At 44.2% G+C, this 1,106,886-nt stretch overlaps 17 protein-coding genes and 1 long non-coding RNA gene across 31 annotated transcripts; 10 read left to right on the top strand and 8 right to left on the bottom strand.

Annotated features, from left to right (window-relative positions):
- Positions 1–31,604: 31,604 nt before the first annotated feature.
- Positions 31,605–108,458, top strand: MUC2 (mucin 2, oligomeric mucus/gel-forming). Its single transcript, XM_032187963.1, has 70 exons — positions 31,605–31,674; positions 33,285–33,549; positions 35,579–35,693; positions 36,119–36,209; positions 36,604–36,713; positions 36,942–37,158; positions 37,615–37,740; positions 38,280–38,397; positions 38,714–38,852; positions 39,414–39,524; positions 39,847–39,916; positions 41,747–41,884; positions 42,742–42,906; positions 43,476–43,570; positions 44,342–44,468; positions 45,136–45,391; positions 46,283–46,335; positions 46,635–46,744; positions 47,170–47,321; positions 47,775–47,913; positions 48,504–48,614; positions 48,959–49,138; positions 50,216–50,455; positions 51,113–51,269; positions 52,421–52,549; positions 54,855–54,999; positions 55,921–55,964; positions 56,544–56,777; positions 57,154–57,174; positions 57,585–58,058; positions 59,003–59,209; positions 60,248–60,838; positions 61,347–61,418; positions 62,375–62,545; positions 63,614–64,246; positions 65,542–65,781; positions 67,077–67,316; positions 68,612–68,851; positions 70,147–70,386; positions 71,682–71,921; positions 72,990–73,622; positions 77,919–78,192; positions 79,389–79,693; positions 80,917–81,228; positions 82,452–82,763; positions 83,987–84,298; positions 85,522–85,833; positions 87,057–87,368; positions 88,592–88,903; positions 90,127–90,438; positions 91,662–91,973; positions 93,197–93,508; positions 94,593–95,032; positions 96,131–96,305; positions 96,952–97,199; positions 98,568–98,751; positions 98,883–99,087; positions 99,741–99,919; positions 100,627–100,696; positions 101,007–101,107; positions 101,272–101,303; positions 101,458–101,635; positions 102,302–102,406; positions 103,013–103,053; positions 103,701–103,823; positions 104,285–104,383; positions 105,564–105,692; positions 106,342–106,381; positions 106,662–106,791; positions 108,203–108,458. Exons 1-70 carry the CDS (start codon positions 31,605–31,607, stop codon positions 108,456–108,458), a joined length of 14,031 nt encoding a protein of 4,676 aa, XP_032043854.1.
- A 9,042-nt stretch (positions 108,459–117,500) lies between these two features.
- LOC116490286 (mucin-5B) lies at positions 117,501–160,449 on the top strand. The gene is made up of 47 exons (XM_032189332.1): positions 117,501–117,582; positions 119,255–119,510; positions 120,952–121,066; positions 122,411–122,498; positions 124,021–124,154; positions 124,551–124,776; positions 125,408–125,533; positions 126,399–126,516; positions 127,763–127,901; positions 128,482–128,583; positions 129,664–129,733; positions 129,989–130,126; positions 130,776–130,940; positions 131,747–131,841; positions 133,386–133,512; positions 136,240–136,492; positions 137,503–137,555; positions 137,952–138,052; positions 138,329–138,480; positions 139,767–139,905; positions 140,633–140,743; positions 141,502–141,681; positions 142,078–142,314; positions 143,217–143,373; positions 143,560–143,688; positions 144,122–144,206; positions 144,419–144,456; positions 144,933–145,088; positions 146,295–146,387; positions 146,888–147,129; positions 147,645–147,822; positions 148,110–148,360; positions 148,779–148,962; positions 149,520–149,712; positions 150,436–150,614; positions 151,156–151,225; positions 151,372–151,493; positions 151,848–151,879; positions 152,286–152,463; positions 153,451–153,555; positions 154,175–154,215; positions 154,799–154,921; positions 155,843–155,938; positions 157,874–158,002; positions 158,872–158,911; positions 159,639–159,762; positions 160,275–160,449. The coding sequence occupies exons 1-47, from the start codon at positions 117,501–117,503 to the stop codon at positions 160,447–160,449; spliced, it is 6,327 nt and encodes a 2,108-aa protein (XP_032045223.1).
- A 76,865-nt stretch (positions 160,450–237,314) lies between these two features.
- On the top strand, positions 237,315–308,850 carry LOC116489535 (mucin-5AC-like). The gene is made up of 46 exons (XM_032187962.1): positions 237,315–237,333; positions 238,565–238,636; positions 239,023–239,284; positions 240,321–240,435; positions 240,919–241,009; positions 241,405–241,517; positions 241,851–242,067; positions 242,395–242,520; positions 243,607–243,724; positions 244,583–244,721; positions 246,238–246,348; positions 246,874–246,943; positions 247,790–247,927; positions 248,020–248,184; positions 248,897–248,991; positions 250,905–251,031; positions 251,622–251,877; positions 252,465–252,514; positions 253,135–253,235; positions 253,360–253,511; positions 254,079–254,217; positions 254,317–254,430; positions 254,767–254,946; positions 255,456–255,695; positions 256,285–256,441; positions 257,048–257,176; positions 257,543–257,684; positions 258,234–258,277; positions 258,378–258,575; positions 259,110–259,550; positions 259,581–271,955; positions 272,534–272,736; positions 273,635–273,809; positions 273,991–274,241; positions 275,676–275,859; positions 276,246–276,444; positions 277,356–277,534; positions 277,803–277,872; positions 279,433–279,610; positions 280,977–281,099; positions 281,210–281,308; positions 282,083–282,211; positions 282,970–283,018; positions 283,642–283,756; positions 308,064–308,126; positions 308,802–308,850. Exons 1-46 carry the CDS (start codon positions 237,315–237,317, stop codon positions 308,848–308,850), a joined length of 18,762 nt encoding a protein of 6,253 aa, XP_032043853.1.
- An 852-nt stretch (positions 308,851–309,702) lies between these two features.
- LOC116489534 (mucin-2-like) lies at positions 309,703–351,912 on the top strand. The gene is given in 46 exon segments (XM_032187961.1): positions 309,703–309,775; positions 314,545–314,610; positions 315,029–315,290; positions 315,699–315,813; positions 316,410–316,500; positions 317,487–317,525; positions 317,528–317,597; positions 317,844–317,968; positions 317,971–318,048; positions 318,935–319,060; positions 319,525–319,642; positions 320,422–320,560; positions 321,586–321,696; positions 322,255–322,324; positions 323,259–323,396; positions 323,494–323,658; positions 324,156–324,250; positions 325,048–325,174; positions 325,927–326,182; positions 326,678–326,730; positions 327,241–327,341; positions 328,211–328,362; positions 328,793–328,931; positions 329,019–329,132; positions 329,670–329,849; positions 331,170–331,409; positions 332,880–333,036; positions 333,318–333,446; positions 333,812–333,938; positions 334,261–334,304; positions 335,880–337,318; positions 337,320–339,710; positions 339,712–341,563; positions 341,632–343,199; positions 343,275–344,095; positions 344,179–345,269; positions 346,415–346,579; positions 346,802–347,052; positions 347,508–347,682; positions 348,768–348,811; positions 349,664–349,786; positions 349,931–350,029; positions 350,391–350,513; positions 350,850–350,895; positions 351,305–351,416; positions 351,699–351,912. Coding segments are annotated over 46 exon segments (14,214 nt in total).
- Positions 351,913–364,129: 12,217 nt separating this feature from the next.
- TOLLIP (toll interacting protein) lies at positions 364,130–388,088 on the bottom strand. 2 transcript variants are annotated; one of them, XM_032187625.1, is made up of 7 exons: positions 387,960–388,088; positions 379,208–379,357; positions 376,629–376,811; positions 375,177–375,329; positions 373,871–373,961; positions 370,010–370,030; positions 364,130–365,284 (listed from the first exon to the last, which is right to left on the bottom strand). In XM_032187625.1, exons 1-7 carry the CDS (start codon positions 387,990–387,992, stop codon positions 365,070–365,072), a joined length of 846 nt encoding a protein of 281 aa, XP_032043516.1. In that variant the 5' UTR covers positions 387,993–388,088; the 3' UTR covers positions 364,130–365,069. The 2 variants fall into 2 exon arrangements, with proteins under 2 accessions (XP_032043516.1, XP_032043517.1); XM_032187626.1 differs by lacking the exon at positions 370,010–370,030.
- Positions 388,089–392,454: 4,366 nt separating this feature from the next.
- Positions 392,455–398,301, bottom strand: LOC116489958. Its single transcript, XR_004253322.1, has 4 exons — positions 398,025–398,301; positions 396,628–396,771; positions 395,006–395,128; positions 392,455–392,595 (listed from the first exon to the last, which is right to left on the bottom strand). It is a non-coding gene; the product is annotated as an uncharacterized LOC116489958 (long non-coding RNA).
- A 29,972-nt stretch (positions 398,302–428,273) lies between these two features.
- On the top strand, positions 428,274–727,839 carry BRSK2 (BR serine/threonine kinase 2). 8 transcript variants are annotated; one of them, XM_032189195.1, is made up of 22 exons: positions 428,274–428,709; positions 573,730–573,824; positions 619,342–619,427; positions 634,594–634,734; positions 644,695–644,811; positions 653,823–653,856; positions 654,932–655,000; positions 657,744–657,890; positions 665,938–665,969; positions 670,705–670,869; positions 671,577–671,674; positions 676,687–676,837; positions 680,770–680,835; positions 684,831–684,854; positions 690,643–690,703; positions 694,973–695,180; positions 696,434–696,482; positions 702,794–702,917; positions 704,907–705,087; positions 705,753–705,842; positions 714,235–714,282; positions 727,034–727,482. In XM_032189195.1, the coding sequence occupies exons 1-22, from the start codon at positions 428,616–428,618 to the stop codon at positions 727,255–727,257; spliced, it is 2,304 nt and encodes a 767-aa protein (XP_032045086.1). In that variant the 5' UTR covers positions 428,274–428,615; the 3' UTR covers positions 727,258–727,482. The 8 variants fall into 8 exon arrangements, with proteins under 8 accessions (XP_032045086.1, XP_032045088.1, XP_032045093.1 ...); XM_032189202.1 differs by lacking the exon at positions 727,034–727,482 and adding an exon at positions 727,758–727,839 and having other exon boundaries at positions 428,275–428,709; XM_032189196.1 differs by having other exon boundaries at positions 428,275–428,709; positions 727,082–727,482.
- A 14,837-nt stretch (positions 727,840–742,676) lies between these two features.
- On the bottom strand, positions 742,677–856,534 carry MOB2 (MOB kinase activator 2). Of its 3 annotated transcripts, none has more exons than XM_032188287.1 (5): positions 856,340–856,534; positions 753,393–753,553; positions 752,058–752,151; positions 745,657–745,781; positions 742,677–743,983 (listed from the first exon to the last, which is right to left on the bottom strand). In XM_032188287.1, exons 1-5 carry the CDS (start codon positions 856,354–856,356, stop codon positions 743,673–743,675), a joined length of 708 nt encoding a protein of 235 aa, XP_032044178.1. In that variant the 5' UTR covers positions 856,357–856,534; the 3' UTR covers positions 742,677–743,672. The 3 variants fall into 3 exon arrangements, with proteins under 3 accessions (XP_032044178.1, XP_032044177.1, XP_032044176.1); XM_032188286.1 differs by lacking the exon at positions 856,340–856,534 and adding an exon at positions 797,037–797,130; XM_032188285.1 differs by lacking the exon at positions 856,340–856,534 and adding an exon at positions 771,882–772,021.
- Positions 856,535–871,325: 14,791 nt separating this feature from the next.
- On the bottom strand, positions 871,326–910,245 carry DUSP8 (dual specificity phosphatase 8). Of its 4 annotated transcripts, none has more exons than XM_032188253.1 (8): positions 910,155–910,245; positions 909,502–909,573; positions 898,184–898,586; positions 892,465–892,603; positions 878,907–879,073; positions 876,903–877,062; positions 876,580–876,703; positions 871,326–876,174 (listed from the first exon to the last, which is right to left on the bottom strand). In XM_032188253.1, the coding sequence occupies exons 3-8, from the start codon at positions 898,412–898,414 to the stop codon at positions 875,079–875,081; spliced, it is 1,917 nt and encodes a 638-aa protein (XP_032044144.1). In that variant the 5' UTR covers positions 898,415–898,586; positions 909,502–909,573; positions 910,155–910,245; the 3' UTR covers positions 871,326–875,078. The 4 variants fall into 4 exon arrangements, with proteins under 4 accessions (XP_032044144.1, XP_032044145.1, XP_032044143.1 ...); XM_032188254.1 differs by lacking the exon at positions 910,155–910,245 and adding an exon at positions 909,690–909,857; XM_032188252.1 differs by lacking the exon at positions 909,502–909,573.
- A 5,372-nt stretch (positions 910,246–915,617) lies between these two features.
- Positions 915,618–922,172, bottom strand: IFITM10 (interferon induced transmembrane protein 10). Its single transcript, XM_032188573.1, has 3 exons — positions 922,115–922,172; positions 920,829–921,246; positions 915,618–916,508 (listed from the first exon to the last, which is right to left on the bottom strand). Exons 1-3 carry the CDS (start codon positions 922,138–922,140, stop codon positions 916,359–916,361), a joined length of 594 nt encoding a protein of 197 aa, XP_032044464.1. The 5' UTR covers positions 922,141–922,172; the 3' UTR covers positions 915,618–916,358.
- A 5,645-nt stretch (positions 922,173–927,817) lies between these two features.
- Positions 927,818–940,032, bottom strand: CTSD (cathepsin D). Its single transcript, XM_032189013.1, has 9 exons — positions 939,925–940,032; positions 939,444–939,600; positions 937,410–937,533; positions 935,868–935,986; positions 931,936–932,135; positions 930,942–931,064; positions 929,906–930,050; positions 929,089–929,187; positions 927,818–928,545 (listed from the first exon to the last, which is right to left on the bottom strand). The coding sequence occupies exons 1-9, from the start codon at positions 939,987–939,989 to the stop codon at positions 928,384–928,386; spliced, it is 1,194 nt and encodes a 397-aa protein (XP_032044904.1). The 5' UTR covers positions 939,990–940,032; the 3' UTR covers positions 927,818–928,383.
- A 4,957-nt stretch (positions 940,033–944,989) lies between these two features.
- On the bottom strand, positions 944,990–951,682 carry LOC116489910 (cytosolic 5'-nucleotidase 1A-like). Its single transcript, XM_032188655.1, has 7 exons — positions 951,603–951,682; positions 949,871–949,915; positions 949,122–949,289; positions 948,639–948,768; positions 948,325–948,447; positions 947,076–947,254; positions 944,990–946,547 (listed from the first exon to the last, which is right to left on the bottom strand). The coding sequence occupies exons 2-7, from the start codon at positions 949,913–949,915 to the stop codon at positions 946,245–946,247; spliced, it is 948 nt and encodes a 315-aa protein (XP_032044546.1). The 5' UTR covers positions 951,603–951,682; the 3' UTR covers positions 944,990–946,244.
- A 2,833-nt stretch (positions 951,683–954,515) lies between these two features.
- On the top strand, positions 954,516–957,049 carry SYT8 (synaptotagmin 8). Its single transcript, XM_032189074.1, has 8 exons — positions 954,516–954,627; positions 954,992–955,149; positions 955,472–955,567; positions 955,760–955,927; positions 956,060–956,227; positions 956,367–956,484; positions 956,597–956,730; positions 956,816–957,049. The coding sequence occupies exons 1-8, from the start codon at positions 954,516–954,518 to the stop codon at positions 957,047–957,049; spliced, it is 1,188 nt and encodes a 395-aa protein (XP_032044965.1).
- A 10,539-nt stretch (positions 957,050–967,588) lies between these two features.
- Positions 967,589–970,574, top strand: TNNI2 (troponin I2, fast skeletal type). The gene is made up of 7 exons (XM_032189080.1): positions 967,589–967,618; positions 967,792–967,798; positions 968,977–969,018; positions 969,331–969,459; positions 969,669–969,758; positions 969,893–970,069; positions 970,397–970,574. Exons 1-7 carry the CDS (start codon positions 967,611–967,613, stop codon positions 970,493–970,495), a joined length of 552 nt encoding a protein of 183 aa, XP_032044971.1. The 5' UTR covers positions 967,589–967,610; the 3' UTR covers positions 970,496–970,574.
- A 1,124-nt stretch (positions 970,575–971,698) lies between these two features.
- LSP1 (lymphocyte specific protein 1) lies at positions 971,699–1,011,758 on the top strand. Its single transcript, XM_032189032.1, has 11 exons — positions 971,699–971,842; positions 990,789–990,941; positions 993,192–993,281; positions 995,524–995,719; positions 996,343–996,465; positions 999,409–999,452; positions 999,599–999,680; positions 1,000,046–1,000,186; positions 1,000,842–1,000,922; positions 1,001,644–1,001,758; positions 1,010,429–1,011,758. The coding sequence occupies exons 1-10, from the start codon at positions 971,763–971,765 to the stop codon at positions 1,001,731–1,001,733; spliced, it is 1,080 nt and encodes a 359-aa protein (XP_032044923.1). The 5' UTR covers positions 971,699–971,762; the 3' UTR covers positions 1,001,734–1,001,758; positions 1,010,429–1,011,758.
- Positions 1,005,761–1,006,834, bottom strand: LOC116489533 (proline-rich protein 33-like). The gene has a single exon (XM_032187960.1). It carries the CDS (start codon positions 1,006,832–1,006,834, stop codon positions 1,005,761–1,005,763), a length of 1,074 nt encoding a protein of 357 aa, XP_032043851.1.
- A 30,145-nt stretch (positions 1,011,759–1,041,903) lies between the features above and the next one.
- TNNT3 (troponin T3, fast skeletal type) lies at positions 1,041,904–1,051,042 on the top strand. Its single transcript, XM_032187959.1, has 9 exons — positions 1,041,904–1,041,938; positions 1,042,701–1,042,746; positions 1,043,578–1,043,694; positions 1,044,027–1,044,104; positions 1,044,336–1,044,449; positions 1,044,654–1,044,763; positions 1,045,623–1,045,713; positions 1,048,701–1,048,741; positions 1,050,863–1,051,042. The coding sequence occupies exons 1-9, from the start codon at positions 1,041,904–1,041,906 to the stop codon at positions 1,050,909–1,050,911; spliced, it is 681 nt and encodes a 226-aa protein (XP_032043850.1). The 3' UTR covers positions 1,050,912–1,051,042.
- A 1,329-nt stretch (positions 1,051,043–1,052,371) lies between these two features.
- Positions 1,052,372–1,063,393, top strand: MRPL23 (mitochondrial ribosomal protein L23). Its single transcript, XM_032189183.1, has 5 exons — positions 1,052,372–1,052,415; positions 1,052,509–1,052,631; positions 1,053,329–1,053,411; positions 1,055,232–1,055,305; positions 1,063,007–1,063,393. Exons 1-5 carry the CDS (start codon positions 1,052,390–1,052,392, stop codon positions 1,063,169–1,063,171), a joined length of 471 nt encoding a protein of 156 aa, XP_032045074.1. The 5' UTR covers positions 1,052,372–1,052,389; the 3' UTR covers positions 1,063,172–1,063,393.
- The last annotated feature ends 43,493 nt before the right edge of the window (positions 1,063,394–1,106,886 follow it).

The following is a 1,106,886-nucleotide window of genomic DNA, read 5'->3' as shown; positions in this document are numbered from 1 at the left end:
GTCATGTCATCAAAATTTTCCACCAAATTAGTTCAGGTTTAGAAACATAAAAAGCACAGGAATTAGAGAAGACATATTTCTAATTCTCTTAATAACAGTAAAACAACAAAACTCTCCAACAAACTGCTGTATCCTCAGGACACCACGATCAGTGAAGTGCTCATGATTCCAGCTCCTACAAAAAAAACCCTTTGTGAATGCAGGGCTAGAATCTGTGCCTTTAACAATATATATATATATATATATATATATGCATGTATGTATGTATGTATGTATATTTTGCTTTGATTCTTCTTTTGCTGTAACAACAAGGATTGGGTATTGCGTGTCACTCACAAATCCAGCTCTGATGATGATAATGTGAGTGCCTACCTGGACATCTGAGGGAAGATCTGAATATGCAGACCTGCACCTGTTTCTGCAGCTGCTGAATAACAGACGTGTTGGGTCTTTGACAGCTTTAATATTGGTGGCAATGATGAAAAATTTTTCTTTTTTGAATTTAGTTCAAAATTGAATTGGGGTCTTAGGGGCTGGGACTACAGTGTTCTGATCCAGTTTGTGTTTACAGATTTGTTAGTCCAGATCTGTCTCCTGACCTACGTTGCTCAAGGATAATATTTGTACTGGCACTGGTGTATTACTGAAACTTTTTAAGTAGCCTTTATTAACTTCATGGCTAAACTTCTGAGATTCACGTTTGGCAAAAAGATAATGCCCACCATTTTCTTTGTGGAGAAAAATACAGAATTGGAGAATACAGTATGGGAGATAGGAGTTTAAGAACGGGTTATCTTCTCCCATCCCCTGTCAACATTAGTAACTATAGCATGCCAGGAGAGACAAGGTCATAGCTTGTAACTCTTAGGATGACTTGGCAGACCTCTGAAAAAGTGTCAATGATTTGGTTAAAAAAAAAAAAAAAAAAAAAAAAAGAGCACTTTCATGTGATCATGTTTCAGTGAACTAAATCATGACTTTAGATCCACAGATATTTTATGTATCACGTCAATCATATGAAGGAATACTTGTTCTGCGTTACAGCAGTTGGTCTAATTTCACATCATCTGTAGTTCTGTGCATAACCATTTACCACTTACAATGAATGCATTAATTGTTTCATGTTAGAGTTCTAGCTTAGGACCACATCATTAATTTTCCTGTGTTCCTGTGATGACACTGGATAAAAAATGACTTTTTTTTTTTTTTTAATTAAACCACTGGTCATTTTAAAGAGCCACAACTGTAGCAGTCCTAACCACTTCATCTTGTATCCTAGTACAAAGTTTGGAGTTGAGTCCAAGAAAATTATCAGTCTTACTGAGAATTAAACTGTCTTAAGGGTCAAATTCTTTTGGGCCTTAGGTATTCAGTAGGAAGCAATCACTTTCTGAATGGAATGAATTAAGCATGAATGAATTAAATCTTTTATTTCAGTTGGACATTCAGATCCTCTTGCTGCTGATATTTGCCGAGAAATTACTTCATCTGAGGGACCTGAGGTTTTGTGACCAGAGTCCAAGTCCCACTCTGTTCCATACTATTGATTAAAAGCCTTTCTAAAAAGAACTTGTATGCAAATTTAGCATCAAAACATTTAAATACTAAAATATTACTTTTGATTGCTGTAGGCCTACTACTATATAATGGATTAATGCACTCCTGGTGTCAGAAAATATATTTGAATGAGAGGAGCTACTTCTCCCCAGAAGTATCTCTCAGCAAATTTTTAGGAAAGTGTGGTTTCTATCCTGTGAACTTTCAGGCTAAAACTTCAAAAACAGATACTAGTTTCTTCTAGATCAGGACGAGGGAAAGAGTTGTTTGGAATTATTGAATACATATGATGAATTGTAGCATTTCAGGGCTAAACAGGAAATAAGTGGGGAAGAGCTGTCTAATTGAGGTTTAAGCATAATTCTACTATTGCAAAAATGTAGTCTGAGAAAGCAGGCTGAAATATCCCAGGAGTTCTGCCCTGAGAACCTGCAGGGGAACGCATGCAACTAGACTATCTGTGTGAACTTGTGAGTACTTGTATCAGTTTATTCAAATGTTTTCCAAGCCCATTATGACTACATATCACCACTTAAAGTAGCTCAGGATGTAATATAGAACAGTGTCTGGATGGCAGCTAGTGATAGGCAAATGATCTGGTTGGTTCAGTGTCACGTTGAAAGGACAGATGTCCTAGCAGCTGATTTGCCTTCCAGTGCAGTCATAAAAGCTGCTGCTGGGGACACCTTCTCTTTTTGTCCTGTTCGCAGAACAGATGTAGCAGCAGTGTGAAGCTGTAAGGTAAATAGGCAGACTTAAAATTAAATCATGGTCTTCAGAACTGAAGTATCCTTTAATTTCAAGCAAAGGATTTGTGTAAGTTATGCATGGACTTCAGCTGGACTGATCAACAGACACTGCACCCTGAAATTTACAATGGGTGTCATTGATTTGTTCACGACTGCTGGATGATTTTGAGTAAACTTTGTTTGCACTGCGTAGTTGTTTTAGTGCTTCAATTTGCCTGCTTGGACAGATTGCTAAAGAGCACTCAAGCTAAGATTAAGTCTGTATGTACAACAAACTGTGTTTTCTTTAGGATAACGTCAGAGTACAAAATGTCCCAAAAATGAACTCGTGCCATTATCATCATGATCTAAAGAGGAAAGGTGAAATAATTGAAAAATTTCTTCTCTTTCAATTATGGGTTTGACTTTTTGGTAATAAAGTTTGATCACTCTGGTTTGCAAAGAGTGCAAGCACTTCCCTAAAAGTTCTGATTCTTCTCAAAGCTGGTCGTGCTGGGCTGATGTCAATCACACAAACGTTTCTCCATTGCCTGCAGGGTAGATCCCTTTACTAGAGAGAACTCCGGTGCTGCCCTTCATCAGAGCCTGTGGAGCATGTTGTAGTACTTTATGAGTGTGGTCAGTCAGACTTCACAAAAGTTGTGTGTATCTTGTTTGCTTCAAGCATTATCAGAAGCAGATCTTTTCTGATGTCAGTCATTTTGTTGGGGTATGTGTTGAGTCACTCCAAATGAGTAGCTGTGCTTATAATTGTACTACAAGTGATATCCATTAATGTCAGGAAATGAAAACAGAAGGCAGGCATGTTCCCAATAATTAATAACACACAAGAGTGCCTGGCATGGAGCCCTGAATGTTTGCTGCTACAGTGCTGAGGGACATTTTATAAACTTCAATGTTTGGACTGAGCCTTAGACAAGCCACAGTCAAAGATGACAGTCGTTTACAGATCACATATTCAGTTGTTTCCATTATCAATTATGAGTGCATTATAAATGTTGAGTGCAGTCCTCACCAGAAGTTTGACTTCTCTGTAAAAGGCTCAGGGAAGGCTGTGTCCTAAATGCTGAAAGTGCCTGCTGGTTCTGTTACTCTTCCATTATGCATTGCAATGCTTTCTGTTCATCATTAAATGTAAAGAGCCCTTTCTTCATTTATTAGGAGTTTAGCTAAACAGCTCAAGGTATTTGTCAAATGTTAAAAAGAAATAGTCATATACATAGGTGTTTTCAGTTCTGTCATGTCTGCTAGCTCTCCCTCCGGAGAACAATTTACAAAAGTTTTTTTTATGTAAAGGAGATCTTTACTACGTTTATTTTGCAGTTGGCCAACTATGCTGTGGGTCTCTTCACATAAAATCATATCCCCTGGGCAAGGGGTGGTTGGGAGTGGGGGAAAGGAGAAATTGATTTTAAATGAGCCTACTGATAGGAATGATGGAAACCAGTCTGATACAAGCAGCTTCTGCATTCCACAGCAAAATCCCTGGTGTGCCTCATGCTGACCATGCTCTCAGCTGCCCGAGGCAGCAAGTCACCCTACCTCGGCTGTTCCCACAACAATCCACAGTCCTCACTGCAGCCCACCTCAGGAGTTAGGGGCTTGGTTCTCTCCAGAATCCTGGTGGCTAAAAGACCACAATCCCCATTCCTAAATGGGACGTTTTATATTCACGAAATGCATGCAGAGAACATGCCTTGAAGGAGTTATCAGAGGAGAAAAGCGACATTGACAGCTACAGTAAGTGACAACCCAATTCACCAGCGTTCATGTCTTTGAAAAGCGAGTACTCCCACTGATGCCCATTTCTCTAAGAAAAGAGTAATACTGCTCTTGTGACAGCATTCCCTGGGTAACTCCATTTGACAAAGGGAGTGATGTTCCAGTTTGGATTGTACAGAGATGCTGCAGCGTGTAAATAAGTATGGAAGTGTTTTAGTTGCAACTACAGCTGCAATAGTTGTAAATGGAATTAATCAGCCTAAAGAGATAAAAACAAAAGCTGTTGAAAACAGGAGGACTGCTTTGCTGTTGGATGTGAAATTTGGAGGGCATCATAAAGAAAAACTCTAATCCAGACTGCTTTCATACTTATCTAATTGTATTGTAATTGCTGCTATTGTAAATGTACATGAATATACAAAGACTACGAAGAATTTTTATGATAAACCCACACAATCTTTTTTATATTTATATTAAAATGTGTATTCTACAAAAAGCCAATAATTACAGCTTTATATGTGTATCATTTTATAGAATTTGTTACTACAAAGGACAACCAAACCCAATACTTATGTGCCTTGTGTGTTTTAAACAGCTCAAACATTAACTGGGGAAAGAAGTAAAGCCTTAAATTACAAATGTCCCTAGAATCATAGGTTTATTGTACTCCACTGGTTCTAACACAGCATCTTGTTACTGCTAGGGTTCTCCTCAGTTAAAATACGTACAGCCTCAAGTGGATGTGAAAGCTGACAACTTTTGATTTTTTTTGAGCGTATTTATCTTAAGTTTGTAATATTTTGGAATTTGTCTGAAATGCATTATTTCAAGTGGACTTTTATATATTCATATCTGTTTCAACAACAATCTCGACACCTGTTAAATGCATAACATTAAAAAGAAACACCAACAAGTGATACTTATGTATTTGGGGATTAAATTGACGTTATTTTCAGATTGTCACTGCAGTGTTGTTCATTAAAGCCATTTATTGTGTTACAGAAAGTCTTTACCAACTGTTCTTCCACATATGGCCTTCCAGCATACAAATGAACCTAGTGGTAAAGTCTTAAGAAAAACTTCTTTTGAGGCTTTCCTCATTTAAGACAATTACACATAAACAATTTTCCAGTCATGAAACTGCCATGTTTCTTTATGTTAACAAAACTGAAGTCTTGTTAAAATTAACTGATATTTTGTATAAATATATGTAAGGATAACAGATTCTGCATTTGTATTATAGATTTTGTGGATTTTGTTTTATAATAAATACTTTTAAAAAATTCAATTAGCAGCCCTTTTTATGAACAATGATGTTTCATCATCTGCAGTAGAGATAACTAACCAGTGTCACAATTGTTTTAGATACTGTTTGGTAAGGATAGCGTTGCTCTCTGCTTGTTTTTATTTTAAAATATACGGAGAAAGGAGGTGAAGAGGCTGATTGGAAAATTGATTGTCTTCAAGATTACAATTGTTACTACACTATAGAGTCCACCACAACATTGTCAGCATCTGTAAAAAAAAGTCGGACTTCATAGCGTTAACCTCTGTGGTTTTGCTAGACTGGATGAGATCTGTATTTTTTTTCTTTTTTTAATGTATTTTTGTCAGGCAGGTGAAGTTAAAATGACAGCCAAACTGAACAGAAGCCCACTTCTCCTTGATAATACACGTAGAGGATCAAACCTAGAGACTCGGGATTTGGTGTTGGGTTGAAAAGATTAAGTAATATGTGCTCTTGGGAGCCCACTGTCGTGACATGGGCATTGTGAGAAACAGTGTTCACTGGAAATGCTTAGAATCGCTCAGACATCTGCAGTCAAACCCCAGAATTGCTTTTCAGAGCTCAAGCGCTGTCAAATGACCAACAGGTGTAGGGACAAAAGTTCCACGGTCTTAAAACAGAGAGGATTGGATTTCCTTGCTGCAACCTCAGTAAGACATGACTGCAGCTAAGGTTGGGGAAGGAAACTTGAAGAGGCATAGGCTGACTTTCCACCTTGTTCATAAAACTATGGAGAGGGCTTTTGACAAAGAGACAGCATCTTCTCTTCCAATTTTGCTAAAGGGTTACCTCTGGTTGAAGAAGGTAAGTGGTGGTCATTTTAAAAAGAATTCTCACTTCTTTTCTATTTTCTGCGTCATTTAAAGTAGTTTCAAATGCTTTGAATTACTTCTTTTGAAAGTGGATTAGTGATTTGTTTGGTTGGTTTTTGATTGGAGTAGCATGTTCTCACTCACATTATAGCAACTGTTTTTTGTTTTTGGGAATCTGTCAGATTATATTTCATAATATTTAAAACTAGACAGGATTATTACGTGGTATTTCCTCTGCATGGAAGGGTACTCTGTAGCATGCAATGTAAGAGATCAGACAATTCATAAGTCTCTCCTACATGAATGAACAGAAACCCAGAAATGCTTTATACTTGTACTATCTTCCAAAACTCAGGAACTCAGGTGTCTAGAAAGACTGAAATCCTCAGCATTACCAGCATTTTCTCTCTTTTAAGTGGGACCCATTTAAGTCACTATCAACTTAAATTCTATATAATATTTGACCTAAGGCCTTATACATGTAGATCCTTTTCCTGTCTATAAAACAAGTTTCTATCTGTGTTGTTTACATAAACGTAAGTGAAACTCAGTGTGCCTGCTAAGCTTTGACAACATAAAGCTGTTATCGGCCTTAAGTGTTTGTTTTTCCACAGGTCTCAGTGTATCTGTGATTTCACAGAAAATAGATTGAGGATTAATAAGAAAAAGCAGTTCTGTTAGTTTGTAACTGTGGAGTGAGAGAGAATTGACTGTGAAACAAAAACTAGGTAGAAGACATAAATCAAAAAGGATAAGGAAAGACTCCAGGTATCCTTGAGGACAGGTTCCTCAAAGACATGTCAGGTACGTCAACAGGCTAGAGAGAGCAGTCAATGCCCCCAAATATGTGAGGAACATCCATTGGAGATCAAAGCCTGCAGTTATGGCAGAATTGTTCTGCTAACACAGACATAACTTACCCCATTTCACAGACGTGTCCTATCACAAGGTAATAGTTCTAACAACAAATTATGTATTTATAAAGCTGGATGTATCTGCGTGTCAGCAATACTTGGAGCTGCAGAGAAATTTAAAATGAGAATCTGTATTTGGATTTCAAAAATCTCTAGCATTGCAGTGTCTGAAGCCCATGCTTGGAGACAGAAAAGCTTGTTTGTTTGTTTGTTTTTAAGTAACTTAAGGCTGGGGAGGAGATAAAGCATGAGTAAGAAAGAACAGTGATATGTATATATTAACAAAACCATGTTACAAGGGTCTAAAGTGCAAAGCCAGTCTAGGACAAAAACCCATAACCAACCACACATGGACCAAATGTGATAGCTCAGCAGGTATGCCATGTACAGGCACACAAAGGCTCAATGTTTTGCTTAAGATGGGGTAAAAGGAAGATCCAGGAACAGAATACAATTTTCAGGGTCCTGATTCAGAACCCAGATTATTTCCCCTTTTGCTTTAAGGCTGCATTGGCCTTGTTAAAAGGACCATTGGGCATACAGGCAGATTAATATGGGAAGGTAGCTTTACAGCTGTTGTTCCTACCACAGCTGACTCTTGAATCCTACAATGAGCCTCCATTGCAGTAATACTACCTATATGTGTATATACTTTTTTTTTTTTTTTTTTTTTTTTTTTTTTTTTTTGTATGTGTGTGCAGTGAAGAAAACAGCATCTCTGCTAAGCAACTTTGTGTAGCTATAGCAGCAATTTATTTGGTGCCTGATCCAGTAACTATGAGGTGGAATCTCATCCAACATGATGGGGAATAGGAGAGGTTGACAACTTCCCCAACTATAGCTCATCAGTGGGTGAGATTAATCATTAAAGGAGCCAGCTCTTGTCAGTTTGACATGCTTTTCTCCCTGCTGTATTATGCTTTGGTATGCTTATGCTTATTTATTTATTTATTTGCATTTAATTGAGTACACTCATGTTTGGATTGTTTGCATGTTGTTTAGGATGCTTATGCTTAAATCATTTACATTTTGCTTAGATATAGCTGTTTGTGTAGTTAAGGCTCACTGCTACAATAAACTCGCTGCTACTTGGCACTCAGTTGATTGCCCCTTTGTTGTCTAGTATCCAAAGAACCCTGTTGTGCTGTGACATTTTTGGCATAGTGGGAAGGATACCAGGCACAAAATGACTAACGATAAATGGAATGTTTTGGAGGAGATGTCTAAAGGGATGTTGGAAGGGACTGTCCTGTAGTCAGGACTGGACCTGATCAAATTGCTCTGACCTTGCTAATGTTTGGGAACAATCTGTGGGCTGACATTAATGCCAGAAAAATAAATTAGGCAAAGAAAAAGGAAGGTCTGATCGAACTCCTGTGTTGCTGTTGGAGGGTGTCTGAGAATGATAAAGATGATTTATAAAGAAAAATTGAACAATTAGAATCTGATTTCCAGGTTTAATGAAACAATATCAGAGGAGGAAAATGGTTGTGAAAAATCTCATGACAATTTGGGGGAGATCAGATTGAAAATCATATAATTGAAAAATCCTCATAAGAAGGATGAACAACCCCAATCCTCCATTTTAGTGGCAGTTTATGCTGATCTGGAAGGTGGGGATGGGAATATTTGGTCATCCAGTGACAATGAGAGGGGTTCTACTGGCAAGTAGATAGTCTGGTATCCAAAGAACCCTGTTCTCCTGTGACCCTTCTGTTTCACTATCGTGAGACCGGTTTGGCTTTTTAGAACTAAGTTAATCGCTCATAAATTTTCTTCTTTGGAGGTAAACACAGAAGGTTTGCAAATCCAGAGATGAGAATCGGGAAAATGCAAATGCCCAGGAGGATCAAAGGATCATATATAAAAACAAACAAGCAAATGTTATCCTTATATCCCTTATTTGCAGACATCTGCATGGTGCCAGGGCAAGGGCATGGGGATGATTTAGCATTTCAGGGAGAAGAGACACAGTAAAGTGAATCCTCAACACGTCTTTCCTTCTATCCTTGTCATCAACCACAGCATAAGTGCAGGCACTTTGGGCTGTTTTTGTTTACAGATTGTGATGTTTGACAGCAGCTGGGAATAATTTCTCCCACATAGACTGTTTTGCTTGTCTCTAACAGGAAGTATGCAAGCACCTGACCTGCCTGCAGATAGCATGGTCCTTTGGCCTGGAGCAGCCTGAGTTTGGCTCTTCATTTCTAACAGAAAGGCATTAGTTTACCCAATGATGTGACTCCTGCCTACTGCTTGGTGTTTAAACAGTTCTGACAAATGATTCTTTGGTGTTGCTGAAAATTGTGTCTATATTTATCTATGCTTATATATACACATGGATTTCCCTGTCCCTCACTTCTGTACAGTCCTTTTTTTGAGAACGCATATAGAGAATCATAGAATGGTTTGGGTTGGATGGGACCGTAAAGATCGTCTAATTCCAACCCCCTGCCATGGGCAGGAACATGTCTCACCATCCCAGTTTGCACTAAGCCCTATCTAGCCTGGTCTTGGGCATTTTCAGGCATGGGGCCTCCACAGCCTCTGTGGGCAGCCTGGGCCAGGGCCTTTACCCTCTGAGTGAAGACTTTCATCCTAATGTCTAGCCTAAATTTACCTACCTTTTAGTTTAAAAGTACTACTGCTTGTCCTATCACTACACCCCCTGACAAAGAGTCCCTCCCCAGCTTTCCTGCAGCCCCCTTTAGGTACTGGCAGGCTGCTGTAAGGTCTCCCCAGGACCTTCTCTTCTCCAGGCTGAACAACCCCAGATCCCACAGCCTGTCTTCATTGGAGAGGTGCTCCAGCCCTTTGATCATCTTCACAGCCCTCCTCTGGACTTGTTCTAATATGTCCGTGTCTCTACATGTATTTTCTTTCTCTTTATTTATAACTGCTACATGTGTTTAGATGTGAATGCTTGATTATCTAAGAATTAACTCTCCTTGACCCTGCCCCACTGAAATCAACTCCCACGCATACAACCAAGCCAAGCCAGATTCCCAGAAAGAAAATATACATTTGCTACCCTGTTGTTCAGTTCTGTACTGTCCCTTTTTTGAGCTCTGTTCCTTGCCACAGGCTTAAATGGCTGTGATGAGCCGTGTGTCCTTTGTGAAGGCTTCAGACATGAGACAGATTAGGCTTAAGCTACACTGGTATGATGCTGTGGGGAGCAAAGGCTGCTGCAGGACCTAGAATACCTGGAAAAAGCCAGACTCCTGGCTGGGAGCTTGCAAATAGCCTGTTCAGGTAAGGCCTGCTCTAAACTGTGCTGTTCATCATGAGGTTGCATAAACCCAGAGTGTATTTCAATAAGAATGAGATGAATTTTCTGGAGATGCTTTTGCCTCTCCTGTCCGGGAGGATGGCCTTTGTTCCTCTCATTTATGAAATAATTTGGGTCCGCTTCTGGTATAGAAAATCAGAAGCATTAAATGTCTGTCATCTCAGACCCTACATATGAGTGATGTGAGAAAGCAGGGTCTAACTCATTACTCAAATGAGAACACATAAGTAATTACAGCCCAGTGTTCACTCCTAGCTCCTCTTGTTATTTCTTTCTGTACATTGTGTGGGCTCTCACCATCACACCTCAACAAAGGTCTAGAAAACATCAGCTGTGGCAACCCCCCGTTGCAAAATAGATATATTCTCACTCCATCCCATGGGCAGGTGCTGAGGTATCTGAGCATCTTTACCAGGCTGCTGTAAGGGAAAATGTTACCCTTCCCCTCCAGATGGACCAGCATTAATGAGACATAGAAGAGCTGCCCGTCTAGAATTTAACTTTTTAGTGGCAGATTGAGTTTATGATGGAAAATTAGTGAGAGAGCATCTTAATGCATTATTTCTTTCCCATTCCCTGTGCTCCTTCCCCTGTCCCCACCCCTCCTCCACCACTGAGGCAGAGCACTTACATTTCTTATCCAAACATGCCACCTACTGTTGGCATGGAAAGTATGGTATAGTCAGTAAAGGCAGTGCATACATTAACCAAACTAGATGCAATGCTTATTTGCATTGCAAAACCAAGCAAAGGACCTGGGTATCAGAGGTTAATCTGCCCACTGCCATCGTGGAAGAGTCATACCATGCAAATGTCATAGAGTAGCAAGGCCCAAACCTCGACAAACTTACAGCCTACCATGATGTTATTCAGAGCTGAAGCACTTGACAGACACTGCCTGAACAATCCCTTTTCAGCCCCCTGCTGAGTTTCTAACACAGCAGGGGTGGAGTCAGTGGAGGTAGGAAAAAAATGGTGTTCAAACGGTACTGGAAGTGCAAAGCAACACTCAATGGCTGCTTCCTAGGAGTAGTGATAGCAAAGAAGGACTAGAGGAAATGGTTTCTTTTCATAAGAAGGAAATAATCATCTTTAACTTTTTTTTAGTGAACAGAATAGCATTTAGATGAGTCTATACTGGAGAAAAAGTGTTAAACCTCCTAGAGAAGAAAAGACATGATTAGAAGCAATGCAGAAAGTAATCCTTCCTGCACACCCCACTCCCCCATGTGGCTGAAAATGAATCAGACTTCCCTTTACTTTTCCCTCCTCTCGGTTTCCTAATAGCAGGATGACAAAAGGGAAGAGGGGACCCCCCAGAGGTAGTTGACGGAGAAAGCTGTCTGCCATCATTGGAAATCCAGGCCCAGGAGGAAGGTGGATGGTCCTTGAGGTTGGAGGAGGATAGCAGGAGCATCAGAGTTTAAGCAGGAAGTTAAAGCATGTAAGGTTAATTTGGGGGGAATTAATAAGTGGGGTGAGGTGAACAAAAAAAGAACGAGTTAGAGTTTGTGTGATGGGAGGGAGAGACTAATGATCTTGATGATCTGTCCTAGGCAGACTTTTCTGTCTCTTTCTGTAACATAATTTTACATTAAGGCCTCTTTTATTTAAGTCCAAGTCATCTTTTTTTCTCCATATTTTGGAGAGTCGATTGTTCTGCAGCCATGTTAAGTCTGAGTACTGGGGACTTGGGGAAAATAAAGGCAGACAAAAACAGTGATTAAAAACCCTTTCTATGATCTTTCTGTAGTTTGGTTCAATGTGTTTTCCGTATGTTACACTGACAATACAATTACGATACAGTTACTGTAATTGAAAACCTTGCATAGCCAGTACTCTTATTTTCTTGTGGTTACTTTAAGGTTACTCTTATTTTCTATTTTCTCACCTTCTCAGTTGGGGCACAGCTGTTTTGTATTGGTGCTTTTCACTCATATTTGTTCAGTGTGTTTTCCCATTCATGCAAATTTAAGCTTATTGACACTTACTATGAGTTTACTGAAAGATGTCTGACCTTAATGTGAAGTCTAATAGAGATTAGTTTTTGTGTGTGCGTGTAGATAGGATCCTTCCAGCTTTAAGCTGTGGCAATACCTATTAGACTAGCAATAACGTCAGTGAGGTTTAAGAACTACAAGCTCATTGTGCAAATTCCCCATATTAATTTTTTGAAGACAGACTCTTGTGGGAAGCACCCAAAAATGTCTTAATATAAATGAATGACAGATAAATCTTATTCCATATCTTCCTGTATTTTGTTTTGTTTCGAGGTAGGTTATAATGCCTAAGCTTTTGGCTGCGTTTTTTTTTTTTTTTTTTTTTTTTTTTTTTTTTTCTGTTTTGTCCTTGAAAGGCATACCTCTTGGATCATGCTATCTATTTTGCTTATGTATTTTAAACAAGTCTGTTGTGAGTTAGCCAGTCTGCCTTAGCTAGAACTTGAGTACTATTCCTTGTGTCTTTTAGAAGTGAGTCCATAACTGATAGCAGCAGAACATATATATGTGTGGACTCATTGCATAAGTTTAGAAGACACTACTCCAGTTATGGCATCCTTATTATCATGTACTCTGCTAAAACAGTGTGGGGACTTGTTATCACTTCAGTGCAATGTTCTTCTTGGCAGACCAGCAAATAAACTTATTCTCTTCGTTGGAAATGCTGCAGTTGTTGGAATATTGTACCTAGGGAGCTTATATGGTGAACTGCAGCCCAGTGATACCTCTGCTGAGGTTTGTTGTGATGTTATAAAATGACATTAGAAGGTTGAGGATGAACTCTAAAATAGCACACAGGCCACTAAAATATTTCAGTCTGACGAGTCCTGCCTAAAATGCTGTGTTGTGCCTGAGATATCCAGCGGAACTGACCCCATACTTAACGATGTGTTAACGTACATGCTTCATTATCAGTGACTTTAAGCTGTCCCATCTCCTGCCTCTGTACTATAAATCCAGGAACTAAGTGATCTTGCATTTAAACTCCCAGACAAGACTGGTATGTTTGGCATGCTCTGAACACACCTAATTCCTCCTGCCTGTGCAGTCGGACTCAGGCCAACACTGAGTCTGAAAACGTTGGGCTGATGTTGTAGGTCTGCTGCAGTCCAAGAAGACTTAAAAATAAGTGTTGAGAGAGTGCATTTGTGACCAGAGTTGTGGGAATGTGTGTGGGGTGTGTATGTGCACATATCTTTGCATGTGGGGGGAGTGTGTGTGTGTATGTAAATATATACGTACAGAAATAAAAATTTACTAGCTGACTTCCTTACAGCTATTTAGCCTCAGCAGAAACTAAATGCTGTGCACAAATACCTGTATTTATTTATTGTCTCTTGCATTATAAATACTCGTGTATAACATTTTATTCCTGCTGAAGCTAAGATTTACTTAGCTCCCCCCACCCCCCTATTTTTTTTTATATTTTTATTTTTTGGAGAGGTGGTGGTGTTAATTACACTGCATATGAACACTCAGGACTTTAATTCTCTGCTATGCTATCTGAAGCCAAATTCTATAAAAGAGTGTTTTGAAGTTGGCAATCACAGCTTTTTTTAAAAAGTGGTGAAATGTGTATGGCTTGTCAAGAGAACCTTTTTGATGACAAAAATTGATCCTTCTCCAAATGACAGATGCTTACTCTTTTTCATAAAAGCTATGAGGAGTTCCAAAATATTCCATGTGTTTGTTAGGGATATTTCTACCACAGCTCCTTACATGGCCTTACATTTCCAATATTCTTCTCTTGCTATATTCATCTGGAATCTTTTATGAAGTTTCAGCTGTCAGCCATGGCCACAGCAGCTAAAATACCTTAGGTACATCCACATAAAATGCAGTACACAGTCAAACTTAAGCAAAATAGTTTCTTCTACAATTTTTTTTTTTTTTTTTCCAGAATACTCGGAATATACCAAAACTCATTTTTATTCACTGGTATCAGTTGCTCTAGAATTCATGAATTCATACTTAGAATGGGAAAGGTACCACTGTATGAATGCTCTTAATGTCAACATTGAACTCAAAGATTTAAAGTACTTTTAAAGTTTTGGTCTAAGTCTTTCCCCAACAGATGTAGTAACAAAGTGTTCATTAAAAAATAATGGCAAACCTCCCGTAAATTTAGGAATGAGTTTAACAGCAATAGGGCACATAGATTAAAAGGTTAGAAAATAAGTGTTAGAAAATAAAATATACTTAAGCGCTTAAATATACTGAATAAGATCTTTAAGTGGACCCTATATTGTATAATACAGCCTAAGTTTAGGCTGTATTATAGACTAAATAATACTGTTTTGTTTTTTTGTTTTTTTTTTTTTTTTCCACATTTTCAAGTTCTTAGTCTTGCTTTCAATCTTCATTTTAGCAATGACCTCACTCAGCTAACAAGATACTCAGTGCAACTGACTGTGGCATTTTAACCTGGAGTCTTGTTCAAAACGCATTGACATGCTCTGTTACATGGAAAGATGGCATAGATACACTATGTTATTGTGTGTGACAACTGTCTAATTCATGGTACAGCAAAAGCTGATTTTTTTTTTTTTTTTTAGGAAATGGTAAGTAGAGTGCTGTATTCATATAGTTATGAGAAGGGCATTGTTTACAAAACCGGAACTCCTGTCCCTTGCACCAGGAACTTGCCATAAATCTTGTCACAAACATGGAGATGGGTGCAAACTCCATTGTAGGCAGTGCCACAGTCATTATGTTTTTATCATCTGTGGCAAACAGCTGTTGGTAGTTCTTCAGAACACTTGGAAGATTTATTGCTTGCTCCCTTAAGAAACTGGTCAGAGATTAAATAATGTCTTTCTTTACTAGCTGTTAATCTTGGGCCAGGCAGCTACTTCAGTGTGAATGTTGTTTTCACCCCATGGCAACAAGAGTTTTCGTTTTCATTATCTCAGTAGTGCTGCAGTGTTCTGAGAACTGAAACCTGCTTCTTGAAAACTGTCAGTTTCTTTTCGGTGTTCTTCCCCAGATCTGGAGTTTTTTCTGCACCAAATGATACAATTTCAGAGATGCTTCTCTCCACAAAGAGTTTGATGACTGTTAATGGCCTTATCTTTTGATTGAGAATCAAAACAATGAAAAATAGGTGTTTTGTCCAATAGATTGAAAGTGTGTACATGTGTTATGGTGAATGAAATATCATTCACCTGTTGAGCTGTATGCTAGTGCAGCTTATTGAAGTCCAATTCTGGAAGGCAGAAATACTTTGCAAAGGACAGAGTTGTGGTGCTTGATTTTGTAACTGTACAAGCAGCAAGCTGTACTTGTGGAACTGGAAGAACATGCTCTGTGCACAGTTAGTAATAATTTTCTAATTTTTATTTTTTTTTTTAAATTAACGCATGCAAATGTGTGAATCATAGAACTATTAAGATTGGAAAAGACCTCCAAGATCATCTGGTCCAACAGTCCCCTAAGCACCAATATTATTAAGGAATAGACTAAATTGCTGTATCTAGGTGCTTAAATAATTTAATATAACCACCGAGTTATATTAAGACATGTTCTATTATTACCCCTCAGCCCTAATTCCATCTCAGTTGTTGCTTTAAAAAACAGAAATCAGTATAATCTGATAGGAGATTTGTGGTGCTAATGGTTCCAAATTTGAAGCGACTATACTATATATGCATATAAATGCATATATAATTATTACAAGTTTTTTTTTTTTTCCCCAAATAATTGCCATTCTGTTGTAATTCAGTCATCAACATCATATATTCTTCTCTTTTTGCTGAAGAATATTAGATTGTTCTTAACAATCTGTTGTAATACTGTTATCAACAATATATGTTACTACTGTTACTGTCAAAATTTGTATGCTTATTACATCCTACAGCAGGCCATATATCTAGAAAGGACATAATGACTGAATGTACCGGGATGATTAAGGAAACATTGCAACTGTAGATTTGTAAGGGGAATTTAACACTTGCTCACACTTGCTGAAAGTCTAAAGGTGCCAAGAAGTGGAATGTAAATTATTTCTGGAATTCAGAAATAAGGAAACCATAAGGAAGCTCCTGGAAATGTCAACACTTGAGTCATTTGCAGCTAGAATTAAGGAAATAAAAAGTATATTTCAGAAAGCAAGCATGTTTGCATAAAAAAAACAGAGGCAATAAAAAGAAGTGTGTGTGTCTGCATTCCAATTAATTGGCCAATATCTTTCAATCAATGTCAGTATGCCTGATATGAAAAAAAACAATATGTATATGACCAATTAAGTACAGTTTTATATTGACTTTTGTTTAATGTGACATTTATTTGTGTTTTTTTTTTTTCAATAGTTTGAATTAACTTCTATGACGTAAGAAGGAACTAGCACTAGTGTCTATAAAACTGTTGTGTACATAAGTAGCTTAGTTTGTAAAAAGGGTACATTTACTAAGTAGGTAAGTAGAGGTGAAGTGGCAAGTCTTGTCTAAGAAATGAAACTTGTAAAAGAAGGCTACCAAGGTACATGTTAATTACTGCAAAAGAAGAGACACGAATAAGCTGTCAAGCACTCAGACTGAGAGGACTGCTTGGTGGCCTCAAGCACATGTATTTATTATGGGGCAAATAGGGGCTTTTATTTCATAAGTCCAGTCTTGCCAGAAAGTGCTAAATATTGCTGCATCTTTTTCTTCCTACATAATGCATTTTTTTTCTGATAATCACAAAGAGGAGTTCAGCACTTTTTCTCCAAAGAGTGAAATCTAGAAATGAGCAGAAATCATGGTACTAACATCAGGCACAGAATCAGATCCTACTTTATGTAAGATGCTGGTTACATGTTAAGACTATGTTCATGTGCTTTTGATTATACATACAGCATAGGAAAAGGCAGAAATGGAGGAAGGAATCAGAAGCGAGAAAGTGGATATGACAGAGAGTACATGTTTGCTTAGTAGTATATGTGCACAGCAGTTACGTGTTCAAAAGAACTGGCACTGCTTCTTCTCATGAGTTTTTTTGTTTTGTTTTGTTTTGTTTTGTTTTGTTTTGTTTTTTCTTCCCAAAGATGGGGAAATGAACTCTTGGTAACATACACCTGCAACATCCTCCCACAGCACCCTCCCCCCCCAAAAAAAACAAACCAAAACAAAACAAAACAAAAGGCCCACAACCTTTTCAATGATTTTGGAAAATTAATTACTAAATAAACATACTTTCTGTAGACTGTTCATCTTACTCTGTGACTTCTCAAGCCAGCCCTTTTCTACTCGTGATCAACTATTTCCTACTTTTTTGAGCATAGAAAGGAAAGGTTAATTACTACTTGCATAGTCTTCTTTCATCCTGCACGTGACTTCTGAATGTCTCTCCTGCATAAACAATACTTTATGGCAGTGTTGTGTGTGTGTGTTGTTTTTTCTTTTTCTTTTTGTTTTGTTTTTGTTTTGTTTTGTTTTGTTTTAAATCAGAAAATCCAGTCAGACTGCGTGCCTATGCTGCAGACATTACAATGCTGTATGCTGCCTTGATGAAGAGAAGTCTTGATGAAAAGAATACCTATCAAAAATCATCTGTGAAATGAGATAAGACTGTCCTAATTATTATATTACCTTGTTAGGGTGTTTGTATACCTCACTGCATTCATAGAAAGACTGTGGGAATTGCATAAATTGAAATGGCTGAGACAGGGTGTTTAAAGAGTGTTGGATTGCCGGGATTCTTGCAGTTTGTGGTTCTTCATGTGCAAATGACAGTGTGTCACTGTCAAACCTTCAGAAAGAGGACTGTCTAGAGACTAGTCACACGTTCTTAAAGCCTTTGAGTGCAACGTGGTGTGGAATTGTGTAGGACCAGTGAACTTTACCGTTCTACTCCAGTTGAGATTTCAGTCCCACACCTCCATCAGTGAGGAGCTTGTGTTTGATTCCTGCAGTACAGAAACTTGCAGAACACATTTGCCTTGGCGGGATTTTCTTTTCAGCACCATGGGCAGGGCCCAAAGCCAGGAATTCGGAACAAAACCAACCAGAATATTCAAACCATTAGGAATAAAAGAAAAAAAAAAATTATAATGCCATTGGTATGGTTCTGGCTGTACTTCCCATGGATGATCAGTACTGTATGGTCAGATAGATTTGCCAGGCACAAATCTGCTTGATTTTTGCTCCCTCCTCTTGATAGTCAACAGTACGTCTCTCCTGTAAATCAGAGCTGCCAGCAAGTAAGGTGAATTGCAGCAGCATTCATGACCTCTTTATCTGAAGGGAAAGATGGTATTGATTTTTCAGGACTATAAATAGGCCCAAAGGGAACTACGCTAGCGGTCTCTTCACTGGTGTTTTGTTTAGTTTCTTCCTTAGCACCACAAATCAGGAGTTCAAATGTTTATCCTAGGAAATCTGTTCCAAGTTTGAGAACACAGTGAGCATAAGAAACTCAAAGCTGAATCTGAAGGTGTAGTTCAGCTTCAGGAAGTGAATAAAGAATATGAAGCATGTGCATGCCAGTGTTTTTTTTTCTACTTCAGAGTTGCAACTGTAATAATGGTCTTCTTAACTCAGCTTGCTCCACAAATTGGTTTTTAATCACTCTGCAGGAAATTTTATACGATAAAATGTAGTATCTTATGGAAAAGACAGGCTGTACTTATTTAAAAAAAATCTTTAAATGAGTTTATTTTATCCTCTTACATTCATATTCTTCTGAGTTTCACTCATTTCATCTCACACACCTACATAGGTGCAAGCATTAAGCTTGGGAAACTAAGTGTGGTCAGGTTGGACCAGGTGTGCAAAGTAGACAAGAGACACTACTGTCCAATCCCTGTTGCATTTCTGGATTTCTTCTTGATTGGTGATGACAAACTGCTTTGGACAGATCTGTATATCCTTTTGGAATCATTGGCAGTTGTGATCCTTTCCATAGAATATGTCTGCTCTCAACTTTCCTGAATCTTACATCTGATTAATGTTCATTGTCTTTTTTTCTTCATTTGGATTATGTCTTTAGCCATTTTTTTTTTGGTAAACTAGCAGGAAAATTAGTGGTCTATGTAACATGTTGCTGCTTCATTGTCAGCCTCCTGAGAGCAGGATGCGGCATCTTTGCTGGTAACCTCTACTGTGGTCTTAGCAGAGTGCAGGCCTTTTTTCTTGAAGTAAACAATGCTCTTCTGCTTTATGCTTGGCAGCAGCATCTTGGGAACAATGTTCTTCATTATCATTGTTTTACTGCTTTTTCCACTGCTTATACATGTATACATCTCCATTCGTGTTTCATTCATGTTCAAATCACTCTTAATTTTTCTTTTACATGTCCTTACAGTTCTCCCCCAAATCGTGTCACGAATTCGAAAATTTTGTTTAAAGGCTGCCACGGGCCATTGCATTTATCTGTCATGTTGGTCATTTTTTTTTTTTTTTGCAGTCATAACTAGCATTGATTGAATGGACATTTCTGTTTTGGCTGCAGAATTCATCTGCAATTCATACATTGTTGTTAATGTTGGCTGTCTGTGGCCAGCAGAGGAAAAAAGCTATGTGAATAAATGCGGTGTCACAAATGCAAGAGCAAGCCTGAGGAATTTGCTATGCTTTTATGATACCTTTCAGGATATAGCCATCATTTAAGCATCTCAGGAGTATTCAACAGGAGATACTGTTGTTCATGGTGAGCAAGTCAGGCACATAATAAGATTTTTCTAAAGCTCAGTGCTTTTCTCTTGCCCATTTTAAATACATTGTTTAGTGCATTTCTTGTCCTGGTGCTGTTACACGGTGAATTAGTATTTCTGTGTCAAATGCATGACAAGGGATAAAATACAGTTCTCTGTACTAGCCTGCTGTGTGCTACACTGAGCTGAATTTATTCTGTCTAAAATTTTTTTAAGGAAACAATCTTTAAAGACAAATACTGTGCTTTTAGAATTGACTATCAGAACATCAGTGGATCTCACCATTATCTAGCTCATAGCCTTTTAATGGTGTAACCCATACTCACTGGCACTTAATAATATATAACATATACACTTAGCAAGGGAAAAAATGGTGTAGAAGACAAGCAGCTACAGCTATTTGGTCCTTTCAGCGTTCTTACAAGCAGTTCACATATCATAGCTGGAATGTTACAGGGCAACTTTTCTGACACTTTTGGGAATGTATCCCATCCTGACTCTTGTTTTCCTTCTCTACTTTTACTAGTTCTAAGATAGGCTTTTTGGGATGGACTGATTAAAATGATCATTATATTAACATTTTGACTGTCATCGGTCACTTAGATGATATTTTCCTGATATTTGTCATGTTGGTTTTCTGACCTTTTTCCTGAGAGGTGATAACTAATATTGTGCCTGCATGTGTACGGGCATCCATGCACACACAGAAGATAGGAAGACAGTATGGGTGAACTGGAATTCTTCTGTTGCATTCATTGCTTTACACAAGTAGTCACTGATTTTTATCTGTCATTTTTTCCTTCTCAGTGTTGCAGGATAATTCTTCAATTCTCTTTCAGTTTATTTTTGTCTATCCTGGATAATCTGGGATTTTAACAAACTGTGTAACTTCACAGTTCTCTCTTAAACCTTGATGAAACCCATCGGTTATTGCTGTCCATTGTGAAATTTCCTACGGTTTGTATAAATCTCATAAGAAGGTTGCTAATCCAGGAGACAACAGGCTCTTCTATGTGAGCTTGAGCTTGTCCATGTAAGAGCTTTTATTGAATTTCAGCAGTTTTATACTTGAGCTTCTTTAGAACATTTAAGGAATGCCATCTAGCCTTGGCAGTTTGTTACATTTGGTATTAATGGCTCTACTAATCCTATAGGTGTTGAATTATTTACATTAATGCGTTATTACAGCATCTCGTATCTCCATTCCTACCTACAGTGGACAAGTCCCCATATAGAGCTCATTGGCATTACAAAAAGAGCTCTATATTTGGTAATCAGATTCCCAATACTGCAGCTCTGCCAGCCTCTGCCTTATTGAAAATATTGTTCCTAGCTGATGATCATGTAAAAAAAAAAAAAAAAAAAAAAATAATAATAAAAAAAAATCAAACCAAGCCACCCCACTTCCTGAAATCTAGAGAAAAAATAAATTAATAGCATTGAAAATGTGCTACATATTAGAATTTTTTAATCTACCCAGACCAAAAGTTGTCTGTGAAAAGACATGTTGCTGATATAGATAAAAATAATTCTGCCTCAAAACTATTTCTGTTTTAGTAGCTGAAAAATTGACATCCCATGAGGATGAGACATAAACCTGAAATAGAAAGAGGATACTTTGTCAACTTCCTGAAGCAGGTATATAGCATATACATAGAGGTATAGGCTCCTAGGTGTTATAGATCTATCATCTGCCTTTTCTTATACTTCATGACTTATATTATAAAAAAACATATGCAAACTAAATAGTGGTATATCTGGGCAGGTACAGAAAGATCAGGCTGTCTCTCCAGAAACATGTCTGCAACTAGCAATGCTCAGGATCGTTTGAATGTCTTCACTAGGTTTTGCCTGGAATCAAGAGAAAAGTTCCCGGGAAATGCAATTTCAATGCTGTGTGCTTCATGGTATTATATAGTGCTGACCAGGCTTTTTTTTTTTTTTTTTTTTTTTTTTTTTCTTTCCTCACGCTCTCACTTTTTTGTTGTTTTGTTTAATTTTTGTTATTGCTCTTTTGCAATTTTTGGCTCATATTTTTAGTGGTGTTTGTATTTCAGGTAGGTCCAGACATGAGTTATCTGTGAGATTTTGTGAGAAGATGAATGGTAGCAAAGACAATTTTGTAGGAGCTAAAATCCAGCGCATTTTCCTGTCCAATGGCAATACTTAGACAATCATTATTCTGACATATCTGTCTTGTTCTTTGATTTGTATTAAATACAAATACATGTTTACAGATTGTATAGGAAGTTAGAAACTTAAATCTTTTTGTTCATTTTCACTTTGTATCGTGACCTCTCTTTTGTCGTCTTCTCTTCCAGCTAATCAAATAAGAAAGCTTCTTCCTAAGACTCATGTAGACAGTGCATACCTAACTTGCATACACTCAGTGACTCAGTAATACACACTAATCTTCTATTCACATCAGTCAACTTTTATAGTTTTTAATTTCACTTTGTAAAATGGGAGTTACCAGGTTGTATGGTAGTTTCTCAGGATTCACACAAAGAGGATACACCTTCTTAGTCAATTAAAAAGCTTACAATAAAGGTAAATGCCATAAGTTAAGCACCAATTACTTCCATGTTCACTTTGTTTACCAGCTTGTTATAGCCTGATTTATATAGCAGGATTCAAGATAATATAGAGGATTATACAAATATTGTTTAACTTTGGAAAACCAAATTCCCTTAGTTCAAAATTACTGTCTGCACTATTCATGCAGATCTTGTTTATGCATCCCATCTTGGGATGAAATGAACCACTCTTTCCAAATTCATTGAATTCCCCTGTAATGATGATGAAAGTGAAGAGTTTAGGAGAATAAAGAATTGAGAACAGGGTTTTTCTTTGACATATCTAGATTCCCACAAATTTCTTGGAGAAAAAAGAAGGGGAACAGTTTACCTCAAAATACATATGACATTACCAGATATTTTTTTCATATGACAGAAGTATGATATATACATGTTGTTTTATTAAAATAGTCTTCAAGAGCTCATGTTCATGTGTCTTAGTTTTTCTGTTTCCATGGCATCCAAAGTTAACTTGAACACTTTGTTCAAGGTAACTGTTAAATCTGCCTTAAGGTCTGAATGTTTTTTATCATTTTTCTTGTTTTAAACAACTTCTGAATGATGGATAAGTACAGAAGAATGTTCTGCTGTTGTCAGACAATGCTAGCACTCGGATTCAATACCTGAAGAGTAAAAGTCTAATTGCATTCTTAGTTTGTGGACAATTATGTTCAGTCTGGTGTAAGATTCTAGAAAAAAAAATCCTTTTTGGAACCCGTGGCTTTCTGAATTGGTAAAGAGATGGTTATATAGCAAGGTTTTTGTAGTGGAGACAACTACCCACAATAGACCCACCACAAGCTGCAGCTGAGCCTGTCAGTGAATTTGGTCGTACCTGTGTGAAAATATATTTCAGAAAGAGAAAATGTATGAGAAACAATACTGCAGACCCCAAGACCAGAGAAGACAGAAAGGGAGGAGGTACTCCAGGTGCTGAGCAGATACTCCTCTGCAGCTCGTGGAGCAACCGGTGGAGAAGACCACCTCAGAGCAGATATCCACACTGCAGCAGCCCATGGAGAACCCCATACCTGAGCAAGTGGCTATGTTCTGAAGGAAACCGCAGCCCATGGGAAGTAACCATGCTGGAGCAGGCTCTTGACAAGAACTGTGACCTGTGGAGAGGAGGTGACGCTTGAGCAGGTTTTGCTTGAGCCCATGGAAGTTCCACACTGTAACAGGTTGCAAAGGAATGCTGCTTGTGGGAAGGACCCATACTGAAGCAGGGGAAAACTGTGAGGAGGAAGGACTGTCAGAAAGGAGCTGACCACCACTCCTCGTTCTCCAACCCACCTATGCCAGTAAGGGTAGGGAGGAGGTAGAAAAGTCAGGAATGAAAGAAGGAAATTGAGCCTGGAAAGAAGGTGGGTGGTGTGGGAAGTTGGTTTTAGTTTCTTTGTTTCTCAGCATCCTACTCTTACTTTTTAATTCACAATAAATGTATATATATTTGTCAAGTCCATTTTGTCCATGACAGTAATTCGTAAGTGTCTTTATTACCCTGTCTTTCTTTTAAACCCACAAGCTTTTTCATCCTATTTCCTCCCCCTGCCCCTCTAAAGAGGGGGAGTGAGAAAGCTGCTGGGTGGGTGTCTGGTAGCCAGCCAAGATTATCCCACCACATTCAGAAAAATGAAGAAAATTTTTTATCTAATTGTAGGTTTGCTTGACTACAGCAAAGCTTAAAGTGAAATTGATGAGGTACTATTCTGAACTTTGCTCTGTCTTGGAAAAGTACAGAGAAGATATTATCATCTATCTCCTGGACCTGCTTTTGATTTAGCATTTTTATTAAGCTGTTTGCTTACAGCAAACATCTCTTACTGAGTAGTTATGAAATACTTTTCGCTGTAATGCTTCTAACATACGGAAGCATTGCCAAAAATAACTGTTCTACAAACTGGTCAGAGGAAGCTGATTTTGATTTATTTACATTCAGTTTGTTACTTGCACATTCTCTTACACATATCACAGTGCATCAACAACAGTCTGCTGTGGTGTATTCGAATAAGTCTTACTGTTTAGGTCAAGATACAAATTTAAGTATTTTTGTTTAATCTTTCTCTTTGCATAAACTCAGAAACATCTTTGTAAATGATCTTAAAGAATCTGATCCATACCAAGGTTGCTATTCCCGGGACATGACCAGTATTTTATAACAAACGTTTGGATTAACCGAGGCCAAAACCCTCCCTCTACTCATGGGCAAGTCTCTCTAATTTCTGCCTTGTAGTTATCCTCACTTCTGCTTTCCTGGTGTTCAGAACAATTAAACCCTTACATATTCTGTGCAAAGCTGAACAGTTTCAAAATTAGGAGGGAGCCTTAGAGCCCAGGGATATAGATATTCTCACAGGAGATGTGAGTAGGTGTCCCCAGTACAGATTTAGATACGTCATTCTTTTCTGAATGAGTACTCAGTTGATGTGTAGGATGAAAGAAGGGTTCTCCTCTGGCATTGCTTTGAAGAAATGGCTCTGTTCCTTGAAACTCATGAAGCAGCTGTCACAAAACCACGGGATGGATGAGGTGGGATGGGAGCTCTGGGTCCATCTGGTCCCACCCCTACTTCAACAGGGCCATCCAGAGCAAGGTGCCCAGGAGCACATCCAGGTGGCTTTTGGAGATCTCCAAGGATGAGTCCCCACAACCTCCGGGCAGCCTGTACCAGGGCTCCATCACCCACTCAGTAAAGAAATGTTGTGTTTATGAAGAAGCTTATGTCTGTGAAGCTATTAGCCATGGTTGACAGGAAAAAGCTAGAATTTAGATTTTATTTTATTTTTTTTTGGCAGGGGGTAGGGGAGATTTGCCAGGCAACAACTTGTTCAGGATGCTGGCTATGTAAATCTGATTTTGAGTCCATCCTGTAGATTGCCTAAGTACTTCTGTTGCTCCGTATCGCTGGCTGTGTGTTTAATTCTGCAGCTGTAAATATTGGGACAGGAGTTTCATGGAGACCTGTACTGTGATCCAATTTAAATTCTGCAAATGCACACAAAATAAATACAAACAGGGCAAAATATTGTGGATGTCTGTGAAGGAAAATGTTAGGTTGCCTAACATTTCCTTCATTTGCTGTGAGGAAGGCAGCAACTTGCAGTGTTCTTCAATGTATACCTGTATATTCACCATGTTTCCATGATACTGCACTCTGTTATTCACAGTATTGTCTTTCTGGTGATTCAAAAGTTAATTATAAAGTAACGTTATTAAAAAATGTCCATGGCAGCTGGAAGACTTGGATATGAATCAGATATATTCTTCCATTTGACGTAGTTTTTCCCCCGACAAGCAATAGAAGGTGCTATAAATTATGTAACTGCTTGCTTATATAACAGGTGAAGTTAAAGTTTACTATAGCTATGGCATCTGTAGTATATTGTACCAGCTGGATTGTAATATGTGGTAGTGGGAGGAGGAAGACTACAAAGTTTTAGCTGAAATGCAAGTTTCATGCAGGTGAACTCAAGTTTCCATAGCTTCCCGTGAAACTATCACCACAGTCATACCATGGCTTGTATATTTTTGTATAGCTCAGGTATTTGATATTAAATCTTATCTGCTCACTTTGTTTCATGTTCAAACTCCTAACATCTCCTTGATGCAAGTTGCAGACTCCATTCAGAGGACAAAAGTTTAGGTGCACATGCTTTGCATAGAACATTTCCCAGCTTCTTAGCAACCTGCATTTTCAGGGGGGGAAAAAGCACTTCTTAAGAGGGTGGAAGGAAAAAAAATGCATTTTGCCATCACTTTTCTTTCCAGTGTTTCCTAGAGAGAGTATAAAAGGTTTAGAAAATACCACTCCACTGAGACAAAATTTGCCAGGGTGAAGGGAATGATGAGTGTGATTTGCTTTATGCCCTTTCTAAGTCACCCCTTCTTGGCACTGTGTCCAGTTCCCTGTAGTAAATCCCACTCATGCTCAAGCAAAGGAGAACCATTCTAACATTTTTTGAATGCTTAGTTATTTTTTCATGTGTATTGCTATAGAAGCTATCATGCTGAGACTTCTCCCAGACATACATTTTTCTAGAAAGGACGTGTTAGCAGGAAAATTTACTAGTTGAAATTATTACTTACTACTTCCACTCCTAGTCCCCAGTAATTGTGTCACACATTTATCCTAATTGGTACCCAACTAGAAGAGAATGAAAAGTTTTGCAACCTCTGTCTCAAATAGACTATGGGCTACTGACTAGAAGAAGGAAGTATTATGAGTGAAAAGTAGATGCTAATCTTAAAATTTCTGTGCAAAACCATTTAAGGTATGTAAAAATAGTATATTCCAGCTAGCATCAGTAGATACCTTGCACCATTATATTTGTTTGAATAAAAGGATGCCAAGAACCAAAGACTTGCTCAAGGTCGCAGTGAGTAAATTAGTAGTAGTGCAGCAATTAGTCCAACCAGACATTAAATAGCCTAGGATAAAATTAAAATAATTAATTACATGATATGAGATCATAGACTGATGCTAACATCAGTCAAAGGTATGTGTTTTTTTGTAACATCTCCTTTGCTCTTTTAACATAGAAGTCTGACTTCTATGAAGAAGTTGAGTATGTTTAAGTAGGCGTTTTGTGCTTTAAAGTGGTTTGTAAAAATAGTAACTAGTGATTTCCCCATTAGAACGTCTGAGAGGTTGGAAAGTCGATTACAGGCACGTTTTTGCCATTTATTTTTAATTATTTAATAACATGTGAAACATAAATCTACAGTGAGTTTATAACAGTTATGCCTCCATATAAAGACAGGCCATTTCATGTTCATAATTCTAGGTTAATCTGTTGACTACATATATATAAAAATGAAATGCATCCTTATTACTTCTGCTTCATCACTTTAACTCTCTTTTTCACCCACTATTCAGCATTCTGCTGCTTTTCTGTTTTCCTTTTGTCAAGGTGCACAATAGAGTACTTGCTGGTGCCTCGGTGAAGGAAGCACTGTGATTGCTTGTCAGGCATCTCTTAATTCATACTCTGCCTGTATTTTGCTGTTTCAGGATGGCTGACAGGGAACCCATCTCTGTGATTGAGACAAATGGAGTGCAGTGTATGTCGTGCAGGCAGATGGGCATGTGGAAGTCTTTGTGTGCTCTGGTAAATGCTGATAGATGGGAGAGTGGCAGAATGAATTCCCATGACTGCTCCTGCAGGGTAACCTCACTGATGGGATGATGCTCGACAGCCTGCGATGGGCAGCAAGTCAGAAACGCAAAACCAAACACGGAACAAATTTCAGTGACCAGATATAGTTGTAATGAACATAAGCACGAGCCAGCAGTGAGTCCTTGCCTCTAAGAGGGCTAACAGTATTCTTGGCTGTCTGAGACAGAGTATTGTCAGCAGGATAAAGGACATGATCCTTGCCCTTTGCTTCAGCACTGGAGTTTTTTTTTTTTTTTTTTTTTTTTTTTTTTTAACTTTGACTTTAATTGTTGCCTGTTGCTATTGTTGCTGTTGGGGCACTGGTGTTGGGGCTCCTAGTTCAGGCATATTGGGGAAGATCGTGGAAACATATGTTTCTATTCAAGGACTTGAGGAACTTTTAAGAAACTATTTGTGTTAAGGCTCAGGAGTGGGACCTAAATATGAAAAGCTCGTAACTTGTTCTGGTGATACCACTTGCATTGGTAGCTTTTATCCAGTTAGGATTACTGTATGTTCTCAATTGTTGTGTCCCTAATGGGAGAGAACTGGAGTGCAATGTTGAATTCTAAGAAATATCATTGGCATTAAAGGCAAATGAACAGCTGGTACTGGAAAGAGGAAAGATGACTTCTGATTAAGATGACCAGAAACAAGTAACAGCACAAAATTTTGCAGACAGATCAACTCAGCTATGAGGCAATAAAATGTGGGTTAGCAGTAGAGAACCCAGATAAGCTTTAAGCAAAGATGCTACTGGTAGAGCAGAGTTATCTCCGTTCTAAAATGGTTTGATTACTTTTGATTCTCAAACAATTTATAGTAAACTATGGATGCACTTCATCTGCGCATTACCACTAAGATTCATCTGGATTAAAATGCGTAAAGCAAGTTAGTTGATCATGACATAAAGCAAGCTATGATTGTGTATCTCAAATATTGTTATTTCTGAGAGGCATATAAAGCAGCTGGTAGACAGGAGCATTACCTTTCTGACAATAAGGAAACAGAGATGGTATAGTTTAGCTCACTTCCCAATGCTAGCAAAAGTATGGATGCTTATGAATTATGAAGATAAGGAGCTATGCTCAATTCTCAGGTTGTCATAGCTATGCTGGTCTAAGTACAAATTCTGTAAGAGTGGTCTCCGTTCAAAAAGCATTCCTTTGTTCCCAAGGTTGGGATGTCACAGTGAACCACTGCTTCCTATGTGTCAAAAGGACAGGCAGTGAGAAGTTGTTGTTCATGCTGAGAAGAAAAGATGGGAGAAGGGAAGTAGTGTTATTTTATCTGTATAGCCCAAAATGGGATCATGCCTCCTGTACAGACAGGTGAGAGCTCGAGCAGAGAAAATCAGTTGCTACAATCCAGTAGTGCTTGGCTCAGAGCAGCTCTTCAGGGAGTTAGACCTACCCTTACAACCCAAAGAAAAGTGCATCTGTCACCATGCATAGGAGGAAAAAACCACCAGCATATTGAATTGAGTCATGCTACATTTTGTGAAAGATGATTACCTTTCACAGTCATAGCAAATAAATGAGGCAGATTCTACATCAGGAACTTTTGTGGCAAAGAAACTTGAAAATATGCAAGTTTGCAGTTTATAGACCCAATTTAATGTGAAAAAGGTGAAGTCTGTTTTGTATGTGGACTTTCTGCTAAAGTTGCCAGACTGTATATGAATTTAGTCATTGAGACCTATTTTTTTTTTTTCTGGGACAACAGCAATACCAGACAGGAGTTTATCTGGAAAAGAAAAGCTGAGAATAAAGTACTTCAGGAATATCCTAAGTACTTTTAGAAAACATTTCTGAACTGAGAACTTTGGTGGCATAAAAGAAAGAAAATTCTAAGACAGAGGATGCCTCTGAGGTGACATAGGAAGTTAGACCGGCTACAATAACCAGCAAGGAGAAATCTCTATAGGGTTACTTCTTTTTTCTTTGAATGTTTTACCCTAACTGGATATTGCTGAATTTATTATTATTATTATTATTATTATTATTATTATTATTATTATTATTATTATTATTATTATTATTATTATTATTATTATATTTTATTAATTAATTAATTAATATTAATAAATAAATAAATTAATATTATTAATAATATTAATTAATAAAATATAATAATAATAATAATAATAATAATAATAATAATAATAATAATAATAATAATAATAATAATAATAATAATAATAATAATAATAATATTTTCCATGAGGGAAAATCAGTTCTATGTCCTTCTAGAGATAGACTCCCACAGGAGAGAAGGGTAGCTACTAAAATTCAGTTAGGCCTGTTAAGTGAATGATACCCTGTATATGGGTAAGAGAAGTGCAAATCTGCATCCTCAAATAGGAAAAACAGAATGCCTAAGATCTTTTGAGGGAAAACAGTAAGATGTTAGGCGTGAGTCTAGGCCATCTGTGTGTCAAAAATTGTAAATAAAAGGAAACAACAGCTAAAAACCATGCTTCCATGACAAAGGGGTGTTTCTACTTGACTTGAGAAGCCAAAAGGGCTAAGTGAAGAGTTTTACAAAATACAGAAGTTCTACTTAGTTGTAATTTGAGCAATGAAAGTAAGGAACACTCTGAACAACTAAGAGGATTAGAGATTTCATGACACTGCAATGAGAAACTTATGACAAGAAAATTGAGCCTGGCCTGGGAGCTGGAAGAAGTAAACTTTTAGTGCTCTGAAGCAAGTATGTTTAAAGGTCTGATTAAATAAATATATTGTACTTCAAGGAACCTGTGTTATATCTTCTGAAGAGAGTTGCAGAAATGTCTCCCCGGAGGAATTTTTCGGAGCAAAGTGCAGTGCATGTGAAAACTTTTATTTCTGAAGCAGCATTCTGCACTGGTTCCTGCGTCCATCTTCTGCTTTTTTCTTCTCCCAAGGATCCTCTACATCTTTCTCTGCACAAAGCAAAGCTGAACCTATAGCTTTTTGTAGGATCTGGCATGGGACAGTACACTGGATATTTATTGTTCGTGTAGAAGGTAAGCAAGAATGAACTGTTCAGGGGGATTCTGCCTGAAAACAAGCATGCAATTTTATTCAGTATAGACAATAATGTTTTCCCATTTTTCCTTTTTTTTTTTTTTTTTTTTTTTTTAACTAAAGCTTAGTGTTTTGTGAGATACTTTACCAATTTTTGATGGACTTACTGTTGCATCACAGCAATGCTCAGTAGAGCATCTCTTGTACTGTGAATTTCTTTAACTTTTCTTGATACCCATTTTAAATTATGTTTGGGGCACAATATGATGACATATGGACTGTATATTGTTTTAAATGCATCCCAAAGCTCTAAAATTCCAACAAAAGTCCAACAATTGTCTGCAAAATAATTTTACCATGCATAGTGTGTCATAATTTTTATTTATAAGGGTTACAGTTGTCTAATAGGAGCTTCACAAGACATATTTCATATTTAGGGAAATCATCCTATGTGATGGTGAAAAATGAAAGTCCTTTGGCTTTGAAGCTGTTGTTTAAGGGTATCTCACTTTAAAATTCATTCAAGGGATTTCCTTTCTCAACCACTCCAAAATTCACTGTTTGTTTTAGGAGTTACTGAAGGTTAAACTTGGCGTGAGCATTAGAAGGATTTAAAAGCATAGCATCCTGTAGGAGAAAGAAATAGAGCAATAAAAAACTTAATGATTAATGAATCAATATTATGCCATTTCCTGTATACTAAATTCTTTCATTTACAGTGAAAAATACCTGCCTGTTTACTTCTTATCTTCTGTAAATATCACACCTATTTTTGTTACCCCTCCTCTTTCCCCCTCCCTTTGCATCTCCTCCCCTATGATAGAATCAGTTGCATCAGTGGATATTATATAAAGAAAAGTTTTCAGTGGAGTTCACAGTTCACCCACCTTAGCCGCCATGGGGCTAAGAATTGCCAGCCTCTTTATGCTCTGGCTGGCTCTTGCCAACACAAATGAAATAAGAAAAGGTAAGCTCTGGAAATGATATGGTGGTAGATCACTTCCTGAAAAAGAGAGAGGAGAGAATTTAAATATTACAGCAAAGGTAGAAGGAGGCAGTGTATTTAAATATCACAATGGAGTTCTATGGTGTCTTGAATTTCTTTAACTTTCAAATGCTGAGGCTGCATGGCTCAGCCAAACATAGGCAGATACTGTTCTCTTCCTTTGGAGAGGTTGGTGCCTATATCTACAGCATTAATCCCTCGTATGAAGTGCTTGGAAAATATTTTAGTATTACTTTTCTTTCCATGTGTTGAGAGTTTCTTTGGCATTAAAACTACTTGACAGAAAGAAATTACAGAATTTTGTTAGGTTCATTGTTACACAATGAAGAGAACATATGATTGTGCATTACTTGGTTACTTTGGAGCAACATAAATGCTTTCTTCAGAAGTGAGCATACTGACATTGGACAAAGCTTATTTTGTCATTCAGGACATGAATAATCCTTCTCTACAAACTCCAGTTTACTCTATATGTTATCACTTTGAAGTGTTGAAATTGAATGTTTGTACTGATAATTATTTTAGAGAAATAGGTGATGAATTTTGTGCAGTGTTAGAGTTTGGGATACTGATCTTGGTTTGCTGTGTCTTGAGTTTAGTACTAGGAGGAAAGCATTATCTTGCATTTTGGATCCTAGTTGTGAGCTGTGGGCAAATCTCTGTGTAGCCTTCATTTTGGGGAGAGAAGCATACCAGCTTGGTTAGTACCATCATGGCTGGATGCATCTGATATGATCAATACCATCAAAGTACAGTAACTTTGAGGTCCCGATGGTAGTTCTGTTTTCTCAGATTAAACACTGCACGAAAACCCTGTGGTCTTGGCAAACTGCCCAAGTATGCTCAGCTTCTATGCTCACCTCTAATCTGCAGCATCTTGAGATTTACTATGGCTGGAAAGGGAATACATTTCAGAGCATCACCTTTATCTGTTTTTTCTTTTACTTTTTTTTTTTTTTTTTTTTTTTTTTTTTTGGCTGCTACTACCACAGTTATTCTCTACCCTATCTTCTGCAGAGCTATCTGTGGTAACAGAAATCACTATTTCAGTTAGGAAAATGAAGAATTCTTTAAAAACTCCTGCTATGCACAGATTTTACCTATTTGTCCTCCAGAGTAGTAGTGGCACTTGCTTGACTTCTTAACTGTTTCTTTTCTAGTGCTTGTGGCACCAGGGAAGGAAATAACTCTTAGAAATACTAAATACTGCTAATATATCACTGTGATTCAGAATAAATTCATATATTTGGCAAAGCAACCTCTATTGTACTTATGCGCCAGCTTGTTAGTGGTCAGAGGGTTAAGTTTCCCCACCTCACAGATTCCTTCACCTCAGTGAGGATTGCAAGATATACACAGGTCCCAGCAATATTTGTTAATGTCTTGTTTTTAATCAGATATTCACATCTCTTCTGCTTAATAGGCAGATATTTGATTAGGCTAGAGATATGGAGTCACCAAGCATTTAATTGCAAATGGCTTCTACTGTATACTGCAGCACTTGCTTTCTCTTGACTCTAGTTTATTCATTTCACTTTTTTCCTGAGTACTTCTTTTTAATAACTTAACAGGAAGGGCAAGAAATCATGGAAACTATGTCTGCAGCACGTGGGGGAACAACCACTTCAAAACATTTGATGGAGACATCTATCAATTTCCTGGCATTTGCGAGTATAATTTTGTTTCTGACTGCCAAGAGACTTACAAGGAGTTCTCTGTCCACATTCAGCGTGGTCTGAACAGCAATAACCACCCTGAGATCCAGTATATTCTATTAACAACCCAGGATTTCACAGTGTACCTCCAGCCAAAACTGACTGTGGTGGATGGGCAGATGTAAGTACCTTTAGTGTAATACTGCTGGGAAGCTAAAAGCAAGAGTGATTCTTTACACATCTGTCTGTATACCTCTTAAGTTAATAGCTAAAACCATTTCTACAAGCCAAAAAACATTGAAAATCCAGCATAAAAGTTGCTTTGGGGAGGGGCTTTACTGTGATAAAAATCTGTTCAAAGACAGAAAATAGCATTCTGTTCTCCAGAAATCATACCAGAATGCATAACAAAATAACATGAAGTTACACAGAATGCATTCTTGCCCCAAACTGAAAAAGCCCCTCACCATGTACTCAGGTCCTAAAAAGAACTCCATGAAAAACATGTTTAGAAATCCTTTAAAAATTGTTTTTCTTGAACCAGGCCTCTTTTTATCTCAAGTATTGTTCATAAAACAATAGATTCTTTATAAACAGAGGCTTGTAGAACAGGTTTTTGCTGCATGCAGGATTTAGTTTTTGTAGAACTTAATTTCCCATATTGCTCTTTAAATGGGTATGATCCATTTCCATATACAATACCATTTCACACCACTGAAGTGAAACCTGCGAAGCAGATAAATCTATGAATTTGCCTTTTGGTGCCTGATCCACTGCTTAATTGAATGTTGTAGTATTAGAAGAAATAGGAATATTCCATGCTGTGATATCTAAGAGGTGAAAAGCTGCCCAATGTTTTATAATCCTCTCTAAAAACATGATCAAGTAAGGCTTCATTGTGAAGGACAAACAATGCAGCCAGAAGTAGAAATAATGGCCTCTGAGTTCTTGCCTCGTATTTAGATACCTGTGTCATGTGGCCATATTAAAAATACCTGAGGTAAACAGTGGGAAAGATCCCAGTGACAGGAGATGAGGAGATAAAATTCTCCCTGGCAGGACACTAGTTAAGTAGAGACATTCATAGACATATAAATCCTAATAGATAACAATTACCACTGGCAAATCTGTAGAAAATGTACGGGTTATTTTGACTGGACTCCAGCGTACACTACTTTTGTTTGAACAGACTCAGCCTTTTCAGTTTTATAGGATGAGGCTGCTTGACACAATCCCTTTATTGCTGAATGAATTTCAGCGGTGTGACTTGTTCTATAGTGTGCCATAAGACAGATATACACAAATAGGAAAGATGTCCCATGAACTGATTCCTTATCAGACAAAAACCATCCAAACTCAGCCTTGTGCAAAATATCCTCTGTCACGTTAACATACATTACTGTCACCATTAATAAGCTTGGTCCTGCCAACTGAAAACTACTGGACTAACTACTGAAACAAACTACTGAATTTCTCTTAACATGCTCCCTTCTCTACACATTTTTCTAACAATTTTGTTGTCAGTCCCCATACCTGCCTGTGTTTTTTGAATTCTCTCTTGAAGAGGAAAATCCATTCAAAAGAACATTAATTTCTTTCTGGAATGGTTGCCTTTTTTTTTTTTTTTTTTTTTTTTTTTTTTTTTTTTTTTTTAAACAAAGAAGCTTCTATTTATGATCTTATTTCTTTGGTAAAAGTAAATGATTACTGAGCAGTTGAATATCCTCTATTAATACCACAGTGATAATGATGTTGAAGAAATCTGGCTTTTTTTTTTTTTTTTTTCTCTTTAAATTAAAGAACCTGTGCTCTCAAGGAGCCTTTTGCCTCTCAAGTTGCTTTACAACTTAAGGGCAATGAGTTTTCTTGTCAAGTGTCAGAGAAGGAGTTTTTTATACCTCATTAAATCCTGTGCAGCTAGGATCAGATAGATAGAAATATTGAATATAAAATAGAATAAAATAGAATAGTACAGTTGGAAGGGACCTTCAGAGGTCATCAAGTCCAACAGCTTGATCACTTCAGGGCTAACCAAAAATTAAAGCATATCATTAAGGCAGTATCCAAATGCCACTTGAACACTGACAGGCCTGAGGCCTTGTTTTCTCTAGAGGCTGGTTTCTCCATTCATTAGGGTATTTGGCTTATCACAGATATTCACACCACCCTTTATGTTTCTGTACTAATTCAAAATTTATTTTTTTTCCTAGAGCCAAAACACCTTACTACAGCTCTGGTTTGCTTATTGAGAGCAGTGACATTTACACCAAGGTTTATGCCAAGTTAGGCCTAATTCTGATATGGAATCAGGAAGATGCACTGCTGGTATGTATAATCCATTTCTTTTTATCTAGCATTTCCTGAGTTTAACAGACTACTATAGGCTGAACAGAAGTAGAATTTGGTGGATTGAACAGAGCTACAGTGTTAGGCTGACTCATCCAGCTGACTCTTAGTGTACCTTATTTTAAAAAGGTAAAGTTACTTTCTCTGCAATGTGACAGAGGTAGTAGTATGGCATGCAGATGATCTTACTAGTCAAAAGAAAGGGAACGGGAGCTTCCTGAGAAATAGCTAAAGTTTTTGCTGTAACACTCCACAATCTGATCTGCATTTTCCTTTATTTGCCTTTTAAAGGACCGCTATCATCAATTTACTGAATTTCCAGCAAGACTTAAATCTTATGTATGTAGGGAAAAAAAAAAAAAAGTAATTCTTTTCTGTTTTCCCCTTTTATTTCCATTACCTAGGTGGAGCTGGACAGCAAGTTTAGCAACCAGACCTGTGGTCTTTGTGGGGATTACAATGGAATTCCAATCTACAATGAGTTTATCAGTGGAGGTGAGTCATCATACCACACTGACAGTTATCCCAAAAGATGGGATCATAAGCATTGTGTATAGGAGCATCACAAGAGAACATATTTTACCTCTGATATCTCTGTGTTTGTCCCAGAGTAAGCATTATATTACAGTCCTGCATTCCTGGTCTAAGCCTGCTTTATTCCAGGTTCATCATCTTTTTCTCTTCTCTGCCGGCCTTCTTTTCTTGTTACCTGTTTAAATTTTTAACTACAAGTCAAATAGAGATAATTCAGAACAGAGATCTGCATTTGACAGACCTAGTTTGTATTATAGTAACTGTTTTTCTTAATCAGTAGAGTCACAGGAATCAGATGTTCCTTGTTGTCAATTTTTTGGTCTTAGCAAAGCCTCTTGTTAATTTTTTCTCCCAGTTGCAAGCTACAATGCAATTACATACGGGAATTTACAGAAGATCAGCAAACCCAATGACGAATGTGAAGACCCCGATGAAACTCTGGCTCTTCCAAGCTGTAATGAGCATGTGAGTAATCCTACTTGTGACCTTCACTTTCATGGGCACATGGAGATATCCTGGCACTATGGAGAGTTTGTGTGCAAGGAGATGGGAAGGCTTAAACCATTCTAGGGTTCTTCCCTGTTTGAGTAATTGTTGCTGTTCAGGAGAATACAGTTTTTATGACCAGAAAAGAAGTGTCTAGGAGGTCAGGTGCTTACAAATCTCTTAAATAATTTTGCTCTTCCTTCTTAGCGTGATGAGTGTGAGAGGCTGCTGACCTCCTCTGCATTTGATGACTGTCAGTCACGCCTTAATTTGGAAATGTACATCCAAGCCTGCATGCAGGACAAGTGTGCATGTAATGGAAACGAGGACAACTTCTGCCTCTGCAGCACCATCTCAGAGTATTCTCGTCAGTGTTCACATGCAGGTGGCCGGCCGGGTGAATGGAGGACAGAGTCCTTTTGCCGTAAGCAGCTATATCAATTTTACAAAATCAAATATCTCATGAATCAGCACTGTGAAACATTTAAATTAATTTCTCCTTTACAAAGTTATAGCCACATACAATGAATTGCATACCAGTAGGGCAATAAACTAAACACTATGGATTTGCTGTTTTCTTCTTCTATTACCTTTATCATAAAGAAGTCATTTTCAGCAGGTAGAAATTCTGTTCCCATTAAAAAACTCATGTTCTGATATTGTAGGTAAGTGAGATAACTTGATTTATTCAAGACTGAAAGGAGAAAATGTAAAAAGTAGGGAAAGTAACTCAGAAACAAACCTTAAACATGCTTTGCAAAATGGAGTCTGCCTTGGGACACCACCAACTTGAGGGGAGTGGGTCATATGATCTGTATTTTTTTGAGGAATAATGGACTTCTCACTCAAATAACTCTTGCTGTCTTTCTCATTTTTTCAGCCAAGACCTGTCCTGGCAACATGATCTATAGGGAAAGTGGCTCACCCTGCATGGATACTTGCTCACACTTGGAGATCAGCAGCCTTTGTGAGGAGCACTACATGGATGGTTGTTTCTGCCCTGAAGGCAAGTGTATTTCTAGTTCCTGTATGTGCATGCATCTGTATTATTTTTACTTATTTTGCATTAGAAAGCAAAACAAGAACAAATCTAGGAGCTCTAGCAAAGAAGGTGTAATTAAAATATTAAATGTCATCAAATTGTACCTTAAAATTATTATTGCAATTCATTATTTTGAGTTAAATTCTAGGACTTATTGTCAAATTTAGAAAAAAAGATTACTATGACAGTGTAAGTTGTATGCCAGAAGGTCTGAAAAGTTGAAGAGGTAAAATTTTGAGATTGTTATTTTATATTTTTATTAATCTTTTCATTTGTGTATAGTTGTGCAAATGGCTAGGCTTAGATTCTCAAAGCTGGATGAAAGTGTTTTCCATAGGTCTTAGATTACAAAAAATTAGAAACACTTTTCTTCAGTTTTGCTAACCTCAGCCTCTGTTTTCTGTGCCAAGTTGAGAATGTCCCTACTCTCAGATTTTCTTCTTTGTGGAAACTGATCATTTCAGAAGGAGCTGTAATGGTTTGTTTATTGTTGTGCTTTACAGGAACTGTGTATGATGATATTACTCAAAAAGGCTGCATACCTGTTAGCCAGTGCCACTGCAGACTCCATGGAAATGGGTATTCTCCTGGAGAAAGCATTACCAATGAATGTGAAGAATGGTAAGGATCGTAGTTATACACCTTTTTTTGAATGATTGTATATGGGTCCGTCCTTTTCAATATTCCACTTAGTTGTAAAATTCCTGAAAACATTCTAAACTTATGTGTATGTTGACTGTCTATACAGCCAGTTTTCTGAAAAGTTGTCTTGTATCTATAGCTTATGAGAGGGAGAAATCTTAAGGAAATGGTCAAATAAACAGTTTTAAACACCTGGGGATGTGTTGCTGTTTGCTAGTTATACGGATGCTTTCAGTGCTCTCAGTTGCTATAATACCAACATGCATTTCTGGATTATTTATTTCTCTGTTTATAGCACCTGTGATTCAGGCAGATGGACATGCAAAGATTTACCCTGTGCAGGCATGTGTTCAGTGGAAGGAGGTTCCCATATTACTACCTTTGATGGGAAGAAATACACCTTCCATGGAGACTGTTACTATGTGTTGGCCAAGGTACTGTGTACTGTAAGGCTTTACTCTTATAAAGGCAAGTAAGTGTCTGTGCACTCATGTAACAGCTGTAAATTGTTCTTTTATTCCACTTCTATGGGATGAGGGAAGAAGAAATGTTAAAAGACTCAGTGAAGATTTCAGGATTGGCTATAAGAGCCCCATGGGAGGACTCGGGCCCTTGCTGCAATGGGTGGCTTACTTAGCAGACTACATATGCTGTCATTACCCAGTGGAGTCCTTCATGTATAAGAAAAAAGCAAAGCAGCGTGCTGGCTACCTGGATAGGTATACTGCAAAAATTTGGCAGTTGTCAGGATAAAAATGTCTCAGCCAGATCTTTATAACTGTTTCTGTGTTTGAGTGTCAAAACCAGCTAGAGAAAAGAGCTTGGCAGCTATTTCATTCGTCTCTAAAATACCTAGTGCCTGGTTTTCCAGAGAATGACAAAGATCTTGTTGTTCTACAGTAATTTTTATTGTGACTGATGAGTTTAGTCATTGTTTTGGAAATCATCTTGTATGTGAGATGTTTGATTGGACATTTATTTCCTTGTCATTGTAGGGTACTGTAAATGATACTCATGCCCTCCTGGCAGAGCTGGCTCCCTGTGGCTCCACAGATGGGCAGACCTGTTTGAAGACTGTTGTGCTGTTAGTAGATGCCAAAAAAAATGTAAGTGTTGCATGGGTTCTCCTGAATATTTTGAAAATTAGCATATTTCCTATACTGTAGAGCAATAACCAACTCTTTTTGTTACTGCCATGAATTGTTGTAGGCAAGTGAATAGCAAGACCAAACTTTGCTCATGTTATACAGGCCTGCTTCCACTTTAATTTTAAGACAGATTCTTCCTGTCCTAGATTTTAAGTTCTAGCCACAGTCTAAAAGTGCAAGATGTTGGCTTTTTTCTCCCCCCTCATATAAAATTATTTGTTATCAATTTATGTTCCTCTTAGTACCTGGAAGCTCATTGATCCTATTTGCTTTTGTACAGGTGGTAGTTTTCAAATCAGATGGCAGTGTGTTACTGAATGAGATGACAGTGAATGTACCTCATGTATCAGGTAAGGGATGCAGCCTTAAGTGTTGTCACACAGCTGACTTCTCATGTATTTTTTCAGAGACAAAAGTTGGAGAGGGGCATGTGAAATATGTTCAAATGTTGAAAAAAGAACTGAATGTGTTCTGAATGATTTTGAGGTGAATTTGATTTGATAGTTGTCACTGAAAATTTCATGGATAGATTCAATATGTATGCAGAGAATGACTAAAAAAAATGTCCCTTAACTTTCCTCATACAGCTTGAATATATTTTGGCGTGTGACTTAGGAAGAAGAATTGTCATGGCTTAAACTTAAAGTAGATGATTAATTTACTTATAAAGAGCAGCGTTTAGCACTTTCAAAGTCTGGGTATGCGATGTTGGAATGTCCTAGCTCTCAGTCATCGTAAGGCTCAGGCATGTGGACCCCACCCTACCACTTCCCCATGCCCTTTTGTCTGTGGAAAGAAAGCCTAGCACAAGATAACTGCCATATTTTATGGTCAACCAAGGCAGGAAAGAGAGATGTGCTATGTAGCGCCCTTTTATCTTCCTAGCTCGCTTGAGACACCAACATATTTTTATATAATCAGTGGACATAGACACTTCCAGAGACTGACTCAGATGAAGGACCCTAACTTCTGTTGGGATGTAATTATCAAACAGCAGCTGTGAGGTCCCGGAGTAACTTCTGAAAGCAATGTAGAACTTCTCTTTATCACACCTTTTTAAATATGCTCAGGCAGCACACTGACACAGTATGTGTTGCTTCTTATTTACCAGCCTATCTGCAGATGATAAAATACTCACAAGGAAGTAATTTTTTATCTGAAAGGACAAGCATTCATGGGAGGAGACGGTTGTGAATATTTATTTTAAAACAATTGCAGTGTCTAGCTGAACATTTAGAGAAATTAAACTGTTCTAGGCAATAAAGTAGACCATCTAATAAATGGATTAAATAGATAAATAGGGCATATAATAAATGATTTGCTATAAGAAATTATTTATCAGGAATTAGGGAGCCCAGTTCTTCTACTATGCTGATTTTATACATAATTCTTCTGGGTTTTCTATAATGGCTTGATTATTGTCTGTGTAAAATGTAAGAAAATCCAGAGCCTTTTTTTTTTCCAAATACCTTACAACTAAAACAACATTTAGAATTAAGTGGTTTTATTTATTTAATATTATTGTGTGTGCAGTTTTTAAAATAGGGCAAAGCAGTCTTATCCCACTGGATTAGGGCATAAGTTGATTGCTAGCTAAAAAATGACATTCTCTTGGATAGTACTGCATGTTGCAGGGTCTTATTATATATTGCATGTTATAGGGTTTATAATTTTGCATATTATGCAGCTTTAATTTCCTTTCCAGAAGTATGCAGCAACAGCTTATGAGAGAATTTGACTGGAAGGACCACTGGTCTATATCTTTCCCATATTTTGCTCAGGAAAGAGAATCTAAGATTTTATTAGAAGCAGTATATAGCTGTGTATCTCTTGTAGAGACACATCCATTACTCTGTGCATACAGCAGTGCTGGGATAATACTATCTCAAAAAATCTCTTCCTTTTCAGATTGCACATCATAAATGAGTTTGTACTGAATCTGCCTTGCAGAAAACCTCAGTTTGGTTCTGATCTTAGGGCTGAGTCATTTTAGGTAATTAACTTGTTAAGTTAGTAAGTCTATTGTGTCTAGCTGGCCAATGATTTTTAGAGAAAAAAAAAAATTCTGATCCTGTTCTCTGGAGTTTTTATGATAAACAATATCTCAGAAGCTAATAAAAAATGTTTCTTTCAGCAACCTATGTGTGTATTTACTACACAGTTCATTTTTTGTTTTTCAGCGAGCTTCTCAGTTTTCAAGCCATCTTCCTACTACCTCATTGTACAAACTTCTTTTGGGCTTCAGCTGCAGATCCAGTTGTTTCCAATCATGCAGCTGTTTGTGACTGTTGATCAATCAGTTCAGGGAAATCTTCAAGGTGAGTGTCCACTCAAATGGGAAGCAAAGCCATGCTGTTTCACAGCTGAAGAGTCATATATTCTTTACATGGGTGGTAAATCATAGAATTGTAGAATGGTTTGGATTGAAAGGGGCCTTAAAAATCATTTTGTTGCAACCCCCCTGCCATGGGCAGGGACACCTCCCAATAGATCAGCTTGCCCACAGCTCCATCCAGCCTGTCCTTAAACACCTTCAGGGATGGGGCATCCACAGCTTCTCTGTGCACCCTCTTCCAGTGCCTCACCACCCTAATAATGAATAATTTCTTCCTAATATCCAATCTGAATCTACTCTCTTTCAGTTTAAAACCTTTTTTTTCAGTTTAAAACTGCTATCCCTTGTCCTGTCATACTATTTATTGAATTCAGAAGAGTAAAGACAGAAACCAGAATACTAGAAAAGAGCTGACTCAAGCAAACTAGAAATATGTTATTGTTTCATATTGAATTTCATTTATCATTCCTGTGCCAGTGAATTAAAGTTTCTTAGAACATCTTTATTTCTTTATTCAGTTTAATTTCAAACTATCCACCCAAAGAGGCTCTTAGTAGACTTTATGGTTTTAATTTCACCAAAAAGAATTAAAAAAATACAGATTTTGGGGGTGATCTCCTGAGTCAGAGGTATGTTTAAGAAGATTATTCTTCTTAGAGATTTAACATTTAAAACAGGGCTTCTAAATTTTGAGTACTTACAGTATGCATTAATGCTGAGGTAGAAGAATCAGCTATATGAGCTTCTGTCTCCAGTGTTTGAGATTGGTTGTCCCTTTATCTTTGACCTTTCAGAATGAGAATGAGTAATAATTAGGAAAAATGTTTCCTTTTTCAATAGGTCTTTGTGGAAATTTTAATGGAATGGAAGGTGATGACTTTAAAACAACCAGTGGGTTGGTAGAAGCTACAGGAACTGCCTTTGCTAACACATGGAAAGCTCAGTCTATCTGTGCAGACCAGGCAGAAAGGCTGGAAGATCCCTGCAGTCTCAGCATTGAAAGTGGTAAGCACACTAATAAGTCGGATGGTTGGCTCCTGCCAGGAAGAGCAGTCTTTGCAGTATATTACTGCAACAGGCATGTAGGAGTTACACTGTGGCGTTGATGTGTTTTGGAGGACTGTTAAATTAATAATTAATTTCTGCAAGTATGTATACATAACAGCACTGATTTCACAACAAATTGGAACGAAAGTTTAAGGAGAGTTGGACAGGAATCCTGAGTTGGAAGACAGGGAACCAATCACATTAATTTATATTACCTGCAAAGGCATCACGTAATTCCTAGTATTATTTCTTATTATGTTCAACTTAGCTTTATGGTCCCCAAATGGAAAGGGCTGTCATGATTCTATGTAGACAACTCGCAGCAGTAAGATTTTTGATTTTATGATTGTGTGTCTACTGCTAGATAACTGAATCATAGAACAGAAATACATCTGCAGTGACTGCATGTAGTTTCTCCACTCCCCAGAGTGTATTGTTGCATTGCATTTATTGATGTGACAGCATAAGGAAGATAAGTGAATGTAATGAATATGATTATGTAATGTCATTTTCCTCCTTTTTTGCAGCAAATTATGCTGAGCATTGGTGTTCTTTGCTGAAAAACTCAGAGGGCCCTTTTGCAAGATGTCACTCAGTCATTGATCCTTCAGAATACTATAAGGTATTGCAATCTTGCACTCTTTTTAGTAGTGCTTTATTTCAGGTGGATGATACAGATTACATCATTGCTCAAATGTTTTAGACATTACTGAGTGGCTTGGCTGTAAGAGCTGGTGAAGTTTTTGCAGTGATTAACCGAGGAAGTATAGTGTGTATTCAAGTATTTTCTATAACAAGATTTTCATGGTGTGCTCTTTTAGAAAAAGGTAACTTTATTCTTCTGTCTTATTTATGATTTGTATTTAATGTACATTTTAGTGGATTGGATTTCTGAACTGGAAAGAAAATTCAACAGATGCAGGTATATACAGAAGTGTAAGTGAAGGTTACCTGAGCAAAAAAGAAGAAATTCCTAAGTCTTCACATATACTTGAAACTCAATCTGAGCTCAAATTTTGTGAAGATCTTCATTAATCTGGTTAATAGTTTGCCATTATGATTTTTGTAGTTGTGGATCTCTGGCTTTCTAAGTGGTAACCAAGAAAGAGTGGTATCAAAATCGTTTATGGAAGGTGTTGTTAGGGAGCTGGCTGCTTTTTAAAGATTCAAGAGGCTTTGCTTAGGTTAGGATAAGCATACAAACATTTTTATTCTGGATGAAATGAAGCAGCGCGTTCAGTCTCTGAGCTTTGTCCATTCCTTCTATTGTTTGTTGATCATGGGAATTAATAAAAATGACATGAGAGAAAGGTGCAGGATATTTCATAGCGACTGAGTTGGAATAGCTAATTGTTACCCTACGGGCTTATTGACCCCTTCATTCCTTCTTCAGAGATGTAAATATGACACCTGCCTCTGCAAGGACAATGAAGAATGCTTGTGTGCTGCCCTGTCCTCTTACTCAAGAGCCTGTGCTTTCAAAGGGATCATACTGGGAGGCTGGCGACAAAGCATCTGCAGTAAGTAGTGGAACTGTATTCCCCATGAAATTAATTAGCCATCAGAAACGAGTAGGTTTTCTCTGAGTTTGGTTGTCAATGATCTTAATGTTAAGAGATGTGGGGTATTTTAGGAATGACTAATGGAATTAAAATAGACAATGCTTATAGTGTTAACTAATTTATGCTATGTTCTTTAGATCTCATTTTTTTTTATGACACACATTTCAAACTCAGAAAGCAGTATTTTTCACTTTTACCTTCTTTCCCCACTTTAAATAACGCTATTTCCATCTTTGACTGAGGGAGTCCCAGCCATTGTTGCTTTTACGTTGTCTTTGCCTATCAGTGTATTTATTTATCATTGTCTTTCCTTTTAATCAGCAGTGCAGTATTGTTGAGAATAGGAGTTTATTATAACATGTTCTCTCTCTGGTTATCTGTATGTGAAACATATGGGTATTATGTAGCAGTTAAACTATTAGTACCAGTTAAAATGAAATCTTCAACTGATAAACAAAGTTAGGCTTGCACTCCTTATGAGTTATGATATTTTTCACTTTAGTAAAATCTAACGGAGTATTTTTACCATTACTTGCTGCACAGCCAAAGAAACCAAAATAGAAACATGAAGATTAAATTGTCTATCCTGCATTTCTAGTATATCAGTTTGCTATTTTCCTTCCAGCTGGTGAACTATCTGCCTGCTCAGGAAACCAAATCTTCCTTTACAATCTTACAATGTGTGAGCAAACATGTCGTTCCATTGCTGATGGTGAAAAGCACTGCTTGCAAGACTTTGCTCCCGTGGATGGCTGTGGCTGCCCAGATAATACATACTTGGATAACCAGGATACATGTGTGCCCATCTCCAAATGCCCGTGTTATTACAAGGGGTCATACCTGGAACCAGGGGAATATGTCATAAAAGATGGAGAGCGTTGGTATGTTTTATTGTGGCTTCTCATTCATAGGGTTAAAAGCCCTTTTTAAATTTACTTATTAAGTGTAAGTAATTAGGCTACTAGTGGTATTTTAATGAACATTTGTAATGTTTCACACTATCTTTATGCTGAGCAAAATATCATCCTGTTGCAATGTAATTCTCTAATAAGTGAGAGGTACAGCTTTGTTTGGAGTTGCGACTACCAGCCTTCACAAATATATGCCCCTTAAGCTGCACTGTCATTAGGATTTTGTTAAACAAAGGGAAAAAATGAGGTAATAAGAGGCCAGCTACTATGTTTTGTTGTTTTCTTTTCTGTCAGAAACTGAATGCTCATGTTTTCCACTGGAGGAAGGTCCCCTTGATAGGTATTTGCTATACCATAGGCTTTTGAAAGCAGTTTTCATGGGTCTAGTATTTTTTATCATGAACACTCTGACAACTGTTTGCTGCAAACATAAGTGAAAACTTTGAAATACTTCCTTCTCTCCCAAGGAGGACTGAAATGAGAGAAGAAGTGTACAGGCCAACAGATTTACAGCATATGACATGAATGGGCATACAAATTCATTGTGCATGCTTTGATTTAAATGTTCATTACTATCTCTTTACTGAGTTATTATGAAGCATTGTATTAAGGATTAATAGAGTAACATTCATTCCTTAAAACATAATATTTCTGTGCATTATGACTAAAATCTTCCCACACCTTTTCACCAAGTGAATATTCATAAGTGCACCTCAATAGAGTTTACCTTGAAATATCAGTAGAAATTATTCAGGATGTCTGTGATACATACTTTCTTTTTTATTTTAAAATCCTTAAATTTAAATTAAAGATACAGAGATTACATTTTTCTGAAATTGTCTTATTTCACTTCTTTCCTAGTGTTTGCCGAAATGCAAAGGTCCAGTGTACTTCAATGTACATGAGAATGAAAAGTAAGTGGCATTATATAAAGTAAAAACAAACAAACAAACAACAACAACAACAAAAAAAACAACCCAAGCCTCCTAGCCCCACAGTGTACTTTCAACTTGAATTCTCCATTTATTTTGCTTGGTGTTTTTTTCTCTTTCTGGAAAAGGGTTACACATTTTTGCTTTATTCTGTCTTTACTGAGTCTTTTGTTTCATAAGGATAGACATTCCTTGGGGTTTCCGTCTCAGTGACTGCCACTCTTCACAGACATTTGTTTTTCCTTTTCTCAGTTAACCTAAACCAAAAATGTACCTTTCAGGTATAACAGAATGCCCTTCTAACAAAACCTACTTTGACTGCAACACCTCCCCGAACTGGTCTTCACAAACGCCTATACAACTTCGCTGTGGTACTCCTCAAACCGATCATGTATGTGCTTTATTTTTCTCCATGTCTTCTTTATTCTCTATTTTATAAATAACACAATGCAACACTGTATTTCAGAGAAAGTAATTGTAACTAAAAATTTTTGTTTCCCTTTCTTATTTATCTTCCTTTATTTTTCCCCAATAATTTTAATCTGTTGCCAAAGTAATGGTGATTCTACTCTTGTTTAGCCTCTCGTTTTTGTTTTCACTAAGTGTTCTGTAGAGATGTACCTCCCAAGCAAATACAATTCAGGTTCTCAGACAATCAAAAAAGAGAATGAAAAATGTTAGGAACCTACAAAGAAAAACCTTAAAAAACAAATAAATGTGAGGCTTGTTTGTGCCAGAGTGAAGTGAAGAAAAAAAAAGTGGAAGAAAAATTGAATACTTTTAAATAAGGTAGAAATTTCTCCTTCTATTCCTTAGTACCAAGCAGAGTGTGTCTCAGGCTGTGTGTGTCCTGAAGGTTTGTTTGATGATGGCAGAGGGGGCTGTGTTAAAGAAGAAGACTGCCCATGTTTTCATAACAATGAGTGGTATAATCATGGACGGAGCATAGCAGTGGACTGCAACACCTGGTAAGTTATTATTTTGTGTTCTCTTCTAGAATATATTCCAGGTGTTAAATTAAAAGCCATACCTAGACTTAAGTACTATAGTAGCTATGATAGCTGCAAGTATGTAGTCTTTATTTTCTGGCATACTTTTTGCTGCCTGAGGAAATAGAGATTGTATTGAAAATATTGGGGTAACTAGCTACTTCTGTTTTCAGTAAGCATCTCTTATAGGATAAGTGCACTCATTTTTTAGGCATAATTACTAACCAATCTAAAAATGGTAGCTAGTCAGAGCTAAAAATTGTTGTAAACTTAAAAACAGGCTAAACTATTGAAGCTGAGACTTAAGACACTCAGTAAAACCAAAGTGGGTATTGTGAAATTGTATAAGGTAGCTGCTTGGTTTGTTCTGCAGTTTTCCAAGAGTACACTGTTGGTGAGATCTGAAAAGTCAACTTTTCTGCTCTCTTCTAGTACCTGTCAGAAAGGAGTCTGGAGCTGCACTGAAACAGCATGCTATGGGACTTGTATGATCTATGGCAGTGGCCACTATATCACATTTGATGGAAAATTCTATGACTTTGATGGGAGTTGTGAATATGTGGCTACTCAGGTAATGCTCATCTGCACTGAACTGGCATCTTGCAGTGCCTTCCAATTGCCTTGAAGATATAATTTCCTTTCTGGTTTTGCCATTTCTTATTGGCTGTCATCACTGTTCTTGAGCTGTTTGCAGATTATGCCAAGATAAATTCTGTATTTTTAGCACAGCTTTGTGAATGTTTTCTTTTGATACAGTGTATATAAATTGTATGCAAAAGGACTAGCTCAGAGTGAGCGCTAACAGCTCATAATCATAATCTGAAATAAGTGAAAATCCTGAGTTTACAAAACAAAAACATTTTTTATTTAAAGACAATTGCTTATTTTGTTTCATTGCACTACTTGTTTCCCAGGTTCTGTCAAACATGAGACTCTGCATACTATATGTATGCCCAAACATATATACATACATTTCTGTATACATAAAATATATTTGTTAGTGCATCTGTAAAAATATAGGTATGTAGGATCTTATATATGAAGCAGTAGGAACTATTTATACATTGTGGACATTTAAGTGTTTGCAATTATTATTAGATTGAAATAAAAATGAAATATCCTACTCAATTTTCATATGCTCATTTATTTGTTTTCCCATAGGATTATTGTGGTGACAAAAATTCTGTTGGCTCATTCAGTATCATCACAGAGAACGTCCCTTGTGGAACTACAGGTGTCACCTGCTCAAAGGCTATTAAAATGTTTCTGGGGGTGAGTAGTGATATTCATGAGTGTATATCAATATTCAAGTATTTCAAAAAAAGTAATGCTCCGAATTTATACAGATACAAAGCCATATCTAGCCAGCCATTAAAGTCAGCTATAATAAGTAAAGGTTAGAGACCCTATCAAATGATTTAAGGTATAGATTTTTAGGTACTGAAATCTGTTCTAGTTATCTCAAGGAAATGTGCTACACCACTTTCTGTCATCCTGGAAAGTCATCCAACAGACTTTGAGTTCTTAGTTTCAGGCTAAGCTGTACTGTCACAAATGTCTAATATTTCATCTCATCAGTAAAGTTTTATAATATTTCTCATCTTTTTAACTTTCAGAATATTGAACTGAAGTTGGAGAACAAAGATTATAAAGAAATTCCGCGAGATATTGGTGGTGATGTGTATTACTGGAACAAGACAGTAGGCCTCTACCTCGTTATTGAGGCTAGCAATGGTGTGATGCTTATCTGGGATAAGAAGACCACAGTTTTCATCAAGCTGACCCCTGATTACAAAGTTAGGATCTCTCTGTCTTTTTTTGAAATAGTAGTATGAATAGACAAATGAGATAAGAAAACATGGATAATCTTTTATTCTGACTCTGAATTTAATCCTGTATCTTCTCCACATGAATGATTAGCTTATGTTATTACTATCACAGCTTGCAGGGGTGCAAGGTTTCTTATAGTCCATTAATGTGCATCACAGAGGATGCATAGCATACGATTGCAATAAAGCTATGTGTCTAAGACATTCAGAGTTTGCAAATGTTAAGAGCCAGTCATCCAGAGTATTTTAGGGGATGTTAATCAATTTTATAAGAACTTGGAAACCTGCATAGAATCTCAGCACCAAGTCAAAACCACACTCCCTGTGCAATGTCAGGAGATGGCTCAGATTTCTGAAAATCAGGGCACTGAATTATAGAGTACTAACTTCACTGGGCTGAATGAGGATGTGCAGGGTTAAGTAACAGGATCATAATTCTTCATGGGTCTGATATACCTTAGTATATGTATATCACTACCAAAATTTCACTACTGTGTGTAGGTTGCTATTTTTTTTTTTTTCTTTCAAGAAAAATGAGTGCCTGGCTTTTTTGTTTCATGGATAAAGAAATGATGTTAAATACATCAGATGCTTTTAATGAAAAAAATGATTTTGAGCTGAATTCAATTCTCTCAGGTTTACATTAATAATGTTCATTCAACTGAGTTACAATAAATTGAGAAGAATGGAAAATAAATTCATTCTTCTCAGCTGAAAGAAGCTTAGCCACTCTTCAGTGTTATAAGTGGGATGAAGGGACACAGGCATGGAGATATGGTGGATATAATTGGTTTCAAAGAGGGAAGACATGGCAGCTGTAGTTTGCTGAGTACACAGACAAATTAAAGTTTAATTTGAGTACACAGACAAATGAAAGTTTAATTTCTGTATGAATGAGTTGGAAGTAAAGGTGAAAATACATCATTTACAGGGAGAATCAATTGTCCTTTTTAATGTCAATGTTTTGTTCTTACTCTATGTGAGTCTGCTTCTCACTTGCATGATATAGTTAAAAGCTGTGGATATGTTCATTTCCTTTTCCAGGGCAAAGTGTGTGGCCTGTGTGGCAACTTTGATGACAAGTCTAACAATGATTTTACAACCAGGAGTGGGCTGCAGGAGACTAGTGCTCTGACATTTGGGAATTCCTGGAAACAGTCTTCTATGTGTCCAGATGTCACAGAAGAGGTTAAGCCCTGTGATTTGAAACCACATCGCAAGTCCTGGGCAGAGAAAGAATGCAGCCTCATCCTGGGTGATGTCTTCAAAATTTGTCACTCAAAGGTTTGTAGAGAGCAGTAAGTGATGGGATTGCACAGTGCATCTCTGTTGCTGTAGGAACAGTGAGATATCAGAAATGAATGAAGAGAATTAAGTAGACTGATGTTCAGCTAAGTCTTCAGTTCAGCTAGAGGTGTTAGGACAGTTCAGCTAGCCTTAGCTTCTATATTGATTCCTTCAGGAGCTAAAATCCAATCCAAGTTTCTCCTCTTCTAGTCTCAAACAAAAACATTGAAATGTGTGATGAGATAAACTCCAAAAACTGGCAAACACAAAATTCTTTCCTTTGTATTTCCTGTTGAGTGCAGCCTTTTTGAGATTGGTAACAACTTGGCTGGCAAAGCTTGCTGAAAAACAAAACAAAACAAAACAACAATTTCACTGGCATTAATCCAACTCATTATTGAGGGCAATAGAATGGAACTCAGAAGATGTGAACACTGCAAAAGACTTTTATTTTTAATCCTAACAATTTATAAAGGTGCTATATTACTTTAAGTCCATTTCTATACAAAATACATTAAGCAGTTTCTAGCCTATAATGTTTGGTAATTCGTAGAAACAGCCTCATTCCTGCCCAGCTCAGTTCCCAGATCTCAAGAGGTATCTCAAGCTTATTAGTTTGGATATGAACTGGGGCATCATTCCTTTCTCCAACAGGTAAACCCAACTCCTTTCTATGATGCTTGTGTTCATGATGCCTGCTCTTGTGACAGTGGTGGAGACTGCGATTGCTTCTGTTCTGCAGTTGCTGCATATGCTCAAGAATGTACCAAGGCTGAGGCCTGTGTTTTCTGGAGAACTCCTGATATATGTCGTGAGTAACAGTTAAACACAACTGTATCTTTCTGTCTGCTGTCAGAAAGCCTATTAAATAAACTATGAATACTGTAATACTGTCCTCTGCAGGGTTGTGCTAGCTGTGCAGCATGATTTATTTTCACAGCACATAAGGGAACAAATAGAACTACTAATTTATGTATATCAATTATCTTTTATCTAGCCTAGGTTTTTTTGTTTGTTTGTTTGTGGTGGGTGGGGATGGGAAGGAGGTGGGGTTGTTTTAAGGCTAGGTGTTAAGTGAACCTTCCATTTTGCTTGGTAATTGGTGAATTGTAAGTCCTGTTTCCTTTCTTCTTGTTCCTTTTTGCAAATTATTCAGAATTTGGTTTTAACAAAAGTACATAGAAGTACTCCTGTGTACATTAACTTAATCAGTATTGACTGTATTAAGCAGCATCCACTAGTGGTGCTAATGCTCGTACCATTATGTGTAAAATAACATTTAAATTCATATTTCCCTCTCAAAAAAGTGCCAGAAATGTTAAATTTTTGAATTGTAAAAATTCATTCTGATTCAGAATTAAGACTAGTTTAGGTTTCCAAGTGTAAGAAGTTGTAAATTTCAGTTAGCTCTTATTTCTAGGTTTATGAAAGCTCCTACCTCTGTCCATAGTCAACTAAGTTGAATTCCATTTAAGTTGTATTCATAATGTCTCATATGCTTGTTCATGGTCTGCTGGAGGTGACTGTCTATGTGATATACCAAGTAGAACTGTTTTGAATACATACTGCAAGAGATTTTTGAAGCTTGCTAGTAGCTTTTTAGTAGCAAGCTGCTTTTAGAAAAAAAAAAAAAATCAGAATGTCACCCTTCATTTTAAATTTAAATAAATACAAATTCTTACTTTTGTGTGTGTGTGTGTGTGTGTGTGTAGTTTGAATCAAACATTTTTCCCCTCAGCTTAAGTGTTCAATATCAAAATCTTAGGCCTGAGTTTTGACCCCAAATTTTGAGTGTATCCTGTGTTTGTGTGTAGTAGAAGAAAATCTAGGTCCCATACCTTAAGAGAAATTTTGCCAGCTTAACTTGCAGATTCATTTAGCTTTTACCTTTAAACATCTGGGCTGAGCTGCATTCTGGCAACTGTATTTTTAATCAACTTTCTTTTTTTTTTTTCTCATCAGCAATATTTTGTGACTACTATAACCCTCCTGATGTGTGTGAGTGGCACTATGAGCCTTGTGGCAGTGATGTCATGACCTGCAGGATGATTAATAATGTCAGCACCAATTTTTCAATACCATACCTGGAAGGTAATAAATTCCTTGCAATTTTGGTCTTCTATTTCATAAAACTTCATCCAAGTATGTTTAACAACTATGGATAAGTCACTCATCTTGACAAGATATTCCTAAATATGTTATGTTGAATTTGTGTCTCCAGTCACATGTAAACTTTTCTTGTAACCTAATTTATTATTTATTAACACCAGTGGATGTTAGATACAAAACTAAGTCTCTGCTTGGATAATATCCTGAAACATGTAAAATTATTACACCATTATTATTTTTAACAACATTCTAAGAACATTTCAAGAAATGGAAAGTCTTTTACATGATAAAGAAGCAAGTTACTGATAGTTGTTTCTTTTTATTTTTTTTTTTAATCTGATCATTGCTTGATAATTACGATACAACTTGATAACTGTCAAGTTATATGCTCGATAACTGAAAAGGATTTCATGTTATGGAAACTGCAATGATCCAAAAATGTCAATGAGGTTACAAGTATTTTCAGTTTTACTGGGTCATAAAGGAGAAGAAAACAGGCTTTTTTTAATTTTTTAATTTTTTTTATTTATTTTTTGTCCACACAGTCTTTATGGTCTGAACTTATCTCCAGTTTAGGTGTTGCAAAGAAATGCCCAGAGTTTGACTTCATTATTTTACTCCTTGAACTGATGGTACAAAATTGAAAAGAACAAAATCAAAAATAAAATATAAAAAGAAAATTGACCCTATAGTTTGGAATGGATTGTCTTAGATTATTAAAACATAGGACAGACTTATTTCTGGCAGAACACTTTTAGTACAGACTTACAGTGTGAAGTTACAGTGTAAGGGGGTCTTTGTGTAACCATGACTTAAATTTTACGAGAGTTTATTTGGAAGCAGAACATAATTCTAAAGTGTATTTACATGAGAAATACAATGGGGATTGATGGATAATTACTCCTTGCAGGTGGGGTTTGTGTCACTGACTGAGAATACAAAAAAAAAATGCAGATAAATAATCTGCTTGGGGTGGAAATGCCTGGTTTATTAAGGGCAAATAAATAAGACCTAGTATTCCGATAAATGTAGTAAAAACTTGTTCATTATTGAATCCACTTCCATATTCTTCCCCAAAGTATTATTTGAGATAGTGATGACATTTTAATATCTGTAGGAAAATCGGTATGTTTCTCTGTCTTAAAATTACTACCTACCCATAGGACATAAGGGTTTCTCTGATATTTTGAACTAGGAAAAAATACACTTCTCTGGTTTTCATAAGTAGACTCTTCTTTAGTTCTCCTCACCTTAGTATGAAAAATGAAAATTGATCAAATTTTAAGTCTTTTGGAGAGGCTAATTGTCCAAGGATTCATTTGAATTGGGAATTTTCGATTTCATAGAATCATAGAATATCCCGAGTTGGAAGGGACCCACAAAGATCATCGAGTCCAACTCCTGGCACCACACAGGTCTACCCAAAAATTCAGACCATGTGACTAAGTGCACAGTCCAAACACTTAAACTCTGACAGGGTTGGTGCAGTGACTACTTCCCTGGGGAGCCTGTTCCAGTGTGTGATAACCCTCTCAGTGAAGAACCTCTTCCTGATATCCAGCCTGAACCTTCCCTGTTGCAGCTTGACATCATTCCCGCAGGTCCTATCACAGGTCACTAAAGAGAATAGGTCGGTGCCTGCCCTTCCACTCCCCGTCATGAGGAAGCTGTAGACCATGATGAGGTCTCCCCTCAGCCTCCTTTTTTCCAGGCTGAACAGGCCAAGTGACCTCAGCCTCTCCTCATACGTCTTCCCCTCTAGGCCCTTCACCATCTTCATAGCCCTCCTCTGTACACTTGCTAATAGTTTCACGTCCTTTTTGTACTGTGGTGCCCAGAACTGCACACAGTGCTTGAGGTGAGGCTGCACCAGTGCAGAGTAGAGTGGGACAATTGCTTCCCTTGACCAACTAGTGATGCTGTGCTTGATGCACCTGAGGATATGGTTGGCACTCCCGGCTGCCAGGGCACACAGCTGGCTCATCACCTTGCTATCAACCAAAACCCCCAGATCCCTCTCTGCAGGGCTGCACTCCAGCGTCTCATCACTGAGTCTGTACGTATAGCCAGGGTTGTCCCATCCCAGGTGCAGGACCCAGCATTTGCTCTTGTTAAACTTCATGAGGTTGGTGATCGCCCAGCTCTCTAATCAGTCCAGATCTCTCTGCAAGGCCTTTCACTATGCCTGACTCATCAAGAATCATTTACTTTCAGAAGATGTCCTGTTACAGAATTAACTTTTTATACTTTTCTTCACTCTGTTTTCTATGCTACTTGTCATCAACAGGTTGCTATCCCAGATGCCCTGAGAAGACACCCATTTATAATGAAGAGACAAAGGAATGTGTGACTTCAGATAAATGTTGGTGTTATGTCAATGGTAGTCCTGTTCGCCCTGGTGAAGAAATACCTACAGAAAACTGTACAAAGTGGTGTGTAAATATGCAAAAATATTTGCAACAATTCAGGAAATAATTTATGTATGCTGAGCACCTCATTTACTTTACTGTGCCTTAAGCATGTATTTTAATAAGCAGAGATACAACTTCAACTGAAGAACTGATATATTCTAACATTTATTAATACAAGTCAGAGTAACAATGCCATTTATTCTAGATGAGACATAAACTTAAGAAATGCTGCACTTCCAATACATACAGATTCAAAATTTTTCATCCATAATTTTACAGACCCATAATAATACAGATTTCAAGTTGATAGTGTCTTTCCAATAGGTCTATTAGTAAAACAAACAAACAAACAACCTTTAAATATACTCTTAGAAGTGTCATAAGTGATACAGTGACATGAAGCCTGGCTGTGTCTCTAGAACAACCTTTTGATTTTCATGACTCTTTGGGAAGAGAGGGGCTAGTTTGCCTTGCATTCTCATTTAAGACTAGGATTTCAAAGTTACTGTAATCTGAAATGATCTGTACTAGCCCTGCAGGAGGTAGCTGAGTCTTAACTGCTCATTCCTAGAACCTTATTAATGGTAGAATTGCCATCTGTGACTCTACATGATGACCAGAGACAAAAAGACAAAAACAAAAAAAACACTGATCTAGCTGAACATTTACCACTCAGACAAATGTCTTTTATTACTGCCATGTTGCAACTTGCAACATAAAGCAGTTTATGATAGCTTAAGATGCTGCACTTAAAGAATGCAAGTAATAACTTAGTTTGAATGAAATCGTGATAGGCAATATTGGGAAATGTTATACAGAAAAGTATCCAGTAGTATGAATGAAGACTAAGCAACAAATTTGTACACTTCTGTATTCTTGGTCTGCTAGCAGGGAGACATAAAACATCTGTAACATTTTAATTTTTGAAATTTTTGCTTTTAGTGTCTGTGGCCCCTCAGGATCCATTGATTGTGTACCACTCCCAGGTAAATAATGTCTGTTTGTTTTTAGAAAAACAGGTAGAAATAAATGCATAGAACTGCTATGTCTGTTTCTACAAAGGCTTTGTACTGATTTGGAATAATTCTTTCCAGTGCAAGTGAAAGTTGTGGCCAAAGAAATCTGGGCAACACTTTTGCTGAACCTAGCTGTTAGTACTTGTTCAATCTTTTTCTCATGTCCCTGTATTCTTTCCTCCCATGTCCCATATCCAAACTAATGGATTTCACTACAAGAGTTTGCACTTTCAGACCACGTAGTATTATTAAAAAGTGTCAGATACAAACCTAAGTTGCAGTTTCTCTCAATGTCTTTTTAAGCCTGGTTTGTAAGTCTGTTCTTCCAAGTCACTTTATATAGGGCTTTGTTAGATATGTTTTAACATTCCTCTAAACGTAAAGATAAATCAGTGCATTAGATCTAACCTTCAGGTATAACTATGAGATGGGCATGCATGACACAGCATTTAAATGCTTATTTGTATCCTTGGCAGGTCCATAAGTATTTTGCCTTTGTCTTCTGATAGCATTAGTAGACAAATTGCATATAAAAGCTCTTTCTTGCAGCATGTCCTTGTGTCATCAATGGAACGAGATACGAAGTGGAAGAAACTGTGGCAGTAGTACAGGATGGCGACATGTGCACAATATATATTTGTGCAGCAAATGGAACTATAGTTCCTGGAAAGATTGTTCCTTGTCCATCAACTACTTCACCTTTGACACCGACATCACCTTCAACACATTCTCCAACTTCAACCATTATAACCAGCAGTGGTACAACTACAATTACAACCATAGGTAAATATTCAACAGAGATCCACATCTATAAATTACTTTCTTTAAGGAAAATATTTTAAAGATAGAATGTGCAAGTATCATACTTATCATAGTTGCTTACCATAATTGACACAGCTAGAGCAATACTTACGGATAGTTTTATCACACTGCACTAAGAAAGATTTTTAATACTTTGAATTGATTTACATTTTGTGGAAGAAATTGTAACTATAAATGTACAGGATTCCCTCCTTTTAGCATCCTGCTGATAATAGAAATTGTCTTAGTAGTCACAGCAAAAAAAATCGTAATTAGAATATTTAAAACTAGTATTATATGGTTTTCTAAAAGTTGCAGAGTATGAAGGGGTTTTTTTGTTTGTTTGTTTGTTTTTCAGTTACAACTCCAGGAACTACAAGTAAGTTTTAAATAATAATGAAAATAAATTAAAAAAAAAGTTCCTATAAAATGTCAAAAGAACTTCTAAAGGATTAGTAAGTTGAAGATGACTACTACAGAAATACATTTTTAAAATGTTTGGTTTTAAAACCAAAAAATATCTGTTTTTAAAGACCTGAAATTGTAAAAATGTGACAAGTATACTGAGAAGAAAGACCTTTAAAGCCTCCAGGTTGGTGATTTTATTTTTATGTAAAGCTTCCTGTTGAAGAAACTGGTAACATTGAACCAGTTTTAGAATTCTTTTGTCTTGCAAAAATGACAAATTGCAATGCATCACTTTAATCATTAATGGAGTACAATACAAAATGAACCTACTCAGAATTTCCTCTGTGAGCTCAGATGCTGAACCTCTGTCTTTTCTTGCAGCTCCATGCCTTGAATTAATCTGTGATTGGTCTCAGTGGTTTGATGTTAGTAAACCTGAAGAAGGTGGTGGTGACTATGAAACCTATGATGAAATAAATAAACATGGACATGAAATATGTGGTCATCCTGAAAACATTGAATGCAGGGCTAAAGATAAGCCTGATTTAAGCTTAGAGCAACTTGGCCAGAAAGTGGAGTGTAATGTTACATATGGACTCATCTGTAAAAATGAGGAGCAAGCAACAAGTATCTGGCGTCTTTGCTATAATTATGAAATCAGAGTAAGCTGTTGTGAGTGGAAGGAAATTCCTTGTAGGACTCCAGCCACAAGCCCAGTCACCATCAGAACAACAATACCCACAACTACTGCAACCCTGCCAACAAAATCAACTACCAGCCCACCAATAACCACTCCAGCCACCATAAGCCAGACCACGCCATCTGTTACCAGCCCAGTAACTTCAGCCTCCACAGGTATTTAGCAGACCAATACTCTCTTTTCTTGCCTTGCCATAGGATAAATAGCACGTTGTCAGCTACTTAAGGCATGCCATCTCTGTGACAGATACTGAGCTGGTGCGAAATCTTACTTTGCTGGTTTTGAGCTGTATCCTTCCACTGAAGAGAACATTCTCAGAAGGACCCGTTGTGCGAGATTAGAATAGACCTTGATTTGGAGTACTATCATTTTAAGCATCATCTGTGCAGGGTTGTGCAGAATTTCTTCCCCTTATCCTGCTTTCCTTCTGTCAATACTGATACTTGACTGTGGTTGTAGGTCTAGGGAGGAAGAATTGCCTTGGTAGCCTTCACGGAACTATATAACCCTGCCAGTTGTCACTTGCCATGAGCTGTGGCCTTTGGCTATTGAGACTCACTAGTACTTCTTTGAATCTCTTACTCAGACTGCCATTGCACCACAGGGAGGTGTCATGAAGTTCAGACAGGAACATATCCCTGTGTGTACTTCCTTCCCTGACTACACCTTCCCCTCTTAGCTCTCACTGAGATATCTCTGAGATAGTGAGGTGTTCAGAATGATAAGGCAAAGGTGGGAAGAACCACAGGGCCTTTCTCCTCCTCATGTCTTACCCACTGTGGGGTACATTTCATCTAGTGAGAAGCTGACCAGAGCAACATCCCAACTGTCTTCACTAGTTAAGGGGTGTCTCAACCATGTCTGTATACTGAATTGGCTGATTTTCCTAGTCTGCATTCTGGAGTCAGAAAAGAAGGACTAGTGATATAGACCTATAGACCTTTGTTGCAGCAAGATTGGGCTGACCACTGTAGGTTTGTGGCACAGTCCTACCTTCTGTTCAGTAAATCTTCTGTCCTACTCATGCATCTGCTTCCACCTTTACCTGTTGTCTCTGTCCCTCCTGTTCATAATTGTTCCTCTTGTTGATGTCTCCCAGTACCAACCACTACTCCCACACCAACTTCATCGGAGTCTTCCAGCAGCACAACCACCAGCACGCCACCCTTGAGCACCTTAAGCACCAGCAGCACCCTGGGGACAACAACAACAGTTCCTGGCACATCAGTACCCACTCCAACTATTACAAGCACGGTCCCATTAACAATAAGAACTCAAACCCAGCCGCCTCCAACTGAACTACCAAGTAATTCTCTGCTCTGTGTTGTCATGTGTTGCCTTAGTATGGGGGAAAAGATCTATTGGCTCCTTAACAGTCTTCACTGTGGTGCTTTGCAGAAAGCTGTTGATGTAGATTTAAAAAAAAAAAAAAAAAAAGAAAGAAAAAGGCTCCTGAGCTCTAGGGTACTAAGCTCTCTATTTAGGAGTGAGAGTGCACAACATATTTCTGTGTCTCAGTTCCAATTCTTTGATTATCTTAAGCATGAGGATATTATTTTCATGGTGCTTCTGCCCATCTTAGGCAGCTGTGCTGATGAAATGTCTGGCTTTCACTGATATTTGGCTTCATCCATCAGCTGGAGAGGACATGCACAGCAGGATGTGTGGTGTGCAATGGCAGTGGGGTTGTTTTTTGTGGCACTGTCATTTCAGACACAGTTGGGGCATGGCTTTTCAGACTTTATTCCCTTAATTCTTCTGCATTGACTCTGTGGTTGTTCCTGCCACTCACCTGCAGTTCTAGCTCTAGGAAGGCAGGTTTTAAGTGGTAGGTTTGAGGAAAGGCTTTAGACCATAGCTAGACCCTTGCTACAGACCAAGACTCTGGGAAGACAGATTCTGTCAGAGTTCCTATGACCATTCTTCACACTGCTAGAAAGCAGCCTGACATTTTGGCAGCAGTGTGTGTCCTGTGCCTTCCTTCTCACTTTGTGGTCATGATCCTCTCCCGTGTTTTGCCCTGAGATAGAACAGGTGTTGTGATTGGGAAGAGAAGGTGCAAGAGTTTTGGCAGTGTCTTTTTGGTCGTGTTCCACTTAATGTTTTTCACTTACACCAGTTTCTTGCCACAACAAGCCCCAAACAGCACATCGCCCTTATCATGAGAGGGAATCACATGTGGGTTGACAATGCCAGTGTTCTGAATCAGGGAGGGGGAGGATGTAGGTGAGTGGCAATGCCCAAGGTGCACCCTTGTGTGCGGTGGAGGACAATTGCACCACTCATGAGTATGCTGTTTCTGTCCCTGCTGTTCCTAATTGTTCTTCTTTCTGATGTCGCACAGTAACAAGTTGTGACTGCATATGGACACCATGGATTGATGTGAGTAAGCCAAACATTTCTGATGTAAACAGTGGTGACTACGAAACCTTTGAAAATATCAAGAACCACAACAGCACCTGGGAATGCATAAAAGCTGAGAATATATCATGCAGAGCAACAAACCATACGAACACTTCCCTTGAAGATTTAGGGCAGAACGTGGAATGTAATGTTAACACAGGGCTCATCTGCAATAATAAAGATCAGGTAAACAGCAATAATAAATACTGCCATAATTACGAGATCCGTATTTGCTGCATCCAAAACGAGACTTGCATTACAAGTACAGAATACAGCACCAGTAGGCCCACAACACTCTCCACAACAACAAGAACTGCTTCGACTATAACTCTGTGGACAACAACTCACCCACCAGTCTCAACGACAGGTCCCAGCAGTACCACCAGTGGCACAATGCCCTCCAGCAGCAGCACCCCAGGGACAACGCCTGTTACTCCTCCACCAACCACGTCCCTGATTACCCTGACTACTACCAGCGCATCCCCGCCGACGCCGACACACACCACCTCCCTGTCACCACCGTCCTCGACAAGCAAAGGTAATTGTCTGGCCATGGGGACACGGGTTTCCTTGTAGGGAGAGAAATGAAGGTCTGTGAGCACCTCGACTTGTGTGCACTTTCTGTGTGGCATGAGGGCTGGGAGGAGTTGTTGAGCCTTCCCGAAAAGCGCTGGTGCACAGTGCTTGACCTGGGGCTGGCTGTGTGGAGGTGAGGAGGGTGCAGGGGTCCTGGGCAGAAGCTGTGGTGTTGCCTGACGCCGCAGGGCTCTGTGGACGCCGTTCCAGCCTGGGGCCTCTGGGTAGCTGAGTCAGATCGGGATGGGAGTGGAAGTCATCTGAGTGCCATGCAAGCCGTAGGAGATTTTGTCTGTGATCCCCACGTTCTTCTGCAAGAAACACGCAGAGAACTGGTTCTGCTTTATTCCTGTCGGCATTTCCTCTGCTCAGGTTGATGGCATTTCCTGAGGTTGCTGGAAAGCCACGGAGGTTAATACCAAACGCCGTTTGCCGGTTTGCAATAAAGCACTGTGTTTTCTCAGGAACCAGTTCCCCCGGCTCCACAACCGTTGAAACTGTGTCCACCACCACTCTCCCGCCAACACCGACGACAGGTCCCACTCCCCCCGGTACCACAACTGTGCCTCTGTCAACTACCACTCTGGGTCCCAGCAGTACCACCAGTGGCACGACGTCCTCCATCACCACCTCCTCCACGACAAATGGTATCAATGGTACACAAATATCCACCCTGGTTTGATGCCTGGTTTTCCAATGAAGTGGGTCTTTTTTTCTTTTCCGCCTCTCATTTTTGGTGGTGTTGCCGTGCAAGTTTTCTACTTCCTTCCCTTTCCTCTCTTGTATTTCCTCTGTGGCCGTTACTGCCATTGAAGTGTAGGTGTGGCTCTGGGAAGGTAGATATTCCCTGTCAGAATTCTGCAGAAGGTTTCAGATGGCAGCCCACCTTTTGCTAGGGTTCGGACTCTAGGGCAGCCCTTATGTCTAATATATGCTGCTATGGCTGACCATTAGATCTGTCTAAACCTGTCTGAAGTGATTCCTTCCTTCCGCTTTCTAACTGTTTGCTTTTGTTTTTGTTCCCCATTAGAACCGTGCACAGTACCACCAGGGGGCTGCACCTGGACTGACTGGATCGATGAGAGTTACCCAGAATATGGCTCAAACGGTGGTGATGATGAGACCTTTGAGAGCATTCAGATAAATAGGCCTCCATGGAACTGTGCGAAGGTTGAGAATATTTCATGCAGAGCAGAGAAATATCCTGACAAACCCATTTCCGATTTAGGGCAAAAAGTGGAATGTAACGTTAACACGGGGCTCCTCTGTAAAAATGAGGATCAGAAGCCAGGAGGCATAATTCCCATGCCAGTCTGCATCAATTACCAGATCAAAGTCTGCTGTGTGCCTGAACTACCACCGTGGTGTACTACATCTACTACAACGACAACCAAACATTCCATATCCACAGAATTAACCATTACAACGACAACGAGCACTCCTTCCACTACAACAACAACAAAATCCACTCTCCCGCCAACATCGACGCCAGGTCCCAGCAGTACCACCAGTGGCACGACGTCCTCCAGCAGCAGCACCCCGGGGACAACGCCTGTTACTCCTCCACCGACCACGTCCCCGACTACCCTGACTACTACCAGCACATCCCCACCCACGCCGACACACACCACCTCCCTGACACCACCGTCCTCGACAAGCAAAGGTAATTGTCAGGCCATGGGGACACGGGTTTCCTTGTAGGGGGAGAAATGAAGGTCTGTGAGCACCTCGACTTGTGTGCACTTTCTGTGTGGCATGAGGGCTGGGAGGAGTTGTTGAGCCTTCCCGAAAAGCGCTGGTGCCCAGTGCTTGACCTGGGGCTGGCTGTGTGGAGGTGAGGAGGGTGCAGGGGTCCTGGGCAGAAGCTGTGGTGTTGCCTGACGCCGCAGGGCTCTGTGGACGCCGTTCCAGCCTGGGGCCTCTGGGTAGCTGAGTCAGATCGGGATGGGAGTGGAAGTCATCTGAGTGCCATGCAAGCCGTAGGAGATTTTGTCTGTGATCCCCACGTTCTTCTGCAAGAAACACGCAGAGAACTGGTTCTGCTTTATTCCTGTCGGCATTTCCTCTGCTCAGGTTGATGGCATTTCCTGAGGTTGCTGGAAAGCCACGGAGGTTAATACCAAACGCCGTTTGCCGGTTTGCAATAAAGCACTGTGTTTTCTCAGGAACCAGTTCCCCCGGCTCCACAACCGTTGAAACTGTGTCCACCACCACTCTCCCGCCAACACCGACGACAGGTCCCACTCCCCCCGGTACCACAACTGTGCCTCTGTCAACTACCACTCTGGGTCCCAGCAGTACCACCAGTGGCACGACGTCCTCCATCACCACCTCCTCCACGACAAATGGTATCAATGGTACACAAATATCCACCCTGGTTTGATGCCTGGTTTTCCAATGAAGTGGGTCTTTTTTTCTTTTCCGCCTCTCATTTTTGGTGGTGTTGCCGTGCAAGTTTTCTACTTCCTTCCCTTTCCTCTCTTGTATTTCCTCTGTGGCCGTTACTGCCATTGAAGTGTAGGTGTGGCTCTGGGAAGGTAGATATTCCCTGTCAGAATTCTGCAGAAGGTTTCAGATGGCAGCCCACCTTTTGCTAGGGTTCGGACTCTAGGGCAGCCCTTATGTCTAATATATGCTGCTATGGCTGACCATTAGATCTGTCTAAACCTGTCTGAAGTGATTCCTTCCTTCCGCTTTCTAACTGTTTGCTTTTGTTTTTGTTCCCCATTAGAACCGTGCACAGTACCACCAGGGGGCTGCACCTGGACTGACTGGATCGATGAGAGTTACCCAGAATATGGCTCAAACGGTGGTGATGATGAGACCTTTGAGAGCATTCAGATAAATAGGCCTCCATGGAACTGTGCGAAGGTTGAGAATATTTCATGCAGAGCAGAGAAATATCCTGACAAACCCATTTCCGATTTAGGGCAAAAAGTGGAATGTAACGTTAACACGGGGCTCCTCTGTAAAAATGAGGATCAGAAGCCAGGAGGCATAATTCCCATGCCAGTCTGCATCAATTACCAGATCAAAGTCTGCTGTGTGCCTGAACTACCACCGTGGTGTACTACATCTACTACAACGACAACCAAACATTCCATATCCACAGAATTAACCATTACAACGACAACGAGCACTCCTTCCACTACAACAACAACAAAATCCACTCTCCCGCCAACATCGACGCCAGGTCCCAGCAGTACCACCAGTGGCACGACGTCCTCCAGCAGCAGCACCCCGGGGACAACGCCTGTTACTCCTCCACCGACCACGTCCCCGACTACCCTGACTACTACCAGCACATCCCCACCCACGCCGACACACACCACCTCCCTGACACCACCGTCCTCGACAAGCAAAGGTAATTGTCAGGCCATGGGGACACGGGTTTCCTTGTAGGGGGAGAAATGAAGGTCTGTGAGCACCTCGACTTGTGTGCACTTTCTGTGTGGCATGAGGGCTGGGAGGAGTTGTTGAGCCTTCCCGAAAAGCGCTGGTGCCCAGTGCTTGACCTGGGGCTGGCTGTGTGGAGGTGAGGAGGGTGCAGGGGTCCTGGGCAGAAGCTGTGGTGTTGCCTGACGCCGCAGGGCTCTGTGGATGCCGTTCCAGCCTGGGGCCTCTGGGCGGCTGAGTCAGATAGGGATGGGAGTGGAAGTCTTGCGTTTGCTGCTGCGGGGCTTCGTCCTTCAGCTGGAGAGAACGTCCTGAGCGGGAGGCGGTGTGTGCGAGGCCAGGGGGGCTTGTCTTTTGCGTCCATGTGGTTCCAGGCGCTGTTGGGACGCTGCATTTGCTGACGTTCTTCCCTTTCTTGTGCTGCATTAGCCCTGTGCTCTTCTGGTGTATGCAGTGCTCCTGCATCTCCTACGCATATCTTCACGGCTCGCTGTACTAGCACAAAGGTAGCCGGTTCTGAGGCAGGCCTCTGTGTGTCCTCAACAGTTTCTAACAGTGGTAACGGAAAGCAATTGTGGCATTCAGGCCCAGAGCGAGAGCTTGCGTGCTCACAAGAGAAGGATGAAGCAGCACAGTGAGCCCGACTTTCCTAGCCCAGCCTGGGAATATGTGGGGGAGCGGTTTCCAAGGGGCTGGCTGAGGTCTAGCGCAGATACTGCTGCAGCAGCTGCTTAGCCTCAGAGGAGCCAAGGCCCACAGAGAGGAAGGGCTTCTGGAGTGAACACGCCCCCTGATTTCACGCACATGGAGCGGGGATCTGTCCATGGCGTATAGGGTGAGAGCAATAGGGAAGGAAGCAAAGAGCTGGCTGACGAACTCGGTGAATTCGTCTGGATTTGGGAGTGCTGAGCTCTTCTGTGCAGTGTAGAGTTTTCAGGCTCCAGAGGGCTGTTGCATGCAGCGTTGTTCCCTGCAGAAGTGTTGGCATCTGAGTGCCGTGCAAGCCGTGGGAGATTCGGTCTGTGATCCCCACGTTCTTCTGCAAGAGCCACGCGGAGAACTGGTGCTGCTTTATTCCTGTCGGCACTTCCTCTGCTCAGGTTGATGGCGTTTCCTGAGGTTGCTGGAAAGCCACGGAGGTTAATACCAAACGCCGTTGCCGGTTTGCAATAAAGCACTGTGTTTTCTCAGGAACCAGTCCCCCCGGCTCCACAACCGTTGAAACTGTGTCGACCACCACTCTCCCGCCAACATCGACGACAGGCACCACTCCCCCCGGTACCACAACTGCGCCTGTGTCGACCACCACTCTCCCGCCAACATCGACGCCAGGTCCCAGCAGTACCACCAGTGGCACGACGTCCTCCAGCAGCAGCACCCCGGGGACAACGCCTGTTACTCCTCCACCGACCACGTCCCCGACTACCCTGACTACTACCAGCACATCCCCACCCACGCCGACACACACCACCTCCCTGACACCACCGTCCTCGACAAGCAAAGGTAATTGTCAGGCCATGGGGACACGGGTTTCCTTGTAGGGGGAGAAATGAAGGTCTGTGAGCACCTCGACTTGTGTGCACTTTCTGTGTGGCATGAGGGCTGGGAGGAGTTGTTGAGCCTTCCCGAAAAGCGCTGGTGCCCAGTGCTTGACCTGGGGCTGGCTGTGTGGAGGTGAGGAGGGTGCAGGGGTCCTGGGCAGAAGCTGTGGTGTTGCCTGACGCCGCAGGGCTCTGTGGATGCCGTTCCAGCCTGGGGCCTCTGGGCGGCTGAGTCAGATAGGGATGGGAGTGGAAGTCTTGCGTTTGCTGCTGCGGGGCTTCGTCCTTCAGCTGGAGAGAACGTCCTGAGCGGGAGGCGGTGTGTGCGAGGCCAGGGGGGCTTGTCTTTTGCGTCCATGTGGTTCCAGGCGCTGTTGGGACGCTGCATTTGCTGACGTTCTTCCCTTTCTTGTGCTGCATTAGCCCTGTGCTCTTCTGGTGTATGCAGTGCTCCTGCATCTCCTACGCATATCTTCACGGCTCGCTGTACTAGCACAAAGGTAGCCGGTTCTGAGGCAGGCCTCTGTGTGTCCTCAACAGTTTCTAACAGTGGTAACGGAAAGCAATTGTGGCATTCAGGCCCAGAGCGAGAGCTTGCGTGCTCACAAGAGAAGGATGAAGCAGCACAGTGAGCCCGACTTTCCTAGCCCAGCCTGGGAATATGTGGGGGAGCGGTTTCCAAGGGGCTGGCTGAGGTCTAGCGCAGATACTGCTGCAGCAGCTGCTTAGCCTCAGAGGAGCCAAGGCCCACAGAGAGGAAGGGCTTCTGGAGTGAACACGCCCCCTGATTTCACGCACATGGAGCGGGGATCTGTCCATGGCGTATAGGGTGAGAGCAATAGGGAAGGAAGCAAAGAGCTGGCTGACGAACTCGGTGAATTCGTCTGGATTTGGGAGTGCTGAGCTCTTCTGTGCAGTGTAGAGTTTTCAGGCTCCAGAGGGCTGTTGCATGCAGCGTTGTTCCCTGCAGAAGTGTTGGCATCTGAGTGCCGTGCAAGCCGTGGGAGATTCGGTCTGTGATCCCCACGTTCTTCTGCAAGAGCCACGCGGAGAACTGGTGCTGCTTTATTCCTGTCGGCATTTCCTCTGCTCAGGTTGATGGCGTTTCCTGAGGTTGCTGGAAAGCCACGGAGGTTAATACCAAACGCCGTTGCCGGTTTGCAATAAAGCACTGTGTTTTCTCAGGAACCAGTCCCCCCGGCTCCACAACCGTTGAAACTGTGTCGACCACCACTCTCCCGCCAACATCGACGACAGGCACCACTCCCCCCGGTACCACAACTGCGCCTGTGTCGACCACCACTCTCCCGCCAACATCGACGCCAGGTCCCAGCAGTACCACCAGTGGCACGACGTCCTCCAGCAGCAGCACCCCGGGGACAACGCCTGTTACTCCTCCACCGACCACGTCCCCGACTACCCTGACTACTACCAGCACATCCCCACCCACGCCGACACACACCACCTCCCTGACACCACCGTCCTCGACAAGCAAAGGTAATTGTCAGGCCATGGGGACACGGGTTTCCTTGTAGGGGGAGAAATGAAGGTCTGTGAGCACCTCGACTTGTGTGCACTTTCTGTGTGGCATGAGGGCTGGGAGGAGTTGTTGAGCCTTCCCGAAAAGCGCTGGTGCCCAGTGCTTGACCTGGGGCTGGCTGTGTGGAGGTGAGGAGGGTGCAGGGGTCCTGGGCAGAAGCTGTGGTGTTGCCCGACGCCGCAGGGCTCTGTGGATGCCGTTCCAGCCTGGGGCCTCTGGGCGGCTGAGTCAGATAGGGATGGGAGTGGAAGTCTTGCGTTTGCTGCTGCGGGGCTTCGTCCTTCAGCTGGAGAGAACGTCCTGAGCGGGAGGCGGTGTGTGTGAGGCCAGGGGGGCTTGTCTTTTGCGTCCATGTGGTTCCAGGCGCTGTTGGGACGCTGCATTTGCTGACGTTCTTCCCTTTCTTGTGCTGCATTAGCCCTGTGCTCTTCTGGTGTATGCAGTGCTCCTGCATCTCCTACGCATATCTTCACGGCTCGCTGTACTAGCACAAAGGTAGCCGGTTCTGAGGCAGGCCTCTGTGTGTCCTCAACAGTTTCTAACAGTGGTAACGGAAAGCAATTGTGGCATTCAGGCCCAGAGCGAGAGCTTGCGTGCTCACAAGAGAAGGATGAAGCAGCACAGTGAGCCCGACTTTCCTAGCCCAGCCTGGGAATATGTGGGGGAGCGGTTTCCAAGGGGCTGGCTGAGGTCTAGCGCAGATACTGCTGCAGCAGCTGCTTAGCCTCAGAGGAGCCAAGGCCCACAGAGAGGAAGGGCTTCTGGAGTGAACACGCCCCCTGATTTCACGCACATGGAGCGGGGATCTGTCCATGGCGTATAGGGTGAGAGCAATAGGGAAGGAAGCAAAGAGCTGGCTGACGAACTCGGTGAATTCGTCTGGATTTGGGAGTGCTGAGCTCTTCTGTGCAGTGTAGAGTTTTCAGGCTCCAGAGGGCTGTTGCATGCAGCGTTGTTCCCTGCAGAAGTGTTGGCATCTGAGTGCCGTGCAAGCCGTGGGAGATTCGGTCTGTGATCCCCACGTTCTTCTGCAAGAGCCACGCGGAGAACTGGTGCTGCTTTATTCCTGTCGGCATTTCCTCTGCTCAGGTTGATGGCGTTTCCTGAGGTTGCTGGAAAGCCACGGAGGTTAATACCAAACGCCGTTGCCGGTTTGCAATAAAGCACTGTGTTTTCTCAGGAACCAGTCCCCCCGGCTCCACAACCGTTGAAACTGTGTCGACCACCACTCTCCCGCCAACATCGACGACAGGCACCACTCCCCCCGGTACCACAACTGCGCCTGTGTCGACCACCACTCTCCCGCCAACATCGACGCCAGGTCCCAGCAGTACCACCAGTGGCACGACGTCCTCCAGCAGCAGCACCCCGGGGACAACGCCTGTTACTCCTCCACCGACCACGTCCCCGACTACCCTGACTACTACCAGCACATCCCCACCCACGCCGACACACACCACCTCCCTGACACCACCGTCCTCGACAAGCAAAGGTAATTGTCAGGCCATGGGGACACGGGTTTCCTTGTAGGGGGAGAAATGAAGGTCTGTGAGCACCTCGACTTGTGTGCACTTTCTGTGTGGCATGAGGGCTGGGAGGAGTTGTTGAGCCTTCCCAAAAAGCGCTGGTGCCCAGTGCTTGACCTGGGGCTGGCTGTGTGGAGGTGAGGAGGGTGCAGGTGTCCTGGGCAGAAGCTGTGGTGTTGCCTGACGCTGCAGGGCTCTGTGGATGCCGTTCCAGCCTGGGGCCTCTGGGCGGCTGAGTCAGATAGGGATGGGAGTGGAAGTCTTGCGTTTGCTGCTGCGGGGCTTCGTCCTTCAGCTGGAGAGAACGTCCTGAGCGGGAGGCGGTGTGTGCGAGGCCAGGGGGGCTTGTCTTTTGCGTCCATGTGGTTCCAGGCGCTGTTGGGACGCTGCATTTGCTGACGTTCTTCCCTTTCTTGTGCTGCATTAGCCCTGTGCTCTTCTGGTGTATGCAGTGCTCCTGCATCTCCTACGCATATCTTCACGGCTCGCTGTACTAGCACAAAGGTAGCCGGTTCTGAGGCAGGCCTCTGTGTGTCCTCAACAGTTTCTAACAGTGGTAACGGAAAGCAATTGTGGCATTCAGGCCCAGAGCGAGAGCTTGCGTGCTCACAAGAGAAGGATGAAGCAGCACAGTGAGCCCGACTTTCCTAGCCCAGCCTGGGAATATGTGGGGGAGCGGTTTCCAAGGGGCTGGCTGAGGTCTAGCGCAGATACTGCTGCAGCAGCTGCTTAGCCTCAGAGGAGCCAAGGCCCACAGAGAGGAAGGGCTTCTGGAGTGAACACGCCCCCTGATTTCACGCACATGGAGCGGGGATCTGTCCATGGCGTATAGGGTGAGAGCAATAGGGAAGGAAGCAAAGAGCTGGCTGACGAACTCGGTGAATTCGTCTGGATTTGGGAGTGCTGAGCTCTTCTGTGCAGTGTAGAGTTTTCAGGCTCCAGAGGGCTGTTGCATGCAGCGTTGTTCCCTGCAGAAGTGTTGGCATCTGAGTGCCGTGCAAGCCGTGGGAGATTCGGTCTGTGATCCCCACGTTCTTCTGCAAGAGCCACGCGGAGAACTGGTGCTGCTTTATTCCTGTCGGCATTTCCTCTGCTCAGGTTGATGGCGTTTCCTGAGGTTGCTGGAAAGCCACGGAGGTTAATACCAAACGCCGTTGCCGGTTTGCAATAAAGCACTGTGTTTTCTCAGGAACCAGTCCCCCCGGCTCCACAACCGTTGAAACTGTGTCGACCACCACTCTCCCGCCAACATCGACGACAGGCACCACTCCCCCCGGTACCACAACTGCGCCTGTGTCGACCACCACTCTCCCGCCAACATCGACGCCAGGTCCCAGCAGTACCACCAGTGGCACGACGTCCTCCAGCAGCAGCACCCCGGGGACAACGCCTGTTACTCCTCCACCGACTACGTCCCCGACTACCCTAACTACTACCAGCAAATCCCCACCCACGCCGACACACACCACCTCCCTGACACCACCGTCCTCGACAAGCAAAGGTAATTGTCAGGCCATGGGGACACGGGTTTCCTTGTAGGGGGAGAAATGAAGGTCTGTGAGCACCTCGACTTGTGTGCACTTTCTGTGTGGCATGAGGGCTGGGAGGAGTTGTTGAGCCTTCCCGAAAAGCGCTGGTGCCCAGTGCTTGACCTGGGGCTGGCTGTGTGGAGGTGAGGAGGGTGCAGGGGTCCTGGGCAGAAGCTGTGGTGTTGCCTGACGCCGCAGGGCTCTGTGGATGCCGTTCCAGCCTGGGGCCTCTGGGCGGCTGAGTCAGATAGGGATGGGAGTGGAAGTCTTGCGTTTGCTGCTGCGGGGCTTCGTCCTTCAGCTGGAGAGAACGTCCTGAGCGGGAGGCGGTGTGTGAGAGGCCAGGGGGGCTTGTCTTTTGCGCCCATGTGGTTCCAGGCGCTGTTGGGACGCTGCATTTGCTGACGTTCTTCCCTTTCTTGTGCTGCATTAGCCCTGTGCTCTTCTGGTGTATGCAGTGCTCCTGCATCTCCTACGCATATCTTCACGGCTCGCTGTACTAGCACAGAGGTAGCCGGTTCTGAGGCAGGCCTCTGTGTGTCCTCAACAGTTTCTAACAGTGGTAACGGAAAGCAATTGTGGCATTCAGGCCCAGAGCGAGAGCTTGCGTGCTCACAAGAGAAGGATGAAGCAGCACAGTGAGCCCGACTTTCCTAGCCCAGCCTGGGAATATGTGGGGGAGCGGTTTCCAAGGGGCTGGCTGAGGTCTAGCGCAGATACTGCTGCAGCAGCTGCTTAGCCTCAGAGGAGCCAAGGCCCACAGGGAGGAAGGGCTTCTGGAGTGAACATGCCCCCTGATTTTACGCACATGGAGCGGGGATCTGTCCATGGCGTATAGGGTGAGAGCAATAGGGAAGGAAGCAAAGAGCTGGCTGACGAACTCGGTGAATTCGTCTGGATTTGGGAGTGCTGAGCTCTTCTGTGCAGTGTAGAGTTTTCAGGCTCCAGAGGGCTGTTGCATGCAGCGTTGTTCCCTGCAGAAGTGTTGGCATCTGAGTGCCGTGCAAGCCGTGGGAGATTCGGTCTGTGATCCCCACGTTCTTCTGCAAGAGCCACGCGGAGAACTGGTGCTGCTTTATTCCTGTCGGCATTTCCTCTGCTCAGGTTGATGGCGTTTCCTGAGGTTGCTGGAAAGCCACGGAGGTTAATACCAAACGCCGTTGCCGGTTTGCAATAAAGCACTGTGTTTTCTCAGGAACCAGTCCCCCCGGCTCCACAACCGTTGAAACTGTGTCGACCACCACTCTCCCGCCAACATCGACGACAGGCACCACTCCCCCCGGTACCACAACTGCGCCTGTGTCGACCACCACTCTCCCGCCAACATCGACGCCAGGTCCCAGCAGTACCACCAGTGGCACGACGTCCTCCAGCAGCAGCACCCCGGGGACAACGCCTGTTACTCCTCCACCGACCACGTCCCCGACTACCCTGACTACTACCAGCACATCCCCACCCACGCCGACACACACCACCTCCCTGACACCACCGTCCTCGACAAGCAAAGGTAATTGTCAGGCCATGGGGACACGGGTTTCCTTGTAGGGGGAGAAATGAAGGTCTGTGAGCACCTCGACTTGTGTGCACTTTCTGTGTGGCATGAGGGCTGGGAGGAGTTGTTGAGCCTTCCCGAAAAGCGCTGGTGCACAGTGCTTGACCTGGGGCTGGCTGTGTGGAGGTGAGGAGGGTGCAGGGGTCCTGGGCAGAAGCTGTGGTGTTGCCTGACGCCGCAGGGCTCTGTGGATGCCGTTCCAGCCTGGGGCCTCTGGGTAGCTGAGTCAGATCGGGATGGGGGTGGAAGTCATCTGAGTGCCATGCAAGCCGTAGGAGATTTTGTCTGTGATCCCCACGTTCTTCTGCAAGAAACACGCAGAGAACTGGTTCTGCTTTATTCCTGTCGGCATTTCCTCTGCTCAGGTTGATGGCATTTCCTGAGGTTGCTGGAAAGCCACGGAGGTTAATACCAAACGCCGTTTGCCGGTTTGCAATAAAGCACTGTGTTTTCTCAGGAACCAGTTCCCCCGGCTCCACAACCGTTGAAACTGTGTCCACCACCACTCTCCCGCCAACACCGACGACAGGTCCCACTCCCCCCGGTACCACAACTGTGCCTCTGTCAACTACCACTCTGGGTCCCAGCAGTACCACCAGTGGCACGACGTCCTCCATCACCACCTCCTCCACGACAAATGGTATCAATGGTACACAAATATCCACCCTGGTTTGATGCCTGGTTTTCCAATGAAGTGGGTCTTTTTTTCTTTTCCGCCTCTCATTTTTGGTGGTGTTGCCGTGCAAGTTTTCTACTTCCTTCCCTTTCCTCTCTTGTATTTCCTCTGTGGCCGTTACTGCCATTGAAGTGTAGGTGTGGCTCTGGGAAGGTAGATATTCCCTGTCAGAATTCTGCAGAAGGTTTCAGATGGCAGCCCACCTTTTGCTAGGGTTCGGACTCTAGGGCAGCCCTTATGTCTAATATATGCTGCTATGGCTGACCATTAGATCTGTCTAAACCTGTCTGAAGTGATTCCTTCCTTCCGCTTTCTAACTGTTTGCTTTTGTTTTTGTTCCCCATTAGAACCGTGCACAGTACCACCAGGGGGCTGCACCTGGACTGACTGGATCGATGAGAGTTACCCAGAATATGGCTCAAACGGTGGTGATGATGAGACCTTTGAGAGCATTCAGATAAATAGGCCTCCATGGAACTGTGCGAAGGTTGAGAATATTTCATGCAGAGCAGAGAAATATCCTGACAAACCCATTTCCGATTTAGGGCAAAAAGTGGAATGTAACGTTAACACGGGGCTCCTCTGTAAAAATGAGGATCAGAAGCCAGGAGGCATAATTCCCATGCCAGTCTGCATCAATTACCAGATCAAAGTCTGCTGTGTGCCTGAACTACCACCGTGGTGTACTACATCTACTACAACGACAACCAAACATTCCATATCCACAGAATTAACCATTACAACGACAACGAGCACTCCTTCCACTACAACAACAACAAAATCCACTCTCCCGCCAACATCGACGCCAGGTCCCAGCAGTACCACCAGTGGCACGACGTCCTCCAGCAGCAGCACCCCGGGGACAACGCCTGTTACTCCTCCACCGACCACGTCCCCGACTACCCTGACTACTACCAGCACATCCCCACCCACGCCGACACACACCACCTCCCTGACACCACCGTCCTCGACAAGCAAAGGTAATTGTCAGGCCATGGGGACACGGGTTTCCTTGTAGGGGGAGAAATGAAGGTCTGTGAGCACCTCGACTTGTGTGCACTTTCTGTGTGGCATGAGGGCTGGGAGGAGTTGTTGAGCCTTCCCGAAAAGCGCTGGTGCCCAGTGCTTGACCTGGGGCTGGCTGTGTGGAGGTGAGGAGGGTGCAGGGGTCCTGGGCAGAAGCTGTGGTGTTGCCCGACGCCGCAGGGCTCTGTGGATGCCGTTCCAGCCTGGGGCCTCTGGGCGGCTGAGTCAGATAGGGATGGGAGTGGAAGTCTTGCGTTTGCTGCTGCGGGGCTTCGTCCTTCAGCTGGAGAGAACGTCCTGAGCGGGAGGCGGTGTGTGCGAGGCCAGGGGGGCTTGTCTTTTGCGTCCATGTGGTTCCAGGCGCTGTTGGGACGCTGCATTTGCTGACGTTCTTCCCTTTCTTGTGCTGCATTAGCCCTGTGCTCTTCTGGTGTATGCAGTGCTCCTGCATCTCCTACGCATATCTTCACGGCTCGCTGTACTAGCACAAAGGTAGCCGGTTCTGAGGCAGGCCTCTGTGTGTCCTCAACAGTTTCTAACAGTGGTAACAGAAAGCAATTGTGGCATTCAGGCCCAGAGCGAGAGCTTGCGTGCTCACAAGAGAAGGATGAAGCAGCACAGTGAGCCCGACTTTCCTAGCCCAGCCTGGGAATATGTGGGGGAGCGGTTTCCAAGGGGCTGGCTGAGGTCTAGCGCAGATACTGCTGCAGCAGCTGCTTAGCCTCAGAGGAGCCAAGGCCCACAGAGAGGAAGGGCTTCTGGAGTGAACACGCCCCCTGATTTCACGCACATGGAGCGGGGATCTGTCCATGGCGTATAGGGTGAGAGCAATAGGGAAGGAAGCAAAGAGCTGGCTGACGAACTCGGTGAATTCGTCTGGATTTGGGAGTGCTGAGCTCTTCTGTGCAGTGTAGAGTTTTCAGGCTCCAGAGGGCTGTTGCATGCAGCGTTGTTCCCTGCAGAAGTGTTGGCATCTGAGTGCCGTGCAAGCCGTGGGAGATTCGGTCTGTGATCCCCACGTTCTTCTGCAAGAGCCACGCGGAGAACTGGTGCTGCTTTATTCCTGTCGGCATTTCCTCTGCTCAGGTTGATGGCGTTTCCTGAGGTTGCTGGAAAGCCACGGAGGTTAATACCAAACGCCGTTGCCGGTTTGCAATAAAGCACTGTGTTTTCTCAGGAACCAGTCCCCCCGGCTCCACAACCGTTGAAACTGTGTCGACCACCACTCTCCCGCCAACATCGACGCCAGGTCCCAGCAGTACCACCAGTGGCACGACGTCCTCCAGCAGCAGCACCCCGGGGACAACGCCTGTTACTCCTCCACCGACCACGTCCCCGATTACCCTGACTACTACCAGCACATCCCCACCCACGCCGACACACACCACCTCCCTGACACCACCGTCCTCGACAAGCAAAGGTAATTGTCAGGCCATGGGGACACGGGTTTCCTTGTAGGGGGAGAAATGAAGGTCTGTGAGCACCTCGACTTGTGTGCACTTTCTGTGTGGCATGAGGGCTGGGAGGAGTTGTTGAGCCTTCCCGAAAAGCGCTGGTGCCCAGTGCTTGACCTGGGGCTGGCTGTGTGGAGGTGAGGAGGGTGCAGGGGTCCTGGGCAGAAGCTGTGGTGTTGCCTGACGCCGCAGGGCTCTGTGGATGCCGTTCCAGCCTGGGGCCTCTGGGCGGCTGAGTCAGATAGGGATGGGAGTGGAAGTCTTGCGTTTGCTGCTGCGGGGCTTCGTCCTTCAGCTGGAGAGAACGTCCTGAGCGGGAGGCGGTGTGTGCGAGGCCAGGGGGGCTTGTCTTTTGCGTCCATGTGGTTCCAGGCGCTGTTGGGACGCTGCATTTGCTGACGTTCTTCCCTTTCTTGTGCTGCATTAGCCCTGTGCTCTTCTGGTGTATGCAGTGCTCCTGCATCTCCTACGCATATCTTCACGGCTCGCTGTACTAGCACAAAGGTAGCCGGTTCTGAGGCAGGCCTCTGTGTGTCCTCAACAGTTTCTAACAGTGGTAACGGAAAGCAATTGTGGCATTCAGGCCCAGAGCGAGAGCTTGCGTGCTCACAAGAGAAGGATGAAGCAGCACAGTGAGCCCGACTTTCCTAGCCCAGCCTGGGAATATGTGGGGGAGCGGTTTCCAAGGGGCTGGCTGAGGTCTAGCGCAGATACTGCTGCAGCAGCTGCTTAGCCTCAGAGGAGCCAAGGCCCACAGAGAGGAAGGGCTTCTGGAGTGAACACGCCCCCTGATTTCACGCACATGGAGCGGGGATCTGTCCATGGCGTATAGGGTGAGAGCAATAGGGAAGGAAGCAAAGAGCTGGCTGACGAACTCGGTGAATTCGTCTGGATTTGGGAGTGCTGAGCTCTTCTGTGCAGTGTAGAGTTTTCAGGCTCCAGAGGGCTGTTGCATGCAGCGTTGTTCCCTGCAGAAGTGTTGGCATCTGAGTGCCGTGCAAGCCGTGGGAGATTCGGTCTGTGATCCCCACGTTCTTCTGCAAGAGCCACGCGGAGAACTGGTGCTGCTTTATTCCTGTCGGCATTTCCTCTGCTCAGGTTGATGGCGTTTCCTGAGGTTGCTGGAAAGCCACGGAGGTTAATACCAAACGCCGTTGCCGGTTTGCAATAAAGCACTGTGTTTTCTCAGGAACCAGTCCCCCCGGCTCCACAACCGTTGAAACTGTGTCGACCACCACTCTCCCGCCAACATCGACGACAGGCACCACTCCCCCCGGTACCACAACTGCGCCTGTGTCGACCACCACTCTCCCGCCAACATCGACGCCAGGTCCCAGCAGTACCACCAGTGGCACGACGTCCTCCAGCAGCAGCACCCCGGGGACAACGCCTGTTACTCCTCCACCGACCACGTCCCCGACTACCCTGACTACTACCAGCACATCCCCACCCACGCCGACACACACCACCTCCCTGACACCACCGTCCTCGACAAGCAAAGGTAATTGTCAGGCCATGAGGACACGGGTTTCCTTGTAGGGGGAGAAATGAAGGTCTGTGAGCACCTCGACTTGTGTGCACTTTCTGTGTGGCATGAGGGCTGGGAGGAGTTGTTGAGCCTTCCCAAAAAGCGCTGGTGCCCAGTGCTTGACCTGGGGCTGGCTGTGTGGAGGTGAGGAGGGTGCAGGTGTCCTGGGCAGAAGCTGTGGTGTTGCCTGACGCCGCAGGGCTCTGTGGATGCCGTTCCAGCCTGGGGCCTCTGGGCGGCTGAGTCAGATAGGGATGGGAGTGGAAGTCTTGCGTTTGCTGCTGCGGGGCTTCGTCCTTCAGCTGGAGAGAACGTCCTGAGCGGGAGGCGGTGTGTGCGAGGCCAGGGGGGCTTGTCTTTTGCGTCCATGTGGTTCCAGGCGCTGTTGGGACGCTGCATTTGCTGACGTTCTTCCCTTTCTTGTGCTGCATTAGCCCTGTGCTCTTCTGGTGTATGCAGTGCTCCTGCATCTCCTACGCATATCTTCACGGCTCGCTGTACTAGCACAAAGGTAGCCGGTTCTGAGGCAGGCCTCTGTGTGTCCTCAACAGTTTCTAACAGTGGTAACGGAAAGCAATTGTGGCATTCAGGCCCAGAGCGAGAGCTTGCGTGCTCACAAGAGAAGGATGAAGCAGCACAGTGAGCCCGACTTTCCTAGCCCAGCCTGGGAATATGTGGGGGAGCGGTTTCCAAGGGGCTGGCTGAGGTCTAGCGCAGATACTGCTGCAGCAGCTGCTTAGCCTCAGAGGAGCCAAGGCCCACAGAGAGGAAGGGCTTCTGGAGTGAACACGCCCCCTGATTTCACGCACATGGAGCGGGGATCTGTCCATGGCGTATAGGGTGAGAGCAATAGGGAAGGAAGCAAAGAGCTGGCTGACGAACTCGGTGAATTCGTCTGGATTTGGGAGTGCTGAGCTCTTCTGTGCAGTGTAGAGTTTTCAGGCTCCAGAGGGCTGTTGCATGCAGCGTTGTTCCCTGCAGAAGTGTTGGCATCTGAGTGCCGTGCAAGCCGTGGGAGATTCGGTCTGTGATCCCCACGTTCTTCTGCAAGAGCCACGCGGAGAACTGGTGCTGCTTTATTCCTGTCGGCATTTCCTCTGCTCAGGTTGATGGCGTTTCCTGAGGTTGCTGGAAAGCCACGGAGGTTAATACCAAACGCCGTTGCCGGTTTGCAATAAAGCACTGTGTTTTCTCAGGAACCAGTCCCCCCGGCTCCACAACCGTTGAAACTGTGTCGACCACCACTCTCCCGCCAACATCGACGACAGGCACCACTCCCCCCGGTACCACAACTGCGCCTGTGTCGACCACCACTCTCCCGCCAACATCGACGCCAGGTCCCAGCAGTACCACCAGTGGCACGACGTCCTCCAGCAGCAGCACCCCGGGGACAACGCCTGTTACTCCTCCACCGACCACGTCCCCGACTACCCTGACTACTACCAGCACATCCCCACCCACGCCGACACACACCACCTCCCTGACACCACCGCCCTCGACAAGCAAAGGTAATTGTCAGGCCATGGGGACACGGGTTTCCTTGTAGGGGGAGAAATGAAGGTCTGTGAGCACCTCGACTTGTGTGCACTTTCTGTGTGGCATGAGGGCTGGGAGGAGTTGTTGAGCCTTCCCGAAAAGCGCTGGTGCCCAGTGCTTGACCTGGGGCTGGCTGTGTGGAGGTGAGGAGGGTGCAGGTGTCCTGGGCAGAAGCTGTGGTGTTCCCCGACGCCGCAGGGCTCTGTGGATGCCGTTCCAGCCTGGGGCCTCTGGGCGGCTGAGTCAGATAGGGATGGGAGTGGAAGTCTTGCGTTTGCTGCTGCGGGGTTTCGTCCTTCAGCTGGAGAGAACGTCCTGAGCGGGAGGCGGTGTGTGCGAGGCCAGGGGGGCTTGTCTTTTGCGTCCATGTGGTTCCAGGCGCTGTTGGGACGCTGCATTTGCTGACGTTCTTCCCTTTCTTGTGCTGCATTAGCCCTGTGCTCTTCTGGTGTATGCAGTGCTCCTGCATCTCCTACGCATATCTTCACGGCTCGCTGTACTAGCACAAAGGTAGCCGGTTCTGAGGCAGGCCTCTGTGTGTCCTCAACAGTTTCTAACAGTGGTAACGGAAAGCAATTGTGGCATTCAGGCCCAGAGCGAGAGCTTGCGTGCTCACAAGAGAAGGATGAAGCAGCACAGTGAGCCCGACTTTCCTAGCCCAGCCTGGGAATATGTGGGGGAGCGGTTTCCAAGGGGCTGGCTGAGGTCTAGCGCAGATACTGCTGCAGCAGCTGCTTAGCCTCAGAGGAGCCAAGGCCCACAGAGAGGAAGGGCTTCTGGAGTGAACACGCCCCCTGATTTCACGCACATGGAGCGGGGATCTGTCCATGGCGTATAGGGTGAGAGCAATAGGGAAGGAAGCAAAGAGCTGGCTGACGAACTCGGTGAATTCGTCTGGATTTGGGAGTGCTGAGCTCTTCTGTGCAGTGTAGAGTTTTCAGGCTCCAGAGGGCTGTTGCATGCAGCGTTGTTCCCTGCAGAAGTGTTGGCATCTGAGTGCCGTGCAAGCCGTGGGAGATTCGGTCTGTGATCCCCACGTTCTTCTGCAAGAGCCACGCGGAGAACTGGTGCTGCTTTATTCCTGTCGGCATTTCCTCTGCTCAGGTTGATGGCATTTCCTGAGGTTGCTGGAAAGCCACGGAGGTTAATACCAAACGCCGTTGCCGGTTTGCAATAAAGCACTGTGTTTTCTCAGGAACCAGTCCCCCCAGCTCCACAACCGTTGAAACTGTGTCGACCACCACTCTCCCGCCAACATCGACGACAGGCACCACTCCCCCCGGTACCACAACTGCGCCTGTGTCGACCACCACTCTCCCGCCAACATCGACGCCAGGTCCCAGCAGTACCACCAGTGGCACGACGTCCTCCAGCAGCAGCACCCCGGGGACAACGCCTGTTACTCCTCCACCGACCACGTCCCCGACTACCCTGACTACTACCAGCACATCCCCACCCACGCCGACACACACCACCTCCCTGACACCACCGTCCTCGACAAGCAAAGGTAATTGTCAGGCCATGGGGACACGGGTTTCCTTGTAGGGGGAGAAATGAAGGTCTGTGAGCACCTCGACTTGTGTGCACTTTCTGTGTGGCATGAGGGCTGGGAGGAGTTGTTGAGCCTTCCCGAAAAGCGCTGGTGCCCAGTGCTTGACCTGGGGCTGGCTGTGTGGAGGTGAGGAGGGTGCAGGTGTCCTGGGCAGAAGCTGTGGTGTTGCCCGACGCCGCAGGGCTCTGTGGATGCCGTTCCAGCCTGGGGCCTCTGGGCGGCTGAGTCAGATAGGGATGGGAGTGGAAGTCTTGCGTTTGCTGCTGCGGGGCTTCGTCCTTCAGCTGGAGAGAACGTCCTGAGCGGGAGGCGGTGTGTGCGAGGCCAGGGGGGCTTGTCTTTTGCGTCCATGTGGTTCCAGGCGCTGTTGGGACGCTGCATTTGCTGACGTTCTTCCCTTTCTTGTGCTGCATTAGCCCTGTGCTCTTCTGGTGTATGCAGTGCTCCTGCATCTCCTACGCATATCTTCACGGCTCGCTGTACTAGCACAAAGGTAGCCGGTTCTGAGGCAGGCCTCTGTGTGTCCTCAACAGTTTCTAACAGTGGTAACGGAAAGCAATTGTGGCATTCAGGCCCAGAGCGAGAGCTTGCGTGCTCACAAGAGAAGGATGAAGCAGCACAGTGAGCCCGACTTTCCTAGCCCAGCCTGGGAATATGTGGGGGAGCGGTTTCCAAGGGGCTGGCTGAGGTCTAGCGCAGATACTGCTGCAGCAGCTGCTTAGCCTCAGAGGAGCCAAGGCCCACAGAGAGGAAGGGCTTCTGGAGTGAACACGCCCCCTGATTTCACGCACATGGAGCGGGGATCTGTCCATGGCGTATAGGGTGAGAGCAATAGGGAAGGAAGCAAAGAGCTGGCTGACGAACTCGGTGAATTCGTCTGGATTTGGGAGTGCTGAGCTCTTCTGTGCAGTGTAGAGTTTTCAGGCTCCAGAGGGCTGTTGCATGCAGCGTTGTTCCCTGCAGAAGTGTTGGCATCTGAGTGCCGTGCAAGCCGTGGGAGATTCGGTCTGTGATCCCCACGTTCTTCTGCAAGAGCCACACGGAGAACTGGTGCTGCTTTATTCCTGTCGGCATTTCCTCTGCTCAGGTTGATGGCGTTTCCTGAGGTTGCTGGAAAGCCACGGAGGTTAATACCAAACGCCGTTGCCGGTTTGCAATAAAGCACTGTGTTTTCTCAGGAACCAGTCCCCCCGGCTCCACAACCGTTGAAACTGTGTCGACCACCACTCTCCCGCCAACATCGACGACAGGCACCACTCCCCCCGGTACCACAACTGCGCCTGTGTCGACCACCACTCTCCCGCCAACATCGACGCCAGGTCCCAGCAGTACCACCAGTGGCACGACGTCCTCCAGCAGCAGCACCCCGGGGACAACGCCTGTTACTCCTCCACCGACCACGTCCCCGACTACCCTGACTACTACCAGCACATCCCCACCCACGCCGACACACACCACCTCCCTGACACCACCGTCCTCGACAAGCAAAGGTAATTGTCAGGCCATGGGGACACGGGTTTCCTTGTAGGGGGAGAAATGAAGGTCTGTGAGCACCTCGACTTGTGTGCACTTTCTGTGTGGCATGAGGGCTGGGAGGAGTTGTTGAGCCTTCCCGAAAAGCGCTGGTGCCCAGTGCTTGACCTGGGGCTGGCTGTGTGGAGGTGAGGAGGGTGCAGGTGTCCTGGGCAGAAGCTGTGGTGTTCCCCGACGCCGCAGGGCTCTGTGGATGCCGTTCCAGCCTGGGGCCTCTGGGCGGCTGAGTCAGATAGGGATGGGAGTGGAAGTCTTGCGTTTGCTGCTGCGGGGTTTCGTCCTTCAGCTGGAGAGAACGTCCTGAGCGGGAGGCGGTGTGTGCGAGGCCAGGGGGGCTTGTCTTTTGCGTCCATGTGGTTCCAGGCGCTGTTGGGACGCTGCATTTGCTGACGTTCTTCCCTTTCTTGTGCTGCATTAGCCCTGTGCTCTTCTGGTGTATGCAGTGCTCCTGCATCTCCTACGCATATCTTCACGGCTCGCTGTACTAGCACAAAGGTAGCCGGTTCTGAGGCAGGCCTCTGTGTGTCCTCAACAGTTTCTAACAGTGGTAACGGAAAGCAATTGTGGCATTCAGGCCCAGAGCGAGAGCTTGCGTGCTCACAAGAGAAGGATGAAGCAGCACAGTGAGCCCGACTTTCCTAGCCCAGCCTGGGAATATGTGGGGGAGCGGTTTCCAAGGGGCTGGCTGAGGTCTAGCGCAGATACTGCTGCAGCAGCTGCTTAGCCTCAGAGGAGCCAAGGCCCACAGAGAGGAAGGGCTTCTGGAGTGAACACGCCCCCTGATTTCACGCACATGGAGCGGGGATCTGTCCATGGCGTATAGGGTGAGAGCAATAGGGAAGGAAGCAAAGAGCTGGCTGACGAACTCGGTGAATTCGTCTGGATTTGGGAGTGCTGAGCTCTTCTGTGCAGTGTAGAGTTTTCAGGCTCCAGAGGGCTGTTGCATGCAGCGTTGTTCCCTGCAGAAGTGTTGGCATCTGAGTGCCGTGCAAGCCGTGGGAGATTCGGTCTGTGATCCCCACGTTCTTCTGCAAGAGCCACGCGGAGAACTGGTGCTGCTTTATTCCTGTCGGCATTTCCTCTGCTCAGGTTGATGGCATTTCCTGAGGTTGCTGGAAAGCCACGGAGGTTAATACCAAACGCCGTTGCCGGTTTGCAATAAAGCACTGTGTTTTCTCAGGAACCAGTCCCCCCAGCTCCACAACCGTTGAAACTGTGTCGACCACCACTCTCCCGCCAACATCGACGACAGGCACCACTCCCCCCGGTACCACAACTGCGCCTGTGTCGACCACCACTCTCCCGCCAACATCGACGCCAGGTCCCAGCAGTACCACCAGTGGCACGACGTCCTCCAGCAGCAGCACCCCGGGGACAACGCCTGTTACTCCTCCACCGACCACGTCCCCGACTACCCTGACTACTACCAGCACATCCCCACCCACGCCGACACACACCACCTCCCTGACACCACCGTCCTCGACAAGCAAAGGTAATTGTCAGGCCATGGGGACACGGGTTTCCTTGTAGGGGGAGAAATGAAGGTCTGTGAGCACCTCGACTTGTGTGCACTTTCTGTGTGGCATGAGGGCTGGGAGGAGTTGTTGAGCCTTCCCGAAAAGCGCTGGTGCCCAGTGCTTGACCTGGGGCTGGCTGTGTGGAGGTGAGGAGGGTGCAGGGGTCCTGGGCAGAAGCTGTGGTGTTGCCCGACGCCGCAGGGCTCTGTGGATGCCGTTCCAGCCTGGGGCCTCTGGGCGGCTGAGTCAGATAGGGATGGGAGTGGAAGTCTTGCGTTTGCTGCTGCGGGGCTTCGTCCTTCAGCTGGAGAGAACGTCCTGAGCGGGAGGCGGTGTGTGCGAGGCCAGGGGGGCTTGTCTTTTGCGTCCATGTGGTTCCAGGCGCTGTTGGGACGCTGCATTTGCTGACGTTCTTCCCTTTCTTGTGCTGCATTAGCCCTGTGCTCTTCTGGTGTATGCAGTGCTCCTGCATCTCCTACGCATATCTTCACGGCTCGCTGTACTAGCACAAAGGTAGCCGGTTCTGAGGCAGGCCTCTGTGTGTCCTCAACAGTTTCTAACAGTGGTAACGGAAAGCAATTGTGGCATTCAGGCCCAGAGCGAGAGCTTGCGTGCTCACAAGAGAAGGATGAAGCAGCACAGTGAGCCCGACTTTCCTAGCCCAGCCTGGGAATATGTGGGGGAGCGGTTTCCAAGGGGCTGGCTGAGGTCTAGCGCAGATACTGCTGCAGCAGCTGCTTAGCCTCAGAGGAGCCAAGGCCCACAGAGAGGAAGGGCTTCTGGAGTGAACACGCCCCCTGATTTCACGCACATGGAGCGGGGATCTGTCCATGGCGTATAGGGTGAGAGCAATAGGGAAGGAAGCAAAGAGCTGGCTGACGAACTCGGTGAATTCGTCTGGATTTGGGAGTGCTGAGCTCTTCTGTGCAGTGTAGAGTTTTCAGGCTCCAGAGGGCTGTTGCATGCAGCGTTGTTCCCTGCAGAAGTGTTGGCATCTGAGTGCCGTGCAAGCCGTGGGAGATTCGGTCTGTGATCCCCACGTTCTTCTGCAAGAGCCACGCGGAGAACTGGTGCTGCTTTATTCCTGTCGGCATTTCCTCTGCTCAGGTTGATGGCGTTTCCTGAGGTTGCTGGAAAGCCACGGAGGTTAATACCAAACGCCATTGCCGGTTTGCAATAAAGCACTGTGTTTTCTCAGGAACCAGTCCCCCCGGCTCCACAACCGTTGAAACTGTGTCGACCACCACTCTCCCGCCAACATCGACGACAGGCACCACTCCCCCCGGTACCACAACTGCGCCTGTGTCGACCACCACTCTCCCGCCAACATCGACGCCAGGTCCCAGCAGTACCACCAGTGGCACGACGTCCTCCAGCAGCAGCACCCCGGGGACAACGCCTGTTACTCCTCCACCGACCACGTCCCCGACTACCCTGACTACTACCAGCACATCACCGCCTACGCCGACACACACCACCTCCCTGACACCACCGTCCTCGACAAGCAAAGGTAATTGTCAGGCCATGGGGACACGGGTTTCCTTGTAGGGGGAGAAATGAAGGTCTGTGAGCACCTCGACTTGTGTGCACTTTCTGTGTGGCATGAGGGCTGGGAGGAGTTGTTGAGCCTTCCCGAAAAGCGCTGGTGCCCAGTGCTTGACCTGGGGCTGGCTGTGTGGAGGTGAGGAGGGTGCAGGTGTCCTGGGCAGAAGCTGTGGTGTTGCCTGACGCCGCAGGGCTCTGTGGATGCCGTTCCAGCCTGGGGCCTCTGGGCGGCTGAGTCAGATAGGGATGGGAGTGGAAGTCTTGCGTTTGCTGCTGCGGGGCTTCGTCCTTCAGCTGGAGAGAACGTCCTGAGCGGGAGGCGGTGTGTGCGAGGCCAGGGGGGCTTGTCTTTTGCGTCCATGTGGTTCCAGGCGCTGTTGGGACGCTGCATTTGCTGACGTTCTTCCCTTTCTTGTGCTGCATTAGCCCTGTGCTCTTCTGGTGTATGCAGTGCTCCTGCATCTCCTACGCATATCTTCACGGCTCGCTGTACTAGCACAAAGGTAGCCGGTTCTGAGGCAGGCCTCTGTGTGTCCTCAACAGTTTCTAACAGTGGTAACGGAAAGCAATTGTGGCATTCAGGCCCAGAGCGAGAGCTTGCGTGCTCACAAGAGAAGGATGAAGCAGCACAGTGAGCCCGACTTTCCTAGCCCAGCCTGGGAATATGTGGGGGAGCGGTTTCCAAGGGGCTGGCTGAGGTCTAGCGCAGATACTGCTGCAGCAGCTGCTTAGCCTCAGAGGAGCCAAGGCCCACAGAGAGGAAGGGCTTCTGGAGTGAACACGCCCCCTGATTTCACGCACATGGAGCGGGGATCTGTCCATGGCGTATAGGGTGAGAGCAATAGGGAAGGAAGCAAAGAGCTGGCTGACGAACTCGGTGAATTCGTCTGGATTTGGGAGTGCTGAGCTCTTCTGTGCAGTGTAGAGTTTTCAGGCTCCAGAGGGCTGTTGCATGCAGCGTTGTTCCCTGCAGAAGTGTTGGCATCTGAGTGCCGTGCAAGCCGTGGGAGATTCGGTCTGTGATCCCCACGTTCTTCTGCAAGAGCCACGCGGAGAACTGGTGCTGCTTTATTCCTGTCGGCATTTCCTCTGCTCAGGTTGATGGCATTTCCTGAGGTTGCTGGAAAGCCACGGAGGTTAATACCAAACGCCGTTGCCGGTTTGCAATAAAGCACTGTGTTTTCTCAGGAACCAGTCCCCCCAGCTCCACAACCGTTGAAACTGTGTCGACCACCACTCTCCCGCCAACATCGACGACAGGCACCACTCCCCCCGGTACCACAACTGCGCCTGTGTCGACCACCACTCTCCCGCCAACATCGACGCCAGGTCCCAGCAGTACCACCAGTGGCACGACGTCCTCCAGCAGCAGCACCCCGGGGACAACGCCTGTTACTCCTCCACCGACCACGTCCCCGACTACCCTGACTACTACCAGCACATCCCCACCCACGCCGACACACACCACCTCCCTGACACCACCGTCCTCGACAAGCAAAGGTAATTGTCAGGCCATGGGGACACGGGTTTCCTTGTAGGGGGAGAAATGAAGGTCTGTGAGCACCTCGACTTGTGTGCACTTTCTGTGTGGCATGAGGGCTGGGAGGAGTTGTTGAGCCTTCCCGAAAAGCGCTGGTGCCCAGTGCTTGACCTGGGGCTGGCTGTGTGGAGGTGAGGAGGGTGCAGGGGTCCTGGGCAGAAGCTGTGGTGTTGCCCGACGCCGCAGGGCTCTGTGGATGCCGTTCCAGCCTGGGGCCTCTGGGCGGCTGAGTCAGATAGGGATGGGAGTGGAAGTCTTGCGTTTGCTGCTGCGGGGCTTCGTCCTTCAGCTGGAGAGAACGTCCTGAGCGGGAGGCGGTGTGTGCGAGGCCAGGGGGGCTTGTCTTTTGCGTCCATGTGGTTCCAGGCGCTGTTGGGACGCTGCATTTGCTGACGTTCTTCCCTTTCTTGTGCTGCATTAGCCCTGTGCTCTTCTGGTGTATGCAGTGCTCCTGCATCTCCTACGCATATCTTCACGGCTCGCTGTACTAGCACAAAGGTAGCCGGTTCTGAGGCAGGCCTCTGTGTGTCCTCAACAGTTTCTAACAGTGGTAACGGAAAGCAATTGTGGCATTCAGGCCCAGAGCGAGAGCTTGCGTGCTCACAAGAGAAGGATGAAGCAGCACAGTGAGCCCGACTTTCCTAGCCCAGCCTGGGAATATGTGGGGGAGCGGTTTCCAAGGGGCTGGCTGAGGTCTAGCGCAGATACTGCTGCAGCAGCTGCTTAGCCTCAGAGGAGCCAAGGCCCACAGAGAGGAAGGGCTTCTGGAGTGAACACGCCCCCTGATTTCACGCACATGGAGCGGGGATCTGTCCATGGCGTATAGGGTGAGAGCAATAGGGAAGGAAGCAAAGAGCTGGCTGACGAACTCGGTGAATTCGTCTGGATTTGGGAGTGCTGAGCTCTTCTGTGCAGTGTAGAGTTTTCAGGCTCCAGAGGGCTGTTGCATGCAGCGTTGTTCCCTGCAGAAGTGTTGGCATCTGAGTGCCGTGCAAGCCGTGGGAGATTCGGTCTGTGATCCCCACGTTCTTCTGCAAGAGCCACGCGGAGAACTGGTGCTGCTTTATTCCTGTCGGCATTTCCTCTGCTCAGGTTGATGGCGTTTCCTGAGGTTGCTGGAAAGCCACGGAGGTTAATACCAAACGCCATTGCCGGTTTGCAATAAAGCACTGTGTTTTCTCAGGAACCAGTCCCCCCGGCTCCACAACCGTTGAAACTGTGTCGACCACCACTCTCCCGCCAACATCGACGACAGGCACCACTCCCCCCGGTACCACAACTGCGCCTGTGTCGACCACCACTCTCCCGCCAACATCGACGCCAGGTCCCAGCAGTACCACCAGTGGCACGACGTCCTCCAGCAGCAGCACCCCGGGGACAACGCCTGTTACTCCTCCACCGACCACGTCCCCGACTACCCTGACTACTACCAGCACATCACCGCCTACGCCGACACACACCACCTCCCTGACACCACCGTCCTCGACAAGCAAAGGTAATTGTCAGGCCATGGGGACACGGGTTTCCTTGTAGGGGGAGAAATGAAGGTCTGTGAGCACCTCGACTTGTGTGCACTTTCTGTGTGGCATGAGGGCTGGGAGGAGTTGTTGAGCCTTCCCGAAAAGCGCTGGTGCCCAGTGCTTGACCTGGGGCTGGCTGTGTGGAGGTGAGGAGGGTGCAGGTGTCCTGGGCAGAAGCTGTGGTGTTGCCTGACGCCGCAGGGCTCTGTGGATGCCGTTCCAGCCTGGGGCCTCTGGGCGGCTGAGTCAGATAGGGATGGGAGTGGAAGTCTTGCGTTTGCTGCTGCGGGGCTTCGTCCTTCAGCTGGAGAGAACGTCCTGAGCGGGAGGCGGTGTGTGCGAGGCAAGGGGGGCTTGTCTTTTGCGTCCATGTGGTTCCAGGCGCTGTTGGGACGCTGCATTTGCTGACGTTCTTCCCTTTCTTGTGCTGCATTAGCCCTGTGCTCTTCTGGTGTATGCAGTGCTCCTGCATCTCCTATGCATATCTTCACGGCTCGCTGTACTAGCACAAAGGTAGCCGGTTCTGAGGCAGGCCTCTGTGTGTCCTCAACAGTTTCTAACAGTGGTAACGGAAAGCAATTGTGGCATTCAGGCCCAGAGCGAGAGCTTGCGTGCTCACAAGAGAAGGATGAAGCAGCACAGTGAGCCCGACTTTCCTAGCCCAGCCTGGGAATATGTGGGGGAGCGGTTTCCAAGGGGCTGGCTGAGGTCTAGCGCAGATACTGCTGCAGCAGCTGCTTAGCCTCAGAGGAGCCAAGGCCCACAGAGAGGAAGGGCTTCTGGAGTGAACACGCCCCCTGATTTCACGCACATGGAGCGGGGATCTGTCCATGGCGTATAGGGTGAGAGCAATAGGGAAGGAAGCAAAGAGCTGGCTGACGAACTCGGTGAATTCGTCTGGATTTGGGAGTGCTGAGCTCTTCTGTGCAGTGTAGAGTTTTCAGGCTCCAGAGGGCTGTTGCATGCAGCGTTGTTCCCTGCAGAAGTGTTGGCATCTGAGTGCCGTGCAAGCCGTGGGAGATTCGGTCTGTGATCCCCACGTTCTTCTGCAAGAGCCACGCGGAGAACTGGTGCTGCTTTATTCCTGTCGGCATTTCCTCTGCTCAGGTTGATGGCGTTTCCTGAGGTTGCTGGAAAGCCACGGAGGTTAATACCAAACGCCGTTGCCGGTTTGCAATAAAGCACTGTGTTTTCTCAGGAACCAGTCCCCCCGGCTCCACAACCGTTGAAACTGTGTCGACCACCACTCTCCCGCCAACATCGACGACAGGCACCACTCCCCCCGGTACCACAACTGCGCCTGTGTCGACCACCACTCTCCCGCCAACATCGACGCCAGGTCCCAGCAGTACCACCAGTGGCACGACGTCCTCCAGCAGCAGCACCCCGGGGACAACGCCTGTTACTCCTCCACCGACCACGTCCCCGACTACCCTGACTACTACCAGCACATCCCCACCCACGCCGACACACACCACCTCCCTGACACCACCGTCCTCGACAAGCAAAGGTAATTGTCAGGCCATGGGGACACGGGTTTCCTTGTAGGGGGAGAAATGAAGGTCTGTGAGCACCTCGACTTGTGTGCACTTTCTGTGTGGCATGAGGGCTGGGAGGAGTTGTTGAGCCTTCCCGAAAAGCGCTGGTGCCCAGTGCTTGACCTGGGGCTGGCTGTGTGGAGGTGAGGAGGGTGCAGGTGTCCTGGGCAGAAGCTGTGGTGTTGCCTGACGCCGCAGGGCTCTGTGGATGCCGTTCCAGCCTGGGGCCTCTGGGCGGCTGAGTCAGATAGGGATGGGAGTGGAAGTCTTGCGTTTGCTGCTGCGGGGCTTCGTCCTTCAGCTGGAGAGAACGTCCTGAGCGGGAGGCGGTGTGTGCGAGGCCAGGGGGGCTTGTCTTTTGCGTCCATGTGGTTCCAGGCGCTGTTGGGACGCTGCATTTGCTGACGTTCTTCCCTTTCTTGTGCTGCATTAGCCCTGTGCTCTTCTGGTGTATGCAGTGCTCCTGCATCTCCTACGCATATCTTCACGGCTCGCTGTACTAGCACAAAGGTAGCCGGTTCTGAGGCAGGCCTCTGTGTGTCCTCAACAGTTTCTAACAGTGGTAACGGAAAGCAATTGTGGCATTCAGGCCCAGAGCGAGAGCTTGCGTGCTCACAAGAGAAGGATGAAGCAGCACAGTGAGCCCGACTTTCCTAGCCCAGCCTGGGAATATGTGGGGGAGCGGTTTCCAAGGGGCTGGCTGAGGTCTAGCGCAGATACTGCTGCAGCAGCTGCTTAGCCTCAGAGGAGCCAAGGCCCACAGAGAGGAAGGGCTTCTGGAGTGAACACGCCCCCTGATTTCACGCACATGGAGCGGGGATCTGTCCATGGCGTATAGGGTGAGAGCAATAGGGAAGGAAGCAAAGAGCTGGCTGACGAACTCGGTGAATTCGTCTGGATTTGGGAGTGCTGAGCTCTTCTGTGCAGTGTAGAGTTTTCAGGCTCCAGAGGGCTGTTGCATGCAGCGTTGTTCCCTGCAGAAGTGTTGGCATCTGAGTGCCGTGCAAGCCGTGGGAGATTCGGTCTGTGATCCCCACGTTCTTCTGCAAGAGCCACGCGGAGAACTGGTGCTGCTTTATTCCTGTCGGCATTTCCTCTGCTCAGGTTGATGGCGTTTCCTGAGGTTGCTGGAAAGCCACGGAGGTTAATACCAAACGCCGTTGCCGGTTTGCAATAAAGCACTGTGTTTTCTCAGGAACCAGTCCCCCCGGCTCCACAACCGTTGAAACTGTGTCGACCACCACTCTCCCGCCAACATCGACGACAGGCACCACTCCCCCCGGTACCACAACTGCGCCTGTGTCGACCACCACTCTCCCGCCAACATCGACGCCAGGTCCCAGCAGTACCACCAGTGGCACGACGTCCTCCAGCAGCAGCACCCCGGGGACAACGCCTGTTACTCCTCCACCGACCACGTCCCCGACTACCCTGACTACTACCAGCACATCCCCACCCACGCCGACACACACCACCTCCCTGACACCACCGTCCTCGACAAGCAAAGGTAATTGTCAGGCCATGGGGACACGGGTTTCCTTGTAGGGGGAGAAATGAAGGTCTGTGAGCACCTCGACTTGTGTGCACTTTCTGTGTGGCATGAGGGCTGGGAGGAGTTGTTGAGCCTTCCCGAAAAGCGCTGGTGCCCAGTGCTTGACCTGGGGCTGGCTGTGTGGAGGTGAGGAGGGTGCAGGGGTCCTGGGCAGAAGCTGTGGTGTTGCCCGACGCCGCAGGGCTCTGTGGATGCCGTTCCAGCCTGGGGCCTCTGGGCGGCTGAGTCAGATAGGGATGGGAGTGGAAGTCTTGCGTTTGCTGCTGCGGGGCTTCGTCCTTCAGCTGGAGAGAACGTCCTGAGCGGGAGGCGGTGTGTGCGAGGCCAGGGGGGCTTGTCTTTTGCGTCCATGTGGTTCCAGGCGCTGTTGGGACGCTGCATTTGCTGACGTTCTTCCCTTTCTTGTGCTGCATTAGCCCTGTGCTCTTCTGGTGTATGCAGTGCTCCTGCATCTCCTACGCATATCTTCACGGCTCGCTGTACTAGCACAGAGGTAGCCGGTTCTGAGGCAGGCCTCTGTGTGTCCTCAACAGTTTCTAACAGTGGTAACGGAAAGCAATTGTGGCATTCAGGCCCAGAGCGAGAGCTTGCGTGCTCACAAGAGAAGGATGAAGCAGCACAGTGAGCCCGACTTTCCTAGCCCAGCCTGGGAATATGTGGGGGAGCGGTTTCCAAGGGGCTGGCTGAGGTCTAGCGCAGATACTGCTGCAGCAGCTGCTTAGCCTCAGAGGAGCCAAGGCCCACAGAGAGGAAGGGCTTCTGGAGTGAACACGCCCCCTGATTTCACGCACATGGAGCGGGGATCTGTCCATGGCGTATAGGGTGAGAGCAATAGGGAAGGAAGCAAAGAGCTGGCTGACGAACTCGGTGAATTCGTCTGGATTTGGGAGTGCTGAGCTCTTCTGTGCAGTGTAGAGTTTTCAGGCTCCAGAGGGCTGTTGCATGCAGCGTTGTTCCCTGCAGAAGTGTTGGCATCTGAGTGCCGTGCAAGCCGTGGGAGATTCGGTCTGTGATCCCCACGTTCTTCTGCAAGAGCCACGCGGAGAACTGGTGCTGCTTTATTCCTGTCGGCATTTCCTCTGCTCAGGTTGATGGCGTTTCCTGAGGTTGCTGGAAAGCCACGGAGGTTAATACCAAACGCCGTTGCCGGTTTGCAATAAAGCACTGTGTTTTCTCAGGAACCAGTCCCCCCGGCTCCACAACCGTTGAAACTGTGTCGACCACCACTCTCCCGCCAACATCGACGACAGGCACCACTCCCCCCGGTACCACAACTGCGCCTGTGTCGACCACCACTCTCCCGCCAACATCGACGCCAGGTCCCAGCAGTACCACCAGTGGCACGACGTCCTCCAGCAGCAGCACCCCGGGGACAACGCCTGTTACTCCTCCACCGACCACGTCCCCGACTACCCTGACTACTACCAGCACATCCCCACCCACGCCGACACACACCACCTCCCTGACACCACCGTCCTCGACAAGCAAAGGTAATTGTCAGGCCATGGGGACACGGGTTTCCTTGTAGGGGGAGAAATGAAGGTCTGTGAGCACCTCGACTTGTGTGCACTTTCTGTGTGGCATGAGGGCTGGGAGGAGTTGTTGAGCCTTCCCGAAAAGCGCTGGTGCCCAGTGCTTGACCTGGGGCTGGCTGTGTGGAGGTGAGGAGGGTGCAGGGGTCCTGGGCAGAAGCTGTGGTGTTGCCTGACGCCGCAGGGCTCTGTGGATGCCGTTCCAGCCTGGGGCCTCTGGGCGGCTGAGTCAGATAGGGATGGGAGTGGAAGTCTTGCGTTTGCTGCTGCGGGGCTTCGTCCTTCAGCTGGAGAGAACGTCCTGAGCGGGAGGCGGTGTGTGCGAGGCCAGGGGGGCTTGTCTTTTGCGTCCATGTGGTTCCAGGCGCTGTTGGGACGCTGCATTTGCTGACGTTCTTCCCTTTCTTGTGCTGCATTAGCCCTGTGCTCTTCTGGTGTATGCAGTGCTCCTGCATCTCCTACGCATATCTTCACGGCTCGCTGTACTAGCACAAAGGTAGCCGGTTCTGAGGCAGGCCTCTGTGTGTCCTCAACAGTTTCTAACAGTGGTAACGGAAAGCAATTGTGGCATTCAGGCCCAGAGCGAGAGCTTGCGTGCTCACAAGAGAAGGATGAAGCAGCACAGTGAGCCCGACTTTCCTAGCCCAGCCTGGGAATATGTGGGGGAGCGGTTTCCAAGGGGCTGGCTGAGGTCTAGCGCAGATACTGCTGCAGCAGCTGCTTAGCCTCAGAGGAGCCAAGGCCCACAGAGAGGAAGGGCTTCTGGAGTGAACACGCCCCCTGATTTCACGCACATGGAGCGGGGATCTGTCCATGGCGTATAGGGTGAGAGCAATAGGGAAGGAAGCAAAGAGCTGGCTGACGAACTCGGTGAATTCGTCTGGATTTGGGAGTGCTGAGCTCTTCTGTGCAGTGTAGAGTTTTCAGGCTCCAGAGGGCTGTTGCATGCAGCGTTGTTCCCTGCAGAAGTGTTGGCATCTGAGTGCCGTGCAAGCCGTGGGAGATTCGGTCTGTGATCCCCACGTTCTTCTGCAAGAGCCACGCGGAGAACTGGTGCTGCTTTATTCCTGTCGGCATTTCCTCTGCTCAGGTTGATGGCGTTTCCTGAGGTTGCTGGAAAGCCACGGAGGTTAATACCAAACGCCGTTGCCGGTTTGCAATAAAGCACTGTGTTTTCTCAGGAACCAGTCCCCCCGGCTCCACAACCGTTGAAACTGTGTCGACCACCACTCTCCCGCCAACATCGACGACAGGCACCACTCCCCCCGGTACCACAACTGCGCCTGTGTCGACCACCACTCTCCCGCCAACATCGACGCCAGGTCCCAGCAGTACCACCAGTGGCACGACGTCCTCCAGCAGCAGCACCCCGGGGACAACGCCTGTTACTCCTCCACCGACCACGTCCCCGACTACCCTGACTACTACCAGCACATCCCCACCCACGCCGACACACACCACCTCCCTGACACCACCGTCCTCGACAAGCAAAGGTAATTGTCAGGCCATGGGGACACGGGTTTCCTTGTAGGGGGAGAAATGAAGGTCTGTGAGCACCTCGACTTGTGTGCACTTTCTGTGTGGCATGAGGGCTGGGAGGAGTTGTTGAGCCTTCCCGAAAAGCGCTGGTGCCCAGTGCTTGACCTGGGGCTGGCTGTGTGGAGGTGAGGAGGGTGCAGGGGTCCTGGGCAGAAGCTGTGGTGTTGCCTGACGCCGCAGGGCTCTGTGGATGCCGTTCCAGCCTGGGGCCTCTGGGCGGCTGAGTCAGATAGGGATGGGAGTGGAAGTCTTGCGTTTGCTGCTGCGGGGCTTCGTCCTTCAGCTGGAGAGAACGTCCTGAGCGGGAGGCGGTGTGTGCGAGGCCAGGGGGGCTTGTCTTTTGCGTCCATGTGGTTCCAGGCGCTGTTGGGACGCTGCATTTGCTGACGTTCTTCCCTTTCTTGTGCTGCATTAGCCCTGTGCTCTTCTGGTGTATGCAGTGCTCCTGCATCTCCTACGCATATCTTCACGGCTCGCTGTACTAGCACAAAGGTAGCCGGTTCTGAGGCAGGCCTCTGTGTGTCCTCAACAGTTTCTAACAGTGGTAACGGAAAGCAATTGTGGCATTCAGGCCCAGAGCGAGAGCTTGCGTGCTCACAAGAGAAGGATGAAGCAGCACAGTGAGCCCGACTTTCCTAGCCCAGCCTGGGAATATGTGGGGGAGCGGTTTCCAAGGGGCTGGCTGAGGTCTAGCGCAGATATTGCTGCAGCAGCGCTAAGCCTCAGTGGAGCCACGTCCTTCATGACATCCCGCGCTTTGGTTTCTGTTTTTCCAGGGCTTTCTCCATGGAGTTTAGGAGGATGTATATTTTCTGGGCCTAAAGTGTTGTGTTCCGTATTTCCTCAGATGCTGTGGAGATTCTTCCAGACTGGATGTTTGAAATTGTTTTTTCTTCTTTTTCGTATCTAAATTTCCTTTTCTTTCTTTTTTTTTTTTTTTTTTTTTGTTTTGTTCTATTTTTACACTCTTTAGAATGCCGATGTTTTAATACCAAACGTTAGGTTCCCATCTTTCTGTAAACCACTGTGTCTTTTCAGTAACTAGTTCTCATTTCGTCACTACTTTAACAGGATCAAGTAGCACTGGGACTGGTTTTTCTTCGACTTCATCACCTACCATCACTTTTAGCACGCCAACCTTGGGATCGTCTTCCCCATTGTCAACTCCATATACAAGTACCTCACCTTCTTCTGTATCAACAACCCTATCAGAAGTCACTACTTCAGGAACAACTCCCACCAAATCTTTCACCACTACTTCAGGAACAACCTCTATTCCTTTTACCAATGTCACTTCAACCACCATTACCACATCTGCAATTGTTCCTCCTGGTTCAACTAGTACTTCTGGCACTACTCCAACATCAAGTGCAGTCACTGTTCCTGGAAGTTCCACAGTTACTACACTCAGTACTTCAAGTTCAACTCCCAGTTCTGGCTCAAATAATTGTACCATTTCACCTAATGAAACATATGCGGTTAGTAGATTTTATTTTTTGATTTATATCATTGTTATTTCAAAGGTGTCTAGGTACATAATTACAGTGTTATTATCATAGAGTGTAAACATTTATCTGGATATAAAATGAGGTATCTGTTCATTCTGTTGTGTTTTTTTTTTTTTTTTTTGGAGGGGTATCAACGTGACTTCCAATGAATTTTGTGGTGTTTTTTTTTTTTTTTTTTTTTTTTTTTTTATCAAGTATACTGGTATTAGCTCTTCAACAATAGCTTTTAAAAGGCATTCTCCATTCAAGGAGGTAGAGTACAGATAAATCTTTCTCTTTATTGTAGAAAAGCTTTTCTGAGGAGTTAACTAAGGACTAAGTCTTTCTTTTCTTATTTCTGGTTTTGAATATGTCCACGCGGTTTGTTGTAATTACAGTGCAAATGCCCAACAAGAAAACATTGGATTGAACTGGTCGGTGTTTGGAATTATTCTGCAGTTATATTTGGTCATAGTCTGATTTCAAGAGCTAACTGTGAAACAGATCACCACTTTCAAATGCTTATGAATTTTCACTCCAATTCTAAGTTTTTTGAAACCACCTAGTTTTGCTGGTATACAAATAATTAGCGGCTGTAAGATGGTCCAAGTTAGAAAAAATACATACACTCACAATGCATGCTTATAATTGCCTTAGACATTACTCCCCAAATTGCTGGTGTTCATTGTAGCTTCAGCTGTTAATCTGTTCTAAACATCCATGGAAGGTGATTGAGCATACTTGTCTTTCACTGTTGGAGGGAAGCCTGGGTAATGAAATTAGATAAGAGATCTTACTTTTATACAACTGAAACTGCTAGAGGCAATTTTGCTTTTTGGTTACTGGCATGATTCATAATTAATGCCTTTCACTTAGCAGCTTTCACTAAAGCTAGATTATCTCGAAGACCTTGATGGTGCTGAATGCTGCTCTTCCTTCCCAATTTCAGACTTCTGCTGGAAAAAAATATTGTCAATAAATATAAGGTGTTTTAAAACTCTGCAAAAGGTATTCAAGTTACCCATCTGACTCACTCTGACTGCTCAATAAGGCTTCTCTCTCTCTTGTTCTCTCTTTTTCCAAATACAGCCAGGTCAGTCATGGTGGCCGTGTAACTGCACTATGGCAGTATGTGTAGAAAACAATACAGTCCAGCTGTTTCCAGTCATCTGTGAGCCACCTCCTAAACCCACATGCGCCAATGGTCTTGCTCCTGTGCAAGTCCTTGATGATGATCAATGCTGTTGGCATTGGGAGTGTGATTGTAAGTATGTATTTTAAGAAATATTTTTTTCCTGTGTGAACAATACTAGTGTAAAGAACAGCGCTGTTTATCAAGGACTAAGTGTTGTGCAAGATGTGGCCCTCAGACTGCCAGCATTGGTCTCTTTTAGAGTCCTATATTGATCCTTTTTACTTAGCAAAGTAAAACTTAATTTGGTTGTCATTATTTCAACATCACTGTTCTGTTAGTAGAACAAATTGGTCTCCTATGGTAGAATTTAAATGTCCAGATGCTGACATCTATAGGCTAGAGGTCTGCATATAAGTTACTTGTTGAGGTGATCTGTAAAGGTTCTTCTAGGGCATGATTAATCCTATTCTCAGTTGTTTTTCAGAAATGTCAGATATACTGTGCCCTGAAAGTCTGTTGGGTTTTTTTGTTTGTTTGTTTGGTTTTTTGGTGTGTGTGTGTTTTGTTTGTTTGTTTGCTTTGTTTTTTGGTAGTTGTTTTGTTTTTCTATTATTGATGAGTTTTAGAAATGAGCTTATGCATTGGCAGATACACTTTAAATATTTAAATGCTTAAAGTAAGATGAGGTGAATCCCACACCTACGGATTTTTTTTGTAGTTTGATCAGATTTTGTATGTTACCATAAGAAGCTAACCTAGCTTTATGTTTTTACAGGCTACTGCACTGGCTGGGGAGACCCACACTACATGACTTTTGATGGATTGTACTACAGCTATCAAGGGAATTGCACATATGTTCTTGTGGAAGAGATTAATAAAACAGTCGACAACTTTGGTGTCTACATTGATAACTACCATTGTGATGCACGGGATGTAGTCTCATGTCCACGAACGCTCATTGTGAGACATGAGACTCAGGAAGTGCGCATAGCAACAGTAGAACTAAATACCCTACGAGTAGAGGTATTGGAGAATATTACCTTTGATTTCCTGACTGAACTATTTATAAAGTATGAATCTGGTAATTATACATTATTAGGAAAAAAATAAAAATAGAGTCAGTGGATTATAAATTAGGACTGCAGGGAAGAAAGGACTTCTTTTCTGAATCTGAATACTGGAAAAATATTCTACAAATTGTTTTTTATCCCTTTTTTATAATAAATATTTTCAGTGCCTTATCTCTTCTAAATACATAAACATGGATGAATAGCTAAGAGTTAAGGGTATAAAATAAATTAATTTACAGTTGACATTGATGTAAGAAAGAAAAAGAATGAATGTTGAATGGGAGGATACAACATAAACTAGACATAGCAATTAAAGTACTAGCTTAAGCTTTTAAGAAATGATCCTTACTATCTTAGATTGGTGTCACCTTTTTCATTTTTCAGAGGGGCTCCTGTGTGTTTATCTAATTGGTAAATATCATGTCCTAACTTTGGGAATTCAAAATTGGGTAACAAGTTTTTTTAGTTTTTTGTGGGGTTGATGTGTTTGTGTGTTTGTTTTGAATGTTACTGTGTGGGAATATTACAAATTAGGTTGCAGCAAATGTGCTCTTGCCACTAAAAAGGTTAATGGTATCATGGACCGCATTAGGCAAAGCTCTCTATTTGGAGCTATACAAAAGCTGCTTGGACATGATTCTGGAAAAGCAGGTGGCCCTGGTTGAGCTGGAGAGTTGGACCAGATGACTCCAGAGGTCTCTTTCAACATCAGCTATTCTGTGATTCTTGAAATGATTGAAAAAATCTGTGAAATTATTGAAAATTTCCAACATATAGACTTCTTTTTTTCTCTAAAGCAATTAAGTCAGTTATGCTGAATAAAACTATCAGTGTTAATTTCATATGTATATCAAGGCAAAGTCTTTAAATAAATAATACAGATTTTGTCTTAGTGCTTTCCTGCAGTTTCCTTATAATTATTTCCTTTAAAAAATGCTGCAAACATATTCCTTTTATTTTGGTGATTTGGGTGGTTCCAAGAAGGATAAAACTCTGTGCACTCAGAATTTAGGATAATTTTATATTGTACTTGTACAAGGTGTCCTCAATGCCATAGTCATTCTAACAAATCTATGGAGTGTTTGCTGGTCTAAACTCCAAACTGTAGTCTAGTTTATTAGTGGATGATAGGCCTTTTCTTTGGCTTCAAGAAAGCAAGTTTGACTTTTCAGTAATGTAAAAGGAAACACAGGGACAATTGTTATAAACTAAATGCACATTATTTGCCTTTACATTTGCATCTCCAATGCTAAGTAATGAACAGTTGATTGTTTTCTGAAATCAAATGAAATATATGTCTCTTTTCTATTTTATTTATCAGGTGACTGTAAACAAACAGACAGTGGCTTTGCCTTATAAAAAATTTGGAGTGAGCATCTATGAGTCAGGCATAAATCATGTAGTGGAAATTCCTGAGCTTAAAATGAATGTGTCCTACAATGGCTTGTCCTTTTCTATCAGAATGCCCTACAGCCTGTTTGGCAACAACACTCAAGGACAGTGTGGTAAGTCTTACCGTTATGTTTTTTATACTCTCAGAAAACCACAAACAAGTAAATGACAACAATGCCAGAGAGATGAGTGGCATTTGATAACAAATCTGTGAGTGAATTCTTTCTTCCCCTACCCATTTTAGGTACTTGCAATAACAACACAGCAGATGACTGCAGGTTACCAAATGGAAACATCGCAGAAAACTGTGAAACCATGGCAGATCATTGGCAAATTGTTGATCCCTCCAAACCGCAATGCTCCCCAGGCCTAATTCCTACAAAATCACCTGGCACAACCACAGGACAGCCTTGCAAAGAATCTTCCATCTGCAAGCTTATTTTGGGAAGGTAGTCCTCTGGTGCTTATAAGAATTTGATTTTTAAGTTAAGTGGCAATTCTGGGGTTCATTTCTTAATACAAAATGTTCTAACTATTCTTCCATCTATTCTTCCATTTAGTGGCTACTTCCATCTAGTAGCTCTGTAGGTTTCTTCCATTTCTTTTGCTGTTTCTAGATGTCATTCTTTGCTGATACAGCTTACTCCCAACCATTTGACTGCTACTTTAGCCTTTCCTGATGTTCTCACTTTCTTCTGTGCTTTCTGCTCTCACTGTCCTATGCTCTGGCCTTTTCCTATCCTTACTTAGCAGCAGAGACCAACTGAAGAAAGAGATCTTCATTTTAGGAACTTGGCCAGAATTAAAAATAGTTTGAATAAAATCTAGTTTGAAAAGTAGTCCCTCTTTACACTTGATAATAATCATGTAGCTCCTGGACAGAAAATAGCGGTGCCTGGTTGTTTTGTAGATGAGGGGAGAATTCTTTAAAATATGTTGATAGGTTACAATCTAATCAAGTGCTCTTAGTAGAAATCTCTCAGTAATAGTCCTTGTTCACATCTCTTTAAGTGTCACTGTTGCCACATTATAATATGCTAAGCACACTGGAGAATTCATGGTTTATTCTGTAACTAATAATGACATATGTTTCTATTTCTAGTGTGTTCGAGAAGTGCCATGCTGTTGTTAACCCTGATAGGTTCTATGCAGCCTGTGTTTTTGATAGTTGTGCACTTCCCAGCTTAGACCTGGAATGCTCAAGTCTGCAGATCTATGCTACCATCTGTGCTGATCAAAATGTCTGCATCGACTGGAGAAGTCATACCAATGGTGTTTGCTGTAAGTATTTAGCTGTTTTATCATGAACTGTTAGGGAAGCTTGTACTGAACTATTTCAGCTATTTCAGTTTGAACCGTGGGAAAAGCCTATGCTAGGGAGCATGGTAGGGAGCTGGACTACACGGTCTTCAGGGATCCCTCCAACCCAAACCATTCTGTGATTCTATGATAATGTCCTAATGATGCCATATTGCTTTATGACATATTGCAGGTAACATTTTTATAAATGGAAATGATAAATGAGCCTGCAATATGCATCCGTTTACCATATCAGAAACATTTGTATTAATAGATACTTTTTTTTTTTTTTTTTTTTTTTTTTTTAGCAGAATCAACTGTATATTTTACAGGCATTGGCAGATCATTCATGTATTTAGTGTAATCAGAAGAGGATGGGAGGGTAGGAATACGCTCCTCTTTGAGAACTTACACAAAAGAGACCAGAATTATGAAAAAGTTGTATTCAGGACATAGACTCCTGGCTTTATCTCCTTAAATTTAAAGTATCGTGCTATACCTCTGGCTAAATTGTGTAAAGTAATCCCACTCAGAGACGTGAGTCTGGTAACTATTTAATCTCTATGCTTTTCAAGATTGTCAAAGATACATAGGAAAATGAATAGTGTTTAATTTCTTGTCATAAGGTCATGGGATTTTTCTACGTTATTTTCCCTGAGCTGTTCCTCTTTTTTATTTTCCTATTCCAGCTTATGAATGTCCCAAACATAAAGAATATAGAGCATGTGGTCCTAGTAAAGAGATAACCTGCAAATCAAGGTAAAGAGTTCCTTCACTGTTAGATCTCATATATTTGTTCAGTCATACCTAAAGGATAAGTGGATGAGAGAAGTCAAACAGCCTCCTGTCCTGTCTTTAGCTGACTATCCTATTTGTTACCACTGTTCTCTTGATCCTAAATCTGGGTGCCTGTACTTTTTATTTGGCTAAATCAAACATGAAAAAGCCCTGAATCGCAAGTCTGCAGGTTAATTGCTCTGTTATTTTCAATTAATGGTTATCCAGCTTAACCTTCCTCTGCATGCCTGTGACAGTGATGGTGCTCCTCTGAACATTTTGTCTCATACAGTCAACAGAATGAAACTGCAGTTAAACAAGTGGAAGGCTGTTTCTGTCCTAATGGTACAATGCTGTATGACTCTGGTGTGGATGTCTGTGTAAACACCTGCGGTGAGTTTAACCACTTCAATTGGATGCATGTTTGTTTCCTTTTTGTTATTTCCTTCTGATGCATACAACATAGATCTGACTGTATGCAGTATTCATGCAACATATAGTGGAGATATCTACTGTTATATAAGTGGTAATGGAAATGTATTTTGATATTTTCACAGGCTGTGTTGGATTGGATATGATACCAAGAGAGGTACGTTTGCTTTTGTATTTCAAGAAGAGGTTTGGGATGAGGAGAAAAAAATATTCTCTGTTTTGTCATTTCCCAGCGTTTCATTCCTGCTTTTATTTCTGTTCTTTTTAATTGGTAACTATGCAATCACTCACGTTATTTTCTTTAATGACAGTTTGGGGAAAGGTTTACAGCAGACTGTCAGGACTGTATTTGCCTAGAAGGTGGAAATGGCATTGTATGTGAGCCTCACAAATGTCCCAGTCAAAATAAGCAGAGTTGTAATGGAAACGGCTTCTATGAGGTCAATGAAGTCAATCCTGAAGATTCCTGCTGCCCCATTGTCACCTGCAGTGAGTTTTTACTTTTGTTTCTAGCCTTTCTCTAACCTTTATGAACTGAAAAGAGAACCTGAACTAGTTTAGCACCAGAGACCTGCAATAGGGAGTCACAAAATAATATCATGCTTTTTAAAATCAGTTTGTCCAGTGTTATGGAAAATTCATTTTAATATTTTAATATTTTAATATTGAAGTGACTCAGCATAACAAGATTTACAATTCTGGGTTTCAACATAACTGAATCTGAACTGAATGAGTTCTTGAGTTTAGAATCCCATTTTGTTAAAGTAAAATGCAGATCATAGAATTCTGTGTGGCTGTAAGGTTTTCATTTAGCAGCAGTTGCCTACAATCTTGGACAGAGTACTATAACAATTGTTCACTGTTACTCTGCAAAAAATTGTGATACTTTTCTTATACTTGATAATTACATACTAGAAGTTTCATAAACGAGTGTAGGCCCCCCATCCAGTGCCTTGATTCACTAGGAAAAATGTGTCCTTTTTCTGATTTTTTTTTTTTTCTTTGAGGAGAATCTGGAATATTCCCTAGCAGCGAAAAGTCTATCTTAAGTTATCAGGTGGGAGTTTGAGAGATGCCTCTTTCTAGCCGTGATTTAATATACTTTCTGTGTTTCTCTCTTTTTTTTTTCTTTTTCTTTTTTTTTTTTTTTTCCAGAATGCAATACAAGCTTGTGCACAACTGAATCCCCCAAGTGTACACTGGGATTTGAAGTTTATTCTTATATTCCCAGTGATCAGTGCTGTCCTGTGTACGAGTGTGGTAAGTACTGTGGAAATATATTACAATGACTAGCATTATATAATTTAGTATCAGGCTTAATGAGACTGTATGTAATACTGAAAGAGCTAATAAACCCAGTTGGATTGCATGAATTGGTTACTATTAACATTGGTTATTACTGCCATGGTTATGACACACAGCTGCAAAATCATATAGAGCTCTGGTAGTTCAAGTGCAGCTTTCCTGGTTGTAAGTACCTGTGAGAAAAGCTACAGAATTAACTGAGATTGTGGTCTCAGTTTAACCTAGCAAAATGTCCCTGTTAGTGTGCCCAAGAGAAGATAGCAGTACAAAGTCCGTTTTATTCTTAGTAATTGAAACAGGTAACTTCTTGTAACTGTCAGGTGAACATTCTTGGCTATGAACCGGACTACGTATATTGGGCCAAATCTTCCTCCCTTTTTGCATGTGAAGTATTTGTTATTTTACTTTATATAAGCCTTATATGCTACTAGAAATGGAAAACAACCCATGTATTTGAACATAAGCATTGTGATTCATTGTGGAAGAAATGAGTGTAACTAGAGTCGGGTAAAGATTCTTTTTTCCCCTGATGTAACTGCCTAACTCCTTCCTTGTTAACAGTTCCCAAGAGGGTTTGTGTACATCAGAATGCTGAGTTCTTGGTAAGTTCCCGTTTCAAAAGTATTCTGAAAATGCTTGAAAGACCAATTAGCATACTTTAGCTGAGGTGCTATGAGGAGGTTTATCCAGTAGAAAGAATATTTTAGAAAATTTCAGATTCCTGTCAGGGATTTATCAGCTCAGCATAGTTTAAAATTTTTCTGAAAATGTTGCCATGTGTGAGAGACTGAAGAATTGTTTCTAAATGTCAGTACCAGAGAGGGATATGGTTTTAGAGTAAAGTGTGTATGCATTTTTAAATTTAGTCCACACTTTTGGTCAGTACTTTATTTCAGTTTTAAGACTCTGCTTTCTGAAATGAAAAGATTTTTAAAGAAGGGTTATTCTGAATGGACTTAGATTCCCAGTTAAGTTCTTTTGAGTCTAGTAATTGATTTATTGTATATGTTGACTTCTCTGCTTTTAATATCTGAGTTCATCATTGCTGTGTAGGACTTCAATGAAGACATACTAAATTAAGTTCAATATTGATGATGATGTCATAAACAGCTAGCTAAATAGCTATCCAGTAGTGTTTATGATGGATTCCTATTCCATTGCTTGGTCAAAAGGCTTCTGGGAATTAAGTAACGTCTGTCACACATAATATCTCATTAATACATGAACCTTTGTTTCTTTAAATTTATAGCCTAATTCCTCAGTCTTTGTTGATAAGTGTCAGAATTGCTTCTGCACTAACGAAGTTAATGTCAGCACTCAACTGAATGTCATCTCCTGTGAACACGTTCCATGTGACACATATTGTGAACCTGTAAGTGACAAACTTAAACAAATAAACAAAACTAAAATACACATGTACATGAAAAATACTGTGATCAATTTGTTGCATAACTGGAGGATAGGGAGCAGAAATCCAGAATCCAACTCTGGCTTGGAAACTGACTGTCCTTGAGCAATTTGTTTTATGTAGCTTGGCAATGTAGTCAACAGTATTCAGTTCATGTTGGTAGGATTAGCTAACAAATTTCTGTAGAGCACTTAGTGGAATGATATTTAGTTATTAGGTATATTTATTACAGTGCTTTAATTGATTCTATCTATAGCCTAAGTTTATTACTTGCATTCTGTGGAGTCAGTGATATTCAGGCACAGAAAAGCAAAATTGCAGAGTACACTTCTAAGCATAATCAATTCACAGGTTAGTATGTTTTCACTTATTTCTCCTCAATGCATCTATCAGAGCTCTCATTTTTATTTCATTTTAATATCTAGGGATATGAACGGCAATCAGTGGAAGGTGAATGTTGTGGAAAATGTGTGCAGACTAAGTGTATTATACATACATCACAGAGTTCCAACCTCATATTGAGTGTAAGTATGTTCTACATCTTACATCTCTACCAAATCTGTAAACTTCCCCATTTCAGAGTGAACATCCCTTTGGCAGAGATAAGGCTTAGTGTAACTTTGTGAGCTTTTCTATATTATTTACATGTAATTTCTGTGTACTGAAGAATGCTAGAAAAGCCTGCATATGAAACAACTTTATTGCCCCTATTTAGCTTTCCCTAGGTAAAATCCATTGGTATGAATGACTGTTAATATAGCTAATGTGCTCTAAATGCTTTAGAGGGTTTCTCTTCCAAGGGAAATCTCATGGACAACTGAAGATTCTCTCCACTTGTGGCATACTGCAATACACACAAAAATCAGTATTGAAAATGGCTGCTAACTGTGGTGGTTTTACTCAGGTGGGCAGCCGAGCTCCACCACAACCGTTCTCTCACTCCCCCTCTCCTCAAAGAGGAAGGGGGAGAAAATACAACACAGAGAACTCGAGGTTTGAGATGAGAAAGGTTTAATTAAAGGGAAAGGGAATGGGGAGAAAAAACAGAAAAAAAAGAAACAATCAGTCCGCGCGGAAGCACAGAGAGAGAAAAAATTATTCTCTACTTTGAATCAGTGAGCGCTGTTCGGCCACGTCCTGGGAAGCAAGGCCTCAAACGCGTAGTGGTTGTTCAGGAGGAACAGCTTTCCTCCTGAGGAAAGCTCACAAGCTTTCCTAGGTCTTGTGGGATTTTGGAGAATGCATGTGCCAGGCTATAGTCAGCTTGTGAGTTCTCTATATCGAGTGACTTGAAAGAGGAACTCTTTCGAGTGGGCCCCGAGCAACAACAGGCCTTTGAACAACTCAAACAAGAAATAGCTCATGCAGTAGCCCTTGGGCCTGTCCGTACTGGACCAGCTGTGCAAAACATACTGTACACTGCAGCTGGGGAGCATGGGCTCACCTGGAGCCTCTGGCAGAAGACCCCAGGAGAAACTCGAGGCCGACCTTTGGGGTTCTGGAGCCGGGGCTATCAAGGATCAGAAGCCAATTACACCCCAACTGAAAAGGAAGTATTAACAGCATATGAGGGGATTCGAGCCGCTTCACTAACCTAAAAATAATTGAGTGGGAAACAATACGAAAGTCGTCGTCAGAAGACAGGAAAATTTCTGCCTGAGCTCCCTTCAGCTTTTCTTATTACATTTTGTATTTCACTTGCAGCCTGGAGAGTTTGTAAAAGATCCTTATGACAACTGCACCATTTATAGTTGTACAAGTCTCCAAAACCAGCTTATCTCTTCCACATCTGAGATTACCTGTCCAGCGTTCAATGCAGAGAGCTGTAAATCTGTAAGTGGAAAACTCACCCTCTACTTAATGTATAAATTAGTTCAGTCTAGTGCAGCCACCTAACTAGCAACAAAAGTCACATTAAACTTTGATGATTGTTCTCCAAATTTTCTCTGTCCCAAGGGCACAGGTTTTCACTGCATCCATGTACAAACCTACACAGTGTATAAAACAAGATACCTGGCTTACAGTTTGAAACCTATTGCTGGCATCTCTCAGTAGCCAAAAAAAAAATGGTCAGCATTGAAATAAAAGTCCTTGCTGATTGCTTTGTGTGGGGTCCTGTCTGAAAAAGAGCCATGTTTTCTTGAATATCACAGCTGTTCAGACAGTAGGCTGCCAATAACACTATGCACCATTCAAATATAGAAGTCTCTGATAAAATGTTTTTCTGGGACTGTTTTTGAGTTAGAAATGCATGATGATAACTGTAGATTTCCTTTAAATCATAATCTGTTTCCATGGTTGTCTGTAAATTGATAGATTTCAAGTCTGGTATAGACAATTATGTCTGTTTATTCAGATGCTAGAATTTTAGCTACTAATTTCCAGCCAATAAGGAATTTATCTCCTCAGTTATTTGCCTAAAAGCCTCTTTAATACAGGGAATGAAAATAATACTATTGTCCTGTCTTTTTTGTTCTTTTAGGGAACTATTACATTCTTACCTAACGGTTGTTGCAAAACTTGTAAGTATGTCAGCATACCTGAACCAAGAAAACAGAATTAATTTTCTTCTTATATTAGCCCATATAATGGAGGCTGATATGTTACTATTTGAATAGATACTCTTGTCTTTATGTTTATTATTCCAAGTATTCAGTGCCCAATCTCTCTGGGAAAGTTTAAACTGAAGCTGAAATACCACTTAAGACAATTTTTCAGCACACTAGCTAAGCCAAATGTGCTGAACTGCAGGGAACTTATGGAGCTATTTCACTGAATGTATGCTCTGATCTTTCCCCTTAGGTGTACCTCTGGATAGTCCCACACTGTGCTCTGTCCGCGAAAGAGAAGACTTTATTGTCTATAAGAACTGCCGTTCTGTGGAGAGAGTTGTCATGACTGAATGTGAAGGAACATGTGGAACTTTCTCACTGTAAGTAAACTGATTGGGCAATGAGATTTGAATTCTGTCACTGACATTATTTGTATAAAAGGAACAATACATAGGCAGATTAGAGAATGTTAGACCTGAAACTATCAGCTCTCAAACTCATGGGCACAAAATCATGGACAACTGAAGAGCTGATTAATTTTAATGCAAAGCAGAAAAGGGTATTGGATTGCATTGAGATTTAGCCAGCTATGATAAGGTTTGTTCATTTATTAAGAGATGGCTTGTCCGTCATTTTTGTCAGACCATCTTGGACAGAAGTCATCACAAGAGAACATGGATTATTTCTTGTAATGTGAATGAGCCCAGAGAGCAGCCAAACCTGATGTTCATAAGTCGAAAAGTGGTTCTCAAGAATTAACATATAAAATTAAATACACGTCTGTCTTTTAAAGGAAGTTTCAAACATGAATGACTGTTATACAGTAATGAAGTGAGAAAACAAGTGTCTTATGGGTGGTGTTACTAGCTATAAGAAAGTGGCTGGTGTGACACCTGGTACTAAACTATTAAAACACATTAAAAATATATAATTCTAACTTCCCAAAGTAAATGTTATTTGCTGCCTATCACTGATTATACCACAGGGCACCTTACATGGGATTAACCTAATCTTTAGTTTAAGATTAAACCCCAGTTAGTCAGAGGGATTATTAGTATTTTGAAATATCTCATAGTCTTACTGTCCTGCTGTGGTTGCCTCTGTACACAAACATAAGAAAAAGATGGCTCTTGACACAATTTATAGGCTGATACTGACAGGTTCTGCAGGTTAGGAATGGTATTTGGAAACCTGATGAACACAAGGTTGCAGAAAAACTGCTTTATTGTGAGATAGCAACAGAAGGAGCTGCTGGTTCATCTTCCTGTTAACTTGGGTTTGGAATACACACTGTGATTTATTTGATACAAGTGTAGCTCTTGTAGCCTGTTGATTGATGTGATGCCATCGTAGATGGCATTGTAGCCACTTATCTATGTAGTTTTCTTACTCAGCTCAGAGCTGCATCTGCATTTAATTGTTTGGTCTGGGGTATTTATCATTCATCATTCTTTGATCTGGTGTATTTAACATCCACCAGTGCTGGGATGATGAGAGGAATACAAGGATGCCGAGCTCCTAGAACTTAATGTGTTTTTTTTTTAGTAGGATCTCGATTCTTTTTATTTTATTTTTCTTAACCAGAAAATCTCAGCTAAATGGAATGAATTTTAAAAGCATATTGTTAAAACAACTGCTCTGTCTGATGAACTCAGCACTATTCATTAGCTTTAATATGGCTTTTTTAGATATTATACCAAACTCCTCACAGAGTTCTATACTTAACTTCACTCTTTCCTATGTACACTGGCTTCTAGCACAAAGTAATGTTGCCTTTCTCCACCTTAACAGATATTCTGTTGAGGCCAATTCTTTGGAGCACAGCTGTTCCTGCTGCAGGGAAGCAAAAACTAGCACGAGGAAAGTGGAACTGAAATGCCCATCTGGGCACTCAATTCAACATAAGTATGTATATGTGGAAAGCTGCAGCTGCCAGGACACTCATTGCAACATCCCACAATCCAGTGAGCCTCTGAGCCTAGAAGAAAATAACGAGAGCACTAGCACTCCGACCGCATCAGAAGCCATCAGTTTAACAACAAAATGAAGGCGAAGAAACCTAACTGCATTTAAAGGGACTATGCACTGCTCTCATCTTCCTTGACTACTTTTAAACTTTGCTTTTCCCAGTTAATATATTCTATGTGTTCTCTGACTATTTTTAACAGTGTTCTATTTATTTGTGTACAAAAGTACAGTGAACTTTCTCCTAAGTGCATAGCCCTCTAGATTGTTTAATAATCAGCTTATTTTCTCTGAATGATTAAAAGTGCATTTCAAACAACATGGGGTTTGTGTTTATTCACATGCTATCTAGATGAGCCTGAATTTTAAAAGAGAAGGATTTTTTTTTTCAAGTTATAGGAAGTGAGTTGATATATTTCCCAAATATTTGGGGTATTTCTTTATAGCTCCCAAAAAAATGAAATATTAGAAGGTTCTGTCTGGAGGAGCCAACATGTAAGGTGGGGCAAAAATTTATTCTGCCTTCCAGAGCAAAGCTGAAGGTGAATAATGCATTATAAAATGATTCAGATAACTCTGAGAAACTTTCACTCTAGTTCAGCACCAGGTCTCATTTTAGTAGGGCTGCGTGTGAGTTAGAACAGTCTCAGTTCATCACTGTTATGTCTTTTCACTAAGTAGTCCATCAGCTGTGAGGATATGAAGCTAATTCACATTGTTTGAACTCTGAGGGATGTATAGCTAGTGTATATTTCCCTCAGATGTATGCTAGATGTATAGCATATACAACTCATATACATGTATGCTAGATTTATAGCTATAGTAGGAGGTCTTCAAATTTCAAGCTTCACAAAAAAGATGTCCATATCTAAGCTAGTAGTCCTAGTTTTTTTCTACAGGAAATTGAGTGCGATAGCCATGTTCAACATTCATTCAACTCATGCCAAAGGAGATTAGCTGAATTGTATTCCAAAGTGCCTGTTTATCTGATGTCGCTGCAAAGGTAGTTGAAGATTAGCTGAGAGATGGACAGCTCTCTTGAAGATACCTGAAGTACAATTAGAGTAACACACGCCTGCTGCTGTGTGCAGAAATTGTATTTGGCATTATTTTTGCTTCTGTTAATGAACAGTAATTGTCTTACCCTTCTGAGGGTAAGAATGTGTTGCAGCTTAAAAGGCAGAGACTAGTAGGGATGTACAGAATATGAAACATCAGAAATTTGGCATCTTCAAAATACTACCTTTAGAGAGCTAATTTCTGTGGTGGGGGAAAGACAGCTGATCTATGAAGAAAATTTTAGTCACTTTATGTAGCAAGTTCCAGAGCAATGGACGCCTGGTTTCTACTTCAATATGTGGTTCTAAGGATTTCTCTAGGTACAATGTGCGATGTGAATGAGACTTTTCTCCTGGAGCATTTACCAGGTCAGTCTCTCTGGTGGTTTCGTTGTTATATAAGAACCTCTGCGCTGACAACCATACTTTTCCTTGAGTTGTTTTTAAAGACCACTTGTTTTAAAATCTGTTGGTCATTAGCTGTCTTTAAGGTTTTCATTTTTGTGGTTAAATTTGGCTGGAATCACTTCTGGAGACAAGCAGATACATGGTGTGATCAATTTTGCCTTGTTTCCTATGAAAAGGATAAAAAAAACCATCATTAGTGGCTTTTTGATACACACTATATTTACACTAAAGACTAAAATGTCCCTGACTTCATTTTTTTCATTTTTGTTTTGTAGTCTGCATGGGCTCTTTCTGTCCCTCCTAGTGACATGCAAACTACTTGAAAATACAGAAGTTAAAAGATCCTGTGTAGTTAGTAACACTGCAAATTTTGGTTTTGCCACTACAGGGCAGTCTAAGGCTAAGAATGTAAAATTACTTCGGAGACCAAAAAAAAAAAAAAAAAAAAGCCACCTGAAAAGCCATCTGCCTACAAAAGAGAATTTATACTTTGCCAGGTACAGTTTTACCTCTGAGAACAGTGAATGTTGCTATTTCCTCAGACACTTGCATGCTTTCAGTAAGAATTTAAGAATTAAAAGAAGTTCTTCTGATGGGAGTCGACACGCATGCAAAGAATGGTGTTCCTTACAATGCTCTGGATTATAGCAGCCCCTTCAGTTTTTCTGCTGGGTCAGTGCTGTCAGTGCTGCCTATAAGCAGGCTGGTTCCCAAGCAGGCATTTCCAGAGAATTCTTACTTACAAATGTTTGGCAGTTCCAGGTCAAACTGTACGTGTCAAACCTCCACCCTTTTCTGCACATTTAGTCACCTCAGAACTTTACATACCTGTGTTTCCATTGGAGTGGGTAACAAAATTGAATTTTGAACAGTCTGAACTTTTTCTAGCAGATAAATCCTCAAATAGCCTCTCATTTAAAAAATAAAAAATAAAAAAAAAAAAAAAAGAGAAAAAAAAAAAAAAAGCTTTACTTCTGTATCCTTTCAAAGAGAGCCGTAGTGGCAATGAGCAGCACTTTTGCTCTTTCCCACAACATTCTTGAAAGCAAATGGAGACCTGTCCTGTCTGAGCCCATGGAGCATTTGGTTTCTTACTCAAGAACTGTTGTGTCTGCAGGTCACGAGCGCAGTCTTATTTGGAAAACCCAGGAGAGTAACTGAGAAATCTCTCACAAGGCTCTGTAAGCCATTTTGGGGCTGCAGAAAAGATGGTGGAATCTTCTGATCCCACTGCTTCCCAGCCAAGACCTAAAGAAGTGTTGACAATTTCACAAAAAGTATTGGTGCTGTAGGAGAATGGGTAGTCCTCCAGGAATTTCACAGTCCCCTAGGGCCCAACAAGGAAACAGTAGCAAGAGCTCCAGCAGAGTTCAGCTGGGCGGCAGGTTGGCTGGAACTTTCTCACGTCTCCATACCTGAGTCCTGTGTTCTCTTCCTAGACTTTCTGACTGTATCCCAAGTACAGGTTGGAGCTACAATTTACCTGTAGCATTGCCTTGGTTGCTGGAGGCTGGGATTTTGCGTTCCTTCCTCAGATGGAGGCTCCTCCAAGGTAATCAGAAGCTTGAAAAAATCCTTTCCAGGCAGCTGTTGTCTTAAAGCGTGCTCCTCACAGCATAGACCCAGTGTAGGAGACCACCACTGAACGCTGGAGAAAACCTGAGTGGGTTGCGTACAGCTCAGATAGGGTGCCATTGCCACACTAGTAAAGAGAACTGAGGACCTACAGCTCCTAAAAGAAAAGCTCATTGCCCATTTGCTTTGTAGACTGTTTGGGGCTGGGGCAGGGGGTTTACACAGAAGTATTCCCTGAAATGCACCCTGAGTCTTCCTTACAGTAAGTTACATGCTACCCTAGAAGCATGGTGATTGCAGTGTGCACCTTGTTTGTGGAAATGCATGGGTTTTGTTACTAGTTGTAGTCTTCCCTGAGGTATCTTGAATACCAGACAGTTTCTTCCTAACTATTTGGAGAGGTACTGGAAACTTGGTGCTGTTCACATGGCTCTACAGTAATATAGTAAGAACTTTCATCTGGAGTTAAAAATGAGTTCTCAGAAGATTTCCAGATAAAGTGAACACAGTTGCTTTATGAACCATTTTACTGGACGACTGTTTCTGGAACACCACGGGCAAAAAGGCATATGCTTGTTAGCAATATGGAAAAAGTCACTGCTGATAATCTGAGGTGAGGTGGATGGGATTCAGAATGAGGGGGAAAAGCTCCATGCACACCAAGAACAACCTTCCACAAAAGAATACAAGATAGGGATTTCTGATCCGGTAGGTATCTTGTTTGATGCTGTAATTCATTATTACGACATTATCATTTTTTGCTGTAGGAGAGGAAGGGAAAGATAGAATTTTCCTTATGTTTACCGTTGGACTGTACTCTGCTAAACCACGCTTCACTGAACTAAGCACATGCAACTCTGCACATAAGTCCCAATCAAAGGATTTCAGCAAAGGCAAAGCCCTAAGTAAATAATCATGTAGTTATAATGTTTGTTGTACACTGTTTGAACTTGTGTAACAGAGCAAACCCAGATACTGTGAAAAGAGAGGAAGCAGAAATAGACTGAAAAACTCAAAAATCACAGGAAGAGAAACTATTGTGAACTTTATGTCTGACAAAAGCTGAAATTTATTTAAATAACTGTAGCTTTGATATACAATTTCTTGTATTTCATCTCCCAGCAGCAGCTTTGGGTGGTGGAGATATTTTAATGGAGAACAAGTTCTTCTAGTTAAGCAGCCCTCTTCTTAAGCCAAATTTACTAAATTAACTCAATCTTTTCAGGCTACTGTAAGCCTCTGTGCTTTTAAGTGTCAGCCTCACAGATTAACTTCTCATTGGGCTATATAAGCCATATTCCCATCCCTAATGTAGAAAGTCATAATACATTTTTTTTTTTTTAATGTTTGTTTGTTTGGTTTGGTTTGTTGTTTTTGTTTTCATTACCCTTATAAAACCTTGTGTGTTTAAATTGGACTTTTTTAATGGTTCAGTTTTTCAGCATTCATATGTAAATATGCTTGAATTCCTTTCACAAACTTGTCTCTAGAATGATGAAAAACATCACATGTATTTTTTTTCCTTATTCCAAGACTTTGAGAAAACTCAGAAAACATAGTAGAACTCTATGTATTTTTGATATTGCTTCAGTGCAACAACTTCCATTTCGGAATGCACTTCTGTTGCAGCCTGATTTAAAGACAGAAAATACTGTGTGTCTCTTTTGCTATGCTTTTGGCTAGCCTCCTCTCCACCTTTGACAAAGAACTGGGTTCTCCCAACTGCTACCAAGCTTCCTTAGTTCCAGGAAATCACAGATCTTCCAATGCTAAGCAATTCCCCTTCAACACAAATGATTTCTGTAGGTTTCAGTTTAAGCTAAAGAAGGGTCTATAGCCTTTAAAATGTTCTGTAAATTCTTTATATATTTCATGTATGCACATTTATATAAAACACTAGTAGACAAAGGGTAGCTTTTAAGAATCATCCTGGAAATTTATTCCTGGTTATATCATATGATATGTTTGGCAGATAAAACCTCCTCATTTGCTTTGAAGGATGAGAAGAAGGATGCAGATGCTAATCTTCACTTGGAGAAGCAGCAATACAGCCAAACCATACCAAAGCAGTTAATCTCTTCCTTTCTTCTGGTTTGTAGTAACTTTCAGTCATTGTGGAAGTGGTTACTGCATGTATAACTTCATGTAATTTCAGGGTTATACAGACATCAGTTCATATTTTTCCCCAAATGGGCCTGGAGCTCTCTTTGTTCTGCTACACCATGTTTTCCATCAGGAAGGCTGTTTAAAAAATATATATATATATAAGGTAGAGAAAGCCCAAGGGCCCAGCCCCCTGGTGAGATGGCGTTCTGTGCAGGGAGTCTTTCTGAAGTGAGGAAGTGCCAATGGGTCAATGAGACCTGTGTGCACAAACACCAATCAGCCGTGTCATTACTCCTTGTATGTGGATTTCAAAAGATCTACATCTTCTTGAAAACACACACACAAAAAAAAGAACAAGTGAACTGATTCCTTGCAAATGGGAGTAACTGATGCCTTTAATTAGTTCAGGAAAGGTCAAGGAACCCTATGGCAAGATGAGATGTTAAGGAGCTTTATGTTTGTTCTAAGGCAAAAATGTAAGAAAACACCCAACCATCTCCTATCAAAATTAAAATATCAAAGGCATTCTTCATGTATTTTAATAGGCAATTAATGACAGAGACCCAGTCCCCGTTCTTCTTCTGCCTGCTACAGATCACCTTATGCTGCCAGTCATTTCAAACTGTGTGGTGGATGCAAACCTGATGGATCAAACAAATCTTTGAAATAAATTTCCTAAATTCAACGGGATTATACCAATAAAAACATAATCCATGTTGAATTCTGGCAATTAAGTGTGTAATACAGTGTTGTAACTGTCAGTTAGGTAAAATATTTTGCCAAATTAATTTCAGATGTTATCACGTGGAATATCAGTGCAAAAGGGCTTTATATCAATTCCTAAGTAATGGTTTTCCAGCTAACTTCACCTTCTTAATGAAGTAAACAGCATTTCTGTAGTTATTATCTAGGCAGTGCTGGTAAAACACAATTTCATTGTGGCTACACATTGTAAGATATAGTAGTGTTACTTTTGCCTGAAAGGAAGGGGAATATTAGAGGATTTCCAGGCAGAACCCTACTGGTTCAGTACCAGTGAACCTTGGATTCAGTACAGTAATTGGGTGTGAAATGGTATTAATCCCCAAGATGCCCACAGTTTGAATGCCTCTTTACCAAGTTTGTATCAAAAAATATGGGTTGTGAGTCACTGGTGTATTACGTTACTTTCATGACGGTTTATCTCCAGTTAGTCAGTGGCGATAAAGAAGTTGAGTTAATATTTACCAATTGTATTTACTAAAATCACATACCCTTTAATGGCAAATGATCCATGAAATGGGCTGTAAAGGGGCCAAGAGGAATTGTTCTTTTTGATAGTACAGCTGCAGCAGAGTGAAGGCCTCTTGAGCTAGAGGGCCCAATAAAGGGAAGAGTTATTAATCCTGGTGTGTCACTCTAGGGGGATTAATTATACCTTGCATACCTGTCATAGCAGTAATTCAGTAGTAATGGATCAATGTATTCACAAAGCACCTGTTGGACTGAATTTCCTTAAAAAAAAAAAAAAAAATTTTTTTTTTTTAAAAAAGCTGCCATATATTCCTTCTGAAACCCTCAGTGTTGCCACACTTGACTATAAAGACTTAATTTGAATGCAAATATCCTCCACATGTCAGTAGCCCTGAAATCATTGCAAGGGAGTAGGGTATCCAATGCTTTCCAACGAGTGTAGCCCACATTCTCAGCAGAGAAGCCAGAAGCAGTAGCCCTGGTTAGTCACTAGCAGGATCTCTACTCCTGGAGAAATGGGAAAGCAGCAGCAAAGGTGACGGAGCAGACAAGCAGAGGTAAGAAAATGGTGCAGAGCAGGAGGACTAGGTCTGCTGTGTCTCTCAGCAGTGAGAAAAGGGCTCATGTCCTCTCAGCAGACGATTCCAGATGGCTGACGTTACTTTCTGTGCTGAATGGAGCAGAAATGAACAGCAATGCAATGAGTTATATTGTTTTATTCTGTCTGTCCCTTGGACACAATTCTAATGTGTGCTGTTAATGTTCCTCCCAGGACCATATGTGCTGACTGAAGCTTGCAGGGGGAAATCGTGCTTTAGCTCATCCTGCACACTCTGGCATGCCCCCGAACCCCGTGTAGGAGATAAGGGCTTAGAGTTGTGGTGGTAAGTCTCGCCGTGTCCTTGTCATACAAGGACTACTCCAATCTGAAGGCTATCATTGGTGAGTATTTCATATGTTGTTCCTATCCCTTTCTTGCTACCCATGGGGGACAAAGCAATTTTGTTCTAGGGTCAGGAATTAGATCACTGGGTTCTTGTTCTTCTTTCTGCTCTCAGATCACTGTGAATGAACTGTACGCCTTGATTGTCTGAGTCGGAATTGGAAAGGAAGAGGACAGCAATTATAAAAATAAAAAGGACTGTATCTCAACAGAGTTCTGCCCTTGGATTTTGAAACTAGCCTTGATTTGAGAAAACTAATAGGTTTCAGCTTTCCACCATTAGCCTTAACAACTCTCTCCTTTATTTCAGTGGCTGTGGGCTACTACCCTATGTGCTTTTCCTCCTTGGTTTCAAAACCCTTTGCCACACCTGCAATTATCAGTGTTCTGTAGTCTGAATGAGGAGGCTCCATCAATCAGAAGTTCAACGTGAAAGTTACTATGAGAGTCTGCTGACTTTGAGGGTTACTACTGCACTGTGTAGGATTTCAGGTCATCCTGGTATCTACAAGGTCCTATTGTCACTGTTTGTGTTATCTACTAGGTATTCTGCAGTCTTATGTTGTAACTGTTTGGGTGGAGAAGAGTGGGGAAATATGCATTGTGATTAAAAGGAAAGAAGCAGGTATCTATTGCTTTCTGCACCAGTGCCATACAGCCTGTCAGTTTGTCCCCCAGCCAAAATGGCAGGGCTTCAAGAACAGACTTTACCTTCCAATAGTGCCCTGCTTCAAGTGTGACTGACAATGGAATTAATGGGGCACAGGCAGTGGGAAAGGGGTAACGTGAACTCATGTTTCATGTGCTGCACAATGCTCTTGCCTGCTGGTGCAGGGCTTTCTTAAGAGCAGTGGCAGCCACAAATCACCTGGCAGATGTTTGCACCTACACCTTTGTAAGCCACTTAGAAAGTGGCTCAGAAACATCTAAGAAGAACAGCTGAAACAATCAGGGGGCCAGCTTTAGGATACTTAACTCTGTATATGCCAGGAAGCTTGGTAAAGCAGTGAGCAAGATGTAGTCCTCAAGGCTGGCTCATTGTCTGCCAACTGGATAAAAGGGCACCAGTCTTCCCCAGCAAGTCTGTGGACTACCTTGGCCTGAGGACTTGCATTTAGTTATTTCCCCACAGCATGGACAAGTTGAAGGTCAGCTTGTGCCAACACAGCAGGTAAATCTCTAAAGAAGACCCTGAAATCACCAACATCAAACACCTGTGATGGCATATCTAAGAACTGTCCTTCAGTAGGACATAGGGCATGACTGAGCCCCCTGGATTTTTGATGTTTATGACTCTTTATAAGCATATGTTATATTTGACCTTATGATATTTTTTGCTTGACCATTCAGAAAAAAACATCAAGCCAGCAGAGGCAATGAACATTTCTCCTTGAGCTGGGGGACTGTGCTGATGTGCAAACCAGAGAAAAACTGTAAAAAGAGGGCAACAATTGGTTGTTACTAATCAGATGCTATGAAAATGAAAAGTGATTTTCGCTAAAGAAAAGGCAACAGTGTAGGGAGGGAAATACATATTTTAAAGAAAAGGGGCTAAGAAAATGACAGCTCTCCATCCCCACATAAAGGAGAGAAGTAGATAATTGTCTTTTCCGAAAGACAGAACGTTGTTGGGTGCTAAACATGAACAACTGAAAGAAAAATGAATGAAGCTCCACCTTTCAGGGACCCTGCCATCAATGTTTTGTTCTCACGCCAAATTCCTGGACTATAAAAATCTGCCTATAAGCCAAGAAAAACACACTTCCCTGGAAGGATTTTCAAGTTACCGCTCCATGGCAAGATGGAAATAAAAAAAGGGAGGTCATTTTGGATCTTCTGCCTAATTTGGAGTTGTTGCAAGGGCAAAGAACCAGTTCAGATAGGTAAGAAAAAAAATCTAAGATTATTTGCTTGCATATTGATCTCCATAAGTGACAACTAGAGTTATCAAATGAAAACATGTAACATATTCACAAGAGCTGTGGATGTGCCAGAAACTAACATTTTGCTTTTTCATCTTTTATTTAAGCCATGTAAGTTTTACTGGTGTTCTGTTGGTTTTTTTTTGTTTTTGTTTTTTCCCACCACTGTGTAGTTTATCAATTGCTTTATGTCTTAAGCAACTCATGTTAGAAAGCAGACTCTTTGCATGCAGTTTGCATCAAAAAAAAAAAAAGTGTCACCCTTTTTTACACATTATGCTGACACGCTTGTTCTATGAAAAATGTATGCAAAATGTCTGCTAAGCTTGATTGACCAGTATGAAATACTGCATTAGGAGTAACCACACTTCTGTGGTCTCTTGCACCGTTACCTCCTGGTCTGGTTCTGAATGTCTTATGCTTTTCCTAATCACGTAATATACAAACAATTGATGTGACTGTTATTGCTGCACTAGTAATTCTAGAAATCAACTCCCAAGAAGAAACTAAACTTTCTAATTTTCCTTCATTGTGTAAAACTGTGCTAAATTACCCCATTCCACTTTCCTATTCCACTCACAGTGCTGCAAACACCTATGTAAATTACAATCCCTTTAAACAACTGTTTTTGTGAGAACACTTTGGCACTTGAGTTTCTGTTACTTGAGTTTTCTTGTTTTTAACAAGATTAGATTTCTTTTCTGTGCTCCCCTGCTGTTTCTTAGGTATGAATATCTCATAACATTTTAGAGTTCACTGAGTATACTAATAACTGATTTTGATCTATGAAGGAAGTTGCCATGTTGTAATTCCTAAATGTGATGCATTAATAGTGCAAACAAATTTGCTCATTTTTGCTTACCATTCTTTCATATGGCCCAGAAGAGATGACAAAATCACAATGTAACAAGCATGTCTTATTTAATTCAAGGTGTAGCTTTCTTTGATTCATGTTGGCTTTATGCATCTCAGTGGTGTGAAAACTACTTTCTAAAGTGATGTCTTTAATGCACTTAAAGTATCTAGCAACACTATTGACAGAAGTACAACTCAGCTCCAAGACACAAGTTTGAGATGAAAAGTAAGTAATTCTGAGCTGACTGCTGAAGTTGGTGGCAGCCTCAGCTGTGGCTACCATTTTGCTGAAAAGCCTGGTGGCCTCTGGAAAGATCTCCAGGACAAAACTCTTGTTTGTGTTAAGGGGTAGGAGTTCCAAGGCAGAAATAACATTTAGGCAGCCAGGATGGGATTGCCCTCACTCCACTTTAGATATCTAGAATGTAGATTTATGTCTCTATCTAAGGAGGCACCTCTCAGCAACCTTTGTAGACAACAGAAAGAAACAGGCAGCCTTGAAGCAGGTTTCATCTCCCTCCTAGCTAGATATCTAAGATAGGGAAGCTAAGTCTCTTCTGCTTCATTCTGTTAACTTCAAAGGAGCCTGGGTTTGTCTGATCACATTGGAGGTTTCTCTGAAATGGATTTCTAAAGAAATTGCGATGAATCTCATTCCTAACAAGCTGGTATCTTCCAGGGGGGTTACATTTTTGCATTCAAAAAATCTCTAATATTTTTCAACAAAAACCTCATGCAAGGTGACTCATTAACCTCCCTCCTCTGAATCTTTCTTTAGTCCATGTCTCTACTGTTGGAAGGAGTGAATGTGCCACCTGGGGCAATTTCCACTTTCATACATTTGACCATGTTAAGTTCACTTTTCCTGGAACCTGCACGTACGTCTTTGCTTCTCACTGCAATGATAGCTACCAGGACTTTAACATTCAAATCAGGCGCAATGGCAAAAATAGTCACCTTATCTACTTCACGGTCACCATTGATGGGGTGATCCTGGAGGTGAAGGAGACTGGCATCACAGTGAATGGAAACCAGTAAGTAATGACTGTACGGCTGTTTTCTTGTGTTGTCATTTTATTGCTAGGTGTTAGCAATCAGTGGTCTGTCTAGAAAGGAGTCCCACCATGTGGAGGTGCAAACAGCTGCATACGATCTGTTCATAGCACGTTGAAGAGGGTATTGTGAAGAGTCCATCTTGTAGTGGTGGAGATGGCAAGAAGCATGTAAACTACACTTCCCAGAGTTCAACAGCAGTGCAGTAAGAGAAGGCAACGTGTATGTAACAAAACATAAGGTGTAGGTTTCCTTAATGTTGCTTGCATTTGGTGGGATTGAGGATGAAATCAACCCTTTATTGAACTGATTTTGTAGTAACTCAGTTTTTTTTTTCTCAAAACGTTATTTCTGTGACACTAACCTTAGTGTTGTTGCTATTCAGAAACAGTTCATCCTTTTAGAAAAAGTTTGCTGTTTCCAGATAGATTAGTCTAGAAATGGCACTCCTTTGCAGATCACAGCTTGCATTGGGGTCTTCTATGCAAAGCCCAGAATTTTCAAAGGCATAATCCATGCCTTTAATTCCAGTGTGAAATAAACCTGAAAGCAAACTGCAAGCAGAAGGTTAAAAATACTCCATGAATAAACACTCATGTGCAATAGTAATGAAAGCTGTGTGTATTTATAAGGGCAAACTTCATGAGAAGTGCAGTGTCCTGCTCCCAGCATATAGGTATGAAGGGCTGAGGCAGGTTTTGTCTCTGAGAAAAAAACTCACAATCTTGTTGGAGAGAAAAATCACAAACATTATGGGCTGTCTTCTATTGATAGCCATCCATAAACAGCCAAATACACAATAACATAACCCAGATGTATCTCCTAAATCAAAGGGCAAGAAATCTTCCATCTTGAAACCATTTTCTGATTTATATATTTTGTTTGTTTGTTTGTTTGTTGGGGGGAGGGGGGAAGTTAGGAAAGTGAATAATAATAGCCTTAGTTAAATCAAAAATTAACATGTCTCTGAGTCACATCAATACATTGGAAGCAGAACAGACCAAAATGCATTTGTGACTTGAAAATACCAAAATCCTGGAGAGATTATGATAACCTGTGGTATCCTCAAATGGGGAGCAATATCCCAGTATTGTGATCTTGCTCCTTATAATGCTTTGAATTAGGACCTCAGTTCATGTAGACGAGCAGTGCTGCATTGGTATAGGTAGAGTGGTGAACTTGCTATTGACATGCTCATAACCAAAATACATTGTGTTGTGGATTAAGATTATTAGAATGTCACAGTGGACAAGGTGATAGACCTAAATTAATGCATTAATGAGGATGAAGGCTGACCTTGAAAAGAATATCTCCATGGCTTATATGCCTCCTTTTGACTCTAGATCTTCTCTTCTATATTTCTGAGAGGGTTTTATTTATTTATTTTCCAATGCTATCTGTTTTGTTCCCTCTAATTTCCAGGATACCCATGCCCTTCAGCTTGAAGAGCATCCTGATTGAGGACACCTGTGCTTACTTCCAAGTCACTTCCAAGCTGGGTCTAACACTCAAGTGGAACTGGGCTGACACTCTCCTAGTATGAACAGCCAGTTAGTTGTTTTTCTCTTGGTGAACCTCATCAATGATGAAAAGCAGAGCTGGATGCAGGCACCGTGTTGAATACTGAGGGGGGGCAGAGGGGGAAGGTATCACTGTGTCCATAAACTGGTGGGGACATACCACACTAGTTAATTGTTTCATGGGGCAGGGCAGTAGAGTTGCAACACCCAGGCCTCCCTAAGCAATTTTAACTGACAAAAGCTGCCACTGTTAACCCTGGAGATAGCATCTCTATAGTTATCTGCTTCCTGCATGGGGCGCTGGCAGATGCACAGCTAGTGCCCCCAGCTCTGACTTGCTAGTTACCATCTTTCTCAATTCACATCATGTGTGGGAAACTAATCGGTGTGGTCAGTGTAGACCTTGGCCTCTCTCATTCCAGGGCATTGCTATGGGGGAGTTTCCCTCTATACATTCACCCCAAAATACCTTCTGCTGTGGTAGTGTATTTACGCTTTTGGGTGTGAGCATTTATCCTCCATAATCAGGACTGAGATTAAATAAATAGAAGTTGTATGTCATGTTTAGTAGGCCAAAGAGACAGAAAGAGGGTAGAAGGTGAACACAGAGGGGAAAAAAGATAAGGAAGCAATCAAGTTGTAATTTAAATACTGATTTAATGAAGTATTTGCTTCCCCCTCCCTCTGTACTAGTCAATACCTGAAGTATTACAGGCATCACCTGTGCAGCAGACACAGTTTTAGGGTGACATGCCTGTAGAAAAGTACTGCCTTTTGTAAGTGGACCTGAGTCATGCCACTGCTACCCTCCAAGCAAGTAGGAATGATTAAGTGCAAAAGTTCTATCTAGCAAGGCTGTAATGTGTTAACCTGGCTCTCTATTGCCTCTGTGTATGGGCAGAACAAGTTATGCTGGGCAGACCCACCCATAGCAATGTTATGAAGTTTTCCATTTAGCCTACGAACTAGAGGAAAAAAAAAAAAAAAAAAAAAAAAAAAGATACTGCTAAAAGCTGCCCGGAAGCTGATTTTTCACATCTTCCAGCATCAGGGCACAGTTAGCTGCCCGGTACTCTCTACTGGGAGACCCTGGTCCAAGGATTAGTCCAGTATTCAGAACACTGCAGTTAGCTGTTTAATAGGTAGGAATGTCAATTGTTGGAAAATCATCATCTCATCTGAATTCAGCCTGTCTGCCAGTAGGTTTTATGGCGGGTTTGTAACTGAAAAGGGGACTTCTGAAAACAGATAATAAGCATTTCTGCCAGTGTGCTTTTTTATAGTGAACCATCTGGTAATATGCTGCTGTTGGGAGAAAAAGCCTTTAAACTCTGTGTTTCCTCTCTGCTTTTGTTTCTTAGCTGGACCTGGAAGAAACATATAAAGAGAAAATATGTGGTCTCTGTGGGAACTATGATGGCAATAAGAAGAATGATCTGATTTTGGATGGTAGGCCATAAATGCAGTGTGTTCCACAGAGAACAGGAGTGTGTTAATATATGGCATGAAACTTGAATTTTGTTTCATCTAAGTGGGGTTACAGTTTTCCTGACAGACGCCCTGAAATACCCCAACGTTTCTATAGATGGGAGGTGCAACTTAAGAAGTTGTGGGATGATTTGGGATCCTCTGCTGCTTGGAAACTTGCAAATCTCTCAAACCTCATCAACGCAGTTTAATTGCCCAGTTGTCGTGTAGCAACATTGCCAGGTTTCCAACTGATAGTACCAAACTTTAAGGAACTTGTAGTCTCAAATGAGCCATGACTGCATTTTCTGTCCTTCCATTTTCATCATTTTACAGTTGGGTATCAAGTGTGATTAGTTTTGGCTCTGAATGAAATTAAAGTGCCATGGCTGACCCAGACAGGTTTCACTGAGCATCTTTACAGAAACCGTGGTGCCATCCACTGACACCTTCAAATATTGCACTGGGCTGGAAAGGCCAGCACAGCAAACAGATGAGGCCACCATCCTGCAGCATGGTGTGTGAGTGGAAAGAAAGCTGCATCCCAGGGTACTAAATGCAGGACTAAAGCCAAAATTGTAATACCATCCCTTCGTGTAATACCTAGACTTTTTAGGTCACCAGAAAAATACTGTCATCTACCTCACCCCTTCAAAAAGAACTGTGAGATTTGATTAAATATACCAGTCGTAGTGGTAGATCTGGAGCTCATTGTCGTACTTGATATTAAGCTTTTTGGGCACACCTTAGTCATGTTTCATCCCTTTACTTCACAGCTGCAATCTGTAAAACCTAGAGCCAGTTCAAAATTTTCTGAGGTAACTGTTTTCTGTTGCGAAGCGTTGCTCTAAGAAAAGCAAGGCTCTTCCTTTATGCTTCTGGTTCCACTGGAACCAATATCCACTGGAATACAGTATTTCTGGTTGAAATATTTATATTTCAAACTTCTGTTTGTCAGAAAAGTTTCACAGATCTAGGATCTATCTGGTAATGCCTTGGTCAAGTGTACCCCTATAACTAGTGTAATACATATATTGTGTGCCTGTCTTCCAATCTTGTCTATCCTTTGAAAAGTAGTAAGTTCACAGATGATTATGAGCATATGCACCTAAGCCTGCACTTTCGGATGTGATTGTAGAATGAAAACTAAACTGTATGGCAATTACACATGCAAATACAGAATTCTGTAAGTCCAAATGCACGCATAAAAACTGAACTCTGAAAGTTATGACATGCAAGACAAAGGTCAATAATCTCATGTGATTATTACTGCCCAGACTGCCAGCAGTTCTTGATACAAGCATGCCAAATTCCTGATTCTAGCCCAGCAGATATTATGCCAGGCTGTTATTTTTTATATTATGATTGCTGTGGTTAAGCTGAGGCATTCAGGAAAGACCATACTTTGGGCCTTACAGCCCAAAAATGAAGTGCATATTTATAGCAAAATGGCTGATCTAAATGATTGCAGGCAGTCACTCAGATGCACCTGGGGATTTTGCAGGATATCAAATGCACCCAAGGCAGTTTGGGAACTTTCACAAAGTTGAGGATCCATCTGAAAAGTGCACTGATGTGAGTCCAGATGACCACACTGGAAGGCATCCTAGGAGGGAAGACGATAGATGCAGTAAATATGTAAGTATGTGTGGCTAAGGAGTATAAACCCTCCTGAACTGCAGTCCTGGAGTGACTGTATGAAACAAGGGCTATTTACAGAGCATGCAGTGAACTGATTTTGTCAGGAGTCTGCCATGAATCTTGGCAAAATGTTATTGTATAGTTGAAGGAATATCCTATTTGTAATGTTAATGAAAGAGATCGTGGGAAAATACACAATTTTATGATAGCTTCCAGTCCAAGAAAAAGACATAACAGAAGATCAGACCTGTGTGGCCTCTGGAGTTCCATGAACTTGTGTCATTAGGATGCACATCCAAAAACCTGAAAGTTGGTAAAATGTCAATTATTTCTTTTCTTTTCTTTTCTTCTTCCTCTTTTTTTTTTTTTTTTTTTTTTTTTTTTCCCCCTCAGAAAAAAATGTGCAAGAAACTTCTCTCCCATTTTGGAAACTGCCCCAAAGTGGTTGCTTTTGATGATTATGTAGCTACCTGCACTGAGGATATGTGCAGCTGCATGGTTAATTCTTCTCACACTGATTTGGTTTCCAGCTGCATATGCAGCACTTTAAACCAATACTCTCGGGACTGTGTCCTCAGCAAGGGAGACCCAGGGAAATGGAGAACTAAGGAACTTTGCTGTAAGTAACTACTCCTCTGGAGATCTCTTTCAGGTTAGACATATATGTACAAACCCTGATCCCAGCAGAGCAAAGATAGGAACTCTGTTAACTACGGTGAATTAATCTGTAGAAGTACTTTTGACAGAAACATTGTTAATGGAAAAGCTAGAAATTTAACTTGATTTTACTTCTTAATTAGAACTTATATTAGGATATCTTCCCCCTCCTTATGGCTTTTTTTTTTTTTTCAGTTATTGTTTGAATTTTACCATGCACAGTTAATTTATAATTAACCTTGTTTTAAATTTTGATGTCTAGTCCAAAGAAGTCACTGAGAAGTTTAACACGTTTGTTCTTAAATGGTCCTCTGCTTAAATGGTCCTCAACTCAGTAGCTGCAGGTACTGGCCAGGAAATCACCATAAATTTAGGGGGAAGGCTACTGGTAGTTCTTCCAAACAGCTGTTGTGAATCAGGATAGAAGACTAATGCCAGAATGACTGATGTTTGAGGCAAAAATAAGTTATTACAATATGATAGAGAATTCCCCAACCAAGATATGGGGGAAAGAAGGAAGGAGTTGGGCAGTAATGCAAATATTTTAGAGCACTTATAACAGTAACATACCATGTTTTCATTTGGTCTTGCAGATCAGGAATGCCCAAACAACATGGAATACATGGAATGTGGAAATTCCTGTGCAGATACTTGTGCTGACCCAGAAAGAAGCAAGATTTGCAAAACCCCATGTACAGATGGCTGTTTCTGTCCTCCTGGTAAATCATCTGCTTCTTCCAATTGGTCACACACATCAAGGGACAAAGAGGGATATTGTTCCTTTTCAGTTAGTGGCAATTTTTTTTCTTTATGATTTTACACTAAAAGCAGTGAACAAACTGTTTCTTCTAGCATAATTAAGCAACTTCCATCTTGGAAGAGTCAGATCTCTAAAGATCCAAGATCATAACACTGAAGAAGGGGAGAGAAATAATGTTTTCCTAAAGACTAGGCAGAAAAGAAAAACAAAAGTACAGATGTAGAAAAGGGAAAGAGGTTCTCTAGACAGTAGAAATGCAGCTGAGGATGTCTGGTGAGATACCTCCCAATTACAATGTAGGTGTATATCTAGCCTATGGGATGATAGCTATGACTGTAGGTTAAGTCACATGTAAAATAAATGCGTAGGCAGGTACATGCTTGAGCAATTTTGCACATGCAGAATTTGAGTTCTGATTTGCTAGATGCACTATTAGAAATGGATGAAAACTAGCTCATATGCTTACAGTCTGGCATTTGACAATCCTGCTCAAGGTGTAGGATTATGGTAACATGCAGAGATACTCTTGTTTTTGTATTGCTGTGTTGCTTTTATTTGAGGTCTAGTAAAAAATGCTTCTCATCAATTAACACCTGAGAGAGCCTGGTGTGTTGTTTTCATTAAAATATACCCCAATCGTTCACAGAAATGCTGAATCCTCCAGAGTTTTTTTTTTTTTTTTTTTTTTTTTGGTTGTTTTTTTTTGTTTGTTTGTTTGTTTGTTTTTGTTTTTGTTTTTTTTTTTTTTTGCTTATTCTGATCTTCCTTCATGGTGTTTCCCAGACTCACCTGAGGAATATTAACTAGCCAATATGTCTGAACAGGAACCATCCTTGATGACCTTGGTGGCAAAAAATGTGTCCCCAGAAACAGCTGCCCCTGTATGTTTCAAGGCAAAGTCTACCCATCTGGAGGGACTTACTCTACTCCTTGCCAAAACTGGTACTGTTATGAACTTGATTGCAGTAACAAGGAAGAGGCAATTATTGCAAAGCATTGATGACTTTCATTCTGTTCCTTTCTCCTTTTTGCTGTTCCTAATGTCTTAAGGAATTATGACACCAATACAAAAACTGAGGTCTGAATTGCAACAGCCTTCAGAAAAACTTTGAGACAGCCCTCAACCTCACATAGCTATCACCTTACCTTAGAATTGCCAGCAAGTATTGAGCCTAAGTTACTATAATGCAGAAAAATTAGATGCTTTGCTGGTTAGTTTAAAAGCATTGGCCACTGAAGTGGAGCAGAGGGTCGTACCATGTTAATGAGTAATTTTCAAGCTATCTCTAGATCTATAAAGGGTTGTTCCAAGGCTTGGATCTCAAAACTCATGATCCTTGAGAATTATTTGGTTTTGAGCAAAACTTGTACCTTGAACCCATTTCTACTCTGCAATAGTGAAATGTGATAAGACCTTGGGTATGTTCTTTCCAGAAGAGATATTTCTTACTCTGATATCTATCCAGTAAATGAACAATTCTATGTATTTTTGTGTTTCTGAAATACAGTACATTTTCTTAACCTTAGGAATAACCTTTTCTGTAGGGAGAGTGGATTACACTGTGGTGCATGGTTGGGTAGAGCAGATATTCTGCAAACCCCTTTGGATCAAGTATTCGTTGTCCTCAAATACAGGAAATACTCTTCAAAACCTGCAGTTTTGAGGAAATGACCTTGATGGGCTTTGGGTGATTCCCATATAGCAACATCCTTGTTTACTCTTCAGAAAGCCCAAGCTGACGTGGCCTGGCTGTTCTCCCCTTGTGTTCACAACTCTAAGAACTGACAAAGCTCATTAACTCAGGTCCTCCACAGTAAGCTGCTGAGAAGTCACATCAGCAACTCGCTGAATGGTTGCATCAATAACATAAAATGTTGCAAGATCCTGCTCAAAGAGATTCTTCATTTTAAAACGTTAAGTAACTAATTCAGGACCTGGAATATTTCTTGACCAACTCAGTGTCTCTGAGGGATTTAGTTTAAAGCTGAGTGCAGCTAACTCCAATCAATAGGCATTTAACTTTTATACTCTAAGGGCATAGTACAGAATCTTCCTCCTGCTTGGATTTAATAAGCAGATGAATAGCAAACAGCTAATAAGACAGAGGGTCCGATCAGATACAGATCTCAGTCTTTGCTCCTTTAAAGTATATTTATTCTAATTACTCCTTTTTTGGATTTTGTATAGTACTTGCAAAGGAGGCCACTGGAGCTGCGTCTCTCTGCCATGTTCTGGAAGTTGCAATATAGATGGAGGATTCCATATAACTACGTTTGATAATAAGAGGTTCAATTTTCATGGTAACTGCCATTATGTCTTAGCTAAGGTACGAACAATCTCCCATTTCACTCCTGAATCTCTAGACAAGCATGAAGCATTAAGCTGTGCTGGAGCTTGATATAGCTTCATTTGATTAAATGACCTCAATCCAACAAAGCACTTCAACACATGCTTAATCTTAAATCACGTAAATTTTTCCATTTGCAATGGACTGCAAGTCAACTGTGATGTTAAGCATCAAGCTTTTGCAACTTCAACACAGTTTTACATCTTATTTTTTTAGTGAATTCATTTTCTTGTTCGATTTATTAGTGTAGATTAAAGCATTCTTCTGAAGCTTTCTTCATGTGACTGTCAAATGTAAGTGGATGAGACGATTACTTCACAAAGATTGACTGCCATGTGACTGCAAATACATGATCTGCACAGGTTGATTGCAAAAAAAATGAGGGGAAAGGCAGTGATCATTCTTGGTTTTGGCAATGAAATAAAACTGCAGTTAGAGATTATATGCACCACTTCTTTCATTATTACATTTTAGCCTTTCAGAGACACGTTTTTTCCCTTCTAGCTCCCTTCCTATAGCATGCTAACAGTATCTGCACATTCCTTTCACTTCTTTTCAGAACACTGATGACACATTTGTGGTGATTGGAGAGATCGTTCAGTGTGGGACATCAAAGACAATGACTTGCTTAAAGAATGTAATAGTCACACTAGGAAGAACTGTAAGTAACTTACCTTAGCTAATGACACACAATCTGTCACTTTTATTTAGGTTCAAACATGGGGTTTCTCTAATACTGTGGACTCACTTGGATCAGTTGCAGTCCTGACACTGCAGGATTAATATCAGCAGATGATATCGTGCATGTATTTATTAGTTTTGTTCTACAAGAGTTATTTACTTTCCACTCCTTTTGGATTCTGTTCTCTTCATTTTATTTAGAAGCAGATGGTTCAAAATTATCTTTGTTGGCTTCCTGTCTTTTCTGTGACTTTAAAGTTTTTAATTTCTTTATTTTTGATAGATGTACATGTATGTTTCTGTAAGACTCTTGTATTTTTATAGCAGCTTTGAGTCCTGAGGTTTTCCCTGATGCAATGAGTGAAGTAGTAGAATTTTCCAAATGAAGGCCTGAGATTTCTCCTACTGAATATTATGCCATGATTCAAACTGAATTCAATGGAAACAGACTTAGAATAAACCTGTGTATATTTAGGAGTCCAAAAATAGTATCCCTAAGGCCTGGATTTATTATGTCTAAATGATATTTAATTAGTGTAGTCCTAGCCGAGTTAAGAGACTCAGCATCTTAACCTCCTTCTGTAGTCAGCAAAGGAAGATAGGGATCTTCAAAGGACAAGTCAGTCCACCTAATACATGAGGCGGCTTCTGGAGGTGTCTCTGCCCGTGGGAGGAGTCGTGTGTATGTCTATGAGCGATAGAGCCATGTCTCTATGAGGGAGTTTGAGTCAGGTAGTTCTCATTTTGGGTATGTTACATTTTCAGTGAGATGGATCTGAACCTACATGAAACATCTTGAGTGTAGTTCTCCAAAAGATAACTAACCTCTTAAGTAAGCAAGAGGACTTAGTCAAGGTTGTTGTCTATGGAGATGTTTTTTTGGTTTGTTACGGAGTACAGATTTGTTCTGTGGCACTGTATGGTATCCAGACACTGAGTTATATTGAACTCATGTTCTGAAGACATAACTTGTTAATGTTTATGGAAATTTGTGAGGTTGTGTTGTCTGTCTTGTGCCATATGCATTCATTACTATGGGCTTTTTGCTTTTTCCCTGCAGACAATAAAAATATGTTCCTGTGGAAATATCTACATGAACAATTTCATTGTGAAGCTGCCAGTAAGCAAAGGTAAATGTCTTCTTCACATCGTTCTCAGACTAGCCTGCATCTATTTAAAGACAGATTCCTGCTCCTTTCTCTGAAGAGCCAGACCCTGTCCCTTGTCAGATCCCTTTGACCTAGGTGGATACAAGGTCTGGGAGTCTCTGGGGATTCCAGTGTGCACACAATGCAGTGGTAAAAGGGAATTCCTGTTTACTGAGCTTTATAAAGATTTGCAGGTACATACATACATTTTCATTTCTCTTTTTTTTTCCTTTTTAGATGGCATCGCCATCTTCAGACCTTCTACATTTTTTATCAAAATCTTGAGCTCAGTTGGAGTACAGATTCGAGTGCAAATGAAACCTGTGATGCAGCTCTCCATAATGGTTGATCATTCTTATCAGAATCGCACATCTGGTAGGACATATCACATTCTTTCAGTTTGCTCTTAGACAAGCAGCTACAACTTGATTTATCAGTTTAAGTGAATAAATTATTTCATTTTATATTGGCTTTGGTGTGTTAGAACCTTTGATTAAATCTATAGCCTTCCTGGAACAAAGGATTGGCCAAAGCCTTCAATTTGCTGCAGAAAGTAAGATAAGCTATGTGATATTCAGTGTGTGCAGATCTTTTAGACTCTATCTGTAAAAGCAGACCATCATCAGAGACTTATGAGATACAAGTTATGATCTTGGTTTTGTGCTACTGTTTCCTATCTACGTATTGGGATAATATCCCATCTCTCCAATTCATTTTGTTTTGCTTTTGTCATTACCTCTGATTATAAATTTTGGGGAAAGGAACTCTCGTTCTGATGGTGTTTAATGAAGCACATTTAAGCAGCCTCCAATCTCTGTGCTATCACTAAGTACTACTGAAAGGCAGAAAATAATAATTATGGACTAAAGACAGTAAGTATACTGTCTGATTTGTGGGAACTTCAGAAAAATGAGCTACTTTCAGGCAAGTACCTTTATAGAGCTAAGGGTATTTATCTTGGAGTCATTCCTTTTTGCACTCATGTGATTTTTTTTTTTTTTTTCTTCCCTGCCACCCACTCAAGGTCTTTGTGGCAATTTCAATAACATCCAGACTGATGATTTCAGAACAGCCACTGGAGCTGTGGAAGATTCAGCTTCTGCTTTTGGTAACTCTTGGAAAACTAGAGCCAGCTGTTTTGATGTTGAGGACAGCTTTGAAGATCCTTGTTCAAACAGTGTGGATAAAGGTAGCAGGCTTTTCATTCATGGATTATCAGTGCTAAACAATTTTCCCATGATAAATAACTGAAAAAGCTTTAGAAAGCTCGTAGACATCAAACAATACTGCCTTTGAGATTATTATGAGAGTGAACACATTGTTTTTTTGCAAGTCGCTAAGGTGGCAGCTTTGCTCTTTTTTTAAAAAAGACACACTTCTGCAGAGAGAGCCAACACCTTATTTGATGGCTTGAAAAGCACACATGACATCAATGAGAACGATTTAGGTTTAAGGCAGAGCATAATTGGTTGTCAGTATCTGGGCCAGATCTTCATCCCATCTAGGTTGTTACAGCTGTGCTGAAGTCAATAGGAATAAGTTGTCAAAACTACTGACTTCAGTAGGCACTTCTGTACTAGGTGCCCTGTCCAGCTTCTCATTTTGACTGGGTTTGACTATATAGAAGATTTAGAGGGTAGTCTCCTAGGTATTACCATAATAAACCATAATAAAAGCCCACTAAATATTATATGCTTTGTGTTATTGCTTGACTATATTTCATAATGAACTATGAAAATGGAGATTTTTTTCTGATGTTCTGCAAATCCAGTCAGAGTAACAGTGTTACTACTTGGAAGGAGGAAACTTTTCTTTCAGGAAGATGACAGTTTACCCATCCAATTATGCTTATCACCATGTTTTTGCCCACTATTTCCTTCCATCATCATTTGAACACTTCCGGATATTCTAGGTCTGTGTGATACCTGATAAGAATATTAATTCACATAGTGGTGTGATTTAAGTGACTGTGGGCACTATTTTTTTTCCATTCAGAAAAATTTGCCCAACACTGGTGTGCTCTTCTGTCTAATACCAGCAGTGTGTTTGCTGCCTGCCATTCTGTTGTAGACCCTGCTGCGTACATCAAGGTAAGGCACTGGTCTAAATCAGGGGCTTATTCTTGTCCAGAGGTTGATCCTGCCACGAAGGAGGTCTGGTCTTCAGGAGTGAAATAGGTTTTAGTAATGCCAGTTTGGAAATAGATTCAGTGATGCTGATGAGAAAAATAACAAAACGAGAGTTTATGCAAGATATGGTGGGACTTTTTGCTTGCTATTTGCTTGCTTGAAATATTAGGTGACTTGTTTTCCATGAGCATCCCTGCTGTCACTGACAGTTCCATTGCATGATCCAGAAGCAAAATGGGCAAAATAGGGTTCGCTGTTTTTGAAAACTGTTCAGTCTTTAAAAAGCTAAATCAGTGTTTCTGTTGGGAGTCAAACTGAGAGGTTTCATACTTCATGGATTCCGTCTGATTTACTTTTAAAGTCACATCTAGTGGGAGAACATACATTGTTTATAACCCATTTATTACTAAGGAGACATTTTGCTCTTTGTATTTAGAATGCATGAAGCCGCCCACAAGTACTCTTGGCGTTCAGCTGTATAATGTTGTTGATGAAGTTGACTGAGCAAGCAAGTTACTGCATTTCTGTGAATAGTAAAGTAGGTTCTGCAAAAACTGCAGAAAGTTCAAGTAGGGTCTGTATGAGATACAACTTACTGAGAAAATATTTGACCCTGAAATTTTGCATGAAATTTAATGTGTTTCAGGTACATTTAAAATTGTGGCTTATCTTTTGTGCCACCCAAGTTTTCCTTTAAAAATGTCTGCTTTAAAATTCATGTTAACTACATGTAAAATAGGAATTTAATTCACAACTGAAGAAAAGTAATAACCTTTTTTTATTATTATTTAATTTTCTATGGATATATTTGTTACTCCTGCTGATCTTATAGGGCTTTAAACCATGATTAGTGGAAGTACTTTCCACAACACCAGTGATGGCAGGACAAAGTGCCATCTATGCAGTATGACCATATTGCTGTTGAGTGGCTGGCTGTATCTGGGTGCTGCCCAGACACCCAATTAAAAGAACTTGAGCTTTACATGCCCTTTATCCCTATTAGTACTATTTCTTTAGACATCAATACATATGATTCACTGCTAAATCATCTTCTCTTATGTACCTGTCATTTAGTAGGCTGCATCTTACCTGAACACTAGACAGGGACACAAATACCAGTCATCGCTGTGTAGTACTTTCAGTTCTGTATATTTTCAGATACTGTTTTTTGACATGTCCTAAAGTGTGCATCATCATGGGAGTCTGGTATATACATTTGTTAGTGCATTAATGAGCTATAGGTGCCATCATCACTCTTATTATTCATCTTTTATGAGTGCCAGACATACCATCATTGAAGTTACATAGCTGTAATGTATTTCCTGTTTCTCCAATTTGCATAGCATTTCATTACTATACATTTTATTGTAGAGATGTTTCAAATTAAACTTCATTGGTAGTAATACTTTTCAGAAAGTATTAGTTGAATACTTTTTGAATTGCTGAATGTTTCCTTGTTTTGTGAGACAGGCATTATTGCACCCGTGCCTTTTTCTGTCCCCTAGAAATGCATGTATGACACCTGTAATGCTGAGAAGAGTGAAGTTGCACTGTGTAGTGTGCTCTCTACCTACTCCAGAGATTGTGCTGTGGCTGGCATGTCCCTGAAGGGCTGGAGACAGGGTATCTGTGGTAAGCATCCTATAGCATCTTGGGTAGGGATCCGGGGAGTAGCTTCAGGGGACTGCACTCTGTGTCAGCCCAAGGCTTTTGAGCTCAGTCAAGGCTGTAGATCTTTGAAAAATAGAAAAAGCATATGCTCTATAAAAAAAACCTCTGCCTGCTAAAATCAGCTGGTGTCCACTTCATGAAAAGGCTCTTAGGAAACATGCTCCTTGTGTGAATTCAGAGCACAAAGAAAAGGAGTGTAAGGTGTATTAATCAAATCACAACACCTAGTTGCAGTTATGTTAATTTTGAAATTTTGGGCCTCCGTATGTATGTAAATTCTGAAAGATTCTCAACAGTTCTGCTCAGCCCATTGGCCATACACTGGGCATTATTCTAATTAATTGCATTTTTCCATGTTATAATAAAACAGAAATGACTTTTAATAAATATATGTCACTGGTTTCTGAGAATGTTGAAGTGTTTAAAGGTATTTTCAGCTCAGGACCATTTAACAAATAAATAAGTTTCTTGGAACATAAGTTTATATTTGGGTATATACATTGCCAGTAAATCCTGGATTAGGAGTCCATAAAAATGTGTATTTTTTGGCACTGCCAGAACTTATTATGAGATACTATCAGAGCTGAGAATAAATCTCCCGAATCCCAGATTCTGAATTTTACTTTGAAGTTTTCCATTTTTTCCATTAAAGATCAGATAGTTCACATGAGTTTTGCCTATTTCAGCATGAAATAAATGTATGGGTTTTCTGCCTAATAATATATCCGAACATAAAACATAACAAGAATGATTTTTATGCGACTTTGATACAGCTATGATCTATTCAATTACCTGACTTAGAGGCTAGCTGGAATTTTTAATAGAGACAACACCAGTCATACAGTGCTTTGTAGAAGGCATTTAAGGTTATAGTAAGAACAATTTAACAAACCTGTGCTGAAATAATTATAAGGGAACACAGTGTAGTCTACAGCATATTATCCTTGAGTCACGCAGGTTTATGCACTGGAAAGTCTCTGTCTATTGAATGCTTTGCTGTCAGTATAGAATTACTGACATATTTCATGCCAAATCAAGACTGGTTTGCAGCATGGTTTAGTCTGAAATCTGTGGACTTATGACACAATATTGACTCAAACAGTGCAGTAACCTTGGGAAAAATGCTAATGGCTTAATCAGCACGATCATTTTAGGCCATATGTAAAAAGAAATAATCTTTTGGGAACATGCCTGTGATAAGACTGAGGGTTGTGCTATTCATGAGTGAAAGAGTAAACGGGCCAGAACAGTCACTCGCGTTGTCTGTCCCCTTGCGGTAGTTTTAAAGGCTCTTTCAGCTCCTGCAGCTCTGTCCAGCTGTGCCAGGCTGCAGGCAGCCTCTGAGGAAGGTTATATTGTAAAGGGGTGCATACAGTACAGACAATTCAGTGTAAGAAAAAGGAAATCCTGCTAGCTAACTGATGGCAGTCTGCATATACAATGATCTTTAGTGGAATCACAAACCTTTAGTTGAATTACTAGTTAGGGGGGTCAGTAGCCTCTTCAAAGTCATGGCACTGTTTTCCTGGTTCTCCGTGTGTGAGCTAGCTTTAAGCTATTTTTGGTATGCTCATGGGCTCTGCACTTATGCCTCCAGTTGTGATGTATATATAATCTAAGATTACTGATCTGTGACCATGGGTACTATAATGAAATAACCTTTTTCTTACCAGACCTCACCTTATCAAAACTGATCTTTTCCCTCTGTGAATAAAGAGAGAAAGTAAACACATTATTATTTTAAAAAATAACTAACAATTGAAGCACCCATTCAGGTAAATCTTCTGTTATGTCAGGTAGACTGTGATATAAATTTGTATTTAAAATCTTTATTATTATCTTCCTTATTTGGCCTATTGTGATTTAAAAATACCATTTTCTACATCCTCATCGCATTTCTATGAAGTAGGAAAATATGGCCTGCAGACCCTATTTTGCACATGGGATATCGTGTCTGCCCCAGCTGAGACCAGGAAACCAACTGTTTTTTGTTGGTGGAGGTGGTGGTGGTTTTTAATGTGTACAAACCTAGCATGCTAACTAATCTAAGAAAGTGTACAACGGTCATGGACTGGAAAACCATACAGAGCTTTGTTTAAGCATGGTGCCTATTGCTGATATGGTGATAGCATTGCTGCAAAGATGATTAATGCAGTTCCCCGTAAGCAACCCCCCCCTTCAGATGGTAACATGAGTTTTCCTCAAGACATCTGTGAGAATTCAAAAATGTTTTCTTTGGTAACATCAAATAATTAGCAGAGTTCCTTAGCCCTGCCCACTTATTGTCAAAAATTAACCCTATAAAATGTTCTTCTTAAATGCATTTCTTAAATTATTCCCATCCAAAGAAACCATTAGTAAAGAAGAGAAGATCCATTTTTAACTATGTGGGTAAGTGAGAATTTACAGGTTTTATTTCATGATATAAATAGTATTGTAAATTTTAAAAATGACAAAATTATACCTGTTCCCTTATTCAGTCAAGGTACACCCTGTTGCGTATTTCAGTGTCAAATCTCACCTAGTTCAGGTTTATGTGATCAGACTTCCCCCAGACCACTGGGAGTCAAAGTCTGCTAGTTAGGAAAAAGTAAATTTACAGCTACCAACTTTCAGAAAACTGCATTAACAGTACAAATGATGACTGCATAGAGAAGGTCATACATCCATTTTATTTCTCTTGCAAAGATCCCTCTGAGGAGTGTCCTGAGACTATGGTTTATAACTATAGCGTGAAGTACTGTAACCAGTCTTGCCGCTCGCTGGATGAACCCGATCCACTGTGTAAAGTTCATATCGCTCCTATGGAGGGCTGTGGTTGCCCTGAAGGGACCTACCTCAATGACGAGGAGGAATGTGTCACTCCAGATGACTGTCCCTGCTACTACAAAGGCAAGATTGTTCAGCCTGGCAACTCCTTCCAAGAAGACAAACTGCTGTGGTAAGCTGCTCTGATGATGCAAAGCCCAAATATCTGGGGAATGTCAGGGCTCACCAGGGAAGTCCCTGCTCTAATCCGTGAATGGGGTCGTTTTACCGTAATAATGACAAATTTCCGCTTGATCATACCAAAGCACATGTTCCTGTGTCAGGTAGTGCAGCCACAGTGAAATTTAAGACCTTATGTTCCTCCTAGCAAACAGGAAGCTGAAAACATGTAAATTAAAGTCATGTTTGTGATTTACCTGAATGCAAAGTTCATTGTAGTGTAAAAAAAAAAACAACAAACATATACAATGGGAGCAAGATAGGGGATTTGAGATTGGAGTTTCTGGCTTTGAGACACACACAAAAAAAAAGAGTCAAAACCACTCCCCAGCACATCCTGCAGACTAAAAAAAATGAAAATGGCCAAGGGGAAAGAAATCAAAATCTTAGTTTGTAAACATGAAGGAGAGAGAATTTGGGGGGAAAATAACAAAAATAATATAATTATCTTATATCTCCAGTGCAAAACATTTTTTTCTCATTTTCAGCCAGCTGAGGATAGCAATGCAAACAAATACCAGTGGCAGGCTGAATTTTGCCATGTATTTTTATATTTAGATGTCTATGTATTCACTCTCTTCCAACTCTCAGATTTTCCTCTGAGGATTCTAGACTGCTTTGTAAACACAGATTCATCTAGTAATTTAAGAGGTCTCTTGTTTGAGAAAGTATTAGTTTCATCACAGAGATAATAAGAATACAATAAATGCTTAGGGAAGACTTGATTTAGGGAAAACATGCAATAAAACAGTGGCAGATGAAGAAAGAGGATTTAATCGTTAGGTCTTAATCTTCCTTCTGGGGATGGCAGTTCATGTCTGAGAGCCTGATAGCTTTACCAAATATTCATTTTGATGGGAATTTGTTATTTGTGTGACTAGCAGAGCTTTGCAGAGGCTTTCTCTCTAGTGAGAGAGAAAAGTGCCAAGAGCTGATGTCTTTCATTTTATGGAATCTCTTTAGCAAATGCATTCAAGGAAGATTAGACTGCATTGGAGAAACTGTCCTGGTAAAAGGTGAGATTTCATTAAATAATGGCTTTATGGTGTCAGCTAGTAAATATAATGTTTTTCTGTGTATCTCTTGCTTTCTATAATATTTTGGTATTCTGTACATTTTTTGGCTTCTCTCAGTAATGTGCCGGTTATTGATAACAGTTGACTTTGTAAAAATGTCACCAGTGTGTGACACTTTTCAAAAGACGAAGATATTTCCCAGAGCTTAGAGGTTATCTTCCTCTTTCTCCCATCCTGCTGCTGGACAGAAGTAAAAGCTAATGGAAACTGTAAATGAGAGACACATGCCGCAATGTGTCTGAGCTCTGAAATGCTCTGCTCTGTTGCACAGTGGCTGATGGTGTCCTTATCGCTTTCACTAAATGACCTGTCTAAAATGGTTTCTTCCCCCTATAGATTGCCCAGCTCCTATGTACTACTTCAACTGCAGCTCCGCGGGTCCTGGTGCAATTGGATCAGAGTGTCAGAAAAGTTGTAAGACGCAGGATATGCACTGTGTAAGGACTTCACCTCCTAGCAGGAGCGTGGGACGACATGATTGTGCATGTGTGATTGTCCTTAACAAATGCTGACGCTATTCACAGACCAACCAGTTTACTGACAACGCAGCAGCTGTAGCTACCCACCTAGCTGTGACGCTTGCAACTTGATTGTTACTAATTTACAGCTGTAGGGTTTAAAAAAATCTAAAAGTTTGGCATCCAGCCTTTGTAGGCTCCCTGTATGTTCTGTGCATTACCACATTGCCTTGTGTCGTATCTTTATACACACAGTATGTCACAGAATGTGTCTCTGGCTGCATGTGTCCTGATGGGCTGGTACTGGATGGCAGTGGAGGATGTATTCCCAAAGACCAGTGCCCATGTGTCCATGGAGGACACTTTTATAAACCCGGGGAAACAATCCAAGTTGACTGCAACACATGGTATGTTATACCAGGGAGTTTTGTTTTATAACAAAGGGTGTTAAAAATAGTCAATGTATCTCATGGGGCAGAGTGTGTTCTGAAGCCCTTCACTTCATCACTAGAGCCATCAGGCATCTAGTAAAAATAAAAAGGGAAACTTTTCCTCTCTGCATCACACTGCAGGAGCCTGTATTCAGGGAGAATAGGTACCAAATGTCAAAGAATTCCCATGGTCTTCCACAAACTGCTTCCACACCAGCTTCATAATTCCCAGCCTCATCCAGGCTGGTTTGGGGCTGGTTATTGTGCAAGGAAGAATTGAGTCTATGTCTGTAGGACTACTCAGCTCAACCCCAGAAAAAGTATGAATTTAGGAGAGGGAGGAACTGCAGTGATATTCCAGCAACTTGAAGCTTCAGTTGCTGCAATTGCCAGTGTAATGGTGCTCTAGTCTTCACAGGTACTGCTGATCATGGTGGGTAAGATTCCTTGGATCCTTACCCATTATTTAGCAAGGATGAGGTTGTGTAGTCCTGCCAGGTGGAGGCACAGAAAATAACAGCCGGAAACGCTGGTCTGATCACTGCTGGTACAAGCAATCAAATTTAGCATGTGAGGCCAAACCCTGATAAGCAGTTGTTGATATCACAGAGGCCATTACGAGGTTTTACTGAAATGAGGTCTTTGTTTTCTTAGGAGAACAGAATGCATACAGAGGAAGAAAAATCGTAGAGTATCTGTGCCAAGGGAATAACTAGAATTTTCTGTCTAATGGTATCCCTGAGCTGCAGTTTGCCAGGGTAGGATGGAGGATAATGCTGGTACATAACACCATAGTCAGGAGCAGAACTGGCCATGTGGTACCTGGAGTATAGAGCAATTTTCTTCTGCTCTGTTTTGTTAAATAGAGGAAATTTCTAAACATTATTGCAAAACTCCCGGCTCTTGGCAATCGCTCTCTGTGTAATGCAGAGCTGGTGCTCAGCCAAACCTCATGGATTAATATTCAGATATCTTTGAAATATCTAGTTGTTCTTCTTGAGCTTAGGTCCTTAATTCCCATTGTCTGATACCAGGCCTTAATGATTTAAATGATATTTGAAGGGGAAAAAATAGAATCAAAATACAGAAAGTTCAAGCATGTCTTGGTAGAAAACACAAATTTTGTAATTAGCAATCCATTATATGGCATGGCCTCGGAGCACTGCAAAAGATTAACCTTTCCATTATTCTGCCCATGTTTGGGGTTAAGGAAAAAAAAATGCTTCATACAGATTGTGAACCTTATCTTATTCACCTCCCAGCACGTGTAACAAAAGGCAGTGGAACTGCACGGACAATCCCTGCAAGGGAACCTGTACTGTGTACGGCAATGGGCACTACATGACCTTTGACGGAGAGAAGTTTGATTTCCTGGGAGACTGTGACTATATTCTAGCTCAGGTATCACATTTTTAATTTTGCTACCCACAGCTTACCCTGTAGGGCTCAGTGCGAGTAATTAAAAGGCTACTCCATGCAAAATAGTCAATGCTGATGATCTGAGTTTCACCCCTCTCTTCTACCTACACCAGACACAGGGAGAGTTTCCATACAAAAGCAAAGCAATTAACCCTCAGAAATGACACAAGAGGGCACTGTGTGATCCTAAATGATTAACTCCCCGGCTGGACTGGTGTAATTCCAGCGTCTGCAAAGGAAGGGATTAGTATGGTGCTGAAAAGTTTCTCTTGGTCATTCAAGAGTGACAGTTGCTTTTTGTGTCTTAAGCATGTAAATGATAATGTGTAGGCCTCAACTCAAGTGTAATTATTGTGTGTAATGAGACAGTACTGAACGAGACACTTGAGACATTTCATCTCCAAATTACAATTGGTTTTGCTAATACATTAAAAAAAAAAAAAAAAAAAAAAAGCTTTTTGGCTGTGCATGACTGGTGCTATGACAAGCTCGTTTTTTACTTGAGCTTTTCTCTTTGAAATTTCTTGTCAAGTATGAGCAGTTCAGTCACCACCACATTCTTCTAAAATGCCCAGAGTTTTGGTGAATGAACATGTGACAAAATAGCAGAAATCAGGCTGACAGAGTATTCATTTAGAGCTCCTGAAAATGTTTAAGATGGGACTAGTTACATAAAAGGCTCTAATAAAATGTTATCTATTTTTCAAAGGACTTCTGCCCCAATAACATGGATGCTGGTACCTTCCGAATTGTAATTCAGAACAATGCCTGTGGGAAGTCACTCTCCATCTGCTCTCTAAAGATCACACTGATTTTTGAGGTTTGTCTGGATTCAGTCACAGCTGCGGAGATGCAGTCTTGATTTTGCAGCAGTTGGTGTAATTTGTCCTTATAGTCCAACTTAGCTGTTGCTAGAGGGTACCCATGGTAGTCAAACAGCCAGAAAGCAGAGATAGGCCAGGAAAGGTGCAGATAATTGGCATTGGACACTTCTGCAGACAAGGGGGCTGATATAGGGAGTCAACAGCACTCTGTATGTATGCGTGTGTGTGTGCACCTGTGGTTCTGTGACCTTAGTGGTGGGAAATAATTTTTTTAGAGGAGGCTGTTGCATATTTCTGTGCCATGGTTTATGCACAGGGCAGGTGTTAACTACAGAGAGAAGAGTTTTTTTTCCTTCCAGATCAGGTTTAGCAGTTCCCCGAAGCAGACACAAAAGAGCAAAGAGGTTTCTCCTGGACTGGGGGGTGAGGGTAGGGTGAAACAAAGTGGCATGACACGGGGCATTCTAGCATGCCCAATTGCCCATGCACTCAGGAGCTTCTGTGCCAGCAAACAGATTTCATCTAGAATAAGGACAATTTATGTGGCCATGAAGTAAGACTTGTCATGCATGGACAGACGTTTCCCATTGAACTCACTGGGTCTTGTCCATGGCTCACGTGCCTTGGAGTAGGCCAAGACATAGTGCAAGGACTACAGAAAAAATGAGATGAAGGACAAGAGACAGAATACTAGTGCCATTACACTAAGTTTTCTACTTGGTTTCCTTCCGTGTGATGTATTTGTTCCTTGTAGAGCAGTGAAATCAGGCTCTTGGAAGGAAGAATTCAGGAGATAGCCACTGATCCGGGAGATGAGAAGAATTATAAGGTGGATCTCAGAGGAGGCTATATTGTTATTGAAACGACTCAAGGGATGAACTTCATGTGGGACCAGAAGACTACAGTTGTTGTTCATGTGGCACCATCTTTCCAGGTATGTGCCTCACAGACTGAGAGTTATGATTTCCAACTCAAACTCCTGCATCCAGAACTGAAGCCCCAGTTTGAAAAGTAGGGCTTGGAAAAGTGTTCAGTCCAGTGGAGCAGAAGCAGCAAGTGGGCCATGCTTTGTTTTATTTCACCATTCAGTTGGTATGGACTTCTCCAAAATACTTGGCACTAGAAATAAAGCCAGACTCTTTGCAGTATTGGAGGGTCTAAAACAGCGATCTTGTCACTTGAAATCCAGCTTCTTCTAAGACATATTTGGATGGCTGTTTAGAAATTTGCAGCTATTTTTTCTTGGCTTGGTCTGTAGTTTATTTCTGTCAGCCAGTGGGCTGCACTTGAAATAACGAAACCACTTACTGTGCCTACGCAAATTACTCAGGGAAAAGTCTGTGGCCTTTGTGGGGACTTTGATGGCCGGTCAAGGAACGACTTCACAACCAGAGGGCAGTCTGTGGAGATGAGCATCCAGGAGTTTGGAAACAGCTGGAAAATAACAAGCACCTGCTCAAATGTAAACATGACAGACCTGTGTGCTGATCAGCCTTTCAAGTCTGTCCTGGGGCAGAAGCACTGCAGCATCATTAAGAGTAATGTCTTTGAAGCCTGCCACAGTAAGGTAATCCTGATCTCTCATCCTTATTGGTTTCACACTTGGCATTTGTTGCTATTATGCAGCACGTTTGTGCACAGACTGTTATTATTAAAGGCTGTTACATGGCATTCTTGGGTACAAGGCCTACTTCTCTTTAAACACCTCTTTTTACTGCTCTGCCAGTTAAATCCTGTTCCACAGTACTGAGGAAACAGCAGTGCCTGTTTTGAGTAACCAAAGACAAAGGGGATAATAATTGGCCACCAGAAATAAAAAGCTAGATATCTGTTTGTAAAATCTAGAGATAACTTAGTACAGGGCTGTTTGTATGGGGATCCTTGGGAAAGTTTATTCAAATTAGCTAAAGAAATGAATTATTTACTTTATTTTAGACACATTGAATTAATCTAAACAGGAAAAGGGCTACTAATTCTTAATGAGAATGTCTATGCAAAGCCTTGGTGCATTTTAATAAGCCATTTAAAGAGCAAATTTGGCTTAATTTTCTTGGTTAGCTCATGCTGACACAGGTTAAAGCACAAGAGATGTGAAATTCAGTGGAAACAGGATTTCGTGTTATAATCAGTCACTATCTGTCAATTAGAAAATGTACACACTATATAGATGTGCTAACCCAAATCAAGGTAGTTTAGTCCTGCGTAAATTACACTGGAAAGACACTTGAGTGTAAATGTCAGCACACAAATAAGAGTGAGAAGATTTAAGGTCCAAGTCTACCAGATAGGTGAACATACAAAAACAACTCTTGCAAAATGTCCTAGCTCCTTCATGACAATCCCAGACTGTCACAAACAGTTCTGCCAAATAAACTGCCAGTGGATGGCAGAAATTCAAAGCCCTTTCTCTCATTAAAACATGGTGCAGGAGGTACATCTGTGATAACAGATCTGTTGGTATTTTGATAGGTGAATCCAATACCGTATTATGAATCTTGTATTTCTGACTTCTGTGGCTGTGACAGTGTGGGAGATTGTGAGTGCTTTTGCACCTCGGTGGCTGCTTATTCAAGAAGCTGTAGCAGAGCTGGTGTCTGTATCGACTGGAGAACACCTGCCATTTGCCGTAAGTATTGCATTGAAAATGCATGCAGAAAAATGTTGTTCTATGTGTTCAGGTGCACAGGAAATGAAGAAGAGCAGAATTCTGATACCTCTGCATGTCTGTGACTTAATGAGCTCTTGTTTGTGAGAATTAGAAAATGAACCCTTCCCAGTGTCTGAGACTTGGATGTTTTCTCTTCTGTTCCAGCTGTGTTCTGTGATTATTACAATCCACCTGACAAACACGAGTGGTTCTATAAACCCTGTGGAGCACCTTGTCTAAAGACCTGCAGGAACCCACAAGGAAAATGTGGGAACTTGCTGTATAGTTTAGAAGGTAATTCTTGCTTGACTTTGATACAGTTGATATGAGTTGAAGATATAGTATGATTTTAAATGCCTTAAGCATCAAGGTTGCTGTCTGACCTTCAACGACTGTCTCTTTTGCCCTAAAAACTCATTGACCATGCCTCTTCTGGGGCTAATTTCCCATGTAATAATACCATTCATAGCAGAATATGCCTGTTGCCTTTAAACTGGGCAGAGATACAAGGTCATTCAGTTTAAATTTGCAAAGAATAATTATCTGTTGACAAACAGAGTTAACTGCAACTTCCAGATGAAAGGGAAAAAGAGGACATAGAAAAATAATTGGCAAAACCGAGAATTTTCATACAGGATCATATTAATTTTGGGATCAAATCTGCATGTGATTGCCTCAGATTCAAGTAAAGCAGAACAAAGTTGATTCATTTACTTTAACTTTCCAGGCTGCTATCCAGAGTGTAGTCCTGACAAGCCATATTTTGATGAGGAAAGCAGGGAGTGCGTCTCCCTCCCCAACTGCACTTCATGGTAGGTCAGTCGATGGTAAGAGAGGTAATAATAGGATTAGAGAGGGCAAGGTAGGCAATGTGTGGTTTATGTTCGTAAGAAATCATGGCAATGACAATAATGGTTAAAACCTCAAGGAGCAGGCTTCTTTGTAAAAGTAAATACCATCTGCTGACAGATACTATTCTACATATACAAGACAATAAAACAACTCCTCTCCTCTTTATCTTCAGCAATCCTGAAGAGAAACTGTGTACCGAAGACTCTGAAGGTAACATTTGAATACCTTTCATTGAGTGATGATAACACTGAAACGACCAGACATCACATGTTGCTGCAGGCATGTTGCTAGCTAGTTCAATAGGTGGTGTCAGAGCAGTACAAACATGTCAGTGTCTTATCACTCATCAAGGCAGTAATCCCAGCCATATTCCCTGCCAAGAAGGAATGCTCCCATTCTCTAGGTTGGGTGAGGACAGTGCCAGTTCTGATGCTTTCAGCAGCCAGTAATTCCTCTATGCAAGCTGACTCCAAGAAGCACCATCAACAAGAAAAATCCAACTTTAAATAAATGAGGTAGACCCTCAATGCAACTTCTCAAGTAGAAACTGAGAATATTTTCCAGTCAGATCATTCACTTTTACTTATATGAACTACAGAACGGTAAATACAGAGTTTGTTTTTCTTTTCATTTATAATGAGAGAGTGTCCCCTGGTTTGATCGCATTTGCTCTTTTGTTGCCTCAGATTGCCTCTGTTGCTACAATGGGAAGACTTATGCCTTAAATGACACTATATATGGCCAAACAGATGAGGTTGGGTGTGGTAATGCTGTCTGTGGTCCTAATGGAGAGATCATCAAAACATTCATCCCTTGCAACACACCATCTGCACCAGCACAAGGTACTATTTATACAAGGTTTGGCGGTGATTTTATCAAGTCTGTAATGGTAACAAGATTCCTCTGTCTCTGAAAAAGACTACTCTTACCTCCATGTCCATGCCAAGCACAGATTTAAGGCAGTTCATGTTTCAGGAAGGAGGAGCCAGAGCTTGTGGGTTTCATAGTGGGCATTAAAAGTGTAATTTCATAGCTGCTTACTGTCAGTGGGGTAAGGATGGAATAGAGGGTTTCATCCATTTTTCAGCAGAGCTTATACAATATCTTTAGGCCTTCCACAATTAGTCTGCTGTTGTTAGTCTCAAAATTTCATAGTTCATAAACCTTGTTTTTCTCCTTCTCATATTGTTCTTACTGCACTGGTTTCTACATTGGAGAAGCCAGTCTCAAAGGGATCACTGGAACAAGAAAATGAAACTAGCTGGTGATTTATTCTCCTCACAAAAGAGAAGTTGCAGTTTGAAGGGGACATGTATAAACAGAAAATAGGAAGTAAAAAGATGAAAAGATAAAGTTGTGCCATGATTGTAGCAATACAATAATAATAATTGGCTGAAAAAAAAATAAAAAAGTGTATTATCCTGCAGTAACAAATTATACAAAGTGAGGCAAGCAGAACTAAAAGTTATCTTCTCTACTCAAGTGAGTGGAAGAATTAAAGACCTGATGGTGAGCCTGTGTGTTTCCTGTGTTTACATGTTTCATTCCAGGTGTTATGTGGTAATAGCTAGGAAAGAAAGGATTATTCAAAACAGCTTATAGACTGGCTTCATTAAATGACTAAATGATCTGTCTGTATTTAAACCAACAGATGCTTCACAACTAGACATTAAAAGACAAAACGGTGTGCCACTGGAAGTCACTTCTCCAAAGTCAGGTGAAGTCATACAGGATTAGGAAGTTCAATAAGACCTTAATTTGGAATCATATTAAGAGATAGTGGAAGGGGGTTTTATTTTATTCTATATAAAAATACCTGATACACACACTTGGAAGAGTGTGTGTACTATTCTAGTAGCATATAGTGTGTGCGTATGGGGGTTATAAGTACATAGAGAGGGTGTTTTTAGTGTGTACCAGTACAGAATGTGATGAAGGTGTAAAATATTTTTGTTCTTCTTGTAAACATAGAGAATGTAATAGACATCGTAGGGCTTGAATGTTGAGTTGCAAAGGATCTGGTCATTAATAGATTTCCTTTCCTGCAGAACCACATATGCAATCTGTAACATCTGCACCACCATCGTCAATGCTAACCACTCCCTGCTTCTGCACTGACAATGGACGATTGCTACAAATGGGTGAGAAACCAAGCAATTTTTTTTTTTTTTTTTTTTTTTTTTTTTTTTGTCTGCACTGTTGATTTGAGAAGATGTAATGTTAGTTAAACGTGCTCCAGCAAACGCTGGTTCTGTCTACTGCAATTACACATGGAGTTGTTATGTCTTTAAAGTGTAACTAACACCTTCCAAATTACAGTTCTCATGTACCCTGTGACATTGTCCTGGTTTGGATATCCCTGGTGTAAAGAAGTTTAGAGCAGATGCTAACTTAATTGTACTCCAGCACAAACCCTGACTCACAAATCCCAAACATAGGTTTGTAATCCACATTCATATTCCAAAGATAGAGGAGTGAAGGCTCCTTTTCATCTTAGTAGCCATCAGGTGCAGTCAGGCCCAGTTAAATGCAGGGCTGAGTATGTGATTGATCTGTAATGCATAGCCTTTAAGAGTTCACAGCAAATATTTACCACTTTCATAGGCAATTCAGTGCTGATTGTTGGGTTTTGGCCCTGCAGGAGAAAATGTTTCTCTGCCAATGAATATATCGGGTCATTGTGCTTACTCCATTTGCAACGCTTCATGTCAGATTGAATTAATCTGGGCAGAGTGTAAAGTCGGTCAAACTGAGGCACTCAACATCTGTGATCCAGACTCTGAAGACTGTCCACAAACAGCTGCTTCCAGTGCAACAAGCCTAGTTCCTGCTGCGACGGTGGCTCCTGTGAGCGATTGTCTTGGGCTCATTCCTCCTAGAAAGGTGAGAGACTGGAAAGAAGAAGGTGTGGTTCTTTACAGTGTTTCCTCCAGCCAAGATTTGGCATTCTCCACACGTAGATTCCTCTGATGCTGGTCAGCACTGCTGTAGCTAGTCTGTAGTTGTGGCTGAACTAGGTGATTGATAAATATAGCAGAAGCCCTCAAATGTTTTAGGGAATAAATTGAAGATTATGCTGTTAAGTGAAAAATCTAACAGGCTGTAGGCAGGCAGAGCCACATGAGCTGAAGAAAGGCTAGGAAACCCCACCTATCTGTGTCCCACCATCACAAGTGGTCAGGACATTAATGCTGAGATCTGCAACAAAATGTTGCAGAACAGAACAAAATGTCAAAGATCCGTTGATTGCAATACTTTTCATATTATCTGACAGAGAAAGAGTAGATAGCAACGCCATACCAAACAGGAACATGAATGGAGGGTGGTAGGTGTGTGTGGTTTTAAAATTTTTTATTACTTTGCTGTGTTCCTCTACTGCTCTTTCAATCTGTCAATAGTTTAACGAATCATGGAATTTTGGAAACTGCCAGATTGCCACTTGCCTGGGAGAAGGAAATAATATTAAACTGTCCAGTGTGACTTGCCCTCCTCAGCAACTAAAACTCTGTGTGAATGGTTTCCCATTCATGAAACACTATGATGAAACTGGCTGCTGTGAAGTCTTTGAGTGTCAGTGTAAGTAGCAGGTGAATTCCTGAAATTTATGTTATTCTCAGCCCATCTTCAAACAAGATAAATCTGTGTGATCAGCATCTTTATTATCTTTGTATTGATTCAGTAGGTTGTAATAGAGCAGAATTCCCACCTAAAACATTGGCTATTAAGAGCAGATAAGAGTCCTTGCTAAGCTATCTTTTCTTCATCAAACTGGTCATTTCAGCTCACAATGAAAGAGATTATAAAAGTTAAGATCAGCTTGAAGCTGAGAAGTCAAACTCAAAGTGTGCTACTCTGTCTTCCAGGTATTTGCAGCGGATGGGGAAATGAGCATTATGTGACTTTTGATGGAACATATTATCATTTTAAAGAAAACTGCACATATGTCCTTGTGCAGCTAATTCATCACAACTTTCACAACTTCTGGATTCACATAGACAACTACTACTGTGGTGCCACTAATGGAGCAATTTGTTCAATGTCCCTTCTCATTTTTTATTCCAATTCTGTTGTTATTTTGACACAAGCAATGGAACATGGAAAAGAAACAAACTTGGTAAAGTATTTTGTTAAAATGAATCCTCAGAATTATTTTGCTGTATCTGTATTACTCTACTGCCAAATGCTCTGCCATGACAAAGGACAAAGCTCATCACAAATGGCATGGGTAGGAAATGCATTTACATCCCTCACTCTTTTTTGTTAGTGTCAGGAAAAAAAAAAAAGTATATTCTAAAAACTTGGAAAATTGTCACATAACTGAAAGCTGTGTTTTTCTTCCTGATGGAAGTAATCAAATATAAATTAGAGCATATTAAAAAGGAAGCACTGGGAACTGCCTAAATGATTGCCTTTGTCAGACTTCATTCGGTGCATCTGAGAGCTGAATCTGTGCTCTACTTGCCAGACACAAACTATGTATCTTACTCAACAGAAGAATGTTCATAGAGACCTTTTGCTTCTCTTCTTTTTAGATTTTATTTAATGATAAGAAAGTTGTTCCGGATGTTTCCACGAATGGTATCAGGATAACCAGTTCTGGCCTTTACGTCATAGTTGAAATACTGGAATTAGAAGTTTATGTCTCCTACAGTCGACTTGCGTTTTACATAAAACTCCCTTTTGGAAAGTTTTATAACAATACCATGGGACTGTGTGGTGAGTGTGCTCATCAGCTGACAGTAAAGAATGCAATAAATTTTCCTCCTCCTTTCTTTTGTCCACTTGTAAACAACTCTAAACTTTTGCGACTCCAGTGATTTTTAAGTTTGACAAATTTTAACAAAATTGTCTCTAATTGGTGAAAAGGTACTGTCAGAAGATACAGTTTTGAGTCACTTCCTTTCATTCTGTCCACATTTGCTGGTGGATGGAGACAAGCTTTCTCTAAGTCTCCATCTTGATCATATGATTATACTTACTCACTATGGGAATATACAGAATCTGGAGAGTCCTGTGTTGTGAGAGAACCATCTCATTTTCTTTAGCCATCATGAGGATTGCATTAGCCAAGACCTCAGTTCTGGTTTTCATGAGTAACTGGCAAACTATTTCTTCTAGCCTTCTCCTACAAAGTTCTTGTGAACTCATCCAGGACTATGTGTGTTACTTTCTCACAAGAAGAACTGCCTTCCAGGTATTGCTGTTTTGCGTAAAAGCAGTTTTATCAGCATTAACTGTCCTTGAACTGTCACTTGCTTTTATATTGCTACCAGGTACGTGCACCAACCAAAAGGCTGATGATGCTATGAGAAGGAATGGTGAGGTCACTGAGTCCTTCAAAGAGATGGCATTAGATTGGAAAGTCCCAGATCCTACTAACAGATACTGTAATTCAGGTGTCTCAGAACTGGCTGTGATTGAAAATCATCAGCATTGTGAGCCTTCTGACCTGTGTAAAATCATCTGGTAAGACAGCTCCCAAAAGAGACAAATTTTTGTGCTTAACCACAGGGCTTGGGTGAACTGCTTATGGGACACAATGAAAATATGAATTCTAGCGTACTTTGAAAAAGTGAGCATTGAATTGATGTATGAATTTTCCTGAGTTTTGCAGATCAAAATCTGTCCTCCCTTAATAGTGTCTGCTACTTGGCACTGGCTTTGCTTGTTGTTTCTGGAGAAGTTAAGTGGGAACTAGCTATAATTCAATATCTGAATGCTTTGGGGATGAATAGGAGCCACAGTCAGAATATAGCCAGCATGTGTGTGTGTTTGTTTTTAAAATAATTTTGTGGTTTAAAATAGGATTGTCAACAATGTTGACATTAAAATGTCAGTATATAGAAATATAGCTGTGAGCCGTGCAGGAGATTCTCCTTTGCAGGTCTCAGTCCAATGTAAAATTGCTTTGTTTCAAGGCGTTGTAAAGAATGGGAGGTAAAGCTTTCTTAATTAAGCTGTGTGGGTGTATTGTCTATTGGAGCAACTTGTAGTTGTATCTTTACCTTGAGGCCCTCTCTGGGTGGGGATTGTTTTGGCTACACATGTGGGCGTATTGCTTATTGGAGCAATTTGTAGTTGTATCTTTACCTTGAGGCTTTCTTTGGGTGAGGATTGGCTGATTTTAATTGTTCTTTGGAAGTAGCCCAAGGGAGCAAAATGCCATATCTGTTTCCTTGCTTTGAGAAGGAACCTGACCGAGTGCCACAGTGTGGTTCCCCCGCAGCCCTACTACGAGGCCTGCGTGGCCAGCGGTTGCTCGGACCAGCACCCCAGCACCGAGTGCCAGAGTATGCAGACATATGCGGCCTTGTGTGGGCTCCACGGGGTCTGTGTGGACTGGAGGAGGCAGGCGAATGGGCAGTGTGGTAAGCCTGGGAAAGAGAAACACCTGGTGGTGAAGTGTCTTTGGTCTGTTCTTTCCTCACCCACGCACCCATTTCTGTCCATTCACATCATCAGGCTTCAATCTTTCCTAAGCTGCTCTGGGTCTGAGAAATACAGGAGCTAATCAAAAGAGTTGCAGTTCAAAAATGGTACAAAACAAGTGGGAAACAGGCCAGTGGTCTTTCCTGCACCTCTCAGCAGAGGAATGGGTTGGGACGTTTAGCCACTTTTCTCCCCTTTGTGTCAGATACAGCTTCGTCACTAGATGGCAATGCACAGCTTCTCTCTGCCTGCTTTACCCTGCTCAGTGGACCTGGGTAAACACCAATGGTACTGGTGCAAGTACCTTGACGAATCCATTGAACCCCTCTTGCTGAAGATGTGGGGACCTCTTGTTGGGCTGGAGCCTGGGCTGTGCTGCCCATAGGGCAGCCTGAACTGGTGCATGCTGTGTGTCTGTCGTGTGACGGAGGGTACAAATAGGCCCAGGCTTTCTAACCCATGTGCTGTAATGCTCCACAGAGGCCAGCTGTGCTCGGGATCAGGTCTACAAGCCATGTGGAGAAGCAAAAAGAAACACTTGCTTCAGCAGGTGGGTCGTGTCCTAAGGCAAAGGTCCATCATTTGAAAAGTGCCAAGGAAGGCTGGAAGTTGGCATTTCTTTGGGTATTAGGTGTCTGTTTGCCCCAGGCAAATTTCTGCCTCTCATACATTTCTGTTTATTTTCTAATTGTGCAGAGAAGTCATTAAGGACATCGCCCCCTCCCAAAATAACACACATGTGTTTGTTGAGGGATGCTACTGCCCTGATGGAAAAACTCTGCTGAATGATCACGATGGCATTTGTGTTTCTGTCTGCGGTAAGAAATGTAAAAAGTGGGATGGGGAAGGGTCATAAGACTATAAGCTCACATAAGTGGAATGTTCTGGATACAGGGGACATAGGGGAAACCTTCATACTGAATGTTTCTAGCTAGGCTAGAAATGTTTCTGATTGACCGTTTCCCCCTACTTTTACACAGAAAGTGGAACTTTTGAAATAACAAAGGATATTTAGGCAGAGGATATTGAAATATTTTGGATACACAACTTGTGACTTTGCACTCTGGATCTTTCTGTGTCCATTCCTCAGATTCCTTTTATACCTGTACTCTTGCTTCTGTTGTTTTCCCCAGTTCAGTTATCACTAAAGGAATCTGTAATTTTTTTTATAGGTTGCACTGCACAAGATGGATCAGTGAAACAGGTAGGAAAAAGGAAAATGCTAACTTTATACTATAGCTGAGTGCTGTGACCTACGGTAAAAATGATTGCATGAGTTTCTTTTAATTCTAAGCTTAAATACTAGTCAACGGTGTTGACAGTGGGGAAGAAAAGAGCAGATTTTAGTAACTCCAGGACTTCATTAATAGAGATACAGAAATAAAATTAGCAGTTTGTAGGAATCATTTTTCTAGAGAAGTAACAAATTTCCCTTTCTACAAAGGAAGGTGGCAGGATTTTTTCTTCTCTGCCCTCTGGGATTTGAACTCTGATTTTTCCAACATAATGAAATAGGGCAATCTGGCCCTGTGCTGCTTTGTGGTAGTCATTAATTAATCTAATGCTTCTATATTTTGCTCTCTGAACAACTATCTCTTTTGTTTTCACAGCCTAGAGAAGCTTGGGAGCATGACTGTCAATACTGTGCTTGTGATGAAGTGACCTTGAATATCTCTTGCTTCCCCCGGCCTTGTGCTAAATCTCCACCTATCAACTGCACTAAAGAGGGCTTTGTACACAAAATAAAACCACGTCTGGATGATCCATGCTGCACAGAAACAGTGTGTGGTATGTAGACGATTCATGTGGCATCATTTGCCTCATGATGATCCTCAAGTGAAATTAAAAGAAAAAAAAAAAAGCACAACAGGTACTAGATTCAAATAAACACACTAGATTAATCATTTATTCTTGCTGTCACAAGAGACCTCCTCTGGTTCAGCTTCTATTCTAAATTAGATCTATGTCCCACTTGATATTTAAGTTGGAAAATGCCACATGGATCATTGGGGACCACTAGGTAGTTCATAGGATCCTTTGGCTCTTGTCCCTTCTGAGATGCTGGGGTGATCCTTGCACATAGGTCCATCCAATATGGAAGGATGGACTTTCCTGTCTCTCACATGTAGCTTCTTTTTATGTTTGCCCTCACCATTCAATGTGCATCCTTCCAGTCCCAAATGCCCGCAACAGCACAGGACCTCCTCATTAGTCTGCTCAGGCCCTGGCCATTCCTACCACCCATAGGAGGATGCAGGGCAGGATCCTGGCAGTAGTGGGATGTTTTTCTCTTCCTCATCTTTTTGTGCTCCTGTACATTGGGCTCCTTTGGATTCTGTGAGGGAGTAGTGGGCACTGGCAGGGTGCTGTAGCTTGCACCTTCCTACCTTTATGTCTCTGGCCCTCATCCACTGCTTCTTCCATTTTTTTGTTTGTTTGTTTTGTTTTCATTCTCATTTGCTTTTACCCTAATTATTTTTTTCTATCACTTCCTTTTTTCTCTGAGGTGAACGTGTTTGTGTTTAGTTTGTTAGCAATGACATCTAGTGGGGGAAGAGAAAGAGGAACAAGGGCCAGAACTGTATGCCCAGGGAAGACCTTTACAATAAGGCAAACTTTGAAAAAGTTTATTTGTACATGTCCCAACTTCCAGACTGTTTGGTTCAAGAATCATTTATGTCTTCCCTATTTCTTGGATGTTCAAACTTTTTGGTCTGCAAGAAAAACTGCTGGACAGGATGATTTGGCTTACTTTATCTCCATTGTCTATTGCAGAATGTGATATAAAAACCTGTGTTATCAACAAAACAGCATGTGACTTAGGTTTCCAACCTGTGGTAGCTATATCTGAGGATGGTTGTTGTCCTATCTTCTCCTGTAGTAAGTACCATGTTTCCTTAAGAAATTTTATTTATTCCTTCAACTATTTCAGTTTTTCTGAATGAGTCAATATCACAAGAAGTAGCCTCTCCCTTTCCTTTCCAGCCTTTAAAATTTTATGGTGGTGGAATAAGTGATGTAAGTTCTCTGTAGCTAATATTCAATGAGATCTTGGGATGTAAGTTATTGAACAAGTACTGCATTTCTATTATATTGAAGCTATACAGTTCTGCTGTCAAACTGTATTTCTGGAATTGCACACCTGACCCAACTTCCCATTTTCTCAGTGACCAGTAAGGTGGTTAACAATAAAGAAAAGCTCAGCTAATTTCAAGCATGGGTAACTACATGAAGTACATTTTTGTTTTTGCCATATGGAAGATACCAGGATATAGAATTACCCCAAACTTCACGCATAACATCTGAGCAGATGTTAAATGTGGGCTTCAGAATAACAATTTAACAGCATGTTTTTCCCTCTGTTGTGCAGGCTATGAAGGCTAGCAAATAGACTCAGTTCTACTCTTTGTCTTCTCTAAATCAGTGAGAATTTAGAGATGAGTTCAATAACTGGCTACATCATTCCTAGTACATTGTTTTCATTTTATTTTTCTTACAGTACCAAAAGGTGTATGTGTTTCTGAAGGAGTTGAATTTAAGGTAGGTCTTCTTCCATACATTTTTTTTCCACAGGTTGATGCAGCCTGAATCAGAATTTTCTGAACTTATTATTGTCAACACTTAATAATGTACACTTCAATCCTGCCTTTTTTTTTTTTTTTTTAAATCCCTGCCAGCAGTCTAATGTGTTACTGAAGATATTAATGAATAGGTAATGCTAGAGACCAGTAGCTTGCTTACTAAATGAGATCTTACCTGTGTTTTAGAGTCTAGAAGTCAGAATTGTGATTGAATACAAATTTTAAAACTCATTGGATGTTGTAAGATTAATTACTAGGTCAAACTGAGGAAAAATTGAAGTTTGGATTTTATAAGATAACATAACTCATGTAATGTCATCAGTGCACTTGAGTATGTCAGCCTCACGTTCATTTTGTGATACTAAGAAGTGTCAGGTTTGAAGTCAGAGATCTGAAGATATTCATTTCAGGAGGTTCTACCAAAAATAATTCCTGAGCATAATCATTCATGTTTGATAGTCCAGGGGACATATGTTTATTCTACAACCCACCAATTTCTTGCTGTTGCCTGTTTTCCTCTCTGCTTTTCTTTATCTTTTCAGCCTGGGGCAGTGGTGCCTAAGAGCTCCTGTGAGGATTGTGTGTGCACAGATGAGCAGGACGCTGTGACGCAAACCAACCGCATCCAGTGTGTTCCAGTGAAATGCCAAACCACCTGCCAACAGGTTAGTACCACGCACTCAGCCTCCCTGACCACAAACAATGGCTGCTAGGGGATGCGTGGTAGAACCGTGGCAGTAAAACTGCTGCCTCGGTAAAAGATAGCAGGATATAATTTTCTATTAGGTCCTCTTTAGGATGCTGGCCATTTTTGCTCTACCAATTTAAGAGGTCACCCTTTGAGAGATTCCCTGAAGGAAAGTGATTGCAAACCTGTTAGAGAGACATCTGACTGCTGAAAGATGAAGTTTATGTTGTTCTGTTGGTGGTGTTTTCAGCTCCAAAATTAAGATTATAAGGAAACTGCATGGTTGTTTAAGGAGTTTCCAGACACTGCTTGGTACTTGTGAGCTAAGAGTCTGTGCACAAACTGCTCAGTCTATTACTGAATGCAAGAAAGAATGGTTTCTGTTCCATTCTCACCCAGATAAGGCTAGATCCACTGCCAATCCTAAAAATGGATAAAACCATTAACCTTTATCTTGAAGCAGGATAGACCCATGAAAAGACTGCTGGATATCTAAAACACAGGGAAGGAAATAACCGATGCACTATCTTCACATGTCTGACAGTGACAGTTCTAGTGAATAATCATATCAGACCAAGTGCTGGTAGTAGATTTTTCAAGTAATCACCTGATGAATTAATTTATTTGTTCTAACTTGTGTGTTAGCACAAAGAAGAGCAGCCAATGGCAGGGTGTATATGGTAACTGAAGTGACCCAGAGGTAACTTCAGTATGGGAAAGAAATTATCAGTTTTAATTGTCAGGCTTAAAGTGATTCCAACAGGTTTCTAACAGCAACAGAAATGAAACCAGAAAGTTGACTCATTTCCACTGCCATCTCCAGTGTGGCTGTGATCCGACAGTGTTTCATGAACAGGACTGCAGGTAACATGGCTAAATGGTGACCTTATTTCCACAGGGCTTCCGCTACGTAGAACAGGAGGGTCAGTGCTGCAGCCAGTGCCAGCAAGTGGCTTGTGTGGCAAATTTTCCATTTGGCAATGTCACCATCGAGGTGAGTGCTCCTTTGTTCTGCATGGAAAGCTGAATTATCCAAAAAGACCTCAACATTTTTTGAAATCAGTGTCATATATTTTGAAGCTGGGAAGACCTTTACAAGATTTTAAAATGTCTCTATTTCCAAAGTAAGTGTTAAGTTTTATATGGCTGCTCCTTGCTGTGTGCATCTTGAAGACACTGCTGTGTTTAAAATTATGCATCTCTGGCAGGAATGGAAATCATGTCACCCTCTCTTCGTGACATGCAGCACGGGGAAAGAATTTGTAGGGGATGGTGACATTGCAAAACACTGCTCTTGCAGAGATATGTGAGCTGGCTTCACATGACACTGCTCTGATACTGGAAGACATGTCATTTATCTTGCCCTAGAAATACAAAGCTAAATAGTTTGAGCAAGCTGATATAACTGTACTAACATTGGTTCTGAATTTGTTGGGGCAAAAATCGAAAATGTCATAGCTGCTGCAGTGTAGTTTACCTTGGTAACACCCAGGTAATACACCACGTCTCTTCAGCATAGTGTTGTGAGACGTGAACTGAACCTCAGGCTAGCTGTTTGCTTTTATTACAGCCTGCTATTGCTGTGAACAGTTAATGCTGCCATCTAACCCAGTGGTTATTTTCTTATGTGCTATTTCTTCTCTGGTAGCTCTTGAGCTCTGCATCTTTTCTATTTCATCCTTTTGTTCCTTGCTAAATCTTGCAAGCTAGCTTCTACTGTGCCAATATATAATTTTTATGCTTTTTATGCTTAAAGGTGGTTACCACAAAGAAATTTTGCATTTATCCATTAACCTCTGTTAGGAAGAGTATTTTCCTTTCATAGTTTTTACTTTTCTTCCATCTATTAAAAAACTTCAAAACCTGTAGAATACTTTTTTTCTGTATATAAGCAGTGCTATAGGCTGGGAGATGAGTGGTTAGAAAGCTGCCTGGCAGAGAAGGACCTGGGAGTATTGGTTGATAGTCGGCTGAATATGAGCCAGCAGTGTGCTCAGGTGGCCAAGGCCAACAGTATCCTGGCTTGTGTAAGAAACAGCGTGACCAGCAGGGCTAGGGAAGTGATTGTCCTTCTGTACTCTGCTCTGGTGAGGCCGCACCTCAAGTACTTTGTTCAGTTTTGGGCCCCTTGCTAAAGAAGGACATCGAGGTGCTTGAGTGAGTCCAGAGAAGGGTGATGAAGCTGGTGAGGGGTCTGGAGAACAAGTCTTATGAGGAGTGGCTGAGGGAGCTGGACTTGTTCAGCCTGGAGAAGAGGAGGCTCAGGGGCGACTGTATTGCTCTCTATAGGTACCTTAAATAGGAGACTGTAGCGAGATGAGGGTTGGTCTATTCTCCCACGTGGCTGGTGACAGGATGAGGGGGAATGGGCTGAAGTTGCACCAGGGAGGTTTAGGTTGGATATTAGGAAATACTTCTTTACTGAAAGGGTTGTTAAGGCATTGGAATGGGCTGCCCAGGGAAGTGGTTGAGTCACCATCCCTGGAAGTCTTTAAAAGATGTTTAGATGTAGAGCTTAGTGCTATGGTTTAGTGGGAGACTTGTTAGTGTTAGAGCACAGGTTGGACTAGGTGATCTTGGAGGTCTCTTCCAATCTGTGAGATTCTGTGAGATTCTATCCCACCTCTATTAACAGACCCATCTTCTGTACTTCATAGTGTCTCTTAGCATTTCTGCTCCTACCTCTATGCTATGCTCATTCTGCCACCAGAATGTGGGTGAGCTCAGTAGATGTGAATTCCAGATATCTCAGTACTGTGAGGATAATATGAACATCCCAGCCCCTCTGCCAGTTCATTGACTGTATTACTATTGCATTGTTCTATTTATACTTATTGTATAAATAAGTAAATATCTATCTGTCTATATAATATCTATATATTGTTCTATTGTTATATTATATTGATTATTTTTTTTCTGTTGTTTTTAGGTTGGAAAAAGTTATAAAGCACCGTATGATAACTGTACTCAGTACATGTGCACTGAATCAGGGGGGCTGTTTTCCTTGACTAGTACAGTAAAGGTCTGCTTACCATTTGAGGAATCAAACTGTGTCCCAGTAAGTATTTAAGTACCAGAAAAAAAAAAAAAAAAAAAAAAAAAAAAAAAAAAAAAACACACACTGTCTGAAATGAGCCCTGCCAGTGCTATGGTATGGGAGGCTTCTATACAGTTTTGAATGAGTCACATCAGTGTTTCTTGACCTTTCTGAGTTGATCATCTTTGTTTGAAAGAAATGTGCTTTTTCAGCCCCAAATGGAATGTCCTATGGAAGTATAACAAAAGCTATACTTTCTAAGAAATCCACATATTTTACTTGTTGTGAAGTAAGACACTGGAATTTGAAATAGGGGAGTGCTGGGGCAATGGCACGGTGGGACTTTTCATTACTTAAGGAACACCAGTGTTACAAAATGCAATTGAAGAAATGATGACTTAAGATGGACCTGTCAGGGAACCAATGAACATAGTCTCTTCTGCTATAGGGAGCATTGCTAAGCAAGTAAGTGGTAGATGAATGAGCAACAGGGAGCATTAGTGACAGGCTTTTTAGTGACCAGTGGTTTCCAGTAACTTCCAGAAAGGGCTTTGCAGGCTGTTCAATTCCAGGAGCAGGTGTCATTGTCTGGTTTTGGAGTTGGCTTTTGTGCTGGCTTCAGCAGGATCTGCATAACATCAGGCATATGTTACAGAACATTCCACCTGGCTTATGAGTGGATATAGTTGTAAGAATATTCAGTCCCTGCAGGATATTTTTAAAGTGTGTTTTGTACACAACTGGTACACAAACAGGTCTGAAGAGGAATTAATGTGTTGGTTAGAGATGAGGGTATGTATCTGAACCCTCTGTTGCTACTAGCTGCTTAGCAATATACGTACACTAGACTAGAGTATCCAAACTATTCTGGTTCTTTGTTTTCTATACAGGGGACAGTTGACATGACTTCAGATGGCTGTTGTAAGACATGTGAGTGTGTTAAATCATCGATTCCCTACTAAAATACTGCTAGGTTCTCTTCTGCTTGTAGCCCTTCTTCTGCATGCACCAAGAAGTTCAACAGACTAGAAGGCTTTGTTCATGTATCAGAAGAGCAGTTTTGTACCTTACAGCTAAGGCTCAAAAATTGCTTTGTTCTTCCAATGGGGACACTAAAAAATTTATCTCCTTTCTGCGTTTTTAAAAGACTGAAATATTGTTAGTTTGAACTATACTTCCAATGAGAGAATTTGTAGGAATTATGTTCTGTATTTTTCCATTTGAAAGTTACATGGGGAAAAAAAATTGGATTTTTTTCTTCTACATCATCCACCCAGAAAAATATAGGTTGTTACAGTCACAAATGTTAACAAATACAATTCATAGCACTTAACAACAAAAACACCTTAATATCTCCTTTTGGTCTTAGTTCAGCAGTACCCTTACATGAACTTATACATGTCTTCATTTGAGCCAGTCCCTGAACAGAAAAGTATCTAGAAAAGTGGGGAGTTGTTTTTGCTGAATTAGTGCCTATTTGCACTCTCCTTATTTATTTATTATTTGTGTTTGGTGTGTGTGTATTTGTTTTGTTATGCATTTAAACTACAAGAGGTTTCATTAAGATGATCTGCCCATGGCTTCCCAGAAGGTGTCTTTCAAAATTTCTTTTGCTTCCCAGTCTGAAGAAGTGTAACAGAAATATTCTCCCACACAGGTGTTGACCTGCCACATAAATGCAAACGCAATGTGAAAGAGCAGTATATTGTTCACAACAACTGTAAGTCTGCTGTTCCAGTCCCAATGCCCTTCTGCGAAGGGACATGCAGTACCTATTCTGTGTAAGTAGGAAACCTTTCTCTGTCTTCACCTGTGTCTGGTCTTCCTGGGTTCTTGTTTAAAAGGACCTGACTGGGAAATTGGATGTGAGAACAGCAGCAGTCATCAATGTGATGAAATGCCTTTAGTGTGATGGGAATGCCTTACCTTAGGATAATAGGTCCCTCTGCAAAGAGACCTTCCTGTCCTTATGTGTATTTATGAACAGCTCTGGGGGTTGATGGAGTTTCTTCCTGCTCTTTGGTCTCTGCATGAATTGTTCATTTCTGTGTTGCCAGAATGTCCCTAATCCAAAACCCACCAAATTTAATGGGATTTTCCTCACTGATCTCAGAGGATCTAGCCCTGCATAGCTAGTAGCATCCTGAGGAAAGGCCATTATGAATAAGCAGAAATACAGATAAGAAATCTTGTTTCTTTCTTCATTAGTTGTACCCCTATTTGGAGGAATGAATACAGATCACATAGGGAAGAAAACAGGTGGTGTACTCATGTGCAAATCTCATTTCTGTAGGTATTCCTTTGAGACCAATGAAATGGAACACAAATGCATTTGCTGCCATGAAAAAAGGAGTCACACAGTGAAGGTGGATCTGGTTTGCTCTGAGCATAAGACAGTCGAATTCACATATGTGCATGTAGATGAATGTGGATGTATGGAAACCAAATGCCCAAAGAGGAGAACGTGAGACAAAGGAGACATTTCAGCTCCCATTTAATGCTTCCCTAGCAAGTGAGTAGTTTAGAAAGCAGCTGTGACTAACCTTGAAGTGACCATACTTCTCTCCTGTGCTTTTTTCCTTCTGGTATTATATGCAGTTATGGAAATTAGCTGAGGATTTTGCTCTAAATGTTTGTAGAATAAACTGCATTTCAAAGAGGACTTGTTCTCTTGTTTCAGTGATGCTGCTAAAGGGGCAAGGAGGTTAATTTCTTTAATCCCATATTGGTGTATAAACCAAGGTTATTACAAGGCACTCCAGAGACAGACGATGCCTTTCAAAAGTCCTTCCTGATGAAAGTGTGCATTATAAAACTATAACTACGTGCTTCAACTCATTTCCCTCAGAAGGGAAACAGCAATCGCTTCCACAGGTGTGATTCAGTCAGAGAGGCAGGACTCAGCTCAGAGGCACCTTGTTCTCCCCAGTGGTTCTACACCTACTTCGGCTGACAGTCTGGGTCACTGGAGCAAAGCAAGGTGCTTTTCTCCTTCTGTGCTGTAAGCACTACAGCAGGAGTGTAAAAATGTGCCTTAAATGCATGCTAGAAAATGAACATATTCACACCCAGTCTTTATCACTGGTGGGTTTTGTAATTTGCCAACATCAAACTTCAAACTTGGAGCTGCGTGTCTCGTGAGAGACTGATGTTCAGATCCACATCTTGCTATGTGATCATGATTTATGTCACAAACAATTGACTCCCAGTTAGCATCTTCAATGGGACGTAGTGTTTGTGACAGTGTCTTACGTGGACAGGGGTTAAAAAAGCTCAGCAATACCTTCAGATTATGCAGGGAAGGAAGATGTTTTTACTGCTTGAACAACTTGGTCTTTCTGTGACCTGAACGAGAACTAAGGGCTGTAAACGCAGCGTCCTACAACCTGCCAAGTAGAGACTTTGGGGAAATGTTTTGGAGGGAATACTTGTGAACTGACAGAGTAGCTATTAAGTGTGCTAACCTCTAGCTTTCCATTTTAAAATGCTGCAGCTATTGAGTTCCAAGTAGTCTCTCATTTAATTATTTTTCATAATAAATCATTGTAGTTGATGTCAGGTTACTTACACACGTACTGCTTCATTATGGTATTACTGATCTTAAAATTGCAGGAATACTTGACTTTGAACAGGCATAGGAGTTGAAAGACATACGTATTTCTTTGCTCTTATCTGATAGGCCCATGTTTATTGGGTAATCACTGTGATGCATTAGCACAGCCCCTATTGGGCTTCTGTGGAACTCAGCTCGTTTTAACATAACAGTTCTCCAGCCCCTTTCTGGAAGGGTTTGTCTCAGCCTAGACTGGTTTGAAGGAGCCCTTGTGAAGGTATCAGTTTCTCAGCACTGGGTATTTTGAGATCCAGGGTAGCCAGCTTAGACAGCTGAAGACAGAGAAGGTGAATATCATCCTTTGTTTTTATTTTATTTATTTAAAAGGAGTAAAAGGGAGACTGAGTGTTCGTAACAATTACAGTGTTCCCGTTGCAACTTCTTACTCTCAGTGAAGTGCAGAAATCTTTGGGAAACATGGGCAATAACATTCAACAAGATGTTTGTGCTGCTGCTGAATTGCAACTAACTCTCCCATTCCCAGCCTCTGCCCTGGTCACTGGACCAGTTTGCTTGATTATAAATGATAAGAATCCCCAAATAATTCAGACAACTGTCAGTGTAATGCGATTCCCGTGGAAGGCATGTGTTGCAATTGCTTGACATTGAGGCTCACATATAAACTTCACATTAGCCCAGAAAATATTCTTACTGATACAAATCAAGTGTATGCCTGATTTTGCAATGCAAAGTGCAGCAGCAAGAAAGAAGGACATTCGTTCCTTTCCTCCTTGCCTTTCCCTGAGGGGGAAGAAATCATTCTTGAGTGCTTTCGTCATCAGAAGAGTAAACAGGCTCTTAAGTAGTCAGATATAAATTCCTGTAAACCCTGCAAATGAATCATTCTCAATAGGATGGCTTAGCTAGAATACTAGTGGAAATCTTTTCCATATCTGCTTTGTCTTCAGGTGGGAGAAGGGCAATAAAACGTGATCTAATCTTATGAGGTACATGTAAAAGTCCACTCTCCTGTATGATTTTACTGGTGATGAGACTTGATGCAGAATTTGAGAATGGAATTGATTTGAAGGTATACTTTTCTATTCATTTTTTCCATGCATTTTGCTTTGCAGGCAAGTGAAATTGTTTTAGCTTAGAGCTGGAACCAACAGCTTATTCCCATCTGCAGATGGCTATTGAACAGAGGATCATATGAAACCCCATGTTCCCCTTCTCCACTCCTGATTATGCCTGATTCTTCATTTACTCAGTGTGGTATCTAACTACCCTGTGCTGTACTATTTCCAGCTCCAGTGGCCAGGTGTTGAACTGAATGTGTTCATCCTCTGTTCATAGATGCAGAGTCCTAGTTAGATGAGATGCAGCCAGCAAGACCAAGTTACTTCAATGCAAACTTTCAGCTTCCTCAGCTCACAGACAGTCAATGGGTAAATACAATCAGTGGGTTAAATGTTGTTTTATCCCTGTGAGCACTCAACCTGGACGTGATCCTGCTGGAGCAGCTGTGTGGTTGTTTCTCACGTGTGCATGCTCTAACACTCATCTGTAGCCCCAGGGCATCTCTTCCAGCTAGTGACCAGTCTGAACGTCAAACACTTTCCTGGCATAACTCCAGAAAAATCACTGGCATTGCTCTAAGTACTGTTTCTTCCCTTCTGCATGAATTCTTTGCACCAGCATCCACTTTACTAGGGTAGCCCCAGAAGAACCAGCCTTCAGATGAGCCAGTCAGGCCGGGGCTCAACTGGTTTCAGCTTGTAGCCATTCTGTTCTTATCAGGAGATGATGGTACTCCATATGCTGAGCAGTTCTGAGAAAGCACACCAGGAAGAACTGCCCCATATTACTAAAATAAATATATGCCAGAGATACTGCACTGTGTCAGGTAAACAAGTCTGAAGACACATTATCATGTCACTGGTGTTAACTGAGATGGGTTGCTATTACATGAGCTCTGACTTACTTGCCTATCAGTTTATGGCTTGAAAAGCTCAATTCCCAATACTACCTTAATGTAGTTTGGCTAAATTTTTGTTGGGCTTTTGTTAACGATTATTGTTGTTTGCAAAGAGGAGAACATTAGAAGTCTGCTCTGAATTTTTATTTGGGGAGAGACACTGTCCTTTTCCACAGTTTTTCTTAGAGTGGATCCCCTGGCTGTGGAATCAGACCTCTAGCTTTATCTGCAGTGTGCTGTACTGATATCAATCTATTCTAGTATCTACAATCTTGAGCTGAAAACAAAGTCTGTGAACTGTACATGCCCTCTAATACAGAAGGGATTGTTTAAAAGAATGCAGCAACTATTTTGTTTGTGTGCTAGCTTAACAATTAGAATGAGAAAGTTGCAATGTGAAGGTGGAAAAATTTGTCTAAGTATCACTTGGGAAAGTTATGTGATTAGTAATGAGCCAGAAAATAAAATAATGTGACAAATAAGAGATTATCTTGCAGGTAAGGGGAAGACCGAGCATTGGGTGGTCTGAGAGCTGTGTCTGACTCTTCCACAGGTTTGTGTGCTCACATACACGTTCCCGTCCTTGTTTATATTTCCTTTCTGATCCCAGATAAGGATAAGGGTAGGGCCCTGTTTCCTTTATGCAATTGTAACATTTCAGTTCATAAAAATTTTTGCACAAGTATATAACACGTCATTTGCAAACCTGAAGGGGTACACTTGCTTCTGTCAGGCATCCCAAAAATCTTTTACAAGAAAAAGTGTGACAATATGCCAAAGACACCAAGACAAAGGTATCAGTTGTGAAAATCTTTCTGGTTTTTACACTTCAAAGGATCTGATTATTCAATATCTTTAGGGCAACAATGGGTTTTAAGTCTCAGTTTACCTTGTAGAAGGCCATTCTCACATCCATTTAATTCTTTGACAACACCAATTCCTATCTTAGGAAAGTAACACACAGAGGGTATGCTCAGGCAACTGGATTTGTGTCAAAAGTAGGCCAAGGTTTGATCATGAAACTACAAGGTTGTAATTTTTTACACACTTTATTTTTTTCTAGGTGTGAAGACCCACTTTTCATCAGTAGCCTCTAGGACAGTTTAATGATTTTTTTCATTCAAAGGGAATCTGGTAGCTTCCTGTACATTTAGGTTTAGCTCTCTGTTTATGGATTATATTATTTCACTCAGCTTGCTTTCTGTGAAGGTGTATTTTAAAAATATACTCCTTGTAGAAAAGGACATTATTTAATTACTGATCCTTCTGACAATGAAATCCAGCGAAGTCTCCCATTGATAAGACTGGGTAGAAGAAAGATGGGGTAGCTAGACTTTAGTTCATCCCATCTACCTTCTGCCAAAATAAATATGAATCAAAACTGGGACTTGAAGCACTGTGAACTTTCAGTGTAGTTACTGAAAATTGATATGCGCTTCACTTAAGAGCTCAACTGTCTTCTGGAAATGCTCCCACCTAACCTTCTTGACTTCATAGGCAGACTAAGGTGAGTACAGACCTACCTTGTCCAAATTCTCTAAAGCAATGTGAGAAGTTGATCCCCAGTGCCAGTTTTATATATTCCTAATGAGAAGTGCCAGAAATTTACCTCAAATTCTGCAAACCCTATGCCCTGCCTTAAACAGCTCAACCGTCTTCAGGACTTTTAGTGAAAGATTCTTTCACCCTGATGTTTAACAAGAATAATGCTGAGAACAGCTTCATTATTTTCAGTATGTTCTTTGGGGTGGGCACCATCTCACTTACCTTTAACATTTGTAGTGCTTGCTTTAAAAAAAAAAAAAAAAAAAAAAAAAAAAAGTGGCCCATTATCTAACCTCATTCTCAGCCTTGTCACAGAGTGCTTGATGTTTTGAACTACTACCCCAGTGTCTCTTAGCATTACTCCCGCAAATCAAAAAGAGCTTAAAACTGGGCTAACTTGACAGACAGGGAGTTTGCTTCCACTCCTGTGTTTTATGTGTCAGTTAGATCCAGCTTAAATTTCTGAAGTTAGTGAAGAAGTCCATCAACCCTCTTGTGTTCCAGCTCTGAAGCATTTTTTTCCAAGTCTCTACCTTTCCCTACACTGCTGTTCTAAGTAAGACAGTTACAAGTCCTTTGCCACACCTTTACAGCTTCTTGTCTTCACTCCTCTGTGTATCCAGATGTTTTTCTGTATTAACCTATTGATTTCCTGTAATATCCTATAAACCTGGCTAAAAACCAGTGTTTAATCTGACCCTCAGTGAGCATTGTTCTGCAAACAAAAGGTTAGCCTAGTGCCATGTAGCTATGCCAGCAAATCATTGCTAACACTGCTGCTCTATGGTCTGGAATTATCTTTTCCCCCAGATCAGTTTCTCTCAAGGGCTGCAGCAGATACCTTTTCTTCCCCAAGTACTCCAACTTACTTCTAGCTCTCCCAAGTTCCACCTTCTGTTTGCTTTTGATGATGTTCTCCAGCTTTTTCAGATTTTCAGATGCAGTCATTTCAGGCTAAGGCACAAAATATTTTTCTGGGTGTGTGGTATGTCCTATAAATCCATTTTTCTTTAGTATTACCCCAGAACTGCTACATTCATCACACCCTTCCTCAATAAGTAGACTTAGCAATCCTTCAGAGAATTTCTGTAGTCTGCAACACTTGCTCTGTATGGTAAAGTGCCCATCTAAAGACCACTTACCAAGAACCAGATCAGCCCTGTGGCATTACTGTGGGTGTGTTCTTCTCCATTGCCAAATGAATTGGATTGGACATCTTCCTGAAGACATCTGTGCATTTCCAGTAACAAGTTGTTCATTGTGCAACACTTGTGCAGCCTGTGTTGTGCTGCTTAGACTAGCTTATAATAATACCCCTTTAAGCCTTCCTAAACTGAAAAAGCAGTTTCAGGCACATTCTCACCCTTCATCTACACTTTTGTAATTGGATAATTAGGTATTCAATTACTGGTCATACAAAGATTTCTGGCAGAAACAGGAGCTATGCCTATTAATTCACCTTTCCCTCCCTCAAACTCAATGAGTGGAAAAACAGCTGAAGAAAAAAAAAAAAAAAAAAAAAGTAAAAAGTGAAGTTTTTCCCACAGGTCTCATATTTTGCTTTCAGAGCTCAAGAGAAGAGTGCTCAATTTGTCTGATGTGTTTTTATTAATAACTAATGCATTAAGTAGCTTGCAGTTGATGGCGATTTTTCACTTCAGAGTAACACTCAGTGCAAGTAGTTTCTTTGTATCATGGACATGAGTATCGTTGAATCACAGAATCTGAGAGCATTGGCCAAACACTTCTTGAACTCTGGCAGGCTCAGTGCCATGACCACTGCCCTGAGGAGCCTGTTCCAGTCCCTAACCACACTCTCATTGAAGAATCTTTTTCTGATATCCAGCCTGAACCTCACCTGTTGCAGCTTTGTGCCATTCCCTTAGGTCCTATCACTGGTTACCAGAGAGATCAGTGGTATTACCACTGTCTTAGATCAACCTAGCTGATATTTATCCTGGGATACCATGACACTTATGACAACAAAGTAGTCTGTTCTCCTAATCCTAAAAATCCTAATGAAATAAATCATTATTTTATCTGATGAACAGTCCCACATTACTCTGTAAGGTCCTTCTTGCTGCTAGATACTGGGAGGTTCCCAAATAGAGTTATCTTTCCCTTTGAATTCTCCAGTTTCTAACATCTCTGAGCCTGATTCTCTTCCTAGCTTCTAGCATGTATGTATGGGGTAATTCAGGAACATTTATCTGTATGTATAAAGCAGCATTTTTTAGAGGATTAAAAACAAACTACATTCTTAGTTTTTACTTCCCTCATGAGATGTTCTACCTTACACAAGAAAGATTCTCTTAACAAAACAATAACAAAGTTTTTCATTTCCACTAGAAAAGATGAATACTTTGTACATGGAACGCTTTAAAAACTGCAAGCTCCAACTATTTGAACAAAATAGTCTGTCAATAATGCATGCAAAGAATTATTAGTAATTAAGAACTGTTTCTCCTTGTTCCTGCAGTCAAAACAACGGAGTGAACATTGAAATATGTAATCTTTGTTGCTAATGGATCCTGACTGGACTAGCAGGTCCTGCTTCATCTGCACAGCTTGCTTTGAAGGAAATACAAATTCATTATGTGTTCAGTCCACACTATAACTGGAAATGGCTCAGTACCATCTTTTAGAGGGAAATGTAAACCTGTACCAGCAAAATCTCAGAATGAGGAAAGTCCTTTTTCTCTCTGAGCCTGTCATTTGGTACAAGCTGACATGGAAAGCAGTGTTATGATGTGACAGAAACATGGTGTGACAAGATCCCCAGCCAGTTCACTGAAGCTGAATGTTTTTAAAGCAAAAAGGGCTCTCCCATGCCAAAAAAATACCAGATACTTCCAGTCTAGACCCACTAGAATATGAAATAATAATTTGCAAGAGGGTGGCTCTCAGAAGAGGAACTGCAGAGCCATTAGGCCATGCTGATTTTCAAAGGTTGGATTAAATAGGTCCCCTTACAGCTGTGTTGGTGAAGAGTGGATCATTTCCCCCAGACCCCTTCTGTGGTTGCCAGGTCTCCTCAGGGTCCCTGGGAAGCTGTCTTCTCACCTTTCACCTCTGAAGTCTGGCTTTGGGTCAGCTCCTGGCTCCAGAAGGCCCCTGCTCCTCCTCTCCCCACCTGCACTCCCATTTCAGGCTCATCCCACATCTCTCACACCCACTCTAGTTCCGTTTACCCTCCCAAATCTCCCAGCTAAGCCTGTGCCATTACTATCAGGGAAGGAATCATCTCCCCATCCTGGAGAGGATCCACTCCAGCCTGTCACAAGCATCCTTCACTACAGAGACACACTTTAGCAGAGTGTGCAACAGAACCTACATGTATTTTCACCAAACCAAAAATTAGTAATGGTTACTTTGGAGGCTTTTATTTTGAATCAACACAAAGACCGGTGCTTGGCCTGGCAGTACTCTGCATCCCTGTTAGGCAGAGGAAGCCATTTCAGTGCCTCTCACCATCCCCAAACCTCCCTTCTTGCTTTCTCTCCACACCAGGGCATGCCATTGTTTTCAGCTGCTTAGCTTGTAGCTGGTGTCAGTCTTTTTGCAGAGTCACACCTCAGTCTTTTGTCCCACAAAACGTTAGTAACTATGAGTTGTATTCATTTCTAGTATTAAAATTTTTAATGCATAATTGCATCACAGAAACAGAGCCCCCTTGGCAATCTGTCTTTCTCCTTCAATGGCATTGTTATTCCTGAGCTCACCACTAGTCCTCAGCAAGGCATATTGTTCAGTTGATTTTACACAAGTACTGGCACTGTGTCAGAAAACAACCTTGATTTGAACCATTTGCAGTATTTTTAAATGTGACAAACCGCCAAGGTGAAAAAAAATCCTGAAGTGATTTTTTAAAAACCTGTTTGACTTAGATTAGATTATTATGTTGCTATATTCATAATATTATTTGTACTCTGGCTTTTAAATTGTACCAGGAGGATTGTTGGCATTCCAGAAATGAAACTTTATAAATTGCCAGTTCATTCATTCTGGCATTCTCTCCTCTACAAAATCAAGAGGCCACAACTATAAGAACGCAATTAACAGAGCAAATTAAAAGCCACAAGTTTTTATTACACTTAAAAGTACCAAGATGCATTGTCATGTTTTCATAGAGGAACAGATAGAACTGCATCCATGGAAGTGAAATTTTAAGAAAAGAAGATATAATCTCACCATGTGTCAGTCCCAAGTAAACATTTTTGTGATTTACTGGAAATTTGTTTTGGATTTAAGGGAAACATGGAGGAAAAAAATCTTTTTAAATCAGTCCTGAATATAAAGCACTTGAAGACCTTCCATTTCATTTAATATCATAATGTTTAGAGTGATGGGAATTTTATTTACAATCATTATAGATACACGAAAATATTCTTAAATACTTTTTCATTCTTTTAGATATAATTTCTGATTTCCTACTAGATTTTTTTTTCTTTCCTTCTGCTTGCACCAGGGTCTAATGAAGTCACATTACTAATGGCATTCTCTCAATATATTTATATAATTAGTTATGGAACATCTTATTGTGGATTACTTTGCAGACGTTTAGATGTAGAGCTTAGGGATATGGTTTAGTGGAGGGCTGTTAGCGTTAGGTTGGAGGTTGGACTCGATGACCTTGAGGTCTCTTCCAACCTAGGAAATTCTGTGATTCTGTGATTCTGTGAATTTTAGCATAGCAAATTCATGCGGGGAGAAAATACTAAATACTGCTGATTGATTTTCCCTTAAGGTCCACTTGAAATGATGTTATATTCTTATTGCAGATGTTACTGGTCACACTTGTGTTTTTATTCAGGCTAAGCCAGGACAAAATTAATTCAAGTCAATAGAGCTTTAGTGAGGCCAAAAAACAAAACAAAACAAAACAAAACAAAACAAAACAAAAAAACAACTGTGTGGAGAGACATTTAGTCTTTTGCTTACAGTAAAGCATTAGATTCATTAGTAATACATCCACGTGACTGCATACCAATCCTCTTATTTTATGCATCCTATTTTTCTAGTTCTTGTAATTCCCACATACAACCATAATCCTTATGACTGTAAATACAAATGTTTCTTGAGAACCAAAAACATCTGGTGCTGACAGAGATTTTTTTTAGGTAAAGGACATAAAGCCAATTTGCATATTTTGGTGCACACACCATCTACACCCAGAAAGTCAACATGAGGAGGGTGGAATAATCAACAGCTTTTGCAAAGGCGTTTGCTTTTCTTTTTCCTTTTTCTTAATCTGAAAATCAGATACAGTTTGTAAGCCATCACAAGTTAAAGGCTCAGAAACAATTTTTCTTAGGGAATGGCAAAGGCAAGAAAACTATAGGGTGTAAGGTAGAGATCAACACATCTTTGAGAGATTACCTACCATGATTCCTCCTGGATGCCGGAAGAGGATCTGATGACCTGAGAGTTTGCTTCCATTTCAAGATTCTTAACAAAATTCACTTGTAGACAAGAGTTTTAGTGGCCCAAGTCAAGAGAGCTATGATGATGCTTTTAGTACACGTTAAAGTCTATCTTGCTTGTTTGAACAAGATGTTCCTGACTGTTCTATACAGACAGCCAAGTTAAACTTCATCCTCATGCCATCAGTATATGATTTGACATAAATCATGGCAGCAACGGCATGTCCAGGACCTTTGCCAAACTGAACATTTAACACAGCTTACGTCCTGAGTTAGCATTCCTTACCCAGCTCCTATTTTTATTTTTTTTTAGTACTAGCTTTACATTTTCTATTCTAAATGAAGCAACGTCACTGAATGTCACCTTATCTTATCTATGACCTGTTCTTCACCAATAACCTGCAGATCTCAAGGCCTGAAGTTAAATCAAGTGACCAGGCCTTTTTTGCTGGGCCTGACAAGAAGATGTGGAACCATTTCATGGTTCATGTGTTGTTAGAAATTCACTGTCATGAAATCAGAGGCTCTCTTGGATGCTCGTATTGGGAAAAAAAAAAAAAAAAAAAAAAAAAAAAAAAGGGTAACTGTATCTCCTTCATCCTAGCTTGGCCTTGTTAATATTAGTATTATTATTTTCAAGATAGTATAGCCTGTGTGCCCAAGTGTTACTCCAGTTGTATTCTAATATGCTTTGGGAATTCCTAAAGGAGAACACTATTGAAGCAAACTGCTATGTGCCACTGATGGTGTTTTGCACCAGACAACATTTGCTTTTCAAAACCTGCATTCAGTAGATTAAATAAATCATTAAATTACTTTTCACATGTCTGCTGCGGCATAGCTAACCTCCTGCTTAACTAGTCAGGCAGATTTCAGCAAACACTGTACATGGGAGAGCTGAAAAGGGGCCCAAACATAATGGTAGGAGTGAATTTATTTCTGTGTTGGCAAAAACATCTATTTCTTCCTAAATCAAATAAACCAGCACAATGGAATCACCCCCAAAATACAGTGTATTGTGTTGTTCTTAGGTTTTAACATGGGAGGCTGTGCCCTCATTGTTCTTTCCACTATGCCAGTAAGCAGTAGTGTTTACTGTACAATTTCCATGGGTTTGGCTTTTGTGCTCAGTTAATTATAAGGAAGCAGCTACAATTTAAGTCATTGCATTTCTGAAAGCAGGACAAAGTGCTACCAGACAAAACATTTATGTTCTCTAACTGAGCAAGTGCATTTGAATGCCTTAAAAAGCACTAGAGACTTATTTTTTCCTATCCATGTTCAGTCCTGAGTCTTCTTCACCATGTGCAAGTGAGCTCTAAGTCAAAGGTGAACAAATTAGGAGTTTAATATATTTGCAATGTCAGTGTATGTAACAGAAGCTATCTTGAGAGCATCAGATGATCTTCATGGGATTGAAGAAGTCCTGTTGCCTGCCACTCAAAACACATCCAGTGAAAGATGACAAGGGTAATGCTGCACAAAGGTATTGATGCAAGAGAATTTTCACGTGTTTATCGGGATTGTCAATAAAGCAGTAATGAGACAAACCCAGGTTTGATAGATGTGGACAGCTCTTTTCCTGTGAGAATGACTCAGACCTAAGGAGGCAACTTCATTGCACAGACAGTGAGACTATGTCCTCTCTTTTGAGCTGTACCTCAGTTTCACAATCTGGAAAAGTTCATGTACAACAAAATTCCTACATGATGGGCTAAAACTAGCTGCCTCCATGTTTTCTCACGGTCATCTTACCTCTAGAATAATTCAGTTTATTTTGACGGCCTACCACAGGTGGGTCTCTGCAGAGCCAAATGTTAGGATAGCTGCAGAAGAGTTTGCCTCTAAGGTTGTCAGCTGTATTACATATCAACCAATATCCTGAATGTTTTGGCTATACAATAAAGTACCAATGTCTTTGGAAAAGCTGCTGCCTAGAGAGGTTCCTCTGTTTTTTTCTTTCATTTGTATTCAGCTTGTCTCTATCAATGGTTGCTTATAATTTTGAGAGCAGTTTATGTGTTGGGTCTCAGTGTTTTGCTTTTTTTTTTTCCCTGACTATGTTTAGCAGCAAATGAGCAAATGCTGTCTTGTCAAAAGATACATGTTTCTGATGGAAACCAGTATGGGAGTACTTCACTTATTTTACCTTTGTCTTAAATTAAAATGTAAGTCCTGGAAAATAAACTGAGTAGTGAAACTGCACCTCCTGTTCTGCTTTCTAAACTTATACTCGTTGATTAGTGAACTTACTGAAAGCTTATCTTCTCACGGAAATGAATTTGGATTAAGGGTGTGTGCAAGAATTCAAACTGTGTTGCTTGTCAGTGATTGGCTTCCTGGGTGATTGCTCTTATCTGCAAATAAAGAGTGGTCTATGGACAAAGCTAATTCGGAATAAGACACTCTTTCCAGCTCCAGAAAACATTTTTCTGAATTACCTTAATCTACAAATCTATGCCTACTCTGTGCAAACAGGGTCACAAAAGGAATAAATGCAAGTTCTAGCATGAGTTGCTCAAAAGAGGCAGGAAAGGATGGAGGACAAAGGCTATGCTATTGGCCCTATAAAGCATAAAAAATGAACCCAACTTTTCTATAAAGAGCTCCCACAAGAGTTGATAACAGTTGAAACAAAAGACACATATCTGCTGCTAAGTCTCTGTATTCCTTCTGTGAATAATATGGCATCTCTGACAGCAGTAACAATTCTTCCTTACTTGTTGGACATTACAGTATTTATGGCATTTTTTGTTAATAACCTGGATTCCTGGATATATTCCAGAATTTATGATTCCATTTTGTTTACCCATGTTAGCCCTGTAGATTCAATTTCTGTAACCAAAGCATTTGCTTCTTGTTGTTCTAAATGGCAAATAGCTGTATTGTCAGTCTGTGGATTCACAGGCAGGGTATTCCTATGCTTTGTACTGTTAGTACACCTAGCTGGTAAAAAAAGCTCATTATATCAACCTTGCACAAAATGATTTGGCCAACACTACCTTTCCCTCATTCTTTTAACTATTCAATATTTACCTAAGAAGGTGCCACAGATTCTGTATACACATATCTATACCACTCAGAGATATTTCAGCAGCAATGGCAATGATGGGTCAGTCTCAATTTACAATAGCTAAGAAATGTCATACCTGGTGGAAAGGATTTCACTGTCCAGTTTCTAACTCCTCCAAAGCATACTTGTTTAAAAACTTGAGCAGCAAGAGGAAGAGGAACCATTCATATTAATTTTTTTTGCAGAAATGTTTTGCATCTGAATTTAAAGAAAAACACAGCTTTCCATATATTTTGGGTTCTGGTGTGACTGTCCCTGTGGACCTAAACATAACTAAGAGTTTTGCAAGCCTGTCCAAGTTTATTGAATCAAGAAAGCCAAAGATTATTTGCAAATTAATGAATGAGTTACTTAGCCCACAACTGTGGGCTTAGAGCCCCCTGAATTAGATTTAAAACTTTTTCTTTCATCTACATACAGATGTAGAGATTGGTTTTTTATTTATTTTTTTTTTCCAATTGAGATGCCTAGTCTAAATCACCAAGACCTATAGTCTAATGGCATTAAGCAGCATGAGCTACTTAGGTTCTTTTTCCCAGGAATAGCTTTCTTGGGCAAAAAAAGCATACACCATCCCATTTCATTCAAGACTGGGCAATGAAGTCTTACCTCATGTTTTCTGCACACCCAAAGTGTCAACAGTTATGGCTGAATGGAAGCATTGAAATAATATTGTTCAACAAACAGTCTTTTTTGCACCACTGAGTTTTGTCTTGTTTTTATGAAAATCAAATAAAAACAAACTTATGAGAAATGGCTGCAGCACTGAAAATAAATGCAGCCTTCCTTTGGGAAGACTGCCTAGAGCTACAGATTTCCTGCAGCTTTATTTTTGTGGAAAACATAAGCTTTATAGAGGAATGAGCAGAGGCAGGTTTAACAAAAAAAAAAAAAAAAAAAAAAAAAAAAAAAAGTATTGAAAATGCAATGATTTGGTAAGAAAGTTAACCTTCTTTAGTTTTAAAGAATGGTTTACAGGAAGAGCTGTGATGTTGGATATGTTTTCAGTTAAGATAGCATATGTACAATACAATCAGTTTATTTCACATGAGCGTTAGGATTCTTGGTGAAGAAAGGCTCTATTATAAATGCAGCACAGGATTATCATTATTAATATGTTAACAATAGTAAGAATTACTGCAAAGGAAGTGAGCTATTTGTTCAAACAATTCACTTTATCATCAATTCCTATCTATGTACAATTTGAATGTGATTAAATCCAGTCCTCAATAATGGCAAAGTCCAACTGAATTTCATTTACAGTGCATTAAGCAGGAAAGGAAGATAATTTGGGAAGTGTGGGATGTTTGGATTTTGCTTACTTTGGCTAGAACCATTCCTGTATAATACATTCCTGGCTCTCCCACTTTTTGCCGTTAACTTTTTTTTTTTTTTTTTTTTTCATTGCTAGAAGATTGTTGTGAAAAATAGGGTTGCATTCTGCTCCTGGTATATGTGAGCCAAGGGGAAAACCCTTTCTGTTCCATGTCCTATGATTTTTTAAAGGCAGTGATAACATTTTTCACTCCACTACTCATGACAAATATTTTTAATTTACTGCAGGAAAAAAAATTAGTAGACCAATGTTTTGCTTGTGTGTATTTGTCACAGAAGGGGACAGTCCCTGGCCTGATGCATTTGGGCCCTACATTGAGCCCATTTGGCTCTAACCTTCCCCAGGTAGATGGGGATTTTACAGCTAGCTTTTCCCTTTGTCCCTCAATTACATGTCCTTGGCATGGCTGCACTCTCAGAAGAAGTGAAATAGTCACAGTGCTGCTTTTTCATCACCACCCCCTGTGTCACCATCTGCTCTGCAGGATCTCCAGCCCAATGGGTGCTCTGAATTTATGGCAATCTGAGTCAGATGTTGCTAAGACTTGTCAACACATTTCCTCTTTAAACAGCAGAAAAAAAAAATGCTACATGGTGAGGGGGCGGAGGGAGCTTTGGTAGTGATATTTTGGAAGTCTGCATGCATTACCCATTCTCCTTTTCCTCACCAGCTGGGAGCACCCTCTGAGAGCAATTTCTGCATCCCAGCTGCTTCATGGGCAAATCATGGGAGTGTCCAGGGTGGGTGGAAGGGAAACAGCAGTTCCAAGATGATCCCTATTATCCAAGAGCCTCCTTCCAAGCCATGGATTAATTGCTGATAGCCCCAGCTGTAAGCAATACAAGCCACTGCCTAGACTCCTGACCTTTGTCTAGTCCTGTGGGTCATTTCTACCCTTCACCAAAGTACATTAGGCCACCAACTTCACAGCATGCACCTACATTGAGTCTTGATCACACACCTCCCCACCCCATCACTCCACCCCCTGCATTTTTGGTACTTTGTAGGTCCCCTAGCTAAGGGGCCTGCAGATAAGAAATTGTTGTGAAACAGCTAAAGTCTTTCAGCTTTTCAGAAAGTCAGACTCTCTCTCCTCCAAATAAATTTTATTTGACCTTGCCTGTGTTTGTAGTCAGAAACGGGCTTCTGGACAACAATAATTTATTCCTTGCCTTTCTCTGTACCCTCTGGCACTCAATATTGTCTAAGACCGCTACCACCCATCTGAAAATTTTAGTTCTGCTTTAGGAAAATTCCACTGCTCCAAACTCTAGCCATTTTTAGGAAAGTAAGTGTAAACTGGCTGCCATTACCTTTCAGTCATCATGCAGTCTTGTTTTGGACCAGTCACTAACTGATAGTTCTCTATGCCTGGTCTCTTTCAAATCCAGAGTCCAGGAGCTGCCATTCCTTTGTTAATTAGTGCAAGAAGCAGGAGTTAGTAGGAGGAGGTAAAGACAGGTCTAAGACAAAAATAAAACCAGTCCTGTTACATTTACAGAGAAATTTCTCATTTTTTGAAAGGGTCACGACATGCAGTCCTGTTACCTCAAAATACAGTATCAGGAATTTGCTCTCCTTTTTTGCTGATACTGTATCAGAAGTATCAAGTGTTTGATGGACAAAGCCTGACCTAATAATGAAAAATCCTTAGTTTGTCAACCTATTGCCTTTACAGAGCATAAAGCTTTCTATATTTCAGAAGAAAAGAAAAACAACAACTAAACATTTTTCCCTTAAAAAGACATATTACTGTGCTTCTACCCCATACCACAGATTGTGGTATGTTTGAGTCATGGAGGGCTGGCCATAAGCAAATACCCTAGTGGATTTATTACGTCAAAGTCATGTTCTCTCCATTGTGTCTAATGCTAAAGGTATTGAGGAAATTCCATTGGTAAAATCATTTTCCAGTCTCCCTGAATTCATTGCCAAGAACACCAGCAGCTTATAACCAGAGTTACTATTGGCCTGTAGCACTTTTTTGTTTTTCTTTCTTTTTTCCCCAAAGAAAAGCAAGGGCAAAAAGAACAGAGTTGCTGAAATATAAAAGAGAAAAAAACCTGAAAACAACACTTTCTGGTCCTCAGTTGAAAAAGACTTCGTGTGAAACCAGTGGAATACAGGCCTAAAGTGAAACAGATACAAAAATATACTCCTTGAATAAAGATCATGCTCTAGCTGGGACCTGTCTATCTTTGGTGTAAACAGGCCAGTTCAAAGATATTCAAAACTATGCTGCAGGTAAAAGGCTCCTCAGGGTGCAGTGCCCTTCCCAACTCATTTCATGTATGTATGTATATTTCATTTCACTTATATGATATGAGATCCTCCCAAATTACCAGTCTCCAGTGGCCATTCCAGTGGTTGTTTGGGTCACATTTATCTTTGCAGTAGAATAAGGAGTCTGGAGTGAGCTAAATAATCTTCCTATGCAACAGTTGGGATTTCTTTCTAGGAAAATGAAGGAGAACATTTACAACTCATAAAGCTGTGAGAGTAATTAAGATTGTGTTTACAACTCGCTATCTTCAGTTACTAAATAAGCAGAGGCCTTATGCGTGTACATGCAGTTCCTTATGCCTAAGGACAGAACCTGTTCTCTCAAAACAAACTAGGTCTTCAGGTATTTTTCAAACCAGATCCTCAATCCAAAAGCAAACTTTGAAGATGTTCAAATTCTGCTCTGTGATTTTACATATACAGGACCCTTCCCTATTTCACAGCTGCTCTTAAAGAGAAAATAGAAGGACTGCATTCTTCTACACATTGCAGGCCTTAAAGCTACTTTTGAATTACCTCTCCCACCATTTATCTTCATTCCTCTACTCATTCTTTCCCATACCATGTGCTTGTGATGCAAATGCAGGAACAGCACGTGGTCTCACAGCCCATGCTCACAGCAGAGATGTTGTAGCTCCAAGATTACTGCGTTTATAGAGCTGGAAGAGTTAATGAAGAATAAATGGCAACAGGCAACTTGAGAAGAGGGTGAGATGTTAAGAACTGAGGCATTGTGTTCTGAATTAATGGTTTGTACACAGAAAGGAAATTAAAAGCTTTTCCTGTTATAGGCAGTTGGGATTGGTACAGGGTCTCACACTTTTAGAAAAAAAAAAAAATAAATCTTTAATTCACTCCAAACAACTTCAGGTAAGCTGAAACTTACCAAATTGTTCATTCTTTCTCCCAATATACCATATGTTTTAACACTTGTGATAAGAGCTGTGGTGTTTAACATCCGTGAACAGAGTTGCAGGGCTATGAAGGGTGATGGAAATATGCTGGATGGATATATGTAAGCCTTGTCTTCTTGCTCTACTAACAATGGAGAAGGACAGTAGGAGATGAAAGGGAAAAGTGTTTAGAAGTGTAACCAAAGAATCTTGTGTTACAGATTAAAAAATAAATAAATCTTAACAGTGAATCACTAAAAATATCTATCCATTGTATTAACATTGTGTTAAATTCCTCTTCTAAGAAAGATGTTATCAGGTTTGTCAAGACAGCATCATCTGTTATGAATAACTATTTTCAAAAATAAATTTATCTCTAGAGAAGAAAATTAGCGCAGCTGGAAGAAATTCCTCCGGTAACAGTGATACACAGACTCGCCAGTACCAAACAATACATGACAGTCTGTTTACCTACTTTTTGACCAGTAGATCTCATTTTTTTTTTTTTTTTTTTTTCCTCTTCCACATCATGCCTTGTCTTTTCTCAGATGATTGTTTCTTCCTAAGGTCACTAAGATGATTTTTAAGTACTTATATTCCTCACTCAGCAGTTTGGTTCCATGGGAACAGTGGTATAAACACATTTAATGAGAAAATACAACCTGCTGCTTGACCTACCCTGCATAATTGTAAGCTGGCATAAGACCAACTTCGGTCACAAATTTTGTGGAGCCTGATGTAGAATACCACATAGATCCTTGCTCCATCTGCTCCTAGGTTTATCTGAGCCAGGTGCCTAAGAAGAAGAGCAGGAGCACAAGTTTGCTTGATGGAGATTAGGAAGGAACCATCCAAAAAAATGCATGCTTGATCACAGCCATGTAAAACAGAAGAAAACACCTATTGTAAATAACTTTATAATGTTTAAGCTTGAAAGAAACTTGTAGCTTTCAAGTTTTAGGCAGTAGTTCACAGCTGCAAACCTCAAGGATTCTTCTCTAGTTCAATGTGACTTTACATGAATACAAGTTTTCTGAGTGTCAGGGACACTTTGGGACCTACATGGAAGAATCCCATGGGTTAGAGCCCTAGACGGACGGGGGATCCATCCTAAAACAAATTATAAAGAATATTTATTTTTGCAGTGTCAGGGCTCTCCACCTTTATTAGCATCAGTTCATCCAGCTTCGTTTTTTTCCATGAAGAAGTTTGCACTGTGATTTTCTCTCTCAGCTCTCTCCCTTAATCCCATCTATCACAGCAAGCTTGCACTTCCTGGAATCCTTTGTCAGTGTTATCAGGACACTGGGGATCTTCATACAGTATTTCATGCTGCTTTATAAAGATGAAGTGTCACTTAATGAAGGCTAACCCTTTTTAAGGTACTATTCCAGCTACTGAGTTACTGGAATTTTGGGCCTGTTTTTGACCTCTACCTGTCTACCAACCTTCAGCAAAATTTATGAGTGACTTAGCAGGACCCAGGAAAATGAAACCATTCTTTATGGATTAGGTTTTCCAGTGAATTCTGGGATATAATTATATAGGGTATGATTACTGTTAGGCTCAGAGGACAATACTATTAACCCATGATATTTAAATGTTAGGATTTTGTTGTTTCTTCAGACAATTTCAGAACACTTCTTTCTTCAGTTTTGTTTGTTTCTTAGATTAAAAACACCCTGATTAAGTACAGCTTAAGCAAACATTCCTATATTTTTATATGATCATTATTTGTTATGCAAAACTAAATGTGCATTTATGAATGTTAATCACTTCCCTTTGGGGGTAGGGGAGGAGATGAAGTCATAGGTTAATAAAAGGGAATAGGTAGATAAAATTTCCACAGTAATGAATACAAGGTGTTTTATATTTGCATATCTGTACTCAGACCAGGAGATTTCCCCTTTTTTTGCACACTGTTACCCATTTAAACATAAACTTGTTCAAGTCTATGCTAAAAAGTCTGCTTTGGCTGGCTAAATGAACCATAGCTGGGGTAACCCCAAGGGGCTGATTTAGACTGCTCAATTTAGACCTAATCAGATGTTTGAACCAGCCAGGGACATGGAGGTTTAGTATGGTCAGCAGTACTACCTCTGGTCCCTTTGTTATACTCTATATTTCCCTGATTCCTCATGAAGATTGACCCCTCCCATCCCCCATCCTAGTTTTGCATAGGGATTGGAGAGGAACAAGGGAGAAATTACTGAACTGTAAGGACGAGGTTTCTCTTAGTGGTGAACGTCCCTATATAGAATTATTTTCCTATGAGTTATTTCCTTAATTTTTAAGATCACCAATGTTCTGCCAATGGGGAGTACGTCAATGTTCATCAGATGGACATTTAAAGCCAGGACTCTGTTTTGCAGCAGCAGATCAATGTTGGAAATCCTACTGATACAAGCTTGAAGAGTCTAGGGGCATGAAGAGGAATATGGAGTTCACCATGGAATACTTCTTCCAGTAAGAAATCCTTGCCTATTCCTGCAGGAATTACTTCAGAGTTACTACAGGGCTGGAGATGAATAAAAGTAGGGAGAATGAGCAGCTGTAATACCAAAATCAATCAGGCACATGCCCTAGGAAAGGGGAAGTGAAGGAAAAGTGATCAATTGTAGGTTAGTGAGGTTGCTTCACCCCCAGGGAAACCTGCCCAGCAGCCTGAGTAGTTAAAACGTACAACATATTGTTTGCTTCATTGTAGCTACTTACGTGACAGCTCTCAGGGTAAAGGTACCATAAATCATACATTTTTTTGGTCAGGATACTTAAAAGTCTGATATAAACAGGCTCCTGACAAAAATGTTACACCACTGGAATGGCCAGGAGTCATTTATTTTATATGTTTACAGCTTCTCTTCCCCATATTCAAAACAATCTGGTTTACAGCTAAATGTGAGTTGTCAGGGGACTTTGAAAGCCAGTAATATCAATGGCTTAACAGTGACAGATTAGCCTACCTATGGAGAACTGAGGTGCTTGTTTCTCAGGAAAACATTATGCATTTCATTCCAAATGTTTTTCAAAATACTTATATGAAACCATTAACCTAAGTTGCCCCTTACCCCAAACCAATCTCAGTTTGTCTTGGAGCTCTCAAAGCACCACTACAGAGCGGGACTAGCAAGTTCACAAAGTGTGCTGCAATGAGATGGGGAGGATAGAACAGCAAAACCCTGATAACAGAGTGGAAATAAATGAATAAATAAATTACTCAAAGGATCTCTCCTTTTTGTTATCTAAAAGGCAGGATCTTATTTTATTTTAAATTAAAGAGGACATATCACTCTAAAAGTTAAAGCACTACAAAATCTGCTGGAGCAGTGCTACCCTAAGGCAGTGTGAAATGGATGGGTTAATTCTACATGTGAAATTCTTAATCCTGCAGATGCTAAAGAGTGCTGAATTTAACAAAATCTTAAAAGGTTAAATTTCAGTGTGACCGGAGGTAGTCTGCAGATTTCATTCAGATATAGGAAAGTGGTGTTGATTTGGCTGAACTTGTGGTAGCTTACCTGATAATCAAACAATAAATAAAGATGACCTTAATTATGTCAGAAAAATACCACATTTGGAAAACTGCTACATGTCTGGGTATTCCCACGGGGTTTTTGGACACCTGACAACCAAGAAGTTCCTATATTTCTAACAGGAATACATAGATTGTTATGTTAGAGCAAACAGAAAAGTCATGTAGAATGAATAAATAAGTTTCAGAGTCTATCTGATCGTAGCATAAGAAGATTACAAGTGGAAAAAAAAAAAAAAAAAAAAAAAAAAAAAAAAAGATAAAGCATTTATAACAAGTTACATGCCTCAATAGTTCCTTATCAGGTTATGTGAATAGCAAAGATTAGACAAGTGCCATTTAAGAGTATAACAAAGTGTATACAATAGAAGGATTTAGCAGTGTTGACACTTTCAGGAAACCAGAAGGTAGGCTTTCCTATGTATCTTATTAAATCCCTTTTTTTAAAGCACTGTTTGCTTGTCATAAAAACAAACAAACAAACAAAAACAACAACAACAACAACAAAAAAACAGTAACAAAGCTGTCTGTGCAGAAAACTATCCACACAGTCTTGGATAAAGAGGGGTTATATCTTAATCTGTCAGTGTTCCTTGACAAATGGACAGAACTCCTCTTCAACAATTTGTCATTTGTCAACTAGTCCTGAGCCACAGAAGTTTATAAGTGACATAGCTGGTTATAGTTAGTTCAATGATTGGACTTCAATGGAAAAAAAAAAAAAACCAACAAGGACTATCCCAGATTGATTTAAAATGAGGCTTTCAGCACAGTAAAAGGGAAAGAAGTTTTTTTCCCTCAGTTTTCAGTTTACTTGTTGTAGTATTGCAGTTTACGTTTATTTAAATGCCCTATATATAAACATACAACCATAAATGTGTTTTTTCTTAATTTTAAATATAATCCACATATTGTTTATACTTATATAATTTATTATTACAATATATTTTATGTCCCAAAACATAAAATGCAAGCAAAATTAATGTAAGTTAAAGCCACTAAAAGTTGTATTTTTACCTTGCTGAAACATTTTTTCCCGATTAAAAGCATCATTTCCTTTGGCATAGTCTTTCGAAATATTTCCTTTTTTTTTTTTTTTTCTTTCTAAGGGAAAAATCCTTCAATGACATTTTAATTTATATTTTACAGATTAACTCCAGTTCACAAGCTTTAAGATATTTTGCCTTTATTATTCTGTATTTTCACAGTGGTTTGGGATGAAATGATAACATACTACTACTATGTGCAACATTTGCTCTAAACTCATACTAGATTTTCTGAAATGGTAACTGCTTAAATCCAGAAATGGATTATGATTTCTAATGGAAAAATAGTACTTTTTGCCTTAAAAATGCATTCATTTAACTTGACATGATACCTTTATCATTTATCCAACATTATTTGTAATTATGACTTATCTGATAGTCCTCCACAATGTTCTGATGTGTCTGGACTTAGTGAAGGGTCCATCAGAGAGAGCAGTAATGCTTAAAGCTATTCTGTAGCTATTCCTTGGTTAGGAGGAACCTAGTATGTGTGCGTCATCTCTAAACATGTTTTCCAGCAAGTACAAATCTTTAAAGCTAGTATTTGTATTGCATATTGACTTGTTAAAATCCCTCTAATATGCATATAACTGCATAGAAACAATTTAGTTCAGGTTTATCCTACACACAATGAAGAGAATTTTGTGATTTGTGTAGATCACTATAATCACTGAACAATTACTATAGAAATTAATATAGATTACCATGGAAAAAGTACCAACCAGAGAACAAGTCAAGGATCTATGCCAAGCCCTGCGCATGTCCACTGCACTGAATGGAAAGCCAAGATCTCAACATCAGCCATATTTGCTTTACGACAGGCACCAGAGGACTTTGAGGCTTGTGAAATAGCAAGTGATGCCAAGCCTAGCTTTAAGCATATATTCTCCTCCACTTGAAAAAATTTCATGCACCTATGACCTCTTCCATCTTTTCCTGACAGACTGTTGGTAGGTTTTCTCTGTGCCCTGAATGATTTCTCTTTTCCCATGTATAACAGCATTACTTGTGGCAAACTGATGACTACTATCTACAAATCATTTGCTACATGTTCCTACAAAAATATCAGATCCAGAAAGGAGTTTAATTAACCTCTGTGGTCAATCTGATAAGGCACAAACTTATTTGCAACAGTAACACTGGCTAAATACAGATGGTTAAGCTTGATGAGGACATGAGCAGTTAATATGTCCTTTAAGCTTTTACTTTCCTCTACATACCATTTTGGCATTTGCATTTTATGATATCTCCCCTGCTATGAAATTTTAGATAGATGCAAACTCCTGGGAGGCCTGTGGCATGCAGTTTAAATCTATGCATATTTCTATCCAAGGAATGAGAAATTATCTGATGCATTTCTCTGGCTTCATTTTGCTGTTTGTATGATGATGCTTTCTTGCATGCATGTAATACTGGTGAATCACTTCAGGGATCCTTTTTGATGAAAGGAATCCCAGGTCCAGAGGCTAGGCAGGAAGACGTCTCTTTGGTGGAAAAGAATCAGGTCAGGGAACACTTGAGCAGACTGGACATTCACAGGAACATGGGCCCTGATAGGATGTACCCACAAGTGCTGAGGGAACTGGCAGAGGTGATTGCAAGGCCACTCCCTATACTCTTTTCTTGATCATGGCAACTGGAAGAACTTCCCAAAGACTGGAGGAAAGCAAATACCACTCCTATATTCAAAAAGGGCAAGAAGGAGAGCCTAGGGAACTACAGACCAGTCAGCCTCACCTCTGTTCCTGGGAAGGTGATGGGACAGCTAATCCTGGAAACCATTCCCAGGCACATGAAGAAGCAAATCATAAGGAGTAGTCAGCATGGCTTGACCACGGGGATGTCATGCCTGACCAACCTGATAAGTATTGCCAGCAGAATAAGAGAGGTGATCCTTCCCCTCTGCTCAGCACTGGTGAGGCTGTACTTGGAGTGCTATGTTAAGTTCTGGGGCCCTCAGTACAAGACAAGCTTAGACATACTGGGAAGAGTCCAGTAGAGGACCACAAGATGATGAAGGGCTTGGAGCACCTCTCCTGTGAGGAGAGGCTGGAGAGCTGGGCTTGGTCAGCCTGTAGAAGAGGCGGCTCAGGAGGATCTTATCAATGTCTATAAGAACCTGAAGGGAGGACGTAAAAAAGAGCCAGCCTTTTGTCAGTGGCGCCCAGTGCCAGGACCAGAGGCAATGGGCACTAACTGTAACACAAGGGTTTTCATCTGAACATAGGAAGCTCTTTTGTACTATGCAGGTGCACAAGCATGTGCACAGGTTGTCCAGAGAGTTTGCAGCGTCTCCCTCCTTGGAGATCTTCAAAAGCCACCTGGACATGATCCTGGCCAACCAGCTCTGGGTGGCCCTGATGGAGCAGAGGTTGGACCAGATCGATACAGAGGTACCTTCTTGCCTCAGCCATTCTGTGATTCTGTGAGAGGTACTATCTAAATGTATTTTTTTTTATTTTTAGCAATACTATTTTTAACTTTGTGTCAGCAATTATATGAACAGACATTTGAAAACCCTGACTAATTCCCTTTGAAAATCAAGACATAAGCCAGAACTGTCACATGCATAGTTTGAGCCTAGAATAAGAGGAATTCAGGGAGTACAAGAGTTAAAAGCAAGAAATGCTGGAAAAGATTGGCAAAGTCTAGAAGATTTCCCCACTTTATATCTTCCCTTTTTGAGAGAGAGAAGAGAGAGAAGAGAGAACAGAAAAGAAACTGGTTGTTGTCTTCATTCAAAGCCTATCATATTCAAAAGGGGTCTTGTCACTACCATCATCAGCTTTGACTACAGCTTTCTTTGTAACATAGCTTCCAGCAGTCCCTGTCCCTGTCAGACCTGGGAACATCTGCTGGTCAAATTCACTCATTTTGTGCCACTGAGAACAATATGATGCTGCATCTGCAACCTATTTGAAAAGATCTGTCTAACTTGCTCACAAGGAGTTCGGTCACTCTTGCTGTGTGCTTTAAAGGATGCATACAGTAATTTATATACACAGGACTAGAAGTGTTCTGTGTGCCAGAACTATTCAGTCTTATTTTGGAATTAGATTGGAACCTGGCTTCAATGCACATGCTTTCCACAATTGCCAAATAATGAAGATCACTTAGAAGGTATCTATCTGTGCTAATATTGTACTGATAAGAGTTGGTTTGTTTTGCCTTCCACCAGTAACCTTCCTCCATTTACATGAGGTCCTGTATCCTGCACTGAACCGGTGCACACCATGTGCCTTTCTCGAGTCAGCACCAAGATTCCTGCCAAAGGTCGTACGATGCCAAAGGGGCATCCTCTTGCCATGTGATCTCCTTCACTGCGAGGAATGTCTCTGCAGGAACTTGATTTTCCTCCGTGCATCTCTCTACTTCACGCAGAATAAGAGAGATGGTATGCTGACAGGTCAGAAGCCAGGAACAAGGAATTATGCAATTCCTGTCCATCAGCTTTCTGCGTTAAGATCTGCACGTGGGTGAACTCCCAACACTCTGCAGAGAGGGGCTGGCTGGCAAGTCAGTATCAGGGTCAGCCTGCTACGTGGAGGTGAACAGACCTCACTTCATGGTCAGGCTGTTAGGGGTCAAGTAAAATAGCTTCAGCTTGAGATGCAAGGCAGATATGGGCCCAAGGCCAGCATTAAGGACAATGTAACTTCTACTGTACTTTTAGTGACATAGCAGAATTATGCAAAACTAGGTAAGAACAGATGAGGACAGGTTCTTCACTGAATATATTCTTTCACCCCACTGTCTGCAGTAGTTAAGCTTTAGGGAAAGCAGAAAGTTATTGTCTTCCTCCAGAAAACCTTTTCCAAGTGATAATTTCTACAGAAAAAAAAAAAAAAAAAAAAAAAAGTACCAGAAACGGAATGAAAGCTACTGGAATAAGTGTTTCTACTATCCAACCTGCAGCATTTTCTACACTCAAACTACATACACATGTCCAGTAATGATACTATCTCACCTTAATTCAGGGCCTTTCATCCTTTAATGCTTGGCTTCACAAGGTTTTTTTAAGAATATTGTGTGGATTGGTGATTTCTATTTGTAGAAATGCAGAGCACAGAGGAAAAAACTACAGAGTAGAAGATAATAATAGCACTATGTTTACTTGAAAATAGTTGGCAAGTTTCACAGACAAAACAAATACTCCAAATTGGAATCAGACCTCCATGAAACAAGTAACTTCTCCTTCACTGAATTTATGTGTAATCTTAAATTTTGATCTGTAAAGTTGTTCTTTATGCAAAACGTCATCTTCTAGTGATAAGCATGATAGATGGGAACAATGTCGAATGCTGGGTAAAAGCTGAATGAGTCACTGAATCATTTATGTCACCTATTAAGGGTCTCTAAAAGGTGCTATTCAAATGAGCCAAGGGCCACTTCTATGTTGTATGCCCAGTATTTTGTTGTTGTTGTTGAAAAGTCAAGATTCATGGTATTTTTAGCTTTACTGGAAAATCAACAATAACAAAAATAGCAAAGCAATTCTATGTGGCAAATTACTCTAGTTTGGAGTACTGCTCTGAATTTTTGAAGTATTACTGGTACAGTATATTTAGGAATGTAGAGATCATCTTGAAAATATCAAGCTTTACCCTACTATCTTCAGTGGTTAAACTTCAGAGAGACAAAAAGAGAAAAAAGCAACATGCCCAATACTTCTGTCTGAAGACCTTTCCCTAAACTCTGCTACTGGCATTTACTTTGACCAATACACACTGTCATTTAATTTATATGGATATTTACTTATACCTTGCTGTTGGTTCTCTGTTTTTACCTGGACAGCAAAGTTCATGGAATCATTCATGTACCATAATCTAATCACAGATGAGATACTGTAAATGAGAGTTGCGTGACTGTACTAAAGTGGCTCAACAGGTTTTGGTTCATGTCTGGTACAGTTCTGAGTGTTTTTGATTTACAGTGACATCCCATCAGATTTCCATCCAGAAGGACAATTTAATATTAATTTGGAAATTTCTTACAGCAACCAGTTCCTGGTTTGCTGCAGCAAATTCCTCCTATAATTGCCTTATTTATTTGTTAGTCACACACAGTAAGTAATGTTTTGAACAATTTGGAAAAGCCTTTATATTTTTTCTCTCACATCAAAGTAATGTGCCAGTGAACTAACTGGATGTGACCTTCTTTGCAGTTGTGTTGACCTGTTTTCACAACAAACTTTCAGTTGCCTACCTGTTGCTGGCCCAAGCGTGAGAGACTGAACTTTACTTCCTCAGGTGGGACATGCTCCAAAAGCCAGTGACATTACTGTGCATATTTCCATTGACTTCCGTGAACTTACTGTACGTTGCTCATTCCTTGGCCATGCAACTATTTATTGATCAATGCTTTTAGCATATAACCAAACCAAAATGAGTTAGCAGGCAGTCTGTCTACATCTACGCGCATATAATCTGCTAGCCATGCATCAGGAAGATGAAACATTTTTCCTGAAGTTCATGAATACTGCAGTATTATCTATATTAGAGGAAGTTCTCTTTGGTGTCAATTTCAATTAACGCTTCTCAACATCTAACTGAAATCCAGCAGGCTGAAACAAGTCCAAGAAAGGCTGGTGCTGTTGAGAAAACACTGACATTTGTGTGAGAAAATGGAAATTTGAGCACCTTTGAAAATAATCTTAGAAATGTGATAAAGACTGTGGAACTAAACTTATGAAACTAATATTTTTTTTTACTGCAGACTATTAATCATAAGAAAGAGAAATAAATCATCATCAGAATAAACTATATAATTGCATATAAATGTTCTCACTCTGTTTCTTTAACTGCATTTTCAGGTAATTCAATTTTCTCAAAGTATATGGGAAATAGTCAAAAGTGTAGTGAGATGGTACAATAATTTGAGAAGGGCTAGCTGCACTACATTCCTTTACACAACCTCTTGTCCACGAGTCCTGAGCCCGCAAGTTTTATGATACAGTTCATCTGACCTCCTTTCAATACTCTGTTATTAATTATATTACTTGAATAGTACTATAAAAGATCCTGTTTCTGTCCAGTCACTACAAAGAGAAACAAAGACATCCTGTGCAACCATTGTAGACATCCAACAGGGGGCAGGACAAAGTCCACCTTTTCTTTTTTTTTTTTTTTTTTTTTTTTCTTTTTCTCTTGTCTAATCAATCAAATTCTAGAAATAGCAGCCATATGTGTAAAATGTTATCCTTGTTGGAGATCTACTGGGAGGTGCTCCAGTACGTAGTCCCCTTTCATTCATTTTTGTTAACGTAAAAATATACAATACAATGTAGTGAGGTTTGTTGTGGTTACAAAAGATAAGGATCTACACATCTACCCCCTACCTTTTTTGAGGCAACTTTTGCCTCATGGTTTTGTTCCTTCATGCATAAGTACAGTATCTCCTGGTACCATTGAGTCAATGGGGTAAATACTTTGTCAAAAGGAGAATGATCATTGTATGTGACTTTGAGTGGCATGCACAGTCAGGGGAGAAAAAGAGGAACAATATCTCTCATCTGCACACTTAGCTTAATGGATCACCAGGTCTGAATCTGACCGATATGGTTTGAAATAACACAGAGCTATTTTTAAATGCCCTGTAATAAATAACTCCACTAGTAAATTTTTTTAGGAATAGCTGAAAGTCTGTAATGCACATCATACATGCACACATAGGACCACATGATGGTGTAGTGCAGAACAGATTTTTAAGAAAGATCAATCTTGGTTTATGTGAAACGTTCCCCCAGTAAGAAATAAACATTATAAATACAACAAAAATCAAACTAGTGCCCATCTCATGTGTTGAAAGGTGAGGGGAAAATACGTGCCAGATAGGTGATAACCCATGTGAAATTAGCTGCAACCTCTCAATAAGTGAAAATCCATTATTTGTAAGTATGTAAAATCATTTGCCTTTTTAATAGTACATTGGTTCATTTTACTTGTGGGCAAGTTAGTGTGGAGAAATATTTATCATTTCAACTAGGAAAAACAATTAGCCACTTTCTCAAGAGGCATGATTTGTTACTCCTGCACCAGCACAGCCCGTAGTGTGACCATGACTATAGCAGTATAGAGGTATTACACTCTATTGCAAGTGGTTCCCCATAGTGTAGAAATAAACTCTAGATATCACTCAAATTACATCCATGTTAGATAGATATTTTATTTTGGTAAAAGCATATGACTTCTATGTGCAGACAAAGCAAGTTTGAAGAAAAACAAACAACCAAAATACATTGTCCACTTGGAGGGATACATCTACAATTTAGTAAAGACTATGAGGAGAAAAACGTGTCCACTGAGCTGTTTTTATTTTTACCAGGTCAGGTTTCATGCAGATCTGCATGACTAGTGATTAGTTTGTGGCTTCTCTGATGGGTAATGAGGGTTGAGCTCACACAATAAGGCAAGAAGAAAAGAGAAAGGTTTTATTCAATAGCCAGATGGAAGCAGCAGGTCTTTATACTCACTTAAATGTACATTTGTCCGATAATCTGCTTTTCTGTTCCTCCTTCTCTTCCCAAGTTCCATACATCTGAGAAATGGAGCACTGTAACCTGGGGTAGAAAAAGACCTCAAGGGTAGAGATGCAAAACTGCGCTTAGCACAGCTGAATCTCCAGAAAGGCCCTGTGGTACTTGACAGTCCATGTTCTCTGACAGACCCCACAGCAGAGTCAAGAACGAGTGATCTATACCGAGCAGTGACCTGTGGTGCTGATGCACAGTTTTCTCAGCAGTCCTGCAGCCATCACATAGAACAGCAGAAGAGAGAAGATTACGGTGTCTGAGGAGCAATGAGGCAAGATAGCAATGAAAGGTTTGTTGCTTTACTTGGGCAAGGAGGGAGCCCAAGGTTTCCTCCCACACTGACTCTTTATACACTCCTGGGCAATGAACTTCATGCACCTATACAAAGAGTCCCTTCACTTAGAAGATCGCAGTCACTCAGCAAGATTCCCCCTCCCCCCCAGGATCAGTTGCCTTGCTGCACCAGGGAATGGTGCAAAAAGCTGGAGAGGGAAGGAAACCTTCAATTGAGAGACTCCCCAGCAAAAGATGACAGCACAGCTAGGTCACATACTTTGCAGCACCTACCAGGCAGGTGCATCTGTTCCAAACAGTCCTTGTACGCTGACTCTGTGTTGGAGCAAAACAAATCTCTCTAACATTTCTCTCCTAGCATCCCCTTTAGTCCTGTGTAACACAGAAGAAAAACAGGCCCAACTACAACGATCAAAGACTGCAGTCCTTTCAGCCCATCCTCAGCTGCCTTCAGTCCCTTACTTATTTCTAAGACATAAAAGGGTCCATGGGGAATTGCAAGATGATACCACATTGTTTTCTGCCACCTGAGACTGTTCAAGTAGCAAGGGAATTAGACATATTTGGGTTGTTTAAAAAAAAAAAAAAAAAAGTTACAATTTTAACTTGCCAATGCTTCCTAGCTCTTTAGCATACAGAAAGAGTGATTAACCCTATGCATTCCATGACAGTTTTAGAGTAAAACCTTGCAACAATTTTTTGATGTTTTAAGAAGGGACACAGATGAAGAGCTCCTGGAGTTGATCTTGCTGAACAATCCCTTTCAAATGCATAGTGGATATAAATCTGCAAAATCTTGACTGGGTCTTGTGGTCTTGGAATGCATTTTCCAGGAGCAATTGTCTTGGTATCTTACAACTTTCTGGGGAATGAGCTGCAATTGCTCTGATCTGATTTGCAGACTTTCAATGATCAGCTTTAGGAGAGAGGAGAAGGGGGGATCAGGAAAATGGTTTAAAAAGTCTATTATCCTTATCTTGATTTGTGACTTTGAAGAATTTTAGCAAGACTCAAGGATGAAGCTACACAGAGGCACTGACCACATTGACTAAAGATACGTTTGCTGCTGGGGTGTTAGAGTACATTTAATACAAAAGAAGGGATAGGCTTTTCTCATCAATGCATAACAACCTTTCTTCTAAGACATAAACAAATCCTTGTGCAATTGCTAAGTGACTTTTTTTTTTTTTTTTACATCCATGAAAGCATTTTGAACATTATAAGTGGCCACTTTTCTGGCATTAAGAGTGCATCTCACCAAAAGTTGGTGGTCTGGTGGTCACTGCTGAAACAACAATCAAAGTTTTTCTTGGACTCCCATACGGCAATAAGTAAACAGAGGAAATGAGCACATGGACAGCATGGCTGTATTTCTTGAATGATCCGAGTCTAAAAATAACACCAAAAAGGAGGACTGCAGAGAAAGGGTCAGAATACAGACATTGAATGTGACCATACGAGGTCTATATTTTCTTCCAAGTATAGGTACTCTATACAATAACCTACATTAAAACTGTTCTCGTCTTTACTACTTTGCTGTTTTTACTTTTCAGCAAATATAACTAAGCTATGAATATTTGTCTTCAGCTATCACCAAACACAAATATATTAAATTAGTATCTACTATATATCTAGTTACAGATATATACAGATATTTATACATCTAAGCTCTGCAAAAAAATAATTCAGCATCAGTCCAGTGATCTAGTGTGACCGTTAGTGCTGATAAAGAAGAAAGAAGGAGTTTTAGACCAAACTGGATCAAAAGGGAAAAAAAGAAAAAGAAAAAGAAAAAGAAAAAGAAAAAGAAAAAGAAAAAGAAAAAGAAAAAGAAAAAGAAAAAGAAAAAGAAAAAGAAAAAGAAAAAGAAAAAGAAAAGGAAAAAGAAAAAGAAAAGGAAAAAGAAAAAGAAAAAGAAAAAGAAAAAGAAAAAGAAAAAGAAAAAGAAAAAGAAAAAGAAAAAGAAAAAAGAAAAAGAAAAAGAAAAAAAAGAAAAAGAAAAAGAAAAAAGAAAAAGAAAAAAGAAAAAGAAAAAGAAAAAGAAAAAGAAAAAGAAAAAGAAAAAGAAAAAGAAAAAGAAAAAGAAAAAGAAAAAGAAAAAGAAAACTTTAATTCATGAGATAGCTTATAGTGTTTTCAAAATACTAGTATATTCCCAGGATGCCACAGTTGCTCAGTTAAAATGATACTCAGGAGAGCTATTTTCACTTAGCAAATTTGGGTTCTTCAGCATGAGGCTTTGTTAAAAGTGAGGCTCCCCCAGCCAGTTCTCTGGCACAGATGGATCTTTACAAAGGGTTTCAGGTTTACATGAAAACAATACACTATACTATTTGCTTTGAAAGGGAGCAGAGTTTGTTTATGTATTGGATTTCTTGATCATGAGCCTGTCAAAACACAGACTTAAGAGGTACTTGTTAAACATTTCAAGTTATGCATTTTAACTGCATACACATGAAGACAGTAGTCATGAAAACCCACAAAAACATATGTTAAAGTGCGAATTGAAAGCCAGAGTGTCAAGACGTATTGGACACTAGGAATATCAGGAATACTCAACTTTAACAAAAATCAAAGATTTCTAACATGGAAAATGTGGAGTAAAATTTACAGAAGTAAATAGGTCTCTAAAACTATTCAAACTATTTAAATGCAAAGATACAGAAATACATGCATAGAATATTCAGTAATGACAGGTTAGTTAAAAAGCTATTTAAAAAAAAAAAAAGTATCATTTTCAGTATTTATTACAGTACATTAGGAACTATTTTAAACAATTCTAATAGTCTAGGAGCTTTTAGTAATAATATCATATCACAACAGTTTTTCTTCTCATACTCACAAAGTTTTTTTCTTATGTGAAGCAAGAAGAGCAGATGTTGGAAAGAAGAGTTATTTGATTATTTAAAAAAAAAAAAATCTAATATGTTTTAAAGTACTTGCATTGGTTCTGTATTTTATACCCCTTATTTTATTGGTTGACGTTATAATTACATCACTTTTATATTATCAGTATCACTAGAAACTTTATGTCAAATACTAACTGTGTAAATGTTTTGAAAAATACTGCTAGACTTAAAAGGATATTTGATGCTAAATACCTTTACTGCATAATTTATAAAGATTTCAGTCTTACCACGTGAATGTACTACAAGATTAATTGCTCATATTTTTTTCCTTTAAAGGCAGCCATGTGACTGTCCTTATATTAAGGTAAACCATAATATACTTATTTTAGTCTCATGTTCAGTGTTCATACCCTCTTGTCTGTTCGAGCAATTATGCAGCCTTTAGCAAAACCACTCAAACACTAATTGGTTTCTATTTGCACAGTTCTATGGCCATTAGAGTTAAAAGCTTTAATATAGTGAATAAATACCTCTATATGACCAGCTGACTGCCATCTACCTTCACACACTGATGTACTGAAAAGCCTGATACAGGCTGCTAATTTCAGCACTCATTATATATGTTCCATGGCACATCAGACGATGTCCACAACAGTGACTTTGTTCTTTGTTGAATTGTATTAGGACCTTCACTGGGGACACAGACCCCAGTGAATAAATAGACAATACATAACGAAAATCATAATGGCTTAGGTAGTTTCTGATATTCTCTGATCGCTCATTAAAAAAAGTACCTGGTTTATGTGCAACAAGAGTATTTTCTTTAGTAAGGTGTACATGTTTATAACTTCATATTTATGACAAGCATAATAGATAATTTAAAAGATAATTTATATCTTGCAAGTACTTAGTATTCACTTCTTAATTTTTGAGTATTTACAAAATGGGCATGGATACATGGTGCACTTCTGTTCCAATTTGAATTCTGACTCACTAAGTTGTATAGGAAAGACTCTTTATTAATGAATATCCCCTGTAGTGATCAGAAATTAATTCCTGCATTTTATCAGGACTGCTGGCATTCTTCCCGTGAATCTAATGTTTGTAGACATTATACCCATCCTTGAAATGCAGGACAGAAAGTGGTAGTACAGAGATAAGGTGATAACTCTGAAGAAGAGATCTTTCCATGTGAGCAAGAGGGCTACATAAGAGGAATAGGAAAGTGAGAGAAATTTATCATGCTGTGATGGAGTACAGAAGGTATGCAGGTATTGTTCAGCTGCCAGACTTTCTACGTAGAGGCACCTGCCCACATGATGAGGGACTGCAGCACAATTTCAATTGCTGCTGGCCCTTCAGCTCCAGAAAGAAGGAACAATTCACATTTCTGCCCTGAAAACTTCCTAAAAAATGCCAATCTGAAAGAAATAACAGTTAAAAAGACAACACAAAACCTTGAAGGCATTGTTTCTCTTTCTTGAGTACTATGTAGCGAGAATTAGAAACCATCCCTGTTTATCTGGTGTTTATCTCAAATCTGTATGAACTGCCAAACATAAAAAGAAGCTGTTTGTAAAGAACAAATATGTTTCCTTATCTACTTTTTCTTCAGGCCACTGATTCTTAAATGGCAAACAAAAATGGTTTTGTGGCTTTGAGACTTATCACTCTACATCAGAAATGTTTATTTACAGCTACAAGCAGTTTCTCGAAGTTGAGTGTATCATATGGTAAATTCAGCCTTGTAAGTTAAGAGTCAGCACTTAGCAAACTGATAAAACACCACTTACGTGAACAGTAGCACATTTATGCTTTTGACCCAACATGTTTACTTACAGAAGGAGTATTTCTCTCAATCTAGAGGTTTCATTACATTACAGTAGTATAATTATTTCTGAGATCAACAAAGCTAGCTCAGTCTAGCCCTAGGTAAAATATCAAGGATCCCCTTAGTTTATCAGAGGTACTCACCTGTTATGGTTTGAATCATTTTAGTGTTTTCACTGCCCAACCTCCTATGTCTGGAGTACAAAAGGATATGAGCAACTTTGTCTTCAGAGGAAAATAAGGGTCAGAAGACATGCAAGGATCAGGTTATCATTTTGAAAAAGGTTTTAACAAAGGCTTTAATGCAAAACAGTCACAATTGTACACAGCCTGCCCTGTCTTCATACTTCCTCACTCATCACCATGAATTCCACCAGAAATACCAATCCCTGCCTCAAGTTTGCCACTCTCCATGCCTCTACTGCTCCTTTGGATAGTATTTTCCTCGATTTGGAGTATCAGCAAAGCTCCTTTACATAGCTCAGCTATGTCACAGCTACATCAACATCAGTGAAGAGTCATCAGGAAACATCACATAGCAGTAAACAAAGGTCCCCAGCCCCCAGCCCCACACACCATGGCTATCAGATCCCTCTGGCCAGCAGACAGCTACTGAAGATGGTGTAACACAAACCTTCCGGCTTCATTGCTTGAGGAGGGATAGGAATACATTCCTCTTACTGGTGAGCTGTTGCTTCACTGTCTGTTGTCAGGTCTCTTGCACTTTCATTGGAAAGCACTACTTAGCCAGCCATTGCCAAATGCAACTTACGGGATTTGCAGGTTTGGCTGCCAGAGTTAGTCTGACACATTCCCTTGCAAATGTGTCCCTGGTGTTTTCCTACAGTAAATGCATGGCAGCAATTCCAAGAAACCACAGAAGGTCTTCTTGGATTGCCAACAGCTGAGAAGATTGTACTTGGGAGTTTGATATAGCCCCTTCCTCATACTCTAAGGGGAAATGCTATTTTATAGCCCTGAGAGATTAAATGTGCAGAGAAGGAAGAAGGTCCTTGTAGGCCAGAGTGTGGGTAGGAGATAAGAGCAGCAGAAGGCTGTATCCCTGTGAAGGAGGACATCTCCTGAGGATGACTTCAGGTTTAGATTTTTGGGTTTCTTGTTCCTTAAGACACTAGTGGTTTTCTTAACTCTCAACAATGTCTAATTTAGAAACCTAAATGAGTAGAAGTATTCCCTTTTCCTAATCCATTCCCTAATCCATTCCCTTAAAACATACAAATCAAAGGCATACAAACTGAAAATAAGATAGTATGCAAATAGAAGCTTTACCTCTGCATGTAGCTTATACACAGGTCCAAATCTATCCAGACTGAGAGAAAAAAAAAAAAAAAAATCAGGAGAAAGGAAAACTCTTAGCAGAAAAGCCTGCTTCTTTATATTTTCATGTTTTTGGATGTTCTGTAGAAAACCTTGCTCAGATTTTTCCTTTTCTCCTATACATACCTAAAAACCCAGGTCCCAACTTATCTTCCAGGATGTGCTAATATTCCCAAACACAAATAGTTGGTCTTTTTCCACATATCTGTAATTCAGTAATATTTTAACGTACTTTTCTGTATGTCAGCACTGCTTTGTGAGCACATTTGACTGGAGAGATAGATGGCAGAGTTGCTCCCCTGCTTGTTTCAGCGTCACATACTTTCTCTTTAGTCAGTTTGTGCAATTGCTAAGATGCATATAAAGATTCTGTATCTTTATCTCATGTTTTTGATTGGAATTTACCTAAACAGTCTCACAAATACAAAACTAGAACCAGGAAAAGGAAAGAAATTGTACTTTCCTGTTATACATTTACTCCATCAGCAGCAAATCCTTACGAAAACTCTCAGTGGGGAGTTAAACTTTGACATGGAGCGTATCTTAATGAAATGTTTTAATGGACTGGATCCTCCACTAGCCAAAACTCAAGGTAACTCTAGTGAAACTGAAAGAGCAAGGGTTGCTGACAACAATTGCAGATATGGCCTCTTATCCATAGTTCAGATTCCTGCTTCAAGGCATGCCTATTTGTTCTTGCCTTTTTGACAGAAAATGAGGTAGAGAAGTCAGATAAGCAAGTGAGGATCTCCAAAATTCCCATGTACCAAATAATTTTATTTCACTGTAGCAGAAAAGAAGAAAACAAACAAACAAACAAACAAACAAAAAAACACAAAAACACTATTTCACTGTAGCAGAAAAGGGCAAACTGGATAAGAGTTATAGAGTTGCGTCTGTCTAGGCAGGTTGGAGATCAAAAACCATTTTATATATATGTTTCATATATATATGTTTCTTGCGTTAACTTCTCTCATGTAGTTTTTGCAATCTTCATCTGTTGAACATGTTTTCTGTTTGGTAACTTGTATGAAATGTTGCCTCCTTAGCTAAATATATAGATAAAACAGAAGATTGAGAGAAATGATATAAATAAGGTTATTATTTAATAAGTGAGTCACAGTTATATGAAATACAGAGGAATGGAGGCATCAGCTATGTAAAAGTCAGTAAGATAAATACAGTCATGGGCTTCAATATGCTAAGAACAAAAAACGTATTAGTCACCTTCCTACTACCAGCAAAAGAAAGATGTTAGTTGATATCGCATTGAAACTCACTTCACTATTAATTTTCCTATTTTATGATAACCAGAAGGTCCTTTTTCAGAAAGCTGGGTTTCTAACTTACCTTTCTCAATCCATTTTTCAGAAAAATCTTCCACACAAAGACCATAGCCTAGAAAAAATCAGAAATAGGTAAAATGGATGCAAACATTCACATGTATTCTAAATTTTTAGATTTATTCTAAGTCCATCTCTTTTTGCCAAAGCTATGGTCCCTTTTTTTAAACATCTTACTATTTTCTCCAAGAGACACAAGTGAAATGAGCAGATGGACCTGTGCCTCGCCCTATGAAACTACAAACCCTTCAGAATTTTGAAGCTGCTCTGGGAAATTGAAGCACATGAATCATTTGCTTCTAGTTCTGCTCTCTTCAGTTCAGACCAGTTTTGAAACAGCTTCCTTATTTTTTTTTAATCTGCCTCTGAATTTGTCCCACTTGTTCTCAGTTACTTGGTCCCTGACACTCTTTTCTTCTTCCCTGTGTTCTCAGAAAGCAGAAGGAACAACAACCCTTGTTCATTCCTCATTTGCCCCTTCCCCACTGCTAATGCCACAGGCTGTTGATCTTTCATACCATGTGCTCCACTACTGCACTAAAGTCAAGGGAGTTTTCATCATTATTCACCTCACTGAACCAGCAAACCTTTTTGTTGTGACTGACAGTCAGCTAGAGACATTTCCTTCTCAACTGCTGAAGGACTCACTGTGGTGGCATTTACAAACGCGTAACTTCACAGAACCAGGAAGAGAATCTGAATCCCCATGCCACACACGGTCTGCAGTAAAATTTACACAGCTGGTAACACAAACAGCTCCCCCTCCACCCATTCCTTCCCCCCTGGTTCATTCCCTAGGACATAGGCCATTAAGTCAAGTGCTGAAATATGGTATGTCACATTTCTTGACGACTCCACCAGAAGGACTGACCCTCACATAGCACTTGGAGAAATCATTCATGAACAAATTTTCTTTCACCTTTGCTTGTGGATCAAGGAGAGGGGAGAAAAGGGGAAAATGTGGTTGTCACACCAGGAACAACACAAGCCAAAACACAAAGAACAAAAATTACTCAGCCTGCTTCCCAGGTTCTCCACGGTCTGTGAGAGGCACATTTCTTTGCCACCTTTTCCACTTGATTCTCCAACAGAAACACCAGAATCCTTCCCATCCCTTATCCAGCATTCGACTAAAACAGTAGCACCTGTCCACTTACACAAATTCTAACCCAACCTTCCAACACTCTGTAAAGTCATTCTTGTGCGCTATGAGAGTGACAGAGCAGTCCCTGCATCCTGAAAGCTGTGATCAGTATGACTAACTCTCAGGTGGTTACACATGAAAGAGATCTATTTCTTGTACAATGCTGAAGATTGGCAGGAAGTCACCTTTGAGACTGGGCTTTGATCATGCAATAAATCCAAAATAGTGTCCAGAAGATGGCTATGGGTAATTTCAGCAAGGTAGTAAGACCCCTGCTCGCAGGGAGACAAAATGCAAAGCTTTTGTGTACAGCACTATGTTGGGCAGGTTTTTCATAGAATCATAGAACCTTTAAGGTTGGAAAAGACCTTCAAGATCATCTGGTCTAAGCATCACCCTACTACCAATGTCACCCACTAAACCATGTCCCTAAGCACTACGTCCAACCTTTCCTTGAACACCCCCAGAGCCAATGATTATTGTCACTTCCCTGGGCAACACAGTCTGTTTTGTTTGAGTAAATGCCATGGTAAATATATCCGTGGACTCACCTGGAAAAAGCTTCCTGGGATATGATACCAGTAGAGGCAGCAGAACCTCAAGTTGGTGTCCGTCAAGTCTCATCTCTCTCACAGTAACCTCCTACATACATTGCAACCTAAAGAGAAAGCTACAGAAGAACTAACTGAATACTGAGGAAACAAATTTGAAATTAAGAGTTAAGAATTTATATTTATGCTAAACAAAAGAAAAATTCAAATTTCAGACTGAATTTATAAAGTAGAAATAGTGGTTTGATATAAATACCAAAAAGAAAGACCTAAAAGTAGGAAGGTGAGTGAAGGTCAAAGTCACAAACAAGCAAGACCATTATCCTGGTGTATACAGATGGCATATCAGAGCACAAGAGCTAGGTAAGACAAACAGGACAATCTTAGGAAGGATGGGGAAGAAGGGACAGGGGAGCTGAAGTGCCTTCATGACTTAGCTGCTGAAAATAAGTGTTTATATAAGAAAGTACAGCTTTCAAACAAGGGCTAAAAGACTAAAGGGCTTATTCAATGCTTTCAGAATTGTATTGAATAATTAAGTGATGAATCCATAGGGGATTCATTCCATTCCAGTGGGAAAAAAAAAAAAAAAAGAGTCCAAAAAGTAGTTACACAGGCATCAGACTTAATAGGGTCTGGTTTCCTAAGGTTTTCTGTCTTCTTGGTCCCCTGAAACTTTAAGTGAGTTACATTAAATTGAATTTTAATTGAATCACACTTAGATCATTCATCCAAGTTGTTATGGATGCACCAACTTACAGTCAGTGTATACATCTTCCTAACCACCACAAAATGCACCCTTTAGGTTTTCAGGTGTGAGGAAATTAAATTGATTTCCAGCAGATAAACATTTTGATGTTAAACGCTTGTGTTGATTCTGCATGCAATAAGGGATAACTTCACATTGAAGTTTCTCCTACAGTGGAATGTGTTTAACAGAGGTTTCCTAATGAAGTTACTTTCTTTTATTTGGCTGACTACTTTCTCTAGCCCTTACAGAAATGTACTGTCTTTGAGACACTAGCCATCTGCCAGGTTTTACTGAAATCAGTCAAAGTTCCAGAAAATGTTCTGAGGGACAGACAAATATTCACACCAAGAAGCATATTATTACTGTATAAAACACTTTCCATAATGAAGAGGTCATTACTTAAAAAGGGAATCTCTTCTACCTCCTGATGATAAAGTTTGGAGTGATTTGACTGACCGGGAATGTTTCTTTTCTCTGACAATGCTTTGGCAATTGCCCTTAGTAAAGCAGAGCACATGCCTTGGCATACTCAGTAATGCTTCTGGAAGACAATGTTTCTGCATGCATCAGCTGGCTAGTGTTCAGTAAAGTAAGAAAATGAAGTCATTTTTTGAATGTTCACAGAGTTTAACATTTCCATATCTGTCAAATAAATCCATGGGAAAAAAATAAATAAAATAAAAGCACTTGTAGGAGAAACCAAACTGCAGGACAGGAATGGTGTGTGCATAATTTATAAAGAACTCAAAAACTATTGGGCTTCCATCCTTTAGTTTTGAATAAGCATTTTCCTTACTGCTTAATTCCAGAACCAACAAACATGGCCTCAGTTCTCTATTTGGAACATAAATGTACACTGCCCTCACCAGTTTGATAACAAGGTTTTGGCCTGACTCTTCTCTGGTGCTTACTTCTTGCAAAATAGGAACTATTTATGTCCTGGGTGACCAGGTCTCTTGTTTCCTTCTGGAGAGAGCCCACAATTTCCCTAGCATTCCTTTGAGCACTAACATACCTATAAAGGCCTTTTTTGTTGCACTTGATGTCCACGGCTAAATTTAATTCTAACGGGGCTTTAGCTTTCCTAACCTCATCCCTGTCTGCTCAGACAATGTCTCTGTATGTCTCCCAAGCTATCTGTCCTTGCTTTCACTCTCTGTAGGCCTCCCTTTTCTGCTTGAGTTTGGCCAGGAGCTCCTTGTTCATCAATGCAGGTCTCCTGGTGTTTTTGCCCGACTTCCTCCTTGTTGGGACACATTGCTCCTGAGCTTGGAGGAGGTAATCCCTGAATACTAAGCGGCTTTCTAGGGCCCCTCTTCCCTCGAGGGCTTTGTCCCATTGTAATCTACTTAGCAGATCCCACAATCTGCTCTCCCAAAGTCCAGAGTAGTAAGCTTCCTGTTCTGCCTCCTTGCTATCCTCAGGATGCTAAATTGCACCATTTCATGGCCACTGCAGCCAAGGCCACCCTTAAGATTCACATTCCTAACCAGTCCCTCCTTGCTGGTGAGAAGGAGGTCTAGCATACGTCTAGCACAAGGTGAGAATGAGGTCTAGCATTCTCATTGGCTCCTCTATCACATGGAGAAGGAAGTTGTCATCAATGTATTCCAGGAGACTCCTGGATTGCCTATGCCCTGATGTGCTGTCCCTCCAACACATCTTTTGTGCTGCTCTTCAGGTGTTCTCCTGCTGACTCTTGACTCAGAATCTCCATATCTAGATGTGATATAATATAATCATGTAATTAATATAATCTCGAAGATGTCCGGTCATAACTTCATCGGACTGTCTCCCTGCCATATGTCCTTGCATCCTGGTACAAATCTGGGTGAGGTCCGTCATTACAGTACTTGTGCCTTAGATCTTATGTTGAGACCATGAGTTTGATTCCAGTTTCTGTTGTGTTTCTGCTCAGTGTTGGGTGGGACTCCCATCCACCAGGGGTAATAAACCCCTTGTGAGCTATCTCATTAGCTTTTGATTACTGATCTGCATTTGCCCACTGTCTCAGAACATTTTAATTGTACATCGCCCCACCTATCCACATGCTGCCAGCACAATTTCTGGTTTATCAGCCCCCTGGGTTGCATTAGGAGGAGTGTTGCCAGCAGGGTATGGGAGATGATCCCTTCCCTCTACACAGCACTGGTGAAGTGCATCCAGAGTGCTGTGTCCAGCCCTGAGCTCCCCCCATGAGATGTGTCCAGAGCCATTGGAGCAAGCCCAGAAAAAGGCCACAGAGGGTGAGGCCACACAGTTGATTAAGGGACTGGAGTATCTCTCATATGAGAAGAGGCTGGGACTTCTCAGCTTCGGAAGAGAAGGCTCAGGGGTTGTCTTATCCATGTGTATAAATATCTGAGGGTTTGTTTTGTTGCTGCTTTTTATGTCCCAGAAGTTTCTAAACTGTTTATTGTTGGTCATGACTGAGATATCCCAGGGGAATAATATGCCCTGTGCTTACAATATTCTCTTATAATCTGCTATTCACACTGTTATTCACACCTTGGTCTTCACTTCTTCCAGGAATGACAAGTGGGTTTTTTGTATGTTTGTTTGTTTGTTTTTTTCATCCTATCCCTGCACAATGCAGCTGTCCTTGTTTTTTTTTTTTTTTTTTTTTTGCTCATTTTGTTTTTTTGTTTTGTTTTGTTTTGCAGGCTATGGTAAATTTTCTTGTAAACCTGAACCCCATCCCTCCAGCAATCTTTTCCTCTAGTTGGGAATCTTCAGCATCTCCAGAGTTGTGCTTGCCATGCCGTGCTTAACTGTCGTGTAAAACTTACTGCTTTTCCTGCTTTCTGTCTGCATGTAATAAAATAGCATCTTGCTACAGGCTTGTTGTATTTGGAATTGCAGTACCCAGAACCTCAGTGACTCCATTACTGCAGGCATGCTCATCTCTTTCTTCATCAAACTCACTTTTCTTCTGTTTTGGAGAAGATAATAGCAATTTTCATTTGGTCTCCATTGCTACCCAACAGCACAAAGACCTATGGGTTCTTTATACATTATCACCTTGGAGAAAGGCAGTTCATTCTTTAGAACATTTTATACATATTTTACTGATGAAAATGTTCTTAAGCTAAAACATTACCTATATCACTGTACTGGGGGACATGTTCTTTCAATTTTTGCAAAGTTAGACAAACAGCATACATAAGTCACTGATGAAGCAAGGATTTCTAAGATAGGTCTGGGAGCCCATCTTGTCCTTCTCTAACACTGATCTACTTATACTGTAGTTTTCACCTGGCTTCATGCTGTCCAGAACCTGCAAAAACTCTTTTGGCACACTCTTCCTTTGAGGCCTGTTAGCAGTATCTGATTTTCCACTTTCAGGCTTTCATATAAATTATTCTGAAGACAGCATAAACTTTAAAATTATGAACTGTTCAAACATTTACTCAGATGTGATTGATGTATGAACACAGAATATTTAAAGATTTTTGTATCATAGTTATAACTGTTACATGTCTGTAAACAACTGCTTTTCTGCTCAGGTGAGTCAGCTAAGGCAGATTTTGTGCAAGAAGCTATACTAGTGTTGGATGTCTGCAGGTATCTTCCACCTAAACATTGATTCTTGGAACCACATCTGTGGTTCAGAAAATATGAAAATAGGAAAAGGACCAGAGAGAAAAAAGAAGGCTCTGACTTGAACACAGGACATGACCTGATCCACATTTTCTCTAAGAAGGGACGCAGGGACATGGATTGAAATGGGGAGGTCCTGGGAGGGGCTCAGCTGAACAAAATCTTTGACTAAGAGGGGGAATATTGTCTATTTGCTTATAAAATAGTTGAACAAGGTCACTATCAGAGGAAAAACTCTCTAAACTGCATCTCAGCTGACCAAATAAAACTGCAGCCACCCTAAGAGCAAAAGCAAGCTCAGAAAAAGACTTGAAACAGATGGGTTTGAACCTTAAAACAAACAAACAAAAAAAAGTAGCATGGTGCTTTCTGTTTTGCCCACGTGTTTTCAGACAGGGTGGAGACTGGCTTATCCTGAGTCCCAGTGCTCCACCAATGGCTTCCAGAGCTGCCTGGAGGTCCTGCTGCCATTACAAAACACTGCAGGTTACCAAGGAGCAAAACCTTACTGCTATCTACTCTAGTGCTATCAGACCTTTTTCTTGTTTAAACTGAAACAGAAAAAAAGGGACACATCTCTTTCCTACACAGGTGCTTTGTTAAGGATCATGTCAGCAGAAGTTCAACACAGATCCAAAGATTAGACATCTGAAGGGGAGCAACAAAAGAAGGAAAACCAAATGATGAAGTAGACTACATGGCATTTTCTCCATAGATGTTTCCACCCTTGGAAAAGGGAACATAAACCTTAATAGCATATCTCACGATATGTATCAAATTTTCCATTACTTTCTGATAATGGGGTATGACGAGTTTCACAGAGGGAGGGGTTTGGCCTTATTGTGAGAATAACCAATGGATTTTACAATCTACAGTTACCGAATCACATAAACAATGAAAACCTTACTTCCACTTCTGGATTTTTTTTTTTCCTTGTATTTTGTTCAAATTACTGACATTTCTGGTCAGAAAATATACAAACATGAATCTGTGTTCTTAAAACTCAGTTTTCTGTGCTAGGTTTTTTTCTCCTTTTTTTGACTTCTAAAAATAGAAAAGCTCTAAGTGTACTCAAGTAGAAAAAGAACTTCAAATGGAGAAAGAACCTTCCAATACCCAGTCTTTAGAAAACTGATCCCTATAAGCAGATGGGCCCCACCTTGCAGGAAAGTGAACAAATAAAGAATAAATTATCTTTGGGTGCAATAAGCATCTTTCATACGCAAGTTTGCCAAAGGTTGGATAATTCCACAAAGCTGCTCAGCAAGAAGCCAGATGTGATTAGAAATGAAAGGTCCCACAACACCACCCTGAGTACTCAGCTCTTAATCAGGTTATCAGACAGCAGAGCTTTTCTTAATTGATGTAGCCTTTTATCAAATGAAGGTGTTATCTCCTTGGTGAGGTCATAAAATATGAGTCACACAGAGTCAATAGGATATCTAGCACAAAGGCGATGCTATGCATTATAGACTCTAAAGGTATTGTAGGCGCAGTTTACTTAAAGGTAACTGGTGAATGCTGTGGCCCTCTTCGACCTTCATAAAAAGGTGTTTTAACCCCATTTTAAACTATGGCTACTGTTCAGAGTAATTCTGCTAATCACAATTTGATATTGCTTCCTTGGCAAGGCAGTGTGACATTTTGAGACCATGGTCTAATTTCTCATAAGCAACTCTAGTTCTACTGATTTTCAATTGGTGCATAGCCTCAGCTGAGATTTTGATTTAGCTATGCTGAATTTGTTCTCTGAACACTGAGCTTTGCGTGGTTAAGCTAGCAACAAACTCACCCAGTTTAGGTGAAGAGAAAACGAATACTGTGAACAAAGTATATCACATTTTAACTGAAATTATATCTCCAGAATTGCTACTGGTCAGCACTGGACTTATATTAGAGATCTGACTGAGATAACATCGGCTTTTATACCTGAATTCTTGCAGATCTTCTGGCAAGTCTTTTGCTCTGATTTACTATAGTTCTTTGGTGTCTAAGACTTTGGTGTTTTACTAGTGGGATTTTGTTTGCTTGTTTGTTTGTTTTTATCTATTAATTAAAATGGAAGTTCACTGTTTTTCCTCATGAAGACACTGGGAAACTGAGTCCATTAACAAAACCAAGGCATTCAGCCAATAGTTACCAGGATCCTAGTAAAATTCACTCAAAAATATAAATAAACCACCTTGCATACTAGTGCTGTCATCTAGCTACTAATGCTTTAAGTCAGAGAAAACAATGCACCTCTGAGCCTTAGTTCCACTGACCATGTTAGTTCCATTTACTTAGTTCCATTTACCAACTTCTGACTGCTGCTTGGTACAGTGAAAACTGCTGTAGTCCATTGGCTTCCTATTAGGGCAACTGCCTTTAACCTACAGCATTGCCAACAGCCTCACAGAAAGGTAACTCTTTATATGGTCATGTGCAATGACCTAATTTCCACATTTCCAAGGTGGTGAATGGAACTTTGATTTGTAGGTACATTACAAGAGCCAGATACCAGATGCAAATTGAGAGCCAATCACAACATGAAAATAATTTTATTTCTGAAACTATTTTTTAAACAAAAACCAAAATCCTTCAGTTGGTTAAAACATCCTGTGTGTATATTAGAAATTTCTTGTTTCACTTGTAAGCCCTTTAAAATGCTTTTTAACATAAAGTTATGCAAATATAATAGTAAAAAAAAAAAAAAAAAAAAAAAGAGAGAGAGAGAGGGTATTTGACATCTCCATTGTCCTTATAATGTCACTTAAGGAAGGTTGCAAATCAATTTCCTGTTTCATGATGTATGCATATGGAAAGGAGTTCATTGTATCACCAGTTAAGTGCATCATACTAACGGCCAGTGCAGTAGTAAATTTAAAAGGTTAGTTCACCTCGTTGGTGTAATTGAGATATAAACCAATGGTATATTTTCCAGATAATTATTGGATAATCTCCCATTACGCAGGTTTATCCTGCATAAAGAACTAATACTGAAATGCAAAGTCTTATTTTCCTTAGGCAACTCTGAGCCTTAATTCTGTCATCTACCATCTCCTGACTACTACACGGTACAGTGCAACCTATGCCATAGTCCAATAGCTTCCTATTAGGGCAAATGTCGTCTTTCCACTACTTTGCCAGAAGCTGCACAGAAAGGCAACTCTATATGGTCATATACAGTAACCTAATTTCCAGGTTTCCAAGGCCACTCCCTTGGAGTTCACATTTTTAATGATGTTCCACCAACTGTATACAGAAGATTACACTGCTAATCTTAAGAACCTGAAAGAGGTACTCAATCAGCAGATTACTATGATAGCATATTTATGCCAGCAGGGAAGCAATGTTAGCATAAAGATGACAGGCAAGAAAGTTATCTATTTTTAGAGAGTTTCAGGCAGATTTTGAGCTCATTGCTTGACTGGAAGTCATGCAGCCTGGCTTAATAACCCTTGCAGTGGTAAATTAATACAGGTGATACTAAAATAAGACAAAAGCAAACAACCCATTCAATCCCTCTTTCACCTCCTCATTCCAGACGTTTGAATTCTTCTTCCACTGTCAATGGGACAGAGGGACAAAGTGAGTCAAAGTGATCTAAGGCAATGCTGTGGTTGGCTTGGTTTCACAGCAGTAGCCATCAGGAAGTTCTAAGTTTGTTGTCTTCTCTCAAGTGGTCAGCTCCACAGCAACAGTGAATAGTCACAAAATTTGTCTCCGGAGCTGCAACTCAGCCACCTGAGTTGGAAGAACAGGTGCTCTCTAAGGCCAATGGAGGAAAGCAAGCTCCTCCAGGGTAACATTTACAATACCAAACTCAGACTCCTGCTATTCTCCCCTAGCAGCAGCAGGAGTGGGATACAACTACATGAACACAAACACCCAGTGCCCTCTGCAAGGATGTCCTATTGCCTGTGGCTACTGCTGTACAAGGGTACACGTTCCTTGTTCATGCCTCCCAGCCATCTTAGACTATTTGAAGGGTCACAAGGCCGTATTCAGTGGCACTGCATTCAGGCAACTGAATCCTACTTCCAGGGTCTCAGGAAGGACGTTTAATATCAGGCTGTGTTTGGGAGTCTCCAGTGCTCCCACATATAAAAAAATAATGAAGTGCCAAGGGAGAAAGCATTTGGTCTCAATTTCAAGTAACAACTCCCTGCTAATAAGCCAATTAATTTTCCAGAGTAATAACAGGTTGCATTTTCAGCCATATTTGGAAAAGACAACACAAGAACATACAAAAGCACAAAGGAAAAATGTAACGCAATGCATCATTTATAACCATAAAATGGTGTGTCATCCATACATATCCAGTATATTCTGACTCAGCATTGACAAAGCCTATGGAAAATTAGTGCTCCTGTTTTCAAGAGGTGTAGACAAAGGCAACCTATACTCTTATTCTATTCTGAGCCCAAGGTATTGTTAGTTTGGCTCACAAGTATAAAGTAGTTAAATAGATATCTCAGGAGGTATTTTTATTTAATTTATTTGCCAACGATTATAAAGGAACATTCTTGAAGAATGAAAAAGGCAATACCTTTTTTTTCAGAATAGTAACATTTGATGACCTCCCAACATATTGCTAAGATCCATAATAAATATAAATTGTTGCTGCTTAATATTTATACACTTATGGCACCTAGAGGGTGCAGCAAGAGGAAGACTCCTGCCTTCTAACTTCTGTACAAGCTCCTAATACCTTCCAGTGAGTTTCCATGGGCTCTGAAATCCACTTTGACTTGGCCATTTATATCAGGGAAAAATGACTTGGTGCTGACAATCTGCTGAGTTTGGATTCTCATGGCAAGTACAAGTCCACTCTCTTTACACTCTAGGAAACCTCTTCTGTAATCCCTGACAGAACTTAAAGAGTATCCATAGTCTATTGTAATTATCACATGAAAACATAAATAATTTAAATCTAAATCAATAAAATTCAAAAAATAATATTACGATTGTTTATCGAAAGCAAGTTGACAAGTAATAGCTTTCCCTTCTCTTACACCAATAATATTCATTCTTTAAGCCTGATGTTTCCATGTTCATATTACAGGGGAATAAAAAGAATTTGGAGTATCTTTTTCCATTGTTTGGTGTAAATGTGAACCTAAAGTATTAGGTTCATAGGAGATGTTATAGTAGTCTAACAAATTCAACATCCGGGTGCAAAATAACCCAAATCAGGCAAGTAAAAGATAGTTCAACCACAGTGTTTCTACTAAATTCTAAATAATTTTATAAAATTCTAAAATAATTTTCTCCCTACAATGCTTATTTTTAACTTGCAGGTAAATTAAAGAAGAGAACTCAAGCTAAGAAACAAAAGAAGAAAGCTAATGTCTCAGTAGAGGAGAAGCTGTGAGTGACAACCTGGTATTTTGAAAACTGCTGCATTACTGAGTTGGCATGTTCTACCATATCTACAGCTACTAGAAAAATCTACTGGTACATGAGCTGTAAAGCAAATTGAATCTCACAAAACCAATCTCATATGCTATGTTGTGTCTCATGCATTTAATGAAAACTACCCAATCTTTTACAAGTAAGGAAGCATATGTTTCATTACTAATGAATGCTGTTTTTGCTCAGAGCAACAAGTTGCCGTAAAAAATCTGTAGGATTTCATTTCCTTGTTGCTTCAAATATTTGCTCGTACTTTGACCAAAAAGAAATGGGGATTTCCAGGTAGAGAGATACTTGCTATTTTAAAGAAGACTGCTTTTAATGGCTCAGTGTATTTGTTACCTGGACGAAAGCCCACCCTTGGCTTTGAAAAGTCCTTAACTGCAGTAGCCCCAAGACTAATAGGGCTCTTCAGGCCAACAAAAATTGGCCTGTAGGCAGTTTACCAGAGAAGTCAGTGCAGAAACAAAGGAACAAAGTTAACACTGAAAAATTATTTTAAGTCTAATTTGTCCAAATCCCTGGTGCTGTGAATATGAGAAGTTAGATGTTAGTTAGGTCTTAATTTACAAGAAACCTAATTGAGTTTCTACACCCCTATATTCACTCCTGAGACATGGTTTTGATCACTTGCTTACACTGAATGTATGCCAGTTTACTCCCAGTCTCTTTCAGAAACTAACTCCACCCAGGGTGAAACTTGGATTAGAGGGATACTTCCCTTTGGGATTTTCCCTCACAAGGCGGAATGGAGGTGCCCATGTTAAGACCAGCTCTCCATGCTCCACATGGTTCTTTAGCATTATCTAACTAGGACCTGAATCGTCAGATCTTCTAGTGCCACACCCAAGATTCACAGTTCAGCTGTTTGGCTCTCCTCTCATTGATTTGTGCATTTTAGACTGTGAAAGGCCCAAACCAAACAGAGAATTAATAGGTCTTAGGGCCACAGAAACCTCACAAGGGGCCCAGAGGAAATCCAGGTCAAGAGCTTCTCGATATGAATATGGCCAGTCTGCTCCAGAGGAAACTAGCCTTGGCCCCAGAGATTGTTTGGATGATGCCTTCAACTGTGAAGGCACAGCATGGTGTGTATGTCCACAGACTAATTTCACTCTCCTTTGTAATTATCACACAGCTAAAACCTAGCATTTCACACATTGGATAAAGTATTTTCTAAAGGCAAATACTTTACTTTTTATATAGTCATCCCTACAGTTCAATACATACGTAAACAGATGCACAGACATAGACATTTGAAATTGTTTTATACTGAAGTCCAACATCCTTTAATTCCTTTAAGCATGCTCAGAAAATATTCTTTTGAATATTTCAGATGATCAGATTTTTATTTCCTCCTTTGACTTCTTTTCTTTCTTTTCCCTGTCTCCAAACCCTTCTTTCCCTCTTTATGACAATTATAAGATGAAAGACGTTGTTTTACTTACATTTCTTCTCCTATAATTTTGGGTTTATATTCCATTACTTTCTTGTTCTGTGTTCAAATAATGATGTGGCACAAAAGGATTTTCATTTCCCTTTTTGAAAGTTCTGATAAATTGTAGTGGTAAATGAAAGAACAGATAAAGGAACAACCTCACATACAGCTCATTTTAGAATAATCTGTGGAAAGGGGATTAAAAGCTTTTTATAATGGAATTAAAGGTTAAAACTTTTCAGCAAGTGATTTTTTTTTTTGCTATTTTGGTAGAAAACTGTAACTAATTCTGAAAAATAAACCTCTCGAAGTTTCCATGCAAGAAAAGCAGCCCCTTTTTTACTTGCTTTGTGGGGCTGCTGCCCAAGAGATGGACATGTCAAGTTGCCATTCACAGACCTCTGCAATACTGGCAGCAGTGGAGGCTAGATCTCAGCTATGGGATGTCTCCAGACTGCCCATAAGTTGTGGCAGCCCTCATTTGGCGTCATGTGGCCATGCACATGAGTTGGAATTGATTCCAACTGTATGCCTTTACCCAAGCTGTGCAGCTCACCATTTGTTTGTGCAGGAGGAAGCACTAGGTGGTGTGGGCATTGCTTATTTCCTGCACAGCTGCTTCTCGTCTGTCCAAGGGAAAGGAGCCAAATTGAAACAGCCCTGATTGTGGACCGTGCCAACAGGATGCAAATGTCCCACCTCCGGGGTCACATATATTTTTTTTCTGCAGGGAATTGATGTACAGTCAGCTTTACCAGGAAGCAATATGGCTTGCCAATGGCCATGAGCACAGACACACTGACCAACTGACCCCAGGGGCTCTGAGTGCTGCCAACAGCCATGTGGAATAGAGCCCTGTGGTCTCCCAGAAGATTTCCACCTCCCTGTTAGCCCTGAGTGTTTGGAGCTGTCTGCTGATGGGGATCCCCAGGGACATCAAAATAAAAATTCTTACTGACTGCTTGGATAGAGTCCCTACAGGCTTCACCTTACCACTTCAGAGTAAATAAGAATAAGTAAGATTCCTATAATTGATTTACTCAAGGCCTCTCTCTCTTGAACAAGTCTAAAAACAATGCTCTAATGAGATGATTTTATTTAAGTGGTTAAAAAAGAAAAAAGAAAAAACAAAACAAAAAAAAAAAAAAAAAAAAAAAAAACACAAACGGGTGAAGTACCTGTCAAAGCTTTATCTTCTTTTTGTAACCACAAGCATGTATTTTCTGTAATATTGTGTGTTGTCAGGAATATAGACTTTTAAAAACTGAACTGGACACTTGATTTGGGGCACAAATTAAACATCTGGAAAATGTTGACTATTCTGTCCAAGGTGTGTCCTTATCAACACATAGCTCTAACTATAACCATTTGGTCCTTTGAAGGGTACAGTTTAGATTCTCCCCTCTCAACACAGTTTTGCCTAACAGGTACTTTCTCTGATGCATCTGACTGAAGACTATTACTGATGGTACTTTTGCCTTGCTACCCAGAAAAGGCTGAATAGGCTGTGATATTCTTCTCTTTTACCATATCACTTGCTCAGTCAGACCATTCTGCAAGAGACCCACTATATGGGTAATAAAACTGCTTGAGTAGCAATGGGAAGTAAAGGGATGAGGAATTGGAGGGGAGAAAATGTGGTTTTTGTTTGTTTGTTTGTTTGTTTGTTTAATCCATTCATCTAGCCATCGTGGCATGAAGTAAATATAATAATTTCCACAGAGTTTGGACGTCACCTGGACTTTGGCATCAGACTAGGAAGAAGCCATATTTTCTTAACTTTGCATGGGTTGTTATTTGGTTATTAACTACTAAATCAGTAAACTGTTATCATATCTGGGTCTGAATGCAGCAAGCTTGACTTGCTCATCCAGTTACCGATGTTGTGCATGCTTTGACATCAACTTCAGCAAGGAAGAGGATCTGAACCAGGAACTCCTATAAACAATTTTACTTTGAAATCAGATTAGCAAGTCTGAAATGCCAAGTGATAAGAGAAGACTTTCCTTCACAGACTTCCTTTAGCAGTCCTCAGCCAAGGGTATCAGGAGGACACAAGCCTTTGGGTGCAAACAGGTAGAAATGCTGGTCCACCTTCCTCACAAAATGTACAGTTACAGCTTCTCCTTGGCAAGTTGTTGAACATAATTAGAGATAGATTAAACCCGGATTTACCTTTCCAATTAAAAAAAAAGAAAAAATGTAAAAGGTGCTTGGAGAAAATGTTCACCCCATATCTGTATGAGAAAAAGTTTGTGGGTGGAGGGTGGGTGGGTGGTGCAGGGGCTGAGGAAATCAATCTGTAATGTATTTGTTTGCTAGTGCTGATGTTGAAGCTTTCCCTCTGTTGAATTTCCATGGTACATCTCAGACTCAATATTCTTTTTTTCTGATTGGACCTCCAGGTTAAAGAATCAGAGTGGAAGCAGAAAGTTATTATATGCAAATTAGGAAGCTGCAGGTATCCAATCTTCTCCCAGCTAAAGAAAGAATTATCCAGCTTAAGAATTTTCATCCTTCCTTTAAGAATTTTCCATCTTTCCCTACAAACTTTGCCCTACATGTGTCTTTAGATCATTGTGATTATAAAAAGACTACTCTCTATATAGAAAAAAACGATGTGATGATAGTCATTCCAAAATGTAGGATGTTTTTGTTATAGATATCACATCAAAAACTCTAACAGCTATATAACTGGATCGATGATTTTCCAAAAAGTACTTTACAGAAGGAATTTCACATGCATTCTGGTTTACATTGATCTAAAAATACTTCTCACACCTAACTTCATTCTACCCAAAATGGAATCAGATATCACATGCAGGATGTGAAAAACCTGGAGATCTAAACACACTTAACTACCTCCTAAATACAGCAACTGGATTTAACCAGCTTCTTGGTCCTGCTATATTAAGAATGGAGAGAGAACCCCCAGGAGGATATTTGGGCCACCTAAAATCTGACTGGAACGTGCAGTACACGTTCAGGAGACATGAAATTACCATTTCTGTAGTAAACATCATTGCAAGAGCATTCAGAAGTAACTTCTGATGTTTGATTCAGGCAGCTCAGTGATGTTCCTTTGACTTAATCAATTTTAATGTAAGAGGAAAAAAACTCATTACACTGCTGGAAATATGGAGCTAAGCCTTGTACGTTCACACAGAAGCTCTAGTTAGGACACTGGTCTGTCATCAGTGTAGTGGGGCATTACCCACAAGTAGGTGTTTCTTCTGTCAATATTTGTTCTAGTCTAGAAATAAATAAATTACCTGCATGAATATGTCTCTGCAAAGGTTTGCATGTTAAATTTGCTGTTATCAGATCACAGAGGCTGTAAGATAAATTTGACTACATTCACTTGAAAGATCTAATGATCCTTTCTCACTCTGGTGATTTACCACAGACATATTGTAGGAACATCATCACAGGGACATGGTCAAAAGACAAAAAAATAGATTACAGCAGGAAAAAAAAATACTTCTTTTACTTTTCTAGATATAGTACATAAAATGATAGTAAAAGGATATCCCATTTAATTCAATTTAAAGTAAAAAATGGTTTTCTTTGAGTAAATGATAATTCACTTAAAAAAAAAAAAAAGAAAAAAAGGAAATTACTACAATGGATGTGAAAAGAGGAGAAAAAAAAATGACTTTTTTATCCCATTTTCATAAAGATCTGAAAAGAGTTGAAGACACATGCACTGAAGTTGTTTATTTGACACCCCTTACATGTCTTTTTTACATATCCAGTGGACAGGTGATTTTACATCACATTTTCTACTTGCTGTACAAATTTTCTTACAACAGTGGTTCCTACCTTAAAATGAACAGAGTTTTAAGGGAAAAGTATCGCAGAGGTGAACAGAGGATAACAAATTTTTCTTTCCTCTGTCCATATTTTTTCTTTAAAAATGTATGAATTTCTGTTTTCTAATATATTTTAAGCCAGGCAACTTGCTGCTTGATATTTTCTCAACTAATGACAATTGTTTTATTTCCCTTTTTTTTTGTAAGTCCTGTCTTTCTTGTGTTCTTTTTAAAGGAAAGTACTACTTTCTTTAAGTTTCCATATACTGCTGACATTTGTATTGGCAAGATAGAGAACATGAGCTCTACCTCCTAAGGCATTAGTGTATAGAAAGGAAGAGTAAATGAATTTGCTTTTGTTTTATTAGCTATTAAAAATGGTCTATCTGTTTTCTAAAGAACAGGTATTAGTAAAAGATATTAGGCCTCTGTATGCTAACAAACATAACCTACTTTGGCATCTTTATTCTACATGTCGGGAGCATATACCACATCCTACAATTATCTATGAAGTGTCCATACTGCCGTGGCTTAATAATTCTTCTAGTTTTGGCTGCTATTCTGATATGCAAATGAGCAAATAATCAGCTTATTCCCTCATATCAGGTGCAATAACCATAGCTGGTAGGCAGCATCTTTTCAGAGTTCCAGCAAATCACACTAGCTGTGCCCAAATCCTCTGGCCATATTTTAGTAAAGCACCAAAAACAACTGCTCAGTGGAGGGCCTGCATGCTTCAAGATTTTTTCTGCTTTTTCCTTTCCTGCTGCTGGTGATGCTGATATCTCTTCTTCCTGGCTATACACATGAAATCCAAATAGCAGGCAAAGACAAGGAGCTGCTATGGGTGAGTTCCACAACCAGCAGGAATCCATCACTAGATACTGTTCCAGGCAACAGGCTTAAGTGTTGCCTATCTTCCTCTGCAAGGTGAGTACAGAAATACAGCACAACCTGGCATCCTTGAAAAGGTAAAACTGTGTTATCCAGTAGCTTTGGGCTTTGAATCTGAATTTTAGGGGAACTGCTAGCTGGAAGACACAGGGACTTCAGACATAGTTAAACTGGAGCACGTTACATCTGTTAAGTTTTATGCATCTTTTCGTTCTATGGAGCATCAAGGAGGTGTAAATTTCCAATGATATGAAATATTTGGAGATGCTCTGCTTCCTTCCAGATCTGCATATGATCCACCACCCATCCATACATGCACAGAACTAATAGGAGGACAAAGACCTTGGGCTGACATGGAGCAGGGACTGTTCTTTAAACCTACAATTGGTGTAACTTTATTTCCAGAAGCCACTGAGACAAACAAGGATCCCAGATGGTTAATTGGCAACCTCTGACTATATCTCTCTATAAAGGTGGATGTAAATTATTTCTTTATAAGCTGTTCTCATAAATAGTCTTTACTGTCAAATGGTATTATGACAGCTGACTGGTTACTGGTAAACAACGTCATTGCGCCTGACAGAGCTGAATGCAGGATTCAAACTAAAGTTAGCTGTGCTAAGACTCTGTCAAGAGTTACTGCCACAAAAATTCCAGACTAGGAGGGGGAATGAAAAGTGTTACCTGAAGATATTATGATGTGATCTGGGGGCCAGGAATGAAAACAGGGGAAGAGGGGTAGAAAGTAGATAAGCTTAGATACATGACAATTCTTGACTGATACATTTGTAATGTACATTATATACTAAGAACTCTAAACATTGCCCTGTGAACTTTATTGTGAAATATCTTTTTTATTTTCTTTCTAATGAGAAATATGCTTTCAGAGTGGACTCCACAAAAGAACACACAAATGTAATATGCAATGTGTATGCCTAGTTTCAAGGAGGCAACTAGCTGAATACTAACCTCAGGTAGGTAAGAAATGTAGCCGATTGCTAGCAAAAGATCTGTAATTTTACAGAATATGAAGATGTATACTTGTGAAGGGCAAACAAAATCATTTGGAGTTATAGCACCCTGCTAATGCATTAATAATTCACTGAGCTTTATAAATGAATCATAAAATCCTCCCTAACACCAGAACTTTTGGTTCTTAGAGGTAAATGCTCAGCGGGGGCAGACGTTTTTCCTGCCAGGTATTCTCATTTTGCACGCAGTTTCATGAGTTTCTCCTTTTATGAGTGTCTTATGCAATGCTGTGAGCCTGGCGGAACAGGCTGAGGCAGGGTGTTTCAGCATTTCAGTCCCGCACTTGCTCTTTCCAGAGAACAGTATAGTGGCTGAGCAGATCAGCTGATTTCACACACATGTCCATTTTCATTGCCCTGGATAAACACCTGTGGTAATTCTTTGCTAATATTTACTCAAAGAATTCTCTGTGTATATTCCAGGGAACAGCTGCACTATACCCTACTTCAATGCATTCTGGCATTTGCACTTAGTTTCCAAGACCGCTATCTGGTTTCCCATATGCCATTACTTATGTGCCACCCACAGCCTATTTTGCTGTCTGTTGTTTTGCTCTTTGGTTGTGAGACTTTTGTGGCAGAGAGGAATCTATTGCCTAATAATTACACGTCTAGCAGAGCAGACTTTTGTATTGAAATAGATAGATAGATAGATAGATAGATAGATAGATAGATAGATAAGACAGCAGTTCAGCTGCTTTCTATCTGTTCATCTCTTCGTACCTCCTTCCACAGCAATGTACTCCAAGACTGGCTGTAGTGTACTTGGCTCCCTCCCCATCTGTATTTCTCAATTCATTGTTCCTGTAGTGTGCCACCTTTCCTGAATTCCCAACACTTTACTTTTTCTAGACACATAATCTGAGCTATGTATTTTAAAGCAACAGACTGCCTGACATAAAATTGGAGCAAGCAAAGCCCACCCCGTGGTAAGAGAAAAGAGTAGGATCCAGATCCAAACTTGCTCAGGCTTTGAGAAGATGTAAATCATTATTTCGATGTTAATGTTCCAGGGCACATTCGATGTAATGTCCTGGGGGCAATTCAAACTAATTGTCACAATGTAGGGCAGAGAACCCTACTTTAGCATCTCTTCTGAAAGCTAGCTGTAGGGGTTGTGTGCACCTCTGTTACAGTACTGCATGGACTAGACTCATAATTTAATTAAATCAGTAGAGCTAGATTTAAGTAGGGCTGGTTTACAATACTCAAGAATTTGTCTCCATAAATGGTAGCAGTTTTTCGTAACAGCATGGAAATTTTCTAGGCAAGTGCTTCCAGACAGTGGCTTCCTATGATATTTGATGTAAATATTTATTTAGAAACTATTTATGTCAAATTTCAGGGGTTTAGGGACAATTTATATCAGAACAGTATTACCAGATCGCAGGACTGTAACAGGTTTAGAGATATTCTCATTGGCTTAAATTTACTTTTCATGGATGGACAGCAAGAAATGCTCTGCCAGAATCCTGGTTTACCTTAAATATTTCAAAGGCCTAAGTATGAGACCAAAATGTAGAACAACCTTTGTTCTTGCTTAGGTGTCCAATGTGATCCCTAGTTTAGGGAGATCATATAAGAAATGCATTTTTTTTTTATAGGCAGGTGTCGCCTTCACTGAATTTGGGTTAAAGGAAATATTATAATTCTTTGAATAGCTTAACAATTGTCAGGATGCTGATATAATAATCATTCCCTGTTACAGAGTAGGCTAAATGTAAACCTAGTTCTATGTGCTTGTAAAACAAAGTCAACGGATTTATGCCCATTCATAACAAAACTGAGCTGGCTAACAGTTACTTGGCCAGGTCTAACATGCAAGTTAAGCTGAACTGTACTTCAAGTCCTAGTTTGAGCTGCTTTAGTTTTTTTATATATATATACATATATATATATTTCCTTTGAAGGAGGCTTTTTCAATCTTTCCAAAGGACTTATCTAAGTTATAAATACCTTTATCTTATTTTTAAAGGCTATATGCTTACACAGTTATAAACCAAATTAAACATTGTCAGTGGGAGTTCCTCAAAGTCACTCTCTATAAAAATTCAATGGTTCCAGAGACCCAAGCTTTTCAAAGGTTTCTATCTCAAGCAGCCTCTTGTCTTGCTATCTGCAGAGTGGTCAGATACCTCTGGAAGGCTGGTTACCAGGATATTAAATGATATTACCAAATATCACAGGAAAAATTTTTGCAAAGGATCCAGAGGGCCTAAGGTGGCAGAAAAATCCAGTGTTGGCTAGTCCATGGCACTGCCTTCCTTGATTCAGCTAGCTAAGAGTCAAACAGCAGATGAAAACGGGAACTAAGAGCCCTGCAGAAAAACAACTTCCATCCCTCGCATTCATATGAAAAATAAGATGTGATACCTTCCTTTTCCCTAAAGTTTTGTGTTTTCCCTCCATCTTGTTTGAGACAAAGGTGATTTTCTCCTCCTCCAGCAAGAGATCTGCATGACTGATATGCCTCCTGGCAGCCCTTCTTATTTGCTTCAGTCTCTGGGATACCAGAACTCTCCTTCCAACCTTTTGCACTGCTGGTTGCTACGTGCTGCAAGAGACTGAGGTGCCTCACTGTGAGCACTAACTACTCATCATCTCTATCCTTTAGTGTAGTGATGCAGCACTTTCAGGCAATACACCTTTTGCCTTGGAAATCTCCCCTGGGCTCCTCTATTTGCTTCAAGTTGGATTTTAATTGAGTCCTGTTTCCCTCTCAAAACAGGAATAAACATGACTCTTTTATACAATCCCTAGAAGACATTATAGTGTAGAAAGGAAAGCACCACTTTTCCCTGTTTTCCCAGTAATTAGTAATGCAAACGAGAATTTTTCCATGGTTAGGTAGGCATTATTTTCTGTACAAAGGGAAAGCCATTTCCAAGCTGGGACCTTGAACAAATAGAGAGACTTAAACAAACACAGAATCACAGAATCATCTAGGTTAGAAGAGTCCTCCAAGATCACCTAGTCCAACCTTTAACAAGTCCTCCACTAAACCATTTCACTAAGCTCTAAATCTAAATATCTTTTAAAGACCACCAGGGATGGTGACTCAACCACTTCCCTGGGCAGCCTATTCCAACACCTAACAACCCTTTCAGTAAAGAAGTTCTTCCTGATATCCAACCTAAACCTCCCCTGGCGCAACTTTTGCCCATTCCCCCTCATCCTGTCACCAGGCATGTGGGACACAAGTAGACAAATACTCTATAATTCCTAAAGATGTTAGATAGAAATAGGCAACCTGGCAGCTGTACATTGAAACAAACAATTGTTGGAATAAGCACATCTAGCCATGACTATCAATCATTAAGTTTATGAGAATGCAGAATTCCCTTCATAAATGGTATTTGAAAATGAAATGCATTATGGTGAGAAGTGTCAAAACCCTCCTCCCTCATTTTCCAAGCCTACTAATGAGAAAAAATGCCCTTTTTTTTTTTGCTTTTGTGCCACAGAAAGAGCATGTTCATCCAAACCACCCAGTTGCAAATCCCTCCTCATCACTCTATTCACACAAGCTTCATTGCTTGAATCCCTACTTCACTCACTGCCAGTACAGAAAAGCAGTTAAAGAGAGGCTCTGACTTTCCTCAGTTGTAAAGAGTCTTGATATCTCCATGTGTCCCTGCTAGAAGACACACTCCACACTCATCAGTCAAACAGGTGGAAAATGGGTCTATTAACAAGGCTTGATTTGCACTGAATTTCACTGGGACAGCACAAAAGTATTTTCTTAATTTAAAGGATTACTTTCCCATGTAATGTAAATGCATAATATTGTCAGCAGGAACATGCACACTCCAGGTAGTCATGATTTGAAACAGCCCAGCTTCAATCAGAAGTCTTAGGATACTTACACAGATGTCTGATATAATTAACTACAGGACCAATATATTCTATTGTTTCAACAGTAGATTTTACTGAAAACATAGACAGAATAACCACATAAACTGATCGTCTTCTGATGAGGACATATCTTCCTTGGTCCTGCTCTTCCCCCTGGTTTCTAGGACTTAGGATTCCCGAGGACTAGTCTTCCTAGTAAAGATGGAGGAAAAGAAAGAATTCGGTACCTCCACATTTTCCATGTCCTGTGTAATCAGGTCATTCAGCAATAGGCCCACATTTTCCCTAGTCTTCCTTTTGTCACCAATATCTTAGAGAAGCCCTTCTGGTTGTCTTCTGCATGCCTGGCCAGATTCAATTCCATTTGGACTTTTCTTTCCTAACTTCATCCCTGGATGCTTGAACAATGTCTCAATACCAGGTTTTACCCTGACTACTGTATTTTGATTCAAAATAGACTTAAATTTCCTGAGTGAAAGGTGTTGATCTGTAAGTGAATGTAATTACAAAGAGAACATGGGGCACATGCAGTGGCAAGACAGATTTTCATGGGCTCCATTTATTTCCTTACTGGTGCTGCACCACTTCTTAGCTATCAACCAGAACATCTTTCAGGTGTGTTGCTCCCCGTTTAGTCAGTCACGAAAGAAGTTCATAGTGATGATCAAGATTTTTTCCAAGTATCTGTGACAGAGACAATATAATTTGTCTTCCATATCACATAAAAGAAGCCAAATGTAAGCTGGCAAGCTCTGTGTATACACTGGCTGACTCTTATATTCAGCTCAGTATATTTAACCTCCAGGAATAAATGATTCTTCTATTTGCATTAGATTTACTAGGAAATTTCTTCAAGTAAAACTTTTATTTTATTTTATTTTATTTTATTTTATTTTATTTTATTTTATTTTATTTTATTTTATTTTATTTTATTTTATTTTGGCAATAATAGCAGAAACAAATGCATTTGACATTGTAGTACTTCGCACCAGTGAAATTTTAGCTGAAGAATTTCAGATTTGGAACCTGTATGGTTATGGCTATATGGTTACTATCAAGAGGAGGTGTGGTATTTCTTTGGGGTAAAATGAAGTGGGCATTCTGTACTTTTTTTCTTCCAGAAAATTAGAAATTTCCTTTCAGCTTTTTGTCTACACAGCACAGCTTAGAATAAAACATACATGTACACTGCTGGATGGAAAACAACCAACAAATGGTATTCTTTGCTATTGTTACTGTTCTTCTAGATAATGGTTTGAATAGATGGGTCTTTGTTTTCACAGATGCTTGGCTCAAAGTTGTTTTTTAGAGTTTTGGCACCAGAGAGAACAACTTTTTGGCAGTACTGTGCATTCTCTATATCTGTTTACTTTTTCTTTGACAATATTGTCATGATAAGAATCTCCTCTTCACTCCAATGGAAAATACTGATGTAGTCAAACAGCAGATTTTCCACTAATAACAGAATGGGAAATTGCTAAGACCGGAACTCTGTAAATTCATTATTTATTAAAATAATATTGAAAATTTATGAGTTACTAAGAATATATTAGTAATAAGGTATTACTAATAACACAACTATTAAATGTATCTGCAAATTTACATTTATATGTAAAGCCAGAATGCTTATCTTAGAAGTATAGAGCTAATATTCATTTTTGATATCAAATCATTATAGCTCTTTGTACAAACTTATAAATTGGTATCTGTTCTGGACATAGTTCCATTCAGTATTTTCTTCATGATTTGGATAACGGTATTTCTTGATGATACCAACCTTGGATAGTAAACAGGTACACTGGGGAAAAAAAAAAAAAAAAGAAAGAATGAAAAAAAAAAAAAAGAATTGGCATCAAAATTATCCAGATAAGCTGAAAAATATCTAAAATTAAGACCAGATCACAAAAAGTATTTGAACTGTTGACTTGTGGTTGGTGGAAGGAATGTAGGAAATTAGGTCCCAAAAACCAGCCAGGAAAGTGGCATACAGTTTGCTATAATTTCCAGTTAGCATGTTAGTAAAACAGCATCATGTAAGTTCCATTCAGTTATTCCTTGTTTACCACTGAATAAATTTCAGACTCTTATGCTTTCAAAGCACTACCACACAATCTAATGGATGTAAACTACCAGGAATTTATACTACAGCTTCATCCTTGCTAGAAAAACTACCAAATTAGACTTCAACCTGTAATTACCAGTGGTTCTTACTATGATTACATTTCCTGCTGACAACAGTAGAGTGTCCAAAATCACCATCAGACTTAAGGTTATCCTCAAATAAAGCAGTCAGTGATATATTAATGAGACCCAAAGTGCTGGGGACATGAGGAACAATTGCCAGTAGGCTGCATAACTGCATATATACATTATTAATTACAACTTGCAGGTTATAGTAGAGACACATGAACAAACAGGCCTGTTCATAACACTTTCAGATCAGTTTGGCCCTCTCAATTGCATTTCCAGAAGGTGGTCTTTTATCTCATCTTAACCAGTGCTGTGGTACCCTCAAGAAACAGTATGCCATACACAAATCTCTTTTGTGATCACGGCCAGAGCTTAAGATGCAACGTTGCCATTCTACAGGATACTTCCTTCCATTTTTCTTCACTTCTCTCCCAAAATTCCCATGAGGGGGACACCAGAAAATTCCCAGAATGCCTGCCAGGGCATATTCTGAGGCAGCACTTCCATCAAGTGTAGTTTTATCCTTTGTGTTTTCAGGGACAAAGAGAAAAAGCAATGCAGAGGAGATCTTTATCTGGAGCTGTTTCTCCAAAACAGACTATCACACCATTTATTCCCTGGTTTAAATGAGCATGTGTCAAGAAGGCTGCCAATAAAAGCATTGTTTCAGACTTCCAGCATTTCAACAAACACAGCTTTCACACTACAAAATGTGGCTTTGAGATCTAATTGCCTTGTTTTTAGGTATGTCAAATTGAAGAGAGATTGAACTTGTGCACCCAGAGTGTGGGCACTTAAAATATTTATCAGTGCCATAAGCTCTAGCCTCCACCCTCTCTTAGCATTTAATATGCCATCCTGGGTTATTAAATACTGAGCTTTGTTATGCATTGCCCTAGACAGTGGCTCAGGCTTGTTGTGTATTTAAGATTTTAATGGGATTTTTCCTGGCTAATCTTATATGTTGGAACTGTAAAGTGTAAAACAGTCATTGCTCGTTACATAAGGGAAGTGTCCATAGACCAATATATTTACCTATTCATTTACAATTCTGGCTCTTACCAGGTTTCTCAGGTGTCTCTACCCTAACCCTTTATTTTCCAGGGTGTGAACCAGCACAAATATCTTTTCAATGCCTCTAATTTTTAAACTTCTGAGCAAGAAGCCAACTCTGTAAATCTGTTTTTATTTAATATGCAAGCACCCCACACACACTAAAAAAAAAAAAAAAAAAAAAATAAACAAAAAAAAAAACAACACCCAAAAAAAAAAAATAAACCACCAAAAAAAAACCTGTTATAGTTAAGAAGTTAAAAAGACTCGTTACAAGCCCATGGAATTTTTCCCTTGGCTCTCTCATAGAAAAGTAGACTGTCAAAGCAGATTGATATTATCAAGATGGATCATCTCCCAGGACCACTAGGTTTAATGGGTTGCACAACAAAGACATAATCATTACTTCCATTACTTCCAGTAGACTTTAGGGCAAGCTGAGCTGTTTTACTTTTTGCTTTGAGAACAACGTGGGAAGTTTTGTGAATATCTGCAAAGGAATCATTCAGCAGATAAAGTTTAATTGAGTAGCAGATTTTATAGGTCAGACACACTGAAATCTGTTTCTACTACCTGACAGTCTAGGGTATTATAATGTTGTTGTTCCAGAAACGTACAGAATTTGCATTATGAACTCCTGTTAATATTTGTAAGTTCAGCTTGGAACTACTAGATAATTAATTATCTGTGGTAGTGATCAAAGAAAGAAAACACCTTGAATAATCAGTGTATAACCAGTGCAAATGGAATGAATTTATGTGAGCCATGACAAGCTGCTTCAAATCAGGATTCTAGCTAGATGGATGTACATAAATAGCATAGCCATTATCTATTGGATTAAGTGTTTTACAAATTGTAAAATTGTAAGAGATAAAGCAGGATAAAATTGGACTGGGGTCCTGGGAGCTGAAAAGCTCTGTGAAAAACAAGGCTGTCAAGCCTATTTTAGCCAAATTTTGAGAACAGTCTTTGTCAAACTGCCTACGTAGCACTCAGCTGGGCAACACTTCATTTACTGATGTGTATATGCTTCCTCCCCTCAACTCTTCCCTTATTAAAACAAGACTGTTTTGGAGACAATTCTCTGTCATTGGGAATCTCTGAGTCAAGAGGGGACATTGGTCTAAATGATTTGCCTTAAATCAAATGTAAATTGGTAATTTACATGAAAAAAATACAGGATAAAAAGTGCATGAGAGTGTAGTCTGATTAAAGACATCATCTGCTTCAACAAAAATGATCACAATGATCTCTGATTGCTTTAAATCTTTGAGTCTTGAAATGTATTAGGAGTAGCTTTGAATATCATTGAAAGAACATGCAACTCACATGCTTCAGGTTTCCTTCTGCGCAGTTCCACTGAGCTATGCTGAGCTACTTTGAAAGTACACCAGCATGGGAGACTTGAGTTTCCTGGAGTCTTGAATTCAATCCAAAAACTGTAAGAAAAGAAAGTGCTCCCCACCTGTTTGCATGAATGATTCAGAGTGAACAAATGAGCATACAAAGGAGTTCCAAAACTGCAGGATCCACACCATAAAAGCAAACTTACTCTTCCTGTTTCTCTTCGTGTTGGACAGAAAAAAGAATATGAAGATGGATAGCTTTCTGGATTGTGATTGTTTCAGAAGGCTTAAGAGCTCATTGTCTACTATGAAACATACAGCAATATTTTCTTATTTTATTTTTTTTCCTGGGGGTTGTAGGAGACTAACTTATTTTTTCTCACTCATAGAGACAGAAAAAATGACTCCTCATTTTCTCTATCAAAAATGTTATTGCATTGATAAAGCTAATAATGGAAGACAACCCTTTGTGTCAATATTAATCTGAGATAAAATTTATAAAAGAATCTAATTCACTTTCAATTTCAAAAAAAAAGTCAGCCTCTTACTGAAGTCATTTCCATGAATTCCTAATAAATTCCACTGTAGACAAGCTTTCTTCAGAACTCTTTGACACACACTGCATAAAAACCATAAGGTTGTCAGTTGTCATATTGTCAGTTAAGATCTGTATTTGATTCATTATTACATGTCTTATTCGCTCTAATACAGCATTTTAAATTTGCAGTATCCAGAAAGATTTCCAGAAGCATAATAGTAACATTACTATTTTATTAAGATGGGAAAGGATAATAGCATTGAGCTTAGTTTGAGTCAACAATCAAAAAATTGCTTCCACATAATTACTTTAAATTAGTCAGCAACAGAGCTCGGTGTTTTCACCATTAAGCAGCATCTACTATTATTTCAGTCATAAAATTGAAACATATATAAATACTATATTGCAGTGAAGTTAAATATATTCTAACACAAATTACAGTTGTTCTATCGCATACCATATTGTAAGAAGAAGGAAAAAAAATACTGAGGGCACACGAACAACTGATAGAGGGATGTTTCCCTAAAGCTAGCTATGGGGTAATATAAACAAGAGATAAATGTGCTTTGTTGTATCATACAAAAAGAATCATAGCTCCTCTGTTCTGTACCTGTATAATGGCTCCACTCCACAAGCATGTATCAGAACGAACTACACACAGTCTTAAGATAACAATATAGGACAAAAGTATCAGGAAGATAAAATAGACCAAAAAAAAAATTCCACGTATTTCACTGTACCACAATGGCTACTGTATCAACAGATAGATGAGATATGGAAGAAAATCAAGTGTTTGAGAACCTGGAGTATAAAATGAAAAGACTAATCTATCCTCTAGAAATTTTTCCATGAAATTTGCCTTATGAAAACTAGGTGAATTTGGCACTGTCCAGGGAATCTAGAAATACTGTTATTTTGATTTCTAGGATGACTATAAATAATTTGTAATTCACTCTTAATTTCCTAATCAGCAGCTCACCAAGCTCTTCAGCTCTGAAGTCTATGTGGGTTTTCTCAGTTCACTTTATTACCAATAATACAGACTCTGTCTTCATTCAGTCAGAAATACTTTTAGCATCCAAAGGAGCTGCAGAGTTTGAAGATATACTCCATCAAAACTAGACAATAGTTATAGTAATTACAACCAGCTTACACCATCATACTCCTGTGAAGACTGCTTGACGGTTGAGCTGCCATTAAGTTTGCCTGATTATGAGAATAGAAAAGAGCATAATCATCTACTCATCCACAATTTTGGCAGGCATTTCAGGTCACGGGAAGCAATTTCATTTGGTGCTGGTCTGTTTTGCAAAAGATTAGTATGGAGCACTACTTTCAGTCACCTGCAGCGACCAATCAAAACAGATAAGTATTTTCATAGTTTTCTGAACAATAAAACCAAAAAAATGACTATAAAAAAGGTCAGAGGACAATTCATCCACTGATGTATTTAATGTTCAATGCTGTACAAGTCTAGCTGCTCAAGTTTGACAGCATTTTTGTTTTATATCATACTTTGACATTCCAAAACGATAAGCATGCTGACAGCTTGCCTTAGCAAAACATGCACACCAATTAGTCACCTCCGTGATGCGTATTTTGCGAATGTATCAAAAAACCACAGTCTGTGATAAGTTACAACACAGAGCCCAGAGACATAAGGATTTCTCATGAGAAGTTTTCCTTAATTTACTCAGACTTACTGAGAAAGTATTGCCTACATGAATAATGGCTGCAGGCTATCTGAAGCCATACTGTGCCATCTTTGTGTGTACGTGGTATTATACAACCTCCAATTACATGATCAGATCCCGCTGTTCTCTGCAGGGTTTCTATTTCACTTGATGCACAGCATGCACCTGGTGCAGGGAGCGTGAACCCGGATTCAAGGATGGATGAGAGCATGTTGTGAGCGTGACTGTTGTCTACAGACCGGTCTCTCATTGCCTGGAAATGTTGAGGAATAAACGTGGCATACAGATGTCGCCACATAGATTGACTCACTTTCTAGTATACTGCAAAGATGGCATAGGGCAAGACACTCAGATATTTCTCACACCCGCAAGAAAAAAATTAAAGTGAAGCCAACAAAATAAGCCAAACAAGCCTACAAATACACTGCTAGCTCAATATTGTTGCTGATGATCCAGTGACAAATAGTGACAAATTCAGTCTCACTTTCTGAGACTTTGCTAACATTCTGCTGCTAAAATAACCTACTAGGGAGTAAAAGAAAGGAGGAATTGTTGTGAGTGCAGGAGAGTAAGCATCTCACAGAACATATGAAATCTGAACACTTCAAAGGAAGTAGGAAACCTTAGTATTTGGGGAAGCAGTTGTATAATTCTATGTATCCACATGGATTGTGCATATGTAGGTATATAGAGTGGTAATGACATATATATCTATATATCCACTTCCTACATAGTCTTTTCTTTCTAGCATTAGAAATATATCTGAGTGTCATTAAGCAGAATGATGTCCACCAAAGCATTCCACTGTGTAGACTTTTTTGAGGTTGTGTATCACTATTGTCCCCTTGTGGGTATAGTGCTACTCAGTTCAGTACGCCATTTCACCAACTTACTTTTGTACTCGTTATTCCATTTATTTCTCTTGAAATAGTCATGCTATTTATTTCTCTATTTCTATTGAGTGTGCATTAACAGTTGCTTCTAAAGATTGATTTTTGACTTTTTGGACACAACATTGCTTCATAACAGAGTTCAGCTTTCAGCAGGCTTTTGGCAGTTCTGCTACAAGCATTATCACCCTGCTTAGATGTATCAGCTCAGATCCCAAGCATGATGCTGCAGTATCAGTGTCTCAGAGAAAGGCAAATTCTTTTAGCCACAACTTCATATCACTATTTTGTATTATAAATTTATCTTGGCTCGTGTTAGCAGAAGGATGTCTGCAACATGCACCACTGCACAATGTAAATATGTCCTCAAATATGTGTGTGTACATGCATATTTTACTTTATCAATAGCAAACATCACTATGCACAGTTGTAGTGTCTGTGTTTACAAGCTATAAAGAGGATTAAGTGTTTATCCTCTTTATACACAGAGATATCCTGGATACATTCAGGTGACATGGCAACCTTACTCTGGCACCTGTGTTCATACTCCCCATGGTGCAGGATGCATGTTATTTTATTTTTTTTTTCTATAGAATTTTCTCTTATTCAGTGCATTGCAGGATTTTTCTGGTAAAGAAGTAAGCTTAAGTACATAAGGAAAATATTGCCTGTAAGATTTCCTGCTTTGTTTCTTTGTTGCAGAACTTGAAGTAATGCTGAAAAGAGAAAGGACAACATCATCAAGCTGTTTGAATACATGAACTTAATTTGTGACACTGGCTAAAAGATTTGTATCAAATTATAATCACAATTTTTAACTGTGCATTCTTCGTTTTCTGGATTATCAACTGAATGAGCTGACTGATCAGGATGAAATGCTGAATGTGTAGAAGTACTGAGCACTCACTTCAACTGTGCACCCAAACTTAGTAGTACAGTCAGCCAGAATTTAGATGCATTTCTTAATTTGCTGTAATTTTGGTAATAATTTGCAAAGCTATCAGTTGCTACAGTGATAGCACTACAGAATCCTATTTGAGGAAACAAGTTATTCTGTTAGCAGAGAAGGGTGTGATCAGAAACCAGTAAACAAGATTTGGTCCTGTACTGCATAAGTATAAACAAAGTACAGCATTGCTGATCATTAACCAGGAAGTGACAACTACAGAGATTCAACTGTGTGAGGGTCTTCTGGAAAAGTCATTTGCCATTACATAATGCACATTTTATCATGAAAATTAAGATTGGATCACAATTCACTTGCCCATCAGGGAACTGTACAAGCAATCTAAATTATGGCATTTTCTGATTTTGAACAAGTGATTTTGCAATCTCAGACCATGGCTACACAAGCCTCGAAGAACAATCTAAAGAGTGTCTTGGATCCTCTACCTTCCATGCTGTTGGACAGCTGGTAGGCAACACAAAAAATGCCCGCAAACAACCTACAAATAGATTTCCTGAGAGATTTCCTGAGGTATCCAAATGGCTAGATACCATAATAACAAGTGCCAAATAACAGGCCTAACAGAATTCCTCAAGAATTTCCACAACTATTGTAAAAGACAATTGTTAAACTGCATTCTTGGCATCTTCATGAAAAACCTGCCATAAAAGACTGAACATGAACTCTCAACAGCATTGTGGATTCAAGCAACAAGCCAGGCCAATAAATGCAGCTTGGTTTTAAAATAGGAGCCCACAAAAGGAACTAAGTGCTTTGTCTCTGCAGAAAAGAAATAACATATTTTTTTGGTCTTCGCCTATTTTAAAAAAGCATTTCTGCATTTCATCACAACTATACTGAAAGCAAGAAACACAAGTGCTAAGCTGTTTGCTGTGGAGGAGAATAGAATGGAATGGGGATCAATAGGTCCAAAAGCCTGACCACTTCAGGGCTAACCAAAAGTTAAAGCATCTCATTGAAGATGTTGTCCAAATGCTTCTTGAACATCGACAAGCATGGGGCATCAATAATCTCGCTAGGAAGCCTGTTCCAGTGTTTAGCCACCCTCTCAGTAAATAAATTTTACCTAATATCCAGTCTGAAGGTCCCAAGCTCCTGAAAGACATCTCTTTACCTCTTTTCTCCACTGTGGGAGAGGAAGGAGGGCAAGGCAAATTTAGTGAAAGCGAAAACTAGAAGGAGCGTGTATGTCAAGAAAAGGAAGATAAAAGATACTGGAAGAAGAAGAAAAGAGGAAGGGAAGAAAGCAAAGCAGCATCAACTGCAGGTAGAGCTGATGTGAAGAGACAGTTGCCAGAAGCAGCCAGTCACTAGAAGGGTTATTCTATATTCAAAAATCCTGGGACAACCTGAAATTTGGCACTGGACTTACAGAGAAGGTGTAAAGGAAGGCTGGGGCTAAAACAATACTGTTCAACCTCTGAATGTTTTATTGCAGGAAAAACACCTCTACCAGTTACCAACAAGGTTACTCTGTGAACTTGTGGTAATGTCACATTACTGTGCTAATACTAACACTATTGTCCACTTGACAGTCACATCAGTCATGGCATTTCAGATCTTTCACAAGAAAAGTTTTGTTACAATAAGAGCATGGGTATATTTGAAATACGATACTTAAAAATGCTGTCTTTTTACCAGCCTTGAATAGGAGGAATTTCCTAATATAGAACTGTAAGATTTTCTGTGGCTGAGTTTCTTCCCAAAGGAAATCTGGTAAATAAAGTGAGAGATACTCACTGTGTTTTACTTTCTTGTTATGATGGTGTAAACTAGGGTCTTAAGTTGTAGCTAGACAGCTGTCAATTCCTGATTTCACTTGTTCCACTTTGCTTGGGTTCTTCTAATTGACACTGCAACCTTTGAAATGGACAGATAATAGAAATAGAAACAAAAATAGAAACTATTCATATTATGCATTATCTATTTTACAATAAAGCACAGAGGCTGCAGTGAATATCAGAGCATTATCACAGAATCACAGAATCACAGAATTTTCTAGGTTGGAAGAGACCTCAAGGTCATCAAGTCCAACCTCCAACCTAACGCTAACAGCCCTCCACTAAACCATATCCCTAAGCTCTACATCTAAGCGTCTTTTGAAGACTTCCAGGGATGGTGACTCCACCACTTCCCTGGGCAGCCTGTTCCAATGCCTCACAACCCTTTCAGTGAAGAAGTTCTTCCTAACATCTAACCTAAAACCTAAACCTAATTATGTGCTTGGTCCTTTAGAAAGTACACACCCAAAGACAGCAACAGTTCTGAAAAGTTTGCAATGTTATATAGGAGAACTACTCATGTTAATGAAATGGGGTTTCAAATTTCAGTTATTAACATCCAATTTTCAACCCAATGAGTTTTATCTAAGCATTTGGAAGCAAATGAATGGATCAGTGACACCATGTTTTACTAAGATCTAGCAAAGGACACAAAAGAATTTTATCCCTATTGTAGTCTTTAACTATAGCTTTACTTTAGATAGACCATATCATATCGTACTATAAAATATCTACTGCAACTGTTCAAAATGCAGTTCATCATCATATAATTAAGAGAATAAGACCTGAAAAGTTAATGTACAACTTTTGAGTAGAAACTGATCAGTGGCCTTACATTCCCTTGGATATTTTCTGATTAAAGCTTGTGTTTGAATCTGAGCAGATTAAAAAATCAGGGACAGTTGGAATCCTTCTTCAGCTGAATGCAAAGCCTCATGTCCCAGCACTGATTCTGGAGCAAGAACTCAACCTCAGTGCTGGGCTAATGGCCAGACAGAAAAGAGTCCAGCAGACAGACCATTGTTGATGATCTCTTGCATTTTAGAGCTAGCAGAGAGGAAGTACCACAATTTCTATCAATCACAAATGATTTCGTCCTACTCTCTAAAATGAAGTTATTCCAACTTTAGGTATTTCAGCCTTCATATGTGTTATCAAAAGCAAAGAAATTAAGTAAATAAAAGCTCTTCTTCCAGTCTGACCCTGTATTTATAGAAAATTGCTGTCTCCTTTTCTTCAACTCATTGGACTAAGGCTCCTGTAGTTCCCTCAAACTGATGAGATTTGAACTGGATAAGTGGACAAAAAGGTTCATGGAAATGTGGCTCAACAGCCAGGCTCAAAGTGTTGTGATCAGTGGCATAAAATCTACCAGATGACACGGCATTCTAGTTTTATAATAAAAGAGCATAGATTTAGATTAGATATTAGCAAGAAATCCCTTACAATTCTGCATCTAACTATGAGTCAATCATTCCATCTGTTAGAATAAAAATGAAGACACTAATTTAAATTATTAGTGCACCCCAAAGCTAGACAAATTTGCTAGGAAATTTTATTTGCATTCAATAGAGAGCATGTATGAAAATAAGATATGATGGTCTCATTTTTTCTTTCAAAGAATCAGATTCAGAAATCTTAAGTAAGATGCATGAGGAACATCATTACTGTGGAATGTTTGATCATAAAGGATTAAAAAGGATGCATCTGAAAGTGCAAGCAACTCTTCTACTGAAATGTTCTTGTTCAACTGAATACTGCAGATGTAGAGTAGGGATATGATCCTGTGAAAAAGAAAGAGAAGATGTCGTTATCCGAATATTGCATCTTTTCTGATAAAAAACAATAACATGCATCAATAAATTATCCTTAGCTATTAACACTTCTGCTTATGCAGTTCACTGTACACAGATTTGATCATAAACAAGTATACAAATCTGGACATGTTACCCCAAACCAATTAAAAAAAATATCTTCCATGTTGCCTGTGTAGGTCTCTTGAGTGAATGGAGATGAAATAAAACTTAAAAAGGAAGAATTTCTATCAATAAATTGTAATACTACAATATTAAATTATCATAAATATTTGGAAATTATTTTCACAAGATTCATATATTTTGATATATTTCATGGTCATTTCTGAAAAGACCCAATATAAGGTAATGAATTAACTTGGCAAAAGGATTAATCAGTGAAGTAACCATTTAGGAGCGTAAGAATAATATGATCCATGACATATATTTGAGACTTTCAACAAAAAAATGCAGACATATGGAACCACTTTTGATGGTGCCTTAAAGGTCAAAGGAGTAAAATTTAAGCGTAAACTTGTTTCAGCCTTATTTATGATGGCCATACAAACGGAATCATCAGCAGTGAGCAACCTGGGACCTTTGAGAGGTCATGGTACTTCCCTGACCGTGCAGGAAATGTTAACTTGTGTATTTGAAACCACAGCATAGCAACTGTTGATATGAATTGATTTTTCAGTGGTAAGCAATGTAATGATTCATAAATCATATTTTCCTCTCACCAGCATGCATTACTTCATCAGAATCACTTAATAAACTTACGTGTTACCCAGCTGAGTTTACCTTACCTCTTTCATCATGACTTTACCTGAGCACCAGTTACCTCTGTTAACATTTTTCATTTTCAGCTCTTCATCTTGGTACCTTGATACTAAATAAAATGGTAACATTTACCTTAATTTTGCACTGCATATATTTCTTTACATATAACTATCCTGTAGTCACCTTCTTTTCCTCATTCAGATAATACTAAGGTTAATTCTACATTGATTTATATGTCAGTAAAGTTGTCAGAGGTATGCACAACTGAAAGCGGACAATTTTTTTCCTCAATGTTTCCAATTTTATTTAGTTATTTTCAGAAAAATCATAGAAAATCGAGTTCAAAGGACTCTAAAATGGCCATTTAGTCCATTCCCCTGCCTCAGGGCACTATCAGCTACACTTACACCATCCTCAGGCAGGTGTCTGTCTAACCTGTTCTTGAAAACCACCAGTGATGGAAATTCAACAGTGTTCTCAGGCAACCTATATAAGTACTTCACCATACCCGTAAAAAGATTTTTTTTGTCCTCATTGTCTAACCTAAAAGATTTTACTGGTTTTACATCTAATTACATCTTGTCCTGTTCTCAGTGAATATGGAAATTATCTTAGTACTTACTGCTTTGCAGGAACTTTCAATTCATCCTTCTTCTGAAAGACTGTTTCTATACAGCCCAGGGTAATACACTTTAAATGTTTAATTCATTATAGCAATATATATTCAAATTAATGTTTCAATACGTTCAAAAAACATCATTCACTCTCATTGCTCAAGATAATGAACATTCCAAAGGACATTCCTGTAAATTAAATGTATATACATATATATATATATATATATATATATATATATATAAATTGTAGATAGAATCAATTTTAGTCGAAGCCATGTTTACTCAGAAGGGAAACTGCCGATCTAGCACTAAAATTGCACATATGAAAAGAAAGGAACCTTCAAGGAAGGGTCCATATTACCTTAGACGGCCTTTGATCTTTTCCATTTTCACAGGCAAAGTAGTTTCATACACAGATGCAAACTCATTAAAAATCTATGTCAGATGGAGCTTCCTTGTTTTTTTGTGTGTTTGGTGTTGTTGTTTTTTGTTTCTTTGTGTTTTTCTTTTTCTGTTTTGTTGTTGTTGTTTGTTTTGTTTTGTTTTTTGTTTTTGAGAAGTTGCTACCTTTAACTATAAGGAGGAAACTAAAAACATGTGAAGCCATTCATTCCAAGGTCCCACTCACAAGTTACTCAAAAGTCCCTTAAATTATATTTATCACATAATATTAACAATTTTGGAGGACTAATTCTGAGCAAAAATTCTTCCTGCTCACCTCTTGACATTTCATCTTAAGGACTTGTAGAAAGAAGACTCCTCCTAGAGTGCAAATACCTTAGGAAAGTCAGAGCATCCTCTATTTACCTGTACACCTGCAAAGGAAAAGTAAAACATCTGAAGCCCCACCTTTTAAGAACCTTGTGAAACAATCTGGGAACTGAGCCAAAACTTGCTCTCTCGCTATATAAAACTCAGGAGCAGACAGGTATTTTCTCAGAGGCAGGTTGTTCGGTAGTTTCTACCGGACTTCCAGAAGATGGGCACAGGTAGTGGGACGCGAATACCACTATGGATATCAATAACAGCACTTGCCTTCATACAGATCAAAGGTAGGAGGATTTATTTGCTTGGCATTTTTACAGTTTCAAAGAATTTATTGCCTGCGTCAGAGTTTGAAACCTTTTTTCTTGGCTTTGTGGAGCTACTGAACCTTTTACCTTTATGCAAGATTTTATTTTCTGTTACAAATACTTTCTTTCCTAAGAAGAGGAAAATAATTATCTTCAAACTTCATAACCTACTTGGTGTTCTTAATGTATTTTCTCCATTTGAAATCAGGAATAATTCTTATTTCTACCACTGTGCCTCAAGATTGGCATTTAGTTTTTGATGTCCACATTTGAAAGTACAGCATGTGTAAAAGCACAAGCCAAAAGGGGCAAAAATACATTTAAGAATGAACAAACCAGTGGAGCCAGCATTATTAAAGATTTTTTTTGTTTAGTTTTATCAGCTCATGATACACTAAGTATTTTGCCTGACAAACGTTGGACATCAGATTTTAAAAGTTAATTTGTCCTCGCACGTGAGATTCTACAAAAGATTAGAGCACAGGCATGTTTATTGAGGGAGTGAAAATAAATGGATCTGCTTTAAGCATTATAAAAGGACACTTAATTCTCACAGATGGGTAGAAAGTTTTTTTTACTCATATTCCTCCTGTTAATTTCCCTTAAGGTTTAAGGTGACAAAAACATTAGTTTTTAGTGTGCTTTAGTGTTTGTTTTGTTGTTGTTGTTGTTGTTGTTGTTTGTTTGGTTTTTTTTTAGTGTGTTTTGATCTCAGATGCGGATCCAATTGAGTTATTTTTTACTACTTCCAGCTAATTCTACACTAACTTATGGTCAAACCTAGTGCTAAGAGCAGTTAGCACTGCTCTTAGTGCTAACTGTATCAGAAGGCTAGCTGTAGCATTATCATACCATGCAATGAAATGGTAATGGAATGGTAATCTGGGATGAATGTGGCACCAGGCATAGTGTTGAAGCCATACCATGCATGAAAAAAGAAGCAAAAAACTCTCTGAGAATAGATAGAAGAGGAGGGGAACTCAGAATGGTTCACATCTCCAGAAGGGGCACAATGCGTCCTTCCAACGCCAGCTGCAGATGTCCAGCTGGTGCAAGAAGAAAGGGATTTATGGAGCTCCCTGCAGCTCTAATTTCAGCACTAGCTCCTCTAGCGGTGCTACCCATGGACTGCCCTGTTGTGGGGTGCAGCAGACAGTCAGCCTGCCATCTGGGTTTTCTCCAGCTGGCATGGCCTCCCCTGCAACCTGCCCTGTATCTGATAAACTCTCAACAAGCCGTGCATTAAAAGTCCTCCTTGGCCCTGCAGATTTTGTGTGTATTCCTATTATGAAGCTGAAGTGGAACGGAAAAAAATGATTTCACCACTGGAAACACAAGTTCTGCTTTGGGGCAAAATCAGGAGTGTATCTATTGGAAAGGCCTATTTCTTTCTGTGTGACTTTTGGGTTTATTTTTCTTCTGCTGTTTATTATAAATAGTGCATGAAACCATAAAATATAGACTAACTTTGGCTTTGCATAAGAGACGACAAAGATCACTCTTATAATTAAAAAAAGGGGTTCTTCTGTCTGAAAAGTATATAAGAGCATCCAGGGGCTATTATGACAAAAACAGAATAAGGATCTGCTGAAATTCTCACTGACACACTTTTAATGGCTTCCTTTCAATAATTTATTAGCCTACTGAAAAAACAAATAGCTCAAGGAATGGTATGTGGCCATCATGGTTGCATGTAGTACAAGTTCTGATGTAAGTCTGACCTTCATGAACATAGCTTTGCCAATTTTTGATATACTGACTTTGCAAGTTTAAACAAATATAATGGAAAAAATGATGAAGGAACTCATACAAATTAAACATTTACATTTTACTCTTCTACTTCCCTTTATACAGTTCAAGTCCAGGGCGAAGAACAGCAATCACAATCAAACTATGATTCTCTATCCTTCCTGCAGAGAAAAAACAGTAAGTAATTTTATTCTGAGATATTTCTAATATTTTGCCCTAAATTAAACTGATAAAGAATATTCCTAGAACATCCATTCCTTTTACAAATATATATTTTTATACATATATATATAGAGAGAGACAGAGAGAGAGAGAGAGAAAACCTGTGTACGATACATCCAAGTCCCAGTCAGAAATTCCTCTGAGATCTGTCCCAGTAGATCTGGTCTACTGATGTGATACAGTTATCTAATCTTTAACTTTATGAAAGGTACATACCATCTATCTAAAAGTGTATTTTCAGAAGGGCGTGTGTATACATACATATCATCAAGATACCTTATAGTAGGTAATAAAAAATACATTTTTTATTCTTTGTAAATATGACCACGTCACTCACAAGTGAGAATAACAGAACTGTAACTACCTTAAACATTAGAATGATTAAGCACTAAATAATCATGTATAAAAAACAGTTTTATGACACATACTGTAACACACTAACAGTACACAGCAAAATAAGGGTGGAAGGATAAAACGCCTACTGGCATATTACTGATGAAAGGCTGAAATAATTAATCATTTAGCCTGCAATGCAAACTGCAATTTGTGAAGTCACTAGCTGGCAATTAAAACAGTGGTACACCCAAACTGGAAGTATACCTCTAATTATTTAATAAGTGTGCATTTAATTATTGGAATAGATTGTAAAGTAAGGTAGTATGTATGTTTACAATTCAAATTCTTACATCAAGACTTAACCAAATTGTCTTCCTAAAACACGTATTTGTCTTAGTGATATGTTTTGATCTAAATGGAGAAGTCAATGGTTAATAATCCACAGTCTACAGTTTGGAAGTTATTGAATGATATTTTGATACTTTCAATTTTGATTCTTTCAAAGGAGAAAACTGTAGCAAGTCCTCAAACTCTCATGTAAAGAAAATGCATAACAGGTTTTCTAAGTATTCTCTCTGCTTCATAGCTGGATCTCAAGAGAAAACATTGGATTTGGACATAGAAAATGTAGGGCTGTAACCTACAAATAGAAGTCTTTCCATGAAGAGTACATGACTAAAGTTTTGCAAACTTTAAATGGCATTTTCTAAAAAAAATCTGCTTGCAGTTGGTTGTGCAAAGTTGCATGACTCAGCACAGAGAAAGATACAAGCTTCAGGGAAAAAAAAAATAAAAAAGGAAAAAAAAAAAAAAAAAAGCTGTGGTTTCTTATCCTCTAAGATTCTTCTGTAACTTTCTAAGTGTACTGAGAGGCAGAGGTTCAGACAAAGACATTAGCATTTTCCCCACTTCTATTACAACACAGCAGTCAAAGGATTAGATTGCTGCTCTTGAGTTCAGATCAGCAGGGCCTGCATCAGGTGGGAGTCTTGAACAAATAATGGAAAAAAGAACTACAGCCAAAGAGGTCTTTGGGATTTGGCTCTTAGTGGAAAGACACATGGAAAGACAGAACACAAAGTGCTGTTTAAAATACATCTATAAATCCTTGTGGAAATTCTCCCTAGGGAGTAACTAGTACTAGGAAATATTAATCACTAAAGAAACTAAGCAACCTCTAGCCATATTTTAGGACTTCTTATGAGATTAAACTTGATCATTTTTCTCCTCATAGGTCTTTCACTGGGTACTAAATCCCATGGATTGACAATCATTCCACCTCTTCAAAACACACTGAAAGTAAAGGGTAAGTTCAACAAATGTCATGCCTCAGATACTTATTTGTTGATCAAACAGGCAGAAAGAATATGGAATGAACTGAACAGATTGGTAAATTGTGTAAGATCCTTTAGCCTCATAGAATAAAAAATAAACAAGAAAAGTAGTCAGTTCATCAAATAATGATAATCTATATGTGGCTTGATGCTCAGCTTGTGTATTGTTAATATGATGAGGCTGAAAAAAAAAAGCACATATGTAATACTTGGATAAATCATGCACACTATTTCCAGTAAAGAAAGGGAAATGATAATGTGCTCAAAATATTGGTGAGATACCTTATCTAGGCAACCTAAGAGGAGGGTATCCATGGCAAATTGTAGAAAATTCTTATGGCTCATTTTGAATCCACAGCTGGCAACCCCTCTCACAATGGCCGTGTGTGCAGCACATGGGGTAACTTCCACTTCAAGAACTTTGACGGGGACATCTTTTATTTCCCTGGGGTCTGCAATTACATCTTTGCATCCAACTGCAAATCTTCCTATGAGGATTTCAACATCCAGATTAGGCGTACAATGGTGGAAAATGCTACCATGATCACCCACGTCATCATGAAGCTGGAAGGAGCAGTGGTTGAACTGACCCGCACATCCGTCCTGGTCAATGGCCAACAGTATGTTCATATCTTCTGCTATGAACTGAAATTGCCATGACTGCCCTTGCTCTCAGAAGGCTCTTTGAGCAAGCATCCCTTTCTTTCATCTCATCTCATATTGCTCCCACGCAGCTGTAGGACTCATGTCCTTCCTGAGGCACCAGCAAAAATAAGAGGGTCTGACAGTGAGCTGTCATTTCTACAGATTATTCTTGTGTTCATTTTATTCAGATGATCTGTAACCCAGATGCTGTCCCCCTCTATTATAAATATATATATATAAATATATATACAATCAAATGTATAAGTTGGATTTAGTCAAAGTGTTAGGCTTTTACACCCTTTAAGTTTCTACTTTCCATTAACTTTACCAGAACAGGAGCCCTGTGATGAATTTCTGACTGTTCTTGTCCTTGCTCTGAAGACTGTGCAGTTAAGCACACTGCAACTGCAGCTTGCACCTGGGCTCATTTTAAACAAGCTAGTCTGGGAACTTCCTATCTATGTAGTAATGATAGCATTGATTTTGGCAAAGGGTGTGAAACTTGTCCAAAAGTTTGGGTAAATATTTGGACAGCTATGCCACAATGATATATGTATTACAGCAGCTATATATGGCAAGCTAGTAGAAAGACTATCTGGAGTACATCTTTGTGAATGGCACTCATGCCACAGAAAGCACAAAGAGTATCTCTTTATTATCAAGAGCTTTAAGGAATAAATAGTAATATCATGAAGCATAATGCCTGCAAAACAGAACTTCCCAAAACGTTTTTGAACAATATAACTGAAGACATGCCAACATTTCACCTACAAAAACACAACTAACAGAAATAGCCAAAAGGAACAACAGGGAAAGCAAGGCTGATCCATTTGTACACAAAGAAGCAATCAAAAAGCTAAAATGTTATAAATGTGCATTGTTTGCATTTAGTTATTGCACTGACTAATTTTGTCATCTTTGCATGTTGAAGCTTCTCAAAGAGAGCAAGAATGGGTATCAATGTGGATATTCTGTCCCTACCCCCACTGAATTATAGTGATCTTTCCCCAGGGTTCAGATGCCCTACAACCATATGGGAGTCTTGGTAGAGAGAAGCAACAGCTATCTGAAAGTTTCTGCCAAGTTAGGACTGACCTTCCTTTGGAATGAAGAGGATGCCCTCCTGGTAAGAAAACATCCAAACCATGGCAGTTAGGTAGTATTTTGAAAGTAGTCCATTGACATCTTTGTAATCTTAATCAGTCAGGCAGACATTAGTTACTTAGGCTTCTGTACTAATTTTTAGTGTACTGGGCTATATTCCAGTCTTCTCCTAGTTTTCCTTTATTATTTTTTTCCCAATGAGTTCTGTTCAGAGTCAATATACCCCCATATTATAATGTCCCCACATCACAATGGACTAATCCCAGATTCCAGACCTGGCAATGCTCACAATGCTCACAAATGTTCACAGTCCCAGTGCTAGACTAAGACTAAGCTTTTCTTGGTGGTTGTTGACCTTCCCAATGATGCCTACCACATCTCACAGCCTGCACAGCACACATATGTCAAATTTTGTGTACATAAGGAATATTGGTGTAGGCTGTGTTTCTAACCAGCAGGGTTGATGTTGCTGTGAACCTAAACTTGCTTTCCTCATTTCTTTTAGGTGGAACTAGATAAGAAATATGCCAATCAAACTTGTGGACTGTGTGGGGACTTCAATGGAATTCCAACCAATAATGAGTTTATTTCACAGAGTAAGTAATAAAAAGCATTATTAAGTATTGGCACTTTGTTTTTCTTTGTTTTAGCCTTATACAGTCACAGAGGTTGTGGGTTGTATTAACTGCAAAACCAGGGATACTTTTTTCAGTATATATTTTTATGATGTCAGTTGTAATACTTAAGTAACAGAGTCAGGGCTTTCCGTTGCATTAGGCTGTTTCCATCACTGTTACATCTTTTAAAACCTGCCACATGTTAACTTTCTTCTTTTTTCAATAGTTAGTCTCCTGTCCTTGATATACCTGTTTCATCTCCTTTTGCCTTTGCGTATCTGCTTTTAATGGGTAGTGTCACAAAAGAAAATACCTCCATGTAGAAGCCAGTAAATCAGTAAATATTATTCTAATACTTTAACATTTTTGTACAGATACAAAACTGACTGCCGTTCAGTTTGGGAACAGGCAGAAGATAGATGGACCCACAGAGCAGTGCGATGACCCTATTCCTCCTGCTGTTCTGAAGAACTGCTCAAGTGAATTTGTAAGAATCTCTCTTTCAGAATTCATTTTTCCAATTCAGCATATATTATCCCTTTCTCTCTTCGGAGAATATCTGCCAGGATAGGAAAAACTACAGCATGAATATAACCCAGCCATGGGTCTGGAAGGAAAATGTTTCCAAAATGGGTTTTTCAATTCTTTGCTAAAGTGAAGGCTAAAAAATTATATGAGTTCACATCTGATTATGGTTACTACTGGACAGGTTTTTGGACCAGAAGGACCTTTGGCTTGTTTTGTTACATGCCTTAAATGAAATAATCATTTTCACATTTTCTTAACACAGTTGCTTTATTTTCACTGTTTTCCCTTCCAGGCTTCTATCTGTGAGACAGTATTAACTAGTAAAGCATTCACAAGCTGTAATGTACTCGTGGATGTTCAGGACTACATTGAAACTTGCATACAAGACTTATGCCACTGTGATACCTCTATGGCTGACTTCTGCATGTGCAACACCTTTGCTGAATACTCACGGCAGTGTGCTCATGCTGGTGGACAGCCTCTGAACTGGAGAACCTCAGAATTGTGCCGTAAGTATCTCTGGAAGAGACTTTCAGTTATGTTCCCTATTTATATCTAGTAAACTTCAAATATGTGATTTTTTTTTTTTCCTGAAGAAGACAGCCATTTAAAAGTGGATGTAATTTTCATGAAATCAGCTTTATTCTGAGCATATTCAAGAATGTTGGGATATTGCATTACTGAAGGTTTTCAGTATATTTCAGAAGATCTAAAATCTTGCACCTTCCACTTGGTTGCTCTCCATTGTATCTTGATGGAAAACATCCTAGATAGTAAATACTGTTTTATCAACATTTCAAAGGAAAAGCCAGCATTATAACTCTTTCTACTTTCAGCCAAATCATGTCCCTTCAACATGCAACATCAGGAATGTGGCTCCCCCTGCTCTGATACCTGCAGCAACCCTGAAAGATCTGCACTTTGCGAAGATCATTGTACAGATGGTTGCGTCTGTCCTCCAGGTAAGTTACTTTATACTCTTTTCTCATAGTCGCAACCATCGAAACTTTCCTACTCTATCATTCTTGCCATATCTTGTTATTATCATAGCATCATAGTAATAACTATGCTTCTTCCTTGACACACATGCACTATTTATATCCAGGTTAATAAAAACACCCTTTTGAACATGTGCCTGACACATGTATGTAATGACTGAACTGGGTATAAGATCATAGAATCATAGAATCATAGAATCATAGAATATCCTGAGTTGGAAGGGACCCTTAAGGATCATCAAGTCCAACTCTTGACACCGCACAGGTTTATTGATAACATGAAGATTCCTGTTCTCAGCATCCATACTCAGTTAATAGAAAGTGTGTAACATTTAATTGCATTCTGCCCTGGGGTTAGCAAAGCTGTGTCTGGTTCCCCACATTACCACACCCTTCCATGTCCAGTGCTGTGTATCTAAACAACAAGGAGCGGAGAGATGACCAGGCAGTTTATAAAATCTGGTGTTTCACAGACTTACATCTGAGAACTGAGTATCAGTACAAGATGAATGATACAAATACGTTTTCTTTGTGCACACTTATTTCTGTGGCTGAGAATTGTTGCTGTTGTGACAGTAAGGTATGATCTTACCGCATTGCAAATCTTCTGCCCATCTTCCATGTTGTCTCACAGAATTCACCATCACTTGTTTATATAACATCATTGACTCCTCTTAGATAATCCTCTGCCTTGGGCATATATACATGTACTATGAAAATATGTCCCCAGGCAGTCTTACAAAAAGTTCATCTATTCCACTTTGCTATCTAGTATTTTTAATCCTAATTGCAATCTAATGAAGCTCATAACAAAAAGGTATTTCCCTAGAAGTCCCTTATGATCACCCGAAGATTTTAGATAGGCTTTAATGGACTATAGTTCCTTCAATCCCTACATAGCTGGCATCCTTCCTTAAAATAAGGAAGTGGCTTTCAATTTTCCGTGTAACACAGGAGAAATGAAAAATGCTTTAAAGCATCTGACAGATATGTGTACAAAAGTAGGTTCTGCAGCGCACAGAATGAGTAACAGACAATTTCTTTCCCTAGGAATGGTATTTGATGACATTAATGGTGCTGGCTGTATTCCCCGTAAGGAATGTCACTGCACCTATGAAGGTGAAACTTATGCTCCTGGTACCTCCTTCTCATCTAAATGCAGATCATGGTAAAATATTCCTTTTCTTCTATTTCTTTTTTAGGTGCATTACCTGGACATTTTGGAGACAGGGAAAAATGATTAATTGCTGCTTAAAAATATACAAAGAAGTACTTATGAACTGAACTTCTTTGATTATATTTTTTGGAAGATTTTTATATCCATGTTTTCTCCTCACAAATAGAAACAAAAATTTAAGTTTAGATATAAGTGTTCCAGTTTCAGGAAGAATGACCTAAAGAAGACAATCAAATTCACATATTGGAGACTGAAAAGCCATACAGAAATGTGAATTACTGTGTTACATCCTTTGCTGCCCTACAGTGTAACACTGGGGCACTTGTGTAAATACTGGAGTCAAGGGCTATGATATTCAGGAACATGCTGCATCGTGCATACTAGGAGATCATGTTTGAGAGGCATGTTTGGCAGATATTATGTGTATTTTTTCAATTTCATTATTATTACTGAAGTCTTATTACATATGTATATGCAAATGCACCTATCTATATGTCGATGAATGCAAAAACCACAAACGTATTACTTTTCAAGAAATACATTACACATTTGAAGGTAAAATCATTCTCATGGAGATGAGGGGCAATCTTTCATATGCATCAGAATGGATGCCAGATTCAAAAGGACTGAATTTTGGCCAGAGACTGGAAATCAAAAGCATTATATAAAAAATATCATCAATATAAATGTGCCTTTTTGATACTTTTTCTGAGATTTCAAAGAAATGTGGCTTCTTTGTAAGCACTCTTTTCCTTCAAGGGGAAAATTAAGGCATCAGCTCCCCTTATTGTCACTTATTTCATTTATACTTGCACTATCCAAGGTTACAGAATGCCTTCTTAATTTCAGTACCTGTGCTGAAGGTGAATGGGCTTGCGTTACCCAGTCATGTCCTGGAACTTGCAGTATTGAAGGAGGTTCCCACATCTCAACATTTGATGAAAAATATTATTCCTTCTTTGGAGACTGTAGCTATGTCCTAACCAAGGTAAAAAATCAGTCACATTCTTTGCTAAAGCAATATGCTAAAGGAAAATGCTTTTATTAAATATGCTTGATTTAAACTACTAGTAATCATGTCAATTTCCTGAAATTTAAAGGAACAACATGGAGCCTTAAATAGATTCCAGTAGGCTTTCTGTTAGTTTTATATTAAATAAATATATTATAGTATACTCGTGTACTTTGATCAATGCTTAAGAATTGCACTGAGTTCCATGTTCAGGTTCCATGAAACAATGCTTCCCATTAATTCTTAAATGTAATATTCCCTGTCTGGTGCTCTGTAACTATTTCCTTCTGAAAAATGCTCAGGAGATATTTCATTAAGATGATCAACCTTCCAAACAGTCTTTCCCAGTAAAAATATAAGACTTTTGAATTTAAAAGCAAAAGTTAAGAAATCGTACATGTATCCTAAAGCATCAAAAACTGATTAAAATAAATAAATAAATTTACTGGACTTCTAAGATTAGTAGGGACTGAATTCTAAGTAGGTATGTCTAAAGTATATTTTCTGTTGATTTGTATTGGGTGAGCAATGTTAAAAAAAATATCTCATAAAGGCTTCATATTAAATAAAACCTGTTCTCAAAGAGTTCAGGCTAAATGTTACTAGGAAAGAGAATCATAAAAACTCAGAAATGAACTAGAATAAGGTAATTTAGATATAAACTAGATTAAATGTATGATGATTTTCAATGAGAATCACAAGCTGGATCAGGAATGGTTGCATACCTTTGGAGGTACAGAAAAACCTTAAACCTGGACTGAAAAGGTTTAAAAGCCCACAATTTTAACATTAAATTTCTACACAGCTGTAATTCTGCATTTCTGCTGTCCTCAATTTAGTCTTGTTAATGTCAAGAAAATGATAAGACAAATTCAGATCCATAGCCTTCTTTCTGTTTCCCTGTAATGTTTTGTTCATTAGGCACACTTTGAATATAGCTCACAGAAAAAAATCAGAACCAAGAGAAATCAGTCTGTAAAAAATCAGAACCAAGAGAAGAAATGCAGTTTGCCTTTATTTGGTAGCTCAATGAATGGTGATCTTGGCTCAATTTTCTCCTGTGAGAGGATATTTAAATGCATGTTTCCTACTTGTTAAAAGAATGTCCAAATGGCCAGCCTTTTTGATAATCTATTCAGTGCAGAAAAGATCAGAAGCAATTTTTTTCCTTTCCCAGGTAAACACCATAACCAATGAGGACGAAAGGCATACTTGCTTCTTCTCTAGCAGATTAAACTAGTACTACCTAAACATTCTGAAGTTTTAATGTTCAGTTTAACATGTCTAACTTGCCACTGAATGTCAGCAGTAATTGATAGCTTACATTGTGTGACATACAAGAACATCAGATTACTTTGCTGACTACATATGGATATGCAAGAAATGAGAAGAAAAGGAATAATCAACATTTTAAAAGACTCACTTTAATAAGAACGCCATTTGAGTGTGATCCTTTCTAGTACAGTAGACTTATTTTGTTTTCTTCTTCTAGCTCTGTGACAGCAATGATTTCACTGTCCTGGGAGACATCCACAAATGTGGCCTGACTGACACTGAGACATGCCTCAAGGGTGTAGCCATCAGCCTAAGTGGAGGACAAACTGTAAGTAGCAAATGCAAATACCTAGCATTCTGGAGGGATGTTTACAAAACTTAATAGGCAAGTAGTATGCAAATGACACATAACAGCACAGACAGGAAATCTACACTGTTTTTTGTTTTATCTCATTTGAACATTAATCAAAGAAAAAAAAAATAATAAAGTATGTATATCGGAAGTCAAGATCCTGATAGTTTTCTGTCATTTAGTTGTCTTTGGGGTTTTGTTTGGTTCTTATTTGTTATTTGTTCTTGTTATTACTTGTTTCTTTCTTTCTTTTTCTTCTTCTTTTTTTTTCTTTTTTTTTTTTTTTTGGAGGGGGGGTGGTGGGGAAGGCAGTTAATGGACCTCTATAATAAAGATCAATGAAATAGTAAGGGAATCAGAAAATCAACAGACCCTGAGTCTTTCTACCACACACACCATTTTCCTTCCTCTATCTTTAATGATACTAGATATACGATATTTGGAACGTGTTTTTACCTTTCCTAAGCATGCTTGATAATCATTCCCTCTTTTTGTGGACAGAACATTGTGATCCAACCTTCCGGCAGCGTATTTGTGAATATGATCTACACACAGCTGCCCTTCTCTGCAGGTAAGTGCCTTTGGAAGACTCCTCTGATGTTTGTCTTTGAATTTAAAATATTTTATTTCTTCATCTGCTACCAAATTCTGCCTTTGGTTATACTACAGCAAACCCAAGGTACTCAGAGTATAGCCTCTTATTTTTAAATAAAAAGAGTTTGCCTAATCAACTCTGCTCTAATTTTAGCAAACTTATGGTCTGATTTTAGTAAGATCTGATCAAATGGAGATGCAGTTCAGACAAATAGTTTCATTGGACACTTCCAGATCCAAATATTGCCATAAGAGAGGAAATAAAAATTCTGATTTACAACAGGAATTCAATTTCCCAAGTTGTTTAGTTCTCCTGTGTCCCTTGTGTCTCTTTGTATGATGTACATTAATCACTGGAGATTTTCTCTGCCACTAATCCTCAAATAACTGCTGCACCTAAACAGAAAGCATAAATGACAGAATAGTTTGAGGTTAGAGGCTACCACTAAATCATCCTAAACAATTTTCATTAAGCAAAGGTGGCCTTTTAAATAGTCACAGAAGTGTACGTTTTTCCCCTTATTTCAAAACAGTTGATGGAAGGTGGAGTTTTTTACAATTTTTTTTGAAGGTAAAGACAGCCCACTTCAGTGCTGCATTTGAAATCTTAATTGATACATACATACATATATAATATATAATATATATAATATATTATCTGTAATTATATATATATATCTAATATATCTAATATTATATATTATATATATTGTTCTTCAACAACTAGGATCACACACAGCTGTACAATCCTCCTATATAATGAACAGTAGTTTCAACTGTTCATCTTAGATAAAATTGTAACTCTTATGTCCATTGTCCCCAGCAAATGTCACCATCTTCAGACCATCATCGTTCTTCATTATTTTACAAACAACTTTTGGTCTTCAGCTACAGATCCAGCTTACGCCTATCATGCAACTTTTTATAAACTTAGACCCATCACATAAAGGGCAGACCTGTGGTAAGTGATTTTATCCTAACAACTGCCTTCATCTGTACACTTGATTCTGTAGGTTCAATCTGCTTCCATCTGACCCACCTGTTTCCTTCTAGGTCTCTGTGGAAATTTCAACGACGTCCAGACTGATGACTTCAAAACCACCAGTGGTGTAATAGAGGGTACTTCAGCTGCCTTTGGCAATACTTGGAAAACTCGGGCTGATTGTCCTGATGCCAAAATCACATTTGAGAACCCCTGTACCCTCAGCATAGAAAATGGTAAGCTCAGCATATAGCAAACTCTTCCGTTCTCTTTTAAGATAAGAAGAAGAAATAAGCTAATCAACCACAAAACATTTAGCCAAAATAACAGCAGACTCTTTGCAAATGCACACTATTTTCCTCAACAGACATAAGAAATCTTCAATTAATAAATAATAACTAATAAAATATTTTGGATCTTCAAAAATATTCCTTCGGCTAAAGAAAGCAAATGTTTTTGCAAGTTTGCTTAAGGGGAACCAGAACCATTTAGCATATAAGGAATACACTCCTTGAAAGCTCTGATTGTCACATAGGAAAAAAGCTGAGTTTAGCCCCACTGAAGGCTGGATGACTTCAATGTGGTCCTTCCACTGTCAAAATATGAACCAGTCTTACAGTTCATAACTTCATAGCTGTCAGGCTGTCAAGAATTTCAAGCAATGAAATACTCAAGATTTGAGCATCCACAATGCATCTAAGGATGTATTAGTTTATTCCATGACAACTACCATGAATTGAGAGCATTCAGTTTATGAAGAATTCTTATTTCTGTGTAGACGACGTGAAATGTTGTTCAATTTCCAGGAGAAAAAAAAAAAAAAAAAAAAAAAAAGCTGAATTCTATTAAGTTAAGCCTCTGCGATTTCCCCGCAAGAAGTATTGTTACACAAAAACAGGAATTTAGACAATGAAGTGCAATACAAATTTGTATATTTTAAATTCACAGACAAGTACGCTCAGCACTGGTGTGGACTGCTCTCTGATACCACGGGACCTTTTGCTGAATGTCACTCAACAGTGAATCCAGAAGTTTACCAGAAGGTACTTGGTTTTAACTTTTTCGTGTTTGAAAGAATAAGACTTGGACTTCTGATTCTAACACCTGAAAGAACAACTTGCCAATCAGGTGGAGATGCATTCATTACAATTCTTTTGAAGCCCGAAGCCCATTACACATCATAACACTCCTTTTTTAAAGGTATCTTTCTTTCCATTCAAAGGAGGATAAACTTACAGGCATTTTCCTGATGCTAAATGCCTAATCTAGGAGCTTGGACTGTCTGGATTCCTTATGATATCAAAGGACAGAAGCCTCCTTTCCTGAGATATAAGGAAAGCTTTAGTCAGGAGCTTAACTAGTACTTTGCATAGTTGCTCTCAGGAGGCATCTACGTTTGCATATATCCAAGGGCAAAGTAATAAATGCATGCACAAAGCAGCAAAGAGATTGTGGGGAAAAATACGTTCCAGGAATTCAAGATGATGAAGCTCTGGAACTTCTTGGGCAGCTTGAATATCTGTAAGAGTATGTTTAACAAATCCTTTGGAATGGCCACTTTATACTGGCCTTACTTGGCACAGTAACAGATTAAGTGACTTCTTGTTTTCTTTGTTCCTCGGATGCAAAGAGCCCAAGCTTCAAATAAAAGTACTAAAAGTCAGGTGCAAATAACCTCTACTTGTCCCACTAAGTAACCATGGCACTGTGGCTAGAAACTGGAAGTAGCTGGGAAAGCTACCACCACTTGCAAAAGTAAAGAACAACCGAAAGGAAAAATAAGTTTAAACTCTGGTCCTCTGATTACTATCTCTCCTTGAAAAGACTATTTTCTGAAAGGACTCAAGGAAATCTTCAAATGAAAAATGAGCATATGCTTACTTACATATATGGGGCCGGTCCTCTTTAATATCTTCATCGATGATCTGGACGAGGGCATCGAGTGCACCCTCAGTAAGTTCGCAGATGACACCAAGTTAGGTGCGTGTGTCGATCTGCTTGAGGGTAGGAAAGCTCTGCAGGAGGATCTGGATAGGCTGCACCGATGGGCTGAGGTCAACTGCATGAAGTTCAACAAGGCCAAGTGCCGGGTCCTGCACCTGGGGCGCAATAACCCCAAGCAGAGCTACAGGCTGGGAGACGAGTGGTTGGAGAGCTGCCTGGCAGAGAAGGACCTGGGAGTGATGGTGGATAGTCAGCTGAATATGAGCCAGCAGTGTGCTCAGGTGGCCAAGAAGGCCAACAGCATCCTGGCTTGTATCAGAAACAGTGTGGCCAGCAGGGCTAGGGAGGTGATTGTCCCCCTGTACTCAACTCTAGTGAGGCCGCACCTCGAGTACTGTGTTCAGTTTTGGGCCCCTCGCTACAAGAAGGACATCGAGGTGCTTGAGCGGGTGCAGAGAAGGGCGACGAAGCTGGTGAGGGGCCTGGAGAACAAGTCCTACGAGGAGCAGCTGAGGGAGCTGGGCTTGTTCAGCCTGGAGAAGAGGAGGCTCAGGGGTGACCTTATCGCTCTCTACAGGTACCTTAAAGGAGGCTGTAGAGAGGTGGGGGTTGGCCTGTTCTCCCACGTGCCTGGTGACAGGATGAGGGGGAATGGGCTTAAGTTGAGCCAGGGGAGTTTTAGGTTAGATGTTAGGAAGAACTTCTTTACTGAAAGGGTTGTTAGGCATTGGAACAGGCTGCCCAGGGAAGTGGTGGAGTCACCATCCCTGGAAGTCTTCAAAAGACTTTTGAAGTTTGGATGTGGAGCTTAGGGATATGGTTTAGTGGGGACTGTTAGCGTTAGGTCAGAGGTTGGACTCGATGATCTTGAGGTCTCTTCCAACCTAGAAATTCTGTGATTCTGTGATCTTCACTTGCTTTCAGCTCTAATGAACATGACACTCTAAAATATATAAAGAGCCATGGCTCCGAAATGACAATCTGATGATCATATGTCATCCTCTGTCCCTAGAACTGCATGTTTGACACATGTAACTGTGAGAACACTGAGGACTGCATGTGTGCTGCCCTCTCCAGCTATGTTAGAGCCTGTGCTGTGAAAGGAGTTCTCCTCGATGGATGGAGGAACAAAGTCTGCAGTAAGTTTTACATCCCCTTGCCTCTTGAAAATGATCATCCAGAAGGCTTCACAAATGAGCTTTCAGGATATATGGAATTCCCAGAGTAAATTGTGTTAAACTGTTTTTTAAGTATAGCATTCACTTTCAAGAATTTGGGGAGGAGAGGAATGCCATAAAAGCGAAGCAGTAAGCAGGGTGAAATATAAAAAATAGGCTTTGTTATATTACTTGCTCAGAATCAGAAGAAGCAACATGGAATTCAATACTCTTGTAATAGCAATAAAATAACTAGAGTGTTTCTCAATTTACATTGACATAAAATATAAAAATAGCAATGAAGAAGAAACACACGATGCATTAATATAACTGAGCTTTTTTCCTTTTTACACCTGGACAAAATATTTGTATTTTTGATACATTCATAGACGATACATTTATATATTTTGCTTTAACAGTTAAAAATAATTGCAGTATTCACATATCAGAAAAGTATGTCTATATACAGTGCCACTTTTATCATATGTACTTTACCTCAAATACTGCATTTATGCCTACATTGATCCTTAAATTAACTACAAACATAACTCACCTTATTTTACTCTCTCAAGCGAAATACACCAACACATGTCCGAAATCCTTGAAGTACACTTACAATGTTGATTCCTGTCAACACACTTGTCGCTCTCTGAGTGAGCCTGATGTCACATGCAACATCAAGTTTGTCCCAGTTGATGGCTGCACCTGCATAAATGGAACCTACATGGATGAAAGTGGCAAATGTGTGCCTGCTTCTAGCTGTCCTTGTTACTACAAAGGAATGCCTCTGTCTCCTGGGGAAGTCATTCATGACAATGGCGTTGTCTGGTAAGTTTTGTGAACAAAAGAATGAGACCGGATATGGGCAATCATGAAACCATATTTAGTTCATGCAATCAATTCAAACCAAATGCATTTCTCTGCCCAATAAATTCAACACATAAAACTAGAAATTCTTAAAAATTGTAAGGGCTATATATGTTTGGAAATTTGTACTTAGAAAGCAGTCGAACAAACCATATACTGTGGTAAGTTAGCCTTGGCTAACAGCCAAACTCTCACCCAGATACTCACTCTATGCCAAACAATTTCTCATCCATGACCATAAAGGACTTGTTTCACAGTGAAAGATGCTACAAACTTGATAATCCTATTAGGATTAACATTATGAATCTGGAATATTCTGAAGGACAACTTTTAATCAAGCAAGTGCACAGAGCAGACCTGTCCTTATATAGAACATAATCGTATCTTGGTCTGCTTTAATATAAAATAATTTTAATAGTACAAACTATTCTGACGAAGAGTATGTCTTCTCTATTTTATCAGAGTTTTTTTCATTATTTCAAATTCATTAGGAAACAAGTTGAACCTTAACAAGAGAAGCAAACATAACTCCATTCTCTCTTTTATAGCACTTGCACCTATGGAAAGCTGAGCTGCATTGGAGAAAAACCACAAACAGGTAACATACCACTTAAGATTTTATTTAATTCTCCTTTTCCACCTTCACCCTTTCCAGTTATCTCTTTTTGTCATAATGATGCAAATTTTACAAGTCTGAAATCAAACAGGAAAATGAACAGATGATTTCTGTAATGACATTCCCTAACTGTAAAGAAGCACTTTTCATTTTCAAATGGCAGAAAGAAGTTATAATCTCCTGAATTACCAAGGGGAAAAGAACATTTGGTCACCTCACTGAACGCGAGGAGAAAAACAACCATATTTTATATTTTTTACATAAAATAAAAGGACTAAAAGCCAGTCACCTCAAACATGTAGAATAAAACAGTATCTTTGTTCTCTTGTGTGGCTTTCTTTTTTGGGGAGGGGTTGTTTTTTGTTGAAAGAAGTGTTTCATAAAGCTAACAGGAGTTTCTATGAGCAGTCCAAGCAAAAGCTTAAAAAAAAAAAAAAAAAAAAAAAAGATGAGAAGATGAGTGTGACTTCAAAACAAAATTTTTCTTGTCAAATGCATTCTATTAAGGTTCATATATTTCACAAAGGACTTTTTTTTCAGTTTTTAAAGAAAGACAAAGATATGGTTCATCTCACATTTCTCATGGCTTTTTTGTCTTCCAGTCTGTGCATCTCCCATGGTCTATGTTGACTGTGGCAATGCCACTGCAGGTGTGGCAGGAGCAGAGTGCCAGAAGAGCTGTCAGACTCTAGACATGGAGTGTGTAAGTACAGACTCTTTACAGTTGAAAGCATATTTATCTAGGTCACTTTTACACTTACCAGCCGTAGATGAACTCTTCCATAAGGGCAATGTTTCAATTCTTGTTTTCTATGTGGTCCTTACAGTACAAAACCCACTGTGTCTCTGGCTGCATATGTCCTCATAATTACGTATTAGATGGTAAAGGTGGTTGTATAGCTCCTGAAGAGTGTCCATGTGTTCACAACGGGGATTCCTACAGTCCAGGAGAATCAATCAGAGTTGGCTGTAACAACTGGTAAGAATTACAACTGGTAAATAATATTGAAACATGATTTTCAAGCACCTGGAAGGGGATAGTTTAACTCTAGGTGAATTATAGCTTATTACTCTAGCAGTATCAAGATTTATAGGAAAGAATCCTATCTACTTAGTACCTAAAAAGCAAGTTCCATCTGTTTTTGCAGTGGCACACAGCGAAGAAATTGCATGTGGTCAGAAGAGCAATGTGGTTTTAGATGCTGTCATATTCATTAGAGTCAATAAAGCTTTTTATCCTCTCAGGCCATCCCTATATTTCAATATATCCAACAAGATTTAGAAATGCGGAACATTCAAAGGTTTTTCTAACCCAAACTATTCATGGCATCAAGAAGTAACAGTCTTTGGATAAATCCTAAAGACAAATCCTAAAGACTCTATCTAAGTCTATGCCATATTTCTGGGAATAAATAAACCTTATTTTTTCACTATGGGCTTAACACAGAAATTAAAAACATGAATGTGCATTCAGAAATACATGTATAGGTATGTTATGTGCATGTCTATTTTTTTTTACATTTAAAGTCCTTTTCATCTTATACAGCACATGTAGAAACAGAAAGTGGCACTGCTCTGAGGAACCTTGCCTGGAAACCTGTTCAGTTTACGGAGATGGACATTACACCACCTTTGATGGCAAACGCTTTGATTTTGAAGGAGACTGTGAATATGTTCTGATCCAGGTAACAGAGTCCTTCCCAGATTTTTGCACTGCCAAAGTACCTTGCATTTTACATATGAGCACAGAGCTTCATTAACACTGAGTATCATTCCTGTTTCAGAACTACTGTGGCAAAAAAGGTTTGGATCAGGGAACCTTCAGAGTCATCACTGAGAACATTCCATGTGGCACTACAGGAACCACCTGCTCTAAGTCTATTAAAGTTTTCCTTGGGGTAAGTGTGCTCTTCAGTAAGTTGTGATCCAAGCCTAATGTGCTGGAAGGATGAAACAGGTTGTCCCAGATAGACTGCATCGTAAAAGTGTCCTGCAGGACTGTAAAAATGTTACTACACTTTCTCGGTTACAGCCAAACAATTCTGCTCTCTGCTAGGGAAAGCAAAGGAGGGAATTCTAAAGAGAAAAAGATTAACATGAGTTTTTTGACTAGAGCCATTTTGATGATAATAGATTTATTATTTCAATAATAGTTACTGGTAATATATAAAAAAATGGAAACCAAAAGGTGACTTTTTAAAATTGGTCTCTAACTTTTTGTTTTCCTGTCCCAGAACTATGAATTGGTACTCAGCGATGGACGTTCTGATGTCATCCAGAGAACACCTGGAGGAGAAATGCCATTCCAAATCCGTTCCATGGGCATCTACCTGGTTGTTGACACTACTGTTGGCTTGATACTCATGTGGGACAAGAAAACCAGCATATTCATCAAACTTAGCCCCAGCTTTCAGGTACATTTTAAAATCCAAAACCTGAAGCCAACAATTTCTGATCCATATTTATGCTATCTCTCACAGGAAAAAAAAGGAAATTTAGGCTGCAACTGGAACACTGAAAGAGCAGTGATTGCATACTATTATCCTTGTAGTATTGACTTAGATCCTGTATACACATTTTCCATAAATTATGTTATTCAACAATAGCATAACAGCAGCTATATCAATATTTCCTTCATGAAAAATCCTCACTGAAAAGGTACATTGAGGATTAGATAAAACTAGCTCAATACTAAGCTACGATATTAAGAACAAAACCCACAGCTCTACTTTGCTTCTTTCCCTATCCTTCCTAACAAGTTAGGGGTACCTCTCTTCATAAAAGATGTTTTATGAGAATGTCCAAGACTGTTGCTGAAGAGGCCCACACCATCTTAAATAAAATTCATTCTGAGGCGTGTTAGTCATAGATACCAAGAAACTGTACCCTACTGATCATTGATATTTTGTTTATCCCCATGCAGGGACATGTCTGTGGCCTTTGTGGAAACTATGATGGCAATGGAAACAATGACTTCACTACCCGCAGCCAGTCTGTGGTAGGAAATGTGCTGGAGTTTGCTAATAGCTGGAAAGTATCTTCTACTTGCCCAAATGCCAATCAAACCAAGGATCCATGTACTGCAAACCCATACAGGAAATCCTGGGCACAGAAACAATGCAGCATCATTACCAGTGAAGTATTTGCAAAGTGTCACTCCCAGGTATGGTACAGCTTCAGTCTGAAATTCTCAAGATAGAGATTACATAATTTTTTTATGCGGGGCAGCTGAAAATGCACTAGGATTCGGACTATGTCACACCTGATAAAGTGAAGTGAGACCAAGTTCCAGGGAGACTGCATAGAAAGGATTTTCACTTCAGTTTCCTCAGCTTTTGCTGTAACCAGTGCAGTACAGAAATTCATAGGGTTTGTTTGTTTGTGCTGTAGAAGAGACAATCACAGATAAATCTCAAGATATGTTTATTTTTTAATGGCATCATTTATATCTATTAATATCAGTATCAGCTACCTAATATCTATGATTGTGTGCTACTGTGTAGTAATGTAACAATACTCTTCTAATGTCTTTAACATCAAGTAGTTCTTACAGTTATGATTTACTTCTAATAGCTGTATTCTACATATTTCTCTTGATTTTTCAAAATATTCTCACAATTTCTTCATTTCTTATGATTATCACACATATAGAGTTGCCAGTTTCAGGTATTTCCTCAGCATATTTAAGACAGGAAATGCCTTTTCAAAGTGGGCAAGTGCAAGAAATCCAATTCAAAGGTTTTCTCCAACAGGTTGAACCAAATGAATATTATCAAGCATGTGTGGATGATGCATGTGCTTGCGACACTGGAGGAGACTGTGAATGTTTCTGTACAGCAGTAGCTGCCTATGCTCAAGCATGCAATGAGCTGGACATCTGCATTTCATGGAGAACCCCATCCATTTGTCGTAAGTCTCACTCCATGACTTTTTGAAGGGGTCTAGAGGGAAAGAAAATAGAGAAGGAAAAAAAAAAAAAAGAGAGAAAAACAAGGAGGGAGAAGAAAGAAAGGAGGATTAAATTGTATTTATAAGAGGCACTGCTTGAGTAAATCATTGGAAAATAATCATTATTTAAAAAGAAATCATGTGCTAGTAACTTTACTGGTGGTGTTATTAGTGTCTTATTTAATTGTCAGTCATGACAGACAAGTGGCAAACTAAAGTATCATATTATACTCCTAGCTGTCTACATCACATACACTGTAAATAAATACTAGTTCATTTCAGCTAAAATTTGTGATTTAATTGATTTTTCATGCTTAATGTCTAACTGTTTGATGCTTTATAACAGTATTGGTATCAAAATGTGGTAGTATAACAATAGCATTAAATAGTATTAAAAATAGTGTTAAAAATAGTATTTAAAATAGTATTAAATGAGACAACATACTGTTCACCACTTACATGTTTATGTTGATGACGTGGGATTTTTACCCAGGAAAATTATAGCAATGAAAGACCTCGGAGCAATAAAAATTAAAGATCTTTTTCTGTCATTTCTCCTTCTTCTAGCTCTGTTCTGTGATTACTATAATCCACAAGGGGAATGTGAGTGGCACTACAAGCCATGTGGAGCCCCTTGTATGAAGACATGCAATAATCCAAGTGGGAAGTGCCTTCATGAGTTGAGAGGCTTGGAAGGTAAACATAATTATGCATATCTCATTCTATTTATAAAAAGATAAAATGGACTATGATGAACAAAATTTATATTACTCATTGTATCAATGTTTATATTAGAAATTATAAGAGGAGATTTTCTAATTAATGTCTAACTCCCTAATTAATCATGCACTTCTTTGAAGTGAAGATGAAGAAAAAATGCTTCAAAGCTTAATGTGTAATCAATGCAATAGCAGTAATGGGAGTATGAAAATCCACTTTCTGTATTACTGGAATATATACTATATTACTGGAATAATTTCAAGAGATCAGATATTGACAGAGTGTAGAGTTACTTCTGTCTGGGAAAGCCTAGTGTCAACATAACTCTAATTTTTATTGCAGGCTGTTATCCACACTGTCCAAAGAATAAGCCCTATTTTGATGAAGAAACCATGACTTGTGTTTCTAATTGTGGTTGCTATGAAAATGGAAAACATTACAAACCAGGAACACAGATGCCTTCAAAGCAGAATTGTCAATCATGGTAGGATTAGTAAAGATTTTTAAATGTTGAGTTGAAATTTGCAGAACTTAATTCTTCGTGCACTCAGTCATTTGTTTGCTAACAGGAACTAGGCCAGTCATAGGCTGCTGAGTAGTGTTTAATTTTCTTCTGTTCCCAGAAACATAAAAGATGACATGATGAAACATTTTATTTTAGAGAGGTTAATTTACTACTTATTCTGAATTCTTACTGATGTCTTTGTAAATTATTATCATCATTATTAAGTAAAAAAAAATTAAAATAATAATAGTTACAACAATAATCTGAGCACTTATATTAAAATATGCCTAAATAAATATTTAGAAGTTAGTAGACAACTAGTCTTCATTATTTTGAGCTTGTTTCTGTTATTCCAGTGGCACTTGCATATTTCCAAAAGTCAGCAAGTATTCCTATAAATTCTGTAAGAACTGCTGAATATAGCCATACAGGTTGGGAAAGTCCTGCTAAGCCTTCTATCAAGGAGAAAACAGTGCTATTTTTAACCAATATATTCACATTCATCATATCCTTTTTCCTCTTTTCCAGTGAATGCACAAACCATGGCAAAAAATGCAAATATGATGAACATGGTATGTTGACAAAGTTGTTTTCATCTCAGTAGGATACACTGAAAGCACTCTACTCTGTGTTTTCAGATACCAAGTAATAACATCTTCTTTTGATTTACAGAATGTGTCTGCACTTATGAAGGACAGACATATAACTATAACGACGTGATCTACAATACTACAGATGGCATAGGAGGGTGTATTGTTGCAATCTGTGGTCCCAATGGAACACTGCAAAGGGTTGTGTATGACTGTCCAGTCTCAGCATCACCCACACCATTTCAGTTCAGCACTACGCCACCTGCCACTACTTCCACAGGTACATATTTTATAGCCACTGAGAGGTTATTCTATTCATTGGTGAGTAAAATATAGCTACAAGATAACCACTAAGTCTCATTTTTCATTGGCATTTGTTTTCAGTCAATATTTGGCAATCAAATTAATACAAACAAATAAACACAGAAAATGAAATAACTTCCCAAACAACAAAATGGAAACCACTGCATACTGCTTTGATACTATTATTTTATTTGTTTTCATGGCAAACAATAACGAAACAGTATGAGATTTATTATCTCTAATTGTAACTATTCCTATACCTGGAATAATCTTTACTGAATGAATAGATGACTCATTATGTTTCCTATTAAATTACCAAATGATTACTTTGTCTAGAATTCCTGGTAGGGTACATGATATGTGTACATATGTGTACATACGTGTACATATCATGTACCCTACATACATGACATGTATGATACTACAGTACTAAGTGGACTACTCAGATAGTGGCATTGAGATACTGAAATTTTCATTCAAAGTTTCATGGTATTTTCTTTTACTCTTTCAGTTACATCATCACCAACAACATCAGTATGCGTTCATGAAGTCTGTCAGTGGTCAGAATGGTATGATGGAAGTCTACTCATACCTGGATTTGATGGTGGAGATTTTGAAACGTTTGATGATTTGAGAGCTAAAGGTTATGAAGTCTGTAGAGCTCCAAAGGCTGTTCAGTGCAGAGCAGAGAAATTTCCTAACATACCACTGAAAGACCTTGGCCAAACAGTAGAATGCAGTACAACGTCTGGACTTATATGTTACAACAAAGATCAAATTTCAACAATGTGCTACAATTACGAAATCAGAATCTTATGTTGTGTTTTTGTACCATGCTCTTCCACACCTTTCATCACAACACCTTATGAGACTTCAACACCGATCACACATATCCCAGTTCCAGAAATGACAACCACAACAGCAAGTACCAGTGCCACAACTTCAGCTACAAGTCCAATTATCGAAACAAGTACTCCTTCAGAAACACCTCTGGAAACAAGTACTTCCACTGAGCCTATAACCAGTACAATGCCTTGCCAACCAAAGTGCAAATGGTCCCAATGGTATGATGTCCATTTCCCAACTTTGCAGAACAAAGGAGATTATGAAACTTACCATGACATTAGATCGGCTGGAAAAGCGATCTGCAGACATCCTGAAAAAATACAGTGCAGAGCAGAAAAATACCCACATAAATCCATTGAAGAAATTGGTCAGGTTGTTCACTGCAATGTATCATTTGGACTTATCTGCAGGAATGAGGATCAGAAAGGAGAACTGCATATATGTCTTAATTATCAGATAAAAGTACTCTGTTGTGATGACTACAGCCACTGCTTAACACCTACTGTACCAAGGGAAACGTCTGCCAGTACACCAACAGTTCCTACAACTTCTGAAACGTCAACATTCACACCTTCAGTTACTAAAGAAATAACAACAACCACAACCAAAACGATGACACCAGTCACAACAACTCCTTCAACCACTCCTGGTTGCATAAAAGAGGAATGTGACTGGTCAATATGGTATGACGTTAGTTATCCAGAATCTGGATATAATGATGGAGATTTTGATACAATTGAGAACATAATAAAACATGGATATAAAGTCTGTGCTAACAGAAAGGCTGTAGAATGCAGAGCAGTAAGGTTCCCTGACACACCATATCAACTTCTGGAGCAACACATTACATGCAATGCTGAAGAAGGATTAACATGCTACAATAAAGACCAGCTACCACCAATTTGCTATAACTACGAAGTAAGATTTAAATGCTGTAGAAACATAACAGTACCATGCAAAACAACTCAAACGACCACACAAGAGACAACAATGACATACTCAACAACTCAAAGTACACAATACACAAAAATATCAACAACAGAACAAACACCAGAATTTCACACCAAACATAAAACTACAACTGCATCAACAATACCACCAGAAACAGAACATATTCATAGTGAAATTACATCGACACCAACGACACAAACACAAACAAAAACAAAGACCACGTATACTACATTAACAATACCAGTCACAACCTCCACCTCGACAGTGCCCATATCCTCAGAGTCAACACCACTAAGCTCCACCAGCACCAGCACCTTCACGACGACCCCTACTGTCATCCCCTCAACCAGCACGACTTACAGCACTAAAGCCACTACCATCTGTCAACCTGAATTCTGCTCCTGGTCAGAATGGTTCGATGTTGACTTCCCTGCCTCGGGACCTAACCAGGGAGACTTCGAAACCTACCAGCACATCCGGGCCGCTGGGAAGGAAGTCTGTCAACAGCCCAAACAAATCCAGTGCCAGGCGGAGGACTACCCCGAGATTTCCATCGAAAACGTCGGGCAGGTTGTACAGTGCGACGTCCACTTTGGACTGGTGTGCAAGAACGAAGACCAGCCCGGCAGATTCAAGATGTGCCTCAACTACAAGATCCGCGTCCTCTGCTGCACCCCGAACTACAACTGCCCAGGCACCACCACACCTACCACCAGCCCCACCAGCACCATCATCCCAAGCACCTTCACATCACCCACCACGGTCACCACCTCCACCTCTACTAGCTACTCCTCCACCACAGCGCCAACCTCATCACAGTCAACACCACTAAGCTCCACCAGCACCAGCACCTTCACGACGACCCCTACTGTCATCCCCTCAACCAGCACGACTTACAGCACTAAAGCCACTACCATCTGTCAACCTGAATTCTGCTCCTGGTCAGAATGGTTCGATGTTGACTTCCCTGCCTCGGGACCTAACCAGGGAGACTTCGAAACCTACCAGCACATCCGGGCCGCTGGGAAGGAAGTCTGTCAAAAGCCCAAACAAATCCAGTGCCAGGCGGAGGACTACCCCGAGATTTCCATCGAAAACGTCGGGCAGGTTGTACAGTGCGACGTCCACTTTGGACTGGTGTGCAAGAACGAAGACCAGTCCGGCAGATTCAAGATGTGCCTCAACTACAAGATCCGCGTCCTCTGCTGCACCCCGAACTACAACTGCCCAGGCACCACCACACCTACCACCAGCCCCACCAGCACCATCATCCCAAGCACCTTCACATCACACACCACGGTCACCACCTCCACCTCTACTAGCTACTCCTCCACCACAGCGCCAACCTCATCACAGTCAACACCACTAAGCTCCACCAGCACCAGCACCTTCACGACGACCCCTACTGTCATCCCCTCAACCAGCACGACTTACAGCACTAAAGCCACTACCATCTGTCAACCTGAATTCTGCTCCTGGTCAGAATGGTTCGATGTTGACTTCCCTGCCTCGGGACCTAACCAGGGAGACTTCGAAACCTACCAGCACATCCGGGCCGCTGGGAAGGAAGTCTGTCAACAGCCCAAACAAATCCAGTGCCAGGCGGAGGACTACCCCGAGATTTCCATCGAAAACGTCGGGCAGGTTGTACAGTGCGACGTCCACTTTGGACTGGTGTGCAAGAACGAAGACCAGCCCGGCAGATTCAAGATGTGCCTCAACTACAAGATCCGCGTCCTCTGCTGCACCCCGAACTACAACTGCCCAGGCACCACCACACCTACCACCAGCCCCACCAGCACCATCATCCCAAGCACCGTCACATCACCCACCACGGTCACCACCTCCACCTCTACTAGCTACTCCTCCACCACAGCGCCAACCTCATCACAGTCAACACCACTAAGCTCCACCAGCACCAGCACCTTCACGACGACCCCTACTGTCATCCCCTCAACCAGCACGACTTACAGCACTAAAGCCACTACCATCTGTCAACCTGAATTCTGCTCCTGGTCAGAATGGTTCGATGTTGACTTCCCTGCCTCGGGACCTAACCAGGGAGACTTCGAAACCTACCAGCACATCCGGGCCGCTGGGAAGGAAGTCTGTCAACAGCCCAAACAAATCCAGTGCCAGGCGGAGGACTACCCCGAGATTTCCATCGAAAACGTCGGGCAGGTTGTACAGTGCGACGTCCACTTTGGACTGGTGTGCAAGAACGAAGACCAGCCCGGCAGATTCAAGATGTGCCTCAACTACAAGATCCGCGTCCTCTGCTGCACCCCGAACTACAACTGCCCAGGCACCACCACACCTACCACCAGCCCCACCAGCACCATCATCCCAAGCACCGTCACATCACCCACCACGGTCACCACCTCCACCTCTACTAGCTACTCCTCCACCACAGCGCCAACCTCATCACAGTCAACACCACTAAGCTCCACCAGCACCAGCACCTTCACGACGACCCCTACTGTCATCCCCTCAACCAGCACGACTTACAGCACTAAAGCCACTACCATCTGTCAACCTGAATTCTGCTCCTGGTCAGAATGGTTCGATGTTGACTTCCCTGCCTCGGGACCTAACCAGGGAGACTTCGAAACCTACCAGCACATCCGGGCCGCTGGGAAGGAAGTCTGTCAAAAGCCCAAACAAATCCAGTGCCAGGCGGAGGACTACCCCGAGATTTCCATCGAAAACGTCGGGCAGGTTGTACAGTGCGACGTCCACTTTGGACTGGTGTGCAAGAACGAAGACCAGTCCGGCAGATTCAAGATGTGCCTCAACTACAAGATCCGCGTCCTCTGCTGCACCCCGAACTACAACTGCCCAGGCACCACCACACCTACCACCAGCCCCACCAGCACCATCATCCCAAGCACCTTCACATCACCCACCACGGTCACCACCTCCACCTCTACTAGCTACTCCTCCACCACAGCGCCAACCTCATCACAGTCAACACCACTAAGCTCCACCAGCACCAGCACCTTCACGACGACCCCTACTGTCATCCCCTCAACCAGCACGACTTACAGCACTAAAGCCACTACCATCTGTCAACCTGAATTCTGCTCCTGGTCAGAATGGTTCGATGTTGACTTCCCTGCCTCGGGACCTAACCAGGGAGACTTTGAAACCTACCAGCACATCCGGGCCGCTGGGAAGGAAGTCTGTCAACAGCCCAAACAAATCCAGTGCCAGGCGGAGGACTACCCCGAGATTTCCATCGAAAACGTCGGGCAGGTTGTACAGTGCGACGTCCACTTTGGACTGGTGTGCAAGAACGAAGACCAGCCCGGCAGATTCAAGATGTGCCTCAACTACAAGATCCGCGTCCTCTGCTGCACCCCGAACTACAACTGCCCAGGCACCACCACACCTACCACCAGCCCCACCAGCACCATCATCCCAAGCACCGTCACATCACCCACCACGGTCACCACCTCCACCTCTACTAGCTACTCCTCCACCACAGCGCCAACCTCATCACAGTCAACACCACTAAGCTCCACCAGCACCAGCACCTTCACGACGACCCCTACTGTCATCCCCTCAACCAGCACGACTTACAGCACTAAAGCCACTACCATCTGTCAACCTGAATTCTGCTCCTGGTCAGAATGGTTCGATGTTGACTTCCCTGCCTCGGGACCTAACCAGGGAGACTTCGAAACCTACCAGCACATCCGGGCCGCTGGGAAGGAAGTCTGTCAAAAGCCCAAACAAATCCAGTGCCAGGCGGAGGACTACCCCGAGATTTCCATCGAAAACGTCGGGCAGGTTGTACAGTGCGACGTCCACTTTGGACTGGTGTGCAAGAACGAAGACCAGTCCGGCAGATTCAAGATGTGCCTCAACTACAAGATCCGCGTCCTCTGCTGCACCCCGAACTACAACTGCCCAGGCACCACCACACCTACCACCAGCCCCACCAGCACCATCATCCCAAGCACCTTCACATCACCCACCACGGTCACCACCTCCACCTCTACTAGCTACTCCTCCACCACAGCGCCAACCTCATCACAGTCAACACCACTAAGCTCCACCAGCACCAGCACCTTCACGACGACCCCTACTGTCATCCCCTCAACCAGCACGACTTACAGCACTAAAGCCACTACCATCTGTCAACCTGAATTCTGCTCCTGGTCAGAATGGTTCGATGTTGACTTCCCTGCCTCGGGACCTAACCAGGGAGACTTTGAAACCTACCAGCACATCCGGGCCGCTGGGAAGGAAGTCTGTCAACAGCCCAAACAAATCCAGTGCCAGGCGGAGGACTACCCCGAGATTTCCATCGAAAACGTCGGGCAGGTTGTACAGTGCGACGTCCACTTTGGACTGGTGTGCAAGAACGAAGACCAGCCCGGCAGATTCAAGATGTGCCTCAACTACAAGATCCGCGTCCTCTGCTGCACCCCGAACTACAACTGCCCAGGCACCACCACACCTACCACCAGCCCCACCAGCACCATCATCCCAAGCACCGTCACATCACCCACCACGGTCACCACCTCCACCTCTACTAGCTACTCCTCCACCACAGCGCCAACCTCATCACAGTCAACACCACTAAGCTCCACCAGCACCAGCACCTTCACGACGACCCCTACTGTCATCCCCTCAACCAGCACGACTTACAGCACTAAAGCCACTACCATCTGTCAACCTGAATTCTGCTCCTGGTCAGAATGGTTCGATGTTGACTTCCCTGCCTCGGGACCTAACCAGGGAGACTTCGAAACCTACCAGCACATCCGGGCCGCTGGGAAGGAAGTCTGTCAACAGCCCAAACAAATCCAGTGCCAGGCGGAGGACTACCCCGAGATTTCCATCGAAAACGTCGGGCAGGTTGTACAGTGCGACGTCCACTTTGGACTGGTGTGCAAGAACGAAGACCAGCCCGGCAGATTCAAGATGTGCCTCAACTACAAGATCCGCGTCCTCTGCTGCACCCCGAACTACAACTGCCCAGGCACCACCACACCTACCACCAGCCCCACCAGCACCATCATCCCAAGCACCGTCACATCACCCACCACGGTCACCACCTCCACCTCTACTAGCTACTCCTCCACCACAGCGCCAACCTCATCACAGTCAACACCACTAAGCTCCACCAGCACCAGCACCTTCACGACGACCCCTACTGTCATCCCCTCAACCAGCACGACTTACAGCACTAAAGCCACTACCATCTGTCAACCTGAATTCTGCTCCTGGTCAGAATGGTTCGATGTTGACTTCCCTGCCTCGGGACCTAACCAGGGAGACTTCGAAACCTACCAGCACATCCGGGCCGCTGGGAAGGAAGTCTGTCAACAGCCCAAACAAATCCAGTGCCAGGCGGAGGACTACCCCGAGATTTCCATCGAAAACGTCGGGCAGGTTGTACAGTGCGACGTCCACTTTGGACTGGTGTGCAAGAACGAAGACCAGCCCGGCAGATTCAAGATGTGCCTCAACTACAAGATCCGCGTCCTCTGCTGCACCCCGAACTACAACTGCCCAGGCACCACCACACCTACCACCAGCCCCACCAGCACCATCATCCCAAGCACCTTCACATCACCCACCACGGTCACCACCTCCACCTCTACTAGCTACTCCTCCACCACAGCGCCAACCTCATCACAGTCAACACCACTAAGCTCCACCAGCACCAGCACCTTCACGACGACCCCTACTGTCATTCCCTCAACCAGCACGACTTACAGCACTAAAGCCACTACCATCTGTCAACCTGAATTCTGCTCCTGGTCAGAATGGTTCGATGTTGACTTCCCTGCCTCGGGACCTAACCAGGGAGACTTTGAAACCTACCAGCACATCCGGGCCGCTGGGAAGGAAGTCTGTCAAAAGCCCAAACAAATCCAGTGCCAGGCGGAGGACTACCCCGAGATTTCCATCGAAAACGTCGGGCAGGTTGTACAGTGCGACGTCCACTTTGGACTGGTGTGCAAGAACGAAGACCAGCCCGGCAGATTCAAGATGTGCCTCAACTACAAGATCCGCGTCCTCTGCTGCACCCCGAACTACAACTGCCCAGGCACCACCACACCTACCACCAGCCCCACCAGCACCATCATCCCAAGCACCTTCACATCACCCACCACGGTCACCACCTCCACCTCTACTAGCTACTCCTCCACCACAGCGCCAACCTCATCACAGTCAACACCACTAAGCTCCACCAGCACCAGCACCTTCACGACGACCCCTACTGTCATCCCCTCAACCAGCACGACTTACAGCACTAAAGCCACTACCATCTGTCAACCTGAATTCTGCTCCTGGTCAGAATGGTTCGATGTTGACTTCCCTGCCTCGGGACCTAACCAGGGAGACTTTGAAACCTACCAGCACATCCGGGCCGCTGGGAAGGAAGTCTGTCAACAGCCCAAACAAATCCAGTGCCAGGCGGAGGACTACCCTGAGATTTCCATTGAAAACGTCGGGCAGGTTGTACAGTGCGACGTCCACTTTGGACTGGTGTGCAAGAACGAAGACCAGCCCGGCAGATTCAAGATGTGCCTCAACTACAAGATCCGCGTCCTCTGCTGCACCCCGAACTACAACTGCCCAGGCACCACCACACCTACCACCAGCCCCACCAGCACCATCATCCCAAGCACCTTCACATCACCCACCACGGTCACCACCTCCACCTCTACTAGCTACTCCTCCACCACAGCGCCAACCTCATCACAGTCAACACCACTAAGCTCCACCAGCACCAGCACCTTCACGACGACCCCTACTGTCATCCCCTCAACCAGCACGACTTACAGCACTAAAGCCACTACCATCTGTCAACCTGAATTCTGCTCCTGGTCAGAATGGTTCGATGTTGACTTCCCTGCCTCGGGACCTAACCAGGGAGACTTCGAAACCTACCAGCACATCCGGGCCGCTGGGAAGGAAGTCTGTCAACAGCCCAAACAAATCCAGTGCCAGGCGGAGGACTACCCCGAGATTTCCATCGAAAACGTCGGGCAGGTTGTACAGTGTGACGTCCACTTTGGACTGGTGTGCAAGAACGAAGACCAGCCTGGTAAGTTTAAGATGTGCCTCAACTACAAGATCCGCGTCCTCTGCTGCACCCCGAACTACAACTGCCCAGGCACCACCACACCTACCACCAGCCCCACCAGCACCATTATCCCAAGCACCGTCACATCACCCACCACGGTCACCACCTCCACCTCTACTAGCTACTCCTCCACCACAGCGCCAACCTCATCACAGTCAACACCACTAAGCTCCACCAGCACCAGCACCTTCACGACGACCCCTACTGTCATCCCCTCAACCAGCACGACTTACAGCACTAAAGCCACTACCATCTGTCAACCTGAATTCTGCTCCTGGTCAGAATGGTTCGATGTTGACTTCCCTGCCTCGGGACCTAACCAGGGAGACTTCGAAACCTACCAGCACATCCGGGCCGCTGGGAAGGAAGTCTGTCAACAGCCCAAACAAATCCAGTGCCAGGCGGAGGACTACCCCGAGATTTCCATCGAAAACGTCGGGCAGGTTGTACAGTGTGACGTCCACTTTGGACTGGTGTGCAAGAACGAAGACCAGCCTGGTAAGTTTAAGATGTGCTTCAACTACAAGATCCGCGTCCTCTGCTGCACCCCGAACTACAACTGCCCAGGCACCACCACACCTACCACCAGCCCCACCAGCACCATCATCCCAAGCACCTTCACATCACCCACCACGGTCACCACCTCCACCTCTACTAGCTACTCCTCCACCACAGCGCCAACCTCATCACAGTCAACACCACTAAGCTCCACCAGCACCAGCACCTTCACGACGACCCCTACTGTCATCCCCTCAACCAGCACGACTTACAGCACTAAAGCCACTACCATCTGTCAACCTGAATTCTGCTCCTGGTCAGAATGGTTCGATGTTGACTTCCCTGCCTCGGGACCTAACCAGGGAGACTTTGAAACCTACCAGCACATCCGGGCCGCTGGGAAGGAAGTCTGTCAACAGCCCAAACAAATCCAGTGCCAGGCGGAGGACTACCCTGAGATTTCCATTGAAAACGTCGGGCAGGTTGTACAGTGTGACGTCCACTTTGGACTGGTGTGCAAGAACGAAGACCAGCCTGGTAAGTTTAAGATGTGCTTCAACTACAAGATCCGCGTCCTCTGCTGCACCCCGAACTACAACTGCCCAGGCACCACCACACCTACCACCAGCCCCACCAGCACCATCATCCCAAGCACCGTCACATCACCCACCACGGTCACCACCTCCACCTCTACTAGCTACTCCTCCACCACAGCGCCAACCTCATCACAGTCAACACCACTAAGCTCCACCAGCACCAGCACCTTCACGACGACCCCTACTGTCATCCCCTCAACCAGCACGACTTACAGCACTAAAGCCACTACCATCTGTCAACCTGAATTCTGCTCCTGGTCAGAATGGTTCGATGTTGACTTCCCTGCCTCGGGACCTAACCAGGGAGACTTCGAAACCTACCAGCACATCCGGGCCGCTGGGAAGGAAGTCTGTCAAAAGCCCAAACAAATCCAGTGCCAGGCGGAGGACTACCCCGAGATTTCCATCGAAAACGTCGGGCAGGTTGTACAGTGTGACGTCCACTTTGGACTGGTGTGCAAGAACGAAGACCAGCCTGGTAAGTTTAAGATGTGCTTCAACTACAAGATCCGCGTCCTCTGCTGCACCCCGAACTACAACTGCCCAGGCACCACCACACCTACCACCAGCCCCACCAGCACCATCATCCCAAGCACCTTCACATCACCCACCACGGTCACCACCTCCACCTCTACTAGCTACTCCTCCACCACAGCGCCAACCTCATCACAGTCAACACCACTAAGCTCCACCAGCACCAGCACCTTCACGACGACCCCTACTGTCATCCCCTCAACCAGCACGACTTACAGCACTAAAGCCACTACCATCTGTCAACCTGAATTCTGCTCCTGGTCAGAATGGTTCGATGTTGACTTCCCTGCCTCGGGACCTAACCAGGGAGACTTTGAAACCTACCAGCACATCCGGGCCGCTGGGAAGGAAGTCTGTCAACAGCCCAAACAAATCCAGTGCCAGGCGGAGGACTACCCTGAGATTTCCATTGAAAACGTCGGGCAGGTTGTACAGTGTGACGTCCACTTTGGACTGGTGTGCAAGAACGAAGACCAGCCTGGTAAGTTTAAGATGTGCTTCAACTACAAGATCCGCGTCCTCTGCTGCACCCCGAACTACAACTGCCCAGGCACCACCACACCTACCACCAGCCCCACCAGCACCATCATCCCAAGCACCGTCACATCACCCACCACGGTCACCACCTCCACCTCTACTAGCTACTCCTCCACCACAGCGCCAACCTCATCACAGTCAACACCACTAAGCTCCACCAGCACCAGCACCTTCACGACGACCCCTACTGTCATCCCCTCAACCAGCACGACTTACAGCACTAAAGCCACTACCATCTGTCAACCTGAATTCTGCTCCTGGTCAGAATGGTTCGATGTTGACTTCCCTGCCTCGGGACCTAACCAGGGAGACTTCGAAACCTACCAGCACATCCGGGCCGCTGGGAAGGAAGTCTGTCAAAAGCCCAAACAAATCCAGTGCCAGGCGGAGGACTACCCCGAGATTTCCATCGAAAACGTCGGGCAGGTTGTACAGTGTGACGTCCACTTTGGACTGGTGTGCAAGAACGAAGACCAGCCTGGTAAGTTTAAGATGTGCTTCAACTACAAGATCCGCGTCCTCTGCTGCACCCCGAACTACAACTGCCCAGGCACCACCACACCTACCACCAGCCCCACCAGCACCATCATCCCAAGCACCGTCACATCACCCACCACGGTCACCACCTCCACCTCTACTAGCTACTCCTCCACCACAGCGCCAACCTCATCACAGTCAACACCACTAAGCTCCACCAGCACCAGCACCTTCACGACGACCCCTACTGTCATCCCCTCAACCAGCACGATTTACAGCACTAAAGCCACTACCATCTGTCAACCTGAATTCTGCTCCTGGTCAGAATGGTTCGATGTTGACTTCCCTGCCTCGGGACCTAACCAGGGAGACTTCGAAACCTACCAGCACATCCGGGCCGCTGGGAAGGAAGTCTGTCAAAAGCCCAAACAAATCCAGTGCCAGGCGGAGGACTACCCCGAGATTTCCATCGAAAACGTCGGGCAGGTTGTACAGTGTGACGTCCACTTTGGACTGGTGTGCAAGAACGAAGACCAGCCTGGTAAGTTTAAGATGTGCTTCAACTACAAGATCCGCGTCCTCTGCTGCACCCCGAACTACAACTGCCCAGGCACCACCACACCTACCACCAGCCCCACCAGCACCATCATCCCAAGCACCTTCACATCACCCACCACGGTCACCACCTCCACCTCTACTAGCTACTCCTCCACCACAGCGCCAACCTCATCACAGTCAACACCACTAAGCTCCACCAGCACCAGCACCTTCACGACGACCCCTACTGTCATCCCCTCAACCAGCACGACTTACAGCACTAAAGCCACTACCATCTGTCAACCTGAATTCTGCTCCTGGTCAGAATGGTTCGATGTTGACTTCCCTGCCTCGGGACCTAACCAGGGAGACTTTGAAACCTACCAGCACATCCGGGCCGCTGGGAAGGAAGTCTGTCAACAGCCCAAACAAATCCAGTGCCAGGCGGAGGACTACCCTGAGATTTCCATTGAAAACGTCGGGCAGGTTGTACAGTGTGACGTCCACTTTGGACTGGTGTGCAAGAACGAAGACCAGCCTGGTAAGTTTAAGATGTGCTTCAACTACAAGATCCGCGTCCTCTGCTGCACCCCGAACTACAACTGCCCAGGCACCACCACACCTACCACCAGCCCCACCAGCACCATCATCCCAAGCACCGTCACATCACCCACCACGGTCACCACCTCCACCTCTACTAGCTACTCCTCCACCACAGCGCCAACCTCATCACAGTCAACACCACTAAGCTCCACCAGCACCAGCACCTTCACGACGACCCCTACTGTCATCCCCTCAACCAGCACGACTTACAGCACTAAAGCCACTACCATCTGTCAACCTGAATTCTGCTCCTGGTCAGAATGGTTCGATGTTGACTTCCCTGCCTCGGGACCTAACCAGGGAGACTTCGAAACCTACCAGCACATCCGGGCCGCTGGGAAGGAAGTCTGTCAAAAGCCCAAACAAATCCAGTGCCAGGCGGAGGACTACCCCGAGATTTCCATCGAAAACGTCGGGCAGGTTGTACAGTGTGACGTCCACTTTGGACTGGTGTGCAAGAACGAAGACCAGCCTGGTAAGTTTAAGATGTGCTTCAACTACAAGATCCGCGTCCTCTGCTGCACCCCGAACTTCAACTGCCTACAGTCCACTACGTCATCCCCCACCGCTTCAACCATCCGTACAACATCAGAGACCACAAGTTACACTACTTCTTTTCCTACGTCTACACCATGTTTCTGCAAAATTGGAGATGACATTTATTCACCTGGTAAATTTTCTGTCTTTTTTTTTTTTTTTACTTATTTTCCTTTTATGTATTTCCTTCATTTATTACTATATTTTTTATTACTTCTCATTTTACATTTCTTCATATTCATATGCCTTTATGAAAGGAAAACAAGAAAAAACATAATCATGAGGGAAAGATTAAACAGAAAAACACTTGCACAGTTGAACTGCTCGGCACTATTAGCACAATTCTCCTCCCATTCCCCATCAATATACACCCCCTGTCCTACTCTTCCCGTTTCATTGTACACCATGATGCCATGTGGTGTTCCCTCTCATCTTCTTTTGCACTCCTAGCGTCTTCGTTGGCAGGGCAGCCTGAGAAGCTGCAAAGTCCTATAGTTGGTGTCAGCACTGCTCAGCCACAACTAAAACATCAGTGTTTTATCACCATTATTTTCATCCTAAATACAAAATACTGCACCATACCTGCTGCTATGAAAAATATTAACTCTGTCCCAGATGAAAACAGGACGCCTGGATATCTAATGTCTGGTTACATTTTTATTTTTTATTATTTTCTGTCTCTTTCTGACTGCATTTTCTTTCTTTCTTCAGGTGATGTGATTTACAACAGAATGGACAGTGATGGATGTAGGTTTTATGCCATTTGCAGTCAAGTGTGTTCAGTTGAACGATACACTGGACCTTGTAATGTTACTACTCCTGTAACCACTACTTCCCCTCAGACACCTACTGTAACAACATCAGCTCCACCTCCTCCTTCAGGTTGTGTTTCTAGTACTTACCCTCCACTACAGGTATGTAGTTCCTGTTTTATTATGATGGCTGAAATAACATTGGTGGTAGTTTGATACCAGAAAAGAACTGTCAGCAGTCTTTAAAATTTACACATCCAGATTGTCAGAATAAACGTTGCTAGTGATGGACAATGTACAACATAAAATTTTTATGTGCCTACTTTTTATATATATTTATATATAAAATATATATATATATTTTGCAAACTAAGAAAAATGCACTTTTTTTCTTACAATTTCAGGGATAGCAAAATGTGCTTTTTGATTCACTACATTGCATAAGTAACAAACCTTCTTAGTGAAATAAAAGAGCAAATTTTCTTATGTATTTTCCCTCTTGATTAAATGGAAAAATCTAAGCTACCATGGAAATTTGTAACTGTTTCTGTTCTCCTATCCTCTTCCCAGTACTTTTTTTTTTTTTTTTAATGGTGATTGTGCTGATAGTGAAGTACAGTATGCATATACATGTATACTTATCCAGTACAAAGGATAACAGTTCCCTTAACTCAAAACCCATCTCACAAACTCTCAGAAGAGCTCCTAATGTAGAATGAATAGATGGAATTAAGGCTTTACGTCCTTCTAGTATAAAAAAATTGAATTGCGTAGAACGCTGTGAACCTTCTGCTGCCAGCGAAGATTTTCATTTTAGTTCTTGTTCCAGATTTGGAAAGCAAAACAATTTCCAATTCTCCATACCATGGTCAGAAGAGTGAATACCTCTGGTCAACATCTTAAATCATTAGTACCACAAATTCAAACGAAGGAACTTATATATTCATTTGCTTTCCAACAATACTGTCACTTGAAACATTACACAATTGAACTAAAAATATGAGTAAAATTCATACCTGTTTGCAAATTCCTGTGATAGCAATTCTTGTTTATTTTGCAGCCTGGTCAGAGACACAAATTATCCAACTGTACAGAAATCATCTGTGAGGGAGACAACAAAATAAAAGTATTTCAACAAACCTGCCCACCAGTAAAGGAAATTACCTGTGCAAACAAATATCCACCAATACTGGTACCTGATGAAAATTACTGCTGTTACCACTATGAGTGTCAGTGTAAGTACCAGTAGATTAAGGAATTGCATTTTTGGAAATAAGCAAAACTTTGCACAGAATATATAGGGAGTTTGTTTTCCTAAGTTTGCTCTTGAAATTGTAGTATATTCACTTCATTCCCTAAATTCTTTCTTCTACATTAACTTTCATGTTAATCCTCTAAATATTTTCTCCCTACCAGGTGTGTGCAGTGGATGGGGTGATCCTCATTACATTACTTTTGATGGAACCTATTATACTTTCCTTGAAAACTGCACTTATGTCCTGGTGAAACAGATTGTACCTAAATACGACAACTTCCGTGTTTACATTGACAATTATTACTGCGATTCAAAAGATGGACTTTCCTGTCCTAAATCAATTATTATTTTCTACAAATCTGCAGAAGTGGTGCTGACCCGTGAACTCATGAATGGTGTGATGACGAATGTGGTATATATTTTTCTTAATTATTACTATATTTTTGAAAAAAGAGAAATAAGGTCCATAGGCCTTACTGATTTTCATTTGAAATATAGCCTGTTAAGAGTATCAAATCACAGAGGTGACAAGGGCAGAGGAAATCATTAGTTAAAAAAATGATTATAGTAATTTCTTCAAACTTAGTGTCACAAGCAGCTTAGCACTACGCAGGTATGAATACATTATATGCGTATTTGCATGTATATAAATGACACTAGGAAACAGATTAATACAGCTGAAGACAAAAAGAATGCTTACACTGCTACTTGATCCATGTTTCATAAAAACTAATGCACTGTGCCATTCACTTCTGTAAGCAAACACATTATGAAGAAACACAAATGCAAATTGAAAGCATCATTTTTCTCTCATGGTCAGACTGGTGTGTATCCCATAGTGGCTGGCTGACTAGGAATTGCTTCCTTTGCATGGAGAACTTCAGGCACTAAACAAAGCTATAACATGAATCCTTCTCTGATCCCTTGCTGGGAAGAGTGGTATAGCTGAAGAAGAGGGGTGACCAGGGGTGTCATTTCATTTTAGGATCCTAACTCAGTGTTGGCAGCCAATGAAAAACAGAAGTCAGTCCCAGTGTTACACTGGGACTTTATTAGGTGGTTAGAGAACAGAAAGAGGTGAGATGATTAGTTTGTCTTAATATGCACTCTCCATCTTCTGAGCCAGGCAAACCTCTCCTTACTTACAACCAGAAAGTCATGCTGAAATAATTGGTCCAGTGGTTCCCTGTGAAAGAGAACAGTAACTGACTGTTCTAACCCTGACTTTATTTCAATTCAATTATAAAAAAAGTTGCAGAATAACTCCTGACAAAAAGTTATTAAATGAGTATGTCCACCTCTTATAAAATACAGACTACAAATGCTTAGATTAAAGAATAAACATGATCACTAAGTAAAATTGGCAATGGGGACATTTGACTTCATTTTGAGTTCATACAACTCTTCTAACGTCACACAACATGTAGTTTAAGGATGGTGTGATTTTGCAGCAAAGTTATTACACAATAATGGCAGGAATATTTCTGTAGCTAAAGAAAACTACCATTTTTTAAATGAAGAATATTTACATTAAACAAAATTGTGAGGGATACAAACAAAATACTTGAGTTTAGAATGCTGTACATTAGCACACAACCTGCACTAACACAGTACTTAGAAGCCACTTAGGTTATTTTGTCACACTATAGCAACATAGCAATAGAAGCTGAGAAATTAATGCATTATATGTTGTTACTGAAATGCAACAGGTTGGATATGGTGCGCAACAATACTGAGTTAAGCATGATTATGAAGATTATAAAATGTGTTATTGAAAACAGACAGAAGCAGTGCTTATTCTGAAGCTGTGTTTGTTTGTTTGTTTGTTTTTTAACTCTGCATTCAGATGTATTTCAACAAAAAGATTGTCCAACCAGGCTTTAAAAAGGATGGCATTTATTTCTCCACACTTGGCATCAATATGATTGTTGAAATACCAGAAATTGGTGCAACCATCACCTTTAGTGGTCTGATTTTCTCCGTGAAACTTCCATACAGTAAATTTGGCAACAATACTGAAGGACAATGTGGTAAGATAGATGTATTAACAGTATTTTCCCCGCCCTCTCATAGTTAATCTCACCCACTCTGGCTATGAAGGATCATGACAGACAGAAACATTTTGAACAGTAGTAAAATAGAATCAAGAACAGTTCTGGTCTTCATCTTTTGTACGACCAAAAGTTTATTATTTCAGCAACCTGTTTTTTTGATTTGGGGTTTGTTAACTAAATTGAAATTCATATCACTATAAAGAAAGCAGTCCTTGTGAAGGAGGACACCTTACACATTTCATGAGCACATCACACCTAAACTTGACATCAGCACAATAATGTGTGGTGATGTAGATCATCATCACCACATATTGCAGATGTGGAGAATGAGGCTTATATAGCTTGTCTCTGATATCTTCCAGGAACATGTACAAATAACAAAGCAGATGAATGCCGCTTGCCAAGTGGTAAGATCATTTCTTCCTGTCCCCAAATGGCTCATCACTGGCTTGTTGGTAACAACACATCGTGCACTGGAGTACCACCACCACCACTCGTAACCACACCTCCACCAAGGCCTCAGTGTAAAGTTCCTGAACTCTGCAAGATTATCCTGAGCAAGTAAGAAAAAATAAATAAATAAATAATAAAAAAAAAAAGAATGAATTTGCTCTTTCCAGACAGAAATGTCTCAGTATCCTATGAAATGAGTAAGAAATGTAACCCTACCATGTAATCATAGCTGAAAACCTCAGCCTAATGTCAGGAAATATATAGTAAAGGGCCTCTGAAAAAAAAACTCCTCTCCTTTAAGGACATGCACCCAAAGATAGCTGAGTAAGGCAAGGTAAAATCAGAAAATGAGGGAGACAGCCAGCACTGAAGTTCTTAATTCCTGGGTTGCTATCATAAACATTTCTCCCTCTGCTTTCCAGAGTATGTTTACTCACTCTTAGTCTCACTATTAAATTAAGCACTGAACTTTAAAATTGAAGTGAGCCATTAGTCCAAAAGGTAAAGAACTTGGTTACCAACAAGGGTAACAAAGCAGATAGAAACATAGCCAAAGTGTCTTTCATTCTTTGTATATGCTAGGTGCAATATAGAGGTCCAACACCAACAAAGGTCTGTTTCCTGCAGTATTTCCTATGCTTCTGTGAGCTCTGGCAAAAGTTTTTTTTCAACTGTGTCATTTGTAAAGGCCACGTCTGCACACTCACTGTAGTGTCTAATAAGTTATAAGCTATTCTATGTGCAATTTTTCTATCTCTTGGATACTTTTAGCATCCTTTTATCACCTATCTGATGCATTTGCCTTCTTCATGAAATTTCTGATGTCAGGCTGATGAAGTTATGTACACTTACATACACACAATAACTATTAGCCTCTTTAGAAAAAAGTAGAGATTCCAGCTTCCTAGACTTTCCCTTCCTGAGTCTATCTCCCACATTAGTGGCCATTTTTACATTTAACTGTTTGTATATAATGACTTGTTAGCATTAAAAGCTTTTGCTGTCTTTTCTCTCTGCAGAGTTTTTGCAGAATGCCATGATGTGATACCCCCAGAACCATTTTTCAAAGGATGCGTTTTTGATGGATGTCGCATAACTGAAGAATCCATGCAGTGTTCCAGTCTGGAGATATATGCTACAGAGTGTGCTTCTAGAGGTGTCTGCATTGACTGGAGAGGAAAGACAAACAACACCTGCCGTAAGTATTGAAGAACTCAAAAATCTGTCTGTAAACCAGTAATATGTGGTTACTGTGGCTTACTGAATAAAAAGTGTTTTATTCAGTAAGCACATCGTGCATCTTACAATTGACTATCATATTTTCCCTACAAAAATTCATAATTGACAAAAGGCAGCAATGCCAGAGTCCCTTTGGCTGCAAGATGATCTACTATCAATTTTTTACCTACTATCTACCATTAGATCCCCTTTCAATTTTTAATCTTTTGTCCTTTTTTCCCATATAGCATACAATTGTCCAGCAAACATGGAATACAAGCCATGTGGGTCCATTAATCCTGCTACCTGTGAGCAAAGGTATGGAAATATCAAAAAAAACAACTGCTTCTCTTTGTCTTTTTTCTATTGTTACCTACCTATTTCCCTTACTAAGTTGAACTATTTCATAATTAAACATCTCATGAATTTGCATACTTCATTCGAGATTTATATGTATCAGTCAGCTCTATGAAAATGCACTTGCTGTTGCACTTTTGAAAACATAAATCCTTTTGTCTCCTTTTTATCTGGCATGGCAACCTTCTGTACATGCCTCTTTCTCTCTCCAGCTTTAGTGAAAAAAAAACATGGTATTCAAATATACACATTCCTCCCACCCTAGCTCTGTGGACCATCCTGGCTATGGAGTAACTGAAGGATGTTTCTGTCCTGAAGGAACAACACTCCTGAGTGAAGACAGCAGCATCTGTGTTTCTGAATGTTGTAAGTACTCTGTAACTAGTTTGGGGAATAAATAGAGGTCTGGATTAGTGGTTATGAGGCCTGAGTTCTACTGCCATCTTTTACATGGTCAGTCCATGGGCAATTCCATTTATTTAAGCTCTTCTAAACTCCCATCTAAAAACAGAATAATAAACAATACCCCCTTTTCTCCATCTTCTTTACTTACATAAGACTTGGCAAGACGGAAGAATTCTGTCATTTATATCTCATAAGAACTAGTCTGCATATTCATTTTCTTGTTTTATTTATCTTCATAATGGTTCTATTTGGAACTGCATAAACTTATTCATTTTGTCAGTTTTCAGTAGTATAAATCTCCATTCCTATTTTTTTTTCCAGCTTGTAGGGAACCAAATGGAGTATACAGAGAGGTGAGTATCACAATCAACTTGATTTATAAAGTACAGAGAGGTGAAGCAAGAGGATTTTTCAGGTTTCACAGGAACAAAGTTATGCTTAAGTTTGGAGAGACTTTCATTTTTTTTTCAAACATTTGTTCCCCTTCAATCTTAAAAAAAATAACTCTGAGTGTGAAAGCAGAAACCACATTACTTCCTAAGAAATTAAACAGCAAATAATGGGATAGTCTTTCAATAACCATCATCTCACAAAAAAAGGGAAAACAGATGGCGTTAGTGGAACTTTCGCCATCTGCTTCTTTTATTTCCTCAAATTTGGTCTATTAAAGTAACTAGAGACAAAGTTGCAGATGGGTAACAAACTTTACCTGTTGCTGATAATGCTGACAGTCTGCATTCTTAGCTCCTCAACTGCATACAAATTACAGAAATTTATCTCTGTAATCTAATGTGTAAATGAGTATCTCATATGATAGTTTCTTATTCAAAAACGCATGCAGAGTTCAATTCCTTCTAGTTTAGATCCCTGTATCCCTCGGACTAACACTACTAGTAAATAGAAATTGTAAGCTGTGTGAATGTGAGAACATGCTGAGAACCCTAGTGGCCTCCAGAATCTTCTCTTAATTAGATTCAGTTTGAGGGTTTCTTATCAAAATACTAGAACCATGAAAAAGATTATGTTATTAGGTATCATTATATCCATGACTAAGACAACTAGAAACAAATAAGTTGATTTTGTTTTGAACTTACATATGTGTTTTTTTTCATACAGCCAGGAGAAAAATGGACAACAAATTGCCAGGAATGTGTCTGTGACAGACACACTCTCAGAGTGCAGTGTACAAAACATGTATGCTCTATGCCTCAGCAAAAAGCTTGTTATGAACCAGGTTACATTCCTGTTCAGATACAGATACCAGAAGATCCATGCTGTACCAGGACTGAGTGCTGTAAGTACTGTTTCAGTTCTTTATAATGGGAAATATACTATATTCATTTCAGGGAACTACAGCAGTAATTTTTCTTTTTTTTAAACTTTGCATTAATCTCATTATGCTTTCTTAAGGTTTTCTTGCAACATATTTACTAGAAACTGGAAGAGAACAAAAATAAAGATGAATAGATTTTACCTAGACAGACACAGGAAAGTAACTGTAAATCTGCAATTTGACTTTTGGAAGGAAAAAAGAAAACCTTTAACACTTCTACCACCTGAAGCTATTCAAAACCTCTTCTTTTTTCAAAGACCAGCATAAACTGTTTATCTTACCTTAAAAGATCTCTTGAATTTTTAAAAATTGTTCAAGAGCCTCTGGAGAGCCATCAGATTTTCCAGTCAGTACAGATTTCTCTTTAGAAATGCCTTTCCAGCAATCACCACTCTATTCTCCTCAGTGAATGCTTTGTTTTGCAAAGGTTATAGAAAAGCCTGTTCACTTTAAAAATAGCTGGGCGAATATACTGAAATAGGCATTAAACTAGTTTGTGTATTTTTTTTTTATCTACAACATTGTATCTGCCTCATTGAAAAACTTCAGAAGTTCATAAAAAAACAAACTTGCTAAACTTGCTTTTGTATGAAAATTGTGAGTTCACTACTTTATATCTTTTTTACATTATACAGACTGTAATACCAGCCTCTGCCCTGAGGCCACACACCAGTGCTTAGAGGGACAGGAAATAATCACAGTAACACAGCCTGGAAAATGCTGTCCTACCTTTGAATGCAGTAAGTACCATGCACTTTTTTCAATGTGTTACTCAGAGCTATGAATACAAAAAACTTAAAAGAGAAAGATGCGAGTTATCAGTGTTATTATATTGGGCCAACAAAGCAGCAGTTTCTTCATATACTTCTGCTTCTTAAATTTTGTACCTCTATGACACTCTTTCTTCCTTCTTTCCAGGACATGGCTGTGTAGTCAATGAAACCTACTATGCAGTAAGTACAAAGAGTAACTCAATAAAATACAACTTTACATTGATTCACAATGCAACATTTCTGAGATCACTATCACAGACCACATTTGGCAGAAAGGCCTGAGATAAAACATTATTAATTGAGGCCAGCATATCAACACCCTTCCTACAAGCAAGAACATTTTCTGCTCTACTTTATATATTAGTAGAATTTACTTTGAAAATGAGAAGCATGGATATTACAACAGAAACTCTGCTTAAATTAAACAAACAAAACTGTAAATTAAATATATTTAAGGATAGTTTAGCCCATATGCACAGATCAGCTTTGGTCTGTGATGTACATACAGCAACTTTCTTTCATTAATAACGATTTCTCTTCTGACTTTTCCCCAGCCTGGAGCTGTGATACCATCAGGCCCCTGTGAAACCTGCACCTGCTCTGAATCCTCTTACTCAAGCCTTCAGCAGGTTGCTGTCAAGTGCCAGCCTGTTATCTGTGACACCTACTGCCCAATGGTGAGTACTATTTTGCAGTCAGTAATTCCTACCCCCCTCAGTTCAAGTAGCTGCAAACACGGTCAGTGTCCTGGCTCAATGGCATTTCCTCTCTCTTTCTTTTAAACCAGGGATATAAGTATACAGTGGAACCTGGAAAGTGCTGTGGCACATGCAAGGCAGAGGCCTGTATAGTGATCACGGAAGACAACACTACACACGTGCTTAAGGTAACTAACCCTGTTTCAGTTCACTTTTGGTGAACTGTTAGCCTTTTCATTCTTGTCTCTATTACATTCACTTCCCATGTCTTTTCTCATGTTAGACTAATGCTTATTCAAATGGGATGAACTGTCTCACGTGGCTTGAACAGCGTCTTGAGCCATGAGGCTGAGGCTTCTGGAAGCAACCGTGACACTGAACACCAGCTCTCAGAACTCAAAATCAAAAAAATATATTACATATATATATGTGAAAGCAATGGGTTACCTTATTTGCCTTCAGCTCTGAAAAGGCAACACAGATTTTGCTCAAAGCATAATTTTGTTTTTCTGTCTGTGGAGGAAGTTTCTGCTCCAAACAGTGAGTCTCGAGGTAGCTGAGAGCTTTGGGACACAGTAAGTCAATGAAAACAGCAGAAATTCTGCCATGTATCTGCATGTCATGCCATAAATTCTCACAATACAAATTTATGTCATGCCATAAATTCTCACAATACAAATTAGTCTTTCCAGATGAGTCCACATACTTTTCCCATGTATACAAAAAAAAACATTACCATATCCAGATAAAAATATGGATTTTTTACTTGGTTAATGAAAAAGACTTACGGCAGTATGATAACATAACAAGTAACCACCAGCTGCAATTCAAGGACATTATTCAGAATAATCACATTGCAATACACTGCAATGACAGAACACTGGTTGTTTGGGAGGGGCGGGTCGTTTCATTTTTATGCAAGAAGAGTTTTATTCACCTATATCTAATTTAATTACTTTCAGATTGGAGAATACTGGCATCAGCCTGGCAATAACTGTACAGCCTACACATGTGAAAAACACAACGGACAGTTCATTACAGTCATCGTAAAGAAAACCTGTCCCTACTTTAACCCTGATGACTGTGAGCCAGTAAGTACTCTTCTACCTATTCTCATGTTTGTTTGAAAAGATTGCAGTGGTTAACACCAGTGATAGCAGGATCATGATGTCCAATGAAAATACCTAGAAGAAGCATCACAATTTTATCCTCCGTGAATCTTATCCCCATCAAATTTCACTTCCAAAAAGCAAATTGATATTCAAAAGGTCCATATATCCTCACTGAAGCAAAAGGATCACAGTGTAATGCTTTGGATTCCTAAAAGTGCCAGGTGACTAGAAGCAAGAATCTTAACAGAAAATAATGGGATTTTTTTCCTAAATTTTTTTTAATTCAACCATTGATAGCAAAGGCAAAGGAAAACAAGCTATTTCAGTTCACATTAGTCAATTTAATACAGGTCAGGGTAGATCAGAACCAACCCCAGACATCTGGGGATTCAGTATTTCATTAACTGTGTTACTCTGTCTGACATAATCCTTCATTTGCACAGACCTCGGTCCCTCAAAATATCCTACATGTGCTACAAGCTTTATTTTGAAATTTTACTACTGAATTCAGGTGATAGCAAAGTAATTACAGTCTCCCCAATGCCTGCTTACAAACAACTCAATATTCAGTTGTAGTAGTAGTTATGTGCCTTTAATATTTAGCCCTGCTTGAAATTAGATTCCATGTCAATACAAAGAACTTTCTGGCACTAGAGAAACCTAAGAAGCAGGGAAAATATCCGCATTAGTATGCAGATATGAAATGTAAGTTACCTTTTTCTGTTTTCTCACTCAAGAATACCATCAAGCTATCGGATGATGGATGCTGTAGAGAGTGCTCAACAGGTAAGTAATGATAATTTTGAATAAAAGCATCATATGTGCCTTATTAGGTGTATTAGTCCGACTTACACAGTATATACAAAGACAGAAGAGGTGAACAGATCAGGTGTGGGACAACTGTCTTGCACTGGGGTGAGAAAGATAGTAAGGGACAGAATGTTTCCAGCACACACTTTAGGGCATTTGAAAACATGGATATGGAGAACTTTCCCATCCCTTACTGTTAAATATGAGCCTCCTAATGAGATGGCGAGGACTCTGTTTATTATCCAATTTTCACAGATATATTCTCTTTAAGGAAGAAAGTGAAGATGGTCGCAGGAGGTGGGTGTGCATTGAGCAGTTGCCACGGCACTGTTCTTGATTTCTACATTCTGTACCAATGCTGCATAAGGGAAAAGTAGTTTTCTATTTGTTCCTAAAACAAGGAAGGAAAAAAAAAAAAAAAAAGCCAAAAAAAAAAAAAAGCCAACATTTAGATATAAGCAATTAAAAGAGAAATGCATTGTGACCTAATTTTCTATTTCATCTCCATCCATCTCAGTTTTGTACTAAGAATTGCCTATCATATACAGATATCTATCTACATGGACATATATTTTAAAATATTTTCTCTTGGTTTGTAGCAAAAACAGGTTGTAAGAAGCACAACACCACTACTGTCATCAAGCACCGTGGATGTGTATCTCCTGCACCTGTTGAGATGACATACTGTGAAGGCAGCTGTGATGCTTACTCAAGGTAAGTGGTGTAACAGACAATTGTGGTCTCCTGTCTTCTATTTGTTACAATAGTGACATAAATCAAATTTCTAGTTATTTTCTAGTATGTCCAAAACCCACCCAGCTATCCCATTGTGCTAACTAGCATTTTTAACAGACACGATGCTATATTAGCTTTATTACCTCAAGACTCACCAGGTCTTAACAGTCTGTTCAATGTGATAGTGAACAGACCTGGATTTTGATCTTGCCCATGTAAAAGTAAGGTTATTTGTTTCGTACTAGTCTGTCATTTTGGACTGGCTTGATATATGATCTGGATTATTTCATTCACTTTTTCTGTCTTAAGGAATCATAGAATCATAGAACTGTTTGGGTTGGAAGGGACATTTAAAGATCATCTAGTTCCAACCCTCTGACACACTTTCCATTAGATTAGGATAAAGAGCTAGATTCAGCCATTTTTACAATGAGAAACAACTTCTATGTCACCAAAATCCTCTAAGAATAGTAATATCAAGCCATATCCTCACATGCAAACACACAACAATTGGTTATACTTAGTAATGGATGAGAGGGGCATTGATATGTCTCACATAATTTCTGAATCTTTCTCTTCTGTTGGTTTTCCAATCAGATATTCTCAAGAGGCAAACATGATGGAACATAAATGCTCATGTTGTCAGGAAGTCCAGACTAGCATAAGAAAGGTGACTCTGACATGCAGTGATGGAACCCATCTTGATCACTCATACACCTACGTGGACCAATGCAGCTGTGTGGGTGCTGAGTGCATTCCCCAAGACACTGTCAACCAACAACAGCAAACAGGCAATATATGAGGCAAAGACCTCACAAGAAAAAGGGAATGTCTAAAATTAGAACTAAAGAGAAGCCAAACAAGAGTTGAACATAGACTAAAACAAACCTTTGGGAAAAGAAAAAAAAAAAAAGTAACAAAAGCAGCTAAAATTTTGGACAAACAGGTAATATTTTCTGCATAAAAGCTCAATATATCTGTCTAAATTATTTCAGTTTTCATCACTATTTTATCTCATACTGGTTTTCATTTCTTTTCTTTTACATCTTGAGAGGTACAGTATAAGATCATTTTGACATTTGTTGCTAATTTGTATGTCTTCTGGAAAGCACTACACTATAAGACTGAGAGCTTACATTTACACAAAGTCAACATTCTCTTCTGGCTTGACGCTTTCCTATGGTGACATAATTAACATAAACTTCATAGGCATAAAATAAACTTTACTGCATAGGAAAAAAGTTTTGCTGGTCATTGCATTCTGCAACCGCTTGACAATATCTAAGATTTCCATTGATGTAGACTGACTTATTTTGTAATATCTTCATTCCAGTTTACTGAGACAGATTAAAAAAAAAAAAAAAAAAAAAAAAGGAAGAAAACTGTACCTCTCTTTTTCTTTTTCTTTTTTTGCATTACAGAAAATTTAGTTTGCAAAAAGCCATACCTTCTCAAAACTGTAAAATTCAATATTATAAACAACTTATAGGGCATTTTCCCTATCTATGTTTGTGAGAAAGAAAGAAAGACAGACAGAAAGAAAGGAAGAAAGACTGAAAGATAGAAAGGCTGTCATGAGAAGCTGCTGCATTCTACTCTTTGTTTACATAACACCATCAGCATATTAACTTTATGAAAATTTGGAATTTTTTTTTTGTTTGTGGTTAACTGTTTACAGAAGAAGTATATATATATATATATATATATTGCCAACAGGGGCATATGAAGGATTTTTGTAAACAATAATAATAATAATAATAATATATGTAAATTCTTTCCTAGGAAGCTTTTAAAAAGTTGTACCATTGCTATTTATTTTGTTTTTGGAAAATTGATTTATTGGGCCATTTATTTCAGAATTAATGTTACCCCATTTCTTAGTATTAGTCATGTTATCTGGGTGTGGTGTATTTTCTTCTTCCATTTTGTTTTGGAATATTGTTTTATTTTTGTTCTTCATGAAAAAAGGAATGATGATTAATAAATTTTAAGCATTTTAAAGCATGTGTTCTCTGTCTTTTCTCTGAATCACTGACATGAGTGTTGCTGGCCCTAAAAGATATTTGCTTCCCACCCTACTACATCCATACTTCAATAGGTCCACAGAATCACAGAATAGTTGAGGTAGGAAGGGACCTCTGGAGGTCATCTGGTCCAACCTCCCTACTCTAGTAGGAACACCTAGAGAACACCATGGTCATGGCCCATGACCATGTCCAAGCAGCTTAAGACCTACAACCTCTCTGGGCAACCTTTAGCAGTGCTCAGGCACCAGCAGAGCACAGAAGTGCTTCCTATGCTCAGATGAAAACCCTTGTGTTCCAGTTTTTGCCTATTGCCTCTGCTCCCAGCATTGGGCACCACTGACAGGAGCCTGGCTCAGTTCCCTCAGGTACTGATAGACAACGATGAGATCCCCCTGAGCCACCTCTTCCCCAGGCTGAGCAGTCCCGGCTCTCTCAGCCTCTCCTCACGGGAGAGGAGTTCCAGGCCCTTGGCCATCTTGGTGGCCTTGTACTGGATTCTTTTCAGTATGTTGATGTCTGTGTTGTACTGAGGGACCCAGAACTGGACTCAGTATTCCAGGTGTAGCCTCACCAGTGCTAGGCAGAGGGGAAGGATCACCTCCCTCAACCTGCTAGTTATATTCTTCCTAACCCAGCCAAGAATACCATCAGCCTTCTTAGCGGCAAGGACATACCGCTGGCTCATGTTCAACTTGGTGTCTACCAGGACACTCAGGTCCTTTTTGGCTGAGCTGCTTTCCAGCTGGGTGGCCCCCAGCATGTGCTGGTGCCTGGAGTTGTTCCTCCCCATGTACAGGACCATACAACTCTTCTGGCTGAACTTGAACTATTGAGCTTTCAGTAAGCAACCATGTTTTGGGTCTGCACATATTTTATAACTCTGTAAGTTCTTTATCTTACTGACTGAAACTACCTAAAGTCCTCTAAACTAGTCAATCTCATATTTTAGTGCCCACTGAAACCAACGAAAATCTCAAACAAGCCTGAAATTGCACTGCAGCAAGCTTGCACGTTCTGGCAAGTTACCATGCAGCTATACTTTGAACCAGCTACCACAGACCTGATTGATCATTGTATAATGACAAGTTTTACACAACTTAAAAATGACTCCTCTAGGCCCAGTAGAGGGAACAGTAAAAATTAAGGGTGATGAACTTTGTCCTAACTGACAGTTTGGACAACTCAGTAACATTTCTTTCTTAGTTGTATCCACAGGATTAATTGGGCAACAACATAGGATTTCTGCAGATGCCCTGCTTAGGCTGCTTTCCTCACCTGTTTTTCTTTACAGAACAGGAACTACCCATATACTTCCCCATTCAGAGGTGAGGACTTGGTTGTCTGTGAGGATCACCAGTAACTTACTTCCTCCTGGCAACAATCTGCCCCAATTCTTCCCAGTTTCCTGATGACAAATTGTTACTTCACTGTCTGGTTTTTGGCTTTTCACAAAACCTTTTTTTCCCTCTCTGTCTTCAGCCTTTTCTGCTTCCCAGCATTACAGGCTTCCCAAGTTTTCCTTTACATAGAAGCTGTCTTCGCTCTGAAATATTGCTGACATGTGAGGTAATAGCTCCAAAGTAAATCAATGAATCCCTCCTAAAAACTAGGATGGATGTGATCAGTTACAACTCTCATAAATTAATTACTAATTTTGTAAACCATACATAAATATTAAAGTCAATAAACAATTATGTGGAAGAAAGTGGTTGGCTTGGTAGCCCTTTACTGACACAAGTCATGCAGTTCACACTGAACTTTATTACTGTAGATAATTAATGTGTATCACCTTAACACTAGGTGGCTCTAGGCTCACAGTTTACAAAGCCTAAATGAAAAGGTGTTCTTTCAATAGGATTTCTTTCAAAGCCCTTTGAAGTGTGCCACATATTGCTTTAGTTTCCAGTCATCAAGATAAATTTTGGTCGTAATTATCTCTTGAATCTACAGGCATCCATTCTAAACAATGTCCCAAGACTTATGTCACTTATTTTCATTTTTTTCCCCTTATCTGGTCATCTTTGAAACAAATCACAGCAGAGAAACCATTCACTTTGGACAGAATTTGTTCTATCTGTGTAATAAACATTCAAAGGCTTTGGGTCTAAGTTCAATACTGGCCATCAGAGGTCCTTCCCTGGGGATTCATAATTTCCTCCTGTTCAGGACTTTTCTTACATGGCCTAACTACTGCATGACAAGCTTTTTTCCCTCCCTTTTCTACACACCATTTTAAAACTCAGTAGTATAAATAACTAATTGCTAAGAGTCACTTTTCAACTACACTTTGTAACAATGAGTTATATATGAAACTCTGAGTCTACTCATATTTACCACCTGGGAGTCCCATTTCAAGTAATTTATTTGACTGTAAAAGAACATGACAGCCAGCTTTTAAGACATATTACATTCTGGAAACAGCTTAGTCCTAAAGAGTTAGGATTGTTTATTGCACAATCCAAGAGCAAGGTTGATAAAAAAAAAAAAAAACTTGAGAATGGCAACCACACTTGATAATAGCAAAACTTAACCCTGAGCAGGGAGCATCAGGCATAGTACTGCTTGCCGATCGAGGGAAGGGATTGGCGGCCTCACCTCGAGCACTGTGTGCAGGTTTGGGCGCCACAGTATCAAAAGAAGATAAAACTATTAGAGTGCCCAAAGGAGGGCCACAAAGATGGTGGCAGTTCTAGAGGGGAGGACATATGAGACATTTGAGAAGAGACTGATTCCATATCGTATTTGGAACCTGGCTTAAGCTCTGAAGAATATTAGATGTGGACTCCACAGATCCCTGCCTCAGCAATAAGCCAGTTAACACCTCTTGTTCCACTTTAGATAACCTTTAGGGGTGGGGTGGGCCAAAGCTGAGTTTTATCGCATTGCTCTGTGTCACATTTGTGTCACATTGCTGAGTCATATGCCTGCCAATTGCAGCACAGGCATAATACGAGAAGTGGCATACAAAATATGACAGTAGATGATACAGAATCTGCCAAAAAAGTATAATAAACACCATCATGGAATGATCTCTTCAATAGCAGAACTAACCTTCTTATTTGCATTAGTTGGTCATTGCTCGGTTTTCCGGAGAATTATTATACCTGATGCAATTTTATCACTTGCCCTGTTATTAATGCTTTTGTGCTTTATGAATTAATTCTAACAAAAATCCAGGTCCATTGTTGATATATCTGTTATTTTACAGGAAATGAGCATTATAATTGCACAGAATTTGTGTTGACTGAAGATAACAAAAAATACTGAACCACATACCTTGTGGCAAGGTGCTGTGTTACTTAGCATTCATAATAGAGAAGTTGCCACATTACACTTGATTTAACCAAGACACGTAAAAAACCTTTCCCTTTAGCAGTGAAGCTCTGGGCTCAATATAATCCATCCCTCAATACTCCTAGACAGGATTTTAATGACTAATATTTCAACAAACAGTCTTTCAATCTCAGATGAGATTACATCAGAAGCAGTTTTTCAACATAAACCACTCTCAGTTCTCTAATATACTCTAGGCTTTTATAAAAGAAAAAAAAAACTTTGTTACTGTAAATGTATACTACATTATGATAGATAATATATTTATTTTTTTTTATATATTTGTTTATATGAAGACCAGGAAATGATTTAGAGGACAAAATCAACAATCCTACCTGCCATTTATCTTTCATCTTCAGTCTGAAATGCTTAGCTGTGTGGTAGGCACCAGAGGCTTCGTACACACAGTCTGTTAATTCAGAGCAATTGGTAACCAGAAATAGAAGAAAAGCCCGTAATTTTGTTCCAACCTAAGAAGCTAGAGGTCCTGGAGAAAATGCATCTCTGAGCAAGCTTCACAGCAGAATACAACCATTTAGCAGACACTTCAGAAAATCTGGCTTTTTACATAAACAAAGAATAACCTCTTACCATATTAGTTTACCATTCATTTATTAGATCTGTTCTTAAACTCTTTTCTGAAGAATTCATCTATGTCTCCATCTTTGTGAAAGGCACAGTGGGCTAAAGGGAAAAGAAGAAGTGCCACTAAAAAGTATAAGCTTTTCAGTCAGCCATCAGACAGCATAGGTTCACATGTGCCTTTCCACACGTGGAAGAAGTGACCAGGAAGGTCTTCCACAGCAGTGGGAGACTAAAGCCTCAGTCATGCCCTTGTAAAATCTGCATAGTCACTGTTGAATCACATCCTGGAAAAGAGGGGAAACGTATACTCTGTGGTTGCTTTGAAGATCCACAAAAAAAAAAAAAAAAAAGCCAGGTAGCAGGGTGAACATAATTAAACAGTGCACTTCATGGGAGTACTTATCTTATAGATTGCCTTTTTATGTTAAATGTATGGACTTATTTATGCAAAATCTGAACCTAATCTTTGTTTATAACAAAATTCTGGTAACTTTTACTGAGATAAAACTACACTATAAAATTGATATAAATCATCAGTCAGGGACTTACCTAGTGCAAGGAAGACTTCAGCTGATTAAAAGGCTACATGAACTACTCTAACCTGATTCTTTTCAGCTCTCCAGGCTCAGAGTACACTGCAGGGATAGAGTAAAAAAAATAGCTGAAGTCTGCTGAACTCCAGCAAATGTCACAAAGCTCAAAACCTGTTCTGCATCAGTATCAAAAAAGACATTTTTGCACTCCTGAAACAGAAATTCATACAAATCAACAATCATAAACCAGAACACCATCAAAGCTATCCTGCACTACAATAGACAGAAAAATCTGTCAGCATTGCACTACAATTGATATATTAGCAGGATGTTAATTTACCTCACAGTAAAATACAAATATGCACTATGACTAATCTCTGAAACTTTCAGGAAACTACAGAGACTTTTTTACAGTCCATCCATTCCAAATGAAAAATGACTGAACATCCCAAATATATTAGTAAGTACACTCACTTACCCCGTTGAGGAAATGCATTTGAGCCAGACACAAGGATTAGAAATAAATAGACTATAGCTACCACAGTGTACTGGGCTTACAGGGCAAGGTTCTGGTAACAGGCTGGCTACAGCGGTGGCCTCTGAGAGAAGAGTTTGATACGAGCCATTTCCAGATAACTTGAAAAGGGACCTGCAGCTTGCCGGAGCTGAGACACGGAGTGACATTGAGAGCACCTCTGTGAAAGCATACTGAGGAAAGGGAAAAACTGCAGCACAACAGCAGCTGGGAGACAGGTGGGAAAATGTGAAAGAAACAACCCTGCAGACAGCAAGGTCATTGAAGAAGAAGGGGCAGGAGGTGCTCCTGGCATGCGGGAGAAGTTCCCCTGCAGGTGGTGCAGAGGCCCCTGGTGGAGCAGGCTGTCCCCCTGCAGCCCATGGGTCCCACAGCAGAGCAGATCTCCATGCTGCAGCTTGTGGAGGAGCCTAGGATGGAGCAGGAGTTCTGTCAGGAGTTGCTGCCTGTTTGGGACCCACGCTGGAGCAGCATGTCTTTGAAGGACTCCACCCTGTGGTATAGACACATATTAGAGCAGTTCTTGAAGGAATGCAGTCTTCAAGAAAAGCCCACATAAAATCAGTTTAGGAAGGACTGCATACAATGGGAGGGAACCCACGCTAGAGCAGGGGAAGAGAGTAAGGATGAAGGAGCAGCAGAGATGAAGCATTATGGACTGACTGCAACACTGTTCCCCTATGCCACTTCGTGTGCGGAGGAAGAGGGTGGCTGAGGGGGGCAAGGTATTTTAAGTTTGCTTTTATTTCTCATTGCTCTAATCTATTATCAATATGCAATAAATTACATTCATCTCCCTTATGCTGAGTCTGTTTTGACTGTGACAGTAACTGCTGAGTGATCTCCCTGTCCATATTTCAACCCATGAACTTTTTTTCATCATATTTTCTACCCCTGCCCTTAGAGGAGGGAGAGCAACAGAGTGGCATGGTGGTGCTTAGCTGCACATCAGTTCTTCAACTACCATACACAGACAGAGATTTTCTTCTATCTTGGTTCCCTCATTCTGTATAGTCACACGGGCATTATTCCACAAGTCTGCTAACACACATGAAAGGAGAATCAAGACCTTGCATTCTGCGAATGAAACTACATACAGTATGAGGGTTATTATCTTTCTTATGTTTACAGTAGCAACAATAAAGAAGTGACCATCTTTTTAAAGGCAGTTTTAATTATTCAAGCAGACAATTCACTTTAAGCAATGTGAGATTAATCTGATCTGGCAGCCTTGGCAGGAAAAGCATTTAGAAACTGCACATAATAAAGCTGTCTGGTAACAAATTGCTTTAATCTAATTGCTTTTTTAAAAAAAAAAAAAAAAAAAAGTCCTCAGATTAAATTATATATATGTATAATTATATAAAATATAATAATTATATAAAATATATAATTATTATGTACAATTCTCTTGTTTTAAAGTGTCCCCTTGGTAATAGTTAATGAGAGCAACAGAAATGTATTAATTATGCCAAATATTTATTCCATGCTGCCATTACTCCTACTGGTAAATCTAGTGTGTACTGACCTTATTCACTGTATCCAGGACATTATGTAAGGGAAAAGTATGCATAATGTTGTTGTGGACAGTACATCCCACACTTACACAGAATCAAAGTACTCTTTAAGACATTTTGTAGAATCTAACCAGTGATACAGACCAGATGGCAAACTTTCAGCATACAGTGTTTGCAGATTTCAGCTGAGCCCTCTAAGAAATCTTTCTGGATGTGAATGGACTTTCTACTCTCTATACATTTAAAAAAAAAAAAAAAAAAAAAAAAAAAAGCTTATATCAAAAGTAGAATTAATGTAATGCACTGAAAATATTTTTTTTACAAATAATTTAGTCCCAAATGCCATTAAATAACAAAGAATCAAGCCCTGCACAGCTCTTTGAAAACCATTTTTATAAGGTCTAAGAGGAAACAGAAGTCGATGAAACAAATTTAGTTGAAGATGCCACATTTGTCCATGATGCAAGAGAAATTTGGGAGAGAGGATAGAGAACAACAATCCACTACCCTCAGAGAGCTTTACGTGCTTAAAACATGACCAGAGCTGTCACAAACAGCTCAAGATAATACTGGAAATAAGCACCAGTGCATGAGCCATGAGGAGCCTGGCAAAAGGAGGTTTTGTCATTCCCAGGGCCTAACCCAAAACTCACCAAGCTCCAGGAGTGACCTCATGTAGCAGTGACAAGGGAAATACTGAGAAACATAGCAGAGACAGGACCCCTTCCTCAGCTGGCCTTTGGGTACACCCTCTTAAAGCTGCGGGGTCTACTTAGGCTGACTGGCCATGGCGGCAGGAAAGGCTTTGCTCTGCTGTAGCTGGGAGCAGAGTGGCTGAGGCAGGCTGTGCTTTGTCCTGGCCAGCATCAAGCTTAAGCAACACCTCAGAGATGATGTCTGCCTGCAAGCAAAGCATCACCAGACCTCCTGTGGACAGCACAGCCCTTGCCAGGGCATGCATACTTTGCCTCAGCACACAGCACTGAGGGGTGACAGGCACTGCTGCGGCAGGGCCCTGCGTCACACGCGGGGTGAGATCACCAGCTCTGGAGATGGCGATTCAACATTGTTCCTGCTTCTTCAGGAGAAAGGCAGCAAGGTATGTACAAACAGAGGTACTCCTGCCTCATTGGGAAACCTCTGCTGAGAGGACTTGTGTAGTATGTCTGCTGTATTTCTTGTATTTCTGCTTCTGGGGCAGCAACCAAAATTGTGCTTGAAGGGGGCCATTAGTCTTTTATTATTATTATTATTATTATTATTATTGTTGTTGTTGTTGTTGTTGTTGTTGTTGTTATTATTGTTATTATTATTGTTATTATTATTTGCTGTTGTTGTTTCTTTCTTTTTTTTTTCTTTTTTTTTTTTTTTTTTTCTGACAGGAATTCGGGGTGAAACCCATTCCCTCGTGCAAGCAGGAACCACAAACAATCGCAGTCTTTCCAGCCAAAATGCCTCAGTACAAGCTAATTCACTCTGGCAAGGTAACCTGCTACCCCAGCACTGCAGGGGAGATTAAATGTGATGGGTTGAAAAGCACAGGTGACAAAGTGTCCCCCAACACTCCCTGCAGAAAGTTTCATTGGTGTTGCACTTTACAGACACCTGTGTGCCTTAACAAGTGCGCCACTGCCTCTGTCTGGTGCCCATTTCTGCTCTGCTGACAGGGCCTTCAGGCAACGCTGAGGTAGGTTTCTGTCAGTTTAGACAACAGACAATGCAGGAAACGATCGGAGTTGTATGTGTTCCTCTCCATAAGGTGTGCCAAACTGTGTTCTGGCACTGCTGAGAATTTCATGTCTCGTACAAATGAACACAGGCCTCCTGACTGCAAAAGTGATGGCTGTCAAGATCAACAGGTAGCTTTCAAGGAAGTGCCAGAACATATGCCAGGACAGTACAATTGCCGCATTACTAAAATAGCAATTCTATCCTTTCTTATATTTCTCGAGGCTCTGATTTTCTTGTTATTTATTCTTAATATCCATTGTATCGTGCAGCTTCATGTGTATTTGTACAGATGATTATATATTGCATTTCTTGTGTTACATGACATGGCTATTGACTGTTTCATTCTGTTTAATGACGTTTGTTTTCTTGAAGTTTCTAAATAGATATTTTAAGCATAATTTTTAAAATATACTTTAAATCCATAATCTTCCACTTTTCAAAAGAAGGTGAAACCATATTTTTTGTCTTTGGTAAATATAGCTGTCTGCTTTCAGATCTGCATATGAAGTTTAACAGCTGTGCATTTGATTTATTCACCTATCAGCAGTTACGTAGAGGATGGATGATCTATCTTGACAAAGTTAAGCTTCTATACAATACAATAGCAAAAGGCTATTTGCTTGAGGCTACAGATTATTTTGCTCCTTTCTCCCAAATACTTGTGTGTAATCTAGGATGCACCTCGGATACTTCATCTGTGTTAGGCAATCTGCATTGATATACATACATATATATATATATAAACTCTCACATTAAGAATACTTTCTTTGATTAGTGCACAAGGATGCCAAAGGTTAAAGGATCTACAAAAAGAATGTAGATTTATTGTCTCTTTAAGTTTCTTATTTAAACCATTTTTTTTCCTGTTCCTTCCAGTAATCAGTTTGGAGCTACTTTTATCGCTGCTTCTCTGAAATCATAGGATCATTAAGGCTAGAAAAGACATCCAAAATCATCTGTTCCAACAGTTCCCCCTACCACCAATGTTACCCACTAAGCCAAATCCCTAAGTACCACATCCAACCTTTCCTTAAACACCCCCAGGGACGGTGACTCCACCACCTCCCGTTCCAATATGCCTGACTACTCTTCCCGAGAAGAAATTTCTCCTAATTTCCAAACTGAATTTCTCCTAATTTCCAACACTTCCTCTGGTGCAACTTGAGGCCATTCTCTCTAGTTCTATCACTAGTTACCTGCAAGAAGAGGCTGAACCCCAGCCCCCCACACCTTCCTTTGAGGTAGTTGCAGAGAGCAATAAGGTCTCCCCTGAGCCTCCTCTTCTCCAGACTAAACAACCCCAGATTCCTCAGTCACTCCTCATAGGACTTGTGTTCCAGACCCTTCGCTGGATTTGTAGCCCTTCTCTGGACATGCTCCAGGGCCTCAATGTCCTTCTTGTGCTGAGAAGCCCAAAACTGAACACAGGACTCAGACGCATGGCCTCACCAGATCCAAGTACAGGGGGACGTTCACCTCCCTGGTCATCCATATAGCCTTCTCTTCTCTTCTCTTCTCTTCTCTTCTCTTCTCTTCTCTTCTCTTCTCTTCTCTTCTCTTCTCTTCTCTTCTCTTCTCTTCTCTTCTCTTCTCTTCTCTTCTCTTCTCTTCTCTTCTCTTCTCTTCTCTTCTCTTCTCTTCTCTTCTCTTCTCTTCTCTTCTCTTCTCTTCTCTTCTCTTCTCTTCTCTTCTCTTCTCTTCTCTTCTCTTCTCTTCTCTTCTCTTCTCTTCTCTTCTCTTCTCTTCCTCTCATTCTTTTAGATGGTATAAATTAGAAAAAAATAGGCAAAATTTTCAGCACACAAAGCCTTCAGACAGCTTCTAAAAAGATGACTAATTATTATTTTGCTGTCAGACAATTATTAGACACACCTACCTAAGTGGATGTAACAAAGCCAAATCCTACTCTCCTAGCCAATTTAGCTGAAGCCAAGAGGACTGGATTTGTGCAGTCAGGACAAAATTTGGCCCAAAGTCAGCATCATGAAAATACTTGCATCATTGACACTTGAAGAGAAGTCTTGCAATATTTTAGCAATGTGTTTAAATGCTTGCTTCTTCCATGTACTTCTATGTCACTGTAGACACTCTAAGGAGTTAGTATTGCTACTGTGAGATAGATATGTTGATAGACGTAAAACGGGATATGTGGAACTCACTCCCACAGGCTGTAGTGATGCAAGGGTATCTTTTTGTTTCCAGTAGAGCATACTGTAGTGTTACATATACACATCTTTACATTGTATGTAACATGTAACACACATATATGCAACAACCTTGCAAACAAATTGTAAACAAGCAGTCAGCATATTATCTGTAAACACTTTCTTAGAATGTGCCTGCCTCTTGAGGAATTGCTTCCAGCAGAAAGTATTGGTCCCTCTGGTATTAATGTTGGGGTGGTTGGGACAGTGGTAGTTGCTTTTTTCACCGCATCTGATTTGATTATAGGTTCCTTCAGGATCCTCTGTGTCTACTTATGCTTGTGACATCATTAGCTGCTGGTAGCAGACATAGTTCTCCTTCTAAGTGGAAAAACTGCTTTGCCCTTGAGTTCTGCAAAGGTTGAGGGTAGTTGTCATTTTAGCCTTGCTAATAAATCTCCTATTCATTTTCACGAAGGCTTAGATGTTTACCAAGTGTCACACAAACTGAATCTATACAGAGCAAACAGTTAGACAGAGACTGGCATTGTAATGAGTTGTGTTACCTTCAGCCTTGTGCCTAAAAATGTTCATGAGGTGTGGTCTTGGCTCAGCCCCAAGACAATGTACATGCTGACAGATTAGAACCTTGTAAAATAATCACTAGTAGCTAAAATAAATCCTCATCAAAAATGTACTTTTTAATGAAGAGATCAAAATATAAGCCATCAAGACATTCAGTTGGATAGCCATTTGAAGGATACAGGAATATGGTACAAAGACTGGAAGTTTTGGTTGAAATATTCCTGTAAAAATCATGCAACACATTAAGCAACATTCCTTTATAGAAGGGAATGAGTAGCAGTGAAAGGGTAAGTCTACTCTTTTCTCCTGCCGTTTTTTCCTTCCTCCCTTTCCCTCCACTGGGTGTTACCTTTTTCTAGTTTTCTGATTCTCTTGCATTAAGAACATTCCCATTTCGGGTCTGTGGGGTATTGGTTCTTAGGTGTAAACTCAGCAATCTTCTCGAGAGTTTGTTAAACTCTAAGCTCATGAATAGCTCTGTTAAAACAACTGGGATTACTTGTGTCTGCAATGTCAGATTACACCTAATACCCAATTCAATTCCACATACTTATTCAGAAAGGTAGCGTAAGAACATACGCGTTTCAGAATAAACTAAAAGCTTGCTTTGGCATTGTGTTGCCCTGACAGTTCAGAATCCTACTCACACAGACCAGGATTTTCCTGTGCTAGACAAAATAATAAACTATGCTCTGAATCAGTTCTTTGAAACATTCTCATGCATGCTTTGCCAAACTAGATTAGAGTTTCATTTTGCTTACATCTCTTTGCATTGTCCTGTTATTATTTATCTAGATATTTATTAAGCCATGGTAGTGCTTGTAGTAGAATGACATACCATTATGCTCTGCTGTGCTGTACAAACACAAAATATGAGAATTCTTAGAGATAAAAGGTAATATAAAGACACGGAAGAGAGGAAAGAAAGAACAGTAATAGGCATCTAAGGTTACATATGCTATTTATGAAGCTTAAAGGAAACAGACAAATACCTGAAAATGAGAATTTGCTAGTTATTTCTGTAATAATGTGGCCCCCACTCTGGTAGTTTTAGTACGTTAGCCACAAGCCAGGGAGAGATCAAAGTTGGATAGGGATAGAAACTTTTCTTAAACTCCAGAAAGCAATGTCATTTAAAGGAGACTCCGAGATACAAGGATGTCCGTGCACCACCTCCAAGACAAATAAAATTCAATAGCATGACGTCCTTTCCATGGCTTGCACAGAACAGCACAGAAGGGAATTATTTTTACCAAGATGTTTAACTCTTTCAGTCACAAAGACCAGCCAGTATCTTTAATTGTGTTTAAGTTAGAGGTACAAATAGCTATATTATCCCATTATTTTTTTCACTTGCTACCTCATACTCATTCTTATCTTCCTCACTTGTGCATACCCATTTCTCTCTAGCACCTCTCTGCATTGTGTCTCCTCATTCATTCTTCCTAGGTATTCTCCCTTTATGATCCCCGAGTCCCACATTTTTTCTCTCCCCTCTGTTTCAGTCAGTGCTCCACTTTTCATCTCCCATTGGCTTTTGTAAGAGGAAGCTGCCGCTCTTGTAGCCCGGTGCTGATGGCAGCAGCAACAGCAAACGGCAAAAGGAAAAGAAATAGTGAAGAGGAAGCTCATTTGCTGGCAACAGCTAATCTGCCGCAAAATTTCGTGAAGAGAATGAAAATGGTCAGTCTTCGAGGTCTTTAACTCCAATTTTAAGCTTGCTTCTTTAACAGATTGACTGCAATCATGATCTATATCCCCTTTTGACTTAGAAGTAATAACAAAACAAACAAACAAAAAAATAACAACAAAAGAAAAAGCCATAGAGATATTCAAACCAAAGGCAGGATACTCTGGCCTACATAGTTGTGGAGTAGGGTGGGATTTATGGGGGTCAATCACTTTGTGCTTGCTCAGTTCTTTCTCCTTGACATCCAGTGTTGGCCACTGCCACAGACAGGGTATTGGGTTGGATGAACACTTCCTCTCATTTGCTGTGGTTATTCTTATGGTAAAGGAAGAGGGTGAAAGTAGTTCTCATGTTGGGTAAAACCAGCAACCACTTAACTACATTCTTTACATTAGTTCTGGGAAAAATAAAAACTGCACATTAACAAAGCAAACAGATATTTATCAGAAAGGCTTGATTCTGTTTCCTAGTATCTAGTTTACTTTTCAGCTGAATTACAGAAAGGTTAAGAGTTTGATTTGGCATTCAGTAAATGCTTTACCACACAATAGAAATATCAGGATCTTTTTGAGATAAAAAAATAACACCTTAGGATGGCATCAAAACTTGTATGAACAACTTGAATTCCGATGAATTCCAATGAAGCGGTGTTTTGCTTTGCAAATGTAGTTGACAAGATATCCTTTTTAAACAGAAGCAAGATCCTCCCAGATTCCCATATCCTGCAACACCTTGACATGTTAAATGATACACCAAGCAATTTGTTCTCTTGTCTCATTCTGAACAGCTGAACCATTCTGACTGAAATATTTCCATCTTCCTCTTCCAAAAATATTTGATGCAAGTATATAAAAAGCCTGTAAAATGTCAACTAAACAATTAATAGATCGACAAAGCCATAGCAATTGGAAAGAGGGTCTTAGCATGGAAAATGTTTTAATCACATCTGGCAGTGCTATAAGTTAATGTTTTCATAAGAAAGATTCAGGAACAAATCAAAACTAGTCAGTCATGTTCTAGCTAATGGGTAACTAATGGTTCAGGAGTTCGTATCAGTAGATATGCAGTCATTCGGGTTCCAGGAGTCTTCATTGTACATTGCCTTGAGATAGGAAGCATTGTGCCCACATAGTAAGCCAGTCTGTGAGGGGATGCAATCATCAGCAAAGTGTACATTATTAAAGAATTAATAAAATTTGTATGAGCTTCCATAGAATTCTCTTCAGTGGGAAGTGAATAATGTTCTGCAGAGACCAAATTCTTACCAGACTGTGAAGAACAGAGGATCTCTAAGGTCAATCACTGTAAATGCAAGTTCTTATATTTTAGCAAATTATCATAATTAAAAAATAAATAATATTTTTTGTATATCTTTGTCATGACTTTCATTTGGACCACAGAAAAAATATCTGAACACAGTTCTTTTCCCGAAGTGTTCTTCACAAAATCGGTTTAGAAAATGTTCCTGCCTCAACCTACAGGAACAACTTCCCTATATTAAAATTCAAGAGCCATTGATTTTTAAATTACATTTTTGTTTAAAACTGAATAAATCACATCTGTAAATGCACTTACATTCCTTTCTCTTTATGAGCAAATATTAGCTAAAATAGTGACTGATTAGCAGATACGCCCAAAAGAATAACCATGAGAGTTTCCTGACCCTCCATTCTGTTCTCCTTGGTTTCAAAATATAATACACCAAATGTTTTGTTCCATTCAGAACTTTATACAGTTTTGATCCACAGATATCCTAGCAAATAATTCTACAGCCAGATGTCTTCTTGGGTACAGCTAATGTCTCTGACGTATGGAATGAGCTCATTCAGTTTTTTTCATGAGTGGTCAAACTGGAACTCTTTCCCAAAGCCCTACTTGTGCTTGTCTTGTTATATACAGGATGTTGCTTCTGTTAGGAGAAAAATAACAGAAAATGGAAAAACCCACTGGATTGTCCATTTTGTAAATACAGCATGCTCTGTGGTAGAGACCACCATTGTCTTCACAATTAAGATGTCTGATGTTAATCCAACAATACATTTTATTACATACAAAAGTCTCAAAAGATTCCCTCACTGTTGACATGATTATGTTCTAACTGAATACAAGGGTAAAACTTCTTATTGACTTGAACAGGAACAGAAAAGAGTTCAGTTTATCTCAGATATATAAAGCACACCTAAAAAGTACTAGAGTTGGGTAAGTTTGTGCTTAAAACATTAAATATTACTTTGATATATTAAATATTAGTTTGATATTTGTTCCTTTGCCCAGATTAAAACAGTCTGAAAGACACTATACTTTGCTTCTAGTGCCAAGTTATAACGAAGTCATTGCAGGCAAAAGAGGCCATTCCTACACACCAGAGCAAAATCTGGGGAAAAAGATTAGTATTTTTAACTAGCTATTTCCTTATTAAAAAAAAATAAAATAAAATCAATTAGCAACCATTTTCACATTCCTGTCACACTAGTATGTAAATGTAGAATTTGTTAGTTACTTATATTTATAATCAATATACTTATATTTATAATTTATAAATACTTATATTTATAATCAAATTATATTAGCCAGGCTGAAGATAAATGGGATATCAGACACAGAGGAATCTTACTCAATTGTTCTGCAAGGAAATCATAAAGGTGAAAAGAAATCCAAGGACTCCTGTCTCTCAGCATATTGCCACAGCCACTTCTGTAGGAGACCACAGACCCTGCAGATTCCTGCAATGATCCCAGTACTTAAGGGGGGCCTACAAAAAAGATGGACAGGGACATTTTACAAGAGCTTGTATTGGTAGGAAAAGGGGTAATGGTTTTAAACCAAAAAAAAGTGTAGGTTTAGATTACATATTCAGAAGAAACTCTTTACTGGGAGAGTAGTGAGGCATTGGAACAGTCTGTCCAGAGAAGCTGTGGATGTCCCATCCCTGGAAGTGTCCAAAGAAAAAGTTGAGTGGTGGAGAAAATGCAGTGTGTAGCCCTTCACAACACTGCCTGCTGTTTCCTGGCAGAGAACCAGCAAGCTCAGCAATGAAATAGCAGCTACACTTTTATTCCCAATGATTGATTTCCGTGTTAAATTTTTGGGGAATTTGAAACTAGAAGTGAAGAAACAAACTCTATTACAGCACTTCTCAGCACTTGCAATGTATTCATTATGGTAAACTAGCACAACAGCATGCATATACAACATACACTGAATGGTTATGACATGCAAGCAATAAATAGAATGAGTGACTTGCAGCCTCTCCCAAAGCAAAGCCTGATTGCATGAGATCCATCAACATTCTGAATTGACTGCCCTTAAATACCATATGCAGAATGGCAATTAATTTAAACCAAGGGCAAATTGCTTTACATGTTCTTTCTGTTTGCAAGGAAAGAATAAACATTAAAGCTCACCTCAGCAGTAAAAAAATAAAAAATAAAAAATCCAATAAGTAATTCAATTCTGTTACTCTGGAACCTTTCCCTGAAAAAAGGACCAGTCAAACTGTGCAGTCAGAGAAACATCCTCAGTTGACAGGCAGCACTTTGCTTGGTTTTAATATAAAGGATGCTGTTGCAGTCCACAGAACACAGAAGCTCACTTACTCTTATACTGCCTTTGTCCAGTATAGGTTGGGGCAAGAGAAATAATACTAAATTTGCATCCATTCTTTGCTTCTCTTATTCTGCTTGCTGGCTACAGCATAATCAGAGAGCATGGTCTGTACTTACCACCAGGCTGTTTTGACAGATAGCATATGGAAAGCATTGCCACAGGATAATATCACCACAGCTACATGGCTCACAGCCCCTCTCTTCCAAGGATACACCAGCCCTTTTGATGACTTATGTACAGGACAACACCTGGAGTTTCGGAAAATCCTACTTTTAGGAAGCATTTGATGAAAGATCAAATATACATGTATATATACATATATATATAAAGAATTAAACTAGAACACTGATTCCCTGTCCCTGAGCAGACAGAAGTGCACTTAACAATCTCCTGGTGATTTTTCTAATATTTAAGAGATCTGAAATTGAGGTAGGAATGTGTAATTAAAAGGAAGAATGAAACAGAATTACTAGATGGGGGAAAAGGCTTACAAGTGCTGTAACACCTAGATATGCTCTGAGAAAACAACAAGGGCTTGTATGAAATCATAGAAGTTCCCTCCAAAAATTTTGATGCCACAGATATGTCATGTTAGGTGTGTTTTTCAGTGTATGTAACCCAGAATTTGGAAAAATAATAGGCCGCAAGCCACCAAAAAAAAAAAAAAAAAAAAAAAGATCCTTATGATTGTCAAAACTTTAGAAAATATTTGAATTCATGATGGATAACCTTACACAAAAGAGCAACAAAATTTTGGAGGGAGGGAGTGAACATGTGTAGCCAGTGCTGAGGAACAGGAGGTAGCAGCAGCTGTGCTTTAAGTGGGTTTGAACTTCTTGGGAACCCCACCTTAACTAATGGTATAGAACATGATGTCACGAAGAACAGCAGTGCCTGTGGTCATCTCTGCTGACCATTAGCATCAGTCATGCCAAAACAGACTTGGTAGTCCACAACTAGACTATCTATATTGTGCTTTTATTTGCAAATCAAGCTCTTTCAGGAGTTAGTTTGTGTAAGACTTTTCTCGACTTGTAGATTTGTCTTCTACTCTGCATGAGTGGTAGAGAGGGAAAGAGGGAGCAGAAGAGCCATGAACTGAAAACAAAATTGTTGCACTGGTGTTTGCTTAGGATGGATACCAGGTAACTTCCATCAATCTGAAGAATAGGGCAGACGAGGAGATAAGGGATAAGCTTAACTTCTTATGCAGAAGTTCATCTGAGCCACTAAACTCAGTCAGCACTGCAGACAGGAGTCAAAATTATAACCTGGTCTCTGCATACAGTCTTCAAACTGAACTTAGAGTAACCTGTCAATATTGGCATAAATTTAGTCTATCATGGGTTGAGCTATATGAAGCACTAATGAGCACACCCACATCTGAACAGCTTTTTGTGGAGCAGATGCAGAAATGACTCATCAGGCAGTACTGAAAAAGCTGAAAATGTATTCGACAGCAGATTCTGAAGATGACAAAGAGGTGTTAATGAAAGCATGAGAGTGCTTTGGAAAAAAAAAAAAAAAAAAGTGAAAAAAGTGGGGGGCAACATGCAATGGCTGGGGCAGGAGAAATGCCAAAGCTTGTGAAGAAAAAGGAAGGAAAAATAAACAAAATAAACTTTGTCTAAGTCACCATCAGTGATTCAAAAATCAGATTTAGCTCATCTGAGTCTTTACTGTCCCACAGAATAAGCATTTTATGAAATGAAGATGTGTGCAGACAATGAAAAAGCTCAATAAGATACAGAACAGTGAATGCCAAACAGATAATAAACCATCAGTGATATTGTCCAGAAAGGCATCATCAGTACTATGCAGAAGAGGAAAGCAAAATTGCAATCCAGCCAGACAAACCAAATGGAAGATACAGACAGCATCAGTCTAACACTGTGAGAACCAAGTATACTGCAAACTGAAGAAAAAAAAATCTACCAAGTGAGTTTTCAGATGGTATGTGCAATGGAAAGGTTATGCTTTCAGCTGAATTAAGTGCATGAAGAGCCTACAGACATTCAGCCTTGTAAAAATGATTCACCACATACATATATGTGTTTTTCTCCTTTAAAAAAATACTACACAACAATCAAAATACTGATAAAAGAGACCTTGCAGCAGCTTTCTGACAGCAAAGCTATTCAAAGCTTATCCAGATGTTTTTGGAGGATGGAAATTAGGCAATAAAATGATTCAGCCAGTACAGCTGAGTACTCACAGCATTAAAACCCAAGGGATTGAGGAAGGTGTTGAGCTCACCTGGGTTAAATACTGACCACACAGACGTCAAGCAAGCTGTGTACTTAAGAAGAGCTATTACATATGAAAACCACAAAGTGAACGAGCACCTATTAATGCAGTCTGATATGCGCAGAAGCTGCTGTTGCCAAGGTATTAGTCATGAGTTTCATTTCTTCCCTTGCATCTTTCTTTCCCCTTAGTTAAGATGAGCAGAATGACAGCTCAGCTCTTCCTTGTCTGTCAACAGTACAAGATACCAATTGCAGGCTCCTCTTCCAAATTCTTTAAAATACACACAAAAGAAAGGGAAGAGAGCACAACTGTGTGCTTAAGGTATCATTCTGAAACTATGACTACTGTCACTGGGAAATGAGGCAAGTTACTTCTTCTAACCTTCACCACCGTTCTCTCACTGGTTTTCTGTTTAGATGATCTAATCTCCACAGCCAGAGATTTTCTTCCACTTTTCATAGTATCTTTGTAATCATTGCTAAAACTATTGTAACTATGAAACTAAGAAATGATAATAACCAAATACAATACACAGCTCATCTGCTATTCACTGTAAGAGTTTAACTCTCTCCACATGTCTTTCACCATGAAGCTGCATGCAGCTTTGTTTTTCATGGAGAAACATCACCGAGATTTCTCAAGTGGCATGACATGTTATACTAAGCTGGCAACAGACTGCATCATCTGTTCCAAGATCCAGGGAAATGAGCCCATAATCAGGCTCCATTGTAGTCTTCCACAGTGGCAATGCGTATATTCAGTAGGGGGAAGTTAACAGGGTATTGGAAAAAGGGTGGAGAGTGAGCATGAACCCCTGGGTAGGGCTCGTAAGCAAAACCCAGGTGAGTCACTTGTAGGCTGTTGGAAAGAAAAAATGGTTGAGGAAAAAATGAGAGAAAGGTGGGAAGACCATGAGCAGCACAAGCCAAGGAGAACAAATAACCTCTCTACAGAGACAGGTGCAAAAGTTGTGATGGTCCTCTGCTTAAGTTAATGCTGATTTGTTTTACATTAATTTCAGAGTGTTTTTCATTACTTTACATTGCTTTCCACATCACAATAAATATTCTCAACTTCTGACCAGCACAGCTGTTCACTCATTTTCCCAGTTCATATGGTAAGTAAGGACTATACAGATCTGGGGCACAATGCAGAGTTACCCAGGTCCTTGATGCGTCTTCTTTGTCATGCTTGTGAGGAGGTAGTTCTCAACACCTAATGGATTTCTGTTTTGAACACAAAAGGAAGATGTATTCTGGTTTCAGTAATTGCCTTAATTGCCCCTTCCTAACTTCTGAATGCTTGCCGCTCTTGTAATTATATGGTCTATTTTCAGGCTGCAGTGATAGTGTTCATATGATATCCACATTTTATCTGGCATTTGAAATATTTACATTAAATTAGTATAATCAATATCTTATTTTTTTGTTCCCACTTCTATGCAAGAAACCAAGATGAAAAGGTAAAATTGGAAGATTATATCCATTTTCAGAATTAAGAGACAAAAAACACATTATTTTGGACTTCTTGTTACAAAAGCTGCTGTCATTGACCAATCCACCAGTACAGTTTTTTTGTAGACATTTAAGATAAAAAAGAAGTATACTTGTCATCCAGATCCTTGGCTGTTGTAATTCATCTCCATTAACCTCCTATAAAACAAGCTATTCTGTAGCAACTTTACAGATCTATTCTACATTAATGTCCATGCTATTTGACACAGATATGTCACGACAAGTTTCTGGGTTTTACATAGCATTAAAAACTGAGAAAAACAGACCAAAAAATGCAGGAAAGAAACAAAAATGCTTTTAACACCTCCCTAAACATTTCTTCCTGCAAACAAAAGTGCTTTGTTTTAGTGCCAGGCAGCACAAAAACTGTGATCTCTAAATGGATTCCTGGTATACATTAACAGTAAATACAGCTGCTTAAGTTTCTATTATTAAAATACTTCAAAACTTGCTTCTGGGGTTTCTTTCCCCTTACACAACTGGAGAGGTCAACTTGCTCCACCCTACCTGCATGGTTAGGTTCTTTTCGCCATACCATTGGGGAGACTCCAAAGTCCTCCAACTGCTTGTTCTTTAATCTACAAGAACCACATGGAGCACCTGCCCACATTACCGATAAACACCTTTACTTAAACCCTTCTGTCTTTTGTAATAATGTCAAGTTCATCTCCAGATAAGATTTCCCCAGCAATCAGTCCAATCGCATAACCTGGTAACTTTCAGAATTTCATTAGTTATCTCTTGGAGTCACCCAAATTTCTTCTATACCTCTTTTGTTATTGTCAATTTCACCCACTCCACATGGTAGAGAGGGTGGGAGAGAAACAGCCTGAATGGGTGGATAAGCTGAACATGGGAACACCATTTGAAAGTCACTACTCTCCTTGTAGAACAAAAAAAAAAATATATCAGTGTTAGCAGTAGCAGTCATAAAAATTCCAAACTACATAATATTTTCATTAGAAGATTTGAACAACATCTTTTGAAGAACATCTACAAATACAACTGGGACAACTCTCACAACAGCCATACAACGTGCTTAGTAAATGCTTAGTGAGGCAGTGTATTCAAGGTTGACATGCATTATTCTAGTCACACAGAGTTACATTGAGTGAAAACTAAAAACTGTCTGAGAAGAAGAAAGAACTGGGTTGCTGTTCTTTCTCTGCTTAGCAAGGACTTGAGCAAAAGAGACAGGGCAGAAGACAAAACCAGCCTCGACTCCACTGATATACTAAGTCATCCTAGGTATGGACACCCTCCTCACTATCCCCCGATGAGTATCAGAAACACTAATTTCACCCGCAGAATATTCCTCCCTTCATCTCTATTCCCTTGCTCTGTTATACTCCATGTGAAGAAAGAAACTATTTCCTTTTTTTTTTTTTTTTTTTTTTTTTTTTTCTCATTCTTGTCTCTGATTAGTTGTCTAATGGCTGGAAATCTCTGCTTTCTGAAGCAGTTGCAGAGCCTGCTGTACTGGAATATTTTTTGTAATTAATTCTCAGAAATTTAAAAGAAGGGGATCCACTGCTCAGCTATGCATGGGACATCAAGTTTGGCAGTAGAAAAGCTCTGCTACTTTTGAGCATCACATGTAGCCCATTGCTAAAGGTATATGCACAGTAGCTGCTGAAAGCCTAGTTTGATGGGTAGCTTGTTTAATTGCTTAAGTGAGACTGATGTATATTTGTTTAATACATCTAACTGGTCACGTAAATAAGATATCATTTGCCTTCTGTATGTACAGATGAATTTACTTTCATTATGAGTACTGGCACAGAATAAAACAATGTTGTATGGGCAGGAAATCCAGTCTTTTCTTTTCTCCTCATCTGCTGAAGCTTGAAGATATAGATCTAGGGTGTGTAAACAGCTTACTGTTGATTATGAAGATGTAACTACATTAAACATCCTGGATATTTCGATAGGGAACATGTTCCATACTATAGCAGGCTAATATGTTGACTTAAGTACCCTAATGTAGCCATAGTACCCTACCACTGATTTCAATCCAAAAGTCCATAAAACACTCTATAAAGGTACTCTTTTTGTTTTATTTTATAATACTGAGTGAGTGAGGATCCAATATATTTAGTTCGAAACAAAAGTGGAAATATGGACTGTAAATGAACTGACTAAAAATTGACACAAGTCAGTTGAGTAACACCTGAATGGTATATATGATTATACTCCCCTATTTTTTTAGGAACTGTTTATGAATTTATAATCACAGGCTAGGATTTCAGCAAGAGCGTACAGGAATTAGGCATCCAATTGAGATCACACTTTACAATTGGTAAACTTCCCAACTTTGTCTTCTTCTTCATCAGAAATGACAAGCATCAGTAAAGATTGCTGAACTGAATTTTGCCAGACATGCAGAAGGTAATACTGCCCCACTGTATTCAAAGAAAGTCCTTTCTGCAATCCCTATACATCCTAGTATGCATAATTCTTCTGTGGCTCAGCCACCCCTATTACATCTCCCAGGTGCCTGTTGCTAAATTCCCCACTGAGCAGCAGCTACCTTCATTCTTATAGTCCAGCAGGAGGCTGAAGATGAAGATGAACTGAGGGCAAATGTTATGCACACACGAAGTGATGGACTCTGCATTGTTTTTTCCAAACAGCAGTTTTAAAAGAACCGTATTGCTAACTTTGAACTTTTTGTCCATGTTTAACCAAGTTAAAGTAAGATCTATTGACTCTGGAAAGAGAGAAAAATCTGCCCTGAGCAACTTATCCTACCCATCTTTAATGTCAAACTAAAAAGAGAAAGGGACATGAAATAGCAATCCTGTCTGTTTCATGAAGTACACATTCATTTGTGCTTATGAAATGATAACCCAGTAGAACTGCAAAAAATCAATGATCAGGAAAAAAAAAAAAAAAGTGTTAAATATTTGCCATTAAATATTTGTTTATTTAACCCTTATAGGACTGATTCATTGCTTGTTTCTCTAATGTGTAGGCCTCGTGATTCCATGGATATGAATGGAATTGCACAGGAATGGTACTGAAATAATGTGGTCGCAGGTCATTATCAGTCCAACTTTTCTGTCCTACGAAGCTGTGGTGAAGCTGGCTGACTGTCTGAAATTACTCCTGCTATTTTCTACAAGCAGCCAAAATTAGTCTCTGCAGACAATTCAGAAGCAGATGGCAAGGTCTGAACATGTTTCTAACAAATATAAGGTATAGTCCAGGTAAAGCTGCCTTATTGTTCATTAGATAGGTGCCTAATGCTTGTCAGTGCTACACAGGGCTTTTCATGGCATACACGCATTGTGGCTCTGAGATAGTGCAGGACCCTTCAAGGTTATTTGTTTTTTTTACAAGATTAGCTGCCCCCAAAGACACAGAGTGACTCCCTAATGCTGGGTTCCCCAACTTAAAATACTCCACACTTCCTCTGACTTCAGAAATCAGCAGTTTGTTGTTTTGTTTTGCCCAGAAGCTGCCTGTCACTATTGAAAAACTTAGTATACTTACATGCCATCTGCATAACTAAAGCAGCATCAAACTCTATTTGTTCCAGGACCTGTTTTTTTTTTTGTGGAGGATGAGTTGTGTTTTATTTGCAGTCATGTTATGTTTCTTTATTAGACTGAACCTTAACAAAATATACGTACATATATGTATATACTCCTCCCAAAATGCAAATACCATTGGCCATTTGCGGAGGAAGGAAGAGCATCCTCTGTTTACCTGTTCATTTGCTAAAATCCCCCAAACTCCACCTTTCTAGACTCTCTGAATCAATCTGGGACTGAAGCCAAAGTCACCTGCTATATAAGACTGAGAGAACACAGGTGAACTACTCCTTCTGACCAACCTTAGACCCAGCATCCTTGTGCCAGACTCCACTCAAGATGGGGTTTGGCAGGAGGATACGGGTAACAGAATGGGCTTTCCTGTTAGCAGTTTGCTGTATCCATCAGACAGGTAAGGAGTTTTTTGTTGTTGTTGTTTGTTTGTTTTTTAGATCTATTAATATATTTTAAGCAACTAAACTCATTTTATTGGTTCACATAGCAAATGGTAGCACTTAAATGAGACTTCTCTGTATGTTACTTTCATTAAATATTTAGTGTCTGCCTATTAACTGGACTGATTTAATTTAATGTTCCCTCAAGCCACTGAATATAACCATATTTGGAAGGTAGTCTTGCAGAGCAAACCAAAAAGAACCATTATTCGTGTCCATTCATTCAAGTGTCAGTTGTTCAGTACTGGCTATGCCTTACAAAAGCATTTTATTTCTTTTGTGTTTTGTAGTGAGATTGATTATGAATGTTATGTTCTTTTTATGCAATTTAAAACACTACATTTCCCCATTGCTAGACCAGATCACCGGTCATTCTTTTCCACCTACTAGGAGCTAGTATCAGATTCCTCAAGATTTCTTGCAGCTTCTTTTGCAAAAGAGACTGGAAGGGTATATTCATGTGGCAATGATTTTCAGTAACGTTTGTACATTGATAGCACAATAGGTGTGACATTTATGTAAATTGTTGGTTTTGAGTATGAGCAGGACTGAGAGATTTATCTGATGCATGCAATCCATCATTTTGTGTGTGTGAATTTTTTTTCTCCTGACAATATTACATTAATCAGGGCTGATCTTGTCAGATTTTATTAAGTCCTGTTCAGTTAATCGGACTGCTCAAACAGAAATTACTTGCATGAGTACAAGCTTGTTCAGTTAATTCCATTCATGTACAGTAATTACTGCCCTGTCAGTTAACATTTTAAAATCTTCAGATTGCCTCTGAATTTATATTTCATATCATTTTAAAAACAATGACAAGTGCAAATATAATTTTTGGCTATGAAATAAACATGTATGAGTTGATAAATATGGTAAGTTGATTTTAGCAAAAAATACAACAGTCACTTTGAGTGTAAGCTTATACTCTTAGAGTTATACAACATCAGTCAAATCATCCTCAGCCCTTCGCTGAACAAGCAAGTTATTTGTAAGGTGCAATGCTAACCTGACAAATTGCTTTGATAACTGAATAGTGGTTAGACCAAGTCCAGTGAACTCCTCTGCATTCAAATCTCACTCTGTGAAAAATATTTTCAGATGTCCTAACTGACTACAGAATATTGGCCTAATTCCATGCCATCTTCACAAACATTTTGTGCCTGACTTTATATTCTAGGTCAAATTCCAAGTTTTATGAATTGATTGTAAAGGGAATTGCGTATTTGGATTGGCAGATGGATATAGGCCAGGCAGGGTGCATCCAGAAATATTCCTAATGATTTGCTCAGTTTCCAAATAATCAAAGACTAAATTATCTTTCATATTCTTGTAAGTGAGAGGCACTTATTTTTATAATGGTCAACAATGTGGCATTGTGCAATTGCTAGATAAACCAATACAGCTAGAATTTCCTTGAAAACTATATCTGCTAAATAAACAAAAGCCCATGTTATTTCCTTGAGAAAAATTAACAGACCAAAATATGTGTATATACTATTTTGCTCTGTTACAAAGGTTCTCACAGTAGAATAAAAAAAGCATTCACAATATAGGGTGGCTCTCATGTGAAGTCAGGATGATTTTATACCCGCTGAAGTTCCTAGGTGTTGCGTGAGAGCAAATTCTGGCCCATTATTAAGACTTACAGAGGCACTTTTTAGATTTTCTCAACAATTGTAATGATATGAATGTATTTACATAATCATATCATCTGTGATACTGAAAGACAAAGAGGAAGTGGAAAAAGCATAAAATTACTTCTTTGTACGTCACTAGTAGTCACTCACAAAGATAAATGAGAAAAGAACAAAAGTTTAGGCCTGAGAATAAACTTTTGTAGATACTAGGAGAACTTCTAAAGATGGTGAGGCTGCCCAGAACCCTCTCCTCCAAAGCCAACAGTCTCTTGGGGTCCTCTTTTGGAGTGGGGTATTTAATCCCTTCAGGCAGGCATCCTTCAGCTCTGGGATCAAGTACTCTGTCTGCTTACATGGTGGGCAGGGACACCATTTACATTAGAAATCCTTCCCTATTTGGTAAATTGGGTGTTATGAATCCGGTTCAGAGTCTGTGGACTGTTCCCATCTATTGTATGAGCAAAAGGCAATGTAATTAAATTATACAGCCAACTCCTCTTCAACTGACAAATTCTCTAGACACCAAGAGTGCTCATTCACATAATCCCAATCAGGATTCAGCTATTAGTCATTTCATAGCCTAAGTCCTCTGAAGATTAAGACTCAGCATGTTATAGGTAGGTGTTAGTCAGCATGTTCCAAGCATGGTTTCTACATTCTGGGAAGATCGATTCCTTTGCAAGATGAAGTTGTAGCCATTGTTCTTAAATGGGAAATGCCTGCCATATTTACTTATAGAAACCAAGAGCTTAGAGCACCAAACCACTTAGAACCCAGGATCAGGTGTTTTGTTTTGTTTTTTATTTGTGAAAGTGTTGATTTGTCATCTCTCAAAAATTCCTTGCCAGTACGTCCTCTTCCAGTTGAGCCATGCACAGAAAGGAATTCAAAACTCATGGAGACAGAATAGAGAGGCAGAACAGAGAGGAGAACTCATCTGGAGGACAATTCATGTAGTTGAGCCAGTACCCATCTAACTGGAGATACAAAAATAATCCATGAGGCAAAGCACAAGAGTAGGACAGTTTAGACGTAGTTGAGAGCCTTAATCATATGGCCACATGTCCTGCTTTTCCCACCTTTGCCATCATCCCACTCTTTTCAGCACCATGTCTCAGCTTCAGGTTGGTTAGCAGAATCCTTGATCAGATAGACTTACAGCCTGATGCTTAGGTTTTCTCCAGAGAAGCCACAAATTTGAACCATTTCAAGTGAGAAGAGGGTCAAAATTAGGATTTCTGCTCTTTGGGGGAATGCTTAAACTGCCAGGCTATTGTATAAAACAGTGAGGAAATATCTCCTTTAGCAGTTGTGTTTTAGAAGAGAAGCATGAAAATGTCTCATTCTTGCACACACTGACTATGGGGCCATGAAGGTTCTTGAACAGATGGGCAGTCCTCATGCAGCCTTTAGTCAAGCAATGATGTTTAAAACATGTGGAGTAAGACTGGGTTTAGTGTTCTGCTTACTTCTCATGGATTATGCTCAGTGTGTATGCACATCAGTCAGAGGTGTCTTATTGCATCCTGCTGTCATGCCTTTGGATTGCCTCCAAAGGCAAAAGCCCTGTGCTTAGGCACTAAAGAAACTAGTGAAGTATCTGCAGCCATCACTTGATCTAGCACTAAACCCCTTATTTTTTTTTTTAACCAGTTCTGTGCTTTTTCTTAAAATTATGTAAATTCTATACAGCAATTTTAATAAATGACTTTCTTACATTTTGTGAATTCTTGCTACATTTTCACATATAAGTGAGATTTAGTGCAGCAGTGAAATAAGGGATGTGATCCAGTCATTACAATTCTTTGTACTGAGTTTTAAGGGAAACAAAAAAAGCAGATATATATGAAAGTTTATTTGGATTTTGAACTCAATGTATTTGTAATAGAAAGTCTCTTTCTGTAATTTACATTTTACTTCCTTTTTGGGTCAGATTCATTTTCTCTCATGTTACAAAGGACTCTCCCCTTTGTCTTACAGAGATGTATCTGTCTCCTTTGATCCTATCTAAATGCTTAACTTAGAAAGTTCAGATATAGGACATTGTACTTACAAATGCTTTTTACAATTTCTTCACAGGAGCTCAGACTGAAATACAGCAGGAAACAGGAAGTAATCTACACTGAGGTTGTTCAGCAGGAAACAAAACAGTATGTTGGTTTATACTCTGTGCATGTGTATTTGTATTTATTTGGCACATCTCTACTAAGCAATAAAAATGCCTAAAAACCTCTTTAGCAAATTGCTAGTGATGTAAATTAAGATAGATGTTTTAGAAATCCACTGTGTAGGAGTACTGTAATGTCTTTATTAGACACCTATTACTAAGCATACAGTATGGCTATATTTGCATAATAACAGGTGAATAAGAAAATAGATGTATGTTCATAGAGTGTACACATGCAGATGTGCATGAATTTGTATATATAAAACCAAAATAGAGTATACATGCAGGATATTTGGGTTCCTTATACACAGGAATTGAGACTTTGGCAAGATGTACAGTCAGTGGATGATGAGAAATCAAGATAGTAACCCAGGCTTCATTGATTTTCATTATATAATGACTAGTGATCATCCTGTACAATGGATCTGTGGTCATTTTCTAAGGATTTCTACCCAATTAACAGAAAAGTAATAGAGAGAGAAGTATAATCAAAATTTTTGTTTCCTCCTCAAACAGAGAGGTACAATTAGAAGGCAGCTGTGCTTCTGTACTAGCAACAGGCTATTTAGTAGAGCTTAACCCCTTTGTATTAGTCAGTGTGTCTGAAACACTGCAATCTTCAGAGCTGTGACTTTCTGCCTCTCCTAATACACTACAGTTTTCATAAAGGGTCAAAATTATTGGTAGAAAATGCAGATCATGACAGTTGAAAGCAAGTTATTATTTAACTGTCCTGATTTTGAATTTTAATATGCGCTTTTAATATGATCCAAGGCCCATATGAAACAACACCAGGCTTAACATATTTAATTGGATCTGTCATATTAACTTGCTAGTCTTTTCGTTCTAGGTCAGTTTTAGATGCAAGTTTTGGTATTGTTATACTAGCTTTGGTTTTCTTTCTTATTTTTTTTTCTAGTTTCTGCTACAGTTTCACCTAAGGTCAACATCATCCAGACAATGCTGACAAATCCAATAATAACACGTAAGTAAAGGAAATTAAATGTATCTGGTAGGTATTCTGTTTTAGAGGAAATAGACAGAGGAATTTAATACAAACAGGGAAATGCACTAGTAAAGGTAGTCATGGAGTCATAAGAGGAGAAAGAGGATGGTTAAGAAACAGTATAATGTTAAACTGTTAGATTAAATATGGACAATTAAATACCTGAACATAACTAAGACCATTTATAGGGGTATATATGATGAATAGCAGACTGAGAACGAATAAGAATGAACACATAGAGACTAGTTTCATAACACATAGATGGACAGAAAATAACTAAGGAGGTGGGGCAGGGAAAAATATTCAATGACAAAATGAAGCCTTGGACAAGTTGATTCACCACATTAAGACTGGGAATTTTAAGTCATTTTTTTACAGCTAATTTTTAAATTCACAGCTTCCAACCCTGCTCACAATGGTCACGTGTGCAGCACATGGGGCAACTTCCACTTCAAGACCTTTGATGGAGACATCTTCTACTTCCCTGGGCTCTGCAATTATGTTTTTGCATCCCATTGCAACACTCCCTATGAGGATTTCAACATCCAGATGAGACGAACGGTAGTAGAAAATACTCCAACAATCAGCCGTATTGCCATGAAACTTGAAGGTGTAGCTGTTGAGCTAACAAAGGATGTTGTCATGATTGATAGCAATGGGTAAGTTTATTCATAACACTTGTTTGGTAAACACAGATATATATTTTTTTCTAACTGGCCAAGTACTTTCTTGTATTCTGGGGAAAATATATGCGTTCCTGAATAAATCTGACAATTTTACCCACAGAAATAATGAACAAGTTGCTGTTAATTCCACTCATAGTAAATCAATCATTTCTTTAAAGATTAACTCAAAAACAAAATTTGGATGAAAAATCCTGGGAAGTTGGGTCAAATTCAAATCCACATTTGATGGTGTTGGACTATTTTATTAATTGCTTCTTTTTTTCAACACAGCTGAATTATAGTTGAATCTTTATAGATACTGGATCACACAAGCTATTTCTTTTTCTCTTTATCAAACATCTGGATCAGAAAATATTTAGTATTCCTTCTGCCTGTTTCTAGAGTTCAACTGCCATACAGCCAGGCTGGAATTACAATAGAGAGAAGCAGCATTTATGTGAAAGTTGTCAGCAAAATGGGTGTTGTATTTATGTGGAATGAAGATGACAGTATTCTGGTAAGAACAGCTCCTGGAACTGTCTACACCTTCAAAGCCCAAAGAGCAAGTCTTTGATTAAGCTAATCCCTACCTGTTTGGGGTTTATTACTGCCTTCTCATCTCATACTGTTGAGCAATTCTCCTTTAATAAAGACATATTTGCCTCTAGGTAGGCCTAAAGAAAATTATGTGGATTTACTTCTCATTGATAGACTTCTGCTTAAAATGGGGTGAAAAACCACATACATTATATCATTAACATATTAGCGTCATTACAGATCCTACTTACCTCTTCAAGTATAATTTTGAGCAGAATTTCTCTCTCTTCATCGTGGATTTGATTTTATTTCTGAAGAATGAATAGAGAGAAAAAAGCTAAGAGCTCCTTAGATATTGCAATGAAAACTTATGTCTGTATCAGTAGCTTGGAATCTGTTCTAAATGAAGTCCAAGCAAGCTCTTCATTCTATCCCCCAGGTTTAAATTAGATTGCTAAATAAATTTACATAGCTCTGATGAAAAATGTTTAAGGGCAGCAGATGCGGGTGATTTCAGTGATCTTGAATGTATTTTAGAATGTATATACTAACTTCTATCAATGTCTATCAATCTAGCTGGAACTGCATGAGAAATATGCTAATCAGACCTGTGGGCTTTGTGGAGACTTCAATGGTATTCCAATTTACAATGAGTTCTATTCAAACAGTAAGTCTTCTAAACCATAAAAAATGGTTTCTGGTCTCCAACATGTATTTTGCATTCTTTTAGCTCTGACATCATCACCATTCCTCTTTCCTATCATGTTAAAGGATTTATCCAGAGGTTATGATTCAATCTCTGTTCCAAAATATGCATTACAGAGATCAGATAACATGATTTAATACTTAAAGTGTAAATATAATACTTGTGCTAACAACAGACTGCTTATTTGTTGTATGATATGGTTTTATTTACCTAATCAGCTAACCCCATAAAGATAAGCCAGATTCTCACTAATAACATAAATAAATATAGAAATATATCTAATAAAATGAAAGGTAGTTATATTGTCTAGTCAGTACATTTATTGTTTAATTTCTCTCTTAAAATTAGAAATGCTTCTAATAATAACATATTGATTGTGATTTGAAAAGCCCAGGAAATAGCTTCTGGTTTACAGTTAATGAGCCTATTAGGCACAATGTCACAATCTTGAATATGTAATGCCATTCCACAAGTTACATCCACGTTTGCCTCCTGATATGCATAATCTGTATATGATCTATTCTCTATTATTTTATTCATTCTCAGTTTGAAGTCTTTTCCTAAACCTCGTATCTCAGCATTTCCCATTGTCCACATCCCTGTTTTAATTATTTTCTCTCTTCCCTGCATGGTCTCAATATTATCTGAAATAGTTTCATAGAATCACAGACATCATAGTTTGTTATTTTCCAGTAAAAATCTTTGTTTGCATCTATATGTAATTAGGCTCAGAGTTGTTTCTAATGTTTTTCTTTTTCCAGGGTGCTGTGCAAGGTATACTGAGACAGTGATGTCAGTGTTTATTTTGGTAGGGATGATGATCAAAGGAAAAAGACTTAAGGCTGGCTGTCTTGGCCAGTTTGAAACAAATTCTTGACAGGAGAAAAAAATAATTAAACAATAATAATAATAATAATAAAACCCTCATTATAAACTCTTTTGCACAGATATGAAAATGACAGCCTTACAGTTTGGGAATATGCAGAAATGAATGGGCCAACTGAAACTGTGAAGACCCCACTACTTCCCTACCAGAGTAATTGCACAGATACTTTTTGTAAGGATCTTTTTGATTATTCATTTATTTTTCTTTCAAATTTATCTGTACCCTCTACAGCTTCAGAGGGATCGACAGTAAAAGACTTAAGGACAATAGAAAGTAAAGAGGGAAATGAAATTCTATTAAAGAATAATTTACCAGAGTAGCAATGCTAAAAAAAATCTTCTCCTTTCTATTTTCTGACAGTTTTTTTTGTGTGTGTGTGTGTGTTTGTTTTTTTTTTCCTCCCAAGGATGACATATGCCAGAAAAACATTGACCAGCTCTTCATTTGCAGAATGTAATGATCTAGTTGATGTAACCGAGTACATTATGGCTTGCCAAGAAGATTTGTGCCGCTCTGAAGAGTCAAAAAATGCTTCATGTATCTGTGACACTTTGCCGAATACTCCCGACAGTGTGCTCATGCTGGTGGGGAACCTCTGAACTGGAGAACCTCAAAACTGTGCCGTAAGTATCACTGGAGATAGCCTTACTTTATGCTCAACAAATTACAAGCAATGCAAGACTATTCTCCAGAGGGTTCTGATGTACAAGCTCCAGCAAGAAGACTTCAGGAGAAGAACTAAGGGTTTTTAATGCAAACTGGTTTAAACGCACTTAAATGTTAAAAGTTTAAACTTACTCAGAGTTTGAAATGCTATTGAATTAACTGGAACATAAAAGAAGCAAATAAAGGGGAAGAAGAAAGGTCATCTGCTTACTTATATTCCTGTTCTCTCCTTTTCTCATGGTGGCTACAGCATGTTTTACCCTCATTAATTAACTGACTGAGTCTTCACAGGTGTTTGTCTTTTTCAGCACCTATTTACCTTTCATTGCTTAGTAGTTTGCACCACTGTTTGCATTGAATTAAACACAGAGCATTATGGGGTGTAGCTGTTGATACTGTCACCGATGTTTGTTCCAAAATAAAATCCCCTAGTGTACTATTTGCCCTTCCAATGGTATCTTTAAAATCCAAATATAATAAAGCCTTAGGAACTTGAGTCTTACATTTCCCTAGAAATACAGGTATTCTTGAAAAAGGTGCCTTCAACAGAAACCTCACTAGCTGTCTGGGGTCATTATCTTGGTGTCCCTGGAAATCCTGTAATTGTGCCCACAGTTCAGCACCAGTTGTCTTTAGACACAGTCATGAAGAGCAAATCTCAACTGTGAAACATAGATCTGGGTAAAAGCTTTCCAATTTTGAGAGGTGGGGTTGGATCTGCAGTTTAGTGTGGTTTTACATCTAGCTGAAAAAATGTAAATGAACACACACATATATATATTTTTCATATACAGTAAACAATTTGACTGAAAGAAAAAAATCTTTCTTTCTTTAACATTTCAGCCAAGACGTGTCCTTACAACATGGAGTACCTGGAGTGCAGCTCCCCCTGCACTGACACATGCACCAATCCTGAACGATCTCAGTTTTGTGAAGAGCACTGTATGGATGGCTGTTTCTGCCCCCCAGGCAAGTTCTTATATACTCATGTCTTCAATCTCAAAAACAGCAGCCTACCTACAGGATTTGGGCAAGTTCCACGGAGCTTAGAGCTCCTGTATTTACATTTTTCATAGCTGCAAGTGACAAGCATTTATCATTTATCAACTGAGGAAAGACATCTCAATTGATTGCCAGTACACATGCAATATTTAGAGAGCAGGAAAGGAGAACAGCAAACACATCAAGACTAATCTCAACACACCACCTGTACTATAGTAACTCCCTCTTTCAAAACAGGTGGAATTTAAGAAAAAAAAGGTTGAATCCTTCAGTCTGCATAGTTCTACTGTCCTCAGCATAGGCATGACCATTCACAATAGCTGGAGCTCTGTCTCCAAAATATTATTTAGGATTACTAACAAGCAAACAAACAAAAATATTTTCCCCAAACATAGGAAATATCTCTTCAAATGATTTTTTTTTTTTTAAAGGAACTGTGTTTGATGACATAAACAATTCTGGCTGCATCTCCCAACAACAGTGCTCTTGTATTTATAATGGCAAAACCTACACTCCAGGAACTTCTTTTTCAGACCAGTGCCATTCCTGGTAACCTTTATTTTTTTTTTTTTTATACTTACTATTTCCTCTAATATATTTAACGAGTTTAATGGTTTACTATTTGCAATGACATCATTGGTAATCGATCTGTGTATTTAACTGACCACTACAGTTCCAAAATAACCCTAAAGAATGTTCTTTGTTTTATTTAGCAACAACCTTAAATATCTTTGCACTCGACATCAAAGTGATCAAAGTAAGGATTTACAATGTTTAGATTTCTCACCAGTGAATTAAAGTGCTTCCTCTGTTTATTTTGTTCAAACATTTGGGCTTCTCTAAAGGGAATGAAATTGCAGTAATTTATGTATTTGCAAATATTTATTTTCTCTGCAGAAAACAAGAGATGATAATAAAAACCTAAGTTTCACAATTTTTTTTCCAGTACCTGTTCAGTACCACGCTACCTCAGAAAAAACATATGCTCTGTATCAGGAGTAGATTTGGGACTACATTTCTGTTTCTGATATATTTATAAAACAAAACAGAAAATGTTTTAATTTGGTATTGTGCTTTATGTTAGTTGCAAAAGACAAGCAATTACACATCCAGTACTTGTTGCTATAGAGTTCACCTGTTACTCCCTTTGACGCTTTACATCACATATTCACAATATTTTGGAAAGTCTTAAACATGGACTTACTGTGTATTTAATCTATAGATTGAAGGAAAAATAGTACTAAAATAGCTGAACCTAATGTCATTTAATTCCTTTCACTCTGGACCACTATTACTGATTTCAGCTAATTTTATCCTTTCTGTTCCAGTACATGTAATGGAGGCCAATGGAGTTGCACAGACATGTCATGCCCAGGAATATGTTCAGTAGAGGGAGGCTCACACATTTCCACATACGATCAAAAACAGTATGATGTCCATGGAGACTGCACGTATGTCCTTTCTAAGGTGGGAATCAGATATTACTTGATGATAAAGCCTTATACATTTGCAGAAAGTGATCTCAATCAACACTTTTGAAACTTACCTCTTTTGGCGTATATACATTGAATTTCTTCTCACTTAACCAGATGGTTACAGGAACATATGTTGCCATTCAAATGACTTTATTATTAGTTAACTATTATGATGTCATGCAACTGTATATGGTGGTTTCCAGAGAGTTTCCAATTCTGTGATATAACAATTGCTGAAGAGTGCTGGTTTTTAAGTATTGGTTAATCTACATCTTCAGTGTGATTAATCCAGCTCTCTTACTGGGTTGCATAATTTTATCCTGTTACTGTATTTTATGGCACAGGGCCAAATTGTATGCCAAGTCTGAAAAATTACACTAACAGTTCAGAGAAAGAAAAGGAAAATAATCTTTAATAAATAAGACTATCATTTTTCATTCATTTCTAGGGAGTTCAAATACAGAAAAACCAGTTCAAGTCAACTGATACATTTCATTTAGGTTTTGAACTGTTCTAAAGATGAATCAAAAGAAATAGAGAAATTGAAAGTTAATTATAAACAAAACATTTCATTACAGCAATGTGCAAGTGAAATGGTTTGATCTTTGGGGGCTTCTTGTGCTTCTTCTTTGATTTCTTTTTTTCCCATTTGCACAATTAAGTTCAAAAAATCTTTATTGATGTTTTTCTGAAAAATGTTTTATCTGAAATTTTTGTCTAGCTTGATACCATCTCCAAAAGGATGAGAGATACAGTGTAATTGAATCAAACATTAGCATTAGGCATGAATAAAAACTCTGAATATGGATACTATCAATTAAATGCAGAAACAGATGCAAATTCTCTTTTGGTTCCTAAACATTACAAAAGGCAAAACTGAATCTTAGGCCAAAGAAGGCTTAGTTTTCAGGAGAATACAAAAACATAAATATTTTTTTCAGAGTTGAGAGAGAATTTGACAGGGAAAGCTTCTGTATTTAGCCTTTCCTTAAATAACAGTTGACTTCTTTTTCTCAGCACTGTGAAGATGAAACATTCACCATCCTGGCAGAACTACGCAAGTGTGGCCTGACAGACACTGAAACATGCTTAAAGACAGTGGCCCTCAGCATGAATAAAGGACAAACTGTAAGAATGAAAAATAAGCATGAGAAACAACTATTAAAAATGTAAACAGCAAAGAAGCTAGGTCTTAGTCAGGGAACTGCATTTCCCTCTCAACACATGGGATAAGTACATGTTACTTTTTAATTAAGTGAAAATAAATTTATTTTATTGTCAAAATGAAATAAGTAGTAAATCTGCCTTTCTGGAAGGCCATTAAGAAAAAGCAGGAAAAAACACACTTTTCTCTGCCAATCAGATGAAAAAACATGACCTTATAGTTTACAAGCTACAAGTAAAACAGTAAGGGGTGTACACGTAATTCATCACAAAGTTGTGTTCATAGAAATCAAATGATGTAATTCACTAATGAGTTGAGAAAGACTTTTTAAAAGCAATTCTATTTTGGCAGGGAAGATAGTAAAGTGTTCAAAGTAGAACAGGAGGTGGAATCACAAAAAGTGATTAAAAAATTTTTAATTAGAAGTTCTTTAATTAATATCACTGGAGTCATAATTATTATTACCCTTTGGACTATAGTAATCCTTCACCTGACTTGTTCTTATTCCTCTTCCTTAACAGCTCATTGTGGTCAAACCTGATGGTGGTGTGTTTGTGAACTTGATCTACACCCAGCTGCCCATCTCAGCAGGTATTTTTTTTTTCCTCTAACAGCCTATGAGTGATAAGCTCAGAACTTGAACTCTATACCTGCTTGTTGTCTTAAACAACAGAAGATGAAAGGACTGGGAGTTGTTCAGAACCTGCGTGCTCTAACCTTGATTCTCTTTGGGATATTTTCTGAGTTGTGCAAGTGCTTTTAAAGTAGAGGTGTGAAGTTCGGTGTCAGAAATAAATGTGAGACAGTACAAGCATAGGTGAGAGTTGAAATAGATGTAAACAATTTTTACACTCTACTTATTTTAGTTTCTGTAAAGTTTACTTCATTCTCACTGCCCAAAACAGAACATGAAAGACAGATGATTACTTTATGTTGTTGTTTTTTTTTGTTTGTTTATTTTAACATAATACTGTACTCCCACAACTCAGATACAAATTTGATTTTTGACATCTCAAAAACTAATGATTCTACCTTATACCTCTGACTTCCAGATCCTGCTTATTTTCCCTGTCCAGTGGAGTGAGGGCCTGAAGTATGCTTAGAAACAAAAACAGATTATTTTTGTGTGTGTTTGTTAGTTCCATTTTCTTTTTGTGTGTTTTTTTGTTTATTTGTTTGGTAATGCCATGCCATACAGCTTTTCCTTCTTATTCTCTCAAGAGTAATCCCCAAATGTTTAATATTGAGACAGTGAATAAAGTTAACAATTTGGTAGCTACAAGCAAATTCTTAACTGTACATTTTGATTTATATCTCTGAATAATTTTTGAAAAGATTTTCTTTATTTTACCTAGGAATTTGCAACAATTGCAATAGTAATTCAATAAGAATTGTGTAATCATGCACTGGATTAGCCTTTCTGGCTAAAATTAGCATTTTCTGGATTAACCTAATCCAGATACTAACCTAATCCAATCTGTATGAACCTAATCCAGAAAATGAGCATTCTGTTTTTCTTTTATAGCCAATGTCACCATCTTCAGACCTTCATCATTCTTCATCATCATGCAGACAAATTTTGGTCTCCAGCTTGAAATCCAAATCACACCCATCATGCAAGTGTTCATTAGAATTGATCATCAGTTCAAAGACCAAACCTGTGGTAAGTGAATGAAATTTAAGAATGAAATTTATGAACATCTTGCTTAATGTCTTTTGTCTAGTACAGACAGTATAAACTTTTCACTGTTCTTCAACAGGTCTCTGTGGAAATTTCAATAATGTCCAAACTGATGACTTCAAGGCCATGAGTGGAGTAGTTGAAGGAACAGCAGCAGCATTTGCTAATACATGGAAAACTCAGGCTTCATGCCCTAATATCCAGAGCAGTTTTGAGAACCCTTGTGCACTCAGCATTGATAATGGTAAATACTTCTTAATATTCTTTTCTCTTTTTTTTTTCATTCTAGATTTTTTTCTAGGTTATTTTTCCTCATCACTAAGGAAAACAAATCTGTTAGAAAGAACATAAGAGAATGAACTTGTATATTTGTTGAAAATCAGAATATTCACAGTGAAAACAAAAGGGATAGGTAATGAGGTAAAGGAATAGTCCTGGAAACATAAGTGAAAGAAACTGTATAATCACTGAAAACAGAATATCTAAGCTGACAACTTGGTGTCAGAGGAGTGGATCACAGGAGCATCTTTGGAAATTGCTTAACTCAGGTTCTTCAACAGCTCCATTTCAATGCACCTTTGGTTTTAGTAACTTTAGTCCACAAGCTGAGTGAAAAAAAAAAAATAAGAGGAGAGTTTTGATGTAACTTCAGAACTGTTTTCACAAACCTGGGCAATGGATTTTTGTGAGTGATGAAATACAAAGAGTAATGAGCACTTTCACTGTTTGTTCTTTTCACAGAAAAATATGCTCAGCATTGGTGTGGACTACTAACTGACAGTGAAGGACCTTTTGCTGATTGTCATTATGCAGTGAATCCTTCTACTTACCACACGGTAGTTTGTTAGGCTGTTTACCTCCTTAGAAACTACAGAAGTAGGATCATTACAACTAGCTACCAGGAAGACACTGTCACAGACATGTCTCTCATGGTCTTATGCAATGCCTGCATTTTCATTTCTGCACTGCTCTTCTTCATTTCAATATGTGTCTCTGTTTTATGTTGTAACATTACCTTATTTCAATTGTCAGTCTTGGCTTTGTCACCCTGACCTGCTTGTAAACACAAAGGCAGCTATTTATGCCTGGATGGACATACACATATAGTAGGAAATTTATATAAAGGCATATCAAATGCTTATTTGAATATTACAGTGAATTATCTCACCAATCTTATATCTCAGTAACTACTTGGCACTGAAAGCCCAGTGCCTAATTACCACCATTCTGTTGTCAGTGTACTGCCAATCCTTCTTCTCACTATGAATCGAGATACTGATGCTGATGAAATGATGTGTCTAGACTGCATAATATGAATATTTATATATATATATATATTTGTATGATATTGTGCTGAATATTCATAAATATGGGTTCGGATGAAGCTGTTAAATGTGTAACAGACTTTAAAACTACTATTTCCCAATAATAACTTTAAACATCAGTTGTATTTACATTAGCTTCATTCTCTCCAGCCAGGAAACTTAGATAATGATTGGAAAGTAACTGGATGTTAGTGTGACTGAGCATATCTGAGGAAGGATTTGTGCATGAAAACAGATAGGTAACTTTTTTTTTTTCTTTTAGATTGACAGTCATGCAAATGAGACTTTATTTTTCTGTTCGTTTCTAGAACTGCATGTTTGACACGTGCAACTGTCAAAACAGTGAGGATTGTCTGTGTGCTGCCCTCTCTTCCTATGTGAGAGCTTGTGCTGCAAGAGGAATCCAGATAAGTGGATGGAGGACTGATGTCTGTTGTAAGTACTTAACACTATTCCCTTTCTTAAGAGCACCTATCAATAAAAACTGTTGATCAAAGATCATTTTATTGTGATTTCTAGGGAAACATGGTAAGTGTTGAGGAAGGGATTTTGTTAAATGCACTCCTGTAAGTAATTCTCTGCTGTTACCTTAGAATCAATCCATTACTGGCAGAGTAAGTATAAATAGATGGGAGACAGCTCGACTAGGAAAGAGATTGTTGTCAATGATGTGCCTTCACCAGTTTCTGCACAACTTTGAATCTAACTATAGCTTTATGTATCACAACTTGTCGTAGAGATAAATATGACATATTGGAATAACAGCATTAGTAATACTAACCAGAAGACTGAAAAATTAAAGATGTCTTGAAGCTAGGTTCCACTGATCCAGTAGGTCTGTTTTCAGCATACCAGAAGACATTCAGGGAGACATCTTGGCTCATACATCAGAAGTTTAAAAGTGTTAGCAATGAACAGAAATGCCAAATGGAGGTGTCTTTCCAAACTTCACATGAAAAAAATATTTTCTTTATTGCATACATCACTTGGCTTACTCCACATGTACAGTAGCTTTTCAGGTCTAACTCTGGAAGTGTTCAAAAATACATTTATATGAAAGATGCAACATAGGCAGAGGTGTACAGTATTGTTTACCTGTTATTTTTTCTGCCTACTCTTTGTTTCTTCCCACCAAAAATTACCGTGGGGAATTAACAAACCTTTTTTTTTTTCCTAACTCTCTCAAGCAAAATACACCACCTCATGTCCCAAATCCCTAAGTTACAGTTATAACATCGATTCCTGTCAACCCACTTGTCGCTCTCTGAGTGAGCCCGATGTCACATGCAACATTAAGTTTGTCCCACTTGATGGCTGCACCTGCGTAAATGGAACCTACATGGATGAAAGTGGCAAATGTGTGCCTTCTAATGAATGCCCCTGTTACTACAGAGGATCTCCCATACCACTTGGAGAAGCTGTTCATGACAATGGGCTTGTATGGTAAGGGGAGCTTTTGCAAAGCACTCAAGCAATAGTATATGTATTTTCTCATTGAAATATGCTGCATTTAAATTGGCCTCACTCGGCCTGAGATTCAATACAGTGCTCTCATAAACTTTTTTTTTTTCAACTTTTAAGAATGCTGCATACATCCAGATTGATAAAGCAATTGTATTTATGGATATTTTTTATTTAATTCCACGATTTGTCAGGCATAAAATATATGACAGAACCAGCAATGGGAGATCTAATGAGAAAGTAAGCAACAAGCAGAGACATACACCCATTTTAAGCTATGATTTTTCCTTTTAAGCAGTAATGGATATCATATGAAAGCACCATTGGTAGTGGTGTTGAGATAAATTCTTTCCTAGGATTGCAAAATAGCATTCTGGAATTCAATGTATTCCTTAGAAAGTATGGAAAAGATAGAAGTAGCTCTCTGTCTCAATACGTGGTTGAGCGGGAAAAAAAAAGTTTTTCCCTTTCTTACAGCACTTGCACGCAGGGAAGACTGGATTGCATTGGAGCACCTGATCCAATTCCAGGTAAAAAATAAAAATAAAATGTCTTCCACTTGTCTTTTTTCTGTGCCAGGTTTTGGACAGAAACAATCAATACAACTGATACTTCTTTATGGATTTTTAAATAATAGAAGTCTTTCTTTTATAGTTATAGTGCAGCAGTTATTAAAAAAGGCAGAAGTGAACCTAGATTCATGGTAAAACCTGTTGTTCTAAAAGATTTTTTTTCTGAAATACCATGGGAAGTTCTGAGAATTCAGTGCTCTGAAGTGAATTTATAATTGGATTCCTATTTAACAGATTGAATAGGGACAGCAGTCCCTACTAACTGAAATGTGAAAATTCCAAGATTTTCTAGATTTTATTTTATTTTATTTTATTTTATTTTATTTTATTTTATTTTATTTTATTTTATTTTATTTTATTTTATTTTATTTTATTTTATTTTATTTTATTATTATTTTTTTTTACAGCTACTGCTGTGGGTTAAACACTATGCCATTTCTTATTGCTCTTATTTTTTCCTTCCTCTAGTTTGTAAATCTCCCATGGTCTACTTTGACTGCACAAACACCACTGCAGGAACAACTGGTGCAGAATGTCAAAAAAGTTGCCAGACTCTGGATATGAAGTGTGTAAGTATGTCATAGCAGGATGAAATGTCACTTGCAGGTTTTGTCCCTGGCCTTGGTGCTACAACCATTGCTGATCTAACTCTTCTACTGTGAATTTATAACACAGATACTTTGTTCTTATAGTAAAATCCCCGAAACTTGTTATGAAGAATTAACAATAGGACCCTTAGACAAAAATGTAATAAAGTAACATCCAATTTAAATTTTAAGATCAGTGTCAAACTTTCTTCAGCTACTGCACATAACATAGTTAGTAGTAAAAATATCACGGGCTTTGCCACATGTTTCTTCCACTCATTTTTTCCCATACCATGATGCAATTGTGAATTTATTGCACACCTAATTACATATAATTATCACTCCATTGAGGTACATGATAGCCATATTACATTTCATAAAGTACCCCGAATCTGATAAATCAGTTTTCAGTATAGCTCACCCAAACAAACAAACAAAATTTACTTATTTTCTTTCTGAAGCTCCATTCATTCAATCACAGTTCACCTATTACAAAGTATAAGTCTTCTTCAGCAAAAAAGAGCAAGACTTAAGATTGTTTCAATGAGAATTGAAGCAATCTTAAGAATGTTTCAAATTTCACACACACTCCAACACAGCAATAAATAGAATAATATTGAATATATAGAATAGAATAGAGTAGAATAAATAAAACATTTAATATATTTATATTCTATTAAATCAATGGCTAATAACTTCCTCTTTGTTCTAGAGGCCTATTAGTACTTCATTATCCTCTCTTATTTCATCTGGGCAGAAGTAAGACAAAGACATTGTATAATAATTTAATCTTCTTTTGTCTATTGTAATTATTTCATTCTGAAATTATATCTTCCTCCTGACTTTTCCAGTATAGCACACAGTGTATATCTGGCTGTGTGTGCCCAGCTGGGCTTGTGTTAGATGGGAAGGGTGGTTGTATTCCTGAAGAGGAATGTCCATGTATTCACAACGAAGCCATGTATCAGCCTGGGGAAAAGATCAATGTTGACTGTAATACCTGGTAAGTATTTCCTGGGAAGTTGCATTCCTGGTTCCATCATTTGTCTTTTAAAAGATCTTAAGTAGTTCAGCAGTGAGGAAAGATTTGGACTATGCATTTCATCAACTGATGGATCATTTAATTTTGGATTCAGTAGTATGAGCAAATTTTCTTCTGTTGTAGGCAGATGTCCAAAACACAGAATGGAAGGAAAGCTTTGGGACTGCAGTGTCATTAAGTATTATCCTATTCTGCAGATCATGTGTTCAGACTAGCAGACCAGACCATTGCTTTAATTCTTCACATGAGAAATGTAAATGACTATTTTACCTGCAGAATCAATGTAACATTTACCAGGGGTCAGGTGACAAACAAATACCAAGTTTTAAGGACATGCCTACACAGAACAGTGAGTTATTTTACTATTAAAATGTTTAATTCTCATTCCTAGTGTGTGCAAGGATAGGATGTGGGAATGCACCGAAGATCAATGTCTGGGTACTTGTGCTGTTTATGGAGATGGGCATTATATTACCTTTGATGACAAAAGATTCAGCTTCAATGGAAACTGTGAATATACACTAGTCCAGGTACTGATAATTGCAATAACAAACTGTAATGTAGTCTTGATCTTGTCTACAGCAATGATATATTTCTAAATTTTATTCTCTACCCAGGACCACTGTGGGAAAAGTGGCACAGTCAATGGGACCTTCCGGGTTGTAACTGAAAATATTCCTTGTGGCAACACTGGGACAACTTGCTCAAAATCTATCAAAGTTTTCCTAGAGGTAAGTAGGGTCTGCATACAGACCAGTTTTGTTCTGTAGCTGTGTAAGACTTAGGAGAAATCAAGTAGCCATCGCTGCAAAGAAGTTGGAGAAGATGTTTTAAAAAGCAAGTCAACTTGTAAATTAAGCTTAAATCAAAATCAGGTGAAATATTTGGTAGAACTTCCTAGCTTTCTGTTGTTTCCACTTCCCATCCTTACAAAGCTATCTTATACTACCCTTGGACAAACTACCTCTCTACAGGAAAACTGTCTTTAGCAGAAATTTGGTCTATCGTGTCAGAAGATTCTTTTATTCTGTGCAATATATTTCACCCATGACTACCAAGAAACCCTTTTTCAATCTACACCATTTAAAATACATTATTACCACCGTTTACGAAACTTGAGATTTGAACCATATAATTTAGACTTATTGTATTTGTATTATTAATTTTCATTATTCAAACTGCTTTCAGTACTCTTAAAAGTGGGAAAACATAATAGCACAGTTGTAGCTATTGGATTCATCTCTAATCACCTTTTTCTCTTGTTTCAGAGCTACGAACTGATACTTGGTGAGGAGCATGTCAGTGTGGTAAAGAGAGGACAAGATGGTGAGGTGCCATACACAGTCCGCTATATGGGTATGTACTTGGTAATTGAGACCACCAGCGGACTGATTCTCATGTGGGACAAGAAAACCAGCATCTTCATCAAGCTCAGCCCTGATTTTAAGGTGCGGAACTAGCAATTCAATGGCAGTTTAAGTGTAGATTTGTACTGGATGTGAATTTTGGTGAGACCTAACCAAGATCGCAAGAACAGGTGATATCTCTCACATTCCTACAGGACATCATATATTGTTTTACATTCCTCTGGTATCTTAGGAACCCATTGCAGCATCCTGCTGCTGTTTGGATCTACTAAGACAGTCTTTAGTGCCTATTTGGCCTGACAGAACTTGAGCTGGCAAACTGCTTTTGCAGACTTGACTTCACTAAAATTACCCAGTGAACCTCAGTAAAGATTATCAGACCTCATTAAAATTACATAGCTACACGTATAGAAATCAACTGAGTAGTCTTGATCTTGGAAGTAATCCATCGTTTCCAGTACACATTGATACACAAATCAAATTACTGTAGTTCAAGAACAAGGAAGTAAAATATTATAAGTGAAAGTCTCTTGTAAAACTCTATCATGGATTTTTCAAGCATGTATCTGAACTGGTGATAAGGAAAATATATTCCTGAAATCATGCTCTCTCTTATAGCTTATGGTATGTAAGAACTAAAAACTGTCAAAGATTAGGAATTTGCTATCTGACTGAATACCACAGTGACATTTCAATTATGTGTACACAAATCTAAGTGCAATTTAGAACTAGGTACAAAAGTTCATTTTAATACCACAGGTTCTTTTGCTGCCTAGCCCACTGGCACGTTATAGGAACAGTAGCAATATGGAAAGTATGCACTTTAGATTCATAGAGAAATCATAGCATCCATTGTAGCCTATCACCATGTTACATATCCATAAATTTGGAATGACAGCTACTTCTGGATGTGCAAGGAAAATGTCATTTCTTTTTCTACCTGTCTGCCGTCGTAACAGTACAAACTCAATGAGTAGGTTACATGCTGGACTGGTAGTATTTATGATAGCTCTGTAAGACTGTCTTTTATACATACATTTATTGGATAAAACAAGGCACAAATGAAAAGTGTAGACACCTGTGTCATCAGTTGAGTCCTCATTTCCTTGCTATAGATGTACATCAAAGATGGAAGAAGAAAATGACCAAGCCAGTATTGTTCAGATTTAAAAGATGAAAAGTCATTAGTAGTTTCTAGCCTTAGTGATCATGTTCTATTGCTGAGGAAACAGATGGCTGTTTTTCCAAAATATCTGAACCTGTATCTTCAAAGGATGAGTAGGTTCCGGAAAGTTAGAATAGAATAGCACCACTCTAAGAGCTGAATTTCATGTATTCTTTCAGTTTCAGATTTTGCCTCAAGTTTTCTCACAACCATCATTATTTTATTTCCGTTTGCAGGGCCAGATCTGTGGCCTGTGTGGAAATTATGATGGCAACGGCATCAATGACTTTACTACAAGGAGTCTGTCTGTCGTAGAGAATGTCCTAGAGTTTGGAAACAGCTGGAAAGTATCTTCTACATGTCCTGATGCTAACATCATAAAGGACCCATGTTCTACCAACCCTTATCGAAAGTCCTGGTCGGAAAAGCAGTGTAGCCTCATCAATAGCAATGTCTTTGCTGCCTGTCACTCTCAGGTATTACCAGGGCAAGTGTTTACTCTGTGAAGACTAAGTCTGTGCATTACTGAAGTTAAAAAGAAGGCTATCCTCAAAAATTCTGCCAAACATACCTCATTCATTAGCCAGTATATTTCATTTCAAATTGTGTCAGGAAAACTTCAGTGTGAATCTTGCTCAATGGGACAGATTTATAGCCCCTACTTGTAAAAAGTAATAGGCCATTGAGTTCCTGGGAAATAATACTGACTTGGAAAAGAATATTTATTCTTTCAGTTATTGGGAAAGAAGAATTTCAGAATTACTGTGGATTTCCTGTGGTGTGACTTGAACAGAAGTCATGTACCATGTACAGAACACAAGCTCAATGCAATAATAACATTTTGGGGTAATATTAAAGCATCAGAGTGGCTGGAAAGCTTTGTAGTGGAAAAGGATCTGGGGGTGTTGGTCGATGCTTGCCTGAACATGAGCCAGCAGTGTGCCCAGGTGGCCAAGAAGGCCAACAGCATCCTGACTTGTATCAGGAATAGTGTACCCAGCAGGACCAGAGAGGTGATCATCCCCCTGTACTCAGCTCTGGTGAGTTTGCACCTCGAGTATTGTGTTCAGTTTTGGGCCCCTCAGTACAAGTAGGACATCGAGGCCCTGGAGCATGTCCAGAGAAGGGCTACAAATCTGGCGAAGGGCCTGGAACACAAGTCTTGTGGGGAGTGGCTGAGGGAACTGGGGTTGTTTAGTCTGGAGAAGAGGAGGCTCAGGGGAGACCTTATAGTTCTCTGCAACTACCTGAAAGTAAGGTGCGGGAAGCTGGGGTTCGGCCTCGTCTTGCAGGTAACTAGTGATAGAACTGGAGGGAATTGCCTCAAGTTGCATCAGGGGAGGTTCAGATTGGAAATTAGGAGAAAATTCTTCTCAGAAAGAGTAATCAGGCTTATTGGAATGGGTTGTCCAGGGAGGTGGTGGAGTCACCATCCCTGGGGGTGTTTAAGAAAAGGTTGGATGTGGTATTTAAGGATGTGGTTTAGTGGGTGATATTGGTGGTAGGGGGACAGTTGGACCAGATGATCTTGGAGGTCTTTTCCAACCTTAATGTTCTATGATTCTGTGATTCTATGATCAGCATAGCCTTAACTGACAATTAGTACATATCAACAATGCAGAATAACTCTGTGCTCTTCGTATTACCTTAGTTCTTTCCACTGTTAGAGACCATTTTCAAGGGGGGCTGCCTAATACTGCTTTGGAACATGAATCTAATCATTCATTGGAACACAAGTCTAGATGTCTAAAACTGTGTCAATAGATGATTTGGATATATTATTTGGCATTACCTCTGGTATTTAACAGTGTATATAAACATAAAAAGAAATTACTGATGTAGGTCTTCGTTCTGAGATGCTACAGTTTTATGAAAACTAGTCTAGCAAAACTAAGAAATAATTTAGAAGACAGGATGTATAATATAACACTTCTATTTTATAACAGGTTGAACCAGCAAAATATTACCAGGCATGTGTGACAGATGCTTGTGCCTGTGACTCTGGAGGAGACTGTGATTGCTTCTGTACAGCAGTAGCTGCCTATGCTCAAGCATGTAGTGAAGTTGGTGTCTGCATAGCCTGGAGAACCCCATCGATCTGTCGTGAGTTTTATCTTATATACACTGTTTCTGAGAGTGTAAATACACAGTCATGCCTTGCTTATATGCTTGAATACACACTCTGGGTATCTCATGTACATGCCTTATAATCTTACTGTGTAGACTTTTCACATTGTTTCAATGCTCACACACTTTTGCCAATTAGTGGCTTTCAAGTCTGTTTTCAAGACTGTTCAAGCAGCATATCAGGGATCCGATGAATAGACATGAATCAAAAGAGGTTGTTCTTTTCTGAACACATACAAATTTCTGTTTCTCCTTAGCACTGTTCTGTGATTACTATAATCAACAAGGGGAATGTGAATGGCACTATAAGCCTTGTGGAGCTTCCTGTATGAAGACCTGTAGGAACCCAAGTGGAAAATGCCTCCATAACTTGCCAGGTTTAGAAGGTAAAAAGAACTGCAAGTACCCTTAAGTGGGTGTATTTGATTATATTTTTTAATTGTCTTTAATGGAGTCTATTTTCTCTATCACCTGCTTTTCCACCATTTAATTCTCTTCAACAACATTTCATTCACATGAAGTAAGACAAAGCCTGGAAAACGGAGCTAAAAACATCTCTGAGGCTAAGTCCTTATGGGCTCTACTAATATTAGTTCTCTGCATTACTTTCTAGGATTATTGGAAAAAATAGCAAAAATTGTGACTATTAAAAACAAGACCTGCAAACACGTTCTGAACAAATAAAACTTTTCCTGACTGTATCTCATTTGCATGTTTTCTGACTTATATATATGCCCTTTACTTGCTTCAGGCTGCTATCCCAACTGCCCACCAGACAAGCCATATTTTCATGAGGATCAGATGAAGTGCGTCAGTCTCTGTGACTGTTATAATAATGAAGATGGGAAGATATATAGACGTGATGAATGTCAATTATGGTAAGGCTTAACATACCAGCCTAATTGTGCACAAAGAAAAACGAACAAACCAGTAATGGAAAATTGCATGTTTCTGTTTCATGACAGGAGTCGTGAAAGTTTTATGATGCCTGTGTAAAAATAAGGCCTGGAACAAGCAGTTATTAATTAGCTGGAATTTAGGCAACACGCCCACTTGAATTTGAGTAACTGAATCAACCAAGTTCTCATTCACAATTGTTCAATCCTTGATACTTGATCCTAGTATCTGGCAGAAAGATGACAGTAATAAAACCAGGTCATAATAAAAAAGATGTGTTTTGTTTTCTGTTTTTTATTTCAGTGAATGCACATCAGAAGGTTTACAGTGCAAGTTTGATGATAAAGGTAAGACATCTAGTAAGTACTAATAAGAAAATTAAGTACTAGATATTATCTTTTCATAGATGACTGACAAAAACCTTCTGAATTACAGCATGTAACTGCATTTATGAAGGGAACACATATAAATATAATGAACTCATATACAACACCACAGATGGAACTGGATGGTGTTTCAGTGCAACATGTGATGTCAATGGAACAATAAACAGAAGTATCTTTAGATGTGGCATCTCAACAACAACCCCATTTACATTTTCTACAAGTCAGCCCACAACTACTACTTCAGGTATGCATCAACACTCTAAAATAACTGAAAAATCTCTGGAAGGGATTAAAACTTGCCTGAAAGGCAGAGCCTTGTCATCAGTTAATGGCACACACTTTAACTTGAAACTATTGACTTGAAACTATTTCCAATTCAACCAGTTCAGCTGGCCAGCGGTAGATGCTTTTTAGACCATAATCAAGGATGTAGAAATGTATAGCATTTCTTACAAAGTCAGTCTCCACTGTTTCACCATGTTTTTTCCAGTGGAAAAACAACAGAGCTTATTAGCTATTGCACTCTGGAGAATCTCCTCACTTGCCTGCAAATAAAAAAGAGCAATTCTAAACCAAAGTCTGAACACACAAAAGACAGTGAGAACCATTTTAAAAATTACTGACCATATTAGCGCAAAATGAAGATAAGAAATTTGGTTTCAATGTATACTCAAATTCTTTAAAACCATTCTTTGAAACCACCCTAATTGTTAATCTTTAACGATTATTGTATTCCTGCAATGCGCTTCTACATTATTCCTGTAGTTAACTCATTGTACTGGCCATCTAATTCTGAAACATTGAGAAATATTTCAAGTAAATTATACAATACGACAACAAGAACTGTACAATTAAATATAAGTTTTCTATTAAGCAGATGTAACGTTGCTGTGGAGAAAGTGGTACATATTCCATATGCTTATTTTCATAATGTTAAGAATATGAAAATAAATTTTATTAAAATAGGAAGAAACTATGTATATATTAAATTATCTCATAAATATTTAATATGTTTATTACATAAACTGTATAAACTAATATAAACTATTATATGAACCTAAACTATCAGTTTATACTAGCAGTTCACAAATATGTGACATGTTATAATACTAAAATAAGTAGAAAAATCATTAACCTGTAAAAATATTTTACATTATGTGTAGTTATGTAGCTAGGCATAAATAACTAGAGATAATAGTAAGAAAAATAAAAAACCCTCTTAATTCTATTGTAACAGACATGAGATCCCATTTTCTTATCTATCAACATTCCACATAACCCATCTTACATTAACTATATTTAAATACAATTTTTAAATGTCAGATTAAATACAGCTAGAAAAAAAATACAGAGATGAGTTGGAAACCTACCTTAGAAATAAAACACAAGACTGTCAAAGAAAAATTATTAAAATTAAAATACTATATGAACACATATACTATTATGCAAAACATTAAAATATATGAAAATAAATAATTAATTACTGTCACTTTAGTAACAGAAAACAAGACTTACATTTCTTCTTTTTAATTACAGAAATCACAACCACAACACCAGTGACAACTGTATGTGTGAAGAATGTATGTGAATGGTCAGAATGGTATGATAGCACACAGCCTAAAACCGGAGAGGACAGTGGAGACTATGAAAATTATGAAAATCTAAAAAACAATGGATACAGTGTTTGTAAAAACCCAAGCGGAGTTCAATGCAGAGCAGAAGAACACCCAGATAAAGAACTAGAATATCTTAATCAAACAGTAGAATGCAGTCAAACCAGAGGATTGATATGCAATAACAAAGACCAACAATCTAAGCAATGCTATAACTACAACATCAGAATACTGTGCTGTAGTTATAAACCATGTTCAGAAATACAAACAACTGCTGCTATAGAAACACCATTTACAGTACAAACAAAAACAAAACCACCAGCTACAGAAAGAACGGAACCTCAAAAATCTGACATAACAACTTTAACACCGAAAGTCACAAATATATCAAAAAGCACAACCACACCAAAAGAACCAACCACAAGTAGCAGTAGAGCGACCACCATCAAGACATATCCCACTGTCACAACAGGCACAACCACTATTATAAACACACCAACAGAGCCCATCGTGCCTACCAGCAGTGCTAGCATCATCAAGACCTCCACCACTCTGACAGAAGGCACAAGCACCACTGCGGCAACACCTACTCCAGCATCACCCACTACCGCCTCTACGCTTCCCCAGTCAACGCTGACGACCACCACCAGCACCACGGTGATCAGCACGACCTCCACCTCTCTGGCACAGAGCACAACCACATTCACAGCCCCAAGCAGCGCCAGCAGCGCCAAGACCTCCACCCCCGTGCCAGTGCCCACAACCACCATCATTTCCACACCAACGGAGCCCATCGTGCCTACCAGCAGTGGCAGCATCATCAAGACCTCCACCCCTCTGACAGAAGGCCCAAGCACCATCACCACACCTACCAGCAGTGCTAGCACCATCAAGACCTCTCCCCCTGGGACAGAGTCCACAACCACCATCATTTCCACACCAACGGAGCCCATCGTGCCTACCAGCAGTGGCAGCATCATCAAGACCTCCACCCCTCTGACAGAAGGCCCAAGCACCATCACCACACCTACCAGCAGTGCCAGCACCATCAAGACCTCTCTCCCTGGGACAGAGCCCACAACCACCATCATTTCCACACCAACGGAGCCCATCGTGCCTACCAGCAGTGGCAGCATCATCAAGACCTCCACCCCTCTGACAGAAGGCCCAAGCACCATCACCACACCTACCGGCAGTGCCAGCACCATCAAGACCTCTCCCCCTGAAACAAAAGGCACCACCACCATCACACCAACGGCGTCCACCTCACCCACCAGTACCGCCAGCACCTCCGCCACCACTCGCAGCTGCCACGAGCGCTGTGCCTGGACTCAGTGGTTTGACGTGGACTCCCCAGAAACCTGGTAGCGAGGATGGAGACATAGAGACGTTTGCAAGCATCAGAGCCGCTGGATTTGAAGTGTGCATCAACCCACAGGACATCAACTGCCGTGCTGAAAACTACCCCAACAGGAGCCTGGAGAGCCTGGGCCAGGTACTGGAGTGCAGCGTCGAAAAAGGCCTTGTGTGCAGAAACAAGGATCAGATCAGCAAGTACCCCATGTGCTTCAACTACCAGGTCAGTATGCTGTGCTGTGACCGCAAACACTGTGGGACAACACCAAGCACCATGCCAAGCTCTTCAGCTAAGCCCACTCCCACAGAAACCTCCACTGAGACAACCCAGACTCCCGCACCACCCACCCCTTCCTCTACACTACCCGAGCTGACAACGCCAACCAGTGCTGGCACCACGGTTGTGATCAAGACCAGTGTCCCTCCGACACCGGGCACGACCATCCTCAGCACATCCACAGCGCCCACCTCACCCACCAGCAGTAGAAGCAGACCCACGACCACTGCAGAAATGACCACAACGTCCTCCACAACATCCATTCCGGTCGAAACGTCCACTGCGGCAACACCTACTCCAGCATCACCCACTACCGCCTCTACGCTTCCCCAGTCAACGCTGACGACCACCACCAGCACCACGGTGATCAGCACGACCTCCACCTCTCTGGCACAGAGCACAACCACATTCACAGCCCCAAGCAGCGCCAGCAGCGCCAAGACCTCCACCCCCGTGCCAGTGCCCACAACCACCATCATTTCCACACCAACGGAGCCCATCCTGCCTACCAGCAGTGGCAGCACCATCAAGACCTCTCCCCCTGGGACAGAGCCCACAACCACCATCATTTCCACACCAACGGAGCCCATCGTGCCTACCAGCAGTGGCAGCATCATCAAGACCTCCACCCCTCTGACAGAAGGCACAAGCACCATCACCACACCTACCAGCAGTGCCAGCACCATCAAGACCTCTCCCCCTGAAACAAAAGGCACCACCACCATCACACCAACGGCGTCCACCTCACCCACCAGTACCGCCAGCACCTCCGCCACCACTCGCAGCTGCCACGAGCGCTGTGCCTGGACTCAGTGGTTTGACGTGGACTCCCCAGAACCTGGTAGCGAGGATGGAGATATAGAGACGTTTGCAAGCATCAGAGCCGCTGGATTTGAAGTGTGCATCAACCCACAGGACATCAACTGCCGTGCTGAAAACTACCCCAACAGGAGCCTGGAGAGCCTGGGCCAGGTACTGGAGTGCAGCGTCGAAAAAGGCCTTGTGTGCAGAAACAAGGATCAGATCAGCAAGTACCCCATGTGCTTCAACTACCAGGTCAGTATGCTGTGCTGTGACCGCAAACACTGTGGGACAACACCAAGCACCATGCCAAGCTCTTCAGCTAAGCCCACTCCCACAGAAACCTCCACTGAGACAACCCAGACTCCCGCACCACCCACCCCTTCCTCTACACTACCCGAGCTGACAACGCCAACCAGTGCTGGCACCACGGTTGTGATCAAGACCAGTGTCCCTCCGACACCAGGCACGACCATCCTCAGCACATCCACAGCGCCCACCTCACCCACCAGCAGTAGAAGCAGACCCACGACCACTGCAGAAATGACCACAACGTCCTCCACAACATCCATTCCGGTCGAAACGTCCACTGCAGCAACACCTACTCCAGCATCACCCACTACCGCCTCTACGCTTCCCCAGTCAACGCTGACGACCACCACCAGCACCACGGTGATCAGCACGACCTCCACCTCTCTGGCACAGAGCACAACCACATTCACAGCCCCAAGCAGCGCCAGCAGCGCCAAGACCTCCACCCCCGTGCCAGTGCCCACAACCACCATCATTTCCACACCAACGGAGCCCATCGTGCCTACCAGCAGTGCCAGCACCATCAAGACCTCTCCCCCTGGGACAGAGCCCACAACCACCATCATTTCCACACCAACGGAGCCCATCGTGCCTACCAGCAGTGGCAGCATCATCAAGACCTCCACCCCTCTGACAGAAGGCACAAGCACCATCACCACACCTACCAGCAGTGCCAGCACCATCAAGACCTCTCCCCCTGAAACAAAAGGCACCACCACCATCACACCAACGGCGTCCACCTCACCCACCAGTACTGCCAGCACCTCCGCCACCACTCGCAGCTGCCACGAGCGCTGTGCCTGGACTCAGTGGTTTGACGTGGACTCCCCAGAACCTGGTAGCGAGGATGGAGACATAGAGACGTTTGCAAGCATCAGAGCCGCTGGATTTGAAGTGTGCATCAACCCACAGGACATCAACTGCCGTGCTGAAAACTACCCCAACAGGAGCCTGGAGAGCCTGGGCCAGGTACTGGAGTGCAGCGTCGAAAAAGGCCTTGTGTGCAGAAAACAAGGATCAGATCAGCAAGTACCCCATGTGCTTCAACTACCAGGTCAGTATGCTGTGCTGTGACCGCAAACACTGTGGGACAACACCAAGCACCATGCCAAGCTCTTCAGCTAAGCCCACTCCCACAGAAACCTCCACTGAGACAACCCAGACTCCCGCACCACCCACCCCTTCCTCTACACTACCTGAGCTGACAACGCCAACCAGTGCTGGCACCACGGTTGTGATCAAGACCAGTGTCCCTCCGACACCGGGCACGACCATCCTCAGCACATCCACAGCGCCCACCTCACCCACCAGCAGTAGAAGCAGACCCACGACCACTGCAGAAATGACCACAACGTCCTCCACAACATCCATTCCGGTCGAAACGTCCACTGCGGCAACACCTACTCCAGCATCACCCACTACCGCCTCTACGCTTCCCCAGTCAACGCTGACGACCACCACCAGCACCACGGTGATCAGCACGACCTCCACCTCTCTGGCACAGAGCACAACCACATTCACAGCCCCAAGCAGTGCCAGCAGCGCCAAGACCTCCACCCCCGTGCCAGTGCCCACAACCACCATCATTTCCACACCAACGGAGCCCATCGTGACTACCAGCAGTGCCAGCACCATCAAGACCTCTCCCCCTGGGACAGAGCCCACAACCACCATCATTTCCACACCAACGGAGCCCATCGTGCCTACCAGCAGTGGCAGCATCATCAAGACCTCCACCCCTCTGACAGAAGGCACAAGCACCATCACCACACCTACCAGCAGTGCCAGCACCATCAAGACCTCTCCCCCTGAAACAAAGGCACCACCACCATCACACCAACGGCGTCCACCTCACCCACCAGTACCGCCAGCACCTCCGCCACCACTCGCAGCTGCCACGAGCGCTGTGCCTGGACTCAGTGGTTTGACGTGGACTCCCCAGAACCCTGGTAGCGAGGATGGAGACATAGAGACGTTTGCAAGCATCAGAGCCGCTGGATTTGAAGTGTGCATCAACCCACAGGACATCAACTGCCGTGCTGAAAACTACCCCAACAGGAGCCTGGAGAGCCTGGGCCAGGTACTGGAGTGCAGCGTCGAAAAAGGCCTTGTGTGCAGAAACAAGGATCAGATCAGCAAGTACCCCATGTGCTTCAACTACCAGGTCAGTATGCTGTGCTGTGACCGCAAACACTGTGGGACAACACCAAGCACCATGCCAAGCTCTTCAGCTAAGCCCACTCCCACAGAAACCTCCACTGAGACAACCCAGACTCCCGCACCACCCACCCCTTCCTCTACACTACCCGAGCTGACAACGCCAACCAGTGCTGGCACCACGGTTGTGATCAAGACCAGTGTCCCTCCGACACCGGGCACGACCATCCTCAGCACATCCACAGCGCCCACCTCACCCACCAGCAGTAGAAGCAGACCCACGACCACTGCAGAAATGACCACAACGTCCTCCACAACATCCATTCCGGTCGAAACGTCCACTGCGGCAACACCTACTCCAGCATCACCCACTACCGCCTCTACGCTTCCCCAGTCAACGCTGACGACCACCACCAGCACCACGGTGATCAGCACGACCTCCACCTCTCTGGCACAGAGCACAACCACATTCACAGCCCCAAGCAGCGCCAGCAGCGCCAAGACCTCCACCCCCGTGCCAGTGCCCACAACCACCATCATTTCCACACCAAAGGAGCCCATCGTGACTACCAGCAGTGCCAGCACCATCAAGACCTCTCCCCCTGGGACAGAGCCCACAACCACCATCATTTCCACACCAACGGAGCCCATCGTGCCTACCAGCAGTGGCAGCATCATCAAGACCTCCACCCCTCTGACAGAAGGCACAAGCACCATCACCACACCTACCAGCAGTGCCAGCACCATCAAGACCTCTCCCCTGAAACAAAAGGCACCACCACCATCACACCAACGGCGTCCACCTCACCCACCAGTACCGCCAGCACCTCCGCCACCACTCGCAGCTGCCACGAGCGCTGTGCCTGGACTCAGTGGTTTGACGTGGACTCCCCAGAACCTGGTAGCGAGGATGGAGACATAGAGACGTTTGCAAGCATCAGAGCCGCTGGATTTGAAGTGTGCATCAACCCACAGGACATCAACTGCCGTGCTGAAAACTACCCCAACAGGAGCCTGGAGAGCCTGGGCCAGGTACTGGAGTGCAGCGTCGAAAAAGGCCTTGTGTGCAGAAACAAGGATCAGATCAGCAAGTACCCCATGTGCTTCAACTACCAGGTCAGTATGCTGTGCTGTGACCGCAAACACTGTGGGACAACACCAAGCACCATGCCAAGCTCTTCAGCTAAGCCCACTCCCACAGAAACCTCCACTGAGACAACCCAGACTCCCGCACCACCCACCCCTTCCTCTACACTACCCGAGCTGACAACGCCAACCAGTGCTGGCACCACGGTTGTGATCAAGACCAGTGTCCCTCCGACACCGGGCACGACCATCCTCAGCACATCCACAGCGCCCACCTCACCCACCAGCAGTAGAAGCAGACCCACGACCACTGCAGAAATGACCACAACGTCCTCCACAACATCCATTCCGGTCGAAACGTCCACTGCGGCAACACCTACTCCAGCATCACCCACTACCGCCTCTACGCTTCCCCAGTCAACGCTGACGACCACCACCAGCACCACGGTGATCAGCACGACCTCCACCTCTCTGGCACAGAGCATAACCACATTCACAGCCCCAAGCAGCGCCAGCAGCGCCAAGACCTCCACCCCCGTGCCAGTGCCCACAACCACCATCATTTCCACACCAACGGAGCCCATCGTGACTACCAGCAGTGCCAGCACCATCAAGACCTCTCCCCCTGGGACAGAGCCCACAACCACCATCATTTCCACACCAACGGAGCCCATCGTGCCTACCAGCAGTGGCAGCATCATCAAGACCTCCACCCCTCTGACAGAAGGCACAAGCACCATCACCACACCTACCAGCAGTGCCAGCACCATCAAGACCTCTCCCCCTGAAACAAAAGGCACCACCACCATCACACCAACGGCGTCCACCTCACCCACCAGTACCGCCAGCACCTCCGCCACCACTCGCAGCTGCCACGAGCGCTGTGCCTGGACTCAGTGGTTTGACGTGGACTCCCCAGAACCTGGTAGCGAGGATGGAGACATAGAGACGTTTGCAAGCATCAGAGCCGCTGGATTTGAAGTGTGCATCAACCCACAGGACATCAACTGCCGTGCTGAAAACTACCCCAACAGGAGCCTGGAGAGCCTGGGCCAGGTACTGGAGTGCAGCGTCGAAAAAGGCCTTGTGTGCAGAAACAAGGATCAGATCAGCAAGTACCCCATGTGCTTCAACTACCAGGTCAGTATGCTGTGCTGTGACCGCAAACACTGTGGGACAACACCAAGCACCATGCCAAGCTCTTCAGCTAAGCCCACTCCCACAGAAACCTCCACTGAGACAACCCAGACTCCCGCACCACCCACCCCTTCCTCTACACTACCCGAGCTGACAACGCCAACCAGTGCTGGCACCACGGTTGTGATCAAGACCAGTGTCCCTCCGACACCGGGCACGACCATCCTCAGCACATCCACAGCGCCCACCTCACCCACCAGCAGTAGAAGCAGACCCACGACCACTGCAGAAATGACCACAACGTCCTCCACAACATCCATTCCGGTCGAAACGTCCACTGCGGCAACACCTACTCCAGCATCACCCACTACCGCCTCTACGCTTCCCCAGTCAACGCTGACGACCACCACCAGCACCACGGTGATCAGCACGACCTCCACCTCTCTGGCACAGAGCACAACCACATTCACAGCCCCAAGCAGCGCCAGCAGCGCCAAGACCTCCACCCCCGTGCCAGTGCCCACAACCACCATCATTTCCACACCAACGGAGCCCATCGTGACTACCAGCAGTGCCAGCACCATCAAGACCTCTCCCCCTGGGACAGAGTCCACAACCACCATCATTTCCACACCAACGGAGCCCATCGTGACTACCAGCAGTGCCAGCACCATCAAGACCTCTCCCCCTGGGACAGAGCCCACAACCACCATCATTTCCACACCAACGGAGCCCATCGTGCCTACCAGCAGTGGCAGCATCATCAAGACCTCCACCCCTCTGACAGAAGGCACAAGCACCATCACCACACCTACCAGCAGTGCCAGCACCATCAAGACCTCTCCCCCTGAAACAAAAGGCACCACCACCATCACACCAACGGCGTCCACCTCACCCACCAGTACCGCCAGCACCTCCGCCACCACTCGCAGCTGCCACGAGCGCTGTGCCTGGACTCAGTGGTTTGACGTGGACTCCCCAGAACCTGGTAGCGAGGATGGAGACATAGAGACGTTTGCAAGCATCAGAGCCGCTGGATTTGAAGTGTGCATCAACCCACAGGACATCAACTGCCGTGCTGAAACTACCCCAACAGGAGCCTGGAGAGCCTGGGCCAGGTACTGGAGTGCAGCGTCGAAAAAGGCCTTGTGTGCAGAAACAAGGATCAGATCAGCAAGTACCCCATGTGCTTCAACTACCAGGTCAGTATGCTGTGCTGTGACCGCAAACACTGTGGGACAACACCAAGCACCATGCCAAGCTCTTCAGCTAAGCCCACTCCCACAGAAACCTCCACTGAGACAACCCAGACTCCCGCACCACCCACCCCTTCCTCTACACTACCCGAGCTGACAACGCCAACCAGTGCTGGCACCACGGTTGTGATCAAGACCAGTGTCCCTCCGACACCGGGCACGACCATCCTCAGCACATCCACAGCGCCCACCTCACCCACCAGCAGTAGAAGCAGACCCACGACCACTGCAGAAATGACCACAACGTCCTCCACAACATCCATTCCGGTCGAAACGTCCACTGCGGCAACACCTACTCCAGCATCACCCACTACCGCCTCTACGCTTCCCCAGTCAACGCTGACGACCACCACCAGCACCACGGTGATCAGCACGACCTCCACCTCTCTGGCACAGAGCACAACCACATTCACAGCCCCAAGCAGCGCCAGCAGCGCCAAGACCTCCACCCCCGTGCCAGTGCCCACAACCACCATCATTTCCACACCAACGGAGCCCATCCTGCCTACCAGCAGTGCCAGCACCATCAAGACCTCTCCCCCTGGGACAGAGTCCACAACCACCATCATTTCCACACCAACGGAGCCCATTGTGACTACCAGCAGTGGCAGCACCATCAAGACCTCTCCCCCTGGGACAGAGCCCACAACCACCATCATTTCCACACCAACGGAGCCCATCGTGCCTACCAGCAGTGGCAGCATCATCAAGACCTCCACCCCTCTGACAGAAGGCACAAGCACCATCACCACACCTACCAGCAGTGCCAGCACCATCAAGACCTCTCCCCCTGAAACAAAAGGCACCACCACCATCACACCAACGGCGTCCACCTCACCCACCAGTACCGCCAGCACCTCTTTTTCTTCTACCAATCAAAGTACCACCACCTCTATTTTTTCTACTAGGTTTACCACCACTGGTAGCAGAGGTATGTCACTGTCAATCTCTCTTATTTTTGGAAGATCTTACACTGTTGTAAGAGCATTGCTATCATTATCACCAAGTTTAATGTGCTGGTTTCTCAGCCTGGATTACATACTGGGGACAAACTTGATGAGAGCAGAATTCAGAGAGGGACTTGGGGCTTCTGGTGGTCAAAATGTTCACCATGAGCCAGCAGTTTGTGTTTGGAGTTTACAAGCCCAACTGCATTCTGGGCTACATCAAAAGTGGTGTGACCAGCAAGTTGAGGAAGATTTTTGGTCCCCTGTACTCTGCCCTCATGAGGTCCCGCCTGGAATACTGCATCCAGGTTTGGGGCCCCCAGCACAAGAAAGATGGTACCCTTTAGAGTGAGTCCAGAGAAGGGCCACAAAGATAATCATTGGGCCTATAAAGAGATGCTGAGAGAGCTGGGGATGTTCAGCCTGAAGAAGAGAAGGCTCTGGGGAGACCTCATCACGGCCTTTGAGTACTTTAAAAGGATGGAGAAGAACTCTTCACTCAGGTAGATAATGATAGGACAAGGGGGAATAGTTTTAAACTAAAAGAGGATAGATTTAGACATGAGGAGGAAGTTCTTCACTGTAAGGGTGGTGAGGCACTGGCACAGGCTGCACAGAGAAACTGTGGATGCCCCATCCCTGGAGGTGCTCAAGGCCAGGCTGGATAGCCAATCTGATCTAGTGGGTTTGATAATACTTACCCTCAGCCAGGGTAAACATGAGGAATTAAGCACAGGGTAATAGGGAATATAAGGTTATGGTATACTTATACTGTGTGTTCCTGCTTGTAGGACACCCACCATTGCAATCTAAAGTACAATAGCTTCACAGAAGAACATGTCTGAAAAAATTATTGAGATTTTTCTTACAATTGTGATAGTTGTGACTCTGAAACTTCTGAAAACTTTAGAGCCAAAGATTTTAACATTTACAAAATCCAGATGATACTTGGTGTAGAGTTGTAAGATATCTCTCATCTCCATTTAACAGAAGTGGGTCAAATAATGGAATGCAACCAAACGTTGCCTTTAGTTGCCTGAATATTGAACAGTCCCCTGCAGTATGGTGGAATTATTTGAACTAAAACCTGTGCTGTGCTATGAACTAAACTATGTTTTGTGCTTAACAGTATCTACATCTGGTACCTCACAGTCAAGTCACGTAACAACAAGCACTTCTGCGATTTTCAGTTCTTCCCTCACCACACCTTTCACAACAGAAGCAAGTACAATTGTTACATTAAGCAGACCAACTCCATGTTTTTGTCACGTCTCTGGTGATTTTTTTTCTCCTGGTGAGTTTCTTACTTAATGGTTATAAAAATTTTCGTAAGCAATATGAATCCTTAATAGTGTATTCAATTACAGACAACTACTCAAGATCACCCAAACACAGATCTTTTAATAGATATATTTTTCACTATTTACTTTGTATTTTTACTTTTTTTTTTTTTTTTTTTTTTTTTCCTAAGTCTTTACATTGCTCTTTTAATTTCTCCTTCATCTTTTCTCTACAGGGGAAGTTGTATACAGCAAAACAGATAGGGCTGGATGTAATTTTTATGCGCTTTGCAGCAATGAATGCGAAATTGCCCCATTTCAAGGGCCATGTCTTCCAACAACTCCTTTAACTTCAGAGTCCTCAAAAACAACAACACAAGCCTCCTCATCCACGGAACACATATTTTCTTCTGTCTCACCAACCACAGCAACATCCCTCACAACTGCAGCAGAAAGAAACTGTACTGATGTCAGTCCTCCACGAAAGGTGGTTACTGTTATTTTTTCTAATATATGACCTTTGCAAAAACTGCCCAGTGTCTGTCTTATATTAGCCAATTCAAATCATCTTGTGTTATTTCAGTAACAAAGGTGGTCATGTTACAAATGGCCTTATAGCACTTAAAACTGGCACCATTAGGCTTTTAAATCCCCTGGAGGTGGAAAAGCTCACTAATATCATGGCAGAGACTTTTTAAAATAAAAGATTAAAGTGTCATGGCAGTAAGTAGACCTGCTATGAAAATGTTAGAATGGCCTTCCTTCTACAGAGAAGAGAGAATTCCATGATTGTTCTCAGCTTGCCTGCTCTTAAGGCCTGAAATCATATGCTAACAAATTTCTAATCTGAAATCCTTACCAATCGTGAGAGTCTAACGCAGGTTGATCCAGAATAATTAGAGTGAAAGACCACTTAAGAATAAATTATTTATGTATTTTCAGCCTGGAGAGAAATGGACAAGTGGATGCCAGGACTGTGAATGTAACCCACTCACTTCTACTGTGCAATGTCAGCCACGCCTATGCCAAATAGTTCAGACACCAATTTGTGAGATAGGATTTGTTTCCACACCTGTATTACCATCAGAAGACCCATGTTGTCCTAAATATGAATGCAGTAAGTATTAAAAATACATATGCACGCACCAAGCTACACACTGTGGGAAATAACACTTGCGCTGCTGTTAATATCTAAGCAGGTTCTATATATATAACATTAACAGAAAAATCTGTTAAATTGCTCTCACTCAGTGAACACACATCAATTTTTTCCTAAATATGCATTAGAAGTTCATCTTAAAACAACACATTATTTTCAATGAAGTCTCCTGAGAATTGGAGACTTTGGGTGGAAGAGCAGGATAATACTCTGACCCTACATGTATTTGATGTACCTCAAGTCTCTCTGTATCTGGCTATTAAGGTTATTAATGTATTTTACATTATTAGTGTAATATTGAATCACATTAATATTGGCCTAACTACAGCTAAACAAAGATGAATAAACATAAGGATGAGCCAGCAGACAACTTTATATTTAACTGCTAAAGCAGGTAACATGAAGCAACAAAGTGAATCATAGTCAGTAACTGAAGTACAAAAAAACATAATTACACATGCTATTGTAGAACACGGATGAAAAATTAACAATCCAGTGTGTATATATGTTTATATATGTATATTTTTTATAAATGAAACAAAACCAAAAGATAACCATAATTTAAGCCTGAAGCAGGGAGATCAAAACAAAGGAACTGCAAGGCTTGAAGTAATTCTATGAAAGCTATGAATGGAATCTGCCACGTTACTATATTACTACAGTAAGAAATACCACTTTTCCACTTGATTTTCTATCTAAGCTCCATTCTGAGTAGTATTAATAACAAAAGCATCTTTGAAGACTACTGGACTTAGAGGGTTCAGACAAGACACTACTGTAATTTGAAGTAAACCCAGGGCAAGAAAGGGATTTTTCACATATAGCTCCAGTTCGATGCTATTTCTGTTCAATTCTTCTATCTAATTAACAGATGTCGTTTTTATTTTAATATCTAGCTATACTATAAAAATGAGATCTAACCACACAGGGCTTGAATTCAAGTTTTCCATAATCTCTGCGTTTTTAACAAACCTTGATAACATCTTGACTTCTCTGAAAATCTCACAACTTAAGTTTACTTTGAAATTTTTGTTGTTTTTCAGTACGGATACCCAACATCTGTGTGGTCAATAGCACAATGTATACGGTAAGAATGTGATACTTACAGTGCCCTATTAACAGAACTGAAATGTACACCCTTTCCACCACAAAAGCCCTTGAGAAAATTATTTTCCCAATTCATTTCATGTCATTCCATCCTTAACTCTAAACTGAATGTGTTTTTTTCTTTTTCTAATGTCAAAACCAAAACTGTCCCAGAAGAGTTCTTCAAGACGGAGTGTAAAACAAGAGTGTGCCATTAAAAAAAAAAAAAAAAAAACTAGTTGTGGATTTTTTTTTTTTTTTTTTTTTTGCAGAGAATCTAATGCATCACCTGAGCTCAGCCATTATTTGAAATAAGCACTGAAAACCTTCAAAATTAAAGCCAGGATTTTTGCTTTAATTGATATGTAAATATTTTGCTGAAATTGGTACCTACGTCTTTTTCAAAATTTAAACAGCAGCACCACAGCCTTGTGGGAATGCATTTTAAAAAGACTAAAATCCACCTGTAAATTTGTATCACTGCTTATGTATGTATCTCCAATTATTTTAATCTCCATTTGTAAGTTATAATTGTTTTATAACCTCTGAAAGTGTCTTATATGAGAAAAAAAAAATCTTAAACGGAGCATTGAAAAGCGGGTAAAATGCTGAGGTCGTACAAACCAGTCATACCTGCATTTTATTACTTTTTTTATATCACTTTCTTTAGATTCCTCCTAATGTTTTCTGGTAAAGCATAAAGTCAAACAATTCTGTGTTCAAAGAGAATTGAGAAACTCATGTTTCCATTTCAGCAACCATTAATGGTACACAACAATGCTTTCAATCCTGCCAGTAAATTATAAGGACACTGTTTAGATTTAATGTTGTTCCCATCCCCTCTCTCTTCCAGCCTGGAACGTCCATATCAATTGATTCATGTAAGAAATGTACCTGCAGTTCTGAGAAAGATCCAGTGACTAGTGCCAATATTGTGCAGTGTGAACCAGTGCAATGTGAAACATCTTGCCCACTGGTAAGTTCTTATTCTCTAGGATGTCCCATCAGCCCTCAATTTAATAATTTAATAAGACTATTCAATTAAATTCAATTATTCAATAAGACTAGAATTAGCCATCAACAACGCAACGTACTTTCTCTTTCATCTCTATGCGAGTAGGGTCATGAATATAAGATTGAGGATGGAGACTGCTGTGGGAAGTGTGTTGAAGTAGCTTGCAAAATCAAACTAAGTAACAACACTATTCAAGTGCTCAATGTAAGTATTCTATTCAATTTCATATCTCAATTTCATATCTCAATTAATCAATGTGTCCCTGCCTAGTAAGAATCTGTTTAACATTGAAATTACTCTGAGAACTACACAGTTTTCTGAAGATTCACTTGGAAAAAGAATTCTTGATATTTGCGATTAACTGGGTAATGGTAACTATTTATATCTAGGATTTCAGCTTTTAAGCAAGCCAGCTTGCAAAATTTGGCTTTTCCCATTTACCGCTTGAAAGAACTTCAAATGCATCTCAGAGTCATTGAAGTGTGAGACCTTAATTAGCTAGACATTTTTGAAGTAACCATACTATACTTGATCTCAATGGATTTTTTTTCTCTTCAAATCATAGGTTGATGAGACTCTGCCACTTGATCTCTGCAACTACTACAAATGTGAAAAAATTGAAGATCAATATGTTACAGTCCAAACTAAAAGAGTGTGCCCTGAATTCGATCCAACAGAGTGTGATCCTGTAAGTTTTAATCAATTCTTCATGTATCAAATGCAGCTTAAAAGCTCAAAGGGGGCAGGGAAGAAAGAAAGAATGCAACAAATCACTTTCATTAAAGTTGCAGAATGAAATTAATCTTGCTGTAACAATACTATTGAGAGAAACATACTATTTTTATGTGAGCCTACAAGGATTCAAGACTTCTGTGGTGGGGACTCAGCCAGTAAGACACCCATGGTTTCGCTCCGTTCATCACAGAGGAGCCTTCTTCCTAGTATTAGTAATGTTAACTGGTATTCATACTCCTGACTGTCATCCATGGTTTAACACAAATCCTCCTTCTTTATTTCTGCGAAGGATGAAACAGAGACTACTCCTGATGGCTGCTGCAAGATATGTAAACGTAAGTAATACTGTGTTCATGTTTTCCACTTCTGAACAGCTATATTCAACTTCTGTCTATATTCAGGTGGAAGGAAGGATTCATCACTCCCCCAGTTTTCACTTATTCTATTTATCAAGACCCTTTGTTTCAGTTTCTTCAAAATGAAAAAGCAAATGTTTGCCTGATATTGAATACCACAACTCAAGCCACCGATGCTCAAGCCTCAGCACTATCTTCCAAATACACTGTACAGCTGAGATCAAAGAATAACTTGAAATCCCTAAACACATTACACAGTATCCCCTACTGTTGCATACTGTACATATATTCTCAATAATAAGACCTCATGCACAGTGAAGTTGTTTAAGCATGTAGTTCTAAACTGGAGGTTTGAAGCATCTGTTTATTTTTTTCTGTTCTTCTGAAGCTACAAACTGCAAAGTTTACAGCACAAAAAAAGTGATCCGATATGAAGACTGTGAATCTTCTGAACCTGTTGAGCTGGCCTCTTGTGAAGGGACTTGTCCTGGCTCCTCTGTGTAAGTTCCCAAAAAAATAATTTAGCATCCCTTTAGTTTCATTTGTAGCGTGGTTTCTGTTAACTTAATCACAGAATAGCAACAAAGTTAACATGTTCACAATTCCATTGAGTAGAATCAGACTCAATGAAAGAACAGTTTTGCTATTGAAAATGTAAGTTATTAAAAATCACAGTCATAGGACAGTGAGGGAGGGAAGTATGTGTGAAAAAAGTCACTATGGGGTTCTTGGGTGTTGATTTTTAATGAGAATATATGCCTTCTTTTTCTGGCAAAATGCAGGTATTCTTTTGAAGCAAAACAGATGCAACATGAATGTAGTTGCTGCCAGGAGTTCAGCAGCCAAACAAGAGAGGTGACCCTGACTTGCCAAAATGGAACAAGCATAAATTATAACTATGTCTATGTGGAACAGTGCCAGTGTATGAATGCGTGCACTTCACAGATCTCTCAAATAGATGATTACCAATCAAAAATCAGTGAAAAACTGACATGATCATTGCAAAAAGAAAACAGAGCCTAGGGAAGCTAGAATCACATCTTCCTGAAAAATAACCTGCACTTCTTCTTTAACTGATACTATTTCAGTTTGTTATCTTTTATCTTACTTTTTTTTTTTTTTTTTTGTAAAAACAGGTTTTTTTTTTTTTGTTTGTTTTGTTTTGTTTTGTTTTGTTTGTTTTGTTTTTATTTAAATGATACAATTTTAAAGGTGAAAAATAAATGACCATGTAAAATATCTTGCTGTACATTATGGAAATAGGTCAGTATGTATCAGTGCGATCACAGATCACAAAATTTACTTTCTACAAAAAGACTAAAAGGGCTCTAAAAACAAAACCAGAAAACAGTGTAGCTACATTGCACTTAACTCTTGTGACTAGAGAAAGTTTTATTGGATAGCATTTTCATGGATGTAATGCTCTTGACAGACTTACACAGTGACAGAGAAAAGACTGTTTTGCTGTTCATTTTGTCTCTTATTTGATCAATAAAACTTTCAGCATTTTTCAAATGCATGAGTGGTGACTTTGATACTTGTGTTCACTATCTAAATGATGGGAAGTTACTGACAGCAGAGTTCTCTTTTTTTTTTTTTTTTGTTGGTTTTATAAGATCAGATTGGTGTAATCTCAGTTTCCTGTATTATCTAAAAGTTTTTGAATGGATTTACACTAGAGAGAAATGTGGCTGCATTTTCCCACAGCATTTCATTATGTTCACCTGAACTGTTTGGAGCATTTACCATACCAGTATCTGTTACAACACAAAGCCTGATATCTAACCTGAAGGCTTGGCTGAAAAACAAAGGAGGAACTGATTGATCAAATAATTACACATTTTATACGTGTTTATTTAGAAGTGGAATTCAATCCCTGAATGAAATCAGTAGCACCCTCTCTATTGGCCTTCTCAGGCAGGACCTGATCTCATATTGGGATTATCCAGAGGGAGGCTATACACTTTAGCATTGAACTCCATATCATAAGTACAGAGTTTGCCAGACCCACAGCGGGAGCACAGGCTTCAAGCAGGGTTACTACCTATGACAGCAGAGCAGACAGTACTTCCTGTGCCTTCTCTGATAAGGCCACTTGTCATTGGGAACATGCCTGTTCCACAATTTCATCACTGCATTCTCAGACCCTGAACCCCAGGTATCACTCTGAGGAGACATCAGAAGAGCAACTGGGGGTTTCAAGCAGTTTGACAGCTTCCATGCAGCTTTCCCTATCTCTGTTTTCCGCAGTGTTTAGAGCTTTGGGCATATCATGACAGGAACAAAGTGAGCCTGCTGGAATCTAGAACTGTGGTGGCATGCCTAACCAGCACATCTGCCATGGGAGGGCTTGCTGTAAGAGGCATTCACATACACCGGCCATGTGAAACCTGGCATTATAATGCTGAGCTAGCAATCAAAATTTGGATTGGGCAAATCAATGCCTGCAGAGTTCACAGGTCACTGGGTGCAGAACTCAAAATCCCAGGACAGTAACATTAAAAAAAAAAAAAAAAAAAAAAAAAAATCTAAACACTTCTGAAACTGCCTTGAAGCTCAGACTGAAACCAGTGAAATTTGGGTGCATATCCCCTTCCTCTCCACCTCCCTAATCCCTATCCTCCAGGTGTTTGGTATCATGTTCACAGTTTACAAAGCTTCCTTAACTTTTCCTAGGCTGCTGGTTTTCCTGAACTGTGTTAGTACTGTGTTAGCACATTAATAGGACGTTCCAGTTCGAGTCTTAAGCTGCCCTCTAATGGTCATTTACTTTTCTAAGAACTAACACAGGACCTATTTCCTTAATTCTACCGGGGACATAAAGCTTCACAGAGCATCTTCATCCATCAGAGATCAGTAACAGTAGCAGTTAAAAATATTTTGATTGAATGTAAACTATGGAAGATGTAGAGGTTATTCCTCAAAGCTGGATACCAAATGAGATCTCATTGGGGTCCTCAATGGGAACGTACCACATTCATGGGAAAAAAAAAAAAAAAAAAAAAAGCCACCATAATTGACAGGTCAGAAAATATGAGTGTAGTTCAGGTGTGGTGTTTTGTGTTTTTGTTTGTTTTTTGTACTTTAAAACCAGTCCTTTGGAAAATGCTAGAGACCACTGAATTTTCTCTGTTGTCCTTAAAATACAGTTTCTCATTTTTTAAGGGAACTTTCTCCTCTTCATATTCCCACATTATGCGCTTTCTTCAAAGTTTGCTTGGGACTCAGAGAAGAATTGAGAAATAGGAAAAATCACCATAATAAATGGAAGCTGTTCTCAGTTTACAGCATCAATTAAATTTCGTCTAGTCTTTTAAATTATTTTTAGTCTATTTGGCTATATTCTAGTCCTCCATCTGACTGAACGTTGTCAATAGTTTCTATTTTGGAAAGCCTAGAGCAAGCGTAGGTAATCAACGTGGAAGGCAAAGGGCCTTATAAATGAATGCTGTGCAAATATCTCATCCAGTTCAATTCGGTGATAACTAAGTTCTGTTCTCCCAGTTATGAACTCTGGCTACATATTATGGATGTTTGTCGTGGTTCCGCTCGAGTGGGCAGCCGAGCTCCACCACAGCTGCTCTCTCACTCCCCCTCCTCAAAGAGGAATGGGGAGAAAATATGTGAAAAGGGCTCAAGGGTTGAGATAAGGACGAGAAAAATCATGCAATAATTATTGTAACGGGCAAAACAGACTCGGCATAAGGAGATAGTAAGATTTATTACCTATTACTAACACGCGAAAGAAGTGAGAAAACAAAGGAAAAAAAAACAAAAGCACCTTCCCCCCATCCACCCTCTTCCACCTCCTCCCCCCGAGCAGCGCAGGGGAACGGGGGAATGGGGGTTATGGTCAGTCTACAGCACTTCTTCTCTGCCGCTCCTTCTCAGTCACTCTCGTCCCCTGTGCTGTGGGGTCCCACCCACGGGATGCAGTCCTTGATGAACTGATCCGGCGTGGGCTTCCCACAGGCAGCAGCTCTTCCAGAACTGCTCCAGATATGGGTCCGTACCACGGGGTCCATCCCTCAGGAGAAAACTGCTCCAACCTGGCTCCCCTACGGGCAGCAGCTCCTGCTGGGTCACCTGCTCCTGCGTGGGCTCCTCTCCACGGGCTACAGGTCCAGCCCGGAATCTGCTCCGGCAGGGGTCTTCCACAGGCGGCAGCCTCCATCGGTGCAGGGCCACCTGCTCCACCGTGGTCTCCTCCACGGGCTGCAGCGTGAAACCCTGCTCCACCGTGGTACTCCATGGGCTGCAGGGGGACATCCTGCTTCACCATGGTCCTCACCACAAGCCGCAGGGGACTTCTGCTCCAGCGCCTGGAGCACCTCTCCCCCTCCCTCTACACTGACCTTGGCACCTGCAAGGCTGTTCTCCCACTCCCTTGACTCTCCCGGCTGCTGTCTGGCGCAGCGTTTTTTTTCCCTGTCTTAAATATGCTCTCACAGAGGCGCAAACAACATCGCTTATTGGCTCAGATCTGGAAAACAATGGGGCCCTTCCCAAACATGGGGCAGCTTCTAGATCTTTCTCACAGAAACCACCCCTATAGCCCCCTGCTACCAAAACCTTGCCACGTAAACCCACTACAACGTTCCTTTGAAACTTGCAAGTGTCTTATATGTAAGTACTACAGTTCCACAAATACACCAACTTTTACCGAGCACTTATATTTGCTCAGTTCTAATGTGAGATCAGACAAAACCTTTAAATTAGTTGCAAATGGGACATTCCTAAATTCTCAATACAGTCAAAACAAATCTCCACAGATTTAAGTGTCAGAACATTGCCACATCAGTAAATTGCACTAACTGGGTAGTTTCACCATATATGCATATTACTACACGACCTCCCCTAATGCAGAAGTCCACCATAGTTAGTTATGAATTTCCTATAGAATAGAAATTACTTGTCTATTTCCTAATGTAAACAAATGTTTTTCTGTGTTAAGATTACGTGAAACATCAGTGTACTTCATTATGGTAAATATAGGATGAAAAGTCTGTTTCAGTTTCAGGTTATTTTGATACCCCCACACAAATTTTTAAACCTCATGCTACATGCCATATGCTGATTTTTAATTAGAGCTGTGGAAAAATAAATCTTATTTTGCAACTTTCTCTTACCAGTACTATAAAAAAGGACACAAGGCATGTACCTCACAGGGTTATTTTCTGTGCAATGATCTCAGCATCAGTTTCTGCCAGCAGCAGTACACAGGCTGGACTGACTGCCAGCCTTATTCCTGTTAGGGCTCAAATGAAAATTAAATATCCAAGAGGATATACACGTATATTACAGCTTTCTATATGTGGTTAATTACCAATTAAGAATACATAGTTGATGGTTAAACACCTGAAAAATCTAACAATAACCTAAAGTTTCTCATGCAGCAGTGCTTACCACATGATCTGCAATGAAAAAGGGCCTCATCCAAAACAGTAAATTTTGTGAAAATATTCTTTTGATACCAGGCTGATTTGAACCAAACCCTGTATTTAAGAAAAAAGACAGGCAATGTTGTTTACATTGTTAAATACCTCACCACTGAAAGTGCTGATCCGGTTCTAGTAATACAAACAAGCTTAGGTGCTATAGCCTTATTCTCATGACTAAATTGTGTAGATGTGCTACTCAGTTGCCATAAGAAAGCTGCTTCTTAAATACTTCTCAGATTTGTTGGAAGCATTACTATTTCTTGGCTGCATACACATCTCTTTACAAAAGAAGGTTGCAGCACACAATACTGAAATCCATTTTCCTTCTCTCTCTAATTAGACTGTTTTTCAACATAACATACTCAACAGTGATGGGAAACAGGACATGAGAAATCCCTTGCAATCAGATTATCATCCACATAGAATTTCTCATTTTCTCACCTATTTTAAGTTCTTACAGTATCTAAACTGTACATGAACGTGCCCTTTCTAACCAATTAGAGATTTTAATGGTATGCAATTAAATTCAAATTTACACTTTGTAAAAATAACTCAAGTAGTAATTTTCTTCATAACGTTAAGAATAGTTAGAAGTACTAGTAAAAAAAAAAAAAAAAAAAGACATTTTTCAACATTTCACTGTAACTCGAAGTAAAAAAGATGAAAAATAGCAATACCCCCATCCCACTTGTTTACGAGTTTCTCCATATTTTCTGGCACCATTTAAGTTAGAAGGAATTTAGAACTTATTACAAAATTCCATGCCATTAAAACCATGCTGTCATAGCCTTTTAAGTTTTATATTTTCTTCAGTAGTTATACTGCAGTGCTGGAACTGTGTATCTGATTCCTCTTTCTGTTCTTCAATGCCTCTCACTATCAGCAAAAAAGCAATCTCTGTGTGATGATCAAAAAACATGAGGCAGACTGATAAAAACTTTTGTAATCAGTCTGTTCGAGTTTGAACACACCTACAGCAGACTGGTATTTTCATTCTGTAAATTTTTATTAAATGAAGTAATCAAGCCCTAAACTAAACTGAAACTGTTGCCAGTTTACTTGTACAAGATTAAATTTAAAAAAGAATCTAGTGATAATAAGCAAGCTTATTTCACACTGCTTTGATAAAGAACAGAATAAATACTGTTTATAAAGGGAATTCCATTTTGTGAGCTGGCTCTAAAGAGATGCTACAACACATGCTTTAAAAATTACTTAGTGCTTCATTTCTTTTTATGTTTTAAAATAAGCGAATTAAGCATTTCATATTAACCTGAATCCACCACATTAAGCTGAGTACTATCACAGAAATTCTACGTTGTAGACCATGACCAAGAGCCAAACTACTGAAACTAATCCAAAAAGAAACACAGACAGCACAGACACAGAAGGTGAACAGCACAGTGCGTTAAAAAATACAATAAACTTATTTTATAATTGGAATAAATTTAAAGTAAATTCAATCATCCCTCATTCACTTCCAATGAAGACCGCATTACAATTTAAAAGGTTGCTCAGTCTGCTTCATATTCCAGATTATCACACTCAATACTTTAAAAATATGTTCTAAATGAATTCTTCAAATATTTCATACAGCAATATTTTCATGGTTCTCCCACACATGGAAATACAAATGTAATGAAGATCAATTTCAATCTACTTGCTTCTACAACCTCACTATTGCAATTTATTTGCAGCTTTTTCTTCAAAAGTTACAGTGTACTATAAAGTACAGCCTGCTTTCCTTACAAAATTAATTCTACATTTTGGCAAATAGAAAAACAACAACAACAACAAACACCTTCTGGCGTATACAAACAGTAGTATGGAAATAGTTCAATTTGGGTTTCTGAACAAGCTTCCTGAAGACCTGGGAGAGAAGGCTGAAATCGCCAGTAGGCTACACCTTAAAACTACTAATAATGCTTATTCTTCCTGCTTACCCCCCCCCCCCCCCCCCCCCCCCCCCCCCCCCCCCCCCCCCAAAAACAAACAAACAAACAAACAAACAAAAAAAAAAACTCATATTTGCATTTCTTCCTAGAGGCCCTGTTTTCACTGATATACTTACATGTTTTAAGAATTCAGAATACACTGTTTTCTACTTACACCCCCAAATTGCATCACTGGTTGATAAGCACTGAAATGAAAACGCTAATAAATACTAACATGTTAAATAGATGTTTTAGCAATCACAGGAACACCAGCATTTGCTTAGGTAAAATAATTCTCACGTTCCTCATCTCTCACAGTGTGCTGAGAAATGTGAGAGCAAATGGTAAGTTTCAGAACTCAAATCAGGATAGGCACTGCCACTCAATGGTTACAAGAAGGCACGATTTGAACTCGATTTCATTTCAAACTAGTTACAGAATCACAGAATTTCTAGGTTGGAAGAGACCTCAAGATCATTGAGTCCAACCTCTGACCTAACACTAACAAGTCCTCCACTAAACCATATCACTAAGCTCTACATCTAAACGTCTACTAAAGACCTCCAGGGATGGTGACTCCACCACTTCCCTGGGCAGCCCATTCCAATGCCTCATAACCCCCTTGGTAAAGAAGTTCTTCCCAATATCCAATCTAAAGCACCCCTTGTGCAACTTTAGCCCATTCCCCGCCCTGCTCTGTGCTGTGCGGCCTCACCTCGGGCACTGTGTGCGGTTCTGGGCACCACAGCACAAAAAGGACATGAAACTGTCGGAGAGTGTCCAGAGGAGGGCTACAGGATGGTGAAGGGCCCAGAGGGGAAGACGTACGAGGAGCAGCTGAGGGCACTGGGCCTCTTCATCCTGGAAGAGGCTGAGGAGAGGCCTCATCGCAACCTACAGCTTCCTCACGACAGGGAGCGGAGGGGCAGGTCTCTTCTCTTTAGTGACCAGTGACAAGACCCAAGAGAATCGGGTCAAGCTGAGGCAGGGGAGGTTGGGGCTGGACATCAGGAAGAGGTTCCTCACCGAGAGGGTGGTCACACACAGGGACAGGAGTTTAAGAAGCATTTGGATGTGATGGGAGCCTTCGGGCTCCCAGGGCATGGTTCGCCTCGTGTTGCACAAGTCCCCCTTCAGACTCCATGCAGCACACCGGCAACACGTGGCGCTGAGGATGGTGCTGAGCTGTTCTCCTTGCCCTGCGAGAGGAGCCAGGACACGCAGCAGAACTGCAGCTCCAGAAGGAGTGCAATTGGAGCCCATGGAATCAGCTCCTCAGCTAAATGCTCCCCGGGGCTGTGGCATTTCCTGACCTGGTGTGGTACAGACAGTCACAGACAAAGCGTTTGTTCAAATAAACAACACATTTTCCAATTTTTGCAGAGCTCAGAGCTCCTGGAGTGAGTGGACACTCCCCAGGAGCCCAGATGGTCACTATCCAGGTGGAAAGAGGAGTCTCTGCTTCAAGCTTCCCTGCAGCAGTGTCTTCAGCTGCATGGGGTGTGCCTCCCCCAGGGGTGGTTTTGCTGCAGAGACGACATGGAGGAGCAATTCCCAGCTGAGCAGCATCTTCTCCATGGGCAGCGTGCTCAGCTCTGGGGCATGTGGCAAGCAGGGTGTCACTCCTTCAGCTTCGCAGCCACTGAAATCATTGCTGGTGAAATCCCTCCTGTGTGTGCTTGCCACGAGGATGGTGGTCAGGTCAGGAGGTGGGTGACAGCGGTCGTTGAGGCACGGGTGGCAAAGTTGGTGCCTACCAAGATACAGACACAGAGCTGCAGATGTCTCACCGGCCGCTGCAGGTACTCACTGACGAATCTCCAGGCATCCAGAATGTCACTGGGGTCTTCCTCGGAGTCGTCGTCCTTCCTTCCGGAGACGCCTTTCTTGGTTCTGCTGCACCGCTCATGGAAGAATTTCATGAGCATGCAGCAGAGCACAAAGAACAGGATGATCTCTCCGGTCAGGACCCAGAACCGCCAGTGCTGCAGCACCAACAGGAGCAGGGTTCCCACACGTGCCCAGCCATGCTCCTGATCCCTCTGCTCGATTTCCAGCAGCAGCTGCGTCATGCGAGCCTGCAGCTCCTCTGCACGCTGCTGCATACGCGCGGTTGTAGCCACGACGAGTTCATCGCCAACTTTCTGTGGGCTCTGAATTAAGCCCAGGAAAGTCAACGCGAAGAAGATTTCCGAAACCATGGTCTGCAAGAGTTGAGAGAGAAGGGGGTCAGCTGGGTGGGACCTGGCTGGCAGCCGAGGGAGCCGGGGCAGGAGCCGCAGACCCCCGGGGTCAGGTAGGAGAGGGGGTGAGGGAGCTGGGAGGCAGCAGGGACTGCGGCCAGAGCTGGCGGTGACAGCCACGAGCCCTGCCCTGAATGGCTGGGCCCTCGCTGCAGGCTTAGCAGCCCTCAGGGGCCTGGTGTTTGTGCCCCGGCCCTGGCCCAGCCCAGCCTACCCCCCGCTGCTTCACTCACCTTGCCAATGGCTCAGGACAAAGTGAAGCAGCGCTGCCCGTGGCTGCCTTAAAAGCAGTCCCCCCATTGTGACATGTCTTCTGTGCTGGAACCCGCTGGCTAGCCCTGCTACCAATACTCAACCAATACTCCCAGGTCCTTCTCTGCCTGGCAGCTCTCCAACCACTCATCTCCCAGCCTGTAGCACTGCTTGGGGTTGTTGTGCCCCAGGTGCAGGACCCGGCACTTGGCCTTGTTGAACTTCATGCAGTTGACTTCAGCCCATCGGTGCAGCCTATCCAGATCCTCCTGCAGAGCCTTCCTGCCCTCGAACAGATCGACACACGCACCTAACTTGGTGTCATCTGCGAACTTACTGAGGGTGCACTCAATGCCCTCATCCAGATCATCGATGAAGATATTAAAGAGGACCGGCCCCAGCATCGAGCCCTGGGGAACACCACTAGTAACCGGCCTCCAACTGGATAAGTTACTCAGAAAACATCTTTAAAATTCATTGATTTATTTAATACTAGCACAAAGCCAGTTCATGTTGTAACTAAAATAGCATGTAACAAGGTTTATTTTGTACCTCTTCACCAGGACACCACTCTTACCTAGAGAATTCTCATTCCCTTCGCACTACGCAGTATTTCCTCCAACCCCACACACAACGGTTCTTCCTTACTCCCCCAACTCCATCCTTTGAACACTGCAACCCCACTACTCCCTCATTCTGTCCTCTACATCTGCAATATCATAACATCTTCTGGAATAGCACCTAGAGGAGTTAGAAACAGGTATTTACCTGGAAGTGCTTAAATACTTCTGAGCACTTACTGTGCTAGCAGTCCCACCTGATGATCACATTAAGAATGTAAGTGTAGCTTCTTAAACATTTGACACTATATTGAAGACAGTAATTAATACTTAATGAGTTCTGTATCAGTCTACAGATACCCAACTTCTGGTGTTCTCCAAAAGAGACATAATACAGTTTCATTTAGATGATACATTTATTAAATTAGAATGAAAAAGTTATTGTATTCTAGAGTGCAAGAAACACATTTGGACACTGGACCTCCATACAGAGAGAAACAATGTCTTCAGAATTATTACAGCAAAAAAACATCCTCTGTACAGTATTACAGATCAACCAAATAAGCAATAACATTTGTAAGAGAAAAAACATTCAGTACCATCAGCAGATGCAAACAGCAGTAGAGAAGAAAGCGGCAAGGATCTAGCTAGACAAAAAATGTTCCTATCTTTAGCAAGTTCAGGATCTTGGCAGTACTCACACTAGTACTAAAGGCATTAACTTTTAGCAGACGCCAGTCTTACATCTGGCTTTGGCTCCAAGCTGTTTGAAGCCGTTGAGCAGAAGAGCAGTGTCAAACAATATTATCCCACTCGCATTTCATCAAAAGCTACAATCATAATGAGTGACAATTTATCTACATCAAGAAACAGACTTTTGGTTCCAATGCCTTCATTTCACAGACCCCAGAAAAAACAACTACTCCCTGCCTTTTCTCATCTCTCTCCAATTCAAACCTGACGACAAGCAGTTTGACAGAGGATATGTATGTGAAAAAGCCAAGTAGACTGACGATCAGTGTTTTGTTCTGTTTTTAAAGAGTAAAACATCTTGAAATCAGAATTTCAGCTATAATGCTTAATTAAATCAAGACAAATCCCCAGAATATTTAAGTGTAGTTTAAAATGCAGAAATCCCTCTACTGGCCATAAAGCTCCTACATGCCCCATCTCCAACTCATACCAACCCTGTTTTGCATAACAGTTGCATAAAACAAGCCACCAATACCAACAAAAAGAACTAAGAACAGGAGCTACAACTCACTCAGAGACCTGGAACTTTGTACATGAATAAGTCCAGCTAACATTCTCGCATATCTCTCCTGATTTTTAGGATAGAAAGGTGTTAATTCTCTGCTTGAAATAGAGCTGTAATAGGACGCAGTACAATTTACCAGCCATTAAGTTGAACCACAACTGCTTGCTTTTATAAAAAGCTGTTATAGCAGATCCCAACATTTTAATATAAAAATTTAAATATATACATTTTCCCTGAATTGTTCTATCCCTATCAATTCATGCTGAATAAGTTAGAGCAAGGGACTCTTCCTGGAGACAGCTAAGCATTAGATCTTTACCAAGATTTACTCTCTTGATCAACGATGTCACAAGTCTCTGTGCTATGAAGATAAAGACCAAATGCCTCCACACCTATTCAACCACAAAATTTACAGTGATTGCAGGGAAGGTACAAGACTAGTTTCTTGATGAACACCCGTTTTAGTTTAGATAAACAAGATGTGGTGACTCTACTACTAAAGCACAAAGAAACTGCAGCCTTGAATCTCATTATTGGAAAGACAATGGGAGGATGTATAAAGACATTTAGGCTCTCAAAGGTAAATTTAAGACCATAGGGGATTTGTAACAAAATGTAAAATTGTTCATTATGAACAGACAGCTTTAAAAGATCAGGAACTGGGATGATTTTTGGTACTATATTTTAAAAGTTTCAGTATCATTTTTAATCATAAAAAAATAAATATTCATATTCTACCATCAGTGCTACCAAAAGGCTTCTTAAATGTAGGTGGGAAAAAACTTTTCAGCAGATATGAAAAAGAATATTTTAAGTGTGGGACACGCAACAAAGTACAGGGAAGAAGAGAATAAGGGTCCCTTTTCCCTATTCCAAACCTGGCTTTAAAGTTTTCATGAATCACTCAAGAGCCTGGATTTCAAATGTACATTCATTCCAACTCTTGAAAATATAAAAGAGTATGGCTATTGTATAAAGTATTCGAACACAAACATTAAAAAGATAAAACAGCAACATTGCACATCACTGGAAAAAATAAACTGGTGCATACTACTTAAAGTGCATTACTTTACCATCTACACAAACAGACACTGCAGAAACTTAACCAACAGGTGTAACTGGTGAGTTCTGTAAGATTCTGCAGTTCCAAGATGAACTGTTATCTGAAAAATTAACACTAATAATAAATACAAGCGACCTCTAACCTCCTTGGAGGATCAGACTAATTCAGATATGTTCCATTGTCTCCCACAAAGAATTTATTTCCATCTGCATCAAATCGTAATAAATTGGGTTGGACCAGATGACCTCCAGAGGTCCCTTCCAACCTCAGCCATTCTGTGATTACAGCAACCATAATTAGTAAGTCACTGGGCAACTCATAATGCCATTCAAAGATTCTGAAGCTATTTTCCATGCTTCTGATTTCAAATTACATGAAAAAATGTAATAGTTTTTCCTAATACAATATGATAACTTTGCTGAAACAAAGAAAGAAGCCTTATGACCAGATCATAAATTTTTCCTTTTTTTTTTTTTTTTTTTTTTAAATAAGTGACAACACCTTAAGTAGTTCTTTACGGCTTCATTAATTTCCCAGGTACAAAATCTTTCCTTCTGCACTCATCCTTTTGAATAGCCACGGGAATGCAGAAGTAGTAGCAGTAAGAGTGCAATTTGCAGTGGGAGTACATTAGGGTTCTGTCCTGTTCTCTGCTACAGCAGTTCAGACCTTCTAAGCTGAAAAGTTACCTGTTAAGATTTTACAGATACATGACCATACTATATTGCAGGATAAAGCCCCAAAATACACACCAGATAACATACTGCTTTGGTGCTTGATGACTATATCAAAGATGCTCATTACAAATACCTACAGTGTAACCTAAACATTTAGCTTATTAGAATCAAAAAAATTCGCTCAATCAAACAGTTGAATGTATCACAGCAATAACTAACCACCATAGGACAAGGAAAAGGCTTTTCTTTTAATTTCTGGCAGAAACAGGTTGCTTGATTAAACCTGAATACTTTAACAAATTAGTTATGTTTAGAAAGCAAACCCTTCAATGGAAAAGCAATATTATTTTTTTTCAATCTAACAAACAGTAGTAAATCCTGTACTGCATAGAATTACTTTTTAAGAACAAGTTTTTGAAATGGGGGAGAAAAAGGAAAAAAAGCAGCATTACTTCCTATCCCCCATCAGAACATAGCCACACAGGGCACAGCTGATAGTGAAGATGCTTCAATGCTGTATTGTAGGACATACACTAAACTGAGTATGTACAGGTAGAGAAAGAAGGTGAAAAGATCCAAATGTCGAAGGACGAAAGGGGGTATAACCTTTCACATAGGATGCACTAACAGAAAACTGTTAGGAAATTCTTCCTCTAGCTAAATCCCTGGCTTGGCAAGTAAAAATAAGTGGCATTGAGGGCAGGGAGAATGCAGGAAGTGGGGATCTATGATTCTTCAGCCATCTGAAGCAAGGAGTTGATAGCTGCATTCTTGTTCCCCCTCTGAGCTTCTAGCACTGAGCGGATAACTTCTCTGTCCATGTTGGGAAACATGTCCTGGATAGACTTCAGGTCCTCTTCATTACACAGGTGCTGAGGGTTGACTGCAGGAGGTGGTATTGCCACAGGTATCATGTCTGGATTGCAGACTGCAGGCATCCCTGCACACACACAAAAAAAAAAAATACAACACAAGCATGTGAGGAAAATTAATGATTCTGAAGAAGAAAGTGGCTCATCCCTCCCCACTAACCCACCAACTTCAGCATTTATTTATTTCTTCATCTACTCTGGAAAAGAGATTTCAAAGACTGTTGCAATCAGAACACATTTTTCTAGAACTGGACCTCTGCCCAAGTTACGTTCCAAAACCAATATGGTAACAGGTACAGCTCAAAATTAGATACAACCTGTATTAACCAGGTTTATACATGAATCACTAACCAAACCCTAAACATATTTAGGTCCTGTGGTGTGATGAACAAGGTATTTTTACTTCAGCATTATACATGACTGATAAGTAGACATTCACTGAATGCAATCTCTGTTGGAGGAAGTTAGGTCCGCTAAGAGATTGGACCATATTCAGGAACAAATCTTAAGCAAACATTTTTTCCTGGTTGAAGTTCCATCTAGTAAAGCCTGCAAAGTCACAAAGTAGCAAAAAAGCAATCCCTCTTACACCCATAGGGGTGCACACTGTTTTCCCTGTCCCTCTGCCAGAGTGCAAATGTGACATTTTTCATGCACTTTATTGCTATGTGAAATTAAAGCACTGTTGGTTTAGAAAGACAGTTTTAGAAAATGGGGTTTTGAATTCTGATTAAAAAGAATTATTAGACAAAAGACCCTTTTCATCACTTGAAAAGTTCTACCACTAGTTCAGACTAGATCTGTTGCTGAAAAACTACCACTTGTTTTTATAGAACTGAAACCAAGTATAGTAGTACATTTAGAGGATTTTTAATTGCTGAAAATAGCCTATTTCACTAAAAGCCAGCCCTGATTATCTTAGTCCCACATTCTATGCATTACTTTAGTTCTGCCTTATTGTTTTTAAAATAGGGAAAGAAGAACTACCTGCATCTAGATGCAAACATGGCACCAATTCATAACTCAGCACAATAAAGTCTTCACATTTGCTCTCTACTCCCTTTCAAACATTTTATCCACTTTGACCTCTATTCACCTGATACTTTCATGGAATAGTCCACAGTAATTCAAAGATCTGTATGTGTAGCAATAGTCAATCAAAAAAGCACCACTAAGTATTTTATTTTTACCACCTATTTTTATCTTTACACATAATATTACAATGTTGAAGTATGCCACTATGTCCCATTTACTTAGTAACATGAGATTTTTCTGCAACCTACTGCAGTCAAAGAGACTTAGAAAACTAAGTGGTTTTATTTTGACACGTTATCTATTAGTCCCCTTCTCTTGATTTCATCTTTAAAAATACAATACACCCCACTAACAGCCTCCCTCTATTACGGAATCGCTCAACGCTTATTTTCATTTGTTCGGCAGATTTTCAAAATAGCTACTAAACCAGAAAAGAACCTTTATTCCTACCACATATCTTAGTACAAGAATCTTTAGCAAATGACACTGTCAAAAATGCTGCTGACAACATGACATACAGAGACCACATCATCCTGACCTACACACTCACAGACTCACAATTTATAAGCTACATGCTTTTCCTACGCAACTGTCAACTCCTCCTAGAGTTTACCTAAGTGGTTTTTGTTGTTGTTTCTAAATCAAAGACTTAGAATCTTCATAGGTTTTAATTAGCTCATGGTATATCATGAAAACATTTACTCCAGAACTGTTTCTCAATAAATTTCAATTTGCTATCCTCATCTAGAAGCAAAACAAATCAAGTAATAGATTACATGATATTTGGTTCCCCCAAAAAAGCATAAAAATACCCATTAAATGTTATCTTACCTGCATTTTCTTACTGATCATCTTATTAATTACTTGTAAACTCTACTTGGATCAGCTAAACACATCTGAATCAACTCTGGTTGACAATATACTGTAACTGAATATAGTTTGACTGTGTATTGCAATTATGATTTTACTCGATGTACTTTCTTCAGTTTGGACTTCGGTCCTATCCAACTTGATACAGGGGTGCATTACTGAATTGTAAAGTGTCTCCATAGTAATCATTCTCTGACTTAAATTCCTCTTGTAATCTTCTCAAGCTTTATTAGAAGTAAAAAAAGGAACCTAGATGCTTTTAGTCTAGGGTACAGGCTGCATCTATTTGAAAAGGTTCAAATTGCAACAAAGTACAAGCCCCCTCTCACTCTAATTTTATTACCCACACACTGCAACCACATCTTTGCCCAGTCATATGCAACACACCCCTACCAAGGGTATATATACTTTCTTCCACGACCTACACTTTGGCTCTAGAGCTTCATGTGTCATTTCAACCATGGTCCCTGGGATTCTGTTTAGCACTTTGAGATTATTTGAACATCTGGCAAATCAGACCATGGTAGTACCTCAGAGGCAATCCACAAAGTAGTCCTCAACAAAACTACAAACACAACTCTTTACTCAACCACATCCAACAGCACTTCGGGTTTCCTCTTCTGTAGCTTCAACACTCAACTCTCTCCTCACTCTTCCTACAAACAATCTAGGCATGTATAAAATGTGAACAAAGATGTGTGGCCTCAAAAATAAAGTTGAAAAGTACCTGAAAGAACAGAGCAATACAAGTTACACTTTACTTTTAACCTCAGCTTCCTAATTTTCTTCAGTAAGTCATCAGAACACAAAGATTATTCAACTACCGGCTTGTGTAAGAACTGTCTGCAAAAAAGGCCCGTTTAAAGCATTAACCCAGATGAAACATCAAGTTCGATTCTCAACTACCACAGCATCCTATAGCTTACAAATGAAGTTTCAGCGTCTTATCAAAAATGTCAAAAACCATGAAGGTCACACAATTTTCTTACTGCTTTTATCAAAGCAAAATAATTGTGAGGCCAAACATCTGCACAGGCAACCAACTATTTTCAGTTTGAACAACTGAATTTAGAGACAAGATGTCTCCTCAGTATTGATCTACATTAACAATTTTAAAACTCCATTTTCTTCAGCTCTTATGTTAATATAATTATTTAATGTTCTCTACATTCACGCTATATACAAATGTAGGAATCACAGCAATATTTAATAAATATTTACCGTGGTAAGTTCTTACTTTTCATGAAGCTCAACAATCAAGCTATAAAATTACCAATTTGAAGAGTAGCTTGCCTTTTTTTCACCCCCTTCTCTGTTGTTTTCCCCAGCACAGACTAAAAGCATCCATCATTTCTGATTTACAAAATAGTAAGCAAGACTTAAATTATGTAGCATCTAAGTTTGTTTAACATACATACACACGCAATTCAGACAATAGTTAAAATAAACTTCAGATTTTTCAATGTTCAGTAAAAAACTGCCTTACATATAAAGCAGCTCGTTCCACTAACAGTAGAAGACAAACTAACCCACATTAGCATCCTCTATAAATGGAACCCAATTCTCCTGTGTTGCTCTCAGGGACTAAGTTTTATAAATCAGTAGAACGGAGCAATGTTTTCTAGTTCAATGAAATGGCAATGGCAAACATGCTGGCATAAGCAATGGCATTCCAATACATGAAATGAGCATGTACAGCAGCAAGTCAGTTGCTACAAGCAGCAATGAAGCATCAAAGCCTTAACAGGGTCCTTTTTTCCACCTGCACACAAGGCATTACACACTTATTTTGTTGTTCAGTCAAGTACTCCATGTAATAATTCACTATTACTGCCCCATGCACAGATCCTTCCAAAATAAACTCTCAGGAACCTCCTCAAAACAAGTTAATTTAAACAAATCAGCACCACCTTTTTTTTTTTTTAAATCATATTCAAACATGACTTAATGATACTTGTTTCAGAAAAAAAAAAAAAAAACATTTCTAAAACTTTAAAAAAGATGATGGCATCCATAGTGTTTCTTCTTCACAACCTGCCAGGTAAAATGAAGAGTATGGACCCACAGAATTTTTTACAATTCCACTCCTCTGATGAAACTAAATACACTGCAATAGCCACACCAGTTGTGTTTACAGTATTCTTCTGAAATTCAGAGCATCAAGAAATGACGTTACATTTTGCAAGACATAGTTCTAGAATTTTCTGAACATACTTGATTGAACACCAGTGCTTGTATTGAAGGATGTCACAATATCTTTGCACAATTCAGTCAGATGTGTCATAGTAAAGCAAGCCTAATTGAAGAAAATTTGATTTTCTGTAACATAATTCACCTTTAGAGTTCATTCAAAATCATATCAAATGCTTAACTTCACATGAATCTAAAACAGATGTGTATGAAAGATGCATACTGATAAAAAATTTTTACTGTTTTTAGAAAAAAAAGCTCATTTGAAGAATAACAGAAGGTAACTGACAGGCAGTCCTGTCAGAACGTCATTGCAGAGCTGAGTTCTTCACTTTCAAGTTTACAAGAAGTCACGACATTACCTCCTTCTCCCAGATCTTGCAGTAGCAGAACAACTGCAAGATTAGTGTCTGTCTTCCAAGAAAGCAGTACTGTCACTTAAAATTACCCACTGGCATCAAAAAATTTCATAAGAATCATCACATCTTATCCATCAACACTATCACCAATTGCTTTAAGCCTTACAGGTTGATACTGAACAGACACAATTTCAAGAGATGCATTAAGTTATTCTATTGTGACATCCAAGTGGCAGTACCTTGTGATACAGTCTGCTGTAACATAAAGCTGCCTACATGAATTCATGCAAAGACTTAGGTCAATGAGGATGGGAGTGAGAAAAGAGCTTGGAAACTTACCCAAAGCAAAGTACTCAAGCCCTATAGACAGGTGGAAATGAAGGGACGAGGGAAAAGGAATAAGACACGGGAAAGAAATATTAATCTATTTTTAAAAGAAAATGAACCGTTCAGTTTCTAAATGTGAAAGTTGGATAAACTGAGGTAACTGCGTAAAAACTCAATTACCTAATATCAAAACAAAATGCTGCTAGGGATTCAAGTCCCACAACTAATTTGCTTCAGCACTCTGAACAAGCTTCTCAGTGTGCTATTTTTATAGAAATAGCAATTAGAGGGAACAGAAAATTAAAATAAGCTAATAGGTGTTTTAGCAAGGATTATATTTTATAGTCCAAAAAGGACAACATACATCCACAGTGTTCTAACATATCAACACCACCATAAACTAACTCATGAAACCCAGTACTGACACCTAAAGGCGTAATTTACATAGAGGTACAAGTTTACCTCAGCAGAACTGATACGCTGGACTCTTGAACTTTTTTTTAAACCTAGTTCTTATGCAGGTGTTTTTAAGTCATGTGCAGACACATTTGCTATGTATCCCATGGGGAAAACAAAACAAAACAAAACACGAGAAATACAGGTTCATTGAACCAACTTCACTCAGCTTTTTTCATGCCTTTTACATCCTATCACAGATCAGCTTGGACTGTAAGCAACCAGCATGCCACTATGTATTATTCTACAGTGCTAAATCCACTAAACTTTAGAAAAAGCAACTAGAAGAGTATAGAGAAAGCCAACTTTTAGAAGATTGAAACAGAAGTTCAGGTTTTCCCAAACCCATCCCAAAGATATCATCCATGACAACTATAGCTTGTAGCAACTAGCATCATCAGAGTTTTTAATTTTTAAAATTTTCAAAATGAATTAACACCATACAAGAATATTGCAAGGTCATTTCTGCTTTCACCACAATCTCATCCCTACCATAAAATGTGGGGTAAAGACCAACACGTTACTTGTGCCAGCGTTTCAAGCCTCATCTGCTTAACACAGCATCTAACTGCTTGCTGCTACTATTCACCTCCATTTGTATGATAGAGAGGAGTGTAAGTAAAATCAGTTGCTTTCACTTTAATTAGAAGATTAGTTATTACGTATGCGAAGTTCTGAACAGAATATTCTGTTACCCGCAGAAAAAAACACAGTTTGGCCTTCATGACACAGCTAAATTTGACTTAACACTGTCTCACTGTAAAGCTCAATTATTTTGGACAGTTTCCACGAATCAGTGTTACACTGTTCTGGATAAGCATTCCAGTCCACCCACTGAATTTATTTTTCATCTTAGACAAGATTTAGATTCTGTCTTGCCCACCAACAGAATCCTCTCCGTTTCAGATGCAATAGGCTACATTCAGCACTGCTCTTCCACTTATCTCAAGGAAAGAAACAGACCTTGCTTATTGACTATGCTCATTTAAGTGGATAGGCTAAAAAATGGAACTGAAAAGATGGGAAGGTAAATATATTCCTGTGGCATATACTGATATCCTACCGCTGCCCTTCTTTAAGTAATCAGTCTTAAAAAGAGAGAAATCCCTGTACAATATTCCAAAGTATACCAAGAATTTCCCCAGAAGATACAGTCAACTCAGCTTGTCAGAGGCCAATTGTTTACACGGATACAAACATCTTCCTGAAAGAGTTCGCAGAATCCAGGGGGAACATCTAGTTTAGTACACAGAAAACACTGTGACAATATTTCATGTCTTCCAAGATGTGCTGTCAGTTCCATTTACCATTTGAAATTACCTTTATTAGTTTTTTATTTATATTAGATTTTATAATTATGAGTGGGTCATTAGATTAGCGAACAGGCAAAAGCTTTAAAAACTCACACTGCTTTGAGAAATTTTCATGGTGCCCACAGAAATTCTGGAACAGCAAACACAAAGCACAGTAATATTCAAATTTTTATCAAAAATACAGAAAATCTAACTTGACCAAGGGTGGCTTATAATAAGTTAGTTTGGCATTTATGAAATTAAGGAAATACTTTCAAGTTTTCTCAGAATAAAGAGAAGTTCTAATGGAGTGATGGGACTTCACAATGTTTTAAAAATACGAGTTACAGAATCAGGAAGAATTTTTAATAAAGGTTATCATAACAGTAACTGAATCAAATACGCTGCATCTTTGCAGAAGGGAAATACTCCAATATACACATCAATATGACTGCTACATAAAGATAACATTCATATGTAACACCTGACCTTTTATCAATCACATGCACTAAACATAAGTTGTTTGTTCACTTGTCCAAGACAATTTAATAAAGTATACCTGAAAATAGTCAAGGCCAACACAAACTTACAGAACACCAAGATACACAACTGAGTTTCAGTTTTTACCTCTTCAGCTGGATGTCCAGTTTCAGTTATATCTGAAACTGGTCTCTGCTTCATTTTCACTGAGCACAGTCTGACTAGCCCAGTAATTTTGCTACGTTAATATTGTTGGTTTCATCTGTTAAAGAAATCCTGTAGTTCTATTATATTACTATAGGTACCACCCCAGCGATTAATTTTCATTTAACCACACACAAGATACTAAGTTTCAAGTTCACTGTTTCAGTGTATAGGGATGGGGTGAAGCTAGAAGTAAAAAGATGCAGCACCTAATTCAAACACAAAAACACTACACAGGAGTCTGGCTTACCACAACAGAAGCATTCTACAGGATACACACACTAATTTAGACTATTGGCCAAGAAAGACAACTCCTGAGAATTAAACTATAGAGATGAAAACACATTAAATGAAGCATATTGCGTGTTTTACATCAGGGAGTAAAGCATATAGCAAAACCTTTCTGTGTTTTGCTTTAATTTAACTCTGAAAATGAAACAGGCATTATTATTCCTTAAGTTATTGTGGAGGTTTGCTTTTGAATTTAAACTTCATTCTCTCTAATCAGGGATTGACTCTAGAAAAAAGAAATCTGTTGTGTCAGATCTGTGTCCCATACACTATCACTCATTCATATAAATGTATGAAAAGAAACTCAAAATATACTGATTACAAGATTGTTTTCTCTTAGAAGTATGTATCCTGCTGAATTCATGTACAAACTGGATCTTTTAAGGGCTCTAAGTAAAATAGAAAAAAATTAACTTTACTTACCTTTTACCTGGGTAAGACAAACACATGGTTATCTATATACTTTAAGCTTCTCATCTTTGACAGAAAAATTACAAAACCTGAAGTTAACATATCTTTCTATTGAAGTCCACAACTTAATTTGCACAGACCAAGACAAGTGACATCTGCTTTAGCTTGCCTTGACGTATTTCCACATCTCAGAGCTCCCTAACATTTCTAATTCAGAATGCTACAAAGCTCATGTGCTGCGTAGCAAGTTTCCAACAGAGTAACTTCAAAGACCACAGAAAGGATGATCCTTCATTGTCTATTTAAGCTGCAGTTCTGACAGCAGAAATCATTTGGTGCACTTTCTGAAGCCTAAGCAGTTTCTCACCTGGATTGCCAGCATTTAAAAGCACACAACATATTACAGTGTGGTCTGCCAGATACTTAGGTATGCAATGACCAATAAATCTAAACTATATATGCAGAAAGAGCAGCCTTCAAGCTACTTGTTCTGATTCTATTGCTATTTTAATCCATTTAGCCAAACTTATGCAGCTCTCTTAAAGAAGGTACAAGACTGAAATCAGACCTATACTTAATTCACTTGCTTTTCTCACAAAAAATACCATAGAAAAAATGGTCAAAGTTTATAGCTTTTATAGCTTCCCCTTACATCCTGGAAAACAATAGAAGTTTGGTACCTATCTCTGTAAAACCCTTTATCTGGAAGATTTAAGAGTCTTCTATGAAAAAAACATACCTGCTATAGGCACGTATCCCACTCCTTGCTGGTATACAGTAGGCATCAGGACCACTGGCTGGGGCTGCATCATCATGGCTGCTGGCAAAGACTTGACAAAGAAAAACACAACAGACATTAGAACAACTTTGGAGGGGGGTAGGGGGCAACATGACTAGAACAGCAACTAAAACAGTGTTTAACAAATGCCATACTGTGATACTGACTATGAAATACAGACTTTCAATATAACTGTAGTAAGGCCTACCTAAATCTATAGAAAGCAAATTCTCTAGCAAATTAATTACAGTCCCTTTAATTTACAAAAGATCTGAGTGTAAATCAGCATAAGCACATCATATCAAACTATCCCTTCACAGCAGCTTGATAAAACTAGCCACTGAAAATTTATTCCTGAAGCAAATTTTTAATATGGCTTTATCGGTTTTCTTATTTCACAAGAATAAAGCATATGCTGTATTCATCAAATGAAAACTTAAGGCAAAACTGAATTTCATTAAGAGTGATAGAATGCTTCGAGAAGCAAATACTAGTTCAAATCAATTTTGAGGTAAACTAGTACTTCAAATAAAGTATCAGTTCAAGTATATCCCCTTTTACTACCACAATTCCTGTTCACTTTGATCCTGGACAATATGAGCAGGTCAGATTCCCTGTGTAGCACATTCACTTGCAGATAGTTTTAAAGGTTAATAGAAAAAAATCCTTTATCCTACGAATGAAGGGAAAAACCGTTCAGCTCTGGGGCCAAATGTGAATCTTGAACAGCACCTGTTTGCTCTTGTGCACTCAGCAGCAACCTGGAACTTCTGATCATGTGCAAGCATAGTAGGAAGCATTCAGGGGTGACCATGCTATCCAACAACTACTTATGCCAAAGATGACAGGCTAGAGAACAGCACAGGAGCTACTAAATGGATAAGAATAAGTTAATAGTTCAAGACCAAATGAACAAGAATGGAAGTAAAAATTGCAGTCATCAAACTTTCCAGAAAGACTTAAGACAGAAGAGTTGTCAGTAGTTTTTCTTTTAAATTGACATGTCTTTCTAAGTATTTAAGGGCAGGAACACAAATTATCTTAATGTTTTAATAACTACAAAACCAAATAAGTATTCATTTACCACCTCACCAAGTACTGCCTTAACTAGTATTTTTGTCTGCTCTTCCTCAAGGTAAGTATAATTATTTTAAACACTAACACATGCACACAAAAAGAATAGTAAAATACAATGGAAACACTTCTACTTTAACCTCAAATACTCCCTTCTGTAACCCTTCTTCTTCTCACCCCTAACTTATCTTACCGTGTATGACATCACCAGATTAATCATTCCTTCTTTGTCATCACCCTGCCTTCCACTCAGGCTATACCATTCGTCCTCCACATTTCCTTGTTTCAGAGACTCAGGAATTGTAATGTGTGTCCAAGCAATGCGGTCATCCATTGAAAAGGCTCGCTGAAAGGAAAACAAAATGGTGTCCAGATCATTTCGAAAAACACTGAAGAGAACTGGCACCAAAATGGAGCCCTGGGGAATCAGTGACTGGCCACCAGCCTGATGTAATTCCATTTACTAGAAGCCTTTGAGTCTGACCCGTCAGCCAATTGTTTGCCCATTGCATCATGTATTTGTCTAGCTCTATGCTGGACATTTTGTCCAGAAGGATACTGTGAGGAACAGCATCAAAACCTTTTTTTTTTCCCTTGCCTGAATTGACATAAAGCAAACAACAGACACAGAAATATTTTACATAGTATTTCAAGTCTCCATCTGATTAATCAGCCAGAATGCAGAAGGTTCTACCTGTAAGGCAGAAGGTATGTAAACAGGCCTGTATCTGTAAATAATAATCACTTGTGAGTAGTCAACATACTACTAAGAATCAGCTCCTGCTTACACTGTTAAAATAGGCTGTGAACTCCAGTGATTCAAGAGCAGATAAAAGGAATGATGTGCCACCCCCTGCTGCAGCAATGAAACAAACTTCAACCAAGTCATAGCCTCTTAGATTATCAGAGAAGGCACATTTGTGCTAAATCTAAGTCAATACCCTGAACTGGAACAACTGAGGAGGCAGCACATATTCCCTGCTGCCAATAATAACATCTAGCAGAAGAACGTACTAGAATTCAAGATAGTACTACTCTTCTAGGTAACCTTTGTAGAGCAGATTACCTAACTGAGCTGTTAATCAGATGTACTTAATCTCTAAAAAAAAAAAAAATCAAACTGTTCACAAGGTAGGAATTTATTAACACTGTATGTTAAGTAAAACATATGCAAGAGCCTACATGAGCTTACCATACTGGCCTGAATTTCCTTCCCAGATTTAAGTTATGTTTCTACTAATAAATTCTAGTGACTACACCTTATATAAAGGACTGATTTATTAGCATTTATGAGCTTGCATATAAGCTCTTCCTGGGTTAGAATAAAAATGAAATTTTTTGGCTAAACCAGCATCGTATAAACATGCTATTTAACAGGAACATTACAGAATATAAGGCTACAGCACATTTTGATAGTGAAAAGGAACTAATATTCAGCTACCCCTTATCAGCTACAAAGCTGTGACATTCTTGGGGCAGAGCAAAGGCTTGCACATTGCTATCTTGGGATTCTGATAAACCTGCATCACTTCCCAGAGAGCACAGCTAAGAAACAGCCTTTGCTAACTCAATCCTACCTTCCAAGATTCTACCCAAACCTCAACCCAAAGAGGGGATGAAGAAGATTAAATATACTCATTCTGACCTCATCAAATATCTCTAGGTAAAAAGAATCCACACCCGGGGGTACAGTGCACTGAATAACTTTGTTCCAGCGGGGGTTCTTGGCTCCATTATGTGCTGTGGGGGTTTCATACACAGCATACCCTAGACGTATTCGACAATATGGATCCATGCGGGTCATTCCATAGTTCTTTGCCAATTTTGCCTGAAAGAGAAAAGAACCTTTAAGTGCATAATGTTTACACTAACTTGTGAAGTAACTATTATTACTTTATAAAGAGAATCAGAGGACAAAACAAAGGACAATAATGAATTGTAATGACAACAGGGGAGAGTCCTTTAAGAGAATCTTTAAAAAGAGATTCTTCTTTCAAACTGTCTGCTGTAGAAAACACTTACGTAACTTAAACATCTTCACCATAACTAAACAAAAAACAACAGATGCACAATTATAAGGAAAGATCAATTTTTGCCTTGGTTTCTGCTATCCAATATGCAGTTACAAGTTTCGTGTGATAGGTAACCTATCCTCTTCACCTGAAGTACTTTTAAAGGATGAAATACAGAAATAGAGAAGCTTCAAGAATATCAGAAGGTTTTCTTCACAATATCAACTCAACTCAGGTAAAATCTAGTTACTTATTCTTGTCAGAGAAAAAATGATCTGATGTGTGCAATTGATATTACTTAGTTCAGTGGGCAAATTAAGTTCTAAGCTACTATAAAGACAGATGCAGTAAATAATCAGAAGATATCTAACTTACTTTTGCTGTAACAGAGAAACCGGGGGAAAAAAAAGTTGATAATAGTCCTAAAGACAACACTGAGTGCTGCTGCATAGGTGCGCCAAAGTAGAAATGAAAATTTGACGCATTTTTGGCTTGTGTAAGTAACCTTTTTTTTTTTTTTGTTACAGAAAGAAAAGTGACAAAGTGGTGCCTATGTCTCCCACCAGTAGGAGATCTAAGGAGTTCAAACAGTTGAGACTTGCAACAGATATAGTCATAACAGGTGTAACCCCATCCTGGAAGGCCCTTTACTCATTCAGGTCACACACTAGTTCAATAATTCAAATATTATTGCTGGTGAGAAATATCTCACACTGTTTCTTGTAAGTCTGGGCTTTGCAATTAAGTAGGAAATTTCGCACCCAAATCATTCTTCTCTCTCGACTCTTAAATCCAGAGATTAAAAAGCTTACCATAAAGTGTTACGAAAAGAAAACAGTATTTAAATTACTAGATTGACAGATTATGAGTATATAATCAATTGTGCTTAGATAAACTTATCACTATTCCTGTGTATCTTCAAGAAAAAAAGCTGTACACACCTTCCAAAAAAACATTTTCTGATTTCTCTCCAGTTTATTAGTAGCAGAATCAACGCACGTACTTAATCAACAGGTATTTAAATAAATACAAAATACTTCAACCAGCTTTTCGTGCTCCACAGGTTAACTACGCCATGGTAAGTCTCCTCTCCAGAGTACCACATGCCTTAATATGCAACCAAGATTGCTGCAGCAATCTTGCATGAATTCCCGGGCAGGCACAGAAAACATTTTTGGGACACCATACGATCTGCTGTTAGTGACGCCACGTTGACTGTCATCAATCACCTCCTTATTTTCCACATGCCTTAGCACATTTTCCTGGAGGATCTGCTTTATGATCTCGGCTGGCACAGAGGTGAGACTGACTAACTGTTAGCTGCCTGGGTTTTCCTTGCATAGGTTATGAAGGAGGAAACTGACCACGGAAAGATACAAAGGGAGGAATGATGCCTCTTTTCCTGTGAGATCCTGTGGTTTTCCTCCCCAGTAAGGACCTCACCTCACCATTAAGGCTGTAACCATACTCTCACTATACCAGTCTTCATGCTAAAATTTGAGGCTAAACCTATCTTTGGTATTCTTTTAGAAAAATGACATGAAAACAGCACTTGTAAATAGATGAGGTGTGTTAAGTTCACGTGAGGGACATCTGGTATGCTAATGTAGGTATTACAGAATTGTGTTAAGATAGAACATTTTTAAAAATTGAAAGCTTATAATGAAGGCAGCAATAAAGCACTGCCAAGAGAACAGAAGAGGGAGATAACAGAAAAGAGGAAGCAGAAAATAAAAAGCTAAGACTATACTCATAATTAATTAGAAAACCTGCATAAAGTACTGGAAAAAAGCAGCAAAAGGCCTTAAAGAAAGCAGGGACAGAACAAAGCAGCCACTTAAGGAAAAATACGTAAGCCAACTGCAATTTCCTACAATAGACTCAAAATTGCTAATGTCTTCCAATACTCGGTGTTTCTACAGGAAGCCTTCTTAAGCGAAGTTCTTAGAAAAAATCTGTTCACTGTAAGAAAAACATTAATTTTATTATCTGCTATAATAATAAGCTTTATAGGAAATTGCTGTGCCATACATGACACAGCTAAGAAAAAAATTTTAAAAAGCACTGACTTACAGAAACATGAAGATAGAAAAAATGTTATGAACTCACTTCCCATACACAAGTAATTTAGTAACTCAAATTCCAACAGTCTTTTATGGCCATTAATGGGAAAGGATTGAAGTTTGTTTTACAAATATGGTACGATTTATACCTGTACCACAGTAATGCTGAGTCTGCCTACTGTACCCATTGGTCCTCCATACTGTAGCTGTTGAGCTGCTTGGGCATCCAGTTGGATTTGCTGTTGCTGCTGGGTTGGAGTGATACGAAGAAAATCTTGAGGAAGCTCACCAACATATACCTTTAAAAAAAAAAAATCGTCTTTAAACATGTCTCCTACTTTCATAATGAACAATGGGAAAGAATGAAAAAAATCAAAATCATAATAAAAACATTCAGCAGCATTTTACTCTGTTTTGACAGCACGAATAAAGAACTAGTTAAATGACAGAACTGCCAACTCACATGACAAATGTACTCATGCTCTCTTTTAAAAATACTCATTTCCAATATAAGCCTCTGGGGGAAAAAAAAAAAAGAGTTGGACATACAGAATCCAGGCTGCTCTACCGCTAGCCATTTAACTAGTCCACACAAAGGTCAGGTCTACCAAGTCTTACATCCCATTCACACATCACATGCAATCCCGGCCAGTTATTTCACTTATCCATCACTTGCTCTATCTGATCATTCCCGTGACAAAATGGTACTCTTTCAGTATGAAAAAGCACTGAAATAGAGATAAGGTCCAATATGCTTTCATTATCATTAATGCAAGCTACTGCTCAATGAAGTTTCCAGTATTTTTACACACACCCACAGCAGATGCAACTGCTGCATAAATCTTTCCAAAATACTTGGTGCAACGCACTATTTGAAAGGGTCATCTTCAGTCATCCTCAAGACAGATCACACAGACAACATTTCCTACAAATCAAATCCTTCAACAGAAAGATCTCCTAATCATTTTCCAATGTTAAACACAGTCTGCAACTAACTGTCAATTTTTGGGATAGAATCCCACCATACTCAATAACAGAGGAATTCCAAATTTGGCTTACCACTGAAATGCACAATGATGAAAAATCTTAAGTAGAAAAGTTGGAGGGGAACTCTGTCACATGTAGTAATGTGAATCAGCGATCACCATTTATGTAATGTTTATGGCATAAGAAAGGTAAGCTTCTACATGTTACTTGTCAATTCAACAACTCTGCTTGTTTCTAGGTTTTAAATGCTCAGTGAATACTACCACCAAACACACTCAGAGGGATCACCATGCTAAAATAGAGTATAATATAATAAGCAGCATAGAAAACTCATAATTAAGCTCATTTCTGTTGTCTCTAGAGATGCTTACATATTTAATACAAAACTGTCCACTGCATCAAGACAAAAGACAGTGTAATCTCTTATGTTACTATCCCAGACAAGATTACTCAATTGCATACCTGGCAAATGCATGCCCACAGAACAACATACTTTAGGAAGTTAAAAGGCCCTGAGGACATAGCTTCTGAAGATTAGACAGCGCTTGCATGCCGAGATTGTATCTGAGATAGCAACAGTCACATGAAATGCGATTTGGCAAGAGACGCCATTTCTGTTCAAGAGCCTCAGGGATCCTGGCAACAGTAGGTGTTACATGCCAGAAAGGAAGTTTATCAAAGCAGCCAAGGAGGAAGTACTGAATGCCTGCTGCTAGGCTATTACAAGGGAGGGAAGAGAATCAGTTTTGCTTACCCATGTCTTAAAATCTTACAATGAAAAAACAACTGTTACAGAAAGTGAACATTTTAAAGGGAACTTTAAAAAATAGTTTTACAGTATCCATTAAGACCACTGATTTAGAAGTGAATGCTTTGCTCATGTTTATTAGACTCTTACTTTGTTAAAGCAACAAATTCCTTTTTCATGCAACACCACTTTGCTGAAGGCATTACGTAAGCATTACTATTGTGGCAGTGCTGGAAATAACTCAGGAGAGAACAGAGAACTACAAAAAATATTCCTTACAGAGAGTGTGCACCTCATATGTTATCTTCTCACAACCAGGCAAGTTTGACATTTGGATTCCTCATAATAGCTGCTTCCTGAAGAAAATAACTCCATAAATAAATTAAAAGCTATTAAATAAGCTATTTGCAGAAAACTTTATTTGATATTTAGTAGCACTCTAACAGTGTGAACAACCAGTATGTAAACTAATGAATCCTCAGCTGATAGCTGAACTTTCATCAGCCTTTCCAGTCACTAATATGTTTACCCATAAAATATTTTTATCCACCAATCAAACATTTGCTTTATTGATGCTTGAGTAATAACTATCATGATAAAAACAGGCTAGTGCTGATTTCTAGGACATTCTACCATCATTAGAAACAGGATATAAATGAATGCCACCGTATATATGTGAGGCCTCATTCGCTACACAGTGTAAAATCCTGGTAGCCCACCTGGAAGACAATAATTCGGACTGAATCAGGCATACAAACAATCCTCCTCAGATAGCCAAAGAAATTGAATGCTTTAAGAAATCAAGCCAGAAGAGCAGAAGTTACTTCTACCAAGACAGCAACCAGCAGCTTAAAATTTAAGAAGTGTGGGGGGCGACGGGTGGAAAGAGGGAATAGACTGAGCTAAAATACCGTGCTAATCTTGAAAGAATGCTTATTTAATTTAGGTTGGAAATGAGACAGGCCCTGTAGCAGCCTTCTTATTAAAATACATATTATTAAAATTATATATATTTAAAGTAAAACACAGTCCATTTAGGAAAGATTTGAAATGGCACCAGAATTAGAAAGGCAGTGAATGGCATTTGCAACATAGCAGGTCCTCTCTAATCCTTGACAACATTCAGAGATTTTCAAATCTGGAATTTTTAGCATCTTTAAAAGCATGCATCATAAAGATTTCCTATAGCCAGAAGCGGTGGCTGCAGCTCTGGAAATACATTGCCAAATGTTCTAGCTGCCTCTGCCAGCTTTTCAGAAAACAGGATAGCATATTTTATTTGGTACAACTGTCTAACATGGACATTGGAAAACTTTATTCATTCATGATGGTCAGACAAGTGAAAAACACTATAAACCAGTCTCTGCACTGAGGTCCAAAAGAGACAGACAAAATCTGTAAGGGAGACCAAAGCTTTCTCACAGCATCTAAGCTGATGTTAGGCCATTCACCTATCTCACACAAAACTACACTCTTAACCTAGAACTGCAAAACAGACGGCACCAGAAACTGAAACCCGATAATGTAATTAAATTCTTAAAAGATCTGAGTGGCAAACCCCTCAAGAGAAATAGTGGGGTACAGGAGATACATACAATCCCATCTTAAATTCTCAGCTCTGAGTGAGATCTGGTACAGAAGTCCCAGTGGTACATTAAATAAGCACCCAGCAGAGATGCTCATGGAGGAAAATACATTAATCAGTAAGATCTCATGCTGGTTATCAGTTGATTCCATATAGATGGAGACAAACCAATAGCATACAATCTTTATCTGTAGATAAAACAGACAATTTTTTCCTCTTCAAAATATTTAGAAGTAGGCAATTGCCACCTCCATATCCCAATCAAAAATAGAGTTGTATAACCTGAGTTCAACCACAGTTTATTTTTAAAGCAAGGTGAACATAAAAGACAAGCTTGTATCCTGCTCAATACCCAATTTAAAAACAAACACACTTTTAACACTTAACATTTAAAGAAGAATGTGAAATTGAACTCCACTCAACCATCAATTGCAGAATAAAATGTTCCAATCTGAATTGTACTAGATTCTTTTTAAGCAAGACAAAAATGACAGCGTCATGACAAAACTACAATTCTGAAGCAGACATTTAGCAGGCCTTCATAAAATTTTCTTCATAAAATTACTAGGCCTGCCTAGTAACCACTTCTTAATAAGCTTCACTGACAGCATTACTATCAAAAACGAGTTATCTAGACAAAAATATTGCCCCTTCTGTCTACTAAAGCCATGTAACATCTTGTTTTGAGGATTGTTAGTGTGAAATGTTGCAGGTGCAAAAAACTCATCTCAACTCACTCCTTCAAACTGAAGGCAGCATGGTGCTCCACAGCTGTTGAGCCTAACACAGGGCTGTCAGTCTCATCCTCCTGCTCCTTCTCACTCCCATTTCTGATGCAAGATTAGGTGGTGACAATGCCACTGTGAAGTAAGCTACCACAAAGGGCTGAACAAATGAAAATGCAGTAAGTGTTGGAGGTAAAAGAAAGAGGAGGGGAAGTCATCAGGCACCTTACCTAGCTCTATAACTGATGATGCAAGTTCCTCCATAATGAATGGAAAGGCAACACGGCCCAAGGACAAGCACAAATGCTCTGACTTTGGGAACCATGATACCTTCAGAGAAATGTAATTAAGGTTTCTACACTTGCAAATGACATCAGAAGTTCTGATAGTAGGTTTCAGAGAAATTTCATGCTAAAGAGCTATGAAACACCTTAACTACTCAAAAAAGCTCTACATATTTACCTTTAAATGGTTTCACTGTTTTTAAGAAAGAAGAACTGGGTGAATAAGAGAATTTTGAACTATTCTACGTTTTGCATGCTAAAAAAAAAATTGGGACCAGATTGGATTAAACCAAAGGTGTTGAAAGAGCTAGCCGATGCTATTTTTCAAGGCTATTCTCTATCATTTTTGAAAGGTCATGGAGATTAGAAGTCATCCCCCATAACTGGAGAAAGACAAATGTCGCACCCATCTTTGAAAAGGGCAGAAAGGATGATGTGTGAAATAACATGCAAGTCAGTTTCACTCCAGTTGCCAGGAGATTCACAGAGTGAGAACTCCTTCTGAGAGCCATAATAGAGGGTACAAGGAATAGTCAACATTTTCCAAGGGTACAAAATGCCTAGTTGAACCAGACTGCTTTCTATCATAAAATTAGTAGACATGTGAATAAGTAGAGAACAGTAGGTTTGTTTACCTTGATTTTCACAAAAGGCTTTTCGAAAAGGTCACCAACCACATCTCAGTATCAAAGCTCAGTTATTACAATGCACACGTGGGTTGACCACTGGACAGAGGGAAAACTGCCCGGATTACAAAGTTCAGGAGTTGAAGTTCAGTGGTCAATGACACCAGGAGTGGGTTAAAAGCAAAGTTTCTCAGAGGCGTGTACCTAACAAGTACAGGTCTGAAACCTAACATGTGTGCCTAATGTTTTTTTCTTTTCAGTGACCAGAGGACAGGATGTACATTCATAAGTTTTTCAGGATGATGCTAAATTTGGTGGAGAATGGTGGTATGTTTGAGGATACCACAGCAACCACAGCATCTGAGAGAGATACTGGCCGAAAACTCATGAAATTCAACAACAACCATAAAATCCTGTACTTCGGACAGGAAAATCCCTGGCACTGGTACAGACTAAAGAACAACTGGTAGGGCAGCAGGGGGAAACCCATGGAAGTGCAAGTGAAAGGTGAATGAGCAGTGCATTCCCAGAACAACAAAACCTAGCAGCATACCATACTGCATCAACAAAAGCCTAGCCAGTAAACTGTGGAAAGCAGTCATTTCCCTTTATTCACAGCTGGTTAGACCACATCTGGAATAGTGCATCCAGTTTGGACCCATAGAAAGGGCTGCAGCACTGGACTTGCTAGGAAAAAACAGACCCTTTGTCTAGGGCAGAGGAATCTTCAGATGTACCTCGTAGGAGCTTTCCAGTAACTCTGAGGAGTTGAGAAAATGGAGCCAGGTTCTCTTTGTAGATACAGGGCAAGAAGAGAGAATTCAGTTGTCCAGCTGGAACAGGGGAAGTTTTGGGGGTGATGGGGCGATGCAGGGACAGCCACAGGTAGGAGCAAATTTCACTTTCTATTTTTTCTACAAAATTACTAGACATTTCTTACCTCATTCTTATGATTCTTTCTTTTTAACAGAAAGACTAATCTACTTACTTCCTTCCTTTGCTTCCTTATGCCTACCTGTAAGCACTTTACGAGGCATCACCTTGACAGTATTTTTCCCTTTCTACCAAGTATACGAACTATATTTAGTCCTGACCGAGCATTTTGCCACAAGCTATTGCTACTGGCTTTTCCCAGCACATTTAAATTTGTCCATGACATTACATTGAAACATCTGCAAAACACATTCCACAGAGCAAAAGCACAGCCATTAACAAAGAAAAAGACTGATGTGGTTTCAGGGAAGAAGAAATTTGCAAAATAGGAATCTTTTGTGATTTGAAGGCTAAGTACGGCAGGAACTGTTATATTCAAAAATGAGTTACAAAGTGAAGATAAAATTAATGTCTACTGACATCTCAAATTCAAGAAGTGTTTACTGCATTCTTGAGCTACATTTCAAAACAAAACCAAGTAAAATCAGAGATGACAAGGCTTATGTAGTTAAATTGCAGTATTAGAACAAGGAAAGAGAGCTAATCGCACATACAAGCTGCTCATTATAAAATTTCCAATCATGGAAGCAGTGATTATTAGGGAAACCACAGGAGCAGAAATCAAAGTAGCCTAGCTTGGCACTTGATCTAAATTTTGGAGGATCTGGCACTTGCCAGCACTATGAATAATCACAGTCATCCATTTTGGCTGTGCTAGGCTAGCTGACATATCACAAATACGAGGTCTTGATGTCTCAAAGTTGAGACTTAACCTGAAGGCTGACCAGACTTTTTAGCAATATCCCTCACTTGGAAAACGTATCATTTAGCAGCCCTTCTGTATTCAGCTGTAGTTTAGATTTCAAAAGCTGTTTTGTTCTCAAAAATAACACAAAACATGAATTCACACTAATCTCCTAACATCCTGACCATAAATCTATGTTCTATCAGAATATCTACCATTAGCAGACAGAATTCCAGTTCTCTTACATCTCAAAAACTCAAGGTCAAACAGAATTTTTAATTACTCAAAGAAGCGTAGTCACGAACCAGAAAGCATAGGTATAAAAACAAGACTGGCAACAGTATAGCAGCATACTTTGTTTTCTTATCTGCATGAAACTGGAACAACCTTGAATATTTTCTTGTCTGTTCAAAATGAAAGAGACATGAGAACTGCTCTCTGCAGCCCTGAAGAAAAAATTGTTTCTCTATCCTTTAGCACCATTTAGTGGCTATTCATTTGTAATGCAGTTGTGTATATAGAAATAAGCAGAATTCTATCTCTTGCTCTAGAGCAAATTAAGCAAGGTGTGTTACATACTGGATCAGCATTCTCATCTATGAATGTCAGTTTTCCAATACTATATAATATAATCATTCATTTGAAAGCATTCAAATGTCTGAAGTGCTTAAGACAAAGAAGAAAAGCATGCACAATGTGGGGAGTACATAAGGAAAAAAAGAGAAAGCCAAGGCTATACAAAACAAACCCACGTACACCTTTCTACCTGCCAGGTAGAAATCAATTTTAAGTAACAGAATACTGTCAAAAGAACCTATAGGACTACCTGTGTAATTGTAAGACATGACATCCAGCATAACATCCTAGATGTTGAAACACATTTCCTTTACAACACTTAATGAAGTCTAGGAAATTTTGATCTTCAAACTGCAAGATAATAGCCAAGTCCAAGAAAGTTCTCACTAGCCAAGTCCAAGAAAGTTCTCACTAAAATCTTCTCAACCCAAGAGGATTCGAACGAGCTAAAACAAGCAGAGATTAAAGTGCTGCACTGAATATCAACAAGGTGTTTAGCACCTCATGAAATTAAAACTCTTCTTGGAAAGAAATATCTTCCCATTCCAGAGAGCACCTGCACAGTGTCACCTCTCAGCAGGTCAGGACTGCAGCCAGGCCCACTGATCAGCTTCAGCCACATCTCTGTTTGTTACCAGTCCCTGTGGATCCTCTTCAAGCACCAGTTCCCTTCTGTCTCTCCCACTTTTTCCAAACATCAGCTAAGGGATACCTAGAAATAAACTCTATTTTGTCACTTGTCTCTATATTTAATAAAGTATGTCACATACTGAAAGAATGTATTTGGTTTAATCAAGCAATAAACTCACACCAAGCCTCTGGGGATAGAGGCTACCTAATTTATCAGATTCAGACAGAACAGCTGTTATCTTTTCAAAGCATCACAAAGAGATAGCAGAAGTCTTAATTCACACTTTTTACCTTAATTCCTCATTGAAAACTTTTATCTTGACAACGAAACTATGATTAAAACCAAGTGAAAAAGGAATCCTCGAAAACATGACAAGTAAGGCATTTTAATAAATAGAGGCTCACATAACATTACTGCCATAAGATAATAACAGAGATTCAGTTTTTCAGGATTAGTAATTTAATAATGCAGTCCTCTGGTCTCTCGGCAAAGCAAATAAAGTAGCCGTTTGAAAGAAACAAAAAACAGAAATGTAAATTAATTAAGGGGGAAAAAAAAATCTTACTTCACCTGCAGAGCAATATCATGCTGCCCATTACTACCAGACCCTTCCAGAGAGAAACAGCACACGTGTAGAAAGATGTTATACCACCGAAGTTACACACCACACCACACAACAACCTGGCATAAGGGAAGATAATCCCAGAGCGTAGCCAGGCAATTAAACATTCCCCATTAACCCTCAGCACGAGCTCCCACAAGACTGTTAGACCGGACTGCTCAGCTGCCTTCCCCCCACGGCCGCACACCACCCCCGGGCGCCCCTTTCAGCACCTTTCACCCCACAGCTTTCACAGACGGCTGCCTGAGCCTGCCCGGCCCGAGAGCAGCGAGCCCCCCGGAGCTCCCCCCGTCCCCACAGCCTCGCCGCCGGGCAGGGCGCTCAGCGGCCGCGCCTAGCCTCGCGGCGGCGGCCGGGAGAAGGCCGGGGGGCTCCTTTCTACCCTCCGCCGGGGACCGGGGAAGGGAAGGCGCCGGGGCAGGCCCCGGGCGGCACTCACCGGGCCCCGCTGGGTGCTGACGGTGGTGGCCATGGCGCCTCCCTCAGGCCCGGGCGCAGCCGTTACGGCTCCAACGGCCCCAGCGCGAGGCGCCCGCGTCACCTGACCCAGCCCCGCCCCTTCTGGCCCTTTCCAGAGCGGCCCCGCGCGCACGCGCACAAAGCAAAGCCACCGGGTGGCTTGCAAGGAACGCGGCGCCCCAGTCTCGTCTGCGCATGCGCTCGCTCAGCGGCAGGGAGGGGAGGTGGGGAGAGGAGCCGGTCTCGCGCACGCGCACTTCGGCGCTGCGGCCTCCGCAGCGCGGCGCGCCGCCGGCCGCCATTTGGGGGCGCCGCGGAGCTGGGGACGGGGCCGCGCGGCCGCCATTTTGTGGGCGCAGGCGCCGCGGCCCCGGGTTCCGTCGCTGTGGGGGCGCCCTGAGGGGAGCTCCCCGCTCCCACGCCGGGTCTCTGCCTGCTTCTGCCTCGTGTCGGGGCTCTCCCGGCCGGCTGTGTGCAAGAAGGCAGCTTTATTATTTATTTATTTATTTCTGAGCCCCAGCCATCGTCTGGGGAGCTGCCCCAGCTTTAATGGCTTTTCCTCAGCCGAGGATGTGACCTCCTTCGGCTCTCTGCGTGTGATCGCGGTTCTTGCCAGAAGAACAAAAGCCGCTTCCATATTCATCTGAGAGCTGCCTTGGGAGATAAAATCTGATCGTTGCAAAGCCTATTTAAATAACATAACTGTTTCCTGTTGTCAGGATCTGCTGCATGAATTTAGCCCTTAATTAAAATTCTAGTGCAGATTTCGGCAGCTGGAAATAGAACAGTGCAATTAGGAACACTCCAAATATAGCGCTGACTTTTTTCACACTACCATCTCATCTACATGGAGTGGGAACAGCCTCATCTTTTTACTTGTCTTGATGCTCAGAAAAATGAGTACTACAGGATATAATTGATTGGGAGCCATTGAACAAATATCGTTGATGCCAGATGTAGCTCAACCAGGCAGCATTAGAAAAAGGCTCTAATATTCTTTGTCATCACGATCAACAGTTCCTCTGTTGGAAGTAAAATTTGGGTCAACCTGCAGAACTACGAAAGAAATAAATAATCCTTTCTTTCCTCCTGCTGATAGAAAATAAGCCAAATCTGAAAGAAATCATTTTTTTCTTAAAAAAGAAGGGTAAATTCAGCTTTTTTTTTTTTTTCCTTTTTTTTTTTTTTTTTAAGTAGTCCCTAAACAGTCTCTTGACATAGGCTGTTTGTTGGGCACAGTCAAGAGGCCAGTTTCTTGGAGGAAGCTAAAGGCAATTTTTTTATTGCCTTTTTCCTCCTGTAGGTCTTTCAGCAGATACAGCGCACTACATGAAGGGGCAGTGCAATGTTAAATTGAGTGATAAAGAACACTGAGTGTCTTATAATGTCAGATATGTGGCCTGTGTGTACAAAGCCTGTGTACTGATACATTAATTTATTACAAATGCCATCTAGATACAGCCTCTTTTGGTTGATTGGCTTCTTTGCATTTTTTCATCCTGTATAATTATGTATGTGCAACCAAGTTTCAGTGATGAAATCAGTTTCTTGAAGCAATGTGGTTAAAATGGTACATAAACCCCACAGAGGTAAGGGAAGAAAATCAGTGATTGTCTTCATAATTACAATCTTTGTTGTAAGGGCATGTTGGAGGGAAAAAGTGAGAACAAACCTCATTGTACTTCTTATGTTTGTAATTACACAGACTAAGAAATTATATCTTACTGTAACTGCCTCTGGTTTACTTAACTTGGATTATGTTCAGACTGAAGAGGCCTGGGTTAGCCACAAAAATTTTAGAGATTAAACATGAGAAAACATTATTTTCTCCATAAAATCTTATTTCAACTGAAACAGTAGTAATACTATCTCAGAGAATCTTGAGATTTGCATTGCTCGTATAGAGATTTGCAGAGACGAGAGTGAACATTGTGCTTTCCCAATAGCATTACCATTTTGTAACTAAATCTTTTATTTTCCTGTTTTGTTATTATTCCCAGGAAATACACGTTTTCCCACATAGAATCTACTCAGTGATTTTTAATCACCATGTTTAATCTATGCAGTAAAAGATCTGTTGTTACTACTCCCCCTAGGGTGAATTATTATCTAAAGGTGGCCTGGAAACTCCACAAAAATACCGGGTTTGCCATCTGGTGGAGATCCTCAAGAACAGCAAGTAGCCTTCGACCAGGACAGGCAGGTGTTTTTGCTTCCCCAAGTGCAGCATCACCACGAATAGGTGCAAAAACATTAGGCGAGGCATCTGATGTCAATCTAGTAATTAAAGTAGGAATGTAAGCCATGGGAAAGGTGGGAGAACAAAAGTCATAAAACCCTGTTACAATCAACATATGGGCATCATTAAAAAAAAAGGTTGAAAGGTAATTAAAGGAGCTATAATGACAATAAATTACACTTATCTCGTAATAAAAAATTTAATGCCAGTTTCTCCTGTGTCATTCTTTCATTTTCATTCCCAGTTCCTTCTCTGTCTTTCTCATGTCTCTCCCATAATTTCTTCTCCCCAAATCTGCCTTTTTTTTTTCCTTTGTCCTCTGTCTGTTCTTTTCTACATTCATCTACCCCTTTTGCTCCTCTCCATCCCCTCTTTTGCTTTGCTCCTCTGTTTTGTCTCCTACATTTTTCTATTTAACTTTGCTTTTGACAGATTTGTTGTAATGTCCCCAATGAAGAACCAATGGAATTCCTGCCAATTCCATTTGGTGCTTGTTCACAAAACCAGAGGGGACGCTTCAAAGGCTGATGCTGTGGGGGAGGGAGGGCACAGGAAGCTCATTGGGACAGCATCTAACTTTTGGCAAGCGTTTACTTAGCACTCAGCACTGGAGTCTTAACTCTAAGATTGAAATCTGCCAAGTTATGCCAAGTTATATGATAATATTAACAATAATAGGATGGGGAGAGTTCTATATTTGTACCTCTTTAATAGCACCCTTTTTGGAAAGCCAATCCTCCTGGTTTATTTGTGTAAGAAACAAAAGAGACTCCTTCAGCTAGGAAGTGAATTTCAAACTGTTTGTTAGCTGATCTTTTGCAGGGAATCCTCAGAAGCAAACTGGGTGGTTACATTTTATGTCATTTTCTCTGTCAATAATGAGCATCTGTCAGGATACCGGGGGAGTTCCCACATTAATTTAAACTCGGTTTCTTTGTTGGTGCTTGCAAAGATTGAAGGCACATGGGTGTGTTTTAAAATGCGCTCTGAGCTGAACTAAAGCTGGGTAATAAAAGCAGAGTAACAAATCATGGCTGTGCTGTTTAGTTCACAGACATTCATTTGGCCCTGCAAATTAGCAAAGCAAGTTTTAGGGTCATTTCTGTAGGTGTTAAAAGCATACAAGAATATTGCGGAATCACTGTGCTTGGGTTTCAGTTAAGATCAATCCCTTCTGCCATGTCCCTGAGGGATTTAGATGCAACAGAAAGGTACAATTCTGTTGCATGGGAGAAAGCATCTCTTGCAAAGTGCAGAGCCCAGTTCCACCATCATTTCTTGCACAGTCTCTCAAAGCTGGCAAGGGTGGTGGTGGAGAAGGTTGAAGGGATCTGCTGTTGTTTGGATCCAGCCTGTAGCAGAGTGGGCACACAGCAAAAGGAAAGGGATGTTGCAGGCTTCAATCTGCAGAAAAGCCCACGGAGTGCCAGTGTCCTGAGTTCAGCTTCTCATGAAGTATTTGTCCTTAAGTAGGCTCTGAACACAGCACCAAATACACAACAACAGAGTGCAGTGCTAATCTTTCGTTCATGGTACCAGCTCCAGCTTGGTGACGCACAACAGAGTTGCAACACTAACATGGAAATCCCAGATGGCATTCAGACTGGCTGTAACAAACAATAATTTCCACTTGAATAGCATGCAAGGAACTCATAGCGCATTGCAAACTTTAATTAATCCTCACAGTCCAGTTGGGATGCAGAAGGATTACATCCCTCATCGCTGAAGGAAAGATATCTCCAGCACAAACCATGGCAACTCTGCAACATTATTCAGGAATTTCTGCCAGGATGCATACTGCACTGAAACTACAGGGGAATTCAAGTGGATAGAGTGAAGAGAGAAAGAATTAAATACAAACTGAAGCTCAAAATCAGCATTGCATCCCTCCCAGCACCAGGCCATGAAACAGAGATGTTAAACAGCAGGCAACTTACCACCACCGCAACCACTGCATAATTTCATACCCCAGTGTTATAGGTACTGATTGAGCTAGATGAGTATTGGCAAAAGTGTTGTTTGAGCAATTGCGGGGGATTCTAGCAGAAAAGCCGAAAGCACTGCCGAGCAGCTAATAAGTGGCTGTTCTTCAGTCACGCTGCACTCAAAATAGCTTTCCAACAGGGGAAAAAGCAAATTCTATTGGCTTCAACACCTGGTTGAGCAACTTAATAAGGACAAAATTGAAAGTTAGAGCTGAATCATTATTTATTTTATAACTACATCTTCATCACACAGTCCACTCCAAAATGGGAGTTATTTCATTTCAAATCAAGCTCGTGCCAGCTTTTTCTGTAGGCTCATTCAGCACAGAGGTGAGGTGAAGGTTCGTTGAAAACAATTTCTGACAGCAGCTGCTTCAGAGGAGGAGAGCAATCTGCAATCATGGAAAAGAATTTTTTCCCATTCTGCCTTGCCTTTCCCAAATTGTATTTCTTAAGTGTATTTATAATGCACCGAGAAAATGGTAGTAGTGCAAAGACTGTACTTAGTAGTATTTGGGTAACGTTGATTTCCAAGCAGTACTTCAAAAGTGATGAGCAAACAGTTATGAAAGCAAAATGAAAAGGACACAGAAAGCAGTTTGTTCCTCTCACTGAAATTACTTTCTATGTATTTGTATTGTTTTACCTCTTCGTTTTCTTTTCTCTGATATTCAGCTGTTCAGATTAAGCTCAGTCTAAACTTAAGATGATTTCTTTAGCCTTTACTTACAATTATACTTCCATGAGCCTTGGTAATCACTGGTGTCTTCCTCTGTTGTTTTTGTTGTTTGTTTGTTTGTTTTTCCCCGATAGGACCATACTTTCCTTAAAGTACCCCAAATTGGGCACAGCATCCCAGCTGGGGCATAAACATCTTGAAGGAGAGCTGAAGAATTGGTAGATGTTTTGTAGGTGATACCACTGGCTAAAAATTGCAGTAAGTGTTTGCTTTTTTTTTCACAGCTGCATGACATTATTTACTCCCATTCAGCCTATGATGTATGCTAACATCCAAATCTTTTTCTGCCATGCTGTTACTTAGCTTGTCCTTCCTCACCTTTTGTTTTTGCAGTTCATTATTCTTGCCTAAATGCAGTGACCTGTTTGTTTTTAATGAGTTGCATCCTCTCAACTCCTTATGGAGTTGTTCTACAATGCATACCTGTTATGTTTGATTGACAAAAATATCTATCCACAGTAATTATGAATAAATCAACATGCTTGTTTTTTTTTTTATTTAAAAAGAAGCTGGTCTCTTCTCTAAGGAGAAGTCTAGCAAATGAAATCTTCTCTTTCTTTTTTTTCTTTTATTGACACAGATTATCATTTTTATCCAGTTTATTTTTCAGATAAGGGAATTCCCGCTGCCTCATTTTTAAAAAGACAGACTTCAGAAGTCTTTATTTGAAAATACAGACTAAGGCACTTAGATTTTTGCATTCTAGAATCACAGAAGGGCATACAGCCTTTTGGGTTGTTATACCCAAGTTTATATCTACCACCATGCCAGTCTGTAAGTAGACATTACAGTAGAAATCCTGTCTACATGTTGCCCCATTTTCCATGCATTTGTTTCTTTTTTTCTCTTTTTGAAAGGGTTTCTCAGAAAAGAAAACATATGCAGAAAAGTGAAGGTATTGTTTTTTGTTTTTTTTTTTTTTTTCCTCATCAGAATATAAATTAGGAGAAGGACAGAGAGAAATAATGAAAAATAAGAGTGAAATGATGCAGGAAGAAGCAACAACTTCCTTCAAAACATTGTTTGTTCAGATTTCTTCAAAATATTTCATACTCAATTTGTTTTCTGTTTCCCGTTTGTTCTAATATTTTGTGTACATTAAAGCAGTGCAAATGTGAATCTCTGTTCAACATAACAAACCTTTCCAGCAGGTTCAGGCAAGGGCTTCTGAAAGGTACAGTTGGTTGCCCATGCTCATCACAGTGGGCAGAAATCCTTTCTCTCCCACTCCATCCCCATGCAAGTCAATATTGCTCTCCTACTTACTCAAGCTCATTATAGAAATCTTTGCTTATATGCAGCAAAATACAGTTTTTCTCTTTTGTAATTCAGCTAATCTGTTGCTCCTCCTCAATGGCAAGATACACATCCAAATCAATATACTACCTTTCTCCTCTCTGAAACTGTTCTTTACAAAATAAACATCAGTTTTGTGTGAGAAAAAGAATCGAAGGAAGAAGGCATTCTGCAAGTTAAATGTCATACTTTCTCCCACTGGGTACTTCAGTTTTATAGATACTAGTTTTTGTAATGAACGGTGAATATTAAGAAGACTCTAATGGTGGCTTTCAATAGTGATATTTAGGAGGTTCTTTCTCTGGTTTGCTCTCCCTTTTTGTCTTTATATTTTGTGCTTAAGTGCCTGCAAAGAAATCATTATTTTCTGTTAGATGTATAATCACAAACCTTGCAAGGAAATTTGCTGTTTTCCAAACGGTGCAGAACTAACTTCATCACCACATTGACTTATTAGGTATATTTGTCAGCTGTGAAGTTCCAGCTTCTTAAAAAAGTCCCTAGCCAATATTCCCTTTGGAAAAGATTATTTTCAAATGATACAATGGCTTGATGTACTATTTCCATCTTTACTCCACGTTCTTTCTTGCTGAATGTGACAATTTATGGGAGACAGGTAAAATGCACAGAAATACACTCAGTGCTTGCAGTGGAAGGATTCTTGTATGTATTTGTTCTGGTTTCTCTAGTGTCAGATCCTCAGCCTCCTTTGAAGTCAGTACCAACATATACAGAGGGTCTGGAGCCTCTCTGCAAAACTGCCTTACCTCAGCCTCATGGGAAATCAGTAGGAGCTGCAGGAGCGCAACACTGCTAAAAATGCATATTTTGCAACCTTTTAGCAAGTTTCTTCCAAGAGCCTCCAAGCTGTTATGGTACCAGAGGCAGGCCTGAGGAAAAGAAGAATCTGGGTCAGCCAAAGCTTCACTGCTCTCAAACATCTGGACTGGATGAGCCTACATCTGTAGCTAAATATGTCAAGAAGTTCTGGATTCCTATTTCTGTTCACTGATCAATAGGTGTCATCATATGAGGTGTCACCTCAGTGTTCAGTCACACAACTGTCTAAGAGAAGAAACTTACTTTCTTTGTACAAGGGAGACTTCTAATGAGGTACTGGTCTTGTGTTTAGAGCTAATTGCTTTAAACACAAAAGCAATACTCATCCTATTAGACTTGCTGAAGATCTAAGTTCAGTTTCTGTAGGCTGTGTGATCTTGGAAAGTAAGTTGGATCTTACCACACATCTTCTTCACTCCCAAAGATGGGGATATTGCCACACCTGCTGTATGTTACAATTTGGCACCCTTAGGAGAAGGACTCTGTGTCAATAAACATGCACAAAAGGTGAGAGTGTGCTCAATGTCTCAAGCACTTACTGCAGGATATAATATACATAGTGCAATTTACAGGAAGAAATTACAGACCAGATATTTAGAGTGTACTTCATTCTTTCCATCATTTAGCAGATGGGAGAAAGTTAGAGCAATGGAAGTATTTTCTTAAGACCCCCACAAGGAAGTCAGTGAGTGATACTCTGACAGGTATTAACTAGAATTCCATTTAGTGCAGCTGACAACACTATAAGGAAAAAGAAGATACTGTAGATAACTGTATTTGCCTTCAAAGCCCAGAAAACTCTGGGTTGTGCAGCATTGGATAAATCTCTAGTCAGGACTTGGTATATGTTGCAGACCCCATCCATGAAGAGTGTCACTGGCATTTTGGTATGATTTTCCTGAGCTTTTCCAGATTTTTCTTAGAATAAAATAATTATTTTCATCACTTCTACTGTCAAATAAAAGGACATTCGTATGTAAGCACATTGCTTCACTAAAAGATAAATACAGGACATGCAGGTGGTATAATCACTGGTGCCAAGTGGGAGCTGCCAAAGGGCTTCTTCATTACAATTAGCAGGCTAAGTTTTTCCTGCTGCCAAAGTGCACATGCAGCGCAACACAGAACCAAATACCAAAGTGTACGGACAGGACAGGACAGCATAGGCCTGCACTTTCTCAGGTTAGGTATGACAGATCACTAACTCCTTAACATACAGTGCTCTTCCAGTTAGAATCTCTGTAAAAGTGGGTGTGCATGTGAACCCTCATGAGACCTCATGTACACCTCAAATTGTATGCAAGAACACACCTAGAAAGAACAAATGCCAGAAAAGTAGCAAATGCAATCAGAGTGCAAATGAAAGAAGGTGGGTAAGAAAAGCTAGTTTTCACCACTGTATGTAAAATTTTCAGGCAAAGAAAATTAATGTTTAAAATCAATGTGTTGCTGCTTTAAACATGGATTTAACTAAACTTGTAATGAATTGTAAATAAAGGAAAAGACTGTATAACACAAATATATCTGAGTAACACATATGCTTACATACCTGTTTCAAATCATTTCCTGTTCAGCTTCTTTGCTGCTTATAGCATTGTGTAGCACCTTCTGGTACATATGGTATCTTCAATGGAAAGGTGTTGTCACCTACTGTAATTGCACAGATTTCCCCTGCAGGAATTCAGCCGTACAACTACATTCAGAATATAAAAAAATGTGTGAATTAAAAATACAACTTTGCTTTTTTGTTGTTATAACTAAGCATTTATACATATATATATATATTTCCCCTAAAGTAAAGACAGGAAAGACAGAAACATAGGATTATCTGAGCCTTCTGTATATCATTTATAAAGACTGCCAAGTGTAGAAAGGACAGTGCTTCATGTTATTTTTTGGTTCATTCTGGTTATTTAACCCCAGTTTAACAGATAAACCTTATTTTTGTGTCACCTGTAAATACTGTTATTGAAACAGTTTATCAAAAACAGGGAGATGTTTCCTCTCTGCAGAATTCATCACGTATTTATGTGTTATGTGAAGCAACAATTTTATACTGAAAATACATTTGCAAACTGTAATGCTGCCATCATCTCCTACAGAAGCCTCTTAAGTTTTATGTATGCCACCATCAGATTTTGGGTGTGTTACGCATACAGGACGGCAGCTGAAGCTGGTTGAGAAGATCTCTTGAAAATTTACAGCAACACAGCTATCCACCCTGTTGCAGAGTTACTTCCTGTAACCCTTCCCAGTTCTGGAACTCTTTCTTGATGGTCATGTTTCCTTTTTACCTTTGTCCCCACCAAACATTTGTTTTTTCATGGCTTTCCCTGTGGCACTGGGCAAGAAAAATTAAATATCAGTCTAGCTTTGCATTGCTGCAGTTGTCAATAAAATGCCAGTTCAGACTACCTTGGCACAGGTGCCCCCACACAGGCAGTTCATCTCTTACTATTAGTATTATCCAATTACATTATTATTTCTAGGTCTCTAGATTGTGTCCTAATTGCACCAGGCTTTTTCTCTGACTAAAGCTGGCCTTTTTGTGTGTACATAAACTGTTCTGATTGATGAGGTTGATTCAGGGTAACAGATTCCTACCCTCAGCCTTCTGTTACTAGTCCTTTTTTTTTTGCAAGGGGATATTCCCTGCCTCCGCTCTGTTCTTTTAACTGTACACCCTATCATCCCCTCCCTCGGTTCTGTAATATGATTCAAGTTTCAAAAAAATAATAACAACAACAAAAAATAAATGCTCTCAAGTATCAAAAGAGACACTATTTAATATTACTCCCTCATTATTCAGTTGGGGAACTGAGATACAGAGAGATTAAGTGATTTGCCAGAGGAAAAGGAAGAAGGATGCAGGAAGAAAATTTAGTTCCTCTGAGTCACAGTTCAGCATCTTAAATAGAAACCCTCTTTGTTCTGACTTCACCTTACCTCTGAGTGTTGCCCAATCTCTTTATGCTCAAACTTTCCTCTTCTAGGCTGTATCTCTTCTCGTTTCAAAGGGAGACTTTCTTGTCACACAGGACAGGCATGAAGGAGATTAAGGGGTTGTTCTAGCCTTTTCATCTCTGGAATTTTTCTTCACTGCTACTGCTGCAAGCTGCTGCATATATCACTAGCAAAAATGATGTCCTGGAATCACAGCTTTCGCTTCGCTGCCAAAGGTGTTTTTTTTTTCTTTTTTTCGTTTTTTTTTTTTTTTTTTTTCCCAGTATCATATTTGTTCAGCATACTGTTTGTTTGCTAGCTCCTGCCTGGCAAGCTTCGTCTACTTGCTTTGTGCATAAATGCCAGGGATAATTCTGAAGGCTCAGCATGATTACCAGTTGGCCAGCTGCCATGTTGGTCTTTAGGATTTAATTTTCCATCCACAAAATGGCATTTATTTATTTATTTGTATTTAAAACGTTCCTCTGCCTATTGTCTCTAGATGTACAAACAAAAGGTTTTAGCTAAATATATATATGCACTGTCTGAATTAATGCCCACTAATGAAAGCCCTTCATAACCAACCTAAGCACACTAAGCTCTCCTACATCTTTACATTATTCCATACTCTTCCTCAAAGTCCAGAGAAAAGACACATTCTGCAGTGTGACCCACTGCTGAAAAAACTTGGAAGATGGCACTCTAGTAGGGAAAAAAATTCCAGGACCAAGTATTGCACATTCCTACTTTCAGTTAGATTAGAACAAAGTGCAATTTTTTTGTCTCCTTTGCCTGAGGCAGAGAATCCTCTGCTGAGTTTTTTCTGCATGCAGCTAGATACTGTAAAATATATTCACGGTAACAATTTCATTCAAAAATACCTATGGTCAGAACTTAAAGTTTCCTTGAATTCTAAAAAATAAAAACGCATCATCTTCTGCATGAAGGCATGGAAGAGGAGATTATTAAATTGACATGGACAACTCTGCAGAGCCTTTGTAACTATTCTTAAAATAGTAATAGTCCTGTACTTTTAAAACTTAAGTACGGGTACAACACTTCCATCAGTATATCAGATGTATGGCCACTAAATAATACTGGAATATCACTCATGATAAAACAGTAACCGAGAACTCCAAAGCAAACTGCTACTAACAGCAGGAGTATTACGATGCTCCAAATCACAGAATCACAGAATTACAGAATTGTCTAGGTTGGAAGACACCTCCAAGATCACCTAGTCCAACCTGTGCCCTAACACCAACCAGTCCTCCACTAAACCATATCCCTAAGCTCTACATCTAAATGTCTTTTAAAGACCTCCAGGGATGGTGACTCAACCACTTCCCTGGGCAGCCCATTCCAATGCCTAACAAGCCTTTCGGTAAAGAAGTTCTTCCTAATATCCAACCTAAACCTCTCTGGTGCAACTTTAGCCCATTCCCCCTCATCCTGTCACCAGGCACATGCAACGGAATAATTTTATTTTATTTTTTTTAACCAAAGGGAGCAAGTTCTCCAGAAGATTGGCTTCAGCAGACTCTCGCAGTAAAGAGAAGCATGCCTGGGATTTGTTTTCATTCACTACCACCAAAAGTGCAGCTTCCTCAGCATATTCTAGTCCGCCTTTCATCTGCACAATGCAATTTCTCTGAACTTTCCTGAGCTTGTCAAATTCCTCTAATACATTCCTTAACTGGTGAATTCGGAGCTTTTCTTGCTTATACACATTCTCCTTCAATGCCAGTTTGATTTGCAGGTGTTCTAAATGCCCCTCATTTTCAAGCATATTCCTCACTCCTACTACATCTTTCCCTTTATACTTGTTACTATCCCAGCATGCAGAAATCCAGCATGGTCTCTGCCTTCAGTTGTTCATTGATTTTTATCCAGATCTCTACTCTGCTGTTTTACCTGTTTGATCTTGTTTTCTCTGTCTTTCAGTTAGATTCCACTCCGATTCTGGACTGATCCATGGTCTACAGCAGCCCTCTGATAATCTAAAGTTGTCCCACACCTACACTATTTTATTTGTACCTCTATTGCGGCTATTTTAAAATTAGGAGCAGCCTAGACTAGCTCTATACAGCACTGTCATTGCTACTTTCACATCATCCCCATCCTCCGATGCTCCAGTTCCAGGGCAAGCAAAGCAGGCTGTGTAATGCTGTCTACCCTATTCTCCAGTGAAGATCTGCAGCACCTTTAGAGCGGCTGTGTGTTAGAATAATTAATGAGGTTTCCCAATCCAGCTCATCAACCTTCAAAGTTTTTTCTGCATGTCAGCAGTTCTTCTGCTGTTGCTATCAAGTGTCATTTCCAGGGCAGAGCCTGCAGCTTCCATTAACTCGGCACATTTCCACACCAAATCCTCCATGCAGCGTGTTGTGCCTCTCAGCGCACGTACTGCTTCTATCTGACATGACCTGTAACAGGCTGTGTGCATCCCTGCGCCAAACATCTCATTCTGCATTCTCGGTGGCTGAAGCACTCCAATGACACCAAAGATCCTGTTTTTGTCGCAGTCAGTAACACCATGGGAAAGAAAAGGAAAGGAGAAAGAAAAGCAGGCATTCATTAGTTGGAGCCTGGGCAATACAGGAGGATTTTATTCAGCTGCAATATGGTTTTGTCTGAGCGAGTTTCAAAGGTGAGCTGTATTAATACCGAGCTATTTTCTTCCCTTCTTTTTTTTTTCTGCTTGCTGGTAATGTATCTCCCTGTTGTTAGAAACCAATTAGCGGGTGTATGGCACTGCAGAACCAGCAACATGACTTTCCAAAGGATCTTTACTTTCTCTGCAAATTCTCCTTCACTACTGTTACATAATCCCCTCCTTCTGGATGAGCTATTCTTCCATTTTATGCTGTTCTAGCATGAAATTACAAAGCCCCATGTTGCAAATTAGATCCCTGTAGGGATATCATATGTATCAATAACCGCAACTCCAGCTGGCCTCAAAAAAATGACCTTTTTAAATGCCTCAAAAACTGCCCTCTTGAATGAGACTGTCCACTAACCTCACAGGGGAGAGAAGGCAATAGGGGCAAGGAAGATTGTCACATGTTTTGCATTGTAAAGTTTGAACTTGTCAGCCCCATTTTCAGCGTGTAAATTCATTATTGGTTTTAATAAGTTTGGGACATACAGCAGCTCTGACTCACTTTTATTAAAATATCTTTGAGCAATGGCCCTTTAAACATGCCTCACAAAAAGAGTGTGAGGAGAGAGAAGAAGATTTGGAGATGTGCAGTGAATCTTTATGGAAGGAAAGCCTAGTTAGGACAGGAGGTGATGTCCCAACTTATTTTAACCCATACAGGATTTGTTCATCACAGCTAAGGCTCACTAAAGCAGCACTCCACCGGCTTCATAAAACCCAGAGAGACTTTGGCAAGTGATCATCACTGAAAATCCCTGCTGATGACTCCTCACATGGCTTCAGGATACCTCCTGAGGACTCCCTGTGGCTGTTTCAGATGTGCAGCCTCCCTGACTGTGTTGTATACAGATGCGGGAGAGAAAGACAAACTCCTGTAGACAACAATGTGGGAATATTCCAATTTGAGGGGGATAAAAAGGTTCAGCTTTCAAAGCGGAAGTGAAATGCTCCTTGGACCAGTGTGGCTTGTCATAAAACTGGAAAAGAAATATCTACATTCAACATCAGTTCATCTACTGGAATTATGAGATCAGAAATCTGAAATTCTAATTTTCTATTTGAAAGAAAGTTGGAAGGCCAGACAGTTACACCACAGCCTGCTGTATTTAAGGGAGTATTCAGAAGGTTTGGGTTGGCTGAAGTAAAATGCTCAAAAGAAAAATGTCGTGTTGAATAACATGGAAATGCATAGTTTAAGCTCAATCTATATTCAACAATATTACTACATATGTCAAAAGGAAGCTGGTGAAGGAGGGAAACCAAGATTTGACCCTAAGTTAATTTCATGTTCCCTTTGCTTTGGACTGATAAGCACCAAATTAACTTTGTGCTAATCAAGAGGTTACAAAATATTATAGAGATGGATGATTACTGCTGATTCTGGTAAAAAAAATAAACACAATATTTCAGTAGTTCAACTTTTCATGTACAAAAGTAGAGTCTTGAGAAGCCATTTCCTTCTCTTCTCTCTCCCATCTCTTCCCCCTCCCCGGTGCTTCACCATATCCATTCAGAGAACAGCGGGAGAGAGAATCAAACAGAAAATCATGTTGTTCTGCTTTCCCTTTTATCATATTCAACACTTGACCCAAGCAATCAGGAAGCAATTAAAAGCTTCTGTTTCAACTCCCCATCCTGTTCAAATTCTTGCCCTCATTTTGTTTTCTGAAACTTCGCTCTTTTAAAAGCTTGCCAGTGTGTGTGAGTGTGTGCATGCACGTACAGACACATGTATGTCCTTGTTCTTTCAGTCAAGTGATATTATAAAATGTCTTTTCATTTCTAACAGGGTTCAGTCCTCTTTGTAACAAACACGTCCTTTAACAAAATTCTCAACCTTAGTGCTTTTCAAAATGCCTCTAATGATTTCTAATTTACTGACATTTTCCCTGAGCCCCTCATCAATTTGACTATTCAAATTGCTAGCAGTGTTAATAATTCCTCTGTCTCCAGCAGACCCACTGTAGACCTTGAAATCCCTCTGCTGCCTCTGCAGACAAGAACACATCTGGTTGCGCATCCATACCACACTGGATCAGAGTATTTATTAGCCTGGCAGCCGAGTCTCATCACCATGCAGTATGATGATTAACGGCTTCATTTTCACCATTGCTATCCAGAAGGGCCTCTCACGGGGCCATTTCCTCCCCTCACTTCTGTCTTACAGTGGTGTAATTCCACTGATTTCAGCACATGGAGAACAGCATGAGCACAAGGGTCCGTGTTTCTAAGGGTTTGTAGGGAAGATTTTGAGAAACATTTGGAGCTAGATGCCAAATTTTCCTTCCATGCCTTTGAAAAAGTCCAGATGTCTGTACTTTGGGGGAGATTTGAAGGGGAAGCAGATGGAGGCTGACCTGTCTTCAGACAAAAGCCCAAATTTCCAAAATGGCCCGATGTGTGCTCTGAGCTGAAGATAGAGAAACAAGCTGGATATGGCCTTGCTGCATGTCAGCTGAACTGTGCTAATTGCTCTTACCCTGTGGTACATGAAAGGCACTTGGAAATGGTTCATCTATAAGGGCAGTTCAGCCCTTGAAATGTTTTGAATTTCTAGACAGAGCTCCCATGCAGGGGCTGCTTTCCAAGTCACTTACTTCAAAATTTCCTGGACCGAAGTGCTGATACCCATGGTGGTACACATGCAGCTAGCAAAGGATGGGTGTGTCTCCTAAAGCAGACCCTCCTGCCTGTACACACAGAACACAGACATGAACTGCATCTGCTGACACTGCCCCAGACAATGAAAATAACCAAACTCAGACAGGGACCTGATGGGCTGCAGCAGATAGTTAGGAGAGCTGTTGTAAAGCAGCAGTACTGTGGGGGAGAATCCCTTCACAAGTGTAGCCCAGCAATTAGAGCATGAGGAACTTGGTAAAGATTTCTAGTCTTTGTTTTAACCAGAAACTTCCTCATAATTGATTTACTTAACTCTTCTGGGCCTTGGTTTCCTTGTTTGTGAATCTGCAGTTGAGATATCCATCTTCCCAGGGTGACGTATTTAGCTTATGTTTACAAAATGCTCTGTGATACTGCAAGGGAAGTTAATGAGTACAAGGAGTGCTTTCTGTATCTATGAGAATGTAAGGTGCTTTACTTCACCCTAGTTTTGACAGAACACTGGAGGTGAACCAGATCAAGAGGACAGTGTAAGTGAATTTTTCAGGCTTTTTATCTGCATGTTCTGTAAAACCAGGGCCTTAATAATTACTGAGCAGCTTGAAAGAGTGGTCTCAATGCCTCAGGGGTTATGGATACGCAGGAAAAGTTGCGTGGATCTGGGATGGTCCACAGCAAACAGAAGGCAGCCTCTCTGAGTAATGTTTGCTCCTTGAAAAAATAATTTTGCTTCTGTGAAAAAACAAGTCCAGAGACAAATCTGCAAACATAATGGCAGGATTAAGTTTCACATCTCCACTCAGGTAGCTTTCTGAGGAAGACAAAAAATATGGTTTTGCAGATCTGATGATTTCTGACATGGACTCCAAAGTTCATAATGATTATGAGGTCCTAAAGTAAAGTTAATATGCCCTACATGGAACTAATTTCATACATCCCGATGCAATGCTTTTGAATTATATCACATAGAAGTGATCAGAGCAGACTTTGGTCCTTACTCAGATGTTTTATGAAAACACAAATTATGAACTTCTGATCTAGATCAAAATCTAATAAAGTCACCAAGGAATAAAGGCAAGTTAAAGCAGCCACACCTTCAACAGCTGATAAGCAGGATTCTGAGCTGTGAAGGAAGGGCCAGTGTTGAGAGAAAGAGCAGCACTGATCTCTTCTGCTGCACTTAACTTCTTTGGGAGGCCAGCCCCATCTATAGGGCTACCAAGGGCAGCAAAACATTAGAGACAACTAATTGTCCAATCAAGACATGTGGGTGATGCCATATTGGAGATCCCTTAGAGTCGCTAGCCCTGCTTCTCTGCATCTTTCTCTCAGATGCTGCTGACACTCCGTTGCCGAGTGGATCTGTATCCCCATATGCATTGATTTGTGATATTAAAAATAGCTCCTTCATGCCTGAAGGCTGAGTGAAGAGAGAGAGGCATTCTTTTGTTCCATCGTCTCTGGAGATTCCCCACAGCCACAGTGCCTTTTCAAACAAGCTCAGAGTAACATGTTAGAAACTTATTCTCACACTAGAAGGAGGCAGTCAACATAGAATATAAATTTGTTTTAAAAAAAAAAAAAAAAAAAACACAACACAGAAGATCAAGGTTTAAAGCTTTTGATACTGCCATTGTGTTACTGTAGAATCTTGATTCCTATCCCCTATTCTGGGATATCCCCTAACTGGGGGAGGGCCACCCTGTTACGGGGTGGTAACAGGAGATGGGGACATCAGCTTACTGACTCCCCACTACTTCTGCTGCAATTGCTCCCTGTGCTGGCATGTGCCAGCAGATGTCCCAGCAACCATGGGTTTGCTCTGTTCCTCCTCCTGTGCAGCCCAGCTCTGTCCCCTCATCCAGCATGGACTGAAGTCCTGTTCCTCCACTGCCCCAGCTGCTTCTCCCAGCTGCATCCCAAGCTCTCTATCCAGGCTTTGCTTTTGCACCTCTATCAGCTTCTCTTAGCTTTTATTTTATTTTATTTTATTTTATTTTATTTTATTTTATTTTATTTTATTTTATTTTATTTTATTTTTAATTCTAATTCCCCACCATAATCTGATTCTTTCCCAGGGACTGAGTTTGCAAAATTAAAAGTTGACTCACTTAAAGAGACCAAGAAAAACCCAATCCAGTGTCCTTCCTTTACATACAGTTTTTAACTGCCTGATTAGAACTTCTCACTGGTTCTCTTCTTCCTTTGTAGAAACAGGAAAAGCACTCATTAATCTTCCTCCGTTGCATTTCCACATTTCTGGAGAATTTTAAATCGACAAATGGGGCCTTTTGACCAGTTCACTTTCCTTTGCAGTATATTTTCTCGATTCCTTTTTACCTTTGAGACCTTGTGCACTCGAGCTATTTGCAACGTCTACTTTATACTACACTCAGCTCAACTGATTCGGCATTTCAGGCTTCACAGCTCCTTGCCCATATCCTGACTCAGGAGGCCAGACCTTAAAACACAGTCCTCAATATTACGAGTTCACACAGGAATTACCTATGATTTTATATTGTCTCTGGTCTATCCCTGGCTCAGCTTAGTTTCATGTCATCATTCTCATCATGCTCCTTAAAACAGTCTGCTTTTTCCATCTGGGAATTAGAACTAATGAGAACAACTCTAGAAAGTGGACTCTGCCTTGGCATGAACAACCAGAAGGTCCTCACAAGTAAGCATCCCAAGCTACAAACCTGCTGGTAAGTCCCCATCCCATCCCAGACAGCTAACAACAGGCACAACGTAAGGTTCTGTCTCCTGTACACACTTCGATGATGTGAAACGTGGTGTGAACCCGTCAACGGAAAGCGAAAGAGAGCCCCAGTTCTGTTGCATCTGACAGAAGTGACAATGGGGACTTGCAGCTTAGTGAGCCTAGTCTACACAGGAAACTAAAGTAATTCTAAATTAACATGAGTAATTAGCAGCCTTAGGTAACATAATTGCTATGCAGAACTTCCCAGTTTTAGTTAGCATTCTGTATTAACTACTATGTAATTATTAAGGCACCATACTCAGCACCAGCAACTTAATTATCTTTAGTATCACTGCAGTCTCAAGCTTGAATGCTGATGATTAATAAAACATAATTATTTACGTTGTAATTGTGGCATTTTAATTAAACTGAAAATGCACTTCGTTTGCTTTTTGCCACAGTGTTAATTTTTTAAATTAAGGTCAAATCTTTTTGTCAAGCATTCTTTTTATCCCTAATTGCAAGTTAGATAGACTGATCTCTTGTCATCTTAAGAAACCATTGTGACTGGTGGTGACAAATGAGTCTTGGGGTAACAAACCAGCCTTATTTCTACAGAGTTGTGTAATCCCAGTCCTAATAAACAATGACTTGATGTGTTATTTCTCTTAAGTAACTCCAATGCATGTAAGCTCCATTTAATTTTCTTTGCAAGGATGAGTTTGTTATTATGTACATTATGAGAATACTTAGAAAGTCCCACTGAGACCAAAGAATTTACGGACCAACAAGACCAAAGGTGAAAGGGGAAGTGTTGGCTTATGGAAGTGAAATGATCTCCTCATTGTCACCTAATAAGTCACTGTCAGAGACAGAAACAGAGTCAAGGCCTCCCAGCTCTTATTTCTGGGCTTTGTATGCTAGATCTATCTCATCACTCCTCATGTTAGCAAGTTTAGAAATACCAAATGTGTGGAGGTACTTATACCATATTTTCATAACAAGGCTCCTGGCTTTAGAAATAATAAAACTTTTTTTTTTTTTTTTTTTTTTAAATGCGTTTTTGTAACTCCTCTGACTTCAGAGGACTTCTTTCTGATTTACACTAGCACAAGATGGATCAGGTCCAAGATTAATAGCTTTCCTCAGAATGCCCGAGTGCAGTTAAAATTTGCTTATGTAGTGGAAGAATGATTTCCCTGCCATTACCCAGAAAAAATGACTATGAATTTTCAGCAACCGGACCAAGTTCAGCCCCAGTTTTTGCCCTCTGAGAGACTCATAATGCTAGCCACTGCAAACTTTATAGGTGAGTTTCAATTTTTTTTATACACAGTCAGAATATAACTTAACTCAAAATGTCAATGTGTTTGCCTTGGGGAGAATAGGAGGGAGAATTATCTAGTCCATTTCAGGGATTATTCTTAGTTGTGCTTGCTGCATTGCCATATCTTCCAAGTTACAGGACTGGAAGCCTGGAGGTGAAATGGCTTAGCACTGGATCAAAAGCCAGGTTTTGGGAGCACAGTGAGAGTGGATTTGTCATGAAGACTGACTGAAAGCCATGCTAGACAGAAAATGAAGACTGGAAATGATCCAAGGGAAAAAAAAAAAATCTGTCTGCTTAGAAAAGAAATGGGTCATGGAAAGGAGGATGCTTGGGGCTGGTCTGCTTAAGACAGAAGCAAGAAATTAGCTGAATTCTGAAACTAAAGGAGGTTCTGTAGGAAGAATACCTGAAAGGTGAGAAGGGGGAAGAGTAGAAAATGTTATAACTGCAGAGCCATTTAAATGTGATTTTAACCTCTGTCCTGGGCAAATCTGAGACCTATGTGTCAGCTCAGCCTGGCACAAGAGGGAAACAGCTGCCTGCCAAGAATGGGGCAACCTTGCCTGTCTATAGAGATAGTGCAAATATCTCTGGAGCTGTATGTTAAACACTTGATGAAAACTTGAACAGGTGTTTAGCTATAGGGAAAAAGAGTCTATGCCCACGGTGCAGATTTATAAGCATGTGCCCATCATTTCTAGCTTTTACAGTGGTCTGGTAAAAAGGCTAATGCCCAAATCTCTTCCCCATCATTGAGGAATAAACAAAACAAAGCATAAAAAAACAAAAATAAATAAATAAAATACAATGCAAGAGCAGATCAACAGGTAACAAATAAAGACAAGAGCCTTATGTGAGAAAACTCATATAAGTCTTTCCATCCACCTTCAAATTCCCCTTCTACATTTGAAAATCCTCATTTTTTAAGATGTAAATAGCGGTAATTGCAGGGCTGGATGCTATTTTAATTTGATTCTTCTGTTGTAGCTTCTGTGAAGCTTCTGTGGACTTACATAAGCAAAAGAAGAGTCACAAAGCCCCTTGCTCTAGGGATCACTTTGCTATTGTTTTTGCTGCAGATCTCTTAATCTCTGGAGATTATTCTTCAGTTACTTAAGCATTCTGGCTGAATTTCAAGACATTGTAATAATGAGCAGGGTGAGGACAGGGGATTTGTAGGCATTAAGAGAAGCACTTTCATTTTGTCCTGAAGTAGACATATAAAGTTAGGGATGGCAGCTTGATTCTTGAAGCTATTGGAGGCTTTGGGAATGACAGTACTTGCCAATTTAGTGAGAAGATAACAGAGCTGATTTATGCCAGCTAAGGACTGAGCCAGATTCTCTAGTGCAGCACAGCCATCATGAAAGCGTCCTACACGTTGGCCTCATTAGCTTGGAAAGATGTCAGCTGAGTTCTACTGCTTAGGTAAAACAGAAGGATGCTAAAACTTTTCTCAATCAAATTTATTATACATATTTTCATCTGCATCAGGTGAGCAGTGTGCAACTCTTTCTTTCAGAGATAATCTCTGCCAGAGTAATCCCTATTTCTATCACTTCAAGATTACTTAGCTGTTTTACCCTTTGCATGGGGCTTTACCTTAATGCCCCTGGGAAACTCCAGCTGAGGAACAAGTCTATGACCAGTTTTCAAATCAGCATCATGACAAAAATATTATACCAATATTCTTGGGTCTGCAGCAGCTGCCACTAGGTTTCTAGATGGAGTTTAAAATACTTGGATCAATCTGTAAATCCCTAAATTTATGAGATATGGTTACCAGAGGGACTGCCTCTTGATTCCTTTGCAACTGTCCTGACGGAGATTTCTAGGGATGCTTCAGTGGGAATTCTCTGACTATAAATAAAGGAGGTCATGGACAGAATGCTTTTCACGGGGATGGGCTAAGTGCTAGAGGTACCTGGACAGAGTCTATATTTGTAAAAAAAAAAAAAAAAAAAAAAAGGGAATTGTTTAGAGCAGTTTTACTACAAACCATAAATATCTGTAGTCCATAGGATAGGAATGAACAAGAAGGCATGAGTCTATGCAGCAGCTTTTATGAACTGATACATATTTAGGGCTTTGAGGCAAGAAGCAGAGTACTGATTTTCTTGTGCAAAACAGTTGCACTTAGGTTTCCTACCCCAATATACATGAATCCTTGGCTGGCACAACTGCCTCAGCTCCCCTTTAAGTCCCTCTCCCCAAAGAAAACTGTGTGGCTTTCCCTGCTATGATTTCTGGGCATTGGCTGTGGTACTGGGGCATTCTGCAGCCATTGCTCGTGGCAGGGTGGCCAAACTGGCCCAGCTATGGTGGAACATCAAAACCTCGCTTTATTCCTTTCACCTACACTAGGGAGTTCTGAATCTTGCTGTACTGAGGAACCATCCTTGAGGATAATAAACAGGGCAACTGGAACAGGGTGTGCAATCAGAACGCTTTGTTTGCCTTGCTTAGATTGAAATGTGCAATCTATGTATAATATTGGGTCCAATCCACTTTCACCTGAAAATACCCATTTAGCTTCCGTGGCTCCAGATCACACCTCCTGAAAAGAACAGCCACAGCAAAACTCTTACAAGAAATCCAAGCTAGTTAAATGTTGACAACTGCTGTGTACAATACTAGTATTTTGATAAAGCAGACAGAGCTACAGAGGTATTATCTCCATGCAATGAATTATATAGATCTTGAATGCTTTGCATAATTGCTCAATATTTTTCTATTACTTTCATCTAAAGAGCTTTTTATTACAACTACTTGCACCTCCGCATGTTGTCTTTCATATAATGTTTGGTATGTAATACGCTTCTAATTCTGAAAAACTAAAAAAAATTAATTAAAAACATAAATAAATGATCCTATTACATGGTTGAGCATATTCACCTTCCACTTCACAGAGTTCTTCAGAAGAAGGAGCATTGCAAAAGGTCTCAAGATCCACATTTCATTAAACAAGTAAATACAAAGACAGTCATACTAAAATTGCATGGAATATTAAACCACATTTCACTTGAGTATAAACAATATTAGGTTTTGATATAAGCCATTATCAATCAGATGAGTATGCACAGTGCCATTTATTTTATGCCCAATTGCTTTTGCCACAGTTGTTTTCTTCATCAACTCTTTCTTGGTGAATTCAGAGGCAAAATGGGAAAGAAAACAAGCAGACTGCACCGCACAACATTACAGTATTTTGCACATGTTTCTTTAATTTAGGGCTTGGGTTTTTTGTTTTATTTGTTTTAAGTTTAGTTCACTTAGATCTTTCCGACTTTTCATTGATTTATGATTCCTATTGTCATGGCAACACAGAAACTCTGCTCCACCTTTCTTCTCCGTTAGCCTTAATATGAGCCATTGCCTCCCTGGGCATTCAGTAGTCTTTTGAGTGTCATGCTAGTCAGGAGCTGAGTATTCCTGGGCTTGGTTCTCACTGGCAGCACAAACCTAAACAAAGCATAAATCAATGCATTTGCTTCAGAGAATGTTGTCTACAAATTCAAGCAGACATTTGGCCCCTTTTTGGCAATACAGCTAGCTGCTGGACAGCACATGAATCATAGAACACCCTGAGTTGGAAGGATCCGCAAGGAGCATCAAGTCCAACTCCTGGCTCCACAAAGGACCGCCCAAAAAACAAACCGTATGTCTGAGAGTGTTTGTCCAAACAGTGAAGTTCAACAAGGCCAAGTGCAAGATCCTGAAGCTGAGCCAGGGCAATCCCAAGCACAAATACAGGCTGGGTGGAGATTTGATTGAGAACAGCCCTGACGAAAAGGACTTGGAGGTGCTGCTTGATGTGAAGCTCAACATGAACTGGCAAGGTGCACTTGCAGCCCAGAAGCCTCCCGTCCCCTGGGCTGCACCAAAAGCAGCGTGGGCAGCAGGGTGAGGGACAGGATTGTCCCCCTCTGCTCTGCTCTTGTGAGGCCCCACCTGGAGCCCTGCGTTCAGCTCTGCAACCCCCTGCACAAGGAGGATGTGGACGAGGACATACTAGAGTGAGTCCAGAGGAGGTTTTATCTCCTGATCTTGTGGTGCCCAAACCTGCACACAGTGCTCAAGGTGAGGCCGTCCCAGTGCAGAGCAGAGCAGGACCTCTTCCCTCAGCTGGCGAGCAGTGCTATGCCTGATGCACGCCCTTGTTGTCTGTCAAGGCTGGCTCGTATTCAAGTTGCTACTGACCAGAACCCCCAGATGTAATAACTGTGGAGTTAAGGAGCCCATCTGGTTTTGGTGGATTTAATAAATAATCGCTCTGAGTTCTTTACAACTAAATACCAACTCTTCTATTCTTTTTATATAGGCCAGTTTGAATTTCACGGCTTGGTTCCAGAGTACAATCCCCTGTTTGCTGCCTAGGCTGGAAGGTAAGTAGTGGATGTTAAGAGGATGGCCTCATGCTTAAGGTAATCAATGATACCTTGAGAAACCATATTCTTTCCCTGCCCCTGTGACAGTTCTCAGATAGCACGCTGCAAGATAAGAAGTCACATATTTGACATGGGTTCATTAATTACTTCCTACTCCTTAAGTATCCGATCAGATGTGCTAAGAACTTGCAGCTAAAATTAGCATCACTGAGAACTATTTAATTTATAATGCCCAACACAGAGTGAATAAACAATTTGCATCTAAATCACTCTGTCTCAATTTCCATCTGGAGAATGTGAATAAAAATAACTAACAAGAATGCTGCGGGAGAAAATGTGTGAAGTATTGGCGTGGTACAGTGATGAGTGCCATGGACAGGAAAACCAAGAGGGAAATTAATAATTGTATTTTATAAGGATTTGATTAATATTCAGCAAATACCTGACCTGCTAACCAGTGAGCAATGAGAATAAAATTAACATTTGTTAGCTAAAAGTAAACACTGTCAGACTAAAAGAGGTACAGTCACCTGAAAATAAAATTTTGAACTGAGATTGTGTTGCACTACGATCATCTTAAACTCAGGAACTTCCCAACTTCAAGCTGTCTGGCTTTGCAACCTTAGTGATGAAGCTAGTGCTGTTTGTATGAAAAACTGCAAATATGCTGCTGAGTACAATTCCAAAACATTGTAATTGTAAAAAAATAAGGACTCAGCCTCTATGTAGTATGTAAAAAGACTCCATGTTTCATCCTCAAACTTACAGCACATAATCTTTGAATGAATTTTCTTATAACTTACAAGTAAATCCATTAAGTAGATTAAGTGAAATTAATTAAAAACTGGGTCCTAACAGAGATCTATCATCTGTGACTCTTTTGATTTGGATTTGAATGACCTTCCTTACAAATAACATAGTTACTTTCAACATTTCAGATAGCAAAAAATTACCAAAATCCCCTCTTTGAAGACATTAAATGGAAATTAGCAATTGTTATGATTATTTAGGCCAGTGACACACTTGAGTCAAGTTAGCATGTGTCAGCATCTGGGGAGACAGAGTGAAGGAGTGAAGGAGGGGTCTGAATGTCTCAGTCTGCTCAGGCAAAAGCACCTATAAAACTGTTAGCTGGCATGAGGACTCACAAGGGTAAGAAACTGGCAGTTTAAATGCTGATATAGCTGAATAGTGGCTGCCAGGAGGACACTGTCACAAGGGAAGAAAAACAAAACCACAGCCTAAAAGACTGGCAGCTCCTCCTACCAGTATCCTCATATTCTCTTTTCTATATGCCCAGAAGAGATGGGAGCGATGCGGGCTTCCTCAGAGCATGCTGTAGGAGGAAAAACCTAGGTTAAATACCATGTCTGAAATGAATGTCCCAAGAGTGAAGTCTAAGTAGTGTCTGTTCTCATGCTGCTGTTCTTTAAGGTGCCTTCAGACAAAAGCACAGTGAACATGACAACCTTTCTAGAAAGACAAAGGGACTCTAGCATACTCTCTATATTCCCTGTTTTCTCTCTCTCTCTCTTTTTTTTTTTTTTTTTTTTTTTTTTTTTTTTTTTTTTTTTCCCATAGTACATCTTCCATCTGCAGATCTTTGGAAACAGGCTGTGTCTCAATGCCCCTGTGACCAAGCTACTCCGTGGAGCAAAGAGATGGATCATGCCATAGTCTGTAATGCTGCAGGGAGACAGCATCCCCATGCCAAATCTCAGAGGCTGAAGAAAAAGTCCTCTGCATGCCAGGGGTCCAACTCCTGTTAATCAGGAGTAATAGAGAAATAGACTTTGATCTGAGGTAATGTAATGCTGATCTGCATGAATTACATTAAACACGATCACTTTGATATCTATAGTAGGTGCTCTGGGTGACCAGCCTGTTAACAGAACTCAGCTACCACACAGGGTATATTTGCATTTTTTGTTATTTCTGGTTTGGGAAAGGTTTTATTTTGGATAAAGTGAACTCATGTAAGGCTTCATATCAAGAGCCGCAGGGCAGAAGTAGGGCTCTTCTTCCCATTCATCACTGATTTGTTGGCCACAGGTCTGCCCACAAGCGATGGTGGGATGGGAGAGTTTTACTGACAGGCAACTGGCAGCAGCTATGCTGAAGAGAACGATCATATTCCTATGCTCTGTCAGTTTGACGGCCTACAAGGAAGCCACTTCAGTACCAGTTTATGGATTGGAGCTGAAAATGCCTTTTTTTTTTTTTTTTTTTTGTGTCATCTAGCAAAAACAGAGGCCTCCGTGCTTGCCTCCTTTCTGCCATGGTAAATAAGCAGGAATAAGTTGCAAATGAGGTGAGACATGTATTTACAGACAGGTCCTAATCCACACAGTAAGTCAAAACTCGTTTAAGTGGGAACAGTGGCTGTATATGTTCATGGAGAGATTAGAGATGTAAGGTTTAATTCTTCAATTTGTACACAAACACTAAATCAATGGGATTCCTGAGTATGCAAAACTCAGCCAAATCAATTGTCTGTCCTGGGTATTAGATTAGACTCTGTCTGCAAGACAAATTGCTATATGTTGACTGCAACCAAAACCAAGACTTCTTTGAAAGGTGCCCTGAAGACTAAGCCACCTCCTAACTGAAAAATGACAGTTTACATTAAAAAAGGCAAAATAATAAAAAAGAATTGTCATTAGGCACTGTATTGATAAAGAGAACCTCTTGCGTTATTTGGCTCGGATCTTTCTGCTCATGTTATAAATGCTATTCTGCTGTTTGTAAATCATGTTAAAAAGTAAGACTTTTATTAAAAAGTAAGACTTTCAACATATTCACATTTTTCATATACATTGTGCAAGCAAGTGCACTGGGCATGGAGGGAAGGTGACTATTGTCAGGCAAACGAAGGAAATTGATCCATTGGCTACCCCAGCTGGCCTCTGTTTACGTGCCTTTAAGTAGTCCATCCTCACTGAACCTGAACTCCCATAAAGCAACACCACCACCTACAGCTCAAACACCAGACTCTCCACCATATGCTAACTGCACCTCTGCCTGTCCTCACCTAAAGATGTCATTACACCTAGGAGAAACAGATTTATTCATTTGGAAATATGCAGTATCATTTTAATTTTCATTATCCATAGTAAGAGCTTGGCTTAGGGGGGAGAGGAGTTGAAGCCAGCACCTCCACACAATGCTTTTAAAGAAAGATTCTTCTCTATGTCTTCACCCTGCACTGACTTCTGCAGTATTGTACTCCCCAGGAAATTCCTGCATGCCTTGTAAGTAGAACTTTCTAGTTCCAGAGCAATCCAAGTTCTTCAGAAACTTGTGTTTCTATGGATAAAAAATATCTGTGTCAGCAATTGGAACTCATGAGCTGCATGTCATGGAGAGAGCCTTCTTTTTCTCCTACTGTAAATGGATACCACAGCATAAAACACAGTTTTACTGCTGTAATTTCCCAGTGATTATTTCTCATTTTGGTTCTTTGTCCCACGTTGCCAACCTCACCATGCTTCTGGCAGGCTGAAAGGGATATTTCCCCCTTTTTCACAGAGGTGAGTACTGGGCTGCATTGCACAGTTGAAAGAACCATGGTCTCCACGGTGACAGAGAGAGAGAAAGCTAAAATCTTGTTGCTTGCAGCTAATAGAAGTTGAAGGGAAGTGAGAAAGCCCACAGATGCTGTTCTGTCCCTTGGCCTTGACCCATTCCTCCCCAAAACAGTACAGCCAATTTGTTAGTGGCTTTTCGCTTGCTGTCTGCCCTAGAAGGTTGTTAGTGCTTGTTTTGTACTAGTGCAGTTCGGATCTTACCAGGGAACCACAAAAGCTTCATTGCAGAGAAGGGCAGTGATTACCCAAATTTATTGTCTGAAACCCTGGCTGCGCCTGTTTATGCACCATGTTTTCTATTGTCACCAGATGTACAGTTATGCAGAATAATGCATACAAATTGTTCTTAAGATGCAGTCCTAAGCCACTCAGGTAGCTGTTTATAGCTTCGGCACCAAGACAGTGGTTTATAGCTTTGGCATTAGTCCAGTCAAGGAAGCTGAACGGGCCCTGCTCAGGTCTTTTGTAGTGTTGTTGTCTCATGGTTAAGCAATTCATAGTCAGAGGACACTTAAATATTTAAGTATTTCAGGGAACTGCAGGTAAGTGCTGTTAAAATTAATAATAATAATAATAATAATAATAATAAAAGGAATAAAACAAGTATGAGTGAATTTACCAGTGGCTATGCTCTAAAAAAAAGCCTATATATTAATTGGACAGAAGATTTTCTTTTGGTGAAAAGGCACAGTAAGCTTAGTAAGCTTTCACTTCAAGTACTATGGCTGTGAGGTCTGTGGTACTGATACTAATTTACACCAGCTAAAGAACCGAGCTTCTCTGTGTATATTTCCAGACCCCTACAGTATTCATGCCGTGCTGTGTATTGCACAAATACTTAAAGGAGTTGGAACTGACAATAGAAAATGACTGCTGCTGATGCTGAACAGTGATTGACAGTGAGCTATGATTAGATGTAGCCACAGGGATCTGGTGTGCAAACACCTTAGCAAGCAACAGAGAAGACCCAGAAGGATTTTGAAGATGCCATTCGAGGGGGCTCCACAGGTGTAAGCAAAGAGGACCTTATGGCCTCTGTGTATTTTAATAGAGTTATTTATTACCTGTATCTCCACTGCACCCATCCTACCCCTGCAGGCCAGGAGAACTCACATGTATGTAGTAGAACTTGTCACATGCTTACAGGCTGCAGTGCTGTCAGACAAATGCATTTTGGGGGTGAATCCCAACGTTATTAGCTGCAAAACTTGTCTGCAACCTGAGATGAAGACCCCTGTGCCCCAGCTGTGTTTAGCAGAAAGACTTGACTTAGCCACGTTGACCACTAGAGGGAAGTCACATACATTTGCACTAGGTGCTTTACGCATAGGGGAATGGAGTAAAATGTGTAAGAAGATAAAAAAGACCTCTGGTGTACATGGAGGAGGTAATAGACCTCACAAACGTGTGTTGTGCTTTCCAGAAATTAAACCATGCATCAATGTATAGGCAATTATTTGCTAGTGTGTACCTATGAGATCCAAAATCATTGGCCAGCTAAGAGAACCAGCTATGAAATTCCATGTTTGCAGTTAGTCATGTGCATATTTGTTTTCAAGACCATGGCTTAGACAATGCAGAACACAAAGGTAACATGCCACATTATTTTCCACAGTTCTATGGGTAGCTAGGAATAGCTTAAATGCACTGTACTGTCACTAACGCAGGCAGAGCTACCAGCATGATTTCTGCATGAGAAGGCAAGAAGTTTCTGACATGTAATTACACAAATCTTTACAGGTGGGATGGCAATTTTTTAAGTGATCTTGGTACTCAAACATCTGACTTGGGTTTATACACAGAGCTGCGCTGCTGTCAAAAAGATAGCCAGAAGTCTGCTATATTTATATAAGCACGTAGATTTTGCAGAAGGACCTCTTAAACAGTAGGATTCAGTATAGTTTGTCTACAGACCTAAATATTTCCCTATCTGTATGTCTTTTTCTCATTTGTCTTACTGTGTGTGTCCCTGTTCCTCTTTATGTCACCTAGGGCTCTCTCCACAGTACTTACGAGTAAGAAGAATCTTCCACTGTTGTTATTGTTAGCACATTTTTTTGTTATAGTGAGAATAAAAATAGTATCTTGACCCTTTTGGTTTTCAACTCTTCCTCCTGATTTCCTCTGATTTAGAAGTGTATTTGTTTCTACTTGCCTCCTTTGAGACAGTCAGCTTGATTTCACATCACTGATAATCAGACTGACTTTATAACACATACTATGTCACTAAGTTTTAGCCAAAAGTATTATGTTTTTGTTTGTTTGTTTGTTTGTTTGTTTGTTTTTTGGTGGTGTTATTTTTTTATTTTTTTTCCCTCTGTGTGTGTGTTCTCATGGCTTTTGGCATGAAATACAGGGGAAAAAAAAAAAAAAAAAAAAAAAGGAAAAAATGAAAACAAAATGCTTCCTTGTGGCTACTGAACTGGGACTCCAAACCTGTTTTCAATCTTGGCTTTAGTTGTAGACCTCTCCAGTGATGATGGGTAAATCATTTTCTCTCTCTGTATCATCTTTGTAAACTGGGGAGAGTCATCGCTGTGAGAGGGATTGTCTTATGTCTGTCCAGCACATCTTAAAACATAGTTCTTACATGGGTTTGGAGGTCTATGTCAAAGAGTAACATAACATTTAATAATCTGTAAAATGCTGACATGAACAACACACACGCAGTGGGAATTCCACTTTTTTTTAAAAAGATTGTTGTTTTTACTAAAAATGTCAGCCAGCATGAGAAGAGTTTTAAGTCTAAGTCTTGACTTTACCACCACTGATGTTAGTTTACCTGACATATTTTTTAAAAACTTATTTATACCTGCTCAGGACCTGGTCCTTAGACTTTTAAGAGAAACAAGACAGTATTTCCATCCATGTTCACTGCAGGTATTTTACATACTCCCTCCATTCCAGCTCAGGCCTTTTTCACTATTAGTTCTTTCCATGAGTTGTATGTTCTTCATTTTAGGCATATCTTGTTTTTCATATTAATTACAAGTGGGATAAATGGAAAAAACAATGAAATACCTCTTCTGTGTCTTCTCTTACCCTGTGCCTTGTATGTTCTGGGACTGCTAATGTCAATCTCTGTGATTTATCTGCTGGGGTGAAGTTGTTCTGACCTGCAGTAACAAAGTACATCATTGTTGGCTTGCATGTTATAAAAATGATGCACAATACTCGCATCTAAAAGTCAGAATAAACCTTTTACGCAGCTCTTTGTCAGTTCTACAAATGGTTGCAGTTAATCGATGCTATAAAACTTTCCTTCAGGCACTGGTATTCAGCTTCCACACTGGGAAATGCAGTTGAGTCTGACATTTTAAATACAGGTGGTGTTACCTAATGAAATAACTTGCAGGTTGAAAATTCCCATCACTGAAAAAGCACAAAACTACGGTTGAGTTAGGGTATTTCAAAACATCTTTTGGAGCACTGGGAGAAGACACATTGTACAGACACTATTATTGTGCTCCTCTTTCTGCAGATGCTTTTAACTCAACCAGGGGTCTCGTGTCCCATTGGAACACGTATGTAATTTTCATTAACATTACTGGGATCCATGTGTATGAGCTGATGAGGACACACCTTGAATTCAAAATTCTCTTTTTCTTTATTAACAAGTGTCATGCAAGTGTTGCCACGAGGAAAGCCCTGGAAACTTTTTTTTTTCTACCCTATCCTGTCTTAACAAACACTGTAGATTTAGCAAAAATTTCAGGACTTTTCCAGGACAGATATTTTTTTTAAATTTGTATTTAGATATTTGCCATTCTGAAATCAACTAGCTCCATCTCGAGGGCTGTGTTAAAAAAAAAAAAAAAAAAGGCTGAGGAAAGTCTCCCAGGTGATGATGAACAATGTGGAAATCCTGTAGGGTCTTATCAGAGGTTTTAATAGTGAATCACTAGCTAGACCCTGTTTTACTCTGATTTAGGTGTAAAAAGAGTAAGGATGGCATTTGTAATTTTGCTCCTAAGAAGCTCTCAAAGAAACAACATTATACCAATCCAGACCATTTCTTCTAGCATTTTCTGACATTCTGGACACTCAAAAAAGGATGACATAGAGGGGGATGTAAGAAGATCATGATAGGAAAGGCAAGGAAAAAAAAAAGCCGCCTGGGACTCTCCTGTTATAGTACATGCTGTACTGTATCTGCGGCGAGCCCATGCCTGGAGGGCACAATCTATCCTTAAGTGTATGTGACCTACTAACCACAGTGAAAAAAGAGCAGGTGATCTGATTTACTGCTTTTCTGAGAGAATAACTTTTGCCTTGGTAGGATAAATTTGAAGGCAGCGCTCATTCTAATGTGTGTGCTGCTACTCCCAAGGGTTTCATGGACCATTCTTCAGAGCAGTTTCCCACCAGTTTTTCAGCAAAATTGTTGAAAAGGTCAGCACAGAACTGACCATATTCAGAAGGCTGTTCAGTCCAGCTGTTGGAGTGTTTGCTATTTTCACCTAGACAGGTGAAAGAGTACATAATATGCAGAGAAAGCATTTCCAATAAGCCTTTTAAAGGTCTCTATATTTTAATTGATCCTTTCAAAGATCTCAATCTAAATCATAGGATAGGTAAGTTAGGAAGAAATTCTGAAAATGGAGGAAATAAAGCAAAGGAAACTAAGGGCAATAATGGGATTTTAGATATCTCAATTTTGACCTGCCTAGCTTTAGCCAATTTAAATAGGTCCAATGTTTAAGAGGCCAGGGGCTTTGCAGTTTTTGGTAACTGGGCCTCTGGCAGCAGAGTGGCAAATGTCTGTTACACATAAACTTACCAGTTTGTTTGGGAATTCCTGGTCAAAGTGACTTGCCCAAGCTCATACAGTAAATCAAAAGTGAAACCTGTACAACAGGATGGAGTCCTGCTTTCTAAAGTTTGTTTAGTCAACCAGTTTGTAACACTTTCTTCCTGTTCCAGCTGAATCATTTAATCACTACAATACTATAGTTTGTTTCAGCATTTTATATCGCCAGCAGGTGGGGATTTAAAAAGCACTTTGCTGTTCACCTTTTGGTCATCCTCATAACTTTCATCTGTGTATTGTTTTATTTTGCTAGAGGCTTTCCCAACAGGCTGGCTTTTTCTCTGAAAAGCTGCATCACCTATGGAGCTATGAACTGTGACCTTCTGGTGCTTGAATGGTTCTACAGAAACTTCAGAACTTAATTTCCTTTTTTTTTTTTCTTTTTCTTTTTCTTTTTTCCTTTCTCCCTTCCTTTTCTCCTTCCTTTCCCTTCTCCTTTTTTATTTTCTCAAAAAGTTTTTAAAGTACGGATTTATAGAGTTTAAAGTCCCCTCCTACAATTCCTTGCCCTTTGGGCAGGCAGAGAAAGTCTTTGTCTTTCAGCATTTGGCATTCTCAACTGCTCTGTTCAATAACCTCATTAACTTTGGAGCTGGATTTTTCAGTTTTTGATAAAAACTAATTACACTTTTATGTTAGCAGCATTATCATAGACCAATCTTCTAAATATTATTCTGGCATCCCACTGATGGTGCTCCCCCTATGAACATGTGGGGACTTCTTTGTTACTGAGGAGAAAGGCTCCAAAGAAAAATCAGGTGCTCAGGAAGGTGTTAGCATTTCAGTGTGTGCTGTTAGTTTTGTATTTTTCCAACTGAAAAAATTACCGGTGTGGTTAGGACATACATTTTAAGGATGTTGTTCTTCTTTTTTGATATAAAACCAGTGTTTTGACCAACCTAAGAAACCACTTGCGCCAACGAGTAAGCCTTGGTATGCAAATCTTCAAAACAACCTCTCACATCTTGCCTGTGCGATTGGTGGAACAAGAATCCTGGAGTTCCTTTCCTTTTGATGAGCAATATCCTGCTTACCCTTCAGATGTTCTTCATTTTGTTACTTTCCTTCACTAGACGAAACTCTTCCTTTTGCTTTATGCTCAATTCAGCTGTCAGGTGTGCTAGCTGCTGCCAACCTACATCTGCCTTGCAGTTTTCATCCCAACTATTTTCCTAAGTCAGGAACTACCTCCTGTGATCTATTTTCCTTAAAAGCTTGTCTTTTGCATTTGCCGCTGCTATGTGTGGCAATTTGATGAATTGATATAGACCTGCCCACTGGTGCATAGTGGCCTCGGGTTCTTGGCTCCTTTGTTCTATTTGCCTACTGCTTAACTTGGCACTCTTTTTTGAGTAATGCCTTTTGTTTTCTGAGAGACTGTTGTGAAAAAAAAAGCAAAGCCCCTGTTCTTCATCTCATCAATCTCTTTGCTCATCTTTTACCAAATACCTGGGAATGCGTATTTCTGGAGCAAGGGACCTTTTTGTCATCTTGCCTCGCCATCAGTCTCTGGTCTGTATTTCCCTCTAACTCTTCCTTTCAACATTTTGCGAGAACCTAGGGTTGAATGCACTCTTCTCAGTCCTCAGGGGTGCAAAATTGCTAAAATCTGTGTGCTTTGCTATTTCCCACTCTATGTCAAATGCCAGCTATGCAATATCTTCCAAGAGGTATGGCATGCCTCAGGATCACAATTCCTGCCTAAGGGTCATTTCTATAATTCTCCCTGCAGTAGGAATGGCAGGCTATTGGAACCAAGAAACCAAGTGCCTCTTGTAATTAGAACACAAATTACCCAACAGAATGACATTTAAAATGTTATGTGATAAAAGGAAGGGAAGGCAGAAACCCAAATTAGGGGCTCTCCAATCACCTTGTGGACTAAAATGGTTGCAGTGGGGGTTTACAGCCATGGGGACTTGTTATGGGATGTTTAAAGAATCAAAGATGCAGGAAGAAAGGTGCTTAGGTGATTTGGGGAACAGCAAAAGTGGGAAAATAAAGGTGTAAGTAGATAAAAAGGGCCAGTTGCATATAAACTGTTGTTGGCTAGTCTGAACACCTGTATGGCTAGGCCTTGCCCGTGATCAGTGCAGTCTATTCTATCACTAAATTCCTTTCTGATGCTGTCGTGTGTGAGGGCTCACTATTCTGTGTATATGTCTATATCAACCATGATGCTTTGGAATGTTTGACATATGTACTAAATTTGTAACGTAGAACTGTAGGGTGCATATGTACAGAATATCTAACAAACCACTCCACCTCCAAAGTTGGAGGTTAAAATTTGGTCTCATGAAATTCCCTTTGAGATGATCTGATTTTACTTTTGTTTGGATGTGAGCCTTTGATAACTATGCATGTATTAAATTTTAAGTTCCATAGTTTATAATTTTAGAGAAAAATTAAGGAGGACTGCATGCATATGTACTGGATATTCAAGATTGCTGTCTTAAATTTGACATTAAAAGTATTCCTTCATTACATAAGCACGGAATTAGGGAATATTGCAAGAAAAACTTCCTAATGTAGAGTTCCAGAAACACCAGGACAAATACAAAGCTTATACTCCTATTTGTTTCTGTCCTAGAGGCAAACAATGCTGACATCTTGAGCATCAAAGTTCCTTTTTAAAAACAGTTTAATTTTATTATTTTACACACATACAGCTGGAGGAGGACTGCAGCCATGGATGCTTGCATATCCAGGTGCTAGCAAATGGACAGTCTGGGATCTAGAGGCCAGGTACTGGGCAGGGATCCACATGAACTGTGCGACTGGCCATTTAGATATGTAGCACATCTATGTGCAATGTAAATGTGTGTTCTGTGTATGCATGTCTGCTTGAAACACATTTTTAGCTTTGCTAATGGCTGAACCTGGGCATGTAGAGCTGCAGCAGCCTCACCTCTCTCAGACTGGTAGATCTGGCATGATACATTTTCCTCTAAGACACGTATCTTGAATTGCTCCAGGTCATTTGCACATTCCTGTCAGCCCAACAGATACATTCCCTGGATTGTCTCCTGAATACCCCTATGTGCACAAATGAAACGTCCATACCAGTTCTGAGAAGTTGTACAGTTACTGCCGATTCCTTTTTCTTCAAAATCTTACATTGCACAAATAGCTAAAACCACTGTGCGTGTCTAACTCAAACTGTACCTCTTGCTTTCTCTGGTAAAAACTCCCCTGTGGCCTAGAGAATAAATATTTTTATTTGTTCATCCTGGTCAAAACTTCTTAGGTTACTTGAAATCTCTGCAGAGAAATGCAGATATTCTAGGATGGTGACTGACTACTCTACTGAATCATCTCTGTTAAACTCTTGAAAATTTGTTTTATTCTGTTATCTGACATCAAACAAGTTCACTGCATATTGTTAGAGTGCCAATAAAACATTCATGACAGCTGCTAATACATGCTCAACAGTCACTCAGCAGAGTCCATCAGGTTGTGATCAGGCTGCATACACATTCTGTAGCAGAAACTGAATCGATCCAAAACACTAAAGAACAGCCAAAACTGTTTCTGTTTCAACATACCAGTTTTCTATGTCTTAATCACCAAATTCTCTGGTTCTTGAGCTCTACTGTTTCTATGTTTCCTTCTGAGCAGTCACCTTGCAGCTGGAACTGCTCCATACAGCTGCAAGATTTCAAGAAGGTTGCCTCACTCATCTTTTTTAATTAAAAAAAAAAAAAAAAAAACTTTTTAAGATTCTTGAACATTGCTGATTACAATCTTCACCAATTGCTGATTGTCTCAAGAACAAGTGAATTTGAATTGAAATCTCCCAGGAGAGACTATAGAGTGAGACCATACAGAGGATGCTTCCCCAGATTGTGGGATTCTCTTGAGAAACCAACCTGCAGACAATGGAAGGAACAGAAGTATTAAATAACTATTAGGTATGCTAGGTAAGTGTTAATAGGTTGTCATCTAGATAAAGAAATGGCCATCTGTCTGGAGATGTGGCAGCTGTATATCATTATTCTCAATACAGGTATTTCAGTTTGTCAACAGAACTGATGCCTAAAGGTCCTGCAAATACCTTGCTTAGTTTCTTATGCTGTACCTATGCAATCAAGTTAATATGCAAAACATTTTCTTCCCACTACCACTTATCAAAGACGTCATGCATCCATAGGTTTGTGGATGGAACATTGACAATGTGAAAATGGATCTTGACATTGCAAATGCTGAATATCATCGCACCATTTATTGTTAATGTGCCTTTATTATTGGTATCAGCTATTAAGTTCTCCTAATTGTAAACAACACCCCAGTTTTTGTTAAATTATTCTTACCAGGAGAAGATTATTGACTCATTCTATGCTAATTACACAAGTTTATCGATGCCTTTTCTTGGAAGCCTGACACTTCCCTTTTTAGTAACTCCATGAATACATTCAACTGAGCAAATGTAAAATATTGTATGTAATAGCCTCATGGGCCTGTGTTTCCTCTAGTTTCTTGCATCATTTCATGATCCACCTTGACCCGTAAGATTCTCATGGGAATAAGAAGAAAGGTAGTGGCAAGTACCTAAAAAAATAAATGAACACGAGGACTTTCAGAAGATACAAGCTAATGTTAATGGGAGTGACTAAAAATGAAGAAATAATAGAACAATTTTGCTCTACTTTCTTTCAGAAGTATGATAAAACTGAGCAAAATTCTACATCATTTTTTTTCTTTTATTCACTCCTTACTCAAGCAACACGTTCACTGGCATCTGTGTTAAGTCCTTCCTGAGTGAAATTTCTCAGTTTTAGGCCTTTAATGAGAATAAAAGTGAAATCATTAATGGTGACAGGAGTAAAAGTACTAAAGATGGTGATGATATGCTAACTGTACACTTAAGTTTACATTGCCTGTTCATTTAAGCCCAAGATGATACAAAACAAGGTCAGGGGAAATCATCCTGTATGCATCCCCAAAGATATCTGATATATCCAATGACAGCAAAGCCCTGTTTGTTCAAAATACTTTTGGAACATCAAAACATTTGGATAAACAGGGCTTCAAATAATTGAGGGAGTTATTGTATAAGTAATTCACACCAGGGGGACATAACCTAGATTCAAAGGAGTGAGTTTCAGATCAAAGGGGTACAGATAAATGGGATTTTACTCTATACGAACAAATGAAATAAACAGCATTTGGTTATTCAGGAATTAAGAGGTGTCCAAATATTTTTTTCAAAAGAGTTTAGGTTGAAAGGTCAAAATGGTTGCAATAGGCCATACAACAGTATACTCTTATGGAATGAAACTAACAAATAACTAAATGACACCAACAAGGTTTTTTGGTTTGTTTTTTGAGCTCACTGATCTTTTCGCCAGGGTCATCTGAATGTTTTTATTGTTATTCCAGCCATGACACTGGCACATATTTTGTGTCAGAATGTAGGGATTTGCAATATTCAGGGAACTGTAATTCATTTTCCCCAAAGCACAATGTAAGCAAACTGTGAAATACACAAGTTGGGTCTTTTACGGACAACATTGTCTGATTATTCATCTTTCTATTAATATCATGACCCAGACATGCTTTATCTACATACAAACATCATCATCTCAAATTAAATGCCCTTTAAAATATAATTTTAAGAAGCTGTTAAGTGTAAAGATCCACACTGATATTCACCCCATGCATTGCTAATACGATTGCGTGGATAATTTACTAATTCAGACAAATAAACTGACTTCTCCACTTTCTGAAATTTATGCTTGTGTTCCTGTAATTGAATATTTCATGTAATGTAACGTTTATGTAATTCAGTCCCCCCTTTCTGTCTGTGTAGTGCCCTTTAACAGTGGGGGCAGCAGGAGAAAAACTCACCATTTTAAGTGTTAAAAGTCTGAAAATCAGCGCATTTCCATTTTCTCCAACGCTCAATTTCTGTGACCGACAGTGCTGCCAGGAGCCTGGTCCTTTTGATGCTTTATCACTCTGTTGTGAAGCCCTCCTGATGTCTTCAAGTCTCATACTTCGAGGGTTTTGAGCCCAGGCCTCATACTTTGAGGATTTTGAGCCCACGCTTCATATTTTGGAGGTTTTTGAGCCTGGTTAGCCGTCAGCCCTGGCAGCAGCCCTACACTGCCCCGATAAGGGCCGCCACGCTGCTGCCATCACCTCAGCACTTTTGGCGGGAAGAGCGAGGCCGAGCCACCACCATGTTGCCATGGCTGCCAGCAGGGCTGCTGCACCCTCTTTCCTGCTCCCTAGGGTGTAGCGCGGAGGGAAGGTGAGCAGGATGAGGGGAAATGTCACCCCAGTGTCATCAGGGTTTTCCCGGAATGCTTTTTCTTCCCTTCTCAGTGAGGGATGGACAGCTCAGGTGCGTGAGGCGTCGTGCCAGAGCTCTGAGGGGAGAGAGAGGGCGGGAGTGTGATTGGTTTGGGGGGGGGGGGGGGGGGGGGAGTGTGAGGGTGGAGCAGCTGCTGGGGTTGTGTTAAGTGAAGAAAGAGCAATATTTAATCAAAGACTGGAGAAATGACAATTTCTAGGTTAGTAAAAGTGAGGTTATAGTGGAGGTAAGCCCCCCCGTGGGGGCTGGAGGTTGCTGTAGGTGAACGGTAGAGCCAAGCCTCTCAGCAGAGCAGCAGCCGTTAGCTGACAGACATACAGGTGAGGCCTGGGGGGTGCGGAGAAATAGGGGCAGCTTGGGGTGCACCACCCCGGGGTTTTACCAGCAGGTAGCTGTAACAGCACGCTTTGCAAGTAATTAAAGATGAACCATAAAGCACAAAGCAGAGGTAGGTCAAAACTGGAGGGGGTTATTTCTTCAGGGAAACAGGAGGACACCTTGGAACTGGTTTAAGGTTTCAGTCTGCTGGCCTGGTTTCCTCACACCTCCTCTTCTTGTTACTCTGCAACCTGTTGTGTGGAGTTGTGCTGCCTGTGTTACTGCTCCAGAGACAATTTCTAGTGTTCTTCCAATTTCCATTAGAAGGTGTTCTATGTAGATTTAAGCATTTAAAGAATATTTCTCCCTCTTTCCAAAAAAAAAAAAAAAAAAAAAATCATATGTTGCTTATTGAAAGAAAAGACTATTTCAGGTAAAGGATATCCCCCCCGCATTTTTATTTTTTATTTTTTGCCATCGCTTTACTTCTCCTTTCTTTTACAGGCTCGTCATGGCTTTCTGCTCTGACGGAAGAATCCTTGCAGTGTGTTGTGTCTCAGTTGTGATTCAATAAGGATATCTTGACCAGATGTCTGCCTGGAGTGGAGCAGAGAAGAGAAGGCACAAATGGAACAAGAAGGTACAAATGGTATGGTATTGGTTTCAGTTTGGTAGCCGTGGAGTCTGAAATTGTATGGTCCTGAGGCCACAAAGTAGGCTTGTGCCTATCTTGCAGCATATACTTTATTTATTTATTTATTTATTCATTCAACAAGCGTTTTTAGCTCTCTGGGTTAAAGACCTGTGTAAGTATTTCAACAGGGACAATGTAGGCTTCCTTACACTGCTAGTATGGAGCCTGTGAAGGCATCACCTGTGCACCTGACAATCATTTCCTATTCTCATTTAATACTTGGATTTTCTGATGCGCTTCTAATGAAGATAGTGGCCATGCCATTTTTGGTCTCTTCATCTAAGGTCCTGAAGTCTATTTGCTCTCATCAAATTCAAAAGCAAGTCTGTCACAGAGTTCAGTAGCTACAGGATTGGCCCTCTTTTTCCCCATCATTTTTTCTTTTGGTTTTCCCCCAAATGCTTTCTTTAAAGGGTAAAACGTATGGAAGATGCAGAATCAAACAGAATTAATGAATTTCTCATGCTCATTTTCCAAAGTAGATTTTTTTTTCTTTCCTATTTCCTGCCACAGTCTCAGCCTTTATTCAGTACTGTGGAAGTACAGCTGTATGGTGGAATATAATTCAAAAAAATGTATATGCCTGAGATTTAAAATAATAAAAACTCTTTAATTATATTTAATTGTGCATTATCAATAGACTGATAAACTTAGGTGTTTGCTCTTAGCATTGATTATGATGCTCTGTAGCAGGCAGAAGCAGTAACTGCTGCTGATGGTAAAGAAAAGATAGTGGAAGGAGGAGGGGAGAAGGAGGTGGGAGACGAGAGATTGGCTGCTTTTCATGTCAGTCAGAGCTGCGGGCCCCGGCTCTTCCGCTGCTCTAGCTCTGGCTCTCCCTTGAACAGCTCCTAGGGAGAACAAGGCGTGCGGAGCTCAGATCACCAGCATCATGCTCCTTGGGCTTGGATCGTAGATCCCCCTCTTTGAACGGTAAAATAACTCCTTCGTCCATCAGCGTCCCAGACAGACCCTGCGAGAGAACACACACGTGAGACAGAAAGAAAAGAAAGAGGAGGAAGAGAAAAATCTGCGACCAAGTGGACTAAATCAAAGAGAGAGTGCTTTGCTTGCACAGCTGCAAAGTGGGAATTTAAAGAACTGCAGAGAGAGAAATTCCAGCTCATCAACACATACACATTGCAGAATTACAGATCCAGGTAGAAATGACATCAACAGGGAAAGAAGGCAGCGGAGCTCAACATGCACAATATGTTGGACCCTATCGTTTGGAGAAAACCCTAGGAAAAGGACAGACAGGTTGGTTCTTTTGCAGCAGCACTCGCACTAGGGGGAAGGTGCTGTAGCAGCCAGTGAGATGTTGGGGATGGGTTGTATGAGGGTTTAGGTTTTCTCATTTGGTGTTTTAGTGGAGAAAATAGAAGCAAAAATCCTTTATGAATATTATTTTTTTTGTTGTTTTAATTTTTTTTCCTATTTTTTATTTTTGAAAAACCAAAGAAAAGCCCAGGATGCTTTATGTTCATTACTCCTGCTAATGGGTGTTGTTCTGATGACAGCAAGAGTGCATGCAGAGGAAAAAATAGATGGTCTGCTGTTGCTGGATTTCGCATCAATTTCTTCACTGCCCTACTTAGGAGTCTTTTCTTTTTAATCAAATTATATTGAAATGAAAGGTTCACAGCCTGTAGTACCGAGGAGGTGGTGGTGGTGGTAGTGGGGGAGTCACCAGCAGTATTTCATGACATCATGATTGAAAAGGGTGTAGTCCTTAAGGTGCAGTTGGTGGTGGTGGTGGGAAATATGTACAGTATGTATATGGCACTGACTGCTATGGGCATTAAGCAAATATGGATGGATGAGCTGGTGTTTTTTGTGGGGAGCATCTGCAATAAAAGGAAAAATAGAGGATCGGTAGCAGGATTCATTCTGGTTACCCTGTGTTTTTGTGGGAGGGATGGGGGGAGGGGAGTTTATTTAATTATTTCTCTTAAAGCTTGTTTATGAAACTCGCCCCCAGCAGATTTTCCTGAATGGAACAATGGTAAGAAATATTAAAAAGAGGAAACAGTGGAGGGAATTAGCAGAGAGCAGGTGCTTCTGCCCTACATGACATAATTAGATCCCCTAAATGCGTTCAAGATCTAGACTTGCTGTTGCTTGCTTAGATAGCATATTCACTTCAAGGGCAGGGGAGCTTTAATTGAAAGGAAAACCTTTAAAAAATGCCAGAATGTCTTTCCTGTTTTTTTTTGTTGGTGGTGGTGGTGGTTTTAGTGTGCTTTTTTATAGTAACAGGTGCAATAAGCGATGGGATCTGGCAATTTCATTGGGTTGGGAGACCCCCAAAAGTGGATTGAGACTTCAGATGATAATTTAGGGAAAGGGGAAATCAGCCATAGGGGGGCTTCTTTGAGCATGTGGGTATTAAGTGTTGTTCATTATGGTGGGACAATAAAACATGATGCATTGTAGTGTGGTGGTTTTTCTTTTCTTTTCTTTTTTTTTTTTTTTTTTTTTTAAACCCAGCCGAGCTTTGCCCATCTGTTGTCTAAAGGATTTAATAGGCGTTTCCATCCCCAGCTGCTGCCTCTGCTCTGCCTGCTTCCTCATTGCCCTGCGTGGCAGCAGCTCTGCAGTCCGCAATTTTCTTAGGGACACAGTCAAAATCCAGATCTTTCTCTGTAAGAAGCAATGCTCTTCTGAGATGATTGATTATAACTCCCCCCATCCTTCCCCTCCTCTTCACAACCCCATAGCAACCGTTCAGAGACAGGGATGAAGATGACATTGTCTTCCAGTGAAAGTGACTTTTATTTATATTTTTGTTTTTGTTTTTTTCAAATCTTTTCAGTGTATCAGCTGCTAAAGGTAGCTTTCTGGCAGTGGTTTGGTTACAACCTTTATTCTTTGCACAGCTCAATAAGCCCTTACTTGGGCAGCTATATTCTTACTGAAATCTGCTCTGATGATGGTAATAAAAATACTCCACCAAAAAATTGCAGTGTATTGGTAATAAAACTGACCTATTTCTGCTGGTAATCTTTTTCCTGGATACTCCAGGTGATCAAAGAGCCAGCTGTGGATGACAAATTCATTTTTGTCTTCATCACCATTTCCTTTTCTCTCTCACCTTCTCAGCACCCCTCCCTTTCCTATAAAATACAATTGTCTAAGATTCCTGAAAATACAACTGCATTAACCTTTTGCTCCAAATATTACAGCCTGACGTTGTGGTCCTAAAGGGTTATCTGCAGCTTTGGTTATTTTTTTCCTCTCTGCTAATCTTCCTATCTTCCTCCTAAGTGATTAGAGACGTGGGGGTGGAGGGAGAAGGAGAGCATATATTTAGAGGCTGCTGTTGGCCTCTGCAGTTATTCAACCAGCTGGACAAGGGTGAAAGTTTCCTTTTGCCGTTTTACCATATAACTGATCTTTATAAATAAGTCTGTGCTGCCTGCACACATGAGAGTACATAAATGTACAATGCATGGTGTCAGAGGAGCTTGGGGGGGAGAGAAAGCTTAAAAGTAGCTGATGTCAGCCTATGTCTTCCTTGCTATACCCGCCCTTGATCAACAGAGTAGTGCACTGAGGTGAAATCTAGCTTGGTGTTAAACATACGTGTCTAAATATGGAAAGAAGCCTTCTGGTCTTCTCGCATTTTCTGTGCTAATCACATTTGGGAGCAAGCAGAATGGTATGAACAGTGTGTGGTAGTAGCTAGTCTTCATCCTGCTTGTTTTGGAGGGTGAGCAGGCAACCTGCAGTGTTTTAGGGGGAGGACAACAAGCGCAGTGTGAGGGCCTGATTCGCCATACTGTGTTGTCATGGTGGGTAACTTTGAATTTGGGTTGCAGTGGCGTAAGTCTGAAAGTAGTGGCTGTAATTATTCCTTTAGAGCTTGAATTTTAAGCCTGGAAGATTAGGAGGTAATAGCTTGGCATGTGTATGGATATATTTCCAGGGAGGTGGGGAAGAGAGAAAAATCCTGCAAAATGAATGGAAAGGAAGCATAAGTTGTGTTGCAATGTCCTATTCATTTTACAGTGATCTTCATAGTCATCATTTTTATTTTGAGTAAAATTCTGACTATTTAAGTTATGCAGCTTTAGCTTTGCTCCCGGATACATTGATGCACAAATCTGTTAATCACTCTAACCTGCTTTTGCTGAGATCCAAAGAGGGTCTTGGGGAATAGCCTGGGTTCACAGTTCAGGGTAACCTTAGAAAGGGCACTGTGGAAGGGGAATCTGATGGTAAGTAGAACTCTCCCTTAGCTCACTCTCCATGACGTTCTCACGGATTACCTTCTTAACTGCTGAAAAAAGCATTCACCACCAGCAGCCAACCAGGCCCTGCAGACAGGTCCAGATGCTGTGACTGTGCTGTCAGTGGAACCTGGTCACATCTGTCTGTGGGTGGGCAAAACCCGCGTGGAAAAGCCTTTAGTTCAGATTGATGGTAGCAGACGGTGCTGAAAGCGTTGAGTAGGATTCAAAAAAGGGTATGCAAAATTTGGCCTTAGCAGCCTTCTGAGCTGGTGTTTCAAGCTTGCTGAGGGTGACTGATGCCACAAATAGAGGATTAGGGCCTCTTAGTCAGAGAAGTCCCAAAAGGGCTGCATGGGGCAGAGCTGAAAGATACTTGTGCTTACACCTTTTCTGAGAGTGGGAATGATAGAGAATTATTTTCATTAATGTAGCATAAGAATTTAACATTATTTGTGTATTCTAGTGAAATGGTTTTCTGTTGCCTGTTTGCTTTTGTAATAGCATGAATTCTGAGCATTTCCCTTGTTTTGTTGCAGCTTGACGAATAGGTCATGGAATCTCTATTTGTATGGTTTTACAGGAATAGAAGCAGCAGTATAATTTGAATTATTATACTCAAAACATTTTATTTTACAGAAATCTCAGTGCAAAAGATTATTACTATATACATGAGTGTGTGGGGAAAGGTTGGTTTATGTAAGTTTCATTGAATTACATTCTACTACAGTTAATTATAGGAGGTTTCCATTGTAATTAACAGTAATGAGGAAAAGGATGTGTGTCATGTTATGATAACACACGTGGAAACAGTGTGCCTTAAGAAACCCCAATCATACCTAAACATGAAATACTGTTTTAGTTTTCTTAGCTCAGACAGTTTTCCATTTGCTGCTAATTTTGTGTGAAATCAGCTTCTTTTGTATTCCTCTCTCCTTATTTAATTATTTTTATTCCACAAATATTTTTGCTTGTGTGTTTTTCCTGGCCTCATTAACCCCTATTTCACCCTTGAAATTCTTAATAGTAATTCAGATTGCAGTCATTAATAAATATTCACTAGAGTCAAAGATGAGGAACTGAAGTACTATTTCACATGAAGGCTGCAGCATTTTCAGAGGGTTTTCTTGTATTTTCATTTGACAATTGCTTTATGGACTTCAGTGACATTGTTTTCTATAGCACCAAAACAATGTCTGGTTGAGATTTCCAAAACACTGGGCTGTCTACAAGTAATAAGAGACCGCCTTGAAGTGGTTGTTACCCTATTCACTGTAGTTTTTTTAACCAAGATTATCTCGATGTTGCTGATCCATTTTGTCTTGTTCCTTTCATTCTATTTTAAGCTCAGTCCTGCATTCAATACAAAGAATCCTGCTGGAAACTCATGGCACTTCGACCTTTGCAAAAAGTGTAGGGATACCTTTTCTGACTTGGATACCATGTAACTTTCAGCTATTCCTTTATATAATGTGTTATCTGTATGAGGCATCAGTAAAGCATTGAGCAATCTGCTATTCGGTTATATAAGAAGAGAGATCATTACATTTGAGTCTTAGCAAATTTAATAGCCTTTGATTCAGCAAGGGCTTGAACAGGATGTTTCTTTACAGCTTTAACCACCTGTTTCCATGACACTGTCAGAAACTGAAATTTGTTAATTCTTTCTGTGTCATACTTGGTTGAAATTGAAAGCTTCAAATCTATTGGAGGAGTGTTGGGTAGACAATGCGATCTCAGCCTGGTTCCTTTAGGTAAGTGGGCTAAACAAAGTCTGTCTTTTTTATCCATTGTGCTATAGTATATTTTGTGCCACTGTGTTGGATCTAGAGACAATTCTGAACAGGTACAGCTTTTATTCAGTTTAGCTGTCTGGATGAATATATAGTTATAGAGGTGTAAATCATAAGTCATCACCTTTTTAAAAAAATATATATATTCTATATATGTTTTCAGGTATTTATTTTCCTTATGAGAGTTGCTTTCAAAACAGTGAGTCTGCATCCTTTGCAGTGATAATTTGGAGGACTTAAATGGTTAATTAATAATAATAGAAATCCAGTATTGCAAGCAATACTGTGGGCATTAGAGGTCTTAAGAAAAAACTTCTAGTGAAATTTTGCCAGGAGGATTAGATCATAGTGACTTAAACTTAATGGACTTTCCAGGAATGGTTATGAGTTTTGGGAGGTGTAGTTGCTCTTAATTTGAGTCACCTCTGGTCTGATTGTTCAAAAGTACCATGTGCCTGCATTTGTGACAGAGGTAAACTAGTATTACCTTGAGCGTTGTGCCTTCTGTCTGGACTTACAAGTCCAGACTTCCCTTTTAAGACTTTCACTTTTTTTTTTTTTTTTTTTTTCTCCTGTGATCTCCTTCTTGCCAACTACAGTGAAAATGGACTTCTAGCCTTCATCCTTCTACGAACTCTGTGGAGGCATGCCATCAGTCTTTATCCCAGTTTAAGTAGCAAAACCATTATGGACTTGATGAAACGGGAGTATGCTTTGGTTGTTTGTTTTTCTTTCTAAAACACAGTAAGCCTTCTCACCAAAGAGTTGTTAGAATTCAGATATGCTGTCAAATGAGTACAACTTTATGATTATTTATATACCTACATTCCAGACATCGGCAGGAACTATGGAAGCAGTGATTTCTCAGAGTTTTTGCCCTGTTCTAATGTTTTTCTTTCTACTCTCTGTCAGCACCACTACAGTGGGAAGGGCTATATTGGAATGGTAAGAAAGGCTGGAGAAATCAAAAATATTCAGAGGTAAACTTTGTTGAGAGGGGAATTCTTTCTGATCTTGAGAAAGCCTGTGACTCCATAACAAGAGCAAACATAATATTATTTAAAATGTCTTTACAGTAGTTTTTATAAATTGCAGCAGAACAGCCAGTGAATGTTTTGGATTCTCCAACACTACCATATTTTTCAGTATGCCGTAAGACTCCATAAAATGCAACATATGGAGTAAATTTTAATGTTATGTGCTTTATAGAGTTAAACAATAATTGCAATGGTGGTAATAAATATTGATGTCACCCTCAAAATTAGGAGGTAGGTAATACAGAATAAATGTAGGTGGTGAAAGAAATCTAGTTTTCAAACAGAGTTTGAAATGAAATGGGAGATTTGGAATGAATGCCTTCTGAGGTAAGAGATATTGCGTGGACTACCTATTATGACCTGAGGAAAACAGTCAGTGTGAGAAGAGATGGAAGCCTGGATGTAGATTTCCAGAGCAGTGGAGTCAAGGCAGACACACAAATGGATGCTCAAGGAATGCTCTTTTTCATACGCTGAGGTACTATGAACTGCCTCTGTGAAGTCAGTTGGCCAAGCTGAGCTGACTTCATTAGGAAGTTCATCAAACCCCTGATAAATAGGCAAAGGTGCCTATGTTTGCATATTAGAACTAATGCTAATAAAATTTAAGCAAACAATCTACTCCTAAGATTTCTTTAAGTCAGAGTTTTTAGAAATTAGGTTTAAATGAAATTTAGGTGGAACAGAGGAAATTATATTGGTTCCTTTCATAAGCGTATTACACACTGTTGATGTTGCTGCAAGCGTTTTTTTTTCATAAAGTCATCATTTGTGACACAGATGCCTAGGAGATCTCTGTTGTCCTGTGGACTGTACAAGCGGGAATATACTGTTTATTTCACAATGACCTTGGGATACAGTTTTTACGGGCTAATAAATGGAAGTGTGTATCAACAACAGAAAATATTGCCAAGGACAGGGACAGAGGAAGCAAGATATATTTAGAAAGGGTTTGGCTGAAATGTTTATATTAAGTTCTGATTGGAAGGCTTTGAGAATAAAGAGCAAGATGGATCAAAATGGTAAATGTTGGTGTTTAAAAAAATAAATAAATCCAGATACATTCTCTTCCAAATGGGACAGTCTTTGTAGTAGTTCAGAGTAACCTTCAGGCAGATGGAAGCAGCTGATGTACTCAGCACTGGATTGGGTAGAGCAGAATATTTATCTTGAGTTGTCAGCTCTTACAGTTATATTTTGAGAAATTTATTTAATTATTTCCTGAAGGCCATGGAGATCATAGTCAACTGGCATAAATTGAAGTAGCCCTAAAGCTGCTGCTCTAAATTACTCCATGAAAGAGTCCTAATAGCTGAATTTTCTGTGCCAGTCTGTTTCTGTGTTTAACTTTTGCTATTTGTTCTGTTGTCTTCCTTGCATAAATATTACTGCATACATAAGAAAAAAAAATATTGTTCAATTCCTTGTTTAAAGAAATATTTTTCATTTGCAGTGATACAAGGGGTGAGGTTAGACTGGAAGGGACACTTGCTTTTGTAGCTTACCACTGCTAAAAGGCTCTTCAAGGTTTTCGTAGCTAATGTTTAGCTATTGATAATGAGTGATTTGGCAATTAAGGAATTTTTTGGGAAAAAAAAAGTATAGCTTTCTGGTAACTGGCAAATGGAGGTTATTGCTAGTAAAAACTGTGCTCGAGATTTGTAACATCAAATGAGAGTAAATGGGTTGATGCTGGGGTTGGAGGGTGTTGAGGGAAATGATAATCAAGTGGCTTAGGGTGTGCAAATGCTCTGTGTGTGTGTATATAAATATACTTAAAATGTTGCAATACTATGTGGGCATGGTATAGACATGATAATATTTCCAGTGAAGTACTTAACTTTTTTATTTTTGTTTTGAAAAAAAGGTTGATGGAAAACTGTTTTCAGGCATTCATTTAGTAAGTGCTCTTCTGGCTGCCTTCGTCTGCTTAGCAAACAACATACTCTCTTCATATCCTCAGGCTATTGCAATTTTGATTTGCTGTCTTTTGCAGTATATGTTTAATGTGGGAGGAAAAAAAATTGTGATACCTGGTATATATTTTTTAAATAATGTCTGCATTACATATGTATTAACAAGCCCTGCTTTTGCAGCATCATTCATCTGTGTATTCAGCCTTATGTAGCATAAGCTGAGTGCCCTGTCATTTAGATATTAAAAGCACTATTGACTGGAACAAAACAGTGGAGCTGGTTCCTGGGAGAAGTGAACTGTTCTGGACCAAAAATTTATTAGTTTTCTCTCTGAAGACTGCCCTTGGACCTACAAATTTGTCTGCCAAAGGTTGAGCACTGGTCTTTCACTGCATGTGAGTGTGCCGGGTCTTCATTCCGACCCAGCAGATGTTGGTGGTGGAATTCCTTTTTTTTTTTTTTTTTTTTTTTTAAGCAACATCCTGCTCTGCTAAAGGCTAAGCTAGGCTATTGTGACTATGCTAAGACTACCATTTTATTGCATTTGAATTAAAGCACTACTAGGAAAAAACGATTTCAAGTTCCAGGTCCTTGTAGAGTGATATGCACTGTGTGACATGTCTCAGAATTTCTCATGCCCTGTGCTGACTCAGTGCCAGCTGGGGATTGAGTTACTCATCTTACCTGCCACTTGCCCAGGGTAAGTTTCATTGAGTGACTGTGTGTATTTCTTTTAATACCTATGACTTGTCCCTACATTTAAGGAATGGATTTGGTTCAGGCTTTTACCTTCCTGGAATCTCTTCGCCTCTCCCAGTGTTCTATTCCAAAGGTCTCATGTTAACTTCAGGTTGTAAGCGGTGGGTAGTTAGGCTGTCACATCCAGATGATCTGCTGCCAAGAGGTAGCAAATCCAAAAGGATTGAGCTCAGTTCTCCTCTTACAGTTCTGGTCATCTCTGATTTTACTTCAGTTGCCTTGCCTCTTCAAACTAGAAGCTAGTTCCTAATCTAGAGGATGCTTGATGGGTATTTGTTTTCCTACAGCTTCAGTCTCCTCATCAAATTAATGAAGGCCTTAGGAGAGAATTCTGAGAAAAACTTTGGTGTTCCAAGACTGAACTCCTAAATCATTTCAGTCCTATTTAAGAAGGTTGATGATTACTGCTAGAAGAGCTTCTAGAGATTCTCAAAACAGACACATGGCCTCTATAGAGGCTCTTCTAAAGAAACATAAATTGTTTTTAAAGCCTTTTCAAATTATATGGTCATGGTGGAATGAAAAAATAAGTGAATTCTGGATTTTTCTCCCATATAATGGGAGAAAATGTATCATCTTTGGAAAATTAATACTAATACATGGTGTGCCCTTGGAAAATTATTTTCTCATCTTTTTGTTATGTATGATTTCTACCTTTCATCTGTCTTTTCTAGGTTGTGAACTGATAGGAAAAATAACTTGTTACATTACATGCATATAATCCCTTTCATGGTAAGGCACTGACCTCAGGTAGGTCTTTTTGTGTTTAGAAATTCCATCTCAACACTGTAAGAAACTTCTCTGTTTCCACAGAAGAAACTGGGAGGGTGGCTGAACCTGTCACAGGTTGCCCAGAGAAGTTGTGGGATCTCCATCCTTGGAGATACTAAAACCCTTACTGGGCACAGCCTGCTTCAGCTGTTTCTGCTGTGACCAAGCAGGTTGGATTTGATGATCTCCGGAGATCCCTCTCAACCTCAGCTATTCTGTGATTCTGTGTTATCCCATACAGCTAAACTTTAATATGTTTGGTACTCTGTGAAACTAAGGAAAGCTGTTTCCTCCAGTTTTGTATGTTGTGTTCCCTCATCCTCCTGATCTCTTTCAAGTCTCCTCTCTCTTGGGCTAGATGAGAACTGTTTGTGGCTGATTTGGATTTTGCTCTGCTAGCTGTCCATCTTTTTGCTTTCTCCTGGACTAGATTAAGGATTAAATTCCAGTCAGTGTTTCCTTTGTGGGAGCAATCTTTTATATCTTTTTTTCTCCAGGCATTCAGCATAAAACAGAGAATCTTTGAGACTTCAAACTTCAAAATCTATTAGCCGATTTCATTGATGTGATGGGAGGAATTACAGACAGCTTGAACATCTGAACTTTGTTTCTTTAAGAAAAGCAGACTGAAGCAAAGCTGTCGTAAACAGTGCTGCTTCTCTAGATTGCATTTTGAAAGTCAGGAGGTGGTGCTGTGGCAGATTGGGATTGCTGGAGTACAGCTACTTTTCAGATACTGCCCCTCACCATGGTTAAAACTTACACCAAAGCTGGGAGAAAAAAGTGGTTCTAAAGTGGCTCATTGTGATCCCCTAATGCTGGGGGAATCCCCAGCTATCTTGATAAGCTGGATTTCTGCCTACTTGCTGCTGCTGGAGCACTGCAAAGTGGGGAGGGAGGAGGCTCGAACTCCTTTCTGTTTGCAAGCTGAGCTGGATGACTGGGGAAGGTGGGAAGAAGGGAGCCCTCGCTGTATTTTCTCCGTGTATCCATGTTGGTACAGTGGCAGTATTTGAAGTAGTCCTTTCCTGCAGAAAGCTGAGAGGAAGACTGAGAGCTGTTTGTGTGTTTGCAATGCCTGTCTGTACAAAAATGGTAACCAAAGACAAAGCCAAGTATTATATTAAAGCTTGGCAATGACACAAGTGCCATAGCCCTATTAAACGCGGGCATTTGTTTCCTTGAAAAGGCATGGCCATGAGTGGCACAGCTTTTAAGGATCCTTATGCTTTGTGAGCAGCAGCCTTAAATTGTTCTTCATTAGCTTTTGAAATTAGTTAAATCTATACTTCATCTTTTCTCCCAAACTTCCCAGTCCTATAAATCTGTAAAACTTGTTTAAACTCAGTAATTGTCAACAAGAAAGAAAGATCTGTCTTAGTGTTTCTAGGTTTTGTCTGGTGCTGCTTTTCTTCTGGGTCTGTGGTTTAGTTCATTGCTCATATTTGTGAAAATGCATCTCTTTTGCTTCTGGTTGTTTTCTGATTGTGCTGAAGACATTACTTAGTCAAATTCCCCACTCAGTTTCATCTGTGCAGCCCCAGTGACTACAAGGCCCTACTCAAGTTTGTCTGAGAGGGGAGTTTGACCCGTGAGCAAGCTGCTCATTGATGATAGCAGAGGCAGACCTCTGGCAGTGTTCTAGTTAAGAACAGCCTAGGAATGCATCTCCTCTGCAGTGAATATTCAAACAAATTAGAGCACAAAGTGGAATGATGCTGTAAGTGAATTCAATTCAAACTGAAAATACAGGCATGTTTTACACATTACTGTGCTTTGTCCTTAAAGCAGAAGTCTGTCTGCTCAGCGAAGACAAATAAAGGTGGGTGAACATTTGAATACTTCCAGCAATAATTCTTTAATATTCTCTCACATACATGTACTGAAATCACCTGACCAGACTACACGTCAGGACATAGAAGGTGTCCTTATATTTAGCATTGCTGCACCTTTGCTAGGGCAGAAACAGCCAAACTGCTGGTATGGCTGGGACAGTCACCATCTTGTTGCCAGGTGGCTCTTCCTGCTCAAAGAGAATGCTGCAGATAACAGGCACTCTTTCAAGATCTGAGCTGTAACACTGTCATCACCACTGCCCTTATTGCCATTGATTCAGTTGAGTGGCAGCTGAGAACCTTTTCACCTTCACCCATACTTACTTGTTCTTGGTGCTTTAGTGCCTGGGGAACCAGGTGGTCCATGGACTGCTTTTTGGGCATTCATGATAAGATTGATTAGAATAGCAAAGTTAACCTCATATTTGCTGCTTGACTGTCTGCTTCTCTACTGGACATTTCTGAAGAGTCCACCAGAGAGGGAGAAGAAACCCCCAGTGCTACAGGCATTGTGTTCTCCTCATTGAACTGGTGGGATATGAAAACGTGGCAAAGCAAAGTATCTTCATCAGAGGGCACATCTACCTTACGATGGGAGGACCGACAGTAACACCAGCAAATAACTCTATCTACTTGCACAAACAGCCCTGAAAATAGGGCAAGGAAGGCTGTGTGAGGGTTGGATGAGTCTACCGAAGACCCTTGCCCTGTACAGAAATCCAGGCTTACCCATCTCTACCTGAAACTGCACTCGTACCATTTGTGCCTTTGTTTTGCTCTCCTGCCAAACCCTGCATCAGCTGGAAATCACTGTGGTGTAGCTGTGTCAGAAGTGGATGAGCTGTTTGTATACATAATGGACTGTGCACTTTGTGTATGATTTCATTTCAGGGTTGTTTTTTTGTGTGTGTGCAAAATACCAACCTTGTGCTTGATCCTGTGGAGTTCTAAATCTGCTGTGAAAGATTATTCTGTGCTCTCAGCTCCTATTGGATTAAAGGTACTCAACTTCTCAAAGGATTGCATCCCGATTTGTACTCCTATGCTCTCTAAAATGCTATCAAGTCCTGTCCGGGTGATTTCTTGGGGAAAAGCAGTAGAGGCACTTGTACAAAACAGGCTCTGTTCATGTCCTTGTGCAGTATAATGCAAATTACTCAGTAGCAATAACTGTGTAGTCGTCACTGGCCCTAACAGGCTCTGCCATTGACTCGGGGTGGAGTGTCTGGCAAGTTAATCTATCTTTTTTTTTTTTTTTTTTTTTTTTTTCCTGATGCCCCGCTGTGAAACTAAGATAATAGTTGACTTCCCTTTGGGGACTGACAGGATTAGCCAGATAGTATTGATACCTTTTTAAGAAACAGAAAGCAGCACGCAGGGGCCTAGGATAACCCTACCTTTTTAGGCCCAGTGATTTTTTTCCTTTTTTTTTTTTTTTTTTTTTTAGTGTTGCCTAGTGTTCTTGTAGGTAGCTTCCTTTCATTTAATGCATCTCTCTTGGTTTTTGTCTCCTGATGATAAAGGAGGCCAGGATACAGCCTGTTTTCTACAGGTGATGATACCTTTTCATGCTGTATTTGTTTTCCATAGCTTCTCCTTTTGATTATTGCAATCTAGATATGTAAATGCTGAAATTTCCGTGGCTGCAGTTTAAATCTAAAGTTGGTTTAACTCTCCAATAAAATAGAAGTATTGCTTTGATGTTCCCATTTTGACAATTTGTGACTATGCTGGCTTTTGTTGCTTCTTTCCTTAGGGACATTTGTCCCTGATCTCTCAAACAAAATGTCACTGAGTAAAACTACGTTTGTATGATGCTGGGTGTTCTAGTTATAAAAGATTTATAACCTGGTCACTTTTATTTATGCTCCTATGAAGCCAGTAGAATTATATTGCAGTGTTAAAATGCATCAGTTTTATTTTCTTGCAGGCAACAGCCCTCTGGTGGTGGTGTCTTTTTTTTTTTTTTTTTTTTTTTTTTTTTTCTTCTCCGGAGTCATCTTCGGAAATTCTGACAGACTGATAGGGAAGCCTTTCAAAATGCCTGAAATTCAGCTGCTGCACACTCCCAATCTTCTCCTCTCCTTTCCTTTCCAGTCCTCACCTCATCACCACCCGCATCTAAATTTGAAAGTGAGATGTAAAAGGCAAAGCAAGGTTAATAAATGCACCCACTTGATAATAGCAACAGTCTTATTTGGCTAAGTGGTATTTACCAAATGCTATTTCAGTAAGCTTCAGCTTGCAGAACTATTGCCTAGAAAAGGGTATAGGTCGGTGCGAAGTGGGTGGCGAGGCTAATGGGTTGTTCTGCAGACTGGCTGAATTGTTCGGAATGCAGGCATTTCTGAGGAGGCTGATGATGAACTTCAAAGTTGAAATATCAAGGAATTATTTTTTTTTAAAGGGGTGACCTTACAAGTCTGTGTTATGGACATTAATGATAGTTATATTGCAAGTTACTGCCTGGAAAAATACTTCAGCTAATGGGGAAGAAGAATCCTCTCATCAATGCCTTAGAAGTGAAATTTATCCTTTTGGTAGCCCGAGAGTCAGCTATCATTTGAGTCCCACTTAAGCCCTATTTTGAAGGACTAAGCAATGTACTGGGAAGCTAAAATGGGTGTTTAGAGACTAGATAAAGTAAATGTTACTCCTTACAACTTTTTTTTTGAGATGGTGAGCCAGGGTTCTGTGCAGATTTTTCTGGAATTACTAAAGTTGTGACAGGGACACGTTTGGATTATTCCCATTTGAGGACTATAGTAAATGTCAAAAACATGCTGCATCAACAACTATATTACTGTGTAAATAATCTGCCTTGGTAGGAAGACATGGTTCTGTTATGGTTAAAGCCTGAAGTTGTCTTTTACAGAGGGGGGAAAAACCCAAGCTTCTATGTAGCTGAAGCTGAACAGAAATAATTTCTGCATTTTCAGGTTTTAGGGCAAATAATTTCATTTAAAATTAGTTGTTTTAAAATCTCAGATATCACACTCAAAAAATCAGTGACCTATGGTGTATCTACAAGGTGAAACAAAATGTACTGAATGGATCTGTTTGCACATGTGTTTTTTTAATAAGGCTAATAGAAAATATTAAGATACCAAATAAATTCTATTACCTTAAGTTTTAGACAATTATTCTAGCATATGAGCCTTTTGACTTCCATCTGTGGACAGAAGATGGTATAAATTTTTCACCTTACTACTGGATAATGCTTTGGGTCACCTGTGGTATACTGCTAGCAATTTTCAATAGGTAAGATACACCGTGTGAAAGTAATGTTCCAGCCATGCTAATCTGGGGGGTGTAAATCTGAATTATTTGTTGGTTTATGTAGTTGGTTGTGGGTGTGTGTTCTGTGCTTTTTTGTTTTTCTGTTGTTAGGCCAGGTTTGCATCAGGTAAGGAGTCTGTCCAGGTTAGTAGACTTTCACTTGCACAGTAGCTTCTGTGTTACTGGGATGGGTCAGCTTCTGACTTGTAATTCTTACAGTTAACATGAAATGAAAAGGGAAATCTAGAAGTATTTCCCCCACCGTCCCCTCCAGTTTACAATAATTAAGTTAAAAAGATGTGATAAAGGAGGGATTTTGGATCATCTTTCAATGTAAGACTCAGAGCTTTTGTCACCTTAGTGCTATTTTTTTAAACATTAAAAAATGGAGAATGGTAGTAGAGTCCAAGGCATCACTAGCTCTTCTTGAGTGAATAACCCCAGTCTCCAAAACATGATTTTATTTTTGCTTACTCAGCTTCTTGTTTGTAGTTTAAAAGCATATGCCATTTTAACACATCACTATAGCAGTTTGCTGATCATTTATTAGAGGCAGGATTATTGCCAACTCAGGCATTGTTTTCAAAAAATAAATAAAATAATAAAACCCCGTGGCATTAGGTCCTCCAATTTGACAAGTCGTGGAATCATTGAATAATGTTTAAAATGTAATGGCTTAAAATGAGGATTAATATTTTTTTAATCTTGTTTGTTGCTACAATAAACCAAGGGTGAAATTCACCCAAGTGGCTGGTGTTACGGTGCTTCAGAGAACCCTTTCAGCTCTGTGCATTTCTTTAAGACCAAGGTTTTGCTTTGAGTGTATGCTAATTCAAAACTTTAGAAATAACTGTATAACTCTTAAGTTATGAAAACTGAAGTTAAGTGAAAATGAGTCATATTTCAAATAATAAACACTTTCCCCTTGCCCCGTCTTGATTATTCTATATATATGCTTTTACCAGAAGAAATCTCAGATTTTGTTTATTTCCAGCCTAAAAATGAAGTCAAGTGTTTTACGCCTGCTGCTGGAGGGAGGGTGTTGAACTCAATAGACTTCTGGTTTGATCCCAGTGTAGCAGTACATGCATTTTAGGAAGAGTTTAATCTCTAAGACTCTATTCCCTAACCTTAATAGAGAAGCAACTAAAATTATAGTGTCAGTAGCCTGATGTGCCCTCCACATTGTGATCAGCACTTTTTTTTTTTTTTTGATTTTCTGTTATCTGCTAACCTGCAGAGGACTGAGACTTGAAAGGGAACTGCCCTCTTAGTGGCTCTGGTTTTGTTCCTGGGTGTGTTTGGTAATGTGACCTTTGCAGTTTTTGCTATCCTAATATTTGTTCTACTGTGAAGTAATGTATATACGTGTTATTTCACTACGTTTTGGAGTTCCCATAATGTGAGCCAGTTGGTATACAAAACAGTACTTGAACATAGGTTTTAAGCTGACATGTTGCTTAAAAATACTCCTGGAGTTTTTTTCATCTTGGTGCAACAGTCTGGATTTCTCCCTGGTCATCCAATTTGCATCGTTTGTCTTTTGTCAAGAGCTTGTTTTATATATAATTCTTCCAGATTAATGGGTCTCTTTTTTGTTCATGCTACACTTCTTTTTCATTCCCTGTTGCAACTCCAGTGCTTCATTGACGTTTCTTTGGGTTTACGGTAGTTTGATGCAGCAGAGCACTCCAATGCCTTACTGTGGACCTTAATGAAAGACAATAATGTCCACAGAGTCACTACATGCAAGTCTGCAAAGGGGTGGTGCCAGAAAGCTGTTTGAAATGAAAATATTTTGTAACTTCTGCTGCTGAATTATGTGTAGACTAAACAGCTTAAGCAAATACATTAATGCTCATGTAATAAATTAAGAGGTATGTATGGAAATACTAGTAAAATGAGATTTGATTTAAACTGTACCAAAAAAAAACTCAACCTTATGCGTTCTCTTATTGTCAACTGTGGTGTTTGTTTAAAATGACATACTGCTGAAGAGAAGCACTTAATTGAAACATAAGTGGGTGACTAAGAGACAATACATATGCAGCAGCATTTTTTCCCTGTTTTTGTGCTTCCAAAAAGCCCATCTCTGCTTCTCATAGTAACAAGTATTGACAGTATTGAAAATAAATTTTTGTTGTTTTTTAATTCCTCTGATGCTATATTAAACCTTTATTCTTTGACTGGCATTCAGCAGGTCAGTGGTATAGGATCACCTTACCGCTCACCCTTTGATTTTTCACTCTTTCCCTGTGGCAACTTTCTCTGCTGGGTGCATCTGGATTTAGCTTGATTCCCAACCTCGCCAACAGCATTGTAAAATCGAACTGCAGCATTTGAAAGCAACTGGTCTATTGAAAAACAAGCTGAAGCAATCCAGACTTGGATTTCAAAGGGAATGGAAAGGTCTTGATCCATGCTGCTGTTGCATGCTCAGCACCACGGAGTGTGATTGACTCTAAGCTCACTCACCATTACAAAAAACTTAAGGGTAGTTGGTGTAAGGACAGGCTGTAAAAGTGGGATATGTGCATTCATGAAGAAGCCCAGAGTCGTCCTCACTCCACAGGCAAACTGGTGTTTCCCTTACGTTGTTGCAAAAAGGGGCCGACTGTTCTGAGACTATTGGGTTTTACTCTACGTTTAGGCAGCTGCCCAGAAAATGCAAATTGATGATGCATTACACTGGAAACAGCCTGCAGTTGGATCCTGGCAGTTTCCGTGGAGTTGTCTAGTCCCAGCATAACTGAAGGAAGGGTCAGGTTCTGTGGCGTTACGGCCTAAATCCTCAGCTGGAATTGTTTGGGTGAGGGCCTTGAGCGCCATACAACTGCACTGGTTTACCCCCGTTATGGATTTGATCTTCTATAAGACACAGAGTATAGGTTTTTAAATTTGGGAAAGGGCCTAGATATTGGATTCTCTCTTAAACACTGCTAGTTAAGAGAAAAACAAAACCACACACACTATGAAAGGTTATGGTGCCTGAAAATTTTGATTTTGCACCTGTTCTGCAAATAGTCATGTATTGTTTCTGCCTTTGGAAAACCCTTTCTGTAATCCTCCCATTTCTTTTTTTTTTTAAGTAAATGATCTCTGAATTTATAGCAGCTGTGTTTCTATGTTAATAAAATATCCACAACTTGGATATTACCTCTGTTCTAAGCTATTCGCAAGTGCTTGCAATTCTCTTAGAAAACTGACCTTTTGGCTTAAGATTCTTATGCTTGGCCTCTAGTCCAAAAATGACTTCTTTCTCTCTCAAGAGATCATGATAAAAATCTATATGACTAGGTTTATTTTATCTGACTTTTGGCGGCAGGAGTTGGTAAGGGAAGGAAGGTCACTTGTTCAATTCCTTGCTGGAATTGAATCTCTGAGAAAATGAGGATAATCCTTCCTTTAAGGTATACTCGGTTGTTTCCTTGTACTTAGTTCTATCCACATCAGGATTCATAATTTTTGTACTTTATTTCCTTTTCTTTAGAAAACCTGGCAGGTCTTCCAACCTAGAAAATTCTGTGATTCTGTGATTCTGTGTTAATTTGGCATTAACATTAATGAATCTGAAACTTGCACAGTTAAAGAGGTACTGTTAGAGTTACTTGAAATTTGCATTTTCAAAATCTTTGAACTTCAGGAGAGACCTTGTAGGGGAAAAGTGATTTTTGTTTCACAACTGAACAGAACCACATACTTAGATTTCATTTGCATAAGATACAAAACTGTAAAAGGACCTTTGGCATTGCGAAGCCCAGATGTCAGCCTTTCACTTGTAGTTCAACTTTGTGTGTGCCTGCACTGCACATGCTATCTAAGCAAGAAGGAGGGCTTCAGACTGCTGTGATTCAGACTGATACCTAAATTTCTTAATCTGAAAATGTCTTGTTTATCCCTACTCTACATTGCAATCACAGAATTTTAAGACAGCTTAGTTCTTGATGAGCACAACGAGACTGTTGTGATAAAACAGCTTGTTCGTATCAGATCAGTGGTCCGTCTTGTTCCAGTATGGTGTAGTAGATGCTTGTTCTATGGACAGTTTTAAAAAAAAAAAAAAAAAGTTGCAGCATCTGACTTCAGAATTACCAATAGTATGATTATTTTTTTCCCCCCACTCTCTGCTAGTTCATAATTGGCTTCCATCTGGATGTGTCAAAGCTTATCTCTTGGCTGGTTTTTATTCTTAATACAGGAATACGAATCTATTCCCAATATCCATCTGTTTTTCAGATCTTTTAAACTCCCGATACTATGTGGCAGCGACTTCCTGTGGTTGTATATTGTGTAAAACCCCCAAATGAAGGAAAAAGAACATTTAAATCCTATTTTCCTATTACTCCCTTTTCTGTTTTTTCCATTTTACTTTATCTAGGTATCATTGTATTCAGAAAAGTAGGCATTCTTGATTTATCATCTTTATACTTATCGTCATCCTGTGTTAGTCTAACATTAAATAATGTCTCTTTGTGCTTGGGTCTTCCAAACAGGCAACATACCTCTTTATTCTGCCCTGATATAATCCTTATGCATTCATTGTTTTTGCTGCTTGATTCTTAATGTCACCTATTCATGCGGTGCTTTTTTTTTTTTTTTTTTTTTGAGGACAGTGTTCCAACAGGATGTATCAATGATTTACACAATGGCATTATCACATTCTCAAGTATAATTTTTGATCTTGTTCAACACTTTAGCATTTTTTGTTACCTCTGCACATTGAGTTAATATTTTTTATTAAGCTGCCTGAAGTGACAGCAAGTCTTTTAATGGCTCCGGTTAATTTAGGAGTCAGCAATATCTATTACATTCACATTATTCATTCTATTGGGCAGTTGTCAAAACTGAATTTCATCTACAGCCATGCTGTCCATCCACCAAGTTTTGATGTTTCTTTATTTTTAAGTGCTTAAGTGGGACTTATCTGATACGTTAGTCTTGTGCTTGCCTGCTGTGCAAGACTTCACCCTTTATGAACTGATGCATCCTGTCACATTAATCAGGGATGTACCCTGTATTTCCTAGGGCAACAGAAAGGATCAAATTTCCCTATTAACCCCTTCAGAGCTGAATTAAGTGCTGATGCCATATCTAGAATGTGTACCACAAAACTGCTGGATTATGGTCTGTAGCTTAAAAGTTCTGGTGATCTAGCTTGGTACTACCATAGGGGAAACACAGAAGTAGTAATCTGCTGGTTATGGAGGTATCCTGAGCTTGAAAAGGTTGCAATTACTATATCCTGAGGCTGAGAGATTTGTTGGTTTTCATTTATTTATATATTTTCCAAATACTGTGGGTTTTTTTTAGCAATGCTTTTTTTCAAAAGCCAATAATGGTTCTCCCAAAGCCTAAAACATTAGTAGCATTTTGAAGAAGTGACTAATTTATGCTACTTTTGTTCATCTATCTCTTTGCTTTTGTTAAAAGGAAAATCAATTTCTTTGCTGTTTCCTGCAGGGTTTTGTAGGTAGGTTAGCAAAGGGTTGAATTCAAGATTAGGAAGTTTCTTTAGTTATCTACGATTCTGAGCCTTGTTTTTTGACACTTCCATTTTGATACTTATAAAAAGATTATAATGTTCCTTACACAAACTGTTTTGAGAGCTGCAGACCTGGTGTCCTGTAAAAGCTGGCGTTTTTTTTGATGCGTAGTCTATCGTCATACATAGCAGGATTTGCTGACATTTGATTTGTCTTTTGCTCACCAAAAATACCAACTAATTGACAGACCAAATAAGAGGCCATTGCCATATCTGCAAAATGAAGAGGAAAATACAAAGCTATGAAGATAATTCTTCTTTCTACTTCCAAAAAATACCTCAACTAAATAAAACTGCAGTATAAGGGGTGTAAAAATATGTGAACAGATGGGAAGTTTTTTCATCCCTGCAAGCATTATTATTATTATTATTCTAGTTTGGGGAAAGAACTTGATGGGTTCAGTGATCACTGATTGCTGCAAAATCGGCAAACTGTGCCCAGCTGTTCAGAGGCTGCCTGTCTGCTTGTGGAAATCCTGCTTAGGAAGTGGAGCAGGGAGAAAGAGAGGAACGTACTGGTATCTTAGTGGATTTAGTTTTACACAGTAGCATCTGCTAAACATGCAGTGACTCTCTTATTTAGCCATTTAGACTAAAAACCATAATTATTTAATGAGCAACCTCCTCCATTCTCCTATGTATTTTGCTCCCCATCCCCTGAAAGTGCTGGCTTCAGGATCTGTGTAAAGCAAGGCTTAGTCTGTTTGCCTGCTGCCCACTGTAGGTTTTGTGTATGTTGTTTTGATTTATTTATGAGTCTTTATTTTTTAATCTTTGTGAAATTGCAAGGAGGGAGGAGACAAATAGGACCTTTAAATGACAGTCCATAGCTCCTATTAACTAGTGACAGATGCCTTCTGACATGACATTTTAGGGACTTTGAAGCTCTTGGTAATAATATTTGTGGTTCAGGAATGACCTTGCATATCAGAAGGTCTTTGCCTATCCTGCATGTCACCATGAGTTAAACATTCTGGTGAAACAGCACAAAACCAATAAGTGCTGTGTCTGAGGCTCCTGAAGCCTCTTTATCCCTCTGTCACATTTAGAAAGAAGATAAAAATGGATGCATCTTCCTAGAGAAAAAGGGAAAATTGTTACTAAAAGGAAATAACTGTTAGACTCTTCTAAGTAGCATACGCTGCAGGCTGTGCTGGTGCTTGACTCCATTGTGGGCAGTATATGGAAAAAGAACTGTAAGAAATCAGATATAAAGCAAGTTTAGAACCTTGCAAACAAACTTCATACTTAACAAATCACTTGTGTGTGAAGTTGAGCTATTCCAGTTAAACCAGGTTTGTCTTGCAAATAATCACCTTTTTATACTAATTTTACTTATGGTGATAGAAAAGTTCAAGTTAAAGCTGCATTTCAGTTTCCTAAAACAACTCCTTTTCTGGCTTGCTAATACTGGTCATGCTCATTCATGCTAACATCGCAGCCCATTATTGAAGGGGAATGTTTGTGTCATCCGGATGGAGGATTAAGATTTAGACTCAGCAGTGGAAAATAGCAACATCTGGATTATGTGCAATTGCTCAGGAATATTATTTTCTACCTAGAAATTTTTAAGAGTGTAAAGGTGAAAAAACAAGATCTTTAGAGGGCTTGGTATTATAAATAATGTTCATTTGCTGTGAGATTAGTGTGTGTCACATTATAGTTACTTATCAGGTTTGTATTGTGGACCTTTTTCGTGATTATGCTCCCTCAGCTTGGAAATGAGTTCTCACCAATGTGACCTCCTTATCAGAATCTTGATCCAGATCTCTTGTAGCCTCACTGACTAAAACACAATTCTTTGCGTGTCTGAGTTGGCTTCCGGACATTGCAAGGACTGCAACAGCTTCTCCTGGGCTCACTGGGCCATGCAGGAGCTGGATGAGTGGCAGGGGAATTAGAAACGTGAAGCGAGGGTAAGGGATGCATGCAGCAAATGAGCTCACAAAAAGAAGTATTGAAGAAGCACCCAGGACTTTTTTGCCTTGTTTTTCCTTTTTTTCCTTTTTTTTCTTTTTTTTTTTTTCCTGGAAGAATTGTATCTTACCTGAAGTGTAGCTGTTATTAATGAAACCTTTCTAACATGTTTTGTCTGAGCGGCTGAAGAGTAGGTCAGACTTGCTGAAGCCATGGATCATGAGGACCTTCAGGGTTTTGCAACTCCTGCAAACTCTCACAGCTGAGAGTTAATACAGAAGAAACTTTATGAGGAGAATAGTTCTGCTCCTCAGTTCCCTTATCCCACTTTATGGCTGCCAAATAACAGTTGGAGTCTTCAGTTATATCTAAATATTTTCTTCTCAGTTTTATATTACTACAGGAACTTTTTCTTTTTCCCATTCCTTCTCTTCTGTTGCATAAATTCCACTTAGATTCCCGTGAAGTCCTCCTTACTTCACGGTGTTGGGAATCTGATGGGGTGATCAGAACACCCCTTCCAATCTGACACTTATACCTCTAGGAGGGATCATCATTGTTACACCTTCTTTCTTTAGAAATACTGTAGGGCAAAATAAAGCTTTCCTGCTCATGTTGGCCATCGTCTGAAGTCCACAGAAGCAACTAGGAAAGGTGTCATTACATCTTGGTCTCTTACTACATCATCCAGTGGCAGTGATGGTTGTTTCTTACCCCAACAAGGGTTGGAGGAAGGTGGGTGGACTTTCTCTTTGACTTCAGTTCAAAAGATGGAGGAAGACCATTAGGACTCCTTAAATCAAGCTGTGCTCCTATCTAGTCTGGAGAGACAGGAGGGAGATTCTGCTTTTCTTTATATGTCATGGATCAGGAGCAATAGCTGTTTTGAAAAAGAAAATGCGTAGACAAAAATTATGTGAGGCCAAGTCATGCTTCCAGTGGTAGTTACAGACTTGCTTATGTTTTTGCCATTCTAGCTGTTGTTTTTTTTCTTGCCTCTTTATTTGGGCACATGCCATGTTGAAATGATAGTACTGAAATGTATTACAGCCCTGGGGCCAATTCTCCCCTTCGCAGGACGTGGGTAGCTCTTCTGGAGGTAGGAGTTGCTCAGTGTTCTGGAAATACCACAGTCTGAGAGTTCGGACACCTGTTTTTTAACATGGCTAGAGCATAGCTCTGTAATGTGGTTATAATAAAATTCCTATGAACTTCATGCAATGTATAGAAAGGTCACAGGAAATGATAACATCGACACCTGATTATCACATTAAACAATGATTTCTGGCACGGGCTGATATTGTAAATCATTGCTTTATTTCCCACCTTATTCTTGAACACTTCCCATATTCTCAACTGTTCAGCCATCAGAGATCTAGAATCAATGCATTAAGCTGAGATAAACATCTGATGATAATTGTTACTGTTTTCATATTATATAAACATCTTGGGACCCACCCTCTTGGGGAGCCTCATCCTGGCTGAGCAGTTGCTACCCTGAGAAACCTGCACTCTGAATATTAAACTTCATGGATATTAAGTACTGCCAGAGGCCAAAAAGACTCATTTAAAAATAAATGTATTTTCATTCTTGCAAAACATACAGAAACCCTTGCATATTGATGCCCTGCTCTACTAAATTCTTCCATAATATGAGTAACTGACAATTTTAAACCATCTTTCATCATGACTGGACTATTTCACATTTCTAAACAGGAGCTTCCAGTATTCAAAAATTCACTAGCAAATTTCATATTTGTGCTAAATTCTTTTCTGTTTCTTTGTCTAACTACATGTATTGCCATAAATTTGTGCTGCTTAAGATTTTAAGTTTTTTGTGGTTTGACAACGCTGTTTTTGTGTTACTGACATCTTCCAGTAATCTTTTTGAACTGCAACAGCTATTGAGTGCCCAGCAGAATGTGAGAACTTCTCACCTTTTTCCAGTGATGATGCATCCTCTAATCAGACTTTTATTTCTGTTTATCATTGCATGTTGAATATATATATATAGATAGATAGATATGTCTAGCATTCAATACCACTTGTGTATTTATTTTTGTTTAAAACCAGACTAAATGCAGGGGGAGATGACACTACATGCAATTTATGGATTGTTAGCACCGTGATGGATTGTACTGCATTTGCTCCACCTTTCAATTCTCCAGTAATGTTCTTGATTGTGAGGAAGTAACTCATCTGTAATTTCTTCTTTTTGCTGCAGGAAAAACAGGTTGGAGTGGTAAAGCTTTGCTTCTGGCAAACAAAAGGAACTGTCCAGCATTTTCCAAGCTGAATGTGTTAAAACGCTGATAAACTTGAAGTGGCTTTTAATGTTGCCCTTCAGTGCCTTAAAAGCTTATCATCTCTTTGAAATATTTATCTATACATGGAGTACATATGTTTGTGTATCTGTACAGATATATATGTTGAGAGAGAAGGTAAATACTGGCAAAGGCAAATACAATTTGTGGCCTAGTTCTAGTAGATGCAGTGCAAAAATGACTAAAGCTTTAACTTATGAATTTCCTTATGAAAATTCTAAAAACTTTTGAGTTTGTGAAAGGATACAAAATGTGTTTTAAAAGCAGTGATAAACTATGATGCATTTGGGTAGTCATGTTAAATAATACAGAGTTGTGTCTAAGCTGTGGCATAGTTGAGAAAATCAGTGACGATGAAAAGAAAGGGAAAGAGAGGTATAGTACTTGGTTTATTGATTCAGTTTGCTTGTTATCAAAAGCCATCTTAAAAATTTCAAAATTAATGAGTCATAAAATAGTCTTCCCTCTTAGCAGTTGGTTATCATCAGCTAGTTATAAAAGAGCTATCAAAGGAAAAAAGAGCATACCATTAGCTGTTAGTTTGGAATGACTCTGCAGAATCATCCTTAAAGGTCTACTGGCGAATTTCTCATAGTCTCCTAAAGGTCTTCAAAGCTGCTCACTGCTGTATTATATCAGGTTTTCATGAAACCTGAATCTGAGCTGTGCAGCGGCAAAGTCCTTGCTCTCTGCAATTTGCTTTAAAGCATTGGCCTCTCTATAATGTAATTCAGGAGGAGATATTTCTTTGGAGATTTGTCTGAGCTCCATGTTGACCTGTGTAGCAGAGAGGGTGATAAGTTTATTACTGACACCTTCGTATTTTCTGCCAACAAGCTTTACAATGGGATCTCTACGCATGGTATCATTTTTTGTGTGTGTTTTATAAACAAACACACAAACAAAAAAAGCCTCGCCCGCACTGCAGAATAGTATGTGGTGCCAAGTCTGCTTTGTGGCTTTTGTTATGCAGGCTGTAATGTAGAACAGTGCTATGGGAAAACTTGTTTGTCAACAGCAGCTTTCATGGGTTTCTAACCTTGAGTGTCCCAAACTGCCTAGCCATTATGCATCATTGCGATATCTAAATTTCCGTCAGTACTATTTTTGAATATCTACTGCAGGAACTAAGGGATGGAAAACAAGATCTTAAAGTTGGAGCTGTGTTGCAGTGAACTTAAGTAACATATAATAGTCTTATAATACCTACGTATCATGTTTACCTGTAGTAAATTACAGCTGGGTGAGAAGTTGTCTTCTGAGTACTCACAAACTTATGACAAGTTGTCGTCCCGAGTGGTTAAAGACAGTTCTGGGAACTGGAATCCTCTCCTGCTTCCCACTTACTTCATCTGAGCCAGGTGTCATGCAGCCAGTTGGAGGAGCAAAGTTGCCATCAGTGCTTTGCCAATACACCACATTCTCCTAAGCAGGATGAGCCCATTTTTGCTGCTCTTATTTTTAGGTCTGAAAAGTAGCTTGTTTTAAACATTTTGATCCTTGGTGTATTTTGAGAATAGCCTTCCAGTCATTCTGAATTACATGCATTGCTTTGATATTAAATTTTCATGTTACAAGTTCCATTGGAAATGAATGTGTTTTCTACCCCCTGCAGTAAAATGTTGGTTTATACCAAAGCAGTCTGAGAGGCAAATTGGCTGCTTATTTAAGGATGTCTTAATGAAGAGTTGTGAACCTAAATATCTTGATTAGTATGAGTAGATTATGGGAAGAGAGCTAGCTGTGCTGCATTACTTCTGCCACCCACAAATTAGCCCAGTAGCCAGAATGACTGAGAGTTCTTTATTGTGCCTTGCCATTTGGTGCCGACAACAAAATGGGGAACCACTAAAAGCAGAGGAAATGCTACCCACATATATAATTTTGGAACACAGCAATTTTGGTAGTTCTTGGAGAACGTTGCTCTAGTAAATGACAAGGCAGGGGGAGGGAAAAAGAAAGGTGACTGGAACGATGGTGACATTTGAAAGGGGATGAGCCTTGTCGGAGGCTTGACTTCATACTGATAAGCAATATATTTTCTGATTGTATGGGAGTGTGGGAGAGGCTGCTGCACTGGACAGATAAGAAGTGGGGTTACATGCTGGTTTATCTGTAAGGAGGCGGAGGGCTCCTCTCAGACTTGTGGTTTATTTAATTTAGATCAAAAATTCCTAAGGGATTTACAGCTAAGCATAAAACAGCATAGATTGAAAAAAAAAAAAAAAACTCTGAAAAATGTTATAGTGAGATATGTCATGTATAAAAGGACGTAAGTATACATAAATATATATTTTATGTGAATTAAAGGTCATCTTGCTGTACCGGGAAGGACATTTAAAAACATGTTGTTTTTTATGTCTGTGTGAGGAAATACCTGTAGGTGCGACTCTTGCTGAGTATTGAGTAGGGCATGCCCTTTGGCTGCAAAACTGGCCCTGGCATGGGTAGCATGCTTGAGGACATGACTTATTGTAGTTGCAGATGATCTGTGGCAGAAATGGCCAAAAAACTGTGGGCTGCTCTAAACTACAGCAGCCACCAGGCAGCCCTGGGTGGCGGTATTTGGAACTCAGAAGATTCAAGTTTTGTTCTGTGTGCTGCAGTTAGTGAAGGAGATGACAATAGAAGAGGTACAATGTGGGCAGTGGTAGAAAATGTCCGTTGTCCTGTTTGTGTATTGCAGCAGTCTGAAAGAACTATTCTAAGGTTGTTTGCCTACTTGTAGTCTCCATGGCCTATTCACTCCTGGAATTTTAGTGTTTGTTCTGCAGCATACAGTACATCTACCATGCTGTAGGAGCTGTGACTGCAACCTGCAGAGGCATCCTTAAACCATCTTTCATCTTACTAGGTCAGTGAGCTGGAGACTGAAGCTGTGGCACTGCAGAGCTGGGCAGGATAAACCTGCCCAGAACCTCAAGCGTTTGAATCACAAAGCCCCTAAAGCCATGCTGAAGCCTGGGCTGCTCCTGCTGCTTTTTGGAACTGTGCTCAGGTGGGCAGGTACCTGCCATGGTACAGGTGCAAGATGTAAGCCTTACTCATTACTTGTTGAAAGGTGAACTTTGACCACACTTTGAATCCTGAAAGCTGACAGTGAGCTACTTGTGATGATACCTTTGGTTGTGTAGTCATGGGTGTGAGGGACAAAGGGTTTGAATAATACTGCATCGCTTGGGTTGTCTGGCTGCTGCTCTGACAAAGCTTCGTGATACCCTTCTGTCTGCATGTTGCATGAGAGGAAATGGAATGTTTCATGTGAATATAATTTAAAATTATCTTTTGGTTTCTTTCTCTATTTGCATATATTGTGATATACCTAACATTTAAAACAAAAGTCTAAACACACAGCAGTTGCTGAACTAATGAACCTGCACAGGTTGTACTGTTGCGACACAAGACGGTCCTGATTGAATAAGATTCAAGGTGAATGATGTGAATGATACAGAGGGAGAGCAGCAACTTTGTTTACGTGAAACCCTGAGTTTTGAAAAGTATGATTCAGAAACAGATCTTAGGAGGTTTTCACAGAGCTGTCCTGAACAAGTTATGAAAAAATAAAGCGCTCTCTTAATGTTTGTAGGGAGATACTGAATCTGAGTGGGGTTTTAGAAGCACTTTTCTAAGTTATGTCATTTTCTGAATACAAACACGAAGTTTGATGTTGTGCTTCCTTTCAGCAGTCCTCAGATGAACCCACTGGAGGATCAACGTGGAAAGATTGAGATACCTTTTGGGAATTTCACTGACTCCGTTTTGGCAAAAGGGGGGGCACAAGCCAGTCATTTGGCTAAGATCAGGGGACAGGCTTGTTCTGTAATGCTGAGTGGTTTGGAGCTCTCTGTGTCCACTGCATTGCCACTATACAGAGCAAAGAACCAACTTTGGCTCTTGCTGCTTTAAAAAAAAAAAAAAAGGCATTGTAATTATATCATCAACACAAAACACTAATGTTGTTCAGGCTAGAAACAATGCGTTATTTCTAATAACGCACAATGCATAATTTCTAATAATGCACTAAACCATTTTGTTTTAGTGGGAACTTCAATATTTCATAAGCTAAGTAGCCACACTTTTTTTTTTTTTTTTTTTTTTTTTTTTTTTTTTAACCTCTTCCCCCACACACTTTTACCAGGTAGTGATAACTTTGAGGTGTCTTTGAAAATCTTCCAGGTTCTTTGGAAGACAAACCCTTAGAGTCTAAGGCTTTATATTTTTACCTTTGTCTTCTGTGGGAGCTTAATTTTGATATTATTTTTTTTTTAAGAGGTGAAAGTTTGAGTAAGCAGGAAGGGATGGTCACCTGCTGGTGATGAAGGCAGCAAAATGTGTCTTCAAGTTTAGTCAATATGTAAATGCTGTAATTTGCTGAGTTAGAGAATAGCCTGGGGTGTCTGGCATAATTCCCATCACATTGAGCATAGGTGGAAGGATGGTGCCTTCTATTGCGTTTCACAAACACTCTTTCAGTCACTAATTACGTGGGCTGCTTTTTGGTTTAAGGAAGAGAGAAAAGGGCATCCTGATTCCCTGCAATCTGCACTGTTGCTTGTTCCTTGGGACCCCACTAGTCAAAACAACGGGATTCGTATGTTGACGACAGCTGAGAGACCAAAGTATGACCAGATGGCAAGGGGGAGCTGAGCTGTCTGTTTCTGCAAGCGATAGGCACATTATGGTTATTCTCTTCTGGGGACGAGGGGGTGGAAAGCAGGGGGAGGGGGAGAAGGGAAGAGAAAGAGGGAGATATTAGATAAACAGACTGTAGCCTGAATGCATATGACATGTGGGAGGAAAGCTTTGTTAAGTAAGAACTGCAAGCCTCTCGCAGAGCATTAAGCAGCACCGCCTGTGCATTGGACTGAGCCAAACGAGAGCAAAGACGAGCACAAACCTTAAGACGGCTGCAGGGCCAGGGAGGTTCACCAGGCTCCTGCAGAGGTGCTCCAAGCAGCAAAATGCTGTAAGGTCTTACTGACTGTTCCTTAAGTCAGTCTGCTTTGTTAGTAACAAGGAAGGGCCCTTAACAAGGGACATGCCAGAAGTGTTTCCTACTTATCTTTATGATGTGCAAGCTATGCTTTATGAGTCAAGTTGATTCATAGCTTCATTCTGTTGGGCTTTTTTACCAGGTTTGTGCACAGGAGATAGCTTTGTGGGGTTACAGTATCTGCTGTTTGCCCTGAAGTCACTGGAGGTTCAGTCCAGCCAGTGATTTGCAGGTGGTGCTCAGCATGCCCCATAATTAGGGAGTGCATCCTTGATCTGCATCACCCTGGGCCTGGTCTGAAGCCAGCTGAAATCTGTAAAAACAAACAAACAAAACCCAAAAAACCCTTCCCGCTTAACTGTATTTGGCTCTGGATGATGTCTTATGAATGAAACCAAACAATTGTATCAGTTACTGATAATAGGGCTATCAAATACTTCCTGCCCTATCAGGCAGCATAAATTGCAATGTTTGTCCCATTTTTTTTGTGTTAATTTCTCTTCTGGTTGTGGGACTTGAGTAAAAGACTAAGTAGAGCAATTGATCCTTGTATTACACACACAAAAAAGGAAGAGACAGTCTTAATTATTTTGCTCATGTGAGGAAAGTGCCAGTGATCATAGGAGTGAGAGAGGCCAGTGTCCAACTGTCTAAAAAAAAACTGCGAAGGGGCCATAGAGATCATTTATTTGAGACGGCTTTGATATTCTGTCCCATCTATGCATCATGCACTAACTTTTTCCTATTTTTTATTTTTTTTCTAACTTTTCCTTGTCTGACTTGCTGACCTTTGAGTAGTTCCTGCTAAAGGAAGGTGATACGAAAGCAGCCTCATGCTGTTGTTTTCTTGATGAACTACTCTGGAGCACGGGTGTACGGGGGAGAAACAACAGATTTGTTGGACTGCGGCACCTAACACCACTGCTCAATAACCCATTGGAGTGTTTGAACACGGTCACCAGCCTGGCTTCCCTGCTGCTCCCTAGATAGCTGCTTGTGACATCGATCTGCGAGGGCTGGGGGCAGAGAGCTGATTTATAGCTGTAGCCTATTGCCTGGAGGAGTGGGTTAGCTAAGATTGCATTCTGCCTGGTTTCGGTCACAATAACGCAAAGACTTTAGGAGGTGTTTGCTACAGAAAAAGTGCAGCTGGGAAATAGAAAAATTTTGATACACATGCGCGCATGAAGTCTTCAGAGAATTCAAACAGCAACAAAACAACACCCCTCTTCATTCCAACCCCTGCTCAAAAAAAAACAACAACAAAACACACACAAAAAAAACAACCACACAAAAAACCCACACCATTTAAACTCTCTTTGGAAAGATGCTGGGTGTTGTATGCCAGTTTTCTATTCACTTCTTGGAAAACCTTTTGCAGTTCCATATGGGGCACCAGCTTTTAGAACACTGTTATTTTAATTAGTGAACCAAAAAAAGCATTCTGCTAATTACCATTGCTTCTCTAGCTGTGTAGAAGCCCCTTCCACAGCTTAATAGTAATACAACACATGTAACTGCAATGTAGGTATTAGAAATAAGCTTTTTAATCTTTATTTTGATTATAATGGCTGAACCAGAGATGCTAATAAGTTTTTGTTGTCAGCCTCATTGATCAGATAATTATGACCCTCTATTTTTACAAAACTTCTACTCCATTGTCAAGACTCACTACAGAATTAGGTACAAGTTCACTTGATTAAGTGCAACTTTTCAATGCATGTACTTGAAAGTTCTTTCCAGATGAAGGGAGAGGATAAAACATTGAATTGTTCCAAATTTACGTTACTTTTAAAATGCCTACAATTGCGGTCAGAGAATTTCTCTTGTAAATATGAAGGCCTGTTGAAAGCTGTTTTGTTTCTCATTTAAATAATGCAGTGAGCTTCATTTATTATATAACAGATAAAAGTAATGTGTTCAGCAATAGCTATGTAATGAATGCCCTTACTATTAAATAGTATCATGTTTACTCAGATAGCAGGAACCAGCCTGAAAGTTTCCAGCTGGGTAAATATATCTATAGTCTGAGCCTCTGAAGTTGATATTTAGCCATGGAAATAATTTTTTCAAAGGAAAAAAGTACATAATCATCATCATGAACCTGTTACCTATGTGAAATCTGGCATTGCCTGGTCATTTTGCAAGTTTTTAGGTGATAAAGGGGTATTGCATACAGTTTCATACTTTTTATTACAAAATAGTAATTCTGGCCAAAAATAGTAATAGTAACTTAAAAGATAGTAATTTAAGCCAGGAAAGGTTAGCCAAAAATGCATAAAAACCCACATGTTGAGCATAAATGGAGTGATTATTTGGTCCTCTTCTGTTTTTCTGGAATTAAGCGGTGTCTTTTGTTGTTTTCTTTAGCAGCAAGACCATGTCCATTCAAGCTCTGCTGTTTTGGATGTTCTGTTACTAGTTTGGTATTTATAGATTTTCGTTGTGATCTGGTGTCTGAGCTGCTAGGAGGAATCTAAATAGAAAAATCTGTATTTTACCATCTGAGTTTGGTGCCTTCTTAGCATTTCATGTATTCAAAGTTAAATTGGGACTTGAGCCTCCAAGCCAAGGAAGGAAGGGAGGTTACAATTGGAATGAGGATCCAGCAGGTTAGATTTGGGGTTCTGTACCTCTCTGCTGTTAAGCTACTTCAACATTGTACAAAATCTTCAGTCACCCGAGTTCATATGTGCTGTTAAGGTTCAATTTGATTCATTTGATTTTTCTTGAGCACTCGCACCTAGAATTTAATAAATTAAAATTATAGTCCCTGAAAATTGTACCTGCTGACTCAGCTTCAGTCTTCCTTAGGTGGAAGAGAAAGTTGGGCTCATATTCCTCACCCATGTTAGATTACTCATGTGAGGATTTAAAAAAAAAAAAAAAAAAAAAAAGCTCCACAACTATTGCAACACAGGTGCCTAGTACTTAACCTTACAAAAAAAGTCAGAATACATTTTGAATTTTGTCTGTGTTTTTCCCTTTGCTTCTCTTCCTCTTCATTTCAAATTAGCTGCCAAATATGCTTGAATGTCACCCTATCCATGCTGTTACAATCTGAGATTTTTCATCCTGTGAATATACTGGCAGCTATTAATGGCAACAGGGATGTTTTTATTGCTGCTCTTCACTATAGCACTAGGAATTCTTTGGTCTGTTCACTTTCTGTAATGAGAGACTATAGCCCTGTTTAACAATGATACATTTTCTATATAGAAATGTCAACTGTACCTGGGGTTTGCAACAGTTCTTATCATTGGCTACTTTGATAAAAAGTGATAGTGAGGTTGTTGCAAGTTTTTTCTGAGCAAAAGGCAGGTTATTAGAGTTTTGATGAATATAACCTGAGGAGCACGGTTTGCTGTATGTATTTTACTATTACAGTCCAACATTTTAGTGCCTCAGCAGTAGATCGTGCATTTTACATGCATGCAAGAGTATTTGAGATTCACTTATTTTTCTACTGTTTCTGATTTCAGGTAAGGATTTCCTGCTCTGCCTGTGAATGCTTTCTCATCGCATTTACAGTTTCTTAATCACAATTAATAATACACTAGGTATGTTTCTATAGCAACTTCTACTCAAGGATCTCAAAGCATTTTAGAAATGATAGTCTTAGTTTCATAATAGCATTCAGATAAAGTGCACGTAACTTCATATTTCACAAGCAGGGAAATTGAATTTGTGAGACATACAGAAATTGGTGAAGGAATTAGGAACATTATGTGGGAATTTGAACTAAAGCTTATTGAAAATGTTGGGGTTGTGTCACGTTTCTAGTCCTTTGCAGTGTTGTATCCACAAAATTAAGCAACCTTTTGATGAGGCAGCCTAGAATAAAAATCTTGTTTCCCCATCAGCTTTCTGTATCTCATTTTACTAAGATCTTTAGCCTACCTTGCAAGTTTTCTGAAACAATTCCTTTGCTATTGTTATAGATCCTTATATTTCAAAAAAGGTCTGATGTTGGAGAATATCCATATGGGGAGGGAAAGCAGATAAGTAATCACCTGAACAATTTGAGCACTTGTTCTAGCAGTGCCCACAGAACTGAGACCATCTTCAGGCTGCTTCTCAGAAACCAGGGAGATTGCTTAAAGCTGGTGTCCTCTGTGCAGTATCATCGATTGAGATCTCTAACGGCTGTACAGGAAGTGGTAGGAAATAGAGGCATTTTGTTGCTCTTCTTTTTCTCTTTCCTTAATGCATTTTCTCATCTCTATCATTTTATTTGAACTCTGTTTGCAATTAAAGCTTTCTTGAACTTTGCTCTCAAGAAACGTGTAGTTCTGACAGAACTGCAGTTCCTCAGCTTTGCAGAAGCACGTATAGATTGGGGGAGGATAAAAGTCTTAATTTTCAATCATCATTCAAGAAGAGCTGAATTCCCATTTTCTAAATTGATCTGCATTTAATCATCTTCTCCTTCCTTGTTCTCCTACCCATAACAGCCCCACAACAAACTGAAACCAACCAACCAAAGTTGGTTTTTTGTTTGTTTGTTTGTTTGTTTTTTGAGAGGCCTGTCTAAGTTGACCAAAGAAAGCATTTCTTTCTAGTGCAGAGGAGCTATCCTTGTACAGACAAACATGTTTCTTGTTTCTTCAAACCTTTGTCTACTTCCTGCAGTGAAACAAGGTAGGAAATGGGTCCTTTCTGTTCTCTTGAGTTCTATATTCAAGTTTGTCTCTTCTACAAAGTATGTTTGCTTGGCCTCATCCCCCATTTTGCAGGTCTTAGCTCCCATTCTGTGAAATGAAAGTGAATGAAGCTTCCTTTCTCTCACTTCTGTTTTCTTAGTGACTAGAGGAAAGAATACATGATTTTGACTGAAGCTTCTATAGTGTCATAATCCAAATAATAATGACACTAATGGAGGAAACTGAATCTGAGAAAGAAGGTAATAAATCCTTTCTGGTTCTTGCTTTACACCTTGCACTAATCATGAGGCTGAGGAGTAGCAAATCACACCTGTGGCTGAACAACACTGCTGTTTTTGTCTGTAGGAAGGAGGCATTTTTTCTTCAATTTTGGCTCCATCAGAAGAGTTCTTCATCTGTAAAAAGCTTCTTTCCTCTCTCTTCCCCCTCCTTCCTAGGAGTTCCTTTGTCCAGTTCCTTCACTTCTTATTGAAGATGAAAGGTTACTGACAGTCAGAGAAATGGAGGGCAGCATTCTGAAATTCATCTTCATTTTTATGGCAGTTTGTGTGGGTTTTGTCCAGAGTTCCCAGGACAGCTTTGAGGTGCAGAGCTCAATGCTTGGAGTGTTATTTCAGCTCCTGACAGTGTATGGAGATATAGTTTTTAAAAAATTTGTATGTCTATATTTTGCAGTCTATAGGTATCTGAAAATATGGGGGAAGGGATCAATAGGGTGAAACTTGAATGTTTGGCAGGGGGTGAGGATGGTGAGCTGGACATTAGTAGCTGCAAGCTGATGTTCAGATGGACCTGTTCTATCTATTATGGAGTCACAGCTTTCCCAGATATCTCAAAAATCAGGACTGCGTGCCAGCTTCCTGGTTTTATGGAGCAGAGGGATTACGGTGCAGTGTCACTAACAAATTGAAGAAATCAGTGTTTGAAAGGAACAGTTTGGGAACACTTCTAGTGTTAGTATGTTTATGCATTATTTAATTACACAGCGTGCCATACTGTTCTGTTGACAGCACAGCATCTGGTTACGTTGTTTGCTGTAAGGACCAGTGTTGGAGAGGCGCTGTCAGTCAGCATAACATTTTAGGATGCCACTGCTGGAGGCTTGCTCCTGAGTGTACACCTGTAGCTGGTACTTGCCACTGGCTGGAACAGCTGAGGATTATCACTGCCACCTTAGCACGGGTGAGCTGTGTTAGTGTTGGATTACAGTGATCTCTGGTGGTGCTGAAATCACGCTGTGTGGTGATTGTGCCTGTGATAAAGTTTTTGTTGACTCCTAGTTGTATGTAAGCAAAAACCTGTAGTGACAGTGACATCTGGCAGATGCCTATTGTGCCCCTAATAGAAACAGCACTTTGGCTGCTTTTTCCCGGTATAGGTTGGTGGATTTCAAAATTGCCCTTCCTGTCATTTGCAATCTGTTGTCAGTTGGTGTAGTTGTAATACTAGGTCCAGGACTTGCTGTACTTCTCTGACATCTCTGGAATACTGTCCCGTGATTCAGGAATGCAGCTTTCTGCCTGCCTTTTAAAGCTACAATCTTGTTGGCTAGTTGCATGGCAAGGACGGAGGTAAGAGTCACAAATACTGAATTTCTAAAATGTTGTTGAAAATATCCTCTTGGATAGAGGATGGAAAACAGATTAATGCTCCATTTGAGGGAAATCCTGTGGTGGAAGCTGAACTTTTTTTAGATACCAGAGAATCTGTAAGCAAGAGAGATTTCATGTGGCTCAGCTGCAGAAAAGTCTGATGTGACCTTATTCCTTTTAGAAACAGGAGAATCTGCCATTAAATCCATATCTGCAGGAAATGGTGCTGCTCACATAACTTATTTTTACCTAAAAGCAGGTAAATGCTGGCTGCTTGATGTGTTCTGACTGAATATCTCACCCATCTCTGCAACTATTCAGTCTGAGTTTCCCAGGGTGGAAAGTGCTTAGTTTACCTGATGGCATCTTGGGGGATCTAGGAAGAATAAAGTATTTAAGAAAGATGCTGCAGTTAGGTAGGAATGCCCACTACCTCTAACACAAGCAGAAATGCCATACACAAGCTTCATCCAAATAAAGTGTGGGAGTTGTGACTACTGGGAAGGATCCAAATACAGTTGATGATTTTTGAAGATCAGCAGTTGCTCTTAGCTGTGACATATTATTGTATTAAAACATTTAGCTGTAAACTGGAGACTTCCAAGGTGTAGCTTGTGTATTTGGAGACAAGCAGGGAGGGTTTCTAAAAATTCTCTTCCCATTTGTATGTTTCTGAATTATCTGTTGAGGCTTTGGAGTTACAGTTTCTATTATTGGCTGGTTATAGGGGGAAAAAAAGATTAAAAACCCATACAATAATTAAGAAAAGGAAACTGTTTATGAAGATCTCTCCAAAGGTGACTGCTGCTTCTGTAACTGTAGGAGTTTCCCACTGATGAGGAGTTGTGGTGGGCAGCATTCCTAGTGTCTCTGAGAGCTGCCCAGAGGAGCCTGGCTTCCTGCTGAGCTCTTACAAGTTGGAGGGAGCGCAAAGAAAAAAAGGTCTTTGCAGCTTCAAGTCAGCTGTGGAAGGCCTGATGTGCAAATATGCTTTGGCAGGAAACAAATGAAATCTATTTCTTGGCAACTTCAATGCTAGAACTCTCTATGGAGGTTGGGATTGTTCCTCTTCAAAGGCAAGACTAAAAAGACGGAATGAAAAACAGCCCTACCCAAAACAGTTGCTTTCAAACCAACACCTCTTCTCTTAGTGCAGAATACTGACACCATAAAGCAGTATGACAAAGGGAGGTTCTGGATCACGTGGAAAGAAGCTTGCACCAGAATCAAGCCGAGTAGTGCACTTCTGTGATGTATTTTAAGGAGGGTGAGGGGGCTGCCTTCAGGCTGAAGGTGTGATTTTGGCCCAAGAACTTCCACTGTTAGTGAGAGCCTCCTTTACCTTCCATCTCAGGAATACGTGCTGTGTTTGAGTAAGGTGAATTTGTATTGAATATTTTGCTGAAGCAAAGCAGTGTGGTTTCTCTCACTTTGTGGAGATACTCCAGTGCTTCATCAGGATTAAGGATCACCTCTGAGCTCTTCTTTCCCCAGCCTCAGTCATTAATAGGTCAGATCCCTTACTCTGTTATAGCAGGGTTTACAGGGCAGCCTGTGGCTACTGTTCTCTGGCAAATTGTAAATAACAAAACTTAGAATAACATTAAAAAAAAAAAAAAACTTTAGATCTGTGTATGTGGCTCTGGACATAAGTGGCTGTGGACAGATTCAAAGAAGATTATACAAATCCATGTAACTATTCTTAGGAAATGTTGCAAAACCTTTCTGTTTTGCTAAAGCTTTTCTACCACCAGTGTTCACAGCATCAGGTGGCCCTCTGTCCTCTTAATAGAGACACACTCACAGCTTTCATCTGTTGCATCCTTGAAGTCTCAGAGAGATCTGTGTTGCTGACGTGCAGAGAAGAGATGGAACGTGTTCAGATGCTGAAATAATAGGTGACAGGACAAAGCCAAAGACAGGAGGGTTGGAAAAGAATACAGTGAATATGCATTTCTAGCTCCTTGGTTTGGTCAGCAAACTAGCTGGCTGTTGTCAGACTTGGACCACTGACCTAATTCAGTGTGGCAATTCTTATGTCCCCGGAGAAGTCACCTTGTTACATGCTTGCTACATTTGTAAGATTATTTTATTCTCTTCTCCATTCAGCTGCATCTTAAAATATCTGCAGAAAAAAAGATCCAGCGCTATGTGTAGGAGTAATTTTAAAAAATAAAATAACCTACCAAACCTCTCACCCCTTCTCTTCTCATTTTCAGACTAAAACTGTGAAATTTCTCGTATTTCACCATGACCGATCTGTGAAATTGGGCATCGCTCTCTTTAGTTTACTGAAGGCCCCAATTATAAGATCAGGCTCTGGAACCATAAGCTTTGCCTGGCATGGAAATTTTGTTTGGGAGTGATTTGTTTGGGTCTGTGTGTGCACAGGTTGCTAAAGATTTTCTGTGCTGAAGGATTTCTCTGAGGTAGAAAGCTGACTGACCTTTTGGTGTAACTTGTGTACATAAGAGGTCCAAACACTTATGTCATACATGCTGATTTTCCTTGAGGGTGTGAATGTTTAAAGTCATGATCTTAGTGTAAATGTTCACATTGGTTCCTACCCACTGCTCTAGAAGCTAGAATAATATTAAACGTAACCATATAGGTGTGACTACAGGAGGGATTACTGCTTTTCCTTCCTAAATGTAAAAATATTTAGGCATAAGCGAGGTGCTACTAAGCCCTTTTGCAACTTTTATTGGGATCCTGAAGGGGCTGAACCAATACCTGATCCTGCAGAGAGCTGCACGCCTCTCCTGTGCTGGTGACAGTTGTTTCTGGGTGCTGGCTAATTGGTGGTGAAACAAAATGTCCGAGTGGGTGTAGCACTACCTCCTTCAGGCTGGTGGCCTGTCCCTGTTGCATCAATTTACTTGCCAATGTAAGTGTGGCCTGATGTGAGCCCCATCACGCAGGGTGGCTGTGGCACATGGGGCCACGCAGATGCTGCTGCCTGTGTTTGCCCACTCTTCTGGTCTTGGCTTCTCCTCCAGCAACATGTGGATCCTGGCTGTGGTCTTCCCGTTCGTATGCTAAGTGAGATTTCTGTGTCAGTCACACATGCAGACTTCAGTGACTAAATTGAAATCTGATGCATTTATCTAGTACAACTGGTTTCATGTGAGTTTCTGGTAATTGCATTTCACACAAATAAAGCTGAGTTTTCTGTGACCGAGTAGTGCTCTGAAGGATTTGGCTGTGTTTGCTATTTTGTCCAAGTTTATATTCTTCTTTATTCAAGCCTTGCTAACAACTAAATCTGCTGGAGTCAGGTACTCTCTGTATTGTATATTTATTACTAAAACAATTCCCTGGGGAGCAGAGTTGGGATGTGTAATGTAATCTGCACTGTCATGTTTAGGAGACTGCAGGGGGGATTATTTAAACTTCTTTTTTTTTTTTATTGAAGAAAATGGAGGAGGGATGGAGGAAAATCTTTGATTTGCTTTAGAGAAGGACTCAAGAGGTACAGCCCTTTGCATAAAAGCTTGCTTACAGCAGTTATAGATGACTGTGAAAAGCCATTGAGTCCCTGAAGTCTGTAATGTATGCCGTAGAAATGGTGCTTTTTTTCTGATGCCTTACCAGTAGAAATGAATTACTGGCAATGATGAGATTTGGTGGTATTTTTGCAATGTATCTCAGTTAGTACTGAGTTCTGCAAGAGCTGTCTTTGAAACAATGGCTGCAAATCCCCACAGAAGTTATATTTCACTAGTCTCAAAATATCCCTATTTTGTTTAATCTGAATTACTAAAACCAAATGCTGTATTAAAAAGCATTGTTTTGGAAAGCATCCCCAGAGCTGTTTATCTGGATAGCAGGAAACAGGAAAGTATTTATGATATTTAGGCAAGAATAATCTTCTGCTGTATTATTTCAGATAACCGTTGCTGTATGCAAATTTGGGGATATTTTAAACCTCCTGAAATTCTTTTATCTCTCGGTGATATGTGTCACCACCATAACAGCAGTCTGTAATGTATCTGTATTTATTTAGGATGTTTTTCCTTTCTCCTTAAGGAAGGGACAGTACGGTAGCATTACTGGCAAGCAGGTTAGCTGTTGCAGCATGCTGGGTTTTTGTGCAGCGAGCCAAGGTAGACTGTCAGATCAGAACGTCCTCAGATGTGGAGGAAGAACATACCAGCCCTATGGGAAGGGGAGTGGGCAAACATGACCTGCCGTGGATTGCTGTCTCTGTGAACTGCAGAAATATATGGGAACACTAACTAGTTGTTAATTATTCAGGAAATGCAATGCAAAATAGCTTTGAGTGGGATTTCTGGGTTTATGGTGGCTGATGAGGGAGCGGTAGCAGGTAAATGTCATGTAAGAAGGAAGTCTGTGAGGTGCTCCCGTTCTCTGAGTTGTAGCTATTTTGAGTTGAGATAGTAGGGGAAGGTGCAACTTTGCTGCAGCCTTTTGGGATTGTTCTCAATTGTTTTTGCTGTCTTTATGTATTTTTAGTAGCGTGCTGACATGGTTCTCTTTGTGCTTCCACCCCCTGTTCCTCAATAAACACAAAAAACTTCTATTTTGAATTCAGCCCTGTTGGTGTAGCAGTATGTTTGTTTGTTTATTTAAAGTAAGGTGAGATGTCTTGAGTAAAATACGTGTATGTCTGACCTAAGCTTTTAGTGGGAAAAATAAGAAGTTCTTTGTATCAGAAACCTCAGGATATGTAAAGACGAAGGCTTGGCAATCTGTTTTGTTTTTCTCCTGTGCTAGTAAATAAATTTTAAATCATCACACCTATCACAGATTCTGTAACACCCTTCACAGTGCTCTTCAGTCTTTGAAGGGCCTGGTAAACTGCTCCTTTATTAAAGTATGGAGGAGTTTTAACCAGGTTTTCAGAATTATTACTGCTGCATTAATAGGGTATTTTAGTTTGCTTTTCACTATGTCTAAGAGAAAACCAGAAACTGGGGAAGAAATTACTTGAGAAAAGGCAAATTTGAAGTGAACAAAACTTAAGAGGAGGAGTTGGTGCCAACATGGGGGTGTAAGCAAGATCCGTTACGGGTCAGCTGGTGAGGAAGCAGAAATTTTGGTCCTGGATTTGGTCATGGCTTTTATTTTTGTTGGCCTGTGTGGCCATGTTAGATAAAAGTGATCTTTCTTCCAAAATAAGATCATTCTTGCTAGTGCTGTGTTCTATCACTGTTTGACAAGGCAGTGGTTTCCTGAGAGATGCAAATCTGTAGGGCACAATTTCCTTTCCTTGTGACAGAAGTTGGCCTGTTCACAGCTCTTGCATAGCATCAGAAACACGCAGGCTGTTTGTGGCAGTTCCTTTACATCCCTGATCAGGTCACATTTCCCTCTTTGCTATTAGGTAGCGCCTTACCTGTTAGACCAGGAGCTTCAGATTTCACATGCCAAACTCAGGGTGGTTTCTCATCACCTTGGAGTGGAGAGAGGGGAAGGAGTGGAGGGGTAAGTGTGTGTGTGTGTGTGTGTAGGTAATCTCCACTCTGCTCCTGCAGCCCCAGTGCATGCTGTGGGTGGCTGTATGTATGCTGATTATTTCTGAGGAGTCATCAGTTGTGCACGCCCCTTTCAAATGACTTGCTCTCATTAAGCTTTTTCTGCATTTGAGTCAGGACAACTAAACAGTTGTTTGCCCCCAGATCTGTCATCCTTTAAATAAGAGAAAGAAGAGCCGTGTTCTCTAGGGTTGCTTGACACAGTCTCTAATTTTTTTTGACATTGCCTCAGCTCAGAAATGCAAAGTCATGTAGGCACCTGGCTGTGCTAACTGATATCCTCATACCCCTTAGTTCCATGCTCTGAGAGGAAGTACAAGTAGCTTTGTACAGTGTTAGGGGGAAGCAAAATTGTTTCCACTTAGTAAGTTGAGGAAGCCTGGATATGCAACACTGTGACCTTCCTTTAGGCTTAACATTTACAGGCCATTATCTCCAAGTATGCTGACTCCTTAAAATAAAGCTCCAGTGTGTCTTTGGGGCATGCACAAGTGTCAGAGATTGGTTTTGTCACTGATCCACAAAGGAGCATTTTACACCCATGCTTAAGAAAGGCTCAGTTTTGAAAGGAGGGGCTGTGTAGGGGGCTGAAACGTGACTTAAGTGCTTTTGAAGATTGTATCCTTGCACTATGGGGTGAATCTGAACCCAGATTTCAGAGAGGTAGGTTTTAGTTAATGGAAGTATCTGCACCTATTCTGTTTACCAGTGCCTGTAATTCTCATTGCATTAGTACTTAAGTGTTGATTTTTTCTTTTTTTGAAACAATTCCAAATGAGATTGAAAGCAAAATAATCCCGAGGGATTTAGTTAACCTACTTCATGTTGTTGGTTTGATGCCACTACAAGGGCTATGGCGTTCTAAGAGGGGCAGTCACACACACTAGAAAATGGGGGGGGAGGGGGGGGGGGAAAAGGCTTTACCAGTTGGTTCCTATCTCTTTTACCTACCTCTGTTAGGGTTTTCTGACCCTGAGACCAAAACAGTATAGTATAGGGAGCACTCAAAATTAATGTGCATGTAATTTTAAGGCAATTTCTTTTCATGAAATGCAGCATCTGGTTATTCCGGAAGGAGTATTTATCAGCGTGTGGTATTACCCCTGTATTTTTCAAGGTTGTTTGCTTGTTCTGTGCATCCCTACTTAACTTTCATTTATAGGTATACATCTGTGTTCCGCATCTATGCATATCTATTCCCCTGTGTGTCTATGTTCGTAAATGAGAATTGTGAGTTTCTGATGTTTGAGTTTCTGATGTATGTGAGTTCCCTGTTGTTCTCTGAGGGTCCTCTCTGCCACCACACCACTCACAGTCACTTGAGCCCACGCTGACAGTCAAGCCAGTGGAGGGTTGTTTCTTTCTTTTTTTTTTTCTTTTTTTTCTTTTTTTTTTTTTTCATTTTAAGTGCTGGAGCTATTTGTTTTGGAGCTTTCCTCTTACATGAGCTAAAAACTTTGTCCTCTTTGAATTTCTCACTTACCACAAGATTTTAAGTGACACCCTTCTCACTTTGAGAGGTTCAGCATCTAATAACAGATGAGCATTCTATTAATGAAAATGTATTTTAAATTACTTTTCTATTATGGTGTATTGGGGTCTATTGTGTTAGTGCATTGCCACTGAAAATCTGAGCATATGGAGAAGCAGAGAGGGACTGCAGGCATCAGTGATTTTCTTAAACTTGTCTGTATTAAGCAGCGTTTATAAAGAGAACTAAGGATGGCTCCTGGTAATTAAAGAGGCTTGTGTGCCAGTGCTGTTAGTAGCAAAACTTCTCAGTGAATGCAAGAACAAGTCCTACGTAGAAGATATGCCCATGGCATGGACACTGGATAAGGTAATAAGGTAACGTGCTGTGTGTCTGACTGAGTGACTGTGAAGGTCATAAAACAGGGATTAAAAGTAGAGACCCTGGCAACCAGCGTTTAAGGAATATTCTTCTGTAAGTTGTGAAGCCCTGTTGACAACTTTATGCTAAATTTAGTTTCCAAGCAATCCACCACATTTCTGCCACTGCTTTGAAAGTTTGTGGAATAGGATGTTACTGAGAGAAGTGTGAAAAGTGGGAATATTTGTGTCTTGTGATGTCTGCTGGTGAATTAGTTCTGGCTAGGTAAAACAGGCTAGAGCTTTAGGGTTGTCATCTTCAGGTGGGTATGCCCTTCATGCCCCCAGATTGTTTCGGGACTGCAGACCTTCATAATTCACAAACTGAGTTGGGAATGATAGTGAGAATGACTGAATATGTGATGGAAGAGAGAGAGACCTGGCCCAGAAGCCTGGGAAACATCTGCAGACTAACAACTCGAGCAAAAACACAAGCTCAGTCTTCAAATTGTAGTGATTCTTGTTTTAGCTAAGCATGTGAGATTGGGCTAAATTCCAAAAGCCTGGTCCGGTTCTTATTAAAATCGGGGGTGGACTGGAGAGCCTGCATAGTTTAATTTGGATCAAACATTACTGATGATGAGAAAAGCTGAATAGTATGTACTCCAGAGATTTTTTTTTTTTTTCATGTATGACCCAGTAGAACTTGGATTCCTAATTGGGTTTGTCTGACAGTAAAGGAACTTTAAAGGATCGGGGATTTTGTAGTGATAAAATGTCTTTGCCATCACGTAAATGTATCTGTTAAATTCTACACTGCCGTTACCAGTTCCTGCTCTGCACCTCCACACAAGTACGTAGTAATGGCATCGACCACATCATTCTTACTGTCAGGATAACTTCAGGAGAGAGCCTGGAGTCTCAGAGAAAGGTAAGTCTTTGAAAATTATGTTTGTGGGGAATGAGAGCAATGTTGTATCACACAGGCTTACTAGAGCGAGCAAATAACCTTATTCCTCTGAGTTCTTCCTTTACCCCCCTTCTCCAGATAACAATGGTTAAACTTTACATAAATAGCTGGAATGCTGTGGAGGGCCCGATAAGCGGATTTCTTCATCCACGCCGAGTCTCCCTTATATTACATATCCATTCCATTATCTTGTATGAAATGCTTATTGCAATTTCTTCCATTTAGTCTCCTATATACATTATCTATAATGCATAATGGAGTCTGTGTATGAATGAAGGACAATATCCCATAAAGCAAGAAAATGACTTGTAAGTTGCAGGCAGTGGAGCATTAATGGTATGATCTCGTTACGGTAGGAAAAATTTTCTCCAGCATTTCCCTTTATACTGTAGAACTTGATTTAATTTTCTATTTTTTAATCATCCATGTATTTAATCAAGCTGTGCTATAAAAGAAATATATAATGATGCTGAATTACAGGGTATATGCCATAAATTGTTCTTGTAAATATGCCCTGTTTAAAGGAATGTTACAAACTTCCAGTATGTTTGTTATGTGGGATATATCAAATTATGAACTGGAAGTAATGTCGTAGTAGTAGTACCGAGTTCCCTCTTCTAGACTTACAATCTGAATTGTGAAGTAAGGAGTGTAAATATATTTTCATTTCTGGGTGCTTCAGTTTACTGCATGTAGGTATCTTGAAGTTCTGAGTTTATTATTCAATAGCATTATTTGTAAGAGGGAAGGGAGACTACCCTAAGAATGCCAGCATTCAATTACATTTGTATAGTCTGCAGTGCTCTTATCTTCAGTCCAACTGCAGTCAGCAAATAGGTGTTAGAGAAGCTACCTTAGACCATGCAAGCAACACTGTCATTGGAGGATTGTTGTATATTGCATGCTTTTTGAGACACTTTTTGTTATTTAAGTGTATTTTTTGGTCTACGCTTGGTTTTATTAACTATGAATATTGGAACTTTACTCTCTTAAGGTGGAGAGTGTTACAGAGTTGTTTCTGTTTGTCACGCGAGTTTCTCCTTTATCTGTCATTCATAATTGTGTTTAATGTAGTAAGTAATTCTGTTATTGCTGCATATGCTTTTCCTGTATTTCTATTTTATAATTTACTCTTTATTAGGCAAGCTCCGCATATCTAGGTGCATGGAGTTTATTTGTTTAGTTGTAAGTACCAGCAAAATAGTCCTTCCAAGCAGGTACTGTTTTCTGCCTTTGATAACCTTCAAGTTGTGCCAGTATCTCTTTTGGGACTGTAGTGCCTGGAACCAGATGAAACGCTCCCGACAGAGTCAAACACCAGCTTGGGTGGACTGGGTGCCAGCTTCTCCCCTCTTTGTGGGACGTGCAGCCCCAAGTCACCCACCACATAGGTAGCACTAGGACAGTGGCTGTGCCTCCTCCCCTCCCAGCTTGGCTGTGGGGCCTGAGGAAACACCTGCAGGGAGCAAGCAGGCAGGCACACCAGCTGCTACCAACAGCTGCAAAAGCGGCACAGCAAAGGCTGGAGGCCGTGCAGAGAGCAGCCTGCAGAGAGCCGCTGCCCGATGCGCTTGCTGCCCTGTGTTCACAGGCGATGCGCTCCAAACTTTTTTCTTCCTCATTTTTTCCTCAATCCTGGCCACTTTGGCACGATGTGAAAGAGGTCACCCTATTGCAGGCTTCTGCCTTCCCTTAGCTTTGCAGTTAGGTGTCACGTTCAAAGTGAATGCATGTGCTCCTCAGACAAGCCCTTGCCGTGCTTATTCTGTGGGTGTTCAGCCTTTGCTCTGTCTTGCTGACTGTCTCCTGTTAGACCCCGGGAGAGATCCCAACAACACTTGTCTACCTGCAGAGTGCCTAGCACCATAAGTACCCTTTTTTGGCTAACCTGCAACAGCTGCAAGAATAAATAATGTTATTACTGCTGTTAGTATGGTTGGAGACCAATGTCTGCTTTGTGGTTGTCTGTCCCCTGTAGATTTAGCAATGTGGCACAGAAATTGCTCCCTTAGCTGAGTATGAGTGCTAGATTATCTCTACAGTAGATGTCTACGTTTCCCTCCTTCTTTTCTTCTAAATTACTTCCCATTTGTCAATTATTGGTACATTGTTTCACCTTGAAAACCCCATGATTTATTGGTGACAGTGGGGAAAAGCCTTCAGAGGATTTTGGCTCAAACCATTAGTTTGGGTTTTGTAATTCTGACCAGAATTTCTGTCAAATGGCCTGTCTGTATCCTATGCCTAAATAAAAATATAATTTGTATAATGTCATGTGTTGTTAAATAGTTGTCATGTACTGCTTCGTATACAATAACATTTCTGTTGTGGGTGACATTCAAAATGACTATTGCATATGCAGCACTGAATTTTTAAAGAGCTTTTAGACACTTGGTGAAGTACTAGCTAGTTCGTATTTTTCCTGGAATATAAGTGCCTTCAGCCATGCCAAGAAGCATTAGATCAGAGGGATATTATAGTTTAAATCATTGCTATAGAGCAAGGTTCTGCTCTATAGTCTTGCTTTCTAAGGCTTCTTTACTTCTTAAAAGACCTGTGGTAAATTTAATATTTCTAAGATGTATTAGAAGTATTGAACCTGGAACATAAGCTCCTAGAGTCAGGGGAATTAATTTTCTGTAAAGCACTAAGTACATTTATGGAACTGTAGGTGTAAAGCACTTGCATAAATGAAAGTTGCATTTTGTGATGTATATTTTCAGCCCCCCGATACTTTGTTTTATGCAACTTCTTCCAAAATTATTCCTGAATTGCACACCTCCCTTTTTTTTTTTTTTTTTTTTTTTTTTAATGGGAGGATGCTGTTATGTCCAGACCCCATTAAGTTTAATGGATTTCTGTGTGCTTATAAGACCACAGCAAGAAATGCACTGCAGGGTTGGCCTTCAGTGAAATTCTCTTACATCTGTGTTGCTTTGAATAATGTTTGCTCACTAAAATATTCATAAACAATCCTATAGATCTGCAGTAGCTGTAGATAAGGATTGCATATTTTCACCTCTGTACTTTTTTTTTTACATACTAAAAAATCTTTGTCCGTGCTGTGGTTGCTTATTTTAGTTGTAATTGGATGTGTGTGGGGAAAAAAAGTTGCTACATTTTGCATATCCTTCTTGTTCTGGTTCTCGGATCCTTGTGGTGCTTTAAGCATTAATTCTTCAGGATTTTGTGCGTAATGAATATTGAACTATGATAAAAGCCACAGGATTTCTTTCTAGGAGGTGTCTTGGGAACTGGTGATTTTTTTTCTAAGAACTAGAGGGGTGTAATATTCTCCACCTGTGACTCTCCTGTTCCTCTAGGTTAACAGAATTGCAGTGCTGTACATGTTGGCGCTGCCTGACACTGTAGTGCTTGCAGAAATGTTTGAGTGAATGTGTGAGTTAAAATCCTAGTGTATTGATAAGTATTGAAACAGCATGAGACATTCAGGGAGGTGGATATGGCACCATTTGGAAGCAGGTGGGAGTTCTGCAGTGAAATCAGCTAGTATGTATTGCAGTGGAGTTAGTGCTGCATGCCTGCAGTGAGGACTGCAGGACTCTCCTTCCTTAAGTCCCCTTCTTAGGTACTGGTTTTCCTGCTGTTTGCATTGCCTCACATTTGTGGTATTGTCACAGACCAGTAGAAAGATGAGTAAACAGCACTGCAGGTGCTTTTCTGGACATGCTCCTTTAAGCATCATCACTTCTTTGTGCCATTAAAAACAGGAGTGAAGCCTAAGAGTTGGAAGCTAAAACTCATCCTGTAAAAGTCTTTCAAGTTAACTTGAGTTTGTCCTTAGATTTCTTTGAGGACTGATGCTGCTAACTAGCAAGATTCTGATGTCTGCCTGCTTTGCTGAATTAGCGCCTTGGAATGTGAATGAAGAAACAGATGTCTTTGTTCTTCACTGGATCTATGTCACTTCTGGCCAAAAGCATCCTCTGAATTTCTCTTCCTGCCTGCATGGGCTGTCAGACTCCCTCAGCTCCAGTATGACCCTCCGTCTCTGCCCGTTCGCTGCAGATAGCCTCCCACCCTGTGTGGGTGCCGAGCTCAGCAGCACAGAGAAAGGAAACAGCTGTGGGCAGTGATTGGTGGCAGTGTGAGCCTTAAGAGCAAGAAGGTGTCCCTTTACTCCATGGTGACTGATTCCCTCCTTACTGCAGCTTAGAAAACAAACTCAGGGCATTAGGGAGGTGTCTAACAAACCAACGTGACTACTCTCCTGTATGGAGAGAATCACAAGTTCCCCTGTGCATATAAGCCTACTTCAAAGGACTTAATCTGCTGAAAGCGGAGTGAAGTGTGCTTAGCAGGAGGTAATAATCTTATATTTGTGTAAAAAGTACCAAAATAAACATGTTACAGAAACTCAGGACAGTTGAATTATAAAATGTAGTCTCTCTGGCTGCTTGCAAACTGAGACATTTTTTGAAGTGGGAAGTAGAGGCTCTTCTAATGATGCCTCTTCAAGGAAATGTGAAGGTTAGGAAGTAGTGATTAGTGTGCTCAGCAGCAGAGATGCGACGATGCACCCTTAGATTTGACTAGAAGTGGGCTTTTATGATTTCCTGAGTTTGAGGTAGATCAATATGTTCTCCCTTACCATTAAAACAAGGCATTAGTTCAAAACTGATTCAAAGGTGTGTTTTAAGATGCATTTCATATAGTGTCAGATTTTTATCTGCAAAACCTGTCCCATGTCTCTGGGTTCTGTCTGTCAGTTTCAGTACTGTGCCGTGATGGGATTACAAACCACTGCAACGTGACTCCAGCTGTGCTATTGAACAAAATGAAACAGAGAGGGCGTCCTCTTGATCTTATTCCAAAGCAGAAACCTCTGGTCAGACTGACCATGCATTGAAAGCTCCTTTTTAAAAAAAAAAAAAAAAAAAAAAAAAAAAAAAGGGGGTGGGGTGGGGAAACCCCACAAAAGGTGACTGAATGTCACTGGGAACTCCTACAGTAGGCAAAAGCTTTTCTGGGTTGAGGAGTGGCTCAGCTGGCTCCTTTCTGGTCAGTTCTCTTCTCCTCTCCTCGTCTCTGCTGTGCAGGCACAGTTGTTACACTGATGTTCATCCCAGCCATTTCTTCTAGAAGCTAGGCTTCCGTTGTATTTGAGCCTGGTACTAGAAAGGCGTAAAAAAAAAAAAGTAAGGCTTTATCCATCTACCTCTTTCCCTATTTCTCTCTCTTTTTATGTAGATGAGGGCTTCAGTATAAGTACATATTTGTATATCAAAATGCGCGCGCACACACACACATATATATAATAACAGCTATATAATTAAAAGCATTCACCTAAATATACAGCTGAAAGAAAGCTTGTAATTTGGTAACTGTTCATTTCTTTGTTAATGGTAAAAGATAATTTGGAGCTCTTAAAGACAAAGAGCTACTCTGTTTGCACTAAACTGACCTGCAAGTAATAGCAATAGGTGAATGTGACACCTTGTTTTTCTACTTTCCCAAACTCTTTTTCCACTCTGTTCTGAAGTGTTCTTGAGTAAATACTGTTGTGAGGCATGTAACTCATAAATAGCATCCAAAATTTAAGCACCAACCAGCAGTCATTTGCTGTGTTTACAAGCCCTCAACTTATTTTGTAAATACCATATCCTATTATAAAAGGTGCTGGTTTGGCCACAAGAACTTACTGCGGAGTAGCTCTCACTTAAGAGGGCTGAATCTGTGGAGAGATGCGTCAAAGCTGCTGTGTATTTCAAGTTTCTGTTTCTAAGTTCAGAGCATCTTCTGTCTTAACTGAATGGAGGAATGGCATGGTGGCAAATGATACTATTTTTGATCTCATGAGTGTGTTGTACTAAATACAGCAAAAAACAAACATGACTTATGTTGGGGAAAAGTAGAGAATGAATAATAGCATATTTGGGACTGTCCACAAAGAACCAGAAATTAACACATTTAGGGAGGAAATCATCACCACTGGCTGCCCCTGCCAGGGGCATCAGAATTGTGAGGGTAGGACTGAGCCTCTGCTGGCTTGCTCCTCTGGGGGCAGAGATCCCAAATGAAGTGTGAGGGTCCCCAGTGCAGGTCCTGGGGGTTCCTCACAGAGATGCAGCACTTTGTGCATTTCCCTAGACTTTGTTTGTTAATAAAATATATGTCATTCTCCCTTCTTAGGTGAGAGAAAGAAGCTCGCCTTACTGGGTACACTAGCTATTCTGCTAGAAACTGACTTGAAATCTTACTGTGAACACAAGAAGTCACTTGGTTTTGTTCTTTATCTTGAAATACCATTATTAAGGGTTTGGGTCCTATTTCTGTGATGTTAACACTAATCCATAGGCTTGTGCTTTGTGAGGAGTTATGCCCAAACATCAGGATCTAGCTGTGAGAAACTGGGACTCCCCGTGGTTATCTTCACAGTAGAAGGGGTCTGTTGTGTTAAATGTGTGCTGCTGCAATACCTGTAATGCACGTTCATATCCTGGTCGCCGTTTCTACAAGCATGTGTTACGGCTGGTGTCTGTGCTAGGTTTAAAGCCTGCCACTGAATTACAGAAGAAATGTAATGCCATGCATTAAAGACATATGTTGTTGTTGAGACCAGAGCTGGTCACAAAAAAGTTGCTCCCTTGACATGGTGAGCTTCAGAAATTGATTCAGGTGCACTGAGAATTGATTTGAGAAATGTCTCTGGCCTTATGGGACAGCGGTGAAAAGAAAGCTCAATAAAAGGATGTTGTAAAAGCAATCTGAGTAATAGGCAGTAGCCACGATCAAGGAAATTGGAACAGGTGAACATTCAAGGGGCACTCTCACTTTGAATTTGTGTTTTAACTGATTAGGAAAACAACCCAACAGTAAAGAGCAGATTAATGGTAGAACTTTTTTTTTTTGAGTATTAGATCTTTATTTTTTTTTTTTTTTTTTTTTTTTTTTTTTTTTTTTTTGTCTTTCATGGTAGGTCTCTTGGAAAAGTCTGCAAGCATAGCATGACTATGCTCAGGCCCATTCCTTCTTTTTTTTTCTTCATCTCTTTCTTACTGAAATATCTTCTGTCTCACTTCTTCTGGTAATAGTTTTGGATCTGGTGTCCTAATATCTAGGAAATGAGACAGACTACTGAAAAAAATGGTGGTGTTGGCTTCTCCCGAAAAGTTGCTAAACATGCCGAAGAAGTGAACTAAATAGAAGACAATACAATAAATTTTAAAATTGCAAACAAAATATGTCTTGTCTACTCATTCCTGATCAGTAACACTACTGATTACATGAATGGATTTTTAACTTTCCTAGGCTAATGTGATTTTCCAATTGATGCAGTTCTTTTTAATGTTTTGGCTGGCTTGCTGGAAGTTTGCAGAACCCAATCTGGAGAAGGTTATAGATAACCACTTGAGAGAGATCCTGAGCTAGAACACTAGGCTTTAACAGAAATCCTTCATCAGGTAAATTGAAATTCACAATATACAGGGCAACGAGCAAATTATTGTTACTGTGGCAAATCAGAACAACTAAAAACCATTGTGGCTTATTGCCAACTTTAGGTTTTATTCTGTATATCTTTTTAAGCTGGATCATACAACAGAACTTGACTTCTTTTCAGGTCTTAAAGGAATGATTGGACTAGCAGGACTTTAAAGCCAGAGTGAGGTTTTATTCAAATTTTCCAACTCCATGGAGCTGCACTTCCTAAGGCAGTTCTTGAAGCAGGACCCGTTACGCAGTGCACTCACCTTACAGAGGAGATGATTAAGTCCCAGACGGGTAGTCTTTTCTGTTTAATGTTGGCTATTTCTGTAAGAAATAGATGAATTAGAGGGGCAGGAATAGACACTAGTCACTTCAATTCACTGATTCTAGCATATACAAAAATGCATATGGCTCTCAGGATGTGTGAAGCTATATACATACATATATACATTATATACAACGTGTATACCTTGGCCTGTCAAGTCCAGTATATTAATAGAGCATTGTTCTTGTTATCTTTTTGTATGTATTTCAGATACATCATTCAGTCAGTTTTGTCCCTTCCTTAGACGCCTATTTTGTTTTTAGATCTCTCCTGGGCTTGTTTTATGAAGTGATTTTCTCCACTGAGCATGCAAGCACACTTGTTAGGGTTTGATATATGTAAGCCACATATTTTATTATGGTGGATGTGTTCGTATAGGATTCTTATTGATTTTCTTGTGTTCTAGTCGATGATGAAGTGAAGCGATAATAAAGCGTGTATGTGTTGGGTTTGCTTTCTTTACCTCTGCTGTGACTTGGACACGCCATTGTAATTTTTTTAGATATGCCAAGCGTAGTAGAGAAGTAATCTTTCTCCCAAAGTAAAACAATGTAGGATTACAGCAGTAACTGCTGTTAGCTGCTGCATTTGTCCTTTGCAGCCCACTCTTATGTGCTGCTCTTATCCTTCTCGCTTGATTTTTCACTTTGGCGTCAAGGAAACATGGTTTTGGGCCTTTCTTTGTAACAAGCTTATTCTTGTTTCTAGTGAAGCCAGTACTAAAATTCATACTGGCTAAACAAATATCTACAATAAATACTGTGCAAGTATGAAATGTTAGGACAAAGTGTTTATGTCTGTTAATAAATGTTGCTTATCTACTTGCTGGTATTTCCAAAGGAGTTTTGTCCTTATGATATTAAGGTGATAGCATCTCGAGCATAATTTGCTTAGCATGGGAAACTTGTACTACTCAACCTGTTGATGAAAAGTGGGTTTTAACCTTGCTACGAAATCTAGAAAGCCTGAAACAAAATTGCACAGATTTTGCACAGCATTTTATACAGGTACATTGTGTATTGCTTGTAGGAGGCAACTGCTAGATGTTGCTTTTCAAATAATGCTGTTGTGAAAGGCATTTTCAGTCTGGTGGTTCCTCGTTTTCACCTGTTCTCTGAAGACCATTAACTTTAGATGTGTAGCAGGTGTGTATGAAACAAGTACTCAAGTTAATATTAATCCACTGTGTAAATGTGGATATAAAGCCTACTGGAGATGTAACAGCAACTTTCACCAAAGCCCACAAAGAGGATTTGTATGGGAGAGAAAGAAAAATTGTGCAATTAACTGGTATTTATTTACATACTTTGAGGGATGCCTTACCTAGTCTTAATTAGTATATTTCCATTAAAATCATAATGATAATGGCTAATTTCCAAATAAATACTTTCAAACTCTATGAAAAAATTTCTAAATCTGAAGAAAAGGAAAAAATTGAATGTGGCCAGTAGAACCTTGTCAAGAAAATGCAGAATATCATCAAGAAAATGCAGAATGCACAGAGACGGTGCAAGAAGGCTGGCTGCATGATGATCACCTGCTGGATTTTGGGTCAGCATCCTGAAATACTGGCAACACAGCTCTGTTGCCTGCTGTCCAGGTGGGTCAGCACTGGTTTCACATGCAGCAGAACTGAATCGATGTTGGTCACTGCAGGCTTGGCTTTGCATTTCTTGCCCTTCTCAAACTTTTTTCTTTTTCTTGTTATCTGAAAGTTTAAAAGAAAAACAAAGCAAAACAAACAGAACCAGCCAACCAAAAAAAAAAAAACAAAACAAAAAAAAAAAAAACAAAAAACAAACAAACAAACAACCCAGGTCTTTATTTTGTAGTGAATTGAGATTACATCTCTTCTCCCAGGACTTGCTCAGGGTCAGTAATGACTTCTGTGAGAATGATTTATTGACTTCTCTGACCAGAATTAAAACTGTCACCAAAGGGCCTGCAGTCCCTAGACACCAGCTTGGCCTTCTCAGTCAATCCGTGAGAAAGATGGCTTTGGTTACATAGCAATTAAAAGACTTATTTTGTGGTGAGTAACTAAAGGGAAGTGGAGGGCAGAGAGAAAGGTTAACATACTGAAGCAGAAAGTAGCATAGAGCACTAATTCCGTCTCCTTTTCTATCGTTTTCCCCCTGCTGTCCATTTTCTACTTGCACTTTGTTAGTCAGGTTTATTGAACCGCCTTTGGGAACCTCAGAGGTACTGTGCAAAGGGTTAAGATTACTGAGCCAAAATGCTCTAAGTTTCAGCACAGCATACGAAGCCTAGCTTTGCGATAGAACCAAGTTGTGTGTGATCATCAGCAATGTTACTATCCTTGGTTGCCACCAGTCTTTTACCCCTTCCAGCTGTGGACCTGTTGGGTGTTTTAATCCAAATCTGAAAACAAAGGTAACGGCCTTTGTAGTGGAAGAGAGGGGATGCCCTTAGTGCTCTGCTGAGGAAACAGCATCACAGGTATGACCTTTAGTAGGCACTGGAGAATACAAGTGAAAAAGCTCTGTTGTGAGTGAGAATTGGAACAGAAATCTTGAGTTCGTTTGCTGCTTGTTGGAAACCAGCTGGCACCCAAATCCATAGGAGACTTCACTTCCATTCCTTATGGTCCTACTTATTTGGTCTTTTGGCTGTTTAGCACCCATAGAATAGAAACATCCCTGCAGAACTCAGTGCAATGTCTGTGAGGGTATTGAAGGCATTTCACAGGTACGGGTCTTGCTGGAACCAAGCTTGAGCAGAATCAGAGCATTGGGATTCCCTTTGGTTTGTTTCTGTGGCAGCTTTTCAGCAGTTGGAGAAATAACATCTTCTCTTGCGATCATCTTCTGCGCCATGATATGCTGGGGAGAAATGATGCTTTTAGGATGGCTGGTTGATATTACATGCTTTTGTCACCGTTTATTGCTCGGGGAGTGGTGTATTTGCATGATAGACAGTAGTCCTAAAGATCCTACAGAGCCATGCTAGGTGCCTGGTCCTGGCACTGCAGACTTCACCTGGTGTTGCCGCAGAGACGGATTGTGTCTGGGGGTCATTCAGTAGATCTGAGGATGTCCCTTTCTTACTGATAGGGCAGCCAGCATGCAACTGGTTTTGTACATGGGCTCTTGCAGATGGATTTTATAGCCACAGCTTCCTTTCCTGGCTGACTTCCCGTGGTGAGGAATTGGTCTCAGAACTTGATACTGCAGGAGCACTGCAGGGCTTGAAATGTGATTCAGCCCATTTTGCTACACTTCCTAAATGCAGAAATACTTATTTTCCAAACAGATACTGTAAAATGTACAGAAATAAACACCACTGATTGTAATCAGAAAGGCATTAAATGACTTTCCAGACTTCCCAAGGAAGTCTGTGACATAGCTGTGAGTTGAACTCTAGTTTTCCATTCTAATGACCAGATCCTGCTATTTTAAAACTTCTTGTTATTATCTTTTACAATGGAAATGTTCATCACTGGTACTTCTGTGTGCCTGACTGACTTCAGTATGTCACACCTGGACTGGGAAGCAGATGTCTTTCTCACTGAATCCTCTCTGTTATGTAAAGCTGTGGTGAAATGTAATGCCCAAGTATAGTTGAGATTTACAGCAATTTTTGAAGTCAGCATGAGTTTCCCTTACCTTACTGTGCCAGCATGTCTTAGTTTGCTCGTTGGCGGAGCAAATGTGTCCATTGTGAGAGCTTACGGCTGTGCTTACCTGTCTGAGAGAATTTTATGTGAGGTAGGCAAAGATCCCTGGGGCCAGTTTAAGAGAACCGATTTAATTTAATGTGTGTACTAATCTGAATTTGAAATAACTCTCACAAGTCCTCTCCCTCCTATTTTTAAGTACACAACTTTACACTACCACAGAGTTCCTAGTGGAATGTCCATTTATTTCACATTGATCGGGTCATAGTAAACAAAGTATAAAACCAGTTCACAGCAATTTTTGGAGAATAGAATAGGTCAGACCATTCTTGAAAAGTTTCTTGTTGTTTTTTGTTTTTTTTTTTTTTGTTTTGTTTTGTTTTTTGTTTTGTTTTTTTTTAAATCTGCTTCTAGTGGAAGGGACCTAGAACTGCTTAAAACAAGTTTTAAAATCCTGGAGTAGCAGATAAGTCAAACTCTCAGTCTAATGTCTTAGTGCAGTTTTGTAACTAATTCATGGATCATTGTGCGAGTGAGGTGCGTGATGTGGGTGATGCCATCAGAAATGCTCACACATAGTCCTTGCCTACTTTCCTACGTACTCCTTACTAGTGTCTGAGTGCTGCTTTTTTTGCCGTGTGTCTATACTTTGGGTATGTTAATGTTTGTTTTTTTTAATACGTGTCCCAAAAAAGTCAACTATTCTTCATTTTCAGGCTTGATCAAAAAAGTTGGTAGTTGTCTCTGCTGGAGATAAGGTAAAACTGTTTTCATCCAAGTAGCCTGTGGGATGGTGCAGACAGTGGTTTTTAGTCCAACTCAAATGTAGCTTGGTTTGCTGTGAAGAAAAAGGAGATGGTAACTGGCCTAAGGTTAAGCAGGTTTGTGGCTTATTAACATTTGTTTATGTACTTCCACTGAAGCCCTCAAATGAGCCCTCAAATATGGATCCTCTCCAGGACTTTATTTACATCCAGCCAAGAAAAAGGCAGTGGAATTAAAACATCGAGTACAAACAAACCAGAATCTAAAACAAGAAAAGTTCTGCTTTGAACCTGGGAAAAGACCTATTTCACTTGCTACCACTTTTTCAAGCTTCTGCAAACACAGATATACCTGAGTTTCTCTGTAGTTTCCATCACTGGAGCTTCACCTTTTGAGTAAGGTAGCACTCTTACAGAACTCATGCTCCTCTAAATTAATAGATGACAAAGAGAACAAGGTGTTTAATTTATTGTAAATTTTACTCTGAAATGATGTGTCAATGATGATCTTAAAATGTAAAGGAGTGTTGGCAGCAAACGATAAGAAATGTCAAGGAAAGGGCAGAAGTGAGGAAGGGATTTTAACATACTGGTATCGTACTATGTCCTCTTTTTGATAAGCTGTAATGACAGTGGCTGTCAAAGTTGTCAGGGAATGGCAGAGCCCTTCTTGAGACATGTCTCTCTATTATTGACAGGCAAGGAAAAATGCGTGCATGTGCGTATATGCGTGCGTGGTGGCCTAGAGATTGATCCCTTTTATTCTGGGTCAGAGAAAAAGATGAAAAGTTAAGTAACGCTGATTCTCATCCATGATTATTGCATTTTCATAAAGTCTTTGGTGCTATGTGCATCATTGTACCATTTTTTTTCTGTGCCTCTGGTACAATAGTAGAGAGCTAATGTACTTACAGATACATAAATGGGTATATTATGTAAATACATGTGCATTTTAATCTCTGATTATGATATATGTATTAGTCCAGAAGGACTTATGTAACTATAAGCATTCTAAGAAGGGGATGAAAAGAATTTTTGCTTTCAATGTCTTACCAAAATGGCTGTAGTGTAAAGTGCTCCAAATGCAGATACCTTCAGGCTTCTGCCTTCATCTGGAAGTGGGAGAGTTTTAGCATGGAAGCTTGTTCAGTGCCCTGCCTTTGTTATGGCCCAGCTCCATGAGAGACTCTGAGATATAGAAGTACAGGCAAATACTTATAGCATAAATATATGTGGGATGAGACCTTTGTGCACGTTGACGTGAGCAAGGGATGGAATTGTCAAAATCCTGAATCTTTTGACTGGGTGCATTTGCAGTCCCCTGCTGTATCCAGGCCCCGTCTTTCAAAGGGTCGCTGTCCTTTGTTCTCTAATTTTGGTGATAATACCAAACTGTCTTCTGACAAAACTTCATAGAAAGGAGAAAATTTTCAGCAACAGGTTGGTCTTCTACATTTCAGATATGTCTATCAGTGAAGTGATTTGCTAATCGTGAATTTAAGCTTGTAGTCACTGTGCATTTAAATTCCATTTGTGCCAACAGGATTTTTGCCAGAGTAAACAAACTGAGTCTAAGGAGCACATAAGAAGCATATGAAGAGATTTGTGGAATGTGAGATGCAAGTACTAGGACTGTGGGGAGAAATATTGCTTTAATTTTAAAAATAACCACAAAGAAAGAAGCAAATGGAACACGAAGATATTTTATTTTCCTAGTCTGGGGACTCTGCTAATGTGCAATGTTTTTTTTAAATGCTTCATCAGAAAAGTATCTGCTGATAGGTTATCCACTCTTTGTGCAGGTAGAGAGCCATATACAGACAGAAAAGAACAGTATATACTCCCTGGACAGCATTAGTATTCAGGTTCACTGGTACAAACCCCTCTGCAGCATTCTGTTCGATGGCTGATTAGTCATTTAATGTCCAGCACCTTGTGTGGGTTCAGTTTTTTCAGCGACTGCTGTGGCCTTTCCATTGAAGGCGTAGCCATAAAACTGTTCTGAAGGAAACACGGAACCTGAAGGATAACAGGGGTTCTGCTGGTCTGGGTTATGAGAGCGGCATCTTTAGTTCTCAAATTACCAAACAGTTCTTTGGAAAGCTGGACTCTAATCCTGTGGAAATATCACCCCTAAATCAACTCACCATTAATTCGGCCTTTTGATAGCTGCTGAAATTGCCTTCCAAGGTACGTTTTGAGAGGGGATTTTTCTGTCGTTTTCTACCTACTCCTCGTTTCCCCTGGCGCTCTAACATCGCCGTTTTGAGGAACCTGTGGGACTGGATGGCAAGATTTATAGACTAGAATATGTGACAGATTACACTGTAGATAATACTTGTGCGATCAAAGATACCAGTTGTGTTTATGATGGTGGTTTGCCAGGTCCTTCGGGAAGTACAATTCCTATTTTTTGCACTAAAGAATTACTTCTGCTCTTGTAAGCCAGAGGAAATACAGAGAATCACAGCGAGGCCCTTTGTGCAGGAGAATGACTTAACAGTTGTTGAATATACCATTTTTTTTTTTTATTAGAAACAGGGTTTCATTCTCTGATTTCCCTGAACATTTCTTTATCTTTCTGGGCTGCCACTTGGCCGCCCGCCTTCCAGAGCAGAATCGCTTAGGTTGTGAAGTGCTGAGTGCAGGCCTCACGTTGCAGCAACCTGGAGGGCACAGGGACCGGGGAGAGCTCCTGCTCGTCTCCTTTTCTGCAAGGTAAGGCTGGACTGGCAGCACAAGGATTCCTGCTGCTTATTCTGTAGCCTAGCCAGCCATCTTCTGCCTGCCGCAACAGGAACAGCTGCTGTACAGCCAGGGTTTTCACACTCCTGCTGCTGCTTAACAATACAGTGTGCTATGCAGAAGCTTGAAGAAGTGTTCAGGGCCCCTTCGCTTAGCCCTCCTCCCTGCCTTTACATGACCTGCATATGTATATATGAAGATCCCTGCATTAAGCACATAAAGGGCTCAGGGCCTTGTAAACCATTAAGAGTGGGAGATGTGTCTAAGGATGTGGTTTATGCTTTGCTGCTGAGTTTGAAGTGTCATTCCATGCCAAAGCTGCAGTCCAAGGCTTGCCTGAAGTGCGCTTTACTTTTCCTTATTTGCAGCCATACGTATCTGATGAAACCAAATAGGACAAATGTTTCTTGGTGCTGTGGAGACTGGGGGAACACAAAGCTTTTGTCTGTGGATTTAGGCTTGGCTACTGCTGTTTGATGTAGGTGCTATCAAAAAAAAAAAAAAGGGAATTTGTACCCCTAGTCCTACAAGTGCAGAGGTCTAGAAAGACTTGCTACAAACAAAGCTTTCAGACAGTGATGATAACAAGGAGATGATTTGGGGTATGTGTATGTCATGAAGTAGGTTTAGCAAGAAGCAGAGCTGTTAAAGTTGAAATTATCAGATTGAAGTGGTGTTTGGTGAATTAAGAACATGTACTAGAGACAATGAGTCAAAAGGGATCACTGTTATTTGGAGTGCAGCTTCTGAATCCCAGGGGTGATGTTTTCTACTTGATTTTTATTTACATTTAACTTAACATTGGAGCGTCTCTCTTTGGAGAGTTCACTGGAAGATATTTGGTTTGGTTCTAAAATGTTCTTATGTCTGGGGACACTGCGGATACCTTATTGCCTCCAGGTCTGCAAGCACTGACACAGACACAGCTCTTGAGGGGTGATACCTCTGGAAGGCCAAGTGAGTGGCTTCTAACCATGAACTTTGTTGTCCTTTGCTGCCAGAAGCCTTCAGTTGGTATTTCCTTTGTCGTGTGTAAAAACTGAGCTGGCGCCTGAAGGCTTGATCCCAAGACCTGCGAAGTCAGTGCCCAGCTCTCAGAGGCATCAGTGTTGTAGGATCAGGGCACAAAGTAGCAATTCCTTGCCTTACTGGAGGTGCGTCCTGACATTTTCTGCTACAGGACAAAATGGGGGCGTTCTGAATCTCGTTCTCAGTTGCTGAATAAAAGAAGCAGGATTGTCTGTTTTGTATTCATCTCATGCTTATTGAAATCAGTATTGCAGGCTTGTAGTTTGGAGAAGTAACACGGTGGTTCCTTTTAATAATGGAAAACATCTATCTGAATCCATTGGTCAGATTTTATTTAACAAACATTTTTCTCCCTCCACCCTTCTCCTTGTTTTGTTGTCACAGATGGCACCAGGCTAAAGATAAAGAAGAAATGGTAAGTTACTGAGTAGTCAGCCTGGGGCAGGTTAGGGAATTAAAATGTGCGTGAAAAGAATGTTACTCCGACACTTTCCAAATTGTTGAAATAACAGGATTTATTGGGCTGAATATATCTACGCTGGTGCTTTGTATAAATAGCAGTGTTGGAGAGGGGTGGGTGGCTGCTTGTGTATTCCCATATTTTGTTCATTAACTCATTATAGCTTAACGGGGCTTTTGTTCTAATGCTGGTTGTGGTATTTTGATCTGAAATATGGGGGGAAAATGGGCAAGCACAAACGCTCGGAGAATGTATCCTTCCCAATACCACCGTAGCAGGATGAGTTAGAGGGTTTGCAGCCTCTTTCACAGTTTATGACATGATTTGTTAAAGGAACAAGAATTTCTTACTCGCTGTCTGATAGATAGGCCAGATAAATGAGATAAATAATCGCTCGTTGTTTCCTGCTCTTTGAATGACATTTCTCTATTGTCTTAAAGCCTCCGCGGAGTGATCTCAACACAGTGGGCTTTGTTGAAACAAAAGCACTTGTGCCCCATGTCACAGTGAGCACGACAGGGGCAATGCTGATGTGATAGCACCGCAAGTGTTTACAGTGGAGCCAGAGGGCCAAATACTAGATCCTCAGCATCAGAGGATCAGGGCATTTACAACCCTCTGCTTTTCTGTCCTGGAAGAACAGCCGGTTTCACAGGAACATCAGTTTTTGTGCCTTGTCATTTCACCAATTGCATCATGCAGGCAGATTTCAAATGCCTTAAGAGTAACCATAGTAACTGCAGAGCATTTAAATTAGCTGAAGGAAAAGGAATTCCCTCCCTTGTAAAAACCCTTCAGTCAAGCAGGCTTCAAAGGTGCAGTGAGATTCAGATCCCCCTCTGCTGCACAGTGGCGTCGCTCCCTGGGTTTCAGCGAGGTTACGGGGCTCTGCAGGTTGCTCTGCGTGCAGACGTACCTGCAGAGCAGATCCACCCATCCACCCACGGGCATAGCTGTCGCAGGAGCTCTGGCTGAGTGTGCAAGGATGGAGCTGTCTCCATGTGTGCCTGCCTGTCTGCTCGGCCAGGCATGCATGCGCTCATGCGTTTGCTGCTCTGCTCCTGGAAAGCGTCATATGGTTATCTGACACAGGGCTACGACTCCTCTCGCATTCTTAGGCGAGCTGGGTCAAAGCCTTGGACAGGGTTTCTGTGCTCAGTTGGGGAAGAATTGTGATTCTGCTCTTAAAAGTGTGGAGTGAGAGCAGTTGTGCACTTGAGCAGGCCCTCTTCCAAGTGCAACGTAATACACTTGGCTGTTGTGCAATATCCCAATGCCCCATCCGTGTGAGAATGCCTGAAAGAAATCAGGTTTGAGCCTTACTTTTCTTGTTTATAGTGAGAAAACCCAAATTGCCCTTTCGCTCTTTACCTAAGCTTATCCTTACCTCTAGCTCTTGAGTTTTACCTGTTCCCTTTATTCTGCAAGCTGAAAACCGGGGTGCTGTGTTGTTATGGAGGCCTGGGGAGTTTTATTGAGAAGATCTGTCTAGCAGTTACTTTGCTGATTCGTTGAATAATTCTACCAGATTCATCTGTGTGTTGATTTCAATGAACCATGGTGCTGGTGCTTCCAAATGGCACAAATTCTTATAGCTACTTCTGTGGGGCTCCCTTCATCTTTACAACTGTTCTTGCTCCTGTTATAAAGCGACAGTGTAAATGCATTTAATTTATCATCTAGCTTTTCTGAAAAACACAAGGGCTAAGCTAGGTACAACCAAAGGAAGCAGTTGTTTGTACTTGCTTCACTGAATATCCTAATGAAGCAGCTCTTTACTGACTGGAGATTTTGGTGTCTGTCCTAGTTGCTAAGACAATTAAAGTGTTCTAGTAGATGAAATGGTTGTCTTGTTTGGCATAGCAGTGAGAATTAAAAACTAGGCTAACTTTTGAGTCTATTTATAGATTTAATAATAAAAAATATCTTTAATCATCTTTCATTCAAGGCCAATAATTTTAATCTTGGTGATTAGTTGTTATACTTATGAAAAAACAATTCACTGACAAATTGACTGATTAAGAAACAGAGTTAAGTACTGGCCATTAGAAACTTATCAGTTGGCCTTTACAGCGTTAGCGTTTTCTGTTCTTTGGAGGCATAAAGCAGTGGCTTGTGCTCCCAGCTTGCTACAGTACCCATACCAGTAATACAGGTGTTCTGATTCTTTGTTGGGCTAACCCCAAGACAAGCTAGATGTTGACTGAAGTGTGATTAGTCTCTTCCCTTTGAAATTGGCCACCACAAAAACAGTATGAATTTTGTTTTGTATTATTTTTTGCCCAAATTATTCTAAGGGAAGATTCTCCTAGCCCCTTTCAGAATCATACTTGCAAGTATTTTCCTGCCTGTGCTCCTCTGGTTGAGCAGCCCTCACCATGGATTGCTTTCCTAGAGGACTGCCATCAGCCCATAGCATGTTCTTGCAGCCATGGGATTTCTGTGGGCTCTTTAACTTGAGCACAGCTGCAGAGATCAATAGGCTCTGTGGTGAAGTGTGCTGAACAGGCATGTTTTGCAGTCATCGCCCTAGGAAGGAGGGTGAAAAGCTCCCTGACCTTGTGGAGACAAAAGGGAGGGAAGGTGACATTTATACCTCCTGGCAAGGAAGTGGGAATGAAAAGGCAAGGTAAAATATCTTCCAGGCATCTTGATCAACAGTTACAGGAACTCTGAATTTGGGCCTTATTTTCCTGTGTTAAATATTGTCATTTTTCTAGCTGTGGAGAGTGCTTTTTCCACCCCCTACACCCCTTTGAAAAGTTGGCTCAGTTTGTGATCAGCTTCTTTTAGGCACTTTGTTGTCACTATGAAAAATGATGATACATGGAACAACTTATTTTATTTACTAATTTGGACAAAAAGTCTGTAGTTTCAAATATTCAACTGTGAAAGATTACCTTCCCTTAGGTTAACGGCAATACTATCTAAACCCCGTCAGACTCAGTGGACTGAATTAACTTTTATAGGAAAAGTGAAGTACCACATCTGAGCAGGGGTACAGCCTCCACGGAATCTACAAAGCCTGATCCACAGCCATGGGTCTTTGGAGCAGGCAAAGACAAGCTAATCAAGTGCTCCTTGGCAGTGGCTGGAGTCTCAGGTTAGTCATAGCTCAGGCTACTGTATAAGCAGGGAAGGCTTTAGGGGTTAGAAAGATGATGTTGTTCTGAGAAGTGGAGAGAAACATTTCCTCTGCTGTAGTTCATGAGGGTAGCTCATAGGACCGTGGTAGTTTGAGAGGTGAGGTTCAACACAGCAGAACTTGAACGCATCTCGTCTCCTCCTTCTGCAGTGTGACTTATGCTTCTGACTAGTAACTGCAACCAATTGCTGCTTCTCTGGGCTACTGGAGGCTGGCCAGTTGTGAAGCCAAAACATTAGATGAAGAACTCCTTGAAAAGGAACATATTTATAGAGTGGGTAGCAATACAGATATATCATGCACATTTTGATAGAGAAATAAAAACACACATTTACACTTCCAATCCCTGATTTTACAGCGATGATTTACAACCCTATTAACACTTGGCAATCCAAGGTCTGGAGAATAATATCAAACCATCTGCTTATGCCCCTGTAGGGCTGCTTGTAGCTGTGATGTTGTGTTTCAAATACATCATTGCAACTCAAATGCTGGAAATCTTGTTGCATATCTTGGATTTTTTCTTTTGCCTGCAGAGTGGTGGCAGATGTGCAAGGTACACTTTTTTTTTCCTGTAATTGGGTATGCTGTAAATAGTTGAAATTCCACAATCTGCAAAATTTTTGGCTTTTCTTCCTATATAGCCTGAAAAAAATAGGGAAGGGGCCTTCAAGGAGAATCTAGTATGCACTAGAAACAATATAAAATGTCTGCTTTTTAGGGAAGAGAAATACCATTTCCATCAAATAGTTTTCAGGCAGTGCTGTCATGCTAATTCTTCTCTTGATAACATATTCCTCTCTCTTTGGCATTGTGCTTTGATACTGTACAATCTAATTGGGGACTTAACTGACTTTAGGCTAAATTCTTTACTATGGATAGTGTGCATACTGCTGCACAGCAGATAGAGCACAGACGTGCCCCTCCACTAAAAGTCTCTTTTTCTTTCTTTCTTCTCCGGTAACTCTAAGGACTGTTCAGTGAGAATCTTCAGAAAAGAACATGGCAAAGAATGTTGGTCACGTGCAGGAAGTTATCATGCTTCCACCAACTGATGAGAGGTGTTACCTTTAGGATTAAACTTTTTCCCATGCTTGGACTCTACCAAGGAGCATGGTATTGTGGGGTAAAAACCCTGAGAAACGACCTCAAGAAACCCTGTGTAATTTCCCAGCGAAGGCGCGGTCAATAAGCAGTACTGCAGTTCCCAGCTGGAGAACGCCAGCAGCATGACTTTCCGCATGGAAGCTGGCACTGGTGGTGCCTTCTGGTTTAAGCTGCGTGCCATTATAAGCTGCATGTCATTACTCCTTTTGGTCCCGAGCTGTAGGGAGTAGGTTAGATGGGAATAAGGCTCAGGAGGGAACTGGGGTCAGCAGTGCTATGTGGGCACGTGATATAAACCCTGTTTTCTGGTCATCAGTGTGATACACCATGTAATCCAGCTGCTTTTAATTATTCATTACGTTGGGAAGGCTTACAGTAACAGACCGAAAAGACAGCATCTCAGCGCATAGATCGTGAAGCCATTTTGAACTGCAGAGTGTGCAGGAATTTGCTCTTCGTTTTGCCTACTTAGGTTTCTCCACTTAATGAAGATGTGGTCTGTGATGTCCCAAATGTATCTTACGTGCTACTGTCATTACTCATTCATAACCAACTGTATAAACGAATACCTGGTAAGGAGAATATTCCTTGAAGGACTGTGGACAAGAACAGAAAATTTCTTCTGGGATGATTCTTGTTATGCCTTATGTGTGCAGAAGAGTACTTTAGAAGTAGTTCTCTTAGAAGAGTAGAGAGAAGTGCGGTGGCAATAACTGGATCTGTTTCACTTCGATGATTTTTAAGAAATGCGTTTTAGTTTTAGGGCTAGTTTCCAATGTATAGCGTACTATTTATACCTCTAAGCCTGGAATATGCTTTTCCTGTTTGTCAATTGTATGTACAATGCAGGAAGACTTGTCACGTTCACACATTTTATGTGGCAGGAAGATCTGAATTCAATTGGCTTCTGTTTCAGATATAGTTACTACATTCATGTCACAAATGCAGGGCATTTGGAAGAATTACGCCTCCAGAGTTTCACTTATGCAGTATCACAACATGCAGATACTCGGTAAGGAAAATGAGGATATTGATGAGGGGAGGCCATGCAGAGACTTGGAATAGACCCTCAGGAGGCCCTGCAACAGCAACAAGGACAGCCAGCCCATCTTCCCAAGCTTACTTCTGAAAAGGGGTGGGATGGAGAAACCATTTAGGATTTCAGCTGCCTGTGTGGAATTGGTCCCGGTGGGATGGCTTGTCCCGTGGGTAAGCACTATCTTCCTGCAGAGCTGTTCTGTGGCCCTGTGGGGTCTGTCATTCCAGTGGGGAGCTGGAGAAGAAGCAAGCATTTAGATGCAGCTCAGGATCTTTCCCCTCATCTGTGTGCTTCCTTAGCGCACAGGGCAGCATGCTGACCATAATCCTGTATTAATGATATTGCCAACTATTCCCCACAGGAGCAGACAGCGATGTCACAGCTAGAAGATTATGACCTCTTAGGAGAACTGGTAGGAGAGAAAAGGCAGGATTAAGGGCAGGTAGATGGGGACTGAGAAAATTCTTTATTAAAGCATAAGTCTTTATCTAAATTTTATTGGCTCTGTGACAGAAGAGTTGATAACAAGCTCAGAGGAGAAGCTCATAGAAAAATGGCTTTTATTTTTGCAAATCTGGTCATGGAATCTGTATATGTGCCTATTGATCTCTTGCCTGTCCCCCACCCAAAGCAAGTTCATCCCTCCAGGCTTTCTTCTGTATTTCTTCTGTTTTCTTCCGTGGATTCAAGGGGCTCCTTGCTTTGTTTATTCTGTTTGTAAACAAATGCTCTTTCTGAGGGTCAGGGGGTGAGGAGCACATATGAACCACCTGCATGCAGCCCACATTTGGGTAGGGCATTAGTGATCCACAAGCTTTCTTTATATAAACTCAGTGCTTCTAATTAACTAGACATCACAACAGCTACATTGAGGTAGGTTACTGTTTGCTGGGGAAATGCTGTCTATGTAATATAGCATTGTGAGAGTAGAGATGTAGTTTTTATATAGCTTTATATTTGTGTGCATGTCTGCATGCATCTCCCTTTAAAATCCATTATTATTTCCAGTCCAGTAGTTTAATCTGATCAATACTTCCTCAAATGTTGCAGGTCAGGAAAGGTATATTGTACGTGTCACTCTCCGGAAATTAAATCTGATCTCACTGCATCTGTGACATATCTGCAGGACCCCTCTGAATAACTCTGCTTCTTTGCTAGTGTAATTGAAAGAAGGATTTGACTACCTCTGGGATTTTTTAAGCTCCTGAGGGAGTAAGGTACCAATTCTCATTGAAGGGCAATGGCCATAGGGTGCTTAATTTCCGTAAACTGATTTAAAAATCTTAGCGAGTGTGAATATTAACATTTGAGTAGGAACTAAGGTTGGCTTTGTAATCCCTGGTAAAAGGGATTTGATTCAAAACTTACAGAAGGGAGAAAGAAATTGAATAATACGCTTTAATGATTAAAAAGAAGCGGTAAAGTTCTGTGGACCTCATTGGAGCTACAGTGGTTTCTACCCTCAGTCAGTTGGCTTAGTAAGTTTAGTTTTAAAGTATGTCCCCCAACAGAGGCTCTTCAGAAATTAGAGAAGATTGAGATGAGAGGAAATACAAAGGGAAAAGGGAAAAAGTGTTATGTTGATATTGAGACATCAGAATTGCCTCCCATGCTCTTGGCTGGAGGAATTAGAAACACAACAAAGCTTTGAAAAACTTTACAGTGTGCCACCTGAGGTCCCAAAGGCAGGTCTCTAGAAGTGTCTGTTCTGTCTGTCTTACGGTTTGTTTTCTCTTGGTGAATTGTCATGCAGGGACACGGCACTGGTTTGGGATTGCCAACCATTATAGAACCAGTTCAGCTGGCCCGTGTGGCTGTCAGCGTCAGGGTGATTTCAGACATGTCAGAGAGTGCCCTGAGCTCCTGTTGTGTCACCAGCGATGGCCATGTAGAGTGACTCTCAGGATGAATGCAATACTTATTTATGGGAGCGTTGACTTAGCAACACACTAACCACTGTAACTGTTTAATTCTATTAACTGTATTTCCTCTTTTCATTTTCTTCCTCGTGTTTCTTTTTGTTTCTTGCTGACTGGTTTCAAATTATTGGTGTTTTCTGTGAATGTTTATTAGAATTTGTCTTTTTATACTCTTGCTGCATATGCTTTATACACATACATTAGGCTGTGGAATTGTTTGGGAATGGGTGCTCATCGACAAAGGCAATGTAAATTCATATTCAGCAGCAGCTTTTAGCGGAGATATGTTCACACAAAAAAAGCAAGGAAAAGGAGTCCTTGTGTCTGATTCACTCATGCCTAACAAAACAAAATAAATCACATCCTAGATCTCAAATGTCAAATCACAGGAAACAAAAGTAACAACAAATACCACTGAATAGGCAATGAGCTTGTAAAAATTACAGTATGCAAACAGGAGCTGTGAACTTCGTGAAATGTCTTAGCTGTTCCCAATTGTTTGCAAGAGGCTAGTGCTGCGTGCCCCATGGATTAGGGGGGGCTTAAGGAGGCTCTGCTCTCCCTGGATGTCTGTTATCTCATGCAGGCAGCTCTCTGCCTGCTTTATGTACCTGCATGGAACTTACCCACTGTAATGGTGCAACAACCTTGAAAAGGCTGCTAGTGGAATAGGGGAGAAATGTCGATGTGACAGTAGCAAGGAGCAAAAGGGAAAGCAAACCTGAAACTGAGGACCAAGAACTAAGCAAGAGGGAGGGGATGGGTACGCCTTTCTCCTGGCAGTCTGCTCATGTTATGGGTGACAGCACGATGATCTCCATCGCTTTACATATTCCCTTATTACGGTTCATCTGCAGAACTGTAGGGGCAGCAGTGGGAGACCCTGCATTGCTCCCGTCCTGTCAGTAAACAGTGGGTTTGAACTGTGAGCATTTTCTATCTATTTCTGTATATTTATCTTCCTAAACCACTAAATGACTTGGAAATAAACCTATTTTGACTTCTTCAAGCTGTGAGCGCTGAACAGGTTAAAAAGGGAAACAAGCTAAAAGCTCTGTTTCCTTTGCCTGAAAATCCACTGATGCAGGATGAAATTAAAGGCTATAAATAGCTCCTGTCCCTTCAGCTTCATCATGCAAGCTTCGGCTGTGCGCAAGGATTAGAAGAAGACAGAATGGATTTCTGTGTGGCGTCAACAAAAGTCAAGGATTATGCCCACTGTGCACATTGTGTTGTTCATTTCTCATGGGCCCTCGCAGGGAAATTAAATCCTTTCTGATGCTCAAGGTGTAGGGAGCAGAGGCGGCTTTGAGCAGGACACGTGCATTGCAAAGCAATTTTACACAGTAGCACTTAGCTTCCCGTGGGTCTGCACCATCAAGCTCTGGCTTCGTTGTTGCGCAGGCAGACGACCCAGCACAGATCATAGCAGCAGGGGCTGGGGTTTTCCAGGCTTGGAGCTGAAGCTAACATCAATGCAGTTAATTTCTGCTGAACACGTTTTGAAAATGACGTGGATGTTTGTGCCTCGTGTCACCGCTCCTTCACTCTGCTCCTTTCTCTCATGCAAATCTTGTGTTGCATGAGCACTGTGCTGCAGTGACTAGTGTCTGGTGACATAAGGTTTTCAGAGCTAACTGCAGATAGAGCCTTGTGGTATGTGTAAGGCTCCAGAAGAGAGGATGCCATTTCTTTCCTTAAAATAGCAGTCAAGGTTGCCACGACCTTAGTGTGGAAAGTTATTGCATCTTTCCTTTCTCTTCTCCACTCCCCCCCCCATTGTGTGTGTAATTAGAAAACATTCCTTTCAAGGAGGATTATAATAAACTTTATTACTAAAAATAAAGAAAAAGCGTGCTCCACAGCATTTGTCCAAAAGGTAGACAAATAAGATCTAGATGAGGCTTGACAGTGCAAAGCACCTTGCAGAATTGGATCCACAGCTGCATATGTATTTAGAGCTGTATAATTACAAGCACTATTAATATCTCTGCTTTATATACAGTAACTGCAGTGGAAAGAAGGGCAAGAGAGGAGTAACTTTGGACTGCAACCCTACTACTGCATGAATAACAGCTGATATCTTCTCTGGACATTAAAAAAATAGTGGTGGTAATTGCTACTACCAGATAACAAGCTTTTGTCTACATATTATTTGTTCATTATCACAAATATATACCTTGGGACTGCTAGGTCTTCAACTTTGTTGAGGCAACTTAGGGATATGGTTAGCTTAGGGATATGGTTTAGTGGGGACTGCTAGCGTTAGGTCAGAGGTTGGACTCGATGATCTTGAGGTCTCTTCCAACCTAGAAATTCTGTGATTCTGTAACACCATAGGTCTTCCGCTAACGTGTCTGCAAGTCAGTGTTAGGGCAGCACTAAAACCTGTCCTGGTACTGAAGCCTTTGCAGTAGCCTCCATAGGAAAAGAAATGGCTGAGGATACAGAACTTGCAGTAGCTATAGAAAGTCATCAAAGCCTTTTTTTTTTTATATCTAATAAAGCATTTTTGCAGTCAAACGTTATGGATACATCTAGTATTATGGTGTACATGTTTAATTGCCAGTTCCAACAGACAAGAGCAACAAAGATTTGTCCCTTTTCCTGACCTTGTAGTCCTGTTGGCCCCCACCTGCTGATTTGATGGAAGTCCTGTTCCTTTCCTACTTGCAGCACTGAGGAGAACAGTCCCAATCCTCTGGGAATTCAGAAGGTAAAAGGAAAAGTCACGTGCTTTCTTATACATTGAAGCCTAAACAGGTTTATGCTGGCCGTTAGACTGTGAACCTACCAGTTTTGCAGAAATATCTTTCTTTTGAAGATATTAGCACAGCGTAGTGTTGGGACTTCTTTCTGTGAGATTGTGGATGCCAGTCTGATTAAGAGAGGACTTGCTGACTGGTAGATCTCAAGGTCATCCAGGCAATTCCACAACACTACTTTTTTTTATAGTCACATCCATTATCACCACATCCATTGTAGCCATCCAGCTATAAGTGCCTATCAGTGATTGCTTTTAAAGCATTAGGATAAAGAACAAATAAGAACACAAGGAATGGCGAATTAAGCTTGTGTTTCTTTAGGACTGCAAGCAGAGCAGGCTGCTGCCTCAAGTTATCTCTGCCTTGAATTAGCAATGGGAAAAGTTCATCTACTGCTTTGTTCATTTGTTCATGTTTAATGTCATAAGAGAGCATGAAGACAAAAAGCCTCAGTTTGGACTCCTCAGTCACCATGAAGAGGTTGGAAAGGCTGCTGGATGCAGTCGTTCCTCACAGTCAGGCTGTTCCCTTTTCTGCTGTCCTTGAAGGTTGAAGCTTACCAGGGCCTGCTTCCCCCTGGTCTAGCATCTCACTGCAATGCACAGTGGTCAGAGGGTGCTGGGAGCAGTCATGCTCTGCAGTAGGCAGTGTTCCTGGGCTCCAGTTGGCTGACACGGCCACTTGGGCACTGGTGACTGCTCCAGTATCATGATCAGCCAGCCCTTTGCCTCCTAGAGGCACTGCTCAGGGACTCCAGTGTAGATTTGACTTTTATCTGATTCCGTTGAGGATGCTCACTATTAAACAGGTCTTTTGCCAGCTATGTAAGAAGCTTTTATCTGGTCCAAACTCGCCTGCAGTTTGTACTTTGAAAACTCTAGTGGTTAGACCCTTGTAAATATTTTTTTGTTTAATTTATTTATTGATTACTCTTCCCCATGGCTGAGCTAAACAATTCTCTGCTCAGTGCTCTGTGGCAAAGGAAAGTTTCTTTCTTGCTGAAAGTTAATCCAGTCATCCTAAGGGTGACATGCCATGCCATGCACAGACAGTAACAGAAAGTCAATAAAAACAACATCATTTATGTATTTGTAACATACTTGTTTATATTTTAGTATATTTTTTTACATAATTTTTAAAATAACCAATAGTTCTCTTGGTTATATTGTCACCTGCAGACAGAAGGAAAGGCGGGAGCACAGGAATGACTTACTCCATTAGTGCTGAATCCTGCCTGTTTCATCTTTCCATCTCCTTTAACGCTGTAAAGCAGCAATCCTCATGGAGTAAAGCAGTAAGTGCTCTAGCTGGAGGTATATCAATTAACATACACTTGAGAACATCCATTGGGAAAGTAAGATTTAGTAGTTGCCGTTGCAGAATATTAACCTCCTTTCCCATTGCCCTCACCTCTTTTCTGGTCTTTTCTTCCAAGCCGCAGCCCCTCACTCCATCAGCTGTATTAGAGTGGCAGTTGCCCAAACAGACCCCACGAGGACTTGCAGTTTTGGGCCCAGTTCTGCATCTGCTCAGAAGTTGCCTACCCCTTACCTCAGCTGGTGTTGATTACCACCGCTCCCATTGACTTCAGTGAGTAAGAACAGACTCAAATCCTTTAAATTGTTTTACTACCAGAAGCTAAGGCAGTGACTGTAAGTGGGACTGCTCCACATGGGGTGGATGCCCAATGGTGAGCGCTCTGCGGAGCCCAGAACTCGGTGTATCGTACCATTCTGCGTATCTCTGATGTAAGGACGTGTTCCTGAGCAGACAGATGGCATCGCCCACCAGGGGATTATCAGGTTCTCCCTTGTGGAAGTAAAAATCTTTCATTCAGCACTTTCAGAGAGGAGGGAGGAAATTGTACAGCCAAACTCCTGAAGAGACTAGCCAGCTGCTGCCTTGCCATTTTTGACCCTATCCTTGACGTAGTTCCTTGTGAAACAAATAGTGCAAAATGGCATCATTTCTCCCCAGTGAAGCCTTAAAATATGTAAGATGTGGGCAAAGGAGTTGGAGCCATTACTATTCCTAGACATCCATCCAGTCAGACTAGCAGATGGAAAAGCACAAACCGTTCTCGGAGAGAGTAGGAAATATGGACCAATGCCTATAGCTTGGTTTCTATGCCAAAAGAACAGTGGGAAATCAGCAAGAGTAGGGATCCCAGTAGACAATGCCACCAAATAATGCTCACTAAAAGACCTAAAATACCTTGACTTGCAATGTAATTGTATAAAGTTTGCCATCTGAAGCATCTTGTTTGTTTTTATGAAGAACAAGAGGAAATATTAATCTGATGGCTATAGCAATTTGACAGGTGCTCAGTTTGTAGCGTCAATAATCAAGATGCGTTTGTGTCCAGGAGGACGTGACAAGTCATGCAGCGCACCAGACTGCATCTCACACGTTGGTGAATTGAAAATGAGAACAAAGCGCAGTGCTGTTGCTTGCATGTAGAGTTATTCACTGTGTAAAGAGCTGGTAGGCTGCACGGGAGGGACAAAGGCTGTGAGGAGGTGAGAGATGAAAGATACAAGTTGAGGCAATAGAAATACATAAAAAACCTCTGTGTCATGCTGTTACTGAAGTTAAAGTCTTTGCTAGGCCAGTTACATTTTGAGATGCTTACTGGAGAGCAGAGGAGAAGGAGGAATGCAGCGTGTTAACTGGCAAGCTGTGCTGCACAAGGTGGTGTGGAAGAAAGGAAAAGTGAGGAAAGGAGATGAAGGATACGGAAAAGGTAGAGGCTTGACAAGAAAGCGTGAATTAAGTCTTGCCTGATGTCAGGTGTTTGTGGAACAGAAGTTACCTCAAGGCTTGAGTAAGATATCATTGAGGAAGAAATGCAGCAATCCAGATGGTTCAAGATAGGGCCAGGGTGGGAGGGGTATGTGAACAGAAAGGTAACTCCTGCAGAAGGCAAGTGTGATCACTGGTGCCACTGCTACCATGCGGTGCTGACCACTGCGTTTACAAGGTTTGAAGTTCTCATTGCAGATGGATCGCGCAGGTACCAGAAGCTGTAATGAAGGGCTTGAATGCGTCAGCAGTGTTGTGCTGCATGAGTGGTGCCTGAGAATGTACGTTGTGAGAAGCAGTTCGAAGGGCCTCACTGTAGATGTGCAATAGCTTTTGCCACAGGATTATTTTCTAGACGCAACATAACCCAAAGCACTGGGCATCTTGTACCAGACTGGAGCGTCCGAACCTGTAGCTGGTAGGTTCCACATGAAGCAAGTGAGAAGGTAAGATAACATTAGAAAGGGACCAAATTAAATCACGTATTGTGGCTCTTAATTAGTGAGACCACTGACAGAAGCGCGGAACTATTTCTCGTTGAGTAGGATAAAAAAATCCATCAATCATGCTTCAGAAAATTTGAAATGAAATAAAATGATAACCTGGGCAGATGGCAATATGGGTGTTCTGGTTTGCCTGTACAAATCTGAGACTCTCCATAACTAATGCTTGACTGTAGAGTAGAAGAAAATTTTTAGATGTGTTTACCAGTGAACTCATAGGCAAAATCATTCAGGGAGCTTTCATGTAATAGGCAGTAACTTGCAAATGCCTGAAGTGAGCAATGCCAAAGCTACAGTGAGAAATTAAGTTTTTGGACTAGGGAAAATGTGGGAAGTTTCCTTTAAGTAATGGAATATGCAGGTCAGCGCCAAGCATTGCAGCCTCGAAACTGGCCTCTAGATAAGGGGCTTTCTTCTTTCAACTTGATCTTCTTTTACACATCACTTAAAAATACTTGTCAAGAGTTAAAGCTTAATAATTCCTCTTCCATTCTATAAAATCTTTAAATATTTAAATCAAAATCTTTAAATCAAAGTTGTTGTTTTTTTTTTCCAGGCTTTGATAAAAACTCTTTAAAACAATCATAATTTATTTACTCGTTATTTGTGGTTCTTGTATAAGCTTTGAAGTAGGGAACAGTGGGAATGTTAACAGGTTGAGGAAGGTTACCTGGTGATTTTGTTGTAGAGGATGTCTTCTGCTGAGGCTCCTTAAATCGGTCATTCATAATGTATACCTGTGCATCTGAGAACAGCAGTGCCCCGCTGTGAGGCTGTGTTTTCCCTCTCTGTGATGGAAGGGAGATGTTAGGCAGGAATATGAAGTCTCCTAGCTCCCATTAGGACGGTACTTTATTTTCTAGGCTGGCATTTTAAGGAGCTGCACCTTTTTTATCTCAGAGAAGTTGGTCAGCGCTCGCGAAGTGGGCATACCGAAGTGCTTTTCTAAATCAAGACAAGACCCATGTGCAGCTTCTTTAAGCATACAAGGCACCTAGATTTCCTCAGAATTATCATTAGGGCTAAGTTCTTTCTAGACACGTAGACAACATCTAGCTTGGTTCTCTTCCATGGTGAATAATTTATACCTCCATCTTACTTCCTTTGTCCACCATGTCAGGGGAGGTAAACCCACCCTGAGGCCAGATTTCATAGGATTCCTTCATGAATATTGCTTGTGAAAAAGATTCCTCCCCCTGCAGAATTCCAGTCCTGGGCCCTGGGCAAAGAGAGGTCTCCAGGTTTGTTTCGCATTTCCTTAGCGGTCGTTCCTTTCGCTTCTGTGATTTGTTGTTGTGGAGAGTCACTGGAAGGAGATAACAGGTATCTCATTCTCAAGCTACACAGGCTGGTAAAAAGCAGGGGAGGCCTCACCAGTGGGTGGGATGTAGGACTTCCTGGTCCTCGGTAGGTCCATTTTGGGATTTATTTATTTTTCTTCTCTTTCTCGCAAAAACCCAAACCCTCAAAGACATTTAAGCATCTGTTTTCCATGGAAAACAGTGAAATACGGCTTCTTAAATACCTCCTTCCTCATCTCTGGGGGGGAAAAAAAAAAAAAAAAAAAAAAAAGGCAGTAAATAATACCTCATGTTTATTATAAGGATAAATATACAAAAGATTGTAAGGCACTCTATTACCCTAGCAATGGCAGGGAGGAGTCCATGGAGTCCATATTTATTAGAACAGGAGCAGATCAATATCACACCCTATCCATGTATCAGCCACCTACCACCTCACTTCATAAGGAACTGGAACAATGGGCTGTCACGGGAGAGTTAATGGATTGTTGACCTGCCTTACGGTGACCTTCTACATTATTAAAAACACAATGTTTCCTCTATTTTGTGGGCTTTGCTGTTTGGGTGCAGAATGCAGCTGACCTTTGGGGAAAAGAGCTTTGTACATGTGTCTAGAAGACATTTTTAGAAACAATGTAGGATATTCTCACGTTCTGTATTGCTTCTTCAGACAGTGCATGTTTGCTTTGTGTACAGTGGCTGTTGTGTTCTTTTTCTTTGATTTTTGTTTGTTACTTGAAATAGCACATTTACCACTGAATTTCTGTGTACCTGGAAATCAGGTCTCACCCATTCGGAGGTAGGAGAGAGTCCATGGAGTCATTCAATTTAAGAAGAGATGGTAGACCCAGTTTTATGGGAAGAATTCTAGGCTGGGAAATCATGCTTTTTATTTTTATTTTTAGTTAATTTCTTCTCCCTGCCTTTCATTCTGTGTTTTTAGCAGTCTTGTAGTATTGCCCTATTTTAGTGAATAGCTATCACATTTCACTGTAAAAGATACTGTATTTCAGCAAGAGAAGAAGCAGTTCCAATGCTCACCTTTTGAAATGCGCTTTGGGAATCACATAGATAAATCCCATACAAATATGTGCTTTGTCTCTGTAGGGGTTTAACCACTTCTTCAGATTAGGAAACTTGTCCTGTTTCCAGGAAGAGATGCCAGGTATGACTTCAGGCTTACACATCCTACTGGATTTCAGGACTGTGTTCACTGACTAAGAATATATTCGTGTAGGTTTTAAGCATTGCCATGTCTGTGTGCGGGGATTATAGATATTTCTGTTAATTTCTGCTGCCAGTGGGCAGCTAAACAATGTTTAGCATGCATTTGCTTATTGTGTTTGCACATTAAAAATCATTGCAATTTGATGCAAGCATTCAGCGTTTGAAATCTGATCAGTGTGTTATCTTGTTTGTATACTTGAATCCCATTATTTATTCTAGAGTGGGATTTATCTTGCCTAGCCAAGTATTTTAGTGGAGGTCTAGGGTAAGGTACTTGTGTTGACTCCCCAGAATGAAGAGAAACAAAGGAAGAATGCAAGCTTTCAGGAAAAGCTATAGGTTTCTCTAAAATTGTAAAACAGAAGTCTGACTTTTCGTGTGATGATGTTCCTTTAAAATGTTTATGCCCCTTCGCTTCCCCCTTTTATCTTTCTGCAAGTAAAATCATCGCTGTACTCTTCCTAGAGGCAGCACAAAAGGGCGAGGAACATGGAAGAGCAGAAATCAATTTCTTCCATTTGTGGGAACGTAAAGGCCATACCTCCGCTCACGTGCACAGCTGAAAGCATGTTTGCTTTGCAAATGAACTGTATGACTTGATGTCTTGTGTTCACACCTAGAATTAAAGGATGTGTGCAGCCCAGAAGAGCTGGAGAGAGAAATCTGTAGGTAGGGAATGCAGAGGATGGGTGTGTGTTTTTTTGTGTACAAAACAGGATGGTCAGAGAAAAGAATCGTGCTGTAACGGTTCTGTTTGCTGGTTTCTGTACTGTGCATCCTCAGATGTCTGCAGTGCCTAAACCTAAATAGTTTGAGGCTTTCCTTTCTGCCTCCTGCCTCCATAATCTATCCTGATCTGTTTCCGGGGGCAGAGACAGCAGTGCTCCTGTATGAAATCTTGGAAAGAGCATTTGGCTCTCGCTGTCCTCTCCAAACTCATTCAGATGGGTAGCAAGTGGAGGGAGAAGGTGGCTTTGCCTGTGTTGCCGTGCTCCAACCTTTGTGCTGCAGAGCCTGCATGAGGAAACAAGGGAGAGAGGCAGCTGCGTTCGCCTGTTGTCACTGCCTAATAGAACACGATGATTTCCATCTTTTCCCATCTGCCTGTGGGGGAGAGGCGCTGATAAGGCCTTGGGATTGGTTACAATCTACAGAAATCACAAAGCAGATGGATATTGAGCAGATAAGCGTTAATCTGTCCTGGGAGAGGATTAATCGGGTGAAAGATGGCAATCTCTGCATGCGGGTGCGTGCGGGTGTGTGGGGCAGGGCCGGGGGGGAGCAGTGGGCAGCTGGTGCTGCTCGCGTCTCTTCTGGTCCTGCTTTTGTCCTGCTGCTGTGCCACGATGGGAAGTAAGGCCTGGCTCCTGCACAGGTCTTATTCTTCTGATTTTCACTGGACTTTGACATCTGAGCAGAATGTTGTCCATGTTTTGAGCAAGCAGAGTTGTGTTTTTTTTTTCAGCTCTTTAACTTTATAGCTCAGCTTTGTGTTCATCCCATTGCTGAAACAAATTCTGTAGCGTTTTATCTGCTTTTACTCTTTCCTCTTAGCCAGCATAGTGTTTCTTTGTAATTTGCAAGCCTGGTATTTTCCCCCAAATGCATTCAGTGATTACATGACATTCAATTTAAGTTATTTTTCTGACGTGTGCAGTATTTTATCTGAGAATCCCTAAACGTTTTGCAGGCATTAGTTAATTAATCCTTACAACATCCTGAAGGTAAAGCATTAGAGACCTGTTTTTTTTTTTTTTTCTGTGTTTTTTGTTTTTTGTTTTTGTTTTTGTTTTCTTTTTTTTTTTTTTTTTCCCCCAAGATGTTTTTGGATACCTCTAGCACTTGTTGCCTGAATTCAGAGTTGAAGTTCAGCCCTTACATCCATGACTAGGTGGGTATGCTGTGAGCAGTGGAGCCAAAGCTGTGACCCTTACTGATAGAAAAGGGCAGCGGGATCAAAACTGGAGATAAAAGCATATCAGTGACAAAGATGGGAACAAACCAGTGAATCCAGCCTTTTAATCTCCTTGGTTTTCACCACAAAATACAGTGCTTTTCTGATGCTGCACACTGAATGCTAGTCTTTTTATTTATCTCAGAAATACAGCTCTGCCTTTTACTGCTTTCCACTCATGGTTCACACGATTCCTTTTTCTTCATATCCATCTCTCTTGCACCTTAATTGCTTTTCACTGGAAAAGAGTATGCAGTGATGCCAGTGTCCTCTCACAGCTATCTTCTGATGTTCCTCATCTTTTTCACTGGCTTTGTTGCCAGTATCTGTGAAAGCTCTGGCAGCCTTGTACAAAGCCAGAAGGTTCTGAAACTTCTGGAGTTATGTGGAGGGCAGAAAGGCAAATCCAGTGCTGCTGTTCTGCCATAGGGTTAGCTCCCTGTCTGCGCTGACTTTACTGGTGAGTGCTTGAACAGCAGGATGTACTTTGTGTACGAGAGAGATAATTGCATGCCACAGTCAGGTTTTCAAAGTGGCCCCAGCTCGATGCCATATTTTTATGTGCTCTGAACATTTATTTCCATATGTAAATAAGCTTAATCACAAACGTGCGTAAAAATAACCTTTTATAGATTTAAAAACCCCCAATCTGTCTTTTTGTATAGCAGTAGTATGGTAAGTAAATGCTCTCTTTGGCAAACTGTGTGGGCATTTAGGAGTTTTGCATTCATCATGCGTGCCCAGTAGAGATCGCCAAAGAAGAACCAAAACCGGGGATCTCTCATTCTACAATTTGCATTGGGTAGACTGGAGCAGACCAGGCAACATGCAGTGTCTTTGATTAATCTTGGGTTTTCCCCTTTCCTCCCGTGAAGATGAGCATACAAAATCTTTTTTTCAAAGCAGAGTAGAGAGGTTTTACTGCCACAAGCCTGGCCTGGGTGGCAGTTGTTACCAGCTCTGTGGTTGGGCAAGTGCTGGGCTGTGCTCTGCCAAACACCCTGGCAGTGCCAGGGATGTTCTTAGGGTGTTTTTTATGGTAAACCAGTTGCTGTAGATAAGATGGGTGTGTTGGTTATCTTTAGTCGGTCTTACTGGAGAGCTTGCCAAAGGCATGACAGGAGAGACAGAGGCAGGCAACTGTGAACTGGGAGTAAGGTGCTATTTTTATTTTTATTGCAGTTACGGTATTTTATTGGTGGTACAAACTGATGAGGAGTTTCCCCTCGTAAATTAAGACGGATGTCTTTCAAATGATACAGCTTGTAATCCTGACCACAGTTCGCAGGTTATTTTGTAGGATATTGGATGAGGTAGGTAGTGGCCCTTTCTGGCCTCAAACCTTTTACCTAAATAGCAAGATATTGTGGATCTTCAGACTGGAGGTACTGTTTTGAGCCACGTGATGGTCTTTTCTCCACATTAGGGTAGTGGTGGGGGATTAAGGAAATCCATTCTACTGTCTTTACTCTTCCTGTAATTTGTAATTTGTGCCAGAGTCTGTAAAAGTACTTTCTCCCCATTATTTTGTGCTTCTGAGGTTGTTTTACAAGTTTCCTGTGGTCAGACAGTTTGCCAGAATTTGCCATGACACACAGGGTAGAAAAGGAAAAGCTTTTGAGATCTCAGGTTATTAAAGCCAAGGGAACACACTGGGAAAATAAATTGCCACCAGCATGAACTGAAGTAGAAATACTTGCTAACTTGCTGTCAGCTGTGGTTTTTTCTTTCTTAAGTAAAATTACAGATTTGTTAATTTTTCTCCCAACCGCGTCATTTTTATGATGATTTTCTTTACTCTCCTTGCAGTTTTGCATCCTTTCAGCCTCCTTTTAGGAACAGCTTTTCTTGTCTCATTGCTACTGTTTTCTTGATTTGGGGTTCTTATTTATGCAGTTGTTTTGTCACAGCCTGCATTTCTGAGAGGTAAACAGACAGAGCAAGGTTAGATGCTAGCAACCAAGATAGATCAAATTGAATATCTAATGTTCTTCAAAGACCCAGCTTGTAAAGGGCTGGATCCAGTGCTGCAATGGTCAAAAAAAAACCCAACAACAACAACAAAAAAAACCTTTAGATTCTGTGACTTGAGATGAAATCTAAATGTCCAAAATGGCTTTCTGCTAGTTTTCTTTTTAAATCATTCTCTAAATTCCTTTTCAGACCCAAAGGGAGGTCTCTCTTCTTTCATCACAGCAAAAGCTTGCCAGTCTATTTTGCATAATAGAGTAAAATAAAATTACAAAAAGAGTCTGCAATGGATTGCCCCTTTGCAATTTGTTCAACAGGTTTGACAAAGAAACAAAATTTCTGTTCTAGGTGAGAATGTGTGAGCAGAGCCAGTGGTTAGGAGGTAGCATTAAACCAAACATAAAACTTTTTAGATACAGCATTCACTAAGCTGTAATGAAACCCGTGACTGAGTCAAAGCAAACAAAAATAGAGTTAAAATTGAAAACATTCATTTTTGCTTTCCCCCTGCCCTTTTTCTTCTTGCAGTGAAATTCACCTCTGAACGCTTTAATCCCCACAGTCCACTGGTAATCAAGGTACCAGCCATATCGCCCCTTGCCCTGCTGTAATTCACTTCCCAGGACAGAAGTCACTTTGAAATGTCAGGGAGGTAAAAATGAGCCCTGTGGAGGAAAGTCTTATATTTGGGTTGATTGTACAGATTTAGTCTAGACGGCGGGGTGCTGTGATGTGTTAGCCAAGAGGAAAAGGGCTGCTTGAGGAGTACTTACGTGATTTTATAAAAGGAGGTGAAGGTATGAATTGCAAGTCAGTGTTTCCCATTTTATTTCAAGAGGGTATATCTGGTGTACAGCAGTGTTCAGGCACCATGGGTACGGGACTAGAAGTCTCAGTGTACAAATAAATGTTCCAACTCATTTGTTTGAGGAAAATTGGAGCCCTTTGGGCTGTGCTGGGATCAGTCAAGAAACTGAAATATAGAGTCTGCAGCTATTTGCATGAAATGTTTTAATTATTTAGAGAGATGATCGCGCTGGGAAATGCTTAATATGATGCACCAAATCCTTAGCTAATATAAATTGACATAGCTCCATTCAAGTCTCCAGCCAAGGATTAGAGCTGATTGAAAAACAGGAAATGGCAATGACAAAAAATGAGCTAGCTGAAGATACCTACTTTGTTTTAGTTCCAGTTGTTTCAAAAAGGAGGAGACTTTTCAGATTTTTGGGAAAAAAACAAAACAAAAAAACATTTTGTTTTACTTATGCTTTGTGGCATGCTTGTCTTTTTTTCATTTTTAGGTCTGCTTTTTGTATTTTTGTTGGTATAAAGGAGAATATGAAGGAACAGAGTATCAGTGACTAAAAAGATGAGAAGAAGTCAGCTTGGAGTTTTTTGGTTCCACAAATGGTGCATTCTTTCTGTTGCCATTTTTTCAGTATTTTTCTTTTTTTTTTTTTTCATATAAAAAAGTACATCTTTTGAGCGTCAATGTGGCCAAAGTATCTTCAAGTACTTTTATCATTTTCACTTCTTACGCTACTTTTTCTGGACCCACCATACTAATTTTAACACTGTGACCTGGATGTCACTTCAGTAAAATAACCAGTGTACTGGGACAGGAGACCTGGCACATGGCCCCTCTTAGACCTCCAAGTCTTTTTCCCTGAAAGCACGAGATCCTAACGTAACGAGACTTTACATGAAGCAAGATGTTTCCAGCCTGCTTTCCCCCTTCCCCCTTCATTTCTTAATGTAATTGTTTCTGGTTTTCTGCCTCCTCACTATTAGAAATGTCATGTTGTTTAGTTATCAGCATGCTCATTTGAAGAAGTTTATTAAAGGCGACGTAGAGTTTCTGACATACTAGTGGCAGAAAAGAGAAATGGATTTCATGGCTCGTTTGGTAAAATGCTCCTTTTTCAGCTGGTGCACTTAATGTGACTGCTAGCGGCTTAAGAAAATTGTTGCCCGAAAGAGACAGGGTGTTTCGTGTGAAAGTAGTAATTAATTAATGCGGAGGGGGAGAGCTGGTTCTGCTGAATAACTTTGCGTGCGATGACTTCAAGTGAAAGTTGTCTCATGCTACTGGATCTGGATCACACTTCACTGATGCACACTTGATGGGCGATGTTCAGATGCGTGGTCCAGCTGCAGTTTTCCATCACTGCTAACATAGCTGGGAGCAGCAGGCTTTTCTGAACGCACTGCCACACCGTGCCTGCGCTGAGCGATCCAGGTACAGACAGAAGTGCATTATTTGATCGTTTTTGCCACCAGGGTTTTCTAGGATGGTTGTTTCAGTCATGCAGGAGATCTGGCAGACCGTAGGCAGCTCTTCTTTAGCCAGAAACCCTCAGTTCAGAAGTCTCTACAGATTTTTTTATGGCTTTTTACGCAAGTCAAAATTGCGACTAAGAGCCTAAGTTTATTTGCTTGAGGGCATCTGCTTTAAAAAGTTGTTGTTAGGAAAGTGGGAGGAGGACTAAATGTGTGATGAATTTTTAAGGGGGGAGGGGTAAGCAGGGAAAGCAGGAATCTTTTCAAAATATACCTTGTTTATAATGCCAGACTGTCTTCCTTTTTTTTTTCCCTTTTTTTTTTTTTTTTCACCATAAATCTTGTAGTGAACAAAACTCATGCCTGGCAGTACAAGAAAGAAGCTTGGTGTTCCTTGGTACAAGTCCCCAGAGCATTTCTGTGATGTTTCTCGAGTGTAAGTTTCTAATCTGTATCAGACACCATTTTACCAAGTCCCATAAAGCAGTGATGTTAAAATGCCATGAGCTCTACACAGGAGGGGAAAAAAGGGGAACCAGGATAAGCAGTAGGATAGACTTTATAAAGATAGCTTGCATCTCACTACCCCACAGGTGGTGTTCAGGGAGGTGGCAAGGAAGTGGCTGGCTCAGGAGCTGCGTCCCAATTCCCAGCTGTCCCCACGGGCAGAGCGGCCATACTCATTCTGGGGACGATTTAGAATGCTTGCATATTTCAGGGAATGGAAATAAAATAATAAAACGGTTTAGCACTTCTCTGACACTACTTTATAGATCGGTGCAGATTTTTCTTTTCCTCTTTTATTCTTAGAATTTATGAAGTCCTAAATGTGCTGAGTGACAGGCCCCGGTTGTTAGGACTGGGAGATTGGTCCGTGGTGATCTGAGAGGGGCCACTCAGTGTGTGAAATAGCAGTTTGAAACCTCGTACTTCAAGATGTTAAAGGTTTTTAAGAGTGCACATAATGATGGAGAGAAAGAACGGGTTGCAGAAATATACTACAAGGATTTGAAAAACATTTTTTTTTCCTAAATAAATCCTAAAAGACAGAAGTACTTCAACATTTTGCTATTTTTGGTATCCTGACTTGGAAAGTGATAAATAATCATGGTTTTCTGTAGGTAATGGCTGCTATTTTAGATTTTTCTTTCAGGTTGAGGTGAAGGAAGCAGAAGTGATAGAACAGGGAAATACAGATAAAAACACTCAAAAAAGTTGAAAAATTTTAGTCTCCATTGGTTTAGATGAGGAATGGTGGGAACATTATGTTCTATGTGCAGAATGTGAATCAGACATTAACACCCATTCTGCAGTACCAGAAAGGAGATTAAAAATGTAAGAGGTGTCATAAGGAAGGTGCTTGGAGCACTAGCATGCCGATATGTATTCTGGCGAGAGAAGTAGGCTCTGCACTTATGTGCTGCGCTAAAAAAGCTGTTTAAAAATAAAAAAGAAAGGAGGAAAAAAATAAAAAAAAAAAAAACACTTTTATGTACACACATGCACACACAAATGTGCTTGTATGAAAGAGACGGGCAGAGTAACTGTGCAGGATTTTTCCTAGCTGGGCTGTCTTTTTGCTGTTGTTAAACTTGTAGTTACAGCCTGTCTACTGCTGCGTTTGATCTTTGTATTATGTGCTGGCAGTTGAGACTGAAGAAAAGCAAAAGAAAATGTAGTGAAATACATTGAGCAACAGGAATAGCAGCAGCGTTGCACCTTCTCCATCTTGGGAGACTGTAGATGCTTTCAGGGACGACTGAGGGGTCTGATCAATGACATACCTAATTACATGTTTCTAAGAAGGGGTGGCGGCAGGGGTGTAAAGGTCTGACATTGCCCTACCCAGGCAGTGGTACTACATTTGTATGGGCTATCTTCGGCATTTATAATTGAGTGCTTGGTTGAAAAGTTACCACTTCTTTTAGAAATTATTATTTCTGGTTTGTGTAGTTCCAAGGGAATAAATACTACATGTATATACTGCTTTATCAGCTCTTTCTCTCTTCCCCTGGGTCGTACCAACTTTTACTGCAACTGCTTGGTGGTTTTTGAAGAAGTAAGGCCAGCAGAGGTGGTTTCTGTGGAAGTGGAGTCGGCTCAAGTGGAACCGTGCTGAAGGGGAGAGCTCATCAGGGTTTGTCAGCTTGTATGATGGATGTAGAAAAAGCTGAAGGGTTTTTTTGTGGGTTCAAATACTTGTGCTTTGTGTATTCCTGCTTGCAGGACAAAATACTTTAAATAGTTTTATGCTTTTTGGGTGGTAAAGGTGGGAGATGATGTGAGCAAAGTGCAAGTGTGAAAGATTAGAAACCTGGTGGCAGAATCACAAGAGGAATACAGATCCCATGCGACCCAGACTGTGCTTAACATAATTTATTTTCACTGCTCAGAGTATAGTATAGTTTAAATAGCAAGTGGAGGAGGAAATACACTCATTTAATCTCAGTTTGTAGTCTGACACATAGTGTACCACATGTAGCAGTGGCTGCTGTCTTTTCATGGTTGATACTTTTGAGGTATGTATATGTGTGCCCTTTCGAAGTGTTTCGGGATAGCAGTAGATTTGGACTTGATCCTCCTTTCACTTGCATCAATACAAACCTGAGGAAATTGCGCCTGCATCTTCTCCTTCCAAAGAAGACCTTTTCTGGGATTTGGAGAGTTGTTCACAGAATAAGAAGTAGCGAGGAGTGCAGAGCATGCTGGTGGAAATTGTGACAGACAAAGCATTGCATACCCAGGGCAGTACTTCTGGAAGAGTTGTTCAGCATTTCCAAGCCTGTTTGACAGAACAAAATTTAAAGTAATTAATGGTGTCTGATTGCCTTGGAGTCATTGAATCATTAGATTTTACTCCCCATCCTGTGAGATGGAAAGCCATTATCTTCGTTACACAAAGAAGAAACTGAAAGATGTAATAAATTAAGCAACTTGTTCAAAGTCACACAGAGAATCACTAACTGAAGAGGGCTTGAGCCCAGGTGTCCTGAATTCCAACCCGATGTCTCATTCACAAAGCCATCCCTCATGGCTCTTCCTTGTCTCCTGTCACACAGGGCTTTGCCTTGAGGGCTTATGAGCTCCAGCCTTCTTGTAACAAAGCTATTTCAGCTGAGAGATTATTTTTCTTGGGTGAATCTGATCTGTCTGTAATTAACTTTTTTTCTTCTAGATATGTGAAATGGTTTGGGGTTAGATCAATACACATATATATAGGAGGAGTATAAGGGGAGTGCATGAACATATGTAAGCATCAGCCCATGGGAAATGAGTAAGTGCTCCACACCTTGCTGAGAGTAATTTAAAATAACATTGCCCTAACTATAATTCATCTCATTGTTCCAATGAAGCAGACTAGTGTGGGGTCATATTAATAATTTAAACATCTTACCCCCTCAGCCTTCTCCCTCTTCAATAGAAGAATTAGCACTTAGCAGAGCATCGTTGTTTTAGCTTTTGAAGACTTTAATTGGTGTTTCAAAGTGCGCGACCTCATTCACTCACTGAGCATTACTCATTCATTTTTTGTCTCCTCAGAAGTTGGCTAGAGATCAGGTTTGTTTATTTATTTCCCCCAAATGCTTATAAGAAGTTCGGTGCTTTAAGGAATTGGAAAATTGTTATGCTGTCACCTCCTCAGTCACCATTCAGGTCCAAAGCCTGTCAGAATAGTGTAATGCTCTGCAGTTTGTTGCAGATTTGTGTGTCTGGACACCTGCAGAAGAAGTGGTCAGAGTACCTGACTTTACTTTGTTCCAGTCCTTGCTGGCACCACGTCTCACTCCTCCTCGTCACCTCTCTTGTTAATTCCTTACAGTTGGAGGGAGACCTTTGTCATTACCCTCTTCCATGCATCTTTTGAGTGGGAAAAAAAAAAAAAAAAAAAAAAAAGATTGTTCTGCACAGTGCTATAAGAATGAAATATTTGAAAATTATTTCAAGTAAGGGATAAAATAAACAAAGCTCCACTCTGACCATCAATCCCCTGCTCCTGATTCAAACCATGTCTTGAATGTATAGAAAAAATATTGATGCCTAAAACCCAGGATTACGATATGTAAATGAATTTACAGTGGTCCTGACTTTACTGTAACAACAACAATAAAACCCTCTTGTATGATCTTGTGAAAGAAATCTATCAAATTAAAAAGCAAACAAACAAAAACAAAAACAGTCCTGTCTTGGTATTGCTTGTAGTCTTGTCCATACATCTAAGTTTATAAAACCTAAAGTAAGGTGTCCGGAGCTGCCCCCAAATTAAGAATAATAAAATACTTAATTTTACTAATAGTTTCTCTCAATTTACCTCTACAGATCATAGGGAAACTTTGAGACCTTTGCATCCTGATACTATAACCTGTTCCTGTCTTTGTGGTTAGTATAAACTATGTACCAACCAGTTCTCCAACATTAAAAATATGATATGCAAATTACATCTTACCTTTCAAAATGAAACAGTAGTTCCAGTTTTTATCCTTCTATACTGAACCTTAGTAGTGTGTGTGTGCCCTAACCGTAAGATTTAGTATGGTGTAATTATTGTTTGCTGCCTGAAAATTATTAACAGTGCATTCACACAAAGATGGGTGATCACTTTTCAGACCAAATAGTTCCAAGACTGACCATAGCCCTAGGTTTAAAAATAAGCTAGGTCCAAAAAGATGACCCCCAAAAATCTAACTCCTTAGACCTTGCAGAAAAAAAAAGGAGTATTTCAATCTTTCATCCTATGCAAAACCCAAAACCTAACTCCAGCTCTGATTGTATGTGAATGCCTGTTCCTGGAGACTAAGCTCATGTATATATCAAGTGCTCGCATACACGAACAGTAAGACATTCAGATCATCTGACGCCCATCCTCAGCTTAATTCTGTAATTTGTAAACCATGAAGTCATAATCTTGTTTCTGTTACCACAGGCTCTAAACCTAACTCAGGCTTTATGTCTAGCTTTTGGTGAGGAGTGCATACCTTACTGCTGCTCCATGTTGGGTAAGGTAGTAGTGTATGTGTAGCTTTGAACAGTGGATCGCTAGTGCTGCCCCTAAATTTAGAATAAGATCGTCAAACTATTGGTATTTTCCTTTGGCTTGTTAGGCAAAATTTGCATAAGTGAGAAGTGAGCCAAGCTCTCCCATTCGTAGACGTTCCAAACTCAAACCTAATTCTGGGCTTGTACACTGGCACTCAGCGCTACTTTAAGATGATGAATGAAATGCTAAAATTTCCTGTTAGCATGCTCTCAGTTTACCTCTGTTAATCTCAGAATAGAAAGCAGTATCTCTAGGTCTGTATTTTTGACTCTCTTAAATGCTAGTCTTAATTTGTGTTCCTCTAGACTTTTCCCTAAAGTAGGGGCTTATGGTTGCTGAAAATTAAGCATGAAGTATTCTATTAATACTGCTTATCTAGCTCTGGGGCTGCCTGTTAACGGCAGTATATACATACTCTTCATCCCACATATCTCAAACCTTACCTTTCAGATCCAAACCTAGGTGTGAGTAAACACCACTTGGTCTTGCCCAAAATGAGGAATAAAACGCTGACATCTAATGATGCCATCACTCATCCTACCCTTAGAGACTGCAGACCGAAGTGATGGCCTGGGTTCACCAACCTGTCTTGTTCCGATGGCAGATCTTAGATTTTGCTTTACATATGGGAGACTTTTCATACTATAACGGCACTTTTAAACTCAGACCTGTGCTATCCTAACCTAGATCTTAACCAACTCCCTACTCTTAATGCTTAATTTTAATTGCATGCTAGCAACCTAATGTTGCTGAACATTAAGACTAACCTGCGGAAATCTGCCTGTACCGCTACTCAGTTTATTATCACAACCCTGGGACAAAGTGTCAGCTTAATCCTGGTGTTTTCCCTACCACTCTAAGCTCCGTGAGTTTTCAGTTCTGCCTCTTTTCTGCTGACAAAACTGACCGATTTGTACCTTAGCTTGCCAGGTCAGGAAGCCATTTGCTGTAGTGCATGCAAAGCTGAGTGAGTGATCTTAGGGTCCTTTTTTTTTTTTGAGAATGTGTTCAAGTTACTGGATCAATAAGCGGAGGTCACTGTAACCCAGTAAGTACTAGTCTTCATTTTGCTCTAAAAGAAATAATTTGAACTGTAAAAACCTCATTAGTGCCTGTATCTTGCTTGTGCAGGCAGGGTTGGACATGAACCCCTGGGAAAGAGTCATGGATTCCTTTCCAGTAGCTGGATATCAAATGTGAGGAAGCCTAGAGTAATAACGTTAGCTCTGCACTTCCTCAGCGTACCAGCACATTTCCTGCACATTCTGTCTGCCTTTTTCTTTGGTATCTGTTTGACTCAGGGCTTCTTCCTTCTGTGTTTCTTCCCTCTGGTTTACCTTAGCTGCTCTGAGGTACCTCTCTCATCCCAGTATCACTCACCTCTTCCATCCTCGGTTGACTGATCTTACCCTTTGTGTGCTTTGCCCACTTCCCCATCACCGTCCCCGCCCCTCCAGAGAGTGCGATGTGGGAAGGCATCCAGGGAGTGATTCTGTGAGCTCCCCTGCTAGGCGCTGCTCATACAGGGATCTCAGCTTTTGAAGATGGGAACACCTTTGCTTGGGGCTTTAGGAGGAAGCTGCTAGGTACAAGGACACATGAGTGGCAGAGATCTCTACCTGACATGAAGAGGGCTGTGTTCAGGAGAGAGGTAAGGTGGAATCAAGCTGACCATCCTGTGCACCATGCAGGTTTGCGGCAGTGTCTAGAAAATGGGTTCTTGCTTCGCTATCAGCCATGCTTTACTTACAAGGTGTTTTACTAAAATTGAACTGTCCCCTTTGTTGGCAGTGGTCTTTGAACCAGGTCTTTGTCAGGATGACTTTGGATTCTGATGGCACATCAATGTTTAGAATAAGGTTTGTGGTCCTTTTTAAGTGAACAGACAGCATCAGATTTAAAATCTTGTATCTTAAACAAGGTTGGTTGAGGTCAGTAATGCCTTAGTGTATCTATCAACAAAGAAATTCCACTTTTGGGGTCACAGAAACAGAAGGCAGCCCTTTTTACCCATATTCAGCACAACAATCTGATACGGGAGCCCCAGTACTTTAAATGAGGAGTTGAGCTGAGGCTGTGTGTGTTCACAGGCATCAAAAGGTAACAACTTCTGAGTTCCTGACTTCAGTGTCCACAGAGAATCCATTCTGCCTGGCCAGAATCCCCCCCTCAGAGCTGCCTGCATGTAGGAGCCTTTGATCCTAGGTCTCAAAGGGCCGTGCAGCATTGCCGTGTGCTGCTAAATAATTGCTGTGCTTCATCCCAGGGATGGGAACGCCGTGTCCTATGGGGAATGGCGTGTGTAGTGGCTGATAAACCAGGATGTTAATCCTGTTAATGCTTGTGTGAATCCACTCAATCTGACAGTGTTGCACCGTCCCATGGTAACAGGATTGTATGGGCAACTCGAGTCCGTAGCTTGTGGTGAACTTCGTTGTGTTTTCAAATAGTAATCGCGGTGATTGCTTAGGCTCTATTTTTCTGTCCAATAAGTTGTAACGTAGTTGTGGTTCTCCTTAGTTTGCAAATACTGTGATGCATCACATTTTCTGCAAAAATGGCTAATGGTGAGTTCCCAGGCACAAAATCTTGACTGGAGTCAAGAACAAGATTGGTTTTGCTTGTGAATCAGCATCCTCAATAACAGTGGCACTAACAATAACAATTCTTTACTCCTGTATTAGCATTTTTATCTATAGCTTTTAAGGAGTTTTATTATGGTATTACATTCTCCAGTTTACAAATGGAAGAGTAGAAAGATAAATCATGGAGGTAGGAGTGAGTAAACTAGAGAGGCCTTGGGGGAAAAAGGTATTCAAAAAATTGGCTTCTGTGGTTTTATGTTTTCCCTTGCCCCATGAAACAAGCTGTTAGTCTACTCCAGTCTGACTTTGCATTCTGTCCACACTGTCCTCTGTCACAGCTGGTCTAAGTTGGTGTAATTCCTCTGAAGCTGGTGATTCTGCCTCTACTCCTTATCTCTCGCCTTTGTATTTCAGTTAACTTTCCTTGAGGTAATTTCCATTTCATTTGTGTATTTATTTTGGCACCATTTTTTGTGCTTCCTGTCCGCTAGTACTGTTTGAACAGCTTGGAAGGATGGATTTTGTTTAGATTCAAGAATCCCCCCAAGGTTTGTTTCAGGGGGAGGGAATCTGCAGGCACACTGCCTTTGAATCAGTCTTTGCAAGCGTCTCACAGGAGAGACGTGCCCCTGCCTCCCTTCCCTTCCACCGCAGGCTCCGGCAGAAAGAATCCCATTTGTGTTTCCCCCTCTCATGTCTGTGTGTTTTGTTCCTAGCGCAGATGCAGATGGTTAGTACTGACAGGCTTCGCAACGACATCTTCGGGTTTCAGATGGCTGGGAATGCTAATGAAAGGCTCGTTGTTTCATTTCCCTGGCTTATAAGCACACAGTTCCACCGTGGATGTGTGCAGAGGAGGAAGCTGCTAATGACGTCTGCTGCCTCCCATCTCCCCTCTGCTATCTGCTTCTCCCTCCTGGTGAGTTGCTGGTGACACAGGAGCCACCGGTGTACCCTGCTTGAGGCTGTAGCCCTACACGCATGCATTTGGGTGGGGGGGATGTACAAAAAGACACCGTGAGACGTCAGGAGCAAGGAAGTAGGAATCTATCCGAAAGCACTGCCAACAAGGTGCTCAGGTGAAAACACTGCAGGGGTCTCCTGCAGGTGGAAACTTTGTTCCTTGCATGTGGTAAAACAACAGAGTCTCTTGGATTGTTTTAATCTGGGATTCCTTAGAATGAACCAAGAACTTTGTATAGCCTTCTCAGATTCTCTAAGCTCATGCTTTGCCCTAACACAATTTTTGCTAATTGCTACAGCAGCTATTGTTTAGTTTCCTGCAATGTCAAAGCAGTGTTAGAGCACAGGAACAAGAAAGAGTATTTTCTCTGTGTGATGGAAAAGCAAAACTGTCGCAGAAATATTCTGGTTTTGTACCAGGCCTCAGTAGTTGCAGTTTTAAATAACTACTTTAGCCTAACCCAAACAACAGGATTTCAGAATAATATAGTAACAACCCTTGGCTATTCTTACTGCTTAATCTTTTCATCAAGCTATGGCAACCAGTAATGGAGAATGAAATAGGAACCTGTGCCCTCTGTTTCTCCATGAAATCTTTGATCTGGAAAGTGCTTCTTTAATTTCCAGTTCACAGAAGGACTGAGTTTGGGGAATTTAATTTGCCTCCCATTGTCTCGATGCCACCTTATCTTCACACGTCTTGCAGGAAGTTGTTAGGCTGCCCAGATTTTCATGCTGGCACGCTGCCAGCCACACGAATAGCCTTTGTATCTTTGCAGCCAAGAGGGTTCAGAGAAAAGAAGGTAAATATTCCAAGATTGTTTGATGTATGGACAAGTTATGCAGCAGAAACATGTACTGAACTACTTCCAGTAGCTCATTAAAGCTGTTCCAGTGAGACAAGGGGTCTTGTAGTATCCTACTGAAATAGAAATGTGCTCCAGCACTTCACACGCAGAGTTCCTACGTATACACAGAACAATGACTTTAATAGTAATGCTTTTATGTAGCAGCTGTAAAAGGTAGCTCTCAAAGCACTTAATATGGAAAGCAAATACTGTTAATTCCATTCCGCAGACAAGGGAACTGAATTATGGAGGGGAAGTGTGATGCAGTAGCCTACTGACACAAGCACAAATAAAGCTTATGTCTCAAGTCCAGTGACTTGTGCCTATTCACAGGGGGTCCCACTGCTGCGCTAAAGGTGGGAGCATGGAGCCAGAGGGTTAAGAGGTGTGCTTTTCTGTAGCTCATGTTTGCATTCTTAACCACTGTTACAAACAGCTTAGCCACTTGTGTAGCCCTTTTTGATGCATTCAGTTTGGTACTGGGATGGCGAAGTGTCTCCCAGCACTGCTCTTAACTCGCCTGTGTACCCACGTTCCAGGATGCAGAGCCATGACTCCGCAGAGATCAACAGACCATGCACGTCAGCCTAAAAAAGCTCTGAATTTGGCCCATCCTCTTGGGCAGCAGAGCAGGGCTGCTGCTCGCTTGGTCAGCCAAAAGTATCAGTGCGGAGTGTGCCGAATGGCAGCCTTCCAGTTGTTCAGCAATTCTGGACAATGTGCTATTAAACCGAGTGTAGCAAATGGTAGGAGGAACACAGTCCTTAAAGGGCAGAGTGCAGACACATTATAAAGTGATCTATTTATATCGGAGAGCTACACCTGTAACAATACAGTGCTTCTGGAAGCTACCAGTCATGGCTACTGTGCTATTAAAAGCATGTGACAGATGGATTCTGCGGTAATAATTTCCCCTAATCACTTAATAAAAATTCTGTCCTATCTGTCTTTCCTTTTGTACTCTTTTTAAAGCATTGTGGTTGAATTTTGTTGTCTGAGGGACATTTCCAAGTGAGAAATATTTACTGTAGGTCTTTACAAGGTCAGGCATAGAGTCCTGCAGGCAGCTCCAGTGCAAGTTTCTCCACAGACTGTTTTGTCAAGCATTTGCTACTCCCTGGACCTGCAAAGTGCCCCCGATGGATCCGGTCTGTGCCTCTCTGCTCTGCAGCAACAATGAGTGCTCCCACTGAAGCACTGAATGCCTTTATGGGGAGGGTATGTGTATTCTCTTAAATATACTCTACACACCTTCCAGATGCATTTCAGCTGTTTCCTATGGCAAATTTGAATCCAACGTCACTATTACAAACGATGGGGGAAAAAAACATTTGGTTGTTCTAGATATTTCAGTGTATCTTGTTTTGTCACCGAGCTGTACTGACGCAGCCAGCAAACAGTCTGTTTGCAGTGGTAGCATGCCCATGCCAACTCTACGGTGGCTTGTGGAGTAATGGGCAAGCAGTTGGGGGCCTGTGTGACAGTCATGCTTTCATTAGTTTATGTAAATGTAGCACCGCTGCTTCTAGACAGACCAGTGAGAGATTGCAGCCCCCAAAATCCATAAATTAGAGCTTGAATCCATTTGCGTATTCATCATCATCCCCTCTTAGCTTGGTGTGTGATGACCAGTTCAGTTTCCTCTTTTAAGCAGCTACAGCCTTACACAAATATTGTGCATCTTATAACCAAACAGATCTTGATAGCTTTATAGAGGAGAATCAGATGGACGACGTTGTTCGTGGCAGAGGAGTACAGAAGACATTAGTTCTTTCAGACGATTACACGAAACCGCTTCATCGAGGACAGCAGAGCAGGGTGAGCTAGCCTGTATCGCTTTTGTCACTGGTAGATCCTTTCATGCAGTGATATTTTTATAATGATGTTGCCTGCAATAAAGGAAGCCCGATAGTATTGGAATAAATCTCTCTGCTTGACCAGTCCTCAAAAAATATCGCTTGATTCTTAGAGCTGATAGAGAGGACAAAAGCGAGCATCAAGCTACAAGCTCAGTCTGATGCCAGCGTTTTAAATTAAAATGCACACAGTTTGGTGATTCACTGAGCCTCTCCCTGTGCTTTTGTGCAAAAAGTGACTGGCTGCTCAGCAAAAAGTGGCTATTTCAGGAAAGAAAGAAGAAGAAAAAAAAAATGTTAGGTTGCCACTGCTTTGGCATTTAACAGGGAAAAGTACGGGGCCCTGAAAGAGCCAAGGGAGGAAGCAGGGCATGGGAAGCAGGTGTCAGTCTCTGGCACGACACCTGTCCTGGTTGTGGAGAAACCTCAGGGTGACTGGGAGAGGAGCCTAGCTGCAGGATTTTCATACAGTAAGTCCATTAGTCCTATGGAGCCTCATAGGGAGATTTATATGCTGCAGTTCCTTTGTGTTGCATATTGGTGGAGAAATAACGGCACCACCTCCTGGGAGAAGGTGCAGAAGCAGGTGTTGTGATCGCTCCCTAGATTTTGTGACAACAGCAGCCGTCTCTGTAAACCTGTGTCTGCTTTGAACAGCTGAGGGCTTGATCTAGAGATGGTGCTTTTTGTATCAAAGAAACACCTGTGGAAGAGCTCAGTGTATTCTTGTATTAACTTTCTACTTGGTCTAAATTAAAATGTACCTGGGAAACAGATTTCCCCAAATTAAAAGACACAGCACCACAGGTTCGCTGCTTCTTCCTTGGGAGGAATCCAAACTCTACTTTTCCCCCCTCATTCTTCTCTTCAAATCTTTCTTGAAATTTATACCTGTATTGAAAAACAAGATGTTTGAAACAAAACAAAACCTAAACTTGTTCTGCCTCCTTTCAGCACACTAACTGAAGAGACGCATGATGTTTCTGTTACGGCGGTAAGTGCTCACGGGAAGAGCGCTGTGCGTTACGTCGTTATAGGGCAGGGAAGAGTTCATTACACTCCCTTCGGGGAGGGGGAATAGGTCAGCACCAGAAAGCTTTCCTGGTGAATTAATGAGAGCACAGGGCAGGTTGGGAGAGAGATGAGGGGCTCTGACTGTGAAATGCAAAGCATTTAAAAACAAAATTAAAAAAGAAGGAATAAAAAACAAGGCAAAGTCCATTGGGGCATTCTGTGCTTCATTTTCATTATGTGCTGGAGTATTAAACATCTTCAGGCCGTGCTAATGATGTTGATAACAAGCTTGATCTTTTGATGTTTCTGGAAGCATCAAAGTGAGGGTCCTGGATGGCCTCAGTTCATCAAAACCCAAATCCCAGACAAAAAGAACTTTTTTGGTTTAGATTAATAGGTATGGATATTTTATTGCACTTAATTTTATGTTCCCTGGGGTTTTGGGGAAAGGAAGGAGGAGATGGAAGAAAAATAAGCAAGGGTTTTGAAGCAGGCGTGAATGGAGCTGAAATGCCATTCAGAGTAATGTTTTGGAGAACGCTTAAATTTTTTTTTACTGTTTCCCCATTCTGATTTGTGTGGGGAGGAGGCCGAAACTGTCTTCCATGGCTTTCTGTAGTGAGAAGAGCTTTGTCAATTAGGCAGTGCCAGTAGATCCATAGGGCTTATCAGAAGGGGAGGATTTTTTGCAGTTGTTTCCTCTGGTCTGCCACCTGTCCCCTTGCTGAGACCAAGGACGACCCCTTCATGTCAGCCTGCGGCCCCTCCAGCCCTTTGGAAGGGAGCAGAGCCAGGACTCCAGCGCTGCTACTGTAACCTGCTCCTGTGTCATGGCTGTAAGCGAGTTGTGTAGATTACCCAAATGTATCAAGGTACTAATAAGAGGTAGAATGGGTTTTGTGATTGGGATATCTCTGAAGATTTTTTTTTAATTTTGGTAGCTTTGGTAGCTTTTTAATGGTGTGAAACATGGGCAAGATGTTACTAGTACTTGTATTACATACTCATTTAGAACATCAGAAGATGATATTAAAATTGGAGGGATCCTGCTTGAAGTGAAACCACTGGTATGCATAAACCAAACGCAGCAAGGAAAAACACTTCCAAGAACTTCCAGAAGAATACACTGACTGTCAGGTACACAAGCGATAGGAGCAGAGAAACGGTTTTGACTTATTTGTCAGAACTTCAGGCCCAAGGCCTTGCACCATTGAATTGATGAATCCTGAGTTACATCTCTCAGCTTTGAGTCAGGTGCACGTCTGTTTGATCCCAAATGCTTGCCGGGCTGCAGTTTGCTGTGATTAGAGGTAAGCCAAGAATTGAAATCTTTACGTAACAAGAGTTTGCTGTGTAGCAAGAAGCTACTGAATCACCTCTTCAGATGTCACTGCTGCTGCTCACCCTACAAATGCCTTTTGGTTTCCTGTCTTTGGGGGTAGTAGTGCAAATCACGCACTTATTCAGGGAAAGTACAGATTGCATACGCTCACAGTAATTCATCTAGTCAAAGTCCTACTCGTGGAAGGCTGTGCACTCCTGTGTATTTTTGGGGCTGCTGAAGCAGTTCAGCAACTCAAGGTGACGCAGCGAGTGTCTGACGTTTTGCTATTTTAGAGGACTTGCTGTCAGGTTGTCTTTCCATGATGGCCTGTAGTGCCCTGAGAACCCATGGGCTCTTGTTAAGGTACAGGAACAAGTGGGATTGATGATTCAGTCACAAGCTTCCAGATGATCAGATGTTTGTATTTGGAAACCAAGGGGCACTTTGTATCTATAATGGTGTAATAACACACAGAAATTTTGCCATGGACTATCTGCTCTTTTATTGACAAATTCAAAGTTGGTGATTGTAGGTACTACTACATGGAGATGTAAATAATCACATTATGCAACCCTTTTTTTTAAAACAACAACAACAAGATACGGAAAACAGAAGTCTAGTCTTGTCTAGTCTCTGCAGTGAGTAACATTTTCCCACACCAGCAGCTGTTGCGTTGTTTCAGGTTCCCTCCTGACTTAGTTGTAGTGTCACAGTTTATCCATTCTATACTGAGACTATTAAACTGTAATTTATGTTACAACCAGATTTCTTCACTCCTATCCTCTAGCCTCTTACGTTTTCCCCCTGCGATGCTTCAGTTCACTTAACTAGTGCATGCACCTCTCTGACTGTGCTTTACTGAGATCAGCCTCAGACCTAAAACCAAGCAAAACCTCCTGTTGTGGTTCTCTAGTCTGAGGCTGATAATTTTATGTTGGGTCCTTCATTGTCTTTACTGTAAAAGAGGTTGCAGACTTTGTTTCCCTGTGAATGTGTTTGTGGTTAGCCACTTGAGAGCAGCAACAGTAAGAAGTTGTGCTGGGACTGGAATCGTTGATGATTGATTACTGTCCAGTATCTCGCATTTGCTTTCCTTCTCGAGAAAAGCAAGAGGAATATATTCACAGACTCATAGCCTGGAGTTGTATGGGTGAATTGGTTGCTTTTTTGTTGGGATCTCTCTCTGCTCATGTGCACTGATATTTTTTTAGTATTTTGTTTAAATGCCACCCCATCAGCAGTGTTAAAGAAGGCTGAACAGCCATTCAGAGCAGAAGATCCATGGTCATGGTTGGATACGTAGATGATTGTGAGCATGACATTCAGAGATGAGTTTCAGAAAGAAGAAAAAGGTGGTTTTAAAAACAAATGAATACGAGATGCTGTCCAGCAGTCCCAGTCGCATGCCTAGGCAAGACACTTAAAATCACTGAGCTGTTAACAGTAAGTTTGCCTCACTTCATCAACTGCATCAACTGCAGTGCTTCTGAGAGAGAAAAGATGAAAACTCACATTGGTCACCCTCTCTTGAACTTCTTTTGCCTTTGTGGGTGTTTAGTTTGCTTTGCTCTCTTGGGGCAAGGGCTGGTGGTTTGGCTGAAGGCAGCTTTCATGCAGAGATTGCTCAGCTCTCTGAGAACAGCTGAGCCCAGTTAACAGATTGACTAGTTAGAAAATTGGTAGCCAGTGATTTGCATTCCAGAAACCTTAGTAAAATGCACACTACTCTATGCTGCCAAAAACTACTACTCAATACCAGTTTAAATAGATTTTGTTCACGCAACCCCTCCCGCTGAATTTTATAGCCTTTGATAAGGGCCAGTGGTCTGCTTTAACATACCAAGCCTAAAACTCAAAGTTCTACTGCACTCACAGCAGACAGTAAATAGTACAGTAAATAGTTTTAAAATGCAGAAGCAGTAAAGGTGCCATCAAAACAGGAGAGGCAATCAGAAACCGTCAGACTCCACTGGAGTCTCTCTTGTAATAATATCTTTTTAGAGATTATTCCATGTAATTTTCCCCTTTATGTCTTTCTCAGGTGTCTGTGGCACCTGCCTGTTTTTGCAGACTTCAACATCAACCTTCTTGTGATTTCTGGGCACGTAGTGGGTTGGGTTCTGATGGAGCTGTTTTCTTGGCAAGTTCATCTTACAGGAGAGAAACCAAGGTTTGCTTGATGCTTCTAGCTCTTACTCACATTCCATCACTTTAAAATAAGAAGACATTAATGTAGTTGAAATATTATAGAATAAATAAAAGAAATTGTTTAAGAGGCATTTTGTGCTCCCACTATATCATCTTTATGTATAACTTGCTGAAATAGTTCTTCACAAGTTTGTTGATCGAGCTGTTCAGATTTTTGAACAAAGAAAGTGCCCAAAGAGGATGCCCCCAGGTGAATAATTTTCATACAGGCTCTCGTAAGCTGCCTGCCACCAGTTCAAGATTGAAAGTTTTGCCTTTCTTAAAGCTTTTTAAGGGAGTGAGGGGATCATTACACAGGAACTTCTTTTAAATGCCCAGTGTTTCTCACTGGAGAACATCATTAGGCAAATCCAGGGAGCTGAGCTCTGAGGAATGGCTTCTCCCTCTCTCCCTCCCTCTCTCTCTCTGCTGCAAACTTGAACTCTGAAAATCTGCCTGCGTTTTTAAAACTGTAGTTCTGTTTTCTTCCTCCCGCCCCATATTAATCACAGAAACCTTTTTCTCTCAGGCCTCTCTTACCACCTCTGGCACCCCCAGTTTGGTCTGTGTGTGCTAAACTCCTTGTCCTTGCCTGTCACTCCAATCATGTCACACTCTCTCTGAATCTCCCAGTTGCTCTCTTTTTTACCATATCAAATTCAAGCTTCTGTTTCCCACCTCCAGAGCCCATTGTTTTCCCTCCTTCTGTCTCTCTTTTTCCCTCCTCTCCCCCCCCCCTTTTTTTTTGCCGTGGCTGTGTTTATCTGTCTAGTTGCCTTCGCTGCCTGTGGCACAGTGTCCTTTATGCCCAGTTGCCCACCTGACATCATCTCCCCTCCTTCAAGACATCCTTAAGACAGACTCCTGCGTTAGAGCCTGGCAGCAATCAGCTCGCTAATGATGGCTAGGTTCAGCAGCAGACCAGGGATTGCTAATGGTATTTATTTATTCATGCTCCTTCTGGAAGATAAAACACGCAGTTGATTGCGATTAGCTGACCTGGGTAACCTTATCCTTATTTTCATCTTGCCTCTCACCCTGTATCCAAGTCTTCTATTTTCATTTGTTTTGTGATGCAGTTCTAAACTTCTTAAATTGGTGGCCTGTCCATTTCAGTCGTTGTAGACTGAGGTCCTGGTCCCAATTAGAAGGCTTGAACTTAATGACACACACGATGGCTGTTGCTGCTACTGTACAGCAGCATTCTGGGATTTTTGGGAATGCTCGGGAACATCGGTGTGCAGGTGATCTTCTGAGATCCTGAACAAACTGGAGCCATCGTTGTTCTAAATGGTGTCAGGTCTGGAGTTTTTCCACTTTGTCAAGGGAGTGCTGGTGGAGCATGGTAGTTGTCATTTGGGGTGTTTGATGGAGAACGAAGTCGGTCCTGCCGTGGAGGTGAGGCTGTAGGACAGCACTCTCTGTGCATGCTGTGCTTCAAGACTTCCCGTGGCTAACAGAAAAAAACTCTTGCTTCTCTGTGTATGCTCTAGTCACTGCTCATCAGCTACTTGGGATTTGGTTGGGTACAACTTTCATTCTGATTCAAGTAAAATACCTTTATATATTATTTCTTTTGTACTCCTTTGAATTCTCTCTAGTTGGCCCACAGCTGCCTTGAAGTCTGATGCTGCTGGGTCCTTGCCCATGTGAAATACTCAGGCAAGACTTACAGAGGGAGGCTTCCAGGCACTACATGCACTTGTCCCCTCTCTGCAACGCAGCTGTCGGCAGCTCTGCTCTCCTGTGCTCTGCGTAGCTCTGAAAGAGACTGGAAATTGTCCCCTGTTGTGAAGTGGGGCTCAGCAGCCGTCATGTGCCAGGCTGGGACCTCTGAGCACGTATGTACCATGGAACAGGTGTGAGCTCATTTTCCCATTGGCCTTGTTGCAATCCCGTTGGATTTAGTGAATGACTCACAGCTGTGAGTCAGAGGCGCTACGTGAGCAAAGCTGGCGTCAGGAGCGAGCGCCAGGCCAGCCTGCGGCTCAAACGGCTTCTGGAGGGTGGAGGAGCTAGGCATTTTATTGTCCTTCCCTCTCTCCCTGGATCTCTTTTAAACTCACTGCATGGAAATCACGCTCAGGTTGCCTACTGCTCTGTAGTCCAAGAGTGAAAATTGAGTTGAGGAATAAAGGGTGCTTTGAACTAAAGACCTGCTGATGTATCATTTTGTTTACAGGTATGTGCGCGTTAGCTGCAGATAGCTGGCAGAAACAAAAAAGCCTTTTTCCCAATATGCATTTGATTATGAACGCTCCCTTCATCCTTCAGTTGTCAGTGGTGTTGGGATTAGTACTGTTGGCAGAGCAGAGCAGGATGCCAGAGACCCACAGCTACTGAGTTCAGCAGCTCAAGCCAGGGGAAAAAATACAGTGAGAATCAGTCAAAGACGTAGCCTTAAGGAATGAAAAGCGACTTCTTGAAACGTTATTTTTGTGTTTAAAAGCATCAAATGAGACTGCATTTTATCTTTGTCAAGACATCAAAAAATGCTTTATGCTGAATTTTCCTGCAGGAGGCTAATGGAGTAGCTCTTTCCTTAAGAGTGTAGCTTCTGGAATGAAACAGAATGAGCTCTTCATGAATGCCTGAAGATTGAATCTGTAGGTACAGATATTGCTATAAGCACATCTCTTAATACTTGTACATAAAGCTCTGTATGCCCAGGATGGAACAGAAAGGAAAAAGTTGTTTTCGCACACTTTGTGTTTCAGTTGTTGAGTTTAAACAGTATTTAATTGCACTCTTATTTCAGCTGACTCCCTGCTTTTGCTTTGTTTGAATTTTATTCTAAGTGAAAATATTCCTCTTAATTTCTAAGGACTTGCTGCTTTCCTATGCACTTATTTATACCAGAAATTAAAACATCTAAATATTTATCTTTTCTTTCTGAAAACCTATGCTTTATTGTTATTTATGAAATTAAATAGGTGATCTGTGCTACGCACCAAACAGATCTTTGTGACAGCAGGGTTTAGAGCTCAGCTGCTGCCTTTATTCTTTCTTTAGTTTGGTATCACTTTTGCATTGACTGCACAATGGTCACGGACCACTGACATGTCTCAGAAATCCCTCAAAAGCTGAATTCTCAAGAGAAAATCCAGAGGTGAGATGACTACATTCCCAAAGGCGCTGTCACAGGCAAGCTGTTAGTCACTGTACACGAGTGCAGGTATCAGTGGACTGGTGCGGTAGGTGAAGGGTAGGTTGGAGGAGGTGAAGATAGGCGTGCTGTCCTGAAGTGCTCGCGGTTTAGCTCTGGCAAGGAATGCAGCAAAGAGGGGAGTAGTGTTAGGCCTCTGTGGAACATTGCTGGAGAGAAGATCTGCTCAGGAAATTTTAGTTGTAAAAGACCCTCAGATTGACAAGAATCATTAAAAGGATTCAGCACAAGTAAAAACTACTGAGAGAATACCTTTGTTTCTTAGGGAAGCCAAATGAGAGAGAGGTACGTGTCCAGGAACCAAGTCCGTATGGTGTTAGACATGGATCTTGGTATTGGGACAGGGCATCTCATCCTGCACCACTGACCTTTTTGCAGTGTCACTTGCACATGGGGTCCCAGGAGGGCACTGAGCTCACATCCCAGAGTAAGTGCTGCAGGATCAGGCCCATTGCACTGGGAGAAGGATGGAGTGCACGGAGCGGAGCTGGTAGAGCAGGGCAGGTGTTGACAATTAATTCCTGAATTAGGAGGGGGAACTCTTAAGGTCATCACGTCCCCCACTGTGTTGTTCATATGCTTATAGAAAATCTTCCCCGTTTCCCCCCGCTGCTGCGAGGCGAGGGGAGGTGCGGAGCTGACAGGATGAATGATGAAGGCTTCCCCCAACCCATTGCCTTGCTGTGATGGAGTGACACATTTAACCTCCCCTGATGCTACTGCTGCAGGTGAAATGAATTATGCGACCCTCTGAATCCCTTATCGGAGCCGGGCCGTCTCAGGGGCTGGATGCAGCTGCTGTAATTTTGGAGTTCTTTCCCCGCTTTAATGCCAAGTACAAATCATGCACATTTCTCTGCTTGAAGACCCCAGGCTGCTTTGAATATGGAACTGGTCTCCCTAGGGAGTGCAAAGGGGGGGGAGGGGAGAATGGGGATGGAAGATAGGAAACCTGCACAGAATTGCTAATCAGGCTCTGCCCTCTGTCTTCCCGGGCTGCAGATGGCTTCTTGCTGCGTTGCGAGCCTATCAAAGCAAAACACCTTCATTGTCAGCCGCGCAGAAAGCGCCCCAAGTGTCTGCTGTGAAGGGTGGGTGGAGGATGGATAGCCCCCTTTTTGAGAGTACTGGAGGAGCCTAATTAAGCCAGGGGTTTTCTTCCTTGGGAAGTGGTCACTGGTAGCCTTGAAGGTAGTGAAACATGTTGGTCTGAACCCTTTTTTGTCTCCAGAGCAGCGGGTATTGCTCGTCTCATGGCTGGTGCCTGTGTTGCTGTGGATGGTCAGGACTGCGAGCCATGCTTGGCACAAGTCTCCTTTTGTGTGCCTACTTAATTCCTTCTGCAGGGAATGGTGAGCTCTGCACTTTCCACCCCAGGGGTCCTATTGCAGGGCCCCACAGTGCTCTGTGCCCCACACAGCACAGCGAGAACACAAACCTTGAGGCAGGAGTTCCCTGATGCAGGCTGATTAAAGAACCTGTGGGTGGGGATGGCAAGGGGCTAATAGCACACCCAGCATTTAATTATTAAAGTGGCCTATAAACTGCCATGGCCCATTTATACTCGTTATACACCTTTGGCGTCTCTTCCTCTTGAGGTGAAACACCTGAGATGCCGGGGAGTTTTCCTGTACAGTCCATGTGCTGTGCTCTCAGTTTCCTCTGCTGCACATAATCTATAAAACAAGATAGGAGTGAGACTGAGAGCAGGGAAGTGCTCACAAATACTCTTTGTGCACAAACAACAATTGGTGTGGACCTTTTCTGTTCATGCTCGGGTGCTTGAGGTTTACTAGCTGGGGACTACTGGGAGCAGGGAGTTGGTCACCAGGCTGTCGTCTTGGCAGGTTTTGTTCTGCCTGTGTTAGGAGAGATGTGTCCAGGAATTCTTGGTTAGTTGGGAGGATTGCAAGAGATACAGGCCTGGCTGCTCAGTCATCAAGCTTGCTTTTTTTTTTTTTTTTTTTTTTTACATGAGAAGTATTCAGTGTTTTATTGTATAATTGAGGGCTGTTGAGGAGAAGCAGAGAAAACCATAAATATTTCAGTTGGCGTATTTCAAAGAACCTGTGTAGGTCTAGACCTTTATTAATTTGTTTAAGGTCTATTTGCATACATTTCAATAAGGTAGCCAATTGTCGCGCTGCCTGAGCACTTCTGTAAGCCCTGACACGGGCAGAGCTTTACTGATTTCAGTCATGAAAATCAACTTCATGGGAGAGACACTCAGCAACAAACAATTAATAACTAGGGAAGCCTAACAAAAGGCAGCAAATCAGGGATTTAGTTGCTGAGGTTTTGTTAATGAGCACAACTTTTCTCTGAAAAGCAGAATTTCTGGTTGCTCAACGACATTGGGCAGTGCCATGAGAGAGCACGCGACACATCTGGAGTACTGAACGGCAGCTGCGTTGTTTATTTGCATCATTCGGAATATGGTTTCATTCCTGTCAGGCTTTCTGCAAACTCTTGCTTCCAATTTCATGTCCCATATTAAAATGTTTTAGGATATTTTAGCTTTCTGGGTTTTAGTTTGTGATGAAAGTTTATTTTAGCATCGTATTTTGGTTGTACAATGATCGCTTTTGTTCTTTCACTTGGCTGCTTGGCATAAAAGAAGAGTTGTTAGGAAGTGTCAGAAAATATAAATTGGTTTGGGGGGGAAATGCTACATCCTCTTGCAAGGAAACTACAGATTGTTTTCCCTTACTTCTTGGTGTTTCTTCTTATCCCCCAGCATTCTTTATTGGCTGCATGTCCTGTCTTGCTGTTTGTGCTGAAGGATAGCTGGGCCGGAGACACAAAGAAAGGTTTCAATTCTGCTTTCTCTTCCCAGCTGTTCTGGAAAATTCCTGCAAAACCTCAGCAAGCCAATGAAGTGCTACAGGCCCCGTTTTTGTGTTCAATGGGAATGAAGCTCTTCATCAGATTGCTGCTAAACTTAATTGTTTTCTGTAATTTAGTTCTAGTGCCTTTCATCGTGACAGGCGTTGCGCACGTGTAGAGCTTCAGTGGGTAAAATGAGCAGGGGCTGGTTGCAGTTCTGCAAGGCCGTGTCTGTTGCCTGTGAACTGTGGATGGGGAGCATTTTTCTCCAGTCAGGATTAGGGAATTTGCTCGATTAGGCTAGTCAGCAGTTCCTCATCTTTCTGGATGACTATTGAAGTTTATTAGATTAAGACTTTAAGACAGATTTACTCATACTATCTAGCTCCTTTGTGTTGGCTGAGTGAAACAAGTGGGCCTGAATACATCACCTCTGCCTCTCCTTCGTGTTCCCTCCTGGCTTTCATTAATCTCAGGCTTCTGTGACGATTTAAGAGCAGCACCCATTATTTCGAGGCTGGCTCGAGTGCGAGCAAGCAGAAGCAAGAGGGACAGCGACAATTTGGAAGGCATCAATACACAAACTTAGCAAGGAGGTGCTGTCGCTGTCAAAACATTGGAGGGTTTTTTCCCCATATATCAGCACTTACAAACTCCTGGTCTGGGTCTCGGTGCTGCATACGCCGCCTTGGGTGCAGCACAGACTGCAAAACCCAGGCCAGTGCTTCGTTTGGAAGCTGGTGCCATTGAGCAGAGGGGAGGAAAATATGATGGATGACTTAACATGGAGTGTTTAGGATCAGTGGCTCCTTGTCACTCACCAGATGTCCAGCTCTGTACCAACACCGGCAGAGCTGGTACCTGGCTGGTGGCCTCACTGGCAGTGGCTGTATGGGGGAGGCTGAAGGTTGCTGCGGAGTGAGGGATGCTGCTCCCTGGCACCAAAACCTTCTGGCTGCCCTGGTGCATCCTGTGACCCGGTGTTGTGAACAGGAACATACCAGCAGGATAGGCAGCAGGGTGGTGATACAGACCTACGTACCTTTGCTGCACCCTTTTTCCAGCGCTTCTCTAGAGCCCTGTCACACATCAGGAGCTCATCGTTTGCTCCATCTCCTAATTTGCTGCCTATCTTGAATTAGTATGTGCTGGAAGAGCACTGCAAAGGTTTAACCCCCGAGTACGTACACAACCGGTAGTGAATTGGGAAGTCGCCTTTTCTTATAGCCTTTCCCCATGCACAAGTAGCATGTAGGGTGAGTGCTTGGTTTTATTTATTCATATTTGCACTTCCTTTAGATCTCTCTCCTTCTCCGGACTTCTAATGCTACATTTGAAGTTGGGCTGTGATCTGGACCCCATAGAGCTTGTACTTTATATTATTTTCGTTACCAGTTTTTAATTACTTTCCTGTTTTTTCTCCTCTCTCAGTTAGAAAAAAGGGAATGTTTGAGTAGGGTGTATTCTACTTTCATTTCGCTCTGCAGAGTGGAGGAGATATTTTGCCATTATATATCATAAATGATGAACCAGAAGCAACTCTGTGTGTTCTGGAGCATAGGTCAAATAAATTATCCAAGTCCTTTTGAATATGTATGGGATGGCCTCCAGCTTTTTATGAAAACTATTCTTGTGTAGTGTCTAACGCTTTTTCTGTTTCATTAAGTGTTGATTCTGTGTCTGTGCTGTGGCGCTGAAGCATCATGGCTTTTTCTGGCAACCAGACGGATTCGTCACTTTCCAGCAGACACCAGTATTTTCCAGGATTTTAGCCTTTACTAAGTCTGTGGAAAATCTCCTCCTGGTATCCATGGGCACTGTAGGATCAGATCCTTACTGACATGCACTTCAGGTAACTTTGTTGATGCATGCAGTTTTAAACAGACTATAAATCAAAGCAATTCCTTGTGTGTTCAGTAACATTTTCAAGTTGTGAGCTCTGTGAAAGCAGATGCTTGCTTCTGAGAGGTAAATGCGGCATTCCCTGTCTTGCAGGCTGGGGCAGGAGAACTGCTACATCGCTATGTCACTACCCCTTTGATTTTGTCATTGTGCTTATTACCATATCAGGTTTAATTCAAGCCAAACAACTGTGGGGTGCTATAGGATCTCATTATTTTAAATTGTTAAAGAACATGGTAATAGGATACACCAGATTAACGAGGCGAATGGGGACTAGAAACATCAGAGGAAGAAGCTCATGTTTAAGAGTAGCCAATGCCATTGTTTCCCCTAGAACTGCTCTCTTTGCAAGAACGGCGCAGCAGGATTTCATGATATATGAAAGCCTTCTAGTGGGGTCAAGGAAGAGCTGTGATCATCTCTATCAGCTGGTCATAGCCTAACTGATGGAATGAACTATGGCCACAACTACTTTTATTCACACCTCTGTTGCCCCTTGAGTCTGGTATCATGATTAAATCTGCCAAACACTGCCTTTGCAATATTAGTCAAGATGTCAACTGCTGCAGCCACCACCAAGTGTTGTGTCTAGATTTTGTACCTATTCGTATATCTTAACAGGTTTATTTTTATTAGACTGTAGTGGAAACAAGAAAACTTTCTGTCCATATCTTAGGCAGGGGTTGTGTTACGCTGGTGATTAGAGGCCATCATATTAAATTAAAAAAATAAAATAAAATAAAAAAAGGAAGGAAGATGCTAACTTTAGAACAAGAGTTCATTTGAAAGATAATAAATATAAAAGAGCTGCATCAGGGACCTCACCAACTATAGAAAGCAGGAGGTGTCGCGTTTTCTAACTTAATTTTATACTCTCCTATTCCACACGCTTGAACGAGCACAGTTTGGTTTCATTTTCTTTTAATGGAAAACAAAGAAGTAATGGTCTGTACCTTTCTAGGGATAGACTTCCTTGGTTTTAATGCAATAGAGAATTACAGGTTTATAAAGCAGTGCTGGTGAGTTTGGGGGGAGGAAAAATCAAACTGAAAACAGAAAAAGAAAGCCTTTGAAACAGAAGTTAACTTCAGTTAACCAGGAGAACAGCTTGCTGATTGCAGACTACCATTCTTCTTTGTAACTTCAGTGACAGTGAAGGTCCCTCGTAGCAGCGCACCTCGTAGTGGGGTACGGAGAGAAGTGTTTGTAATGTTCAGACCCGAGTCCTTTGTGATCCCTTTGTGTATTCATTTCAGATGGCAAGTTCACTCATACTAGCAGTCACCGTGTGATGAATTGCATTTCTTAAGGTTTGGCAAGCAGCAGGATAAAACATTTATTTCCACAATTTATTTTCTGATTGAGATTCTGATTCCCTCTTTGAACGAAGTAACTTGTTTTCAGGGCCTGAGTCATGCTTATTTTCTGCTGAAAGCATATAAAAGTGTAAGTTGCCATTCAAGACAATCTTTTCAGTTATTAGAAATCCCTTGGTAACTGTTGTGTAACAGCAGAAAACCCAACTTAACACAACCCTAGGGGTACTGGGTTACGGAGGTCCAGGAGAGGAGGCTGGCAGTGGGACGTGGATGTTTGCACACCCTGGTGGTCCAGGGTCGGCTGCTGACAGGAGCATTTGGTACCATCCAGCCCCCTATTTCTCCACTTGCTAAGCTTCATGAAGATGTGGAGTAAGTGCACTGAAGTGGGGGAATAACAGCAGCGTTCAGTTTGACTCCATCTGGTTTATTGCAACCAAGAGAGCAATCCTGCCATTCTGTTACAAGTTTGTCTGTTGTGCACACAGAAGGGCAATGAAGCTGGGGAAGGGTCTGGAGAACAGGTCTTGAAGGGAGCTGCTGAGGGAGCTGGGGTTGTTGAGCCTGGAGAAAAGGAGGCTCAAGGGAGACTTACACTTTACAATGACCTTAAAGGAGGTTGTATCAAGGTGGGGATCAGGCTTTTCTCCCAAGCATCAAGTGATAAGATGAGGGGGAATGGCCTGAAGTTGCACCAGGGGAGCTTTAGGTTGGGTTTTAGGAGAAATTTCTTTACAAAAAGGGTTGTGTGGCATTGGAATGGGCTGCCCAAGGAAGTGGGGGAGTCACCATCCTGGGAGGTCTTCCAGAAACGTGTAGATGTAGAACTTAGTGACATGGTTTACTGGTGGACTTGTCAGTACCAGGTTAAAGGTTGAACTAGAGGATCTTCAAGGTCGTGTCCAACCTGAATGATTGGAGGATTCTGTAAGTACTTCGCTTGGGATTTCAACAGAGCATCTTAGAGTAATGTGCTTTTTCAGGTCGTGGATACAGGAGTGCCAGAGGAAAGCTGCACGGGATCAAGGCCTGAGATAATATATCCTGCTGCTTGATGATTTCACATTTCATAAAAAAAAAAAAAAAAAAAAAAAAAAAAAACATTTCATGTTTTTACCTCGTTTCTTCCACCACAGAATAGTCGTCCTTTGCTATTACTTCCTATCTGTGCGCAGACAAAAGATTTGCAATAGTGTTAATAGTCCCCAAAGCACCGTGTCTTAAAACGAGCTTAGTTGGATTTTTCATGCTCCCTCTTGCCTGCATCTCCCAGAAGCTGTTACTGGTGGCTTGAGTTTGGATCTTTCATCTGAGTCAATTATTGGGGATGTAGAAAGTTCAAACGTAAGGTTTCAGTTTTGACCTTTCGCTCCTCAATTTTGGAAGCTGGATTTTGCAGTAACTAGCCAAGAGGAGTGATGGACTAGGAGTCGTCTTTGTCTGTAGCTTTCAGTTCTCTTCCTTTTCTAAGAGGGAAAAAAATAAAACCACAAGAAAAAAATCAGTTTGCTTTAATCAAGCAAATACATCTATAAATACCAGCCCTTGTTTTCTCAGCTCTTGTTGGAAAATAGATTTATGTTGTAAGCAAGTTTAACATCACCTTAAATAGTAGTGAATACCAGCTCTTATGTGCTTTCTAATGTCCCAGTGGCTTGGATTTCAGGCCGTTTTAATGATTTTGTTATCAAACAGTTGCATTAGCAAATGAACATCTCACCAGCAGCCTTTATGTGCAGGTTTCTCTTCGCACGGGTGTGAAGCACGGCAGTAACTGGCTCTGTCCCTGGCCTGGCACTGCGCCCAAGCCTGGTGCTGCCCGCTCTCCTCTGGCTGTGCATGGAGCTGGCAGGGCTGGAAATTCTCCTGCCCTTTTCGGTTGGACTTTCTGTCTGTCTGTCTGTCTGTCTTGAAATCTTTATTCTGGTACTAATTCTGGATGCCCTAGCACTTTTCTGACAAAGACGAGTTTTTCTACCTAGTATAATTAATGTCTGCCGTGTCCTTCACCTAAAGGAATGCTGGCCCAGCCTGTTGGAAGCTCGGTGCATCAGGACAGGTAGATGGATGAGATACAGAGATGTCTCTGTTCATGACTTCCTGCAGAAATCCAGAAAACGCCTGCCTAGAGAGAATGTCGGCACCTGGGGAGAATTAAACCCGAGTTCTGGTTATCCCTGCAATTCCTCCAGAATTTTTAAAGTACAGTCTGGTCAGAGTAAGGGGAGTTATGCTTCAGCTTACTGTTTTTACAAGAGCCTGTAATCATTACACTATCATAGCTTAAAACAAGGCATTGGAAGGGATCTTTCAGTAACTGAAGTTATTGCTCTGCTTTTTTAGACAGTCATGGCAGCTAATCTTTTTACAAAAATACATCAAGCTTCAGCTCAACACGCATTTGCTTCCTTGGATGTTTGACCACAGCAATACTACTGGAAAAGTGTTCTTCTTGCTGTCTTTACTTACATGATTTTGAGCATTATCTGTACTGTTCCCTCATTTCATTACTGTTCGTTATTAATTTAGAATACTAACCTATCACGTTTATTAAAAGTTGAAGATATACTAAATCATTTGTAGGAAAACTTCTGCCTTAAGGATCCTTAAAATAGACAGATCAAGATGTCCTTAAAATATTTTAAAGCATCTTTCCAGGCAATTTTTTCTGCTGCTTTGCTTGAAATAAAATGTCTCGGCTGCTTCTTTTCATTACTCATGCAATCTCAGAGCTATATGTTGTTTCAGATCCTTTCCGTCTGATACAGTGGCTTAGGGGGGCACTGAAATGTTACCTGTAGTGAAGGGACTCTTTATCCAAAATTTTAAAGCATCTTGTTTTAGTGATTGAAACCAACTGGGAAAAGCCTTTGAAAAGTGAGTAGAGGAATACACAAAAGCAGAAAAACATGTTTTTCAGCTCCAGAGAAAAGCAGGAAAGATGCCAAGAGATTAAAGGCAAGCTAGCACGTGGATACAACAGCAAAACATCTTTGCAAGATCTCTGAGTACAACTGTGGCACTGGGCACCCTATGAGAAATGCAGCAAGTGTGTGCTGACAGCAGCAAATGGGCTCCTGAAATAGTCTCCCCTCGTCTTAGAGAAGGTCGGCCCCCTGGAGGTACATTTGGCTTTCCCACGCACAACACAGTGGTGTTTCAGGCGGAATTTTTAGTAAATGGGCGTAGGGCATTTATATGGCAAAACGCTCATCCTGAGGGCCCAGCTGCAATGCCAGTTCACTGCTGTGGGAGGGCAGATTGCAGAGGGGCTCTGACACCACACGCTCCCTTCTTTTCTGCAGACCTGTAGGGATATTGCCATATTTTGGGGCTGTTCGCAAGTGAGGGCAGTCTCCCAAATGCTCTCAGTAACAGTGCCTGCTGTTTCCCTACTCTGTTTTTTCTTGTTTCCATTAAGTTCTCACTTTGCTACTTTCTAACTTCCACTCCTAGTCTAAATGCAAGAAATTATAAAGCCTGAAAATTCCCTGATCCAGAAAATGCTACCATACACACCCAGAGCTTCGGGAATAGTTTGAGTTTTCCGTGTGAAGAAGCAAAAATTAGACAAAAACTTGAAACCGGGTCCCAGAGCTCTGTGAAGAACAAAAGCAGCTTTTTGGTAGAGAAAGCAACAATTCTTTATTAGTGCATGTAGCATATCTAATAGTGCTAATGGCGGTGCCTATACTCTGCTGGGTTTTACTGTATTAATATTGGCATGCTAACAGTTCTGGGATCCAAAATGGTGAATATGGGTAGGGTGCAACATCCAGCCTGCAAGTGCGTAGTGTATCTCTGATTCCTACTCTCACAAATCTGCCGTGCAAGTACTTAATTCTTTTCTTTTTTTTTTCCTTTTTTTTTTTTTTTTAATGTAATCTAAAAGCTGTGTTAATACTTGCGGTATTGACATTTCCCTTTTGAAATTTATTATACAGGGACAAAATTCGTTCATGTGGGGAAAGATGCTGTTGGTCTTTTTTCAAACCTTTGAATAGCAAAGAAATGACTGCTCACGTTTGTCTTTTCTACTTGACTCAATCCTCTGTCTCCCCTCAGCCAGCAGCCACTTTATCATTTCATTACAGTCTTGGTGTAGCAATGCTATATTTAAGGTTGAGATGGCATTTTCATCAGCAGCCTTATATTCTCTGTCATTTCCAACTTTCCCAGAACAATACCTCTCAAGCTGAAATCTCCGTATTTGCTTTCTGCCAAGAAGCAGAGGTCTGCATAGATGTGAAACTTGTTTTTCTTAAATAGCAATGGTAATTTCTTGGGGTCATTTTTCTTTTCCCCTTGAAAGGGATAGACTAACTCAAAGTGTGTGAGAATTGTAATCCTGAAGGAAGCTAAACACCTTTTCCTTTCTGTTAATTTATTTGCTCGGAGACTGACCTTACCTGATGCTATGCAGCTGCACACACCTACAGGAATCAGCACGCAGTTCCTGGGCGCTGCCTCTGCTATGGCTTTTCGTAACCATGTGTGTGGTTTGGCACAGATGGGAAAGTTGCTTCAGCTGCTGTGCTGCTGAGCTGAAAGAGGCTACGAGGAAAAGTACATGGGAGCCCTGGCTGTGCTTGCCTTCTTTGTCTGTGGGATGGAGCACGCCTCTCTTAAGTGGGAGATGTTTGTGAACAATGTGCTCTGTCTCTCTGTAGGTCATCTCTGTAACTTTTGAGATCTTCATTTAATGAGGCAGCTTTGGTACAAGGACTGTACCAATGGGCTTTGCTGAATTAGGTCTTAGCACCGATTGAAGCCTGGCAACATTTCGCCTTCTTATTGAATAGAGAGATGCAGGGAGCGGGTGGAGAAAGGGAGAACAGTTGGACCAAGCAGCATCTCACATCAAAGAACTGCATGCAGCCAGCTCCCAGACTTGCAGCTCTGCCTTGTCTGGGTACTTGCAAAGTGCTCTGGCTGCTCCTCAGAAGCCAGGCTCTGCCCACTGGTTGCTGCCTGTGGGGCTGGAGGTGTAGGAGCAGAGGTTGTGTGACCGAATGAGACTGTGCTTTGAGTGTCTCTGTTTTCTATGAGTTACCAAAGAAAAGTAATGTCTCATCTAGGTGGCACATGGATGAGAAATTTGTAGGGCTGAGAAAAGATCCTGCTCATACGGAGCTTTTGTTCCTATTCTGCTGTTTACAGGTCTCAGATCCCTTTGCTGGGAACAAAAGCCCGTTTACCTTTGTTTGGTAGGTTCCTTCACTGCTTGTGGATTCATGGGGCGTGGTTCCATTTCTCGCTGGAATAGATTCTTTATGAACAAGAATAATCTTGCACTTGATTTTATTTTCTTGGTTACCTTTCAGCATGCTTCTCTATCTACACCACACTGCCATTTTTATCTTTTCTGGATTGAATGCACCTACTTATTGTCAGTTTTCATTACAGATGCTTGAGTTGTCATTGTAATTCTAAATCTGTACTTTCTGTGCATTCAGCCAATCCAGAACAAACACTCGAATATCCTGGATATTTATTTTTTTCCTTAGCCAAAAGGTGTATTTGTGTTTTCTTTTTTTTTTTTTTTTTTTTTTTTAATTATTTTGAGATGTTGGAAGAGTGTGTTTAGTGAAAGCAAAATTCCTAATTTTAGCTTTTAAATGCTAATGCAAAGTAGGATAGATACTTTGTTGATACTACGTAGTGAACATGTTGAGAAGAGGCAAGGAAGGTGCAAAAAGCAACATGCCCTCCTGTGTAAGTGGGAAACAGAGGCCCCACAAAATTATCTCCTTGGCCACAGTATAAAAGAAAGCAAACAGCTTCAGAACTGAGGCTTCAGAGCTCTGTTCCCATTTCCTCACTACCAGACAACCCCATTGTACAACCAAATGGAGTGATCACCAGAGTGATCTTTCATGGTAAGATTTAAATAAATCTGAAGTAACATTGGACATACGTTTTCGTGCATGTGGAAGTTGGTAGGGAATACGCAGAATTAGAAGAATTTGGAAGATATTAGTCTAACTATTTCCCTGTAAAACTGGAAAGACAGCACTATATTTAAAATATAATGTAACAAACATGAAGGTGGCTGCCTTCTTCCGTTGTCCAAGTTGAGGGGAAAAATGATAAGTAATCAACTAGCAGCAAGTAAATGGTAAAGTGTAATTTAGTCTTAATAGTTTTTCCATTTTTGATAATGTAATGTGATGGTTGCAGCAGAAAGCAATTTTTAAAATACAGGTTTTGTATCATGACAGCTTTATAGTTAAATTGTTTTGTGGTTTGGAAATGTGTAATAAAAATATTGCATTACAAAGAAAACCCTAATGTCATAAATGAGCTTCAGCCCATCAGGCACCATAGCAGTGGAAGAGTTTGGGATCTCCCCCTCGTCTGCAGTTCACAGAGCAGGTAACTAACCACTGGCAGAGGCTTGCTGCGTGAGGGCAGCTACCAAACAGAGGTAATTTTGAAAATGTATTGTCAGAGTTTATGGCAGTGATTAAAAGAAAGTGATTACATTTTGGCCAGTTGGCTGTAGAGAAAAGAGAGGAGTGAAAATGTCTCATTAAAGGGTGCATTTCAAAGGGAGATTAAGCCAGCACAACATGATGATGTTATGCTTTTTTCTGCTTTTCCTTATTTATGGAAACCTCAGCAACTGAAATGCCCATCACTGCTGAAAGTTTACATGCACAGATCCTGAAAGTAGGGTGTGATTAACAATTTTTATGCCAAGAAAAGAATTTCCAGTGCAGCGCACCACCTCTTTTCTTGTGACTGAGAAATCTCGAAATTCCCATCCCTGCTCAAATTTGCCATTATTCCAACACACACACACCATTTGTTTTTGATGCTCCCAAGTGCTGAGGTGACCTGTTCTGCAATTAACTGAGAGGACTGAGAAAGACCAAATGACAGAGCACGATAGGTCCTGAAAGCCTGCCCTGCTGCTTGAGGGTTTCTCTTCAGTGCATTGCCACCCACAGCTTTGTGAAATGCTCTGGGTGGTGTGAGGTTAAGCCAGCAGAGCACGGGCTGTTTCTTCCCTTTTCCCCTTCAGAAAAGGTGATTTGGAGGACTAGGGGGATGTGTTGTGGTTTGTTCCTGTAGTGCCAGCTGGGTAACCAACCACCCCTGCACTGGGCAGGTGATGCATCGCGGTCCCAGCGGGTGTTTCCAGAAGCTGGCTGCAGGCCTGCCTTTCTGCCTTGCTCAGCAGTTTGGAAAACTCACCGCTGGCCACATCTTAATGCTATTTCTGGGCCATCTCTACAGCGTGACATTACTTAAGGTTGATTACTGTGAGCACTGAGTAAAGCCGTAGCTAGTTCCTTAAATCCAGCTCGTGCCGTAGGATATGTATTGCAACATTAAAACATCAAACAGTTTGGTCTTCTGTGAGCTATTTGCTGGAGTAAAAGGTTTTAAAAAAAAAAAAAAAAGCGACAAGTTTTACTTCTGCATAGCAAATTTTCTTGCCCCACACTTTAGTACCCAGAGGCTGGGAAGAGGTCTCTGAGGCACCCTGCAGTAAGCAGCGACTTCCCTGGGCCTGTTGGTGTCTGAGCGCTGCGTGCTTACAGTTAAAGGGAAGCGGTAGGAATGGGAGTAGGGGGTTTGTTGTACATGCAGCACTTGGTAATACATCCATGTGTGAGTCAGGCAGAACTCAGTAGCCCCCATTTCATTTCCCCTCCAACTGTAGGGAAGTGGCCAAGTGAAGCGAGAGGCTTACGTGAACCACTCAGAAAAGGATCTTGAGGTCGATCCTTTAGGCTTGTTCTGGTGATGGCCTGGAGAGAGGTATTTGGGTCGTGTCACGCCCTCCCTCCCCACTGCTGCTGGTGGTCTCTCACCAATCAACACGGCTTTTTCACATTTTTGGCAGCTATCAATTTGGTTTCATTCCTGTACGTATCAATGTCTTTTTGGTGAAAAGTGTAGTGAGAGAATCTTCAGGAAAATCTCATTGATTATTAGAGCCACTTAAGAGAGGAAAAGGAAATGGAAAAAAAAAAAAAGTCTGTTCATAGGAAAGGAGTGACGTGAAGGTAAGTGCTGGGTCTCTGTTCTTGCCTCAGGCGTGAACTCCCCTGGGTAACTTCCTTTGGCCAAGTCAGCACATACCTCGGTGTCTTCATTGCCTCCTTCTGTAATGGTGAAAGTCACAAGTCCCTTCTGACAGGAAAAATGCAAGGATTTATTGATTGCGAGTACTGTAAAGAACTGAAATACTATGCTCCAGAGTGTAATCAAAACTTAGAAATAAATTAGATATGCTCCTAGCCACACATGAATCTTTGTTGCTAGCTTTACAGAATGGGCTTGGGCAAGTCACCTAATCTTTGTGCGCCTTGGTCTTCTCACCTGCATCCTACAGTTATTGTGGAATCACTTAGTTAAAATCTGGTGATGGATGTAAATAAATAGATACACTCACAGTACTTTTTTTTTTTTTTTTTTTTTTTTTTTTGTCTTTGGGGGATGAGCACATCTTCATTTGAGAGTAAGTTTTCGCTTAATGAACTTCCACAGAATTTGAAAAAGTTTTTAGTAGGCATCCTCTCTCCATGAATTAGAAAGCACAGACTGTGGTGGCTACAGCAAGTAAATGTGACATCATTTAATAATAAATAATACATGCACGTGTATTAGATACCTGTGTAGATGTGCATGCGCAGTAAGTTGTTTGTTCTGCCATCCTCTTATGCCAAAGGGCCCCAGGTCAGGAAAGCCCACCAGGAAGCTTGTGGTCAGCATGCAAGTTAGAAGCAAGCTTAAGATGAGCAAGTAATTAAACAGCTGCAATTTCAATAAACTTGAACTGGAACTTAAACATGGTCATGGCATGGCCAGCTTCCCAGCTGGAGTCCTAAAGAGCAGGACTGGAACAAAATGGTTAGCAGGGTGACAAACAAGCCAGGGGCAGCCTGGGTGTTGCCGGTGCTGGTTCGCTGCTGGAGGTGGCTTTGCTGTTGCGTTCTGCAGGCACGGTGACAAGCTCTGGCCCACGCACGTGGCAGGCTGGGCTCTCCACTTAGCTGAGGTGGGATAGGAGATGTTCCCTACAGGGTTTCCTCCTGTCAGACTGCGAATCACTCTAAGAGGACACAAGTGGAAGCTGGTTTAGGTCACCTTCCTTTCACACGTGGTGCCTCGTGGTGCACTCTCCACACTGCCATCCTCCGTCCTGTCTGAGAGCGAGCGGAAAGGATCCCTCCTTTTCTGTGGGAGGTTGCTTTTCAGTCTGGCAGATCTCGCTGCTAGGAGATGGTTCCCGATACTTAACCTACATTTTCGTTTGCTATTTCTATCACATTAAACTGAGTTATTACTCCAGACCATGCTAAAAAATTATTTTTCTCTGCCCCCACTTTGTGCTGTTACACGTGAATTTGATTTACAGATTATTCTGAATACAAATAACTGTACAAAGATAAAGTTATTAAACAACGAGGCATCCAGTAGGAGAAAATAATGAAAGCGAAAACATTTCTAAAGCTTTCTGTGTTATTAGGTGCAATGACACAGGGAGAATGTAATGGGAAACCAAGCTGGAGCTTTCTAATACCCCTCAACAGTTTAAAATAAAGATCTTTGAAGCAGAAGGGGGTTAATGTAACTGGAAATTATTGGTTCTCATCCCTCTTCTTTCTTTCCTTGTCTATTACCTGACATAGATCTTTGTTCTTTATGAAGCCTTTCACACCCATTGAAAAGGTGAGCTGTTGGGATGGGAAGAATTTACCACTGAGTTTAAAATATTTTCTTGTCTACCAGACTATCTCATGCTTGCTTACCAGAATATTTCTTGTCTTTGAACAAGAATCACGCTGGCTTCTCTGCAAGTATAAATAATAAGGCAGCTGCTGCTGGTGATGGTTTGTAGGTTCTGTGGCTCTGGTGTCCTTACATTTCTACCTCGTGGCTGAGGCTGTCGGCATCGTTGCTGTAAGCAGCGTGCTGCCATTTCAAGTAGAAAGCCCTGGGATCAGGTTGTGCCCCATTTTGAATGAAATGGAGTTAAGTGTCCGTCACTAATAGACAGAGGGAGGGTGCCTGCCTGATTTCTGGCTGTGGCAGTTGATCTGCCCTCTGTCACAGAGCGAAACGGTGGCCGTGGCTTTCAGCCTCACCTCGGAAGGGCAGAGAGTTCACTGCATCCAGCCGGGCCTTCGCGCTGGCCTTACAAAAGTAGCCCATGCCTCCACTGCTTGAAACATGGTGCACGGCATGCAGAAGTAAGGCTCTTACCTCCATGCCCAAACATAACTCCCAGGACCTGGAGAAGTGCTGAAAAATTAAGGCGTGAGTCTTCTTCAGCTTAATTCATCCAGATGGACCTTTGGTGGAAACCAGAGAGGCTGTGGTGTGGCCTCTGCTCTTTGGATGTGGTTTTGAAGCACTGTAATCCTTGTTTCTGGGGCGTAGGGTTTTGTTTTTACTTTCTTGTTGTGAGGAGATGTCACCAAAATGACCCATTTCATCCTCCATTGAAGAGGTGTGCCATTTCTGCAGCAGCTGGAAAAGCACAGTTTTTGAATGAGAACTGAGGTCCTCTGGCAAATGTTCATTAATCAGGATTTTATTTAAACTGTACTTGGCTAATTGCAGCACGAGACCTAGTCCAGTTGTGGCAGGCTGTTCTTCTCATTCCTGTTTCTTGTTGACTGCTGTAATAGGTTTTTTATAGTGTGGTGATGCCTCGAGGTTCACAGGGAGGAGCAGGGCTGTGCTGTGCCAGCTGATGTATGGATATTTCATGTCCCCAGCCCTAGCTGCTCATAACCGAAGCACGCAGAAGTTCTGCAGCATTTCACCTGCACCCAGCGTCTGCCGAGGTAAGGTACGCGTGCCAGGGAGGCTGCGGGAGAGCAGGAAGGTGGCTTAAAGCTTGCTGCACTGGTGGGGACACCAGCAGTAGGGGTGGACAGACAGCTTTGGGGTTCTTACTGAAAGGGGTATCTGGATTGCCTCTCGATGTTCCACCTCTCTAAACTTTTAGTATTTATTTTGGGCATTAGGATTCTGGTGTTAATTCTCTTTGTTTTAAAGCATGATTGAAGTGAGTTGAGCCTAACCATGGGTATGAAGGATGTCGCAGTGTATCAGGCTCTGTGAAAGTGACACAGGAGAGCAGCAGGGAGATACTTGCTCACTGACTGGCGCATAATATTTGCATGGCTAACCTGTCAAAACTAGTTTCTGCTATCCTCAGCCCTGAAGCACCAACCTGGCTCATGAGAACGGGGCTTCTGCCTTCCTGCCTCATACTTCATTGCCAAATAGCCCAAGGACAAGCGAAAAATAATTTGGGATCACAAGTCTTAATTGCTGATCAGGATATAGTAATCCAAGACTTCAAGTGCCCCTTTGGGAGAGCTGCTGTTCTGTCCTGCAGGAGCTGTAAGAGCTGCACAGGAACTGCTCTATCAAAGAGGTCATTCCTTCTTCTTGACATCCGTGTTCTTTTTTGCTCCTGTTTTTCCTGTAAGGTACCAGCCTGAGCATGGGAAGATCTGTGTTTAGCTTGGGTGCAATCTGGATGTGGCCAATCCAAACGCTTTTTAGGATGTGGCCTGCACAGGAACAGTGCTCAGCTTGTTGGCTAGCAGGAGGCACAGAAAGAAGACAGAGCTGTGCTGCCAGCAGAAGAGCTGTGTCTTCACATGAGGGACACATGTGGAAAAGGCTTTGTAGCAGCAATAATGTAGGCTAAGCTGCTAGTTGTTTTTTTTTAAGTTTGTCAAGAGAAGCCATAGGCATCCAGACTCCACTCAGCCTGGGAGCTGCTTTGGAGCTCTTCTCTGTTTGTGTTCGGGTGGTCCCTAGGATGTGGGAGAGGGCCCCTGGCCTTGCTAGGAGGCAGCAGAGCGTGAGGAGCTGGGAGACAGGCTGAAGCGTTCTCTTGATCATTACGTGCACATCTCACACGCTTACGTTAGCTTAACGTAGCTGTGTTCTCTGTTCTCCAGGCTGTCCCAGCACGACCTCCGCCTGGGCAGGGACTTGATGATAGTTCACTTCTCAAAGGCTGTGTGACAGTCGAAGGACTGGACCTTCTGAGAAAGACCCAGTCCCATTTAATCAGGACAAAGTGGATATAGCTGTGTGTAGACAGAACAGCAAAAATGCTCTTTCCCTCTCCGCCCCCTTCTGACCCCAGTTAGGAAGCATGGCCCTTTGGCTCCCTTAGACTTCCTTTTTTTCCTGCACTTCCTTTTCCATGAATCCCTCTGAGTTTTTAAGAGTGAGCACTAATGACCAGTTTTCTTGTTCTGAGGGGCTTCATCTCATTTCCACTGAAGCCACCACAAGCTGGAGAGGATGGTGCGTTTCTCTAGAAAACAGCTCCTGGTTCCGCAAATGCAGCTACTCTTCCCCAAATAGAAGCTGTCACGACTTCCATTAATGCTGATTTTCCTATCCAGAGGATACATATAAATGCCACCCCTTTGTCTCTCTAGCACGAGAAATGCAAGACAGCTCATGGAGTCAAATCACCCCGATGCAGTGGCTTACGTAAAATGCCAGCCAGGTTTGAAGAGCGTCTGTCTCTGAACCAGATGACTTACAAGGAAAGTTAAACCGAAAGCTTGCAAAATTAGTCATCCCCTTCCCACCTTTTTGCTGCCAGCTTGGTTTGTGTCTGCGGGTTGTGTCAAGAAGAGGCTTGTGATGTGTCCCAGCCCTGTGACACCACAGGCTGAACCTGCCTTGGGGCATCTGTGCTGTGGGCAGGCTGCAGAGTCACCAAGCCCCCAGAGAGCATCGCCTCTCTCATTCCTTGCTCCAGCGGCTGCACGGCACTGGGCTGCGTGCTCCTCCCCGTCCGACTGATGTAAGATTCATGCTGCTGAGGGCTGCAGGGGGAAAACTGTAGCTCGGTCAGATGCTGTTGGGAGAGTTATGCATAAGGAGTGGGCAGAAGTCCCCACCGCGTACTTCAAAGGGTTTCTCTTCTGATTTGTGAATGTCTTTTTGAAGGGAAAAAAGAACAACACTGCTACCACAAACATAAATTCCCGCAGTGTTAATAAAGGTCCTTAAGCCCCCAGTGTATTAATTACTGTAAAGAAAAGGCAAAATATGCATTTATTTTATTTTCAATTAAATTTAGGAAAGCATACAGAAATGGCATTTTGAGGAGCGCCTTTGAATCTTATGGGCTGTCCCATGTTTCATGACTTTCTCTTGTATTTCAAAAATCTTTTATTGGCGTACAAACAAGAAGTCTGAATCTGTCTTGTGGTATGTAAGTGAAGACAAATGGAGCAATTGTATGTATAAGAATATATGCAAGTATATGCATATGTATATGTGTGTATAGTTATACACACATATATAAAATATATTTTTAAATTTCTTTCTTTATATATGCCATTTGTTCTTGTGTAACTAAGATGTGAAACAGACAGAAGGGTTCAATAACAAAATAATGTAGCACCTAGAAGGTAAGCAGTGTTTTGAATGCCTGTAGATCTTTATACCAGCCATAGGGAAAAGGAGAAGGCTGTCCCTCACCCCGTAGCTCACAGGGAGGAGTTCCCTGTTCTTGACATGAATGTCTGGATTTCCAGCTGTGATCAGGGAACACCACGGTTATCCTCTTCATCGCAGCTGAGTCACTGGCCTGTTCCCAAAGTGCTTCGACCACACAGTCTTTTGCCCAAAGAGGTATTTGGCTTCCAGTCTGGCCTCAAAGCTGCTGGAGCTGCAGGGGCCTGTTGCCCCGTGTCAGCCCCTGAGGCTGTGCCATCACAGTGCTGATTCACACAGGGACTGGGGAGGCCGTGGTGGGTGTTGTCTTCCCATCGGGTAGCTCAGCTGCTTCTTGTCCATCCTTACACTACTGCTGCCCTGACAGCCCGTGTGGACAGACAGCGCTCGCCAGGCTGCGCTTGACTTGTGTGCTGCCCTTAAGGGAACTGATGGGGCAAAAGGATCGGGAAATTTATTAGCCTTGCTAGCTGAAGCAAAATTCCTCAGCAGATGGGGATGCATCCTGTGCCGTCTCGGTCTTGCTGCAACAACGGATGAACGCCTCACGTTGGCAGGGTAGGGTTCCCCGTGCTCCTTGAGCATATGGCGGAGCATTGTGGTTTGTTTTGGATAACAAAATACAAGTTGGACTGAATAAACGTCAGTATTGCGGGTTTCAGGAATTTTCTACAGAAAATATGTATGAAGTACTGCATATATGAAGGAAATGCATCAGTTTATCTTCAATTGAATGTTTCCTTGGCTGTTAAGCTAGCATAGAAATATTTATGATGTTTGGTTTTCATCTTTTTTTTCTTTCTTTTTTGTTATCAAGAATGAAATTGGTCGGGGACAGCAGAACTTTTCCTTAACGTGCATGTCCTGTATTTGTTCAGAGTTATTTACTGAGTGCTGTGCTTCCTGTGGGACAGGGAATAGTGGGATGATCAACTTTTCCAAACCCTGCACAGGTAATTAATTGTGCTAGACAGCAGCGTGAGCAGGAGCAGTGTGCGTGCCCAATTAATTACGGTGTGTCTCTCATTGTAGTGATGACAGAGAATAGCAAAGCACTAAATGCAGTAACCCACACAGGATGTTTCAGCATGACAGAGTTGGGCAAGGTGCAGCGTTTGGATCTGGGCTCCCTGGGAGCCCTGGCAAAGGCAACTTGATGGAAATACTGGTGATCCAAAAATACCCTTGCAGTTGCAACTGTCCAGGTATGAGAAGCAGTTTTTGGTTGGAAGTTGCAAGAGGAAAATCTGACCTCTGTTCTTTTGTGGTTGACATCAGCTTGTTACAGCTCAGTGTTTTCTGCAGCTACATCTTGGGTAAGGTACAGGTGAGTAAGAGAAGAAGCAGAGGTACTTTTAGATCCCTCACATGGCATTATTTTGTACTTCTTCACTAAAGAAGAAGATGGAGCTTTCTGCAAGAGGTCTAAAGGTCCAGATATTGCCCTCAGCCCTTCTCCTAATTTTGAAAGCTATGCTCAGTGGATTGGGGTAAACAAGTTAGTCTTTCCTAGGAGGTGAATTGCTGGGATCTCACTCTTAAGGTAATTACAACTAACCAGTATTGTCTCCGTTTTGGTATTACATGTATATATTCAGAACTTGGTGAACTTATTTTTACTCTCTGGGATAATTAAAAATCTTAGGAATAATCCAGCACTAGATGCCGGTGCCCTCAGTACTGCTTGCTTACTGTTACACTTCCAGAGACGGTCCCAGGAGCCCACTGGGGTTCCCAGTGGAGTAAAACACTGATTCCTGGTATGTAACACCACGCCAGGCTGGTTGTTTATTTTTTCTCCAATAAATAAATGGGAGGAAAAAGCTGAAAAGCTGTGTAACATTTGGTAAGGTGGATGGGAGGCACAGTTTCGTGGGTGAGTTAGTTATGGTGAATGATTTTAACCCAGTGACTGGATGGTGATACCTTTGGTTTCTGGGTCAAGTAGTCATATATATGCAAAGTGAGCAGGCAGAATCTGTCTGCATATTTTTCTTCTGCATGTGTATGTTTGTTTACAACCTGTCTCTAATGAATTTATATCCTTGGAGGAACTGCATCCAAATTGGATGAGACAGGATTATGTGACCTAGATGTTTTCCACTGCTATGCTGTGAGGTGGTCAAGAGTTGGAGGGCTTGTTTCTTTTGAGTCAAATCAGGGTCAGATGGCTCCATGACCTAGAAGAACATTCTCCCATCTTTCCTGGGAGAATGTTAATGCTATTGCACACTGTAGGATGAAAAATGCCCTCCAAATTGGTTTTATTTTATCAGACGATGTATTAGCAACATAGGGCTTTTTATTTGTGTTGTTTCCCTGCACATCTGCTATTCTTTAAGCTTGTCAAAAAGAGTAGAAAGCAAAAATAACAGAAAAGATTTAAAATTAGACACTTTAAAGCATTCTTCTGAAAAGCCAGTGGCAGTGACGAGTGTGTTCTGGGCAAAGAGAAGTGTAAAAATAGATTTCAGAAAGAACATGTTTTTCCATTTATTGTTTTAATAATGTTCTGAACTGTTTGGCAGAAAGATGGTGAATTTGAAAGTATCTTTTTGTTACCAATAACTGGATTGTGAAAAGTAATTTCGAATGAATTGTATTGTCCATCGGTAGCTATGGATCTCTTTCTTTGTCTCGATTTTAGAAAAGCGAATCTGCTCATTTAAAGGGCTGCTTATCTCTGAGCACCATTGATTTGGAGTTTGGGTAAGCGTATTGTTGAGTTAGGCTCACGTTTATTCTGCAGCAGCCAGGAGTCCCCCGGCCATCTTTGTTAAGAGCAGGTCAGAGCAGGAAAGAGGCTGAGGAGGCTGATCTGCAGTTACCTGTCACCTCTACTTCAGGGTTGGGTTTCTAGACACAAGAAAGAATTTTTAATCTGATCTTTAACTGAAGTCAGTGGTGTGATTTGCCCCCCTTGTTCCTTGATCTTGCATCTCCACCTGCCAAACTCTGGTCCTTACAGGCACTTTCAGGGAGAGCAGCTCCCATTCACCCATTCAGGTTTCTTTGTCAGCACATTTGAGAAGAGGCTGGGAGGCAATAGAGAACATCCTCTTTTTAGACAAAAATAGCTTTTATTCATAAGAGATTTTAAGATATCTCTTTGAACAGCTACTGCTGAGTTGATTTTTTTTTTTTTTTCCCTCCAGGCCTTGGAGCTGCTCTTTTAGTTTGGAAAGTGAAATCCAGAGAATGGCTCGGTTGGCCATTCATCTCCCTGGGAAACTAAACTAAATTGTTTCTTTCTGCTTCACACTTTGCTTATTAGTTGGGTTTAATGTAGAGTATGTACAGTGAGACTTGCAGAAAGATGGATTAGCCCTGTAACGTGGCAGGCAGTGGAACGTAAGCCCTGCCTCTTTGCCAGAGGCAAATCTTTATTCCTGCCTTGGCTTAAATAAATTTGACTTTGAGGCAATGTGTGCTGCTTCTCTCTTTTCATCAGGGTCTACAGCACTGCTGTAATTTATTGGTATGATTTTGTAGTGTGCGTTATCACTCCACTTTTCTTCAAGGAGCCTTTAAGCTGCTCTGAAAGCATCCAAAGTATGACGGGGGCAGAGAATAGAGGGGGGGGGCTGGAAGTGTTGCAGGTCTGCGTATGTGGAGGTTGAAAGCAAAATCATTAGGGAAGGGGAGGCAGAAAAATCCACCACCACCTTCCAAGGAAAGCGTGAACGTGCAGCCTCTGGATAAGAACGTGCAAAGTGGAGTTTGTGACTCTCGGGCCATTTTTCACGCTCTTCACTACGAAACTGTTTTCCTAACTGCCTCTGCTGCCTGTTCACTGGCTTTTTTATTATTTAGGCACTTCTGTGGAAAAAGCATTGAGCTTGGTAGATTGGCCAAAAGATGCTGAGCGCTACTGAAGTCTTTTAGCGGAGTTTGCCTGAAGGGGAGGTTCCCCGCCAATGCGATTTCCTTGAATTGGATGCAGAGAGATTCAGCAGTGCTTGTGTGGTATGATATGCAGATCAAATTGAGCTCACCTAAGTTACTTGCATTTCTGGCAGTCCTTCCTGGTGCTTGACAAGTAGGAGGGCACTGCCAGAGATTTCAATTTTCTTTCTTTCACTTTTTTTGATGTAAACAGCATGTTAAACTGGGCTGCAGAGCGAGTCGGAGAGTCGGCAGAGGAGAATTAGATGATATTCGTAGTAGTGGAATCGTTCAGGCATGGCCTGGGCTTGAGCGTAACCTCTATCAGCAAACTCATTTGGATATGGAAAGTTCAACTGCTGCTTTTCTTTAACTGCCCTCATTTGGTGTCTGTGCAGGATTGTTTATTCTGTCAGCAAAATCATGTGGGTCGGGGGTGAATTCTGGTTTCTGAAATCCAAGCAGGGAGCCTGAGTGAGAACATGCTGAGTCTCTTCTGTGGCAATCTAGTTCCTTAATGCCCAGCGATTCACTAAGTCCTCTGGGGCTTGGGTTCACCTAGCTTGTGCTCAAGGTGCTGCTTCTGCCAGGTCCTCAAACAAAATTCTCAGTGGTCCTCTGTGATTTTGATAGATCTGAGGCAGAGCCACTGGGCTGAGACACTTCACTGCTGGGACCTGACGCCTTCAGTGAGGCCAGATGCTTCTGAAGTCAGTGCAGAAGATCCCTCATAATTCTTAAGTATGTGAATATGACAGCCCGTATTAAAGAATTGGCTTAACTAAGGGGAAACCTGCCCTAAAGAGCTGTCAGCCCCAAAACCAGGAGCTCAGTCACATGCTGAGGGCCCAGTAAGAAGACAATTTACAAAAAGGTGCAGCTACTTTCATTAGGGCCATGTCATCAGTCTTTTTGGTACCTTAGACTTGAGACAGTTGGCACGGACAGTTAAGATCTTTACCCTGTTTTAATCATGAAAAAAACAGGCTGTCTGCTTTAAACAGACCTGAAATTGGAGGGACGGATGACTTGGAGGCTCAGAAGTCAGAGAGTAATGTCAAGATGGGCCTGTAACTCTTGCGTGTTTTTTCCCCTCAAACGAAGGTAATGATCTACAGAGAAAAAATATCCTTGCCACATGCCTGCCATTCTTTGTGTTATGAATTGAATAAATGCAGTATGGAAATCACTTGGAAGAACTAGGGAAACCCACAATACTGTATGGAGCCTTTGGACAGGTTCAACACTGTTCTTGTACAAGCTTAAGTAAACCTGCCTGAAGGGACTGGGGTCATTCTTGCTTTATGCTGGTGTAGAGCAGAGCAGGTTTGGGCCCTTATTGCCTCCTGTTTGCAGCTGTGGTGTAAATCTTGCTGGGTTGCTTAGGGGGAAGTGGCCTGTAGAGCCCTGTTGGCAAAGTTGGCTGTGGTGTGATGTGTGTGTAGCCATGGGTCCTTCTTCAGCTGTCTTTTAATTTGGTGAGAGCTGGGCTTAGCATGATGTGTGGCTGTCATGAAGACTGTAATGTAGTAAAGTCATGTTTGTTTGCATAATCTCATGGCTTTTGATCTGCATAATCTTTTTATTTGTGTGCATGTGCTCTGCATCCTTCACAGAAAGCTTAGAGCTTGACTGTCTCCGGTAAAGGGATCCCAGTTATTAATTGGTGATGCCTTTCTGCTCTGCAGACTGAAACATATTTCCTTGGGATTTTTTTAAATTCAAAATAAGCTTAAAATTAATTTGTAGACTGAGCGTTAGGAAGCACAGGTCGAAAAGTGGATTTCTCATTCCGTAAGTGAATGGCATATATGCAGTTTTTAGCCTCTTGGCTTTCAGTTCAATAAAATCTTTGGTGTGGCTTCCTTTGCTGAGGAGATGGGTTATCAGCTCATCCCGCAGCACCAGGGTGCCGTCAGCCTTCCTCGCTGCTTACAAAGGGCGCTCGTGGCCCTCCCTGGTTAGTGCTGGTCCAACTCAGCAGTAATTTCACTAACCTCAGTTACTCTTCTCCTTGTTCCCATGCTTTTAACCAAGACAATGTATTTTTTTTAGTCTCATCTCTTTTGTTTATTGACTTGAGCTCAGTTGTTTTACTGCCGTCAGTGTCACCAACATAAATATGTAGCTTATGAAGCCTGGTAAAACGTTCACTGCATAGCTGGAAGCTCTGGTGTGCTGCTTGGGAAGGATGTCCTTGGTGATTTCCTAATAGGATGGGGAAAGGCTTCTAACACAGAAGAGGGGAATGCGTGGTAAAGGTCAAACAACGAGAGCACTTGCTGTCGGTAAGCTGCACAGCATGGTTCTGGATTATTTAAGTAGGGAACTCAGAGCTGTGTCAGAAGGATAAAGGAGGAAGATGTGTTTCTGTCTCTTGGTGAGACATGCTCCTACGTAGTAGCCAGCACAGACTGACTGCCTTTTTATGAGATGTATTCATTTTGGAGAAGCAACTTCCAAAAGAATTCTCTAAAGCAAACAAGCCATCAATGTAAGCAGTTATGAATGACATGTGTGATTAGACCTAACTTAGCCACATTTCATCTAGCCATACCTGTGAGATTTCCAAGAGGTGATGTTGAAAGAATAACTCATTTTAGTAAAGGTCTGAATTTTGCAATAAGATACCTGGATGCTTACCCAGTTCACTGACTCACTCTGGTGTTTGGGGACACAATCTGTGTGGAGCATGATGTGTTATGTAAAGACTGAACCATGAATTTGGGGTGGACGTGTTGCAGGTGCAGACTGGTCAGCGTGGATTGATGGGTTCTATGCGTCTGCCACTGTAGAATAATCAAAAGTAGGAAATAAACAAATTTTCTTTTTCTGCTCAGTTCTAAGGAGAAAGAAAAGGAGCCTTTCAAAAACACCTCAGAGGTACTTGTAACCTTTTACCAACCTGCATGCATTAATCCTTAGTGTTTCTGTACAGCTGGTTAATGTTACCAGCAGAATAAGCAACGGTGTAGGAAGACCGATGCCCTGATTCAGAAGGGTGTTAGGGTCATTAGGTCCATGCTGGCTGGTGCACATAACCCATAGGGCCCCTTACATCTGGGAATATAGGTCTTGGGAGTTTGAGTTCTGTGTCTTAACAGGGTACGTGTCACTGTCCCATTTATTGTCAGCCATAGTCCTGATAAAGTGCCTTCTCGTATTTGGCACCAGAACAAAACACATGAGAGAGACATAGCTCATCTCAGGCATCCTGCAGAAGAACTGGTATCACATTCATTAAGTCACGGCAGCTTTCAATCATGAGGAAGCACACCTGTCAGCTCTCCTTTGCTGTTGTATCTTAATCATAGCACAGTGCTGCCTGTGATTTTCAGTCAGAACTGGAGATCTGCTGTACTTGTTGCATTGCACATTGTACCAACTCATCGCCCTGTGCTAAGCGCCCTACACTCTGAGCAGATAGAGTGAAGGAAATAATGCTGCCCCACGTCACAGGTGGGGATTTGAGGCTTGGAAGGAAAGAGAGTGAGTGTTGATGCAAAGGGAGCTCATGACAGTGAAAGAAGTTGGATTTGGACATTCTGGAGCAATAGATGTAGCACGGTGCATGCACGTGTTGGCAGGGGAAGCACGATATAGGCTGTGTGATTCTTCAGTAAGCTGGGTTTAGGTACGGGTCTGAGCTAGTTAACGCCCTTTTCTTTTTTCCTGGCTTAACTTTCACCTGCATCAGTTCTGTGAGCTGGGCTGCTACATGGACAAGACACAATTGACAAGGAGGAGACTGAACTGCTGCTTGTAGCATTGAAGTGCACATGAAACTACAGCACGCAACTCTGTCCAAAGTTTAGGGTTGCTATATGTTTTTTTTTCCTTTGATTTACTTTGTGTCTTAGGTACTGACACACCCATCCTTGATGGAATCGGGCACCTGGTGCCAATGAGATTCACTGACATTTTCGCTGACAATGAGGATCACCCAGCTAATCCTGTTAGCAAGGAGCAGGGATGCATGGAGAAATGTTAGCTTTCTGCCCAGGCGGTACCCCTGGCCATCTCACACGTTCTGGAGCTACGTGCCACCTCCTTCCATTCCCTACGTGATAATTTACAAGAACTCGGCGGTGGAAAAATCTCTAAATTTGAAGGAGTAACAATTTTTGAAATGATTCCCTGAAGCTCAGTAGCTTCACTTCACTTCACAAACAAACAAACCTCTTATAAATACCTACAGGAAAAACAACCAAAACCCTTAATTACAAAAGATGACTCTGTGCTTTCAGAAGCTTTGCCTTGTTTTCCTGTCAGGCCTCATTTCCACCAAGGGATCTCTTTCCTAAGGCCAGCAGGACTGCAGTGATGGAGGAGGAGGTAAATGCATGTGACAAAGGACGAGAAGGGGCAGAGCCCTGCCTTGACATTGACATAGATAATGGACTTATTGAGCAGTTAGTGTAAAAGTTGTCTGTTTTCTCGAGAGAGATGTCGCCTGGCATTCTGGTTGCAGTAACAATAATTATCCTTGGACAACATTTATACTTGCTATTTTCACCAGTTCAGTTAATGCTCCTAGTTCCTTTTGGCACTATTTGCAGCAGCCTAGAAGAGGTGTTTAAGAAAAAAAAAATCTAGCTACGTTGAGGTGCGTGTTGTCTGGTCACCTTGGTGGAGATCATTGTCAGGTGGGGGTTTTCAAGACATTGCTATTTATAACAAGAAAATCAATTCGGACGCACATATGCTCGTGTAGCATTGCCAGAGCTTAACCTTCTCTCTGGCCTCTGTTAGGAGTACTCAAATATTTTAGCCAGCAGTAGACATGGAAGTCTGGTGTTCCTAGTGTGAGCAAAACAGATTTTTTGCTATGAAACTTGCATGCTTTACATCCAGTATGTACAAAAGGGCAGATATAAATGTTTGATGTTCTGCATTATGCCGTTCGTTAAGGCGTAGTGTTGTATACTAGTAATTACACATGTTAATAATAGAGGAGAACTGGATTCTGACTTTGGGTGCCCTCATTAGGAGGGGACAGCGTATAAGTGGTCCTGGGAGGCTTTATTAATTGGAGAAAACTTGTTTTGTAGCATCTTCCTGGCCTTCTTCACCTTCTTCCTTTTTCACCAGGAGGGAGTAATTTCCTACTGCTTATGCAAACACCAGATGAGATGCTGCTAGCGTAGGTCAGCACCGCTGCTCAGTGAGAGAAGCAACTGTGGCTCAGCTTCGGTGGTTCAGGGCCAGCCTTTCCCCACCTTTTGCCCCCTTCAGCCCCACTGCGCTTCTGCATTCCTGAATTCATTGCAGGAAGGCTGCAGGGAGGTGTGCTCCCACACAAAGCTGTGCATCCTGTGATGCTTCATCAGAGGCTTCCCTGCAAGACCTAATATTCACAATCAGGGCTGTTTGGAAACATCATGTCATATGGCAGGTACAGACCACTTTCTTCAGGAGCCATGCGTGTGCACCTGTAATTCAACACAGAGACATTAAGTGTGGTTATCCTGCCCCTGGAGCCCTTTTCATGTCAGGAAACTCAAATAACTCTCTGGATCTTCAGAAAGATCCACCACAGGCCCTCTGGAACTAAGTTTCCTGTGCATACAGCTAATTATTTTGAGATTGAAGCAGCACCTTTGAAGCATGTCCATGAAATACATAATTAAAGTATTTTGTGTTCGATCATACTGTTAGACAGCTAATTGAAAATCACATTGTGTCTACATAATGAGACAAGTAATGTATGCATTTGTGCACTGCAGAAATGACTTGTCCCATAGTCTTTTCCCCTTTAATTGCTGCGATGGCAACTGGCAGAAGAGGACCACGTGCTGGGCTGTCCTTGATCAGCAAATCTAGCAGACAGAGGTACTGTTAGGGACTCCAGTGAGCTCAAATAAAAGAAGCCCTGGAGGACGGGACTGCTGCTTCCAACAGTTCCTGTGCAGATGCTGAAGTAGCTCAGAACATGCTGGGTTTCCTGCTAAGAAGTCAGTGGCTAGCATGGCATCTGCCTGGGCCTCATTAATGAGCAGATCATGTGTATTTATGGCGAGGAGTTGCTGGAGTGGTTTTGGCATGTGGCTGCCTGCAGGACCCTTTGCGATGCCCAGCTGCTGGTGCCGCAGCGGAGCGTCCCTGCAGAGCAGGCGGTGTTTCCCCAAGTGCAGGTCTGGGGCTTGCCAAGCTCCAAATAGCATCCGCACGTCTTGCAAGCAGTGGGTTGCCCTCGGTTGGTCTCATGGGGATCTGGTGACTCAAGAAGCATTAATGGCAAGGAGCGCATCCCTTTTTTAGCTCCTGGTGTGGTTTTATTCCTTCAGTATTTCTCTTGCTCCCAGTGGCTGGGAAGTGCTGTGCTATGTTAATCGTTGTCATGCCATGAACATGTTTGTGTCTAATTCTTGGAAGGTAAGGACACAGGAAGGATTCCTTTGGCACATTCTCCACCATATGTTGTGCATTTGTAGAGGACAGGTGTACCCTGATCCATGAAGCAATTGGTTTGCCTATCTTTCTTGCTGCAGTGTATAAATACAGGGAGAGGCGAGATTTATTGTATTATGCTGTATAGGTGTTTGCAAGAGCGAAGGTTCCTGGGGAAGAATATTAATCTAAGAGTAAACATATTTGAGGAGACTTCCAGGCTGGCCCTTCCCTCTGTAATACACTGGTGGCAAAAGCCAGAAAGGAGGACTCTGGGAGCTCACCTCCACCTAAGAAGACTCTGAGCTGGAGCAGGGTTTAACTACAGTTGATCTCACAGCCTCATTTTTATGTTGATGACTTGCTCTTGTCAAAGCAAGAACAGCTTCCCAGCTTACTGGGTCATTCATTTGGCCACAGAATTGTCTGGAACAAGCTAGTGACCATATATATACTCCCGTACATGTGCTGTGCATGAAACATACTCAGTAATTTTTCTCAACCTGCAGTCACATAACTAGTCATGGCTTTCCTCAGCAGCCCTTGTACTTTCTGACTTGGAAAAAGATGTCGTAGTGCATTAGTGCCAGGGAGACAAAGACGTGTAAGCAAGTCTGCTGATGCTGCTTTTTCCTTTTGAAATCCTGCAACACATCCAGGGGTTTAAGACGCATTTTCTCAGGGGGTTCCCCTGCCCTGAGTTCCCTGCTGTTTACCTTTTGCGGTTACAATTTTCTGATTACAATGGCACAGTTTTGGGAAAGGTTTTAAGCGCTTCGACCGCCTTCAAACCTTGTGTTGCGCAATTATTTTCTGCTGCTGCTGGCGCCTGACAAAGATCTGGTTTCCAAACAAAGGCATAGAGGCAAATGAGGCAGCAGACCTTGCAGGAGATAGAATATTGTCTGTGTGATTAAAGCTCTTTTATTAGGCTGTGGTCTGTAATGGGAGAGAAAAAGCATGATCTCCGCTGATCTGCATTTTAAACGCTGTTGAGGATTAGCAGAGGGGCAGCAGATGCACCTATTGAGCTGTAAAGGACGGGATTCAAAGCCGTATCGTGCAGATGGGAGATTATTGTCCTGCGTTTCCCTGCGTGTGCCAGCAGTACTCCCGCGGCACGGCACGTCTCGTCTCACCACCGTCACCCCACGCAGCGCTGAGCCCACCCCACCCCGGCGTGGAGCTGAGCGGATTCTCGGCCGCCCTGCACAAGCCGAAACTGAGCCGTGGCAGCCATTCTGCTGCCACCCACGGGATCCTGCCCTGGGTACCCGATGGATCGCAGTCTGCCTTCCCCGCCCTGACACAGGCAGCTTATCCCTTCCCATCGGAACAGCTCGCTGTAACCACGCTGCCTGTCGCTGTGCCACGGGCAGCCCTTTTCCTGGGGCACAGCGAGGAAAGTGGCGGGGAAGGGCAGAAAGATTTTCCTTTGCTGCTTTTCCTGTTCTTCTGTCATCACTTCCAGGAATCAGCATCCCTTTGCCTAGCTGAAATATACCTTTGTAGTTTCTTTGCCATTGTTGTTTTCATTTAGTGGATCATAAATTTGAAAGCTCTTCCCCCACATGTATGCATTTGTGTATCACACAGCAAGGACCCCACTTTCACTCTCGGCTTTTCTGCTGTAGCTCTGGAACGGATCTGGTGACACAGATGGAATTATTCTCCTTTTATCCTGCTCTGGTAGAGTTGGGGATTGTCTGAAATTTAATAGAAATGCTGGTGTGCTGGACAATTTGCCCTTTTTTTCCTTTTTTTTTCCCTTTCAGTTTTTACCTGCTCACGCCAACTTAAAAGGTGATTGTGGTATGTCCTTGGTTCTCAGCTCTGCCACAGGGTTTCACTGTGACCCTCCGCAAGTTACTCACTTTCTGTGTGCCTCAAGCCTTTATGTTCAAGCAGAGAAATGGTGTATGATTATACATCACGCACCCTTTGGCGGCTTTAACTATTTGGATCATAACCGTCTACCCCAAGGCAGGGGTAGCACCTGTGCTGTGGGTGCGTGACGTTTATCAGAGCAGACTTCTGGTTTGAGGTTGAGTCTTCCAGTACGAGCAGCAGTAAGAATTCCACAGGGCTCTCATTCGTGTTAATTCTGTTACATATTTTCTCTTTAAAAACTGTCCTGAAATATGTTTAGGAGGGTTGACAGGTATTAGGGAAAACAATTATTTTCTGCAGCATCCCATTCTTGTGATAAACGTGTCACAACATTAGGCTTCCCCTGTGGCAGCCTGGATATCACCTCATGCTTTGAAACCAGCTTATATGGGAGCAAGAGAGAGGAGGTGAGAGTGCAAATTCGCATTTAAGTGTAAATACGAACCTCTGTGCTCCTTGGTTAGTGTTGGTTCTACCTTGTATACCTCAGTAGCTCCACCACTTCCTAGACACCTGTATTTGTCCTAAAGGTAACTAAGCTGAATTTAGATTTCCCCATCACACCCCTACTTCCCCAGCTTGAAGAGCCGAGTCCCCACATTCGGCAGCAGCTCAGGAACAAGTCCTTGAACCACAAGGCAGGGCTCCGGGTGCCAGGAGGGGAGTGCAGACGTGGCAAGGATGCAGCGGAGGCTCGGCTGCAGCAGAGAGCTCTTGTGTGGGGAGGTTCTGACCTGGGGCTGCTCTCCTGGCTGGGAAGAGGAGGATTAGCGGAAGAGCAGAGTTGATGAATTGAAATCATTTATATTTAAATCAAGGTGATTTAAGTAGCAGCTTTTTAGTGTTGTTTAAATCAGCAAGGACAAAAGCTTGATTTTGTTTACGGATTCCATTTTTATTTGTCATTTAGTAGGTTTTATCTCTTTCCATAATGAAAGGTTAATTTTCAAGTTGGTGGCTGTCCAGGTATGTTGATTTGCAAAGGAAAAAAAACATCTTTACGCAAAATTCAGTATTCTTTTTCTGTGGTTAGAAAGACATCCTCTACCAGTGTCCATTCATTGAAACCATAATGTAGTTAATGTGCAATGATTTGCATTCTTTTCTAAAAGATTTTTTTCATTACAGATCGACTGCCATTTTCTACTCACTGTAGATGGACACATTCTTTATTGGTTAATTTGCATGACCATCTCTTTGGATTGGAAATTCAAGTGGCATCAAAGTGATACAAAAAGCTTAACAGCCATTGTTTATTATCCAACCGTGATGGTCCCATTTTGGAATAAACATAAAAGGAAAGAAAACAGAAAACTGCTTGATTTAAACAGTTATGCCGGCGTGTCAGGTACCTGTAGCCAGACACCTTGCATCCAGGGTTATTTAAGTTCTTTATTTTAGGCATCTTCATGTAGTTGTTAGTAGGATTTACAGCTGATGGTGTGGGCAGAGGGAATCCTTCTTCATTTTTGACAGTTTAAGCACACAGGACACAGACGTGCCTTAATTCCCTTTAATGTGACCAGAGGAGAGCACCTCTTGCTCTTTCTCAGCTCTGCTGTACTCAGCTGTGACCGTGCTCAGCCTTCGTTTAGACGAACGCTGCGTGAGAAGCGAGACTGTGCTTCTGCCACCTGGAGCCTGCTGGGGCTTCTGTCCCGGGGAAAGGGAAGGGGTCTGGTGCTGAGGACTCCACAAGTTGTGTACCTGCAAGTATAGATGGTCCCTCGGGAAATTTAGGACATGGCCTCCTGCAGCTGAAGTCTGGGGGGTTAAATCTGCTCCACGCTCTACCGTTGTTAAGGTTCAAGTTATGTTACAGATGTGCTTTCAGGCCTGCATTTCTCCTGTCTGTAGCCAGTCATCTACCTCAAAAGGACGTGTTGTGGACCCGGGGTGGGTCTCAGGAAGAAGATACTGTGTTTATGGCTGTGCAGTCACACCATTTTGTGACGTTACCCAAGTCACTCCAGCTAGCAGTGCTTCCCATCCCCTGCTTTTCTGTCCAGCTGACCCACGGGCAGTGTTTTGCAGCGGAGTTCCCAGCATCAGACTTCCCAGCTCTGTTTGGGGACCAATGCTTTCCTTCGTTTGTCCTTTGCTAGAGTTCTCAATTCTCTTTTAAAAGTCTTTTTCAGTCCTTTCCATGTTGTGTTTCTTTTTTAATTATTCCCATAATAAGATTTGGACTACAACCTCTAGCCTTTAGTATCTGGAGCACAGAGGGTCACAGAGAAATAATGTTCCTGCCGGATGCCTGCCCTGCCAGATGAATGCTGTACAACCGATGATGATTCCCTTGCTCAGGGAGAGACTCTCACATCCCCTACCCTATGCAACTTGCCATAGCCTTGAGGTGCGAGTGGCTTGACCCTCAGTACAAGTGAGGAATAGCGTGGCACTTCCTACTCATTTAGGAGGCTCATAACATAAAGCCGAAGTGTGTAATGTTCCTAAGCGCCAGACAGTATTTTCTGTGTTCTTTGCAGGCAGGATCCCTTAAGGCCATTGTTTTTGCAGAAAGTGATCCATGATTTGTCTAATGCCATTATTGCTAGTAGTACGCTATTGTCTCGGTGTGTTTATCCCCTGTGTACGTCGGGACGCTGAACAGGCACAGCAATCTCAATTATTTGTGAGCCGCCTCCTCTTCTGAGCGTGAGCGACTCTGAGTCAACAGCGAGCTCCTCTGCGGCTCGTGTTTGAGCCTGAGCTGTGCCGTGCAGCCTCCTCGGAGGGGCTGGCAGGGCTGCGGCTCGTCTCTGGCAGTAGGATTTGGAGGATCCCAAGGAAGTCGGTGGCCTCACAGCAGTGTGCTTGTGGGGAGAACCAGGTCCTTGTCTGGGAGTGTCATTCCTGAGGGATGGGGTTTTTAGCTTTCCCTAGACTTCGTAGCTTGTATGGAGAAGGTGCTTACTGGTCTTTTGCTTGTTTCTATCTGCTTATCCAGGTTTACAGCTTGTCCTTCTGCTTAAGCTGATTTTTTGGATTGAATCTTCTTGAGTCTTCTGACACCTCGTGCTGGTTCTGTGGGGCCATGAAATACAAATAGCAACAGAATAGAAAGCAATTGGGGAAAAACCATGGGGATGAGATTCTCTGTTGACATCTGGATAAGCTCATTCACTCTTTATCCATCTTTATTGTAGCTTTGGCCTTGAACTAGTGTTTGTGGGGAGTGAAATTTCGGGATGGTTTGCTGATACCAAGAAATTACCAGTCTGAGTAAAGGCAGAACCCATTCCTGTGTCAGGAAGTGGAACAGTAACAAGCCCTGTAGATTTGAGAACAACAATCCCTGCAGATTTGTTTTGCCTTAGTGGTGGTAGTGTAACACGGTAACAATTGAGAACAGCTGCTTCTGGCATAGCTGTGAACTCTTCTACAGCCAGGCCTTCCAGCTTTCCTCATTCTCTGCAGCAGCACCATTAGAGGAAGCAAGGTCTGCATGGCTGTAGTTTGCTGATGAACAAACTCATCTGCAGATTGCTTCAACAGGTGAGTCTGTACAGATTTCGTTGTTCAGCATCCCCTCCAGTGAATTCTTCCAGAAGAGAGAAATTCACCGTGGGATCTCCCACCAACCCAGGGAAGGGTTGTTGCATAGAAATCCGGAAACAGGAGCATGACACAAAAATGTGTTTTGGCAGCGCAGTTCTCATGCTACTGTCCTCTTATAATCGATGGCTCCTGCCTGAGATGGAAATTGCACTGTATTTCAGGACATACTTAGCCACAGCTGCTCTGGTACAAACATCCAAGTGATGAAGCTGTGTATCAGAAGGTGGGTTGGGGTGTGCATGTTTGTGTTTATCCAGCCACCTTTCTTTTGAAAGGAAATTAAATTCACTTTATTTTCTTTCTTCTTTGTGGAGGCACAGCTGAGCTTTCTCTCTAGAATTACATTGTTTCTCAAAAACCTTACCTTAAATTAACGAGGAGCTTGGGCCTTTTCTGTGCAGGTGCATTGAATATGACCCCCCGCTTTCCTCTCTCAGTGAGGAACAGAGCAAACTGGTTGTAGTGAAGTTTGTACTACATGTGCAGGCAGCTCCTGTTCTTCTCGGTGCAGAAGTCGATAAATGCTTTCAGCTCCATGCTGTGACCTGAGCCATTAGTCTCACATTAAAGAAAATACTTCTGAAAATTGGGGGTTTTATACGCTTGTTTCTGTTCATTAAAATGATAATAGTCTAATTATTCTGACCTTTAATTCCTTTTGCTTTGACTTTCCTTTTCTTAAGCCAGAAGTCAGTTTTCAAGTGGTCTTTCTTCTCATTGTCCTAAGCCAGAAGCTTGGGGTTTCTTTCCCATATTCAGTATAATTACAAAAATGTTATATGCTAGATTTCCTCTACCTTGAACAGAGAAACATCTTAGGAAGTGGGAAAAGCAGTCCATCACAATTGTCATGAGCTCTCTGCCCTCACAGTTTTATTCAGTGTGATGCACGCACTCCACTACAGAGGGCAGAAACCTCTTAAACCATTTGCTCAAACTGGGACTGTGTAAGCCCATGTGTAGCACTGTAGGAGTCACATTAAAAACCAGAATCTTATGAGGGAGATTTCTTCTGAACCCTCTTGGAAGGTCTCGGTATCATTTTGAAAAAGGCATCCACACACAGAGCAGGGAAGGTGAGGTGTCCCCACTGTGCTCTTACCCAAAGCTGGGCCTGACTCACCTCTTGTACGTGATAATGGGGTAGTGTGTGGTGGGATGATTCCCCTGAAAATAAATGAAATGACATCAGTGTAAAAGTCTCACTGGCTCAAAGTCTTCCCAAGGCAATGATACCCTTTCCAGCTCCTTTGGAGGCTGTTGGCAGAGTAAGGAAGAAAGCCCCAAACTGGAGAGGGAAATCCAGGGGAGCTCTGCTTGGAAATCCAAGATCAGCCCCTACTTCTGCTGGGTGCAGAGCAAGTTGTCTTTGGGAAAAAATGTCGCTGTAAAACCGTCTAGAGGGTTCAAGAGCTGTCCTGTCTAGTTCTACCCTGGCTGCATGCGAGCCCTGTCCCACTGCCTTCAAGAAGCCCTTTGGGAATTTGGGGCAGCGGGAGGTGCTGCATGCGCACAGGACCTGCGTTAAGCGCCCTGGTCATGGCACGGGTGCAGGCAGAGCTAAGCCCCATCGCTTCTCGAGGCACTGGTGAAGCACAGTGTGCTGGCAGTCAGCGCACAGCTCCGTAGGAACCCGTCAGGGGGCGATTAAGGGATGTCAGAGGGCAGGGTAAGCTGCGGCAGTAGATGAAGTGTTCTGCAGTGAGCCTCATCTTGTGAAGAGCACGACCTCTGTCTTCTGTAGAAAGGCTTTCCTTGCTTGCCCCTCTTTTTAATGAAGTTCTTAATATTCACAGAGCCTGGCTGAAACAGGCCCGGCTGCTCGGAAGGTTGGAAGGCCGTCAGGAGGAGGCAGGCAGAGTTAGGATGGAAGGGTGGTGAGGAGAAGGAGATGGGAGAAATGAGCATGGAAAATGGGATTAATATCAGCTAAAAGCACATGTGAGCAACTGTTTTGCCCTCTCTCTCCTCCTGTCTTTCCTTCCTCACCTCCTCTTGCCCTGCTCACAGTGTTCCCTCATTATTAGTGCATCATTCCTGCTCAGTGGATCACTGGATACCGTGGCTCATTACCCAGACGTTACCTAATTATAGTGACATGTTTCCTAAAGGATATCTTAGGCAGGATAGACAGAGCTCTGCTGGCTTCCTGCTGTACCTGAAAAAGGCTGGGTTTGGTCATCCCCTGACAAACGAGTAACGAGGTCTGAAGGGGGGTGTGCAGCTCCGCGTAGGGGTGGGGATGCCACCCCAAGGCTTCCACACTCCCAGGAAGCTGAGGTCTGTACCTCGCCGGCGGCAGCAAAGCTTAGTCTCTCGGGTGGGTTTGTATGGGAACAAAGCCTTGAGCAGAAACAGAACCTTAGTCCACTGGACATCACAAGCTGCTGAGAGCTCCCGGAGGACTTGAGGAGTTTGTTGGGGTTTGGCTGTTGAGTAGCAGCGTTTTACAAAAGCAGCATGGCTGTGCCCACCCAGCTTTGTATCCTGCTCCCCTGGGGAGCCTCTTCAGTCACGTGGGTGTGCGTGGCAAGATGGGAAAGATGGTGTGTCAGAGGGACTCAACAGCCACGTTCTTCACTATATTCAGCAGGCACAAAGAATTTCTGAGAAGTATCGATTTATGAAATATTGTAAGAAAGAGACCAAGATAAAAATCAATAGAGGTGATGTTGGTTCTGTGTGTTTTGATCCTGCTGAGCTCGGAGGATGATCCTACCATAATCTCTGAGGCATACAGTGTAAAACCGGCTCCTGGTGAGCTGCTGTTTATCTGTGTATGTGTCTGTGTCTCTTGTTCTCTAGTATCAGGCATGTGGATCCAGTCACATCTGAGCTGATGCGTTGCTCTCGCCCATCTCCGAGCGCAGGCGCGCGTCCCTTGGGCTGCCTGGGCCACACACGTTTGGCAGTGCTCGCAGCTCAGGAGAATCAACCTGGGCTGCAGCAGTTCAGTGCACAGCTTCCCTGGGCTCCGAGCTGAGGCGTGTGAATCCCAGCACTGATGAACATCTCCTTCCACGCTCCCGCTGAGCGTTTGAACTCTGGCTTCAGTCCTACTGTAATTACAGTTTATTCAATTTAGAAATGGTTATTGCATGAGCCCTCAGAACAGCCTTTCAGCACTAGAATCTCTCTGTAGAACAGCTCATGGTCAAATTATTTCATTACCAGTGTGGGTAGCTCCATCCTCATCCTTTTAGATTTGTAGACAACCCTATACCTCCTTTCCCCACATGCAATTATAAATTGATACTGTGTAATTTGGGTGTCACTTGATATAAGACTGTTTATTTTAAAGTCAGTAATTAGAGATAACAATTGCTATAGAAAAATAAACATCTGCTCAACGAGAAGACTTGAGCAATTAAGGGCAATTATTGGTTTCCATAAGTAGGATGCTCGGTAACAAAGTTCTTTCCAGTGCAGCCAAGACGAGCATAAGATGCATATTGTAGGAAACCAGAAAAACAGTGTGCTAGAAAACTTGGGACGTAAAATGGAAGCTATTACTAAGAAATAATCTAGAGCTTTCTTTCCAGATTATATTTAAAATGCAATTTTCTTGGGTGTAATATGTAAAACTTGCATAGCATTTTAAACCCCATCCCACCCCTTTTCCAATGTTCTTTGTAAGGATTAATCAGTTAATCCTTCTACAGTCCTTGCAAGGTAAGTAAGTGTCATTATCCTTATTTTACGGCTATGGAAATCATGTTGCTGTGGGCCACATTTTAATCCGTCTTCCACTGTTGTAGATCTAAAGCAACTTCAGTGCAGTCAGCAGAGTTAGGCACTGTGACTGAACTGATTTAACCCTACTTGAAACTAGAGTATTTGAGAAGATAGCTGTTGAGAATAAGGAGCAAGAATATTACTTCAATATTAGTATGCTTTACTTGAGTTATTTTAATGCTTTTGTTTGCTTTAAGGATTGATTCTCTAAACTGGCATCCTTGAAGGTCTGCAGATCTTGCAAATATCAGTGCGTGTAGTTTTCAGGTATCTCATACCTGTAAATAATTCTCAGATTTATAACAGATTTATAGCCTCCAATTTGTGGGGATAAATCACATTACTTGTGTTAAAAATTATATGTACAAAGCTCACATGCAGCAACTGTGTGTGCATACTGAGCTGTTTAAAAAACAGTGTCCTTGGGTTCGTTCAGACTAAGATTTTTGTTCCTCCTTTAATTCAAATAGTTTGTTACCATACTAGTCTGAGTGCTGATGTAAACCACAAATGCTTGTGTCCTGCAGTGCCTAGATTAACATTTGTTGGGTATTCAGTGACTTGAATTAATTGGCAATTAGCTAGCTCACGTTAGGAGTAGTGCTTCTCTCTAGACATACCATTCATTGCTCATCCAGCCAAAAGAGATACTACAGGCCAGACCAGGGCTTTCCCCTTTCCTTTTTTTAAGGAGAAGTTTTTTGACGCTGTGCTTTGTCATAAAATGAACAAGCAATGGGAGACATGCAGAGGATCTTCTGAAATCAGGGACTGATTTCCCTATGGCAGAAATTTACTGGCACTTCCAGACAGGGCTTTGGGTTGGTTTAATTTCAAATGAAAATGAAAGGCCTCCACGTGCCTCTGGAAAAGCACGTTTATTAAATGTAGCAAATGTAAGTAATAATTTATTCCACTTGTTGAAGTAGCTATGGGCCTTATGGTTAAAAAAGTGTTACTTGTGTTTAACATTTCTAAAAGACTGTGGGAGCATTATTTGTTGACACGGAGCATACCACAAGCTTCCCTGTGCTCTTCTTCCTTGTAAGCCGTCTTTCCCTTGTGCCATCTGGAGTTCCTGTTGCTCGTTGGTTAAACCTGTGACTTTTAATTATAAATGAAAGGCCAGCGTTAGCTTACACATCCCCTTGCTTTTCAGTGTGTTCATTTTTCCTTCTTAAGTCCCCAGCCTGAAATTACGGAGCTGTTTGGGTGCAGTTCAGTGGCTAAGATCAAAAGCGGCCCCGTGTTCGCAGCTGGTAAGAAGTGGCAGCCCGTTTGAGAGCCCCGGGGTGTCAGTGCCCAGAGCTGCCGGTGGCTGCAGAGCTGCAGTCTGCCAGCAGGAGCGAGTGCCTGGCAGCTACCCGGGGCGCTGGGGAAGCAGCCGTTTACAAGTGCTCCATTCCCCCCATTTCTCAGATTTCTTGCCAGGACAGACCAGAGTTGGCTTTTACAGTCGTGAAGATTACTCGCCTGCATTTGGGGGTTAATCACGTCTGAAGCAGACATGTTCAAACTCTGTTTGTTGCCTCGGTAGCCTTGCCTTGAGCCAAGCCAAGGCGAAATGCCCTCTTAGCGGCAGCCGTGGTTCTTCTCCTTTGGGGACCACACAGGAACTTCTGCCGGGCCAAACATACAGATAAGCTCTACAAGTAAGCACCTAATGTATTGACACACTGGTGCTGGGGGTTTGCTGTAGACCTGAGGTGCTCGTTAACAGCAGCCACGGGAGAACTGGAAGACCCCCAGCCCCTACCAGGGCCCTACAAACAGCACCTTGGCCTCTTGTTTCTGAGCATGTGTTCTGCTATTTCCATTTCAGGAATAGCTCAGCAGTTTACTCACGTGGTTGCTTCTTATTCTCTCTAAGGATCTGTCATTGTACTGATATATAATACATCGTGAATGTTTTATGTTCTGTATGCCAGTAAAGAGCTGTGCTGACCATCAGGAGCTCACAGGAGTCAGATGCCTGTAAGTCATCTCTGAGTTGTAACTCCATAGGCTGGTATTGCCAGGACCAAAGCTGAAGTCCAGAATACAAGTCCTTCCTTGCCCCAGCTCACTTTGGATTTTCTCCTAGTACTAGTAGGACATTCTCCTATAGGTGGGCTTCTGTCAGGGTTTTATTTTGCTAGGGTGGCACGCAGATGTCAAAGGCAAGGGGGAGGCAGGGAGGCACAGCAGAGCAACAGGTTTTATTTTTATCCGAAAATTGCATTCACTGAATTTACTGCTGTGAAAAGTGCTGTCTTGGGCTGTTCAGAAGGTTGTCTCAGAGTTATCTCCACAAAACAGATAACGGTGACAGTGTATTTTTTTCTCAATTTTTAATGTATGTATTAAGAAAAGAGGAAAAATGCATTAGATCTGACAGGCGTTTTCTCATTTTGTTCTCTGGTACACTGGTGTAAATCAGAAATGACTTCCTGAGGTTGGTGGAATTAATTCAATATAAAATCATTCTGATAGTGTGTGATTTTGTGAGGTGTGTAAAGCCTTCTAATTGTTGATTTATGTCATTATCAGAGTAAACAGAATGGTTTAATCTTTATTTCTCAGTTTCTGTGGTAGGTGAGTAGCTGAAAGGATGCTGTGAAGATTGCCTGTGCGATATGATGGTGTCCCCGGAGTTGGTGGTGTGGCTTCAGTGACTCAATGCCAAGGTGCTGCAGTGAGGACAAAGGAAAAAGTAGTTTACAGATCAGCCAGGTGCAGTGGGACAGATGTCTTGACTTGGGAGAAACAACATTTAAAATCAAGTCTTGAAATGTGAGGTTCCATTTTCTTTGGGGGAAGAGAAAGTAGCTGTTTGCCACCTTTACTGGCCTCTTAAAATAATGAGTCTGCCGCATGTTACAGTGCAGCACCATGTCACATATCCTGGGAGTCTGCATGTAAATGCCTGAGCTAGAACTTCTTCAAAGCTTTGGCAATGTAAGGGGAGGGAGTTCAGAGCGATGCAAAGAGCGTGACGCAGAGCTGTGATTTGTGTTGGAAGCTAGAAGAAAGTAGTAGGCACGGGTTGAAGCCGTGTGCTTACACCGAAGATGTGCCAGGCAGGCACTGTCCAAACACAGAGCAAAGCCAAAGAGAAGCAGAAGCAGGGCTGCAGAGGCTGGGAATGGTGAACCCAGAGCCCATGGTGCTACAGGTAATAAAATAAATGTACTGAGTGGACAAAACTCAGGCGTAAGAGTGAGGATTTGCTGGACATCACAGCATCTTCCCCCAGCTGTGCTCCCCTGCTGCTCAAGGCAGAGGCCAGCCCATTGCCACACAGTTTCAGATGGAGCTGTCACCATGCTGCGTTCTTAATTTTTGTGACTCGGTTGTGTCATGGCTGAAAGTGAGGGTGTCAGCACTTAACCAGATGAGACTGAAGGATTACGTGACTGGAAATATCCAGAAAACTTGAGCGCACCGTAAAAGAGAGATGACTGGAAGTGAGTTGGGAGGTTATTTCTCGGCATAATAACCCGTGCTTAATTGTTCAGCACCTGTCATTAACCGTGCAGTAAAAAGATGAACAAATATCTGCAGGAGATTGCTGGAGCCCCTGATGAAACTCCAGTTCACTTCTCTGGGGACAGCTTTGAAGTAAGGCAGTGGTCTATGTGTTTCATCCCTCGAAGAGAAAGTATAAAGTCCTGTGGTCGTCATTTCTCTGGCCTGCAGATCTGTTGTGCTCACTTTGCAGATAAAGCAACGCTTTTGGCTTTGGCGTTTGGGACAGGGAATGAGGTCAGGATCTTAAAAGGCACCCAATCCAGGAGCTGCAGGCTGAGCTGGACTTTTTCTTACTGCACAGTATCACTGCTAAGAAATGCTCTGAGAAGCCCTGCAGGTCTTAGTGCCACCAGGGAGGTGCCATTTCTTCCTCAGGTTATAAATGAGTTAAGCCAAATGCCAGCTTGGCACAGTGCGTGTGGAGCGGGACGGAGTCCAGCCTGCTAGGTGGTGTGCTGCGTGCGCACATTTGACGGGAGTAAAAGCTGAAGCAAACAGATCTCACTTGAATAGGCCAGCAAAGTAAAATTTTTCAGGGCAGAAATTTTGTTAATGGAGATAGAGTGGAGAGCTCGGGAGACTATGTTTAACTCACTCATGGGAGATCTCTTGATGTACTTTAATGCGAGTCAGCAGATTCAGATCAAAATTCTGCAGACGGTAATACTTTATGTTACTTACCTCTTTCTTTTAATTCTTGGAGTTTTATTCCACATTTTTTGATAGCTCAGACATCCTGATCCTAATGGGAATACTGGTATCCTTTTGCAAATAAAACCGTTTAGCTGCACTCTTGTGTGAGAATGTAGATATTGACAAGGATATAGTAAATAGTAACAAATAAGAAGAACTTGGTATTGTATCCACACATGCTGATGGTCCTCCATTCCTCTGTCGTGTTCATCATGGTTTTAACCATATAAAGCAGGGTAAATCTGAAATAGGAGGAGAAAACTCGATTAAGTACCTGATTAAGATTTTATTATGAACCTGAAAGTTTTGGAAGGGGCTGGAAGAAATGTAGTGACCATGTCTACACTGCAGCCATTTGACCAACCAGTTCAGTAGATTTCTGAGCTTTCAGTGATGCCAGGTGTTGGCAAAGCCCCCAGCCTAGTGCAGTTAAATTGGCAAAAGTTTACTTCTTACTGGTAGAACGGCATTTCAGCAACAATCCAGTTTTGATGGGAGCAATTGCAGCGGCGTTAAGGATGCTGGCAGCTTCACTGCCAAGTGGTTGCAGTGTGGGCTGCAGGGTCTTCATTACTCACAAGATTTCATCTGGCAGGAGGAGGGACTAATGGAAATTTGTTTGCATATAAATTGCCAACTGCTGGGTAACGTACAGAAAAAAAGTACTGCTGGGTAACGTACACAAAAATCTCAACAGTCGATAGCTTTAACTGATTGTTTCTTTCTGTTGTGCTGTTTCTCCTGCAGGGCTTGTGAAGTTGGGGGTTCACTGTGTCACATGTCAGAAGGTCGCGATAAAAATTGTCAACAGAGAGAAGCTCAGCGAGTCGGTGCTAATGAAGGTAATTTTCTAATGGGAGATTAAAAAAAAAAACCTAAGTTCTTGGCATTGTTTTCTGTTCCATGCAAAATTAATATCTTTAATTACGTTTAACAAACATCCCTGTCAGTACTAGGATTATGCAGAGCATAATAACAATAATTCAGTTATGGGGGAGGCAAGGGCAGCTGAAATTAAACGGGAGCACTCCTGTGCTTTGAGAACAAAATTAATGGTCAGCTGCAGAGTTGTTACTTCTCTGCTGGGGCAGCTGTGTGTTGGGCATCGTGAGTTTCACCGCTAGAGCAGGGCAGAGTGGTTGCAGTGTGTTGCAGACAGAGGGGTTCACATGTCAGTGGGAAGAGATTTAAATGAGGTTGGTAAATCTCTTGTTTGTATACTCCTACTGCTCGCTCTTCTGCATGGGTTCGTTATGATCTGATGTGCTGGCATCCACGATTGTTTTTAAGCTGGCATAATTCTGTTAACAAACCACAAAGCTGTGACATTGGAAGCGACCAAAGAGTCTGTCCCAATGACAGTAGTGTTCAGAAGAGCTTAATTCATTATCTAATCTTGTGATATACATCTCCTTACACAAATGTCATTGACTGATCTTGGAAACCTAAAAAGAAATAATAAAAAAAAACCTACTTGCATAAAAGTTTATTCATGCGATTTGGTGACATGAGAGGGTAAATTCAGCTTGTGGGGTGGAGCAGAACTGCACTGCAATCAACAGAATTCTATCAAGCTGTCACCTCCAAAAACCACTAATGGATCTGCAGACATCATAGAGGTAACTTCCCTGTGAGCACATGTAGCATATATCTTTACACTGCCATTTCTTGTATGTATGTGTCTCTGCCTGCTGTTTTCAAGCACAAGTAAGTATGGTGACCTTAAGGAGCAAAAAGAAAAAGGAGATAAAAGGAAGATGCAAACAGTGAATGCTAGGTGTACAATGTAAGTTTATTTGTTCAAAGAATGATTCTGAAAGTTGATACTCAACTGTAATGTGCTCAGACTTATCCTTGTGGAATTTCATTGAAGTATTCCATCTCCTGCAGCACTGTGGGTTCAAACAGTGTTCTAGTAGAGACCAGAAATTAGAAAGTGAAATAAATAAGAAAACTGCAACCTTAAAGGGAGATTCACCAGATGAGTGGAACACAATGAAAATGAAAAAAATGTGTAAATGGTAACATCTGAATGAGACTCTAAAAACTTTGAATATTTTCCAGAGGAGCACAGTAGGAATATTTTTAAAAAACATGAGCATTATGTTAGCTGAGAGACACTCTGGCTGGTATCTGTATCAAAGATTTTATTTACCTCATTGATTTTCAGAGTAGGAGGCAAATCACAGAGCATAGCAAAGTGAGCTCTGCTTTCGTTTTGTTGCATTACCTCAGTTGTAGTATGAAATCTGAGTAATGAGGTGATGGCTAGGTCCTTGTTTGCACAGCCGCATGCTGAAGAGTGCCATGTTTTCTGTAAGCCTGTACAACATCCTTCTCAGGAGGAAACCATGCATTGTGTCGTGATCCTCATTTTCAGACCATTCACGGTGAGATTTTCTCTTTCAAGGATTCTGTTCTCCATACTCAGGAGGCTGGAACAGCAGATGGGATTGAAGTGGTTAGCCCAGATCTTGCATAAACTCGGTAACCAGATGTCTTTCCAGGAATGCCCTGTGTCTGATGGTCAGAGACAGGGCTTTAACTTCTAAGTGAATTCGGAATTGAACTGTGCTGTTAGCCAGCTCAATCCAGCTTGGCAGCTGGGGAAAAAATGCTCCAGCTTTCGGCAGTCCCAGTGTGACCATTGCGAGGCAGAGCTGACAGCCTGCTGCAAGGAGTCAGCAGCCGCAGGGGAGCAGCCACCAGGGAAGCCAAGCTGTGGTGGTGTGGTGGCATTCCTGCTTCGCAGATCTTCCTGCTTGCTTATCAGCTCCAGTGACTCTTTGCCAGTGGGCTGTGCAGAACAGGCCCTGGAGCCGCATCAAGACCACAGCTACTCTTCCAAGCCAGGCCCAGATTGATGGGTTTTGCTTTAATCCATCCTTGGACAGAAAAACTGGTTCTGACAAATCCGCGCACCTGCCGCATGGAGCTGTAAAACCACAGTGCTGTGGCCATTTATCCTAGAGCATAAGGAAGAAGTCTGCTCAGAGTCCTTTCAACATCTAAAATGACAGGCACGAGCACATGCAGCAGGCTGCTTTCTCCTGCCATCGTTATGCTATTTTGACTTGCTACTTACAGCCTTCATTTCTCCAGCGTTTTTGCAGCGAGCATTTCTTTTATTCTGTGCAGTCAGGGAACTGTCCCTTCTTTCTGCAGCTGCTCTTCATCTGAGCTGTGCAAAATTGAGAGGCATTTGGTAAAGTGCTTTCTAATCATAACGTAGTAGTATCAATATTTCTGGAGAGAAGAATTTGGAGTTGAAGCAGCTGGTCTCAATTAACAGAACTGCTGCTATGGAGATGATACACGGGCGGGCACACTGCAGCGCAGGCTGCACTAAATGCATCATCCAAGCTCCCGCTGCCCTGCCGGAGGACGGGGCTGCTCGGCGTGCCTGCGAGCTTTCCGCTTTGTGGCGCCCTGCCTTGCTAACCGCAGGCTGGGGAGCCGTGTTCCCTCGCCAGCCCCAGCTGGAGCCTTCTTGGGAGCACCGTTTGGGGGCAAAGCTACAAATTTCACAGCTGAGAACCGAAGTCCTGGTTTTGTTCTCGCTCCCGCTTTCACGCAGCTGGTAAATGCTTTGGCCGGGTGTCTTCAGCGGCGCGTTCTTCGCCCTGCTGGGCTGGAGGCCTGCCTCCCGAGGGACCTTCAGCTTGCTCCAGCACGAACCCAGAGAAGGGCCTCAGAAGTGAGTGGATTAGAGGGAGCGTGTGGAGATTGAGTAGGGTTCATTAATTTCACTGAATTACTTCTGGATCACTGCTTGAGGAGAGAAGGAAATTAGGCCCAGAATACGTGAGCTAAATGTGGCCATAAAGCAGTAAGTGTTCCTGAACATGCAGCCTCACTGTTGATGGTTGCATTTTCAGTACCAGCGTGAGCGTTTGGAGGTTATAACTTCAGAATTTAAGACTGAAAGCAAATCTTTCCTTTGATGTGGCAAAAGCTTGCTTGGAAATCTGGAGGAGTCTTGTAAGATGTCCTCGGAGGAGTACTTTCTTCTTTACCACCTCACCAATTCCTCACCAGAATAAGCTAAAAGAAACGCCTCCTCTTTTGGTGATCTGCCTGATGAAATACTCTTTGGAAAGGCAACGGTAGCGGAAGCAATGGGAGCATAAAGGGTGAAGAGCGAGAAGGGGACAGCTGGCCTTAGCCTAATTATTTGCACACGCAGACATCCTGAGAAAGACGCAGATGTCCCAGGCTTGATGACTGGAGCCTGGAGCTCCATATGTGTGCTTTGTGTGTGCGTGCCTTTTGTTCATTCTCACCGAATCCTCCGCGCTGGCCTTGAAGCAAGGCAGGTATTTCCAGGCTGGGGGATGGAAAGCGACCTGCTCCCTTCTGCGCCTCTCCTGTGGGGCTGGTTTGAACAACGGGTAGTGAGTCTGAGAGGTGTTGTAGTGCCCTGTGCTGCTGATGAGCTCTGCTTCCAGAAATTCTTAGGCAGGGAGGATCATGCAGCCATCAGCATCGGAGACCCCTTAGTGCCTGGAAGAGTTGAATGGAGGGACAGGTAGCAGGATGGCTCGGCAGCTTCTTGGAGCAGCCAGGATAACTTAGGAGAGCCCACGTGTAAATAGGCACGGCTGTGCACAGCCTTTTTCTCATAATGTGCTTTTTCACAAGCTTCTATTTGTATAGCTAGTTGTTTCTTTACTAACTCATCTGACTTTCCTTCCTTCCTTCTCCATTTTCTTTCAGTTATTGTTGCCTCCTTTTTAATCCCTTTCATTACTCTGTTCTCTCAGGTTCAGTGTTTTTTTGTTTTTTTTTTTTTACTTTTCTCCTTTTGCTGTGGGAAGCCGTGCATTAGCTGCCACTGTTTTGTTACTAAAACTGCTGGGATGCAACCCGGTGGAGGTGTCCATTCTTCAAGGAAAATGTTTTAAAAGAGGGCACAGTTCAGGAAAGATGTGAGGGAATAACTAAACAATCAGAGCTCATGCTTTATGAGACACTCGGAGGATTCAATCTACCTAGTTAATCAATGAGAAGGTTAAGAGAGAACTTAACCACGGCCTGTAAATACTGATAAGGATGATAGGCATTTGATAATAGAAGATACTGCAGTCCTGGGGGCAGAAAGCTTATTGGAAACTAATAGTAGGAAGCTGTAGGTAGACAGATTAAAAGTAGAAATGCTCAGCCTACTTGAGCACTGGATGAAATTTATGTTATAAATACACACGCTCACCCTTGCTTTGATTCATCTTCAACCTGGAGAATTACCCCACATTTGTCTGCTTTCAGCGCTGGAAGAGCAGAGATGAGGAGTGTGCGCGTGTCTGTGTGCATGTTTGACTCTGTGTAGGTGGTGACCAAGCTGCAGGAATGACTGACGCTCATCAAGGAGCAGGAGCACACAAACGCAGCCTCCCCCCTGCCTCTCTGGCCCTGGTTCGTATGCCAGTAGCAACCCATTTAGCACAGCACAGCTTCACGTGTGAGAGCCTGTCTTCTAGTTCAAAGAGACAAAAAAGCACCTTGCGATCTGAAAACCACAGGCAAATAAAAGGGGCCTGTTTTCTCTGGCTTCCTTCTGCTATAGGGAGTTTGGGACTAGGGATCTGTTACTGAATGTATAATGCAGGGTGTTTTGTTTTAAATGGGAGCTGGTGGGGAGCACTGACAGCCTGTTCACTTGTCATCTGTTTGAGTAGTTAAAGAAGTTGAATAATTGTATTTTCCTTCAGAGAAGAATCATTCTCCGCCTCCACTTTCCACCACACCCACAAAGAGCACAGTTTGAGGTATTCTTCAGGAAGGAAATTAAACAGGAATCACAAGCACATGATGTACCTGTCACAGGAACAAACTTGTCAAGTGTGCGCGGTGCCTTTTGCTTTCTAAAGTTAGTGTGATCCACTGAGGCATTTGGGCGAGCTATAAAAATATTTGGTCCTATTTTTTTCACCCTACTTTTAATTCCACAGACTTTTATTGTGACTGTCTGGCTCAAATCTCTGTTTTACCAGACAAGTTCTACCACAGCCCCATGCGTGCAAACACACAGACACAGGCAGTCTAACATCCTTGTGTGCTGCCTTGGTCATGCAGCGATAATGTCCTTCCGAAGCCCCAGCTAGATCTAGCTGAAACCAAGGAATGTTTTTGCCATTGATTTTAGTTGATCATAACCATCATGCATGGGTAGAAAAATAACGGCTCTCAGAGGTGAGATGTGTAGATGTGCTTGGCCATCCAGTCCTTATCCACCTGTGAAGCTGCTGTCAGTAATCAGCCTCTGAAAACCCTTTGTGTTCAACTCTCTAACTGGTACCACTGTAATTGCACTGTATTTGTATATGTCTATATGTATGCTTGTCATTCCAGGATAGGTTTGGGTTTTTAGAAACTGCTATATCCTGTTTTCACAACTCTGTCATGCCAGTGTTTGCTCAGTGTCAGTGCAAAAGTTTGTCAACAGTTCAGAAGGAGGAAGATGCTGGCATCTCGGTGCTGCAGCACAGCATGCGCTGGTTTCATTGAGGACCAAGGGTAACTCAGCACGTGTGGTTTAGGTTGGTCTGTGTTTTATTTTCTGCCTTAAACTCTTTTTGTGGGGTGCAGATGGAAAGACTCCATTTCACATTGGCTTGTATTTCACATTCCAGAATCTTGTCCGGAAACCTTTCAATTCTTTTTTCTTTTCTCCTGGAAAGAACCAAAATTACATCAGAAGAGCTCCAGCAGTAATGGGACATCAGTCCTCAAGTAGATTGAGACCCGAATTGGCTCAGATGTTTGACTTTGCATCTGTCATCTAGAATAATAAGCACCATAAACATCAATACACTGATCCATCCCACTTACGGGATACAGTCCATCCCTGTTTATAGCAGGCAAGCCATCTCAGCAAAGACTTGATTCAAAGTTTAACTTAAGATTTTGCTGATACAGCTGTGTGGTCCCTCATGCATCAGGATTTCTTAGCCCCGTATAGCTGATAAGAGTTTCCCAACCCAAATAAAATGTGTCATCTATCGGATATTTCAACTAGCACAGGTGTGAGCTAGGGCCTGGCATTGCACTGTCAGTTAGGGGATGTGGGCTCTTTTTGTTTGTTCTCCATTTTCATATCCAGCATTAAAGTTCTGCTGGTCATTTGTTAAGTGTAAACCAGACCCGTCGTTGTATATCCCTGCAGTTTGTGCTATTAAATAGTTGGCATGAATTTTGGAAAACTCTGCAAAGGCTCAATCCCAGCACAATTAACTGTTGGTTCCAAAGCAGTCAGCTGGAGCTGGATACAATATGCCATGGGTTTGCTTTGCTGCTCTTAGAGCCTGCTGGCCTCTCTAGTGGTACGTTTTTAGGTATTTCATCATTTTCTCTTTTACCAACTGCTGTCTTTGAAGTCACTGCCTCACATCATGGTGTGCATGCATTTAATATGCAGGTTTGTTCATGAAGATCACTCCCACAGCAATAAACCCTTGTTTGCATTCCACTGCTGTCCTCTTACGGATACACGTGCTTCATATAGAGAGGAGCTGCCCAACGTTTAGTTCAAAGTGGTGTTTCTTCTCCAGCTCCAAGAGAATCGTCCAGGTGCGTTAATTCTAGGAGAGCTCACGCCTGTGCTCTGTGGTGCAGCTGCCACATGGTGCCAGAATTGCAGTTGTGGCGTGGTCGATTCTGCTCCGATGTGGGAGAAGTAATCACAGCCTTGTCTGAACACCTGGTGCTCTTGAACTGTACAGTGTAACATACCATGGTGTGCTCTGAGCTGCACGAGAAGGCAGCACCAATGGCTTTGTGCTGAGAGAGCGCTAACAGAGATTTTACCTTAATTCTCTACAAACCATAGGGAAGGAGAGAGTGGGTTTAATCTTGAACTTCTGCATCTGTTCTGGTCTCTCAGTGTGTAATGATTGCTTAGTAACATCTTTGTTATGTTATCATGCGTTGCCTCTGGTGGAAATAGGGACTTTTGAAAGTGGCAAGAAATTCTGGGGTGCCAAGCCCAGTGGCAGGCTGGATTTTTCAAGAAGATCCAGTGATAACTTGGAAAAGTCAGACAACCGAACTCCCAGTCCTTTCTGGAAATTCGGGACTGACGCTCCAGCTTCTGCTAAAATTAGCATTCAAAATCTTGTTTTAGAATGTTTTGCTAAGGCAGGGGGACAGTTGCAAAGTTGTCAACACTCGAGAAGGAAATGTGGTCTACAAAATATGCTCACTTGTTTGTGGTTCAGTTCCTGGCATGCACCGCAGGCAGAAACATCCTCTGTCGCTTGCAGCTTGGCAACAATTGCCTCCTCTAATGTGTGTTCAGCAGAGAAGTGGTAAGGAAATGTCACTGTTGTACAGGGTAACACAACGGAGTGTAACCCTGTAGTTTTACCCACTTTGGGGTTTCCTGCCTTATCTTCTGCCTCTCTCAAATGCAGGCCTGTCTACAGTAAATAAGTATTAGCAAACTGTATAAGCAAGACAGGAATACACAATTGCTTCTCATGTCTGCTCCTCACTTTTAATGGGGTGTGTATTTTAGCTCATTTCTCTACATCCCAAGAACTTGATGAGCCCTTCTGTACAGCTCTATATAACAAAGTAACCAAGGCTAGAAGATCCAAAATGAAGACGAGCTACCGGAACAAGCAAAAACTGCCATAACAAATGTACAAGGAGACAAAGAATATGTTACTAGTTTTTCCCTGTTGCATCTGAAGCAGTTTTTCAAGGGGTTTGGAATACACACCTACAGGTTTCCTGGAAGAATTGCTAGTAAATGACACACTGTGACGTTCTGGAAGTTGTGTCCTGCTGTCCGTCAGGAGCCTGTCACCGTGGATCATTGTAACAGACTGGAAGTGAGCGACTATTGCTCTGTGGGCAAAAGGGCAGTATGCCTGTCTAGATTCACGTGTGTGGAGGTGGTCCAGCAGAAAATACCTGCTGGACTAGTACTGGAATGTCAATAGAGACAGAGTAATTTCCCCCAGCTGTGAAACACTTTAGCATAAAGTTATTTTTTTAGCAATTTTTCTTCTTATATTTCCTTCCTAATACCCTGAAATAAATCCCCTCAGTCTAATGTTCTTATCTCTTTTCTTTGATGAATTTTCTCCCCTGACTCCTGCTCCCTCAGCTGTCCCTGAATTTCCTTCCTAAATCCCTTCTGTTCTTTGTTAACCTCCTGTTGTCCCTTGCTGTCCACGGCAGCACGTTGAAAGCAGAAAGGAAAGACACATGCAGCAGGAGAGTGCATATTACCCTCTAGATATGACGTATTCATTTCGTCCTCATTTCCACCTCTTAAATCAATCCCTGATTTATCAAATCCACAAAACAACATTTACTTAGAAACAAGTAAGTAAGCAGAGTAGTACACAGCTGTCTTCCCAGTCATCTAGGGTCATATTTGCATTTCTTATAGAGTGGTGTAAGTTAAATTTAGCAGTCACAGATGAACATGGCTAAAGAAGTACAGAGCATAGGAAGGATTAGGTGTGTGTGGATACCTAAGAGTGCCAAACTCCTGGGCAGCAGAGCAGTGTAAATTGTGGATTTGACTGCTCTGTAGTACCAGAATATCCCAGCTATAAGAGACAAGGCACCTGGGCCCTGTCTAGTAGCCTAGCAGAATAAAAAGACACATTTCAAGGGTGCTGACATGTAGAAGCTCAGCATCAGCACTGATGAAAGTCGCTTTATTATACTATTGAGGAGAAAAAGCTACCAGTTACTAGAAGCTGAGGACACAAGATGTGGTCAGTGCTGGCTACAGCTGCTGGCTGCTCGGGTACCAAGGTGACGTGTAGTTTATGGAGCCATCCTGCCACTTGGCAACCTCTCAGTGCATTTTTTGGGTAGATATGAATGATTCAATGTCTCTGTGCGTCCTTTTGGCTGCAAATGGACCACGATGTAAATTGGACCAGACTGGAGCTGATGACATACTGCTTGAAGAATAGAGGGGATATCAAGGAAGGTGAAATCTAGGATAACCAGACTGTTACAGTTTCTAAGTAGGGGAGAGAGTGAAATATTGGAGAAATGTGTAAAGTCATAGAAATAAGGGTCAGAAGGGACTTGTGAGGGTTTATGTAGTCCATTCTCCCCCTCAGACAAGGGGCATAGGTCAGCCATGGCTTTGTCTGTCTTGGTTTGAAAACCTGAAGGCATTGAGATTCCTTGGCCTCTCTACATAGCCCATTGCAGTGCTACATTACAATCCTAGTGATTTTATTTTTCCCCTAGTGTCTAACCTGAACCCTAGTGCAGATGTGTTGGAAGAGATTGGCCAAATATCATGACCAGACTTATATATACATATATATATATATATATATATATATATATATATATAAAAGCAGTAAAAAAATCTTAGTCCTTGGAGAACTGTGGAGACAATACTGAATGCTTCAGCCTCATAGTAGTAACAACAAGTGAATGAAGGAGCCATGTCAGGAAAATTCAGTATGAAAAAGGTCAGTAGAAACTAAGTTGATAAGTAAAACAGAGAATCAACAATCAGCTGAGTAGAATCCAAAGAGTGGGGGTCTCAGCAGGTGAAAGTAAACACTACAGCAACAGCATGAAGAGGATTTAGTACTCTGGTTCAAAGGCTGCTGTGCTGAGGGGGCTTTGAGGCTTAAGCATCCTAAAGGAACCTGTGTAATGATCACATCTTGTTTGTGGTTTGAATACCAACAAGAGAGCAAAAGCATCAGCAGGCAAAGGAGGAATGCCTTCCTGGAGCCTGCCTGGAGTCTTGAGATCCCAGTGGTCCGTAGGAGGGAACACTGGAAGTGGGCTCCTAAATGCACTGGGCTGGAATAAAAGATGTGATTACCGAACTTCTGCAATTTAAGCGTTGGATGTAAATCAAATTTTAAATGTACAGCAAGTTCTGTAAGTAAACTTTGAGAAACAGCTAGCAGCCTACAGATGAAATAACCAGTGTATTGACATACCTTCACTGCCCTTCTAAAGAGGTCTTCGCTATTTCTGACTCTCTCATTTCTCACTCTCTCAAATTGCTGGTTCTTGCAGAGGCTTGACCTCCATCCTCTGATATCATCTCTCCAGCTGTCCTTTTCATTACAGTCTCTGTTTCTCTTCCACTTGTTTTGCAGGTGCAGATTCAGTTAGAGATGCTTGGTTTCTCTCCCCTCATTTTTACACATCTTTAGACCAGCAATGCCATTCATATCATCCTCCATTTCTTCCTCCCCGTAGCTATAATTGTTGGCTACTGTTGCAAATACAGCTTTCTTCTCCTGTTTTTATTCAGGGTCTTGTATGTACTCTCTACAGAAATACCCCACAGCCATCATCCTTTGCAGCTGCTGCAGTTAGCAGCCGTCTGGAAGCTCTGTTGACCATGTCCTCAGTCCGCAGTCCAGCCTTTTGCTGCGATCTCCTAATATTCCCATATGTCTTAAGAGCTGATCATCTGCCCAGGTCCCTGTTTTTCAATGGTACAAAACTAGAGTCTATTTGTTGTGCATTCTTAACCTGAAATAAGATACCATGCATCCTGCTGTCATGTCAAGTGGTTTCCTACCAGCTCTGCAAACTTTAGAATAACTGAATGCAGAGTTTAGCACAGCCTGATCTAAAGAAAATACTGTTAATAGACAGAATAATCAGCTCCTTTATTTGCATGTGCAGGTATGAATTTTAAAACTTAAGATATTTAACCAGTATATGCCAGTAGTTTTAGCATTATTCTTTTGATAAGGACTGTGAATACCTAGACCCACAGCACGCAGTGCAATGGGAAAAGTGAGAGACCTGAGCAGAACTGAAGGATTCAGAGCCAGGCAGAAAGGTTAGGTCTGGGTAGATTCAATGCATGTGTAGATGTTTAGATATCCTGAGCTTAAGGCCAGTACTTAAAGCCTAGTGAAATGAAGAATGTGTTTCAGGGGTTTATGGGCCATGCACGTTCCCAAGAATATGTTTTAATGAGTTAGTCTTGGATATGAGACTCAGGAAGCTAATGATGTAGTAGTGGAAGGATCGAGGTTGCTCCCATATGCATCAGAATGTGTAGATGCTGGATGGGAGTGTTCTAACTGACTTAGGAGACGGTACAGAACAGGGATTTGTTGCCTGTGAGGAGGTGCCAAGTGACATAATTCTACTAATGAACGTGGAAATCATTTTCATTCATTTTCAAGTAAGGCTTTTGTGGCTCAAAGTGTGTATAAAACACACTGACCTAAGCTCTTGAGTTATCCTAGGAGGATTTTACTCCTCCTGGATTCTGCAGAAGTGCAGGTATTTGCTACAGGTCTTAATGTGAGTTTTATTTACACTGTGCTGTCCCTGAGATAAAGCTTGGAGGCTCCCGGATCCTGTTGCTATGAGAAATAATTTTTACTCATCCATGGGCATTTTTTCTGCACCCATTATGTGCATTTTCCACACCATAACATCCTTCTTCTCAAACAGACGATTTGATTTTCATTTGTTATATTTCTAAGTGATTTCCTGGGGACGGAGGGGATTTTTGTGCATGCAGAACAACTGTTAAACTGAGACCTCATTACAGTAACATCAAGTGGCTGGTTTAAACTGCTGACCACCCATCCAACTCATTATGCTAAATGTTCTTTGCTTCTGGGCACCTCCTTCTCTGTGTGTGCCACAGTGATGCAAGAAGAAACGCGGAGTTTTCTGTGAGATCTTGACGTCGCACCCAATGCACCAGAGGGCATGGACTGCGTGGGTTCGTGAAATTTGTCTCTTCCCGTAGACTTGAGTTCCCCTGAGGGGCCTGCTGGTGCAATGCAATCACAAAAATAGATAGATCAGAAAAATGGAGTAGAGCAGGAGTAAGTTTTAATCAGTTTTTTGTAAATTCATACGTATAACATAGAAACTGTGCCTTTGTAGAAGCAGCACACAGGTAAAGTCGACAGTTCTTTGCCAAATTATACTGCAGAGCAACACAGACCCAGCCTATTGTACCTCTTGCTATCTGTAAAGCTTTAATTCCTGGGGAGGGAGTATGGCTGCCTCACAAAAAGCAAACTTTGGAGGTGGCAAGGATTTCATTATTTAATCAGAGGGGCTGTTCTCCTTCAGCTGTGCACAGCTGCAAAAGCCAAGGAGGCAGGTTTGTCCCTCTTTGTGTAGGAACTTGCCTTTAACTCCTTTGTGCTGTTACACATGTTGTTACACAAATAGACACTGTTAAGTCTGGCACTTGCTTTGGGATGTCTACTGGCCATCTGCTGTGAGGGATGAGTAAAGATATGCATACAGTGCTTTCATCACAGCTGTATTATTTCAGTTTTTATTAGGTTTAACAGTGGATGTGCCCTAGCACAGGCTGAATGGACATTACACAGGTACAGACCCGTCAGCTCCTGAGCACATCAGGCAACAGTAGTAGTAGCGCTCCTAGGGAATTAGCTCCACAGAACAGCTTAGTTGAAAAGTGTATTTATCTTCGAATGATAACTAGAAGCCCTCAGGGAAAACAGACTTTGTGGCAGCTGTTTTTCTCCCCTTGACTGCTCTGTTTTCGCTTTGTACTCTCACTCTCTCTTGCCCTCAATTAACCAGTTCTTGATACCTGCCCGGCTTTGCAGAAGCAGCCACTTAATCATAGGCAAAGGCTAAACTTTCTTCTTGCCAGAGCAGTTTAGCCTCTGAACTGTACGCTAGGTGTGTCTTCGTCTTCCCATCCTTTTGCGTTACCCCAGCCCTGCTATCAAACTTGCGGTGAGTATCTGCAAGTGCATCGTGTTCCCTTGGTATTCTCCGTGTTGATGAATCAGCTCGTGGACTCTGCTTGCATGTTGGGGCTCCTGTGCTGCAGCGCTATAAACTGCTTGTTAACTTGAAGCTTCTGGTGGGAACGCCATAGCTGTTAGAGGCGTGCAGCAGGCTGAGACAACTTTGGTGAAAGCTGGCAAAGGGCTAGGTTGGTGGAAACAAATGCTAACTTGTGCTTTCCTCTCTGCTGGTTCCTCTGGGGTCTTGAAAGGCAGCGTGTACTTTGCTAAATGATAGGAGCAGGTCTGGTGCTTGCATATGCTGATCCATCGAATCAGACCAATAATCAGCTTTCCCACATCAATTCTGATGTTGTGTGTGAAATTCTGACACAGGGCTCCATAAAGCTCTTATTTATGTACACAGTTCATAGATCTTGCTGATGATTTAGGGATCTCCCAGTCATCTTATCTGCAACACAGGCTCTGCTTTGCAGACTTGAACACTAAAGTTAGAAGGCAACTCGACTCCTAAAAGAGCCAGCCTTTGACCTTGAATGTTCTTGCAGTTGTTAAATGCTTGTGCAGGTTTCCTGAGGAGCACAAAGAGCCAGTTTTGCAGTATGACTGCTTCTAAATGTGACTATAAAAACCAGTGGCATTTGAGGCTCTCCTGTTTGTTTTCTCTCCATGGCCTGTAGATCAAATATGTCTGAGCGTGCAAGTGAAAGAAAGGATGTTCTACTGATAGTTTCAGAAGCTCACTCACTTGGTAAAGATACCCAAAGGTAAAGCTTCTACAGCTGAAGGTTTGCTGGTGAGCTTTACCGATGATAGAGGAACCAAAGTAGATATTACTCCTTCTGTCATGGCTGTGCTTATTCTGCAGAGATGATAAAAGTGCTCAAGTCTTGTCTGTGTCATTTAGTTCTGCAGGATTGTCTACAAATACACAGTGGGGAGCAAGAGGAGGTTTTTTTGAAAGCTGTGCCTGCTGTACTGTTGAAGTACTTATGCAACACCAGTGCAGCACTGCTGCTGGGAATACAGCCCCACTAGTTACCCTCAGCCTACACAAGGCAAGTTAAACCAGTGAAATTTGTGTTTTCGTGCTGTCACGCTATCTATAGTAGGGGTTTCTGTGGTCAGGGCTTTTTTTAGCTGCATGTTGTCATGCCACTGTCTGATATAGTCATGCTGGCAGCACTCTGAAGTGCAACCACGTTTCTGACTGTACATCTGCTGTGTAGCTCACCTGTTCCAGAGAGGTGCTGTCTGCCCCTTCCTAACAGGAGACACGTCTTCCTGACTGTCCCAAGAGCACCAGAGTCATTTAATTTGGGGAGAGGAAAAATCAAAATAAGATACTGCATGATAATCAGAAAATTCAGTCCTGCAATGCAGCATTATGGAAGGAAAAAAAAAAAAAAAGGCGGCGAGAGAGAGAGAGTGAGAAAAACAGAGCAGTTTGTCTCCTGCGCCATGTAGGGGAATTGAGAGCAGGAGAACTGTGTATTTGGGTCAGCTCAGTCCTAAAGGAGAATTTTCGTGCAGTCTTTTCAGCCCGTTTTCAGACACGGTTGTCAAAGATGCCAAACCTTAAAGGGACAAATATTAAAAAGAAATAATCATCTAATTGTGAACTGCCTCTTGTGCTGCTGCTGCTAAAACCAGCATCAGCAGTCCCTAGAGCTCCTCTGAATGAGTTCAAGGCTTTACCTCAGCCTGATCCCCAGCTCCCTGCATTCCGGAAAAGTCTTTCTGCTGATTTCTCTGAGCTTTGGACCAGATCCAGATGTTGTTTTCAGACTGCTGTTGCTCTGTAGAGTTGTGCTTGGCTGGCATGCAGGGCACCTCTTCGGCACGGTGTTGTGCATGGTCAGAAGGAAATACAAGCAGCTCAGGGAGGACAGCGACGATGCTGAAATGCAGAGAAGTGTCACACTGTGGGAACACGTTAGTGGGAAAGATGCCTAGCATGAAGTGATCTTCTGGCACATTCTCTGTGAAGTGAGACGCACATAAAACGCTCATTCCCTCAGATTTCTTCTTGCAATTCCTGCTCCACTCCAGTAATTTCTGCATTGATGCTTTTGCTTCTCTTTGTCCCAGGCTTTTCAGACTCGCTCAGGATGCCCTCCAGTGCTGGTGTCAGTTCAGCTTGGATTAGTCTCTTCTCTTCTACATCTATCTTCAGGGTTCAGGGCTTTTTTTTTTTTTTTTTTCCTAAGCTAAGAGGTAGTTCTCTCCAGAGAGCAAAGTCTTTCTCATGTCGCCTCATTGTAACTCTGTAATTACCACTTTTTATAGCAAGCCTGAAGCAGGGTCTCCCACAGAACCCTTTCTTAAGAATACCTGCATTCAAAAGAAACAAACACAAAATTTTACAGGAGGAATAATCAAAGCTTTATTCCACTGTGTGAGAATACTGAAGAACAGATTGATGGTTGCACAATGGTGAATTTCCAACTTGTGTGTTGCTGTGCAGCAGTTTAGCAGTCTAGCCCATGTATGTATTTGTCTGTGTTCATGTACTGGTGTGTTTGAAGTGTTTTTCCTCCCTGTAAGGAGGGTGGTTTTCCTCTTTTAAGACTAAGAGATAGGAACAGATGTTGGAGAAAATCTCTCTGATGTCCAGATTAAGAGTTCCTAAACCAGATGGATTTTTGAAGAGGCCTGGAAGGTGCTATAGTGTTTTAATGTGCCAATTAAAAGTTGTTGCAGCTAAATTTCATTCGTTTACAGAAAATTCCCAGTAGGGGTATAGCAGAAGTCCTTGTGCTCCCCTGCTCAGAAACTACTGTAGTCAGTTTGAGCTTTTGGTATCGCCTGTAGCTGTAGCTCTTCCCAAAGGTTTCACGGAGATGCCACCACAGGAATATGGAATCACTTGGGTTTAAAACAGCCTGGGCCGTGTCCTTAGCCCAGGGATTTCTTCTTCCTCTTTACGGCCACCAGGGCTGAGGGGCTGCACGGCGCTTTGCTGCAAAGTGAGCATGAAGCAGCTGTGAATCAGTCCTGGAGACTCTGGCAGCGGAGTTAGGGGTAATGCATGTGTGTGAACCGCTTGTGATTAATATCAAGTGGGCCTTTTTTTTAGCAAGAAGCTGTCATCTTCAAAGTTCCCCCCCCCCCTTCATCCTGCTCATTAATTTTAATTTTTTTTTCAGTCTTCCTGTTAAAAATGAATTCTTAATGAGTGCTTCTGCTGTTTAAAATGCCTCAAATTCCCTCCGTAATGATGCCTCTCCATCAAACTGAAAACACATTCTTCGTAAACAAAAAACAAGACCTTGTGGCATGCAATTTACATACCTTCTGTGGCATCTTTTAATTTATAGTATTGAAATTTATTTTTAATTTCTTTCAATCTATTTAATTCGGGTTATGCTGAGTGAACACGTGACGTTGATGGTTAGTTGTCATTTTTTACTTGGTCTCTGTTGAAAAAACTGCACCTCTAAAAGCAGTGTTTGTAGGGCCTCTTTCTGAACTTTGAATAAATTTGACTTGTTAGGAGCAAATATTTCTTTTTAGCACCTGTGTTTCATTACAGTTTGGAGCTTTGGAAAAGTATTGTAAGAATTGTTTTCAGCATTTTAAAGATCTGTTCCTGCTCTTGGACAGGAGTTTTAATGCCACTGACATGGGCAGGAACAGAATAATTAGCTGGTAAGTTCAGCTCCGACTGGCGTCAGAGGAAGCGTTGCCGTAGTCATCTTTTTCTGTCAGCCCGTACAAAGCAAAATTAGTCTCTCTGTAGTAAATTGTTGGTGTCTTCAGTTTTGACACGATAACCGTGAACTGCAGAGCAGGAGCAGAAGGCAAAGCCTGGGATAAACATCCAGCAGCATGTTGTGTACCTTTTCGTGCAAGTGGGCTTTATAGAAGATGCAAAGATGCTGCAACAACTCTTCACAGCATTTATGGCCTGGCACAAGCCCTCTCACCACACAAGTTGGCAGTAAAAAAGATAGTGGGGTAGGAAGTCTGTCTACAGAGTCCTGTGCTCCCTCTCTTCCTATGTACATACGTACACATCATCTTCAGACAGAGCAAATGGTTTCAACATGGTCAACTGTCTTTGGTCCTTGAGATGGAAGGGGAGCAACGTCTGATGGAAGTGCACCTCTCTCCACAAGGTCAGACAGGGGGTCCAGTTTTTGGGTAGTTGCTTTAAAAAATCCTCTTCTCCAACATCAAATCATAGTGCTGCCTTAAATCAGCCACTTACCCTCAGATGTTCAAGGCTAACTAACCTTCTGAGATACCAACATACCTGATAGCTGGCTGCGTAAATACGTGGCATTAAAAATTACCAGTCAGTTGAATAAAGGCACGCCAAGCTTCTGACTTATGCTCTCTGCAGCCTTTGTCTCACCGCTTGCAGACCGTGCACTAAAACTTTGCCTGCCTTAATTTCATGTCTCCTTAAATGCTAAAGTCTGCTTTTCTGAAAATACTGTGCTTTTAGCTTGAGCTAGCATCTCATGTGAAAGCATTAGACACTTCGCATGAAGAGGAGCTAATTTCCAAAGCCTTTTGCTTCTGCTTGTGCAGAGTGTACTACTCCATTTTGTTATGGCTAACCGTCTTTTACCTGACTTTATAGCCAGCGGACAGGAGATGTTTTGCCTTTTGGCACCAAGGGGTAAACCAAGACCACTGGGGAGAGGAGAAGTGTCCTTGTTGTTAATAAAGAAGTGTTTTGTACATCCAGAGAACTGTAATAGAAATGGAGGTGATTCCTAATGGAGGCCAGACCATTATTCATGCAGCAAAGGAGGATGCAATTTCCAATCTGAAGCACTTCAGGAGCCTTCATCTGCCTTTTGCCCTGTACTGGCTGGCATCTCATTTCCAGGAGTTATTTTGCCTCTGTCAGCACAAATGTAATCTGCACCCGCTGCTGTGCTGGGCTGTAACTCAGTGCAGCTGCTGACATCCACCTGGGAGCCTTCCAGGCTGCACCCAGCTCCATGTCATGTGGCACCGAAATGCATTTATGGTGCTCCTCAGAGATTTTCCTTTCTGGTTTCCATCTTCATTTCAGTGATAAAGTGCCTGGTGTTAGAGGTCTCTGTACAGCACATCTCCTCCTGGCTGGCAGTCAGTGAGATACAGATCAATGCATTGCTTTTCGTGCAGTTTACCTTTGGTAGTAATTAGGTAGGAAAGAGATACTCTTGGCTTTAAGTTGTGCTGGTGATAGAAGAAGTGTGAAATGGGAAACAAACTTTTAATCTCTGTTGTCTTTCCCACAGTCCCAAATGTAAAGTTCCCTGAAGTATATTCCTCAGCAAATTTGGTGATGATGCTCATTTCAGATGTATTTGACAGTAGATTTATGTCCGCTGTCTACTTACAATTTCCTGATCAGGATGCTAGTTTGTGAATTTACTGAGGTTTCTATGAAACCCCTTGTTTGTCAGTATTTCAGTGACTCTTTTGAAGTTAATTTTTCAGAAATATTTTATTAGCAAAACCATTCATACTGGTTGCTGTTTTATATTCACTGTTCCTGGTTCAGGTCCCTTGTTACCTCAGTTACATGAGTTACCCTCTCATTGGCTGATGATAACTTTTGAAGCAGGCAAGAGGAGAGTTTGTCATGGTAAATAATGAGCAGCACATGCCCTTCTTCTCACATAACTAGTGGCTTTGCACAGAAAATAATGAAGTCCCTCAGCCAAAGCAAAAACATCTTTGAGGGTCATAGAAAGACCGGATAGCAGCAGGCACAGACTTTGAGAGCAAAGCAACCGGTAGGCTCTGCACTGGCATTCACAGTGTTTGACTGCTTTATTCCTACAGTCATGTGCTTTCTGGGGGCATTTGTCTTTGGTATGATGTCCTAAAAACTTCTGTTTCCCATCTCTTTTCCTTCTTTTATAGATTCATAATGTGCTAAATCAACTTGTGTTTTTTAAGGATATTCTGCTCAAGATAAAGAGGCCGAATGTGGGAGAAAAGAAACGATCTCCAGATACTTTACTGGTAATCTAACTCAGCAGACAGACAAAGCCCCCTGCAGTATCCCCACCAGGCAGGACCAGGGGCTCAGGCCCAGATCACTAAGCAAACAGCTACGGTGGCTTAAGGTATTTGCATCCTCCTGTTGCACGTTACTGTCCCCAGTGCAGAGGTGATGGAACAGAACGTGCACCAGATGCATCCATTTACCGTTACCTGTGGTTTAAATTGATATGCTGGACAGTGCGTGGCGGTTGCTGAGGTGCAGGCACAGGGCTCGCTTGGGTTGATTGTGCTGCAGGAGAAAAAAGTGGGTCTGTGGTAGCAACAGACCAGTGAAGGTAAGAGGGAGGCACTAGCTGCCTCACCCTTTTAACCCCTCAGTGGGAGCTGGTTTTATGCAGAGAGATATTTCAGAGTGGACTTCACTGCCTCTAGCACTGGTCACGTTCCCCATTGTACAGGTGAAGGCAAGCAGTGAGAAGCAAGGTGACTTTCTGAAGGTCAAACCCCAAACCTTTCTAGTGTCTTGGCTCTCAGGTTTAGATTTTAATCACCAGGCGGTGATTTATATGGACAGACTTGCTGGCCTCAGTGTGGAATGCAGTGGCAGGCAAGGATAATAGTTCTCTGGCAGATTACTTGAAATTTTGGGAGATTACCCATAGGATTTGTATAGATAAGTAAGCTGGCTTGAATAGGTCTTGAAACACGAGCTTCCCTTGCAGCACCTCAGAACCGGCTCCGCATGTAAAACCTCTCTTTCTGAACCAAGAATTTGGTTTTGTCATAAAATTTAATACCCTTTCAAATTCATGCTGAATAGAAAAAGACAGTCTTTAGTCTACTCCCTGTGCAGAGCAATTTGATAGTACTGATTTCTTTTAAAATTTGCTTTCTTGTGCAGAGAAGGGACTAGACATGTAGATGTGAGGGGAATGTGTTTTGTCCTTGAAAGTCTAGAGAGCGAAAAAAAAACTTCTTTGGAAAAATCCAGTCCCTGGAAGAAACCAAAGGCAAACTGAAAGGTGCAGGAGCATAAACACTACCCATTGCAAATGAGTGGCCTGCTATGATAAATTTCCAAGCCTGATCTGGTCACGTTCCCAAATCCTCATAAGTGCAGCCATGTGACTGCAACTCCATCATGTGCCTGGGAGCACAGAAGGCACACCAGGAGGTGCTAACCAGAGGAAGGTAAGGGTTAGGGCTGCAGCTGCAATTACAGTCCCTAGTAAAACTCTGCCTGGTTTTGTGTCACAAGGCTATTGATCCTAAGGAGAGAGTAGGCTCTTCCCTGTAATGTGTTGGGCTCAGGGAGAGTAAGTGCAAGCAGTGCTCTTGGAGCAGAGCAGGTTTGGCTTTAATTTGGGTTACAACCCTTCCTCACGTTTATTTGACACGTTTTGCTCTATGTATTTTAAATACATGGAGGAAGGTATGTTGTTTGGCTCCTCCCAAAAGGCAGGAGAAGTCTCTGAGCACAGTCTGTGAAGCCTTCTCTTCCCGTATCTGTCATTAATAAAACCCATAGATGAAGGGTGGTGCAGCTTCTGCCTCTCTCTCTTCTCTGTGGGAGCTGCTTTTCCTTTGAGCTGCGGTCAGCCATTTGAAGAGTCCCCAGCACAGTCTAAACCTGCTTTCCCATTGATGCTCGCTGCTTTGGGGGGCTGCGGAAAGCACATCTTGAGCAAGTGACATGATTCTGCCTGTCCAGGGCTCTACTGCATATTATAAGTCATTCTTATTAAAGCTAATCAGTTATAGGCGCCGTCTGTCACCACCAGCAGCTGTTTGTCTCCTAAATGAGAATTCCCACACCTGCGCCTGCCCTCATTACTGCGACATCCCCACTACACTGCCTCCCGCTCGTTTCCCTTCCTTCCTAAGCATCACAGAGCTGGAAGCCAAAGCTGAAGGTTCCCACGGCCTGTAGGTATCGTGCACGCCACCCGACAGTTCAGAGGGAAGCCTTACGGCCCAGCGGCTGGAGCAAATGTCCCCGAGACCGGCGGCGCCCGGGATGCGGTGCTGGCTGAGCAGCTGACTGCGTGGCCTTGGGCGAGTCACTTGACCTCGGCATGCCTCAGTTAACCCAGCTGGAAAATTGGGTAAAAAGCAGAAACCTCAGCGCTGTGTCTGAGCAGAGCCCTCCTGAGGAAAGACAGAAATGGCAGGAAGGTGGGTGTTTGCTGCTCCAGGCTCATGAATTATGGCAAGCATTTGGATGACGGTAAGTGCCAACTGGTGCAAATAGCGGGTGCCCAGGTGCACGTAGAAAATGGTGACAGAAATTGATGGCAGCGCTCCCTGGGGAAAAACCTGCTCAGGTTTGGTCTCAGGCCTGGCACATGCCATACTCATGTGAGAGGTAGCAGACAGCTGTGACCAGGCTTCAGAGAATGGCTGCTGAGCTTGTGTGAGGAGGCCTTTTCTGGGGTATTCCTTAAAGATCTGAGCTTCCTTCTTTGGGGCATCCCTGATTTTGCTGGAATATTGAGAAGCTGTGAGGTCAGTTGAGCAGAACGCAGCAGTCTGAATTCTGTAGGGGAAAAGGGGAAGGGATTAGATGCTACAAACATAGGAATGTAAAAGCCAATCTCAGGAAGAAAAGCAAGTAAAAAGAGGAAGTTTTAGCCCCTGCATCTGCTAGTTCTTTTGAAACATTCTCACACATCTGGTCAGCTTGTGAGTTAGCTAGAGCTACACAGGGCATAGTCTGGACGTGCACAGGTTGCTTTCAGACAGCTTCTCTTGTGGCCTGGTGTCAGAATCCAGATCAGGACCCCCACCAGGACTTCAGGCCCATGTCTCCAGGCTGCTGCTTTCCAGCCTACATCATCCCCTCCTGCAGGCTTCTCCCATCAACATCCTGAGCCTCTCTTCAACTCTCACCATTCAGATTTTCCTGGTAAATTAACAGAGGGAGGTGTGATACCTGGTCCAGAGGAAGAAAGTTGCACAGTCTGAAATTCAGGCATAAAGTACAGCCAGAAACAAAATTATTTAAATGGCAAAAAAGATTGATTTTACTCCTCTCAAATTCCCCCATGCAGCCTCAGTGGCGTTTTTCCCAGTTGCAGTCCAGAGGGAGTCCCATTAAGAGCAGACCTGTACGTGCTCCATAGGAACATTAATCATTGGCCAAGGGCAGCAGGACAGAGCTTGCAGCCGTGGAGTATGTTTAGCATCTATTGTCCTTGTCTTCTTTCTTTTTTATCTGTCCAGTTTGGTTCACCTGCGTGTCTTCACCAGCTTGGGCATCCTCGCTCTCCGTCCTCCCTCCCTTTTAACATCGTGACAATTGACATTGCTGGATTCAGAGGCAGGCACTTTATCTCGGTGGCTGGCTGCCAGTTTATCTAATCCAGGGCTGACGTGTGTGACATGGGGCTGTGCAGTCGTTTGCCCCTGAGCCGTGCACCTGTCTGAGGTGCTCTGCCCAGCTCATTCTTCCTTTCCTGTTTGCCAGTGCTTCCTGCAGGCTGCCTGCTACAGCTAAGGGAAAGGAGGGCCGACGTTAGGAAGAGCTTGCAGAGAGGGAAGGGAAGAAAGAAGAGCAGGGAGCAGTAATAAATTGCCAACAGTCATGACTGTGAGCCATCTGCAGAAATCCCCATGACAATACAGACACTGGGGATGTTGCTTGTAAGCAGTGCTGTTAACACCTTCTGCAGAGGAGAAGCTTTGTGAACACCCACTGATCCCAGAGAAGGCACCCCCTGGAAGCCAAGTTTGCAGCAGGCATTAATAATCCCACAGAACAATATTTGCCAGTTAGAAATAGCTGAGCTCTTTATCTCCAGAGCTCTCCTTGGGCAGCTGCACAGGGGCTGGCCTTATGTATTTCTGGCAGACACTTACTAATCCGGTATCATTTATATCGAAAATACGTAAACAGAACGAGACAGGGCAGATGACAGTCCTCAAAAATGATTTTTCCTCTGCTCCCTGCATGGCTTCTCTTCCTTTCCTTCCCAGCCTCTTGTCTCTGCCCCAGAAATCCCAAACTCTCATGGTTTTAGCCTACATGAGTGCTCAAAAGACTATGGGGCATTTTGACAGGTGAAAGATAACAGCCCAAAATATGGTGTAGGCAGCTCAGCTTGGCATCTGTGCCTGCTGTTAGTGATGGAAGGCAGACCAGGGCTGTCCTTGGAGGATCATGCGGTGGTGACTCCTGCTTGGAGACACAAGGATGTGGATCCTCTCTCAGAGGAGATTCCTCAGAAATACTAAAGAAAAGGTAGTCAGACCTTTGCAGATAATGCAGCTAGCAGGTGAAGGAGAAGAGGGTTGGTGGCTCGATCTATATCAGTGCATGTTTATCCAAACAGACTGACTTTCCAGGGAAAATGGATGCTATATAAAACACCTGACATCTGCTGAGTTTCAGGTGCCTGCCAAATTCTGCCCTGTCCCAGGTGTGCTTATTCCCTGTGAAGTCTGCTGCTGCCAGCACAGTGACAGCCTACTACAAGTGGAAGAGAAGGTAGTGGTGATCAGTCCCTCTGATAGCCGTTTTGGCTGAGTCAAATTGTGTTGCCATGCACTCAATCCCCTGCTTATCACAGGATGCAGCTGTGTGCTACTGGAACCGGCTCTAATTGTGCTTGTGACTTTCTCCTGGAGGATTTTAATAAGCCCTGCAGAGTATATAGGAATTAGACAGTGTCTCTTTAAGCAGTTTGTAAACCCCCAGGAGCGTTCTTGATTTTTCTTGCAGGATCCGCCAGAAGCAACCGGAGGGGTTCGTGCAGGTAGTGAGGCTTTGCTCGTTTCCATCCAGCAGGCGCTGTAATTTTGAATAGAGCCGTGGCCATGTGGCTTCTCCGTGCTCCTGACATTGCACCGAGAGCAAACACAATCCCCTGGTGAGCCTGCTAGCCTGAAGAGTGTCTGCCTGTGCAGTGAAAACGTGCAATTCCTCAGATACAGTGACACTGCTCAGCCGGTGGTCCTCGGGGGGGTGCCACCCATAGCTCCTCCTGTGTCATTCCCCCTGGGGCATGGCAGAGAACTGACCTTGTTCAGAGGGAGCACCTCCTTAAAAGCTCCTTACATGTTTTAATTGAAATAAAAGAGCAAGTGTTCGGCTCATAAAGGCCAGCTTTATTCCTAAAAGCAAATACTAGCAGCAGGTAGCAAAAAGACCTAGCTGTCTATTTCACAGCGTTGCAAATAAGTAAATACTTACCCCCATAATTCACTGGTATAAATATGAGCTCATCTGGGAGTTTTCTCTGCCAGTCCTCTCCCTCCAGCTCAGCTAGGGAGAACATTTACCTTTTGTTATCCATCCACTCACTGCATCGTCATCTGCTTCTGATTACAGAATCCTTTCTTTCCAATGATTACTTCTCTAGAAGAGCATCTGAAGAGAGCTAACATTGCCATTTAGGAGTTTCCCTTCAGTGGATGGAGAAAGATTTTTCTGTTCTTATGGAGAAAAGAGAAAGGCAAATATATATAATCATCTGTACATCACTTAATAGAGCAGAAAACACTGCTGGTTTTGATGAGAAAGGAATTCCTGAAGTGAGTGAACTTCTGGGAAAGGTACAAAAATGGATCCGCATAGGTGGCCTTCATCTGAATTCCCAAATACTTCTAGAAATCGGAGTCCAAGTCCTGGCCTTCTGCTGACCATGGGCCTGTGGTGAGAGCACAGGTTCTGAGAAGCAATTAGGAAATGATCTGCCAGCATGAGTGGGAAGTGAGTTAAATGATGGAGGCAGGAGCTTTAAAGGGAACAAAAACCACATCATGAAATTACACCAAGTAGTGGAAGCCTGAAGCATGCAGTTTCAAGAGTCAGAGTGCCCTTTGGGTAGAAGCTGCAGTCCGGGCAGCCCTGTCACACTGCCAGAAGCTGAGGGCAGGTAAGCCAGGGAAGAATCGCTCTGTAGTTGCTCTGTGTGTTGGCGTGTTTCCATAAGCAGGAGCCGGCTGCATCTCTTGGGGCGCCCCAGGGCTAGCCAGGCCTTTGCTCTGAGGTCTGCCTCTGCTCCTTCTCCAGGCTCAGTAAGGCTAGAGCTGTCTGGTTTTTGTGCTTACCTGCTTCAAAACAAAAGTGTGATGTTAAACAGGGCTTAGAAAAATAGGAATCATAGAATTATAATTGATAAATATTTTTAAAAATCGATTTCATCAGCACTGACTTAACCAGAATTAAACCACAAGCCCAGACTCATAAAAGTGAACAAATCCTGCTTTTTCCTATTGCATCAGCTTGGGTCTGACTGTGGGCATCTGGTCGTGCTTGTTCCTGCTCTGCTCCGGTCTGTGGTGCCTGGCCAGGCCCTGTGGACAGTAAGGATGTCTCGGAGGGATGCGCTGTCGCATCCCGTCCCATGTGCAGCGCAAATGAGCGGCGTGGCTCCAGCTTGGAGGGTGGCAGGCGGTGAGTGAGGCGGGCACAGCTTCCCTGGTGTGTCCCCGTTTGGTGGAGTGGCTGGCTCTGTGTTCGCTGGTGGTGGCAGAAACGGCTAGTGCGCGTGCTCTTTGTCATTAGGAAAATGCCCTTTGGAGCAGGTGATCATTTAAAGAGCTCCTTTGTTTGATAAAACGCATTTGGGGTTTGGTTGAGTGGAAAATGTATTCATTGCAGATTAGCTTTCAGTCGTAGCTTTTTCTGAAGCCGTCAGAGTACGGGAGCTTGGCTTTTTATATAAGGCCCATTCTCTGTGAGGGCTCACTGGGAAAAAAAAAAAAAATTAAACGTGTGATTTCCCATATGTGTTGTCTGAATGCACTCAGTGCTGAAGGACTCAGAGGGGGTGGTCAGGTCCTTGCTGGGCACTGGTACTGGTTGCACAGGGGCTGTATCCCAGGCAGACAACTGCATGATCCTCTTGTGTGGCTCTGCCCGGGCACTTGGGCTTTGCCTTCATCCCCATCCCGACGTGGCCCCAGAGAACCACAGATGGAGCTCATATCATCCACTGCTTTGCCTCTCTGCAGTTTCTCCTTTCTTTCTCCTTTCTTCTGTGGCACTGTCGGAGCACCCCCTCCTTGCCTGGGGTGTTGTGATTCTGGCGATGAGGCTGCACACGCTGTACATCAGGACACAAAGTTTATTTTTCTTTGGGCTGGGGCTGCCCTGGATGGCGTAACTGCAGCAGGTAACATGCTAATGCTGAAGGCTGATACGTCACCAGAGCCTTTTCTCCTTCTTTCCATATTTTCCAAGCTTCTTGCTGTCATTTGTGTCTAGCAAAAACCAGTACCAAAAAGTTGGTAGTTGGTTACAGAGAGAAGTATTCTGCTTCATTCGCGATCCTGAAGTGCAGAGAGGAGAGCAATAGCTGTTCTTGTAACCTTTGGTTTGTTCTTGCTGCTTCTGCTAAGGGAAAGGGAAAACCCTTTAAAGGGACTGGTGGCACCACTCCGTGCTTCCCCATCCCCCTGATGCTCAAATGATGGATTGCTCCAGCTGCACGTGCTCTCTCCTTCTCTCTCTGACACCTTATTACATTATTAGCCCTGTTCTGGAGAGCAGCAGTCTTTAGGATTGTGCCTATAAGATGCACGTTGACTTGCTCATAAAACAGAAAGGACAGAGGGACTGAAAAGCGAGGGAGTGAGAACTGGGTCAGCCAGAAGCTTCCAAAAAGCTTAGCTTATTTGGAGAAGAGAAGAAGAAGCCAGAATAACAAACCATAGGACAGTGAAATTGATTCCCCGTTCCCTCTTCATCATACCCTCCTCCGGGTAAACCTGTTTCAGTTGATAGTGAATATTTCATGCGGTGCTGAGCGTTTTCCGAACTGTGGTGTCCTACTTTTTCCACCTCCAGCCCCAAAGGAATGTTTTTACATCATGGAGCTTTATTTTTGGGAAGGGGAGGAGGGAGCGGAGGCTGCAGGCTTGCGAAGAGCCAGCAACAAAGAGTGGCTCAGAAAACAGCTCGGTGCTGATGTCTCGGCTGGGAATCTCACCTCCGCTCCCGTGCCACCTCCGGCAAAGGGTCAGTTCCCAAGGAACCAGTCCGAATAAACTACCCCTAACAGCAGCACTCTGTGCGTTCCCGTGCCCGCTGTCGGTGCGGTGCCGGAGTCACAGCTGCCAAGTTAGCTGACGAACAGCAGCCGTGGGTCCTGCCGGCCCTGCAGGGTCTGCACAGCTCCAGGAGGGGAGGGCGGTGTCTGTTCTGCTTCATGCACCAGCGACTGCCAGGCTGCGAGGCCGGCATCCCCTCAGCCTCCCCTCTGCCACCTCCCCTCCATGTAAAGAGCTTGCAGGTCTGCTAGTGAGAGTCTGAAAGCTTTGGGGACCTGCTCTGGTAACCACCAGAGGCAGTCCCGGTCCTCTGAATTGCTTGCAGAAGGCTTCAGGTTGGGCACTGCGACCCGTAAAGAACCCCCTCAGATCCTGCTGGGTGTTTAAGAAGCAGCGCTGGGAGCGCTGTCATTCAGCCCCTGTATTTTACTCCCTCTTCAGAAATTAGCCTTTTGAAAGCTTCCACGCGCGTTTTTGTGAAGCTGGCAGAAGGGCTCTGGGTGAAGGACTCAGTCTGGTGCCGTCCCCACCCAGCAAAGCCCTGTGGGACATTTGGCATCCCAGTCCCCACGTGGACTTGCATTTCGCAGGTGCTTCTTCTGTGTGATGGGCTGGGCAACTGCAAGCCCTGGAGAAGTCCCAGGCCTCACTGCGCTTCCTGCTGTCAGCCTCCTGGAAGCATGCTTTACCCGACCCGCTGAATTAGCAGCCGCTGTAACCAAGAGAGCAGCGCAGCACTTCAGAGTCTGACTCACCCTGTTAGGGACTGCAGAGCCCAGCACTTGTGCTGTACGGCTCCCTTGGCAGCCCCAGGTCTCCTGCCTTGCTGCACTTGCCCTCCATGCTCGCTACCCATTACAAAGGGGCACCGACTGGCAGAGCTCCTTCCTCAGCCCACTGAGCTGCAGCTCCAGATCCTCCCCTGCGCCGGCATCACTGCAGCGGTGGCTGCGTGGCTGATGAGTGCAGCAAGCTGTGTTCCTGCCCCCTGAAGGACGCGGGGCAGGAGTGAAGCATGGAGCTGCTCAGTTGATGGTTTGGGTGCAAAAGAGATGACAAAGGTGAGGGTCCACGCCTCTTTCTTGATTCTTCTTACAGGAAGGGAAGGGGAGAGGGCAGATGCTCCGTGGTGTGGCTGAGTGGGTTTGCGGTGGAGGCAGGAGGGTGGTGGAATATCCCCAAAGCGTGCTCCACCTCCAGCGTTACAAAACAGCAGTTCAGCAGGGGACACAGAAGCACTTAGGGAAACTGCAGCTGAAACTAAGTGAACCTTTCAGCGTACTTATCACAGCATTCGCAGTCCCTGCTTCAAGGAGAAACAATAATAAATAAATAAATAAAGCCTGTAAAAGGAGCGGGTATCCAGCCAGAGCATTGGATGGAATAAAAAGTGACGAACAAACAAAATCACTAGCTCCGGCTTTAGAAACTGCTGTTAAAAATAAACCACCCCTCAGTGCTGCAGTGCTGCCGGTACCTCCCTGCTGCGAGCAGGAGCCCCGGAGCACTGCCTCGCCATGCGCTCCCTGCGCGTGGTGTGGAGCTGAACAGCTCTCTGTTGTCATGACAAAGATTCCCTGCTCTTCAGCATGGAGCTCGCTCTGCTCTTACCGGTCTACCTGTAATGCTGCCTGCCCTCCTGGCATACGAGGCGCGGTGTTTTCCTGTGCCATGGCTGCTCACTTCTGGCCTGTGCAGGGCCAGCTGCTGCTGTCGTGGTGCCGTTGCAGAGCCAGGGCAGTAGAGGAGCCCGCTGGAGCTGACCAGAGGCAGTGCTTGGCCGTGTCAGCGTGCTTTCAGTGTGTGCTTTGCTCCATCTGACGTAGCGCAGACTTCGCCCCACGCCGCTTCGTTCTCTGCAGGCTGTGAGTTGAGTTGCGATGACATTTGGTGTTGAAAATGCCATCTTCCCTCTGTGCTTGGCAGAGGGTGTGTCTTCCCACGTGTTAGGCTAATGTCAGTGTCCTAGCATACCAGGTGCTCTAAAAACGCATCTAAAAACAAAGCAAGGGGCCAGCGCTGACCTGAGGCATTCACAGTCGAAACAGGCAACGCATGCAAAAGGGCAGAGAATGTGAAAAGAGTCAACTGTCTGATTTCCTCCATCCTCTAAAGAAGGCAGAGATAGATACCCATAGATACCCATCCAGGGCAAACGAAAGCTATCAAAAAAGCTGGAAAGCAAAGCCAGGCTTCCTGAGCCCTGTATCAGCGCCTTACCCTCATGCCCTCTGGGGTGCTCCCTGGGCAGAGCAACCCACTGCTGGTGCCCTGCCTGCTGGAAGGGTTTTGCCAGAGGCAGGAGAGCTGCCAGAGGGGAAGTGTCCTTCTGCTTCATGGCGTTCCTGAGGGAGGAGTGGTCAGCATCTCATGTAGCTCCCACTGGCAGTACCTGAATTCCTAGGGGGAAAACAAATATCAACTAGGAGCAGTATTTGCAGAATGCTTTTTAGTGTTTCTCAATGATGATTTTTCACAAAAAGTGTAACAATAGCACTTCTGGGAAAAAAAAAAAAAAAGAAAAGAAAAAAAAAAAAACACACTCGTTTTAGAAGAAAAGACAGCCTACTCATGTGCTCGAGGGTCCTGGAGTCACTGCCCTCATGATGTGACTGCTCTGGAAGAAAAAAACTGGTTGGAAAGGGCAAAGGAACAAAGCAGAAGCAAGATGAGGGTTGTTCCCCAAAAGACCACCTCATGCCTGGCTGTTCCCAGAGCAGCTCTGTGGGAGCTTTTTTACCTGGAGAGGAAGGAAGACAGGCAAGCATGAGTTACCACCAAATAAGCACTGAATCCTCTCTGGCTGAGTTTGAGTGGAGCTGCTGTATGGGCAAAGCCCTGTGGAAAGGCAGGAGAAGCACCTGAGCCGCCTTGAGGGTCTTTGGAAAGCGGTCAGTTTTCTTCATTTCTCTCTAGATTCTCTCTGTTTGTCCTGCAGGACAAAATGCCCTCATTGTAAGGGTCGTCCGTGACACTGGAGGGTTTGTTGCTGCTGTTTGTGCCCAGTCAGTGTTGCAGAGGTGCTGGGAGCTCTGACATCACTGCATCTGCTTTGTGCCACCAGCTTGTGTGGAGCGCCCTCGTTTCTCTGTTGATTAGCTGCAAACTGGGGATGTGCCTCACATTTCGGAGATGCTCCGCAGTCCTGTCCTATCTGCCGACTGATCTTTGGTTTGGAAAAGCCATTGCTGGAAGAGGCCTTCCCTTTTGGTATTGCACACTGCATTTTGCCAAGCAGCTGCATTATCTGTAGCTTGAAGGGCACAGCCTGCTTTCCCAGTCTTTCTGCTGCATTAGAGAGCATGCAGAGCTAAAGGTGCCTGTCTCCAAGAGGAGGTTGGAACAGCCTCACAAATGCTCTGACTTCTCTTTGCTTCCCGTAGTTTTGTACTCCGGGGAGTGAAAGAGAGCAGCAGTTGTGCTTCACCCAGCAGCCAGGCACCTCCATGCGTCCACGCTGTACCTGGGGGGAAACTGGCGCAGAGTCTTTGGTCCAGCTCTGCAAAGATCACAGTGGGCTTCTGCACGGCAGGTTGCTCCCAGGCAGGCACGCACTGCCAGAACATCCCTGTACCAGCGACGCAGCCGCAGACACCGTGAGGACTGCAGTGCAAGCCTTTGTCACATTTTTTAAGGTCAGAACCCACATTCCCATGTCGCAGCACACACACAGAAAAAGGATGTTTCCCTTTAAAAGCAGTCAGGGAAGGGAGAAAAGCCTTGCGTCGTGAGGAGGAGGCAACATCCTCAGTCTTCAGTCGTCTGCAGCAGTAGCTGCATCCTGAGTGATGAACAAGCAGACGGCTGCACGCGGGGAGCGCAGCTCCAGCCCCGCTGCGGTGGGGATGCCCCGGGGAGAGGCGGCTGCTCCGGCCCCACAGGGCTCTGGGGGCGGCTGGGAGGGAGCTGCCAGCACAGGAGGCAGCAGCTCTTCATGGTGCTGATGTCTTCATCGGCAGCCTGTGTTGGTGGCTTCGGCGAGGACTTATCTCGTGCCCCCATCCTGCTCCGGTGAACAAAGGAGTTGAGAAACATTGCGTGACCCCTTGGCTTTAGGTGGGCTCGGGGCTGGAAGAAGCGACTCTGTTTAAAGAGGTGTCACAAGGGGTGGAGAAGAAGGGAATTCTCCAGCCCTGGGTAAAAGTAAAATAGAAATCCTTTTTTAACCCCTCGCCTGGCTCATTCTGCTGGTTGAGGACCACTGCTGCAAAACCCAGGTGGCGTTCTGAGCAGAATAAGGGCATTGCACGTGAGGCACCGTGGTTTTATGTAGCAGAAGGGCAATTGTACAATAAACTGTTGGGCAGCAGCTGAGGCACAAAGCCTCAGATTGTTCAGTGACGTGGCCTGTGCGCCTGCTAGGTCCCTGCGTGTTGGAAGAGGGAAGTTTGTGGAGGACTTGGAGACAGCCAGGGGCCAGGAAAAGCAGCATGCAGTGGGGGCAACAGAACCGAAGTGCTTATAACAAAGTCCTTCTGCCAAACAGGGCTTCTGGTCAAATGCACACTCACCCATGAAGGCAATCGCCTCAGGTCATCTGAAAAGCCTTTCGGTTGAATAAACAGCATGAGGGAGAAAAAATTAGGCTGGGCGAGCTGCTCCTGGCCTAAATTTGAAAATCGAACTTGTTCATTCATGTAAGGCCTCGGTGGCTTCCTACAGCCCTGCCTCATCGCGGAGGCTCTCCTCCTGGGCTCTCGGGGAGCATCGGCCATTTCTCCCAGGAGAGAGGAGCCCACGGGGCGGTGTGGTAAGGCAGGGATTTGGGTCTGAAGGAGATCAACAGCAGAGCAATCCCACTGGGGAGCTGAACAGAGGTGCTGGCTCCCACCGGAGGCCAGGTTAGAAGCGGCCAGAATGCACACACATGCCATGGAAGGGGATGAGGAGGAGCCATTCTGCTTCGGATCAAGGAAAGGACACAGCAATGTGCCACAAATTCCCTTTCCCTCTGCAAGGAGTGTTGTGCTTGAAAATATTCAGACTACTTTCAAGGGAGGACTGTTTGCTCTGTGTTTTCCCCTTTGCTCATTTTCTGTTTCTTGTTTAAAGAACCGCTTCGCATTTCCCTAATGAGCATGTATCAGCGCTGTGCTGTGTGTTTTCCTGAAGTGAAGCTTCTGCTCGTGTTTGAAGCTGGAACTGACAGACTCAGGCCTTCAGTAGGTAGGCAGCCTTCCCCTCTCCTGTGGGCTTTGAGTGACTGATCATCTGCAGATCATGAGCAAGATAAGGGATCAGAGAGACACAACAGTGCTTCAGGGACCTTGGGATGCCTGGAGAGTGCTAAATTACACCCTGTGGAGACATCTCGGCTTTCTCAAACAGGTCACTTCCCACAGAGGGGACAGGGACAGCAGCGCCTGGCTCACTGGGTAAATGAAGAGTTGTCCAAAGGAATCTCACCACGAGCAGCCCTGAAAGATGTGTGTTGAATGTGTCAGAAGTAAAAACTGTCCCCACTACTTGCTTGGCCACCAGGAACACCCATATTGGCCACCACAAGTTTTCAGACTGTTTCATATTTGTTTGCTAGAAGTTGCAAGGCAATGTTTTCTTCACCTTCTTACTGTCTTCACTGTCTTTCTGTGGCTTACAAGTAGACCCTAGACTATGTAAGAGAGATGGAGACTAAAGCAAGCACTTTAAACACTGTTGAAATGGAAGTCAGAGATTTTCTTCAAGTTCACATCCAGAGCCACCATGAAGGGAACATGGGAAGGGTCTGGAGGAAAAATCACATCTACCTCAGAAAAAAAATAAAAGTAGCATGGAAGAGAAAATATTGATGGTTTAGAAACATACACAAGTGTAAGAATGCAAAAACAGAAGTCAGGAAAAGGCCCTCACAATCCCTAGGACTTCAGAGTGTGATTGAGTGGCTTCTGTGGTGGCATAAGGAAGCCACCCCAAAACAAAAAGGAGGCTCCAGTTTGGGTGTGTAATGTTACCCTGCCCTAAATGAGGGAATGTGTAGGCAGCAGAGTGATACTGAAGGGCATGGCAGAACTCTGGATAACCCTCTAGTTGTCCACATGGGATGGAGTAAGACCAAGGACAGGGAAAATCGCCTCCACTATGTTTAATGGTTACATAGGTCTCTGCAGAGAAAAGGTCTGGTCTCCAAAAATCACCATGGTTCCTTGTCCCCTGCTATTTCATCTTTTCTCACTGAATGGCCTGCAGCAATAATTTTAGAACCCTTGGAAAGAAAAACAACCTCTTCACGTTACTGTGTTCCTCTGGCAAATAAAATGTGAGACAATTTGGGGCAAATGTCCGTTGAGCTTTCCTGAGTACCATTTGAATCCCTGTTACACAGCAGTGTGATACAGCATCATCCTCGCCCTCATAATAATGTAATGATCAGCTACCCCTAAATACCTTGAGGTTTTGTATCCAAACTCACAGGGTTTGGTGCACACACAGCATCTCTGCAGTACTTTAATGTAAGTAAGAACTCAACACATAAGCCAAGCAGCACGGGCACCATCTCCTCCCATCTGAGGTTACTGCTGGGTTTCCTCAGTGTGACATCTGCCTCAGCAGGATTTTGGTGGAGGTTTTTGTCTGCCCCATGGATGAGTGGGAGGCAGCAGAGGGTTTTCAAGGAGGGAAAGGCTTTCTCAATTGGAAAGAAGGGAGCTAATTATGTCTCCTATAAAGAGGTGTAATTGGTTTTCTTTTCTGTTGAGCGAGGATGACACGAACAGCATCCCTCGCCTTTTCATTCCAAAACTGTGTTGCAACCATATTGCTGAGTCTTGGAAAACTCCCCAATTCACAGGTTGTTTTTTGCATGTTCCAAACATCTGGGAACAAGGTTCAGCTGACTGATGAATGTGTACTCTGGCAGAAAATGCTGAGAAGTTGGGGGGTAGGTGGGTAGATGTAGCCCAGCTGTCCATTTCTTACATTGCTGGTTTCAAATTTAGCCTGGTATTTTCTTAACAAATTGTTGGCGAGCACTTTTTAATCTGCACGTGTAAGTGTTATTGTAAGTATTTGGCAAATGCAAGTTGTTTTCGATTAGCTTCTGCAAGTGGGATGCTGCTGTATGTGCCGAAGCGTCCCAATGCATATGGGCCTAAGATGGTGTGATTTAAGTGAACCTCAATTTTCAAATTTTCTTCTGTTTTTATAATGATTGCTTTGCCACTTTCCGGAATAGCTAGAGTAAGCCTGTCCAGCCAGCTCTGTTCTTTTCAGAGAATTAAGTTCATTTGCTTATCATTTGGACTTTCCTATAGCTTCCTCTATGTAATCGTTTAGTCATTAGCACTTTCTTTAGCGATGCATTATCCCTGCCATAACAAAGTATTGCATCCCGTCTTTGCTCTTTGTCTGAAGCCAGATATCTTTGAACTCTGTATTGTATGTGTTGTGTAAGGCAGACATGAAGGAATAGGAACAGACTTAAGTAAGCACCAACACTTAAAGACAACCATTCTGAAGATGCAGGATCCACAACACCTTTCTCAAGTTCAAAATGCCTTCATTTCTTTGCTCTCTCTGGTCTCCATGCAGTAATGCTGTGCTGATGGGTGCATCTGCATTGCAGTATGCTGCTGGTCATAAAAATGTGGTTGACCCAGGTAATTCAAGGGAGAAATTTTCTACACTGCAGAGGTGGGTTTCACTAAGTGGTAAAGATATCTCTTTTAGGATAGGGAATGTCTTCAGCTCAGGTTTAGTCAGGTAAAGCTAAAGAGTTCAGTGTCACGACTCAGAAGCACTCAGAAATACTGCAGTGTGGTATCAGTGGCATCTGGTGCCACAGCATCATGTTCCAGACTTACCTTCATAAATAGCGAGGCAGACCTTGCATTGCAAGACCCATCTCTAGAGACACAGAACTAAAAGATGGAGTTTGCCATTCATTGCTGCCTGACTCTGGCCTCGTTTAGTAGCAGGAGTCCCACAGACCTTGAGATAAAGAGGTAGGTCAAAGCTAAGTGCTCCTGGAAGTCCAACCAGGCTGAATAATGCATTGGAAAGTATAATGAAAATGTGGTAAAGAAAGTATTTGACTCCAGAGAATATGTTTGAAAACTTTACAGGTATTTCCTATCACTTTTCTTCTGTAATCTCAATCAATTTTTAATAATCTGTGTCTAACTGTATCAAACCAGCAAGAACAGTGTTCTCTTTTCTGAAGGTGACAACCTTTTGTAATTTTCATGGAGGAGAGCTTCCTGAAGAGCAAGACTGGGGCCTGAAAGGCTTGTAGGTGTCACGCTCAGCTTGGTCTCAGCAGGACCTCAAGGAGGTTCACCAGTGTGCACCCAGAAAGCCGTTGTCTCAGGGACGTGTCACCAGGAATGTGGGACAGTCAAAGTACTTTCAGATGCCCACTTGCCCCTTCCCCACAAGCACAGAACTGTACCGGGACAGCTGTGAGCTACCTCCCAAGTCACGCTGTAAGGTTTTACATCAAGATTTTTTGATTCCAGACTAGCCCGTGGCTGTTTGTAAGCCATAGGTATAACCTTGTGGTGGGGTATGCCTTCTGTGGTTTGGTGCTCAGTTCCTTTGAACAGCAAGAAAGGATTTCTGCCTTGATGAGTTTGGGGACATCCAGTAAAGGTCCAAGATATGAACAGTTTTTTAGTACTGTCTGATTGTGAGCAGTTGTGTTTTAGGTGTGGCAGGGGGTTGTGGGGGAAGAGAGGGAACCTCGTTCTTGGACTTAATGTCCACTGGAGTTAGTTTGACTGGGCCCTGTTATAAGGATGTACCAAAAGCTGTCTAAGCTCTGATTTGAACCTCTAGGAGGTTTGTACAATGTGGAGAAGGAATGACTTTGTTTATCCTCATCACCTGTTTGGAGATGCTCGAGAGCCTCTCCTTACAGTGTTGTTTGCAAACCTCCCTTGCCAAGAGGTTTCTTGATCCCGATATTGATGTAGATTGGCTGCAAGATGTCATCAGCACCTCCAGCAATAAGGGGCTGGTGTGCGATAGGAAGGATAGAAGAGCAGAGATAAAATAGCTGAGAAACAAAATGTTCCTTCATTGCTCTCTTTGATCTCTTAACTCCCAGCTGTGAGAGATCCTGGATGCTGATGGCAGCAATCGACTAATTTTCTGCAGCTTCTGTTGCTTGTACAAAACAGAGCAAGACATTGTCTTCTCTGAGGGGAGTACAAGTGTTGCCATAATGTCTTCTGGTGCAGGCTGAACCTGAGGAGAGACAGGGAATACGCACGGGCAGCTTCAAGACTGAGGCAAAACGTGCAGTTTTATTTCTTCGTCTCCTCTCTGCCTCTTGCTTTGTACTACAATTTCTGCCTCATTAGCTGTCCTTTTTGCAGATTGAAACCCAATAGCAAGCTCCCAGCCTCTGTTCCTGTCTCTGCTGCCTCCTTGGTGCCAAAGGAAGAAGCAGAAGCAGCAGACAGAAAGCTGTTGCATTGGGGCTGGTGTTGTCTGGAAAGCCTGCGTCACTCTCAGCACTGAGGTGTGGGAGCTGAAGGAAGGGGAGAGCTTTGCAACATCCGTGAACTGTCCACCAGGGGTTCCCTCCTGACCTGGGAATGGGACTGAGTCCATGAAGATCTGTGGGTCACCAAAGAGCTGCGGGTAATAGGTTTGGAGCCCCTCTGCTCCTGCCTAGATTTCAGACAGGTAGCCCAGAGACGAAGATATTTTGAGGTCACTGCTGATTTCCCATGCTGTTCAGGCCTGCCTTGCAAGATACAAAAAGACATGATTATGGTTTAGGTGGGTCTGCATTAGAAAGTTATAATCCCGTATGTATATGAGTGGGAAGGGATGTTTGGAAGTGAAGTGCTGGTTCATGTTCTTGGAGAGATACATCCATTTTCTGAGGCCTTAGCAACTATAAAAGGGACCACATTTGTTGGGAGGAACCCATATCAAACATGAAATAGTGAAAAATCTGCCCCAGGATTATGCATACTGAATGCCTCTCCAGTGTTATCCAGATTAATATTCCACATCTCTCTTACTCCAGAAAAGTGCATGGGTAGGAGACTAGGAAGAAGCTGAAATGGGATCTCACTGTTTCTCCTTCAAGCCAGCCTATACCGAGGAAATGTGGAGATTGCACAGGCAGAGACCACAATGGAGACAGTGTCCAGAGAATCGCCTTCCTCAGCACTTGGAGTGCTTATTCTAGGATAAAGCAGACTAATTCCAACACCTTAAATAAATAGCTCTTAGGATCAACATACCTAAGCCAGGATGGATGGACAGAAGTGGTGATGGAGAGCTGGAGCAGGTCAGGCTGGGGCTGTTCTTGCTGCAGTGTGACACAAGCTGCTGGCCAAGAAGAGCTGGGCTGAAGGGTTGCTCAGCCTCCCTGAGCACACAGCTGCTGGCGCCCCAGTTTGGCAGAGAGCTGGCTGTCGTCTCCTCTGTCTGCCGCTGCCAGGCCACCCCTCAAGGCTCCCTCGTTACTGTAAAGCAAAGTGCAAACATGAACTTTGTGGGGCTGCGCTGCCCTTGGCCTTTTCATGGTTCCTGGATGAGATCCATGCTGCCGTTTGTCTGGGACCGTGACCCTCTGGGAGGAGCAGTTGTGCTTCAGCAGCATGTTAGAAAATGGAAGTGAGGGGGAGAGCTGTGGGGTGCTTCAGCCTCTGCTCCCATTGCTGCCAGCCGTGCGGGGCTGTCAGCGGTGGAGAATCCCTCCTAGCTCCCTGCCATCCTAGCTCCCTCCCATTTGCATCTCCATGGCTTCGCTAAGTCAGCTGAAACCAGACCCCAATATACAAATATCCACCTAAGAGTCAAGGGCACCCAAAAATGAAGGATGCAGTAGAATAACAAACCCCCTATTATATGTTTTCCACTCCTTGAAATGATTGATGTCATCAGGCTTTTTGTGGAGTAGCACAGGGCAGGGTCGGAGTCTGGCTTTCTGCATCAGCCTCTGCAAAGCTCCAGCTGTTCTGCCCTCTCCTGGAGCATTCCTTACCTGCCTGGTTTGTTAGGGAACCAGAGATGGCCATTAAGGAAAGTTTCAGAGAAGGAAACAGGAGCAATCTTATTGATTACTTCAGGAAGAGTATTAGGGAGAAAGTGTAAAGGACATTTGTGTAATACAATGCCGAAGAGCTAAGCAAGGCCAGTATGACTAATGGAGAAAAAGAGGTAGAGGGAGAAAGAAGCTAGCCAAGACACGCAGGAAATAGTGGAGAGTTTATCCTTTGAAGCTTTTCCAAAACTGTCCGTCTAAATTTCTCTTCGTACTTACAGTGGACTCCCTGAGGGAGCCAGTCCGTGGTGCCGTGGGCATCTCTTCACTGTCTCAGTCCCTTTCCTGGATGCTCTTTGTGCTCTTGGGAACCACTCTGCCTTATCACATGCCTCAACCAATGCTTTCTGAAGCTCTGCGCTGGATTTTTGGCAGGACATTAAGCTCTGCTGTGCTATACCAAGCCTTTTGTGCTCGCCCATGTTCCCTTCCGGGATTCAGCATCTCCTGCATCCTCCACCCTCTCTGGCTCAGCCATTCCAGTTTGTGTTTGGTGCTGCACAGATTCAATCTGTAATGTCTCTATCCCTCCCTCTCAGCTCTGTGTTTGGAGCACAGCGAACTGCAGGGTGTCCCTGCACAGGGCCTGTTAGGCTTCCTGCTCTTGGGGTCTTTAGTGTATACGGCCCTGAAGCGAGCAACTGAGCGTTCCTGAGAGCTGTGTCAGAGGCATAACTCTGTCGGTCCCTAAGGAAAAAAGCTTCAGGTGAGTCCTGCCTACAGCACGGCTTGTGGGGGCCAGGCTTCAGTTCCTAAGTTTGGGGTGAACCCTGTGGATTTGGGGTGGCAAGGAGAGCTTTGGGGCAGCAGCTATCACTGTTCACAAAGGCTTGGCTCAGCCTCCTTGTTTGGGGTAGTTGGTTTCTCATAATGACCAGGCTGCACCTGGGTTGGTTTGTTGGTTTTTTTTGTTTGTTTTGTTTTGTTTTGTTTTTAAGAAAAACAAAACAAAACAGCAGTGCAAGCATTCTGCTTTGGATGAAAGCAAGCACAGCGTGCATTACAGCTAAAAACAAGGATAAGGAAGGGATAAAAAAAAAAGCCAAGTGAAATATGGGGTCCTTTCCCCTGCAGAGAGGCTGTTGGTTCGTGCCCTGTCCCCGCGCTGCCCGGTGATGGCAGCCAGGATGTGGCACTCAGGGAAGGTGACAGGAGGCGCGGGGAGGCTGTTTGCCCTGCGGTGTAAAGGGGCCCCCTCTGCTGCCTGCTGGCAGAGGTTCGTGCGTCAGTCACTGGGTAGCTGCGTACCACCGGGCAGCAGATAATCTCAAGTGCTGAAAGAAGAAATCCACTCCTTGTCAGGTCCCATCAGCGTCCCTCGCATGACGCCCCGATGCTCCGTAAAGCAGCACAGGCTGCGGGTGAGGCTAAGCGCCGTATGTACTCGGTAGCCTATGGCAGAGCGCCGGGAAATGCTGCGGGTGGTAACTGCCGAGTTAAACCATGAAGATCCTGGGAGGGATTTTCCGTGGTTAGATAACCTGTAGGCTCCAAAGCCCGTCACATCAGGAGCTTGAAATCAGTGGGCCTGGCCAGGCCAGGTGTCTTCTCATCTTGTGGAGGGGTGGGGAAGCCAGCAGGGAGGGCACCGTGACAACTCTCCCATACTGCTTCAGCTGGTCTCGTGCCCTCGGGCTTCAGGCCCAAGTTCAACATTCCCTGCAGCATCTAGCAATGCGATTTTGAAGGCACTCGGGAAAGGTACTTGTTTCAATAAAGACAAGTAGAAACTGACATCCTATTATAATGGCACTTTGTGGAAAATGAATTTCCCTACCAGAGCCTCGTGGTGTAAAAGTTTGCACATGCAAATTTTAACATCAAGTATGCGACTCGCTCGCTTCTCATACATACCTATTTTCATTTTCATTTATGGGGCAATAACTTTGAAAAGCACACATACAAACAAAAATTGTGGTAGAATGAGCCCATAATAGAGCTTTCAATAAAATGAAGAATTGCTCAGCTTTCCAGTAATTTTGTCTGTTTGTTGCATTTTGTGCAGCATTGTCTAGCTGCCTGATTCTATGGATATCTAAATCTAGTTTCCCCCCGCGTTTATCCCCTTTTTACAGAATCTTCTTATAATTACTAGTACTTAGCAGAAAACCTGAATTCATGCTAAAGCATTTAATTAGTCAAAATTGTGTAATAGAAGATTTCTTCCAGATACCACTTAATGATCATTAGAAGGTCTGATTCAGCGCCCACTTAAGTCAATTGATGTCTTTTGTTGACTTCAGTGCATTGTGAATCTGTCTCAGTGCATTCAGAAATGTGAAGCTAATGGCTACAATAGCAGCAGGAAATACTCTCCGTGGATGGCCAGCCTCTGTGGTTCTCCATTTGCTTCTGTAATGGCCTGCTGAAGTTTTGTATAAATGTAATGAAAGGCTACTTTTGGTGAAAAAACAACTAAATTCAGAGCTGCAGAGGAAGATATTTTAATGTTTCATCATTTAAAAGCTATTTTTTTCCACTTACACGCTATTTATGCTCCCATTGAAATTAAGGATGCAACTGATACAACACAGAATTGCTTAGATATTGTAGTGGCTTAAGTTTGTTTGGAAGAATGATATCCTCACAGCAGTGACCCTGGGTCTACTGTTATTTGTATAAAACTATTTCTATTTTAATGCTGTTCTCTCATTTCAAAAATAGCCTTCTTATTCTGTTATGGAAAAATGTGAAAAAGTGACTTAGATGGGCTTCACCAAAGCCAATCTTTTTTCATCATTTTTAACTTTCAGTCCCACATGAGCTTCATGGAAGCAAAAATATGAAAGTAATGAAATCCTGGGGTCTGTTCATGGGATGTATCTGGAATGGCAAAAACGCAGACTTTCCAGAGAACTTGAGATTGCTTTCTTGCTGTCTTGTACCTTTGTTTTTGCCAATTCAGCTCAGTGAAGTGGGTTGAAATACTATCACAGTGATTTACTTTGTACTTTCCATGCTCTCATCATGGAAATGCAAATTACTCTGCAGCAGGCCAGACACTGGAGAAATTAAGTATTTTGGTACAAGGTTTCCAGCCAGAATTCTAGCCTGAGGAGTTAGATAAGCATCCAAATCTTTGCATCCTTTGAAGTTCTTCTCAAGTCAGAATAATTTTGAACTTGGTGAAAGTTCACGTCCAGATTGAGTTTCTATTAACCAAGGGACAGTCTTGAACATTATTTCATTAATTACTTCAAACCATAGCAGGGTCAACATTAGAGAGCTTGAGTTTCAGATGAAAGCCTGCCTCCTCTCTTGCTAGGCACCATTTTGCTGAGATTAGGATAAACAACACAACAAATGTACAGCCTGCAGGGCTTTTTTCTCCTCACCAGCACTGCAGCTCCTTCTCAGGTCACCTTTTTGAACAATACAGGAGTCACCGGTGTCAATGGAGAAAGAAGGAGCTTTGTAGCGTGCTGCTGGTGAACTTCAAAGCATCCAAGAAGTGTCATCAGCTGTCCTCCAGCTTTTGGGGCATAGCTGTCTTTGAGAAATACGGCTCTTAATGATGTGCCTAGTGCTTAGGCAGATTTGGTGGGTAAAATACAACCTGAGACAGCTTTCCAGCTTGTTTTTCAAATACTTACAGCACTGCATAGGTGATGGGTGACCCAATTGTTACTGAGTGTGGGGATACAAGAGAAGAGGAAACTTCCTTCATCACTGAGACACGCAATGAGGATGGCACACGGCTCCCTCCACCTGCTCTCCGTGCCTTGTAGGTGAATGAGCACCCCGGCTGTCTGTGGTGTGGAAGGCGAGGGAGCAGAGCACTTGTCGTCAGAGGAAACTGTGCTGATGAGATGGGCTTAAACCAGAGAGATGCGAGTTCCTCTGGGGGAAGAAGGAGGGTGAATTAGAGGCAGAGGAGAGGAACCGGAGCTTTGCGTTATTCCTCTAAGGGTTGTGTTGCCCTCATGTTGCTCTTTGTCATTAGCTGAATCACTGGAGCATCCTGTCAAATCAGCCTCCTGCATAGATTTTTAAAGCCCCTAATTGGCACCTGCAAGGTTACAAGTTAGCAGAGTGCCTCTGTTTGCCCTGCAAAGCCTTTCACAGCTTTTCCCCCAGCGCCAAGGCACTGGAGTGCTGCATGGTCGATAACCCACTGTGGCATGAGGCAGCCCAGGCTATTGCTGGGATCCCGTCACATGCCCTGGTGTTTGTGTGACGCAGAGGGCTCCACTTTTTTTCTTTCCCTTTTAACTGTTATGCAAATGTTTCTCCATGTTTCCCATTTAGCACAGTTTCTGAGCCTCCCTAGACGTGCTATTCCGAGCTTGGCCTGCTTTCTGATAATTGCATCTGCATCCAGGCAAATGCCCCTGCAGGGTTTCTCTGCTCCCCCGGCCTTGCCAGCTCTGCTGGACAGCACCCTGCGAGGCCAGGGCTGCGCAGAAAAGGCCTGCCAGCAGCTGGCACAGCTCTGGGGAGGAAGGCAAAGCTGCCTGCTGCTTCAGGCCTCCTTTTTTTTTATAAAGGAGGTTCCTTTCCTTTGGCACTCCATCTTCCTGAGCAGAAAACCACTACTGAAACTCCCAGTCGGTGTCCAAGCCCTACCAATTTCTGGCTTCTCTGGGGGAATAAGAGCCAGGAGAGCCCCCCAGTGACAGCACCTGCGGGAGTCATGTCATGAGTGTGGTCCTTTGCTGCCTTTTGGGAACTGTTGTGTGCCTTTGGAGGGGAGAAGAGGAACAGCACTGCTGGAAGGGCTTTGAGGATGATCTTTTACCAGATTGCTGTTCAGAGAGCACTGTTGAAGTGCAGCTACTTCTGTCTTGCCACACAGTGGCCAAAGCCTGAACTAGAAGTAAAGTAGTAACACTTCCCCTTCATAAAGCCCTGAAGGCTTGCACAGAGGACTTGCAAAAGTCCTACTTGGACGAGTAGTAGGTTAGTTTTATCCCTGGATTACAGCTAGAGAAGGCAGCAGGCTGTGGAAAGCAGGCTGCTGCCTGCGCTGGGGAGTGCAGCACAAGGCTGAACTGAACACGTTGTGGGGAAGCTCTGCCACAGGTGCAACAAGCCGGATGCTTTTTGCATACCTGAGGTAGGAATTATGACCTCTGAAGCTGTATTTCCTCTCAGGATTTAGTTTCCAGGAAATTAAAAATATGCGCAGGACCTTCCATACTCATCCACTGAAAGTGATGAAAGTAAAGTAACTCGGGCTATTTCTTTGTAGTTGGTTTCTTGCGTAAGTATGCAGGTGGGAAGTGTGTATTTGCTTCCCTGTCTGATATTCTCTTATTGAACACAAGCCGTGCAGTGCTGTAACTGAATTCCTTTCTCTGAGCAGTAGTCATAAATCACTGCCTCATCTCTTGCTGTAGGACAGCCACCAAGCTGGGCCCTGACTGGATGCTGCCATCCATCACTCACTTGGTCTGAACGTGTTCCACCACAGCACCCCCCAAGAGGTTTTCAGAAGTGAGTCTCCAGTGCAGTCAGAGAGCAAATCCGCAGGGAATTCATCTTCTGCAAGCAGGAGGTGCCCAGGAGGGAGAACGGGGTTGGATGCTCACTGCCATAGCTAGTGTGGTGGTCCTGTTCCCCTTGAAATTGCTGGTCTCCCTCATCTAAAGGGCATTTTGCTGTTGGAGTTTCAGTTTCTGAGTGGTTACGGTGCGTGATGCTGATGTCTGAATCTCAGTACCGCTGAAGGATTATTATGGGAGTGGGTGCTGCTTCTGTTTGGTTTTTCTTCTTTCTTGAAGCAAATTCAGCTTACACAGCTCTCTGCAAATATCAGTGCATATCTCATAGGGGAAAAGAGTAACAGGTCTTTTAGAGGATGAGACAAAAATGACATAAAGGAGCTCTCCTCCTGTTGTTTGTTTTTTTTTTTTGGTGGAGTAGCTGTACAGTTGAGATCTACCCAGCTCTCGTTTTCTACTTTTAAGTGGCTTTGATCTAAGTGCCGGTCATGAGCCAGTTATGCCTACAGAGCTGTCACCATCAGGTACTGCACATACACTGAATTCACGGCATTTGTGGAAGCGCTGACCTGTGTACATACATGTTGATGTGCTAAGGCACATATATGATTCCAGTAGAGCCTCCTGCTACACTTCTCACCAGTTCTTGAAGTAGCTTCTTCCAGAGATCCTAAATGTGGATGGAAGTGGATCTGCCAAATGGCTTTTAAGTCTGCAGCATGTCTTTGAAAGAATAAGACTGATTCATGTGCAAAAACCCTTTCCTCCATCCTGATACACAAGGAAGGTCAAGTTTGATGTTGGAGTTGCTTTTGTTGTTTTTGTGTGGTGGTACCAAGGAAGAGAGATCTGCGGCGACAACCAATGTGCCAGGAAACCCTCATCCTCTTCACAGTGCTGGAAAACTAACGCCTTCTGAATTCCCATTGAGTATCTGACTTGCACTCAAAGAAAGTTGGCTGTGTTCAGGTTTAGTGGAGGATGACATCTCAGAAAATTAAAGGACATCAAAATTAAGGCACAAGTTCCTAATTACTCGTCTGATCCCTGCTGAGGAGGTGTTCATGTGTGGTTTTGTAGTTTGTTCATGTTTTGATTGTTAGGATAGATTGTTAGGATAGCAGCTTCAGGACAATGTTATTTAAAGGACTGGAAAAAAATAAAAAATAAAAAAATAAAACTACCTAGTTGTTCGTGTCTTCATCTTTAGGTCATTTTCTTGCCTTTGTGGATTCCTGGAAATTTGTCATGCCTGACTGTGCATTGCTTAGACTGTGTCTTGTTGCAGAGTTTATTTCGGTTATCTACAGTCTCCACAGTGCTACATTCACTCCCTTCAAGTTAGCCTAGGTCAAATCAGAGCGGTTACAGTGTGGCTTTGAGCAGCACAGAGCAATTTTGCTGGCAGCCGAGGAATTGCACTGACTTCATCTCTAATGAAAACCCTTAGTAAATTCAAGTTCAAACCACATTGCAGTCATGATAGGAATTTTGGGTAAGAACAAGACTTGTGCTAATTACAGGGACTTAGTCACAATTTATTAACTCAGTGTTAAAGACACGCTCTTAGAAGTAGCCGTGCTTAGACAGATTGGGAATTGAGAGAAAACATGGTCTTATGCTTAAGGCTCTGAACACCGAGGTTCCAGTAATCGGGTTTAATTTCTTGTTGTGCCTTGTACTTCTTATGTCACTTCTTTTCTTTCTTTCTCTTTCTATGCCTCAGTTCTGTAGCTATTAAATCACACTGCTCTTCCACTCTTTGTCTCCCCTACATACACATCAAGTTCTTCAGAATGGGAATGTTTTTGTATTAGTGGAGTATGCAATACATAGTGCAATGCGGCCACTCCTGTACCTGTGGGAGGTCAGGAGAGCCCTAAATGCCGTGTTGGAGTTTCCATGCTTCAGGAATTTGTCACCGCTTTAAGTGGTAAGGCAGGAGCAGCTTTGGATGCTCATCTAGCTCCTGCCGCTGACTCCCTTTGGTAGATTTGGGACTCTTCTTTAAACTTTGACACTTTGCTTTTTTTCTCTCCTGCAGGGCAAGGAGTGCTGAGGCTGAATAAATTACTTTTTCTTAAAGTATTTGATGGCTAAACGTTATACATGGTTATAAGTTGAAGAATCCCCTGCATATGTAGAGGAGTGGGAAATGGATAAATGGGAAAAAAATGTGTGGCGATATATAATACATTCTAATACCTCACTTCTAATCTTCTGTATTTCTTTTTGTTTCTTCCAGGTGGAGCGGGAAATAGCCATCCTGAAGTTGATAGAACATCCCCACGTTTTAAAGCTGCATGATGTTTACGAAAATAAAAAATATTTGTAGGTATTACCGGCTTTTGCCAGAGAAAGGGGAAGGGAAGGAGGAAGGATGGGAGGGAGAGGAGGGTTTTGGACTTGGTGTCACATCCAAAAGAACGGGGGGAAAGGGAGGGTGGTCCACCCTCATCTGGTCTCCATGTCATATCTGATATTTGAATGAGGAAGGAACAGTCCGTATCTTCTTGGCTTTTCTCCTTTTCTTCTTTCTACTTTGCTTATATGCTCTTTCTACTTAAAATGGAGGAGAGAGAACAAACCAATTTTTACTATCAAAGAGCAAGAGGAGAGGAAGGTTTGTACCTGTAAGATCTGGAACCATTTGGAATCAAATTGTTAAGTGAATGTTTTGGATAACCTCCCTTGCTTAATAGTCTTCACTGAATCCCTTGACTCTCACTGGCAGTGTTTTAACTTTGCCACCAATAATAAATTTCGGTTTTGAGGGCCACTGAAATCTCCTCGTGTTTCGGCAGTAAGAGTTAACTAGCAAAGCCTTTCTTTCTCCGATCATTGCCAGTGCCAAGCAGGGATGCTGCCCACAGACAGAGTCATTTTAGCTTGACAGTGCACTAGATATGTTGAATCTGTTGTCAAACAAACAGGCCACATTAATCTTGGCACAACAGGAAAAAAAATCAATGCTCTCCAAATGGAAAAGGGCAAACCAGTAGGGAACTCAATGTTATTTTCAGCTTTTTAACAGGTTATTGCAAGTAGAAGAGAGTGTTTAAAAAAAATTAAACTATTTTTAAGAACCACCATCCATCAGTGACCTCTCCTTAATGTCACAACACAAGAAGGGAATAACTGTTTACCCAAAGAAAGTGTGCTGAATGGAGGTAACAATCCCTCGTGGACTTTTCAGCCAGCCTTGTTACTGGAGCAATGAATTCCTGTTCTAGGAAGTGAGGCCTCTGTGCCAAAGGGTTAGCTTAGTAGAGCAGGCAGTAATTTCTTTTGGATTTCCTGTCCTCCTCTGGGGCAGCGCCTGCCATTTGTGGTGAAGTGGGGTTGCCAGAGTGCACTCATGCAGGCACGGGGTGGAGGCTGGCTCAGATGCTTTCTGAGCTGGATGCTGAGCGCTCTGTTCTCAGTGGCACAAATGGTCATGACTCCATTAATTCCTGGTTTGCCCCAGCTGAGGACGGAGGCTCAGATGTGATGGAGACTGCTGTGTGTGCAGGAGAAGGATAGGAAAGGGAAATGAGGCTTAACAGTCAGAATGTTGTCCTTTAATCCAGAGAAGGGGTTGGTGCCATTTGAAAGAGTACACACCTCTGTGTTCTGCTTTCTGTGTGGGTTGAATAAGGCCCCAGGCTTTTCTTCAGTTAAGAGAGAAGGAACATTCTTTGTGATTCTTGTTTATTTGGATGTTGCTTATTTTAGGTGTACACACACACACACACACACACGCGCCCTAACCCAGCGTGCAGCTGATGTGTTCCAGGTAAGTGTGGTACACCCATGTGGTGAAGACAACATAGGAAAACCTGAAGGACAAAGGCCATGGTCATCACTTGGGGTGAGGAGAGGGGTTATAGAGGTACTGAAGCTTTTTTGTTGCTCTGAACACCAGTGAAGTCAGCAGCTGAGCTGAGCAATCTTTCTTTTCCCTGAAAGGCTTGGGGCATATTTTGCTCCAAACAAAGAATATCTAGTGCTCAGAGCAGTGGGGATGGTCTTACACCATGACTTCCAAAAAATGACTGCATTTCTTGGCAGACAAGTTGTCTTCTTGCTGAAGATCATCTTGTAAAGGGAAGCATCTCATATCTTTAAGCTATATCTGGAATTCCTGGCTTCTAAAATATGTTGGGCTCCAAATCGGGCTTTGCCAGTGACACAAAGTCATCTTCGTGCCATTGCTCCCGTCAGAGCTGTGTCAGAGCTGCTGTCTGCCTCTCCACACTAAGGCCCTGAATTCCTCTGCTGAAAGACACTAACTCCCTGAAAGTGCCAGTGACTCCTAATACATTTCATTTTTTATTAGTCACTATTTTAAAGAAAGGGCATAATGCAGAGCTGTTGCCAAGCTTTCCTGTTCAAAATTAGAAACAACCATAGTCTTGGATAAAACTAAGAGTTAGAAGAGAGTGCCTGTGGAGGGGTGAAGTGTGTGTGGGATGAGAAGTGCATATGCATGTACTTTCCCAGATAATAAGACATGGTGACCTCTAGTTCTCACCAGCACCAAAAGAAGGATAGCTCTCTGGTTGTGGCAGCACCTTTCCATCATGCCTGCCATCTCAGCAGTAACGATAGTGGCATGGTTTCAGAGGAGCTTGTGAATTATGGGTGATATTTCAGATGCTAGAGACTAATCACGATGCAGCACCAGGGAGTATTTCCTCGATTAATGTTAATTTCACAAATCATGTTTGACTTTTGGTTTATGATTTAATTTGTGACAAGGGGCTTGGTTGAGTAGATTCCTAATGCAACCATGAATCAAGTCATTTTTCCACAGTGTTTTTAACACTGAGAATGAGTTTCAAAAAATAATAACAAAAATTTGTTAGCATATCTGTGTTAGCCTAGCAGTCATTTTTCATTTGGTTGGTTGGTGGTGGCGGGGTTACTGTTTTTATCAAGGTGGTCGGAGAGATAGAGATGATTATGAGGCCTAAGACTTGGAGCTCTACATGCTGTATTTTGAGTTGTCGTACTTAACCGTAAGACTGTGGACTGCAATTCTGGATACAGAGGGGAAAAACGCAGCTCAACGGCAGTTCTCTGTGTGTGTGCTGATACACCACACCAGATACACATTATGTTGGCTAAAATAGTATTATTGCAGACAGTTGTTCTATCTTGTATTTGTTGCATGATCACACAGACAGCCTTTAAGCAAGATTGGGACCCCACAGTAACAGGTAATTTAGAAATAGCTATAGGCAATCTGTGCCTCCCTGCCTCCCAACAGATAATGTTAAGGGACAAAACAGCCTGGAAGGATGGGCAGGGAGGTCATCCTCCCATTTTAAAGATAGAGAATGAGGCTGGTGTGCGGTAAGCCCAGAGTACTCTAACAACTTACATTGCTTATTCATAATGGGGAGTGATCAATGAGCTGCCAAAATTTGAGTGTGCACCAGTAATTATGACTAACCAGGTTCAGATGGTCAGGAATTGTAGGGGAATGTAAATAAACTAAGGGAAAGAGCAAGGTAACAGCAAAGCTGAGTTTTAGACATGTTCTTTAATGCACGGTGGAGGGGAAACAGTCCTTTAGTCTTATGGTTTCTGTGTGGCAAGTAAACCACATTAACTGGGGTGATGGTCCTCTTTCCTCTGTGCTACATATGGAAAAGGTCTTCCCTGAATTGGCCCCAGATGGAGTTTTGTGTAGTAGAGAAGGGAGGAGTTTATACGTTATTAACAGCTCTACCACTGTGAATGAGCATGAGGTTCTCGTGAACAGACGTTGAGGATTAAATAAGAGGAGAAAAAGCTGCATGAGTGAAGGGTATTTTTAGGAAGCAATGTTACATTTTATCTTTAGATCTCTTATAATGTACATTTATCAGTAAATTCAGCTTTCCTCGTGGACTTACAAAAGCAGTTGTCCCACTGTTGGAGGAACTGTTTGCATGCAACAGAAGTGCCATCATAGAGTCGAGAGAGAAAGGACCTTCCCTTTCCAAAGCAGATATGTCACACTGATACAATTTTGCTGGAGAAGTCCTGACAGAGCTGGCATTATCTGTTCAATCTCATTTCATCATCTGTTCGGTTTAAATTAGTGGAGTTTTGGCAGGGAGTGGGAATGAGACAGAATAAAGACATCCTTGGACCATTCCATGCCCTTTTCTTGTGGATGTTTCTACTAGTAATTCTCGACTCCCTTTCCATCAACATGGCTGTATATATATGAGTAAATTTCTACTCACAGGTGCATGTAGATATTTGTATATATATGTATATATTTATATCCAGGCATTTTTAAATTTTTACACTTCTGATTTTTTTTTCAAATTTTGTCGGAACATTTATTTTAATCTCCCTGTTGTTCAACTTGATCAGCATTTTAAAGAAGAATCTGTTTTGAGAGAAAGAGTGGACATCAGAATATTGGCATCGTCTCCCATTCTCTGAAATGCACCATGCATTCATCAGCAATTTTTCCGAGCACAACAGTTCCCCTTCTCATCGTTCAGCAGGACTGTGCTATCACTGGGCAAGTGCCCAAGCCTCGTTGCGATGTACACAACACGCCACCTCCTGATATCAGAGGTGAAGGTGCTTCCCAATGAGCCAGATAACAAAATTAAAATGTCCTCCTACCCACGCACAGCTCACGGTTCTGGCTTAGACAGGACCAGCTGCCAGTAGGTGTCAAAGACTTACAGCTCTGGTGCTGTCTGCAGAAGCATTCATGCTGCCAGTCCTTTCCTGCAGGGTTTTCCTGTAATTCTGTTCCTTTTTTGTTAAAAACTAATTGTGAGGTGACAGAGGATGCGAGAAAGAGAAGAAAGGATTCTGCTTGTTCTTTTGTTATTGGTAGCCCAGGACTTTGGCATTCGATCCATCTGTGGGGAAAAGCTGTCAAAAGGCAGAAGGAGGGTTCAGAAAGTTGGAGTGGCTCCAAGGGCTCAGCACTGAAAATTAATTTCTTGATAGGCGTGTTTCTTGGTAGTCTGGTCATGGGGGGTCAGATGCTGTGGACACAGGGAAAGAAAACAGAACATGACTGGAAGACAAAACGATGTCCCATCTGGGCCATGGTTAGAAATGAGAGAAATGTTCACAACCAGCCACTTTGGCCCCTTTTCTTCTGCTGCTGAGGAGTTTTAGTACTGCCAGGAATTAGAGGCACAGGGGTGGTCGGAGTTGGGAGCGGAGCCAGCATGTGTGGGGCTGAGCGCCGCAGGTGGGCCTGGGGCCGCGGAGCTGGCGGGAGGCCGAGGGGAGCGGGTGCTGGGCCCGGGCTGGTGTCACAGCCTGCGGGATGCCAGCCTGGCACAGGGTGGTGGTGGTTAAAGGTACAGTCCGTGCTACACAGCCTTAATAAGCTCTGCCCAAAAACCTGACAGTGTGCTCTGCTCACTGGTTGACACGTGAGGTGGCGAACAGCCGTAGTGTTGGGCCTCTTGGCCTGGCGTTTGGAAGCAGGCCCTCAGTGCTGCAATGCCCTCACACAAGCAGCGGTGAAGAAGAAATGCAGGTCCACATCCTCAGAGCATTTAAGGGCTGAGATTCTCCTTCAGAGAATTTGTGTGCACCTTTGGGTGTATCTTGGCCTTTGTCGTTAAAGGAAAGGCCTCTCAGCTCTCAAGAATAAACCCCAGAAGTGTATGGTCGCTGGCAGACTTGCAGTGGTGAGCCAACACGTCTCAGCTCAGCCCGTCCTGCACAGAGGATCCCTCTGGTCTCTTCCATTTCGTGTGCCCGTTCAGGAAACGCTGTGGTGCCTCGGCACGAGTGGCTGCTCTCCATGAAGGCAGTGCTTGAAACACTTTCCATCCCCAGTAAGTCACAGGTACAGAGCGCAACAGCGACAGTTCCTGCTGCCTCTCTTTCCTCTCCAAAACCCCCACTCTCTGCAAGTCCAAAGAGAATTAGCAACCCAATACGATCTCTGCTCAAACAAGCAGATCACAGTTAAACTTGTCTTTTGGAAAAAGAAATCTAATGCATGCACATTTTCTAGAAGGCAAGGAAAAAAATAAAAAATAAGGAGTTCCTGGTCCAGTGCCAAATTAGGGTTTAAAAATTCATGCCCGCCATAAGAATTTATATAACTTCTGAATAATTTATAGGCTGCGCCAATAACAAGGGGCTTAATATCTGATAGAGATTATTTAATCAATAGAAAACAGTGCAGGAAAAAAGCCGTCAAAGAATTACAGCTTGTCAGTCAGGGCTGGGCAGCTTTTAACCCTTCCTCTGCTATTCAGATGTTGTTTCATATATATGTATGAAAGGGTGTTTTACAAACGGAGTGGTAGCATGGGAGAGGAATCGCCAGGACTTTCTTTTCTAGAGGCTTTTCTTTGGCAGTCTGTCGTTCCAGACAGATCCCTTGCTGATTCACCACAGCTTTGAAATGTGTTGAGTTTCCACTGGAACAGGCTCCCCAGGGAAGTGGTCACTGCACCGAGCCTGTCTGAATTTAAGAAGAGATTGGACTGTGCACTTAGGCACATGGTCTGAACTTTTGGGTAGACCTGTGCGGTGTCAAGAGTTGGACTTGATGATCCTTAAGGGTCCCTTCCAACTCAGGATATTCTATGATTCTATGATTCTAGCTCTTAGCTGAAAGTAGTTAGTTTTTGATGAGTCATCTGCTGGGGATTTTGGCTTCCTGCGAGATGGTTCACACTTCAACAGGATTGGTGCTGGTGCTAGCAAATGACATTTGTGGTGTGGCTCTTTTGGTTTGTGTATGATTCTGTGGCTGATCTTTGTGGAGTAAAGCAAGAGCTTTTTACATGTACGGACTCTAAGAAGTATAGGGACAGGAAAGAGCTAAAGATGTATCTGTTTTTAAAGGAGATTCCTTCTTGACTTGTGTCCCTGGCCTCAGTAATTGCTTGGACATCTGTGTCAACTCTAGATTGTCTTAATCTATGCCATGTTGGGGCCGGTCCTCTTTAATATCTTCATCGATGATCTGGACGAGGGCATCGAGTGCACCCTCAGTAAGTTTGCAGATGACACCAAGTTAGGTGCGTGTGTCGATCTGCTTGAGGGTAGGAAAGCTCTGCAGGAGGATCTGGATAGGCTGCACCGATGGGCTGAGGTCAACTGCATGAAGTTCAACAAGGCCAAGTGCCGGGTCCTGCACCTGGGGCGCAATAACCCCAAGCAGAGCTACAGGCTGGGAGAGGAATGGTTGGAAAGCTGCCAGGCAGAGAAGGACCTGGGAGTGATGGTGGATAGTCGGCTGAATATGAGCCAGCAGTGTGCTCAGGTGGCCAAGAAGGCCAACGGCATCCTGGCTCGTATCAGGAACAGCGTGACCAGCAGGGCTAGGGAGGTGATCGTCCCCCTGTACTCAGCTCTGGTGAGGCCGCACCTCGAGTACTGTGTTCAGTTTTGGGCCCCTCGCTACAAGAAGGACATGGAGGTGCTTGAGCGGGTGCAGAGAAGGGCGACGAAGCTGGTGAGGGGCCTGGAGAACAAGTCCTACGAGGAGCGGCTGAGGGAGCTGGGCTTGTTCAGCCTGGAGAAGAGGAGGCTCAGGGGCGACCTTATCGCTCTCTATAGGTACCTCAAGGGAGGCTGTAGCGAGGTGGGGGTTGGCCTGTTCTCCCACGTGCCTGGTGACAGGACGAGGGGGAATGGGCTTAAGTTGAGCCAGGGGAGTTTTAGGTTAGATGTTAGGAAGAACTTCTTCACTGAAAGGGTTGTGAGGCATTGGAACAGGCTGCCCAGGGAAGTGGTGGAGTCACCATCCCTGGAGGTCTTTAAAAGACGTTTAGATGTAGAGCTTAGGGATATGGTTTAGTGGAGGGCTGTTAGCGTTAGGTTGGAGGTTGGACTCGATGACCTTGAGGTCTCTTCCAACCTAGAAAATTCTGTGATTCTGTGATTCTGTTCCCTTGTCTTCATATTATTATTAGCATGATTTTCATATAATCATCATCTATTAAATTATATGACAAGAGTAGCTGAACATCTCAGTACATATGGTCATTTCACAAAGTTCCTTACCCACAGGCATTGTACCACAAAGCAGTAAACTCCTGAGCATGGAGGAAGTAAGCAGGAACTCCACTGATTTTCCTTCTTTTTGTCTGTTTCTTATCCTGTATAATTGTATCTGGGTTGTACATCTTGTTGCAGTGCACACCTAAGTTGTGCATCTTAAAAGCTAGCCAGCCCCACATGAATACCCAGTCTAATTTCTGGCATAGTAAAAGCCCTAGAACATCACCCAGTGGTGACTAAATTCAGGCACATGTAGAAGACCATCCTACTTGTTTAGGTTTAATTGAGGTTGTGCATCATATGGATAAATACGGTACCATTTAATAAAAAATTGAATATTAGCTGCTACCCTAACAGGCAGCTAATCACATGTCCTGATGAACCTATTGCCTGACCAAAACAAGAAGCTGCATGAATTGGCTACCATTCCTAGAGCACCAGAGACTGTTCTTGTTACTTGTATTATTTTAGCATTTATAATACTTACCTGAAATACCTTGTGTTTCAGTATGAGCTTTCATCAAAAGATCTCTATCCATTTAATGCTTTTCTAGTAATAAATACATTTGTATCGCCCCAGAGGATCTAATTTGTGTAGCTGTGAATGTCTCATAAATTTTCTTCATCTATAAGGCTGAGAAAACAGGAACTGCATACCCACACTAGGATGCATAGTGATGGGCTGCTGTGGGCAATCCCATCTGGCATGAATTTTAGTATTTCACACCATTCCTGCTAATGGTTTACAGACAGCTTTTCATCTTCTACAAATTGTAAGTGGGGTGTCTGGTTTTGTTGTTATTATTCTGCCATAGATATCTGGTAATGCATGATCCTGGTGTTTTCTGTGCCAGACGGTCTTTCTTTAACAGTATTTTTCCAGGCATTGCTCAGAGCCAGCCTGTTTATTTTGTTGCAGCCTTGCTTTAGAGGTAGCATGTAGCAGTGTTGCCTCAGTGGGAGTACTGTGAGTTAGTTCTCAAAGTTCCCCAAGGCCTGGGCAGAGACATCCATTAATAAGGTGTAACATAATCCACCAGGTGGGAAGGAGAAACCGTCATGTCTTCATGGCTCCTTTAAGTGATGTCTTTGTAGTGTTGCAGCACAAAGGCAATCTGGTCATGCAAAAGACCTCTCTGTGCTGGCACTGGACAAGAAGGGGGCAAAGAGAGAATCTGTGCACCAGCTTGGAATTCAGATCACAAAGCAACTGCTGGAAACCTCATGATGGGCAAGTCAAGCTGTTGTCAACCATTACAGCAAAGAACAGTCTTCAGGAATGAGCTGAAGAAAAACAATGCCGTAGCTCTGTGGTTAAGAAGAACGGTGTCCTTCCAAGAGTAGGGGATGTTGTGAAAGCACAGAATTATTTGCCTGGAAATTTTAGCTAATGCATCGAAATTTAACAAAAGGAGGAGACAGAGGAGACATGGAAGGAGTGGTCAAAGCAGAAAGCTAAGAAAATCATATTGCAGTGATGATCCTACACCTATTTTGAATTGCTAGTAGTAGGGCAAGAATATATCAAAATGAAAGAGAAGATGATAAATTAATCAGTATAGAAGTTACCTAGCTAAAATTAGACAAGAATTTTTAGCATTTAACAGCCTCAAGTTGCACCAGGGGAGGTTTAGATCAGATATGAGGACGAATTTCTTCATGGGGACGGTGGTCAAGCATTGGGACAGGCTGCCCAGGGTAGTGGTGGAGTCCCCATCCATCCCTGAAGATGTGTGAAGATGTGGCACTAAGGGATGTGTTTTAGTGGTAGACAGTAGGTCAGGTGGATGGCTGGACTTAATGACCTTGAAGGTCTTCATTTATTTGGGAGGAAAGGAAGAAAACTGTACTGACTTTTTTATCTGAAAACAAAAATTTTGCAAGGTTGTTTGTTGGCTGTTTTTTGTTGTTGTTGTTTTTTGTTTTCTTTTGTTTGTTGTTGTTGTTGTTTTGTGATTTTTTTTTTTTTTTTTTTTTTTTGAGTGTTGGGGCAAAAGCTTTTGGTCTTTTAATTTCTGGTATTGGCATCCCAAATCTTAACAGCCGTGGCAGGTAGGCAGCAGAGTTGGATATCACCAAAAATATGGTGGATTATGTTTGTTTTGTTGAATTATGTTTAAACATGTTGTTGATCATCCTATATTTACTGATCATTCACAGGGGAAAATGGATCATTCACTGTGTTTGTAGGAGTCCTACTGACACACAGGATTTGGAAAAGACTAAAATGATTTTTAGGGAAGTGTTTCAGGTGCAGGAATGATGTGTCACTGGTGGCCTATAGGCCATCATAGCCTGTGATCCTCAGCATACAGGCAATTTGGGGTAATAAGGAGGACAGGTATAGTGTGTGGGTTTTTTTGTTAAATTTCTAGTCTAAGTTGGAGAAGAAGCCATAGTCAGCCATGGAGAGGCAGCTGTAAGACAAAGAGCTGTGAGGTCTCTGCTGGTTCCGGATATAGCCATAATCTGAGAGGTGCAAAGGTGGTTTAAGGCCATTTCTTTATATTCGTCTTGGCTACTCCATCTTTTTTACATGCAGAAATCGTCCCTCCTTTGCGGTACTGTTTGGTTTCTCTTATTATTTGTTTATTGTTTGGGTTCCTGAAAGAGTAAATAAAGTGAAACAGAAAGAAGGAAGAAAGCAAAGAAAGAAAGGGAAAAAGAAAGAAACTAGTATAGGGTCATTACTTTTCTAAGCTGCGTGCATGCTTCTGATTTGGTATGTAGTGGGTCATATGAGGTTAGGAACTTACTAGCTTTTACTGGGGAGATGGTGATGCTGCAATGCAGATGGAAAGATGGCAAAGGGAGTAGATAAAACACAGCTGCATGCAATCTCTCAGCTCCACTCCAGCAGATGAAACCATTCTTACATTAAGCATTTAGCTTCTTTGTCTTGAAAAATCAAAGCGTTGTCTCATTGAGACTCAGAATCTTCACCGGGGATGTTTTGTTTCATATCTTGGCTTGTGGCAGGGGCATGAAGAAATACCATGCAAGCCTTAGGCCTTGGTGTCCTTATGAAAGCAAGCTGTGGCCTGCAAAAACTTTTGCAACCTCTTAAAGAATATATCTAGTGAGGAAAATCCTTGATTGAGAATTTATTTTTAACACCATGTGCAATAGGCTTCATAGCAAGCTGCAGAAGCCTGTCGGTTTCCCATTTTTGCAGTCCTAGCAAGCAGAGAGGAAGCTGGTAGGGACAGCATTGAGTAGAAGGGGCAAGAGACAACAGGGACTAAGCCCAGCTCAGATACTGGGTGACTTTGTAAAGAACAGGAGGTAATGCTCACAACGGTTGTCCCATGTGAAATGCAAGGATAAGAAGAACTGGTGTGCGCCCAGAGCATCCGAGAGGTGAGAGCTAAGTGCTCTTATGGAGTCTTTTGTCCTAATGTAGCCCCTGTCTGTATTATCCCTGCAGGTGGGGTGCCTGCTGCCAGCCTTGCCTTTCCTTGAGCCTTCCTTGCGATGGCAATTACAGAGCAGGGTTTGTTCCATTTTTGCAGTGGGAAGACTGATGCCATCAGTCTTACGTAGGCAGGATTTAAAAAACACTTCCTTCACCTGTAAGTCACTTCTCATCTTCTAATGTAATAGGAGAGTAGTGCTGGCAACATTTCTGGGTTTTTAGAATTCGTTCCCTTGCTCTGAAAAAATGGGAAAAACAGTAGCAGAGTGAGATGAGAGCATGCCGTATCTGGGAAAGCTAAAAAGGGAAGGAGAGACACAGGAAAATACTTTTTAGTGTTTTCTCCCCTGCAGGCTCTATGCTATTTACCTTCTCCTAGGTCCTCCAAGAGCTGGCACTGGCATGCTTCCAATCCCATAGCACTTTACACAAGTAAAGGATTTTAGTCACTGGTGTGGACTCAGGAGATCCAGATTCTCCTCTGTGCCACAGATTCAGGAAAGATTTTGTGTCTGTACTCCTTATTTTCCAGCCTCTGGCATAATGCTTTTCCTTTCATTTGCTTTTTCTGTTTGGCTTAAAAGCCTTTCAGAATGTGTATGTTTTTCCTTTATGGAGTTACTCACATAAAAATAGAGAGAGACAGAAATATGTATACATAGTAGTGAGTGGGGATTGGGTAAGCTGCATGGTGGTGGTAAGATCTGGTGCAACACTTGGAGATGTTTAAACCCCTCTCGCTGGCCTGTTTGGAAATAGCATGTGCACTGACTGCTGCTGTGCCCTGTCACGTGCCAGCAAAACCTTGGCTGGCACCGAGATGGAGGCAGGTGCTGAATGGTGTCCTTGTTTAATCAAAAATCTCCTAGTTGGGGGCTATCCTAAAAAAAAACACAGCACAGTTGTACTGGAGGGAATAGGTTGGCGGGTGACCAGCTGCAAATCTGAGCTCAGAAATGCTGGATGCAACATAACCACATCGTACTCGTGGAACAATCCCTGCAGCATTTGTTTCTTGCACTTGACCACTGGGGAATGTGTTCATCGTCCTTCTAACTCCTGTCACGTTAGGGGCTTTGTCAGATCAGGATACATCGTCGCTGTGCTTCTCTATGTCCCTTAACTTGTCATAGGCACAAATCTTTTTCAGATGTTCTCCCCTGTTCACTTGCATTATTATATCTGGTGCTTCTGGGTGGCAAGCAGAAATGAATAACCTTGTAAATGCTCCCTGTCTTTCAATTTGTTTTATTTTTTGTACAACATGTCAGTGCATTTTTGTTGAGTGTTTTTAATAAGATGAAGTTGATGAAAATAAATTGCTTTGCAGTTCCTGCTGTGGGTGACAGAAATGCTGGGTCTGTAATTTTCCAAAACCGTGCATTTGAAACCAGTGGAGATGGTTTTCTGTATGCCTGTAACTGCAATCATCTTCATAAAATTCCTCCCAGGAAAAGAAAACAGCTATCAATTTGAATTTCGGGGGCAAGATGCACTGCTGTATCCAGGTTCTGCTGGGCACAGTGAGAGAAGGAGCTGTCAAGGAGAATTTTAGGATTGATTCTGTGCCAGGTTTGGGTCTGCCATATGGGATATTTAGCCAAATCTGTCTCTAGTATGAGAGGGAGAATGAATTATATAGCAAACCCTCGTAGGAGAGTGTCTGTGAGCTAGGATTTGGAAAGCGAGGACTGGGACTTGAATTTGTGGACGGCCCAGTGCCCATGGCTACTGCATGTCAGCTCTCTTCTGAGTGTTTCAGTGTCTTGCTGCAAAAACACAATGCAAAGGAAAGGTGATCTCCATATTACCAGGGTGTACTCAGCAGCCAGTCTGGCCAGTACCTATCTCTTCCAGGAGAGAAGGTAACCCAGATATTCCAAATGTGATTTTTGAATCGAGATTTTTCTCTCCTTTACTCATTTTAATGAAAAATTGCCAATATTGACATATTTTTAGAACCGTTTCTATCTTGTTAGAAAGCGCCGAAAATATAGTTATGGTTCCCTAAAATTTAGAAATTCACTTTGTTGTCCACATTTTTGTGCTTCCATCCTACTCACCTAGCTGTCAAGGCAGTGTTAACGTCCGTCCCTTGCTGCATTCTCTGCTGCATTCGTGTAAGAAAGGGAGATGCTCTCAGATGGCTCTGGGGCTCCAGGAAATGCTGTCTCTTTTTCTGGCTGGGATGTGAAACGTGGCTGGTGCACAGGAGATGCTGCTGAAACTGGAGCTCAGGTCCCACTTCTGCACCTTGAAGGCTGATGCCATTATTGTTAAGCCAATTTTACTTTCCTCAGACCATCTTGTACTCCTTTCCCTATTCCATCTTCTTGGAAACGCTGAAAACAGGAATAATTAAGCCCCCAAGTTTATGAACTATTCCCATCTTCCATTCCAGAGATTTCCTTGAAGATTACATTGCTTGAGGTACAAAAGGACAGTATACTGGATTAATTTTGTCATTGTCCTCTCAAATTTGAAGAGTTGGATTAATACGAGTAATAAAACTACTTTGCTGTAAAGCAAAGCCTTGAGCGATGGGGATCATACTGCACATACTGACCAGCCCGGTCTGTTGTGCTGACCACGCTGAGCCTTGTTGGCATAAGAACAGAGATGCACACTCCACATTTGGAAAAAAAGAACTCCACTTCTTGTTTGCAAGTTTTCCAGTGATGGCTCTCAAACAAACTGCCAAATGTTTGAAAGCCCCGTTATTTTATTGCCTTACAGAAGTCACCTTTCCAATCACCTGCCTGGCCACGCAGCCCTGAAACTGACTTCAGAGGAGCTAGGCAGTGAAGGGGGAGTGTGGTTCTGCCCCTCTTATAGAGCTGAAGGGCATAAAAGCCAGTCGAGCTGCTTGAGACAAAGAACAAAAGTGAATTTTCAGTTTTAAAAAGTCATTTGTTGTTTATCATTGTCATTCCAGACCCTGAGCAATAAAACCAAATAATCTCACTGCATAATTTTTCATTCTATATTAGAATAGTGTATGCTGGGCAATCAGGCAAGGAGACAGGAGAGCTCAGAACAGCAGTGGAGATGGAAGAAGTCTGTGGAGGTTTCAAGCAATCCTCTTGCCAATAGAAGTCTACAGTTTAGTCCAGATTATATCTAATTTATTTTTAAATGTTTCAGTTGATGGTGTTTGTGCCGCTCCCTTAGGGAAACTATTTCCATTCTACTATTATGCAACATCTCTAGAGATTTGTTTTAATAAGTTTTATTAAATTTGTTTTATTTTTTATAAGTTTTCTTCTGCTTGGCTGCCTTTCATTACACCTGCTTACAACAGGAAGATGGTCCGTCCATGGCAAGTCCTTTCCCTCCCAAAGATTTCACTTTTCTCTCTTTGATTGCTGAGAGTGCTGTGTGAGGACTGGGGTTTTCTTCTCTTGCTCCTAGGCCCCTATTGTGCTGCATTTATTCACTCAGTTCTTCACATGTGAGTTTGGGGGGAACAGCTGCTCCAGCAAATAACTGCTGTTCAACAGCAAGAGCTGAAGCCCTTTATTGAGGCTGCACACATGTAGTTCTTTTGATCTTTTCTCATAATTTAAACTATTCACCTTTTTTTCTGAACTCCCTCTAGTTTGTTGACATCTGTCTGGTTCCCAGGTGTCCAAGACAGAGCAGTACGTGAGTGCAGCTTTGCCAAGGCTGTTTTATAAAGTCTGTCAGCTCGGTTAGGGGACCTGCGTCTTCCTGGTATGCAGCCTTACTCCACAGTAGGTATAAGCACATCAGCGTATACCTGATTATTCTCTTCTTCCCCTCCTGGTTTCTTGGGTCATTTTTGTCTTCCACGTTATCTCTCACTAGACTATCAAACACCAAATCCAACAAATCAGTGAAGGGCTGATTAGTTTCAAATCATTTGCTTGTCTAAAGTTTGCAAAACCCCTGTTAATCTGCAGGGGCACCTGTGTTAAAAATATTAATCACCCCTGATTTAAAATTTTTAATCTTCTACTGTTCTTTCCATAAGTGTTCTCCTTGGCCGTGTGTAGATAGAGGTGTTTATATAACTGTGTGTGTGTGAGAAGCTGTATGATAGTGTGATTACACAATCCTGGCTTTGTTTTTTTCTAGGTATTTGGTGCTAGAACACGTGTCAGGTGGGGAGCTCTTCGACTATCTTGTAAAAAAGGGAAGATTGACACCAAAAGAAGCCAGGAAGTTCTTCCGACAAATCATCTCTGCTTTAGACTTCTGCCATAGTCATTCAATATGGTGAGTACAGCCATTTCCAGCAGGTGTTACCTGTCCATAAAAGCACGTGTTAAAGGCATCTTATTTCTTGACACTTTTATTTACTATTAAGTAACTGATGTTGTAAAGCTCTAAAAGTATTAAGTGCTGGCATATTTTAAATACATGGCTGTACCAGTGAGAGAGAGACCTTTCATGGAGTACGTTGTCCTTCATATTTCTCACTGGAAAAGAATTCATTCACAGGGAATGCTTTAACCAGGAAAACCAAAACCATCAGGGAAAAGCTGTTTAATTTCCATCATTTGTGGTGACACTTGCTAATAACTGAGAATTACAAACAGTATTTCAAAACGAGTCCCTGAAGAAACTTGGGACAGTTACCAATACAGACAAGTCGTTTTATGGCATCCTTCAGTTTTTGGAAGCCCTCTGGCTTTTGGCAACTTTGACTGAGTCCCTTCTGGGCATTTGAGTCATTGTTGCCTTTAATTTCCTTTCCAGTAGGGAAGAATTTCCTTGATCTGACTGCAGTTGATATTAACTAGCTCCATCAGTTGATTTAGCCATCGAGTATGGGTTAAACTGTGCATTCAGGTGGTGGTTTACATTAGACCAGTTTCCACTTCATCTTCAACAAGTTTAGGTAATTGAAATTATACTGAAATCAAGTTGTTATGATCAGTCTGAGCACGGAGTTTCTGTGCAGCTGCTGACCTGCTTATTTCTGAGAAATGTAGCTCCTTGCAGTTGGATTGGCTGGGGGAAAACATTTACATTATGTCTGCGTGGCTGCTTCTCCATAGCCACAGCCAGCCACAGATCTCCCCTCTCCAGGAGGCCAAGGGCTGCTGTTAGATATTGCAGCAGAAAAATTTGCATAATCACTATGTGGCTACCTCTCAGTAACCATACAGTGATTTCTGTACCCCCAGTTTTGTACAGAGAACTCCCAACCCAGATGTCTGCAGCACAAATGGCTGCAGCAAAAATGGATGCCTAAATATTTCACTCGGTCTTTTAGCCTGCTCCCTTTATGTCTCTGACTCAAGTCAACATGCAATATTAATTTGAAAGAGAGCATATTTCTAATAAATGGAAAGGGAAATAAGAGCCTTTCTAGAGGACATATTAAGAAGAGGATACTGTTAGTGGAAGCAGTAGTCCAAAGATGGTCTGGGTGGGAACATCCTGAGGACAATGCCTACCTGGCACAGGCAGGTTTGTAATAGCCAGAGAAATTTCCAGAGAAACTGAGAGCAGGTTGTTTGCCCTGACTAGAGTTTGCTCTGTTGGCACCTTGGAGGAGTTTTGCTCTATGAATTCCATAGTTTTTCCTCTCTGCTAATCAACTGGTTTGAGGGATCATGACCTCATAATCAGTACAATCCTTTGTAGGCTGTACAAGTGTAACTTTTTTACTACTCTGACTGGGCAGTGGTTTGCATACATAGGTGTTTCTGTGCCCTGCTTGGCTTAACACTTAGATACCCAATCCAAGAACACTCAAAATATGTTTAACTACATCTGAAGAAAAGTGATTTGCTCTTTCGAATGAATATGCCAGAGAAATGTGATTCACGGTTGGGATAGACATTTCTCAGAAAGCATATGTATATACACATACACGCCAGTCCTTTGGGCTTGTGTTGGGCACCTCTTGATGTGTCTGACTTTAATAAACTGAGCAAGGGTCGCAGTGAGGCTGTCACCATGACAGACAAGCACTTCTGGAGGTTTACGGGGATGTGGAATTTCCAAGGCAGAGTGCACATTTCTCTTGAGGAGTCCATTTTCCTCTGTTAAATATATTGGATTGTGGGCAGTAGTCTTGTTTAGAAGTAAATCCCCTGTCTCCTTGCCAACTCCCACTTGACTAGCATCTAGTGCTGAATAAGCTAGCAGTGAATCATAAGCTCTCCTTCCCTCCCGGTCACTCTGAGTCTTGTGTGGTCTGTGTTATGCTAGGCTCTGGGTGATATTCTGAACAGTTATCATTAAACCCTTTTTGAAAATCAGAGCGTGCATAAATGTATTTGTGTGCGTGTGTGCGAGAGTAAAAAACTTAATGTGCTTTCCTAAGCAATGAAGCCTGACCTTGTCCTGTCGTGGGGCAGTGAAATGACAAATCATCTCATCAGCCAGGTTATCCAGTTATGACCACATTGAAAAATGAAGGCTTCTGCTTTGGTTAATGACTAAACGTGGGTGCCTGTAACCCACTGGCAGGATAGATTGATAGCCTGGTGTCCCCAGACCCATATCATCATCCGATCGTCTTCCATTACCTCCCAAAACACAGAAATATCCATGGCTTACTTTTACTGCAGTATGTAACCACATTCAGCTTTCCCTGCTCAAAATGTATTGATGCGTCAGGATTCCTGGATCAAAGAAGCAGAAAGGATTCCCCAGTGCTCCCGTCAATAAAAGAATTCTGCTGCTTCTGTGTGGAGAGATCACCTGTGTCTGAGAAGGTGTCTTCAAACAAGCAGCTCAGACAAAGAAGCAAAATAGGTTTGGAGCTTCAGTGTGTTTGCATGTTGTTTAAAAAAAATGCAGGAGCTTTCTGTTCCTCTGTGTAGTGGAAACTGGGGACAAAGATTTGAGGTAGCTCGCTCCAAGGTGCAGTTACTTAGGGAGTTTTGTTGTGCATTTGGCCATGGGGGGAAGCTCATAGGTAACCCGCTGGAGGGTTCTTTGAGGGCTTCCATGGGTGGCATAGCACCCATTTAAAAACAAAACAGATAGTGCTGTGCCAAGACATTCCGTGGCATCCTGCAAACAGTGCATGCATTACCTTGGTGCTTTCCCCGAGCTAGCAAGCAAACCGGTGAGCTCAGTGATGCAGCATCACTGCTTCTGCTCCCAGCTCGGCGAGCTCCCAGGGCTCTGTGCCGTGCTGCAGCACACAGCGCAGGCACACTCAGAGGCAGTGTAAGAAATGGCAGAGGAACCTGGGGTCCCTTGGGCATCGGTGTCAGACCTTTCTAGCTTGGGAGGTTTTCTCTGGATGTAGCTAATGATTTTTTCCTAAGCTACCAAATGCTGGGTGCCTGCCCTCTTATATCAGGATCTTTAAGTTGTCTGGGCTGGATGCCCCAAATCGATAGCCCTTTTGCATAGCCTGCATCCAGAGCTCTCAGCTAATTGAGCACCGCCTATATTTTCCGCAAAAAGCAGTAGAGGAGCACGTACTGGGGTAGGTCTCAGATCCTTGCTTTCCTCGGGAGGAGGCTGTTGGGTGCAGCGAGGGAATGGATGCTGCAGCGGGGAGGTGGGCGCGGGGCAGGGGAGCTGCGGGTGCCGCATTGGCTGCGGGTGACATCACCGCCAAGCGCCGGGATTGGCCGCGGCCGGATTTTGTGCGCTGGGTTTGTGCTTTGGTCAAGCTCATATTCGGTGCCTCTATCTCACAAGCTGACAAATAAAAATATGATTACAGAAAATGCCCCGTGGCAAACCTTATTATGGCTTCAGAGATAACAGATAATGCCAATTACTGCACAGGGCAGTGGTGACATTGAGAGGAAATCCCCTGCGGTAATGAGCAGCAAGATTATTATTTCATTTTATTTTTATTTTGGTTGGGTTTCATTTTGTGTTGTTTTTTTTTTTTTTTTCTTTTTTTTTTTCTTTTTTCCCCGAGTATGCACAAGAGGGGTTAAGGCAGGTTCTTTATGAATATTGATAAATGACAATTACGAGGGCCCTTTCTCCTTTCATTGCCTGGGGCTGTGCCTGCTTGAGTACGCACAAGGCTCTTGCTGAAGTGTGTCTGTGTGTGCCTGCGTAGGCATGGGGGTGTGTGACTTAGGGGGCTAAGGCAATGAATAAGAGCTTTGTTTGGCTTCGCCTGGTGTTCTTCCCATTGGTGCAGGAGGGGAAATGGCTCCTTATAAAATAGCACTTCAAGATTTCACAGCGGTAGTGCCAAAATCTCTGGTATATTACTGCAGGCAGGAGCTGCAGAGCACTGTTAGTAAAGGAAGCACGCTTTTAGGAAGAAACCTGGAATGTCTTCAAGAAGCAGAGAAAGCTGAGGAATGCCAGGTGCCATGAGAAACCTTTTCTGTTAGATAATCCCACCCTCCCAGTGATTCCAGCTTTGCCTTGCTTCTTTTAGAAGGAGGATGCTACACTGTTGTGCAGAGATGGTCTGCTGAATAATTAAGATTACCACAGCTGGACACTTTGAAATCATGACACAGGGCCTCCAGATGTGAAACTGTGTTAGAAATCACAAAACTTAATAATGTTGGTTTCTGTTATTTCTTCTTGGGATCCTTGAGCCCTTGGAGTTTGAAATTTTCTTTCAGACTATCAAATTCAAAAGGTGCCTTTTTCCACTGTTGAGTGCTGAGATTTGCCAGTCATTGCCTGAATCCAGGAGCTATAGGTATATGACTGAGACTCACTCCAAACAGCGAGGAATTTTCATATTTTCCTTGTACAGGAAACTGGAAAGAAACCATCAAGTACAGCAGCTGCAATGTCACAGGCAAAATTACCAGCTCAGCTGAAGTCAGAGGACATGTATTTTTGTAAGTTTTTTTTATGTAAGCCACTGGAAACTCAAAAATGGCATAGTCTTATTGTAAGCATAACCAGGTAACAATCTTTGGCAAGTACATTTGTAGTGATGAGACCTGACAGTCAGCTCTGGCTTTGGAATACATGAATATATGTTTTAAGGCAAGGTTTTCAAGGAGGAGTAATATATATTAATAGATCAGTGGAAATAATTGTATAAAAAACAAGACGGGGTTTCAGGCATTCAAGCCCTTCTTCAGGTCTCCTGATATGTTTATAGATGTTGTCCTTTTTCCTAGCTATAACTATATTTACTTGTTCTGCAGGATTCTGTGAAAAAATTACTAAATTTGAGCATAGCAACCATGAGTCTAAACAAAGATTCCTCTGTAGGTAGATGCAAGTTACACATTTGGATCTCATTTGCAGAAGCAAGAGAAAATAAGATGAAAGGCTTTTTCTGCTTATGAAAATTAAAAATACTGCTTCTCGTACTATTAATTATTACTGGTAAATTATTTGCATCGCATCAGGCTTGTGCTAAGCACTTTTAAGAGGATACTGCAGAACAATTATTCTGTGGTCGGGCCCTTCTGGGAGTTTGGGGTCAGTAAGAAAAGCATTTGCAAAGTAGCCAACAATTTGATTAGTACAAATGACCTGCAACTACTCCAATTAGGAGGTTTCTTGGGTTAGAAATCCGTGACCTACAACGAGTTGTCATGGAAACTGATATGAACGTTTCAGCTCAAAAATCACTTTAAAATAATGGGTTAGTTCATCATCTCGTGCCAAGTGACATAGTTTCTTTGAATCCAAGATCTCAAATCTGTCTCTACACCAGAAATCTTCTGCCAAGCCTGGGTGACAAGGAGAAGGTGGTTGCTTTACTTCTCTTTTTTTACTGTGCTGCGACTGCCTGCAGTACAGCTACGGGGATATCCCCAGAGCAGGAGGACGGATTGGAGAGGTGAGTGGAGGAAGCTGAATAACATCACCGGGAGTGCCCAGAAAGCAAGCTTGGCCAGTGTGTGAGTGGGAAGCTGGAACACGTTAATGCTTACGCGTGCCTTTCATTTTCTCTGCACCACCTCTGAGATCTGTGCCAATTTCCACGGGACCGTTTTTTCAGAAATCTCTCTCTCTCTTCCTCTCTCCCCCCGCTCCTCATCTTGTGCTGCAAGGGAACTGTAAAGCCTTTGTTGCATTATGTAAAAGACTGATGATGCCGAGAGTCTGACAGTGTGTACTTTCCCTGTCATGGCATGTTCAATGGCTCCCTTTCACTCACAGGCTCTCCCTTCAAAAGCCTGCTGCATGCAGGCTGGTGGAGCTGGCTTCCCTCTCCGTTGTCTTAGGCGAGGAGCTCTAGGCACTCTGTGGCACCCTGGGTCAGGGTCACGCTGACTTCTCCTGCAGGACTTCATTTCACTTTCGTGTGCCTTCTCAGCATATGCAGGGCTCAAGAGGAAAGTTTGCCTGTTTGTCACTAAAGGAGCTGCTTTCTTCTATTCTGATTTCCCAGCCATGTGCTAAAGCCCCCACAGCTTTAGAGCCTTTAGAACAATGAAAGGGTAACGAGTCCTCTGTTCACCTGCAGAGAGAGGAGTTGATGCGGTCATAGAAGACATGGAGAGCCGGAGAGATCAGCTGGAATGGGACCAAATTAAATGCGTTTACTCTGCAATGTTCCATTAATGCCAAGTAATTACCACATACAGTGGGATTTTTGTTTTGTTTTTGTTTCGTTTTGGCACAAGAGAATTCTTTCCAAATATGAATGCATGAGGCCGTCCGGGCGGCTGGGCTCTTAGGTAAATTATAACAAGCCTTCCCTATTCCCATATGTTCCTCTTCCTTCCTTCTGGCATTTGGAAAGCTGGCAGTGCAGAGATGGGAAATGCAAATGCAGAGAGGAGGTCTCGTTCCCAGTGGCAGGGATGCTGCTTCTGCCACTCTGGTGCATACTCCTGGCCTCAATACCATCCCCAAGATGCTTCTCAAATTCAAAATGGCCCAAAGACTTCCCAGCAGGGAAATGTCCCAGCTAGAAGAAAACTTCCATCAGGGGCATAAAATTCTTTTGTGGTTGAATATGCAAGCACTGCCTGGTCCCATTGGCACCCTGATCCCTGAGGGGAGTGCTGCCACAACAAAAAATGCTCGGGGCTGCCATGGGTTCCTGTGCTCACCATCCACATCTGGCACTAGGGTCTGTGTGAGGGAGGGATGGGGAGGGTCAGAGAGCTGCAATTTCAGGTATTTCAGTGCCCAGTCAGAAGGAAATGTTTCAATTCTTGTCGGAGTCCACTCTCTCTCCTCTGCTGCGTGGGCTGTAGAGAAGAGATGGTAATTTTCCTTGGTTTTATTTTGGCAAGAGTCTAGAGACTAAAAGCCAAAACTTCAAGGCCTGATGCTACTCCAGATTTCCTTCCATACACATTATCCAACCATCCTAGTCCCACCGATCCTGAGCTCCAGTGTAAAGCTTTCAAAATGCTCTCCGTGAGGTGGACCAGGACCTGTACCCAAAGAGCTCCATCAGCCCAGGTAGGCTGACCCTTCACGACGAAGCATTGCACAGCACAGTGAAATAAAGCTTACTTCACATCTGGAGCATGGATGAAGGCATCCTCTATCCTCCCTCACTTCCCATGGCTCTCCAAAAATAAAAAATAAAAATTATTTGTCACTTCAGAGGAGCTACATTTTTTCATTGGTATTGTTCCTACAGGAACTGTCCATATGACTGGCATTAGTTAGCTGGCATCCTTACTGACCTTACCAGCCGGCTGAGAGCTGACCAGGCAAAGAGCAGGGCCACCAGCACTGAGGAGACTCGCTTCAGCCATATGGAACAGACATTCCTTCAAATGCTCTTCCCTCTCTCTAAATAAAACTGTACAATTTTAGGATGAGCGAAGAATTGCAATCTTTTTAGGCAGGCAGTGGGATGCCTGCTATAGAATGAATGTCTATGGCATCAGCAAGTGCTGCTCCTTGCAGGCTAACAGGCATGGACAGCAACACCCTCAGCATCCACACCATGTGTCTGTTCAGCGTTTGGCCAGGAGCAGTCACCAAGACTGGAAAACAACCAAAAACATTTAAAAAGCTGCACAGAGCAGAAGGACACACGCTCAGCTTGTGCTGTGGGGAGGTTTCTTGTTTCATAGCATCAGGCAAGCACCGCTCACTTTACAGGGAATTGCTGCTTGCTACTGGGCCCTAGATCTCAAACCAGAGAACTTCTGCACATCCCACTGGTCAGATGAGGTCTTCCCAGCACCCAATTAGTGAAACCAGTTGTAAGATGAGAGCTGCCCAGGATGTCTGCTGGATGAAAGATTAAATCATACACCACCGTCTCATTAGTGTCCAGTTTTCCAAGCTTGCCTTAGGACGGTGGCTCTTCTGTCCTTTTCACTGCAGGGGCTGGAGCACGTTCAGATGTGGCAGGTGTCACCAAATGCTGCCTTTGTCCAGGACTACTGTCCTGGATGAGGGCATTCAGGGCCTCTTTTCCTGACTGCTAACTGGTCATTCCCAGTCCTGAAACATTTCATTGTCACTCATCTCCAGCTTTTTTTCAAGTAGGTATGGTTGTCTTGGTATTTGTTGCATGGTGGATGAGTCTTCAGTCCCCTTGAAACTTTGATTTCTGTGAGAAAGAGAGATTTTATAGAGTACCTTTTGCTTTTTCAGGTGAAAATACTCACAAATCTGGACCATGCTGCCCAGTTATTTACCAGATTGTTTGCTCATGGTTAACAAGGCAGCATTAACATGCAGGGTTCATTATGTTTATGCAAGACTGGAGACCAAGTTTTATGCTCTTTAAAAAAGGAAGGGAAGAGCAGTCCTAGGACTCAGTGATAAGGTCAGTGGCCGGTATCTGTGTGGAACACGTGCTATTTTGCTGGAAGCCTCCTTTAGCTCTATCCGTTACACTCCCCAAGTGTCCTATTACAGCATGCTCTGGTTTTGCATAGAGCTGGCCTGCATTATTTACAAGTTGTCTCTAATTGATCATTCCAGACTTCTGTTCAGATCAGAGATCATTTCCAAGGCATTGTCAGGCTCCGTATGTTCCTCTGAGAGGATACAGACTGAGCACCTTTACAGGTGTTTAGGGGTAGAGTTACACTTGTGTGCAGGAGCAGTGCTAGAGGATGCAATTAGAGGTGAAGAGAAAATGGCATAAAGATAGGGCAGAGCTCCGTGACTGGTGTCACTGCTAATGCTGGGTCTTCTGCAGAGCTCTCTTTCTGGGCAGGCAGCTGTTTTTACTGAACCATTGTAGCAAATGGCTATTGTTTGCCTGACAGACGTGTTGTCAATCAGCCATTTCCAACAGGTTTGTGTTCAGACCGAGTACCTGAGCTCGCTGTTCTGCTGTGGAAGAGTTTTCTCCGATTTGCACCTTTTATCAAGCAAAACATCAAAGATGGACATTTTGCCATCTCATAAGCAAAAACAAGAGAAGAGGTGCTTCTTCAGCTTGCCTGAAGTGCTTCTCTCATCTCTGTGACTCGAAGAGTTGCAAATAAAAAGAAAAAAAAGCGAAATCATCACAAATTTTGTACAAGGTTTTTCTCTGTGCATATAAAATCAAGTAAATGTAAAAGTTGTGCAAAAGCACTTGAGTTCTAAGAAGTGGATGGGTGCATGGTGGTGTTGGCTGTGGGTAATGGAAATTAATAAATTAGACAATGTGCAATTGCTTTGATTTAAAGCAGGAGTTGCCATCCTGCTTTAAGTGCTTACCATGTTACAGCAATGTGGCTGCCTGGCTGTTCCCATGTTGCCAAATAATAAGAAAATCGAGCTTTGCTTGAAAGGAGGCAATCCTCCATCTTCCTTCCCAGTGCTGACAACCTCAGTTATAAGCAGTGCTGGGCTCAAGGGGTTTCTCCATCAGAACTAGCTGCCCGAAATGATTTCAAAGACATATCCCTATGTAAACAACTCCTAATAGGGTCTTTCTGCAGCAGCTTTAACAACAAGTCTGCTTTTTCTCCTCTAGATATCACTAATTCTGTTTCCTGTTGTTGACAGAATACACTGATGATGTTCACTCCTACCTTAAGGAGTTGGCATTTGATGGAATATATCAGCTCTAAATCCAAACTGAAAATTTCCTCTGATTTCCCTCAGTTCCTCCCTCAAATTATCTTGATATTGTTGGAAGGTGCAGATATTCATTTCCTATCAGGGCAGTGCAGTCTCGAGCTTTGCATTCATCAGGAGTGGGCATTTGGGAGACAGTCTAGAGTATTGCAAAGATTGGATCTTGGATATGTGTGTTCTCCTATCTGGGAGAGAAAAAGAATGAAATCATTTAAAATATAATAGGTTGGATGCTATACTGGATAAAAAAAAAACAAGTCTTGGAGTGGGAAAGCTGTCAGGGATAATTTAACTCACATTTTGATCCTTTTTTTACAGCCACAGGGACTTAAAACCAGAAAACCTACTGTTGGATGAAAAGAACAACATCCGGATAGCAGACTTTGGAATGGCATCGCTGCAGGTTGGGGACAGCTTGTTAGAAACCAGTTGTGGGTGAGTGTCTCAGAGCATATTGCAAATAATCAGTGATGAATTCCAGACATAAAGTTGTCAATAACAGGGGGTTTGAGGAAGACCTGCAAGCTTACACTGTGCCTCATTATTTCCCAGGAAGTTAGTAAATTGATAAAACGTATGTAGTGCATAAGTTAGCTAAAAGAAGGGTGGGTTTTTTAAGTGTTTTACAGTGAAAAGTAGGCTTCTGTAGATGTCATATGTGGATATAAAAATCAAAGCTTTCAGGTTTGGACTCATCTGCCTATGCTGGCTTGTTTGCTTTCACTGGACATATAATATTTGGGAAATTAAAGCAGTAGTGGTAGCAGTTTTAAGAAGTGGCTTTAAAAATATTGGGGGTAGAAAAAAAACGAATCTAGGGGAGCTGAAATGGAATTTGTGTGTTGTGTTCAGGCTGCCTGCTTGCAGCTCTTCCTGTTTGTGTTCCACTCTGCTTCGTTTCGGCTCACATCCAGGATTGACAGGGAGGCAGCAGAGGGTCCTTTGCAATTACAAGCAGGGCATGAATGCAGATACAAAGAAGGCTGCTTGGAGGAATACTGCAGGGGCAGTATAAAAACACTTCTGTGTTAATTTGGTTGCCAGCAGGAGCTTTCCAGGAATGTCCAAGGGAGCCAGCAATAAGCCCAACAGCCGAGTGAAGCCCTGGTGCCTCACTGGGGACAGGGCTAGCTCTTGAGGGGCAACATCCTCTGATCCCCGTCACCTCTAGGGACACTGCAGGCACCCATAGGACCACAGCCCCCCCCCAAGCCGTGGCCCTGTGGCGCATTGACTGTGCATTGTAATGCTGCAGTGAGCTGTGGCAGGGCAGCAGCTGCATCGAGCTGCTGCAGCCTGGCACCACTACGCCAGCTTTTCGTGGCATCTGAATTTGTTACAGCAGTGAACTCAGCAACTGGAGTTGCAGGCAGTACCAGCAGCTTTGCATCTCCTCTGGTATAGATCTACTCTTCTTGGCCCCTGGGAGTGTAAATTTGATGACTGCAGCTCATCTCCATCCTCAGCCTGCTACAGTCTGTGTTTTTTCAGTCTGTGCCCTGAGGCAAAGCAATTCGTGGAGCCGTCCTGGTTCCCTGCACAGCACAGCCACTGCCTCTCGGTCCTGAGCTGTACGGCTCTGCTTTCCAGGTCTTGAATAATGGATTGCAAAATTGTTTGAAGCTGATGATGTGATCGAATGGTGGTTGATGAGAACACTGAGATGCACCCGTTCCTTCCTGTCTGTGTCAAGGCAAGATTTGACCTCTTAACAGCGCAGATGAGAAGCAGGGAGCTATGAGTCTGCACATCTGTTGCTTGCAGCTGCTTTCAAACCTCCCCTCTAGACTAAGAAATGAAGTCCTCACTGCAGTTACCACAAAGCCTCTCTACTCTTTGAAGAACATTTTCTCCCTTCCTTCCGTGAAAAAAACAACCAGAAGTATAAATCCCAACCCAGTCTCGCATTGCCCTGCAGGATTTTTCAGATTCCCCGGGAACCTCTCGGTAGGGTTCCTGTTCTTGTTAGCAGTGGGCTCTGTCATCCAGGTCTAGAATCTCAAAGGGAGCTTTCCTTTCCATAAGCAGTGCTGGAATTCAAGCCTCCATGCTTGAAGCAGAGCCAGCCCCCACGATGCGGCCTTAAAATGCGCTAATAAAGAAATCAATGGAATGGAAGAGACGTGCCTGTAATAAACAGAACACAGCAGCAACACTATGATCTCCTGCCTTGCAGATGCATTTTAAGTGTGGTGCCAATCACTAGGCCTCCATGTGAGCTATTACACCACTTCATTAATTCTCCTGGCATGGAGCCCAGCATGGCTGGTACTGGTGTCTTGTGATCTATCTGGTTTGGGGGGTGAAGGGAGGAAGGAAGGGAGGAGTATCTAACAGTGTGCCACACTGTTCACAAAGAAGGGCAATCCAGTTATGACTCCCTTTCCCTTGGAGAGCAGAGTAACCAACCTCAGAGCTTTTTGAGGCAACAATTTCACTTCCCCTTGTAGCTGGTACTTTGAGCCAGCATGAAAAGGAGCAAGACAGACCGAATCGTGGCTGAGATACCGAGCTTTAATGAGATGTTCCTCCGTGCACCCAGAAGTTAATTTCCAGAATGGTTTTATATGTGCTGTGAACACCGATAATGAGATGAAACTGTAACACTTGCATTGACAGTCAGGCAAGGAGTCTCCAGGTATTTCTGTCAGGCAGAGTGGGAGGATCAGCTGGGGTGTAGCAGCATGATGCGAGGAACTTCGTCAGTACAGCAGAGCAGTTACAGTGCAGTCAAAAATCCATTGCTGCCGCAAGTGAACTGCTGAGCCCAAAGTTTGGATAGGCTTTAGGTCATCCCAGATCCTCGTCAGGCCTCACCAAGATGTTCACACAGCCTGAGATACGTCAGATGGCACACCACAGTGTCAGTCTGATGGGAGCTACTCCTTAGCTCATTCACCATGGTTTTCTGTAGTGTCAATAGCTACCTGGAGAACATGGTAGAAGCTCAGTCCAGTTGTGTTTGTGTAGGAGAGGGAGCTAAGGACAGACTGGCTGTTTCGTTGACACATTTGTCACTGGCAGACTGCAAATCAGGCTGTGGTTGTGATTAATCCCCATTACTGGAATCCTGTATTGCACAAATCCCGTGTATACACAGCACAGAGGAACAAGCTGCAGTTTTAAACTTGCATCGTTAGACCTTTGAATGGAAGAGGAGCTGTATGAAAAATTGTGCTTACTGCAGAAACTGCACAACTGCACAACAAGGCAGTCTCATGGAGAGTTGGTCCTTGAAATGCCCAAGTAACACGACGAGTCTGTGCATCCCTCCAGGAGCAGCTCTGGGAACAAAGAGCAGACTGTGAAGGAAGCAGAGAATGTGGTAGGATGCTGCTTCTGTTATTTCAGAACTTGTTGGCTCTTCCTCTTCTTTACCCTTCCAGGCAGTGACGTGCAGAGGCACTTCCCTGTCTCTTTTCACAGTGATTCTTCCCAGCATGCTGCCTCGCAGTGCTGTGGAATGGGAGATGCTGTCCAATCCCTCCTGACTTGTCACTAGGCAAGAAGAATGAGTGTCTTACGGTTAAACCTCTGGACTGGGACCCAGGTGATCTGAGCTTGATTTCTGTCTTTGCTGCAGGCATTCAGGGTGGTCTTAGACAAGACACATTGCCTTTCTGTGCTTCAGTTCTTCATCTTAACGAGTCATTGCAGCGCCCAAGTTGCTCTGAACATAAACTGCAATCATTTCTAAAGGAGTCTTGGAAAAGTAGGAAGGGTTGGGAAATTCTCTGGACCTTATTCTCTTTTCTTGAACAAAGAGGGCTCATTGTTAATCTGAAAGACTGAGGAAAATACTGTTGAGGTATAATTCTTGGGATTTTGTAATGATGCTTCCTAATTCCCCATTGCTCCTTACAGAAAGCTGACAATGTACATTTTTGCCATCTCCTCATTTCTCTTCATTTCATTTGTGAAACGCCACGTCCCACTGGAAGGAGATTGCTGCAGGCTGCCAGGAGACAGGAGAACCCCACAGCAGAGCTGCTCTCTGTGCTGCCTCCAAATCTCTCTATCCCAAACTGAGAGCTAGGACAAAGCCAATATGTAAAGGTAGCTTGCTGTAGCACCAGACCCGATCTCTGAAGAGGCAGTTGGTACACAGACTGCCACCACTGCTGGCAGGCCCGCAGTTAACTGTGTGTGTGTGCAGCAGTCCCCCCATAACAGCGTCTCCGTAGGGAAACCCTGGCCTGATCCAGAAAGCCGTGTGCCTGTGGGAGAACGATGCTGATTATGACCTCTAATTTTATTGAGTGAGAGGAAGGCTGTTGTGCCTGCCGGTGGCATAGTGAAGGAAGAGACCAGCAACTTCCAGCACCAGCACTATGCATTCCTCTGCTCTCATCTCTCCGTAGCAATTCCCAGCAACACTTTGCAGACCCACCGGCTGTCTGCATACACCAAAAGAGCACCTGTTCTCATTAGAATTGATCGTTGGCTCTCTTTGAGCTCAGGGTATTCGGAACATCCAGCATGCTGTGTGTTTGTTAAAAATGTTAAGAGATTTCATCTAGCTCCTGGTTCCTGTACACCTTGTATTTGGCAGATCACCACACCCGCGAGGAGATTAACTTAGAAGGGCGGTGCAGTACTCAGCTGCCGTACACCTCTGTCCAAGCACCACTTTGGATTTTAATGATGAGGCATGATGCTGCACTTATTGTTTCCACTTTATGTAGTTGTATATACAAACGTGTGCATGTTATCTAAAACATATGCAAGTGTCCTGCATCCAGATCCTGCTAGCATTGCAAATATAGGCTCTTAAACCTGGAAAATGCCAAAATTAGCAATTTTTACCCCATCTCACCAAGAGCTTCCATTACCAGCACTCCATTTCCATCTCCTTCTCTGTTTTCCACCCCATTCTTAGGAAATTCTCCCAGTCATTTCTGCTCCATATTTCATCCCATGTGCCAGGTCTTTTACTCTTTTGCTAGATTCTAGCTCTAGTTTCCCCTACTTGGTTGTCCCAGTCTGTTGCTCTCAGTCCCAGATCTAACTCCAGATATTTTTGCACTCAGCTGGGTATCAGTTTTAGATTATAAGTTTGGTCTGGGAAGTTTTGCCAGTGCTGGTTGAATTTTCATCTTAATGCTCTATATAATTTCTACCAGTAAATGCAAACTGTGGTTTTCTAGTGGTTATGTTTGAATACATTTTTCCAGAGAATGTGAACAAATCATTAAGTTTTCCCTTTACATTTGAGGATACTAGAAATTTTCCTTTTTTATGGGAGAAAACATATTTAGTTTAAATTAGATTTAAATAGAGAGTGGAAATATTTTGGCTTGTACACAGCACACATACATACACAAACATGAAACCAGTCTGAGGCAGACAACCAGCAGAGAAATTCTCAGAGACATTAAATTGATGGTAAGCCATAAGCAATTTAAAATGAGAATTATGAAGGGAAATATCAGACAGCCTTATTAATAAGGAATAACATTGGCCTTGCCTTAAGTACATCCCAAGGTATGTTTAAAGAGTTTTAATTCTGCAAAATAAAGCACTGAGATATGTTACTCTTCAGGTTGCCAGTATAAAATTTCCTTGGCCCCAGAACATTCATGCGCATTAGAATATGGCCATTAATTACAAGCTTGTACAGTTCTTTTTCACCAAATCTTTGTCTTATTTGGTGTTTTGATGGTGGTGTGTTGTTGCTTTTTTTGTTTGTTTGTTTTTAAATAGCTATTTAGTATTTCATTTTTCCTCATCATTCATTTTATGGATCTGTTTGTTATTTCTGCTCACCACATTGAAGCCTTGCTATGAATGCTAGATAGGATTTTCATCTCAGTCTTAAATTTACAGATACTAACTATACTGAAAACAGAGGAACTTGCACTTTGAGATTAGCTGTAAATGTCTCAGTTTAAGGCGCCTTTTCATGTGCCTTCACAGATAGATTCTGTGAGAGGGGCAGAGTTTGATTCTCCAGTATGCCAGCCAGATGGATCTATCCCAAAGTTGTCCTTCATGGTACCAAGTGACCAAGCTTTAGCGATTCTTAGCTTTTGAATACTGAATTTTGCAATCTTTGAGCCCTTTTAATAAAGCGTCCTGTTTCCATTTTTCAATTAAGATCTCTTAAAGGATCCAAGTCTTAACAATTTGAATTCATATATTAATTAATGAACTGATTTGCAAATTCCCAGAAAGTACTTACACTTGAGGAGTAAACAGCTGTAAGATGGCTTGGCTGAGGGCTAGATGCTGAGTTTTCTCATATAGAGCTCAATGTCTGAATTGAAGATGTAATTGCAAAACAGCACTCAACCTTAACTACAGCTCCTACTTTAATTACAGCCCTAACTACAGCTACTGCCTTCACTGCAGCCCTAACTACCTGCTGCTCCTGGAACCGTTTCTTCCCTGCATTACTTTCCTGTGTGATTTGTGGCTGTTACTTTCTCCACTCAGGATGTTCTAACATGCAGTCTTCTGAAGAACTCCTGAAGAATTTATCTCTTTTGCTGCTCCTCTGGTGTTCCCCTTCATCTCAGCCCTTTTTTACCCAGAAAAGGGAGAAAGTACAGGCAGCCTTTTGCACTAGCGAGTGTCTTCTGTTTCTGAAAGCCAGCTTGGAGATACTGAATAACATGGAGGTAGAAGGGACTCTAGCATCTGAACAACAGCAAAACCAGCCAGACACAGGAGGACTTCAGTGCATCCACTTTATTAAGGTATCTTCATGCATAGGGAAACAGAGAGCAAGACTTCTTTCTTTCTGCAGAAACACTGCCTCCAGCTGTGAGGTCTGAAGAATGGCACTCAGAGAAGCGTTTCTTGTTCCCCAAATAGTATCTGCTTAAGTCATGGATCCAAAGGCCCCAAGCATGGACACTCATCTTTGATGGGACCTGGGAACTGTCAGGAAGTGCAATAGATGATTTGTCACACTGTGGAGTAGGGTCATACAGAACAGCTCTCCCTGTGCTTGCTGATCAACCCACTGCTTCTCTGAAAAAGCAGTTGCTTTGCAGTCAGAGACAGGCAGACAGGCTGTGTGTGCACAGTGCACGTCTCTCTTACCTGAGTAAGGAGACAGAAGGTCAGAACTGCTTGCACAAGTCAGTGGTACATCACATCTGCACTGAAGATACAGCACTGGTTGTCTCAGATCTGCTGTAGGATCATCGTATCTTGCTGTGCACAGATCAGAAATTACTTTTTTAATTTTTCAGGTGAGATTCAGGATAGATGCACCAAGGATATATCCATTTCTCTCTGCATGCATGACCCTTGTTTAGGGTTGTCCTGGATGTCACCGATGCACTCTGGCTTATTTCCTCTGATCAAAGCCTTTGCTAAGGGCTCCCAAGATCTTTTAAGATTCTTGTGTCCAAGAGTCACAGCTGTGAATGACCACTCAGAGAGCCCTTCCTGCCCCAGGCAGGCTAGACGGGGAAAATCAACATCACCCTTGAAATAAACACTGCCAGCATCGGAGCTTTTTTGCAGCAATACCCGCAGGCAGCAACTGCTTCTTGATCTTGCTGAGCGATATACTTATTTGTTATCAAGGGCAGATTGTGGCTTTTGCTGCACAGAGATGTAGCTGAAAGATGAGGAGATGGCCTAAGGGAAAAGGCAGGGAATGTCGCTCTGACACACGTATATTGAATAATTAGCGATAAGAGCCAAAGAAATATTCATGACTCTGTAGAAAGATAAATAGATTTTTGATTAAATTTGAGTTTTCTCTTTAAAGCAGTTGAAGTTGCTCTGTGATTGGCAGCATGGAAATGAGTTTTCTACGGATTCTGGCTGGCCGGAGGATCCCGTTTCGAGCTGTTCGCCAAGATAATGCTGCAGATATCTAGCTAGTGTGTGCTGGCAAGAATTCAGAGTGGCTATGCCAGAAACCTGTGCTCTCTGGGCAGTTGCAGTGCAGCTGTTGAATGATTGAATCAATCCAACTTGTTGAAAGGATTTATTATAGCTTTTTCTCTGCCCATTCTCCTAAATTTTAGTCGAATTTCACTGGTGTCTTAAAATACACCTGGCAGGTTCCACTGCACTCCAGGAGACATCAGGGAAGTAGAATGCTTTAAGTGCATTTGTTAGAGAGATTCATAAATGGGCACCTACCCATCTTGGGGTCTTCACAACACCTACATTTTTCTTTTCAAGGATGTTTGCACAGAAAGCTGACAAGATGGTTGTATTCTGCAGCATTTGTAATTAAGAATTCTGAAATCTGTCTTTGTTGGAGTCATCATATACAAATAAAAAGTCAGAAGCACTTTGCAAATTGAGATAATGACTCATCCAGCACACCCCAGGTGGCATGTCCACCTAAACAGGATTGTGCTGAAGGATGCTGTGCTATGGGTTCTGTTCCTATAACTCTCTTTGCCACAATATTTTTGTCCAAGTTTAAATCACATTACCACCTTCCTTACACCTCCCATCCTAACCTCCGTTTGCTGCCCTGTCGAAGCAGGCTTATGCTTATCGTAGAACCATAGAAGGTGAACCTGTGATAAGGTTGACAGAGCTGTGCTTCTGTTTTGCTCATTACTTTGTGAGACAGGTATTGCCCAGCCATGATTGTGTTTGTCACAAGAAACAAATGCACAAATGAAGACAGGCTCAGGGACTGCTGGGAGGTGTCAGTATAAACAATAGTGAGATTGGCACGCAGGTCTCAGGCAGTTTGCATCCCTTTTTCTTGTCAAGTTACTTTAATGAAGGCTATAAAAATGAATAGCCCTGGCTATAATCTTAGGAATTAAAATGATTACCTGGCAAGTTGAAGTAATTAACTATTCTCAGCCAGGAATCAAGGCAGAGATATATGGGTAGAAGGATGCAACAAGAATATATTAACTCGCTAGGTAATAGTACTGCTGTCTATCCTTTTTATTGTTGTTGTTTGGTTGTTTTGGTTGTGGTTTGTTGTGTTGTGTTTTTTTAGGGGAAAAAAAAAAAAAAAAAGCATGTTGAAACCATGTATTGGCAGCTGTAATGACCGCTGGAGTAATTGAGAGCAGTCTTAGTAGAAGAAATGCAAGATAATGTTTGGGGATACATGTGTTTGGTCTGAAAACATTATGTTTGTTTGTTTTCCTAAAAGGCTTTCCAATGCATGTCTTTCTTCCTTCTAGTTAGATACATGGTCAAGTAAAAGCACATGGTTAGAAGGCTGGAATTTTATATAATCACAGAATATGCCTGGTCTTCCCTTCCTTTCTAGCTTTTAAGAAATTCATAGTAGGGCCACAGAATTTTGCATTATGCTAGTTGACCATTTTCAGAGTTTGTCTTACAAGGTATTCTCATTAAGGTAAGGAAAAAAAGCGCTGGCTTTGCACACTTGCTTTCTGTATAAGCAAGCCAATCCTGATTCTGTTAAGCAAAATGGAAATGCGAAGAAATCATAAATACCAGACTGTTGCATGCTCATTCAACTGTATTTTCTGTTTCAGATCACCACATTATGCCTGCCCTGAAGTTATCCGGGTAAGATGATTAAAATCTGTGTGCCTGTATTTTAAAGTGTCACTCATTGTGTGTGTGCAGATAGACCCTCTCTACATGAAATCTGTCCATGGCAGACAGCATGGGAGGGGAGACAGCGAATGTAACTGTGGTTTTGGTTGTTTGTCTCAGCTCTGAATCAAACCACATCAACTGTTGGAGGGATATGATCCCATGTTCTCACAGTACCCTTTATGCAATGTGTTCAGACAGAAAAGCAGTAGCCTCAGTTAACTTGATCTTTCAACTCAAGGGGTACAGTCCCCTAGGTTTTGCCTTCCCTGATGTAGCTGTCATTTCAGCAGAAGAACTGGGGTTGGCTGTCAGTGATGTTGGTTTCTTTTATGTGCTATAAACTATCCTTTCCCCCTACTCTTCCTTTGTCCTTTTAAAATAAGTACCCCAGATTCCAGTGGGCAAGATTCACCCTGTAGTCCCCTTTAGGTTCTGGAAGGATGCTATAAGGCCTCCCTGGCTGAACAACCCCAGCTCCCTCAGCCTGTCTCCATAGGAGAGATATCCTCCTCTGGACTCACTCCAACAGGTCCATGTCCTTCTTATACTGGGGAGCTGAATCCAGAACTAGAGAGTTCTCAGGAAAGAAGCCTATCACCCTTTTGGAGCATATCATTAATGTAAAGCCAAGCAAGAAGTGTACAGAGGACACTGTCCAACCAATACCTGAGTTCTCAAATAACGTGACTGGTGATGAGCTCCCTGAAGAACCAAGGAAGAGAAGAACACCTTCTTGATGTCTTTAATGCACCTCTGACTCGGTTTAAGTGCCCGTTCTAAAATTGTTCCAGTCATCAGCCATTCCTGTGTTGCTCCCCACTTCTGACCCTGTTCTTGCAGAACCCAGATAAGACTGTAAACCGATGTTCATAAAAATTCAACTAATGGGCTGTGCTGTGGCCTTCTAGTTGGGAAGTCCACCTTGGAAGCAGGTGGCTGAACCGAAATGTGGGGTTTCCCATTCTTCTCTCTCGTGTTCTTCAAGGGTAATTAATTCATTTACTAGTGAGCACTCTTTTGAACCTGTGTCGTTGCTGTGCAGGGAGAAAAATACGATGGAAGGAAAGCAGACGTCTGGAGCTGTGGAGTCATTTTATTTGCGTTGCTAGTGGTGAGTCATCTTCCTTGCTCTATACTTTAAAAAGAAAAGAAAAATCCCAAAATGCTGCTGTATTTAATGGTGATTCTATTGACATCATGTACAGATTGCTTTTTCTTTAGTTCCCCTATTTTTGTATCTCTCGGTTGCATCCTTTCCTCTTAGTTCTACATCAGTCCCAAAGGAAAAGCATGAAGAATATTTCACTGCTTCTTTGAAATGCAGCTGCCCTGCATGGGAGAGCATAGACAAGTGCTGAAGTCTTGCCTCCATAAATGTTCTTTGCTGTGTTGTAATATTGCAGCTCTTTGAAGAGCCTCATTCAAAGCACACTGATTTTTTTTTACCCAAAAGAATGCACAGGGTTACAACTCCAGGACACAGAGAATGTCAAATAAGTTGCCCTTCACAGGGTTAAAACATGGCTGGGTTTGGGAAGCATTTGTTTTTTTCTGCTGTACGTACATATGCATTTCAGTAGGTATATGCATACATTAACTGCAGTCCTTTATCAAGAGCAGATTTAAGTGCAACAATTTTGTTTCATGCAAGTATTGAGCTACATTTTTATTTGGTTCACTTGAGAATATAAAACTAAGCCAGTAGTACAACGTTTAAATCAGTTCCCATCTGGCTCAGATGTAATACTTTCCTTAGTATTCAAAATGTAGTATCTTGTAACTTAGCCGTCTTCCGATCAAAGTTTCAGTTCTCTGCAGAATTTATTCTGATTTGCAGTGTAATGTAACACTCCCAAACATACAATAATTGGATGTCCAGCTGAAAGCAGATAGGCTTGGCATGTTATCAATTTCCATGGTTAAGTGTAGGAAAATACATATAATAGTTCATATAAGTATGACTTCACTACATGCAGAATTAAAAGTATATGTGAGAATAGATTTAATGTGTGTTAGTTTTTTGTAATAGTTTAAACAATCATCTACTATTACAAAATATATTGAAATAATCTCAGTATGGTGCTTTAAATCACCGTAACAAATTTTGTTCTTTTTTCTTTTTTGTTTATTATAATTTACTGATATTTCTAATTTTAAAATTTATTTTCTTGATGTTGCAAGGGAAGAGTTTTAACTATCTTACTAAGTATTCCCTGGTCATCTCTAGCTCTTGAGCAACTATTTGCATGGGTGATAAAGCAGAGATATAAAATGAGCTCTTTATATGACTTACTGAGTTGGTAAGAAAAGACAAGAGAAGCTGGCAAGATGGCTAGGACTTGTGGGAGTGGGCTTTTCCTTTGCAGGTGGATTCTCTGTCAAGATTTGGTGTCTGTCTGTTGCTGGGAAGCATCTTCATCTGTTCCTACATATATACATGAGCCTGCAAAACGACTGAAATAAGTCTATTATTGACAGAGAGTGCAGAACTCTCCAGTTAATTATGTCAGGAGAAACCCTGCAAAAAGTCTCAAGCTGTAATAGCAGGTGGTAGTAATAAAAGAGCTGTAGTTGTTACCTTCAGGAAATGCCACAAAGCAGCCTTGCTGACTTCATCGTGGATTAAATTGCGTTAGCCAAAGTACTGAACTATCAGAATTGATTTTCCTGTGAGTCTGGAATGGTTAGGAGAAAAGCAGATAACTCAGGAGGTTGGTTGCAGAAGACAGGGAGGCTCTTTCTTCATGGCTGCTTGAATGAACAAACAAAAGTAAATAGTGCCCAGTAGCTGCTGCCGTCAGGTGGGCTTTCCAAGGCTTCTGTAAATGGAGCTGTTGGTCTCACTAAACCAGACACAGGCCTGCTTATACAGATGCAATACTCGCTGTAGTAAGAGCAGTGCCAGCACTGACAACTGAAAGCTTCATTATCACAGCAGCTGACAGCTTGCAACTTCCTACAAACCTTCCTGGAAATCGAAGAAGCTCAGCACCTACCAGTATTAGTCAGTGAAAGAGGGAAGTGAGAATATCCAGAAAGGTGCAGACTTGCTATAAAAGGATATTGGCTTCAGTCAGTGGAGTTATCCTAAAGATTTCAACTTCTTTTTTCCTTTTTGTCCTTGCAGCAAGGATAGGTCTTTTGCTGCTTTTTTGTGACAAGCTGATGATCTATTCAAAATGTAATTCCCGCTAAAAAAACTCAAGCCATTCATGTAAGTGAGCTACAGTAGGGAAGCAATAGGAACTGATGACCTGACCACTGCATGGGAACTGCATGGAGTATATTAACCAGGTAGAACGTCTGCTGCTTCCAAAAGGCTAAAGTTGGTTAGGATTTCTTTGAGCTGTGTCATTGCACTGCTCCGTCAGAAAGAGGATGTTCTTTGCTGAAAGTCTCCCAAATGCTGTTCACCTCCTTTCCAATGTCTGCAATAAATGTGTCTCGGGAAGATTAAAAATAAGGAGACGATAAACATTGCTGCAGTGAAAGTATGCCCAGGAGGAATACCAGCAGATCAAAAGCTTGAGCTGAATTTAAGTGAATCCATGCATCTTTGCTGAATTTGCCTGGAAAGGCAATTTCATATTTTGTATTATGCTTTATACTGGTAGTCATTTTCTAATTAAAGGTTTAAAAAAAAATACACTCTGTCCTCAGTTTTTTTTCCTGCACTGGAGAAAATACAGCAGCACTAAGAAATTATTTATTTTCAGTGGATAAAGAGACTGATTCACTTATTATAATACTTCATTATGAGCTGATTTTCTCTTTTCCTTTCTCTTATGTTTATCTTGGCTTTTCTCCTTTTGCCCTCTCCAACTAACTCCCTTGCCTCTGTCACATCCCTGCAGGGTGCCCTGCCATTCGATGACGACAACTTGAGGCAGCTGTTGGAGAAGGTGAAGCGTGGAGTGTTCCACATGCCACATTTCATCCCCCCGGACTGTCAGAACCTCTTGCGGGGGATGATTGAAGTGGATGCCTCGAAACGTCTCACGGTAAGAAGGCATTTGCTGCAAGCCATGTGGCCAAGGCTTCATTGGTCACCTAGTTGCAGTTGTGGGTGTATAATTAAGGAAACTTGTTGATTTGCTGCCAGTCCTGTGTGTTTCCTCCTGAACCAAGGATGAGTGGAGTTAGTGGAGGCTGGGGAAGAAGTTTGATGCCTTCTCTTTTAAACGTTGGGGCCAGATTACCTTTGTGTTGCTTCTCTAGCTTCATAATCCTCCCTCATGTGCCACAGTGGGCATTTAGAATAACTCCTTCATAATGTCCTCACAGTGCTACTGACCCATTAGCACATTTTGGAGTCCACCTGGGTAGTCTGCCTCTCCTGGTAGGTGCACCCGTTTGTCAGGGACGTCATGTAATTGTTTGAAGGTCAAAACTGCTAGGACAGTTCTTTGAAGCTTTGCTATTAAACAGAGTATGTTTTGTTTTGTTTTTTTTGAATTTCTAACAAAAGTGTGGCTTCTCACTTCATGCCACACAGCTGCATTGTAGTCTGTCCTGTATGTGCTCTGCATTATCCTGTGGCAGCATTCAGGGTGGGGGTCTTCTAGTTGCTATTCAGTGTTCTGCCCTGTGGTCCTGAGCACAATTAGGCCTGCAGTGCTGAGCTGCTGGCATTCGGCATTGAATCTTTGCATCTGGGATACATCCCATCACTACAACAACCCTGCAAGGATGAGCACTGTGTAGTGATTGTATCCTTCATTAACACTGTGGTAATGTTTTGGGGAATTAAAAAAAATTAGCAATTAAAATCGTTTTGGAAAGCAAGATTGCCTGCTTGTCAGTGGAGGCTTCTGCCTTTATGGGTACATTGCCCTTGTAAATCCTATTGTCAGGCTCTGGTGATGATTTTATACAGATTTACTAAGCTCACAGATTCTGAGTGGGAGTATGTATAAAGAAATGTAAATTTAAAACTCCTCCTGGTTCTTCAGTCTGCTAAAATATTTATAAATAAACTCTCAGATCAGTGCTTGGCCTCTCTGCTGAGATTGCTAACAACAGCATCGGTCTCCACCAGCTGTGATGGTGCTTTTGGGATGCACACACCTGTCTGCTAAGAAGTGAACTGAAGCTCCCTTCTCAACTCTCTTAAGAGTAGTACCTGGCAGCTGCAGCCAGGTTTTTATTTCGTTCCTTACGAAACCAGGTCATGCACTGGTGACGTAGGTGGAAAGTTCTTTATGATATTACAGGTATCCTTACTTCTGCAAACACAGTAACCATCACATTGCGGTATGGAGTAGCACTGATAGAAAAATAAATACATATGTTAGGCACTTTAAAAGCCCTTTTTCATTATATTTTTAAAGAAAGAGAGAAAACAGTATTTTTTCAAGTATTTTTATGTGAGGAATTCTCCAGAGGCTAGGGCTGTACCCTGAGATGTGAGAGAGGTGTTTTTTGTGACTGAGAAAGTCACTAAGTCCTTCTCTATCTCAGTTTCCTTTCCATAAGGTAAATGTGACAGTATTCCCTGCCTCACAAACTGGATAGAGCAAGACAGTAAGGCAGCAAGGGGTGGGTAGACAAGCCCCTGAATGACGAGCGTACTGCCTTTGCTTCCCAGATACATACATTGCTGCTTTTGCTCTGGAAACCAGCATGATGCAGAACAGATGAGATGTACTTATTTTTCTCTGAAAGATCTTAGTGCAGATGGCTTGAGTATGCCAGTGAGCAGATCATCAGACATTAGATCTTCTTCAAATTGTTATGATTTAATTTTGTTATAGAACAATCCAATTTCTTAGTATTGCCTGAAGCTTTTGAATTATGCGATACATCAGAAACTGTACATACACGAGAGAGAAAAACGTTAAAGGAAATCAAGGTCCCATAGTGATCTCCCCCCTTTTCTTGCTCAAAAAGAAGCTGTTATTTCCTTAGGGAGAAAGAAAACAGATCAGATAGTTATGGACAAGCACTAACCAGTAGATTGTGAATAAGAATTTGAAATAGAATATCTTTAGGAGATGAGAGATGAGAGGAAAAAAGGATTGCTCTTTGTTACTAGCTGCAATCTTATTTTCATTATTTTAGGGTCTTGGTTTGCTGTCCCTGCTGCTGTCACACTTCCCTTTCTATGCTGTTAGCGTTGCGGTTGCTTAGAGCGCCAGGCAGAAGGGAGCTCTTTGTTTACTGCACAGGAGCTGGGAATTCATTTCCAGGAGAGAGCTGAATTCTGTTTCAGCTGTGTCCTGTGAAGAAAGGATATAAATATGGGTTTATTTGGAAGCCCCTATTCTTAGAAAATTTCTCACTTGAATCAATGTGATGTTTTTATAAAGATGTGAGCAAAATTGTAGCCTGGGTACAATAAGGACAGATGTAGTTGTTAACATTAGTGATCGTTCGTTCAGTATCTTACTGGTGAATTCAGCAGAAAAACACAGTGAATGTAAGGTCACTAGGTTTTTTTCTTCTATTTTTCCATTCCTCTCTCTGCTTTGTTTCTCCTTTTTTTCTTTCTTTTTTTTTTTTTTTTGATTTGTATCTTTTTTTTCCTTTTCCTCCAACTGCATTTCCCTCCCTGCAGTAATTGCCATTTCACAGCACACCCACACCTTCCCCAGTCCATCTGTTAAAATGATCAACAAAAACAGAACTAGTATTCACATTCAACTGTCATCATTCGGCTTCAGTGGTAGAGCTTGAGACAATTAATGGAGAGGAGAGTACTGAGAATTATTGTTGCTGGCCCTTTCCTGCCTTAAGAAATTGGCATTACCTTTCAGTGTATATGATTCATTTATGGAAAGAGAAGTTCATTATGTCTTAGTGGAATAATCTTCATGCTCACCATGTGTTATGTAGCCTAAAGAACAGATAGTGGGATGTGCCTGACCACTCTCCTTTACTGGGCTCAATTACCTAAACATACTTGGAGTAAAAGAATCCATGTTTTTCTTTCAGTAGGCTGCAAAAGGAGATTTTAGCTTCTGGGCGTGGTATTTCTGACCACCTGTGTTCAGGAAAGATTAAATCAAACTGGCAGTGGTGTAAAGGATGAAGACTAAGGTGGTCAGAACTGCAGAGAGCTTGTTTGAATAACAGTCTAAAAGAGCTCGACGTAGTCTACCCAGGTGATGTGTGAGAGAGGATGCACTAGTCATCCTCATACGCATTAGAGGTAATTACTAAGGAGAGGTTTATTTAAACTAAAGGAAGATACTGGCACAAAAACAAATGTATGTCAAATAGCCTGATGTGAAAGTAGGCTGGAAATTGGAAAATGCATTTTAGCTGTATCAGTGGGGTTCTGGGACAGCTTTCTAGTAGAAGTAGTATCAGGAGGGCAAAGTGAACTAGTTTTCAGGTAGATAAGGTTTATGGAAGAAAATGAGTGCTCTCAGTGCCTGCGGTATTGCAGGATACAGTTCCTTTCGATTATGTGCACTTTGGAAAGTGAATGTTTTCTGCTTGGATGTTTTCAATGATTCAGCATCTCTACAATGAAGAAATACAGTTCCTGTGGTAGAATCCATTTGCATTCTCCACTGATGTTTTCTTCTGCAGAAACACAAAGGCAAAGAGGGGAGAGTAAGGAGCTTTGGGTCCACTCTCCTGTTAAAGATGGGTGAGCATTGTTAAAACTGTATATGTGCAGCAAGTTGGATCAGAGCAGATCAGTTATTGCAGAATAAGCTATTATGATAAAACCGTTACTGTTCCCCATGCTGACATTTTATTCCAGAATAAAATGACTTAACTTGTGTTGGATATCCACATAGATGTTAAGTCTGAAATACTAGCCAAGTTAAATTACCCAAATTTTCAGAATCTCGTCTCTGCTGTTTTTTTGTTTTGTTTTGTTTTGTTTTTTTTTCTTTTTTTTTTCCTGGGGTCTAATGTGTGCTAATGATGATGTTATCTCTATTGCTCGGAGCACAGAATCTAAAGAATGTGTAAAAAAAAAAAAAAAAAAAAAAAAACAACGGAGGGAAAACTTATCTTGCTCCCTTCATTTTTCTAGAAGGTCTTTTGGTAAGGTGCCTATCACATCATTCAAATTATCTCACTTCACCACCTGTAGAATGGAGGTAATTGTCCAGTTGATGTATTTAGGCAGTATGCTTTTGGCTGCCAAAGGCCTATTCCTACAATGTGCACTTAGCACAGTGATGCCTTGCCCTTGTCAAGGTCCCTAGAGGCTGCTATAGTATGGCTGCTACTACTGACAAAGATAATAGTTCTACCATTGCTTTCTGTGCTCAGCTTGAATCCTTTGGTCAGGAAAAGCCTGTATCTTGACATCATACAGCAGGTTTAAAGCCCAGAGTAGAGGATCTTCTAACTGAACAAGATTGATCTGAAGTATACATCAATTTAGTGCACAGATGGGTTTGAGACTGTTCACTTTCTGGACAGGGAAGTTTGGAAACTGACATGAGTTCAAGCCCAGAAGCCCTCATCCATATCTACAGACTTCAAGAAAGTTTTTCTTCAGGTCAGAACTTTTTAGCTTGGCAACCACTCTGCTGAGATCAGTGCTGAGGATGTAGACAGCACTGTCTTGTTTTCCATCTGCCTGTCTGTCTCCATCTGTTGTTCCCGGTCTTAGAATTCAGACGCAAGCTCCTTGGGGGAGGAGACCTCCTTTTCTGATGAACTTATACAGCTCTTTATCGCAGTGGATCTATAATTGTGGCTCCTAAATAAATGCTACTTCAGTATACAAGGTTAATATGTATTGGAAGTATTTTAAGTAAAACTGTGACAAAGGAATTCCCCTTCTCCTTCCATCACAGCATTTTAGCTTGCAGAGGTCTGTCCTCTGACTGTGCATGTGCAATGGATCTGATCATGTTTTTGTTTCAGAGATGACATCATGAGGCAATTGCCTGCGGTGGCTAGGAGATATTAGGAAGCAGCATTTTAACAACTTCCATAAAACGGCATTAAATTTGGCAAACTCATGTGCAAACAGCAAGAAGAACCCTCTGGGGAGGGCTGTTAAATGCCTTCGTCACTTAAATGCATTTAAACATTGTGTTTAAATGAAGGCAGGAGGAGTGAGATTAGCTCCCACTGTGTATCTCCCTCCCCTACACTGCATAGTAAAAAGCATACAGACTTCTCCTTGTCAAAACCAATCGCCCTCCCATAACCCTCCTGTCACTTTAATGCAGATGAAAAGCAACAAAGCATTAATTAATTACCTTTAAAAAAGCAATGAAGATGTTGGCAGCAGCAAGTACACTTGTAATAACATTTCAATGCAATTACATTTGAATCAGAATAGAAATTGGTTTTGTAGAGTACTTTTCGGATCTGGGATATCCCTGAGTACTTCACAGCAATGATTTTGATGTGGATGAAACTGCAGATGTGTAGGTAAACAGCAGCCATTGTTGTTCCCACATGAGAGCTTTCATACACTTTCAGATATATATCACGGTACTATGGGACTTCTCTTTCAGAAAAATGCTATATGGGATCATTAGCTTGGAGGAGGTGATCAGCAGGATGGGCAGAAGGGATTTCTCTTTCATATATTCTCTGAAGGATCCCAAGGGTTCCCTGACTAAGACATGAACTGGTGACCCTCCTTTCTTCCCCCTCTCTGACTTAGAGAACAACGTGCTGTTTTCTGCCTATTGCAGGCACAAAAGAAAAATGTGACCCAGAGAGACAGAAAATGCAAGAGAAGAAGCAAGCATGAAAAAGACTTGGACATTGCTTAGCTGCATCATCTGCATCTTGTCTGAAATCATTAATGTCTCTAATCCTCCATGTGGTGTGTAGGAAATAGAGTAGATATGCATCTCAGGCTCTTTTCAGTGGTGCCTAGTGCCAGGACCAGAGACAGTGGGCACAAACTGGAACACAAGAGGTTCCATCTGAACATAGGAAGCTGCTCTTTGCTATGCAGTGACAGAGCCCTGGCACAGGTTGCCCAGAGCGGTTGTGGAGTCTCCCTCCTTGGAGATATTCAAAAGCCTCCTGGACACGGTAGGTAGACCTCATGTCCAGGTGTCCCTGCTTGAGCAAGGGTTGGACCAGATGACCTCCAGAGGTCCCTTCCCACCTCAACCATTCGGTAATCTCACAGGGTGGTTTTACCAAACAAAGGAGGCACAGTCCTTAGCAGATCCTCATAGCAGCACACACTTGATAACTAAGAATGTTAAAGCCCTGTCCTGTGGAAGATGTACAAAACTGGCTCTTCTGATAGGCTCTGTACCTCAGCTTGCACAGAGCAAGAGGAAGAGGGCTGCATCTACAGACTGTAAGGGGAACATACGTAGATATGTACCTTATCTCCTTAAATTAAGCTGCTCAGGGGAGATGGCAGTGTGTTGTGAATACTCCACCTGTCTCATAGTAGTGCAGGAGTGAAAGGACTACCTGGTACGGGGGAGCTGTGATGATGGGGGCTCCCTGTGGCAGAGCTGTTGCCTACGGACTGGGGTTCTGTGTCATATGCAACGCCAGAATGAGCAGTAATAACAATTAAAAAAAAAAAAAAAAAAAAAAAAAAACAGATGTGGCCCAGTTTGGCCCTGTGACCTCTCTCAGCTGCAGTTGTGCAGTATTTTTTTTTTTCCCTTTCTTAGATCTGCTCTCACTGAGGGACAAACAACATTGCTCATGGCTGGGCTCTGGCCAGTGGCGGGTCCCTTTGGAGCAGCTGGAGCTGGTTCTTATCTAACAGGGGGCAGCTGCTGGGCTCTGCTCACAGAGGCCACCCCTGCAGCCCCTGCTACCAAAACCTTGCCACGTAAACCCCATACATTCAATCAAGGAGCTGTTATTCCACAGCACAGAGGCCTCTGATTCACTCCTCTCTGTGATGAACACTTACTTTCTATCTGTGAGATTTTGTTGTTTGTCCATTCCTCTTTTTTTTTTTTTTTTTTTTTTTTTGTTCTCTGATTCTGGAATTGAAGTGGAAAGTAATAGGAGCAGGACAGCTGTCTCTGTTCTTCCTGACCAGTTTAATGGGCCTGCGATTTCATCATGTAGCTGTTAGCACTTGAGTTTCCTTCTAGCTCTCCTCTGCCTCTCAGTTGTGTGTTGCACAAACACAAGCCTATGTGCAGTGAGTGTGCACATTGCCCTGCATGTACAAAGGCTTTTGTAACGGGAAATACAAAAAATATTGTTCTCGTAATGAATAATCCCTGAGTATCTATGAAAAGTGCTTTTCTATTGTGATGATGCTTCAAAAAAACAGGATTAGGAAGGTTCTGCTGTAAGTATATAATGTTAACAGTTTATTCTCCCTGCTGTTGGGGTTTCTCTTGGCAAAAAGCTATTATTTTTTTCCCCTCTGCTCATGGAAATTGTGGTCATCATGTAACATTTGTTGGTATATGCCTTCCATGGGTGGACAAAGCCACTGTTAAGCTTTGGTCAATCCTTCATTACATAGTAAAATATTCACGTGTGAAGCAGAAAAAAGGGAAGCAAAATAAACTTGCAGTCAGGGGTTGAGATGCTGGAACAATAAATATTATCTTTTTGACATAGAACCTAATTCCACTTGGTCTTTAGATTTTAATGGTAAATCTGAAGCTAATCAAGCATGGGTCCTGGCAGAAGATCATGTCACATGTCCACATTTTATTTTGTTCATGTACATTGTCTATTTGAACCTGTCTATTTCAATCTTTCTCTCTTTCCAAAATAAAAACTGGAAATGAACTTTTGGTGTAAACTGTCAGTCATTATGCACATACTGATAGGAGCCGTTTGTTAGCTTCAGTTGTATTTTCAAGGGGAATGGCTTAGGAAGGGAAAAACCTAAATGGCCAAAACACTTGCTGGTGAAGCCTTGTCCTTGCACATTTTCCTGGGATTTGCTCCTGACTTGTTCCATTGTCCAGAGAAATAATCTCATATACAGTGGGGTGGGTGAGGATGAACATGCTCTTTATGCAGTAGAAAGTTCCTGTTGTTTGCACAGATCCAGCTCTGGAATGGTGGATTTAGTCCTCACTAGAAGCAAGCCTTGAATAAGGATGTCTTGTGGAGTTACCTTTTTTGTTTTACAGAGCTAATTCCTTGTTTTCTTTTTCTTTGCAGCTAGAACATATTCAGAAACACATATGGTATATGTAAGTAATGCTTTTTAAATTCACTTTTGCATGCATTCAGTATTAATCATGTTACGGGGGCTGTTATTCTTGTGATCTATGACAAGAGAGATTGGAGTTTGAAAACAGCTTTCACACAGGTGGAGAAAGGGGCAGAGGATGGGAAGGCATCTAATGTGTTGTTGTTTTTTTACCCTCTGCTGCTAGTATAATTTCATCCCTATAGATTCAAGCTGGGAAATATGTATGCAGTGACTAACAGTTGTTTGAAATAAAACATTCAGTCCACCAACTTTCTGTGTAAAAAAGATACCTGCAAGTCATCACCACTGAAAAAACCCACAACCTAACAGCCATATTTGGTTTGCTCTTCAAGTGCTCCAGAGAATCCCTTGTAATACCTTCTTGACAAGAAAGCTTTTGCTTGTTCCTTCTTGGCATCTTGGCTTTCCTCTGAAGTAGAAACAAAAATGATTATATTGATAAGTAAGCACCTGTGAACAAGAGATTTTCTGCCTCATAATCCCTACTCCTTCACAGCAAGCTAAGAGGCTGCTTCTGACCTTGTAACCTGTTGATGTGAGAGTAGTTCTGTGACTTGATTAAAAGCAGCAGTCTTGACAGTGAAACAGGAGGTCTGTGAGAAAAGTACATGCCTGTCGAGTGGTTTGGGTGTAAGGAAGATTGATGGCTTTTAAAAGTGACCTTGCACTCTGTGTAGCCCTAATAGTATTTCAAGAAACCTAAGTAAATAACATTTTTTGTTTGTACCCACGATAACCCAATCAAACTAAGGAGAATACTTCACAGATATTAAATAAGGAAATTATGCTTTGATACTTGCTTCTGGGGGTCAGTGTTCCTACACACTCCCTGGGTGGGTGATAAGAAAAGTCCTGCCTTCATAATCCTCCTCTCATTGCTCTTGGGAAATATTTGAGGATGATATGAACTGATATTTAAGCCTGTCACCAGGAAGAAAAAACACCTTTGTTTTGATTTGTTTTGTTTTCTCTAAATCTATCTTATGGGCACTGTTCACTTGCTGGCTTCACTGACTTCAATAGGACCCAAGGGCATTCAACAGTTTGTAGAATAACATGTTTTGTTCTTAGTTCACCTGAAATGGTGGTAGCACTCTGCCTGTGGCTTTTTCATGCGCTCTACAGTTACCGGCTGACATGGCACCTTCTAAAATCAGAGGACTTGAGTCTTGTTTGCTGCAGTTTTGTTTTTTTTCAGCTCTGATGGATAAATTGAGGGGAAAAATCTCTAACTGTAAATCTGAAGTAGCCCTACTGTAACATTGTGCTAGAAAGTCCAAAAGTAAATTCTGGTTCTGTAAGACTAGACAGTTGATCCCCTTTGTTTCTTTATGGAGTAAAATCAGCTGACTTCAGTTTCTCTGTCCTTTGATCAGAAGTGGAATAGGAAATAAAATTAAATGTCATTGATCATTCTATTATTACTGTAACCATCCTCGAGATTTTAACCTGGAAGTTTTCACCTCAGAGGGTTATTGTCCCAGGCTTACATGCACAATTAGGCAGGTGTTATTTCATGACTTTATTCTAGATTTTAAATCTGAACATTTTTTCTTTGCAAACATAAGTGTTAGAGCATTTTCGTGCACTTCTTGATGAAGGTCAGATTCTCTGATGACTCGCACAGTGAACATGTTTTTACCCGAATGGAAATGGCATCTGAGGCCATTCTCATAAGTATAAACTGAGTTTTGCAAAAGCAAGTGCCTCCTACACTCCTGCTATAGTCAATAAAGAAAAAGGCTCCTCCAGAAGTCTGTTCAGATTGCCTAAAACAAAGTTTCTGCTTAAAATAGCTTTTTAAAGCTATATTTTTAAAGTGCTCTCTCTCATTCTCTACTGGCCATGGATTGACCTAAGGAGGTTAACCTCCTTTGGCTAAATTTAGTCTGTGAATAACCTTACCACCTCCAAAACTCTACTGCTTTCATCTGGTAATGTTTCACAGCCTCTTTGCATTCATTTTGCCTGGAAATATTGATGCTGACAGAGAAGGAGTGGTTACAAGTGTTTGCACACTGTAGCTGTTTTGCTCATATCTTTCATTTTCTCCCTATTTCACTTAACACTACTGTCCCATGTTAAATCTTTATTCTTCGTCATATGTAAGTTACTGACCTGAAAGTTGTTCTCAGAACCCAATAAGTCATTTCACTTAATTCTTCAAATAAATATTCAGGATTTTGTAAAACTGGGGAAAAGATTTAATTGCAGTCTCAGCGGACAGAGAAAGAGGTCTTGAAAGTTGAAATCATGATTCATAAGCCTATAAAAAAGAAAAACCAAGGAGAAACCTTTCATCACCAACCTCCAGTTCTTCATACTCTCCCACCCAAATTAATTCAGTGAGGTTTTTTAAGCCTTTTTAATTTAAACCATTTATTTTTACTTCAAGCACAGGTTATCTTAAATCAGCAAATAAACCTCAGATGTTTTCACCTTTTTGTACTAAAGCAAGAGGGCAAATAAATTTAGCTATTATGGTAAATGCATACTTCAGTAACGCTGAGTTATTGCCCTAATTGTGGAGGTACCAAATTTACTAAAATCAAAAGAAGAATGGTACCCGTGCTGCTTCGCTTTGCTCTGATGTAAATGTGCATCTCAGTGAGATTCACGAGGGAATTTCATGGAGAGACTGAAAAAGTCCGCCCTGTTCTGGAATCACATCCATTGTATGCACCGTTCCTCACAAAAGAGGCAGGGTTTAAAAGCAGCAATTACATTCATGCAGGCCTTTAAAAAATATACGTGATTTGCAGTATTCATTGGGTGACATTGTTTGATGTCTATGTGGGTTGAAATGCAACAAATTTGTCACTCTCTACCAGACTGAGAATGGAACAGGCAATACAGGCATGCCAATCACAGCACAGACCGGTGATTTTCATTTCCCGAAGCACTGAATGCATTGCCAAATGATGAGGCACCTCTTTGCAGATTTTTCTTGTACCTGATGAGGAGGTGTGAATATTCCTGCCTATGTCTGAGGCTGACCAGGTGCCGGGCATAAGGAAAAGCCACTTTTCACTGCACAGAAGACACCAAGCTGTGCTCTCTAGAAATGGCACCCAAGCTGATAGCTGTAAAAGATGCTTGTAGGTGATATTCTGCTGTAGGCTAGGGCAACAAGTAGGAAATCCAAAATTTCTGGGAATTTTCCGAAACAATAATTTCTTCTTAGTCTCTTAAATTACCTTAAGGACCTCTGTTTTTAATGTAATAAATTATTAATGAAGTCTGTTCCTTCTAAAAATGAACTCCAGATCATTAAAAAACAAAATCTCAGCTGCTGTCCGAAGGTCCATCCTGCAAGAATTTATCTTAATGACAATGTCATCAGTGGCTTTAATAGCCAAGGTTATGGTCCAGTCTTTGCTTATTACCTGCTGGGAGCTAAATCTTGACACGCTTTGACTAATAATGAGCTGTAAGAGTAGCTACCTCCTAAAGGCAGGGCAGGGCACTCATGGAATAAGATGTTTCTTTAGTTGGACAAGATTTCCAAATTTAGCCATTAGATTCGGGACCATGTTGTCATTGTACAAGACATAGAGACTTCTGTGAGACTCCAAGGAGGCATCAGCCCCAGAAACAACAAACGCAGCCTGGACCCGACAGTCACACATTGACATCACATAAAGGAAAGGTAGGACCTCACCTGAAGAATATGAAAGCCTCAACATCACACAGAACATCCACTAAGAAATAGCGAAGAGCCCGGATAGACAGTTTCTCTGACCAAAACACCACCACCACCAAACCCACCTCTTTAGGTGGATAGAGTTGACCTAGGTTGCTCCTTTCCCAGCTAAACAAAAGCAAAGATTATCCAGGGTGCCTGCAATATGTAGCGTTCGGTCTGTTATAGATGTCATGACATCTTGACCTGTTTCTTACATTAAGGGCTTTTAACTGCAACAAATAATCTGCATTTCCTGAGTCCAGTCAATAGAGTGAGAGGATTGTGCAGGAAGCCTGTGTTAACTACTTTTCAAAGAGTAATATGCTCTACCACTAATGGATGTTCCTAGGTTAGCCACTGACCTCAGGCATCACACTTGAGCCAGAAGTTTCAAATTTACATTTCTGAAGAGAAGCAGAGTTGTATTTAGGAATATAAAGAAACTGGTTTCCCAAAAAATTCCTCTAAAGTGTGTTAAATATGTACCTCAACAGTGAGGTCTCTTAAATTGCCTTGGAAGTTTCTAAATATTAAATGGTTGCAGTGCCATTTGTAAAGAGCTGGTGAAACGCAGCGAGGTTTTGTTCTCACAGCTCGTTGTTTGAAGGGGAATCGTTCAGCTTGTGCTTCCCAGCCCGACTGCCTGAGTCTGGCCTGCTGATGAGACAGCATCTCTAAAACCATGTAATGTTGTAGAAATGTTTGGCATTACGATGCTGAACAGCTGCTTACATTATGAGGGCATTGGTAAGTGAAGTTCCTACTGCCTTTCTGACTGAATGCAGATATTTCTTATTAAAGACCCAAATCCACAAGGTGATGGTCACTCTCAGCCTTCAGTGCGGTGTCTTCTGAAAAGAATATCTGTCTGGTTGCAAGATCTGGTCTCTCAGTGGGGATTTAACAAGCTATTTCCATCTGGTGCTGCAGGCTGTGTTTCAGAGTACGGGTTCATTTGTGACTCATGTTTCTTTTCTCTCCTTCTTTCCCTGCCCCCTTTCTCTCTCTCATCTTCTTTCCTCTGCAGAGGTGGTAAGAATGAACCAGAACCAGAGCAACCAATCCCTCGAAAGGTGCAGATTCGTTCTCTCCCTTCCTTGGAGGATATCGATCCAGACGTGTTAGATAGCATGCACTCGTTAGGCTGCTTCCGTGACCGAAATAAACTCTTACAGGACTTGTTGTCAGAAGAGTAAGCACTTGCTCAGTCTTAATATTAGTTGGGTGTCTGGGGCTGGGATGCTTACAAACCTGGGGAAAGGTGGAAATCGTTTTACTGTGTCTCTTGCTGTGAGGGACCTGTAGCAACATCTCACTCTCTAGCTGCTCAGCAGCCAGTGATGTTCTGGGAGGGAGCAAGGGGTCACTGACCTTTCCTAACACTTGGTGTCAGTGGTGGAATATTGTTGTCTCTTCCCTCACTGCTAGGCATGGTAATTTCACAAAAAGATGGGCCTTGCAGTTCAGATGGGGAGGTGTCAGTACTGCTATTTGTGTTGGATATGCCTTTGTGAGCAAACTGTTACTTATTTCAAACTTATGCCAGAGAGCTTTTGTGTTTCCTGAGGTGTTACCAGGGACACGTAGTGGGAAGAGCACACAGAGGCTCAGGAAATATGTCTTGTGCCACTCTTCAGCTTCTTGTGGATGTATTACCTCATCTGTCCTGTAGCTCTGTTCCAGATGTGTAATGTGGGAATCGTATTTCCTTCTCTCATGAGCTGCTTGTTGGAGACAGCAAAGTTCTCAAAAGCTTTGTGGGTTATATATCTAGATGGCAGGCATTTCCAGCTTATTTAGAATAACTGTAACTATTTGTTTGATGAGAAAGGTTTGTTTACACATTTTTGCTTTTTTATCTTCAAATTTAAAGATATTTTCTTTTTTTTTTTTTTTCAGAGAAAACCAAGAGAAAATGATTTATTTTCTTCTGCTTGACCGGAAGGAGAGGTATCCCAGTCATGAAGATGAGGATCTTCCCCCTAGGAATGAAATAGGTACTGCAGATAAGACCTCTGTCATCACAAACACATCTTAAGTAGTTCCTCTTCGCCTTTTTGTTTTTGAATATCCTCAAACCCTAGCATTACTATTACTTTCCCGCTGAAATAGTGCACAGCGCTGGTGAGAATCTGCAGCCTGAGGCAGGCAGGTCTATTTTCTGGTTACAGGGCTTCATTCTTCAGGACATAATCTGTGTCAGTGCAGAAACATCCAAGTTGGTTTTGAACCAGAAATCATAAAAAATACCATGTGGACCCACAAGCTGCCTCCATGCAAGTAGATGAAGTTTAGGAGCATTGTAATGTAATGGCAGAATTTTGTAATTACTAATCTACATGCAGTATTGCAGAAGCGCTGCTTCTGGACTTGTACTAGTAAGACTGTGTAGCATTACATCCTGATAAAGTTATATGTGTACACATCCTCTTTTCTATAGGTAAATACATACACTGTTAGAAGTATGAATAGTATCACTTGTCTGTTTATGGTATGTACATTACACCACCATGTTTTTAGACTATCTTAAAAAGATTTTGAAAGCTTAATAGCAGTAAGATTACATATCTCTTAAAACTCCTGTGATAATGTTTTATTCCTGAAGAATTATTTGTTAGTATTTTAGAGTACTGTTGATCACCAAGGACTACACTAATCCAGACAACAGGAAAAATGCTCCCCTAAGGAGCTAACTATGTAAGTGACTCTTGCTCTGCACAGTGACAAAAGTTTAACTAATAAAGCACTACTCACTTCTATCAATTACCTGAAATAGCATTTTTATATACTAGTGTTGTGATTTTTAGGTCTTGTATTTCAGCACTTTGAAGGCTAGAAGCAAAGTGCTCTTTATTCTCACTGGAAAGCTTGTAATCTCCCAGGCCTACAGGGCAGTGGTATATTGAACTATACGTTTGCTAATACTGAACTGAATGATTACATTATCAAAGTTCCAGGCTCCAGGCCCAATAATTTTACAGAGAAATCTCGTCTGTGGGGGATGAAATGGAAATTCTGAGTCAACACGGTAATTTTTTAAATGCTTACCTGAATGGAGCTGCAGAAAATATGTTAGCAAGCATCCTGAAGAAGATGGGTTGTTGTGTCTACTGCGGGTGCTCCGGTCAAAAGGCCCTTTCTCTGTGTAGTTTGTCTTCTAACACTTTACTCATCAGCTTTTGACTCAGATTGTCCTGCAATGTAAAGACACCACCATCTTGTTTTAGAAATGCTTCTGTCATAAAAAAAGAAGCAAGATGACTAGAATGTTCGTATCCAGCATGTAGGCGAATACACAGCCATGACCGGAACACAGCATATATATCTCTTCCACATGTATTTTCATGTGTTGAACTGTTCTCCACTCCTGATTTTTTTTTTTTTTTTTTTTGTGCAAGGAGTGAAAATGTTCCCCATCAGGGAAACACTACCCTGAATGTATCTTTGTGCTGCATTAGCACATTTTAGACTCGGAGCATTATTCTTTGAGAGTTTGTAAGTTGTATTTTGTCTTCCACAGGGGGTTTCCACGTCCTCTGTTCCCAGCAGTATTTCTGAGAACATGGGGCAAGGTTTAATTAAGAGCAGTCATGCTTCTGATGAGTATCTCATCATTAGCCATTAGCAATGGCTTAGCACAGACAGAGAAGAGCAGAGAAAAGGTAATGGATTTAATATTAGCAGGTTGAAGAAACCACATTTGTGAGAGTTGTGTATTGCCTGAGCTCTTGCCAGGGGAAAAAAAAAATAAGAAAGGTGCATCTCATTATATTTTGCTTTTTCCTCTTTCTTCCAAAACATGGAAATGAGAAATTTCTCAGTAAAATATGTGAATGTCAACTAATGTCTCCCTGAGCAAAAGGCTTCTGTGTAGTGGAAATTCTTAATAAACTAGAGAACAAGAGATCAAGCCAGAGTCGCCCTATTAGGATGTAGGTGCCTCATTCAAACTCAGAAGATGAAACTTTCCTGCCTTTCAGATGAATACTGTTATAATTGGATTATTATTTACATGATACTGCCTTCCTCTGTTAAAAAAAAAAAAAAAAAAAAACACTTAAGAATGGCTTCACTTTTCTGATGTGAAGTGAAAGCAAAATACTTCTCCAAAACTGCCACATCCAGACCAGGACTTGAATTTGGGTTTTCACTTTGTTTCCATGTGAAATATTTCCAGAGACTCAAAAACAGAAGTGTGCACACTGGAGGTTTTCCTATTTTTAATTCCTGTGCTGCTGCAAAATCTCCAACTGTTCTTATATGCCACCACTTTAGTCTTTATGGCAGGATGGCTGTATACTTTAGAATCTTTAGACTTGACATTGATGACAGACTCAGTACCCTGTGGTTTCTTATTCAGACCGTTTTAAAAAATATGTACAGCACTTGACAACCTTATCCATGTATAGTGTAGGTTTGTAGCCAATTTCAAGAGGAATCAAATACCAGTGTTAGAAGATCGACTACATCAATGCAAACTTCTGGATGTATTTTCCATCAAACCTTTGTGAATTGCTGTTGTTGAATTTATGGGTGTGTTTCACCACCTGCTCCTTTTGCTTATTCCTTCTGTTTGAAAGTTTAAAATACAGACTGGAAATCAGTATCTTCCAACGTATTGAGCAAAGATTGATATAAAAGAATGATTTAGCTTGTCAGCAATATCCTTACCTTCTTTAATTGCTCTGTTGATTCCCTTATAGTCCTTCTGGCTACTATCCTTCTTTCAAGCTTTCTTTTTTTGATGGCTATACAAAACGCTGTTCAAGTCTTTGGCTCATTTTTCTTCAAATTCCTTTTTAGATCTTTTTAATGTCCACCATATATTTGGCCTAACTATCGCTTTTGCAACTGTCACTTGGCTGAATTTCCATTTTCTAAAGTGTTCTGTTTTAAACATGCATGGATGAAATTGCCTTTAAAAAATCTTCTCGTATAATGTTTTTCTTGACTTTTTCCTTCTCCTTGTTTAGACTCTGTTATTAACTAACCTTGATGCCATCTGAGCTTACTCATCTCCTTTCTTTTGACTTTAGATGCGTGCTTCGTTTTCCTTCTTCATTCTCTTTCCTCATCTTCCAACTTCATTTTTTTTCCTTTCTTTAATTCAACTGCACTTTTTTCCTTTCATTTCTAATGTCTCATATCCCTCTAGGAATCTTTATATTTTTATATCTTGTGGATACCAAATTTAATTTCATTCTGGTTATGCGAGTTAGTCATCTGTAATCACACTTCTTACACCAGCATTTGTTCTGTAGGATGGATCCTTTCTTGTTCTTTGAACTTGTTTGAAGAAGCAGGAATTTGAAATGTCTAAATCCTGTCCTAGCTTATTGTTGACCATGTCTCTGTGTGCAACTGAAGTCCCTCAATACAACTGCTTTATTAGGTTTATCTTCCACTATTTTTCCCTTAACTTTATGCACTGTGTTTTTTTCCTACTCTGAAGATGATTGCCCCTGCTGGTGTTTTCTAGTATATTTTTATTACTGAAAGTAGTTTCAAATGGAGTGAGATACAACTGTTTATTTTCTAACTAATTTTTAACAGAATTATTATTATAATACACGTAATACTTCTATAGTAACACACTCAGTTGTTATTACTAGCCCGTTTGCATTAGGGCTGTATTTACTCATGCTCATTGTTTCAAGAATAAGCCCTGCGTCAAAGGAACCGTATTCTAAAAAGCATGATGTAAGAGAGAGAAGAAACAAGCAAGTAGGCAGGGGCTGAGGACGTCAGGGTAATGAAAATAATACCAGACTAGGCAGTACTGATCTAACTGTGGCAGTAGTAATATAATAGTCAAATATAGCATTATTGGTTTTACAAAGAAATCCTGGCAGACGAAGAAGCCTTAGGGACTGGACACTGTGAGCCTCTTTTTGACTGAAGAGGTGAAGGATGCCTTTTCTTACATGTGGTCACTCTCCACTGAAATCAAAAATGTGCCTATAAACAGAGGCAGGGTACTGAAATGGCCCAACCAAAGCAAGAAAATCTTTCCCTATTTATTTTTCTGCTTTCTTCTTTACTGTTTTGATGCTATCAGATATGTTCGTAATAAAAGAACTCAGCAGGTCTGCATTTGGCTCCCTGCATCACCATGAAGGTGTGTATAGTTTGGCAAGTCACCTTGGAGCACTTTCTGTTACGCAGTTTGGTATCTAAAGACTCTTTCCAGAGCAACTTAGGAGCTTCTCAAAACTGCAGTAAATGTTTGTCTGCACCTTTATGTATGAAATGTCTTTAAATATCTCATTCTTATACCTCAGCTTTCACTCTGTAGAATAAAAGTAGCACTTCCATACCTCATAGGAATGTTACACAATAAAAAGTATAAAGCACTTCAGTTACTATAGCAGTAAAAGCTGTATGATGACCTCTGAGATAAATTTCAGTAGCTCTCATCGGAGATTCATCTCAGGTAGACAAGAATGTTTAATTTGTAATGCTGAAGGAGGAAAATATAAAACAGCAGGGAAAACCTGAAATCTAATCTTGAAGATGCAAAAAAAGGATGTGTTTTCAGAAGAGAATGTGAGTCTGAATTTAGAATCTACTTATGTCCTTGTGTCACGTTTAATTTAGCTAGCATGGACATTGAAAGCAAGCTCTAGCTACTTGAGTGCATGAGCAGAATCCCTGGATAGCATACGCTCTAGCTAGCAGCTTCCGCTATAGCCCATGCTATCATCTTGCTATTACTGTTATCAGCTTTGTAAGGTAATTTGTGCAGGCTGTGCTATAGTTGTACCTTTATTTTACAGTGCTCGTACATTCAGGACAGTAGCAATACTCCTTTTTTCTGCAGATGGATTGCAACTTATGTCTTAATGCTTGTAAATTTGGAAGAAAAGAGGCTGCAAATGTTCATCTCCATCACGAAGATACCTATCTCTGTAGGGGGGTGTGAGAGTGAGATTGGTGAGAGAGGACTGATCCAAGCTTTGTGAGGTAAATCACAGCCAGATTCAGCTGACAGTGTTTTCTTTTTGTAAAGATCCACCCCGGAAGCGTGTGGACTCCCCAATGCTGAACAGGCATGGGAAGCGGCGGCCAGAAAGGAAGTCGATGGAGGTTCTCAGCGTGACAGATGGCGGCTCCCCAGTCCCTGCTCGCAGAGCTATTGAAATGGCACAACATGGACAGAGGTGGGTCTCTCCTTTACCCAAGAGCTGAGAGTCCCTCCTGGCTTTGTTACCCTCTTTTATGTTGTACATACAAAGGAGCTGTGGAGCTTTTCTATTCATAGCAGCATTCATAACAACCTCCAAGCACACTTGCAACATGATCTGGCAGCCAACAGCGCTTATGCACACAGGAGCAGAAGCCCTGCCAGGGGCTTAAGAGCTCTGTTTGCTTGCAACTATTTCTCAGGAAACTGCTCTGTCCTCTGGGCAAGATACATCTCATCTCATTTTAATTGTCCAGAACATAGGGATTCAGTCTGAGCTAGATGCACAGGCTGTCACTCTAGGCAGTGGGGACAGATGAGGACTTTGAAAGATCTTAGATACATATGTCCTCTGTTCCAACAATCTTAGTATAAATTATGCTCTGGTCATTCTTCTCTGTCTCCATAGCCTACAGCAGGAATCTAGATGACTCTCTTGGATTAGGTACCTAGCTTTTAGGAACCCGAAGTTAAATGAGATGAACCTCACCATCCACGTTGTTAGAACAGCTTGACTCTGGAAAGCTCTGTCCAGGCATCTGTGGATACTTCTGAAATGTGCTGTCAGAGCCAACACGCATCTGACCCACATAAATTACCACCTGTCTGTAATGCAGTGAAACGAGTATAATTTTACTTCTTTTCTCTCAGAGAAAGTGTTAGTCTTGTGGAGAAACAGCAGAGGAGCATGGTGTTTCCTCAAGGCATGCTCTGGGAAAATAAGTGAACTGTGGAAGTTCACATATATGAACAATGGAAATTGTTTCCTCAGTCGCTATGCCTACCCTAAAGGAAGCACATGCATTTAGTTTTACACTTGTATAAATCAATCAGTACTAAAGAACATTTCATAAATGTGTTGCTGGTGATGCTGTAACTTCTGTTTCAGCTTTATGACATGATTACTTTTGTTTAGCTGTTAAGATCTGTTGAAAATGAGCTTGCTGTGCCTGCTCAGAAACTCCCTTTGCTGACTGAGAACTGTGTGAAGAACGTGGAAAAATGTCATGTCCAGAGTCCCCTAGATCTTCTGGAAAGTTTTACTGACAACTGTTGCGGTTCAGTCTATAGGGAGGAAAAAATGTTGGTTTTGAGGATCTTGCTAGGACTTCAGACCAGATGTGTGGCCTTGAGATACACTGCCAGAAAGATTTTTCATTGTGTTGTAGGTTGGAAACCTGTCTCGAGTGTGTGGTTTGCTTTGATATTTAATGAGGTCTGGGCTAAGGAAGCATTTAGGGCAGGATGTATTCTCAGTGTTCCTCATAGGCCTCAAAGTGATAGGGACTAATGCAAGGCTGACAAACAGTTGTTCACTCCTTGTTCAACTTAGTGTTTAATCTGGTATCCAGTAGAGGTCTGGGCCATGAAGCTCCCAGAAATGAGACAGACAGAGGTGAATCACTTCTCCCCACCCCAAGGCTGCCTGTGAGTTGCAGTGCTCTGCAGCTGTTTGCAGTAACTGTCCAACTGGGTGGAACAAATAGGAAGTGGTGAGATGAACAATCAAAGGTAATGATTCAGTCGTGTTCATCCAGCCTAGAACGTGTTAGATTGATCCTGAAATGTTCTGAGAGCTGAAATCTTCTCTTCCAGCTCTCAGCTTTGCTTTTGGATTCAAAAACGCTGAAGAAGCAAAGCTGCATCTCATTATCCAAAGTATTTCTTTGGCTTTTAAATGTCTCACTCAATTCTGCAGATGAGAAAGCATTTAAAGTCAAACATCTGAGATGAGTGCAGAGCAGAGGGGAGACATACCCAGGTGGCATATCAGTAAAGAAGGACTTTGTCTTATAGGAAGAAGTGAAACATGCCAGGCACAAAAGAGATAGAGGGAAATGTATACCACACAGCTCAGGGCTGGACATAAAGGTGTGATTAAGGGTGGAGGAAGGGATGTAATAACACCATGATTGATGATGATGAGCTTGGTAGAGCTTGTTTTGGAAGGGGTTAAAGGGAAGATGTTATTTTACTCTATGTCTGAGCTTCCATAATTCATACCATTCCACATCCACAGACAACAATGGCACATTTTGTGTTGCTGGCAGCACAGTCGTTTATAACGTGAACTGGCTTCATTAACAAACACCACTGCATGGGGATTGTCTGGGGACGATGCATTGCTGATGGGGCACCATCTGTCAGAGCAGTCAGTAACAAAATGACAAGTGCCTTCCACCAAGACTGAAGGATTTTTAATGGCTAGCTGCATATTATTTTCCATGAAATGACCCACTGAGAGTGGATTTTACAGCACTAGGTCTTAGATCCCAGAAGTGGATGCTTTTTTTTAAAAGAATGACATTTTTTGGTCTGGATGGATGATTATTCAATGCTTTTATCCTACAATACTAGGAAAACAGGGAGGTAGACAATGGAAACAGGCCTCTTATTTAGACACAAAAGACTTGTGCAAACATCTGGAGACACAGAGCCATTACTTCTTTCTTAAGGTAGCAGAGATACTCTTCTAACCAGTGGGCAGAACACACCCATGTTTGTTGTGATTTAGTCCTACATTCCCTTTCCCAGTAGTGAACAGATGTTTTCTTGCATAAAGGGGATTGTAACCTCTGGTTTTATGTGTCTGTGTGATGAACTGTGCTTTTGGTAATAAAGTGGGGTCCTTACAAGCGTCTGGTCTTGGCTTGTTTAAGGGCACATCTTTCCATTGAGGTTTAAGTCTCGGCAGTCATACAGGCTGACAAAGTATTAGGTGAAAAACATAGTCCTTTAGTGATTTAGTTCTGGGTAGTGTAGGAAAGGAATTCAACACAAGGACTGCTTTTTGAGCTTACAGACTCCTTGAGATGTTTGTGCTGACCTCTCCAAGTGTTCTTCATTGGGTCTTTGATGATGTATGACAAAATAAATGTGCACAAACACTGGCCACCCTAAAACTGGTGACTAACTATTGTTGATTCATGGTTTTCGCTACTAGCTGTCAACTAAAGGTGTTCATAATTTTATTTGATTCTGCTTTTTTGGTATCCACACTTCTCAGCCTATCTGGTATTTCACTGAAATGTCAAAAGAAAAGAGGTAGGTTCTGAGCGTAGTTTAACACCAGCTAATTTGGCCCCTGTGCCAAAATCAGACAGGCAAGGGAGAATTCTGTGGGAACTAGAATCCTGTGGGGATATGCCAGAAATTTTCAGCAGCTTTTCTGTGCAAGTCCAAAAACTGTTCTAAAATGAGCTTCATTAACTATGCATTTTCTTCTGGCTATTGAAGTAGATAGCTTGCATGAAAGATCAACTAACATTAGAAAACAGTGTTCTGCGAAACAGTGAAGCATATTACCAGTGAAACATGTTACAGAGAGCTGCCCTTTTAGCAAGGCAGAGGGAATTTTGCTTCTAAGCTTCAGGGATTCACACCCAAGATTATAAAGAAGGACATTTCTCTATACACTGAGTATAGGGAAGAGAGCTGGGAGTAAGTGGTAATAGACCTACAATTTAGAATACAAAATGGATTACTTTTCCTCTAAGAGTCTCTGTGGCCTAATTTGAACCTTTTCCCAGATCATGCTTAGTGTTGAGATCTGCTAGACAAGTCTGAGTAAAGAGTGCTATGCAATCTGTGCCTTCATGCACGTTCTATATGCTCCGGACAATGTAACAAAGTAGATTGTACCTGGGTTTTCAACTGGATAGAGAAGAGCAGGGTTTAAAAGTATGTTTGGGTGAAGTCATCTTAGACCTCAGAAGTCAGGTGGAGATAATGAACTTCAGCAGTGTGTAGGCTTGAGCCATAGCTGGAAAGTAAAATAAAGGTTCCAGAGCATTGCTTAAAAAGGGGAGGATGGGTTGGGGGGCTGGGTGTCCAGCATTGCTTCAGGTGACTCTTTTTTATAAATGTCCACACTAGTAACTCTGTTTTCTCGCTTTGTTCCTGCCATAGTAAAACAATGTTCAGTAAAAGCCTGGATATCTCTGAAGCCAATCCCAAATTCAACAAAGAAGAAAGGTATAAACACTGACAATATGTTCCTCTCCTCTACCTCACTGCTGAGACCTTAAAGATGCAGTACTTACCTTCTCTGTGTGGGGACATAGCTGTTCTCTCCTTAGAGAGAAACAAAGAGGGTGGGATATTTACAGTCCCACACTACATATATTTTTGTATAGTTCCATACTTTTGAGGCTATCCCCAATGCAGCTTGTGACTGTACTGTTTTCCCCACTAAAATGTCATCCTGCCGTTACTTCTGGTTTAGTCCTGCCCCAAGTTAGGATCCCCAGGCTAAAAGTTGTATTTGCTAGGACTGCTTTGGGAATATAAAACACTAAGAAAGCCCAGGGTACTTCATTCTCAGCACTGGAAGCAGCAGTACAACTGAGTCAGCAAAAGCAGTGGTAGGAAACTTTGGAAATCCTGACTGACAGAACAAAACATTAAGTGCCTCTAGGTAAGAGCCAAACTCTTTAAGCAGCCAGGCTGCATCACAGAACACGAGAGGAGAAGATCATTGAAAGAAAGGGGGTTTGGAGGATGATTCCAGTCTAACAGATGCTGAAGAATAACTAAAAGAGTAACTCCCAACTGTGAATAAAGGCACAGCGGAAGACATACAGGCCACCAGATTTAGGGAGTTTTAGTGGACTCACTTAAGTTTGAGTCCATGAACAAAAAAAGAAATTTAAGGGGAGGTTGTTGATGGACATGGAATTCCGAAAATTTCAGTCTCAGAGGAAGAGAGTTCTTCTTGAATGCTAAAAGTTGGCATCTGGATGGATAATTCTTCATTTATAATATGATCCTCACACATTTTGGACAAACACTCAGCTTATCTGAGATCAGCAGCTTGAGATTTAGGACTGTTCCATATGATTCAGAAAGGGGGAAGCGGTGAATTCCTTAAAGGAACCAACCTGAGGACTCAGCTAACCTTTCTCTCCATTTCCCCTTTTAATGTAAGCCTTTCTACTTTAAGATAAATGTGGTGTTTAAGCCACAAGAGACTCCTAGGATGTAAGGACAGCCCCTGTTTTAGCCTTCTGCAGACTGAGACAATCCTTTGTGGGCAGTGTTTCAAATCTTGAACCTGCCACAGTGAAGACCAACTATGTGTACCCACAGGGGAGATTGTCCCTCACATATGTAAGGCACATTTTTTAAGATGGCAGCCTACATGTAAGTACAAGCATTGCACCCAAACAGTTAGAAGCCTTTAAGAGTTTCACAGCCATGAAGTAGAGGTGACACAGTCTTTAGTGGCTGGGCTTTCCTAGACTGTTACCATAGGCATGGAAATTGATGTTCCTTTCTGATTCCCCCTGTACATAAATTACATTCTTGAACACGTGGCACTTCTTGCATTAAAATATAGTCTGAAACTATTCCAAAGATTATCTCTTCCACAGTAATTAAAAGCCAGGTCCAGTAAGAGAGGTGTCTTTGCATTTTGTCTGTGGTGTGAGAAGGGTCCTTCAGATGTTACCAGCACCTTTCACAGTCCCTCTGTACTTCTCTGGCAGCTGTTACGGCTGTGTTAGGAGCAGAGGAAATGACCCTTCAGTAACCACTAGAGGAATTTCATTAAAACACCCGGGCATTTCATGTTGCCTTTTGAAGGTGATGTTTTTCAGAGTACAGGAGGAGAAGGTTAGGGTAGTGCACAAGGATCACCCAGGGTCCCCCTCACTGGAAGGCCAAGCTGATTTTTGAAGGATCACATGCACTGTTCTCTCACCTCCCTCCCACTTTTAAGAGTTAGGATGAAGGACCTCGGTGGTAGGAAAATGAAAGGAACCAAATTCTGGAGCTGTGCACAGCCACGTGAAAGGAAGGGATAGGCAGTGAGAGAAACCCAGCAAAATGGGGCCAGCTAATCATGGTGGCCCATGAAATTTTTGTCCAGTGTTTAATTATCCAACTTTATGATGTCTTTTTTTAAAGGAATACTGCATCTTTAAGGGTCCCTTCCCTCTAGATGCACATGGTTGTCTTAGTAGCTGAGGCCACTGTCCCTTTCTTTTTCTTTTTCTTTCTTTCTGACTTTCTCTTTCACCCCCTCTTTCAGTGCTTCTCTTCTTCTGTATCTGGGTTGCTGCAGCTCCGTAGTTCACTTGCTTCAGTATTGTAGGGAATGCACATGTCTGCGCTTCTGGGTCTATTGTGTCCTGGGATTGTTCATTTTTTTTAAACCTCATTTGCCTCTTCCTTTTCCCTATTGTCAATTTGCTTTCCATTCTCTTTGTTAACCTCTTAAGTGCCTTCCCTGTTGGGAAAATGACTTGAAAGAAAAATGAATCAACTTTCTTGCACCCATTCTATTTACATTTTAATATTCTGCATGTGTGATTATGGGTGTATTTGCTGTATAATTTTACATACATGTTCCAATATACAATGGGTGTCAATTTGCTCTTCTCAGTTACATCAATGTAGGTAGATTTGTATTGCAACAGTTGAGGACAACATTTGTCCCTAAATATATACAATGTATATGTATTTGTATATATATATATGAATTAGATCTTCACCGAATTTGCACTCCAGGCCAAATCACAAATGGAGTGTCACTCAAACACACGAAAAAGAATTTACTATAATGCTTCTTTCCACTTCTCTATCAATGTGTAGCTCAACAACTTTTTCTTTCTATTCTAATTATGTTTTAATTTTAACTTTTCTCACAACTGCCTTGTGTTGCCCAGCCCAGCATCTGCAATGTTCTTGTATCCGGAAGCATGGCTAGTTGCACTGAGCAGGAAACTGTGAAATCTACTGGGCATATATTAAATTTAGCATTTCTGTTGGTGACCGTCTTGTGAAGAATGGATTTTCTTCACCCAGCCAGAGGTAACTCTGGCAGCTTGGGAGCCTGTTATTGAAAATGGAGAGAAAGAGAGAGAGAGAGAAAGAGATAGGGAGGAAAAAAAGCAGGGCATCCGACTTTAAAATAATTTTACTTAATAACACACACAATTTTTTTTTATTCTTAATCTAACCTTTGTTAATGTGAAAAAGTGGTGACACTTTTCTGAGTTTGCTTACTTGCACCCCTAAAAACTCAATATCCTGACTATTCTTTTCCACCATGAGTGCTTTGATTACCATCAAAAAATAAAGAATATTGAAGTTTTTGATTGTCCGTAGGCATCAAAGTCAACGTCAGAGATTCATTCTGCTTTTAGAGCTGCCGTTTCAGACTCTTTTCAGCACAGCATTGATTTATTCTGCATTCACATTTGAAAGATTTTCCTTGCAACCTTTAAGACCCAGAGACTGAATTTATTTTAAATGAAAAATGAGATCCTGGAGCACAAGATGGCATCCACAGAGATAAGTGCCGGGTTGCTGAGCTGGTGTGTTCTAGCTGATCTGAATTCCTGACTATAAGACCATCATGACTAATAAGCCAGTATCAAAGCAGATTCACAGCTTGAGCTACAATCTTGTACCCTGGGCTCCCAAGCTGGCTCAGAAATGCATGCTTTAATAACCAATATGTTTCACAGTTCATTCATGGCAAAAAAAAATACTTCTTACCAGGCCAGCTTGGGGGACAGAGGGACACTACACTGAGCAAAATGGGGACAAAAAGAACAATTTCCTTTATAACAGTCTGGTATGACTGTGCTTTATGTCAAAGTCAGAAAAGAAATGCAGCATGAAGTCTGAACCCCATTGCTCTGCTGACTGCTCTCATTGGGATTTGGCTGGGAATTTTTTTTTACAGCCTTCGTATGTCCCTCTCCATATTCCCCAGTGCCAAAGTTGGACGTGTCTGCAATATTGTGAGCAGGACAAAAGTTACTTTCTAGTAAATGAAACTGTCCCCCTAGTGTTCCTGGTCTCTGAAGACATAGGTACCTGTGGCAATAATTATGACCATGCAGTTCTCCGAACAGTATTTCACTCTGCTTTTCCTACTCTTTTCTCTACCTGCCTCCACATCCCTCTCTCTCTCTCTTTTTCTTTCTCTCTTCCCTCTCTCTTCATTTTCCCTTTCCGAGGATGGCGAGTGCTGATCCATTGGGGTAAGCTCTGGTTTTGGATTATTCCTGTTGCGGGACCTGTTGTATCTTGTAGAGAAACTTTTCATTTGCATTTTACAAACACAATCCAGGTGGATATATGTCAGGGAATGAGGCTTTACAGCAGGGAGAGGCAGAGAGATGTGGGAAGAAGCATTTTTGGTGCTTTTGTGCCTGTTTGTGTGCTTTTATGTTGGAGTCACACTCCATATAATTTAATTTGGGGTTCTTTTTTGTTCTCTGTCTGTCTGTTTCAATGTCTGTGGGCACACAGAACTAATCTCAGACACTGTGCAGGTACCAGAACACCTGAGAATGAACTCCCCTTCTCCATTTAGCTCTTTTTGTATCTGTTTGGTACCTTCCAGTTAATTTTGATCCTAATTTATCCTTTTTTCTTTTTTTTTTTTTTTTTAAAGATGAAGCTGGGTCCCATCTGAGTTATTAAAAAAATGCTGGGTATTTCCTCTCCTTTTAGTGTAGGTTTTTGTAAGAGGTGAACAGATGGCTCTAGAGACTGTTACATCTTCAAAGCTCTTTATTTTCAATAAAGAGGATATAGGTACTATTAGGAATGCAGTCACACTTCGAATTAAGGTTCCATTTACAAATACTTAACAGAAGGATAATATTTATTAATAAATGATTTAATAAAAATATTGTAATAGATCACTAGACTACAGTAAAAGCTTACGAGAAGGTACAAACTGAGAAGGCTAAAGAGCACCAGTAACATTTACTTCTCATGTTTGTAACATGCTTTACTATTTGTTAATTCTTTTTTAGCCATTTATAAATGGTTATAGTTCAGTATAACTGGCCAATTAAGTGAGGTGGTGCTGTTTAACATCACCTTCTGTGTGCACTGGAAGGAAGAAGAGGTGTGTTATCAACACCCACAGTCCTTTCCATGTACTTTTTGCAAAAGCTTCATCTTCTAAATGGTTATTACCTTGAGTAGACCTTCTGACTTAGACATAAGTATTCCCAGTAAGAGATGTTAAGGTTGGTATTATTTGCACAGTTGGGACTGTGAAACAGAGTAGCATTAGAGGGAGTCTATTCTTATTCCCTAGATCAACTTCAGGGAGCAAGGAAGCACAAGTTTTATCTTTTGGACACTGGAGAGCAAAGGCAATGAAACTCTGTAATACACAGTGCCTGAATGCTCACCATTGCTTACTAATTCAGCAACGGTTTCATACCCTGAACTATAGTTTATGATTTTTTATTTTTACTTGAGTGAGCAAGCAAAGAGGAGTATCAAATGCCACCCAATTTATGCTTTCAGCAAACAAAAATTGGCTGGATATTTTGGCTCTGCCTTTCAAAACTACCCACAGAATCAAACCAATTCAAAATTTGTAAAGCATTTCACCCAGGGACACAAGTCAGATGCATTTTTGCACGCTGCATGCATGCCGCAGGCTCCCCTTCTTAAAAGCATGGCTCCCGCTTGACCAGCTAAAAGGCTTTATTCAGCATTGTAGTAAAGCTGTGCTATGAAAGCAAGTTCTGCTGGGACTGAGGCAAGGTACCAAACTCTCCTCTGACTGCAGGAAAATTTTCTTTGAGATGCTTATTCAAAGAGGAAACAGATGCCAAATCTGACCCAAATGTTTAATGCTGACTGCAAGTCATATCATACTGGTGTGTAGTAGCTGATGCACTGTTTAAAGCACTTGAAAATTTATCTGGATGAAGGGCCATATAGAAGTGCTCTGTGTGTGCAATATGTGTACTACAGTTCCCAGGTCAGCTGCTCTTTTCTTTCATGTGTCTCTCTCTGCCTACACCTCAGCAGTGTCAGGCTTTGGCCCTTCACCTCTTAGAGCCCGTAAGAAACTCAGCACTTCTCTTAAACCGTCTACAAACTGCATTCCAGCTCCTCAGTTTCACCAGTAAGAGATCAACTGGTCTAACACAAATTGAGCCTTGCATGGCTTCCCCTTTGGCAGCAGCTGACTAAAATGAGTAAAAACTCACTTTAAAACAAAGGACCTTTTAACTGAATTATCAAATACACTGATTAATGAATAAAGTCATAAAATATACAAACTGCAGCCCGCACATGCACATTTCTTTTCAGTGCTTGGCCTCTCTCTTTCATAGCTCAGATGTCTCCTGCTTATTGTTTGAGTCTTTGAGGTGGGAGGAATAGCCTGCAATGATTTCAGTGCCCACCTTATGCTTAGAGCCCCCTTTACAGCTTCTCCTTCCTAGAACTTGGGACTAGATCCCTAAAGACTGATTTATTTTTTTTCCCTCCATGCTTGGCAAAGCAATTATATCACCTTGAATGGGACTTGAGTCTCTTCCTACATCCCTAAATCTGGCAATTGTGTTTGAGGGAATGCTCTTTCTCTGAGCAACTGCATTAACTTTTCTGCTTGTTTTTTCACCCTTTTTTTTGGTGTCTTCCATTGGGTTAATGCCCAAGCATACAGCAAAGCAAAATACAGAGCAAACTGAGTCACACACAACACTCACAGTTACCTAGTTTGTTGCATGTAGTATTAAGTTACTGGAATAATTACAGATTTAATACTTCCAATGACATTTAATGCCTATAGAGACTCCTTGGAGGTTATTCACTAATAGATATTTCCCACTAAATAAACTCTGTTCATAGCCTTAAATGTAAGATGATTTCATATTTTTCTCCTTTTTCCACACGTAAGATCATCCAGGGTCTGCCATGCTAATGTGCTGCCTGTAGGGCTTCGAACTTTCATTTTCTGGTGAGAGGGGTACAGATTTGAATTCTCTCTGTTCTTTCATCACAACATTTCAGCATAACACTACATTGTTCATTACTTTCTTTTGGCCCTGTCCCAGTTCTGTCCACCTGACTCTGAGATACAGGAGCAGTGCATGTGTTTGCTTTTTTTTTTTTTTTTTCCAGCATTTCCAGCTAAGATGATCTTATTGGGAGGAAAAATCTCTCATTTTTGCTTGTTAGCATTTTTGTACTGGAGTATAGAACCTGCTACTGTTCAGAGTTTTTATAGCCAGATTGGAAAGTGTGTCACGTTTATAAAGGTAAATTCTGGGGGATTTATGAAATTGAAGAAGATGCAGGGAAGAACTCCTCAGTCTGGCTGTCATATTCCATACCAGCATGCTCTCATAAAGGGGAAAAGTTTTGAAAATGTACAACTCTCTTTTCGCCCACTTAAAATTAACCCATGATTCTTTAAACTCTTTCCGCTGCTCCTCTATACGATTTCCAGTGTGGACAAACTAAGATTTGCTATGAGACCTACTTCTTACGTATTTTGCATGTAAATCAGCAACAGAAATAAAGCTTGTTCGATAGCAATCATGTGGATACTGAATGCATTTCCAGGAGGATTTCACACTAACTCTCTCTTCTGTCCCCTACCTCAGGCTCCTAGGCTGGATGAAAACACAGTACACAGCAACTCTTTTTCAAATATTGTTTCCAATAAGGAACTGGGTGCTGGGAGGGGCGGCTGCCTTGTTTTGCCCTCCATGTGTGTGATCGTTTTTGTAAAAAAAAAAAAAATAGGAGGCAGTGGGGCTGGGAGGGGAGAATTCAGGACTGTTGGAAACTCATCTGATTGCAAAGAGAAAATAGCAGATTGGAACTTTTAATCAAGTATCCTGGAATTCAGGTGAGTGTCAGAGAGGACCTTCCCACCATAATTAAGTGTTGGTGGGAACATCTCCTAGTGGAACTTAAATGCCTAAGTAGGTATTTTACTGCATCTCCGGGCACCTATATACTTCCCAAATCTTGTGCAAGGTAATTTTTAGGCTCCTTTTGTAACTTATGGTTTGGAAGAAGCTTTTCCTGATGACTCATACAAGGAAGATTTAAACTAAATGGAGTTCTTATATACACAACACACTTGCATTGCACTCAGCTACCTCAGTTATGGGAGAGGCACATAAAATAGCCTCTCAAAAGTGGAACAGACAGTTTTCCCCTGAAAGTTACTTTCCTTAAATCTTTATCACTGCCCCAGATGATGATGGTGCAAATTCAGATTTAATCAAGTGCAAAAGAATGCCAAGACTGAGCTTGTAGTATTTGTCTGCTGTACTGTGATGGGCAGACAGCAGCAGGGTACATGGGGGGAGTTTCTGCATAGAATGAGTGCCCCAGATTTTCGTGGCACAAATTTAGATTTCATCTGGCAAAAAGACATGCCAGGTCTTCTGGGTTTTACTTAACTGTGATGGACAAACTGAAATAAGATAGAAGAAAAGCCATCAGTATATGGTTTCTCCAGAGGATACAGAGAGAATAGGACCTACCATTGTGTTCAGTTTTACTTACTGTTTCCTTGGAAATGTCTCCTCTTATGCAGTTTTACTTACTTTTTAATAATGCTGCTACTCAAATTTACTTAGGAGGATACATCTGGGAGAACATTTTAGAAACTTTTTAAAAATTATTTTATTATTCTATTACCAGGTTTAAAAGTTTAGTAAATAGAGGCAGTTCATGGTCTAAATTTATTTATATCTTGTCATGTATAAATTGATACTGTCTGACCTGTGTCCATTATAAATAAATGTATGTGTACACACATGCACAGACACACATGAATACACATCCACACATGCACTGTGTTTTCCAAGCATCTACAGGATTTCAACTGGTTATATTTGTTACCTGAAGGCACGTAATTGCTTTCACTGCTCTTAGTATAGATGAAACATTGGTAGTTTTGCTGAATTGACATATTTCATAGTGATGGTTGGCCAGCTAGGTTCTTAGCCAAGTCCTCTCCTGTAAGATATTTCAGTCTTCCTGACAATTGTCTTGGACAAAAAAAAAAAGGACAGAAAGCAGCTGCCTCTGGGGCTCACTCATTTACAGTCAATCAGAGGGTGCTTTTTTTTGTAATGGGCAGCCTACCTCCTGGAAAGTTGTTCTGCTGAAATGTTTGTGTATTTGGCTTGTGCCCTTTCAGCATGTTCAGCATAGCACATTCATATGTTTTGTTGTCCACAGCTGACATTTTTCATAGGTGGCCTTCGTGGGAGAGCATAAGAGCATTACAGTACAGGTTACCTTGTCAGCAAGTAGGACAGTTTATTCTTTGTTAACTGGCCTCTTTTTGAGGGCACCTGGGCTGTTATCCTGTTATTAGTGTAGTCATCAACAACAGCAGAACTAGTTATCCACAGAGAAGACCTGGCTTGTTTAATGCAACACCAGGAAATCTTAGTGGAGAGCAGAGCTGTGAAGTCCAGCAGTGAGAAGCTGGAAAGGCCAGTGTGAGCTTTGAGTTCAGTGGGAAGTTATTGCACAGGAAATGATCATGTATCTTGGTCATGGAGATTTGATTTTTTCCTTAGTATCTCAAGGAATCCCCCACCCTTGTGCCTTATACACACAGTGGCTTTCTGTGTTGCTTGTGACAGAGAACATCTCATGCTGTGTCCACCAGCACTGCACAGAAGAGAATCCTCAGCACCAGCATGAATCTTGACAGTCCTTTTTAGATTCAGCAGTTCAGCTTGCACAGGTCAGATGTGGTAGTTCCCATGTGCTTGAAGGCCAAGAAGGTAGCAACTCCCTCAGTGAAAAGGGATTACAGTATCCTCCTTGAACAAGCAGCATTTCGGAGAGTTTTGCTTTGAGGGCAGGACAACTGCAAAATGCGACAGTAGTGAGAGGAAAGAGTCATGTGCTTTTCCAGTGACAGCCTCCCTCCTTCTCCTCACTTCATGCCTGTGCCTGCGGTGGCTGGTGTTCAGGGTTATTACTCGTCTAAGTTTTCTGAGGGCCTTTTTCCTTATTGTGTCCATTCAGGTCTCGGTCAATCAGCGGAGCATCATCTGGCCTCTCCACCAGTCCTCTCAGCAGTCCAAGGGTAAGTGGTGCTGCTTCAAGATCTGTTGGTCCAATTCACTCACACATGCTTGATGCTTTTCGACATCTGTTGCTGCAGAGCTGTGGCTCTTAGCTGGGATGTTTTGTTTTTCCTTGGCAGCTTGTAAATTTTCATGGGTGTTGAGGGAAATGTTATTTACAAATCCAAGCAGATAATTTATCACCTGTTTTCCCTGCACTGCTAGAGGTACTTCAGGGATCTCACTGTGCCCCTGTCCTTTTTCAATCTCATAAGCGCATTGAATAACATTGCTATGACTAAACACTGCCATATCCAGCTGAAGTCTGTAGACAGCATGGTTTCAGACCATATATCAGGAATTGTTTCACAGCCACTTTCAATCAAGTCACAGTAGAGCAGCAAGCCATGCTGGCTACAATCAACTCCATTCAGTTTTCCAGAGTAGCTTGGATTAGAAAGTAAGACAAAATAAGTTTTATGGATTTGAGGAACAGCAAATTTAAAGGGAAAGTAAGAAGTTGGCTAATTAAGATGAGAACACTCAAACACTATAAATGAGGTATGTCCACAGGTCCTTACTCAATTGGAGTCAACCAGCTACTGATACTCAGCTGATCAAACATAGTTGATAGTCTATCTGTTGCAAAGGTATTTGTTACTAAGTGCAGTGACAGAGGCCTGCCTCTACCTTGATAACTTCTTCAGTATTCTTAGTGTCTGGCAAGGCTGACTTAGTCACTTCAGGACTTTAGTCCTAACAAAAAGGCTGGAGCTTACCATAAAGTCTATAGGGCTATCACAATCCATGGTACCTCAATGTCTGACCCAGAGCTTTCCACATACTTTTCAGGAATTCCTGAGAAGGTGCCATCCCCCATTGGACACAAATATATTTCATGTGTTAGGGTATGGATATACCTATGGATCTTCTCTTATCTATATGAAGATACCATTGGTATTCCAAATATTTTAAATCGTAATTCCCCAGTAATGCGTGTAATTCTTTCACATGAATACACGGTCAAGTGTAAGTTTGCAGGCTAATAAGGCTTCCAACTCCTTGCTTGACTGAACTTTTTTCTGAAACATTCTGGGTTCCTATCAATTGTTACTCTATTTTGCAACTAGCTAAATGTTTGCAGTTCCCCCTGCGCCTTTAACATGCCAGGAACCAGTGAAGATCCATTTCCTTTCCTTCCTTGTTTCTGCACTGGGGCCTCCTGGATGGCAGTGGAATGAAGCAGATGTCTGAGAACTCATGCTTCTGCAGAATGTACTGAAAACAAACAAAACCAGTTTTCTGCACAAAATAAGCATCCAGAGCTGTGAACCTTAGACTTGATCTCATTAATTGATCTCTTGGGATCAGTTTCTGACATCTCAGTAGGTCTACCTCAAAGAATAAAGATGACAAGATCTGTTCCATAGTTGCTGTATCTTAACATTACTACTTAATAGGCAGTTGATTAAATAGTCTTCAAAGGGATTTAGCAGCCAGATGGCATTTTCAGCAGATCATAACCATTTTAAGACAGGTCACGTTTGTAGCTTAAAAGGTAATGCTGGAATAAAAATCATTTATTTCTTTTTAAGTCCATACCTATGCTTCGAATAGCACCTTAGATTATTGAAAGAGAATATACTTTAAAAAGCAAATACACATTTGACTGTATGCACTGCTTAGGTGAAGTTCTATGAGCAATTGAATCCAACAGCAACTAAGAGTTGTTAAATCTCAGAAGAACTTGCTAATGGAGTTCCCCATTGCACCAGCTGAAAGACAGACCTAATCTTGTTCTTTGTTATGTTACTAGAAATGTGATAATTAAGGACGCCCTAGAGATTCATAATGAATTAAGTTGGAGATTAATTCGACTTTGTATCTTTCAAATTTGTTTCTCAAACCATCATACTCATATGATATAAAAATTGCAAGGAAACATTTGCGATCAACAGTCTTTGACGTATATCTGCTGGAGTCATTTGCAAATGGTTAATAGTCAGATGCTGATAGCGACTTCCCTAAATTAACCACTTCCCTTATCTTTTCCCCTTCCTTTCTCATTGGTAATCAGAACTGACCAAAATGGGAGGCTTGGTTTTATCTTTACAATTCTAATAATAATAAAAATATTTTGATTTAGTGATTCTCTTTTAAGTGACCAAACCCTAAGCTCTTCAAAGTCATTAGCAAACTTTAATGCAAACCATTTTAAACATTGCTTTAAATACATCTCTGCATTTTCTAAATATGGCAGCATTATGTTAATCCATTAAACCCAGAAAGTAAACTTACTAGTGAGTTTGCTTACCTGACAATTGAGGCAAGATTACCTTTACACGGCATGTCTGGACAGTGCCTAGCTAGAGCTTCTATCCATTCAGAATGGATAATAATAATAAAAGGTGATAAATAATTTATAATAGTTAATAATTTATAAAAATCAGAAAGTGAATGCAGACCAAAGCTAAAGAGCTGGAGCAGTAATCTGTTATTACAACTCTGCTAGTATTTGTAATCTAAGATGTTTACAGCAATATTTTTAAGGACATTCTTTTTGTTTTCAAAGTGACTTTTACTTCCCACTATCCTTCAAAAAGGCTTCTGTCCTCCCAACTCTGTGTATTGCTGTTTGCTGACTCCACAGGAATGGTTTTCCCAAAACACTTGTAACATGTATAAATGTTATTATTTGGGGAAAAAAAGCATTCATAATCCCATTTTTGATAACTCACTGGTGGATTATGAACTGCGATTGTCTTTTTCTGTTTTAAACTATATCTTACAAACAGTGGTTCCCCGTACCCCTTCACAGAATTGGGACTTAACATCAAATATTGCTGTGACTTTATGACAAAAATCCTGATTACTAAGCTGTCCTCCGATGGCATGAGGGATGTTGCAGGAGAAGCATAAAGTCTGATGGGAAATACCATCTCTTCCCAGATAAATTAATTTTCCAGCCGTCTCTGAAATTCTTGCTATAGCTGTTCACAAATTAAACACCAACCTGAGGTCATGTTTTCCTCTGGGTGTTGCATTCTCCGAAGTCCCCGAGCAGACGCTGAGCGGTTTAACCATCCAGGGGAGGAGGGTGGATGCCAGCAGGGCATCGCTCTCCCTTTCCCACCTCTTTCTGCAAGGGTGGCTACATCTGATGTGTGCATTAAGCCAGAGTCAGGGGTAAAGAGGAGGGACAGAGGTTCTGACCTGTGTGTGCAGTAACCTGTGTTTATCGCCTACCACTCCGTGTGTATCACACACCTGTTTTGAGTTTCATCTCTCCACTGGGTTTGCACGTGGGCACTTTGAGCTGAAAGAGGCGGTCCCATTCTTGGCACATCTCAATTTGTCTGTGGCTTGAGTGGTTCTTCTTCCCTTTCCTCACCTCCCTACGGCATTGTGCTTCTCTCACTGCAGGGCAATCAGAACAATCCCAGAGAGATGGCATTTCTCTCTTCTTTTTTTTTTTTTTCTTGGTTAATTTCTTTCATTATTATTATTATTTATTTATTTTACTTTTCCTTTGTTTTACTTTTCTTTCCATTGTTTTCCTTTGCTGACACGTGGTTGGTTAATAAGATGAAGCCTGTTATGACACTGTTGTTCTTGCTGCTGCCGCTGCTGCTGTTGTTGATTATGCTGTGTTCCCAGCTAACTGCATGTCTTTTTTTTTTGTTTTTTTGTTTGTTCGTTTTTGTTTCTTTGCAAAATCCCTCCCCCCCACTACCCCTTCACCTCCATCTCTTGTGTCTCCTTGTGACATGATGCATCTTTGTGACTCGGATGGATTTTTTTCTGACTTTCCTTTCTCTGCTCGCCCGCTCTATGCGTATTTCACTGTTTTTGATGTGCATGGACACTCTGCGTCTGTCTCGTAGCCTATCAGAAAGTTCTTCATCCCCCCTCAGACCTCCGACCTCCCTTTCTCTCCCCGACCCCAAGTCTCCTTGGACCCTGATGCTTGTAGGAACGCCTCCAGGCCTGGACATGTACTCCAACCAAAGCCAGCACTTCAGCCCAACCCAAAGACGCAGACTTTGCCATCCAAGAGCAAATTGGCCGAAAAACCACTCCAGTCAACTAAATCCAACCCACTCCCTTCCAGCAATGCCAGCACCCCCTCTTCCCAGAACACCCCTGTGCAGAATGCTCAGGGTCGCACGCCTGCTGCCGGCTTTAACCCGCAGCTGGCTGTTCCTAAATTGCAGACCAACCCTATGTCTCCTGTTAGGTTACTCCCTTCTAGTACTGACCCAAGCACCAAATCTATCCCCATCATACAGGTCACCCCTCACCCCTCTCCAAGGGGAAGTCCCCTCCCTACCCCCAAGGGGACACCTGTCCATACGCCAAAGGAGAGCCCAGCAGGCACACCCAACCCAACACCACCATCCAGCCCCAGCATTGGAGGAATGCCATGGAGGACACGACTCAACTCAATCAAGAATAGTTTCCTGGGGTCTCCTCGCTTTCATCGCCGGAAATTGCAAGGTGAGTACTCTGCCCTGATGTACCAGGGTGGTTCTGGTTTGGGCAGCCATTCAGTAGCAATTTGATGCCTCTCTGTGGCTCTGCAAGTTTAATGTAGCAAGGACTGAATATTGGTATCGAGAGCGGTAGTGTCAGGCAGCCCTAGCCCAAGGCGTGTGTCAGCAGGCTCTGTAAATCCACTGCACCTGCTCCAACAGCATCTCCTGAGCCCTCTTCACGCTCTAGCAGTACAGATCCTACTATCCCTGTCTTGGTTCTTAGGACACAAGAAAATTTTATCTTCAGCTCACCACTTATTTTGCCAGCAAACCTAGAGCTCTGATATTTCCCCTATGGCTGTACTCTGCTGCCTCTCTGCAGCCACAGGCTGAGCCTTATGCTGCAAAAAGATGGCCAGTGGCAACAGGCTGAAATTGTCTTTCTGAGGTGCAGCTTCTTTGATGTTGGTTAGTGCTTTTTATACCTCCTTTGATAATTGGTGTAAAAATTGCCCTAATACAAAAACAGTGTTTTCATTTCTGCTGGCATGTTTCAGTTTTCAGTGTCTCTAGAGTGTTGAGATGTGCAAAATTGTCTTCTTCAAGCTCCAAGTGGCTTTTCATATTCAGGCAAAGAGCACCTGAAGTCACATGTATTATCCTCAGATAGCAGCAGCAGCTATCCCAATGCCCTGTGCTTTTACAGGATCCTCTCAGAAAGGAGGATTACAGCTGTGGAAGAGTTAGGTTTTGGACTGTGATGGTCAGGGACATTGTCTCAGAGTTGGCCAGAGAACCGCTGAGAGTTGCAGCAGTGACTGAGCTGCATCCAAATGGCCTGGTGTGGCAGACTTGTACTTCTACTTCGTGTTAGAAAATTCCACAGGGATTCCTGATATTTTCAGTGACTGAAAGAGACTTTGGATAATGCCCATTACATAAAGTGTGAGAATTGGCTCATGAAATAGTAGTAAACAAGTTGTAAGGCAATCAGATTGGCACAGTGTTTGGGTCAGGACCAGAAACCATTGAAGCCAACACAAGATTTTCTAGTGATTTAAGGAAGGGTAGGTTGAAATGCATCACCTGTTTATATACAGTGATCTAGGGACACATGACCGATGTTCAAATGTCAGAACTAATCTGCAGTCAATGGGCAGATGAAAGAGGGTACGGTGTCAGAAGTCTTTCATTTTTATAATAGCAGAAAAAGGAAGGTGTACTGATTCGATTTCTTTTCTCCCTCCCTCTCTTTGGCTGTGCATGCATGGGCAGTACCTACACCAGAGGAGATGTCCAATTTAACCCCGGAATCATCCCCAGAGTAAGTAAATTGCCAGTACGCTACTTCTTTTCCAGCACCTACCAGTGTCATTTCCTTGCCTGAATGTCATAGGGTGGCTGTTTCTGCTCTGAGTCAGTATCTGACTGTAATATGTTATCTCACAAGTGGGATGCAGATGTCAAATGGTCCCTCTGCTAAAGACCCTGAATAAAATCTGTACTTCAGTAATGGCAGTGGTGTCAGTGGGTGATAAAACAGTCTCCCAGTAAGCAGCTCATTTAGTCATGGCATGCTGAGTTTCCTAGTCTTGGAACATCTTCCCATTCTCTTCTTCCATTTGATTCTCAAGCAGATGACTCTTGAGGATAGTCAATGGCTTACAATGGCACTAACTATGCCATCAAAAGTCTTCTTAGAACATGAGAGCTTGCATCCTCAAGATAACATGCAGAAGCCTCTGCTAGGATGATTCCAAGGAGTCTTAAGCTTGGATAGTAAATGCAGTATTAATTCTGGGCAGCAACACTGGGAGGTGCAGAAGCTGTTTCATATTCACCAGACTCATTCCTTAAAGTCAGTGTACATTTCAACCATTTCACTGCACAAATGTGCGTCACTGCATGGCAGGTTTGGAAGTCCCTGCCAGAGAGTGCTGCTCCAAACACTTCCTAATATATGCAACAGATGCCAAATTATTCCTTTTTATTTTCACAGCTTGTGTTTGTGCACCCAATGCCCATCGACTTTCCCTGCCAACCAAGACAATTTGGCCTTTTGTCAAGATACTTGCGTGAAATATTCATGAGTCATAGATGAAAATTGTGGGCCTAAAGTTTTCTAATTGGTGATAATGGTATTGCCTTAAGAACTTTTCCCAGACCTGGCATGTATCTGATGGGCGGTCTATTTCTAATGCTGTAGAATGGAGAGGGATAATAAGGAAAAGGAGAGGGAGAAGTAAGGAAATAGCAAAGGTTAGTAAAAGAAATCCAGGAAGAAGAATGGAATAAATTGTGTTTTCAGTACTTTGGAGAATTTACTAACAAGGGGCATGAGAGAATTTCATAAAATAAACATATCCTTACAGAATAAATATGTGATATTCTCATCTCAATTGTTTTTAAGGCTGCTAAAGCAGAAAAGCCACTAAATGAAGTCCCTTCCCTCTGTGTTGGTAGATGTTCTTCTGCGAATTTACTGGCTTCCGTACTTCCTACTCACCCTTTAAAAGCTGGTATACAGAAGTAGTGTCTGTCATTTGAGGCAGTTTGGATGCAAGTCAAAGCCTAAGGCCCTTTTTTCTTTTTCCGTATAATTGCTAAATTAATGAGTTCAGTTGGGCTGCACCCTCCAGTAAACATAATAAAAGTCATAAAAAATAATGAACTAGATTTTATTTTAATGGTAGGTGTCTTGTTGCTCAGTGCCCACTTCAACATATCTTTTTTTTTTTTTTTTCTGATATTTTCTTCCTTTCTGTAAGAAATAAGATATCCTTATCAAGAGCTCTATTGACCTCATGGGTTGAGTGATAAAAATGCATGTCCTTGGTGTGGTACAGCATTCTTTAATGACTGACATTCATTTAACAAACCTGATGTTTAGGTAATAAACTTTGACATGTCTGGATAATATTATTCTTTCTCACATGAAAAAGAAATGCTATTATTTATGCCAAGCAAGTGAACTTCTGGAGGTTATAGATCCGCGCACCCAGGGACAGTGAGGCTCTCCAAAGGTGAAACAGTCAGACACTCCAAAAGTAGATAATGGAACAGCATTATAACAGTAAGAAATTCAGTGTGAAGTAATAAAGCAGTAGCCTCTATTTTCATGCTAATCTATTTGCTTTTTTCATCAACTGGACAACTGGTTAGATTCCCTAGAGTAATCTATGTACCCAGCCTCCCTTCCATGTCTCTTACCTGCCTCTCCCTTACGAGGCTTCTCATCACAAGAGGAGCTTTTTAATTGGAAGTACTTTTTTCACTGCTTACAGTGTGATTTTCTAAGGCGATGCTGAAGATGTTCAATTCATACTTGTGTTATTCCAAGTTAGTAGCACTTAGCAAGCCCTGTCAGGAGGGAAACCTTAATTGCGTGATTTTAATCTGAAGCTATTGCATGTTCTTCAGTGGAATTATGCCCTGTGTGTACAAGCACAATTAGTTCTGCCAATTTCAAGGAGAAAAGATTTGGATTAGGGTTTGGACAAAGATAAAGTAAAGGCTACACTTCTGACTGGGGCTGTGAAAGGGCTGCCAAAGAAGTAGATACACACAAAAAGCCTTCTGTTTTGAGCAGTATTTCCTGGGAGCCCTAAGTGAGGTAGGTGTTGGTCCTGGATGCTGACTAGGGTTAGGGTTTGGAGAAAGACAAAGCACAGAGGCCCACAGAGTCCTGCTGGCCACACTGTTTCTGATACAAACCATGATGCTGTTGGCCTTCTTGGCCACCTGAGCACACCACTGGCTCATATTCAGCCAGCTGTCGACCAATCCCCCCAGGTCCCTTCCCACTGGACAGCTTTCCAGCCACTGTTCCCCCAGTCTGTAACATTGCGTGGGATTGTTGGGCCCCATGTGCAGGATGCAGCACTTGCCCTTGTTGAACCTCACCCCGTTGGCCTCAGCCCATTTGTCCAGCCTATCCAGATCCCTCTGCACACCACCCCTGCCCTCAAGCAGATCAACATTTGTGCCTAGCTTGGTGTTGTCTGCAAACTTAATGAGGGTACACTCCATCCCCTCGTCCAGATAACTGATATTAAAGAGAACTAGTCCCAATAACTGAGCCCTCAGGGACACCACTTGTGACCAGCCACCGACTGGATTTAACTCCATTCACTATGACTCTTTGGGCCCAGCCACCCAGCCATTTTTTTACTCAGAGAAGTGTACAACCATCCAAGCCATGAGCAGCCAGTTTCTCCAGAAGAATGCTGGAGAAGAATGATAAGCAGTGTCAAAAGCTTTTATAAAATCTAGCTATAAAATCTAGCTAGACCACATCCACAGCCTTTCCCTCATCCACTAAGTGTGTCACCTCATCATAGAAGGCGATAAGGTTAGTCAAGCAGGACCTGCCTTTCGTAACCCCATGCTGACTGGGCCCATCACGTGGTTGTCCTGTAAGTGCCACCTGATGGCACCCCAGATAATCTGTTCCATGAGCTTCCCTGGCACCAAGGCCGGACTGACAGGCCTGTAGTTCCCTGGGTCTCTCCTGTTAGCCAGGAGTGCTGATAAATGATAGAAAGTGGCTTGGTGAGCACTTCTGCCAGCTCTCTCAGTACCCTCGGGTGGATCCCATCAGGCCCCGTAGACTTGTGTACATTTAAGTGGTGTAGCAGGTCACTGATCATTTCCTCTTGGATTATGAGGGCTCCATTCTGCTCCCTGTCCCTACCTACCAGCTCAGGAAGGTGGGTACCCAGAGAACATCTGGTCTTACTACTAAAGACTGAGGAAAAGAAGGCATTAAGTACCTCAGCCTTTTCTTCATCCCTTGTCACTATGTTTCCTCCCACATCCAATAAAGGAGGAAGATTCTCCTTAGTCTATCTTTTCTTGTTTATGTATTTACGAAAATATTTCTTATTATCCTTAATGGCAGTAGCCAGACTGAGATCAAGCTGGGCCTTGGCCCTTCTAATTTTCTCCGTGCACAGCCTCAACATCTTTGTAGGCTTCCTGAGTGGCCTGCTTCTTCTCCCAAAGGTCATAAACTCTTCCTCTTTTTTTTTTTTTTTTTCCTGAGCTCTAGCCAAAACTGTCTGGTCATCCAGGCTGGTCTTCTTCCCCACTGGTTCATCTTTTAGCACATGGAGACAGCATGCTCTTGTGTCTTCAGGATTTCCTTCTTGAAACGTGTCCAGCCTTCCTGAATTCCTTTGCCCTTCAAGACTGTCTCTCAAGGGACTCTGCCAACCAGTTTTCTAAACAGACCAAATCTGCTGTCTGGAAGCTAAACCCTCTCCTTACTTTTCCAATAATCAAAACCTGTTAATTCATGATCACTGTACCGAAGGTGGCCTCCAACCTTCACATCACCCACATGTCCTCTGTTCACAAAGAAAAGGTCCAGCAGGACACCTTACTCAGTTGGCTCACTTACCAGCTCTCAGGAAGCTATCTCCCACACACTCCAGAAACCTCCTAGACTGTTTTGTTTCTGCTGTATTTCCAGCAAACATCTGGTAAGTTGAAGTCCCCCATGAGAGCAAGAGCTAGCGATTGTGAGACTTCTCACAGCTGCTTACAGAATATTTCGTCTATGAAATCTCACACAACACCAGCAAAATTATGTCCTGAATTCCAGGTATTTGCAATCTGGAGCACAGCCCAGGCTATCAGAGTCACTATTAGTATGTATAACCTTGCCAAAGTAAAGAGCCCACCTTGACTCTGTAGACTCTAGACCAAGTTTCCACACTGAACAGCAGAAAACCTCCCTGTGTTCTGGGGCTCTTTTAACCTATCTATAAATGAAGTTCCCACAAAATCATTAATGAAAATAAAAATATAAAAAGTAATAGATGGCAGATCTGCAGTTAAATATTCACACTGTTTCTAGGCCCAGCTTCCAAGGAGAATGTGTGACATGCACTGGGCCCCTGGAGTCCCAGTAGCCAAGCACTGTTCGGAATATGATAGATCCAAGCCTAAGAGAACCAGACATTTTAGATGGATAACCAGGTGCAAATTTACTAATTACCATAGACCCTTTACATGCAGGGAGCTATTGCCCCAGCTCTCCAGGGGCTTGCAGAGTTGTTATGGTGTGTGTGAGACACATGAGCTAATTAGTATGTAATTTCCTTTCACACTCTAACCCTGGCTCCTTAACGACCCATTTAAATGAGAGGCCCTTTCTCTTTACTGCTCCCTATGCTAATCTTTGGCTCACTGGCTTAATTACAGCTGCCTATGAATATTTTAGGGAGTGACAGTTTTCCAGCCCACTTTAATTGAGTGGGGAATGGTGGTTTACCAAATTGCAAGTGAATCTTTTTGTTCTCTTACCTTCCAATGCCCGTAATAGGTGGCATCAAATGATTATGTGCACAACCGAGCTGTTCTCCAGTTGTGGTGTTTCCATACTCCTTTCTCTTCTCATCTCTGCCCTTTCTCATTCTACCCTTCCTCATTCTTCTTCAACTGCAGGTTGTCTTCTTCTGTTGAGTGGCGAATGTCCACTAAACGTGGAAGCCTATTGCTTGGCTTTTTAAAATACCCTCTAGAGGAAAAAACCTGCACTCTTTTGAAGGCAGGTCTTTTAATCTCTGACTTATTCATGCTAAATTCTTCTCTGCTAGAACATGGCTGATTTCATTGGAATTTTTCCTGGACTTAGCTTGGTCCAGCAATTCTTTGCCCACATATCATGGCTGACAGCATCTTCTCTCCCCTCAAAACATTAACTTTCAGAGGTGTTACCTCCAAGCTCTGGGTAGTTTCTCTCAGTAACATACCTGCCCTATTTTCACTTTAGCCTGTTTAACTTGAAAGTGAATTTCAACAAAGTGCACTGCAATGGTAAAACAATAAGCAAAATCAAACATTTGCTTATATGATCAGTGTGAAAAAGGCAGTTTCATTTTATGATGAAACCGACATCTGATGCTGAAAGGAGCTGTAGAGTTGGATTGCTATCAGTGGAAAGCCTGAGCTGTGTTTTCTGTGGTTCTGATATCTTCTCTCTTAGTACTGAAAATTCCTTCTTTTCCAGAGTTTGCTCATTTAGAAAGATTTTGAATGGGACTAATGAATGGGACCATGTTTGTCCTGGCCCTCTGGGTAGGAGTAGATTTTACTTTCTGACAGGTTGGAGGCCCAGTGAAACCTCTAGTTTGCTTTAAAAAGCCAGATCATATGATTGTACTGTCAGTACAAGAGGACACCTTTGGAAATGGAACTTTTGAAGTCTGAGAACACAAAAGGTGTTGAAACTGGGCAGGAGGGAACTTAAATCCCTATGTTGACAGCATCCACATATTGTCACCAAAAAATGGAGAGATCCTTGGAGACATTTCAGAAATATGTCCCCAGATTTATATGAATTGTATGTGTGGAGTATTAATTGGTATATTGACTTTATAGAAGAGTTACTCCTGGTTTTAGATTGTTGGTCACACCTGCTGCCAGAGTTGCAATGACTGGACCATTATTTTAACAGTTTTCACTAAGTGAGCGGGATGTTCTCTGACTGTGAGCCACCTATTGTAATATCACATCTGGGGTGTTATCAATACTTTCTTTTGCAGGTGTTTTTTTTTTTTTTTTCTAGCTGGGAAATCTAAGAAATAGTACTCAATATTCTAAACCGTCTCTTTCTTTTCATCACATCAGGCTTGCCAAAAAATCCTGGTTTGGTAACTTTATCAACCTGGAGAAAGAAGAACAGATTTTTGTGGTCATTAAGGACAAACCACTAAGCTCCATTAAGGCTGATATTGTCCACGCTTTCCTCTCGGTAAGTCAGCCCAACTGCCTGTTGGAGGCATTGCTCATTGGTGAGACCAAGGCCTCCTTGTGCCATATGTTACTGGGCAGGGTCTCTGCTCCTTCAAATGCATCCTCTGTGTATTTAAATTATGCATCATGTTAATTCAGGCCTCCACTGTACTCTGTCAAAATTTCTAACTATAGAAAGTACTCTTATAAGGTGAGAAAAGTTTTCAACCTTCTTGCCAGGGTCTCCAGGTTACCAGTGTTTGGAATATCAGTGCAGTTAGAGCACACTGGCAATGCAGTATCACGACATTGATTTGCTGCTTTGTCACACTTATCTTGCAGTCACCATCTGTGCAAAAGACTGGGCCTCCCTGTGTATGCCCTCCACCACTTTAATCAGACAAAAAGCCTGTCTCACACCTGCATTTATTACTTTAGATCTCCTCTTCTCTGCTTTACGGCAGATAGAAGGGTAATTTCTTCTGGTGAGGAGAGTATCAGTTGTTACAGATGCTCTTTATTTACAATCTAAGAAAGTCTGCTGTGTGAGCGGAGAAAATGTCCTTTTTTTTTTTTTTCCTACAGAACCTCCTTATTCTCACCATTTAGAAGTACCAGTGAAGAAAAAGGTCGGCAGAGTAAACTTGATTTGACAGATTTTTCAATTCAAGGGTTTTTAAAGCATAATGACACTTTTTTTCAAATAGTATTAAAAGAAGACAGTTTAATTTATTTTATTGTTTGTTGAATTGGTGTTATTTTCCACAAAATATTGCTCTTCTTTTTATTCTCTATGATGCTACAATGAATTTCTTAAAAAACAGCTGTAATCCTTTTAACTGTTCATACACAGTACAGGCATACAGGGAGTGAGTGCAGTATAGTAACATCCATCAAACACTGTTATCTATCTCAGATTGGTTGGAAGCAGCTATGTTACTCTACCCTGTATTTAGCTATGCTTGTGGGCTTAGTATAGCATAGTGTACATTACTGCTTAAGTTAGTGATCCTGTGCATACCCTACATGTGTGGTGCGAGGTGTGATGCGGTGATTTGTGTGCAAACCCTGTGAATCACCTCTTTCAGCCAACTTCAAATTAAATGTATTGTAAGAGCCTGCTAAGTAAGTCTGTAAGGCCAGCTTCTTCTTCAGAATTCATCTGTGATTTTTCCTCCAAAATTTGATGTCAGATTTCCAAGTGTTTGGGGGATTTTTTGAAAATCTTGTCTTTTGTGAAACAATAAATAGAATATGAGGGTATGTTAAATTCTAATAGGATCTGTGAATCGTGACTGCTTGAAAATTAGGCAGTTGTGAAGTTCTGCCACAGCTGTGATGATACAGATATTGGATAACACCAGAAGGCTTCTCAAAATTGTTTTACATATTGATAGGAATTGTGATTTGCGTAAGTTAATAGCAGGCATGCTGTCCCTGTGGATATCCCAGAAACTTGTCTAAGTGTCTGCTTCTTGTCCCGATGTTTCTTTGACAGCACAGAATCACCAAACAACTGAGGTTGGAAATTACTTAAGGAAGTCTATAGTCCAACTTCCTGCTCAAAACAGGATCAGCTATGAGATCAGACCAGGCTGCTCAGGTTGTTGTTATATCCAGCCATATCTCACTGACTTTTCTAGTCCCTCCCTTAATATCCCTTCTCACCAAAGCAAAAGGCATTTCTCAAAACTGATAGATGAGCAGGAAAAGAAAGACTCAGTGTATGAAGCTGTGCAGCATGGAATTTATAAGCATGCTAGGTATTCCATCAGTATTTATCCTTTAAATTTAGGTCATTCCTTTAAGGAACAGTGCCTTCTTGCATGTTGCCAAGCAATCTACACTCTTACTGATCTCACAAGAATGCCCTGAATATTACAAATTCAAGTCCAGAAGCAAATCTAGCAAATCATACACATTCTGGAAATACGTATTGCTGTAAACTGAACTTTGCAATTCTTCCCTTTTTGAACTGGTTCTACTATCTTCTGCCAACCTGTTTCAGATTCCAAGCCTCAGTCACAGTGTCATCTCCCAGACAAGTTTCCGTGCAGAATACAAGTCCACAGGAGGTCCTGCTGTCTTCCAGAAGCCAGTGAAGTTCCAGGTGGACATAACGTACACAGAAGGGGGAGAGGCGCAGAAGGAGAATGGGATTTATTCTGTCACTTTCACACTCTTATCAGGTAACCATGGCAAAGCTCTAACATGGGTGCAAGTTGTCTCTGTCCTTGCTGATATGGAAGCCTGCAAAGAGAGGTCTTCCAGGGGAAAGATCCATACAGTGGGTAAAAGGAGGATACTGGGAACAAGAATGGCATTGGTAGTGATAGACATGCTTGGGAGGGCAAGAGATTCCCAAAGAGGTGAAGTTGCCACCACTACAATTGTTGCTAACATAGCTGCTCTGTGCATCAGATTTGAAGTACCTCCTTGTTTCACTCAAAGGTCTCACTGTCTCACCTGGGCACTATGATTCCTTTCTTACAGAAATGTGCAATCACCCTTATTTCCTGGCTCATCATGTGCTCCACACAGGGGTTAAAAGTAAATAACAAAAATTAAAATAATAATAATAATAATAAAACACTTGCCTGTCCTTACAAAAGGAGCCCAAAACCCATCCTTCTTCTTGTTGAGTGTAGCATTGCAAAGTCCCTGTTAACATGGGGGGACTGTATAATAGTTCTTCAAAGTTGTGCCTTCAGCTGAAGTACAGCTATGCTGGCATACACTCTTGGGGACAGGACTGAAGGGAAAATGTTTGTGATCCTTTCCCTCCAACCTGTGTTATCTGGGGATTTGGCTTCTGCTGCTCTCACAGCCATGCATGCCTCTTCTCTCCTCACAGGTCCAAGCCGTCGTTTTAAGAGGGTAGTAGAAACCATTCAGGCACAGTTGTTAAGCACACATGACCAGCCTTCAGTGCAGCAGTTATCAGGTAAGTAGTTTCTACTGTTGGGCACCTTGCTTCAGCAGGGACAGGAAAGTGAAGTGCCTCTCAGTATCAGGAGGCTGAGGGAGGCCATCCCTCTGTTCACAGCAAGAACCTAGCTCTATTCAGACAGAGGAGTAACTCCCTGCACCCACCCTACTCCCCGCACCCTCCCTCTCTCATTCCCACTCCAGTGCTCCCAGCGCATTCCCTAGTTGAACAGCTTCTGCCCTCCTCCCGCCCAAAGAGCCATTTGCCCACTTCTCCATCAAAAGCTGCATCATCAACAGATACTCCAGATTTTCTCAAGGTCCAAAAGTTCCCAGAACAGGGACACAGTCTAGAAAATACCTGATGTACAAACCCTTCAGGTACGCCTTAGACACCTCCAACTTCGGAGGTCCCAGAACAAAACTGAGAGCTACTTTTAACTAGCTGTAAGAGCAGCATTTTCAGATGGTCAGACAGTGGCTAATAGTTTCCAGTAGTGTGGTCAAATTCTTGGCCCAGTACTGTGGTAGCACAAATCATACACTAAGGTTCTGCAAAAGCGATTATGTTATTGATTTTTAAAATAAGTTGCAATTCCTCATGGCGGTAAAGAAAGCTTTACAAGTGTGGCCCTTTGCAATGACATCAATCTGAATCTCCAGGCAGCCTGAGATGATAATACAGAAACTCGCCTCATCCCACCATTATGTAGCAAATGTTCACTCTGAACACTAGTGGTGACACTTAAAAAAAAATCAATGACGACAATTCTGTCCTTTAAGAGGACAGAACAAAGGAAGAAGGTGACAATAGAAAACTTAAGGAAGCTTAGATACTGGGAGTGCTTCAAGGAAGGAAAAACAGGGAGAAACAGAAATGCACAGATACAGGGAGGAAAGAGGAGCAAAGTAGAGAATGGAAGCTGCAGGAAGAAGAGGCAGGAGGAATGGGAAGATTTTTCCCATTGTGTGATGCTGAAAAGGTAGTAAATAATATACATAAGAGCCAAGTTATATGTTTTACCTTAGTGTGAACCAGCTGAGACAAAACTGGAGAATGAAGTCAGCATAGCGTCATGCAGTTAAATCCTGGGTCTCCTTGGCTCATTGCACATATGGGTTACATCCTTCTGGTCTAACAGTGTGGCTTTAACAGCTGAAGATAAAATAAGTCTGTCTAGAAGAGTGTGTGCTCACTACGTGACAGAAAAGTATGCTCAGCTCAGGAAAGATTATTTTCCACTTTGCTTTTGCCCTCCAGCACTGTCTGACCTTCTGCACACTGGATTGCAAGGATGCCCAGCACATGGGTTATTCTGTTAGGAAACAGGAAAGGTGAGGATATTAGAATTAGATCTGATTCAGATTTTTGCTTTGTGGACTTCTGAAATAAAATCAAACTCAAGAAGGCAGCCAGAATTTTCTGCCAGCCCTTGCTCTTGGGAAATGCTGGATCTATTGAGAGTGAGGGCAATTAGCTAAGAGAAAAGCATCCTCTGAATCTAGTTCCTATTACCCCTGCTGCGTGAACAATGTTCAAGCATCCCTTGTCTCTTTGGGAAAGAAGTGTGCCCTTACCCTCTGATAAGGGAAAAGATGTTTAAAAAAAAAAAAAAAGGTGAATAATATGATCTCTCTTAACTTTTTCACCTTAACATGTGCTAGCTAATGAGGCCATATAGAAAGACACAGACCCTGTTGCACATTTGCACATGAAGCAGGGTACCTCCATAAGAAAGTCATATTAGAATAAAAACCACTCATCTGACTGTGGCTCAGAGAGACACTCAGGGCAAACCATGCTGTAAGAAGTGTATGTGACTTACAGTTATGCTCTGGTTCTGGAGTGGAGAAATCATACTACAGATGCAGTCTTTTTCTACTGCATAAAGCTACATGAGAGCATTTCTTTCTAGCAGGGAAAACCCAGCCTGATCTTTAAAGACAGGGAGAAAGGGAAAACTCCACATGGAGCGTTAACAAGTGAGGCAGCTCACAAGAGGCACAGTGCCAAACTATCCTGTGTCTATCACCTGTCCTGATCAGTAAGAGGCATGTCATTTGAAAAAGAGAGAAGTGATTCAACCTGAAAAACTTAGTTTGGAGCAGAGTACAACGAAAAGAGAGAAAGTACGGGGAAAAGATTGTTACCACAGAAGAGAAAACATGGTTCAAAGCAGGGGGTCCCATGGTTCACATCCTCATCCAAAGTGAGACAATAAGTGGAAATAAATGGGTAAAGAGACCACAAAGAGTTCACATTCAGCACTTTGCTCAGCTGGTTGGCTGTGGTTGGGTAGGTCTACATAGGGGCTTCCTAGAAATTGACTCAGTGTTTCTTATGTAGAAACAAGACAAGTTCTTCATTTCTTTCTTCTCCCACGTTCCCAGCCCTTAACACCTCACAGGAATTGTGGTGGCTGGACTCCTGTTCAGGCTCTGTAGGCAGTCCTCTGCTGCAACAGAATGAGGTTACAGTTCACTTTGACTCTCCTCCTCCATGGCTTTGAGGATATTGCTGGCTCTGACCAGCAACGCTGGCTTGTTTGTTCCCTTACCAGAGCACTGGAGATGTTCCTAGCTCATTGTGCACAGACGTATCCTCTGTGTGGTTGTCTGCCCTGCCTTATAGTTCAGATGCCATTACAGGTGGGATGATGAAAGCCACCTGTGAAAGGTGCATGCTAGTAATGTGAGACCTGCAGAAGGGCAAGATTCAGGGAATACAATATAAAAGAGAACCGAAAGGCCTAGTAAGCATATGGCGCTGACAGTCATTCTCTCTCCAGCTCCTCTTTGATCCGTTATGCAGCATGCCAGCCCACTAAGCCGGCTTGCCTGGGTTTCAGAACGTACTTTTCTCTTTCTCATTTCCTCCAGCTCACAACAGTGTTTGTAGATGTCATGTTGCCCATGCATCTGTGTGTGTGTTATGTGAGTGTGTACACATACGTACCTGATTTAGGCAGATGTGTTTCTATGTCATACTTGAGTACCCTATAATCTCTCTTCCCCATGGATATCCCTGCATTCACTTCCATTTTCCCTTCCTAAGACTGTCTGTGCTTATTTCTTCCGACATCCTGTGAAGCAGGAAGACAGCTTCCTTCCCTTACTGGAAAAAAATGTGTAAATAAATGCAATCCATCCCAAAAGCTAATCTAATACTTCTAAAAGCCACTGTCCAGTTGGCCAAATTTAGTGCAACATATCAGCTTTCTACCTTGATGCTTCAGGACATGAAATCCTCTGTGGTATAGCTGCTGAGACAATACCCAGTCTACGGACTTATGACTGGTATAGAACAATCAGATAGGTGGTGATGGCTCATTTTGTCTTCCAGTATAAGAACTAGAAGCCATCAAATGAAGCTAGTGGAAGCCAAATACCAAACAAATACCGAAAGGCGTGTCTTCATGTAGTGGGTAACACATGTAGAACTTGCTGAAGCGGATTTTGAAGCTTACAAAGGTGCTCATGTTCCCCTGAGTACTTTCTACTCCTAGGGAGACTGGATGACTCCCTGGAAGAGGAAACTTCATGGCAACTACTAAATGGATAAAACCACAGCAAACTCAGGAAAGCCCTGACCTGAAAGTGATGAGAGAATGAGGCAGTGCTAGGAGGAAGTGTTCTATATATGCTTGGTTTGCTGTTACTCTCCTGCATGTCCACGTGTGGCTGCTTTTGGAGAAAGAGCTCTAGGTGATTTGATTTTGGCCTTTTTTCTGAGCCAGAATAGCCACCTGTGTGTTCTTGTTACTGGTATCACAAAATGCATTGTGCCTGGTGATGCCCTGGAAGGACAGTCTCTCTTGGATGAAGAATGAGTAACAAGGTCTGCGGGAACAGCTAGCCTTGTCTCTTTGTCCATTGGTGCCCTTTGGTAGAATAAAGGGATCTCCTGAGGGAGAAAAAAAAACACATATATTTTTGCCTTTGCTTCAGCCCAGTACCCTTTCCATTAAATTATAATCTGTTTTCCTCCAGTGCCATTGCACAAAAAAGTAATAGAAACAGCTGGTGAATGGGAACATGCAAAAGCCATCCGTGATCATACACGGGTTATCAATTTTTATTTTCTTAATATTTTCTTGCCTTTTTAAGCTTTGGTTTTAAGTGTGGGGTACTGCATATCCCCTTTTTTTTTTTTACCTTTTTTTTTTCCTGTGTTTTAGTCAATCAGCAGTGCTGAAATAGCTGTTATAACTTCTTTGTAATAGGTTTTCTGATGTTTCATTATATTTCTTGGCTTCATGTGAGATTTTAACCCTCAGCTTCTCAGAAGTTCGGAGTCTCTCAGTGTTACTGCTGGAAATGCCTTTCATCAGCATAAGCAGCTGTTTAGGCACCATATGCAGCTCCAAAACAGGGCTGTGCAAATTCTTTCTGATTGCATGTGTCTTCTGTATATGCACCTGATCTCTCTTACTGTGCTGGTGTATGTCTCAAAAAGAAAAAAGTTGTTCACGTGACTCAAAAGGCTTTGCTGGAGTATTGATCTGTGCATTCTAGGTGTTCATCTTTATGGCTCACAAGAGCTGTGGGTTGGCTAAATAGCTACAAAAAATACTAGTAAGAAATGGCTTCCAAGTGTGCAAAGGATTTTATCAAAAGACAGAAAAAGGGAGTAAGGAGCAAATGAAGTGCTTTTGCCAGGTCAGCTTCCATCTGCAGACGTGAAACAGGACTATGTAGCTGTCAGTGTGGAACTGGACTGCCATTCAGTTTTATCTGGGGCTTGTCCAGGTCCCAGCTTTATCTTGTTTCCTGCATTCCTGTGGGATCCTTTATGTTGTAACCACTCTTGTAGCGTCTGGGGCATCACTTTATCTTGCTGTCATGCTTCCCACCTATAAGAGGCACAGTGTAATGCCTGGTTGGATTGCTAGAACACTGCATTTTGATAAACAACTTTAGTATTATTATTGAACAGACCTCACTAAAGTTAACTGAGTAGTCCTGAAATAAAACATGTAAAAAAGAGTCCAAGCACTCCAGGTTATAGAACAGTGCATTTCAAGTAGGCACCCAAACACTGGGGAATTCCAACCCAAAAGGTAACTGCTTTGGACCAGAGGAAGTGGTATCTCCCTTAGCATCATCTGCTTTAATGTAAGTGGTTATTGGGAACTATCAGCAATTGACAGGAGACGTTCAGTGCTTTTCTGGGATCTAGCCCTGCATTTGGAGATCTCCAGAGAGCAGTTGTTTGTGTGAGATTTCCTGGACTGGGACAAGTCACAGTCCCAGAGATACCAGATGCATCTCAAACCAGGCTGTTTGATTGTGAAATTTATGAGGAATAGAAACACAAGTTACTGAAAAAAAAATAAATTCAGGAAAGAAAATTCAGCAGAACACTAGGATTTTTTAATGGATTCGGAACTTGTTTTGACCTTTTCATGTTCCAATCAGGAAGGGCCTATTTTAACCAAAGCATTTGTCATCTGTTAATGAACTGAACTGGGTGTCATTTGTGAAAGAGTCTTGGTCAAATCTGAAGCGTGAGGGACTGCCAGCAATTCTGAAACAAGGAATTGCCTTATCATCAGAAGGATTGAGCTCTGGCACTGCCACTCTGCTTTAATTAAAAAATTAAACAGCATACATTAAAAATGTAGTTACATGACCCATCCGCACTTCTCAGGGAGCATTTAGCTTTTGGACCCTGGTGTTATTCACCTCACATAACACCTTGATCCTGCAGACACTGGGTTATGGATTATTATCTGTGAGCAGAAGCCTGCTGCCAAGAATCTATGGCTTTCTAATAAGAATGAAAATTCTCCTTTAAAATTTTAAAATACTTTATCATACAGAATATTTATTAAAGCAGATGTTACAAGTTGATGGAAATGAAGGAAGTATTAAAGTAATCATTATAAGAGAGAAGCTGAAGGCATATTAACTCTGTTAGTCTCTTCAAAGATGTGGTATCAGCTACTGTTTCTGGCATGCTCATTTTTGCTGTCCTTTAGGAATGGGGAAAAAAAATACGTGATCATGTGTTAGGAAGACATTAGAAATAAAAATAAGTTACTGGGCAAGTCTTGGGACTGGCCATGGCACTGTAGAGAACGCAAATTGTAGTTTTTGTTGTGCATAAATGTTCTAAGAAAGAAAACTGTGAAGTTTTATTAGTTTTCCTTTGATATTTTTCCACGGTCTTATATTTCAAAAGAGTCTGTGTGTTTTTTCCTATCCATCCAAAACTATTCTACAACCTACAAAATTAGTGTTTTAGGAACAGATCCCAAGGTGTTACATTATCAAAAAGCCTACACTACAATCCTTTATTTTTCTGTTGCGGATCTGTCAGTTTGTTTTCTGATCACAGGATTAATGTATGTAGAGCAGTTGCACAATTAGCTTTAAATGAAATACTTAAAAGAGCTATGCTGACCACAGATGACTGAAAAAAGACAATATTCTGAGGTACTACCTTAAGAAGGCATCATTAATTTATGTTAAAAAATCACAAAGAAAGAGAAATACTCATTTCAGGAGACTCTTAGTAAACCAGCCATAATATTTACCTATTCTGGCATTATCCAAGTGCTACCATTTTTGTTTCTTGACTGCTAGTGACTGTGTGGTCAGTCTGGATGCACTTGAGAGAAGAATTCCAGGTGATGGAAGTGGGAGTCAGAAACAATCTTTCAGTCCTATTTGAGACTTTCCTTGCTCTTCTTCCCTGTTCTTTTGCACTCTTTCAAAGCAGAGGTTATGGCTGGGTGACTGCTCTGAGCTCTGCCACCATAGATCTGTAGTTATTGCAGCTGGGTGTAGTTGATTCACAAGGGGTTGGACAGGAGCGGCTACAAGGCATCAGGTAACAGGCTTCTCCAAGTTATGAAAGAAGAAAGAAACAACTCATGGTTGTGACTCCTTGACATTGCCTCAATCAGCACCTGTAGGCACTTCCTAAACCTGTTAGGCATCTCTGGGGAGAAGTATTTTTTGGGAGCTTAGTCTGGCTTTATACAGTCAGAATAGCCAAAGACAGGTGAACTCCTGGCCTCTGACACCTCTGATACCTTGTTCCAAATCCTGAATCCTCTCTTCTCCTTCACCTCCTTCCTTTTTCCCCTCCTTCTGTCAGTCTTGTGCCTTTCTGAGAGACCTCCCATGGGTTTAATCTCCCATTCAGCTCTGTCAGCCTGCCTTTGACCTTTGGGGTGGAGAGCATGTAACTTCTCCTCAGATGCTTTGACCAGCATCACTGGACTAAGCACTACTCCATGCTTTCCCAGGCGATCTGTGCAGCACAGGGCTGGCCGCATCAGAAAGCACAGCCATGCTCTTCTAGAATGGGTTTAGCATACCCAGGCATATCCAGCATCCCTTTCTCCTCTTTGAAAATTACTTTTCTGTGGAGAGGCATGCTGAGAAATGGTCCTGCCCTCTCTCCTGCAGACTTTCAGCAGACAGGGAGTAATTAGAGCATCCTGGCAGGCAGGGATTTGGGGCATATGTGCGCATATTTCCAAGAGGCCTATTTCTTTAATACCTGGGTTCTTACTAGAGGCCAGGCAAGAGGAGACCTGAGACCGAACCAAGTGCTGTAAATGTTTCCCACTGGCTCCAGAGGGAGCATGGGCTGAGGTGCCAGGTGCCGCAGCAGCCTGGCTGACAGCAGCAAATCTCGCTTGCCAGCAGCTTTCACAGGGAAGAGACCAGTGGGGCTAGTCCCCTCCACATTAAAACTCCCATGTAAAGCTCCTTCTGCTTATCACACCTGAATTAGTAAGCACTGGGAGGCTGTGGCAAGGGGAGCTATACACAAAGTGGATAGTAATATCACTGGGCCAGATTCTGCCACCCTTTCCAGGAGTAATTCTGTTGCCTGTGAATAGTGCCATTGAAAGCAAGAAGAGTAAAAGACTACACGTGAATGAGAAGGGCAGAATTATGTAAGGGATGTGAACACTGGGATCTAAAGATGTTTCTGAGCTGTGTAAGTAACCACCATAGCCCATATCCAGTAGCACAGTGGTGCATTTTCTCCCTCTCACAAACTTTTGATGTACATAGCTGGCTAGACATTTTCTGGGTGTTGCAGGATAACTTGCAAAGATATCCAGTGAGAGCAATGTATTTCAAGGCTTTTAGATCGCTAATTTAACAGCAGAACGATTCCCACATCTCTGAAATCCCTCTAGCTGTGATAAAGAGGTGGGTGCAAGCAGCAGGACCAGGCGAGCTCCACTCCCAGTTCCACGGCCAGGTTTTCACTGGCATAAAGCGTGTGGCAGAATTTGGCCTGGGTTGTGTGAAGTCCAAGATGCGTAAATGTTTCCTGCTTCAGGTAATAATGTGCTAAGTTACTACTTTATGCACAGAGGTATGGAAACCTTTTTTTATGTTTCTCCCTCCCTCCCTCCTCTTTCCGTTCTATGATCCAGACACCACTAACTGTATGGAGTTGATGACTGGCAGACTTTCCAAATGTGGTAAGAACTTCCTTCCCTACTGCCTTTTCTCCTTCCCCAGCCCCTGCTGAGCAACATAATAACGCGCCGCCCTGTCCCTTCCACCTGTTCCCCTTTCCCATCCCTGCTCTCCCACGCTCTTTTCAAGACTGCACACCCCCTAACAGCCCACAATGTCTTTCACTTACCTGGTGAACACGAGCACATACCCCTTTTTCTGATCCTCCCCATCCATGCACAGATGTGGCTCCACCACAGCTTTCCCCTTCATAGCACAAGTGTGTGGTGTTGCACTTCAGATTTCCCCCCTCACTGTCACTCAGGCCAGTGATTTTCTTTCCTGTTTTGTTGTTGTTGTTGTTTACTTGCTGCCTTTGATTCTTGGTTCTTCAGTGAATGCTGCCCTGGTAGCTGCTGTCTCCCTTGTTCTCCTGCAATTTATTGAGACAGGATTGCTCTGTTATTTAATTCCCTTTTGCATCCACTCCCTTCTTCCCCATGTATCTTTGGGGTAAGACCCTCTTAAATCTTCCATAAGACACACTGCATATTATCTGCCAGACAGTTAGCTGGTATAAATTGGTATAGTTCCAGTCTGGTTTCGAGGAAGGGCATTGTGTTTCTAGCTGGAGGAATAGTGGACAACTGGAAGTTTAGAATTTTGTTAGGAATGAGAAGAAAAGGAGTTTACTGCAAAACTTGCATCTCAACTTGCTTGGGGTTCCCTGAATTTTGGCTAACTTGTCCCTTGCCTTCCCTCCCTTCTATGCACACAGGGACTGTATTCTTTCTTTCATTACCTGTGCCTCTCCTGACTCCTTCAAATACAATGGTGGAAATACCCAAATACTATAAGAGAGGGTTTTTTTCTTTTTCCTTTTATCTTATACAGAAAGGTTCTGTACAAGAGAAATCTGTTCTCTTTAGATTTCCATTCTGGTAGCTAGGCTGAATTCAGACATTTCTGTGAAAGGGAACACAAGCTGTTGAGGAAGTGATCACTGAACTGGTACTGCTCTCCAGCTGGACTTGTGACTCCTGCGTCATCTCTTCGTATATTGAGGGAAGTTCTTCTGGAGTTGTTCTGCACTTTGTAACAATGAAGGAAAGCTGTCACAGTGGAGATAATATTAGGTTTATGTGCGTGTGACTGGGAGCAGAATTTGTCCTGTTTCCTGATTTCAGATGATCTCTTTCCCTAAAAGTGCAGCTTTGGTCGTAGGATTTTTTCCTTTTCGCTGAGAAGGGCTCATATGATTTCTTATTTGAGTTTTCTGGTTTATACCATTTCTGATCTCTTCGTGAAGACTCGTTTAATTTGTAGACAGACCTGCAGCTTCTTCTTGAAGGCATCAGACAGCAAATTTCTGTTCTCCCTCAAGCCTTTATTTCTTGCCTTATCTGGCATTCACATCATACAAAAATACTGAAATGCTGATTCTGCTGGTTGCTTTCAAGTTAATTGAGCTACATGGATAAGCAGTCAGTACTCTGCACTCTCTAAACAGAGCATTACTCTTCACTCCCAGCTCAGGCAGGCCTTCCAGCTGTCACGGTGTCAGCATACGTCCAACAAGGGACAAAAAGGACAAAGTGAATGCCATCAAGGAGACTACTTTATGGCAGCTACAGCACAAACAGAGTACATACACAGATCCATAAAAGAGATAGGAAGAGGTGTTGGGGTTTAATGGAGCTGCGTCCTTTGAATCAAATTCCTGTTGTGCTCACAAAAAACAGAGGTTGTGGTGACGTTCATGGTGCTGAATTCCACTGTCCTACATGACCAAAGAGCTATGTTGTGTGCAGGGGAGCTCACCCAATATTCAATCAGGGAAGTAAAGAGGAATGATGCCAGGATTTAACCTAGTATTGGCAACTGTCCTCTGACTTTGAGGACAGGCAGCACTCTGTGGAGTTGGTGCAGCGTTCATCTAGTAGCAGCCAATAGTGTAAGAAAAACTACACTGAATTTTTTTGACCTCATCATCGTTCCACATTTTACGAATGAGCATAGGAAAGCATTTGTGCAAGAGTGTGGTGGCTTTACTGTGCTGGGCAACTAAACCCCACAACCGCTCTCTCACTCCCCCTCTTTTTAGATGAGGAGGGGGAGAAGTAAAGCAAAGAACAACTCACGGGTTGAGATAAGGATAATTTAATTAAAGGGAAATAATAATAATAATTAAATAAAGATTATTATGAACTAAACAATTTAAGTAAAGGGAAATGAAAAGGGAAAGGGGAAAAGGGAGGGGGAAAGGGAAAATAAAAAGGAGGGAGGAAAACAAACAAATAAAATAAATGAAGGCTATGTGGAAATGCAGAGGAAAGAAATTACTCTCTACTTCCCACAAATGAGCGATGATTGACCACGTCCTTGAAGCAGGGCCTCAATGCATGTAGCCGGTGTTTGGGAGGAGGACCGACGTTTTCCCAACGAGAGCCCACCCCTCCCCTCTTCTTCCTGTTTCCACCTTTTATTGCTGAGTGTGACATCACATGGTATGGAATATCCCTTTGGTTGGTTTAGGTCAGCTGCCCTAGTGATGTTTCTCTTCTCGCTTTTTGGTTAGAGAGAGGCCCGATGCTGTGCCAGTGCTGCTCAGCAGTAGACACAACACTGGTGTGATAACACTGCTGTTCCAGCTACAAGTGCAGAGTACAGCACTGTATGGGCTGCTGCAGGGAAAGTTAACATTCCAGCCAGACCCAGTACAAAGAATTAACACTGGAGCAGGAAGAGCAAATGAGATGCATTATGCCTGGCACAGCCATGTGAAAGCTGTGGTGGGGATGAGGAATATCTCTTCACCCACTATAAAGCACTGAACTTGTAATTAACAGCAAGGCAAATTTATTTAGTCCTTTAAATGTTATTTCATCTTCTGCTAGTCGTAGTCATCAATCTGAGAAATGATTCTGCATCTAGCCATTAGCATTGAAGAACAAGTTATTGTTGAACAGCAGAGGTATGTCAGAGCACCTGCCAATGTCCAAATGACGTAGCAGCTGCTGTATCAGTCCTACCTGCACACACTGCTGCCAACTCTTAGTATTTCACTAGGGAAGAAAAACTCAATCAAGTTGAAATGTACATTGGGATGGAATATTATATTAATTATAATTATATTATAAGTTTCCACCCACGTCAGTGGGGGAAGGGGCATTTCTAGTGTCAGGAAGACTAAACTGATTTCCATGAAGTCTTTAGTATCTGTTTATAAGAATAACTTTGCCTTGTAAAAGCTCTTTACATTTAAAATGCAGCTGTAACCCAAAAATTGTCTGTAGAAGTGACACCTTCCAGCTTAGCTGATCTTTCCCCTGTGCATATTCAGGGCCAAATCAGTTTAGTGACAAATAAGCTTTACTATTTTATGTGCTGCCATTAAACCTTATAAACTTAACACAGCTGTAAAAGACAGAGCTGGATTCTGTTTCTTTTGAGGGAGGATTGAGAGAACTGTTTACTATCATCTAATCTGGTATTTACATCTATCTCATTGAAGAATAGATTGTATAATTAACAATGCAGTTCTAATAGGTTCTCCTGAATCTTTACATAAAAAAATAAAAATAATAAAATGAAAAATAACACTCAAACTGGAAAGCCATCAATCTTCAGCCACAAAGCAATTCTCATTATAGTTTGAGCACATTGGATCTGGAGCCATTGATATGTACCACACGGAAGCCCAATGCCATTTCAGTAGTCTTTCTTCAAAAGAGTCTGTCTTCACAAACTTGAATGACTTTAAGGCCTTTAATTCAAGAACTGAGAGTTTGTTTGGGTGGTTGAATCAGTAGTAAAGCTGTTGTACAGTCTTTGATAGCTCCCTTTCCCAGCTATCCATAGTTTTTTTGTAGTCTGTAGTAAGCATGTTTCACCAAGGTGCTGGCTGCTGGCAGAAAGCTCAGAAAAGCTTGCCTCATTCTTCATGTTATCTTCTGAAAAACCCTTAGCAGGGAGCCTGTAAACTTTCTAGTTTCCCTGCTGTGGCTGTCTGGGGCTGAGTTTTGTTTCCAAGTAAGGCAATCTTTGCTTGTGGCTTTACATCCCTCATGACTGTGAGGGAAGTTTTCAGTTACATCAGTGGCACTTCCAAGAACATGGGTGATGATCAGAGGTTATTATGTGTAAGTAATGCAGCTCCAGTCAAATCATGTGATTGTGTTTGGCACTGCACAAACATGCTTTCTTGCGAAGTCTTAGACCATAACCCTGTGAGAAAAGACTAGTCAGAAAGCATCGTGCTTAAACATCTTCTGTTGCTGTTCACAGTTTGAAACTGTCTTCAGTTAAACAAAAAGCCTTTCAGATCTTGTGTATACCAATGGCTATCACCAAAATGAGCTGATCAAAGCAGAACCCCAGCAAATTCACTTGCCTTTTATATCTTTTCAGTGTATCTCACTCAAATTTGTTGGTTCTAGTGTTTAGGAGATTGACATAGCTTCCTATTCTGAGCCAATCCAACGTTGTCTCCTGTGGCCAATCATCCTTTGTGCACACTTGCACTAAAGGCTTCTCTCTTCTTACCTTCTTGCAAACACAGTTTGATTCATACAGATGCAATCCCAGGTCAATATTACCCCAAGCTACTTGAGAAATTAGGAAAGGTTTCGTAGTTACTGGTTACACCACCTCTGGGTTGCAGTTACAGCATGTAACTTAGTGAGTGCTAATTTAGAGACTTGTGGTGTTACTAACAGCAGCAAATATCTGGATTTGGTGCTCTCAGAAGTGATCCATACTAGCATCACAGTAACCCTGCTTCTTTCAGAGTAGCCTTTTGATCTTTGATGGAAGAGGAGATCGGTGATTTGCATTCATAAAGTCATAATGAATGGTAGAAACACTGATGCTGAGACCTGCAGAAAAAAAAAAAAAAAAAATACCATGCTGTCCTCCCAGCTCAAAGGCTATCCCCACCTTTGCTACACTGCGAGGTTGTCAGAACAATATTCTCTTTATTAGCATTTGTGAAAAAAGTGCTTACTACTGGTCTTTCTGAGCATGGCCGATTCTTGATGGATATGGGAATGAAATTGGCATCCAAATGAGAGATGAAATTAATAAACCCACCTTCATTTCACCTGAATATGTGAAAGATCACATATTCAATCATAATGTGTGGATCATGATAAGAAAGATATTTCAGTTTCCAAAGAGTTCAAGCCAAGTTTCTCAGTTATTTGCTATCCAAATGGGTGCCTGATTCCCTCCACGCTGTAGCTGTATCTCCTCATTCTTGTGATGTGTTTGGGACACACTTCTTTTCCAACTCATAACTCATATTTTGCTCTGTAGAAGAAGGTAGCAATAAAGATGGCAACTTGGCACTAAAGATGTATCCAGATATATTAAGCTATTTGTTATACATTAGTTTCTGTCTTGACACTGTGGCCAGATTTTTGCTGTCCAAGATCTTTTCCTCTTTCTTTGTAATAATGCCTACTGCAGAAAGCACACTTCTCTCTGAATTAAGATAACAATACTTAAGGTAGGCAGTGCTTCAGAATACTCCATGTGAATATTTCCTTGCTGTACTAAGCTGAATTTGCAATGGCCTCCCCTGAAAGTTAAATCATATTTTGAAGGGGTTGATTCAGAGGAAATGAGGAATTAACATTTTACCAGCATACACAGTTCATTTCTCTCCTTAGGAGCAGGTCAGAGAACTTAATGCCCCTAAGATCACACATAAACATCCCTCTGGAAGGAAAGGAAAAAAGTCGTATTATTAAGTGCTAATACATTTCTGACATTTTATGGAGAAAAAATTAAATGAAACACCAGAAGTCTTCAGAGAATGGGTAGCAGCAATACTATCGTCTACTGTGGCTTTGTGAGTATAGGTTGTCATCTTACTCTCTCATCACACACTTGTGCAGACAGATCTTTGTAAAAGGACAGACATGCAAAGAATTCTTGGGCTGACTCCTTCACCAACCAATTTGCCAGAACAGTGTGATTCCACAAGAACATTTGGCATCTCTTTGTCACAGCACTGTCGTTGCCTGCTCTTTCAGTGCCACCAGCTGTCCAAATGAGCTCGATTCCCTCTTCTCCATCATCATGTCTCCTATTTTAAAAGTTACGTGGTGGTGCTGGAGTGGCCAGAGCTATTCATCAGTAATGGACATGTTTGTTTTCCAATTAATTACTCATGTCTTAGCTCTGCAGAAGATAGCAGGAAGGGAATACACCTCATTTATTTGGGTCTTTGCTGGCTGTGTTCACCATCCTCTAACTCAATCACCCAAGAGGTACCCATCTAAGTTACATTGCCTGTGACAGGAGAAGCTGAATTTTCTCTGTGAGAGAGAGAGAAAGAACATGTGTGAGACAGAGGCAGAATGGCTAATCACAAATACTGGGCCTTCCTCCTGCACGGGGGATGTTTTAGGGGAGTAGGAACAAGGATGGGTTATAGGGCATTTGAATGTCAGATTGGTTGTTCAGATCTGCCCAGATGTGTAGCCACTGAAAGTTCCCACCTGCTGGTAGCATGGACAGCTGTGCTAACAGTGTGTAATGAGTGGAGCAGTTTCTACCAGCAGTCTGTTTCTGCAAGCACTGTTATCAGCTGGCATTTTTACAGACTCCAAGGACTCTGGAAAATAAGCTCTGTTCTTTCCTTTGGAAGTAGTCTTGCCCAGTTACAGTTCAGGTGTCCTGCTAAGAAACTCAAGTTATCCTGTGGGCTGTCAGTCTGCCTCCATTTTCTAATCCTAAACCAAAATAAAATCAAAACAGCTGTCCAGTTATATAACTTACCGTGGAAAAAATAAATGGGAGAACTTGTTTTGGTCAATCTGTTGTGTGACAGTTTAAAAATCTAACAAATATGAAACCACACACTTGTCTCCTGAAAAGCTTTTCTGACTTCCTATATTTTTAGAGAAGTACCAGTCTTGGGATTTCAGCAGTTCCTTCAGCTCACTTCAAGTAGGGTAGGAAGGATTCATAGATTAGGAAGTTCTGTGTGATGGCCTCCAGCAAGACATGGCAACTGCCTTTCAGTTACCCTTCTCCAGTCTAGAGGGAGACCTCATATATCCAATTTAGCTTAAACAAGTTGAGCAAAAGTTTTTTTTTATAATCTTCTTTGATAGTGAGTGAGCTCCATGAGGCCTCTTTCTGATTTGCATTTGTACAATGCCAAGGCCAGGGACTCCTTATTCTGAAGAAAGACCCCTACATGAGATTGTAATTAAATGAAGAGGAGTAGGCAGGCCACTTTTACCTTTCCAATATCCCTTTCATTGCAGATATTTCTGGAGTGGGTTCTGTATTTTAAATCTTCTGATATTGAAGGCAAAGTGACTCTGCCAACAGAAAACAGACAGAAAGTGTCTAGTCTTAAAAAAGGGGGCTAAAATTCTGTCAAACTAGCAAATGGGTTTGAAAGGGACTGGGTTATCACTCATCAACAGAGTGTTTCAGTGCATTGTGTGGAAGGAGTTGGATTTTTGCTACATTATTCACTGAAACCATGGCTGCTATTGAAATAAATAGCAAGCTAGGGATGAAAATAAATAAATAAATAACAACAAGGGCAGAAGGCAGGCAGAAAGGATGTGAAAGCAACATAAGAAGGAATATAGGAAGTCAGGTTGACAAAGTGTCTCTCTGTTTCCAGTTGAGACCTATGTTTTCCCATTCATTTTCTCTCAAAGCCTAAGCTAAAAATGCAGAAACTCAAAATTTGTCAGGCTATACAGAAAGGAAAGGCACAGAATAATAATCTCACAGATGGCATATTTGCTTTGTGCAACTTTGTGGTCAGCACCACAAGGATTAATGCATTAAAAGTTGTTATGGATGTGAGAGAGATGGTTTCACAGGACAAGAAAGTGCCTCGGGGTTTGCTTCCAATAAGGCAATGGGAATGTTGCCATTTGCTTGAATGAAAACAGGACCAAGTCCTTACCTGACTGTCTTAAAATGTTACAAAACAGCAGGCTACAGTCAGGGACTGAAGCCTCCGAGGTTGTCCTGAAGCTGCTTGTTCACCACCTCCTGTTAGTTTCCTCTGGAGGACTCGGAAGGTTTTTTCAAGGTCAGAGCAGATGCATCCTCTCCTGGTGCCACTCCTGGTGCTTGGAGTGAGTCACCTCCTCCTCTCTTTCCTCTTAACCTGGCCATGCCACTTCAACTTCATGTGACACCAATGGGGCTAAGTCAATGTCACCAGACTTCTTAGGAACAGCAAATGACATACAGAATACTCTGAGGGCTGATACAAGCCATCTGCCCAGCTTCTTTGTACCTCTGTGTCTGTTCCCAGCCCTACTTCTTCCTTTTAGTGCTTGTTGTATTCAAATACATTCACAATTTTGACTCCTTTTGAGATATTTGGCCATGATAGAGCTGCACACAGGTGCCACAAACCAGTACCTTCTCCATAAATCTGTTTCTTTAGTGTCCCTTCAATACATGACCCTTTCATAAGCTTCAGTGCTTGTTTTCAAACTCATTCCCCTTCCCCATCTTGCAGCATCCAGTTCCTTGGACTAACTCAAAAATGCACATATCCATCTCCTCCTAACAGATGTAAACCTAATGCTCCAAACCTCCCCTCCTGCCTCTGATCCTTCTTGCAGTTTCTCACCCTTGCTGCCCTTCACGCTGTCTTTGCTCTGTGTTGATGAACATTTGCTCTCAAGGGGAAAGAAGACCTTAGTTACGGATGCATGAAATGCCAGGGAAGTTTTGAAGAATCAGTGAGCCAAACCTTCATCCCTGTCCAGAGGAAATGGGATGTCATCTCACTTTCTGAAATAAGAGAGGCAGCCTCTTTGAGGCCCCCAGATGGACTCGCAGGTGTAGGAGCCTGTCACATATTTTGCACTGAATGCTAGGAGTGGAGGATTGCTGAGAAAGCTATTCTAATCCATCATCGCCTGCACTTTCAGGTCTTGTTTTACTGGCCGTATAAGCCCAAAGGGAACTGAGAACTAAGAGGAGCAACACCACTCACAATTTTCATGCTTCCAGCATAGCTGCCCCGTGTTTACATATCCCCAGAGAGAAATGTGAGGACTCTTTGTCTATTCAAAGACCAGTATCTAGACCAGCCCAAGAGTGGGCTAACAAGCTGACCCGGAGATAACATCAATGCTGTGATTGTCTATAGTGCTTGGCGTAGGATCAGTTCTTTCTTGACTGCAAGATAGGGAAGTATTATTACCAAGTATTTAGTTACGAGGCCAGATACTACAAAAGGCAAAGAAAGGAAAGGGTTAGTGAAATGGCCTATTTTGTTTTTCAGTAGCTCTCTTTAAATATCCCTAAGGATTTCTTACCTCCCATTAAAATTTTACCTGAAAATGCTGATTGTGAGGAATCCAGTAGAGATACAGGCAAAGAAAAGCAGACTGTTAAATACTCTTGCTGCAGTAAATCTCCAAGCACTTGAAAGCCAGTAGGGCATGGGGAGGAGAAAGGGTGGATGAAACAGGGGCTGCATATTTTAATAGGATGATTAAAAATCCTGTATTGGAACTCATCAAGTACAAGATATTTACATACAATTTTTAAAATGTTTTATTGCTCCATTCTTGCAAGTTGTACTTTTGTCTGCTGTTCCTGTCTACGTGAAAAGTAAAATTTCCCCAATTCCTGCAGAGCACTGCTTACTCTGCCCTCTTCTATCCCTCTAAGCTTGTTGAATAAACTGCTCAGCTGAATAATTGGAGATACTCCCCTCCCCTTTTCTCCCAACCTAGCAGTCTTTCCCTCTCCAGCATTTTTTTCAGTGCTCTTTTTCATTCTCTCTGCTGACTCCATTTGCTTATGAAGATGAGAGGTCCAAAGCCACATAAGAGCCAGATCTGCCCACATTCCTGCATTCAAGGCTGAGTGTTTCCTTTTTTTTTTTTTCTCTGAAAAAGAGTATTCACTTAAAAGAATTAGAAATGAGTCTGAGTAGATAGAAGAGTTTGAGCAGAGCATGCACCCACAAACCTAATACAGTTTTAGAGAGGCTCTGTGAAAAACTGGAATTAGACGTCATAGATCTGGAAGAGATATCTCCTTTCCAAAGCATTTGCATGCACGTGGAAGGAGGCAGGTGGAGCTCACAGAGTTCTGACCCAGAAATGGCTGAGAGTTTGATAGCTTTTCCTATCTTAGCCAGAAATTGAGATACATGTGTTGCCTGGCTGTTTGTTCAGGCCCATCTCTAAGACTTCAGTCTGTTAGCTGAATGATGCCCTTCCAGAAACTAACAGCCATTTGCTTGGGGCGTGGATATAATTGAATGCACAGATAGAACCAGGGCCAGCAGTAAGTTAAACACAAAACTGCAAGTACAGGAAGACAAGGAATGAATTAGATAAGAAAGACTGAGATCCTTCACTCTATATGCCAGCCATTTGGTTTCTCTCAGTGTCTGTTACCATGCAGAAGAAAGCAACAACTACCTGGCCAGCATGGGGCAGAAGAAAAAGTAACACATTCTGTTTTGCAGGACACAAATCCTACAAATTGCACTTTCTTTGCAGAAGAACAGTTGATGTTCATATAGTATCTTCCATTAGAGAGAAAGACAGCACTCAACAAGCTCTTCAGAAAAGTTACCACACAGAGACAGTATTTGTCTGCTGTAGCAACTGATTTGCCTGTGTGTGTAATAAAAGTGAAAGGAAATAGAATATTACTAGGCCACCAGTGCCCACTAACTGTGAATAAGGGGTGCTCTCTGCTACGCAGAAACCCCTTTGCTCTGGACTGGATGTTGCCATCTCGGGGAAGGAAGGTCCCATCCCTCACAGCATTCTGCATCACTGCAAGGCAGAAACCAGGAGCCTGTTTCCTTCTGGGACCCAGAGAATGAAATTACTTAGGTGGGATGTAAATGAGATGATCTGAATTTGTTAGAACAATGGAGCCAACAGTGCCAATATTGAGAAAAGCACAATGGGGTTTTAATGATCACAAACAGTCATCACCTGTATGGTGTAGGTTAGATAAGAACCAGCCCTTTCAACATCCATGTACAGAGGATTTATTGTGACCCCTCAGATGTCTGGTCAGGATTAATCCCCCAATCCAGGAAAATTACAAGGGACTAGAAGAGCCCCACAAGGGCTACCTTTACGATAGTTGCTGGTCCATTTCCCTCAGTAGCTTCACAGAACCTTTCCTCGGGTATGACCTTCCACACATCCTCTCACACAGGACTAGACAAACACCACACACTGCTGCTGCCTGGAGGTCCAAAAATATGGTGGCACAGAGGTGTAGCCACTACTACAGTGGGCGCTCCAGCATGAGAAAAGAGCCTGCTGCACAGCCTCAGCCCAAGCTGTTGTGTTTTGAAACCTCCGTGGACTGTTCCTGGGTTGCTACCACTCATGCTGAGACACAGCTGGGTCTTTCACTGCATTGGATGTACGGCAGACAGGAATTAAATGAAGACTGTCAACTGTCTGGCTCTCACCAGTCAAGGTGTTGCATGCAATTGCCCTGGAGCTGCATAATTAAACCCAGCACGTAGCTGTTAGTCAAGCACATGAAGGCTCCTTACATACCACTTGTGCCTTGTGAATTGAGAGTTCTCAGATACCTGCATTCGAAGGGATTTAGAAGAAGACTCACTGCATTCAAACCAGGGTCTGTCTGTTCCTTTTGGCCCCTGGAGGTGGGTCTGTGATGTGTCATGCTCCACAGTGGCAAGTGGCATTGGTAAAGTGAATCTTGGATATGATCAAAAGGTGAAATGGCGGGCAAAGAGACTTTTCCAAATGGCATGAAAGATTGTATTCTGATGTGCACAGTGCCCAACCCATGTTAACACTGCGGCCTGCTCCAGTGGCTGGCTTAATGAGATACTTTTTCCACCAGCATGAAACCCTGCACCCTTCTGTGGCTCCTAGCTCCACTGAAAGCCATGTCAGTGTTGTGGAGGCTGTGTTGTAGCAAGAACATAAATTCAGGACAGTGAGGAAGTAGTTCTTGACCCTAGTAGGTCCTAGAAATATTTACAGCCAGAGAAGTTTGCTTCTACATAGTATTCAGTATCTTCATTTCAAGGTGCCTGTTGTAAGAAAGTTGTGAATTTGCTTAGAGGCTTGCAAGCACAAGCCATAAATCACACATACAGATGGAAGTAGTCATGTCAGCCATCTCTCATTTTTCACATATTTTCTCCCTTAGAGCGCTCAGGCACTTCAGGCTTAGTGTCTGAAAGGTGAGCAAGCAGATACTCAGAACGAAACAGAAAGCAAGCAAGAAAAACTTAATGCCCAGTGCAGCCAGAGAACTTAGCAGAGCTGCAAAGCAAGGCATCAATTGGTGACCACATCAAAAAAATGGAACAGCAGCACTAAGAGGGGATTTGCCTGTACTCAGCATTACATTCACTGACGTCTCATTGCGGAGTGGCCAAATGACTCCAAGTAGACTGAACCAGTTCAACATGGTGCTGTGTCCTCCTGCTAGGTGAGACAGCTGTACCCACCCTCTCAGGAAAACCAGGACCTACCACCTAGGTGCTTTGTGCTCCCAGCCTCTTTACTTCTGTAGGTGTCCCATCCTAAACACTCTTCCTCTTCCTGCTCATTGTCTTCATCCCCCACACACCCCCACGCACGTGGCTCTGGATCTCCTCATCATGTTCTTCTCGTTAAAAGCCCCATTGTTCATTTGTTTGTTTGTTCTCTCTCTTTCTCTCCTCTTTTTCTCTCTTTCCCTCTCGTTTTTTTTTTCTTTCTTCCTTTCTTTCTTTCTTTTTTTGTCTCCTCTGTTTTGTGTACCCAGGCAGCCCATTGAGTAACTTCTTTGACGTAATTAAACAACTTTTTTCAGACGAGAAGAACGGGCAGGTGAGCCATCCCCCCGGCACGCCAACCAAGCATAGCGCAAACAGCAAGCGGAGCGATTCCGGTTCTAATGACTATGGGTCTAGAGGAGACAATAAGTACCCTGCTGGCAAAGACAAGGCAAAGATGGTCTCATCAGTCGGCCTACAAGACCAACCTTAAATAAACACATAAAAATTAAATAACTTAGAAAAAAAATCAAAAACAAAAACAAAAAAGCAAGAAAGAATGAAAGAATATTCCTTAGCAAGCTAGCCTCTAAACTAGAAGGATGTATATACCTTGCCACAACAGTACAAAACTGTCTATAGACAAATTTTGTATGAAGGAATGACTGTATATATATACATATATATATTTATATATGATATATAATATATATCTCAGAAACAAACACAAAAACAAACGAACGAAAGAATGAAAAGAAAAGAAAGAAAAGAAAAGGTAGCACAGATGACAAACCCAGTTCGACAGATCTTGGGTTGTGGTTTTTTTGATTGTTTTTTTTTTTTTTTCTCCCTTTTTTTGAATGTTTTTCTTTTTTCTCCTTCCTGATTTTTTATTTTTATTTTTATTTTTTGTTTTCTTTTGGTTTGTTTCTTGTTCTGTTCATGCTCTCTCTGTGTTTCTGACGACACCACTTGTTTCCGCTCTGCTACCAGGAATTATCCCGAAAAGTTAACATGTCAGCCACGGCTTCACCTTCTGTGCTCTGCGGACACTTGTTGACGGAAGGCAACCGATGTAGACTGTCCAAGGACCAGTCCTGTTTGAGGTTCCCAGCCTCCCCTCTCCCTTCGGGAAGTGGGTTTCTCCCCCACTTCTCCCCAAACACCTCCCCAATGCACGCCTTTTTTTTTTTTTTTTTTTTTTTCTCTCTTTTTTCTTTTTTGGTGCTCCACAAGAGAGATTTGCTCAGTTATGGGATTGCACAGTCTGGGCTGAAAGGAGGTTGCAAATTGTTGGAGTGAAACCTTTTCCCTTGGCAACTTCTGTCCGCGCAGGTGAACACAGCCTGGAGGGGAGGGTGCGGGGAAGGAGAAGGGGTAGCGGGAGCGCAGTGTTTTGTGAATCCAGAGCGCGTTCTCATCAGAAACCAGCCAGGAGCAACTCAAAACTAAGCGTTGAACCAAGACAAAATTGGGGAGCTTCATCACAGGATTTTCTTAACCTTCTTTTTCTCCCCACCACCTTTTCCTTTTCTTTTGTCCTCTTTTTTATATATACATGTATATATGTGTGTATATTTTCATATGAATATACATACATACAGACATATATATATATAGACACAGAATTTTTATTATTTTTTTATACTGTATAATTTTGCTTTTTGACCTGCTGGAAGGGGAAAGGAGTAAACTTAGGAGGGAGAGGGGGTTAAATGAATAAACACATACAAACAAAACATTAAAACTTAGGGAAAAGGCAACTTCTGGTAGCAAAGAAGAGGGACACAACTCTGCCAAGGACTGTCTCTCCCACCACCAGGCACAGTTGCCGCTGCTGCTACTGCTGTTCCTCCTTCGACACCTTCCTCCCCATCTGTCAGCTCCCTGCCACTGTGCCACCGTGCTGGGACCTTCTTCCACCAGCTGGATCCTCCACCACACCCTGCATTTAGAGGCAATTGTTGTGTTGCTAGTGCTGCATTGATATCAGTATTATTATTTCTTTAAGTTACTGATTTCATTTGTTGGCTTGGGTGATTTTTTTCTAAAAAAAAAAAAAAAAAGAAAAAAAAAGAAAAGAAAAAAAAGAAGACGAAGAGGAGGAAGAAAAGAGACTTATCTTGGGTTTTATTTCCTGTGTGTGTGTGTGTGCAAATCACTGGCACTTAGTTCATCTGAGCAAGACAAGGTGGAGTCAGGGCAATGGGAGACTTAATCACGAAGCTACTGTAAACTTTAAAAATTACTGCAAGATATTTTTATAAAGTTTTGTTTTGTTTTGTTGTTTTGTTTTTTTTGTTTGTTTGTTTGCTTTTGTTTTTGTTTTTTGTTTTTGTTTTTGTTTGAAGGGGAGGAGGGTGGGATTGGGTGGATGGGGACCTTTTTTTGTGTTTCAGTTACTAGGTCTTGGTTATTTATATATACATATATATATATTTAAAAAAATAAGCTGTTAGATATATCTTCTGTTTAATAACTGTGTAGAGGCAACATTGATTCTTATTTATTTTGTGGAGGAGGGGGAAAAAAGGCACAGAAACCCCGTAAGTGTTCATCTTGTGACTTTGAGAAAGAAGAATTGCTGCCTTTTTTCCTCCTCCTCAAGAGTTACGTGACCAAGTGTAACTTATTCTGGCCCAAGCTCAAAGGTTAAACAAACAAAAAAACGTGGTTTTACGCGTGGAAGACAAAACACAGTAAGAAATACTTCTTGACTGAGATTTTAAGAATGTAGGCTTAGCATTAGTGTTCAGCTCTTTTATGACCTTCGATTGCTGCTCGTTGGGTTCCTATGGGTGTATGTTGTATCGCAAGATTATTTTTTTTAATGATAATGTTGGATGAGTTCTTTTTTGTTGTTGTTGTCGTTGTTGGTTTTTTTTCATCATTTTTCCCCTTCTTGGACCAGTTTTACTTGTACATAGGTTTGAAGATTAAAAAGAATTTTTAAAGACACAAGTGGGGCAAAGACCTTTGACTTTGGCCCCGTTTCCCCATTCCCCCAAATGGGAGGGATTTATTTTATTTTTTGGTTTTATTTATTTATTTATTTTCCCTATTCTGAACCTTTTCTCTCGTATTGCTGTGTGCATGTCAGACACCAGGGGGTGATGGCTGGGGAGGGGGGGAGGCAAGGGTGCAGGAGAGGGGGGCAGTTTTAATTGCATGACATTGCTGTAAATTAGTCTCTTTTGCTTTCGTTGTCTTTCCTGCCTCCACCCTCTCTCTACTTCTCCTCCAAGCTCCCCTCCTATCACCCCCGTCCTTCTTTTCCCTCTTTTCTCTTCCCTTGTGTATAGATTTTGATGCTTCTGTTACATTGTACCTCTACAAAAGGCTGGGATTTCAATACAAAATAATAATAATAATTTAAAAATACCTATATCAGCAAAACCCATGTGGTACAAGCAGGAAGGGGATTACTTACACAAGATATAAGAATAAATGAAAGCAATACCTCTTGTTATCCTTCCTATTTTGTACTTTGAAGACACACACGCGCGCACACACACATATACAGACACAAACTGACATTATTTAATGGTTTAAAATGGACAAAAAAATCTGATGTATCCCTTGTTAAATAACTGTGAGCAACTTTAGTTCAAAAACCAATAAATTCATTCAGTAAAGATACTATCTGTTGAGTGTCTTGTTTATGTCCATGAAAAAGAACCTCCTCACACCAACGTCGAACCCGGTAAGTACCATGTCCCTGCTTTCTATGCCGAAGCAGAAGCAGATGGCCCATGTGCGAGGCAGCATCCTCCTGGCTGTGGAATTAACATCACCCCGTTAGCGTTTTGGGGTCTGCACGTGCTGCACCCAGCGTGCCCTAGTGTCCCTGCCCAGCACACTGTGCATGGGCAGAGGTCAGCCCCATTGGTCTGGTTTTCACAGCAGTGTACTGAAAAAGGTGAATCCAAATTAAGGGAAAATGAAAACCCCCAGATCTGGTCCGGAAGAAAACCTCTGTACCAAAAACTGTTGCTGCTGGTGATTGTTCTCATCTCTAACCTGAGCTTCTCACATTGCTTCCAGATTTAGCATAGGAAGGATTTCTCCACCCTCCCTGCCTGAAACACTCTCTCAGTCAGACACATTTGAAAAAGCTTTGCAGGTACGTCCCTGGGTCGCCTTGGGCTGTGTTGCTGGTCGGTTTGGGCATCTGCTGGCTTGTGCCCCTCTAACAACCTCAGGGTATTCTCATTAATGCTGGATTTGTAACTGCTGGGCTCCCCCCAGCCTGGCCGCTCGCTTTGCGGGCTCAGAGGTCGGCTGGCACCTCTCTGGATGTCTCTGGCCACAGCCAGCCCCAGCACCTCATGTTCCCCCATCACTGCGCTGGCAGCACTGCTCCAGAACAGCTCCAGGCTCTGAGGGCTCACAGGACGGGGTGCCAGGGAGGGAAGGGGGCACCCACACAGCACGGCTGCTGCTGGGCATTGGCACACGGCCGTGAGGTGAGGCGGTGCTGGGCCTGGGCTGCCGCCATGCCTCTGAGGGCTGGGTTCCGGAAGGTTCCGGCTGCTGCGGAAGGCTGAGGAACTGAGGAACCACCGCCACCTCGGCCTGCTCAGCACGGGGTGGACAAGCACCTCCTCCAGGTCGTCCTGTGCACACATGGCAGCAAGAAGAAAGTGCCTGGGTGAGGTGAGTGTCATGAGGTGAGGTGAGGTGAGGGTCTTGGCCCTTTGCAACTCCCGGGGTGCCGTGAGGGGGCTCACAGGAGCGCAGGAGGCCCCTGAGGCGTTTGCGCCGGTGGGGAGCAGCAGGGCTGGGAGTGTGCCCATCAGGGCAGTGTTATTCACAAAAAATAAGCTCTTGGCTTGAAAAAAGCCACAGTGTTTATGTAGCATGTGGGGATTTATGGGTCTGCTGAAACCTGAGGGGAGGGGGCCCACAGCAGCAGCAGTGGAGAAGATGGCCGCAATCCAAAAATGAAGGGAATCACAAATGCTGTAGGGTTTGGGCTGTGTGGCACCAGAAACACGGAACTGGGCTCTAGCTGTGGCATTCGCAGCTCTGGAGCAGGAAGGAGCTGCTGGACCAGGGCACGATACAGGCCAGTGGGATTTAACAGCAATGTGGCAGCAGATCCATGCTGCTTTTAAACGTTTCACTTTTCCCATGTTTTCAGAAATATACACAAATTTGTATGATCTTTTTGTGTCTCCAGAAGTAATTATGGTCCCTTTTATTGCTAATGATGGTCTCTGAAAGCTTTAAATAGAGAGCAATGAGTTTGTAAAGCAAAGGGCCTCCTGCTTAGGGCCTACCCACGTTCACTCTGCCTTCTTATTTGGTCACATTTAACCTGCTCTCTAGCTGCCTGATGTTTTATTGTCATCCTTAGTGCACAGGAGAGAGCATGCTTTAGAGTGAAAGGCGTTTATATTTAACCTCTTCTCTGCAAAAGACCCTTTTCTGTTGTAGCTTAAGTCAGAAAGCAAGCAGTAAAGGCAGCAGAGGATTTTGGAATGCCTCTGTGGCAGAGGTCTGCTGCCAGGGCTGGCAGTTGTCTTCATCCAGCCCCCCCAGGTGCTGCCTGCTAAAATGCCTGCAGCCGTGACACATGTCCCTCATTTGCTGTGGTTGTGAGCTCTGCACCTCTCCAGTTCTCTTTGAGAGCTCAGGCCTGGTACCTAAAACACTTGTTACATTTAACCTTCATCTCTCTAATTTTCTATGTAGAACAGCACAACAAACAACCTTCTGAGTGTAAGCTGAAGGCAGGGGAAGTGTGTAAGACAGCAGTTGACAAGTTCTATTTGTCTGCGCACACTTGCATATGAAGTTTGTTTAGGTAACGCGTACATGAAAAATGCATTTATGCTCAAGGTGAACTGTTATTAATTGAACCAGTACATGACATGTGCTATATAAGCAATAAATTGTGTATATGAATCGAATAAGCAGCTGAGGCAGTAGTTATGAGGGTAATTCACATCGCCACATGTCAGTGTACAGTCTGTTTGGGGGCTGAGAAAGAAGTCAGTGGTGTTTGACAGCATTAATGCAAATTGTCCAAGCCGTGCAAGTGATGCATGAAAATTTTCTTACTACTCAGGCTGGCTTTAATGAAAGTGATCTGATACAACTGGCTGAGCTTTAATCTTTCATGCTAGGCAGAGGCGAAGGGCAGTGTTTGTTAAACAGCAACACCTGTGTAAGGCCTCCAGGCATGCTAATCCTGGTGCCTACTGTTAGGAGGTGTGCCTTTCTTCCTGGTGGTTCAGACAGTGACTTAACCCAACAGACTTGGATGTTTTCTTGTGTGCTGCAGCAGAATGACCACATGGATCGTCTGTTGTTTGCAAGTCTGCAGGACTCCATTGTTCAGTGTCATTTTATGCTAACGATTGTACCTGAGCTCAGGAAAGAAGAGTGGAGTGATTGGTAAGGAATCAGATTTAGTTCTGAGTTTCTTATTATAGAAAACAACAGGGAGGGGAGGGAGACACTTGTTTCAAACCTGGGAAGTATCTTAGTTCTTTGTTGTACCCCTTAATCTCCTTATTTTGTTTAAAACCACTTCAACAGCTGCAGCTCCTGCTTAATTTGGAGAACAAAACCCTAGCAGTTCAACTGGCTGGGGACACTTGAGGCCACAAGTGGAAGGGAAACCCACATCGAGGGCTAGTCCTTTCTTCTCCTTAATGCACGACTTATTGTGTGTGTTATTTTTAGTGCTGTAATCTTGCTGAGTGCTGCTGAGAGAAACAGTGCCAGGCAGGCTGGCAGGCTTTGAAGGGCTTGAGAAATGGGATTTCCTGTTCCACCGGCTCAGAGCTGACTCTTGCCATTGTCGGGAGCTATTATCGCCTTCTCCCAGCCAAAGCAGATAACACAGCTTCAAGGTCAGGGAAGACACAAGCTCTCATCAACACCATTAGTGGGAGAAAGAGCTTGCTTGCAGTCGGGGTGTGTGTTTCTCTAGCTGCTGTACCTGGGGATGCTGCCTGTGCAGCCGGGTCTGCGTGTGGATGGCAGAAGCACATAACAGCTGAGGTTGGAAGGGTTCGCTGGGGACCGTGTGGTCTCACCCCTGCTCAAAACCTCTCAGGGCAGCCTGTTCCAGACACACCTGCTGGGGACAGGAGGGAAATCTTGTTTCCCCATGCTTCAGCTCCTCAGTGACCTGCTCTTTGCAGTGGCTTTTGCACCCCTGCTGAGTGTCATCTCTCCCAGGGACATAGGTGGGACTAGAAGGCAGCCCTGGTCTGGTCCTGCTACGGCTGTGGACTTTGCTCTGTGCTGTCTGGAACAGCAGGAGGGAGGTCAATCTAGGGAAGCAGCAAGCCTTGAGTCAGGGAGCACTTTTAGATTAGAAAATAAATAAATAAAGTCAGGGGAAAAAATGTATTTACAGTAAAGTCTCATATACGATTGAAAATCTATTCAGATTGAGACAGTGACCTCAAATTGCAGAGTCCGTTCTGTCTGGATAATTCCTCTGGGAGCACCTTTACTTCACGCAGCCAGTTTACAGAACAGATGAAACAAGGCTCTCCTGACTCGATACAGGGCATGCTGGAGTTACCTGAAATTAAATTTCAGGGTAACCCTGTTCATGACAATTGGCTCAGTCAGGCCTGTTATTTTTATAAAATGGTATAATGAAATAGTGATTTCTCTGCTGTCTGAAGCAAATTACTTCCATGCTTCTGCTACAGTTTATCGAATGCATCAGGGAATCTGTTGGAGCTACATTAGTTAGGGATGTTCTGAAGCTATGCAAAAAAAAACATTTTTTAGCAATATTTCAGATGATGTCCTGACTGAGACCGCACATCACCTTATGGGAGCACTCTGCTCCAGTTCGTACAGGGTTCCTGATGCTTTCTTTTTTGCATAAATGCTGGAGTTGTGGGCTCCCGATGGAGACATCTTGATGGGAGCTGTTTGGATGTTGCTGTGCTTCATGTGGGACTTCGGCACGTCCTTTTGCTTACACTGAAATAACTCAGAAATGCTTCGAGGAGGACTGGGCCCAGCAGAGACACCTGTGGCACATGACATGGCTTGCTGGCGTCCTGGTCTTAAACTGCTAAACTTTATTCTTCTGACAAAATATAGATTCAAAAAACCAGCTGACCTTACTCACTGAGTTTGGAGGTGTTTATTTGTCAGTACTTGGGTGGCACAGCAGGTATCTCAGAGCAAGACAGCACAACTCTCTTCCCTGCCCCTTGCCTTGTGTTAAATGCATGAGATGGTGGTGAGGTGTCAGAGGCTGAACAGTTCATAACTTAACATAAAACTGACCGTGCTGGTGGTTTTCCTGGTGCTAGCAGTGTTATGCCTGGGTATAACCATGGGGGTGGCCCAGCAGCCCCACGGGGCAGAGAAGGGACTCAGGGAAGGCAGCAGCATGGGCTTTTCCCTTAGCTGCTGCCCAGGGCCACGGGTGTCCTTTGGGCAACCCAGGTGCAAATGGACCTTGAGGGAAGGAGGCGGTAAGGTTGTTGCACTGCTTGGTGCTTAAAAAGGGCTGGCAATTTCCATGGTTTATGCATTTAAAAAAACGGAGTAGGCTGATCAAATCAATGTGGCAAAGTTAATGGCAGTAAGACACAGAAAGGGAACTTAATAAGAAATATTTCAAGAGAGACAGACTGATAGTTGTTGCTTCAGCCGATGGGCATCTGCACAAGGCCGTCGGCCTCACGGGGTTAAGCGAGCTTTAGTTCAGGCTGCAGACAAACTGTAATTCTGGCTCCAGGTCTCACTTCTGTCTCATTCTTCTTTGCTGTTCTGTGCTCAGCTCAGAGCACAGCAGCTGATACAGCTGCTGGAGGATCCCACAGTTTCAGGAAAAACGTCTGGGCTTTGCTGACAAAGCTGTGAGCTATGGGGAACAAAACGGTGCTGCTGAGGGCAAAGCTCAGCGGCAGTGTCAGGGTCCTGTCGGGCTGTTCCTGTGGCTTGTGGTACACGGGAGTTCAAAGAAGTGTCTTGAGCGTTCCCTTCTGAGTTTTAAATGAAGGGTCTCATAATGCAAATGGGCTTGCTTTATTAAGCCGTACCCCACAGCTCAGTTTGTGTGATGGTCCACCCTGCGCATTTTACGATCGAGAAGAATGAAAATCTGAGAAATTTTCTTAGTTTAAGTGGAGCAATTTTGTTTGATACACTAGCTCTAGCTTTTAATCTTGTTGCTGGCATGTAGGGGCTTGCTTTTGCTTATCCGCCCAACCAGGGGCCAGCTACAGGCATTTAAGAAACAAACAAACAAACAAAATTTTTATATATATATATATATCAGTTCTAAAAGTAGTTCTGCTAGGTAAGGAGTGTGTGGACTATTGTGTCTCATGGTTGATTCAGAGCTCTGACTCGTCCCTTTGTGTTTGGAGGTTTCCATGAGTGCATCCTTGCGGGGGCTCAGTGGCATCTAGGAACATGGGAGCCTAGGTTGCAATCATTTCCCTGCGCAGGGAATTTAAAGGTTCTTTGCAGGCTCTCTCTCCCCTTCCAGTGGTGGCTTGTTTCTGTAAAACATGTAGAAACTTTTAAACCACTTTGAGACACCGGACTTACAGGGTTGGCTGAAAGGAGCCGACAGTTCAAAAGTTCAGGGTAGGCAAAAAAAAAAAAAAAAAAAAAAAGATAATTAAAAAATAGCTGGGCAAGTGGAGTGCATGCTTCAGCTTTCTTTGGTTTGAATACCGGACTTTGAAAAAAAACTCCTGCTTTTGTTTCATGGGCCAGAAGTCTTTCACCAGCAAAATAAAACAATGCTCTTATAAACCACCTGAGCTATTTATTTGAGGAGCACCTGGATCAGCAATGAATGTTAATCCAATAATAACAGATAATTAAACTGTTATAATAGGTTTTTTAATCTCTCTCCTCCAGCTGTAGTTATGCTTTTTGCCTTCATCAGGGAGACTATAATGAAGCGCAGAGGGCTCCTAATCCACTCAGGATTCCTTGATGGATTGCAGTACTTGTCCTGCTCTCGCCTTTAAGCAGTGGTTACACCACGAGACTGACTTTACTCACGGGTTGCCATCTTGTCACCAACCTCAGCCCAGGTCTGTGCCGGTGTCCAGCCAGGCCAGAGCCCATGGGCCCACAGCACACAGGGGACCTGCAGCCTGTCACGGTGGGGACTTTGGGGCTGGGAGTGCAGGACACAAACCTGCTGCCTGTCGCCGTGCCCCGCAGCTATGGCAGAATAGCTTGTGATTGCAAGGGGCTAACTTTGTTGTTCAGGTGGTGCTGGGCAGTCTTCTGGTGCTTCAGGCTCAAACTTTGTGTATCTCAAACTCAAATGGGTGCGAGGTGAAAATGTCTTGAGGAAGGAGCCTTATCTGTCCAGCTGGGAGCTGCTGGCCTGGCTCTCCTTTACCCTACACGTGCCGTCTGGTTCTTCCCAAGCGTTTGGGCTTCACACAGCCAGTTGTGTTTGGCAGCAGGGTGCCTGCCAGTGTCGGCTTGCAGCACCTGGCTACCCTGCCTGGTACCTGCTTCCTAGGGTCGGCCTTCGGGGAGTGGAACAAGGGGCCTGCTCAAACCCTTTTGGGTCAGTCGGTGCATATTGGTTCTGTGCAGTTCTGCAGGCTGTGAGTGTTGCCGGTGTACCAATAAATGAGTTCGCAGTGATGAAGAGCAGCGCTCACTGGGGTCTCGATGCACGCTGTGCTGAGGCTCACACAGCCCTACCTGTCCGAGCTGCAGCCCTTCTCGCATGCCAGAACCGATCACTGCACAGCACCCGTTCAGTAGATTTAGGCCAGTTTAAAGGTGTTTTTAAAACAGGTTATTTAAAGACATTTGTTATTATTTTTTGGGCTGTCTTGAAAATGTCCTTAGATTAGCCAAAGCTTTCCCAGTTCTGCTCCAGCAGGTACGGCTGGTCCTTAAGCACAATTTATCTTCTGCTTCTGATTTAAACTCCTGTCAAAATGTTTTTTTGTAGCCACAAGGATTCAAGCCTACTTTTCAGAGTTGTCGAGTGCCATTAAACCTTGTTGAAAAGGACAGAATATCACTTTCTGTTACAGGTTTTCTGTAGATTTCATGTAACTGTAAGAAACGCGGATTATACGGTATCAGTTTCCCATTCTGTTCTGCATTATCCTTTGCAAGTAGAGTGAAGCACGGGGCTCTCCTTGTTAATAAAAATAAATGTTTTTAGTAAGCAGATGTACGTACTCTGTCTACCTGTGGCACCAGTGTTCCTGAATTTGTTACAAAAGAGTAGATTTCCTTTACTTCCAGTCATTGAAATCCAGACGTACTGTAGGCCTCTGTACTCCGTCCTGACACAGACAGTAAAGGATCTAGTACTAGCATGTGATGAGAGCAAAATGAAAATCCCAGGCTGGCCAAGGCAGAGAATGGGGATAAATTTCTGTATTTTGTTTACCAATGTTTACATGAGCGTCAGGCCTTCTACCTGAGGTGCTCCGCAAGCTTTGATGCTTGGGAACAGATGATTCCTTGAGTTGATTTAGGGCATAAATCCCATGGATATCAGGTTTTTGTGTTTGATGCTTAGTCGAGTGCAATTAGGAGGGGAAAGGAAGGCTCATGTGCTTGGAAATGGAGCTTTCAAGTACAAGAAACAGCACCAGCCTTTCCTTAAGGCCCTGAGGCCCTGCAGAAGGAAGCAGAAGGGGACTCCTCACTGCTGTGTGGCTTGTTGGGGCTGTTCATATCCGTAGGTGTGTGGTGCAGGAGAGCCATGCAGCATGTCCAAATCAGCCTGATGCCTGCTGGGTCCCTGGGTCACTTCACTGGGCTGCTGTGGTGGTTAAATACGTGTCTGGTGCCAAACATTGGGCTGTTTTCCCTGCGTAGGTTTCCTTTGGCAGTCCTTGAGGCAGTGCTTGCTTCGGGCAAGTGTCCTTCAGGCCTTACTGCTGGCAGGTGGAGCGGCGGTTTCACAGAGGCCAAAGTCCCTCATGAGATGGTGTCTGGCCTGCCTGTGCCCGAGTCGCTGCTGAGGAGGGTTGCTCTGCTCTGAGCAGGAAGGCCTCTAGCCCGGACTCGTTGTGCCCGTGCGTTTCAGTTATGCCGGAGACCAGAAGAAGGAGGAGTTTTATGTTAAGGGGCCTCACGCCACTTTGCGAGGGAAAGGCTACTGTTGGAGCTGGTGTGTGGGGAAGTGCCGGGGTGTGCTGATGGCTGCCTTTTGGCTGCGAGGCAAACAATCAGTGGATGCCAAACCTTTGGTGGAGCAGTGAGGGTGGGATACCGCTGCTGTCAGGTCCCATCCCAAATCCTTTCTAGTGAGCTAGAGAAAGCCCTGGGTACTCTCACCTGAGTGCTCAGCCACGTCAATTCCTGTTTCCTCTCAGCCACGCGCTGACCTCCCTTGGGAAAGCCTGACTGTTCTCCTGGGCTCACAGCCAGGGGGTTCTGCTGCTCCAAAAAGATTGGGGACCCCCAGCAGCACACTGAGGGGGGATGGCCGGCTGGTTGCTGCCGTTCTCATTTCACCAGCTCCACCTGGAGCACCGGGAGCTGTCTGTGCCACATACAGCTACAGCATGAGTAGCTCTGAGCTGGGCGGTGGTGCCACTCATGCTGCAGGCAGGAACGTTGGCCTCCTGTAGTAAGTTTGGCCAGGTGAACCAACAACCTAGGTCTCTGGCCTTGGTTCAGGTGGTGGAAGGGTGTCTGTGGCTTCCAGCCCTTCTGTTACCAGAGGAGACAGAGAGCCAAGGGCTGCCTTAGAGGTTAGAGGATGACGTGAGCTTGTTTGACAAAGCGTGGCTGTGTGAGGTCGGCATGCTGGGTAAGCTCCCATAACGTCCGATCGGTCCTTTGTGGGCGTGCCGGTTTCTTTGGGCATCTCTTGGTCTCCCGTTGGTTACCTGACAGCGTTCCCCCACCAGGCCCAGATCCCTTCCAGCAGCTCCTCGCTCTGGCTGTGTCTGGCCGGCACCAGCGGTCCTGCAGAGCCAGTGCCTGGCTCTCACCATTTGGCTGCACTCTGTACGCGCAGAGCAGTCCCTAAGTTGTGAGGTCGATTTTTATTGAAGTTCTTGGTTAAAAGGTGCGTGGTCATGCATAAAATGAGAGTGCTCTGTGGGATCTCAGGCTTGATAACTTTCTGCAATTCTCAGGCAAGAGAGCAGGGTGTGGAGAGGCTTTTGCTGGGTTGCGCTGGATGATGCCTGATTCAATTTCTACTTCTTCACTTCTGGGGCTTTCTTTGGGTTGGGGTGAAGCTGTTTCCATGATACCCATGGTTTATTACCTTGAGGTCAGTGCTGCAGGTGGCTGTTTCTCTCTGTGAGGCTTGTGGCTCTGTTCTCATGTCCCATTGCTGCCAGTGGCCAGAGTTAGCTGATGTTATGGCACTGAGGTGTTGACCTTGTTGCTTGCTTACCTGCTGCTGGCATTCGCTCCAGGTGTTGTGTGCAAAGCAGCTCTTGTCCTGCTTTTACTTACGGGTACTTATGCTTGGATTTGTTAAGGACACATCAGCCTCAACGAAAGATTGATCACAACACAAAATAGCTGTGTGACTGTCAAAAAGAAAAAAGAAGTTTCAGCTTGCTGGTGTTTTGTGCTTTACTTTATGCAGCCCTAGCTCTACATCATCTCACTCTTGTGTCTAGCACACCAAACGGGGAATATAACCCTACATAACATAGATGGAGATACTGTTTTTAAGAAAAAAACTTTATCCTGTGATGGCTTGAGCTCACATCACCATGGTTTTAGGCCTGAAAATGGGTTGAGGACTGCAGAGGCACGTGTAAAGCTCAGTTTGTCTGACGAGGCAAGGCCTGCAAAAGGCATGTGCTGGGGGTAAGGGGATAGCTGGAAAGGTTTCTTCTGGCAGGACGTGTAGCGGTTTGGTTTGTGTGCTTGCTTTACGTAGCAGCCGTGCTGCAATGGCACTGTACTTCATTGAGCACTAGGGGAGGGGAAGAAGGGTGGGCTGAACACGGACTAATTAGGTGCCTGTGTTGTAGCAGCTTTGATCAATTTACAAAGCACATGTAAGCAGATGTGTGCCAATTCTGTTAGGAGACCTACACCCCCTCTTCTAGATGCCAAGGGATTTGGGCTCAGTCTGGCCACAGGGCAAACTGCAACACACACAGACTGTCACCGACAGGCTGCACTTTGCAGGCTTGGTGGCACTCGTGTATCAATGATGTTATATTACACCATAATTCAGTAACCTCTGAAATATGCTTGGACACCTCGAGGCTGATCTTTACAGTAATATTTACTCCTGGCAGGAAGATTGTTAGTGTTGGCACTTATTTCAGTGTTTTCCTTATTCCCACTGCTAAAATCAACAGGATAGGCCTCGCTAAAATAGGATTTGTTATTTGCTTTCTCTTAAGCTGGTTGTAAAATATAAAAAAGATCGCTCTGTTAGATGAAGCTTCTGTACTTTCAGGAGTATTGAATGTCTGCAGAAGCAACTCAGGACAGCTGCCATGACCAACCACTGGCTCTCCTGAAAGAAATGCACTTTGCTGTGCTGGTAGCTGAACCAATGTGCGCTGCTTTGCATCCAAGCAAGGTCCTGTCGGTTCCCCTAGGGGAAGGTAAGGCACAGCCAAGCATCTGATAGCTTCCACGCTGAAGTCTGAGACCACAACGCAAAGCCAAGTCAGTCTTTCCAGAGAACTGAACTGCCTCTTGTTCAACTCAAACCTTTCCCAGGTATGTCATTTCTATCTGGCCTTTTATTAAGACAGCGAGTGCATTTTTACAAGTAGATAACGAATGACCAGAAATACTCGGATTTGGGTTGATGGCCTTGCTATTACTTTCTTACCTTTATCTCTACTGTATGCTGTCCCTGCAGGTAGCACAGGGGCCTTACAAATGACATTGTTCTGATAACTTCTGCTCACTTCTGATAAACCAGGTGATGCTAGACTTGTTCGTTGATGTAGGAAATCATTATGGGAAGGCTCAGGTCAGCGTGAATGGAGAATGCATAGGACTTTTCATCAGGATTTGACAGCATCAGCAGGAGGATGTGGTGGGGAAGCCGTGCCCTCAAACACTTCTGCAATCTGGAAACAAGCAGAATCCGGGCCCACGAAGCTGGGGGTGTTTTCTCTCGCATGCTCCTCCACTTCCCTTTTCCTGTACTTGTGCTTTTTCTGCTTTTTTTCCCCCTCATGTTTATAATGTCTTGCTTTTTATTCTCACTTGCACCTTTTTCTTCCTTTACCTATGGTTGCTTTTGTGTACTTCTTCACACTTTTTTTCTTAGCTTTTTTTCTTCCCTTCTTGCTTGTGCTTTTTTGTACTTTTTTTTTTTTTGTGTGTTTTTCCTTGTCTATTCCCTTTGCAGTTGTTCTCATTGCTCTTGAGCTTGCTTTCCTTTTCCCATTTCTACTGACTCCCAGTGCACTTAGAGCTCATTCAGGAAACTTTTCTAGGATTCGTGCCATGTCAGTTATTATTAATGTATATACCTCAGGCTAATGATTTAAAAGCAGTAACAAACGGTTCCCAAAGAGTGTTTGCTGCAGATTGGGTAGAAGCACAACTGCAAGCAAAATTTGGCATTTTCCCAACTGGAAACCTGGAATGCCAGAATTCAGCGGACATGGTAAGAAAAAGAGTAATATCGCTATCCAGATACAATATTGATCCAGATACTGTGATACACGATTTGCTGCAAGTGTCCAGGAGCCTACTAGATTTACAGTATTTAAGTATGTAAAGACAGGAAATTTGCTCCTTTCCATGTGTCCCTTATCCTTGGGTCTGCAGGTTCACCTGGGGACAAGGTTCTTAGCAATACCAGAAAGGGCAAGAAATTGATTGTAAATGGTAGATTACAGGGTGGAAGACTCAGAGCTGTTCATAAAGGTGGCTGACACCAAGGTTAACTGCACCAGCAGCGAAAGGGAAGCTTTGGGTGGATTCCAGTGACTTTTGACGCTGCAAACACAAAACCAAAACTTATGGCTGATAGATTTGTTTTTATTATTATAGAACAGATGAACTAAAATAAGCCAACAATATAATTTTATGCCAACAGCCATCTTTCTAGCACAGGCAGTGATGGACTCAGTATACCCTTCTCCTCCCTCCCCGGCCTCCATTCAACAGGAAGCAAATGGTGGTGGCTCTGCACGTGGTAAGTTTTAAACTCCAGTGATCTCACGCTTGTTATTTATAGAGATGTGCCTGGGAAAAGAGGAGGTGGGGGGAGCAGAGAAGAGAGCATATATTTTGTAGGAGCGATAAGCAGAAAGGCTTGTGGATCCTCTTGCACGTTCACACGTTGTGACCAGGTAGACGGGACAACTGGAGAATCATGCCCACTCTCAGCACGTAGCAAGCCCCTAGTTGCTACTCTAGTCAAGCCAGGAGTTTCTTCCCATTCCAAGCTAGCAAAGGGCAAGATGCACTCAATGGGGGAGTTTTTGGCAGGGGGTAAGGGGCAATCTATGGAAAACTGAACAAAAAATCCACCCCACCCCCCCAAAAAAAAACCAAACAAATCTGCATTTTAAGCCACTTCAAAGTAAAAGTCACTTCTCATAATATAATAGATAATTTTAAAATGGCAGGACCACCATCCTAGAAGGACAAAGGGCTTGCACTCAAGACCAAAGAAAGAAAAACCAAAACAACCAAACCAAAACAAAAAAAGCCAAGAGTGGCCCCACTCTCAAGCTTGGCTCTTCTCTAAAAACAGCACTCATCATCCATCTGAATAGGTAAAAGGAGGAGTGGACAGAAAATAAAATAAAATTGGTGCAACTTCTCGCCAGGTGGCGCATTAAACCAAAGCTCCATACAGTCCCGTATGACTACACGTCCTGTGGTGGCAGCATAATTTCTTTCAGCTTTCGTTGCTGTATATGTCTGTATGTATATCTGAACATATACATACACATACACACATAATATATAATATTGTTTTTAATGTTAGTTTAGATCCTGTAGGAGGGCTCATCTCTCTTTCACGTGGTTCTGTGCTCCTGCGCTGTTGCTGCTCCCGTTGCCGCTCCCGTTACTGCTGCTCCCACTGCTGCTGCAGAGGACCTCTGTGAGGTCGTCCATGATGGTGGTCTCTTTAGGGTCCACCAGGTTGAACTCCCTGATGAATAGGATAAAGTGTGTGTAGAGCGTGTTTAAATGTCCGTGCAGCTCCAGTGCCAAAGTCTCCTTAAAGTGTGAGGAGTAGATATGGGCCAGCACGTGGAACAGGTACTTGCAGATCTTCTTCACTAAGGACTCAAACGAGTTTGGGAATTCCTTGCCTGAAAGGAAGACAGAGAAACACCGTGTCAGTTCCAGCTGCTCACCTTGAGCTCCACATCAGCATTTGTTCTGTCCAGGCCGTGGGTAAGTGCAACCAGCCTACCTTAAAGGTAACTCAGGGGCAATAAAGCCAGTAACTTCACAGGCAACTCACGGGCCCTGTATCATCTTCCCAACATGTTTTTTTTTTTTTTTTTTACAAGACTTACGGGGAAGAGTCTAAGGTTTTAAGTGTTTTCATTTAAAGTTAAGCTTTTAAACCCTAAGGTTCAAAAATCAGGAAGAAAATGTAATCATTCTTTAAACCATATGTTTTTTGATACTGGCTGTAAAAATAATGAGAGGTTCTTCTGGGTTCTTATCTAGTTTGTCCAGGAGGAACCAATTTTTCCGCTGAAAGTGTGTAATAGTTATGAGACCATTTAACAGATCACAAAATGGAAACTAAGGTACTTGGCAGACTTCCCTCATTTCATTATTGAAATTCTATCAAATGGGCGAAGAAATAGAAGGAAATACTGGCTGCCTTCTCTCAGGTGCAATCTAAATGATGCTTGCCTACAAATTGCTCTAGGGAACCTGCTCTGGCAGGGAGGTTGGACCCGATGATCTCTTGAGGTCCCTTCTAACCCCTACAATTCTGTGATTCTGTCATTCTTGCTGGAGCATTAGTCTGCCCTCATTGTAAAAGGCAACTGTTAGACATCCACTGCTGGTGATGCTGACAGTGAAACTGAGGCAAGCAGAAAAGAAAAACATGCCATCCTATGCGTGATGCACAACAGGAAGTATGTTAGCGGTCTACAGTACAACCTGGCCACAGTGACTCACATGAAAGACCTTGTTGCCTTTTGAATTAGCATATTTAAAGCAATAACAAAAATAATATCAAAATACTCAAACTGCAACTGGCTTACTGGGCATTGCCTCCTTCCAGATGCTTATAGGTAAGTGCTGTTGGCTGAACATGCATGACACTGTAACATCCTAGTTCCTCAGCTATCTGGAGAAGGGACTCAAGAAGCCAGCTGCTTTTAGTCCGGACTAAGACCATCTACAGTAACTTCTGCTCAATAAGTCTCTATTTTTTTCCCCCTTAATCAAAGGCATTGCAAGTAGCTATCTTGTGAAGATACAAATTGAGTTTAAATTACTTTTGTTTCTTTTCAGTCCTTAAAAATCATGTTCTTATTTAATTTCTGGAGGAGAAAGGAGATTCTAAACAATCTGTTAGGCAAGGAAGACTAGCCACATTCCTGGCAATGCAATTTATTTCCCTCTTAATACATCAGGGCTCTAAAGGATATAATAAAAAACCAACAAGGCTAATTTTTACTAGCAATGCACTGTGTTAAATACCCACATACTGACAGTTTTTCTCCTCTCTGAATACAGGCTTTTTCCTAGATCTTGAAACACTTAAAGAAAAAGATGTCCTGATGAAATGTAAGCCAAGGGGACAGGATGGGGAGTAGTCTTTCACCCCAGGTCCTATGCCAACAGCACAAGTCTTTGTTACTGTACAAATGAACCAAAATTAAAATCTCCCTTAAAAAAAAGTGTGAAGTTGTCTGGTATGAATAAATATGCTGAATGCATATATGCCAACTTCCACCTTACTTATGGCATCTGCAAAAAGCCACAGGAAGCACCTGCCCCAAGGTAAACGTACCGTATTTTGTCGGAAAGACGTCCTCATCTGTCACTAGTTTCTGCACAGAACTCATGACGAAGTCAACATACTGAGGAGCAGTGCATTTGATCTTCTTTCCCCGCTCATCATACCAGTAGTACTGTCTGTGGAGAGAATCGACAGTGTCACCGTGTTGTACCTCGGATCCTCAGCTCAACTCCTAAGAGGTTAGTGTCTAACTAATATAAAACAGCAACTGCAACATTACCAAAATGTATCATCACTGCCACAGAAGAGATTCACTTCAGGGTATTTTTCTGTCTACATCAAAAGCCCTGAATTTCTGGGAGCCAGTTTTGTTTCTGCCCATCTATTTAGTCCAGAGCACAGGAAGTAATACCAAGTACAGAAAGGCTGCTGAAGTTTCCCAGGAGGGGCAGTGATAGCTACTTATCCACGACAGACTGAGGGTTTACAGTCCATAAAACTGTACAGGAAGGCATTATATAACTATTGTAACACGCTGCCTTTTAAAAAGTGATAAAACTTCTGATGTTTAACATCACCAAACATTAAGTCTTTTTAGTGTAGTATTATTAAATAGACAGAAGGTGGCTCCAAAACACCAGCTTTTTCAAAGCTGGTGCTCTGAAATACTTGCAGTGTTTTTGAACAGTACAAATCCTGTTCCAAAATCCTATCTGGGATTCCACGGCCGTTTTGAATATCCTTACCTATACATGCCTCAAAAGCCTGCTCCTTTGTTTCCAAACACCCTAAACCAATGGAATTTACATTTTACACTGCCACCAGGGAATAATCCTGTTGGATTTTAAAGGAACAGGAAGAGTTAGCATATTGTGAGGCTTTTCAAAAGCAACTGTAATTACCTTGATCAGCTGCAGCCACTGAAATACAACAGAAACATTCTCTAACAACTCTTGCAGTTGCTTGAGAGAGAAATCTGAAGGCTGCAAAAGAACTCAAAGTTTTGTTCCTTCTTTTTTTGTTTCTTTAAATCATGCGTTAATTAAAGGGTAGTTAATTTGAGGGTGGTGAGGCCCTAGAATAGGCTGCCAGAGAAGCTGTGGATGTCCTAAGCCATTCCATGATTCGCTGAAAGTACACTGCTGTTACCAGGAGCAGCTATACACTGTAAGAAATGTTTTTCAGATAAGGAAATCAGCAAAACTTTTTTTTTTTTTTTGGTCTATGTCTCATTAGTTACCTGAGTTCCAATTCCTGAACTCTTCCTTCAAACAGGGTAAGCTCCAGGTGCTAGCCATTATGAGACTGATAAGAAAGCCATTGTATTGGACTTCTCAGTTGCTTGATAACATTTTTCTTTCTTCAGTGGGAACTTTAGCCACTTTTGGACACTTTTTTTTTTTTTTTTTTTTTCAAGGAGATAAGGATTCAATGTTGTGTTCTTTTTTCTGTACCTAACAGGACTAGACTGTGTTAAACTAGAAGGACCTATAGGTGCCACTTGGGAAGCAGAGTTTTACATATACTGACCAGCAGAATAGTCCTGAAGCAACTGAAGAAAAACGGTATGTAGCAACTGAAAAGTTCTAATTGACAGCATGTTTTCATTGCCCAGAAAGATTCTTCAGGGGCCTGAGGGGGGTGATGTGAAGACTGTAAGGAACAGTTCATGCCCCAAGCCATATGAATACAAGAGGAAACAGCACAGAAGTCAGCTCAGACTTTACAGAGAGGAAAGACAGCTGAAAACTAGTTCTGCAGACACCTAAGGTTTGGAATTTGTCTTTCAGTGCATTTTCAGCATGTGGTGCTCAGTAACTCCCTTGTTTACTGGAGATAGCAGGATGGCCTGCAAAAGGGCACAAAAAGGTAAGTGAATGGGAACAGCAGGGGATAAAAGGTCTTTGCAGAGCTATGCCTGGCATCAACACTAGTATTTAGGGCCTTAGGGGTGGGCTCTGCTCATCACTGCTCACTTCCCTTATACAATCCACATGTAGGGAATTGCACAATGTAGTGTGCAAACCCAAGCCATGTCCCCTTCCTTTGTCTAGCCCTGCGTTCAGCTGGAGGAAGGCAGTTCTAGGCAACTCTTGACTTATCTTGGGTCTTAAGGCCAGAGCAGCAGCAGACTGGACTGTCTGCTCCTCAGCAGTTCTTACATGCTGCAGAAATCCTCAGCTACAAAACAGAACAGTTTGGAGTTGCCCTTAGGCACAAACCCAAATCTGGATAATTGGATTTTAGTTAAAAGAAACAGTTTGGCAACTGTGCAAGTTCACTTACACAAAAATGTAAGTGAATAAATCTGCTACAACATCCCACTGTACATCCCTTTTGCCTTTCCTTAACAGTTAAGCTGATTATGCAAAATGGGAATTCAGAAAAATCATTAAGAGTAAGGGGACAACTACAGGGGTTGTCCTGTTTGATAAGAATCATTTGTCTTCCCTCTGTTTCAAGCTCTGTGAACAAAGTCTTCACGTGTCTTGAAGAGAGAAAGGAAGGAGCCCCTGGCATGCCATGAACATTTCAGGCAGGGAGCAGCTCCCACCGCGCTGGAGTAATCTCCAGGTTGGGGCCATTGAGGGGCTCAGCTGGGCACAGAAGCCTGAGTGCATTCCACCACTGGCTCTGTGACAGCACAGCCCCATATTAGGCAAGGGTTGGGGAGCAAAAAGGACATAAAGACAGACACTTAAAGGCACTTTTCAAGAAGTGCTTACATGATACAGATTTTGATTTCATTCCACATGTAAAATTTTGGCAACTTAAACTTTCCCAGTATGGAGAGCACAAGGAGTTTGCAGCTCCCTTCTAAATCCCAGGGAACAATTACTGATGGGTTTAACATAGAAAAGCCTGTTATACACATAACAGTAAAACAAATACAGAGTAAGTCACAGTGCCTTAATATGTGTACATGTTTTATCCCTTTCCCTACAAAACCTCCTGGTTTTGTGCTGGCGAGTTTAAGGAGGGCCATGCAGCTGTTACTGTACACAGGAAAGCCATGGCGGAACAGAGACTACCTCAGTACATAGGAAAAGCTGTAAGGAGGGGGAGGCAAGTGCTCTAGAGGTACGATGTCTGGAAAGGAGGGTGAGACAGTCCTGCTACAAATGCCAGAAGACAGGTTATGAAGAAAGAGGGATAGCAAATTGTATAAAGTACAAGAGCTGTAATACAGTGTTTGGCAGCAACTTGGAATAGCTTTGGTGGTTTGACAGAGGCAAAGCAACATATAGATGGGGGGAAAAAAAAAAAAAAGGAAAAAAAAAAAAGGAAAAAAGAGCCACTGTGTAGAAGCTCAGGGAACCAAAGACGCTACAAAACATGCAAGTTTGAGTTGCGAAGAGCTTCTGTAGTCAGGGACACTAAGGATAACAGACAGGAGATAAACTGCAAGATTAGGGAAAAAAAATGAGTAATAAGGAATTTATTCCTTAAGGGATTTTAATGGACCAAAATAAGACTTTTCACTCTTATCTGTAGGCTGCTTAGAAAGTTGTATAATTTCTTAATTTCTGCCTGGAGAGTTTTGTAGTCTCAACCTTGTGAACAGCACTCACAAAGGCTCTTAGTTATCCACTCACTTCATCATTTTTGAGAAGTTTTGCCCCAATGTCAGCTACAGAGAACCAGTTTACAGGCCATGGTGGGGAACCTTAGCTTGCCTAATAATAGCAATAAACTATAACGTATACAGTACCTGCTTTACAGCAAGCAATAAACGTATTAATGAGCAAAAATTTCCCAAGTTACATTCAGGCCACCCTCACTAAATTTTAAAGATAACTGGCCATTCCCCTATTTTTCTTGGCATTATCCCACCTTGCCAGCAAGTGCTTCCATCTGTCCTACAAGGAGCCTAAGCTTTGGTCAGATGTCTCTTTGTGACCCTAAGCAGAAATTCTCTCTCTCACTGTGTGCAGATGGCTACGTTATCTCGTGTATCTGACAGAGCTGAAAGCTGCATCTGTCTGCAGTTTGTCACTTGGCTGGAACTTCTCTGAGATGTTAAAACCTTACCTCAAATGTTAAACTGCAACTTGTATTTATTTTGCCAGCAAGCCCTCTAAACTTAGGATTGAGTATTTGCAGTGAGTTTGAATGCAAAGGAACTAGACAAGCAACCTGTTTGCCATAGTTAGTGCAACACCCCAGCCATAAATACAAAAAGCCTTCCTTAGGTATGACCAGAAGGGTGTGATCCAAACCATGCCTCGGGGAACTGGGCAGGGAGAGCACATAGGACGAACGAATACAGAACTTCACACTGAGCTAGAGAAATCAACACTACAAAAAACAGCCAACAGCACCCTTATTCCAAAACACTGGCACGCTGTGGCACCCTAACCCAGGTAGCTGCTGCTGCTGAACACACACAGTCACAAAAGGTCAGACCAGGGCTGTCTCATCGGGTTAATCAGCAACTGACTCTAATGCTTAGGTGATGTTATCCATGTACTACAGACAGGTCAGAGGCAGGACAAATCATATCAACTGGTGTTTCTCCAATACAACAAGCACCCGCTTAACCTTACTTCATTAGGGTAAGATTTTAAAATAAAAAGTCAGGGGGAGCATATAGCTTTGTATTAGTCACAGCTGGACATGAACAAACGTGCGTCTTTGAGGCAGTTCTCTGTGTTTAGGCATCTCTCTTCCAAAAGAGAAGAATGAGGAATGGCAGAACATAAAGGTAAGGAATATCCAGAATTGTCATTGGAGATATTTGGAGAACACAATTATGAACAGGGCCTTCAAAACTGAACTGCACCGAGGCATGGAGCTAGGTGAACCTGCACACTTCACAGCAAAATGAAATATGCAACATGAATCAGTCATCAGCCCCCAAGTACAGGAAGATGACTGAAGTTGTTCTGATTTAGCTAAACACAAACCATTTCAAGCGTTTCACACAAGTGTAGCCATGCTTCCTGTTATTCCCAAGTAGTGCAATTTTCAGTTTTCAAAAACAAAGGATAGGAACATTCAGCTATTGGTCCTCACCACTAAAAATACAGACTGCAGCTGGAGCCACCTACAGACACTTCCTTTCTTTATTCTGCAGCGTAAGCTGCTTACAGAGAACCCTTGTTTAAGAGTCCCTACAGCAGAATGGAGCAACGCTGACTAGCCTCTCGCCACCATCTCCTTTTAGTCACCGTTTCCCATCAGACAAGCCGATCAACAGTTAAGCTCAGTCCTTTGGACAGCCAGTGCTACATCAGGAATTAAAACATGAGAAGGCTTGGGAGCAAGAGTCAACAAAACACTCATTTTACTGATCACCATTTCTCATTTAGAGACACACTGTCTACTTTTGATAAAATCTGAGTCCAGCAGAGATTTATTACTTTCTGTTCCAGCCTGCTTTCAAAGCCCCTAGCACAGCCTTTAATTCTCTACTGACAGTTATCTTTCCAACTTTTACATGCAAAAATATCCTCTGTACACTTTGCATTCTTCAGAGCATTCTCAAAGAAGGCCCCTGATATTAATTTCCAGTGTACAAGATAGCCTAGTATATTAAGCAAGGATTCCTTTTAAGCACTAAGCAATTATCGTTAGAGATACAATACAGAGCTCTGGTTCTGTTCCATACATTTCCTAGGATGCCTGTTTGATGTACTATAACATTAACAGCTCGCTCTTCTGTTTTAAAATCCATCTTAACTAAATTAATCCCAGGAAATGCAAGAGGAGGGAAGAATGGGACTATCAACACATGTGCTGGAGAAAAAAAAACACAACAGGCTTATTCATACTCAAGTGGATCTCATTTTCCATCATGTTGGACTGTGCTAATCAAGAGCAGGAGTTTATGGTAACTTTTTCTTATATTCACCATGTACAGCAGAACTACAAAGCCTTCTTTCATAAGTGACAGTTAGTCAATGTTTAAAAAGTCCACTAAGCCCTACACAGGGAGAGCGCCAAACCAAAACGTTTTCTGTGCTTTTTGCAAAGCTGCCACTTGTGCCCTCTGTGCCCAGGGGCTCAGGCAGAAAGCCAGCGGCTCACGTCAGGCTCGAGGTTATCCATCAGCAGCCTGGTGCTCTGTCAGTACGCTGCATATCAAAAGCACCCACTGAGGTTTTCACAATTCATTTATCCTTCCCTGCCTCCTCTGGAATCCCAGCAGTGCTACCAGGAAGGACAGTTTTGCCTTTTTTCTGCTTCTCCTCCCCTCAAGCTAAACACACAGCAATTTGCCTCTCTGATCTGACCTTATAAAACCAGCTCAGAACAGTCAAAGACCTGGTCCTTCACAAAAACACATTGCCACCACACTTCACTGCTGAGAGGGGGGAAAAGGACACACAGCTTCCACGTCCTTACTGAGTGAAGAGATGTGCTTGGCCAGTGCCAACCAACACCAATATCCTCCCCCAGGCCACACTCAAGACTTCATGGAAAGCCCGTAAGAGTAAATACCGACTTACGTATTGCACACTGCCATGGTCTGACACGACTCTCCTGTACAGAATTCTGAGATTGTACTATATTGTAAGTTGATGTGATGAAAGAAAGTTGTTGCTGAAAAATAAACACAAAGGAAAAGAAATTCAGAAGTAAAGTACTTTCAAACACTGCTTGTCCTCCAGACAATTATTTAAATAGATCAAGTGAAGTGACCTCAGTGTCTTGGAGCTTGCGTATATATTTAAACATGATTTAGTTAAACGAGTCTAATGATGAACTGCAAAACAAAGAGGTACAAAGAATGAAAGCTCTTGTTTTGATTTAAGATGAAAGCGTGATGATGCATCAGCTCTTATTACTCACTAAGCAGCAAGACTGGAAAGTGTCTCTGTCATCATCAGCCTAACCTTTACGGCAGAATACTCTACTCCAAGCTGAAGGCAAACAATTTGCTACATTATTTTGAAGTCAGACTTAAAATGCACAGTGGCTACAAAATGATATTAACAATCCTAATGATATACCTTTAAAAAAACAACAAAAAAAAAAAAACACATGAAAAAACACATGAAAACTAGTACACTTCTACTTTTTAAAAATCTCCTGAGATATTTAACATTTTACTACTCCTCTGGGGCACTTCAGTTTTCTTAATGAGCCTCTATAAACTTTCCTGGTGCAGTTTAAAGAACTTTCTTGCTACTACCACATACTGTTGAAAATACAAAGAAGACTGGGTTGAGACTGCAGGTTAGAACTGGCAGACAAAGCAGCAGCACATAAAAGTATTGTCCATCAGAGCTGAGATGCACAGATACAGCATTCAGCCACGGTACTCAGTCACCTTTGAGTTCCAGCCTGACTACGGTTTAAATTCACAGTAATTCCTCCAAAGCTTGGAAGGAATGGAGAACAGAAATCTAACCAAAATATGTCAAAACGTAGGGTTTTAAGCATAACTGCCTTGCATACATGTCTTACTAAACTAGCATTTTTATAGTGTTTCTGGAAAACCAATAGCTTGAGTCAGAAACCTGCTGAACCAGCAGGTTTAGCAGAGCAGTCAAAGGCGAAGCGATGGTCCTCAAAAGAGCATCAGCAGCCCTACTGCCCTCAGTGCCACTGTGGGTGAGTTAGAAGGAAGAAACGCATCACGCCTCCCCTGCTGAGCACAGCTGGTTTGTATTTTAAGACAGCTTAATTACTATGCAAGGTGTAATGGCATGCATTATGCAGTATGCATAAATAGTCATTGCGTGTTTTTCTAAGCACTGAAATCAGTAAAAAGAACCAGTGAACGAGTGCCTCCTTGGGTGTGGGCAGCAATCTCATAGCTGTACGATCACAATACTCACTGTTGCTGGCTAGCCACTCGTTGAGGTCTATTTCACGTGGTAACATCACTAGCTCCTTAAATTCAAAGTCAGTAATTCTGGATTTTGTGTATTCTGGCTCTAGGTAAAGCTTCTTCTCTTCCGGTGCTGGCTTTTTACCATTTGGCTTTCCCTTGGACTTTCTGCAAGAGATTAAAAAGAAAAGAAGGGTTACCTCTACTGCTGATGAACAGCTATTGAAACCTGAAAGAAGTTGGTTTATACAAACTCCTGTATTTATATTTATAAAAAATATAATACACTTGTATTTATATTATATTTATTCCTCTTTGTAGCACCCCTCCTGCCTTCCCTCCTATCAACCTAACCTTTTTTGTTGTTGTTTATTAAAGTAAAAGATTGGTTTTTAGAAAGTGCATTTGATTCAGTCACTTCTTTCACATTTCTGGGAAGGTTTTGAATGGTGTAAGAAACGTGAGACCGAGCCATTCCATCTCCATTGTCCTTTTGTCAGTTTAGATTGCAAATTACTTGGGAGAGTGACAGTCGCCCTGTACACCTGCGAACAGTCGTGACAGCAGCGTGGCACTGTGCTCAAAGGAGCTGCTCTGCTGTGAGCATACCAACAACCTGCTGCATCACAGGTAGCTGTCACCTGTGGAACGGGAGCTTGAGGGACAGTACAAGCAGACCGCTGCAAGCAGATAGCTCTCCTTTGGAAGAACGCTCTTTCCGCACGATGTGCTGGCACTGCTTACTCAGAGCCACAGCATTCCTCGGGGCTGTGGCACTACGTTCTCTGATATTCCACAAGTCTTCTGGAAGCGTGCATTTGTGACTTCAGCTAGAAGCACTGACAACTAAAAAAACACCTCCTTTCTCAACTCCCATTATATCTGATCCTAGTTCAGTGTTTGTTTTTTTTTTCCCCTGAAAATCCTGTAAAATCCAATGCAAAAAGCTATTGGCAGAGATGCATCATGAAATAACCCTCTGCTTGTACTTATAAAAGCAGACAAAGGGCATTCCAGAATCCCATAAAGTGCGTTTATCTCCATGCCATACTGTGACATTTCTTATCCATTTTCTAAAGTGTTTCTTGTATCCAACTGATATTCCTAGGGTGGGGGCTCAGTACGGACATTTGAGGAAGGACGGTGGGTCAGCACTTTGGCTTTTTTAGGCTGTGTGGTCAAACAGCTGCAAATCCATGCGTTTCTCCTTAAAAATTCCAGCTAACCAGAAACAGAAGATGTGTTTCATGGTGTGGGACACGTGCAGTAAGCAATACTCACTGTGCGTTATCACATACACACCGGGAGATGCTGTTTTCTTTAATGCCAGATTTTCTTGGTTAAAGAGCAGGTTTTTAAGAATCTGTGAAATCAAGACACGCCCAACTTTGCAGATGAGTGTGTTAAGTTTGCTGCTGAAACTCATCTGGATCCCATCCAAAGGAAATTGACCTCACATTATGGCTCTTAGCACACTTAGAAAATCTTCCACCTGTGCCCCTAAGATAAGTGCTTGATTTTTGCTATGAGGTTGGGGTGCACATTTTTTCCTGGAATGGTGTTCTACGCGTCAGTGCTTTCCCCAAAGAAAGTATAATTCTTTGTATTGCTCTTTTTACGGGCTCCTTACTGATCTGTACATTAAACCCATCTTCAGAATGACTCATGGTCCACATCTTCAGCACTGCTGTAGCAGGGAGAGACCTTGACTTGCCTTCTACTAGAAAGGAACGCCTGCCATCGCTTACTACAGCTCAGTTACCGGGACCACCACTGGTTACTGCCTAGAACTCGGGTTGAGCCTTGTCATACTTCCCTCTAAGCAGTAACCTAAGACTGGAGGGACTTTTTGATGAGGAAGGAAGGCCGCCTGCAAGGAGCAATCAAGGAAAGCTTCATGACAGCAGGACACACACTTACACCCTCGCAACGTATTCACAAGCCACAGACGCACAGGAACCATCATAAAGAGTTCTCCAGCAGGGAAAAGACGGTCCTGCTGCACTTCCACACGTTCATGAGAACGTCACCATTAGAGGGGGTGCCTGTGACAGGAATATCCTTTAAAAGGCTACATTTACAGTGGGAGAATAAACTAAAACCAGTATTTACAAAGACCAATCAGTTTACTGTGTAGTTACTTCTCTTGCACATTTCCCTGCCATCTCCTTTTTCCACTGCAATGCCCTTCAAATCAAAGGAAGTCTGCAAGATACGTCCCTTGGGATGATTTAATGAGGCAACCTGGACTAATTCTCACAGCTGGTGCCCAAAGGGACGTCTTAGATCCCGGTTCTTAGCTAAGTATTCTTGTCTTCAAACCCTTACGTCTGCAAGATAGCTTTTGAACCTCACCATGTAAAAATGACCTGTAGATAAGAAAGAAACATCCATGAAAGAATTGCAGGAAGGCCTTGAAGGTATTTAAAGGTATGATTCTGTGCCCTTCATTTCTGCTTGGGCGTGAGGCTGCAGGTTTTCACAGAACTTGATAATAGCCAAAGAAAACAGAATGGCATGAAGGAACAGTCTCGCTGGCTAGCCTGTAACCTGACTTTATAATAGGTGAAGCAACATGTTTGTCCTCTTCCTTTTGCAGGAATGCCATGTTAAGACTTGAAACCACCTTACCCTGACAGTAAACACCATAAATCCAGTTGATACCATGCGCTTGGCCCTGAGCTAGTCAAAAATACCCGAGGGCACTGATTTGCTTAATTCCAAGCACAAGCTGCCTTACTCCTAGGCTGGTACAGCCAGGCCTGGCACGCTCCCTGCAGTGCCTTCACTGGGCCTTTGACAGGCAATGCTACAGGCAACCCAGGAGATACTCCTAGGCTGTGGGTTTTTTCTGCTGTGTGGTTTCCCATTTTGTTTGTTTATCTAGGGGGAGGAGCAGGATTCTGACACTGAAGGAGAAGTTCATCTTTTAAGAAGCTAAGGAGAGTTACAGGTCAGTAACACTGAGGCGGAAAATACCTTCAGTGTGAGAGGCCGGTTTGACAAACCGCGTTCACCACCCGGGGAGGACAGCTATCAGTGCGAAGCAGCACAGGCAGAGCAGAGTTTGTATCGTTGCTTTACTCCAGGACAAACCAAGGTCCCCGGGTCAGGGCTGCACCACGTCAGCTTAGAGCAGCTCCTGAGAGGAGGGGGAGAGGGGACGGGGGTCAAAGACGGAGGGACGGGGAGGTGACGGAACCAGGCCACGGAGGGAATGCACGCAGGGCAGGCACAGGAGGCCGAGGCAGACCTTCCAGCGAGTGCACGTGCATCACCTTTACCCTGTCCTCCCTTCAGCACCTTCTCTCCAGGAAACCCAACAAACATTCAGTGCTAGATGGAGTTCACAAACGTGCTGATTACACGTGGTCCTTTTACAAAACCAACTCATTCCCACACGTTAGTACCTGCAGGCGCCTCTCAACAGGCTGCAAGTCTGTCCACAACGGCCTCAGTCAGAAGCGAATGGCCTCAAACAGAAGCCTCCCAGGGCTCTGCCTGGGCTTAAGAAAGAGCTGGGCTCGTGACTTCCATCACTGAGCCTGCAACAAGGCCCCTACTCACAGGTGTCACAGACACCCAGGGGGTTCTACTCACACCACTGAAACCCGAATGTCCGAGCACCATCTGCAGCACAAACTTCTGTTTAACCTTTTGCAGCTGCTGAGGACTAACACAAGACCCCAGAAAATCGTTTCTACCAGCAGATCTTCCTGACCTGCTTGGGGTGTTACACGGCTCAAGTGTTTTAAGTACAAACAAAAGAAACTCCAGTCTTAACATCGCCAGGTTTTAAATCAGACCACACATCTTCCCTCAGACACAACTCAGGTTGTAAAATCAGACTTTGTAGTATTAATTTAATCATGCTCAGCCTGGGTTGCAAAACTGTAGGTTTAGGTTAGAAACTGTCAATAGTGGTCAATACTAAAGCATTTTCTTTACAGACTTACAAAGCTGGAGCATACAGCAGTACGGAGAAAACAGTTTAAGAAACACGTTTCTCTGTGATGAAGAGTCAACAAGTAACAGCTCTGTGTTCCAGATAAACCAAGGCTCAGACATTCACACTTACCAGAAGTACCAGAAGAAAAGCCCAGAGGTCTGCTTCCTTGCTTCTGCTCTCCCCTCCCTCCAAACTGCTGTTTCAGAGGCCTCTAAGAAAACGCCACCTACCTGGAGCCAACTCCCGGTGTGCAAAGAGAACCACCAAACCACCCGTTATTCCCTTTGTGCTGCCAGGCTTACATGCAAGAGGCCTTCCTCAGTTTTTCACTTTGAAGCACACAAATATGAGAAATTACGTGTTGCCATTTCTGAGGTGTCCCAGAACACCCTCGTAAGTGAAGACTACAGCAGCAAGCATAAAGCAGCACGTTCAAAACCAGCTCGTTCAGCCTGCCTTCAGAGAAAGGAAAAGTGTCAAGCGCTGTGGAGACCTACTGCTCTGCCCAGGGAACACCACAATCCATCACCTACAGATTATTTACTGGAAAACGTAACTAAATGTCATGCAAGACCACAAAAAGGGCAGTGCCTTTCAAAACATTACTGAAGCCTACAGAAGTCCTGATTTCTGTTTATCTGTGCTTTTCTTTAAAAAAAAAAAAAAAAAAAAAAAAAAAACCTAAAAAGAAAAAGAGAGAATTCTGCTCAATGTATCTTAGCACTTACGTGTCATATCAATGCAACCCCAAAGCAGCTGCAGGAAGAGCTGCGATGCAGCACCACGGTGGAGGTCTGCCAAGGTTAGCCCAAAGCCTGCCTATCCGTGCGTGGCTACTAGTTCAGGAAAGAGACATCTTCCGGGAGCTAAGGAGACAGCACTGAGCAGCTTTCATTGGCAGGTAAACCAGAGAGCAAACTAATCCTTCAGCTAAGTCCCAGGCTAGGTTTGTGTGTGTGTGGTGTTAGGCACTTGGTCGAGTACGATGCCACAGGCCAAGTGACACCCAGGAAGAAGCTTCAGAGAGGGAGAAGGGCTGGGAGATGGCACAAGAGAGGTCGCTCATGCTAAGCACTGTAACAGCAGCTTCCACGAACCGGCTCCAGCCAGAGGGAACGTTCCTTGCTGCTCCTGCCGGGTCCCGTCCTCAGCCTCGTGTTCACCTGAGAAAACACAGCGGCTGGAAGCTTGCCTGGATCTCACTGGAGAAAGAGACGTGTAAGGCAACACCACGGATTCATGGGCCCGCTGGGCCACGATGATCTTTTTCCTGGACTAACCGCCTCGTTAAGATCGAGCACAAATGCCAATTTCCCAGGTTGCTCTGTTAGCCTGTCTCAGTTAATCAAGATTTCTCTCATTTCCTTCTTGATCAGATGCCCGGTAGTTTCTTGGTCTAAAAAACCTTCTTTGGAGCATCTTCAAAGCACCATCCAGGTATTTAGTTTTAAAACCATAGGAGGAAAGTATTATTCCCCTTTCATACCAGAAACTGGCTGCAAGGTTCAAAGTTTATTCACTGTACAAACACTAAGGACGTGCTTCCATTTCAACTGATACGGCTTGTTTCAAAAGAAGCACAGGGGCAGCAATCTGATTCAGCTGAAGACGTGTCAGGGACACAGTGTCCACAGCAGGGACACGCTCCTTAACACGATTTGGTTCACATTGCTTGGAATCGTACCAGGCATCCACGGTTTTGGTATGTGAGCCGCATTTAGTACAAGTTGGATCACACAGGGGATGCCCGTGGTTTAGGAAATGCCAAACTTCACTAAACTGATCACGCATGTTAAGATCATCTTTACCAATTCAGGATTCCTTCTTCCCAGAGACAACCAGCTGCCCAGCACTGCTCTAACCCCATCCTGCCACCTCCAGCAGGCTGGGCAGTTTCTGACACCAGTTCGAAAACTGCAGCCTGCTCAGGGTCAAACCATGAGGCTTCAGTCACCATCCCCTACACCTTTCACACCCAGCTCTCCACACCCTGGGGTGAACGGCCATTTAGTTTTTCTTTTTAAAATACAAGTCACCAGTGCCTTTTTTTCTTCTTAATGTGGCAAATCCAAGGTTATTTTGTTTGTTTGTTTCCAGAAACAAACACCATATGGGAGAGTGACTTGAGAAAGACTTTAAAGTCACTTTGAAGTGACTTTAAAAGAGTAAAGTAATATATATATATTCTACCAAAAACATAATGGCAAGGAACCAGAGCTGTAGGCAAAACTTTGTGCCCTCTGGATCCTGCGCCAGTTTCAGGTCCCAGCCAGGTGATGCTGGTTTCTCTTTGAAAATCAACAGAGCAAGTCCAGCAGGCCTCAAGTGGCGAATTTCTCCCTGCTTGCAAACTTCAAAACTCACAAGGCAACTCAGGTCTGCGGGGATGAAAATTGCCACAGATGATGAACCTTGCAACACAAAGACGCTTACTTTGCGGTTAATATTTTTTAATAACTGCTCCTATTTATTACCCAAGGTTAACTGGTATAATTCCAGGAATCACCAGCAAATTCAGAAAAGAACATTTCTGAGGTGTGACGATCTAGCTGATGTATTCGGTGCTGGTGAGAGGAGAGTGAGAGCCCGAGGCTCACAGCACTGCGTACAGAAGCAGCACAAAAGGACAAATCTGTTTTAAGGAAGATCAAAAACAAGAAGCCCACAGAACGTTACAAAATATAAAAAACATATTCCTAAGGTTTTAGGAGGCTATTTTTAAGTAATTTAGCTTATGCTTTATGATTTACATGGTTCACAAGCAGGAAAATTTTAGGGTTGAAATGCTGCATTCCTGACCAAAACACCACCATGGGAAACAGCCTCCTGAGAGTGAGTCCCAACAGCGACACCGCATCACAGCTCGCCCCGGTGTTCCTCCAGCCTGCCACATCACGGCGGGTATCAAACTAGCTCTGCCTTTGATTTTCATCCTGTCATTTTTTCCTTTCCTTCTGAAACACCATGTTTTAAAATATCCTCCACAGATGAAGCATTACAAAGTACTCTTGCCAAAACCCACTTTCTTGGTAATCCGAGGATGGGGGTTAGCTTCTTACAACACCAGCCAACGCAGAGTTAGAGAGGCAGCGAGCCAACATCTCAGCGGCGTCCCTTAGGCCAATCCTTACGACCACTTTCACGTTTTTACATCTTGCAGTGAACAGGGGGTTGTAACTCAAAATTAAAAGCATGCTGGAGGTTTTCGCTGCAGTTTCTCTCCCCTTTCCTTCTTGGGGCAAGGAATCAGAGGCAGTGGTAGAGCAGGAGAGCAAACAAAACATCTGAAAGTAAGAACTCTGAACCCTCACACCCTTTCCCTCTAACGCGCTCCCCTGTGCAGAAAGGAAAGCACCAAGGCTCTCAGCCACCCTGAGGGCTGTGGCTTTGCAAGGAAAAGCAGGCTGACTGCTCCCAGCTTGGCTTATCTGCTATTTTTTCCATAGCACTTTACCGGAAAGAAGTTATCAGTTCACTTCTGGTCAGAAACGCTCTGTGCAACTATGGGACTCCAGAACCTATTCATGGCAGGAAGGAAACAGTTTTATGAGCTAAAATGTCATTCCCAGCAGCAGCCTCCCAGCACGAGCAGCGAAGCAGCAGGTCACTCCAGCTACAAACTCTCAGACGCTGTTTTCCCACCCCAGCCACCCCATCTCCCACAGCAGGACACAGTCTTTTGCCCTCTGAGAAGTAAAAGGGCTGGAGGCTTAAAGGCTGCAGTCACCTGAAGGTCACCTTCTGGGAACGCAGCGCCTTGATTTCTCTGTACGGCAGGCACGAAAGGCAGAATTAAAAGCCTTGTTTGAACTTCACTGCAGCTGAAAGCGAGGGATGGTGTTTGTATTTCCCTCTTCTTTTAAAACCATGCAGATCTAGTCCCCCTGCGGAGAGCTTTCTGCAGTCACAGCTCCTGTTTTAGCCAAGACCCGCGCTAAGCCTTCAGCTGAAAACGCCACGAGACAGCACGCCCAGACCACGAACCCTGGACGTCCACGTCCAGGGCTGGGAAAGAACAGACTGTCAGCGGGGGAAGGGAGACTGCAAGGTATTAGGACGCAAGCCCAAACCCACTGCATCCTGCTAGACAATTGCTCACGGATTGCTGTGGTCAGGCTGTTTCTCCAGGGCCTGGGGATGGGAAGGAGACTGTGCACTTCCAGGCCGTCTCCGCTCCCGTTTCCTCTCGCCCCAGGTCCCCGACAGACCCCGGGACCCCAGCTCTGCTCCTCCCAGCTCCTGCCCTGGGTCAGCCCCGGGGCCAGGTTACGGCACGGCTCTAAGGGGGCCGCGCCGAATAAAATGCCTTGGGCAGCATTTCTGGCCCTGCTCCTTCATTTTTGTTCTGTTTTTCAACGTTACTAATAGTTTACTTAAGGGGAGGAGGGAAGAAGAATGTACCCTCCATGCCAGGGAAACTTTTTCCCCGGGATTCTCAGTGGCTCTTTGCCTTAAAAGGGAATCTGTGCTCGGCCTCCGGATGCTGCGCGGCGCAGCCGGTGCCAAGGCATGGCAGGCATGTTAAGGACGACAAGTGCCATAACCTCATTTCATAACGCTGCTTCTCAGCACAAAGCCCAAAACGCTTCGGCAGGGCCAAACCCAGCTCCAGCTGGTGCTGCTGGCAAAGCGAGGGGCACACGGGGCACCTGCCCACGCCGTGCCTCCGGCTTCCCTTCCCTTCCCCGGGTCTCTCTCCTCTGCCTGCCCCCCTGCTGTGGCAGCTGCGTGTCATTTGCCTCCTGAAGGCCACCAACTCCCAGGGAGGTGCTGGTGGCCACAGGACCCCCCCTTTTCTCCATAGTGCAGCTCTGGGAAGAGCAGCTCTGGAGGCAAGGCTGGGCTTGCGAAGGGCTCAGTGAGGGCTGCAGGAAGGCGCAGTGTGCATTCCTGTGGTGAGGCACGCTGCGCTGGGGCTCCCTTTCTTCTCCGGTACCTGCCAGGACTCCTCCCCGAGCAGCAGAGCGCGCCTCTGACCTCCCCCTGCCTCCACGGGGGCCTTGGGGTGGGCGCTGCCCCCCAGGCAGCGAGCGAGGGGGCAGAGCCCCAGCGAGCCGTGGCAGCAGAGCAGAGCATTTACTGGTGACGCAAGTGAGAGGGAGCCATTCGCCAGCAGGAATGCAGAAAATTGTCCTACCCAAGCAACCACCCTGCACAGGCCCGGTTTTTGGTAATCCAAGGCTTAGGAAAGTAAAAGGACACATCTTCCCTCATGTTTATTCTCAGGACCTCCACGTGGAGCCAGATGGGGGCTGTGGTGAGAGATGCAGCAGGTCACAGTCGGCGTGCCACAACAATTCCTTCACCCAGCGCCCGGAACAAGCTGCAGAGCACAGCGCTGCGCCAGAGGCCTGAGCGTGTGACAGGCTCGGGGGTGTTCCTCCTTGTTGTGGCGGTGTTCTCAGCTCTCCAGCTGTGGGCGAGCTCTGAAGGCAAAGCAAAACCTGAGCAGGAGGGCAATGGGCTGCTGGAGAAGGCAGCACCCTGGGCGCTCTGCCCCGTGCGATGCCTCCTGCCCCGAGCAGGGCCCAGCATGGGGCATGAAGGGACAGCAGAGGCCCTGCTGCCGTGGCTCTCTCCAGCAGCATCTCCACCCGGCCCTTTCACAACTTTTTCCACAAACTTTCCAGCTGAAAACAGTGACCAGAGTGCTGGGCTCTGGGGTTTGTCTGGTTACCATGCAGCTCCTTTGAGTTCCCAGGCACACACTCCAAAGCTGTCAGCCCCAAGATAAGGATGCTCCTGCGTCCTCGCCTCCCTCAGAGGAAAACACCATTTGTGTTATAGCAACACAAACACTTCCTTGCCCTCCTCGTGCTAAATATACCCCGCACTGCAGCTGGGCAGCAGGACCAGGACTCATCTCATCAAACAGCTCCGCATGTAAATGTTTACACGTGAGCCGGTTCTCTCAAACCCTTTTAAAGTCAGTGGAGATTAATAGCTTTTTCTGTATGCTGGAAAACATCTCAATCCAAGGCAGAGATCCATGGCACGGCTTGAAGTTCTTTAATTAAAACACACGGGGGAAGGAGGAGGACCAAGCTCAGAGCAGAGAAGAGCTGAGATGCAGAGCCTACTGCTGCCCAGGGGCTGTGTGCTGCAGGGGGAAAGCTCTCACAGCAGGACCTGTGAGGAGGAACCACAAGGACAGGTGACCTGCACCAACATTTGAACACAAGCAAAGTTTTAGGGTGGCTCTTAACACCTTTTACACTACGGAGAAGGCAAATACAGGCCTACCAGGCTGGTGGTTGTGTTTATTCAACATGACTTGGAATTCTGGAGGCCAGCACAAGCGTTTGCGAGAACAAGGAAAAAGTAAAAGCAGCCCAATTATCAACAAGGAAAAAACCCATACCTCTCAAGGTTTTACATTTTCTTTCAACTTGCAGAATGTAAGAGGTACTGAAGTAAAACCGTGGAAACTTAATTAACATATCTATTACCCATGTGCTTTCAGACATGTCTATTAACTTAGGCAGGTTTTTTGTTGTTGTTACTTTCTCTCCTGCAATCTTCCACTGGAATACACTTAAAGAAGAGCTGTTTTGACTTCTGCGTTATGGTTAAATTCAAGTTCTGGCAGCAGCCGCTCCTCCCAGCCATTCCGAGGCAGCCCTGCTATCTCTCCAGGGGAGCACACGCAGTACACTCGGGTTCACCTTTGCGGGGAGGGAGTTCACCACCAGCGCACAGGAGCCACTGAAGACGCCGCTTGTTATCTTCCGAGCCAAAGGCAGTTTGTAGAGCTGGCAGATTGCAAAGCTATCTTTTTATTTCCAAACTGAGCAAATTTGATTTGGAAACCTCACGGCCTCGTAAACGTGGGATTTCACAATGAAGCTCGCACAGAGTTGCTTTTCAGGGTAAAACCGTGCTTTAAGAGCAAGGAATTATTTCTCCATGGCAACCTGGCTTTAGCACGCAGACTTCTTGCTATACAGCCCAAGACACACAACTGCAGACAGCCTACTCTGCTCAGAGCACCAGGGTGCAGACAGGTTTGGCTTTGTATGGTTTTACTTTCCTCGCTGCCCTTTTCCCACACCAATACTCACCTACCAGTACTAACTAGCTTTAGGTACCACCACAGCCTAAAGAAAACCTGCAAAGGAGGTATGTCAGAGGGGTGAGCCTAGCTCACCACCTCACCTGTCCCGCAAAGCACGGTACCATCTGATGTACTTGGAATCTGAAATACTTCTCAATTCTTACCAGTACAAAGTGCTTTATGGTATGTTTGGTAACTACAGTACGGAGGGCAGCAATATGGGCTGTGTGACACAGTCCCCAAACAGTTAATGGGAATACTTGCTCCCAGTCGGTGCTCTCCACAGATAAATCCTTCTCACCGTGCTGCAGCACGGCAGCTGGCAGCTGAGCGCGGTCCCAGAGGCGAGGAACACTGAAGGGCTGTCTTTATTTCTGGCAGAACAGGGCAAGTTGTGATTATTTAGGCATAAAACGTGACTGGCATTGGAAGGCTACATTGGCTACTTTGGTTGGGAAGAGTGCAATCAAGTTCTGCCCTCTGTTTTGCTACTTCCTTACAGATACAGTTCCACCTTTGAAAACATCGTCTCTGTGTAATCGCACAGTAGGCAGGATTTCAGCAGCTGAATCCTTCAGATAAACAGTGTTTCACATCTAAAAGAATGTAGAAGGATTTACTAGGCCGGAAGAGCACTAGTGCACCACAAGTGGGAGCATACATAGAAACACAGCTGGAAACCTATCTATTACTTCTAATATCTTAGTCTTTGTGTAGGATCTTGAGTAAACAATATAAAGTCTATTGATACAGAGCAGGGGGAAAATTATAGGTTGTCTTCAGGATTCACAAGCAATTTTGCATGCCTGCACTCATGAACTTATTTGCAAAGCATTTGTACCGGCACATAGCTGTGAGTTCATTTACCTACAGAGCCATTACTGAACAGGTTGGGCACAGAAATACCGATGTGAAGAAGCCCCACGTGAAATTCAGATCCACTGTTTGGCAAGCTTGACAAATTCATCTCTTACAGTTGAAGTCAACTACAGCATTTTTATTAGAAAGAACATTTGATTGCTAGAAGTTATCACAGGTCATGGTCACTCAATGGTAGCTTTCCAAAAAAAAAAAAAAAAAAAAAACACCAAACCTATTCTTTTTTCCTTACTATTTTTTCTTGAAATGTAAATCAAAGTTAGTTCAGGGAAATCCCACCTGTCCTGATGAGATTTTGCTATAAGAAACAGTACCTTTCAGTCTTAATATGAATTTTCTTTGATTTTTTTAGTAAGACGACACAAACTGTCTCCCCTCACAAGGTAAGAGAGAATTGAAGGTAAAAGGAATTAAAGCATTATCGTAATTGGATAGCTTTCATTAACGAATAATATGTACAAAGCATTCAGTAATCTAGCCATTAGTTAATTTTTAAACTGCTTTGCAAAAGAATGATGCAATGCTGTCTGTTCGGTTTTGTCATCAATAACACAGCCCTTTCAATAGTTCCTAGAAGTTCAAAATTTTGCTTTATGTACAACAGAGGAAGACTGATCTATTTAAAATATATTCTACAGAATTATGGGTCAAAGAAAATTATATTTGAATGAATGATTGAAAAAACAGTAGGGTGGATAATAGTTTAATTACTGGTACAGTTAGATCAACCACTGTTAATTAGCTTATGAGACAGTAGTGATTCCTGACTAATTTATTACTTTTCAGGATACTCCAAGGGAGATTGAAAAGCTTCAGCAGAGGCACCTCTGTAGACACATACTGACCCATTAGTGACCAGAAAAAAACACAAGAATATAGATGCATTCAAACTTGTAGCATTACCTTCAAGAGCTTGCTTGCTTGTTCTTTTAATTAAACACTGAAAGCAGAGGCAAGGAATTGGTTAAGGAAGACTAGTAATTTTCCAAGCCAAATATTAGAATTAGATGAACGGTTGTGTGCTGAATTAGCTTCGTTCCCTTGGCTGCACGTGCAAATGGCAAGCAATACCTTTAGCTGCTCGCAGGGACTTACAATTAATCACTTCACACAAGCAGAGACTGGTATTTAAGCTTCTTGCTCAAAACACAACGTGAAGTCATGCTTTACAGCAGCTTTTCCAACCCAGCATCACACCTCAAAACAAGGGGTGGTCATGACTAACTCTTTTCAACCAAGGCTGTGTGCTTGCCTGAGAAGCCCCGTTTCAATTCCTGGCAGCAAGGGGCAGATATCACAGTGGTTTCGCAGGGATGTAGCCGTGCCTACTGGTGCACAGCTGCGTTAGCCATCTCACCGCGAAGAAATGAAAGATGATCTCCTATGAAGGAAGTCTCTCTCAAGAGAGCAGCTAAATATCACCGCTGGGTGATCCAGTCTCAACACTTAAATCCCTACTTCAAAAATCAGTATGAATCCCTTTCAGAAAGCTTGTAACTCAAGTCAGTTAACAGATATACTTAGCTCACCTGTTAAATAAGATGTGGAAAAAAAACACTCATTTTGATGCATTTGAATGATGTAACAAGACAGGTTTTGTACACTGAAAAACAACAGAAAAGAAAGTATTCCAACTGAGACAATGCAATTTCCCCTCTGTCCCATACAGATGGTCAAGACCCTATCTGTTCCCTGAGTAGGTCAGTTCTGAAGAAAATAAAAAAGGCAGTCACGTTGTAACCGAGGACTTTGTATAACGAGGAGTCAGGAAGACCTAGTTCAGCACAAATTTCCTTTCTCCAGTCTTGCCAAATGCATCCTGCTGATCGTCAGCATATGTCCCTGTAAGCCTCTGCTGTTCTGGATCTGGGATACATGGCTACGTCGGCCTGAACAGCAAATTTCGGTAAGTGGCTAGTGTGAGAGGAGCTACCAAGGACACCTGACATCTTTTCTGGCATTGAAGTTACTGTGAAGAAGCCCAAGGTACCTTTCTTCAATAATTCTATCAGCTTTGCATGGCATGATGGGATATTTTTTTGGGGTGTATTTTAGCTGTTTTTCAGGTATTTCAACTGTTTTAAGAGTTATGTTCTGTCACTACCTGTCTTTCTGAGCACAGCCAGCTGCACTCACTGACAATTCTTTTTTTTTCTACTTTAAAAAAAAAAAAAAATTAAAAGGAATTAGAGACATCTACAATGTTCTTTTCACCCAGGGAGCATCTGCTATAACCAATCCCCATCCTCTCCTACACTTTTGTTATTGAAAGAAGTGTAGGAGCACTAAACAGAAACAAACTTGGAAAACAAACGTTTTCAGACAAGTTCAAACAGCCTAGCTTCGGTGTTAATGGGCTCCACTAACTTAAGACTAGCTCTGGAGACACCTTAGAGGGTTATTTCAACACACAGAGGAATGTCAGCAGTCATCTCCCTCTGGCTATCTGCTCACCGGATGTAGAACACAACCAAAATACAGCTCGATGTTGTAAAATACCTCTGAATGAACACAGACTGGCTTCTCCATTAAGCCAGTACACCGTACACGGCTTACCAAGCTTCATAAACACAGCGGGATTGTGACACTCCTGCAGTAAACACCAGTGACAACGATTCCAAAGAAATGGAGGAGTGCCTGGCACACAGGCCTAACGAGACACGGCCTCCTCCCAGAGCACGGCTTCAAGTCCCACACTCCAGAAGGAGCCAAGGCTGTTTGGTGCCTTGTACAGGGGTACCTACAGCTTGTAGCAGGCACACTTTCAAGCACAACCTGATGAATTTCGCAGCGACTTTGCTCCCTGCGCATGGCGCTGAGGGACTCTGAAGGGCCTGGTGAGGCTGCAGGGCCTACCTCCATCAGGACCCGCTCTGTCACCGTGGCAGGCACTTGTGTCAAAGAACCATCTCCACAAGCCCCTCTGTGCTTTCCTGTGCACAGCAGAGCTGCCGCAAGGCCCCCAGTGCCTAGCCATGCTTTGCCAGAGCACGAGATGCTCTTTTGCCCTTTCCGAGCCGCTCAGTGCAGCGCAGTGGCTGCCTGCTACAGAAATATTCGGTGAGGCACAGCAGGTCAGTTTCTGATGTCAGTTGCCCTGAACCATAAACATTTTGAACTATTTTGGTACAATGGAAAGTTGTGGGAGGGAGAAAGGACAAGAACAGGATAAAAATAGCTGACGAGGTTCTGAATAGTTTTGCCTGCGAGCCCCTTCCCTGCACGCTGCCCTCCCCTCCCTCTCTACCCCCTCCCCTGCTCAGATTTGTGCATTAATCAGAGCAGTAACACGAAACATGGCCCTCACTAATTACTTGTTAATAGCGTAGGCCAGACTAAACTGTTGGAAGACATTTCAACCTTAAAAAGGATAAAACAGGATTTATTTTTAAAATATTTGCCTCAGCCCTGCCGATACACCTAAGTGTCGCTGACAACCAGCCGCAGCTGTCCTGGGCCATGCAAGCCAGTGGGGAAGAGGCAGCCACAGCAAATCCGCTCTGCTTCTGTCCACACGTGTCCTGTTTTATGAACATGCTTAACACTTTGGGTTTTTGTTTGTTTGTTTAAATTTTGAAGTGTTGGATGTAACAACGTATAGCACCTTCCAGAGTGCCAACACAAACATGTCCTCTTATCTGTGATGGAAGCAATCTTATCACACTATCACTGAAGACAAATTCTTGAAAAGTGACTGTAAAAATTCCACTTCATTAGTACTGCCCACAGCAGGCACATCTACACAGGAAGGGTGCCTTGATTCTGGTTTGGTTTCCAAATCAATCCCTGCACATTGCTCTAAAAAGGGAAGCCCTCTCATGAGAAGGAGTTGAGCTTACCTATTCCCACACTCGTCCTGGACTACGTATACATGTAAAATGTCCTGTACTTCATCAGAAGTCATTAGACCATGACATCACAACTCTGCAGCCCTCATCATTCCTCTCCCATGACACCGTATCACCGACGGTTAGTCAGCTATCCCACAGGGACTAGGTTCCACTGGAGGCTTAAAGGGATGAGCACTGACAATGAAGCTGCACGATGAGGATTTCCTGAAAATCATCCGTGCAGGACCTGCAGTGCCATGGCACAAACGCTGCAGTTCTGAGCTGCACTTGAGCATCTGAACCAGGACTCGAGCTCGGACGTGGGCAGTGAAAACCACGTCCACATGTCACCAGCATGCAGCTCTGAGGAGCTGTGAGTGCACACAGCCAGGGACCAAAAAGGGGAGATTTCCCACATAGCTGAATTTTGAGTTTTCCTTCCACTGCTGCTGTTCAAAGCCAGTAAAAAGCACACCACTGCAAGGAGGCTAACAATAATCAGCCACTTTACAAAAAGCTGGAACAATTAGGTTTTTTTAAATAGAATATATATATATACATTTTTTTTTGCATTGTTCTTTTTCACTTTACCCCTTCCGCCTCTCTAGAACCACCAACTTTCAGAAAACAAAAAACAGAACAATTGCATCCATTTTGTCACGTTTTTTCTTCCTCCCCAACCATAGGGTGAATAATTACATATAATTCATTACAGGAGAAGGAAAAAATGAGATCAACGTATTTCAAAAACATCTGAAGTGAAACGAAAGCCCTAATTAAGCACTGGGCTGAGGAACACACATAACTTCATCTCAGCTATGCTATTAATTTAAAAGGGGAGATGACACTTTTCTAATGGTATTTTAATTTCTTAAAATCATTAGAAGTGTGTAGTCTCAGTCCCATCCCTTAAAAGTTAAATACAGTTTGCTAGCCCGTGTGATGAAAGATACTAACATCTCCAGAGTTCTTCACAGTTGAATCACTAATAATTTAAAAGAGTATTAAACCTAACAGTAGCTTTCATAAAAAATTAATTAGAAAGGCTAAGAGCACATCTGTTGCTTTTGTTACATTTTTTGCCCTTTCTGGTTCAGCTGTCTTGCCCTGCGCGCTTTTCAACACTTCCCAGGTGCTCAAGTCTGCTGCTGCTTCTCGTGAATCCCTTTGTTTCCCTCCTTGCTTCCTCCCAGTGCCAATTTCTCCTTTGGCAACTGTTACTCCCTGCCTGCGACACACGCATGATTTGGCATCAGCAGCTAGGAGGGCCTGGACCTACACCACCAGCTAGTGAAAGCAACAGGAATGTCGAAAGTTTCCAGAGAACTTACTTACAGGCACACACAACTCACTTAACTACTGTGCAATGGGTTTGCTACGGAGGAAAGTCATCCTGGCTAAGCATCTCACTGGAACAAGTGAGCTTTGTAAGTCTGTACAACCAGTAAACCCCTGAGAGACAGAAATAAAGGACAAGTCAGGGAAAAAGACAGGCACTCTATTCCTTGTCCACTGTGAAGTTCTACGAGTTCTTGGTGGCCTGTGGAGGAGAGGCAAGGAGTGGTGATGGTTCTCAGTTTCACCCATGAAACAAGACCAAAATGCAGTTCTGCACTACATCAAGTGCGAGATTCATCTGACTTCACGGCTACAACATCCACACCAACAAGTGCACGCCAGTCACACTCTTTACCAGGCTGGCAATGCACCTCTGCATTCAGCCATGTCGTCAAGCTCCCTGCTCTTCTCCACCAGAAACAAAGTGCACAAAGTTCAACTGTGGATGTCTGCCTTCAGAGAAATCCCTCCACAGCTGTCCTGAGCCAGGCACCGCTTGTTTTTTTTCACCATTGCTAGGCTCCCCTTTTCTTAAGCACCTGATTTCTCCAATAAGGAAGCTTTGATTAGGCTCACTATTTACCTGGGCTCCTAGCCAATACCTGCGCTCTTATGCTGTCTGAGCTCTTTGCAAAATATGATGAGTTTTTATTTTACAGAACAAAAACCGAAGAAAAGCAAAATTAAGCAACACAGACGAGGTCAGATGAGGCAGCTGAAGCATATTCTAGAAGAGAAATAAGAGAACCAGTCTGGCATCTAAAGAAAGTTTTTGTGAGTTCACATTTCTAACTAGAGAACTCCCTAAATGGAGATAATTCAGAATGAAAAGACATGAAAGTAAACAAAACTCCAAAATACCCATCACTACCATCTCGTAACAGCTTCACCAAGACAAAGGTTTGCTACGAATTCCCGAGGCCAAAATACCTCACGTACAACAGCAACTTCTCCTTGCTTTCACAAGTTTTATAGCAGGCGTGGAAAAGAAACCTTGGGGGGAAAAAAAGCGAATAAATTCTGCACAATTTCTGCACATACTCGAGTCGGAAGAGACGGGAAGAGCTTGTGTGAAGGAACTGAAGGAACGCGCGCTGAACGAATCGGGGCGATGCCTGCTGCTGAGCCGCAGGAGGTTCCCTGCTCTCGGACGGCGGCGGGTGCCGCACAGGCGGCCTGGCAGCACTGCCCCGCGGGGGCTCCCAGCTATGCCCCTCCGGGGGCGCTGCCAGCAGGGCAGCCACCAAGAACTTGGGAAGGCTCAGGGCGTGAGCAGCAAGCTGCCGGCCGAGGGGGGTTACGAGGCGGCCAGCGGCGCCACACCGCAGCGAATGGTGCCACCCCCACCCCCCCAAAAAAAACAAAAAAAAAAACAGAGCGAGGAGGGGCGCTAAACTTGTTAAAAGCCGAGCCAGAAACCCCAATTCCTTAGGGTGCATTCCTTACCGCAGCACCTTGCCCACCGCCTGCAGCACCATCTTGCAGCTCAGCCCGGCCTTGGGGCTCGGGGCTCGGACGGGCCGCTCGCCGGGGAGGCTGCACTGATCCCCGACCATGGTCCGGCAACGGGGCTGGGCTGGGCCGGGCTCTGCGCGGCTCGGCTCAGCCCGGCCCGGCCTCCCCGCCCCGCTCCCCGGCCCGGCCCTCGCCCGGGAGCCGCCAATGGGAGCCGGGGGCGGGCGGCAGCGGGGCTGCGGAGGCGGCGGCGAGGGGCAGGCGCTCGGGGCCGGCCCCTCGGGGCCAGCCCCTGAGGAAGGGGGGCCCGCGGGTCCCCGGGTCCGGCAGCACAGCGCGAAGCCGCCTCAGCCGCGGGCACGCGGCCTCGAAGGGCGCCACGCGGCTCCCGGGCAGCGCAGAAGTTTCTAGAAGGCGGCCGGCTGTGCCCGCTGCTGGCCAGCGCGGCGTTTAGAGCCACATGGTGACAAAAACACCACAGACGTGGCGTGAGGCTGCCTGCAACGCGAAGCCCTGAGGGTGCCGCTCGTTCTGACACGCCGAGACCAACCCGGGACGTCTTGGCGAACGCGCCGTGGCTTCGCCACCCTGCACACCCGCAACAGCAGCCAAGAGCCCTCTGTTAAACCCAGCACAATCACCACCCCCCCCAGCACCTCCCTCACTCGCTCAGCGCAGGCAGGAGCGTGGCTGCGCTGTGCACGAACCCAAGCAACTACAGCCGCATGATGCAACGTGGAGAAATATGTGCTGCTCTGTCCCGAGGCACCCAGGCAGGCAGCAGTGCTTCCCATCGCTGTGCTGCTGGCTGCCAGGCCTCCGCGCCGCCCTGTGAAGCGGGAGGTATTTTTATTCCCACCCTCCACGCGTTAAGACGGGGTCCTAATGACTCCACCGACGGCACACAGGATGCCCGCAGCTGAACGGAGAACACAGCTCAGCTTTCCAACTCGGCGGTCCTGTGCCTCACACAGGAGATTTCGCAATCCCCCCAAAACTCCAGTGCCCACTCGGGCTTCTCCCCCAGGAACACCGACTTGTCACGGCCCCGCTGGCGGGCAGCAGTCCTGGCAAACCCAGGAAGGACACCTGCCAAGAGGGAAGTTGCCCTCTTTCTGTTTGTCCACCAGTGAGATCTGCACAGAGAGAATTTTGTTTGTTAGAAAACCACCCTAAAAACAACAAGCCTGGGACATAAAGCAGCTAAAGTTCTAATGAAAGTCTGTCTATCCAAAGTAAATTCAAGAAAAATCCAGGGGTCAAACCAAAATAAACACAGCCCTGCGCTGTACGGCTGCTAGGAGAGCTGGCCTCCCTGTGACTCTGAGGGCTGCACATCTCTCCAGACGCGGAGCTTCAATGACCTCGCATAGGGGCCCAAGTTTAGGGACTGGTGCTGTGCCATCAGGACCAATAGATCAGCTGAAATTAAGTTTTTAAAGCTGTTAATCTTGTCACTTTGACCTAGATAAGTGACCCACTTCTCTGCTCCTGCATCAAGCCAACGCTTACTTTTCTCTGCTCACCAGTACAGCCCCACTGCACCCCTTTATAGCCTTTCCTCCACCTCTCAGGATCCCTCCTTTCTAGCAGCACCCCCTTTTGGGATCAACTGCATGCCGCTTCACCTGTATCACTAGATTTTAAGCAAGTTGTGGGACAATTCAGTATCTCAAAGTCAACTTTAAGTGCTCCAAAACAATAAAGCTGAAACAAGTTTATTATAGGAAGCACAACTTAAGCACGTATGCTTTATTTATAGGGCATCAACACACAGTAATTTAAAACACGTGCAGCGCGGATTCTCACATTTTAAAAGGATTTAGAGCATATGTGCAGACACAGACGGGTTTACTTGAAAGCTGCTGCAGCCAGAAAGAGCAGCACTCTATCTAAAAGCAATGCATTTATTTGAACACAACCACTGGTATGATCTCTACGCATGCATATTCTGAAGGGAGCATATCTGCATTTCCTCAAGGGTGTGTCTTACAGCTACCCGATAGTCGGGCTATTTGCAGCCATCACTAGCTTCTTTCTCACTTGCTTCCTCAACACCCCTGCACGTAGCGACTGCTGGGTCCAACCTTAGAAACAAGTGGGTTTCAACAGCAGCAAAGTATTTCTTACACATCCTGGCCGGGCTTGAAAGATCACGGGGCCACGTACTGAAGTCATCAAGGAAACCCTACTGCAAGTACCTGTGAGTGGACCTGCAGCTGCTTTAGCTGCAGCAGAACAGCACCATCACCCTACCCTGGTGAATCAATGGCACACAATGTGGTGGGAAGAGCAGACCCCATTCCCCACCACTTACACAATACATACGCTTATTGCACACACCTGGAAAGTTTTCTACACCAATCCTAACACTATCAGGACAGGAAAGAGAGAAAGAGCTTTGTGGTCAACGCCACTCAAACTTCTTGTTAAAGCTTAAACCAAGCCAAGGAATGGTATTTAGAAATTTTATGAATAATGCTTTGTATATATAACGATTTTATAAGCAGCAGTTGCACAACTATATATTTATTTGCCTCTTTTAGGCTTCCATAAAAATTAAGTGTAAAGCAGCCACCGCAGGGCCGCGTGCTAGCATCCAGAGGTTTGGCAAAGAAAGCAAGTTGTATCAACCCAGACAAGCCAACAATGTCAAGGGCGAAAAAAATCGCAGCCATTATTTTGATTAAAGTGCTCAGCATCTATATGTAAGAAATGAGGCCTTGTAACATCAGACTATAAAGTTCTGTTTTAAATTAAACCACAATTTATTGCGTGTCCCTGCCTGACATACAACATTTCAGTTTTGCTAGCTCATTAGCCTTCTGTTCAACTTCAGTGCCCCTGCCACTACCTGGCCAAGCACCCTTTCCACTTACTCAAAGTGAATCCCCAGTCCTCTGGAACCACTCAATCAATATTAGCCATGAAAACACGTTATCCTCTAGCTAAGCAATATTTAAACCAAGAACACATCTGCTCTCCATTCTGTAATCCTCCCACAGCAGCAAAGATGGCACAAGCAGCTCTGCTCTGTACAGGCGGCAAAGACACAGATTTTTGGACAGAAGACAGACTGAAATCAGTCCACTCAGTTTCAAAAAGTGGTTTGGAGGTGGTCACAGCAGAGGGGAAAATAAAAGATTTCAAGGGTATGCCTTCAGCTCCACTCTTGAGATGATAGCAGGAGAAATTGCTCTTCTGGACCACACAGAGTGCTGTGATAAAAGCCTTATCAGCAGTGGCCACACACGTGTCAGAAAGTTCGTGCATAAAAGAGTGAGCTTAAGAGAAGCACATTTATAAGCGACAAGATGCCTACATCTGGTGCTTTGTTGAAAGCTCTGGTAACGTGACAGGTCAGCGACCATCATCCTGCAAAAAACAAACACCTTCAGCCTCATCAGTGCTATGTTTTATTTTTCTCTGCAACAGGCAGAGAAGAAAAATGGTATGTGATATTCTCACCTAATTGATAACCTGAGAAACAGGCAGTCAGTCACAGCAAGAACACCAAATACCTCAAAGCATCAGTAAAACCTCACCAGGAACTCCTACGAGTTTATACAATGGCATTTTGGAAAGGATGCACAAAATGAGAAGAATGGAGGGTTCGGACCAACAGAAGTACGACTCTTTTAAAAGTGAGAGAAGAAAAAGGAAAGTGAATGCTGCTGTATGCACCAAACAGAGAAATCGTGATCTCAAAGGTATTGTATCTCTGGCATGTGTGTAGGCACATCTATTGTTCTGAAATCCCCTCAAATGTCAAGTTAACCCAGGTTCATCAAGAAGTGTACAAAGATGAGATGTGAAGAACATGAAAGTGTTGAAGGAAGCAGCATTAACAGCAGCTCAGCAAGAGATATTAAACTCTGCCTGCACTGAACACGTACCCAAGAGCTATGAAGTAAGGATGCTTGCACTCAGACTCCCCAGGGAAGAGATGTGAAACAGAGGGCAGAGCGGGTTTTTATCACCTGCAGTCCAGTCAGCCCTCCTGAGTTGGCCTGCCCCGAGTGACAAGTGACAGAGGCCACTCTGCACAACCCGCAGTCAGGACACTTGTTTCCTGAGCAGCTCTTCCAGGCACGTCTGAAGCAAGGGGACTCCGAGTCAGTGAATTGTCGTGGAGCTGGGGGCACGCAGCAGGTCCAGGCCTTAGCATGGAGCATCGCTGAACACTTAGCACTGCTATAACAATAATTTGTTTTAAAAAGGGAATAACCCGAACCCTGGGCAAATCCCAAGATCACTGCATTCTGCTTAAAGTTTCCCCGCTTTTGTTAAAGCCCCTACCTTTGTTAGGCAGTTCCTTCCAAAACAGCAACCACCACAGTGACCGGGCCTCACGAGGCAGAGCTTTCCTCTTGCTAGTTTGCAAAGCAATATGCTTGGCACGACTCAATAGAGGAACAATAAGCTGGAAAATGCTTGCAGATTAGCAGCTCAAACCTTGCAAAACTATCTGCCAGAGATGAAGTTTGCTAGGCAAAAAAGCCTAACGATAGCTCCAGGTGACACTGAGGCTCAAAGAACAGGGCAAAGTCTGTCGCTGAGGATGAAAACCTTTTCTTTTTTCTTTCAGAGGGGTAGGAGGAGAGAAGAAAACGCAAACAAGTGGGTATGTGCCACTGGAGCCGGGAAGCTAATGCATTTATCATTACGAGTGCCCGAAAGGATGCCTTTTGACACACACAGCTCACAGAGTCAGAGGCAGAAGTCGTGTCAGAGTACCTGCGGGCAGGCTTCATGGGGGGCTCACATCACACTGTAAAGCATGAGATGCTCAAGTTATGCCACAGTAGCCACTGTTGCTTCCTTCTTACAGATAAGAAGGGAGAATTTCATCCTGGATTTTACTCTTCCTTCGATCTTCTTTCCCCAAATTTGAAGTTTGAATAGGCTGCACTCCAGGGAAGCATTAGTGCAATACGCATTTTATACAGCAAAGCTAAAATGAAAGACTCCTGTTCTTCTCCTTCCCTCCCCCAAATATGCTGGACCTCCAGCTTCATATAAAGAGGCAAAACTTCTAAAACTTGGCTAACAAATTCTCCCTGGGGATTGTTTAACATATTCAGACCTACTTGCTACCCATACACAGAAGTCTCCCTGTAAGTGTTACAACACAACGACTGTTTTCACGGACTTATGTAAATATGGCATGGAAAACAAAACCCTAATTGCAAATTGGCACGAAACTCTGGGCTAAGGAGTAAAAGTTGCAATCAGCACAGGAAAGGAGGCTATCTGTGTGAGCACGGTTATTGGTCAGGACTATCTGTGCTTGGGTGGGAAAGGCATCGAAGGAAAAAGGGGAGATGCTGGGAGTGAACTTGCAGAGTTTTCCCAGACAGACGGAGAGCCGCGAAGGAAATACAAGTTTCTCTCCATCTTGGTGCTAAGAATGGCCTCTTTTCAATGCAGCAAATGATTTTATCTGGTAATGTCACATTTAGATGACAGCATAGGGGGAAAAACAATTCAGGAAATAAGCGTGAAATTTATTCTAGGAGGTTTTTCTCCAGGCATGCATTATAAAATATGAAGCACACAGCCTACATTATGTAAGATTAAACAGGGGAAACTATTCATTGTAATTCCTGGCACTTACAAAATAATCCCTTAGCTACTACTTCTAAAGAGCAGGGCCACAAAATCCAGAAGTCACCAAACTGACTTGGTTCACACCCACACCAGTGCACGTTTGCATTCCACATACGATTCAAGACACACACACTGCAATTGGCTTTCCTAACACCCAGCACAGACCAGAGCCTCAGGAACCCAGCAACAGCTTCTGGCACACAAACCACACCATGAAGCGCCCAACTTACAACCTGAAATAGTTCAGATTTAGAAAACAAATGAAAGCTTTCCAGCAGCAGCCCAGCTGTGCAAGTGCTGCTGGCGTTGCTCAGCCCCGAGGAGAGGCCACTTCCCAGCTTCGAAGCCGGACCTGTTGGGTTGGTGTGTGTGCACCCACGTGCCTCCCGGATGGACACAGGGCTGCTGTAATGACAGACTCACCTCTGCTGAAGTGACAAGGCTGCATTTCAAACAATCCGGAGAGCAGAGGCAGGGACATCCTTCCCTTTGAGGATTCAGACTGAGTGGACTGCTGATTAAGCTTTTTCAGACACTCAAAAAAGTTATCAGCTCTTTCTCGGCATGCAAAAAGAGAGATTTGTAAGTTTTTGGAGAAAAAAAAAAAGAAAAAAGAAAAGAAAAGAAAAGAAAAGAAAAGAAAAGAAAAGAAAAGAAAAGAAAAGAAAAGAAAAGAAAAGAAAAGAAAAGAAAAGAAAAGAAAAGAAAAGAAAAGAAAAGAAAAGAAAAGAAAAGAAAAGAAAAGAAAAGAAAAGAAAAGAAAAGAAAAGAAAAGAAAAGAAAAGAAAAGAAAAGAAAAGAAGCTTTACATAGCAGCTCTTGATGCTTCATTACAGTCTAGGTGCTGCACATGAGATGTGCTCACACAGTGCTCTGGGATCTTAGCTGTGCCCGCCAGGTCTGCCTGCCCGAGAGCTCCGCTGTACCTGCAAAGTCCACCTAGAGAGGCATGGCCACACCATGCTGCCTAGCGGGGGTAACCTGCCTGTCATTTTTGTAAAACTTGCTACAAAAATAGAGTCAGCTTTCATGCTTTTACTTTCTGATCAATTGGCTTAAGTGCATTCACTTACCCATTTGATCTGAACCTCGCACTCGGCAGGTATAAAACCTCAAGCACTTTGCAAAACCCCATGTGATCTGATGACCTTGCGATCAAGCTTCTTGTAGAAATTCAGGACAGGTCTGGACAAAAAGCAGTGGGATAGCACACTAGGATTAGCTTCAACCCCCAATGCTGAGGCGCTGCACTACCACATGCTGGAAGCTCACCAGTTCAATGCGGAACTGGGGAATTAAACACGGTACGCACAGGTTGTCACTTTTGTATCACGTTTGTTGGTTTTGAACATTTCTCCAAAATCAAGTTAAACTAGCCACTGAGCAAAAGCATGCTGGTAGTAAAAGAAAGAACATCAAAAAAAAAAAAAAAATCTAAGGAAAATAATCACTTCTCCACCCAAAAATAATAAAGCACTCAACTACTTGAATTACTGCAAACTATCAAAAATATCCTTTTCTGGATCAGAATATTTGAAAGTAATCTCAAAAGAAAGAAAATCCTCCTGGAAACTTACAGAGGGCACAAAAAGGTCTCCTTATGACAGATTGCCTTCTGAATTATGGCTGAATTGTCACACGGGACACATTATTAGGACACATTTTATTATGGTGGCATGTGCTTGCACTGCTGTAAGCCTTGGTTAAGAGGTAAGCATGGATTATATCAAGAGAGAAACACCACAAAATAAAGGAAGCTCCTATGAACCCAAATTTCACCTGATTAAGGAAAAAGAAGAGAAATGGTAGAACACGCATCAGATGAGCCCTGAATTTCAAAACTATATTAAGCCGAGCATGGAGAGGAAAAAAAATGTGGGCTTAAAAATAACACCATTAAGTACAGATGAATTCTTTAACAGCTGTGCTGTATAAAAAGCTGCACAGTCTTGCCCAAAAATCTTCAAATTGCCTACAGTTTGTTCTATACAAAATTTTTTTACACCTTTTTTCCCCTCACAATCCCTTACAGCTCTTGAATGGATGTTTATTTACTAGGAAGCAAAGGAAAGCAATGGCTGACAGAAGAGCTTGGCTGTTCTGGTTAGACGAGATTGTCATTTGTCATGTTTTAGTAATGCAATAAGAAAACGAGCCGTGCCTGCTCTCAGGAGCACGAGGTACATTTAAGGAGCAAGAAGGTACAAGAAGGAGCATTTAAGGTACAGGACCAAAGTTAAGGACAGTAAACTACTGCGTCTGCCAAGACTGTTCTGTATGAACTTCACTAAATCTGTCTCCATCCCAGCTCCACTGCCCCACCCCACAAAAAAGAAATTACTATAAACTACTTGTTGGATGCCTCGTTTTATATACTTTATCTAAAAATTGCTTTCAGGACTTTGTTCATAAGTACAGAGACTGCAATAAATGAGTGGTAACGTCAAATACAATGATTCCTACTTCACTACAGCGAAACACCATTACGACAAACATGGCAAAGCCACTTTTTTTTTTTTTAAGGTTTGTTGAAAAATGCTTTATGACTAGGAAAAGGCCCTGAAACAGAAGCATTACTGCTAGGATACACGGGCAGGCAAGTGACCAAAGAGAGAGAAGCACTTTGCAATAACAGAAGAGGGGAAGAAGAACTCCAGAGGAATTAGGGGATGTTTGAGAAGCCCGAGGTGGGAGTGAAAGCAATAGTCCCTCTCTGAAGCAGAGATAAATGAACACAGATGAAGTTTGACATGCAAGTGATACACATTACCTGAAGTATTTCAGTACTTTTGTAGGTCTCTTATCAGGGAGCTGAAAGCAAATAAACGTATTCATCCTGCACCTTGAGCTACTTCTGCATTCTGAAGGTGCGTTACATGTACATGCACCTGACAAGCGCGCCAGTGCAGTACGTCAACCTTTCTCCTTTGACATTCTGTTCTAGAAAATATTGGAAACTAGGGAAAATACATTGTGTTCCACTATGCAAATAGCAACTTCCCTGTGTAATTATAGTACATCTTGCTGAGAATTGCATCATGACTAGGATGCAGCTAAGAGGACAAACATTTAACCACTATTCTTAGTTTGGTACAAATTTTTTCCCACGTTACATAAACACGTACACACCCGCACATGGGCAGCACCATCAGCCGCCTCATTGTTTTCACTTTGGAAAAGGAACAGTTATCTTCCATTTCCATAGCTTTATTTTTGCTAGTGCTTTAAAACAGGTAGTAACTTTTCTGATTAGCTTCTTGCACGATTATTCTTCCCTTGTCTTTACCACCATCGCCTTAACTTTCCATAAGGTGAGACTATAGAACAGGAATGAAAAACAGGCATCAATTCCAAAACATCCTTAAAACTTCAGGAAAATAATTCACTTCTAAATGTGTCGTCACAAGAGGGGACTGTCCAGGAATTTCTCCTGTTTTTATAAAATGGATAGCTGCACACCTGACGAAGGAAGAAACAGGATGGATTTCCAGTTTACACAAGTTCCCCAGAAGCACCGGGAACAAAAGGTAACAGATTTTTGAAGATACCATCTACACTTTGCAAGCTTTTCCATACTTTGGCCAGAAGTATGAAACACACAAAGTTCTTCTGAACACATGCAGCCCTCTATCATTTTCCTTGCACACACCTCTGTCAAGTCAGCCAGCTCGGGGTAACCACACCTGAGCAGCAGCACATTAAAAGATGACACAGAACAGCTAAGAAGAAATTACGCCCTCATAAGCTGACCTTGAATATATTGATTTGCACTCCACGTTCAAGCTTTTGGTAAAACTTCAAAATCCAGTTTTTCATTTCTTTGGCTGGAAAATGGTAAAATATAAAATGTAGATTCTGCTCACTATTGCTCTCCTACACATTCAGTGTTAGATCTAAAAAAGCATATGACTGCTGCTAAGGATCCAGTTCCAGTCTTCCCCCTCCATCCAGGCTGTTAGATATGCATATAAAACCATCAGCTTCAAAAGAGCTTCCCTTTGTGTTCCAGTGGTAGACTAAACTGGAAATTAAAAGTGGGGATCTTAACCTAATTGAAAAATCACAGTCAACAAACATGGTGCAGCTTCTTCAAAGGGCCAGGGAGGAGTGAGGAGAAGGACAAGGCATTTTAACTCTCCGGGGTGGAACAAAACCTTCATTTGCTTCCCAATTCCTGTTCTACGTTTATACAAAGAACACACGGAGACCTAAATTCAAGTTTTGTAAAGAAGCCTCCTTTTACCGTAAAAAAGTACAGTTGTGGCTTTTAATGAGAAAACATTCAGAACATGTTGCTGCTGCTCCTTTTGAAAGCAATAAAGTTGTTTTACTCCACAAATTAAGCTTTGCTTTGTTTGCACATGTAAGCAGTCATGGATGTTTGGGGCCTGGCCACGGCTACGCTGCTCCACTGCCTGCACACCTCTGAGCAGCAGTTCTTGTACAAGGTATCTTCCTGCTTGCCTGTCCCTGTGGCCAAGTTTATAAAGAGTGAATAAAAGGCCACCTAACTGAAGCACTATCTGCATCCATCATGCCTTGGGTGCATGGCAAAATACAGTGCAGAACCTGAAATAATGCCACTGGGCAGTGAAGCTCTGCCATTTATCTGCTGAGCTGTGATGGATGCCCATTGCCCCCTGCTCCCAGAGCTCCCAAACATGCTCAGTGCTGCAGACCATGAAATCCTTCTGCTCTGCCCAACACAGGAGGCAAGGCACAGGGGAGGGAGGCCACTAAACGAGGATGGTTAACTTTCTACACTGAAAGAAAAGCGACGAGGAGTGGTGCTTTGCTGTTTGAGGATTCAGTAAGTCCTTTCAGAGCCCAACCTCCTCAGATAAAATATTAACCTTTTCAAGAGACAGCTGAAGAAGGAATAAATTGGCACGGATGCAACACACAGACAACAAGCAGCTCCTTTCATCTTTTGCTTCACCTTCACTGATAATGGTTTGTAAAGTGGCTTTAAAGAGAAGTTGAAATACACAATACTTATCACAGCTTAAAATGTAATAGTGACCAGAGCTGGGAGGTAGGTACAATCAGCTTTGCGCATCCATTCCTGGGGTTGACTTCAACTGTTTTCATCCTGCAGACAAACTAAGTAGTTATGTCCCCACGATGGTTTTTGTAGCTTACATATTCTAATTGTTTCACACTGAAAATTGTTTCTAATTCTAATTGTTTCACACTGAAAACGTGCTTTTTTGATCCGAGCAGATATTCTGCCTATACAAACAGAGCACGCTAGCAAAGAGTGGCTGTTACTGTAGGCAGCACTTCCTATGAAATCTGTGCTTTGCACATGGCTTTTGAAAGTCACCCTTCACCCATGCCTCTGAGCTGTCCAAGTAAAACAAGCTATACTGGTTAAAAAATACATTTTGCCTGTAACTACGCTTGACTTTCTTCCAGTGCAGGTGTACGCTCAGAAGTCTTCCCGGCCCAGCCAACAGCCGCCAGCAGCCATTTGGAGCACAGACAAGATGCAGGCAGGTAACGCCCAGCTTTTCCCTGGATGACTCACGCATTTCCTCCAGCAGCGCACCGGGCACCTGCCGGGCGCTTCCCCGAAAAGCCTGATTTACTGGGGTTGCGCAAGTCGCACGCGCTGCACGTGCAGGGGACGATGCAGCCACCTACCTCCTGCCTGGGAGCCCGCAGAAGATAGCAGCTGAGACAGGGCGGCTGCCCCAGACAGGACATCTTCTGTCCCTAACTCCTTTCCAGGGGCCCTTGGAGAAGCAGGGACGATTCAGAGTGGGTCACTGAATGAGTTCCCAGATGCTCGGGTGCACTACGGTCACCAGATCAGTAAGCCTCAGGGCCAGGACAAGCCTCCAGTTCTTCTCTGCCTTCCATCTCCTTACCTCTGTAGTGAACCTAAGGCTTTGCTGAAGCACACCTTCCAGAAAGACATCTGGGCTCAACTTCTACTCTGACAAGAAGGAAAAATCAGTTTTGTTCCATGATTTGTGTGAATAGCTGATCGCATCCATTGTTAAAACGCAAACCCTTTGAATATTTGAAGCATCCTACCTTTAGCATCCTTTTGTTTCCAATTACAAATGTTATCCTCTCTGCTAGATTATAGCTTTTTTTTTTTTACTTTATTAGCTAGATATCACATTCACCTCTTAACCTTCTTTTTTTTTCTTTTTCTTTTTTTTTTCTTTTAAAATCTCCTTATGCCTCATTATTAGAAATCTTTTTTTTTCCAATCTTTAAATACTGCAGCTCCTTTCCGCCTTTCTAACTTAGAAGGGATCCAAGTGCCTACTCAAGGCAACGTAAGCATGACTGATCAAAAGATTTGGAGCTATTCTTTGAATCTTAATAGGGATGAACAAGCACACAGAACTTTATCTGGATCTTCATTCCCCAACAGATTAAAAGAACATTACTTCATTTAATAATGCTGCAAGGTTAAAACGTTTAAGTTCCTAACATTTACAAATTCAGAAAATACTTACATCCTAAGGCACCAGGAAAAATGCTAGTACTCATTATTTGAGCAAGGAAAGAAAAATCAATTTATTTTCATTCTCTAGACAAAAGAGCTCTAAATGTAAGATAGTCCTTGTTTTATAAATATTTAATCAGCTTAGTAACAATTAAGACCATCTCTCCCCACATGGGTTGTGCTACCTTTGATTAAAAAACTTAAGGAGAAAAAAAATGTTTTTTCTTATAAATCCATTTTCTTCACTCTCTCATTCAGAGTCATAGAAGGGGGAAAGAGCTGCAGTGTGATCACTGGAAATCAGGTTGCAAGAAACGCAGGGAGAGCGCATTGCAAAAATGTTCTGCCCTCTTCCAGGTAGAAATAGCTCTTTATCAGTGCTTGGTTCCGCTGCAGTCCTTGAATACTCTCGAGCAACGAGCAGTATTGATCCAAGGCAAACTATCTGACCCGAGGGACTTTGCAGAAGGGAGAGGGGAAGATGATCCAGCCTGGAACTTGAATGAGTGCATCTTATCAGCTGCTGATACGGCCATTAGCGTGGAAAGCTGCTCAGTTCCACTTTTCTGCCTGCTGTCCCAACGCCTTCCTCATCCTCCCCTCGTGCTCAAAGAGGAGATGGGTTCTGCCACCCTTTACAAGGAACACACTCGAGCAGCAGCAAGAGAACCTCCAAAACAAGCTGTGCCCCCAGCTCCCTCGCTACCATCCTTGTCACACTTGCCCAAGGCTACTCTGAACCAGCAGAACTTGGGAGAAAACCCATCCATCCCTGAGCTCGCTGGAAAGCATTACCCACACCAGGCTGCCGTCGTGCGAGTCAGGACGTGCAGAGGTTTCCAGCTTCCACACCTCAAGCCTCTACCGTGAGCAAAAGCTGCAGCTTCCCCCCCTTCCTTTATTGCTCATTTCCACTCCAGACAACCACCTGCCAACAGAGCTTGACGGCCCACGCTGTCTCACCGTGCAACAAAGGGAACCAGATCATCCTCCTGTCCAGCACACATCTGCTTTTGTACCACAACTCCTGTTAGCAGACTGTTGATTAAGAAAAACATACTGGCAATGAGAAACAGATCAGCAGCTTGGCATTTGTTCTACTTGTGCAACCTTTCAGAAACAGCCCAGCATTGCAATGAAAGCAACAAACATCTGCTCTGTGCAAATCTACGTATTAGAGACTCCAAAAGCTGCAATGTTGTTCAAAAGTTGGCCGAATGGATACAGAGAAACCTTACCAGACCATCATTCAGACACTTAAATGAACCTTTTTAATTCCTAAAACCACAGTTACGATAAACTAATATTTCAATAGGGCTTACGTAGTCAATAAAAGAATCACCGATCCCTCTCTTAAGAGTGTTCTTCAGCAGTCTACCAGCACAAAATGCTCGTTAGGATCTCTGAAACCCAGCGAGGCACCTTTTGGTGCTAGAGCCAAACCTCTTCCCGTTCCTTCCTTCCTGCTCAACCCACCTGGAAGCTGCATTTTCACAGCGATGGCTTCCTGCGAGCCCAGGAACCAGCTCACCGCGGGGTGACTGCAGTTGCTTGGTCTACAGACAAACAGCAGAAACACACCTCGGGATAGGAAGTCAAGTCGGGAGGTTTGCTGCTGTGCTGTCAAACTGCATGCCAGTGCTAATGGCTCCACACACGCGCTTGTGAACAAAACAAAGAACAATTCCCAATGTGTACAACTGCATCAGTTCCTATAAATGAGAGTGGGGAGACTGTAAACAGAGAAAAATTGCACACAGCTCCTTGATCCATTGTTCCACGCTGCAAGGATGTTGTGTTAAATATCACTGTAGGAGGAAGTCAAAGCTGCTCCAGAACACAGGAAAATACTTGGAGAAACAGGAGACTTGGACTTGAGAGGGGCCATCCAGAGGAGCTGCTCAGCACGCCGTGTCAGAGCAGCTGGGAAGCACAGCAGGTTCCCAGAAGACACTCGTCTCCTCCCAGTCTTGCAGTTTTCTGACAAAAAGTGTCACCACCCTTGATGTAAGCCAGAAACTAAAGGATCGCTCCAAGTGGTAACAGTAAGAGAAAAAGAGTCAAGCACGAGCATTCTGTCTGAGCCTAATTCTGAACAGAGCATTACTCTCCTAAGGACAAGATGAAACACGCTGAAAGAAACAAATAGTTCATAAACTTTTTTCAAGCCTCCCTCAGATACAGATGGATCTACGTTGAAATTACACCGCTGTATTCTGATGTGCTTACTGGCAAACAGCAACTGCAATTATTTTTCAAGACAATGACAGTATTTTACCTGCACTGTAATATAGCTTGAACCCTTTTATGTTAGAGACATTACCATACTATAGAGCAGACTTGTGACAAGCTATGCGATGCACACAGGGGACTCTTTTTACCTCCTATCAAGAAAGTCATGGTAACGAGGCTGAAACCTTATTAACCTATCTAGACTTTCAATGCATGTAAAATATCAAAAGTTCAAATTATTTATCCAGTCTGCTAATTCCTTTGCAACAGTAAGGAACTCTCCCTCAATCCTATTCCCTACAGAACCGCTACAGTCGGGCTGCAAGCTGATGGACAGAGCAGAAGCAGCAAATACGCACACAGATCCTTGTAGCAGCACCACAGAGGAAAGGGAACTGCGAAGTCCACAACTGCCCTCTAAAAAAGCCCCAAACCTCGCTTTTAGTCCTTGAGCAATATTGAGGGGAGCTGTTACTAATTCATAGACCTTTCTGATACCCAGTGACGTGCTACTCTATAAATCAACGTGTCTGAGCACCGCAATGCCTCTGTTACTCATGTTTGCTCAGAATCGACTGCAGAATTCTCCCAAAGAGAGCAAATGTTAAGTATGATTTTTTCCTTACATGGAGAACATAAAGACGAGACGCAGCCAGTGCTCTAAGTCAGAAGAAAACTCATTCTGCTCTTCTTATCCTGTCCATTTTATTGCCGTTGATTAGCGCTGCACTTGGAAAGGGCCACGACTATTTTGTGAGTGGCTTAAGCACGCACTCCTCCCTGCTGCTATCTTCTCTGGGCCTTGCAAAAGTCAAACCTTCAAAGTTCAATAATCTGTGACAAAACCCAGCCCGTAAAACTGCAAACAGCAGGGTTAGGATGACATCCCACAAAAAAAAAAAAAAAAAAAAGGAGGGAAGATTAAGAATTTCTTTTATGCTCTGGAGATTAGGTCAAAGTGCCATAATAAAAAGATGCTTCCAGCTCTTTATCACCTTTCGTATAGTCTCTATCCCATAAAACTCTCCGGGTGAGCCCCCACGAGCCAGACTGCCTGCCTGCCACCTTGCCAAGGGTTGAGCCGAGGACCTGGCCGCAGCCTTCCGCTGTTTGCACGCTCGCTTTCAGGCTGCCACAGCAGCAGCTGATGCAGGCGTGGAGTCACTGCCTGCCTTTTGTTTTTCAGAACAAGGAGAAAACACATTTTTTCCCCTCCCTCGTCTGGGAAACAGGAAATAGATTCTTATAAAGGCTCTCCCACATACAGACAGGGCAGGAAAAAGGTGGAGTTTGGCAACATTGAGATTTGTTCTTCAAATGCAGACCAGTAATTATTCTAAGGTAAGCGACAGGATGGCTGGGCTTACCGCTGTTTACCCACTCCGGTGCTGCTGTTTTCATATGTATTTATATTTCAAGCAGACTTGCTTGTAAGCGTACAAAATCATTTATTTTTACCCAAGTTTTCAGGTGGTTAGACTCTTGCAGAGACTTTATGTTCCTATACATAAAGGCAACAAAAGCAAAGAAATACGCCTGCCTAAATAACTGTACAAGTTAATTAGTTCACAAGCTCCTTGTAAAGTGGCTAGACATTTTATCCCCATTTTATAAATGAGGCTGTACTGTTTCAAGTGCAGAATATCACTCCCCAGAGCACGCAGAAAGCTCCACACCTCTACTTCAGCAGCCATAAATGAGCAGCAATATTGTCTTTAGCTCAGGGGGGAAAAAATCATTAGGATAGAAAAGCATGCGGATTTTCTAGGAATGTCAGTTACTTGATAGCTGTTAACTTCTGGTGGCTGGAAGGTCTGAGAGAGATCTTCCCATGGTCGGATGTATTCCAGGGTCTTACGCTGAAAACCAGTAACAGGAGGGGAGTTGGCAGGGTCAGACAGAAGGCGCTCCACTGAAAGATCCTGAGATGCTGGGTTGACACCGTGTGTGCATGAGCTACCCAAAACATTCCTGCAGGTACCAGGAACACAGCTCAGTTTGCCTTTGGTTCTACATGGGATGTCCTACCCTACTGCTAAACACAGAATGTGTTCATATGAGTTTGTATGAGATCACTTCTCGTAACACACTCTGAATTACTTGTAGGTTTAGAACTCTTTAAAAGCTTTTCATCACGGGGGGAGGGCACAATTTGGATTAAAAAAAAAAAAAAAAAAAGTTTTATATAATTACTATCTCCAACCAGATATCTTGCAAACTGAAGAAAATGAATGTAAGTGTGCTCAGTCTCCAGCTCTTTCACAGTTTACCCTGCCTATATTGAGAACAGCTCCACTGTGCACAGGCTGCAATTAATCAGCAGTTCTCACAGTGGTTTAAATCACGTTTTTCTTCCCTAGCATATGCCTCCAAGACAAATTTACCTATGTCCAAGTCACATATTCCTCCATCACAGCATACCTACCACGAGCTCCAGCTTACCCCAGTGTGGTCCATGCGTCCATCCCCTCCATCAGTTTGTCCCAATTCCCTCACACCCAAATCCCCAGCTCCCCACCTGTTCCAGGCAGCTCTAAGCCCCCAAAGAAGACCCAGCTAGCTCTCCAGTTTCTACATGTAGTCTCCAGCCAACAAGCTCTCCTGCCTTGCCCTTTGCCGTCACTGCCTACCTTTTCTTCTCTATCTCCTGGTCTCTGCAGAGACAGCGGGCAGGAGCACGCCACGCGGTCAGCTCACCCAAGAAAGGGACCGTCAGGAGCTCAGGGCAGACAAGCTCAGCGAGAAACAAACCACTCCCAGCACAGGCAGCCTCCTCCAGCACCACGGCACAGGGTCCTGCGTGGAACGGCTCTGCCTGCACCGCTCTTGGCTCCCAGGTCACCTCCGGAAGGTACCAGCATTGGTTTCAGAGTTCAAGGCGTTCCCCAGAAGGCATTTCATACCTGAAGCTACTAAAAGATAGTTTTCAGATCATGAAGACTTCTATAAAACAACAGCCAGCTGACAAGTAAATCTGTCCAGTCCCTGTCACGATGGAGGGAAACAAACAAAGCCAGTAAACAGTACTCTTCTGTTCAAGGGGTGCTACAGACCCAGAAAAATCACAGTTTTTGAACAGCGCTTTTTAAAACCATACTCTGCAACGCCAAGAGACAGGTCCCTCATGAAATGAGGGGTCACTACAACCAGCACCAACAAAGGGCAATGCTCCTCTGGCAGCACGGTTAACGTAAAAGAGCAGTACATGCTTGGGTACCTCCGGAGAGCTCAGTAATTTTGGAGCCCTGTGAGCTGAGGTAGGGTTCACGCCTCCAGCTGGCCCCCTCTGAAGCCAGGGCTCCCCACTCCATCGCACCACGCAGCGGGGTGGCTGCGTTATCTACCTGCACACAAGGTTTCCTGTGTTCAGACTGCTCACAGCGCTAACCCGGAGGGGGGTCAGTCTCAGAAAGCCATACTCCAACCACTGAGAAATCAATTTGCGTTTGACAAAGATGTCAAAAACATCCTGTTTTTGACAACCTGTAAAAAACATCCAACTTGTTCCAGCTGCTGAATAGCTACCTCATTTTTTGTTTGCTGAGGTCCAAACAGCCTTTAGAGCTGAAAAAAGACTTTTTCATAAACTTAAGTACAGTGAGAATATTACTACAGAGCCCATCATTTAACCCCTATAAAAATATTTAAATGTCATCAATACAGTTCCCCTTCAAAGTGTTCTCTGAGCATCAACCACTACAAAAATCCCTCAAAGCAAGCTCTACAAAACCAAATTATAACAAAAAAAAATATTAGATTCCCCTCAGAAAACTACAGCGTTACTGTGCCAAGAATATACTCCTAATGAGAACAGAGTAGGAAAGCAAAGACTTGTCTGCAGAAAGAACAGGTTCAGCCCTTTGGAGTACTGCAGTAGCTTTATGATGGCCATGAAATAAAGCTGCAAGCCAATAAACCTGACACAGAAAGCCAGCGTGGAGCTATCAGCCACCTAACATTCGGCATTAGGATCCCTCCTGCCAATGCAGATGCTTCATTATCTTTAGCATCCTTCAGCATCGCTGCTCTTCTTCACATCGTAAAGAAGCCCCATTTTCTTTTAGCTGAGTTAGCAGCAAAATGAAATGGTGATGTTTCGTCTTACATACTTGGCAGGACGGAGCTTTGTTAATGATTTTTATCTTCCATTCGCAAGTTCTGCTTTATTTTTCTTTTTTGGCTTTAGAGTGGATCATACTCAAGAATCCCCTTCCTACAGCTACAATGGAAGAAACCTCACCTTACATCATCATTACTGTAGGTACAGGCTGACAGCTGCTAAAGGAAGAAAACAAGTTCCCATTGTATCGTAATGGAAAGCCTGAATTCACTGAAAAAGCAATTAAAATGGCCATATTTAATGCATTTGTCCATTACGATCTCACGTAACTGTATTCCAGTTAAAAGCTCTAGTTCTCAGCATCTCGGACAGCAGCAGAAACAAAGTGCCTGCCGCGGCTCAAGCTGCGGACCCCGCGATTCACAGCAACTGGTGTAAAAGTTTAGAGTTAATTTACAGCCCCTAATTATTATTAAGGGGCTATAAATAGGGGCCTTAATAGTTCTGGTGTAGAAGAGATTAATTACATGGCTACTTTTAGTAGGCACTCCTTGCCCTGCGTGTATACTGCCTTCATTATAAGCCCTGACCACACTGCACACTCCATGAGGCTGAGTAAGGGAGGGCAGAAAAACACGGAAGGTGCCAAAAACCAAACCAAACAAAGAAGTCAAGTGTCAGTTACGTGTTTTGTTGTTCCTCGTCCTGGCCCAAGGCTGTAACAAGCCCTTTGTAGCACTCAGATCCTAATACGAGCGTTTATCACCGCGTGAGATTCTGTGTAAGAGATGACAGCTCCGCTGAATTCGTGCCACAGCATTGTTTCGTATCAAAAGGCGAGACGTTTCCAGTTAGTGAGCGCACACACCACAGGGGAAAGAAAAATCAGGAATACACACACGCCACAACACATCCTGGAGATGTTTCTGCTTCTTCAGAGGTGTTGCTGTTAGGTACACAGAGATAAGCTATGGGAACGGACACATACTCCTAGAGGCTGATGTCTGATTTAACTGCTTCAAGCTGCAGGAAACTAACTGAAGAGGCCAGAGTTAAGGGTAAGTATTGAAACGAGCATCTTCGTATGTTACAGCCTGAGATTTTTTATTTCTAAATCACTTTTCCACATAAAAGCAACAAAGATTTTTCCAGCTATAATATCATCTGGCAAGTGCTTCAGCTTCAGGATTACATTACAATATCAATCTAGGCTGTATGCTCCGCTGATCCGAGTAACTGGCTGATTGAGAGGCTACCTAAAAACTGTTTTACAGTTAAATGTATATTTTCCCCAGTCATCTGCAGCATTCGCCATGAAGAAGGCTCAGTTCCAAACCCTTATTTGGGAATAGCTCTATTAATATAACAACAATGACTCACAGGGCAACTTCTAATGAAATCTCCTATTTAGAAGCATGGAGTTTATAATACTTTCCCCATATAAGGCCTAAAGTCGAAATCTTTACACATACATCGTTAATGAAAATAAAAGTGCTTAAACTACTTTTGCCTGCTGAAACACGCAAGAAAAAAATCCCCAAAGAAAACACATGTGAGACCATAAATCTTGTGCTGTAGGACAAATGCTACCGGAGCAGCCAGAGGACAGCTGCCACAAAACCAGTGCCCACAGTCCTTGCAAAAGCTCTCCCGTCGCTGAAGGTGGGGAATACTCCATCGTCTCGGCGTTACGGTTTGAGAAGAACCACTGCCAGCTTCAGAGAGTGGAAGGACAAACCTGGAGCTCCTCGACAAGGGGGCACGAAGAGCTGTGGCTGACCGAGAGAGGACAAGGTCCCCTCGAGTCACCGGTGCTGGCGTGACATCTCGGCTTATGCCTGTTTGACACCAGAAAGCATTTTAAAGAAGACTCTCCAAAAACGGATTGCCAGTGCAACAGAAACCAAAGTGGATAATCCACATTTTTTGGCCTTAGGCTGACAAACGTTTGCTACGCTTTCCAAGGATAACAGCCTGCATTACTGCCCTTACATTTTCCCTTTTTTAAGGGTAGGAACTGCGGTAATTTGGGAGGATTGTAAAACAGTTCAAACAGCTGCTTCTCCTCAGATAAGATATTTGGGTGTTCATATTACTCCTGTCTGCCAGATGAACTATTTTAACAGGCTTTCACGAGCTGCTTGTCACATCCTTTAATACCGTTTTTCCTGCAGTTGCAATGACCCTTAAAAAAAAAGCTCTCCGAAATAGACTGACTTCGCTCTTTCTTGTTTCTACATTTTTGGGCAAAAGAAATGCAAGACGCTACTTTTTCTCCCTGGCTCGTTTTGCGTCAGTACAAGAGGGAAACATACAAGAAAAATAAATTCCTTTTCAATTTCAGTGCTTGGCCCAAAATCAAGAGTCATTAGTTTAAATCAGTGTCTCGGAGCAGAGGAAACAGATCTTAAGGCCAACAATATTTTATCAGAGTTGGTTGAACATCCATTAATCTTCAAGATATTCCTAAATATTTCTTCCCTGTCCAACCAGGAGTTGTTTCAAGACATCGCGTACTTCTGCCTTTGATTATATAAAATCACCTTCAAGTACACACAGTCCTGAGATGAAGGTGGCAAAAAGCATCTCCACTGCTCTCTTGTTCTGTTCCAGGTCTGCTTTTTTTGGAGACCAGGACTCAGCAAGCATTTTCAGAAAGACCAAGGACAGCACAGGGCAGGGAGATGTCAAGCTATTTGACTTCTCAGTTAGATCCTGGTATCACAAGCTGAACACGAACTTCCCAAAAAGCTGAGCAAGTGCTCCTCAGCAGTGGCAGCACCGAAGCTAGCTGCAAACACGGCATTTTGAAGCCTTCCTCCCCGCAGATTTCTGAACGCACCATCTAGCTACTTTCCCTTTGCACCCAAAGCATCCCAGGTAAACATGCCACACAGGCAACATTCAGCAGCGCAGAATCTGGTAATGGAAAGGAGGGAAGGTCAAATAATTCAATTAACATTTAAACATTTTACTTTTTGCTTTTGTTTGTTTCAGTGAATAACCTCTTCTACATGCTGTTTGGTGTCCATTGCCATCCGTTTGGGACAGCCGCTATGCATGAGTTGCAGAGATAATTGCTCACAGTCTTAACAGTCATCTTCAGGCTGTCTTCAAGTCTCTAAATCTTCAGTGATTTAGAACATATTGCAGACCAAGTGCCCCCAAGTGCCAAAATAACTGGGCCAATCAGCAGAGTGACGAGGCATTGCAGAGCAGTGCCCCCAGAAATCCCAATTTGGGTGCAATTGCACTTAGCAGACCGTTTCTCAGGGTATCCTGGGATATTTAAAGCAAGGTCAGCAAGCTGCCAGCTGCCCAAAGGAGCTCTGCACTCCTGTAATTGCAGAAAACTGCGGGCAGAGTCAAAGCACATTGGCACAGCCACAGCTCTGTCCCCACCTGTGAAGGAAGGCCCATAGGTAATGCTTTTGAAAGGCACACTAAACTTACGTCTCCCCACCAATGTTCAAGCTGCATACTTGCTTCGGGTGGGTTGAGGTCATGTCTTGTAAGATGCATGTTGGATTTACATCCTTCCTTAAGTCATTAGGAGGGAAGATAGCGGAAGCAGATGGGCAATAACCAGCACTCCCTATCTGACACCTTACCAGTGTGCAAAGACTTTGACTGCCACCAATTCCAAATGCTAAAGGGACAGGACAGAAGTTTAAAAAAACACCAAAACGCAGCATTTGCCAGGAGAAAACATACTGAAATAGCTACAGCACCACCGCGCTTTCCGTTGCCAATAAACACAGCACCGAGCAAATTAAGGGATATCATCCAACTTAAGATGACCTTCAAAAGAAATTGTTTAAAAAGAGATTTTGCAACACAAAGAAATAGAACCAGCACACTGCAGGCTAGCTTGTAACAGCAAAACTGACTTAACATTGCCAGAAAGAAGGGGGCAGGTAAGGTTCCTACTTCAGCCTCAGCGAGATGGTGTAGGTGGTCTCACCCAACAGAGGTCTGTCTCCTCAAACACACATAACCATCACCTGCTTAAAAAAGCAAAAGCAAACATGTCCATGTCCAGTGACACCAACACAAAGAAAACTTACAAGTCATTGCCCCTAAGTGAAAGTCTGGACTTTGTGTGAGTTTCCAGTTCGCACACGTACAGCTCTGTGAGTGAGGCAGGGGGAGCTTTTGGCTGGCATTGGGTCTGAAAACATTGTCAAATATCTTCATTTCCCTTGCGGACTTCATCCCTTTTGTGAGTTCACAAAGTGCAATCAGTGCCTGACCGAATTATACCCAAAGAAAAAACTGATTATTGTGATGACTCTTACTCATCTACAAGAAAAATTAAGAGTTGTGTTTTTCTGAAAACTGGACCAAGCGTCTGCAGTTTTGGGGCCTATGACGTCTTATGATGTCCTTATGACATCTAAGACAGTACTAGTAAACAGAAAAGCAAGCCACCTTTACAGAAGTAACAAACCAGTGCAAACCACCTGCCCTCCTCTCTTCTAGCTCCCAGAAGCTGGCGGTTCTCATGCTGGGTATTGCCAACAGTCGCCCCGCTGCATCCGTGCCCCTGTGGGTCCCTGGGGCAGCCGCCGCGTGCGGGCCCTGCAGCATTCCTAAACCCTGAGCTCTCCGCGCCCGGCGTGACCTGCGCGGCAGGGTGCCGCTCCACCTGGCAAGAGGAACACGCTGTCCCAAACAAAAACCCCAAAGATCAAAACAAGCCTTTCTGCTGACGTGCCAAAAGTCGAGGCTGAGCAGGAAAACAGATTTGAAGCTCTTTTTTTTTTTTTCCATTACCTTGCATTATTAAACTATCTAGGCAAGAGATAAACATAAAAGGAATTTCTTTAATTAGAGAAATTCACTCCTCAGCATCTGCTGTTTAACAGAGCAAAGTACATCAGCATGTTAGGATCAGATAATATTGCAGTATCCCACAAACTCACAGTTGAAGTTTCTTTTTCATGCAAACATTTGGGTGCCACTGGTTTTCACTCACTGTAATACAACGCTTCCAGTTAAATGATTGCCATAAAATGTAATGCCAGGTATGCACTGGGCCACAAGTGAAATTCCTTAAAACGATTATACAGCATCTTGCAAGTTAGAACAAGGCCCATCTGCAAGATGCACAGGGTGATCTTACACAACATATTTCCCATAAGCTCTATATCATGCATGCATCCATTTTTAATAAACTTCAAATCAATTAAAGACTCTGCTTCCCGTGTGCAACTAAAACCTAAAAAATGCCTTGAACACTACATACCCTAAATTTTGCATTTCAGCAACTTTAATTAAATAACTCTCTAAATTAAGATAATCTCTCTGAGGGTCAAAAACCTACACCAAAACAGAACACAAACAAATGCCAGTATATTCTTAACCTTATCTACTGCAAACTCAGCCCCACTGAGTGACAAGCTCAGCTTACTGCTTAAAACCAAAGACTTCAAGACTGTAACTTTCAATTATGTTTTACTTTGTATACAGATAATGGGATTATTACAGTTATAAAAAATATTATGGATAAGTCAGGAAAATGATAGTGTCCATCTACTTTGCTACTAAAAAACTATCAGGCTTCTAGTTTCTTAAAAATCAAATTTAAGCAGGTATCAGCAAAGGTCCTTTATAAGTGGCCTTCTGCAAGCCAGTGCTGGCAAAAACAGGGCAGACTAGCTGATCAGTGCTACCAAATATTTCTGACCTGATCTGCTTGCACACCTACATCTCCTGTGCAGAGGCTGCCAACCTGCCGTGCGAGAGGCAATGAGTTTCCAGCCAGCAGGCACTTGTGTGCTTGGCTCCACGCTGTGCTGGAGGATACCTGGGCTCCTCAGGGATGAAGCACTAAGCTGGTTGCACCGTGAAGCATTTATCACAGTGCTTACTCATTACGGGTGGTTAAAAGCAGCGAAGTGAAACGCCACTCGAGGACTAACACCGTTCTTCATGTGTCAGGTCACCAGGCAGACAGTTAACACAGCAGCGTGGAGTACGAGTCCTCTTCGGTTCAGGTATGCTGTGCTGAGGAATAAAGCCTGCACCATCTGAACACATACCGTGCTTCTGCACCAGTAACTGCCTCGGTAGCATCAAATGCAATTATAAAAAATATTTTCACCTAAAAATTCTGATTTCAATTATTACAAAAATGTTAAGATTCCTCCAATAAGAAACACCTAATTCGTTGTGTTCTTTACAAGAAAGGTATAATCTCTGTTACTGAAGGGATTTAACAGCAGAGAAAAAGCAGGATTTTTGAAACTACAAAACTGATAAGGTTATCTCAGAGTGTTTTTGAGTACTTGAAGCTACTTAAACTGATTTCTAGACAGACTAAATTTAAAGTCACCTGTGCTCACTATCAAGGGAGCATCACATTTAATGAACGCAGCCCTTGTTTGTATCAAGAGCCTGGGCTGCTTGCTGGCAAGCACTTAAACTAATTACCACGGGCATCTCTTCAGGAATTGCACAGTTCCTACTGCTTTGGTGCTTTTACCGAGCAGGAGCTTCTCCCGCTCTTAGATCAGGTCCCCCTCATGTCATCACCACACAGGCAGCCCTAGCCCCCCTCCCAACACACACTTTAACAGCAAATCTCACCAAAAGCTACAAAAAGCAAGCTAAACAAGCTGCACGTTTCATACACTGCGATCCTCTGTCGTTCCTGAAGCGGAACACTTGGTTGCTATTTCACAGACCCCATCACTAGAAAGAAAAATAAAAGGCTTCCGTTTCCGTGCAGCTTTAATGAGGACGATTCAAAAAGAGGATGCAGGCTTTTTCTTACCCGTTCAGCGTGTATGAACCATTCCTCTTGAGCCTCATACTTGCAGATAAGAATCTTAGGAAAAAATCCAGACTGAGGAGGTTTGTCCTTTGCTGGAGCAGAATACAGGCACCTGTTTGGTGGCTGTGCCTTTTGCTAATCAGGGGATCTCTTTCCTGTTTCTCTGAGTCATCAGCAAGGAACAATGAGAAACTGCCACTGGAGCCAATTAGCAGGAAGCCCAGAGGAAACTGCCCGCAGCCCATCAAGGGTCTGGAGGTGTAAAGCAGCCCCAGCCCACCTCCCACAGCACCTTCGAACCCACCAGGAAAAAGCGGCAGAGACACAGAGAAAGGTGTTTTTTTTTTTTGTTTTTTTTTTTTTTAATACAAAGTATGTAACCACCCTGCTTTTGCAAGAATAAACCTCGTAAAAACTGTTTTATCGGTGAGCTGCTCCTCCAATTAGCCTGAGAGCAGCTTCAGACGAACTCCCTCCTCTTCACAAGCCCTGCTGCGATGATAGCTCCAGTATTCATCACTGCCTTCACAGCACAACGCAACCACGCCAGCCCTAAATAACAAACATGCAGCCTTCTGCTCCCCCCCCCCCACACCAAGTTGGAAGCTACACGCATGGAAACAGACACACCACCCGTGGTTAAAAGCTCTTTTTTTTTTTTCCCCCCATAGAAAGGTAAAACCAGCACATCTAAAGTCACACTCGAACGCCGCAGAGAAAAATATCCTCTAGCAGCCCAGTGCAGTCCTGGGCAGGCTGCCCTGCATAAATCACCCGCTCACGCTGTCTCCGATCGGGCTGTTTTGCTCCCTTTTCTGTTCCACCTACCGCTCCCTGATAGCTGGGCACAAGGCAGCTCCACGCAGCTCCACGCCTGGGCCAGAGGTACGGACCTACCCCACGGGCCACAAACTCATCCAGGTCATTATTGATCAGGTGCTGTGAGCAAATCAACACGGTCTCAAGTAATAAATCACAAGAAAAACATTTTAAAAAATGAATATTGAGATGACTCACTTGTGGCCTGGTTGAAACTACTCTAGGATAGTGGGCAAACGACATGCTAGCCAAATGTGAAGATTGAATATTTACTACCTAAAAAGGGGGAAGCAATGCGTAGGGGCCCACAAAACTCCAGCCTGGGTACAATGGTACTCGATTTTGCCCAAATGACTCAAGACACTACGTTTATTGAATTGTGAATTTTCATCCTGATCCTGTCTTTGTGCTGTCCTTTCAGAGCTGTCGTTTGAAAACACAAGTTTTTAAAAAAGGCAGCCTAAAAAGTAGAAGTGCTCCATTTCTTTCGAGATGCCAGATACCACACAGGCAGATGTGTTGATCTGTAGGGACTGATTAGATCACAAATACTGACAGAAAACAAGGTTACAAGGGATTACGGGCTCGGAGAAGAAATCGACATCATACCTTGCCAACAAGACAATGAGACTGAGCTGTACAAGCATGCTAATTCTGCAAGACAGAAAGCAATTCTTCTCAGCAGCTATTTGGCCTCATCTAGAGCACCAGGTCCAACCCTTGGCACCCTAGTTGAAGACAGATGTAGAATTAGCTGGAGCCCAGGGGCACCAATATGGAATGTATCTACCCCAAAGACGAGAAAACCAATGGAGGAAAACAATGTAACTCCTCCTCCCGGGAATGTAAAACAATAAGAGAAAGGAAACAAAATGTTCTTCCTGCTCTATCCATCATACAGGGACTTGAATTAAGCAAGAAACAAACCAGGTTAGTGTTACAATTTTGTTTGTCTTTTAAGCACAGGAATAGATCCAGAGTTTCCATTATTGCAGGCCCTTGAGATGATCTCTCTCCAGAGCTGGGGATTAACCAGGTGACCTCTCCGGGTCTCACTCAGCCCTAGCTTTCTATGATTTGCTCCTATTACTGAATGGAAGAAAGAAAATTGTGCTGTGTAACCACATGAGGCAAACTGGCTCAAGTCAAAGCAGACTACAGCACGCTTCAGGCTTTTTTTTTCCCCTCAAAAAAAAATTATACTGTCCAGGACTGCCAAGACGTGCAGTGCACTACCACCACAGCAGCAGCAGCTCTCTGCTTTTACCATACATCATGGAAAAGAGTTCCACTTCACATCCTTCCCAACCAGCAGCTGTGCAGAGCTCCTACCCACGTCTCGGCTGGAGCCAAGACCTGGTTCCTCACGTTGTGGTGGCCAGGCCCTGCTGTCCCTCACCCAGGAGTGAAGATGCAGCGTGGCTGGAGAAGTTCGACGCCTGCAGGCAGCTACCTACCTCCCAGTGCTGGATGAAGGGGAGACATGTTCTGGGAAGCATATCAAAGAGAACTAGGATGATTCACTTCATTAGTAATTTGGACAAGAAAAAAATAGTTAAAGTTATGAAGTCAAAATAATTATGTTAAAATCTTTTCTAAATTCTAAAAGTCAACCCAAAACTTCAACTTGAGTTTTCTTTTTGGAAGCAAAGATTCCTGGGGAAGCCCTTTGGAGAGGGGCTTTTAAACTCAGGCTCAGAGCAGGGTCTTTGGGTTTTGATGGAAAAGATCATGCCCTGCTCAAAAGGTGCATCTGGCAGTACAATTACAGCTTATATGCCACTGATTTTTGGATGCATGCTAATTTGCATTGGAAGTGCTCTAGCAATACAGAACACAGGAGTTAACAGGAGGGGGTATCCGATGATTATTAAGTAATAGCAATTGAGTGCTACCTGTAAACTGGAAGATCACAACGTTTGTAATTAAAAAGGGACCTTTCCCCAGTGTTACTTCTTTTTAAGCCCCTGTCTGGATGCACAATGCAAATGATTTACCCGCTGATTTTATGAGCATTTTGTTTTTACTGGCTACCCGATTTCTTAAAAATAAATTTCAACGTTCTGTTGCTGCAAGCAGCTGCTGTTTTTTCCAAAGTCTGCTTCTGCCCAAACACATAAATGCTTTTTCCTTTTTCACTCCCCCATGCTCTTTCAAGGATTACAGCAGCACAAGGGTATGTGTTCTTTAACATCTCCATCTGAAAACTATTATAAGAAACCAGCAACTAAATATAAACCCTCCAATCAGAGCCTGAGCCAGCCACGCTGATGCTGGGATCCCAAAACGCTATCATGGACAAAAGCACTTACCACAGAAACACAGCAAAAGTTTACTTGCCAACAGAACGGCTTCAGAAACAATGAATTCCTGCTTCAGAGAGGTCTTCTGGAGAAATGCAGTTGGTTAACAAAGATGAAAAAAACTTATTTTTGGTCACCATAAAAAATCAGGACAATAAACTTGCTGAAGTTGGCCACTCTATGGTGAAGCAATATGCTACACGCATTATCTCCTACAGTATTTTCAATTAGCTGCACCTAAAGTAATACTTTTCTCCCCTCTCTCTACACGTACACATTCCAGAAAATACACACGAGCTGAATCATCATTACTGCTGCAAAAACATATGGGAGGAGGGAAAGTACCTTTACATCTCCTCAAGGTCCCTTCTGACAAATAAAGCATTCTTAACTGTCCACTTCCTTTTTATTCCTTTCCCTGAGCAGCAACTATCAACCTTATCATGGATTATTTGCTCCCAGGCTAAACATTCATCCCATTACTGCTCTGCTTCTGCGGGGAATATCAACAGGATTGTTTGGCCCAGTTGTTCTAGAAGTTAGCTCAAATACAGTTCTTTAGATAAGAGAAATTAGTATGGATGATTTACCGTGTTCAGCCGTCTCCCAGCCACTTGCTTGCAGAGCTACTCTGCAAACAGTGTTGAAAGACCTCTGTTTCAATTACTATGAAAAAAATTCTCCATTTAATAAGGAAATGTACATGTCAAATAAAAAGCTGGGTACAGAAGAGAATAGCTAGCCCTCTACTACTTGGAAAGGATTACAGTACACTCAGAGCTTAATTATTCATCCGGGGGACGTTTTGCATATGAATGAAACATCTTTCTACATCTAAAGAAGAAACACTCAGTAGCAACCTCAGTTACCCACATCTGGTCAGGAAAGAGAGGAGACAGTGTGCCCATACGTACCCTGTTTTCCAGGGTCATGGCTTTTTCACGTGTGTTAAAGTTACATGCACAGCATGGAGTGTTATTTTATACATGTATCCTTGACCCATCCCACCCAATGTTTTTGAGGAATTCCATTTGAATTTGGCATACAGCCCGCTATTAAAGAGAATCACTTACCCCAGCTGGAAAAGACCTACCAACCTAATATTTAGCCTTTATCTCCTGCTGTCCTGCATCATAATTTGCACCTAAGGGCTGGCCAAATCAATTCCTGAGAGAAACAGTAAAACACTGAATTGTTAGAAGAAGCAGGTCTGAGTCTACATTTCTGGTCTGACTGTATACTTGCAACACTTTGTATTAGTTCACATATCATACAGGGCACCAAAGTTAGGGTCAGTTAGGCTCATTTTACTTGTACCTCACTACTGAGCTGATTAAGACTTAATTTAAACGCTATTATTAGAGAAGCAAGCAAGCATCAATTGCTGTTAGATAAGGAATGAAGAAGTAAGCAACCTTTACTAGGAGAAGAGGAACAGGAAAGTTGACTCTAAGACATAGCTGGAAACATTTTTCCCAAATTCTGCTAACTCATTCTGCACATGCAGATAGTGCTGCCTCAGCTTCAGAGCTGAAGGTATTCCGTTGCCAAAGCTGTTAAGAAATCTGATTTCAGTGAGGGTTTTGGTTTAGTATTGAAGAAGAAGCCCAGTGTGAGGATATTACAATGGTCAATGAACAAATGAAAGCCACATCACGTTCCCTGCATGCAAACAGAAACCCGTAACAGGAGGAATCTTCAATTTACTTTTAAGAGGAGATTTCCATTTTATTTTTGTGAATACAACAGCCAGTCCTGAATTAAGGCAAAGATAGCAGTGGCACTGAAAGGGTTATTGCAAGCCCTTCATAATACGCCAAACAGGACAGTGTTGGAGAAAGTTACAGAACTGAAATAACAGAAAAGCAATCCGCCTGGAAACGGAAAAGGGTGGGTGAGCAGTCTCTACCGGACAAGGGCAAAAGCCAGGGTTTATAAATTTAGAAAAAATACACGCCCACACAAAACCTCTCAAGTAAGAGGATAAAAAAAAAAGACATTTTACAAGGCTTTTATATAAATTTTGCCTAATCATTCTTAATGGACATCTGCCCATGGCTTAATACAGGAAAGAACAAGCTTTCAGCGTGTGCCAAACTGTCTGAAACACAAACCTTTGGCACGCTGCCTGCTTTGATCCCCCCTTTGGGCAGTTTCTTGGAGGCAGGTTTGGAGCAAATGAACATGGACAGAGCACGCTTTGGAGGGGCTGTCCAGAAGAGTTAATGTTATGCAAGTTTGGTATCAGACTGCACAGTGCTTAATTGCAGTTTTTAACCTTTTAAATGACACCTATTTTTTAAAAATGGATGTAGCTTGATAGAATTTAATAATAAGTTTGTGTTAATGAGAGGTCCTTGCACACAGTTAACAAAAAAAAACGTGGCCAAATGAATTTCTGAGTGAAAGTCGCCCTGCTTTGTGCAGATGGGCATGAAGACCAGCCACAGGGACAAGAGCCATTCATACAACTGTGGCAAATGGCTGGAGAGCATGAAGACCCCCATTCAGATCAGTCCCCAGACCTCGTCCATCTCAAAGGAAGGCTCATGGAGCAAAATAAATAGCACGAGAAGATTGATGTTCTTGGCAAAAGCCGCGAGCAGGTAATTTAGAGCAGGCACTGCCCCTTCAGCCCAAGAACAGGAAACAACTGTGTGACTTACCAAACGCCCCACCCAAGAAGTCCCAGCCGGTATAAAAGCCTCTGCTGCAAAATTTAGCTAATGATACAATCCAGGAGAAGTCTGGAAGCACCACAGAGGGAGAACAGGAGAGAAATTTCTGAGAAAGAGGCTTTAGCTAAAATTAACTACACCAGATCAGACACGTACGAATCCCTGAAACCTATAAAACAAGCAGAAAGAAAAATAGTAAGTTTTCTACTGCATTCCTCACCTCTTTCCTTTTCTTTTTCTCTTTAATTTAGCTAAGTGGTCTCACACTAAGGTGCTAAAATCTGCAAGCAATTTTTCTACTAGAAGAAGTTTAACACTGGATTGGTTTTGTTAGTAATGAAACTACCCAGATTCCAATACAAATGGCTGCTATTTCACAGGTAACACTGTTAGTACATAGAACCTTTAACAAAGGAAAGGAGGTAAAATTCTTTATATATTAGGGAAGGGCTACAATTTTAGTCAAAAATAGAACAATTATAAGCAAGAGTTATCAGGAACTACAATCAAGTAACAGGGACAAAATTTATTAGAGAAACTACATGCCATACGTGGATTAGTGAATACAACAGGTATGTACACAGTTCTATGCTCAAGTGCTGAAATGTTTATTTGAAACAAATCAAAAATATCAGGCCCTTTTTCTCCGAATCTCATTTTAAATTTGATTATGAACTTGCTTTGCACATCCTCCCCAGTGTCCTCAAAGACTCATTCATCTCTTTTATTACTGTCCTTGCTGCTTCGTGGATAATGGGATCTAGAATGGCATTAGAGCTGCATCAAATACCAAAGACAATGGCCATAGCTGTTCTACATTGTGTGCTGGAGGTAGGCTCCTGCAGGGAAGGTGCTTCTACCAGCACCAGCAGAGCGTTAATCACATTGTCACCACTGACATCTCAGGCTTAGCTATTATTTAAGTGAATCCAACAGTCTAGCTCTGAGTTTGTGCTTACTCACAAACTTGCAGTAAACTCATTTAAACCTGAAAACACTGGAAGCATTACTTTAGAACTCACAGAGATTAGAATTTGTGTCTTTCTCAGGAAAAACAGGTTCTCGAGCACAAACCTAAACAAATGAACACCTCTGAAACCATGTAATAAATATACTCAGCCTTGACCAAACGTGAGTCTGTGCTCCCCCAAAACAGGGAACCAAAGGTAAACCACAAAAACTGCGAAGCAAACACATAGCACAGGAGACAACTATAACCAGAAGCTTTAAGCTAATCCTTCCATTACTGCCTAGTATGGAAAGAAAAGAGAAGTGGAAAACGAAGCAGTGCAGAATATAATTCTGACCATAAAAAATATCATCCTGCATTACCAGAGTCACTTATCAGACACGCTTTAGATGACATACTTTCAGAGAGAAGAGAATTAATCGACCACCTCAGAACAAATAAAAGCGGCTTTGTGTTCAGATTCTTCTGTGCTTCTAAAATAATGCACGCACTGAAACGGCCTCTCTGAAATTACATGCACAGCGAAAAAATACCCTGCGTGTCAATGGTGAAGTCAGCAACATAAATCACTTAAACACTGGCTTTTTAGGCAATTCTAGCAAAGTCCTGGCCAAAATGGATTTCAGCTGCTATTATTCATACTTTCACAACATCCTAAATGTTCAACAAAAAGAGTCCTTGTAGACATACGCATAACCTTAGTCATCTTTCCGTCAGGGAAAGGAAAGACTACTTCACTCAAGTCAGTCTGTACCTCATAGTGGAGGATATCTGAGCATTAAGTAAGATCTACACAGCACATTGGAAAAAAGTGTTTAATCCCTGTGACCTGGGTCCTCTCAGTGATTGTTACGGCTGTAAGATCAGACAAAAACAGGAGGAAATGGCTAAAAAGTGGAGCAAATAAAAGGGAACAGTTTGGAAAGGGAATGAAAATCTCATTGCTGTTTCTGTCCTTCTGCATTACCAAGGACAAGACACGCAGGGTACCATCTGTACTGTGCATTTTCATCGTATTAGCTAAGGCACAGCATTGAATGTGAAATAAAACTAGTAAGAGCAGGACACAATACTGGAGTTTCAGCTTCAGAGGCCTGGGAGCTTTAAATGCTATGCTCCCTAACACACAAGTCAAGACCACAAATGAAGAGTCTGATTGCATCTAAGTCAGGTCAAAGCTGCTTCATCTTCCATGTGAGGTTAGATTCTAGGGGGACGACATGTTCTGGTCAGTCTGCCTGTTGCCTTCTGAAGCCATGCACCCTTACAGCTTTATAGTTCTTGAAAAAGGGCAAAACATTTGGGACTGAAGTTTCCAAAGTAAATGCTGAGGCCAATGAGGACAGGCTCAAAGCATTTTTGCCTGCTGTTTGCTTCCTAAGCTCATCCATGGAGCACAGGGTTTCCAGGGAAACCTGGGTGAGATGAACGCTAGTCCAGGTGAGTCGGGTTGAGTGCTTCGAGCCTGTGACCCGAGGGGAAACTCCTGATGGCTGAAGGGTTTCCCTTCAGGTGCTTGGCGCTCATCCTGCTTTTGTGAAAAGCTTGTGTTTGGTCTTGTCTTGAGTTGGTGCTCATGTGGAGTGACAGGCCTGAGGCAGCTCAGGGAGTGCTGCTTTCTTAGCACATGTCTTTGCAGCGCTTCAAGTTGTACTTCCTGGACTTAGAGCTCGAAGTATGCAAGGCCCCTTTCAGTGCTGTTACACAGCAGCATTTCTAGCATCACGTAATGCAGATGTCTGTGCTAATCAGGTGTGAATGCAGGAAATTCACAGCCGCTGCAATGCTGGTGTTGTCTTTGCAGAAAAAAAAAAAAAAAGAAAAAAAAAGAAAAAAAAAAGAAAAAAAAAAAAACAGCCTGGAGAAGAGGAGGCTCAGGGGCGACCTTATCGCTCTTTTTAGGTACCTCAAGGGAGGCTGTAGCGAGGTGGGGGTTGGCCTGTTCTCCCACGTGCCTGGTGACAGGACGAGGGGGAATGGGCTTAAGTTGAGCCAGGGGAGTTTTAGGCTAGATGTTAGGAAGAACTTCTTCACTGAAAGGGTTGTGAGGCACTGGAACAGGCTGCCCAGGGAAGTGGTGGAGTCACCATCCCTGGAAGTCTTCAAAAGACGTTTAGATGTAGAGCTTAGGGATATGGTTTAGTGGAGGGCTGTTAGCGTTAGGTTGGAGGTTGGACTCGATGACCTTGAGGTCTCTTCCAACCTAGAAAATTCTGTGATTCTGTGATTCTGTGATTTTACAGAAGATTGCAGTGAAAGATGGTCTTCAGCTTTGGTATTGCAGATTCCCAACGTATAAAACAGCAATAACTGTGCTTTGGGAACCCCTCTGACAGCCAGGAACTGAAAAGACACAAAGTTTTACTAGTGGAAGCGATTCATGGACAGCCAAGCACCAAGTGAAAGAATAACATAATTCAGAAGACCTCAGCTCCTGATTCAAACCTCACTGCTTAGGCCTGGTGCCTTTCAAAACACCTCGTACATGGCAGAAGCTCCACGTCAGTTCTGAGCAGCCGCCCTGCTCTCATCTGTGCACATGCACGTACTTTCTTTACAGACTTCATTGACCAAGTTGCTCAGCTGGGGACACAAATTCACAGCCTCATCACTAGATTCTTGCTTTTTATTTTCAGACATGAGAATACTTTGTCACCACTAAATTCCACCCAAAATTTGCACAGTTGCTGCCTGGTCACATTTCTGGTTTTATAGACTTCCCCTGAGAAGTAACCCACCTATTTTATGCAGCGGAAACACCTGTAACACGAAGCAATCCCTCAGTCTTGAGTGATATAGCATCACATCCCTACACACATCTTATGTCTCAGAATCTAGACCTTACGTGTCTTTGAAGATATGACAGCACACTACTTCAGTAGCCAACAGCTGATCTGGGAGAACAAAGCAAAGTAATCCTAAAATATCTTCTTCCCAGCAAAAGATAAAGCAACTCTAATGGGAAAAGCAGAAATTCTGAACTACCACCAGAATTTTTATCCTTTTACTGCACCATTGCCTAGAAGGACAACAGCCGTCAGCAACTTACGAGTGGCTGAGCTTCCTGCAAGGACCCAGGTTAGATGAGAGAACCGTTTTTTGGAATAAAAATAAATAAATAAATAAATAAGATCTAAAACACAACTATAACACAGCTTAACTTATGACTGCGGGTGACACACAGACCTGACCAGGCACATACTTTGAAGATGAGGACCAGTACCTGGGTGAGCAGTTCCTGCCATGCACATGCCCTTTTATAAGGACTTCAGCTTGCACACTGGAGAATTAACCTAGATCTTGGCTTTATAAAGCACACTGTTAGGGTCACAGGAACAGAGCTATTAGTTTGCATTCGTAGTTTAGCAGAAGAATGAATTCAAAAGCCAGTCATTAAACCTACTTTAAACAGAATTTCTTGATGTGGTCAAAAAAGGGCAAAATAAAGCCTAGCCAGCAAATTGAGAGAAGGTAAGAGGGCAAAAATTATCCTTATATGCTATTCTGGAATATCTACCACTTATCTGATATTTTTTGCTATTATTTGTTAAGCTTTTTTTTTTTTTAATTTTATTTTTTGTAATTAAAGTTACTAAACTACAGTAATAAGCACAGCCTTGCCTATACTGCTGTGAACAGGATACAAGCAAAAGCTACACTAATTAGCAAACGATTTTCAAAGGTCAATTATCTCATCATTAGCAAAGCCATTTACATCTCTGCAATGTGGAATATTCTCCAATTTTAGAAAGTGAAAAGGGATAAAAATGGATTAAATTGCTTGAGGCCACATAGCACAGTGTCTTGTTGAATAAGAGTTTAGTTGGGCAGAAGCCTGAGCAGCTCCTAATGGAGCATTTCCACACTGTGCCCTTGCCCAGCTTGTACTTAACTTCTGTCAGATGTTTAAGGCAACAGAACGAGCTTTTTGACCAAGAAATATCAGCATTTACATATACTGTGATTACATCTCCTCTCTTTACCTTTAAAAAAAAAAAAAAGTATAAGACCAATTAACAGAATGTATATGGCTGGATCTTGGCATTCACACCATTTAAAAATAAGCAAAAGCATAATCACCAGCTATACCTGTCATGTCTGGAAGCAAAACCAAAAAATACAAACAGAAGCTGTCCTAATGCCCTTCTAGTTCAATTCTCAAAACCTTAAACAGTATGTTTACTGTAGTAGTCAGAGCAACTTTTAAGGGGTATCACCAGTGTAATAACCAAGACTTTTCCCTGCATTTTTACCCATGTTATACACCCAAAAAGATGTAAGTTAAAGACATTTTGAGCATGCACCATCAAGCAGCTCAAGTTCCAAACTGCAACAGACCGCAGCCTTTAAGTCAGCCTTGTTGAACACACAGATTGTGAGCCAGTTTTTCCATGCTACATTATCATACCATTTTCCTCCCTCCAAAAGAGAGATTTGGTATGTTTCCTGTGAGTCACAATGAAAAGTAACCTCTGTGTAGTGAAATCCTAATGTCCACATATCCTGGGAGCACATATAATTTAGTCATGCATGATGGACCCCTGCCACCTGAGCTGGCACTGCTACTGCGCTGTTTCAGTGTGAAATGCCAGCATCTCTGCCATGGCATTTGCTCTGCTAGCCTCAACAAGCAAGCTAGGCAAAGAGGAGTGCTGGGTTCAGCTCCAGGTGATGAAAGGAGGAATGCTCTAAGTGGAAATCTGTCTCCAACAGAGTACGTACAGATCTTCATCTCTTTTTCCAGCTACTCCAAACGACTTAAGAAAAATCTTGAAAAAGCTCAGCACAGCCCTCTATTTCTGATTCAATTCAGACTCCAAAGAGTCACCATAGCAGTGACCACTGCATTCCCAGCACAACTATTCATGTTTGTACTGAGAGCATCTATGAGCATCGTGCTTTAACCCCACACACCATTTACAAATCACTTTGCACACCAACAGCCCCAAACCCCATTTCTTATTTTAAAACTCCATCTAGACTGTCATTCAGATCATTCCTGTTTCATTTCTTTTCCTTCTGATAACTAGTTCAATGGAAAAATTATACTCTGTTGATAAATACCACTGGACTCCCCACATCCTAGTACAGCATTGAATTATCTGCTTGTTTTAGCAACAAAAAACCTCAACACATTGCTATAATGTATGATAAAGCTCAGCTCTGAGCAGTGGAAGCTAGAGAAGGATATTATAGCACATTTGCTATTGACGTTTATAAACATACTCATTTCAAATTTAATTGACAAAAAAAATTCTGTGTTGAAAAACTGAGGATTTTCTGTTATTTGTAAATCATTACCAGAACACTAGCCAGTTTTCATCCTATACCAGAGGTAAGGAGTTGGAGTTTTTCAACTTGAAGTTGTTGCACTTCACTCTCCTCATGCACGACCCTTATGCAGCACTATATAGCAAAGAATTTGGATAATCATGTGCAAGTTGCCTTATTGCTACCTCTGAAGCTGCAAATGCACAACGAACGATTATGCAAGCACCTACACACAACACAAAGCCAGGACCAGAGTCCTTGCCCCATCCTTTCAATCACTTTCAGCTTCCCTCATCTCCTGAAGGGTGATATTTTATATTCACAGCTGCATTTAGAGAATGTCACTACAACACTTGGACATTTGTTAATATCGGTCACCATTTCTGACTACATTATTGACCAAGATTACTTCAAGTTTACATATTACAAGTTTTCTCCCACAAACACAAGCTTACTTCAAAGGCCATCTTTTCCACTCTCAGTGCACATCGACCACAATCCCACACAAAAGAATTGCTTCCCTTATCTGTAGCTACTGAGCAGCAACCCTGCTTATCGCAGAGCCCGTGACAAAGATGGTTCATGCTAGGAGTGAACACAAAGCAACCACATGCCACAAGGAGAACACATGCATGTATTTCTACATTAATCTTTTAATACAAAATTCCATCCTTCACCTGCAGCTATCTTAAAATCCCACGATTCTGCTCCACAAGAAATTTGTGACAAATTTCACAAACTCCATGAAAAAACAACAGCAAATGTTCAAAGAGGAAAAGAGACCGGCTAAGTGTATTAGAAACAATTGTCATCATCTCTTTAAGCTTTGGTTTGTTCCTCTCCATAGACAGTGTAAAGACATTCAATTTAAAAGGTCTTTTCCATGTTTTTTGTCATGACAGAAAAGTGAAAACAACTGCCATGAATTCAACAATCTCCTTAAGACAGGCTATTTTCCAAGCCTTGCTCAAAATTATACTAAACTACTTCCATGCTATTTCGTCATATGCAAAGAGAGATTTGCCTGGTCCTTGCTGTCACACTGCACTGTGCTCCAATTACACACACCACAAGCCAAGAGAGATTACAGAACTTCTGAAGTTACTGCTGCAGAAGTGACAGCAATCTAAAATGCTGGTAATTTACAGCAACAGCAGCCAACAAAAATGGTCACAATACAAAAAAATGAAGACTTTCAGCAAAGAGTCAGTGATGACTCATTTAAACATCAACAAATTAGTGAAATTTCTCTTCTGGCAAGCTAATGCTCTAATAAAGGATTAATGAAATTCAGGAAAAAGCTTGGAAGAAAGAAAAACATGAGACACTCCCCTTAACGTTATCGATTAATTCAGCTTACTGCTGTTCAATCCTAAAACATTTAAAGATCCTCATTCCAAACTCATGCCTTCTACTCTTATATATCATGCCCTTATTACCACATTTAGTTACAGTCAAACCATAAACAATCCTTGGTGATCTCGCTGAAAAGGCTGCGACTACAATGTATGTGCCTGATAAAATAATTGCTCTGGAAATGTTTTTTCTCACACCAAAACCACTTTCTGTTGCTGCTCAATTCAAGTAGGCAAGTGTTGCTGCCTCTTAATGCACACTCCAATTGCAAGGTCAGGAACAAGAAATGTGCCACCAGCTTCACGTGGGATATACAGTAACTATTTGATAACACTTTTTTTTTTTTTTCTTTTTTTTTTTTTGTCAGAAGTGTTAAGTGGAGGAAAAGGGCTCTGTTTTTCACAGTCTAACTTTCTCAAGAATCAATGCCTTGGCTTTCTAAGAGCTAGTTTCCTCCATTCCCTAGATGACAAGATGACAATGGCCCACAAGTCTTGTGTAGGATTGCTTACGGCAGGCACTGAGAAGCCTACTAGTAGGACAGGAGCTGTTTCATGACCACATTCTTTGAAATAGCTTGAGAAATGAACTTACCTTGTTTCCACTTGATACTTACAGGACAGCCCACAGAGCAAAAACATTTATCATTATTCAGCTAGTTATCCTTCAAAATGTACAACAGGCGATGCAAAAAAGAAGCTCAATGTAAGGTTTCTCTGGACATATAAGGAGCTCTTATAGGAAGAAAAGATGGGTGATGTGATAAGCTGACATTTCCACTCCAAGAGGAGTACAAAGACTGTTCCACCTTCATAACCCACAAAGGAAGGCTATTGTTCTCCAGTATTATAACACTTATTAAAGAACATCAAAGGAATAAAATACCCCTGCTTTTCCAGGTGAGAGAAATTACCAAGAGCAGCATAGTCTGCTCAGAACATCACCCGCCTCAACCCCACCACACAGCCTCGTGACAGGCATGGCAGCACTGAGAGAAAACTGCTCTCCAAGTTGGTACCTTTCTATCTTAAAACACCTGGTATGCCAAGGGCTACCAACGTAAGCATCCCTTCCTTCAAGGGAAAAGCCCAAATCACTCGGATGAGCTTCTGCATCAAACAAAACGCCCTCACGCAGAGCGCTGAGCGGAGGGCAGGTTTAGGCCTCGGAGGGAGGCCTGCGCACAGAGGCTTTACTCACCCCTCTCCTCCTCGCCACCACCGTGACCCACGGAGCAGTCATGCTAAGCAGCTCCCCTCCTCCAACCCCATGTCTCAGACGCTTCCTGTCTCCACTGGCATTTATTTTCAGCCCTCAAGACTCCTTTCTATACGTTCCAGGAACCCTCTAGCCATCCCCTGTCCAGATGGCAGACTTCAGATGAAGGGAACGGGGTCTTGGAGAGTCTTTTCTTGGCCTGCTTCTCAGCAGCCTGCTGGAACTTAGAGGCAGGCTGAGTCTTGCACAGACAAGGCTCTGTTACGCTGCAGAAGCCCTGCAATCTCTCTCTCAAGTTCTCCTCAATGCCCTCTTTGTCCCCAAACAAATTTGCCTTAAACCTTTTAGCGGCCTCTGCTTTCCAGGGGCATGCTTTATACAATCTACTCCCTACAAAGCTGCAGAAAGCCAATAAAAGGGCAATGGAAGGGGGCCTTAAACAACACTATAATGGACAACCAGAGCCTCAGCTTTTACTACACACAAAGCAGGCGCTATTCTGACAAGCAGATGCAGAATATGAAGGTAGGTGATAGGTTTCTGTCCTCTTGATCTCTGTCATCTGCAGGAGATGTTCTGAAACAGGACGGGAATGCAGCAGTTTGCAGTCAGATTCAGCAAGGCCCGAATCATCATCCCCCTGCCATGGACTGCCCTCGTCCTCGTTACTGCTGACAGAGATGCCTCCAGTTACGACTGACACTATACGTTCACATACAAGCTTCAGGGAATGACTTCTATAAAAATCTTGTTTGAAAGCATCCAAATTCTCACCAAAAAAAAATCCTTTAGGTACAGCAAATCTCCACTGAACAATGGTTGAAAAGAAAAAAAAAAAAAAGGTTTAGTAAGATTTACTCAAGATTCTTTTAACTCTGTTCAAATCAAAGGCTGTGACTTTATCTGACTTATTATAGATATAAAGGAAACAAAGCTTCTAAGATCTAAGAACGTTTAAACCCCAGATAAACAAAGCTGGATGCTACAGAGTAGAATACATTTAAATAAACTATTCTAAAATCAAATGCAGTAAGCAAAGCCAATTCCCTATTTAAAGAGTAGAGTCATCAGAGGACTCTGATGTAGCTCTTGGCTGGAAAAATTAATTTAGGAAAAAAAACTGCAAGGGAAAGAACAAGCTGCAAAACAAAACCCACCTAAGGCTGGAGTAGTAAAGGAGACATCACAGAAGCTGCCCCAGCACTGAAAATTTCCCGGTTTCAGATAGAACCTTAAAAACACAGCATTTCAAAGAAATTGACGAAAACAGTGAAGCAACAGGAAAATTAGGCAAAACATGGCCTTGTCCTTTGAAGGTTAAAGAAAACAAAACCAAAAACATCTGTTTTCCCCTACAGAAAAAATCAATACAATCTAGAGGCAATATTACATACTGCAATGCCACTATTACACTTGTTTTTCTTCAGACATTGACTACCTCTTAAAAATCAATGACAAGTCTAAGGAACGAGATTTTGGCTAAAAAATACTACCTCCCTTCTATCTCTTACCATTTATATTTATCATAACACAGGGAGGATATCTTCAGACTCATTTTGACAAGGAATCATACAAGGAATAACCTGAAGAAAATTTATCACTTGGGACAGCTTGAAAAACAAATGCTATTAATGCTATTAGAAACTCTGGCCTTTTTTTTTTTTTTTTTTTTTAATCATGTATACCACTTTATCTTCCTTAAAATTTGTACATTGTTAGAAAGCAATCTTTATCATTCAATCCTCTCTGACAGAGATATCAGAGAGACGCATAAAAGACTCATAACTAATTTCAGATAGTTCAAACTCAAACACTTCTCAGATAACTCCTTCATTTAAGGGGTGTGATCTATTTGCTGATTAGGGTAATATGCTAACTACATGATAGCATCCATAGCTCCTCCCAAAAACATTTGGGATCGTCTAATTGGGATTTATCTGCTCTTATGAAATGTCTACTGTGTGATTTACAGTCATTTACTGTCTAATAGCTGTAGCTGATAAACTGGTTTTAAGTTCCTGTTTTATCTCCTCCCTTTTTAAGTTTCTCAAGCGATTATAAGAGGTGTAGCATCATCAGAAATGCTTTCTCAGTCTAACTTTATACATCCACAACCAATGGCTGACTCCTATTAGAACACTACCTAATATCAAAAACAGAAAATTCAATACAGAAGTTATGATATTTGAAACTGAAATCAGTTACAGACCACTTACAAACCTTAGTTAATAGGAGCTATCTAATAAAAAATAGGTGGAGTGAGCCAGGTACTAAAATCATAGAAAATTAAGTTCATCAGCTACAGAGTACTACAGCATAAACGGAGTAAACCATCCCTTTGTGATTTGAGACATCATCCCCTTACTACAGGAAAGACAGCTCTCTTAAGTTAACAGTTTGCTACCCAGACACTTAGATGAAAGCTAGAGACTTCCCAGTGCTGTTCATGGAAAGAAAACTGACAAATCCAGCAAGTATGGCATGAGAAGTTTGGTCTCTGATCCAAACCCACGCCATCTGATAATGCCCATGCTGCTGAGCTTTCATAGAGACCTTTCACTTGCTGGCTCCCTAGCCAGGAGGTGTTTGAAAAACTTGCTATGATTATAGAAGAGATGAATGGTAAAAGAGAGATAATAATCATTTTAAAACTTCTGCAGTTAGACATGCTTTGAAAAAAATGCTTGAAAAAAAAATGCAGTTAAGTACATAAAGAAGGCCAAGCAAAATGACTGAGGAAAAGTGGGTGCAAAAAGACTGCAGTAATACCTGAAAAGACACTTAATCATATATCAGGATACATCAACAGAGAGAAAGAACAAATATGAATGAACACATATTATGATTAATGGAAATGACAACTGTTTTATCTTTAAATTCTGCATGGTGCTGCTTTAAAGTTGGGAGGAAAGTGCACATGCTGGGTCAAGCAATTACAGCTAGGCTGTAATAGCCTTAGCAGTGAGTGAATAGACCAATAATTTTGCAGCAACTATTTTTGGCATGGTAGCAGCAGAGACAGGAGTTTGCTGCATTGGAATTTAAGCATTACTTCCACATACCTGTATTCGGCTCTGGTTTTAAGGCTAAGATCAACCCAGAAATGGGTGTTCCCACTTCATGAGTAAAGGCCGCTCTCCTTGCATCACTTCAACAAATTATCTTTGCGTTCAACACATACAGCTTTAACAGCAGCTGTTTCACTGGCCAGGACAAGAACACACAAGAGCAGGAACAAAAGTGTAAAATTTACATAGTCGCTGAGTTTTACGAGCATCTAGGTCTACCAGTGACACGAGAAATAAGGCAACAATCATCCAGATGATGGGGCAGTAATGCTATAGACTGGAATTCTTGAAAAAAAGCAAATGCAGAAGGCACAGGTGGCTTTATTATGGCCAGCATCTATCTTCCCAATCACATCTTCCACTATTATTCTGAAAACTTACTATGTCACCCTTCTCCCTTTGTAATCTGCAGAGGGATTTTCACACTGATTTGAAGCTAAATACGTGACTACGCAGTGTTTCTTTTACCTTCTATTCTGAATATGGGTCTTGCAAAGAAAAGGGACAATAAAGAAATCCAGCTAAATGGTCACCAATTGCCTATTCAAATCCAAAGGCTGGTTATGCTGTGCTTAGCCCCTCTCTACACACAGTCTGTGGAAGCATGTTTTAGGGTTGCTATTTTGATATCTTCATACCAAAGTTTGTTTAAATTAAGCTTGGCTAAAAAGTGCTAAGAACGTTTGCTCCAAGACAACTGTATTCTATTACCAACAGAGGAATGCCTCCAAACTGTCTGCTGAAAGCATTTTTGTCAATAGTGCACTGGCCTGAGTAATAGAAAAAATAAATATTTATCCCTAGAAAATATACCTTCAGTATCCTTAGCTTCAGTATCTCCAGTCACCACAAAGCTTCCTGCCAAAATCACCCAGCTTCTGTAAGTCTGTGTGAAAAATGAGTAATGCTTTATCCAACTCTGTAAACAGCCACTGCAATTTGGAATGGACTGCGATAAAACCACGCACTGTTACAAAACTTCAGAATCATGCAAAAGGTTGGAATACATCTGGAATATTTTTTAGGTACTTGATATTACTATTGCTTTCAAAAAAGAACGGAATTTGCTGTTAGTGCTAGAAATCAAGAGGGGTGGAGTACCCTGAGAGTACGGGACATCCACGTTGGCAGCAGCAGTGGGAGGGAAGGGCAAAAATTCTTGCCCATACACAACCACACTTCCCATAAAATAAAAAAAAATCATAATTTCAAGCTCACTCCACCACTCTGCTTATATTTTTTTTTTTTTCTACACATGCTAAATTTCTATTCTAAGGTTGTGGTTCAGAAATCTAACCTAACATTATATTACAGGGCAGGGCTCTTCATAAAACTGTCCAAATTGCCTACCACATCTTCCATACCAATAGATACATCTCATCAGCTAGCAATGGACTGGCATTTAAACAAATCTGCATGACAAGGATGTTTCAAAGAAATAAGAGGTGGAATTAAAAGAAAAAAAATTATAGTTCTAAACGCGGTGTCTGAAGGAAACTGAATTTTAAAGAAGAGTTCTTATCTTGGATCTGCAGCAGATCCAGCAGCATTACAAACTGGTCCAGCCATCGGGCTCGACGAAGCCTAAATCAGTAGTAGTCCGTCTGTCTGGAGAGCCTCTCAATTCACTGTAATTAGGCATAAGAACCCCTGCTTTTCATTGCATTTGCCATATGCTATTTCCTGTGCTTAAAATTGGAGATGGAAGGGCCATCAAGTAGGGGGTAGCAATTTTAGAAAAGGAGAAAGTGGGTTTCTGACATGCAGTTCCTGTTCCAAGTTCTTTGGCGTTCTACTTGTTAACCTAGGCAGCCTCTTTGAAACACCAAATGAAGTCAGAACCAATTTCTTATCTCTTGCTCACTAGCTTGCCACCTGCAAAGGATAAAGAAACAACACAAATAATTTACTTTGAGAAAAAGTTTTTCAACCTTCAACTGCAATGCCTCAAGTCAAGCATGAAGCGACAGCAGAGACCCTGCAGAAAACACTAATCAATTGGTTCAACCATATTGAATAACAGAGGAATTTACTGAATAAAGTTGACAGGGAAAGAGTATTTGTAGAGCACTCCGTAAATTGCTTCAAGTTTGTGTCATATAGAGAGGTATGGCAGAGGTACATTATTAGCTTTTTCTGAGCCTTTTCTCAAGCGTTAGCTTGAGGCAGAAGAGCCAAGAAGGAGACACACAGGACTTGGGTTTCTCCCTCCCTGCTGCTACCCATCCAGTGCTTCTTCCCCCTCACCAGTAAGTTCTCTTCCAGCTTTTGCCTGCTCAGAGTACCACCTCACGTCCACACATGCCTGCACTAGCTAATGTACAAAGTTGTCTTACCAACAGCAGCACAATGAGCAGATGATGAATTCCATTCCAGCAAAATTAACAGCCGGGGATTTCCAACAAGATGGCAGAGTAAAGCACAGTTAGGATACTCAGAGAAATACAGGATGCACAAGATAGCTGATTACTGAAGTACGGCCTGAAATGCTGGGAGCACTTCTCCAGAATTCAGCAAGATGCAACTTCTAGCAAGTACAGTGGGAAAGAAAAAAGGTTCTCCTCCAGAGAAAGTGTATACATGGCTCATTCTCAAAAAGAGCTGTCTAAAAGAAAGTGTTTTCCGCCTTTCTTTTATCTGTCAGAATAGCTGTTATCTAAAGTTTCCTCCTCTTCTTTTAGGGTAGGACTGTTAAAAAAAAAAAAAAAAAAAGAAAGAAAAACACTCCTCCCAATAAAGGAAGATTTAGCAAGTCTTTTGCGAGTGCTTTTCTCTATCTAGTTCTGCTACTTCTCAAATCAGCTTGGAAGAAAAGAGTAATTCCAAAAGAATAAATAAGTAATGAGAGCTATTTTTTCCAGTCCTTCCTATCCTCTTTTACAACATTAATTTCAGAGACTCATGTTACAAGCCCAAAATATCTTTTGAGTTTGTTTTTTCTTTTTTTCTTTTTTCCTCCTAAAACCCACCCACTTTCTTGAAAAGCAATGAAATGGTCACTTTATACCTGCTCTAAAAAAGATTTCATAAACTCCATTCATCCTGCTGTTTATTAGTCAAAAGAGAAAAATATCCAGCTGCAGAGCTTTAAAGCTCCACCTTGTGGAAGATGCTTATAACAGATACACCAGCGAGCTCCAGAGGAAAAACAGGACTTGCAATTAATAACGTGTTTGACACTTACTTTGTCATCAGCCAAGCAATACCATAGTCTCTTAAATGCATTCTACCCCAGCAGGAAAAGAAGCAGTGGAGGATTACTAATAAAATGAAAAGCTCTATGTGGACATAGAGCAGCCAGGCTGTATGTGACCAGCAGATAGCACACGCAGCAGTCCAGAGCAGGTCTTGCTTTCACCACGTACGCTGGCTCTGGACTTACCTGCCTGTGAGCAGGAGAGCAGGCAGTCACAGACAGATCTGTTGCAGTTACCTGGCTGATGGGTCGATGACCAAAGAACAGAGCAACCCTGCTGTTAAGAACACACAAATGATTAACAGAGCTTAATCTGGTACTACGTTGGCCCTGGTTTTACATAGCTATTCCGAAAGCTATTTCCAAGCCTTCTCCAGCCACCTATTAGGAACAAACTTAAATTACAACATCCACATCCAGCTATTCCTAAAGGCCGGTGTTTGCCCACGACTGCATCTCCTGGACTTGGAAAGAAACTGAACCAGTACTGCCCTCTGCTGAAAAAGGACCCTGCATGTGAAAACTACAGCAACCCTCATACCATTTTAGTTTTGTTTCACGTACATAGCTTGTTTTTTTTTCTTCTCTCTAAGCCTTTACATTACTCAGCATTCTGATTTATTTATTTATTTATTTATTTACCCTGCTTTTTCCTCTCCATGAGGGCTGTGAAGGCTACAAATAGGTTTACAAGCTTACATAGTACAATACCATGTCAGCACGTATAGACTCTGGAGATCAAAGGGCTGCTGTACTAAAGCACTGCACATGCAGTTCCTGTTTTCAAACAGTGTAAGAGCAAATAAAGAAAACCAAATTGGGGTGTAGAAAAATAACCCCAGAAAAATTAATTTAAACCTTTCCTTTATCTTCTGCAATACAACAGTCATGACAGTGTCTTTTTTTTTGTGTGTGTAGTAAAACCAAGACACTTAAAGAACATATATCCATATTGATTTAATAGTTTGAGTTAATAAGTATGTCATAATTAGTAACTGAATATTAGCAGTAACTACATTGTCCTGCCCAGCGACAGGACAAGAGGCAAGGGGCACAAACTGAAACACAGGATGTTCCAAGCTGAATATGAGAACATGCTTCTTTACTGAGAGGGTGATAAAGTGCTGGAAATTTATGATTAATTAAAAAAAAAAAAAAAAAAAAGCAATTGGAGATTAAATATATCCTAGCACATAAAGTGAAGCAATTTACCTTCCCACACTATAGTTTTTAATATGAAACTACAAAGTCTTTATTCAAAACAAAGCAAAGCAAACCACACAAAACCACACACACACAAAACACCCTACCTCAGTCTTTACTGCAAAGTATAAAAGCTTGTCTTAGCTTTTATAGTTCACAGAGCAGGACCAAAATCATCGACAATATAAAAACTGTATGGATGGAGGTCAAAAGCCTCTTTGTGTCTTAACACTGACACAGTAAAGACTTTAAAAAATGGCATGCCAAAGTAAAAGTATCAGTCATCCCTAGAATGTGAAAATCCCTTGTTTAAACCACACTTTGATAATTCCTTGTCATGAAATCAAAGCTTCAGTCCAAAAATGACATCTAATCCATGAGTTTCAAAGCCACTGTTCTCTCTGACCCCCATATGAACCCAATAAAAAGGCCACTCAAACTATTGGTGTTAAAAGGATCAACTCCTTTTGCCCCCTGCTTTACTCCAGCTATGCTCATATGCACACAATTATTATTTTTTTTCCTTAGTTTACTTGCAGCACAAATCACCTCACTCAAAACTAGATGGACCACGTCATCCGTGGAAAGGTTTGTCTCACCACAACGAAACTGAAGGAACGTACAAAAGCTGAAAAAGAGAGAAGCAACTTTTGTAGTATTTCTTACAAGGGAAGGATGGAGGTATGTAAATTGCACTTCTAAAAACAGATGCAGCCAAATTGTTCCTGCAGCAGTAGGAGCACCAACATACCTAGCTAGTCCTAGCAAGTCCATATTGCTGAGACAGAGCAGAGTAAGGAACGTTTTAGCAATTTATTCCTCAGAAATTAGAAGTGCTGTAGCTAGATTATGTATCTGAAAGGCCCGAGTGCTGCCACGTGCTTTGTCTGTATAGCACTATCTTTCTGCTTGGCAGCCTCACCATGCTTTATCACTCTTACTTCAGCTGCCAGATGCTTCGTCTCCTCGGCCGGGAGATATTATGCCTGCTGAACCACTTAGTCTGCACACGTAAGGAAAGCACCCATCACGTGAAAGGGCTAGCAGGAACCGATGCGTGATTTTTAAACCTACGGCTTCTCAATGTTGTATTAGATTTACTATCCGAAGGAAAAAGAATTCATTAAATTCCCAAGATCCTTCTGAGGAACCTGCAGGAGAGAGCTGTTTGTGAACAGAGGCAGATTCTAAATCCACTTTAGAGCATGTCCCTTCCATCATGAAAAGTTAAAGAGCAAAACTTTATAAATAGAAGGTTGAACTCGGACTACTGGGCTGCACAGAGCGCCACATGCAGATGGTATTATTACAAGAACAGCCCGATAATTCACTCAAACTACAATAACTGGGCAGAAAGCTGGGAACCACAGAAAACTCATGCTTGTTTCACCCTACAATAACAAAAAGAAACATATATTCGTCTCCCGCTTTTATACAAATTACAACCTATAGTGACTGAGGGCACAGAGCAAAATGCCTCAGTTTGCCATAATGATGCTCTCTGACAGCAATACGTACTGCGACCTTTAATCCATGTAAGCCTCTACTCTATGTTTAAAACAGAGTCAGGTTAGAAGTGTGGACTGCAATGCCAGATTACATGGCTCACTGACTAGCTCTCCTATATATTCCCCTACGTATTTTTCTTCTATTTAATAACCAAGATGCTTCACTATTCTATTGCCAGCATCCTGAAACCTGCCTGAAACTTCACGCAAAGTGCAGTTATGCTTATTGTGCCTGCAGCCTCCAGCTATAAAAAAAGGATGAAGATGTAAACCAAACACCACTCTGGCAGAAGAGGTTAAGCAGTTAAAAAGAACAGACCCTTGTTTGCAATACAAGTGACAACATCTGAGCACTACAGTTTAAAATATCCTACCAGCATAAGGTTCCTCATAAGGGAAAAAAAAACTGCAGAAAATACTAAATAATTTCAGCCACTTTCTTGGAAATTTGTATTGGTGCAATAAATAGAAATGACAATAAAAGTGATGGAAATTTTAAAATGCACTGGGGATATATGAATTTATCTTCCTAATTTGCACATTCACTCCACCTGACCATAGAGATACTGTTTTCTGAAGCCTGAAAAGACCAACATTTTCTGAAACACTGTCTTCTCCCAATGCTACCAAAAATTATAACATTTGCAGTTGAGCTGGCAGACAGATTTGAATTTCCACACCTTTACAGATAAAATAACTAAAACTCAAAACCCATTTGAAGAAGAACCAATAGCAAACTTAGTTGTCCCATCTGATATAATCTGTGTGGAAGGGTCAGCTCCTGAATGAGCCTCTTAAGAGAAAAATCTGTGTTTTGGTTCTCTGCATTAAACTGTTGAGAAGGACATCAACAGGGAAGAAATAAACGTGTGCCCTGCAAAGCATATAGAGAAGTTAAAATGTCCAGCCTTTTTATGCACCTGGAAATTTAATCATCGTTTTGAACACACATTTATATTAATTATCTCCTGCACTGTCTACAGAATTGCACATGGGGAAGCAGTTGGACTCCACAAATTCAGCTTCTCCTGCTGGTTTTCAGCTTATGTTTCTTCATAATGGATGAGCATTTCCAGTGCAACTGCCATCCTTGTCTTTAGTCTCCACTTTAATATTTTTTTTTATTACAATAATCTAAAACACTAGATCATTATCTCATCATAAAATCTTTAATGTCTAGCTAATTGGCAATGTCAGCATTACAACCTTAACAGAGAATGACCAAATCTAGCCAGTCTGCAGTGAAAGCAGAGGACCCCATCCCAGTTATCTTGGGCCATGCGATATTAAGCTGCTATTACTGCAGGGAAACACACAGCCCTTGGGTTTGGGGAAGACAGCAACCTGTCCTGTTCTGCTTTGCCCGGTTTAATCTGGGATATCCACAGAACACAATGACAGGAAAATCTAGTCCATTTGTAAAAGGTACCATTTTCTCTGAAAAAAACACCCGCAGGAACAAGCCATTTTCCCCCACATTTTTTCCTACCATGACTACAGAATATTTGATTCTGTGAATTATTTCATTTGAGTGACCATTATGAACACTCAACAACAACAACAACAAAATCAATGTCAGACAGCGAGGCTAAGCTAATTATGTCTGGCATGCTTTGCTGTTTCTGCAAAGCCCTCACTGACCAGCAATGTACTTCTCATCCACATACGTAAAAAAGCACTTTCCAAAACCTGCAAGCACTTCCCCTGCTCTGTATGTGCTACAAAAGCACACCCCCACAAAAGCACCGAGGTGTCGAAAGCAGAAGAGAAATAGTCTCCATTTCTCCTTGCACCTTAAATAAATGTCTCGCACACTGGCCTCAAAATCACCCTTCAGCCCTAGAGTGAAGTTTGTCAAGGTCCTAGGCCTTTTTAAAGGAGAGTCACACAGACAAACTTTTAAGTGCACAAAGAAATTCATAGCACTATGTTGAGTAAATAGAAAATTATCCATGAAAGCCACTGCAAAGATATTGTAAAACCAAATATTGAACAAACACAATTAACACTTTAACAGTTGTCTAATCTTTTTGGTAGTGACATTTGCTAACATTTCATCAGCTCAGTTTATAAACCCACAGCATACAAGTCAAATGCAATCATCATTCAGGATATCCGATCTAGCACAGCATTGCACAAGTGCAACCCAAAATGTAGAAATCAGATCCATGAAAGTAGCTTGGGTGTTTCAGGGATAGGAAGTAACCGAGATTCTCCCTAGCACACATCACATCACATCACATCCGTCCTGAGCTTCTCCCCAAACCCATGAATCCTGCCCCATTTAGTGCTTATCTCATTCAGAGACTTGTAAGGGGAATAGGTTACCATTTTAAAGGTTCCCCATTAATCCCTTCTTTCTCCCACCTTACACAGACCTACTTGCGTTCTTGTACTTAGTTTAAACAGGAAGCTTTTCCCAAAAGGGTGAGTCATATTTTAAGCCTAGCATGAACACATTTGTGGGAAAGTAATGTACATCTCGAAAAAACAAAAAAGACGACAGACAGCATACTCAGCCATTATAACTGCTCTTCTGACTTCCATTTTAACCACTTCCAAATTTAACCACGATGCATGCAGCATGACGAGGTATATTAGCTCACATCTCCAGACTTATCTCAGTCCAACAAAACTTTTATTGGTTGTGTAACTCAGCTGCAGTTTACAGAGCCCCTTCGCGCAACCACAAAAACTAATGCAGGAAGTCCTCCACTTCCTCTCCTTCTCGTTACACTTCCAGAATTACACTAGCGATAGAAGCAGCAACATCCTGCGTGTAAACATGCATCTTCTTCGTGTGCTTGAGGCTGCATAATACTCCTTCGCAAATATGCACTAAGTTTACACTTCTGATTGACAAAACCAAAGCTGACACCTACCCACCAGGAGATGAAAGCACAACACTTTCCATCTCTCGGTGCATGTCCAGGAACCGCCACATTCACCCCCCCGGGGCTGTTAGGAGGAATACCATTTATAACTTGGTAAGCTTAAGTAGCTGTACAGCTCTGCGTGGCTATTAATTTAGGGCAGCGGTTTAAAGACAGGGCAGCGGCAAAGCAAAAGGCAAGAGAAGAGTTTCCACTCCATAAAGGTCTCAGATCTCACAGAAATCTCACTTTCTAATGAGATGCACCTCGTACATCAGGTGCTGCTCTCACATGGCATGCAGAAATGTGGCTCTAAATTTGAAAAGCAAAGTACAATTAACCTAGAAGTCAGGCAGAGATGGATCAGTATTTCAGATCCTTCCTGCCAGTAGCAATATTTCATGTAAAGAAAGTTCCCAGCGTGAAACTATTTTCTTTCTGAGAAAGCGTTTCTTTCTTTCTGAAAAACTCTTTACATACTAGAATCTTTCAAAGAAATGCCTTCTCAGGGACTGCAAAAAAGCTTTGTGAAGATTCAGCAGTCCACAGCAGAGGGAAATCTGCCTTTTTAAATCATGTGTTATCTAACAGGCTAATGTGCATTGCAGATTTAGAAGTTGATAGAGAAGATGCATCTTTTTTTTAAAATGAAGACCAACCTACTAATAATGAAAGTTTTTTGAAGATAACTAAATACAAGCAACTTCAAACTAACTTTTAAAGAAGATGTTTGCTGTTATACTCTTGTCAGAGAGCCATCAGCCACACCATGGTGAAAAAATTATTAGTGAAAAATGTGTTCATTGTTATTGTGTTACCAGCAAAGCAGCGATAAGATACTCAAAGCCTGAGTAACAACTTAGATGGAAATCTAAGCTGAAGCCACAGAACCTGGGAGTGTCACATTTCCTTCCCTCTGCCTCAGGCCTGGAGATATTGTAAGCAAAAAAAAAAAAAAAAAAAAGGTAGAGTATACTTCTTTCACAAACCTGCTGCATTACTGCCTTTTCCGAGGCTCCCTTGAAAATATGGTGCAAAGAGGAGGAGATTCATCCACCCTGAAAAGCAGGGTCCTCAAAACACTGCTTTCAACTGTAAATGCTGCCAGAACTCATTCAGCTTATTGTAATGCCAGATGTATCTCAAATTCCTGGTAGTGTTTCACAGATAACTTAGAAACAAAATACAACAGTACCTCTATTGCCAACTCTTACTTACTTTTTTAGTGAATAAACAAGCCAAGCTGAATTGAAATCATTATGTTTCAAAACATCTTCCTCACTATCAGTTATTCCATGGGCTACAACAGAACAGTTATTTCTCATTACTCAGTTAATCAAAATAAGCATTTTTGACAGGGTGGCTTACAAGAAAGTCAATTTCGTGATTGCAGGGAAAAGATTCCATTTGTACAAGTCCAGTTTTCCAGAAACCCACTCAGAGGCATCTGTAGAGCATACAAATTTCAGCTTGTTTCTTCTAATGGTTTGCTGATTTTTTTTTCTTAGGTGGAATCAAAGAGCGCTTGGATTCTTCACTGCTATGTACAGTATTGCTTCTGCAAATTAAACTATTACCTTAGCAAAATGATCTATTAGACTGAAGAGTACAAGATGTAGACAGAATAGCCACCTTTCCGATACCCCTTTCATTCTACTTGCAAGATCCCAGCAGGTGAGAAGTTCTGGCTGCTGACTTCTGCTCCTTCTTTGGAAGTGCTGCTGGAAAGGTAACTGCAGGTTAATGCCCATCGCTCAGGTGTTCTGCTAGCAGTCACTGGGAGATTTGAGTTCATTGCTCCTCTATTAAACCAGAAGAACGAAAGAACACCTTTCTCCCTCTACAGGCAGTGTTTGCACAAAATAAACTTCAGGCTTTGTTTTCCCTCCCCTGTTTAAATACAGACCGGAATTATCTCAACACATTATGCTGATTAATGCTTTTTTTTTTTAAACCAAACTCCATCTGTGAGAAATAGGCTCTAAGTATTTCTGCGAAGCCCAGATGCTAGAGAGGGAATGAATACACACACTGAGTAGGTACCTGTGACCATCCTCAGTAAATAGGTATTTGGTGGATGGTCATCAAACAAGCTTGCTGGAGAAGCATAGGGCCAGTTTCAGCATACTTCGGAGCCTTGGTTCTCCTTCCAGGACCATTTTGCCTGAAGTTTCTCTAGATCTACCATTAACCGATGGGTGGAATGGATCAGTAAAACACAGAGCAGGTGGACAGCAAGCTAATTCAGAACAAATGAAAAGCAACACAAATGTTGATATAAACAAAGTGCTGATAAGAAGTAATTTTTGTCTTCTGCTTGTTCTCAAGCATATCTTGCAGATGTAAACAAGTTGTGCCTACTGAACAAATATTTAAAGTGAAGCACTAAGGAACAACTTGCAAATAAATCTTTTCAGGAGCTGAGTGAGAGTTTCACAGCCCAACAGAAAGGCATCAACCACAAAGCCCATCTAAATTAGATTCATCATCACCATTACAAAACAGCTTGCACTAAGTAGGAGGAGACAAGGCTAAATACAAAATGACCTCATACATGAAATACCAAAAGCCAAAAGTTACTACTCCTGAACCTGAGTCCAGTTCTAGCTTTGGAAGAAGGCAAATTAGTTTCAGTCTTGTGGTGCACAGGTCTGTACGTCCATACAGGTCAGTGTAAATTGTGTGCTCCTCAATATTAGTAGAATGAAGGTCACAGCCCCGCCAGCATGAAAGGGAAGAGGGGAGGGAAAGCTGTCTTTCAGTGATATAGTAAACAAGATTTGAAGAAACCAGCGCCCAGAAAGTTCCTTCAAAATCAATAGGTAAGAGCAAAGTTCATATAGATAACTATACCCACACTGACCCTTTGAAAATAAATTGCAACCCACGTAGCCTGGTCTTGAGCTGGGCAGGGAAGATGCACAGTATGAAATTTAACATGCAGAGGACAGAATTATGCCTGTTCCTTGGTGTCGTTTTCAACACAAGACCACTTATTTGCTGTAAGACTGCCATTTGGTAAAGGTCTTCTTGACCCTGCAAATCACTTTCAGCCTGTTCTGCGCTCATTCCACCACAGGCTGGGCTGACTTGTGCCAACACTTCCCCAACAGGAAAGGCGTGTTGCATTTATTGGTACCATGGTCCATGTTAATCTACATGTCATCCTGCGAGGAAAAAAAAGCTCATTTGTCCCTCTCCTTATCTAGATTTATCATAGCCACTAGTGCTCCAGCCTTCTTATCAGCTTAATAAAACGCAGACTAAGTATTTCAAGGATGTAGTTATTTCCAAGTCTTGCATTAGTAATTTTAATGAAGATCTCTAAGGCTTACACGGGAGGTCATCTGGAGCTCAATCTGGCTACTGCTGTTAAAGATAACAAAAAACATTTTTATAAATACATAAACACAAAAAGGACTAAGGAGAATCTCCATCCTTTACTGGATGCAGGGGGAAACTTAGTGATAGAGATGAGGAAAAGGCGGAGGTGCTTAATGCCTTCTTTGCCTCAGTCTTTAGCAGCAAGACCAGTTGTTCTCTGGATACCCAGTACCCCAAGCTGGCGGAAGGGGATGGGAAGCAGGATGTGGCCCTCACTATCAATGAAGAAATGGTTGGCGACCTGCTACAGCACTTGATTAATGCAAGGTGATGGGGCCGGATGGGATCCACCCGAGGATACTGAGAGAACTGGCAGAGGAGCTGGCCAAGCCGCCTTCCATCAGTTATCAGCAGTCCTGGCTATCAGGGGAGGTCCCAGTCAACTGGCGGCTAGCAAACGTGACACCCGGCTACAAGAAGGGCCGGAGGGCAGACCCGGGAAACTACAGGCCTGTCAGTTTGACCTCAGTGCCAGGGAAGCTCACGGAGCAGATTGTCTTGAGAGTCATCACGCAGCACTTGCAGGGCAACCAGGCAATCAGGCCCAGTCAGCATGGATTTATGAAAGGCAGATCCTGCTTGATGAACCTGATCTCCTTCTATGACAAAGTGATGCGCTTGGGGGATGAGGGAAAGGCTGTGGATGTGGTCTACCTTCACTTCATCGAGGCTTTTGACACCGTTTCCCACAGCATTCTCCTCAAGAAACTGGCTGTTTGTGGCTTGGACTAGCGCACTCTTCGTTGGGTTAGAAACTGGCTGGATAGCTGGGCCCAAAGAGTCGTGGTGAATGGAGTCAAATCCAGCTGGAGGCCAGTCACTAGTGGCGTCCCCCAGGGCTCGGTGCTGGGGCCGGTCCCCTTTAATATCTTCATCGATAATCTGGATGAGGGCATTGAGTGCACCCTCAGTAAGTTCGCAGATGACACCAAGTTAGGTGCGTGTGTCGATCTGTTCGAGGGCAGGAAGGCTCTGCAGGAGGATCTGGATAGGCTGCACCGATGGGCTGAGGCCAACTGCATGAAGTTCAACAAGGCCAAGTGCCGGGTCCTGCACCTGGGGCACAACAACCCCAAGCCGTGCTACAGGTGGGGAGATGAGTGGTTGGAGAGCTGCCAGGCAGAGAAGGACCTGGGAGTATTGGTGGATAGTCGGCTGAATATGAGCCAGCAGTGTGCTCAGGTGGCCAAGAAGGCCAACAGCATCCTGGCTTGTATCAGAAGCAGTGTGGCCAGCAGGGCTAGGCAGCGGGTTCCAGCACAGAAGACATGTCACAATGGGGGGACTGCTTTTAAGGCAGCCACGGGCAGCGCTGCTTCACTTTGTCCTGAGCCATTGGCGAGGTGAGTGAAGCAGCGGGGGGTAGGCTGGGCTGGGCCAGGGCCGGGGCACAAACACCAGGCCCCTGAGGGCTGCTAAGCCTGCAGCGAGGGCCCAGCCATTCAGGGCAGGGCTCGTGGCTGTCACCGCCAGCTCTGGCCGCAGTCCCTGCTGCCTCCCAGCTCCCTCACCCCCTCTCCTACCTGACCCCAGGGGTCTGCGGCTCCTGCCCCGCCTCCCTCAGCTGCCAGCCAGGTCCCACCCAGCTGACCCCCTTCTCTCTCAACTCTCGCAGACCATGGTTTCGGAAATCTTCGCGTTGACTTTCCTGGGCTTAATTCAGAGCCCACAGAAAGTCGGCGATGAACTCGTCGCGGCTACAACCGCGCGTATGCAGCAGCGTGCAGAGGAGCTGCAGGCTCGCATGACGCAGCTGCTGCTGGAAATCGAGCAGAGGGATCAGGAGCATGGCTGGGCGCCTGTGGGAACCCTGTTCCTGTCAGTGCTGCAGCACTGGCAGTTCTGGGTCCTGACCGGAGAGATCATCCTGTTCTTTGTGCTCTGCTGCATGCTCATGAAATTCTGCCATGAGCGGCGCAGCAGAACCAAGAAAGGCGTCTCCGGAAGGAAGGACGACGACTCCGAGGAAGACCCCAGTGACATTCTGGATGCCCGGAGATTCGTCAGTGAGTACCTGCAGCAGCCAGTGAGGAACCTGGGAGGAACGTGCAAGGTTGTGGACGAACTGGTGAACAACCTGCTCGCCGCCTGCCAGGGCCTCCCCAGGAACGAGTTCATGCCACGGCTGCAGCCAGCCATTGCGGTGGGCAGCGCCTCCGGTCCCACTGAGCGTGACACCATCTACCGCCTGCTCGTGCCCCTGAACCCACCGCCCGGGCACACCTTCCACCTGGAGCTGGGCACCGAAGGGGAGAGGCTGGCGAGGAACTCCTGCCTCCGCGTGGAGCTGCAGTGCATGTGCACACGGGAGCAGATGCTGGGCGATGTGCTGTGCTTCCTCCACCATCCTGAGCACGAGCTGAAGGACCAGGACCCGAACCTCCTGCACACCCTCTGCTGCGGCTCCTATTTGGATGTGTGGAAGACAGCAAAATGGCTCCAGGAGCTGGTGGCAGAAGCCTGGGGGGCCATGCCTCAGTCAGCCCAGCTGCAGCTAACGATGCTGCCCTCCACCCGCTTCTGCCAGTTCATGCTGACCAACACCTCCAACAAAAGCCTCTCCGTCGAGCTCATGCTTGGAATGAAGCAGGATGACTCGGACACCTACCTGACCTTTGGGTAGTTAGAGGCCAGTGTTCGCAGCAGCACGAGCTGGCCCCAGAGCTGCACTGTGCCAGAGATGCTCTTCAGGAAACACCTCGGCATGCTCGGCACACCTTGCACCTCAGACATCTGCAGCTCTGTGTCTGTATCCTGGTAGGCACCAACTTTGCCACCTGTGCCTCAACAACCGCTGTCACCCACCTCCTGACCTGACCACCATCCTCGTGGCAAGCACACACAGGAGGGATTTCACCAGCAATGATTTCGGTGGCTGCGAAGCTGAAGGAGTGACACCCTGCTTGCCACATGCCCCAGAGCTGAGCACGCTGCCCATGGAGAAGATGCTGCTCAGCTGGGAATTGCTCCTCCATGTCGTCTCTGCAGCAAAACCACCCCTGGGGGAGGCACACCCCATGCAGCTGAAGACACTGCTGCAGGGAAGCTTGAAGCAGAGACTCCTCTTTCCACCTGGACAGTGACCATCTGGGCTCCTGGGGAGTGTCCACTCACTCCAGGAGCTCTGAAAAAATCGGAAAATACATTGTTTATTTGAACAAACGCTTTGTCTGTGAGTGTCTGTACCACACCGGGTCAGGAAATGCCACAGCCCCGGGGAGCATTTAGCTGAGGAGCTGATTCCATGGGCTCCAATTGCACTCCTTCTGGAGCTGCAGTTCTGCTGCCTGTCCTGGCTTCTCTCGCAGGGCAAGGAGAACAGCTCAGCACCCTCCTCAGCGCCACGTGTTGCCGGTGTGCTGCATGGAGTCTGAAGGGGGGACTTGTGCAACACGAGGCGAACCATGCCCTGGGAGCCCGAAGGCTCCCATCACATCCAAATGCTTCTTAAACTCCTGTCCCAGTGTGTGACCACCCTCTCGGTGAGGAACCTCTTCCTGATGTCCAGCCCCAACCTCCCATGCCTCAGCTTGACCCCATTCTCTTGGGTCTTGTCACTGGTCACTAAAGAGAAGAGACCTGCCCCTCCGCTCCCTGTCGTGAGGAAGCTGTAGGTTGCGATGAGGCCTCCCCTCAGCCTCCTCCAGGCTGAAGAGGCCCAGTGCCCTCAGCCGCTCCTCGTACGTCTTCCCCTCTGGGCCCTTCACCATCCTGTAGCCCTCCTCTGGACACTCTCCGACAGTTTCATGTCCTTTTTGTGCTGTGGTGCCCAGAACCGCACACAGTGCCCGAGGTGAGGCCGCACAGAACCGAGCAGGGCGGAATAATCCCTTGACTTCTCTTGATGGACTGGATGGGTGATCTTATCAAAAAAACGAAACCAAGTTTGCTAAAAAGGACCCACCCCTCCTTCTCCTAGGGAAGAGATTTGTCCCCCTGTACTGTGTTCAGTTTTGGGCCCCTCTCTACAAGGACATGGAGGTGCTCAAGTGAGTCCAGAGAAGCGTGATGAAGCTGGTGAGGGGCCTGGAGAACAAGTCCTACGAGGAGCGGCTGAGGGAGCTGGGCTTGTTCAGCCTGGAGAAGAGGAGGCTCAGGGGCGACCTTATTGCATGCTGTATGTACCTTAAAGGAGGCTGTAGCGAAGTGAGGGTTGGTCTATTCTCCCACGTGCCTGGTGACAGGATGAGGGGGCATAGGCTGAAGTTGCACCAGGGAGGTTTAGGTTGGATATTAGGAAATACTTCTTTACTGAAAGGGTTGTTAGACAGTGGAAGGGGCTGCCCAGGGAAGTGGTTGAGTCACCTTCCCTGGAGGTCTTTAAAAGACGTTTAGATGGAGAGCTCAGTGATATGGTTCAGTGGAGGACTTATTATTGTTAGCATGCATGGCATGTTCGTACATGTGGCATTTTTTACCACCTACATGGTACCTGCTTTATACCTGATTCAGGCTTTTTAAGAATTTCCAGGAACGAAGTTTGTTATTGCTATTTTAATAGTACTGAACAAAGTATTTAAATTCTATCCAATATTATACAAAATACTTTGTTACCTTCTCTTATTCAATTGTTTCCCCCCCAGCAGACATGCCACAGATTACTGGAGTGCTACCTTCACACATTTCCTACTCTACAAGTTATGCTTAGCTATTTAAGAAGAGGGCTGAATGAAGAAACCTGCACTTCAGAAGTAAAATAGGGAAGATTTGGTTTGGCTTTTTTTTTTTTTTTTTTTTTTTTTTTAAATGTTACTACTCTTTTTACAGATTTTTATAACACAACCCTAATGAAAACAGTCTTCTGGAATAACCTCCACTTTTTTAATTCACAGAGAGGTGCTGCTTCAAGAACTCAGACCCTTCATTTGTCAGGAAAATGAAATGTTAAATTTTATAATAGAAGACTATTGAAAACTAAGACATATTTTGAAGCAAGCTATGCCCTCTCAAATACACGTGCACACATGCTCTCCACTGGCCAGCCTGAAGCTAGGGGATGGAGCATCCTTCACCCAGCAGGTATCAGGCCTGGGAAGGAGGACGCTGGTTCGTATTGGGGGGCCTTGAAGGTGTAGGGGCACAGATGTTCCTCCAAGCCATGCAGGCAGATTCTTCATCAAGAAGAACAGCTAAACTCAAGATATTAAATCTCATCGTTCAATAGATTCAGCGCACCGTGACTGCAGATCCTGGGAAGAAGGCTGGCACACAAAGACGCAGTGACTCACGACACAACGTGCAGTGTACTTTTAGGTTTCCTTCACTGAGCAGGATGCTGAGAGCAGTGGAAAAAGCTACATAGCTTGCTAAACACAACAATTGCTGCCCTTTTCAAGTGATTAATGTAATCTTTTTCTTTTAACTGTTAGCAGGAAGGTGATATTAGGATAAGAGGCTCCAGGCAATACATTTCTCTTATAATTATCCAGCATTGATTTCTTTTTGGTAATTGCGTCTTGGACACTTTTGAACACCACGTTATGAAATATATAAAGAAAAATGTGAAAAATACAGCTTTTCATCAGGCAGCCAAATACACGTTTATCTGGCAATGCAAGTTATCCTCCTGTCTGCATCTGAAAGCAATGTTCAACTGATGAAAAGACATTTCATCTTAACTTAGAAACCTAGCATAGTCATAGCCAACACCAGCACAAAACTTGTGCAATTAAAACATGTCTATGCAAAAGCAAAGCAAACAGATCTATGCAGCAGTCCCTCTTGTGAAGGTTTGTAAAAGGCCATCAAAACTAACTTTGTAACTTCAGGTTGTAGTGAGAATATGGGAAAAGCAACCACATCCATGTCTTACATACTGCTGGTTTTGGAGAGTTTTTCTTCATTTTCATCTTCAGCATGACAGTAATGCAGCTGTAATTGCAAGGCACTCATCTGCAACCTGGAAATATCCCAGTACAACGCTGAGATTGCCAACTGATCCATGCTGTGATGCTCAAATTTGGATCAAGCTCAGGAAGGGACACTGAAGGGAGAGGTTCAACAGTTGCTGGCCTTTTTTTTTTTTTTTTTTAAATCACGAGGAAATGCTTCCAGCTCATAGGTATATTCTTTCAAATCTGCAGTCCCCACAAACATCAGGCCACTGTGCAGTCTTGCAAGCCAAAGAATACCAGAGAGCTTAACCTTTCCCTCCGCATCCCTGCTTCACAAGGCTTTCTTTGGCTGTCTAGGTAGCATTAGCCTTAAGCTGCCATTGACCTCTAGCAAAACAAACTGATTTGTGCTTTGTTATTCTAACATACAGATTTGCATAGCATTCTTGACATATTTTACAAGAAACAGACTTGAACTTACTTTTCTAAACAGTCCTGTCTTCCCAGCTGTTAAGCTGTGGGGGGAAGCCCTGCCCCAGCTTTATATTTCCGCCAGTTGTGAGGAACAGCTTCTCGTCAGGAAGCACGAAACTACCAGCCAGCATTTCACAGCGTAAAGAATGCACTGTAGAATTGGGTGATGTCATTTTCCACCTTCTTGCTAAAATTCCTTAATTCCACAAACACATGATGTATGCCTTCGCCAGATTCTGAAACAATACGTGACTCTAATCACAGATTTTGCCTATTAAACATCTACACAGCATCATTAGCATATTCCTCAATTAAGGGCAGGGTGTTCTACTTCCTTAATGGCATCAGATTTTGGCTGATAAATAACTACAGAGCGCCATTATTGCATCCTTTAATTAAGGTTACGGTGCTTTAGCTTCCTTCATGGTGACTGACCAAACAATACGTAGGCTACAGGAAGGGAGCTGCTCCTCCCGTGCTACCTGCAGATGTGATTAATGATACGAAGCTGTTATTGAAGTCAGTGGTATTGAGAGCCATGTGCAAGCCACGCTCGGATGAGAAGCTGCTCTTGCACAAATCAGCACCTTCCTTCTGCTGTCCGTCTTCACACAGCACAGAAGCGAAGGCAGCTGGCAGTACTCTTGCAGAAACTTGCAGGCACAAACTCTGAACTGGGATCTGAGTGTTTTATAGCAGCAGTGAGTATTGATATCACAGCTATCAACACAAATCCACCTGGAAGTACCATCAGCTGTCCCGAATGCTCCCAAGGAACAGAGCTGGTATCTGCCACAAGGGAAGCATCGATTCATCATCCCTGAAAACTGGTCAACACTCAGCTGAGAGCCAGAAGAGGTGACTGCAGAATGACTCTGTCTGTGCTCCATTCCGATGGCGATACTGAGCCTTTCTTAGAAGGGTCCCCAAAGAGGAAAGGTGTTAAGATAACTAAGGCTTGTCTGGCAGAAAAATTCACCTTCTCCTGAGCAAGCACCAGGTCGGAGCCAATCCTCAGGAGATGGAACCCATTGTATAAAGTTTGGAAACATGGTGTGAATTTATGGTGCGCTACCCTTTGAAGTCCACTTGGCTTCCAATTAAATCACGAGTGGCCTAGCTGAGACGAGAGCGTGGTGCTGGCTGCTCCGCTGGGGTGGCCGGGTTCCAGGCCAGCTGTGAGGCATGGCCAGCAGGACATCTCTTCCCTCCCTTCCCTCCGTGGCATGGCCAGTGGTGCCAGCCACGCCGTGCAGCCTGCGAAGGGACCGGGAGGGAGCTGCTGTTGTTGTCCGTATTTTGTTTGTTTGCTTTCCTCTGGCAGCAGGCAAAGGGCTCTCCCCTTGCCAAGTTCATTACCATTATAAAATGTTCCCAATTACAGCAGGCAGAGTGCAGTATGGCGAGGAGAAGGAGGAAGAAAGCAAAGTTTGCAATTAAGCTACAGGACTTTGAAAGCCTCAGTTTTAGGAAGCAGGTGAGACAGCTGAATAGAGCACATGGCTCCTAAGAGCTCAAATCCACACAGATCAGTTCAAAATATTTCTTCCAAGTTTTTCAATGACTTCTTTGTTAAATGAAAGAAATCATCAAAATGTCATTGACCTCCTCATTAGCAATGACCTTCAATCCCATTTCGAGCAGCTTCTAAAACTCTGCAGTTTGTTTACATCCGGGACTGCTCAGTCATAGCTGATTTATTATTAATTATCAGCATCTACAAATGACGGCTGTTGGTTACCACGACCATTAGAAGGCATGCCGGGATCTTTGTCCCCATCAACTCTTCTCTCCCTCGCCCCACAGCGCCCGTGTCCCCCAGCCACCTCCTGCAGTCACACAAACGATTGGTGTGGCATCTCGCAGCCTCCTGCAGACGATAATCTGACCGAGCAGCAACACTCTGCTGGTGGCAGAGCTGATTCAGAAAAATGCTATCCTCCTTTCCCTCGGCGCTATCACAGCCTAAGTCAACCTTTTTCTGACTGTGCTCTAAGGGGGTGACAAGTCGTGCTTACAAACAGTTGCTACAAGCAGTTCCAAGCAGGCGCCCGTTGTGTTTAAGAGACGAGATGAAGAGCTCCAGTTGTGACACCTGCACAACTCCGGACACAAAGCTGACTGGCACAGCCACACAGCGTATTGCAAACAGGTTCTTACTCACTTGCAACGCACACTCTACATCTACCGAGCAATTCAAGCATTGCATGCTTTCCCCTGCAGAGATCACCTTTGCTGAATTGCCACGTATGTCTAACCTGAAGTCCCGAGGAATATCTGTGGTTCCCCCACCTCTCAGAGCAGCCTGTGCTGTATCAGCAGGGTCTAAACTGCAAGAGGCAGGAGACCTCCCTCCCCGGGGAAGAGGCATCCATCCTCTGAACGAAGGATCCTCATCCAGCAGCTGAATGAAGGCCGAGTGTCAGCCCTTAGCACCAGCTTAGGAAAAAGGACGAGTGGAGAGGCAGGAGTGGGAACAGCAGCAGAAGGGAGCACTCCCCCACCACAACTGAAGTTAACCAACAGGTGAAGATGTTAGCCAAGCTGTTGGAGGCCTCCTGCCCACCTCACACCTGCCACAGCCTCTGCCCACAAAAAATCTCAATGCCCACCGTGACCATTTCACGCTGCCCTCTTGTGAAGGGTCCCACCATTTCTCGGCAGAAAAGCCACGATACAAACGGACTGTCGTCTAAATCAGTTCACCTAAAATAAGCCATCCCTTCTACGGCACTCCCTGCCTACCCCAAGGGATTTAAGCAGCACGCATGGCCATGATCTGACAAGAGGTAATCCAATAAACCAGACAGCCTCCCTCTCGCTGCCACGAGGGCGCAGCTGCTCCGACTCCTCATCCAGGCCTTCCACATCCAAAGGGCTGTAACAGCTCAGCCAGATCTTTACAGCAGTAGGAAGTGTTAGGCACTCCTCTAATCAAGGCTGCAATTAGACCCACGGGCAGATAACCAAATCCTGAAGGCTTCTTCTGACACAAAGATTAGCAGAGCTCCTGTTTTTCGCACCCGTCCCTTTCCCCCTCCTATCTCTGTTGCAGCAGCTCTGCTGCCACTTGGTACACTTCCCAGGCAAAACTGTCACCAGATAATCTCTGAAAGCCACCCGCTCTCTCCCCCCACCCGAGATGGGTCCGTCCAGAGCACAAAAGCAGCTGCTGCTGATAAACCTCCACGGCTGCACTTCGCAGGGACCTTAAAGCACTGGGGCCAGGCGCTGCATGGCTGCTCCTGCAGCGAGGGTACCGGCACACTGCCTCCCGCACCCTGCAAGAGCAAGCGTTACCAAAAACGGCAGATAAAAACAGAAGTTTTAAGAGTGAATCGAGTCACTGAGTCACAGGAGCGGACACGCTCTGAATAGCAGCTAGGTAACTCCAGGCTGAACGAAGTGACAGTCATCCTCCGTGAGTCACACGCGACCCGAAGTGTAACTGGCAAAGAAAGCAAATTGGGAACTTTCTGGTATAATTGGTTTTAGTCAAGAACTTTGTGTCATTTTCTATCAGTAAAGGGCATTTTTGGTTTGTAAGTTCCGTGCTGGATTTTCACATCACAAAACACCTAGCTGGGAGCAGGTGGTAATAGAAAGCGATGCCCATCCTACTTTACAACTTCTCTTTGGTGACCAGCACGGATTTGCCATCTGTGGCTCAGAGAGGGAGGACATTTAGCATTATTCTTCTATAATCACATATTCAATAAACCAAATTTTGTGTATAACAGCTGCATCCAGCAACGGGCTATGCACATTGTTTATCACAGTCCTTTACCAAAAGATAGCATCTGACTGCCCCCAAAGGGAGCCCACTCCTGTCCGCTCCCAGGATACACATATCCCAGTTCAGAAACATTATGCCAGCAGAAAAATTAACAAGAGAGATATAACTTGGAGTTGAGCTCTTTGCTGGCTATTACCACACAGGGTGACAGAACACAAAAGATGCGATACAGAATGAGTCTGATTTGCATTCATTTTACTGTAGCAAAGCAACTTGAACATAAAAGAGAGCTAGTCTAATTTTAGCAGAAAGTAAGCTGACATACAAACGACAGCTCCAACAATTACAATCAGGTTAGAAAGGCCAGATCTCAGCTAAAAACTACATTTATGGAAAATGTGCTATAGCATCTGTTAAAACATATTAACCTAATTAGCAGTTCCGGAAAAAAATTTCACACACGTACGTACAAATCACCACCACAAACCCTCACGGGACCTGCAGCAATTAACGGGATACCTGGCAAGCTGAAAGCCAGCTTTGCTTCTGGAATTACCCCAGCACTTTCACTCTATTTACCTGAATAAGGTGGCCACATTAACAAAAAAGGAAAATTGTAACCCACCTAACCATCAGGTGAACCCCCCCTGTGCACCACCCCGGTCACTCGGTCCCCCCGACACCACCCCCTCTGCCAGGCAGAGGGATTTGTGCAGCACCACCATGAACTGGATGAGGAACACATCCCAGTTAAACCTCAATGGTATTTTCAGTCATGAAAAATAGCAATGGATCTGTTATATTACTTTTTTTTTTGCCCAGTTGCATGGATACTATGAGAGGAATAGCCACGTAGGAGACAGGTTTTTATTGATGTTGACTCGATGCCATAATTTTATAGCTTTCATAATTCAGCATGCTAATCTTTTGTTCAATATAAATCCAAATGATACAGAATGACGAGCTAAACCTAGCATTTAATTTTCCAAATAAGTACTTGAACATCCTGCATTTTGATACATATGCTAATACCTACTAATTAGAACCATAACAAAGGCTTTAAAGATGGGAATTAGGGAGAGGAACTTTCCAAAGCAGATTTATTCATTATGTGACAAAACAAACATTAGCACCACTTCTCCCGTGTAATGATGGAAAATATTCTCAATAGGATCTTCTAATAGGAAAAAAATAAGGAAGTTAAGCAAAAAAAATAGGCAACATTATAAATTCGCAATATAATTCAGTACATACAACCTCAAGCAAGGAAAAAGAATACGATCTAAATAATTTCAGGGTATCTCAGCCAGAAGAGAGACCGCAGCTTCCAGGCAATACAGAACAAATTTGAGGTACAGTATTAAAAATGTGCAGCACAAACACCATGGAAGGGCCAAATGATGAAATCCATGCTTCACTGCAGTATTGCAGCTAGATTCAGCAAAAAATAACCTTATTGTTTTAGACCAATTTAGGGCCAGGAAAGCTTCTATGCTCACATGCTTTTTCCACAGATGAAAGCATTTTTTTTTACTTTTTATCAGCACTGGAACTACACTAGGCTAACAGGTTGTTTTACAGTAGTCTACAAAAGAAGATGAAGCAATACTGTTTTGCTGAAAAGGAAGATCCTAATCAGTAGCTTGTATTAGCAATTTACTACCAGATACCACTGAGACCGGGCTAGATGTTGATTCCAGTCATCTTCCTAGTAAAACACCTTCAATACAGCCTAAAAGCTCCTTCTTTTGTAATACTTTATTTCCATTCTTTTGTAATACTTCATTTCCATCAATCATTCCGCTTTCATATTGAACCCATAAGCAAAACCATGAATATATTTTTAGCGAACAGATGTTGAAATACTTAAAAGCTCTTTCAGCATGTCAGCAAAGGGCTGCTATGCTATTACAATCACAAAGTACGTCCCTGTTTTAGCAGGTGACTGGGCAGAGGCTGCTCAGCAGCGCTTCCTTGGTGCTGGAAGGCGCCTTGCCTTCGCATTAGGTGCGCTGAGTAGCACGGCCTCCCCTTCTCAGCTCGGCCGGCTGCACATTTCAAATACTGAAGGCAAAGCAGGAGGAAGGGAGAAATTTAAAATTTCTATTCCAGGCTGCTGCTTGCTGTCTGTGTTTGTGCAAATTGATCAGTGGTTGCAGTTTTTCATAATGACAGCTTGAATATTCAAGCCACTTTCGGACTGCTTTTCTCTAAATATGCATCCGGGGGGGAATGACAGGACACAGACCCACAACTGAGATAACTTAGATATAGCACAAAGCACTTCTAGAGAGCTACACATTCACAGCTGAGATGGAATTATCTTGCTGGTTGGTAACCTCTCTTGCCATTTCTGAAGATGCACAGGTCTACCCTTAGCATCCTCCAACCATCAGGTGCGCAAAAGCAAAACAAGCACCACCCGCTGCAACCAGGACATGCACAGGAGGTGCTGGGCATGGACATTCCCAACTTCCATCTTCAAGGAAGATTTGAGAAAGGGGAGAGCAGGCACAAGCCTGGAGCTTTACATAAGCACCAAACCAAAGAACCAGCAGCAAGAGGGAGAATGACAACAGTATGCTCCCGATGCCGTTGTCTAACCGGAAGGCAAAGCCAAGAAGCCCCGCAGGAAACACGGGCTAGAAGCAGACTGCCGTGTTTCCTATTGCTTCTCTGTTTAAAAACATCCCCAGTATGCATAAATCAAGATGTCATTGGCAGTGAAAACAGAAGCCCAGCTTAACTCCATAGCTACAAGGCTCTGCTAATCCCTCTCCAGCATTCTCACTAGGGTCCCCTAGCTTTCTTTTGTTCTCCTAATATCAAGCTCTGACAAAGAAGCTATGACAATGACAAAATAAATTTGTATTCGCTTGTCAGACACGGGGTAAAAATATCTCCCTCACAGGTAGAGTAATGAGAACTGAAGGAACCAGAGCCTACTATGGCATATGCACAATCATACCAACTTCACCCACAAAAATTTAATTATTGCAGCACCTAAAACACTGAGAACACTCAACTATAATTTAACACAGATCGACATAAAATATCAACTTTTTGTTTTAAGAGCATCAGCTTTTAGGAAGGCTCACAGCCCATGGAAAAATTAGCTATACTTTTTAAATATTGCAACGTGTAGAGAGAAAAGTGTTGTCCTCAGTAAGCTTACTGGAGGAAGGAACTGGAGCAGTAGAAATCTATAGTTCTCCCCAATGAAAATCACATCCCCTTCTTTGACATAGCTATGCTAAAAATCCAGATAATCTTATTTTTCTTTTAACAGAACGTATCACACTGAAATCTGTCGTGGAGGTTACAACCATGTTGCTGCCACAGTGCATCTGAGGAAGCAGGCACTATTTCCAACTTTATTTTTTCCTTCCATTCCCATACGTAAACTGTTTTCCAAATTATCCAAAGAATTTATCAGCAACTTCTTCATTGACTTGTTTTGGTAGAAGTTAAACTTGCTAGAAGAAAAAGGATGAAGGCGAGGCAACACTTATAAAAGCCGTGCAGCTTTTCATAATAAAGGCTCGTACGAGCTGCCACAGCCTCATTTGCTCCCATGGCATACGATGAGGTCATTCTTTAGAAGAATCTAATTGCAAGATAAAGCGCTTAATCTTCTCCAGGAGATTTTGGAGAATATAATACCTAAACTAGTCAAGGTCTGCTGTATTTTTAAGAATACGGGACCCCACCGGACAGAGCTGCAGTGTAAGATGAGTGTTGGCCACTGTCATACTTTGCAGTTACATTTTGAACAGTCAGCTAATCTGATGCAAATTCTCCTAAAACCTATGCATACACTGATGTGTACACAAAGGTTTTGCAACATTTTGATTTAAAACTAAAGAACGAAGCCCAGGAAGAGCAGTGGTTTTTCAAGAGCCTAGAGTGAGAACGGTTCCAAGAAACACAAAAAGGTCATTTCCAGCCACTAAACAAACCTGATTTATCCTCCGCGTGGTACCAACAAATCAGAGGTAACATTCGGCTGATCAGCTGTTTGAACCGGCTTTGTTATCAATCACTCTTTGCAGTACCCAGCAGAATCGTATTTTCTTCATCTCTATTTATGTCTCCCAAACAAGACTTTTCTCCTGAATTAATGCCACATAAATAAAATAAAGCTGGAATTACCAAACCAGCATGTTACTAGCCATAAAGCTTTTAAAACACAAGGTATACTTAGATCACATGCTTACGTTTCTCTTGCACATACACAAAAAAAAGTAAAACATGCACCTAATAAGACAAAAAATCAGCAATTATGATTCTTTTCTACCATGGATCCTCCTCTTCTGTGGGGGAGAAAATTCACTTTGTTTAAAAGTGAATTTTAAGTGGCAATTATATTTAGGAAAAGCACCTTCAATCTGCGACCTTTTTGTTCCATGTTTCCAGATGCTAAAGTAATTCCTCCTGAAGGATTAAAATTAGAAACCCTGCTTCAACACTGATGTTATATTGAAATCTTAAAGAAAAAAAAAAAATCACAGAAAATTACCGTAGACTGAATTCAACCCTTCAAATTCTGACAGAAGTTTATTAAAGCTTGGGAAGCTTCAGCTCAGAATACCCAAGAGGAGCATACAAGCTTTAAGTATTTCAACTGTTCAGGAAGCACTACAGATTCAAGTGGGGAAGACGAAGGTCAATGTACCATCTGGCATCTCTGAAAACACAACCCCAATTCAAGCAGCCGTGCTTTTCAGAAAGAGCTATAATAAAAAAACCATGCAGCTACAGATTAGAAAAAACACAGCAGATCGATAATGTAGCTCATATATATATATATGTGTATATATATAAAACTAAGTGGTCTTGTTTCTGTGTTTACATTCTATTCTTGCCAATGTTAAAAACAGACTCTGCCTTAATTCTTGCTTCTTTCTCTGGCAGGAGGAAAAAAGCTGGTGTGTTTTCACCTCCAAAAAGCTAGTAATAAAGGGAGAGCACCACAGCGATTCAATGTTAGCATCCTGGGATGCTTCTCATTCTGTAGAATTTCACATCTTTTCCCAAGAACCAATTTTATCTTTTTCCCTCATTATCACTGCATTATCAATATCATTGTATGTCAGTACAACAATTAACATATGTCTAATGACAGCCAAGGTCCCAAAGGTGACATTTCAATAATAGGGAACAGTAAGTACCAGAAAGAGTGCGACTTCAGCATCCTTAGGAACCAGATGCTGCAAGCCAGGGCCTCTAAATAAACGCAAGGATGAAACAAGCTGAAGAGATGGTTGACTTCATGAAAAATAAATTGGACAACCTTCACTTTAGCCCAAAGAGTATTCACTAAAAAGAGATCAATTTCTTCATCTTTCTGCAAGAGGTAGCATGGAAGTACAAATGCAAACTAAAAAAGACTGAAAAAGGAGGAGCAAAAGCATTCCACTTGTACTTCCTGCAGTTTTTCAAACTTAAAATCAAATCACCAATTAACATATTTAGTATTTCTCTAGAAGGAACAGGTATTAGAAATGAGTGTTAGAGAAGTTATCGTAAAAGGAAGTTGTATTTTTTGTCCCTTTGTAATGATCAGGTTTTTATGAAGCATTTCAACCTTCCGTTGAAGCTGAAGGGAGGTGTTTGCAAACAGAAGAACAGATTAATCTTTACCATGCGATTGTGTCAATACGTTCTGGTTATCCACCTCTGCATCACAGCACCATACATAATGCAAAACAACAGCCTCACAAGCCCAATATTCCATTTCTGACAACGGCCAACACGAGTGATTCAGAAGAGTCTATAAATCTCTCAAAAACAAAGCTAATTGCCCAACACCATATCCCAAGAGAAATTTCTTCCCAGCTCTTGACTGCTCAGCTTTGATGCATGGACTAAAAACCAGCATTGTCCTAGCTCGTACAACTCCTGATACCCTTGCTAACGTCGTTAATCTTCACAGAGCTGTACTACTTACCTCAATCTCATAATTTAAATCCCACAGCATAACAAGGCGCTGTACACAAGAATTCCTCTTAGCATTAGTATTCCGACCTTCTATTGTTATGCAAGACATCAAAATTGCTCTTTATTGTACAAGTATGCTGCCAAGTCAATTGCCTTGTAAAGTCACTTCTGCCTTGATGCTCCCCCCATTTTTGAACTTGCTTTTCCACATGATGAAGCAGAACAAGTATTTATTTGGAACCTAGTTAAACTGAAGTTCTTCTGGATTTGATTTTGTAACCAGAGCATATTGGAGAATTCATTCTTTCTTTGGAGGTCTGAGACAGTGCCTGCTGTGATACTCACACAGTCATTCTTCTCCTAGACTCCAAGATCATGGTGCAGAGAAACAAATCCAAAATGAGATTAAAAAGGAAAGTAACAGCTTCAAGTCTGTGGCTGGCTGTCACCTTAGAATAATATTTGTTTTAGCAACCCCCAGTTAATGAGTAGCCTGTGACTCTATGATAACCATTGTCTTTCTTGGAGATTAAGCTTCTTTTTGGTCAGGTTTATCTTACAATATTTTTGCTGTGTCCTGTGCGCTCCACCCACTTTGCTAGTCTCCAGGGATTGTAGAGAAACGAGCCAGGGGATAGTTCCCGTAAGCAGCCACATTATTATTTCAGTGGAAACACGGATACAGCTTGGATTGCTTGTCCCCACCTTTTTTTTTTTTTTTATATATATAAGAAGTGTATAGACTTGGGCATATGCTAGCCAAAGAACAAGGGGACAGTCAGCCTCAGACTCTCAGAAACTTTATCTTGGCAACGTCCTTTTGCAACAATGCACTAGCCTGCATCCAACACCAAAGCAAAAATACATTATCCCTCTTGTATTAGCTAATACAGAATCTGCTTTGTTTGTTCAGCAACCAAGCAGACAAAGTTAACTACCCCACCCACCTAGCTAGTAACATTGCATGCACTATTTTTTAAAAGTACAGTATTTAGAATAGTGGATAGCAGAATTAAGGATTAAGAGGATTAAGGAAAAAGAATTGCACCTTCACATTTCCCTCTGCTAGGAGCAGAAAGCTGCAGGTGGTTTGGGTTGCACACGCAGCCTGGTTCCTCCACTACAAGAGCCTCTGACCTCCCTCAAGCCTCACGTACTATTCCATAGCCCATTTAACAGACACATCTCTTGATTTCTAGAGTACTTGATCTGATTTAGATTGGATGTTAGGAGGAAGTTCTTCACTCAGAGGGTGGTGAGGCCCTGGCACAGATTGCCCAGGGAAGCTGTGGGTGTCCCAAGGCCAGGCTGGATGGGGCTGGGGGAAGCCTAGGCTGGAATCAGATGGGCTGTAAGGTCCCTTCCAACCCAAACCATTCTACAATTCTATGATCAACATAACAACAGGAGCAAGTGTGGAGCAGAAAATGGAAGAATACAATTCAGCACAAGGTTGCACACTTCAGCTCAATCACATTTACTTTTCCATCACACTATCAAATCAAGCCCTCCAGGGGAAAAAAAAAAAAGTTGCATTCCCCTCTCACATATTATGCAGTCCACAAGGGGCATGTAGACTGACTTGGTGGCTGGGTGCCCTCAGGTTCAAACCTCACATTTACAAGACACCTGTGTTTCTCCATCTTCCTTAGCTCTTGAGACTGATCAGCAATCTCTCTCAGCCTGACTTGTGATACCATCAAATTACATATATTGATTTTTGGCACAGCTAGGACTAGAACCTTTGTCTGTAAAGCGACAGGCTGAAACCATATCCACATGTTAAAATAAAAGCACGCTAAGCCCACGATTAGACAAACGCATTATATACAAACCATGGGACAGGAGCTACTGGCATTGGGATTAAAAGGAAGGTAATAAAGTTCACTGCCACGGGCAACTGAGGAGCCACACCAGACACCAACGCAGACAGCACTCTGTGAAACTCAGGTGGCATGCTGCAAGCATCGATTCTAAAATGGGCACCTGTGACAAATCTGGACACAGACATTACCTGGAGGAACGATACATTGCTCCTTAGGTCAGCGATCCAGGCATGCATGAATTCCCAGGATCCAAGTCCTGTGCTACAGCTCAATTACAGGTAATGATTCTGTACAACGCTACTGGACACAGCATTTCTACAAAACTATCAAGGTCTTTGTGATAATAAAAAAATCATTACTGTTCCTTTATTATATCCATCTAAGAAGTGATGATGTGCATGCTAGCAAAGCCTAATACACACAAGCACTTTTCTTCCCGTATTTGCTTCCTCTTTACTCAAATACTACATATTTGCTCTCAAAGCAAGTGCTGTTGTTCTTCACACCACGAACCATTACTCTGGTGATATCCCTCATGCACTCTCAAGTTTGCTTCCTTTTTACTGTTTCTGGTTGTACAAATGCTCTTCTATGCAGAAAGTCAATTTAAGTTGAAAGAATGAATTTGAATTGTAGCTGTTAAAACACATTAAAACCTTCACGGAAGTTGTAATTCAAAAGTTAAGCAACCTCCATGCTAGCTTAATTTGCTATGCCCAAAGAAATATTTAACATCCTTTTATTTGACTTTTCTGACTTGGCTCATAAACACTCAGGATAGCCACCACACCCTTAACAAGTAGAACCAACGTGTTGCATTGAGGCTGGTTTTGTTATAAAGATGTTTCCTTCCCAAGGCATTTTTGTCAACTGGAAAATAAGAGACCATTTTCCAGAACACAATGTATGAAAATAGGAATTTAACACATCTAAAAAAGAATGTTTCTTATTCCATTTACTTAAAAAAAGACTACTCACATTTCTGCTGAAAAAGCAAACCAGCAAGTGACTTCATCCTGCAAGGCAGTGGTTTTACTGCCTGTGTTTCAAGAACTGCAGAAATAAGCCTCCCTTAACAAGATGATTAATTAATTTCAAGTATTCCTAACCAGCCAACCTAATAAGCTTTCACTCCACCTGAAGCCAAGATGAACTTGATTTAAACAAGAGCCTTGATTCTCTTAACAACAAGGAGAAAAAGCAAGTCTGTGCACATGTGAATAATATTGTGCCCACCTGGAAGGTCATACCTCATACAGCAACAGCTGGGTGCATTTCAGTGGATGACTAGGCACATCCTGCCTGAAACAAACACTTTAACAACAAGAATACCCTTACAGAGCAATGCGAAAACCAGAAGGCCACCCTTCTAAGAAGTAAGCCAACCACACTGCCTGTAAGCTTGAAGCCAAATACCTAGCAGAGCGTTACAGGCTCTAACAGAGCATCTCCCCTTTCAAGGAGGAGTCTCCCTCGCAGCTCACAGCACCCGCTCAAGCCTCAACAGGCTCAAGCGACTCGTGCCACACTCAGCAGGGTGGGGCAGGATTGAAACCCACAGTGCAGCCACTCCAGGGCTATCAGAACACAAACCCGAGGCAGCATTCTGAACAGCACCCATGAACCTAAGCAAAAGCCTGTGCTCTGCCAGACCATGCAATAAAAGCCCATCTATCGTATACCTACAGAGAAACATCAATGAATATATCAGAAATAACTGAAGTGTCAGGGAGGCCTTCAAAAATTGCTCAAAATCAACAGCATCATGATAACCAAAGGAGAGAGGAGCAGATTAAGAACTACTGCCACATGCCCATCCATGAGGAACACTGCAGAAAGAAACAATACTTCATGCCTGAAAAGCCAGCAGCATGGGGGCACCCAACAAACCCTCCGCCTTGCAAGATTAAGCCTACAATTGGGCACAATCCAGCGAGTGTAATTAGGCTTTCCTATCATTTTTGCTGCTTCTTTTCATCTTTTACCAGCCAGACTTCTTTCAAGTCTTCAAGATCAGCTCGATGCCGGTTTGAGAAAACGTCACCGCCTTGCCAAACAAAAAGGAGACGCAGCGAGAGCAGTAAGTGTGCCAGGGCTGCAGGTTAGCACACGCACCCCAGCCAGAGATTATGAATAAAGCAAGAAAGGGTGGCTCGCAGAACAAAAACTAAGACATGTGAGGGATAAGGCATATCTGAGGATTCTAGATAATAAACCAGAATGTGCAAATACTCCCATTTCTAATCTCGTTGCTATCCTAGAAGAGATTTACATGACCTTAGCAGTGGCAAGGGCAGAGCCCACCTGCGGCTTTCTGACTGGACACTGGTCAGCTCCTTAAAAAAAAGGATACCAGTCCTTGCTACATCAGCAGGCAAGGCTTCCCCAGCCAACACAGAGCTTAGCATTAACCTGGTTTTGCTCAAGACAGTCTATTTACACAAAGAAGCAATACAAGCATACCCCGGTGCTACTTCTTCCTTCCCCCAGGACATCTGCTGGTCTAACAGAAGTTCCTAACCCTCGATACGGGCTTGTTCCTCTTATAAACCATGGGAAGCAGTCTCACGCTAGTACTCTGTAAGCCACAGCAGTCATGAAGGCTACAGCCCAGGGTCCCAGCAACACCTGCATATCATCAGAGACAAGATTGACTGGAAAGAGAGCTGCTTATTTATCATACCTGACACAAACTTGAAACCGTGGAGTCAACCCTGCAACCTGAGCCCAAGTAGTCTCATCCGGAAAGCAGACACAAAACACCTTGTTGCAAAAAAAACAACTCTCTCCAGTTTTATATAGCCTGCTAAGATACACTCTGCGAAACAAAGTCTCTCCTGAACAACTCCCTGCTGGTTTAGGAAGCACCACACGAAAGGAATTCTATACTGGAGGATTAAAATGGTGAAATTATGAAGTTCAAAAAAAAAAAAAAAAAAAAAAGGCACACAAAACCTTAAAATCAATCTCAAGTCTGCCTCCACTCAGCCCGCTTCCCACACAATCTGTGCTTTATGTATAAATAACCAGGAAGCTTCCCAAGTGAAAGTGCCAGCCATCTACACATCTCAGCACAGAGAAGGAACAGCAGCGATCCACCGAAGCCAGCAATACTCAGCACACACCTTTCTAACCTGCACAGTGGAAATATGCAGCAGAACTCCTAAAGAGCTTGAGCTCAGGCACCTGGCTCCCTCTGCCCTACCCCCAAAGCCGTAGGACAGTTGTTAAAAACACACTCTTCTGCATGCTTGCCTTTTAGCTTAATGGATGTACTCGGTGTTCAGAGGAAGAATTTGATCTATGAGACTCATCCCTGTCTTGATTCCAGCTGAATGGCTGACATTCTTCAGGTCCTTGACAAATTATGGCCATCAGAATTTATACATTTCATATTTTTCAGTGTGCCCAATGCTCACGTAGTCCCTCTTTTTCCACAGTCACAAACAGTTTTGTGAATTGGATGAAGAACTCACACCCTGACTGGTTTCTCTTGCTTGACAGAATAAAAAAGTGATTTCAGACAGAACTTCCATTTTTTTCCTGCAAATGCTAAAATAATAGCACTGCTGTTCAGCCATTTACAGTTACGCTCATCATTCTAACTCCAAAATTAAATTACTTTAAATTATCGCACGTAGCCTCAGGAGCAGGAAAGCTCCTAGAGTGCAACTTTCTGAAGCAGCCAGCGATGAAACAACAGCTCTTCCTTAAGCAGCCCCATTGATCTAACAGCCTTCAGTAATGCTATCAACAACGTGGTTGCAAAAACAAATAATTCATTATAAAGTTTCCTACGTTGAAGGAGACAGGTGAAATTTCATTTTTATTGCAGAGTAAGATCAGTGGAAAAACCACAAAGGCAGGCATTTCACAACTGAACCCAGTAAGCAGATTTTGCAGCCTCATCCCTGTTTTTAGAAGGCAGAACATGGGTTAAAAGCGATGCACGAGATTCCTTCAACAGCATTCCACGAGCAGAGACCCGCATTAAAGCTCTTTAATAGGTCAGCAGTGACTGCAGAATATGCAGATCTGACAAGACCGAGTTCAAACTTGTATACACAGCTATCTAAAAACTGCAGCCCCTTATTATTACTCTTTCAAGTATGCTTGCTGCGGGCCCACATCCAGTAGATGTAACAGATGGAAGCTGCCAGAGAAATATGGCAAAGCTACATGGGCCTGCGTGTGAGAACCAGGCTTCCTGAAATTGCCTTGAAGCAGACTGCTGGATTCAGCCCGGCACCCAAACTTCCACTACCTTCGCCCCGTGGGAGAGCCAGCGCCCTTCAAATTGGGGTTCTTCCACCTGAGGAGTAGATAATAAATGCTGAGTTATAAAGACAGTGAACTGGATAGCTATTTATAATTTAGCCATAAGGTGAATGTGCCGAAGTAGGACTGACACTCTGATGGAGCTTTGAGCTCCGTGCCTCCTCCAAGGCACCAGCCTAGGCAGAGCATCTCGTTTTCACATGTTCTGCAGTTCCTCCATACAGTTCAAGCAGAAGGATACATCAGAAAATCACTACTTATTTAGAGTAATTACCACTAATAATCACATTGCTTCATGATTACATTCCATTAATTTAAAGCCTTGCTGCCACCAAAAGAGTGTCCCTCTTCTTCCCAAAGGCTTGTGCTCCCACCAGCTCCCTAGTGCCATTAACGTTACTCACAGGGATACACAAACAGGCTACAGGAACTCATTTAGCTGAAAACTAACCTGGAGAGGAAAAAAACAAAACACAGATTAGTTTTCAGCTAAATGAGCATCTTACCCTACCAGCCTTCATGAATAATGATGCCAGCATAAAATCAGAGAAGGTATCATGCAGATATATACGAGGAAGTACTGCTACCCTTTGTGAACACTCAACTCTTTTTCCAAGGAAATCAATTGTTCATTTTACTTCAGGAACCTTGAGACTGATTTATTTTTCTTCCCGCTAAATAAAACCCTTGCTGGAAAAAGGATGCTCACAAAATCAAACCAGGCTTTATGTGCATTGTACTAACCAAAGGCAAGTAACTGCTTAAATGATGCAAGCTCTGTGGTTTGCTAAAGTAATACAGGTTCCAAAATGCAGGATTTCTTGGGCATTTTCTCCAACAAATGCAAGATTTCAATAATTAATTATGCTAGGACACTTCCACAAATAGGGCTCTGCAGCGTAAAACAAATACCAAAAGATAACCATGGCAGGAAAGCAACGCTCTTGGTAATACACCAGTGCCCTTTCAGAACCAGAGACCCATAATGGTGCAACAGATGTGAGCGGTTTTAGTGGCTCTTGGCCAGTACTGATGCCTCTTCCACAACTGCAGAACACGAGTCTCCAGGGATATCAAACAAACAGCACCTTTCCACTGCTATACATACACTGTATGAATCTGACAGGTTAATATTTAACAGAGGAACTCTTTTACCTGTGGACTATGTTATGCTGGTTGTTGTGACAGGTAACTACTGGCTTAGCAGACGTATGGCTCACGGCCGATAAGAGTGCATGAAATAATATTGAAGTCTCGTTGGCAAACAGCGAGCTGAGCAGGAGCTGCTCACAGACAGACCTGACTTATCTAGGGAAAACAACCTGGAATCCCACAGGTAACGAGGTTACACCTATAAATAGGAGTAAATAAGGAACATGTGAACATTTCCTGCCCAATGGGACTGGATGTGTCTGTTTTACTGGTTCCGAGCTACTTTCAGCTCTTTCAAAGCAGGGAAAACAGCCCACAAAGCCAGGAATTTGCAGGGCATGCAAAGCAGGGGAAACACCTGTCGTGAGGTCAGTGGAACAGCAGAATGGCTTTACAGGGTGCAGCTGGGCTAGGTGGGAGGCTGCAGCAGTTCCTAGGGGAAAAGACTGCCTTATAAAGGCAGGAGACTTTCGTACTGGAGAGGACCGAAGCGGGAAGCATTCCTTGTGGTTGCAGCAGCTGAAGAACTTCCAGCATTCTTCCTTTTTATAGCAACATTTGCTATAATTAGGAAGTTTCAAGCAGTACCTAGAATGAAAGTGATCAGCTACCTTGGTGTATAAAGGTCTGCCAGGCGCAGACAGCAGCACTCTTCTTGCTTCAACTGCATTACTAGCTGGCAGCTAAGCAAACAGCCTAATAATTCCTCACTGCTCCCACTACAAGATTCATTCCTTACAATTAATACATCCCGTTCAAAAACAACAAAGATTTAGCCTAACAGCTGTAAATTAGCATATGGGATTTTTTTTTTCTGTCTCAGAACTACAACACTAGTGTGTATTTTCTCCTCTAGTCCTCAGCTGTTTCAGCTCTGTGCTAGGACATCTCTGCATAACAATATCACTCATATTTCACCAGCATGTGTTTTGAACTGGACAGCGTCCTAAGGCCTTATGAGGAAGTTTCTTAAAGACACTGCCATAAAAGCAGTATGGAAGACAGCAAAACAGCAGTGTTGGTGTTGTTTTTCTTCTATCCTTCAAAATTGTTGTTGGGATAATGCTGCAAAATCCTGTATCTTAAAAAAGAGTGGAAAATCTGCTAGTTTTATTTTAGGGACCTGACAATTATACCTAAATGAAATAAATGCAATGACACGGGCCTTCTGTAAGAGAAGAATCTGCCAATGTGCAGACCTATGGAAGTTCTCCTGTGTTGTTAGAAATCTTTAGCACAGCACATACTCTAAAAGATTCAATTTGCATAGCTACAGTGCAGTCTCTGCACAACACACTTCCCAGTTACCTGTCCTGGTGAGACAAAGACTATACTAGGTAGCACATCTGCAGCATTTGCAGTGGATTGACTGACGTGACAACATAAACTTGCAAGTGTCAAGGCTGTTACCATATTGGATTTGACATTTTTCAGTGAACAGCTGCATCCATTCACTGGACAGAGCACCTGAGCAGCATGGAGATGCCTGTGCTGTCTTCAGGCACAAATATTCCCACCAGGAGTTTGCTTCTATCTTCTTCCATCTGCATTTTTCTGATCTTCCTAGGCCACTGCTTTTCTTACTGTGCTCAAAGCTGAAGATATGGGAGCAGTTCGGCCGGGACATGAGAAAAAGATAGCCCTCAATCATTTTTAAGCCCTCCTTTCCAAGTCACCAGGACAACATATGGAGGAAGAGATAACTGAGCAGTGAATGGTACAACAGTATGGGTAGCGAGGGCTACAGCTTAAAAACCAAAGACAGGGCGAATCCCCGTTGCAGACAGCCCCTTCCCTTTGACTCCACTCCCCACTAAGTAAGGGAGAAGGAGCTGTGGGTCTTTGTCAAGTCACCATAAAGCACAGAAAGGCAGAGAGATAATGCACTGAAATAAAGTTAGTGTGCTCCCACAATTTATTTTCTTAGTGTCTCAAGTCTCCTTCCCCCAGAGCTGGACAGCCTGCTGTCCAAAAGAAAAAGTTTTATTGTTAAAATAGTTGTTATACAATAGAAGTTCAGCTATTTTTAAACAAGCTGCTAGGTGCTGCAGCTACCTCAGGAAGTCCTGAGTACCACAGCGAAACCAAGCCACGTGGATGAGGGTGGCATTTACTGGTACCAGCACCACCTGTGAAAGCACTGGACACTGCAGCCCGTGAGTACAAGGCATCTAACTCCGATCCCAGAATAACACAGTCCTCTGATGCAGATGGATTGATGATATACCAACAACATAAAATAACCTTCACTGAAGAGTTGGGAGGCAACATTTCGCTTCCTGAGGACGCACAGGTTTCCTTGTGCTCAGAGGCGGTCAGGCAAGGATTGAGAAGGAATGCCGTCAGCTTTTTGAAACAGAAGCTGGCTTCCAAAGCAAAAAATGCAAGGTTGTTCTCCCCTCCACGCTTCCTTCACCAACAGTCCCTTTCCATAGGGCTAGTCTAAATGCTGAAGGCTTTTCCAGTAGCCTGAACTGGAGAAGAACTTCTTCTGCAGTATAAGATGCATCTATTGAAGTCTTTTGCCATCACAACTACATCGACCTCTTACAGTCCTCATGGTTGCAGTTATAGTACAGATGGTACAGATGTAACCCCAAAATGTCTCATGTTTAACAGGCAATTGTTAGTAGAATACTTTGTCTCTCTCCCTTTTTATAAAAGTTCACCAAAAAAAAAAAAAAAAGGCTGCAGTATATAATCCTTTGATTAGGAAAAGCATGTTATAGCATCAGACATCACAGTTGAAGATTAACAGGCCACATCAGGTTTATTACTACCACTAATATACTTTTCCTTTGTAATTGTTAATTTTAAAGCCATATTATGAGATTTCAGTTTCATAACTGAAGGAACAATGCCTGTCTTTGTTGCTCCAGTGAACTTCAAGAGCAGATCAATGCTATTTGCAACACAGAGTTTGGAATCTCAAAGCCTAAGGCAGACCTGTCAGATGCTGCTGAGCAAAACAACTAAGCAACAGTGATTTCCAGGCTAAATTGCATTAGAAAAATATTTCTAATATTTTTGTATTAGTAGAAAAATAGTAGAAAAAAAGTAGAAAAAACAGAAGTAGAAAAACAAAAAGGGAATCTTTTTATTTTTCAATTGAGAATGCACTGAAAAAGACCGTGGGCTTTCCTCAGTAGCAGTATTAAGGCCATACTCAGGAGAAGGGTAAAAGACACCAGCCACAGAGAAGACTTGAGGTTTATTTTGATGCTAAGCTGAGGACATCCTGTGACATGCCAATGGCTCTGTTTGTTCAGCTTCCTTCCCTACAACTTGACTGGATTTTGAAGCACTTGGACGAGCAGAAGGCAGCACCCAGAGAAGTTTTGCTGTGTGACCATGTAAGCCTATAGCTGTTTGTTAATCCCCAAGAAATTCACCATTGTTCCCTAAGCTCCAGCTTCTGTTTTTGTGTATTAAGCACTCGGAGGCGATCAGAGACACTTGGGCTGCTGCCCTTAGCGGTATGATTAGGACTTACCCTTCCCCCTCCCCAGGAGGGCACAAGCGAAGGGGAGGACCAGCAAGGACTAAAGCAGATCGCACTCTAAATCTTCTATAGGATAAATGCGACAGGAGCTTGAAGGGTAGAGATCTAGAACAGAAGCAACTGTTACTGTCGCCTAATTTAACACACTTGCACTTGGAGGTTAACCTCTCAGTGATATGAAGTTAAAATACAGAGGGTGTTTCTCATACTGAATGCTAGGAAAGCCCAACTGATAACGTGAGGCATTCGAGGAGGGTTCCTGTGAGCAAGCACCCACGAAGCTGTAATCACAAAGCAGCACGTTACCAGAGCAGTGCAAAACAATACAGATCAAGGCACTTCGTTAGCGACAAAACTCATCCAGGAGAGAGTGACAAGTCCAAGGAGCAGACCAATGCAATTTGCTCTCCGGAGGAGCAGCAAGAAATGGCCACAGGCTGAGAGGTTCCTGGGAGCAACCTGTTTTCCTGCCGTCCCTGCAGGTTTTTCTGCAGCCCTTCCCTTCCCACGCAGGGGCCGGGAAGTGCTGAAGTTTTTGCTGAAGGAAGGCTGAGCAAGCAACATGACCCAAGCTTCAGCTGGGACAGAGGAATGCCCTCGGTTTTTCTCCACAAACAACAAAAGGATGTTTGCATTTAGACACACGTGCTACCAGCAGCACTAATTTGGGCAGGGTAAGAAAAGCTCTGTCAGGCCTCCCTCCCTTCTCGCCTTCAAAATATCGAGGCTTCGCCTTCCTGCCGTGTCCCTCCCCAAAAAATCCCCACAAATACGTCTCAGATTTAAAGGAGAAAACCTCAAGCACTGCACTTGCTTTGCTCAGGCAAGAAACATACCAGGAAATAGCTGAGAACAAGCGTGTAACGTACAAGTGACTCAGGATCCATTCCCATTACAATGGGGAAAACAGGCGAGCCTTTTTCCACACGTGGACGGATCCACCCACTCCGGGTAAAAAAGCAACAGCATGAATGCCAATTTTTTCACAGCAGCTTCAAGATGCTCACAGTATTTCTCAGAAGGAAACAGATCTTTTATTGACGGTGTGGCTCATCTCAGGTTTGATTCTTTTCTGCTTTCCAATGTCATTGACACCGAGCACACAGACGAGGTGGTTTGAGCCACCCAACGTCTTGCACCAGCGCCGCATCCAGCTTCTCCGTAACTGCAGCGGACCTTTGGCACCTCAGCTTTTCCTTTTACAAAGTAAATGAAACAGACCACCTGTGCTGTGTGGTAGTTATCAAGAATATAAAACAAGCTCGTTGTTTACACGTGTGTTTTCACTAAGACCATGTAAAAAACAGCATAGGTCAGAGGGCCATGACACAAGCACTCTGGTTTAGGGCACGCTGAGCCTCTCACACGTCTCACACACTGCATTTCTGCTGCTCTGCGGGCTGGAGGACAGTCCTGCCATCAACACCTGCCCCGCTGACACCGGGCACTCACCCCGTTAAACTGGGGGAACAGACTTCCAGTGAAGCCTCGAGAGCCGGTCACATCTCACTGGGAGGTAATTAGCAAGTGCCGTACTTTCACTGGTGTTCAGCTGCAGGCAAGAGGCAACACACACCATCCTCCTAACACACCAGGCCTAGTGACTGTGACAAAACAGGTTTTTACCTCATATTGCAGGCACATCACACAACCTAGGCGATAAAGATCACTTTCGGGCACAGGATCAAACTGCCATGAAGAACGAAGGGCAGCGAAATCCTAGTTTTGCTGAAGCATAAACTTGCTGCTCAGGCGATTTCAGAGCGGAATTATTCACAGTTCACCCGAGCACAGGTCACCAGCACCGCTCATGGAAGCAGCAACCAAGTTTGTCCTCCCTCACACACCGACCGCGCATCAGCTGCACCACCCTCTCCCGGACTGAGGCTTTCAATCCCAAAACCGGCAGCAAAGTGCTTTCTACCTCCTGTCTCTAAGCAATTAGCACCATTAATCCCAGGCCATCCGAGCCCCCTGGCGTGGCTCTGAGTTGGCTTTAATCTCTGCTGAGGTCTCCTCTTCCTCCCCACAGAAAGCCACTTAAACCTTGGCAAGCCTCGAGCTTGAAAACACCCTAACGCTGCGGCAGCCGCCGAACCGGGAGGAAGCGGGGAGACCCACAACGTCTGGCCTTCCTGCTCCCCAAAAAAAGGGATGGAAAGTCACTTTTTCAGCCAGCAACCGCTTGAGACGAGGCGAGGTCTCCTCCACACCTCCTCCTCCTCCCCTCCAGCTCTGCGGGGCTACCCCGGAGAAGCCCCTGCTCCAGGAGGCAGCCCCGGCCGGCAGCGCTGCCCACAGCCCGTTAGGCAGCCGCCCTGCCAGGTGCGGGGTGAGGGTGACCCCAAAGGGGGACCCCAAATGGGGGAGCCCCAAAAGGGGGTCCCATAAGGGGGGAGCACCGAAGGAGGGTGCCCCAAAAGAGGGTCCCATAAGGGGGGGTGCCCCAAAGGGGGGTGTCCCCCAAGGGGTCCCAAATGCAGGGAGCCCTTAAAGGGGGGGTCTCCAAAGGGGTTCCCAAATGGGGTGCCCCCAAAAAGCGGTCCCAAGTAGGGGGCGCCCCAAAAGCGGGCTTCCCCAAAGAGGGTCCCAAAAGGGGGTGCCCAAAGGGAGCGCCCCCTCTCCCCCCACCAAAAAAAAACCACCCAGAGGGCTGCACCCCAAAAAGGAGGGGCCACCCCCGCCGCCCTGCGCCTCGCCCCCGCCCCACTCACCCCATCAGCCAGTCCATGGCTGGGTCCCGCCGCCCCGGGAGGCTCCCCTGGGCCGCCGCCTCCCCCTCAGCGCCGGCTCATGAGGTCCCCGCGGGGCCTGGCGGCGGCTCGGGGCCGCTCGGGGCCGCCCCGCTGCTGGCTGCTGGCTCCCGGCCGCGCTGCGGCTCCGTCCCCGTCCCGCGGCGGCCGCGTCCCCTCCGCGCCGCCACTCGCGCACCGGGGCGGCCGGAAGTAAACACACGGCGCTGGCACCGCCCCGCAGCCGCCAACCCGGAAGCGCCCCCCTCCTCCATTTGTTGCCCCCGGGGGCACGCTGGGAAATGTAGTCCCGCCGCCCCCCCCATAGCCATGTGCCCCCTCTGGGCGGGTCTGCTGGGGGAGATCGCGCAATTTGGGCGCCTGTTCCCAAAAATCTGCACTGTGGGTGGTTGATGGGTACATCCTAGGGCTCCCTGTGAGCTCCTCCTTGCCTGAGGTCGCCAGGTTTCTGAGGGAAGCACCATCTTTTGCAGGCTGCTTGAGGAGCAGCAGTAGTGAAATATGTGGTCGGATCCCTTTTCACGGCACACAAGTGTTTTATTTTGCCACTCTCCTATAATAAAACTTCACGCTGAGAATTATTTGGGTATCCACTAATGTAATATAAAAAAAAAAAAAAAAAAGGAAGACCAGAACTTAAAAATGCATGTTGTGTGTGTTCAAGCTGAAGCACAGAATCACAGAATTTCTAGGCTGGAAGAGACCTCAAGATCATCGAGTCCAACCTCTGACCTAACACTAACAAGTCCTCCACTAAACCATATCACTGAGCTCTACACTTTTTAAGCCTTTATACTTTTATCTACCCTTGCACATACAGAATGTACCAGAGAGCAGGAAAGAGGTCTGACGCTAGCAAAACCCCACATACTTCATGGAGGTTTTGGGACAAAGATTTTTTACAATGTTTAAAACACCAGATCAAACCATCTGCAGAAAATAATTATCCTTTATGCGGACACTTGATCCAGTCATTATCTGCAAACATTAGAGAACAGATGTCCCTCATTTGAATTATGTTTTCTTGTTGCCCTTTGTTAGGAGCACTTTTGGCAGGGCATTTAAGGATGAGCTCTATCCAATTTTACTGTGGGGTGCATTGTACCCAGAGTAGGGTGTTCAGTCATATGACACACGTTTTAAAGCAGAGATGACTTCTAATACAATGAGTTTGTCATGTCGCATTAGCTGTTTTCCTCCTGATTGTATCAAGGAAAACATACAGCAACTGGCACTGAGAGAATTACTGGTGCAAAAGCAACTCAGGAAACTGACACCTATTTTATTAATATTTTGTAACATACTTTGCAGTGTCACAAGGCATTTATGTATGTCTCTCTTCAGATGATTATTTTATAATTTCTTTTCAATCATCAAGTTGATACTGCAGACAATATAGCTACTGCTTTTTGCTTTCTCTCCTCAGCCATTGGAAACCTTAGAAATCCCTCTGGCAGAGCCACTATTTCACATTCTCCCCTGCTGAAACATCTCTCCATCAGCATCTCTGAAGAGCAGAGGATGCGTCTATCCAATAGCAGTCTCCAGTGGTTGTCCTGTAATTCTCCTTCTGTTTCTAAACCCTCTGAAAAATGCATTGCAGCCATTATTTGTTTGACAATAGCAAGCCTAGCAGGCTGTAGGGCTCTTTTGTGCCAGACCCTATGCACATTTTAGCAAAAGGGTGGTCCTTTTCAGGGCAACAGGCTTGCAAGAGTCTGCATGACTTGAATATAAGATGCTTTACAAGAGACGACGCTTGACATACAGATGTGGTAGGGAGGGAAGTTACAGAACAGCATGGACGTAGGGCTATCCCGGTCTACCAGAGAGCTCTTTCAGGTCCCATAACCCCTGAAGAGAGGTACTGCAGTCCCCAGGCTGGCTCAGGGTGGCTGAGAGCTGCCTTGGAATAGCCACCCTGAAGGTTTCCTTCCTCATTTTTCCCTCATGCAGTTCTCATGACCAGATTTGTACAAAACAGGACATCTGATAGCAGTGCAGACAAAGTCTGTCGTATATAGCCCATATTCATACTGGCTTTCCAGTTGGCTTCTTTGCCCAGCCGGTAATAAAGCGGTGCTGCAAGGGACAAGTGGCTATGAGGAAGTAATCAAGGCACCAGGCTCTCTGCAACTGTCTTTACTGCCTGGGATTTTGTTGACATTACCTCCTGCAGCAGGAACAGCGCAAGGCGCAGGTGGGCAAACATCGACTTAGGCTGTGGAGCGCTAAGGAGTGGAAGTGAACTTTGCTCCCTTGCTGGCATATTGCATCAGAAACACCTGTCCCTCCTCCACATCCCACTGTTTGGTGTGGGGCCGAGGGGCCTCAGAGCTGATACCTCGACAAGAGTAACAGAGCAAAGAGGCCAAATGGTTTCAGGAGCTTTGCACAGTCCCTTTTCTATCCCTAAGTGTGGCTGTGGTTATGGTTAAGGAGCAGGAGAAAGCATTGCTGTATGAGTTTTCTCTTCTTGATTTGAGGCAACATCAATCCCAGGGAACTTAGCTTATCCTGGCAGCTGAGAAGCTTCGTCAAGCAGAGAAATGTGAATTGATTTGCCTTGCTGAGGGGTTTCCAGTGCACAGGGATGCTGTGTGGAAGAGAAGCAGAGCAGGTGATGGCTGCCCTGACACAGAGGGAGCAAAGCATCCTTCAGCAGGCTGGAAATCTGCTGCTCAGATCCAGACCTTCAGCTGCAGAAGGAACTACATATTCAGTGACAGACTGATGGACTTGGGATCAAGATGGTGTGTTTGTGAAGTTCTGAATGCGGCACTGGCTCTTTAAGTCAAAAACATCCACATATTCCTTCCCTGGGACAAAACGTCTTTGTCCCTGTGCATGAAACATGTTATGGTTCAAATTCCTGCAGAGCCACTAGAAAAAGCAAAGTGCATGAGTCTGACAGCGTGGGCCTGCCTGCAATGTGATCGTTAATCATGCTGGATATTAATAACAGCATCTCTTCTTGGTTGGAACATTTGATTTTTTCATAAATAAACACCGTGAGTGGTTATAAATATTGATTGCTGCCAATAATAGTAAGACATTTTAGATATTGTCTTGCAACAAGGCTATCAACCATACTGAGGACCAGACTGGAAAAAAAAAAAAAAAAAAAAAAAAAAAAAAAAAAAAAAAAAAAGGTATATTGAACCCAACTAGCTAGGAAATACAGCTTGTGTTTAGATGCATAAGAGAGGGCTAAAGCTTTGGGGAGGCGTGCGGAAAATCTGTGTTTGGGTGTCTGCATTTCCAGAGATGCCGAACAGAGTAAATCTCCAGATAAAAATGTTCTCAATCTCCCAGTCACAGGAGAACAGAAATATTGGATGTTTCCTCTTTTACAGAACAACTTATGACTGGATGTTACAGCACGAGACTAGTGGTGACTGAGTTTTTTTTTTTTTTTTTTTTCCTCCACTAATTGAGTATTATTGAGCAATACCTTCCTCATGCCTCAGTTTCCACATCTGGAAAATGAAAGCAATACTTCCCTCTACATCAAATGTCTTGTGAGAAATGATGGGAAATGCTCTGAAACCTTCATTGCTTAGGAGTGCTCAAAATTAAGCAGATATCTGTTCTTCCAACTGAGGGATAATGGTTGTTTGTGAGAAAACAAAATGATGCTAAAGTGAATGGTAGCTAAAAGTTTGAGTCACAGCTACGAAGCTTGGTAAATCCCGATGACCACCATGAAGCTGCTCTGGACCACGGTCTGGGGAGAGCTCTGTAAGCCTGATGAGCACAGGTTTCCACTTGACCCTGTGCTGGTGCTACCATGGCATTGTGGGCAAACCATGCCCAAAGCCACGCTCTCATTTAGCCCGACCAGCACTAACCAAATTGAATATTCACTCAGAAAGGAGCAGCAGGACTGGCACATCAGATCCCATACATCTCGCTGTAGGCGATGCTGCTTTTCCTCACTGATAAGCTCTTCCCCGAGTGTATCCTATCGCCCTGCCTGTCTCAGGGCAGAGAAAGGGGCAGGAGGAGGGGAGCAGGGGATCTGTTTTCACACTGGGAGGGGAATATCCACTTGTGGGCTGCCTGCAAGGACAAGGTGGTGCACAGAAGTGGAAGGCAGGGATCACCCATCCCCACTGGTTGTGCAGGAAGATGGAGATGGTGCCAGAAATTGCATTATTTGCCTAATGCTGCATCTCTCTCCCACATGGCAAAATTCCCCCTAGGCCTCTACCTCATAAAAACCAACCAAACAAACAAACAAAAATCCATGAACACAACAAAACAAACCCAGCAGGCAACAGAGGAATGGGCAAAAGGATTTATTTCAGTCTGTTATTTGGATGCTTTTAAGCAAGCAGCCTTAGCTATTATTTGCAGAGGCACAGGACAACTTTCTGGCTCCTTGAAGGAGCATGGTGCGAGGGCTGGTGCTGTGTCCCCCCAAGCTGCACCTGCTTGTTCTACAGGGCAGGATTTATCTCTGCAGAACCCCCAAATTTGCAAGCTGTGGGGACAGCAAAGCTCCTGTGCCAGGACCTGGCCTTCGTTCCTGGTGGTCTGGGAGTCAGGACGGGGGCTCAGCATCCTGCCAGTGCCATCCAGCCCGGTGCAGGACTGGTGCCCGCAGTACAAACGAGGCCTCCCATGCCCACATGGAAGGATTCCCAGCCCCCAGCGATTACAAAGGGTGCCTGGCAGAACAGGAGTCTGTTTGTCTGCCTTGCTCTGCACAAACAGTTGCTTCTGTAAATACGTCTCACATGAGCAATTAGCCCTGACAGTGACGAGGTCCCATCTCTGCCGAGCGGTTCGGGGAAGCTGCTCTTTTGCTGGCACTGAAGATGAGCTCAAACAGCCAACTGTCCCCAGCCTGCCACCCTCCTGGGGAGACCACAGGTCTGCAAAATGTCCCCTTTCTGCCCCAGAGCTCGGTGTCTCAGTGTGACGTGTGTGATGTGACCGCTCTCAAAGCAGCCCCCAGGTGATGATAAGGCAGCGCCGAGCGTGGGGCTGCTCAGGGAAGGGGCACACATGGCTCTTCAGCTCCTGTGACACCCTGGGGGCAGGGAGAAGTTATTTTAAGGCCACAGGAAAGATTATGCTGTGAAATTGAAGCTGGCTCCCACCGTGCTTGGAAAGCACCCAGCCCGGCTCAGCAGCCATGCTTATCACTGACTAAATGCAATTGTAATGATTTCTCCTCGCCCTCCTCCCCAGCCTTCCTCATCTTGCTGGCATTTTTTCTCCTCTGTCATCTCACACAATTAAAACCCAAAGCCAACCCAGGAAAAGCAGTAATCAGTTATTATCTGTGCATATTTGCAAAGCCAGGTAAAGACCTCAGCTGGACGGCAGTGCCAGGCTCTGGCCATTGCAAACCACAGCCTGCCTCTAAGAGAATTATTAATTCAAAACCCTGGGACATGCCGGCCCCATGTCTGGAGGGGAGACGTCAGATGTGATGAGAGCATTGCGAGCAGCGTGCCCTGATGCACAACCCTCCTCTCCTTGTATTGTATGCTGTGCTAAAAACAAAAAGGGAAGAAGCAGGGGGAGGTGGCCAGGAGCTCACCCCAAACGGGAGCTCTCTAGGACTGCCTGAGCATGTCCCGCATCCCACATCACTGCGAAAGGGAGCTTTTGCTAACGCTGCTGCTCTTTCATTTCTGCTCGGCTTGATCTCAATTCCTCTTTTCTAAATCTTTCCAGTAGTAAACATACCTTGTTTTGGGGAAACTGAGGCAAAAATGCTCCTAAACTGCTATCACTTGCTCCTATCCTGGCATCACTAGAGTCCAGCTGCAAGAATACACCCTGTCCTGCAAGACTGGTGCAAAACCCACTAAAAACAGTGACATGGGTGCTTGCTAACATCGTTGGCAACAGCAGAAAAAACACATTTGCTTTACTATGCTAGAAAAATCTCTTCGCTTGGTCTTCTTTTTGGAAGTGGGCGAGATGGAGCGAGAAGCCAACATGGTCCCTGGTGCAAACACACGCTCCTCAGGCCTTGGCTTCCACAGAAGACTCAATGGCACCATCTGATGGCCGTCAGAGCAGCAGGAGCCCTTCCCGCAGCCACAGGAGGAAGATTTCTACGAGGGTCACTCACGGTTTCTAGCTGGGGGCAGATAGGGCGGTGGCCTGACGGAGGGAAGTTCAGGCTTTGGGTTTGGGGTTTGGAAGGTGGCTGTGTGAGCCCCTCTTGATGTGGGAGGTTTTGTCCTGGGCCAAGATCAGCAGGGATTCATTTGTTAAGTCACATTTCATTGATTTTTCTATGTATAGGAAGTGTTGATTTCTCCAGCAAATGCAGTACACGAAGGTCAGGCTTATTTCATGCCTACTTCGTAGCATCAGCAGTGGAAGGTGACCTGTCCTCTTCCTCCTTTGACTCAGAGCTGTGAGGGCAATAAGTGCCAGGAGTCAGCTAAATTCTGGCCCACGCACACAATAATGTGCTAATGTGCTTGAAATGCAGGCGGGTAGGATGAGGGCAAGACCTCTTTGTCCAGGGCAAGTTCCTCAGATGTAATGGGATCCAGTGGTGCCATGAGAGAACCGCCACCTAGAGCAGACACCACGGGTCGTTACTGGAGGGCTATCGCTCATATGTGTGAGATCAGCTGAAATAAGTCCTTGGAGTATATCTTCATGGGGTACAGAAGTCCACCTGTTGGTCCTTCTAGGAGATCAAGCATCTGCTCCTGCATCCCATCTGCAAACCAGAGCTGCGGGAGCAATTTTAAAAGGAAAAACTCTGGTTTTGAGCATGGAGATTTCCTCTGCCCAATCCACAGGCTGTTGTCTACAAGTCCACCCCCAAAATGAGAGACTTCTCCATGCGAGCCCAAACCTGCCTCCAGGGAGAAACCGCAGCTGTGATTCAAGGACCAGTGTGAAGGTGGCTGGTGCCAGGTAAAAGGTTTTCTCCTTCATGGACAGTCACCCCTTCCCAGGAGGTTTTCTCCCTCTCCATCTCCCTTCCTGTGATGCAAGCATCACAGCTCTCCTGCTCAGGGCACTGTGGGTTTCCTTGGCTGCCTGCTTCTTATTGTGGTTGTTGTCAAAGGCAAGTCTGCTTCCAGGGTGGAGCTGATGGACGACGCAAGGGAGGGCTTGATCTCAGTCTGCTTCTGGCAGCCGGCAGAGCACTAATGTTTGCAAGGCTCGTTAGTCATTTATGAAGCATACCCAGGCACCTGAAAGTCTTCCTGGGAATGTGGGGGGAGTGAGGCAGCCCATTGGGTAAGGTGCTGGGCTGCAAACTGTTTGTGTCATAGCAAGGCAAGGAGCACTGGTTCCTGGCTGTAGCTCTACCAGCCTCTTTTGACCGCCTTGCGGTTCCTCACGGTGACACCTGGCTGCATGTGCAAAGTGGACCTGAACAGGTGGGAGAAGCAGCCTTTGGGGTGCGGAGTGGGGTTATTTGCTCTGGCATGGTGCTGGCAGCGTTCACAAAACTCCTGTCTGCAAGGCAAAAGTCCCCACAAACAGAGCAAGGCTGAGCCCCTGTCTGTCCTCCAAGGGAGAGTGCCCAGGTAGGATGAGAAGTAGCAGCATCCCCTGCCCTGCTGCCTCTCCCTCACCACAGTAGGATTTCCCTCCAGAGGCAGCAGGATGCTGCTGAGTTGATCGTTGCCATAAGCGAGTGCTGCCTGGCAGATGAGCCAGCTTATCTGTGAGTGCCGCTGGCTGAGTTTGCACAGGGGCACTGCTGTCACCTGCTTCCTGGCTGGCACAAGTCACACCAGCACCTCTGCAAGCTTGGTAGAGGGAGGACAGAAAAGAGACCTCGGGCACATTGCCTTCACAAAGTCCATGCTGTCGATGAGCAGAGACCACACGGGGCTGGGTCCCGTGCAGGGCACCAGGGGTCCTCCACCCGTAACCCACTGGGAAGGGGGAGGTTGCACCTTCTTTTGAGTTTGTGAAATGCCCACTGTGTCTTTTCCCAGCACACAGACAGCCAAAGCACAGAGGCCAGGCTTAGCCCCCCTCCCTCTCACCGCGGTCCTGGCCCCCAGCTCCAAGCTTCCCCTGGAAGCACGTTCCTGGAGGCCACGAAGGAGAGGCAGAGCAGGGAGAGGCAAAGAGCTTTCCTGAAACTGCAGCCCTGGGGGGGACGTGTAAGAGGCAGGGATCGATACCGTGCTTCCGAGAGCCTCCAGACTCCTGGATCAGCGATAATAGAGGGGTGAGCTCATTGCTAAGAGCTTCGGTGGGTGCAAGAGCCAAGGGCAGGCAGTCCGGGGGGGGAGGAAGGCTTGGTGCTGTCTCTGCATCTGTCAGCAGCTCTGCCTGGCGCAGCCCTGGGAGGTGGCAAGGCGGAGTGCAGGGCCAGGAGGATCCTTTTTCATCACTTCTCAGCACACGGAGCAATTTTCTAGTGAGGAGGGGGATCGAGGCTTGGTCTTTGGCCAGGTGCTGCCAGATGCGCAGCTGAGTGGCTGTCAGGGGTGGAGCAGGTGAAAGCACGGAGGTTACGCGAGCCAGGTGACTCCTTGCAGTTCCCTGGGTTATCTTGCTGGCTGCTTCCTTTTCAATCCACTCTGATATAAAATCATAAAATCAGTTAGGTTGGAAAAGACCTTTGAGATCATCAAGTCCAACCATCAGCCTGACCTGATGAGTTCCAGGACTAAACCATGTCCATTAGGGCCACATTCATGCCTCTTAAATACCTCTGTCTCTTAAATAGCTCTTAAAACACCCCATTAAATAACCAAAAGGAGGAGATTTCCCATGCCTGAAGAGGTTGTTCTGCTACCTAAGAGATTTCAGTGCTGATTCCTGGCTGCCTGGCTTTGGAGGGGTGCAAGGCACTGGGGGAAGCAGCTTTTCCCTCCCCTCACAGCACCCAGGGCAGAACCCACTGTTCCCTGGGGTCACACCACAGCAAGAGGCAGCGCTTTGACTTGGTGGTGTACTTGAAGCTGAAGCCAAGCCGTGAAGCCAGGTCTGTGGGTGCTGAAGGCTGCAGCATTATGGCTCACACCATAAATGATGGGCTGAGCCTGGGAGGACTGCTGAGCTCCTGGTGCCTGGATCTGGAAGGCAACAGGGACCCTCCACCCCATGGGGACAACGAAGGGGCCAGGATGGGACGCATGCACAGTGAGGCACTGAGCATTGCTCCTGGAGGGGCTGAAATGAAGCTGAACTTCCCTTCCCATCACCTGCTGTTGCAGACAAAAGTTTGGTGGTTTAACGAGCCCTGAGAGCTGTCAGGAGCTGCCACTAGAGGCTGCTCGCAGGCTGGTCCCTGCCAGGGCTGCGGGGCTCTGCAGGGTGAGGGCGCAGCTCTTGGCATGGCTGGGACCCCGCTCGGAGCCCAGCTTTGAGGCAGGTGCCGGGGAAAGCTGTCCCGGAGGGCCCTGGGGTCTTGCTTCCCTCTGTCCCATGTCCCCAGCTGCTGGGCTTGGTGCTGCAGAGCTGGGGACACCGGGGCACGAGCCCCCAGCTCTCCCGTGCAGGGTTTTGTGTGGTGGCTAGCTCATTTTGGATGGATGGATGGATGGATGGATGGATGGATGGATGGATGGATGGATGGATGGATGGATGGATGGATGGAGAAGCTCTTCCCATATTAGCCATGCATAATCAGGCCCTTAGCATCTGTGTAGAGGGCAGGGCGGTGAGGAGAGGCACCCCATCCTAAATCCAGCCAGACTGCTTGCGCAGGCCCACCTGGCAGAGGGATGCTGGGGACCACAAACTCCACCCAGCAGGGCTGCATGGAGCCACAGAGCTGGGGCAGATCTTAGCACTTCTCTCCCACCTGTGGATTAAAGCAGCCTCTTTCTGCACCACCCTGTGCCACCGCCTCCCTGCCATCAGCATGTGGGGGCCACAAAGTCCTCACCCGGTCCGGTTCGCCCCTGTATCGCCTGGCCTGTGGTGCACCTTCCTGTGCTGCTGCCTGTTCCCGTGCGGGTGGATCTGTTTGCATGAGATGGGTGTGCACGAGTGTGCATGCCGGTGCCTGTTTTCTCAGTGAGGTAATCCTCCAAAGCGGAGTGACCCGGGGAGATAATGTCAGCCCATTACGCACGCCGAGGAGCCAGTGGGTGCAGCAGGTCCTGCCCCGACGGTGGGAGGGGGGAAGAGCGATGCCATGAAGCAAGAGGGTAGGGAGAGGGCTAGAGCCTGGAGGAGAGAGAAAAAAAAAAAGGGAGACCAGGGGTTGAAACAGAGGCAGGAGAATAAAACGATGGCCATCACGTCATGGCAGGCACACGCCAGCCGGGCAGGATGCAGCTCTGTTCCCAGCACAGCTGGCTGTGACTCAGAGAGCACCTCGGGGGAGCAAACCAGATGGGGAAGATGGTGTCTTTTTTGGTTCTGGTCACTGGAGCCACTTTTTGAAGTGGAGGAGGCCTGTTGTAATTCGCCAAGGTGTTCTGCAGACACCACAGCATCCCCTGGGCAGTGAGACGGAGAGGAGGGAGGGTTGCAATTAGCAGGGGCTGTGGCAGGATGGGAACATCCAAGGGTCTGGCTGGATTTGGGCACGGTCAGCTCCACACCAGCATTCAGCATGGATGCCCTCAAATGTGATTTTTGGGAGGCATTTTCTCTTGCCCATGCAGTTTCCCCCTGGCAGGGCACTGAGCAGGAGCAACACCGTGGGGCCGTCAGTGTGGGAACATGATAAATGGGGGTTGCAGTGTTTGGGATCGGGGCAAACATATTTAGTGGTAAATCCACGGCAGGGTAACGACCTCTCTTTGCAGAAGACAGCTCGATTAAAAAGAAATAAATAAAGCATCTTTAAAGGAGAGGCGAGCGAGAGACACAAACCCCATCCTTGGGGCGATGCAGACGGATGAGTAATGGGGCCCTTTGAGTAAGTGCCTGCCCGGCCAGCTCTGAGTCACTGAGCAAACAGCACCAGCCTGGAGCCAGCAGCAGGGCTATTCTTAGCCGCTCGCCTGTCAGGAGCTGCTGCTGAGGGAGAAGAGGCAGGTTAGGGGGTGTCAGTGGAAGGAGGAGGGGTGAAACCATTTGCTTTCCAGCTAAAAAGCACCCAGGGCCCGCCCGCTTGCTTGTTTACAACAACCCAGCCTGGTGAGAGTAAATGCGGGGATGAGGATGCTGCCACGCTCCAATGGAGTTTCTCAAGGGGAAATAAAGCACCCAGGGCTCTGATAGCTCCTCGGGCACACACATTGCCCAGAGGGACCTGCAGGTTGGCAGAGCATGGCTGAAGAGGGAGAGGACTGCCTGGTGGGCACCCATCACACTTCCCACCCCACTGCAGGTCGGGTCCCGGGGCCGGTGGGCAGCATGGCTGAGCAGTGCCCCCCCCCGCTCCCCAGAGCATCCCCCTGCCACCCGCCCAGCTCCCTGGTCCCAGGCTGAGCCTCCCCAAAGTGACCTTCTCAGGGCACTCTGCCATCCCCGCCGCAGCCAGGGTTGCATCAGCGGTGGAGACGCGGCGGAGGGCGCAACCCACTGCCAGGTGCCGCTGAGACCCAGGCTCGGCTGTGCTTGGGCTCCTGCTAAATAAAGGCCATCCAGTCATACTGGCTCGAGCTGCTGGCTCAGCCCAGAAGCCTGGAAAACTAAATGACATCATCTGGGTACCGCTGACAGACGGTATTTCCACTCAGACACCGAGCGTGGGGCCCTCAGCCAAACAGAAGAGTGTGGCTGGGGAGCAAAATGAAGGCGTTGAAAGCATCTCCAGTTTTGGGGAGCCCCCCATTACTGCAGAGCCACTAGTGAAAGGGGCATCCCCTCCTTTCTCCCACGCCACCTGTGTCCATAACATGGCCCCTCCAAATGGTAGGGCCATCCCTCGTGCTGGGGTGCCTTCTGCTTGGTTTGTGGTGGGAGGCAGCTTGCATCCTTCTCCTGGTCAGGCTGCTGTTCCCCAGGATGCTGTCCCAAGCCGCATGGCTCTGCAGTCCACCTCAAAGCTGTCCCCAAGCTTGTCTTGCATTCTCTCCCTCTTTCTGCCTGTAAGGCACCCTGATAGGGTGATGCCCATCACCTGGGCGCCCACCTCCTCTCTCACCTGCGGCTCCCCAACTGAACACAAGCCCTCTGCACCCAGCAGGGACCCCAGCAGCATCTCAGCTCTGCCAGGGTTAAAATCAGGCAGCGTGGTGCATCGTGAGCGTTATCTGCATCTGCTGCTGCTGAGAGCAGGGTGTCTCACCGCTTCGTGCCGTGACACTGTGGAGGAGAGGAAGGAGAGCAGCCATACGAAGCATCCCTCTGGCATCCCCCAGGAGAGGACCTGCAAAGGGACCAGGACCCTTTGACAGGATGGGATTAGGGGCCAGGACTTCCCCCAGGTACTCTGCCTTCTTGTGTGGCCTCTGGCAAATAGCCTGCCATCTTTGCTCCAGGTTTCCTGTTTGCAAAAACTGGGCTGAGTGTGCTTCTCCTCTGATTTGCAGAGCAATCTGGGGCTGGTAGAGCCAATCCTCATCTGCAGGGGTGCATGGGAAAGGAAAAATCAAGCCCAATAACAATAATTACTTTTCTCCTTCCCATGGGTGTTGTAAGGATTAGCTCATGTTTAGCAAAACTCGCTCTAAGTGCTAAGCATTATTAATGTCTTGGATTGCTCCAGGAGCAAATGTGGCTTTCCAGGGAGTGACGTTTTTTTTCCCCTTTGCTGGCATGGGGCTGCAAGGGAACCATCGCAGCCCAAGGTAAGTGCCATCCTTCTGCTGCTGGGGCAGTGTCTGTAGCGCAAGAGCAGTCCTCACACCCGAGGTTCTGAGTCAGGAGGGGAAAACACCTTGTGGTTCAGCCCCAGCAAACACTCCCTAAACCTCAGCGCTATGGGAAGGGCTGGGGGGTCCGCCGCACCCTCTGCTGCCACACTGGGGACACCCCGGCTGCGGGGACCTTTGGGACAGGGCTGGCTTTGGGTGACCCCTTCTCCCCGCACTGACTCAGCCGTGCCCCCGCGGTGGGTGGCCGCGGCCCCGGGTGGGACGCAGCGAAGGTAGAGGCAGCGCTGGCTGGCGAGCTTTCAAAGAGGCCACAAGCTAAATAAATAGACGGCAGCCCTATTTCAGTGGCTGCTATATTTAGTGCAAGGAACATTTATTTATAGGCTTGGCAGCCATTCCGAGTCAATAAAAGCCCGAGAGCTGGAAAAAGGACGTTCCTGGGTTTCTCGTTGCAGTAATGGTTTGCGCCGTGCAAACCGCCAGGAGGGGCAGGGGGAGGAAAGTGCTCGGTGGCTGCAGCGGGGTGAGGGGAGCGGGCTCGTGAGAGGCAAGGGGATCTAGCTGGGGTGCAGCTTCAGCATCTGCTGGGGGCTGGGTATCCCCTCCGTGCTCAATAACAATAATTGCGTGGCTTGATGAGTGCCGCAGCTTTCTGGAGCCAGCGCTGCGGGGAGCCTGCTCACGGCTTCTCCTCCCTCCAAGGTAAACTCCTGGCAGGGGACATGAGGAAATGTTCCTGAGAGCCTCTGCTGAAACGGTGCCACCAGCACGGTGGGAGCCACAGACCATTATACACCCCCAGCCTGGCCGTTCGCCTGTCTGTGGGTCCACGAATGCCCCAATTAGTTTTTATCCCCCTGCTCGCTCAGCTGTGAAGCTTATTTCTGCTTCGAATTAATCCAGCTCCAGCCATGGGGCCCTATAAATACGTGTGGGTCTGGCTGTGTGTCCAGCTCTCCACCAGGTCTGGTGGATGCAGCCAAAAATCCGTTGCCAACCCCAAAACAGGACCCTCCAACCCCATCCCAAAAAGCCCCCCCACAAACCAAGGCCGACACCAGCTGTTAAAACACCTATTTGGGTATTTATTACAACACGCCGTTCCAAAATACAAAAAGAAAGGAAAAGAAAGAGAGGGTAGAAAAGCCCTGCTGCTAGCAGCTGGTGGAAATAAATAAAATAAAGAGGGGGCAGGGGCCGGGTGTCTCTCTGGGTCCAAGGGGGCAGGACGGAGCTGCCTTCGGTCACATTGACAGTGACGGAGGGAACATGGTGTGGCCGGTGGCCGGAGCATCTCTTCCCTGCTCAGGACCCCGTGGTGGATGCAGACCCCATTCCCATGCTGTGGTCTTTGGGGAAGGGCCTGATCCTGCGGGGATGCTGGCGGGAGCTAAGCCTGAGGGGCACCTGCCCACTCCCTCCCCGTCCGCCCCGAGCGTGGTGAGGTAGGAAGGGTGATGCCGGAGCAAGACCCCAGGGGTTCCCCATGGGATCTGGAGAGTGGGGTGAGACCTGAGCTCCGGCACGGTCTCGGAGCAGCCCCAGGAATGAGTCCAGCACGGGGCGATGGGAAGGAGCCCAGCCCACGACGAGGCGAAGTCGCGACAGACGGCGTCTGGGCTGCGTTAAGCCCCTGGGATCAGGCTGACCCTCCTGGGGCACATGGTGCAGGGCGTGTTTCACACCGTGGTGCAGACAGGGTTCCTCTTCCCTTCCCCTCATGTCTCCTCCTGGCACAATGTTCCCCTTCCAGTCTCCCCGCAACCTCTGAGCTGTGTAAGGATGGGGATAAAAAAAAAAAAGGACTAGTCTCTGCCTGCTTGTGGTGCCCTGGTTTATCAGTCCCAGGTGGAGGGAGGCCGCTCAAACCAGAAAAACCCAGGGCACCTCGCTGGGACGGAGCACCAGGGCTGAGCGGGGTGAGCGGGGGCTTGGCAAACCCTCTGACCCACACCCCACTCCCCTCCAGGTGAAGCTGCAGCCTCGAGGTGCAGCCAGAGAAGAAGGTGAGAGGACCACGAGCTGGAGGGAGCTGCTTCGGTGAGCTGGATGCCCCTCAAAGCTAACACTTGAACCGTTTCTCCATGCAGCTCCCCGGCCTCAGTGCCAGCGTGTTCCTGCCCCTTGCAGACAGGCAGCAGAGGGGGGAGAGGAGCCGCAGGAGGGAAGGGAAGAGTTAAGAGAACGGGACTGCCCTGGGTTCGGGTGTCCTTATGCCCTTGGGACACATCCCGCTCCAAACCCTCCGACAGGGGTCTGTCCGGGCAGCGTTTGCCTCCTCTGGCCCGGGAGCAGAGAGAAGGTGTGATGGGGCCTTGCGTTTATTCACAACAGAGAAACAAGGAGCAACATACAAAGAGTAAGAAGCAAAAAAGTACAGAATCATAACCGTAATAATCATAATAATAATCATAAATACTCAAATCTATCATTCATAGATTGCAATGACAACACTGATAGCTTATTATCATTAGTATTAAGAGTGGTAGGGGGAACAGGACAGCGGGAGGGGGTTCTGTGGGGGCACAGTCTCCTAAGGGGCAGACATAACAGGGATGAAGGTCCAAAGAAACAAAGAGAAGGGCTGGGAAGGCAGCAGGGGCTGGGGACGCTGCTGCCGAGGCTAGGGACGAGCCTGCTCCAACCCAAGCCTCTGGCTCGGTGTTGCCGACCTGGTCTCTGCCCTCCCTCCAGCTGTGCTCAGCCTCCAAGCTGCGGCTGGGAACGGTCCTGCCATGGGGCTCAGGGAAGGGCACCGTGTCCCTCCTAGCCTAAAGGAAAGCTGAGGGTTGGTCTGGAGGGACCTTTCCTCTCCTCTGCCCTCACTCCTGCCACCACAAGGGCATCCATCCTCATCGGATCGGGGTGGAGAGCCCGTAAAAAGGCTTGGCCACGAGATGATGAGGAGGGCCACCAGACCACATGTCCATCCTCACGGTAACTCTCTGGTTCTCGGACAAAGTGGTCCACCAGGCAGAGCCTGATTTAAAAAAAACACTGAAGTTAATTGCAAGCCCCTTGGTGACCCTCATGGCTTTGGGTCAGCACTGGCACTAGACGATCAGGCAGAGCTGCCCCATCAAGGGGTGTTTTCTGGATGCAGCCTTAAAAATATTGCACATGAGAGGGCTTCTGGTGCACACACCCAGCATTAAGGGGAAGAATGAATATGAAATACGTCAAAGGAAGGCTGCAGAGGTGGGTGGTGAATGTCTCCTGGCAGCTATGATCTATCTATGAGTCTTAAAAGGTTTCTCTGTGCTCTGGTTTCAGAGGAGAGAGCAGCCCACAGAGCCTCGAGCAGAGCTGAGGAGCATCCAGGAGCACGGCAGGGTGGAGATGACAAAACGCAAACCACATATCTGCTTCTTTGCAGACATTTAGTGTCTCATCTACACCACTCTCCCCTTCCTCCTTGACTTAGTCCAGCTGCTTTTTGGCTCCCATAGCACACCACGTCTGCTAACAGGATGAGTTATACGAGCCCTTGCTACTGCCTCCTGTCATCCTCCCACCTGGCCGTGCCAACCTGTTGTCCTTTTCCTATTAAATCACTTGAGAAGTCCCTTACTCCTCCCTTCACCGGCCAAAGCCCACCTAACACATTCCTGCCAACAATTTGTCTGACCTGAGCTGGTACCAACCCTCGAGGACCATGGGATGGGCTTGAGAAGAGGTGCCACCACCCAGAGCAGCAGGAGACGATGGGCAGAGAATGACTTCGTCTACCTTTTGTGGCCAGGAGGGAGAAATTTTTCAAGTTCCAATGAGAACACAGCACAAATGACGGGCAGAAAGGGTAGATTGTAAATGAGGTTGATGAGGTTGTCGTCAGGATGAGGTTGGCAGAGCAGGCAACAACGAGCAGGGTGTGAGGGGCTGAAAACTGAGCAGGCAAAGGCTGAAAAGCCCTGGCGCTAATTTTCCAGCATCATCACTTTCTCAAACCATCAGGTTAACTTGTGGCCACACGGCTAGGAGGAGGAACGCTCTTTCTACCTACTCCAAGGTTCAGGTCGGCAAGACTAAGCTGGTTTGAAGCGTTTGCTGGAGGCAATGATGGATGATGGTGTGCTCTTAAGGGATCTCTTAAGGGTACCAGGCAGGAGCACATGGGAGCTCCCCAGCATGACCTCTTTGAAAAAACAGGAAAAATAAAGCCAAGCTGAGGACAGCAAGGAGCCTCCAGGGAGGCTCACCTCGGCTGTGGACATGCACACAGAGGCAGAGGAGTTCAGGGAGCAGGCAGCTGGAGTGAGCTGCCCCTCCGCACATCATCGCAACCCCGCGTGCCTCTGGGCTGCGTTCACCTTTAAACCTGAGATTGCTTGTTTTTGTCACGTGTAGCTGGATCTAGAGAGAGAAACGAACAACAAGAGGAGGAACGAGGGGAAGGAAGAAAAAAATTGTGCGGATCCAGAAAAGAAAAATTGCTCAAAGGATGACACAGGACACGGACACGCACGAACGGAGACCCCTGAGGTATTAGCTTTGCAAACTAGCGCGAGACAAGGGAGAAAGCAAAGACAGCCACAGGGAGAGATGTGCTTTGCAGCAGAGGCAGCTCAGTGCCTACAGCTCCAGAAAGCAGCTTCTCAGCAAGCCTGAAGTCGGGCTTTGGAGGGGCAAGGGCTTGGCTCCCCATGGGTATGGGCAGCTGGGAAGGGGGGAAGCACCCGCAAACACATTCCCCCCAAAAAAACTCAGCCCAGGAGTTTCAGGGCTGGGGACAGCAGGCAAAACACCCCCACCATGAAATCCCAACCATCAGCGACCTCCCCTCCTGATGCTGCAGCGGCATCGGATGCCTTCCTCTTCCCCACGCATCCCCAGGGATGCCCAGTGCCCTTCCCTCCATTTCGGGTGACTCCCTCCTCTTCCTCTCCTGCCAGGAAGGGCAGCCCAGGGGAGGGAAGGATGGGGTCGATGGCTGGGATGGGGATGATGGTCGGGATGGGAATGATGTCTGGGATGGGAACAATGGCCAGGACGGGGATGAGGAGAAGTAAACAGGGACTAAGAAAAGGGGAAGAAGCGGCAGCAGCTTCCAGAAAGGGAAGTTTTCTGGCTCAGTTTGTGTTGCAAGAAGATTTTACATCTTGCTTGTTCACTTGTTCGTTTCTAGAAAAAGTGCTCCGAAGAGTTTTCTGTCCCCTTTTCGCTGCACCCGGAGGGAATGGGGGAAAATCTTTGTCGTCGACATGAGCTATAGAAGGAGCCACAGGCCTCAGATATTGCTTAGAAACTCGTATTTCAGATTTAAATACCATACACAGTAAAAATAGAGCTGAAAGTACCGCCCCACATTGTCTGCAAATCATTGCCAGAATGAAACAGCTTCAATAAATTAAAAACAAAACAAAAAATTGAAATATTATTTACGTCTCAATAAAAATCGCAGTAAAACCATTTACCTTTTTTTTTCTTTGTGTGTGTGTGTGTGTTCTTTATATTATATATAATATATATTTATATATGTATAGGGCTGCTCTAGTGCAGCATCTTTAGGATACTCAGCCAGAGAAACACGGGGGTGCATGCTTAGTGCACCGGGGTGCAGGGAGGGGGTGGCTGGGATGCCCCTTCCCCACCTTGACGGAGCGGTGCTGTGCCCCGTCCCCATGGGACCATGTCCCCCCCGCCCAAGTCAGGAGCAGGCTCTGCTCATCCTCCCGACCCCAAATTGTAATTCCTGCCCCTTCCCTCTTGAATTTTACACCCCAAATTTGAGCACGGGGCTCTGAGGGCTGCTCTCCTGTCACCGCTCCATGTGCAAAAGCCCAGGGTGATGTACCCAAGGGCTGGGGTAGGAGAGAGGGACCAGGATGGGAATGGGGGGGACACTAAGCATTCACCATGATGTTTCCTGACTGTGGATTCATTCCTCTTTGCTTTCGTTTTGGCATGTGCGCTCCCGAAAATGCGCACACGGGTATAAATACTCCCCACCCGCCCTCCCCACGTCTCTCCCCATCTTAAATATCCCCCCCCCCCAGTTGCTCTCCAAGCGCCCGCGATGGGTGTCAGGACACCTCGATGATCTCCATGCTGCCCGAAAAGCTCGACTGTTTGCCTATTTTGCCCAGCTCTTCCCGGGACCTGCCCTCGGACATGGTCTCCTCGAACTCCATCTGGCAGCTCCTCCTCTTGAACTGCTTCTCGGCGCCAGCCTCCTCATGCCAGCTGTGCCTCCCGTCCCGCGCCTCTGCCCGCTGCTTGTCCCTCAGTCTGATCTCGCAGCTCCCCGGCACCCCGTTGCACCCGAACGGGGGGTACGGGCTGGCGCCGGTGAACAACGTCCCACCACTGGTGCTACCGCCGCCACCACCACTGCCACCGCCAGCTGAGTCCGTGCCGAAGTACCAGCCTCCTTCGGAGGACGGGGTGCTGGGGGACTCCAGGTGGACGCCCCCCCAGGAGCCGTTGGAGGATGGTGGTGGGCCAGGAAGGCTGAGCCTCGGCGGCTGCTGGAGGCTCTCCTCCGTCCCGGGACTCTTGCGGGCTGTGCCGACGTTGAGGCTGAGCCCATGGGCTGGCGAGCCCGCCGCGTGCCGGTGTTTGCGCCGCTGCCTCACCTTGGCCTCCAGCAGGAGGTCGGGACCGCTGGGTCGGTCGGGGCTGTCGGGCACCGGGGAGAACTGGCCATTTGGCCCCGAGGGGCTGTCCAGCTTGCAGAGTTTGGGGGCTTCCCCGGTGCTGGGGGGACCTGGGGGGTCCTGCCGCAGGCCGGGGGAGTAGGCGGATTTGATGTCCAGGGAGAAGGAGCGTTTCAGGCGGTTGGTGTCCTGGATGCGCTCCGAGGAGAGGTGCAAGCCATTGAGTCCCTGCTGCAGCGCCGTGGGCGACAAGATCTTGGGAGGCCCACCTTGCCTCTCGGGGTCGCTGGGGGGGGGTGCGGAGGTTGTGCTTCTCGGTGCCTCCTCGACCTTCTCTGAGGTAGACGGTGCGGGGTGCCTGCCGCCCTCGGACACCTCGGCTGGGTCCTGCGGGGCCTCTCCCTCTCCCCGGTCGCCCTGGGCTTTCAGGGCCTTGAGGAGCTTCAGGCTCCTCTCGTACTCCAGGAGCTGGCCCAGGAAGTTGAAGTTGGGTGAGATCGACGGGCGGCGGTCCTTAACGAACCTGCCGAGAAGTGCAGACAACCCTGGTTGGTGTTTGGTCCTTCAGTGGGTCACCCCTACCCTCTTGGTCTCTTTGGGGCATCATCCAGGACCTTCTACCAGACCCCCCGAAGAAAGGAGTTATGGGGAACCTTTACCCCTTGGGCCTTGGGATGCTCTAGGGTAAAGCTGGCACTGCTCAGACTCTGGGGTTTTTACTCCTCCCCACCTCATTTTACTGCTCCCAACCTTCCTCCATGTATGCACTATGTGAAGGGAAGGTTTCATTTGGTTTCACCAGGACTCAGCCAAGGCAAGACAAAACTTCAGGGAGTTCCCACCCTCTCCTTCTGGGCAGAGATGGCTTCCCTTCCCTGGGCTGAAGCACACCAGCACGACCCCTCCCCATCCTCCAGGGAACTCTTACCTGTAAGCATCGTCTGACGACATACCCATGGTCTTCATGATGTAGGCGATGGCAATGGTGGCTGACCGGGAGATCCCTGCCAAGCAGTGCACAATCACCTGGCAGCTCGACACCTTGGCCTTGTCTGGAGCAAGGTAGAGGAAATGGAGAGAAAAGTGTTGATGAGGTGAGCAAAATGGCTCTAGCCTCTCTTCCCAGCCCTCAACCCCCCGTGTGTGAAAGGACAAGGGTTGCGGGGAATAAGACCGTGGAGGAGGCCAGAAGAAAAGTCCAGGTTTTGAGGGCCAACTGAAGGGTCTGTAAGCATTATAATGAAAGCTCACCAATGAATTCAATGGATTTGTCCAGCCAGGGAAGCAGCTTCTCACAGTAGTTGTCATTGACAGGAATGCGCATGAAGTGACTATCACAGATGAAGTCTGGCTTGGGACAGGAGTTGCTGGCGTTGAGGACGTAGCTTATCCCGTTCTGCGTCATCAGGTCCTGGTGGGAAAGAGGGGATCGAACAATTGGCTGAGTTCAGCTGCCACAGAGTGCTGCTGATCTGGCTCTCTACACGCTCCCTGCTGTTACCCATCCCAGTATTTTTCCCCTGTGTCTCCTGCTGCTTCTTGGCCTAGCTGAAGCTACCATCAGCCCGTAGATGCTACCTGGCTGATGCTCAGCACAGACTGGCTAAGAAGGATGTGCCCATTTAGATGACATGTTTGAAACTCAATAGATCTTTACTTTGGCCCACTGGTATGACCAAAGAGTCCTGGAAGAGGGTCCTGGAAGAGAAAGCCCGAGTACCCCAGTATGAAAAGAAGAATGGGAAAATGTAAGAAAGAAAACCAATGAAAACTCTCACTGAAAGCTCAGAAAGAACCAGTTCAGAGAGGGAGGAGGCACCGCACCAGAGGAGTGGGGTGAGTTATCAGTAGCACCCTATGTTAACCAATATTGGCCCATTTCTTTGCTCTCGATCCATACAGAAACACATTGGGAGTTCTCAGGTTTGCTAGATGTTCACAGTTCTTCACTAACTCGTGCTGAATTCAGCTCAGAAGAGGCTCACATAAACCACTGACTTCAGGCTCTAGCCACCGATACCTCAGAACACATGCTCTTCTCTGGTTCACAGGAGGAACTGACTCTTCTCGCTTTCTGACTCTGGAGTGAACCTGGACCCGTTTTCTGTTACTTTTCTGCTTCAACCACTCAACGGCCATCATCACTGCCTTTGTTTCTGATTCAGTAAAATGCCATGGCACAGAGGAGATGTTAGATAATGAGGATCAGATAAAAAATTGCAAGGAGGGGGTGACCCATGGACCACCCTTCAGGGAACTGGCTTGCGGGGTGCTGCATCAACACCAAACTCTGTTTCTTCCCTCCTGGGACAAAGCCAGCTTTGTCCATATGTGTTGCTGACAGAAAATTCATGGCTGTCCTTCCCCTTCCCATCAGATCACACATCATCTGTATAACCAAGGGCAGGTTGCACATAAAAATGGGGAACATCTGTGCCAGCTGCCTGGCCTGCACTACTTCAGGGAAGACCTGGAATTAAACAGGAGGAGGAAAGAAATATGGGGATAAAGGAGTCCTTTCACACATCAGGGGAGTGCCTGGAGCAGCCACCTGGGACCTCTGCCTTGAGACATGCTGGAGAGGAGAAGCGTTGCCTGTGTGCAATGTCTGCACTTGACCCTGCTCTGCTGCCTACTGACAGAGCATCTGCTGGCCACCTCACTGCCATGCTGGCAGAAAACACGGCTCCAAAAGATGAACAGAACCCTCTGAGGAGTTGGGGAGGAAAGGAAACCATCAATTTTCTTGCCTGACATTGGCTCCTCAGGATATTTTGGCTGCGGCTCTCTGGTGGCCAGTCCCTGCCCGCCCCAGCTCGCGGTGGGGCCGTCCCCAGCAGGCTCTGAAGAGCCCAACCTCAGCTTGATGGAGCCAGCCCAGCTCCCAGGCTCACATTCTTGGCATTTTTCTCTTTCATTTCCTTCTGCTCCCTGTATATGATTTCTCTCTCCCTCCTTTCTCTTTCCACCCCCCTCCATTGCCCCGGTCCCTCTCCCTGCTCCTGCCTGGGGCGAGGACGCCTGCCTGGCTCCCTCCTGCCTGCAGTAGGTGCCCAGTGGCATTTTAACTATGATTTCTCCTTTCTTCTCACTGTTACTATTTTTCCTCTAAACAAAATTCCTTCCCTGCCATGCCAGCACTGTTAAAAAGGCAGCATCCCTCTGTTCTCCTCTCTCCCTGCAGCCAAACGTTGCCCACTTTTGGGTCGCCAAACAGAGCCCTCTCCCAGATGTGTCCCCTCAGGGGGGCTGTACCTTGTTCAGGACGTCCTTCTGGGAGCCCAGGTAGAGATGTGGCAGGATGCGTGTGGGGCCGACGTTGGCCACAGGCAAGCACGGCTGGGAGATGCTCATCGGCAGGATGGCAGCAGGCTTCCCCTCGCAGAGCCCCGGGAAGCAGGATGAGAAGGTGGCAAAGCCTCCTGCAGAGAAAACAGGGACATTGAGCTCACAGCAGCCAGGCTGGGACCATCGGGACCTGCACCCAGAGGGCTGGGGACGAAATGGTGATAATCCCCGACAATGAGAGCAGAGCTTTGCAGAGCAAAAAGCCAACAACCATCATTACCCTGGGGACTCCATCACTTTGCTAGGCACTCCATTCCAATGCTTGGCCACCCTCTCCATGAAGAATTTCTTCCTCATGCCCCATCAAAACCTCCCCTGGTGCAACTTAAGGCTGTCTTGCACCGCCTCCTGCTCCTCACGACTTCATTTAAATGACAAGGACAGAAAGTCCTTGAGGACAATGAGGATCACTTTTGGATAGCAAAACCCACCGGGGCAGGATGACTTGGTGAGCTCGCACTGAGCAAGCCCAAGCCTGGGACTTCTGAGCAGACCAGCACATGGGAACCTGCAGGCCATTGCACTCGAGCTGGGAACATCATCCTCACGCAATCTGGCAGTGACACTGCTCACAGATTTCCTGCCTTTCTAATGGCCAAATGCTGGCCTGCTCTGCACAGCGGCGCTAATTAGAAAAGGAAGCCTGAAAAAACGGAGAGGGGGACGCGGCGTAGGTTTTGCCAGAAGGGGAGAAATTTAATTTCTCTTGAACAGATTTCCTTGCCGTTTTTCATGGTCTGGCCTTACTGAATGTGACAGCAAGCCTCACCCAATGTACTGCACCAAGCAGTGGGTGGCAGCTTGGTGCAATGGAGAGCACCTGGGTGGTACCAGCCCAGGCAGCCTCCCCAGCAGTTTTCCCTGTCATGCAGGTGAGTAGATGCAACTTGACAGAAGCCAGAGAAGACTTTGAGGTTTGACTGCCTCCAATTGTTATAGGGACCTGGACACCTCTGTGAGACCCTTCTGAAAGTCTCAGCCTCAGGATCCAGCACCACAGGAATCCCTGCCCATCTCTGCAGCTGAACAAGACATTTTAACAAGCCTTCACTAACGACCTTTCCATTCAGTCTCTCCCCTTGGAGAGAGGGGAGCCTTGGCACACCCAGTTTACCCTCTCCAGGCCCTTGCAGCATTTCTGCTGACCCTCCTGGAGCACTTCCCTGGCTGCTGCTGTGGCACCCAGGCTTGGACAGGGTATGACTGGCCCTGCAGACAACCCACCCACCACATTTGGGAGGTGAAGGTGATGGAGAAGCCAGAGCAGCACATGAAATCATGCTTATGCTGTCCTCCATCACCATCTCTTTGCATCTTGGAAGCCACAGCCTCCTTCAGGGGAGCATCTCCTGCATCAGCCCCAGGAGAAGGTGTCCTCCAACCGACCTTTTCCTCCTTTGCTTAAGTCTTCCTGGTGCCTAACACCAGCCGCAGCATCCAAACCTGGCCCAGCCAGGCGGCGAAGAGTTAAAGCACCTTATCATCTTCTCCAGCACTTCCTTTTCCCTGGCTCCCTCCGAAATGACATCACCTCTCAACTGGGGCATTAAATCAGAGCGAAGGAAGGAGGCCCAGCGCAGGTGCAGCGCAGCTCTGGTTACTGCTCGCCCCTGTGCTGCGTCCCCGTGGCCAAGGAGCATAAATCACCACCCCACGCACATTTGGGTGCCACCCCCAGCTTGAGCTGCCACACGTGGGGCTGTTGGGGCAGACCACAGGATGGGGAAGCGGGGGCAGAAAGGTTTGCATGGTGGGGAAGGGGTCTAATGGGATGCATGTTTGACTTGCGTACAACAACGTGGAGGGTTTGGCAAAGAAATCCAATGTGCTCATGGGGAGTGGGGTGCACGTACAGCCTGTGAGCAGTGCCTCCTCTGTTCCCCAGCCTCTCGCCCTCGTTCATACCCATCAAGAGCCGCCTGGGGCTGCCTACGGCTTCAAATCCCTCTTCCAAAGCCAGAAGCGGGGTGACCTCATAGCTGCAGCAGGCCAGGACATGCTGCTGCTCACCGGCGTCGCCGTCTCCCCCTCACCCGCCTCTGCCCGGGGAAGCACCACCAGGAGCACAGGGGGCTCACTGGCCCCGAGCAAACGTCCCTGGGCTGTGCCCCTATCCCTCCTGTCCTCATTTCCCCCATGCTCACCACCAGCTGCTTGGGGGAAACCCTAGAGTCGGGCACCCGCCGCTGGTCCGACCTCGCCGCGGCGCTCACCCCACCCGCGCTGGCTGCTCCAGCATGCCTTGCATTTTTAGAAAGCGAAGCAGCTCTCCCAAACAATCCCAAAGGCGGTGAGTGTCCCTGGCAGGGCTCCCACCGATACCTGGGCTTTCCCCTCCATACTCTGGGCCACAGCTTTGTTAAGAGACAGCAGTGCCCAGCGGTCTTCCTTTCTCTGGACACATTGGGAATTAGGCTCGGGAAGGATTTCTAGAGGTGAAGTGGGTGCTTAAGGGTCTTTGGTACCTTCCTGATGCTCCCCTCCAGCCTGGCTTGCTGGTGAGGAGCTGCTCCCAGTGCAGCATGGACACACAGTCTGCTGGTGGGTCCTCAGGGCTATCAAAATCATTCCCACCAAAAAACAGTGTTTTCATGGCAAAACTTGGCATTTCTGTGTCTCCTACAGTCACCTGTGTCAGGTGGAGGTGAGGGACGGGGACGATAGGACAAGTGGGAGATGTCTGGGTGCAGATGCTCCTGCTGGAGATGAAGGAAGGAGCCAAAAACCAGCATTAGGTGGGTGCTGGGGAAGGCTGGGGGATGAAAACAACCCCCCAGATTTTGGGGGCTCATTCAGCAAAGCCCCTGGAGAAATAGCCCTTAGTAGCGTTACCCCCAGCCTTGCTCTGCAGAGCCCTGGGGATGAGGTGGTCCCTGGTGACAAACAGAGGGGAAAAAAAAACGTCTTCCCAGTTCCATCCTCCTCTTCACCAAGCTCCCCCCAGAGCACGTCAGTGATGAAAATGGGTTTGTTGGGGACCTGCCTGGGACATGGAAGGCGATCAGAAGGTGGGAGAGGCACCGGGGACCCCTCCACTGCCTTGGCTGTCACCTTCTGGTGGTCTCTGGGGACATTCAGCTCATGTTATGGGCAATGCCACAGACATTGCCCCTCACCTGCAGGTCCCCAGCCCCATGGAGTGTCCCCAGCCCCACGAGTCTCCTCAATACCCCTCAGGGAGCAAGCTCTGTATGTGCAGTGCCACACCGAGCTGCTGGGACCTGTCCTTGCCACCAGCCTCCTGTGTGCACGGCCAGCCCGAAGGCTGCCCATAAGGAAGGGGGAGAGGTAACATGCCACCCCGCTGTGCCACCAGCCTTCATCAGCACGGAGGAGGGAAGCAGGCACAGCCAGAGCCGCAAACCCCATTAAAGAGGGGCTTTATAGCCCACCCTCCTTGCTCCCGCAACGGGCGTTAAGAAGCTGCACGGGGCTTCCCGGGCAGGTGCTGGAGCTTTCTCAGCAGCCTGGCACAGCCCCAAGAGCCTGCCAGATAAAAGCCCAGCAAGCCCGGGGATGCTGTTGTCCCCGTGCTGGAGCCTCCCCCCCACCAGCTTGTCCCCCTTAAACCTCCCGAGAGGAGGCTGAGAGAGGCTGGCCTCTGCCCGGCTCTCATTAAGATGCCTGCGGTGGCTGGCAGCGGCTGCCAGGGCGGCACGTGGCGAGGGGCAGCGGGCACGCGAGCCAGCACGCGTCTCGGCTGCTCCAGCGGCGCTGGCTCCCCCCCGGCTGTGCCGGCTCGGCAGCCGGGCTGCTGAGCTGCTGAGCAGCCCCAGAGGTGGGCAGGGGGCTTTGAGAGAGGGTTTCCAAGAGCTGGGGGCATTAAGGATTTCTGGAGCGACACGGAGGTGGCTGCCCTCCTCTGTGGTTTTTGTTCAGCTGCTGTGACTGCTCCCGAAGGCGAGGATGTGTGCCTGAAATGATGCATTAACGCTGGACCAAGGCATGGCAGGGGATGATGAGGGCTGGGGGGGGGGATGTAAAACCTTGGCCCTTGACCGTGTTGTGCCCGGCATCTTGGCGGCAGGTTAAATGGAAGGAAGGGTGGTGGCGGGGCCAGGCACGGCACACGTCATCCCCAGAGCTGCTGGGAAAATCCCTCTCTGCAAAACGCCGGCTCCCTGCCTCTCGTGCTGGGTGGGAGCCTGCTCACGCCGGCGGTGTGATGCAACGCTGCTTACTGTCACCCTTACTCACCGCACTCCAGGAAGCTCCTGGGGTTTCTCAGAGCTTCCCGATGCTTAGGAAATGCTGAGTTTTCCCCCTGCCGTCCCCGTGCTGTTTTCCCCACTGACAATGCCCGGTGCAGTCCCACCGGGTGAAATCTCGCTGTGCTGCAGCCTGGCCAACTCGCCCTCTCCTGGCTGATGCTCTCCTGGCTGCAGCAAGGGATAAACTGCCTCCCTGTTACACCCTCCATCAGTGCAAAGCAGGCTTTTTGCACTAATCACTGCTAAGCCAAATCCTGCAACGTCCCTCTAGGTCTACCCCAGCTAGCCATGTGCAAGGGCCCTCTCCAGCTTTTTCTGCTCCCACCCATCTCCATGCAATGCTCATTCCATCCCCTGCTCATCCATCTCCCTGCTCACACCGCATCCCCCTGCTTCCCCCTCTCCATCCTGCTCAGCCTTTGTGCCCGGGCTCTGCTTTCACCCTCCCTTCATTTGGCACTGAATTTCATCACCCCCACTGCCAGCTCCTTCTTTCTTTTTCCTTTTTATTTTTTTTCCCCAAGCAGTCGGGATGAGAGAGCCGATGAATCAGCCCTGCTCCTGATTCACGTGAATTCCCCATTTCCCAAAGCGTCACCCCCAGCAGCTTTGGGGTGACCTCACGGACCGGTCCCAGACCCCCACCCTGCCTGCTCCCGCTGCCTGTCCCTCTCCCTGCTCCCAAACGAGCAGAGAACTTCCTTAAAAAAAAAGGAAAAATGGCAGAAAGGAAGCCCTCCACCCACACAAACACAGACACGCTCCCAGAGCTGCTGGGCTTGATTTTCCTCTGGTGACTGTGTCTGCTTTGGACCAGCCTTACTCGTTCTAAGTAAAGGAAAATGTGTCATTTCCAGGAGTGACTTATTACTAATGACACCATCACTGGGTTATGTGGTTCGTGCCACAAAAACCTGTCAGGCACTTTTAGCAGGCTCCCATTTTAAGTGGTGATGGAGGGGAAGTTTCTTGATTCAACCATTCGGCAATCTGGGTCATCCCAGGCTCAGCGTGTTTTTAAGCTGCTCCACTTAATATCTCCTTCCTCTGCTTGCCCTTCACCCTGGCACTGCAAAACGCCGCCGAGCCCGTGTCTGAACGCAGTCCCTCTGCAGCCGGGCATGCAGCAATCGCGCTAGTGAAGCGAAATGGCTCCGCCGGGCAGCTGCAGCGCCGCAGCGCCGTTTTGTTCAATCGCTCCTCGCACACCTCTCTGCCCTCGCCCATCCTCGTCCCCGCGCGCTCCCCTCGCGTCGGTGCTCTCCTCCGGGGATGAGGATGCGGCACCCTCGGTGAGCCCTGCCGAGGAGGTGCCACAGGACAGAGCCTGCCCCGGTGCCCACGGAGCAGCACCGCGCAGTGCCCGGACGCGGCGCCCGCATCCTGCTCGCCTCCAGCTGCCTCCCAAATGGCTCCTGCCCATCGCCCGTGGCTGGACGTGCGTGCTCTCGCCCCCTCCAAACGCTCGCCGATCGCCTCCATGTCCCTGCTCGCCGGCCGCCTGCTCTCTTTGTATGGGCAGCCATCGCGCTCCGCTCCCCGTCAGCCGCTCTCCATCCCCCGGGCGAAGCGGGGACAGGCTGCGTGTCCCCCCTCTTCCCCCTCCGTCCCCATCGGAAGGAAAGGAGCCGGCCGGCTGACAAACCTCGCATGTCCCTGCTCTCCTTCATCCTCCGCACCCTTATTTTCAGCTTCATCTGCCCCTCGTGCATGTCTGTCCAGAACTGGTCCTCGGCCGGGGCGAGCATTACGTCCACAGGCATCCAGGCAGCTGGGCTGCGGCTCGCGGGGGCACCTCTCGCCCTAGCAAAACAACAGCTGGCGGGCAAAAAAAACCCCGAAGCCACCTCGCCAAAAAAGCAGCCCCCGCAGCAAAGCACCGAAAGCCTCCCCCTGCGCCAGCTTTCAAGGAAAAATTAAAAAAAAAAAAATCACAAGAAAAAAACCAAAAAACTAAAAAGATAGGAGCGGGGCTGGGGGGGGGACGGCTTTGCCCCTTCCCCTGCCTGCTCTGCGCTGGCTCCCTGCGCGTGCGGCTCCCGCTCCAGCCTGAATGAGCTCAGCACATGAGCAGCAGCCCTGCTGATCCATCCACCACGGCGGCTCATAGCTAACGGGTCAGGCATGCAACCGCATTCCTTACTCAGCACACAGACACGCAGGATAACTCAGGGGCTGCGCGCCTGACATATGCTTTGCTCGCTGCTTAAAGGCACAACAGCTCTTTTCCCTCCCGCCCTGGCCAGTGGAAAGGCTGATGGAGAGCGGCAGGATGCGACCACGCTTCCCCCCCCCTCCCACCCCCAGCTGCTGCAGGAGGACCCGTGCATCCTGCTGGATTCGGTCCTGACGGGTTAATTTGGGGACAGGGGGTTGGAGGGAGGAAGCGCTGGGGCTGGTGACAAAAGCGATGTGCCAGCGGGGTGGCTGTGCTGCCCCTCAGCATCCCTGTGGGACCCCACAGGTGATGGGCACCCCATGGCTGTGCCCTTCCCCGTGCTGCGGGCACAATGTGGTCCCATGGGGGTGGTCAGCTCTGAGCCCCAGCACAAGGAAGGGAAATGCTCCCACCTCCATACCAAGGGGGAAACTGAGGCAGAAAGGTTAAAACTACTTCTCCGCTGTATACCAGGAGATGGTGCAGGACACAGCATGGGACCTGACCGTCAGCTCATCCCTATCCTCAGACCTTGGTGGCGTCTCCACCAAGAGTGGCACCCATGGTGGACACCAGTCCTGGAATGGTCTCACACAGCCGGAGACCCATGAGCCTCAATAACTGCAGGGGAAAGGTTCTTGCCACGGGATGCTCATGGCTCCATCCCACCCAGACTTATCTGCCTGGTCCTGGAGGAGCAAGAGCATGGGTTGGAGGAGATGCATCCTCCCAACCAAAAGTGCAAGAGGAGGCATTTATGAATGGCCTTCCCCAATTACACTGGGGTCTGTCCCTGCACGGCGACTTCAGAAGCAGGTGAGGGCTGGTGAGTGCTCTGCTCTGCATGTGTACACGGGGGAGAATTACTTACACCCCCTTTTTCCACCTGTGGGACCCCTTAATATGTCTCCACGCTGCTCCTTGCAAGTTTATGGGTCTGAGCCCAGGCCTCCAGAAAATCATTCAGGATTATAGTAAGCGGAGGAGGCGGGGGGGCACGCATTGTGCCTTTGAAAATCTGCAGCTTTACGGGCTGAAAAAGCCCAGGCTGAGCCATATGTGAGTGACTTCAGTGTTTTTCCTTTGAATGACATCACATGAGATGAGGTCATCGGCATTAACTAAGAGCTCTCCCCTCCCCCCCGCCCGCCTTCCCACCCCGCGCGGAGCCAGCCTCCTAACGAGCCAGCCTCCTAACGAGCCTTGTTGTTGTAACAAATACGGTTTGATGATTATCAGATGTGGGGCAGAGGTTGGGGAAAATTCAAAGCGTGCTCCAGCGGGACTGGGAGAGAGGGGAGCTGCGTTCCCCCCAAAGCAACACTGGGTGAGCGGCTCCTGCCACAGCTCCCCTGGGTGTGCAGGGTGCCACCGCTCTCGGTGGTGGCCCCGTGTTTGCCACCCCTGTCCTCGCAGTGGAGGATGCAGAGGGCAATGTGAGATGCTGGTGGGCAGCATGGACGGCTGACGGTGCTGGAGATGCCTTTGCTACTGCTGGGCCATAGCAGTGGAGACATTTCTGCCACCACTGCCATCACCATCTCCATAACCAACTCTATCACCATCTCCACCATCATCTCCATAGCCAACTCCATAGCCAACTCCATCGCCATCTCCAAAGCCAACTCCATTGCCATCTCCATCACCATTTCCATCACCATCTCTATCACCAACTCCATTGCCATCCCCACCACTATTTACATCACCATCACTATCTCCATTGCCAACTCCATTGCCATCTCCACTGGCACCTCCATGCTGGTGGGCAGTTTGGCTGTGACCCATTGCTTTTGGAGCTCTTCTGGGGTGGAAACCTTCAGCAGACCACACGGGGGGCGGTGATGCAGGAAGCAGCTGGTGACATTGGGAGTGCCATCCTCAACCTGACCCCCCAGCAGCCCACAGGCATGTGTCTGCCTTCCCTTGCTCCCCTCTGGTTGCCTCTGGTGGGGACTGACTCACTCAGGCTTGCAGAAGCCCAAGGCACAAGTTATTTTGGTACGGACAGATGCCTTCAGGTTGTGTTTGGACCCAGTTTTCTGCACAGAGCTGCTGGCAGCCCCAACCAGGAAGCTGGGCATGGCGCCTCCAGGAGGAGGTGGTCAACCAAGCGGAGATGCTACCTGCAGCCACCTTTCCCCAGGCAGCGCGCTCCTCCCCGTTCCCTCCTGCCTATGGTCTCCTGGGCAGTGGCCAGCGTTTCCTCTCCCCACCCTGCACCAGAACGTTGCCAGAATCGTGGTCGCCGGCCTTCACACATGGGATGTCAGGGCCTCAGGAAAAGGGGAGGCAGGTTTCTCCAAAGGAAGGAAATCATAACTGGGCATGGGTTCCTGCCCATTGCGATCTCCTCCTGGGGAAGTTTCCTTCCTCCCTCCCTCCTGCTTTCCAGAAATGGGAAATGAAATTACACGATGACTTTTGAAGCCTTGGCAACGGGCAGGCTGCTCTTCCACGGCCCTCATCTCCTCCCTTTGCCCCATCCCCGTGTGCCATTTTGCTCGCCTTTTCTGGGTCCAATTGTTAAAAACGCGGCCAGGGAGGGGGAAGGGAAGCTCCACGGGGTAATTATAGAATCGGGAAAACAAGTTGTCTGACGACAGCGTTGCTAAACAGGGAGGTTTAGAGCATAGGTCTGGAATACAATCAGCTCACACATACGTGACCTAGCTTAACCCCTCCCAGGGATGCAGCTGCTGGTCCCTCTGGGGCCAAAACCCTTGCAGACATCTCCTGGCCATAGTGGAGGGGTGGGAAGAGGCCACCTCGCCCCTCTGCAGGGATGCAGGGCCACATCTGGGCTGGATGGCCAGGGCTGGACACCGGTACCTGCCGGGATGGGCCTGGAGGGCGAGAGTGCAGTGTGGCAGCATCCCAAAGGCAGCCAGCACCGCAGCATCCCTGTCCTGCCCTGGCCACCACGGTCCCCCACGGACCACACTCTCCATGCATCCCTCTGAATATCTGGGCAGTTACAGACAGCTTCCCACTTCACCTCCACGAGCATCCTCAGGCCTGTGTACCCCGCAGAGGCTCTGCTGGAGCCCAAGGACCAAATTCATCAGCTAGCACGGAACAAAGCACTTCCCGCAGCAGGGAGCTGCTGCTGCCCCATTTTGTCATCTGAGCTAAACTCAAAAGTATGGGTGTTTGGGGTATTTTTTTCGTTGGGTTTTAGACAATGTTTTCTGAGCTCCTTTTAGGACTGTCCCTATGCAGAAAAAAAAAGAAAGAAAAAAAAAAAAGTGTTTTTCTTTTCTTTTTAATCATCTTCCCCCACATCCTTGTTCCTAGAGTAATTCCAGCCAGCGCTGAGCCCAGTCAGTACTGAGCAGCTCAGATCAACTCTTGCAGTGGAAATTCCCTTTTCTTTTTCACTACTTGTTTCATCCACTCTGAAGTCACCTGGCTTTGGAAGATTCCCTTGAAATTCCCCGATTCTCAAGTCTCCTAAATAACTGCCCCAGGCTTGCGAATGAGATCAGCCCCCTCCAGATCAAGCCCACTGAATGGTTACAACTCTGTGGCCACTATCGCCCTTCAGTCTTGATGATGATGATGATGATGATGATGATGATGATGATGATGATGGGAGTGAGCCTTCTCTCCTCTCTGCTCCCCAGCTCCCTGGGGAGGGCAGGGCTTACCCCATAGGAAGAGGAGGGACCTCACCAAAAACCAGATGGAGTTTCCAATATAACTCATCCCATCGTGCTCCGAACTCCACTGCCCCCCGACACCAAAATTTCCAATTTCCAACTGCTTCTCCCGGTTGAGCCATCTCCCCAACCTTGGGCAAAAACTGGACACCCATTGCCAGCTTTTAGCTCCACTGGAGAGGTTCCTCAAGAGACCTCCTCCAGCAGGGAAGACCAACAGGTTGAAACCAAACGCCATCGCTGTTCCTGGCCACGGCACTGCTGGGCTGGAGAAGACCTGGGCCAGGGCCAGCATGGCCAAGGAGCCTGGCGGGAGGAGGATGGAGAGGGGAGGGCTGGGAGGGATTTCTCACTGATGATATTGTTACATTCTTTCCGAATCCTGGGAGTAAACAGCCGCTCCAAATTTAGAAAGAACAGGGCTGGAAAATTTAAACATTCCTTGAAGAATTGGTACAAACGGCGAGGGGGGCGGGGGGCTGAAGATGATCTCACACGCGCTCCCGAGCCAGATGAAAAGCTCATGACTGGAGCTCGGAAAGCAAGCGAGGGGCCTGTTTCAGGTCGGTGCGCGACACTGCACGGATAAAGCACGGATAAACCTGGACCAGAGAGAGCCTGCGCCATGCGGTGGGACCAGCACTGCCCCCACCCTCCAGGTGAGCCTCCGAGGGCTCCCCACCGGTTTCCTCCTTGCTCCATACTGGGACCAGTGGCCACACACAGCTAAGCGGTGCAGCAAAAAGCACCGCCATCCCCAGAGCCCTGCTTGGTCCCAGCATCATCCCGAGGAGCATCCCTCGCCCACCGCTTCGCTCGGCTGCGGAGGAGGCCAGGGAGATTTGGCTCCGCTCGCTGCCATTCAGCGAGGAGCCGGGGATGCTCAGCACCCGGCAGCTCAGCACCGCGCCGCGGCTCTGGCCGGGCTCCAGCACAAGAGCTGGCATCGCTGGAGCCATCAGCGGCCGATGGAGCCAGACTGCTGCCGCTTCATAAACAGATAATGGCTGTTAATAAAAACAAAGCGGGAGCTCGCAAAGGGGGAAAAAAAAAAAAAAAAAGGCAAAGCAAAAAAAAAAGCAAAAAAAAAAAAAAAAGCAAGGGTTTGTGCTGAAATAAACAAAGGTTAAAGAACAGTCAGGCTCCTGAAGGAATAGCAAAGCTGGGCTGGAGGGAGGGAGGGGGCATTACGTAATGCAGGAAAAATGTTGGCTCCATTCAGTTTTCCACCACTTCATGTGATGTCAGGAAAACCATATAAATCAACAGGCTTTCTGCTCCCACGGATGGAGGGCAGCAAGCAGCACTATTTATACTTACACAATTAAAAAAAAAAAATGTAAGGGGGGGGAGAGATGATGATGATTTGCAAGACTGGGAATAATTGACTCAGATTCCTCCTTCCGAGCCCTGCTGGAATTGCTGCTCTGGGGTTGTTAACCCTTGAGGAGCCCCTGCCCTCGCTCCTGCCACCCCCAGCAACCCAGGCTCCGGCCTCCAGCCTCCACCAGCTGCTCTCAGGCAGGTCCATCTGAAAAACGATGTGAAAATGAGCAAGAAGGGCCAAGCATGAAGTTTGGGGACACTGAGGCATGGAAAATGAAAAATGATGCGCCGAAAGCAGGCTTGTTGGGACTCCTAGGTCCTGACCCTGCTGGGGATGATGTGAGATGGGGACCTGAATGGCTCAGTTTTGAGACTGATTGGGCTGGGCACACTGGTCTGGGGATGCTCAGGAGTCAATTCCCAGCAGCTTTTAGCAGTGGGAACCCCCTCTGTGGGGGTAATGAAGGCTCGTAGGTAGCAGATCTAATATCTATATGTGGAAAAGAAGCGAAGCCAAACTTAAGGTTGATTTTTAGCATCAAAATTTGCACCAATGGTCTAAAACCACAGCATGAAGTGAGGGACAGAGATCAGCTCGTTAGCACATAAATACATAGTCCGCTTGTGTTGGACCCAGAGCAATGGAGAGGTTTCTGGGTTCCTCCATGTGCACGTACATCACACCTGATGCCATGGAGGGAATGGGGCAGAAAGGGTGGCACTGGGAGCAACCTGGGCAGGATGAGGTGCGTGGGCCAGGATGGGTCAGGTTGAGGTTGGACCTGATGCCCTGGTGGGGTGCTGGTGTCCTTGCAAACCCTCCCAGGCTGGCGCACCGTGCTCACGAGGCAGGGAGGGTCCTGGCAAGGGGTCGGGATCCAGCCCCGTGTACACATCCTCTCCTCAGACCTCCCAAGCGCCGCAAACCCAGGTCAAAAATAACCCGGCTGCTGCCCACATTACAGGAAGGAGGAAACTGCGTGTGTCAGAAAGCGCGCCCAGCCTCCCTCTGGATGCTTTCAGCAGTGTTTTTGAGTCATGATTTCCATATAAAACTCAGCAGCCATGACCCAGTGTGCTACATTTCAGTTCCCTTTTTTTTTTTTTTCTCTCCACGCATTAGCAGCCTGCGTTCCCCATTAGCAGGCTCCGGGCCGCGCAGCTCGCGACGCCGCGGCACAAGGAGCTGGGGAGGCTTTGCCAAAACCTCAGCAATTACCAGCCGGGAACACGGCTCTTTGAGGACTTCTGCAGGGGAAAGGCAGGGTGGAAGGGAAGGGCTGAGAAACCTGTTAACAGGTTTTAATTGGGGGCTTTAAAACATCACCTAGCACCTCGTGCAGGCAGACGTGCTCCTGCCTGGGGGTTTTTGGTGCAGTAGCTGGGGAGGATGGAGATGGTAGCCAAAAAATGAGGATGCTTGTTTGCTTGCATGGGCTGGGCGCTGGTGGCAGTGATGGTGACACCATCCTAACAAGACACCAGAGTGTGGGTTTTTTTCAGGTCCGCTGCAATGGCTGCTTTCTGACCCGTCTCAGTGACCCAATCTACCTTCACCTTTTCGGCATCGTGCACCAAGCTGTGCCCTTGGTTATGCCACAAAGACCTTGGGCAAGCTCACAGCATCTTCCCCAAGCAGTGGCCTCAGCAGAGCTCCATGCTAGTTCTCTTTATATTGACTTCATGTAGCCCTTGCTTGCTTTTGAAACCCTCACCCTGTCAGACCTGGGTGCTTTATTCCCATTATTTCTCTGCTCTCTCCATCACGACTCCAGTTTGAAGCTGGGAGGTGGACAGTCAGCCAGGCAGCCGGCCCAGCTGCTGGGAATTAAAAGCAGCTTTCACTTTCCCTTCAAGGTGATGTGCTCATCACACATGATGCATGGCCACAACACCGTAAATCCAGAATAATTGCACAAGCACCAAGTGAAACGGTAACCCAGAGCCCCAGACAGCGGTGGGAAATACATGTAGTCTGGATGCACCATGGGGCCCACCACCCTACAACGCTGCTGGTGCCAGCAGCACCACCATCACCACCATAATCATCATCACCATCACCACCACCATCATCGTCACCATGGCCTGCCCTCGAGCCGCTCTGCTCCTACCTGTGAGGATGGAGACGCTGTGGAAACAGCTGTCCAGCTTGCCCAGGAGGATGGAGAGGAAGCTGTCGGCAGCCAAGCCGGTCACGTCCCGCGTGCTCTGGTCATAGACCACCACGTCCTGGTGCTCCTCTGCCTCCACCTGCAGGGAATAGCAAAAAAACGGGCGCTGGAGAAACTGAGGACTTGCTTCTGCCCATGGAGCATTTCCATTGACCACAGCCAGAGGACAACCCCAGTGGTTGGGGTACCACATGGCTGAGACTGTCCCGTGGGTACAAATGGGTAGTTCAGCACCAACGCCAGTTGCAGCAGCCATGCCAACAGTGAGCAAATTTGAGTGCCCTACCTAAAATACTGCTCCCCCACAGCACTCACCATTGCTTTGCCATTATTTAACCAGCAGGACCCCAGCCCCCCACCCTGGGGAGGCACAGCTCAGCACACCTGCTGAGCAGCCTGATGGATGGCAAACACGTCCATCACGCTGTGGGAGGAGTGGGCAGTGGCTGGAAAGCCAGGGGGATCCAGCAACTGGATAATGCCCAGCCCTGCGGGCACAGGGAGTCCTTCTGGTGCAATGCCCTGCCATGTGCTGTGCTCCCACTGAAACGTGAGGGCTGGAGCTGCTGCCTCCCATCGTGGTGATCAGCGCAACCATTCCCATGCATACCTGATCAGCAGGGACTGAAACCTTGTTATGGGACTCCTCAAGCTCAGCACTACTCATAAGCACTCTCCTCCTTTTGCTCCATCACTTGCATGCCCTATCTCACCACCCTTGGGTTACTATAGATATTAAAGCAACCACAAACGCAATGCTCGGAATCAATCCCCCCATCCCTTGAGAAGGTTTCTGCAGCACCCGGAGATGTGCAGACATCTTCCCAAGGCAGATCCAGCCCAAGGCACAGCGAGGCAGCAGCTGGGCTGTTTTGACACCCTGCTGCAGGTGCTTCCCTGCCATGAAACGTGAGCTACATCCCAATAAAACCGCAGCATGCATGGATTTAGCTGAGCTCATTGCGGCCACTCACCGCAGGGCTGAGGACAGCCTCATGCCCTCGGAAGTCACCGCTGCCCTCACGGGGCACTGGGAAGCGAGCTTGGCCACGCAGGTCAGCGGGATGAAGGGAGGGAAGAAAATGAAACGGCAGGAGGAGAGGGAGGAGGAAAGGATGGGGGAAATTTAAAATAAAATTTTAAAATAAATTTAAAATTGCCTAAGGTGCCCTGGGTAAAATCAGCGGTCATTTCTCTAAGCGTCATCGATATTCTTTACATTATTAACAATAAGCCATACTGTTTCTATAAGGGTAGCTCAGCGTGGGTGAAACTCCTCACGAGCAGCCGAGGTGACCCGGGGAAGCCACCTGGGGGTGAACCAGACAAGGACATACCCTTAGGAACATCTCATCCAAAGGAAACCTCTGCTCCTGCCATCCAGCACAGCACAGTGTCCCGAAAACCCAGCCTGAAGCATCTCCCCAGAAGTGAGGCAAGGAAGGGACTGAGCAGGGGCTCGCACCCCAGCCAGAGGGGCAAGCAGGGGAGATAACAGCTCTGGCCTAGCAGAATTATCCCACAATAGGATTTAGTGTTCCCTCTGCACGGGGAGGCTTTGTTTTGGCCATTACTGCAGGGTTGCTGAGCAACGGCAGATATGTGTGACACGGTTTACATCTTATTAAAGTTATAAGGTTTCACTCGATGTAAATGCCAAACAAGCACTGGCCTTGCGTGGCCCAGCTGCAGAAAATAAATATCCTGCTCGGTGGGGCAAGGGCTGCGGAAATGGGCTGAGGGCAGAGATGGGCTTGAAGAAAAATACACTTTGCTTGAGAAGGGTTCATTTTTCTGGTGGCACATCACACGTGGTGGTGCTGGCATTCCCAGTCCCACGGGTCAGATGGAGCAGGGACAGCATGGATTTCATCCAACCCTAGAATCACCTCGGTTGGAAAAAACCTTCAAGATCATCCAGTCCAACTATCATCAAGTCCAACCACTCATCATCAAGTCCAACCAACGTGAAGTCCAACCATCATAATGAAGTCCAACCAACATCAAGTCCAACCATCGTCAAGTCCAAACATCATCATAAAGTCCAACCAACATCATCAAGTCCAACCATCACCAAGTCCAATCATCAAGTCCAATCCCCAAGCATTTTCCTCCTCTGCTGCCCGAGTGCACAAGAAAGGAAGGATGCTGAAGGGCTGCTGGTGGGATGCAGCGTCTGGAAAGGATGACACACAGCTTGCCATGAGGCACAGCTGGCCTTGACGGTGCTACTTTGGACTTGATGATCTTGAAGGTCTTTCCCAACCTAGAGGATTCTGCTTCAGGTGCTATGGTCCCACCAAGTCACCCATGTCTCTGCCCCCAAGCCTTGCAGAAGCATCCTTGGGGAGCCCATGGGACATCAATGGGGAGCTCATCACCACCCCGGAGGTATCTCCCTATGGACATTTTGTCTTGGGCACCGGGTGGTTTGATACACCCCGGTGCTGGCTCTGCCTGCTCCACGCCCCCCGGCTGCTAAGCGGGGATGATGCCACTTGTGCAAAGTGCTCTGAGCCCTCCAGGTGATCTGGGCTAAGATAAGAGTGACGTATTCTTATTATTCCAATTACTCCGGACATCACAGCCCCATTTTGTTTCAAAACACGGTGAATCACCCCACTGAAATAACACGGCTTCCATAAACACACAGAGCAGCCGGGCACATGGCTCAGAACTAAGCCCCGGCTTTCCCTTGAGCAAGGCAGCTGCTTCCAGGGCCAGGCTCCTCCAGTAAATAAATAAATGTCCCCACAGCCCTGGTGGACCGTTGTCATGCCTCTAGCCGCTGCTGTAGCCATTCCCAGAGACAGCTGCATTTCAGGAAGTGAGAACAGGTCAAGATGTGGGAAGACTTTCCAAGGAGATCTTAAAAAAGTGAGCTTCTCAGCATTTCCCTCCAGAAATCAAAATAAACCCCCAGGCAGGAATTTCCCACAACCTCTTCCCCCGAAACGGCACTGAGGAGCTGAATTATTCCAGCCGATAGCGGGAGAAAGGTTTAAAAACAAAAACGGAGCAGGTAGCACAGCACATTTTTGTGCTGAGGGTGACTATTGCTGTAATAATCGGAATTCCTGGGAATAAAATAAAAGTAGTCCTTTGGAAAATGGATTACTGCTGCAGTTTCCTAGCCCAGTCCATGGGCAGCGATGGAGTTCAGCATCTCTGTGCCCAGCGGGGAAGCAGTGCACAAGAGGACTCAGGGAGAGGTGGCTTAGCTGTGCCCACATTTCTAGGGCAGATGAAAGGCAGATTGTGACAAAAGAAGAAAGGGTGATATATTTTTTTCCCTATTTCTTCTTTCCCAGCAAATGGTCCTTGCCCAAGACTTGCTGTTATCCCGCAGCACTGCCCCAAAGCAGCGCACCCAGGAAGGTTGCCAGTGGTGCCCTCCCTTCACATCAGGACGGAAAACTGCCCTGCGTTGCCCTCTGCCCAGCCAGGCGATGGGCAAAACATGAACAGTGCCTGGTGGGGGCTGGGATGCGCAGGTCTGGGGATTTTTGGGCTGTGCAAGCGACGGGGGAGTGCATCGAGGTGGGCTGCCAGCAGTGCCCCTTCCTTCTGGGCAGCAGCGCGGTGCTCCCGGCCGCCTTTGTCTCAGCAGCCCCGGCCGGGAGCAGGAAGCGGGAGGAGGGCGGGAGGCCCGTCAGGAGGAATAATGGGGCCGGACAATCGCGCCACTGATGTCACCCTTCCTGCCATCTGCTCCCAGCACCAGCCGTGCCCCTGTCCCCCCCTGTCCCCACCGCTTTGCTGATCACCCTTCGGCAGGTGCACCGGCGAGCCCTGAAAATAAAGGCTCCCCTTCTCCACGTTGCCCAAAGCAGAACGTTTTTCCCCAGATCCTGACCCGCCTTCTTGCCCCAGGGGACATGCCCATATCTCCATCCTCCCGCTGCCACCGCTCAGCCTCCTGCCACCCTCCACATGGGGACAGCGGCACAAAAGGCTTGAACAACCCAAACCACAGGCAACACCTCACTTTGTGCCAGCTGAGCATACGGCCATGACCCCCCTCCTTTTCCCCCCAGCTGCCCGGGGCAATTGGCTTAACCTCATAAGAACACCCTGAAGCTTAATTAATTCCTGGGCTGAGCATCCCCAAAACACCCTTGCCACGGGGTTCGTGTTGCATCCCCGCTTGGTATCCAGAGAGCTGCTTAATGATGCAGGACTGGGAGGAGGCGGCTGCTCCTTGCACGGGGACACCGGCAGCCCCTAGGTGACCGTGAAGGTTGGGGACAACCCTTAGCAGGGCAGAGCCAGGGTGGGAGCCACCTGTGCCGGCGCAGGAGCATCCTTTGGGAGCTGCTGCCGCCCGCTGCGGCATCTCTGCGGCTGCGAGCTGCAGCGCTGCAGGCGGGCCTGCATCAGCTGACGTTAACTCTTGGTGCTCCCCATCCTCCTCTTTCTGCCCCCACCCCAAAGTCGCATTGCTGCTGCTGCTGCTGCTGCTGCTGCTCCACGTGACGGCGGCCACTGCAGAGGTGACCCTGGCCGGGAGGAGGGCGGCCGCGCCACACCGGCTCCCGGCTCGCCAAAACTGATTATTCTTTGCTTTATTCGCCCGGGGGATTGACGAAGGGCTCAGGCCGCTGGGGAATCGCTCCCTGCAATCCCCTCCGAAGCGGCCAGCCCCATGGCTGGAGCAGCTTGGAGCGAGGCCGGGCCCCCCCTCCCCGGCTCCTTGATCCCGGCAGGGTGATGTCACCGGCAGCCAATGCGGGCCGCGATGGCTTCGCGGGGTGGCGGGGGGGGGACATGCCGCAGATGGCTCCAGCTGGGCCCAGCATTTGATTAATCGCCTGAATTACCCTCGTTTTGCCATAAAATTACGGGGATGGGGTGAGGGGGGGGGGGGGGTGCTGGGGAATGGTAAAAGCAGGAGCGCATCGGTAAAGGAGTGGGCTGCCGCGGGGGTGCAGAGCCCCAAAATGCGGGGCAGGGGGAGGCAGGGGGTCCCCTTGCCAAAAGCATGCTGCGGAGGGGATGTGGCATTTTGGGGATGTGGTACTTTGGGGACGTGTGGCGGATGGGGTGACGGGTCCCTGGGGAGCCTGGAGGGGAGAGGTGCCAGGCCACCCTCCCCCTGGTCACCCACAGAGGGCAGGACCCTGCCCAAGCCACCGCGGGGGCACCCAGCACTATTTCGGCCAGCCAGCCGTGGCTTGGAGCCACCTCTATTATTTAACCAGGAGAGATAGAGAGAGGAGCCCGGGAGAGATAATATGCCATGACACCGGATAAGAGCTCCTGGCGTCACAAGGGAGGAGGATTACATGTCCCTGAATGGAGTTAGAGATGACAGAGGGGAGGGGAAGAGTTTTTAGCAAGGGATTAAGCTTACAGCTCCAGGAAGGCTTTGGGGGGCTGCTTGCCAGCGCAGGGCAAGCCCTGAGGCTGACGTACCTGTTAGGCTGGCCTGGGGAGGGGGGTGCCGTGTCACTGGGGTGGGGGCAACGAGCAGGTCCCCGAGGACAGCCCTGTGGGGTGGACGGGGTGCCAGAGGGAAGGCAGCAGGTAACAGGGTGCAGGGAGGGAGGAGCAGGTCACACGGGCCAGGCATGGCCGGATGGAAATGCATCCCCCCACCCTGCATCTTTCTCCTGGGGGAGAGGTTTCCACAAGGACAGGCGAGGGCCAGACCCCGTACCTTCATCTTGGAGGCGGGCTGGATGAGCTCCGTGATGGAGACCTTGTCCTGCTGGAGCCGCCTCTTGACCAGCTTGGAGCAGCAGATGTTGACGGAGCTGAGGACGTGCCAGGAGTTGTACTCCACGAAGGAGCGGCTGTCGATGACCAGGGTGCCCTCCGCCCCGTTCCTCAGGAGGCTGGCCAGCTTCTTCGGATCCATCACTTTGCGTGGGAGCCTGTCCCCGGCCATACCGGGCCCGTCCCCTCTGCGGCGAGCGGGGGCAAGGGGTGCGAGGGCAGGGAGGGGCTGGCACCCGTCTCCCCCAGGGGAAGCAGTGGTGGGGCGAGGTGCAAGTGGGGCAGCTCCCGTCCCAGGCTCTTCACGCTGCTAGTGCCCAGGGTGCCGACTCATTGTGCTGAACCTGGAGGGAGAGGGAAGGGGGAAAACGGCGGTCAGGTGGCAGCAAAACCAGGTGCTCACCTGGGGCTGAGTCCTCGAGGAGGACCTCAGGAGGGCACAAGGGTGCAGGCACACCTCCCAGGCATCCGTGGCTCAGGAGCTTCCCAGGCCAAAGGTTTTTTCTTTGTGTTTAATAGCCCTCGGTGGAGCTTTCCTCCAAGAATTTGTCTAATAGCTTCTGGAAGCCATGTCAGATTTAACAGGCTGGGAGCAGCCTTTTCCCTGTTTTTCCCTGAGGCTCAGGGCTCTTCAGGGGACCCTGGTGTCTTCTGCTGGGAGAAGCCACCCGTGCCCGCTCCCTGTTCACCCTCCCAGTGCACCTCACAACTCGGGAGCCCCTTGGGTCACAGCACCCGCAGAGCAGCTCCTCGCATAGGCACCTTTTGGCAGTCCTTAGGTTTTAATGGCACACATCATTGCAGGCCTGTTTTAATGGCATTAGGTTTTAATGCTGCGGCGGCCATTCAGAAAATAAGCAGGGCTATTACCAGGCTCCTCTTGTTCCTGCCAGACGGTGTTTTAGAGCGAACCCACAAGCTGTTGCATGGGAGCTTTAATGCATCTGAATTAGGAGGACTATGACTACCGTGCCTGAAAAGGCCAGCGTAAAGACCTTCATTGACTTCTGCAGGGCCAGGATTTGGTCTATGAACTGCAGAAGGCTTATGAGGCACCCTGATCTGGGTAAGCCAGCAGCTCGTAGAAGCTCCCACACCGTCAGCCCTCGTGGTGCAGGCCCCAAAGGAGGACACAGAGACACTTGGGGAGGGCACGGTACTGCAGCAACAAGGCTACACGGTGCCTGGTGCTGTCCCACTTGTACAGGGAAAGGTGCTGCATGCCTCAGCCTCATGAGAACTTTTACACCAAGGAAACAAAAGGTCCTTACACCAAGCCCAATGCTCATTTCTACTGCACCGTATCTCTGGGTGAAATGACAGGGACCTCTGCTCCCCATCACCAGACCTGGAGGACTCAGCCAGCTCGCAGGGACAGGACATGGGGCTGCAGAATACGAGGATGGGGGCTTCAGAATCCACAGGTCTCTGGCCCACGACCCTTAGCAGCCCTGCCACATTGCTGGGCAGCTCCCCAAAGCAGGGGGTAGATGACCCCGCATCACACGCATGCTGTTAGCACATCTATTCAACTTAAGGGGGAAAAAAAATCCCCTAAATGCTGCCACAGCGCCGGCCCCTCCTGGCACAAAGCCCTTCGCAGCCCCATTGCACGGTGGCACCGCTGTCCCCGGCCCCACTGCGGGCGGCTCACGGTCCCCCCTCGCCTCTCCCCTCCCCGCAGCACTCCTCCGGGGGGGGCTTAAAAATTGAAACAGTTCTAATTAGGGGGTGATAGGGGGAGCGAGGCTGGCTCCTGCTGGGATATGACACACCTCATTACATTGCTGCCGCCTTGCCAGAAGACCCCCTGCTGTACCTTGGCTATAGAGCCAGGGCACTCAGAAAGGATGCAAATTAGCCAGCTTTTCCCCTCCGTCTTTCTTTCACACCCCACTCCCCAAATCACTTTCTGCTTCCCATCCCCATCAGGACAGCAGGCTGCGAATTCTTCTCAGCTCTTCCAATTACATCCAAGAAATAAAAGGGAGCAGAGGGAGGCGACAGACAAAAAGCTGGGGATAATGCCGAGGCAGAGGGATAAGAATGAGAGGCTGAAGTGGGAGGAAGGAGTGATCCGATGCATCGGACACATTGCACAGTGTCTGCAAGATAACAGGATATCTGCTCCCCAGAAAACGAGCGAGGGTGAACCTTGGGGGGGTCAGACACAATTAGAGGGGCTTGGGAAAGCCAGAAGATCCCAGATCTCCCAACTGCTCTGGGAGAAGCCTGTTTGGAAGAGGCTTTCCACGCACCGAGTTCTGACAGGTGACTGGGAGAGCGGGGGGGGGGTGAAGTCAGGGAAGGCACAAGAGGTTCCCCACCTCTGCTAACAGCCACCCAAACATCTGGATAGATGTCTGTCTGCTCCAGCACGGCCAGTTAGAGCTGGTGGCAGAGACAGGTGACACAAGTGAGCCTGCTCTGACACCCAGCTCCACCAGGGAGATGTGGAGGGAGGCATGGCAAGGCAGGCCCATGCTGCCTCCCTTTCCTGGAGCCTTTGGAGGGAGATGTCCAACAGAGCGTGGTCTTAGGCAGCTGTAACCTTGGTGGTAGACCCAAGATTGAGAAGGAACCGGGTCCTGAGCTTGTATGTCGCCCTCTTGTAGGCCAACCCTAATGCAAATTCCAAGGGATTGGAAAGGAGGAGGCACGGACAGGGAGCACCACGAAGTAAGAGGTCTCCTGCCACCCCACCACGGTGACCAGGGACTTGTCTCCAGCACAGGGGAAAAGGTTAACCTGGGACCTAAATTGGGGTTTCAGAAGTGTAGCTGTGTCCCTCGCTTATCAGTTTATTAAAGCCATCTTAATCTTCTTGAGTGTTCCCGAAGAATATTACCATAATCCTTTAATCCCACCTCTCCCTGGAGTGCCTGTAATGAGGGAGATGGGCGCAAGGCTTAGCTGAATGGGGACAGCAAGGCAGGAGGGGCCAAGCTGGATGGAAGGACGGGCAGGGAGCCCAACACCCAGCCTGGGCAACCATCGGCACTCCGTCCCTGCTGCTACCTCCACGGACACACGTGCTTTGTGAAGGGTGCCACCAGGAGCTTGGCACAGATGGGTGCTGTGAGCCAGGCTAAGAGCAAACGCCCTCTCCATCCTCTTCTGGTCAGCCAGAAGGAAGAAAACCCCAAACACACCCTGACCTGGGTCTGTCCCCGTGGCAGGACGGACCACGGGAGCTCGGCCCTGCGCTGGCCCAGCAGTCACAAGGGGGAGGCCACTTCCTCAATTACTTCTCTTGCACAAAGCCCCGGCAGAGGTACGTGGTTACGGGATGGGCATGGATCTGGTTTCTCTTGTACCAGAGATGTTAACAGGAAGGCCAGCATGTTTCTGAAGCAACCATAAACCTCACCAACCGGTGCGTCTACTTGTCTCACCAAGCTCGTAGCTGTGTCCTGGAGATCTCTACCCTCCACTCGTGGTCCTGTTCAGGAGCTCCTAGCTTCCTACTACTCAACACTTCCCTCTTCTCCTAGCCCTTTCCCACTTCTTTCCACTGCTGTTTCCTATTTCCATTCAAAATAAATATGGGCAGACGTGACCAAGATGAAGAGGAAAAGGGAAAAAAAAAAAAAAAACAAGAGGAGAACAGCCACAGTGCAGGCAGCAATTCAGTGGTGCTTCCCAGCCTGCAGGGGACACGCAGCAAAGGACCTCAGATGCACTGCTGCTCATCTCCCGAGGTATTTTGGAGACCAACACCTGCTTCTAGCAAAGGAGAACTTGCAAAATGAAGGAGCTGAAGAGCAGAAGTAGGATAGGGCTGGCTGCTGGTGGAGGACCTGGAGGTGCTGCGATCTGCCTCATGAGCCAGGCTGCGCAGAGGTGAAGATGTGGGAAGGGGCAAATCTGGCAATGGGGGTGCTGGAAGAGGCACCCACACATTCCTGAGCACAGAGCTAAGGGAACAACCCTGGGGACAGGCAGCTCTGAGCCCATCAACCCCCTGAGGAGCTGTGGGTGCCCCATGCCTGGAGGTGCCCAAGGCCAGGCTGGATGGGGCTGGGGGCAGCCTGGGCTGGTGGGAGGGGTCCTGCCCGTGGCAGGGGGTTGGGACTGGGTGGGCTTTAAGGTCAATTCCAATCCAAACCCTTCTCAAACCTGTTTCCAGTGTGAAACATGGCATCTCTGCCAAGCTCTCCACCCCTTCTTCATCCCCATCCCCATTTCTTCCAAGTCCTTCGGCACTTAGCGAGCTCCCCTCGGCAGGCTCGTGCCGTTTGAGGGATTCCTAAATCATGGGCCTACGGCTAATTATTATTATTTCGCAGCAGCAATCAGGGACGCGGGGCTCATTAACAAGTTAGCACCTCTGGTTTCCCTGGAAACCCGCAGCTGCCAGGCAACGGCTGCGGCTCCGGCCCGAGGCGATGCCACCGCGGTGCCTTCGGCTCCATCCCAGCCCCAGAGGGATGCTCGCTCCGCATGCCTCCAGCTCAGCGGGACGGGGCAGGACCAGCCTTTAGGAAACCCCGGGGTGCCTCCCCTTGCTCCATCCCATCTGCTTCTAAGCCCATCTACTGACCCCCTTCTGCTGCTCACAGCACATCCCGAACGGCACAGCCACCTCTCCCTCCTAGCAAGGGGTGCGGGATTTCTCCCACGGAGGGGGATTTGGAGCACAAATGGTCCCCCGGGGTGGCAGCAGGACGAAGCCGTGAGGTGCCTGCAGTAGCTGCATTGGAAGTGATGTAACTGCTGCCAATCCCTTAGCAGCTGATCAAGATCCCTTTAAAAAGCAGCACAAAAGATTTCTCTGCTGGAGATGGGAAAATGGAGTGTTTTTTTCCTCCTCCTCCTCCAAATGAGGTGAAAAAACACCATTAACCACATTCACTAAGCCAGACACGAAGTCTGCTTGCCCACCTCTCCCTGGAGAAGCTAAAGGGTGGGAGGAAGGACATTTTGTGACCCCCAGGAGCACAAAGATGAGACGGCAGCACCGGGTTGCCCCTCCATGGCTGCTGCCCTGTTCTCACCCTCCGAGACCCACAGGGGCTTTCCCAGGACAGACCAGCACCACACAGCCTCATCGATGCTCATCTCACTTCCCCATTCTCCACTTCTGACACACCATGGGCACCTTCTCCCCAAGCCAGGAGGCCCTCCCCGGAGGAGAGCCCCTGCACAACCCCTCCGTGCAGAGCAGCGTTGGGAAGGGGCAGCCTCCGCACGGAGGATGCTGGAGGGAAGGAGCTCCTCCATCGGAGGAGGTGGCTGAAGGTTGCACCAACAACTCTGGGTGGGCTTGGGTTCTGCTCCCAGAATGATTTCTGGAGATCTGAGTGCCGCTGGGTCAGGAAAAGCCAATGGGGAAGCACAGCAGGCTAAACTGCCCGAGTCTAGGTGACAAAGCCACCATCTCCTCCTCCTGGACTCGTACTTTTAAGATCATTTATATGTTTTTCCCCCATAGCATCAGCACAAGCTTCCATTTTAAAGCCTACAAAAGCCAGGACCGAAGGTTATCCCTGCCCAGCCAGCCATTTGCCCACGCTGAGGACGGAGTGCCCAGGCATGCTGCTTTCTAATACCAAAGCTATCCCATTTCCACCCTCCTCCTGCCAAGCTGAGAGATGGCCAGGCTCATGCCTCAGAGCCGAAAGCACCTTCCCCTTTGAGCAGCCTGGCATGTGTCACGGCAGGCTGGAAGGAGGAGAACATGAGGGGAACCCAGACACAGTGATGATTTCAGGGCCCTCGATCCCCACCACCTGATATCCCCACTTCTGCTGCATCTCCACTGGATAAGGCCAGCAGAGACCACTCCGTGGGCTTATCTTGGGATCTCCAGTAGCTTGTTTGCCTTTTTGCAATAGGTACAGACTGAGGCAGCCCAGAAAGGTATGCAGCTGGATGCTTCAGGAGGGCTGGTCCGGCTGCCTTCTCCCAGGACAGCAGACGCCATAAATACCTGCTGGATGCAGGTTGGGTTTCCTGGAGAAAGGCTTCCCACTATTTCCCACGACCCCTACGTGCTGAGGGGAAGAAAGACAAGGTCGGGCTGTGGTTCTTCAAGGCAGCAGGTCAAAACATCAGCAGCTATGCCACTCTGTGCCCACTGAAACTCTGTCTCTTCTTAGGAGACCCAAAATTCAACCGAAACGCTGATTTTCCGTGGGGTGACACATCCACCAGGGCGGTAACACGTGCTTTGCAAGGCTTTCCTGACCTGGCCCAAGGCTTGCTGAATTTCCTACATGCACACAATAGCTGAATTGTTTGGGATGAATTAGCACTTGTCAGCTGGGGCTCTACCTCTTGTCAAGACACAATGAGAAAGCACCAGCTTGGGGTTGCAAAGGATTACCTTTATCGAGAAAAGACACCCCGGACAGGCAAGGACCAAGCTGGCATCCCTACCCCACTCCCTCCTCCTGCCCTGGGGGCTGTGGTTTGTCACCGGCTGGTTTCGTTTGGTTAATCTGAGGTGACACAGGGGTCAGACAAAGGGTTTGGCAGCTCTCCCTCCATCCTCACCACACCAGACAAGCATGAGCCTATTGACCACGCTGCCCCGCAGCCCCTACAGCTCCTGGTGCAAGAAGTCCCACAGGCCAGCCTGTTAGCTGGGCACTGTGGCATCACATACCATGGGATTTTCTCAGTTTCAGAATGAATAAATAAATAAAGTGATGCATCAGGACATAAACCCAGAGCTTCCCCATCCTCCTGCCAGCTTCCACACCAGAAGGCCCAACTGGTCACTGGTGGGGGCCCCATGACTGTAAGCGTGTGTGAGCACACCCAGCCTTGTCCCCGGAGGGCTGACCCCAGCGAGGTGCCACCAGCTCAGCCCTCCTCACCTTCCCACCCGCCCGGCACGACTCCAGCGGAGCTCGCACTTATCTCTGTATCAGTTACTGCTGAATGAACCCTGCTCAGGTGCCAGACAAAGAGGCAGCCAAGCTCAAAGCAGGAGGGATTGCGAGGATGACACAGAATTACAGGCATCAGCATTCAGCAAGCAAGCGGAGAATGCACCGATCTATTTTTAATGGTACAATGCAAATGCTCGACAAAAGGATGTGTCTAGGGAGATTCTGCCTGGTCAGAGATTTGCATTCTTTTTTTCCCCCCTCTTTTTTTTTTTTTTTTTTTTTTTTTTTTTTTTCCCATCAGCCAACTTCACTGGGTGTGCTGGAGGTGCTCTGACCTTCTAGCACCCCACAGAATAATTCAGAGCGCCACCTTGGACATCCCTACAGGGTCCGCTGACCATTAGATGGGGTGTTAGGTGGGGATGGCCATTCACTGTTCGGCTTCCCTGCCCCACGTACACGCAGTGAACATATTTTCCACAGGCCAGCTTGCCCATCAGCAGTGCTGGCACCCTCTCCTCACCAGCTCTCCGCTCAGCAGCCGCCAGTGCCAAGCGAGGCTGGGGATGCGCCCGCCTGCTCCCCATGCAGGGCTCGTGGCCAAGCTGAGGGAGATGGCATGAATAACTCCACTCAAGATACGGCTCGAGCAGGACCAGGCTGCCATCACAAGCTCAGGGGTTGTTGGTGGCGAGGTGAGAACAGTTGGGGATGCTGCATGTCAATGGAAGGCCCTGGAGAGTGAGGGACCCTCGGTGTTTGGAGCGAAGATGGCCTGGATTTACCCAGCAGAGGCTGGGTTTCAAGGGGAGGTGTGCAATTGAAGCAGGGACAGGTTTAATGCGTGGGGATGGCTTGACTTGCTTGGAAAAAAAAAACAAACTGCAAGCACCTAATAAGCAGGCTGAAATTCCCACCAGGGCTTCTGCTGCATCAGCTGAATTACCGCTTGCTCGCTTAATACAGCAGTGCTCCTCAAAGAACCAAATCCCCTGCTATAAAACAAACAAACAAACAAACAAACAAACAAAAAAAAAACAACACACACAACAGGCAGATGAAAAGCTGTGGATGTGGGCACACCGTGCACCTATGTGCCAGCTGAGTAAGGCCAGGAGGCAGGGACAGAGCAGAAGGATGTAGCACGGCATTAGCAGCACGGCAGGACGGGCTATGGGGGCTGGATGCCAGGGCTGTGCCGTCACTGCAGTCTCCATACGGGATCAAAGCAGTGGTCTGCCTCTTTTCAGGTCCCCTCGCCATCGCCACCTAACCACAGGCATTTTACAACAGCCTGGGAGCAGCAGGAAGGCAGGTAGCTACAGAACAGTCATAGCATTATTTAGGTTGGAAAAGGCCTCAGGAGCAAACCCAGCCCGACCTCTGTCCCTCAAAGCAGGCCTGACTTCAACACCAGAATGGGTCGTCTTGTCCTTCTGGTCACCAAATAACCCGTTCCCAGTCATCAGCAGGCTCAGAAAGGAGGCTCCCATAACTCACCCTACAGAAATGCCACCCGGGGAACCTCCTCTGCAAATTGCAAGGGCACCCTGAAGTGCTCCGGAGAAATTCCTGAACGACATGAGGTCTCTGCCCCGAGAAACCCGAAGGCTTGGTTTAAAAGGAAAGTCACAACGAAGGCAGACGAGTCGTGCACATGCACACCAGGGTGGGTGAACGGGGATCACGAGGGCTTTCCATGCACAGCAAACAGCATGGAATAAAGACTTGAGAGGAACTGGAAGAAAAGAGAGAGTCGAGGAAGGGTTTCTAGCCCCAGATACCTTGCTGGTATGCTCTTAAATGGGGTCAGTGCAAAGCACATCGCTTCTTTCATACAGCACAGCCCCTGCACCACTGCTCCCTGCTTGCACTACCAGGCTCTGCACGCAGGGAACCAGTTCCCCGTGAGCACCTCCAGGTTCTCCCTCAGTCCCTGAGCTCCCACTGCACCTATCTGCTGGAATGCCAGTCCTACAAACAAGCACCGCTTGGCACTGCTGCAAACCAGAGGTCCTGAGCAGCAGCAACCCCCCCGGGAGCGTTCCTTGCAGCCCCCACAGGCTCCCTCCATGCTGGGGGTTCTCCTCTCCCTGCTCCGCCTGGCTCCGCGGGCAGCCTCAGCCTCCATTTCCCATTGGCACGGTGGGTTTTACAGCCCCCCCGTTCCCTCGGCTGTGCTGTAACCCTGCTCGCCACGCATGCGCAGGGCTCCCCGAGCAAGCTTTAGAAAAATCTTGAGCAGAGAGCTTGCTTGGCTCCTTATCTGATGGACGATCCCAGGCCACTTGTCTGCCTTTCCCAAGCCTATCAGGTGCCTCCTTCCCACTCGGCATCAGGCAGGACAGGTGTATCTTCAGAGACAAAATTTTAAGGCTTGAAAAACGGGTTTTAAAACCCAGAGGGCAGCAGGATGCCGAGGAGCGCTCGCCAGCTTTCCCCGCCGGGTGAGGACGGCGCTGAAGGTCTGGCTGCAGGAGCTCCCTCTGCATAGCAGCAAGGAGAGGAGCAGGGTGAGAGGAGGTCCCTGCAGCCAGCTCTCCTAAACACTGCTGTTCATCCCACAGTGGAGGGGAAAAGGCCCCACGCTTCCTAGGCTGGTCTTCCAGCTGCCCTGCCGGGCAGAGGAGCCGGCATTTGCAAGCTGCTTTTCTTTTATCACCCCAGCAGATTGAGTTTGCTGTAGCTGTTTGAGGATGACGGCGGTGTCCTACAAGCCCGGGCCATAAATCAAGGCTGCCAAGCACTGGAGCACCTCCTTTTCCTGCTCCCATCCCCGATACTGTGAATATGCTCTGCACCTGCGCGCAGCCAGGGCTTTGGGATCCGAGCCTGAACAGAGCTGTGCTGCAGAGAAACTAACCTCTGATCCCTACCAGCAGCCTCCCTTACGGGCAATGGAACAAAACAGAAGAGGAAGGCACCTTTAGCACACCCCGTGTTTGTTACGTGGATTAACGCAGCTGGTGCAGGGGGAAAGGGTAGGGATAGGTGGAGTAGGACCTTGCTCAATCCATCCCCACGCTGAGAGAGGTCATTTGGAGAAATCCTGCTGAGCCGCAGCCCCCTTTTGGGAGTGTTTTGTTTTGGGGAGGCAGGAGGTTGCAGGGTGAACCCTGGTTTTCTGTGGGCCACACGCTATGAGAAGCCTTACCCGGCCCTCTCAGGCATTTGGGCAATCATTATTGCGTTGTGCTGAATTTTAGGGGGCAAACTCTCTGAATGCAGGCACCTCAGTGGCTTTCTCGGCAAGGTGCCTGGCACCCAGCAAAAACATGCAGGGCATACAAACCCTGTGCTATATTTGCCATAATCTCCATGTGGTGAATCTCCTGCTGTGAATGCTCCTGAGGAGCTCGGTCTCCCAAGCCTAGCTGAGGCTGGATTCCAAAAAGCAGTGCAGGATCCAGGGCTTCCTCCTGTGTTCCCTTACCTTGCATCAAGGCAGGGACAGCCGCAAACCAGGGTGGGCTGAAGCGCCGTGTGAAAACCCCTTTGGTGTGCACCGCTGCCATCGCAGCAGCAGCGCTCGCAGACCACCCGCAGCCAGGTTTGTGCTGCCTGAACCGATTCCGAGTGATTCAAGCAGCACAATTCAAGAGCGATTCCAAGGCTCTGCCACTGCAGAGAGGCATCCCGGCATCCAGCTGCTGCTCGGCAGCCCCAAATGTCCCCTCTGGTCCCATCCGCTCGGGCAGCCCTCCCCAAACACACCCTGCCAGCATGGCCGTGCCCGTCGCAGCCGGGGAGAAGACATCCGCATAGCCCTCGTGGCTATTCCAGCCAGAAATCCCCCATCCATCCAGCTCTAGGTAGGTGGGTTTTCTTGCTGCAGCAGCTCATTTTGCTTTGGGAGCCATCGCAAGGAAAAACAAAGCAAGCCAAAACCTCTTCTGCAGCGCAGAGCATCCTCCCAGCACAGCCGCCCTCCGCCAGCTGACAGAGGCCGAACCCGTACGCAGCAGCCCCCGAGCATCCAGCCCCGAGCATCCAGCCCTTTGGAAAACAAAGCTCCCTGCGGCAGTGCCCTGAGCCTTTCGCCCTCGCGGAGGACCAGACAATGCGAGCCAGCCCCAAACACCGCTCCACGGGCAGGCTGCTTTCAAGGTTAACATGGCCCCTGGGCTGCCAGGCACGAGCCTCAGCATCGCCTGCTGCTCCCTGGGCTTCCCGACCGTTCCCTGAGGGGTCCCTGTCTTTGCACCCCAAATTAGAGGGGGTCACTCGTCCCTGCTAGCTGCTTGGGACAGGGACGGGCTCTTTGACACATGCTCATGCGGAGCTGCGCTGCCCGCCAGGGAGCTGCTGACACCGCCGCAGTGCAAACGACAAACGCATCCGTGCCCCAAAAATCCAAATATCCTTAACAAAACAGCACCGCACCGCGTCCTTCCCTCCGCCAAAACCGCAAATTACTGACCTGTGCACAGAGCTCCCCCAATGTGAGCTGAAGCACTGACATCAGCTTTTGCTGTTGCTCAGGAATTTAATTCTGGGGGAGGAGAAAGGGGTGGGGGGCAGAGCAGGAAGGAGAAGGAACTTATTTATCAATAAGGGAAATAATCACGGATCTTGTAAAAACAACCAGTGCTGCACACAGAAACCAACCTTTATCACTAGGTGATAACTTGGGGGGGAGGTCAACAGCTCCCCGCACCTCAGGGGAGGTCAAGGGGATGATTTCCAAGGGGCAGCTCAACTCGTCAGTCACTCGGAGCCACGGCAGCGAAGCGGTGCCGAACCCACGCCGGCCGCGTTTCAACGCCAAGGACACGGGGTGCCCCTCTGAGCTCTTTCATCCTCCCCAAACCCAAACGCTCCCCCCAGCACCGAGCCGAAACACCTCCCCACCCCACCCCATGCCACCCTACACCTCCCCACCCACCCCATCCCCTCGGGGACACCCACCTCCTCACCTCCAATGCTACCCCCGAACTCCCCATTTCGACGCTTTCCCACCTCATTCTTTTCTTTTTCCGTGCGTGCAAACACCCCTCCCCAATTTTTCCCACCTCCGGGCACCCAGAGGGGATGGGGAACCCCCCCGGCCGCCCCCCCCCGGCCCGCACTGACCCTGGCGGGGCCAGCCTCGCCGCTCCGCGGGTTTTCCGCTGGCGCGGCCGCTGGCGGTGCCGCGGGGCCCGCATCCCGCACCGGGGCGCGCACCGGGTGCGCACAGCTCCGCGCTGCTCCGCGCCGCTCCGCGCCGCCGGGAATGCGCCGGCGATGAGGTCATGCCTCGGGAGGGAGGGAGGAGGAGGAGGAGGGAGGGGGGGGGGAAGGAAAAAAAAAAAAAAAAAAAGAAAAAAGGAAAAAAAAAAAAGCGTTGACGTCACCCGCAGCCAATCAGCGCGGCAGGAGCTGGGCAGGGTGACGGCAGCCCCGCGGGCGCGGAGAGGAGCGGAGAGGATGCTAAGGGGGGTGCGCAGAGGTGGGGTATCCCCCACCCCGAAGTGGAGGGCAGGTGGAGGTGCTTTGAGGGAGGCAGCCTTCCCGCTGCCGAGATCTGGGTGTTAACAGCCAACCCAGAGGTTTTTTTGGGGTCCGGCCCCTGGTCCCCGCTGCCAGCCTCACCCAGCACTCCGCTGGTGGCCACCAAAGATGGACTAGATGGAGACCAACACAACACGAGGCTGATGGAGGCACGAGGATGGAGGCTGATATGGTGTGAAGGCTCGGCCTCAGCCTGGCCTCCATCATCCCACAGCTCAGCAGGACATGGAGGCCACACGGCCCCATGTGCAGGTGGAGGACGGGGCTGGGGGTTTGTCCTTGGACGTGGCCTGCCAGCTCCAGCTTAGCGAGGGATTAGGGTTTAGAAGCTTTGCTGGTGCTTAGGAAATGAAGGGAACCTTCCTCCCCACTGCCGATAGGGATGCCGGGCGTTTTGGAATTAACTCTCTTCTCTCCGAACACGTGGCGTCGTTTTTTTGTAGAGCACCAAGGGTGTAGAGCCCTGGCTGCTGGGACACACCGTGGTGCTAAAAATCTCACTGTCTCCTCTTCTGCTGGCACAAAAATCAGTCCAAAACGTGTTGGTGGGGAAAATTCTGCAAAACCAGGGTTACTCCACCACGTGCCTCTAAACTGTGTGGGTTTAGGTCCTGGTAGCACATCTGGTGGGAAGGTGCTGTGCTAGCACAGGGCCTTGCTTCTCTACCTGCTCTGGGGCACTCGTGGGTTAAAAAAAATAAGGAAAACCCCTTTGCAGGGGCAAAAGAAGGAAAAAAAGAAAGGGACAGGTTGAGCTGCTAATTCCTGCTGAGATCTGACCCACAGAGCAAGCAGCGAACAGGAGGAGAGGGGGAGATGCTCCTCCGGCCAGGGGACAGGGGGGACATGGCTCTCATGGGAAGCTCAGGCCCACGGCTGGGCAGCTCTCCTACACCCACTGCTGCTGTGCTGGGCTGGGGGGAGAAAGCAAAACAAATGATTCACAGGCGCTAAACCACTGCCAGGATTGCAGGGGCTGGGAGCAGGTGGTGAGGGAGGCTTGCAAAACTTCACCTGACTCCCAAAGCCTCGAGCGAACCCGATTTAGATCCCAACCCCGTCTGACCTGAAAGTTGTGGTTATGGCTACGCCGACAAGGGCTCCCCGCTCTGCGATTCCATCAGCACGGAGCTCAGCCGAGGGCAGAGCTTGTGGGGGCTCATCCATGCTCACCAGACCCTCATCATCCCTATGTCACACAGGGGAAATGAAGCAGGGAGAGCTGTGACGGTGCTGTGATGGTCACACACGGGCAGAACAAAGCAGCGTCGTGCTCCCGGCTCCCATGTACCAGATGTGAAGCCATTGTCACCGCCAGGGGCCAGGTCCCCCCCCCAGCATGCTCAGAATGAGCAAAAACACTGGGGCCAGTTGCTCGTTGCTCACGGGGAGCGCTTTATTTCGGATAAAAAGCACTTCAAAAAGAATTCGCCCTCTTCGCCTCACTCTGCTTTTTCCTCTTCCCCAGATTTCAGGCGCATCTGAAGATTGATTGCATCCCAGCTACGTGGTTTGAATGCAAGTTGCGCTCGCACATGTAATAGATTTTGCTAAAACGTTTTCCAAGACCCGTAATTGCCATCGCAGGCCAAGTGCGAAACTAAAAACCGAGAGAAAGAAACTGCTGCCAAACCGACGAGTCCGTCAAAAAGGAGAGACTTGTTCACCAACCTGCACTTGCTTTAAATGCACAAATATGTGCATTTTTTACTCTCGGCTGGTGCTCTGTGCCGGGCTATTGGTGCAGCCTGCGTGGAGGAGTGATGCCCGGGGGAGCCCTGCTCACTGCCTGCCTCCTGCAAAGCCCCAAACGGTGTCACCGCGCTCTGCAGAGTGCGTGAGCAGGCCAAAGCCCCAGGCAGCATCATGAGGCAGCCTTGTTTCTTGCAGGGAGAGCTGCACAGCGTATCTATCCGTCTTGGTTTCCCCGAGAAGAAAAATATCTACACGTGCCCGGCGTGGCTCAGCACTTCCAGAGCACTGGCTGCGGCGCGTGCACAGAGCAGAAGCAGCGAGCGCGCAGCGGGTCGACTGCAGCAGTGTGAGGCTGGGGGTCTGCACACTGTGCTGCTCCTCTCCGTGCTGCTGCAGCGCTCCTTCTGCAGCCCTGGCTCTGTGCTGCCAGGCGCTGCTGCCAAAGGGAGAAGGGGAAGGCAGCACAAAGTTGTGCGTTGAGTAAATTCCCTTGGCACAGAGCAAGGGTCAAAGGCAGGGGATGGGAGGAGCGGGACCTTTGTACCGGGCTTGGAGCAAGCACGCTGCAGTATGCAAAGCTGGTGGTGGCAGCTAGCTCTCCTAGAGGCTTTTGTGGAGACAACCCTTAGCACGGCTGGCCCTTCTCCCTGCAGGCTGAACTGCTGTGGTCACTCACGTGGCTTTGCCCTGGAAAGTGAGGCCGAGTGAGGAATTCACTTTTTGGCATGCCAGAAGCTGCCCGGGGTCACGCTCACACCTCCGAGGGCAGCAGGAGGCAGAGGACGGGGCCAGGGGAAGGAGAGAGGTGCTAAATGGTTTGGTTTCTGTACAGCCAGGCCTTAAAAAAGGATCCTTGCCCCATGCGCCTTGGGGACAAGGCATGGTCTTCCCTCTTTCTTCTCCCACTGCTCCTTGCTGCGTATGAACCAGCCCGGCTGAGCACAGGGGTGAGGGCTCTGTCAGCTCCAGACCCTTTTTCCCTGCCCCTCTGCAGGTTTTTGTTCAGCTGCTCACCAGTTGCTAGGATTTTGTTGTTGTTGTTTCCTACGTCGCTTAAATCGTTTTCACTGATGAGAGCATCTGCTGCCATCTGTGCCTCCCCCTCCTTCCCCGCACCGGTCCGGGCGGCGAGCTGGGTGCCGCAGGATCTGTGCAGCATGATCCTGCCCCAAATACCAGCATGGGGAGGGGAGCAGAGGCAGCTCCATCAGCACCCCACTTCTCCCCCTGCATCTGCAGGTCTGCAGTTCCAGCAGTGCCTCGGTGCCCAGCTCCCACGCCCGACCAGGACCCAGTGGCACTTGGCGTGGCTGCAGCTCTGCGAAGCCCAATGAGACAGCTCTGAAAACACAGTGGTGAAGGGACTTTGGGAAGGCCCCCCCTTTGTGCTGTAATTTGGGTGTCGATGCAAAATCAGGGGCTGGCAGCTCTGCCCCCATGGGAACGCAGAGCTGCTGGGCCGGGCTGGGAAGTCACTACCCGAATGAGCCGCCAGCGCCGCGCTGCAGCTTGCCCTATGTATCACAGCCAGCCCGTGTAGATGTAGGAGAGCCATGGGGTCACGTTTGCTGCCGGGAGGAAATCCAAACCAGTTTAACCCAGCTGGGATTTGCCTGCAAACTGGCTCGGCAGCCTTCACACGGAGGTGGCATCACCCAGCCCGGGGCTTGCGTAAGCGCGGCTGTGTTTGCTCACACGCCAGGGCACCCACACCCCTCTGCCCCGTGCGGCCTCGCAGGGTGATTTTGAGAGGTTCCTGGTGCCCAAAGCCACCTTCTCATCCTCCTCGGCTTGCTGGCAGGGCTGGGTTGCAGGGATCACGGCGGAGCGGTGTGTGGGAGCCCTCTGCCTGCATCCCGCAGCACGGCCGCAGGCAGGCAGGAGCTGCAGCTCCTCGGTCTGCAGAGACCACAAGGAGCAGATGTTGGTCCGGGAAGGACCTCGTGGTGTGTAAAAAGTCAGCTCCGTGTCTCCATCAGCCCCTGCTGGGTGGTGGAGATGCTCCGAGGTCCCCCCTGAAGCCGTTTCTTCTCCAGGCTCAGCCTCTCCTTCCCTCACCAGCCTTGGCAGCCTTTCCTGAGCCCCCACCAAAAGCCTGTCATGTATGGGGGCCCCAAACTAGGAGCAATATTTTAGGCACCACCTAACAATACTGACTAGTGACAAATAGTCCCTTTCCCCCCGCCCCTTTCCCATTTCCCCCCTCTTGAGCTAAAGAAATAGAAAAAAAAAAGAAATCCTCATCAACCTGCCAAGCAAAATTTCCTGGAGGGATACAATTAAATCTTCATGTGGCAATGTGACCATCGCTCCTTCCCGATACCAAACGGCTTCCCAAGCATCTGACGGCTCCTCTCTTCCTCCCCCTCCACTCGGTTTTCGCTCCTGCTGCTGAATGCAACAGAGGCTGCGGCTTCGCAGCCAAAAAAAGGTGCGAGCTGGAGAGCGCCCAGCGAAGTTGTGAGTGGCAGAAGTGAAAAGGCAGAGAAGCAGCCCTTGAAATCCTCCCTTCTGTTATGTTGGGTGGCAGTCTTGGCAAACCCTGAAATTCCAGATTTTTCCTGCACAATTGGGAAAAAAGAAAAAAAAAAAAAACACGATGAGAGTACCTGTCATATTTGGCTGCTGCTTTTCTTTCCTTTGTTCCATCAAAGACAAAAATAAAAGATAAAATAAAATAAAATAAAATAAAATAAAATAAAATAAAATAAAATAAAATAAAATAAAATAAAATAAAATAATAAAGACAGACCCGATCAATTTTCAGGGTTGCAGCGCACCTCAGCCCTGTTACAGCACACTTCAGCCTTGGCACAGAGATGCCTCGTACAAGGTGGGTGTTGCCAGCAACAAATAATAAACGTGAGGGCTGCTGATAATAGTCCACCCCGTCCGTCCCTGACAGTTTGTGCATGCAAAAATGCTGCGGAGTCAGTGCTGTGCTCCCCCTGGTTCATTAAAGAGGCAGTCCGTCGGGGGAAGATGCTGGCAGCCCATTTGTCACGCCCGTTAAAGGCAGGAGAGGCTGCCTTTGGGTTGCTTCCCATTTTTGCCAGCTCTGATTTTACCTGACTTTTTTTTTTTTTTTTTTTTACATGTGCCGAGCAGGGTGAGCGGCTGGGGCTGGCTCCCTGCAAAACCACCGCAGGGCTCGCAGAGTGCGATGCGCTTCCCCAGTTTTTGCTAGTTCAGGAGGTGCCTCCTGCTTTAGTCCTGCAGTGACACCTAAATCTGCCCCACACGTTTTGGGTTTCAGGCCAGGTCTTGCCATTCATTAGAGGCATTTTTCTCTTTCTCTTCATGCGCAGAGCAGGAGAAGGGAGGACAACCCGAGGAGCCAGCACAGCAGACCAGACATCGGAGGTATCTTTATTGACCGTCTTACAGAAGTACAGCAGCACTCGGTTTAGGGGGTGTGCGACTTCCCCAGAAGGTGCCTTCCTTCTCAGCACTGTGGGGCCATCCCAAGGAGAAATCTGCCCTTTAACACACTGGACTTCATCCGGAGGTTTGGGGGCTCTCCGGGGACAGTAAGTTATTTCAACTGGCGGGTGAAATTCAACAAAACTGCATCAGAAAAGGAAAATATAAGGTATGTGGAAGGGTGGTGGGCAGCCTGAGCATGCTTGACATGCTCTGAGCCTTGCCATCCCTTGGGGTCTTGGGCACGTTGCCTTCCTCCCACCACCTTGCACCCCGGCCGTGCCCCCAGCCCTGGCTGCAGCCCACAGAGCCCCAGGGCCATACTGGCAGCTGCGAGCCACACTCAGCTCTCAGCTCCGAGTGCCCTCATCACACAGCTTTATTTGCCATAAAATAAGCTTTGCTCGGTCTGCCTTCCTCCCTGCACCACTGTACCAGCGAAACCCTTTCCTACAGCAGCCCAAATGCTGTCTACGGCCAGGAAGAGTAGGCTCAGCTGGGCTGATAAACTCGTTTAACTTTTATTTATGTGTTTACTTTTTTTGTTTGTTTGTTTTTAATCAAGGTGGAGTTGTTTTATTTTTTTGTGTCCTTGCTACAGGAAACAACTGCAGACACTTCTGGCATAGAGGCATCCTGGCGGCGGCCGCTGCTGCTGGCCTGGCGCTAGTAGTCAGTGAGGGGGTACCGCAGGAAGATGAAGATGAGGATGATGCAGAAGGTGGCAAGGGCTGAGCTGGTGATGTTAAAAAGCCGGGCAGTCTTGGCATCTTCCACAGCCCCGTTTAAGTCATTGAGGAGCTTCTTATCCCGGACCTGAGATAGAAAAAAGAAAAGAGAAGTAATTGGGAGATGTATTGTGCTACTGTGCGATACAGGAATAAAGTACTAAAAAATAACAGTGCATCCCCAGGGAGAGCTGGGTGCTGCAGCATCCTTCCCACTGTGCTATACCATTCTGGCAGCTCCGGGGCTTGCATCACCTGGGCCATAAGCTGGTGTCTTGGGGCGTTTGGGTGCCCCCTGCTGCACCGAGGCGCCCAGCGTGCAAAACTGGTGCAGGATCCGACCACAGCTTGAGGGCTGGGCTGGCAACCCTGGGGTACTGAGCCCCTTCTGCATCTCTCCTGCAGCGGGGGGCATCTCCACCGTTGACTTCCAGCCCTAAAGCACGGGTGCTGTCTGGTTATCCTGCAGGCTGGGACACCTGCGGGCTCATCTTGGGGTGGGTCTCCAGCTGGGTGTGTGGCCACACTCCTCCGGGCTGCCAGGCAGGGAACGGGGTCACCAGGCAGGGGATGGGGTCAACAGGCAGGGGATGGGGATGCCAGCAGCAGACCCCAGCCCAGGGGTGCTGCCCACCCCTTCCTAGCAGGGCTCTGTGCCCCTCTCCAAACCTGCAGCCAGCCCTCGGCAACTGGAGCGCAGAGGCCATGGGGTGGAAGGAGCAGGGCCTTTTGCCCCTTTTTGCTTTTCCCGCAGCAGGGTGGGAGCATCCTTGGGACTGTGCCTCTCTCTGAGCCCCCAGGGCCGTGCCGCCGTCACAGCCTGCTCTTGCTGGGGAGCAGGAGCGAGCTGAACGCTAGGTGTCGGTGGCAGGCTGTGAAATCCCGCAGCCAGCCCCAGAGTCCTCCTAGAAACATTGAAAGCCTTTTATCGACCGGGAGCTTTCTGAAAACATCCTGCGACGCATTCAGACCACGTCTCAGCCACTTTTTTTCTTTTTTTTTTTTTTTTTTTTTTTTTTTTTTTTTTCTCCATCCCTCCCGCAGTGCTGTCCTGAAAGCCTGGTGCCGCTTGCCCAGCACGGGGGCGGGCAGCAGAGCCCCTCGGTCCCTCTGGGCCGTGCTGCTTTGAGGAACCGAGTCCTAAAGACGGTGCTTCCAGCTTTGGAGATGGCCCCAGGGATGGCAGCAAGCCTTCAGCGGCCCCTTTTTGGCAACCGCGTGTCTGGGTTGACTCGCCTTGGGAACATTTCTGGGGATTTCTCATCCTCCTGAAGGCCTGAGGAGATGCCAGAGCCCCTGCAGCACACGAGAATGAAGAAAAGGTGTTTCTTGCTCCAAACTGGTTGTGGTTGAAGCCTGGAAGCTGTCTCCTTCCTTCCCAAGGTGGGGACAGGTCCCCAGAGTCACACCCCCCCTCTCTGAGCCCAGATGTGGTGTTTCCTTAGTCACAGTCACTTTTCTCATGGTCATTTTGACCTTACCACCTTGCTGGAAATTATTTGGGCGTTATGGCCCTGCTTCCTAGGGAGATGACTGATGGCTCGGGATGCTTACCCTGCACCTGCTGGCCGCAGGGCTCCCCCAGAGCACTGCACGGTGGCTCTCTGGAGACCCCGCCAAGGCAGAGCTTAGCTCTGACCCAGTTTGGCAATTTCTGCTTCCCTTCTCCGTGCCACCAGCACAAGGTGGCGGTGGCCTTTCCTCCACCCCTGCTCAGCTACCACCTCCCTGCTGCTCACCTTCTGCTCCTCCATCCCCAGCAGGCTGGTCCCCAAGGGCTCTTTCTCTCTGCTCTCCCACCTGCATCCCCTGCCCTTCATCCCCTTGGGGTTTTGCCTTCACCTTCCTCTCCAAGCGGTCTCCTTGGCTCCCACAGCCCCGCTCCTCCCCTCAGCTCCTTCAGCCCCACTCCACGCCTGCACCCACCCAGGTGCCTCTCTTCCACCGCACGCTATGTGCAAGCCCCCTTTTGCATCCATCCCTGCTGCTTCCCGCTCCCTTTCCCACCTCCTTTCCCTGCTCCCAGGCTCAGCCCCTCTCATTTTTAGGAGCTGAGAGCTTGCCGGGTGGGTGCAAAGTGCTGCGTCAGCTTCCCGAAGGAGACAAATGGTTTGTTGATAACGAGTCTAAAGAGGCCGTATTTAAGGCAGCCTGACGCTTCGCAGTCAGCCAGCAGCTGGTTGGATGGGTGCTTTGGGAAGAGGCTGGTTTGCCTGTAAACCCGTTCCCAAGCAGGGCTCTGCTTCCCTCTGCATAAGGAGCTTTTTGCTCTGGAGGGCATCCTTGGGTTTATTTGCTCCGTGGATCACCTGGGAGCTTTCCAGCCCACGTTTTGCCCTCATGCCATCACCTGGCTCTTGCCCTCAGTTTCTCTCCCCCAAAAACACTTTGCTCCTCCTGAAGAGCAGGCTGAGAGGCACTCCCTGCTCCTCAGGGATAATAAATACCTGGGATTTCTGCCAGTCCGCTTCCACTCGAGAAGGTCAGCGGGCAGCAAGAGGGGGCAGCAAAAGGGGACAGCAAACAGCAGCACCCCCGGCAGGGTGCTGAGGGGCAGGCAAGGAGAGCTCGGGTGGCTGTGCCGGGCCACCCTGCATCTCCAGGCGGCAGGAAAACTCCGAGAGCAACCCCACGGGCTGAAGGAGCCATGAGAGCTTCTTGCTTCCTCGATCTCCTCACAGCCCAAGCGAAGCTCCCTGATCTGCTTCCAGCGTGTGCTGAAATGGGTGGGAAGGCGGCCGCGTGCTGAGGCGCCGGCTGGAGCACCTCCAGGGCACAGAGGAGCCCCTGATTTATTAGCAGCATCAGCAAGGTGAGAGCAGGTGACGTTCATGGCTGCGTGCCGTTTGTGATAACAAAAGCAGCCCTTCCTGAGGTCTCCAGATGCGTGAGTTATTTAAGGGAAACGGAAAAGCCCTCACCGGGGAGCTGTGCCGTGCCACCAGCGCACAGACTGCAGCTCGACCAGGAAACCTGGGCTTTGCCGGCCAGGGGCTCTGCCTTCAGAGATCCCAGGGAGGGCTTGGGGAGGGGAAGCCCTGCCAGCACCCTGCTCGGGCCCTACAAAGCCCAGAAATCCCCCAGGAGCTGGGGTGCAGCTTGCTGCTGCCCACTGCCCTTGCGCCTGGCTGCAGAGGGACCCGCAAAGCCTGGCTGGCTGCAGAAGAGATGAAAACAACAGGATTCAGGATAAGTGTCCCTAACATCCTGCCTGGTGGGGACAGCGTTACGGGAAGGTCTCTGCTGCCTTCCCCAGCACCCCAGGGGCTCCCCAGCCCAAACCTTTTGCTGCCACCTCCGTGTCCCCATTTCTTCCCAGCCCCGCAGCAGTCTGAGGCACCAAGCTCTCGCCAGCCCTCCTGCCATGTGCCAGCTCTGACCCGTGTCCCCGAGGGACATTTTCCTGGTGTTTTCCCCTCTGGCAAGGAATCACAGATGCTGGAGAGCTCCCAGAGCAGAGCAGGACAGCTTCTACATGCTCAGCACTGTCTGTGCAGGGACCACCACGGCCACCCCACAGTTACTGCTTCCCAAAAGAGCCTGCCTCAGCCATCTTCTATTTTCCTCTCCCCGATTCAGGGCAAATTTGCCCGTTTCTGTTCCCCGTCACCAGTTATTTGCTTTCACACCGGATTTTATGCCCTCTAGACTTTTTGCAGACGCTCTGTCCCGGCGTGGTGCTCCAGCCCCGGGTTACTTCTGGGCTCACTCTGGGGGGAATCGATCTGTTTCTGTGGCGAGGCCGCCCCGCACGCCGGCCTCCCGCTAAGTGCTGCTGGCAGCAGGCAGCAGCCAGCCCGCTGTCCCCGAGCTGACACCAGCGGGGCCACCCCGCAGCCTCTGGGCTCTCTGTGTGCACATTTGGCTGGTTTTGGGGCAGGACAGAGCAGCCCCATGCCCTTTCCCATAGCCACCAGGTGCTCTGGTGCCCCAATCCCACATCCCAGCCGGGCAGCTCCCCCTGCAGCTTTCCTCTTTTGGGGTTTTTAATACGAGAAAGGGCAGGAAGCAATGAGGCAGGGTCCCCCTGGTGCTTGCCGGCAGCTGGGTGATGCTGGCCGGCGGCGTCCCCTCACTCTGGCCCCACAACATGATGCTGTGGGAGCAGGACCCATCCTGCTGAGCTCTCTGACTGCCCCCAGGAGGGAACCGAGCACCGGAGTGCATCCAGCACGAGCTGAGCCCCCCTGCAGGGACCCCCCTATTGCTGTAGATGCCCCTGGGGACAGCGGGGACAGCCCAGACACACCTTCCCCACCCAAACCAACACCCCCAACTCCAACACACGTCCCCATCCCAGCACCCAGTGGGTGCATCCCCTCCCACTGGTGGCAGGGATGTGAGGGACATCCCAAAGCTCTCCCCCTCCCCGTCCCTGTCCCCCCTCCCCGGGGCGCTCGGCACTCACTTTGAGCGAATAGGCCAGGGCGATGAAGCCGAGGCAGCAGAAGTTGAGGTACACGAAGTTGAAGATGGACCAGAGATAGTAGTCGTTGACCTCGGTGGTGTCGGGGTAGATCTCGATGACGGTGGTGGGGTTGGTCATGGTCTTCTTCTCCACCGAGTGCTTGCACGGGACCGCCGGCCGCAGGCTGTCCCCTTTGCAGCCCTTGCTCTCCATCAGCCGCGCGGCGGACGAAGGGGACAGGACGGGGGACGCCTGCCGGAGGGCCGGGGGCTTGGCGATGCAGGCGAAGCAGCCCTGGGGGGGACCCTGGGGGGGCCGGGGGGGCCAGGCCGCCCCCTCGAAGGGGCACGGGGGGCCCAGGGGGGGGTCCTGTGTCCTCTCCGTGGTGGCGGCCGCCGCGGCGTCACCGCGCTCTGCCCTGGCGGAGGGAAAAAGGGGGGTGAGGGGAAGGGGAGACGGGGCGAGGGGGTGCGGGGGGCAGAGCGGAGGGGGGGACAGAGAGGGGAGATGCAGGGGGGAGGCGGGAGGCAGAGAGAGGGAGCGGGTGGCGGAGGAGAGAGCGGGCAGAGGAGCGAGGGAGCGGGCAGAGGAGAGGATGGGGAGGGCAGGAGGAAGGGGAGGGGAGAGCAGGGGACCACAGAGCCGTGGCTGCATCTCGGCGAGGGAGAAATCGGCGGGGGGAGAGGGGGGAATTACGGGGCAGCAGAGAAAGAAGGGAACAAACCGAGGCGTGGGGAAACGCTCGGGAAGAGTGGGGGGGCGGCGGTGCTGCAGCGAGAGTTGCCAGAGAGCCGCGCAGCCCCCAGCTCCTGCCCGCAGCCCTCCGGCTGTCCGGCTGTCTGTCTGTCCATCCGTCCAGGCCTTCTGCTCCCCGTCCCATGCCGGGATGGGAGCGGGTTGCTGGAGGCCTCCGCGGGGCTTTACCGGGCTATGCGGCGGAGCTGGCTCGGTGCGGCACAGCAGCTGCGTCCTCCCCGCTCCCCCTCGCTCTCTCCTGCTTTGGTTTTATTATTACTATTATTAATAATTATTATTATTATTATTTGCTGAGCCCTCATCTCTGTGGGATTCCTGATGGGGTTGCGTTTCCCAATCCCTTTCACCTGCCAGCAGTTCCCCCCCCCCTCCCCTTTTGGAGAATATCGTGGCCGGAGAGGAGGAGGAAGAGGAGAAGGAGGAAGGGGAAGAGGGGACGAGGACACAGGATGGGGAAGGGGGGGTTGGGAAGAGGTTCCCCTCCCCTCTAAGCCCCCCCAGAGCCGTGCAATTAGCAGAGAGCAGTCCACCTCTCGCCGCCCGTCTGTCCGTCCATCCGTCTCCTCGGAAGGCATGGGGAGGAGAGGCAGGGATACTCACGGGGAGGGATGCGGGGAGCCGCAGCATATCCGGCTCAGCACTGCCTCTTCCTCGCTGCTGGAGCCGGGGGAGGAGGGGACGGCAGCGCCGGGGGGGTCCCCAGCAAGGGGGGGGCACACAGGGGTGGGGGGGGTCAATGGGCAGCACCCCCAGATGTGCTCCATGCAGGAGGGCGATGAGGACACAGTGTGGCAGGAGCAAAGTGGGGCAAAAAGTGCCATCCGTGCCCTTGGGTGGATGGAGAAGGGATAAATCCTTCAGGCACTGAGCACCTCGTGGGGTTGGCTGCAGGATGCAGGGCGCGCGGCCACGTTAGGGGAGGGCAGTGGGGGTGTCACAAAGGCTGGAGTTGCCCAGGAGGACCTGGCCATGCCCGGGCTTGGCACGGGATCAGCAAAAGGCTTTTGCCTCCAGTTGCCAACCATCCTGGGAGCCAAAACTTGGGGTGCTGAGGCTGCTTCCCCTGGGGATGCAGTGTTGGAGAGCTGCAGGTGCGGCTCAGGGATGGCGTGCAGGACATTGGGAGGACGTGGCGGTGGCACGGGGACACAACATGCCACCCCGTGCAGGTGGCTTTGCGGTGGCAGCTGGGGCGCCAGGGAAGGACAGCAGAGAAATCCCAGAGAAATCCTACAAATGGATTTTTTTTTTTTTTTTTTGCAGGACTTTGCAAGGCTTGTAAAGAAGCCGGGTAAAATAAAAGTCTACGCGAGCATTACCTGCAGGCGAAGGGAAATCCTCTGTAAGTGCTTTAAGCCTACCCTCAAAGTGCTGAGCTAAGAAATAGTGACTTGATTCACTTGGCTTTTTGCAACCCGCAGCTGTGCAGAGCATCCTTCCTCCAGGAGGAACAGTGAAACCCCGGGTAGGCGGATTGCTGACTGCCCGAGGAGATGCTGCTGCCCCATGCAAGCAAGGAGAAGGTCCCAAACACCACGCTGCTGGGTGTGTGTGTGCCAGAGGAGAAACCAGCTGGAAAGCCAACATCCTGAGAAGCAGTCCCGGCTGTGAACTTGGGGATAAACCCTTTAAATGAGCAGGATTGCAATGAATTTTGGATTGTACCATTAATTCCCCTCCTAATGGTAACGAATTGCAAGGTCCTGGGTATTGGCTAACCATTCAGGGCCCCAGAGTGAAAAGTCAATCTTCAGCATGGTAAAAAATGATCATCAGGGAGCCATGTGGTCCCCCAGAAAATTAGCGTCTTTAACAGTCACTAACGAACTGGAAAATAAGGTAAACGATGAAGGGAAAACATCAGCAGATGCCATTCATTTGGTGTAGCCAAGCCTGCATAAGGCTGTGGGGACATAAGCGAGGTCAAAGCCAGGTGGCTAAGGGACCGGACCTCCGCACAGCTGACTCCCAGCATTGATCAGAAGGAGGGAACAAAGCTTCCTCTTGCTCCGTGATCCCCCAAATTCCATTCATGCCTTTCCCCTGAAGCGTACAGGACTGCTGGCCCAGATGGGGCACAGCCCCACCTGTGTCTCCGGTCCTCCTCCTTCATCGGCTCCTCCACCTGCAGACAACAGGTTTGCACCAGCTGAAGATGAGCCTGGTGTTTATTTGCCTTGCCAGCGTTGGGTGCTGCTCCTCTTTTTAGCATCAGGCAGGGATGGAGGGCAAGGAGAGGAGGAGACGTCAAAGAGGGGACCTGGAGGAGGTGGGTGGAGGTGGCAGGGTGGTGCTGGGGAATGTGGCACAGCCTGCCGTGAATGGGATGCTTTAAAAAATGATGTGGAGAATAAAAAAAAAATAAAAAATTCTGCATTATTTGAACACTACTCCTATTTTCTATGGGTCTTTAAAGTTCGCATGTACAAGCCCTCCACCTTAAGCACTCTGCAACAGAAAGATGTTTCCTGCCCCAAAATAATTCTCCTGTAATGGAGCCGCTCAGGGCTCATTCCTACCCTCCCTAGGAAAATCCCCAGTGGGTTGCTGAGCCTCAGCAGCAGCAAGGTGGTCTGCAGCCTGGGAGGGTGAATCCCACCTCCCTGCTCTCCCTTGGTTTCTCTCTCCTGTCCTCTGGTTTTAGTCTGTGCTGCACTCCTTTTCCCCTCCCAAAGGAACCTAAAAATAAACAGATCAAAAAAAGAGCATAAAAAGGAAAAGTCACCAGCCCCAAACAACGTGCTTAGTCATTCGCAGTTATTAAAATAGTTTCTAAAAGCAACAAATTGCTGCGCCAGCCAGAGGAGCACGTTACCTCCATCAGCGAGGGGCCCGATCCTTCCTTTCCTGATGGCCTGCGGTGAGGGCAGGTGCCTTGGGAGCAAGCTATAAAGTTGTCAGAGGTGGGGTTCGGCAGGGATGTTGCAGTAACCCAGGGGGCTGATGAAAACCTGAGCGTTGGCTGGGCAAGATAACACAGGGCTGAGGCTGGGCTGCCTGTGGGGGTGTGTGCCCTGCTGGAAAAGCACAGGAGGACAGTCCTGGCTCTCCAGCTCTTGGCCAAGATCGAGCCTGCGATTGCTCCTGCTGAGGTGCAACGTTCAACACTCACAGTGTGATTAAAGGCTCAGGCACGATCCCCACCCTTCTATCAGTGACATCTCCTCCCCTTGGGCTACTGAGGAATGGCAGGCAGCATGATTGGTTTTTGGGACCCAGCTAGCCCCTTTGGGGTTAGATCCATCCCTTTAACAGAGGACAATGACTGATTGGGGTATTGAGGCATCCTGGGGGAATAGAGGCTCGGGACTGCCAGCAAGGAAATCAGTTAAGCTCTCCGCATGCTTAGATCTGTGCTCAGAAAATAGGATGGTACTTGGCTGCATCTGCCTTGCTTATGTAGATGATGCTTTTTTTCAGAGTAGGGATTAGCTCTTATCTTGCACCTGGCACATGGGGCCTGCGTTCTGCATTAGAGACTCCAGTTCCCATACAGCGGCACTAGGACTCAAAAAGCACTTGGTCAGACAAGAGGAAGGGATTTTTGCTGTGTTTTGGAAAAAAAAAACAAACACGAAACAACCCTGTTTGTCATCACCAGACTCTGGGAGTGTGAACTCCATGCCCTAGTGGGTTTCAGGCTGGAATCAGAAACTAGACTCCTCCTTTTGCCACTATAGGGCCACGTTTTGTCCCAAGCCCAGCAGGAGTTTGCCCTAGGCAGCCTGGATGACCAGGGAACCAGCCTGTGGAGTTCACCCTACAGCTGCTTTCATTACATTGGAACATAAAACTCCAACAGCCTCCCAGGACGTTTCCTGGTCAAAGAGAAGGAAAGGACATGTACGAGTCCACCCAAGAGAGGCACCAGACGTACTGACCCAACAGACTGGGGGATGCAGGTGCTTGACATCAGGAAAGGATTTGGCCCCTCAAAGTGCTCAAGGAAAGACGAGACTCAGTTAAGGGGGAAAACACTGTATTTCCTTTTCAATTTCCTAGGATGAGACAGTAATTCTGACAGCAAATTAGATTAAAAAAAGTCACGCAGTTAGAGTTTGGTTTAAAAATGCAGATAAAAGAACAAGGGGAGGAGACCCAGCTCAGTGCAGGCTATGATTTGTACGGCAAATGCAGTCACATCAGATGAACTGCTCCTCCAGCCTGCCCTACAAACGATATGTCACCCAGGGCATGGTTTTGGGCCACGCTCCATCCTCAGGCAGTCACCCTGGCTGAGGACAGGCACCAGCCCAGTGCCAGGTTCCCCTGGAGGCTACCCCAAGAGCAGCATGAGGCATTGCAGCCCCCCAGGACCGCTGGCTGATGGCACATTCTTCACTTCCCGCTGGGATCTGATGTGGACCACATCCCAAACCCACCGCCCACGCCACAGCAGCTCTGATTAACAGGTGCCCAGATGCCATCTCGCTGTGCTGGATAAATCCTGCAGCTCGGGGATTATTCAGCAGGACCTCGAGGTGCTCAGGGCACTTAATGGGGAGAGTGTGCTCTCTGGAGAGGTGCTGGAATAGCTGTTGATTTTACAGCATCTATTTTTTTTCAGTAGCATGCTGTTCTCAGTCTGCAACAGATGTCCTCAGGCATCCAGATCCAGGGTTACAGGTCTAAGAGCAGGCAAAAGCAAGCTTTGCAAAGCAGCAGACATCACACCCAGGGTTACACAGGACAACGGATGCATTAGGAGTGTGCTCAGGTCTGTCCCTACTGCCCATGCCAGACCCCTCCATGGCATGAGTTCTGGTTACAAAGCTGCAGCAGGTGGGGATGCGGGACATCTGCAGGGTAGGTGCTCCTAGGAAACCCCTAGCTGGGACTTCACCAGCTGTTCTGCCCAGTCTGGGGTCATCTCTTGTGGTTTGTGGTGATCTGGCTCTCTTGCAACCCTCAGCTTTCCCACCTCCCTAACCTCAGGACCTGATCCAAAGCACTGGGAAACCAACATGACAACCTTCTCTCCCTCAGCATGGACTGGGAGCCTTAGGAAGCTCTGTTCTGCTCTCTCTGACTTCAGGACAGCTGATCATCTTCACAGCACTTGTCTCCTTGCTCACCCAGTGTCTGCCTACTGATGCCAGCCCCGTGAAGCAAGCTGCTCTGTATGTGCAGATCTTGGATCTCCAGAAAGAAGGCATGAATGCGAGCACAGCTTCAGCTCCCACCTCCCCAAAGCAGGCACGCACCTCACTTGGTCTGCAGCACAGAAGGTAAATGAACAGAGCTCTCACTATTAATTACATGGGAATGACATACCAGGTACAGGGGTGTTAAACCCTGGGTTTTGGGACTGGGCAGTGGAAGAAGGAGCAAATGCAAGCCCACAGCCTCCATGGCACCCTCCTGCCTGGAAGCCTCGCTGCCTTCGCCAACTGTCTCTCAAGTCTGGGGCAGTTAAACACCAAGGATAATGTTTCCAAAAGTCTCATGTGATTTAAGCTTGTAGACCACCTAACTGCTTTGGGAAACATTACCTTCAACTCGCTGCCTCCAGAAGAAGTTAAGAAGGAAAAACATGGAAGAAATTCACCAAACCCAAGAGAACTTGGGCCAAGTGGCTTTGCTCAGCCTCCAGAAGACAGCTGGACTTTTAGGGACATGAAATCAAGTGACTTTTATTAAATATTGTGGACCCCCCCCCCTTGTATTCTTACTCCCTGAAGAGTCCCATTGGCTGGAGCCCCCCCTACAAACCCCTGCCCTGTTACATCTAAAAGGCTCGAGCCAGGCACGCTCGCATCACGCCCCCAGCTCTCACTAGTGTCATCACAACACAAAAGACACACTATCAGAGCCTTTGGACTCCAAAATTCAACTCCTGTGCATGCTACATGTTCCCCCACTGCTCCAGCCCAGAACATGCTCTCTCAGGACCTAGCCAGCGCCAGCTCTGGGCCTGTTCAGCCTGGAGGAGGCTGAGGGGGACCTCATCAGTCTACTACTTCCTCACGAGGGGGAGTGGAAGGCAGGTGACCTATTCTCTGTAAACACCAGTGATAGGACCCACAGGAATGGTGTTAAGCTAAGGCAGGGGAAGTTCAGGCTGGACATCAGGAAGAGGTTCTTCACCAAGAGGGTGGTCGCACACTGGAACAGGCTCCCCAGGGGCATAGCCACTGCACCGAGCCTGTCTGAATTTAAGAAGTGTTTGGACTGTGCATACAGTCACATGGTCTAAACTTTTGGGCAGACCTGTGCAGTGCCAGGAGTTGGACTTGATGTTCCTTATGGGTCCCTTCCAACTCAGGATATTCTATGATTCTATGTACTCATTGAGAAGAGGTCTAGCAATTGCTTCCTCACCCAGAGGGGTAGAGGGGTGAGGGACTCCTCCTTCCACTCCCCCACTTCAGTGACAAATCAGAAATACAACCTAACATGGGATAGCTGTCTCCATCCTTCTCCCCCAGTGAAGAAGCCCCACAGCTCCTCTGCAGGAGCAGGGCCAGCGAGCTGCCTCCCCAGGAGCGAGACCAGTGCTGGGGGACATTGAGAAAAATTGTTCAGCTTTAAGAATCAATCTTAAATACTGGGAGATACAACAGTAAGGAGAGGGGCTACTCCAGCTGGCATTATCAACTCAAGATGTCCCAGCACCACTTACTCAGAGGGGGAGAAGTAGCCAGCAGGGCACTAACAATGACTATTTTCCTGATTAACTTTAAACCTAGTTCAATTTTTTTCTCTTCCACTGACTGGGTTTCTAATCCTGGTAACCTTTCTCTACAGCTCCTGTGTGTGCAAGTGTGTGTATGGCGGAGGCAGTGGGGGGGTCAGGCGCTTAGACACATTTGGCGAAGCCAACAGAGTCGTTATCACGGTCAAAGACAGTGTAGTAGGGACCGATGAAGACATCCCCCAGGATCCAGAGTGGGCCACCAGGGGGTGGGACGTCCAGGCCTGAAAACCCACTCAGGCAGATGGTCTCTCCTTGTGCAGAAACCTAGGAAGAACGAGAACTTCAGCCAAAGTTCCCCACCTCTCCCCAACCTCAGGGGCTTGGGAGTAACACCTGCCAACCCCAGCTGCTTTTCAGCTTCACAGCCCAGGATCTACAGCTTGGGAAAGCTACGAAATCTAAGAGCCACTGCTGAAATACTGTGCTAGAAGTTGATCCCATATCACCTGATGGCTGTCACACCAGACCAGTAGTCTGGTGAGGAGGCTGGCCTAATGCTACCAGAACTCAACAGAAAAGGGCAGAAGGTTTGTAGAAAGTAGGAAGTTCCATAACTGCCTGCCCTTCTTTCCTCCCAGCAACAAAGACAGCATCACATAGGGGATCTCGTTCCTGCAGGATCTTATGTAAGTTTCCTGGACCCAGCAGCCACTGCCACAACCATTCATGCTTTCCCCTCCCTGCCACCAGGTGCCTGCTCTGGCTTTGCTCTTGGGTTTTAGATTTCTTGATTTAGCTCTAAGCAAAGGCATCAAAAGTTAGGCCTTGGGGAGAAGAACAGGCTGGCAGAATTTGCCCTGGACGCACCTTGAAGACGTACTGCTCTCCGGTGAGCTGGTAGGGCTTCCCTCCCAGCGTGAGCGTGACAACAGGCAGAGATGACACCTTCTCACAGGGGATCACATACTGAAATGGAAACAGCAAAGGCTTCAGATGGCAGCTCCCAAGCCCTCAGGAAACAGAACTACCTCCCCCAGGCAGAACCACATCTTTCCCATCCTCCCCAAATACTCATCTCATGGTGCATAAAAAGCTTGAGCCAGGATAAGCAAGCTGCTCCTATCCCAGGCTCTGAGCAGGGGTGGGGCAGAGGATTTTAAAGATATTAAGGATAGTTTGGGGCCAGAGGATGCCAGGTTCAGCTCCCAGCTCTGCTGAGTCCCCAGGATCCTTCCTAGGGGCTCCCTGTCCCTCCAGGATTCCAGGGAGGAGAGACGACCTTGGGAGATTAAGTATGACAGTTAAAAACTTGGCAGGGAAGGGCTGTCATTTGCATTAAATGCATTTGTATTAAAGTGCCTCTGGACTCTCATTAACATCAATCTTTGAATCCTTGGCCTCAGCCACAACTTGCACCCCTCTCCTCCGCCTCCCAGAGGGGTGACCCAAAACCTCCCAAGGATCACAAGACCCAGGCCCTCCTGCTTGTCTCATCTCCACCCTGAAGGACAGAGGGGTCCCTGCTATGCAGGGAACTTTTACAGGAGCACAGGCTGGGATCAGGGAACAGGGGAAGCAGCAGACCAGTGCCTCTAGAAGCATCTGGGTGCAACACACCCAAAGCAGGGAGTTTGCAGGTGCCACAACAGCCACAGACTCATGCCGTGCCCCTCCCCAGCCTCACCTGGCCCTTGATGAGCGGTTTCGCACCAATGGCTGTCTGCAGCTCCTTCACCTCCTTGGTGGGGCCAGTGATGAGCGAGGTGCCCGTGTCCACGATGGCCTCGCAGCCCCCCTTACACAGAGTCAGCCCGTTGGCAACATCCACCCTAGGGAGAGATGCCCAGAGAGGAGACAACATCTTACAGATGTCCCAGCACGAGCTGCAGCAAAAGAAGAGCTGAAAAGGGGAAAACTGAGCCCAGGCAGAAGGGACATGCATGGAAGGCTGCACCAGGTACCTATGGAAGGTCTAAGGAAAGGACGAGTGCTCAGAATTTTGATGCAACACAGGTTTGTTTCTCTACCGTGCCTTCAATTAAATGAGAGCCTTGCTGCATGTTTGTGTTTCTTCAGACACCCTGGACTGCCATCTGCATGCTGGTGCAAGCACCACAGCTGACAGGCACAGGGACAAGCTAAGGGTGATAAACTAGGGGCTCTCACATCCTGGTGCTTCTCCTGAGTTTGTGCTACTGCTAAAAGCAAAGGGTTAACCAGGTGCTGAGACAGCTTTGGGGGTTGTGAGCAAGGGAAGGATTCACATACATTAAAAAGGCAGGAGAGGAGCTGCTTGGCTTCCTTGCCTGCATCACATTTCACAGCAGTGCAGACAGATAAAGCCCTCCAGCCTTGATCTCTGCAGGCTTTGCCAACGCAGCGTGGCTTGGGGAAGATGAGAACTAAGACCCTGCGCCAGGAAGGGCAGCGGTCCTTGGGAAAGAGGCACGCACTGCTCACAGCCTGCTTCTCAGCTCCCATCACGTGGGAGAGCTCAGAATAGACAGCGGGGCTCGCCCGGCCGGCAGCCCGCTCCCCTTCCCCCTGCCTCCAACAATGCATGCTGATTGCTGCGCCGTGCCCTTCAGGCAAGGGCTGCCTTCCTGGGGCCTCATCCTGCTCCTCCGCAGCTGCTGGCAAGCAGCTCAGCGAAGTTTAACACATGGAAGGCCTTCAGGCGTGAGGAACACAGGGCTATCTGCACACACAACAGGACTTACGCATCCATGTGGACCTGCCAGTAGGCTTTGCGTGTGACGTTCACCCAGCTGAAGTCGCCGCTGTAGTATTTGGGGTCTGTGCCCCCAAGCAGCAGCTCACCGCCTGGCTGAGCTGTGGGGTCTCTGAAAGAAAGGCCAAAAGTCACCAACATCAGAGGCAAGGTGAGGAAAACCCCTCCAGGTGTCCCCAAAACACACACCAGGGCATTTGGGGGGTTTATAGCAGTGTTAGTAGCACTGGAGACAAACAACTGGTTTTGAACTATAATACGTCAGTATAAGGACAGGTATTCTGAGATAGGCTGAGGTGAGGAAGGGGAAACTGGAATATTTTCCTAAGCACGCTGCAGAGGTTAACTCTGCCCAACTCTGCTGCAGCCGGCGGCCTCAGAGCCGGATCCTCAAGGTTACTGCCAGATAAAAGATTGCCATATTTCTTCCCATCTGCTCAGCAGCAATGGGGGAGGGATGGCGCTGGAACTGCCAAAAGCAGCCCTCTCTGTCCTCCCCTCTCCAGACCTGCTACTTTTTTTGGCTGAAATGGGTGCTCAGAGTGCCCTGGGTTGGGCAGCACTGGGGGGAAGGCACTACAAAGCTTTCCCAGTGCAGGAAGAAGGATCAGCCCCATCAACAGTGCTTGTATGAGAAGGCAAGGCCACATTGCTTGTGGATTTTTGCTGCAAGCTAGGACTGCATTCACCCCTCTAACTCATGCTGCTTTAGCTGCATGCAATCTCGTGATCACAACCCTCTACATTTGTTTCCTCTGGAAAGATCCTCCCTCTCTTCATCAGAAGCAGCAATCAGGTAGCAGATCTACCCAGCTTTTTAATCATAGAACAGCTGCTTTTCTGCTCCTTTTCCTTACTTCACACTGACAGGGAAAAGGGTTTGGCCCCCCTGCTCCAGCGAGGAGACCCGAGACTTCCCCAACAGTGCTGGCACAGGTGGGGCTTGTCTTGGCAATGGAACGTGCGACCAAACCCAACAGTACCTGTTCAGGTAGAAGGAGAAGATGTTTTTCTCAATCAGCTTCTGCTGCATGACGTTATCGAAAAAAGGAGTGACCTTGTCCACAGAGATCCTGGGGAATGCCATGCCCAGGATGCCATCGAACTTGGCAGCGATGAAGGTGATGCCTGGCTGCTTCACGGCCTCCCCGAAGATCTGGTTCTTGATTTTCAAGTTCCCGAGCTGCAGGGAGGTGGGGACAGAAGAAAAATAAACATGAAGAAAATTTATCCACAAGATCAGGGTGGAGAGGTGGCCTTGAACACAGGCTCAACACACCACCATGCTTTTGCCCATGCATTTGATGCCCTTGCATCAAAAGCGGACATCCTGGTGCCACCCTGCTTGGTGGGGACAGTCCACTCTGATCACCCAGTGGCACCTTGAGTCCCTGCAAAGCCCAGCATGTCCCCACAGACAGGAACTCTGCTCACTGCCCACCTCACTCGGCCCTTTCTGCCTCCTGCTGAATGGCCATGCCATTTTGCAGCTCTTCCTCATTGCACAGAGGGCACTATCACCTTACATTCCCTTACAGCCCTTCTCTTACTGCCTACTGCATCCTTTCCTCCCAATTTGAGCAGCTCTTTGCTGCATCATTCCTCAGTCTGGGCTTTTGCTAACTCATCTGTGTCCCACCTCCTTGGGTGCCATGTCCATACCCAGCTGGGACCCCAAATTCTCCTCACCTCTGCCAGACCCACAATCATCCCAGTACAAGGGATATTCTCAGGGTATCACCTAGCTTCCAGGAAGATGACCAGCTTGCAGAGACCTCCCCTGGCAGGGGAACGCCCAGCCCAGAAAACAAGGTTGGCACAAAAGCAGTAATCAGAGCAAGGTGAATACAAAGGTCGTGTCTGTCACCAGCCATGAGGAGGACTGATGTTCTCTGCTGGAAAAGCTGAAACACCTCTCCCCCCTCGCTGGGGGCAGATCCCCAGGAAGAAGGAAATTGCAGAAAGCTGTCCTGTTGGCAAAGCCACCCAGCTTCTGGCTCACCACAGGCAATTTTAGAGTCTGTGCTAGGATTCCAGCAATTGTCCCTGTAGTAAACAAGGCTGGACTGAAATGCTTGGTCTCTCCCACCTGATGGCAGATAACGATCCCTGTAAATGACAAACATCCCCTCAGGGTCTGACAGCCTGTGACCAGGCAGGCAGCGCTGGCTTTAATGGTATCTGCAGCTTCGAAAGGGCAATTCAGCCTTGCAATAGCTAAAGCCACACGGCAGGATGTGGTCCAGAGAAGCTCACAGTAATACATCCGCTCACAAGTCCTAGAGATCGCAAAAAGCCGTTTCAAAAGGTTTTGCCTCTTGAAGCTGAAATGCAGAGCCCACTCTCTACCTTGGGCAGCCACCCAAAGCTGGTCCTGCTGCAGCTCAGAAAGCTCAATAAGGCTTCCACTGAGGGAAAACAGACTGATAAGCCTGGGTTTGTTTGAAGTCCTCCTCAAGAATGCAGAGAAATTGAAGAGGGAGGCAAATAACAACCTGGCAGAGGGGTCTCAGCAGGCTTGTTCAAACTCTGCTCCTGCTCAGTCCTGAGCAGGACTGAAATCCAAGTGCATAACAAGTGGAGCGCTGGTGCCAGATGACAGATCTGTTGTCTCCATCGCTCAGCTGGCTCTCAGCCAGACACAGAGTGGCCACAAGCTTTTATCAGTTGAAGCGTGAGGTGAGCAGTGAAGGCAGATGAAGGTGAAGGCACCCAGAGCCATTAAGACAGAGCACTAAGAGAGCACCTCCTGCACCCATGGGTGCTTCCTCTGCTGTACTTGAAGGACATCCTAAGGTTGGGCTTCAATCACAGCCAGGGTTCCCCATCAGCAGAGGGATGACTGGAGCTGCTCTTTGGGAGGGCAAGCAGCACAGTGCCACGGAGCACCACAGCCATGGAGGCTGGAGCTCAGCACCAGCTTTGAACAAAAGTCAGGGCTGAGGGGCTGAAGGACTCAGGGCCACCCACCAAGCAGTGCCTTTCAGTAGGATATCAGTACTACCACATGCTTCTGGGGCTCTTTCCACCCATTTGGACAGCTGGAGCTGAGGCAGCAACCCCAAAGGCTGTTTCAAAGTGTCTGCACTTTGGAACTGCACCAGACTGTGAGCTCGCCTACGGAAAGGAAGCAAGGAGCCAGCAGTGGAAGCATCCTGGCATCCAAGCTGAAGGTCCCTGAGCCCGCCTTGCTCCCCTGCACCAGAAGGGTGATGCTGCCCAGGACCCATCAAGAGGTGACTTTTGCTCCTGCCCAGACAGAAACCAAATGCTACCAGCCGTGCTGTTTGCCGACAGCCGTCCCCGCTCCCCCAAACAAGCTCAGGCACAAAATCCTTCCTCTGTGCTGCTGGGAAGCAGAGAGCTAATTAGCAGGCAGGCATTAGGGTGATAATTACAGAAAAAAAGCTGCAATTTTCCTTCTGACTCACTTCAGCCCCTGCATTAAGCCGGAAAGCGCCTAAACCAGCCCACACTTTCACAGGACAATGAAGCTTGCTGTTCGCCTCGCTGCCCCACTCCATGACCGCAGGAGCAACTTCCCAGAGCTTGTCCCAGAGCACCCAGCCACTCTGCCACCAACCCTGCTGGCAACAGCAGCATGGTGCCCAAGGCACCATCTCTGCCTGTGTTTTATAAGGCTGGCTTAAGAAACCATTACTGCTACTTGTAAAATGCCTTTGTGCAGCAAGAGGCATGGAAAAGCTTGGGTGGGAGGCCATTGTCTTGTTTTTTCCCCTAAGCCAACCGAAGAATGCAAGAAACAAATTGCACAAAGTGAAACTGAAAGGGGCCCCAAGCTGGGAGGGCTGCAGGAGGTGGAGAGCAGGCGTGAAAAGCTGCTGGTGGTCCCCACAGCTCTCCCTCACAATCCCCACTGATTTTCAAGATTCAATGAGCCCATGAAAAGTCCTCTTCCCCAGAGATGGAGCTGCACCAAAAGTGGTAACTTTTGAGCTGCTGGCATCTTCATATGCAATGCACAAGCCACATCCGATGTTTCAAGGCTAGCTTGATGTTTTCCTGCTCTAAGGACAAGCTATAGAGTGCTAGCTCCTTGCTTGCCCCCCGGCTCCAGGCTCTTCTTTAGCTTGGATGCTTCTCCTCTGATCCTTATAAAATCAGTAAGCCAACACTTTCCAGCTGAAACTAACAAAACCAGAAATACCTAGATTTCTGTGCCTACTCAAAATGCTTGATCTCCCCACCCTAAACAAACACATGCTTTTATTATCCCAGCAAGTAGAGCCAAGTAACCTTGGAGCTTGCACTTGCAGCAGCTGACACACTTGAGTTCACTTGTCCCTAGGAATACCCAGAGTCCCAAGAGCAGGGTACCCACCCTTCACAGGGTGGGAAGTTCAGCCTTTGCTCACTGAAAAGGAAATTGAGACAATAAGCTACTAGCGAACCACCTACCAGCCAGGCTAGCAAAGAGAACGCCCAAAACATCTGAACATGTAAGCACCACTCCACATGGAACGAGGATGGGGCTGGCTCCATGGTGGCAGAGCCTACTCCTGCTTGGTGTGGCCATCAGCTGCCCACAGGGATGTCTGCTGCCATGGCAGCAGCAAGGTTGGCATCCCCAGCAACCCACAGGGTGGTGCTGATGTGCACTGAGGCTGGGAACTTCCCAGGGTCAGGAAGAGGAGAAGAGCCAGAGCACATCTGCAGTATACCATATGTATGGCTCAAGCTCAGTTCTGCTTTTTCTGACCCTTTGGTTAGTCCCTTCCCTGCCTGCCCTTTCTGTAGTCACCTCCTCACGTCAAAGCACTTAGAAACACGGGGCTGAAGCACACTTGATAGGAGTGGGGCACTCCAGAAGTGAGACCCATTGAAATCAAACTGCTTTGAGTGCTGTTACCAAAAGCTGGCTGGGGCAGCTGGGAGAAACGCAGCCACTACTCACCGTGACCGTGTCCTGGCTCAGGTATCCTGAGAGGCTCCCTGTCCCATAGTGGATGGCAAACTCGGTGCCGTTCTCCACGTAGGTGCTGGATTTGGAGGCATCGTACTTGTGGTGTAGCACTGCAGCCAGGGAGTGGGAAAGATGGGCATTAATTCTCCTTTATGCACCAAGCAATCGTCAGTCACAAGTGAAAGCCAACCCCTAAAGTAACACTGGAAACACCTGCACTGCTATTTGCCTTCCCCACATCAGCCACAAAACCTCTGCTCCTCCGTACCCAGCCCCACAACCCCCTGGGGCACCAGGACAAGCAGAGACTTAGCGATATGAAAGCAGGTTTGTCTGCAATGAGAAGGTCTGGGGATCCGGTGGGGAGATCCAATTTGGCACTTCAATAGGATTTGGCCACAGCACATTAAGAGCTTGGAGTATGTGTGGCTAGTGCATCAGGGCACATTAGACAGCAGAGGCAGATGTCCCCATGGCTGCCCACAACACCATGGAGAGCTGGGGGGCTTCAAACAGTCTGCTCCAGACACAAACATCTTCAGTTTATAGATTTGTATTTTTTTTTGGCTAAGGCTAGCTGGAATTTTTATACAGCTATCACTTTTCTGCACATAACACAGTATTTTCCCAGAGAACTGGGACTTCCCCCTGCCCAGGCTGCCTGTCCCTGTGAAGGGGTGGAAACTGTAACATATCCCCGTTTTGTGGCCAGGCAAGGCATGATAGGGCTGTCCGAGGAGGGCACAGGTCCAGGTTTCCTCCCTGCCCTTGACAGCCACCGGAGGTCATCTCTCCTGCTCGCATTTGTTGGCTCCACAGGGTTCTCCGCTCTGCTTAAGCTGCACAGCTGGGAACTTTTAGGTGGCACTTCGCCACAGCCAGGTTTGACACCTGCATCTGTGGAGGTTTATCGCATAGTAACACCACAGAAGAGGAAAAAAGAGAAAGCATGTGATTCCTTAGATGTTCTTACCCCAGGAAAGAGCACCTACCTGGTTCTCATTAACTATAAAATCCATGAACATGTAGGCACATGCTCCATGCAACAATAAAACAGAAACTAGGACAGTTTCTATCAGATCTGGCAAGAAGCTGATTTTTTTTTTCCCCCAGCATTGCGCAATGGGACAACAGTCTATAATTTGGGGAGAAACCCTGCGACCTGTGGAAGTGCTCATTGGCTCCTGGCTGCAGGACTGAGGCTGCTCAGGAAGGCTGGAGCTTGTGCGTGGGTGATGATGAGAGGAGAAGAGAAGCTTTTGGAGACAGGGCGTGAACCAGAGAGACAGGGAGGGCTTGGCAGCATCTCAAACCTCTCCTCCCAGTACAGATCCTCCCTCCAGGTGGATCAGCAGGGTCTACCATCAGCACAAACTACTCTGCATTAGCAATCTGCATCTGTCCCCTCAGCAGGCAGGCATGATAATGATGCAAGCCAGGGGCTTTCAGCTAATCACTAGGGTGTGGGATCTGCATTTTGGTCCTGATGTTGATGCCTATGTCATGCAGGGAAGGAGAAGCCATCCCACTTACAGCAGGCGATGTCCAGCAGGTGACAGTGCACAGACGGCACCCACAGGTTGGAGGAGCCGGTGTCGAAGACCACGGTGAACTTCTGCGGAGGGGTCCCGATGCCAATCTCACCATAATACTGGGCCTGCAAAGAGAGAAAGGGGCCTGTGAGCAGAGGTGCCCGCTGATAACAGGGCGTGCCCTGCAGAGCTGCCCTGAGCTGGGGAGATAAGCTGGTGGCAAGGGACAGGCACCAGAAGCCCTGGCCAGTACCCACACACAAGGCTGGTGGGTGTCCTGGTGGTTTGGAGGCTCCCAGGGAACACAAGAGCATGTAATAGCAAGGGGAAAGTCATGGAAAATCGTCTTTCCCAGAGCTTTTTGGAACAAAAATGGGGATGGCTTCTTACATAAACATTGTCCTCCTCTCACCCATGGCAGTGACATGCTCCATAAGGGAGGCTCCCTCAGATGTTCAAGCCTAATTACAGCAGGTGGGAAAAGGATAATCAGGGAGAAGCAGGACAGGTATTTGCAGGGAGCATTTTTAGGGCATGGAGACACAGCAGAAATAGGAAGGTGGGCAGGCAGAAGCGTGGTTCACAGCAGGGGAGAACAAGACAGGAGGAGGCCAGGGCAAAGCACCTGCATTGTTGAAAAGCCAGAAGAGCATGAGCTTGCTGAGAAGGTGCTGTGCTGGCAAGTCTGGGGGAGGAACTGCAAGTCACAAGCAGCTGGGCCTGCCACAGCCACAGGGCTTTTCAGCACTGGCTGGTGAGCCCCTGGGGTGTGTGGGAACTGAGTGTTTTGTCTGGGTGTACTCAGTTAAAGGGGAAAAATCCCAAGACAGGATTATCAGACCTGCCTGCTCTGAGCTCACCTCCTGAACACTTCACCCTTTGGGGCTGCTCCCTGAGTAATTAATAACCCCTTGCCATTAACCGCAACAGCCAGCGCTTTCTTCCACTACCTCTGGAGCCACCCCACCTAAAAATAACCCGCTACAAGTTTCCACTCTGCCACCAACAGCTACCATCAAGGTCAAATCCCTTCCAAGCAACAGGATGTTTAAACTCACAGGCTGCTGCCAAACAAAAACGGCCAAACCATTGCATGGCCGGGCTGCAGCAGACCCATAAATCCCATATGTAGACCTGCTGGGGAACATGCAGGGTGGGCAAGGTGCAGCTGTGCCTTTCCTCTAGTTAGGAGAGCTCCTCAGGCTCTGCTGGCTGTGCAAGGTCCCAGCAGCCCCTTATCTCATGTCACAGGTTCACTTTGTTGCCAGCAATGTTTCAGGATGCCCCACTTCGGTGTGGGAGCTTCCCCATCCCTCCCACACTCAAGACAGCATTTTTGCCGGGCACGCTCTGGGACAGCACCTGAATCTTTGGTAAGGCTCCCCAGCAGCCCTCACCTGGAGCATCTCTTGTGCACCAGAGTGCAAGGCAAACACCCCAGCTCCAGCAGCCCCATGCCGTGGTGCAACAGGCTTTCGACATCGCTGGTTAAACACTTGCAGCCCTTCCCAGCAAGGTGCCCGGTGGGGACAGGGCCGGCCACATGACGAGCGCAGGGAGCAGGGCCAGCACCTTCCCTTTCCCCAGGCAAGGGCTGTGCGTGGGACACCTGCCCGAGCAGCAGCACCTACGCCGTGGGGAAAGTCTCAGCTTTATTACCTGAGTATTATGGGATGGATGATTTTCCATGCAGAAGAGGATGGGGGGGACAAGTTTTTCACCTCCACGTGACAAAGCACAGCGTGGCATTGCCAAAACCAGCCAGAAGAGGCTAGGAACACCAGCAAGCACACAGGCCCCTGCTTACAACCACTATACACAGCAATTAGGGAGAAAAGAAAATAGGTCAGGAGCTGCAAACACGGCAGCTCCATGGCACCAAGCTTATTATTTTTAACTTCTTAATGATGTTAAGCAACTGCAAAGGGCTTGGAGTGGCCCTGCAAGCCAAAGCAAGAGGATAAAGCTCCGTGCATGAAGTTTCTCCCCCTCCTTCAGCTTTCGGCGAGGCCGGGCGCCCCGCTGGGGTACTCACGTCCATGTAATTCTTCAGGATCTCCGGCGTGGGCTCGGCCAGGTCGGCAAAGCCCAGCTTGAACTTGAGGAACTGGGTGACAGCGTTCATGTCGGGGATCTCGCTGCCCACCTCGGTCAGGACACGGCGCATGGAAGGGAACTTGGTCAGGGGGATCCTGCAGGATGAGACAGCTGGTTAACAGGGGTTGCTGTGGGGTCGTTATGGGATTTACACGCTCCCACTGCCTCCCTCCCTATGACCCCCTTGGGAGCACCACCCAAGCGCAGGGTGCACACGCACCAGTGGCACCCCAAACCCCTACAGTGCTCACCCACCCCAAAAACAGAGGGGACGTGTCCCCAAACCCCCCCCTCACACCCAGATACACGCGTGGGATGGGGATAAACCCCAAACGGGGCCACCCCCCAGCACAACCCCACGCAGGACCCCGACCCCCGAGCCCTTACACCACGAGCCCGCACCCCCCGCAGCCCCTCACCGTATGAGGGCGGCGCATGGCCCCAGCAGGGCGGCGAGGAGCAGCAGCAGGACGCGGGGCCCCATGGCGGCCGCAGCTCGGAGCCGTCCCCGCTCGCAGCCGCCCGCCCCACCCCGCCCGCGCCCCCCCCTTTGTAGCCGCGGCCCCGGGCCCGGTCAGCTGACGGCGAGGGGAGGGGCGGCGCGCGCCTCACGTGACGGAGGCGGCGGGGGGGGCACCGCTCCGGCTCCCCCCCCCCCCGTGACTCAGCCCGCACGGGAATGGGGAATCAACAGCGGGAGGCTGGCACGAGATTGGTTTTAGTGCATTTTGTTCTTTGCTTTTTTCTTTTTTTAACCCCCATTTTTCGATTTTTTCCCCCCAGTTTTTATTTTCCTTCCGTGTTTTTGCTCCTGAGCCCCCCACCCCCGACACCTCGCACTGTGGGGGGGGGCATCCCTCCAGGCTGGTTTCAGTTTATTAAAAAAATATATTAATTTTACATTATATTCTGATTCATTTTCATTTCTTTGTTTTTATTGTGCTTTTATTTTCTTTTATTTTTATTTTCTTTTTGTTTTACTTTGCTTTGCTTTCCTTCATTTTTGTTTTATTCTGCTTCATTTTGCTTTGTTTTACCTCGTTTTGTAGTCTTTCACTTTACTTCATTCCATTTTGTTTTACTTCGTTTTACTTTGTTTGACTTCATCTTATGTCATTTCATTTAATTTCATTTTAGTTCAGAGGGGGGGTTTGCGGGGTCCTTCCACAGCCTGGATTGCTCACCCAGAAGGAACCCCCCCAGATTTGTGTGTTTCTCCCCAAAATGCCACCTCCCCCCTGGGCTTTGTGCTGGGGGCCCCATCCCCGGCTTGCCCCCATCACTCGGTGCCCCTTTTGGTAAGCGCCTTTGGGAAGTGCCCCCCTGGGCCTCCTCTTGCTTTCTCTCCCTGCCACCACCGTCCCCAGTTTGGGGCTGTGCCACAAGTGCCACCAAAAGCTCCTCATCCAGGAGCACCCACCACAGCCTTGCACCCAGCCAGCTTAACTTTTTGGGGCACTATATCACACCATTGCCTCCCCCCCCCCCCAAAAAAAAAAAAAAAAAAAAACACAAAACCCCTTAAGCTCCTTTTGGAGAAAACAAAAGGGGCCAGGACAGCGTCTTGGGGACAAAAATAAAACAAAGCTGCTCCCAGCAAATCCTTCCGCGAGCCTGGCCACGAGGTCCCGTTAGTCCGGCCTGGGCGCTGGCCAGGGCCCGCTTCCCTCCTGCCCTGCAGGCACGTGGCCGGGGCGAGCGGCTGACCATGAGTCAGCAGAGTCGGCACCCGTGACTCAGCAAACCCTGCTCGGCTAGGATTTGGGGACCTGGGGCCGAGGGTCCTGGTGGCCCCGGTCCCCGTTGTGTGGGTCCCGAGGCAGCGGGAGGTGTCGCGCCTGCCCCCCACGGCCTGCTGCCTGTCACGGGGTGGGTGGGTGAAGGGCATGATCCTGATCCCTCCCAACACCGACACGGGCTGGCACCGGGCTGCAGCCCCTTGGGGTGCTCCCGGCGTCTTGTGACGGGAGGGAGAGGCACAAACCCTCCCTCAGAGCTGGAGGGGAAAGGTGCTGGCGCCCCACATGCTCCTCTGCATGCATTTCCCATCCAACTGGCCTGGCCCTGCATCGCGTGGCTGTGGGCTGTGTGTACAACAATGCTAGGGCAAAAACAAAAAAAAAATTGGGGTGTCCCCACAGTGTTTAATCTAGCTCCAGGCCTCGGCACCCATGGGTTCAGAGCTGCCAGCACTGCACCCATATGCACCCGTCCCCGGTGTCACTTTGGTGCCACTCAGCACCTCCACCAGGGATGCCAATGCAAAAGGTTTTGCTCCCCCTGCAACATTTTCCTTCTCCATGCCATCCGAAAGCGAGTGGTGTGCAGGCACCGCCGTGGGACGTGGGCGGCGGGTGACGCACCCCTGGCAGCGGGCCACCATTTTGCAACCTCTTGCGATTCCCAAGTAGGATGACGCAGCCCCGGCGCGGGATGGAGGAGCGCTTGCTCCTGTGCACCGGGGTCCCCTCCGCAGATGACACCGGCAAGACCGGGTGGGTCCTGTGCTTCGGGCAGGCGTGGGGCGAAACGGTTAAAAACACCGTGACTCCACATCAGCGGGTGCCGATGTTAATGGATGCAGCTAATTAGCAGCGCCTGATTCACCAGCCCCAAGCACAGCAAGGAGCCGTGGTAACTTTTTCCCGGCTCAGTGCCAGGACCTCACCCGTCCCCAGCGCCATTTCTTAAACTGGTGGGAAACTCACAAAAATTCACTTTTTGATACCAAAGGAAGGGTTGAGGAAGAGCCACCCAGGATGGAGCTGGGTATCGGTCCTGTGCCATCGGTGCCGACTGGCAGGGCACACACATTAACACCCTTCTGCTGCCAGCAGGGACTGTGGTCACCCAGGGTAGATGCTAAGTATGGGTGCCACAGAGCTTGCCTGGGTGGCAGTTGTTCCTTTGGTGTCTTGCTGCAAACCCTAATCCCAGTGGTAGGTGAGGATATTTCACTGGTGGCCACAGCTGGGAGACCTGAGCTTTTGCATGCCTTCCCTGAGTTATTTTCCCTGAAAAAAAATGGTTTTATGCAGCAAAATGCTTAGGGACATGCCTGTCTTCAAGCCCATGAGCGACCCTGGTGTCTTCACCTGTGCTGGGCTGCAGCCAACCCTTGTATCTCCTGTCCCTGTTTCTTCCGTGCCCATGGCCCTGCCCAAAGCCCCTCCGCCCCCATGGGGGATCGAGCATCCTTCCCCACCCCTGTCCCACCGCCCCCGCAGCCACCAGCTCCAGGGCCACGCCTGGCACCCACCGTGGGGACGCATCCTCTCCTCGGGGCAGGGAGCTCGCTGTGTTTGCCTCACCCCGATTTTATTTATATATTTATTTTGTCAGGAGCTGCGTGTGTGTACGGGTGAGAAGAAGCCCGGCAGGCAGCTGACGGGATGGGTGGCAGGGGCAATGATGGAGTCGATTCATCGCCTCCCACGCCAGGAAGCGATGGGCACCCCATGCACCCGCATCGCACACCTTGAGCAATGCCCCTGCGGGCACCCAGGGAGAAAAGCTGGGCAGGGGTGCAATCAGCATGGGCACCCCTTGACCCCAGACAAGAAGCCCCAACCCAAAGGAGATGTGCCTCCAAGCAGGCATAACAAGGGTTATCCCTCTGAGTTTTCTCACCAGCATTATTTTTAATGATTTCCTTTAATATCCAACCCAGTCAGCCCCAAAAAAGCCCATAGGTTATGCAATTAGTCCACTTCTGTGTGACAAAACACGAAATCCCTTTGGTTTGGGGAGGAGGGTTGCCTTGGGAGGGTGAGGGTCACTAGGGAGGGATATGAGTGGAAATAAAAGAAAAAGTGGAAGACGCTGTTGATAGTTTTCTCCTTTTCTGGGGGTTTGCATGGCTGATTGGAGCTACGTCAGCCTGGAGGGGGCTGAGTCGTTGGCTTAGGGTTAGGGTCCCAGGGGTGTCCCAAGCAGTGTTGGGTCAATGACTGGGAGGACACAAACATGAAGCAGCTTTGGCTGGGGCAATGTGGGGTGCCAAAACACTTGTTGGAAAGTAATGGCCAAAATTAAGTGCAAGAACCTCCTCCTGCACCCCTCTGCACCCCTTGCACCCTTGGAAATGCCTTGGAAAACCAAGACCCAAGGAATGTCCCAAGCACTGATGATGGCGTTATTGTCCCAACCCTTAATGAATTTACTGCAGGTGTCTGTAAGATGGAAGCAAGAAGTTTCCCCACATGACAGGTGGCTAAGCTGCAGCAGTACTTGCTGGAGGCTGTTTCTGATGCTCCACCTTCGGAGCAGGGCAGGGAAAGCCACAGGGTAACAAGCCTGAAGCAGCAGCACTTGGTTCTGCATGAAGCAATCCCCCGAACCCCGTGCTTCCTTCCTTTTTTCCCCATTTTGGGCACATGTTGCCTTGTCATCCCCCCCTCCTGCCGTGCTGACAGTGCTGGAGGAAGGCACGCGGCCCGTTCCCCTTGCCTCAGCACCTCGCGGCCTGCCACCGCTCACATGCTCCTGTCCCCAACTGCCTTGACTCAGCTAATCCCCCTCACCCAAGGCACTGACCGAGCCGGCCTTAAATTTAGTTTCATCTCGGGGTGAGGGATTGCCTCATGGCCACTGGCAAAGGTCAGAGCAGCTCAGGGTGGCAGGGACATCTGTGACCACCAGCAGGTCCCCACCGTGAGGTGCCACCGGGCCGGATGCAGGCATTCGGCTGCCAAGCCCCAAAATATCTGACCTCCATACAAGTGGGACGAACATCTGCCCCCGCTTGTTTGGAGCATCCCATAATTAATGTTTGCTTGGTGATTGAGGCTGACAGGTACTTAGTGTTATTAGCAAATCATTAGGAGCTGATGTTGATGTCACTACTTTTAGACATCTCATTTCAGCATCTGGACTTGGCAGAAAGGTCTTTTTTTGGAGGTGGTTCCCTCCAGAAGATCCTCTTGCCGAGGCGAGACCTGTCCCAAAACCGGGGCAGCAGGGACACAAGTGGGAACACAGCAGCCACCCCATGTCCCGTGATAGGGACATCTGCCTCGCCCATGGTCCCATGCGCTGGGTGGAGAAAATCCCCTGGGTGGGAGCGTGTGGGAGCTAGCATGGAAGTACATGTACGTGGGGAGGGGGAGAACTGCTTTAAATGAAATATTTTGGCATTTCCTGAGGTTTGTGTGTGGATTTTGATGGCCTTTGCTCTGCAAGGAATTAATCCAAAACCCACTGAAGGTTTCCTGTGCTCACAGCAGGATCAAGCCCACCCTGATGTGCTCCACGTGCACATGGCTGGGTAAGGCCTGGATAAAAATCCTCCATGCCTGCAAAGCAGCTCCACAATATTGCACCCCTCTTCCCAAGCACACTCAACCAGGGGCACCAGCAAATCACACCAAGTGTTGTTTACTTATTTATTGGGGGAAAAAGCATTGGTGAGAGTGATGAAACCTTAAAAAAATCTGATTATTTCTCTCTGTTCTGCCATAAAATTTGCATTTTTTTTTTTTTTTAATTAAGAAAAAGGAAAATTAATGCAACAAAGGGAACTTGTAGTTTTCAGGATGGGCTGGGGGTCAAAGTGGTTTTCATGGCTGCTTTTAGGTGTTAGTTTTGGGGGAATGGTCCTGTTCCTCCACAGCATGGGTAGCAGGAGGGCAGCACAGTGGCCTCTAGTGGCAATCACTGACATCCTGCCCTGGGGAGAGAAACCTCCAAGTGAAGTTTTGGGGCTGTTTTCTGCCTGGTAAAATTAGGCGCAGAATCAAACAAGACAGAGGAGAGACATCCCTGCATAGGGCTGGCTTTGCACAGTGTAGGTACTGTGGTCCTGGGCTTGCTCGAGACCACACCTACCCTGAGCAGCTTCACCTGGGACCCCACCCATGCCCTCCACCCACAGCCCTATTTAAGCTCAGGCTTTGACACCTAAGCCTGTTTGGAGGTTTGGGTGGTGGTCTACATCCCAAGCCTTATCCGCCTGCATAGCTTGTGCTGCAGGTGGCCCCCTCTAGTGCCCTCACCTGGAGGAACCCCAGAGCTACATCAGTCTCCTGGATGAACCCATCTCACAGCCTTGTCCTCATCCCTGGTCCATCTCCTGCTGGTCCAGGAGCTGTGTCCTACAGGTCTGGGCCTCCTAAGGGCACTCCCTGTGAGCAATGCCTAAAAAAAAAGTTATTTGTTCTCTAATACATGTGGGACTACAGTTTGGGCTTTTTTTCCTCAACCTACTAATTGGTTTCTAAAAGCTTGTAGGTGATTTACAGCTTTAGGGTCTATCCTTGTGCTGAATTTGCTGGAGTTGGTCAGAGCTGAATGAGGGGCTTGGTGACACATCATTCTTCTTAGGAAGCTGAGCATGTCCACCAAGGCAGGGTCTTGGGGACTTGCTTTGAGCAGAGCTCCTGAGATTAAATCTTGGAGGCTAAGTACCACTGAACTTTGCATTTCTAGTGCTTACTTTCATGCTTCCTTCCCCACGTGTGTGGGGCAGTAGCTTTGTTTGTCCTTGTAGAAGAAGGAAGGCCCTACAAGACAGGTAGGTAGCAGTCCCTGGGGTCACAGCAGAGGTGTCTGTCCTTCCTGGAGCAGCTGCTAAAGGACCTTGTCTCAGGAGCATTCAGTTCTGCTTGGTGGTCAGTGCTCTCAGGCAATGCTCTCACCCCCTTTCCCTGAGGTTTGCTTGCTGCAGGTTAATAAATCTTTCCTATTCCACCAAGCTGGCCTTCAGCTGGACCGGTCCTGAGAGCTGCTGGTTGTTGGTCCATCAGCAACATGAGGGGACCCAGGCAGATGGTACCCCCATATCTTGAGCCCCCTGGATGTTATGAAGGCCATCATCAAAGAAAATATGCGGCTGGATCTGGGCGAGGATGGGGCCTTTGGGAGCCCCATCCATGAAGAAAGCCTCGTCGATGGCCAGACCCCATTCCCGGAGCGTCTTGATGGCTCGGATGCCCATGTCTCGGCCACTGCGGGCGGTCACCAGGTAGGTGCGGATGGGGCACTCCTCACGGTTGAACTTCTTGTGTATCTTCCCCAGGTGCATGGCAAAGGCTTTCATGGGACCCTGGAAGCACAGCAAGACACTTGAGAGTGGGTAGGAAGGAAAGAAGCATCTGTTCAATCTACTTTTTCCCCTTTCGAGGTCCCTTAGGCCTCTGCAGGACACAGAAGTGCCTGTTGGGTATAGGTTTGGGTAGTGCTGGGACTGGTGCTGTGTACTGGCCACACTCATGCCCTGGGGTGCTCAGCAGGAAGGTGAGCCTTGTGGTGCTCATGCAAATCCTGAGGGAACCAAGAAGGTGCAGCACCCCTGGGTGAGGGGATCGGCACAGCATGGCATCCCAGCCTACAAAAGGTCACAGGAACACTCTGGGTAACAATAGCCCCAAATTTTGGGAGCAGATGCTTGCTTACAGAAGACAGCGTGCCAGATCCATCTCCAGAGGGACTCCAGATCAGCCCCTGCTGGGACCGAGCAGTGCTGAATGCAAAGGGAACCCATAACAATTTGTGCTTTATTGGCCACCCACAGCAAAGCCCTAGCAGGGGCGATGCTGATGGTGGGCATGGGGCCTGCAGCCACCTCGCTCACCTCTCCCATGGGCACGGCCTCCATCGCTCGCTCATACTGCACCGCTCCCTCCAGGCCCTGCTCCCGAAAGACCTGGTCGGTCTCGTCGGAGAAGAGCACGGCGTCCCCATCGAAGGCCACGCGCAGCGGGGTGCTGGGGGCCTGCACCTCCTGCTGGAAGACCAGCGCTGCCGAGACCCCTGTGGGATGGAGCAAATTGGGTTTGGTGGGGGAACGAGGGAGCCACCATTTCCTGGGGGCAGCTTGTGCATGGGCAGCTCCTCTCCATGCCTCCACAGCCCCATCCAACACTGCAAATGTCTCCAGAAAAGGCAGTGTGGTTGGGTTCTCCAAGCAAAGAGGGTTTCCGTGGGGGTCATCCCGGCCTTTCCAAGGCTGGATTATTTGGGGAGCGCAAGGCAGTGTTGCTGATCAGGGACTGTATGGACACTGAAGCCTGCTAGGAGAACTGCTATGTTGTTGTTAATGCATGGGCAGCGCTCCTCCTGGTGCCTGGTCCCTCTGCCAAGCCTGGTGTTAATGCCCAGACTTAGCACTCTGTGCTGTGAGTAATAGGGCCTGGCACCTCCGCTTGATTGGGGTAATTGGCTTAATTACAGGTCTTTTCCTACAAGCTGCTCCCTGCCTGCTCTCATCTGTGGGTTGGGGCTCCTACATGAGACACTTGTTAGAGCAGTGATGATCTTCAGGGAGACCTCAGGATTGGGCTTTGTAGCTGAGGGAGGTCTGGGCTGTGGCTGGCTTGCTCCTGACCTGAAGGACCTTGGCCAGCTGATGTGCTCATACCTGAGCAAATTAATAAGGAGGAGATTAACCCCATTAGAGCTGTCAGGGGCTGTATGCACTCAAATCCAGGTCAAGCATGTGCTTACATTTATCATGAAGGACTCTGCATGTACCAAGAAAGCAAATTCCACAGCATCCTCACAAGACCCTGGGAGGTGATGATGGCCTCCCTCACTGGTCCAGGGAGCAGCATTTTGGGTTAGAAAGGTTTAAACGTTCTGCAGAGAAGGACCAGTGCATGGCAGAGCTGCAGCTGGAATTACACATAAAACACTTGGTTGTGAAGCCATCTGCAAACATTGCTGTTTGGGGGCTGCTGGTGGGGACAGAAGAAGAGTTCAGGACTGCGATGGTGGCCAGAGTGCCATTCATCCCCTCTCATCCATGACAGAATGAGCTCTAGCACTGCTGCTTGGGAAAAGTGTGGTGTGTTTGGGGATGTGGGATGGAGGGGGAGACGCACCTCTCCGGAGGGCATTGCAGACGTCTGTCCTGTCAGCTGAGAGGAAGAGCTTGACCCCGTGGGACTTGAGGTACTGCGTGGAGTCCTCATTGCTGACAAAGCAGAACTTGGAAATCTCCAGGCCTTTGGGTCAGAAAATGTAAGCAAAGTCTGTTACAGGGCTCATTTGTCTTTATGAACCCCTTTCACCTCCTCAGGTTTTTGTGTGCTTTCTCCTGGCCCAGTCTCTGCCCCTGATACACCACCACTGCCTTATCTGCTCCTCAGCCCCCCTGGAGAGAGGATACCCGCCCTCAGGGATGTGCCTCTCCTACCGTAGTGCTTGGCACTGTTAATGATGCGCACACCACTCTCTGGGCTGTTGTTGGAGAGCAGCAGGATGTCAAAGAGGTCCTCCTCTGCTGGGTTGCTCTCCAGGATCTTCTTGTTCACATACTGCACTGCCTAGGAGGAACAGACGAGAGTCTTCTGCAAGGGGCATGACTGTGAGGGTTGTTCTGCAATCCTGTGGCTAGCGGCTGGGGAGGAGGATGTGGGCAGTGGGGACATTGCGCTGCAGCTGCCACCTATGGCAGGACAAGCATGGGGCGGAGAGCAGCCATCCTGTGCAAAGCACGGCTGGGAGGGCAGGGAGCAGGGCACCAGCAAGGAGGTGGAGATGTGGTGAGGGGCACAGGTCTCAGGAGTGCTGCACCTGCACCCTGGGGTGGGGTTTGAGACCTAAAGCCAGGAAGGCTTAGCCTTCAGCCTGCCCTCTTGAGTGCTGGCATGTGCCCCCAGCCCGGCGTGGGGCTCACCTGGATGAAGGCGAAGGCTGTGCCTGGTGGCAGGGGCCTGTCCTGGTTGGCCTGCTGATGCCTCACGTACTCCTCCTTGCCCTTCTCCAGGTAGAGCTGGTGCTCCTCCTCCAGGTTGAAGATGGCTCTGGTGGTCACTGCAATGACCAGTGCCTTGCTGGGGTCTTTCTGCAGGAGAAAGGGGAAAAGAAGGGTTGGGGGAACACAACAGAGGAGCTTGGGGTGGTTGGGACAAGCGTGGAGTAGTGGGGCTGGGCATTGGAGGCATCACCCATGCGTCATGCTTCTGGGCTCTGCTGATGCCGGAGAGCCTTTGAAGGAGGGGTATCAAGCTTGATCTTCATCTTCAGGTCACCAAGGATGGAAGCAGGCAGTTGTGAAACCCTAACCTGTTTGGTAAGCACAATATGCTCCGAGGACAGCCCACACAGGAGGGGATTGCTTCATCATTTGTGCATCTGTGGGCACAGCACAGCTGTAGTCAACTGCTTGGGCTGAGCTGGGCATGTCCTGGTGTTTTTATTCTTGCTTTATCTCTTTTTCTGGAGAGACTGATGAAGTAGAAACTGCTGCGTTCTCCTTTGTCATTCCAAAATTAAGTGTGAGCAAATGCATCGGTCCTGTCCATACAACTGAGGCACCAACAATTTTGGCCACCACAGTTTCAGGCTGTGGTGTCATCTCCTACAGCAGCATTTCAAAATGTACTTGAGACTGAGGATCTGCATTTTGTAATGAGCAACTCTTACCTGTTTCACACTGGGGTTTACAACCGTGCTTTCAGGCTCTGCCATCTTCCAGTTCCAGCATCAAACAAGAAAAAATGTACAATTAAACCAACGCGTTACAATACATCCAATCTAAATGGGGGAGAACAGAGAAGAAAAATGGCAAAGAGGGTTGAATATCCTGCCCAGACAAAATGAGCTGGCTTCTGCTGACGACAGCTTTGCTGTGGGAAAACCTGGCCAGAGATCTCTAATTAATTATGATGGAAGAGTGGCTTTTCAAGCAGTGATCACCTTTTCTCCCCTCCCAAAGAATATTTTTCCCTTGGGAATTTCTGAAGGAGTTTCTGGAGCTCTTTTCTCAGCAAACTAAATCTTTATGTACCCTAAATGAGGCTTGGGGATTGAGTGAATCAAGAAGCCTGTGAAAGATCTTACAGATAGGCTTCTAGCTTGCATCCTTACTTGCTACTTTTTGTCCAAATGGAGAATTTCTGTCCCCAGATAAGTAAATTTGCTGCATGAGAGATCATTTGTGGGTGTAAAAGGCCCAAGTAAGTTGAGATGCGTGGTGGATGCTTGGGTGCAGGATGCTCTACACCACAGGCATCTATGCAGGCACACCAAAGTCCTGGGGAGTTGCGTGGTCTGCCTGTGCCTAGTAGCCAAGGAAGAAATTCCACTTTTGCATGCCCAGGTCCTGTGGTTTCCACAACCGCCTTGCTGTACACTTTGTTTCTCTGTGCTAGTTAGTGCTATAAGTGGACACTGGGATTCAGCCTGTGGGATGGGATTGGCTCCTGTTCCCACAGGGGTTATTTCCATCCCACAGCTCCTAAAAATATACTGTGGGGTTTCTCGGGAGAGCAAAGGAGGTGAGGACGGCTCTGCCTGGAAGTGCTGAGAATGGCAAGGGAATTACAACCTTGTTCCCCCTTTAATGTGCTGCCTGATTAATGGGGTGAGAGGCTGTGCTAGCATAGACCAGAAAGAGCATACAGGGTGAAGAGTCAGGGTCTGCACGGGGAAAATCTCACTGACAAACATCTTATTGCTGGGGACTTCACCCTCCTTGCTGTCCTGCCACGCTTGCTGCTGGAGGACTTCAGATCCTCATCCAGTGGTCCCTCTGGAGGTACGGATGAAAGGACTTCATATATAATCTGAATAGGGACATGCTCCTGCACGTGTGCTCCCTAATTTCCCCCTGGGGTGCAAAGCCCCATCAGCAGGGCTGCTCCCCTAGGAGATGCTGAGTATCTCTGTGCTTCTTCCACTTGCACCCTGCATGGGGAAGATCTCATCCTGCCAAGCAGAGCGCTCGGGGTGACAGCTGCCAGCCTGTCTGAGCAGGGAGAATTCCCCTGAAGGGATTTCACCCAGGCTTAAAATATGCAGTGTTTTGGGGCCTCTTAAAGCGAAAGTGAAAGAGGTGACAGGAGCCGAGGCGCGCTTCACAGAGGGAGAGCAGCCCCTTTAATTTCTGCTCTGTCCCTTGAAACCTGGCACACCAAGCCTGATTCTCCCCTCTCTCTCTTCCTATAGTAATTGAAGCGTTGTTTACATACAGCCCTTACACAGATACGTATAACACACACCTACATGTGCACACATCTGCAAGCACCACACACGCAATGCCATACACACAAATACTTAAGGCAGATGCTTGCTGGACCCCACAGCTTAGCATCGCCTACCTCCAGCTGGGAAAGAAAGTGCTGAGGCTTTGCTAGAGACAAAAGCCCAAACTCACCTCCAGCGCCACTTCCCTTCCCTGGCGTGGTGTCCAAACCTCTGCCCAGCTTCGCCCAAGATGCTGCTGTTGATATCTGCCTGGAGCTGGCAGGAAGCAGGCAGGAGCTGTGCTGGGGCTCAGCCCCGCTGCTGGCGTGCTGGGATTTGTAGGCAGCCCCGTGGGCTGGCTTCGTGCCCAGCCTGGGTGGCATTTCCCGAATCAGCCCCGGCCAGCCTCCTGGGGAGCTTTTTTTTTTCCCTCAATTTCTGCTTGCAAGCACTGTCATTCGGTTTATTTTTGTAGGTGGGTTATTTGAAATGTGCCTCTGGACCTCTCATTTTCTAGCCCTTGCCTGCATAGCTGTCGTGCTTTTGACCAAAAATACAGGAGTGCCTCTTCAGGAGCATGCACAGGGCAGCCTCTTCACATATGTAATTTTACTGCACCAATTTTGTGTCCTTGTTCATTTCTCTTCTGAAAGCTGGGGTTGTTGCCATGCGTTACCAGATCTCCTCCCACATCACAGGCTGCAAGCAGGGTCCTGCTGCCATGCAGCTGTTTCTCTGAGATGCTTGACTTCAGCAAACAGCCAGCTGAAAGTGCTGGCAGTGAGCTCAGCATTCAGCATGTGTGTGTGAACCCCCTTTCCCTGAGTAATTTTATTGGATGTGTTCCCTTCCCCCCTGCCCAGTTTCCATTATATGTTTCTCCTGTGCATCCTCCAGGTCTGCCAATTCAGAAAAAAAAAAAAAAAGTATTTTGGCATCTGTGTCCCCTCTCCAAAATCTTGCTGCAGCATCACTCCTGCAGCATCTTTTGCACCTGGAGATGATGTTTCTCCATGCAGCAGGATCTCAGGGTGCTTGTGAGCAGGGCTGTGTTGTGGGGGCTAAGGACGTCCCTGGCACCTCTCTAGGCTATGGCAATGCCTTGGTGGCTACAGGAAAATCCAGAGGTGGTTTCTGGGGCCTCTCCTTACTTTTTGGATGTGCCGCTGCTTTTGGGCATCAGGCACTCTTGGTATTGCTCCCCACTTCCAACAGCAGCCCTGAACGTCTGCAGGGACAAGACAGTTTTTAGGCTGAATTGACAGCAAGAGAAGAAATGAGGATCAATTTGAGATGGGGATGCTGCTGAAATCACCCCTGACCCATCCCCTGGCACTAAGAACATGGAGCCTCGTGCTGTGCTCTGTCCTGGCATTGCTGCCGGGCTGGCCTGGAGGTTTGGGTTTGTCCCCAGCAGCGATGCTGGCCGGCTCGCTGCAGCCAGGAGCGCAGGGCCTGGAGTTGTGCTTCCTGCTCGGGCAGGGAGTTCACCGCTGGCTTTTCGCCTGCGTGAGCACCGCTTGGGTCAGCGGTGAGGTGGGGCCGGCTGAGGAGCTTGGTTCCTGGGCTGGCAAAGCAGACTTTCCAGTTTCGGCTGTGCTGTGCAGGGGGAAGTCACTGTCCCTGCTGTGCCCCCAGCCCCGTGCCCGGTGGGGACCTGTTTTGTCCCACAGCATGTCCCTGCCACGTGCCGTGGCTGGAGCAGGAGCCCAAGCAGAGGGGAAGGGAGACTGAGGCTGGGAAGGAGACACCGTGGTAAGTTTGGTTTTGGGACCCTGGTCAGCATGGGGTGGGGGAGAAGGACAGGGCTCCCCAAGTCCTTTTGCAGAAGCAAGAATGCTCGGTGCTCCCAGGTGGTGGCTGGGTTGTCCCCATTGCCCCCAAAACAGCGGTTTGAGTCACCTCACAGGGCTGGGCTGAGCTTTTTCCTTGTAACTGGGGCTGAAATCAGACAGCCATAGGGCTCTGGTGGGAAAAAACATGATAAAACATCTGAGCCCGTGTGGGCTGGGCATCTGCTTGCCCACGCTGGCACTGCCTGAAGCTGGAGCCTCCTGAGTAATGAAGGTATATCACCAGGCTGCAGCTGCTTTCTGCACATGGGAACAGGGGAAACAGATCACTAAAACTCAATGGCGAGGCTGTGAGCTGAGCGTGAGTTTCCGATGACACCAATAGCCCAGAAGTCATTTAACCTGCATCCCGCTGCCCTAGCAGGGATAAAGAGCTCTCCTTCATCCCTGTGCCAGCCAGCAGCAGAGCCCTGTTGTCTTAAAAAAATAATAAAAAAAAATAAAATTAAAGAGCATCCCTGTGCAAAGAGCCCTGCAGTGCTGGTGTGGCCAAGGTAAACACGTGCATACCTGCCGGCCCTCGTCACCGTGCTGGGAAGAACACACCCCAGGCCATGGTTCCTTAGAAGGTGGCCTCCAGGAGGCTGTGGAGAGTGTTTTCTGGTCCCTTTGGAGGCTTCTAGCATGAGATGTGCTCTCCTGCTGGCTCCTTCAACCCCAAGTCATAGCAGCCCTGCTGCTGCTCATCATCCAAAGCAGGGAGAGAAGAAAGCTTAGGTTACAATGAAACATTCATGTGAGGAGAGCACATCAATTAAAATAATAATTATAAAAAACCAACACCAATTCTGGTTTAAGCATGAAGCCTGCTCTTAATGCACGTCAGCGTTGCCATGTGCACCAGCCAGGCTGACGCAGTTTCTGAGCTGGCATGGTGGCACTGCTGGCACTGCTGACACCCATCGTGTGGCCACCAGCCCTGCTGCAAGGGATGGTGCAAGCCCTGAGCCCTGCGAGAGGGCAGGGAAGGGCTGCAATGATGTAAAGGAACTGGTCACGGAGGGGAGATGAGGATTAAATGAAAAACCAGCTCGAGCAGAGACTGTCCTGCCTGTGGGAACAGCTCTGCTCCATTTCACACCTCATTTCCAAAGCAGCCGAGCCCTAAATGCTTACTCTGGGCTTTATCTTAGGATTTTAATTGTGTTTACTCATTAAATCTCTGCGCCACCAGCAGCACATGTGCTCCTGGAAAGGAAATCCCCACCCTGTTCATTTTGTTTGCCTCCCCAGGTCACCTGCACTTCTCCATGGCCAAGGCGTTGAGGATCAGTGGGGCTACAGCCTCCCCGCTCCCCGGTAGCCCTGTGGCTACTACGGCTCCACCGGGCTTCCTCAGTGGCTTCGTTGGCCGCGTCCCATGTGAGTACAGCTGGGGCTGCTCTCGCCCTGCTCCCTTGGGAAGCGTTATCCTAGGGGCCCTGCCTCTGTTCCAGGTTGCATCCCTTCCTCTCCCCCCTTCCAAATCCTATTTTCCAAAGGGGTGTGAGGACCACCATGGCCAGGGATGCTGCGGAGAAGCTCCACACCTCCCCAGGAGAGATCCTTGTCACCCATGTCAGGCACGGTCTCTACCTGCAGCCTCCTAGTGTTGGGTCTTTTCAGGATTTTAGGGTCAAGCCCCCCAAATGCAACTTTGTAATGCTGTAATGCTAGGAGGGGAATATAAATGCACTCTGCATGTTTTTGTTTGCTTTTAACTCTTCTGTCCACCTTGTTGCACCAGTACCCAGATGGGCGCTCATCGCCGTGGCGTTGGCAGTGGCTATTCTGCTCCTCCTCTTCCTCATCTGCATCATCAGGTGCTGCTGTGCCAAGAAGAAGCCCAAGAAGAAGGAGAAAGTCACCTTGCATGCCATCAGCAGCTCCACCACAGCCAACCTTGTGCGTCCTGCTTTGCCCTCTTCCCCACCACCCTCCTAGCAGGAGGTTTGCCCTGCGCTGCCCATCTTCCCCCCAGGTCCCCAGAGTGGTGGGACTGGTTGTAGATGTGCAACCTGGGATTTCTGGAGGGGGGCTCTTTTAAACCTCACCTTTAGAGCATCTTGGTCTGCACGGTGCATTGTGCCTGGACAGACAGTGGGGATGTGAGAGCTCAGCTTGGTCCCCATAGGCTGGGAACAGAGCTGGGGGTCCCACCCATGCATGGGAACACACCTGAGCATTCGGGACCCCACCATGAGGGATGTGCTACTCTCTGCTGCAGGTCCAGCCCGAGATGGAGGACCTGGAGCAGGGCCTGGAGCAGACGGGGCGAGGAAAGCTGCAGTACTCGCTGGAGTACAACTTCCACGCGCAGGAGGTGGGGCTGCTGTGAGGCTGGGCTCTTGCATGGTCCCTCCATGGCCCATCAAGACCCAGACATCCATCCCTGCTGTCCCTACCCTGCTGGCTTTCATGCTTACATGGTGTGGTGACATCTCTGAGAGCTCGCTTGCTTTTCACCTCTCCCCATCCTCCTCTGTGCGGTGACCTCGTGCATCGTTCTTTCAAGCTGAAGGTCGGCGTGAAGCAAGCAGCTGATCTGAAGGCCATGGACAACGGGGGCACGTCTGACCCTTATGTTATTGTCTACCTGACGTCTGACATGAGGAAGAAGTATGAGACCAAGGTTTACCGCAAGACCCTGAGCCCCGTCTTCAACGAGAGCTTTACTTTCCAGGTAGGATGCCCTGGCTGCTGATGGTTCCTTCATCCCATCGGGAGCAGTGCATGGGTGCTGCTCTCCAGGCAGGGAGATACCTTTGCTGTCATTGTGTCTGTCACCCCATCCTTCATGGGTCCTCCCCTGCAGCTGCCCCAGGCGGAGGTGTCCGAGTCCACGCTGGTGATGCAGATCCACGACTTCAACCGCTTCGCCAAGCACGACACCATCGGCGAGGTCCGCCTGCCGCTGGCCAGCGTCAACCTGCAGCACGTCATCGAGCAGTGGAGCGACCTGGCAGTGGCCAGCAAAGTTGAGGTTGGTGGGAAAAGCCCCCGAGAGGGACGTGTTGTTGTCCCTCTTGCCAGCCTCTAAGGAGGTAAAGCTTTGGGTCTTGTCCGCCTCAAGAGCACCTCCTGTGCTGGGTACCCCTGCTCATTGCCCACGTCTCCATCAGCAAGAGCGGCTGGGAGACATCTGCTTCTCACTGCGCTACGTCCCCAGCACCGGCAAGCTGACGGTGCTCATCCTGGAAGCCAAGAAGCTGAAACGGATGGACTCCCATGGGCTGGCAGGTTGGCAGGGGCTGCTCGTGCTCACAGCTCCCTACCTGGTGCTAATGATAGCACCGAGAGCTCTCAGGGCTTTGCAGATCTTGGTGTGGAACTGTCCCCTCTCTCTCCTCAGATCCCTTTGTCAAGGTGCATCTCATCCTGAACAGGAAGAAATGGAAGAAGAAGACAACAAGTGTGAAGAAAAACACCTTGAGCCCTTACTTCAACGAGGTGTTTGTGTTTGAGGTGCCTTTCAATCAGATTCAGGTGGGTTTCCCTGCAGCGCCCAGCTCTGAGCAGGTCCCTGGGCAGGTGTGGGTCCGACTGATGCTCTTTCCCCTGTCCCCACCAGAACGTGGATGTTGTCATCTCCGTCTGGGACTACGACAGAGTGACCAAGAACGAGCCCATCGGCAAACTCTTCCTGGGCTGCCGGGCCACGGGCAACCAGCTGCGGCACTGGTCCGACATGCTGGCCAACCCGCGCCGGCCCCTGGCCCAGTGGCACAGCCTGCAGCCCGCCGACGTGGTGGACAAAGCCCTGGGGCTGAAGTCCCACCTCAAGCTGCCCCTGGCCACCAGATAGAGGGGGCGAGAGCCCCAAATGGGTTGAGGGCTCTTCTTGGCCAAGAGAGGAGCTGGCTGCTGGTGCAGCTCGTGCACTGGGCAATGCCAGAGCAGGGCAGATCTGCACCGGGGGGATGCTGGAGGGGAAGGTGTGGATGGGGGTCCGGCTTGTCCCAGCCCCTCGCAGGCTGGGGGGACAAATACAGAAAGGCTCATTGGAAAACACTGAGTCCCTGGGTATTTTTAAAAGTTTTAAAGTTAATTTTTGAGGGTTTTTAACTGAGACCAAGATCTTGAACCACCCTAAGAGGCTTGGGGGGAGACGAAGAGGATGGGCTGGTGAGGAAGGCATTGGAGACACAGGACTAACTCTTTACTGACTCTGTGATCAGCACACTTTGTGTCCTGGCAAGAGGCTAAAAGAAACAGCAAAATCAGCCCCTAGTCGTCCATGCAGCTTCACTCTTAGCCTGTTCCCGGCCTGACTTTGGCCCGTGCTGGGCTGTGCACCCTGAGATGTGTCCCGGGGGGTGGGACTCACCAGCAAACATCCCTATGGACCCTGCAGATGAGTCTGCAGTGCTGGCTCCATCCACCCCCATGTGGTCCTACAGAGCTGAGTCCATGGGGTTTTAACCCCAAACCTGGAGGTGCTACTGGGGTGGGGTGATGCTGAGCATGCACCTTGTCCTCTTGCTTTCATGCTTTGGGCACTCTGTGCTGATGAAGGCTGGGCTGCAGCCCTCATCTCAGTTCAGGGTGGGTTTTGCATAGTCTGCTTGTGCCCCCCTGTCCTGCCTTGTGGGGCCTTGAGATACATGTGGGATATGGAAGGAAAGATGCCTCCTGGGACAGGGTGGATCCTCTGAGCCCTCTGCAGGTGGAAGCTCCCTGCATTGGGCTAACTCCAAAGCCCAGGAGCCTCCTAGCTCCCTGAATTAGTATTTCAAGGAGCTAATAAGGGAGAGCCTCTTTGCTTCAGCTGAGAAGAGTTAAGCCAGATTGGCTCAGATAGTGCCTGACCCCTTCCCATTCCCACCCGAGGGGATTGCTCCTGCTCTGAAATGTTCTGGGAGAAAACCTCCCTTCTCACAGAATCACACAGAATCACAGAATCACAGAATTTCTAGGTTGGAAGAGACCTCAAGGTCATCGAGTCCAACCTCCAACCTAACGCTAACAGCCCTCCACTAAACCATATCCCTAAGCTCTACATCTAAACGTCTTTTGAAGACTTCCAAGGATGGTGACTCCACCACTTCCCTGGGCAGCCTGTTCCAGTGCCTCACAACCCTTTCAGTGAAGAAGTTCTTCCTAACATCTAGCCTAAAACTCCCCTGGCTCAACTTAAACCCATTCCCCCTCGTCCTGTCACCAGGCACGTGGGAGAACAGGCCAACCCCCACCTCGCTACAGCCTCCCTTGAGGTACCTAAAAAGAGCGATAAGGTCACCCCTGAGCCTCCTCTTCTCCAGGCTGAACAAGCCCAGCTCCCTCAGCCGCTCCTCGTAGGACTTGTTCTCCAGGCCCCTCACCAGCTTCGTCGCCCTTCTCTGCACCCGCTCAAGCACCTCGATGTCCTTCTTGTAGCGAGGGGCCCAAAACTGAACACAGTACTCGAGGTGCGGCCTCACCAGAGCTGAGTACAGGGGGACGATCACCTCCCTAGCCCTGCTGGTCACGCTGTTCCTAATACAAGCCAGGATGCCGTTGGCCTTCTTGGCCACCTGAGCACACTGCTGGCTCATATTCAGCCGACGGAGATTTGGGTTTGTATCACTGCATGTGGCCTCAAAAGACAAAAGGAAAGTAATTTGCACCGGGCAGCCTGTGGGAAGCTGTGGGCTCTGGAGGGGGAGAGCCCCAAGCATTAATGAAGAGCCATTAATATTGAAAAGCGGTTAATCTGCAATTATCCCTGGCTCCGCAGAGTGACTACGAGAGAGTTAAACAAATACGGTGAAGCTGGAGAAGATTATGGAAGCTCTCGATAGAGATTAATGACCTGAGCTTAACTATAAAAAGCCGCCGTGTCTGCTGTTTAATAAATGCTAACCGGGCTTCGCTGTGGCCGTGGTGAGGGGAGAAATGACAGGGTTGTTTTGGGATGGCTGTGACAAGGAGAGTGGGGCTTCTGCTGGGAAAACAGCATCATCTGGCTGCCCTTAAGGAAATGGAGGAGGAAATCAGTCACCTGAGAAATGCTTGCAAAAGGACGCTGGGTGAATTAAACCCTCAGCCTTAAACCGAGCTGGGAGGGGCTGTGCAGAAGGGAGCAGCTCTGGGGGAGATTTTTGGGGCAGCTGGGGACCCCAGGAGCGAGCACCCAGCTGGGCAGGCTCCGTGCTGCCCCAGGTGAGCCTCGGGGAGGTACAGAGCCACCGGCTGAGGTGTTTGCTCAAGAGGGAAAGGTGCCTGGGTGGGGATAGTATCCACCCAGCTCTGGCTTTTAATGCCCTGCCAGGGCTGCTTTCTAGCTCTGGTGTTGCTTTTCCCTCTCCTTGCATCCCCACCAACACGTCCCCACGGCCCGTTGTCCCCCTGCCCGCCCCGTGTCTCCTGCCCAAGCGATGTTCCTGGGAGGGCTGAGCGTGGAAATGAGCCTCAGGAGGAGGGTGCCCTGGTGGAAGGCGCAATGGGGAGCGCTGCTGGGTGAGAGGGAAACCAGCCTCAGCTTGTGTCTGTGCTGGATTCCCGTGTCTGCATCTAGAGGGCAGGGCAGGTACATGCTGGGATATGGGGCTCCGTTATCTGTGCTCCCAGCCAGAGCTCGGCCTCCTCATGAGGTCTCCTACAAATGAACACGGGTGCGAGGCAGAAAGGCCTGGTCCTGCACTGCTGGGGCAAAGGGGGGCTTGCTGCTGGGTTTGGGGGAGGAAGGAAGAGAACCAAAGCCAGGAGGCTCAGCCTGTGGGGTGGCAGGCTGGGAGGCTGTGGACCCAAATTACAAAGGAAATACAATTAGTTATGAGGGGGCAATCACCCTGAGGGGTCAAACTTCAGGAGGGGTGTGGGATCTCCATCCCTGAGGATGTTCACACCTCAGTGAGACGCTGCCCCTGGCTCTGAGCAGGACCTCGCTCCGGATCTAACCCTGCTGGTGGCCCTGCCCTGGGTTGGGGCTGCAGCAGGCAACCTCCAGGAGTCCCTCCCAAGTGAATTATTCCCTCGCTCAGTGATTTTATGATTATTGGTCCCTGTGCTTTAGGAAACCAGCCTGGAGAGCTGCACCAGGCGAATGCTGAACATTATACATGCTTGTCACCATTCGTCTGCCGTGAGACAAAAATGATTATGGGCTGTCATCGTTCAGCCTGGCTATGTGCTGGCTGTCCTCCAGCCTCAGATTTTTTTTTTTTGGCTGGTCTCACAGTTTTTGAGCACTGGAGACTATCTAAGCTTCTCTCACAAGGAGTAAGTGTGCCCATTTTATAATGATGCTAGTTAATGAATATTTATCTCACAATCCTATGGTGAAACTTTGCCACACAAAGAGTTCCTCCTCTAAAACTCCCGAGCTCCTGGGTTTACAGGGCGTCATGCAGGGTGTAGGTTTTTTTCTTTTACAGTATATTTTTATGTGGTTTCAGAGAGAAAGAAAGTTGACTTAAAAAATAAATAAATAAAAATGCCGAGAGCGGGATGCTTCCCGAAACTACATCTCCCAGGCTGCCCCTCTGCTGCTGCTCCCTGGGGTGCGAGACGGGGGTCCCGGCCCCACAGGCGCTGGCATCGTGCCCCTGCCCACGGTAAAGCCCTGGGGCTGGGGGTGTTTTGGGGCAGGGTCCCGAGCTGTGTGGGGCTGCTGCTGTGGGGAAGGGGGATTGGGAAGAGCCGGGGGGCATGGAAAGGAGGGAGGAGCGGGGGGTCTTTGTGCTGGACTGCGAGCGGGGGGAGCGGGCCTGCCCTGAGTGAGGCTGTTGGTTTCTTGGAGGGGCAGGGAGCTCTTTCCCGACCCCCTTCACTTTTTCCCATCCTCTGCCCTTTCCCCATCCCCTTCCCCTCCGTGTGCTTCCGATAGCTGGGTGCTGTGCTGCCAGCACCCTGTGGCTCGTAGTTTGTGCCTCGAGGCACGCAGGTATCTGAAGAAAGGGGTGCACGGATCTGTGAGCTGTAAAGGTTTTACGCCCAGATTCTGGGGGCAGCTAGCTAGACCCACGTGCAGAGGTTTTTCTAGGGTTGTACATTCAAGGGAATTAAAAGACTGAGTGCTGGGACATCAAATATTTGTGTTGATAAAACTGACCTCTTTGGAGGTGCTGAACAATCACTGTTCTGCTGGCTTCTGGAAGCCGTCACCTTCTCATCCCACTTAAAGAACTACTTGCCTTTAAATTGCAGATAATGAAGGTTTTTAAAGTCTCCTATCCCTTGCCCCTTTTCCTATCTCTACTCCCACTCTTTTTCCCACTGTGACTGCCTGCTGCTGGGGCTCTGGTATCTGGTGCTGTTCCTGCCCCAGCCTGGGCTCACGTTGCTCCTGGATCACTCATGCCGTGGAGGTGTCCCCAGGAGCACCTCCACCACGGGATGCCTCCGTCCTGAACACCCCAGGGCTGATAATGGGGGTGCAGAGATCACCCTGCTCCCCCACAGCTCCTTCTATCTCAGCTTTGTAGGCAGAAAGAAACCCAAACCTCCTGCTTCTCCATATTTCAGGCTTGGCGGCATGGAGCCACCGGAGAAGCAGCACAAGGACCTTGTGGCTGTCGTGCTGGAGGGCAGAAAGTGCCCCCCGAAGAAGAAGGGTGTCACGGGTGAGTGGGTGCCTGCCTCCGGCGTCTTCTCAGCTGGGTGCGGAGTTTTTCAGCAGTCTGTGCTCATCCCTTCCCTCCCCAGGCCGAATCATGGAGCACCTCCAGAGGACCTTGCAGAGGCCCATCTCCTGGCGGCTGTCTTCTCCCGTGGCTCTCCCGCGGTGCTGCACAGGTGGGTGAGGCTGCCGAGGGGCTTCACTGCTTTTTTTTTTCCTAAAAATGTGTTTTCTTGGCTCACGTGGTACTTGGGGAAAAAATAAAAAACACCAAACAATAACAAAACCACGTGTAAAAAACAACAGTGGGGTTGAAGTGGATAATTTCTAAAGGATCATAACTGATGTGGCCACTGGTTTGCAGAGCAGTTGCTAACCTTGGGGAGGGAAGTGCTTTGCACTTTATCGCCTTTGTTTTTGATCTCAATTGCCACTTCACATTATGTTATTATTCTTACTCTAACAAAGTATTCTTGCTGCAGCCTCATTTTGGCATGGAGAGCCTGAAAGCCATTTCGGGTGTGGAGGCATGCTGAAACCTTACTCATTTAATCACACGGAGGTCTCAGTCTGGTCTCCAGACACGTCCTGGCTCCTGCTCTGGTCTCTAGCAGGCACTGAGGTCGTGCAGACACAGGGACACCGTGCCCAGGTGTCAGGTCGCTGCAGTAATTCTACCCTGGGGCAGGCTCGGTGGGAATGCCAGATGGATCACCTCCTGGGTACATCAGTGCTGGTCCGAGGGGTTAGCTGGTGGCTTTCCCAAGGGCAGGGGCTAAGGCACCTTCTGCCGAAGTGCACGTGATGGCAGTGGGAAAAGCTCCAGCGAGGAGTGAGCCCTGAGCTCAGGCCCCTCACTTTGGCTCTCGATGTGTCCTCTCCATCGCTGGAGGCAGGTTCAGAGGGCAGATGCTGCTGCTGCTCATGAAAGCCCTTGTGTTGACTTGTTCTGTCCCTCCAGGCTCTTGCCCAAACCTGATGAGGAGTAGCAGTGAGGCACGAGGAGAGAAGCCCGGGGAGGTGGTGTCTGCAGCCCCGCAGCCTGGCAGGATGCCCCGGTCACCCTGCTGGTCATCGTCAGCAGGAAGGGATGGCCCCAACAGCACGGCACACCAGGGCTGGCGGAGCGGTCTGGGGGTCCAGGTGGGCACCTGCTGCACGCCCGTACCTCTGCGCAGGGCAATGGGCTGGGTCTTTGAGTATTGGGGATGTGCAAGGCCCTTGGGGCTCTATTGTCTGTGGGTGGGTTGGGGTCCCAATGCCTGCTCGCGTCTCCTTGCCCGAGCAGCTGAGAGCTGAGTTTCTGCGCTCTCACCAGTCCTTCCCTGTCTTGCAGGTGGAGGAGGCTGACAGCAGAGGACCAGCCCGCAGTGTGGGCTCCCTGGTGCTGGCATCCCTTCCTTGTGCCCTCAGACCCAGTCCCTCCCCTCCTTCTCTCCTGCCTCGTCCATCACCCTCCCCTCCCGAGGCCAAGCTTGCCAGCCACTTCCCCCTCTTCTCACCGCTGTCACAGGGCTCCGGGCCTGGCTCCAGCCCTCTGCCCTGCGCTGGCCCCAAGAAACTTCACAGAGGGAGCTGGAAGAAGAAGAACCCGCATCCTGAAGAGCACCCTGGCCCCAGCCCAGAGGAGCCTGCACGTTTCCCCTTCGCAGGACCCATCATTGCCCAGATAACCGACTGCATCTACCTGGGGAACCTCAACGCTGCCTACAGCGGGCGGGTGCTGTGCACGAATGGCATCGACAGCATCATCGATGTGAGCTCCCTGCCCAGGGACCGCAGCCTGAGCATCATCCCCTGCACCTGCGGCCGGGCAGGCTTCAGGCACAGCTGGCCACGGCTCAGGGTTGACATCAGGGCTTCCCTGCACGGGGGTCATCACGAAATAGGGCAGCCTTGCTTCTTGGACATCAACGAGTGCATCAAAGCCTCAGTGGAGAAAGGGAAGCGTGTCCTCATCCACTGCAGGGATGGTTACTCTTTAGGTCCTACTTGTGTCATCCAGTACCTGATGGTCAAGCACAGCATGGGACTGCTGGCAGCCTATGGGTTTGTGAGGGCACGGTACCCACTGAACATCCAGGAGTGCCATCAGGACCTGCTGGTGGCTTTGGAGATGTCCCTGCAGCCTGGCACTGCCAGCTTGGCGTGCCTGAAGCACTCCCTGTCGAGGAAGATGGCGTGGAGCTAAATGGGACCTGGTGGCTGTGCTGTTTGCCAGCAGCCCCACAGGAGAAGAGCCAAGAGGAAAATAAAATGAACCCCATGTCATGGGGAAAGAGAAAACCGTAGCTGTGGGGTGTGTAGGACAGTGCTGGCACGGGATGCAAAGGTGATGGCTTTGCTTTGCAGAAGCTCCTAGAGGCTGGTGTTGGCAGACATAAAGCTTGGGGAGCTCCTGGGGACATGCCAGAGGGAGAGGGGATGTCCTGGGCAAGGGTGGGAGCTACGTGCATTGGTCTGATGTGATCTGGGGAAAAGGCAGTCAGCCACCCCGTTCCTCAGTCACCCTGCGGAGCTTTTACCATGCACACTACTGCTGTTGGGCTGCTATTTTTTTATTTTTATTTTTTTATTTTTTCCCCTGATAATATCATCCTTGGAAACAAGGCCTAAGGTCTCCTGGTGTCGTGCTGGACAAGTCACCACATGGCCCCTGCCCACTTGATGCTACCAGGGTGCTGAAGAGGAGACAACCCAGCTCCTTGGGCACGGGGACTTCTTGAACCCATCACCCTCTGGCTTCGATCTCTCATCCAAGAGCTGCTGTCTGGCAGGCCAGCAGGGGCCAGGATGGGTGTAGTTCTGTGGGGGGCTGAAGAAAATGGCTGCAGACACTTTGGAAAGAATAATAAAAAGTTGGTTTAACTTTAGGGTCATGCGTGGCTCTCCTGGGGTGAGTGTGAAGGAAAAGTGAAGTGGCTAAGCTGTGCCTTGCTGGGTGACCTCTGCTGCTGACTGCTTGGGGTGGCTGCTGTCTGTTCCCAAATGCACTCACTGCACTCTCTGTTCTTTATTTTTCTGAGAAGCCGGCTTTAGCTGGGCCGAGCAGATACCCCAGGAAGGCTAGTGGGTATTTCCCAGCTAGAGGCCAGCACCAAGTGACACTGACACTCCTGCTGTGGCAGGGTTGTGGTGATTTCACTACCCAAGCCATCTAGCTCTCGATGTTTGAGAGACTAATCCTGAGCAAACCCAGCCTCGCCCACACAGGACCCCAAAGCAAGACCCCAGCCCCATCTGGGGCTTCTTTGGCAGCACCTGCAGTGCTGCTCGTGTGATGCTACAGGCAGGCTGCAGCAGCGGATTTGCTGCTATTTGTGTGATGTCTGAGAGGAAAATTAGTCCTGACCGTGTCTGAATCTGCTCAAAATCCCTTGGCTGACAGCGGAGGGAGCGCCTGGTCTGTGGGAGGAGGGCAGGAGCTGTTTGGACTCTTGTCTCCATGGGATCCCCTGCACACACATACACACACACACACACCCGCTGCATGTGCTCTGGATGGGGCTGGTGAATATTTCCAGAGCCATTTCCATCTGCCTCTTGCTTGGGCTGTGGGGATGTGGGTGTGAGGCACCCCTCAGCAGCCTTGGGGTTACCTTTCTTGCTGGTAGCGCGAGGCTGCTCCCCCTGTGCTGCTGGGAGCCAGCAGCAGGCTTTGGGTTTGGTTTTTAAATAAATGTATAGTTGTGATGAAATATTTCACACGAGGAGGAGCTGCGAATGTTTCCCTGTGTGGTAACTGAGGCTAAAAGAAGATGCCAGTGCTGGATGGCTCCCTCAGGGATGGCTCTTCCACATGCTGCTGGTGGTTGGTTTTTGGGGGGGCGATGCAGGATCCGCAGCCTCCTTCCAGCAGCGTTCCCCAAGGGCAGGCAGAGCTGCTTCTCTCCAGCGGGGCTGCCTCGCCTGCCCCAGCCAAGGGAGGTGCACCGGGGACTCTTGCACATCATTGGTCTGAGAAGGTCTCCATGCCCTTAAAGAGAAGGTGGATTTTCTGCTGAGCCACCCGAGAAGCCCTTTTATACCTCCTTACTCAGCCAGCTGCTTCGGCTCGCCAGTCAGTCCTGGCCGGCCAGCGGGGCTCTCTCTTTCTCCTGTGGATTTGGGTGAGCTGCTTTGCATGTCTCTTACTGACTGGCTTGCTCTGCAGGGGGTGACGGGGAAGCAGGTTCGCTCACATGAGTTTGGGGGAGGTGAAGGCTGGGTGGGGTGACCAGCTGGGGGAATTAGGGGTGCTGACAAAGCCACCTCTGTCCTCTGCCTGTTGGAGAGGGTCTGGCATTGGGGAGCCTCCCTCTGTCTTTCCCAGCTGCCTTTTCTTTTTGCTTTCATCCTCACTTGGTTTTGCTCTCTGCCTTAAGCCCCCTAATGCTGACTTCTCTGGGACCACAGGAAAAAGCATCCTCAGCTGCGACACCCTGCAACAATCCCCACTCACACCCCTCCGCTCCGTGCAGCCCTTTTCTCCCCCCAAATCACCCTCGCCACCGGGAGACCCCCAAAACAAGGACCGTCATCCAGACTGGCAGCACCATGGGGATGATTTTCAGCCCAGCCTGGCGTTGCCTCCTCCCGTCCTTGGTGCTCGCAGCGCGGGGTGCAGGGACGCTGGCAAAAATAGCTCCTGCTCCTTGTCCACCTGCGGTGGTGGCTGTCGCCCTGTGTCGCCCCGACCTCCCCGAGTCACGGGGCCTGGCACCGGGGCCAGGCTGCCGTCTGAGGAGACAGCTGCAGCTCCTTGTGCAGCTCCCCGGCCATTTTTAGAAGCACTTTTCTCCCCCCCCTCCGCCCCTTCCCAGTAATGTGATGGGCCCGCACATTTTCCAGGATAAAGTTTCCTGGGGGAGCTTGGCCCTGCAGCCCGTACCTCCTCCCTCGGGCACCGACCCCGTTAACGCTTCACCTCCCAGGCCTGCAGGTTGCAGTGTTTTGGGGGATTGTCTCCTCTGCAAGGGAGCAGCTTCCTTTGGGCTTGGCCAATGTTCCTGCGTCCTTCCATCAGCAGACACAAGCAGGAAATATTGCTCTGATAGAAAAACGCAATTACATTTATGGGGGAAAAATTGCAGCATGATGTTCCCTCTGGTACTTTTCCCTCTCTTCCCGAAGATGCTGTGTTGTGCCTGTAAAATCTCCACTTCCAGCAAATGCAAAAAATCCTCTGATGAAGCTGTTCATACCTTCACCAGCTCAGCAAGAGCTCTCAGTCCTGTGTCCCATTATCTGTGCATGTTCCATTACCTGATGCAGACATGTGCTGGCAGCAGCATCCTCCAATGTCCTTGTCACCTGTGGCTGCTGCCTGGCTCCATTCCCAGTGCCCAAAGCCATCATGGTCTTTGGGGTATGTCTCCTCCATGAAGCGTGGCAGTGCTGTTTTCCCCATTAGTAGACAGGGAGGTTGAAGCTTGAAATAGCCATTTAGTTTGCTACAGCCCTATGTGATAAGAGCTGTATGACAGAGTCAAGTGGCAGACATGTCTTCCCCCCTCTTCCTTCATTGCATAAAGTGGCATCTTGGGGGCCAAGGAAGAATCACCCCTGCAGGGCTCACTGTCACAATCCCTTTTTCTGGCCTGGCACCGCTTGTCCCAGTGCAAATGTAGCCGTGAGCTGGCACGTGCTTGCCTCTCGTCTACAAACCTCAGCCTAGTTCCCCTTGAGACGGGAATTTGGAGAAGTTGGGACAAACCCCTTCCTCTTTTTCTTTCTTTGTCTCGGGTAATCTTGCTTTGTTTCTCAACGCAAGAAAGCCAACACCAGCATGAATAATTGTAAATTATTTTTTGGTTTTCGTTGCAGGCTCACAACCATCTAAAGCAAGATGTCTGAGTAAGTTCCCATTTTCTCTCTCTGCTATGTCGCTGGCCTTTAAACACTTTCATCCAGCTGCCAGCTTTTTACACTTGTTAAGATGCATCTGCTTGTTTCTGACTGGGATGCTAACTGCCTTTTCTCCCCTTTTTCTTCCTCCCCGTCCTTGTCTGCCTGCTCTACCTGACCAGTGAAGAGGTAAGTGTGTCCTGCTGGGGCTTTGCCTTCAGCCGTGCTCAGCCCTGCAGCCCTCGCTTCGCAGCTCCTCCGTCAGGAAGGTGGCTGCACCTCCTCCGCCAGCAGGAGGGTGCTGAGGGGACACTGGGGCAGGGATGGCCTTGAAGTCCAGGGATGGCTGTGGAAATGCAGGGCAAGGGTTTTGCCATGGCAGAAGGAGGGGTTCCTGCACCAGACTGCCTCCAAGTCAGCACTAGACCCCAAACTCCCCTCAGGTCGCTGCAGGAGCCATGGCAATGAGGACCAGGTGCAGGGTCAGCCAGCGTGGCTCCGTAGCTCCTCTGAGCAAGCTGCTCCATCCTCCATCTCCCCACACACCCAACACAGCACGAGGCAGAGCTTGTTCTCACGTAGAGAAGAGGATTTCAGAGCAGTGCACAAACCCTGTACCACAGTGCTGATGTCCAGCAGGTGCTCTGACTGCCCACAAAGCCCAATGGGAAGGCCAGGAGGGCACTCTTTGCTAAGGCAGCACTTCTCAGATGGAATATAAGCCCTGTGCTTGGAGTCCTCAAGGACTCTGATCTCCTGTGGCCCATGCCCAGAACCTTACGAGCAAGATCCCACTGGTCAGTGATGCATTGCATCTCTGCGCTGGATGCCTTTTATCTGCAGAGCCCTTGGCTTCTGTCAGGAGGGCCTTAGCACCATCTGTACATGCAAAACCTGCCAGATTTGGTTGCAGTTCACTCAGCAGATCCTTATCCACTTCCTCCTGTACGTAGCAGACCAACACCCAAACGCTGCTTTCTACTCGCCCACATCTGCACGTTGGATGCAGGGTGCATTTCCCCTGCCCCAGCCATACTCAGGCTCACTCTCCTCTGGCTGAAGGGCTGAGGACACAGCTGCAGTGCCGTGGTGGACCAAGGCTGTGGTTTCTCCTCTGAACAGGAGACCTGCTGATGCTGATCTAGTGCACTGTGGGTACAAAAGGCAGGAGAGCTCTCCCAGGCTCGCCAAATTGTGAGGGTTTCACGCAGCTGAGTGCATTGCATTTCTTACCTGGCATCGCAGGGGGGATGAAGCTGGTTTGGGGACCAAATGTGGGTCAAGCTGCGGGGTTGTATGGGGAAAGGAAACGCATGGGGAAATGTACACACCGTAACCTTCTTTTCTATCATTTTTCCTTCCTACAGAAAAAGAGGAGGGCAGCCACTGCCCGGCGGCAGCACCTGAAGGTAGGTGACACCGGGCTGGGTGAGCTGTGTCCCTACTGTACCATCTCCTACCCCGAGCAGCTCCCCTAGGCACTCTCCTGCCTGGGAAAGGCCACGATGCACAACGTGAGGTTCCCTGTGCGCTTTTCTGCCCCTTACCAGGGAGCCTTCTGCACAGCGGGACTCTGGTGCTGGGGGAGGCTGGAGCCAGCATCCCCCAGAGCTTCTCAGCAGTCCCCCTGAATCCCCCCTGTGTGGGATGTGGGTGGTTTGGCCATGGGGAGCTTTCTTTTGCCCCTACTCCACGCTGATCATCCTCCTGTTGCTTTGCAGAGTGCTATGCTCCAGCTTGCTGCCACTGAAATAGAAAAAGAAGCAGCTGCTAAGGAAGTGGAAAAGCAAAACTACCTGGCAGAGCACTGCCCTCCTCTGTCCCTCCCAGGATCCATGCAGGAACTCCAGGTAAACACCTCTTTCACCCTTACGCCCTGCAGGCCACCCTTCACCATCTGGGATCAGATGGTCTTGAATGATGGCCTGGTCCTCCTCCAGCCTTCGGGCTTTTTGGAGACAGAGGGGTCTGTCAGAGACACAGGAGAAGGAAGAGGTCTGGCGAGAGGAACCACCTGCATGTCCTAGTACTCAACATCCCTCTCCGTTTTTCCTCCCAGGAGCTGTGCAAAAAGCTGCACGCCAAGATCGAGTCAGTGGATGAGGAAAGGTACGACACAGAGGTGAAGCTACAGAAGACTACCAAGGAGGTGAGCATCCCCTGGGGCCATCCCGTAGCTGCCTCAGCAGAGCCTCTGGCTCATCCTTCCTCCCTCCCCATGCCTCTTGCTGGTGCATGACGCTCACGCTGGGCTGTCTCTGCCCCTTCTTCTCCTCCCTGCAGCTGGAGGACTTGAGCCAGAAGCTGTTCGACCTGAGGGGCAAGTTCAAGAGGCCACCCCTGCGTCGGGTGCGCATGTCGGCAGATGCCATGCTGCGCGCCCTGCTGGGCTCCAAGCACAAGGTCTGCATGGACCTGCGGGCCAACCTCAAGCAAGTCAAGAAGGAGGACACAGAGAAGGTACCCATTCCCTCTCCCACATGGGCATCAGCCCCTGATATTGGGAGCTGATGCCTCCCTGCATGATAGACAAGGTGGGGGGTGAGGGTCCTTCCTGCTCCATAATTCCTCTCCTAGCTCCCAGTGTCAAAAATGTGGCATGCGGCCCCAAAAGACGTACAGGAGGGGTGGAATTGGGCTCCTCTAGCTGACATGGGGTTGTCCAGGGGAGACGAAATGTTAGAGAACCTGTGGTGAGGTTTCCATGGCCAGAAGGGTGAAGGGGCTGTGCTCGGGGGGTATTTCACCCTGTGGAGCCATCCCACCACGTGCCCATCCCTCCTGCAGGAGAAGGACCTCCGCGATGTGGGCGACTGGAGGAAGAACATCGAGGAGAAGTCTGGCATGGAGGGCAGAAAGAAGATGTTCGAGGCTGGCGAGTCCTAAGCACTGCTGTTTCCACGCCTGCCTTTCCCACCCTCCTCCATCCCCTCCTGACATGGCTGTGGCCATGGCCACCTTCCCCTACCCCCGGCCCCAACAAGTCCTCGCCACGCATCGAGCCCACCGGCCGGGTGCTGTTTCCCTGGTTTTGTGCAGAGCTGCAGTCTGGAAGCAGCGGTGTAAATAAAGCTTTGGTGGGAGAGGGGGATGTCGCCTGCCGTGCTAGGGACGGGGAGGCCCCGTGCTGTGGGACCACCTTGGGGACGCTCATCTCCAGCAGGAGGCTGCCTTGGCCTGGTGTGCTCAGTGGGCAGCAGCACGGGATGCTCCCCTGCTGCCCTCCTTGTGGTCTCCATCTCGTGGTGACGGGGTTGGAAGGGACATTTCGTCTCTCCTAAGATCTGTCCTCTGACCCCATCACAGGAGCTGCCATGCCTGGGCACTGCTTGGGCAGGCAGAGGAGAGGGCTGGGGGTTTTGGGGTGGTGAGGAACCATCTGCCAGAGGAAGGAAGTGGGTGAGGCCACGGCACAATGCCATCGCCTGCTCTACCTCCTCCTGCTTCTGCTTGTTCCCCAGCGGGGGCTGAGTGGGGGCCAGGAGGTGATGGCCCCATGCTGGGCACTTCTTGGTAGCCTCTTGTTGGTTCTGGTCACTCCTTGCACTGGTGTTCATGCCCATGGTGCTCTGCTGTGGCTCCTCTCCCTGTGGGGTGATGGCTGGGGGGACAGGAGCTCTCAGCCCAGGCACGGGGGGCATGCAGCCTGCGTTGGTGGTGCAAAGCAGCCACCCCCAGGGCTGCAGGGGATGTTCAGCACCTGGAGAGGAGCAGGCTAGTGCTGTGAGAGGTGTGAAATCCAGATTACCTCCGTGCCATGGTGATGGTGCCCCATACACCACAGGGTGCTGCGGTTCAGGGCTGCAGGATGTCCCCATATGAGCCGTGCCAGCACCAGGGGTGGCCCTGGGTAGCGGTGGGTTGCCCTTCTCCCTGCTGGGGGGGATGTCCACGCTCCTCCCTTCCCCTTTAGTTTTTCTTAGCGCTTCCCTCTTTCGAGGCTGCCGACAGAGGCGAAACCTTAAAATAATCTGAACCATTTTTAAAAAAAAATTATAATTTGCCTTCTCCCATCCCCCCTAAACCCACAAAGTTTCCGGCACAGCTCACTTCTGCCCAGCGCAGGAAGAGCGAAGCTGCGGCAGCAGCACCCTTGCGCGCCGTCCCCCCAGCCCTGAGCCGTCCCCAGGGCACTGTGCCGGACAGGAGGGAGATGTCGGACTCGGAGGAGTGCCACCAGGGTGCAGGAGGAGAGGACCAAGTGGGAGATGAATCCCACCAGGAGAGTGAGAGGTGAAGCCTGGGGACTGGGGAGCCCAGCGGAAATGAATCTGGGAGGATGGGGAGCTGGGAGGGGAGGTGTTGGGGGGAAGGAATGTCGTGGGGCCAGTATGAGAATGATCCATGGGACATGAAGGTGATCAGATGCCTTGGCAGGGTTTTGGTGAAGCCCTTCAGCTATGGATAGACTTAGATTTCCTAAAGGTCCCATCTCCTTTGAACTTCAAAGCCGCTGGGGGGGTTGGTTCAGTGGGGAACCTGTACTCCCATGCAAGCTCAGCGAGGGGTCTGGCTCCAAGACTGGGGCCTGCCATGGTGCCCCACAGTTGAAATCAGCCCTGTCTTTAAGGCAAATTGGGGCAGACCCTGCTGCAGGATGTGTCCTCTCTCAGTGCGCATGGGTGGGTGACTTTGGTGGGAAGGAGATGGGAGGCAGGAGGGATGCCCAAACCCCTCGCAAGAGGGATCCCCCTTGCAGGAGGGATGCTCAGACCCCTTTTGCTCTCACCTGCTGCCTTTGCCATGGCTTGTAGGACCATGCTCAGGATTTGTGACACCAGCAGCTAACGTGGCTGTGGGATGGGGCTGGGAGGAGGTGCTGCCTTGGCGGTCTGATTTCTTTTTGTGTCCGCTACGCCTATAAACTGAATTAACCTGGACATTTTTCAGGCTGGCTGCTGTCTTTTGTCAGCTTACACATCTCCCCGTTCCTCCGGTCTGCTTTGTTGCTTTATCAACAGACTGTGATTTTACAATCTGTTGTACTCTGTACTTGTACTCTGGTCACTCCACAGCAGGCGGCTTTCCATAGGGGTTAAGGGGAAAGAGACCAGCAGCAGCGACCAAACTGCAGCTGACTGCAATAGGGGAAGGCAGAGGTAAGCTTGGCCGAGGAATCCCACAGAAGTATTCAGATTTGGATGCAGCCAGGTTGAGGCTGAGCATCCCTGGAGCCTGGGGGTTGCCTGATTTTCTCCTCCAGCTTCAAAGCTCGCATTAGCATTTCTCTGCAAGGCTGCTGAAAGGCAGCACACTTCATGTCGAGAGAAAAAAACACCCCTGAGTGACAAGGAGAGGGGAAAGGTGTGTCATCTCCTATTGCTGACGGCTGCGCTGAGTGTTTGGGCTGACACCTGACAGCAATTAGCCCTGGCTGAAGGCTTGACTGGAGGCTTCAAAAAGGTGCTGGAGCCGCAGTGCGTGACTGCCTGCAGGAACAAAGGGGAAAGCTTTGCTGCTGGGGGGTGCTGAGGTGTAATTCCAGGCAGTGCTCATTTGCCTTGCAGGGGAAGGAGCCTTTTTGGGGTGGCTGAGCCCTTTTTTGGGTGGCCGAGCCCCTTCACCTCTTGCTGCAGTGGGTGGAGGTATATTGGCTTAGCCAGGGCCATGCAGCAGGAGTCCCTGGTGGGGCAGCGCAGGGCAGGGCTAGGTGTTTCCTTTCTCTGTTTTCTCCTGGAGCTTCAGATAAATAAGATACGAAGGCACCTGTTTTATAGCATTGAAACTCTTTTTGAAACTTTCTGATAAATTGTGTGCATGGATGCTAATTAAAGCTGGTGCAGCCCTTTCTTTCAGATGAATTGTAATGAAATATTAAATGGATGGAAAAAAGAGAGCAAAAGTAATTTTTCTTTGTTTGTTAAAAAAAAAAAAAAAAAAAAAGGAGAATCACTTTCCCTCCTGATTTGTGTAATGGTTTCATGTGCAGCTCTGAACCCCTCCTTTTGCTTGCACTATTTACATGTTTGCCAAGCTCTCACAATTTCCACCCCCTAAATGGAGGAAGGAAGTGTGTGTTTGCTGCCTGGGGCTGCCTCTCTTCTGCCTGTGGTTAGCTCAGCTCTCTGCTCTCCTCACCTCAGGCAGAAGTTCTTCTCAAGGCCATCAGTGTGTGGATGGAGGGGTGGATGGATGGATGGAGTCAGGGCAGTGCAGCTAAGACAGTGTGAGGAGTGCCGGGGATGCGAGCGGTGGGATGGAGCTGCCAGGGAAGCCAATCCTGAGGCTTTCTGGTGGCAATGTACGCATACCTTGGAGATATGGGAGAGGAAAAAAGAAGTTGGGTTTGCTTGATGAGCTTTGAAATCTGCCCAGTGTATATAGAGGAATTCACGACAGGGAAGGCTTACACTCGTATAACTATTGAGGCAATCCCAGCCTGGACACAGCTTACCCCTTGTCCCTGTGTGACCAGAGGCATGGTGGCAGAACCTTGCTCGTGCTGGTGTACCACCACCAAAAACCAGCTGGAGTTGCACTTTTCTACGAGCTGCCCTTGCTCTCAGGGTGTCTCGGGGCTGTGAGCCCAACACAAAGCCTGCCCTGCAGGACACGGCCACGTGAGCGTGGCTCATGAAGCAGGTCCAGTTGTGGAGTGAGGGGCTCAGAGCCAAGAAGCCAGCTTCTCCCTAGTCCCCTGCCACCTCCCCTGCGGGGCTGCCTTCCCGGGAGCTGCAGGAAGCCCTCAGCAGCCCTTGTATGGTCAGCACCAAGGGAAGGGCTCCACTGCGCCAGCAGGCCCCAGGCTTTGCTCGGCCACGTCTGTCCCCAGCTGTCTGGAATTCTCCAGATCCTTAGAGGAGTCTCGAGGGTCTCTGCGAAGATGAGTCTTGTTGCTAAGTATACCCGTGTCTGAAAGGAGGCTGGCCGGGAAAGCTGATATGGGGAGAGCCCTCGGCACATGGGATTCCTTGGGGGAGGGATGGCTGAGCCCCGCACGGGGTGACCGCTCCGAGTTTGCCCCAGCTGGGAGCAGAGGAGTGAAGAGGAGTAGGGGAACACACAGGGGAGGGCCAGCAGACCCCAGCTGGAAGACCTAAGGAAGCTGGGCAATACTGCAGCATTTCCATATTAGATGTAGGTGTTCTGGCAGGGGCATTAGGGATGAAGAGCTGCCTCTAAATATAGGGACGTATCAGGTGCCTTCACTGCCCCTTTCTCCTTGCAGGAAACCCTGGCTTGTCTTGCCTATTTTGCAATGTAAAGCTGGGGGTTTGGGAGTGTGGGTGTTAATAGGGGATAGCCCAGGAGCTTTTATTTGAGTTTTTTTAACCACTGAAGGATGTGCTAGCCAGAGGGTTAGCTGAGCATGGGCTGCCAAAAAAAAAAAAAAAAAAAAAAAAAAAAGTGTGTATTTTAAAACAGTTTAAAAACACTTGGGGTGAAATCTGGCTCTGAAGCCTGTGGGATTCCCTTCTCTGTGGGTTCTGGAGACAGCTTGCTGTGGGGCTGGGTGTCCTGGCACCAGTCCAGGAGTTTTGCCAACCCCCGCACTGCTGGCTGCTGCTGGAGCCCATGCCATGGGGTCACCCAGCCCCTCCAGCATCCCATGGCTGCACCCCAGGAGGGGGAAAGCTCTGCTTGTCCTTTGTCCAGCATCACTAAAGCACATCCCTTCGTGCCACGAGGAGCACCAGGAGTCTGGGCTGAGCTTTGGCCTCCCACGGCCGTGGCTGAGGTTTCTGCTCCCTTACCCAGAGTCTGACATGTTCCTCCCAGGACTGAGGCTTTGGACCCCCTGGGGAGGTGTTTCGGCATCCTTTGAAGGATGCCGTTTGTTTGGGAAGGGAATGAGGTGCCTTATCCACAGGATTTGCCCTCTGTTGGGTGCCAGCTACAGGTAGTTTCTTATCGGACCCGTGTGACACCTGCCAGGACTTGAGCAGGTGTTTTACACAGCCCGAGGCATCTCCGATGGTGCTGCACATCTGTTTAGGCACCTGAATTGCCGAGTTCCCAAATCACATAGCGAGCATGGACCACTGCTGAGATCTGGGCTGAGGCTGAGCAGGTATCCCTGCCCTCGGGCTGCCTGGGTGCTCCGAGGAGGCTCAGCTACCAAGGGGTTAACCGGCCCTGCTTGGCGCCCGTGTGTGCTTTCCTTGCCATGGATCCCTCCTAACACGCACCAGATGTGTGAGGCAGCTGCCGGAGTGCCTTAATCCCAGGTTTCGGCACTCGGGGCTGCCTTTCTCACGGGCAGGTCCACAGCAGGGTCTCTGGGGGCTCACAGGGCGGCTGGCAGCACCCATCCTCATCCAGTCGAGCTGGGCATCTTCTGCTGTCGGCTGCCTGCAGTCACCTGCGGGGTGTGCTGCTGGCGTGGAGGCAGAGCTGGTGCTGACGGTGTGATATTGGGTCGTACGGGATGAACAGTGGTGTCTGGAGACAGAGCGATGTGGATTTGCCCTGCCACAGAGGAGCTTCACACCAGCCCCGTGTCTGAGAGCTGTCCAGGGACTCCGTGGGTGGAGAAACACGTGGGCTGAATTTATTAACGAACCCAAAGGGAACCCCATTCAGGGACTGGTGACCCGCTGGCACCGGGGGGCTGAACGCTTGCAGCCACCTGGGAGCACCTGGTCTGAGATGTGCAAGGCTTGGTTCCCTTGAAGCTGGATTTATTTGGATTTCTCTTGTTATTGAACGGAAATACAGGCCTGATGTTTTGGGTAGCGTGCATCAGCACCACCCCACTGTCTGCGGTGAAGCTGTGCCAGTTTGCATCAGCTGGAAGTCTTCGGTTCTTTCCCTTACAAGCTCATTTTGCAAACGAACCCCTTGCTAGGGATTTTTTCTGCATTACGAAGCAGCCCCTCTCCCAGCCCTAGGTATCTGTTGCTTGCTGCTGCTAAATAGACACTATGTGCAATTTGTTTTATCAAGCTCCTGCCAGACGGGCTGGAAAATATGATCACTCCTTCGGTGCATGCGCATGCATGTGCTTTTTTCTGCTGCAAAAGCAGTTTCCTTTCCAGGGAAAGGTTGCTCCGGAGCCATTAACATTGACAAACCCTGAGCTATTGACACATCCCAAGCAACCACAACTGCCATCCATTTGTGAAGGGCAAAGTTCCCCCCCCCCCCCAATAAAATCAGAAGCGATAATTGAACCGGCTGCTGGAATGGTTTCAAAGCAGGCGCCTCCTCGCAGTTGCCTCTTACCTTCTGTAAGGGAGCTGACAGCAGTGGGCCTGAGCTCAGCTGTGCCCGAGGAAAGGCTCGTGTGTTATCCACTGTGTGCTCCCCTGCCCTGAGGGGCTTCTCCTTCCCCGGGCTGGCATTTCTCGCTCCTCTTTTCCTCTCCGGTTGACATGGTCCTGCATACAGCTTCAGCTTGTGCTTGCCCCGATCCGTCTTCCTGGAGCTAATGGCAGAAAGGCTCCTTTCAGCTCTGTATGAGGTCTGGCACTGCAGAATTAATTAATTTTTGGATGCACCCCAGCACTTTTCCCTGCCCCTCCATGGTGGCTCCTATCTTTTTGCCTGGCTCCAGCAGGGGAGGCGTGGATGGATGCTGGCTTTCTGTGAGCTGGGATTAGCTGTCTTCCCATGAAGCTTGGAAGTGGGAATTGCCAGATGATGCTTGGGGCTTCCTTCCTACCCCTTAGCCCACCCTAGCCCTAGCAGGAGAACCAGCCTGGCAGCGTGAGGCAGGGGTTAGTGGCTGCTAGAAGTGCCTGTGTTGCACAGAGCAGTGCCACACCATGGGAAAATCGTGTGGCCACCTCTGCTCTTCATGGTGCTGCTCTGGCTCATGCTTGCACCCCCTCTGCTTGCTGCCCTCCTCCTCCCTTTTTAAACCCATCTTTCATTTTCCTTTTGCTCCCTTCTCCCTCGGTCCTCTCATTTCTTTTCCTCATTCGTATCCCTCATGGAGCACCACACCATCTCTCACCATGCTTACAGGCTCCCATCTCCCCTCTCACTGGGAGATGAAGCAAATCCGTGGGGTTTTAGGCTTATGATCTGTCCATAAAATGCTCCAAGGGGACACAACATGATGGGTCCCTCTTCTGTCCTGCATGGGGGTGAGAGGGCAGCAGTGGGATGAGGAATGAGGGCTGCTCCTTCCAGCCCCAGCTCTCTCTCCTTTTTGTTTCTGCCTCTCTGGATGTCATAGGAAGAAAGTCATCGTTGTTCCCGAGCCAAGCGCCTCAGACTTCTGACATGGTGTTTGTTGACTCTTTGGACTCAGCCCACAATCATACGTGCTCCTCCTTGGGAGCCAGGCCCCCTGCAGCCCCAACATCTCTCGCCTGCGGTGCTGCCCCACGTGGCTGTGGGGTGAGCCCAGGGCCAGGCGCTCTCCTGCGGAGCCCTTCCTGAGCGCCTCCCACCTCCTCTGCCCCACTGCCCCTCGAGGTATGTGGGCTGGCAGAAAGCCCCTTGCTTGGGCAGCCCCTGCCCGCTGCATTCCCTCCCTGTCTGCCCCTGGGGTCACGTCTTGTCTGGGGAGCATCCTTGTGCCGCTGCCAGGGGTGGCTGCAGGTGCAGGCAGGGCAGGTTGATCCCACCTCCAAGAGCTTGCTCTGCCTTCTGGTGGCACCTTCGGCATGGCTGTACATCCCCTGCTTCACCCCGGGGTGTTTTCTAGTGCTCGCCAGACCTGGCAGGTCCTCAGCACTCCGACCCTGCTCTTCCCTCCCCAGAAATCACAGCACCCCAACTAACCGTGCCGACGGGACACACGGCCTCATGACAGCACGCTTCTGGAGCTTGCAACTGGCTGCTCCTGCTGAGAAGGAGATAATGTGCTGCTCTTGGCTGCTAGACACCCAATTTCCTTGGGATTATCTCTGCCTGCCTGTTCTGGCCTCTGCACTTGGCTGCCCGAAAATGAGTGCTGATGGAGTGTGCCGAGTGGGAACTAGGGATGGAGGGGACGCAGGCAAACCCTCTCCATCAGGCTGTTGTGCTGCTTGTGCCAGCTGGGGCCCCCTTCTTGCTGAACTGGGGCTCCTGGGAGGCTGGGCAGGTGCTGGTTTCGAAGTGGGGTTTGCCCATGGTGAAGAGGTCCGGGAGGTGTCAGGATGGGCAGAGAGGGTTGGGTGGCAGGGGGAAGACTGCGGGGTTTCTGACCCTAAAGCCACCCTTGCTGGGGCAGGGCTTAGCCCACGCTGGAGCAGCAGAAGCTGTTCCTGCAAGGGGGTCTGCTCTGGGTGGGTTCCCCGCTCTGACATGGGGGCACGGCTGCTGGAAACCACGCTGGCCCTACGAAGGGCCAATCCTCAGCATGACTGCCTGTTGGAACCCGCGCTGCTGCTCGGCCGGGCTGGTACCGCTTTGCATCGCCGCGTGTTTGGGGAAAACTGCTTCGGATGCATTTCTTTGTTAGCAATGGAGTCTTTTTTCCTAGTTTTTCCTCTCCCCCCCCCACTCACTAGACCATGTGTTAGGCTCCGACTGATTTTGCAACCAGCCCTACATAGCAGAGCGGTTGTGTAATTAACGGGAACTGGTGCGGCCCTATCTCCGGGGGACTCCCGCCTCCTCCCCACAGCAGCCCAGCCCGCCTCGCTCCCTCCTGGCCTCTCACCTCTCCGCTGCCCCTGCTGCAGGAGAAGCCCTGGGAAGCTCCCCAGTGGCCGGCAGCAGCTGTCAGGGTGCTCAGGGCATCCCTGCTCCCATATTGGGGTGAGGTTTTGCTGTGGGGATTTGTGGTGGTTCTCCTAAGCATGCGCCACACACTCCCACTGAAAAATAATAAAAAAGGAGATGAATTAATTCTTTGTTTCTCTTCCTGTGTCTGCTGTGCTCCTGCCCGCTTCCTGGTGGGACCAGGAGGTTTGCTGCTGCGAAACGAGGTGTGCAGCTGCGGGGCCGGGGCTGTTCTTGGCGGCGTGGTGGGATGCAGGCTGCTGCACCTGGGCTGGGCGGCGAGCGCGGGAGGAGAGGGGACAGAAGTGCCTCTGTTCTGCAGGATGGTGCTGTGGGACCACTCTTCCTCCAGCTGTGGTGTGGGGGGCTCTTCCTCTTGGTGCTTCCCAGCAGACGGGTCCTGTCCCAAAAAGCAGAGCCCTGTAGGTGCGTGCACCATTCGGAGCATGGGGGCAGTGGTGGTGAAGTCCAGAGGAACGTCCTCTGGCTTGATCCTAATTACCCTGTAAATACTCACAGGGCTGGGACGTGCTCCTTTTGAGCAACAGAGGCCTTTTGTGGTGAATCTCTTGCGTCGTCTCCCCAGCCCCGAGCTCGGAAATAGCAAACACAGTGTGACAGCATCGGAGGGGCCGCAGAGCGAGGCCAGGATCAGTGTCTGTGCTCGCTGGGTTTGTGATCGCTTAGGGGAAGTTTGGTAAATACCTGAAAAAAACAAAACTGTTTCGAAATGAAGCCAAGGAGAGGCACATCCTTCTGATCTGGGCCCAACGCACTTCCTTTTTATTGATATTTCTGGGTGTATTTCGCGGGCAGCTTCCCCATTTCAATAAGCACTTCTGGAGAAGTGATTGAAATGTGTAAGTAAGGTGAGAGGGGGCTGAGGGCAGAAGGAAGGTGAGAGCAGGGGTCTCCCCCCAGTGGGACACGATGAGGAGGAGGTGGGCAGGTTGTGCCATGTGCACTGCTGCCTGCTGGGCTATAGAAGGGCTGGGACTTGGTAGGTGCGAGTCCAGGCACCCGCTGCTCTGGAATAGAATAAACTTCCCCTCAAAGTCACATGTGGACCGTGGGATACAGGTGAGGGAGGAAAGGCTGATTTTGTTATTTTTTTCCAACACTGCTCCCATGATGAGGCAGCAGAAAGGTGAGAGCAGTCACCTGTCCCTGACAGCATGGCAGGTGGTGTTGGCAGATGACATGGTTCCCAGTCCTTCACCGGCCACTCACATGCTTCTTTATCCTCCTGAAGTGCTGATGCTTCGTGAAGGCAAGCCAGATCATTTTTTGCTCTCTCTCTGGTTGATGCTTGGGGAAACTGATGCACGGCAGAGTCGGTCACCTGAGCAGGCAAAGAGGAGTGGTGAGCGCAGAAGCAGGGTGCGTGCCCCCTGCTGCCTGATGGCAGCCCCCAAAATCCAGCTGCTGGCCTCATCTCCTGAGAAGAGCTTCCCCTGGAGCAGTTCCCCAGTGCTAAAGCCCCTCTGGCATTAACCTGGCTCTGGGTTTGTCTTTAGGCACACGGGGACAGTGGGGAGGTGAGACTTCTCCCGATGTGAACGGAGCAGGGCTGCCCGAGTGCAAGCTGCAACCCGAGGGCACAAACCCAGGCTGGCTTTGTTCCCAATTGTTGTAATAGGGAAAGCAGTGCTGGAGGTAAGGGGGGAGTAAAAAAAGGGAAAAGGAAAAGGAAAAAAAAGGAAAAGGAAAAAAAGGAAAAGGAAAAAAAAAAAAAAGAAAAGAAAAGGAAAAACCAGAAAAGGAAAAAAGGAAAAGGAAAAAAAAGGAAAAAAGGAAAAAAGGAGAAGGACAGAAAAAAAAAAAAAAAAAAAAAAAGGAAAAAAAGAAAAGGAAATGAAAAGGAAAAAAAAAAAAAAAAGAAAAAAGGAAAAAAGGAACAAAAAAAAAAAGAAAAAAAAAAGAAAAAGGGGTAAATGGGGAGGGAGAAGAGCTGGAGAAGAGGAATGAGGGAGGGATAGAAGTGAGAGGGAAGCAGCCCGGGGGGGGAGCGCTGGGCTTTGTGCTGCGCTCGCAGGCAGCATCCAGCCTCGCATCCAGCGCTGCTCTCGGCAAGCTTTCTCCCTGACATTTCCAGCAGGCAGAGGAGGAGGAGGTGGAGGTGGAGGAGACAAGAGGGGGTGGGCCGGGGGGGGCTCGCAGAAACAAAAGGAAACCAGCTGCAGAACTTCCTGAAGACGGGGCCGGGGGGAGAAGCGAGGGCGTGCGGCGCCGGGCGGGAGCTGCGGGAAGGGGAGCCGCCAGCCTTGGCCACCATGACCAGCGCGATCCTGAGGAGGAACTCCAGCAAGCAGGGCCTGCAGAACCTCATCAGGTGAGCGCCCACCTGCCGGGGGGCCGGGGGGGCCCGGAGGGGCCGCCTGTGCCGGGAGCCGTCCCCGCGCCCCCTGCGATCAGCGGGGTCCGGTCCCCAGCCCCGACCGCTCGCGGTGCGCCGCAGGGAAGGCAAATGGATCCCCCCCCTTCCCCAGCAATATGAGAAAAGCAGATCTGAACTTACTGATGGCTTTTCCAGGAGCACACAACTGGAATAACTCAGCGCGGCCGGGCTGTGACACTCACCTGAGCCGGCTGCCTTTTTTTTTTTTTTTTTTTTTTCCTTTTTTTCCCCGAAATGTGCATTGTGCCGTGCCTGCTGTGATGTGCATGCTTAATTCTGCGAGGGGCCGGGTCCTCCCGGGGCTGCGAGCTGGCGCTGTGCCCTTGATTCAATCAATCGCGATAGTGCTTGGAACCTCTCTTCCTTACCGGGGCAGGGAGGAGGATGGCAGGGTTGTTTTTTTTTTTTTTTTCCTTTTCTCAGCCCAGGCTGAACGGAGGAGCATGGCCACATTGTCTGCTGGTGCTGGGATTCCCTCCCATGCGCTCACTCTGGTTTTGAGCCGGAGCTGGAAATACACCCCCGGGACCAGCAGCAGCTGGTGCTGGGGCAGCTCGCACGGTCCCTTGCGTCCCTCCCTGGCAGGAGAGACGAGCTGCTCCCCTCCTTATATTTAACCGAGCCCCTGAGCGAAGGGAGGATGGAATTAGGGAGCACCAGGCTCACATCCCACGTGCTGGGCACCTCCGGGCTCCCTCGTGCTGCTGGCGGTGAAAGATGGGGCTGGTGGGACAGATGTTCCCAGGCAGTTTGGGATTTCCCTGGTAATGCAGGCTGCGAACCTCACCCTCCGAGTGAATTCCTTGCTGTGTGGGGGAGGCTGGGACCAAAAGTCACCCCGTCCCTGCCACCTCCTGGTCTGGGCACAGGGGTGGTGGCAGGGAGCTGCTGTCCTCTGGGGTGGGAAAGGGGCATGAGGGGGGAGGCATGCATGCTTTGTACACAGACAAGGGGCATCCGAAGTTGGCACAGCCCAACCAGAGGTGTTTTCTTCTCTGTAACCATGTCCCCGAGTTCCTCCTGCTTCAAGTAGGGACTTTTTTGTGTCCCGGAGGCGTGCGGGGGCTTTTACCAGAGGAACTTTGGGATGGCTTTTGTCCTGAGCGGGGTTTCTATGCTTCATCTGGCTGACGTTGATTCTGGGGCTGTGAATTCCAGCCCTGTTTATAGAGGAGGAGGAAGGAGCTAGGGCGTGAAGATGTGCGAGGGATTTAGCCCGCTGTTTACACCCAAATAACTCCACTAACACTTGCAGAAATCAACAGGAGAACAGGCAGGCTCTGCTCCACTCACAGCCTGTCTTGCAGCTGTATTTTCTCCCTCTTAAGCCTGCCAGGGAGGTGCAGACCCTTGAGCAAGCTCCTTCAGTCTGTGATTGCCTCGAGGCTCCTGGCTTCAAGATACATCCCTGTGAAGACTATGCTCCTGCTCTGCTTTCATCTGTCCCAAGGTGACCGCAGGCTGCATGGTTATGCTTCATAGGTCTGAAGCTCTTCTGACGTGCAGGAGTGTGTAGCTGACCTGGGCACGAGTAAAATAGGCTGTTTGGAGCCTGATGTGTGCGCATCAGGGATTTCCCTGCAGTGCCAGATGTGCCCTTCACTCCTCCACGCCAAGCATCGTGCTCCCTTTGGAGCCTGGTGCGAGGCTCTCAGCATCTTTGCTGGGGTGACCTGTTGGCTCGCATGGTGCTCACCGAAATTTGGGAGGATCTACCTTTTGTGTTGCTTACAGGGAGCCGTGGGTCTGTCGGGGCTAACCAGGGACTTGCCTTCCTTTGGGGCTTGCTTTGGGGTGGGTCGGTGTGCTGGAGAGCCAAGCGGGACGAAGTGCTGTGACAGCACCCTGGGAGCATCCTTCACCTCTCGGCAGGCTGGAAAAAAAAAAAAAAAAGAGCCCGTCCTGTGCCTTGCTTCCTCCCAGGCACAGGGCACGGGTGGCTTTGCAGGAGGTGCTCGGCAGGGATGGGCCACGCAGCGCTATCTGCCTCCCTCCTTCCCCTGCACATACCCCCTCGTGTATAATCTCTCTGTTGGGACCTCCCTGGGGAAATATTTGTCCCTTTGTAGCAAGGTAATGGCACCAACCCCTCGTGCTTGCCAGAGACTTTGTATTTTTGAAGTCTTCTACAAACACAAGCCTCCCTATCTCGTTATCACAGTCTGTTCTCCCCTTATCCTCCTAATGAATTCCTATAAATAAGATAGGGATCCAGCGCCTGTCATGTCGATCCATTCAGTTCATTATCAGTTCCTGCCGGAATTTCTCTCCCTCTATTTATCGAGTCCCAAGTGTTTCACAAAAGAAGATGGCTGTTTAATTAACCCACAAATCAGCCTCTTTGTAAATCCGCGGCAGCGGCCACGCCACTCCCCGAAACTGGGTGATGGGGGCTCCGTGCGTGCAGCGCACTGGATGCAGTCACGATCCCATAGCCACACTGGGTCGGGGGCAGCTTTAAAATACCTTCAGCTCCTTGAATTTCCATGTATGTCGTGAGTGTAATGCTTGGTGCAATGAGAATCCGGGCGTTTGCTTTCCCTTCTGTCCGTGCGTGACATCTCCTGGAGGTGGCCAGGATGTGTCTCAGCAGGGAAGATGCTGCTCTGGTGTCTATTTCTGCTTGACCTCCAGAGCAGGGAGCTGCCTGGGGCCGAGCTGGGAATGAGGAGCTCGAAGGGCTTGGGAAAGGGCGAGGGCTGGATGGCGCTTTGAAGGCGAAGGAGATTTTTTTGAGGGGTGGATGCCAGACCACGGTTCATTGCAAGGGCAGTGGTGGTATCATGGGGGCTACTGCAGCTTCTCTGGGCTCATGTTCACCTCCATGTTCCCTGGGTAGATGCAGGGAGCAGATCCTTCTCCTCCATGGCATCCTCCTGCGTACCATGGGGATGCTTTCGCAGCTTTTCCTGGCCCTGGGGCTTGCTTTGCTAGGAGCACCACATCTGCCATGCGGTGTAATGTTCCTTTTCTGGAAGGAAAGAGGAGCTCAGCAGCCCAGCCGATGCTTTTTGCTTCTTTTTAGCCCAATTGTGCCTCACTTGTCTCTGGCTTCTACTCACCATAAAGTAAGTGGATGTTTAGGGCCTGACCTTGAGGTGATGGAAATTTTGGGGAGCTGCAGGGGGTGATGATGGGGTGAAGCCCCACCATGCATATCTGCAGGTGGTTCAGCCAGCAAGGGCTGCAGGTGGGATGCTGGGGTGCTGTGTGACAACAGGCTTCCCGCTTCCCGAGGCTTTTTTTTTCCCTTTCTCCCACCTTTGGTGACTTGGCTAAGAACAAGAGTTGCAATCAGTGTTTTGGGGCAAAACCTGATGTTTTTTCTCGAAGGCACAGCAGAGGCTGAGGGCTTGTTGGGGACCCTGGTTCCCGTTGCAGCTCAACTCATCAGCACTGGCCATAAATGAATTGAGCCTCAGCTCTCTCAGGGAAATGCACAGCGCGTTCCCACGGCCTCCCTGCTGCCTCCTGTCACTGCTCCGGCAGGAAACTCCCTCCTGCTGCTCTGGGCAGTGGGGCTTCGGGGGAATCACATCGCCCCGAGGACCCTACAACAAATGCCTTGTGGCCGAGCTGGTGGGTCCTCGAGGCTCAGCCCTGCTGTAAGCAGCAGCACGCCTGATACGAATCTTGCTTGAAATCCCAGCTTCAAGCAGGGGCAAAGCATTGTTCTCCTCCATCCTTTGCAGCATGAGTGCATCGAGGAGGTAGCCAAGGCAGCGAGGCTGGGAGGCTTGCTTTCCTCATCGAGAGACACAAAAAAAAATACTCAGGCTTAGTAAGCCAATCCGACCCTCCCTGACAAGCCTGCTTTCTCCTCTGGCGTGCCTCTCCCTTCCAAAAACAGAGCCCAGACTTCCTCCTCTTTAGGCAGACGCCGATTTCTCGAACCTTGCAGCTGAGATAGAGGGAGCGTGAGAAAAGGCCACGGTTCGGGGTCGTACGCGGCACCGATTTCTCACACCTCCTGAGCGCTGCAGCCTGCGCAGGGTGCTGGGAGGGCTCCAGCCCCAGCCCTTTCTCTCCCCCCTCCGCCTCCAAATTCCAGACCGGTGATGTTAATGCATTACCGCACCAGCATATCTGTGTGCTAAGGACCCACGGTCCTGGGGGTGCAATCCATCATCTTGTAAAGGAGTTGTTGGGAGTCTGTCTGCTGTGGTTAAAAATGATTAAAAAATACATAAAAATGGGTTATTAAAGGCACTGGCCTCAGGCTTGTTCCACCAGGCTGGGAGCGCTGCTGGTGGGATGCTTCCCAGCCTTTGGCATAGGTAGGGGAGGGAACTGCTTCTTCTCCGTGGCGTGGGTTTGTGTCCAGGTTTGGGGTGTTGGTGATGAGATGCTGTAACTCCAACAGCAGCATCTATTTCTGCTCCTGTCTTCTGTTTGGTTCATCTTTGTGCAGGCTTTTCCCCTCCCAGGGACCTTGCACACAGGGGCTGGTCCCTGCTGCACCTTCTGGGTGGCGCCAGGAATACCTGGCACGTGTGGCTGTGTAGCTGCATATTTTGTACTTCGGGCAGAAATGGGATATGCTGCTGAGAGGAAAGATCCGGATTCACTTAAAAAAAAAAAAAAAGAAGAGTTGCTTTAATTTTTAAGGGGAAGCTAGGTCTGTGCCACGCTGCCTAGGGTTTTCTTCCATTTCTGCTCGATGAAAGCGCCAGCTGTATCTCACTCGGCTCAGATGCCTTGGCGTGTCCTTATCAGCCCCTGCGTGACGCCTTTCCGCACCCCAGCTCCCGCGGGTCAGCGGGGACGGGAGCCGAGCTGCCTGCCGTGATTTACAGGAGAGGGAAGCGCTGAGGCTGCGGGGCTGCTGATGGGGCGGGGAGCTTTGGTATGAGAAAAAGGCTTAGGGTGAAGCATCATTATGCATTTTTTGCCTCCCTTCTCCCCTTGCTGCACCCCTTTTCTTGCTCAAACCCTGCAGCCTGGGCTCTGGCCGGAGCGATGCGGCTGAGGAATTACATGAATGTTTGGGAGGGAGAGGCTCGTGCGGCGTCGCGGGCTGCCTTCGGATGACACGGCGATCCTTCAGAGCTGGAATCGCCATATCCCCCGGGACGGGGCTGAAATAAACTCCGGGCTGTGACATCATAGCTTCTGGTTTTATTTCTTTCCCAGTCCCCTCGTACCGTGCCAATATCCACACCCCCTTCCTTACCCAGGTGGATAGATGATTATCCCCTTTTTGCTATCAAGCCACGTTACCTCTAAGCTCCAGAAACATGTCCATAAAGAAACTGAACTGCTGTTTGCCATCTGATTCAGGGATTTCCACATCACAGAGGTTTGGCCAGCCTGAAAGTGAGCCTTGTGTCACAGAGGCCACTTGTGCTTGTTGGTGATCAGCAGCAGCCCCTTGGAGGGGAGGTCAGGATGCTGCTTGGACCTCTGCTGAGCTCCCAGCATCTTCATGGCGACCTTGGACGAGCCCTTAGGTTTGGGGACAGATTTCTGAGGGTGTCTTGGTACGTAGATAAACCTGGGTCCTAGGTCTTTGGAAAGGGCAGAGATGCTGAACTCTGTGGTGCTCCTCTGTAGCCTCTTGAGGGTGTCCTTTTCCATTTCAGGTGACAAGGGTGAGCTGTACACTTTGGGACCCCTGCAGTCACACCTGGACGCTTTACAAACCACAGATAAATGTGGTATAAAATAAAGCCCAGCAGCTCTACCTGGCAGCAGGATGAACCTGGGGACAGTCCTAGACAATATTCAGTTTCATGAGGGTGGGCAGCTTCTGTAGGTGTTTGTCAGATGGTAGTGAAGTAGTTTTGCTTTGAGCATGCCGTCCTCTCTCCATGATGGGCCACAGGGCACTGAGGTTGTGGCTGGCCTGTGACAAGGCAACAGGGGCTGACATGGATAATGTGGGAAGGGGAATGTCCCTTGCATAAGTTTCTGCATCTTCCTCTCCCTTTCCTTGAAATTCAACAGAAGAGGGTGATGTGATGGCTGCTGGGGGTCACAGGGCACCTTCTCCCCTTAATGCAGCCCTGGTTCTCACGCGGGACGTTTCCAGAGGTGAAAGCACAGCAGCTTTTGCAGGTGGTGGTGGCGTTACCCTTGGCAGCAATAGGGCTCGCACTGGCTTGCCCTTTGAGAAGTGCCAGGTGTTGGACACAACTCCTCCTAAATCGGGTTCCCAAAGCCTCTTTCTCCATGAACCCTGGGTATGCGGGGGCAGCCGGCGCGACAGGGGCACCCACCAAAGTCAACACTGGTCCAGCCTGGGACCCGGCGAGCTCAGGAGACAGGAATGTCGAGTGTGCTGGTGGAGGGTTGCTGGGTTCTGGCACAGGTCCGCAAAGCCTAAAGCCTCTGGGAGGCATTTTGCTTTCCTTTCTGGAATTAGCTTTAGTGCTGAAGGTTGGTTTGGGGCCAGCAAAACTTCCTCTGAGCTGTGAGCCTTGCAAAAGACTCCTCGAGTCTGCAGCATTTCCCTTAAGCACAGCTCGGCTGGTGCCAGAAATTTCCCTCGCCTGTGTATTATCAGCTCCTCGAGTGCCCATGAGGAATGGCCCAGAGGAAACGTGACCTTCCCAGAGATGCTGGCTTGTCTGCAGCAGGCATTAGTGGCCACGTGGAGCATGGATGCCTGTATCTCTGTTCTGCAGGAGGTGTTTGGTGGGGCAAATGGAAACAAAACTCCTCCCTGGGCTGGGGGTCCTGCGGGAGGTGAGGTCAAGAGCTGGAACTGAACTGGGCTGCCGGCCCCAGGCAGAGGAGTCTGAGCATCCCAGAGATTTGGCCAGCTGTGGCTGCATGGCCAAATCCAGACCTGAGTGCTTTGAGCCCAGCCCTAGGTCTGCAGGCTTTCCTCGCCTCCCCAGTAAGAGAAATCGCCCTCTATTTAGGCAGTTGGCTTGGGGTGGAGCACACCGTGAATTCACCTTGTGAGCCCAGCACTGTCGGTTTCCTTGTCCCGTGTTAGGGGCAAGGAAATGACAAGGGCAGCTTGTGGTCCCACCAGCAGCTATGAGCCTGGTTCTTCCCATAGCGCCCCAGTTTTGGGGAAATGCCATCTGGAGCAGTGCTAAGCGCCACCAGCCTGTCCAGGCCTCCTGAAGCTCCGGATGATGGCTTCTAGAAATGGCAAAGATGGTTGTGCAACAAGGAGAAAAAAACAGGAGACCGTGCCTCCTTGTGAAGAAAACCGAACCGTTTTGAGATGAGATCTTTCCACCTCCTTGCCTTGAGAGGAAATTTTACAGCTGACCCCCTCTGCACAGAGGGGGCTGATGAAGGCTTGGGCTTGTCCAAGCCGAGATGGCACGGTCAGTTGGCAGCTCAGCAAACTGCTGTAGCTGACCCGAATGTGAGCACTGCACCAATGTTTTGTTTGTGAACTTGTTTGCTTGTTTTTCATTGAAAACAAATATTTGTGCTGCTAGGTCAGTTGGAAAGGAGTAATCACTTTCCCTCTCCTTGTTGGCTTGAACACTGAGCCCCAAAGCATCACTTTCTAAACCTTGCTCTAGTGCCAGCCTGTTTGAGCACAAAAGAGAGCTCTGAATCTGCTGATAAAGTGGTTTTAGGTGTTTGCTGGCATTTCTGAACCCAGGGCAAGCAGGGGCTCGGTGGGGACTTGTTCGTGCCCAAAGTGTATGAGAAGCACCCAGCATCCTCGTGTCCGAGCCGCGTGCCCTATGGCCACGAGCACTTGGATGCCAGCTTGCTCTTTGGTGATGGGAGCCAGGACATTCCCCCACCCTGCAGAAAACTGCATCTCCCCGAAACAGTCGCCCCGGCGTTGTCCTTGGCCCGTTCAGAAGATGCAGCGACAGAATAGCGAGCCGGTGAGGTCATGGGGAGAGAATTAGTCACATCCAAGTGGGAAGCGCAGAGGGCTGCAGACCAACGCTGGAGTGGGAAGCTGGCGTGATGCAGATGGGACCCCCCCAGGTCACCACAATCCCCTACAACAGCTTTCTGGGGAGCTGGAATTGCATGAAAATCTGGTTTGCTGGGGGAGAAATGTGGGCGTTGCTTCTCGTAAGCGGGGAGATCCAGGCGAGAGGGGGTTAAGGGCCGTTCGGAATCGGAGACTCTCTGGAGCTGTCACACAGGGGAGGGAGATCGTGGCAGAGTTTAATGAATGACTTCATTTAGATATTAAAAAAAAAAAAAAAAAAAGAAGAAAAAAGCGTGCACACAAAAAAATAAAACAACAACACAGTGGCTTCCTGCCAGGCCCACAGACAAGGGTTTCTATGGGAACAGGGGGGGGAAAAACAATAAATATGAGTGGGGGACGAGGAGGGGTGGAGGGGACCTGGCTGCCTCTTGGGTGGCTTCGGGCTCTTTGTTCCCATCGAGGGGAAGGGGCAATGTGGGGGGGAGAGGAAAGTGTGGCCAGAGGCACCTGATGGCATTTAGGAGAAGACCCCACCCAAGAGGAGTGAGGCGAGGGCAAGTTTTCTGCTCTCAAGGGGCAGCCGGGGCATCCTCACCGTGCTCCCCCCCGTCATGCAACCCTGCTAGGGCTGGGGAAGCTGGGCTCAGCTGGAAAATGCCCCACACTCACTCAAACCGGGCCTTTTTTTAAAAAAAAAAAAAAAAGTTTCCTTTCCATTAGATTTTTGCCCCAGTCCAAATTGACATCACATCTTGTGTCCTACCAAATGGGTTTGTCCTACAGGGAGAGCAGCCCCCAAGTGTGCCCACGCCAGGCAGGAGGCTGCAGATCTCTGTCCTTGCTGCCATAGGCACGCCTTGCACAGGAGCAACTTGGCGAGGAGGCTTGCAGACACAGGGAAATAGCTCTGCTGCGGACCTGGGCGAGTGGGATGGGGTGAGCAGCATCAGCAGCAGGTGCCCTGGCACAGAGTTGCCCCTCGCAGGCAGCGTTTTGCAGTGCCCCACACCAAGGCTGCTGCCCATAGGGACGATGCTGTCTCTTCCTGTGCATCCCATAACCTTGCGCACCAGTCTGTCCCAGGCACCAGTCCTTTCCTACAAAGGGTCTGGCGTGCTCCTGGAATTGCTCTCCTTGGAAAAGGAGCACAAAGGCTGCAGTGGGATGGACACCGTCACAGCCATGCTGGGAGCGCTCACCCAGCGGAGCACCCGGCCCACAGGGAGGGGTGTCCGAGCAGCTCGGGGGGTTATCACCAGTATGTTCAAGCCCTCACAGTGGCACTGAGTTGGGTGTCCCTCTGTTTTGGCAAGGCTGACGGCACAGTGGAGCGTGGAAGACGAGGAGGAAGCAGCCAGAGAGCGGCGGCGGCGGGAGCGGGAGAAGCAGCTGAGGTCCCAGGCAGAGGAAGGCTTCAACGGCACCGGCTCCTGCTCGGAGAGCACAGGCTCAGCGCAGGAAAACCAGTAAGAAATACCCCCGTACATACATCCTGGCACCAAAACCCTCCAGCCACGGATCAGGCATCTGTTGTTTGAGGCGGTTTGTGGGGTGGAGGGGCTCCTGAGCAGGTCTGGTGGGATTTAGCCCAGGTTAAACAAGGATCGTTTAGCTCATGGGCTGGGGGTGAGGGCCTCCCCTGGCCAGGCTCCCTGCTCTTCCATCGAGGATGCTGCACCGGCAGTGGGAGAGCATCTGCAAGAGGGCAGGGTTTGTGACCATGGAGCACCCGCCAGAGAGAATCAACAGCTTCATTTTACTAGGAAACCAGCAAAAAGGCACTTTTTTTCCCATGAAAAGACTTGTTGTTTCCTTTTTTTTCCTCAGGTAGTTTGCAAATTATTCAGGACTTTTGTTGTTGTTGTTGTTATTGTATAGAAGCTTCAAAATCTTTTTATGGCAACGCACCCAGTGATGTTCTGCAGAGAAAACCACTGTGATCTGCCCTAAAAGCAAGCAGCATATCTGGAAAGTAATAATAATTATTCACTCTCCCCCTCTTCTTGCCCCTTTCACACAGGGGCTGGAAAACAGTTTGTGGAGGTCTTTGAAGCAGCTGATAAGATGCTCTGATGTACTGGGTGGTGCTGCGAGTGGCCCCAGACACAAAGCACTGACAGTGCCTGAATTTGAGTGCCCGGGTGCCTGCCTTAGCCACACGTGTACCTTTGGTGTCAGTGGGAAGGGTGCTGCTGCTTCTCTGGCCATCCCCTGGTTCCTTCTGCAGCTGCTGACAGCCACCTGGGCTTGCTCAGGCAGCCGGGGTCAGCCTGCTGGCAATCTGCGCTCTCTCCCATGTAAACACTGTCCCCTCCTTCCCCTGGAGCTTCCCGCACCGGCACTCACCCTATCTGTATTGCTGCTCTCTTCCCTTCCCCCATTAAAAATAAAATAAAAGGAAATAACCAGCAAACTGCTGGGGCTAAGCAGCAGTTTTGGGTGCTCCTCCCGGGTGAGCCTGGTGAGGGTACATGTGTTTTTTTGGAGACCTTCAAGCCACTGATGTTATGGAGAAGGCTGAGCATCTCCTGACACCTCTTAAGAGCCCAGAAGGGCAAAGGAAAATTAAAAAGGCTCATTGGTGTTTAGTGTGTGTTTTGAATCTGTGAATTTTAGACTAATCCGTGGGCTCCACACCCTATTTGCCATTCCTAGGGGATGTGACCACCCTGTGTCCCGTGAAGCCACCTCCTCCAGCTGATGCTTGCTATGTGGGCACCCACCCTGCAGCCCCACCTGGCTGGCAGTTCTTGTTGTGAATGCAAGGAAAGAAATAGGAAAACCCCATCAATGCCCGTGACCCCAGAGGGCTGCTGCTCCATCTGTCTGTCTGTGTGTCCGTGGGCCAGGGCAGTGTGCTAGCAGAGGGCTGTCAACACAGCCTGGGAACGCGCTCCCAGGGCCGGAGGGCAGCGGGCTGCAGGATGGACGTGTTTCCTCCTCTCTCCTTTCCTATTTAGGAAGGATGGGGGCGGTTTTCCCCTCCAGCACACAGAGCCATTCCCTCTGAGCAAAGCGGCTTTTGGTGCAGTTGGACTTCAGCCTGGCCCGTGGGGGGCTGCTGAGCATGCTGATGTCTTGAACTGCAGCCAGCAGAGAAGGGCTGGGGAGGATGTGAGATGGAGCGAGGCTGGGCTGTGGTCCCCTGCCCATCCCCGAAACATCAGCATGAGGAATGCCCATGTAGGTAGATATTTGGGTGTGCAGCAAGGCAGGGCTCCAGCTTCAAAGCCACGCCTGCAGCATTCATCCTCACCCTTTATTTCCAGTTTTTTTTTTCCATATGCCACTTTCAGATGGGGCAGGACCAGCACTGGTATTTCACAGATGGGGAGCCAGCATCTCGGAAGCACATTTGACTGCTTCAAAGCTCTATGGAAACGTGAGGATCAGCCCAGGACTTGAGCCTGTGCCCAAACACAGTTTTCCTGCCCTCCTAATGCTGTGCTCTGCTCAGGCTGGCTCCTGCTGGTTCCTTTTGCTGGGGGCTGAATGCAGGCGCAGGGCAAGTGGGAGCCACACCTGAAACACCTCTGGTCCAAATGAGCTCCGGTGCAGAAGAAAACCATGGGATTTTTTCATTTTGCTGTGCCTCTTACTTCTGCTTACCTGTCCCAGAAACTGGGCAGGCAGCAGGGTGCTTCTGCTGGACACGCTGAGCTGGCTGGGTCTTTTGTGTCACTTTCATCCTAATTTTCCTCCTTGCTATGTTTCAGCTATGACTTTAAGCCCTCCGGGCCCTCAGAGCTGGAGGAGGACGAGGGGTTCAGCGACTGGTCCCAGAAGCTCGAGCAGCGCAAACAGAGGTGGGTAGGGCAGAGCTGGAGCCACCAGCGTCCCCAGGATGAGGTGACCAAGGCCAGGTCCTGCCCTGCATGCCACGAGGGGAGGCTGGAGCATTGGTGGGATGGGGACGGACGCTCTCTGCCTGCAATTTGGGCTACCCGGGAGGAAGGGACACAGGGCTGCCCGAGGCTTTGGGGATGTTTGGCTTCAGCTTCGTGCTCCGAGCAATGGCAGCCGGCCAGGACGCCTGGGCTTGGAGGAGTGACAACAGCGGATCTAAGCCACCTGAGCTGCTGCAGGGGCCGAAACAGCCCCTAACATAATGCAGGCAGCCTAAAAAAGCTGCTCTATGTTATCGCTGCTTCCTGTCTCATGTCAGCCTAGTGGGTGTTGTGGCCCCAGCCCACCTCGTGCTTGACTCCTCTCTCAGTGGTGGAAAACAGAGCCCAGATGGACGCTTGTGTCCCTGCCCAAGAGCTGAGGTCCAGATCCATCTTCTATCCCTCTTCCCTGGCTGAGCTGAGCAGTGCTCCTGATTAACTCCTGCCCTGGACACCGTGTACCTGCACGTGAACTCTGTGACTCAGCTGTCCAAGCAGTGTGGTTTTATGGGGAACTTTGTCCCACGATGACACAACCCCTTCTTTGCCCATGGGATTGAAAAAAAAAAAAAAAAAGCATAATATTAATATTTACTGCTGCACAAATACGTGGCCTCTTCCTTTACCCAAACACTGCAAGCTGCACCTTCCCCTTTGCAGCCCCAGGAGCACCTCCCAGCAGAGCTGATGATCACAGCTGGGAGAGCAATCAGAAATCAGCCCCAGCTGCTTTTCTGCACTCTCCCCTCCCTATTAATCCCCCCCTTGTAAAGAGTTTGTCCTTAGGGAGAGGCTGCTGCTGTTGGCTGGACGGGGTCTCTGTGAAAGGTGGGCTTCCCAGCTGGTGGCTGTGCCCTATAAAGTCTAGTCAGCTGCTTTGTCCTTCCTCCTGGCCCATCTGCCTTGCCTGAGGACAGGCTTGGGGTGCAAGTGAAGGTAGGAGGTGTGCCTGGCCACGATGCCCTACGCTGAGTCAAGTGGTGCTGTGGGGTTTCTTAAATCTCCTCTTTTGTTTTTTTAACTGGACATGGAGCAAGTCCTGTTTCTTCCATCTGAAGAAGAGCTATGCTCTGGTCTTCAGACAAGGGAGGGGAGATGGTTTCTCTCTGGTAAATGGAGCTAAACAGCTTGTGTGTCCCCTGAGGGCTTATGCAACCCCATAGTTTCTTTTGGGGTCAGGTTTCCCACTTTGCAGGGGAGATCTGTGCCCCAGCCAGCCATACAGGAAGGTGGGAGCTGGATGCCCCTCTGCTGTGATGCAGTGGGGTTGGGCTTACTGCCTCCCATGCAAAACTGCTCTGTGTAAGAAGCATCCAGTATGCAGTGTTGTATCTAGTGGCATAAAGTTCTTAAAATGAGCTTGCACTTCAGCTGGAGCTGTTGTTGGCTGAGGCATCTCGGTTAAAAGAAACTTGTTGCCTGGGCTGCAAAACCTTCAGAGCCTGTTTGTTGGTGGTGACCGCACAGTCGTGGGAGGATGATCAGTAGTGAGCCAGCGTATGCATCAGCCTTTTTTCCAGAGGGGTCAGTGAGGAGGCCTGGAAGGTGGCTGTCCTGTGAGCTGCCTTCCCAGCTGCAGGGAGGTGGGTGGAAAAGCTGAGCTGGAGCTGCTGGCCAGCGAGGCAGGAGCAGTGAGTCACCCCAGGCTCTGGCAGCAGCCTGCTAGCCAGCTCTCTAGCCTGCAACCCAGGCAATTTTCTAAGAAAGAGGTGGGAGGAGAAAGCTGGCCTCCAGCCTGGGGCCATAAGATGGCAATAGCACCTTGGCATGTCTCTGTGAGGGCTCAGGAGTTAAGTGCTCCTGCTGGCTCTGTGCACTCAGCGTGGGCTGCTCTGCTTTGGCAAAATGGGTTGCTCAAACACTGCTGGGTCTCTTCTCTGCAGCCCCTGAGAGCTGTAGGAATCCTCACGTGAAACTTTTGTGATTTATTGTTTTATTTATTATTATTATTATTTTTTTTTTTTTACCCCCTTGGTTGCTTTGGGACTGCTTTGGTTTGCTGGGCTCTCCTTATAGACATAAATAGAGGTGTCACTTATTTGGGTAGGTAAATCTGAGGTTTGGGACTGACACAGACTTACCGCTGCCTGTGAAGGTGCCTGATGTTGTCTGTAGGCTTGTAACAACTCTTTGCTTCTTTGTCCTCTTCCCCTGCCCCTAGGTCCCCGCGGCAGTCGTATGAAGAAGAGGACAGTGGTGTGAGGGAAGCAGAGGCCAAACTGGAGCAGATCCAGCTGGACCGGGAAAGCCCGGAGGAGACCCAGGAGGAGAATGTGGCTATTGGGGAGGAAGAGAGGCTGTGCCAGGAGGAAGAACATATCCAAGAGCAGCATGAGGAGGAGAGAGTCGAGCAGGAGGTGAGATCAGGAGGAGCTGGGCTCTGATGGGATGGTTGAGGTGGGAAGGGACATGTGGGTCTGTCTGGTCCCAGCCCTGCTCCAGCAGGATGCCCAGGGCCACATTCAGCTGGCTTTGAAGATCCACAAGGAGGGAAACTGGGTGGCCTCTGGGCAGCCTGTGCCAGGCCTTGCTTCTGTGACAGCCCATGTAGGTGGTGCTGGCCTGGCACAATGTGGGGATGGTGCTGCCTTTGCCTAGTTGTTTTCCTGGGGTCTGAGAATTGCCATTTAGAATAAAGGCAGATGCTTTCCCTCCTGATATCCTGAAATGAGAAACTCCTGTTTTCTTATCTCAGTAGTAGTAAGAAACCTTTAACTGATGCAAGGGCCCCTTTTCTCATCATCCTGGAACCTTGAACCTGCAAAAGTCCTCTGAATTTATTTATTCTTTTCAAATGCACACAAGCTTCTTCCTGGATGTTCCAGAATGAGATAATGTTAACACGGTTTCTGTGTCAGAGTATTCATTTAGTGTAAGACAGGAAGCCTGGGAGACAGGGGGGTGGGAAAAAAATCATATTTTCTGTATTCTAAGCATTTTGACCAGCTCGCTTCCTGGCTTGCTCATTTTCTGCACTCAGGAAAAGAAGAGAAGGAGAAATGAAGAGGAAGAAGCACCAGAAAAACGCCAGAAAGCCCCAAGCCCCACCAGCCTGGAGGAGGAGGAGCTGTGCTCTGACCACACCGCAGTGTGCTCCACCAAGGTCTGTGTTTGGGGACCCCTCTGGCACCTAGTGACAAGAAAAATTGTCCCAGGGCTTATGGCAAAACAGAGTGTGAATTCTGCTATGGGTTGCGGCAATTCACTGAATGTTTCCCTCATCTTTGGTTGTTGACCTCCTGCTTTGTCTGCTTGTGCTGTTGGAGGCTGTAACTGTGCCTGCCTGTGTATGCTTTGCCGATCGGTGTGAATCTAAGTCTTCATTGAGGATGTCAGGGAATGGAGTAAAACAAATAAAGAGGTCTGCTTTAAGCTTTGGTTAAAGATGATACGTGAACTTAATCAGAAAATTTCCCTGAAAAAAGAAACTTGAAACATTGAAGCACTGGAATTTCCCTATCTTACAATAAAATAGAAAATATCACTTAACCTTTCTGAAGTTAACTTTTTTTTTTTAAAGCTATCTGGGATTCCTGATCTCTGAAACGCCTTGCCCCACTCACATCTGTGTGAATTGATGCTCTTGTGAAACTTCCATTTCTAATGCCACTCAAATTGATCTCCTGGCTTGTGTTGCTTTTAGCAGAAATCCTCAGTTCAGTGCATGTGCTTTTACATACAATAGACACAGATAAGTGGTTTCTGTAGCAATTGGCTTTTTGTCTCTCTAAGCCCTGGGCTTGCTGATTATTGCTCTTAGGAAAGTGGTGAGGAGCCTGGGTAGCCTATTAACCTGCTGTTGGTGTTATCCTTGCTTTTCTGTTTGGCATTCAGATCTGTGCTGTTTGCTTCTTGGTCAATGTTTCCTGGGCAGGGAGGATTGTACGAGCACTTCCTCTTGCAACAGTAAATAGCAGCAAGAGGAAGATTTCATCATCTACAATCATCAGATTCTCACTGTTTATGGAGAAGCCTTTTAAAATCAAATACAAATAACAAAAAAAGGAAAGGTGGGTTTCGGTGCAGGTCATGTGATAATCTCAGGTTTGAGAAGTGGGCTGGGGGTGGCCTAAGAGGATACCAGGAGTGGGACCAGTGGGGGAATGTGAGAAACACTTCAGTGCCTGTTACGTGCTGAAAGTCCTCTTGTTGCAACCCCCAAACACATGCAGCTTCCTGACCTGAGCTTAACTGCTGTTGCTAGGATTAGCCCAGGGAAAGGTTTAGAAATCTAGTTGCTGTTTTTTATATTGGTGATGTCAAAGCTCACCAATACACAAAGCTGAAAGTGAAGCTGTTTGGGGGGGGAAAATAAGAGCTTGGGATCTTTCCAAAGGAAGGAAGATCTTTACACCCCAGCTAGCAGGGTTTTATGTGAATCCTAAGAATTGCACAGATTGACCACCAAGAAGGTGTTTTGTCATAGGGTCGCTCAGCAGAGATGCTGGTTATAGGATGAGAACCACCCCAGTGGGGTGGGAGCTTCCCTGCCAGCAGCGGCTGGTGGTGGCCAGGGACAAGTCTAGGACAGCTGGATGTTGGGGTGCGGTATAACGGGGTGTTTGGGGCTCAGAGAGAGAAAGTGGGTGTGTGGGAGCAAGGTTAGCCCCAGGCTGCTAGTGAGCTGAATTTTTGAGGTTGGCAAGTGAGGTTTCTTCTGGCCTTCAGAGGGTGCTTGGAACTAGAAAAAAGCATGGCTCTTGCTGCAAGAAATTGCAGTAATGGGCAGAGGGAGATGGTCTGCAAATAGTCTAGATGGAAACAAGGCTCCCCTCATCTGTCATGCTGAGATCTGTCACCTGCAGCCTGTTCCTAGGCCCCTCTGTGTTTAAGTTGGTGCTTGGCTTTGACCTATGGATGATTTGCACATGTACAGCTCCTTCTGCAGGGCTGGCCAGGTTTTTCCTGTTGATAAATACTTGTGGTCAAGAAGATGAGACATGGGCAGGGAATCTGAGTGCCCATCTAGGTGCTGTTGTGCCCTATGAGGTGTCACCTTGCCTACCAGTGTCCCAGAGGGATGGACAGGACAATCTTTGAAGCCATGGCTTGGAGGCAAGCTTCAATTCCTCCAGCACTGAGCCAAAAAGCAAGCTACTGGCAGGCAGACAGCCTGCCCAGAAGGAGCTGCTGGGATATTTGTCATGCTGCTGTGCTGGGACCCTGCAGGGTGACTCTTTGGTACATCTCTATTAGCAAGGGTTGTGCTATTTGTTGGTGGCTGTGCTCTTCTCTAATGGGCCTTGAGCTCTTCAGCATGGGTGTTAAGTGCGTCCTTCCTGTGATAATGTCTTCTGGTTAGTCAAAATTTAGCACTAGTATCTTTGAAGCAAGCATTTAATGCTGCCTTTTACCAGCTGCCTTGGTAGGTGATGTTTCCTGCAGCCCAGACAGCAGTGTACAGGGGGAGGCTTCTTGTTGCTTGGTTGCTGCTCCTTGCTGTAAGATCTACCCTTTGACTTGAAAGTGATTGTCTCCATTCTTGTTTTCTGGCACAGAAGAGCTGGGAGGTTTAGCAACACTTTAGTCTTTTCCTTTATTCTGTGTCTGAAGTGTTTGCTTGCCTTCCTGTCTTGGCCAAAGCGTTCTTGCACAGGAGGCTCTGGTGCAAAGCTCTCTTCCCTGATGGTCTGACCTGAAAGGTTTCCTTGCAGGTGGCTCCATGTGCTGAACTGCCCTGTCTGTGTGCTTCTCTGGTATGGAAGAGCCAGTGCCACTCGTGGTTGTGCTGCTCTGGTGCTTGGCTCCTCTTCTGCAGCAGTGGCTGGCGATAACTGCAGTTTTCCTCCCTCTTTCTGTACTTGCCATTCTCTTTCCTGGCAAGAAAACCAAGTGCCTGAGAAAGATAACCCTCCTTGAGCGGCGGGAATAAAGAGAAAGGGTGCTTGCAGTTTCTGAGCATCATGAGAATGTGGGACTGAGTGCCCCAAATCTGGGGGAGGGAGCAGGGAAGAGGAATGGCTGAAATGTGGTCAGCCAAGGTGACCTACATCCACCTGAGGCCCATAGAGAAATGTTAACACCTGTCTCTTCTCTCCCACTTTAGATCACGGACAGAACTGAGTCCCTGAACCGCTCGATAAAGAAAAGGTACTTCCAGGGCTGTGAGAGGCTTGGGGTGAAGCAGGTTTCTGCCCCACTTGGGGGGTGCTGGAGGGCCCTGCTGCAGGGATGGGCAGGAGCAGGCTGACCTGAGCCACCAGGGCATTGCCTCATTCCTCTTCTCCTCTCCCCAGCAACAGCATCAAGAAGAGCCAGCCTCCCCTGCCCGTGTCGAAGATCGATGACAGGCTGGAGCAGTACACGCAAGCCATTGAGGTGAGGTGCTGTGCTCTCTGTCCCCAGCCTACAAGGAGCCCCTGTGCAGGGTGTAGCGCTCCCACCATGTCTCCACCTCACCTTCTGGGAGGTGGCACCTGAGACATCTCCCCTTGGATGGAAGCAGCTGTTCCTCCTGTCTCTGTCTCATGCCAGAGCATGAAGGTTTCTTTAGTGAGCTGCCCTATCCTTGTTTCCTCATGTACCCTGACTGTGGAGTGAGAGCCTGCAGCAGGAACCACCAACACGTCCTTTTAAAGCCTCTCATCCCTGAGCACCTCCAATTACAGGAACTGAAAAAAAAAAAAGACATGCTCAGAGCTGTTAAGTTCCCCAATGGTGATCTCTTTCCATATCTCTTCTAGACATCCACAAAGGCTCCAAAGCCCGTCCGACAGCCCTCTCTCGACCTTCCCACCACCAGCATGATGGTGGCCAGCACGAAAAGCCTCTGGGAGACTGGGGAGGTTGCAGCTCAGTCTGCTGTGAAGACCCCAGCCTGTAAGGTAAGGCAATTATGAGATGTGTCCTGCTTTGTGCAGGAGAGAAACTCTGCTAGGGTGCCAAATTGTTTCTCAGTGGTGCAGCTAGGAAAGCTTCTGTGATGCTGGTTGAGCCCGGGCTTTGAAATAGGGGTAAATTCACTGGTGGGAAAAACATACATCTACCCCGCAGGAGATAGGGCTCAGCTCCAGTTAAGAGCAATATTGGGTCTATCACCTTGATGATAAATCTTGTGAATTTGGAAAATGCAATGGGTATTATGGATTGCTCTTAACCTTACTTCTTGGTTGTTGTGAGTAAGGGTGATTCTGTAACACATGGGTTGTAAGCCTGTGTTTATATGAGTAAAATTCCTTCCGCCCAAAGAAGCCTTGATGTTAACATGTCTTAAATAGTTAACAAACCTAAGAAAATAAACATCTGGGATCTCTGGTCCAGGCTCTTGTTGGAGACAGTGAGAGAGAGGAAAACACAGGATGTACAGGGAATAGGAAGAAGTTTTCATAGTCTTGGGTTTTAGCTGCAGCTGCTGTAGGTCAGACAATGTGATATTGTAGCTGTAAAAGGAGGTCAGATGCGTGGGGCTGGAGGAGATGTGAATGGAGGCACGTCCAGCACCACTGGTGGTGGAGGGTAATCAGAACCTCATCTTCCCAGGATATCGTGGCTGGGGACATCGTGAGCAAAAGAAGCCTTTGGGAACAGAAGGGCAGTCCCAAACCTGAGACCAATATCAAGGTAAGTTGGTGCCTGTGTGATGGCAGGAGTCCTTCCCTTTTCACAATAGGGAAAGGGCTCTTAGCTGGGTTGGAAGCACTGAGAAGACAGCGACATATAGAGACAAGGGCTGCCTGTAACTATCAGTGCAATTGCATGCATGAGGTCACTGTTAGGAAGAGTTCTTATAGCTCCAGTCCTAGCAAAAATGTGGGCAAAAATCTACAATAATGAGCAAATCCACATAACCAGCAATACTGAAGGGTCTTCTGAATGGTTTGTTCTTCTCAGACAATGGGCTGGTAGCCCAAACCTTCTAAGCTAAAATTGAACTGCAAACACGAATTACTTAGCCCTTGTTATGTTTTTTAGTCCTGAGAGTAAAGAAAAACATCTGAAGTTAGGCCTAAAGTAGTGTCAATGCTTGTAGATGGATCTGGGATTTTGTGCCTACTGGTACCTCTGTGGGAATGGCTATTAAATCCAGCAAGCAGCTGCTGTTCAGACAGAGACCATCCAATCCAGCCTGAGAGAAGATGGAAGTACATGGTCTGTTCCTGGATCTGTACTGCTGCCAGCATGCAGGGAATGGAAATGGCTCTTGCCATGAGTGAAACAAACCCTGCAGAGCACCAGGATCCCTAAGTCCTCTGGGATTACAGACAGCTGTCATGTTCCTCTAGCTTTGGTTATTTGAGGGAGAAAGCTGCTGACTCTGGCTACTTCTTTCTCTCCTGTCCAGTCCACTCCTTCTGGCAAGAAGTACAAATTTGTTGCAACAGGCCATGGCCAGTACAAGAAGGTGTTGATAGATGATGCCACAGAGCAATAACATGCCTGGAGAACTCCTCAACCAGGTAGGTGGGGTGTGACCTTGCTCTGCACAACCAACTCCTGGTGCTGCTTTGGAGGGACACTTGGATTATTTCTGCCAGCTAAACTTTGGGCAAGTTGGAAGATAAAATGCAATAACAGCTGGAGCCTTGCTTCTTGGGCAAATGCCTGGCTTTGGGCTGGAAGGAGCACAGCAGGAGCGTGTGCTTGTTTTCTGATTTTCCTGATGCTTTTAGGGAGCTGGGTACCTGTGTTTAACCTGGAAAACTATTCTCTTAGCTATTTGTTGTTCTGGTGAAGATGTTTGCCTTTGCAAGCTCAAATGGAGTATCTCTGGATTTATTAATGCTCTTATGTTGCAAGGAGAAATACATAGCTGGAGGTCACTCTGGCTAAGCATGGGGACTGATATAGTCCTGAGATTCAAATAATTCAAATGATTCTGGGCTTTAATTCCCCCACCCCAGTAAATAACTGGAACTTCCAATGATTTCAGTAACCTCTTGGAACCAGCCCTGGTAGGGTTGTGGTGGGGAGGATGTGAACATCTGCTGTGCTGGGTAGACCAACAGAGCAGACTGTCCTTGGGTGTGCAGCAAGCAGGGGAGGCAAAGCTGGGATGTGTGACCTCTTGAAATGGTGTTTGGAGCTCAAGAGCTCATGTTGTGTCTGGTAATAGATCTCTGGGTGTTATCTTCAGTGGGTGATGGTAGAGGGATGTGGCAATAAGAAGAGATGGCATGGAGGGAGGTGATAACTGGCTGGATCCAGCCAGGCAGCATCTGGAACTGAATGGAGAGGATGTTGCTGGGGGTGAAAACAAGCTCATTTTTTCCTTCTACTATAAAAAAGAAGCTTTATTTCATAGCCAAGCTTATAAATAGCACTGTTTGCTACAAAACACCTTTGTTTGAGTTCTCCTGGAGGGTTTGCTATTTTTTTTCCTTCTTAGAGGAGTTGACTTCTGAATGTTGCTTTTCTTCCTCTACTTTTGTGGTGCCTATTTAGAAGAGAACCTCTCTTGAATGCCAATTTGAGGTGGGCAGTAGTATAAACCCAAGCTTGCCCATAGCTACCTTTTCAGTTATAAGGGAGAAGGAGCCCACAGGGCTTGTCCTCTACTTGCTTCTCTGCCTGTGGCTCCCAGAAACCCACTAAGGTCTCCTCTTTGATCTGTTGTCTTCTTTCTCCCAAAGTCTCTTCTGATGCACTGGGTAGATCCTACTGGGCTTCAGTTTTTAACAGCAATGTCTTGGCAGTTTTTTTTTTTTGTCCCACCTGAGTTTCTGCAAGCAGCTCAAAGGAAGGTGCCCTCAGGTTCACTTTCTTCCAGTAGCCTTTCTTAAAAAGTCAGTGACTGTCTTGGGAAGTCCTCTAGGATCCATTTGAACAGCCACTGAGCAGCACTGCTGTCCTATGGGCTTACTTACATAAATGTGTGGGTTTTGTTTTGTTTTTTCTTCTCTATGAATAGTAAAAGGACTGCAGCAGCTGAAGAGTCTTGGCTAGTTGATGTTCTTGAGCTTTTAGCTGGTTATTTTATGTGCTGAGAGGTCCCTGCTCCTTAGATTCTCTTCCCCATTACTATGTTCATCTTCTTTCCCTACTGCATGATCCCCTCATGTCTTTCTGCTCCCAAACCTTTCTGTCTCACCCTAACATCCCTCACTCAACACTATCTCATCAGCTTCCTAGTCACTTGAGCACAAGTAGTTTTTTCTTTCATCTCCTGAGCTGCAGGACCTCTGAGCAGGCTGCCGAGTAAGAGGTTTTCTCTAAGTGACAATTCGGTCTCTCACCAACTGCCTGAGGCTGTTTGACATTGATGCTGAACTTCACGCCCAGTGGTGCTCCCTTTCCCTCACTCATCACGGCAGCTCAGGCTGTGATGTGCTGCAAAGGCTCCGAAATAGGAGGTGGTGGAGATCTCCTGTTGCCTCTGGGCATCTGTTTTCCTGTCTGCAATGCTCTTGTGCCAGGGTCTGTCTCTGCAGGGCCCTTTTGTCTTGTGGAGGAAGGGCCAAATGTTCAGAAATGAGACCTGCCTTCCTCTAATTCCCTGTGGAAGCAGAGGTTCTCCATCACTGCACCAGGGTTGGGCTGCAGATGCAGCCTGGTGGGAAGCCTAGCAGATGTAGGACATAAGCCTCTCCTCTTTGCCTTGTGTGAGAGCTGCTCATTGTTCTGGGCTGCTGTGGAATAAAGTGGGTTAAAGCACAGCTGCTTCTGAAGTGGTGTTCTCTGGTCAAATGCAGTTAATCTCCCAACTCTAATCAGTATTGTTTGTCTTGCCTCTGTATGCAGACTTGTTCATAGGTGTCCATCTATTTGTGCTACAGCAAGGTGCCACTTCATCACTCTGATAAGGTCATCTTTATCTGCCTTTAATGTTAAGCACTTTACATGTTTTAAGCTGCAGTCTATTTGATTTCTTTTCCTATGTGAATCTTTCTCCATAATCCTGTCTTGCAGCGTGTTGAATTATCCTGCAAAGCTGATCTAGGATCCACTTGTGATTACTGAGGTGTTTCCAAATTACCTCTTTTCAGCTTTTTCTTGTGAAACTGGAGGTCAGAGGGAGGAGAAATCTAAGCTTTAGATACCTGGGATTTTGCTTTCTTCTATTTTTCCTCTTGAAGTAAGGAAGAGGATACAAAACAGAGGATAAGACTAGCAGAGTGGAAACTTCACTGAGCCCTTCTGATAGCATCATCACAAAATTGGAAGTCTGCAAAGCAGTAAAAAGGGCTTTTATTCCCCCTCCCCTTCCCCCAAGTCTATTTCCAGTTAGGCTTGGGGAAATTGTGCTCAGCTCCATATCCTCCGTATGTGAAGAGAATGTAAAGAGCCCTGTATCCAATTTCCTATAGGGCTAAACATAGCAATCCTATATCAGCTGTGTAGGAACATCCATCCCAGCATATGACAAAGTCCCTTGAGAGACAGAAATAGCTGGTCACCAGCTTTCTTGTTTATAAGCCTGGTGGTGATGGAGATGCAAAGGGGTGGCTGTAACGCTGGATAGGACAGTTGTCTCTGTGGATGGCTGGTGTCAGGGAATTTGTTTTAATTAGCTCTCTTTCAGGACATCAGGCACCAGAAAGTTTACAACTGTTGTAATGTGGCCCCTGAAAATGACACTACATAGGCTTAGCAGGATCCCCCAGGAAACAGCACCTTGTTAAATACACCAACTTGGATACTCATGTGCTGAAGCAGGCTCTTGCTGATTATCATGAAAACACTAAACCCAGCTGTACTTAAAAAAAAAAAAAAAAAGTAAAATACATAGCAGAACTTGATTATTGCAAAGAAGCTGGTCTTCTGTGTGCTGCAACTTACTAGACTGACCTAGAAGGGTGTGAAATGATAATGCCCAATTATTTTTGCAGTGGAACTGCTGTGTGAGAGCAGGATGGATTAGACTTCATGCTGTCCCTTTCCTGTGCCTCAGGTGAAGGGTTGTGTTTCCACCTAACTTCAGTGCACTGCTGCAGGGTGCAGTGCTTGTGGTAGAGAGGCTAAGGAGGTGTTTGCTCTTAGAGTTCAGTTTCTAAGACACCCTAGACAAGATGTGGAGCAATGCAAACCCCTTCATGTCATCTCATCTACCACAACTTCTGTTTCTAGGACTTCTCTTGCTCTTAAGCAGAGTAAAATAAATTCAGGTTCTATCCTCCTTCTCTAAACTGGACTTCTTCTACAGGAAATTCCTCCTCTTTGCTGTGTCACCTCTCCCTGCCACATTACTGCATAGTGTTTGTTGTTGTCTATTTCTAAACCAAGTGTTTATTTTCTTGACTCGTGACCTGTGGATGTGGTATGTTAGGCATTTAAGCTTATGTACATATACAGAATAACCCTTAAACCCTCAGCGTGAGGCTGCTGGCTTTGGAGGGGTTTTATTTTATTTTATTTTTTCCTGACACTAGGCTCTGTCAGGCAGAAAACCTAGTGGTAGGTGCTCTCGTGCTTGGCTCCCCGCAGGAACCTCTGGAGGATGGCTGTGGTTGAGCAGCTCGCCTTCAGTTGACTGACCACCCTGATGCCGTTCGGTTAAAGCTCCTGGTGTGCTCCTTGGCTCCTCGGGGTCCGTACCGGCCCACCTCGAACACGGTGCTGATCCTCGCCATGGGTTTGGCAGCCAGCTCTCTGAGTTTCCGGGCGTCGAAGCGTGGCTTGTGTAGAAGGATGGGCAGGCGGCGGGGAAGGAAGAAGCTTGCTTCTTTCTGCGCTTTCTTCTCTTCTGCTTGCTGCTTCCTCTCCTTGTTGACCGTCATCTGGTATAAAATAGCATCCCACATCCTCATGGCTCTCGATTTAAATGGTCTGATGTCTCGACTGATGACTTCTTGAGAGCTGTCCTTCTTGTTCCCTTCCTCCTGCCCCAGCTTTTCTGTCTCAGGCTCGGGGAAGCTGGGTGTTTCTGGCTGCACCATCAAGTGCTTCCTGAGGCGATGCCAGCCATTGGCCCCAGGTCTTGCTGCTTCCCCTGATGCTGCTGCTGGCTCTGCTTTGAGGGGAGGGCTGGTGTTGGGTAAGCTGGGGGCTGGCTGGAGGTGCATGGCATGTTCTACCTTCGGGTCTGCAGGTGTGGCCCCTGTGGTGTCAGCTCGGGCAGGGCTTTCTGTTTCTGGGTGTGCTGGCCTCCAGGGAGTGCTGGGTATTGATGGTTTTAAGCTCTCCCTGTCTGCCTCGGGCAATTCAGGAGCTCTCTCTGATCTGGGTATTTCTGTTTTGCTTCCATGGGCTGTAACTTCATGGGAGCGGGCATCAGAGGTGCTGGGTTTGGGCAAGGGGGCTGTGGTGGGCTCTTGAGGAGAGGCAGGCCTGGGAGTGTGGTGAGGGGGCTCTGCCTCTGCAGCAACAGGAAGGGGGGGCTCCAGCATGGGAGCCGGGGCCTTGCTGTCATCAAGTGGTGCAGGTATCTGCCCTGGAGATGGTTCAGATGCTGGAGGAGAAGACCTTTGTTCTTCACTGCTGGTGGTTGCTTGGGTCTGGCTTGTTGGTGTCTTGGCCCTGGGTGCCTTGACGCTGCGGAAATAAGTGTGCACCTTGGTGACGTAGGTAACCTCCGGTGCCCTTTCTTCGTGGGGCATGCTGGAAGGAGGAGGCTGGGGGACAATGAGTATGGAAGGGTTGTCTGGGGCATCCGGGCCGCCGGGCTGCTGCGGGGTCTGGGGAGCACCTGGCCTGTGTGGAGGGGGCTCGGCTGGTGGAGTTGTGAACCTGAGGTGCTCGGCGATGCGCCTCTGCTCCGTGACCTTCAGGACAAAAGGCTTGCCCCTCCGGATCGGGGAGGGGACACGGTGCTGGGTGACGGGCCTGACAGAGAGGTGGCTTGTGAGGCTGGTGCAGGCGGGAGCTGCAGCTTCGGGGGTCTCTGTGGGGGGAAGGCTGTCATGCTCCAGGTCAGAGCTGGCCTCGTTCACAGGGGAGAGGCTGGACCGAAAGGACTTGGATTGCTCTGCAGCTAGCAGGGCGTTCTTCTTGGCTGCCTTCTTCAGCAGCTGCTGGAGCCGCAGGTTGTCCTTGCAGGGCTTTGGGAGTGTGGGAGGGGGGGAGAGGTGGTGACGGGTGGGAGCGGGCTGGACGGAGGATGAGACCGTGATCAACATTGTCATCTCCTGGAAGGAAGCACAAAGCTTAGGGTAGACGTGGGCTCACCCCTGGGCTAACGCTTCCTGGGGTGCAAGTTGGGAATGTCTCATAGTTTTCCAAATCCCAGCTATTAATACCCTGACACAGTGCTGCATGCAGCAGGGCAGCCATAAACTGCGTGTGTCACTTGAGGCCAAGTCAATACCGGCTTTGATTTCAGCTGGCAGAAGGGTATCCCTGTGAAAGGCAGGATTTAAAAAGCTGAGCTTATCTGGTGGGAAAGTGCCTTGTCATAATGCTAGCTCTGGCGTTTCCTTGCTGTGGCAGCCTCCTTTATTTGCACTTGTTAATCTTTAAGACAAAACCTAGTTTTTCCTTTCTGTTAAGGATCATTGCTGCTGTCCTCCCAGTACAACACATTTTCCAGCAAAACAGAAATAGGCTGTGGTCTGGACAGGTTCTCCTTTCTAGTGGCAATCACACCTGGAACCCCATCAGCTGAAACTGCTGCTCGTGGCAGAATGCAGAGCTGTTCTCCCAGCTCTCTGCCACCAGCTCACTGGAGCAGCACTTTGCTGTTGCTGCTGTTCCCTTTCTGCTGAGCCCTGTGTGGACTTGCTGGGGGCAGCAAGGTAAACCTAGTCCCAGTTCTCCTCTTTCTCCTTCTCAGCAAGGCTGGGGAACACCAACCACCCAGCCTCAACTATTTGGCAGCTCCCAGAAGGAAATGTGACTCTGCCCTGGCTCTCTCTCAGTGCAGAGTTGCTGAGTTTTGCTATGAAATGAAGCATAAACCACCGAGCCACTTAATCCTCAGTGCTGGATACAGCTGAGCATCCTGAAACAAGGAAGAGACAGGGTGATGCCAGGGTTGCCCAGAGAGGCTATTGCGTGTGCTCTGCTTAGTGGGATTGCAGCCTGAGCATCAGTCTGAGGCACAGAGTGTAGCGTGATACCACGGTGCAGAACTGCCCCTAAATAAAGCTCTCAGAAGAGCAGAATGGATATTTGTGCTTGCGCACCTGGTGTTGCCTTTGGGCTCATGGAAGCTCATCCACACTGAGCAGATGATGCATTTATCAAAACAGTTCCTGGAGGAGGGGAAAGGAGGATGACTCTTCCAAAAAAAAGAAAGAGGGGGGGGGGGGAAAAGGGAAGAGAAGCACTGAAGAGGTGTCATGTGGGCGAGCTGCCCTCCAAAGCAGAAGCTGTGCTGGGCATGGGCTGGGCAGCACCTAGCAAGCAGTGCTCTGCTCCCAGCTGGTGCGTTTATTTCAGCTGCAGCTATGAGAAACCTCCCAGCATTTCGGCGAGGGGGCTCGAGGGGATTTGGGCAAGCTGGGGTGACAACTGTTGAGCATTCCCAGCAGCTTATCAGCTTCATGCCTTAGGCACAAGGCTGGGATTAGGATCTGCACTATTTCCAAGAGCTGCTCCTGGAAACAAGTGTGTGATGGCCCCAAAAAAGGCTGAGAGCCCACTCCATCATATACCTGCTCTTTTCCCCAGCACTGTAGGTATTATGTGTGTGTTTTTCTGGGTCAGAAAGCCAAAAAACCTCAGTTGGAGGGGTTGTACTTGCTGTTCAATGCTATTCTGGTTCTGTTTGCACAGGAATTGGAAACTGCTTAGGTCATTTTTATCTGCTGCAGTATGAACTAGTACACTTGCCTGATGTTAGGATGCATTGTGGAATGATTTCATCCATCCCAGGTTAATGTGGTCCCATGAACAGCATACCTTACAAGATGATCTGTGGTCTAGCAGCATTGCTAAGCCAGAATTTTAAGGTTGAACTGCTCAGGCTTGATGTGTTGTGAATACTAAAGAGGCAGGGCAATGAACTTCCCAATGACTGATCAGCTCTGAGTGCTCTTGACCTATGGACTGCTGCATCCCAGAAAAATGTGGCTTCTCACATGGGTAAAAGGGCAGGATCTGGGTCTTGCTGCGAACTGTGCCAGATCCTAGAGAGGAAGGCATGGGGGGTGGGGTGTGTGTGTATAAATTTAGGTATAGTGCACATGCACCAAGAAAACTCTTCTAACAGAAGTTAGGCTGGCTTGTGCCCTGTGACCTCAGGATCTGTAGTCTGTGCTCTTAAGATCACTCTTGCTCCTGTCTCAGCATCCCTCTAGCTTGGCACCTGCTGTGCTGTGGGTATTAGAGAGCCCTAATGGTTGATGAGGTCTATGGCATGTCTGTGTGTTTGGATAGAGAAGCAGCGAGATGTGATGAGGCAGCAGAAGGAAGCCAGCTCTTAATTTGTTTGCCTCCCCTGTCATGCTTGGCTTTGTCTGAGTCTCCTTCAGAGCTTTGTGCGCTAGGGAGAAATCCTGCAACCAGCAAGGCTTGTGAGCGGCTTCCCCCTGGCTGCACAACGAAGCAAATGCGAAGGGAAAGACAGCTCTTCTTGCTTGCCAGCAGGAAGGCCAGAGCTTAAAACCTGGGGATGGTGGGGAAACATACTGCTTGGGTGGGCTTGTGATGAGTTGGAAAGAAACATATCTGGAAACTGAGTCGAGAGGCTTTTAAGGGGTTAATCTGGTCTGCTCTTGGTCGACCACCCCTGGACCCCAGCCTGGGACCAGAAGGGAGTGTCTCGGTGTGGAGGAGCCATCCATCACTGGCAGACAAGGCATTAGTGTGCCGGGTCCCTCGGCAGTGCCAGCTGTCCCACATGGAGCAGACCGGGAGCTGCAGGAACCCGATACGGCCACAGATGGTCCTGGGCAGAGCTGCGGCTGCCGGGGGCTGCAGGAACGTGCTCCAGTGGCTTTGGGCTTGGAAGGGAACCTGCTAATGGCCTCCTGGGGTGGAGGAGGCTGGTGGGAGTGTGCCCTTTCCTCTGCCTGGGCAGTCATGACCTCTGGGCATCAGCTGGGGCAGCCAAGCCCTGGATGCAGGGATGCCTGGGGCTGCAGCTGCCCTGCCACATAGTACAGCTGGCTGCCCTGCAGTGCAAAAGCTCTTATGGGTAGCAAAGTGGTTTGCAGAGCTCTGAAAACAAGTGGGAGAAAGCCACCTTTAATTGCTAGACAAAACAGCCCTGCCACAAGCATGCTTAAATTTTTTGTTCTCTTGTCTTACAGCTGAGCTTGGTCCTGGCTCAATGCAATCCTCAATGCCACTATTTCCTCTGCTCCACAGAAGATAATGAAAGGATGTTTCTCTTCTCCTCCTGCCTGACGTCGGTCTGCCTCAGTACAGCCTGACTCTCCTTTTGGGGTGTGAGCAACACCCTGTGCTGCCTCCGGCTGGATGCAAGGAACGAGATCAGCTGGCAAAACCAATCCCTGTTTTAACCTCCTATGTGACTCTTTGGCTTTTTTTATTATTATTATTGTTAAATCTGTCTCCCCTATGGAGAAGGGAGGCTGTGGCTCTGCTCCCTCCTCTCTCAACTGATGGAAGAGGAGGAGCTGCTGTCCTGCCCAGCCAGCAAGGCTTCTGCTGCATGGTGAACCACTTCTGACTCTTGGTGGCTGGCTGGGTGCTGGGAGAGAGGGGGGAACTTGCGAGAAACCCAGTGACAACTGGTGCATGGAAGGCTTGTGATGGGCAGGGACCCCATGTCACCCCATGGGTGAAACTTTCCCCTGTTTACAGCACAGCCTCTGCAACATCTGCTTCAAGCATCTTCCATCTCTGTGTGTATGTCAAATTATATTTGACTTAATCCTGTTTTTTTGATAATCCTGGGTTTTTTTGATTGTCCTTTAATCACAGTCAAGTAGCCATGCTGCAGTGTTCCTGCCACTTCTCCACTTTGACAGTGGCCGTGCCAGCTTTGTCTCAAAAAGCTGAGCCTTCTCTCCATGTCTGTCATGGGTGTGAGGTCTCCTTGTCCAGGTGAGGAGTGCTGGTTGCTGGCATCATCTCCCTTCTCTCAGGAAGGGATTTGCCTGAGCCCCCAAGCTAGGGAACAAACAATTGAAATCTCTCTTCTGAATGTAAAAGGTGTTGGGCACACTGACAACTTGCATGCTGTGCTCCTGTGGAAGGGCAGGAGATATGGGAAATGGCAGCTTCTCTTATGCTGGGGGACACCAAGGTGAAATGGCATCCTCGTGAGTTGTTGGCAGAGGTCAGGGCTTGCTGTAGACATGGGGAAAATGAGCCCCTGAAGTGTGGCACTCTGCTTTCCAGGCCTCAGCTCTGTAAGCCAGCTCCAGAGCTCTCCCATGTCTTCATGCATGGTGTTAGCACACCCCTGACCCTTTCTTTAAAGTCTTATTCCTGTCCTCTTCTCACAAAGGCTCTCAACATAATTTTGCAATTTGCTTCTGCCCTCCTGGAGGAAGGGCAGCCTCTCTCTCCTCCTGCATCAGTTTGCTTTCTGCTTAAATTTATGGCATGTCCTGGATTATTTTTTTTGTAAGCATTTAATAAAATTTGAGGAAGATGTTGTAACAATGCTAACTCTGAGGATTTTGTTGATGCAGGAATTCCTGAAGCAAAGCTGGTCTCAAAACCCCTGCAACTCCCTTCCTGAGCAGAAATTGGAGGAAAAGAGACATCAGGCTGAGTGACAAGATGAAATGAGCTTGATACATGCTGGAAAAACATGCTTTTCCTGGGCCTGCTCTGTTTAAGAGATTCTTGCCTTGCTGTTTTCCCTGTTACTGGGGGGGATGACTTAGGATGGGATGAGTGGTGTTTGGGTGAGAGGTGGAGTGGCATGCAGAAGGCTTTCCAGAGCCATCAGCATGGAGAAGCAGAAAGCTCAGCTGCCCACCTAATAGACCTGAGAAATCAGGCTTCAACTAAAGTCACTGGAGAAGTCAGCTATAAAAATACCCTGCAGCCTGCTCACACAGCTGAGATGAGGCCGATGTAGCTGTCTGCGTGGGCACCCAGCCCTTCAGTGAGCTGCCTGCCCTATCTGCAACTGTCTAATGAAAAACCTCTTATGGAGGTGACCTTGTAGGTAGTAGCACTTCTGTCATGTAGGGACAGCGCATAGCCTGCACTACCCTTGCTTTCTAAAAATGTTCAGAGCAGGAACCCTCTGACTTCACTTCTTTATTTTTTCTGTACAAGAAAGACTTCCTCTTGTCACCTTGTTGCCTACTGATATCCCCCAGGCCCTCTGTCCTCTGCTTCAGCTCCTCGGGGAGGCAGAAATTTGAGGAGCCATGGCCAGCGTCTGGACACATCTTTGTTCCTTCCACACATCCTCTGCTGAGCTGTGACTTCCAAGTGAGGCCAGAGCAGTAGCAGTGTGGTGTATGAAGATGTCCCTGCCTGAGGTGAAAGCCACCCTGTGGGGGTGCAAAGGGTTCACAGCATTTTGTTTTGACTCCATACTGCAGCTGGCAGGAGGGAAGAACAGCCACAAACTAATTCTCCTGCCAGCGTGGGAAAGCCCTGGAGTGTGCTTGTGTGAGATCGCTCTGAAATGAAGCTGCAGCAAGTGTGCTACTTGTCTTGTTCTGTAGCAGGCTTTAGGGCTGCTTTTCAGTTTGCTTTACCAGATAATTCTATGTGAGAGATGGGATTGAAAAGCACTGCCCATAACCATTGCAATGCCTATTTCCTGCAGCGTTTGAACTTGGGGAAAGCTTAGCTGATGGAAAACTGGAGTCTCTTCTGGATGTAATGTCTTCATTGTGCTTGTCCTGCCTCAAAACCAGGGGCTTGACTACTTCTGCTTCTCTTTCCAGGTATAAGATAAGTATAGGCCTGTTTTATGACTGTCCTTATGAGTATATGCTGGCTAATTAACAGATCTCTGCTCACTGCTTGCTTGCAGCTCCCAGTGAGGTGCTGGACACCAGGGTCTAAAGTTTCCTTGAAATGTGCCTGCTCTCCGAAGGAAAGGTCAGGGTCTGAGGCACCTGGGCCTGAATGTCAGAGCTTTGCCTCCCACCACCACCTCAGGGAAGGGAAATAAACAAGCCCGAAGAGCAGGGCATCTATAAATAATGAGATGGCAGCTGATCGGCTGCAGAACAAGACTCTGAGGTGGCTTATTCCTATCTCTTGCTAGCTCAACACACTTTCCCTAATGCCTTTTTTTAAAGTAAATAAAGAATGGATCTGACAGTGACAAAAAAAAAAAAGTTAGATTTAGCGCTTGCTTAAAAATGATGGACCTCTTACAAGGATCCTGATGATGGTAACAAGACAGACCATGGGTGATTTCCCTGGTTTTTTTGCATTGGGTCCCCAGAGGGTTGTGGTGGTGGTGGAGCAGTTTGTTTTAGATCATAAATTTCAGGAAGGTGCTTAATCTCTTCATTACTTGAAGTGACAGTGGTTTAGTGATGCTAATGACATGCACTTTTTGTCCTTCAAAGAAGGACTTGGGGCTTTCAGGAGTGAGGGGAAGAACAGAGGGAGGTTGGAAATACCTCAGGGGAAAACTTAATTGGGATTTCCGTGAGTAAGCACTTTAAAGCATGAAAGCAGCAGAGTGTGAGCGTAATTACTGAACTGAAGGTGCTTGGCTGGGCTAGGAGCCTCACTCGCCTCCTCCAGGGATGGCCCAAAACAGCAGGTACTGGTCCTGGCCCTCACCCTGCTGCTTGGGCCTCATCCTTGCTATCAGGCTGCCTCCTCCACTGAGGGGTAAATAGCCTGAAACCAAAAGCCTAGATATGTCTCAAATTGCCCAGCCTCTTTCTTTACCTTCAGAAAGACATCTAGCCTGGCTTTAGGGCATGCATGGAGGATCTACTGAATCCCACAGGGGTGTCCAAAGCAGATGGAGGGAGCGCACCTCCCAGAGTGAACAGCTGAGTGATGGAGCAACAAACTACTGCAAAAATTAGGAATCAACATCAAGTAAGGAGAGATGAAACTCGGTACTTACTGATGTGTAACTTTTTTCCATCTGCAATCATTTGCATGTTGGGTGCCTCATGTTTGGTGTACAGGACTAGCAGGTCATCGTTCCTTCAAGATCATTTCAGGTGCTGTTGTCTTGTGATTTTCAAAGCCCTGTAAGTTCAAAACATCATATGGAAAAGAGTATTTACAGTAGCCAATAAGTACAGGAGGTTTCTCAAAAATAAAATGAGTCCTTTTTGAAAGCATGAAAGGTTCCATTGCCTAAAATAAGAGTGAAGATGGGCTATCGAGTAACACCATTGCATGCTTCCAGCTTTGGATCTGCAAAGTTTGGCATCTGAGGCACCAGAGAAGTGAAGGGCAGATGATGGTGATGGTGCCAGGATAGATATTCTAGCAGGATAGCTCCAGGCAGTGAAACCAGTTGGAGGTTTTTCAAGTTTGCCGGTCAGATTTACAGTTTTGAAAAAGTCAGGGTTGCAAAATGCAAATTTGAAGCTGTGCTTTGATTGTTAGTGTCCCTGGAGAGGGAGAGCATGAATCGTGGCTACGTCCGCCCTTGATCCTGGCATGATGTGTGCTGTATTCAGGGGTGTAAGCATGGAAAGTGCAGTGCTGGGAGCAGAGGAGAAGTGGCTTGGAGTTGCTGGATTGGGCAGGCAGCAATGAATTTTGGTTGGAGGACCAGGGGAGCTTTTCTGTCACTTGTATCAGCTGTATACAGGCAGATTTGGGGTTAAACCAGTCCTTAGGAGCCACCTTCAACCCTGACTCTTCTGCAGGTGTTGAAGGTGCTTGTTGGTCAATAGGATCAAGCATCATGCGGACTGGGAAATCTGTGGCCCAGGTGGGCTCCTCTCCTGTTGGAGGTGAGCTCTCCATTTGCTTTTTCCATCTCTACCTCTCTGACGAATAGTGAAATTGTGCCTGTCTCTGCACTGACCCGTGGAAAGATTTGGGGTGGATGCTCAGTCCTGCATGCAAGTACCTTAATGCACTTAATTCCTCCTTGGCTGATGACTTTAACATCTCAAAACTGCCACTGTCTTTTAGGAATGCTAATGACTTTGTGCATCTCTAACGCTGAAAACATTGCTGGGAAAAACAAACAAACGAGAAAACCAATAACAGCCAGAGGCAATCCAACTGGAAACTTAGGAAAACAAACAAACAAAACAACAAAAAATCAACGAAAACCACTTTATGAATAAGAAAACTTAAATAGAATTTAAAAACGCCTAAGGACACATTGTACTGTGCTCTGCTACTGTCACTGCTGAAACCAGACGACCCTAATAAGTGCATTCACAGCAGGCGCTGTATGAACGATGCACAAGGTTGGTTTGCATTTGCATCTGATGCTGAAGTAAGAGGTCTTTGGATCCATCCCTATTTATTTTGCAAGCATGCAGAGTTTTCCCCTCTGTCAGGCTTTGAGGGGGATAAGATGGGGCAGATTCTCCTACTGATGGGGTTTGGCAGAGGGGATGACATGCTGGTGTCCTCCATGGAAGTGTTGGTTGAACTCCTCCCTCCTGATGCAGCAGGGAAAACTGTGGTATCAGGAAGATGGATGCAGACATACATAGGTAGTTTGCTCATTAATATGAGCTTGTTTTTTGCCCTTTATTCTCCTTTTTATACCCCAGAAATGTAGAAATGTCATGGAGCTACCATCTGAAGGTGTTGGCAGCCTGCGGTTCCCCAGCCACCCTCCAGGATTCAGGTAGGTGAAACAATGCTGCTGCAAATACTTGTTCCATCTTCTCTTAAGGAAGGCCCTTGTTTTGTGTGAATGCTCATGAGTTCCTGTAGCCTGGAACCTCCCTCACACCACATAAAGATGCTGTCCTGACTGCTACAACTGCTCTTCATAGATGAAAGTATCAGGTGGGATTTGGGGGCTTGCCTCTGGATCTCTGCTCTCGGCTCTGTTATCTTCCCTTTCGTTTTTACTGCAGAAACAGAACTGAAAGACTCCTCCCTGAAACACTTGGGATGGGGTTTGGGCATGGCTGTGGAAAGGGCTGGGTATTGGAATGGATTCCTCAAGAGTCACAAGCGCTGCCCCAAGGCCTTTCTGGCTAGGATAAGGGAGAGACAAGTAACCAAACGTTGACTCCTGAGGTCCCGACCCCAAACACTAAGCATGGGTGTTAGAGGAGCCTGGGGGAGCCTGGTCTTTGCTTATTCCCTCTGAGTTGTGTTTCACATTCCCCAGGATCCCGTCATCACCGGTAAAATGGCAGCGGCCTGCTGAGACTTAAATAGAGGAGGCGATTTTAAAGTTTAAGGCTATTCTGATCTCTGCTTGACCTGCTGCATGAAACAGGTTATTGGATTTTACCCAGGAACAGAAAATAATTAATTATATATATATATTCTGTCCTTTCTCTGAGGCTGCTTCCTTAGTCTCTATCTGATCTGTCTTTTTATTGGCAGCTACTTCAATTAAATCAGAAAGAGTGTTTCATGCACACAGAGCACCTGCTGTAACCTTGAGCTGCTGATCAAAGCCCCCTGCAGAAATTCTTTCTCTAGGCTGTGAGAAAGAAGAAAGGGAGGAAACCTGGATAAGAATTTACGTTTCCTTCCCACTTCTCTGACTCCTGCTTCTCACCTGCCTTAAACCATGGTAAAAAGGTTGATAATTGCAAGTGTCACCAACTAGAAAAACAAACTTCTCACCTCTTCCCCAGTCAGCTCTACAGGTTTTCCTGGATAACTTCAAGTGCTACAGTGTCTGTGTAAGTGGGCAAGTGTGCCAGAAATGGAGAAAAAAAAAAATCTTAATATTTTGGTTTGGAAATATTCAGATAGGACTTCGGGGGGGAAACTAAACCCACCAAAGGAACGTTCTGACTGTGAATGACAGAAGCATGCAAGCAAAACCCTTTTTCCTTGCAAGCAGTTTCACTTTGGGTAACAACCCATTTCAGATACACGAACGTGTCCCTGCAAGCTCCTCTGCAGCTGCAGCATGAGGATGCAAGTGCAGAACCAGGGGTGAGCTTGGCTTGGGAAAGACCTCAGGAGATCTTCTGGCCAAGCGGGATCAGCTTTGATACTGGATCGCCTTGCTCAGGGTCAGCAGCCGGTGAATAAGAGATTAATTTCAGGAGTTAGGTCTCTCCTGTGTAATTGCCTGTTTCATAGGAAGGATGTGGCTGACTTTATTTGCAGACTCTGCAGCCCCTAATGAACGTGTGGCTGCACATTGACCGATGCATGAGGAGCACGGGGGCCGGCAGGATTAAGGAAAGATGCACGTGTTTGGCTGAGCCGTGAGCCTTTCTGAGAGCTGTAAAATTATCAGGGCTAATGTGCATGCACGAGCATGTTGAAGAGTATGAGGGGCCCTGGGGCCTCTCCCCCCCTCCGAGTGCCTGGGACCGCTGCAGTAGGTCAGCCAACAGCCACAAAAGATGAGAAGGGCTGATTTCAGCTCCCGTGCAAGCGGCCCTGCTATGCTGTGTATTCCTGTGGCCTGTCTCAAGTAACCAGCCTGGGTGCTCCTACCTACCCAAAAGAAATGTGATATTTGGGTAGGTTTCTTCATGGAAACTTCTCCAGGTCTCTGTCCCAGCCTCTGGTCCCTATCCAAGGAGGAACACAGTTTTTTTGTTTTGTCGTCCAGGTGGAGATGCTGTCACCGCAAAAGCACGTTGGGCTGTGGCTTGTGGTCAGCAGATGGACGGATTTAGTGCATTTTGAGCCCTTGGTTTGTGCCTGTGACCTGCTCTGCATGGCCTCAGTGCTGTCTCCTAGCCTGGGTGCTGTGTGGTGGGTGAGAGGAGGCTCTCCAAAGAGAGGTGCTCACTGCACCCTCACCTAGCAACATCAGTAGGTTTTGGTAGAAATGAGGCCACAGCTGGACTTGAGCAGTCATCACTCCCATGTTGCGTTGATGCTGAGAGTAGGGAACACGAGGCAGGTGGTGGTGGTTCCTTTGCTGGCGTGGCTGCATGGCAGCAGCTCAAAGGTGCACATGTTTTTTGCTGCTGGTGCAGGGAGAAGATGCTCAGAGATGATGTGCAAAGTGCATATCCCGGGTCAGGAGGATCTGCAGTAAACCGAGGCAAAGCTGGCAAAGGATGAGGCATATGTAGTTTGTGTGGGTAGCACAGGGTGTGTGGCTAAGGCTTGAAACAAGTGCTGGAGAGGGTGATGGTTACACGCTAAAGCTGATGGAGAGACCCACAAAGCATTGGAGTGGACTGTGGGGAACAAACCTTGCTTGTGAGGCAGATGATGGCAGAGCAAAGGAAAGATACATGCATCAGATGAGCCACCTTTCAGAGGGATGACACAGGTCCTCTGCTCCAGTGGGAAGAGAGAGCCAGACCAGCTGGGACTGGAAACACAACGCCCAGCTCAGGACAGCATGGATGAGACGTGGGACATGGAGATGAGTGCTCCTGATGGAGGCAACTTTAGGACAGTACTGAGTAGCCAGGTAGGAGGGAGACACAGCATGGAGGTGCTGCATTACACCATGATGGGAATTAACCTGGAGCAACTTGTCCAGATCAAGACTGGAACTCAGCACAGATGTGTGCATGTGCGAGCTAAGGGGATGCCACAGGGAACAATGCTTGCATCTGGTTTATTTTCTGTCAGAGGCAGCAGACTGTCCCCTGCATCTCCATCCCCAAGATGCTGTGCCCCATAAAACAGTGCACCAAGACCAGATGCCTGCACCTGAGCAATACCATGGAAAGCAAAGAGCTGCAAAAGAGCTGGCTACCTATCTGCCCATCCTGTATCAACACTTATTTTGCTCTTTGCATGGCTCTGCCAACACGTGTTGGTGTGGAGCATCTGAGCTGAGATGTCCCATCAGCAGCAAGGACAACCTATGAAGGACAGGCAGGTGAAGTAGGCTGGGGAAGACCTTTGCCAAACAGATTTCACGGCAAACATAAAAGGAGAAATAGGCAGGGGGCTCCCCTCTGGTACATCCCCGCTCTGTAAATACAGTATTTCTTGGAGACGTGCCCAGCCACTGGAACATCAATGAAACTGAGCCAGTGGAAGATGGCAAAAATGCTGAATGATGCCCAAAACACAGCCTGAAAGCTGCTCTGCTCTGCTGGTACTTTCAGGGAGCTGGGGCTGGGGAGAGAAAAGGCTGTGGAGCCTGGTCTGGCTGTGTGTCCCCGGGCACCCACCCATCCAGCTCCAGGATGGTGCAAACCTGTCTGCACCATCCTCTTCCCACCCAGTGAGTAATGAGAGCATCGCCTCAAGCCGAGTTTCAGGAGGCAGGCGAGGGGGTAAGCTGCCGGCCAGCCAGGAAGCACAAGCTGCAGAAGGGGATTTTTGCTCATGCACATTACCTGGTGCATGGGAGGCTGCAGCGCCGTGCTCCACGTCTTTACAAGCTCTTCTCTACATCCTCGCTGGGGGACCCTTTCCTGCAAGTGGCAGGGAAAGAGTGGACAGGAATCGATCTGTGACCCGGGCCAAAAATACCACCAGCCCTGCAGCTCCTAAAGGTTTCCTCCGCTCCTACAGGCTGGGAGGAAGGGGGTGCCCGAGCTGCCAGGCACACCGACGGGCATGCTCTGCAGCGCGGGACGCCTGCCAAAGGGGGACGGAGGGAGGGGACGGGGAGATGGAGCCTGAGAGGTCTGGTGAAATGGGAACTGTGGTGAAATGGGAACTGTGATCTGCTGCGATCCTCTGCTGGCACAGCCCTGCAACTGCTGAGGGAGCCTAGGTGGTGAAAGCCTTGGGGGCTCCTTGGCTGGCGGAGCACCGAAAGGCTCCTGACCAGGTGCTGGGGTGACTGGGGGGTTCAGGTGCCTGGGGCTTGCCCTCTCTGGGATGTCTTTTCTTAAACAGGGCTTTCTTATCACACTGGGAAAGGCTCTGAGTGTGGCTTGAGGTCGGGCACGCTGTCTTGCTGTGCTCCTGCTCTGCTCTTGGATCTTAGCGAGAGGTGGCCCCACGCTGCACACAAACCCCATGCGTTACGTGCTGCTGACTTCTGACACACCATTTGGCTGCCTGTTTTAAAGAGCGTTGGGCAGCAGCAGGTCCCCAAGCTCCAGCACAACATGCATTTTGAGAGCAGCAGGGGAGATCCCTGCCCAGCCAGGAGAGCAGAGGCAGCTGCTGAGCATTCAGACCAGGAGAAGCAGCATGCCAGGACCATGTTTTAAGCAACACCACAGAGCTCCAGAAGCCCCACGTTTCATTTCCAAGCTGCCTTTGCCTCAGATACCCCTCTTCAAGCTTCATTTGCCTGGTGGCAGTGTAAATATAGAAACACAAGCCCTGCAGTTTTTTTCTCCAAACATGTCCCTCCCATCTAAGCATCATCTGTGCGAGTCCTCCAGCTGCTCCTATACATGGTATGACCTTTTTTTCCCCCCTTCCCCTTGCTCCTCTCCCCTCTCAAGCCCCGCTCCCTTCCCTCCCCTGCCCATCGTGGGGTCCCAGGGCCAATCGGCTCCTCCAGCCGATCGAATGTCACTATAACTTGAGGGCTGCATCACCTTGGGACGCTCGCAGAACCCAGCCCGTGCTGAAGGGAGCTCGGTGTTTCTCTCCTCTCCTCCCAGGTAAGCAGCAGGTTTGAATGGAGGAGGATCAAGGGGAGGGCTGGGGGTTTGTAGGATCTGGGTTCCTGCACGGCTCTGAGTGTCCCCCCTGAGGACAAAGCACTTCTTCTTCTATTTGGTTGGGCACCACACAAGGTTACTGTTAACTGTGGAGATCTGGATGCCGTGGACTTGCAAAGATCAGTGGTGGGGGGAAAAGATCCTTCCAAAGCCCAGAGCTGGGGATGAAGTGGTGTCTCTTGGGGTCAAGAAGGCAAACATTGTGCTCAGGAAAACCTCTGATGGGAAAAGGGATGGCCACGGTGGGAGGGATGAGGGGCAGGGCAACCAGGCAAGGAGGTGTGGGGCTGAGAAACACCAACGCAGTCCTGGAAAACTGTCCTCCTCCCATGGGAAAAGAAGAAAACTAGGGAAGGAACCCCTCTAGGAGGAAGGGGGTGAGGGATTCATTTGCGCTATGGGATGCTCCCCACATGTGTGGCTTCAAACCCCTGTGCATTGCTGGCCTGACCCCCAGTGCGGTGACATTGAGGAGCTGCAGCGTGCTGGGAAGGCTTCAAGCGATGGCCAGGGCTGGTGGCCTGCTGGCACAGTCCGGGGAGAGGCAGGGGGTATACACTAAGCAGGCTGCTACCTCTTAGTCTACTTCTTTCTCTCAGCCAACCCCACACAGGGATCCAACAAGACCCAAAGACAGGGTTAAAGGGCACGTTTTGGGGCAAAGAACTGACGTTTTGCTTCGTGTTGGTGGAGTGTGTGGTAGCAATTGAGTCCCACTACCCCACTGCAGCAAGAAACACTTTCTGCTGGAGAATACCGAGCAGTTCAGAAACAGAGGGAGGAGGGAGAGGGATGGAAGAAATATGCCTTCTATATAAATATATATGAATTATATGATTTGGGCTTGCAGCAGCTCCTGCTAAGAAACCATGGCCATCTGGTGCTTTGGTGCGTGGAACCCATGCCCCTCACCTGATCACCACCCCTGCCAGCTCCCACTGCCTTCTTCCTCCCCACTTTCCATAGGACTCTTGGCAGCTCCCCTCCCTTGTATGGCTGCAGAGCCCAGAGCAGGAGGGGCTGGCCGGTGGGTGGGTAATTTCCAGGGCTGGTCCCGGGGCATGAGGCAGCCCGTTCCCCCTCTGGGCGCGTGCATTCTCAGCTGCTAAGATGCTTCTTGGGGCGTGAGGGCTCTGCGCCTCCAGCCAAGGACAGAAGCCTTTGAGGTCGAAGGGGACGAGCTGACACCGTGCCCAACATAGTGGTGGCCCCTGCCTATTTGGGGCTGATGAGGAAGAGGGTATTTTCTCCCCCAGCCAAGGTGGCAAGCAATATAAGTGCCACATCCCTGCCCTTGGTGGAAAGGGAAGTGAGCATCCATGGCTTTATTTCATTTCTGGATGGAACCAACACCAGGGCTTGAGGATCTTCAGAAAATAAAATCAGAAATTAAAGAGTTTAGGGTTTTTAGTTTTGAGTTAAATGCAGAAAATAACCTTTGCCTTCACCTGAAGGGTGGGAGGAGGCAGGAAGCTTAGACTGGCAATACCGTGTTTTGATTTCCTCCTGAATGGTGGGCGTTATTAACTAATTGATTTTATTACATCCTCAAACCTCAGTCAAGACCAGACGCCCTTCTTTTTTCTGGCACTGTACAAACAAAAGCCAGTTATTGCCTCAAGGTGCTAACAGCCTTAATCTCAGGCTGCTTTTGCTGCATGTAATGCAATTTCCACCGAAAGGCAATCCTGAGCCAGCTGGAGACTTTCCATTGCCTTCAGTGAACAAAAATAAATAAATAAATAAATTGCTCTTAGTGGATTGCTTTCTTCAGCACCTCTTGGAGGCAAAAATTGGCTTTGTTTTATTTGCTGCTTTGATGACAGGATTAGCTATGTGGCCAGTGCAGGAATCGAGGAGCCGTTTTTGCTCTTGGGTGGCCTGAGGTCTTTCTGTCGCTATCTGGTTTTGCCCTTGGCTTTGAGGGACCAGCTGGCTTGTTATTGACTCACTTTATCCAGGGCTCAGAAAGCTCCTCGGGGCTGGGGTTGCTGGGTGTCAGAGATTTTGGCATTCTTGCCCAGCTCCTCCAGCAGGCGGGCAGATGCCTCGCAAAACCCCCCTCGCTTTCACCGCGCTTGGATTAACAAATATGGAAGGGTGCAGGGGAGCAGCCAACGTGACAACCCTCGGCAAGATGTCCTTAGAGCTAAATTGGAGGCTGGATGAGCTCATTCCAATAGCTGTTAATGGCAAGCCTGATTGCCAAGGCTCCCATTGGCTTCAGCTGCCCTGCAAAGAGCAGTACGCCCTGTGTTACGTGCCTGCCCTGCACCGGGCAGGCGCTGGGCTCTGTGTGCTCATGGGGGGCTCTCAGGCTATTTTCTTCTCCAGCACAGAGGAGCATTACTCTTCCTGTCAGTGGGGTGAAATTGAGAGTTTAGCCCTAAGCCCTTTAAAAGTGCTCTTGTTTTGGCTTCGCCTTGGGAAGGATGAAATCTGGCTTTACAAATTGAGGGCAGAAACCACAGGAGGGTTTGGCTACTGCCCCCAGTCTCACGATCGTGGGTTTTGGAAGGAGCCATTAGCTGGGCATCTGGAATCTTCCCCCTGCGGGCTTCTGCCAGGACAAGCTCTGCCGTCCTGCTGCATAAAACAACGGGCTGTCAAGCTTTAGTGCTATTAGCTTGAACAGTTCTTGGAGGCTGGGATGAGGTGGCAAAGCTTTTGTACTGTTAGCCATGAGCAGACAGGGAGTGGAAGCCTTCACACTGAGGATTTGATGATCTGGATAAAGATGAGGGGAGGGGAATGAGAGGTGTTACATCCAGACAAGCAGCAGAAAAGCTTTTTGCAAAGCCTTTTGCTGCTCCCAAACAGGAATCCTGCATTTCTTCCTGCATGGGGAGGTGTGGGCGATCACAGGTACCCAGTTAAAGGTAGCCCTGGACCAAGTGACCACGGGATCCAGACCTCGTGTGTCCTAACAAGAGATCGATCTCCTGTTTGTAACATGGTCATGGCTGGCAGAACTCCCTGGGCAATGCCGAGTTACAAAAAAAGGATAAATGAGTAGCCTAAAAGCACAGCCTGTTTAGAACGTGGGTTTTCAAAACCTTGCTGGCGCTAAAGTGTGGTGTCCAGTGTCACTGCTGGGGAATGGAGAGGATCACTTATAGGGCAGAGCTGGAGCCTCTGGGATTACTGCCTTCCTCTGAAATAGAAAGCCTCTGAGCTGCAGTTGTTCCTTTTGAACCTAAATCGGTCCACCTGCTCCTTCAAGACATCTCTCATATATCAGCTGAGTAATGAAGTCCTGAAAGTCACACTTTGGGTTTCCCGGCCAGGAGGAGCCTGGCTTTCTAATTTAAGACCAGCTGCTGGTTCGGAGGAAGTTTGGGGGGCCCTTCCCCACCTCTGCTCCCCTCTCTCGGGGCAGACAAGGCTTTCAGGAGAACCGTAGCCCTGCGCTGCTGCCATCTCTGAACCCATTCGAGCTCAGAAACACAAGCCAAAAAAGTGCCGTGGAGGCATTTGTCTCTGCCACGCGCTGCGAGGATGTGTTGTAATAAATACAACTGGTTGTATTGATGTGAATTGCCTCACTATGCATTTGGCCAGTTTTCATCCTGAATTAATCAGCAGACCATTGTTCATTTATTAATCAGCTGTGTAAGCCAGACGCTATTACTTAAGGTACTCAGTGACAGTTTCTGCGTGCTGACAAGTAAACAGTTATCTCTGGGTATATCTGCAGGGATTTTATTTTATTTTATTTAGCTCTGACTAATGCTTTGGAGCTGGCATCTTCCCACTTGTAGCAGCATAAAGGAAGGAAACATTTCTCTAGGGAACTTGCTTTGGCAGGGGTTTTGTCCTGATGATCTCCTGAGATCCCTTCCAGCCCCTACAATTCTGTGATTTCCCTGGTCTCGCTGGAGTGATGGAAATGTCAGCAGGGTGGGAGAGGACACCCTGGCCTCTGCCCATCTTCCTGAGCTTTGGGGCCTTGGTAACCCAAAGCCAGGTCCAGGTTTCACCCCCGGGGGCCATCTGTGGCTGAGTTGATGGGGCACGCCTTGCCAGCTGATCTTTTCCTTTTTCCACCTCTCCTTCTCATCTGACCTGGCTGGCAGGGGGCTGCGCTGCTCCGAAAATGGCAGTGTTGGTGGGGGATTGGCTGCTGTACGGGGAAGCAGGCGCCTGCCTTTTTTCGTCTTCAAATGTCAACCCATCTGCTCCTGCCTTGGCATTTTTTAGGAGGCTCTCTCGCTAATAACACTTTTTTTTTTTTTTCTTCTTCTTCTTTTTATCTTTTGACTAGAAACTCGCTGCCAACATGTCTGATACCGAGGAAGTGTAAGTAGAGGGAGCCGCCTGCACGTTCATCTGTTCGCTTGGCTCCACACGGTGCCCAAGGGCACCCCCGAGGGGCTGGGGGCCACCTCCTGCACAGCCCCAAGCCCCCTGGGCACTGCAGAGGGGCCTTTGGGTGCCACAGGGCCCATCGAAGTTCGTCTGACAGGGGAAGTCCTCCTTACACCTCAACCCAGCTCAGCTTGTCCTCGGTGGTCACAGTGCCACCCATGGTGGGGGCTGAAGAAAACACAGTGGAGTGGAGGAGCCACTTTCTGCCCTTTTTAACAAATCCAGAGAAATGTGGATTTGTTAATGTGGAAACTTTTTTGGCACTTATACACCAGGAGGTACAGGTGGGAGGTTTAGGGCAGTCACAGGATCAGAGGCATCAAGGACAGACCTGCAGAGGTCATTTACCCTCCTGCTATGAGGAGGAGACTAAATGACATTTTGTCCAGTCAACCCTTCCACAACACAAAACAAAAAATCCAAAGTTGAGATTCAGCACATTTTTGGCCAATCTCCAAATAACACATCCCTTGCTCAGTCTCTTTCAGCTGTGCCTTGCCCCGCTCTGCAGCCTGTGGCTGCTCTAGGGCTTGGGTTTTGTGTGAGGTGGTGGCAGAGCAGGAGAGGTTGGTGAGGGGAGGTGAGGAATGGGAACCGAGCATAACGTTAATGGTGTTACGGCCATAGGGTAAAAACCTCTAGGGGTCAGGGAGCCTACAGCATGGCTGGACATCATCACAGGCTTGCCCAGTGCACCAGGACTGGGGTCTGGCTTCACCAGCCCTGCACAGCACTGGCTTCTAGGTATCACGTGCTGGGAGGATTATTCCTGGCTGAGGTTCCATTTGCAGCCAGGGGCATCATTAAAAATAAAAGTTTAACACCCAAAGCAGCTACTTTACTAATCTAAAAACCAAATGACTCTTCCAAGAGCAGGGGGGAAAGAAGAAGCAACACAGATTTTAAAGAAAATTGCATTGGGTTAGTTCAGTATAGTCTGGCCATAATACAGAGTGGAAGAAATATTTATTTAGTCTCAATAACCTTTTTTCCTCTCCCACAGGGAGCAAGGAGAGGGTAAGTCTGAAATCTGTCTCTAATCGCTTCCATGCCAGTCTGCAGCACTCACTGGCCATGTGCAGCTTCTCCTGTCTGCCTGTTGTTGGTCTGCTAACAAAATGTGCTGGCACAGTTAGCCTTGTCTGATGGATAAATAGGTGTTAGTGCACCTACCTCGTTGTGTGTCTGTCTGTCTGCCTACCTGTCACCAGCTTCTGGTATCTGTACGCTATTCGTAGCACCCGGGCTGTCTTCGTGCTGTGGGCAGCCTTTGGGATTTCAGCCCAAAACTGGTGTCCTGTTTGCAGGGGACGCTGCCGGTTTTTGTAGGGGCACTGCCATCTGCTGGCAATTTATAATGAAGGTTTCGTATACATGATTTCTGTTTTTAAACATGAAGACACAATGCATACAAGCAATGTATGAAGAAACAAACATATTTTTTCTTTGCTGTTATTCCTTATGCTCATTTTCCACCTTTCTTTCTAATATGCTTGTATGCCTGAGCCCCTGTTGCCCAAGAAAATATCCAATATAATATAGTATTACGCCCCTTTTATACTTTTTTTTTTTTTTTTTTTTTTTTTTTTTTTTTTTTTTTCCCCTTAAAGTCATGTTGTTTGCTATTTTTCTTGCTGATTTGGAAATGGCTGCTCTGAGGGCTTCTTGCCCCATGTCCATGTGAGTGTAAAGGGCTCTGTTGTGGGTGATGTCCTACTGATGTGTCACCCATCGCAGGCTGCGTGCTGGGCGCTGAGGCTGGTGGTTGATTTGTCTGCCTTTTTTTTCCCCCCTCTATATCAATGCAGAGGAATATGAAGAAGAAGGTAACAAAACACTTGGAACGTAGTTTATCTTTCCTGGATTCTTGGTCCTGCCTTTCCCTTGTCTGTATTTGACCCTTCTCTTTGGGGCTTGCCGCTAAAGGTGATCTGAAACACTTGATCGGTCACCAGTCGAAACAAGAAAACCAGCCAAGCTGGGACCATGACATGCAGAGTTTTCATGTTATAGTGAAGCATGGGATTTGTAGGAGCCACAGAGACTGGTTATAAAGCTGGTAGCTGAAATTTGGAATTGGAGAGTGGGTTGTTTAGCACCAGGGAGGGTGCTGAGAGGGATGGAGAAGGTGAGGCAGGGGACTGGCTGGCAAAGATGAAGTTTTTTAGCATGCCTTTAGCTGGCAAGCAGTGATTTGACAAGCTGATAGAGACACAGAGGAGATTTTTGGAAAGATGGAGGATGAAAAGCCCTTCACACCCCTCAGTTTTTTCACCTGAGTCATTTCAGAGCAGGGAGGGGAAGGATTTGGGGCTGTACCAGTGTCTTTGCTGGGCACCTTTGACATGTTCAGGCAAGCGTAGCTCTCAGTTGTCATCCTTCATTTTCCCAAGGTATCTGGAACTGAAGTGAGGTGCTCTGGGCTACGTCCGTGGGAGCATTGCTTTCTCCCAGGAGCTGACCTTAGTGTCTGAGAGACCTTCTAAAGGGCCAGGAAATGAAGCCTTGCCTGGGAGGAGGGATGTTTGCTCACTGAATGTGTGAGATCAGCTCTGAGGTTTCCCCTGTGCAGAAATGTCCCACCTGGGCACTTCATATGCAGCAGCAGTTTTTTATTTGCTGTGGGTTCCCCCAAACTCCTGCAACCAATTCCCATCAGTGGTAGTGGGAACAGAGGTGAGAATGTGGGCTTGTTCAGAGTAGTTTCAACCCTAAGACACGCCAGTGTCTCGTGTCTCTGATTCCCCAATATTGCTGCCAGGGGCATCAAGGACTCAAAAAAAGCCAAACGCGTTGCAGAGGTGCCTCCAGGTCTGTAGTGGTCACATGCCTGGAGGGACAGAGCCGGGGAGGTGAAGGTGCTGCTCATGCTCCATCCTTCTTCACATCTTGTCAAACGCCCAAAGAGCGAGCAAAGGGCATCATTCCTACAGACAAGCCTTCCTAAAAGGAGAAGTGTCTCTTCTTGCCCCTTTCCTTCCTTCCCTGACTGTCTCCTTTTGGGTTTCAAGGATGATATGAAATTAAAAGGCAGGTGGCTATTTTGCTTTTTTTTTTTTTTTTTTTTTTTTTTTTTTTTTTTTTAAATCTGCATGCCCATCTCCTCTGAGTTGTATCTTCTCATTGCTCTCCACTTTTGCTTGACCTCTGTGTTATCTTCTAAAGCCACCCATCTCCTTTCACATAACTTTTCTCCATCACTTTCTAACAACTTCTCCAGACCTTAGCTAACTCAAATACCACTTTCTAACAGTTTTCTGTTTTCATTTTCCTGTTTGCTGCTGCTTCTTGTTCCATGACACTTGCCCCCTGAAGCTCATGAAGAAGGTATGTGACATGGCTTCTGCTTTCTTTCTCTCGGTGCAGAGGAAGAATGTGGGTGAAGAAATCCAGAGCAAACAGTTCACACCTGGTGGCCAGGACTCGGTCCTGAGCCACAGACATCAATGCAATGACAGCCATTGATGTCACTTATTGAGCTGGTAGGAAACTGGGCCCATTTTTGGGTAGAAAATCCATATATAACTACATATCTATAGCATTCATATACGTGTGTGTTTATATATCTGTATGGGAACAAATGTATATTTGTTTTGGCTTAGCTTTTCTACTGAACTATGACTTCCTTGTCACAAAGGTGTTAAATCTCCTCCTTTCACTCCCAAAGCTTAGATTTTAAAAATGGGATGTGGGGGGAGAGCCTGCAAAGTTGATGTCCATCTCTTGGTGTTCAGGAATGATTTTCTGTGACATTGCAATGTTTGATGACCATTGGACAAAATTTTTACCCATTCAAGAAACACAGATTTTTAAAAAAAAAAAAAAAAAAAGGGAATGGAGCAATTTTATTTTTGATTAAAATTTCATCAAAAGACAGCTTTAGGAAATTTCGACCAGCTCTAATAAAGAATGAAGTAGTGGATGACTTTTTAATGTGGTTTTCATTTGTGGTCATATTCCCATATTTCAGTAACATTTATAACTCCATAATATGCCCATAAAAATGTTATTTTTATTTCTCTCTCATCCTGTAATTCCATCATTGTGTATTTCTACCCATAACGGCCTGGGAGCTTGGGAAACCTCAAGAATGTTTAAATAAGAATTTCTTGTTTTAATTTTCTTCTCCCCTTCCCTTCGCCGCCTGCCTTTTCCCACCCACAGAAGAGGTCCAAGAGGAAGGTAGGTGAAAGCACTTCTCAGCCCCACTCTTCCCTGCAGCAGGGCTCAGAGCTGATGCTCGCCTCGTTTTGCAAGGTGGTAGAAGAAAACAAGAGGAAAGAGAAGGATGCTGTAGCAAAGGATTCCTCACCTGACAACATTTGCTTCCCTAAACTGCTGGTTTAGCAGGGTGTCTGCAGAAGTTTGGGGATTCCACTGTGGGTGTCCCATACCTACCTGTATCCATGCGGTTTTGGGGAGGCAGCAGCATAGGAAATGAGGGCACCATCCCCTCCTGCAGACCACAGCGGGCTCCCAGGCTGATTTTGAGCCCTGGGTGCTTGTAATGCCTGTGGTGGGGGTCTGGCTATAAAGGTTTATATCCCACGTCCACTGGTTTCTCCTGCGTAGCTTGGCAGATAATGATCAGATGGATTTTAAAACCAAAATCCATCTGGGGTAAGGTACGTTTGTAGCCATGTTACACACTACATATGTGGTAATATGTAATATTATATATAGTATACTGTATATATTATGAATTATAGACTATAATATATAATATTATATATAATATAAATAATAACACCACAGAATGCAGGTGTTATTAATCCTATCTATGCAGAGGCTGGCAAACAACCCCAGCTGGCTCCCCGCGTTGCGCACGGTATTTGCAGGGGCAGAAGAGGGGCTGGAACAGAAACCCACCCTTTGCACGTGAGAGGTTTGGGCCTTGGTGCTCCGGGTATGAGGAGCCAAAGGGTGTGTCGGTTCCCTTTGCATTTGCAAAGTTTTCTGCTATGGGCATTTTTGAAACCCAGGTAATCCTCTTTATAATGGGGGTAGCAGCTGGCAGGATTTTTGCAGAACGCAGGTCCAGAAGGATTTACATTTCTTCTGTCTGTGCGTGCTTCAGTTGCCTGTCTCCATTTCATCTCTGTTTCTCTATTTCATCCCCCCCCCGTGTTTTTTTTAGACTCCCCCGTTGTGTTCACACACCCTTTAGTCTAACACTTCTCATTTTCCATCTCATTGCTCTTGCTCCCTGCTGCATCCCAGCTGCCGAAGTTCACGAAGAAGGTATGTGCTGTGACCTTCCCGATTCCTCCCCGTCCTCCCCTTAGCACTGGGAGGAATTCGAGGGTGGTGCGAGAGGAGCAAGACGTGGTTACGTGGCGTTGTCTTTGCTTTCCATATTTCCTCCATAACCTCCTCCTTTGTAGGCTATCCCACTCCTGCCTGACCAAACCTAACTGCCTGAATGCCCACTTTAAGTGGCAAATCTGCTCTGGTCCATGTCTCTGGAAGCCAGGTGCTGGACCTTCAGTTTTTCCCCCATCTGTGCATAGGAGGAGCTGCCTGCTGCCATAGAAAGCTCCCTTTCCAACCAGAGCAGGCAAAGTTCCAGGCACAAGGTCCTGGGCATTGGCATGGGTGCTGCACTGCTGGCACCCCAGGCTCTGCCCTCCCGCCCAATGCACAGCCTGCCATAAAGCCAATCTGCATGATGGCAGAAGGCTTTTCCTAAGAACCTGGACTCAGAGGAAAAGTCCAGCCTGTACCTGAGCACCCAAGAAATATGTTTTTGTCCATTCCTTTCACACGGTGCAGTTATTTTCCGCTCACCTACATCTCAAATTCCTGCTCCTCCTGGCCTTAAGTGCATCCCTTACTGGGATTAAACTTTTCTCTCCAGCCTGATAGAGTTTTCAGCCTGTGTAATATCAGCCTACGTATTAATGTGTCTCTCCTAATGTTCCTTTCCATCCTGTCCTGTGGCACCTCCCACCTAACGAAGCTCATGAGGAAGGTATGTGAGATGACCCCTGAATCCCCATTGTTCAGAGTAAGCTCTGCTGTGGCCAGGAGGTCATAACGTGGTAAAAAGTAGCAGGAGTTGAAGCCAGGCACCTCGGTGTGGAATTGCACTTGCCACTGTGTTGGTTTTTGTACTCGTCCTTCATGTTCTGTCCTGACGTTTGGTGTCCTGGTGATGCTACATGGCAATTGTTGCACGAAAAATTAAAAAGAAACTTCTGTAAAGTAGTTTACAGAAGGGAAATGTAAACCTCTTGCAAGGATTGAAAAGCCTCTGTGCTTTGAGATGGGTTGGGTCTGGCTGGGAGGCTTGTTCTGGTCCTCTATTTGGGGAGGGTTGGGCCTTTGGGCAACCCGCAGGTGTGCCCCACTGGGTGTCCTGCTCCTACAGCAGCCTCCCCATGTGCCTACGGCTAAGGTTAAAGCCTGCTGTGTAAAGCAACAGGCAACTATTCTGTGGTTTAGCTTTGCAAATGGTTAAAGACGGCTTTCTTCATGTTCGTGCAATGGCGTTTCTAGGCCGCTGTGTTGTGGTGGCAAGCACAGCCCTGTGCCACCAGGAGGGTGCTGGCCTCAGGCTGTAAATCTGCTCTGAGCCTGGGCCGGCAGCAGCCCTGTGAGGGTGCATGCTTCATCCAGAACGGCAGCAGTTTGAGTTTAAGACAAATGCCACTGATAGGGCCGTGTAAATCAGTTTTATGTTCTTAATACCTCAGAGTATCTGCATCTTCCCTCCCAGTAGTGCTTTCTGTATCTGTGTTCATTTTATTTCCCTGCAATATATCCTCAGACTCTCCCTCCCCTCTACTTGGTATGAGTGCAAGGTTGTTCTGATGTCTCTAACACTCTTGTCTTCCTTTGCATTTTGCTCTGTGACTCTTCCCACCTGCCAAAGCTCATGAGGAAGGTATGTGCCATCATTTGCAAATCCCTCTAGCTCTGTCCGGAGTGGTAACATGTGCAGGAGTCGTGGCGGTGGCCGAAGAGGAGAGGATGTGAAAGCATCCTCTGGGCGCTTGCTGAGAGCTGCTTCACTTGGTGATGGGCTGCAACAGTTCTTACTGCTGCCCTTGATACGGCACCAGTTGGCCTTCCCTGCTGCATGCAGAGCTTTGATTTCCCCCATGCTCTGATTTCCCTGGCCAGGCTGTCCATAGGGGTACCAGTTGGTATGGGGATAGTGCTCCCCAAAGCATCTCCTCCCAGCTGGCCCTAGTGCCACGTCCCTTGGCCTCCCACACCATCACTGCATGGAGACAACACCCAGTTTTGCAGAAGCGTGTGCTAACCTGGAGGTTTTATTTATTTATTTTCTCCTAAGTTAATGTGCATTATGCAAACATAGGGATAGCAGGGTTGCAGTTCTGCTTGATTTTTACAATGCGCATTAAATCCCAGATCTGGCAAGGTGGTCTGTGCAATTAGCAAAATAGTACAACGTGTTTACCTGAGCATCCTCCCACCACCCAAAACCCCCTTACCTTTAAACTGCCCTCCCAGCCCTTCCTTGCATGCCCAGCTAGCTGTGACCCCATGCTCAGTCCCACGGGTCGGGGAGCAGAAAGGTGCTCGTGCTCTCCTTCCCATCCCTGTGCCTGCTCCACGCACCAGGGGGGAAATCCTGGCTGCTGGGGAAGTCAACGCCTGCTCCCCCGAGCCTGCTGGTTTCTGCAGCGGCTGGGATTTCTATGCACATGAATAAGGGCGCGTTGTCTAGGCCCTTTTTACACATTCAAACCTGTGGACCTGATTTAATCACAAGTTATTCTTTATGTCTGCTGATGGTAGTGGTTTATAACATGAGTATACGTCATTCTCCTGCATTTCTCATCTCCCAGTACCCTCTCTCCTTCCTCTCCACGATTTTGATTGACATCCATTTTCCCCTCAACTTCTCTTTTAATCTTATTAATGTTTTTTACCCCTTTAACCCCTCCACCCTATCTAAAAAAAGTACATTTTTTTGTTTGTTTTTTAATGATCCTCTCTTTCTTGCTCTAATTCTCTTATCTTTCTTTGCATCTCCTTCCCTGCTACTTCCCTCTTAAAGAAGTCCATGAACCAGGTATGTGACTTCTGAATTCCTCTGCGTCAATCTGAAGGGTTATTGTGTGCTGGAAATTCAGCTGTTTTGCAATTTCACAATTGGGTTGTATTCTCAATTGGGACTAAGTGGAAAATTTGCAAACAAAAACCAAAACATTAAAAAATAAAAAGAAGAATGAAAGCTTTTTTTGGCAGATATTGAAATTTATTTTTATTTGGGTGAAACCAAACATTTTGATCCAACATTTTAGATTTTTTTTTTCTTTCCTCTTGGGAAGAGGTCCAACTTTTGAAATGAAAATTCATTTGGAAATAGTTCTGAAGCACTGGCTTTATGGATAACATGGAGTATATATAGTGCAATGCAAGAACATGAATTTGGAATGAGATAATGTCACAAGGCAAAAAAAAAAAAAAAAAAAAAAAGGATGGTTTTGCTTCAGAATGTTAATATCCATGCAAGCTTTGTTTGTGAAACTGTTTCCTTTTTATTTTTATTTTTTTGACCAAAATCTTAGCTGAATTTACATGAGTTTTGAAATACTGAGATGTATTTGGAGCTGTAATTTCGGACACAAAACGATAGCAGTAACTCTAATATTATACTCAGGAATTCAAAGATGGTGGAAGGAACCCGATAAAAATACAAAACATTAACGATAAACTGTAACTTGCAGCTTCCTTACACCTTCCATCAATAATACTTTCCTCTTTTCCCTGTGGTGCATAATAATGAGGATGAGCTAACTGTTGCATGAAAGATGTAATAACGTTTTTGTGAACAAGTACTTCTGTGTGTGCACTCTAATGACAGCTGCTGAGTGGCCTCAGAGCTGTCCTCATGCTGAGAGTGGGAACGTTAGGATGTTTATTGTGTGGAAAAGCAGAAATCGAACTTGCAGCACCCTCTGAGCTGTGAAAATGGTTTTGTGCTGTTTTGGGCAGCTTTCTAAATCCAGCCATCTCTCAGAGCCGTCCACCCTGGCTGTTCCTCTCCGCAGTCCGCAGAGGGAGACCAGCCTCTTGGTTTTGAGCAGAGCAGCAGTGCTCCTGCGGCAGGCAGGGATTGATTTGGTGTGACTTAATGCTTCAACATCCCTCTGTGTGCTGCTTCTCACCTCCCTACTGCTCCCACAGCTTCTTGCTTCCCATCCTGCCCTTCCCACGTTAATGATATTAATTCCTTGTTACCTGTGGCTATGTCATTCACGAGCTGGAGCTCCTTGCTGCCATCCCAGCCACCCCATATGTCTCTGCCCCCTGCATGCCTTCCAAAGTCCTGGGTGTTGGTCTCAAGCTCAGGCACACGTATTGGCTTGAAATTTGTGCAAATTAATAACGAAATCCGATTAACAGTCAAGCCATACCTACAGCCTTCTGTGCTTTCTTTTCCCTGTAACTGTCTGTCTGTAACACAAGCAAACAGGAAGTTTTATAAAGATGTAAGCAGAATGAGAGCCTCTTGCAGCTCTTCGTGCTGCCTTGTTATTATTTAGTGTCTGTGCTGTTAATGCTGTCTTTGTCTAATGCATCTCACGAGTCCCAGCCTGGTCCTGCACAAGGTCAGAGCTGTTGCTGTTGTGTTTCTTCTTCTAATTCCTTTACAGTTCTTTGCTGACACTTTCCACCTCACTAAGTGCACGTGTGTGACACCTAAATTCCTATGTATTAATCTGAAGTGTTCCTGTGCATAGGAATTTGAAGATGCTGAAGAAAACCAGAGTCACAAAGAATCAATCCATTCTTACAATTCCCTAAAATGTATTCTCCCTGTAGGAAACACAGATTAACTATTTGTAACTGGGGTGGCACCTTGTAGGAAGCTTAGAAGAAATGTTTTAGTGCCTGTGCAAGCTTTTAGGGCTGTGACTACACAGCAGCTTGGGCAGAGAGTATTCAAATTCCTTTCATCTTCCTCTCTCTGGCATCCCTTCCCTGTTTACTTCACACCCCACTGTCACTGTTCCCCTCTCCCTCTCTTATTAACGTCCTCTCCCCATAATCTAGTATGCAAATGACACCCCCCTTCAGCCTGGTCTTATCAAAGTTTGAGGTGATCCCCTCCTGAATAACTTCTAATTCTTCTATCTTCCTTTTGGATGCTTTTTCCCTGACACTTCCTACTAAATGAAGCCCCCCCTCCAGGTATGTGATTTAACTTCTAAACTCCCCAGCGACTGTCTGCTGGGACAGCCTGCATGGAGCCAAATACATGCTGACAGGAGATCATGACCAAGCTGTTAATCAGAGCTTGTGCCTCGCATGCATTTGGGGTTATGGATTTCTCTCCTTGTTCTGCATTGTTTCAGTTTCTTCTTTGAAAATGTTACTAAAAGCCATGGAACACGTATACTATTGTGAAAGAGCAGATCGGCAAAATGCATTCTTGTGGAATGGGTTAAATCCTGTGCCATAGTATGTGCAGCAGTATTTTGTCCTATAGCAAAAGCTTCATTTCAAATCTTGGGGCAGAATTTGTCCCATTGACTATACACGGTGAATATAAATACAGTGCAATTTTGCATTATTTTTATGCCTGCTTTGCAAAATATTCAGCAGCGTGTGTACGGCTGAAAAGCAAAATCTGTCCCTCAAATCTGCACTGCTAATCGATTCTTGCTTTGCCAAAACCAGAAGAATGAAATGCAGGCCTGCACAGACTTTTAATCAACATTTTCTTCCTCTGAAGTAATCCATTTGTAAATCTACATTGCAAATGGATGTGAAGACGAGTGATAGATTTATACAGACATCCAGATTGTCTTCAAGGAAGAAAATGGCACGAGCCAGAGATCCAGAAAAGAGAACTGAGCTTCTCTAGAAGTTAGCTGCTGCTGCTGAGTTACAGCAGGTATTTCAGGAGGTTTCCAGACCACATCACGTTTATCTCAAACGGCTGGAATGCTGCTGTAGAAAAGGATGGATCCAATGCTTTACGAGTGCTGACAATGTTCATGTGCATATTTCAAATCGAGGTAGACTTTGGCGCATTGTGTTGCCAGGTTATGCTTTATGCATATAATGCTCCTAAGCTGTTTTATGTATGTATTTATTTATTTTTTTGACCATCACACTATTATCATTAAGCTGCCTGTTTCACCTGACTGAATTCCTCTCCCACCCTGTGACTTCTGTCTATATGCTGTTTCAAATGTAATCGATTTATTTCATCTCAGGTTTACTTCTCAACCTCGTTCCCCTCTCCCCTTTTCCTCTCTACCTCTCCTCCCCTTTGGCTCGAAAGCTCTCTTGCTGTGTGAAATAACAGGTTTCTCGTTCTCATTCTCTTATTTTCCATCGCACCTTGTTCCATGACACTTCACACCTGAAGTTCATGAGCCAGGTATGTGACATGACTTCTGATTTACTGTGTGTAGTTGCAACATGAGTGTGCGTGTGTTGAACAGGAGTCCTGGGTTGGTAGAAGAGAACAAAGCAAGAGAAACAAATATTAACCACAATGATCACTTGCAGCCCTCTTCTCCTTTAATCTCAATGCTTACTACTACTTTAACCTTACAGCACCTTTAACTCCCAACAGCCTCTCCAGATACCTCTTCTCCTTGCCTTAATTCACTAATTCCTTTATTTTCCCCCCCCTTCATGCATTCCCTGGTCTCTTCCTCAGGCTTCCAAGAGCTTTAAATATCTGTTCTTTTTTTCTTCTTCCTATCTCCTGTCTTTCCATCGCTGCTCACACCTTGACATCTGCAGAGGAAGCCCCTGAAGAAGGTACGTGATGCCTCTAAAGACCCTCACCCTTCTTCTCTTTCAGCGCTGGGGAAACTGTGTTAAAAACACCAACCTTTTTCAAGAGCACAGATAGCACAGGAGGGAAATGGCCTCTCTGGATGGCTTTGGGTGAACATGGAGAAAAGGGTTGTCTGCTAGCCAAACCGAACCTCCAAAAGGCACAGGAGCTTGATGAAACAGGCAGGGCACTGCAGATGCTGCAGGCCTTAGCCTCGCTGCAGTGACCTCAGGCTTTTTGTTGTTTGAAGCTTGTGGGTCAGCATGTCCCTTATGGTGGCCCTGACTAGATAACAGCCCACAACGTGTGATTGAGAAGGGCTCAGATCTCCTTCTGTGGTGTGTTCTAGACTGTTTTCAGAAAGGTCTGATGTAGTTTGTTGTTGTGGACAGACAGAAGTGAGCAACAAAGACAGAGAAGTGAAAGGAGGAGTCCCTAGCTGATGGCTTAGGGACCTGAATGCTTTGTTCCCACACATATGAAAGTTTTGCTCTTTGGATACACAAGTCCAGACACTTTGGGGTTTGGTTATGAGGCTGAATCTGTGTCTATTGCTTTGTCCTTAGTTCCACATAACTAAAGCTGCAGCTTTCATAGCAGACATTCAGGAAAGTCTTTGGAAGGATGGTTAATTTTTATCAGGTTCTCGTAAAACCTGCTATTGAGCTCCTTACAGGATGACTTTAGTGATCAGAAGTGCAGAACTTCAGAATGAGCTAGAAAGTCAAAACTTCTGTCAGGTACAAAGCTGAGTTGGGCTTATAACTTGATATGCCCAAGTGTGCTGGGCAGTGTGGGATGGTGTACTTTATAGGACACACCTTTACCTGCTGCAAACTGGTAGACCTGCAATTCAGCACTGTACCTACCCAGATTTCCACCAGTTCATGATCTGGCATTTTCATATCAGGATGTGACACTGTTTTAAGTCCACTTTTTTCCAAAACTTCACAGCTGGCAAAGGTACTGCCTCTTATCACTCCTTCATATTGTTGTGTTGCTGTTGTAAGGAGCTAGACACCCTCTTCTTTATGTTCCTCCCCATTATCCCATCTCCAGAGAGCCCCAGTTTCCCAGCGTAGTGGGGAGGGAGTGAGGATAGTTGCTCTCAGGACAACAGCACTGGTTGTGGATTGACTACTGTGCTTCTTTTCTTTTGCTTTCGTCCTTCAACCTACAGCTGATGAAGAAGGCGGATACTACGATGGTAGCTCGGTGTTGTCGTAAGACAACAGAGTCATCTTCCTAACATCTCGCTCTTTTTCTTTGTTTGTTTGTTTTTGCTCCTCACCTCATTTTAAACTCAGGAACTGGGCCAAAACATCTCTGCCGCAAAGAATCGCTCACTGTGTATATCCAGTCACTCCCAGGGGGATCCCTGTCGTGTTGAGAAGCCTGCACACCCCCACTGGGAGGGCAGGTGGTGAAACACCAGCTCTAGAAGCTTGCTCTTCTTTTTTTGTAGCTAGATCCTGTTGTATCATACCTCTCAGTAGCGAAACGTCCCTATCCAAATCGCCAGGAAAGTCTCTCAAATCCCAGAGGCGTGATTAAAAAGAGAAGCTGGGCACTGTGTGGACATGCCTTTCCCACCCAGCCTGGAAAGTCATGCTCTCCAGGCTTGAATTTGCAGATATTTAAACTTCTGCTCCAGCCATGCACCTAAAATTATGCTTAATATGGAGCATCTGAATAAATTTATTCAGACTGATGTGTCATAATTTTTAATTTTTGCTTAAAATAGTGTGCTCTTCAACGCTGGGTCAAATAGGCCCTGGAGCACATGGATGGGAACAAGACTTGTGGAAGGACCGAATCTAAATGTACATGGGGTCAGTTTTGCTCTGGTGTGTGGGCAGATAACTTACTGTCCCTGGGCCAAATCCAAAATCATTTTCAAGGTATAGAAAGCTCTCATTGACTTTGAAGGTTTTGAGGTAGCTCAGTTGTGTCCACATGACCCCAACCTGGCCAGCTGTTTCCAAAGACAAAGCCCAACACCCCTTGAAACTACATTTCTTTTTCTGTATTTTCAGGCTTTTCTTATTTCCTTTTTTTTTTTTTTTTCTTTGTCTTTTTTTTTTTTTTTCCTTTTTTTTCTTTTTCAGTTTTAGGGAAATCCTCTGAGGACCTTTCAGAGACCCTGATGCCAATTTTCACTTCAGAATGGGATCTTTCCCTCTCTTTCTTTCTCTCGTTTTTCTCTTTCTTTCCTTTTATTTTTTTCAATAGCATATTGATTTTCAAGGACAGACTGTGAGTTAGAGAAGCTGCTTCTCAGAAGTGGGATGGAGGAGGAGGGCGTTTAGGGATTTCTGAATGAAGCAAAGGCAGGTCAGATGGATTCACAGAAAGGGGAGCATTTGTGGGAATGTCTCGCTGACTGGGCAGGAGAACTGGGTGTATTTTTGGTGGTGTGTGTTCTCCAGGGGCCCACCCTTTCGGAAACCAGAAACTAAGAGACTCTCTCTAATTGCCATGTCAGTGAACTTGGATTTCCAGTGGTTCTTGCCTTCTTTTGGCAGGGTTGTATGTGGGGATTTTGTCACAGCCCCATGCTTCATGGGCAGAATGAGCAGAATATCAGTCAAAATCCACCAACAGGAGCAGGAATTTGCTACGACAATTCCTGTGTGTCAACAAATTTTGGCCCAGTTCCTTAACTCAGTGTCTTGAAAGATGGGGCATCTCAAAATCACTTCCCTGGGCTCCTTTTGGTGCATACAGTATGGACCATGCTGGATCATGCACTGCAAAGGATGGGTTTATTACTCTTCCTTTTAAATGCTCCTGTTTCTTTGTTATCCCCTTTTCTGGTTTTCTGGAGGTACCTTTAAATATCCTAACTACAATTTCTTTTTCTCAAGAAAGCTAACCAACCTTAATTTTATTTTGGCAATTGTTTGTTGGTGTAATTATGTGTAAAATGCTGATTTGCTAACGGCTGAAGCCAAATTCACCCAGTCATTGACAGACAGGTGTCAATCCTGGCAGCCAAGGTCAACAAACAAAATCCGTCATTTCCTCTGTTCTTTTTCTCTCTGTGAAGTGTTACTAATTGACAGCTTTAAGTTAAACAGGAGTGTTTCTGAAAATTATCTGGGTACGGCATGAGGGAAAGGAATCCTGTGTGAATAACATCCCTAGCAGACTGGTTAATCGTGACTACTTTTTCTCTTTCCAGATCTAAAACAAAACAATTCAACTTATATTTTAAGAAGCTCACTGGTTATTTGAAAAGCAAAACAATTAAAAAAAATAACCAGAGAAATATAGAAGTGCATTTTTGCCTAATAGTATTTTTCTTCAGGAGCGATTTGTGGTTTCCTTTATATGAGTGCTCTAAAACACTTTTCTAATTACTTGCTGTTTATTTTATTAGCATTGCTTTGGCATTTAGAGGCCTCAGCTGAGATATGTTTTGGTAGGCAGTGTTCTTGCAGTAAATGAGAAAAGTGTCTACTTCCAAAATTTCATTACTGAAATTGATATGGGAAAGTGTGAGAGAAAGGAAAGCTTGGTTTCTGATCTTTTTTATTCATCTCTCACATCTTTTCTCTTAATTATTCCAGTTACCTATTTCCAGTAATCTCCTCCAGTTTTGATTATCCAACATCCTTGCAAGCATCTCCGCTAGATATTTTTCAGTTCCAGTTTTTCTATTTATTCCCTTAAAATGTTTGATTTTATTTTATTCTACTCTGTTCCACTTGCTCTCCCCAATTTCCTCCATCAGTCCCAAAATAGATGGATGCAAATAAGCACTTGAAAAAATATAGTATAATAGCTTTCTGTATCACGATACGGATAACCAGGCTCACGCAGCTGCTCCTGAGGGAGGCTAGTTTTAATTTTCCTTTAATAAGCTGCCTGTTTTTACCAGATTCAATAGGCTGTGAGCTTTTTATTTCAGTTCCTCCCACTGAACCAACACAGAGAGAGTCTTGTACAGCAAAATCCAGCATCTCTGAAAGTTCAAACGTAGCGTGTGGTTATGAAAGTCAACCTGGGTCCCTGTGAGACAGGGCCAGAATAAACACGTAGGTTTAATTCACTCCTATTTGTGAGACAGACAGTGCTGAACTGAGCGGCGTTACACTGGGGCTAACAGCTGAAGTTCAAAAAGCAGAGCAGGGAGGGGGACTGATCGCAAGCACATACGTTAAGCAAGTAGCTCCTAGGGCAGCACGTTTCTGAGAGCCAGGGAAAGGTCACCTGTGGCAGGGGGACACCTCTGACTGCCACTGGGCCCAGAGCTGGCAGTCTGTAATGGTTTAGCCTTCCCACCAGGCTGTTATACCTTTCCTGGGGATGCGGAGTCATCATAATTAACATTTACGTGAATTTGGCATGTACCTCAGCAGGAGAGGATGCTCACTAAGAGAGGATGGTCTTGGCAGGCTGGGTTTGAGGGCCACCATTCTGTACAAAAGAAACATCCTCCCCATGGCACCAAGACATCTCAGGGATACATGCCCTAAGCTATCTTAGGAGCCAGTGGGCAGAGAGAAAATGCGTGGCATCAGGCTTTTTCCCGCCCGGCCCCCAAGTGAGGCATTTAAGCCAAACCTATTTATCGTTGTCGCCACTCAGAATTCAGGTTAACTTCAGTGAGGGAAGTGTTGATTGAAAGAGGCAATGTTTTCTTCCACCCTCCAGCCCAGCTGTCCTCCTCGGAGCTTTGGTCAGAACGGTTTGAGAAAAATAATTTAGCATTTACATGAAACCATTGCCTTCCAGATGCTACATTTGGGATTTTCATACAATCTCTTGATTCTTTTCTGCCAAATTCTGTTTTAAGGGTAAAAAACACATTCTCTCCTAGCAGAAAGGGGTGTGTGAGTGTGTGTGTTTCTTTTGGAAGTATGTGCGATTTAACCAGTTTCTTTGGGATGTTTCCCCTAAGATTGAATTTCCCTTCCCTCCTTTTACTTTAGCAGCTGGCATGATCTCTGTTGTTCTAACTGTTCTCCCTCTTTTTCCCTTCCTGTTTTGCTCCATGCTTCCAAATACAGAGGAGAAGCCCAGAATAAAGTAAGTATGAAGGGCAGGGGGTTTCAAAACCCTGGGATCATTTTTTTCTGATCTAGCAGAAGCCCGTACAGTGTCTGTTGGGCAAATGGCCATTAACCTTTGTGCAACCCTCCCTCGTGCAACATCCAGCCATTTCTATGTGCCTTTCCAGGCTGCCTGCTCCTGCCAGAGGACGCCTTAGCAGTAGTTACTGGCCAGGGTCTTAAGACCAATTCCTGATGGAGTTGGTGAAATTGTCCAAGTCTCACAGCTTTCCATGGAAAGGAGGTGGCTCTGCAGTAAATTTTTTGTGAGAGCCCATGGCTGGGAAGCTGCCCATCCATCCAGGGCTGCGGACAACAGGAAGGATGGCAAATGTTGGGCAGGGCTGGCTAGAGCTTAATGGAGGTTTCTTAAGGACCTTCCTTTCCCACTGCACTGAATGCCCAGAACTAAGCGTGCAGCACTGCACCGACAGCTTTGGAAGCCACCATGTTCCCATGTGGTAGGGAATGACCACAGATTTTGGGAATAGAAAGAGTTTTTAGGGGCGTGTCCCTGTCCTGCACAACCTTCCATGAAGTTCACAGGTCCCTAATGCTTTCTGGAGTAGTTTTCAATTGACTTGCTGTTTCACACCTCTGCATCTCCATTAACATTTCTCCTTGTCAGCATCATTCCCAAGAGCAGATCAGTTCAGAACCTGCTCTTTAAAAAGCTGACTATTTTTTAACAAGAAAATTCTCTTTTTTTTTTTTTTTTTTTTCCCTTGTCTCTCTGCAGACTAACTGCTCCTAAAATACCCGAGGGTGAGAAAGTAGATTTTGATGTAAGTACTCCTGAGGCTGTGTGTATTTGTCCGCTCGTACCTGTCACACACATGTGGAAACCGACATAACTCCTCCTGTATTGGATATAGCTGAGGATAAAGCCAAGGATAGAAAGATGGATGCTTTGCTGCCTGTTTTCAGTGAAACACTATCTTCTGCTTCCTGAAACCCTTTGGATATATTTGTTATTAGGACCAACCTAAAATATTTATTTATTTATTTATTTATTTTTCCTTCCTCAAATCTTTGAAGCTAATACATGAAAAACAGAGAAAGAGTTTTAGGAGCTCTCATGTCCCCTGTCCCACTGCTGTAAATGGTTTCAGACTTACAGGGCAGATTGAAATAAAGCGGGTCTATGCTTAGCTGTTGCTGAGAAACTCTACCTGAAATAATAACAAAAGTTAACAATACAGATCCAAATGGCTCTATAAAAATCTGATAGAAAAATGAAGAACCTCTGATGTCAAAAGTCTCTGCAGACATGTCTGTTGTACCCAAAATGCAGGGATGTTTTCTAGGTAAGACTCATATCCCGACCCTCAAGCTGAGCTCTGTACCTGCAAAGAGGAGGCAGCTAAGCAAAGCCAAGGATAAAATTCAGTGTAGGGAAATAGAAGATGGGAGTCCTGCTCCCTGCTGGTCTCCTGACTGTCACTTGGATGAGTCTCTGTCTCTGACCTGCACCAAGAGCCACTTAAGCTAATCCATGGATAACCACAGACACTTTCTGCCTTTGTTTCTGTGCATGAAGGTGGGGTGCTGGGAGTCTCCAGGGCACAATCCTGGAGAAATATGGGCTTGCCTAAAGCCTTCTTCTGCTCTTCTAGGACATCCAAAAGAAAAGGCAGAACAAAGACCTGATTGAACTGCAGGCCTTGATCGACAGCCACTTTGAAGCCAGGAGAAAGGAAGAGGAAGAGCTTGTTGCCCTCAAGGAGAGAATTGTGAGTCCTTGTACTGCTTGTTCACTGTGCTAGACTGAGAGATCTGGATGAGAAGTTGAACCCATTAATCCAGACACTTCGGTAGAAAACTGCGTTGTCATGCATAGAAATGATAGTTCACACCATCCCTAAATGGTTTACTCCCACCTCTGCCTCCTCCCTCTGCCCAGTTTTACCACTGGGAATTGCAGGTTAGCCCCATCCTGCACGTCCTGGCAGGGGAGCAAGTGGCTCACTCCCTGCACACCAAAACTCTTGGTGCTGGTGGGGTAATATGGGAGGTGGATGAAGCCACAGTGATGGCTCCATGCCTCTGTCACCGCTTCTTGCAGGAGAAGCGCAGAGCTGAAAGAGCAGAGCAACAGAGAATCCGGGCTGAGAAGGAGAAGGAGCGTCAGGCGAGGCTTGCGGTAAGTGTCTTTGTGTCTGTCTCTGTCTCAGCATCACACTGGAAGAGATTTGATGCCGAGATCTGCATCACAGAGAAGAAATGACCACCCTATTAAATCAAGGGTGGGACATGAGAGTTGCCAGTTCCCCTCAACACCTTATCTGATCACGTTCCCTGCAGTGACTCTGGTTGCTGGAGGAGCTGTGGGTCTCCCCTCGAGTAATGTGCTTCTGTGTGCTGCACTCCACAGGAGGAAAAGGCACGCAGAGAGGAGGAAGATGCCAAGAGAAAGGCTGAGGATGATCTCAAGAAGAAGAAGGCTCTGTCCTCCATGGGTGCCACATACAGCAGCTATCTGGCAAAGGTAAAAAGCATGGAGCAGTGGAAAAAATATGGAAGTGTTAAGCCACTGGGTTGACAGGGAACAGTCTTTATTACAAGTCAAGAAAAAAAGCTTGACTTTCCTTCTTCTGGATCTCTAGTGGTTTGTCTTACATTCTCCATCATTGAGCTAATTTCATTCAGCATGAATGTCTGCAGTCTGACATTAATTATGTTCTGAAAACAGGCTGACCAGAAGAGAGGGAAGAAGCAAACAGCTAGAGAGACGAAGAAGAAGGTCCTGGCCGAGAGGCGCAAGCCCTTGAACATCGACCACCTGAATGAAGACAAGCTGAGGTAACATGCCTACACTCACTCACTGTAATATAATCCACTGAAATTTGGTCTCACTGTCCTGGGGTCTTCTCTAGTGAAAGAATGAGGGAGAGGAGGGGGCCTTCCTTAAAATTCATCAAGGGACAATGTTAAGTTCTGCCTTTCCTTGACCTGGAGAACAGAGGGAAATGGGATGGGGTATTATTGAAATGGCTTGGTAGCCATCTAGCCATGCTGTTGGTATAGCTTCAGTTGCCTCTCCTGTTAATTAAGATAAGCCATCTACTGGCCTAGGTACAAACTCTAAACCCAGCTCTGAGATAGCTGAACAAACCCTCAGACTGGGATCTGTGTTACAACAGCATTCCCAGGGTGAGTTAGAGCTGCTATAAGGTATGGGTACGGATATCCACTGAGGCTGAAGGCTTGGGGGCCAAGTGCTCTGGTGCAGAGAAGTCTTCAGATGACGGCCTGGACTCCACACACTGGAGTTTACATGTGACTGAAGGACCAGGCTGGCTCACCTCATCCCTGGAATGGATGAGATTGCACAATGGCAGCTGCTCTGCTCATCCCTGGGGCATTCAGCCTTCATTCCTTCTCATCTAATCCCCCTGGACTCTTTCTCTCATTAAGAATTAGGGGGAAAATTAAATCTGTCAGAAAGACATTAGTGCATGGTACATGAAAGAGCACAAGGCTAAAAGGTTCTCAGGTGAGAAGGTGAGAAACGTGTGCCCTTGACCAGCTTTCAGAGGTCAGTAGTTTTCAGAGGATAATGTGTGAACTGCACTGAATAAAATGTGAAAAGTGAAATGAAAACTAGAAAATACAGGATGTGATGTGTTTCTCCTATTGCCTTCTCCCCACAAACACACAGGGACAAGGCTAAGGAACTGTGGGACTGGTTATACCAGCTGGAGACTGAAAAGTATGACTTTACAGAGCAGATCAAGAGGAAAAAATATGAGGTGAGTTAAAAAGCCATTTTTCTAGTGGCACTAGATCCAAAATATAAAAATCTTTGACATTGTTCTGGCAAAAGCCATGCAGTGGCAATACGATTTGGTTCTCCAGTGCCCTTTTGGAATATTTAAGCAGAAGGCACCTGGAACTACAGTTCCCCTAATGTACTTGGTCTGGATTTCACATTTTAGGCTGAAATTGTATAGACCACTCTCAAGGCTTTCAGTCCTTCATGGAAAGCCAATCCTGATGGAAAATAGACAAAATAGACCCACTCAAACACTTCTTGCTCATTCTTGTTTATCTATAGGTAACTGTGTTACAAAAAAAAAATAAAAATAAAAAAAAAGCACACTCTCAATTTGCTCATCTCCATTGAAAAGTAATATTTTTAAACCCATCTTTGGCTTCACACTTGAACATTTTAAGTTTTATTCCCATCCCAGACAGATTCCTTGTGGACTGAGCTCTCTGGAGTTACTGAAACCTGTCTCCAGACAGGAGCACCTGACTGCAGTGCCATAGGGTAACACAAAGCCGATGGCTTTCCTTCACAGTCACAGTCTGCAATCCCCTACACCAGGTTCCAGTGGCTGAGAAATCCTACTGGATCTCTCTCCGTCTTACTCTCTTTCAATTCCCAGTCCCACAGACACACTGACAGGGAATGAGCAACACCAACGTAACTATCTCAATCTCTCTTAGATTTTAACAATGCGTTGCAGGCTGCAGGAGCTTTCCAAGTTGTAAGTACAATGAATTTGCCTGTGTAACAGCAGCAGCAAAGGCTACAAAATGCATGAGCCTGCCGCATGGTCGGAGGCCAGGTGCCAGACAGAAACTGGCACTTGGCTCCAAGTGCAGAGGGAAAAGAGAAAATGAATCTTGTACGTCTCCCTTCACTTCCTTTTTCTCTCCCTTTCTGTTCTTTGAAAAGAGATGAAGTGATTTAGGAGAAGAGTCAGGGTCCAACAAGGATGCAGGTAAAGAAATGCAACCCACGCAGGCCACCACTGAAAATAATTCTCCATCCAAATGTCCAGTTGTATTTGCATAGGAGAGCCACCCCGATGCACCTGAGGTACGTGCAGAAGCTTAGGGATGCATAAGTAGCATCTTGGGCTCCACAGAAAAGAATAGTATGGGGTGTGGAAGATTCTTCACTTTGTGGCCACATGCTAGCTCCAACTGGAAAGGGCAAGTTAAGGATAACATGAGGCACAACAGGAATTAAGGCAGTGGCAGGGGAGAAATGTGCTGTGGCATGAGGCCTCTATACAGATAAAGAGATGGGTGGCTGATGAGAAGAATCAAGGACACAAAGTGCAAAGAATTGCAGAGTAGAAGGATGCACAGCTGAGATGTGAGAAGAAAAATTGGAGAACAAAGGGAAGGTGACAGCAGGAAAGGAAAGTGAGGGGAAAGGTAAGTGCAAGCAGCAAAGGGAATGAAGGACACAAGCAAGGACACAAGGGAGAGACAAAGGAAGGAACTGGGACAAGCAGGAATGGAGCTGTTCTTCAGCTCTAGTGTCTGCTGCTCTTTGGTGCTTCCTTGGAGAGTGTGCTATGGTCACTATGGCAAGGTTGTCCGTGAAGGTAAGTCTTAAGTCTCTGGGTCAAGCTGAAGACACAGCTGGTTCTCCTCCACACCTGGGAAAAATACTGAGTTGCAATAAACAATTTAAAACTGCTGCAGCAGATAAAACTTCCACGAGTAAGTACAAAAGCAACTGATCTGCTGATCTTTCCTTCCTTGTGTTGTCTTGTTCCTGCTAATGTTTCAGTCTCTCGTTTCTGTTTGCCATGGAAAGACATGAGATAGGAAACACCGGTTGTTGGGCCAGCCTGGGTGTATGACTTTTTTTTTTTTTTTTTTTTTTTTTCTCATTTCGCGTGTGGCGAATGTCAAGTGCCACTTAAAATATTGAAATATTGGGTCATCAGTTCTTGGACATGCAGAGGCAGTGGAGAATTTTGAATTACACCAAAAGCAGAAGCAAAGCATATGTTTTGGAAAGTGCATTTTCTCACCCAAGGAAAACCAGGTAGAACCTAGGTAGATCCTTCACTTGGTTACAATCAAGAAGGTGAAGGGGAAAAAGATCATGAGTTCTTTAGGGCTTGTCTGCTATCTGCACTGAAGTCCTGGGATTTCAGGAGGGAGTCTAGGGCTATGGGCCAGGATTGAGATGCTGAGTCAGGCCACAATATGCAGTGAAAGGTAGGTGTTTGCTTTGCAATGCTTCAGGTTGGAAGCTACAGTTTACCCGTTGCAAAACACATCTTTACTCCATCTTGTCAGGAGCATAGTGGCTGGAAGTAACCAGCAGAACTTGAGAAGATGTTCAGAGTCCCCACTCCAACCTTTTCCTCTGTGGTTGCTGAAGCTCTCCTTGAATAGTGCCATCTTCAGCACTTCAAAAGTCTTCCTCTCATATTAGATGAGTGGCTAGGAAGATGATGACTGCTGCAAGCTCCTCACCTCCTCCTCTGACAGCCAACAAAGGCACTCTGGCAGAATGTGTGACCTGCATTATTGAGGTCCCCATACAAGGTCCACCAAAGCTCTTTGAGCTTACACTTTTCCTAATGTGTAGTAGGGGAAAAGTAAGATGAGGTCAATGCATATGGGGAGATGAGGCCATCCAACAGCTTTCCAGCTGGCCAAGGTGAGAGTCATTTGAGTTCACTTGTCTGCAGTTTGACATGTGAGTTCACAGTAAATTAATTCATATAGATTGGGATTCAACTAATAAGGACTATAAAATTCTAGCTCATCTTTCCCTTGAAATGTGAAATTAGTTTGAAGATTTATAGCCAAGGAACAACATTTTTCTCCTTCAAGCAAGGGTGAGCTTTTATTTCAAAGGAAGTATTGATTCCTATCACAGGCACCTGTTTCCAGCTCTTCAGCAGGTAAAACTCTTCTCTCCATGAGGGAACAAGGTTTCTTTATCTCTAAAACCCCTGGTCATGTATGTTGTTTTCAGATTGTCACCCTCAGGAACCGGATTGATCAGGCTCAGAAACAGTAAGTACCCGTATCCCCTCCTAGCTCCTGGCTGGGGATATCTTCTCAGTGTTCAAAGTATTCACTTCAGCCTCAACACCAACATTTTCTTGCTGCAATGAAATGAGGCGAAAGGTAGAAGGGTAACTCCCATCCTGCCTCATGTTGAGAAAATGAAGGGGAAAATGAAGTGAACATAACAGCTAGTAAAGAAAAATTGTGTTTCTTCACACCATGTCTGCAAAATCTCCATCTGCTAATTGCTGGGGTTTTCAAACACCTGACTGAGGTGCTTTGAAAACACAAGGGGAGACAACCCTTGCTTATGAAGGGTAAACAAGTGGTTGCTGCGAATGGTGTGTAACAAGACTAACATCATGTTGTGAGTTCTTTTCACTCATCTCTCTTCTCTCACTTTCCCTCTCCATATGACTTATATTTAATTAGATTTTTTCTGAGTCTTGTATCTTTAACTATTCTACATCTGTGCAGTGAACTTGGGTGGTGTCATGGTTTGTATGGGTGTTGCTGCTCTTTTGAGGGGCACTGCCACACCACCCACAACAAGCTGTACCATTAATGCATATTTGTTCCCTCAAAAGACACAGCACAGTCTTAGTGCAATAGGAGAACATTTGAAAAGGTTGCACTGGAAAGCCCGCAGCTCATGAGATTTCTGCATATTTGCATTTCTATCCAAAACAGACTGTAGCATTCCAAAGCAATGTCTGCTGACGTGTTATACAAGGATCAAGTGATCCTTTTGCTTCACACTGTTATTAAGTCTCCTTAAGCACATTCTAAAGGTTAGGCATAACATCAAACATCACAGGCGTTTGTGGAGATAAAAGGACTCTGCCTTCGTTTGAGGAGCTATACAGTTCCTCTACTGGATTTTGAACCTGTGGGAAGTCTGCCAAAAAGGGACACTGAGAGGAATTTTAAATAAGCAGAAAACATTCGACCATCTCTAATGCAAAGGGTCAGTTTTTCAAATAGATCAAGTCTAACTTGGTCAAAAGGTAAAGTATCCACTCTGTGTACGTCTGTGTCACTGTGTTATATCCTCACATAAACATGGCTAGTGCTCTTGAACAAATGGAGCAGCACTACAAAAACCTCCCCAGATGTGTCTTCCTCATCTTTCTCTGCTCTCTGGAGGAATCAGTGGTTCCAAAGCAGGCCTCCTTGTTGATGGCAAGGCCCCAACATGTCGTGCCTGTCCCCGCAATCCCATGCTCTTCTGTGTCAAAGATGTGCCCGCAGTTTGCATGTGCTTTTGTTCAAGAAGCAGCCTCTTCATCCTACGTGTGAGATGCAAGGGTTTGGTGGTGTGTTGTGCCAAGGTTTTACCTATGGGAGCCAGTTCAGAATCTAACCTGACTAACTTCACGCCTGGCCCCTCTCTGGCTCCAGGCGTGCCATTTTCTCAGACAGAAGGTAAGTGGCTTGCATGCAGGATTGCCCTTCTGTGTGCAAGAAGATACTGTTTGGAGAGAGTTTGCTTTGTGTGGGGGCTGTAGCTGGACTGCTCCCACACACGCTATAAGCAAGATGGGAATATTGATGTGAGGGGTGACCTAAAGTCCGCATAGTTTTGGAGATTCTTGCTCTCATGACACAAGGAAGTAGTCTCTCTGGCTGTGCTAGAGCAAAGCAGTTCTTAGTTGTGTATAAATTACGGTTCAGTGTTTTGTCTCCACTTCCACTTTTTTTTTTTAACTAGGGCATCTGGGGGATTTGACTAAAGATCTCTGATGAGGAGGAAGTTTTCTCCAGAAACAGAACTAAATCATAAAATCCAGATGAGAGCAAATTTGAATTCAGGAAACATCAAATCTGTGCTTGGATAGGCTTGTCACTTAGTTTTGAAATCACACGAACTTGTGTCCTGTTAATGCAGGAATCTGGAAGGGACCACCTTTCAGGAATGCACATCCTAGTCTTTCGCTGAGAGCCTGAGGTGGAACCTCTTTCCACAACATATGCAATGTTTTTCTCAGGATGTGCTCTATAATGGATATGCCCAACATGTGAAAGAAGGAAGAAGCTTGATGCTAAGATGAGAGTCAGAAATGAGTAGTGGTCACCATGGACCAATTCTTTCACACTGACATGTTTTTCTTTCATTTTGTATTGTAGCAGCAAGAAGGCAGGAGCCAAGGGGAAGGTCGGTGGGCGCTGGAAGTAAAGAACCAGGCAGGATGGCCCTTAGTGACATGCCGAAACGCTGCTGGTCTCCTCTTTCTTCCTTCACAAACCACTTGTGTTCCCATGCCTCAGCGATAACAAAAATTGCAACATCAGCCTGGGTTGGCTATTGCTGCTGCTTTTCTTCCTTTTCTTCCTGGAGGGGTCTGGTGGCTTCCTCAGCCAAAAGGAAGCAGGTTCCCTGCGGAACTGAGGTGACTCCTTGCTGGCATCTTCAATTCCTGCTGAGCATGTCCTTTACCCTCCTGATACCAGCCCTATGCTGTCCTGTAGATTGCTGTGTACAAATCTCTGGATTTTGTAAATAAAGCGCAACCAGTACCTACTTCAATGACAGCTTTCTGGAATGGTGTTTTTATTTTATTTATTTATTTTTTTTTAATGGCATTTGGGAATTGGACCTTAGCTATCCTTATTTAATATTTAATCCAGCCCTACAAGTGGAAATGGGGTTTGGCATCATTAACAAAAAACAGGACTGGAGGCCAGTTTTACAGGTCCCATACAGGCAAATAAGGAAAGCCAACTCCGTTCTGGGGGAGCTCATATCTGTGGGACAGTCTGGATGCCAAAAGTACTTGAAACAAACTTAAAAGTCTGAGTGCTGAAGGGAATCAAAGAACTGGGTGTAAAGGAATGAATCCACAGGCGCCATAGTTTTCAGTATGCAACATTTCTTAAAAGCATATGTCACAGCACAACACAGATCACCGTTAATTCAAATATTACACTAAAATGTTTATTGAAAACACTTAACCTACATATAGTATTAAAATCCAATAGTGAAGCCTGAATTACTTGGTTATTTTGATGTAGATGTCAAATGGGGCCATGGACACGAAATGGCTGCCACCAAACTCAGGCCGTGGGCTCTTGGTTGCGTGGGGCCTGCTGTTCACTTTGCTGACCTTAGAAGCTCCTGGTTGGAAAGAAGCCTACTGCAGGCTTCTCACCAGGCTTCCTACCAAACTTCTGGCCTTTCCCGGTGCCAGCTTACACACTCTGGTTCACCAGTCAGTGAGGAAAAGAGAATCATGGTGGCGTCCCACCCCACAGCGTGAAGTCAAGGTGGCAGGACAGCAGTCAGGCGCTCAGAGGTGGCTTCCACAGCTCTTGCAGAGCTGCCACCCTGTACCCCCGACACGTCCTGTCCCTCGCACCCCTGGCTTGTCGCTGTCCCACCCTTTGGGGCTGCGCTTCACGAACTCCCTCAGCGACGCCATTTCGCAGCCACGTTTCCCCACCCCTGCCCCGTGCCTAGCGCACCCCAAGCACCGCATCCTCTCTGTGGCGAGGGCGAGACCCCGCTGCCTCCTCTAAGGGCGAATGAGGTGGTAACCACCACACCAAAAAAAATCAAAAATACACAAAAACCACCCTCGTCGCCCCTCCGCTCCAGCAGAGGGCGAGAGCGGGAGCCCCTCCATGGCGGCGGCGCTTCCGGGCCGTGCCGCGGCCATGGCGGCGGGCGGCAGGCGGGCTGTGTGAGCGGGGCAGGGCGGCCGGGGAGGGCCGGGGTCGGGCTCGGTGGGCTTCGTGCCGCTGGCCGGTGTTTTACGGGCGTCCTCTCCCCGCAGGTACCCGCTGTTCCAGCTGGGCGGCCCCCAGCTGCGGATCTTCCGCCCCAACTTCTTCATGCTGGCGGTGCGGCCCGGCGTGCCGCAGCCCGAGGACACGGTGCAGTTCCGCGTCTCCATGGAGTGAGTGCACGGGGAGGGCGGCCGCAGCCCGGCCGCGGGGTGCCCGGGGGTCCCCGCCGCTTCTGGAGCATCCCCCTGCGCCCAAAGCACCCCCCCTGTGGCTGAAGGAAGGGTATTGTGCACCAGGGAGAGCTTTCAGGGCGCTGGGCTAAGCAGGAGCTGTGCTTGGTTCCTCTCGGGGTGCTGGGAGGCTCTGGCTGCCCCGAGGTGGGGTGAGGAGGAAGGGAGAGGTGGTGGAGGTGGCCAGCAGGAGAAGAGGTGGTGTCCAGATGCTAGTTTTGCAGGATTCCTTCGTCCTGGCTGCTCTGCTTCTACATGTAAAGGCCCGCATGCCTGCAACAGGCCCCAGGAACATTAGAAGTCACGTTCAGAAGCTTAGAAAGGATTCTCAGCGCGGGCAGTCAGAAAGCCCACCCTGGCTCCCAGTACAGCAGGCATCTCGTGTTTTGATTGCTGAGGTGCCAGAGAATAAAATGTTCAGCATTATTTCAATTTATGGGCCGTGAATTGCTGTAACAGTGTATGTTCCATGTTGGGTTTATACATCAGTGCAGTGAAGCTACCTTGGTTGAAAGGGGAAGACATACCTATTCCAGACCGTTAACCTGCCTTTAAATACTGTGGCTATGTTCCGAATTTAGTTAAATATTTCTACTTTTCCTTCTTTCTTTCCCCAAAATGTTTTTTTGTTGCCTAGAATGACAAAAGTGGATATCAAGAATTACCTTGAAAAAATCTATAATGTGCCAGTAGCTGCTGTGAGGACCAGAATACAGTATGGTAAGTGCAGTTGAGTAATTCTCAGGGATAAATGCAGTTTACCTTTTCAGCCAGAAGAGGCTTTTCATGACAAAAGGTCTAATAGCTTTCTACAAACTATGTTGCTGGTGGCAACTTCCAGCTCAGTTCTTTTTATTATTGTTACTTAAAACAATTATGTACCACTTCATATGTAGTGCTTCATATTTGAATACTTTTATTAGGTTACAACAAAGTTTATTTTTAAAAATAAAAAAATGAATTTAAAAAGTCTTAAAATCTTGACCTGTATCTAACCCATGACAAATACCTTTGTAGTTGCTACCATTTCTCCTTGAAGACCAGTGGATGTCTCACTTCCAAAGGAACTACTTCATGTATTTTAATAAAATTAGCAATTAAACTTATTTTTTAAGTCTAGGAAATAATAAGAGTTAAGATTACCTAGCATGCACAGAGAGGAGGTGTTATGGTCTAACTAAAGTCGAAATATGTAGAGAAAAAAAATTATTCAATTAGACAAGTACAAAATATCAGAAACACATCTTTACAAACTTTTGGTTTTTCATAACCTGTAGTTACCACATTTCTACTACAGACTCGTATGCTTCCACTTACTGTATTTCTTCCTTGCACTACCATTGCTCAAAAAACCTCACCACCACCACAAAGAACCATTAAAAAGTCATTCTTAATTGAAATTATGTTGAACTCAGACTTGGAACAGAGGGACCCATCTCTGATTGAACTAGGCTAGAATTCTACAAAGTCACATTTACGTGTGAATGCCTCCCTTCCCAGAGTTTCTCTGACTGTATTTTGGATGTAGTGCAAAGTCAGGAATATATTTTTACGTCATGTATGTTTTTGATCACCAGGCAGTGCATTAATCAAATGGAGAGTGACTTGTTTGTTGGGACATCTTTGGTTGGATTCCTCTTTTGCATGCACTAATTCTAGCAAAGGAATTGATTGATGTGTTTATAATGGTAAGAGTAGGGACAAATTCAAAAGGGCATAAGGAAAAAGAGCTGTCGTAGTGAAAAATGGAGAATGAAAGAAAAAGCTTCAAGAGAAGGTTGTAAAAGTCAGAGCATCTAAAATAAGGAAAACATCATCTGCAATGTGTCTATGTAAAAATAAAATTAAATGAAATCCTAAGAGCAAACATGTTATTTCAAACAGCACTGAAAAATTATTGCTTTTGTCCATAAAACTGTCGAGTCCCTCAGTACTTAATGGAAGTGGTGGTAGAATGTCAGGAATAAAAGAGGAAAGGGGCTTAGAACATCTCATAATTCAACAGCTTTAATGTTTGCCTAACATGCAAGGAGTAAATTGAACTTCCCACTCAGTTGTGCTTAGCATACTTTCAGTAAATGAAGGTGCTTTGATTTTTTGGGGTGTAGAATGTAATTTTCTGATAGGTAACGTGTGGAGCCTGCTCATTAGCTGGGCAGTAAAAATTGACAAGTTTGAAGCTGCTTCGTGGTCATTCCATGCTTGTCTTTCTGAAGCAGGTAATGTTGGCAGGACAGTTTATTTCTCCTGCCCCCCTACTCAGAAGACTTGCCTCCTTGCTTTGCAAAATTTGTGACCATGAAGGCACAACAGCTGTCAGCAGCCCACGTCTGGTGATGCCTCCTCTCCTTACATGTCAGCAGTTTACCAACTTCAGTACGTTTTAGTAATTTTGATACTGCTGTGTGGTATCTATGTTGGTGCTGAAGAATTAACCATCTTAATAAATCAAAACTGGTGCCCCCCCCCCCCACCTTGGCCTTGCTTTGGGGTACTTGGAATTCCTGTAAAGTTAAAAATGGGACTGTTCATTTCTGCAGGTGCGAACAACAAGAGGAACCACAAGAATCAGAGAGTGAAGACACCAGATTACAAGGTTGCCTATGTACAGCTGGTGAGTTAATATGGATGCTTGCAGGAAAAGAAGGGGCTCTTTGTCAGCCAAGCTACAAGTAATGCTTGGTGAATTGTCCAATTAGCTGACTGTTTCTTCCACTCCTCTAATGAAGGCATTTTCTTTAATATGTTCCAGAACATATAAAGGCATTCACTAGTTTAAATGACTTAGTTTGACAAACAAATTTAAACAAATTGTTTATTTTCTAGTACCATTTGTGTCTGAGGCCTGTATGTAAGTTAGGGCCTGGTGTCATATGGCGCTGCTTTGTCAGCGAATTTCATGCTGACCCTGTACTCTCCGTGCTGGAAGGTTCATGGCTTGTGTGGTTGATTGCTGAAATGTCCAGTAAGTGAAAGAATATATTGTAAAGGTGGGGAACTTTTTATTAAAGCTCTTTGGATCTCCAAGAAGACTTAAGGCGTATTCCCTGGAGAGCTTTTAGTCATGTCTAACAAGTGTGCTTTGTGGCTAAACTGGGTTCTGAAATGGGTATTGGTTGCCCAGTGGAAAAGGTGCTTCATGTTCTTACAAGTTTCTTTCATAACAGGGGCACATTATAGTTCTGTCTTCTCTTGGGCTTACCTGTCTACAAGTAAGAAAGAAATGCCACCAGTGATAGAAAAGCCCTTCACGTGCCAAAATTACTTTAAAGGAATGCTATTTATGGTTGTAAAACCAAAAGTTCAAAGTTGCTGTTGGCAACACAAGCTCAATGTTACTCTGTCCTGGGACAAGGAGTCAGTGTGGGGGAACATTGCGTGATCTTACAGCATAAAGACTGCGTAAGAATTTGTAAGGACTTGGGGTCAAATTAAAGATGCGTAGACAATGGGAGATCTGATTTATTTTTTTTTTTTAATTTTTGATTTTAAATTAGCTTAGAAAAATATTCTCTAAGCCCTTTCTAGGGAAGGGAGTGGAAAGAAAAATGAGGACTCTGTTTTTGTAGACAGCCCTTATCTTTAAAAGAACAGTATAAAAAACAGCGTTAATAGGAAGTAACGGTTTTATGTTTAGATGAGGACTAAGCTTGATTCACTGTGCTGAAGTTAAAGGCAATGTCATCTTCACCAGGATTTACATTATGATAGTAAAATTCACATGCCTTTTTCAAGGAACAGGCCCTGTGTCAGTAGACAAATTCTCCCTAGTGGAGGGAAAGCTATTACCTGTGCAGGGTTTTTGTCTGTGAAAGTTCAGGTATGACTGATTTATTAAGAACACAGCTGAAGAATTGAATGTCAGGAGTGATTTTGTATTGTACAAGTTGCTTTCTCTGTGTGTTATTCCTTAGTAGGTAATTGCAGGCACTTTACATTGCCATAGCCTCTTGCTGGTGATGGCATTGCTTTTGGAGGCTTGTTCCCCAAGATTGAAGCAGACATGCATCTCTACTGAACCTTGGTCAGTTCTCAACTTTTATTTTCCTATATTTAATGTAGTCTTGTTTCTGTGTCTGCTGAGTTGCGAAGGGAAGCAGTCTGCAACCCACGGATAAATTCAGTGGAAAGCCAAATGCTGCTACTCTATGGAGGAAGCCACTCATTTAAGGCAGTGCCTTTGAATGTTCATTTCAGATCAAACTTCTGAACCTAGAATAGTTGCCATCACCTTGTGGGTAACTGCAGTGGAATGGAGAATGCACAAAGCCCTGTGGTACTGTGGCTGAGGAGTGTTTCTGGTACCTGAGAGAGCAGGTGTCTTTTACTGTGTTGTCCTATCCAGTGACATCATCCTCAGTTTTTAAAGAATGCCATGTTTTCATCTCTCCCATGAATTAGGTTAGGGGACTGCATTTTACTTTTTGTTGTACAGCATCCCGAGTGAGGGAATTCTGACCATTTATCTAGATTTCATCAGTGAAACTTGGTCTGCCTGTTTTCTTTTCACATTGTCCTGTCCTCTTTTCTCTCTTTTCTCTTACTGTTGCTGTCTGTGAGCTCTAACATTTAGGTTTGTCTTTTTTTTTTTTTTTTTTCCCCTCTTTTGTTCTTTGCTTTTCTTCAGTAGTTCTGGTGTCTCAGACAATGAGCTCCTAGTTCTGTGTTCACACCAGCTTTAAACAGTGAGTGAGGCCAGAAACCCAGTGTCATTTCTGAAACTGAAGGTTTTCCCTTCATTCATGGTGTGATTCAGGCCAAAACAGGCCCCATGCAGTCCATTGTTAATATCTGACTAATTTAGGAAAGTTTGGTAACCACTGTAAAACCCATTTTTTCATTAGAATTATTTTGCATCTGCCGTGAGTCAGAGAAGCAGGGCTTTCCCACCATTTTTACCAGCTGTGTTTTCCCTCATTAATCCAGTTTCAAGTTAAAACTGCTTATGACTGGAAAAATAAGTATGTGTTTTTGGAAGGTTTTGGGTTGATCTTCCTGTTGCCCACTAGGTGGAAGTATTGCTCTTCCCAGTGCGACTTGGAAGCGGTCCTGGTGTGGTTTACCTGAATGAAATTGAGTGTATTTCTTATGACTAGTTATGCTTGCCTGCTTCATAAAACATCATCATATGTGTCCCAGCACAACATACGTATCTATTAGCTTACCACAAGTGTCTCAAAGGTGGAGGGTACGTGAAGTCATAGCCGATACACCCTTAGGTGTCAGATTAGTGCCTCAGCTGCTCCATATGTAAGAATTGTTGTCCTTTCCTTTCCAAATACTATTTCTTGGAGATTCAGAGCTGTTTACTTTATTCTCAGGCTGTAACTGGACAAATACATGACCAGTCCAAGCATAATATTTTCACACTAAAAAAATACCTCAAATCATAGAAGGCTGTGGATCAACAATATCTTGCCATTCCAGAGCCTGCCTGCCTTTTTTCCCCTTCTGGAATGTGGTGAGAAAGGTTTAAGTTTAAGGCTTATCAAATGCTACTTTTTAATGCTATTTGATTTTTTAATTAAAAATATGTATCTTTTCCAAGTAGCTAAAATGAAAGTAATTAAGCAGCCTTTCTCTTTACTCAAATAGAGTTGTAATTATCCTAATATTACTAAAAGAAAAAAAAAAAAAAGCCAGTGGGAAACTTTACAGTTGCATCAACATCAGGGAAATTAAAAAAAACAACAACATCCCCTCCTCCTCCTTCACGGTTCTCACTCTGTAGCTCAACAGGTGTTAGCACCCGTGGGAGCTCAACTGTAGACAAGCCTCTGGAATCCAGACCTATTTTTAATTAAACCTGTTTTGAGAAATCTAATGGAGATGGCTGTAAAAAGGAGTCTGACCTTGTCAACATTAGGACTAACACCTATTTAGCTGCATGAATGATGGCACCGGTGGGAACATTTTTGCAAATGTTTTCTCCTCAAACCCAGCCTAGTGTGTCCTGTATGTTCTTATTAATTAACCCATTTGCACATCAGATGTGACAGCAGTTTTCATTTGACATGTAATGAATTCAGAGGAAACTTGGATGCCCTGTGTGCTGTGTCATTCCTGCGTGGGTTCTGCAGTTGCTTTCAGTGCTGTTCTGCCATACGTTTTAACATCAGATGTTACCAAGTGCAATAGGAGGAGAATTGTTGAAATGCACTGGATTATTAAACTGAGCTGCATTTGCTGCTACTGCTGGACTGAATCCCGTGCTGTTGGGAGTCCAACATTTTTTTAGTTAACGATACTATAAACATCACTTTTCTCCTAATTCTGAAGGACAGTAGTAAGTGCTTCAATTATCTAAATAATCAGAAGACCTCACAGTTGTTTACATGATCAGTGTTTGCTGCGTCATTCCTACACAATAATATCTGTGCTGACCTTCCATTCCTAAACTTTTCAGAGGACGCAAAGGTCAGAAAGTACAAGTGAGTTTGTGCTGGATAATCCTCCTAGCAATTTTCTGACATGAGGCTCAGCAGTGGAAAGGCTAACACTTGACTTCATAGGCCTAATTGTGGTCACTTAACCTCCCATTAAAATGAATGGAGGCAATTTGTACCACTTCATGTTGTAACTCCTTCTGCAAACTCAGAGAAACAAGGTGTGTTTTCAACCTTTATAACCAAAAAGACTTGACATCTAAGATGAAAATATGTTTGGTGCTTAGGTCTCTTGTTATCTTGAAGGGTTTTAGTATTTAATAAAGGAATCCTCTTAAGACCATGTATATAAATCAGTTTTACATTTGGGTACGGCTGAAACGAGGATTAGATTTGTGCAGGAGCAGAAGTTTAATGGCTCCCATTTCTGCAATCTAAACACTGGACCACACATCTCACTTATACATAACCTTAGAATTTGTAGAAAGAAGGGAGGTCTCTGGGAAGGCCCTAAATTTAGAATACCGACATGTAAAATCATCACAATGACTTTATTTTTAGGTGCTTTAATAATGCTTCTATGACTTCATTGCTCCATTTATTTATTTATCTTTCTTTGTCTAACATTATAAGAGCTCATTTAGATATTAGAGGATGTGGAGGGAGAGCTTATCCTGACAGACTCCAGAGGTATCACCTCACGTTGCTGTACTGCTGGTAAAACAATTTTTTCACCATCCAATTCCAAGACAGACTAAATTATCTGAGTAAAATAGCTTTTTTTTTTTTTCTTTTTTTTTTTCCCCAGTGTTTGTCTTTTTTATGGTGCTTTCTTTTAGCACAACTGTCAGAAAAGAGGCTGCTCTCATCTCCACTTTTCTCTGTGCTTCTGACTAAGGTAACTGTGCTGGCAGAAGTTCTAAACAAAGACCTAATCCTAGCTTTTTCAGAGGCCATTTCAGTTTATGAATTTCAATAAATCAGTGATGAAAGGGGAGACTGGTTAAACAGCTTGCAAAAGGTAAAACATTGAATAAATGTAAGGGTTAGGAATAAGAATGCAAAATTTTGCTTCCTAGTTAAATATGCCAGTAGTTCATGCTCTAGCAGTTTGGAAACCAAGTAAAACACCCACACTGATGAACGAAGTAGAAATTCAGTTGTTTGCTTTATTTTGGTTAGGATTTCATTTGAAGGAGGCATTTAACTTAGCTGGCAGATGGTTGCTGTCGGGAAGGGAAAACTTACAAAGAAAAAAGTCTACTTTAAGCAGGACTGCATAAGGGAGTGATATCCCTCTATTCCTGTGGTAGGCATTGTTTTGAGAAGGTGGCATATGAGCTAAACAACTGGTAGCCTCTGGCATCATGCTGAAGATGCATCGAATGTAAATATGCCTGGATAGACTCTCAGCCTTTTATGTAAGTCGATGCCTTTTGGTATTTTTGAAATTTTGAAATACCCAAGATGAAAACTAGCTACTGAGCATGCACAACAGCTATTTTTCATACAGCTTTCATCACTCCAGAGTCTTACAGTGCAGTGTTACTGCATAGTATTGTTACTTAAGATTTATCAACCTTCAGTTCTCAGGGTGTAATGTCTTGGCTGTTTCGAATCGTGTCTGGCTGCCAGCCAAGATCAGAATTTCTTCACAAAACAAGAGCTGGAAAGAGCCAACTTGTCTGTGCTGATTTTGATTTATTAAAAGACTCCAGATACAGATTGACATTTTCAGCTCAATATTTGACTTTCACCAGCCTTGAAATGGGAACTGTGAGCACTTTGATAAACAGCTGAAAGGTTTGCCTGGTTTCACTATAGTTTCTGTGCATATCCTTTTTAGTTTTTTTCCTCTTTTAAAAATAATGACTGTTTTGCAATGCTTAGTGAATTAACCATGAACGTTGTTAGTATGCTTTAGGGACAGCTTTCCTTCACTCTCCAATAAGAGCAGTGCTTTGGTGCTGGAAGCATACCAGAATGGAAGTGCTGCATAACAAGAACAGCCCCTTACTACACTGTTACCAACATAAATAGTTCTCAAATTTTCAGTGTAGGTGGTATGCCTACCATGTTAGCCTGAATTGTTTTCCAACTTGTTTCACTAAAATGGCTTCCTCTCCAGGATGGATGAGTCCTTAGAATCGGCCTCCTCTGTCCTATGGGTCCCACAGGGCTGAGCAACCTGCCTGCAGTGCAATTAAAATACAGTAATTTTTTGTAATGTAAACAAATTCTTTTCCAAATGCTTGAGTGTGCCAAACTCTTGGGTAGCCCTTTGCCTCAAGGGTGCTTGCTGCTGATCCTACTACAGGAAGAGCATCAGTAGGCTATGGCGTTGGGATTGTTCAAGGCCATTGATAAGGCCTGTTGCTGTGCCTCAAAATGGAGCTATGCTTCAGTTGTCATAGGACAGCTATTATAAGCATACCTGGTGGTAGTTTACAGGTACAAAAGAGTTGAAACCCCCGAGTGTATGGTGTGGAAAGGAAAACCATGATTTGTTCCACTTGATCTTATCCAGGCTAGAATCTAGGAAAGCGCAATGTACACAGCAGCTCCCTTGTTGTTTTTGTAGTATGGTCAGGCTCTTAGGAAACCCCCAAGAAGTATGCACTACAAAAACAACCGGAGCATTGCTGGGTATGAGTTGATATTTCCTAGATTCTAGTCTGGATAAGCTCAACTGGGATAAGTCATGGTTTTTCTTTCCAAAGTGTATGCTTGAGGTTTAAATTCTTTCACACCTGTAAATGACCCTGTTGAGTGTATATGGCTAAATGGAACATAGCACACATTCAGCTGGGTTAGGGACATGGTGGCAGGGTTTTTTTTAATTTAATTATGTCACATTTCTTATCTCAAAATGCAGCATAGGTAGCCGTGTTGCGGAAGGCTTATTTTATCTCTTTTGTGGAACCATTTTGTAACTGGGCCTCTGGTTCAGTTATTTTTATTGCACAAATAGAAAGAGTGGCTGACCTGAAAAAACTGTGTTCCTCTGAAGCAATTGCATGCTTTTGTTGAGATTTCTATATGTAGTATTCTGCCAGAGAAGTTAATGTATGATAAGATTTGTAACTATTCCGGAGAATAATTTTAAGAGTTATGAGCTATCAGTTATGAGTTTTATTATGCGGAGTCCCATATGGAATGCAAAGGAATGGAAGGGTGATACTGTTGAGTTTAATGAAGTTGTGCTTAGTGCAAACACCACTAAAAAGTAAGTAGATAATGTTAATGGGATAGAACATTTCCACAGAATAATGGTTTCCTGCTGTTAGATAAAAACCAGAAACCAAGCAAATGTTTATTTTCCAAGTGGGAGACATAGATCTGATGATGATGTTACACTAAAATGACTTGTCTGTTAGGCAGAATGACTGATGCAGATGTAATCACTTTAATCTCATCAGTGATGTATTAGACAGATTGTTCCCACTGTAATTATTTTACACTGCAGACTTTATTCCTGTTGATAAGAGACCTCTGATATCTGTTACTCTGTATTCCCACATTACACCCCATAGTAACAGCTGCTAGGTCTGTTCTTTCTGATCCTTAGACAAGATTTAAACAGCTATAGCTGCGACTCATACCCAAAGTATTAATATAATGAATGCTTGCCCTGCCTGTATTTCCTCTGATGGTATGACTTTAACAAAATTACTTACTTTGCTCGTCTTGCTTTTACGGTGTGGCTCCTACAACATCTCTGAGGTGGTTCAGCATCTTGAAGATGTGTCCATCTCCTGACCATTCATTCTGTAAAGAAAGATGCCAGTGTCTTAATTTGCACACAGAAGAGAAGAGGCTGAAAGTTAGCTTGTGGAGGAGGGATATATGTGTATCTTGGGGAGAGCAGTGGAAAGAGATCTTGGGAGTGCCTCTTAAGGCACCGTTTTGACCATTTGTTTTCTTTTTAGGGCAAAGGACAAACCTTTCAGTTTCCCAACCTGTTTCCAGAGAAAGAACAAGACGAAGAAGCTCAATCTTTTGATGACTTCAGGAAGAAATATCTAGAGAAAGAGCAGAAGATCCAGAAGGGTGACCCCAGACGAGGTGGAGTTCCCGATTGGTTTGGACTTTGATGCCAGCCAGCTTGATGAACAAGCCAGCTGCCTTTCTGTAGGCTCAGAGGAATTTTGGTCAGCAGAACTTGAACTCTCCTCTTCTTGTAATGACCAAGGGTTTATTCTTGAGCAGACCTTGCTAGAGTGTCTTTTTTCCTGGCTATTTATGCACGACTACAACAAAATGGCCCTAAAGAAATAAAAAGGTAAAATAAATCTGCATCAGATCTTCCCTGTGAACTTGTGGACCATTTCTGAAATGTGGAATTGCTTCTTGTTTCTGAATGAGAGTGTTACTGTGCTTACCTTGTTTCTGCTTCTACAGGTCATTTGAGTGGAAGTAGGAGGCGTTTCATTTGTCAAGTTAAGTGTGGTTGGCATTGAATGTTACTTAAAAATGGCAGGATAAGACAGCTGGAGGTGGACAAGAAAACTTGTAGGTTATTAGACTGTAGGCTCAGGATGTAGGGTTCCCTTATTATCAGTTATGGTGTCTTTTACTATCCTGTGCATTGCCTTTCTTCCAAAGTGACCCCCTTTCCTGGGGATGCGTATGTAGCCTGATTTCACTCCTGCGTTAATGGCCGTGTGGCATTTTGGGGCAGGTTTTATTGGATAGGCTTGTGGCTGGGCATGTGTGTGATCCCCAGAAGCTTCAGGGAATGGACAGACACAGTGCAGTCTTTGCTGGCTGTTGTGCAATGCAGGTAGTTGCCTTCTGTGACCGCTCTGCCCCAGGAACGTTTCAGGGCACAGTTGTGCTAGTATTCCTTCCCCTGCCCACAGCTACCTTGCAGTGCTGGCAAGAGTCCTGTGTAGACACAGTTGTATTGGCATAAAAATGCTTCTGCAAGTGTAGACTGCTTTGTGCTCCGGACTAGTAAAAAGACTCTTTTTACTTCTTCTGGTGCAACTCCCTTTACTTCCAAGTTGCTGATGCCAGGGCAGTGGTAGAACTTTTCTAGGCCTTCAGGGCTGCCACGTTTATTTTTTTTTTGTTTCTTGGCTCTGCAGCTGTTTTTCCTTGCTCTGATGAGGATATTTCCTCTTTGCCTTTGTCAAGGAACGTGCTCTGCCAGTGTGTCAGAAACAGTCGGGGGGGAAGGAGGGCCAGGAAGGACTTTGCTGTGGATAGAAGGAAGGATGCATTTCTGCAGGCCATTGGCCACAGTGCCAGCACGTGCAGGGTTAAACACCCAGCTAAAGTTTCCCTTGCTTCTGAATGCTGCCACTCAGAGCAATTGGCAGGGCAGTGAATGAGCCCTCGCCTTGCCTTGAATGCTTCTACCGGGTGCTCTCCATTATTGTTCTGTGTCTGAACTTCTTGTTTGGACAGCTAGCAAGATGTTTACAAGGAAACAGCTGTTCCCCAGAGAGGCAATCCAAGTAGGATTTTACGCACCCCCTTCTGTTCATTAGTCGCCTCTTTCCCCCTGCTACTTCCCCTCTGCGCGACAGTCCATCTCCTTCTGCGGTTTGTTGCTTACAGCTTCAGTGATTCTCCCACCCTCCTCTTTGTCCAGCTTCCAGGGGGGATCTGCACGATGGTCTGTGTAAGTTAGCTGGTGCTTAGAGAGATGCTCTCAGAGAGGAGGGAGATAAGGGAGGATTTGCTACTCCTAGCCTGCCAGCAGTTACAATAGTAGATGTGGAAAAATACTGAGTTCTCCGAAAACAGCCCGGGTGTTTGGCATATCTGCAAAGCCAACACTTCCAGAGTTTTGTAGCGACATGTAAAACTCCAGGTTAAATCAGGAGCTGACCTGCAGTTTTAAAGCAGGAGGACTGAACTTGTCTAGATAAAAGGGTTTCTCTCCTGCAGTACACAGTTTTCCCCGCAGCCCTCCTTCCTTTATTTGTGTTTTGGTTTTGTTTTTTAATGGGGTTGTTTTTCAAACTCTCACCTCCATTTAGAATAATGGGGCTGGGGCTTTGCCTCTATGGTATAATATTATAGAGTTTGCTATTTTTTCATCACTTTCCTTTGTGGTGGCTTCCAATATAGGTAACTCCATCTTCACCATGGTGATGATAAAATGAAAAGAGTTCATCTAGTGCTGCCATATATCTTCCTAGCTGGCTGGTCAGCCTTGAGCAAGCAAACAGTCAGGTATGTGATAGTTCTGGATGAGTGAGGCTGTGCTCCATGTGGTAGGTGTAACAGCAAGTAATATATTAACCATCAGCCTCTCTGCCTTCCCTGTTGTGATCCTCAGGAGAGGTTGGAGTCACCAGCTCCTGTACTGGCATTGAGAACCCAAGCTGAGAGGAGTTTATTTGCAGTACCAAATATGCGCTAGGCTGAGTGAGTATCAAAAGTCACAGGGCAGGTCTACTGTGCTTTGCTGCTCTGATTTCTTCATGGGTAATTAATTTTTAGCTCATGTTCAAAACAGGTTTCTGACTGGAGTGACACAAAAGGACAGAAATAGAGATATGAGTGTACCCGTATCTATATGAAGTTGCTGCAACCTAATTCTGGCAGATATTCAAGCTACTTGAGAGAGAACTTTTGTTACCAGCTACCTCTAAGCTAGTATACCTGTGAAATTAAGGTAAGGTTTAAAAAAAGAAAATTCAAAGCCCTGTTTGCTTTGATGCTCCAGATTGCCATGGAAGCAGGATTATGAAGATGCCAACTCCTTCCAGTCCCTTGTTGGCCAGTATTTTAGAGGAAGTGCCAGTTCTTAATATAACATGGTGCTTCACTGGTCTGTACAGGTAGGTTAGAAGATAATGCAAGCAGTGCTTGAATACGAAGTCAGGGTTTGTGCCACGTATCAGAGAAGCACAGCAGATGAGTGATGAAGCGAGGAGAACAAGGGATCACGTTCTGTAGCTGCGTTGACTGAATCATGCTCGTTCCAGCACATCCTGATGTTTTGGGTGATGCAAGGGTTCGGCAGATCCTGTGAGCAGCCCTGTTTTCAGAGGTGTCGAGCTGTCCTTGGCAATGTCCACAGCCGTACCTGCGGGCTGGGGGTTCACATAGACGTATGAGTAACTTCTCCAAGGACCAAAGTAATGACTTGGTTGAAGGGGCTGATGCTCGCTGTGATGCAGGAGAAGCCACGTCCTGCACTTGGCGTGCACGGCTCTGCAGCTGCTGGCTGCGGTGACGTGCAGGGGAGGTGCTGAGCGCAGTTTTGTTCCCCTCTGTACGTGTGCAACCCCCCTAAGAGAGCAGTGTGCTGGAACAGTCAGCGGATGCGCAGTTGTCTGCGTAGGCCACTCCGGTGGAGAAAGGCACCCAGCTACGATCAGGGTTGTCTCAGCAATGCCAGTATGCTTCAGAGGGAACGTGCAGTTGCTTTTTTGTTTGATTGTATTTATTATTTTTTAAAATCAAACTGAAATGAGCTGCAGAGACAGTGACTTCATAGACTGGTTTTATTAATATTACAGTTTTGACACGAGTTTTCCTTTGTAGCTCCTGCTCAGGTCCTGCTGATAGGTTCCTTGTGGATCATGTTAAGAATATGTGGGTGTGTACAGGTGATAAAATTCCCATGTCTTCTAACCTCTTGTCACCTGAGCCTTACCACATGACCTCAGAGAGCGCAAATTGTTTATTTTCACAGCTAACTTGAAGTAGAAAGACACATAGTGCAGCTCAGCTGGTAAGTCACAGTTTCATCTTTTGTGTATAAGCCACCCCATGTCAGAAATGAAATATATCCTGCAGTTCAGTCTTCTGCATCATTCCCCCTTTGGTAGGCTACTGGGTGGCTAAGAGAAGAGAAAAGGCTAAATAAAATAAATGATGGGGAAAAAGTAAGTGCAACCTTGTGGTGTATTCCAGGGAAGGCGTATAGTAATCTATTTAGCAAATATTCCTGCTCTGTATAATGGAAAGCCACATCGCTGAGAGGGTAAATGGCTCTCTTTTGAGGGTGAATATGGCTAGGAATGGATCATTTAGAGCTTCAGATACCTGCTTCCATGCTGGGACTCCCTAAGTATGGCTCTGCTGACAGAAAGGTATTCAACAGTCTAATCTGTTTGGGCCCATTGTTGGTAGCACTTCTGAATGAATGAAGTAGTGGGAAAACTATGCTTACTTTATCCAAAGTGGTCTTGCTGTGGAAACTGTTCATGGCTGGAAAATTCCTGGTCCATCCAGGTTATCCCAATTTTATGGGAAAAAAATGAAAAAAATATTTTACTTGTTTTAGTTCTCAGGTTGTAAGAGACTTGCTTCTTCAGCGCTGGCCTGTTTGTGGAATGGCTCGCAGAGAGCGGGAAGGGCTGGGTAGAGGACGTCTGCTCACTGTGTGAAACAGGGCAAGGTACACAAAGCGAGCACTATTTTTGCTAGAAGGACTGAAAGCCATAAAACCGTTATCTTGACAATGCTGCTTTCTACTAAAGTGGAGTTCAAGGACTGCTTGGAGTCCAATTTAAAACAGTTGTCTGAAAATGGCTTTCCAGACATGAACCTTTGCTTATATGCCAAGGCTCACAGGCACCATGGCTAAAAAGGAACATTGTGATAATCCTTTTTGACCTCCTGAATAACACAGATCATAAAATTTCATGCCGTAGTTTCTGTGCGTAGGCCAGAAGCTTGCGGTTGAATGTTACCTGGAATGGATTTCAGTGCTTGAACCTGACAAGTGTTGCAGGACCGAGTGAATTTCCTTGAATAAGCTGGGCCCAAGCAGGCTGAAAGTCAGCAACGTGTTGTCATCTGACCTGTGAATTTCTTAAAGTAGTTGTAATGGGGAAAAATGAGCATTGCTGTTTAGGATTCGTGTGTTTGTGGAGAAGAGAGGTAATTTTTATAAATATTATTTCCTTTAAATGTGAAAGGCTTTAGAGTAGCTAAGATGACATCCTTGCCGAGCCATTTCTTTTAGAGTGACTTATGGCTGTTTAGACAGATTTTAGCTCTTTGTATACACTATGGCTTATCAAAGTGTGCGCTGCTGTTATGGGCATGCCCAGCTTGCAGAATGCAGGAGATACCTCATCTTCATTTATTTTGGGGCCTGAGAACACTGGAATTGGGGCCTGATGCGAAACTGGTTGCTGTAATTACAAAACATAAGTAATTACCAGTCTCTTAACCTTTCCTGCCTTCAGCTGTGCTAAGGGCAATGAATGGAAAGTAATTACCATTTGGAGTATTCACGCAGTCCCCAGTTAGGCATTTAATTTTCTTCTGTGGTGACTGGGACTTCAGAAAGCATCTTTAGGCCACTCGTGGTATTCTAGGTAGGCAGGTCTTGCTTGGGGTCTGGCCCTTACTTAATGCTGTCTGTGCTTCATTTTTGCAAAGTTTTGGGGTTAGGAGTCAGACCAGTGTCAGTGATTCAGGGCTTGGAAAAGTTCCTTTCCTTAAAAAAAGGCTGGGGAAACTCCCTCTGTTGCATCGTTGTGGTTTAGAAGCACTTGAACTGCTGTCCATGTGTACGTACCTGGAAACAAAAAATTCCAGAGAGGCAAAACGTAATTGAGCATAGCAAGCGATGGTGCAGCAAAGGAAGCGAAACAAGCCGTCTAGGAGGGGGATGGCAGTGGGGTTGGCAAGCGGAGGGAGAGGGCAGGGAATTGCTCTGGGTCGGGTGGTGCATTTGCAATGAGCCAGCGCTGGAAATGGAGAGCTGGTGAAGGCCTCGTAGGTCATGCAGTCCATCTCCTCAGACGGGCTGCTGCGGACGGGGCCGTGCCAATGCTCACACACATGGCAAACCCAGTGTGTGGTGTGTCACAACAGCTGTCAGAGACCGGTCGTCATACCCAGAGTCTCTAAACATCCTGTTTATCCCTGCAAGGAGGAACACTTGATTGAAAGATAAATACCAAAAAAAAAAAAAAAAACAACAACCCAACAACCAAAACTGGTGCTAGGAACAACATTTGCCCTTGGGCTAACAAACCTGAAAACAAAAGAAAATAAACAGAGGATGGAGGCAAACAGATTTCCACACAAGGCCAGATTCTAAAAGGGATTTAGGAGCTTAGCTTGTTTTGGCATGCCTGAAAAAGAAAAAGCCGTCTGGGTGCCAGGACTCTTCGGGCTCCGTGTGCGTGCGCCTGCGTCCGGGGAAGGACGGGGTGGCTGCAGCGGTGCGAGGGGGACTGGAGGAAGCTCTGTGCAGGGTCACCCCCAGGGCATAGTTTGCACATTTAAATTTTTTTTTTGAAAAATTGAACATGCCGAAAAAAAAATCTCCAAGTTGGCAGTGAGATTTTTTTTTTTTTCTTTCTTCCCCCTCTGTTTGTTTGTTGTTCATTTGTCGCTGCACGGGAGGTCTGTTTACTTTGCTCAAGAGAATGAGGGACCCAAGAGACGCAGCTCTGCATGCAAAGCTTTTATGGAGGGGCTAGGGGAAGAGAAGGGGAGGAACTTTCCAGGCCCTTATGAAACAGAGCTGCAAGAGCTTGTGGACCATTTTGTTTGCTGCTTTGCCTCATGTTGGGCCTGATGCTACTGCTTGTGCAGGCATAGTTGTGCCATGGACATCCAAGGTGGGCCTCACTGTTAAGGGCTGCTCAGGCAAACCTTGACAGGGGGAGCATGAGGAGGCCTGAGAAGCCCTTGGGCCTGGCCTTGGGGCTTGGAGCAGTCACCTAACACTACTAATCCCCCTCTGCCTGCAGGAACCTCTGGTGGGTTGCTTTCAAGCCAGATGTGCAGCTCTCTCCCACCCCCTTGCCATTAACCCTTCTGAATCAATTGGGCCTGGAGCTTGAGGTGGCTTCCCCTGTGCCATGATTGCTAGAGATTGTGTCCCAGCTGCACGAGGGGAGTGGGGATCTGTGGTACTGCTCCCTTCCTTCCAGCTGGCATCTCACAAGGCAAGGCAGTTTTGTCTAGCTGCCCTTCCTCGTGTCTTACAAGGCTAGAAACTCAAACAGCAGGGAGAAAACTAAGGGTGCTGAGTGAGGGAGGTGAATGTCTTTAGGTTAACAACCAGGCACATCCCTTGGGGTGCTTCTTTCACATGTGTTCTCGTTTCTGAGCGCTGAGAGTGACGGCATGCAGCGGGCAGCTTACTGCAGTGTGCGGTAAAAAGAAATGCGCCTGATGAAAGTGATGGATAATTCAGCTGGAACAGACTTGAGAGCGACGCGGTGTTCTGCCATTTGTAGTTTTCTTACCCTTCTTTACCCTTTTGGCTTGTAAGATGCCAGAAACCGATGGGTCTGCCTGTAACCTCAGTCTTGTTCTCAAAGCAGCTCTTTTGTAGCACTTCTTTGTTCTTTTGTACAGTGTTGGTGCAGAGCAGAAAGGAGAAACTTTGACTGGTAGGAGCTGAGTGCTTTTATCCGTTTTCTGTTGTAACCAATAAGAAAATTGCTCAACAGTCCCGGGACTTCTTTCTGTGTTGTAAAGGATCCCTTTCATACTGGGACACACCATGTTATCTTGCCAACTCTGTCTCCAAATGGAGGGAGAGCTGAGGAACCAGCTGTGACTGTAGTTGAGGAAAGAAAACAAGACCTCTTGTGCAAAGTGATTGAAGACCCCGTAAGTACTCATTCTAGAAGCAGAGGGAAGGTGATTAGAGATGAGCCATTCAGAAGTACCTCCCTTTGAAATGTATGTAAGTGGGGACTGTCAGAGAAACAAAAAAGAGGGCAAGATAGAAACTGTCACAGAAGTATTTTCACTCGACACTGGGTTAGGTTGGTGTTGTGCAATTCCTTGCCACAGAACTTCAGGGCCAAGAACTTTGCTGGATGCCGACACACTCTGGCTGTTTCTGTGGATAACCGAGATATCAAAGAGCTAATGGTAATATTAAAAGAACAAGAGCTTTGGGAAGTCGTCAGTGCCACATGCGTCAAGGCATAAGCTGACTCCAGCAGATGGAGGTGGGGATAGGAAGAGACTTATTTCCTCGGGAAGCAAAATAGCCTGTGAGCTGTCTCTTGCAGGGTTTCTTTTTCTGACCTTTGGGTCAGCCTGTCATGTTGCAGAATCCCAGCCAAGATGGAGATGGGGAAGGTTGGCAAGTTTGGCAGCTGGCTCACCTATGGTACGTCAAAGTCTTGTGTTGGACCCTGTGGGAAGGTGTAGTGCCTTCTATTGTGAACACCTATGTTTTCCTCAAAGGAGAGGTCACTTCTGTGGCTTGTGAATCAAAAGAGTCAACTTCACATCCAGACTACTCAGCTGAGCTTAGATCATTTCCTTAACCTCCCTTGCTGCCTAGGTTTACTGTTGTAGAAATTATTTAAGGGGGGTCACTTCCCCAGCACCCCTACTCTGTCTGTCTGGGAACCACTTAGGGCTCTGCAGTGAAAAGTGCCCCCTCCGTTCCCTGCATGTTTCAGCATGAGGCAGTACACAAAATATCAATAAACTGAGGCTGAGGTCTGGTTTTCTAGTTTGCTTTTTCTATCACTCTTTGAACTGTCTGGAACAAGTAGTGTCGGGGCTTTGAACACCTTAGCTGTGGAGCCGTGTGGTTCAGTAACAGCTCCTCAATAGCCAAGCTGTTTATTTTTATTGCATTTTCTTTGCACTGCTTTTAATAGCTATAAACAACCTCTGCGCCGGGTGTATCTTGAAACTCGCAACCAGCTGGGTGAGGGGCCTTCGTATCGATTTCAGGCCTGCGGAGAGGAGAGCATAACAGGTCCCTGACTGCTCCAGCCACTTCCTGCCTGCCAAGGAATGCTGGAAGCAGAGGTCATTATTGCACAAGTAATTAAAGGTTCATCAGCCCTACCTCTCTGATTGCTTAAGGCCATTGTAGTAAGGGACAAATACTCCTGCTTGCCCACTGTTATTTGTTTTCTGCTTGCTCTGTTTTTCTTGGCTTGAGAAGAGGAATTATGAAGACTCTTGAGTAGGATCTGGGAGTGCTGCGGTCTAATGCGTTTGGCTGTGGCCCTGGGCACGTTGTGGAATACGCTAGTACTGAGAAGTGTCATGTCTTCAGGGCCCTCGCTCTTCCTGCTTCTTCCCCAAACGCACACGTGAGAGAAGAGCTTTGATGGTGCTCAAAAAGCAGGTACAGGTTGCCCAGGTCCTGGCCCCCAGGGTGGATGAAGAAGCCAGGCTTGGGAATGGCTTTAGAGCGGGGCATCTGGGTGGCCAAAATGTCTTCTGCCCTCACATTAGCAGGATTGTAGTGTAACTGAGTTGGACTCAAAAAAAAAAAAAAAAAAAAAAAAGTGAGATTGGCTTGTAAAGGGAGAGTTTCCTATGGATTTTTGTAGAGCTTCTTTTCTTTTTCTGTGGCTTGAACTCTGAGGTTCAGATTTTTGTATATTTTCTCTTCACTACAGACAAAAAATTACTTTGTCTTTTAAATAGATGCTGAGATTCGCATATGGGCATGGGCCTCTTAAAAAAAAAAAAAAAAAGTACCAAATATTGTGAGTCTTTGACAGAATCACAAGAGCAGGGCAGACTGAGCCACCCTTCAACCATCTGTCCCTTGAGATCTGGAGAGTCTTTTCTTCTCTGGGGAGGACAGCCCACAGGCACAAGAAGTCATGTTGCTGCCCTCCAGCTTTTCTTCCTGTGGATCGATGATCACCAGCACCACCAAAGAAGCGAGCAGCCCCCATTGCTCTGACTGTCCTTGTGCCTGGGGATCAGCAGAAGAAAGAGCTGAGGAACGAGAAGGAGAAGAGGGCAGGCTTTCAGGCACCTTGGTCTGATAACATTGTGAGTCTGGGATTATGGCTGGCACAGGATGGGCATTTCACTCCCTCCTGGGAGCATAAAAGGGGGCTGAGCTTGGGCTGCGCTTGCTGCCTGCACCCCTAAAGCCTCCTTGTTGCTGCAGGCTGCCCCAGAGAGCCTGCAGGGGCTTGGCTGTAGCTCAGGAACAGCTTGAAGGGCACATGTTGGGTAGGCAGATGGAGCGGGTGATGGAGATGATCTGCTGAAGAAGAGGAAGTGCGGAGTGAGAAGGGGAATGACAAAAGGGCAGCCGTGTGGGCAACCCAGTGGGAGCGGAGGAGGGCAATAACTCATCTCAAGAGGAGCGAGAGGCCAGCAGCAAAACTGCCTGGAATAGCTGGCTGAGGCAGAAGAGGGCTGGTGGAATGATGAGGTCTGGCAGACCTGAGGTTATTCTCCATGAGTGTCTGCGGAGGAGTCGAACAGCTTCTCCGTCAGCCTGCGAGGGCTGCTAATACGCAGCCCCCGTGCCGGTCGCAGCCCGGGATGCTCCAAGGTATCGCTCTCCCCGCCGCAGAGCAGAGGGGCATCTCCAGAGGTCCCAGGGGCACCGCGTCCCGACACGTGAACGCGGCCCCCGACGCAGCAGCCTTACAACAGACACTGCGTAATGGCCTGTTTTGCATTTGTATTTCATTTGCCTCCCATATGGGATCAGTTTTTCCCTTTTCTTTATTTTTTTTAATAGCGTTTTTCCTAGTCATAATAATCAGCGTTTCCCTGCCCCCCCTTCGTTTTACACAGCTGGCTTTGATTGGTTTCAGTCCTGCAGATGCTCCTTCGGACTGAGAAGAAGGGGCAAAGGTTCCCTTCCTTTTCAGCGCGAGGCAGACGGCCTTGCCGGAGGGATGGGGGAGGCCCCCATGCTCCTGGACCGGTCAGCTCTTCGCTGTGGCCCCAGCCGGCCTCTTGTGCATCTGGTGAGGTTTGCCAAATTGCGAGATAATTTCTCTGCCGAAGGCCTGGAGAAGATCACAAGTCGCTGATGGCGTGCATGCCCCTGTGCTGCTCGAAAACAACCCTTCTGGTAAGCGAGAGGGGCAGGATCCCCAAACGCCTCGTGCTCGCAGGCTGTGGATACAAAGGGCCAGAGTGCATCTGTGAGCTGGTCTGGCGAAGAGACCTCGGAGCGCGCTGGGACTGACTCAGATTTCTGTGTCTGTGTGCCATCAGGCTTACGGCAACTGCAGCCCCACGTGGCTGACTGTGCAAGGTACGTGGTAATCCACGCAGGGCACGCTTAACCTGTGCAACCCCGTGCAGCACACCACCAGGCTTTTTCCCTCTTGGCAAGTGCGCAAGCAGAAAGCGCCCTGAGTGCATGAATTGGCATGGGAAAAGAATTGGAGGACGGACAGGCAGCCTTTGCTGATTTTTAGGGTGTGAGTCAAGCATAAATTGCATGGCAGAAAGAAGAAACTTCCCTCAGAGGCCACCTAACGCACAGTTGCCCAGTGTGGGGTTTCTAGCAACTTCCTTCAAAGCAGCTTGTGCTGGTCACTGTCGGAGACGGACAGCTCAGGCGCTGGTTGCTCGGCCGCTGTGTTATGGCTATTCCTGCATTCCAGGCACCATCCAAGAGAATGAGACATAGCATTGCACAAGACTGAAAGAAAGTAAATGTTTACAGGCACAACGCACATTTCAGCTTGTTACATGTTCCTGAGCAGTGAAAGAAATGAAACAATAATTAAAACAGGTCCCAAGTCTCAGTGTGTATCTTGGCTCGCGGCGTAGTCCTCTTGGAGCGCTGCCTCTGCCTCTCTCTGATCCCAGCCTGAGCAGTACCACTGGGCCCTAGCATCCAGGTCAAGGTCTTTCCAGTTACTCCAAGTATTACTCCAAGTACGTTGGCTTTCTGAGAACTGCAAAAGGTTTTAGGTGAGGTGGCTTTATGGCTTGTAGGAGATTGGGGTGCTTTCACCTTTGACAGGAGCAGGAAACGCCTGCCTTGGGTACCCGAGGTGTCAGTGCGAGGAAAATTACGGATGGATTTATTACCGTGGGAGGGGGGTAGAGAAACTAGAAGAGCAGAACGGGAGAGAAGTGGGCCCTTTTAAATAGTTTATTTCCTGAATTATCACTTTTTAATGGCCTAGTTTGGCTCTTTGTGCCTTCAGCAGAGCTCTGAGTGCGATGGAGCAGATGTGGTGACGGGCTGTATCGGCACACCTGACAGCTGTGCTGGGAGGCAAGCGTGAGCAGCGGCCTCTGCTCTCCTGCTCTGAGCACGACATCGGTCCCGGCACGGCTCGGAGGCTGGGATGTCTCCCCGTGGTGAGTCAGCAGGGCGGAGGAGAGAAGAGGGCCTCTGCTCTGCCCCCTGTTTTTCCAAGGAGAGCAGTAAAGGGCTGTGGAGGTTTAGCTGTGCATGGAGTACTCCTTTCTTCATCCTTTCTGCTTGGCACGAGGAAATAGGGAGAGAGCAGAGAGGTGACTGAAGCACCCCAGCAAATGCTGTATGGGTGATGGTCCCCGTGTATCCCTACCTCCGCCCAGGCTGTGAAGCCTGCAGCTTTGCCTCGGCCTTCACACGGAGAGGAGAACTTGGGTCATCCTGAAGGTTAGCTCTTGGCGAGGAAAAAGGCCTCTTTAGTAATGATCAGCCCACTGTGCACGTGGCACAGGAAGACAGACCTCCGTGCATGCATTACTCTGGTCTGAGATGTAAGCTTGGTATCCGCTTATGAGCAATAACCCGAGCTGCTGACTCACTCCCATCACTTTGCTTGGTTCTCTCGGCTGAGCAGTGAGCTGGCCAGATATTATTCATTCTACTTGAAATAATAACCGAGAAAGTGTCTCTTGAAGGTACAAAAGGCTAGGCTTCCTGTAAGGAGCGGGGCGAAGTCCAAAAAGCACACAGTAAGTCATGCGGCAGACCGTCTCCAGGAGCACGCCTACACCACTAGCGAGTGCCCATATATCAGGCAGGGCAAGTGGCCACGGTCATTGCTGAGTCTGCAAATGGGCTGGATTTGTTCTTCAGCTTGTAAAATAAAGGGTAATTTTAAGAGGCAACAGCTACATGGCCTCTTGTCTTATGTGACCAAGTTATTTAAAGTTCTTGTTGTTATGGAGAAATGCTGACTTGTCTATAAGGCAAGTTGCAACCTGCTTTATGCAGTGTTCCCTTACAACTCTCCGCTAACCTTGAATAAGCACAGATTGTTGTAGGGTGTGTAGGGAGCCTAGCATGGGAATTAAGGTCCCAAGCCTCAGTCCTCTTACTGGTATTGGGATGTTGTGCTGTCTTCCTTCTTCCACTGGAGCTTCTGTGGATATAGTGCAGAGCAAAACAGAGGGGCGTGATGACATTTTTCTAAGAGCTATCAAAAATCTTCCTGTGAAGATTATCTGCTTTGGTCATACTGGGGTAGTAAAGGCTTGTGTTTGTAGAGAGGAAGAGCCAGTTTTTCAGAAGTCTGGTATTTTACAGATTGCTTGACACAAAAGCCATAATTCTGGGATTTGGGTTCCCTTGTTAAGTCCTCATGCTTTCAAATTCTTGGAGCTAATTTTCATTGACAATAGGAACATTCCTTGAAAAATGCTGATGTAATGAAGTACGTGCTACTTGAGATTAAAAGATTTATTCAGTGACTCCTTTTTGAAACTTTTGCGAAGTGTCTTAGCATTTTTATGTTTCTCCAACTGCCAACAAAATCACATTGCACCACACGGTTTGCAACATTAGTCAGATTTTGACACCGGCTCACGCAAGAGGCAGTTTTCACAGTCAGGAATCATAAAATGTTAAAGAAATTGCCATTATTTGAAAACTAGACACAGTTCAGTGAAGCAGATGGACTTGCTAACAGTGACTTAGGAGGTCTGTAGCACAGCTGTGTTGACACGGATTATAGACAATCAAAATTGTATATAAAGTGCATGCCATAGTTTTAGTCTTAAGCATATTGCTAACATTTAATGAAGTATGTAACCTTATATGGTTTATGTATTTTTGTACTGTAGCTGCAAGTTATGCTAAGGCCTTGGCTAAACCTTCCCAGAAATCTCGATTGCTATTTGTAATGCAGGAGCACAGACCTAGAGTGCCAATAAGCCTTTGATTGAATCTTGATTAATGTAAATACGTTAAGCCTGTAGGTGCCATTCCAGTCTAGGAAGCTTCTTACAGCTTTTAACCATGTCCGCATCAGAGTTCGAGTCCCTTTGCTTCAGATAATTTCCAAAGAGCAACTGAAGAATGTTTGGGCTTGTTTGTGAGGGATCAGGGTTAGAGACATTTCCTGAAGCCCCTAGCTGGCTTGTTTGCAACACCATCCCAATAAAAATTAAGCCCTCAGACAGAAGGAAAGAAGAAAACAGAATTCTGATATGTTTCACAACTGTCCCCTCTGATCCCAGGAGAAAGGTTGGGTAAGAAACGCTGTGATCTTTCTTACATCTCTGTCTGTCTTCAAAGTTTTCAGCTCATTCCGTTGTACTGGTTGGGGCTCTTGGGTTAGGTGAACAAGTTGCCTAATTGTTTCAGCTCATTGCTTTAACTAATTGGTTCCTTGTCTAGCCAAGCAAGAGAGGGCATGCAGCAGCAGAGCGTGCGGCCAAGCAGAAAATGGGATGTTCTGCAGGAAGGAAGGCATCACAAAGTGTGGTACGTGTCGTTGGGATCTGGAGGGGTGGGACAGGTCAAAGCACCGTTCCTGTCCTGACTCTTCTGCTGCCTGGGAGTGTCTGGTGCCTTTGTACCTGTTCTGCTGTAGACAAGCGAATGTGCTGAACATCCATAATGACATCCGTGTGGAATGGGACGAGGCTCTCCAGCACAGCAGCTGCCTTCTTTCAGAGTAAATCTGTCTGGCTATAACCACCCTGCTCTACGTCACTGCCAGCTCAGGCCAGGAATTCTGCCACAGGGAAAATTGTAACTGCAGTGGCACGTGGTGAGAAAGGATGAGTAATGAAAGGAAACAGCTCATGGCTTTTGTCCTTCCTGCTACGGTAATGTCCTGCAGTGTCTTCTCCTTGGAGAAGGCTTCTTCAGAGTGTGCCTGCAAGATAGGTTGCTTATATCCCCTCCCATTGCTTTTCTGTCTAGACTACAAATAACCGTAGGCTGGTGTTGTGACTGCTAAGAGTCTGCAATAACTGACCATGAAGGGAAAGGATTAAATTTGTCATTTCCTGAATTTTCCTGAGGACATCTCCATCTAGTATCTTGGAGGGCGTTAGCAGCAAAGAGCTTCTTTCCAACCCACTCAAGCTTGCCCTTCTCCGATGCAATTCATGTCCTTCCTTGGTGAGCATCACCAGAACATTGCATTTCCCCCTTGTGCCTGGGGCAGCTGTATGTGAATACTGTGGCTGGTATGTCCTTGGTTTGGGTGTCTTTACACAGCCACAACACAGGAAAGGGGCTGATACTCTGCTGCGTGTTTCAGGCTGGCAGGCACTTGGCTTCTGCTACAGGTCTGCTTTCAGTGGACCTCTTGGCCTCCTTGCCCAAACCCTACACACGCAGGTGCTTTCCAAAGGTTCATGTTGTTGGGCAGATGTCTGATCTTTCCCACCTCCCTCATGCTCCAGGTAGTGTTTCTGTGGCCCCTGGCTTAGTGTTTTCTTTGCTTTTCTGCCTCCACGCCTTTCTGTATGGCCTATTTTTTATTTTCTACCATGTCTGCAGTGTCTGAGCCCTGTCCACGTGCCACAAAGCTTGTTCTGGGCTGGCTAAGTGCTTTACCAGGGTGCTTTTCTCTGGCTGCTCCAGCTGCCCCTTGTACTCAGGACCCTTTTCAGAAGCTCAAGCCCTACAGGCTGGGTGTCTTAGCCGTGATTCAGTCTCAAAGGATGCTGTGCTTTCACATCAAGTACTAGCAGCTTTGTATTCTGGGGGGGGAAATGCAATTTCTAGAGGGCAGATATTTTTGTGCAGAATATGTTACTTGCCAGGTAGCTGTACCGAGTAGCCTGAGGTTACTAGAGGATTTAAAAGCACTTCAGAAATAGCTGTGGGGAGGTTACCTTTCTTCTTCCTTGGCAAGGCTCTGAAGAGAGACTTTTTTTATTAGACAAGTTGATATAACTGGATTAAAGAAGCCATAGAACAGACCCTGACATCCTCTTGATTTGCATGAATGGCCAGATACTTTGGAAAGCCCTGTGCAGACCTCTGTTTTTCCAGAAGCATTTAAAAATTTCTTTGCTCCAATCTTCATTTCATTTATCCTGATTTTTTTTTTCAACCCTCCTATCACGTCGTTCAGTGTCACTTGGAGCCCAGGAGCCTGGGAGAGTCTGTTTTTGCTGCTTGTCTTGTCAAGAATTCCAGACCAGTCCTGTGCAACATAAACCTCCCTATTTATAATGGGACCTCTCCAAGGTATGGTTTCCTATCGTCATTTGGCCTAAGTGGGTCACTGTTACACCTACTGCTATAACATTGCTGCAAAACACTTGTAGGCTGATGCCATTACTGCGTGATGACATTTCTCTGGCTGTCCAAATATTTCCTCTGACTTGTATTTTCTGTAACATCATTTTTCTCCTGTTTTCTATGGCTTACTGTACATTTCTTTGGTTTCTTTTTCCGTTTTCTCCAACTATTCTTGCAACAGATGCAAAAAAAAAAAAAAAAAAAGGGCACAACTGTCAAGTATTATTGTAGGGACTCGCTGTGACTACGTAACCATTGTGCTGCAGACATGATGGTTCTCTTCACTTTTCTTTGCAAAAGAAGACTATTTAATCAAAGGAGAAATCTTATTAGAAAAAAAAATCCTGTCAGCCTTTAAAACATGCAGAGCCTTGAATTGTGGTTCCCATAAAATTGCACGTCTTCAGCCAGAGTTAAGAGGTGAATTATTGCCTTAAGTGGCAGATGAAGTGAAACGAGGAACGTTGTCTCCCTGTAACGTGCGTGCTCAGGGGGTTACCAGTGATGTCATATACATGGCCCTGTCCTCGTGGACTGGCTCTTTATTTTTAATTAGAATATTATATCCTAATCTCACTAAAACAATCCAGGCAGTGCGTTATGATGTAATTACCGTATCTTTCACTTGGCTGCAGTTGCTGGAGCTCTGGCGCTATGCATTGCAGGACCACCTGGATTGTTTTACCCTCTCTGGGTTATGCCTTGCTGGTTGATCTGCTGACTTCTCGTGGAGATCCAGCTCGTTGTGGCGCCTGCGGAGGTTGATGTGTGCATTTTTTCATATTGATGCTGCTGCAGGCATGTCTTTTTTTTTTTTTGAGGAAAAAAAGCACATGTACCAACAGCCTTAGACTATAGGAAAGCTGGGCTGCTGCAGCTGGCAAGGTGGCTTATCATAGGTGGGCTAAAATCCTCGCAGAGCTAGCTCTGTGCCTCAGCTCTGCCAAAAGTGGCAAAGTACAGGACAAGCAACGGTGTCTTAGATGCCCTCGTGTGTGTAGCCCTGCAGCTTGTACCAGGCATCCTTAAAGAGCAGTCATCTCTGGATCAGCTCAATTAACATCCTGTCTCGTCTCCTCTCATTCCTTCATCTGCACCCCTAGAACGGTAACACAAAAATTAGCAGTGCTGGTCAAGTGAATTGTCCTGCACGTGATCTGTTCTTTGCCTTTTCTTCCCCATTCAACGTAACTTGAGAATTTGATCCGGTCTCCTCTGTGGCCTATAAAATCATAATAAGAGCTTTAGTGACGCCTCTATAATTAAAGTTGAATTGAATTTTGCTCTTCAAGCATGACTTAAACATTTATTACTTGTGAAAAATTATACCATATCCTCCCCAACTTACGCCAAGCATTCTTTGAGTACCAAATGATATTTCTATGAGATTTCTGCTGTTGTATTTGCAAGTAGGAAATAACAAAGGATCCACTAGACAATCTATGCATGAAGGGACAAATTTTAAAAACCGTTTGCCTTAAGCTGCTACAAAAATGCATCTTTAGACCTCTTACTGTGGCATCCGTCCACTGTTTACTTGCTGAAAATAATGAAAAATACTGACATGGAAAGAAGAGAGAAGGTCCTTCTCCCTGAAAATTTCTCTTCCTGGCGAGTCCTTGGTCTGTGGCTTGACTATAGGGACAGACATTGGAGATGAAGGAGTAGAAGAGATGACATTAGCTGGAAACATAAAACTCATGAAAACTGCTCAGGGCTGTAGGTGAGACTTGTAGGTGAGACACATGTGTTTTTTAATTTATCTTATTGGTGAGATTCATCCATGTTTCTCTTCAGGTGTTGCTTTAGTGGTAGGGAAGTGTGAGAAGACTGCCTGGACAGGAACGGGTGGTCCTGGAGGCAGCAGAGAAGCAGGTTATGAAAGCATCCATGAATTTAGTGTGGCTGAGAAAATGCAGGGTTAATCTGCAGGCCTTACGATGAATTTCTGTTATTATTCTGATACTATTTCTGTTATTTCACTTTGTTCTCACTGAGTGCTCTTCTTGCATTTGGTTTCTCTTTTTCAAACACTTGTAATTTTTTTTTTTTGTGATCTGGAAGGTTCGTTTTTTTTTTTTTTTTTTTTTTAAGAAAATGGTCTGCAGAATTATCTTCTCTCCTAGGCAAACAAATGTCGTCTTCAGAATAAAACACGCATACACAAGAAAATTCCATTGAAGGGGGGGGGGGAAAGAAAAGCATACTTGGCTCGGCCCCCTCTCGGCATTATCTGATATACAGTATTATGTTATCCTTAGATGGTCTGTTATTGTCTTCCTCCTCCTGAGCAACGTGCCAGCAACCATATGTGTGCGAGTGGCTTAGGATGTGTATTGAGCTCCCTGCTGGCAGGCTGACAGTGTGGTCAAGTGGACAGCGCGCTCGAGTTGGGCGCAGTACCTGGCTCTGCAGCGGACCAGCTGTGTAACCTCAGGCGAGTTACTTCATGTCTCTCTTCCCTTTCCTGTCCCTTCTCTGTTTAGACTGTGCTCCCTTGGAGCGCGCCTGCCCGGCATGATGCAGCGCCCCGCGGAGATGCCCAAGGTGGATCCAGCGCTCAGGGGGACGTGGTTATGTCAGTGTGAGTCTGCAGCCGAGCCAAGTAGCTCAGGCAGCTGGCCGGGCTTGGCTGTGGGCCATGCTGATGTGGCTATCCTGTTCTTCAGACTAATCTAGCCTCTCTGTTCGGGCCTCCAAAGCGCCGGCTGGATGTCCCAGCTTGCGTGGAGTCAGCTCAGGGAACCTCTGGGAGGAACTGGTGCTCCTGTGAGCTGAACATGGGAATCCGTGGTGGCCAGGAGGTGGTAAATGCTCTTTCTGGGCTGTCTGTTTCTCGGTTCAGGCTTCTAGACAAAGGTCCATACTAGGTGTCACACACCTGGGCCCGTCTTTGCTGCATCTGCATGACAGAGAGCAGCATCAGAAGAGATGCTCATTCTCTTTTACCCTCATGGTAATCATAAATCATATCTGAGCTTTTTCTGCTTATTTTGAAAGCTTTGGCCCAATCTTGGGCAGCTGCTTGTACAGAATAGACAGCCTCTGTCCATAGAATTATAGAATATCCCAGTTTAAAGGGACCTACAAGGATCAAGCCCAACTCCTGGGATCTCCTGTTGATGGAGATTGGCACCAGTGATGACAGAACAGCACCAATTGCCTCTAGTCAGACATTGGGTAAAATGCACATGTTAAGTTATGAAGTGTAGCTAGTGGGTAAGCATTCAAGTCATCTAGAATCTCTTAAAATTATGTTGCCTCTATTGCCATGGTATCTGTGCAAGGTGATTAGCAGACAAGCAAGCGTGCTTAGCGTTTTGAGATGAGCCTGGACTGAGTGTCTATCCCTCAGAAGTTATTCCTTTTACTAGTACCAAATCATAATGCTGGGACTTTGCAAACACAAAGTTGACCATAATGGGCCCTATGTTGGGGAATAATATCTTTGAAGTAGACCCTCTGCTGTGCAAAGACCACAGCAAAGCTTCCCCACTTTCAGCTGGCTAAGGACTTGTATGAAGTCCTCATACAAGGACACATTTATGAGTGCATTTGGTTCTTTGTGGACTCCTATAAAGCCACGCTTTTCAGGCTGCTGAAGTCTTTCCATGGTGGCTGGAGATCTGAATCTGCAAAGGCCTTGCTGGCCTTCCCCAGACATTTTTGTTAGTTGCCTGCTTCAGAGCAGACCTACAGAACAGGCCCAATAAAATCTCTGCTAATTAGTCAGCAATGAAAATGTGCTGGTTTTTTATGTCAGTAAATTAACTGGAAAGACAATTTGGCATTTTTAACAAATAGTGAAAATGCCCTAGGTACTGGATTGCCTTTACTGGCCTAGCTTGAATGCAGCAGCATTTTCCAGAAAGCAAAGTGAAATCATCGAGTGCTGCTGGTGTATGCTTGTCTTAGTTGAAATGTAACCACTGTCCCCTGCCTTCTGAGAGTTTGTGGGGGAAAAAAATAAAATTATAGCACTGTATTTGGGCTACTGCTCTTAAAGCCATGCAGCTCCTCATCATGATGAAGTAACACGGGTATCTCAGTGAGGGTGAGGATGTGATCTGTGCTTGGGATGTCATCATTACCTATCTAGTCCAGACCAAGCACGAATTAGGATTGACCTATATACAAAGATGCATTTGTTAAATGGAAGTTATTGTTTTTTAAAAAAATAAAAATGTAGTTAAGTCATCGTGCGATATGATGTGAACGAATGGTGAGGTAGCTCAGGCCAAACTGACCCTGTTCAGATAGGTTTTTGCCTCGATTTAACTGAATTCACATGAAATTCTGCATTAAGTAATATTTAAATTGAGGGCTACACCAGTGTGTGCGTGACCAGGTTTGAACGTGGTTGGAAAAGCGATGAAGAAAACATGGTGCGATGCGAATTTCCAGAGGGTTTTGGACCCCTTTGTTGGTTTGCTTGCTGTGCCTTCACCACGCTGGGCCTTCAGCAGCGGTGGCTTTGCTTTGGAGCAGGGGTGGCGGTCGAATTGGGGCTGCGAAGCTCAGCGTTCCCCACGGCCCAGGGCTGCCAGACGGAGCTGGGAGCGGCGCGGCCCAGTTCAGCGAGGACAGAGCCGTTGTGGGCAGGGGAGGTGACCGCTCCTGGTATGCTGGGAATGCGAGGGAAGAGCCCTCTGTGACACAACTCCATCTGCTTCTACTTATTTCTCCCTTTCATATTCCACGGGGTTTTGGTTGCTGCTTGTTGTTCTCGTCGCCTGGGCCTTCCTCTAGGCTTTGCGAGCACCGGCGACGCCCCTCTCCCTGTGTTTGGAGACGCTTCGCTCCCTCCAGCTGGGAGCGTGGCATGCCCCATCTGCTGCTGCTGCGGAGAGGAACCCACAGCTCCACTGGGGCCCGGCGTTTCGTCCCGTCCCCAGGAGGGCAGACAGCTCTTTCAGGGTGTCTGGGGAGGGGAGGTGGCTCCCAAACCCTCAGAGCACCGTGGTGTGCCTTCTGCGTGGCTCCCAGCATAACGTCCCTCCGCTCGTGTTTCAGGGTTTTCCCCCTGCTCTGAAACCCAGTGAGTCACTTGTGGAAGCCGTGGGCTCCTCACGTGTCGTTCCTGTTGCGTTGTCTGAGGTCCTGTTCGGGTCCCACTGCAAGCAGCTCTCCGTCAATGGCAGTCTCCTGCGCTGACGGCGATGGGCGTTGAGTCAGGCGGCTGCGGAGCCGTGCCAGAGCCAGGGACGGTCGGTGGGTGCTTCTCACAGACGGGATTGTCCGCGTGCCTTGGTGAAACGAGGAGAGACCAATGAGGGGATGGAAACATTTTTGTAATGAATACTAAAGGTCTTCCCCAGACACCAGCTCCCTCATCTGGGATGAGGAGACCATCCAGGAATGAGGAAGCTCTCACACGTTGCCAGAAGCAGAGCTGAAATGCGAAGAGCGGCCTGTTTCCAATCAAGGTCTCACACGCACTTGGGCCTGGCTTCTCTTGCAGGATGCAGAGCCTGCCTTCCACTGGGACTTCTGGATGGGCTGGGGAAGGCGAAGGCTATCAGTAGCTCATGCTCTTTGCCAGCAGCAGCCAAAAGTTCTTGCTCGTGCTGTGGTCTCTACTGAACCACCCTCCCGAAGCTCACGCTGATGACCTTCTGCATGTTTCCTAGGACAAGGTTGTCCAGTACCCAGGAAAGGCAGGTGGGACTTTCACAAATCCAAGGACTGTTGTTGTGTCCTGCCTCCTGAGGAGTTTCTCTTTTAAGATGAACAACCCCAGTTTGTCCAAAGCTCTTGCAGGTTGGGTTTTCTTTGATTGTTCCTGTAGCTTTCATCCTGACTATTTCCAGGTGGCCCGCATCTTTTTGCAGTTCACTACCCCAAGACTAGATGGGATGCTCTAGATAAGGCCTTTCCGCGCTGACCAGAGCAGAAGGGTTGCTCCATATGGTTTACAAATTGGTCTCATGTTTGTACAACCTAGCACAATATCCACCCTTCCTTTGTAGTAATAAGCTGTAGCTGACTCATGTCCATCTCAACTCCCTCCATATTTTTCTGAAGGATTGTGGACAGTCCTTATCTCTACTGAATGGGATCCAATTTTTTTCAGACAATTTCCCGACTTTGCCAAGATAAGAATTTAAACCTGTCTTCAGGCAGTCCTTCCCAGCTCCATAGCAGCTGCATATTTTACAAGTATGTGATCTATCCCATGGCCCATGTTGTTAGAGAAAACTTTGAAGAAAGCTGGACTCACAACAAACACAGTACAACTCCACTGGGTTAATCCCTCCGTTTTGACACTGACCCATTGGTATTTAGCGTCCAAGTATTATATTTCCAGTCAGTTTTGCATTTACTCTGTGAGGGTTTGTTTGAGCCCATTTATTTGATGTCTTATGAGGATGTTTTGCATTTGAAGCTTTACAAGTCAAGGCATGTAACATCAATGGCCTCTCTGCTATCCACGAGGCCTGTTGCAGAGGGAAATTAGCTTGGTTGGATGCAATTTGTTTCTGATTAAGTCCATATTAGCCTAAGTCTTTGCTTTGTTATCTTCTGTGCTTACGAATGTTTGTGGTATTTATTCATTTTTTATTTATGTTGCAGACTTTTTTTCTGGGAATTGGAGCTAACCTGACTTCTCCTCCTCCTGCAATCCAAAAGCTTACTTAATTTAGGCATGAAGTTTGTTTTGTTCTCTCTTTTGTGCACCTCAGCCATGCTGACAGGTAATTCCTCATAGTTCCAGCCAATTCTATAAATCTTGTAAGCTAAAGTTCATCAGGTCATGCTCCTTCCCCATTTTAAGTTGAGATACCCCTCAAGTATTTTGGTTTTAGCTGTGCTTCTTGTGATAACTGCTGCTAGAAGGTCATGCATGTTTTAGTGCCTCATGGATGAGGAGAAAAGAGTAACGCCTTTGTGTCCCCACTGGCTATATGTCACCCATGTTCAGTTGTACTCCCATTTTCAGCCCTGGGCAGCTGAAGAACCAAGTGGGTTTTCATGCATGGAAAAGCTGAGTTAAAGTCAGTGTTAGTGCTTCATGCATGAGCAGCAGCTGAGCATTTAAAGACACGAGCCTTGGACTTGTGGAGGAGATCAGCTGCATGAAAAATAGCGTTGAGACAGTGCAGAGCAGCTCCTTGTCACAGCACGGAAGTCAGACAGCAATAATGGACTGAAAAACCTCTCATGGAGAAAGCGTATATAAACAGTGAGTAGCGGCCTCTTCTTCCAGGCTGGAATAGAGTAAGTAAACAAAGGAAAGGCAACCTGCAGCAGTCTTTTAGCTGAAAGCACTTGGACATGTTAATGACCCAAGAGGCTGTCTAGGGCTCTTACTGCAATCCAGGGGAGGAAGGTGAGTCCAGACAGGGGGGGTGGACCAACAGAGGTGACCTTGATGTCTCTTGTAGTAAAGCTGTAATGGCTTTTCTGAAACTTTCCCCAGGGAAAAGATTGTCCCTGAGAACTTTTTTGAGAGCTGCAGTGGTCAGAGGTCCTGTCCAGCCTGGAGATGTTTGTTCATGCAAAGGAAGGGGTTGTTAACCACTGGGGCAGCAAAGAGCACCTCATTTGAATTGTTTTGCCTGCAGTTTCCCACTGCCATTGTTACCCAGGTCATGTTAACTGGAACCAGAACTTTTATTCAACAAGGGATACTTGCAGGGCCAAAAACTGGATCTAAAAGAGACAAGGAGACGTCTACAGAGTTCCAGCTCAAAAGGTTGTCTGGGAGTTTGCACTGCACCCACTCTTTTAGGAGCTGCAATAATATATAGCCTGGCAGGCTGCAAATCAAAGTGCTGCATGGAGAGAATCCTGCCTGAAGCTGTCTATTTCTCTTTGTTGATGTAAGGACTTCTGGCTTCCTTCTTGCCTTCTCACACTTTCTTGCTCTTCAGGCCAGTTGGTGATTCCTAGCCACGCTCTTTCCGTCCACCGCCACGTCCCAAAGCCATCGCTACCTGTCCTATCGCCAAGCAGAGAGCAGCTCCAGCTGTAAGGTGTAGGGTGGCCTTTCTCGGGCTGCCATCTCACAGAACCGTTCTTGGGAACTGGAGATCCATCCCCAGTCTCGCTTCCAGTTTTTGGCCCAGCTTCAGGCCCCATGGGGAGGGACCAGAAGTGTAGCTGTTGCAAAGCCCCAGGCCAGATAACCTAATAAAAAGAGATAACAATTTAGGAAAAAAAATAAACAGAAAACAACTCGTCCCCTGATTCATTTTGCTCTGGGAATCCCCATAGTCTTAGATTTCTAGGCCTGGCCTTGTTTCCACTTCATCCTCCCTCTCTGAAGAGCCTTTTTGTCCCTAATTGCAACTATAAATAAATCATCATAGCCAGAAGTAGTATTTTTCCAAGTCTACAACTCTACTGTCCAAGCCCTTCAGTTTCCAGGAATTCACTTCATCTTACCCAGAACTTGGGACAAAGAAGTGAAAACTGCATTCAGCCTTTATAGCACTAGCTCCAGGCTTGAGAACTTTCCCTCCATCTATTTCTGTCCTAGATCCAGACCCGACCTGCAAAATAGGATGAAAAATAGTGCATTTAACACCAGCTTGCCTCCCTGGACCGGCGGGGTTTGTTGGAGCCCTCGCTGTGTTCTTCAGTGCCTGAGGGTCAGTAAAGAGAGACGAGATGTGTCCTTGTGCTGCTGGCCAAGCTCTGCTTGGACGTTAACCTTCCCCAGCCCAAGGGAGAGTGGTGGGCAGCTGTTGTGGGCCAGACACAGCCCAGTACCCTCAGATGTGCTGGGAGCTGGGGAGGGGACCGAAACCGCTATGTGTGTGGTGGGTGAGTGGATTTGTATCTCCAGGACATGGAATGAGCTGGGCTGGTAGCTTAAAACGACTGTTTTTGTATTTATTTTTTTTCCTGCTAGTGAAATACTTCATTGATAGAAGGAGTTTTCCTGCTTGTGTAAGTCTTTAAGTAAAGGGAGGAGCAAACTGGGAGTGAAAACTGCCTTGTAAGGACAGAGTATTAGTCTTTGTTTCGGTCCAATTCCTTCATTGTCACAGGAACATGTGTGATGGTGGTAGTCATCCTTGTGGATTGTCCTCTCGTTCTTCAGAGATCATTAAACACAATTACAGGAAAAGAGATCTTTGTTTGTGAGCTACAGTCAGCTTTTATATGTATTCCACATTTTCTTCAAAACACTTTACCGATGGTGGCTAATTTTAACCATTTGGTTGGCATGAATATAAGCCAGCTCGCTTCTGCCTACTGCTTCCCATTTGTTTTCATGAGACTCGGGTGTCTGCATCCAGAAGTCACCTTTAACTACGCCAACCTCAGACCGCATTTGCTTCGTATGACTTTCTCTCTGCTTAGTGTCTCGGGGTGAAAACCTCCCATTTTGGATAGTGATGGGAAATTCCTAGGGGCCTCTGCGAGGGCTGAATTGCGCACATCGAAGTGGAGAGAGGCTCTGTGTCAAGGAGATGCAGAGCTCGCAGCACGATGCTGCTGCCAGCATCTAGGTTGATCGTGGACATGCAGTTGCTCCTCCATGGACCACAGCTGGGGAGTGGGACAAAGGCGCTTCCAGAGCCAAAAGAGAAATGTGTTATGGGAAGAATGGGGCATGGTGGCACAATAAATAGAACAAAACGGGAATGACAGAGCCAGCAGCAGCAGGCAGAGGCATGGTCTGGGCGGGGGCTAGATGAGCAGAACCTGGAGCAGCTGAGTCTAACTTGAGTTTGGGCCTGCAGCTCACATGTGTTGAGGCAGGGACTTGTTGCCTGTAATCATTTGTAAGGTACCTGGCCTTTTGGTGATGGTAGTGTTGTCCATCAAAGGCCTCTGTTTAGAAGATGCAGGATTTCTAAGCCAACAGAGGCTACGAAAAATAATAATAATGTCTTTGCCAGCCAGAACTGGTTGGAAAGTGGAAAGTATTGCTCACGATGAATTATGAATGAAAAGAAACATTCCTGTGCTTTGAAATTTCTGCAGTTTTTTTTCCCCTATCAGAACACTAAAACCTGAAAGAAGTTAAGTGAAAAAGAAATAAATAAGATCTTAAGCGTCTCCTCCCTCCAGGAAATGAGCTCCTCCATCTCCCTTTTCTATGAAAATGTATATTTAGAAAATAAACTGTTTTTCTGTTTGAAAATAAAACAAACTATCAAATATAAAAGGTTGACCAGTTCTATGAAAGTCTGGTCTTGCGCTTAAGGCACTGATCTTGGACCGAGAGACCTGGGTTTAATTTCCACTTCTGCTACAAACTTTTCCTGCGTGACCTTGGGCTAATCCTTTAATCTCGCTTTGCCTCTGTTCCTCATCTGTCAGATGGGGCTCTGACTTCCCCACCTCACAGGGGTGTTATGAGAGTAAACACATCCTCCGTGCCCTGCGCCTCACCTTGCAGGCAGCTCCTCTCCTGGGGAAGCGGGGTGGGAGGGACGTGCCCTCAGCTCCCTCCTCGGCCATCGCAGCCCCGGCAGCTCCTAAGCATCCTTAGGGAGCAAGAAACGAGGGAGAAGAACCGCTAAACATGTGTGAACCATGTGAAGAAGTGATTTGTTGTTTTTCTCTCACTTTTTTTTTTCTCTGTGCCTTTTTTCTGCCCTTCCACCCAGCCTTCACCAAGCGTCCGCAGCCTTCTGACAGCGACCGAACCAGCCCCGCGTAGAGCTGCCTGCTTCCTGGCTTAGCCTCCATTTGCAGCAATTACCCTCTTTCCTTTCTCGCCAAATGTTTCTCTGAGCCTGAGGCCCAGCTAATTTTTTTCGTCAGCTCTGGTTGCGCCGGGCGGCCCTCCCTTCCATACGGGAAATATAGAGATGCCATTCAGGCACCTCTAATCCCGCTTTCACTGCTGCCCTCGTTAAAACATTCCTTTATTTATTTTAATTTCATTCTCTCCTCCCCGCCACCTTTTCTAAACAACCGCTCGCATTATGCTTTTAATTGCTTTTAGATTTCCCTTGTGTGACTTCTCCGGCGGCCGCAGAGCCGTAGGCAGCGCAGGCAGCGCCGGCAGCCTCGCACGTGCTCTGTGGGCTCGCTGTTGACTCAGTGGCGTGCTGCGAGTGACTCAAGGATCCGCGGGGATGGAAAGCAGGGGTGGAAGGGCGGGATGAGGGGGAAGGTGAGGGCGCTCCGCCGTCCCCACGTGTCGGCGGCGTGCCTTCCTTCTCGAAGGAGTCGAGCCCGAGGCCGCCAAGGGGAGCAGGAGGCCGGGCATCTCTGCCAGCAGCGTCTGCATCATGGCTCCGCGAGCCCTAACGTGGCATTGTACAGGCATGACTTCATCTGTTTCCATAAGATTGCTTTCTCCCTCTCCCTTTCTCTGGCTGGTAATTGAGAAACGCATGAGCTCACCTCCTAGGAGCGGGAAATGAGAACCGCAAGAGGAAACGAGCTGGAAAGTATACATGGGGCCGGAAAAAAAACAGAGATTAGGTGGGGGGGTCGGAGATGGTATGGAGAAGGAAAGGGATTCCTCGGGTGCGGGATCGTGGCCGCGCAGGGCCCAAGGCCTGAGGGCCTGGCGGTGAGGAGGGTGCTCGCAGGCGGGAGTGAGAGCAAGGGATGAGCACAGCCGAGTGCCTGGGGAGGAGGAATGGTGTTTTATGGGGAGCTGGTCCTCGGGTGAGGCTGCCCTGGGCTGGTGGATGTCGTGGTGAGAGCTGCTTGGTCAGGCCGTGCTCTGCCCCCCGAGCTTGCTCACGGGTAGGTAAGCAGAGTCTGTTGTCCCCTCTATCTCTTTACTCCTCGCCTCCGTTTTTACCTAGAACAATCTCTAGCATGAGGAGAGAGGAAATCCCCTTAGAGGCCGAGGTTTCACCTGGTCTCTTGTGGCTCTCTTGGCTTTTTTGGTGGACATCACCAAAATGAGTGATTTACCCCGCTTGAGGAAGGGTCTCCCAATTCATTAGTTTTCAGCCAAACACAAATTATTGTGCCCGAGACACAAAAGAAGGAAAAGAGGGGTGTAAAACGAAAGATCCTAATTATCCAGAAAGCTGGGTGGTCGGGAGTCCTGCGTGCAGCTGGGGATGGATGAAGCCAACAAACCACCGGTGGGACCTGTGGGGATTTAGCGACGTGTCCTGCTGCCGTGCTGCACCCGAGGTGGTCTGGGGGGCTCGGAGCTTTGCAAGGTAGCTCTGTTCTTCAGCTACACAGCCCCGATTTAAGAGTGTAAATGGACGCAGGGCAGGTGTCACTGGCATGTGGCATCTCTTCTGACCTGTTCCACCTCTCTGTGGTGATTCATATTTTTTATTTTTTTTCTTTAAAGTATTTTAAAGGAACTTGTAGCTGAAGGGAAGTCTGTGCAATGTGTTAGGGCTTAGAAGGTCTGTGCTGGCACAAGTGGGTGCCCCATATACGTTATACTCTATTTATGTTTCCGTTGGATTTTTTTCCTTCTCTTCACCTTTTTTTTTTTTTTCACAGTTTTTCCTAAGCGAAACACTAATGCAGTAATGTTCAAACCCACAATGTTTGAATGGCCTCTAAATTAGGCAAAACAAGCTTGCCCAACCCTAGTTGAACAGACTGGACTCACTTTCTAATTCATACACACTCTGTTCATTTTGCCCTAATAAATACATTTCTGTCCTGGACTAGGAACACTGGGGGACCTTGGAAAGTTTGACGTTAGCAGAAGAGGGGCAGGTGACTAGGGGAGAAGAGGAGAGACTGGATCCATGTCCGTGAGGCATCCAGATGGCGGGTAGGAAAGGCTGTATGTCCCAAGCAGGTGTTGCACTTAGAGAAGCCTGTACTGGAGATTCAGTAACAGCAAAGTTCCTTGGATGTCACTCTTGTTTTTCAAGGGCTTGCCTTTTCCTGGAGAAATAAATCCAGGAGGTATCTGAGCTGTAGGGAATGAGCAGCAGAGTGGTCAGGTGGGCTGGGTTTTGACACGGTTTTAGATGGCGGAGCACAGATCTAGTTTGCATTGGGCCTGGATGCTTTTATTCTTAATGCAGAGCATTTGAGCACCAGTAAACATCCCTTGCAGTGCACGTCATTCTTTGATTCTTACACAGGGTTTCTTGGGACGCTGAAAATGATGGAAGTATATGGACTGCTGTTACTTGCTGCTGATCCTAAACACGGGTACCGTTGTAATAAGGCTTGTGGCTGTGGCTTGCAGCCATGGCTGAGCTTAAGAAGCTTGCATCCCTGACAAGGTTTGGCATCCCTGTCCTGGTGTGCACACCTAAACTGACCTACAGGTGCCATTAGAGCTTTTCACATTTGCCGTTCTGCTTTGTGCGGATTGCTTGGAGTTCGGGAAGGCCTGTGGCCCAGACCCCGCAGTCTTCTCTCCTGCTGTTAGCTTGGGAACGGGCCATGAACAAGACAAATGATTCTGGCAGTGGGAGATCCCTCCTGACTGACATCTAGGCTGGGGAGAGAGCGGGCTGCGCATCTGGTGCGCTGGGGAAGCTCCCCGAGTTCACGCACGCACCGAATGACCCGGCCGCCAGCACATTCAGTCCCGGCACGGAGCGTCCATGAGGTCCACGCCAGTTCTCTGCCACAGGGAGAACTTACAGGGTTCACCTCACCAAAAGGTTCGGCCCTCGTCATAAGGTAGGGGGGTTAATTTTTTTTTAGGGCTCAGCTGCATTAATTGCAGATATCCAGGCCTCCAAGAAGGGAATGGAAGGGCTCTGTCCCCCTGGACTTGGAAAGTTAACGCTGGTGGGCTGATGCTGGGCAGCTTTGTATCCTCTGATGGCTTTTTTGGGGGGACTATTGATGGAGATAGCAGGTTGGTACGGCCTCAGCGCTGGGCAGGAACAGTAGATTCACTCTGGTGCTGTTTTCCCCAGTGGCCTCCCAAGGAAGCAAACAAAGGTTCAGCGTAGGGTACAGGTCTGTGGTGGAGTCACTGCTCACTTTTACCAGGTCTAGACTAATGGTGAACCTGTTTGCCTCCGTCTGGGCTCGTAGTGAACACCCAACCTTTTCCATGAAACGCACCAAATGATAGCGTGGCCTAAAATAAATATTTTTTTCTGACTTCCCTGCCTGTTCACCCTGCCTTTTTACCTTCAGGCCGTAGAGTATGAATCAGAACCTGTTTGCCTGGCATTTAAGTCTTTGCTTTTCTGACCAATGTCTCATTACCTTTGCTTTTGCCCTGCTTTCCTCTTCTTCCCAGCCCTGCACGTCTCTCTCTTTTTTTTTTTTTTTTTTTTTTTTGTCAGGCTCTCTGCCTGGAAAAAGCAGGCTGTGCCTTCTCCCTTACACACCTGCCCTCATCTGCATTGGCCACTTTGGTATTTTATTTTATTTTTTTTCATTGGCCCATCGCACGCGTGTTGATCAGCTTCGCAGCTGAGGTCAAGGAATTTCCATGTCGTACTAGGAGAGAGGGTTTCCCCTTCACAGCCTCTGCCTCAAGCAGGCACCAGTTCATGTAGAAATAGCTTGGCCACTCTTGGAAATAGCTCTGTGTGAAATAATATTGTCTTTTTGAGGTCAGGAAAAAAAAATGTTCTTTTATACAGTCATACATACGCTCTTAAAAAGAATTCCACAAAGCTTGGTCTGTTCCCCCCTCTCACACTTTCCCCCCACCCTACCTTTTTCCTAAAACACTGGAGAATTCAGCCCTGGAGCCCGACGGCACCGAGCATACAGCATGTACTGTGCCTTTGGAAATGCTGGCCGCACATGAAAGCCCTACTTAACGCCGGCCCCTGTGGCTTTATGATGCTGCCTGCGTGTATGGAGGTGGCGGGGTTCCCCGCTGGCAGGAGTTTTGGGGGAAGGAGGGCAGGTGGGACTTGGGGGTGTGGAGAGGAGCGGCTTGGGTGGCGGGCAAGGAGAGGGTCGCTGTGCTTCCCGGGCTGGGGATCGGCCATGAGCAGGCGGCCTGATGGTGGAGGTTGTCCACGTGCTGGTGGCTGTGGGGTCGTTTGAGGGGTTTGTATTGCTGTTGGGGTTTTTTACTCATTATTTTTGCTGGTTGCGGCACTCTGTGTTTCTTGAGAGTTGGGTAAGTGGAGGGAAGAAGGAAAAAATCCTATAGTCTGCTGTCCCTGACCTGTGCAGCAAGTTCCCTTGAAAGGAAGGGATGGATGAGAGGCACCACTCTGGAGGCACTGATCTCACCCGAGGACCAGGACCATTGCTTGATGTGCACATCCTTGTAAATCCACTGCCACATGTCACTGTGGTGGCGTGCCTGGTGGCACATCTTGAGTTCAGGTGTGCCTGTGTGGACATCCACATCACCAGCGAAGCAGAAAGCCCAGTGCCAGCCCCGCATGAGCTCAGGGAAGCCCTGCCATGAACATCCTGCAGCCACATTGATGGGCAGAGGAGCAGACAGCCTTGTGCTCTGTTATATGTGTGGGCAGGGCGGCTGGGGCTAAGTGCTGTGTGGTGTCAAACTTTAATGCTTCCCATGTGTTCATAGGATCGCGGGGACCGCTCTCTATTGCAGCTGGGGAGAACTTGGGGACAATCCCTGAATGCTAAGGGAAAAATTCTCAATTTCAGTGGCCATAAGGGTGTTTATGCCATCCTTGCGGATACGGTTGGTCTTGAAAAGCACATTTTCTTGAAAAGCACGTTTTCTTCCTTTAACCTCTCCCTGCAGCCTTGCTGGTCCCCCTGCCTTTCTTCATTGCCTTTGGTTGCCCATCATCACCTCGTCCTGGCCCCAGGCGTTCAGTGACCGCCCAGGCACGTATGTATCACACGCCTTTTGTTTGGTTTCATGGCATGGCAGCAGGGCAAGAGATGGCAGATCCCTCCCTGCGTGCCAGCTGAAGTCAGCCTGGCATCTTGTGGCAGCAGGGTCCACGTGGTGGCTGGGCAAACTGCAAAACATTGGCCACCTTTTCTTCCTGTTTTAATAATATTTTGGGGGATGTCTTAAGTGGACGCCGTTTCTTCAGTATCCGAAAGGGCAAATGGATAAACCTTTGCTGTGTTGTTGTTTTTTGTGCACTTCTAGCATAACCTACTTTGAACCAACGGTACTTTCATCTCTCCTCCTGATGACCTTGGAAACCTTTCTGTGCCTCTAACGATTTTTGGCAACCCTCTCTGGACTCCGTTTCTGCTCTCCCCACACTGAAATAGGGTGAGCAGTCTTCAGCTCACTTCTCAAAGTGTGAACACGTCCCTGATTTATGTGGTGGCATTTATAACGTTGTTGGTATTGTTCTTTATCCTATTCAACCTAACGTTTTGGGGCTGGGTTTTTTTGATGGCCTCTGTGCGTGGAGCAGATGTTTTCATTGAGCTGTCCACAGTGACGCCTAGATCTTTTTCCTGAGTGGTTACAGTTAATTTAAAACCCATCAGTGTATTACCTCAGCAATCCCTTGATGTCACTGGTTAGAAGATCCCAGCTGGCTGCTGCTCTTAATTCTATTGCCTGTCTGTTTCCTATTATTTTTTATTATGCTTACATTTACTTGCATGCTGGGCCAGCTTTTAAAGCGAGGTGGGCACAGTCATTTACAAGTGGCTAACGCAGGCTCTCAAATTCTTCTGCTCGTGTATACAAATGTAATGTTTGTGCTTAGGTGTTTTCACAGCATATAAATGCTTTTCCCGCAGCAGATACTACTGAGTAATGCCTGTGGAAGAAAACAAACAAACGTGGCATGTGTTTGCACATGCCCGTCTTTGACAGCAAGCTGCAGAGAGACGCGGATCCCTGCATGAAAGAGCAGCTTGTGTAGCGTGCCCTTCTTCTCTGTGCCAGCGGGCAGCCCGTCCTCGGGATTTATTTGGCCCTGGGCTCTTCTGCGTAAAATCTCCTGGCTTCAATGAACTACTGGTGAAGGGGAGGGATCCCAGGTGCACGGCAGGTGGAAAACGCTCGGCGCAGGCTCGGGCCACATAACGGTGCCCTTTGAGGTTCCTGTCCGTGCGGTTTCGTTGTTTATCCTTCACGTGGGTTTGAAGATCTTTAAAATATTGCACGATACTTTCCGAGCTGTGAAGTAACCGAAGTGATGCGTGGAGTCCTGCAGAGCTAAAAGCAGTGCTCCCAAGGGGTGCTGTGGTCTCCGGGGATGTCACACAGCAGGGAATGGGGCACGCAGGGATGTTGCACAGGGTTTGCATTAGGAAGCTCCATCCTCCGTCCTGGAAGCTGGTGGAAATTTCGCTCTCGACTCCCAGAAGAGCGGTAGTAAACCGGTGTTAATGAGAGATACTGGGAGCCTGCAGGAAGGAGCCAAATGCTGTAACTCTGCTTAATGACTGGAAACTTTGCGAAGTCCCATCTTGCTTTGAACAGCTTCGCACACAACCTTTGGCAACAGCCATTTTATCTCCTGTTTTGGAAGCCATGTGCCTCAGCTACGCTGCCACTGAGGGCAGAGCTGCAGGAAGATGGGACTGTTTAAACAGGAAAACAGAAAGACAGCTGCAGCATGTCCAGTTTCCTACTGCGAGGAAGATGAAACCAGTCGAATTTTGCTGAACTATGACTCAGTTCAGTCCAGAGATTCCAATACCATGCAGTAAATGTTACAAGCTCCTTTGAGGGAGAAGAAAAACTCCAATTCAAAGGCACGGGGAGGAAGTGCCCAGCAAGAGACAGATGAAATTGCCAGGAATGATGGATGAGGAAAGCCCGGGAGGGTACCGCTGAGCAGGACCTGAGAGCAAAAGAGATGAATGGCCCTCGCTGACCAGGGCCCGCCGAAAGCCTTGTGATGTGGGTAAGAACAAAAGCGAGCCCCACTCGGTTCTGCGTGGCGGGGAGGGGATGATGATGTGCTGTTGCCTCACTCAGCGGAGCTCCTGGGTGGGTGATGGATGGTGTTCTCGAAGGACGAAGCCACAGTAGATTCTTCAGTTCCTGAAAGGAAAACTCAGCTGGTTCCTCCCTGCTAAGGACAGGCAGCTTGGCTGGCTGCATCAGTGCAGCTTGTGCCAAAAATGATTGGGAGCAGCGTGCTACGCCCATTAACCTCGGTGGAGAACCTCGCCCATTAATCTTCAGTTAGAGCAAGAGCAGCACATCTGATAGGGCAGCGTGTGAAGGAGGTGAGCTGGCCTTGTGGGTACACATAAGCAAAGCAGTGCCATGGCAGGGCTGTGCGATGCAGCCCAGTGTTGGAATGGGGCTAAGCAAACCAGGAGCAGAAGCAGATGCAAGGGTTTCTGCAAGCACTTCAGTCCTCAGGGTGCTCCAGCACATTGCTGGGGATTGCAGCAAGTTCTGCTGATTCATAACAGCAACCAACAAGAGTGGGAAATGCTTTTCCTGCACACTTACTGCTGGTAAACCTGACAGGAGGGTCTGTGGTGGGTACTGTGAGGATGAACAGAAGCCTATCGCCTGCGCCAAGTCTTGGACGTCAAAAAACAGGAAATGGGAGCAGGGGAATGGCTCCTGCTACAAAGGGTATAGGATTACAAGGAGGGGGTAGAGAAGGTCAAGGTATTCTGAAGTGTTAGCGATGTGGCAAGGAAGTTGCTGGAGAGCCATACAAGAGAGGTTGAGATACCCCAGCCTTCTGCAAGGAAGGAACAAGAGTGACTGGGCCTGGCAGGTAAAAGGAGGAGGGAGCCTGGCTTTGGCAACAAGCATGAGGACCAAAGAGCACAGGAACACGCAGCAGAACTCTTCTTGCACTATTTTTACCGTCACATTTCCCACTTTTTCACTGCCCAAGGAAAACTGGGCTAAGGTTCCAGTGCCCCACGCCAGCCAGGCAGTCCGTCAGCAGGGATAGGGGAGGAACAGATATGCAGTAAGGCCAACTGTATGTGGGAAGATAAAAGGCAGTGCAGAAACTTGGAGTCGGTGCTGGCTTGTAACTGCACTGGAGGGAATAAATTGGCTTCCTTGCTGCAAAAAAAAGGCCTCTAGCAGACCAAGCAAACCTTTGCAGGAGATGTCAGACCAGCCCTGGCAGTGTCGAGGCTGAACTATGTGGGGTCACGCAGCTGAAACTCTTATTCAGGCCTGCAGTGTGTGGTGGGAAGCACTCCTCTTGCTTCCAGTCTGAAGTCTCTGTGGTTACTGGAATAAATCAATAGTCCTTTATCAGCCTTCCCTTTCCCATAAGACGTAACTGATTCTGCTGGGGCAGTCGTTTCACAGATATTACTCTACCACAGCAAGGTTTCCTCTTCCCCCTGTTAAAACACGGCCTTGTTTCTCAGTGAATCAGCTCTTTCCCAACTTCTTTGTAAACTGCAATTGAGCAAAATATTCCTAGTGCAGAGCTAGGCTCCTCATGCATTTTTTTGGTAGAATACCAAATTCAGAGGCTATTCTTTTCTGCAGCAATCAACACTGTGATATTTATGGCTGTTTTCTTGCTGGACACTGCCCACTCGTCCACAGTGGGGTAGCAGCAGCCATTTCCCATCTGCATCAAAAAGGTGACGTAGTGAAGGATTTTGTGAGCTCATTGTTGGTGTAATTTGCCTTTTTAGGATTTCTTCCTGAACCCAAATCCTCAGGAGCCTCTCTTCCTTATGCACCTTTGCCTGCCTACTTTGGTGGGAGCCCTCGGCCTCGGAGCCGTGTGTGTGTGCTTAGCAAACGAGGGCTCACAGATGCAATACCACAGGGAACAATGTGAACCAGGAATGTACTAAAGCCAGAGGCATTGTAACCTAGAGCCTAGCTGAACAATGTGGAAGAAATGCTGTCAAATCTGTGTCTGTGGGAGCTATTATATCCCCAGCTAGCCCCCTCCAAAAGTTTGCTCAGCATGCTGACTTTCCAGGAGCTTTCTTAGTGCTTGGAACAAGTTACCTATCTCCTGCCAGAATCGAGAGAGGAACACGACTGGCTGACGAATACCATATGTTCCAGGCTGGCCAAAGGAAACCTAATTGTATTTTGTTTAGCTTGCCTATTTAGCTGGGTTGCTGTAACAAGGCTGCGTAGGTTTTGTGTGTTGTCTGTGTGTCTTTCCAGAGAAATGGGACTGATCTCTTCTACATGGGAACTGTCGTGGGACAGGTCTGTGTTTCACCCTGGAAGTGCAGGGCACAACCTTCTGCCTCTTGCCCTGCCGTGGAAGAGATCCGGGGGGCAGCCAAGTGAAAGGGAGGCGGTTGCCAACAGGAGTGATCAGAAATTGCAGCGCTGAAATCTCATTCTAGGCGGGGAACATCCAGTTCTGAGAATGCAACAGAAACGCTTATGCTGACCAAAAGAATCCCCTCACCCCCCTTTTTTTATTTTACCAATTGCTAGTGCATCAGAAAAGTGTGTGTTTGGGAATGGGAGCACAAAACTGGATGCTGAATATCTAGATGTAGATTTGCTGCGTTTAAAATGGCTTGAAATTAGAGCTGCAGCAGGCTGCAGAAGTTAGAAACTGATCCATGTCCTGAGGTCACCAGGGCAGAATAATGCCCCCAGGGGACATAGATCTGAGTTTGCAGAAGTCGAGGTCAGACTGATCAGCTCCAGAGTTCAGTTCCTAGAGGCACTGGATCCTGGATGGAGCTGGAAGAGGGCCTGTTTCCTCTCGTCCCCTCTGTTCCACTGTGCAACATCATCACATAGGGCTGGTCACGTCTCCCTGATGTGCTTCGTTGTCCCTAAACTGCCAAAATACTTAGGTATTTGCATCACCTGCTTCTGCAGCATCTAACCCAACAATCCTCCACTTATGGGGACAGACTGGGCATCATGATGTTGCATACAACAGCTTTGGCTCACCTAAGGCACGAGCTCATCTTCTCTTTCAGGTTGTTGGAGCACGTAGACCCATTCTCCCCAGTTTCCTGGGCAGCCTCAGCAGTGGGGTTAACAGTGGCCTGCTGCAAGTTTTGCATCAGCTAGGAAAGAGTTGTAAGTAGTAAGCGTATGCTGTCTTGGCAGGCGAGCAGAAAAGGGTGGGGGCCTTCATTTCTAGCTGAGCAGAAGAGGGGAACCAGAGCTAAAACGCAGCTGCCACTTTAAATGGCTCTCTTTCCTCACGGTCTCTTATTTATCTCATGCCTTCCTGTTTACAGCGTCATTTCCAGCAGCTCCCATTCTGCTCATGTGGAGGTCAGGTCAACAGGAGGCCTACCCCGTTTCTGAACACCAGGTCAGTGCAAGTGTCTCCACCAGATGCCACCCAGGAGAAACGGGCTGTGGGCCGCTGCTCCCTCTGGTCCCTTGGTGCTGTCGTGCCCGAGCGATGGGTGTGCCAGCTTTGATGGAAGCCAGAATTTGGCATGGCCCTTGACTCGCTTCTCTAAGCAAGCCCCCTGCCCTGCCACGTCCTTTCACTCCTGCCATGCTTGTTTACCCGCGGGCTGCCTGCGCCCCGTTCTGCCATGTGCTGTGCTGCCCACACAAGCACACTCAGCTGCGTGCTCAGCGACCCACCTATCGAGATACTCATGCAGCTGAATCACCCTTCGGTGTACACTCATAGCCACGCTCACAGATGGACTCTGATCCTCGTGAGCCAGCCTGAAGTTCTCTTCCAATCTGCCATCCCCGTGTCCTCAAGGCAGGGGGAGGCTCTTCCCTCCTGGATGAAACATAGGCCCTCACAGCGCGTTTGATCAACCGCAACCGAGCCTTGTGTTAGTTCAGGGCTATGGGGAGAAGAGGATGATGCCTGCAGCCTTGTGGTGAGAACTGGTGAGTGTCGCCACCTCATTTCTCCAGCCCACATGTGCTCCAAGGTCTGCTATGGAAGGATGCTGGCATGCCGAACGCAGTTGCCTCCTTTTGGTGGGGTGAAAGACTTTCTCAACGTCATTTCATGGCTGAATTCCCAGTGCCCTTCCTTGGCCCGTCCCTGCCTGACTCTCATCCTAATGTTTGGGACAGCCACCCTAAGAAATTTTGAGGCCAAGCCCTTGTTGGAGGCCATCTGTCCCACAAATGCGTGTAGGCCTACGCACAGTCCTGCTGATGCTATGATGTGCGCATGTTGGATAAAACGATCCCTGAAATCAGAAACATCTTCAAAACAAAAAAGCCTGAGCATCTCCCGTGACTGCCCCATTCAGTCCGCAGCACTTCAGCTCCCCTCCCTCCGTCACTCCGATTCCTCTACCCACATTGGACCATTTAAGCATTAATGAAGGCCAGATGCATGTTCTGCAAATGCAGGATCGCTGCATTTTGTAGTAGGCTCTGGCTTGGTGCCTCCTTGTCCTTCGAATCCTCAGTACAGCTAATAACAACCAGAGGCAGCCCTGCTCGGTCTGAGGTAGAGCCCACCTCAGCGGTGACGTCTCTGCGACCGCAAAGGATTTCTCGGGGACCTGGAGGGTGACCAGCTTTCGGCTGTCAAGCCCCAGGATCTGGTTTCGTCTCTCACCAGCATTGGCGGGGACGAGCTCGGCATGACTGAGCTGTCCAACAGGGAGGCGGTGAGCTAGGCCAGCGCTAGATTTCTAAGGGAGAAGGAAGGAATTCGGTGTATTTTGGTGCCTGGAAAAATAAGGGATGGATCGTACTAGCAGGAGCTGTCCATGCGGAGAGATAAGAGGAGTGCTGGATAACTACTGTAGCTCGAGGTCTCATCAGTGGCTAACCCTCAGGGCAAGGATGGCTGGAGGTGAGATTGTGCCTTGCTTTTGTGCCATCGTCACAGCAACTTGTGCTTCCTTGCACAGAGCTGTTCTTCTTGGCCATCCCTGCTGCAGCCAGCAGGTCGTTGCAGGGCTTTTTGGCTGTCTTCTTGCAGACAAGCGACGTGTGCCAGGGCTTCTCGAGCTCCACGTGGATGTGTGTGTGTAGGGATAGAAAGTGACCACGGCAACCTGCCAAACCAATTGTTGCTGTTTCTTGGAGTGAGAGAGCCCACAAATCAAGTTTTTAGGCCGAAAACTCAATTTGATTCCTCTGGGGAGCAGCGTGAGGTTTTGCACATGGTGACTGTCTGCCACAGAGCGTTGTCCCTTTACGGAAAGCTGGGGCTGGTCTGGGAGCTGGTGGGCATACATAACCTGCAGCAAGGTGTTGTGTGTCGCTCCTCACTGCTCTGCCACGGGCATGTAAAAGGGCTGGGCCATGACTGTCATGTTCCTGACCCTAATTTGAGTTTGCAGTCACTTCTGGGGAGGTCCTGCAGTTCCCTGTGGGGGTTCATGGTGGATATTTCCATCACCCGTCGGTCTCTGGCATTCTGGGTCTCACGCAGCTCCCTAGCAGTGGGTGGGATTTCTGCAAAAAAAGACCCCCTCACCCCCAAACAGGCCCAGACTGCTCAGATGTTCAGCACAGAACCTTCTCTCTTCTCTCCTTCTCTCCCCATCTCCTTCAAGCATACCTGTGGGCAGAGGTGGTGTTATTGGAGCAGCCTATTTGACTGCTATAATATTTTCCACTCGGATCCATTGACTTCTATTTCATGTTTTTGTTGGATCGACACCTTTTGAGAGCAGTTAAAGCTGCTTGTATTTGAATACTTGGCGACAGTGTGTCACTCTGCTATCTTTTCTTGGTTTCACCTCTAGAAGGCAGCGATGATATGTCTATATGCAGTCACCCAAACCAAGTGTGTGTCTCTGTGCCCCCCTCGGTGGCTTTCCTTTACCAGTAAGTCTCTGTATACTGCCAGATGCACCCTAAAGCAACATAGCATGATTTTATAATGTGTTTAGGGCACATGCCTAAAGGAGGTAGGGATTGCCATTTGTTAAGCCCTGCTCTCTTCTAAGGGAGAAGAGGTTTTGCTGCTGTGATTACAGAAGCAAAGTAAGGTCTTTGTTCTAACTGTGTTTCTTTTTTCCTTATCTGTGATGGCCTGGCATAAAATAAAATAAAATAAAAAAAAAAAAAAAAAAAAAGAAGTCAAAAGAGCTCCTGTGCATGGCTGAGAGCTAATCTTCCTGACACTTCCTGCTCAACCCACTCACTGTCTTGTTTTGAACCCCCAAAAGTGGCACCAAGCCTGTGGTCCTTCCCTGCCAGGGTCTCTGGTTTGGTCAGGGGGACATTCAGCTCCTGTGGGTCTGCCCCCAGACCTCTGGCCCCATATCCATCACCCTCTAGCTGAGGAAAAAGCAACCCGGGGGCAAACTAGAACTGTCTGACCAGTAGCCAACTAACAGAAAGGATAAATGTAGGACTTGTGATGCAGCTTTTCTCATTAAGATCATTACTTGTGTTTTTTTATTTCCCTTTTTTCCCCCTCTCTGTTGAACCATTGGTTTTCATGAAACTTCCAGGACTGAAGAATGTTAAAAGCAATTGACAGATAGATAGGGTTACACCCTCTGCTGTATGGTAGGAAATCATTTCATTTGCCCAGAAATGGAGTCCCTATAGGAAGAGAAAAATAGCTACATGAGCTGAGGTGAGAAAAAGAAAATAAAACCAGATCCAGCGAGGTGGGAATTATCATTTCATGCTCACTGAACGTTGCCATCTCTTGTTGAATGTCATCGTGAAGCTTGTGATGTTTGTGGATTTTATTTGAGACTTGTGGTCTTTATTTGAGCTCCTGGAATCAAGAGGCTGAATGAGATTCTCAGCTTTCTATTTATTTTTATTTTTTTTAGACTAGCATTTCCAGCTCTCTTGATCCTGGAAGAAAACAACTTCACTTGAAAATATGAAGCCTCGAGGGTCCAAATGAGAAAACAGATGAAAAATACTCCAAATACTTTTGGGTTGGTTAAGTCTTATTATTTTGAAGGCTATATCATTCTGTTCTAGGGCCACACACAACATTTTTGAAAGATTAAAACTGGCAACACTCATGCTTTTTATCCAAGGGGTTTTACAGAGTGCGTAAATTTTAGTGGCTATTGTGAATGTGGGCATGGGGGGGGTGATATTGCAAGCAGCCCCTTGCAGGCCTGTGGACTTCTTGGGCAAGGCTGAACACAGCCCCTGCCTCGCAGAGTTCATGAACCAGGCATGATAGGAGTCTGCAGCGCTGCTTTCCCCTCTTCTGTTTTCTGTTATCCATCTATAAGGAAGGGAGGGAGTGAATTGCCTGTGAAGCGCGGGAGAGAGGCAGGAATTTAAATCCAATTTGCTGCAGCTCTTCCCGTCACCCACCTACAGAGCAGCACCGCGGCGGTGGGAGAAGCAGCGAGGCGTTTCACGACACGAAGGTGCCCTGCCCGTGGGACAGCGAGCCCAGAAGGGTGTTGCGTGGGGTAGGGCAAGGGTGAGAAGAGCTCCTGCAAACAGAAAAACAGGGGCTAGGCAACGCCAGTCGCAGACACTCCCCCTGACCATGGTGGTTGCTGTTGTTGTTGTTGCTGCATTTAAAACAATATGCAAGGAACCATCCAATATCCTAGGGCTTTTGTTTATCTAGATTTTTACGAGGAAAAAAAAAAGAGAGAGAGAGAGAAAGAAATGAGAGGGGAAACACAAGCATTCCTTCCAACCAGAAAGTCATGAGTTTTGATTCAGTCTAATTACACAAGTGATATTTTTATAACCTCTGTGAAGTCTCCTTGCCTTCTTGGTGTGTCTCCATTGTTTATGTGAGAGTGGCCAGGTAGCCAAGGCAAAGCAACGTTGCGAGAAAATATCCCTTTGGCCTTGGAATATGCTGCATTCTCTTTTTGGCTTCATAAACAAGCTTGTTTTCCTGCTTTCCTACCTCTCAGGTTCTTTATTTTTGTTGCTCCTTCCTCTAAAGCAGAGTTACTCACACTGTGCCCAGCTCTGGGCCCTGCTGGCAGCTCGGTGGCATCCCTTAGGCGTGCACAAAATAACGGCTCCAGGTCTCCAGTGTATGAAATCACCACTGCTCCTCCCTTTTGGTTTGCAACGAAGAAGTGTGACCTGTGGGGTAAGGGGTGCCCAGCCTTGGTTGTGCCCAGAGCACTCACAGATGTGTGTAATGGGGTAACTAACGGGCAGTGGTGTCTCTAGGAAGGGAACACCCAATTTCCTCGTTGGTTTTACAGTATTAGGAAGGATCCCTCTGTAGCTTCAGCTGGCAAAGTGTTCTGCAATTGCTGGGCCCTGCTTGGCCTTGGATGAACACAGGCAGTGCTCAGCATGCTTGCAGACTGGCCTCCTTGCAGTTGTCACAGGTGACAGCTGGCCTTCACCTCCCTCTCCTTGTATTGCTATCCCCTCTCTGCCTCTCCATCTACCTTTGCAGAGTGCAAGATATTTGAGAGAGGCTTCAAGAACTGGCCTTGACTTTGCTTGCTCACTTACTAATACAATGCCAATAGCTATCGCAGATGCTTGTTGCCTCATGCTTGTTGCTCTTGAGCTATCTCCTGTTGCATTGTTAAAACAAGAACTCACTCAGAGATGCATTGCCCTTTGGTTAGTCCCTTCCTCAAGTATTTGAGCACCACAATCACTTCAAAAAAGGGATGCTGCTTGGATCTCCCTGTCCAGGTAACCACCAGGACCTCCCTGTCCAGGTAACCACCATGCTGCTGAGAAATTTGGAGACCCCCAAGGTGAGATAGGAATCCTGTGAATGGGTCTGACTGGTTGCTTGGGGTAGCAGCAGCTCATCAGCAAGCCTCTCTGCCCCTTCCAGTCTTGGGAAAAATGAGCCGAGCTCCCAGCTGGTGAGCGATTAGCGCCGGGCTCTTGCACGGCGGCCGTCAGCTCCAGTCTGACACTTGTGTGCTCTTCCCACATCGACTGATGTCACTCCGTGTTTATGGTGAGCTGTCATCCATACATCGCATGTTTGGAACAAGCAGTCCTAACTCTCCTCCTGGGTGGTGGTTTGGATGATGTGGAAATAAGTGGATGTTCTCCAAGTGTGATTTTGTCAGGGGACTGCCTGGGGAATGACCCAAAGCTTTTAGCAGAGCCACGGGGAGCAGTGAAGGGTAGGCTCAGGAAAGAGAAAAACACAGAGAAGAGAGGAGAAAATAGATTGGTAAAGCTTCAAAGATGGCACGTGGGCTCCTGGGCTTGGACGTGGAATTGAGGGCGCATGTGAAGGAAGGCAAAGACTCACTCAGGAATGCGGGAGAAGCAGGCTGTTCACCTGGGAGGAGTGCGCACCTTGAGGAGTCCACCAACAGGAAGATTCAAGAGAGGCCATGGTGGGAAGAGGTGGAAAGCTGGTATGAGTCAGGGGTGAGGAGAGCCAAATTCGGCACTGCTTTTAAGCAGAGGAAACTCCGCTGACATCTTATAGCTTCAGGCAAGTACCAGCAAAAACATCTGGGCTGGATCTTGATCAGTATAAATCTGCTCGGGGGCCACTGGCTTCAGCAGTGCCACACCGATTTACGCATGTGAAAGGTTCAGCCCTCTGCTTGCTTCCCTGCTTTCAGCCCTGCCTGCTTTTGGGGTCCTGTGGAGCACTCTGGCTGAATTTGTGGGGGTCAAGGCAGAGGGTTTCCTGGTAAATGAGAAAAACACTGTCCTTCCATCCCGCTTCATCTGCCTGGGATTTCCGACTGAAAGGCACTGACTAATTCCATCTGGCAGGCTGACCACGCTTCAAAGGCTGCAAATCCTGAGACTTTTAACTTACAAACAAAACCATGCATTAGAAAAAAAAAAAAAAAAAGAGAGAGAGAGAGAGAAAGAAAAAAAAAAAAAAAAAAAGACAGCTCTCCCGAGGGACAGTCTCTGTGAAATCCAAAACAAGGTCTCAGCGCCTGCCCTGGTGCTCCGGCTGACGCCAGTGTTTTTTCTGCCCCTTTTAAAAGCGAGCTGGAGCGTTCCCGACTCCTCCGTTCAACACCTCCGGCTCCCTTATTCCCCTCGGTGAGTGGGGCGGGGGGAGGAGGCTGGAAGGGAACGGCCAGAGCAGAGGAGGAAAGAAATGCCTGGTATTGATCCACCAGGGCTGGCCAGACTGCAAGAAATTCCGGTTCGTG

This window comes from Aythya fuligula, chromosome 5, assembly GCF_009819795.1.
Source record: "Aythya fuligula isolate bAytFul2 chromosome 5, bAytFul2.pri, whole genome shotgun sequence".
NCBI classification, from domain to species: Eukaryota; Metazoa; Chordata; class Aves; order Anseriformes; family Anatidae; genus Aythya; species Aythya fuligula.
This window is presented reverse-complemented; position numbering and strand designations above follow the sequence as displayed.

Coding starts and splice junctions, on each gene's coding strand:
- MUC2 (XM_032187963.1), top strand. CDS start 31,605: ATGGGGCTAAGAATTGCCAGCCTCTTTATGCTCTGGCTGGCTCTTGCC. Junction 43,571..44,341: donor ATCCTTCAGAATACTATAAG/GTATTGCAATCT, acceptor TTCCTTCTTCAG/AGATGTAAATATGACACCTG. Junction 97,200..98,567: donor TAAATACCCTACGAGTAGAG/GTATTGGAGAAT, acceptor TTTATTTATCAG/GTGACTGTAAACAAACAGAC.
- LOC116490286 (XM_032189332.1), top strand. CDS start 117,501: ATGGAAATAAAAAAAGGGAGGTCATTTTGGATCTTCTGCCTAATTTGG. Junction 119,511..120,951: donor ATCACAGTGAATGGAAACCA/GTAAGTAATGAC, acceptor TCTAATTTCCAG/GATACCCATGCCCTTCAGCT. Junction 129,734..129,988: donor GAAGCTGCCAGTAAGCAAAG/GTAAATGTCTTC, acceptor TTTCCTTTTTAG/ATGGCATCGCCATCTTCAGA.
- LOC116489535 (XM_032187962.1), top strand. Junction 242,068..242,394: donor GAGAACCTCAGAATTGTGCC/GTAAGTATCTCT, acceptor TTCTACTTTCAG/CCAAATCATGTCCCTTCAAC. Junction 255,696..256,284: donor TTGCAAAGTGTCACTCCCAG/GTATGGTACAGC, acceptor TTTCTCCAACAG/GTTGAACCAAATGAATATTA.
- TOLLIP (XM_032187625.1), bottom strand. CDS start 387,992: ATGGCCACCACCGTCAGCACCCAGCGGGGCCCG. Junction 379,358..387,959: donor TCAGCACCCAGCGGGGCCCG/GTGAGTGCCGCC, acceptor TTTTTTTTAAAG/GTATATGTTGGTGAGCTTCC. Junction 375,330..376,628: donor ACCTAGAGATATTTGATGAG/GTCAGAATGAGT, acceptor TTTTCCTTTCAG/CGAGCCTTTTCAATGGATGA.
- BRSK2 (XM_032189195.1), top strand. CDS start 428,616: ATGACATCAACAGGGAAAGAAGGCAGCGGAGCTCAACATGCACAATAT. Junction 573,825..619,341: donor GCGAGTCGGTGCTAATGAAG/GTAATTTTCTAA, acceptor TGTTTCTTCCAG/GTGGAGCGGGAAATAGCCAT. Junction 705,088..705,752: donor CACTTTCACACTCTTATCAG/GTAACCATGGCA, acceptor CTCTCCTCACAG/GTCCAAGCCGTCGTTTTAAG.
- MOB2 (XM_032188285.1), bottom strand. CDS start 771,991: ATGGTCGGGGATCAGTGCAGCCTCCCCGGCGAGCGGCCCGTCCGAGCC. Junction 752,152..753,392: donor CGAGTGGCTAGCCAGCAACA/GTGAGTATTGTG, acceptor TTTATTTTTCAG/CAACAACTTTCTTTCATCAC. Junction 745,782..752,057: donor ACCATGGCAGTGTGCAATAC/GTAAGTCGGTAT, acceptor TTCTCTCCACAG/ACAGTACTACTGGTATGATG.
- DUSP8 (XM_032188253.1), bottom strand. CDS start 898,414: ATGGCCGGGGACAGGCTCCCACGCAAAGTGATGGATCCGAAGAAGCTG. Junction 892,604..898,183: donor AGCCCGCCTCCAAGATGAAG/GTACGGGGTCTG, acceptor TATTCCCTGCAG/GTGGAGGCAGAGGAGCACCA. Junction 876,704..876,902: donor CAAATCCATTGAATTCATTG/GTGAGCTTTCAT, acceptor ACCTTGCTCCAG/ACAAGGCCAAGGTGTCGAGC.
- IFITM10 (XM_032188573.1), bottom strand. CDS start 922,140: ATGGACGGACAGACGGGCGGCGAGAG. Junction 921,247..922,114: donor GGACAGACGGGCGGCGAGAG/GTGGACTGCTCT, acceptor TCCCTCCGCCAG/GGCAGAGCGCGGTGACGCCG. Junction 916,509..920,828: donor CCCTGGCCTATTCGCTCAAA/GTGAGTGCCGAG, acceptor TTTCTATCTCAG/GTCCGGGATAAGAAGCTCCT.
- CTSD (XM_032189013.1), bottom strand. CDS start 939,989: ATGGGGCCCCGCGTCCTGCTGCTGCTCCTCGCCGCCCTGCTGGGGCCA. Junction 931,065..931,935: donor TTCTCCTTCTACCTGAACAG/GTACTGTTGGGT, acceptor CCTTTCTTTCAG/AGACCCCACAGCTCAGCCAG. Junction 930,051..930,941: donor TGGCAGGTCCACATGGATGC/GTAAGTCCTGTT, acceptor ATCTCTCCCTAG/GGTGGATGTTGCCAACGGGC.
- LOC116489910 (XM_032188655.1), bottom strand. CDS start 949,915: ATGGCAGAGCCTGAAAGCACGGTTGTAAACCCCAGTGTGAAACAG. Junction 949,290..949,870: donor TAAACCCCAGTGTGAAACAG/GTAAGAGTTGCT, acceptor TTTCTCCTGCAG/AAAGACCCCAGCAAGGCACT. Junction 948,769..949,121: donor CAGCCTTCGCCTTCATCCAG/GTGAGCCCCACG, acceptor TGTTCCTCCTAG/GCAGTGCAGTATGTGAACAA.
- SYT8 (XM_032189074.1), top strand. CDS start 954,516: ATGGCCAAGGCGTTGAGGATCAGTGGGGCTACAGCCTCCCCGCTCCCC. Junction 955,150..955,471: donor GCTCCACCACAGCCAACCTT/GTGCGTCCTGCT, acceptor TCTCTGCTGCAG/GTCCAGCCCGAGATGGAGGA. Junction 955,928..956,059: donor ACGAGAGCTTTACTTTCCAG/GTAGGATGCCCT, acceptor CCTCCCCTGCAG/CTGCCCCAGGCGGAGGTGTC.
- TNNI2 (XM_032189080.1), top strand. Junction 969,019..969,330: donor CCCGGCGGCAGCACCTGAAG/GTAGGTGACACC, acceptor GTTGCTTTGCAG/AGTGCTATGCTCCAGCTTGC. Junction 970,070..970,396: donor AGAAGGAGGACACAGAGAAG/GTACCCATTCCC, acceptor TCCCTCCTGCAG/GAGAAGGACCTCCGCGATGT.
- LSP1 (XM_032189032.1), top strand. CDS start 971,763: ATGTCGGACTCGGAGGAGTGCCACCAGGGTGCAGGAGGAGAGGACCAA. Junction 971,843..990,788: donor TCCCACCAGGAGAGTGAGAG/GTGAAGCCTGGG, acceptor TGTTTTGGCAAG/GCTGACGGCACAGTGGAGCG. Junction 999,453..999,598: donor AACCGCTCGATAAAGAAAAG/GTACTTCCAGGG, acceptor TCCTCTCCCCAG/CAACAGCATCAAGAAGAGCC.
- LOC116489533 (XM_032187960.1), bottom strand. CDS start 1,006,834: ATGCCCCACGAAGAAAGGGCACCGGAGGTTACCTACGTCACCAAGGTG.
- TNNT3 (XM_032187959.1), top strand. CDS start 1,041,904: ATGCTTCCAAATACAGAGGAGAAGCCCAGAATAAA. Junction 1,044,105..1,044,335: donor AGCGTCAGGCGAGGCTTGCG/GTAAGTGTCTTT, acceptor TGCACTCCACAG/GAGGAAAAGGCACGCAGAGA. Junction 1,044,450..1,044,653: donor ACAGCAGCTATCTGGCAAAG/GTAAAAAGCATG, acceptor TTCTGAAAACAG/GCTGACCAGAAGAGAGGGAA.
- MRPL23 (XM_032189183.1), top strand. CDS start 1,052,390: ATGGCGGCGGGCGGCAGGCGGGCTGT. Junction 1,053,412..1,055,231: donor GAGGACCAGAATACAGTATG/GTAAGTGCAGTT, acceptor TCATTTCTGCAG/GTGCGAACAACAAGAGGAAC. Junction 1,055,306..1,063,006: donor AGGTTGCCTATGTACAGCTG/GTGAGTTAATAT, acceptor TTTTCTTTTTAG/GGCAAAGGACAAACCTTTCA.